Source organism: Colletotrichum paranaense, assembly GCF_030867605.1.
Source record: "Colletotrichum paranaense strain IMI 384185 chromosome Unknown Scaffold_2.1, whole genome shotgun sequence".
Taxonomy (NCBI): Eukaryota; Fungi; Ascomycota; class Sordariomycetes; order Glomerellales; family Glomerellaceae; genus Colletotrichum; species Colletotrichum paranaense.
Window position 1 is genome coordinate 475,014 of NW_026848960.1, and position 895,732 is coordinate 1,370,745.

The 895,732-nt window shown below is 51.2% G+C and overlaps 317 protein-coding genes across 317 annotated transcripts; 163 read left to right on the forward strand and 154 right to left on the reverse strand.

Annotated features, from left to right (window-relative positions):
- Positions 1 to 5,577: 5,577 nt before the first annotated feature.
- CPAR01_02027 (extracellular serine-rich protein) lies at positions 5,578 to 6,588 on the forward strand (the record flags this gene model as incomplete). Its single annotated transcript, XM_060486315.1, has 3 exons — positions 5,578 to 5,626; positions 5,727 to 6,066; positions 6,288 to 6,588. 3 exons carry the CDS (start codon positions 5,578 to 5,580, stop codon positions 6,586 to 6,588), a joined length of 690 nt encoding a protein of 229 aa, XP_060353643.1.
- Positions 6,589 to 7,756: 1,168 nt separating this feature from the next.
- On the reverse strand, positions 7,757 to 8,676 carry CPAR01_02028 (cytochrome b5-like Heme/Steroid binding domain-containing protein; the record flags this gene model as incomplete). Its single annotated transcript, XM_060486316.1, has 2 exons — positions 7,757 to 8,263; positions 8,368 to 8,676. 2 exons carry the CDS (start codon positions 8,674 to 8,676, stop codon positions 7,757 to 7,759), a joined length of 816 nt encoding a protein of 271 aa, XP_060353644.1.
- Positions 8,677 to 10,426: 1,750 nt separating this feature from the next.
- CPAR01_02029 (uncharacterized protein) lies at positions 10,427 to 12,374 on the forward strand (the record flags this gene model as incomplete). The annotated part of the gene is made up of 2 exons (XM_060486317.1): positions 10,427 to 10,783; positions 10,845 to 12,374. 2 exons carry the CDS (start codon positions 10,427 to 10,429, stop codon positions 12,372 to 12,374), a joined length of 1,887 nt encoding a protein of 628 aa, XP_060353645.1.
- Positions 12,375 to 14,492: 2,118 nt separating this feature from the next.
- On the reverse strand, positions 14,493 to 16,311 carry CPAR01_02030 (BTB/POZ domain-containing protein; the record flags this gene model as incomplete). Its single annotated transcript, XM_060486318.1, has 3 exons — positions 14,493 to 15,667; positions 15,715 to 16,014; positions 16,077 to 16,311. The coding sequence occupies 3 exons, from the start codon at positions 16,309 to 16,311 to the stop codon at positions 14,493 to 14,495; spliced, it is 1,710 nt and encodes a 569-aa protein (XP_060353646.1).
- A 1,802-nt stretch (positions 16,312 to 18,113) lies between these two features.
- Positions 18,114 to 18,470, forward strand: CPAR01_02031 (uncharacterized protein; the record flags this gene model as incomplete). The annotated part of the gene is made up of 1 exon (XM_060486319.1): positions 18,114 to 18,470. The coding sequence occupies one exon, from the start codon at positions 18,114 to 18,116 to the stop codon at positions 18,468 to 18,470; it is 357 nt and encodes a 118-aa protein (XP_060353647.1).
- Positions 18,471 to 19,527: 1,057 nt separating this feature from the next.
- On the forward strand, positions 19,528 to 20,205 carry CPAR01_02032 (uncharacterized protein; the record flags this gene model as incomplete). The annotated part of the gene is made up of 2 exons (XM_060486320.1): positions 19,528 to 19,886; positions 20,136 to 20,205. The coding sequence occupies 2 exons, from the start codon at positions 19,528 to 19,530 to the stop codon at positions 20,203 to 20,205; spliced, it is 429 nt and encodes a 142-aa protein (XP_060353648.1).
- An 821-nt stretch (positions 20,206 to 21,026) lies between these two features.
- On the reverse strand, positions 21,027 to 21,260 carry CPAR01_02033 (uncharacterized protein; the record flags this gene model as incomplete). Its single annotated transcript, XM_060486321.1, has 1 exon — positions 21,027 to 21,260. A coding segment is annotated over one exon (234 nt), but the record flags the coding sequence as incomplete, so codon positions are not given.
- A 2,694-nt stretch (positions 21,261 to 23,954) lies between these two features.
- On the forward strand, positions 23,955 to 25,417 carry CPAR01_02034 (uncharacterized protein; the record flags this gene model as incomplete). The annotated part of the gene is made up of 2 exons (XM_060486322.1): positions 23,955 to 24,608; positions 25,217 to 25,417. 2 exons carry the CDS (start codon positions 23,955 to 23,957, stop codon positions 25,415 to 25,417), a joined length of 855 nt encoding a protein of 284 aa, XP_060353650.1.
- Positions 25,418 to 25,760: 343 nt separating this feature from the next.
- CPAR01_02035 (fungal specific transcription factor) lies at positions 25,761 to 28,430 on the forward strand (the record flags this gene model as incomplete). The annotated part of the gene is made up of 3 exons (XM_060486323.1): positions 25,761 to 26,540; positions 26,600 to 28,300; positions 28,365 to 28,430. The coding sequence occupies 3 exons, from the start codon at positions 25,761 to 25,763 to the stop codon at positions 28,428 to 28,430; spliced, it is 2,547 nt and encodes an 848-aa protein (XP_060353651.1).
- A 639-nt stretch (positions 28,431 to 29,069) lies between these two features.
- On the reverse strand, positions 29,070 to 29,771 carry CPAR01_02036 (uncharacterized protein; the record flags this gene model as incomplete). The annotated part of the gene is made up of 1 exon (XM_060486324.1): positions 29,070 to 29,771. The coding sequence occupies one exon, from the start codon at positions 29,769 to 29,771 to the stop codon at positions 29,070 to 29,072; it is 702 nt and encodes a 233-aa protein (XP_060353652.1).
- Positions 29,772 to 31,953: 2,182 nt separating this feature from the next.
- On the forward strand, positions 31,954 to 33,249 carry CPAR01_02037 (kynurenine 3-monooxygenase; the record flags this gene model as incomplete). The annotated part of the gene is made up of 1 exon (XM_060486325.1): positions 31,954 to 33,249. The coding sequence occupies one exon, from the start codon at positions 31,954 to 31,956 to the stop codon at positions 33,247 to 33,249; it is 1,296 nt and encodes a 431-aa protein (XP_060353653.1).
- A 1,074-nt stretch (positions 33,250 to 34,323) lies between these two features.
- Positions 34,324 to 35,767, forward strand: CPAR01_02038 (nonspecific lipid-transfer protein; the record flags this gene model as incomplete). Its single annotated transcript, XM_060486326.1, has 2 exons — positions 34,324 to 34,826; positions 34,885 to 35,767. The coding sequence occupies 2 exons, from the start codon at positions 34,324 to 34,326 to the stop codon at positions 35,765 to 35,767; spliced, it is 1,386 nt and encodes a 461-aa protein (XP_060353654.1).
- A 158-nt stretch (positions 35,768 to 35,925) lies between these two features.
- Positions 35,926 to 36,781, reverse strand: CPAR01_02039 (acetyltransferase; the record flags this gene model as incomplete). The annotated part of the gene is made up of 2 exons (XM_060486327.1): positions 35,926 to 36,182; positions 36,343 to 36,781. The coding sequence occupies 2 exons, from the start codon at positions 36,779 to 36,781 to the stop codon at positions 35,926 to 35,928; spliced, it is 696 nt and encodes a 231-aa protein (XP_060353655.1).
- A 673-nt stretch (positions 36,782 to 37,454) lies between these two features.
- Positions 37,455 to 37,741, forward strand: CPAR01_02040 (uncharacterized protein; the record flags this gene model as incomplete). Its single annotated transcript, XM_060486328.1, has 2 exons — positions 37,455 to 37,556; positions 37,715 to 37,741. The coding sequence occupies 2 exons, from the start codon at positions 37,455 to 37,457 to the stop codon at positions 37,739 to 37,741; spliced, it is 129 nt and encodes a 42-aa protein (XP_060353656.1).
- Positions 37,742 to 38,444: 703 nt separating this feature from the next.
- On the forward strand, positions 38,445 to 38,894 carry CPAR01_02041 (uncharacterized protein; the record flags this gene model as incomplete). Its single annotated transcript, XM_060486329.1, has 3 exons — positions 38,445 to 38,613; positions 38,719 to 38,784; positions 38,866 to 38,894. 3 exons carry the CDS (start codon positions 38,445 to 38,447, stop codon positions 38,892 to 38,894), a joined length of 264 nt encoding a protein of 87 aa, XP_060353657.1.
- A 539-nt stretch (positions 38,895 to 39,433) lies between these two features.
- Positions 39,434 to 41,890, reverse strand: CPAR01_02042 (DEAD/DEAH box helicase; the record flags this gene model as incomplete). The annotated part of the gene is made up of 1 exon (XM_060486330.1): positions 39,434 to 41,890. One exon carries the CDS (start codon positions 41,888 to 41,890, stop codon positions 39,434 to 39,436), a length of 2,457 nt encoding a protein of 818 aa, XP_060353658.1.
- Positions 41,891 to 42,295: 405 nt separating this feature from the next.
- CPAR01_02043 (uncharacterized protein) lies at positions 42,296 to 43,798 on the forward strand (the record flags this gene model as incomplete). Its single annotated transcript, XM_060486331.1, has 2 exons — positions 42,296 to 42,774; positions 42,829 to 43,798. The coding sequence occupies 2 exons, from the start codon at positions 42,296 to 42,298 to the stop codon at positions 43,796 to 43,798; spliced, it is 1,449 nt and encodes a 482-aa protein (XP_060353659.1).
- Positions 43,799 to 44,544: 746 nt separating this feature from the next.
- Positions 44,545 to 45,747, forward strand: CPAR01_02044 (uncharacterized protein; the record flags this gene model as incomplete). Its single annotated transcript, XM_060486332.1, has 2 exons — positions 44,545 to 45,659; positions 45,717 to 45,747. 2 exons carry the CDS (start codon positions 44,545 to 44,547, stop codon positions 45,745 to 45,747), a joined length of 1,146 nt encoding a protein of 381 aa, XP_060353660.1.
- A 70-nt stretch (positions 45,748 to 45,817) lies between these two features.
- Positions 45,818 to 46,606, reverse strand: CPAR01_02045 (NAD dependent epimerase/dehydratase; the record flags this gene model as incomplete). Its single annotated transcript, XM_060486333.1, has 1 exon — positions 45,818 to 46,606. The coding sequence occupies one exon, from the start codon at positions 46,604 to 46,606 to the stop codon at positions 45,818 to 45,820; it is 789 nt and encodes a 262-aa protein (XP_060353661.1).
- Positions 46,607 to 47,532: 926 nt separating this feature from the next.
- Positions 47,533 to 47,965, reverse strand: CPAR01_02046 (uncharacterized protein; the record flags this gene model as incomplete). Its single annotated transcript, XM_060486334.1, has 2 exons — positions 47,533 to 47,797; positions 47,853 to 47,965. 2 exons carry the CDS (start codon positions 47,963 to 47,965, stop codon positions 47,533 to 47,535), a joined length of 378 nt encoding a protein of 125 aa, XP_060353662.1.
- A 4,670-nt stretch (positions 47,966 to 52,635) lies between these two features.
- On the forward strand, positions 52,636 to 53,490 carry CPAR01_02047 (uncharacterized protein; the record flags this gene model as incomplete). The annotated part of the gene is made up of 1 exon (XM_060486335.1): positions 52,636 to 53,490. One exon carries the CDS (start codon positions 52,636 to 52,638, stop codon positions 53,488 to 53,490), a length of 855 nt encoding a protein of 284 aa, XP_060353663.1.
- A 2,082-nt stretch (positions 53,491 to 55,572) lies between these two features.
- CPAR01_02048 (phosphatidylinositol-specific phospholipase C) lies at positions 55,573 to 57,297 on the reverse strand (the record flags this gene model as incomplete). Its single annotated transcript, XM_060486336.1, has 1 exon — positions 55,573 to 57,297. The coding sequence occupies one exon, from the start codon at positions 57,295 to 57,297 to the stop codon at positions 55,573 to 55,575; it is 1,725 nt and encodes a 574-aa protein (XP_060353664.1).
- A 2,813-nt stretch (positions 57,298 to 60,110) lies between these two features.
- On the forward strand, positions 60,111 to 61,186 carry CPAR01_02049 (tetraspanin; the record flags this gene model as incomplete). Its single annotated transcript, XM_060486337.1, has 4 exons — positions 60,111 to 60,143; positions 60,228 to 60,256; positions 60,309 to 60,807; positions 60,872 to 61,186. The coding sequence occupies 4 exons, from the start codon at positions 60,111 to 60,113 to the stop codon at positions 61,184 to 61,186; spliced, it is 876 nt and encodes a 291-aa protein (XP_060353665.1).
- Positions 61,187 to 62,031: 845 nt separating this feature from the next.
- CPAR01_02050 (uncharacterized protein) lies at positions 62,032 to 62,555 on the forward strand (the record flags this gene model as incomplete). Its single annotated transcript, XM_060486338.1, has 2 exons — positions 62,032 to 62,083; positions 62,122 to 62,555. 2 exons carry the CDS (start codon positions 62,032 to 62,034, stop codon positions 62,553 to 62,555), a joined length of 486 nt encoding a protein of 161 aa, XP_060353666.1.
- Positions 62,556 to 63,119: 564 nt separating this feature from the next.
- CPAR01_02051 (aminotransferase) lies at positions 63,120 to 64,904 on the reverse strand (the record flags this gene model as incomplete). The annotated part of the gene is made up of 4 exons (XM_060486339.1): positions 63,120 to 63,654; positions 63,728 to 64,197; positions 64,337 to 64,770; positions 64,871 to 64,904. 4 exons carry the CDS (start codon positions 64,902 to 64,904, stop codon positions 63,120 to 63,122), a joined length of 1,473 nt encoding a protein of 490 aa, XP_060353667.1.
- Positions 64,905 to 65,776: 872 nt separating this feature from the next.
- On the forward strand, positions 65,777 to 67,435 carry CPAR01_02052 (cytochrome P450; the record flags this gene model as incomplete). The annotated part of the gene is made up of 1 exon (XM_060486340.1): positions 65,777 to 67,435. The coding sequence occupies one exon, from the start codon at positions 65,777 to 65,779 to the stop codon at positions 67,433 to 67,435; it is 1,659 nt and encodes a 552-aa protein (XP_060353668.1).
- A 781-nt stretch (positions 67,436 to 68,216) lies between these two features.
- Positions 68,217 to 70,007, forward strand: CPAR01_02053 (uncharacterized protein; the record flags this gene model as incomplete). The annotated part of the gene is made up of 1 exon (XM_060486341.1): positions 68,217 to 70,007. The coding sequence occupies one exon, from the start codon at positions 68,217 to 68,219 to the stop codon at positions 70,005 to 70,007; it is 1,791 nt and encodes a 596-aa protein (XP_060353669.1).
- Positions 70,008 to 70,287: 280 nt separating this feature from the next.
- CPAR01_02054 (uncharacterized protein) lies at positions 70,288 to 70,746 on the reverse strand (the record flags this gene model as incomplete). Its single annotated transcript, XM_060486342.1, has 1 exon — positions 70,288 to 70,746. The coding sequence occupies one exon, from the start codon at positions 70,744 to 70,746 to the stop codon at positions 70,288 to 70,290; it is 459 nt and encodes a 152-aa protein (XP_060353670.1).
- Positions 70,747 to 71,781: 1,035 nt separating this feature from the next.
- Positions 71,782 to 72,360, forward strand: CPAR01_02055 (uncharacterized protein; the record flags this gene model as incomplete). Its single annotated transcript, XM_060486343.1, has 1 exon — positions 71,782 to 72,360. One exon carries the CDS (start codon positions 71,782 to 71,784, stop codon positions 72,358 to 72,360), a length of 579 nt encoding a protein of 192 aa, XP_060353671.1.
- A 277-nt stretch (positions 72,361 to 72,637) lies between these two features.
- On the reverse strand, positions 72,638 to 74,365 carry CPAR01_02056 (maltose permease; the record flags this gene model as incomplete). Its single annotated transcript, XM_060486344.1, has 4 exons — positions 72,638 to 73,237; positions 73,290 to 73,986; positions 74,064 to 74,126; positions 74,184 to 74,365. The coding sequence occupies 4 exons, from the start codon at positions 74,363 to 74,365 to the stop codon at positions 72,638 to 72,640; spliced, it is 1,542 nt and encodes a 513-aa protein (XP_060353672.1).
- Positions 74,366 to 75,072: 707 nt separating this feature from the next.
- Positions 75,073 to 77,016, forward strand: CPAR01_02057 (C6 zinc finger domain-containing protein; the record flags this gene model as incomplete). Its single annotated transcript, XM_060486345.1, has 1 exon — positions 75,073 to 77,016. The coding sequence occupies one exon, from the start codon at positions 75,073 to 75,075 to the stop codon at positions 77,014 to 77,016; it is 1,944 nt and encodes a 647-aa protein (XP_060353673.1).
- A 582-nt stretch (positions 77,017 to 77,598) lies between these two features.
- Positions 77,599 to 79,080, forward strand: CPAR01_02058 (glucan 1,3-beta-glucosidase; the record flags this gene model as incomplete). Its single annotated transcript, XM_060486346.1, has 1 exon — positions 77,599 to 79,080. The coding sequence occupies one exon, from the start codon at positions 77,599 to 77,601 to the stop codon at positions 79,078 to 79,080; it is 1,482 nt and encodes a 493-aa protein (XP_060353674.1).
- A 403-nt stretch (positions 79,081 to 79,483) lies between these two features.
- On the forward strand, positions 79,484 to 81,003 carry CPAR01_02059 (uncharacterized protein; the record flags this gene model as incomplete). Its single annotated transcript, XM_060486347.1, has 2 exons — positions 79,484 to 79,969; positions 80,050 to 81,003. 2 exons carry the CDS (start codon positions 79,484 to 79,486, stop codon positions 81,001 to 81,003), a joined length of 1,440 nt encoding a protein of 479 aa, XP_060353675.1.
- Positions 81,004 to 83,992: 2,989 nt separating this feature from the next.
- On the reverse strand, positions 83,993 to 86,156 carry CPAR01_02060 (uncharacterized protein; the record flags this gene model as incomplete). The annotated part of the gene is made up of 4 exons (XM_060486348.1): positions 83,993 to 84,298; positions 84,520 to 84,849; positions 84,928 to 85,239; positions 85,803 to 86,156. 4 exons carry the CDS (start codon positions 86,154 to 86,156, stop codon positions 83,993 to 83,995), a joined length of 1,302 nt encoding a protein of 433 aa, XP_060353676.1.
- Positions 86,157 to 94,997: 8,841 nt separating this feature from the next.
- On the forward strand, positions 94,998 to 95,535 carry CPAR01_02061 (uncharacterized protein; the record flags this gene model as incomplete). The annotated part of the gene is made up of 3 exons (XM_060486349.1): positions 94,998 to 95,142; positions 95,243 to 95,327; positions 95,409 to 95,535. 3 exons carry the CDS (start codon positions 94,998 to 95,000, stop codon positions 95,533 to 95,535), a joined length of 357 nt encoding a protein of 118 aa, XP_060353677.1.
- A 340-nt stretch (positions 95,536 to 95,875) lies between these two features.
- On the reverse strand, positions 95,876 to 96,411 carry CPAR01_02062 (uncharacterized protein; the record flags this gene model as incomplete). Its single annotated transcript, XM_060486350.1, has 3 exons — positions 95,876 to 96,087; positions 96,137 to 96,311; positions 96,361 to 96,411. The coding sequence occupies 3 exons, from the start codon at positions 96,409 to 96,411 to the stop codon at positions 95,876 to 95,878; spliced, it is 438 nt and encodes a 145-aa protein (XP_060353678.1).
- Positions 96,412 to 96,752: 341 nt separating this feature from the next.
- CPAR01_02063 (uncharacterized protein) lies at positions 96,753 to 98,411 on the reverse strand (the record flags this gene model as incomplete). Its single annotated transcript, XM_060486351.1, has 1 exon — positions 96,753 to 98,411. One exon carries the CDS (start codon positions 98,409 to 98,411, stop codon positions 96,753 to 96,755), a length of 1,659 nt encoding a protein of 552 aa, XP_060353679.1.
- A 619-nt stretch (positions 98,412 to 99,030) lies between these two features.
- CPAR01_02064 (uncharacterized protein) lies at positions 99,031 to 102,601 on the reverse strand (the record flags this gene model as incomplete). The annotated part of the gene is made up of 4 exons (XM_060486352.1): positions 99,031 to 101,043; positions 101,098 to 101,730; positions 101,784 to 102,268; positions 102,325 to 102,601. 4 exons carry the CDS (start codon positions 102,599 to 102,601, stop codon positions 99,031 to 99,033), a joined length of 3,408 nt encoding a protein of 1,135 aa, XP_060353680.1.
- A 1,023-nt stretch (positions 102,602 to 103,624) lies between these two features.
- CPAR01_02065 (uncharacterized protein) lies at positions 103,625 to 105,429 on the forward strand (the record flags this gene model as incomplete). Its single annotated transcript, XM_060486353.1, has 2 exons — positions 103,625 to 104,705; positions 104,762 to 105,429. The coding sequence occupies 2 exons, from the start codon at positions 103,625 to 103,627 to the stop codon at positions 105,427 to 105,429; spliced, it is 1,749 nt and encodes a 582-aa protein (XP_060353681.1).
- Positions 105,430 to 106,323: 894 nt separating this feature from the next.
- On the forward strand, positions 106,324 to 107,975 carry CPAR01_02066 (major facilitator superfamily transporter; the record flags this gene model as incomplete). Its single annotated transcript, XM_060486354.1, has 3 exons — positions 106,324 to 106,485; positions 106,543 to 106,596; positions 106,728 to 107,975. 3 exons carry the CDS (start codon positions 106,324 to 106,326, stop codon positions 107,973 to 107,975), a joined length of 1,464 nt encoding a protein of 487 aa, XP_060353682.1.
- A 698-nt stretch (positions 107,976 to 108,673) lies between these two features.
- CPAR01_02067 (uncharacterized protein) lies at positions 108,674 to 109,480 on the forward strand (the record flags this gene model as incomplete). The annotated part of the gene is made up of 1 exon (XM_060486355.1): positions 108,674 to 109,480. One exon carries the CDS (start codon positions 108,674 to 108,676, stop codon positions 109,478 to 109,480), a length of 807 nt encoding a protein of 268 aa, XP_060353683.1.
- A 1,683-nt stretch (positions 109,481 to 111,163) lies between these two features.
- On the forward strand, positions 111,164 to 115,008 carry CPAR01_02068 (cytochrome P450; the record flags this gene model as incomplete). Its single annotated transcript, XM_060486356.1, has 8 exons — positions 111,164 to 111,386; positions 111,469 to 111,587; positions 111,638 to 111,673; positions 111,738 to 112,430; positions 112,555 to 113,380; positions 113,440 to 114,017; positions 114,079 to 114,275; positions 114,330 to 115,008. 8 exons carry the CDS (start codon positions 111,164 to 111,166, stop codon positions 115,006 to 115,008), a joined length of 3,351 nt encoding a protein of 1,116 aa, XP_060353684.1.
- Positions 115,009 to 115,721: 713 nt separating this feature from the next.
- CPAR01_02069 (uncharacterized protein) lies at positions 115,722 to 116,759 on the forward strand (the record flags this gene model as incomplete). Its single annotated transcript, XM_060486357.1, has 1 exon — positions 115,722 to 116,759. One exon carries the CDS (start codon positions 115,722 to 115,724, stop codon positions 116,757 to 116,759), a length of 1,038 nt encoding a protein of 345 aa, XP_060353685.1.
- Positions 116,760 to 118,094: 1,335 nt separating this feature from the next.
- CPAR01_02070 (uncharacterized protein) lies at positions 118,095 to 120,011 on the forward strand (the record flags this gene model as incomplete). Its single annotated transcript, XM_060486358.1, has 1 exon — positions 118,095 to 120,011. One exon carries the CDS (start codon positions 118,095 to 118,097, stop codon positions 120,009 to 120,011), a length of 1,917 nt encoding a protein of 638 aa, XP_060353686.1.
- A 1,654-nt stretch (positions 120,012 to 121,665) lies between these two features.
- CPAR01_02071 (calpain family cysteine protease) lies at positions 121,666 to 124,522 on the forward strand (the record flags this gene model as incomplete). Its single annotated transcript, XM_060486359.1, has 2 exons — positions 121,666 to 123,011; positions 123,070 to 124,522. The coding sequence occupies 2 exons, from the start codon at positions 121,666 to 121,668 to the stop codon at positions 124,520 to 124,522; spliced, it is 2,799 nt and encodes a 932-aa protein (XP_060353687.1).
- A 453-nt stretch (positions 124,523 to 124,975) lies between these two features.
- Positions 124,976 to 126,772, forward strand: CPAR01_02072 (uncharacterized protein; the record flags this gene model as incomplete). Its single annotated transcript, XM_060486360.1, has 4 exons — positions 124,976 to 125,295; positions 125,364 to 125,495; positions 125,595 to 126,423; positions 126,482 to 126,772. The coding sequence occupies 4 exons, from the start codon at positions 124,976 to 124,978 to the stop codon at positions 126,770 to 126,772; spliced, it is 1,572 nt and encodes a 523-aa protein (XP_060353688.1).
- An 81-nt stretch (positions 126,773 to 126,853) lies between these two features.
- CPAR01_02073 (C6 zinc finger protein) lies at positions 126,854 to 127,930 on the reverse strand (the record flags this gene model as incomplete). The annotated part of the gene is made up of 1 exon (XM_060486361.1): positions 126,854 to 127,930. One exon carries the CDS (start codon positions 127,928 to 127,930, stop codon positions 126,854 to 126,856), a length of 1,077 nt encoding a protein of 358 aa, XP_060353689.1.
- A 2,009-nt stretch (positions 127,931 to 129,939) lies between these two features.
- Positions 129,940 to 130,488, reverse strand: CPAR01_02074 (uncharacterized protein; the record flags this gene model as incomplete). The annotated part of the gene is made up of 1 exon (XM_060486362.1): positions 129,940 to 130,488. The coding sequence occupies one exon, from the start codon at positions 130,486 to 130,488 to the stop codon at positions 129,940 to 129,942; it is 549 nt and encodes a 182-aa protein (XP_060353690.1).
- A 1,952-nt stretch (positions 130,489 to 132,440) lies between these two features.
- Positions 132,441 to 133,385, forward strand: CPAR01_02075 (uncharacterized protein; the record flags this gene model as incomplete). The annotated part of the gene is made up of 3 exons (XM_060486363.1): positions 132,441 to 132,861; positions 132,923 to 133,040; positions 133,130 to 133,385. 3 exons carry the CDS (start codon positions 132,441 to 132,443, stop codon positions 133,383 to 133,385), a joined length of 795 nt encoding a protein of 264 aa, XP_060353691.1.
- Positions 133,386 to 133,927: 542 nt separating this feature from the next.
- On the forward strand, positions 133,928 to 135,029 carry CPAR01_02076 (uncharacterized protein; the record flags this gene model as incomplete). The annotated part of the gene is made up of 2 exons (XM_060486364.1): positions 133,928 to 134,153; positions 134,209 to 135,029. The coding sequence occupies 2 exons, from the start codon at positions 133,928 to 133,930 to the stop codon at positions 135,027 to 135,029; spliced, it is 1,047 nt and encodes a 348-aa protein (XP_060353692.1).
- A 432-nt stretch (positions 135,030 to 135,461) lies between these two features.
- CPAR01_02077 (methanesulfonate monooxygenase) lies at positions 135,462 to 136,646 on the forward strand (the record flags this gene model as incomplete). The annotated part of the gene is made up of 1 exon (XM_060486365.1): positions 135,462 to 136,646. The coding sequence occupies one exon, from the start codon at positions 135,462 to 135,464 to the stop codon at positions 136,644 to 136,646; it is 1,185 nt and encodes a 394-aa protein (XP_060353693.1).
- Positions 136,647 to 136,823: 177 nt separating this feature from the next.
- CPAR01_02078 (uncharacterized protein) lies at positions 136,824 to 138,582 on the reverse strand (the record flags this gene model as incomplete). The annotated part of the gene is made up of 4 exons (XM_060486366.1): positions 136,824 to 137,622; positions 137,689 to 138,053; positions 138,121 to 138,188; positions 138,303 to 138,582. The coding sequence occupies 4 exons, from the start codon at positions 138,580 to 138,582 to the stop codon at positions 136,824 to 136,826; spliced, it is 1,512 nt and encodes a 503-aa protein (XP_060353694.1).
- A 2,187-nt stretch (positions 138,583 to 140,769) lies between these two features.
- Positions 140,770 to 142,263, reverse strand: CPAR01_02079 (uncharacterized protein; the record flags this gene model as incomplete). Its single annotated transcript, XM_060486367.1, has 1 exon — positions 140,770 to 142,263. One exon carries the CDS (start codon positions 142,261 to 142,263, stop codon positions 140,770 to 140,772), a length of 1,494 nt encoding a protein of 497 aa, XP_060353695.1.
- A 2,144-nt stretch (positions 142,264 to 144,407) lies between these two features.
- On the forward strand, positions 144,408 to 145,523 carry CPAR01_02080 (uncharacterized protein; the record flags this gene model as incomplete). Its single annotated transcript, XM_060486368.1, has 1 exon — positions 144,408 to 145,523. One exon carries the CDS (start codon positions 144,408 to 144,410, stop codon positions 145,521 to 145,523), a length of 1,116 nt encoding a protein of 371 aa, XP_060353696.1.
- A 2,156-nt stretch (positions 145,524 to 147,679) lies between these two features.
- Positions 147,680 to 150,496, reverse strand: CPAR01_02081 (uncharacterized protein; the record flags this gene model as incomplete). Its single annotated transcript, XM_060486369.1, has 3 exons — positions 147,680 to 150,170; positions 150,243 to 150,327; positions 150,415 to 150,496. The coding sequence occupies 3 exons, from the start codon at positions 150,494 to 150,496 to the stop codon at positions 147,680 to 147,682; spliced, it is 2,658 nt and encodes an 885-aa protein (XP_060353697.1).
- Positions 150,497 to 152,654: 2,158 nt separating this feature from the next.
- Positions 152,655 to 153,192, forward strand: CPAR01_02082 (uncharacterized protein; the record flags this gene model as incomplete). Its single annotated transcript, XM_060486370.1, has 2 exons — positions 152,655 to 152,711; positions 153,025 to 153,192. 2 exons carry the CDS (start codon positions 152,655 to 152,657, stop codon positions 153,190 to 153,192), a joined length of 225 nt encoding a protein of 74 aa, XP_060353698.1.
- Positions 153,193 to 153,892: 700 nt separating this feature from the next.
- On the reverse strand, positions 153,893 to 156,700 carry CPAR01_02083 (glycosyl hydrolase family 3; the record flags this gene model as incomplete). Its single annotated transcript, XM_060486371.1, has 5 exons — positions 153,893 to 154,594; positions 154,674 to 155,350; positions 155,403 to 156,369; positions 156,464 to 156,511; positions 156,563 to 156,700. 5 exons carry the CDS (start codon positions 156,698 to 156,700, stop codon positions 153,893 to 153,895), a joined length of 2,532 nt encoding a protein of 843 aa, XP_060353699.1.
- A 1,119-nt stretch (positions 156,701 to 157,819) lies between these two features.
- On the forward strand, positions 157,820 to 158,521 carry CPAR01_02084 (uncharacterized protein; the record flags this gene model as incomplete). The annotated part of the gene is made up of 1 exon (XM_060486372.1): positions 157,820 to 158,521. The coding sequence occupies one exon, from the start codon at positions 157,820 to 157,822 to the stop codon at positions 158,519 to 158,521; it is 702 nt and encodes a 233-aa protein (XP_060353700.1).
- A 413-nt stretch (positions 158,522 to 158,934) lies between these two features.
- On the forward strand, positions 158,935 to 159,336 carry CPAR01_02085 (uncharacterized protein; the record flags this gene model as incomplete). The annotated part of the gene is made up of 1 exon (XM_060486373.1): positions 158,935 to 159,336. The coding sequence occupies one exon, from the start codon at positions 158,935 to 158,937 to the stop codon at positions 159,334 to 159,336; it is 402 nt and encodes a 133-aa protein (XP_060353701.1).
- A 442-nt stretch (positions 159,337 to 159,778) lies between these two features.
- CPAR01_02086 (major facilitator superfamily transporter) lies at positions 159,779 to 161,409 on the reverse strand (the record flags this gene model as incomplete). The annotated part of the gene is made up of 2 exons (XM_060486374.1): positions 159,779 to 160,952; positions 161,003 to 161,409. The coding sequence occupies 2 exons, from the start codon at positions 161,407 to 161,409 to the stop codon at positions 159,779 to 159,781; spliced, it is 1,581 nt and encodes a 526-aa protein (XP_060353702.1).
- Positions 161,410 to 162,992: 1,583 nt separating this feature from the next.
- Positions 162,993 to 163,903, forward strand: CPAR01_02087 (uncharacterized protein; the record flags this gene model as incomplete). The annotated part of the gene is made up of 2 exons (XM_060486375.1): positions 162,993 to 163,049; positions 163,466 to 163,903. 2 exons carry the CDS (start codon positions 162,993 to 162,995, stop codon positions 163,901 to 163,903), a joined length of 495 nt encoding a protein of 164 aa, XP_060353703.1.
- A 1,383-nt stretch (positions 163,904 to 165,286) lies between these two features.
- CPAR01_02088 (isoeugenol monooxygenase) lies at positions 165,287 to 166,906 on the forward strand (the record flags this gene model as incomplete). Its single annotated transcript, XM_060486376.1, has 1 exon — positions 165,287 to 166,906. The coding sequence occupies one exon, from the start codon at positions 165,287 to 165,289 to the stop codon at positions 166,904 to 166,906; it is 1,620 nt and encodes a 539-aa protein (XP_060353704.1).
- Positions 166,907 to 167,112: 206 nt separating this feature from the next.
- On the reverse strand, positions 167,113 to 170,121 carry CPAR01_02089 (oligopeptide transporter 8; the record flags this gene model as incomplete). Its single annotated transcript, XM_060486377.1, has 12 exons — positions 167,113 to 167,172; positions 167,230 to 167,569; positions 167,626 to 167,720; positions 167,773 to 168,114; positions 168,171 to 168,366; positions 168,423 to 169,053; positions 169,118 to 169,224; positions 169,279 to 169,506; positions 169,566 to 169,604; positions 169,660 to 169,693; positions 169,748 to 169,831; positions 169,896 to 170,121. The coding sequence occupies 12 exons, from the start codon at positions 170,119 to 170,121 to the stop codon at positions 167,113 to 167,115; spliced, it is 2,382 nt and encodes a 793-aa protein (XP_060353705.1).
- Positions 170,122 to 171,758: 1,637 nt separating this feature from the next.
- Positions 171,759 to 172,260, forward strand: CPAR01_02090 (uncharacterized protein; the record flags this gene model as incomplete). Its single annotated transcript, XM_060486378.1, has 2 exons — positions 171,759 to 172,075; positions 172,152 to 172,260. 2 exons carry the CDS (start codon positions 171,759 to 171,761, stop codon positions 172,258 to 172,260), a joined length of 426 nt encoding a protein of 141 aa, XP_060353706.1.
- A 707-nt stretch (positions 172,261 to 172,967) lies between these two features.
- On the forward strand, positions 172,968 to 173,536 carry CPAR01_02091 (uncharacterized protein; the record flags this gene model as incomplete). The annotated part of the gene is made up of 3 exons (XM_060486379.1): positions 172,968 to 173,221; positions 173,280 to 173,395; positions 173,469 to 173,536. 3 exons carry the CDS (start codon positions 172,968 to 172,970, stop codon positions 173,534 to 173,536), a joined length of 438 nt encoding a protein of 145 aa, XP_060353707.1.
- Positions 173,537 to 173,918: 382 nt separating this feature from the next.
- Positions 173,919 to 175,170, forward strand: CPAR01_02092 (phosphoglycerate mutase; the record flags this gene model as incomplete). The annotated part of the gene is made up of 2 exons (XM_060486380.1): positions 173,919 to 174,175; positions 174,297 to 175,170. 2 exons carry the CDS (start codon positions 173,919 to 173,921, stop codon positions 175,168 to 175,170), a joined length of 1,131 nt encoding a protein of 376 aa, XP_060353708.1.
- Positions 175,171 to 175,233: 63 nt separating this feature from the next.
- On the forward strand, positions 175,234 to 175,722 carry CPAR01_02093 (uncharacterized protein; the record flags this gene model as incomplete). The annotated part of the gene is made up of 1 exon (XM_060486381.1): positions 175,234 to 175,722. The coding sequence occupies one exon, from the start codon at positions 175,234 to 175,236 to the stop codon at positions 175,720 to 175,722; it is 489 nt and encodes a 162-aa protein (XP_060353709.1).
- Positions 175,723 to 176,164: 442 nt separating this feature from the next.
- Positions 176,165 to 178,540, reverse strand: CPAR01_02094 (ERCC4 domain-containing protein; the record flags this gene model as incomplete). The annotated part of the gene is made up of 1 exon (XM_060486382.1): positions 176,165 to 178,540. One exon carries the CDS (start codon positions 178,538 to 178,540, stop codon positions 176,165 to 176,167), a length of 2,376 nt encoding a protein of 791 aa, XP_060353710.1.
- A 3,440-nt stretch (positions 178,541 to 181,980) lies between these two features.
- CPAR01_02095 (uncharacterized protein) lies at positions 181,981 to 182,952 on the forward strand (the record flags this gene model as incomplete). The annotated part of the gene is made up of 1 exon (XM_060486383.1): positions 181,981 to 182,952. The coding sequence occupies one exon, from the start codon at positions 181,981 to 181,983 to the stop codon at positions 182,950 to 182,952; it is 972 nt and encodes a 323-aa protein (XP_060353711.1).
- A 6,833-nt stretch (positions 182,953 to 189,785) lies between these two features.
- On the forward strand, positions 189,786 to 190,248 carry CPAR01_02096 (uncharacterized protein; the record flags this gene model as incomplete). Its single annotated transcript, XM_060486384.1, has 2 exons — positions 189,786 to 189,946; positions 190,005 to 190,248. The coding sequence occupies 2 exons, from the start codon at positions 189,786 to 189,788 to the stop codon at positions 190,246 to 190,248; spliced, it is 405 nt and encodes a 134-aa protein (XP_060353712.1).
- A 1,167-nt stretch (positions 190,249 to 191,415) lies between these two features.
- On the forward strand, positions 191,416 to 196,975 carry CPAR01_02097 (kinesin motor domain-containing protein; the record flags this gene model as incomplete). Its single annotated transcript, XM_060486385.1, has 4 exons — positions 191,416 to 191,581; positions 191,700 to 192,023; positions 192,114 to 196,348; positions 196,400 to 196,975. The coding sequence occupies 4 exons, from the start codon at positions 191,416 to 191,418 to the stop codon at positions 196,973 to 196,975; spliced, it is 5,301 nt and encodes a 1,766-aa protein (XP_060353713.1).
- An 836-nt stretch (positions 196,976 to 197,811) lies between these two features.
- CPAR01_02098 (6-O-methylguanine DNA methyltransferase) lies at positions 197,812 to 198,447 on the reverse strand (the record flags this gene model as incomplete). The annotated part of the gene is made up of 3 exons (XM_060486386.1): positions 197,812 to 197,956; positions 198,057 to 198,180; positions 198,333 to 198,447. The coding sequence occupies 3 exons, from the start codon at positions 198,445 to 198,447 to the stop codon at positions 197,812 to 197,814; spliced, it is 384 nt and encodes a 127-aa protein (XP_060353714.1).
- Positions 198,448 to 199,165: 718 nt separating this feature from the next.
- Positions 199,166 to 203,354, forward strand: CPAR01_02099 (uncharacterized protein; the record flags this gene model as incomplete). The annotated part of the gene is made up of 4 exons (XM_060486387.1): positions 199,166 to 201,441; positions 201,939 to 202,094; positions 202,200 to 202,293; positions 202,395 to 203,354. 4 exons carry the CDS (start codon positions 199,166 to 199,168, stop codon positions 203,352 to 203,354), a joined length of 3,486 nt encoding a protein of 1,161 aa, XP_060353715.1.
- Positions 203,355 to 203,728: 374 nt separating this feature from the next.
- CPAR01_02100 (uncharacterized protein) lies at positions 203,729 to 205,284 on the reverse strand (the record flags this gene model as incomplete). Its single annotated transcript, XM_060486388.1, has 4 exons — positions 203,729 to 204,493; positions 204,551 to 204,705; positions 204,753 to 205,207; positions 205,277 to 205,284. 4 exons carry the CDS (start codon positions 205,282 to 205,284, stop codon positions 203,729 to 203,731), a joined length of 1,383 nt encoding a protein of 460 aa, XP_060353716.1.
- A 668-nt stretch (positions 205,285 to 205,952) lies between these two features.
- On the reverse strand, positions 205,953 to 206,453 carry CPAR01_02101 (uncharacterized protein; the record flags this gene model as incomplete). Its single annotated transcript, XM_060486389.1, has 1 exon — positions 205,953 to 206,453. The coding sequence occupies one exon, from the start codon at positions 206,451 to 206,453 to the stop codon at positions 205,953 to 205,955; it is 501 nt and encodes a 166-aa protein (XP_060353717.1).
- Positions 206,454 to 207,695: 1,242 nt separating this feature from the next.
- On the reverse strand, positions 207,696 to 208,334 carry CPAR01_02102 (uncharacterized protein; the record flags this gene model as incomplete). Its single annotated transcript, XM_060486390.1, has 1 exon — positions 207,696 to 208,334. One exon carries the CDS (start codon positions 208,332 to 208,334, stop codon positions 207,696 to 207,698), a length of 639 nt encoding a protein of 212 aa, XP_060353718.1.
- A 424-nt stretch (positions 208,335 to 208,758) lies between these two features.
- Positions 208,759 to 211,361, reverse strand: CPAR01_02103 (sulfate permease; the record flags this gene model as incomplete). Its single annotated transcript, XM_060486391.1, has 3 exons — positions 208,759 to 209,343; positions 209,402 to 210,957; positions 211,088 to 211,361. The coding sequence occupies 3 exons, from the start codon at positions 211,359 to 211,361 to the stop codon at positions 208,759 to 208,761; spliced, it is 2,415 nt and encodes an 804-aa protein (XP_060353719.1).
- A 1,325-nt stretch (positions 211,362 to 212,686) lies between these two features.
- Positions 212,687 to 213,312, forward strand: CPAR01_02104 (uncharacterized protein; the record flags this gene model as incomplete). Its single annotated transcript, XM_060486392.1, has 2 exons — positions 212,687 to 212,760; positions 212,937 to 213,312. Coding segments are annotated over 2 exons (450 nt in total), but the record flags the coding sequence as incomplete, so codon positions are not given.
- A 2,616-nt stretch (positions 213,313 to 215,928) lies between these two features.
- Positions 215,929 to 218,992, forward strand: CPAR01_02105 (uncharacterized protein; the record flags this gene model as incomplete). The annotated part of the gene is made up of 2 exons (XM_060486393.1): positions 215,929 to 217,500; positions 217,556 to 218,992. 2 exons carry the CDS (start codon positions 215,929 to 215,931, stop codon positions 218,990 to 218,992), a joined length of 3,009 nt encoding a protein of 1,002 aa, XP_060353721.1.
- A 1,366-nt stretch (positions 218,993 to 220,358) lies between these two features.
- Positions 220,359 to 223,007, forward strand: CPAR01_02106 (glycosyl hydrolase family 92; the record flags this gene model as incomplete). Its single annotated transcript, XM_060486394.1, has 2 exons — positions 220,359 to 222,256; positions 222,314 to 223,007. 2 exons carry the CDS (start codon positions 220,359 to 220,361, stop codon positions 223,005 to 223,007), a joined length of 2,592 nt encoding a protein of 863 aa, XP_060353722.1.
- A 262-nt stretch (positions 223,008 to 223,269) lies between these two features.
- Positions 223,270 to 223,883, reverse strand: CPAR01_02107 (uncharacterized protein; the record flags this gene model as incomplete). Its single annotated transcript, XM_060486395.1, has 5 exons — positions 223,270 to 223,390; positions 223,447 to 223,472; positions 223,531 to 223,640; positions 223,699 to 223,724; positions 223,798 to 223,883. The coding sequence occupies 5 exons, from the start codon at positions 223,881 to 223,883 to the stop codon at positions 223,270 to 223,272; spliced, it is 369 nt and encodes a 122-aa protein (XP_060353723.1).
- Positions 223,884 to 224,472: 589 nt separating this feature from the next.
- Positions 224,473 to 226,503, reverse strand: CPAR01_02108 (sulfatase; the record flags this gene model as incomplete). The annotated part of the gene is made up of 4 exons (XM_060486396.1): positions 224,473 to 224,832; positions 224,912 to 225,880; positions 225,934 to 226,091; positions 226,167 to 226,503. The coding sequence occupies 4 exons, from the start codon at positions 226,501 to 226,503 to the stop codon at positions 224,473 to 224,475; spliced, it is 1,824 nt and encodes a 607-aa protein (XP_060353724.1).
- A 503-nt stretch (positions 226,504 to 227,006) lies between these two features.
- CPAR01_02109 (uncharacterized protein) lies at positions 227,007 to 227,760 on the reverse strand (the record flags this gene model as incomplete). Its single annotated transcript, XM_060486397.1, has 2 exons — positions 227,007 to 227,269; positions 227,337 to 227,760. 2 exons carry the CDS (start codon positions 227,758 to 227,760, stop codon positions 227,007 to 227,009), a joined length of 687 nt encoding a protein of 228 aa, XP_060353725.1.
- A 1,470-nt stretch (positions 227,761 to 229,230) lies between these two features.
- Positions 229,231 to 230,605, reverse strand: CPAR01_02110 (chitinase 1; the record flags this gene model as incomplete). The annotated part of the gene is made up of 2 exons (XM_060486398.1): positions 229,231 to 230,302; positions 230,373 to 230,605. 2 exons carry the CDS (start codon positions 230,603 to 230,605, stop codon positions 229,231 to 229,233), a joined length of 1,305 nt encoding a protein of 434 aa, XP_060353726.1.
- Positions 230,606 to 231,770: 1,165 nt separating this feature from the next.
- CPAR01_02111 (uncharacterized protein) lies at positions 231,771 to 234,033 on the forward strand (the record flags this gene model as incomplete). Its single annotated transcript, XM_060486399.1, has 5 exons — positions 231,771 to 231,821; positions 231,885 to 231,968; positions 232,036 to 232,145; positions 232,206 to 233,281; positions 233,336 to 234,033. The coding sequence occupies 5 exons, from the start codon at positions 231,771 to 231,773 to the stop codon at positions 234,031 to 234,033; spliced, it is 2,019 nt and encodes a 672-aa protein (XP_060353727.1).
- Positions 234,034 to 234,104: 71 nt separating this feature from the next.
- Positions 234,105 to 235,301, reverse strand: CPAR01_02112 (uncharacterized protein; the record flags this gene model as incomplete). The annotated part of the gene is made up of 3 exons (XM_060486400.1): positions 234,105 to 234,712; positions 234,769 to 235,174; positions 235,293 to 235,301. The coding sequence occupies 3 exons, from the start codon at positions 235,299 to 235,301 to the stop codon at positions 234,105 to 234,107; spliced, it is 1,023 nt and encodes a 340-aa protein (XP_060353728.1).
- A 633-nt stretch (positions 235,302 to 235,934) lies between these two features.
- CPAR01_02113 (NAD dependent epimerase/dehydratase) lies at positions 235,935 to 236,894 on the forward strand (the record flags this gene model as incomplete). Its single annotated transcript, XM_060486401.1, has 1 exon — positions 235,935 to 236,894. The coding sequence occupies one exon, from the start codon at positions 235,935 to 235,937 to the stop codon at positions 236,892 to 236,894; it is 960 nt and encodes a 319-aa protein (XP_060353729.1).
- Positions 236,895 to 237,223: 329 nt separating this feature from the next.
- On the reverse strand, positions 237,224 to 238,993 carry CPAR01_02114 (cytochrome b2; the record flags this gene model as incomplete). The annotated part of the gene is made up of 5 exons (XM_060486402.1): positions 237,224 to 237,387; positions 237,452 to 237,660; positions 237,726 to 238,186; positions 238,242 to 238,780; positions 238,843 to 238,993. 5 exons carry the CDS (start codon positions 238,991 to 238,993, stop codon positions 237,224 to 237,226), a joined length of 1,524 nt encoding a protein of 507 aa, XP_060353730.1.
- A 744-nt stretch (positions 238,994 to 239,737) lies between these two features.
- CPAR01_02115 (dihydrodipicolinate synthase) lies at positions 239,738 to 240,724 on the forward strand (the record flags this gene model as incomplete). The annotated part of the gene is made up of 1 exon (XM_060486403.1): positions 239,738 to 240,724. One exon carries the CDS (start codon positions 239,738 to 239,740, stop codon positions 240,722 to 240,724), a length of 987 nt encoding a protein of 328 aa, XP_060353731.1.
- A 286-nt stretch (positions 240,725 to 241,010) lies between these two features.
- CPAR01_02116 (glycosyl hydrolase) lies at positions 241,011 to 242,141 on the reverse strand (the record flags this gene model as incomplete). The annotated part of the gene is made up of 1 exon (XM_060486404.1): positions 241,011 to 242,141. The coding sequence occupies one exon, from the start codon at positions 242,139 to 242,141 to the stop codon at positions 241,011 to 241,013; it is 1,131 nt and encodes a 376-aa protein (XP_060353732.1).
- An 855-nt stretch (positions 242,142 to 242,996) lies between these two features.
- CPAR01_02117 (quinate permease) lies at positions 242,997 to 245,067 on the forward strand (the record flags this gene model as incomplete). The annotated part of the gene is made up of 8 exons (XM_060486405.1): positions 242,997 to 243,213; positions 243,284 to 243,304; positions 243,364 to 243,551; positions 243,614 to 243,833; positions 243,902 to 244,063; positions 244,128 to 244,229; positions 244,294 to 244,576; positions 244,632 to 245,067. The coding sequence occupies 8 exons, from the start codon at positions 242,997 to 242,999 to the stop codon at positions 245,065 to 245,067; spliced, it is 1,629 nt and encodes a 542-aa protein (XP_060353733.1).
- A 250-nt stretch (positions 245,068 to 245,317) lies between these two features.
- Positions 245,318 to 247,072, reverse strand: CPAR01_02118 (cytochrome P450; the record flags this gene model as incomplete). The annotated part of the gene is made up of 5 exons (XM_060486406.1): positions 245,318 to 245,398; positions 245,597 to 245,678; positions 245,742 to 246,355; positions 246,402 to 246,829; positions 247,000 to 247,072. 5 exons carry the CDS (start codon positions 247,070 to 247,072, stop codon positions 245,318 to 245,320), a joined length of 1,278 nt encoding a protein of 425 aa, XP_060353734.1.
- A 1,743-nt stretch (positions 247,073 to 248,815) lies between these two features.
- CPAR01_02119 (uncharacterized protein) lies at positions 248,816 to 249,064 on the reverse strand (the record flags this gene model as incomplete). The annotated part of the gene is made up of 1 exon (XM_060486407.1): positions 248,816 to 249,064. One exon carries the CDS (start codon positions 249,062 to 249,064, stop codon positions 248,816 to 248,818), a length of 249 nt encoding a protein of 82 aa, XP_060353735.1.
- Positions 249,065 to 250,294: 1,230 nt separating this feature from the next.
- CPAR01_02120 (uncharacterized protein) lies at positions 250,295 to 250,732 on the forward strand (the record flags this gene model as incomplete). Its single annotated transcript, XM_060486408.1, has 1 exon — positions 250,295 to 250,732. The coding sequence occupies one exon, from the start codon at positions 250,295 to 250,297 to the stop codon at positions 250,730 to 250,732; it is 438 nt and encodes a 145-aa protein (XP_060353736.1).
- A 501-nt stretch (positions 250,733 to 251,233) lies between these two features.
- On the forward strand, positions 251,234 to 252,914 carry CPAR01_02121 (uncharacterized protein; the record flags this gene model as incomplete). Its single annotated transcript, XM_060486409.1, has 3 exons — positions 251,234 to 251,340; positions 251,460 to 251,734; positions 251,812 to 252,914. 3 exons carry the CDS (start codon positions 251,234 to 251,236, stop codon positions 252,912 to 252,914), a joined length of 1,485 nt encoding a protein of 494 aa, XP_060353737.1.
- A 484-nt stretch (positions 252,915 to 253,398) lies between these two features.
- On the forward strand, positions 253,399 to 255,172 carry CPAR01_02122 (aminotransferase class-III; the record flags this gene model as incomplete). The annotated part of the gene is made up of 6 exons (XM_060486410.1): positions 253,399 to 253,789; positions 253,850 to 254,196; positions 254,256 to 254,343; positions 254,413 to 254,578; positions 254,641 to 254,839; positions 254,909 to 255,172. 6 exons carry the CDS (start codon positions 253,399 to 253,401, stop codon positions 255,170 to 255,172), a joined length of 1,455 nt encoding a protein of 484 aa, XP_060353738.1.
- A 335-nt stretch (positions 255,173 to 255,507) lies between these two features.
- CPAR01_02123 (uncharacterized protein) lies at positions 255,508 to 256,227 on the forward strand (the record flags this gene model as incomplete). The annotated part of the gene is made up of 1 exon (XM_060486411.1): positions 255,508 to 256,227. One exon carries the CDS (start codon positions 255,508 to 255,510, stop codon positions 256,225 to 256,227), a length of 720 nt encoding a protein of 239 aa, XP_060353739.1.
- A 564-nt stretch (positions 256,228 to 256,791) lies between these two features.
- Positions 256,792 to 257,970, reverse strand: CPAR01_02124 (pectate lyase 2; the record flags this gene model as incomplete). The annotated part of the gene is made up of 4 exons (XM_060486412.1): positions 256,792 to 256,954; positions 257,026 to 257,539; positions 257,594 to 257,763; positions 257,822 to 257,970. The coding sequence occupies 4 exons, from the start codon at positions 257,968 to 257,970 to the stop codon at positions 256,792 to 256,794; spliced, it is 996 nt and encodes a 331-aa protein (XP_060353740.1).
- A 5,562-nt stretch (positions 257,971 to 263,532) lies between these two features.
- On the forward strand, positions 263,533 to 265,103 carry CPAR01_02125 (MIP family channel protein; the record flags this gene model as incomplete). The annotated part of the gene is made up of 2 exons (XM_060486413.1): positions 263,533 to 264,853; positions 264,925 to 265,103. The coding sequence occupies 2 exons, from the start codon at positions 263,533 to 263,535 to the stop codon at positions 265,101 to 265,103; spliced, it is 1,500 nt and encodes a 499-aa protein (XP_060353741.1).
- A 310-nt stretch (positions 265,104 to 265,413) lies between these two features.
- Positions 265,414 to 266,552, reverse strand: CPAR01_02126 (HPP family protein; the record flags this gene model as incomplete). Its single annotated transcript, XM_060486414.1, has 2 exons — positions 265,414 to 266,016; positions 266,286 to 266,552. The coding sequence occupies 2 exons, from the start codon at positions 266,550 to 266,552 to the stop codon at positions 265,414 to 265,416; spliced, it is 870 nt and encodes a 289-aa protein (XP_060353742.1).
- A 3,526-nt stretch (positions 266,553 to 270,078) lies between these two features.
- CPAR01_02127 (retinol dehydrogenase 12) lies at positions 270,079 to 271,389 on the forward strand (the record flags this gene model as incomplete). The annotated part of the gene is made up of 3 exons (XM_060486415.1): positions 270,079 to 270,249; positions 270,311 to 271,056; positions 271,113 to 271,389. The coding sequence occupies 3 exons, from the start codon at positions 270,079 to 270,081 to the stop codon at positions 271,387 to 271,389; spliced, it is 1,194 nt and encodes a 397-aa protein (XP_060353743.1).
- A 98-nt stretch (positions 271,390 to 271,487) lies between these two features.
- CPAR01_02128 (uncharacterized protein) lies at positions 271,488 to 274,816 on the reverse strand (the record flags this gene model as incomplete). Its single annotated transcript, XM_060486416.1, has 4 exons — positions 271,488 to 273,153; positions 273,217 to 274,260; positions 274,350 to 274,705; positions 274,769 to 274,816. 4 exons carry the CDS (start codon positions 274,814 to 274,816, stop codon positions 271,488 to 271,490), a joined length of 3,114 nt encoding a protein of 1,037 aa, XP_060353744.1.
- A 1,306-nt stretch (positions 274,817 to 276,122) lies between these two features.
- On the forward strand, positions 276,123 to 277,991 carry CPAR01_02129 (cytochrome P450; the record flags this gene model as incomplete). Its single annotated transcript, XM_060486417.1, has 6 exons — positions 276,123 to 276,366; positions 276,423 to 276,619; positions 276,672 to 277,030; positions 277,105 to 277,227; positions 277,292 to 277,793; positions 277,845 to 277,991. The coding sequence occupies 6 exons, from the start codon at positions 276,123 to 276,125 to the stop codon at positions 277,989 to 277,991; spliced, it is 1,572 nt and encodes a 523-aa protein (XP_060353745.1).
- A 1,571-nt stretch (positions 277,992 to 279,562) lies between these two features.
- Positions 279,563 to 281,950, forward strand: CPAR01_02130 (PA domain-containing protein; the record flags this gene model as incomplete). Its single annotated transcript, XM_060486418.1, has 5 exons — positions 279,563 to 280,059; positions 280,115 to 280,320; positions 280,383 to 280,896; positions 280,950 to 281,271; positions 281,318 to 281,950. The coding sequence occupies 5 exons, from the start codon at positions 279,563 to 279,565 to the stop codon at positions 281,948 to 281,950; spliced, it is 2,172 nt and encodes a 723-aa protein (XP_060353746.1).
- A 417-nt stretch (positions 281,951 to 282,367) lies between these two features.
- On the reverse strand, positions 282,368 to 284,452 carry CPAR01_02131 (ATPase; the record flags this gene model as incomplete). The annotated part of the gene is made up of 1 exon (XM_060486419.1): positions 282,368 to 284,452. The coding sequence occupies one exon, from the start codon at positions 284,450 to 284,452 to the stop codon at positions 282,368 to 282,370; it is 2,085 nt and encodes a 694-aa protein (XP_060353747.1).
- Positions 284,453 to 285,681: 1,229 nt separating this feature from the next.
- On the reverse strand, positions 285,682 to 286,888 carry CPAR01_02132 (starch binding domain-containing protein; the record flags this gene model as incomplete). Its single annotated transcript, XM_060486420.1, has 2 exons — positions 285,682 to 286,725; positions 286,787 to 286,888. The coding sequence occupies 2 exons, from the start codon at positions 286,886 to 286,888 to the stop codon at positions 285,682 to 285,684; spliced, it is 1,146 nt and encodes a 381-aa protein (XP_060353748.1).
- A 4,133-nt stretch (positions 286,889 to 291,021) lies between these two features.
- CPAR01_02133 (uncharacterized protein) lies at positions 291,022 to 292,257 on the reverse strand (the record flags this gene model as incomplete). Its single annotated transcript, XM_060486421.1, has 1 exon — positions 291,022 to 292,257. One exon carries the CDS (start codon positions 292,255 to 292,257, stop codon positions 291,022 to 291,024), a length of 1,236 nt encoding a protein of 411 aa, XP_060353749.1.
- Positions 292,258 to 293,392: 1,135 nt separating this feature from the next.
- On the forward strand, positions 293,393 to 294,574 carry CPAR01_02134 (uncharacterized protein; the record flags this gene model as incomplete). The annotated part of the gene is made up of 1 exon (XM_060486422.1): positions 293,393 to 294,574. The coding sequence occupies one exon, from the start codon at positions 293,393 to 293,395 to the stop codon at positions 294,572 to 294,574; it is 1,182 nt and encodes a 393-aa protein (XP_060353750.1).
- A 749-nt stretch (positions 294,575 to 295,323) lies between these two features.
- Positions 295,324 to 298,231, reverse strand: CPAR01_02135 (peptidase; the record flags this gene model as incomplete). Its single annotated transcript, XM_060486423.1, has 3 exons — positions 295,324 to 296,549; positions 296,633 to 297,481; positions 297,532 to 298,231. The coding sequence occupies 3 exons, from the start codon at positions 298,229 to 298,231 to the stop codon at positions 295,324 to 295,326; spliced, it is 2,775 nt and encodes a 924-aa protein (XP_060353751.1).
- Positions 298,232 to 300,955: 2,724 nt separating this feature from the next.
- Positions 300,956 to 302,157, forward strand: CPAR01_02136 (BNR/Asp-box repeat protein; the record flags this gene model as incomplete). Its single annotated transcript, XM_060486424.1, has 2 exons — positions 300,956 to 301,476; positions 301,539 to 302,157. 2 exons carry the CDS (start codon positions 300,956 to 300,958, stop codon positions 302,155 to 302,157), a joined length of 1,140 nt encoding a protein of 379 aa, XP_060353752.1.
- Positions 302,158 to 303,305: 1,148 nt separating this feature from the next.
- Positions 303,306 to 306,833, forward strand: CPAR01_02137 (glycosyl hydrolase family 35; the record flags this gene model as incomplete). Its single annotated transcript, XM_060486425.1, has 10 exons — positions 303,306 to 303,422; positions 303,527 to 303,603; positions 303,659 to 303,845; positions 303,901 to 304,016; positions 304,074 to 304,449; positions 304,506 to 304,640; positions 304,692 to 304,948; positions 305,010 to 305,201; positions 305,256 to 305,479; positions 305,533 to 306,833. The coding sequence occupies 10 exons, from the start codon at positions 303,306 to 303,308 to the stop codon at positions 306,831 to 306,833; spliced, it is 2,982 nt and encodes a 993-aa protein (XP_060353753.1).
- A 576-nt stretch (positions 306,834 to 307,409) lies between these two features.
- Positions 307,410 to 308,590, reverse strand: CPAR01_02138 (endopolygalacturonase 1 precursor; the record flags this gene model as incomplete). Its single annotated transcript, XM_060486426.1, has 2 exons — positions 307,410 to 308,315; positions 308,396 to 308,590. 2 exons carry the CDS (start codon positions 308,588 to 308,590, stop codon positions 307,410 to 307,412), a joined length of 1,101 nt encoding a protein of 366 aa, XP_060353754.1.
- Positions 308,591 to 311,416: 2,826 nt separating this feature from the next.
- Positions 311,417 to 313,067, reverse strand: CPAR01_02139 (uncharacterized protein; the record flags this gene model as incomplete). Its single annotated transcript, XM_060486427.1, has 5 exons — positions 311,417 to 311,691; positions 311,762 to 311,898; positions 311,953 to 312,043; positions 312,238 to 312,619; positions 312,675 to 313,067. 5 exons carry the CDS (start codon positions 313,065 to 313,067, stop codon positions 311,417 to 311,419), a joined length of 1,278 nt encoding a protein of 425 aa, XP_060353755.1.
- A 561-nt stretch (positions 313,068 to 313,628) lies between these two features.
- CPAR01_02140 (uncharacterized protein) lies at positions 313,629 to 313,823 on the reverse strand (the record flags this gene model as incomplete). Its single annotated transcript, XM_060486428.1, has 1 exon — positions 313,629 to 313,823. The coding sequence occupies one exon, from the start codon at positions 313,821 to 313,823 to the stop codon at positions 313,629 to 313,631; it is 195 nt and encodes a 64-aa protein (XP_060353756.1).
- Positions 313,824 to 314,034: 211 nt separating this feature from the next.
- CPAR01_02141 (uncharacterized protein) lies at positions 314,035 to 315,990 on the reverse strand (the record flags this gene model as incomplete). Its single annotated transcript, XM_060486429.1, has 4 exons — positions 314,035 to 314,072; positions 314,124 to 314,983; positions 315,049 to 315,627; positions 315,713 to 315,990. 4 exons carry the CDS (start codon positions 315,988 to 315,990, stop codon positions 314,035 to 314,037), a joined length of 1,755 nt encoding a protein of 584 aa, XP_060353757.1.
- A 1,535-nt stretch (positions 315,991 to 317,525) lies between these two features.
- Positions 317,526 to 319,420, forward strand: CPAR01_02142 (uncharacterized protein; the record flags this gene model as incomplete). Its single annotated transcript, XM_060486430.1, has 3 exons — positions 317,526 to 318,317; positions 318,367 to 318,703; positions 318,768 to 319,420. The coding sequence occupies 3 exons, from the start codon at positions 317,526 to 317,528 to the stop codon at positions 319,418 to 319,420; spliced, it is 1,782 nt and encodes a 593-aa protein (XP_060353758.1).
- A 1,364-nt stretch (positions 319,421 to 320,784) lies between these two features.
- On the forward strand, positions 320,785 to 322,887 carry CPAR01_02143 (uncharacterized protein; the record flags this gene model as incomplete). Its single annotated transcript, XM_060486431.1, has 3 exons — positions 320,785 to 321,875; positions 322,009 to 322,323; positions 322,374 to 322,887. The coding sequence occupies 3 exons, from the start codon at positions 320,785 to 320,787 to the stop codon at positions 322,885 to 322,887; spliced, it is 1,920 nt and encodes a 639-aa protein (XP_060353759.1).
- Positions 322,888 to 323,898: 1,011 nt separating this feature from the next.
- Positions 323,899 to 326,216, reverse strand: CPAR01_02144 (ABC transporter transmembrane region 2; the record flags this gene model as incomplete). The annotated part of the gene is made up of 4 exons (XM_060486432.1): positions 323,899 to 324,625; positions 324,682 to 325,355; positions 325,412 to 325,627; positions 325,689 to 326,216. 4 exons carry the CDS (start codon positions 326,214 to 326,216, stop codon positions 323,899 to 323,901), a joined length of 2,145 nt encoding a protein of 714 aa, XP_060353760.1.
- A 1,002-nt stretch (positions 326,217 to 327,218) lies between these two features.
- Positions 327,219 to 327,584, forward strand: CPAR01_02145 (CSL zinc finger; the record flags this gene model as incomplete). The annotated part of the gene is made up of 2 exons (XM_060486433.1): positions 327,219 to 327,413; positions 327,504 to 327,584. 2 exons carry the CDS (start codon positions 327,219 to 327,221, stop codon positions 327,582 to 327,584), a joined length of 276 nt encoding a protein of 91 aa, XP_060353761.1.
- Positions 327,585 to 328,952: 1,368 nt separating this feature from the next.
- On the reverse strand, positions 328,953 to 329,579 carry CPAR01_02146 (uncharacterized protein; the record flags this gene model as incomplete). Its single annotated transcript, XM_060486434.1, has 2 exons — positions 328,953 to 329,107; positions 329,168 to 329,579. The coding sequence occupies 2 exons, from the start codon at positions 329,577 to 329,579 to the stop codon at positions 328,953 to 328,955; spliced, it is 567 nt and encodes a 188-aa protein (XP_060353762.1).
- Positions 329,580 to 332,568: 2,989 nt separating this feature from the next.
- CPAR01_02147 (leucyl-tRNA synthetase) lies at positions 332,569 to 336,275 on the reverse strand (the record flags this gene model as incomplete). The annotated part of the gene is made up of 8 exons (XM_060486435.1): positions 332,569 to 333,334; positions 333,387 to 333,549; positions 333,596 to 334,763; positions 334,814 to 335,382; positions 335,434 to 335,560; positions 335,613 to 335,864; positions 335,919 to 336,006; positions 336,058 to 336,275. 8 exons carry the CDS (start codon positions 336,273 to 336,275, stop codon positions 332,569 to 332,571), a joined length of 3,351 nt encoding a protein of 1,116 aa, XP_060353763.1.
- Positions 336,276 to 336,694: 419 nt separating this feature from the next.
- Positions 336,695 to 337,350, forward strand: CPAR01_02148 (uncharacterized protein; the record flags this gene model as incomplete). The annotated part of the gene is made up of 3 exons (XM_060486436.1): positions 336,695 to 337,067; positions 337,120 to 337,190; positions 337,243 to 337,350. The coding sequence occupies 3 exons, from the start codon at positions 336,695 to 336,697 to the stop codon at positions 337,348 to 337,350; spliced, it is 552 nt and encodes a 183-aa protein (XP_060353764.1).
- Positions 337,351 to 337,486: 136 nt separating this feature from the next.
- CPAR01_02149 (uncharacterized protein) lies at positions 337,487 to 338,114 on the reverse strand (the record flags this gene model as incomplete). Its single annotated transcript, XM_060486437.1, has 2 exons — positions 337,487 to 337,984; positions 338,046 to 338,114. 2 exons carry the CDS (start codon positions 338,112 to 338,114, stop codon positions 337,487 to 337,489), a joined length of 567 nt encoding a protein of 188 aa, XP_060353765.1.
- A 538-nt stretch (positions 338,115 to 338,652) lies between these two features.
- Positions 338,653 to 339,401, forward strand: CPAR01_02150 (frataxin; the record flags this gene model as incomplete). Its single annotated transcript, XM_060486438.1, has 2 exons — positions 338,653 to 339,012; positions 339,129 to 339,401. 2 exons carry the CDS (start codon positions 338,653 to 338,655, stop codon positions 339,399 to 339,401), a joined length of 633 nt encoding a protein of 210 aa, XP_060353766.1.
- Positions 339,402 to 340,139: 738 nt separating this feature from the next.
- On the reverse strand, positions 340,140 to 340,610 carry CPAR01_02151 (uncharacterized protein; the record flags this gene model as incomplete). The annotated part of the gene is made up of 1 exon (XM_060486439.1): positions 340,140 to 340,610. The coding sequence occupies one exon, from the start codon at positions 340,608 to 340,610 to the stop codon at positions 340,140 to 340,142; it is 471 nt and encodes a 156-aa protein (XP_060353767.1).
- Positions 340,611 to 341,352: 742 nt separating this feature from the next.
- Positions 341,353 to 341,583, forward strand: CPAR01_02152 (uncharacterized protein; the record flags this gene model as incomplete). The annotated part of the gene is made up of 1 exon (XM_060486440.1): positions 341,353 to 341,583. The coding sequence occupies one exon, from the start codon at positions 341,353 to 341,355 to the stop codon at positions 341,581 to 341,583; it is 231 nt and encodes a 76-aa protein (XP_060353768.1).
- Positions 341,584 to 341,748: 165 nt separating this feature from the next.
- On the reverse strand, positions 341,749 to 343,125 carry CPAR01_02153 (uncharacterized protein; the record flags this gene model as incomplete). Its single annotated transcript, XM_060486441.1, has 1 exon — positions 341,749 to 343,125. The coding sequence occupies one exon, from the start codon at positions 343,123 to 343,125 to the stop codon at positions 341,749 to 341,751; it is 1,377 nt and encodes a 458-aa protein (XP_060353769.1).
- A 1,399-nt stretch (positions 343,126 to 344,524) lies between these two features.
- CPAR01_02154 (RTM1) lies at positions 344,525 to 345,482 on the reverse strand (the record flags this gene model as incomplete). Its single annotated transcript, XM_060486442.1, has 2 exons — positions 344,525 to 345,237; positions 345,314 to 345,482. The coding sequence occupies 2 exons, from the start codon at positions 345,480 to 345,482 to the stop codon at positions 344,525 to 344,527; spliced, it is 882 nt and encodes a 293-aa protein (XP_060353770.1).
- Positions 345,483 to 348,710: 3,228 nt separating this feature from the next.
- Positions 348,711 to 349,692, forward strand: CPAR01_02155 (uncharacterized protein; the record flags this gene model as incomplete). Its single annotated transcript, XM_060486443.1, has 2 exons — positions 348,711 to 348,737; positions 348,907 to 349,692. 2 exons carry the CDS (start codon positions 348,711 to 348,713, stop codon positions 349,690 to 349,692), a joined length of 813 nt encoding a protein of 270 aa, XP_060353771.1.
- A 1,823-nt stretch (positions 349,693 to 351,515) lies between these two features.
- CPAR01_02156 (extracellular serine-rich protein) lies at positions 351,516 to 352,085 on the forward strand (the record flags this gene model as incomplete). The annotated part of the gene is made up of 1 exon (XM_060486444.1): positions 351,516 to 352,085. The coding sequence occupies one exon, from the start codon at positions 351,516 to 351,518 to the stop codon at positions 352,083 to 352,085; it is 570 nt and encodes a 189-aa protein (XP_060353772.1).
- Positions 352,086 to 353,010: 925 nt separating this feature from the next.
- On the forward strand, positions 353,011 to 356,089 carry CPAR01_02157 (arabinofuranosidase; the record flags this gene model as incomplete). The annotated part of the gene is made up of 3 exons (XM_060486445.1): positions 353,011 to 354,616; positions 354,674 to 354,786; positions 355,223 to 356,089. 3 exons carry the CDS (start codon positions 353,011 to 353,013, stop codon positions 356,087 to 356,089), a joined length of 2,586 nt encoding a protein of 861 aa, XP_060353773.1.
- Positions 356,090 to 356,927: 838 nt separating this feature from the next.
- CPAR01_02158 (proline oxidase) lies at positions 356,928 to 359,800 on the forward strand (the record flags this gene model as incomplete). Its single annotated transcript, XM_060486446.1, has 4 exons — positions 356,928 to 357,520; positions 357,585 to 358,362; positions 358,827 to 358,884; positions 358,947 to 359,800. The coding sequence occupies 4 exons, from the start codon at positions 356,928 to 356,930 to the stop codon at positions 359,798 to 359,800; spliced, it is 2,283 nt and encodes a 760-aa protein (XP_060353774.1).
- Positions 359,801 to 359,927: 127 nt separating this feature from the next.
- CPAR01_02159 (uncharacterized protein) lies at positions 359,928 to 360,851 on the reverse strand (the record flags this gene model as incomplete). Its single annotated transcript, XM_060486447.1, has 2 exons — positions 359,928 to 360,651; positions 360,712 to 360,851. 2 exons carry the CDS (start codon positions 360,849 to 360,851, stop codon positions 359,928 to 359,930), a joined length of 864 nt encoding a protein of 287 aa, XP_060353775.1.
- Positions 360,852 to 361,665: 814 nt separating this feature from the next.
- Positions 361,666 to 363,603, forward strand: CPAR01_02160 (1-pyrroline-5-carboxylate dehydrogenase; the record flags this gene model as incomplete). Its single annotated transcript, XM_060486448.1, has 4 exons — positions 361,666 to 361,815; positions 361,877 to 362,349; positions 362,405 to 363,354; positions 363,431 to 363,603. 4 exons carry the CDS (start codon positions 361,666 to 361,668, stop codon positions 363,601 to 363,603), a joined length of 1,746 nt encoding a protein of 581 aa, XP_060353776.1.
- A 1,115-nt stretch (positions 363,604 to 364,718) lies between these two features.
- CPAR01_02161 (uncharacterized protein) lies at positions 364,719 to 366,090 on the forward strand (the record flags this gene model as incomplete). Its single annotated transcript, XM_060486449.1, has 2 exons — positions 364,719 to 364,928; positions 364,990 to 366,090. The coding sequence occupies 2 exons, from the start codon at positions 364,719 to 364,721 to the stop codon at positions 366,088 to 366,090; spliced, it is 1,311 nt and encodes a 436-aa protein (XP_060353777.1).
- Positions 366,091 to 366,476: 386 nt separating this feature from the next.
- On the reverse strand, positions 366,477 to 368,656 carry CPAR01_02162 (uncharacterized protein; the record flags this gene model as incomplete). The annotated part of the gene is made up of 6 exons (XM_060486450.1): positions 366,477 to 366,970; positions 367,042 to 367,225; positions 367,281 to 367,456; positions 367,517 to 367,790; positions 367,847 to 368,388; positions 368,449 to 368,656. The coding sequence occupies 6 exons, from the start codon at positions 368,654 to 368,656 to the stop codon at positions 366,477 to 366,479; spliced, it is 1,878 nt and encodes a 625-aa protein (XP_060353778.1).
- Positions 368,657 to 371,731: 3,075 nt separating this feature from the next.
- CPAR01_02163 (transmembrane amino acid transporter) lies at positions 371,732 to 373,418 on the forward strand (the record flags this gene model as incomplete). Its single annotated transcript, XM_060486451.1, has 5 exons — positions 371,732 to 371,875; positions 371,951 to 372,212; positions 372,271 to 372,462; positions 372,526 to 372,917; positions 372,984 to 373,418. The coding sequence occupies 5 exons, from the start codon at positions 371,732 to 371,734 to the stop codon at positions 373,416 to 373,418; spliced, it is 1,425 nt and encodes a 474-aa protein (XP_060353779.1).
- A 342-nt stretch (positions 373,419 to 373,760) lies between these two features.
- Positions 373,761 to 374,801, reverse strand: CPAR01_02164 (proline racemase; the record flags this gene model as incomplete). The annotated part of the gene is made up of 1 exon (XM_060486452.1): positions 373,761 to 374,801. One exon carries the CDS (start codon positions 374,799 to 374,801, stop codon positions 373,761 to 373,763), a length of 1,041 nt encoding a protein of 346 aa, XP_060353780.1.
- A 623-nt stretch (positions 374,802 to 375,424) lies between these two features.
- CPAR01_02165 (uncharacterized protein) lies at positions 375,425 to 376,528 on the forward strand (the record flags this gene model as incomplete). Its single annotated transcript, XM_060486453.1, has 1 exon — positions 375,425 to 376,528. The coding sequence occupies one exon, from the start codon at positions 375,425 to 375,427 to the stop codon at positions 376,526 to 376,528; it is 1,104 nt and encodes a 367-aa protein (XP_060353781.1).
- A 731-nt stretch (positions 376,529 to 377,259) lies between these two features.
- Positions 377,260 to 379,054, forward strand: CPAR01_02166 (isotrichodermin C-15 hydroxylase; the record flags this gene model as incomplete). The annotated part of the gene is made up of 5 exons (XM_060486454.1): positions 377,260 to 377,325; positions 377,402 to 378,107; positions 378,289 to 378,578; positions 378,651 to 378,817; positions 378,883 to 379,054. 5 exons carry the CDS (start codon positions 377,260 to 377,262, stop codon positions 379,052 to 379,054), a joined length of 1,401 nt encoding a protein of 466 aa, XP_060353782.1.
- A 245-nt stretch (positions 379,055 to 379,299) lies between these two features.
- Positions 379,300 to 381,615, reverse strand: CPAR01_02167 (C6 zinc finger protein; the record flags this gene model as incomplete). Its single annotated transcript, XM_060486455.1, has 4 exons — positions 379,300 to 380,484; positions 380,535 to 380,996; positions 381,061 to 381,378; positions 381,577 to 381,615. 4 exons carry the CDS (start codon positions 381,613 to 381,615, stop codon positions 379,300 to 379,302), a joined length of 2,004 nt encoding a protein of 667 aa, XP_060353783.1.
- A 563-nt stretch (positions 381,616 to 382,178) lies between these two features.
- Positions 382,179 to 385,106, reverse strand: CPAR01_02168 (uncharacterized protein; the record flags this gene model as incomplete). The annotated part of the gene is made up of 6 exons (XM_060486456.1): positions 382,179 to 382,415; positions 382,488 to 382,851; positions 382,925 to 383,975; positions 384,042 to 384,321; positions 384,399 to 384,649; positions 385,004 to 385,106. The coding sequence occupies 6 exons, from the start codon at positions 385,104 to 385,106 to the stop codon at positions 382,179 to 382,181; spliced, it is 2,286 nt and encodes a 761-aa protein (XP_060353784.1).
- A 796-nt stretch (positions 385,107 to 385,902) lies between these two features.
- Positions 385,903 to 390,947, forward strand: CPAR01_02169 (uncharacterized protein; the record flags this gene model as incomplete). The annotated part of the gene is made up of 10 exons (XM_060486457.1): positions 385,903 to 386,515; positions 386,601 to 386,849; positions 386,905 to 387,107; positions 387,163 to 387,506; positions 387,564 to 387,807; positions 387,875 to 388,461; positions 388,517 to 388,880; positions 388,931 to 389,932; positions 389,993 to 390,456; positions 390,512 to 390,947. 10 exons carry the CDS (start codon positions 385,903 to 385,905, stop codon positions 390,945 to 390,947), a joined length of 4,506 nt encoding a protein of 1,501 aa, XP_060353785.1.
- Positions 390,948 to 392,283: 1,336 nt separating this feature from the next.
- On the forward strand, positions 392,284 to 393,390 carry CPAR01_02170 (uncharacterized protein; the record flags this gene model as incomplete). The annotated part of the gene is made up of 1 exon (XM_060486458.1): positions 392,284 to 393,390. One exon carries the CDS (start codon positions 392,284 to 392,286, stop codon positions 393,388 to 393,390), a length of 1,107 nt encoding a protein of 368 aa, XP_060353786.1.
- A 249-nt stretch (positions 393,391 to 393,639) lies between these two features.
- CPAR01_02171 (modin) lies at positions 393,640 to 395,736 on the reverse strand (the record flags this gene model as incomplete). The annotated part of the gene is made up of 2 exons (XM_060486459.1): positions 393,640 to 394,568; positions 394,629 to 395,736. 2 exons carry the CDS (start codon positions 395,734 to 395,736, stop codon positions 393,640 to 393,642), a joined length of 2,037 nt encoding a protein of 678 aa, XP_060353787.1.
- Positions 395,737 to 397,005: 1,269 nt separating this feature from the next.
- CPAR01_02172 (choline dehydrogenase) lies at positions 397,006 to 397,270 on the reverse strand (the record flags this gene model as incomplete). Its single annotated transcript, XM_060486460.1, has 2 exons — positions 397,006 to 397,038; positions 397,127 to 397,270. 2 exons carry the CDS (start codon positions 397,268 to 397,270, stop codon positions 397,006 to 397,008), a joined length of 177 nt encoding a protein of 58 aa, XP_060353788.1.
- Positions 397,271 to 414,489: 17,219 nt separating this feature from the next.
- Positions 414,490 to 416,182, forward strand: CPAR01_02173 (uncharacterized protein; the record flags this gene model as incomplete). The annotated part of the gene is made up of 4 exons (XM_060486461.1): positions 414,490 to 414,550; positions 414,639 to 415,138; positions 415,211 to 415,339; positions 415,508 to 416,182. 4 exons carry the CDS (start codon positions 414,490 to 414,492, stop codon positions 416,180 to 416,182), a joined length of 1,365 nt encoding a protein of 454 aa, XP_060353789.1.
- Positions 416,183 to 416,587: 405 nt separating this feature from the next.
- On the reverse strand, positions 416,588 to 425,897 carry CPAR01_02174 (amino acid adenylation domain-containing protein; the record flags this gene model as incomplete). Its single annotated transcript, XM_060486462.1, has 4 exons — positions 416,588 to 417,460; positions 418,194 to 424,710; positions 424,776 to 425,776; positions 425,880 to 425,897. The coding sequence occupies 4 exons, from the start codon at positions 425,895 to 425,897 to the stop codon at positions 416,588 to 416,590; spliced, it is 8,409 nt and encodes a 2,802-aa protein (XP_060353790.1).
- Positions 425,898 to 427,388: 1,491 nt separating this feature from the next.
- On the forward strand, positions 427,389 to 429,266 carry CPAR01_02175 (major facilitator superfamily transporter; the record flags this gene model as incomplete). The annotated part of the gene is made up of 4 exons (XM_060486463.1): positions 427,389 to 427,664; positions 427,729 to 428,081; positions 428,154 to 428,544; positions 428,610 to 429,266. The coding sequence occupies 4 exons, from the start codon at positions 427,389 to 427,391 to the stop codon at positions 429,264 to 429,266; spliced, it is 1,677 nt and encodes a 558-aa protein (XP_060353791.1).
- A 469-nt stretch (positions 429,267 to 429,735) lies between these two features.
- On the forward strand, positions 429,736 to 431,181 carry CPAR01_02176 (FAD binding domain-containing protein; the record flags this gene model as incomplete). Its single annotated transcript, XM_060486464.1, has 1 exon — positions 429,736 to 431,181. The coding sequence occupies one exon, from the start codon at positions 429,736 to 429,738 to the stop codon at positions 431,179 to 431,181; it is 1,446 nt and encodes a 481-aa protein (XP_060353792.1).
- Positions 431,182 to 431,551: 370 nt separating this feature from the next.
- CPAR01_02177 (uncharacterized protein) lies at positions 431,552 to 432,094 on the reverse strand (the record flags this gene model as incomplete). Its single annotated transcript, XM_060486465.1, has 1 exon — positions 431,552 to 432,094. The coding sequence occupies one exon, from the start codon at positions 432,092 to 432,094 to the stop codon at positions 431,552 to 431,554; it is 543 nt and encodes a 180-aa protein (XP_060353793.1).
- A 384-nt stretch (positions 432,095 to 432,478) lies between these two features.
- On the reverse strand, positions 432,479 to 433,351 carry CPAR01_02178 (uncharacterized protein; the record flags this gene model as incomplete). Its single annotated transcript, XM_060486466.1, has 1 exon — positions 432,479 to 433,351. One exon carries the CDS (start codon positions 433,349 to 433,351, stop codon positions 432,479 to 432,481), a length of 873 nt encoding a protein of 290 aa, XP_060353794.1.
- Positions 433,352 to 434,377: 1,026 nt separating this feature from the next.
- CPAR01_02179 (uncharacterized protein) lies at positions 434,378 to 435,391 on the forward strand (the record flags this gene model as incomplete). The annotated part of the gene is made up of 2 exons (XM_060486467.1): positions 434,378 to 434,483; positions 434,535 to 435,391. The coding sequence occupies 2 exons, from the start codon at positions 434,378 to 434,380 to the stop codon at positions 435,389 to 435,391; spliced, it is 963 nt and encodes a 320-aa protein (XP_060353795.1).
- Positions 435,392 to 435,568: 177 nt separating this feature from the next.
- On the reverse strand, positions 435,569 to 436,672 carry CPAR01_02180 (uncharacterized protein; the record flags this gene model as incomplete). Its single annotated transcript, XM_060486468.1, has 1 exon — positions 435,569 to 436,672. The coding sequence occupies one exon, from the start codon at positions 436,670 to 436,672 to the stop codon at positions 435,569 to 435,571; it is 1,104 nt and encodes a 367-aa protein (XP_060353796.1).
- Positions 436,673 to 437,687: 1,015 nt separating this feature from the next.
- CPAR01_02181 (cytochrome P450 17A1) lies at positions 437,688 to 439,417 on the forward strand (the record flags this gene model as incomplete). The annotated part of the gene is made up of 5 exons (XM_060486469.1): positions 437,688 to 437,697; positions 437,902 to 438,098; positions 438,172 to 438,296; positions 438,362 to 438,673; positions 438,730 to 439,417. 5 exons carry the CDS (start codon positions 437,688 to 437,690, stop codon positions 439,415 to 439,417), a joined length of 1,332 nt encoding a protein of 443 aa, XP_060353797.1.
- Positions 439,418 to 439,990: 573 nt separating this feature from the next.
- Positions 439,991 to 441,383, forward strand: CPAR01_02182 (alanine racemase domain-containing protein; the record flags this gene model as incomplete). Its single annotated transcript, XM_060486470.1, has 4 exons — positions 439,991 to 440,161; positions 440,223 to 440,339; positions 440,403 to 440,889; positions 440,953 to 441,383. 4 exons carry the CDS (start codon positions 439,991 to 439,993, stop codon positions 441,381 to 441,383), a joined length of 1,206 nt encoding a protein of 401 aa, XP_060353798.1.
- A 243-nt stretch (positions 441,384 to 441,626) lies between these two features.
- CPAR01_02183 (uncharacterized protein) lies at positions 441,627 to 443,517 on the reverse strand (the record flags this gene model as incomplete). Its single annotated transcript, XM_060486471.1, has 2 exons — positions 441,627 to 442,472; positions 442,531 to 443,517. The coding sequence occupies 2 exons, from the start codon at positions 443,515 to 443,517 to the stop codon at positions 441,627 to 441,629; spliced, it is 1,833 nt and encodes a 610-aa protein (XP_060353799.1).
- Positions 443,518 to 444,735: 1,218 nt separating this feature from the next.
- On the reverse strand, positions 444,736 to 448,175 carry CPAR01_02184 (uncharacterized protein; the record flags this gene model as incomplete). Its single annotated transcript, XM_060486472.1, has 6 exons — positions 444,736 to 444,769; positions 444,814 to 444,869; positions 444,954 to 444,973; positions 445,142 to 446,233; positions 446,334 to 446,430; positions 446,502 to 448,175. 6 exons carry the CDS (start codon positions 448,173 to 448,175, stop codon positions 444,736 to 444,738), a joined length of 2,973 nt encoding a protein of 990 aa, XP_060353800.1.
- A 972-nt stretch (positions 448,176 to 449,147) lies between these two features.
- On the forward strand, positions 449,148 to 449,954 carry CPAR01_02185 (uncharacterized protein; the record flags this gene model as incomplete). Its single annotated transcript, XM_060486473.1, has 1 exon — positions 449,148 to 449,954. One exon carries the CDS (start codon positions 449,148 to 449,150, stop codon positions 449,952 to 449,954), a length of 807 nt encoding a protein of 268 aa, XP_060353801.1.
- Positions 449,955 to 452,117: 2,163 nt separating this feature from the next.
- Positions 452,118 to 453,215, forward strand: CPAR01_02186 (uncharacterized protein; the record flags this gene model as incomplete). The annotated part of the gene is made up of 3 exons (XM_060486474.1): positions 452,118 to 452,361; positions 452,419 to 452,459; positions 452,526 to 453,215. The coding sequence occupies 3 exons, from the start codon at positions 452,118 to 452,120 to the stop codon at positions 453,213 to 453,215; spliced, it is 975 nt and encodes a 324-aa protein (XP_060353802.1).
- Positions 453,216 to 453,517: 302 nt separating this feature from the next.
- Positions 453,518 to 454,965, reverse strand: CPAR01_02187 (uncharacterized protein; the record flags this gene model as incomplete). The annotated part of the gene is made up of 3 exons (XM_060486475.1): positions 453,518 to 453,606; positions 453,669 to 454,581; positions 454,813 to 454,965. The coding sequence occupies 3 exons, from the start codon at positions 454,963 to 454,965 to the stop codon at positions 453,518 to 453,520; spliced, it is 1,155 nt and encodes a 384-aa protein (XP_060353803.1).
- A 937-nt stretch (positions 454,966 to 455,902) lies between these two features.
- On the reverse strand, positions 455,903 to 457,458 carry CPAR01_02188 (uncharacterized protein; the record flags this gene model as incomplete). The annotated part of the gene is made up of 3 exons (XM_060486476.1): positions 455,903 to 456,199; positions 456,266 to 456,994; positions 457,066 to 457,458. 3 exons carry the CDS (start codon positions 457,456 to 457,458, stop codon positions 455,903 to 455,905), a joined length of 1,419 nt encoding a protein of 472 aa, XP_060353804.1.
- Positions 457,459 to 458,273: 815 nt separating this feature from the next.
- Positions 458,274 to 458,899, reverse strand: CPAR01_02189 (uncharacterized protein; the record flags this gene model as incomplete). The annotated part of the gene is made up of 2 exons (XM_060486477.1): positions 458,274 to 458,508; positions 458,586 to 458,899. 2 exons carry the CDS (start codon positions 458,897 to 458,899, stop codon positions 458,274 to 458,276), a joined length of 549 nt encoding a protein of 182 aa, XP_060353805.1.
- A 753-nt stretch (positions 458,900 to 459,652) lies between these two features.
- Positions 459,653 to 460,201, reverse strand: CPAR01_02190 (uncharacterized protein; the record flags this gene model as incomplete). The annotated part of the gene is made up of 4 exons (XM_060486478.1): positions 459,653 to 459,693; positions 459,753 to 459,862; positions 459,913 to 459,926; positions 460,001 to 460,201. The coding sequence occupies 4 exons, from the start codon at positions 460,199 to 460,201 to the stop codon at positions 459,653 to 459,655; spliced, it is 366 nt and encodes a 121-aa protein (XP_060353806.1).
- Positions 460,202 to 460,710: 509 nt separating this feature from the next.
- CPAR01_02191 (3',5'-bisphosphate nucleotidase) lies at positions 460,711 to 461,790 on the reverse strand (the record flags this gene model as incomplete). Its single annotated transcript, XM_060486479.1, has 1 exon — positions 460,711 to 461,790. The coding sequence occupies one exon, from the start codon at positions 461,788 to 461,790 to the stop codon at positions 460,711 to 460,713; it is 1,080 nt and encodes a 359-aa protein (XP_060353807.1).
- Positions 461,791 to 462,431: 641 nt separating this feature from the next.
- On the reverse strand, positions 462,432 to 463,230 carry CPAR01_02192 (uncharacterized protein; the record flags this gene model as incomplete). The annotated part of the gene is made up of 2 exons (XM_060486480.1): positions 462,432 to 462,475; positions 462,540 to 463,230. The coding sequence occupies 2 exons, from the start codon at positions 463,228 to 463,230 to the stop codon at positions 462,432 to 462,434; spliced, it is 735 nt and encodes a 244-aa protein (XP_060353808.1).
- Positions 463,231 to 466,031: 2,801 nt separating this feature from the next.
- Positions 466,032 to 466,511, reverse strand: CPAR01_02193 (uncharacterized protein; the record flags this gene model as incomplete). The annotated part of the gene is made up of 1 exon (XM_060486481.1): positions 466,032 to 466,511. A coding segment is annotated over one exon (480 nt), but the record flags the coding sequence as incomplete, so codon positions are not given.
- Positions 466,512 to 468,249: 1,738 nt separating this feature from the next.
- CPAR01_02194 (amino acid permease) lies at positions 468,250 to 470,143 on the forward strand (the record flags this gene model as incomplete). Its single annotated transcript, XM_060486482.1, has 2 exons — positions 468,250 to 468,752; positions 468,949 to 470,143. The coding sequence occupies 2 exons, from the start codon at positions 468,250 to 468,252 to the stop codon at positions 470,141 to 470,143; spliced, it is 1,698 nt and encodes a 565-aa protein (XP_060353810.1).
- A 1,437-nt stretch (positions 470,144 to 471,580) lies between these two features.
- Positions 471,581 to 473,971, forward strand: CPAR01_02195 (uncharacterized protein; the record flags this gene model as incomplete). Its single annotated transcript, XM_060486483.1, has 1 exon — positions 471,581 to 473,971. One exon carries the CDS (start codon positions 471,581 to 471,583, stop codon positions 473,969 to 473,971), a length of 2,391 nt encoding a protein of 796 aa, XP_060353811.1.
- Positions 473,972 to 474,114: 143 nt separating this feature from the next.
- On the reverse strand, positions 474,115 to 475,424 carry CPAR01_02196 (alcohol dehydrogenase; the record flags this gene model as incomplete). The annotated part of the gene is made up of 5 exons (XM_060486484.1): positions 474,115 to 474,410; positions 474,471 to 474,665; positions 474,715 to 474,828; positions 474,891 to 475,167; positions 475,266 to 475,424. The coding sequence occupies 5 exons, from the start codon at positions 475,422 to 475,424 to the stop codon at positions 474,115 to 474,117; spliced, it is 1,041 nt and encodes a 346-aa protein (XP_060353812.1).
- A 1,052-nt stretch (positions 475,425 to 476,476) lies between these two features.
- On the forward strand, positions 476,477 to 477,493 carry CPAR01_02197 (uncharacterized protein; the record flags this gene model as incomplete). Its single annotated transcript, XM_060486485.1, has 1 exon — positions 476,477 to 477,493. One exon carries the CDS (start codon positions 476,477 to 476,479, stop codon positions 477,491 to 477,493), a length of 1,017 nt encoding a protein of 338 aa, XP_060353813.1.
- Positions 477,494 to 477,675: 182 nt separating this feature from the next.
- Positions 477,676 to 479,167, reverse strand: CPAR01_02198 (uncharacterized protein; the record flags this gene model as incomplete). The annotated part of the gene is made up of 2 exons (XM_060486486.1): positions 477,676 to 478,806; positions 478,859 to 479,167. 2 exons carry the CDS (start codon positions 479,165 to 479,167, stop codon positions 477,676 to 477,678), a joined length of 1,440 nt encoding a protein of 479 aa, XP_060353814.1.
- A 1,228-nt stretch (positions 479,168 to 480,395) lies between these two features.
- On the reverse strand, positions 480,396 to 482,054 carry CPAR01_02199 (uncharacterized protein; the record flags this gene model as incomplete). The annotated part of the gene is made up of 1 exon (XM_060486487.1): positions 480,396 to 482,054. The coding sequence occupies one exon, from the start codon at positions 482,052 to 482,054 to the stop codon at positions 480,396 to 480,398; it is 1,659 nt and encodes a 552-aa protein (XP_060353815.1).
- Positions 482,055 to 482,281: 227 nt separating this feature from the next.
- On the forward strand, positions 482,282 to 483,156 carry CPAR01_02200 (uncharacterized protein; the record flags this gene model as incomplete). The annotated part of the gene is made up of 2 exons (XM_060486488.1): positions 482,282 to 482,475; positions 482,841 to 483,156. The coding sequence occupies 2 exons, from the start codon at positions 482,282 to 482,284 to the stop codon at positions 483,154 to 483,156; spliced, it is 510 nt and encodes a 169-aa protein (XP_060353816.1).
- A 1,454-nt stretch (positions 483,157 to 484,610) lies between these two features.
- Positions 484,611 to 485,957, reverse strand: CPAR01_02201 (uncharacterized protein; the record flags this gene model as incomplete). The annotated part of the gene is made up of 1 exon (XM_060486489.1): positions 484,611 to 485,957. One exon carries the CDS (start codon positions 485,955 to 485,957, stop codon positions 484,611 to 484,613), a length of 1,347 nt encoding a protein of 448 aa, XP_060353817.1.
- Positions 485,958 to 486,407: 450 nt separating this feature from the next.
- CPAR01_02202 (3-oxo-5-alpha-steroid 4-dehydrogenase) lies at positions 486,408 to 487,581 on the reverse strand (the record flags this gene model as incomplete). Its single annotated transcript, XM_060486490.1, has 3 exons — positions 486,408 to 487,010; positions 487,085 to 487,288; positions 487,369 to 487,581. Coding segments are annotated over 3 exons (1,020 nt in total), but the record flags the coding sequence as incomplete, so codon positions are not given.
- A 547-nt stretch (positions 487,582 to 488,128) lies between these two features.
- Positions 488,129 to 490,900, reverse strand: CPAR01_02203 (uncharacterized protein; the record flags this gene model as incomplete). Its single annotated transcript, XM_060486491.1, has 1 exon — positions 488,129 to 490,900. One exon carries the CDS (start codon positions 490,898 to 490,900, stop codon positions 488,129 to 488,131), a length of 2,772 nt encoding a protein of 923 aa, XP_060353819.1.
- A 498-nt stretch (positions 490,901 to 491,398) lies between these two features.
- Positions 491,399 to 492,188, forward strand: CPAR01_02204 (uncharacterized protein; the record flags this gene model as incomplete). The annotated part of the gene is made up of 2 exons (XM_060486492.1): positions 491,399 to 491,629; positions 491,991 to 492,188. 2 exons carry the CDS (start codon positions 491,399 to 491,401, stop codon positions 492,186 to 492,188), a joined length of 429 nt encoding a protein of 142 aa, XP_060353820.1.
- Positions 492,189 to 496,344: 4,156 nt separating this feature from the next.
- On the reverse strand, positions 496,345 to 497,470 carry CPAR01_02205 (DnaJ domain-containing protein; the record flags this gene model as incomplete). The annotated part of the gene is made up of 2 exons (XM_060486493.1): positions 496,345 to 496,877; positions 496,933 to 497,470. 2 exons carry the CDS (start codon positions 497,468 to 497,470, stop codon positions 496,345 to 496,347), a joined length of 1,071 nt encoding a protein of 356 aa, XP_060353821.1.
- A 747-nt stretch (positions 497,471 to 498,217) lies between these two features.
- CPAR01_02206 (uncharacterized protein) lies at positions 498,218 to 498,732 on the forward strand (the record flags this gene model as incomplete). Its single annotated transcript, XM_060486494.1, has 2 exons — positions 498,218 to 498,293; positions 498,371 to 498,732. 2 exons carry the CDS (start codon positions 498,218 to 498,220, stop codon positions 498,730 to 498,732), a joined length of 438 nt encoding a protein of 145 aa, XP_060353822.1.
- Positions 498,733 to 499,818: 1,086 nt separating this feature from the next.
- Positions 499,819 to 500,917, reverse strand: CPAR01_02207 (tyrosine phosphatase; the record flags this gene model as incomplete). The annotated part of the gene is made up of 3 exons (XM_060486495.1): positions 499,819 to 500,115; positions 500,172 to 500,364; positions 500,421 to 500,917. 3 exons carry the CDS (start codon positions 500,915 to 500,917, stop codon positions 499,819 to 499,821), a joined length of 987 nt encoding a protein of 328 aa, XP_060353823.1.
- Positions 500,918 to 501,197: 280 nt separating this feature from the next.
- On the reverse strand, positions 501,198 to 501,783 carry CPAR01_02208 (uncharacterized protein; the record flags this gene model as incomplete). Its single annotated transcript, XM_060486496.1, has 2 exons — positions 501,198 to 501,636; positions 501,692 to 501,783. Coding segments are annotated over 2 exons (531 nt in total), but the record flags the coding sequence as incomplete, so codon positions are not given.
- Positions 501,784 to 515,425: 13,642 nt separating this feature from the next.
- CPAR01_02209 (uncharacterized protein) lies at positions 515,426 to 516,075 on the forward strand (the record flags this gene model as incomplete). The annotated part of the gene is made up of 3 exons (XM_060486497.1): positions 515,426 to 515,433; positions 515,508 to 515,586; positions 515,773 to 516,075. 3 exons carry the CDS (start codon positions 515,426 to 515,428, stop codon positions 516,073 to 516,075), a joined length of 390 nt encoding a protein of 129 aa, XP_060353825.1.
- Positions 516,076 to 519,055: 2,980 nt separating this feature from the next.
- On the reverse strand, positions 519,056 to 521,281 carry CPAR01_02210 (uncharacterized protein; the record flags this gene model as incomplete). Its single annotated transcript, XM_060486498.1, has 3 exons — positions 519,056 to 520,204; positions 520,258 to 521,094; positions 521,153 to 521,281. 3 exons carry the CDS (start codon positions 521,279 to 521,281, stop codon positions 519,056 to 519,058), a joined length of 2,115 nt encoding a protein of 704 aa, XP_060353826.1.
- A 661-nt stretch (positions 521,282 to 521,942) lies between these two features.
- CPAR01_02211 (uncharacterized protein) lies at positions 521,943 to 522,836 on the forward strand (the record flags this gene model as incomplete). Its single annotated transcript, XM_060486499.1, has 2 exons — positions 521,943 to 522,080; positions 522,132 to 522,836. The coding sequence occupies 2 exons, from the start codon at positions 521,943 to 521,945 to the stop codon at positions 522,834 to 522,836; spliced, it is 843 nt and encodes a 280-aa protein (XP_060353827.1).
- A 373-nt stretch (positions 522,837 to 523,209) lies between these two features.
- On the reverse strand, positions 523,210 to 523,986 carry CPAR01_02212 (37S ribosomal protein Rsm25; the record flags this gene model as incomplete). The annotated part of the gene is made up of 2 exons (XM_060486500.1): positions 523,210 to 523,546; positions 523,610 to 523,986. The coding sequence occupies 2 exons, from the start codon at positions 523,984 to 523,986 to the stop codon at positions 523,210 to 523,212; spliced, it is 714 nt and encodes a 237-aa protein (XP_060353828.1).
- A 391-nt stretch (positions 523,987 to 524,377) lies between these two features.
- On the forward strand, positions 524,378 to 526,225 carry CPAR01_02213 (pentatricopeptide repeat protein; the record flags this gene model as incomplete). Its single annotated transcript, XM_060486501.1, has 1 exon — positions 524,378 to 526,225. One exon carries the CDS (start codon positions 524,378 to 524,380, stop codon positions 526,223 to 526,225), a length of 1,848 nt encoding a protein of 615 aa, XP_060353829.1.
- Positions 526,226 to 526,979: 754 nt separating this feature from the next.
- Positions 526,980 to 527,283, reverse strand: CPAR01_02214 (cytochrome-c oxidase chain VIIc; the record flags this gene model as incomplete). Its single annotated transcript, XM_060486502.1, has 2 exons — positions 526,980 to 527,008; positions 527,070 to 527,283. The coding sequence occupies 2 exons, from the start codon at positions 527,281 to 527,283 to the stop codon at positions 526,980 to 526,982; spliced, it is 243 nt and encodes an 80-aa protein (XP_060353830.1).
- A 672-nt stretch (positions 527,284 to 527,955) lies between these two features.
- CPAR01_02215 (DSHCT domain-containing protein) lies at positions 527,956 to 531,356 on the forward strand (the record flags this gene model as incomplete). The annotated part of the gene is made up of 2 exons (XM_060486503.1): positions 527,956 to 531,122; positions 531,176 to 531,356. The coding sequence occupies 2 exons, from the start codon at positions 527,956 to 527,958 to the stop codon at positions 531,354 to 531,356; spliced, it is 3,348 nt and encodes a 1,115-aa protein (XP_060353831.1).
- Positions 531,357 to 531,932: 576 nt separating this feature from the next.
- Positions 531,933 to 532,943, reverse strand: CPAR01_02216 (uncharacterized protein; the record flags this gene model as incomplete). The annotated part of the gene is made up of 1 exon (XM_060486504.1): positions 531,933 to 532,943. One exon carries the CDS (start codon positions 532,941 to 532,943, stop codon positions 531,933 to 531,935), a length of 1,011 nt encoding a protein of 336 aa, XP_060353832.1.
- Positions 532,944 to 534,525: 1,582 nt separating this feature from the next.
- On the forward strand, positions 534,526 to 536,217 carry CPAR01_02217 (uncharacterized protein; the record flags this gene model as incomplete). The annotated part of the gene is made up of 1 exon (XM_060486505.1): positions 534,526 to 536,217. The coding sequence occupies one exon, from the start codon at positions 534,526 to 534,528 to the stop codon at positions 536,215 to 536,217; it is 1,692 nt and encodes a 563-aa protein (XP_060353833.1).
- Positions 536,218 to 536,479: 262 nt separating this feature from the next.
- Positions 536,480 to 538,918, reverse strand: CPAR01_02218 (OPT family small oligopeptide transporter; the record flags this gene model as incomplete). The annotated part of the gene is made up of 3 exons (XM_060486506.1): positions 536,480 to 536,677; positions 536,753 to 538,014; positions 538,066 to 538,918. 3 exons carry the CDS (start codon positions 538,916 to 538,918, stop codon positions 536,480 to 536,482), a joined length of 2,313 nt encoding a protein of 770 aa, XP_060353834.1.
- Positions 538,919 to 539,746: 828 nt separating this feature from the next.
- On the forward strand, positions 539,747 to 541,220 carry CPAR01_02219 (FAD dependent oxidoreductase; the record flags this gene model as incomplete). Its single annotated transcript, XM_060486507.1, has 4 exons — positions 539,747 to 539,802; positions 539,857 to 540,076; positions 540,135 to 540,684; positions 540,739 to 541,220. The coding sequence occupies 4 exons, from the start codon at positions 539,747 to 539,749 to the stop codon at positions 541,218 to 541,220; spliced, it is 1,308 nt and encodes a 435-aa protein (XP_060353835.1).
- A 131-nt stretch (positions 541,221 to 541,351) lies between these two features.
- Positions 541,352 to 542,930, reverse strand: CPAR01_02220 (uncharacterized protein; the record flags this gene model as incomplete). Its single annotated transcript, XM_060486508.1, has 5 exons — positions 541,352 to 541,991; positions 542,043 to 542,422; positions 542,510 to 542,580; positions 542,631 to 542,687; positions 542,744 to 542,930. 5 exons carry the CDS (start codon positions 542,928 to 542,930, stop codon positions 541,352 to 541,354), a joined length of 1,335 nt encoding a protein of 444 aa, XP_060353836.1.
- Positions 542,931 to 544,751: 1,821 nt separating this feature from the next.
- On the reverse strand, positions 544,752 to 546,134 carry CPAR01_02221 (uncharacterized protein; the record flags this gene model as incomplete). The annotated part of the gene is made up of 4 exons (XM_060486509.1): positions 544,752 to 545,202; positions 545,255 to 545,609; positions 545,839 to 545,875; positions 545,937 to 546,134. 4 exons carry the CDS (start codon positions 546,132 to 546,134, stop codon positions 544,752 to 544,754), a joined length of 1,041 nt encoding a protein of 346 aa, XP_060353837.1.
- Positions 546,135 to 547,105: 971 nt separating this feature from the next.
- Positions 547,106 to 548,889, reverse strand: CPAR01_02222 (major facilitator superfamily transporter; the record flags this gene model as incomplete). The annotated part of the gene is made up of 5 exons (XM_060486510.1): positions 547,106 to 547,354; positions 547,408 to 547,986; positions 548,048 to 548,497; positions 548,553 to 548,559; positions 548,618 to 548,889. 5 exons carry the CDS (start codon positions 548,887 to 548,889, stop codon positions 547,106 to 547,108), a joined length of 1,557 nt encoding a protein of 518 aa, XP_060353838.1.
- Positions 548,890 to 552,353: 3,464 nt separating this feature from the next.
- On the forward strand, positions 552,354 to 553,795 carry CPAR01_02223 (uncharacterized protein; the record flags this gene model as incomplete). Its single annotated transcript, XM_060486511.1, has 2 exons — positions 552,354 to 552,411; positions 552,486 to 553,795. The coding sequence occupies 2 exons, from the start codon at positions 552,354 to 552,356 to the stop codon at positions 553,793 to 553,795; spliced, it is 1,368 nt and encodes a 455-aa protein (XP_060353839.1).
- Positions 553,796 to 554,020: 225 nt separating this feature from the next.
- CPAR01_02224 (sodium/hydrogen exchanger family protein) lies at positions 554,021 to 555,930 on the reverse strand (the record flags this gene model as incomplete). Its single annotated transcript, XM_060486512.1, has 3 exons — positions 554,021 to 554,719; positions 554,774 to 555,624; positions 555,681 to 555,930. 3 exons carry the CDS (start codon positions 555,928 to 555,930, stop codon positions 554,021 to 554,023), a joined length of 1,800 nt encoding a protein of 599 aa, XP_060353840.1.
- Positions 555,931 to 556,510: 580 nt separating this feature from the next.
- CPAR01_02225 (intracellular hyphae protein 1) lies at positions 556,511 to 557,098 on the reverse strand (the record flags this gene model as incomplete). The annotated part of the gene is made up of 1 exon (XM_060486513.1): positions 556,511 to 557,098. One exon carries the CDS (start codon positions 557,096 to 557,098, stop codon positions 556,511 to 556,513), a length of 588 nt encoding a protein of 195 aa, XP_060353841.1.
- Positions 557,099 to 558,944: 1,846 nt separating this feature from the next.
- CPAR01_02226 (uncharacterized protein) lies at positions 558,945 to 559,583 on the reverse strand (the record flags this gene model as incomplete). The annotated part of the gene is made up of 4 exons (XM_060486514.1): positions 558,945 to 559,150; positions 559,203 to 559,321; positions 559,371 to 559,438; positions 559,566 to 559,583. 4 exons carry the CDS (start codon positions 559,581 to 559,583, stop codon positions 558,945 to 558,947), a joined length of 411 nt encoding a protein of 136 aa, XP_060353842.1.
- Positions 559,584 to 563,019: 3,436 nt separating this feature from the next.
- On the reverse strand, positions 563,020 to 564,609 carry CPAR01_02227 (uncharacterized protein; the record flags this gene model as incomplete). Its single annotated transcript, XM_060486515.1, has 1 exon — positions 563,020 to 564,609. One exon carries the CDS (start codon positions 564,607 to 564,609, stop codon positions 563,020 to 563,022), a length of 1,590 nt encoding a protein of 529 aa, XP_060353843.1.
- Positions 564,610 to 565,735: 1,126 nt separating this feature from the next.
- Positions 565,736 to 566,305, reverse strand: CPAR01_02228 (uncharacterized protein; the record flags this gene model as incomplete). Its single annotated transcript, XM_060486516.1, has 2 exons — positions 565,736 to 566,068; positions 566,135 to 566,305. The coding sequence occupies 2 exons, from the start codon at positions 566,303 to 566,305 to the stop codon at positions 565,736 to 565,738; spliced, it is 504 nt and encodes a 167-aa protein (XP_060353844.1).
- A 3,499-nt stretch (positions 566,306 to 569,804) lies between these two features.
- Positions 569,805 to 570,053, reverse strand: CPAR01_02229 (uncharacterized protein; the record flags this gene model as incomplete). The annotated part of the gene is made up of 1 exon (XM_060486517.1): positions 569,805 to 570,053. One exon carries the CDS (start codon positions 570,051 to 570,053, stop codon positions 569,805 to 569,807), a length of 249 nt encoding a protein of 82 aa, XP_060353845.1.
- Positions 570,054 to 574,478: 4,425 nt separating this feature from the next.
- CPAR01_02230 (uncharacterized protein) lies at positions 574,479 to 575,546 on the forward strand (the record flags this gene model as incomplete). Its single annotated transcript, XM_060486518.1, has 4 exons — positions 574,479 to 574,620; positions 574,902 to 575,107; positions 575,176 to 575,310; positions 575,463 to 575,546. 4 exons carry the CDS (start codon positions 574,479 to 574,481, stop codon positions 575,544 to 575,546), a joined length of 567 nt encoding a protein of 188 aa, XP_060353846.1.
- A 165-nt stretch (positions 575,547 to 575,711) lies between these two features.
- On the forward strand, positions 575,712 to 578,296 carry CPAR01_02231 (OPT family small oligopeptide transporter; the record flags this gene model as incomplete). Its single annotated transcript, XM_060486519.1, has 4 exons — positions 575,712 to 575,981; positions 576,038 to 577,955; positions 578,033 to 578,157; positions 578,213 to 578,296. The coding sequence occupies 4 exons, from the start codon at positions 575,712 to 575,714 to the stop codon at positions 578,294 to 578,296; spliced, it is 2,397 nt and encodes a 798-aa protein (XP_060353847.1).
- A 2,355-nt stretch (positions 578,297 to 580,651) lies between these two features.
- CPAR01_02232 (uncharacterized protein) lies at positions 580,652 to 584,293 on the forward strand (the record flags this gene model as incomplete). Its single annotated transcript, XM_060486520.1, has 6 exons — positions 580,652 to 580,940; positions 581,000 to 581,489; positions 581,544 to 581,816; positions 581,868 to 581,994; positions 582,046 to 582,426; positions 582,482 to 584,293. The coding sequence occupies 6 exons, from the start codon at positions 580,652 to 580,654 to the stop codon at positions 584,291 to 584,293; spliced, it is 3,372 nt and encodes a 1,123-aa protein (XP_060353848.1).
- A 1,552-nt stretch (positions 584,294 to 585,845) lies between these two features.
- CPAR01_02233 (uncharacterized protein) lies at positions 585,846 to 587,301 on the forward strand (the record flags this gene model as incomplete). Its single annotated transcript, XM_060486521.1, has 3 exons — positions 585,846 to 586,266; positions 586,318 to 586,514; positions 586,576 to 587,301. 3 exons carry the CDS (start codon positions 585,846 to 585,848, stop codon positions 587,299 to 587,301), a joined length of 1,344 nt encoding a protein of 447 aa, XP_060353849.1.
- Positions 587,302 to 588,854: 1,553 nt separating this feature from the next.
- CPAR01_02234 (dioxygenase) lies at positions 588,855 to 589,971 on the reverse strand (the record flags this gene model as incomplete). Its single annotated transcript, XM_060486522.1, has 5 exons — positions 588,855 to 589,034; positions 589,090 to 589,170; positions 589,230 to 589,342; positions 589,408 to 589,646; positions 589,700 to 589,971. The coding sequence occupies 5 exons, from the start codon at positions 589,969 to 589,971 to the stop codon at positions 588,855 to 588,857; spliced, it is 885 nt and encodes a 294-aa protein (XP_060353850.1).
- An 826-nt stretch (positions 589,972 to 590,797) lies between these two features.
- CPAR01_02235 (CoA-transferase family III) lies at positions 590,798 to 592,655 on the reverse strand (the record flags this gene model as incomplete). The annotated part of the gene is made up of 4 exons (XM_060486523.1): positions 590,798 to 591,346; positions 591,399 to 591,893; positions 591,943 to 592,241; positions 592,301 to 592,655. 4 exons carry the CDS (start codon positions 592,653 to 592,655, stop codon positions 590,798 to 590,800), a joined length of 1,698 nt encoding a protein of 565 aa, XP_060353851.1.
- A 1,513-nt stretch (positions 592,656 to 594,168) lies between these two features.
- Positions 594,169 to 596,430, forward strand: CPAR01_02236 (fungal specific transcription factor domain-containing protein; the record flags this gene model as incomplete). The annotated part of the gene is made up of 1 exon (XM_060486524.1): positions 594,169 to 596,430. The coding sequence occupies one exon, from the start codon at positions 594,169 to 594,171 to the stop codon at positions 596,428 to 596,430; it is 2,262 nt and encodes a 753-aa protein (XP_060353852.1).
- A 369-nt stretch (positions 596,431 to 596,799) lies between these two features.
- CPAR01_02237 (uncharacterized protein) lies at positions 596,800 to 597,605 on the reverse strand (the record flags this gene model as incomplete). The annotated part of the gene is made up of 2 exons (XM_060486525.1): positions 596,800 to 597,191; positions 597,248 to 597,605. The coding sequence occupies 2 exons, from the start codon at positions 597,603 to 597,605 to the stop codon at positions 596,800 to 596,802; spliced, it is 750 nt and encodes a 249-aa protein (XP_060353853.1).
- Positions 597,606 to 598,637: 1,032 nt separating this feature from the next.
- On the forward strand, positions 598,638 to 599,993 carry CPAR01_02238 (mannitol 1-phosphate dehydrogenase; the record flags this gene model as incomplete). Its single annotated transcript, XM_060486526.1, has 2 exons — positions 598,638 to 599,382; positions 599,440 to 599,993. The coding sequence occupies 2 exons, from the start codon at positions 598,638 to 598,640 to the stop codon at positions 599,991 to 599,993; spliced, it is 1,299 nt and encodes a 432-aa protein (XP_060353854.1).
- Positions 599,994 to 600,181: 188 nt separating this feature from the next.
- On the reverse strand, positions 600,182 to 602,306 carry CPAR01_02239 (uncharacterized protein; the record flags this gene model as incomplete). The annotated part of the gene is made up of 10 exons (XM_060486527.1): positions 600,182 to 600,718; positions 600,789 to 600,911; positions 600,975 to 601,321; positions 601,376 to 601,496; positions 601,553 to 601,587; positions 601,646 to 601,836; positions 601,895 to 601,970; positions 602,023 to 602,071; positions 602,128 to 602,148; positions 602,208 to 602,306. The coding sequence occupies 10 exons, from the start codon at positions 602,304 to 602,306 to the stop codon at positions 600,182 to 600,184; spliced, it is 1,599 nt and encodes a 532-aa protein (XP_060353855.1).
- Positions 602,307 to 603,241: 935 nt separating this feature from the next.
- Positions 603,242 to 605,235, forward strand: CPAR01_02240 (cytochrome P450; the record flags this gene model as incomplete). The annotated part of the gene is made up of 7 exons (XM_060486528.1): positions 603,242 to 603,723; positions 603,785 to 603,966; positions 604,019 to 604,125; positions 604,183 to 604,293; positions 604,340 to 604,729; positions 604,795 to 604,973; positions 605,025 to 605,235. The coding sequence occupies 7 exons, from the start codon at positions 603,242 to 603,244 to the stop codon at positions 605,233 to 605,235; spliced, it is 1,662 nt and encodes a 553-aa protein (XP_060353856.1).
- Positions 605,236 to 606,649: 1,414 nt separating this feature from the next.
- On the reverse strand, positions 606,650 to 608,709 carry CPAR01_02241 (taurine catabolism dioxygenase TauD; the record flags this gene model as incomplete). Its single annotated transcript, XM_060486529.1, has 3 exons — positions 606,650 to 607,121; positions 607,200 to 607,846; positions 607,903 to 608,709. The coding sequence occupies 3 exons, from the start codon at positions 608,707 to 608,709 to the stop codon at positions 606,650 to 606,652; spliced, it is 1,926 nt and encodes a 641-aa protein (XP_060353857.1).
- Positions 608,710 to 610,554: 1,845 nt separating this feature from the next.
- On the forward strand, positions 610,555 to 612,717 carry CPAR01_02242 (FAD monooxygenase; the record flags this gene model as incomplete). Its single annotated transcript, XM_060486530.1, has 6 exons — positions 610,555 to 610,612; positions 610,674 to 610,739; positions 610,797 to 610,916; positions 610,976 to 611,530; positions 611,629 to 611,964; positions 612,275 to 612,717. The coding sequence occupies 6 exons, from the start codon at positions 610,555 to 610,557 to the stop codon at positions 612,715 to 612,717; spliced, it is 1,578 nt and encodes a 525-aa protein (XP_060353858.1).
- A 2,182-nt stretch (positions 612,718 to 614,899) lies between these two features.
- CPAR01_02243 (major facilitator superfamily transporter) lies at positions 614,900 to 616,472 on the forward strand (the record flags this gene model as incomplete). The annotated part of the gene is made up of 3 exons (XM_060486531.1): positions 614,900 to 615,104; positions 615,261 to 615,636; positions 615,725 to 616,472. The coding sequence occupies 3 exons, from the start codon at positions 614,900 to 614,902 to the stop codon at positions 616,470 to 616,472; spliced, it is 1,329 nt and encodes a 442-aa protein (XP_060353859.1).
- A 1,563-nt stretch (positions 616,473 to 618,035) lies between these two features.
- CPAR01_02244 (uncharacterized protein) lies at positions 618,036 to 619,368 on the reverse strand (the record flags this gene model as incomplete). The annotated part of the gene is made up of 5 exons (XM_060486532.1): positions 618,036 to 618,394; positions 618,463 to 618,835; positions 618,942 to 619,012; positions 619,067 to 619,147; positions 619,200 to 619,368. The coding sequence occupies 5 exons, from the start codon at positions 619,366 to 619,368 to the stop codon at positions 618,036 to 618,038; spliced, it is 1,053 nt and encodes a 350-aa protein (XP_060353860.1).
- Positions 619,369 to 620,911: 1,543 nt separating this feature from the next.
- CPAR01_02245 (uncharacterized protein) lies at positions 620,912 to 621,613 on the forward strand (the record flags this gene model as incomplete). Its single annotated transcript, XM_060486533.1, has 1 exon — positions 620,912 to 621,613. One exon carries the CDS (start codon positions 620,912 to 620,914, stop codon positions 621,611 to 621,613), a length of 702 nt encoding a protein of 233 aa, XP_060353861.1.
- A 977-nt stretch (positions 621,614 to 622,590) lies between these two features.
- CPAR01_02246 (uncharacterized protein) lies at positions 622,591 to 623,404 on the forward strand (the record flags this gene model as incomplete). Its single annotated transcript, XM_060486534.1, has 2 exons — positions 622,591 to 622,704; positions 622,784 to 623,404. 2 exons carry the CDS (start codon positions 622,591 to 622,593, stop codon positions 623,402 to 623,404), a joined length of 735 nt encoding a protein of 244 aa, XP_060353862.1.
- A 691-nt stretch (positions 623,405 to 624,095) lies between these two features.
- Positions 624,096 to 624,546, forward strand: CPAR01_02247 (uncharacterized protein; the record flags this gene model as incomplete). The annotated part of the gene is made up of 2 exons (XM_060486535.1): positions 624,096 to 624,243; positions 624,287 to 624,546. 2 exons carry the CDS (start codon positions 624,096 to 624,098, stop codon positions 624,544 to 624,546), a joined length of 408 nt encoding a protein of 135 aa, XP_060353863.1.
- A 224-nt stretch (positions 624,547 to 624,770) lies between these two features.
- CPAR01_02248 (aminotransferase class I and II) lies at positions 624,771 to 626,516 on the reverse strand (the record flags this gene model as incomplete). Its single annotated transcript, XM_060486536.1, has 6 exons — positions 624,771 to 625,165; positions 625,247 to 625,564; positions 625,628 to 625,797; positions 625,858 to 625,930; positions 625,994 to 626,253; positions 626,374 to 626,516. The coding sequence occupies 6 exons, from the start codon at positions 626,514 to 626,516 to the stop codon at positions 624,771 to 624,773; spliced, it is 1,359 nt and encodes a 452-aa protein (XP_060353864.1).
- Positions 626,517 to 629,738: 3,222 nt separating this feature from the next.
- CPAR01_02249 (uncharacterized protein) lies at positions 629,739 to 631,235 on the forward strand (the record flags this gene model as incomplete). The annotated part of the gene is made up of 1 exon (XM_060486537.1): positions 629,739 to 631,235. The coding sequence occupies one exon, from the start codon at positions 629,739 to 629,741 to the stop codon at positions 631,233 to 631,235; it is 1,497 nt and encodes a 498-aa protein (XP_060353865.1).
- A 778-nt stretch (positions 631,236 to 632,013) lies between these two features.
- CPAR01_02250 (FAD dependent oxidoreductase) lies at positions 632,014 to 634,136 on the reverse strand (the record flags this gene model as incomplete). The annotated part of the gene is made up of 2 exons (XM_060486538.1): positions 632,014 to 632,831; positions 632,912 to 634,136. The coding sequence occupies 2 exons, from the start codon at positions 634,134 to 634,136 to the stop codon at positions 632,014 to 632,016; spliced, it is 2,043 nt and encodes a 680-aa protein (XP_060353866.1).
- A 180-nt stretch (positions 634,137 to 634,316) lies between these two features.
- CPAR01_02251 (uncharacterized protein) lies at positions 634,317 to 634,823 on the reverse strand (the record flags this gene model as incomplete). Its single annotated transcript, XM_060486539.1, has 1 exon — positions 634,317 to 634,823. A coding segment is annotated over one exon (507 nt), but the record flags the coding sequence as incomplete, so codon positions are not given.
- Positions 634,824 to 636,952: 2,129 nt separating this feature from the next.
- Positions 636,953 to 638,203, forward strand: CPAR01_02252 (uncharacterized protein; the record flags this gene model as incomplete). Its single annotated transcript, XM_060486540.1, has 2 exons — positions 636,953 to 637,315; positions 637,523 to 638,203. Coding segments are annotated over 2 exons (1,044 nt in total), but the record flags the coding sequence as incomplete, so codon positions are not given.
- Positions 638,204 to 639,786: 1,583 nt separating this feature from the next.
- CPAR01_02253 (MIP family channel protein) lies at positions 639,787 to 641,080 on the reverse strand (the record flags this gene model as incomplete). Its single annotated transcript, XM_060486541.1, has 3 exons — positions 639,787 to 639,960; positions 640,157 to 640,697; positions 640,854 to 641,080. The coding sequence occupies 3 exons, from the start codon at positions 641,078 to 641,080 to the stop codon at positions 639,787 to 639,789; spliced, it is 942 nt and encodes a 313-aa protein (XP_060353869.1).
- Positions 641,081 to 643,710: 2,630 nt separating this feature from the next.
- On the reverse strand, positions 643,711 to 644,199 carry CPAR01_02254 (uncharacterized protein; the record flags this gene model as incomplete). Its single annotated transcript, XM_060486542.1, has 1 exon — positions 643,711 to 644,199. One exon carries the CDS (start codon positions 644,197 to 644,199, stop codon positions 643,711 to 643,713), a length of 489 nt encoding a protein of 162 aa, XP_060353870.1.
- Positions 644,200 to 645,998: 1,799 nt separating this feature from the next.
- Positions 645,999 to 647,712, forward strand: CPAR01_02255 (glycerol kinase; the record flags this gene model as incomplete). The annotated part of the gene is made up of 3 exons (XM_060486543.1): positions 645,999 to 646,159; positions 646,240 to 647,398; positions 647,473 to 647,712. 3 exons carry the CDS (start codon positions 645,999 to 646,001, stop codon positions 647,710 to 647,712), a joined length of 1,560 nt encoding a protein of 519 aa, XP_060353871.1.
- Positions 647,713 to 648,306: 594 nt separating this feature from the next.
- On the reverse strand, positions 648,307 to 648,573 carry CPAR01_02256 (uncharacterized protein; the record flags this gene model as incomplete). Its single annotated transcript, XM_060486544.1, has 1 exon — positions 648,307 to 648,573. The coding sequence occupies one exon, from the start codon at positions 648,571 to 648,573 to the stop codon at positions 648,307 to 648,309; it is 267 nt and encodes an 88-aa protein (XP_060353872.1).
- Positions 648,574 to 649,622: 1,049 nt separating this feature from the next.
- Positions 649,623 to 652,095, forward strand: CPAR01_02257 (uncharacterized protein; the record flags this gene model as incomplete). The annotated part of the gene is made up of 3 exons (XM_060486545.1): positions 649,623 to 649,807; positions 649,878 to 651,755; positions 651,816 to 652,095. 3 exons carry the CDS (start codon positions 649,623 to 649,625, stop codon positions 652,093 to 652,095), a joined length of 2,343 nt encoding a protein of 780 aa, XP_060353873.1.
- A 449-nt stretch (positions 652,096 to 652,544) lies between these two features.
- Positions 652,545 to 653,744, forward strand: CPAR01_02258 (gelsolin; the record flags this gene model as incomplete). Its single annotated transcript, XM_060486546.1, has 1 exon — positions 652,545 to 653,744. The coding sequence occupies one exon, from the start codon at positions 652,545 to 652,547 to the stop codon at positions 653,742 to 653,744; it is 1,200 nt and encodes a 399-aa protein (XP_060353874.1).
- Positions 653,745 to 654,808: 1,064 nt separating this feature from the next.
- On the reverse strand, positions 654,809 to 655,144 carry CPAR01_02259 (uncharacterized protein; the record flags this gene model as incomplete). The annotated part of the gene is made up of 2 exons (XM_060486547.1): positions 654,809 to 655,031; positions 655,113 to 655,144. 2 exons carry the CDS (start codon positions 655,142 to 655,144, stop codon positions 654,809 to 654,811), a joined length of 255 nt encoding a protein of 84 aa, XP_060353875.1.
- A 728-nt stretch (positions 655,145 to 655,872) lies between these two features.
- On the reverse strand, positions 655,873 to 656,121 carry CPAR01_02260 (uncharacterized protein; the record flags this gene model as incomplete). Its single annotated transcript, XM_060486548.1, has 1 exon — positions 655,873 to 656,121. One exon carries the CDS (start codon positions 656,119 to 656,121, stop codon positions 655,873 to 655,875), a length of 249 nt encoding a protein of 82 aa, XP_060353876.1.
- A 2,524-nt stretch (positions 656,122 to 658,645) lies between these two features.
- CPAR01_02261 (uncharacterized protein) lies at positions 658,646 to 658,870 on the reverse strand (the record flags this gene model as incomplete). Its single annotated transcript, XM_060486549.1, has 1 exon — positions 658,646 to 658,870. A coding segment is annotated over one exon (225 nt), but the record flags the coding sequence as incomplete, so codon positions are not given.
- Positions 658,871 to 659,932: 1,062 nt separating this feature from the next.
- Positions 659,933 to 660,133, reverse strand: CPAR01_02262 (uncharacterized protein; the record flags this gene model as incomplete). Its single annotated transcript, XM_060486550.1, has 1 exon — positions 659,933 to 660,133. One exon carries the CDS (start codon positions 660,131 to 660,133, stop codon positions 659,933 to 659,935), a length of 201 nt encoding a protein of 66 aa, XP_060353878.1.
- A 100-nt stretch (positions 660,134 to 660,233) lies between these two features.
- Positions 660,234 to 661,580, reverse strand: CPAR01_02263 (uncharacterized protein; the record flags this gene model as incomplete). Its single annotated transcript, XM_060486551.1, has 2 exons — positions 660,234 to 661,200; positions 661,261 to 661,580. The coding sequence occupies 2 exons, from the start codon at positions 661,578 to 661,580 to the stop codon at positions 660,234 to 660,236; spliced, it is 1,287 nt and encodes a 428-aa protein (XP_060353879.1).
- Positions 661,581 to 662,501: 921 nt separating this feature from the next.
- On the forward strand, positions 662,502 to 662,891 carry CPAR01_02264 (uncharacterized protein; the record flags this gene model as incomplete). The annotated part of the gene is made up of 1 exon (XM_060486552.1): positions 662,502 to 662,891. One exon carries the CDS (start codon positions 662,502 to 662,504, stop codon positions 662,889 to 662,891), a length of 390 nt encoding a protein of 129 aa, XP_060353880.1.
- Positions 662,892 to 664,292: 1,401 nt separating this feature from the next.
- On the reverse strand, positions 664,293 to 666,365 carry CPAR01_02265 (bilirubin oxidase; the record flags this gene model as incomplete). The annotated part of the gene is made up of 3 exons (XM_060486553.1): positions 664,293 to 665,867; positions 665,924 to 666,158; positions 666,223 to 666,365. The coding sequence occupies 3 exons, from the start codon at positions 666,363 to 666,365 to the stop codon at positions 664,293 to 664,295; spliced, it is 1,953 nt and encodes a 650-aa protein (XP_060353881.1).
- Positions 666,366 to 668,722: 2,357 nt separating this feature from the next.
- CPAR01_02266 (uncharacterized protein) lies at positions 668,723 to 669,271 on the forward strand (the record flags this gene model as incomplete). The annotated part of the gene is made up of 1 exon (XM_060486554.1): positions 668,723 to 669,271. The coding sequence occupies one exon, from the start codon at positions 668,723 to 668,725 to the stop codon at positions 669,269 to 669,271; it is 549 nt and encodes a 182-aa protein (XP_060353882.1).
- A 766-nt stretch (positions 669,272 to 670,037) lies between these two features.
- CPAR01_02267 (uncharacterized protein) lies at positions 670,038 to 671,848 on the forward strand (the record flags this gene model as incomplete). The annotated part of the gene is made up of 4 exons (XM_060486555.1): positions 670,038 to 670,150; positions 670,218 to 670,709; positions 670,762 to 670,978; positions 671,039 to 671,848. The coding sequence occupies 4 exons, from the start codon at positions 670,038 to 670,040 to the stop codon at positions 671,846 to 671,848; spliced, it is 1,632 nt and encodes a 543-aa protein (XP_060353883.1).
- Positions 671,849 to 672,727: 879 nt separating this feature from the next.
- CPAR01_02268 (uncharacterized protein) lies at positions 672,728 to 674,324 on the reverse strand (the record flags this gene model as incomplete). Its single annotated transcript, XM_060486556.1, has 2 exons — positions 672,728 to 672,904; positions 672,990 to 674,324. The coding sequence occupies 2 exons, from the start codon at positions 674,322 to 674,324 to the stop codon at positions 672,728 to 672,730; spliced, it is 1,512 nt and encodes a 503-aa protein (XP_060353884.1).
- A 688-nt stretch (positions 674,325 to 675,012) lies between these two features.
- CPAR01_02269 (2OG-Fe(II)oxygenase superfamily protein) lies at positions 675,013 to 676,351 on the reverse strand (the record flags this gene model as incomplete). Its single annotated transcript, XM_060486557.1, has 5 exons — positions 675,013 to 675,291; positions 675,355 to 675,723; positions 675,775 to 675,851; positions 675,911 to 676,207; positions 676,276 to 676,351. The coding sequence occupies 5 exons, from the start codon at positions 676,349 to 676,351 to the stop codon at positions 675,013 to 675,015; spliced, it is 1,098 nt and encodes a 365-aa protein (XP_060353885.1).
- Positions 676,352 to 677,340: 989 nt separating this feature from the next.
- CPAR01_02270 (major facilitator superfamily transporter) lies at positions 677,341 to 679,373 on the forward strand (the record flags this gene model as incomplete). The annotated part of the gene is made up of 10 exons (XM_060486558.1): positions 677,341 to 677,413; positions 677,469 to 677,546; positions 677,613 to 677,623; positions 677,677 to 677,773; positions 677,824 to 677,884; positions 677,948 to 678,096; positions 678,153 to 678,522; positions 678,575 to 678,758; positions 678,813 to 678,923; positions 678,978 to 679,373. The coding sequence occupies 10 exons, from the start codon at positions 677,341 to 677,343 to the stop codon at positions 679,371 to 679,373; spliced, it is 1,530 nt and encodes a 509-aa protein (XP_060353886.1).
- Positions 679,374 to 680,153: 780 nt separating this feature from the next.
- Positions 680,154 to 681,686, forward strand: CPAR01_02271 (major facilitator superfamily transporter; the record flags this gene model as incomplete). Its single annotated transcript, XM_060486559.1, has 1 exon — positions 680,154 to 681,686. One exon carries the CDS (start codon positions 680,154 to 680,156, stop codon positions 681,684 to 681,686), a length of 1,533 nt encoding a protein of 510 aa, XP_060353887.1.
- A 390-nt stretch (positions 681,687 to 682,076) lies between these two features.
- CPAR01_02272 (uncharacterized protein) lies at positions 682,077 to 683,668 on the reverse strand (the record flags this gene model as incomplete). The annotated part of the gene is made up of 6 exons (XM_060486560.1): positions 682,077 to 682,100; positions 682,178 to 682,552; positions 682,605 to 682,681; positions 682,741 to 683,179; positions 683,262 to 683,329; positions 683,383 to 683,668. The coding sequence occupies 6 exons, from the start codon at positions 683,666 to 683,668 to the stop codon at positions 682,077 to 682,079; spliced, it is 1,269 nt and encodes a 422-aa protein (XP_060353888.1).
- A 1,933-nt stretch (positions 683,669 to 685,601) lies between these two features.
- CPAR01_02273 (uncharacterized protein) lies at positions 685,602 to 686,411 on the forward strand (the record flags this gene model as incomplete). The annotated part of the gene is made up of 2 exons (XM_060486561.1): positions 685,602 to 686,009; positions 686,076 to 686,411. The coding sequence occupies 2 exons, from the start codon at positions 685,602 to 685,604 to the stop codon at positions 686,409 to 686,411; spliced, it is 744 nt and encodes a 247-aa protein (XP_060353889.1).
- A 1,592-nt stretch (positions 686,412 to 688,003) lies between these two features.
- Positions 688,004 to 688,501, reverse strand: CPAR01_02274 (uncharacterized protein; the record flags this gene model as incomplete). The annotated part of the gene is made up of 2 exons (XM_060486562.1): positions 688,004 to 688,047; positions 688,273 to 688,501. 2 exons carry the CDS (start codon positions 688,499 to 688,501, stop codon positions 688,004 to 688,006), a joined length of 273 nt encoding a protein of 90 aa, XP_060353890.1.
- A 2,604-nt stretch (positions 688,502 to 691,105) lies between these two features.
- CPAR01_02275 (NAD dependent epimerase/dehydratase) lies at positions 691,106 to 692,176 on the forward strand (the record flags this gene model as incomplete). Its single annotated transcript, XM_060486563.1, has 1 exon — positions 691,106 to 692,176. The coding sequence occupies one exon, from the start codon at positions 691,106 to 691,108 to the stop codon at positions 692,174 to 692,176; it is 1,071 nt and encodes a 356-aa protein (XP_060353891.1).
- Positions 692,177 to 692,321: 145 nt separating this feature from the next.
- CPAR01_02276 (aldehyde dehydrogenase) lies at positions 692,322 to 693,976 on the reverse strand (the record flags this gene model as incomplete). Its single annotated transcript, XM_060486564.1, has 4 exons — positions 692,322 to 692,608; positions 692,702 to 693,496; positions 693,549 to 693,603; positions 693,671 to 693,976. 4 exons carry the CDS (start codon positions 693,974 to 693,976, stop codon positions 692,322 to 692,324), a joined length of 1,443 nt encoding a protein of 480 aa, XP_060353892.1.
- A 1,574-nt stretch (positions 693,977 to 695,550) lies between these two features.
- CPAR01_02277 (xanthine dehydrogenase) lies at positions 695,551 to 699,778 on the forward strand (the record flags this gene model as incomplete). The annotated part of the gene is made up of 3 exons (XM_060486565.1): positions 695,551 to 695,729; positions 695,801 to 698,002; positions 698,053 to 699,778. The coding sequence occupies 3 exons, from the start codon at positions 695,551 to 695,553 to the stop codon at positions 699,776 to 699,778; spliced, it is 4,107 nt and encodes a 1,368-aa protein (XP_060353893.1).
- Positions 699,779 to 700,283: 505 nt separating this feature from the next.
- Positions 700,284 to 700,574, reverse strand: CPAR01_02278 (uncharacterized protein; the record flags this gene model as incomplete). Its single annotated transcript, XM_060486566.1, has 1 exon — positions 700,284 to 700,574. The coding sequence occupies one exon, from the start codon at positions 700,572 to 700,574 to the stop codon at positions 700,284 to 700,286; it is 291 nt and encodes a 96-aa protein (XP_060353894.1).
- A 1,353-nt stretch (positions 700,575 to 701,927) lies between these two features.
- Positions 701,928 to 704,289, forward strand: CPAR01_02279 (transcriptional regulator; the record flags this gene model as incomplete). Its single annotated transcript, XM_060486567.1, has 6 exons — positions 701,928 to 702,057; positions 702,193 to 702,215; positions 702,657 to 702,969; positions 703,148 to 703,932; positions 703,986 to 704,182; positions 704,238 to 704,289. The coding sequence occupies 6 exons, from the start codon at positions 701,928 to 701,930 to the stop codon at positions 704,287 to 704,289; spliced, it is 1,500 nt and encodes a 499-aa protein (XP_060353895.1).
- Positions 704,290 to 704,846: 557 nt separating this feature from the next.
- On the forward strand, positions 704,847 to 708,241 carry CPAR01_02280 (uncharacterized protein; the record flags this gene model as incomplete). Its single annotated transcript, XM_060486568.1, has 9 exons — positions 704,847 to 704,916; positions 704,977 to 705,351; positions 705,414 to 705,607; positions 705,643 to 706,380; positions 706,433 to 706,560; positions 706,609 to 707,033; positions 707,089 to 707,597; positions 707,788 to 707,922; positions 708,032 to 708,241. The coding sequence occupies 9 exons, from the start codon at positions 704,847 to 704,849 to the stop codon at positions 708,239 to 708,241; spliced, it is 2,784 nt and encodes a 927-aa protein (XP_060353896.1).
- A 316-nt stretch (positions 708,242 to 708,557) lies between these two features.
- CPAR01_02281 (glutamate decarboxylase) lies at positions 708,558 to 710,553 on the reverse strand (the record flags this gene model as incomplete). The annotated part of the gene is made up of 6 exons (XM_060486569.1): positions 708,558 to 708,611; positions 708,689 to 709,321; positions 709,396 to 709,992; positions 710,086 to 710,109; positions 710,173 to 710,200; positions 710,273 to 710,553. 6 exons carry the CDS (start codon positions 710,551 to 710,553, stop codon positions 708,558 to 708,560), a joined length of 1,617 nt encoding a protein of 538 aa, XP_060353897.1.
- Positions 710,554 to 711,826: 1,273 nt separating this feature from the next.
- Positions 711,827 to 712,072, forward strand: CPAR01_02282 (uncharacterized protein; the record flags this gene model as incomplete). The annotated part of the gene is made up of 1 exon (XM_060486570.1): positions 711,827 to 712,072. One exon carries the CDS (start codon positions 711,827 to 711,829, stop codon positions 712,070 to 712,072), a length of 246 nt encoding a protein of 81 aa, XP_060353898.1.
- Positions 712,073 to 713,742: 1,670 nt separating this feature from the next.
- On the reverse strand, positions 713,743 to 717,488 carry CPAR01_02283 (ubiquitin elongating factor core; the record flags this gene model as incomplete). Its single annotated transcript, XM_060486571.1, has 5 exons — positions 713,743 to 714,637; positions 714,699 to 716,101; positions 716,187 to 716,391; positions 716,440 to 717,110; positions 717,429 to 717,488. 5 exons carry the CDS (start codon positions 717,486 to 717,488, stop codon positions 713,743 to 713,745), a joined length of 3,234 nt encoding a protein of 1,077 aa, XP_060353899.1.
- A 1,303-nt stretch (positions 717,489 to 718,791) lies between these two features.
- CPAR01_02284 (TRAF-type zinc finger) lies at positions 718,792 to 720,229 on the reverse strand (the record flags this gene model as incomplete). Its single annotated transcript, XM_060486572.1, has 2 exons — positions 718,792 to 720,056; positions 720,121 to 720,229. The coding sequence occupies 2 exons, from the start codon at positions 720,227 to 720,229 to the stop codon at positions 718,792 to 718,794; spliced, it is 1,374 nt and encodes a 457-aa protein (XP_060353900.1).
- Positions 720,230 to 721,052: 823 nt separating this feature from the next.
- CPAR01_02285 (uncharacterized protein) lies at positions 721,053 to 723,451 on the reverse strand (the record flags this gene model as incomplete). The annotated part of the gene is made up of 7 exons (XM_060486573.1): positions 721,053 to 721,617; positions 721,674 to 721,930; positions 722,015 to 722,365; positions 722,486 to 722,541; positions 722,585 to 722,733; positions 722,791 to 723,038; positions 723,098 to 723,451. The coding sequence occupies 7 exons, from the start codon at positions 723,449 to 723,451 to the stop codon at positions 721,053 to 721,055; spliced, it is 1,980 nt and encodes a 659-aa protein (XP_060353901.1).
- A 1,722-nt stretch (positions 723,452 to 725,173) lies between these two features.
- CPAR01_02286 (ATPase) lies at positions 725,174 to 726,793 on the forward strand (the record flags this gene model as incomplete). Its single annotated transcript, XM_060486574.1, has 2 exons — positions 725,174 to 726,334; positions 726,392 to 726,793. 2 exons carry the CDS (start codon positions 725,174 to 725,176, stop codon positions 726,791 to 726,793), a joined length of 1,563 nt encoding a protein of 520 aa, XP_060353902.1.
- A 116-nt stretch (positions 726,794 to 726,909) lies between these two features.
- On the reverse strand, positions 726,910 to 729,167 carry CPAR01_02287 (uncharacterized protein; the record flags this gene model as incomplete). Its single annotated transcript, XM_060486575.1, has 5 exons — positions 726,910 to 727,211; positions 727,289 to 727,486; positions 727,548 to 727,711; positions 727,777 to 728,953; positions 729,014 to 729,167. 5 exons carry the CDS (start codon positions 729,165 to 729,167, stop codon positions 726,910 to 726,912), a joined length of 1,995 nt encoding a protein of 664 aa, XP_060353903.1.
- A 455-nt stretch (positions 729,168 to 729,622) lies between these two features.
- CPAR01_02288 (uncharacterized protein) lies at positions 729,623 to 731,744 on the reverse strand (the record flags this gene model as incomplete). Its single annotated transcript, XM_060486576.1, has 8 exons — positions 729,623 to 729,955; positions 730,010 to 730,988; positions 731,050 to 731,057; positions 731,098 to 731,210; positions 731,267 to 731,338; positions 731,392 to 731,478; positions 731,531 to 731,597; positions 731,688 to 731,744. 8 exons carry the CDS (start codon positions 731,742 to 731,744, stop codon positions 729,623 to 729,625), a joined length of 1,716 nt encoding a protein of 571 aa, XP_060353904.1.
- Positions 731,745 to 732,409: 665 nt separating this feature from the next.
- CPAR01_02289 (hydantoinase) lies at positions 732,410 to 735,698 on the forward strand (the record flags this gene model as incomplete). The annotated part of the gene is made up of 5 exons (XM_060486577.1): positions 732,410 to 734,541; positions 734,592 to 734,695; positions 734,753 to 734,829; positions 734,887 to 735,090; positions 735,222 to 735,698. 5 exons carry the CDS (start codon positions 732,410 to 732,412, stop codon positions 735,696 to 735,698), a joined length of 2,994 nt encoding a protein of 997 aa, XP_060353905.1.
- Positions 735,699 to 736,004: 306 nt separating this feature from the next.
- CPAR01_02290 (uncharacterized protein) lies at positions 736,005 to 739,936 on the reverse strand (the record flags this gene model as incomplete). The annotated part of the gene is made up of 4 exons (XM_060486578.1): positions 736,005 to 736,055; positions 736,134 to 738,257; positions 738,322 to 739,775; positions 739,837 to 739,936. 4 exons carry the CDS (start codon positions 739,934 to 739,936, stop codon positions 736,005 to 736,007), a joined length of 3,729 nt encoding a protein of 1,242 aa, XP_060353906.1.
- A 3,498-nt stretch (positions 739,937 to 743,434) lies between these two features.
- CPAR01_02291 (uncharacterized protein) lies at positions 743,435 to 745,908 on the reverse strand (the record flags this gene model as incomplete). The annotated part of the gene is made up of 6 exons (XM_060486579.1): positions 743,435 to 744,112; positions 744,241 to 744,409; positions 744,486 to 744,927; positions 744,992 to 745,064; positions 745,136 to 745,766; positions 745,877 to 745,908. 6 exons carry the CDS (start codon positions 745,906 to 745,908, stop codon positions 743,435 to 743,437), a joined length of 2,025 nt encoding a protein of 674 aa, XP_060353907.1.
- A 1,249-nt stretch (positions 745,909 to 747,157) lies between these two features.
- CPAR01_02292 (F-box domain-containing protein) lies at positions 747,158 to 751,270 on the reverse strand (the record flags this gene model as incomplete). Its single annotated transcript, XM_060486580.1, has 8 exons — positions 747,158 to 747,208; positions 747,357 to 747,830; positions 747,886 to 749,183; positions 749,239 to 749,400; positions 749,493 to 749,505; positions 749,737 to 749,808; positions 749,870 to 750,736; positions 750,797 to 751,270. The coding sequence occupies 8 exons, from the start codon at positions 751,268 to 751,270 to the stop codon at positions 747,158 to 747,160; spliced, it is 3,411 nt and encodes a 1,136-aa protein (XP_060353908.1).
- Positions 751,271 to 752,273: 1,003 nt separating this feature from the next.
- On the reverse strand, positions 752,274 to 753,359 carry CPAR01_02293 (retinol dehydrogenase 12; the record flags this gene model as incomplete). Its single annotated transcript, XM_060486581.1, has 2 exons — positions 752,274 to 752,391; positions 752,458 to 753,359. The coding sequence occupies 2 exons, from the start codon at positions 753,357 to 753,359 to the stop codon at positions 752,274 to 752,276; spliced, it is 1,020 nt and encodes a 339-aa protein (XP_060353909.1).
- A 1,454-nt stretch (positions 753,360 to 754,813) lies between these two features.
- CPAR01_02294 (cofilin/tropomyosin-type actin-binding protein) lies at positions 754,814 to 755,254 on the forward strand (the record flags this gene model as incomplete). The annotated part of the gene is made up of 1 exon (XM_060486582.1): positions 754,814 to 755,254. The coding sequence occupies one exon, from the start codon at positions 754,814 to 754,816 to the stop codon at positions 755,252 to 755,254; it is 441 nt and encodes a 146-aa protein (XP_060353910.1).
- A 2,324-nt stretch (positions 755,255 to 757,578) lies between these two features.
- CPAR01_02295 (uncharacterized protein) lies at positions 757,579 to 758,359 on the forward strand (the record flags this gene model as incomplete). Its single annotated transcript, XM_060486583.1, has 3 exons — positions 757,579 to 757,632; positions 757,705 to 757,953; positions 758,003 to 758,359. The coding sequence occupies 3 exons, from the start codon at positions 757,579 to 757,581 to the stop codon at positions 758,357 to 758,359; spliced, it is 660 nt and encodes a 219-aa protein (XP_060353911.1).
- A 556-nt stretch (positions 758,360 to 758,915) lies between these two features.
- On the forward strand, positions 758,916 to 759,740 carry CPAR01_02296 (uncharacterized protein; the record flags this gene model as incomplete). Its single annotated transcript, XM_060486584.1, has 1 exon — positions 758,916 to 759,740. The coding sequence occupies one exon, from the start codon at positions 758,916 to 758,918 to the stop codon at positions 759,738 to 759,740; it is 825 nt and encodes a 274-aa protein (XP_060353912.1).
- A 1,132-nt stretch (positions 759,741 to 760,872) lies between these two features.
- CPAR01_02297 (uncharacterized protein) lies at positions 760,873 to 761,415 on the forward strand (the record flags this gene model as incomplete). Its single annotated transcript, XM_060486585.1, has 1 exon — positions 760,873 to 761,415. The coding sequence occupies one exon, from the start codon at positions 760,873 to 760,875 to the stop codon at positions 761,413 to 761,415; it is 543 nt and encodes a 180-aa protein (XP_060353913.1).
- A 1,496-nt stretch (positions 761,416 to 762,911) lies between these two features.
- Positions 762,912 to 763,676, reverse strand: CPAR01_02298 (uncharacterized protein; the record flags this gene model as incomplete). The annotated part of the gene is made up of 1 exon (XM_060486586.1): positions 762,912 to 763,676. One exon carries the CDS (start codon positions 763,674 to 763,676, stop codon positions 762,912 to 762,914), a length of 765 nt encoding a protein of 254 aa, XP_060353914.1.
- Positions 763,677 to 764,600: 924 nt separating this feature from the next.
- Positions 764,601 to 765,935, reverse strand: CPAR01_02299 (uncharacterized protein; the record flags this gene model as incomplete). Its single annotated transcript, XM_060486587.1, has 4 exons — positions 764,601 to 764,761; positions 764,822 to 764,911; positions 764,977 to 765,502; positions 765,561 to 765,935. The coding sequence occupies 4 exons, from the start codon at positions 765,933 to 765,935 to the stop codon at positions 764,601 to 764,603; spliced, it is 1,152 nt and encodes a 383-aa protein (XP_060353915.1).
- Positions 765,936 to 766,727: 792 nt separating this feature from the next.
- On the forward strand, positions 766,728 to 767,971 carry CPAR01_02300 (uncharacterized protein; the record flags this gene model as incomplete). Its single annotated transcript, XM_060486588.1, has 4 exons — positions 766,728 to 766,753; positions 766,843 to 767,512; positions 767,589 to 767,661; positions 767,733 to 767,971. 4 exons carry the CDS (start codon positions 766,728 to 766,730, stop codon positions 767,969 to 767,971), a joined length of 1,008 nt encoding a protein of 335 aa, XP_060353916.1.
- Positions 767,972 to 770,332: 2,361 nt separating this feature from the next.
- On the reverse strand, positions 770,333 to 772,295 carry CPAR01_02301 (uncharacterized protein; the record flags this gene model as incomplete). Its single annotated transcript, XM_060486589.1, has 8 exons — positions 770,333 to 770,527; positions 770,586 to 770,674; positions 770,739 to 771,283; positions 771,346 to 771,461; positions 771,530 to 771,606; positions 771,665 to 771,844; positions 771,940 to 772,055; positions 772,108 to 772,295. The coding sequence occupies 8 exons, from the start codon at positions 772,293 to 772,295 to the stop codon at positions 770,333 to 770,335; spliced, it is 1,506 nt and encodes a 501-aa protein (XP_060353917.1).
- Positions 772,296 to 773,468: 1,173 nt separating this feature from the next.
- Positions 773,469 to 774,177, forward strand: CPAR01_02302 (purine-cytosine permease FCY21; the record flags this gene model as incomplete). Its single annotated transcript, XM_060486590.1, has 2 exons — positions 773,469 to 773,476; positions 773,769 to 774,177. 2 exons carry the CDS (start codon positions 773,469 to 773,471, stop codon positions 774,175 to 774,177), a joined length of 417 nt encoding a protein of 138 aa, XP_060353918.1.
- Positions 774,178 to 779,690: 5,513 nt separating this feature from the next.
- Positions 779,691 to 781,514, forward strand: CPAR01_02303 (major facilitator superfamily transporter; the record flags this gene model as incomplete). The annotated part of the gene is made up of 4 exons (XM_060486591.1): positions 779,691 to 779,834; positions 779,957 to 780,013; positions 780,123 to 780,423; positions 780,499 to 781,514. The coding sequence occupies 4 exons, from the start codon at positions 779,691 to 779,693 to the stop codon at positions 781,512 to 781,514; spliced, it is 1,518 nt and encodes a 505-aa protein (XP_060353919.1).
- Positions 781,515 to 781,901: 387 nt separating this feature from the next.
- CPAR01_02304 (uncharacterized protein) lies at positions 781,902 to 784,335 on the reverse strand (the record flags this gene model as incomplete). The annotated part of the gene is made up of 6 exons (XM_060486592.1): positions 781,902 to 782,357; positions 782,534 to 782,702; positions 782,788 to 783,325; positions 783,407 to 783,476; positions 783,533 to 784,241; positions 784,301 to 784,335. The coding sequence occupies 6 exons, from the start codon at positions 784,333 to 784,335 to the stop codon at positions 781,902 to 781,904; spliced, it is 1,977 nt and encodes a 658-aa protein (XP_060353920.1).
- Positions 784,336 to 788,151: 3,816 nt separating this feature from the next.
- Positions 788,152 to 788,838, reverse strand: CPAR01_02305 (uncharacterized protein; the record flags this gene model as incomplete). Its single annotated transcript, XM_060486593.1, has 1 exon — positions 788,152 to 788,838. One exon carries the CDS (start codon positions 788,836 to 788,838, stop codon positions 788,152 to 788,154), a length of 687 nt encoding a protein of 228 aa, XP_060353921.1.
- A 909-nt stretch (positions 788,839 to 789,747) lies between these two features.
- Positions 789,748 to 792,229, forward strand: CPAR01_02306 (uncharacterized protein; the record flags this gene model as incomplete). Its single annotated transcript, XM_060486594.1, has 6 exons — positions 789,748 to 789,773; positions 789,851 to 790,505; positions 790,570 to 790,642; positions 790,696 to 791,134; positions 791,200 to 791,368; positions 791,441 to 792,229. 6 exons carry the CDS (start codon positions 789,748 to 789,750, stop codon positions 792,227 to 792,229), a joined length of 2,151 nt encoding a protein of 716 aa, XP_060353922.1.
- A 3,383-nt stretch (positions 792,230 to 795,612) lies between these two features.
- Positions 795,613 to 797,141, forward strand: CPAR01_02307 (cytochrome P450 1A2; the record flags this gene model as incomplete). The annotated part of the gene is made up of 2 exons (XM_060486595.1): positions 795,613 to 797,031; positions 797,094 to 797,141. 2 exons carry the CDS (start codon positions 795,613 to 795,615, stop codon positions 797,139 to 797,141), a joined length of 1,467 nt encoding a protein of 488 aa, XP_060353923.1.
- A 455-nt stretch (positions 797,142 to 797,596) lies between these two features.
- CPAR01_02308 (SPFH domain/Band 7 family protein) lies at positions 797,597 to 799,207 on the reverse strand (the record flags this gene model as incomplete). Its single annotated transcript, XM_060486596.1, has 1 exon — positions 797,597 to 799,207. The coding sequence occupies one exon, from the start codon at positions 799,205 to 799,207 to the stop codon at positions 797,597 to 797,599; it is 1,611 nt and encodes a 536-aa protein (XP_060353924.1).
- A 2,281-nt stretch (positions 799,208 to 801,488) lies between these two features.
- Positions 801,489 to 803,532, forward strand: CPAR01_02309 (uncharacterized protein; the record flags this gene model as incomplete). The annotated part of the gene is made up of 3 exons (XM_060486597.1): positions 801,489 to 802,352; positions 802,799 to 803,452; positions 803,506 to 803,532. The coding sequence occupies 3 exons, from the start codon at positions 801,489 to 801,491 to the stop codon at positions 803,530 to 803,532; spliced, it is 1,545 nt and encodes a 514-aa protein (XP_060353925.1).
- An 843-nt stretch (positions 803,533 to 804,375) lies between these two features.
- Positions 804,376 to 806,546, forward strand: CPAR01_02310 (CFEM domain-containing protein; the record flags this gene model as incomplete). The annotated part of the gene is made up of 8 exons (XM_060486598.1): positions 804,376 to 804,569; positions 804,897 to 804,991; positions 805,245 to 805,429; positions 805,491 to 805,527; positions 805,593 to 805,660; positions 805,725 to 806,107; positions 806,174 to 806,244; positions 806,320 to 806,546. The coding sequence occupies 8 exons, from the start codon at positions 804,376 to 804,378 to the stop codon at positions 806,544 to 806,546; spliced, it is 1,260 nt and encodes a 419-aa protein (XP_060353926.1).
- Positions 806,547 to 807,131: 585 nt separating this feature from the next.
- Positions 807,132 to 808,688, reverse strand: CPAR01_02311 (uncharacterized protein; the record flags this gene model as incomplete). Its single annotated transcript, XM_060486599.1, has 1 exon — positions 807,132 to 808,688. The coding sequence occupies one exon, from the start codon at positions 808,686 to 808,688 to the stop codon at positions 807,132 to 807,134; it is 1,557 nt and encodes a 518-aa protein (XP_060353927.1).
- Positions 808,689 to 808,887: 199 nt separating this feature from the next.
- CPAR01_02312 (uncharacterized protein) lies at positions 808,888 to 809,088 on the forward strand (the record flags this gene model as incomplete). The annotated part of the gene is made up of 1 exon (XM_060486600.1): positions 808,888 to 809,088. The coding sequence occupies one exon, from the start codon at positions 808,888 to 808,890 to the stop codon at positions 809,086 to 809,088; it is 201 nt and encodes a 66-aa protein (XP_060353928.1).
- Positions 809,089 to 810,049: 961 nt separating this feature from the next.
- CPAR01_02313 (uncharacterized protein) lies at positions 810,050 to 811,893 on the forward strand (the record flags this gene model as incomplete). The annotated part of the gene is made up of 4 exons (XM_060486601.1): positions 810,050 to 810,188; positions 810,253 to 811,347; positions 811,407 to 811,758; positions 811,821 to 811,893. The coding sequence occupies 4 exons, from the start codon at positions 810,050 to 810,052 to the stop codon at positions 811,891 to 811,893; spliced, it is 1,659 nt and encodes a 552-aa protein (XP_060353929.1).
- A 647-nt stretch (positions 811,894 to 812,540) lies between these two features.
- On the reverse strand, positions 812,541 to 813,673 carry CPAR01_02314 (uncharacterized protein; the record flags this gene model as incomplete). Its single annotated transcript, XM_060486602.1, has 2 exons — positions 812,541 to 813,062; positions 813,131 to 813,673. 2 exons carry the CDS (start codon positions 813,671 to 813,673, stop codon positions 812,541 to 812,543), a joined length of 1,065 nt encoding a protein of 354 aa, XP_060353930.1.
- A 749-nt stretch (positions 813,674 to 814,422) lies between these two features.
- CPAR01_02315 (uncharacterized protein) lies at positions 814,423 to 815,236 on the forward strand (the record flags this gene model as incomplete). The annotated part of the gene is made up of 2 exons (XM_060486603.1): positions 814,423 to 814,697; positions 814,789 to 815,236. 2 exons carry the CDS (start codon positions 814,423 to 814,425, stop codon positions 815,234 to 815,236), a joined length of 723 nt encoding a protein of 240 aa, XP_060353931.1.
- A 212-nt stretch (positions 815,237 to 815,448) lies between these two features.
- Positions 815,449 to 816,494, reverse strand: CPAR01_02316 (class II Aldolase and Adducin domain-containing protein; the record flags this gene model as incomplete). The annotated part of the gene is made up of 3 exons (XM_060486604.1): positions 815,449 to 815,846; positions 815,918 to 816,175; positions 816,248 to 816,494. 3 exons carry the CDS (start codon positions 816,492 to 816,494, stop codon positions 815,449 to 815,451), a joined length of 903 nt encoding a protein of 300 aa, XP_060353932.1.
- Positions 816,495 to 817,330: 836 nt separating this feature from the next.
- On the forward strand, positions 817,331 to 818,860 carry CPAR01_02317 (uncharacterized protein; the record flags this gene model as incomplete). Its single annotated transcript, XM_060486605.1, has 1 exon — positions 817,331 to 818,860. One exon carries the CDS (start codon positions 817,331 to 817,333, stop codon positions 818,858 to 818,860), a length of 1,530 nt encoding a protein of 509 aa, XP_060353933.1.
- A 230-nt stretch (positions 818,861 to 819,090) lies between these two features.
- Positions 819,091 to 821,695, reverse strand: CPAR01_02318 (uncharacterized protein; the record flags this gene model as incomplete). The annotated part of the gene is made up of 7 exons (XM_060486606.1): positions 819,091 to 820,050; positions 820,120 to 820,318; positions 820,370 to 820,494; positions 820,562 to 820,615; positions 820,687 to 821,417; positions 821,479 to 821,527; positions 821,573 to 821,695. The coding sequence occupies 7 exons, from the start codon at positions 821,693 to 821,695 to the stop codon at positions 819,091 to 819,093; spliced, it is 2,241 nt and encodes a 746-aa protein (XP_060353934.1).
- Positions 821,696 to 823,367: 1,672 nt separating this feature from the next.
- Positions 823,368 to 825,025, forward strand: CPAR01_02319 (glycosyl hydrolase family 71; the record flags this gene model as incomplete). Its single annotated transcript, XM_060486607.1, has 4 exons — positions 823,368 to 823,538; positions 823,619 to 823,852; positions 823,922 to 824,329; positions 824,390 to 825,025. 4 exons carry the CDS (start codon positions 823,368 to 823,370, stop codon positions 825,023 to 825,025), a joined length of 1,449 nt encoding a protein of 482 aa, XP_060353935.1.
- Positions 825,026 to 825,488: 463 nt separating this feature from the next.
- CPAR01_02320 (SH3 domain-containing protein) lies at positions 825,489 to 831,779 on the reverse strand (the record flags this gene model as incomplete). Its single annotated transcript, XM_060486608.1, has 2 exons — positions 825,489 to 826,144; positions 826,208 to 831,779. The coding sequence occupies 2 exons, from the start codon at positions 831,777 to 831,779 to the stop codon at positions 825,489 to 825,491; spliced, it is 6,228 nt and encodes a 2,075-aa protein (XP_060353936.1).
- A 2,393-nt stretch (positions 831,780 to 834,172) lies between these two features.
- On the forward strand, positions 834,173 to 834,655 carry CPAR01_02321 (uncharacterized protein; the record flags this gene model as incomplete). The annotated part of the gene is made up of 2 exons (XM_060486609.1): positions 834,173 to 834,264; positions 834,421 to 834,655. 2 exons carry the CDS (start codon positions 834,173 to 834,175, stop codon positions 834,653 to 834,655), a joined length of 327 nt encoding a protein of 108 aa, XP_060353937.1.
- Positions 834,656 to 835,102: 447 nt separating this feature from the next.
- Positions 835,103 to 835,381, forward strand: CPAR01_02322 (uncharacterized protein; the record flags this gene model as incomplete). The annotated part of the gene is made up of 1 exon (XM_060486610.1): positions 835,103 to 835,381. One exon carries the CDS (start codon positions 835,103 to 835,105, stop codon positions 835,379 to 835,381), a length of 279 nt encoding a protein of 92 aa, XP_060353938.1.
- A 2,071-nt stretch (positions 835,382 to 837,452) lies between these two features.
- On the forward strand, positions 837,453 to 837,647 carry CPAR01_02323 (uncharacterized protein; the record flags this gene model as incomplete). Its single annotated transcript, XM_060486611.1, has 1 exon — positions 837,453 to 837,647. The coding sequence occupies one exon, from the start codon at positions 837,453 to 837,455 to the stop codon at positions 837,645 to 837,647; it is 195 nt and encodes a 64-aa protein (XP_060353939.1).
- A 612-nt stretch (positions 837,648 to 838,259) lies between these two features.
- On the reverse strand, positions 838,260 to 838,589 carry CPAR01_02324 (uncharacterized protein; the record flags this gene model as incomplete). Its single annotated transcript, XM_060486612.1, has 1 exon — positions 838,260 to 838,589. One exon carries the CDS (start codon positions 838,587 to 838,589, stop codon positions 838,260 to 838,262), a length of 330 nt encoding a protein of 109 aa, XP_060353940.1.
- Positions 838,590 to 838,851: 262 nt separating this feature from the next.
- CPAR01_02325 (uncharacterized protein) lies at positions 838,852 to 839,250 on the forward strand (the record flags this gene model as incomplete). Its single annotated transcript, XM_060486613.1, has 1 exon — positions 838,852 to 839,250. One exon carries the CDS (start codon positions 838,852 to 838,854, stop codon positions 839,248 to 839,250), a length of 399 nt encoding a protein of 132 aa, XP_060353941.1.
- An 850-nt stretch (positions 839,251 to 840,100) lies between these two features.
- On the forward strand, positions 840,101 to 842,364 carry CPAR01_02326 (uncharacterized protein; the record flags this gene model as incomplete). Its single annotated transcript, XM_060486614.1, has 4 exons — positions 840,101 to 840,297; positions 840,802 to 841,318; positions 841,391 to 841,925; positions 841,997 to 842,364. 4 exons carry the CDS (start codon positions 840,101 to 840,103, stop codon positions 842,362 to 842,364), a joined length of 1,617 nt encoding a protein of 538 aa, XP_060353942.1.
- A 2,262-nt stretch (positions 842,365 to 844,626) lies between these two features.
- CPAR01_02327 (cell wall glycosyl hydrolase YteR) lies at positions 844,627 to 845,842 on the forward strand (the record flags this gene model as incomplete). Its single annotated transcript, XM_060486615.1, has 2 exons — positions 844,627 to 845,685; positions 845,753 to 845,842. 2 exons carry the CDS (start codon positions 844,627 to 844,629, stop codon positions 845,840 to 845,842), a joined length of 1,149 nt encoding a protein of 382 aa, XP_060353943.1.
- A 167-nt stretch (positions 845,843 to 846,009) lies between these two features.
- Positions 846,010 to 847,690, reverse strand: CPAR01_02328 (major facilitator superfamily transporter; the record flags this gene model as incomplete). Its single annotated transcript, XM_060486616.1, has 4 exons — positions 846,010 to 847,206; positions 847,263 to 847,377; positions 847,442 to 847,504; positions 847,578 to 847,690. The coding sequence occupies 4 exons, from the start codon at positions 847,688 to 847,690 to the stop codon at positions 846,010 to 846,012; spliced, it is 1,488 nt and encodes a 495-aa protein (XP_060353944.1).
- A 109-nt stretch (positions 847,691 to 847,799) lies between these two features.
- On the reverse strand, positions 847,800 to 848,120 carry CPAR01_02329 (uncharacterized protein; the record flags this gene model as incomplete). The annotated part of the gene is made up of 2 exons (XM_060486617.1): positions 847,800 to 847,910; positions 847,968 to 848,120. 2 exons carry the CDS (start codon positions 848,118 to 848,120, stop codon positions 847,800 to 847,802), a joined length of 264 nt encoding a protein of 87 aa, XP_060353945.1.
- A 672-nt stretch (positions 848,121 to 848,792) lies between these two features.
- Positions 848,793 to 850,153, forward strand: CPAR01_02330 (uncharacterized protein; the record flags this gene model as incomplete). Its single annotated transcript, XM_060486618.1, has 2 exons — positions 848,793 to 849,029; positions 849,086 to 850,153. The coding sequence occupies 2 exons, from the start codon at positions 848,793 to 848,795 to the stop codon at positions 850,151 to 850,153; spliced, it is 1,305 nt and encodes a 434-aa protein (XP_060353946.1).
- A 2,698-nt stretch (positions 850,154 to 852,851) lies between these two features.
- On the forward strand, positions 852,852 to 854,366 carry CPAR01_02331 (aminotransferase class-V; the record flags this gene model as incomplete). Its single annotated transcript, XM_060486619.1, has 1 exon — positions 852,852 to 854,366. One exon carries the CDS (start codon positions 852,852 to 852,854, stop codon positions 854,364 to 854,366), a length of 1,515 nt encoding a protein of 504 aa, XP_060353947.1.
- Positions 854,367 to 854,733: 367 nt separating this feature from the next.
- CPAR01_02332 (uncharacterized protein) lies at positions 854,734 to 855,779 on the reverse strand (the record flags this gene model as incomplete). Its single annotated transcript, XM_060486620.1, has 3 exons — positions 854,734 to 854,888; positions 854,943 to 855,488; positions 855,542 to 855,779. 3 exons carry the CDS (start codon positions 855,777 to 855,779, stop codon positions 854,734 to 854,736), a joined length of 939 nt encoding a protein of 312 aa, XP_060353948.1.
- Positions 855,780 to 856,736: 957 nt separating this feature from the next.
- On the forward strand, positions 856,737 to 858,345 carry CPAR01_02333 (uncharacterized protein; the record flags this gene model as incomplete). The annotated part of the gene is made up of 3 exons (XM_060486621.1): positions 856,737 to 857,789; positions 857,854 to 857,964; positions 858,019 to 858,345. 3 exons carry the CDS (start codon positions 856,737 to 856,739, stop codon positions 858,343 to 858,345), a joined length of 1,491 nt encoding a protein of 496 aa, XP_060353949.1.
- A 409-nt stretch (positions 858,346 to 858,754) lies between these two features.
- CPAR01_02334 (uncharacterized protein) lies at positions 858,755 to 860,421 on the reverse strand (the record flags this gene model as incomplete). The annotated part of the gene is made up of 2 exons (XM_060486622.1): positions 858,755 to 858,917; positions 858,974 to 860,421. The coding sequence occupies 2 exons, from the start codon at positions 860,419 to 860,421 to the stop codon at positions 858,755 to 858,757; spliced, it is 1,611 nt and encodes a 536-aa protein (XP_060353950.1).
- Positions 860,422 to 861,905: 1,484 nt separating this feature from the next.
- CPAR01_02335 (uncharacterized protein) lies at positions 861,906 to 863,067 on the forward strand (the record flags this gene model as incomplete). Its single annotated transcript, XM_060486623.1, has 2 exons — positions 861,906 to 862,260; positions 862,409 to 863,067. The coding sequence occupies 2 exons, from the start codon at positions 861,906 to 861,908 to the stop codon at positions 863,065 to 863,067; spliced, it is 1,014 nt and encodes a 337-aa protein (XP_060353951.1).
- A 116-nt stretch (positions 863,068 to 863,183) lies between these two features.
- CPAR01_02336 (uncharacterized protein) lies at positions 863,184 to 864,829 on the reverse strand (the record flags this gene model as incomplete). The annotated part of the gene is made up of 3 exons (XM_060486624.1): positions 863,184 to 863,602; positions 863,660 to 864,188; positions 864,257 to 864,829. The coding sequence occupies 3 exons, from the start codon at positions 864,827 to 864,829 to the stop codon at positions 863,184 to 863,186; spliced, it is 1,521 nt and encodes a 506-aa protein (XP_060353952.1).
- Positions 864,830 to 865,946: 1,117 nt separating this feature from the next.
- On the reverse strand, positions 865,947 to 867,126 carry CPAR01_02337 (uncharacterized protein; the record flags this gene model as incomplete). The annotated part of the gene is made up of 2 exons (XM_060486625.1): positions 865,947 to 866,490; positions 866,555 to 867,126. The coding sequence occupies 2 exons, from the start codon at positions 867,124 to 867,126 to the stop codon at positions 865,947 to 865,949; spliced, it is 1,116 nt and encodes a 371-aa protein (XP_060353953.1).
- Positions 867,127 to 868,390: 1,264 nt separating this feature from the next.
- On the forward strand, positions 868,391 to 880,338 carry CPAR01_02338 (uncharacterized protein; the record flags this gene model as incomplete). The annotated part of the gene is made up of 2 exons (XM_060486626.1): positions 868,391 to 876,030; positions 876,090 to 880,338. The coding sequence occupies 2 exons, from the start codon at positions 868,391 to 868,393 to the stop codon at positions 880,336 to 880,338; spliced, it is 11,889 nt and encodes a 3,962-aa protein (XP_060353954.1).
- Positions 880,339 to 881,734: 1,396 nt separating this feature from the next.
- CPAR01_02339 (cytochrome P450) lies at positions 881,735 to 883,641 on the forward strand (the record flags this gene model as incomplete). Its single annotated transcript, XM_060486627.1, has 4 exons — positions 881,735 to 881,941; positions 882,004 to 882,301; positions 882,384 to 882,497; positions 882,593 to 883,641. 4 exons carry the CDS (start codon positions 881,735 to 881,737, stop codon positions 883,639 to 883,641), a joined length of 1,668 nt encoding a protein of 555 aa, XP_060353955.1.
- Positions 883,642 to 884,273: 632 nt separating this feature from the next.
- CPAR01_02340 (NAD dependent epimerase/dehydratase family protein) lies at positions 884,274 to 885,329 on the forward strand (the record flags this gene model as incomplete). The annotated part of the gene is made up of 1 exon (XM_060486628.1): positions 884,274 to 885,329. One exon carries the CDS (start codon positions 884,274 to 884,276, stop codon positions 885,327 to 885,329), a length of 1,056 nt encoding a protein of 351 aa, XP_060353956.1.
- A 197-nt stretch (positions 885,330 to 885,526) lies between these two features.
- Positions 885,527 to 886,360, reverse strand: CPAR01_02341 (citrinin biosynthesis oxidoreductase CtnB; the record flags this gene model as incomplete). The annotated part of the gene is made up of 1 exon (XM_060486629.1): positions 885,527 to 886,360. The coding sequence occupies one exon, from the start codon at positions 886,358 to 886,360 to the stop codon at positions 885,527 to 885,529; it is 834 nt and encodes a 277-aa protein (XP_060353957.1).
- A 2,732-nt stretch (positions 886,361 to 889,092) lies between these two features.
- Positions 889,093 to 890,899, forward strand: CPAR01_02342 (LAS seventeen-binding protein; the record flags this gene model as incomplete). Its single annotated transcript, XM_060486630.1, has 2 exons — positions 889,093 to 889,741; positions 889,815 to 890,899. 2 exons carry the CDS (start codon positions 889,093 to 889,095, stop codon positions 890,897 to 890,899), a joined length of 1,734 nt encoding a protein of 577 aa, XP_060353958.1.
- A 3,555-nt stretch (positions 890,900 to 894,454) lies between these two features.
- On the reverse strand, positions 894,455 to 895,205 carry CPAR01_02343 (uncharacterized protein; the record flags this gene model as incomplete). The annotated part of the gene is made up of 2 exons (XM_060486631.1): positions 894,455 to 894,925; positions 894,984 to 895,205. 2 exons carry the CDS (start codon positions 895,203 to 895,205, stop codon positions 894,455 to 894,457), a joined length of 693 nt encoding a protein of 230 aa, XP_060353959.1.
- Positions 895,206 to 895,732: the final 527 nt, after the last annotated feature.

Here is an 895,732-nt window from a genome sequence, read left to right on the forward strand (position 1 = left end):
CTATTTATAAAAAGTAAAATAAAAAAAGGTGTATCGATACGGGCGCTCAAATTCGTCAGCAACTATTATTTGATGTTCACTTCGTGACGACTCTAGTCTTAATGTTCGTATGATGTTAACGCTCTTGGACACATGTCTTGGCCTTGTGTTGTAAAAGCCAAACCCGAGTTGTCACAACCCTCGAGTTGAAGCACGATAAATATGAGATGGAGAGGTAAGAGTTGTTCTTGGGTTCTGTTCCGCTTCCACTCAAAAAACAAAGCCGCTGGCTACCCGCTCGACGTATGAAGGCGCCATTTGACCCGACGACTTGTTGTGTGTTGGGAAATCGCGCGTGACCTTAGTTTCCTGGTTTAGTTGATACCAAAAGCACTGGCTCATACAGTTTAACGGCGCTGATCGCCAAGACTGGCTTCTCAATGAGATTCTCAAGACATGCCGACTTGGGGTTGTTCGATCAGTTGCCAAGTGGCCGGAGACTCGGGTGAAGAGTCTCAGAAGACTTAGTCTCAGAAGAATTGACAACTTTTCTCCGGTCCTTGGCAGAACCAAAGCGAATAGTATCTTGGGGAGGAAAAAAAAAAAAGAAAGTCCCCGCCTTCGCGATCGGATCTGTCCTTCCTGATACCTTCTTTTCCACTAGGATGTAGCCTGTAGGTGTAAGGGCAAAAAGGCTATACCGTCCATTGTGAATGCGAGCAAATGTTCGGAGAAGGCGAGTCGGACTCTGGTGGGAGGGTCGTGCGTGTTGAAGAAAGGTTTGGCCCAATCTTCCTTCTTTGCCATCAATCACGCAGACTCGGTGCCTTTTTTTTTCAACCTTGTCTCGCGAAACATGAGTAGTTGAAAATTCTTGGCGATGGGTGCTTGACACAGGTTAGCCCTGGACTAATTGTGAAAAAAGTCTGTTTGTTTGTCTGGGCTGGCCTTGCTTGGCCTGTCGAGGTGTGTGTGAGGGATGAGAGAGAATGTGGGAGGGAAGAGGAGACGACCGTTGACAGTCTGGTACTGGTATTAGATCTAGGGTAGGAGCGGCGGCGGTGCATTGGAAAGGAGAGTTTTTCTTTTTCTGGGAGACGGGGGAAAGATGGGATGACGCCAGAAGAGAGAGAGAGAGAGAGACTAGGGGAGAGAAAAAAGATCAGTTCAAACACTGGTTATGGTTTCTGAATAGAGCGAATATAACCTGTCACTCCATCAATGGGTTGAACTCTCGACAATAACGAACGAAGCGGACTCTGACTTTTTCTGCCCCCAAAAGCCATTGACTATTATTAGACATCTGTGAACTCGCGAGAGCGGATTGTGAGAGTGAGATGAGTGTAGAGGGGAGAGCCGTACGAAGTAGAGTGTCATTGAGTTGGGGGCTGATGATTTTTCGATTTCACCATTGATCGATACCAGGGCCAGGAAGTGTTTCGTTTCTTCTAGCTCGAGACGGTTGAGTAGTCACCCCGACTGGTTACGTCAACTTGTCAAGGGAGGGAATCGTCACAGTCGTCTAGACGACGAAACGTGCTATCCGGCTAGACGGTGGGCGAAAGAGAGACCCTTGTGAGGTATATCAGAAGGGTGGCTATAGGGTCCTGGGGACCGATGGCCTCCAGGAGAGGCCATGTCTTTCCGTGAGGCTTCCCCTGGAATCTTTTTGATGGCCAGGCTTTGAGTTTCGAAGCCAGAGGGCACATCATGGCAGGACGCGACTGAATGATCTCCGCGGATAGGTGAAATAGCGGATGGTGAGAGGCCGTTGACTGGGGTCTGGGAGGGCACGTGGGGGGTAGCAATGAAGAAGCAAAGATTATGCAGATGAAGATCCCAGGAAAGCCATGTTCTTCCTAGTTACCGCGAACCGCGAACTGCGAACCGCGGGCTGCGATGAGTAAGGCCAGGTAAAAATTGCAAGTCAGGTGCGAGCCTGAGAGTCACGAGATAGTCAAGACTCAAAAGATCGGAGAAGCCGTTATGGGCGTGGCAAAGGTAGGGAGGGGCATGAAGACGTGCTCGATTTGGGAATGAAGGAAATGCGGTATTCGATGTGTATGTAGGCATGTGTGTGGTCAGATGGCCGGGATGTCAGATCTTGGGAAAGCGAATCTTGCGTACCTTTGGCCAAGAATAATCTTTTGCCGCGGCTGCTGCTACTACTCAGGGCAGTATCGCCGTTGTTTGAGTGACAGTGCGAGTCAGGGGATGCTCTCCTTTCTTCTTTTTTCCTTTTTCCCCACGGGTTGAAGAGACTCTTCGTAACTCGTTGGCCGCGGGCACGTTCTTCTCAGAGAAGATGGGAGGAAATGGAACGAGAGAGATGGCAGGCGAAAACATCAGACGCCAATGTCTCCATTTTGGGCTTTTGGGGGCGTATCTTCTGTGACGACCGAGAGATGGCCGCAACTGCGGCAGGACTGGGATAGTAACACTTCTTGCTGCTAGGCGAGTCGAGGGTTGTGTGTGCCTTGATCGTTTGGCTTGAGGCTCACAGACCTGATTGGACGATGGGATGAGCACTTGGGAAGTAGTCAACGAGTGTGACAAGCAACGGCGGTACACCGGGACGAGTTGACTAGTCTACTAGCTGGAGTCTTGAGCAGACTTGACAAGGCCAAGGCGAGCCGGGGGCATGGATCGTTTGTTTGCTTTTGGTGGGCGCTTCATTTGGGAATCGGACAATTCTTTTTAGAGCCCCAGACTGGCGGATACTGGAGACCAGGGAGAGAGTGAGACGGTTGGGCAATTAATTTGGCCAGGGCAGAAGGGACGACGTCACGGCAACGGGCAGACTGGCGCATAATTGAGCGGTGCTAAGACTCAAGAGAGAGAGGCTGGTACGCAATGTGGTCCGGGACGAGGACGGAGGACGGACGGGAAGGGTTAGTGAGGCCATGTCATCCATTAACCATTAACCATTATGATCCTTTGATGGAGAACAATCCATGATGGTGCCTGTCTGTCTGTGTAATTTACGCAGTAGATCCATGAAGATGGAAGCGAACACGGAGGAGAGGTGAAGAAAGGGCAAGAATGAAATGGGTAGTTCCTGGGGGAAACGTCGAGGAACGGAGTGGATGAAACAGGGTACGTCGCGAAAGTGTCAGAGGGCTGAAGGAGAAGGTGAAGCACATCCGAGCGCCAGCCTCTTTTGGCGACCAGCCGCGTCTTTCAACCAATCAGAATGACGTTGAGTCGAATAAAATGGGGAGTAGAGCGCTGGAGGGTACGGGGATACATAGGTACGGAGATACTTGAGTGTGTCGGGTGGACCGTGCAGAGGGCCTCAACCTTATTTCGGCTTCGACGTCGTCCGACAACTTGAACAAGGTCAAGTCGCTTTTGACACGCGCTACACTTCTCCGTACAGACAGACCACTCCGTACTCTCTCCCCGTGCTTCTCCTCGTCAGTCTCAACTTTTTTCTGCTTCCTGACCCTCAGCCAGTAGTCTAGGGCTATCCCCTCTTCCATCAACCGGGGGGCGTGGGGCCTCGAGGATGCTGGCTTGTCTTGGTCTCGTTGCAGAGTTGCGCCGTACCGCCGCCGGGGTTCACCATTCCTCTCCAGGCTCTCATCAATAATCGATCAATCGAGACTCGTTGCGGACGTCAGGCTACAGGCACGGATACGGATAGACGAAAATGTGACCGTTGCTTCACAGTCTAGTCTTCATACACACAACCACACGCCACAGACACACTCACACACACACTCTCTCTCTCGTCTGACATGTTGGGTGGTAGGTGTGTAAGGTTTCCTTGAATGCGAGTGCGCTAAAGTCGTGGCTTGTGGTTTGACGGGCAGAACGGGCTGATGTCTTGATGAGATGACTTTTCTTCCCAACAGGTCACAGGACTAGAGGCGGACGAACTGCCGTTACACCTGCTGTTCTTTTCTTGTCTTGTCTGGCCTTGCTCATGCTGTCAAGATCGGTCTGGTCCCAAATCTGACGACTTTGACGTTACAACCCACCACATCGTGAAGCATACCAGAGCATGGGCGTCGAATGCCGCCAACCGCAAATAGGTCGGGTGTCTACGTGCTAAGGCATAGACCGCCCTGGCGTTGACGAAACCCAATTGCCGCCTTTTCCTGTCTCTCGCTCTCTCTCAGCCCTCAGGTTGTCTCCTTTGGTCTCATCCCCGGCCCGTCAATCATCAGTTGACGTTGAACATGCCGCGGCATGGCGTGGCGTGGCGTGGCGTGGCGTAGTGCGCCCAACGATCCATCCGCAACTACGACGACGTGTATCTTAGTCCAAGGTCTAAGCAACTCCAACCATGCTGCGTACCCTTCGGATCAACGTATCCAGATCCCTTCATTTCTTTCCATGAAAGATGTCGGAGGAGGAGAAGGATCGGCTAGAACGGCTTCCACCAATCCTTACTGGACTCTTATCCTTCCGCGCGTCTTGGCTTGGGTTTTCCCCGTACTACTTACTCCATGATCCATCATCCATCCACGCTTCTGACAAGTCTGACGACGGGTAACAAGGGCTCCCTACACGGCACCTTGCGGCAAATCCATCTTATTAGCTACTACTGGGTGGTATAAGCCAGATTGACCTGCATGTCCAGTCTGCCAAGCATTGAGAAAAGAATCCACCGACGGCGACAAAGAGCAGCAAGCAAGTGCAAAGCAAGGCTTTTCCTCTCTCTATCTCCCAATACCAGAGAAGACAGGCAATCTCCTGCAAGGTCGGGTCTTGATGTGTTTCTGCTTGTCCTAGGCTGCACTCAACAAGCCCATCATTGACCTATCCTCAGGTCCCTATGCACACAATTTGAGCAGACAAGAGACATACATGGTACGGCGGGTATGCAGGGTAAGGCTCTCATACCCATGGCCCGGCTGTGATGGTCAAAACGTGTTTCAACCACTGCTGCATCAGCCTCCCTCACACACCCCTGGCTTTTTCCTACCTCCTCGCAATGGCAAATCGCACACACGATGCTGCCAATGGTCCCCTTCGCCTCGCTTCAAGTCCTCGCCTCCACCACTCGACCCCCAGTGCAGCACTACCACACGTTCCAGAGGCCCTGCCCACCCATGCCTCATCCCTTCGCCTTGTCGCCTTACCCCCCTGTCGGCTGTACACAACTGATGTCGCGCCGTCGGGGGTGGGCATCATTCTGGTTGTCACGGTTGTTCAGATGCAAGACGACAACCCCAGGCACCACCCTGAGGCTAGGAAGGCCGCCCGAGCAGGGGTCTGAGGGTCCCTTGTTCTGGCATCTCGTCGTCGAGACGTGCGACACAAATTCTTGGGACGATCCCGAAGGTTGCTTAAATTCATGCCGTTCCCTCGCACCCCCCTCCCTTTCGAGTTCCCTTCTTCTTTTAGAATTTCCATCACTGACAACTTCTTCGAGGCGGGATTTCCTATTTGCTTCTCTTTTCTTATTCTTCCGTTTACGTTTAATTTTGTTCAACTTCTTCCAGAGGCTAGTCCTACCAAGAGCGCGAGTCGCCAATTTCTTCGAATATCTCCAACTTTTTAGTAGTCACTCTCTCGACTCCGTCTTTTCGACAACCACCTATTCACGACACTATTTTCTCGGATTCTTAAGAAAACTCGAAATTCAAGATGCATATCTCAGCTATGGTTGTTTCGGCTCTAGCCGCTGTCGCTTCGGGTAAGCTTTCACGCGAGGAACCGAGAAGAGAGAGAGAAAATGAGAGAGAGGCATGGCACATGACAGCAGGACAGTCGACTAACACGCAAATTCCACATAGCCGTCGACGTCCAGGTCGTCTCCGTCGCCTCGACGAACAACACGCTCAAGTTCTTCCCCGAGAAGATCAACGCGCCCGTCGGCTCAATGGTCCAGTTCCAGTTCCGCGGCGGCAACCACTCCGTCGTCCAGTCCACCTTTGACAACCCGTGCATCCCCATCTCCAACGTCAACACCTCGGCAAAGGGCGTCTACTCTGGCTACCAGCCCGTCGCCGCCTCCGCCGCCAAGGGCCAGATCCCCGTCTTCACCGTCATGGTCAACTCCACCACGCCCATGTGGCTCTACTGCTCCCAGGGCAAGCACTGCCAGAACGGCATGGTTATGGTCATCAACGAGAAGTGAGTTTACTCCTTAATTGCGCTTTGCGCTGCATTTCCTCTAGTTTCGGTATTCCTCTGGTTGGCGTGTGTTGTTTGGTGGCTGCACCCTGTTTCAGCTTTCAGACGATGACACTAGACGCATGAACACCACCCTCAACCTCCCTTCCACGCCACACCCCTAAACCACAAGAAAACTCAGGAATGACACATTTATGCTAACCTCTTACTCTCCAAAACAGCACCAAGGCAAACGCAACCCGTTCCATTGAGAACTACGCAAAGGCCGCAAAGAACGTTGCCCAGGCCCAGATCCCCGGCGGTGGCGCGGCCGGCGGCTCCAACGGCGGCGGCTCCGCCTCCCCCACTGGCGGTGCTGGCAGCGGCTCCGGCAACGGTGGCTCCGGTTCCGGCAATGGCGGCTCCAACAGCGGCGGCGGCTCCTCTGCCACCCCGTCGTCTCCCCCCACTGCCGGCGCCGTCTCCCTCAGCGCACCCGGCACCTTTTTGCTCGCTCTTGGCGCTGCCTTCTTGCTCATGTAAGAGGTTTAGTACCTTGTTTGTGTGCTTTTTCGGGATCGATTCAAGGGGGGAGGGGGTTATGGAGAGAGAGGGTACGGGCCAGGAGTTTGGTTTCTGGAACTACTACTACTGGGCTACTACTACGGGTGTAAACAAACATTTTTTGTGATGATGAACTTAATACCATTCACTTTTCCTTTTTTTTACTCAGGGGTGGCATACTTTTGTATGAAGAGACAAAAAAACGAAACGAGACTAGACGGGGCTCTTCATGTGTATATGAGGAATCCGTGTTGGAAAAACGGCGTGATCTTATACTTTCTGCTATGGCATCTAAATCGAGTTCTCGTTGATTCCGGTACATGCACGTTTCGTCAAGCACTTGGAATGCTCAAACTTCTGTTTCTCTTTATACCAGTTCTCGGAAACGTGACACTATAACAACGGACACTTGGAATCAGCTTGGTGCTTGAGAATCAAATCGAGTTCCTCATTCTCTGACGTCGAGATGAGCGTTTGGCTTAGTATGTCCTAGGTACACATTCCGAGTGTTACTAGAGTCAAGTAAGCGGCTACCATCATCTTGACACGACATGTTCTCAAGGCAGTGAATAATCGTTGTCTCACCCCTTCCGTTTCTCAGCGACTTTGTGTGTCCTTCAGCATCTGCTATAGCCGAACTGCATGTGCATCATTCTGATCCTCAACATCCATATTCGCGTCTCTTGGTTTTGCTGCACTTAAGAAGACCCGAGTTGAGAGCCTTCAAGTCTCTACAAGTACCCCATTCCTTCGTACAACTGGCGACCGGGACTGATCAAGAAAACATGGTGACATTAGCTGATGCGCTTTTGTCTACTAGCAAAACATACATCGAATCAGCAGCTATAAAAGTGCGAATTTCGAGCAAGGAGATTACTGACGAAACTGCCAAGTAGATTCGAACTGTGTGTCTCCAGATCAGCTGCTTTGTCCAAGATCAACTCTTTACATACATGTCACACGCAACGTAAAATGCAGAGCGAACATCGAACATCGCGAAAGGTCCGCCGCTTCATGTTATACGAACTACAGCGTTTTTCTTTCTTTCTTTCTCTCCCTCCCTAGTATACTACAGTGAATCATCTTTACAACACAAACACCAAATCCCGGTAAGGACACCGCCGGTAGAACATCAGTCTAGGCGGCCTTAGTTGGTCTCCTGTCCAGGAACAACCCTCTTCACCCGACCCTTCTGCGCCTGCTCACAAAGCGGCCGTCTCTTCTCCTTCTCCAACCACCCTTCCTCCCTCTTGACCTTGCCCACCTCGCCATACTTGTCGCTCTTGCTGAAGAAATCAACCCAGTGCTTCAGCGCATCGTGCACTTTTTGCTGCGCGGCCGCGCGCTCTTCCGCCTGGAGGGCCTGCATATCGGCGTACGACCAGTGGCGGTCGATTTCGGGGTCATCCAAGGGTAAGAACATGTCTTCGACGCCGCGCATGTCGGGGGTGCGGTCCTCGACGAAGCAGCCCGTGACGAAGCCGCGGGAGGCGTCGCGGCCGGCGAAGACGTTGTAGGAGCCGCCGGGGCCGTAGATGCGCGGGTTGGCGGAGACGTCAAAGATTGTGTGGTTGATGGCGAGGTAGATTGGCTTTGTCGGGTCGGAGCCGTCGTATTGGAGGAGTTCTTCGGGGGTTAGGTAGAGGGGGCCGTTCTGTTTGTGAAATGGTATGGTTAGCTTTCGTTCGATTCGGTTGACTCCTCTGGAATTGGGGGAATATGGGAGGGGGAGAGGGAACGGTTTGTTTGGTCACGCACCCATTTGGCCTTCCAGTAGTCGGGCCTCATGTACCAGGGCTTATTCTTCTGGCCCCAGAAGAAGCTCTCGCCGCCGCTCTGGAGATAGCTCAGGGCGCACGAGGCGAGGAAGAAGAAGCTGAGGAGGCGGAGGATGTCGAGGTAGGGGCTGTACTCGTCCGTGTACACAGACTCCTTCTTGGACTTTTTACTCTTCTTCTTCTTGTCTGCTGTGGTGACAGGCGGTGCGTCCGAGTCGATGGCGTTGCCGTCCGAGTCGACTTCCTCGACGCGCTTGCGTTGCCGCACGTTTGCTGCGTCGTCGGCCATTGTATGTGTGTGTGCCTGTTGGTGTGTCTGTTGAGGGGCGAGGAGAGGTGAAGTGAGGTGTGTAGCTGGCAGGATAGCTCGAGGTAAGGTTGCCAGTTCGGAAAGTCTCACTGCCGGGGAAGCTACTTTAAGTGATCGACGTCGTTGCACTACTTTGAGAAGCTACACGTAGCGGTGCAAATGTCACGTTGTCTATGGAGCCAGACAGAACCTAAGGGACACGATTCTAGGTATAGAAAGATGGAAATGTACGGAGTATGTATCCGTACGCGGACAGATTTATTCCACACCCCGCCGGAACCTGGCAATGGAATGGGCTAATACGTTACGGCGCGAACGGGACGGCGATGAGGTGGAGGCCGAGAGCGAGCAAGACACAAAAAGGTGACTTTTAGACGGCCTGTGATAGGTCGCTGCGGATCCAAGCCATCCGATGGGAGTCCCCCTTTTCTGGGTCTCTTCTTTTTTTGACAAGTTGGGGACCCTTGGGCCTGATGTAGAGAAGCATTGGAAGACACTTTGCCGCTTTTTGGAGACTCTGGCAAAACTGGCAAGAATGCAGGAGGATTCCCTGGAGACGCAGCAGTTACACATAAAGTGGCAGCCGGTGGCAGCTCTCCAGGATAGGTTAGAGCCTTAGAGCTGCTTACGGAAGCATTTGAGGTTACGGAGTACGTACCTCAGGAAAAGGTCAATTAATGGGAAAGTGCAAAGCCTCAAGCTGTGTTCATGCGTGGCTGCTTACCTCATAGGTGAGGTTTAGTACATTACTGGAAGGCACAGATACAGAGTACCTTACGGATACGGGTAGAGCTTCCAGAAGCTGTGACCCTGGTCAGAACGATCAAAAGGCAAGGCTCTGGTACGGATAGCGGGCATCCACTTGTGCGACACAATGCAGGTTGGGGAATCTTCAGATGCAACAAGCAGAAACCCTCCATCTCTGGACCGGGAGCTTAAACCATACATTACTCCGTACATAGTGTACCGTAGTATTCCGTGCAAGTGTTTGAGCTAGAAGGATTCAGGGAGAGGATGAGGGAAGAAAGCCATTTAATCCATCGCCATCCCTTCTTTCCCTCCTCCTGCACCTTCCCAAAGGTACCTACCTACCTTTACCATAGCTTAGGTATCTTCATGCACATATCCCCTAAGTTGTTTTATATCAACCCAAGAACCCTTCCATAAATACAAAGATCGTTATACCGAGTGACTTACCGCATTGAGCAGCTGCCCGACGTCGAAATAATTCTTTAGGCCAAACGTCTTTTTTTTCTTTCTCTTTCGGTTCTTCGCCCAAAAGTGGAGCTGATTACACATGTCACTCGACCCTCAGCCAATCCCATGGCCAAATGAGCCATTTCGCTAGACCAATCCGCCGCGTCACCCAGACAACCCACCTGCAGGAACTCCAGCGCCCGCACTGTAAACAGCCGCCCACCTGTTCTTGCTGCCCCAACCCACACCTCAATTCAACCTGGACTGGGAATCAGCTACATACACCTTTACTTTTGGCTTCTATTGCTGTCGACCTACCTTACCCTACATGATCCATACCACCTCCCTTAAGGGTTTCTTCTCAACTCCAAACGCCATCATCGTCATCCTCGCACGCCGCGACACATGCAAGACGTCTTCGAGCACCACCCCCTCGAAGTAGACAAACCCTCAACGCACAACTTCTCCATCAATCACGCAACCTGCATGACAGATACCTCGTCGCGATAACCACAGAAACGCCATCACCACCATGGCCGACAGCGCCGAACCACCGTCCTCACCGGGCGGCCCATTGAGCCCAATGACCCCAGACCGGGCCAACAAAACCCAACAAGCTCGTAACCTATTTACCTCACCTCGCAGTAGTCCTGGAGGTCGAGATAGCTCCGTCCACGAGAAGATCTCCCAGTTCAACAATCTCGCCATGCAGTCGAAGACTCTCGAGCGCAAGACCGCTGATGCCGCCCTCAAGCGCGCCATGCTGGGTCGCGAGGAGGCCGAGACCGAGCTGCGTAGGTACAAGGACGAGTCCAAAGTCTTGCGCGTGCAGCTGGAAAAGGGCAAAGAGCGAGAGCAGCGCGTGAGCGAGCGTCTCGAAACCGTCATGGTACGCTCATCTGCTACATTTCCGGGGTGATGCAACTCATTCATACTAATGTCTCCTCCAGGAACAATACGGTCGCGCAAAGGAAACCTACGCACACACGAAAGCAGCATGGGAGAAGGAAATCAAGCTCGCACGCAAAAAGACATTCAAGAACGAGTCCCAAATCATCAAGCTCCAAGAAGAACTAAAGGCTTCTCGCGAAGGCTGGCGCCTCGCTTCCGACAACCTCGATGCCGAGAAGTTGCGCAACAAGGCCCGCGAGGAAGAAGCTTTCCAAGCTCGCTACCAGATGGTAGGCATGGAGCAGGAACTCGGCGAGGCTCTCGAGCGCATCAAGATGCTCGAACAGGAACGCGACGTCTACAAGACCCTCGCCAAGGAGGAAGAGGTCGCCCGTATCGCCGCCGAAGGCCGTATCCCCCTGCCCAAGACGGCCAACGCCGCGCCCGACGACGAGTTTGCCTCGCCAAAGAAGAAGGGACCGCGCTTCTCTCTCTCCACAGTCGACATCATCTCATCCGCCGCCAGCGAAGGGGAGATCGAGGAGCTGTCACTCCAGGTGTCATGGGAGCGTCAACGTGCGGATCGTGCTCAGGAGCTCGTCGATTTCCTTCAGGCAGAGTGCGAATTGCGTTGCTGCCCATGCGCCAAGTCTCACAGGAGAAGAAGCCTCGTCTCTCCGAGGCAAAGCCTGGCTTCAAACAGAGCGAGCATCTTGTCACCCAAGCGCAGACTGATGCCGCCAGCTGAGATTGCCGATGCCAGCGATCTGGTTCTCCTCCGTGGAGGTAGGGAATCGTCTCCATCATTGAGGGCATCATTGAGCCCGCCAGTCGAAGACGCTCCCTTCAAGAAGCCAGCTGCGCACAGGAGATCCAAGGAAGAGAGGAGAAGCACCATCTTCTGTGCCCGTGAGGGTATTTTCCGAACTGTTTCACAGCAAGAAGCCGACGAGATCGAGGCACAGGAAGAACGAGGAAGACGAGTGAACGAGTCAAGTGAGGAGTCCCCCAACGAACCTCCTACACCACACGATGCTCCAGAGAGATACTCGCGGACGCCCTCCCTCGAACCCCCAGACTTTGCTGTTCTTGCGCAAGAACGTATGTCTCTGGCATCACTTCTCAATGCACCCCACGGTGGTGCCTACGGTGAAGTCCACACCGCACCTCTCCCTTCCATCCCCACCATGCCCGACACTGAGGAACGCCCGGCATCCCGCTCCTCAAGGGGCCCCTCGCCATCGCTCGATGATACACTTCGACCCCACACCTCCGCAGCTTTCTACACCAAGACCACGACGACAACCGTCCCCGTCCGCGACGATAAGCCTCGACCACAGCCTCGGTTCGAGCGTGCGCGTACACCTTCTGGCGGTGACTGCCAAATGTCCTTTGATATCAATAACCCCGCCATGACCCCGACCATGACCCGCGAGGAGGCCCTGGCTCGTATCCGCGAACGTCGCGGACGCGCCAAGTCCATCGCCCAAGGCACTGCGACACCCCGCAAGAAGATGATTGAGGGCGCCGGCGAGCGGCGAGATGTTAGCGCCCCCGCCGGTCAGACGGTTCCCAAGGCCAAGGCATAGAGTCCCTTTCGGTTCCAGGCGGCCTCGTCCACCATTGACCGCAGAGTGAAGCTGAACATGCCCCTCGAGGACATTGAATCACCACCGGCAATTTCTGACAGCCCGGTCAATCCACAGACAGTTCAGTGGCATAACGAGGGCATGCGACATCGCCTATGGAAGCTCACCCGGGACCCTCTCTCACGTGGCTCGTTTGGATGGTTGACAGATGTATGAAAAATCAGACTTGTGCACAAAAAGCAGGGCGTTTACGGTGGTCCATTGGGAAAGCGCGGGAGCTTCCAGGAGTTCTATTTTGGAGAGGAGTTTTTGTTCATTCATCCGGCCTGTTTTTCATCTCATCCTTTCCTCTCTGACCGGTACATGTCGTCTGCAGCATGGTCGCGGCGTTCTTGGACAAAATGGGGAGGGTAAACGGAGAAACGGCCTCCTTGTGTTTTTTCCTGTTGACCCCCTCTTTATGACGAGGAGTTTGGATTCCCCAACCTTGACGACACAGTACATACCACCGGGGGCGGGTTAGCATTCTTGTCTTTTTTCTGGTTTCTTGTATGACGATGAAAATGAGGAGGGGGGTTGGCTGGATTGATGATAGTATTGCTTATTGTTGTTTTTTTGCTGCTGCCTTGCCTTATTTCGATACTTAATTGAGGCCCTTGACCTTGTTCTACATTCTCTTCTTCAAGTCTCCCACCATCATGTCATCACCGAGATCTAGCACCCCAACTTCAGCCAGTCAAACTATTGTGTCTTTTTCTCTCTACCGCACCCGTCAGACCTGGCCAACGCCTCGCCTTCGACCCATCTGTCTTGACATACTTGGTAATGTTGCTGATCCCCAGTCCGTGTCGCCATGAAAATGGCCCACTGCCATACACTTTCCTCGTAACCCTGATGGAACAGAGGCGTTTCTCGTTCAAGCAAGGTCAGGGTATATAGCCCACCCAGGTCCAACACTCTCCCGTAATCCGGTTCCGTGACCTGTCAGCCGTGAAAGCCATTATGGCCGAACGGTATGATTCCGAACTAGGAGGGCTATACCGGCTATATATGGTGATGAACCACGTATAGGTCGGCTTAGCCTTTTGTTTTTTTGCTTCGTTTTCCACGGCTGGTTTATAGTCAAGTACCTCTTGATTGCGAGTATGGGATTATGTAGACGTGGAGGTTTAGGTGGAAGGTGATTTAGTGTTTGAGACTATTTTTTTTTTTGCGGGTAGTTTGAGTGAACAAGTGGTGAGATGTGAGGATGCTCAGAGTAGAGATTTTTGCGGGTTCGAATTGGGATCATCACAAGGTTTTTGCTTTGTTTATATTTGAAGAGGCCCTGCTTGGAATGATATTTGATAGTTCGCAATAACTCAGCGTGGAGTTTGGATGAACGGTGATGAGACAAGAATGCATTCCCGAGAGCAAGGATACTGGCGCGTTCGAAACCCGGTTTCGTAGAGAATTTTGTTCTGTCGAAAATTTGAAGAGCTCTATTTTGAAAATGGTGTTTTGATGTTTTCACGACTTTGCAGTAGGTGCCGTTGGTTCATTGTTCGATTACTTTTCTTCTTTTGCGCGGGGATATAAGGCAAGAGGTCTAATGAGGCTTCGAAAAACCATGTCACGGAGCAGAGATCCTTTCCTATATACCGATGGAGCAGGTGTTTGAACCAAGACGATATTCAAAATTTCTCTCTAGCTAGACTTTTGCAGCAAGTACGGGAGTGATGCAGTCTTTGAAACCCCCCCCCCCCTCTAACCCCCTTTCTCTCTTGAAATGTCTCTCGCCTCGAAAATACTCCTCCTACTTTTTTCGACGTTGTTGATAGTTGGTGATGGTATAGGTAGCATAAAGTATAGCAAAGAAATATCAAAAAAAAAAAGTCGTAACGTCATGCAAGAAGGTAGTATAGTATATCCACTTCCCATCGCTTTTCCGCCCGCCCCCCTGGGAACACAAAAAAAACAAGGATCCCAAACAACTCCTCAAACATCATTGGATATCCCAACTTTGCGACCTATATCGAACGATTGTGAAAAGATTCAACACCGGAAGGCGGGGGAGAAAAGCGGTTCGAACCCATATTGGTGGTGTCCGTCTAAAGCAGGCAGCCCCCCCCCCCCCTATCATCCGTTCAGGAACCCCCTGGTTGCATTCCTTGCATTCTCCGAGCTATATGCGTCGAGCTTGACGGCGACGAGCACGCACTCGACGGAGCTCTTTCCGCCGCGCGAACCCTGGATCTTGAGCCTCCATTGGCCCGTCCGAACTACCCACTCCTCGGCCGCGAGCGCCGCTTGACCCTGGCCTGCGGCCGTCGCGAAGCCGTGGGAGTCGACCCGTCTCCTCTTGCGCGAGTTGGGCTGGAACGCTGTCGTTGCTGTGGGTGATTCGGCTGTGCTCGAGGCCGCGGACATGGGGTTGTTGTTGTTGGCGGTGGTGGGCTGTAGGTCTTCAAAGTCTAGGGTGTGTGGTCTGCCGTCGAGGGTGATGGAGGTGTCGCTGTCGATGGACACGCGCACGAGGTCCTCGCTGAGCGGGGTGTGTCCCGGTGTCGGGGGCTGGCTGCCGGCGCCGCCCGAGGCCATGAGGAGGCCTAGGGGTTGCGTCGTCGGCGGGAGGTTGAGCTTGGTGGCCACGACTTCGAAAAGGCGTGCCACGCGGGCGCGGGTGTCTTTGAAGAACTCGGCGCGGACGGAGCCGGAGCTGTGGTGGAAGTGGAGGCGGGTGCTCTCGCCGCCGATTTCGAGGACCAGCTCCGCCGCGCGGTCGTCGACGTAGGGGCGGGCGTAGTTTACCCAGCCGGAGAGGTGGTCGGCGGGGGAAGCCGAGACGTCTGCGGCGACGCTGATGCCGCTTTTTAGTATGTCTTCGAGGCGTAGGAGGATTTCCTCGCGCCGGCGGCTCTGGTTATGGCTGATGTGGTGGGGGATGAGTTTTTGCTCCAGGCCTTTGAAATTGAAGTAGCGGCAGTCTCGTAGTAGCTCGGCGCGGTGCGACTCGTTACGGATCGTTACGGGGTATCCGCGTAGCAGGTGTAGGATCTCGGCAAAGGTATCGGCGGAGCGGTTCGGGACGGACGGCGGTAGGATGGAGGGCGGGCGGAGGAGGCCTTCGCGGTCAAGGCCGGGGAACAGGTCTTCGGGGTTCGAGAAGAAGACTGCGAAGCCGAGGGAGAAGAAGTTTGGCGAATTGCCTGGGTCGGTGAAGATATCGCGGGGGATCTGAAACTCGCGGTGGCCGATGGAGATGAATATTGACTCCTCATAGAGCTGTGATATCAACTTGGGCACTGCCAGAGCTGTGTTAGTCGTAAACGCCGAGGACTTGAATCCAGCAAGCACGCACAGCTATAGAATTGGGCGTCGGCAAAAAGTCGCACAAAGTGCGTGCCGTCTCGGGGTTTAACATGATAGCCTTGGAGGTGGAGGGAAATGTCGGCAAAGGTCTGGGGGTCGCGGTCGATGTACAAGGTGCGGATGGCATTGGAGAGGTCCTCGCCGGTTTCTTGTGCCTTTTTGACCTGGCAGTAAAAGTACTGAGAGAAGTACGACGGCGCTGAAGACAGGGGAGAAGGGTCAGCATGGTGTTTTGTCTTGGGCGCCTTGCGCGGATCGCGGTGGATCGCGGCGCAACGCCGGGCGGCGACTTCGCATTACACAGAAGACAGGACTGAGAGAAGTGGGCACGGCAGGGATTTAGGAACGTACCATCAGATGAAATGGATGCACCGGAGAGCTTAAACAGCTCATTGCCTATCTGTATGGGAAAGACACGCTCGTGAGGGAGGAAGTGAGGGATCTTGGCGACCTGAGCCTCATCGTGAGGTGGCGCTGGGCTCTTTGATGGGTGTTGGGATCTTGCGCTGGTGTTGTTGGCAACGGACATGTCGGCGGCAGCTGATCGACGCTGAGGTTGAGAATCGGATTGCGCTTGTTGAACCATGGCGCCGCCGTGTTGTCTGATCGTATCCAAGATTCGCGACTCGGACGGCAACTCGGCTCGATGTGCCGAGATGGAGAGGTTGTGTGAATGTAGGTGGCGTGACTGGCAGAGTTGAAATTGGTTTACTTAGAAGCAAAGCTTGCGAAGAGCCTTGTCTTCTTGCGCCGCGGTGTTAAAGCACGAACCATGGGCATTGACATCAGATGGCAACGACAACGACGATGAAGAAGATGATGACGACAGCAGCGACGACGACGACAACATGACCCAAAGTACGTTTGACTAGAGCACTTGATGATTGCGCGCGAATGAGCGAGCAAACGAGGGGCTGGGAGCTTGAAGACGAGGGGCCTTGGATTGGTGGTGAGGTGGTTGAGGTTGTTCCGCGAAACGGAAATCTACGCGAAAGTAACCCTCCCCTAGAAGGAGAAAAGTAAGGTATGGATACAGCTCTACGATTTGTCCATTACCGCTCGAGAGACCGGGGGGAGGCCTGTAGATTGTAGTTCAAACGGCGCAAGGTCGGGGTTCGAGCAGGCGACGAGCTTAAGTTCTTGAGATAAGGTAACGTCGGAAGGGACGGAGACTGGAAGAGATAGTGTGTATTGTCTTTCCAAGGTAAGGTAAGGTAGGGATGAGTCTAATCTTGTTGTGTATGCGAGCGGCACAGTAAGCGCAGAATTGCTAAAGGTATGGGATCCGTACGGCTACCTTACTCCCCCGTCATGGAGGATGAATTGACGCGGAACGGTCAGGTTCCATCTGAGAGGGGGCTGGAAGCCTGGAACTTGGAGGTGTAGGCAGAAACTCGGGGGATGGAATGGAAGGGACCGGGAATGTCAAAATGCCCTGGTACCAACTGGCCAAAATTCGTCGGCGGGAATACTTTCCCATCATGTCGTTCGTTGCCTGGAATTAACCGACGGAGGTTGGGTGTCTGATCTGTGTGGAAGCTTACCTTATTCCCGGCGCTTGTCCAATCAGACTGTAGGTTGTACCACTAAGACACTTGAGTGCGGTAGCTTCAAGTGCGCTAAAACCGGCTCGATGCTCTGTCAGCGCCAGACGTTCGGGGCTCCCGTGGCGCTAACCTCACTGTAGACACCTCAAAGTGCTAAGCGAGAACGCCAGTCTCACTTGGGATCTAGGCGAGCTGCTCCTTGCTTTCCCGGTGGAAGGTGCTTATTTTCTTTCTTTCCCATCTCAGTTCTGTGCCTCTGCAGCAAGTGCGCACTGCGGCTTGCAACTGCCTGCCTTGTGCGACGGAATTGTCTCCGGCCGGCCCCTGCCCGAGGTGAATGAGGTGGACCACTTTCCAAATGGAAGGTCCAAGTCGTTCTGTACCTTCCCACAGCATCGGCAGAGAGGCTCCCCGAATTCCAATGGCTTCCCTCAATTTCCTCCATGTCCGTACTATTCGTACGAATAATTACTCCGCAAGGAACCTTACCTTAGTTACGGAGACAACACTTTGCCAACTCGGAAATGACACTGAATCCCCTTCATCGAGATCCACACGTCATTGCCATCGTTCCACTCTCTTGCGGCTTTCTATGTCAAACGCACTGGACCTAGCATCACCAAAAGCAATTATACAAGACACTCGCCTCGACTCGACCTACTCCGTACCACTACAATTGCGGCTTGCCTGTCTCGACTGGCGACCTCGCCAAGATGCCCTCCGCTGCAAGGGACCCCTTCAAGTTCCAGAACAATTCTCCAGATTACCCTGCCAATCAGCTCAATGAGCACTCGAGCTCCTGAAGACTGTCAATTACTTCCCTAGTTTGTCAACCTGATACATGCAGCCTCAACGGGCGTCGGTAGCAAGCACCCAGCACGCTGCCCACCAGCCTGCTTTGCTGCCCTTCATTGTGTCCAGCCCACAGAGTACAGATACGCATACGCATACACAGTACTCGGAATTCGAGCCTCGAGACTCGAGAGACGTCGTCAGCTGCAAGCTTAAGCATGCTGGTCCGAGTATCAGCTTCGCGGCTTCGCCGTTGCTTCTTACAATGCTACCGTCACTTCTGCCTCCGAATCCTCGTCCGATGTCTTCGAGATCCCGCTCCCACCAACCACATCGCATCTGCTCTTGCTTCAGACATGACCTACAGACATCCAAGCCAGGTCTTCCTCGATTTCGGCAAGCCTGAGCCGAGACTGACAACCTCGCTACATCGTGAAGCTTTGCGTCAAAAAGGCCAGCACCGCGGGAACCAAACCTTCTGTCACCAAACTCGACTGATGATCTGCTGTCCCGTCCGGGGGCCTGTTGGTCGATCGTCATTCGGCGAGCCCTAACTCACCTTACCTCACCACAGTATGGAGTACCTACATCGTAGTTCTCGGTCTTCCAATCCCGAACTCTTCTCTTCCGTTGTGTCTGTTGTTGCGCCGCAACACGTAATGCCTTCCTCTCGCCCGCTCAAACCGTTCGCTCGTCCCTTCGCACAGTTTGACATGGGGAGCTGACTGAGAGGTACGTACCACATTCGTTGCACCGACACGAAGCTGTTCGCGGCAATTGTCGTATGAGGGATGCTTTATTCCGTTCTTTGACGTTGACGGAGCCTACTGCACGCCCATCCATGATCTCAGATGCTCTATTCCGGCTTTCACTTCGCCTCGTTCCGCTGCCAACACATACATACGGAGTACGACCTGCATAATAGCTGCCGCAGCTCCAATAAAGCCTGTTCGGCCGAGTTGCGGGTCGAATCCTCTGCTCACTCACACTGGCAGTCTGGCACTGCTTAGACGCCCGCAAAGTCAGGGCCGCGCTGCGATCGTTCCAAAGCTTGCCCATTGGCCCAAAGCCGGATCCTGGAATTACATCCCCTCCCCAACGCGTTTCGAACTAGCACTGCACAAATACAATATACGAACCCGATGCCGGAACCGAACTTGCGGCACACCCAAGGTTCGAGATTTGACGGTCCATTCGTCGACTTGCAACACCGTTTGTTGGATTCGTCGGCTGTCTCGGTGCGCGCCAGTGCACCACGCCCTCCCGAGTCCCTCCTAGGACTCTAGGAGAATTGCTCGGAGCCGACTTGCGAGCTTCCCACCACAACGGACCGCATCTGGACCCCACTAACACTGAATCTGAGGGGGCTTTCGTGGGGACTTACTTTATTACGACCCGATATGTCGTGCTGGCCAGTTTCAAGGCCTTGCTATTTTCGAGGTATTACCTCGTGCAGCACAAGGATGCCCCTTCGTCAACGGCACGCGTCCCTTGGAGCCGGCTGGCCAACTGGTGGTGCTGGAGAGATAACACTGAACGAGGTCTGGCCAAGATCTTGGAAGCCGTGTTCCTTGTCCCGCTTTGCAGGAAAAAGCAGCTCTGGCCGATCCGGCAGCGACAAAATTGTCTCAGGCTCTCAGCAGCGCGGTCGAGACTCCTATTTCCTACTAATCACTAATCCGCAACTTTGGCATCTATTGGTGGCCATTGGTGCCACCGAAATCAGACGCGCTTTGGAAGGCCCGGAGAAATATCGATTGCCAGAGACCAGATCGGGCCCTTCACACAATCCCACGATCTGTCTTAACAAAGGTCAGCTAATGTACGGAGCCGACCTACCTTATTTTTCCTCGGGAACAGCCAGACGGTCACGGAACCCCGTCCGTCCACAGAATCAACCAAATAGGTACCCATCCCACCGGCGGACAATAGCCGCTGAAACGAAATGAATGGTCTTGGTGCTCTAGGCGGTGCCGGATAGTCGGACTAGAAGCTCGCAGTGGCCAGCGCTCTCTAGAGACAGAAACAGTTGAGGCCGAAATTAGCATACTGACTTTGCCTGCATGCACAGCCTTTATCGCGGGGCAAATCTGGAGCCCGAAGAAGCGCGAGAATTCGTCGCAAATGCTCTCGGCGGATAAAAGGGAAGAATGGATGTGGACCTTGGATTGATTGTCGCAGAGTATGGGACGAGAGATGGAACATGCCGTCCAAACCGTATTATAGCCTCTTGCAACCATACGCTCCCTGGAACCTGCGATGGACACCCTGCGACCTACCTCTCTCGGGGGCTCAGGGGCTTGTCACGCGTGGGATGCGGCTATTGTTCTTCCCGTATTTACCAAGTATCAATCGACCAACAAGACCGGCTTGTCATATGGTACACGCTCACGCTCCGGTGAGTTATGTCGAAAATGAAGGGAAGGGATCGATCAAACTTTCCCATCCACCCCACCTGGGCAGCAACTGGATCCGAACGATGAATCTGTCGGGAACAAGGACGTCTCTCTACGGGCACGCCCTAGGGGTGAGACAGCCTGCCGAAGAAGATGATTGGGGGCCAGGGCAAGATTAGAGATCGACGAATGAAGCAAAGGAATATGGATGAAGGGAGGCTTGGCTTGGCTGGTTGTTGGAAGGGCAGAAAGCCAGAAAGCCATGAAGCCCAGCGCTAGGCGAGAGCAAGAAGTACGTAGGACGACCCGGCACAAGGCCTGAGCCTGAGGCGCTCGCAAGATATCCAGGGAAGGGTTTAGTGACTGAACGTGCGATGCAGCAAGGCGACAACTAGCTCGCCCGTTGCTCACATTGAGTTGCTTAGGTGAGGATCATGTCACAGTCCGAGATGCGTTGGCACCAAGGTTGGACCTGTCAATGGTCTGTGAGAGAGACTTTGCCTACTCTCAGACGGGATGGGAAAGTGGACGTATCCGTACTTTATTTCCTCTCAGACCCGGCGCCGTCACACGTAACGGGAATGCGGTGGGCGAGGAGGAGACTTCGGACCACACTCCGCGCCCAAAGTGATCAGCGCGACCACCACCACCACGAGACGTATGACGCCCATGACATCTAACCGTCCGGAATCACAAGACATGCTTAAAGGATCCGGACAGACTAGGCAGGCTCCGAGATTTGGACAGGCCCTGGCAACGATCGGATAACAGATGCCGCGAAGCGCATGTTGTATGAGTACAGATTGCCGTATCGCGCATTTCGCGGCGCGCGCACGCGGTAGGCGCGGATTCTTACTTTACCACAACGACACCAAAACCAAAAACAACATTCGCCTCAACCGCCACTGCGGCGCCCCAAACACAATCGCGCAAGCGGTACGGATAGTTCCCGGCCGGACGGTTCAGCCGAGGAATTGTTGGTTTTCAGCCGGACGTCGTTGTGCTGAGCATCCCTCCTCGAGTTTAGGAGGTAGTTGAAGCTCGAAGGCTGAAGCTCCTCTCAGGGGTTACCGATCATCAGTGACGGCCTCTCGCTGCTTATTCGTGTACGGATACACCAGGGCGGCAATCATTTCTTATTAACGGACGTCAACGATTTATGTCGCATGCCCCTCGGCCCCATCATGCTCCTGCAATAGATCAAGGTGGTCAACACGAAGTTTTTCCAGGCCCTGGAGATGAAGATACTCTAGGCGTGGCTTTCACTGGCTGCGCATCTCCCGACCTTGACAGGCTCCTGCTCAGTTACCTCGAATCGGCTTCCACAACTGGCCTTACAGATGGGGTACCTTACCACCTTACCTCATGTTTGTTGGGGAAATCTTTGACAGGCACTATGCAACTGGCCCACCACAAGCCATGCCATATCCACTCCTTCCACTTCATCTTGGCCTTCCATCCTCCAACCCTGGAAGACGATTTGCAGTCTTGCGATGGCTCGGCCGGCTTTCTGCACAATCACATTCGGACGGCGGGGACAGCTCGTGCTAGAGGAAGCTTGAGTGGATCAAACGGGCCAGGGGAATTCCAGGCTTAGGTACAGTCGAGGCCGCTTAGTGACACCCGCTGAGCCCCAGAAACTGTGGGTTGTCTCTGAGTTTCTGGAGACAAGTCCGCTATAGACATGCCGTGTATTTTTGGAAGTGTCTCTGGCCGGGAACGCTTGAAGCCGTTCGTTCCTCCAAGCCAAGCAATGAAGGCAGGGCAGGGTCAGCTACCTGGCCCTCACGTCTCCTTTACACTTCACGTTGGGGATTTGGGGTGCCTCGAGTTTGGACTATTGCCTTTGGATGCCTATCCGCCACAAGATAATAACGTGTATCTGTGCGTGACTAGCTTGCTTGGTGCTTCATCATGACCGGCCATCCTGGCCGCGGGTGGTGGTGTGCTGCTGACGGATCTATGTAGGTACTAGGTATTCGCACAGCTGCCCAAGCAAGCTACCGACGGCACTTACTATGTATTGTCGTCCATCTTATTCGGTTATTGACTACTTGTGGGAAGTATTCGGGATCTTGGACAAGGGTCACGTAGCTCCGTCACTGGTTCCCTCATCGCACATTAACTCTACAAGCCCAACAGCACGACATACACACATGCCTAGACACATAGACTAGACACACAACACACACACACACACACACACACACACACACACACACATACGTTATCCAGGGCACGGAGACTGTTAGACAGTTGGGCTCTTCCGCCTGCCCGCCAGCCCTTCCTTGCGCTCACGCACGCACTCACTAGAATTACACGCCCGAAGGAAGCAACGTCAAGACATCAAGATTCCCGACGCAAAAGCAATGAACAAATTTTCCGGACTCCACCTCAGCGCTAATTCGTAAGCGAGGACGGTCGAAGTCCTGTTCGGCTTAGGCTTCGAAGGAAACGGACAAGAAACAGAGCCTTTCTCCATTATCCATGCCGATCAGGACACAGGCGATGGCAACCTTGCAGGTCGTTGCATGTCTGCATTGCACGCTAGAACCAGAGACACCCGCTTACGCCAGGGTTGCTAAGAAGCGTATCCTCAACAACGTACCGTGCCCGTTGACCCGTTCGTTCCCTGTTTAGAGCAGCCAACTCTGTCTCTCGACTCGACCAAGAGAACAAGAGGCGACGGGATCATATGGAGCTGCCCGTCTACCGCCCATTTTTACTGTATGACTATGCAGCAACAATTTCCAGGCTTCCTCATGCCCAGCTACAGATTTTCAGCAATGTGGCAAGGGTACCCGGCACGCCGATCCATCGTCCAGCTTCGTTCTAGGCCCAGCGATGCCCCTCAGCCCGGCGACATGTCTCTAGCGGCCTGGCGCATGGCCGGGGTTTTTGACCAGTGGCAGTCTGCTGCTAGTGCTCCGTCTCAGCTGCCGTTTTTCTGCTCTCGAATGTCTTTTTTTCTGCCCAGAGTCTCGATGACCGCTGCATCGGCGTCCCACTTACTGGGGAGTCGGGACGGTGGTACCTTTCCGTGCCTCTCTCAAAGACTCGATCCTCCATCCATCCGTAGGCAATTACACTACCTACCGGTATGTCTGATCCTGAGCTTCAGGCTGCTTGTCCATGTCTGTCTGTGCCTTGACTCTTGAGGCAGGGGCTCGGGACGCCTGCTTTACACTGCGTGGCGACCAGACTGCGCCCAACACACTCCGTCCATAGTCTCTAAAGGCGCTTGCGATTGGAGAGACAGACCGGCGGGCTCTTGGGTGTATCTCTCGGCTATCGAACGCCCTCTGTTCATCGGCATCCCACCGCGGTTTCTCTTTGTTAATTTCGCCTTGTTTGGGCCGTTTATCGGACAGCATCTCAGCTACGGATACGCCTACGAGGCGGCGAAGAGGTACCTACTTACAGTAAAGACGACGACTTGGAGGTTGGAGAGACTTTGAAGTCTCGACTAGAAGAAAGGGCTTAGGGCCTAGAGCATGGCTGTGTCTTTCTCTCTGTCTCCCAGTCTCCCCCACCACAGCTGCAGCAACAGCAGCAGCCAGCTACTCCATCCGTCACGGAACGGATACAAGCAAGTCTTCTTCACCTTAGCCACCCCCCCCCCCCTTCTTCGATACCCTACACGAATACCGGGTTACCTGCGTTCGCCGTACTTCTATGCCTCTCAACCTGAGGAGAATCGCATGCCGGCGTATCCTCACCCTACCCTACCTGGACCCGACCTCCCACCTCCAATCTCTCCAATTGAATGGCCTGGAACGACGGCCGTGGAAGGGGGGTGGATCACCAAATCATCACTAAACACACCACCACGACCGTCTTTCGACTGGCCTACCTTACTCAACCTTCCAAACTTCCCGTCCCGTCCACCACGAACCAGCCCAGACCAGGCCAGGCCTGACAAGGGCACTGTGTCCCTGCACGTTCGACACTTTTTTCTCTCTTCGGGGATCCTGTACATCTCGCACCTCGACCTTGACCTCGATTTTGACACGCTCAACTCACCTCAACCCCTCGACATCTCTCCACGACTGTACTTTTCTTTGAGGAGAACGAGAAGCGGCAGCAGCAGTAAGAGAACCAACATATCGTTGCTCCCAGGTACTCATCCTCTGGGAGGGGCAGGCAAAGTAAATCGTCAACAACCAGCCCCGTCTCGAGCTTCTCCCGGGATTCGACGGTCAGGAACGACAGAGCAGGTTCTTCAGACTTGAGAGACAGAGAGGGCCACGGCGCCAGTCTCACGGTTCACCTCCAAGGTTGCCGGGCTAGAAGAAGATACCTTGCCAAAGCAAGCAAACCTTTCCTCACCTTATTACCTTCTCCGTGCCGTCTTCACTCTCCGTCCCTACATTACTCTATACCTTGCCTTGCCTTGCCTTGCCTTACCTTGCCTCGGACGAGGCACTGGACCATACGGCACCCGTACCGCTCTGCACCACACACCCCCAACGCCCCGGGGAAGCTTGGATCATTCATTCATTGCAACTACCAAATTTGGTCTCTTTTTTCCCAATCCCATCTAACCCCCTTCTCCTCTCTTTCTCTTCCATTCTCATTCACGAACTCCTATCTTCTTCTTCTTCTTCTTGGAGCTTCATCTTCTTCCATTGGCGACGGATCCAGGGCCGCTTCCTGAGTAACATCGGCTACGACCTGCCCGGCAGACGGCTACCCCATCTTTGTTGGACACGGCAGAGCAAACAGCTGTTACTGCCCACGCTGCTACTCAGACCAGATCTCTATCTCCAACAACAAGATCGACGTTGCTGCAGCTTCTGCCTCTACTCCCGTCGCTCGTTTTCGCTTTGCGCCTACGCCGCACCCCCCCTCCGACCATCACCCTCACCCGCATTCACAGCATGTATGGCCGGCGAATGACTCGACACCAGTCAGATTCAAGATCCAGCGTCGCGAACCAGAACAGAGGCATCACTAGCCGTGCCTGGGAACGTGAATGAGAACAACGTTGATCAGCGCATTGATCTACAGATACAGCTGTATTTGTTGTTCTTCCCACTGCCAGAAATCAACCGCTACGTGAGCGCGTCAAAGTCTGCACGCAGCGAAAGACGCCCTCGAGCTTCGGACCACGAGGCCAGGCACTGCCGTTATTGTTGCTGCTGCCGCTTAGCTGTGGTGTGCCGCCAAGTGTGCTTGCCTGTGCTACGTTGTGCTGTGTTTTCTCGCTTCGTTACTCACCGTCTCTCCCGCTCCCGCTGGTAATTGTTGTCGGTGCCGAACGGGGGGGGTTTCTAGAAATTTTGCGTCTTACGGCACAAATGGCCGCCGCAACCACCTCTGCCCCGGAAATGGGCATAGTCACAACAACACTGCATCCCAACACGAACCTTGCTGCTGTTGCTCCCATGGGCTCGATACCTAACAAAGCCCCAACTCCCTACGAAACATCACCAACTCTACCATCTCCCCATACTCTCTCTACCGGCGCGCCGGGACCCACGCCTGCACCTACGGGAACCCCTGTACCACCACCTGCTGCCGGCGGAGCATCAACCTCGGCGGCGGCGGCAGCAGCGGCAGCGGCAGCAGCAGCGGCGGCGGCATCGGCATCACGCAGTGTCAAGAGGCCGCGGCCCGTCAAGTCGTGCACCGAATGTCGCAAGCGCAAGTTGAGATGTGACCGCAACTTGCCATGCTCGCAATGCCAGAAGTCACATCGCAACTGCAAGTATGCCGCCGAACACGACTCGTCAATGCTCTCAGATGGCTCGGACGCCGAGATGGGCGAGGTGCAGCGTCCGCCAAAACGGAACTGCCTGCCCACAACCGCGACATCAGGTCCACAGACGGCTGAGTCGTCTTTTGTGCCCTTGCGCAACGGGGAATCAACTGGTCACACTGCTCTGGAGGAACTCACTTCACGATTGGACCGCTTGGAGAAACAATTCATGATTAGGAGCCCTGCAGGGACGGAATTCAGCGGAACTGGTCAGCGTTTGCCGCTATCGCCGGAAACAATTCGTGGGCTGACGGTGAAGAGAGGCGCCCTACGGACTCGATTTTTTGGCCAGAACAGTGTGCGCGTTTTGTTGAACTTGGTAACTGTTCCCGAACCCCTTTCACTCAGAGACTCTTACCCCTAACCCTACTCTTCCAGTTTGACGAGGCCAAAGACTTCATGGCGAACCAGTCCAAGATTGAGGGTATCCGGGAGACCATGTACGGTCTGCAGATACTACACAAGAGGATCCAAGAGGAGTACCGAAAGTCATTGTCCCCGATATCCGTCTTTGCCGATTCGGTTATTCCAGTCCAGAAGCGCATGCAGGATATTCTTCCCAAGAAATCGATATGTGACAGGCTACTGGCTTCTTACATCGACACGTCCGAGACTATTTACCGAATGATTCATGTTCCGACTTTCAAAGAACAACACGAGTTGTTCTGGGAAGGGAAACTACAGGGGGACACATTTCTTCCTCAGCTTCTGACTGTGCTGTCTATTGGCTCGAGATTCGAGACCAAGTCAAAGGGACTCGGTCATGAGCGCGTGGAGGGAGTCCATATCCCCACAGCGTGCGCACTGGTCAGGTCCTGGCTCGATGGTTTGAAGGGCAAACAGTTGGTTGATTTGACAACGTTGCAGACCGAGATTCTCCTCGTCCACGCTCAGAGGATGACCACGCCGAGGCCACAGGATTCGTGGGCGCAATTAGGTTATATCGTACGCATGGCCATGACTATGGGCATGCACCGAGACCCATCGGAATTCGAACCTCGGGTGCCGGTGTTCTTTGGTGAGCTACGGCGGAGGCTGTGGTTCACAATACTGGACATGGATCTGCACCTCTCGCTGGCATGTAACCTGTCCTGCCTCGTGCGCGATGGAGACTTCACCTGCCGACCTCCCCGAAACCTTGACGATAGCGATTTGTTCTTCGACATGAAGGAGCTCCCGCCGAGCAAGCCCATCGACCAACTTACCGACAACCAGATGCAAGTATACGCTGCTATGACGTTGGGAGCTCGGATGCAGGTTGCGCACCTCATCAACCGCGTGGATTCGATCCGGGACTACAGCGAGATTATCGAAGTTGGGACGAAGCTCGACCGGTTCTTGGAGGATATCAACTACCTGTTCCCGCGCCAAGGTATACTAAACGAAGTCGAAAAGAGCAAGCAGTGGAGGTCGAGGGTCATCCTCGACATGCACGTTCGACGGCCTCTGCTGGCTCTGTACCGCCCATTCGCGCTCGGTTTGCCGGATGCTCCATCCCAAATATCGAGGGCTTATTTGCGGTCTTCAATGGTTATTATGCGATACCTCGACGAACTCGACCCGCTCCTCAGTCATTTCCAGGATGTCAGCGACATGTATCACATGGTACTGAAGAAGGACATTTTGCAGGCAGCCTTTAGCGTGTGCTTCTACATCAAGGCAGCGACCGAATCCCATATCAACGGGAATACATTTGGAATAGCATCTACCGTGGCCATGTCCCCGGATCCGATGGATGATGGGGTCACCTTCAGCACCGAAACATTTGCGCTCTGGTCGCCATCTCGCTTGATCAAGACGGTCGAGAAGACGCTCAACCTACTTGTTCGCAATGTTGGTGGCAACGACGTCAAGGATATTGTCGCGCTCGCCGTGGTTCTGGCCTCGGTGCAGTCCACGAACCAAGAGCAGAAGCTGCAAGATATTCGACGCAGCCTTCAAAGCGTGCTCGACGCCTGTCAGACGGCTACGAATACTAGCCCCGAGAAGATGTCCTTGCCCAACCCGGCCGATCCGATGGATCCCTACATGCAGACGAGGCCTCCGTTCATGTTTCATGCAAATGCGTCGGCGGCTGCGGTAAGTGACTACGGCGGCTGGGTGCTGTGGGACGGATGGGACTGGGCTGATGCGTGGTCGGCAGACTCCGGATGATTACGCGGACTGGGACTTGGACTACTGGAACCCGATGATACCAGGCCCCTCCTAACATATTCTGATGCGGGGTTGAGGATAGGGATAGGATGTGATCGAGGGAGACCGGAACACCCCAAAATTCGCCCATGCCACGAACACCTTGTGGCTTGGAGTTGTTTTGCTGGGATTCTGCGTTGACAAATACACGACAAATACCGCGGCAGCGGTACGAAACTCCCCCTTTGCGGGGACATCATGGCGATCCAAGAGGACCCGTCGACCCTTGTCCTTGCTAGACATGTACGACCAATCACATGTCAACCGACGACAACAACAAGAACAACTGGACTGCCGGCGAGGATGAGCAGGTCATAATTCCGCAGTTTTTACTCACTTGCAGCACTTCTCTGAGTAAGAAAGGGATGCGATGCTAGACGATGATTATGCAGACATTCTAGCAGGGGAACCAAAGAGATGCGAAAAAGCCCACTGGGCAAGGGAGAGCACACGAGGAGAAACTCTGTAAATACATTACACCAAAGATACCAATAAGCAGCGGAGGAAAAAACCAAAAAGAAGGGCATAGTTGGCATTGCACAGCATGCTTATTACCACTACTACTACTACTCCGTACTACTTCAAGTATCAAGGAGCCTTCCCTTGTCTGACATGAACTCTAAATCCACCCGATGCATATTGACTCAACTTGATCTTAGTTTGTGATTACAGGAGCACTGCGATTCCAATCATCCTTTTCGACCGCATCCACCATGAACCCGGCCACGCTCCGTCTCGTGATCTTGGGCATCCAGCACACCCCGCTACCCTCGTCATCGTACACCTTGACGGGAAGGCTCTCGCCCTCGGTCAGCATGGGCGGTCTGACCAAGACCCAATCCACGTCTTTGGCCGCCGCGTCGTCGTTGCCCCTGAACAGCGCGTCCACGGCGTTGTGGTCGTCGAGGGTGTGCTTCATGTTGGTGTGGTTAAACAGGGCGCGGAGCGGGAAGATGAGGCTCTTGGAGCTCGCGCCGGCGCCTTGCATGCTGTTTATGACGAGTTTGGGGTTGCGAGGCAGGTTCAGGGTCTTGATGGCTTGTAGGGTGTTGGAGACGGAGTCGCGGAGGAGGGCGGGGGGCGTGTTTGGGTCGAGGGCTGAGAAGGGGGAGTCTGTTAGGCGGCGGGGGTTGAGGGTGATTATTATTGCGTCTGGTGGTGTTGGCGTTTGCATTGCGGATAGGAGGTTTTGGAGGGAGAGAGGGGTGCCTTTTGTGAGGGTGAGATTTTTGTGAGAGGGGAGGGAGGTTGTGGTGGGATCGCGGACGAGGGCTGTGATTGTGTGGTTTCGGGAGAGGGCTTCGGATAGGACGAGGGTGCCGTTGCGGCCTGTTGCGCCGATGAGGAGGATGTGCATTTTTGGAGAGTGGTGAAGAGCGGTTTGGGTCTTGGTTGGTTTGATTCGGTTGTGGTATTGTAAGTTATGAGGTAGACTGGAGTAGCTCTGAAGCTGAAGAGATGTGATGATGGTGATATTGATTATGATGATTGTGGTGGTGATGAAAGGCTAGACACATCTTCATCGCGACTTGCACATGTGCTTTATATATTTCTCTAGACACTACATTCGTTACTAGTCACTAGTTGTCTGCTATTGAGACCAGACATCATTGGGAATCACCCTTCTCATCCCGGCCGAGATTGACTGCTTCACTGAGGGCTAGAAAGGCTTCTTTCTCAGTGGTGTTATTCTCCGTAAGATCTATCGGCCGAGAAGGATTCAAGTCCGAAAGGAATGGGCAGGCTTTGCGCCAGCCACATTCGGCGCAGTGAGATTGATTGCGTGTCTGCTGACCAAACATGCTCAAATAATCCACGGAGCCGAAAGTGGTGAGGCGGTTCAAAGTAGTTGTAAGAGCAACTCGGCCGGGTGTTTGGTGTTCGCATTGGTCTCTCGACCGAGAGAACCACGACGGACGGAGGAAATTGGGGCCCGACGCTAAGGTGGTGCTTATGCTTACCTTGCCGTACGCAGCGCATGGTCACTCTAGATTTATGGGAGACGGATTGTGTTGATTGGCCTTTTCGCATTCACCTCGCTATTGTTAACGCTCGGGATTTAGAGGTGGTATTATGCCCTCGAGATCAGTTTGAATATGCAAGGCTGGATTTTCTTTGCGGTCCTTGGTTTTGATGATTTACAAACACGGCCTCCCATCCCCCCCCACCCACCCCCTCATACGCCAAAGCCATCATGGTCCTTGAAGCCTAAGTCATTTACCTAATTGTTTGAGAGTAGGATATCACAGAATATCGGGTTTGGCGCCCGTAAATTTGCGGATGTTCTCCCGGATGTTTAAAATGTTTTAACGCCTATGGGATGCAGATGCGATAGGAGCTTGGCAAGCATCTTTCTTTTTCGGTGAGCTGTGCTGTGTATGAGGTACAGTGTAAGAGACGGTCGGACGTGGGATGCCAAATCGGGGCCACTCGGCCGAGTTGAGGACGTGTGGGATGAGGGGATCTGAGTTCCAGGTTTCTCCCTTTGCAAGGGGTGTTTGGTTGACGGGTCATGACGAGAGAAGGCCAGTATGTGTTTGGTGGTGATGCTTGAACGGTGTGAAAGGAGAAGAAAGAATATGAGACGGTTTGTTCACAGTGTTTGGTGTATGGACGAGTACATGCCTACCCTCAGGGAAGGTTTTCTCGGCGGAGCTGAGAGGTTCGAAGGTGAGATGGAACGATTCAGAGTTTCCCCCCGTGCCCCCCCCTTTTGGATTGCTGTGTGTGTGTGTGTGTGTGTGTGTGTGTGAAGTTAGGGGAGCTCGGGGTTCACGTTGACGCCTTTTCTCCGGCTGGGGGTGGTCTGGAGGGAGGGATTTGGGAGTATGAATCTTGTTCCCCATGGGTGTGTATGTATACAACTTTACGGGATGATTCAGGGCAGGCAAGTCGATCCTATTTCTTTCGGTGTAGTTACATAGCGAGAATAGTGCTTACTCGGGGGTGGGGTGGACATCAGTAGGTGGGTAATCCCCTCTCTCTCTCTGACAAACCGAAGCTTTGTGTGATTAGTGATTTTGGGGCCGCAGGATGAACGGTGAGATGGAGGGAGAGCAGCGATTCGGCGGCTCGGGTTTGGTGACGGACGCGGAGAAGGAGGGGCCCGGAGCACGGAGAACGCTTTACCGAATTAGGCAGTTCGTATGTGACTCGGCCGAGTGGCGGGTCCGGTCACACGGAGGAGGGGGCGCGGCCGTGTAGCTTTCTTGGTGAAATGGCGAGATTCGTTCATGGAAGCGGGCGCACTTGGAGGACGATGATGTGTTCTTTTAGCCTACCAAGTATGGGAGGGATTAATCTGATGGACTTTTGGGCAGTTAGGCAGGTCGGGATGTGAAGCTGGATGGGTATAAAGGTTCATGGAGTCTCCCCGATATTGCGTCGAGGATATCAAGGCAGGCAAGCATCAAACAATTCTCACCATCGTCGCTGTTCAGATTAGCCCATAGCACACAGCCTATAGTCTACTGGTCACACATCTCACTCTATCTTGTCACACGCATCTACCCTTACCCTCACTCAGAGCATCACTCACAATGCCCACCACAACAACCCCACCCCACGACGGTATCGACGACGTCGCCATCATCGGCGGCGGCATCGCAGGCATGGCCCTCGCCCTCGCCCTCAACGCGCACGCCATCCCCGCCACAATCTACGAGTCCCGCGACGCGGTGCCGCTGCCCCACCACGCCGGCGGCGGCATGATGCTCTGCCCCAACGCCCTGCGCATCCTCGAGTCCCTGGGCGTCTACGAGCCGCTCCTGGAGAAGGCGTACAGCTTTGACTACGTCTACTACAAGGACCGCGACGAGGTCACCGTCGACCGGTACCCGCTCGGCGGTCAGGCCGAGTTCGGGTACGATGCCGTGCGGATTTTTCGGCAGGAGTTGATTGAGATTCTTGCGGGGGCGTGTCGTGCGCGCGGGGTGGAGGTGCGGTATGGAAAGAGGTTTGTGAAAATTGTCGGTGAGGACGATCAAGGAGTGGGGTTTGAGTTTGCGGACGGGGAGAGAAGGAGGGCCGGGTTACTTGTCGGCGCGGACGGGATCCACTCGCGGGTGCGGAGCAGCTATGTCGCACCAGAGGCCAAGCCCGGGTTTGTGGGGCTCGCGGCGCTGACCTATGCCGTGCCGACGGCGCAGCTGCGGATTCCGGAAGACAAGGACTACAAGTTCCCCGTCAGCGTGGCGAGCGGCAATGGGGTGTTTGTGCTGGCGCCGCAGGGGCGGGACGGCGGGGAGATGCTGGCGGGGACGCAGGTGCCGTTTGACGCGGAGAAGGCGAGTCTGCCGCGGGAGGCGCTGATGGCGAATAAGGATGCGCTCAAGGCGAGACTGAGATTGAATGAGGAGGCGTGGCCGGGCTTGGTGCGGTCTGCGCTCGAGGGGATCCGGGACGAGACGATGAATGTGTGGCCGTTTTTCATGTTGCCTGCGCTGGAGAGGTGGGCCTCGCAGGGTGGTGCGGGGCGGGTTTTGGTGTTGGGCGATGCGGCGCATGCGATTCCGCCGACGACGGGGCAGGGGGCTTCGATGGCGTTGGAGGATGCTGCTTCGCTTGCGCTGGTGGTGAAGAGGGTGAGGGAGAGTTCGGGGAAGATTGGGTGGGAGGAGGGTGTTGGGTTCTGGCAGGGGATTCGGAGGGAGAGGTTGGGGAGGTTGGTTGGGTTGACCAAGATGTTAAATAATAAGAGGCTTCCGAGCGATGAGATGGCCAAGTTGCCGCGGGAGGAGGTTTGGTTTGAGGAGGGCGAAGGGCAGATGAAGTGGTTGTATGTGCCTGAGATTGAGAAGCAGGTTGAGGAGTGGGTGAAGGGCAAGCTGCAATGAATTGTAGGCTTTGAGTTATGAGTTGTGTGGTATCTTGGAAAAAAACAAATAGACTGTTAAAGTACAAGTCAATTCGGAGTTGATAATGTTTAATTCTCTTTGAACAGTACTGACCCTGGGACTTGCAAGGCTACCTATGCTCATTCAAAAGTCGTATTATGTAATTTTGTTCCAGCATTTGACAGACAGCCTACGGTAGTTGCTCAAGCTCATGAGACCTGTCTCTTCACAAGTTCACGAGGTATCAGAAGCGAAATCAGACAGTCTGAATCACCTATTCGAGTCAGCATTTCGTTACATTCCTTGCTAATTAGTCCCCCCAACGACAGTGAACCACCACGGTAGTCCGACGACAAGGTTACCAAAAAGGGCTATAGCACTAAACCTGGCAAAGAGGGACCAGATTTTACCTCGGCAAGCAACATGATTGGCCACCATCTTTGGGGAAACAGCTGCAAGGTCTGAAGCTCAAAAGTGCTCGACCGTCTTCTTAGCGGCCGGGGCCTCGGCATTCTGCGTCTTCGAGACGCTGTTTCCCCGCATCGAAGCTCCCCATAGACCCCAATGATCCCCGTTGTTACATGCTTAGCTGTGGATTCGGGTGGTGTTTTGACGCTGGTTTTGGTCACAAAGTCACAGCGAATGGTGCGGAATATGTGCCGGTAATTACATAGTACTAAGTACTAGGTAGCTCGGGGAGGGAGGAAACCTGGAGAAGCTCATCCCTATCCGTACCCGTATTCCCGGGGTAAAAAGAAAGTGGTGCTGGATGAGGGGGAGGCGAAAGCTTGCCAACTTCACCTGTTGTTTTCTTGCAAAGCACATGAAAGCCAGGAGACATCTGTATACATTATTCATCTTGTCTAAATAGCCGGGGGAATATATCACAAGGTCCTACCCCAGATTATCTATCCAGGTGTCTATCTCTCTCATCCTCCTCCATTGAGATTGTCAACCCACAAACACTCCCAAACCATCACCGAGCTCAACTAGAAGCTATCCCAAGCGTCACAGTCACACCACAGGAATTAACCCCATATATCCTTCCAGACACACATACACACATCACACATCATGGCGCCCAGACAACAACGCCAGAAGGCGCCCTGCTACGTCCTCGGCGTCGGCATGACCAAGTTCATCAAGCCCCGCGGCAAGGTCGACTACACGGAGCTGGGCTTCGAGGCCGGCGTCAAGGCTATGCTCGACGCCCAAATCAACTATGACGACGTCGAACAGGGCGTCGCCTGCTACTGCTACGGCGACAGCACTTGCGGCCAGCGCGTCTTTTACCAGTTCGGCATGACGGGCATCCCCATCTACAACGTCAACAACAACTGCTCCACGGGCTCCACGGGCCTCGCCATGGCCCGCAGCTTTGTCTCGTCTGGCGCCGCCGACTGCGTGCTCGTCGTTGGGTTTGAGAAGATGATGCCCGGCTCGCTGCAGAGCTTTTTCAATGATCGCGAGAACCCCACGGGTACCACCATCAAGATGATGGCTGAGACGAGGGGTATCACCAACGCACCCGGTGCTGCGCAGATGTTTGGCAACGCTGGGCGGGAGTACATGGAGAAGTATGCCGCCATAGACCTCTACTAGATTGCGTTTACATCTTGCTAATACCACGCGCAGATACGGCGCCAAGGCCGAGGACTTTGCGGAAATCGCCCGCATCAACCACGAGCACTCCACAAAGAACCCCTACTCCCAGTTCCAGGACGTCTACACCCAGGAGCAGATCCTCAAGGCCCCCGAGATCTTTGCACCCCTCACGAAGCTGCAGTGCTGCCCGACCTCGGACGGCGGCGCCGCCGCGGTGCTCGTCTCGCAGGCCTTCCTCGACGCGCGGCCCCACCTCAAGGACCAGGCCGTCCTCGTCGCGGGCCAGTGCCTCGCCACCGACGCGCCGTCGCTGTTTTCCCGCTCCGCTATCGATCTCATGGGCTTCGAGATGACGCAGCACGCCGTCAAAGCCGCCATGGGCGAGGCCGGGCTTACTCCCAAGGACGTGCAAGTCGTTGAGCTGCACGATTGCTTCTCGGCCAACGAGATGATTGTGCTCGATTCGCTTGGGTTGGCGGAGCCGGGCAAGGCGCATGAGCTTGTGAGGCGCGGGGATATCACGTACGGAGGCAAGTACGTCGTTAACCCGTCGGGCGGGCTGATTTCCAAGGGTCACCCGCTCGGCGCCACGGGTATCGCGCAGTGTGCCGAGCTGGTCTGGCATCTGCGCGGCTGGGCCAATAACCGTGCCGTTAAGGGAACCAAGGCTGCGCTGCAGCATAACCTCGGCCTGGGAGGCGCCGTGGTCGTGACGGTGTACCGTCGCGCGGACGGCAAAGAGGCGCCGGCGGTTGATGATGCGGCGGTGGGTAAGGCGAATAAGCTTGGGTATAATCCGGCGGTCGAGGCCAAGGGGTTCACGGCGCAGCAGGCGACGGCTGTAAGGAGTAAGACCAAGAAGAGCGATTGGGCTTTGCAGGATACGGAGGAGAAGGTTGAGGCACGGTTCTAGGCGGGGACGGGGTTTGTCGGAATCTTGGGTCTGTATTAATGAAATTGTGAAAAAATAGCTATGAATCGTATATTGCCTCGATCAAACACGCTGCCTTCGTTTCATCATTCTCTCTTATCCCTACCTCTTACTGCCAGGAGTGACCTAATAGAGTGTCCCTACGCGCTATTTGTCTTCTTGACTTCATACGTCAACAGCGTCACCCAATAACCCTCACCGCCGTACTTGGTGTCGTCCTGGTAACCGCGGTGAACCTCTTTGAAGCCCAGCCTCTTGTACACGTTCAGGCCGGCCGGGAAAGCTAGGATGAAGACATCGATCCCCGTCTCCTCGGCGAGACGAATGCCCTCCTGGACGAGGATGGTGGCTATTCCCTTGCCTTTGTGGTCTGGATGGACAGCAAGGTAGTCGAGGCCTTCGTTTAAGTACACCTTAGCTCAAGAATGGGGGGTCTCGCAAGGGGAGGGAAAGGGGTGGGGGGGGGGGGGTTGGGAAGGGATGAGCCCGGCCCCGAATTCTAAGCCCGAAAGTCCGCGTCACTCCCATCCACTTAGCATCCGACGACGGGGACTTACTGATGTACGGCTTCTCGGCCAAAATCCGCATCTTCTGCGGAACGCAATCATCAATGCCGTCCATATCGATCGGCTCCCACCACGCCGCATCAGAGCGCTCTTGAATCGCCCTCCTCTCCTCCGGGCTCACCGCATCCGCTGCAATCTTGGAGCCGGCCCACGCCGCCGCATGCCGGTGGCCGGCCGGCAGCTCCCAGCGCGCGTAGCCCACGAGCTCGCCCGTTTCGGAGTCGACGGCCTTTTGGTGGCGCAGGGCGGCGGGGTCGCGCAGGAGGTTGTTTGGCATGCGCTTTGTGGCTTCGGCGACGAGGAAGTCGAGGGTTGTGGATTTGGGCCAGAGCAGGTTCCAATTTGGGTTTGTCCAGAAGGCGGACATGTTGTTGCGGGCTAGGGCGGGGCTGTCGGCGAGGGTTACGGGTTGGACTGTGTAGGGCGGCATTGTTGGAGATGTGGTATTGTTAGATTGGAGGGTTGTTTGTGTTGTTGTATGGTATTTGAGGCTGTAGGTTGAGGGATGTTGATGTGTTAATGGATTGATGCCGGATTGCCAAGGATCGTGGGCGGTTTATATATCAAGACCGAGACGGTGTGGTTTGTCAACTGTTGCAAGTCAATGATGCAAAGTTGCAATGTGGTCTCTTCTTTGTAATTACAGGTTTCTTTAATGCGTGATTTACTTCATCCATCTATGAATAAGAGTTGTAGAGATGGGCTAACTAGAATGAGTGTGATAAAGAGTCACTGATTGTTGCGGGTGAGTCTTTCGAGATCGCTGATTTGCTGGGGACCCTTCTCTAGAAGGATTCGGCCACGGATCCTGGTCTCTTCCTGTCGCAGGATACGTGTTCCCAGCACCTGTGCACTGCTTACTGGTCACGAGCTCCTATCTTTTGATCAGCGGTAACAACATTCGTTGAGTCTTCAGAAACTAAAAGACTTGTTCGATTAATGTTTCCAGGAGTATCAATTAATATCTTCAAGTCTTGATTTCTACGACGTTCAGGGCCTTCAACGGAGCCTCCCGGACTCGGAATCAGGCATAACTCAAAGTTTCTCCGTATCGTTGATGCCGATTGCTGACCGGCATAGAATTGCCGAGAAACATATTGAAGATGACGTGTTTACTTGGACTGTACCTGAGTCTTCTCCTTTCACCAACTTCAATTGTGCCAGTGGCAATTTTCTTTAGAGCATCATTATGTGAGAGGAAATCGGTAAGTGAACCCTCGTCGGCACGAGATTTTGAGCGCGAGGTCGGGTTGCAGAGGTGAATCTAAGCTTTTGGCCGAGGAGATTTGTGTTTGTATAGCGTCTTGATTGGTCTTGGGGAAGACGCGGCTTGCAATCAAGAGACATGGAACTGATGATATAGGCATCGCGCTGGCACTCTGTGCCATAAGGCCTCAGCACTCCTAAGCCAACTGCGCGAGTCAGATAATCGACTATCAACTCTTGTTCCATCAAGTCGACAAACGCTGCACTTCACCCAGAGCGGTAGGCAAACCAATTATTGTAAAATATCTATCATTTTGCTATCCGGATCATACGGAGTAAAGGTCCCTGAGGTGGATCAAGGAGCTCGCATTTGATTAACTTTGTCTCTCCCACTTCCCAGAGATTACTCCTCGTAATACGGATCGTCGAAAAGTTGAAAGTAAACGACTGCTAGCCTCAAAGTATAATAAAACACTCTTTAATCATCTGGTGGACCTGCTTGGCTCAAATGAGGGTAAGGAACGACAACTTCACTACTAACATGAATCGCCTGCCCTTACCGAGTAAACAGGTATCACGAGAACAAACTCCACAACACCGCCCGCCAGGACGGAGGGCGTCACTGCACATCCTTGTTTTATGAACGCAAAACCGTATCCGTACATTCTCGTAAAAGAAAATGGGGACTGTGACTAGGGCGACAATTTGTCGACCACAGGAGCCTAGGCCACGCAGAAAGTACAGAAAGAATGGAGGAGATAGGGGGATGCACAGCTTGCTATATAACCAAGTAGAGAGCGAACTATCCCACTGGCAACAGCTCGTACCTGGAACCCCTTCCATATCCATTTGCTATTCTGTCAGAACCTTATTCCAGTCAATATACCATGAAGCTGTCCTCGTCCCTCTTCTTCGTCGCCCAGATGGCCGGCACCGCTTTTGCTCTGAGCGGCGACGGGGCAAAGTGCCAGCTCAACATTGAGTGCCTCAGTGGCTACTGCATGCCTCACACCGGCTCGTCTGAGTACGTTTGCTGGGGCCAGCGCCGCAAGGGAGGTTAGTAGACGTCTTCGCCTCGGATGAAGTTTCATGTCCCTAGAGGAAGGAAGGGTGTCTCCGTTAAGTGAGAGAGTTGCTAATGCCGACTTTACTGTGGTCTAGACTGGTGCAATGTCAACTACTCCGGAACTGTGTGCAACAACGGTTTGAAGTGTGTCTCTTACCAAGGTATGTTTTCAAGTAATTCTTTCCTCGAGTTCGAGGTTGGCTGGTAGTACCTTATAGTACTTGTACTGACGTGGTTGACAGGGAGCTGGTTCCTTGGCAAGTGCACTTAATGTCTGCGTTGGTAGCTTTACTATTACTCAAGCAGTTCTCGGTACGCTTCACACAGCAGAAAGACCGCGGTATCAGTGGACACTCCTGTTGTCTCGATAGTACTATTCTTTGTTTTTGTTTCTACCTATTCAGCTTCCCCACCTGCAAAGCCCATAATGATGGATCAATCATGTCGATGGGCGCCATCACCTCGTGAGCCGCGCACCTGGCTGAGTTCGCGGCCCTTCCAGGTGACAACAGCTCGTAATGGTGTTGGTAGCTTACATGGCAAGGATGAGTTTAAGTGGTGATAGCCCAATCAATAAAGTAATGAACACGATCAAGAAAGCCTCACCATCTTAGTGGTCTAGCCTTTAGCTTGACAGCTTTTTCTCAGAGTATGTTGGGGCGAGAAGTTGTGCCAAGCTTTCCCAATTGTGAATACACCCGTCATGACCTTTGGTGAGCAGGCCCAAGTGTAAATGACGAAAGGAGATGCATCTTAGGGAACACATGCTCTGAAATGGTATTATTATACGGGACTCCGCTACATCCAACACTATCTTTGCCTCCTGGCTTCACCGGCCTCCTTGCCCAACTTCTCCAACGCCTCCTCATACTTCTGCACTCTCTCCTCCTCGAACCCGCCGCTGTCGGGGTCTCCGATACGCAGACGATCAACCTTCTCCGCGCGACGAATCCCGCTGCTCGGCTTGGCAATTTTACCCCAGAACCAACCACTCTCGCCATCTTCAACCAGCGTCCAGGCGGCGCCGGCGCGGCCAGCACGCGCGGTACGGCCAACGCGATGGACGTAGCCGGCGGCGCTGGCGGGTAGGTCGTAGTTGATGACGTTGTCGAGGAGGGGAAGATCGATGCCGCGGGCGACGAGGTCGGAGGCGACGAGGAGGCGGAGGCGGCGGGCGGCGAAGGCGCGGAGGGCGCGGCGGCGGTCCGAGGTCTTTTGGGTTGAGGTGAGGGTTGCGATGGACGGGGCCAGAGAGGGGTGGAGGAGAGAGATGAGGCGGGAGAGGCGGAGGGCGGATTCGTTTGATTTGGTGAAGATGAGGGCTGTTGTTGTGAAGGGTTTTGTGGAAGATTTGGATGTGGTGGCAGCGGCAGCTGTTGAGCTGGCGTCTGAGGAGCTGTCTGAGTCCGAGTCGGAATCTGAGTCTGAGGAGGAATCGGAGTCTGAGGAATCGTCTGATGAAGATATGGCGTCGTCTTCCGCGGGCGACTCGGAAGCCGTCTTGGACGTGGTCTCGGACATGAGGTGGCCGTCGAGAAGGAGGTCGATGAGGTAGAGCGGCTTGAGGTTTGCGTCGTGTACTCTGATGGCCGACTCCTTGAGCAGAGTGGGCAGGGTATGCTCGGCAATAGATGTCGTGCTGTCGGCTTGTTTGCCTTCCAAGACGATGAGCTGCGGCCTACGGAGTTGTAGCCCACTCAGCAAGCTAAGGTCTCGCGTCAGAGTGGCACTGAGGACGACTTTGCGCACGCCGCTCAGATTTGAGTCGGGGAAGTCGCGAGCGCTGAATTTGTTGGTGCTGAGCTTGGGCATGACGGTATCCAGCCAGCCCTGGAAACTCTGAGCGAGGAGCTTGTCGGCTTCGTCGACAACCATCCAGCGCACATAGTCTAGTGAGAAGCCGGGGGTCAGGTTGATGTGCTCGACGAGCCTTCCGGGGGTGCAGATTAGGACGTCGACCTTGGATGTGTAGTCGACAATGTGATCCGGAAGAGACCCGGCGATCGGCTTAGTTACTGCTGCATCTCCATCTTCTGCTGCGGTGTCTTCAACATCCTTCCATGCATCCAATTCCCTTTGGTGTGCGACACGATACGCTTCAGGGTCGTACCTCTCCCTCTTTTCGATGAGACTGGCTTGCTCATGCTTCAACTGCTGACTACCAATGGAAATGCCGATGCGCACTCTCTTCTGCTCTCGGCCATCGAATGCGCTGGCGCAAAGCTCAAATACCTCCTGGGCCTGCTTGACCAACTCACGCGTCGGCAAAACGACCAGAGCCCGCAGCCTCGTCACGGCGCCTTGGCTGATGTCGCGCACGATGGGCAAAGCGTATGCCAGGGTCTTACCGGAACCAGTGGCTGCGGCAACGAGGACATCCCCCTGGCGATGCTTGCAAGACGGCAGAAGCAAGGGAAGAGCGGCCGTCTGAACAGCAAAAGCGTCCTTGAACCCCTTTGACTCGAGAATCTGTGCTGCTTTCGGGTTGATACCAATATCTGCAAAGGGTGTCCGTGTGTCGGGAGCTACGCGGATCGGGGCGGCGAGCCATGGTGGCAGCGTCTCGTAAGATGGTTTCGAGTTATCGAGGGCGGTCGGTTCGGGTTGTGGAAGGGGCACCAAGTCGTATTCTTCTTCCTTCTCCTCTTCCTCGTCCACGTCCATCTTGTCCGCGGCTTCATTCTTGGCGATTAGTTCTGCTGACTTTTTCAAGTACTTTGTAGCCTTAGCCAGGACGTCCTTGTGTCGTCTGTCGACAGCGTCATCCTCTGCGTCCTCGTCCTGTTCGCGGTCTTTCTTCTTCTTTTTCCTATCCTTCTTTTCCTTGGCATCCTCTCCTTCTGGAGCCTCGACCTCAGATTCGCGCTTCTTATTTTGCTTCTTTTCCGACTTGGCGTCTTTTGACTCCGATTTCTCAGACTTTTTTGGTGACGTCTCTTCTTCGTTTAATGCAGCACCAGTTTCCGACTTTCTTGACTTCTTCTTCTTGACGGGGGTATCTACGGCCTCGAGCGGCTCTTCATGTTTGCGCTTCGTCGCCGGGGACAGGACGTCAGGTTCTGTCGGTGCTGCACTCAAAATTGAGGTGCGAGGTTTCTTGGACGGTACGAATCGTGCATACGGAACGGCCGCGGTGGTACCTTCGGTCACGACTGGCTCGCTAGCTGGTATCGCGGATGGTTCTGGAGCTGGGGGAGGAGGCGGCGCCGAAGCTTCGACAGGCGCCTGAGCCTCCTTCTTTTTGGATGGGACGTAACGAGCGTACATGGTGTCAATTGGGCTCTCGCAAACCTTGTAGAGTCGTTGCAGACGTTGCGCAAACCTCTTTCTTCTCGCAGCGAGGCTTGACATACAGATATTGGAGGGGCACCTGTCGCACTGTCCCAAAAAAAAGTTGGATGAACTTCCTTATCGTAATTCTGCCAGGCTTCACCGCTTACCATGTTTTCCTTATCAGACCACCATGCCGCAGCTCCCCCCTTAGCTCCAGTCGCGTACCTTCCAGGCGGTTGCGCAAGGTACCTAGCTGAGCAGGACCTTGAGGAACACACCTCCCCGTCCTTCTCCATTTGCGACTACGAATCCTGTCCCGCGAGTTCACGCTTGACAACCTGCGATGCTCCATCATCATTCCTCTGGGTGACCACCGCTCGCGCCGAGCATATAGGCAACATGGCTCGAACATACAATATCGCTATGGCTAGCGACTTCTTCTTCCCACAGCCAGGAGGAGTCGAAAGTCACATTTACCAGCTATCCACGAAACTCATCGATCGAGGCCACAAAGTCATCATCATTACCCACGCTTATAAGGGTCGCACCGGTATTCGAAACCTGACAAACGGCCTGCGAGTCTACCACATCCCCTTCCTCGTCGTATTCCGATCGGCTAGTTTCCCAACCGTCTTTTCAGCCTTTCCCATCATTCGCAATATCCTCATCCGAGAACAGATCGAAATCGTCCACGGCCATGCGAGTTTGAGCACCTTTTGCCATGAAGCTATTCTGCATGCGAGGACCATGGGTCTCCGGACCGTCTTTACGGACCATTCGCTTTTTGGATTCGCCGATGCTAGCAGTATCTTGACAAACAAGATTCTCAAGTTTTCCCTGAGTGACGTGGACCACGTTATTTGTGTCAGCCATACCTGGTACGTCGCGCCGCGCCCTAGCCCTCGGACAGGCATAACTGACTGGAATTATAGCAAGGAAAATACCGTTCTCCGAGCATCTCTAGATCCCCTCATGGTTTCAGTCATACCTAACGCCGTCGTGTCTGAGAACTTCCGTCCACTCGATTATCCCCCAACCGACGCCAATAATGCATTTGGCCAGAATCCACCTCCCGCACATCACCTGGGACCGAACGATGTAGTCACAATCGTCGTGATATCTCGTCTCTTCTATAACAAGGGAACGGATCTCCTAACGGCTGCGATCCCTCGCATCCTCGAGAACCACCCGAACACGAGGTTCATCATTGCAGGCTCAGGACCCAAGGCCATTGACCTCGAACAAATGATTGAACAAAACGTCTTACAAGATCGGGTAGAAATGCTGGGACCTATCAGGCATGAAGAAGTACGCGACGTCATGGTTCGGGGCCATATTTACCTCCATCCTAGTTTGACGGAAGCCTTTGGTACTGTGATTGTAGAAGCAGCCAGTTGCGGGCTGTACGTGGTATGCACTCAGGTTGGTGGTATTCCTGAGGTCCTCCCGTCGCACATGACTGTCTTCGCCAAGCCAGAAGAAGACGACCTGGTTGCTGCGACGGGGAGGGCTATTGCTGCACTACGAGCAAACAAGATTCGAACGGAACGTTTCCATGAGCAAGTCCAGAAGATGTACTCATGGACAAATGTTGCTGAACGCACCGAGCGCGTGTACCAGGGAATCACGGGCGAGCTCAGCGAAGCCGAATTCTATGGCTATGACGCTGCCAATTCCTCGACATTCGGCAATAGTAGAGTGCGGTCTTTCGCCCTCATCGACCGACTCAAGCGATACTACGGCTGTGGTATCTGGGCTGGCAAGCTCTTTTGCCTCTGTGTCATTGTTGACTACTTGCTATACCTGTTCTTGGAACTGTGGTTCCCGCGAGAGGAAATCGACATTTGCCCCGAATGGCCGCGTAAAGTTCCTCAAGATGCGGAAGACTCTAAGGAAGACTGAGCGTGGTCTCATTATTTGACTCGCACAACTAACCGGACTGCTCCGGGGACAGATTGTTCGGCTGTTCAATAACCAAGAGACGCAAGATCTGGGTTAATGTTCGAATCAAATTGTATAATTCCAGGCATAAGAGCAGCGACGCTGCTGACCAGTGGTTATCGGCGTGGACCGGCGATGGCCGGCGGAAATCAACGGACATTGAAAACTGGTTCAGATTCTCCGCACTCCACGCTACCCCGAGTCAGCCCATCGAGTCTTCCAGATCTGCAACCAAATACTTTCAACGGGAGAGATCCTCCAATGGTAGCAGCCTGAAAGGAAATCAGCATGGAGTAGGGGTCTCGGTGCGCCGGATGGGCCTCCGTAGACACGACCCGGAGAGCCCCGATGAAAGGACGGGATTGGTTGGCATTCACGATGTGCTCGACACCATAGCGCAGGAACCATCTTTAACGGTCTGGGTCGGCAGTGAGCTGCCTGTTCCGGTCAGGCGCCCGGGTGGGCCATGCGACCATTTGAGCCATCTGAACCCCCCACCACGCGCGCATCTCGACCATCTCACATGCATAGCGACACAAGACAAAACCCAGCGATTTCCGCTCCTCGTTTGCGAATTCTGGCCGCAGTCATCAGCGATACATATTGTTTGCTTATTATATCCCAGCCACAGTCGGCTTCTCAAATCATCAACGAAGCGATTCCCAAGTTTTCAACTTCACAAGACCCCGCGCATCCACTTGCCCGCGATGGCCGCCGCACAGGACCTCCCCATGGATCTCCCCATAATCGATCTCGACGTTTTTCTCAACGAGCCCCGCGACTCCGCTGCAGTCCGCGATGAGTGCCAAAAGGCCGCGACTGCCCTCATCACCTATGGCGCGCTCGTGCTGCACGACTCCCGAGTCGCCGAATCAGACAACACTACTTTCCTCGACTTGCTTGAGGACTACTTTGCCCAGCCGACTGAAGAGCTCAAGAAGGATGAGCGTCCGGAGCTAAGCTACCAAATCGGTGTCACTCTTGAGGATACAGAAAAGCCCAAATGTGCAGTAGACGAGCCCTGCCTGAAGGTCATCGAGCGCCTGGCGGAAACCGAGCGCCCTCTCGATATCACAGCACACGACCCCGACCCAAAGTGCCGTTTCTTCTGGCGCATGGCTGAGAACCCCCCGTACGAGACCGAGTTCCCCGGGCTCAACGCCCCCAATGTTGTCCCCGAAGCTCCGCACATCCGTGAGCGTTGGCCTCCTGCCATGGACAAGTGGGGAACCTCAATGAAGCAAGCCGTTACGGGCCTGGCAGAGATGGCGGCGGTCGGTTTGGGTCTCCCTGCCGATGCTTTCAGCTCTGCTGGCAAGTACGGGCCTCACCTTCTCGCACCAACGGCTTCTGACTTGGTCAAATACGGCAAGCAGGACACCATTCTCGCCGGTTTCCACACAGACCTGAACTTCCTGACCATTCACGGGCGTTCTCGGTATCCAGGCCTGCACATCTGGGCGCGCAACACGGGAAAGAAGATTGCCGTCAAGATTCCTGAGGGCAACTACTTGCTCGTCCAAGCCGGAAAGCAGTTGGAGCACTTGACGGGCGGGCTCATCAAGGCAGGCTTCCACGAGGTCGTGGTGAATGAAAAGACACTGGCCGTGATCGAGCGCCGCAAAGCCGAGCTCCCCGATCGCCCGCTCGTCCGCATCTCGTCCACGTTCTTCTGGCACTTGTCATCGGACCACGATCTCACTCCTATCCCTCAGCTGTCGGAGCAGGCACAAAAGGTTAGGGCTGAGCAATTCAACCTGGGTAGGGACGAGGGCGAGGAGGTTACGTATGCGCCCATGAAGGTGGGACAGCAGGTGCAAGAGTAAGTCATCTGATCTCTTGGATGGGTTTTCTGACTGATGCTAACAAATCGTAATAGGGAGCTCAAGCACATTGCTCTGATGACATGACGAGAAACGAGATTCGCTGTATTATGATAGTACTATTAATGAAAAAATTCCCAAAGCGTGGTATGGATTTTTAAGCCTTGTAGAATTCCTCGCCCACAGCGACGTCCACCTTTTCCTTTGCAACTCTGTCGACGGCTGTCTTGGGGTCTTCGTCGCCATCCAGCAAGTCTACCCACGATGTCGTGAAGCTGTCATTCTCCGCAATAAGCGCGGCGACCTCGGCGACGGTCTGTCGGCTGGAGGTGCCCTTCGCCTCCTTTGTCTTTCCAAACTCAATCTTGCCGGCCGGTTCCTCGGTCAGCAGACCGGGTCTCAGACTAATACCAGCAAAGCCATCTGTCCTCTTTTTCGATTCTTGCCAGAGGGCCTCATCAGCGGCGATCTTGGCGAGAGAGTAGTTGTAGAGCTTCTTGTTCCCGTCGAGTGCGTCTTGCCAGGCTTTATCGGACCACCAGGTGGGTTTCGTCTTGCGGGAGCTCAGGTAGGAGACGAGGATGAATTTCTTGATGGACGGGGTGGCGACGGCGGCGTTGATGAAGTGGATGGCGGCGTCGCGGTCGATTGTGAAGGTGCGAGAGGGGTCGCCTTTGCCGCCTGCGCCGGCGGACCAGAAGATTGTGTCTGGTTTGACTTCGTCTAGGATTGCTTGGGCTTTTTGTTGGGAGGTTACGTCTTCGATGCTGCGGACGAGGACGTTGAGTTTGCCGCTTGACTTGCCGGCGCCCAGTTTTTCAATGGCGGGGACTTGGTCTTGAGTGCGGATTATGGAGGTTACGGTCCAGGACTTTTTGAGGAGGATTGGGGTTAGGTGCTGGGAGACTTTGCCGTGGCCGCCGAGGATGAGGACGTGTTTGCTCATGTTGGGCTGTTTTTTGTAACTGTTGAATTATCTAGAGAATGCGTAGGATTGTGTGTCTGGCAAGATACGTCGTGATGTCTTGCAGTGTGATGTGATATGATGCCAATTCAGAGGTATAGAGGCCCGTGTGAAGGAGAGGCAGACAGTCGATTCAAATAGTGGTCACATTAGGTGTACGGAAGACGAGACCGCGGGGCTTTGAAATCAACCTGGATGGCTTCCCCGCTCGGCCCCATCAAAAGCACGGCGTTAAGGGCCGCGGATGACTTGATTCGGATGCGGGCGGACTGGCCGAGGTGAATCTCTACTTGATTGTACGTATATCCGTACTTTACCTTACCTTTCATGGGAATGGGTACATGTTTTGTTGCGGAAAGAAGGACCCCGCGGATGAGCATTTTCGGGGACGGGGTCACGTCACCGGGGCGTCAGTGACGTACGTCCCGCGAGTTTATTTGCTTCGCTTTGGCAGCTGTTCCCCACCGGATTGGCTAAAAGCCGATAACGAGCTTTCTTTGGGAAAGCACTCAATTGAGTTTGTGGTGCTTGCCCCCGAGTCAGAATCCATGGCTTTCGGCGTTAGTTACTCAGCAACTTGGACGTCAGTCTTGGCCAACATGTCATGCCCCTCCTTGACGCCTTCTCAGGTCGGCTCTCTACTCAAGTCCGACTCTCACCATGATAACGCGCTTGGTTCAGTTCTACGCAAGATACTTTGACTTATACTTCAAGCGTCTAGCAGATCAAAGTCGCCCGGAAACCTGAGCGCAGCAAGATCGAATCTCTCCGCCTCGAGATCCATCAGGCTCGACTGGAAGAAGTGAGGCGTCATGGGCTGAATCATGTGATTTTTGTCTAGGAGAAAGGCTTTCCTGATGGACATGATGACGGGAAGGTTTTCTCGAGGAGGAGGCCTATGGAGAAGATCATGTTAGTGAGGTAGGATGCCCATGCTTCTCTCGGCCAGCTTGCTGGGTTGCGGAAGTCGTCGAGGCGGAGGAAGGGGTAGCGGCAGTGGACTTTGTCTCGTCGAAGAGGGAGGTTTCTGTTGCCGTGTCGAGGGGGATCTCCTGGTCGGGTCTACGTGCTGTGTTGCCGCCATCGTGGACTGATGGATTAGGTAGTGTTTGTGGTGGTGGGTTGTCTTCCTCTGAGCGAGCAAAGGTAGCCAAGAGGCCGATGGCGGGCGAGCTCTTTGAGAGAGAGAAGCTTCTGGTCCGATTCCCGGCCCTGATGCGAATGAGACTCTGCGTCGGTGGTGATAGTATTTGTCTGCGTGGTGATGTGTATGAGGCGCTTCATGCGCGCGAGACAACGATGATGGTAGCGACGGCTCTTGCGCATAGCTGTGTTGGACATGATTGTTCCGAATATCGACGACCACCTGAAGACGAGCGTCGGTCTCTTCGAGACGCGATATGCGCTCCCCCAACAACGCGATGTCGCCCAGCCTTGCTAGGGGTGTGTGCGTCGCGGGATGGTGAAGAAGATGATGATCTGAACTCCTAGAAGGGGAGGTGATACCGCAGCATCACTATAACATTACAAGTTTGGACCAGGAGGGTTGCGAGCAGATCTAGATCGGCGAAGAGAGAGAGATCAACCGTCGCAAACTACTGTCTATGAACCAGCCAACAACGTGAAACTAGATGTTTCCTCCTTCGCAACTGGGGAAGAGCAGGGGAGAAGGAGAGAAACTTTACAGCGGAGGGAACCCGGGCCCGGGGGCCGGGTTTGATAGGACGACGGGAGCACCGCCTCGTTGCATTGCTCTCCCGACCTGGCGCAGTTGGCGCAGGGCCTCTGATCATCGCATTTTTGCTGGTCGAGGGGGAAAAAAAACAAAGATTGTCAGCCCCTTCCCCTTTTTGCACTTGTCCAGGTTTCCTCTTCTTTTGGGAATGGTGGGGTTTGAAGTTGTGATGATCTTGGTCAAAGGGTCAACCCAACTTGGGCAAGGAGTGGTTGTTTCAATATTGGTGACAGTGCTGTTTTAGGGTACCAGAGAATGGATGTCTCTGGCTCTTACACACAGTGAAGTGAAAACCCAGAAGGAAAAGGGAAAAAAAAAGAAGGAGAAATAAGAATAAAATAACAACGTATCTTTCGCCGACGACACTTGTGAACAAGCCTGCGTCTTTCTCCGCTTGGCCGGTGGTTCGCCGCAGTCTTCGGTCGCGGGTGCGGTGATTGTGGGGTTGAACGGGGAGTCGGCGGGGGCCGGTGGCGTCATGGCCGCCGGGGGTGGCCTTTCTTTGATGGGTGTTTCTTGTTTCCTCTTTCCGTAGTGCTGTTCATTCTATTTACGGGGGAGCTGAAGAGTTCAGTTGTTTCGAGTTTAGGAGATGACGGCATTCTACATTTTCAAGTCTCTATATTGCCACAGGCGGCAGTTTGAGTGATGACGGAAAGATGGATGATTGCCGCCCAACTGAGGCTGGCTGAGGAGATGGTGCGACTGATAAGCATATCCGTATCCTTACGTGGTAATCAACTCGGCATCCTCTCAGTCAGCTAGCTTTCGGAAGATATAGCTGTGGGACTATGGAGTTGTGGGTCTCCTTCCCGTCTTCTTCTGATCGGGAGTTGCGCAGTGATAAGATTCAGTTGATTAATTCCGTGTAAGTCAAGTTGATGGGGAACGAAGAAGGGCGAGATAAACAGATCTCCAGCATTGTACCGAAGCATCTGAAAGGTATCGCGGGCCAGTGAACCATGGCACCAACCGGACCTTGGCTTACTACGGGAATTAATTGTTATTCCTTGACAGTGTTCCTTGAAGGGGTACACACGGGTCACTTTTGGTGTTTCTCGCCTTGCTCCGCCACCGCACAGCTCGAGATTTTTGTTTGGTGTTTTCAATGGCATCATCGAACAAAGTCGCAATTTTCGCAAAGCTCGCTTGATTTTGACATGATTAACGAAGTCCCAAAATGCTCTGCCTTACGGTTCGACATTATTTGCAGCGTTCAAGTGTGAAGTAGCATTTACACAGATACCGACACGATAAAACGTGGAGCGGGTTCGGATTCGTACGTCGTTTGTTTCCCAACCTGCGCCGCTTTGACGTTGTCCTCTCGCGGCATCAACTAACTGCAGGAGAACGCACCTGTAGTCCTGCACATGAAAAACCCGAATACGTTCGAAACGTCAAAAAGCAAAGACGAACCATAAAGCAGGCTCCTGGACCTCGGCATATCCTTTTCTTGATTTTTCAAATGTTGAGAAAAAAACTTGGTCGAGACTCGCGATGATGTCGGCGCCATGCTAGAATAGGTATTCTTACCGCGTTATGCTCTAGATATCCCACGTAGCTTCTTCACGTGGATGGTACCGAGGAAGTGCGAGGCTACCAAGAAGAGACGATCGACGGTGCAACCTTCGATCACTATAGTCGCACTATTACCGTTCAGTATATCTCTGACATTGGCGTCCCATCCACCGAGTGAGAGTCTAGGAGAGTGCACCACCAGAAAGATGGGACGGAGTGCTACCACATGACGTGTCTGCCCTCCTCCTGGGCGGGATGGGCGTGATCAAGGAAAGGAGAGGAATTTTCAACTTTGACTAGCGGAATGAGCCCTACCTCGGATCCGGGTCGCCCACCGCCCGAACGAGAGGGCATGCCTTGGGTGTCGTAAGATTCTCGGTTGGCGACCGAAAGGTGCCTTGCCTTTTCTTTCTTTCTCCTACCTTGCACACCCCCGGCGCGGGATTGTTTTGACAGCTGCGTTTTAGAAAGTCTTGACTGCCGAAGAGGGTAGGGGAGACGACGGGCCTCTTTCTCTATGCAGAATCCAGCTGCACCAGGGGAGCGTGCCGAGTCAACCGAACGCATTGGGGGAGGCTGAAGATAACCCTGTTTCTTTTTGTCGCCTGGTAGGGCATAATAAGGATGTGGAGATTTCTATGGATAGCAACAGAGTACTCCGTAGCAAGAGTCTTGCCTGATTGCCAGTGCAGCCTGCAGAGAGAAGAAAGAAAACTTCCGTGGCCGGTTACCGAACGGAGATCGTGCAAAGCGTGCAAAGCCCTGAACCTCCCCCCCTGTCTACGGTCTCCCTGATTGCCCGCGCTTGACGGCGTGTCGGTGTAAGAGATGGCTGGATTGGGGTTGAGGAGGTGACCAGTCTGGCAGTCCTGCCGAGGGGGAAAAGTGTACGATCGCCGGGGTGGTAACGGAGTACAGACGAGTCGGTATGGGTTGCGACGCGGGGATCATGCAAGTTTCCGAAGTTTGCCTGTTGGCGAGTTTGACAGGTGACGCCGTGTACGGGGGTGTTCCGACGTCAGGTCGGGCAGCGGTGGGTGATGCGAAGAGCAGATGAGGACGAGGAGGCTCTTCCTCTCCCCCCGGTTGTCGTCAGGGATTATTAACGTTAGTAACTTAGTCCGGTTTCTGGTGGCTCCTTTGGGGGAATGAGAGACAATACGGATAACCCTGATTACCTTATTGAGAACGGATATGTTCGATAGACTCTTTTGCGTTGCAATGTTCGGATTTGAATGCGACGCCAGTAGTTTAGTTAGGGCTCTCCACTTGGGGCCAAGACACAATTGGGGGCCCTCCAGGCTCCCGATCGAACTGTTCCATTGTCTAGAGACGTGCAGTGGACCGAGAGACTGAGAGCCTCAAGACACAGAGAGAAAGGGCTGATGGAACTTTGAAAGAGACATTGGCGGGTCGTGAGGGATGAACCTGGAGAGGGGGTGGTTTGGCGGCCGGAAGGGCGGGAGAAAAGGTGGGACGAAGGAAGGATTGAGGGTTTCATTGGTCTGAAGAAGATCAACTCAAACACTCCACGTCTGAAACGGGCTGGCAGCAACCCTGCCAACATGCAAGCATTGGGGCTTCAGTCTTTAGATCCCTGGGACTCTGCGGGAGGGGGGAGGGAATAAGAGTGAGACTAAGACGTGACTAATGAAGGCCACATTATTCCGTGCCCCTCTTGGGCTCTTGGGGGCTAGTTGTTCCCACTATACAGTAGTTGTCTTGCGGGACGGGACTTGACACGCTTACTGTCAGTTAAGAAGCAAGTACTGCGTACGTAGACATATTGAGTCTAGTGCTGCAGAAGACTGTGCATCGGAGCCGCGCTTTGAGCCTCCAACTGGCGTGCAGGGATCAATATCAATACCATTGTGAGACGGTTGCGACCCCTAGAGATCCCTGGTACATTCATCTTCCTCATTGAGACATTGACACACGCTCATACGCACAGAGGAAGAGAGGAAGAGTGAGTGTGAGTTGCTCCCTCTCTCACTGTCCCGACTCTGCGTCACGTCAGCCAAAACTCTCACAGTAAGGTTTCTCGGATGATGGGGGGGAGGGGTGTTCAAACCGTCAGAGAATTTGATGTGAACGACGGTCGACGGACCGAGGGAGAGACGAGGAATGGATGGGGTACCTAAACAATGCACATACATGGCACCATGTCATGTACTCTCTGTCAATATACGCTGAAGAGTGTAAGAGGGAGGGGGTACGTGGCCACCGGCACATCTTTGTTTAAAGATTCCTGTTCCCCCCCAGCCCTCTTTTTCTGGGACGGCAAGTGCCTTGGTCTCTTTTTTATTTATTTTGGGACTGACATTGTATGATGTTTATTGAGTGTTTAATTTGTCTTGTTTGAACTGCCCTTGACGTTGACAGCTTCCGAGGCTTGGCACGAAAAATCAAGAAGACGAACAAGAGGAATAGAGAGAGGGCGATTGTTGAGCCGCTGGATCGACTTACATCGGAAAATACCACCCACCTCACGCCGTCACCTGACACTACCTGGTCGTCATTGGGACATTGAACCTGCTTCGAGATCAGGATTTCATCATACCTCACCACACTCGAGTTGGTTACGAGGTTATTCGGAGGAATTCCCCCACCACCAAAAGGCCCCGAACTCATACTGAACATAATCTACTACGACGCAACGAACATATTCAAACGGCCTTTACGTACCAAAACATATACCACAAAGCACGAATAGCGATAATCATTTACTCTCACGACTAAACCATCTCACTTCTTCATCATGGCCGATAACCAACCTGACGCCAAAACGCCTCCCACGAGTCTGGGAGGGCAAACGGGAGTGGGAACAGGAACCCCAAACACACTGAGCGAAGCAACGAGGGCACAAACAACACCAACACCCTCAATAAAAGCGACGCCATCATCATCATTGCCTGCTAGAGCCTCATCCTCATCATCATCGGCACCAATAAGGCAGAACACACCAACGCTCTCACAGACGTCTTCACAAACACCAACACCATCACCACCGCCGCCGCCGCCGCCTCCACCACCACCATCAAGTTCCGCCCGCCCTCTCACAACCTTCATCATCTCAACCACCACAAACGCAACATCAACACCCACACCATCCCTCTCCGACCCGCCACCACTCCCCTCACCAACATCCATCCCCGGGGTGATACCCATCTCAACACCAGGCGTCGGCGACCAAATCCCCACGCCAACACCATCCTTCATCCCACCGCCTCCAGCCCCCGTGATACCAGAGACCACGCCCCTCAGCCTCATTCCGACCCCGACGCCGACTCCCACACCAAGCGGCAACGCCAACAGCGGAAGCGGCGGCATCGCCTCGCCCAGTCAAGCCGAGACCTCGGGCGGCAGCAACGTGAAGCTGATGCCGGCGCTGCCTATCGCGTTAGGCTCCGTGGGCGGGGTTTTGATCTTCGGGTTGGTGATTGGGATGCTGTACCGTAAGGGCAGGTGGCCGTTCCGCAGCAAGAGGAACTTTGCGCAGATTGACGAGTTGGAGGTGGAGAGGCAGCAGGAGCTTGAGAGGCAGAATAAGATGAAGTGGGATCCGAGGGTGACGAGGACGTACAGGACGCAGGATGCGGGTGTCAACTTTTGATGACGGAGATAGCATAGCAGTGAATTACAGCTATAGACGATTGGAACGTCTTCATTCACATGACTGATTTATTCCATTATTTATTGTGACTCTTTTTGTGCTTGTAGAGTTGCTTAAGCACAGTGTCACTCTCAACTCATCACTACAAGTAGAGACATAGTGCTGTGTTGAGTAATTTCACATTTCAGTGTCAGCCGCTCATCGCTGTAGCTCAATTCTGAGCAAACAACTGAATGCCCTCATAAATCATCTCCACGACGAAACTACTGAATGAACAGAGTACTGAAAAGCTCTCGCCGAGCCGGCGCCGCTCTACATGGAGCACGAACCAGGTACATGCAAACACAGGCTGCCCGCGGAAAGGGCTGTCCACGAATCATCCCAACCTTTCTCAAACCGCTCGCAACGCGGCCGTTCCTACCAGTCTGTGTTCTGTCCCTCCCTCTCGGTAACTCAGTAGCAGAGTGGGTGGTGTTGGCTCTTGCGTGAGTTCACCTCACCCTCTCAAATGGAAAGGGTCTCTTTTCCACTTCGTGTGGTAAAGTTTTTCTACCAACCCACCTTCAGGCCACCCAAAGAACCGGCCTTTGTGAAGTTCGGATTTCAGCGGTGCTTTGAGTTTTTTGGGGCTTTTTGGGAGGGCCGCTTGTTGGTCTTGGTGGTCGAGGCGTACGGGGCAGTTGTGATTAGACGGACTGGACTGGACTTCGTTCGGAGCCGTGGGTGGGTGGGTGTGGGACCGCGTCACGGCTGCGGAAGCGGGGGGCGGACGGGGTGAGATGGTGCTCGGATGGAAGTGGTGAGTTGCGAAGATCCGGAGTAGGAGGATTATGGAGTTTGTGTGAATTTCCACCAACTGGATACAATCATCTTATCAAGCTGACAAATTTGTACGAGACAGGCCACAGTAAATATGAGAAGTGAGTACGATGAAGAATGGCAAACCAGTTTTATGTAGATTTCGGACGGCCGATGAACAAAGTTACGAAAGCGATGAACCTGGTACGGGGGAACTCGCAACCCGTCACTTGGTAGTCAGGTAGTAAACCGGCACTCATCAACCCAGCAATCCAGATTCAGCACACGCAAGGATACACCTAGAAGAGCCTCACACTCTCTTTCCCGTTCATCAGCCTCTCGCACCTTCAAGGTTCGACTAAATGTCGGGTTCTTCCCTAGCCGACGGGGATGGATGGATGGATGGATGGCGGGCGGCGGGCGGCGGGTAAAGTCTGTTCATGACAGGTGAGCCGAGCGAGGCTTCCCGCATATTGGAGGTGTAGCGAGCGTTTATTTGGTGGGGTTTCCGTTGGGGGCCTATGGATGGGGCGCGTGTGATGTAGAGGGAGGATGCTTGTTTGTGAAGGCTTTTATGTCAGGAGAGGCAGTATAGTGTGAGTAGCAATCGTCGCCTGCCTCGAAGATGCCGCCTGTGATGCTTCTTGATGGCGTCCGGCTGTACGAGCACTAGTGTGTAATCACATACGACAAGGGGAATCGAGTGTATCCCCGTCCCTTTCAGCCATAGGCCAGGGTGAAGTCTTTACTATACATGAATCCAGAATCCTTTGAATCCTTCCCGGAAACCTATCTCTCACCTTTTGCCATGGTCTTGTGTGGTACAGTACACGAACATGGGCGGGATGTGTCCAACACCTAACCGGACTCGATCACCACACCAACCATACTGACAGCAGTAGGCCCGGTGCCTCGAAACCTTCATAGGTCTCAACACCGTCCATGTCTCTGTCTTGGGGTCAAAAGTCGCTTACTAAGGCAGTGGTTTCTTGGCGGGGGAGGTTCAGGATCGGGACGAGGTCGTGCCATGTGCCGCTGATCAGGCTGCATGATGCGCGCGTGCAAGGGAAGTTATGTATGTTACTTGGATCAAATGCTGTGGCAATTTCTCATATCCGTTTCTGTGAATACGCTGTTTAGCGAAGTAGAGATCCATATGGCACTAGCTACGACGATCTCAATCGCACATCACTCCTTACAATGATCGGACAAGTAATGGCAAGCGTGTTATATTACGAAAGCTTTGGGAGATACTCGAAACAGTTAGCGTATACATGGCTACCTCTACGCGTCGACAACCTCAAACTTGACAAGGATGGAACATTTGGTTTCTCTTCCCTTGAGGTCAAGCATGCGGATAAAGACCCAGCCCGGTATCGTGTAGAGCAGTCGTACCGCGCCAACGGCAAAGATTGGGTTCTTGGCGAAGCTGTCATCACTCTTGATGAGCATCCGCAAGAAAACCATTTCGTTGTCTTGGTATTCCCACTCTAGGACCTCGTCCCATAGCGGGTCGGTGGGTGGTGGATTCTCTCCCTTGTGCAAGAATCCTGTCAGCTTGTGCTGTTTGTAGCCAGCCGTTTTCCTCTTTGGAGGCTTGATATCGAGATCATGAGGATGTACAAGCGTGCACGTGAGGTAGGGCTTGATTGTCTCGTCTTCGTCGCGATCGGACGGCACGGGAATGTCGGTGGCACCGCCGACGTGTAGACGGAGTTTTCGCTTCCTTCCGTTGCTGAGGTGGCCCGAGCCACCGGGCCGGAGCTCGGCGGGCTTCAAAATGAAACCCTCGGAACCGGCGAATAACGCCTCATTGAGCTGCATTGATGCTCCAAATGTCTGCCAGTTGAGGGCACAGATCTGGGCGCCAATTCCCCAAAAGGGAACGGGATGGAGATTTTTGGAAGAGATGCGAGTTCCCTTGGGGAAAACACGCATCAGATGGTGAGCGTTGTGGCGGGAGATTTTGTCAGTGTGCGTCGGCAGATGGGAGGCCAGCCCAGACTCGGAGACGTTGATGAGGTGATGGTGCGGCGCATCTTGCAGAACCTCCTCAAACCATGAATTGTTGATGGGCTTGACGGACTGGGCGTAGACGCCGAGTGCCTCTAATTCTGGGACAATCAGCGAAGCAGGCGCAGCCTTCTTTTTCTCCTTGTAGTCTTTCTTGGCCTTCTTTTCCTCCTCGTCATCATCACTTGAGCTCGAGCTACTGTCGTCGGCCTCTCCAGGGAAGTGATATTCGACAATGACAACAATCTTGTTGCCGAGTTCCCCCAGACGGACATGGTTGGCCTGGCCCTCTTGCTCGGCGTGGCCTTTTTCTCTGATGGCTTGGCTAAGAAGGCGATCTCCAAAGACCTCTCTCATGATGAATGCCAGGCGCAGTTGACCCTCAGGGTCACAGTGATTCTCGAGAGACAGAAGGATTGGCGCAGCGGGATGTGGTTCCTTGGCTTCTTGGTCGACGACATCTCGGATGGTCTCGCAGACGGTGCGGAAAGGGATGTTGGAGACGAGGGTGTATCCGTGGGTGACCTTGGGCTCGTCCTTGTTGTCGGGGTTATCCCAGGCATCGATCTCGACGCATCGCGCGCCAGCACGCAACGTCTCGTCATAGGCCTCTGCCGAAGAGCTTCCATAAAGCTGGTGGGCCAGAAGGTAGGTGTTGTGGCTGGAGCTGATGAAGTACTCGGGCAATGGGTGGGATCTATCAGTAAGCTCGCGGGGCACGCTGATGTGAGGCTTGTACACGAGGGCTTGCAACTCGGGGGTGAGCTGTTCTGAGTCGACGTTTGCTTCATTGGAGGAGATGGCCTTCTGATCGACAAGGAAAGACTTGATGGCACGGCTCACGCGGAGACGGTGCTTAAGGTCTGAGTCGCGTGCAGCGTGGCCTCCGCCAGCCAAGGTGGTGTTGTCGGTCGCATCGCCGAGCTCCTCTTCATCTTCTGGCGCCGATTTGGAGAAGGGATTGAGGTTGGCAAACTTTGAAGTTAGTGAGGCCATTGCTGGTGACGTTTCCGCAGCGGTTGTCTCTCTAGATTGCCTCTTCCGGACGTGAGGATAATGGTTCTGACCTCAGATGTCCACTACGTATGCGGGGTATGTGTAGATATTAAAGGGAGAGAGATTGAGATGGTCGCAAACAGGAATCCCGGCAAGATGATGGCGGGAAACGACGACGTCAATCTTGGCTGATGCACGCCGCGTAAGGTAGCAGCAGCGCAACAGCAGGTGGCAGGAACAAGCTGTGGACTGGAGTTGCCCCTCCTTCCCGTCAGCTCAGCTCCTGCTGCCACACCTGCCGCACCTTCTCCGATGGAGGGGTTGCGGAGTGGAGACGCTAAGATTAGATTGGCGGGGAGCTCAAGCAGCTTTGACGAATTGAATTTCAGTCTCTCTCCCTTATTTGGCTGGAGGTTTGCTTACATAAGTTCCGGCACTCAGTGTTCCCTTAGCTCGTAGCCCACATCTCTTGGTCAAGTTCGTCTCAACACACGAACACCACCATCAGATGGCGCTTGATCATCGGCCTCGATTGGCTTCTAGCACATGGACTACCCATTATCTTGCCCGGTATTTTCATGCCTGCCTGGCAATCGACTGCCAAAACGGTGTCCGACGTTTTTTTCGATGGCACTCTGGGACCGACAATGCTCTCCATGGCTTCAAGTTGGAGAATCCGAGCTCAACCATTCGATCATTTCTTGAATAATGTCAGACGACGCTCCGAGCAGTGAATACAACCAATCAGACCTGAAAGACACTTTCAATTCGGGGGTGTTCGAGGAGAAACAAAGATTACTGCGATACCACCCGAGCTCCCTGACGGCAGCGTCGTCAGCGTTCCAAGCCAAGCCGGTTCTCTCACCGGAATCATTCTCCACCTCGGCGACTCTTTACCGGCTGGGCATCTTGGGAGCCGGGCGGCATCTGGAAACATTCATTCAGCCTTGTGGGTCCGTCCATGCTGCAAGTTGAAGCTCCTCCGAGGCTGTCGTTTCCGCCCCCAAACCCCTTGCTATACCCCTAGACCTCGTGGCATATCGTTCTGCCTCCAACCTGGATTGAACGCCAAGGACTTCGTCGACTACTGGCAGCAGCTGGTGGCCATACGGTGTACCGAACATATCTGAAAATGCTAGGCAGAGTTCTGCGCGACCCTCCTCCAATACAACCCCACGCTTGTTCCGGAGACAGCTAGCTGCTTGTTAGTTACCCCAGCACATGGATTTGTCTCGCCAGAGTTGGTATCGACCGGCAATAATTACTCGACTGTGGTGCCCCTCTGTCTCATACCATAATACTCGGCTCTCTGGTGTTAAAATCGCACATCTAGGCCTCATCATCTTTGACTCACTCGAATTCGCATTGACAAGCTCTCCGCCTCGTAGGCTGTGTCCTCTAAGAACCGTCACTTCAGGCAGCAGACAGATACAACTTATAAGCATCGGGCCTGGTATCTACCTCAAGTAGTAACATATCGGCCGACGGAAAGGCCTTCAGGCGGGCGAGACCGTTTGGAAATGTCTCAGTCCTTATTCCTGTCTGCGGCCGCAACCGATATCATGAGCCTGGGGATTTAACGCATTCCTCATCAAACATTGGCAGGCGAACCAAATGCAGCTCGGAGGGTTATTGACCTGGCGATGCATGTGCGAAAAAAAAAGCACTATCGAGAGGGCTAACGCAAACGCACGGAGTACTACTGCAAGGGTAATAAGCATCTCGATGGGGCCATGGAGGAGTCTGGACGGGCAGCTAGACAGCTTCCCGAAAGCTGCCTCCCTGCCGCTGGCGTCATCATCAGCTTACCCTACACTCCGTCAAAGACTGATTGATGCGCGCGAGGAGTCTGCCTGACTGCCTGCCTGTATGCCTCCCTCGTCGCCAGGAAGAGAGTGAGGAGGTTGGAGTCGAATCCATCGTCCGACACACCGCCAAAAGGCTGTACGTGGACAGCGCGGCACCGACAGAAAACAATCAGTTCTGTCGCGTCATTTGATGGACGAATGCACGGGATACATTCAGGACAACACACCTCGCCTTCGACACTCGGGTCAGAAATAGCTGGAAGGACGTTGGATCGGCATTGGAGGGTTGCGGGATGGGCGGCCTGCGCCTCCGTGACTGCGGTCGCTGGTCGTACGGCATGCGGGGTCCAACAGTCTCTCGCAGATTCGCGCACACACTTCTTCTGTTTCTTCTCTGGATGGCACACTGACACACTGGTGTTGGGCCTCCAGCGTTGGCGTGTCCATCTGGTGCTACACGGCGGCATCCAGTCATCCAGGGTGCACCCAAGACCAGATTCACCCAGTCTGTAGAGATGACTGGTCCTTCGTACGAAAGTGCCTCCAGCCTATGGCGTGCTGGAGTTTGAGGGAATAAGCTTCTCGGAGGGTTGAGCCATGACGTCGAAAGACTGCGGCAAAGTTCTTTTGGGAAGATTTGGGACGACTGGATGCTGTCTGGCGTCGGTGCTTGTGGGCGCTTGCTCGCTGCCAACGCTGCTGGTGCCGCAAATGGGCATGTTCGATTTTGGCCGCATCAAGCAGCTTCCCACCCCAGCGCAGCGATCGGCACCTTTGGGTCCCTTGGGGTCTCCTTGGAGGGGCGACGAACGGCGCCACACCCTCCCTCTTCCCGTTTTTCTTCTTCCCAACTCTCACTCTCTTTCTTTCGTCTACTACTTATTCACATGTGAAGCCAGACGCCTTCTCATCAATGTTCATACACTGATTGCTAAACAAATTCTGTTCCAACGGTCGGAAGCGATCTGGTGTTGTTGCGCGCTCGTTCGTCTTCAAAAGCTCATCATGGGGGTCAATCCAGGTGTAGTGTTTCTACTGGTAAGCCCCAACAGCCGGCATCCACTAACACCATTTGAAACCATGAACGATGTCAGGTAATATCTAACCAAAATACTTCTACAGATCTGCATCGGACTGCTGACAACGGCCATGTGAGTTCTCAAACATCACCGACCGCAAATTTCTCTGCTAATCATTTCACAGCGTCGTTCACGTAACGAGCACCAATCTCGCCCTTCCCATCTCTCCGTTCTTGTCTCTGCTTCCGATTCTGCTACCCATCCTTGGCACTATAAACGCATTTTACTACCCGCGCCTGCTATTCAATGCGAGCAACTCTCTCGCTCGGACCGAGCAGCTGTTTCCTACCATTATCCAGACACTTCAAGGCATCTTGACCACCGCTGTCGCCGTTATCCTGTTGCAAACCGCTCTTCCCGGCGATGGCCTAAACTGCGCCCTGTCTACCAGCTGGCAGCGCATGTTTGTCGCCAAGGATGAGTCGACCATCAGGCGCATCCAGGATAGCCTTAATTGCTGTGGCCTGAACAGCGTCAAGGACCGCGGTTGGCCATTCGGTGCTAATGCCCGGTGCGCCGAAATTACTGGTCGAGATACTGCCTGCATCGGACCGTGGAGGGACGCAACGGTGCGGAATTCCTCCATCGACTTAGGCATCGTCATCACCGTGGGTGTGCTACAGGTATGTCTGATATAGATATATACCAGGCCACAGCCGTTCCGGGCTAATTAGACATTCGTCACAGGTTCTGACGCTGCTCTTTATGCAGAGTGCCAGCAACTGGAGACACGCATGGTGGGCGCAACCCTGGAGCCACCTCTCAGAGCGTCCGATCGAAGAGCGCCAGCGCAGACCTCTTCTCACTGCTACAATCTCCACACACTCAGCCCATGACAGTGGTGAGGAATCTGAAGACATTGTGAGATACAGCGACCTGAACCCTCATTATGGCACCACGGGAGAGGGACAACGGGGCCGTATTCGCACTGGATCCAACAGGATTGAGCCCTCTTCGCTCAGAAATGTCGAAAATGCCGAAAACGCATGGAGAGACGAGTAGTTCTCATGCCCCACGCCTTCATCGATCCAAAAATCCCTACACCTTACCAACGACGACACGATTCTCTTTCAAAAATCATTTTACCCTCTTTTGCATTGCGAGCGAGAATGGTTTGCTACCCGGGATTTGGAAGCCGGGGAATAGTTCGGCGGAGTTCGGGTTTGGCCGGTTTGTGTTTTAGTGGCCATAGTCTTTTTTTGCTAGGAGGATTCCCTTGTCTGCCTTTTCTTCTTTGGGGTTGGCTCAAATAACTATTGGAGTTGGTTCGAAATTTCGTTCATTGACGCCGCTTGTTTTGACATGCATGCGAGTAAAAGAGCCAGATCACGGCCTGCCATTGCGAATCTGAGGTTGATGATGTGAGCGATTTCCCTCGTCAAACGAATGGGACACCGACGCGAAGGAAACACTTACCGAATAGAAGCATGCCGTTTCGCTAGTGCCTCCAGGAGGTCTGGCCTCGGTTCCAACCCGCCGAGTCCCACGAACACCTTTCGTCCATCTACGCTCGCCTTCTCTGCTGCGTCGGCGATTTTGGCAACGGTAGAGTAGAAGATTTCCGAGTCATATTGCCCAGGGACTGCGAGCCTGGGATAACCAAACGTCAGCTTCAGTCTCGAAATGTCATACACGGGTCGTTTTCTACGGCGGAATGAGGGCTGAAATACTCCATGCAGAGATCTGCGCAGCCGATGAACAAGGCATCGATGCCCGGCACGGCAGCGATGGCTCTGTGATGCGGTTAACCCCAACAACATCCACGTGGGATTCTTTCCCCGTTGCGTGAGGCTGTGTGTACTCACTCTACGTTTTCAACACCTTCTCTGGTCTCGATCATGGGCATGATGAGGACATCGTCGCTGACCACCTTGTGGTTATGTTACGGCTGTTACTTGGGTAAGACAGCGTTGGGGTGCATATGCTAGCAAATTAAGTGGTGAAACTAACTGCAATACAGACGTGGGCGAATGAGGTGAACAATGGGAACGCGGAAGAGCGTGCCTTGACTATCTCCAGCATGAATAGACTATTCTACGCGACCAGTGAGTCAAACCTAAGGGGCAACAGACCTTTTCCTCGCCAATTGACTAACGATGTAGACTCTTATTTGCCTATTCTCATCTTCCCGCAGACCATGGCACCCACCTTTGAGCGAGGCTTCCCCTCTATCCTATCATTCGCGCTCGCGGCCGTGATTTTAGTCCGTAAGTTCCCCCATTTTAACGACCCCCAAGTGCGACCTTCAGGACAAACTGACAGGGAACCCTTCCAGTCATTGCGGATTTCTTGCACAAGCATCAGCTGTGACAAGAAGCAAAAGCTGCTGGCGAACAAGCTGCTTCCGAAACTGTCGTGGAGGGAGAAGTGAACAAGAAGGAGAAGGAAATGGAGGGAAGACTTTCTGGGGATATCGAGCCAGTTAGAAACTCTTCCAGTATCATTTGACTAGCAAATGTTGGAGGCGTAAACCCAGGATTGGACGTGCATGGTGGCACGCGTGGTTCCATTTGCAGACAGCACTGATATGCTATCAACCTGGAAAGTCTAGGGGATCATTGGAACATTCGAAGATAGTCGAAAGTAGAGCTGAATCTGCAATTATCTCGAGTTGACATTACTTGTTCCATGTGTTGCCTGAACGTTCTGTGATCAATCATATGCTCTTCGAACATACTGGTCAGCCATATGAATTTTGATACTCAAGCGATTGCTATGGAAAACATGCTGGCAGCGTATCAAATAATCGCCAGACTATGCTTTGCATACTTGAAGATACTTCATCGGAGTGCCTCTGGTTTCGTCACAGATGTGATCTATGCCAGCTCTCGACCGTGATGGCCGCCTATGCTTGAAGGGATCTGAGCTTGTGGTAACTTAATTGAAGCGCTTTCGACAAGCGAGTGCTGAAGTACAGAGTCCGTATTTTCCGTGACTACCTTATTCCGATGGAGACCTGCTCACTAATAATCTCACCAGCTTCCAATCTAGATCTGATATCCAGTATGGTAGCAGCTAGTCTTTCAATACCTTCCTCGAGCTCAGCTACCTCATGCCACGCCCAGCATAGTCTGATGCATCTGGAAAAGCCATTCTTCGACTCTGCTCTCTGAACGCTCCCTTTGTCCCCACTGACAACAAACATGTGTCCGAATGCGACGGGAAGGAATTTCTCTTTCAAGGCTATGGCTGCCACTGTTCGTGCCACTGGAAGGTCTTCTGGAAGCCGGAGGTATGTGAAGAAGCCTCCTGTCGTCGCTTGCGCGGCATCTTCTGGGTTATTGATTTCAACTGTGACACCTAAGGACACCAAAATCTCACGGATAGAGGCCATGAGGGCGCGGCATCTCTCACGATATGTTGGTATGAGAGTCTTCTTGATATGTGTCTGCAGACTGCCACTTCGCAGCATCTTGTCGACGAAAGTGGAAGTGAGGTGTGAGGGTGCACCGCCGGAGCTAGAAGATCCTCTGCCCAGGAGTTAGTACCATCATACGGGCTTCTTTGGCTTGTTGCATGGAGAAGCTCAGGGCAGAGACTTACACCTCGGCCAATTCTCTGGCGAAGGCCGGCGTGCCGTCCGCCCATCCAACTCTGACACCAGGCCCGATCACCTTGGAGAAAGATCCGTTGCTGAGGGTGTTTCCCCATGTACTGTAGCCGGGCATATTGCGATCTATGTCGACGAGCCTCGGCGGCACAGCTCCGACTGCGTCGTCTGGAGTAGATGAGTCCTCGGGCCAGCTCAGGAAGTCGTAGACATCGTCTGATACGACGAGGGCATCGTATTCCCGGGCAAGCGCGACAAGGTCCTTGCGGGTCTGGGGGCAAAGCGTCTTTCCGCTGGGATTTGAAAATGTTGGAACGAGATAAATGACATATTTGTAGATTTTTGGGTATGTCTTTCCCACTTTGATGGTGGGAATGTCGGGCCGGCCGAGTTTCTTAGCATCCTCAACGGCTTGAGCTTCGGTAGCGGCCAGCTTCCGGCGTAAAAAGGCAATTATTGATGACTATCAGGATGACTTTCGATATTATGGGGTTAGTCCATATGTGTCCATCGACAATAAAGAAGGCAGACTAACACGCGGCCAACACGGTGGACACGATGATCCTATGCCGATGTGACAGCGACCATGCTGAGTTCATCACGAGGTGGGATAAGAAGCCGGAGAACTCCTTGATATTCGGAAACTGCCTAAGTTTTCTCCAGTGTGATCGGCCCCAGGGAAGAAACCTTGTGTTCTGAGAGCGGTCGACGCAGTCTCTTCCTTCATCCAAGCCTTGGAGGTTGGAAAGCTTGCGGGAAGGGATTAAGTGGCAGTCAAAAAGGGATGGAGAGCCTCCGCTGGATTGATGACCTCTAACGAGGCCGTTAAGTCCATAGTGACCGAGGAACAGTACAATGCCTGAATGAAAGAGGTTAGAGATACGTTCATAGCGTTGCAAGACTGGCGAGCGACCGCCAAGCGCATTCTCGGGAAGGACATCACGTTCGACTGGGAATTTCAAAAGGCACCTCTTGGCCAGTACATGTGGCAAGGGAGTATAGAGGCTGTCATTGACTGATGTATTCCCGCAGCTCCCTTGGGAGACGTTACGTGAAGCTGTCAAAGTACGTCCCCCCAGCCCTTCAGAACCCAATCGCTTGACTAACTTGATGTAGATAAACCAAGTATGTCTCACAGACAAGTTTGAATATGCCTCTAGAAGCCTGCATGCGCTGACAAACAGCGTCGCAGACAAGGAAGATATGCACGGATTCTATACCGCCTCTCTGCCTGGAGGCACTGGCGCATACGACTTTAGTAAGAGCGAGTCCTCTCCGGAAGAAGTCGAGACCTTCCCCGCGGACATTGTAAAAATGGGTATTATGTAGCAGGTACAGCCAATCTGGGCTACGCAGGGCTTGAGCCTGCATGCCAAGCAGTTTGCGGAGAGATTCAAATAGGAAGAGATTGCCGGTTACATGCGGGACGTGGCTGCTCCCGCGATGGAGAGCATGGCTACCGATAAGTATGGGAAGCCAACGTCACCTGGCGGATACCTCGCCGATGTGTTCTCTGATGTTGTTGGATGAAGGGAGATCACGGAGCGCGCCTAAGAGGGTAAGTTGACTTGGCTGCTGTTGTGCTTCACATACGTATGCGCTGTTACGCTCCGGGGAAAGAGCGGCAGCGGACTATCATCTGTCATCGGCCAATTAGACATGCTGTGTTTGCACTAGATGTTATCGTGATATCAGTAAACAAGTCTTGCTAAACGCCTCCATTTCCTGACCAATTATATAACCTCAGTATGCTGATGGCTGAAGCGATATGTTCAGTCGTCTACGTGTGACTGTGTTGCACGAAATGTGAGTGAGAAATAAGGCTCTTGACACGAAAACTCAATCTCTCATCATACGTATGATTTGCATATAATGTTTCACAACATGGAGAGTAAACGACCCGCGTCGAACGAGAGGCTGTTACTACCGCCTCCCAAGGGCGGATATTTGAACTCCCTTTCCCTTCATGTTTTGTGTTATCTAACCACTTCTTCAATCTACACTGGTTCATTGATTAAAGGATATTCATCAAGAAACTCACTATGGAACCTCTCGGCAGCAAGTATGCATCTTCAGCCTGTACGTCGATGTCTATGGCCTTGCTCGTATTCACGTTTATCTCTATTGTCCTCTATCTACTAGTCTCCCACATTCGGCAAAACTCACAACTAAATATGAAGAAGACCCTTTCTTTACCCCCGGGACCGCCTCGATTGCCAATTTTCGGAAATTTCTTCAATGCGCCAGAGATATGCTTCAACTGGTTGACCCATTACCAATGGAAGTACTTGTACGGACCAATCGTGCATTATGAAAAGGGAGGCCAGTCTCACATCGTCCTTACAACGGTCGAAGCGGCTCACGATCTTTTGAACAAGCGAGCAAGCAGTTATTCAGGACGCACATTCAGTCTTTACGCAGGAGAGCTCGTTTGTAACAACTACAACATTCTCTTTCTACAGTACGATACCCAGTTCCGGCTCCATCAACGGCTCCATGCTAAGGGACTCAACCCTCGCTCCGTGGCGCCGTACCATCCTCTGATAGAGTTGGAATCGCTTCAGCTGCTGAACGATCTGTTGTCAGAGATACAAGAGAAAAGCAGCGAGAAGCAAATGGGAGCTGCTGTAAACCCTCACTGGCACTTCCGACGCGCAGCATCCAGCAACGTGAGCATGATAGCTTGGGGCTATCGGCTGCTGAGAGGCAATCCCGAGCATGAAGCACAAATTAAATTCTTCGACGTCGCCCCAACCTCGGTAGTCTTGAAGACTACGCAAACATGGTACGATATCTTCCCTTGGCTAAAACATCTTTCTTACGCCATTTCTCCGTGGAAACGGGCAGCAAAGGTCCTCTTCGAGCGCGAGGAGGCTCATTACTTGGGCAATTTTCGTAGCGCACTGAAAAGACCCGGTTATAACCTGAGCAAACAAATTGCCGACAGCACTGATATCTCGGATATGGGCATGTGCGAGACTGAGCAGGCGTGGGTTGTTGGAACGTTGACATTAGCCAATGGTGATACCAGCGTCGCCACTCTGTGCTGGTTCGTCGTTGCCATGTTGACGTATCCGCATGTCTTTGGCAAGGCTCAGGCCATGATCGATGAAGTCGTTGGTCATAATCGCTTGCCTGCTTTCGAAGACCGGGAGAAGCTGCCATATGTCGACGCGATGATCGAGGAAGTCATGCGGTGGCGACCTATCCTACCAGCTGGGCTGGACCATGCGGCCGTTGAGGAAGATGAGTACAAGGGATATAGAATTCCGGCGGGAGCGACGATAATTCACTCCCAGTGGGCGATTACGCGGGACAAAGAGGTGTATGGCGCGGACTGCGACGACTTCAGGCCGGAGAGATGGATCGAGAATGGAGACCTACCCAGGACCGCCTTTGGATACGGAAGACGACTTTGCCCAGGCAGGCATGTAGGCAGAGAAGGTCTATGGATATTGTTTGCCCGGCTCATTTGGGCATTTCGTCTTGAGCAAACAACGGATCCGGTCACACTGAAGAAGAAAGTGGTTGATCCGATGTCCATGATGCCGGCGGGCTTCGTTATTGGGCCAAATCCTTTTGAAGCATTGTTCATTCCTAGAGGTCCATGGGTTGAGGGCCTTGTACATCAAGATCTTCAAAGTGCAGAGAAGGATGTTGGAAAGATCATGGAGCAGGTGGACACGGATAAGAGGCTCTAGTTGCTTCAAGATGAGTTGCAAGTGGTCTTGGCTTACCGAAGATTGTGGGTGTGTCCTTCACAACACGTTTTCACATCGTTTGATTGCTTTCATTCTCCATCCTAGCTTATCTATCAACCACAAGATGATAGAAAGCGACAAAGGCCCAAACGATTACTAGGTCTTGACGATTGGTGTACCATTCTTAGCCGCTAGCATTGAGAGTTGCGGGGTGCATTGAAGCAGCTTGGATGTATGTCTTCCCCATGGGGTGAGAGTGGTCCTTGTTTGATGTTGGCCCGATTTCCGGCTCAATTGAACCGAGATATTGAGTGCCGCTGACGGCCCAGCTGTGGAAGCGTTGATTCGGAATGAGTGGCTCGGGCAACCATTTGACGTTCAGCGACGACGATTCGGGTACCCACTTTGCCGAGTCTAGGTAGGCATTATTACTCCTCCAATGGCAGTCGGGCATTGGAGGGTGTGCCGTGGTTGCGTGACATCAGGCAAATCGCCCGTGTCATTTACTGAGCTGTAAATCTGGAGAGACTGCGGCATCAAGACAATGAGCCTGGCAACGACGGAAACGGAGTGGACTAACGGGAGTTCGGACTGAGTTGAGATCATTCAAGTGAACGGCGTCAACAAGCCTGTGTGCGTATAGACAGAGTCAGTATAATCTAGTAGCTACTTATACAGCTCATTCCTCGGTCAATCCAGGTAGATCTAAGTGATTCAAGGACAACAGCACGGGTTGAAACGTCCATATTACTCATCAAAGGTGTCTTGAAAGGCTGAAATTATGAAGTTTCTCAACCTTCTCTCAGCCTCTTTCGCTCTTTCTACTGCCTTCTTGACACAAGCGGCCCGGCCCTTGGAAAATCTTGGCCGAGGCGTCGTTGCTGTGCGCGCAAGCGACGAAGCCATCTTGGTCACCTGGCGTCTTCTTGGACTGGATCCATCAGGAATCGGCTTCAACGTCTATCGTGTCACGGCGACTTCCCCGACAAAACTCAACGACAAGATCCTCACGAGCGGCACCAATTTCCTTGATTTTACCGCTAATCCGGATGAAATCAATACCTACTTCGTACGGCCCGTCATTGACGGCAAAGAACAAGATGCTAGCGGATCTTTCAGTCTACCTGCCAAGAATGCGGTCGAGCCGGTTGTCCGGGTCCCTATCCGCAGCGGTGGCGCTGTCAAATTCGTCTGGGTTGGTGATCTTGACGGAGACGGCGAGTGGGACTATGTTCTCGACAGACAGACTTCTCCACAGACTATTGAGGCTTACACCGGTAATGGGACTTTTCTCTGGGAAGTCAGTCTTGGTCCAAATAGCGAGAATCAAAACAACATAGAGCCGGGATCATCGACAATTGACGTTGGTCATTGGGATGGTGTCACCGTTTTCGACTTCGACAGTGATGGACGCGCCGAAGTTGCGATTCGTATTGCCAATGGAGTTGTGTTTGGGGACGGGAAGACATTCGGCGATGGAGAAACGAATAACTACCAGTCCATGGCTATTCTTGACGGGCGCACGGGAGCTCTTCGAGCCTTCGCCCCGGTTCCTACGGATTACATTGACGACGGACCGCTCGCCGCCCGCCTTGGTGCTGGGTTTCTGGACGGAGAGACACCCCATCTGGTTGCGTATATGAAGAACCGCATTGGGTCTGGCGATTTCAACTTGATGTATGTGACCTGGACCTTTGACGGTACATCTCTGAAGCAGAAGTGGAAGTGGAACCGGGGCTACAAGAATTTTCCTGACGGGCACAACACGCGCATCATTGATCTCGATGGGAACGGAAAGGATGAGGTCCTTGAGATCGGCTTTGCCTTGAATGGAGATGGCACGGAGAGGTACACCCTCGGGGATCAGGGTATCATCCACGGCGATCGATTCCATCTCGCCAAGATTGACCCGAATCGTGAAGGGCTTCAGGGGTACGGCGTGCAGCAGCGAAACCCAGATCTGATCTACGAGTACTACTACGATGGGTCATCTGGCGAGATCATCTGGAAGCACGTCGGCAACAACGTGACCGACGTTGCCCGCGGCATGGTCGGTGACATTGACCCAACCCATCCGGGCATGGAAGTATGGTCGTTCTCAGGAGTTTACAACGCCAAAGAGAATGAGCTCACAGAGTCGGACACTGAGCTCGCCCCTTGGCCCCATCTTGGTCTTTGGTGGGATGGGGACGAGCTGCTCGAACTTTTCAACGATGGCAAGTTTGAGAAGTGGGATTGGGAAAATCCTAGTACTTCTAACAGTCTCCCTCGAATATTGAGAGTCAGCGATTTCGGCGGAGTGACTGCCGGCAGATATCCTAACTTTATTGGTGACATCCTTGGTGACTGGAGAGAGGAAGTCATTGTCACCAATGAAGCTGCCGATGAGTTGCTAATCTTCACGACGGACCAGCCGAGCGATATCCGCTTGTATACTCTGGCTCATAATCCTGCATACCGCAATGCAATGACTCTGAAGGGGTACATGCAATCTCACCATGTCGACTATTTTCTCGGCAAGGATATGAAGACGCCACCTCAGCCAAATATTCGATACACAGTTGCGAAGTAGACAAAGTTTGAAAAGCGGGTTACTTCAGGATCTTAATTGCAATGATAAGACTCTGGAAGAGACGCAACTAGTCCAGATAATCGGGATGCTGTAAATAGTGCTGGTGAAGGATTACTTGAGCAAACAATCATACGTGAATCCATGTAGGTTGCACCTGTAAATATAGCAAAGCTATTTTGATGATGGTTTTAACTTGCAAAAGAACCCAAAATTAATATTCACAACTTTTCTGTCTTCTTTTAAGAAAAAACCCTGCACTACGTGACATCCAATTCGATACCTAGGATGCATCAGGCCCCTTCTTCACTCTCAACAACTGCGCCCAGTCAATAGCACCATCCTTGCAGAATTCCTTGTCGATCTTGCAGCAGCCACCGTTGAAAGGGATCTGCAACAGAGCGTTCGGCTGCTTGACCTCAGTGTTTCCCTTTCCTTTTTCCTCCTTGCCGCCGATCCAGATGCCGCAGAAATCGTCACGGCCACCAAAGGTTCTCAGGGTGCAAGCTCTGGGGTCGATCTCCACCACGGCACCATCCTTGCCGCGGGTGGACCAGATGTTGTTCTTCCAGCTCATCTTGGGGCCGTTGAGGGTGTCGGCGTCTTCTTTTGTGTTGCCGAGGTGCGGGCATTCTGAGCTCGCTACGGCAAAGACGTCTGCGCACTGGTCGGTGCAACTTTGAGCGACAGAGTGGCCGGCCAACGCGGCGATGAAGAGAAGAACGGTAGAAAAGGAATGCATGATGAATACAAGTTGTTGTAGGGAGCGTGGCTTCTGATTGATTAAATACTCCAGGTCGTCGTTGATAGAGAGGAAGTAGTGAGTTCAGTAAGCTGTTGATGTACTGGCTGAGACTTCCCTAGTCTGGCTACTTATATGACTAGGACCATTGGGAGCCTATAGAAGACTGACGTATCCACGAGACTCTGCGCCATTGCCGTCATGGCCGAGTATCTTACGGTAGTTTAATTGCATGGGGTTCTGCCGACGGTGGATGGAGACTAAGGAATTCCGCGATAATTGTGTTTCGGCTTGGGTGAAATACGACGCTCAGACGTTGGAAGGGTTTAGTTAATTACATGATTGTACTTATAGTATGATCGCGAAAGTTAATATAAGTGCGCAGCCGTACCTGACAGTTGACACACACCTCATAAGCCCCGGCTGTTCTCAGCTCGGTCCAGTTGGTGATCCTGGATATGGCTGGGCGTTTATCCTCAACTGCGCCGATGTAAAATAGACTTCCCGTCAGTTCCATGCACCGAAAAACCTTGCTGGTTGCAATGAACGGCATCTCCGTGCGTTGGTTCACTTTCTACAGTACAGTATATACTACAAAGTCAACATCATTGGGAATAATTATTGTAAATGGGTGCCGGCGTTCTCGGCTCCAAGGCTCCACCGACCATTTGACAAAAGTCTATACGCGATGTTCGATTTTGGAGGCGGAGAGACCGAATCAATCATCACCGGTATATTTTTGACTTTTCGAAGCTATTATCTGTGTCATAACTCGCCGTATGCTCCATTTGTGTCTCGGACTTTGGGCCGAACGAGATGGATACGAGCTTTGTGGGTAACGAAGTTGAAGCTGTTCACATAGCAAGTAGCATTGTAAGTTGATTAGAACTGTGTCTTGAGTACTGTGATCACTATTTAAGCGCCTGCCCGTTAGCCGACTTCGGGTCCAAGTCTCATGCATATTCAACTTCTTCAAGAAGCATCTGCTCTCTGCTTCCACACTCATTTGACCAACTATTCGTACCATTTCTAGCAATGCGGTCCATAATCTTTTACTGCCTCGTGGTTCTCTGTGGCCTCCTGTGCCTCGGCCACTGCGACGAGCTCGACGACGCCGGCTACAGCGTCAGCAACAGTGGCGACAAGTGGACAGTATCGTCAGGCGGCTACATCATCAACGAGTTCCGCATCGACGGCAACCGTATCAAGGTCGACTTCGTCGCCAACGGCTTTGACGAAAAGGGCGTCTCCCTGCGCGACATCATCGCCCGTGTCTGGGGACGCGCGGGAAAGTGGCTGTCCGACCTCGACTCTGTGCAGTTCGTCGACGTCATGGAGTACAGGGCCATGAATTCGATCGCGCAGGCCCGGCAGATGCGCGGTGTCGGACCCAAGACGAGCTTCCAGATCGACATGGGCGAGATTGGATGGGGGCAGATCACCGACAACCCGTTTTACTGGCACGTTCATAAGATGTGCTGGGAGTGGAACAGTATGGAGGGCAAGGACGTCACGGGGGCGTATGTTTCCAGTTTGGAGGACTCGGAGGGAATTCAGCCAGATGACTTGATTTTCTACATTGGCGAGTATGATCAGCCTTCGCCGAGAAAGTAGACTGAACGCCGCGGTTCGCGTAGAAGATTAGGTGAATCTTCCTTGTAGCCCTGAACCTACCTATCTGGCATGGAAGAGAAAAGCAGCCGATAGGCTCTCGCAGTCGATCTGACATAGGCACTTGGATTGCCTCGAAAGCCAGTGGATAGAAGTCGCCTTCAAGCAACCACAGGGAATGGGGACTGGTTCAGTCATAATTAGACCACGTTTTATCGTGTATTAATAAACTGCACTGATCCAATGATAACTAATAGTGATCCACTGTCTTTCGAGTAGCTTACATCTTTCCCATCCTTCTCGGTGGTACCTTCGCTACGAAGAGACGGTCAATCTCATCAAAGGTCTTACCCTTGAGTTCAGGGACGTAGAAGAAGCTTCCCACAGTACCAATCAACGCCAGTCCCCCAAAGATGAATCCAACCTTGCCCTTCAAGTTGCCCTCATCCGGGTTGACCATGTAAGGAATCGCAAAGTTCATCGCCAAGCCACAGATTGCTTGGGTAGCGGTAGCAAGGGCCATGGTTTTCGCGCGTAGAACAGAGCTGGAAGCCTCGCCTAGGATGGCAAAAGCCATGGCACCAATGGTCATGAAGTACACGAAAGCATAGATGACTGTGCAGGCGGCTTGCACCCACTTTGCGGCATCCGTGGGGACGACGTCCATGATACCAATGAGAAGGAGGAGCGTGGTCAGGGCTCCCATTCCAGAGATGAAGATCTTCCGGCGGCCAAAGGACTCAATGACGAACCAACTGACAATGTTTCCGAGGACACCGCAAGCTGTGACGCCCACACCGAGGTCGAAGGATTTCGAGACGTCGAGGCCAGCGAGCTGGAAGAAGTATGTCGAGTATCCGAGGACAAAGATAATACCGACCTTGTCTAGAGTCAGTAAAGAGTCGGGCGCAGCAAGGTCAGGAGGAACCTACCAAGTGCTGGCAAAGAAAGACACCAGTTGATATACCTGTCCGAAGAAGGTTGGTGCCCTTGAAACAGTCGACAAATCCAAGCTCATGTGTTTGGTTCAAGTTCTCCTCCTCAATTGTCGCCACAATTCCAGACAGCCTGGCATTGACATCGTAGTCCTGCCCATAGAGCTTCTTGAGTGACTTTGCTGCTTGCTCCAGTTTGTCCTTGCGGGCAAGGTACCAGGGGGTCTCGGGCGTGAAGGGCAAGAAAACGGCGAGGAAGAGGACGAAGAAGAGCTGGGTGGCGAAGGGTCCACGGTAGGCCCAGCGATCGGATCTTTCTCCAAAGGCCTTGACAACAGCATTGGACAAGAGCTGGCCAAGGGCGATGCCCAAGTTAACACCAGCTGTGGCATATCCTCGAAGGGCGACGGGAGCCAGCTCACTGCATGCGAGGGGTGCAAGCGTGAGGTAGAAACCGAGTCCCAGGCCGAGGATCAGCTTGGAGCAGAGGAAAGCTGCCCTGGTATCTGAGAGGATCTCGCCGACGCAGCCGCCGGTGCAGATGACGACGCCGATTAGGAGGGAATTCTTGCGTCCGATTCTATCTGCGAGCCAACTGCAGGCAAAGCCTCCGAAGAACTGACCGACGGTGCTGATGATGTTGAAGGCGGACTGCCAATCCGCGGGGAGAATCGCTTCGCCGTCGAGTACATATCTGTTGAGTCTCTAGTTAGTCTTTGCAATTTTGCGAGGATGGTGGTTTGGGCCAGGAGATTGCGTATGGATCCGTACCCAAAGTCTCTCCTGAAGGATGCGACGGAAATCATGGCACCGTTGATCTGCGCATCAAACCCCCTAAGAGTCGCGTAGTCAGCCAATTGCAACTCTTGGAGGTCATCCTGTATGTTTTACCATCCGATGGCGGCCATTGCCCAGTAGAAACACCACCGGACAATGGCTTTGTGGTTCTTGAAGACTTCTCGCACAGTGAGATCATGCTCCTGCTGGTTGGTCGAACCGACGGCCATTCCCTTGGCATCATGATGGGAAACACTTGCTTCCAAGTGATCCGAAACGTCGTTCTTCTCTGCCATGTTTGATGGGATTTGCCACAGAATGTGACAAACTTCGATTGTGACTCGATGTGGAAACTGAAGATGGCTAACCAGGGTCGAGGAGCGGCGGAGACTGGGGAACAAAAGAATGATCACCAGGAAATCTGGGGAAGTCTTGGAGATTATATCCTTTGCCAACTCCTAATTACGGCAGTCAGGTTGCTGGAACACCCTATTCGTGATGGTGCTATAATCCCGAGCAACCTCAGTGTGTTGAGGTCATTCGGATAGTTCTTGCTGAACCCCTTGTCCAAGGACAACAGGACGGATGGCGTATGAGCGACATTCCGCGACTGCTCAAGCCACAGCCAGGCGAACGAACGCCCAATATGGCAAGGTCGAGGAATGGCTCGTGAAGAAAATCAGTCCACGCGCCTCCGTGTTGGGCCGAGACCACCGCCCTCGAAAATCCGAGAGCGTGGAACGGCAGGTACGTATCCTCGGGCTGTTGTGGAGCCCCAGACTTTCCCCGCAATCCATTTCTGGCTAGCCCGGCAAGAATCTCCAGACGGCGATAGGAAAGAACATTAAAAGCGACACTCCGCGACACTTTCCCCCGTCTTTTCTCCAGCTTTCCACCTCATCCAACATCTCATTGCAACCCACGAACCGCCTCCCAGAAGTAGTGTTATTCATCCCCCACAAATTTGAGCCATTGTACGCCTGGCGATCCTTTCCTTCTCCTGATGACAGACCCATCTGCCCCGGACAGCCACGTGCCGTCGGCCACAGACGCGTCTGACCTAGACCGGAGTCGGCCGGAACAGTCCACGTCCAAGACCAACACCCGACCAGCAGCACGCGGAACCGCATTCTATCAGCGGAAGAGAGCCGTCAGGGCATGCCAAGTATGCCGGGCTCGGAGAACGAAATGTGACAATCTCAAGCCATCATGCTCTTTCTGCCTCAAGGTTGGAGCTACTTGCATCCAGTCGCCCGTAGACCTGTCCAGCTTCGACCCGGCTAGTCTCAAGATCTTGGAAAGACTCGATGATCTGGAAGAGATGATGAGATCGGTGACAGTTGATGGACTACCGAGCAACAAAACGCGAGTGGTCGAGGCCCCTGTCGAGCACCGGACAATAGAAGCACCTCCTGTGGGGCCTCTTATCCAGCTGGGGATGATCCTCCCTCCGAGGCCAGAACATGTCCTGTCATGGACCATCTTTGAGGAGATTAGCCACGGTATTGATGCTGGAGACATGACTCTGCATGTTGATCATATCTCGATAGCTGCGAATTCTCCAATGTCCCTCATCGGCGCTCTCGACCTGGAGCCGCGACGAATCAACGACTTGCTCGATAGTTTCTTCAGCTACGTCCATGTCAAGAATCCGATTCTCGACGAGACAGCAACGCGAAAAATGGTCTCACATACGGTACTTGAAGGGATCAACTGGTCGGCTGAGTCCTGCCTTTCTCTCCTGATCTGCGCATTAGGCTCTCTAGCCACACCTTTTGGGCCCAGCCAGGAGACGATGCTGGGCTCCGCAGCCCACAGCGACGCTCAAGCTTTCTTCCAAGCCGCGCAGAAGCGACTAGGGATTTTACTGTCGTCAGATGACATTATTGCGGCTCAATGTCTGTTTCTTTCAGGGGTCTACATGATGTGCGTATTTCAGCCTGTCAAGGCGTGGAGGTACTTCGTGCAGGCGCTAGCTAGCTGTCAGCAATTTTCGTTTCTTACCCCCGAGGCCCAGCAGCGCTACCATAGAAACGTTGAGTCGGGCGACGAGTCACGGAATTACTCCATCGATACTCTACAGCAGGCTGTTTACTGGTCCTCATGGAAATCCGAGCGAGAGATGCGAGGGGATCTCTACCTCCCAGACTTCTCACTCAGCGATCAGGAATTGGCATTTTACCCGCCCTTCTTCCCGACGCCGCCAGCGCCTAGGGCAGAAGTTGAGGCGGCAACGGATCCGCGTCTGGCTCGCGAGAGAACATCATGGTACTTCTACTTGGCCGAAATCTCTCTCAGAAGGCTTGTCTCTCGGATTAGTGCCGAGATGGTGGGCCTTCAGAAAGAACATCCCACGCGCCAAGCATACCTCGCGGCAATGGCCGCGGCAGTGCCGCAGTACGAGGAGCAAGCACAAGAGTGGATAAGCTCGCTTCCTTCCAGTCTCTCATTCGCCGAGCCTCCGGAAGAGGATGATGTGTGCAGATTCGTGCTCCGAGGTCACGCGGTGAACCTTTATGAGGTGATATACTGGCCATTTACTACCGCTTTCCTCGATGCACTTGGGGCGAACCCCGAGTTCGCTGGCGAGGTTCTTACTCCAAATGTGGAATTGTTGGCTCAAAAAGGTCTCGAAAACCATGCTTATAGACTCGCCATTAACCGTCTAGGGTACAGACATCGCCATCATGGGACGTTGCCCATGATGCGATCCTGCTCCCGAAGCGCTCTGGTATTGGTTGCGGCAGCATTGCTCACCCAGTCTAGCGGTGCTGAAGGTGGACATTCCCTACCAAATGATTGGTATGGCGCCGTAGGAGAGGTGGTTGATCTACTTGCATTTTGGGAGTGCGAAACGCGCGAGATGGAGCCTGTTCGTCGCGTTTTGGACAAGGCATGTTTGATGATCTCGGCACCATCCCCATCGGCTTATCGTTCACGGGTTTAGTCGAGGCTATTTGTCGGGGGTCTTGATCTTTGTCCATCAAGGGTCTTGGAGCTGACTACCGACAATACTACATCGATTCACTCAGGCTAAATGCAACTCGATCGATACTCCGCTTGACACAACGTGGAACCGGGAAATGTTGTGGGAAAGTCATATTGTCGCTTGGTCGACACAGAGCGAAGACTCCCACGAAAATCAATCGGCAGCTCCTGGCGTCTCATCGGTCAGAGTCTAGCTCCACCTCATGCGCAAATCGCTGTACCCCAGACTCTAGTTGGTCCAGTCGGGCTGATTCACATGCGGGATTGATGGAGAATGTGTTTTAAGGCAAGCCCCACATCAACCCACCTTCGCGGAGTGTCGCTCTTAAGACGGTGAGGGGGGCAGCCGGACGCTCACTTAGCCATGCGCGATGACAGCAAAACAGAGCCTCGATACGACTTCATGATTGGGCCATACTTATCAAATCGGTCCACTATGTAGTCTTGGTCACGATGCTGATGGGTATAAAGAACCGTCCTCAGAAAGACCGACAATCAGCAACATCATATCCCCAAAACCAGAACCTCACATCCGCTCATAATGTCGGCCGCCACATCTAACCCCCCTCTCACGATGCTTCGCGTCAAGGGAACTAAGATTGTCGACGAGAATGACAATGAAGTCATCCTCAAGGGCGCTGGCCTCGGTGGCATGCTCAACATGGAGAACTTCATCACCGGGTACGCCGGTCACGAGCACGAACATCGCGCTGCCTTGGAAGAAGTACTAGGCAAGGAAAAAGCCGACTTCTTCTTCAACCGTCTCATCCACCATTTTTTCACAGAGGCTGACGCCGCCTTGTACGCACAACTGGGTCTCAACTGCTTGAGGATACCCTTCAACTACCGTCATTTTCAGGATGACGACAACCCGAGCGTAATTAAGCAGACCGGCTTTGATCTTCTCGATCGCCTCGTCAATATTTGCGCCAAGTACAACATCTATGTCATCCTGGACCTCCATGCGGTGCAAGGTGGGCAAAACCAGGACTGGCACAGCGACTCAGGAATCAGCAGAGCACTTTTCTGGGAGTTTAAAGACTTCCAGGATCGCGCAATTCAATTATGGGAGGCTCTCGCCCGTCACTACGCCGGCAACAAGGTCATTGCGGGATACAACCCCCTGAATGAGCCAGCAGACCCTGAGCACACTCGCCTCATCGCATGGTACGAGCGCGCCGAGAAGGCGATCCGCGCTATCGACCCCGACCACATCCTCTTCCTGGATGGCAACACCTACGCTATGGACTTCTCTGCCTTCTCACCAGAAAAGACACTGCCCAACAGTGTCTACAGCTGCCACGACTACAGCATGATGGGCTTTCCTCTTCCCGAGCAGTACGACGGCACATCTGAACAGAAGGAGAAGCTGCGTACAAGTCTTAAGCGTAAGGTGGAATTCATGCAAAAGGCCGGTGTGCCCATCTGGAACGGCGAGTGGGGTCCCGTCTACCAGAACCCGAAGACGGATCCCAACGCCGAGGCGACCAACGAGAAGCGCTTCGCGTTGCTCAAGGAGCAGCTCGCCATATACCGGGAGTTCGATGGCATCTCATGGAGCATCTGGTTGTACAAGGACATCGGCTACCAAGGCATGGTCTACCTCGACCCGGAGAGCCCGTACATGCGCCTCATCCAGCCATTTGTTGAGAAGAAGCAACGAAACGGCCTTGACTTTTGGGGTTGCGCAGACAAGAGCGCCATCGACAACGAGGTCTACGCACCGTTTATCGAGAAGCTGAAGAAGCAAATTCCCGCGCACTTGCTTAAGAAAAAGTACCCCAAGGTGTGGAACTTTGACAGGCAGGTAGAGCGTGTGGTACGGGAGTGCTTGATGAGCGAGTACGCCGGTTGGGAGTTTGCAGAGCTGTTCAAGGACAAGACGGAAGATGAGCTCGAGGAGCTGGCGGCTAGCTTTGCGTTAGAGAACTGCAAGACGCGCGATCGCTTGAACGAGTATTTGAAAGAGGATGCAGTGACGGCGAATGGGAAGCTCACGAATGGGGTTAATGGCCACGCATAATAGGACGTTTTGACGATCAGAAGTAGATAGCAGGATCTGAAGATGGAGAAGCCCCTCAATGGGGGTAGACATCGGATCTTTTGTACATGAATACCATACGAAATTTCACGTATTCGGGCTGTTGGTTGAGTATATCCACATTTTCTCGCCTTGGCATCTATCAAGGTCCTCACTACTTTGACCGCACCCATTTTCAGAATTCTTTCATTTTCAAATAATGGATGTCCACATCCTTCTCACTAAACAACTATCAAGCGACGATTGAGTTTCCCCCCCGTCGGTTCAGATCCGAAATCGAAGCGTTCGAGGCGTTTCTCTGCACGCCATTGTCGGTTCTGGCGAATCGCATCCAGCCCCACCCCTGACTAGCCTTGACGCCACTCGGTGAGCGTTGCCTGCTTCAATGAGGTTGTCTCACGCTGCCTCATGGGCTGCCTTCAGTCTCGCCTATGGCGTTCTTTCTGTAGCCGCCGAGGCAGACAGCGTCCGGAATTACGCGGACAATGGAGTTGTTCTGGACAATGAGTTGAACGCGCAAGAAGTCTTGGCGGCGGTAAGGGCCAGCCCCCCCGGTCACGGTGTCGTCTGCCACCAGGCTCAAGCACGTACTAACCGAACAATGCAGATGCCAGAAGAATCCTTTGTCGAGATTCACGAGGTGACGGTCACTTTAGAGGACATCCCAGACAAACCGAGTCCGCGGCACGAGCAGGAGAAGAAGAATCTCCTGAAGCGACTGAGCAAGTCCCACGGTAAATGGGACACCAATCACCCCCGCCATCGGCTCCTCGAGGCCTTATTTGGATTCAGTCGATACAAGGCCCGCCAGATGTCTGAGCTTGACCGGTGGAAGGGGCTGTACAAGCACGTATCCAAGGCACAGAAGGTGGTTAGTAACAATCATGCCGCCCCCTGAGACATCCTTTCCCCTCAAGCCAACAAAAAGCACGCTTACCGTTCGCACCGTAGGTTCTCGAAAAAGCCGTTGGATATTCAAAGAAATTCGAGACGGCAGAAAATCTTCTCGATGTGAATCAGGCGTTATGCGATGAGATTGTCGAATCGGCGCTCGAGTTTTACGGTATCAGTCGCAAGGAGCTGGATGATCATGCCAAGGCCAAGGACAACGCTGGCCAGCCTGCTGACAGAGTAAGCACATCCCAAGCCCTGAAACATTTTGTTAGGGATTGGTCGACTGCCGGCCAAGGCGAGCGAGATGATGCCTTCCCCTGTATTCTCGGTACCCTGGACATGCTTTTTCCAGATCGCTCCGAGCAAGGAGACATTAAGGTCCTGCTTCCGGGAGCCGGCGCTGGCCGTCTGGGTCATGAAATCTCCGCTCTCGGAGGCTTCGAGGTCACGAGCAACGAATGGTCGATGTTTATGAATCTCGCTTATCGCTTCCTTGAGGCTCACCCTCGCCCGGCTTCTCAAAGATTCCATCCTTTTGTCGAGGGCTGGTCGCATCACGCGACTACTGCGGACATGTTTCGCGAGGTGTCCTTTCCTGATAGGCGGGTAAACGCCAGCGCCGTGCTACTTGTTGAAGGTGATTTCTCTTCGGCGTTCAGGTCGGACGCTGGGCGGTATGACGCTGTAGTGACGCACTTCTTCATTGATACGGCTCGGAATGTCATGAGCTACCTCGATACGATCCATTCCGTCTTGAAGCCCGGAGGTTATTGGGTCAACTTCGGGCCTCTTATGTGGGGAACCGGTCCTTTCGTTCAACTCTCGCTCGACGAAGTCGTTGCAGTGGCAAAGAGCATGGGGTTTGAATTCTTGGAAATGAAGCATGAGTGCGGAGAGGTTACTCTTGCGGGAGAGGAGGTGCGTGGCCGGGAGGCGGTGTATGGGTTCAATGAGAAAGCCTTGACGAAAAATGCTTACACTGCACAAGGTTGGGTGGCTAGGAGAAAGTAGAAGCCGTGCATCTGGGTTGGGGTACTTTGTTACGGCAAGAAGGTACCTTGCATAAGATGGAGATAACCACACCTAGGTAGCTTCAAGATGCCAAACGCTACTTTACTGGCTGTGCAGTGACGCCTAAATGCCGAAGATACGGGAGATGACTGTACAAGTCCGGCGGGGAATAGTTGTGCCCTCAGTAACCCTATAGGTGCCGGGATCAATTTGAAGACTTTAGAGGGTGCGAGAGCCCGACTACCTTACATACTAGTGATACGTTAAGCCCAGTGGCCCATACAATCTATGCCGCGATTCTCTTTGCCTAACACTCTTCAAAGCCCATTGACTCTACCCCTACCAGAACGCCGCCATGTTTTACAAGTATTGAGGGTTACGCTCAACTCGAACGTAGATCTTTGTCACCGGACAGTAGGCACATCGTGGGGCCCCGCAACCTTCACAGGATTCCGTTCGAAGAGGCATACCAGATTCACCACACGCACACTGCCACAACCGTAAACGTAAGATACTTCAACGATTCCATGGACGAATGACGGTGACCACTCACGCATTGCCATTTGTATACTCTGTGCTTTCTTGAGACCCATTCGGTGGGCCGGTGGTTCGCTGTTGGCAGCTCGGCTGGAAACATCAGCACACCACCAAGAAGATGGTGGCTGCACCATTCCGACGCAACCGTCATACTCGATTAAGTAGTCGAAGATCTGAAGTGGTGGTAGACTGTAGAGCTGTTCGCTAAGAGATGCACTGCGGGCGAACCATATGTCAGCATTTCGTGCGTCTAACACAGTGGAAAGCTATCGGCGGTGAGCATCATACGTATATCCGTCAGCTCCTCGACCGGAGATTGGAATTAGATACAGACGAGGAAGCTCAGGGGAGAAAAGGGGGCGGAACATGGGACGTGGAAGAGAATAAAAGATGTGTGAAGAAATCGGGGGGAGGAAGCAAAGGGAGCCCGGAATCGGCCGGCCGCAACAGGGCACTCTAAACTTGGCTTTGATACGCATCGAAAATGATCCGTCATTAGGCCACGAGAGACCATCGTGATTGTCAGGGGGGTATGTGTCTCCCTGCGCCTAGCGGATCAATGCGTCTTTGGCATGATACGACCCGACGCAGTAAAAGGGAAAATGCAGAGGAGGATAGAGCCAAAAAGGGAACGGCGCATGATGCTTAAATGCAGAGTAGTAAACCAGACGAGAGGTTATGTTCATAATTCAATCTCTAGAGACAGTTGTAGGTATGAAGTGATTCATCCTCGCTATTAGGTCATCAAACAGGATCCCAAGGAAACGCTCCAGGGGGAAGCCACTCCAAGCGGCCACGGCAGTGTAGGATCGTGCTGTGTTGTTTCGTCTGATGCATCTTCGCAAGTGTTTCCGCGGACTCTACAGTCCAATCATGTAACTTTTTCAAAGGGTAATCGTAGTGCTTAATAGATGTAGAAGCTGCCGTTGACAACGATTATCACGATGCTCAATGAAGGTGACGTTGATCAACCTGTGGAGGGGCGAGGAACAAACACATGGATTACTGGCGCTAGTGTATGTCATAGCTCCACCGATGTACGTACCCTTGCAGACAGATTGACAGCCCCTCCAAGGGGGGGGGGGCGCACTACATGTAGATACCTTGAAGTCAGAAGAACGTCTCCCTCACTCCGATGCTGAATGTTTAGCCAGGCTGTTTATAGAGTACACTGTCGTCTCCGATATTTCAAGATTGAAGCATCCATCTCAATCCAAGTACGTATGATATTTACCTGCTGCTTGTTAGTTCTGACTCGCTACCTATCAACGAGAAAGCAGATTGAGGCCACCGCCAATTCACCCATGTTTGCCGTTTCGGCAATAATGTTACGCCCATTCCTATGAAAAGTCCCAATAAGTTAGATTACCGGTACCCCTGAGGCGATTTTGATCACTGTGCCCGTCGAAACCGCTCCACTCTATACATCGCACTGAAGACTGGAAGGATAAGAAGCCATGTTTGCCTTTAAACTGGATGCAATGTGCAATTTGTGTTCCTTAACTTAACTCCGCCAGCAAGTGACGCTTTCCTATTCGCAGGAGGTTCACGGAAACGAAGAATCAGTATAAAAGGATGTTCATAATCTAGGCTCGAAGCGATAGCATAGACGAGGCATGTTCGGAATCCCTATTCACATTACCTTAGTACCTAATCTAGTTCACGCATGCTTTAAGTGAAAGAACAATATGACTATTGAAATTCCTCACAGTATGCAGAAACACGTTTCTGCCTAACTAAGCAAAGTCATGGGCGACTATCTCAGATATATTGAGCGTGTACCCATCACACAGGCTGTCTATAATCGACGTATCTAAGACTAAGTCATGTGTCGTGTGGCGTGTCAATTCGTTGCCCCAGGCAACTGATTCACGTGTTTCCTCCTTGAAGTACAAGACAGCATTGCTATCATTCTACATTAATTTTCGGTGCGAATACCGGTTGCGGTGTCTCCGTGGACACAAGTCGATGTTCGTTTCATTTTCTCACTGTACCTGGCGAAGCGGAGATTACATCTGTCTCTCTTTTGTGCACACGGTCAGCTTATCCTGTACTGCGGTATCCGGAATGACCGACAGTCATATCGTCAGGTACTTCTTTGTGTGAGGTTATATTCCTGGCCAGTCACCACTGCGTACATCTGACCTTGGCACAAGTATTCCCATGCCACATTGTAGCGCATCAAAACGCTCATTCAGCTCTTCGTTGGAACGCTGTGACCCTGTACCCCAACACATTGCGTCCTTGCGGCACCTAGTGTGCAGTCAAGAAGAAAGTAAACAGATAAAATTCAGCAGGAAATTGCGGCATTGCCAAACGGTACGTTTCCTTTTGCCTGAACATCTAGGTTTGACTGAGCAAACATCCTCTGTGTTCAAACGCTTCTCATGAGTGATTTGAGATGTATTACTCACAAAATACCTTTGGAATATCAATTAACTATTTAGGAAAGTCACACAAATTGCCGGCTTGCTGCAGGGTGCTGAAGTACCATTCCAGAAAAAGCATTGCTCGCACTACCACCGCCCTGGTTCCTCAGCTCGGCTGCCATGATTTCAGCCACTTCCCTTTCGCCTAATGCCCCTCTAGCCCTCACTGTAACACAGTGCTGTGAGTACCAAGTCATAATGGCCTTCATGCCTAAAGTGATAGCCCCCATTCCAATTGCAAGAACAGTGAAGCATAATAAGCTTGGCTGAAACACAATGCCCGACTGCATGATGCTACCGGCGAGCGCCAATGGAGAAACAAACTGGAGCTAAGCAATGGGGAGATATTAGTGAATATGTCGATTGAAGAATCTCTGTTGATTGCGAGGGCGTAATGGGAAACAAGGCTCTGCTCACAATCGAGATATTCCAGTGTTGGAGAACAATGGCCCTGCTTCCATCAACGGCCACGTACAGAGTTAACTGGAGAGATGACTAGTTAGATGGATACCGCAAAGACATGATTCTATGACGCTATTAAAATACTCACGTTGCTTTTGAACCGTTCGATGCGAAGCTCCAGCTGCTTAAGGTCGACCAGTATCTTTCTTAAGTCGTCGAACATGCCACCAATATCATAGAGCATGTGGTCGACTGGGTTGTCGTCTGATGGTGGAAACGAGAACTGCAGGGATACTGCGTCTCCGAGCGAGAAAGCTTCCCAAGAAGTTATTGTCTTCGATAAGGCCCCAATGAGTTTGAAAAGAATATCGCTGGATCCCCTCGCCCATCTTTCGCTTTGCTCCACCGCATCCGCCTGATCATCAGCATTGCCCAATGTAGCTTTTGGCCGTTCTTGGGGGATATGCGGATCTCCGAGCTAGGAGGAAGACAATGGGTCAGTACAGGAATCCGAGTTCAGCAATCATCAGTACTTTGCCAGACCAGCTACACTTACGTATTCCTCAACACGGTGTCTCATGTTGTGTAACACGCTTCTCCATTCGTCTCTGCACTTTTTGCTTCGGATCCTGAGCACCATAAGGAAATACTCCCTCGGATCGGTGATCATGACGCGACCGATTGTAACATCTGATGCCGCTATTGCGTCCCATTGCGCACCTTCAGAGTCCATGTAGTGTATGAGCAGTTCGTCATTATTGGGATCTTCTAGGTCCGGATAGAAATACGTGTCTGTGAGGGAGCATCCAGTCCAGACGGTATGGTTCCATCCTGACACGACGAGTGAGGTCTGACCCTCGCACAAAAACTCCAATTGTCCATTGAGCTCCACATCCGGGAACCGCGAAAGAAAAGTGACGTTGATGGTCTCTCTCACGGACCTGCCGCCAGGCAAATGCCGTTCATCTAACCTTTCCGATGGAAATATTTTCCAAGTGAAGTAGTGTATGTGAAATTGGAGGATGAAAGCTCTCCAGCTGCGCTATCAGTGAAGGATGTGTCAGCCAAACTGGGATGGATTATGCAAGAGATATGAAATGGTCAGAATACAGCAAACGTCATTCTGATATGACTATCACCCTCAAAATGTCTCATAATCAGTTCACGCAGATCAGAGGCTTGTTGCTCTGATGCATTGAGAATCATGGCGCCTAAGCTTAACCCAGTGGGGTTTGGGATTTGTCTAAAAAGAAAAGAAAAAGGTCAATCACACCACCTGTGTTTGGGGTAGGTATTCATTCTGGTTGCCAACATCAATCTTATTTCAGCGTCATGGTGTTCATCTAAATTGAAGCGCTGCAAAACGTCATTAGCACCAAGATGTTTCATTGTGATTTGAAGACACAACTCTTCAAGACGGCATGAACTTACTTTCAACTTCAAGATCTCTTGGAAGTCTCTGGCAGATTTGACGCCGTTGTAGTCACGTGGGCCTTTGGTGGTGCTCCGGTCATGTAACCAGGCGACAGCACTATCGGGAGCTCGGCCGCCTCTTATTGCTATGAGAATGTTGTCTGGACAAAGAACTCTGAAGAACGGAGTCTCAAAACCATTGAGCGGCGAATGATCTGGAGTGTTGAGAAAGATATCCAGAGGCGTGCCGACAGCGTCATACTCATCAATCAGGGTATCGATGTACGAGAAATCCTCCCACTCATAACTGCGAAAAGGAAGGTCCCACTTGAATGCTCGTGGTCGAAACACTTGCGACGTTAGAGGCTGCATATCATTTTGCGCATGCCAAGCCGCAGAGCATAGCACCCGTCGCAGACCAGTAGATAGGGACTAACAACGATGGGTAAACATCTCTTGATTCATATTCGAGTGATAATTTAGAGTACAGAAGAAAGGGAGAGTATTAGTGCGATATTATATCTCCATTTGGGGCAAGTAAGATGAAATGGAAGGAGTTGGGGAAACGGAGGGAATATGTTGGGACTGAGGGTATGTTAATGCCTGAAGCCCGGTTCGAAGATTGCTTGAATATCCAATCACGAATCACACGACTCAAACTCGCTGCATGGTTCGGGGTTCCACGCTGATGGGCAGTAATTATCTCGTTGCCTTAGATATAACATTAGGCTCGAGCAGTGCTTCTGCAACGTCCACCGGCTGTCTATTAGTGAATAAGACTGATCTAGTCAGCCCTAATCTTTCTATGTTGAACCTAGCTGCCGAAAAGGGCACTCATTGCCGATGAGGACTGACGATAGGTTTTCCTTTGGTGACACAGCGAACAACAAGAAGTTTGGAAGTGGTGTTGGATATTAGCTGCTGATTTGACGAAAATGGAGCAGATAGCTGTAGAACCACTTAGATCAAGATGAGCCACAATCGCAGGCGTGATGCCAGGATCCAATCGAAACGCAAAGATCAGATAAGGCAGCAAATCAAAAACCCAGACCATGTAATCGGCCTTAAGCTTATGCTGTTGTGCAGCTTTAGGCACTTACTATTTCTTCAACGACGGTGATTGGTCTTCTTTCTCTGTCTCCCATTTGATACTTTTTTCCAGTCGCTTCTAAATCTTCTCATCAGGAAATGCGCATGCGGCAAGGTGCTACCTGGCTTGTATCTTCATATATTATCGAACAGAACCTAGCCTACCAGCTGGGGCTCGATCTCAAGCGACACTGCAGGGAAAATACTCAAATATAATTCCAGCATATTTCAGTTAGCACGTTGTAGGATGTCGGAAAGTTAGCTGGGTGCTCTTGTGACTTGACATTGATTGAGGAAATTGATGGTACATGTACCGTAGCTGATTGTGTTGTCGGAGCGAGCATTTCGCACTACGCGAATACATAGCAATAACTCTACTGTCGAGGTATTGGCTAATCCGAGCCACTGGCAGCCTGCCAATGGCAGGTACGACATACTTACAAAAGTAAGTCGAAAAGAAAGCACTATATCAGGTGACAGAAACAAGCGCGCGTCAGGCAAACCCCACTCTATTGTCTAACTGGTACCAATCACCTCGAACGGTGTCTCGAAACTGGGCAGTAGGCACAGCGTGGCGTGCCACAACATGCGCAACATTCGACCTGGATGGCCTGCCCCCCCTGGCCACACCGGCACTATCAGAATATTAGTTTACGGCAACAATACTAAGCGCCCGCATTCAGCGCCTAACACTGCACCGAGTCCAGCCTCCAGAGCCATACTGTGATACTCAAGTTTTCACACAGCTCTTTGTGGTTCATGCAGCACAGAGTGCCGCTGACTTCCACCAAGCCAAGACGCATTGCCCCGCACCCAGAGTCATCAGAGCAACGCAAATACCTTCAGAAGGAACATCCTTTCGACCTTGTAAAAGCCATACATGGCCAGTACTGGTGATCTTCAGATTCTTTTCAATGTACATGCGTATTTCTTAGAATGGATGTTGATGCGTGTTGTTTGTGGTCGAGTTCTACTATCAGCAATGCGGGAGATGTATCCACTTATTCCGGCTCTCGAATCCATATTTCCGGTCGCCCGGATCCCCGGATTTTTGCCGCTAGGCTGCTCTGCCGCCAACATGGTAGTTGTGACTGTGGAGATATGGCTATCGGTTGGATGAGCAAAATACCCTTGTTAGCTAAGAGCCGACATGAGTGGTCATATCTCCCGCATAGCCAAGAAAGTAACTCTCGTCAAGTAGAAGTCTCTTCGGTCAATCCAATATGCGAGTACAAGAGTCGTAACCACGCAGAATGATGGCGAGAAGGTATTGACTGCGTGAAAACTTGAGTATCCGTCCATGAAGTACGTGAAGGCCGAATACGGCTAGCGGGTGACAGCTCTTAGCACATAAGAAATTGTTCGAAAACTCACGCACGTCCAGATTGGCACAATGGTTCGCTTCGGCCCACGGGCCTGGAATTCCCCAGGAAATGAGACTGACTGCTCGGCTGATCGGGCTTTAAACTGTAAGCGTCTTTCGATTGGAGGCTGTCAGGGTCATGTACAGAACAAACGCATCGTCAGATCGAAGATGTGTTACACAAAGGTCTAGCAAATGGGTTAGCTTGGATCTCATCTCTATCGTGTCCCCACGCCATGGTTCGATTGCTTACTTTCTGGGCAATATAATCCATTACTTGAACGGCAATTTGTCTTGAATCATATCATTTGGCCTCTACCTTCTGTCTGCCTTTTATAGTGTGATGCGTTGTTCTCATTAAGGTAAGTTTCGATAGGCCTTTGACGGAATCCTTCCGACTGGACCGGAGACGGTGTCGGCGCCTCCGCCTGCATCAGCCTTCTCTTCAATACGCCAACTTGAACGCTTTCATCCGATCCCAGTCCCTCTCAGCTGTCCCTCAGAATCTGCGACTCTCGGTGCGACGATGTACGAATGGGAACTTGCGGAAGCGGCGAGACCCTATTGGGGCTATGCGCGTGGTCGCCGAATTTTGGTTGGGCGGCAAATCTGGTCGGGTCATGTCCGGTTACATTTGCGTCACATATCGGATCGTTACTGGCCGCATCTGTGATACTGGCGTCTAGAAGCGGTTTGTTATTATTACAGTGATATGTGCTTTCCACAGACACAGGCGACTAAACTGTATATGTGGGTAAGAAGAGAATTGCACGTTAACGTAGAAAATTGTACAAATTCCTCATCCGGTGTTTGTTAGCGGAGTTTATCTTGTCTCTGTGGAATGCTCTGAAATCAGGCGAGTAGAATGGTGTGCAGTCTCCAAACATTCCCTAGAAACCAACATTACAGCCAGCATGGACATTCCGCATTCGTCTCTGTGGGGTGTTATTAGCAAAGTGCATAAAACATCTTCTAATTAAAGGAGACTATTGAATGTAAATTACGTGCTGGCCTCAACATGCAATGCTGAATTCTTGGCACACGACACACGGCGGCTAGCGTCACTAGGTCATGGCGCTTGCAGTACATCCTTGACTGCATGTGGACCATATGTCCATTGCCAGGTTGATAGCACAGGACGGGCAAGCTCGTCAGTCCTAGGGTCGTTCATATCTTAGGGTGAACATGCCTCAATTGAAAGGTACATATACTATTATCCTTGCATGGCTCCTATCCGTCTTTCTCAGTGCCTCTAATATACTTCTTGAGCGCTACCAATCATGAAGTAACTATAGCACAGGTGGAGCGAGAGATCAGAATGCTTCTGATGGCGGTTTTTCTGAGGCCTATGGACATGGATTGACGTCTACCTGGGGAAAACAGAAGAGTATTCCTGGGGGCGGGAAGCATGTATCAAGAATTGTGATATTCATGGCCCAGTCCCTAGTAATAAATACCGGTGTAGAACCTACTGTGTCTCATTCTAAGTCCTATTATCACCTTCTCATGATAGCATTTACCCGTGCCTGGTCTTCAGCCCACGCGTTCTGATGTAACTCCGTTTTGTCTCGAGACGAAACGATTCTTATTTCCTATAAACTAAGGAGTCTTTAATCAAAGAGACTGGAGGTATAATCGATCACCACTGTGTCCAATACTTCAGCTTGGAATTCTTGTAATGAGTCCTATTGTCTTCAAATTACCATACATCATGGATCAATACCTTATATGCTCTAGTACAATCTACGACTTTACATGTGGAAAGTATGAGGAAACTTTTGGTCCTCATGACTGACTTGGAGCATTCTAATCTCTAACCATATTCCTTTTTGTGTGTACATACGACTAGTAAAGCATTTTGGTAATTGAGATTGGCTTCTGTGCTTGTTAGGTACCAGACATTGAGCGTGCAGCTGCAGGTGTTTGCTATTAATCTCAGCTCATATAAAGATTCCACATTTCCTTGAACTTTTGCATCATGTTTCTGTGATAATTTTAGTGTCGCAAGATCGGTGTCGCATTCTGATTTACAAGGCCCAATGACCGCAGAAGTACGAAAGTGGATTGGAGTCTACCGAGGCTTGCAAATGTCTCATATCTCAGTATAGATAGACTGCTGCCTGCTAGATGTACGTGCCAAAATAGAAATATCATGACTGTGCAGCAGCTTGGGAGAGTGCCTCAAAACAATCTTTTTGGGGTATTGGATTCCCCATTCGTATCACGAGCTATGGGCTGTGCGGTGTTGCAAATTTGGAGACGAGGTATGGTGAGCCAATGGAGACCTTCCTAATGGCTACAATAGTTCCATAGCCTTGATGTTATCTCTCTACGAAACCACCTGTATAATAATAAATAATAAATGCCTAGCACGTACGCATCTGTGACAAGAGAGATCGGAGTTTAAGGACAGGCATAAGGTTTTGGGAAACAGTAAAGCAGGCAATTTTGCAGTACACGTAACGGGTGTTTCGGCTTCCTGCATCACAAAAAACAGGCACACGACAAGATTGAATCCTCTTTTTCGACTTTTTAATACAGTTTTCCCATCCAGGTACTCGATGTTTCGCGCTTGCGCCTAATTCCTGTACGTTATCGCAAAGAACATGTACATTTCAATTTTGGCGGCCCTGCATTCTTTGAGAGAATTCCAATTCGGACTTCGAGCTCCGGATTTCGGACAAGTAGGGTAACGAAATCGTATCACATGGCCAGTCACTGCCACCCGCAGTCAGGAACACACGAGCTAAGATATAGCTAGTCGTGTATTTGTCCAATTCCGCTCGGTAAGCGGTTCACTCACATGCTGTGCATCCAGTCTGCTATAAATTCCGAGTGATTCTTTCGCGTGCCTTATGAGTCGGGTCTGGCCCCAATTTCTTGCGTTATCATATTTCTACCATAGCAGTAGAGTCTATCCATCCTAGATGAAGTTCGTACAAACCAGCTTGGGTAAGTAGTTGAAAATAATGGCGACTATATCCACGGCAGCATATTCAACTGATTTGATGCCGCTTCAAAGGCGATCAAGACCAGAACTGTCAACATAACGGAACCGTAATCCCCTTTGACGCAACGCCTTATTGCTGCAAGGAGGACATGCACTAATTTGGACCCGATAGATCCAAGATGCCAACTTCAGTTTCCAGCCGCCTTTGCTTGTTCTCTGAGTTGAGAATCGCGTCCGAGCAAGAGAGTATGGTAACTACAGAGGATTGGGATTCAAGTGGAATTCATTACTTTGGGCCAAAAAGCAAGTACAAAGCCTTCTGGACATGTGTGAGTAATCTTCTAGCCATGCATCTACTTTCCTGATGAGACCTGGACTCGATTTCTAAGAAGACACCAGTGCGATTGTGGAATAAGCAAAAACTCCATTTCGCACGAGTACTGTAGTTGCGGGAAGCTGCGCTGCGCATACTGCCCAGTGACCAAAGTAAAGACCTAGCCATGTTGTTCTAACCATGGGCGACGGGGACTCAGTAAAGTATGTTGAAAAGACGGAAAGTGTGGATGCCCTATACCTAATGGATTCAATGAAGAGCAAGGATATAGCTAAACCCCGCATGCACATACATTGCGATTGGACCTTGGTCATCGAATATAAACGAAGTAAGAGGTTTGAATTTCGCGTTGACAGAACGACACGGGAAGGGACCACTATACCACAATTCAGCCGGATTAGACTGTGACATATCCGACACACTGGCTATCTCAATGAAACATTTCTAATTCTACCTGTGCGTTGCCTTCGAGTGCTTTTGTTAAACATCTTGGATACTGTGTAGATATTGTAGATATTGTACCTGATACCCGTGGTGTGCTCCATCTCGCTGAATTATGGCAGTAACACGTATAGCTGTGTCTCGCAACAAATCGTTGCGCCGCTCATAGCAACTGTAATCACGAATATCTGTCTGCGATTCATGGTCAAGAAAGCATTGAATAATAAGCTGCGCGAGTGACTTGACAACAAACTTTCAATGCGATGCCATGCTAGGACTCAGCTTCTTGCAACTGCCTATCTGTACGCGCTGTCAGCCTCTCGCTCTGACCCGGCTCACGGGGCAGTACGGGCACCGAAATGCCTCGTAATACTGGCAGGCTTCAAGTCTGAGAGGCATTCCCGCCTGACCGCATGCACACTGTGACAGGATTAGTCCACGATGAAATTCAGGGAGATTAGGAGCTCACTGACACATTGCCATTTAGACACTAGTGTCCGCTTGTGAACCCGTGTCTGCGGGTGCATAAGTACATGGTGGCCATATTCCGCAACGGCTGGATCATCGGGTGCCGAGTTAGCGTGGTGCATCGCCAAACGAAAGGGAGATATAGTGTACAATTGTAGGGCTCTTGTTGAGGGCTGTGGCCAGGCATATCTGAAAGGATCTCTGCAAGTCGATCATGTGGACTGGGTGAATAGTGTTTCTTCACAGTTTTGCCTCAAGATAAGGAACAATTTTGCCGCGAAAAGCCTTTCTGCCTTACGAACATGAAGATTGACTGTGATTGAGAGAGGTTTAATTTTCCTTTATAATTCGTCCGCATTCCGGGTCGTCGACCTTATGATTGATGAGTTGTAGAAGCCTCCATGGCGTCTAGGTAATTACGCCTCCTCGTCAAGTTTGTGCGACACGATGAAAGTATCTATGTAGTACCTCATGCTGCGAAAATGTTGAGGTGTTTGAGACTTCAAAGTACGTTGTACGTACTGGTCTGAAAAACGTTACAGCCTCGGGACACCCACAGATCCACGTTCTACTTAGGGATTGGCACCGGATTCCTAAAGTCTGATCCCTGAACTTGGTTGTCGGCCGTCGTGGACAACGAATGAAGAGCTTGATCACCGGTGAAGATCAGGGGGATGCATTATTGATCCCGACTGCTCCGGAACCGAAGTCAGATCATTATTTGGCAAGCCAAACCAACCTTCATTTGCCATTTTGACTAGCTTAGTTTGTAAGATGAGACTCCCCTGATGACCAACAGATATCTGTTTGGATGATGAGCGCTTGCGCTGCAAGACCCCCGCAAGTGGCAGATACAGTTCAACTAGCTCAAGTTTGTTTCAGGAAGCACCTACACATTGTTATGCCAAGTAAATTAATAAAGCATTTTTATGAAGCTCAGCAAGCCTTGGTGGTGAGATGATTTTCTGCAGTCTTGTGGCATCTAATTCAGACAATTGAAAGCGACAGTAGTACGTATAGTAGACGCAAATGTACTGTGCACCCGCGGCTCGTTTTTTCGGTTCTTTCCCCCTTGAACTCGCCTGAAGGGTTCTAAGTCACTGCACTTTCAACCGATCTGGAAATCTTCAATTGTTCAAGCCTTCAATATCTTATGTTTCAGACTTTATGATATGACGGCCAACTATCTATCTGTCGGATTGGAAGTCCAAGTCGACCTCGGCGTACGGCCGGCCGCGCAGGGGCCAATTACGGCCCCTACTTCCGATTATCGCGGCCTGCCCAACCTACGGTTGGAACCTCCTTTTTACACCTACGCAGAAATTCATATAGTTCAATTGATCTCTTCGTCAACCCACAGTTCGAACCAATTACCCTGTAATAGGGATACCAACACTATCAAACCTTGACCTTGCCCTACGAAGCGATGATTCCGTGTCATTACATTGGCCTATCGGTTGTGTCTTGTAGGCCATGAAACTGCCTAGTACTGATCGGCATTGATGGCTGGTGGTTTTGGTATTGATGCTTAACTTGAATTGCCAGAGTCGCTCAGGAAGCTGCTTCAGTTTGGGTACAGAGCTCCGAGCTCTGCTTGGTGATATCCTATATGAAATCCAATGTTGTCATTACGGTGCATGCATGAGCAAACAAGTCATGCGATTGAAGTACTAGAAAGCATCCGCTTCCCACAATATAAATCGATTGAGACACAATCGTACCTTGGGGCGTATTCACACAAGTCTACTTTGTGAGCCAGGTGTTCAGAAGCGTCCCATCGTGTTTTGTCGCTTATGCTTGTCTCAGGAAGAAAAGAACTTGCAGGCTGGGTAAATGTGCCCCGACATATGTTTCCTCATTCAGAATTTATCGTGATGGCTTCAACCATCCATGGCCTTACCGTACGTTACGTGACCTTGGTCATATAATCACTAAGGCCCACTTTACTTATACCCTCTATATTAGAGCGAGCTTCGTACTTATTTCCTATTTTTAATAGATAACCGTTCTCTTTTACTTACGTCGATGCCCCCCCTATGGTGACTATACGACAGAATTCAAATTGTGCATCCTACTGAATAGAAATGGAGACATGTAGAGATTAGGCTGCTGGAGGATCGACTCCGGCATAAGCGAAATCCACCCGACTAAGCTGACATGATGAGAATTTGAAGTGATAATTATGTTGCTCCTGCATGCTTTTGCTTGGCACAAGCCCTATTAGATGATGCGGCCCAACTGCGCCATATGTTTGATACTATTAGGAAGGTGTTCTCAATCTTGGACTCTTGCCACTGGCTTTATGTGGCCTTCACATAGATCCTGACGGCATATCTGCAAATCCTTCAACGTGAGAAATTAGCATTGCAACACCAAGGCTCCATGAGTTGCATGATAATACGAGGTTTTCTTCGTGTTCAAACACTTAAAGAGGAGGACTGGTCTGAAATGAGATGAATTCGAAATCAAGAAATGCTCATCGGCACAAGCTCACTTCCTGCGCTTCTCACTAGGCATCCCTCAACTACTTCTTTTCCCCAATCAAGCGCAGAAGAAATATTCGACATCATGAAATTATTTACAATTGCTTTGCTTGCCCCTCTTGCTTCAGCAGTTTGTAGCACAAGCCAACTCAGTTTGACGTTTATGGTCAGCAACTTCTATCCGTACGAGTACGAGACTGAGGAATTTTGCCCGGTGGCCGGGAGCTGTGGTAAGTCGAGATCACCCGCCTTCACTGATGGCAGAACTTGCTTCGAATTTTGAGGATTCAGATGACCTCAGATCTTAAATAATCTAACGAAACCTCTAAGTGAACATGGCTAGCGGCGCGGATAGCTGGTCGCAGAAAGCCAACTGGGTACTCATGAAGGCAAACACCTGTGTCCAATTCTATAAGTAGGTTCAACTTCTAAACACGCACTCTAAATGATGCGTCAATCTTCTCCTCTAGGACTCTATCTGACCTATGAGAATTAGGGATTACAACTGCCCGCAAAGTGGCGCGACTTGGGAGCCGCCTTGTCACGACGTGGACTGGGCCGTAGGCGTCCTTTCGGACTGGTCGAATGGCGCGATGAAGTCTTATACGGTATTTCAGAAGTGAACAGTGAAGACACATGTGCACTGTCCGCAAGTTGAAGCGTCAATATCGGCGTCAGAGGCGCTGGGAACTCGGACAGATAGTTGCTTGGCTTTATCAATGCTTGTAATTAGCCAAAGTTCTACTTGAACCTCTGCCATAATCAAGTCTGGATCATCACTCGTATACTATTGAGAAGCCGCGATGAAACCTTCTACTCGATACATGTCGGTTCGAAGTAGCATGAGAACAAGTCAATACAATTGTTGGTGTGACTGCTGAACTAGAACGAACCTCTGAAGGGTCAAAGGTGGACTACCTCGCGTACTGATCATGCGCATAGAAGAGCCACCACAGACCCTGCCTACGAGTTCACATTTGCAACCCTTGCGATCTTCTCCCTGACAGGAGTGTTGTCCAGGAAGACGTCAAAACGCGCAATCTTGCCAGCTTCTTCCCCTTCCGTCACAATTGTGACCAGCCCCGCAGCGGGGATATTGATATCTTCGTTATCAGGGTCGCCCTTGACCCTATACGTGATGTCCACAGCGAGCCAAATTCTGTTGTCCACCTGGTCTGCAAAATTTCAGTGCCACTCGAAAACTTCATAGAGTACAATTATTACCAGCTTGGCGAGTGACATGCTTCATATACGACAGCTGCCCAAACGCCGCGTCCATAATCTGCTTGATGGCTTCCAGACCCTCGGCAACAGGAAAGTTGGTGAACTTGACCTGAGCATTCTTGGAGTAGATCTTGTCAAACTCTGTGGTTTGGAGAGAGTCGTGGATATCGTGGGACTGTCTGCGAAATAAGCGTGGAGTCCTGGGTGATGGCATATTTACTCACGCGTCGAAGCCAAGCCAAGGCCTCGGCTTGAGTGTTTGGAACGGCGACCATTTTGCTCGATATCACACTGAAACGATGAGACGCGGAGATGTGACATGAGGTTAGCGTTTTGAATTTGTCTATAATGTCTCTCTTCTTATGTGTTGTGTTTCTTCTTAGTGCTGACAAATTGCGATTGCGCAAGAGCTTACAAATGTTGCCGAATCCTTCGGGGACTTTTACGTCTACCAAAGCCAAGGCCTTGAGCGTCCAGCGTAGGCTGGCTTGTATATAGATCTCCAATGTCTGCAGAAACCACGTCTCTATGATCGTCATGGACCATTTTACCAAAGGATGCAAGGGAGCATGTTCACGATAAGGGTTGCCGAGAATCCAGAGGAGAGAACGAGACGTTAGTCTGTGCTTGCCTTTAGCGGACCATCTACCAAGACCTCTCCTGGAAACGGGATCTTGGCTAGACCTCGAGCCCAGTCCATAGCGATGATTGGTGCTGCCACTGCATCGCGAGACCACCGCATCTTCTTGACGAGGTTTCCCAATCGCTTCACGGCATGGCGGTTACATGTTATCGTCGTGTGGTTCGTCTTCCACCCATACAAGAAAGACGAGCAATTCGTCTCATTGAGCGTTGGCTCCACCGCTAACACGACCTTTGGAAGTGTCCCTTTGCTGACCTCGTCCGCGACGTGCTCCCTGCGAAAGTCTTCCACGATGCGAATGGGTAGTTGTAGGTCTTTTGGTACTGGATGGCATGACAGCTTCTGGAGCTCTGCAACAAGATTGAGGCGACGCTTCTCTGTCGCCTCATCGCCTTTTCCCTCCATGGGCCACCCACCCTGCCGTAGAACACGCTCCAGGAAAGTCATCTTGTCGTCCTGCTTCCCCCTGCGATCCTCCTGTCCAAGCAGTATTTCTATGCGAGAGACTTCTGACTCTGTAGATGCATCGTATACCATGCGCAGACATGTCTCCGCCGCCTCGCGAGTGCAGACAAGCGTGTGGCCGCGAAGAAGGGGGTAAAGGGACTTGAGTAGCCTAGGACCGTGCTCCGCTTCATCTCCCACGTCTTCCAAGATCTTGGGACGCCACTTTCGCTGTGAGCTATGACTGTGAGAGATGTCTGTCGTCAAGGCCACAAATATGGACGTGTCGATGTTCAAATATGGAGTCAGGGGTGGCACTTTCACAGCATCGCCATGACTAAGAAGATTTGGTATCGCGAATTCGAGAGGTGGAGGCGGGGTCTGGCTCTCTTCGGCGCATTCCAACGCAAGTGAGATGTGGTCGTCACCAAGGCACTCAATCCTTTTCAAACACCTGTCTATGGCAGGGACACTGCCCCGAGAGATATTTGGAAGCACGATTCGTACATGATGCTGGTAACCCCCATGTATCTCGCGAGCGGCAGCCAGCAGCTGTTTTGCACTCTTTAGAACCTCAATCTGGGTTTCTTCGTCGTTGATGACTTCTTCCAGGTCATCGTCCTCATCGTCATCATCATCGGGCTCGTCCCAGGGAAAATCTGCTTCGGCCATCTGTACTAACAGAGCCCGCTCGGTGATGCTGAGTACCCGCACCCACTCATGCCCGTTGTCGACAATAGCACTGACGAATACTGAGGTTTGTTGGCCGCCCAGCTTTGAGTAGGGGACTGCGAACCGAAACCAGGTGATTGAGCAACATTTTTTGATTGCCGACCAGTGGTTCTCGTATGAGGCGAGCTCCCCTTCTATGAGCCTGAAATCTCGAGATAGCGAACCCTCGGCCTCTGAACCCGGTTCATGCGTTTCTTGACATCGTTGAATCAAGGCCTCCGCCCGAGTTCGTTGGCTGACGTTGGCCTGCCAGAATGTGCTGAAACCGGGGATGTAGGCGTGCCAGTGGTTGTTGACCTTGGCGGCTTCGAGTTCAACAGCCAGGCGCATCTGCTCGAGCTCATCGCATATCTTGTTGCAGCGGGCAATGAGATGTTCAGCGGTGTTGATGAGCTCTAAGGATTCTGCAGCCTCCTTGAATGGAGATGAAACCCTTTGATTGCCATTGCCGTCCATCGGTTGAGTCAGAAAGTCGTTATAGAGAGGCTTAATGGAATAGATATGTGGTGTTTGCAATTCAGCTCCTTGTGAGTGCGAGGTGAGGTGCTGTTGGCCTTAATCGATCGAGGTGAGAAAACCGGGGCGGATGAGTCATGACGTGGAGAGGTCCTCCTGATCGATGGGAAAGAATGGGAGTCAATGGCTTGATTTCTTGTGTAAACATGCAAGATAGCTGTCCTAAATTGAATTCCAAAGTCTAAAGAGGTATCAACGCGGTCCTCTCAGGACATAACGAGATGAAGACGGTTGATTGTTGAGCAATTGAGGAGGAAATGTACGACAAGAGAGCCTGGGAAACGGCGCACAATAACTGCTCAGATCCTGAGAGTGGGTCACTGTGAGAACAGGCTGATTACATCAGCCGGTCAGGTAATTATCTCCGACAATTCCCGACGACATTCGTCTGCAATCACCACCTGCAATTACCACCATCACCATCCGGGAGATCTTTGATTTTAGGTATAAGGTTCATCAACATTAAATTTGTCTGATCACTATCCAGAGCCTCCCAACGCCTCGTTACTTGGTATACAGCCGTTATATGCTACGCTTATCCCGCTTCCATGCAAGGTTTCTAAGCAACATTCTCAATCGACCACGACTCGACAACTTCGGCGAGCGTGCTGTCACTACCAACATTTCCAGGGAAGACAACGTACGGCACACCACGATGCCGGCTAGTCTCCTCGTCGCACTTCCACAACGGGACGCCCGGGGCAGCTTGACCCATGATGCGAGCCCGTCTCATCCTCAGACCCTTCGTGGCCGCATCAGATGATGTGATGCCACCCTTTGCAATCAGGTACCGCGGCCGTACGTCAATCTGCTCAACAAGCTGTACCAAGGCCCGGGCGACCTTGGAGCCAATTTGGAGAGAGCTGAGCGCATCGCCCCCCTTGATCAGCTTCCGAGATGTCATGACGAGAACATCCTCGCCAGCTGCAAGCTTGGTTGCGGTCTCGGCTGCTGCGGCAGTTACGACCTTCTCCGCGGCGTCCGCAGATTCGATGAGTCCTTCGACATCGAGTTCGATTACCGCCAACTTGTCGCCTCTCCTCTCTCGGAGCACCTTAAGTTGTGCCGTCGTCTTGGGTACGTAAGAGCCAGCGACGATCAGTCCACCTGGCTGCTTGGTACCGGCCTCGACCGACACCCCAAGGTCTGCCATGGTCAATGGTGGGATCCCTGTGATTCCCAGGCGAGAAGAAACGAAGGCAGCACCAGTGCGGTAGAGATACCGCCTGCCCTCTTTCTCTGCCTCAAGTAAGCCTGCCACGAAGACGTGCATGTCAGACTCGGCGGCAGCATTGACGATGACGACTGTGTTGGAGCCAGGCGCTACTGAAAGGAGCTTCTTGGTGACACCTGCAGGTCCCCCTACGCGAATATCGTCGAGAGTGACGGACAAGAATGAAGATTCGTCGAAGCGGTGGCCGCACTTCTCGAGGACATACTTCCGTAAGTTCGAATTCTTGTACCCAAAGGTGGCGTCTTGGGCGAAGGGTGTTTGGCTCGCAGGTACCAGCACGTCGCCTTCCTTGACGTAGTGTACGTCATTGATCGTGTATCTTCCGCCTTGGTAGAAGAAAGGTGTCACAACCCAGGCATCAAACTTGCCAAGAGCCTCCTCAGCAGCCTCGGGCTCCTCCGGAAGATGTCCACGAAGTGTCGAATCACCTCGAAGGACGATTTCGAATGCTTTGCCTGCCTTCTCAGCCGCCGTCTTGACATTCTTGCAAATTTCGACAATAAGGTGTTTGGCTTCGGCGGAGGGTAATGCGCGAGAGTTGGTCAAGATAAAGAACCCAGTCGGGTTAAGGCTGAACTCGTCGTCCAATGTGGCGGAGTCCCACACGGTCAGGACATCGATGTTATGGCAGGTTTGAGTTCCTGTTGGGTCATCATCCAAGACCACAAGAACCGGCACTTCGCCATTGTCGACCACCTTGCGAGTGGAGCTGATCACATCACCCGCATATTCATTTGGGAGCGCGTTAATCGTCTCTTGTGCCGGCAGGCCCTGCTCCTGGCCTGCTTCAATCTCCGCGTTCTCCGTTTTCGAGCCACTGTTCTCCCCAAGCTTGGGACCGGCATTGCCAGAGACGGAAAGGCCCGCTAACTCCCAAAGCCGAACGACACCAGCATCGGATTCCTTCGTCCACCCGTGAGATGCACCCGCGAGGTATAAGTTGTGAGCTGCTGACGAAATCGGAGCAAAGTAGGTGAGTCGCTTTGCCTCATCGAGGACAATACCCAGATCCTTGACGAAAATGGCCAATGCGGAGTGTGGTGTCCAGTCGGCATCAAGCATTTGAGGCACTCTGTTCTCGAACATCCAACTCCATGCGGCCGCACTGCCAAGAATCTCGAAAGCTCGTCTCGTGTCGAGACCCAGGCGAGCAGCGAATGCCATAGCTTCGGCAGCGGCCGCTATATGAACACCAGCCAGTAGTTGATTGATGAGTTTCACTGAAGACGCAGCGCCGACGCCTCCCTGGACATGACAAAGGTTGCTTGACGTTCCCGTCATCGCCAGTAACGGGCTGTTAACCTTGGAAAGAACAGCCTCATCTCCAGAGCAGATGATCTACCAGATGTTAGCGACGAGTCTCAAGTCGGGTGAATAAGATGGAAAACTTACCGTAAGGGTACCATTGGCGGCGCGGACCACGCCGCCGCTGACAGGGGCATCCACGAGGCTCAGTCCCTTGCCAGTGTTTGTGAGCTTGGCCTCGAGTTCTCTAACAAATGAGGGTGGGACTGTCGAGCTGAGAATCACAATGGCGCCATCGGGTAAGGTTTCCGCTGCCTTTCCGGAGCCGAAAAGAACATCGTCGGCTTGCGCAGCGTTCTGAACCATCAGAACTAGAATGTCGGCGCCCTTTGCTGCCTCCGCGGGGCTGCTAGCCTTGGACGCATTACCTCCGTTGGCCACGAACTTGTCGATAGCGGGCTCGTATACGTCGTAGCCATGGACTGCGAAGCCGGCTCGGAGAAGAGACCCAGCCATGCCCTGGCCCATCGCGCCCAACCCCACCATACCAATCTTTGAGATTTCCAGCGGCGTACTGCTTGGAGTCAACTTTTCTTGGCTGTTCAGCTGCCCTGCCTGCTCCTTCACGGCATTGGGGGACCCAGGGAGGAACACCCGGACAAGTCCAGAGTCGTCCTCTGCACCGTATCCATGTGCAGCTCCTGAGATGTACAGCTGCTCGGCTACCGACGCAAGAGGCACCGGGAATTGCAAAGTTCTGGCCGTTGAGACGACGATGCCCTTTCCAAACTCATTAGTCGCAAATTCATGACAACACTGAGGGAGCCACTCACCATGTCTTTGACAAAGATGTTCAGGGCAGACAGCGGTGTCCAGTCGCCGTCCAACATATGCGGCACGCGATTTTCGTACGCCCAAGAATTACCAGCAGCATTTGTAATGATGTTGTACACTTCGCGGGTGTTCAGGCCAGCTTTGGCGGCCAATCCCATTGCTTCTGACGCAGCAGCAATGTGCGTTCCGACCAGCAGCTGGTTGACCATTTTGATCTTGCTACCCGCTCCTGGTCCACCAGGAATGATGTACAGCTTCTCCGACATGTCCCGCAGAACACGATCTGCACGTTGCAACGCTTCAGGGGCCCCGGAAGCGAAGATACTGAGTGTGCCGTCGGCTGCACGCTTCGTGCCACCCGATACGGGGCTGTCCACCACCAGAACATCCTGCCGACCCGCCGCCGCAATCCGGGGCGTCAATGCCTCATGATACGTTGGCGGTACTGTTGAGCAGAGGAGAACGGTAGCATTTGCCGGTAATGCTACGGGAATGATGTCAATTGGATGCTCATGGCTGAGATGCATGCGGACAACTCACTTTGCAGGGCACCCGTCTGATCATTGAAAAGTATGTCATCGATTTGCTGTGCGTTGACTGCCATGCAGACTAGGATATCGCTGGTTTTGGCCACTTCCTTTGGAGACTCTCCCGACAAACCACCCTGAGTGACGAATTTCTCTGCGCTTGGAGGGTAAACATCGTGACCCTGTACTCGGTATGACGGTTTCTTCAACAAGTTGCAAGCCATTCCGAAGCCCATGGCACCGAGGCCAATGAAGCCAACGCGGGTGGCCTCAGCGTCTGTGGCTGCCATCGTGGATTATCGACTGAGGATTACTTTGATCTGGCGTGACTCGTCGGCGACTTTTCTTCCGAAAATCAACGAGAGCTTGGCTCAAACTAGAAATAACGGTAGACCCAGTCATCTTATACCCTACCTTGCATTCCCCAGACCGGCCAAGACTCGGAAATCCAGCCGCGGCGGCCGGAGGACTCTTCGCAAATGGTCTGGGACTCGTCTGGAGGGAAGAGCCGAAGAGGGCACCCGAGGTGGATTGCGGGCCCGTGTCTGTCCAAGTTTGAGTCCAAGTTTGATGGGGCTGGTCCTCCACACCCTGGACTCGCCTGGAGGCTTGTTCCCCTCACCATTGCTCTCCATTCCTCCCATCCGCAAATGGGACGCGACAGAAACAGCACTAGCCCGAGCCGGCACTCCCAGTCTCCCAGCGCAACAACAAGTGCCTGGCGCTGAAGTTGATCAAGTGGACGCGACTGAGTTTGAGCAGGTGGAGGCGTCTCAACCCCGCACGGAAAGAAGACCGGCCCGCTTATAAACAAAGGAGATGCACGTCGTCCGGCGAATCTTTTCCCTCTTTTCTCCCCTCGGCCATCGTCCCGCCCTTCTCTCTTGTCCACTCCGTCCACCTTCCCTTCCAAGACCCACGAAATTCACACGGACTTCTATCCAGCCCTTGGGACCATGAAACGTGCAAGAATCGATGCTCCGGACAAGACCCCGTCATCGGCGGCGGTCTCGGGGGTGGCCTCCGGGCAGCAAGCTCATTTGCCCAAGATTTCGAGGAAGATCCGAGCATGTGAGTTTTCCCCAAACTTTCGGACTGAACTCCCACTCCCTTGCAGAAGTATGACCTCAAGAGAAAGACTAGTCGCTGATACATGAGGAGAGACAGGCCAGGAATGCCAGAATCGTAAGATTAAGTGCGGCATTGAGCCGGGTCAGAACCAGTGTGCTCGATGCTCTCGCCTTGGTCTGCAATGTGTCGTGAACAAGAGTCTCCAAACCTTGCTCGACAGCGAGAATGAGTGGAAAACCAAGATGGAGATGCAGCTTCAGACCCTCCAGGCTTCAATGATGGAAGTTAGGCGGGCTTTGAGTATGCCACAGCTCGTGCCTGTGCCACCTTTCCACCACGAAGGCGCCGGCATGTCCCAGAGTCCCCAGAACATGGCCGGATCACAGAGCAGTCCCGGTACGGGGCCGTCCCCCGTTCGGCCTCCCGATGTTACGGCAATGACGCGGGAGAATTCTCCGGAGGCCACGGCGCAAGACAACGGCGAAGACCAGGCCATTGTGAGCGCGCCCATGGCCAGCCTCTTCGAAGTGACCAAACTGCGGAACATCCGGAGCGACCCTGGGGCGCGGGTCCACCTCCCATCCAGCCGGGCCCAAGAGCCAGACTTCATTGCCCAGGGCAAGTTTAGCGTCCAAGAGGCCGAGCAGCTTTTCTCCACGTTCCGTGGGACCCTGAATGCGTACTTGTGGGGAGGCATTGCACTAGTCCATGACAACCTCACGGCCACGCGCATGTCTTCACCTCTGCTCACGGCCGCCATCCTTGCCGTCACTGCTCTGCACGAACAAGATGAAGGCCGAGCTTTCGATATTTGCTACCCAACTTTCTTGGAGCTAGCCAGCCAGACCATGTTCGACCGCTACCACAGTCTCGACGATGTGAGGGGACTTTGCATCGGCGCATTTTGGCTTTCAGACATCAGCTGGAAGGTGTCTGGTCTTGCGGTGCGAATCGCCACGGAGCTAAACCTTCATCAGTTCTGCGCCAAAGCCCTCAACAAGGGACCACAACACGTCGAGAAGGCCCGGCTATGGTACTTGCTCTACGTCTGCGACCATCATTTCAGTATCGCGTACGGCAGGCCTCCAGTCATTAACGAGGACGCTACCATCACGCATCACGAGGCATTCCTTCTGCTGCCAGGCATCACACAAGCGGATCATCGTTTGCACAGTCAGGTTGGTGTCTTTATCATTTTGAGTCGGGTCTTCCACACCTTCGGACCAGACACGTCAAGGCAAGTTGCCAGAGATGAGTTTGAGGCACTCAAGCGATACGATGCCGATCTGGGCCGATGGAAGCTTCAATGGGAAACTCGGTTAGGTAAGACAGTTTGAACCCCTGGTGCCAACAAATTGTCAGCTAATATCTTTCATCAGTGCCGGACAAACACATCTCAAAGTACCCTGCCAAGGGCGTTATCCTCCACTATCACTTTGCCCGTCTCCTTTTGTTTTCCATCTGTCTCCGGGGTCTGAATCCATCCAACCCTACTGACCAATACGCCATGTCCGATGAACGCCGCGACTTCATCAATCTCGCCATCGCAAGCGCGTCTGCCGCATTGGAACTGATCTTGACAGACACCGATATGCGGAGAGCAGTCATTGGCGTGCCTCTGTACCTGCTGACGACCATCGCGTACGCCGCCATGTTCTTGATGAAGGTCCACGCGCAGTGGAAGCCAGCGAGGCTGGACATACGCTACGAAGATGTGGTCTCTCTCATCGAGCGGGTCGTCCAATTATTGGAAGAAACTAACCGCTGCGCCCGTCATGTGGCTCACTACATCGGACGCGGCCTGAGCAACATGCTGGACAAGTTCAAGGAACGTGGTCCCCAGGAGAGGCAATACATCGCCGGAGGCCAGCCCGGCCAGCCCGGTCAACCAGGCCAACAGATTCCTCAAGTTTGGAATGAAGGGGAGATGGGCCAAGACTGGAACCAATGGATGTTCAGTGGAGAGATGATGAATAATTTTGGGATGGGGCCGGAGCAGTATCCGCTCAACATGCTAGACTTGTTGAATTCGCAGATGCCCGGCTGACGACAACATCGTCGACTAAATGAGATCACAATTTGATGAGTTGCCCATCTCGAGCCTTGCTTTTTCACGTTTGATATGCACACTTGCAGCGTTCGTGATGTTCATCTCAAGCTTCACATGGTTGAAGGCGGGGAAAGCTCGAACGGGGCGAAGCCCGATGCCAATCGGAGGGATCGCCGCAATTGGTGGCCGTCACTTAGACCCGGACACAAGGCCGCGCTGGCTCTCGCTTGTTGGCTGCCCCCCTCCCAAAGATATGGATCCAGATCCGGTCCTCGACGCATGCAGCCCAATCACGCCTCGTCTGGTCCAACAGCAATAGTTCATTGTCTGATTTCCAGCACAACGATGAACGATTCGTCCGTGACAGGTCCAGAACTCCAGACTTTGCCCACCTTCTCAAGCGGATTCCTTCGACATCCACACTTCCAGGCGGCCCCCCTTTAGTTCCCCTTTAGTTCGTTCCCCAGTTTGTGGTCTACCCCGTGGGGGAGGAGAGCAGAGCAAGGACGGAGTACCCCGGGCAGAGACACGACGCACTAGACACGAGTCGCGTTTTGTGAACATTATATATCAGACGTCGCTGTTAATTGCTACCGTGTTTGGATGGAAAGAAGGTTTCATCCCTCACAGCCTCATCGTCTCCAGATCTCCGGATCTTTCAATTCCCCCTCTTAATAACCACCCCAGTCGCATCTTCCAGTCGAGTAAGATCGCGTCGTGTTCTGCTCCGCTCAAGAGGTCGCCCCTACACACAGACCAACACTGCAGTGTGGGAGAGAGAGCATTCGCCACTTTCAGCCGCTCCGAGTCAGGTGTAGACAAAGGAAACCGGACGACACTCGACGACATCGACGACGATAACGACACAACACGAGCGAGGTGATCGCAATCATGAGTTTCGAGAACGGTCGCAAGCAATCTCTCGAGATGAAGGAAGACAAGAACGCGCCCGTCGTCAGCGAGGCGGATGCGGAACTGGCTGAGGCACTGAGGAACTATGTGCCCGGCACACAGGAGGAGAAGCAGCTCGTCAGGAAGATTGACCTTTACCTGGTATGTCAATTGCCTCTTGAGATGTCCTCGGTGAGATGATTCTGACTTTGAGTCTAGATGCCCATGCTCTGGATCATGTACATCCTCAACTACGTCGACCGCACAAACATCGTAAGTCCTTCTCACTCACCTCCTCCTCTCCCTTTCCCCTCATGGCGATAAGGGGCAACGAAGCATCGCATGAAAAATTTCAACAACGCTACTCCAAAGCACGGGCCAACTGACATTTTAACGCTACACAGGGAAACGCAAAGATCGCGGGAATGCAAAAGGACCTCTCACTCACCGACGATGGATACGCCTGGGTCCTCTCGATTTTCTTCTTCGGCTACCTCATCTGCGAGGTTCCCTCCAACATGATCCTCAGCCGCAGCCGGCCCTCCATCTTCCTCCCCGGCATCATGCTCGTCTGGGGCGCCCTCAGCGCGCTCATGTCCATCTCAAAGACCTACGGCGCCCTCCTCGGCTTCCGCTTCGTCCTGGGCTGCATCGAGGCCGGCTTCTTCCCCGGCGTGCTCTTCCTCCTGTCGTGCTGGTACACCCGCGCCGAGCTCGGCAAGCGCTTCGCCATCTTCTACACCGCCGCCGTCCTCTCGGGCGCCTTTGGTGGTCTTCTCGCCGGCGCCATCACCGCTAACCTCCACGACGCGCACGGCATCGCCGGCTGGCGCTGGCTCTTCATCGTAGAGGGTGTCGCGACCGTCGGCGTCGCACTCATCGCCTTCTTCGTGCTGCTTGACTACCCCGCCACCGCGAAGCAGCTCACCCCCGCCCAGCGCCAGCTTGCAAGCATCCGTATCATTGCTGACGGCATCGCCTCAGGCGGGCAGAACAAGGCGCGCCTGTCGCACTGGAAGGCCTTTGTCGCGGCCGTGTCGGACCCGCGGACGTACATGTTCATCGTGCTCTTCATGCTCGACGTCGGCGCGGGCACGATCTCGTACTTTATCCCTACCATCACGCTTACCCTTGGCTACGATACCGTCAAGGCACAGTACATGACGGTGCCCATCTACGCCGTCGCCTCGGTATGCCTCAACATTGTTGCGTGGAGCTCCGATAAGCACCAGGAGCGGCGGTGGCACGTCGCTGCGCCGCTGGGCTTGGGCTTCGCATGCGCTGTCGTGTGTGCTGCCGTGCAGACGCCTATCGTGCGGTACGTCATGGTTTGCTTCCTGGCGGCGGGTATCTGGTCTGCGCTGCCGCTCGTCTTGTCCTGGACGAGTGGTGTTATTAGCTTGCCGGCTGAGAAGCGTGCTATTGTGTTGGCCATGGTGAATGCGTTTGGTAACTTCTCGAGTGTGTATGGAAGCCGTATCTGGCCGAGCAAGGATTCGCCAGCGTATCACACCGGTTTCGGTGTTACGGCTGGGTTCTTGGGTGCGGGTATGATTATTGCGATTTTGATTCCTATTCTTGTCAAGATGGTGAACTGGCAAGGGACCAAGGCGGAAAGAGAGGTTCTAGCCGAGAACGAGTTGGAGCAGTGAGCATATTGATATGGCTTTTGAAAGAGCGGGGAATTCTGTAGGGTTGGAGGATTACGGCAGCGTACGTGATATTACTTGACATGGATGGCCTACGGGTCTAATGGAATCACCTGACATTCTATGAACATACTTGTGTAACCCGTCTGGTGCAACCTGACCTTTATCGTCAAAAAGATCTCTGAAAGCGATACCTCTGCGGCCGCGGTCCGCTATTAGAGCCACGATTCCGCAAATAGACCATGATTCAAGGACTATGGCCCTGCGTTATGCTTGATGGACGACTGACCATCGTAGGAGGACTAGTCTTTGAAGCTCTTTGGCTAACGGCAGGTGGTCTCACTGATACGTGTGTCTCGTTGTAGTGGTTAGGTAGAATCTTATCTCTATTGGAAGTTGAGGAGACATGACGCGATTTAGCTCCATGACCCCCAGCCGAGGCACCACAGTTGGTGCGGCCACAGCTTTACGATACGATCGGAATGTCAAAAAACTAAGAAGGGTGGCCCATTTTACTTAGATACCTCTGCGGTCTATCACGAACCATTACATGGATGGTCCGAAAACTCAGATTCTACCAGTGCGATTATATAAGTTCCTTTCGAATCTAGACCCCATCCTAATAAAACATCATCCTACATGTGTTTCTTGTCGGATTTTCCGTCACATATCTACTACGAACAGAATATTGTCACTACACCATGCGGATAACGCTTTCGCTCGCGAACTTGCTGCTTGCAGCCATGGTATCATGCCAGCACGACGGCAGCAACCGAGAGGCCGATACTCCAGACGCCACAGCCACGCAGCCTTCATTGACTACGCCACTCAGTTCAGCTTCACAGTCCCGCGTTGGTCGAAATACCAAAGACATCGCCAAGGCCTCTTCCCTAGTCATTCCAGCACCAGTCCCGACAACTTTCATCACATCCAAGGAGCCCGCGCCGTCGGGAGCACTACTTGCCCCTCCAAAAGGACGGCGCCCCGCAAATGGTCTCCCCTGGTATACCGAAAAAGACATCAAGAGCGTGAATACGGTCTGGTGCGTCTCTAGAGGCCACTACGACGTCACCCACAGGCCCTTTCACGTCTGGGCCCTCGCCGGACAAATCCACCCACGCCACAAACACAAATTCACGTTCCCTACGCTCATGAAAGAGGAAGAACCAGGAGGAGAATACGAGATCATTCCCCGAACCTACCGCGTCACCGCCAATAACTACCTGCCGGACGTCGTGGACGTTAAAGATCTCCTCTGTATGTATATCAGGGCGAGAAACTTTGGCGAGATCCGGCCGGATATCGAGACTGGCACAAACGCCATATTAGCCAAGATTGACGATCACACATTGTTGAAAATCATGCCCTACCCCACCGTTATCAAGGTCGAGCCCCTTTTCAACATACACGGCGAGCCTCATCCAAACGATTGGAAGAACCAGCAAGATGATAGGCCTCTGAGACCGGTGAAGCAGAGGCCCATCCCCGTACCGACGTTGCTACCATGAGCAGTGTAAGTAATCCAATCTCACGAATGATCTCACGGTCCTGATTTGCCCTGTACAAGCTATACAAGTGGGAAATCTGTGAGACGGAAAACTTTTTTCACATACCATGGTAAAAACCACAAAGTTTAGTTTCATGATAATCCCAGTAAAAGGAAAGGAAGGTTTTGTAAACTCACCTACAGAGAACAAAAAATCAATTACAAGCTATCTTCATCCAAGATACATAATAAACACAGAAGTTTGGTTTGCGTTCGTTGCCCTTGTGTTGACTGTCACTGCTCATTGCCAACCACTCTACCTATGTACTTCTTATTAATCTCAGCTTCAGTGATCAAACAAATGTTTCGCTTCCAACGCGAGCATAGTCAAAGCTGCACAGCGTCCCCATACGGTACTCCTTTAGCTTGATACCTTGCCTTCATTAATGAAGCCCCCGCCCGAGCCGTGCTGTATCTTAATTCTTCTAGGTGGTGTTTGTCTCCCGACAAGATGGCTGACCTATGCTCTTAGTCACCAAAGCTCCCGTCTAAGTCACACAGTTAGAAGACCGGATAACTAGCTGGGTTGCGGAGTCTTCATCTTCTTAAAATCAAATTGGAGATTCTCTTGTGCAATGGCATTCGAAAAGTCAAGACTATTGGCCTCCATGTTCACAAGAGGTCAAAGCAGTCAATTCATCGCATTCTGCCAAAATCTCCGCAACGTCAAGTGGTTCTTCCCAAAGTCAGTAGGAGACGGAATGGTCCTTTACTCTGACCCTATCACACTCTAAAGCTGACTGCCAGCTTATGTACTTATTCATATCTAGTCGATTACGTGGGTCTGATTCTTTCCAAGGTTGTGGAACTTGGTCATCATTTCTTTCCATATGGGCTATCTGCCAAATCTACGAAAAGTCGACTAATCTGATGAAACCCGAGAACCTCGTACTCTCGCAAAGCGTTTCACTCAGAAAGTTAGATGGAACAAAAGCAGCCACCCTACGTCTTTTTCCTATCTAAATATCGTATTTCAGAACAGACCTGGTTTTATCGAGACCTGGCATATGGAAAGTCGGTATTGATGCTTGACTTCAGCGGCACACGTTCGCCTGGGTATCACGACCGCTACGGCCCGGTGCCGAGCGAGCTTAGAATATTAATCCGCTCACCGACGTGTACAGAGATGCAGCCAAGAATCCAAATGAAGGAACTCCGACGCCAGGAATCAATGATTTTTCTGATCTGGGGATACGGACTGCTACGGCGCTACATCGAAAGTCTGGCAGACCATGCAAAGGGGGTAGCGCAGGTAAAAAAGTGGATATCGGACGCCCGCGGAGGACCGGCCGGGGCCAGTGCACGGCGAGAAATGATTCAGAGTCCCACTCCTGCTCTCCGCGGGCAAGGACATGACGAATCTCGTACGCCTGTCGTGGTGAACGTGGCGTTCTTGTCTGATTCAAAGCCTCTTCAGCGTGGTATTCTGTGGATTCTGCTCCTTCAGCCACAAACAGCCTTGCCCCGAGGACACCGAAGGTGGGGATTACCAGTCTGAGCGACTCCGGCGGCCGTCGAAATTGTCCCGTTATGCTTGGCTATCGCCTCAAGTTGCCTACCTATATATCAACAAAATTAGAAGACCTGTGCTTTTCAAGACGACGATATATAGGCAGCAAGAGGTCATCGGGTTACCAAGTCCATCATGTCGTCCATCGCGAATACTCAGTCGTCAGACTCCATTGCCACATTCGAAAAGAGAAAACGAGTCTTCAGTCTTTCTCGGAGGTCTTCTAGAAAAGCTGTCGACATGCCGAACAGTATCATTGAAATCCCGGAGCCGCCACGGAAGCCCGTCTTGGGACATGTGACTGAGATCGACCAGGACTATCCCTTAGGGTCCTTTGTACACATGGCGAACAAATATGGTATGTAGCATTACCCCGGAAGTGGATACGTGGTTGCCGCAAGACTTATTGGAGAGCATGTCCATGGCTGACCATTCCCAAGGCCCTATCTACAAACTTGATCTTCTAGGCCAGAAGCTGGTTTTCGTGAACACCCACGAGTTGGTCAACGAGTGCTGCGATGACAAGAGGTTCAAAAAGTCGATAGAAGGAGACCTCACCGTGAGTTAAATTGCTCGAGTGTTTGGGATATGACTGACAACAAGCCATAGGAGCTTCGCGACGCTGTGCACGATGGCCTATTCACAGTAAGTATGATGATGGTTCTAAGCCTCACGGGCTGTTCGCTACACCGGGCTAACCCTCCGGTAGTCCAAAGGCGTCGAGGAGGAGAATTGGGGCATCGCCCACAGAGTCCTGATGTCTGCTTTTGGTCCCCTTGCCATTAGAGGAATGTTCGACGACATGCACGACTTAGCCGCCCAACTTGCGCTTAAGTGGGCTCGCCACGGACCTTCTACTCCCATTCACATTGGCGAAGACATGACGAGACTCACCATGGACACAGTCGCTCTTTGCTCGATGGGCTACAGGTTCAACTCTTACTACCGAGAAGACACCCATCCGTTTATCACAGCAATGTACGCTGTCATGAAAGAAGCCGGCGATAAGGCATTGCGCGTACTGCCTCAAGTCTTCTACAAGAAGCAAGACCGCAAGTACAAGGCGAACATCAGCTTCCTTCGTTCCACTGCGAGAGAGGTTCTCGAGGCTAGAAAGAAGGACCCGGAAGACGCCAATGGTCGGAAGGACCTTTTGACTGCGATGCTCAATACTGTTGATCCAGTGACGGGCCGTAAGATGACGGACGAGAGTATTATTGACAACTTGATCACCTTTCTTGTCGCCGGCCACGAGACCACGGCTGCTACATTTACCTTCACCATGTACTGGTTGCTGAAGAGACCCGAGGTATATCGGAAAGTCCAAGAAGAAGTCGACAGCACAGCTGGTGACGGTCCTCTCAAGGTCGAACACGTCGCTAAGCTAAAATACTTGAGTGCAGTAAGTTCCCACTCATCCTAGCACCCCTAGATTCCACCCTTAGTGTAGGGCCTAGGCAGGGTTGCACAGCGCTTCCGGGTCCCCAATGGCCCTCTACCTCATCCACACTAACATCAGTCGCTAGGTCATAAGAGAAGTTCTGCGACACAGTGCTCCCATCTTTGGCTTTGGCAGAGAGGCTATGAAGGATGAGATCATTGGTGGCAAGTACCGCGTCAAACCCGGAGAGCAGATCCTCTGTTTCTTGACCAAGTCACATCTTGATCCCAAGGTATTTGGAGACGATGCAGAGGAATTTCGACCAGAGAGGATGCTCGACGAAAACTTCGACCGGCTGATGAAAGAGTTCCCTAACTGCTGGAGCCCCTTCGGTACCGGTATGCGTGGGTGTATTGGAAGAGCGTTCGCTTGGCAAGAGATGGTGCTCGCCCTCGCTTTGCTGATGCAGAACTTCAACTTTGTCATGCACGACCCCAACTACGACCTGAAAGTCTCGCAGACGCTCACGATCAAGCCTAAAGACTTTTACATTCGGGCTATTCTGAGAGATGGGCTGACGCCGTCGATGCTGGAAGCTCGGATGGCTGGCTCCCTGATTGGAGGATTGCCAGCCCAGCCGAAGACCAAAGCCCACGAAGCTACGAACGGAGCAGAAACCACAACTAGCTCTGTGACAAAAGCAAATGTGGCGATCTTTTACGGTTCGAATTCTGGGACCTGCGAGTTTATGGCTCAGAGACTTGCTAGCGATGCGGCATCACATGGCTTCAGTGCGACCGTTGATTCACTTGACGCCGCGCGAGAGTCGCTTCCGACAGATCGTCCCATCGTCATCGTCACCTCTTCTTACGAGGGCGAGCCGCCTCATAATGCTGCACTCTTCGTCGATTGGATGGCCAATCTCAAGGGCAAGGAACTCGAGAACGTGTCTTATGCTGTTTATGGCTGCGGTAAGATCTGACCAGCTATTCTCAAGTTAACCTCTACTGATGCGGTGTTGTTTCTCTAGGTCATGCCGATTGGGTAAAAACATATCATCGGGTCCCCAAGCTCGTTGACAACACGCTCGAGGAGCGTGGAGCCCGTCGAATCATCCCACTTAGCACAACGGACGCCAAAGACCGCGACATGTTCTCTGACTTTGAGGCCTGGGAAGATGAGGCCTTGTGGCCTACGCTCGTCAAAGAGTTTGGTGGAAATTCCGATGGAGGCGATAACAGCATCGCCGAGGCAGGCTTGTCGGTGTCATTCTCCACCCCGAGGACGTCAACTCTCCGCCAAGACGTCAGAGACGCGCTCGTGCTGGATGCCCGCATCCTCGCCCAAGGATACCTGGGTCCAGTCAAGAGACACATCGAGGTGCAGCTTCCTACAAACATGCGATACTCCGCTGGCGACTACATCGCCGTGCTCCCCCACAACCCCAAGGATACGGTCGCGAGGGTGATGCGCCGCTTTCATCTTGCTTGGGACTCGCATGTTACCATCCAGGCTTCAGGGCCTACGACCTTGCCGACCAACGTCAGCAGCCCCGTTTCCGATGTGCTGAGCTCCTACGTTGAGCTATGCCAAACCGCCTCAAAAAGGGTGAGTCTCGGTATTGATGCCTAATTGATACAGGACGTAAATGCTAACATGCTGAGCAAAGAATATCTCGACTCTGTCGCAGCTTGCGAAGGAAGAGGAGGCCAGTCGTAAGCTTCAGTACTTGGCTACTGACGGCTATGACACCGAGATCAAGGGGAAGAGACTCTCTGTTCTTGATATTGCCGAGCAGTTCCCATCTCTGGTCATCCCTTTCAACCACTTCTTACTAATGCTCCCTCCAATGAGAGTTCGTCAATAGTAAGACTAGGCTATACCCCCGTCTTTAGGCTTTGTCCTGACAATAGTGAACAGCTCGATTTCTTCGTCACCTCTTGTAGAACCTGGTATAGCCACCATCACCTATGGTGTTCTCGATGAGCCGGCCTTCTCAGGACAAGGCCGGCATGTAGGCGTCACTTCCTCTTACCTTGCTACCTTGACTGCCGGCGACCGCCTGCAAGTTGCCATTCGTGCTTCGCAGGGTGGCTTCAAACTTCCGATCGACATGGATAAGACGCCTCTCCTGTGTGTGGCAGCCGGAACCGGCTTGGCACCATTCCGCGCCTTCGTTCAAGAACGTGCTACCCTACTTAGCAACGGTCGCTCTCTTGCACCGGCCATCCTATTCTTTGGCTGCCGTGACCCAGAAGCTGATGATCTCTATCGTGAAGAATTCGATAAATGGGAGTCCGTCGGTGCTGTGAAGATGTTCAGGGCCTACAGTCGTAAACCCGAAGCTTCCAGTGGATCCAAGTACGTGCAAGATCGCATCTGGCAGGAGCGTGAGATGTTGTACGGGTTGTGGGATCAAGGTGCTAGAGTCTATGTCTGTGGTTCTAACAGAGTCGCCGAAGGAGTGAAGGATGTTTTGCTTAGGGCGGCCAGGGAGAAGAGCGAGTTGGACGATGGAAAGCCGATGGATGATGAGGAGCTGGAGGAGTGGTTCAGTAAAATTCGCAATGAGCGATATGCGACTGATGTATTTGACTGAAACTCACAACCTTCTCGAATCCAGTAATTTGGACAACTTCGGGTTTGGACCAGGGCATTCTTGCTTCTAGGGTCTGCATGGAACCTGTCTTTCGGCAGGCTGTAGGAAAAGTTTCTGATTTCAGACGAAACTACTTGTACTTAGTCTCAATTCCAGGATGGCAATATGTTGATTGGTGCATCATCGCAACCATCAGTCATCAAGTCAGTCGTGGCAACACTAGACGGGTGAGGAGAGCTGGGAAAAGTCCGACGTTTGATAGCTGGACAAAAGTCGACATGCAGACTACGTCATGTGCCCTGCGGTGCGAGCCGAAAGTCAATTCCAAAGGCAGAACCTCTCCTAAAAAAAACGAAAGGAAGCAATACCAGCATTGCCTACGTGGCAATCCTCATCGGTCATGCGCTCAGAGAATTACGCCCGAGCCACGGCGGACTGCTGGCCTGGAGCTGGTTCATGCCGCTCGGACGAATTGGAAGCTTCCGACTATCAACGCTTTGAAACGCGGAGCTTCTAGTCATCTGAAGTTTCCAGACTAATAGGTTCATGGTGCCGAGTGGCGCAAACGTTAAAGCTGCAGCTTAAACTCATGATTTATGGGGATATAATGCCTTTCGCGTACCCCCGACAGGGAAAATAGATCAGGGCGAAACATCTCTTTCCCCCCTAACAGACCAGGAGCTTGGGAGAGGCTTTTTGCATAAAAAGTCACCATGGGCCCAGGTTTCTCGCTTCTGGGGATGGTTGTCGGGGTTCTGTCCATTTTCTACTACGCAAAACAGACGCAGAGGATGACGGGCCTCAAATTCGACACAGAGTTCTGGGCGGTCGCTGGTCCGCTGATCGCCATCCGACCGCCGAAAGGACCTACCAATGCATTGGAGCTCCGAGCCAGCGTCAACGCGGGTCTCTCGGCTATCCTCAAAGATGCCCTGCCGGATGGTATAATAGAAACCAAGCATGTTGTCAAGTCATTCGACGGCGAGATAATTACACTCCACCAGTTCACACCGAGCGAAAACAAAAGCATAGGCAGGCAGCCGGCTTTCATCTACGTTCATGGAGGAGGGATCGTGGGGGGGGACCTCGACCCGCACAGCCGGCCACTCGCCGCGAAGGCTGCTCTCGAATCGGGGGTCCAGATGTTCGCTGTTGAATACCGCTTAGCGCCCGAGTTCCCGTTTCCAACACCCGCCGAGGATTGTTACGCCGCTTTAAAGTGGCTCAGCGAGAATGCAAACGACCTGAATATCGACGCGTCTCGCATAGGCTTTTACGCGTTGAGCGCCGGCGGCGGCATAGCGGTAGGCGCATCCATGTTGGCGAGGGATCGAGGCTTGTCACCGCCATTGGCGAAGCAGATCCTCATATATCCAATGTTAGACGACAGAACTAGGGTTGAAGCAGACAATCCTTTATCGCAATTTCTCACCTGGACGGATAAGTCAAATCAGATTGGCTGGAATGCGTACCTTGAGGGCAAGGCCGGAGGATCGGGCATACCTCCGCATGCGGCACCAGGGAGAGCAACTGACGTTGCGAATCTCCCTTTTACATACATCGACGTTGGTGGAGTTGATTTGTTCTGCGCTGAGGCAGTAGCATTTGCAAATAAGCTTGCATCCGCTAATGTGCAAATGGAATTACATGTATACCCTGGACTGCCTCACATCTTCGATCTCTACGCCCCTACGATAGAGCTCACGCAATTGGCGAGACAAAATAGGCTAAGGGCGGTTAGAAGTCTATGAAGATATTTGATTCCAACATAACTAGACATGAGTGTTCTCTATTTTATACATTTGCTTCCTTCTCCTCCCAGGACTCACTCAATTTGCTGGATTATGATTCGCAGCTTTGATGCAGTGGCCTCAGTTGCCAATCGTATAGGAGGTCTGAATCCATTATTTGAAGACCGAACTTTGAGACAACATGGCATTGTAGTGATAGCGGTAATGGATCCAAGACTTCGAAGCCGATTTGCCTATAGAGTCCTCGTTGAGCAATTTTCTTCTGATGGATTTTCGAAAGACTTGATCAAGAGAATAGCATGATGAACAGTTCTCGCGATAGGTCGTCCGATGAAAGTGACCATATAAACCGACAAGTTGGCGATGAACCAGGAGCCAAGCCCTTCCGGGCAAAGTCCGAGGCCGAATCTGCGGGATTATTGCCAGGAACAGGGATCCTGTACCCATCTTTCGACTCGAACGAGTAGCAATAGCCACTCGAGTAAGCTTATTTCAGGCTAAAAAGTAAGCACTATCTAGGTGGCTACATGATCCGTGGGCTGATGTGTCGAAGAAAATCTTTGCTCTTTCACTTTGACGAACCGTCCCGCTTACATAACCCGGAGATGGTTCCTCATTCTCGAAATATTGGTCTAGGATCGGAGCCAAATGACAAAGCTATTTAAATGAAGGTCCTCAGTGGCGCGTCTCTGCGTACAGGCTAAAGACACTGTATACTTTGCGCATGAAGGAATCTATCCTGGCTTTAGTCGGAGTCTAGTCCCACCAAGGTGGTGATCCCTCCCCAATCGAGAGATATGGGCCATCTGATTAGATGGCATGTTTCCCCAATAGTGGATCCAGAAAGGATCTGATAAACACAACGAGACATCCATTCACGCGGTTGCCAGAAGAATTGGCCACTTTTCTCAGGCTCGATGTTCAGTAGAGCGGCCAATTTTTCTGACCCCGTGCCGCGTGCCATTCAACATTGAACTTAGCTGTCTCACCCGCATGTCCGGAACACTGGGCGAACCGCTGTCGGAACGTACCGAAAGAGACTTGGAAACTGATCTTTATGTCATGCACCAGAACCATATCGTTGGTCACTTCTGGTTGCCTATGTTTGTAATGTGGGGTGATCATTCCCTAGCATTTCGCTAGATCCCAGTGGAAGGATTCTGAGGTGGCACTGGACCGCTGCCAAGACCGTAGAGTTTTCGCTGTCTATCTCTCCATGAGGCTTTAATAAACTTCTTCTACCCTTCTTCATGTCGCTCTCTGTCTGTGTCTGTGCAACATCAACTTCATCTTGAAACCTCTCGAAAACCCAGACAGCTTGAGAAGTCGTCAAATATGTCGACACCTGCGGCCGACAGCCAGCCAGTGGCTCCCGAAAAGGCTCCCGCCCAGAACGATGCACCTCAGGACTTCTTCGAGCCGGATGAGAAGCCTGACCAGTCTGCTAATAATGAAGGATCAAAGGAAGTTGGCGTCAGCAGAGTTGAAGCCTTCAACAGGGTACTCTACCATTCTGGTCAGAAGGGCAAGGTGCTACTCTGGCTGCTCGGCGTATCCATCGGCCTGACCATGTTTGCCTATGCCCTCGATATGGGTATCACCACAACCATCTTTGGCACGCTGGCTGCTTCAACGTTCAAGGTCCACAGCCAACTTGGTACCGTCAACACTGCCAGTCAGATAATCCGCGCCATCAGCAAGCCTTTCATTGGAAAACTAGCCGACATCACCTCGCGACCCACGACGTACGTCGTGATTCTAGCGTTTTACGCCGTAGGCTTTGCCGTTGCAGCCAGTGCCACCGCCTTCCCCGCCTATACCGTCGGTATCTGCTTTACTTCAGTCGGCAAGTCAGGTCTCGATCTTCTGAGCGACATCATTGTGGCCGATTTAACACCCCTGGAATGGCGCGGCTTCTTCGGTGCTTGCCTGTCCCTGCCTTTTATCGTCACTGTCCCCGTCAACGGTTTCATCGCTGAAGGCTTCTACGAGAATTGGCGATGGGGCTTAGGCATGTTCGCCATACTCGTCCCTGTTCTCCTCATCCCGGCCATCTTTACTCTCTACGCCATGCAGCGTCGAGGAGAGAAGGCTGGCATGGTAACCATTGCCGACTCCAAGAACGTTCGCACCGGTGTCTCTGAGGCCTCCTCTAAGAACTTGGTGTACTGGGCCAAACTTGCGTACCGGGGCATGATCGATATCGACATCATTGGCCTCATCCTGCTTGGCTTTGCCTTCTCCCTGATTCTCTTGCCTATCACACTGGCTAAGAGCGCCGATGGTGGATGGACCAACGCAAGCATGATCGCTATGATCGTCATGGGTTTCGTCATTCTCATAATCTTCGTCCTGTTCGAGATATTTCTCGCTCCTAAGCCTCTCATGACGAGGAACATTTTACAGAACCGCGCCTTCATCGCAGGTGTCATCATCCACACCTTCAATCAAATGGCATCGTCCGTTCGCAATACCTACTTCTCATCATACATCCTCATCATCAAAGAGTGGACTACTTACCAGTGGACTATCTTCTTGGGCATAACTACAATGGGGCTCTGCCTGGTCGGCCCTGTGGTTGGTCTCATTCACCGAAGCACTCATCGCTACAAGAGCCTTATGGTCTTCGGTGCCGCGGCCAAGATTCTCGGTTACGGCCTCCTGGTCCAACCGACCGGCAACATGACTCAAGATACTGCTCGGCTCGTAGCAGCGCAGCTCATCTTCTGTCTATCTTCCCTCAACGTAGTTGGTGCGCGTGTCGGTGTACAGGCGTCTGTTCCCCACGACGACGTTGCTTCGATCATTTCCATCATCACTCTGTGGTCTACCTTGGGATCCAGTATCGGAAGCGCCGTTGCAACGAGCATCTGGACGGAGCAGATGGTTGACCAGATGCGTGAAGAACTTCCCGGCGTTTCCAACAGTGTCATCGCCAAGATTTACGGCAATATCAAGACGTTGAAGAAGTACCGGTTCGATGATCCCATTCGCCAAGGATCTATCCGCGCCTACGCTATTGTAAATGGGCATATCACGATCGCCGCCATCTGCTTGTCCTGTATTTCTCTTATTGCTTCTTTCTTTATGCCAAACTACTATCTGGGCAAGCAGCAGAACGCCGCCAACAACAAGGGTCTGGATGGCGAGGTTGTCGACATACCGAATCATAGAGGAGCTGGAGAGACAGCGATTGCTCAACCGGAGGCCACAACCCTGTGGCAGAAGGTGCTTGCTTTGTACCGCAAGTAGCTCTTGCTAACTCAGCATTGAGCCTGACCATATCCACCTAATCGAGCGGCATGACGAAGGAAATGAGTTGGCCATAGACCTCGTAGCAAGAGCATGAGCATATACCAAAGCTTCCAAAAGAGCTTTACGGATGCCAACATATTTAACTTCTAATGAAAGACAATTATCAAATACCTGCCTAGCCTTTCAGAGCCCAGTATTCAATATAATCTGTGCCGGACGAGACTTAAAGCTTGTACGAGTTTTGAGGTATGATATACAATGAGCTTTACGACCGATGGCAAAGGCAGGCCCTTCGAGCGTCATTCGAGATATTGGTCACCATGGCTGTGTACATCTATTCCACGCCATGAGTAGCCTGGATATGCATCAAATTAGACGAAGACACTGACATTGCAAAAAGATAGAGGGGCGGTCAATCACTACTAATTTATGAATGATTTGGAGAAGGACATTCTTGAAGAATAAGCATCAGAGTTGCTCTTCATCGGTGTCGCCATGGATGAAGAACGGATTTCCTGTCGTGTATAGCAGCCAATGCACCAATTATCGGTCTCAGGTCTTAAGTTGATTTGGGACTCGATGATGCTTCTGTCTAATGTACTCAGTTTCCTCTCCTGTGATGTGTGCATATATGTGATCAATCATTCAACGTGACATCTCGATCACCTTGAATACTTCTTTAGGTCTGGCCAAGTATGACACCCTATGAGAATTATCAGCAGTGAGCCTATCATTCCTGTGACTGCAGTCCAAATTTCAGCTTCATCTTCCCGTCTGCCCAGAACCCCTGTTTGGGTTACTCCAGTCCAAAATGAGTTGGTCGTAAAGGCTTGGGGAAGCGACACGCACTAACAGCGGCCTGCATCTCATGCATGCATGGCGTTCCAAGTCTTACGTGAGAGTTGCCAGTTCATCGCGCGGGGTTATGGTTTTCACAGTTACCTCGCTAGAATGAGACAGCAAGCCTTTCCTCATGTTATCTGGCGTGCGTGGCCGAGAAAGGGACCCTGGGGATCAGCCGTATGCTTCGCTGTCATAGCCCAACCTCGCGGCGCTAAAGTCATTGGCGCCATGATCCTACCTGATACTAGGCCCTGAAGCCCGGCGGCAGAATGGCCCCCAATCTGCGTGCTGTTGGTACTTGTAGTACGAATTGCCAGATTCAACCCTGGCGATTCGCTGCATATCAGAGCAAGTTCGGTTCGATATTCTGCAGAATGCGGCCAAGCAAGCCGACCGTTCCGATACCCAGGGCGCCTTCATACCAACGATCCCATACAATTGGTTCAGTTTCGTTTCGCATTTCAATATTGTCACATCCAAGTAACGTGATTCTAGGCAGCCTCACACCCAAACACCCATATGCGCGGTTGTACACGGGAACTATCGCTGGTGCGTCAGCACTAGATGCCGGGTCAAGTAGGTAGGTCGTAGCCTTACCAAGGCCTTGTCACACCACCCTTCAAGGCGTGAATGATATCTTCGTCAGACTGCGACGACTACTTAAGTCCAGCAGTATGGCCGAAATGAACTCCATTTTATTGTTCAAGTCAGTCATTCGCTTCCTGTCTCCAGGGGACCCGACACAAGTAAGGCACCAATTTAGTCATTTAACCTGCTCTGACACCCCAAGTCAGCGACGCTGCTCAATATGGCGACGTACGGCGATCCACCACCACCAGTGCCTCCCATTCCTCCAGCAACGAAGCGCTCGAAGAAGAGTCCCCAGGAAACCTTGTCTGACTTCTGGGACAAATTTCACTCAAAATACCCGGGGAAGGTGACATCCATCTTCCCTCGCGCCCTCTACACATCCCTCCTCCCTGCGTTCCAGGAGAAGGGAGCATCTTCCACCCGCAATGCGCAGGAGTCATATGACGCGGCCGCTCGCGAGTGCCGAGAGAAGGTCAAGCGAATCATCCGAGAGTGCGAAAGAACGAATGAGAAGTTCACCGACCCCGACTTTGACATTGAGCGTGATCCTAAGAAGAACTGTCTTAACGGTCTTATCCGTGACGGGGACCAGGGTACTGGCGGAAGTGGCGCCGCGGGAGATGTGCCGTATGTGAGCAGCTGGGATGTGAAGAACAGCCTCGACACACTTAACGCCGCGCAGATCTTGGGTCCTAGCTCTACTATCCCCATCGATCCCACGGCGGTGAGCCGTTTTCTTGGGGGCGACAGTGACATCTGGAATCCCTTTGCCAATGCAGCTGCCGGTAAGGGAGCCAAGTCGGGATCTGGCAAAGTCTCGAAGCGTCATGGCGTCCGAGGAAGCGAGTACTACAACCCTGGTTCAATCCACCGCGTTGACTGGATCTTTGATTCGCCGCAATTCACGATGAACGGCTACTCGTCTTCCGATATCAAGCAAGGTTCCAACGGTGACTGCTGGTGGCTCGCCGCAGTTGCCACCATTGCGCACCGGAAAGACCTCATGGAGAAAGTCTGCGTTGCTCGCGACGAAGAGTGTGGCGTCTACGGTTTTGTCTTTCAGCGGGATGGCGAGTGGATTTCGACAGTCATTGACGACAATCTCTACCTCAACGAGTCAGACTTTGACTACTATGGAGACGTCTACGATGCTAGTGGCAAGAAGGCCCGCCTACATAGGAAGAGGCACCAGACGGGCTCTGATGCTCTCTACTTTGCTCGCTGCGATGATCAGAATGAGACGTGGTTGCCGCTTCTCGAAAAGGCATACGCCAAGGTTCATGGTGACTATGAGGCCATCTCGGGTGGCTGGCCCGGCGAGGGAGTTGAGGACATGACAGGTGGCGTAACCTCAACAATCGCAACTAACCGCGTGTTAAGAAAGGACAAGTTGTGGAAAGAGCTTGTAAATTCTGACGGAGAGTTTGTCTTCGCCCTTGCTGCCATGGGGACTGGGTGGGACTGGCAGAAGAGCGGCCTGGCGTTGGGGCACGCATACTCTATCCTTCAGTCACGAGAGGAGGTTGACGAGGACGGCAAGAAGGTTCGCCTCGTTCAGATCCGGTAAGATTTGCTCCTAGAGTCTCAGTATCTTGCCTTGCTCTGACACTTGAACCAACAGGAACCCTTGGGGCGAACGATCCGATGGTGGTGTCGGCGAATGGAACGGGCCGTGGTCCGACGGCTCCAAAGAATGGACCCCGTACTGGCTTAAGCGCATGAATCACACCTTTGGCGATGATGGCGTCTTCTGGATGTCGTACCAGGATCTGCTCTCGACCTTTATGTACATCCACCGCACGCGCCTGTTTGACGACAAGTGGACCGTCGTGCAACAGTGGACCTCCGCCAATGTATCTTGGGTGACAGGTTTCCTCCAGACCAAGTTCGTTGTGGAGGTCAAGAAGTCGGGCATGGTCGTATTTGTCCTGACGCAGCTCGACGACCGCTACTTCCACGGATTTGAGGGACAGTACTGGTTCGAACTACACTTCGTCCTTCAGCAAGCTGCTTCTACAACCTCTGCGGCCAGCGATGAGTCCAAAGATGGAGAAAAGAAAAAGGCGGATGCCCTTGAGCCAGAGCAGATTTGCCGCGTCCGACCTGTGCACAAATGGGAGAATCGCTCGGTGAGCTGCGAGGTCGACCTAGAGCCAGGCATCTACGAGGTTCTGCCTAAGATTACAGCCGTTCGCAACAGCGAAGGCGACGTTAGCACAATCAAGCCTGTTGAGGAAGTAGTCAAGGAGTATGCCGAACGCAACCCGCAGAAATTGCGACAGGTAGGCTTGCAGTACGATATCGCTCATGCCAAGGGCGGTGTTCGGAACGAGGACGAGCTCGTAGAGAAGAAGAAGCTTGAAGCGAAGCAGAAAAAGGAGAGCAAGAAAGCAAAGAAAAGAAGAAAGCAGAAAAAGGCGCTCGGTATAGCGGCGAAGGCGCTTGAGGATTCCGCCAAGGTTGTGTCTGACCTCGCGAATGAGGGCAAGAAGACTGAGGAAAAGAAAGATACCAAGGACGCTGTCGGGAAGGAAGGGAAGAAGTCCGAAGACAAGGATCAAAAGAAGGAGGGCGATTCGATTGCAATCAAAATCGCGGTTAAGGAGTCAGCTCAGCCCACTGAGGCAGAGAAGCCGGTGAACGTAAATACGTCAAAGCCTGGCGATGGCCCGACCCCAGAGCCAAAGAAGGATGATGAGAAGGAGCCTAAGGAGAACAAAACTGAAGAGAAGAAACCCGAAAGCGATGAGAGCGAGAAGAAGTCTGAGGAGTCAAAGCCAGCCGAGGAGACTCCCCCCGCTGAATCTAAAGCCGAAGACGTCCCTGATGAGACGCCTGTTGAGGAAGCGCCTGCTGAGGAGGAAGAGGTTTCTGATTCAGACTCTGATGCTGAATCCACTGTCTTGGATGACGAAGAGGAGCTGACTGGATCTCCATGGAACGCTGTCTGTGTCTTGGGCCTACGTGTCTATGCCCGGGACCCCGAGATCTCCATTAAGCTCGTCAAGCCGAGTGATGCCGAGGAGGCCTCAAGCTTGATTGTTGATGGCGAGGCTGCTGGTGCCACTGCTTGAAATTTGTAAATGATGATGAACACGATCGTTACGAAACATCTCTGTAGGACCTAATACGACTTTTCTCTCCTCCTTCCTTGACAGTGAAAGCCGTGGTGACTCTTGAAGCTGTTGAAATTGGTTGACCAGCGGATCTCATTGCTCTAATAGGAGGCCTTGAAGTTTACATACGTGACCTCTCGATAAACTCCTCTACATCTTTGCGCACAATCCACTACAACAGCTACAGCATTGGAGAGGTCTAGCCTTAAGAAGCTCTTTCGAAGCATCTCTGCCACGGTCCACCGATAGTAGGTGTTTATCGCTAGGGATCCGACAACTCGATCGGGAATCCCGCACTATGCCTATTCGGGTCATCAAAAGCGCTGCATCAGAAAACCAGTCGAAAGGTATCGAGCGATTCATCCAACTTCTTCATGGCATCTGAGTGTCTCAAACATCGATACTGTCAAAATGCCTCACCGATTGAGATTCTCAGTATCATGCCTCCAACATCTATTATTGCTACTGGCATTCGTCAGCCAAAGCCTTGCTTCACCAACCCACTCTCAATCGCCCGGCTCTCCCGTAAAACATTTCCCCGCCACGGCCGACATCCCAGGATTCTCCCTCAGGCTCGGGTCCGACACGGCTAGTGTATGCAACAGCTCAACTCCCGGCGTCGCCGGCTTTGTCGATACAACCGATGGCGATGATGAGAGTCATCTGTTCTTCTGGCTTTTTGAAAGCAAGCATCGTCCTTTTAATGACCCCGTGATATTATGGATGTCTGGGTCAGTGTTTCTAGCCGTCTCGAGCCAAAACCAATCTCCCTGCTAACTTTGTTTTCGAATATTTCCAGTGGCCCAGGAGCGTCTTCTACTGGCTATGGCAACCTGATGGAGTTGGGACCCTGTCGCATCGCGCCTGAGGGCGGGTACACCATCGATAACCCGCACGGTTGGAACACGAATGCAACCTTGATCTTTGTCGAGTGAGTTGAGTATTGTCGTTTGGATACCATCTTGATCTTGGGAATCATGTTTTTTTCACTCAAAGATGCTCGACTGATACTTGCATGGTTCAACTCTAGTCAGCCAGTAAGTGTCGGCTATTCGACGGGATCCAAGATACCCAATGGTCTGCAAGAAGCATCTCAAACGATGGATCGATTCCTTCGTCAACTCATGGTCGCCTTCCCTCAATACTCAAGCCTTGATTTCTATATCGCTGGAGAGTCTTATGGTGGATCGTGGGTGCCGGCTCTGGCTTCCACAATACTTGACAATCAGGCAAATTCCCACGACATAAACTCCCGCAATGCTGACCTCCATTCTGCTGCTTCAGAGTTCTCGGTTCAAAACAACGAACATCATTGGGCAGGAGATCATTCACCGGTCCACCTACCTTCGCGAGTCCCGCTCATCAACCTGAAGGGCATTCTCATTGGCAACGGATTAATTCGACTTCGTGTTCAGAATCCAGGGACTTTCGAAGCGCTTTGTTCCGGGCCTGATAGTCTGCTAAGCACCTCACAGTGCATCGAATGGGCCCCACTCAACCTGTGGTGCGAGCAGAATCTAGGGGTCTGCGAAGGCACAGGCGATGATGAAGGATGGACATCCCGAGCTTGTATCGAAACACACGAGAAATGTTCCTCCATGAGCGGCTACGTTGTCGACAAATTGAGGCGCAACCCATATGACTGGAGACGAAGTTGTGGTGATGGTCCTTCGGGAGAATGCTACGCCGAGCTAGGCCACATTGACGCCTTTTTAAACCAGACAAAGGTAAAGGTTGCCCTCGGAGTTAACGAAGATGCTTCATTTGAGGGAATCTCGTACGAAATACTCAAGCAGTGGGAGAGCGTGGGTGACTTGTGGAAGTCCAGCGATGAGTACGTCAACAGGCTTCTTGATGAGGTAAATAGCCCAAGGACAGAACAAGGCCTGTATCGAAACTTACTGACAACTCTTACAGGGGATTCGCGTTCTCATATACGTGGGCGACAAAGATTTATACTGCAATGCAGCTGGAATGCGGCGGCTCGTCAACGAGGGACTGGCATGGCATGGACACCCCTTCTTCCGCTTCCAAGAGATGACTCTTTGGTACCATGACGCTAAGGTAGCTGGCAGGTGGAAGTCTTACAAAGAGCTCACCTATGCCGAGATATTCAACTCTGGTCACTTAGCACCATTCGACCTGCCGGCCGAGTCTGCCTCACTAATCAACTCGTGGGTCCTGGATGGACATCCACCAGTGCAGTAACCGGAAAAAGGCACATTGCGGACAGCGTGATGCTTTACTAGACGGTCATTTTCATATATGTGTAGAACTCTCTAAGTAGAGTCAAGTATTACTGGACTCCGCAATCTCCAGTCGACTAAGGTTCCGTAAAGATGCTGGTAACGCTTCGCACAGACAATCTCCGGCCTGGGCTAGCAGGCACATATTCTCTCTCGGGAGGCCTGGAAGTGGCTTCAGTCTAAGGTTTTTCAATGTCGCCTCCAAATGCGCACATCTCGTTGCAATTAGTGAGATTGAAGGAAGGTAGCCGGTGTCGAATGTGAAATAAGGAGACCCTTCAAAAGTCGCAAGGATCTCCGGATCTACTATCCCTGCTTCTGTGGACATCGCTTTGAATACAGCCAAGTGACTGTCGTAGTCGTATTCTTTGTCACCAAACGCCGTGTTCAGCCATATTCTGCAACACTCATATCGTGACACAATGACGTATCGTAACGCCGTTGTTAGAGTCTCTTGCCCGGGAACAGGCTCGCTCGGTGGTGATGCGGGCCGGGCTTCAAATGCATCAAATAGTATCTTCCACTGATCTAGTGATGACGCAAGACTGGCTTGCTCATCGAGTAGGTTAGGCGGCACAATATGGTGTTCTTCCGGGTATATTCTATAAGGGTCGCCATGCCGCACCAACCGCATGGTGCGGCTGAAGATGTCGTCAACCATTCTTTGGGCGTCATAAAATGTTGAAAAGCTGCTGGGAATCGGATGCTCGAGACCTTCCAGATTGGGAAAGTCTCTAGGATCGGTCGTGTGCAGGAAAGCGTAGATGCTCAATCGTCGAAACAGAGGCAGTAAGTGTTCCTTAGTCCAGGCATAGTCCCTGATTGTGCTTTTCAGAAGCTGGAATCCGTGTTTCAAGTGCTTTACCGTCTCTTCACGGTTGACTTGTAGGAATTCAATAGTGATAAACAGCAGACACACCAGCAGTATGACAGGACTTCGCTCAGGGGAGGTCATAGTCCTGAGGTCATGGATAGCTGTGTTATAATGTTGCAAGGCGTAAAGATCGTCCTTCAAGAGGATCTCTTCATCCATGTCCTCCTGGAATTGTAGACGTTCACAGAGGGTACTGATGGCAATGACAGAATGGCGCGCGGCAGGCTCGAAGCTGGTGAACTGCATTACCAGTTTAGGCCAAAAATGAGGGTCCACGGCACCCGACATGTAAGGACCGGCTACCTCGCAGAAAAACTGCAAGGCTCTGCCCTCCCCGACCCCGTCTGCTCCCGGAAAGACATGGTGCGGTCGGTAGCGGCGGAGTTGGGATTTGTTTGTTGGCGAGGGCGCCGGACTGTAGCCATCACACTGGCGGCCAGTGGCTGCGCAGCGATTGCAGGTTGGCTTGGTCTCGTCACACTTCACTTTGCGTATCCTGCTTGGTCATGAAGAGTTAGATACGAGGTACCATCTAAGGCAAGTTCTCAATTCTCACTGTGTACCGATCGATGAAATGGACACTCTCAGGCACACTCACTTGCATGTTATGCAGCCAGTTCTAGTCTTCCGACTACCCTTTCGAGCCATCGTGTTTCTGCTTCAGGCCGTCTGCGTACCTAAGGCCACGACCCCACTTGGCCAGCCTCTCCGTCGAAGCGATAACGGGGCAAGCCACCTGCGGTTCTCATGACCCCGGAGCGGGTGTGGGAAGCTTAACCTAGCCGTGGAATGTCGACAAACACATCGGCGACGGCAGGCGTGTGTGCGGAGAAGAAGGAATTCTGGCGTCTGGAGATAATAATTCGGATGTTCCTTCATGGTGCGTCTGCGGGGCGACAGGGGTCCAATGCGAGCCAACCAATATTAGCATAGCTCAGGCCAGCCAACAATGAAGAGCGATGCCCAGAGTCTTTGATTGGCCAGATCGATAGACCATGAGACGGGGCTCTCGATAAAGGGATGTCTCGACTTTCGAAGTGAAGGGGAGCAAAAAAGCATACGTCAAATTGTTTGAATTTTCATGATAATTGGGATGTTGAGATGTTGGGCTGGTCTTCCACAGTGGGCGTCTCGCTGAACTCTTATGGAGAATCAAAACGTAAGCTTATGACACAAGAAACTGCCCGAAGGATTTGTCGGGGTGGCTGTGACTGTCATCATGGCATTTGACTCTCTTGAATTAGGCAGCCACTGTTCAGCTGTCTGCTAAGCCCTTTAGAGCCTGCGCTTATGTCTATGCCGCATCAGCTCAACGGAAAGTCATAGACTTGATAAGTTAGTCGGATCAAGCTTTCATGACAGCGAACACCATTAGCCTACATACGCTGTTGTACTTGATAGTCCGGGGAGAGATAAGATAAGCTAGAACAGTCTAATCCAGCCACGCTATAAAGTCAAAGTTCCTCTGACAAGCTCTTCCTGAGTACTTAAGTATTTGGTGAAGTAGTCTCTCTCAGTCAATCATAACAGACTCAAGTACAAGTCAGCACAGCATTGCCTACTTACTGTAACAACCATGCAATGTTGACTTCTCCACAGCTTCTCTCATGACATGAATAATGCGTTCACGTTGTATTCGAACGTCTAAATTTACATGCTCCATCTGTATCGTTGCAGAGAATCTCCCTTCCTATCTACCTTACTCTCAAAAGCGACCATAAAATATCCTCGTGGGGACTCAATTATCCAATCGTTTCACGCTGCCTCACGTCTACTGGTAATATTTCCCCTACTAATATCACTCTTGTATCAGATTTTGACTGATGGCATTCACTATCACATGGAATACAACATAGAACAGACGATTGAATACTTATAATACACAACTTGTTCTGGGAGAATTCGGTTTCTCATTTTGTTTTACTTGAGAAAATGACAGGTACATGTACTCAGGTATAGGTAGTCAGGCAAAGACGTAGCTTCTCAGTACTCACATGCCACGTTTCACAGTTATTGGTAAAGGTTCTTAATGCTTGATGGATCTTGTTGCATCTCACGAACTTCCCAAAGTGTTACATTTCGGATCTTGATCCGGTCTGCTACCAACCCCTTTTCTTCTTGTAACACTTTGTTGAGTTCTTGTCACAACAGGTAGGATGTCTTGTAATACATCTTCGATCGAACAATCCGAATGTGACTCGTAGCCCAAGTTTCCACAAGTACTGAGATTCACAAGTTCCAATAGTCGTCCCGATTCAAAGAGCCTGGCAAGTCAAAGTCATCCCATTATCCTGAGCTTTCTGCAGAAGTTCGTCATAGGCAGAGTCCATCTCGGACTGCGTCAGCCAGCCGCTCTGTCGCATTGCATTCAGCGCATTCTTGAGGTATTGCCAGCAGTCGTATCCGTTTGAGGGGAGGAGATCCGTGTCATTGATAAGCTCGTCGACTTCGTCGAAGGTGTCGACGTACCCGTTGATGGGAATATTGGCGACAAGTTTCGGAATCAGAGAATCGACGTAGCTGCCTGACTCACGGCGATCGCGGTCGAGCTTGAAAGTTCGGGTTTGGCCCTTTTGGGTCGCGTGATAGCGATAGGATACGTCATATTCGTCGCGGTCGATCACGATAGCTACGTGATAAGATTGTTTGTGATAGCATACCAGCCTTGCTTGCAGCTTTTCGGCCTCTCGCTTGTGTAAGGATACGTCTTTCGCTATGTCTCCATTGTGGGCGGGAGTGGCATAGACGCTGGTGACATTAAGAACGATAGATAGTAAGGTAAAAAAGAAGTAACCGAGCAACATGATTGAAAGATACCAGTTGCCTAGGCAGGAGTCTAAAGATTCAGGTTGGTGATGCAAAAGTCAAAGGCAAGTGGTTGAGGCACATTGAGAGGCGCTTAGTCTGATAAAATAACTTCCATGAGATATAACGAGATACAACGAAGACTTATATCCTGTCATGTCTAATAAATCACTGAAGAAAACCGCCAGTCTCACTCCATGTGACACCGCTCCATAGGACATTTCTCAAAATTGACAGATATGAAAAGGCAGAACTAAGTTCGAGATAAGACCCGTCGTCATTTAGGTAAAGCGGCAAGACCGAGGCTCAATGACGATCACCCTTCCGTCAGGGGCATGGAGTCAACTTGGATACTTTCTGAATGTCAGAATGGTGCTTGATGATAGAAATCGGTCACCATGATTGAACGATCCTATTTTGAGTCCTTCTTTGCAGATGAGAAGTAAAGGATGACACTGGAACATGATAAAACACAGTGGTATGCTACCTACTTGCTGAATGCATGCGAGGAATTTTCACTACGTTTGGAAGACCTTTGACATCACAGGGGTACTAGTCATGTCTTATGGAAAGAATCTAGCCAGGCCACCGCTGATAGCCATGCCAATCCATCAGTGCTGGGTTGGAGATATTCCCGGATTCACCGGATATAGTGTACTATAATCAAGCTTTCACCGCGACAAGTGTCATTTCATTCGACGGAGTGGTTCGTTTTACACTCCAGCCGAGCTAAAGATGATTTTCATTAGCACACAAGTCAACTCCGCCAATTGTTGATTTCTGATGTAACCAATGTTGGATCCCCGTGGCAGTTGTACTGCACCGGAAGAGACCGAAATCTACCAGCGTATATTTATAGTGTTTTTACTTGGCGTCAGTGTCCGCCAGCCATTGACCCTAGCAGGTGTTCCATTGCCCCTTGTCATGGTGAACTGAGGTGCCGTTCCGGCGAGTTATTCTCATTTTTGGACAAGTGCTGCGTTGGTTTCGATTTGCCTACCAAATTCGGGTGCGCAAATTACTACTTAGTATTTTTTTTCGCCAGGTGTTTCGATTGTCTAATACGTTCCAGGTGATCTCGGCATGACATGTATGGATGTCTGGCTTAACTGAAGCCCATCACGGCAGGTTCCAGCTGCTCCTCTGACTACGAGCTATCTACACCGCATTAAGCAACGATTTCACGTCGATTTTTACTTCATGTAGCAGTTCTGACTCAACCATCCTCGTCCGGCAAGAGATTCAATTCTCTCCGTTCTGGCAAAAATCGATGGGGTTGAGTTGACCAGGATTTCGAATTCGCGTATCTTGAATGATGCGAGCGATTCCCCTTCGGTTTCGGTGTCGGGTTTCGGCAGCTAATATGGAGCGGCCCCGCCATTGCTTTCCAGCCTAAATGACTCGTGAAGAATACAAATACCACTGCAAATAATTACACGGTCATCGAGAAACAAAATCATTTGTTCACCCTCTAAAGTGATGCGTGAAGCATGCTCAAGGGCTCATTCCCAATTAGGAGGCGGCTCTTGCGAGGCGCCGAGGGTATCGACGACATGGCGACAAGCACGACCGAAAAGCGAGCCGCCACAGACCAATTCAATCTCAGCTTGTTATCGCCCATGGACTACTGAGATAGAGACTGGAGTTAGCATTCGACAGAGCTATTATTGATGCTCGCTGCTTTCCCGTATCAGCCACCATCGTATTACTTTTAGCGGGAGGCTGCTGCCTAATGTTGGCATGGCGACCAACAAAAGTTCCCTAGACTACCTCACTTTCTTTAGTTCTTTTGAACAGTCTTGTGCTCTCGCGATCTGGCCACTTGGCGGAGTTTGCGTTCTCAAAATCTCCTCAGGCATAAGCGCACAAGTATCACTGAAACGCTCGCCAAGCACACGGATGCTTGCTTTCATTTTCCCTGCATCAACTCTCACCCCGAACCGGAGTCGTAATGTATCCTAAGCCTGGTAGTGTTCTCGAAAACGGCGGGATTGCAAGTCTTGCGATCCTTCTCTTTGCCACGACGGTGGACTGCATCACTCCGCTATCATCTGGCCTCGCTAGCACTGGAAAATGCAAGCCGGTGACTTGGGAAGATTCCACAACCCCCGGCCGGCCCGCGGCCACGATCTCACGACCACGCGCATGCACAACTCACACAACCATTCATGGGATCAGAGGTGCCGATACAAAGCCTGGAGAGATCAACTGTCGCTATACTAGCGACACCAATGAGAACGTGGGTCCGGAGACCTGCCAAGAGCTCGCAACTCGTTACGGGATTACACTAGACAAGTTCTTCCTCCTCAACCCTTCTCTGGACCGAGACTGCGGGAACATACTTCCTTGCGCCTCATACTGCACTCGTGGATGTACGTGACCCCAATGCACGAGTTTTGACTGCTATCAAACTTATCTTTCTACCTGCTTTAGTTGTTGAACCAAAAAGGGCGTGGGATGGCATCTGTGGTCCGTCGCGCCCGGGCGTGACCTGTGTCGGGACTAATGGGCAATGCTGCAACTCTGAGACTTGGCGATGTGGCCAGAGAGAGTAAGTGATAAAGTCCCGATCTTTCCCTGATATTGATGGCTGTCTATCACCGGAACTCGCAGATGCTGACCCTGTCCACCGTGCTTCAGCATAGACTGTGCTCCTGGCACTTGCTGGGAGGGTATTTGCTGGGGCCACAAGGTGTACACCACCGATGGGACCTGCGGATATGCAAACGGGAATCGCAAGTGTGCTGGCAAGCAAGGAACTTGTTGCAGTATCTATGGCCGCTGTGGCAGATATGAAGACTTTTGCGGCGCTGGAATCTGCCAATCGGGAGACTGTGAAAGTTTACAGCCACATATGCATGTATTCTTCATGAACGAGCAGATGTGCCGCATTTGAGTATTGCATCTACACAGCCAGAGATAGAAATGGCCAGAATGTCTTTTTGTAGTCCCCCTCTGGTATGCTCAGAGGGGCCATCTCGGATTTTGACGAAGGTGGGACCGTGTGAGGATGAGAAGTGAGGGGCATTTTGCGATACCCCGCCTACGTGGGCAGCCTCAACTCGATCGCACAGCTCTCCTAGCAAAAGCAGATAATCTTCATGCCATCAGGAAAATAAGCTTATTTCAACTAGCGATACATCTAGGAACATTAGAGGTCGTTCTTAACATGACAGAAGCCAATGATTGCTCGCAAACCGGTGGGAAGAGGCAAGACGGAAATCACTTCCCGTGCCCCTCGATGGCTAAACATATTTCCGGGGGCGGTTTACTCACGATTAGAAATCCACGCCGACGTCATAGAAGAAAGCGACAGTTAGCTACGTAGGTCACACGTAAATCACGCCAGTGATAACATCACTTTTCGCCATTTATAAGGCGAGCCCAAAGTTCAATTCAGCTTCTTCATCTTCACGATACACGATACAAAGCGTTACAATGACTGCCAAGATCTTCATCACAGGAGCCACGGGCTACATCGGCGGCGACGCCCTTTACCAGCTTTACCAGAAGCACTCGGAGTTCGAATACGCGCTTCTCATCCGAACACAGGAAAAGGCAGACAAGGTGCTCGAGAAGTACCCGAAAGCCAGGGTTGTCATTGGGGGACTCGATGATTCGGAAACCCTGGAGCGCGAGGCAGCATGGGCTGATGTCGTACTTCGTAGGTTGTCTAAATCTCAAACACGACTCACTGACATACATCTCACCTCGCTCAGATACCGCCGACTCTTCAGACCACGCAGGTGCAGCCAAGGCTATTGCAAAGGGACTCGCATCAGGCCACTCGCCATCCCGGCCAGGGTTCTGGCTGCACACAGGCGGAACCGGTATCCTGACCTACTTCGACTCGGAAGTGAAGAAGACGTTTGGCGAGCACGACGACAAGGTCTTCAACGATTACGATGGCGTTGACGAGCTCGTCAATTTGCCAGCTGCCGCATTCCACCGCAATGTGGACGAGATCGTCCTCGAGACCGGCAACAAGCACCCCGATTCCGTCAAGACTGCCATTGTTTGCCCTCCCACAATTTATGGCCAAGGGCGTGGCCCCGTGTCGGGAAGAGGCCGTCAGGTGTACGAACTGGCTACTTTTGTGCTGAAGGAGGGCTACAGTCCTCGTATTGGAAAGGGACTTGCTCGATGGAACAACGTTCACGTTCATGACCTCAGCGTGGTGTTTGAGTTGCTAGTTGAGGCCGCGCTCGACCAATCCCGAAAGGACGATAAGGAGATTTGGGGTGCCAAGGGATACTTCCTCACGGAGAATGGCGAGCATGTTTGGGGTGACTTGTCGACGCTGGTTGGGAAAACAGCACATGAGCAGGGCTTCATTAAGCAAGAGCCCGAGGTACGGGAGTTGTCTTATGACGAGGCCGTCAAGTCATCTGCTGGCTTCGAGGCAGCTAGTTGGGGTTTGAACTCTCGGGCTTCTGCCTTGCGTGCGAAGAAGGTTCTCGGATGGAAGCCTCAGGAGAAGAGTCTGGAAGATGAAGTGCCGATCATTGTCAAGTCTGAGGCAGCTAGATTGAAGCTCTAGAATCTCAACCTCGAATTGTTAATGAAGTCTAAACGTCAGTTGATCATCCGAAGTTTGGCACCAACGTCCTATCAATCGAAAGCTACATGCTAGTACATGTAGACAGTAGTAATCACGCACCTCATATGCCGTTGCAAGTAGTGGAGGTTTGAGATAACACTCGATGGCGTGCTCAAAGTTGGCCGATGGCGGAGATGGTCGGCAATTATCATGCACATGAACCGGCGTAGGATGCGATCTCGACATTGCTCCTCACTTGCGCGTCATCTCCAACTTACATAACCAACTCGCTTGTTGCCAAATGCCAATGAGGAAACAAAACGTATATCAAGACACCTCAACTCTCATTCTCATCACGTAACCTCAACATGAGAACAAGACGTTTCTGCTTCACTACATATCATCACCCAATTTGAAGCCTGCAGTTACACCATGTCTGCAACCTCAGTCCGCGAAGGCGGTCCAGAACTCAAAGGCCCCCTCGACTTTCAAGACAGCCCCCTCCGCAAAGCCTCCCGCCAACCTCTTCTACTAGGCCTCTTCCTCAACCTCCAAGACATCAACTTCTCCACCCACCCAACAACAAACACCTGGACCTTCGACTACAACGTCGCCCTCGTCCGCCGCGCCGAACAGCTCGGCTTCGAACTCGCCTTCAGCCGCACCCAATGGCTCCCCAAAGGCGGCTACGACGGTGAGGCTTCGCTCGACGCCTTCGTCGCCCTGGGTGCCATGGCGGCCGTGACGGAATCTATTCTGCTCATCTCCACCATGCATGTCCTCTACGGGCCGCTTCATCCCTTACATATTGCCAAGTACGGCGCTACGCTGGATCACATCGCCAAGGGCCGTTGGGGCATCAATGTAGTTACGGGTCATCGGGCCGTGGAGCACGAGATGTTTGGCCGGCAGCGCATTGAGCATGATCAGCGGTACCGGATGGCTGGCGAGCTGTTTGACGTGGTGAATAGTCTCTGGAATGAGACGGAGAACATCTCGTACGAGGGCAAAGTCTCGCCGTGGCGCGTCGAGAATGCGTGGATCACGCCGAAGCCACAGTTTGGCCGCCCGATCCTCGTCAACGCGACGGGTTCGCCCGCAGGCATCGAATTCGCCGCCCGGTACTCTGACCTAATCTTCATCACCTCGCCGGGGATGGCGCACATTGACAGCGCGCTCGAGACCCTGCCGGCCCATATTGCCAACATCAGGGCTGCTGTAGAAGCCCAGGGCCGCAGCGGAGTCAAGATCATCATCAACCCGATCATTGTATCGAAAGACACGCCTGAGGAGGCATGGGCGTACGCGGAGAGCATCGCCGAGGGAGCCAAGATCCAGGCGGGCACCAAGAAGTTTGGAACGGCGAACGGGGCGTATGATAGTGATGCTCATGCTTGGCGGGGTAGGAAGGATGCCAAGGATAATAAGGGGTTGAATCTGGGAGGGAATATTGAGATTATTGGGTCGCCGGAGCAAGTCGTTGAGCAGCTGGATGCGCTACACAAGGTTGGCATTGATGGTGTCCAGATCAACTTTTATGATTTTGCACCAGATCTGGAGTACTTTGGCGAGAAGATTTTACCTCTATTGAAGGATGCTGGTCTGCGAATAGATTGATACTGAGCGGGTTTTAAATGCATGTAGATCCAAAATGTTCTTCATCATTAATTTATCCCCTTGGGTCCCGCCACGTGAATGCAAAACTCCAAAATCGCCATGAAAGAATCGAAAATCATACCACCCAAATGCTGTACAGTATGTTTTACAAAGTCTACACAGACCTCCTTCGACCCATCAAGAGCTAGTCGACTTCCGACATTTTGGCGGCGGACTCAGCGGCGTCGGGCATTCCAAGTCCACGTCCTCCTCATTAACGCCAAAATAGTACACATCATCATCCGAATCCCGTTCCGTTAACGCTATGCTCATATGCCTCCTCACACTCAGATCCCTACGCAGCGCCACGCCGAGACTGCTATCACTCCGCAAACTACTTCTCACGCTCGCCCGTCGAGGGATCCCACGCTCACGTTCCACACCCCCTTCGACGCGCTCACTCTCAACAACGATGATGCCGTGCTCGCTCTCCCGCCGGACCCCATGAACCTCCACCACCGGCATCGCGGCAGCGGCCGCCGCCATCATGGGCCCCGCGTGCAGAGGCATGGGCACGGGCTCAATGTCGTCGAGACCGTTGATGCTTGAGTGGTCGCTCTGCTTCCGCGTGCGTAGCCAGAAAAAGGTCGGACCGGGTTTCCTCATGCCCGTTTCCGAGGCGCAGCTGATGGACGACGATATCCTCTCGTTGTTGACCCCGTTCATACCTGGGAGAACGCGTTGCGGGCCCTCGCCGAAAGTCATGTCCTCTCTGAACATGCCTCCGCCAAAGATGGTAGCGTCGTCGTAGTCGTCGGTGAGGCCTTGTTGTCTTCGTTCAACGAGCGGTCGGAGGGTGGGGATACAGCAGCAGATGACTGCGCAAGAGAGTTCTACGACGGACCAGAGGATGATGGATATCCCATCGTACGTCATGTCGACCATGTCAAAAGACCCTGGGAGATATGCGATCCGCATGACGGATACTGCGCATGTTCTGGGCGGAAACAAATCCGCATTAGTACCAAAGTTTCTCATGAAGGAAGAAAGGGTTTTAACTCACAGTAGCCCCAGGGTAAAGCTGATGACGAGAGCCAGCTTCTCCCCTCGCCGAAGTCTTAGCCTTCCGAGCAACGGCAACGGCAGAACGAAGATGAAGATGTTCGTAAGCAGGTGTATTGACGCATTGGCAAGCCACCATCCCAACACACTGACGGGCGAATCCGTCATCTCGCGCTTGAGGACCAAACTGTATGTGATGCCCGCCGATACCATCAAGGATACTCCAAACAGAACGAGAAACGCGATGCCCGCATTGCACAGCATCTCGACCATGAGAAGAGGGAAGCTTCGGCGGTATTGGAGGAGGAAGGCGATCTTGATGGTGATGAAGGCGATGCTGTAGATCATCATTATGAACATTGCGAGCTGTTTTTAGGCATGTACAATTAGCATCCGAGGCAGAGATGGAATTCCCATGTTTGGAAAAGCTAACCTTTTGAGCTTTCTCAATTGTTTGTGTCTGCGTCATCCAGACATGCTTTCCAAGTCCGAATTTGGTACCTGTGTCCCTCTCACCCACGTCAGCCCATACAGTGTCCTTCCATGATTGTCCTCTCCATCTGAACACCTACTCCTTCGCGGTTAAATCCAATAAGTTCAATATCACAAACTTACCCAAACATAGCATGATCCCATGGAAAGCCACCGTAGCAAACGAAAGCGTCACCATCGTATCGTCGGCACCCCACTTCTTAATAACCCGCGCCCTCACGTAGATCCGCAGCCCGACAAAAACAGTCGTGACGACGAGCACCGCGATGATGACGCCGAGCATCATGTTAGCGAGGCTCTCGTGAGAGAGCGCCTGCATCTGCGTCGAGCCGAAGCCTCCCTCGGTGGTCTCATTGGAAGACACGTCCATGTCTTCCTTTTCTAGCCCAGGCCAGATCAACATTGAGTAATCTCGATGCCCTGGTTGTTTTCAATCTTTATTCCGAGACGCGCATCGGGGATCTGGGTTCCGTCCTTTTGGGCGACGGGAGTCCCAGTCGTGTTTCGGTTCGTTTCTCTCCAAGCGAGTGCGAGGTTGGCTTCGCAGCCCCTCCAAGCTGCTTGGAAGCTAGGGGACCTGAAGCCCTCAACTGAATTACCCTTTTCAGACACGACTGTGAATGATGACAGCATGCAGTCGAACAAAAGCAAGAGAGTTCAAGACAAGAACAAGGAATTGAGAAAAACGAAGAGAAGAGCAGAACCAGAAAAGACAGGTAGGGCCGTCCACAGTGAAAAAGGGAAGGCCTTTACCACATATACGCGCAAAAGAACGCCACGGGCTTAAACTTCGGCGCTTACACGAGCCTCAATCCATTCCCGGCATGCGTTCGGAAAGAGAAGGTCTCAGACGCCGCGTCCCCGGCTGCACGATGGCCGCTCCGGATCCGGCGAACCAATCCACGCTTAGAGTACGCCCACTCGTGGCTGGATCTTCTTCCCACCTGGGTTCGATAAAACTAAGCACTCAGTCACGCCAGTCCATCTTTGCTCCTGTATCAAATTCATCTTCATCGTAGAAGAACTTTCGCCTCTCCTGAAACATGTAACCATTCCCATGGCCGCATTCGAACCACCGAATTCGGAATGGGAGCCGGTAACTTGTTAGCATTTCGTCAAAACGTCCTGAGCTTCTTTCAGTACTTGAAGATGTTCTGTTTCTCAGCGGTATGTCTCACCCGCTACAAGGCGCCGTGTAGAAATATCGGCCGATAACAGAGTCCATGCACGAACCAGCTCCGAATTCAGCGTGCGACGAACATGAACCTCTCCAGTGCTACCAATCGTTGCAACTGTCCTCAAGATAACAATTGAGTCGTAGGGAATGAGTCGTTCAGTCCATTTCTTCGGTGGATCCTGTCGCACACCAAAGTACGCACACAAGGCACATACGTAGTGAGGCGCGACGGTGTCTTCAGCCAAGTGGAGAAAGCGACCCTTGGGGGCGATCGATGGGAACCCGGAAATCTGGTCCGAAGACTCGGAATCGACCAGATCGACCTGTCACGCCTTGTCAGATGAAAGCCCTACCATGGCAGGCATGGCTGCTTGAGCAGGTGGACAGATATGATGTAAAAATCTCGGTTACACCGGCGGGTCCGTCCCAAGACACTGATTCTCGTGGCGTTTACGTGGCGTTCCCCTCCATTGGCGTCAAAATCCACCTTCCGGTCCCAAACTAAAGAACGCGGAGCCGGGCGCTACATTGACGGGCGGCCGGCTCGGCTTGCCGTAGGCAAGTATGATATCCATACCGAGAAAACCGCCGAGAGGCTGCAAGACCGGGGTATGAACATGGCCGATGCTCTGAGCCTGGGTCGACTACCATTCGCCGGGCCCCCTGGCGGAAGCAAAGTCGCAAGATCGAGTATTGCGCAAAAGTCTAGAATGGCCCATGAGTCGACATCGTGGTTCTCGCAGGTGAGGAAATGGCCCCTTGTTTCGATCCAAGGTAACCTATAAGTAAGAGTCGTGCGCATATGCTATACGTTTGATTTGGTTTCCGCTTGGTCTGACGTTCTGCCTCAGACCCTAGTCAATCGAGGTCCGAGGAAACCCACTCGCACACCCACTTTACGGAGGGCGGCCCGCGCCGTTATTCGATAGGACCCAGACTTTCGAGATCGAGGATGGGATCTTGTCGTCAAGGTGGAGGAGCAATGCCTATTCGGAGTATGAGAGTCAGCAGCGAGATCAAGACACGAATGCATATTGCTCAATATAGTTCACTCGGCACTCTGAAGAAAGTCCTTCTTTTTGAAATGTTTTGCATTCAATTTTGGTATGTTGTTTCTGTTGTCGTCTCAATGCCATGAGAGGAAATGCCGCGCTCAAAACCACACCTGTCCTTTTATGTCATCCAGGAATCAGGTAATTACAGTGAAAAGAAAGATCCGAAACCGTTCCTATGCCGCAAAAAGCCACCTGTCGGGGCCATGTATGAAAGAATCTTTTGTTTTTCCGTACCGTAAATGCTCCTTGACGCAAATCGCTGAAACCCCTCTCGCCCAAACCCTTTCTGATGCAAATAGAGGGGAGGAAGAGAGATGAAGAAAAGACTCGAAGCAAAGCGAACGCACAGGCGGTCTGTTTAGACATTGTGATCGCCGTTAATAGTAGTAGTGCCTTCGCTGCTAGGCTTCTTCTCTGTTGCGGTGTTGCCGGCCCTTGACGCCACCTTTTCGAGAATGACCTTCTTACGGAACTCAAAGACGGTGTTGTGCTTGGACTTGATCGCCTCACGGACGCGGTTCTCGGAACGGCCCATCCAGATGTGGTAGGGAGCCATGCTAGCGGGGAACAGGGGCAGGTTCTGGGAAGACTCCATGAAGCGGTAGGGGTCGCGCTTCTCGAATGAGGCGATAATGTCCAGTTCAGAGGCAACCTGTTCGCAGTAGACCTCAAGAGGCAAATCGTTGACGTCCTCGCCGAAGGGGTTCTCAATCTCGCGACCGATAAAGAGGATACCGAGAATGATGTAGGAAGCAGCGACGGTGGCGGGAATGGTGATCCAGCCGAGCTTGTCAATCAGCTGGAAGGGAAGCAGCATAACGTAGACCCAGGTGATCTGGCTGATGGCGATGGCATACGCAATGGGGAGAGGCGTGGTCAAGACACGCTCGGTTCCGGTCATGATGTCGTTCAGGAGGGCAACGTTGTTGTAGGCGAGAGTCTGCTGCATAGGGACCTTGAGCTGGCCATCCTCGACCATCTTGTCAACGAGGCAAGAGATATGGGAGAGAATCTCGAGGGGCAGGTTGCCGAGAGGACGGGAGGCCTTCTTGATGGTCTTACGAGGGTTGCTGGCGGCGAAAGAAACACCGAGGTACTCGCCAGTCTCCTTGAAGAAGTTCTTCTTCTTCAGGGTCATCTTTTCGGGCTCGGCAGACGTGGCTTCTTGCGCAAAGGTCGTCATGTGGGAGACGAGATGCTCGAGGTCCTCGTACTGGGTGTAGGGTTCGAAGCGAAGTTTGTGCTTCAGGGAGACGGAAAAGGCGAGGAGCAGGTTCATGCAGCCAACCTTGCGGAGCAGCGATTGTCTAGGATCGATACCCTCATTGTCACCACCATGGATCCAGAAGACGCGGCCAAGACTCTGGGTCGCAAGAATGAGCTGGGCCCAGTAACGACGACCCTCGGCGTAGCGCTCATAGGCGGTAGAACTGCGGAAAGAAAGACCCAAACCGACGACGAAACCCAGGACGGTAAGCAAGACGGAGTCGACACCCATAGTCGTACGGTACTTGTCGATGACGGTGATAGCGGCAGCCCACAGAGACATCCAGATCAGGGGAACAATCATCTTGGGCAAAATGCTGCCGTGCATTTGCATGAACAGAGGCCATTTGGAGTGCTTGAGAATGTCGCGAGGACCGGTGAAGTAGTCGTCAATGTCAATGCTGGTGTTCTTTCTGCTAAACGGGTTCGGGGTCATGGGGCCCGTAGGGGACATGGTATCGCGCAGCTCTTCTGAGTTGAAGTCGGTCATGCGCGGCTTGATGGTGAAATCCTGGTGGTGCTGGTTGTCGCTCGCAGGGTTGTGGTTGTTACCGCCCGTAGGCGCGTGGCCGCCTTCTTCAGCCATGATGTGAGGCGTGACTCCGGAGTCGTTCGTTGGTATATTGATTGTTGGAACTTCGTAGGCCGAGGTGTTGAGGTGTGGCATATCCGGGAGAGGAAGGGAAGAAGGGGAGCGGGAAGGGAAGAAGGAGCTTATTGATATGCTCCTAACTTGTCAATTATAGACAGACCCTGTCCGTCAATCGGCAGCGATGGCGGCGGGAGTGAGGGATGGTCGGTCGAAAAGAGTAAGGACCGTACTACGTAAGGACGGTAAGGCAGCTTTTGGCGCGGGAGTGTTTGGTGTATGAAGCGGTAGCGCTGGAAGGGGTAACGAAATTGGTCGGGAAGATGGTGAGAGAAGGAGGGGGGACCTTGTGTGAGGTTGGGATATTAGACGGGAGTTAAACTCGAAAAGGGCGCTGATGGTGTGGACGTTGACCAGGGCCAGGAGGTGAGATGGTGTGTGGTAAGCGCAGGTACGGCTACCGTGAAGTAGGAATTTGGTGATCAGGGGGTTGAATTGGTGAAAAGCGAGTGTCGGACGAAAAGAAAAGATGAACAAGTATGGCGGATAGTAGTGACAGGAGGGCGGTTTTCAGAGGAAGGAAAAGAGTCAGAAGGAGGAAGTGAGTGTAGGAGGAAGAAATACGAATAGGAGATGTTTTGTTAAGTAAGTACGAGGCGCACAGCAGCCAAGAGGAGAGAAATGTCACCGTCGCGTCTGCGGCCACCGATATTTTTTTACTATTATTTTCCATGACCATGTTATTTGTTTTTTACCGTCTTTTCTCGCTCCTGCTTCCAAAGCACTACCACTCCTTGGCCCAATGGGTCACTCCTTCCTCTGAGAAAGAACATTCGCTCCTGCAGGCCACAGATGCACCCCTTGGCGCCTTTCCTTTTCAGTCCAGACCTTCACACCTTTCCCGCTGCCGGATCGTCAAACGGCCAATGCCTGCCTCGCTTCACCCAATGGAAGGCGCGTGTTTCCTCCTGTTCCTGCCCCAGTCTACAAAAAAAAAAATGTCAGGCCAAGGGAAGGAGCGAAAGACAAGGAGGTGGGGCACTTGGAGCGGCCAGCCCCGGGGAAGGAACCCACATTTCGGACCCAGGTGGGAAGCCAGTGAGAACCGGTGGAAGGAGCAGGGGGGCGGAGCTGAAACAGGGGCCATGCGGCTCCACTTCATCAGGACTGCTCCTTCTTCTTCTTTTTGCAGTTGCCTTTGCAGCAATTGGGTGAGTGACGACTCTCACTGCGTGACTGTCTGCACTTACGAATTGCCTTGGGGGTTGATTTCTTGACTGCTGCATTGCCATCAACTCCCAAACGGGATCCTCGTACACTCTGGCCATCATCACCACGCATTTACCTTCTGTTTTAATTGCGCGCTGACAACAATATTGCTTCCTGATCTCCAGGCAGAAAGAATTGGGCACGCACGAGCACGCTGGCGGCCGTCGAGCTTACTTGCATCGCAGTTCCTCCACTCGCTCCATCCATCTGCCCACTGGGCTGAGCCCGACCGCCATCGACACGTGGAGGCGCCCAAGTTGATCGCTTGATTCCCTGGATTCGAGTTTCTTGTTTCTGGCACAGGCACATTCGTCCAGATGCACCTCCACGGGGGCGAAGAGACGCAGAAAATAGCAGCTCTGCCGATGATTGGACCACACGATACCACAGACGGGTCTCTCCTGGCCCAGGCCGTTGGCAGCATTGATATCCTGCTCCACCTTTCCCTCGGCCCTTGATCGAGATTGATTCGCTGTCGACTCATTCCACTGCCAAGAATCCAAGACGCTGCAATGTAAGGTACGGAGTTGCAGCTTGCCAGCCAGCGTCGGGTTACTCTGCACTCCGATGCCTTCAATTCTTGTTCAGTGAGTCTAGGTATTGCTCCCTCTCACTCCCTCCTGTTCTAGTGTGTCACTTTGTGAACGGATGTGCGTGTGCATACCTACAGGTACCTACCCATCCGTGCCTCAGAAACTCACGACTCCTCGACCGACCACCAGTGATCTGATGCGCATCAGCTAACCTATAATTCCCAGGCCTTGCTCACCGATGCTTTGTGCCCCTCAAAGACTTTACAGGCAACAGTTGCAAGCCCCCGAAAGTCCCCGTCTGTGTGTCCTGGAGACCTCACTCGAAGCCCTGAGTCTCTGATGGCCAGGCCCGGTCTACGTGCAGGGCACCGGACGTGTATTGGCAGCAGTGTTGCTTCGTACCCACGAGTACCGTACGAATGCCGATACGAAAAACGGGCGGCGCGACGACGATCCTGCTGTTTCCAGGCTTGCTTCCCGTCTGGAGCCGTGCGGCAAGTCACGGTGCGGTGCCCGCAACTTGCAAGCAGGCGCTGGTATATTCGGGCCTTGGCGTGTGAGGCGAGACGAGGCGAGCCAGGCGCCATATTTTGTTCATTTCGTGCCAATCTCGCCAGCACTTTTCTGGCCATCATCGCCGACATCACACTGGGCCTTGGCGGAGTCCCCTTAATAATCCAAGTTGGCACGCCTGGCATTCAATGTCTGGATATGAAGCTCAAGCTCAAGCCGCTGCTTGTTACGGATACTAATGTGGCTGTCAGCCGCTGCACAGTCAGCGAGTCCTTGAAAGCCACGCCTAAGAGCTCCGTACAGCATATCAGGTACACCATCACTTCCCAGTTCTCGCTGCCTTCACGGCAGCTTCCAGCTTGGGCCATCAAGATGCCGCGTGCGGCTGCGAGCGGCGTAGCGCCTGTCGGCCGGCAGTTTTTGCCTCCAGGCTCAACGACGACGTTTCTCAGACGCGCATCCGGCAGCATTTCTTCGGAGGACGCAGGTCTCAATCGGACGGCATGGATCTGCCTGCCGCTGCCATTCCCACATGCCGCCCGCCATCCAATGTTTCCCGTGGACCGAATGGTTCAGTCTGTTTATTATCACGTTCCACCAGTGTTCGTCACGTCTCCTGTTGGCCGTGAGTCCCCTCGGCTGCCCATCACGAATTCGTTTTCCTCTGATTCATGGCGGTGCCAAGAACCCACATCTGCCCCCTGCATTTCACATTTCACACTCATACGCCAATCTCGCAACGAAATCAGCATTACAGCCACTAAAGCATCCGTAACACAACGCATAGATAGTACGGCGTACATATTATACGACGGGTATTTTTCGATCAGTATTGCTTGCCTCTCCATCCGCCGTGAAGTAGAAAGACAGCGCGAGACGGTCAGGGCTGACAAAGCCATGCGACGATTATCCCACCATGATCTAGATGACTCGCCGTCATGACCTAGGCCAATAACTCTGAAAATGAAGAACTAAATTGGCCGTTTCTCCATTCTTTTTTTCTCCTTCCATCGCGGTGAGTTGCGAATTGAAGGTCCCCTCTTGTGGTGGCGAAGCTTCCTTGGCAAAGTGGAGAAGTGAAATGGCCGTACCCTCGAGGGGGGGAAAAGACGGAGGGACAAAAAAACATGGTGATGGAAGAAACGGCCCCACCGTCTTCGTCTTCCACTTTGAGAAATCCAAGTTGTACATAGTTCCCGTCCAGTGGAGACTTCCCCGGCCATTGGCTCACGCTCTTCTCCGTATTGTTGGCCTTGCGGCCTTAGAAGAAAAAAGCTTGACCGTCGCAGACGGGGCCCTCCATATCGAGTTCCAGTTGTGCGGTCCCTGCGTCTGGACAGTGCGACGGTCGCCGGGTTCGCTTCCGTTGCGCGTATCCGTTGAGTTGGGTCTAGGAACTCCCAGTGGCCGTCCATCTCTTCCCTCGGTTTGGCCGCCGTCGACCTACCTGACTGTACGCATCAAGATTCGATCAAGAGCCTTTGAATGGCGTCAAACGTCAACTATGACTGCAGCTGTGCAGACACGAGTGACACACACAATCGACGGTTGACTGGGCTGGAATCAAATCTGCGAGCCAATAGGTAGCAAGATTCTTATGAGAGCTAGGATAACTCGTCTTAGGCATCCGTAGCTGCAGCCTGCACCTTCAAGCCTCTGTATCATTCTCAATCCCCCGCCCGAGCTTTCTCCGCTCCCGCTTCAACGCTAGAATTCAATCAAAGAAGTTTCGGTCGTCATGATCGCTTGGTCACAATGATTCGATATCTGGCTATAAGCTTCAGCCTCGATTGCGGCACCTGCCTGCTATTTTTCGACACCTCAATCAAGGTACGATCGGGCGGGCACCGGTTCGATGCTACGAGAACGTGGCTCACAGCTACCGAACGGACGGATCAAAAGCATGCTTACGGAAAGTGGGCACGCTACAAATACTTTTGTACGAAGTTACGAACCACGGCAGTGCACAGCCGCTTTTTTTTTTTTTTTTTGTCTCCCTTCCGATGTTGGCTGCCGTCGGCGTACGAACGGTTGATGAGCCATCTTCGTCATCCAGCACTGTGGCATTGTCAATTGCATTCTAGATTGAAAGGATCGAAGCGTGCCGAGGTAAGTATTTTCGGGTGGCTTTCCGATGTCCTGCAAAGGCCTCCTGGCCCACGGGCCACGGGGCAGGGCTGGCTCCCTCCGGCTTAGATCTTGCGCCCCGGCCGATTGCGGACCCGGTCGGCGGCCCCCGCGCCGCCCGAGCCAGCAATCTGCCGAACAGCGGCACGTGAGCGACAACGACAGACGCGCGTGTCGAACCTCAGCTCAACAATGAGACCTTGCTTTCGTCAAGAAGAGAATAGTGACGGCAGGCTCAAGTCTCTTGAGATCTGGATCCGATAATGTTGGAACCAAACCCGCAATGCCCTTCGGAACCCCTGGGATCGGAAGGGCCGGAACGCATAGTCGATCGTTGTCAAGAAACTGGATTTATGCCGGCCCAGTTGGGATTCTTGGCAGACCAGCCCTTGACATTCCTTGTTTCTATGTATCCCGCTTACGAAATGCATTTTTTGCTTTAATACAACAGATGATTTATCGTGAGTTTATTTCTAACGAAGAATTAGGAAAACGTTATTTCGTTCAGTCAATACTCACTGGCAATGTCAGCCAGCATGTAGAATTACCGTATAATTCCACAATACCAACGCCGTCTACTCGGAATGACTTTAGGATCGAAACTTTAGACTGAAGCTCGGGAGAGTTGTATTCTCTCCAGCAAGGCACCAATCTTGACATTCACTTTTTGCTGGTCAACCCCATTGATGCCGTCGGCAAGCATTCAAGTCGTTTTGTCAACTCGGAATGTCACGACGTGGTCAGGAAAAGTCATTGAAAGCTAATGTATCAGAAAAGAAAGTGTTCAATTTGTAACGAGTGTATGTAGTGAGCTATCCATTACGCGGGTCCAAAGTATATAGTACATGATTATGGCTCCCAAATCCGCCCAATCATGGTAAAAGTACAGAGATTCCAAGCCTCGTGGGCTGTCATTTGTTTTGCAAAAAGGAAAAAGAAAACCAGTTTCAAAGAACGGTCACAGAAAGAATCTAGCAGTCGCCCTGGTTGAAGGGAGCCAGGGTAATAGCCTGGTTGTTGTTGGTGAAGGGACGACCCGCGGTCGCGACGCGGAGGACCGAGTCGGCCGAGTTCTTGTTGTAGAAGAAGCGCGAGTACGTGTTCTGGTTGACGCCGTCGTCGCCGGAGGCGGTGCAGTTGAGGGGGACGCCGACGAGGAGGGACTGGCCGTTTGTGGCGCAGACGAAGGGTGCGAGCTTGCGGACCAGGGTCTGGCGCGAGGTGAAGCCGTTGACGGGGCGGTTGTCGTCTGCGTAAGGGGCCGGAACGGCGACGAGCTCGCCGTTGGTCTGGAAGAGTTGGCCGGTGGAGAGGTTCAGGTCGAAGAGGGCTGCTTCGGTGCCGGCTGGCTTGATTGTGAAGCGGTTTGAGCCGAGGGCGACGACGGAGCCGGGCGTGGGGCCGGTTGCGACCTTGAGGCAGAGGTTCTTGGCGATGACGTCTGTTGAGGTCGGGGTTGCGGAGGAGGAGGTTGAGGAGGAGGTAACTGTGGTCAGGGTGCTTGTGACGAAGGTGCTGCTTGCGCTGGAGGAGGCGGTGCTGGAGGTGTCTGAGGTGGAGGTGCTGCTGGCGGAGGCAGAAGCTGAGGAGGACTCATCGGCGGTGGAAGATGCTGACGAAGAGGTCTCGGAGGCGGAAGTGGAAGAGCTCACGTCATCGGTAGAGGTGGAGCTGATGATGCTGATGGTGACGGTGGGTTCATCGGAGAAGGTGGTGCTGTTGGGGAAGAAGGTAGGGCCAACAGAGGAAGTCAGGGAGGTGATGGTGGAGGACTCAATGGCGGTCGAGTTCGGGAAGAGAGTCGACGTGGGGAACAGGGTCGAGGTCTCGGTGCCCGAGGTGATGACGGTCAGGGTAGCGTTGGGGGCCACGGTGGAGGAGGACAGGGCCGACGACTCGGTGGAAGAGACGTTGGGGAAGAAGGTGGAGGTGGACGTCAGAGTCGTGGAGGGCTCCGAGATGGTCAGGGTCGTAGTGTTGGGGGAGAGGGTGGATGAGGGGAAGACCGTGGAGGACTCGGTGGAGGTGACGTTGGGGAAGAGAGTGGAAGTAGGGAAGGCGGAAGTCGACTCGGTGGAAGTCACATTAGGGAAGAAGCTAGAGATAGAGATGGAAGTGAAAGTAGAAGAAGACTCGGTGACGGTGGTGGCCGTGGTGGTGTTGGGGAACAGAGTCGACGAAGGGAAGGCAGAGGACTCGCTACCAGAGGTGAGAGTCGTGCTGTTGGGGAAGAAGGTGGGCGAGACTGAGGCGGTCTCGGAGGTGGTCGAGTTCGGGAAGAGCGTGGTGGTAGGGAAGACGGTCGAGGTCTCGCTGCCAGAGGTGATTGTGGTGTTGGGGAAGCCGCTGCTGGTAGGGAAGACGGTGCTCGACTCGCTCTCAACGGAGGACGTGGTCGTGTTGGGGAACACGGTGGTGGAGGCGAAGCTCGACGTGATGGTGGTCGACTCGGACGTGATTGTGGTGTTGGGGAAGAAGGTCGAGGTGATGGAAGATTCGCTGGGGAACGAGCTGGATCCGGTAGAAGTGATGTTGGGGAAAATGGTAGAAGTAAAGGTGGAAGAAGTCTCTGAAATAGTAGAGATAATGGTAGAGTTGGGGAAGAAAGAGGAAGAGGGAGCGGATGAGCTAGCCTCAGTGCTGGTGCTGTCAAAGATGGTAGAACCAGTGGAGGAAGACTCGGCTTCGGACGTGGTGGATGAGGGTCCAATGGTAATAGTTGTGTTGAAAATAGGGGGCAGCGAGGTAGTGCGGGTAACGAAGGTGGTGAAGGTAGCGTTGTTAAAGAAAGTACCAGTCACAGAGGTAACCTCCTCAACCACTTCCGTAGACGTGCTGCCGACGGAGGTCGTGGCTGTGACCGCCTCCAAGGCCGTGGACGTGGCGAGGACGGTGGTGACGGCGGTCGAGGTCGTTGTGGTCGTGGAGAGGGCCGTGGAGCCAGGAGATCCGCTGCCGGAAACGGTGACGGTCACGATGGAGGTGGACAGGATCGTGGCCGGGACCGAGACGGTTGCCGTGGCGGTGGCGACGGCCGAGGTCACCGTGTTGGGTGTGACGCCGAGGCACGAGCAGGCCGAGGCGTAGCGGGCGACGGAGCTGCAGGCGGAAGCGTAGGCCGGGAAGGTGTTTGCCGAGATGGCGGTCGTGGCGGCTTGACGCTTCTTGAGGGCAATAGTCTCGAAGATGGTCTGGGTCTCGGTGGCGATGGTGGTGATCTCGGTGGTGCCAAAGGTGAGGGTCCGGGTAGAGGAGACGACGATAGTGGTGGGAACGATGACGACCTCTGTGGCGACGGTCGTGATCTGGGTGACGCCGACGAGGGAGGTGGCCGTGGAGGAGGCCAACTCGGTCTCGACGACGAGGCTGGTCTCAACAGGACCGGCGCCGCCGCCGGAAGTGAGAGTCACCGTGGAGGTGAAGACTCCGCTGGTCGGGACCGTCACGGTTGTGGTGGTCGTCCTGCTGAGGTGTTAGTCCTTCTGGATGATGGGCAGTGGAGTAGTTGAGAGGGCTCGTGATAGAGGCACTTACGTGGCACCGGGGTAGACGGTCACCTGCAGGTACCGAGAGCAGTCGGCAGTACCGCTTCTGGTGGTGAAGGCACTGGCAGCAATGGCTACACGTGGGGGTGTAAGTCAGTCCATGTGGCCCTTCTATTGTAGATCGCCCTCCAGGGTCGAAGTAAGGGTGGACGATCACTCACCTCTCAGGCAGTTGTCCCTGTTACATTGAGCAGCGGCGAACCCAAAGAGGGTGGCCAACACGGCAGAGGTGGAAGGCTTCATGACTGCTGTTAGTAACTGGACCTCTTAAAGACTAGTGACTCTTGAACTTCGAAAAGAGCAAAGAGTGAATGTCTGGAGCTTGTCGATGGGAAGAGATGCAGGAGATGACTGCGCTGGTGTGGAGATGAGAACAATTCCAGACAACCGGGCCTGGAAACCTCCAAGTCTTATACACCCAGAGGCATCTTGAAAGAGGCACCACCAGGAGCATCAAATCAAGAGACTCGGCATAGGAAAAAGCACTTCCCACGGCGACTTCCACAGAAACCAACGCGGTGTACCAAGGGATGGTGGGGTTGAGAGAGCCAACAGTCGGCCACCAATATCGCGTCTTTTCTGGGTCTTAGACTCCTTCTTCCCTTGGTTCATCTCGCGATTGCCTCAGCGATAGTGTTGGCTATGCGGTTCCTCCATCATAGACTCGCGACTCGCAGGTCATACGCAGTCTGTTGCTTGCTTTGCCTATCGAGACATAAGCAATCTGAGAATTAGGTAGGTAGTCCGCATCCCTGCCTGGCCATGTCCGTTGGAGACGAGACCAAGCTTGCGGACACTAGCGAAAGTGGCTTGACTAGCATCAGCGTCGTGCTTAGTGGTGTGCTTGCCATGCGGGCGGGATGAATAGGTAGATCGCTGCTACGTGGTTCGCAGAAACCCGTCTCCTCAGCCTCGGAACAGCTCCGGGGGTCCATCGCCTGGGTCTGGTAGGGCTCGTACAGATGTAAAAAGGTAGATAAGCTTGCGTGATGAGAGGATGTTCCCTAGGATCCGTGGGATCCCTGTGGGAGACCTCACTAGCCACTTGGCTCTAATGGGTGGTGTGCCTCAGATTAACTGCGCTGCAAGGAACCCGTCCGGCTTGCTGCAAGGGCCAAATTATTTGTCTGTCCGAGATGCAGACATCGGACCATGGCACGCCATTGGTAGGCCCTTGGCAAGGGAAGCTCAAGAGCCGTGTAAGAAAGGGAGAGAGATTAAGAGTGTGAAAGGATCCCCTACCCCTCGTGGAACCCCAGCCGCGGGGACACACGCACGACACGTTGAAAACTAAGCAGATTTTGTGCGATTGGGTCGTGGAGGGGCGGAACTTGGGCTTAGGAAGCCGAGAAAAAGAAAGGGTTCTCAGTCTAGAAGACCTGCGCTGCTGCAGGTCCCAATGGAATTTGCGGAAAAGAAAGCGTGCTTTCGCGCGATAGAGTGGGCTATGTGAATCGACTAAGAGCTACGCTTCCTGCACGTGCGAGTCACTTTTTGATGAAGGTCTTCAGAAAGCCCTGCATCAAGAGGCAGACGAGAAACAAGCGCGCCACGGCTGTGAATCCGGATTTTTTTTTCCATCCCATCTTTTTGGTTGAGCAGAAGCTGAAGTGAAGTTGTCAAATTCGTGAGACCGCATAGGAAAAATTGGCTCGGCTTGTCGTCTCCCTGCGAGATATGTGTCAGACTCACAGAGCCTCAAGAACGAGCACTTCTTTCATGCCGGATGAACCCAGAATTACGGTAAATGACGTGCCAGTCGATCTCTCATTACTAACCCTGTATTTCAACGAATAAGACGAACTCCGGGGTACCGAGAGAGTGGGCAGTGGAGATGGGAATGCCTTGTTTCCCCAGTTCCACATACCGTCAATCGACCGACCGCAATTTTGGTTCCTATGCCAAGGCCGTTTCGAATTTTCCCTATCACAAGCTGATGTCGTTATGACTCTCTGCGCGAACAATGGCTCCAAGATTGAGTGGTTTCGCCGTCCCAGTACCTAGTGATCCCTCACAGACCGAATCTTCCTTAGGCCTGGATCCATCACTACCGTTCAGCTCGTGGAGGCCTTGTCTTGCACAAGTGCCCTAAATAACAACACGAGGGATAGCTCCATGTCATCATCGCCGTGGATCCCCGCGAGACATTGTATGGGTATTGCGCACAGGCTAGACCGCGAACGTGCCGGAGGTCTCACCCGCATCCCGGTGGGAGTCAAGATCCGCTGCCCGCCAGATGCGCACCCATATCCACAACTTCCTGCGAGAGACTCCCAAAGTGCGAAAGCTTGTGTGAGATGTGAGAGTCAAAGTGACAACTCGGCTTCTGGCACAACGCTTGGCAGATCAATGTCGCCACGCGCGTTGAGACGATGGGTCCAGTATACGAAGGCTGAGGAACATGGCATCTGATTTCGCGATGATCTGGGCCTATGTCGGCCTTGAGTTTATTTGGCGGGTACGTCGATTCATCTCCCATCGTCTTTTTTGGGTAATATTCCGATGTCCTGGCTGGCTGACAAGGAAAAGGCTGAAGCTCAACAACTCATACGTTTACCAGTGAGTCGATCATTTTCCGGAGGTTACCGCTCCTGCCAAGTCCGCATATAACTAAGATCGTGTGTGTGCGCGAGTTTCCATCGTGGTCGACCGATCTGATCCCTCGGAAAAGCCGCTGACAAGCTCGCTTCCAGCAAGCAACCAGCCACTGGTATCATCGAGCCAACATCTGAGAGATCTGCAATATTTCCATTTTAACTCAACGGTCTTAGATCTGTAACGGCGCCATTAGACGGCAAGCAGCTGAAAGAGAGGATCCAGTCGCCCTATGTGCGACTGTGCAAGGTGGTGCTGAGAAGGGAGACGATGTCTTTGGTGACGCGATTCAACTGCCAGGCCGCATTCCACGGGACCTCTTGCCGCCTCCCCACCAGCTTTAGCGAGAGAGCCAAGGATATTGTTCCGGTTCGATTTCACCTGATCAGATCTTTCCGTGACGCTTACCGTCGACATCGAAACAGAGCATCGTTTGTGGGAGGATGGTCCAATGCTAGGTGAGGCCATGAAAGGGTCGAAAGCACATCCCTTGCTATCGACACAAAAGCGCAACCTCCGCAGTGACCCCAATGAACCCTACAGAAATCTCAAATGAACCAGGGAAGGTTCCAGTGTCATCATTGACTCAAGTCGGGCCCACCAAATAGAGGGGCAATATTCTGCGACACTGTCTGGAATGTTGGAGTTTATCGAGTCCGAGTCTCGGAAAATGCAAGCAGTTCAAGATCAAAGCAGGGTATCACGAGCATGAAACTTCCCACAGAGAAGACGGATGAGCTTGCGAGTCCTGAAGCCGTTCCTGCTGCTCGTGGGTCGAGGTGCTATTTCCCAAATAGTCATATAGCTAAAGGTGGTCTATGCTGTTGACGACCAGATTCAAAGCACATTGCAGGCCTTTCTCGAGGAATAAGTATCCTGACGTTTACATGTGAAACTTAGAACATGCGGAGCTAGGGGTCTTCGACTATCTCTACACATGAAGTCTAGATCATCCATGTTGCACTGTAGGCGTCAACGTGTGAAGTTGACTCAACACCCTCGTTGCCTCAATGCCCTCTACTCTAGCTGTTTAAATGCGCGCAATCAGACGCCCTCCCAGAAAAAGGTCTCGGGCAAGTTAAAAGTGGCCCGCAGGATCTCGTCCTGCGGTTTGGAGCCTGAGGCAATAATGACAACATAGTCTCCTGCTTCAGCAATCCACTTGGACCTCTCCTGCGACCAGTACGAAAGTGAGTACTTATCGAGCACGACCTCAACAGTCTTTGTCTCATTGACAGACAAGAAAGGTTTGGAAAACGCCTTGAGCTCTCGGACAGGCCTCAGCAGCGTACTCTCTGGATCGTGGATGTAGACCTGGACAACCTCCGCTCCGTCGTAAGGACCCGTGTTTTTTACGTCAACCAAGACCTTCATTTTGTAATCTTCCGTCGGCTCAAATGTCTTTGGCACCTCAAGCTTCGAGTACTCAAACTTTGAGTAGGACAGGCCTTGGCCGAAGTAGAAGAGCGGATCTCTGTCAACTGATTCGTAGTAGCGGTGGCCGATGAAGACCCCCTCACCGTACACGATATCGTAGTCAGACTTTGAGAATGAGAGGTATGCGGGGGTATGCTTGATGGACACAGGGAACGTCTGAGATAGGCGGCCGGAGGGATTAGCTTTGCCGAAGAGAACGTCTGCGAGGCCATGGCCTGTCTCCTGGCCGCCGAACCATGCGTGCACCAAGGTAGCTGCTTTCGATTCCCACGGCATCTCAATTGGACAACCTGATTGAGTGATAATTACCTATGAGGATGTGTTAGTATCGAACATTTGTAACTCGCGGTTGCCCTCGTGTGTTCGGCCAAGAAGGGAAGCTACTTACAGCATTTGGATTGGCTTGAAGCACTGCTTCGATTAGATCGTCGACGCGGCCTGGCAGTCTGAGGTGCTTTCGGTCGGCCCCTTCATACTCGAAATCTGATGACAGTCCAGTCACAACGATAGGAATATCGACTTCCTTGGCCAAGTTTGCAGCTTCTTTGATGGCGACCTCCTCATCAATGAGCTCAAATCCACCAGCGCGGCCTGCAAGAGTCAAAGCTGTGCCAACACCTCCTGAGAGGTCCTCGTTTACTTGAACAACCTCAAGCTCGAGGGTTAGACCCTCAACCACATCTATGTTGCAAAACTTCTCCATGGAAAGCCTGTTGAAGCAAGGCGTAGGCCCTGTTTTCGGCGGCTGGTCCGTCCATAAATCGATGACATCTTTCCCGTCTACTTTGAGCTTGCCCTTCCCCGATGTACTGAAGCCGAATCTGAAGGGGCTCGTGACGGAAGGCGTGTATATAGCCCGGGCTCTGACGTAAAACTTCTTTGGAAGCGACGCGTGGAAACTCTCTGGCACATCTATGAGTTCTTTCTGGGCGTGAGCCGTCACGAGTACTTCTGCGTTAGGGTTCTCGTCCGGATTCTCCTCAAAGATCTCAACTGACCACCCAAACCCTTTGTGCTGTGACTGCTGAGGCATTAAATTCTTTAGAAGTGGGCTGAATCTGAAGGCTGCGACTGCTGTTAATATCAAATATCCCAAGTATGTTGAGTGAAACCTTACAATGGCAACCAAGGGCATATGATACGTTTTCCTTTCCAACTGCCTCGACAATAGCATCGTAAGGTGTCACGGAGTAGTAAGGCTCAACCTCTGCACTGCCACCTCCACTCAAAGCAGGGTTCTTGACGTGATCGCCAATCAATCCGATTGTCTTCCCTTCTGGTTTTGTGATGGGGAGCACCTTGCGATCATTCTTTAGCAAGACGATGCTTTCAGCAACCAGTTGACGAATCAGAGCCTGCTGCTCGGGTGTGTTCGACGCCGCGAAATAGCCAGCCGGTTTCGTATCCTTCACTTTGTTCACCAAATTGAGAACATTCCGAACAGCCTCGTCAACTGTCGTACGCGCGACTTTGCGGCTGTTGACAGCTAGACTTAGACACTTGCCTCTCCATTGTGTGGGCCCGGGCATCTCCAGATCCAGCCCGGCGTTGATGGCTTCAGAGGTGCTGTACGTACCAAACCAGTCGCTCATGACGAGTCCCTTGAAGCCCCATTCATCTCGAAGAACCTGCTTCAGCAGCAAAGGGTCTTCGCTAACGTGAATACCATTGATCTTATTGTAAGAGGTCATAAAGGTCCAGGGGTCTGAGTCGCGCATGACGAGTTGGAATGGCATGAGATGGATCTCCCTCAAGGTCCGCTGCGTCATGCAGACATTATCTTCAATGGAATTATCCGATTGATCGTGCGCGGCATAATGCTTGACACTCGTTGCAACACCTCGTTCTTGCACACCGTTGATGTAGGCTGCTCCGAGAATGCCGCTCAGGAAGGGATCCTCGGCGAACGCCTCGAAGCCACGTCCAAATAATGGTGAACGCTGGAGGCAGATGGTAGGTGCCAACAGCACATGCACCCCTCTGGCTCTTGCCTCCTCTCCAAGAAGATTGCCGACCTTGTGCAATAATTCGGCGTTGAAAGTTGCGCCCATACCAGTGGCAGAGGGCAGCATGGGGCTCGGGTTCTGGGGAAGAAAATCATTTATCAGTATCGGAGCCAAAGAATGGACAAATTTGAAGGCTTCTCGTCGCCCAGAGCGATCAAGGACTTGGACTAACACGAGCAAAAGAACGACGTCCTCGGATGCCATGAGGGCCGTCTGAGGTCTGCACGGGAGGTCAGCAAGATGCTCATCCCTAGGCAAAGTGCCGGCTAACAATGAGATCTGGTATTTGGCGATGAGGTAGACCGGTCGTTCGGAAAGATCCCTGCCCAGCAAGCAATTCGATCTTCTCGTCCCAGGTCATTTGCTTGATCAACGCCTCGACGTCGAGGGGGGTGAACTCAGCAGCCATCTCGACGATTCTGATAATTCCTTGATCTGACGAAGCTCAAGTGATTGAAGTTAGGGGAATTTGGAAAGCCCGGTATTCTCGGACAGCTATCAAGCTTCAAGTGGCCTTCCGGTCAATATTATGCGGTGTCATCTGGGGTTTCGGTCAGCACAGACCCGAGTCCGAAGCACAAAAACCGCCGAAATACTGTCCTTCCCCGTAGGATGAGCGGGCCGTCTCGGAGTATCGTCGGTAAACGCGACGGAGTCTCCTGTCACGCGTGAGCAGAACTTGCCTTGATTCGATCACTTCGGTGCATTCGGCGCATTTAGGCTAAACCCGCAGCAGCCGGAACCCTGTCCGGAGACCTCCGGAGTCCACGGGGCCCCGCAAATACCACATCCGATCCAGTCCCGGGACCAGTCGCTGACTCCGCTCTGCGAAATGCGGGAATTTATATCTCCGGAGGAGCGGTGATGGATTGGGATGCACGAAACGGCCGTACTTTGTTCCATCAGTAATCCATGCGACATCAGGATTACAGTCAGCAAAGGCCTCGTGCCAAAGAGAATGGAGCGCCTTCGCTCGGAGGAAAGCCTGAGTGTAAGCTGAGCGCTAAACGTAGGCGACGAGGTTTTGTCCTTCTACATGATCTTTGAGCCAATACTAGACATCGTGTAGGGTATCTCGATGAGACCGCGAGACAAAGCAGGATCATACTCGGTGAGCAAATGCGTCGCTTCCTTATTACGATAACGCCCGGCACGGTCAATAGGTATTGGCATTCTAGTATCATTTGTCACCTACAGGCCGGAATTGTCCCTAAAATGACAGACAGGTCTGGATCGAGACGTGAGTTGCAGATGCATGGTGTTTGCTTCTTGGCCCTTCGATGTTGTTGTATTTCTGCGGATAGCTGCATGAGTTGAAACATCAACACTGTTACGCAATTAGCAAGCAATTCTTTGTTACCTGTAGGGTTTCCGAGGTTACCTTCATTGAATTATCACCTTCATGTCTCTCATCAATAAGTGCATGATTATTTGCATGCCCTTTGAGAAGGAGTATGTCCCTTACTCTTGCTTCTTTCTGCAAAGCGACTATTACCTTCACCGCCCTCAACGGTCATACCACTTGGAGATGTCGGACTCACCTGGTGACGATGCCCTTTTCGACTCTGGCGACCGGTATGGAACCGACTGTCAATCATATGAAGACACTCATGATGATTCTGACATGTCTACCTTGTTTCACTGGAACTTAGATAGTTCTGGCCAAGATGTCTTGTCGGTTCGCGTTTGCCTGGCTCCAATAGGGGGCGGACGTGAGCCTGATCGCAACATGGAGAAACAAAGGCGAAGAGATCAGACTCGTTACCAGGAGCAAGCGAACCATTCAGTTGCGGGACCATCGACTGCCGATATTCCTCAGCTTCATCTAGTTGACAGCCAAGGGAATTACAAAAAGTATCGCCTCGTGCCGGCAGAAGTCGAAAAGAATCAAGCCATGGAAGACCCGAGACAAGATCTGGAAAGTCTTGAAGATCTTCTTGGTGACAGGAAGAAATCAAGCCAACAACTTCAAGTTCCGAAACGCAATATTCACCCACGCCATTTTGAAGGCTCCATTCTCTCCATAATTGACTCGATGGAAAATTCTTCTGGGATCAGAAATGTGGAATATGTCATATTCTTTTCTCTGATGGTGGTGATTGCCATTATCATTGTGGTAGGCCTCTCGACCAGACCTCTCTCCACACTTCCCTGTCTGAACTCTACTCGTGATGCCACGGCGTTGCACACAAATCGTAGTATTCACTACCCAGAGATGAAAGAATATTGATGGGATTTATTTGCAGATGACTGTTTTCTCTCATCCATAGTCGTGTGCCTGATTGCTTACGACGATCTTTGGGGCATAGGAACCACGGGTCGTGAGTTTTGGCAGCTACTCTACCACATCACGTACCAAAAGCTTACGAAAGCAGAGACTGAAAATCACGGGCAATTAATTGATGTTAAGATTTCAGCTGGAGGGTGTGTTTACTGTCTAACTCGAAGCAATGCATATGTAATGCAAAATTCTTGTCGCATTCTACCACCAATACCAAGACCATAAAATTGGCAGTCTTTACCTCCCCATCCCCTCGGCCCCAAACTTGTCACTCGAGCACTGGGCCCCATCAACCTGGCATCTACATTAGCCGCCAAAGAAATTCAAAGCCGATCCTAGATCACAACGACCTAAAAGCAAAAATGTCGAATTCCTCTGACTCGGGAGACGAATCATGCTCGACCTTGTCGGACTGCCCACAAGATTTCGAACTACCTGCTGCTTCTTATGGAACGTTTCCCACCCAAAAGAATGCATCATCGCAGAGACAAAGTCAACCGATTCATCGAAGCTGGGCCGCAGGGCCTTGTATGAAGTCTCCGCAGCTCTACCTTGTGGATGCTGAAGGAACCACCCACAGATACAGATTAGTTCCAGCAGATATTGAGGACGGCCAGAGACCAGCATCTACTTCCTCTACTGATCCCTCTTATGAGATATCGGAAAGCAAGGAGCTATGTGCTTGGGTGATGTTCGTTATTTTGGTCGTGGTGGGATTCGTATGTCTGACCTCTTCAGATCCTCGACTGGGATGGTCAGCTTAATATGAGTAGGTAGAGTTCAACCAATCAACCAATCAAGCCCTCAGAGAAAATGCAAACATACACTGTCGTCCTGATGTTCTAATTGCCTAGATGCAAAAAGCTCAGCCCCTAACACAGGGAGCCTACGAAAGATCCGAGGAGACTCTTACCAGCCTCAGGTGTAACGATGCAAGGATTTTTACAAGAACAATACGGGACTCGAACCCGGGACCTATGCGTGCGGAGCTATTCAATTAATGCGATGACATTCTCCGCTACGACACAGGCCTTGGTGACAGAATGAAGCATTTTTGTTCATGATGTGGGCATCGAGGCTGGGTGCAGGCGGAATAAACAGAATATGCTTACTAGGGAAGGAAGGAAGGCCCACTCTTTTGCACCTTCTCCGTCGAATACAGTGAACACAAGGTCTCATGTGCATGTCAATTTTGTCAAAGTAGATCTACAGCTCTTTCGTACCCGAGATCTGAGCTGACCTATCGTTACCTCCATCAACAGGAGCTTCCGATTCAGCAACTTTGGCGTTCTCCTCGTCCGAAAAACCTTGGGCACTGATGGCTAGCTCATATCCGTACTCTGCCATCTGTGGATGCCGCCTATCCCACCACAACATACCAAGCTGTGTCAGAATTGTAGCCACGGTGAACGCAGTTGTAAGAGGAAATCCGATAGGGTATCTTGGAGCGTCTGCGACGCGGAAGGCGCCCAGGGGTATAGTCGCATGACCAATGTAGACCACTGTGACAGTCAAGGCCACGATAATGGAACGAGCCTCGGGCTCCTTTCGGAGTATCTCAGCCATCCATGCTATGAGCGATGGGCCACCGGCGTTGGTGCCATACGTGAGGAAGTAAAACGCAAGGATGACTTTGTGATCAGACGGCCACCCACATAAGACTGATAGACAGATGCCGTGAGCTGCGGCAGAGAAAATGCTTATCTGCCAACGCCAACGCTTCCAGTCGGAAAGCCAGTTGAGACCAATATTGGTGACAATTTGCAAGGCGTACCCACCCAAGGGCAGGATGTTGACCTGGTACGTGTCATAAACGCGGTTGCCGGCTGAGTCTTTGATGCTTTCGAGGTACAGGACAAAGTAGGAATTTGCCCTATGAGCCCAAGCCCCAAAGGCAAAAGAGAAGAGGTAGAAGTACGTGACTGGATGAACGATAAGCTTTCGCAGCTTTTGGCGGAGTACGGATGCCGGAATGCGCTTGGATGTGTTGACGCCAGAGTTTCCCATCCTCTCACGAGCCAGGCGTTTCTCGTTCTCAGTGAGATAGATGGCGCGCGTATTCGCTGGCGAGTCGGGCACGGTGACGAAGGCTATGAGGCCCTGGCCCACTGTGACGGAGCCGGCGATGATGAAGAGCCACTGCCAGCCAGCGAGGCCATGAACACCGTTCATGTCGCGAAACAGAGCTGCTTGCAGAGCACCGAGGAACATCGCGCCGGCAACGTCACACACTGTGAAGCAGGCGACTCGGACGGCGAGCTCGGCGGGGGTGTACCAGTTGAATATGAGGGCGACGACGCTTGGCCAGAAGGCAGATGAGAACAGTCCGAGGAAGAACCGGAGACCGAAGATCGTTTGCGCATTCGGGGCTTTGTATGTGCTGCGCTAGTGGTGAGATGGCGTTCGATAAGAAAGATGTTGGAGACTTACAAGAGTACCAGCAGCCCCCAGCTCATCTCACAGAATGGAAGGAACATTGAGGGGCGGAATCTTGTCTGTATCAACTGGCCAGGTACCAAGCCCAGAGCATACCCAATTGAGAAAAAGGTATTGAATTCGACAAGCTCATTGCCGTATAGGCTGAGGGACTCTCTCATGCCGGAGACGTAGGCTTGGGTTGTGGCAGACTGATCCATTTCCTTCATGATGCCTGCCAGGAACATCCATGCAAGCAGCATGACGTCTAGTTTGAAGACTAGGACATTTCTAGGGTCGCGAAAGTACGGAATGATCCTCGAGATGTGCTTAAAGATGCCTTCTTGTGGGGGGCCATAGTTGATGGGTTCCTCGGTCCCAGGCCTGGGTGTCGACAAAGTCACTGATGTGGGTTCGCCCATTGTGGCTTCAGTGACATTTACCAGCAAGCAAAGACTGAAGACCCCCGAAATATAAGAGGGTGGAAATGACCTCGTGAGCGAGATCAGGAAGTCCCATCTGGTAAAAGACGAGGCGCTGCTTCATGACTATATAAAGAGCCATCTCGGTTGTATTAGCTAAAGGAAACCATCAATACGATTCAAGTCGTCAAGGAAAAGTTGGGCGAATTCTTCCGAATGAAGTGATTTTCGATGTCGCGATCCAAAAAAGATTGCCATCCCGCGCCCAGGTTGCAGGTGCTTGAAGACGCCAAAGTCTGGGCAAAACCCACCAGGTGTAAGGCAAACGTTGCATTAATCGCCTCCCACCGCACTGTCAGTCCAATCACCGACGGTAACGGAGGCCGCGATGTGGGAGCGGGCGAGAGACCGGGGCGTTCCGTCGGGGTTGGGTCCAGAGAAGCCCCTGCCATTCAGCTATTGCGTGACCAGAGATCCAGACTGCGACATCTCTCACCCGTGCTTAGTGCCCGAAAGACGGGCGATGTGTCACCCGCTTTTGGTAATTTCTGTCGGGATGGCGGCGACGGCGCGGTTGTGTGGGTTACAAGAGGCTATTTATTGGACCCTGGCGATCCTTAAAACTCATTGGCCCTCTGACGGCAGCAGTTGGAAGTTCTTGGTGGATAAGGTAGCCAAATCATTTGAATGGTAAGGAGAAATATTGCGCTTCCCAGGCCTTATCTTTTACTCGCAAAATAAGTTCGGTTTACGATCTATCCCAGTTAGGTGCGCTCGTAGGCTTCATCCTATGCCAAGGCTTTCTCATCAGTTAGCAGTGTTGCGATTGACACGAAGAAGAATCGTCAAAGCCGAGGCGCAATGTCAGCAAATCATCAACATTATTGAGCCTACAATGCATTCAATTCCTTGTTATTCTTATTTGTAGATGTGCTACGTCTTCACATTTCAAGGCATTTCGGGCTGAGGAGAATGCTTCCACGGAATTGTCAAGCATGCCCAGCCGTATCAGCGCATGAGAGACCGGAGCTGTCAATTTCTTGTAAGTGCATATGAGGTGGACTACTAATACCCTGGAATTTGGAGAACTGGAATATTCTCTTCCTGAATTAGGAGACGGGTTTAACGCTCTCTTCCATCAACTCTGATTGTGTGATGGACATTGAGCCAAAACTTTGATCTGAAATGACAACACGCGAGCTCTTATCTCATGAACTTCAATTTATCAATAGTCCTGTTCGGACCTATGAAACCCGGCTTTTCCGGCGGGGCCTGAGCGAAGGGAGAGAGAAGACATGCATCGGTGTTCCAGAGTGGTACGAGTTTGCTCCGTGGAGGCGTCCATATTTGTTTTGCCAACTGGCGCTAGTCTCAGGCCCACGCGGTCGATTCGAGCCAGTAACCCTTGGCTAAGACATTGGACATCCCAGCGCCGCTGATGTATCACAGAGCGTAAACAAAATTTCGACCGCGTAATTCATGGGAGAGTAAAGATACGATCAAGATCATTTGCCTATTACAAGCTCAACCTCTCGAGCCGAGCTTTTCTTCATTGCGGCGATCGTGCCTCGGCTGATGTAAAAATGAGAATTCTCAAGGCTCAGCTTGACGCGTGCATCGAGCTGCATCGAGCTGTGAGGGTACTTTTGAGAAAAGCAAAGCGTTTCACGAAAACACGGCTTGCGTAATTTCTTTTGGTCGTCACCAAGCTAGGGAAGTGTTCGCTCGTGCCGCCACAGCGGGATTCTGTCAAATCTCCAACGCCTTTCCGAAGAGTCAACGTGCTTATTCGCACATCACCTGTCAATATCACAGCTAGCGCGAATTGGCGACTAAGAGAGGCACCCCACCGTCAACACTATTCGCCGTTGACTAGCTTGACTTGCAAGCTGACCATACGCACCAGAGACACTTGTCTCTTGATTGCCTCGTACAAATGCCGGAAATCCCGAGCAGGCGCATGTTCTGTGCAAGGGGCACGTGGGAATACACCAACCGTTGTTCGCTTGAAATATGCAGCACGCCTTCGCATTGTTGCACACGTGTGATTCGAAAGGTAATCAACCTCCTACCAGTCTTGATCGACCTTTCCATCTCAGCCGTCCAATGTAAAGCTAAGAACGGAACTCCGCTCTCAACTGCTTCAACGTCAACTGTCCCTCGACGTTTGCAATCCGCCCGAACAGTATACAGTGATCAGATGGCAATCAGCGACTGGTCTGGGCATTCGGCTATTGTTGAAGACGGCAAGAAGCGGGAGCTGGCGCCTCCAGATATTGCGGCAGTCGATCGATCCGACAACAGGCCTTCCGGTACATACGTAGCGATTCCCATTTCGACGGAGCCCATGGCATCCCGGAGCAAACGATCGTGGCTTCGACGATATTGGATTTTTGTGCTCGCGATGGCCATCCTCATCGTTGGTGGCATCATTGCTGGTGCCGTTGGGGGGATCACTGCTTCTCATCAGGCAGAACAGAGGGGTTCCACCTGAGCTTGTGATGAACAAGAGAAATGTTTGACTAGATGGCCAGAAAGACGATCTATGTAAGTCATTCGAATGAGTCGCTCAGCCTATGGTGTCGTTTCTAGAACCAGAAAGTGACTGACGGTGTTGTTGGTGTCAAAGACGTTTATTTCATTCGATACCCCGAACCCTAGCGATTTTTTGGCAGCATCTTCCGATGTGGCTATCAATTTAGAGCCGCCTGCGTTCCGATAATTTGCTTGAAGCGGATTGATCTGCGACTGCCGTCCGGGCCTGACTGCCGGACTAAGAAATCCAGGCATGATGTGGAAGTGGCCCCGGAGAGACCGTTTGGTTGTCTAAGGTCTCACTTAGCACAGAGCAACTAGCTCTTAGTCGACACGGAAATGATGATTGGGACGCTATAGAGGACGAAAAACATTGAAGACGATAATGGGCTGCTCCGGGCGAAAGGAAATTGAGATATCATGGGAGGCAGTTTTGCTCCGGGAACTCGCAAGCTGTTCATGATCCTACGGACAAGGCATCCAGCGACGATTGGACGGGCCGGGACACTGCCCCGCGTCCGTCTCGGGATCGCATTGCTAGAAGATGACCACTTAGACATGTCGTTGCACAGACCCAGTAAACTCGGCACTATGCCGATGCAGGTCTATGGCCGCCACATACCCGAGGTAGCGCCAATGAAACCCAAGTAGAGTCCAAGTGGTATCCGTAGGCAGCAGAAGAACTGCTCCTGGGCGGCTCCTGAGCGGCTCTTCTGATCAATCAGCCAATGTGAAGAGATGCAATACTAACGACCAATCCCAAGTGATGTAAAGGCAATGTCAGCGCCAGTAGATGGGTCTATGTCAGTCTGGTGTCACATGAGGTTTCAAGCCGGATGGATCCATGGCTTCGGACGACCGGCGGACGAGATAACAGATCTCAAGGATGGGAATCATCCTTGACGGGTTGAGATGACGGATAGGAATTGCATCCGTGATTGATAATTTTAGGACTATATTTCCAGCACATCCCTGGGGAGGTGCCCGATGGAGGTCATCGACAGCTCACCGAGGCCCCATTTTGGCGCTTAGAAGCAGAGGCGGCCGCCCTTGATGCGGGGAATTCTGGGGAAATAGTGTGAATGACCCGCGGGCCGGCCGCAAGGGTCTGGGCCGGTGAACTCTATTCTGACTTGGCAAGGGGTGAGGTTTCGGTAGTTACATTTTGCCCATTGTTGAGATCAATGGCCATCGTTCTGTTATTGCCTTATGAAATGTATCGTCTGATCATTCTTAGTATAAGATATAGCTGGAAGATGCCGTTTATAAATGCATTTAACACTACTATCCTCGTCAGCAAACAAGACTTCACACAACATTGCCCCCTCAACTACACAAAGCAATGGCTCCTGGTCGAACAGACGACGAAGCGGCTGAGGTCGCCACCTCATCCAAGACACATGCAATTTCGAATTATGGTCTGACTACGAAGTGGCCGGAGGCCTACGATCTCGCTGGATCCAATCTGCCATGCCGTCTAGAAGGTGAAATTGGCGACTTAGTAGTCCTGGGAGAAATCCCAAAGGAGATCGACGGCACCTTCTACCGAGTCATGACAGACCCCTTCGTGCCGCCCCATCCCAACAATGTTCCCCTAGACGGCGACGGCAACATCTCAGCATTCCGTATTAAAGATGGGAGAGTCGATATGAAGATGCGCTACGTCGAAACCGAGCGTTACAAGCTCGAGCGCAAGGCCAACAAGGCCTTATTTGGTCTCTATCGCAACCCATTCACCCATCACCCCTGCGTTCGTGCCGCAGTGGATTCCACCGCCAACACCAACGTCGTGTTATGGGCCGACCATTTTCTCGCCTTGAAAGAAGGAGGACTGCCCTATTCAGTTGACCCACAAACCTTGGAAACCATCAAATACGACCCTTTTGGACAAATCAAAGCAAAGACATTTACAGCTCACCCCAAGATCGATCCCTACACCAATGAGCTAGTCGTATTCGGATATGAGGCCAGAGGTCTTGCGTCGCTGGACATTGTCATTTACGCACTGGACAGCAACGGCGTGAAGCACGACGAGCAATGGATCAAGTCACCGTGGTGCGCACCAATCCACGACTGTGCCATCACGCCAAACTGGATCATCCTGGCACTTTGGCCATTCGAAGCTAGCGTGGATCGCATGAAGAAGGGAGGGCACCACTGGGCCTGGGACTATGATCTTCCTGCTACCTTCATCGTAGCCCCCCGTCGAAGTTCGACCAAGCTTCCGCCTGGCTGGCAGCCGGGCGAGAGTCGGGTGTACTCGTGGAAGAACTGCATGCTCATTCACACGGGCGGTGCGTGGGAGAGCGAGGACGGGGAGACGCTGTTCATGGAGACGACTCGTGTGCACGACAATGGCTTTCCATTCTTCCCTACGAACGAAGGAGTGTATCCGGCCCCTGATCCCAAGTCCGATTACGTTCGTTGGACTTTTGATCTCTCCCAGCCCACGAACAGCACGGTTCCAGATCCGGAGATTATTCTCGACATGCCTGCAGAGTTCCCTCGGCTTGATGAGCGTTTCCTGTCGAAGCCATATAAGTACGTCTGGATCAATGTCTACATTCACGAAGACCAGAACGGTGATGGCCATACTATTGTCGAAGGACTGAACGGTCTGGCGATGCACAATTCAAAGACGAAAGAAACCAAGTGCTTCAACGCCGGGCCTGAGTCATTCTGTCAGGAGCCGATCTTCATACCGCGAAGCGATGACGCGCCGGAGGGAGACGGATGGGTCATGACCATGGTTGAGCGCAGAGGTGCCAACAGAAACGAGATTGTGGTGCTGGATACGAAGGACTTTGAAAATCCCATCGCTGTCATTCAGTTGCCCTTCCATGTCAAGGCACAGGTCCACGGAAATTGGGTCGATCAGCGCCGGTTGAAGGCTTGGCAAAAGCTGGCGAGGGATGCGGTGCCTGAGCCCATTAGTGGGCAAGGAGCGCTGGAGCCATTGTAAATCTAGTCATCATTTCTATAGTTACCCCAAGTCTTCTCTTGAAGGTTGAGCTACAATGATGTTGTGATGCTTGTCTTGGAAGTCTTGAGATGAATGAAGCTACACCGATGGCTATTCCAGATGCCTCCAGGAGCTGTCATCGAGGCTTGACCAACAATTCCATTCTAAGTCCTGCGACTAACTCAGTCAGACCCCAGATGAGGAGTCTAGCCAGTACCGCAGTAATCAGCGTACTGCTTGGAACTGGATTCCGGGTTTCCCCACCACTGCAATGTTGTTAGAGGAAACTATAGACTTAATCTCAATTCATTGATAATACTCACCGTGGGAAATGGCACCTCTTTCCCTGATCCACCCGCAACGGCAAAGGTCAAAATGAACATCATGACCTTGGCACCTGCATCGAGACCACCGCCGACGATGTAGTTGTATTTGCCGAACCAGGCAGGATGACGCAGACGCATGTACCATTGAGACCACAAGCCAACCACGACCTGAGACCAAATGACAGAAGTAGTTCCAGATGTCGTCTCTGAGGCATTGTGGAATATGACAGGGGTGACGAACTTGCTTACTTCCCAGCCGTAGATAGTCTTGTACTTCTTGGATAAAAGCCACAAGGCAACGGGTATAGCAGCCCCGACGACGATGGAGAGAGGAATCCTGAAAGCAGCTGTGAGAAGATGTCAAAGCACGGAGAGTTTCTTTGAGATATTCACCAGCCATAACCATCCTTGCCGAATCCATAGACATACTTGGCGAGAGACCAGGTGACCGCAGTCGTGTTCAGAGACTGAATCTTGCGTCCGCTCCACTAGTCTTGGGTCAGGTCTGAGGACCAGAGTTTGAGGTCAAGACCAACTTACAACTTGGGTGCCGATAGGGTCAAGGAGGATTTCTCGGCGATTTGCTACAATTGTGTCCATTACAACGTAGTTCAGAGCTGTCCCAAACAGACTTCCCCAAGTTTGCAGGATGAACATGGTTCTCCACGGGATCTTGAGATATTGGGCCATCTTGAGGTCAGTTGACAAGAATACAGAGAGGACAGTAACCTCGTGACTGAACATCGAGAAGTATAAATTGGCGACAGGTTTTCCGGGTTGAAGTACGCCGCACAGCATCTTGGAAAGGTTGTTCGTGGCGACGCTAGTGCCCAGTAGGCCGTATAAGCACAGCGAAAATGGCGCGACAATGCATCCGAGAAGCTACGAGAACGATAAGAATCATAATAAGATTAGTGGAAAAGCCGAAGTAGACTTACAATGGCGCAAACATACGCCCAGGCATCAAGCGTGGTGTGGCCCTTGATGACGGCTCCAAGGCCAGTGAAGAAGCCGACGAGAAGGATGACAATGTACCACCAGATCGGCACGTCTTTGTAATTTTCTTGCATAATCTTGTAGTGAATATCTGTCTCTTCCTTCTTCCAGGCTTGTTTCAAAGACCGCTTGATGCTGCTGGATTCAGCAAGGGAGCAATACAAAACTGACTGGTTTATGGACCGTGGACTTACAGTGGCCCGTAAAACAGAGCGATATGAGTCAGTAGCGCTCCTATGGCAGCCATCGCGGCCATATTCGCCCAGATGTTGGACGCCGTCAACCGAGGGAGCCCATGTACCTCCAACGCCTCAGTATCGAGGATCGCGTTTTGCCCAAACACAGCCGTCTGGTTGTAGACCTTGCCAGTCTTCCCGTCAAACATGGCCGTCGACATGAAAGGGAACTTCTTGGCACCCCATGCTCCACCGTAGTAGAAACTGAAGCACATGATGTAAGAGAGCACGACGCCCACCCAAGAGTTGGCTTGTTGTAGGAGCGGCAGGGACATGTATCGCGACGTGATGTACTGCCAGTCTAGGGAGAAGTTGAAAATTCCCTGGCCCTCGTTGGAGTTGATGCCTCCAAAGATAGTCATTAGGACCTTCCGAGTTGGTGGCGCGGCCTTCATAGAAGCGAGACATGGGATGGAGATGCCGTTCAGCCAGGGCCAGACGTAAGATACTATGGGCTCCCATATAAACATGCCAATGGAGGTGAAGCCAAACACTCGGAGCCTGTCTTTGTTGTTGCCTTCGGGCTCGCGGTGGAGAGTCTGATAGATGGAGATCATGGGGAGGCATTGCCACCAGACCATCTCACTCGCTGTCTTGGGTCAGAACAGGTCCTCATCTCTGATAATTGGCAAGGGTCCCAAAGTATGACTGACGATGAACGATGATGGATCTCAGGATGCCAACGAGACCATATCCGAAGATTGATGCCGAGAAAACTGTCAGAATTGCAGTAGCAGGGTCGGTGCTGCGGTTGTAGAACCTAGTTGTTGTTGAGAAGCGAGCTTTCACGTTGAAGGATAGATTCCAAACTCACAGCCGTTCTGCACCAAACACCTGCACGATTGCAGCGCCATTTCCGCTCGATGTGGAAAGGATCGATGCAACGGCATGTTCCTTCAACCCAAAATGGCCTGGGTTGATAAAGTGAACAACTGGTCCAAGCCATTTCGCTTGCGATGGAAGATACTTTTCCACATGCTGCCGTCGAGGAAGCACAACTGACCAAGCAACTCCGATCACGTATGCCATCAAGCACAGAAACCTGACACAAATCGTCAGCATAATGCCTTGACCCTAGTTGAAGTGGGTTATGCAGCTTACACCGAGGCAAATGAAACATCGACAGGCTTATAAAAGTAACTGTGCGTGGTTGCGTCAGTACGAGACATCAGAAAACGACATGGATTCTTGTTACATTTGATTGATGCAGGCCGCAAGGGCTGTAAGGCCTGTTTAAAGTTAGCTCGCCGAAGCTTCAGTCATTTCACCGAAAATAATCATACCAGAGCCAATGATGAACGATCGAAAGGTACAAGACGCATCTCCATCGTCTTGGGTACTAACGACGTATCTTGCTACATCGTTGCCTTCGCGAATCAGCTGATGTTCAGAACCATGCGCTTCAGTCAAAAGCTCCATGACTTTACATACCATCTCTGATAACGACACCACCATTGACGAGCTTTCTCTCGTCGTCCAACTCATGCCGCTCAGGATCCGTCGTCTTCAGGCCGTCGTCTGACTTGTCGTCCTCCAGAATCAGACGTACATCATTCGAAGCGCCGGCTATTGGCGAAGGGACACCTGCATCCAACGCAGTGGCAGTGATAACCGTGTTATCTTTGGAACCCTTCGTGCTCTTCCCGAAGCCTGCCATTTTGACGGAAGTGGGGTATGTCCTCGAGAAAGGCAGGTTCCGTGGAGGTTCTCACACTGCATAGGCTTCTCTCAGTTCCTTATATCACCCATGCAAGGTTACTTGAATGTACGCTACTCAGGCCCGCAAATCCTCTCTCATCACGTCAACGGGGCTATTTTCTTAATTCCGGCAAAAGCCCACTGACTTAACGCAGCCAAGCATTAGGTATCGGTCAAGGTAAAGTCATGGTCCGCTCGCCGTCCCAAAATCGCGATACCTCGTTGTGATCGTCCGAGTGCGGACGTTGATTTTATGCAATGTCGGACTGCCGCCGACACATGGCGTGAACTACCGGCGGCTAAATTGGATACCGCACCCAAAAGTCTTTTCGGTTATGGAATGACGCGAGATCCGCCCGGCCAGTCGCCATCGTGCCTTGCCCCACACAGCCCGGTTCGGCTCCGACTTGTCGGGGTGGCCCTGTGTTCAGAAAGATGCCAAGGAGTTGTCAAAGTATTTCCTGAGTAATGCACGAATATTCAATGGACCTCAAACTTGACTTACGTGAACGTTTTTTTTGGCGCGTCTGGTGACTATCTTCAGCCGAAAGCACGCATGATCATTCAGATCCGGGACGTTGCCGATTACCGGCAGTGTTTTGAGATGGATCTTCCTGCTTCGGTGCTCCAAGAACAGACAGGTAATGTTCTCAAGTCCTTCTTACGGACAAGAGGCCAGCGTCGGTCTTCACTGCAACGATGGCGTTTCTTTCAGGAACAGTGCCATGGCAGATCTATGCTCCTTAGGCGACGGCAACCTTGGACGGCTTGTTTGTGTTGTTTTTAGGGGATTATAGAATGAAGTAGGTAAAACGCCGCTTTCGTCAATGTCGTTGCCAAGACGCTTGAGGCTCTTTTGCGTCTTGGAGGGAGGTTGGTTAGTGTCAAACTGCTTGGTCATCTGTTTGTTCGTAAGAAGTCTAAGATCTACCGCATGATCAGAACTTCAATGCTATCAGAAATACCGCATTCCCCATTGCAATGTCCAACTTGGCCGTTCAAGGTTACACATACCTTTGCATAAGGTATGGGACGTGAAACCGATGTGCCATAGAGGGATGATACATTTTCTCTTCTTTCATCGGGCAAGGGGTCGCAAGAGTGATTCACGAACATATGGCAAACCAGTTATACGCAGGTGAAAATCCGTCGCCAGAGACATCCGAACCAGAGCCAGTTTCGTGACAAGCATCTACCCCTTATACAGTGCTTGATTCTGAGATTTCTAATAACATACTTAGGTGGGTGTGAGAGGGTCCTGCTAGAGTGAGAATATTACTGTTACTCATCATTTTGCGTAAGAGTACTTGGGACGGTGGCCCTTTGCTTGTCAATCAACAGTATGTTCAGAGTTTGACGTTCAGGACGCACTCATCAGGCATTTTCCCCGTATCATCAAAGAACGTGATAGGTGTTCGGGTTCCCTTGCGGGATACAACATGATTCCAATCCTACCTTCGGGACTTATCCTCAGAACAATGTTTACTGCAAACCACCTCCAGTCCTTGCCGACAGTTTCTCCTGCCTATCCAAATTCTTGTCCTTGATTTTTCCTCTCACATGATCCGCTCACTGGTACCTGCCTTGATCGCTGCCATGATCTTCCCCTCCATCTTCCTCGCCATATTCGTGATGGCCTGCGAAACCATCGCAGCACCATACAAGTCCTCTACGGTGCTCGACACCATCCAAAGCAGGATAGAGAAGAAGATACCATCAAACTCCAAGGCTTCTTGCTCAGATGTTCGCTTCTTTGACCCGAGAGTCCTCGTAGAAGAGTGTAGCAAGAAGAAGGATTCGACCCCCTATCTCGTGGCTAAGTGTGACGACGGCAAGGGAGGCCAAAAGTGCTCCTGGATGCCCCTGGCCGCCTGTTTCGCAAACGCCCACGGCGAAATAGTTTACCGGAGATAGTGAGAAGTTTTCAATGTTTTCTTGTTGAACTTGTTTGCTGGGCACGGTGGTTCGTTCGACTAACTTTTCTCGAAGCGGCGCATTCTTCAAGTCTTGCGTGGATTGCAAGTATGAGAACGTTGGCGCAAACATGAAATGCGAATGCCAGGGTCCCAAGGCCCGGTACAGGCCAGCATCAACTTGAGTAAGTTCCCACTCCTGTCTTGTCTACCGTTTGTGAAGTCTGGAGCATTCGCTCAACTACTGGGAAAACAGACGAGTGGATGGACAATAGGGGAGGACAGCTAGGGTGCCACAGATTTGGAGGGAACGTAATTGATTGTACTGAGCATGAGATGATGGCAACCCGCTTTCATACGACTCCCGATGTCATTCCAGATGAGCCGGAATGGGCTTTCAAGGGCGGCTTGTGAGAAAGCATGGCTAAACCTTTGTTGGGGCCAGTTATCGAGCTTGGGTATACTAGCAAACAGGTCGTTCTTTCATGAATTTGTCATGAAAGGGAGCATGTACGACGCATCTGGAGTATCATGTTATGGCAGCTGTTGTCTTGAAAGCCCTCGTGGTTCTGAGGATGGTAGTATTCACCCAAATACCATTCAATTGTCATGTCTACCTCGTGGCCAACAACCTCGAGGCGGCCAACCATATCAATATCACACAGGCCAATCGAGTGGATTGAACCAAAGCTTAGAAGGCCATGCCTGTGATCTGCTGGGCCCCATTCACCACGTCGGAGCCTTACCGAGACTCTAATACATAACAGCTGCTACCTCCGTCATTGACTCGGTTTTTTGCCTGATTTAAGTAGAGGCCAGAGCTGACCCACGATAATGCACTTTCACCCTAGCTGTGTATTTCGTTCTGATAGGCAAGAGAATCAACACCACGATGAAGTGCTTCGTAGTACTCCTCGCTGCCACAACGTTGGCAATGACAGCCCCAGCCGACCTCGAAAAGTCGAAGAATGACGACAACTTCCTCCACAACTGCGATTTCGTCAACTTCGGTCTCGGCGACAATGACCAGAACCCTTGGATCCACTACTCGTGCCCCTTGAACAAACCACCCTACATGCAATGTTCAATCCTGGAACTCAACCACTGCATCATCAACGATCACGGAGTCCTGCGTGGAAAAGAAAAGTAAGATCCAGAGGGAAATCGTGGCATAAGACCCTTGACGCTAATCACGGTGCCATAGGGGAGGGTTCGCAAAAAGCTGCAAGGACTGCGTCTACCTTCACGAGATTGGCAACCTCGTCTGCCAGTGCGCATTTGGAAACCCAACCCAGTTCCGCGAGACCCATAGATACCTTGGTGAGTACAGCTATAAGAGCATGGAACCATGTAATGCCATGCCTATGCTCTTTCTGCTAACGCATGAAAATAGACCAGGATGTGTGGCTCTCTGGCAGTAAGCTAGGTTGCTTCGGAATGAAGTCTAGTAGCAAATGTTGAGTGGTGTTAGGTAGTCCGAGACACACGACCTTTGTGCTGATTCAGGAGAAACTATGCAAGGCTGGGGAGACTTCCATAAGGTAGCTATACAATACAATTACTTCATGGTCGTTGTTTGCGGTGAGCTTCGCACGTAGAAAGTGGTGAGTTCTCGGGGATTACCATCCGGAAGCCAATTAGAATGTGCTGCCCGTAGAATATGGTAGCCTTCAATGGAACATCGAAGAGTTAAATCGCCAAATCGGAACGGAAAGCAGACAGGCGGGTCAATTAAATGAAAATCCACTTAAACTTCAGGACTTTGACGCGCCGACGCGTTGACGAGATTCCAAGAAGACTGACCAGGGCATCGAAATTCTACTAAGCGAGCCGAGGGGTCATCATGCACTTAAACGATGGCTGCGAGGGCTCCACACAATGCGGCTACAAAAATCTGATCGTGCCTCTTTCTCTCCCTCAATCTTCCACCTTCATCCTCACGCTTTCTCCTTTCCTGCCTACTGCGGCACCTCAAAAGCAACCCCCCGAGCACATTTCGAGAAAGGCGCTGTTTGGTCCGCTTGAAAAAGCAGCCATGGGCGCGGTTCATCTCTACCTCATTCGCCACGGCGAATCCGTCGATAATGTCGCGAACCTCTAGTACGCATTTCCCACACCGACACAATACCACTTTTTGTGAGCCTGCCGGATTCTAGTCTGGGTCGCAGCTTTCTTTTTCGTCTCTTAGCGAAAAGTCAAACTTGTCACCCATTCTAACTAGCAGCGCGCTCTTTGTGGGCGTGGCGCGTGTTTGCAGTGCTGGGTCTCGCGACGCACCTTTGACGAACCATGGCGTCTTGCAAGCCAAGCGTCTGGGTGAACATCTCGCGACGCGAACCGCTGCGGCCTCGGCCCCCATCACGCATGTCTTTTCGTCGAATCTTCAAAGAGCCCACCGCACTGCGATGCTAGCAGCCCACACTGGCGATGCCGATACCCAGGCATCGTCTAGTACCGACGCTGGGTCCATACCCTCAACGGTTGGAGTGGCCCCGCTGCAGTTAGCAGAACTCCGGGAGAAACATTTTGGAACAGGCGAGGGTCAGAGGTTCAGCGCCCGGTCGTCTGGCGAGAGACATGAAGGCGCCGAAGACCACGACTCGATGCGCGTGCGTGCGGAGCGGTTCGTTGACGAGTACCTCGCTCCTCTCTTCGCTTGCGTCGAAGGAGAGCGAGATGAAGAGCAAGAGGGTGCCAGCAACGGTACGGAGAGCATCATCATTGTTGCCCATGGCATCATCCTGGGCGTGCTGGCGAGGGTTCTCCTTGCCGCTGGCAACTTTGGATCTTTGGCAACCGGCACGTCGGACCAGCAACAGCGTTTCTCGTGGAGCAACACCGGTTATCTCTTGTTTCACATCAAGTCGATGCCGGCAGTCGATGCGAAAGAGTCTGCTGGTCTGCGAAGCGGTACGCAGGAACCCAGATGGCCCCATCTGAAGCTTGAAATTGTGGAAGTCAACTGCACTGAACACCTTCGCGGTTTGAAAAAGACGCGCGGAGGGATTGGCAGCGCAAAATTTGACGAGAAGCAGAAGACGCTCAGCGCGTTCTTCAAACCGACTGCATCCAAACGGAAGCACGAGGACAGTTGAATGGACAGACTTAGCTACCCCATGAGAGTTTTACTCACCCGTCCTATCTTGGTCAATTAACAAATGGTATGTGTACAATTTTCATTTCGTCACCAACCCCTTCGAGGTGCGCTTTTCATGATGAGGCAAGAAATTCACAGACCTGTACCGAAAGTATACATGTGGAAACAACTTCAGTCCAACCGCTGTCTGACATACAAGCGCTATTCACCTCCATTTGTTACTGATCACTTTGAGGAGCCTTGGCTAACATCAAAAAGCCTTCACAGAGCACAAGACGCCCAAGGCGAAACCCCACACTTGAATCATCAAGAGCCTCTGCAGAGCAAAATACGCTCAGAGGAAACCAATCCATTTGAACCACGGCACTGCACCTACGAGTCTTGCGCTCGCTATTGTCGGTGGCCCTATGTCTTCTGGAGGCGGGATTCTGGTCTATCAGTCAGGCGCACCGAAGACACAGGGACGAAACAAACACATGTCAGAAGCCAAACTGTCTACAAGCAAAGCGGAACAAACGTCAGATGCACACTGCCTATAATCAAAGCGTAACATGACCATCGATGAGTGCTGGAGGGTTCGAACCCCTCATCCCGTGGCCAGGGGGGCCGGTACTCATCAGTCACCTCGGCGGCCTTTTCAACAAGGGCTTTGCTTCAGGGTGTAAATATTAAACTCTTTTCACGGGAATTATCACTTGTCTTCGAAGTTTCTGAGATACGTATTGGGCTTAATATTGATGCCGGTGGCGTAGGAGAGGAAGAGTTTTAAAGTCTAGATAGGTACTTCATGTCGAAAATGAATAGAAACAGAAGTAGTCAACGTAAGAAACCACTTTTATGGTCTTCATTATCAATTTGCATTGGGAGTTTGGCTCCATGAAGCCATATCTGTCGAAATAATGGAATGCTACCCCACGACTGTGAATGCCATGCCGATACAATCATCTAGTCATTATTCGTACAAAACAAACCACTCCTGTCCTATTCTTACCCTATACATCCGTACTCCATTCGTCCGTCTCCGTGAAGATCTTGTAGATCCTCTTACTGACAGCCTTCCCAATGGCCCGATCCGAAAAACCGCCATCCTTATTCGTACTCTTGCGGCAGTTCTCCAGACAAAGCGGCCCTCGCTCCTCAAACGCCTTGACCAGCTCCCCGACCGTCCCAAACTCGGACACGATGCCGTACGCCACGGGCTGCGTGACGCGCACAATCTCCTGCAGCATCCGCACGTAGGTATCTTTGACGTCCTCGCCCGTGCGGACCTGGCCTGTCTCCATGCAGAAGCCGGCGCCCGCGGCGTTGGTCGCCTCGCGCTGCTTCCGGTACGGCACCGTCGAGATGTGCTGCGTGAAGACTGCGACCCACTGCGCCGTCTCGACGGCCGCGGCGGTGTGATGGATCAGCACGTCGTACATGACCTGCAGCTGGAGCAGGGCGTCTTCGACCGAGTCTTCGTCAATGTACTCCTGCGGCTGCTGATTCTTGCGCCGCCGCGGTTGAGGGGCGGGAGCGGCCGCACTCGTCGAAGCCTGGGCATCTCCTACTGTTGTAGCATCTTCGCCGCGCACGGCAGATGCGAATTGTCGGTTCCGAATGTTGCGATTCTTTCTCATCCAAGGGTTGAGGCCTTCGATTAGATAGATGAGCTGTTCCTGTGGGAAATGTTGCTTCATCTTGGAGACGTGGGCCTCGAGGTTGTTACCCTCGGGTCCCAGGGCGTATGTGACAAATTCAGACGCAGTGACAATGACAAGCGCGAAGTTGTCTGGTTCAATGCGCATAGGAATCGGCTGCCAGTGCCCGAGCTCGTCGTTGAACCGACTCGCAACTTTTCTCCTCCACTTAACCACGTTGTCCACGGGACTCTCCCAGGTAGAGTGCTGCACGTCGAGGTCTTTTAACAATGTCTGTATTTGAAGCGTCATGGCCGGGGGCAGGCTAGCCGGGAGATCTGCAATCATTTCGGGGGTTGACACCTTCTTGTCGGTCCTGATCTTGTTGACCTCTGCCAGCGCAGCCGCTCGTTCCTTTTCCTTGGCCTTTTGCTCCTTGGCAGCATCTTTCTCTTGCTTCTTGCGTTCCTTTTCTCTTTCTCGTTCCGCAGCTTTCGCTTCTTTCTCTCTCGTCTTTTCTTCCACTGTTTTTGTCGTCGGTGCACGGCTGGTACTCGATTTCGAGGTGGCTTTCGATGGCGCCTTTGAGGTGGTTCGCGAAGCTGGCTTTTTCGTATACAATCGTGCTTTGAGTTTCGAAACATCAAAGTTATCGAGGTCTGGAAACTCTCCGTCCGAGTCGGCATCGAGACCGCGGGCTGCAGGCTCCGGCTCAGAGTCGCTGAGATTAATCACAGCGCTAGCGGCTTTGGTCATGGTCTTTCGCGGTGGAGGAGAGCTCTCAAATGGATCACTTCTGGTCTTTAGCTCGGGCGCAGAGCTCGAGATGGGGTCCCAATGAGCCTTTCGTCTGGGCGGTGAGACGGCCTTCTCTTTCCCCTTGACCGCAGTCCCAGCTAATGTTCTTGTATCTGGTGGTTTCATAGTCTCCGTCGGCGCTTGTCTCGGTGAGCTGGCAAATGGGTCGCCATCGTCATCGTCTAAAGTTATTGCACACGGCTGTGGTATCGTTTTCCGTGCCACAGGTGGCGAACTCGCAAAGGGGTCATCGGAGCTTAATTGGTAGTTTATGTGGCCGGTCCCGGTGGCTGTAGCATTCGTCAGGCGCGGGTTCTCGCATGCCGGCGCAGGCTGCGCTGAAGGCGGCAGTGCTGCGAACGGGTCATCGGAGTCAAGCCTATCCACCGCCGTTGAAGCAGCTGGAGCACTTGTCCTCGGTCGAGAGAAGACACCGGGAGAACTTGAGAATTCGATTGGTTCCACAACTGAACGTACTCGTCGCAAACCGTCACCCTGCTTCTCAGGCGGCCGGGTGTTGTGATTAGTGGCGGAATGGGAGCGGTCGAAGGAGGATCTGCGGCTGCGACGAGGAGGCGAGAGTCGTGGTCTTTTGCGCTCTCGTGGTTCGTTGTTCAACCTATTTTCAATTGGTAGGCTGCTTTCGAGATCGATAGTCGTATCAAAGTCGTCCGAGTTGAAGTAAATGGGCGTATTCACATGAACAATTTCCTCTCGTGCACGTTTTGTTGCTGAATTTGTCAATGACGGGGACGTCGCTTTCGGCAGTACGGACGGGACAATCTCTGGTGATTCGGCTGTTAAATCAAACACATCTTCATCGCCGTATGCCAGCGCCGTTACGACAGCTACAACAGCCGGTGGCGCAGGACGAGATAGTGGGGGTCTTGCGTTCGCAGAAGAGGGCCCCGAGGGGCTGCTGGAGAGAAGGTCGATCACTTCGGCAGGCATGGCTCTTAGCGATTTGAATCGTTCTTGGCCAGCCTGCGACTATGAGGCGTCGTGAATACGGTGGAGGGCACCTAGGGCATGTTGGAGATGCACCATCGACAGCATGAGATCTCGATGTCATCGACACAGATTCACGGCGCAAAGTCGCGTCTCGCCTTGCGCAGGTGGGGCATCGGGGCAATCGGACGGGTCAGCGCCGATGGTCCTAGCGCGAACCAGTCACGTAAGTCACGTGAGAATGACTGCCGTGCTTTGTCAGCGGCATCTTCGCAGCTGCTCCTCAACGCCAAATGCCAGATCAGACCCTGGATCATCTGCTTCAGACTCTCCCGCCTCCTAGATCCGCTAAATCGTTCCTCCACATGATCTCTAGCTTTAGTGAGCAATCTCTGTTCAAGAGGACTGTCTAGATTGGGTCTTTGCCCCGAATGCCATCTGATCCCCATCGGATGCAATACCCAGTATCCCACCGGCCCTCTCCCGTTGGCGTCCCCAAGCGACGTGGGATTGGTTATGCTGCATGCATAGAACAAGCTTCCAGTCTTCAGACTTCTCGAATTCGGTGTCGGTACGGAGTAATTCTGCTACGGAGACTTTCAACATCAGCTATACAGACGCGTATGAAGATTCAACCGCTTCGAGAATGCATGATCCCCCGTGCTGGCAGTGCACCACGTAGCATGCCGCACGATGGCCACTACCATAATCCACGATGAGGAGCGAATCCGACTGCGACTCGACGATCGAAACCTATGCTAGTATCATGCCACAATCCTCAAAAGACATGCGAAGCCGGGCGTACGATTCCTGTCAAGAGGTCCGACCGTCGAGGGGGTAGTGCAGGACGGCGGCCCGACGACTTGACAGGCTGATCGCCTTGCCGCGGGATTGAATGGCTGAACGATGGGTCACTGGGCTCCTTCTCCCACGTGTCGACGCATGAAACAACGGTTCAATTTCCCCAGTTAGCAGAGCCCCCGGACCGAGCCCTATCTCTACTTGAACAAGCCCCCGTCATGAGGAGAATCGTTCGTGCTCCCGTGTGAGAATAGGGTGCATTTTGTGTCCGTTCGGACAGCTATCTCATCACAGAGTGAGATGGGGTTCCCCCATACCCGAGCGAATTGGCGACGATATGGAATCCCACCTACAGAGGTCTAATCGCGCGCACGGCCGGCTAGGATGTCAATAGCCGAACCAAGAACTTGAAGGTTGTAGTTGAGCAGCAGGGGGTTCTGCCGAGACGAGGTGCCAGTCAATGGTAACTCAATCCTCCTTGCTGGTGCAGGATACTTGCGGGTGATGAATCCGCAAAGAGCCAAAAGCGCAGTAGAATATTCAAGATGCATCAGAGCTAGCATCTACGACCCTCGAGGTTGCAATGCGCCGACTTCGCTTCTTCTTGATGTAGGACTTCGTCCAGTGTTACCATTTCGGCGAATGAATATGTTCCAGAAGTTTCATGATGTGCCTCCTGCAACCCATGTAAGCATTCGCTCAATTCTCGTGTTTGCGATGCAAAGTGCGATAGTGCCATGAACAGGTGGCAACGATCTGAAAACCTATGGCCAATACGCAGCCATGTAGATTTTGTACTGTGGGCTTGACCTGGCCTTGAGGGCTGCGTCGATCATCAGGGGCAATCACAAGGGCAACTCTCTCCAGGCTACTATGGTGCTGAAACCAACGTCAATCTCTTCAAGATTGGCTTCGGCGCTTTGTAACAACGCAGAAGATGCTCAATTTGTACTTGAACGCCGTCAGAGTGTCCCACAAGCAGTTGTAACAAGCTCAGATTAGTAAGTTTTGTGGAAGTAGCGTTTCTTGCACATCCCTCTCACGCTTGAGTTCCCAGACCCGCGCATCGCGCGCTTTTTCGGCGAGGAACAGATCTGAAATCAGTCTGGCTTTAGTTTGGCACGTAATGGCCTCGCTCTTCGAAGTAGACCGATAGTAGTAGAAGCGATTATTTCTCCAGATGAGACAACGTTGATTCTATCTCAACGAAATACCCAAGTGGGGCTTGCCCACCGGCTTCGGTCCAGGCTCGCTAGAATCGAACAGCTCGGTGCGGCCCCGTTTAATCAGACCTGGAAGCATTTCATTACGGCGCCGAAGTGGATCGTCATCCGGAGCGATTTACGGAGAAGAGGTTTGATTCGCGGTACCAACATACCCATCGAGACATGATAAGGCAACACTCCACGAAGATTGGGTTTCTCGCTAGCGCTTATCAACCTACTTGAGTTGCGGTTAGTGATCCGGGTAAGGAGGAAAGTAAACCATTGAGTTTCGAATAACGGTCAAATTTAGTTTGGGACGGAAAGCTAGGAGCAACAATTTTGTTGTTGGTCAGCCGCCTCCTTCTCTCTCTTCCATAGTAAACAAGTCTGGCCTCGCTGTCAACTACCATTACAGTCCATGTCGCCTAGTGAGTTGCGCCGTATCAAAGGCTGACCCAGGAACTATTCGGCGAGAGAACAGTACGCATCTGAAAGATTGAGATGATGTCCGATGACCCGTCCATCCACGCGCCCCACACACAGAACCAGCAACCTTTCTCTTATAGCTTTTGTAGTCCATCAGCCCTTCGCCTGGGTATTTAGCCCAAGAATGATCTCAAGTTTGATGTCAAAGTGTAGGTCGCCGACCGCCTTATCACATAAGAATCGGCTGCCGGCCGTCGGGTTGGCTTGGCTCTAACACATTAATGGTGCTGTCGATCGTCAAAGCACACCGGGGCGGACGAAAGGGATTTGGGGTAAAATCGCGAACATCAGATGGAGATCACGCCTTACGCCGATGGTTTCTGTCCTCTCTACGCCGTAGACAGCTCTACTCCGGCGAGAGCGAGTCAGGGAAACCGACACCGAGGTCCTCGCATACCCCCTTGTTCTCCGCGTATCTGCGTCTTTGTGCATGCAAACAGCATCCAACTCTTGCAGACTTCGGCTGGCTAAACCATGGAGTGTTTCAACGATACCGATTTTCGAAACCTTAACCCGACTCATCGTTGTTAACCCTATTTAAAGACTAGACAAGTGGACGAAGCGCGTTCTTTGCTTTATAGGACGGGAGCAACCACACAATTACCATCCAGAGTCCGTCTACGCTCCACCCGGTCACATATACCATTTTGCTGCCCAATGGCTCCGAACTCCACCGGGCCCGAGATTCTTGGCCGCCCATATATGTATTGAGCAAAAGCGTCTCCTACGACCAACACGTTATTGAGAGCATCGTAGAGGAGAGGCTCTCGTCAAACACCATCGACCAAGGAACCCATGAATGGGGATCAGCGCTCTTTGCATTGCCGACACGATTCGGTCCGCTCCTCGCCCTCCATTTTTTCCCACCAACCCCAAACCGACATATTCGCAAGCGAGCGAACGGAACACATGATCTAGGAGCAAGAAAGCCACGAACTAAACGCACAAACCATGGCAGACAACATTAAAGGCGCCCTGGACCTCACCCGCCAGGAGGCAATGGCCATCGCCGCCCTCGCCACAGCAGGAATCTACAACGCCGTCGAAATCTACGTCCTCATCTTCAGCACCTTCCGCCAGCGCCGCGGCCGCTACTTCTGGAGCATGATCGTCGCCAACACGGGCATCTTTGTTCACGCCATCGTCTCGCTGATCCGCTACCTCAGTCGCGGCGAAACCGTCGTCCCGGGCGCGTTCGCGCTGATGGCTTGGTGCGCCATGGTGACAGGTCAGTCTGTCGTGCTGTGGTCGCGGTTGCACCTCGTCGTGTACAACCGCACGTCGATACGTCTCGTGCTGGCCATGATCGTCGCCAACGGGTGCGCGATACATATCCCCATGGCGGTGCTGTGGGTTCTGTGCTGGGCGACGCCGGCGGGGGAGCAGGGAGGTTGGATTGAGCGGTACGGCGTGTATGAAAAGGTGTCGATTGTGGTGTTTACGCTGCAGGAGACGTTCATCACGGGGATATTTGCGCGGCAAGGGTTTTTCAATCTGAAGCCTCTGTTTGCGTTTAAGACGCGGGCGGCCAAGCTGATATCGTGGTATTTGCTTGGTCTCTTCGTCCTCGTCTTCCTACTGGATGTTGGGCTTATCGTGCTCGAGTACACCAACAACTTTATGTTCCAGACGACAAGCAAGCCCCTGGTCTACAGTATCAAGCTCAAAGTCGAGTTCACGGTACTGAACAAGCTGCTCGCGTTTACAAAGATGAACTCGTGCGATTGCCACCATTTGGATGATACGCCGGGCGGGTACACAAAGGGTCTCATTACGCAGGACACCACAGGCACGACGAAGGGTTTGACGCCGGCACAGAGGGAGATGATGCAGGGTGGAGGGTCGATGGTGTCGCCCGAGCCGGATCGGCCGGATCACATATTTGACGGTACGAGGCCGGTGTCCGTTGAGGAGAGGACGTGACGTTTGGCGCGGCCAGTTTTACGGTAGCATTGTGTAATCCCCTGAAAATCTTCCAGAAACCACCTACAGCGAGTTAGATACCCCATTTTGAAGCAATTGGCTATCAGGTTTTACAAAAGCAAATTACTAAGATGATGAGAACCAGATCCTTTTTCATACATATCCCTCAATCTTCATTGCAGTTCAGTTTACGAGCACCGCCCGTCAATTGATCAGCGTGACACAACGCAGTGCTGCTGGCCTGTCGAGGGCTTATGGTTGACAAGGGTCTCTACTGTTATGACTCGTTTCGAGCGACTCGCCCGACTGCAAATAAGGTTGGCGATTGTGTCATTTGCACCAAAGCTTTCTTGTTTCTGCTGTCACCGAAGCAAACGCCGACCAAGGCACATCCATGGTCCCCTTGAACGCTGAAAACCGACATCAGCGTACGAACACAGGCGTGACAGGGTCATTTTTGGGGGTTCTTCCATCGTTCACTTAAATTGTATTGCGAACATATCTTGATTAAGATTCTCAACTTACCATATCGCCACAACCGTCACGAAGATAATGGAACTCTCTCATAGACATGGCGTTTTGCAATTACAAGACTTAGTGGCAAGTTCGCACTCATCGTCAAATCTTTGCCATTTTATTCATGTTCAAGAATTAGTACTGTCATGGTCCAAAACTTCAGAGAACGTACCTATCAATGCAAAGTCAAGTCGGGGATCTTGGATCAACCAATGAAGCAGAAATGCAAACACCATTGATAAACTAATAACGTGAGGGCATTTGTGAGATCGTCGCTCTTAGCAGGCTACAAGGACCAATTCAGGTACCAAAACTATTCCTAGCCTCCTTGGAGTCTAGTATCGCGACTTTCCCGCACGGAGTCTGAGCAATCAGACGACTTCAACAAGTACCGCTTGGAATACCTGGAGAGGAGCTATATCGCCGTTGCCAAATTGATGCCTTCCTTGTATGGGTCTTTAGAAGGCTTACATTTGTGACCTTAATCACTTAATGAAACGCGAATCTTCGTGATTTGGTTAACGATAAGAAAGACTTGTCAACCTCCTTAGGGATAAACACAATTGCCAACTTAGATTTAACCATTTATAGCAGTCGATCAAAACGCTTCCGATATAAATCTTGGATCAGATCAACTACAGCATTTTATCTGGCCAGTTGTTATATCCGGCTTCTGAAGGCAGCTGTCAAAGATAAGAGCAGGATAGATACTGATCTCATTATGCTGGCTCGCACAATGATGTGCGTAGGAAGTCACAAAGGGTTTGATACATTTATGAGGAGCAAAGGTAAGTCGACTCGTATCTTGTGGTCATGGGAAAACTGACTTGTGATCACACAGAAACTAGGTTACCAAAGTAAGAGAGGCTAGATATCGATTCATATGAGAGCCCTCAAGTCTTACCAAGGGTCATCGCAATAGCTTCTACAAAATAACCGATAATTCCATTCTCTACGCCGCCAACTCAAGTAGAAATCCAGGCCTGCTCCTTCACGAGGCCCCCCAGTCTTTATGTACTATAAGGTAGCATTCACTCGTTGCAACTTGCGACGGGGACTTATCCATACCTAAGACGACTAAAGTGAATAAACATAGTACAGAAAGGAGCAGCGAGCACCAAGGGTCCAAAGGATGAACAACCCTATCAAGAGCCAATTGTTAGCACACAGCCGGCCTTCATGACTCCCATTTGCAGGCGGCTGAGTATCACTGCAATGGCTGATTCAAAGCCCAAACGAAACTCTCAAGCTTTCTTAGCTTTCTTCGTGAAAAAATGGTGGCCTTGAATGGTAGAGGGATGGATAGCGAAGTGGAGATTCGATTCACCATGAATTGGACGGTCAACTTGTTGATGAACTTGGGCCTCGATCACGATTACGTATCACCTTGAATGTGATTTGGGTCGCAGAAAGGTGATTTCGATACTCATTACCGTTGATACATAATGCTCATGCAGGTATCATAAAGAAATCCTTCACGGAGCCTTCAAGACATGTTCAAACGTGATGACATGTCGACCCATTCGAAAGTATTATTGCGCAGATAAGATGTACCGTCAGAACGAGGAGACACTCCAATACCAGGAGCCGTAAGCAGAATGTCGTTGGAACTACATCTATCATCAGGTCTAGCATATTCTCCAGAATACATGCCAGGACAGCAGCATCTTCACCATCAAGGGCAAGACATCACGGCACCACAAAAGACGACTCTGACTTTTGACGGCGGACACATCTGCTGTTGGAATAAGACGATGAGCAAGGCGTTAGCTAGCTTCTTCGCTTACGTGTAAGAACCGGCCTGGTACCACTGCAAGCTGCAGATGCTACTGTTCCACGACCACCGTCGACGTGCCGTCATGGTACCGCCGTACTGCCGGCCTTGGCAACCAACCTCGACGGCAACAAAATAAGCCGGCAGCCGAGAGGGCGTTCCATCGGGATGACCTAGAATGAATTCAAACCGCCTTAATGCCTGTACAAGCCCGCTCGATAGAGAACGCTTTTGTAGACACGTACAGCCCAAGAAAGCCGTCCGTCACTGCATGCCATGCGGTATACAGCAGCTGCAGCGCCCAAATTATCAACGGGATGGGCAACGGGCAGTCGTCACTGCTTTGCGAACGGTGGCTCCACGGCCCGGAGAGGCGTGCGGTAATGAACCGGGAAAAGCAGAAATGACACGGAGGCGTCAGCTTGGGAACGGCAACGCTAACGACGTGGGCGGCGCATGGTGAAACACGATCTCAGCAAACTGCAGGTTTGTAGATAGAGTCGAAAACGGCGGGGCCCGATAGATTGAGGAGAAACTTGCCGCAAGCCACCCTGAACCCTGTTTGTTGTGCGCGAACATATAGCTAAGAAATGGGCACGCCAGTTCGTGAGCATCGCCACCCTCGCAACAAGTGGATGAGCGGGCGGATGAGATGGCTTGTGCTCGAGAAAAGGGTCCTGAGAACGGGGTACATGCAAGTACAATGTCTCACAGAATATTTGGCAAGCCGATCTGATTATCACCTTAGTCTTGCCTCGAGTGCCCCGGGGAAGTTTTCAGAATGTCATCGACTTGTGCGATCGAGGAAACTTGGCTTTGATGAAAGGAGATATGCTTTTGCGATTTGTAAATGCCGAGACAGCGATTGGGGGGCGGGATTGAATTGCAACGCTTCCGCGATGCCAAAGGTTTTGAATGGCGATAAGAGAATATGCACTATATACCCCAAGATAGGGATGAACGCTGGTATAAGCGCTGCGCACGCGGGTTCGTTGTGATAATCAAACATGAGTATCGCAGGGTTCAGGGACGAAGCCTATTGACCTGCGGGGATCGTCTGCGCGGAAGTCACACGAACCGATGAGGAGCATGTCGAGATGCGAGACGTTGGAGCACATGTGTTCTAGAACCCATTTGACATCGAATTTTGGATCGCATCAGTCTGAAAAGGGCTGGGACATGCAGCGCGAGGCATGGGCAGAAGAGTTATTGGGTTTCACAGCCAGAGTAGTGATGGGTAGCCCAATTCCCAGGATCTGCCAGCAGCCAGTGGACTGCCCTTCATTTCGGAATCGATTATCTGCAATTCGAGACATTTCTGTAGAGAAGAAACGGCCTGTTGCTCGCCCGCCTTCCCGTCCAGGCGACATGGGATGATGGGATCGGCGAACGAGCGAAACCCCTATTTCTTGCGTTTGACCCCGGAGAAATCCAAGAAAAATCTGTGAGCGCACGGTCGATTGCGAATGGGTTTTAAGTTTTGGATGGCTGCAAGTCGCGCTATGGAGGGGTTGGATTGATTGTATGCACGTTTGCCAGCTTTTCGAAAGGGCCTGGTGGCCTTGCGATGTCAGTGTCGCTCCGCAGCAGGGGAAGACAGGACGACGATGTCGGTAGGCTGAGACGGCGCGTTGGTACGACGCATAAGGTTTGGGGTGGGATTAGCGGGACGGACGATCAATGCCTAGAGACGGGAGGTGATTTGGTCGGATTCGGCCTGTTCATCTCGAGGATTTGCAGGTGCCCTCACAAACGTCTGAGGGCTCCAGAGTCTAGAGGGTCATGTTCGTACATCGTGGAACTGTTGCTGAACGCGTAATGATTCACAGACGTCATGGTGCGGAGGGCCAGAGATCCAATCGTGGGAGGCGGCGTGAAGTACCAGTAATGTACTAGTAAGACTGAGACCTCGTACCGGCTGGCTCGGGACGTTGACCTAGAGGCTCAAAGCCCGCTCCATGGCGTCCATTCCTAGTGAGCGTGAAGCAAAAGAAGGTTCCGATTTTCGACCCGAGCCTTGCTATAGAGGCATTGGATGGCTTTGATGCCTCGTAGTGTTTTTGATCTTCACGCCCGCGGTCTCGATCGTGAACATGTCTAGTTAGCTCATCTGCACTATAGCGGCTGTTCATTGCGTCCCCTAGGGTACGAAAACGCAAACAGTGCTCCGTTTTGCGCCGACTTCTCTTGTTGATCTGCCTTTGCGGAAGAGGGAGCAGTGTTAAACAAGGACGGAAAGCGGATGGACTGGTGCAGAGCTGTCACGTATCAGAAACCGGCGGGACTGGCAGGCCTCGGTCGGAAGTATATTTTCTGCCGGCCTCTCGGGCCATGACCTGGATGCGTTCCCATTGGGTGTGCGATATGTGTCCGGTTGGTACTGGTGAGAAGACGTCCAAAGTGAGAGGGCTTTTCCCAGGATCGTGCACCGTAGTGGCCGTTGTGTGTCGTGCGGAAGGGCCGCTAGGGCAAGCAAGCGTCTTCCAAGTCTCTTGAATCAGCCAATCCTCAAGTTTGAAGAGGCACTTGCGCGTGTGCTGTGGTCTGGGTTCGCGTGAACCGTGGATGCCGGCTAGATGGCGCAGAAGAAAAAGCAATGCGCTTCTTGTTGGTGCAGAAATCTTTCGATTGTTCGCAATCAACTGCAGGCGGACGGGGCGAAAGATCCATGGTTGATGGAAACCTCCCCCCACGGATGACCCGTCGTCGCCTTGGGCCTATCTTTTGGGGGTTCAGATTTGACCTCTGCAGAGCAATCTTTGCAAGAAACAAGAACCATGGCACCGGAGGTCTCTTGTCACGACATCTCAGACTGAAGTGTTCTCTAGCCGATCCTGTTCCTCGGACAAGTCAGAAAATCTCCATGTCTTTGCGGATACGGATACCGAGGGCATGGGACGTGGAGGATCCGAAGAGGTTTCCGGATAAGGGTTCCAGAAAGAGAACGAGGCGACCCGAAGTACCGGTACAAGGGTGGACAGTGTTGCTCTGTTGTTTCACTCAAGTTATTGCTTGTTTTTTCTTCGCAGAGCAGCGATTCGTACTTGTCGCTGCAACGGTTGTGGTCGAAGGGGGCCGAACACACAATCAATCCACTGGTGACTGGGTGGGTGGAGGAGGTGCCGTGTCAATGTCACATTGAGCGTCTTAGAAATCGGGTGTTTTTTTCCACTGGTTTTTTTTCTCTCTGTCTCTTTGAGAGGCGCTGGTCCCTGCGTCAGGTGTGGAGGCCACACGGTTCATGTACGGATACCTTATCCCGTGCCTTTGAGGAGTGCCAGTTAAGGTACCTTCCTTCAAGATGTGTGGGGGCGTACCTACAGGTACTCTTTACCTTACCTACTGAGTACATAGGTATTTAGGCACATACGCAGTAGGTAGTGGAAGGTGCGGAGTACCTAGGTCTGCCTCACTTTCCGGAATGGTTGTGTCTTAAATGCTCCGTACCTACCTTAAGTCTGCTGCGGAAGGGAAGAGGTACCTTGTGCCTTGCAGACAGGTGGGCAATTTGAAGTTGGTTCCTGCCTCCAAGATCCAGTCTCGCGTGGTGCCTTCCTGCATTGCTGCCCGCCCTGGACCGGTCGATTTGGTGCTTCGTTGTCGATTGGCAGTCGCGCTCTTGCCTCCCGTCTTGTGCAGCAGACCAAGCAGCCCTCCACGTCCCTCCTACTCGTTTCTTAACAGACCACAAACGAAGATAACTGGGGTTTGAGATGACTAGGGCCTGATCAGGCAAGGCGTCTTTCTAAAGTGCCCCGCTTGGCATCCCCCCGGCCCACCCCTGGTCTGAATGTCGGGTCTAAGTGGCTTGGCCACTTCCGCTCGGTCGCTGCCCCACCTTTCGCTTCCTTCCCCTTCTGCACTTTCTTTCCTTTCGCTGTGTATCGCTTTTCGTTGGATGGAAAATGGTGGTGGTTTTTGAAGCTATCGAGACAAGGTAGCGAATAAACGGCATTCCACATCATTTACACAATAATTGGCATCACGACCGGGCTTGCAGTCGTCGACGTCGGTGGCCTCTAGCTCTCACAAGCGGAAAGAAGAAAGAAAAGGCCAGCAGCCGTACACTGGCACGACTGGATCAAAGCTCTGCTACGGAATGCAGTCAAAAAAAAGGGAAGCCCGGGATAACACGGCCCTCTCATCAGTGGATGGACCATCCCATCTTATCCTGCCCATTCCATGATCCATCCAATCCCCTGTCCTGGACCCTGGCTTTGTATCGCTAGAGTCAGGGCCGGACTCTCTGCCGTTGTCTCTCTGGATATTGCAGCTGGAGATAGGTCTTGCCAATAGTGATGGCCTCTCGATAATTAAGCACTTAAGCTAAGGTCGACAGCAATAAGACCGGCATAGACTGGGACTGGGACGAGCGGTCTAGAGAATTTCAACGTCCTTTGCCGAGTCTTATTTATTCTTCTATTCATGATACGAGGTACTAGGTAATTAGGTAACTTGTCATTGTTTAATGGCAATGCGAGGTGACGAGTTTGGGGGAACTAGACGAGGAACTCATTGTTTGTGCCTCTGCTCCTGCCACTCAATGCTCCCATTCATTGCTCTTTCCGCGCCAAAACCTCCCATTCCGCGAGGTGCTCCTGGCACGTCCAAAGTACTTTACGGAGTACAATTGGCAAGAAGGAACGTCAATCACTCAGCCGTTTCGTTCTTTCCTCTTTTCCTTCATTCCACCCGTGATTACAGGTACGAATAACTTCTTCCTGTCTACCGCCTCCCTTCCTTCTGTGACTCGTGGACTAAGGTATTCATCTTTCGCCATTTTTGCTCTTTTCCCCCTCACCATTCTCCTGCAGTCCTCCTCCTTTCCGACTACATACATCCTCTTTCCCCCACAACCCACCTGGCAGGCAGTCATCCGGTCGGATATCGCGACTCAGAAGCGGTCCATACCTGTCACGACGATCCGCCGGGGATTATTTCGCACTCGACCTGATTCAGTCCAGAAGCAGCAACAGACAGGAGTCCCCCAAGTCGGCCCCCCTTGAGCCCTTCTGCTGCCATTCCCGAATCGGCCCAGGAGACATTCGACTGTGAGAACGGGCGCATCCGTCACATCTCGCGCCACCCAATCACAGCACACCATCGACGCGCTCCTAATTTGCGAGACATCCACACCACACCCCCGGCCTGTCTGCTGCGTTCTACTTTCTGCTGCCAGCCTGGGTACGGAGTACCTACCACAGTGCCACCTTTTCGACTCTGTCGACACTTCTTTCGCCTCTGGAGAATAAACACGACTGACGGTTGGGTTCCCCTGTTCCTTCTCTCGACCTCTCCTCTAGGTACCTTACTCTCCCACCCCTGGCCCTCGCCAGTCTAACCATTCCCAGGTCCCAGTCCGGCCCAGCCCAGTGTGAGGTTTCTGCCACAAGGAGGCGGACTCGGCACAGAAGAGCAGTCCACCGCAGCATTGCGAACCCCCAATCCCAATTCGCCGTCTACCTGAGTAGCTTGTCCACGCATGCCCCCTCCACACTACTCGGCCAGCAGAACCCGCAACAAAACACTCCAACATCCCGGGCTACCCTTTCCTACGAATATCTCCAACAATCTCGCGCGCGTCCCAAGCAACGCCAGACAACGCATTGCTCCCGCAACGCAACACGACGACGGGCTCCCAGAGAGCCATAGGCGACCCGTCCTTGCTGTTGCTTGTTTTCATTTGGCTTCCTCGACATTTCGACACGATACTCGGTACCATATGACGCCTTTGTTCTTTCACTTCCACCGAGCTGCTGTTGTTGCGCTGCCGCTTTTGTGGTGAATCCGAAAAAAAAAGAGTAGCCTTCCATCACTCCTTCACAGCCAACACAAAATACACAATCCGCCGCCCCACGATAGCATAAGAAGTAGTGCACCGGAAACAGCTTCTCTTCCCCTCTACGGACAGATAGGACCCTCCACACGCTCGCGCAATCCGTCACCCGTCGATTCGATCACACTTTTGAGACAACGGCACAACTGCACCAGATACCGAACAGTGCTTCATACCCTCCGCATACAGGGTTCGAGCCTGGGGATCAGGACTGCACAATCCCGACACCCCGTTCGTTCTACTTTGCCTTGCGCGCGATTAACCTTATACAAGGAGGAACGCATTCCGCTCGCGCACCCAATCCGAGAAACCCCTTCCTCTCTTTCGCTTTCCCATCATGGCCAGCTCACCGCCGGCCTCCCCTGGGAATCATCTGCCCCAAAGACCGCTGAGCGCAATGGTGCGACCATCACCACGGAGCAACAGCCGTCTGAGCATGACGAGCAAACATGGCGGTGGCAGCAAAGCCTCCGACGAAGACTCCCGGACGGCCGTCAAAGTCGGTAAGTGTGCCAGTTCCCATCTCCGGTGCTGTTCGTCACTTGTCTGAACATTGCGCGGCACCTCCCCTTTCATGCCGGCGTATCATCACACCACTAACCTCGTTCCTTTTCTACGTAGCCGTGCGTGTTCGACCGCCTCTGAAACCCACAGATCCAGGCTACGAATTAATTCCTCAACGATTTCAAAGATCCATGGCTCAGGTGACATCGAACACGAGCTTGGCAATCGACTCACCACAAGGAAGGAAACTCTTCGTATTTGATCGCGTTTTTGGCTCCGACGTTGAACAAGAAGGCATTTGGGACTACTTGCAGGATTGCGTCGGCGCTTTCATCCAGGGCTACAATGTGTCGCTGTTGGCGTATGGCCAGTCTGGCGCGGGAAAGTCGTACACGATGGGTACATCAGGTCCTATCGATCAGGACGACCTCGAGGTGATGGGTTAGTTACACTGCGTCGTGTTACCGTGCTACTCGGTTATCTGCGAAGCTCTCCGGCTTCTACAAACCCCCAAGCTGACCTTGTTCTTAGGCGTTATCCCCCGAGCGGCGACGGCTTTGTTCGAAAAGCTCGACGGCTCGAAGAAGCAAGCGAATCGTGGCTCCATGTCTCAGCTGAGAGCACCACACAGATACTCCGCCCAACCAACATCGACCTCAGCAGCGGACAGGACATGGTCTTTGAAAGCAACATACCTCGAAATCTACAACGAGCAATTGCGCGATCTGCTTCTTCCTGACCACGTTCCACAACACGAGCGTGGCAACGTCACAATCCGCGAAGATGTCAAGGGGAACATTATCCTTACCGGCCTGCGACAGGTTGAAATTAACTCAGTGGAGGACCTCATGAATGCATTGAATTTCGGCTCAACCCTCCGACAGACAGATGCGACGGCCATTAACGCCAGGTCTTCCCGGTCCCACGCCGTGTTCAGTCTCAACTTGGTGCAGCGGAAGAGCGGCCTGCAGGGCTCAAATGGGGCCGAAAAGCGTTTCTCCGTGCCCATCGAAGCTATGACGGGATCCGAGACCTGGGTTACCACAGACAGCAAGCTCCATTTTGTCGACCTGGCAGGTAGTGAGCGGCTGAAGAACACTGGCGCACAGGGCGAGCGTGCCAAGGAAGGTATTTCTATCAACGCTGGCCTGGCTGCGCTCGGAAAGGTCATTTCACAGCTCTCATCACGACAGGCCGGGTCACACGTCTCTTATCGCGACTCCAAACTCACCCGTCTACTCCAAGACTCGCTCGGTGGAAATGCCATCACGTACATGATTGCCTGCGTGACGCCTGCCGAGTTCCATCTCAGCGAAACATTAAACACCGTCCAATATGCACAGAGGGCCCGAGCCATCCAAAGTAAGCCACGGATTCAGCAGGTGGAGGAGGGTGACAAACAGGCCATCATTGATCGTCTGAAGGCGGAGGTTGCCTTCCTGCGCGAGCAAGTCCGCAGCGCGGAGCGAGGCGGGGGCGAGAGGCGCATCGCCTCCACGGGCGAGCGGTCTGAGCGACAAAATGAGCGTGAAAGCGAACTGCAAAATCAGCTTCTGGACGTCCAAGAAAACTACACGACCCTGAGTCAACGTCACGCGAAGCTTATTGCTGAGATGGCTAAGGCCCGCGACAACGAAGCTGCCGAGAACAATCAACACGAGGAGTCCATGGGTGACACGGCTACAGAGAGACTGAATCGGTCAAACTCATTCGCTGCTGCAGTCGAGCAAGTCGTGCTCGAGTACGAGAAGACCATTCAAACTCTGGAGCAATCGCTATCCAGCACGCGCGGCACACTCGCCAATACCGAGGCAAATCTGCTAGAAAAAGAGACCAAGTGCACGTACATTGAGACCATCAACACACAGCTACAGGCGCGTTTGCAAAAACTCATGGATCGGGAAGCGAGTACGGAAAATTACCTCCACGACCTGGAGAACAAGCTGGACGGCCACACCTCTGGGGAGGAAAAGAACACGACGATTATTGTGGAACTTCGCAAGGAGATCTCGCGGATCAGAGAGAACGAAGCCTCTTGCGAGGACTACATTTCTACCTTGGAGGAGCGACTCGCCGAGGCCGACCAGGATGCCGAGCTGATGCAGCGTGAAATTGATCGACTAGAGCAGGTGATTGAGCGCCAGCGAAGTCTCGGAAAGCTGGACTCTCTGCTTCACGAGCTGGACCACATTCAAGGCGATAGCAAAGTTCCAGAGCCAACTGCCGAAGCATCGAACGGCGTTACGCGCCAAATTGCTGACCACACTCGTAGCCAGTCTCAGTCGCGTGTTATCCGCATGAGCCAAAATGATATCATTCCTGAGCATGCCGAAGAAGAAGCCGCGGCGGCAGCTGAGGCAACAGGTCCCGCTCAAAACGGCGATCACATCGAAAATGGCACCAATGTTGTGACACCTGATGCGAAGGAGAACCTTCAGGCTGATATCAACGACTACCCACCTCACAGCCCTGCTCAGTCCAAATTTGTGCACGACAAGCTGGAGAACGTCACTCAGGAGCTCATCGACTTAAGGGTAGAGCATGAGACCACGGTCAACGAATACGACCTTCTGCACTGCAAGTACGAGGAAGCCCTACGCACTTTGGCAGAGCTTCAGGACACTATCGACGAGTCTCGCCACCCCGAACGCAAGGTCCGAGATTCTATGATGTCTGTCACTTCTCCCACCCTGACTCGACCACCCTCGTTCTTCTCCGACGCCAGGTCGAGTGATCTCAAAGACGGCGGCCAATTTTCATCACGCTCTCTTTCATCGGAGCTTTCGTCGGCGTTGGAGTCGCCTGCCACCATTGATCCGTCTGATGCCGAGACATCAGTGACTGCAAAGCCCGAGTCGGGTCCCGAACATTTGTCAACGGAGGATCTCATGCACCAGGATCTCCTGGCGACGGAGGTTGAGAGGTTTAAGACTCTTGCTGCCGAGAAGGAGGATGCAGAGAAGGAGCTGGCCGAGAAATACACACAGCTTGAACAGAAGCACCACGAAGCCCTGGATATGCTGGAGGAGCTGAAGACCGAAGTTGCCCAAGCAAAGGCATTGGAGGCGTCGTCGCCACGAACTGGCCAACCCGTCATTCGCCGCAAATCCAGCCAAAATGTTATGATTATCGACCGCGCTCATCGATCTTTTGCGTCGCTCCGCAACATTGCCGCAGACAACTTCGAAGGCCAGCCTGATGTTATGCAAAACTTCGAGCTTAACCTCAACGCAGCCATGCACGAGCTGCATGCTCGATCGGAGCGCATTCAGGAGCTCGAGGCTGACATTGCGTCCGCCAAGAAAGAGATGGAGACTAAGATGGCTCTGATTTCTGGGCTCACTCGTGAGCGATCTAGTTTGCAGGCGTCTCCGATGGACATGTCGATGATCTCCACCCTGAAGAACCAACTCGAGGCCAACGAGAAGCAGATGGCAGAAATGAGAGAAAATCATGAAGCCACCGAGAAGAAGCTTATGGCCGAGCTCGAAACATTGCGCACTGCTGTGAGGGATGCTCCTGCTGTGGGTGAAGCCCCTGAAGGTACTACCGAGACCGTGGTTGCGACCGCCGCGGCCGGCGCCGTTGCCGACATCCCCATGGCATCGACCGAGATGACCAACACCGAAACGAGATCTTTGCAGACCACAGAGGAGAACGACAAGAAGATCACCGAATTACAAGCCGAACTCACGGCATGGGAGACGAAGCACCAGACTGCCCTCAACACCTTACAAGAGACGGAGACGAGGATGAAGAGGACCATCGAAGAGCTCGAATCTGAAATTGTAGCGCTGAACACGCAGGCCTCCGCGCACTCCACTGCTCGGAGTGCTGAGGAAGTCAAGGAAATCGAGGAGAAGCACAAGACGCTGGTCAAGTCACTTCGCGACGAGATTGACGAGCACAAGGTTGCCATCACCACCAACTCTAGCAAGGTATCCGAACTGGAAGCAGCGCATGCTGCCACCAAGACGGAGCTGGAGGACGTTATCAGGGCACGTAACTTGCATGAGACACAGGCGAAGACGCAGCAGAGCCTCATTACGAACCTGGAGAACCAGATTACAGCCCACGAACAGGCTCTCAAGACACACCAGGATGGTATGAAGCTGCTTCAGGAGAATCACGCAAAGGAGCTAGAGGAGATGAAGCAGATGGAGCAGAAGGGGTACGAGGAGCAAGTCGCAGTCCTACTCAATGAGCATGCGGAAAATGTCAGGGCCCTCGAATGCGAGCTTAATGACGCCCGGGAAGATCTCATGAAGGTCGCTACCCAAGTTGCATTCGCTCTTGGTCTCGACGTCAGCATCGAGAAGATCACAGAGCGTATCGACGACTTGATTGCCGACCAGAAGGCCTTGGGCGAGGAGCAGAAGAAATCGAGCGCAGCTGAGAAGCAGGTTGCCGAGTTGTCGACCGTTAACGACAACCTGGTCAAGGAACTTGAGCAGGCCAAATCGACGCTGACCGATCTCCTTACTGCGGAGGGTGAGCCCCTGAGAAGCCCTGCTCCTCTCCCCGATCAGCTGTCTGCTATTCGTAAGAAGATTTCAGACCTGCAGAGCCGGAACAAGAAGAACTCTCGCCTTGTGGAGGAGCTCGAGGATCAGCTACAGAGCAACTTTGATCAGGTCCAGATAACCAACAACCGCCTGTCCACGCTGCAGACAGAGCGCAACTCGCAGATTGAGGAAGCTCAGGCTGCCAAGTTCAAGGCTGAAAGCGAGCTTGATTCACTCAAGGCCGAATACGCGGCCCTCCAGGTATGTGCCATTCAAGTAGCTCGTTCTGTTTCAACTGCTAATGTAGTACAGGCCAAGATTGACGAAGCGTCCGCTTCTGGCCAAGTCCAACGATCCAACTCGATTAGCTCGCCGCTGCGGAAGAGCGCCTCTGTTGCATCTCTGCCCTCTCCACCGCCGGCCATTCCCTTGCCGCCGCTGCCCGGCGCGTCGTCCGGCCCCAACGGCACGGTGCCAAGCACACCCACTCAAGCAGGCCGACCAGGCAGCAAAGACAACATGGGCCCTGTCAACCAAATTCAAGAAGACCAGGAGGCTCGCATCCGCACCATCGAGAAGCATCTTCAGGCCGAGAAGCAACTCACTCAGACTCTGGAGGAGGCACTCACCGACCTCGAGCGCCAGTCGAACAAGGTCAAGGCCGACAGTGATGCTTGGCGCAAGCGCTGCGTGGAGTTGGAGTCCGAGGTCAAGGAGCTCAAGGACCGTCCCGCGCCTACGCCGCAAGCCGACAACCGCTGGAGCTTGCACGCCGTTGAGGAGGAGCGCAAGAAGCGCCAGGCAGCCGAGGCACAGCAGCGTCTTCTTGAAGAGCGCATGAATGCACTGTCCAAGAAGAAGAAGAAGGGTTCCCTCAACTGCTTCTAGTTGAAGCCTTGTTGCTGGAACCTCGCATCTCGGAGGGACCGAGTCCGACTGGATTGACCTGTCTCGCATTATGGACATCGATTGGGCCGGGTTTTTGATTGTTTTTTTTTCGGCGTGACAGGGCGTTTTCTTGATTTTCGTTTTTGCCGTTTACACTACCCCTCGCACCATATTGTATTTTGCGTTTGCGGCATTTTTCATGCTGGCCGACGATGATTCCCCTTACGCATGGCGAAACCCAGAAAGATTGGGCAGGAGTTTCTCATACTGGTGGCTCGTACGTGCTTTTCCTGCTGGGAGGGTATTGACGATGGACCACTCCTCTTTTTCAATACCACTACGCGACTTCGCTCATACGATATGCACCATCCAACCCTTCACTTCTCTTTGTTTCTATTCTAATTATTTCTCTTACATAACATTTTGTTTTTACGAATAGCAAGACCGACGTCGTGCACTAATGACGGCACGAGGGAAGGATGATGGCGGATGGGATGGTGATGGGTTGGAGACGGACCGGTTGCGTTTGGTGGCGGTCTCTCGAGGTGTTTGCGAGGCCGGGCTGGCTGCCTTTGGCTGCCTGATTACTCAAAGATGGTCCTGAGAGACACGACGAGGGGGTATTAGACACCTTGGCTAATGCTAGTTTTTGGCGCCCGCTAGAATGCCGTCGGTTGAATAAAAGTGGCTTGGAAGTTCACTCGTACTCCACGTGTCGCGCCTCGTGCCGCGCCTTTGCATTGACGATTAAAAAGACAGGTCCGTCCGCTTTGTGACCTTTCGGACACTTTCGGTGTTGAGACACGTCTGATTCAGGATCTTGACTGTATCTGCCTTCATTCTTCTTCAGAGGGGAGAACATCGGGAAACCAGCCGTAGGAACTAAAGTCGACCGTGAACTCGCCCAATGCCGTCCGCGAGACCTCGACGTCCTCGGCTTGTAGCGCTTCGGCTTGGTTTCGAGCACCTGACGGCTGGGAGCTAATGAGAGATGTGATGTTAGATGCGTTATGTGCGTAAGTGAGCGTGAGTGTGATGGTGCGAAAACGGGTTGTGGGAGTGGGTGGTGAGGTGGATGTACCGTGGCGAAATGGTTCCTTTGGCGTTGATGACGCGCTGCCATGGGACGTTTTCGTTGTTGAAGCGGGATGCTGGGTCTGTGGGGAGGTGTTTGAGGCAGATGCCTACTTGACGGGGCCGTTCGGCTTTGAGAGTTGTTAGTTGTTGCCTGATAGATTTTCTACATGAATGTCGCGTATAGTGCATGAATCGTGAGAGGGATGAAATTTGATGAATGGGGTTCCGGGTGAAGAGAGGGGGAGAGTGCAGGGGCGGAGTGAGGGGAGGAAGGACTCACGGGTTCCGACGAGTCTGGCGATGTGGCCGTAGGTTGTGACTTTGCCGACGGGGATTTCTTGCACTGCGGTGTAGACTGCGTGGAAGAAGGCTTCTGCTTCTTCTGTGCGTGCCATGGTTCTGAAAGATTGCTGATGGATTGTGAAGATTGGGAGGTTGGTGGTGAGAATCGGAGTGGTGATGAGACGAATGTGGACGATTTGGTGAAGATTGGTTTGGTGTTGTGCTGGACGTGAAGTCACTACTAACAATTATGCCCAGGTTAGCGCGGGAATGCATTGGCCTGATTGGGCAGGAGATGGATGCACTTTTGTTGCTACTTCACCTCACCTCTGCAAGCGCTCCGCAGATTAAAGTAGGTAGCAGGCGCATCACTTACTCTTCCTCCTAGATCAATAAGAATGATTGTGGTTTTCGAAATTGAATTTCATAGCCCATGGACTATATCTCCATGTTATTTTAAGAAATACCCTCGGTGATTACCTTCATCTTCTTGGTGTCTCGTGGTGTTGGTTCCTCCCAGCGACGACGTGCACCGCCGGCCAATTACATGATCCCCTGAGACGCAGCAAGATGTATGGGCAGAGCCTCCTGCCATCACTCAGCCCAGCTCAGCCTGCTTCTACATACCTACATTACCCCTCTTTTTAATATCTGATGGTTAAAATCACCAAACTTTGCCAACGGTTAATCAACCCGTCACATTTCATATGAGCCAAAAGCTCTACATCTGGTAAGCAGTCTTCCAATCTTCTGCTTGTATAGTAGCTAACCCCCCAATCACCAGGCTTCGAGGACAGCGACCGGAAACACCACACCATACGACGGCCAATCATGTCCGATCAAGTAGGCTTCAGCTTCCAAGCCGACGTCGTGAATACGGCCTCCCTAGGACATGTCTTGACCGGGCGACTTCTCAAGGCCCTCAGTGACGGAGGTGTCGATACGTATGCTATGTGGGCTGCCGTTCAGCTGGGAAAACGTGTACCGGTTCAAACTTCGCACCAGAGCTCATTGTACGCCCACATCATGTCGAAGAAAACATATCAATCAGTTCTGTCGAAGGCACTCAGCATCGGCTGGGGTCATTCGGCACCTGTAGCGGATCTAGCTCGAACTGTTGCTGGGACGAATGCCATCATTCTGATCGGCGCTCTTGGAACGGGCTGCCAAGCTTTTGCGGCCGCCCAGTGTCTATCCGAGGTGATGGCAATCTACGGACTCGAGGCTGATATGCGGCCGAGCGTCGATGTGCTCAAGGGTTTGGTCAATTACCTAGCCCCATTCACCCAGGATCTCGGCTTCTCAAAGGTTCTCCAGCACATCACAATTCTTGCGGAAAGAGTTATCAGGCACGAGAACAGAAGAATCGGGGTTGATAACTCTGAAAGAATTGGCGATCTACTCATGCGACTGAAAGACTTGGGTGGCGCGGCTGCCCTGGCTAGGGCCATCAAACAATTGATTCACACAGCTCAGAAGGACCAAAGAGACTATATGACACTGAAGACGCGCGGATCATGGCTACCGGCCTTCGCTAGCCATATACTTGGCATGTCTGTAGAGGTTCGTCTCAACCAAACAGTCGTTTGGGCCAGTGGAGGTGATCATGGGCATATTCTCTTCCAACTTGATGACGAGGCTACCGTTCAGCCCACGCTCCCTCTAATCTCACAGGTCGATGGGGTGGTCGCCCGTGTGAAACAAGACTACGAAGAAGGAAGCCTCGGGTCACATTTGAAACTTGACTATCCCATCGGAGAGGCCCTCGAGGCGCAGTTTCTCAAAAGACCTGAAATTGACGACGGCGTTGCTGAATCCATCCGAGTTGGGATAAACAATCTCTCCCACTGGCTCTTGAGGAAATTGAAACATAGTCATCCAGATGATTCTGTCAATTTGATCAATGGCCTTGTTGATGGCGTGAGGGCATTGGAGGACGCTTTGCATAAGATGGGTATTCACGTCGACTCTAACCAGCAAGTGGCTCCGAAGTGGCCCAAATGTTTCGCAGAATATAGCACAGCATTTGACTCAATGAAGGAAGAGATGAGTCTCTATTTTCTTGATCTCAAGGCTGCGCAGACACTAGCAAATTCCTGCCCGGTGGACCACAGGAAGAACGACTCGAACTATCATATGCTCCAGGAACTTGAAGACAGAAGCTCCGACTCCTGCCCTTGTCGGGTAGTTGGGAGGCTGATGCACGGCTTTGCGACCACGGCTCTAGCACTCATGTTCTGCAATTTTGATACCGCCGAAGTACGAGTACAAGATGCAGTCATTGCAGGAGAAGTTGAGACCGATTTGAGCAGACATCTGATTTTAGACCATGCTACACTTCTAGAAAACATGGAGGAAATGGAAGACATAGGGTTCAGCAGAGGGTTCGACAGAAGGTTCGACAGAGGGTTCGACAGACGCTTCAGAGTGTCGCATAAAGACGTACTCTGTTTCCTAGGGGAGCTGATTTGCTGTGATTACACGTCCCACTGGTTCGATGGCGCTGCCATAGAAGGACCTAAAGGAGAAGCAAAAGAAATTTTGGTTGTTTCGGGAAGAGATTTCACCATCAATTACAAGTGTGTAATGGAAAATGAGTGTTTCGACGAATGTGGCAGAACCCTGCGCATTCAGTCCGGCCGGGCATCAGTGGCTGGAGCCTTTCGCAACATCGTCGTGGAAGACACGGTCATAGACCCACACAACGTCTTAGGTCATAACGAGACCACCGATTTTGTCTCCTTGGCCGGGAGGACCACGCTAGAACCTTGTCACAGACCACCGGAAACTGGGATCACCATAGACGCCTCCATTCAAGAGAATGCCATCGCCGTTCGACTGAACTTAGCCGGAAAGGCGCCAAGGCCAGTGACAGCATCTCTTGCCTACTGTGTGTATACGCTCATGACCTATTGGGCTGTTCCCAAATGCAATCATGAGAAAGACGGGCCGTATACATTAGAACACGACCAAGATGTGGTTGTAAGTGGTTTCCATGTGGCTTTCTTGCCTCAGCGAGACGCCGCAGAAGTGCTGGTGTACGCTTTGACCGGGAACACGCTTGAACAGCTTCTTATATGTGGTCTGATGCCACGTGCGCTGGATAGGTGGGCAAAGAGTCCGGCTCGTAGATCCGGGGTCGCTTGGCGTTGTATTCTTCAAACCTCAGCTTGCCTCAAGTGCTGCATTCGTTTGGCTCGCCAACCCGGTTATCTTCCGTGTGTTGTGATGGGCGGTTGAAAAGGAGCTGGTAAATCTTCTACGATGTGACTGCGTTGTACTATCGTGCACTCTGCAGTACTGTCATCTAAATCGGTGTTGGAAACAACAGGAGAGACATATGTCTTTCGCCTCTTGATTGGATTATGATACTTGTGGCTGATATCACCTTGTAAGGTACACTTGAACGCTCCGGGAGCCAGATCAGTTAAAATGGCAATGGAGAGAATTCTCCAACGAGGATGACATGGGGAAGTGCGTTAATAAAAATCTTACCCTTCACCGATGTATACACGTACCATGAGCAGGGCGAAAGACCAAGCCATTACCAAGATATACTCGACGAGAGAGCCCGGGTCTTCTGCAGACTCAAAACGGTGAACAGGTTCGTTACTGGGCGAGAAACCTTGTACTGCCCTATGTGCGATAACGAGTATTCCAAGGCAACATACGGCGGGCGTGGAATGACGGATCCCGGTGAAGCGTACGCATTCCTTAAGTTTGGCAGCCCTTATACCCGGATCCCGAGCTCATTATTGCCGTACGACCATGCTGGGTCAATGATGAGAAGGTTCGGGTTCGGGGCAGAACATCCCGTCGACGGGCCCGTCGTGACAATCTGAACCACTTAGATGCCATCAGACAGCTCCGACGTCGCATTGCCGACGCCGGACTTGGCCCGACGCCCCGCGTTTTCAACTCAACCTCTCCCCGGATCCACATCCATGGGGGCGGGGGCGGTACGATTCGGATACTGAATACGAGAAATCAGTGAGGAAAGCCGAAACAATCTCTTTCAAAACCCCCATTCCTCGAACCTATTCAACTACGCAACTTCAAGTCTCAGATTCATCTCGCACATCAAATTTCGCCGAAAGTTTTGATCATGGAGTCATTCATAAAATCCAGGGAAACCCGACCTGAACTCCTACAAACCCTCCTGGCCGCTCTTCCTCCACGGGATAAGTCCCTCGAGGAGTTCCGCGACGTCGCAACTCTCCCAGATGGCTACAAAATTGATCTCCAAATTGTCCGCCCGCGCGGCGTAGACGAGTCGAACGCGGACCGGCCTCTCATTCTGCTCTGGCCAGGCGGTGGTTTCATCGTTGCCGGCGTCGAGCCGACGACCCGCCCCGCGCGGGAATTTGCGCTCGAGTTCGGCGCTGTAGTGGTCAACGCGACTTACCGTCTCGCGCCGGAACATAAGTTTCCCAGGTCTGTGAAGGACGGTTGGGAGACTGCTGTATGGTTATCGAAGAATGCTAGTCGATTCGGCGGGGATATTAGCAAGGGCTTTATTGTCGGCGGGTGGTCTGCTGGTGCGAACATTGCCTCGGTTGTCAGCCAGAGGTCTGGTGTCGAGGGGCTGGGAATCAGTGGCACGCTTCTGGGTATTCCGTTCCTGCTTGTCAAGGAGATTGTGCCAGAGAAATACGCCAAGGAGTGGGTTTCTCGAGAGACCAACGCTGAATGGAGCCCGACCTTTACTACCGCTGTCATCAACGATGTGTCGAAGGCGTTGCAAGCGGAGATCAAGTCGCCATGGTACTCGCCTTTCAACGATCCTGAGGCTATCCCTAAATCACCCAAGGCTTATATTCAGGTTGGCGATCGAGACCCGTTGAGGGATGATGGGTTGATTTATGCCAAAGTTTTGAAGGACAATGGGGTTGAGTCAAGAGTTGATAACTATCCTGACTGGGGACATCAAGGCTGGACTATCTTTGCTCCCCAAGACCAGCCTGCGGAGCTAGGGCCGAATACGATGAAGGGAATGAGGTGGTTATTGGGGAAGGAGTAGACTTCATGTACCTTATAGAAGCGAAGTATCAGATCATTGTAGAAGGCTATGATAAGGCTATAGAATGTGTGCAGGGCAACATAGATGAAAGTAATGCGATGTCAGATCAAATGCCTCTAGCTAGTGATGCACTTAATTCTTTCAAGACAAATCGAGCTAGTCATTCTCCGCGGTGGATTGGTGTTATCATCTAGTAAATCACTCCATGCTCCCAGCTTTGAGATGAAAGTCTGGGTTTCTTCTACTTCACTGAATTTGAGAGGACACCGTGTAGACATTGTGGTTCCACAGAACCAGCAGGACCAAGTGGGCGCCGCCCGTCTTTTGCATCGCAGCTGCAAGTTGAAGTTTTCTTTAATTCAGCTCAGATGTAGTTAGAGAATGATGCTCGCTTCTCTAAACTTCTCAAACGCCTCCAGCCAGCCCTGAACAGGATCTCTCTCTTCGGTGAATCCCACAGACCTCAACCTCTGCAAGCTAAGCTGTCGATCGAAAGACAACCAGTACCCAACGCTGTCAAGCTGGACACTTCCACCCCCAACGCCAGCAGTGACAGCTCTACCACAGCCCTGTTCTTCGAATATCTGCCTATGTTTCTTGACATACTCCCCAGGCTTCTCTGCATTGTCGTTTTCCCTCGGTCCAACACCAACCAGTCCGAACCAATCAGCGATCGATGGCCATAGGTCACTAAACTTGGTAGGCTGCTCTTTGTCGGCCATGTTGATGACCTTTGTACCGCACTTGTCCCCATGAAGTGAGGCGTGTATAGCGATGCGACCAAGAGTCCGAGAAGAGACGGGAGTGCAAAGGCTGTTGTACCCCGCCTGATATCCAGGGAATGATACTTCAACATTGGACTTGGAGTTCTTGCTCACTCCGTGATTATAGGCGTAGAGGGATAGGTACTGCGCCCAGTGAAGTGCCAACGAGAAACCCGATCCATTCGGGGAGAATCCAACCACCGCGTCTGGGCACACTTCTGACCAGGTCCACGGCTTGCCATCGCTCGCCTTCGCGAGGATCTTACGCCACCAGGGGTACGCGACGGTCTTTGCGTAGTCTTCGGGGAGGTTGTCTGCCATTGATTCCTCCAAGGGGGGCTTGAAGGTACCGCCAGGTGTGTAAATCCCGTAGCCCTGAGTGATGTTTGTCAGCTTTATATCATGGTATGATGGGAGATGAGAAAAACTTACTCTGGTTCCGCCAGAGTAGACAAATGCCTTGAGGTTTGTCGACAACGTGGTCACCGCATCGACCACCGTCTGCATCATACTACAGTTGGTCTTGCACTCGGCAACATCATCCCCCTCGCCCTGATTGAAGACTGTGATAATGGCCAGAATATTAGCTACATCCTCCAGTGAATGAAATTGTCAGACGGGATAAAATTCTCACCGAAATAGAATACATGGGTGACGCCCTCGATCCCATCGACTTTGCCTTTGAGCTGCGAAGTCAGGTCTTCCAGCGTCCCAGTAAGGTTGACATCAGAAGCGATTTGCAATCTGGGCCTGGTGGGCGACGCTGGTGGCCAGAAAGAGTCGGATTCTAACAGCGGTCTGTTCATCACAGCCGTGACATTCTCGAAGGAGCCCTCTGAGGGGTAGTTAGAGAGCAGCTGCTCGACAGTCGCCCAGCCGAGCAGGCCAGAGGCGCCAAAGACGATAGCGTGAGTTGATTCTGACATTTTCCAAATATCGTGGGCGTCAGCTGTATGGAGAGTTGGAAGAGGAATGAAAGACGACGTCAAGGTAGAACAAGGAAGAGCTTCGACATATACTGTACGTGCAGTACTTAGTAGAGGCATCAAATCCCTTGGACTGGCAGGAGCGATCGATGCACGTGCATGCCTAGATCGTTCAGGGTCCAAGCCGATCTACTAGTCCGCTAGCAACCAATGAGAGTCGCACATTACACACTGAGCCATGATGATTCATAGTGAGTTTTTAGAGTAACTAGAACATAGTTGTATCTAGTGTGTAAGCCGCCGGGTCTTGAAGGATCCGTTTTATAGAATTTGTGCAATCCGTGGGATCGGGGAGCACGGCAACATTTCAATCTTCATCATAACGATCGAGGCGGAACTCTGTCCAGATATCTTCATCCAGCTCGCCAATCATGGAAGGGCCAGACTGCTCGATCCGCCTGCCCACTGATTTTCGATACGAGACGATTCTCTCCTCATCAATATCTCCGCAGGCAAAATTGAAAAAGAAAAAAAGATTGGAAGTATCGACTCCGGAAATTGCTGAGTTTCGAGATGAGATCAAATAGCTGGGCGATCAGATTACCGAAATGAAGTCCGATCTTCTCTTGGGTCGATACAGTGGCCAAGGTAAGTAAATGACTTTAATTGGGTATCGTAATGGCATTCATGTTCAACACCGTGCTAAGCATATCTCTCAAGTCCCATTCCGACTTAGAGCAAATCCGCATTTCAAAGCTGGGTTCAGGTGGGATGCATTAGGTCTGTAGAATCCGGGTGATTTGAACATCGGTCCTCTCCCCCACTCTCTCCCTCTCCTTGCCTCGCCTCCCATCTTTCCCATCAACTCCTCCTCAACCCCCCCCTGCACCATATCGAGACGGCTTCTCTCACGGCATGGCCACCCAAATTCCACTCATGAAGAACAACGCACCGGCACAGACAAAGATGATGTGCGTAGAGGTATCAAGCGGCTCAGCAGGCGGGATGTTTGAAAACTGCAACACGGTGCGGATCGAGAAGTTGTTCGCAGCCTCCTGGATCGCCAGCGCCGTCAGGTTTCCGCAGGCCTCGTTCAGCGCGCGGTCCATGATGACGGTCGGCAGCTTGAGGATGGCGGTGTCGAGGACCTCGGCGTTGAACTGGTTCCCGTTGGGCGAGGCCTCGAAAAAGGTGGCGCGGTAGGTGCTGTTCGCGCCGACGGTGGAGAGGTTGGCGATGCGGGAGTACTCGCCGCATGACATGATGGTTGACTGGGCGGGTGTCGTGGGGTTTGTCTGGCGGACGACGACGGCGGGGCCTGGGGCCGGGACCTCGATTGCTTTACCGAAGGCGGCGGTGCTCATAAGAGAGACCGCCAGGAAGAGGTTGGTGAAGATTGAGTGCTGCATTTTGACTTTCGGTGGCACTTGTCCGCTTTGATGTCGAGCTTGAGCGAAAGGTGAGATGGAAGAATAGATGGTATTGTATTATGAAAGGTAGACAAGGGTGGTGTCGAGAGAGCTTCAAGTTTAACTGAAAGGACCGCGACAGCAACCAGCCGATAAAGTTCAATGACAACCCAAAAGTTTAAAAGTGGCCGGCCACTGAGAAGTGAAGGAATACAACCCCAAAAGGAAAGAAGAGAGGAAAAAAGAAGGATGACTCGTTCAAAAATGAGGGAAGAGTGGCAGCAGACAACTAAAAAGAGAGGGATCAAGGAAGTCTGTGTCGTTATATGTGCCATAATTGACATGGAGGGGAGCATTGGGAGGGGGGGTACGCACTCGGTAGGAGGGTGTTCTTGTCAGTGCAAGGGGCTGGAGCGTCTGAGACGAGATGACACATTTGGGATCTCAGATCAGACGGTCTGGTGTCTTGGGTGAAAGCCACGCCAGAGACTTGGGACGCCGCGGCTAGCTTGTCTCTTCGTATATGATTGTGCACGTTCGAAGCCGTTGGATCCTTTGGCGGAATCGTTTTCTGTTCTGTCGAACTTGAGTTCGAGAACAGAGAGTTTCCATAGTCTCCAGTCTGCAATACGACCATCGAGAGAATAAGCTCAGCAAACGGAGCCATACTGAGAGTCCATGATCGCCAAGCAGGGTGTCTCACAATCCTCCTCCCCCAAGCACAGACCAATCAACCACAACAAAAGATTGTGGACGATGTGGTCCGGCTGTGGCCCCCTCCTGTTTGATCCTCCCTCTGGCACGACGGTCGATGTTTTTGGTCGCCACCAGCATGACGAGCCCGAGGCATCGAGCCAGTCGGACGTGAATTGGCCCTGATGGGCCGAGAAACCGACCACCGTCGTGTTACCAGGTATTTGCCTGGTCTAACGTCCGGCGTCATAAGACCTAGAACGACATTAATTGGGACTTGGCTTTGGCAGGTTTACTGGGGTGGCTAGGGCCACAGCTAATCGGGGGCTGCCTCACTGAAGGAAAACTCTCGTATGGTCGTCAAGTGTCATTATCATTATTCGTCAACGGCTAATGCCATCCTGTCATTGCCGGCGTCTACGTGCCGCAACTCCCGTAAGCCTCCCAAGCCCTTGAACCGGGGGGTGGAATCTCGCTTCAAGTCCCTGACCCTTAACGCCTATCAAGCAAAGCCTCCAATGTTCCCTCCATGCCGCATCCCGTGCGAGTCTAGTCATCGTCGAGTATCGCAGACACAACCGCCCTCCTGGCCTTCTTGCCCTTTCCCTGAACGGGCTTCTGCATCTTGCCGCCCAAGCCACCCAAACTCAACGGCTTCGGCTCAACGGGTATGACACCGCACTTGATGCTCATACTCGCAAAGAAGCCGCCCACGGGCCGTAGTTCGTCCTGAAAAACAGCAACGTTGGAAAACGCGCTGCACCGCTCTCCGCGAAACAGCTTGGCCTCGCATCCGTCCGCCTTGTTTCCCATAAAGATGCCGCACTGCGCGGTGCCCGGTAGGTTGTAGCACTGCCCGTCCTTGGTCGTGAATGTCGGCTCCGTCGACGCGTTCTGCGGGAGCTCCATATCGACAAAGGACGCGCCGCGGCAGTTCTTGACGCCCGGCGAGCTGGGGAACAGCCGGACTGTGATCGGAACGGGCGGCTTTTGTTCTTGTGGTGGAGGGACAGTGGTGTTTGGCTGAGTAATGTCGACTTGGTCGGCTGTCGCGATGGGTTTCGGCGGTGCTGGTGGGGTGGGTGGGGGGTCATCGCGGTCGACAACTTGAGGCATCGCGAGGACTGTTGAGGCGAGCCATGCCGCCACGAGGGCGGCTCGTACAATGGGATTTGATGATATTCGCATGATTCTTGATGTAATACAATTGAAGAAGGATCTTTGAAGTTGTAGAGATTAGAGATTAATCTTGCGCTCGGGAATCTGTCCCATCAAAAGTTGGCGCACGCTGATGAGACGACGGCAAAGGCAGAATGCCAAGATGCATCAGCGGCGTTTCAGACCACCTCCCTACGCCAATCTGCACGGATACAATGCTGAAACACAGCTTTGAAGGCTTCAGAAGTCTCACAGATCTCAATTCAGAACATTATTTGATAGGGATAATGGGAAAAGATTGAATTAGAAGGTGTAACTAGGGCCTCTCCCCAATCCCTAGAGCGGTATATGCAACAACACAACTTGGTATCTGAATCTATAATCTTTGAACAACAATTACTACACCTCATCAAGCACCATAACAAATGTGCACGTCATGGCCGCTTGATCAACTCTAACCGCTCTTAAGGACCGACTCAGCCGACGATCTCTGCCCATCACTCTTGCTCTCCGCATTCAGAATCGCACTCTCCACAGCCGCAGCAACATCAATGTGGAAGAATGGCCGATTCATACCCTGCACAGCAGCAAGCTTGCCATCACCACGTCCCACAACCCTCGCAGCACCATCGTGACCCTTGCTCGTGGGAGAGATGACGTCCTCTTCCTCTTCGTCGCGGCTGCGCTGCGAGGTGACCCGGGGCTCGTGACCTGATCCAGAGTCCACGGGTGCGAAGCTGTAGATGGGCTTCCACCGTCCAAAGTTGCCCTCATCCTTGACGGAGGGGAATCCGAAGCCGGCGGCAGCGAGGGCGCGGCGGGTCCAGCGGTTGTTGACGTTGGCAAAGTGCCATTCGACGACCTCGGGCTCGGCGTAGTGGTCTAGAGCGTTGCGGACATCGATGAGGCCTTGAATTGAGGTCACGTCGATGTTGTTAACAGCAGAGCAGTCTAGGATGATTGCGCGGACAATAGGGCGGGTGTCGTCGAGATCGATCTTGGCGCCACGGCGCGGACCGGGGTCGTTCCAGGGACGGTCCTATTGGGCGATTGTTAGATGAATGGTCAAGCGGGGTACAGAAGGTAGGTGAACTTACGCCGAGCTTCTCGTAGCGATCGAGAATTGTCCGTCTTGCGTGCTTCTGTACATAGGCGACCAGGGCATCCATGTAGTGAGCCTGGTTGGTGTAGTTGAAGCCCTCGCCGAACCGGTAAACAAAGACACCGGGGTACGGGGTCTGAACGTCGATGTTGGGGTTCGAGCCGTCATCCTTCTCGAGAGGGATGTAGCTCTGACGGGCAGGAACATCGATAGCCTCGCCCCTCTCGTTGAAGGGAACGCCCTTGCCGGCGGTGTCTTTCGTGGCACGGTAGACCTTGACGCGTCCGAGGAAGTGACCCTTGGCCTTCGCGAGACGCACCAGCAGGAGGGCGGCAGATGCGCACATGGTCAGATAGATGCCGTTCTCAATGTTGGTGAAGATGGTGAGGAGAACGCCAGCGAAGAAGATGAAGACCTCAAGGGGCGACACCTCCCAGAACTGGTACACCACCTTGGGCGGCGTGATGAGGTCACCGACGGCGTGGATAATGAGACCGGCGAGGGTGGCCATGGGGATATAGAAGAAGACGGAGGTCAGGGCGTACAGGGCCAGGAGAACGATGACGGCAGTGAAGATACCGGCAAGGGGCGTGCGAACACCGGCCTTGGACTTGATGGCGGTACGGGAGAAGGATCCGGTGGCCGGGTAGGCGCCGAGGAAGGGTCCGAAGAGGTTCGTGAAGCCGACCGCGACGAGCTCCTGCGAGGGGTTGATGACGTAGTTGTTGACTCTTCCGAAGGACTTGGAAATGGCAATGTGCTCGATGATGAGGACGATGATGGTGACTGGCAAATCAGGGGCTACGGCACCAAGGAGCTCCGTGTCAATCTTGGGAGCGCCGGTGTGCTGGAAACCACTGGGGACCTTGCCCAAAATCTTGAACTTGGCCTTCTTGGCGTCCCAGTTGACGTGACGGTTGACGAGCCAACTGATGAGGACGTATAGGAGAATGACAAACGCCATGCGGAGTGTCGACATGAAGAACCAGAACTTCTTGCGATGGGGCTGCTTGTTCGACATGAAGTTGCAGAACGAGCGGATGGAGTACAACAAAAACAAGGCCGTGAGACCCATCGCGGCGTCGAGTCTGGCGGTAGGCAGCGCCTTCAGGAAATCGATAATAACCTCGTACGTCGGGTTACGAGTGTTGACGCCCTGCAGACCGAGGAGGGCGGGAACTTGACCCGCGGCGATGCTGATGGCGGCACCGGTCATGAAGGAGGTGATGGCCACGAGCGGGATGAACTCGACGATCCATCCCAGACGGACGAGACCGATGAACAGCAGGACGGCACCGGAGATGACGGCCAGAGCTTGAGCGATTTGAGGGCCGTCGTATTGCGGGTGAGAATCCTTGACGCGGAGCACGATGTTACCGACAAGTTGGGACATGACGGCGACGGTTCCAATTGTGATGTCCTTTGAGGTCGCAAAGGCCCAGTAGAGAATGAAACCGACGAAGGAGGTGTAAAGACCGTATTCGGGGGTCAATTGCGCGAGGAGGGCGTAGGCCATGCCTTGGGGGATGACGACAAAACCGACAGTGACACCTTTAGATGAATAGTTAGCTATCAAGGTATTCCGAGGTATTGGAATGAGATGGCAGATGAAATTGCATCACAAGGGCTCATTCAATGTGATATTTGAGCAAGCACCAATGGCATCACATGAAAAACATACCAGCAATGATGTCTCCCAGAAGCCAGGTAGCATTGTAGTGGAAGATCCACGACCAAAAGGGGAACAGGCTCTTGATGTAGTTCACAGCGCCGTGAACCGTGGGCCGGTGCTCGTACAGGAACTCGGCGACGGTAGGTTCCCTCTCCTCATACTGCTCGACGGAGCGGAACGAGGCGGCGGCGGATTGGACGGCCTCGGTAGGCTCGTTGCGGTACCGGGCATCGACGTCGATACCAAGGCCCTTGGCCAAGGTTCTTCCGACCTTGCTCGACATGGCGAAAGGCGCGTCCGGAAGTGACGGTCTGCCGTGTGTAATGTTCCCAAGAGATTGATCCGAAGTAGTTGTCCCAAGGTATAGGAAACACTTGGCAAAGGGAATACAGGTCTTGGTGACGAAGAATTCAATGAGGTAGGAAACACCAAATCTCAAAAGAGGAGGCGGACGAGTCAACTAATAAGGTTTCTGACCTGGACCTGGAGACTGGACGACACGAACGAGGCATATTGGTAGGGTACGTCCGGGACCGGGGAACCTTATATGCTGCGGAACGCAAGTCACCCCCAAGAAATCTCAAAAAACTGACAAGAACCCACGATGATGCTATCCCCCTCTTGGAAGCAAAGCTTGGCCGCGTCGCCAAGAAGCGTGGCTTCGGATCGTCCAGGCCTCGCCAAGGTGCCCTTCGATTGGAGCCCTGCGAATGTTGCACTCCCACATGCCGCCAAGGGTAGGGGTGTGGGAGTTGAAAGCCATTTTCTGACGACATAATCATTCTCTATGGCGTCGCATGGGATGTAGACACCCTCTCATTTTGATTTCCTCCATCTTGATGAATTTGAGAAATCGCAGAAAGTCTCTAAAAGGCATCCAGTCCTCTGGAACAGCCCATATGTTTTGGAGTAGCATCGCTATTTTGATATGTGGTGGCCCAGGCCGCACTGGGGGGAAACGGGGCGGATGGCGGGGTGGGCCACCAGTTTCTCCCCGTATGCATATTAGACCGAGCTAATAAAGGGTCCTCTTCTTTCGTGGGAAGAGCATGTCTGACTGACTGTTTTCCTGTAGGTACTTCCGCGTGTTGGAAATACGTACATGCACTCCAGGCCGGGGTGTGGAATGCTAGCCTTCGGTGCGACCACTCTCTCGGACGACTGTCTTGCCTGACCAAAGCTAATTAGTCCAACCCAATTTGATGGCTTCTCCCTCGCCCGTGCCCGGCCGCCGGGATGCTGACTCTCTCGGTTGGACGCGTGGGGGCGACGACGAGCAGGAGGAGGAGAGCTGTCAGAAAAGCAAAGTTCCGCCGTCCCCAAGTCACTGCGCGGCCGGGATGGCCTTAATTCGGCATGTGCCATATGCAGCTGGGCTACTGCGCGGCTAACATGCGCAGACACACGCACACACGGCAGACCACAACTGGGATATTAGTACCAACATCTTGAATGGATGGACGATATCTTCGCCTCCCAGACCACTCAAAAGCTGAGATCGGCTCTCCGTGTGATCATGCCGTCCTCTTCAGCCTTTTGCACATCGATCAGGGATCGACCGGTGAAGGACACGGCAGGTGGCACTGGGGCTGATCAGTAGAGGGTTGACTACTGGCGTTCCAGACCACTGGTGAGGGTATCGAGCGCGCGGCATGTTTGAGACGTTGGAAAGGCCGGACAAGGCGGGCGGTAGTGAAGAGTAGTGCCAAAGCTATTAAGAGACTGCGGCCGAGAAGAGAGAGAAAAAGGGAACTAAATTGGCCTTTCTCCGCGGTATGCGGCGGGTAACATAAGTTCATATTCAGTGGCTTGCTCGAATATATGCAGGCTTGCATTGGACAGGCGTTCCTGCTCATGCCTTTTCTCTCTTTTCAATTTTCCCAGCATACCGGGTCGATGCTCCTCTCATTAAGCTTAAAAGCCAGACGGGTTTGTCGGTTACTGCTGTCAGGTTCGTCCGCGATGCCGTGTCTAGCATAGTCGACGTCGTGTGTGGTCCAGATGTCCTGCCGAACACCCGAGATGGGAAAATCGACATCCCAATGACACTCTTGGGGGAGCTCTGTCCACCATCACCACCACCATCTCTACCACCCCTTCTCTCACCCCCCGTATGGACGACAAGACGGCTGGACCAACCCCCAGAAGACAACAGGAAGGCTGGTCCCTGCTCCATCTGTTCTCTGGTTGTCTCCCCGGGGCTGAAAGTGAAGGGTGTGATATGGGGGAGGTGAGGATGCATGGGGGTGTGGTGTTGGAGAAAAAAAGAACGGGGCCCGGGAAGCATATTGGACGATGGTGTCGAGCACGCCATTCTTGGCGTAAATGAGACCAGCGTTAAAGGATCCTCCCGATTCCAAAGGGATCGCACCCGCGCCAAACAAACACAAACAGAACTTTGAAGAGTCCCCCGGCTTTCTCTCTCTTCATTATGCAGTACGCGAGTACTCTCGGTGACATTATCTTGATTTGGGGGCAAAGCCAGCTTGGCAAATCTCTCCATGGTCCTGTACCGGAGGTTCGCAGTTGGCATGGTCCAACAGTAAGGTTTTCGCAGTAATCAATCTCTTGTCTTTCTCTTGACTCTTCATTCGGTTCATCCCATTGCCTTCCATACACAGGCCCCTGGCCATGTTCTACGAGCCTGCGCCCGCGCCCAGACATCGAAGCTTCACTCAGTGAACGCCTCAATGCTGGTGCCTTGAGCTTGGTGTTGCTTGTTCAGTCTCGGCATCGCGGGAAGGCAACTCAGGCAGCCAGCCAAGAAGCTCAAGGCCGTCGCAAGGAAAATTCTTCACAGGGAAACCCCCCAAACCAGATTGAAAGTTGGAACGGCGTCTCTTGGTAAAGTCTTGGATCTCTCCACAAACAGCAACTTGATCACGCGATGTGGGAGGGGTTGTGAGCGAGGATCGGAGGCAAAAAACCAGGGGAATGAAGGCAAAAGCCAGAGCGTGTGCGGTCAATATTCGGCCTTTGACATGTCTTGGAAGCTATCATATTGAGTTCGTCAGACGGCAGAGTTTTCGCTGTTCCAAGTGACTGCCGAAAGTGATATGTCGGCCAAAACTTGCGCTTTGGGAGGGACTATTACTATTACGAGACCGAATCGAGGCAACGAAATGGAATAGCGCGGGATGTAGCGTGATTCTCTGCGTCCCAGCTGAACGGGAGAGACTCATGCTAGACATGCATGCTGCCCGACGAATGTCTCTAGACAAATGCCCGATCGAGAAACAACCTGCTCAATCGTGCCAACAGAAGCGAGCTTTAGACTGTAGTGTCTCTCTCGTCTGCTTCGTTATGTGTGTCTGCATGGATGTCCCTGGCGTACGGCTGAGAGGGTCTATCATATGGCATGTCCTCGACTTGCCTCAATGGCAGATCGTTTGCCAGCGATCTTCGCGGCTGAGAGTCACGACGGCATCATTTCACAGGCTGGGCGCCGTCAATCGTGACGGAAGTGGCCCAGAACACAATCGATCTTCATTATTCCTCATCGCGCTTCGAGCGGCCTTTCCCTTTGGTACCTTAACGAGGAGTGACGGATGGATTGGACATCACAGGCGATTCTATGAATGTCGCCATACGCTTGTGTCCGCCGAGCTTCGGGTAATCCTATCCCGGAAATACAATATTTCTCGCGCCTCACCCTCACATGAGCCATCTCGATCAGGGGTGTCCACCGATGAGGCCTGGAGTATGGGAAGCTTGGAGTAAGCTTGGAGTGAAAGTCATAACAGGAGAGCTTTGAATTCTTTCTGTATTACTACCTAGAGGGAAAGATGCACGCTTTATGTTTCTAGCAGACGTAAGCTGCATGCATTTCAAGGCCCAATTTCCAATCCACATCCCGCGACACCGTCAAATACCAGAGCATAATGATCCTGGAGTCTTTCGAAGCATTCTTCGTGACATTCGGGCAGCTGGCTCGAGATGTTTCTGTCACATCCATTCCTCGGATCAGTCAAAGGACTCATTCAATAATGGGAGTATCCGCGGAGGCCTCGATTCGTCCCAACATCACAGCAGTTCAAACGCGACGGAATCGCCGTCACATCCAGCCTTTGTAAGGTTGGTCTCACTTAGGGCTCTTGGCTTCTGTTGGAAAGTGCTTCCAGACTGTGCCGCAGCAATGAAACAGAAGAACCAGGACGCGCTACCGGATTGAGCCGAGAACGAAGACCCGCGATGCTATGCACATGCAAACACTGCAGAGGCATGGGACCCTCCTTGGTGGGAATCCCATGGCTCTGGTCCCGTCGGTGCACCGCATCATGTACGGGGGCACTTATGGGACAGAGACGGGCAGAGAGGCCGCTCGCTTGCCAGAGTCTTTGAAGGCTACCCAGCCATTCTTCGCTCACCGGAGGCGGCGTTCAGGCAGGCTCTGAAGGCCTGGCCTTCTGCTCAAATATGCCAAGGAACCGTCTCGGTCTTTCCTGAGCACGTCATCGCCAGTCGGGCGAAGTAGGCCGAGTCCGCTCTGTTTTAGAGCGAAGAGTCCCCAAAAAGCGCCAGGGTCTTCGTGATGACAACTTACTATGGTACTTCCAATATCGGATGATACTCTACAATCCTGTGGTCAGCAATTTCGGAATCACTTTCCGGATGTCTGTTGGATGAGGCCGTCCGTTACCCGCTTCCGCCGGTCTTGGCGGAGCCGCCTCGAGGCCGGTCTCCGCCCTTGTACCCGGAGCCTCGGTCTCCGAGGGATCGGCCATTCTTCGTACCCCACCTCCCACTTTCCATAGAGTTGTTGAACCCCGCGATCCTCATCAGTGTATAGAGCGATCTTCCATGAACGTAGAACAAAGCAGGCACGCCCGTAGCTAACGACATACTCCATCATGTCATCCCAACCCCGACACCTCCGCATCGGCGTTGACGTCGGCGGGACAAACACGGATGGCGTGGTCCTCGATCCCTCGCGGGCCTCTGAGCCCGATAAGGGTATCATCGCGTGGCACAAGTCGCCAACAACGACGAACCCCAGCGAGGGCATCAACAACGCTATTGTCACAATGTTCGAATCCACCAAGATCGATCCGAGTGAGATCGCTAGCGTGACCATCGGCACGACACACTTCGTCAACGCTCTCATCGAGAGGGATGCCGCTCGCCTGGCCCCGGTTGCTGTGATCAGGCTAACGAGCCAGTTCTCTAAGCACGATCCGCCCTGTCTGGATTGGCCAGAAGATTTACGCGACCTAATTTTGGGCTACTATGCTCTGTGCAAGGGTGGTCTAGAAGTAGATGGCACTCTGATTGCGGATATAGACACTGAGGAGATCAAAGCGCAATGTGCTGTAATTCGAGAAAGGGGCATTAAGAATGTAGTCGTAAACGGCATCTTCAGCCCCATCGACACCATCGAACGACAAGAAGAACGAGTTGCCGACATCATACGATCAGAGATTTCTGGCTGTACCGTCACCTGCTCCAAAGACGTGGCCAACCTGGGCTTCCAGGAGCGAGAAAACGCAGCCATTCTCAACGCGACGGTGTTGAACTTTGCTCGCAGGACGATCAAATCATTCCAGGAGCCTATGAGCAGGCTAGGCATCAACTGCCCAGTCTTCATCTCTCAGAATGACGGTACAATCCTATCAGGCGAGATGGCTGCCAACCTACCCATCCGGACATTCTCCAGCGGCCCGACCAACAGCATGCGAGGAGCTGCCTTTCTGGTGCAGGATCACAAACTTAGCAATCGTGCCGTTATGGTAGTCGATATTGGAGGTACGACTACCGATGTAGGTCTACTGCAGGCCAACGGTTTCCCACGTCAACAAGCCGCCTACAGTGAATTCGCCGGAGTCCGCCTCAACTTCTCTTGCCCAGATGTTAAGAGTATCGGCCTAGGTGGAGGTTCCATAGTCCGGAAGGGCGTCGAGAAGCTTACCGTTGGACCAGACAGTGTTGGCTATAGGATCAAAACAGAGGCCATCGTCTTTGGAGGATGCACTCTAACCGCTACGGACTGTACCGTCCTCGCCGGCTCATCGTCGCCTGCCACCCCCGTCGGAGACGCTAGTTTGGTCCAGAGCGCCCTCGATGCCCAAGGCGTAACCCAATTCTCCGCCATCGTCAAGCAAAAGCTCGAAAAGGTGATCGATACGATGAAAACCTCGCCCGAAGACATACCTGTTCTCCTAGTCGGCGGCGGCGCCCTGATTGCGCCTTACGAGCTAAGGGGGGCTAGCGAGGTGCTAAAGCCTGAGTGGGCGGGCGTCGCCAACGCGATCGGCGCAGCCATTGCACGTGTCAGTGCCACCGTTGACACGGTCAAGTCGACAGAGTCCAGATCGATCCAAGAGATCTTGGTTGAAGTGGAGAAAGAGGCCAGGAGAAAGGCCGTTGATGCGGGTGCGGTTCCTTCGTCTGTTCAGATCGTGGATGTGGATACGATACCCCTGGCTGTAAGTCCTCCCGGGAGTTTGGGATACGTGGGACCATGTCGGCTGACAGATGTAGTACATTGCCAACAAGTCGCGCTTCATTGTGCGTGCTGCCGGTGACTTCGACTTCTCTCGGACAGATCTTTCATCTTTACTGCAAAGCAGTGAGGATGAGAGTCAGGATGCTGAAGTCTCGACCAACCGAGTCGTAAAGACTACCACATTTCAGACCAAGGAAGAGATCGATGTCTTGACTTACAAGCCTCTTGTCAGAGATCGAGTCTGGTACATCAGCGAGACCGACCTAGACTGGATCAGCATCGGATGCTACATCCTCGGCACAGGCGGAGGGGGCTCTCCCTACTCCCAGCAACTCATCCTCCGCGAGAAGCTGCGCAAAGGTGCAGTCGTCAGAGTTGTTAATCCCCACGACATACCCGACGATGCCCTCGTCGGGTGCGGAGGCTATGCGGGGTCCCCGACCGTCGCCATCGAAAAGAAGTCTGCCGACGAAATGCAAGAGGCCCAGGAAGAGATGTACAAGCATTTGGGCACGCCCGCCACGCATATGATCTCCGTCGAGATTGGCGGCGCAAACGGCCTGCAGAGCATGATGATCGGCTCTAGCACGAACATGAACGTCCCGGCAGTCGATGGCGACTGGATGGGCCGGGCATACCCGACAAAGTGGCAGACGACGCCGGTCGTCTTCAACGAACGGAGTCCCATCTGGACGCCAGTGACTATGAGTGACGGGAACGGCAGCATCGTCACGATGTCCCGGGCGTCATCTGATAAGCAGGTTGAGCGGGTCATGCGTGCGGCTCTGGCGGAGATGGGCTCGCAGGTGGCTGTCGCTGACCCGCCAGTGACGGGAGCCGAGACCAAGAGGTGGGTGGTGGAACATACCATTTCTCAGTCGTGGCGAATCGGCCGAGCTGTTGCCATGGCGAGAAAGCTCAACTGTGTCGATAATGTTGCGGAGACCATCGTTGAGGAATGTGGCGGTCACGGCTCAGCCAAGGTTCTCTTCAAGGGCAAGATCGTGGGCGTCGAAAGGGTGCTCAGGAAAGGTCACGTCTATGGAGAGCTGGTCATCGAAGGTGCCGATATCTCTTCATCGGAAGAGCCAGGGCAAGAGCCAAAGAAGGAACAGTTCACAGGATTCGTCAAGATCCCATTCAAGAATGAGAACATTGCTGCAATCAAGGCTTCCTCTGCAAAATCCGGGCCACAGGAAGCTGGGACAGAGATGCAGGAAGATGTCTTGGCCATCGTGCCAGATCTTATCGCGGTCATCGACGCGCAAAACGGCGAAGCCATTGGAACCCCAGAGTACAGGTACGGACTTTTGGTCACTGTCTTGGGTATCGCGGCTAGTGATCGCTGGACTGGCTCTACAAGGGGCCTTGAGATCGGGGGGCCTGAGGCTTTTGGATTCTCTCACCTCAAGTATCATCCGCTGGGTAGCTTCGTGAAGCCTCAGAGTGTTATTGATGAGTTTAACGTCTGAGATCCAGGGATGAGATACTCGAATAATACCAGTAAAGTAAGGTAGCATCAAAAACACTCTCCTTTTCATAGAAGAACACAGGGCTAGTCACGACCCTCACCTAAGCTTGCAGCTCGCGGTCTCGAGTAAGCTGTAGGCATGGACTGGTATCAGGGATAGCTTTGCTCAATCACCTGGCTGTGACACGAACCTCCTCCAAAGCTTCTGCGAGCGCTGTGCCCGGATCACATTAGGATCTGCCATCTCCTTCGTTTGGCCTCCGACGGCATAGTCAAACACCAAGGCACTGGTGAAAAAGAGGAACGTTTCAAAAGCACAGAGAGATCGGACAATCTGTCTGCACGGCCTGAGTCGTTTCTGTGGTCGAAAGTGACGCCAAGTTCCCGGAGACTAGGATATGCTCTAGGCCACTGTGGCAAGGCCAGCTCAGCTCCGAAGCACTCTTCCAATACAAGGAGACCCGCTTTAATGTTATCCTGGATCAGAGAGCAAGGTCGGTGACATTCTCGAAAGCCAATAAGAACGGTCATCATTACGATCAGCATTAGGCAGGCCGACCAAGCGGGCAGACAGGTACTACTATGTAGCAGCAAACTCAGCTGTAGTTCGTCCAATTCGCATGCCTTCTACTCAGAGCTTCTCGAAGCCGAAATACGACAACTGGCTCCCAAAGAAGGTAGCACTCAGCCATCTTGCCGGCAAACAAGCAGGGTGGCGGCCGTCAACCCGCCCCCACGGACCAAAGCATCCTGACTCGGGAGGAAAACAAATAACGAGAAACGCCCATTTTCAGTCTACGAAATGGAAAAAAGGTTCGTTTCCAATGTGAAACGGTTGGATTCGCGAAGAGATAGACCTGCCAATGCCTGCCTTCCGCCCCATTGTTTGAGTTTTTCTTGCAACTGTCGGGTCCAAGCGGGCTTTCGATCAATGCGACGACGGGACCGAGACCACGTTATTCGATTGCCGCGTGCGACCTCAACTTATTGAAGCATCTTTGAAGCTAAGAGATTCAATGCAACCATCAAAATGAAGAGAGAGTTTACACTATCTAGTCCATGACAAGTCCTACTGCGGGGTTGGAATCGCGGTGCACGATGGCCGGTTTTCGCCGTTTACGCCATGATGCCCAATGGCCGCCTCAAGCTGGCATGAGTGGTATGCAGGACGTTCTCAGCAGAGCTCGAAGGAAACTCTACTGAACTTGAGACCAACTTTAGCTTTGACGTTTCGTCACGTGTTGGCCGGAACAGCCATTTACTACTTGTATGATAAGGTACGATGGGGAATTTTCAACGCGGTTGTCGCTGCAGACTTTAGACTCCATTCGTCAAGGTAGCAAACACATCATCAACCAGGACTCATGATGTGGAGCGAGTTGTGGTCTTTCCATGGCGCCGCGGCGTTGTTTCGCTGGTGGCTTATGCCAGACACCCATCTGCCTTCGCTGTCTCACGCAGCCTCACATGTAGCTCACGACGCGGTACAAGCTGCATCGAACTGGGTTTCCGGCTCATCCTCTGCAGACTTGACGAACTCAGCCGCAGTTGAGGCATTGGATGATTTCGATGCCTTGAAGTATGTTGATCCTCTCATCGGCTCGAGGAATGGTGGCAACGTCTTCGTGGGTGCGACACTACCCTATGGCATGGCAAAGGCATCTGCGGATACGAACAGTAGCTCGAATCAAGGCGGCTTCACTCTGGATGGGAACCCGGTCACCGGCTTTTCAACAATGCACGATTCTGGTACCGGCGGACAACCTTCCCTTGGAAACTTTCCTCTATTCGCGTACACAACTTGCCCGAGCGGAGTCATCAACTGGTGCACATTTCCGAAGAAGTCAAGAGCGAAGTACGGCTACTTCAACGAAAAAGACGTAATCGCAAAGCCAGGACTCTTCAATATCACCCTTAAAACCGGTATCAGGGTAGAAATGACGACGACTGAGCGAGCATCTCTTATAAGATTCAACTTCCCTCAAGCAGGACAGCCTCTTATTCTCCAAGACCTCTCAGATCTCGGCGACACGAGGCAAGACAACGCAACTATCAATGTGGACGCGAAATCCGGACGCATCACAGGCAACGCGCGTTTCCAACCGAGTTTTGGTAGCGGCACCTTTGTCCTTCACTTTTGCACCGACTTTAATGGCGCTGAGATTCTTGACACGGGTATCTTTGCAGACAGTCGCGCGAGCACAGAAGTCAAGAACATGACTATCTCGCGGTCAATCAACGGGTACCCCTTACCCGGCGGCGCTTTTGTGCGGTTCAAGTCTGCGGATCAGCCTATCACCGCGCGTGTTGCGACAAGCTTCATCAGTGAGCAGCGGGCGTGCGAACATGCTGAGGGTGAAATTTCGGATTACAACTTTGAGCGGGTGTCGGGTGAAGCAACAGCAATATGGCGTCGCAAGCTCAGTCCCATCAAGATCAACACTGATCGCGTGAACGAGTCATTTGCGAGGAACTTCTATAGCGGCATCTATCGGACCATGGTCAATCCGCAAAATTACACCGGCGAGAATCCCTTATGGAAAAGCGATGAGCCTTACTGGGACTCATTTTACTGTCTGTGGGATTCGTTCCGCTCCCAGATCCCATTTCTGGTGATCATCGATCCAACTTCGGTCGCGCAAATGATCCGGTCTCTCATCGACACATATGTTCACCTCGGCTGGCTTCCGGACTGCCGTATGAGCTTGTGCAAGGGCCTCACTCAAGGAGGATCCAACGCGGACAATGTTCTAGCAGACGCCTATTTGAAGAACATCACTGAAGGCATTGACTGGGAACTGGGCTATGAAGCAGTGAAGAAGGACGCAGATGAAGAACCGTTTGACTGGAGCGTCAATGGCCGCGGCGGCATGGATAGCTGGAAGAAACTGGGTTACATCCCTGTGCAAGATTTCGACGTCAAGGGATTCGGAACACTAACGAGGAGCGTCTCACGAACACTCGAGTACAGCTATAACGACTTCTGCATCGCCTCCATGGCTGACCGGATGGGACATGGGGACGATCGGGAGAAGTATCTTTCCTCGAGTAGCAACTGGCGCAATCTGTACAAGCAGGACCAGAAATCAGCTTTCTTCAACGGTACCGACACAGGGTTCAGAGGATTCTTCGAGCCCAAGTTCCTTAACCAGACTTGGGCATACCAGAATCCGCTCAACTGCAGTAATCTAGACGGTCAAAGCTCCTGTTCCCTACAGAACAACGGCCCAGAAACATTTGAGAGTAGTCTTTGGGAATATGGCTTGTAAGTTGACATGGAATGCGATTGGCAATGGGAACCTCTAGTAACTAACCTCGATAGCTTTGTTCCTCACGACCAAGGAACGCTCATCAACACTCTCGGAGGTCCGGACGCCTTTGTTCGGAGGCTCAACTTCTTGCATGACCAAAACATCACCTACATTGGCAACGAGCCAGCCTTCCTCACAGTCTTCCAGTACCATTACGCCGGTCGTCCAGCTCTCTCAGCAAGACGAGCCCACTTCTACATCCCTTCATTCTTTTCACCTGACCCAGCCGGGCTTCCCGGTAACGATGATAGCGGGGCCATGGGATCATTCCTGGCCTTCTCCATGATGGGTCTCTTCCCAAACCCCGGGCAAGATGTGTATCTGATCATTCCACCCTTCTTTGAGAGCCTCGAAATCACGCACCCGCAAACAGGCAGGACGGCCAAGGTCCGCAACATCAATTTTGATCCGACCTACCGCAACATCTACATCCAAAAGGCGACTTTGAATGGTCAGCCTTACAGAAAAAGCTGGGTTGATCATAAGTTCTTCACTGAGGGTCAGGAGCTGGTGCTTACTCTTGGCCGGCGGGAGAGTGACTGGGGAACGAGAGTCCAGGATCTCCCGCCAAGTCTGGGTCCGTATCAGGGATTCAACCGCACCTTCCCTTCCAATCGCACCGATACGAGAATTGTAGATACTGGGATCATAGATACGACGTATAAGAGCGAGTTTGGGCATACAGGGGCGGACTTGAACGTTTAGGGAGGCGGACGAGTAATTGACAAAGGCGATCACTATAGACTTTTTGCTTCATTCGGGCAGTTGGAATACCTTTTCTCTCATCGTTTGACAGATTCTGGATGGAAGCGAAATGCCATCTAGTTTTTTCTGAATTCAATATCAAACACAGATATCAACAATCTGCCTATCTTCGGTCACTTTTACCCAGCCTCATCCGCCAAAGTGCGCCCCCTCTCGCCTCAAACGCCACATTCCGTAACTTCAAATTCGGTTACATCATCCGCTACGCCCAGTTGATTGCCTTCTGTCCGTACACTTCCCTCTTCTCCGTTGGGATGTCATCAAACAACGACGCCTTAATGAGAGCTTTGCCCGGAATCGCCTTTGTTGTGGTCTTGACAGGACTGCCAGATACGTCAGTACAGGATGGACAGGTCACCTAAGTCGTTGATAGCTTTACCTTCCACACTTTCCGCAAAAACATCGCTGGAAACGTAATGTCAGAGACGGTTTCTACCTTATGAGAGGAAGAGTTTCAACTCACCTGAATGGTGTTTCCAGAATCAGTGTTTGAGTCCTGGTATTCTTTGAGCGTGTTTTGGCTATCATCGATCTCCCATTCACCATCGTCGACAAATAGGTTCATGGAGAAGGCTACATGATTCCATTGCAGTCAGTTTAGAAAATATAAAGATGTCGAATTCCAACGTACGGCCACCAGCTCGTTTGCAGTTTGAACTGAAATTTTCTATCGTGTCAACTTGTGTCCCCTGATTGGCAGCTGTGGAGGCAATGCGAATGGTGGAGTTACCAATGACAGATGACGATGTTATCCGGCTTCTTGTTGACTGTGACCTTCACCGAGCCACAGTTACAATGACCTTGATACGGCGCCATAGCGATTTATTTGGGAATGGACTTCGCGTTTAGTAGAGGTGAACGTTGGATGCGCACGGAATTAAGGCGTGGGAAAGTCGTCGTCAAAACTGAGATGTTTTCCGTAGAGTGTCCCACCCAAGCTACAACCACCTTTTTCCATCAGATGATGACGAATCGAGTAGACTTACGTCAGGGATCACTTGCTTTAAGATGTCAAGCGTTTCCCGAAGTCTAAGCTGGTCGGAGTTGGGGGAATGTTGGTTTTCCTAGTTTCGGAAAGCAAGGGAGCTTAAATTCCTAGTTCCGAAGCGGATCTCAATGTGGGGGAAGAGGGGTCATGATGTCGCACGGCGGGCCCTTGATCGAGCAGTTCGCCGCGTGCCGTTGCCTCCGTCACGTTGCGATTGTTCGAGATCACGCACGGTCACGCTGCTGGACATGCTACACTTGCAGACCTTGGCTGTGGGAATTTTCACCGCCTTTTGATGCTGTAGAACCCCACTATTCTCGTACAAAGGGCAGATAATCGGCAAGTGGTAGGTAGTCCATTCAGCTTTCATTATCCGGCGATGCCTCAGAACAGCTTCCTACATACAGCCAAAGGTGCTCAGGTCCAGTCGCTCCACTTGGAACCCTTCCAGTACACAGCTCCATCATGCTCAAACTGCGGCCCTTCGGCCTCGACAATGTGACCCAGCTCGCAGTGATCAAATTGCACACGCGTCTGCTGGGTGTAGAACTCGTCAAAGCGCGGTGCGAGGGCTTCGAGTAGACTGCCGACGTTTCCTGTAGGGTGTAATGCCTTCCATGGCTGCGAGCATGTCGTGCCCTTGCAAGACTTGAGAACGAAGAGTAGGGAGTCGAGTCTGGGTAGGACCTTCTTGAGAGGGTAGCCGAGAATGGTCGCGCCTGCAGCAAGGGCGGCCTCGTCGGCGTGCAAGAGGTTGCGAAGCTGGCCGGGGTCCGTCTAGATTGGGCAAATTATCAGCACATACGCTCTACTTCTTCACATGCAGGATGTCAACCACGGATTTAAGCAAACTTACAGTCATATCATACAGCTCATGCTCGTTAGTGCACCAAACAGAGTAGTAGAGGTTGTAGCCCTCCCCAACAACCCTCAGCGCCTTGTACGTGTTGTTGAAGATGCGCTTCGTATCATCGCCATTGAAGCCGAACTTGCTCTCAGTGATTGCCCAGCCCCAGTACTCAACATTAACGTGCTCGCGAGTCAAGGGGGACTCCGTCAGGTCCTTTGTCGAGAGCGGGATCGGGGCTCCATCAAAGTCGGCTCTCAACGGGGCACCCGCGAGCGACAGGATGGTGGGAACGAGGTCAACGTGGGCCGTTACGGCTTCAGTCACGCCTCCCTTGGGAACACCAGGTCCACGAACGATCAGTGGAATATTGATATCTTCCTCGTATCCACACTCCTTGCCGGGCTGCAGCCGGTGCTGGCTAATGTGGTAGCCGTTGTCCGTCGTGTAGAAGATGTAGGTGTTGTCCAGGATGCCATGCCTTTCCAATCTCTCCACGAGACCATCAACAAGCTCATCGACTGCTTGTAGGGCACGTAGACGTCCTTGATAGTGCTTATCGTTGTATGCCACGTTCTCATCCGTGAGCTTGGGCTGGCGACGAACCCAGTCGGCGCCCGAAGGCTTGTCAGGGTTAAAGTTTTCTGTTCTCGGAACTTTGGCATCCTCAAAGAGGTGCTCATGCCTCTTAGCAGCTAACGGAATGCTGACCCTGAACTTGTCATCAGAGACGGGCACATCGTCGTCTGGGCCCTTGACTGGGAGAAGGATACTGGAGTTGACATTGCTGTGAGGTGCGATGGGAGCAATGCCAAGGAAGAAGGGCTTGCCGGCATCTACAGCTTCATCCAGGAACCCGTAGGCCTTCTCGGCGACTAGATCCGTCGAGTACTCGCCGAGATGGTTGACCGGCTTCTCATGGTCACGCTGGAAGGTGGCGTTGTAGTAGTCATAGGTGTTAGGGTCCAGGAGGAAATCCTGAAACAAAGTCAGCAGGGGAGATTGGTTGACTGGTAAAGCAGGACACTCACAGAGGAGTTCCAGCCCTTCAAGTGCGGGCTGTCATAGTTCCAAACAGTATGGGCATTGAACATTTTACCCGTGTAATAGGTGCTGTATCCGGCCTTTTGTAGCCAAATGGGGAGATAGTTCTCATTGTGGCCATTTTTCACAAAAATGGGGAAACCACCTGCAAAACCAATTAGTGTATGCTCATAAGCCCCGTCTTCTATCAGTCAGATAACTGGACGAGTGAATCTCTTACCGTATGGTGGGTTGAGGTCGGTGACGTTGGTGTTATGAGCCAATTTGCCAGTCCACAAACTCGCACGCGACGGGCAGCAAACTGCCGTCGTGCAGAAATGTTTCTTGTACAATGTCCCTTCTTCAATAAGCCGTTTCTGAATTAGCGGGATGTACTCCAAAGAGTTCATGTGCAGGTCCTGATCATCGGTTAAGACGAAGACAATGTTTGGCCGTGAAGACGGCGATATGGCATCCCGGGCGGGGCCGACGAGAGGTGTCTGAGCATCGCCTTGTGCCGCAACACTGCAGCTGAGGAACAAAGCCGCCGAAGCCAGCGTTGACGTCGTGAGCTGCATTGCGATTTAATTCGATTGAGGCTTGTCGCTCAATTGACCATTCCATTGGAAATGGGAAGCAAATGTCATCGTGCAGCCTCCAAGGACAAGACTTTAAAGGTTTGGCTCTTAGATAAGCCGCATGCCCGTCTTCCGGCGTTGCAAACCAGGCTCGCCGGATGGGCGAAGAGTCCTCCGTGCGCGAGTTCCGATGACGTGCTCCGTCCCCAGCATCGCAACAGACGGGTTATCCACACCCTTCACCGAAAGCGGAGAAACAGAATCACAGTCACAACGACGCTGTCGAAATGAACGTGGCTCGTAATGTCGACAGGATTATTGCGGCCGAGGAAAGAATCGCGTGCTGAATTCCGCATTACCGACGAAGACAAGTAAGTACCTAGTCGTAGATAGCGTCTCAACTGAGGGTAAGGTACAAGTTCGATGCTTCTACTTATGTCAAAACGACTCTAGTGATTGATTTTGATCTGTGATATTCCTGAATAACTCAATCCAATCCATTACTAGGCCTGGATTTGAAGGTTGCCACGGTCGTCGTGAACGATAACCACGTTGGACTGCAACCTACTGAAGTCAACAGTCACAATGCTGCCTCCGATCATGCTCGCATCAATAAATTCTCCTTTGCGGTAGCTGCCAACTGTCAAGTAATAGGTGTTGAGAGGCTGAATTTGGTATCGTACACTGGGCTCGGGAACGAAAGCAGCCAAAGGTCCATCCTGGCCATTGCCAGTCCTGGAAGCTCCAAGACCGATTAGGTAGTTTCCTGACATGACATTCAGCTCAATTTTATGCATAGGTTGACCTCCAATATTCGGAATAAGAGAACTAACCCTGCTTAGCTTGGGCAAAAGTAAAATCATTGCCGGTTTGGATTTCAAAGGCATTCGAGAAGGCACTGTTAGGAAGAGGATTGTTGCTGAATTGCGGTGCGTCTCCAGCGACAATAAGCTGCAGAGTGCTGCCTGGGACGGCGGTCCCGTCATTCTTGACAGAACCGAGGGTGACATCTTTTTGGCCGCTCACGTTGACCTGAACACCCGATGAAGGGCTACCCTGGGAAGTTGCAACAACAGCAGAGTACTGACCGGAGAATGTAAAGTTCGTCCGGGAGCCTCTGGGGGTGTTTCCAGTCGCAAAGACGTTGGACCAAATTTGGCCCTGGACTCTGCCAGTAACCACTGGTGGCTTGTTAAAGAGGACATACTGCTGCTGAGAACCAGACTGGTTCTGGACTGTGATGCTGTACGTGACCATTTTGAAAGATGGTGGAGAACTGGACCTGAATAGAATGGGATTAAAGCTAATAGTCCGAAGGTATCTGTGCTTTGCTTTTGTTCCTGACAGGACCCTGGAATTGAGGGTGATCCCATCCAGTCTTTATGTCCTTGAGTCCGTTCCAGCTGTGGCCATGCAAACTATGGTTCAAAGTTACTCATTCGACTATAGCTCAGCTGTGTATAATTCAATCCCAAAGAGGAATGAACTCTGACTATTGATGTCTGTTCGAGTCCGCTCCTGAACCCGACATTACATGTACATGTACGCTTCCGTATTTTCAAGCAGGGCAGGCGGAAAGAAGCTAGTCTTGTTGCGTCGCTGCCACCTCATCTATCAGTCTTGCTGTCCTAGTAACTGGGTGGGAGAATTGATCGAGACTCTTTCATAAGTTGTTGTCGTGTGTGAAGTCAAGATATTGTCCCAGCTGAGTGGACCGCACGTGGACAGCAAGATGTTAACCAGACGCAGTCATTGATTGAAACTTAACCTTTCCTATCTCGGGTAAGGGAGTATCCCGAGACCAAATGCTAAGCTGAGTTGTCTCACAAAATATGTACATATCACAATTCCCATGGAACAAATGTGATGAAAGTCAGCCAGCTAGCCGCTCAAGCTAGGCTTATCCAACGGACTGGGTTCCAGACTGCGATCTGGGCCATGTTACCTGGGCCCCGGAACGCGACTATTGAAGCGGGGAAATGTAATGGACGTTTAGTCTAGCGTGACTGTCAACAAGGAATTACATGAAGGACACATTTTGCGAACGGCCACCGCGTACCTCGTCCAATCTTGCGCGGAGAAACGCTTGGGCCCGCGTTTAATCAATCTTGGGCGACCTGCAGGTGTCGCAATACTTGACGGACTCAACCTCAGCCAGCCTCTTGACAGACTAAGACACCTTCAGCTCAAATGAAGATGTGCTCGATGTCTTGCCTTGCGTCAGCCTCGGACGCTGATGACGGGGATTGGCTCGCACTGTTTTACCCAGATCAGCTCATGCTATCACACTTTTCAGGGACATGAACGGTCTGCATTAATGGAGGTCTTGTGTTTGTAGCTTTTATCGCACTACACCTTGCATACCCCTCATCAGGCTTGGGCACTTAATAGTGGCACAGGTGGCTACCTAGCTGGAGCTGCACCAGGATGATCACACTAATGCGATCACAGCGAGATCGATACGGCGCAAAAGCATGACAAACGCAGGCAGTGGTGCAGAACTATAAAGCCCATATGCCTCTCTACTGCCTCCATTTATACACAATCGTCGAGATGCTTTTATCTTCAAACTTGATAGACAATAGTTTAATTTTCCCGCCTCACAAGCAGCCAAGTCACTTCTATCCCAACGTTTTCGCATGATCACATTTACTTGCATCTGCACACATACCCTGGCTTTGAACCAAAGCTCAATGAATTCATGTAGCCCGTGAGTTTCGGCCAACTTTATGATCTCTTGCTTGGAGGCACAATAAACTTTGTCTTCATCCCATTGCGAATGTTGTCATACTGAGAAGTCGGGTACCACAGCAAGTTCTGCGACTTCTCAAGTTTGCCCATCCCCTTCGCCATACTGCGAACCAGACTCTCGTCACCCGCCTTATCGCCCGTAGCCTCCCAGAACATAGCACCACCTAGTTTCTTTTTCTTGATATAAGCCTGCTTGTACTTTGCGCTTCTTATATTGTCAAATGTCACCAGCTCTCGCGTCGCGTTGTTGTATGAGTACGTGGCCTTGACTGCACTGTCCCAATGGACCGTCGCACCGGGCCTAGGGAGGTCTTTGTAGAGGTAGATTCCAGCTTGGCCGAGCGTACCATTCGGTAGTCCGCTGTACGATTTCCCCAAACCCTTGGTGTTGCCGAAGGCGCGACCGTAGAGGGGCATACCTAAGTTGATCTTGGCAGGAGAGATCCCTCCTTCTTCAACGTAGTCCTCGAAGGCCCTCTCGACGCTCGCCCTGGTGCTTTGCGGGTTTCGCTTGCTGCGGAAGACATTGGACTGGTGGCCTGTGACGTTCTCCCAGGCACCGGTAAAATCAAATGCCATGAGTGACCAGAAGTCGAGAGACTTGTCCATCTCTTGGAAGTCAAATGCTTTGTAGTTTTGAGGACCTGCTGGTGCAGGAAAGCCTAGAGTGAAGTGATATCCGCCTGCATTGCTCTTCGAAAAGTCGTCCAAGCCTGTGCGAAGTTCGGACAGGAGCTTTACGCAATTTTGATTCTTTTCAGTAGTGTTTGGGTACTCGTAGTCGATGTCGATGCCATCCATCCCAAAGTCTGCCATGAGATTGATGGCGGAGGAAACAAAGGTTGCGCGGCGAAATTTGTCGGCAGCGACGGGTTCGAATTTGGGTGACCAGTTGTAGCCGCCTATGGATAGTATGACTTTCATGTTGCGGTTGGCCATTTTCTTTAGGTAGAGCTGTTTAACCAGGCCGTCAGCGTTATGGCCAGGCTCTGTGGTGCTTTCGTTGCCAAAAGGCTTTCCGGTGTCGGCCCATGGATCTGATGAGACGCTAGACAGGGACGTGGATCAGGATCGGAACTCAAGTTCGACTCAAGTTCGAAAGAAGACGCGAGACTTACACTGTTCCGTTCGATGTTATATCTGCGAAAGCGTATAGCACATGCGTAATGTCTTCTACAGGAAGGCTATCGGGGTGGTAGCCCGCACCATAAATCCCCCAATTCGTTACGTATAAGAGATTCCGATGACCCTGCTTTGCGGTGGAGTCGTTTCCACAAGGCCGGCCGCTCAAGGGGCTAGCGAGGGCATGCGTCACAGCAAGAGCTGCTATAAAAAGTTGAAGTACCATCATGGCGCGATCATGGGGTCGACGTAGTTTTGTTCATTCCGCTAGGAAATAGCCATGAATGAAAAGAAGCTCCGGACGCCCAGTCCCTTTCTGGGCTCTTTTTGGGCAATAAAGTAGAAGATTGGAGACATGACTGTCAAGAGATGGAAGCTTTCGATGCTGAGACGACGCGTCGTTCATCTCCCCAAGCTTTCGGCAGCAGGGGACAGCTCTGTAAGAAAATTCCACCTCCAGGCCAATGACATGGAGTGCAATGCTAACCTTATGATTTTGGGGTGGGCAGCTCAGTACTGCCGCCATCAACCAGGTTCGTGGCAAGGCTTGGGAACCCGAGATGGACCGGTCAAATGCTGCCATTGGGCAGCATTAGTCCATGTATGAGCGACTAGGCAAAGCTTCTTTCACGCCTGCTTCTGGATCGCTTCTGCAGAAGCCGAAGAAGAATAGGGGTATCCATCGTCGCAGTGTTTCAGCCCCCCAAAGCTTGTTCGCCTCCATGAAGATTGACGGGAGCCATCAGCCTCCAGCCCAACGAGCATATATGCGCTCAATACATTGGCTGAGGCTGCTCGATTTCAAATTGCAGTGCATAATGGTTTCGAATTGGCGTTGTCATCTTTCTTTTGACAGAACTTTTCTTGTTCGGTGAAGTGCTGCTGTAGTCTGCACTGAGTTCAAAACGAGCTTCGCACTCAGAAGACGAGATTTTTTGTCCACATCAATAACTAATCGAAACCTAAACAGAGAGTGCAATTCAGTTCACCATGTTCTGGTCACAATTCGAAAGGAGAAACGTTAGGCTCAATTATAGATGAGGTTGAATTGGATGTAACCTCGCAAAGATGGACAACGTTGGGAGACGGATCCCAGCTTTATGCGGGGAAGCGGGGTCAACTCCGAGCCTTCAATCATCTCCAACTGCTTTCTAAGCTGTCGGGGGAGGGAAGCCATTCGATCTCACCCCCTTGAGTCTCGACGGCGTTGGCCCCCTGTTCTTTTCTCCACACAAGTGCCGACCACGCGGTCGACTCGCGCGGGCCATTGCGTGTTTTGGAGCCGAACTTCTCCTCTTTTCATCCTCCTCACGGCCGATGACTCCAACTAGCCAAGCGAGATTCGAGTGCGAGATTCTACAGCCAGCCTCATCCGGAGGCTCGAGGTTTCCACTATGGCGAAGAGAACATGGTCTGATGCCAATGACAACATGGAGTTTATGACGGTAAGATGAACAGTTCTTGTCTACGGTTTGCAGATCACACACTGATACTTTAGACCTGTAAAGTTGATGACGGCCGGGAACGGGGAGCAGTCTTTTCCGCAAATTTCCCGAAAGATCAAGGCTTGTGCAGCCTGTAGAAAGCACAAGGTATGCAAAGGCGATCATCATCTGGATCGAAGGGTTGAAAGAGCCTCAAGTCTAACCAAGCTCCAAGATCAAATGTCTAATGGACGAGAGCGGACCACCATGTCGGCGATGTTCCGAAAGAAATCTGGGTTGTGTTTTGGGCAAGAACCTGCAGAGCATCATCGACGAGAAAACACAGTAAGACCCCAGCGAAGACCTAAAGAGAGATGAGGCGTTGAGTCGACTTACCATTTAAAGGTACAACGAAGCAGTCTTACAAGACATTGAGAACCTGCACAACACGTTGAGAGAAGTCACCAAGAAGATGGGGCTACCTGAGCCAGCGGCACTACAGAGTTCAACGCTTCAGAAAGCAGCTGAGTCCCCGTCACAGCAGAGCCGGTCCGGCCCCGGGCTGGCTGCCAACGCAACCCGTTTCGGCGTGGCCGGGCAGGACAACCACGGTCCCTCGTGCGACAACTCCCCCAAGATATCCCCAGAAGACGAAAACCTCCCCCACGTACCAATCCACTCACTCTACGCTCTTACAAAGCTGAGGGCGCTCAGATCGCCAGACGCCCCGGAGGGCCATTCCAGTCCGGCCCAAGATGACTTCATTGCCCGAGGTGCCCTGCGCCTAGACGATGCCGAACGCCTTTTCCGTCTTTATCGAGACCGCCTCGATGCTTTCATGTATGGCGTGGGGTGCAAGTACCAACAACTGGATGAGTTGCGTCGCAAAAGCCCTATACTGGCTGCGGCGACCCTAACAGTTGCCGCGCTGCATGATCCACAAGCAAACAGCCTGTATGGTATCTGCAGCTCGGAGTTCAGGAGGCTCACAGAGAGATCAATGTTTGATCGGCGAGTGAACCGTGACTACCTCCGCGCCATGTGCGTGGCGTCGTACTGGCTCTCTGACATGTCTTGGATGTTGTCTGGGTATGCAATCAGGAGAGCGGCGGAATGTAATCTACACAACAGCTATACCCGCGCCATACAAGAAAAGAGCGAGGAGGCTGCCGATGGGGCACGGTTGTGGTACATATTGAACATTTGCGACCAACATCTTGCCACCTTGTATGGGAGACCGGCGATTGTGCAGGAGGACTCGTCCATGCAACAATGGGAGAGCTTTCTCCGATCACCGGTATCGACTGAGGAGGACAAGCGCCTCGCAAGTCAAGTTGCCCTCCTGGGCATTATTGGTAGCATACGAGAGCTATTCGGGCCTGACAAGGGTCAACCGACGCCACGAGCCTACGTCCACCAAATCACTCACTTCAACAAGGAGCTCGACCACTGGATCAAACATTGGTCTGAAACGCTATCAGGTGCGTCAGTCCTCTGCTCAATATTGTGACGATGGTTGTACTAATTCACCATAGAACAATATCAACACATAGGCCGCTTCCCTCGCAAAGGGGCTCTCCTACACTTTCACTTCGCCAAACTCCATCTTTATTCTCACATCTTCCGGGGCCTTTCTGGAGACAGCCCAATACCGCACCACTTCCTCGACTGCGCCGCAACAGCTATCTCGGTAGCGACATCAACCATTGACTTCATCATCACCGACCCGGACGTCGCCGCAGGGGTAGTGGGCATGCCCTCGTACCTGCACTGCATGACGGCATTTGCCTGCATGTTCCTCATTAAGGTGGCAGTCAAGTACGGTGGAGACTTGATCGAGCCGGACCGCGTCTGGAACCTGACCACGAGCCTCGTGCGGCACTTCCGATCTCTACCAGCTGGTCAGTGGCATTTAGCTAATCTCATGGCGCCTGGTCTCGAGCGCATGGCTAGGACGTTGAAATCTGGCCGTGGAGATACATCAGCGCAGGTATTGAATACGCAACCGGTCAACGGGGACCAGTCACAAGTCATCGATCCCCAGCTCGCTGGTGGTAGTGCTGATGGGACTCTCATGGGCCCAGAGGGAGAGTTTTTCTTTGACTATGACATGAGTTTTGGTCTGTCCCCAGTATTCCAGTTCGACATGACATCGCTAAACGCGGATGGTGCAACAATTGGTGGTCAAGATTTCGCAAACGTGGAGTATCAGATGGGAAGACCTGGTTCATGATCACCAAAGAAAACGGGCTTCGTAGCTATCCCTTGGTTCCCAAAGCCTCCCATTCGTACGTTTGTAATTATCTACATACCCTGAATACTCCTGGGTCGGTACTCGCTCTCCAGATATTTCAGTTCCTCCTCTGTCAGCTTTACCTTGAGCGCCCCTATCGTCTCTTTGATCCTCTTCTCGGAACTCAAGCCTACGATTGGCCAACATCCCTGCTGTAGCACCCACGCAGTTGATACAAGGGCCATGCTGACACCCTTCTTCTTCGCAATCTCCTCGACCCGGTTTACGATATCCAGGTTCGCATCCGCAAACCACGCCTGCGTCTTCTTATCTGTCTGACTACGCAGCGAGGTTCCTTCATCATTCTCTTTGGCGAGGGGCTTCGCCAGCAGTCCGCGAGCAATCGGTGACCATGGGATCACACCGACACCGCTTGCTCGGCAGAACGGCAGCATTTCCCGCTCCTCTTCGCGGTAGAGAAGGTTGTAGAATGGTTGCATTGAGATGAACTCTGTCCAGCCGTTGGACCGGGCGATGTACTGCAGGCGGGCAAACTCCCATGTATACATGGACGAGGCGCCAATGTAGCGGACTTTTCCGGACTGGACGACGTCGTGGAGGGCTCGCATGATTTCCTCGGGAGGTGTTTCGCGGTCGAGGCGGTGGATCTGAAGAACATCTACGGGTTATCAGCATCTGGCACGTTTCTCGTTGGGCTACTCGTAATAGTCTTACCGATGTAATCCGTGCCAAGACGTTCAAGACACTGGTCGACGGCATGGAAGACGTGTTTCCTGCTCAGACCCATCTGATTCACGAGTGGACCATCATTGACGCTGGCGGGCCTGGAGTCATCGTCTGGAACGGGGTTGAAGATTTTGGAGAGAATGACGACTTTTTGGCGCGGAATGTTGAATTTCTTCAGAGCCTTGCCGATGATCACCTCGGACTTTCCGTTTGAATATGTGTCTGCCGTGTCCCAAGTATTGATGCCGTTGTCATATGCTGCCTTCAAGATCTGGAGTCCCTCTTCTTCATCAAGGACCCATGGTGAGCCCTCCCATTTGGAGGAACCAAAGGTCATGCATCCGAGGATGATTTTGGAGACCTTCAGGCCTGTATTGCCGAGTCTACGTGATGACTATTAGCTTTTCAAACATAGCTTCAATGCTTATGATAGTCGGCTCTAGTGAGTAGGGGGCAATTTCATGACAATTTATGAGCGATTGTGCTTGGGATCATTGTGGTACTGACCTCACGTATTCCATGTTGCATGTAATGACCCCAAATCGTCTTTGGATAGGTCTGTCAATTCGGCTTGATTGAGCTTGATTGCGCTGGCAGTTGGCGCTCTGTAGCAATTCTCAACCAATTCATACGGATCCCCGAGGGTTTGTTTTGTACCATCACGTCATTTCACCTCACTCTTCGGCATCACTTCATCGGCTTTCAGCTCTGTCGCCGGGATCCCTCACCACCCCCACCACCTCCGACTGCGCGATGCCCCTCTTACTCAGTGCGGGGAAGCTCCCGGACGGAGATCCACCGGTGGGATGATCGGCATACTCACCGATGCCCGGATTAGACGACCTGCATCGGCGAGCTGTCCGACCTACATGTTCTGAAGTCTGACCTTCGCGTGTGGCAGCATATCCGTTCCTCAGTCATCGGATATGTTCGGTAAATGTGCAGGCGACAGAGGTATGAGGAGAAGCTCCGACAACGTACCCATGCGTGCAAACTGTACCCCTCATGACGGCACAGCGAAATCGGATCAGTTAAAGCCGAGGGGCACGCGATCGCGTCTCTTTTGTGACGAGACGCGTGAAGATTCCCTGACGGTAGAACTTTGCTTCCACAAGACCTTCTCTAGAGAGTTGCATACCAAAAGTTAAGCCAAAATGTCAAACGAAATCCTCGTAACTGGCGCCGCAGGCTTCGTTGGCCAGGCCCTAGTCTCTGCCCTCATCAAATCCGACCCCTCAGCAACCCTTACAATCACAGATGTAATCGAGCCCCCCATCCCCGCCGACGTGGCAGGGGAAAGCGGCAAGATCAATTCCTTGAAAGCCGACCTCACCGACCCGGCAGCAGTGAGCTCTCTGCTCTCGAGGCAGTTCTCAGCTGTCTACCTCCTGCACGGCCTCATGTCCGGCGGGGCGGAAGCGAACCTCGACCTAGGCCTCAAAGTCAATCTCGATTCCGTCCGAGCCGTCCTCGATCACCTCCGGAATAATTACCCCGGCACCACGGTCGTCTTTACTAGTTCGTGTGCAGTCTACGGCCCGCGTCAGCCTGTTATCGAGAGCGAGACTGTGCCGAAGCCGCGGACATCGTACGGCACCGAGAAGCTTATTATCGAGTTGCTAGTGGAGGACTTCTCGCGGCGTGGGCTCATCGACGGCCGCATTGTGCGACTTCCTACAGTCACAGTGCGACCTGGCGCGCCTTCTGCTGCGGCATCGAGTTTCGCGTCAGGTATTGTTCGTGAGACTCTGAAGGGCATCAAAAATGTGTTGCCTGTTAGCCGTGATCTTGAAGTCTGGGTCTGTAGCCCCGCTACGGTGGTGAAGAACCTTGTCAAGGTCAAGGATGTGCCGAAAGAGAAGTTTGGGGAATCGAGAGTCGTTAACTTACCTGGTATCACCGTTACGGTGCAGGAGATTCTTGATGCGGTAGAGAAGGTTGGTGGCAAAGAATCATTGGCACTCATCGAAGAAAAGAAGGATGCCGCCATCTTGGCTATTGTAGAGACATGGGCTGCTCGGTTTGATGTGAGCAGGGCGTATGGCTTGGGTCTGGAACCTGATGGTACGATTTTGGAGGCCGTTGAGGCATTTGCGAAGACTCTTCAGGCATAATCTCCCCATAGAGCGACCAACCTAATAATCATGCAATCAACCACTACTTTCCCAACTCTAATCCGCGTGATGCTGGTGTGCGACTCTATCGGCTATCCTAGTCATTGGCAAAGTGCTAACAAGTTCTTTGAGTGCCTAAATGTATCATGCCATACGCTTCGAAGACATAAGAAGTGTCATGATTTGCTCCACTTGCCTCAGTGGTTTCAAACTACATCGACCCAATCCTCAATTTCCTCAACATCTTGCTACCATTCGCATCTCACGGTTATGATCATGAGAGGACTGATGTATTATTGCCATGGTATCTATGCTGGCCTGTTCACAGCCTAGAGCTTTGATCTTGGCCTTCTCACAGGCTTCTTTTGCCGTGCTCTATGCTCAGAAACTACCAAATGGTCAATATCTAGAGTGTTCACCATCGCGGGCGCAGCTTGACTGAGGCTGGTAATGCCACAAAGTCTCATCGAAGTCTCCAACTCGTCTTTCAGAACTAATGCGCGTTCACTGGTCAGCTTATACCCGCATCAATCAGATGACAAGCAACGAGCACTTACTTTGAGAGAGATGCTCTACACCATCTTGGCCATACACGAGAGAGTACAAGAACGGTCGCCCGATGCCCACAGCTGTAGCTCCGAGGGCGATTGCTTTGAGGATATCCGAGCCGCGCTCGAAACCGCCATCGATGTAGACTTCGAGCTTCTCGAAAATTTCGGGACACTGTTCTCGGAGCTCTAGCAGAACTAGGATAGAGGCTTGCGATCTTTTGTCCAGCCAGTGTCAGTGTGTCTGCCCATCTCCAGTGATAGCTCGAGATTCAAAACTTACCCATCCAAAGATCGACCACCATGGTTGCTCAGGAAGACTGCTTCAACCCCGTACTCAACCGCTAACCTGACATCATCTGCAGTTTGAACACCCTTGAGGACGATTGGTACTCCGCTAGCCTCTCTGATCCAGGTTAGATCCTCCCATGTAATCGACTTGTCGATGTATTGCGCCATTAAGCGGCCGAGCCCGCTGCCTTTCTTGTCCTTGCTACTTTCAGCGCCGCTAATGGCTGCTCGGATCGTTCCTGCTTGAGCTGCACGCTCGTCTGCCTCTCTCTTTCCAGGGACGGGGGCATCGACGGTCACGAAGATTGCTTTTATGCCCAGTGCACGTGCCGATCGGAGGATCTCGATCGTCTTGTGACGTTCTGAGTTGATGTAAAGCTGGAAGAAGAAGGGCTGTGATGGCGGCGCGGCGGATACGATAGACTTGAGGGTGTAGGATGCATTGCTCGAAATCTAATGCCCTTGATTAGCTGCGGCACCTATCGGCTCCTTTCTGTTGGATACTCACACATTGAATAATTCCTTCATTTGCTGCACCGCGACTGAGAGCCAGCTCGCCATCTGGATGCACAAGCTTTGCCATCGCGGCAGGCGAGATGAAGAACGGGGCTGAGCTTTCGAATCCAAGAATGTTCGTCTTCATATCAATATGCGAGACATTTCTTAGAATCCTTGGCCGGATCATAATTCTTCTTGTGAGTTGCTTATTGTTTCGGTGTGTGATCAGATCGGTAGCCGCAGATGAGTAGAAGGCCCATGTCTTTGGCGTCAGCGCTTTCGAGGCCACAACTTCTAGATCTGGCGCACCGATAATGGCCTCTAGAGGCGGGATGGTGTCTTCGTCGGCAGAAGAGTGCTTCGAAGTCTCGGCGGGGGCAGATGATGTGCCATTAACACCCTCTGGTTGCGATGCTGCTGCAGGCACGTCTGGAGTGGCATCTTTCAGTATGCCGATGAACTTCTCGTCTGGTAGCTCCTCCAGGATATCTGGTGCGTGGACTTCATCGAATATCTTTGTGGCATTTGAGCCAGCGCACTGTAGAAGAACTGACAAGTGCTCATTCGTCAGTTTCCCAAAGACCTAGACTAGCAGGTTGTGCCAGACTCACCCGACGGGCCTCCCGGATGCTCGTTGATGAAGTCTGTGATATCCCAGACTTTGGAGTGTACTGCTATCCAGCAGTCCGACTTGGTGTTGTGCTTGCTGAGATCAGTCACACTTATCGTGGCTCTCTCACTCTCCTCTGGCTTTGTCGTCATCGTGTTTCGAAAATTGCTGGAGTTCGGACTCGCTTCTCGCCGGTTTACAAACACATTCCGAAAGTCTACTAGTAACAAGGTGCCTGAGATCTCTTTTGCGAGAGGGTGTTTGGTCAAGTACATTGAAAATGGTGTAGCCTGATGTTTAGATCCCATTTACCAATTCCAAAAGTTGCCACAGCCACCGCCAAACCCTATTAACCCCTACACCGCGTTTGTCTGAGACCTAATGGCATCTCGGATCGCCTCACAGATCGCGACATCCCCGTCATTCCGGCCGGTGCTTCGCCACCCCTGTAAGCTCCGCACGCTCGTTCCCCATGTTTCGGCATTCTCGCCGATGTGGATAGCGGGTAAGCGACCATCGCCGGGAGGATTTGATTCTCGCTCGTAACCACATGACTTCTTACGAATCCTCAAACATGTTCGCTACTACTGGTCCACTGGATGAAGGTTTTCCATGCAGGTAGGAAAGAGCAAGCTGGTTGCGTGATCGGAGCAGAAGCCGTGTGGGATGTGATTCTTCGCCATAAGCTGGCCGAGGAAGACTCTCCGCGACTATCTCCGCATCTCAGAATTGGAGTCGAATATTAGGAGGGGTTGACTTTCCCGACCAAAAGTGAAATGGCACGCATCCCATTCCTCATACTCAATTACGTCCCAAGATCACGAGTATCATCTTTCTGCTGGATCTAGCTTGTGTTGTATCATTTTCTTCTCCTCACGCTTGCAAACACTTTCACAATGCCTTCCAGCACCATCGCACCCAAGTCAAAGCCCCTCCCGCCAGGGGTCTACACCCCCGTTGTCACAATCTACAAAGCCGGCGATCCTCTGCAACCCGTAGACCATGACGCACTTTACAAGCAATGTCAAGCCTTAGTCCGCGCTGGTATGCACGGTCTCGTCTACCTCGGGACCAACGGCGAACTCGTTCTTCTGACAGCAGACGAGCGCAAGGCTATTCTCCAAACAGCGGTGCGCGCTGTCAAAGACCTTGGAAAGCCTGACTACCCTATTGTAGCTGGCATATCTGCAGAATCTACCCGCGAAGCCGTCCTCAACGCCAAAGATGCCGGCGCAGCGGGCGCAAGCTTTGGACTTTTGCTCCCACCCAGCTACTGGGCTAAAGCCCTATCAAGTGACGCAATATTGGGATTTTACCGAGATGTTGCGGATAACTCTCCTATTCCGATTGTCATCTACAATTTCCCTGGCGTCACGTCTGGCGTGGATCTCGATTCCGACCAGATTACTGCTCTCGCGTCGCATCCCAACATCGTGGCTGTGAAGCTGACCTGCGGTAACGTCGGCAAGGTGACTCGCTTGACCAGCAAGTTTACACATGAGCAATTTGGTGTTTTTGGTGGCAGCAGCGACTACCTTCTTCCAACGCTACAGGCTGGAGGAAGTGGCTGCGTAACGGGCATGGGAAACATCTTTCCCGGTTCAACGTCAGCAGTGTACGACCTGTGGAAGGATGGGAAGGCTGGTGAGTCCCTGAAACTGCAATATGATGTGGCAAACGCGGAATGGGCTTGTAAGAAGGGTATTGCCTTGACAAAATACGGTGCCTGGCACTTCTTTGGTCGCGATATCGGGCTCACCGACGAGTCATCGTGGGAGATGAGGCGGCCGTATCTTCCACTCGGCGACACAACTAAGGTATGGGCTTTAGAAACACTTGGTGTACTCGGAGAGACGGAAAAGCAAAGGTCGTGGAGCAAATAGTCACTTTAGCAATAGATCATTGATCAGATTTCGTTAAGTTCAATGGATTACTACCTCAACTAAGATCGTTCAGCATGCGTTCGCTACAGTGATGAGCATCGAGTAACACATGTTTAATTTCGTTTTGCAAGTCAAGAAGTATTACTCCATCATGTTTCCCAGGTCGTCCTCTTGGGGGTGAATAAAGTTGAGACGAATTCTCTGCAAAGCATGAAGTGCAGCCATTAATCATTAAGCATAACGATCGTGATTTTCAAAGCCACCCTTAGGCCTCAGCCATGTGAAGCTATGCTTGATCTACCCAACCCTCTATATCGCCTATTCTAACATATTTGATATACTGGCGATGGAATGTAAAAGCAACATGCACACTATCCTTCTCAACAAAGATGCTAGGATAGCTCAACTCCCGATTTGTCTTCTCGATGGAATTGTTCGTCATGCAAAACCCATCGCCTTCCTCAAGGACCTTCTCCTTCCATGTCAATCCATCGTCGCTAGACACAGCAACCGTAAGCGTTTTACGCGGGGTTCCCCAAATTGCATTTTTGCCATTCACCGAAGCTTGATTCGGTCTCTTGTCATCTTCGGGTGTGATGTCGTCATAGAGGCCCTCTCGCTTGGCCATGTCAGGCTCGGCGGAGGAGCGGTTGAATACGATGGCCAGATTACCTGATGCTAGCCGTGCGGCGCAGATACCGCTGTTGGGATTCGGAAGAGATGTCGGCTTGGGAGGAGCCCAGTTCAGGCCATCTGGCGATGTTGAACGGTAGACATTGTCTGCCCACCGACTGCGAAAGAATGCTACATATCCAGAACCTTCGCTCTTTGGTGCGATGATATTCATATGGACAGAGCCAATGCTATTAGGCACCACATTCTCTATCCATGTTTGACCCTCGTCTTTGGAGTAGAACACCGCAGAGATATCATTGTTCCCAATCCACCTCTGACCTGGTGTTGATCGGCAGTGGAAAACTGGAAGGACCCAAGTATCATCCCCGAGAACGACGAGAGGTTGGCGCACAAAAGCCCCGGTGACACCTTTCAGGGGATAGCGGGGCGATGACCACGTCTTGCCATTGTCGCTTGAAGTGCGGGCCATTACGATGGCCCCATCTTGGTTGCCCGCATCTTGAGAGGTGTGGAAGAGCCAGATATTTCCCGTCTTGGGTGCTCGGAAAAGCACCGGGTTCTGGCAGCTGCGGTTGGTGTCAGAAGATATCTTTTGAGGCGTCGACCAGCAAGTTGTTCCAGGCTCTTGACGAGATAGCCAGATGCTGATATCTGGGAGGCCTTCCTGGGAGCCCCCGAACCAGACGCATAGTAGGGTCTTGTCGGGCAATTGGAGTAGGTTGGATGCATGGGACTGAACCGTTGCCGCGGGGATGGCAGCAGTCTGCAGGTTTGGGGACATGGTAGGCCTAGTTGTGTGGGTGGTTTGGCAAGAGTTTGGGAGATTGAAGTTTGTCTAACCCGATAATAGAAAGCTGGCCGAAGAGTGTCCGAATGGGTAGGTTGTCTAGTATCGATCCAGCCATCAAGTCTGGTATTATCACCCTGTAGAGCCAGGTTCAGTCTACATGTATTTCTTGAGTCGAACCACGTTTGCCAATTACGCCTCGACATGCACCTCTCCTCCCACCCTTCCCCGCAATCAACCGCCTTCGCCCGCCGGCGAGATTTCCGGCCCCGCAATTCATAACCTCCCGGGAAGCCCCCGTCCATGCTCCGTGTCGCAGGCGTTTGGAGAGTTCTGGGCTAGGACAAGTCTCCGAATTTCCTATTCCGTCTAAGGGTAACAAAACAACGCTCACAGCCACGAGAATGACAGCTTAGGGTATTGTCGGTCTTCCTGAAAACGGGGCAAGCCAGAGATTGAACGGGCGACGATCAATCACTGTCAAATAGCAACACGATGCAACCCGATGACACCTCATGACTACGGCCTTCTCCCCGATGATTGTATTGGTTGATTTCCCAATAGACACCCCATGCATACATGGCTCGAGAAATGCTGTGGATTACGCGGGGTAATTCGGCTCTTGGAACTGCTCCCCATGGGGGAAGGTGAGTGCTAGGGCCAGTTCGTGAATAGGCACAAGGGTCGAGTCAGTTTATCCGGGTATATGATACAGTTGCAACCTTCTTGTGAACTTGATCTCGGACCAACAGAGAGCCAACAGTACAGAATTTCTGGCCCGCCGAACTCAGCTTCTTGCAACACGATACCTAACCCCTATCGACCTTCACCGGAATACTCTCTTCGACAATGGGTGGTGGAACATCACTATGGGCTTCCCCCGACTGGAAGAAGGATCCAAAGGAGATCTTTAACTCTAAGCTTCTGCTGTTAGGCATCACAATAGCCTTTGCGGGATGTTCATACGGTTTTGACCAGGGAAATATCGGGGGCATCATGACGTTTCCATCCTTCCGGCGTGCCTTTGGGTTTGACACAATAAGCGAAGAAGAAGCAAACACGAGAGGTAAAGCCATTCCCTCTTATCGCTATGTTTGTTGTTTGTTGGAACCACTGCTGACGGAAACACAATGCAGAGGGCAACATAGCAGCTATGCGTAAGTAAACCTCAACCGATATTTGATTTTACACATCAGTTCTAACAGGGCATCTTCAGTCGCTGCCGGCGGGACTGCCGGTGCTTTGCTAGCAGCGCCTCTGTCCGATTTCCTTGGTAGGAAGAAGGCCGTCACATCAATGGCCGCTCTATTTCTTGTAGGCTGCTCCATGCAAGAAGTTCCCAACCTGGATGTTCTTTACGCTGGAAGACTCCTAGCTGGTGTAGCCATCGGTGCGACCTCAATGGTAAGTACTCTTGTTGCAACCCTATCGAGACTTCGGCGATGAGGCTAATGCACAACTTTCAGTTGGCTCCCCAGTACCTGGCAGAAAACTCCCCAAAGTCGATCAGAGGCTCCCTTACTACATCGTACAACTTGATGATCATCTTGGCACTTGCGATTGCCTTTTGGGTCAACTACGCAGTCAGCCTTTGGCCCAATCAGGACCCCGACAACAACAAGGCTTGGCAGCTGGCTCTTGGCATTCAGTTGATTCCAGGCTTCTTCCTCTTCACTCTTATCTGGTGTAAGTCCTCACGATGATACAACACCTCACAAGCTAAACCAAAAAGACTAACGTGACCATTCACATAGTCGTCGTCGAGACCCCACGAGCCCTCATTTCGAAAGGGAAACAAGAGCGCGGACTTAGGAACCTGTGCAAGCTGAGAGGCCTGCCTGCCGAACACCCTTACGTACACCAAGAGTATCTGGAAATTCTGGCCCAGTCGGAAGCCGAGCAAAGCCAAGCCAAGGGTATGACAAAAAACAGGGCATGAAAACACGCATGCGGAAGAACAAAGTTGACCCCTACTCTTAGGTCATGGCTATGTGGTGGTTGTAAAAGACATCGTCACCAACGCCAGCAATCGGCGGCGACTTTTCCTTGCCGTCATGCTGTTCCTGTTCCACAAGCTTACAGGTAGGACCACTCCGCTACCCTTCAGGTCATAGTATGCGGGTAAGCTGACAGTGTGCAACTTTAGGCACTGACTCCCTGAACTACTTTGCGCCCCAAATCTTCGCCATGATTGGAGTACCTAAAGGCTCGAGTTCTCTTTTGACGACTGGCGTCTACGGTGTTGTCAAGCTTGCAACGACCATAATCTACGTTACTGTCATTGTTGACCGTGTTGGACGTCGTCTTCCACTCATGATCGGAGCAACCATTCAGGCTACAGCTATGCTCTACATTGGTCTCTTTCTCCGCTTTTCCGATGTTCAGCCTGGAAGTGGAACGACTCCGGGTGGCATTGTGGGCATTATCATGTGAGTTTCTTGAAGCGCACAGTCTCAAAGAGATTTTCGTCTAATACGAGACCAGGATTTATCTCTACGCTTTCGGCTGGTCTTTCGGGCACTCAGTAGCACCATACGTCGTAGCCGCTGAGATCTTCCCCGCGCGAGTTCGATCGGTCTGCATGTCCTGCTGCCTCTTCACAAACTGGATCGTCAACTACGGTATCACCTCGGCCACACCACACATGCTGAGTACCATGAAGTACGGCACGTTCTTGTTCTTTTCCATCATGACGTACATTGGTGCCATTTTCGTCTTTTTCTGTCTGCCCGAGCTCAAGGGCCGAAGCATCGAATCCATGGATGATCTCTTTGCTCACTCATTATGGACCATGTTCAAGCGCGCCTATCCTACCGAGGACGAGAAGGTTAGGCACGATGTTCAGGAGCAATTGCAGCACGAGGAAGACAAAGTTGTTTCGCATGTAACAATGGTTGAGGATAATGGTAGACGTGCTTAAGAGACTAGCGACTGCTGTATGATTGGGAATCTGGAGCGCAATTTGATATACAGACAGAAAACTATCTTGCTCTAAGAATTATATAAGTCATGTTTGATACGAAGCAAATCTAAAAGCAGGATTCTCTCTAATGCCTCATGGGCTACGAGAAGCCTTCCACGGCTCAACCAAGTAGTCGAACCTCAGGCAGTGACAGTTGGAAGACGCCTGATCTCGCATATTTTTCAGACTCAACAAATCCTGATTCTCTCTAGAAATAACATTCGGCGATGACGTACATGTATGGTCCTTCGGCAGACTCCTTTACAGGAGTCACATCCACTGCAACACACTAAGATAAGAATGCAGCTTCCCTTTGTTTGAGTGTGACATCGCAACGATGACCAACCGGACTAATCAGCCAAACATTGCGCATGTCCATCACATCATCGGTCATGTCGTCAGCTAGTCTTATGCCTCGACATTCGCGGAAAAAAACTGCCACAGCGAGTCGTAACTCCATGCGAGCTAAATGTGCTCCAATACAAACCCGAGTCCCAGCTCCCCAAGCAGACAATGATCGCCTCTGCTCCTTCGTCAATCCCTCAGTCAGAAATCGAGTCTCGTCGAATCTACGCAGGTATCAGCTTGATCTGCCAATTTGATGGGTTCACGGCACAGGCCACGCATCTTACCTCTCAGGGTCTGGAAAAACATTGGGGTTACGGTGGAGCGTGTACGCCTGCGTCTCTACAACTATGCCACCAGGAATGAAGAATCCACCCAGCGTCACACCACCCGGAGGTACAGACCTAGGTAGGTTACCTGCAACCGCCCCGTACACGCGCAACGTCTCTTCGATGACGGCGTTGAGAAGCGGCAGTTTCTCGAGAACGGCGTCGTTGATCTCATCGTCTCTGAGGTTGTGAAGCTCCGCTTCGAGATTTTGACGGAGGGTCGGTCTCTTCAGCACCACCCAGACTAGGTAGGTCAGTGTAATAGAGGTGGTATCGGACCCTGCCACGATGAGGTTCGTCGCCTCTGACTGCAACTTTTCCGGAGTCAGGCTGTACTCGATCTTTTCATCACACGCAGCTTGCATGTTACTGAATAGGTCTGCAGAATGCCCATTGCCTTTTCGGCTGCTTGTGGCCATACTAGCATATTCGCCGATGATGTGCCCCGCGTTTGCAAGCTCCTTGGGGTACTGAAAGGGTAGATATTGGGCGAGATAGAATAGCCACGGCACTTCGCGTCGAAACATTGAAGCTGTGAAGAGCATTTCCAACGCGTGGATGTAGGAGCTTTTCTAATAGAATTCAGCGTTACGTCCAAACAAGATTTGTTAAACTGACCTCGCCGAGTTCTAGTGTCTTGAAGGACTCGCCAAAAGACAAGTGGGCAATAACGTCCGTCGTCATGAGCATCCACCACTTGAGAATATCGGCTTTACCCTTCAAAGCATCCGCCCGAATACGGTCTACGACTAATTCAACCTTCTCTCGAACAACCAACTCCCAATTCTCGCGCAGCGAGAGGCTCGTAAAGGCTCTAGAAAACAGCCTGCGCCTCACAGCATGCTCCTTGGGATCGGTGATAAAGACAATGCCTGGCTCACGCCCATCTATGACCTCAGAGTACCATGGCCCTTTGGTGAAGCCAGAGCCAATCTTGTGAATTGCAGTAAACGACTCGGGGTCCGCGATTGCGACTTCATTGGGCGAGATTCGCACAAATGATCCGTACTTCTGGTGGAGAGAGTGTACGTAATGCATTCGACGACCTACGAGCACATGGAATTTTAGAGTATAGTTGACGAAGCAAGTATGCCACGGGCCAGGTACATGACTGATCGAGCAAGTCAGTCCTCTGAGAAGAACCTGTTCCCAAAACCATTAGCATATTTTGAGTCGAGAGAACCGCCCCACCCAAACAGATGAGGTAGCTTCCTACTGACATAGGCGGAGAAGACCATGCAAAGGGCGGCGATGATGTAGCCAGCATTTGCAGAATTGAGAAGCGACATGGCGGATCTTATAGATATGGTGCTATGATCAATCTTGCCGGTATGAATATAGGCTTCTAAATCAATGTACAGAAATCAATTGCTAAATGCACTTGTCAATCGGAGGAACGGGTTAGAGAAGCAGGTTATGGGGATGGGCTAGAATCAATCATTGAATTGTAGTCAGTGAGACGGCTTCTCTGCGGCGTGTCTCCTTGTTGATGATTACTCAACACCTAATACCGAGGATACACAATGGACTATGACAGCTCATATGTCAGCGAAGCAGGCGGATGAGGATAGATTTCTGGTCAGAAACGCCGCCGGACGCTATTTGTCAGACGCCCGACTTAATTTCGTGACAGGTCTCCTACGTCATCTCGGCCAGAACACCAAAGGCCTCCACATGTAGCGTTGCCCAGTTCTGAGGGCGTTGAGTCTGACTTCTTCTACCATATTTTGTTTCACTGATTATTAAACCATATTATGTTCTCTGATTTCTCAACTGCGTGCTCGACGAATGATACTATCCGATATTTAGAATCAAAGGGCAAATGGAAATGATACTATACGCTTTCTCTACCTAAACCCCTCTGCTCCGCATTTCTATCGAGATATGTGCAGCAAGTAGGTAGTAGCTCGAATCGAATGGGATAGGGGTCTTATGTTTGATAAACAATTAAAATTTGATACGATTAGTAATTAAATTCCTCGGAGTTGCTTATAATCAGACTTTGAGAGCATATTGCTCCTCAGCCAGATTGACGCACTAGCTATGGATTTCTCCTGTGCGTACTATTGCTACTGAAAATATGTTGGTCACATCGAAAGCTCTGATTGTTGATCTGCAAGGATCTTGAATCAGCGAATAGAGAATAAGTGAAAAGGCCCACATCCACACAGCTCATCTTTTCATCAAGACTATCATTCTTCGGTATTATAACTTAGCCGTTGGTGAAAGCAGACAAATAGTGCTACGGATGAATATACGATGGGTAGAAAAGACGACTATTTAGCACCATTCGCCTCGTATAGCTGGGCAGACCCCTCTCTGATTCAGGCGGTATAAGATTAAGCGAAGGAGGAAGAGATAAGGAGTAAGGATGAAAAGTCTCAATTAAAATTTCACAATAATCCAAAGCATCGCTCGTAAGATTTCTGGACGCTTGTTCATATTCCATGCTCGAGCACATGGGGCTTCATACCTCTTTGAGGGCAAAGTTTACCAGACACAAACTAATTTGAAAACTAATAAAAGATAGCATTGGTATTAGGAGGGTTAGTACATCGTGCGATCAGTTCGAATCGACATCGGCGCGGACCAGCTGACGGAACTCGTCGGAGGCAAGCAAGAAATCATACACCAATCTTGCCTCTCATACAAAACCGATAGGGGCAAATCACCCCCATGTTCGGTCAACCTACCATACTAGCATTACATTCATCTCTGGGAGCCGGTTGCGAAAAGATTACGAATTTTCAGATTCAGCATTCACACAACGTGTGAAAACAGTAAATATGTTGTTATTCAATTCCTATACGCCCCCTGAGCCTTAAAAATGTAATGAAATACATTCGATAGGCTTTCAACTGAGCGTTGAGATCGATGTTACAACAATCGACTGTTGCCAAATCCTTTTTCCCCTACTGGAAAGCCTTCTTCTCTATGTGATAGCTAAGTTACTAATATCCCAGAAGTTACTCGGGTGGCATGGGCCTGTCCAGTTGAAGGTGGACGTTCTAGCTGCCCCACGCCTCAAGATCTCAGCAGCTGCCGAGGGACTTGAGCTGCCATCCGGAAGGGGGGTTCTGGGTGCTGATAAAGCTCAGCCCGCAGCTGGTCGTCGCATCGATGAACCAGTTACGACCGTTGACGGTGATGTGGCCCTGTCCGCCCTTGGGTATGCAGGCAGTGCCAAGCTGAAAGCTGTTGCCATCGAGAAGCTGGACTTTGCAGTTGGCGAGGACAACCGCAGCCTGGGCGGCAATGGCGAGGATAGTATAGGTCTTCATATCTAACAATCTCATCAGCTGTTTGCTCGCCTATAGGTGTAGTGTTGCTCACTGATAGGTAATTGGTCGCTAATGAAGACGGTTCAAGTTGGTATGAGGAAGCTTCTTAGAAAACTGATTCAATTGTGCGGTGTGTTGGAGGAAACAAACAGTCGATGGACTCAAAGGAATTCTCTGTATTTATACATCTCAGTAGTGGTTAGGAAGGTCGGAGTTCAATGTCGGATTTGTGAGAGACAGCGGAGCGAGACCGACTCAATCAAGCTCACAGAGTGTGTGGTCTATGACATGTCTGATTGTCATAGTAACTCATTTTACGGAGTAAACGTATTAGGAATAATGTCAGAAATCTCACGGTCAGCAACAGGCGTACGATGTGAGCCGTCACTTCGTTGTATAGTATTGACTAAACCATTCTTCGTGATGGGAAGAAAGTGTGGGTCCTGCGTGACGGCCCACACCGTACGACTGGTATTGACTGGGAGAATTCCAACATTCGTCCCAATACGTTAACTCCGTAAAATGACTAGTCATAAGAAGCAAACATGACGAGTAGTCGGATAAGTCCTTAGAGAGCCTAAGTTCCTACACTCTCTTATACAGTAGGTAATAGAGTTCGTTTTAAAGTTGTCAGGTGTTTGGGGATGTCGTGCGACCTCTCTCAGGTTCGTATAATAGCTTCTCTGATGCCGGGCCCGACGGATGAGAGACTTGAATACACGTCAAGGGAATTGGTAAGCCAGAGCGGATGAATTACATACTTTCCCGATGCTCTAGGCTTACCTATTTGGATCCTGCTGCGACGTGCCATTTCACGTAACTTACCCGGCTCCGACCTCTCGTGGAGCAAAAGCCCTGTAGCCGTATGGAATCGATGACAAACCCAAAATAGCCAATCTGATACAGAGTGCAATTGCCCAAATATTCCACCGTTCAAATGTCATTATCAAATAGCGCCGTTCGGTGATGTGCTAAGTGAGGTAGACACTTAGCCCAGGCTTAGGTTGGCCAGTGGCTGGAGAATTGGCTGGGCTATCCGCAACTAACGTTTGTCATCCGCAAAAGTCTAGAATGGGACGGGCCGGTCAATATGTCAACTCGTTCCACCAGCATGTACAAAAGGCTAAGGGAAGCCTTGGTCTCACTTTCAGCTGTGTCTCAGCAAACCACATGACATAAAACAACTAGTCGGCTCGCGTCACCTAGAATTACTCACATCTGTATCTTCCAATGCCTGCCACTGAGCTTACGGACATAGCAGCAGTCAAAGATGCCATTGGTCCTATCGATCCTAACATCCCGGTCTACATGCTCAATCTTTTGAAGTTTCGCCCCGTCGCTATTTACGACCCTACCGCTCCAGCCGATTTCCACTCTCTCCCCGCTTGTAGCGGTCAAGATGCGTGGCAACAACGTTACGTGCCTGCTTTTTTCGCCCTTCCTACGATGAATGGCACTCGTGTCCCATTCTCCGGCAAAATGGTTGGGAAGGTGCTAGGGCTGGGGGACGATGATTGGGATGAAGTGGCTCTTGTGCAATACGAGAACATTGGAGTTTTCAGAGACACAATTGCGAGCGAAGAGTACAAGCGACTCGTAGTGCCGCACCGAGTCGCCGCTCTGGCTGATGCGCGATTGTTTGCGTTTGAGTTTTCAGGTTCTCTTTGAGTAGAGCTGACTCTTTGGCTAATTACGGGAAGCATTCCGCAATTCTTTCCGGCGACGTATTCCGACCTGTTAGCCCTTGGCTCGAGTCATGCACCTCGGCAGTTGGGCGATAGCTTAAGATAGCGAAGGGGGAAAAGGACCCTGGAGTCTTGATAAGATAAAATCAGAAAAGAGATAAGTCTGTCAAGTTGAATCAGCGAATAAGAATTCCTGCAAAGACTCAAGATGTTCTTCTCCGTAGTGAGGGGCCGATGGCGCTCGTCAATGGCGGGGAAAGACATTAATACCGACAAATTGGTGCTATGACTGATCAGGCAAGTGTCCGAGTAATAACTGGATGGAAACTTCCGTTGCTTCTCCCCGTAATCCACTCACCGTGCTTGGACCGCTGAAAGAGTCCCTCTTTTTCCTCCTTGACATCAAGATTCCCCCCACGTGTTTGTTGTCTGTTACGCCCAACACGCCGGAGTTGGATCATAGCAACGTTGCTTGCCTATTATAATGGAAGGTCAACCCGAGGCCGTCATGTCTTTACAATTTCAATCAGAAACGCGGCGACGAAAGGGCTCCAAACACGACAAAACGGGATGTCTAACCTGCCGATATCGGTAAGTCCGCCTCACCGATAAACCTATCGCGGGACCTCTCATTCTGATAAGTATTCTTGGAACATTAGGAGGAAGAAGTGCGTCGAGAACACGTTTCCAATCTGTGGAACATGCTCCAGGTTGAATCTGAGATGCGTGCGATCGACGGCTCGCGATGTAGTCCCGACTACCTGGGTCGAACAGAAGAAGAGCACACCGCAGGCAACTCAGGCGCTACGACCGTCGACGAGAGATAACTCGCATCAACCATTATCGTCATGTTTTCCGTTGCTTGCTTCACCTCCGGGCGTGGACCAGGGCGAACCGCCTCAGAAGCGACAAGTAATGCGATACTACATTACAGTGCTGAGCCATTTTTTGACTGCAAGCGAGCAGTTCAACTCTTTCCTATCTGGTTCGTCACTCTCTGAATGAATTGGATGCACTTCCATATGTCTCGATAGGCTGCAACTGACACTTAGACTCTTTCAGAGTTCCTACCAATGGCTATGGAATCGAGTGTGCTTTACGATGCACTGGTCGCTTTTGCTTCTGGTCACTTGTCACTCACAAATGAGTCATATCGGGTCTCTGCCTTAGAAGCACACTCGACAGCAATCACCAACCTCGCCACAGCCCTCGCAAAACCACAACATGAAATCACATGGTACGAAACCAAAGCAGCAACATGCTTGGCCTTTGTCATAGGTGAGGTATGCGTAGGAGATAACGACGGGTGGTGTGCCCACCTCAACGGTGCCAAGCTCATCATCGAGTCCGCCGTGGTCAATCCAAGCTCAGGGACGACCTTGCGAGGACCTGAAGTCTTCAAACGGAGCTCCGAGGGTCAGTGGATTCTTCGAAACTTTGCGTATCACGACATGATTGGGAGTGTGACCATGCGGAGGAGGCCGCTGCTAGACTGCAGTTATCTGGATGGCATCACAGACGTTGTCGACACCTACCTAGGCGTCGCCACAGATCTTCTACGCCATGTAGCTACTTTGAGTAGCATCGATGAAGAGACCAGACTCGATGTTGCTCTGGGGGCTGAGGAGATAACCAGAAGAAAGAAGTTGTTCCATGCCACCTGCGAAGGAGTCGAGCAAGAGCTGCAAGACTGGCGATGTAGGCCAGATGCCGCTCCAGAACTTGCTGCTCTGGCGCATGCATTTAGGAGCGCTGTCCTTATTGTGCTATTCCGACTGATAAGGAGTCGCCTGAGTTCGGAGGAAGAGTCCACTCAAGGAGCAAGCTCTGAAGCCATGACAGAGGAGATGCTACCGACAAAGATGCGGACGCAGGTGTCTAACATCCTGAGGCACGTCTCAGATATTCCGGTCGGGTCACATACCGAGTCGGCAATACTCTTTCCTCTCTTCCTTGCTGGCGGCGAGGCGACTGAGGACGAACACATGGATGCTGTTCGTGTTCGGTTGCAGATGACGTTGCAGAAACGACGATTCCAGAATATTTCTCGTTCTTTGATCATACTAGAAGATTTATGGCAAAGGCGGCAAAACTCAGGTTTGACAGATGAAGCAGACTGGACTGACATCTTGGACGAGACTGGGGAACATCTTCTCTTGACTTAGGGCCGGTTATCGATACAATTCACAACAGTCTACTAAAATGATAGAAATGCACAAACAAAGGCTAGCTACATTGAGCGTCAGGTCGGCGACCACGTATAACCCATGCCCAGCAAGCGATGCTGAACCAATAATCTTTAAGCTCACGACTAGATCTACAGAGACCAGCAAGATCGGAACCGGTCCTTACCCCGCCTTAGGCCGACGCAAAGCCTCCACTCACGCCAGATACGCCATGCAGATACGCCTTGAGCCCATATGATACCGTATCAGATAGTCAGCCTCCAATATTGACCAGCTTTCAGATCAGAGCAACGCTAACGATACAAGGTAACATGCCTAGGACTAGGTATATCTCTAGCCCACCTCCCGCATATGGTCACAAAGCTTATTAGCTCTAGTGTCTCTGCTCTCAACCTCGCGAACCCTCGAGTATTACGTCTATTTTGTTCTGTCCACTTGACCGGCTGTGATAAATATTTTTGAGATGGCTACTGCGTCGCAAAAGATGGCAAAGGCAGCCGCCAAGCTTGGTCCAGAATTCGTATCAACACTCAACCCCGTCGTGAACGGGATTCCATCTGCCAGTGCAGTCCTCCACCGCTCACTGAAAAGCGCGCCGCCACGTGTGGTATCAGCAAAGGGCAAGTATCTAACATTTTCTGATGGCCGAACCATCTTGGATTCAACATGCGGCGCAGCAGTAGCATGCATAGGATCGAACAATGAACGAGTCAAGAAAGCCATGGTTGAGCAAATTGACAAGTTTGCCTATTGCAACTCCATGTTCTTTGGCCACGAGATTGGGGAGAAGCTTGCTGATGAACTCATTGACGGCACAGGCGGTGCCATGTCGAAAGCGTACATCATGTGCTCAGGTATACTTTCAGCCCCTTTGAGAGGAAATGATAACAAACACTTGAGACTAACGCTCCTAGGCTCTGAGGCTATGGAATCCGCAATGAAGATGGCACGACAGTATTTTATGGAATTATCTCCTCAACAGCCAGAGCGGATCAATTTCATTGCCAGAGAAGGATCATACCATGGTACAACTCTTGGTTCGCTGTCAATGAGCGGGCATGTCGCGCGGCGGAGTCTCTTCCTCGATATGCTGCTTCCGAACATATACAGAGTGTCAGCTTGCAACCCGTACCGCGGTATGAGCGAGGGTCAGACCGAGCAGGAATACGTCAGTCAACTGGCCGATGAGCTGGACCAGAAATTCCAAGAGCTTGGCCCCGATTCGGTATGCGCATTTGTCGCAGAGCCTGTTGTTGGTGCAGTAAGTAGTCCTCTAATGTCTCAACTATTATAACCTCGTTTTAATATTCATTCCCGCAGACTCTGGGTTGTATTCCAGCTCTGCCTGGATATTTCAGGGCTATTAGAAAAATCTGCGACAAGTATGGCGCCCTACTTATCTTGGATGGTAAGAACACCGAGCCTGAGGCGCGCGTCTAAAACATTTTGTACCAAATAAACACTGACATTCGCGAAGAGGTCATGTCCGGCATGGGTCGCTGCGGCTCTCTGCATGCGTGGCAACAAGAGGGAGTTATCCCTGATATCAAGACACTTGCTAAAGGTCTCGGCGGCGGTTACGCGTCCATGGCTGGTATGCTCATCAATCACCGTGTGGCTGATGCTCTCAAGAATGGAAGCGGGTAAGATCTCTACAGACTTCTCCTGCATAATTATCATACAAGGTTGACTGATCACCATTCAGCTCATTTTCACACGGACATACTTATCAGGGCCATCCTGTTGGATGCGCTGCTGCTCTCGAAGTCCAGCGAATCATCCGGGAAGAGGATCTCGTCGCAAACGTTCGAAAACAGGGCGCTCTGCTTGAGAAGCAGTTGCGGTACTACCTAGATGACCACCCTCATGTTGGCAACATCCGAGGCAAAGGCCTCTTTTGGGGGGTAAGTCTATGAGAGGCTATTCGCTCTTTGCTTTCTCGAGGCGCAAACTCACAAGCCTTTCTCCTGTAGATCGAGTTTGTCATGGACAGAATTACCAAAGAACCTTTCCCAAGATTTGAGGATATTGCGAACAAAACTCATCTTGTTGGATTCAACGACTTCAGCATCAGCTTGTATCCAGGGATGGGAACGAAAGATGGTGTTCTGGGCGATCACGTCCTTCTTGCGCCTGCATACACTAGTACAAGCGAAGAGATTGAGGAAATCGCGTCCAGAACTCGAGATACTGTCTTTCAGGTATTCGAGAGTATTGGGACTGCCACTCGTGGTTGAATATTTTTAAGCGCACTGTATGTAATCTTGGTGTTAGATGGTATTCAAGTTTCCCCTTCAAAAATGCCGAACTCAACCAAACGACATTATCAGAAGCCTGCAATTAAGTACGCTTTCACAAAAGTCCCTCGGCATGATAGGACATGACGATCGCCACCCTAGTCGACATAGCAGATCCAAGCTAGCGGCAGCCTAGCCATCACACCTTGATGCGTCAGCAATCTTGTGCACACTTTTCACGCCTTCCATTGTTTAGAGATCTCTGACTTCTTTGCCCGTGTTCCCGAAGCAAACAATTTTATTGCAAATTTGCTCAAAACGCACAAGTAGCCACCATGAGCATATATCCGAGGTGTGCTGGCGATGTGACCTTCAACACACTATCATCTAACGCGTTTTCCGAATGGCCGGAGTCCATCGCTGGCATAATATGCAAGACCCCGCCCGTCGGCCGCAACAGCGCCCCGCACTTTGCGGAATGCTGCTCCGGCACGGTCTACAACATCACGAGCCCGACGTCGTCCAACGACCAGGTGTACCCAGTCTCGTGCGCTACTTTATGTCAGATCAGTCCGGAGATGAATGCCGACAATTCGGATAACCCCTACGGGTTCAGCAACCACTTCATGTGTCTCACCGACGGCACAAGGGAGCCCTCATCCTGGGAGGTTGTCTGCGCCACGGTGACACCGCCAGGCGTGGCATGGCCTACAAGTTTTCCCAATACTCCTGTCCTCTCGTGGAAGACTAGGTCTTGGACGACCGATATTTATTCGCGCATCAGCGAGGTTACGTCTGTCGTTGAAAGCCCGACTACATCGCCAACCGCGACGGTAACGACAGATATCACAACATCTTCGTCGTCTCAAGAAGCTTCGATCTCAATGTCTGACTCAAGCGCGGCATCCACACCACTTACTACAGCTTCATCAACACAAACGAGCGCAGCTGTGGCGACGCCAACAGGTAGCGGTGCCGCCGAAGGCAAGAGACTGCATGCGAGAGACCTCACGTTGAGCATCCTGCTCCTTATAAGCGCCCTTTGTCGCGCTTAAACCCGTCGTCTCCAGCGATTGAGTCAAGAAGGCTGCTGTCAAAGACTCTGAGCATGCATCCATCCGTCGCGACGGGCATTTCGTCGCCTATGTTGGATCTTTCTTGCGGGGATGACTCGCATTTCAAGCTTAACGTCAAGGACTAAGGCTGGGGTGGCCAGTCAACGTGTACTAAGTGGTAGTATGTAGTGGTCTGTGATCAATATGAGCGTATCTTTGGATAACCTTGTCCAGACGCCTAGGTGAAACCCAATGACACCCAGGATAGATTAAGTTGCCAAGCTTTGAGCCAAGCATTCTTCTCGGTACAAAGACCATCTGTGCCAAGCTAATGCTCAGATGATCAACTCATTGCTTCACCGCTTGTTGACTCAAGTCCAGTTTGAGTTCATCCCCATGATCATGAATGAGAGATAGAAAGTGATATAGATTCCATGTACAATACTCCGAAGACATAACGTCATTTGGGTCTTCTAAATGAAGTCATTCCGCCTTGTAATTTCTCATAGACACACCCGACGGATTTCGCTTATCACATTGGCAGTACAATTCGACGTGAGCCACTCAAAATCCAAGAGTCTGTCCGGCCTCCTTGGTCACAGCAGCCTTCACATTGGCAGATCCAAGAAGAGAGTACGAGTAAGGAGGGCTGTTAGCATTCAATGTGCCAACTGATGCAGTGTTTTGGCTTTCACCACCAAGCACAACATCAATGGCAACAGCATACCTGTGGAGTAGGATCATTAGTCACGGAACGCTGCCAGCTTAAGGTAGTCCAAAGTGGTTGAAGGCACTTACCCAATCTCCTTGCTAGACTCGCTAAATATGGCCTTCTTTCCGACATTCTCAAAGACGGAGCTCTGAATGAGAGCTTGTGCACTCATGCGAGTGTTGATGCCCGTATCCATGGTGTTGTAGAACTGGTTGTAAATATGGGCAGTTCCGAAACGCAAAAGGGGCCCACGACTGCGGACGTTGTAGAAGTGATTATTCGCATAAGTGACGTGGAGGGTTCCCGTATCCTCGGCGGCATTACTGTCAGAGTGGCCAACAAGAGAGCCCTTGGAGTGGTCATGAAAGTACGTGTGGGAGATGGTGACCCAGTCAGCGGCGTGAGAGAGATCAGTCAACCCATCGTAGAAGTCCTTGTCGCCGTCGCGGGTGGCAGAAAGATCGCAGTGGTCTACCCATACGTTCTTGGATAGCTGAATGGTAATGGCGTCACCGTAGTCTGCTTCGACCTTGCTGATCTTCATGTTGCGGACGATAACGTTCTTTTGTCCAAGAATAGTGAGGCCGATACCCTCTAGAGCTATAATCGAAAAATATGAGCTTTGAGGGGGTTCGAGTGAGTAGCGTCACTTACAGCTGCCCGTCTTTCCCACGATAGTTTTATCAGAGCCGACTTGGACTTTTGCCGCGCCGACAATGTTGCCTGAAACAATGACAATCCCTGGACCGGATGCAATAGCTGCGGCGGATAGTTGAGCAAGGTTCGTCACTGTAGTAGTGGTTCCTCCGGCGCCACCCTTGGTTCTAAATTTCACGGATCAGTTCAAATGCTCTGGACAACTTTGATATCGTCTATCCTTACCCGCCATTCTGAGTGGCATAACCAATGTTTGCTGCATCCGTGATAGCAGCCCTCTTGTTCAGGAGACGACCTTCAGGGTTCGTAGGAGTGGGCGAAGCCGATGCAGCGATAGCCAGAAAGGCCCAAGACGCAAAGCCATTCAACTTCATCGCAACAAGAATCAAGAGATAAAAGGTATTTACAAGATGAGCAACTTTCACGACTTCAGTGGAGCGATGGAAATTAAGCATAAGTTTTACGACATGCGGACGATGATCGCTTATATGCCGATCGCTGGTAAATACAGCGGCATGATGATATGACTTCTTAACTCCACAGCTCTCCTTATTTCTCCTCAACTCTGGAATTAATCTGAAGCCAAGACATACATCAGGGGAGAACATCGAAGCCGACATATCGATTTCTTGGCATCGTGGCAATGTGTTCCTCCAATGCTATGCATCCATAGGCTCTCAAGATGCCCTTCTAAGTGGAATGGCCGGGGATTTTCAATTTCCCCGAATGAGACGACATCTTCGCCTTTCTCAACCATGCTTCACGGAACACAACCATGACTGCTCAGTTGAAACGGAAACGTACCAAAAGCGTAACGGACGCAACGTGAAGTCTTTCCCCATTGGGCCAGTAATCTATTCGGTTCTCTTGTCCATGGTGGTGTCGTTCCCTATTCACACGTCCAAAGGGATCGTTCTGCGGAGAAAATTGTTGTTGGAGGAAAATTGCCAGGGTCGGCCGCCCACTGGCCCAAGGCGAATGACGGGATAACGCGTGGGGGTCCGAAGAAAACGTGATCATCTTCGGGGTTCTACACCACGTTGTCTCCACTCTGCCCCGGATTGATCGGGGCCAGCACGGCACACCGCATCGGTGGATCATAGTAGCGCCTATCTAGCGTTCGGTTCATCGTTCTTAATTCTCGGATTAAGACGATCAACATATCTAGCGCCGACTATGAACCGAAAAGCAGACGAACGAATTCGGTAAGCATGTCGGCGACTAATAGAAGTTGAGCTGTCACCAGAATGGACTGCGATTTGGTTATGGGTGAGACATCCGGCAAAACTCCAACATGTGAGCCATTGGCTGGCATGATGGGCTTCTTTTGAACATGCAGAAGTCTTCACTTGGTGGTGTCTTAGAGCAAACGCAGTCCTCAACCTTCATTTCGGGCGAGGACACTTACACGGCCGAGACTCGCGGTGGTGGGCGTCTCGTACGAGAGGGGGAAAGTACGCAAAAATAAAGACTCACGGCCGAATCTTGGTTCTTGGAAACTTTTTCTGCGTCGCATGTGGCAGCCTGCATGAAGCAGAAATCCAAAGCCAAAATGGTTCGTCCTGCGTTCTAAAAACCATGGGCAATGCGTGTTCCCCATGTGAAGTCCCTCCCTGGTGTCGCTACCCTTGAGAATGGGCGGGGAGCAGATGCCCTGAGCACTCACGATCATGCTGAGTTCCAACCACAGTGGTCGGGAGTAGGATCTGTAGCCCATTTTAGATTGTCAAGGAAGCGCTGGTCTCAGTAATGAGGGCTACGACCCCTATCTCAATGCTCGTTCAAAGTTAACCGATTGGCTATTGAGGATTCACAGCATAGGGCTGGAGCAAAACGCCAAATCCTGTAAGAAAAGGAAAACAAAAACAAGCATTCAGCGGCAACAGGGCGGCACGATCCGGAATAGCCTGGACTGGACTATTCGAGCATGCCGCGTATGTTCAGGTTTCACGGCATCCCTCAACGCTTTTCTCTTTGTTCGAGGCTGGTGCGGGGGGGCCTCGACTCTATTTTAAAATTCATCTCAAATCTTTAGCTTGCTTGAGATGCACTTGCGACGGCGGGTGAAGTTGCTCCTCTGGACAGCATTTGGTATTTCATCGGAACCAAGATGCTTTCCCAATAGATTCACTATAGTCCCTGGAGAACATGGAGGCTTCTATAATATTGCAGATATGCTTGATTTTCCATTTCAGTTTACTTTCAAGGCACCCTTTTCTCAACAAACAGCCTTCTGTTTGGTCATTTTGGGATCCGAATAATTGTCACACAAGACACTGTTGTTTCACCTTTTAGCTTTGTGCGTTTTGCTGGTAGGCTTTCCATCGCGAGTAAGGACGGCATTTTGAATGACTAGACTCTAGTAAAATCCAGGCTTAGCCAAGTTGGAAACACGACATCCAGAACTAACCTTCCCAACAAGCGCATTGAACCTCCGATTCTTCATGTATCTACCATCCCACTTACTGGACAGAATTTTTGTCCAGGCGCTCAAATGAATCTACCAGAATGAGATAAGATAGTCTGAGAGTCATCGCAAGATTAAAAGATTAGCAGCTACCAGAAAGCATGAGCCACCCAGTCCGAGCCATTGTTTCGACATTCACAGTGATTTTCCTCCTTGGAACGAACGCAAGCCCTCTACCCTAACCCCAACATTATCCGTTTCGCCGGATCTCTCTTGGAACCTGCACTGGCCTGAAGGTGAACAGCCAATGGAAGAGCTGACGTTGTCACCTCGCCCCTGAGTACATAGACTCGAGCAAGATCGAAGGGAACTAACCGTACCCCCTTCCTTGAACCCTCGCCGGACTTTCCTCGAAAAGGCTGTTCGGTTCATTATTCTTATAGATCAAGCTACCGATGCAGGTACAAATGTTCGATTGCCAAAATTTGAAAGATTCTGTGACCCATATATCTATTCTAGAAACATTTGAAAACGTGCTGTTTCTCAACTGGCGGTCTGGACCAGCCGTTAGAATTACCAGTGTTCTTGCATATTTGGAGCCTTTCAGCTGGGTTTAGGATTCCACGCAATCACAGGCATATGTGGCACATGAGGTGGTGAGGCTGATACTCAGGGGTACCACGTCTTTACCAAAGAGTTGAGCCAGGGTATGCCGACTTCTCCGAAGACTTGACTTTTCGAGCCCGCCCTCTCCAACCTCATCCTTTCACCCAACATGGGCGGCTGTTACGGATGCTTGCGTATTGAAAGAGGGTATCCTAGCAATCTTGATCGAGATCCGTAGATCATCATCCACTTTAGGGGAATTTTTCACAGAACTCCAACTGGGTCGTTTTAATTCAGAAGGCTGTTGGCACTTTATCCAACCTCACTTCTGAAAAACCAGCCACACGACATTGACTCGGAAGAAAGTCACTGGATCGCGGTGCCAACTCATCGTGAACAGTGAGTGCCAAGAGGGGAGAACTTTTACCACCTGTTTGACATAACTCTCCTGCCACCGTTGTGTCCGCCTTGTCGCAGATGGGGCAGAGTGTCGTGGCATCAGTGGGGATGCTGCAGTCATCTGCAAAGACCTGACATGTTCAGGTCACAAGGCCAGCTATCTTGCGGAGGAGTAATTGGAGTAAGGGATTCCATACTTCATACAGAATGCCGATACCACTGGAACCTGGTCCGGGACTCTTCTCGTCACCCACTGGGACTCATCACGATGAGAGTCTGAAGGGCTTCCTGTCTGCCACACTTTGTCACGAAAAGACTGGAGAAAGGGGGCCGGCGCCCGTCACCATCTTGGTACTCGCACGTCCAACCTCTCATAACAGCACTACCATCATTGCACACTACCATTAGTCTACCTATTGTCGCTGCATATGGACAGATCACAGCCTGGGGTTTACGGCGGATGGAGGGGGCGCACAGATGAGCGTGAAGGGGGCATTGGAGAGGTCGAAAAGCCATCGGATGCCCGACGTGGAACCGCGTAATACTCTACGTACTTGAACTCGCAACTTTTCGCAGCCGGCTAGAGAAGATTTCGGGTTCAGAGCTCCCACATGGAAGAGGACTGCATAGAATAAGGGTGTCTGAGCTTCTTTCGGTTGCGGTGAACGAGCTAAGCACATGGAATGCTAGACAACGAGTGCAAAATATTGATGGAGTTCCCACTCTTGGGGTCGTCAAACGACCTTCTTTTCGAGATTAAGCGGCGCGAGAAGGGTCTTCGAGCTTGAACGGCGAGATGCAAACGGAATGAAAATAGGAGCCGTGATTTCCTCGGCGTGTGGCACGGTGCAATCGTTGAACCTGGCAACCCGTAATTTTCACAGACTGATTGACGCCCAGACATCTAACGGAGCTGCCATTTGCACTAGAAGTCTAGTTTGCGACAGGTAAATTCTTGGAAAGTTGCCGTCATTTCTTCCATCTCCCGCCGGCGGTCTGACAATCCAGCCGAACAGAAGAACAAACGGCCACAGGTGCGAAATGATCGCCCAAGAGAGGAAGAGGCTCGCGAAAGAGGATGGTAGGCATTGGGACTGGTATAGAGCCACACGGGGCACCGTCCCAGGTTCTTCGTTTGACTCCATCCAGTCTGCTTCTCATCCGAGCCACACCACCATCGGCTCTTCTCAACTCAACGTTCGTGTGAAAACTGCCCCATGTCGAATGACAAGGCCAAGAAAGCCATATCGCGCAATTTTCCTCTCGGACCCTTCGTTAAAGTTGGGCGATCATCTGTACCAAGGGTTAAAGGCCACCCGAAAGCCAAAGAAACCCAGTGGTGATGGTGGAGCGATGCGACGTTTCCAAACCCCAGACAATGGATCGTCGTGCTCGGTTCTGAACCCTTAACGATTCAACAGTACCGTCCGTCCCGACACCCGGTGACGCGCCGTATTTCCCAGCCCTCAATTCGTCTCATCCGGCGATGCCAGGGCCCTGGCGAGGAAAACTGGGCTAGAGCCCCTCAGCTCATAGTTGGAGTTCTTGATGGGTGTTCTGGAAGTGGCAGCTTAGCGTCTCCCGATCTTTCTGGGATCTAACTCCAGAGGCCACAATCGTGAAGCTGTCATACAAGGATACTGCAGTCGACGTGTCAAAGGTGGTGCACTAGCGCCTTGGGTCTCCTGAGTTTAAACGTCGATGATCCCAGCTCTGAGCCCATGTTAACGCCCAGTTTTATACCTCTAGAACCCAACCACACAGACGCCGCAATGCCTCATTTGCCTCAAAATTGGACCTCGTTTCACCCCGTCCCTTCAGCTCCTACACACTTGGGTTGATGTGATCCCACCATTTTCAGTCTGATTTTGACGTCACCCGTCCGGGATCTCGGCTTCAACTTCCCCCCATATCCCTCGCTCTCGCCGGGGCACGTCAGCAAGCCTTACCCGGCCGCGAGATTCGCGTGCATGAGATCGGCTCTGGGGTTATCCATGACTTCCGCCCTCCGCACTGCCCGGTGTGCCGACCACTCACGTCCGTGGGATCGGTGACCCCCGCGAGCTAGAGGCAGGCAGAGCACTCTGGGAGCACTTTGGGAGGACATTGGAGGCTCAACGGTCCCTTGTCGAACCTCCCCATCCCACCATTGCCTATTTCGCAATCCAATGTCCCCGCGGTCCTTGTCGAAACTAAGTCGGTGGCTGATCAGACGAAGGAAACCAAGGCCTAACTAACCGAAAAATGCGGTGACGTCGAGGTAAAGAGAGGGCTGGTTGGGCATCCATTTGAGTTTGAGAGCAGAGGTATATTATGCCTTTGGACACCTTCGGAACACGGATTCATGGTGCTCTTCAAACATCAAGCCCACTTGAAGACTAGACGACAAGACTCAAGCTTACTCGAGAGTCAAAACTCTCTCAACAACGCTTTCACTACGGCGGACTTAACTATTCAAGTCCCCCCCGGCTCTATAATACTTCCTTCCTCGTCTCTGCGCTTGACACGCGACTTCGATCAAATCATGTCAGCCCAGCAGACAGGAACACTCAAGGCACCTGAGGGTGAACCCTCTCCAGTATCACCAGCAACAGCAGTCGATCCAAACTCCTTCTCTGACGACGAGAACCCAATCCAATCACCAAGATTTGTACCATCACACTCCCAACAACCTTCAAGAGGGGGCTCACGTTCAGTCCCTCTCCGTCGCACAAACACCCAGACACGGCAGAGGGAATCAGTAGACGACCCCTTGCCCACTGGTGTCTCTACAAAGTCCACCCGTCCACTGAAGGACAGCGCCCGTTTCGGGGACTACGACGACGATTCGGAAACGGATCGTTATTGGGGAACCAACGACCGTCATCCAGACTACAGCGGAGGTCGTGCACCTCGAACGCGCCCTCCCCGCGCGCACCTGAACCGTCCTCAACCGTACTTCAACTACGACCCCCAGACGGAAACCAAAGATTACTACGAGGAGACTCGCTCCTACGAGCCCGGTGACTACGGCGGCAGACCGCCCTCTCGCAGGATGTACGACGAGGAGATGGCGGGATACCCGCGCAGCGGTGTCGCTGTTCGCAGCACCAACGGCGAACAGGCTCGCATTGACTGGCACAACCTGTCCAGGGAAGAGAAGGCCCAGGTTATGCGTCTGCCTCTCACCCAGTGGATGAACTCGGACTTGAAGAACCACTTTGTCGCAAGTCTCGGCGAGCTCGTCGGCACTACCATGTTCTTGTTCTTCGCCTTCGCTGGCACAGAGGTTGCGAATATCAAGTCCGCTTCCAACAACTCCAGCAACCCTTCAGACAGCAACTCTACTACCGGAGCTTCCACGGGATTCAACACCGGCACTCTGCTCTACATCTCCATTATCTTCGGCTTTTCTCTCATGGTTAACGTCTGGGTCTTCTTCCGTATCAGTGGCGGCTTGTTCAACCCAGCTGTCACGCTCGGCATGCTCCTCGTCAAGGCTATCCCCGCATCCCGTGCTGCTTGCTTGTTCGTCGCTCAAATTTTGGGCGGCATGCTTGCATCAGTCATTGTCCGCTTTCTGTTCCCCGAGAACTTCAACGTTCGTACGACACTAGGCGGTGGTGCTTCACTGGTCCAGGGTGTTTTCATCGAAGCCATCTTGACGGCCGAGCTGGTTTTCACTATCTTTATGCTCGCCAAGGAGAAGCACAGAGCCACCTTCATTGCTCCTGTCGGTATTGGCCTGACGCTCTTCATCGCCGAATTGGTTGGTGTTCAGTTCACGGGTGGTTCGCTCAACCCGGCACGAAGCTTTGGACCCTGCGTCATCACGGCAACCTTCGACCCTGAACACTGGATTTACTGTAAGTTTTTTTTTGTATTTTTGACTTCTTCTCCCTCATGACTAGTGGAAAGCTAATCTTGGTTGTCTCAGGGGTCGGGCCTTTCCTTGGCACAATCATTGCTGTCGTCTTCTACAAGTTCATCAAGACCTTGGAGTATGAGATGGCCAACCCCGGTGCAGACGGTGACCCTGAGAATGATCCTACTCAGAACCCCGCAAAGCTGGCAGAATTGCGCATGTCTCGCACAAAGTCTGCCAAGCAAGGTTGAAGCCAAACAATTAACGACAAAGAAACACGACAGAACCGGCACGATAATGAGGGAGAATTTGATGTGGATAATGATGATTTCTGATAATGATTTGCAACGTGTCACCGGGGACTACTATCTCCTGGCAAAATGACGAGAACTTGTTTTCTCATGACGAGAAACCAGAGTAAGGGGTGGCGCTTGACAGCTAAGACTCACTTCGTGCTGGGAAATGAACATAGATCTGGGTTTTCTCAAGAAACTACTTTTACGAAACAGTATGCTTTGGTTTCATAGCCTCGCAAATATATAGATTGCTATTGAATGTGGCTCATAACCGATTACTCAATTCTTCTAAGAACAACTTTTCCTCGGGTGTGATGAACATGTGTTCTGGCACAAGCACTTCACCAGGCCTCATAATCAGTACCGCATCTTCCCTCACTGTAGAATCACTCCTACTCCGCCCATCAGCCTCATCAGGTTTTGGTTCCTCTTTGCTTTCCACATCGCCCACATGGCGCCTCCAAGGCACGCGGTGTAGCCGAACATCCTCGGGCGACCACCAATACTGTGGGAAGCGCCGCTGGATATTATTAATGAGTAATGCGACGACCAGCATCAAGGCACAGCCGAGGAGCACAATAGGCACCAAGAACCATCCCAAGTGTACGACACCGTCATCGACAACGGCGAGCAGTGCCGTCGCGCCAGCAGGGGGGTGAACCGTCTTCGTAAGCGCCATAACGGTCGTCGCCAAGGCGCACGACAAGGCTCCTCCCAGCCAGCGAATGGAATCAAAGTGCGGGCTCAGCTGGAACAGCTTGCAGATCGCTACCCCTACGATGGCGGAGAGGAGTTGACCGAAGACTGAGTTACGGGGCTGAGAGAGGGGCGATTCGATCGAGTAGAACTCTAAAACGGCGGCTGCGCCCTGTATCGGGAAGGGAGAACGAGTCAGCCAGTCTGTTACGTTACTGAGCGTCACTTCTTGGCCGGTGAGGTGCCGGTGTGCTGGTGTGGCAGTGGTCGGTCGGTGTCGTCACCCGAGAGGTTTGTGAAACGGGATGAGGGAGTTGAGGTCCGAGCCTCTATCACCCATCACCCCCTGACGGTGCTGCTCCGTAATCATGCTCGGTGTGTGGAAAGTGGGGATACGTGCAATGTGCGCAGATTTCGAGATGAAAGGGGGGATATACTTACAAAACTGCCCACAATAATGGGCGCACCATGGTCTCTGAAGGATGGTATCTGGCGGGAGACGGTGGAGACTACGGCGACGCCGCAAAAGACGCCAATACAGGCCCAGAAGATCGAAACGAGATTGCCAACATTCTGTGGCTTCGACTTGCGGTAGCCAAAACAGCGAGAGATAGGGTATGGGAGATATTTCCAAGGAGGTGGCGGAACAAAGGGATTGAGGAATCGATCAATGTCGAAGTCCCAATTCCTTGGGTTGCAGCGCAACATCGGGTATTATGTGATCGTCGTTGCGCCAAGTCCGGGGTAGGACTGGATTGTATGGGGATGCGGAGCCACTATGCCAGGGGACAGAACATGAGTTGCCCTTTCAGAAGCATGCAGAGTCGGAGGGCTATTATTTTCTGCTTCTTTTCAGCAACCTTTCTTTCGTTCATTTGACAACTTGAACTTGAATGTACTTACGTATTCTTCGGCAATAGTTGTCGATGAGAATGCTAACTTCCGTTTGAATGACAGCACAAGCCACGCACAGGCAGTGGTGGTATCGTGCAAAAAAAAAAAAAAAAAAAAAAAAAAAAAAACGTTACACAGCAGCGTGGTGAGAGCAGACTGGACCAAACAAGGGACGAGTTGACAAGTGACAGCAACACGGCCCATTCACATTTCATCCAATTCGATCCCATCCCAAACCAGACACGGGATCTGGGGATCTTGCATCAGCTTTAACGGCCATTAGTGCCGCGGAGATTCAGCATCTACAACGACCGGCTGACTGTTCGCTTTGGTGTTGACTGGGGAGGCCCCACGTCATATTTAGTAACAGAAACTCCCAAAGAGGCTTAGATGCCGGGCCAGGCGGGCTACCACCGGGCATATGTGGACCAAAAACGGCTTTTCAACGAGCTTGAGAGCTGTTGAAGCAGTGTTAAAAGCAAACTATTATCTAACAGATGGCAAGTCGCCCATAGGGTGACTGTCTTGGTCCATCCAGGTGAGCAGCCGTGCCGTCCTGGCGCGCTTTGCCCAGGTAGGCTCGGTAATGTCGCGGTATTCGGGAACAACATTGTTCGGTGCGCAGGATTAGCGATTGTGACTCCCCTTTGCCGCTGTCAAAGCTGTCAAATCTCCGGAATCCCGGGACGGGTTACTACTGTCTCAGAGCTCCAGTCCAGAGGAGCTGACCACATGGTACGCAGGAAGATGAGATTTGAGTCTCGCACTCAGTAAGATTTCTCCTGGGAGCTAAACTATGAGTGTGGGTCCAAGCCTGTCGCTCGCCGTTTGCAAGCCATGAACGCTATGGCGTGCTTCATATGTTCCCAGTTCTAACATTACTCTCGCTCATTATAAACCACAGAGGTGGGATGCCGACGTTACCAGATCTGGCCGCCTTGTCTTTAGATACCAGTACTCAAATACTGCTGTCGTCGCACATTGCGGGGTTGCTTTCAACAATAACTCTCTCACTTCTCTTCCCACATCGCCCCAGACGGCCCCAGCCGTTCTGCTGGAGCCGGCAGCTCCCAAACCTTATAGGGATCGAAATGACGTCCCGTCGCTAAGAAGCTTCGTGGCGTACAGGACAATATCACCACTTGTAACACGGTACACCCCTGTGGAGGTTGCACTGAAGCCGTTGGCATTTCAAGGAGACGCCACAACATTTCGCAACAACCAGGATTGTGCCTCCAAGAGATATCAGTCTAGGAATTGTTTGCTTCTTCCCTCGTTATCGCGGTTACAATTACAACCACCCGGTGATACTGACGCCGATATTCATGTTCGCACGAGGGCCCTGCAGCCTGGCAACAATAACCGATTTGCGAGTGATTGGCCAAGTCGAAAGCGAGGTCCAAGCACAGCTAGTCACCCGATGTTTATCCTGGAGACGTTGGTGGCCCTGCTACACCCCGTCGATTCTCTGCCCGCGATCGATGGATGCAAAAGTTGGCAAACTCTCAACGAGTGCTCGCAGCAAAATCGGTTGCAACCTGGATTCCGGAGTGAAGTTACATTCATAGGAGTTTCAGGACATTCCCATGCTGTGCGAATCTAGTTGATGCGGTGAACCTTGTGACAGCGAGTCATTCGCCAACTGTCGTTGCGATTGCGAAACCGTTCAAATGCGTTTTCACATCTATTTTCAGATTTGATGCTATAGAACTTCATGATGACTAATTAAGATACCCCGTGGTCGAGGACCTCGCGCCGACGCAAAGGTGAGTCTTCTCGGCGACTAGATAGAGGGTGTCACTTGGCAATCGAAAATGAAAAGCGATCACATGAGAGTTTGTTGCATGTTATGTTCCATCTGATTGAGCTCTAATCTCAGGAACATATTGATTTTGTTCATTCATGGCAATTAAATTCAACTCCCTCTCGCATTGGGAATATGTTACCCCGAGAGTTGGACAGGCTGATGTTCTGAAATTGATGGAATACCATCATAAACCAGGGCTAATATTTCCAATAAAACTACATGTACTATCTTGGTAACGCAATCCTGGTACTTTGTGCTACTGCAACTCGAAGTAAGGTGTAACAACACGAAATCACGAGCAAGGCGCAAATTCAGAGTACTTCAAGCAGGTATTTCTTCGAGTGCCCATGATTGACTGAGATATGAGAGGCTTGATTTAACAAGCAGCGATTTCTGCTTAGATTTTGGGTGCGATTCTAGGCGACCAAGATAAGTCGTTCACCCCTTATAGAATAACGTCAATGGAATGATTTTCCTGATTTCAAGACCGATCTAGCTCACCGAAGCACCAGTTTTTTCTAAGGTTTCACAGCCAACAGTCGTCTGAAGGGGCATCTGAGGAGGTAGTCCTCAGCAGCACTGCACTCAGTTGCCATGAAGAGGATTGACTTTGTGACGATATGTTTGTACCATTGGGACATTCACCCGTCCACCTGGAGTCCCCCATCGAGACTATTTAAAGTATGTTGGCTGATATCAACGTAGCCCGATAATAGCATTGCCACTGTCTTCCTTAATGCACATGTGTTGATCTCAATTTACAGAGAGTCAAGGGCTTGATAACACGACAGTAAACTCAATCCTATGTACATGTAGGTATGTCGTCTTCCTTTCTTGCTTCTGATTGAACAGGCCCAATTCTCGGTGCCTTCATTCAAGGCAAGACCTGGAGGGTAAACAAGCCATTGAACGATTCGACGGCAACATACCTTCATTTCAATCATTGGATATATAAGGAATCCTTATGGCTACTTTCTGTATTTGAGTACCTTAGTCGACCTTCGCTGTGAGGTTGTATGAAAAGGACTGGGTCCATGTCATCTGCTTGCAGATTCGTCTGGGAGAAATCTCCTGCGTAGGAGCAAGCATTGGCAGGTCGTTGTGATGTCTGAGAAGCCATATTGACGACGCTTGGTACTACCCTTCCATGCAACTACTGCGCAGCTATCACGACACCTCAGTTACTTATGAGTTAGCACTAGGTAGTCGCATTTCATACCTAGAAAAAATTGCTAGATTAAGTCTCAAAAAGCTTTTCAACTGTATTTTACAGTAGTTAGCTGTAGGGCTTAGCCCCTCTGGGGAGCTTTTGCCCCGGAATGCAGCGGCCAGACGCCAGCCCGGATGCGCCAACACGGACATCAGCGCGTCATCAAGCAGCCCTATGCGGCTGCGATCACCGATGAGACAGTGACATGATGGTGATTCATGGTGCTCAAACCACTTTCCCATATAAGCAATCAGAAGCAAGAGAGGCCCAAGAGTTTTATCCAGTGACAGACGGATGAAATCATTCGATTCTGACGGGCGCCAATGATTTGCAAGCGAACTCCAACCGGTGTGGTGATGCGAAATTGGTTTTTAGTACCATCTCGCCCCAAGGTCTTGCTTGTTGGGTCTCAAACTTACTCGCCTTCTGTCAACTCTCGGGGCTACAAATCAACAAGAGCTCTCAGAGTCCCTGCAATCATGGACACCATCAAGGTTAGTACTCATTAGATCGACCCTGTTTATTGAACTACCTCAGGATTAACAAGATCGTCAGAACACCATCGCCGAGAACTTCGGTGGAGCAGCCTCAAAGCTGGGAACTCATCAATTCAGCTTGGATGAATGTCCCGACCAGTCAGGCAAGGTAGCCGTCGTCACCGGCGGCAGCGAAGGCATCGGCTATGGGGTCACGTACACTCTCCTCAAGCACAATATCTCTAAGATTTACATCCTCTCCGTCTCCAAGGACGTTGTTGACGGCGCCAAGGATGCCATCGCGAAAGACCTTGGTGCCGACAAGGCCGAGCGCACGAAATGGTTTCAGTGCGACATGGGTGACTGGAAGCGCGTCAAGGAGGTAGCCGAGAAGATCAAGAACGATACAGATCGTCTTGATATCTTGGTCAATAATGCCGCGAGGGGTATCATGACCTACCAGCTCACTGACTACGGCGTCGACCGTCACATGGCCGTAAATCACATGGGACATGTCATTCTAACGTCGCATTTATTGCCTCTCATCAAGCAGACGGCGGAGAAGGGTGACGTTGTGAGAATTGCGAACCAAGCTAGCAATGCGCATCAGGCTACCCCCAGCGACTGCAAGTTTGAGAGCCTGGAGGAGCTGAATACCGACCTGGGTCCCAACGGTCAGTATGGTCGGAGTAAGCTTGCAGGTATCCTGTACGCGAGGTACTTCAACCGGAAAGTGACGCAGAATGGGCATCCGAACGTTTTGATGAACGCAACTCATCCTGGGTTTGTGAGCACCAAGATGAGCAAGGAGGAGATTTTCGAGCCGTGAGTTACAATCTGAATGGTCACATAACCCAAAGCTTCGTATTGACGTAATGTAGGTACCCTCTTGGAGGCTACGCTATGGCGGTTGGAATGGAGCCTTTCAAGAAGTCACAATGGGAGGGTGCCGTGTCGATGGTATATGCGGCGGCCGCCACGAAGGAATCCGGCCAATACATATGCCCTCCAGCGATTCCTGAGCCGGGCAGTAAGCTTGCTCAGGACGACGCTCTGGCTGATCAACTGATGGAGTTGACCCGTCAAATCATCACTGAGAAGACTAAGACGTCCTCGGTGGATAAGGGATGTCCCATGGATGACTTGGTTCTACACTAAGTTCCAACTCGTATCGCTTCAGATACTGAGATCGCCCTCTAATGGTTAGATGTGAATGTGAATAATTATTAATCTAATTGTTGAAAATATAGCGCCCGCTATCGATGGAATAAAGATCCTTCCCTCCTCCTCTGGTTTACATCGCCCTCCAATCCAAATCCGCACCTAATCTCGTTCGGCGACCAGAGCATGCTATCTCTTGCGCGGGGGTATCTTCCTCCATCCGGACCCATTCCATCTCCAACATTCTGACCCATCACGCCGTATCCCAGCTTCAGCTTCTTCACGTCCTTGGGTACATCGCCTCTGTCTCTATCGGGACCTTCCCAATTGACCTTCTCCAACGCTGGGCCTCTCGTCGCCGCCACCACGCTGGAGAACCGCGTGTTCCTCAATACACCTCCATTCTCATTTACCGCGAACCCACCAGCAATCACGCTCATTATAGCTAGAAATATGGCGATGGAGTACACGATCCACAGGTCACGTTCATGGTAGCTGTACATGTTGGCCATGCGCGACTTCTGGCAGGGGAAACGATATGCTGAATGATTCCCGTCAACGCCGCCCTCGCGCAGCCCGCCCGAAACCTCATCCGGATGAGCAGCCCATACGACGGGAAGGAACTGCGGGGTCGAAAAGATGGAGAGGATGAGGTCTTCGTAGAATTCCTGCACCATATCCTGCAGATCAAAGACGGGAAAGTAGTTGTTGCGCGGGTCGAGGAGCTTCGTCTGGATGGCTTCCGTGTTAGCCATCGGATTCGCGGATTGCTTGTCGATCTGCACAGTGCCGTTCAGGAACTTGCGGAGCATAAAGCCCAGGGAATGGTACGCGGCGATGCGGCGGTATCTCTCAACATCTTGAGGGACGACGTAGTTTTCTTTCGGGGTCGCAGTGATGTTGTCTGCTGTGCCATCGTTCGCGTCGAGGCCGGGGATATAGGTTGTATTGATGACAGGTATGGTGAAGTTGTGTTTCTTCATGTATGCTGACTGTGTGGTATCGGTGTAGTTGAAGACGGCAGTGTACTCCGTTACATAGTGCTCGCATGCAAATATCTTGGGGACGTATTGCATTAGTTCATCCTCTTCCTTTGATGAAGCCGGATGGTCCGCGTCGGGCGGAACTACGTGACCAATCCAGATGACCGGCTCAGTGCGAAGAGCTCCCATGTGCTCAGGATATGGCGGCTTCATCTTTGGGATACCCCCAATCTCAACGTCCTTCATCTGCGTGGTGGAGTATTCTCCTCCGCTCGTGAAGGCGTAGTACGCGTACGTTCCTTCAGGAATGAGAATATCCGTTCCAAACGGCGGGGGAGCCTGCCCAGACTCTTGCGTAAGGTTCGTGGGTGTCGAGCCGATTCCCCTGGCCTGTTCGCTACACTTATACCCCGGGGCTGTGAAGTCTATCTCGAAAGTACAGTTCCAGCCCTTGCTGCACACCTCCGTTGAGGCGTTTTTACGCGCGACAACTTCCTGCAGGAAAGCTCCGAGAGTCGCGGTCTGCTGAAAGTTGGGACTTGGCCCGGTGTAGTAGTCAAACCAGCCCTCCGGCTCAGAGTCCGCCGGCTTGGTGGAGTTCCAGATGGACAGCGGCATCTCATAACGGCCGTCGATCTTGATGGGCTTTCGCCAGTCGTGAGTGTCCTCCCTTGCAAAATTCAGACTGCGAACAGCCGGGCAGGTAGTGTTTTGCAGAATGGTCTTGGGCTCAACAAGCAAAGTGTTGGCTGTGAGGATGACCACCAAGGGAGAAAGCCTATGACCTGTGTGAGCAGATTTCCTTCAAAATTTCTCATCAACTTGGTTTTTGACTGCTTACCAGACGAACAGGGCCAAAGCAGCCGCCACCTTGGCACCCTTGAGAAACTCCAAGTTCACAAAAGCAATAACGTTCTCCGTAGCAGCGAACATGGAATCCAGCGCGGCAATACTCATAAACCTCGATCTCACAGTCGTCCAGATCCGCTGCTGGAATGCCGATATCACGGCGGCACCCAAACTCGCCTTGGCAGCGAAAGCCAGGATGGTGCCGTACCTAAGCATGCGCACCTGGTCGTCCGCGGGTTGGCCGTCCAGGGTGTGATAGTAGACATGGTGGCCGATGGCGCAGCCGATGCCGAGCAATAGCCACAGGTACATGTTCCATGATGAGTGCCAGTTGCAGTGGGGTCGTTTCATTCGAAATGGCTTGTTCCTGTCATTTGGCGGGCCTAGATAGTTCTCGGGGACGTAAGGCGGCGGTTTTGGGGGCTCGTGATCGTGATCATGCTCGTACTGCTGCTGTGCACCGGCAGGAGGTGAGCGATGCCCATCGTAGACAGATTCTTGCGCATTCTGCAGCAGGCCGGCACGGGCATCATGGCGCTGGTCTCCGCCGCCTCCGCTGCCGTGGTGGTGAAGCGCATCCGCTTCTCTTGGAGAATCATCAGGCGACTCCCGGCCGTGGAACGTGGGATCAGCGCCGTAATGCGCCGATCCGCTAAGCGAGCTCAGGTCGATGCCATGCGTGTCCATCGGGCCGCGGGTGGTCGTCTTCTGTGCCGTGGTGTCGTCCTCGGGCGTCGTCTCCGTGACATGGACGGATGGGCCGAACTTGTTCGGTGCGAATAATGATGTGAGCGGCACGGGTTTGCGAGGGATGGAGTTTGTTCGAGCGTGCCATCCCAGTTGCGGAGATGAAGTTGTTGACTCTGGTGACACGGGAGATACTACTTCAGATGCAGGTCGAGGAGCTTGATGAGGAGGTGGAGGTGAGCTTGGGGAGGATGGGATGGAGGATGCGCTAGTTCGCTGGCGCGCATCGAATCTGCCGAGGGGCTGCGGCAACGTCGTCATGTTCGCTGTCAAATGTCTGTCCGTATGGCTGAATGAGATCCAGCTGGAATTTCAGCCCCCCTTGATAGACTGGCCCCACGGGAGAGAGACAAGACACACAACCAGTCTCACACACACACCCAAATCGCCCATGCATGTGCCACCAGGCAACCACAAAAAGCAAGAGCCACGAAAGCTTTCGCGCGGTTGGCGTTCCCTTTAGTCGGTCGAGTCACGGGCCTCTTTTCTCCCTGGAATACAGTAATCCTCGTGGCTGTGTCGTGAGTCTGCTTCTGCTGCTTGGCCACGCGAAGGAATCCCTTTCTGCAGTCTCCCGAAGGCGGAGTGGCGCGCGGGCGTGGTAGACACGGGATGGCTGATGCGTTTCGATCTTTGTTTTCGTACCAAGAACCGGTTCGTCCAGTCTCCTTCCCGTCAACTATGTTCCGGGGTCCCGGTAGTGTGGGTTCTTGTCGCTCCTCCGTATCCAAACGCTACCGCCGTATAGTTGTCGATCGGCGCGTATATCCGTTGCGCAATGGAGACCAAAACCTTACTTTACCAGAAGTTTTTGCTCTTCTCAAAGAATCACTGGCACGATCCATCTGAATTTTCGGGGACCAGTGGAGCATTTGTACGCAGGGATGGGCATTTCTGAACCCTCATCAAACCCATGTCGGCCCTCCAGCCCCCTTTTCCCACGCAGTTGGGACCAGCCGCAACATTCTGGGCCATTCTGCTGACACCGATGGTATGGGACGCGCCAATGAGACGGCACAACAACTTTTGAGGGGGAAATCTTCCAGGTTTCAACAGTCTGACTGTTGGTCTTCTGCTTGAGGTCGCCATTTGATCGGATTTGCGACCAATAGTAAGCCACCGTTGGAGAAGCTGAGCGAAGGATTCAACAGTCCCCGTTCCAGACTCTCTCGGTTGCGATGCAGGATACAGGTGGGTGGGCGGTGTCTGACTCGGCGACACTTGGTCCCCAAGAAGAGCTCAATCCGTTCCGATACTGCGGTATTAGCGGACCTGGGTCCGGAAAGAGTCAGAAGCACCCACAAAGGGTCCTTGGTCGTCCTCTCGATCGTCTATCGTTTGTGAGTGAAGGCTGTTTTTTGTCTTCGACATTATTCGAAAAGTCGATCAAACCAATGTGTCTTGAATGAAACGGACCCATCCTCTGCAGCGACTCGAGCACACTCTCGCATCGCATTTCCGCGCGACGCCCGAAGCCTCTCGCCCCCAAGCTTCATCGAAAGCAGCTTTCATACTCATAAAGATTGGCATTTTGATATCCCGGACTACAAGTGACTAGAAGTTTGTTGTCAATCATCGCCATTTACATGTAGGTAACAATAACAACGGTGCCAGCTCAATATTGTGCCAGGATTCTTTAGTGCAGAACACCGTCGAAAGACAAACCGCGGCGACCAACATACCCTGGGGCCATCTCCCGTTCTCTGTTGGTCTATTGGAAGCCCAAGCAGCCCATCCCTTACGAAATGATATCGGTCCACTATAGAGGGTCTGCTGAACCGCGCTTGAATGTTTTCACCACCATCACACGGTCAGCGACCAAGAGATTGGTTGGCCGCCTGATATCCCACAGAGATGCGACCGAACAATCAGACAATCCCAGAAGCAAACATGGCGATCCCTGGCTGTAACAAAGATAGGGTTCAGTCCCGGAACGGGTTCGCTCGCCCCCAGCCATTGACGTCGAGAAGAATAGAAGGGCGTTCCCCGCACAAGATAGCGTGCTAGAAGTGTGCTGGTAGGTATATCAACATGTGCAAGGGCCGTTCAATCTAGAAGACTTTGCAGCTGTAGATCTGTCGCATCGTCATCGCTTCTTCTGCGTGCACGCGCCGCCGACAGAAAGTCGCGCCGCGCTACGCAACAGTGGTCATGTCTCCCCAAGATCAGATCTCCGAAATGCGAGGCACGAACGATACACTCGTTCTACCCTCATGGTATGGCAGCTTTGCGCTCTGTGCTATAACTCTGCTGTCAATTTGGTACCTCGCGTCGTGGCACCGATTACGACATATCCCAGGTCCTTTCCTTAACTCTCTTTCGATTCTACCTATGCAGCATATGACAAGAGGTGGAAAATTGAGTTTCATGTTGAAAGATCTAGGAGACAAATATGGTAAGACTTTCAAGCGTGCGTCTCGATTCCGCCCAAGCTTACCATAGGCTCTTTAGGACCGCTAGTCCGTGTTGGCCCAAACGAAGTTTTGTTCGGCGATCCAGACACGTACCGCAAGATATCGGCGGTCAGGTCAGACTTCACCAAAGGTCCTTGGTACGCTCTCGCCAAGGTCGTGCCTGACCAGGATAGCCTGTTTTCGATGAGGGACGATGATCTAAGAAAGGAGTACAGAGCCAAGCTGAGTCCTGGTGTATGTAGAAACGTACAACTCGCTAAGTTACATTGAAGCTGACTTTGACTAGTACGCCGGTAGAGAGAATGGCGGCTTTGAGCCTGGTGTTGACAGAATCGTCGCACATTTCGTCAACCTAGTTGAAACTAAATACATCTCGACGCCAAAGGAATTTCGACCCATAGAGTTCTCCCATAAATCTCAATACTTTGCCCTCGACGTCGTCAGCGAGCTTTCTTTCGGAGAAGCGCTAGGATTCCTCGCAAACGATGAAGATTTGTTTGGTTATGTGGCAACCAATGACCTCATCTTTCCGTATCTCGCTGTCATGCTCAATGTACCATGGGTGGGAATTTTCTTGCAACAATGGCCGTTAAACAAGCTTCTACCCTTTTCCAGCGACGAGTTTGGCTTTGGTAAACTTATGGGGTAAGTCAAGAGAACTTACCCTGGCTCTGGATGCGCTGTCTTCAAGCCATCAAGTGTCGACTAACCTGTGGCAGAATGGCCAAGAACCTGGCGGACAAAAAGTTGGCAGCCGCGTCGGATGAGAACAACATGGTCCAACAACACCTTCGCAACGGGGTAACTTACAAAGAGCTCTTGGCGGAGATCTTCCTGGAACTGTAAGCTTGAGCCTCAACGCAGCCTGAACACCTTGAGGTAAGGTAAACTGACAACCGGATAAAGAATCGCGGGCTCCGACTCTACCGCAACGGCAGTCCGCATGACTATGCTCTGTCTGCTCAACACGCCGTCATCGCTAAATGCACTACGCCGCGAGATGGACCAAGGCATTGCCCAAGGCCGCATTAGCTCTCCGATCCGCGACTCCGAGGCCCGCCAACTACCTTACTTGCAGGCCGTGATCAAAGAAGGCATACGCATGTACCCGCCGTCAACGGGCCTCAACTATAAGCAAGTAGCCAAGGGAGGAACAGAGCTGCATGGGCAGTTCTTGCCAGAGGGGACGCAGATGGGTATCAACATTCAAAAGTTGATGAGGTCCAAGGACACATTTGGTTGCGACGCGGATGTGTTTCGGCCAGAGCGCTGGCTGGAAGCCGCCGCTGAAGATGAAGACTGCTTTCGAGACATGTGTGGTGTCGTCGACCTAGCCTTCGGACATGGTCGGTTTCAGTGTCTTGGGAAGACTATCGCGGCTATGGAGTTGAACAAGATCTTCATTGAGGTGAGTTGGCATCACCTTTGAATCCTCAACGTCTGACTTGAAGCGAGAAAGACTAATCGTGATCATGTAAAGCTATTCCGAAGGTTCGATTTCGCGGTGGTGACTCCTCAGGAGCCTCTCAAGCTCTATGATGCTGCTTTCTGGGTCACAACCAATTTCTGGCTACGAGTAGTACCGAGGCCGAGCGAATTTTCCTGATCTGACGTCAAATGCTTTCTAGAGGTTGTCACGGTTTTAAGATATCTCGCTAGCATGCAATTGCGACGCCCAAGATACCCATGTGCCTTTGGTCACTGGAAATGTTGCACAAGAGTTGCTGGGGAAGGATAAATTCTGGATCAAACAACTGAGTATTTAATCGCCGTAATCTCATAGAAAGCCAGCTGAGGAGCGCGTACTCTACAGTATCGCAGAAAGATTATTCGTCAAATAAGGTAACAGCCGTCGCTGCTTGTGCTGATGGACCTCATACGAGACTACATGTACTCTTGTTTGCTCCAAGACTCGGCGGTGAGAAGCTTGACGCTATACCCCAATATTTATACTTTCCCCTCACAAATCCCTGAACATCATCCATGGCACCGGAATAGAGTTTGGCGGCAATCCCGATGCATCCGCTGCCCTTATCGTCTCAATCGCTGGAGGCTCATTCGGGCACGGTAAGATTATCGATACTAATATGGGTCCTGGCGGGAAACGTTCAGCGGTGACATTCTTGGCCAACGTGCCAGACTTCAACATGCGTCAGTCCGAGCATTGTACATAGAAAGTCTGGTTCGTGCGATTCAGTCTTCCATGGTATGTGCTCAAGCCAATAGTTCATCTGACATTCGTCATGTCAATGGCCGTAATCAGAAACCCAATCCAGAACTTCGGGCCGCACCTAATAGGCCTCTCTCAAGCTCAAAAGTCCCCTTGGCAAAGACACTCGTTATCAGTGCAAAGAGAGAGATGGTGTCACTCACGGCACGCAATGGATCCTTCCAAAGGTACCTGAGAAGCCTCAGCGGGATCGGCTTCGGTGTCGTCTTCGGTGACATACGTGACTAGAGCACCCAAGCGCGCTCCCCTCAGAGCGGGGGGGAAGAGAGCTGTCATTGCGGGGAATATCCATTAGCATTTGTTCCCCATGCCGCCCCATGCCAACACCTCAGTCATGTCAACGCGGCATGCCTACTTGTGTGCCATCAGCTTATCCACGGCGAACAAAGCTACCCCGCCGGCATTGCTTGGCATACATCGAATTCTAGCACGAACAAGGCAGGTCGCTCACGTTCCCAAGCAGCTAAGCTCTCTCTTCCACGCCGTCTTACTGCTTGCCGTCGCATCATCGCGTGGATTGGGGTAGACAAAGCTCGAAGTTACCATGTCTCCCCCAGGAATCGGGTCAGCTTCTCCCCAAAGTACCGGGTCTTTGGAGAAAGATATGACGACGTGCGTTCTTACTGCCTTGCCCGCAGACAGCAGGTTCTTCCCAGCCTGCATATCGCCAATGCCATCAGAGCAGGGCGAACAGCACCAGGATGCCAAGCATTATTGCGGGAAAGTCTTGTTTAATGGCATCACCGGCCTTACCGATGACTGATGATTGCTGGGCATATTTTCTGCGATTCCATTGTGGACGGGCTGTCTGCGGGCGAGAGCTATAACTGCGCCTTCCCGTCACCCCTCCCGGAGGCCGAACTTCGGCAGAGACCTTCTTGTTCTCAACATTTCAATACACAATTGAGCTAGATCTATGCCCATTACTCGATAGGATTTTGCCCATCATGCGTTGCAGTCAAGTCTCACTCGCCTTGACCTACGCGGCTCTCGCCTCGGCCTGCCAACGGGACTTCTTTGTCGAGAAGCGGCACACCCACCGCAAGCCCATCACGAAGCGCGCCGACGACGTGTGGCCTCCAGTGCTTACAGAGGAGGAGACTATCTTGGTCAATGCCTTTGACAATGTCACAGTCGACGAGTGGTCAGACTACTACGGTCACCAGGTCAAGCTTGCGGGACTCGGAAAGGAAGCGGCGCAGTGGACGGCAGATCGGTGGACAGAGAACGGTTTCAATGCGCAACTTAAGGAGTACCACGTCTACCTAAGCTATCCTGTTCATGCTTCACTGGATATCTCCTACCCCAATGGCACGACAAACAATGTCAGACTCGATGAGGATGTTCTGGAGGAAGACGATGTGACGGGGAGGGAGGATAGACAACCAACTTTCCACGGTTACTCTGCGTCAGGAAACGTGACTGGTGAATATGTCTACGTTGGGTGAGTGTTCCGCTACCATACCATGTGTGTTGGGCCATGCTCATTATTCATGAAGACGCGGTTCCCAGGCAGACTTTGATCGCCTCGTTGAATTGGGAGTCGAGCTCGAAGGCAAGATCGCACTGGCCAGATACGGCGGGCTCTTCCGTGGCTTGAAGGTCAAGAATGCGCAAGATCACGGCATGATCGGCGCAGTTATTTTCACCGATCCCGGCGATGACGGAAACCAGACCGTTGCGAACGGTTACGAGGCGTATCCCCGTAAGTCTCCCGTTCCATCGAATCAGTACCTCAAAGCAGTGTGATAACCGTATAATGCGCAGACGGACCTGCAAGAAATCCTAGTGCCGTCCAGAAAGGCTCCGTTCTGTTCCTCTCCACTCACCCGGGCGATCCAACCACCCCAGGCTACCCATCCCACGAGGGCGTCGAACGCGCAGACATTTCACCCGTCACGCCCAAAATTCCTTCCATACCAATCTCCTACGCATCTGCCGAGCCCCTGCTGCAGGCTCTTGATGGTTTCGGCGTGTCCGCAGAGGAAGTCAACCGGACTATCTGGGCGGGTGCGTTGAACGCCAACTACAATTCAGGGCCAGCCCCGGGAGTCACCCTGCACCTGGACAACTTGATGGAAGGGAAGATCACGCCTATTTGGAACGTCATTGGCCAAATCAACGGCACCAACGCCGACGAGACGATTGTCATTGGGAACCATCGCGACACCTGGATGATCGGAGGCAACGGAGACCCCAACTCTGGATCCGCCATCTTGGTTGAGTTCACGAAAGCTGTCAACGTTCTTGTATCCAAGGGCTGGAAGCCCAAGAGGAACATGTAAGTCATTGGCCCTCTAGCCGACGGGATGAATACAGACTCTGACTCTTTAGCGTGATCGCGTCCTGGGACGCTGAGGAGTACGGCCTCGTCGGCAGCACTGAATGGGTCGAGGATCATGTCGACTGGCTTACCGAGACAGCCGTGGCGTATCTGAATATTGATGTGGCAGTATCAGGCCCAAGGCCTGCCCTTGCAACCACACCTGAGCTGCAGACCGTCGGCACTGAGATCTTCAAGAAGATCATCTATCCCAACTTTGGCGGCTTCAACATCAGCCTCTACGACGCTTGGCTGGAGTCCTCTGAAGGAATAGTTGAGTCGTTGGGCAGCGGTAGTGACTTTACAGGCTTCTTGCACCGGGGTATCAACTCGGTGAGTACTTACTGAGGGCCAAGAGGCCGCTCTAGACCGCTTCAAGGTAACAACAGCTGACTTGTCCAAGCTCGACGTTGGTTCCAACAATGGCGCGACCGATCCAATCTGGCACTACCACTCCAATTACGACACCTACCACTGGATGGCCAACTTCGGCGACCCAGGCTTCCTCGTCCACGCCGCCATTGGCCAGTACCTCACGCTCCTCGCCTACCACCTCGCCGACGACGAGGTCCTCCCCATTGACGTGCCAAACTACGCCACCGAGCTTCGCGCATACCTCTCTGATCTGGAAGAGTACGCTGAATCCGAGGGCGCCGAGATCGATCTCTCCGAACTCTCCGACGCCATCGAGGTCTTTGCGACGCGGGCCGATGAGGTCAAGGCTTTGGAGCAGCTCGCTGTCACAACGGGCGACGCGGATCTGATCACCGTTGTGAACCACAAGTACCGCGACTTCCAGCGGGGATTCATTAGCCAGGGTGGTTTGCCTGATCGGGAGTTCTACAAGCACGTCATCACTGCTCCGGGCCTGGACACCGGATATGCTGCTGTTTTGTTCCCTGGCATCACTGAAGGCATCCAGTACGGCAAGGGTAACCTCACCGTCGCCGAGGAGTGGGTTTCAAAGACTGCTCGAGGCATCCTGCGGGCTGCCGACATTATCAAAACGTAATGTCTCGACGGACACCCGGTGGGTCTCGCCGTCTCCGGGCTCACGGCGCAGATCGGGCCCAGTTCTCCTGGCCTTTCTCCGACTTGCATATGACATGACGAAATGAAGTCTTAGCTAGAAGAATAATAATTAATCGTAAATCACTTCATTGAGCACAGTCTATACATGTAGAGTTTGATGGTAAGTTCTATTATTGAGATAGCCCTAATATTGAGGCTCGTGTGTGCATCATTCAAGAGTTCCGTGTCAGGGTCGTAAGCACTATGTCACGGCTGTAATTCCTCAAGCCTGATGGTCATCAAATGTCATTCATTGAATCTCGAAACAGCCTAAACTCCAACCCGTCCTTTCCGAATTGATGAAACCGTGTAATCATTCCAACAATACACCCCTACTAAAAGGGTTGTGTTGGATTCCCTAAGAAGCCTGACCTCCAGGTCGCCGCTTCTCGATGTTAAGAACAATGTCAATGAAGCTGCGCTTGAGTGGACTCTTCTTCCTAGCAGCCAGCAATTGCGCAGTCTTGAGGATGTTCTTGATCTGCCGGCCATTGAGCTTCAGTTCAGACAACTCGACGATATCCTCATCAGAAACCTCGCTCTTGAGCGTCGCCCCCTGCAAGAAGTTGCGCCAGATCTGGCAACGCGATTCTGGAGTGAGATCAGGGTACTCTAGCGAAACATGAATGCGCGACTGGAACGCGAGGTCGATGTTGTCGACGCGGTTGGTCGTCATGAAGAGAATACCCTCGTAGTACTCGAGCGTCCTCAGGAAAATGGAGACGACCTTGTTGCGCTCAAGGTCGTGCGTAGAGCGTGCCTCGAGGAAGACGTCGCACTCGTCCAGGAGCAGGATCGCGTTCCATCGCGCCACAAGCTCGAGGATACGCGAGAGGCCATGCTCCACCTCCCATGGCTGCGAGCCCAGATCGCCCGAGCTGAGGGTATGCAACGGGACGCGGAGGTTCTCGGCGACAGCCTCTGCCGTCAGGGTCTTGCCGACACCAGGCGGACCCGAAAGAAGGCAGATGATGCCTTTACCCTTGCCGGAAATGACATCGTCAAAAGTAGACCCATCAAGTTGCGACTCGGAGAAGGCGAGAATCAGTTCCTTCTGATCCTCGGGTAGGACGAGCTTATCAAAGGCGTTTGTGTTCCAGGTGATTTCGGTGACTTGCTCAACGAAGAAGTCGAGCCACTTCTTCAGCTTGAGGGAGTAACCCCTCGTCCGCGACCGCGCCAGCATCTGGTGGTAGGGAGTTAGCTTGAGGTTGCCGTCCTTGCCCAGTCCATGCTGACGCTTCCATGCCGAAAGTGCTTCCATGTCCTTTGCGTTCCAGTCGTCAACGTAGCGGTTGCGGTAGGGGCTGAAGCGGTTGAATGAGTTGATATCAACGACGATGCGGCCTTCGACTTGGACGGGCACCTCGTTGCCCTCGCTGTCCCAGGTGATGGCAGTGCCTGAGTACTGCTTGTAGTTGTGGCCAGCCAGCTCCTCAAAGATCTTGCCGCGCTGGATAAGGCTGGTGCGCAGCTTCTCCTTTTGGGCGTGGAATGCCCAAGGGTAGGCATTGAGGCCGGTGATCTTCTTGGTGCCGAGGAATTCGGAGATGTTGATGCGCTCACCGTAGCGGCCGAACTCCTTGCCGCCGTAGTCAACACAGTCGGCGCGCAGCTGGAGGAACTTTCCGCAGTTATTCTCCATATACTCGGTCTCCTCGAGCTCAAAGGCAGATAGAGGGCCCTTGTGAGCCGAGAGGATGATGGCACCGGGCTGGAAGATCATCCACAGATGCTCGAATGTGATAACGCCCTTTGCAACGTAATCCTCGAATGCCTTGATGGTGTTACCAATTTCGTACTGGAGGATGTCGTGCAGGATAGTGAGGTGCTCCTTGGTGTGTGCATCCAGGTCCTTCTTGCCCATGTACTTGCGAAATTCCGTCCAGCGATGCACAAAGGGGCGGAAGGGAGCGTCGAACTCGAGGCGTTCTAGCTCGCAAGCGACGCCAGTGTAGCCATCCAGGATCACACCCAAGGCCTTCTTCAACCAAGGGCTCTGGACGACGATGGAGTCGGCCTCAAGCTTCTTCCGGCTATCGTTGCTCTTGATGTTGCGCACCACGACGGCGTACTGCTCAGTCTCCTCGTTCTCGGCGGCTTCCTGCACGTCTTCCGGGTACTTGTCTACCCATGTCCAGTTGCCGTCGCTGTCTTTGGCGGACTTGTAGATATTCTTGGTAGAGGCAATTGAGCCGAAGGGAGCCAGAGGCTTTTTGGGCTTCTCCTCCTCGTCCTCTTTCTTCTCCTCGCTATTGGTCTCTACTGACGTCTCGTCTTCCTCGATGGTCTCACCGTTTGTGGTTTCGCCGTTTGACTCTTTGCCATTTGTAGTCGACGTGCCATTCGTCTTTTCTGAGGCTGGGGTCTTGGTCTCCTTGGCCGATTCGTCGACCATCTTAAGGCCGAGGGCCGCCGCTGCCGCTGCTGTTGTGCGTGCCATTGTGAATACTATATTGTTAAGATACAACGGGAGAAAGAGATACTGATGAATTCAATTTTTAATCACGACTTGAGGTTGGTCTTCCGCACATATTTATCTCCATTGCGACACCTTCAGAATGTTACGCGTGCAAAGTGTAAGAAGTCTTTCTTTTGCCATTTCGTCAAACCTGACAGCAAAGCACCAGGCACCACGGCATCGTGCTCTAGTGGCTGCCTCAACAGGGGTCGAATCGGTTGATGCCTTTGATGCGCATGGCATGTGGCAGTGACTCACCCCTGTTCACGGCCCATGGGCTGCCGACTGCGAAACGCAGACGTCTCCGTATGGAACAGAGAGCATGTTGCTGCCTACAATGGGCGGTCCGCCCTAGAAGCGTTGATCGAACGAAGAGGCCAATTTTTGCGGGAGATGTAAGCACTAGAGCGAGATGGGATCCCGCATTTGCAAGGCAGAAGAGCCGCCATGGCACAAAGTTTGTTGTCAGGATTCAGGCCGCCACAACTGGCCGTCTTGCTCATTCGCCGATCTGTGGCAAACAAAATGTCTTTGGTGAATAGACGGTTAACACTGTTTCAATATGCAAAAAGGTTGAGCTTCTACCCAAAAGTCAGAACAACGGTGAGGTGATTCAGTCAACCTACAGAGGCCTCACGAAGGATTCTAGAACAGACCTAGACAACGCTAAAGTCGCGTCAACTCCTGCAGGCAGACGAGCACTGCCTACAGCCCCGATTCTTTCAAGCATTTCTGTTCGCTTCAAGCGAGACGGAGACGGGAAGCACCGATCGCTTGTTCAACCCCTGAAAGGGCTGAGCATCATAGCGTTACAGCGCCACATAAGCAAACAGAATAGCGGGGGAACGAGGCCACTGATAGGGCTAGGATTATTGATTGAGACACGTGTAGCGCGTCCAGTGTTTCCTGTAAGCCTTGCTTGTATCCTGTTCCAGCCACGGCTCTCACATGTGGTGAATAGTGCTGCTAACTTTGAGGCTCGCAACAAACAAGCTACGTTATTGCGCATTGTCTTCCAATGATACTATATTGAATTCAGTCTGCTCCAGCTGTCCCCGTGTATGTACAATTTTCAACTGAGAAAGAGAAACAAAGCCCGAACACAAGCTATAAGTACTGTAAGTATGTACAGAGAACTCAAAACGCTAACCGCTAGCACTTTACTGACCGATCCCAGGTTCCTCAGTTCCTCACGCAGAACCTCCTTGATTCTACTTCCAGCTAGTACTGACCGTGACCGCAGTGGAACAGCTTTGAGGCACAGTGTAGGATCTGTTCGGATCGCTCTCCCATGTCGCGGTCCCATCCGACGCCACATTGATGAACTTGTACTCGAAAGTCGTCCCGGCCGGCAGCGAGACAGTGTAGGTCCACAAGTTATTCGAGCTGGTGTACTGCGCCGCCGAAAGCGCCGGGGCCGATGCCACATTCCAGTTGCCGAGTGCAGCAATGGAACCCGCGACCTTGATTGTCTGGCCTGGAACCGTTTTCACAATTTCATTGAAAGTAACAGCCACAGTACTGGCGATCGCGCAAGTGCCGCTCGTAGCTGTCGCCGCGGCGCTGGTCGTGCGTGTCGAGGACGGCGAAGTGCTTCCCCCACCGCCAATGGCGATGTCGGCGCACGTGAGGTAGACCTGGCCGGTCTGGAACGAGTTCCAGCGCAGCGACAGCAGAGTGTGGTTGGAGACATAGTCGGGAATCTTGATCTTCTTGGTGACTGTGTAGCCGCCGGCGATGGAGGTGTAGCAAGACCCTAGCGCGTTATTGTCGACGCCCTGGCACCCGCGTCGGCTGCTCGCCTGGAACGCGTTGCAGGTGAACCAGTCGTTCCGCCAGCACGCCTGACCGGAGGTGCAATCTGGGCTGTAGTCGCAGCTCTGGCCCGAGACATCGGTGCACTTGAGGGTGCCAGCCTGGAAGCAGTTCTCGGCGGCCTGCTTCTCGTCGTCGGTGGGGAGGTATCCGGGTGTGATGAACTTGTCGACGATGGACTGGTCTTGGCAGATGCGGTAGCTGAACATGCCGCCGTGGTCGCCATTGTTATCGACGCACCACTGGACATCGACGGTCTGGCCGCGAGTGTAGGTCGCGACTGCATTGCTGCCCCAGTTGCTTCCGGGCTGGTTATAGTCGACGCTGACGCGAGCATTGTAGCCGCAGGGACCGCTTCGTCCGACGGTGGCGGCCGTGAGGTCCGGCCAAGCCGAGACGGGCTCCCGGATAGTGCACTCGGGGCAGGAATCTATGCCGGCCTGCCGATGGTCCGTTAGCTCAATGCCGGAGCAGTCTTCGATACTACTTTTGGGTTCTTACCTCATGCCCGAGACGAGTGCGGCTAGACGGGATCGTCAGATATCCATGTCCATAAACAGAGGAGATGAAGGTGGCAACTGCCAAGGTCGTGGATGACTTCATGTTGAATGGCTTGCAGGCGTCCTGTGAGAGGTTTGACCGTTCAAGATATCAACCTACAGCTACTTCCAGAAGGGATGCTCTATGTCTCTCACAACATCAGTCTGAGAGGAGTCATCTTGGCTTTATATGCCAAATTTCACATTTGGTATCCCACATCGTCGCAGCTCATAGCATACTCACATGCTTCTATAATGCTACTAGACATCTCACGATCTAACTTGCCCTTGCTGCTCCCACCGGCACACATCACATCAAGCAACGCCGAAGTACCTCCAACCGAGACGGCCCTACCCGTAAACGTTTCCCCGGACCTAAACTCGACCTGGAAGTCCGGGGCATCTCCAAAATATTATGCAGGCGATGGCGGGGTAGCAAAGTTCTGTTAGTGTCGGCTGTCATATCTCCAACTGGCAACCACCGCGGGGTGAGTAGGCCCGCTGTGTGGCTAGCCACCCGAACGCCTACCTGCAATGGTTCACCTATGTAGACTTTGCATGCGCCCAACCCCACGGTCCCTGATGTAGCACATGCAACACAAGAGAGTTCCTGGTCTTAGCATGGTCGATGACACCCTACGCCCACGTTCAAGGCGGAGTTGTGCGGAGTCTTGAGGAGTTGAGGTAGCATTCCGCCCTATACATCAGATGATGGGTCACGACGACCTCAAGATTGAATAGAAGGCCCGAAGCTGGAGGTCCTTCTCAGATCATGGCATGCACTCTGGTAGAATTTAAGCTCTATCGCTGTCACATATACTGCCGAAAAACGCCCGGCTCCTGCATACAGGTCATCGATCGCAGGCCAACTCATCTTACTATTGGTGGCTTAATCAGGTAATACTTCTATGCTTGTGAGGAGTCGTGTTCTGCAAACATGTTTCCTGTCTGTTCCTGAATGATCAATCAGGTTTCCGTTTCTGTCGTAATTCTTGCATCGCATAGCTTTGCATAGCTTTGGACGTTCTGGAAATAGGGCCATGCTGGTTCTGCTTCACCACATACGAATTGAAAGCACATGCACTTCAATAACACCGGAGTTTCAACTGCGTCAGTTTATTTCGACCGTCAATAGCACACATAATTCGGACTGATAGCGTCGCTATCATACATACAGTGATGGGAGTAGCTATCAACATCTCATATAACGGCTAACATCGGTTAGGTAGTTTTGAATAATTGCAATATCCCCTGGGACCAGTATGAAATTACTTGCTCGCTGGAAACTTGGGCCTGGTGTACGGACGTAAGTAGTATCATGAGCGAAATTGTTAATTTTCAATTCTTCTAAAGGAGATCAAGTCATTAAATGTATTGAGCCTCCTCAAGCAATTCGATATTTTGTTGTTCCGGTTCTAATCATAGTTCCTATTACGCTCATGTGTAACTTGATGATTCCACAACTCCTGCTCATATCTGTCGAGTACGAAGTATAGGTCAAGCCCTCCATTTCAGGTCATCTACCCCGCCTATACCTCTAGCTTTCATAACGGACCGACTTCATGGTGGTGTTGTTGACGCGTGAGGTGCCATTGAGAAGTTGGTGTTGTGGCGGACCGATAGTCAATGTAGACAATAATGTGTGTTGACGCCTATGCTTCATCTGCTTGAAGCCACTGACGGGTCTTTTAATTCCGATGATATTCGTCCAGAGCCTTGTGACAAACGCTTTCGGTACTATTTAGGCATCCCGGCATTGCGTCTAGACTCTCAACAGGAAGGCACCGGCATCTCTAGCAATACCACTGAGCGGTCTAACTAGTCTCGACGTATCTGACCTTTACCAATATCCGGATGTACTTTTGTAAAGATTATGTCGGGGTACAAGGACCTCTTTCGTCGCTGTGCCTTTCTCAAGCTCTTCGTGCCGTTTGTGGACTTCGGCACTTGTCAATACTGCCTGCATGATGCACTGGTAGTCACCATGGGCTGCCAAGCTCGTCAAAAGGATCACTGCCGGTGGTATTCTTTCTTTGCGAGGCGCATAAATGCTCCTGTAGTATTTGCCATCTTTTGCCACGTGCCAGAATGCGTTCAAGGGCCACATCGATCCAAGCTTGCGTCCATTCTTGAGAGTCGTGTCTTGTGTTCTACAAGGCCCCAAGCCTGCTACTTGTTTTCCTCTACACCTCAACCTCATGGAAACGTCGCCCTATCCCCCAGGTTTCAAACATTATCATTAGATGAAGTCGAAGTTATCACCATGGCCCTTTCCGACTGCAAATTGTCCAAATCCCACCCCTAGAATCTAACACTTTGAGTATCTTACAAACAATAGATGAGAAAGTACCCACCCACCTCTAGCAAAGCCACAGCGGGTAAAAGCCGCGAATACTCCATGTTATATGAAACGCTACGTCATGCGATGCATCAATTTGCGCTTTAATATAGATCACTTGGCGACGGCGTCTCTCATCGCGAAAGTCCCAATCTTCATAACAAACCTAAATACGGGAAGGGAGAATCATCACCCTAGTTGGCTTTCAGCACAGACAGGTATGCGGTTTCTACATAATGACTGTTCTGCCGAGGAGCGAGACCGCGGCTTGAACGCAGCTTAGACTTTCTTTGGGACTATGCGACATCCGTGTTCGGGGCGAGATCACTGGCTGGCTGGTGTGTTTGCTCACTGCTTACATTTCGCCGCGGCTTCCCTGCTTGAATGATGCTGATGAGAGCGAGATCCCAGAATCCCGCTGCCCGTATTTTGAGTTCACCTACTTCCACTGACCCGCAGTGTCGAATAATAGCGATTATTGGAGACACAGCTGTAAGGTTTCCGAGATCTATCACATCGTGCCAAGTTGTCAACCGAGCGTTTCCGCTCCCATCATCCCAAAATGGGCATTATGGTGATCCGAACTGCCCTGTACGGGCATGTTTGATATTCTCGAACCTAATTGATACATCCTAACCTGAAGTTTTCAAAAAGAAGCATTCAGTAGAAGTGTATCACATCAAATTCTGCAGCAAGTACATGTCTGCTGTTTTCCGCCATGGGCGGCAGGCCGGGAACTCATTGTGATTGGAAGCTATTCTAACAAGGACAAATACACTCCCAGCCCGATGATGTGTAGAGTTTCTGTTGGTGCGTTTCCGTAATCCATGAAGCCTCCATGGCAACGAAAGGTCCAGCATTACCCCTTATCAAGTTAATCTGAAAGTCACTCTCGAAATGGCCGGTGTCCCAGTAGCCCGCTGTCTAACGCCTTTAGCACCTGTGCATCTGAACTTCTAAAGCCGTTAGAAGAGTGCCCGACCGTTGGGCCGCCATACTTTCAACTAGTGGAATTTTGAGACAAGCCACTGGAATACGAGCTCTGGCGATCGTTCGTAGCCTCCAAGTCACTTTCCTATCGCCAAAGAGCTTGCTCTCTGGTATCATCTCTGGAGCGCGATGTCGCTTAGCGATTCATGTCATTGCCGCCTTAGCCGGTATACACTTATCCGCGCTCCTGGCAATCTTCCGTCAGCATGAGGCGCCCGGAGCTGATATAGAAATTGCCTTCAAATTGCAGTGCTAGGTGGTTAATTAACCTAGTCCAGCGCACGTACTTAAGGCCGTCGATGTTAATGGTGGAACCGGCGCCGGTCCGGCAAATGTCAATTGATTCCTGGTTCTCGGGTCAGTCCTGATCGAAAAGCAAAAACAACGAGGTTCGAGTCATTGTCTCCTGGTAAAATGGGTCTTCGGCCGCGGTTTATCAGGGACCCATCCACGCGCGGCACGCCCACATTACGACTGGGAGTCCAAACAAGCACGGACAAGGCGATCGACAATCTGCTCGCGAGGAAAAGCCTCAGGGATGTATCAAAAGATTTGCGCAGGCTTTTTCTGCCAGTCTTTGGGGGCAATCGAGGGCAGCCGTGGAGCCCATGATGCCCATGCAAAATTGTCTCTGGGGTTCGCTTACGACAGAGCAGGGGTGTTTTCTCGGGATGCTGCCAGGTCCGGTTCTGCGCATACATCTGACGCCTCACATCTGGTCGGGATTTCGGGGACTTAGGAATTGGCCGTGATTGTGAATATGTGATGAACGATGGATTCTGGTTGGAATCTGCATAACAATGGTGTTTTGACAAATTTTCTATGTCTATCGATTACACTATGTTACTTCTATCATCTAGATCGTTTCTTCATACCATGTTATTGACCCTGTACCGTCTATCATGGCCCGTAGTGTCTGGAATCGAGTGATTGTCACCCGTATCGTCGGGTCCGTTGTGTTGAATAACGTCCATCTCAAGGCTGTCGTCCTTGCCGACGATGTTCTCGGCCGAGCTGGCATAATTCTTTCGTGGCCCGGAACTGATTGTCTCGACGTTTGTTCCTCTGGTACCTTTCGTCCCCCTGCTGTTCTGCTTGTCTGGATTGGAGAGCCCAAGTGTAGATTTCGCCGCATGCCACGATCCCATGATGGCCGCGTCAAGCACCGGTAGTGAGGCCGTCACGATGCCCATGGATATGTCGAGTACCGTCCATCTCAAGATGATGGTGTAGTCCCAAAAAATGTCAGTTGACGTGAATGGCTGCAGCTGTTGCAACAGACCGCCAGTGACGGTCAGCCCTCCCGCAGCCCAGATGATGAAGAGCCTAATCTTCTTCCCTCTATCAATACGAATGCTCCACAAGATAATGATTGGTGTTGCGAGGAGGAGGACACTCTGCACCACGTGGATGATGCTGAGGACCTTCGCACTGAGGAACTGGTTTCCACACGTCGCTGGCTCTGCTAAGGCTCCCGCAAACTCTCTGTCCCAAACAGCTCGTGGCGGATTGCAAAGGAAGATGCTCCAGAACAAGGCAGCAATGACATACGCAACAACCGTGACGAGGAAAATATCCGCAAGAATTCTCCACGTCCTGTACGCCGTGTCGACGAGCCGTCTGATGAAAAGAGTGATGGATATCTTGATGATGCCGACCGTGGGGTAGTATAGAAGTCGGCAGATGGTGAGGTAGTAGGAGTAGAACTGGTAGTCGTCGTACGTGTTCTCCCAGGTGTGTGTGCCGCCTCCTGCGTCGACGACGACGAGGATCTGCAGTATCGGATATACCACTGCGAGAGTTGCCGCCGCTATGATAACCCAGTCGTCCCATCCAAACTTGGTTTGTGCTCCCCGTCCGCGAACCCAAAGTCTTCCTGCTGTTGGTACGATGATGGCGAGTAGGACAATAATCATTCCTGCGATGATGGCGCCCTGCTTAGACTCGTGGACGGCGTTCGCGGGCTCCTTTGCGGCGAAGAGGTAACCCAAACTAGGGTCGAGTGTCGTAACGCCATACTGTCGGTAGATACCCCTGATGATGTTGTAGTCCCTCGTGTTGTTTGGCGGTTTTCCAATCTTCGCTGAGGTCGTTGCGTTCGACATGGCGAAGGGTAGGGGGTTCGGACTGGAGGTCGGGGGCAGGTCGGACTCGTGGTAACGGATCACCCGTATGGGGAGGGGGGAGGCCGGGCCGCTTTATGATATGGATTCGATCAGATGGAAGGTAGCAACATGGCGGAGAATCTGATGTATCATGGTGCGCAATCTAGGTTGGTTTCATATCGTGGTTATCAAGATCAGGTTCCTTGATGAGTGATGGCCTGGCTAGCGTTAACCCCATGTGGTGTGGATTAAGTCCCGGGAACGTGGGATGGGCTGAAAGGTCGAAGACTCATAGACTCGCAGTCTATCCGTAGTACCTAGTATCATTACAAAAATTGCGCGACAACAGTGAACAGAGGGGAACAGTATTGGGAAAGACGAGCCGCTGTTTTGGCTCGTGTTCCACCTAGGCCCGCGGTGGCCATCCAGCTCATAAATTAAGCGCAAGGTCAAGGTTGTCTTAGAGCGTGCAGCTGAAGTGGAGGGTGAGGCGATCTCGAGTCATGGCCCCTCCTTCACCCTATGCCGTCGGCAGCCTACCTTGCGACGCGAACGCCGGAAGGCCTGCGAGTTCGCGGCACAGGTCCAATGGTGAGCCCTGGGCGTCAAAGATCGGACAAGCCCAAAGCTGCAGTCAGAAACTCTGAAAAGAGGTTCCTCAGCGTTCCGGGATTTCCCCCTTCTTTAGCACGTCACGCCTCTGCCTTGTGCAGATGGACTGGCAAGGGGTGACTTGCGGGCAGAGGCTTGGCTTGCGATCGGTTGGGAAACTGGTCCGTCGAGGGGAACATTCTCTCTCCACGGTGTTGGACCCAGTCTTGCCCAGTTCCCCGAGATTGCGTTCAAAAGTTCGTTGCTCCAATATTTGCAATTTGGAGAGTCCTGTTTGGCTTGATCCGAACCAACACAGAAACGAATCAAGCTCCGGTCGTTTAGCGTATATTAACAGTAGTTCTCGTTCGCAAGCCCTGCTTTAGAACCCGTTCTCGCCTTTTCTTTACTCGTCTGATGATGATGCGCGTTTGACCTGTTTGTGTGTTCCAGCCAGATAAATCTGTGCGCATCTAGCGCGCTCCTCTTCTCTGTTGTCTGGCGTGTGTCAAACTGCTTCAACGTCCCGCCAGCCACAGGAATCATGGTCCGATTTGCGGGTTTCTCCGCCCTCGCGCTGGCCGCATCAACGGTCACGGCCACCTCAAGTGCCGACAGTAGCTGCATCGGCGTCAACGCAGTCAGCTCCACGTGCAGACCTTCAGAGACGTTGCACAGTCGAGAATTCTTCTACGTCGGGGGCCAAAGCGCTCCAGACCCCACGGGCAACATCACCATCGGCCAGCTCTACGTCGAGAAGCTCACCCCCATCCTCACGCTACGCTCGACCCCCTTGGTCTTCATCCACGGTGGCGGCATTCCGGGAACCACATGGCTCAATACCCCTGACAATCGTCCCGGGTGGGCGACCTACTTCCTGAAGCAAGGCTACCAGGTTTACCTCGTCGATGCTAACAGCATCGGCCGATCCACGGCCAACAACGCCGCCAACTTCACCATGGCCGTAGGCATGTCGGCCGAGTTTGTCGAGATGGGCTTCACCGGCGTCAAGAACTACAACACCTACCCCCAGTCTCAGCTTCACACCCAGTGGCCCGGCACGGGTATGCGCGGCGATCCCTTCTTTGACCAGTTCCAGCAGAGCTTCATCCCATACACAACCAGCCAGGTCTCCCAAGAGCTGGCCATGCGTACCGCTGGGTGTGAGCTTCTTTCCCTCATTGGCGCACAGTCTTACCTCATCTCCCACTCCCTGGGCTCCAAGTTCGCTATCGGCATCTCCAATGATTGTCCCCAGCATCTCGCCGGAAACATCAATGTTGAGCCCTCCACGATCCCCTTTCGCGCGTACGGCTATGGTCTGACCAGTACTGCGGCTAATCCATGGGGTCTGACGAACACCCCTGTCGACTACGAGCCGGCAGTATCCAGCGCCGCGGAACTCAACGCCACTGTCGAATCTGTGGGTGAGCCGTCGTTAGCTCATCGTAACTGCTACCTTCAAAAGGAACCTGTCCGAAAACTTCCCAAGATCGCCAGCGTACCGTACCTGGCTTTGACGGGAGAGGCCAGTGTCCACATTACTTACGATCACTGTATCATCGATTATCTGAAGCAGGTGGGTGGCCAGCCGGAGTGGATCAAGCTTAGTGAAATTGGGATCAAGGGCAATGGCCACTTCATGCACCTTGAAAAGAACAATCTCGACATCGCTCCTTTGGTCCACAAATGGATCAAGAAGCAGCAGCAATGGTGGTGGTGGTGATGATTGCGCAATGCTGTGCAGCGGCTGGACTGAAGAGGATGTGTTACCTATGTAAATAGCATAAGCATACCTGTACATACACGCAGTAATCGTAATCCGGCACCCTTAACGTGCAAAGGCCGCTAGACTGGACTCCCGGACATTTAACTCGCCACACCACAAACATATCGGATTCTAGTTAGAGCGGTCTCTGCCTGCCGGGCCAAGATTGACCGCGCATATAAGCGCAGAGTCAGATCATCTTCATTATTTATGCTGCCGCACCGCATATTGTGGATGTCTCAATATAAAGCTGTAAACTCTGCTAAGACGGCCCGAGGCTTCCCTACTATTTTTAGGTTCAGGACAAGGAAGTTTAACCACTGAAGTCTTTCCCCGGGAATAGCGAAGTTCCCGCTTTGGAACAACTCGATCCAACTTCCTCGGCAGTTTGAGGACAGCAGGCCAACAGCTGTTTCATCGACAGCTACCATTTGCTGACCTTGCGGCATCGAGTGTTTTGGCCCCCAGGAATGCTTCTCATGCCTAACTTCAGTTTTACAACAGCAATAAGAAGCACCTGTCTCGAATCGCATTACAATGTGAGCTGGTGATCTGATGGGCTGATGCTGGCGGTACAGGTACACAACAGTGGGAAACGCGTGTGTCAATACACCCGTGCCTAAGACAGGAAACAGTATTGAGGATTAAATTCGGTTGGCAACAATTGCTATCGAGCAGGGTGCGATTTCGTTGACCACATAATCTCCTTATGGGTAGTAATCTTCCGGAACATCGATAACACCGCTCATCCAGGTAGACCAGTCCTCAGGCTTAGTCTCATCCGCACCATACTTCAAGTGAGATATCAGTAGTCTGTATCCGCCCTTCAACATAGGTATTGGGACAGACGCTGTCTCGACGTCCCACAACCTTGGAACAGGCCAGGAGTCAAACAAGCTAGTCACAGGCGCATTGTTGTAGTTAACGTACAGGTTGCCCAATAACTCGGCGCCGGCGACTGTGCCGTTGACAGGCTGCGCTGTCTTGGTGTAGTTCAGAGGTCTATTCTGATTGAATCCATACCACGTGGGCTCGAAGTCTGTGTCTGCCCGAACGACGTCCAGCCTCTCGATCCGCACAGGCTGCATTCCGGCATAGTAAAGGGTCAGCTCGGCGAGATCAATCTTGATGTAGTCCTGAATACCGAAGCCGTCAGACGTGACAAGCTGTGGAGCTCCAAACACGGGATACTCGGTAACGGGTATGAGAACGTTAGACGGCACAGGATCGGTTCCCAAGCTTGGAGCAGCTGTGTAGTTATACCCGGCCCCTTGGTACGGAATAGAAAGCTTTTCATTATCGTCAGAGGAGATGGAGATGAAGCCTGAGTAGAAAGGGATCATGAAAGCTCGGAGGTTTTGCGGCGGGACGATCTCCACGGAAATAGTCTTGCTTTTACCAGGACCTAGAGTGACTATTGAACCTTCTGGGAAGTTGATAGTTGCTGCGAAAGGGAGAGAGGCTAGTCGTTGATAGACATTGCTGAAGAATCCGACCTGGTCGGAGACGTCCAGATTAGGGTAGCGAGCCATGCCAGAAGCTGGGGTGTGACCTAGGGTATACTTTGTGGCTTTGTCTGACGGGTTTGCAATATTGATAGAGTAGCTGGACCGGGCGACGATCTCATTGGGACCGAGATCAAACTGGCCAGGCGAGATGAATGAAGGATAGAAGATCGCGTTGTAGGCGTCGACCAAGCCGGCTCCCTGATGAACAGGAGGCGAAACATCGTTACGGGTGGCGCGAGTTGTCGGCTTTGAGGTTGACTGGAGACGGTTGAGTATCTCGGTCACTGATTGTTCCGGAAATCGCGACTTCACGAGTGCGAGAACACCAGAAAGGTACGGCGTAGCCATTGAGGTGCCAGCGCCCATCCTGATGCAGCAAGGGGCCAGGTCGACAAAATTTGACCGCCAGGGGCACTGATCTGAGGCTTGAGGCTGCAATCCCACACAGGTCCTGGAGAGAAAGGTTAGAATATCCCATTTTCCACTATCTTCCGACTTGGGAGCCTACCTGGACTACTAAAGTTGTTCATCTGGCCGCCCCACGCTTGTCGTGTGAGTTGGGGAACAGCAGTTCGAAACGTTACAGAGTGTCCGCCTTTCAGAGATCCAACCTGAATCTTGTTGTTTGTCGTTGTACCGAAGCTACGCGCAGCATTTGGCAAGGTTGCACTGAATCCCTCCAGAAATGGATTGTCAAGAACGTCCTTATCAGGATATGTCAGGATGTTGTTGAAGCCTGCGGTAGCTGCAACATCCTGAATCAAGGAAAGACCGCAAAGTCCACGTCGAACCACGATCACGTAGTTCTCCTTCGAACCAGTGACTTTGCTTGCAATGGCATCATAGTCCGCCGCCCGGCATCCGAAGTTGCCCTGGACGCCCCCATCGCCGACGTGCACCGCCGTTAGCGTGCGGTTCAGGGGAAAGGGGTAAAGACTTCCATAACGAATGAGTTCGCCATTTGAATCAATCAGCTCAAACGTATGGAAAAGAGTGTTTTCGATAGAGCCGACTGCAATGGCAGCAGGGCTGTTGGCAGGCGCGTTGACTGCAAAGGGGAGGTTGGCCCCGTCATTGCCCGCAGCAGCCACGACAGCAATGCCACTGTCCCTTAACTTCTGGATCAGGACGTGGTAAGGATCGTTTGGCGAGTTGCCGACCGAGGAAAAACCGCCGATAGACATGCTGATGATCTGGGCTCCATCGCTGGCGGCGCGCATCATTGCGGCCACGAGTACGTCGCTGCCAACGCCGCCGGAGCAGCCGAAGACGCGGTACATACCTAATGTTGCTTCAGGTGCGACGCCCACCATGCCTTTGAAGGTATCGTTGGAAGGTGAATCCATGGTGATGATTCCTAATGCCGTCAGATCGGCCCTAACATCGAAAGTTAAACTGACAACTTACTTGAGACGTGACTGCCATGTCCACCCCCAACACACGCAGCCAGAGGATCTGCATCTTCAACTGGGGTACCGTATCCGTCGTACTCATCACCAACGAGATCATATCCGAACGAGATCTTGCATCCAGGTCCGAAACAGCCGCCGAGGGCAGGATGATAGTAGTCGACACCAGAGTCCAAGACGGCGATCTTAACTCCTTTTCCTTTGATACCAGCAGCGTGCACACGGTCAACTCCAGTCATTGTGTGAGGGACGTTGTAGTCCAAGTTATTCTCGGGAACTTGCTGTCTCTTTGCTAGCTTACGAGAAGTATGCACCGAAGAGGATGACTCCGAGCGACTTTCATAATCGATAGCAAGAAGGGGCCGTGGAATGAACTGGACTGTGGAGACGTTGACAACTTCAGGTAGGGACTTCAACACAGCGAGAGACTCATTGTTGTGAATGTTCATCGAGATGCCATAGAAAATTTCATGATTGGTGTGTTCGTATCGCACATCGAAGGAGGTCAAGGACGAGAGCGCACGCTTGAGTGACACGTGGGTGTGTTCGTCCGAACGGCGGCCGAGACTTATTGGATCGCGAAGCTCAACCACAAATGCATTCGGAATGAGCTCCGGTTTGGGTCTGAGATTGCCCTCGAAGGCAGCTGCTTGGCTCAAAGAGAGCGCTAAGCTGGCAAGAACGAAGGGACGGTGCATTCTGGAAGAAGAAATACACCAACAGCAGCGAGTGATGTTCAGCGAGCATGCTGGGAACAAGATCTCATGACGGTAGGCTACCTGGAATCCGACAAGAGGCTTATATGTACATGCGATTACCTGGTATGAAGTTGATCTTCCTTAATACCGCGGATTCCGCGGCGTGGTAAGAGCACATTTGAGTCGATGCAGGGCAACGTCGCATTGCATCTTGAAGTTGTTCGTGATGTTATCAGACCCTGGTGTGTTCTCGTATTCCCGCTAAAGCACGGCAATTGCGGAATATGCTTAACACAATAGGCAGCTCAGTCCACCGCACATTCACTAGGTATCTACGAATCGGCTCACTTCCAGATCATCACGGTGTCACAGTCCGGTACCACAATCTTCAATACCCAGGTGAAGAGAAGTATGATCTCGTATACGCGGAAGACCCTGAAATTGCGCGATCAGACCTGCCTGATACAGCAATCTGTTATCGCGTGATCTATGCAAGTGGCTGACATTCTGACCAAATATTCACAATCTTCGAGCGCCAAGGTTAAGGCAATTTAGGAGTTGTCACATCACAAGAGCACCACAACCCCGCGCAAGCCGATTGATCTACGCATCATCTTACGAAGATTTTGGTAGCAGTGACTTTCATTGCTGAGCAGCTCAAGCATTTGAGCATGAAAATGCACGATTGACCATCCCGAAATTCTGGATGATGTACGCGAGTGCTAAGCATCGTGGAAAATGCGGTGGCTAGCCGCTTGTGGGAAATTATATAGCCAAAATGTTCTGTAACGGGATTGTCAATGTGTGTCTTGATGAGAACTGACTATAGGCGACTCCTTCTCTGTCAAGATAGTCATAAGGAGCCAGAATTACTAAGTTTGGCGTAAATACTAGTGTAAAGAACCCTAGACTTTGGTTTTCGCACTTCACTGCCTAATGCGAAGAACCACTTGGAAAAGTCCTTGTAAGTCTTTTGTCGAGTAAACCCCTATCATAAACTAGATCCACTGTCGCAACAAAGTCTCATGTCAACTTATGAGTGGAGGTCAATATCTCATGCTACAGTATCAATGCCTTCAGAACCATATCAAAGTCTTTTTACCCCTAAAGTAGAAACAAAACGTAGGACGAACCTAGCCGGTCAGTGACAGTAGAGACGGGATAGAAGTTGGTGGTTTACTTTGTCGAGCACATGTGGATCGCCCGAAGTTTCTAGCCGAAACATTCAATTCTTACACTATTGTAAATGCCTGATACCTTTTCGAACTCCTAGTAACTCACACAATTGACACTTTTTAAATTGAATTTGACACTACTAAGCTTATTGGCTCTGCTTCCCCGGAGCAAGCTGAGTTAAGTGTACATAAACAACACTCATTCGCAGATCCATCGACACACTCCTCTTCTTGTAAGGTAGCAAAGGGGTGACAAGTACTAGGAAGACCATCCGTCATTGCTCGAAAACTTGTAACAATAAGTACGATGAATAATAATCTTCATTCACAGCAAACGTCAACTCGCTAGTTTCAAGAGGCTACAGCAGCCGTCATTACAGGGATGTAGAAATTCCATTCAGCCATGTCGATAACTCCATGCAATTGAGATGAAGTCTGTGAGACAGCTCTAGACAGGTATCATGAGCGACTAGTGGGATGGTCGTCTCGCAAAAAATGAAAGGATGGATAGAAAACAACCTTGCCACGAGATAAAGGTGAGGCAGGAAACCTGAGGGAGGGTGCACAACGATGTCCTGTATGAATTCAGATAGTCATTCCAACCTCCGCCAACTTCCTGTTAGTTGTTGAGATAATCGCGATTCCAGGTGAATGCATTGAGGGCGGTGAGGTGACAATGCAAAGTAAAGTAGGGAAATGACGGAAACAAAGCATTCCAAGCAAGCTGGTCCCGGGACATTATCGAGCTCAGCCAACTTGGCAATCCACAAAGCCCCCTCCTCCCCCCTCGTCGAGAGCGGCTTCACAGCCCAGATGTAGGCACAGGCAAACAACTCCAGCTAGACCAAGAGCGAGCATCACTACCGAGGAATTGGCTGGAATGATTGGTGCGCATCTTCCACGAGCAACTTCGGTACTTGACTCCATTCCCCCGCACGAACCCCACAGCTCGAAGTCTTGGGGTTCACCGGAAACGAGCAAGTTTGTACGGCGGAGCTCGAGATAACATTGGCCCGGCTCCCGCAACCCCAATCTTATTTTCTTTCCATCTCGGCACAACCTTGTCGTCGAGTCCCGCGACTCTAATCATCATCATCGGCCGTCGGTTGTTTGTTTGGAGCGCATACAACTGCTGCGCAGCGGTACTCCCAGTCAGCGGCCGATTCGTGCTTCGCACCGTGGGAACTCCTCGTTGACATCTAAGCCGTGCTTTCCAACGATAATGTTTCTCCAGGCTTCTCCAGTCTGGGGGAGCTGAGCCAGGGTTAAGAAGGTTATGGGGAGTCGCCACATGGTCGAGGTAACCGAGAGGAAGCTCATGGCTCGGGCAAGGTCGCATTGTGCAGCTTGCCATGGTCATCGGCCCCAGCTCAATTACTCCTCTGGAACCAACCACATGGGTCAAGCAGTGAGGGACGCGATGTCCAATGCTACCTTATAAAAGGTGCTTTGCTTCTCGGTCCGACAAAGGTTGCCTTCCTATTCTCGCACATCTGTCTTCAGACGCGTCGCATCCCGCAGAGATCGTCGAGTCGTAGCAGCAGCCGTCATGATGCTCCGGTCCGCCCTCATCGCCGCCGTAGGCGCCCTCACTTGCGGATTTGCCTCTGCTCTTGAGACCTTCGAGCGCAACCTCATATTCCAGCCGCCTGACAACTACACGGACCCCCGCGTGCTGTACCCTCGCACAGTTCAGCTCAATGACGGTCGTCTCCTGGGAACTTGGGAGAACTACTCACCGGAGCCTCCTCTGGTCTGGTTCCCCATCTACGAGTCCCTAGACGGTGGCCTCACGTGGGAGGAAGTTGGCCAGGTTCACGACCAGGTCAACAACTGGGGCTTGCGTTACCAACCATTCCTGTACGAGCTCCGCGAGGACTTTGCAGGCTTCCCTGCTGGAACCGTGCTCCTGGCCGGTAACAGCATTCCCACCGACCTCAGCGAGACCCAAATCGACCTGTATGCTTCTCAGGACAAGGGCCGCACTTGGGAGTTTCTCTCCCACGTCGCCCGCGGTGGTCGTGCCATTCCCAACAACGAGGAGACTCCCGTCTGGGAGCCTTTCATTCTGTAAGTCATGAGCAACTCGAACCGCAATGCACTTAGTCTAGATTTGCTAACACCGACGGTAGCATCTTCGAGGATGACCTCATCCTTTACTACGCCGACCAGCGCTCGGCCGAGCACGGCCAGGAGATCTCCCACCAGACCACAAAAGACCTCAAGAACTGGTCCGCCGTCGTAACCGATGTCTCCTACCCAACATACACCGACCGCCCAGGCATGCCCTTCGTCACACAGCTCGCCAATGGCGACTACACGTACACCTTTGAATGGGGCGGCGCACCCATCATCCCGACCTACGCGTTCCCCATCTACTACCGTATCGCAAAGGACCCCCGCAAGTTCGCCGATGCCCCCGACATGTACATCAACAGCACCAATGGCGGTGTCTTCCCCATTAACAGCCCTAATGTTGTCTGGTCTCCCGTCGGTGGTTGCAACGGTACTATTGTCGTGTCAAGCAACAGTGCCCCTCTCTTCATCAACCGCCGCGGCGGCGACCCGAGCGCTTGGGTCGCATACGATTCTCCTGAGGCCGGTGCATACACCCGTAACCTGCGTATCATGGAAGAGGATCCTGACTACCTTCTCATTATGGGTGCCGGCGTCCTGCCTCCCAGCACCACTAACAAGGTTACCGTCAGCATGCTTAAGCTTACCGAGCTGTTGGGTCTCAAGCATGCATGAGGGTTGCCAAAAGATTCATGTAAATAACAAAAGTTCGGGTCGGTCATTTGGAAGACGTACCCTATGCTCACACAACAAGTACATACACGCAATGAACGCCATAATGAGATATTGGTAAATGATTGACATACATTTACAGCCCCTCCGGATGATGCTCGCGCTACCTTTACCGCTTCTTCGCACCGGGCATGTATCTCCGATGAGCTCTCTGCCTCCTGGTGACGTAATTTACATACGGGATATTACCTCTTGGCGGACCTCCAAGTGTGTTTCTGCATGTAACTGAAATGTGTTTGTGTTTTTAGAAGTGACATGCAATGGCGCTGTCTCCAAATTCATAAAAACTGCTCGATCAGAGAGGGCGATCCTAAAGGAATCGGGAAAATTCGCAGACATGGACAAAGGAGTGCGGTGGTCTCCACTCAGGTCCTGAGAATAACAGCGGAGAGACCAGCAACCTTGGTTAATTGTTCCGCCGTCCTCTAGCTTCATAGACCGGGCTTCGTATGGACGGAAGTTTCGATGTGTTCCTGGGTTGCCCCGGACATGCGGGCCGTTTGAGGTGGCGCAACTCCCCGCATGGAAAACCCTACCACGTCTTAGCCCGTCTTGGGAGACAAGGGACGAACAGGTGGTTAGCCGACAAACGCGGGGCTCATGAGCGGGGAAGAACTAACAGCTCAAGGTTCGAATGGAGATGCGGTGAAAGAGCCAATGTCTGCCACTCTCGACCAGTTCCCTCCCTGCTCTCCTATGTGTCCAAGCTTGACGGCCAGAGATGGTGCAAGATACATGCATGCACGTCATGTCCTATTGTCCAATCCCATACCCGTGGACTGGCGACGTTGCAGTCGTACAGTTGGGGTAAGAGAGGGGGAATTGAGATTGCAATGAGAGTGCTGCGCTGCCAGGTACTGCTCAGCCATTCAGATCCCAGCAATGCCGATGATCCCGCCGCTACGTGTAGTTCAAGGTTGGGGGATGGTGACATCTCCGGTCCGTCGCTTGTACAGGCCGGAACTTTGTTGTCTTTCGTCAAATAGCAACCAGTCCCTCGCGGCGTAGACCTGTCCCGTATCGTCTCAATTGATGTTGTATAGCTGCAGTTCAAGCACGATTTCGAGTGTGCTGCTGGTGTAACAATCAAGATGTTGCTGTCGCGTCTGAAGGCTCTTTCCCTGCTGGCCTTAGCTTGGCTTGATGGAGTCAATGCCAGAGCCATTGGGACGGATCTGAAGCTCCTCAATGGAAGGCAGCAAGACATTGTGAGTCTGTCTCGAAAGTGGCCTTAAGAATGACCAGAGTTTGGATAAGGCCTTACTTGTTGTTCTCATGAGACGGCCAGAAAGGCGTTGACTAATATGACTAGGTGACATGGGACGACAAAAGCTTGTTTATCAATGGCGAGAGATTGATGATCTTCAGCGCCGAGTTCCATGCCTTCAGGTAGGCCGGTATCGTGACATGAAAAAGCCGTCACATCACTGATAGCCGTTGGTAGAATGCCGGTTCCATCCCTATGGCTCGATATCCTCCAGAAGATCAAGGCAGCTGGTTACAATTCCGTCTCCTTCTACGTCAATTGGGGACTCTTGGAGGCAAAGCCAGGTGAGGTTCGCGCTGAGGGCATTTTTGCACTCGAGCCACTCTTCGAGGCCGCCGAGAAGGCTGGACTCTACCTCTTTGCTGTAGGTCACCCGACGAATGTCCTCCCAGAAATCTTACGACTAACACAGAACCAAGCGACCGGGACCGTATATTAATGCTGAAGTCACCGGAGGAGGTTTTCCCGGTTGGCTCCAGAGAGTCCAAGGAGCTCTCAGGACTGGCGACGAAGCTTACCTGAAGGCAACTGACAAGTATGACAATAAGCATTAACGCCAATGACATAAATGGTTGTTAACTAACATGCAAAGTTACACTGCCACCCTCGGAAGCATCATCGCCAAAGCCCAAATCACCAACGGAGGACCTGTCATTCTTTTCCAAATGGAGAACGAGTACAACGCTGCCGTCGACCCGTATCCGTTCCCCGACTACGACTACTGGAAGTACGTCGACAATCAGTTCCGCAGTCACGGGGTTGTTGTGCCGTACGTCAATAATGAGGCCTGGCAGCTCGGTGCCATCACTGCGCTTACGCCCGCCAAGGTCGATATCTATGGACACGATGGGTATCCGCTGGGATTCGACTGCTGGAACCCCACTGTCTGGCCTGAGAATGGCCTGCCGACTGATTGGCTCACGACGAACAATGCTATCGCACCGACCACCCCGTATACGATCGTTGAGGTATGTGATATCGAGTCGACATTGTCCAAGTTGGTAGACAATCTGACAGTCATTAGTTCCAAGGCGGTGGCTTCCAGCCATGGGGAGGTGCTGGATTCGAGTACTGCGCAGCCCTTCTCAACCATGAGTTTGAGCGTGTTCTGTACAAGAACAACTATGCCGTTGGAGTGACCATCTTCAACATCTACATGGTAAGTGTTTCGACAGGTTCTCCAAGTGTTCTTTGTTATTGAATCCGGCAGACTTGGGGTGGCACCAACTGGGGTAACCTCGGACACTCCGACGGCTACACCTCGTACGACTACGGTGCGCAGATCACCGAGGAACGTCTAGTCAACCGTGAGAAGTACAGCGAGACGAAGCTTCAATCCAACTTCCTTCACGTGTCTCCTGCTTATCTCGTGGCCGATCGATTCAACGCCTCGCTTGAGTGGACCAACAACGACGCGATCACCGTGACCCCGGCAACAACAAACACCACCAAGTTCTACATCACGAGGTATATCGATATTCCACATGTACCCTCAGCGTTTAGTCAGTCTTAACACATGGTGCGATAGACACACAAAGTATGACTCTCTTGAGACAACTGCCTATAAGCTGAAGGTCAAAACTGTCAAGTACGGTGAGCTTGAAGTTCCCCAGCTCAGCGATAGCCTGTACTTGACCAGGCGCGACTCCAAGATCCACGTCAGCGACTATCCTGTGGGCGACAAGAATCTAGTCTACTCCACAGCTGAGATCTTTACATGGTAAGTAGTCAACTTCATTCGAGCATCCATGACGCTTTTCCAACCTCTTAATAGGAAGAAGTATGCCGATAAGACCGTGCTGGTCGTCTACGGAGGTGCCGACGAGCACCATGAGCTGGCCATCGAAGGTGAACAAGCCGATATCACCGACGAGAACGTTATCGAGGGCTCAGATGTCACTATTGAGCAAAAAGACGGCTACACTGTGTTAGGCTGGGCTGTCTCGGACGAGCGAAAGGTTGTCCGCGTACACGAGAACGTTTATGTATACCTCCTGAGTAAGTTTTCACCCAACATCGTTGTGCCTTCTTATCTAACGAGACTTCTCCAGCGCGCAATGAGGCCTACAACTTCTGGGTTCCCCCCGCGGTCGGTGATTTCGGAACCTCTGATGTTATTGTCAAGGCTGGATATCTCGTCCGCAATGTTGCCGTTACCGGTGACTCCATCAGCTTTTCTGGTGACGTTAACAGCACGACCACCATCGAGATTATCGGTGGTGCCCCGTCGTCGCTGAAGAGTCTGAACTTCAACGGCAAGTCTCTTGACTTCAAGCAGAATGACCACGGAGCTGTGACCGCCAAGGTCGATTTCTCCACCCCTGAGATCAAACTTCCGTGCATCAGTCAGCTCAGCTGGAAGTATATCGATAGTTTGCCAGAGATCAAGTCAGACTACTCCGACGAGTTATGGACGGCCGCGGACCTTGAAAAGACGTACAATACCGCGAACCCTCTTAAGACTCCCACCAGCTTGTACGGTGGAGACTACGGCTACCACACCAGCTCGCTTCTCTATCGGGGTCACTTCACTGCCAACGGCGATGAAACGACTTTCAACATCACAACTCAAGGAGGTAACGCTTATGGTGCTTCAGTATGGCTGGACGATGAGTTCATCGGTTCTTGGGTCGGAAACGCTGTTTCTCCCGCCTATAACAGCACGTTCACCCTGCCTAAGTTGACCAAGGATAAAGACTACGTCTTCACAGTCGTTGTTGACCACATGGGTCTGAACGGCAACTGGGTCGTCGGCGAAGAGCAGCAGAAGAACCCCCGGGGCATCCTCAACTACAACCTTGCGGGTCACGAGCAATCTGATATCAAATGGAAGATCACCGGCAACTTGGGCGGCGAGGACTACGCCGACAGCGAACGAGGCCCTCTCAACGAAGGCGGTCTCTTTATCGAGCGACAAGGATACCACTGGCCCCAACCTCCGTCGGCCTCTTGGGAAGATAGCAAGGGCCCCTCCGCGGGAATTGAAAAGGCCGGAATTGCCTACTACTCTTCCACTTTTGACCTCGACCTCCCCACTGGTTTCGACATCCCGCTCTCTCTGACTTTTGCCAACACCACAACCACGGCATACCGCGCTCAGATCTTTGTGAACGGATACCAATTTGGCAAGTTTGTCCACCATGTCGGCCCGCAAGCTCGCTTCCCCATTCCTGAGGGCATTCTCAATTACCAGGGCTCCAACCATCTCGGCATCACGCTCTGGGCCATGGAGAAGGGCGGCGCCAAGGTTGAGGGCCTCAAGTGGGAAGTTGGCATGGTCAGCGCAACTGGGTTCGGAAAGGTGACGCCCGCGCCGCAGACGAAGTGGGCTGAAAGAAAAGGAGCTTACTGAAGGGTCATAAATCACAAATCTGATATGCTCATGTACGGCATTTTATCTTGGCAGTTGATTGAATTCACAAGATTCTCCTTGACCCAAAGTATAGTGTAGCTAGTCACCCAAAGGTACCAAGACTCATAACCTCAGGGTGTTGATAGGCTTGGCCCGCTCCTAGCAGTCCTGGGTTGCATCTTCTTTTCAAAAATGACCCTCGTGGATGACCACCTTCTAGAGATTCCGTTCACTATTGGAAGGTGCATTTGAACCTCAAAGCAAGCTTCACGATACCACGAAGCTTTCAAGCAACGCAACGCGGAAATTACATAGCTCAGACAACTTCAAGTCACTTGAGATGCACAAGATTTGAAATGGCTTAAGGTTTAATTATATGTTCATATCGTGACCAGCAAGATGATACGATATACATATTTGCATACAAAAGAACATAATTCGTCGCCAGCTAATGTTGGGACACCACTCTGTAACAAGTTCTTGAGCTACATCTAGACCGATACCAAAAGCCCGGCCTACCATGTACACAAGTCTCCCAACTCGCCATATTTCGACGATGTTTGAGCTAACAGCCGCTTACAACTTGGTGTTGACGCTCTGGACCGCACTCTGCGGGACGTTGAGAGCCTTGGCTGCCTTCTGACCACCGGAAACGTTGACTCCCTCCCACTTCCAGTTGCGGCAAGCGCCGGATCCGCAAAGAACCTGAACGTCGGTACCGGAAGACTTGATGTTACCAGTAATCTTGCTGACGGTAAGGTCGGTAATGGGGACACCGCTGGTGGGCTTGCCGGTAGGAGATCCGTTCTTGTAGTCCTGCTGAATGATGACGCCGTACTTGTTGATACCAGTCATGGTAATACCGGAGTAGACAACGTCCGAAACAGCGCCAGTCGCACCAGCAACGGTCTTGATTCTGACGCCGTTGTCCGAGTCGATAATCTTGGAGTTGAGGATGCGAACGGTCTTGACGACGTTGTTGGAGCGTCCACCAACGGATCCGATGGAGAGACCGTGACCGCCAATGCAAGTGCCGTCGACGAAAGTGATGTTGGTGCCGGAGTTGATAGCAAGGCAGTCATCCTGGTTCTTGACAGTGCAACCAGAGATGTAGATGCCGTTGGAAGAACCAACGTCGAAGCCGTCGGTGTTGTGGCCGCACTGGGAACCGCCGTCGCCGGCAGAGTCGTCAATCTTGACATCGTAGATGCCGAGGTTGGTGCAGGTGTTGATGGAGAAGGCCTGAACAGGGGTGTTGAGCACGTTAAGGCCGCGAATGTTGGAGTTTTGCAGAGAGTGGGCAGCGAAGAACTTGGGCTTCGTCTTGCCACCGTTGCTGCCCTTGCAATCCCACCAGCGCTGGCCGCCGCAGTCAATCACATGACCGGAGGCGCCGACGACGTTGACATTGGAGCCCGAAACGGAAATGAGGGGACCAGCCCACTCCTTGTATCCGAAGGTAGTCTTGCCTTGGAAGGTAACCTGTTGATTTGGTTAGTAAATCTGGCCGAGATGATAGTGGCCTATTGACCACAAGAGGTAATGTTCAAGAATCGACGTACGGTAGCACCCGACTTGAGGCCAGTCAAGTCAAGAGTGACTCCAGCGGGGACAGCGATATCCTTCAAGACAATGTTCGAGCAGCCAGCCTTGCCCTTCATGGCAGCGTTGGCGTCGGTGAAAGTGCAGCCGGACTGGCTAACAGGCGCAGCCAGGGCGGTGGCAGCCAGGCCAGCGAGAGCGAAGAAAGAAACCATGTTTAAAAGCAGAAATGTCGGTTGTGAAGTAGTTTGTTATGTCGGAGTGCCCTAGGGCGATAAGTACGAGAGAGTGAACGAAAAAAGAATGGACGAGCCAAAGCTCAAAGGATGGTAATGATCAGAGTAGAAGATCTTCTGGTGACAGTTCGAGAGATATTTCAACCAGTGCCAAGGCCGTGGGAACTGGTCGATTTATATCTCAAATGGAGGCGTTCTGAGCAGGGCTCTGCCAAGACTGTCAATCAAAGCTTGTGTTCACCGTGACATATCAAGAACAGGGGTGACCGCCGGCCGAGTCAGTCAAACATAGGACGGCTACCTAAACTTGGGGCAAACGCCGGCAAGGATCGCTATTGTTGGACGCCCGAAGAACATTTCTTGTCCTGGGAACGAAATACTGGCGACATATTGAGCTCGCACTCACAGAAATTGCGTCTAGAAGGACTACTCAAATAAGCTTGTCTCGAATATAGTATATCTGCTAGAGCTGTGGAGTGGTGTGTGGGAAGTTCGGAAGGAGCCTCAACGAGGGTTTGCCGAAAACCTTCATTCGCTTGATATAGATGGGGGCTATAGGCGTTCGCGCAACGACGGAACCTAAGCTTCCCCAGGTTTGTGCCTTCCAACTCGAAAACCTTCTCTCTTCACCTGTTTGCTTCTGTCACATTTTTCTCGTGAAAGTGGAATTATTCTTACATCATACCCAGACACGTTGCGAAATGTGCCTCGTGCGCTGCGCATCTAACAGAGTTCAACGCCAGCTTGCTAGTCTGCAAGTCAGCTCCATAGCACAGAAAGTCTCACGGACCAAAGGACGCAGTGGCCAGATGCTATGCAGTTTTCTTATCACGCATAGCAGCAATAAAACTGACTTTTCAAAAGGTGCTTCCATTTCGCGATAATAAACCTCATTCTGCCCACACTCATTAGCGGGCGAAAGCACGACTCCATTCCCCCCCTCTTTGAAGTCCGCTTTGCTTTTACTCAATGACTTGGTGGGTTCGCCTCAAAAATCAACTTTCAGATTGTTTCTTGGCTCATTACTGATACCTTTGTTTACAAAGTCTTCCTGAGCGCATGCCACCACCCGACCCGTCGTGTTTACCGTATCACTTGTTCTCTGAATGTTTTCCTCGTTTGCAGGCTAAGCCCGCGCAGATTGCCTGAGCAGAGCTTGAGTAAGGTGGAACGCAATCGGAATGCAGATGGGACCGGCGACAAACGATAATTCTCCAACCGTAAGCGCCGAGCAGAACAAATATCCCCCGAGAGATAACCCGGAGGCTAATAAGGTCATGTCCCACAACTGCTTTTGACCGCTCGAGAGGTTTACATCCAACATGTCAGATATCACAAAGGCTGCAGTGATTTCCCCTGAATGGCGGCAGCATGGAGACGGATTGCCACCTCACTATGCGAATTGCCTCATTCTGCTTTCTCTATTAAGTGGAATAGTCCCTCAGGTCACGGCAGAAATATGAGCGATCGTCAAGAATTGGGACTGTAAGCGGGATTCATGCGAACCAGCAAGTGCGGAAAGCGCCGGGTTAACCAGGGTTCCCACGTTGAAAAGGAAAGTTTATGGTTTCTATCCACAACTCATGTGGCAGCCACAAAGCATTCGACTGCGGCAGACAAATGAGTCTCGGCTATCCGGGGAATACGATGGCCGTCTTCCGAGACTCAAACGCCGATTCTGAGGCACCTTCACAGTTGTGCTGTTGCTGGAGCCAGGCAACGCGCGTTGGCTTTGGCTAGTCGCAGTTTGCAAATATGAAACTCATGGAACAAAGACTTCACTCATCATATAAGCATTAGGTCCCATAGAGACTGGACATCTGGATTGTGGACGGTAAGCTGTCCAAACCACCGAGCATTGCTCCAGAGTGCCGCGAGAAATTATTCCACTTAACAAATGTAGATCAGCACATCTAATAGAAGAACAAAAAGGTGCCAAAATTATTTCTGCTTCTTGTTTGTATGACGTAGATAATTGGCTTGTGTCTCATATTATTTGTTTTAGTAAGGAGTACGGTTGCCTCCCTTACCTTGTGCCCCTACTGACAGAGAGCCAACTCATCTCGGACGCTCTCCGGCAAATATCGCGATGCGGCCATTTGATGCCAATGAGTCAAAGCTTCCCATTCATCTGCATCTAAATAGCACTTCATAGAGAGTTTCTTCCCATTGATGATATGGGACTATCCACGTAATTTGTTGATATGTAGTTGAGGAGGCTGGACTATTTCTTGGCTGCCAAGAAGTAGTGGAAGTGCATCCACACAACTACTCAAGCATGGGCCTCCATATTTGGAGTAATATCGACCGGGATTATGTCTACCACAATTCAGTTGACTATGGACTGAAAGCTATGAACCGCATATGCTATCCGTGTTTTTTTATGTGGCTGAAGACCTTATGCAGACTACATAGATGGTTCGGATGGCTTGGATTTCTATCCAAGTCGGATGATTCCGTGAAGTCCCGCCGATCGACGCAGATGCCACACCTCAGCGCTCCACCCCAAGCAAGCATCCGTAGAAGCCAAGGTTCAGACATGACTATAAACTAACTCAACATTTCAACCCCATGCCAATTTCTCCCAACATCATAGACCGCCTGTCCATCGCCAACTTCCTGCCTGGCGCAGATCCTCCTCGGCTATCCGCATGTCCTTTTGCACTCCACCGTTCCCCATACCCTCCCTTGCCCTGATCTTTTCCAACAAGAACAGCCCCCAACTTCGCTTGCCGGCTCGCTGCCGGACCGCAAGACAAGCCAACCTCGTGGTGTTTGGCCTTGTTGCCCGATGGCAGAAGAGTTTTACCACTTCTTGCGTAGATCTCTATCACAGAGAATGCGCGTCGCAAACTGCAGGACAGCGGAGGCAGTGAGGCACATGCCGGTGAAGATGATCAGGTGCTGATATTCTTCCGGCGTGCCTCGTCGGACGAAAGCGCCGCCTATGGGCGTGCCGGTGAAGACTCCGATTGTGCTCCAGATGGAGAATGCGCCCAGCCGGGCACCGACTTTATCAGTTGGAGAGAGTCTGACGGTCACGGACGGTGTGACACTGATAAATATTCCCGAGCAGAAGCCTACATTTGGATTAGCCGAGTTAGAACCCCGCAAGCTTGATGCATGCATAAAGTAATGAGAAGAAAATACCGTATAAACAGGCAAAAGCTACAATCATGCTGACGCTGGTGGATAGAAGCCATAAGGTAAGGCAGAGTATGCCCGAAATTGCCGTCAGTGGATAGAGGAGGTTCAATCCACCAGTATGATCGGCTACGTATCCACCGCTAGGATTCGTCAGTGGAACTCATGATGGCATATTGGACCACTCAATAACTGACATCACTCGGCCGAAGAAGCTTGATCCGTTGATAAGCGGGAGAAGGTAGTTCCTCACCGCGGCTCCCGGGTGGTGAACCGCGATGTACGGCTCTGGTGAAGAGGTTAGCTGTATTCAATGAGGGCATCATCCGTCAGCCCGCGGTCAAGAGGCATTGAGTAGGGACATCGAGTTCTGGATCGACAACCTGCAACCTTGGAACGGTACAGTTGATGTCTGCCTTAAGCTTACCAAATAACGCAAAGCGATATTGAGTCAGACTGTCCAAGCTTAAATGAACACGTACCTAAGTAGTAGAACGGTACGTAAAGCCCAAAGTTACCGACCACATTAGCAAGCGCCAGTGTAGAGTATCGGGGGTCGCGGAAGCCATTGAAGTCCACAATAGACCAGATGGATTTCACAGGCTTGTGTGGCAGCTTGGGCCGCGAGATGAGAATAGCGATCCCGTAGCATCCTAGAGCAATCAGCGCAGCAATTCGCAAAGCCCAGCCGAAGCCGATACGTGGCACAAGATGAGAGAACATGATGGGTAGGCAGACTCCTCCCGCGCTGCTCCCGCTAGCGACAATACCAATGGCTAATGCGCGTCTTCTCGTAAAGTGCTGACTAGCGAGAGGCAAGGAGACCGCTGTACCAAACACGGCGGTTGATCCAAAGATGACGCCCTGTTGTTAACGTTAGATCGATCTCGGCACGTCGGGCAATAGTGACGGCACATACCTGAGTGAGGATGAACTGCCAAATGTGGCCTGGCTGGGCGAATGAGACGCCGACGCTGGAGACAATCGCCCCGACAGCCGCGACAGCGTAGAGGATGCTCGGGCTGTACGAATCGGCGAGACCACCGGCGACAGGCTGGATGAGGTTCATAAGACCAAGCTGGAGCGACCCGATGATCGCGATGACCGAGCTCGGGTACCCAGCCAGACTATGGCCGAGGTAGTAGTCCTGGAAGTACCCAAAGCTATTCATGTAGCCATAGGACACGAAGTAGACGAGAAACGAGCCGGCCACGGTGAGCCAGCCCGCGACGGTGTGCTCGTCGCCATCTTTGCGGTGGGCGGCGTCGTCGCCTCTACCTTCAACCTGTTCAGGGTCAGATCTGGTTTGCATCGTGATTGTAGGGGTTACCTGGGGTTACGAACAGCGCAGTGATGTGGTTGATCGTTAGAGTTGTGTTGTCGTGTGGTTCTTTCCCGGCGACCTTGAAGTTGTTGATGTGATGAGGAAAGGAGTCAAAGTCGCGCATCCCGGGTTGAGGTCTTGATTGTTATGGAATTTGGCCTCGGTCAGATTTTGTGCAGGGGTCTGATTCCTCTATCTTGACCACTGATAACGCCTCCCGGCCACATCGGCATTCGGCTAAAATGGTTCCATTCCCTTTTAGGGTGCAGCCAGCGTTAGCTAGAGCTCCCTGCGATCATGTTTGCAATAGTCCAAGTAACTCTCCATAGGTCATTCGTTGGTGTTAAAAACTTTGGAACTACCTGGGGATGCGTCTCGCCGAAGGGGAACATTCAAGGTGAGCCGACTGAACCAAGTCAAGATCCAGTGTCCCCAAGTTCCCAGACGGGTAGTTTGAAACTAAGTTCTCTCAGCTGTCTCTTTCGTCCCGATGTTTCAATGTTGTCTTCTTCACCTCATCTTCGCTTCCGCCGCCCATTGTCATTCCGTCTACAGTGCCAGACGTGTGATTAATTCCCCACAACGCCAAATAGCCAATAGCAACCACGAATCCCTTGTACGGATTCCAGGCTCTGACGACCGAGTTAAAACGATCAGCGTCTTAGGAACAAGCAAAGTAATTTGATCATGGTATTGGCCAATCAAGAAAGTGTTCATCCAAGTATCAATGTCATATGGGCGCATGAAATACTCGATATGGCTTGGAATTCAATAAACTTCATTGTTCCATCCAGAGAAGCAGAGCTCCTGGAGTGGAAACGCCACACGATGTTTGCGTTGTGTACACTGTTACCTCTTCATATGTGCTAATCAATCTCCTGCCCCAAAATGGTCGCGTATCCAGATGGAAGGTGCTTTCCCAACTACATGTGTCTGCAGCCAAAGCATAACGAGATCAAACATACTCTGCCGTCACCGTGTTGTACCGTTGATCTAGAAGGGGTTAACTTTCGTGTCAAGATGCCCAGTGAAAGGCAAACTCACTGTTGTAGAGCAATGTGTACGTGGTTGAGGCCGAAAGATAGACGGCTTCGATCTTACAATTCAGCTCGTAGTAGCATTGGCCATCAAGTCCCTGGCGGCGGGAGAGCATGTGCTCGGGGATGTGTCCGACATCAGCCTCGACATGAACGAGCATTGCAACATTCTCATCCCGAGCAACAGGCGCAATTCTCTGGTTGCGATCTGCGTAGATATCCATCTTGATCTTCTTGATGCGGCCCTGACTGACCAGACCGGTCCACACGAACGATGTGTAGAAGGGTTCGTTTTCGGAGACGTTATCGCCGCGTTGAATGAACCACTCCATGGTGTACACTTTGTAGCAACCATCCAAGCCGCACCAGTGTCGCTTCTGTTCGAGATGCTTGTGAAGCTTGGCATCGTACTTGCTTCGCCACTCGGTGCCATAGTGCTTCCTGGCCTTGCGGTTCTGCACCTTGACCTGCGTAAGCTTGTCAGGAGATACTTGAGCTAGACCTTTCATGACAGCGCCTTGAACAACTGCCTGCCAAGCATTGGGTGGCTGCATGATCTGAATGCTCTTATCGATAGCGTTGCGCAAACGCTCCTTGAGATAGTTGGATGCGCCAAAACCACCGACAAGGAGAATAGCACGAATCGGCACATTGCTTGCTGTGATCTGGTCTTTGACAAGCTTGATGCACTCGAGAACAACGGGCTCGAAGATGGTTTGGAGATCTGATGCCTTCAAGGCGAAACGACCACGGTTGATTCCCAGCTCTTTGTTGTTCGCCAGACCACCGACTGGAATGGTGTAGGTGTCGTCTGGAGCAGCGCCGAGCGTGAACTGTCGCTTGACCTGTGCACCGTTAGTCAAAGAGCTCTAGTCAAGATACCTGGTCAAAGAGTGATCAAAGTTATAAATAAGCTTGCCTTCTTTTCGAACTGTTCCATGGCCTCGGCCATGATCTCGTCGTCAAATCCGTCTTCTTTGCCCAGCTTAGCCTTCAGAAATTTGGCAAAGCGCATGTTGAGGAACGTCGAGCCGCACAGAGCACCAGATCCTGGAGCAGCCTCTTGGACCTCCAGAATAGGCTTTAGACTGGTAATTGTGTACGAGATCAAGTCCACAGTTCCTCCTCCAGCATCTACAACCACCACAGTGTCATCCACCTTGAGCCCATGTGGGTCCAGGCCATGTAAGGCATAGATGGCAGCAGCCTCGGGCTCAGAGACAAGATGGATGGGAGCAATAGTGTTGGTAACAGTGTTGAGGCCAGCAGCCCTTTGGCAGGCTTGCTTGGTCTTATCCTTGGCGAGATCTGACCAGATAGCGGGCACCGTGACAACAAATTCCAACGGTGTGGTGTTGACAACCTGTTCTCCGAGCTTCTCCTTCAAAGTGTAGACGAGATGATTGCCCAGGGCAGAAATGTAGTCCGTCACAAGCTTGTCGACATTGCGGCCACCTCGAGCCTCTGAGGAGACAGCTTGACCCATGCTTTGGAGAGAAGGATCGAGGTCACTGGAATACATTAGCTCTGTTGTGTCTTATAACATCCGGACACATTATGCCAAGACCGAGTTTGATTGGGATTGAAGGCACTCACAGCTTGAACCACTCGACAACTTCATCTTGTGGTGCAGTAACGGGGATTGAAAAGCCCCATTGAACCTCGTCGCCGGCATATCGCAGCTTGGTAGGGACTTTGTCCGAAGATTCGCCCTCGCGGATGGTCTTGCTGATCGGCCAGGTAGTGATGGCAGTTCGTCGATCGGGACGTTGGGTTTCAGCCCACGCTACTCCTGAATAAGTGGTACCAAAGTCGATGCCGACAATGATCTTGCGCCCGCTGACGGACAGCTGCCCAAAGTCAAAGGCGTCCATGACTAGACGTTGTGTTGCTGCCGGGTGTTGCAGAAGGTATCAAAGCTGAGAAGCGATAACAAGTGTGTATGGATGTAGAAGGCAGATGCAAGTCGATGTTCGGCTGTCATCCACCAGAACAAATCAAAGTCTTGGGGTCGGTGTAGTGGAAGCCCTGTGTGTTTCCAAATGAAGCTGTATCCGAGTAGGCTTGACGGACCCGAGAAGAGGGTGAAGAAGATTTCAATTATTCAGGATGGCCTGGTCGCAGTAGAAAGAGGTGCAAAAAGGTAAGGAGGGAAACTTGAGGTGGTAGGAAGGAGGGCGATGTCAGAAGCCGGGCCTCATCAAGCTTGATGGAAGCATGTGCTTGGGCAAGGTACGTAGAGGTCAGCAGGCGAAAGAAAATCTGCCTTGATGAAGCTTGGGTGGATATTTTGAAGGGTGCAGGGCAGCAAGAGGCTCTGGCTGAACCTTCTTGGTCTTCACGTCCTTGAGGGGGCGTTGCGCAAACGGGTAAGGAAGGAAGCTCCGATTTGCTTGTAGCTCCTTCCCTGGCCGATCAAGCTTTCTGAGGCAGGTACGAGTAGGTAAACTTCAGAGGTATCTTTACCAGACTAAGGTAGACAAAAAAGCGAGGCACGAATAAGACTGCACATGAACGAGTGCTATCAATCATTGAATCGAGTAATCAGCCCTCTGGAGAAACACTGCCTTATGCGTCAAGCTCATGCGGCTTCTGACTTCCATTGTCAGACACGTCTGGATGTATCGACATGTCGTAGGCCTAAGCGCCGAGATACTCGTCCGGCATGCCATGTAGCTCAGGCACCTTCATGAGGCACCTTTCGGTCCGTACTATGCCACTGTTGTTCTAAAGTGTTCAACCCTCACTGCCTCCCAGCATCACTCCAACGTGTTGAGCTGTTTCTGGCGAAGGTCAGGATGCCTGTTAAAGAAAGTGACTTTGATGGAGTGGATCGGTACTTCTGAGCACAACTAGGGTGTCAGCCTTAAAGGTACGTATTTTAGCAGTGCCCCACCCGCCGTTATCCGACCCCACTTGGCGGGGTCACTGAGCAGGCAGTTTCCAATGCAGCAACAGTCCTCCTTCACCGAAAGCTGCCTTGCTTCCTACTGATACCAAGACAAGCCCATGAGAGGCCGACTGCAAATCAAGCGCCAAAGATGTTCGAGAGACTTGAGGGTGTTCTTTCAGGTTTCCTATTCTGGGCAGCCCTCCCAGCCCCAGGATTCATCACACAATAAGGTTCGATGTATGACCTTGAACTTTTGTCTTGGGCTGAGCACCACAGGCGGCATTTCGAGATATGCAAGGTACCTGGCCTGAGTACCCGACCTTGGATAAGGTAGGTTCCTCAAGACACTGGAATCTTCCTTGGTTTGTCCGTGCAACTTCCCTCAGGCCTCTCCTCCAGCAACATCCCATCCCTCCAAGTCATTCTTTCTTCTGATGCACAGGTAGACTCGGACCTCTCTTTTCATCCAAACATCTTGTTCATCGTTGCCATTTTCCAGGACTGCTTTTCGGCATGATGGAAGATCTCAGACAGGTAGACCCGGCTCTTCCGCAGCACCGCGAGGATCACAGCCCATCAATTCCGGACAAGAGACCCCTCGACGTTGATGCTGGTGCCATGATCCTCGACGACTCGAGACTTACCTACAGTCAAGCCCCGGGGAATCACGCAACTGCCACAATAGACCCAGTCAGCCCACACGCGACTTCTGACACTGACAAAATGGGCTTCACCAAGGTCGAGATACCTGCTCCGGAGAACGGGGCTCAGAGCAGCGGACCCAGACAAGCTCTACCCAAAGGCCTTGTTGCCACTCGTTTCAATCATTATCCCGCCTCCAATTCTTCTCGTCATCCTCTATCGCCTTCTTCGACAGTAACATCATCTTCTTTTGTCGAATGCGACCTGATCGATCTTGGTGCTGACATTTCGTCGCCATCAAGAGAGTTTTCCGAGAAAGATGTCATCCCCAATGCACGCGACGGCGGAGGCGAGGCAGATTCCAGTGATGACTCATTGCTACGCCGCGAAATCATGGAGCTGCGCTACAGGCTCAAGTCAACAACAGCTCGAGCTGAGATTGCCGAGGAGAAGGTAGAACGAGCAGAGCGGAGGATAGGCGAGATCAAGTCTACCGTAACCTCAACTATTACAGAGATCGAGAAAGACACGGCCCCTCTTGCGTCAAAAATCAATGAGCTCAGCACAGAGAACGCGGCTTTGAAAGAACAACTCAGAGATGCTCAATCTCACATATTTAGCCTTCAGCCCTACCGCAAGGAGCTCACTCCCGAGGAAGTTGGGCGCGTAAGTATCTCCCGAGACACCCAGCGAGAGTTGTCTGACAGGCCGATAGGAATACGATGATCTCGTCGAGGGAATCAGCGATTGGGTTTCCAAGTTCATGGATCCCTATCTGGATGACCATGAAAAGGGGGTTGAAGACCTGATGACGGCTACCCGTAGGAGGCCTAGCGACGCCCTCAAGTTGAAGCAGGTCATACACCAATATCCTGACCTAGTTCATGGCGCAGTCTTTCCAGAAACGGACGAAGACATTATTGTTGCAACTATCATGAGGTTCATCAACGAGAACATTTTCCAAAATATCATGTACGGCTCCATCGCCAACTACGTCGAAGTCCTCAGCTTCGTGGAAACAGCGCTTCAGAATCATGTCGACCCAAAGCGAGGTACCAGCATATTCTTGCAGGGTTACCATTGAACATCTGTATTGATGACTGATGCACCTTGCAGATCTCTTCGCGATACGAACTTGGACGGCAGAAGCATACAATGCAATCTTGAGCTCCCGCGACTTCAAGGGCTGCCGGGAAAAGAAATTGCGCGAGCTCACGATCGAACTTGCGAGCATTTTCAAAATCTTCTGTCGAAGAGACAAGATAGATGCATTTTTCAGGAGCTTCGAACAGATTTGCATCAAGCCCGCGATGCAACTGTACGAGAAGATTCAGGTCTCCACCAACCATTTCTACTTCGACATCAACCCATACATAGTTTGGGGTGGGGACGGCGAGATGCAAACTTCAACCGACTTTCTCGACAATTTGCAAGACCTCGACTGCAAGAACATAGTCCAGAACCGCAAGGCTTTCAATTTGACAAAGATTGACCCCCAGCCTACTAAAAAGGAGTTATATCACCACCTGCTCAACGTTTGCACTCTTACGCCGGCACTATACATGCGACAGATTGGCCGCAAGGATGTCATCAAGGAACCTCAGCTTGTGCGACGCCAACGGATGCTGGTGGCGTGGGGACCGCAAGAAAAGCGTGATAGGTTCCAGGAGAATGGGGATCGTACGCTTTTGAGCCACCTCTATTACGCTAAAAGCGACCGCGAGAGGCAGGAAGCTGGTGGATGGACAAACTTCCGTTGGGGGGGCTAGGAGACCTGGGTATCTCACACTGACATCCTTCATCTGCTACACTAGTATCGGTGCAATGGCTTATTTGCTAAATAAGGATTGCCGCAATATTCCCGAATTGCACATATTACGGGACCAGTTTGGCTGATCTACCCAATTGGAAAACATCAAGGACAGTAGAAGCAAATAATCTCCAGGTGCACTCTGTCAACTTAATAGTCCCCTGTATTGCTTCCCATGAGTCATTCTTGTGGGGTGGCATTGAATGAAGCATCACTGCTTGATTGAAGAGTCTTCATGAGGTGTCAAATCCATGTGGGCAACAAGAGGCTATCACAAGAGCCCTCTCCGTGAGGCTTACGTCCAATGACCGGGTTGTTGGAGCCTGGTGGAGGCGTTATGGAAAGAGTTGCATGTCGAAGTTCCCATAAAGACAACCGATCGGTTCACTCCCTGGGTCTGAGGCTGAAGCAAGTATAAAGAATGCAAGTAAGAAATGTGCAAATGACTTTGTTCTGTCTTTCAAATGGGCTTAGGCAAGTAGGTGAACTGTCAAGTTGTTTGACTTTGATTCCAAAAACCGGCCGCCTTGGGTACCTGCGAAGTCTGCCCATTGACTTTGGTGGGGTTGAGCGAGGCTTAACAGTTGGCCGCTAAGGACGGGCAAAGGGCAGTGACATGCGCTAGCGAGTGGGTTCAGGCGATCTGTGGGGACGTTCAGGTACCCACAGAAGGTACATCTGCCTCCTCCAGAGGTACTTACATACATACGGTACGTACACATCGCTTCCCAAAGTGGAAGAAACATTCAAGGCAGGTTCGCCTCGGAGCTGTCTGACCATGGCATGAACCACTTGGACGCCAATCTGGAACTCCTCCCACCGTCAAGGTTCGCCAACGCCCCTCGTTCGGCCTCATCTGATGCCCTTTCAGTTCGTTGCCTCATGCGCCCGCCGTCATCATTCATTCGGAACGCCCTCACAAGGTTGAGCCAAGCCGCGATACATCATATCCCGCCTGGCAAACCGCGAGAACCGCATTCCCCTTCTCCCAGCAGCCGCAAGACGTATGAGTGTAGGCCATTGAGCCTAGAGTCCGCGTCCCGGTTTCGTCTCCGAAGACACCTCGGCGTTAGAGTCGCCATCTAACGTTCGTCTGGACTAGGTACCGTGGCCGGCTTCTAATACTTATCCTTTACTTTTGTTGTCAGTCGTTCTGCCCTGATAGGTACCCGGCTGCAAAACCGTCCAGCCGCACTGCGAACACGTTGCCTCGTGGCCTTTCTGCATCAGCTCTATGCTTGGACGGCGATGCAAGGTTAAAGGTCCGAGTTGAACTCCAAGCAGTCAGCAGGGACATCCCAGCTAGCTTGCCGCCCTTTCACCATGTTTCGATCTTTCAAGGGAAGATTGACTGGAGCATTTCAACACGATCCGCAAACCAAGAACGGTTCATCAGAGTCCGAACCAAACACGTCCTTGCCCCCCTCTCAATGGTCCACTTCAGCGCGCGGGGAACGGCCAAACGATACCACGGAAGAGAGCCATTTCACCTCGTCTCTTAGATTCGACTCCCCTTCTCCAGAGTCGCACCCGAAGATCGCGTCTCGTCTTACTACAATCCCTTCGACGTCTCATCTTTTGACTGCGGAATTTCTCGTTGACGGAACTCCAGAGCGCTCCATAGACGCTCCAAGATTATCAGCGGCGACACGAGTAGCTATTCCCGCAATCATAGCTCTGGAAGAGAGCTCGCCCCGGCAGCATACAGACGCGTCAAGCGATTCATCGCCAAGATTCGTGCCACATGACGAAGAATTCCCCTTAACGAAGATGTTCGCTCCTCCAACCAGCGGACTACCACCAAGCTATCATTCCAGCGCCAATCCCTCTCTGGTGGAAGGCTTTGGCAGCGATGGGCTCGATCCCGCCCCGGCATACGATTGGGGGCTGGCTATGGATGTTGATGAATCGAACAACGCAAACAACGAGCAAGGCACATCAGCACGGCGTGCTCGTCACGATCAGCCCCGACCACCAGCCCTCTTACCAGAGGTTCCGCGTCGGGTCAACTACTACCGCGCTATAAGCGCTGATATTTTGGCAGACTTCGACTTCCCACTCCCGGTAGCCAAGTCGACAGCCACGGTTACAGAGGCTGCGATTCCATCCTCCTCAACTCCACCACCACAAAGGGGCTACCGACCAACACCAGCGTCTATTCTTGAGGATTTCGATATCTCTCCGTTTTCACCACAAACAACAGGCGGCAGCTCCAGCATCGCGGCTAGTACTCCACCAGTGTCATCGCCGCCCACACGGTCAAGATCAACGTCGAAGGTCCCGTCGCTGGCTTCGAACAACCCCTATGTTGAGCTTCTTGAGCAGAAGGAGCAAGCAATGACGGTTGCGTTTCTGCGCAGACAAGATTCAGGATCGGGATCTCGATCCACGGATCTCGGAGCTGATGATTTCAGGTAAATGCACCCTGAAGCTCGGTTGATACTCTTTATCAGCCTTCATCAATGAATTCGGGATTGCGCAATTCAGCGTTAACACTTCTCGTTGTCAACATTCATGTTTCAGTTCAGCATTGCTGACGAGTCATAGTTTTGGCCAGAGATATCACAAGGCGGCAGACACAACAGATGTTATTGTTACAAGGCAAAGGCTACCAGCTAATGACCTGGGCGGTTCTCGAGAATGCCCGATTTGTGCGGAGACAAGAGATATTTCGTCATTTCCTGTCCTCAGTGTGACTCCAACATGTACTCACCCGCCAGAAGCGTGTCTGGAGTGCCTTCGAATGTCCATCAAATCAGATTTGAACAGCAAGTTATGGACCGACATTCAGTGCCCAGAATGCCGCGAGTTGCTAGAATACGTCGACATTCAGAAGTACGCAGACGAAGAGACATTTGCCCGGTAAACCCCCTTGGCCTCTCTTGGGTACAAAAACACTGACGTTTTCCAAGATACGAAGCTTTGGCTCTTCGCGCTGCCATGGCTGAAGCTGATAAGTTCATTTGGTGTACGGCAAATTGTGGCTCGGGCCAACTTCACGATACCGGCGCAGATCAGCCCATCGTGACATGTTTGCATTGCGGTCAACGATCTTGTTTTAGCCATAACGTGACATGGCACGAGAACCTGTCATGTCAAGAGTTTGATGCGCTGCTTCAAGACCCAGAAAATTTCCGCTCGCGCATCGAGATGGAGCATGATGAGTTTGACTCGGCGCGACAGGCGCAAGAGGCTGCCGATCGGGCAATGGCGCAGGGCCTAATGGCCGAACAACAAGCGGAGATCCAACAGAATGAGGCTAGAGAGCGTGCCGAAAGGGAAAGAGCCCGAAAGGCGGTAGCCCTGGCGAGGAAAGTTGCCGCTCGCCGAAAGGCGGAAGAAGAGCAAAGTCGAGTGACCGTAAACCGGACAACAAAGCCATGCCCTGGTTGTGGATGGGCCATTGAGAAGAACTCTGGGTGGTAAGTGACCCTCTGTAACCTCAGAGCGACAGGTGAAGCTGACAGAAATTTGGTAGTTCGCACATGACTTGTAAGTGCCCTTGTTCTTGTGTCTTCCATGTTTGGTCCCCTGTCCAGTCCTTTCACTTGCTTATCGCCGCGTTGTACCTATCGAACTGAAGCCAACATCATCGCAGGCATTAAATGCCGCTACGAATTCTGTTGGGGCTGTTACTCTATTTGGGAACGGTCGCACAGCGTTCAATGCCGGGGTCTTGGGCCCCTAGTGTAGGCGAGAGTGAGCCACGGTGCTTGCAGCCAAGCAGATATCGGGAGGGAAATTCAAGAAACATCTAACCTAGAGACCGATTCCTAGGTTCCAAGTGCAAGCACGAGTTCTGCTACGAGTGCGGGGCGGATCATAAGCGTATTTTACTGCTTGACAACAGCATACATAGCGAGAGCTGCCGCTTCCATCCGACAAATTTTGTCGAATGACAGAAGGAGACGCGGAATTGTCCAGCTTTGATACCCGTAGTGGACGTTGGTAGGGGGCGTGTCTTCGAAGCAGGTAGAGAGGTAGATGGCAGCTGCCAGTTGATCTACCAACAGCATTGAGTTGGACAAATGTGGAGTTCTGCATTTTCAGGATGCATTCAGGAAGATTGACAAGCCTCAGGTGGCGAGCAAGGAGTCTAAAGCATATTGGTTCCTCAAACCTAACCAATATTTGCGCACGTCAAGCTTTGCCATGAGTTGGGCTATTTCGAATGCACGGATAAGTTGTAAATTGTGGTATTACTTCTTTCGATTTGCCTATCCTGTTCTACGCCGTATCCTCTGTAGGTGTTGTTTCTACAAACCTTTGTGTACAAATTTTGCAAAAATAAGATAATCGTCCAACATCCATCGAATCATGCTTTACTCATTCGAGATTTGCCACCCTTTCCGTCATCAACTAATTGAGAAAATGCACCGCTACAACCTGGCCCATGGAAACCATCAAAGATAAGAGGGCAGTAACCAACACCGTCATCTAAGCGGCCGTCAACTCAGCAATACGCCTCTCAATCTCAGGCACCTGCCGCAGCAAGACCTCCAGGTCCTCCTTCTCATCCTCGAGCTTCAGCCGGCGATCGGCGTCGAGCTTGGTGAAGACAAAGTTGCCCTGTCCGTCAAACTGGAGGATGCGGCTGTGGTACTTCCACAGACTGCGGCGATGGCTGACGGTCATGAGGGTGATACCCAGCGCCTTTGCGTTATCGTACATGACCTTTTCCGTCTCGAGGGTGACGCTGGAGGTGCACTCGTCGAGGATGGCGTAGCGGGGCCGGTGGTAGAATAACCGCGCCATAGCGACGCGCTGCTGCAGGCCGCCCGAGAGGACGTCGCGCCACTCGGCCTCGGCGTCCCAGCCCTCTGGGTAGAGTTCCGGGAGGTGCTCGAGGCCGAGGAGGGAGAGGATGGAGAGGAGGTCTGCGTCGGTGACGGATTTGGCGCGCATCTGGCGGAGGGAGTCTGGGTAGGTGATCTGTTGGCGGAGGGAGCCGCGGGAAAGATAGGGGCGTTGCGGGATGTAGAAGATGTCGGAGAAGGGGGGCTTGTGGACGGTGCCGCCGTAGACTGGCCAGAGACCGCCGAGGATGCGGAAGAGGGAGGATTTGCCGCAGCCGTTGGGGCCGACTACGAGGAGGTGATCGCCTTGTTTTAGGGAGAAAGAGAGGGCTTTGATGAGGACGTCGCCGTTGGGGGAGATGATAGGGCTGTTTTGGAGTGTTAGTCTGCATATGAGTTGGTTGTTGCAAAATGTATGACTTACACGTTGATGAATTGAATATCCTTGCTTTCGACGACGGTGCCGCGGCCCTTGAGGACGGCCTCGTTGTTCTCGGTGCCCGAGCTGGAGACGAGCTTCTTCTCGAAGCGGCCGGCGCGGATGTCGTTCATGACCTCGAGAAGGGAGTCGACGCGGGAGGTGTAACCTGCCAGCTCCATGATCTCGCGGTAGGAGAACATGATGCGACCAAACGCGTCAGAGGCCGACAGTAGCATGCGGCGGTTGGTAACGAAGCTTTCGGTGCGATCACCCATATTCATGGCGATGTGACCTGGCATCTTGACGAAGACAGGCACGGAGCAGAGCAGCAGGCCGAGAGCGCCCCAGAAGTATTTGATGACGAAGTCCTCCATGAAGCCGTGGTAGAAGCGGCGTCGGAGGATGTAGTTTACGTGCTTGATAAGGGTGAAGTAGCCCTTGTCGAGGGTGTCCTTTTCGGCCTCGTGGCCCGAGTAGAGGGCGACCTCTTCGGCGTGGTCGATGAGGCGCGAATGCTGGAAGCGGAACTCACCCTCGAGACGGGCCTCGTCGGCGACGTACTTGCCAAAGGGTGGGGTGAGGGCGCGCATTACGTTTGCGGAGAGTTGGACGAGGAGGGCCATTGAGACAACGCCTTCGCCGCCTACGCTACGTGAGAGCGAGTGCGTGTAGATTGTCTACTAGTCATTAGTCTTTGAGGTTGATAGAGGCAGTTTGAGGGGGAAGCTTGTACCATGTCCAGGACGGGTTTTGCGAGGTTGCTGAAGAGTTCGGCCAAGCTGTTTGAGAATTTGGCAACATCGACTGCAATGAGCTGGTCGGGGTTGTTTATCCGATCGTCAAGGGCAGAGATGCCGTAAAAGGTGAGCTTGGAGAGGTATTTGTCGTGAATATGCTGCGTCAACCGCGTCCGGTACTTGAGCGACAGCTCCGCTTGGTGGTAGGACAACTGCCACAACATATTAGCACGACTCCAACACGGGGGTATTCGAGCATAGAGCTGAGCTCACCATCGAGTTTGTAAACGTCGCAGGGATAGCAATCAACATCCACCATACGATGCGCATCAAAAACTCTCGCCCGTTACCCTTGACCAAACTCTTGACGATAGCGCCGTCCATGGCCGCGACCTTGAGGCTGATCAACGTCCTGACAACAAGGAAGAAGGAATGGCTGATGAGCAGCCTAGCCTCCTTGCTCCGCCATCCAGGTATAACAATCTTGAGCAGGCGCAGCAGGGACCGGAAGAACTCGCGGTTGAGCTCGACCTTTTTGCGCTTCTTGGTCATGTCCTCGTCCGAGGGGGCGGCAACGGTGGCGCGGGACTCGCGGGCGGCGGCCTCGCGCGCGGAAGCGGCCTTCTGGTCCGAGATGGCGCGGCGGATGCGGTTCGCGAGGGCGACGAAGAGGGTGATCCAGACGGCGCGGGAGATGCGCGTGCGGTTTTGGAGGTAGAGCTGGGTGAGCTGGAGGGCGAGGTTGCGGACTGTGCGGTTTGAGGGGAGCCCGATGAGGGAGACTTTGGATTGGGCGGCCATTATGGGCGGTGGTTTCGGGGGTTGGTGTCTCTGCGCGCGCGCGCCGCTTGGTTATGGACGGCGATCCCGACTTCTTTTCCGTCTCGCGATGTCTTTCGGGGGGTATGAGGGTCGTGGTTGTGTTGCTTGTGAAGATTGACGAGATGCCGCGGCTACGTCACACCGGCGGCTGTGGGGGAACGTCCGTCGGTTGACGATGGGATTGTATCGTCAGCGCATTCGTCGCGGTATTTCGATCGAGGTCCGTCGGTGGTCAAGAGATCACGGGGGTATCGCGGGGGAGAATATCAAAGGTGTTCGCAGTCAATCAGAAAGGGGAAGATAATGATGTTGACAACAGCCATGGCTGGTTGTGGGTGCTTGGGGGTGAGTGTCACACGGCTGGTCCTTCGGACGAGGCTTTCGATTGGGGCACTTGGGGGGTAGCGGTAGGTAAGGTACCAAGCCCAGTCCCCTTCCGCTTCCAGATTCAGCAGCCAAAACGTTAAAATAACACTGGACCGCTTCGGTGGCTCGGGTCTTTGTTCTGATTTAGCACTGGGGTGATTTGAGCATTGGATTCCGCTGGGGAAAATGGGGGAAAGCTGGCGCTGTTGGACCTCTCTGTCCCTCGGCTCCCCGGAGTGACACGGTACATGGGTGCTGGAGAAGAGCGGCCCCGTAGCGGCGAACGGCGTGATTGGCCAACCCCGGAAAATGGCCCTTTTTGCCCGTTCCCATGTGAATTGGCTGCCGATGGCATGTGATTTGTAGTCTGTGGTTCTTTGGGTTGTGTGCCTGAGGCTCCATTATCTAATCAAATGTGGCTCAACTCTGGCGGACTCATCAGCCACATCGCGGGGCAACTCCTCCCGCAGCTTTTTTTTATTTTTGTCTGATTCTTTTTTTCTTCTAAGTCGGCTTGCCACCCCTCAACTTGAATGACTCCATCGCCATCATCCTAGCAAGACTAAATCGCAATACTCCCATACACCTATATCGCGACAACACGACACCGCCAAAATGTCCGACGATAACATTTCCATCTACGACGAGATAGAGATTGAAGACATGACCTTTGACGAGGACATGCAGATCTACCACTATCCATGCCCCTGCGGCGACAAGTTCCAAATCGCCCTGGCCGACTTGCGCGACGACGAGGACATTGCCGTGTGTCCCAGCTGCAGTCTTATGATTCGCGTCATCTTTGATAAGGTGCGTTTTCCCGTTTCTCTCGGTTTCTGTCCCGTATGAAAACTTCGCGTGGAAATAGGTGTATGGCTAACATGTGATCGCGATTTGCAGGACGACCTCCCTGAGGACCCCGAAGATGAAGCTGAACCTGCCGTCGAGGAGGTATCCGCTCAGACTCCCGTTGCCGCTTGAAGAAGTCCTATCTTCAGATTCCAAGATAGAATGCCGCGCCACGAAGCGATTACTTCGACTGCGCGAGATTCGACTGCGCGAGAAGCACTACAGATACTCGCGCCGCCAGCCAGCCAAGCATGTCGCCCAACCACAAGGTCCAGCGCAGAAAGTACGAGCGCGGAATAAGCACAACACGTGAGCGGTATATACAAGCGCCCGAACCTGATCCTCATTCATTGCGCATCAACAAAACAGCAGATTGCCACTTGCGGGCTAAGGACCTGCCCGGGAGGAAGCCTCCACGGTTGGACAAATACTCTTGCCGCCCGCGTATCACAAGACTTGGTTACGTGACACGGCGCACGAAGGATTCTGCTCTCCTTCTTGCTACTATTTCCATTTCGCGGGAATGGAGGAGATTGCATTGTGCCGCAGAGGTAACAGTGGAGGCAAACATTTTTCTTAATGAAAGATGCCACCGGGACCTGTTCTTAGGACAAAAGTGGGACACTGGGCATCGTGCCGCGCCGCTGTTGGATGAACATGCGCTGATGGTATCGCACTTGGAAGTATTGGCTTGGCAGAACGAGGGACACGGCGGCCGCTACGGAAGTGGCGGGAGTTCAATGTAAACGGCGCTACGGAGGAGCGCATCGCCAAGAGGGGGGGAGGTATGGATCATCGTATACCATGATGGCAAATCTTTCAAGGTTCTCAACTTACATTGTCTGTCCGGCTCCCGAATACACATGAGTGAATACACGGAAGGAACACTTCATATACCCCTCCAAATTCATTCCCGTCACCAGCCAGCAGGCGCCCCCTCGGGGGTCAGGTCAAAACTGGCTGGGTGGTGGAGTGGTTGAAGTCCACGAACAGCCTAATCGGTGAAGGCTCAAGAGGTCCCGAGTTCAAGTCGACAAAAATCCCAGCATGTGCACCTAGAGATGTAGCCCCCGTTCGCCACCGGGGGGGTGAACTCTTTTGTTAGTTCTTTCCTTTTTGTTTGTATAGTATATGTATAAGGCACATGTGCTTGAGAAATGTTCCCCACGCAGTCTCTGCGGCGGCAAGGTTAAATCTCAAAAGTGATGTGAATGAGCATAATATATGTGAAAGTATTTATTTGAAATTAATTAGCAGTATTAATGCTATCTCATGATTACCGTACTTCATCATCGTATGCAGAATATTCAACGCCGTTGCTCCAAGCCGTTAAAAGGAGTCATAATACATGTCCAAAGCAAGTGCTGTTTTGCTTCCTCATGAATCCCGTGTCAAGTAAGTGTGTGTGTGTGTGTGTGTGTGCACCGCGCTTATCATCTTTCAAGCGTAAACCCATTATTCCATCATGCTTTCCAAGTCCCGAATCTCAGGAAACTCCCTTTACAAAAGGAAGAAGCTGGCAATGCCAAAGGCAATCAGGCCAGCAGCAGAGCTCTGGACCTTGTCGGCGGCAGCGGTGGGCACGGTGACGGGGCCGGTGGTGGTGGCGTTGGGAGACGAGGTGAAGTACGTCTGGGTGAGGGTTGAGAGAGTAGCTAAGAGGTCGTGTTAGTCCAATTGGTCTTTTATAATCATGGCAAGTGGTAATAACTCACTGTTGATGATGGGAGGAATGACGGCGGTAATGGAAGGAATGGCAGAGTCGGTAATGGTAGGGAGAGTCTCGACGGGGTCGGTTCCGGTGGGGACGACGATGGCAGTCGTCACGGTGACGGGAGGGTCGCTGACGACGACCTGGGTGGTGGTGGTCAAGCCTCCTCCCGGGACGGTGGTGAGGCCCTCGGAGACGGTGGTGGTGCCCTCCGGGACGGTCACGGTGGTGGAGACCGAAGGCTCGGGGGAAGCGGTAACGGTGGCCAAGGGGACGGTCTCGGTCACGATGGCCGTGGCGGTGGGCTCAGGGAAGACCGGGAGGGTCACAGTGGCGGTGATGCCGTCGGTGATGACAATGGAGGTGAACTGGGCGGCGGCGAGGCCGGCAGCGGAGAGGATGGCGAAGGAGCGCATTCTGGCTTGTTGGTGGTGTTTGGAGAGAAGAAGCTTAAGAGCCGTTGATGTGAGATCGGGAAGAGAAGCGACTGTTTTAGCTCGAAAGCTGAGGCTCTTGTTGATGAGATGAGGCGGGAAGTAGGGATGAGATGTTCTGGACTTGTTGTTGCGGATGAAGAGCAAAAGAAGACTCTTGATTTGAAAGAGACTGGATGGGAGATATATACTACGAGACGGGAGTGAGGGTCTGCGTGACGAGCAAAGCCCAGGCCGTACGACTAGGTACGACGCACACAGGACATTGTGTGCTACAGGCTACGAGTCGGTGACAGCAGTGATGCCAAGAATGGCGATTTTGCACGACATCATCTCGACGAGGGGTGCCGTGACGGCACCGTCACTGGGGATTCAAGAAAGCAGAGGGTTGGTAGCTTGGTTACCGGGGGTCGTATTGGTGGTGCGGTGGGCAAGCTGTATGCGGGGCGCCTGGGTGAAGCAGGGAAACCCGACCCAGGACTTCTTTTGGGCCTTGAACAATTGTGCCGCCGACCTTGATCAGCCAGGCCTCGAACAGAGTCCCCGACCAGATTCTCAGACCAAACCACATCATTCATGTTCGCTTGCCTCCAGGCCTGTTGGTGCTAGATTCGGACTGGTCGCAGACATGGGTGGGATGAGGGTGGAAGCAACCGAACAAGGCGAGACAGGACAGGGTTCTCGTCCATCGACGGAGCCCGGGAAACCACAAGTGGACTCTGTGTGGGTTGCTCATCGGGAGGCACAAAGAGAAAGAAGGCTGGGATGACCGTGGTAAACTCTGATGGGTTGAAATGTGCATAGTGAAATGGCTGGGGATGGCTTCACTTGCAGCAAAGAGCAACAACGGCGAAGAGCGACAATGGCCACACAAAATGATGAGCCGCAGCACTAGACGTGTATGTTTCCCCTACCACCTCGATTTTCGTTTCATGTTGCTGCCATACCGTTCCATTGGCAGATGCAATGCCCATCAGCTTATTCTTTCCAATGTCAGTAGTCACCGGAATTCAGGCTCTGTCGGTGGTGATATTCAAAGTCGCCCACAAAGCGGACTTCTGCCCTGATCCTGGGGTAACTCAACCGACTCAGATCCACCATCCGACCGTCTGTCCATCCGCCTTCGACATAGAACAAAAAAGAGGAGTGACGCTTGCCAACGGTTGCTAGTCTGCCGAGTTCCCGCAAACCTGCACACTCGTACAAGAAGCCTCTCGTCATCTCGGCCCAGGGTAGTGGTTGGGTGACGGAAGGCGCGCAAACATGAGAAATCAGGTAAGCATCCATTGTGCCATTTTGCTAGCATGTCCAGTATGCTGCAGCTGTCCCGGATTTTCCTGCCAGCAGAGAAAGGTGGTCGTACTGAAGGCCGGGGCCCGGGTTGTCCAGAAAGATGGGGGAAGACCAAGTTGGCGATACTCTGCGTCCGATGCCGTGCTCTGTTGCGTCATACGTCGACGAGGGCCAGCGAGTGCTGCAGCTGGGAAAGACGAGAAAGACTTCCACAAAGAGGCACTGTAGCAACCGGAGACGCATCCCGCAGAACGGGGGCCAGGCTGCCAGCCAGAGTGGTAGCTGGGGATAGTCGGCGAGAATCGAGGCTGGCCCAGTGAAATGCTGCGGGAAAAAAGCAAAGGCGGCTGCAACGGCTCTCCCCTTGTGCCTGGATTGGCCGGGCCATTGCATGGCATTGGCAGGCCCTCGACGACCCCTCTCAAGAATAGAGATCTCTGGCCATGAATCACATCATGCCAACCGTGACCCGTTAGGGCCGAACAAGTCATCCAGTCAGACCCTTCCCTTCTAGCTCCCAGGGGCCAAGACTCTGGTTCTTTCGAGAAACATGGCAAACGGGAGTCGTGGTGGTAGCGGTGGTCGAATCCGAGGCCGAAGCCAATTCGATGGATGGGACGAACATGGCCAGTTCCTTGGAGTTGAAGGACTAGACTCCCTCAACTGCAACTGGGCATGGGGAACACCAGATGGCAGACGGTGACCAACGGTGAAAGATCCCGTCATGAGAAAAAGAAGGAGGCAGGGACCAGGGTGGAAAAGAGAGAAAGAGCCACGCGGCAGGGGTCCCTGCCAGGTTTTCCCATTCTACAGCATCCTCGCCTGCTTCCTCATCCAGTCACCTTCCTTCCCTCTTTCCCTCCACTCTCCAGAACGCGACTGCCCGTTTTTTTGACATCCGTCACCGCATCACCCCAGCCACTTGCCCTCCTGTGTCCTCCACAACCGTTGCAGCCAATCATCCAATCAAGCCACACAACGTTCGACCCACCAGCCACCACCCGCACGTTTCCCTGACGTTTGCTGTGCGACTTCAACGGCCCTTCGCGCCTTTTCGACTTCTCAAGCCACGCTATTGTTTCTTTCCGCGAATCAAGGAAACTCTCATACACCGTTGTGCATTCTCATCTGCATGTCGGTGGCCACGCCGCATGGCCAAGGTAAGGTAAAGTAATCGTGCCTTTTGTCATACCTAATCTGTGCTGCTTGACAATTCACCTCACCCCCGAATCTCAATTCCCTGATTTTCCGTCAAGCCTTGCTTTCAGGCCGCAACCCAACGGCCACAGCTGAGCCCGAGTCTGTTCTTCCCCCCTCCATTCTCCAGTGTTGCGTTCCATTCTTCTGGCTCCGTTCACAAACTCAGAGGAGTAGTGCACGGAGTAGATTAGCCTCGCAGACAGCCCAGCTATCCGCAGTCCCCGAACAACCTACGCCGACGAGCCCCATGCCAAGTCCGGCACTAAACCTGCATGTCCCGGTCTTTGCTCAAAGCCATCCTCCACATCGTTCACGTCTGAGATTGAGAGAAGCTGTTTGCCATTGAACAGAAATCGTAATAATTGATATCAAATCTCGTCTTGCTTCCTTTTGCTTGGCTCTACATCAGGATGTGACGACATACCTAGATGCTACCATTACTCTTCCAGACTCTTGTCTATCCCGTGCACCTCGCTGCTCATGACGATTCAACATTGGCAAACAAAAAGTTGGGTGCACCCGGTACCGCGCCTTCGGCGTTGGGCGCGAGGCTCTCCTCCACAGCCCCGGTCACCAGATCAGTGCCCTTCTTGCCACCCTCCTCCACTGCAATAATCTTCACCTCGACCAGGTTGGCACTACGCTTGAGACCCTCAATCATGTCCACGAGCACGGCCTTCTCGTCAAATGCCAGCTTGCGCTCGAGGACAGCGCTCGCGGGCTCGCCCATCTGCAGACGTCTCTTGAGACCCTGAACGAACGGCATAGCCTTCTTCATCTCGCCCATCTTGGAGATCTTACCGTTGAGCGCCTTATCATCCACTGACTTGGTCTCAGGGTTCCACATCTCCTTCAACAGGTCAATGTAGGCCTGCTGCCACTGCGGGAACTTTTCGCTCATAAAGATGGTGAGCTTCTTGGGCTTCTTGGGGTCAAACGACGTCTCCTTGCCCTTAGCCTTCTTCTTGAGCTGCAGGGACTCGGCAGAGTTGACGTTGGAAGCCGTCACCGAAATGTACTTTCTCGCCGCCGTAAGAGCCGCATCCGTCTCCGGAATCTCGGGGAATGTCGCCTGCTGGATAGATGTAGGCTTGCCGAGGATCTCAACCCAGACTGACTCGGACCAATGGGGCGCGATGACAGCGAGGAGAAGAGCCTGGAGCTCAATGTAGCGCAGGACCAAGTCGACGTGCATCTTGGACAAGGCACTGCTCTCGCGGTAGAAGGAAAGAGCGTTGTTGAAGCTGTTCACATGCGTCAGAAATGCAAGGCATCTTAGTAGGTATCTAAGCTTACTCGTAGAAAGCCGCCTTCAGGGCCAGCTTGTAGGCAGTCTCGGAGTACTGGTGGATGGCCTCCTTGGCAATAACGTTCATCTCGTTGTTGAATACCTTGTCGAAGAAGTTGTACTCGCCCGTGCGGAGCTCGCTCTTGTTCTTGACGACATCGTCGCACCATTCTGCTGTTATTAGTATAACGATCGCAGTATGAAGAAACAAACATACCTCTGAGAGTGTGGAGACGGAGAATAGCCTGGTTAGCAACATCCTCCTCAAAGTTGCTGTCTCCGTTGGTGTCACCGGCATCGGCCAAACCGATACGGGCAGCGTCGGCACCGAACTTGCGAGCAACATCCTGCAGGGTCATAAAGTTACCGGTCGACTTGCTCATCTTCTCGCCGTTAAGCATCAGGTGACCGTTGGTACGGATACCCTTGGGCCAGTACTCGGGGCTGAAGATGGCGAGATGGATGTAGAGGAAGAAGGTCAAGTGGTTGCCAATCAGATCCTTTCCAGAGCTGCGAAGGTCGAGAGGGTAAAAGTACTCGAATGAGCGGCGCATGCTCTCAAGAGTCTCCTTGGGAATCTTGCACTCGGCGAGGAGCTTGTCGTCAAGCTCGCGGCGGCAGAAGACGTAGTCCCAAACCTCATCCTTCATCTGCTCGGGAGCAATGGCACCAGTACCCTGCTCTCTGCCAAAGATGTCCTTGTGGAGGTAGGGGGCAATGGTGTAGTATGCCATGTAGATGGTGCTGTCACTGAGAGACTCGACGAGGAACTGAGGGTCCCAAGGCAGCTTGGAACCAAGACCATATGATCTGGCACAAGCCCACTGGTTAAGCCAGTTGAGGACACCCTGGAAAGCGTTCTTGGTCTCAGGGCTGAATGTGTTCAGGCCCTTGCCATCGGTGTTCTCAACCCAGTCAAGGGCGGTCTTCTTCCAGGACTCTTCACCGTAGTCAAGGTACCACTGGTCCATCAGAGAGACGATGCAGTCATCTGCGGAACGACTGACGACCTTGCGCTCGGGCTCGGAGTAGACGAACGCGAGCCCCTGGTCAATGAGTGATTGGCGGACCTTCGGCTTGGCGGACTCGACAGACTCGCCCTTGAACTCGCCAATGTTCATGGTTCCCTTGTAGAAACCCTCAGAGTAAGCCGTCTCCTTAGCCTTGTCAAGCTGAACAGTGTCCTTGGGAGAGGCAATCTTCAACTGCTCGACCAAGGTCTTGGCAATCATGTCACCGGAAGGAGTGTTGATGATGGAGATGATCTCAAGCTCAGCCCACTCCTGCTCGATGCCATAGTAGGCGGCCTTCTTGCGGAGATCCATGGTCATGACCCAATCGGCAGGACTGTCCGAGGGAACGGATGTGACGACACCAGTACCTTTCTGCGAACTGTTAGAGATGTACTGCTCAATGCGAAAATAAGAAGACGTACAGTGGGCAGGATAGACTCCATGGGAAGAACGCGAACGCCGTCCTTGTGGACGGAGAAGGGTGCGTTGACGCGAGTACCGATAAGGGCGGAACCGTCAATCTTGGCAGTCTCGTCAACAACTCCCTCGGCGAGGAAGAGACCTTGGTAGGCCATGTTGCGGGCGGCACGCTCAGTCATGACATAGTAGTCCTTCTCGGTAGCCTTGAAGACACCGTAGGTGATCTTGGGAGACACGAAAACGGCGTTCTGGCCGTACATCGTCTCGGGACGGAGGGTGGCGGGAATGAGAAAGACATTCGCATCGGCGGGAAGCTGAGACTTAAGGGCCTCCTCGGCCTTGGGGGCCCACTCGAGGACCTTCATCTTCAAGCCAGTGTACTCCTGGGGGCCAACTCCTTCGCCCTCAGCTCGGTCGTGATCCATGCAGGGCTGGCCATCCTTAATCGAGTAGATGGTGTATCTCTTGCCGAACTTGATCTTATTGAGCTCCTTAAGGCGGATCATCTGCCAGCGAACGAAAGCATCAAAGTACGGGTTAGCCTCGGTGGTGATGAATGATCTACGCCAGTCTGATATCGATTAGCTAAGTCGTTGCGATGACCATTCGACTTGGAACTGACCGATTCTGAAGCCAAGGCTTGTAAGATCCTCCTGAGCCAGAGGGGGGAAGAAGTCCAGCCAGTACGATGCGTCGGCAAAGAGGTGAATCTCTTGTCTCGGAATGCCCATGGCCTCCATGATTTGGAACTGTTTGTCTGTCAGTGATGTGCAACGTGGAACCGAGATAACCGATGCATACCTGGTACTTGGCCTTGATAGTCTTGGCATTGGCCTTGCTCTTCTTGGTGGAGAACTTGGTAATGTCTTCGCGGGCCTCCTTAGCATCAGTAGGCTTCTCGTCCACGACAACCTCCTCCTCCTTGTAGCCCTCGAAATCGCGGCCGAACCAGGCAACCTCGTTCTTGAGCTTGTCGGCAACGGCCTTGATGGGCATACCGGTCGCGTGCCATCCCATAGGAAACAGAGCACGCTTCCCCTGCATACGAGCGACCTAGAACAATCCATTAGCTCCACCCTTATTGCATTATCGCGAGAGTTCTCTTACACCGGCGGCGAATTCGACCTTGCTCACGGAGAACAAGTGACCGGCGTGAAGACGACCGTTCATGTAGGGAAAGGCCATGCATCCCATCCTATTTACCCGTCAGCCTCCATTTCTCAATTCCTATCCAATTGCGCCATACCATTTGGGCTGTTGCTCGCGCAGCTCGGCGGCGGTAATGGAGTGCAGGGGAACCTCCTTGGTGGAGGGAGCGTCGACCTCGAAGATCTTGTCCTCGGACCACTTTCGCTGGTACTTCTTCTCTAGAGAGATCAAAAAGTCACGCTTCTCGGTTCCCTTGAGCTCCTTGGTCTTGGAAACCTGAAGGGCCTCGAGGGCCTTGGCAGCCTCGTTGGCCATGATTGCGGGTTCTCGTTCGATTCGGTCAGGAATTGTCGGGGAAGGCAAATACGCAAGGCCAATTCCAGGACCAATGCGTATTATATGATTCGACGGTGACTCTTGCGCCGAAAACTGAGAGTCACGCTCGATATCGCGTTGTCGCTGGTGCTCCTTCGAGATAGTCGCTGGCGAGGATACTGAGTCACAGATCCAAACGTGGGGGAGATTTCGTCGCAGCTCCGATGTTTTTTTCGAGGCTGTGCCCCGCGATGGCTTTGGTGGTTATGGCGGGGTACTGTCGGGTCAGTGGTCACTCTCCGATGTTTGGAGTGCTGTGGCGGTTGAGTCCCTTGTGAAGTACGTACCGCTCAATCTCTGGTCGCTGGCCGCCTTGTAGGTGTGGCTGGTGCAGCCTGGGCTCTCGCTCGTGGCGCGAAATGTGGCTGAGAAACATGGTGAGCTTCTCCAGTCGCGCAGAGACCTGTAGACATACCCTCGAGATCCGCCTTGTACATGTCATCCCCGGAACTACCTTCTGCAATTCAAGCCAATTAATCCACAACCAAAGCTCGAATACATCGAAGATGCTTCCTACAATCGTTCGGCGAGCGGCTGAAGCAGCTGGCTCCAAATTCACAGTCTTCACCAACCCGTATCGAACCAAAAAAGTCTGGCCTCCCAACTTCACGAACCTGTCCCCTCAGTCACAACTGCGATTTGAGAAGAAGTACAAGAGACGCCTAGCATTAGTTTATGCGCGACCGAGATGGAACAAGGCTGTCAAGCTTGCGCAGTTGGCAACTGTTATTGGTTCGTGAAGCCCTCATAGCGACTGCTTGCGCTCTATGCTAACTTGCTCTAGGATTCCTTGGCTGGACATTTTTCTTCTCCGAGCTCGAGTTCTTTGGCAAGGAATACAGGCCGTCAGAAGAGGTATATGGCTTTGTCGCTTCCAGTCCCGACTGATGCTAACCATTCCGTCCAGATCCGAAAGCGTGTGCGCGGTCTGTTTGGCACAATCGAGTCTGACAAGCGATACGAACGTCGCAGAGATGCGCCCGAAGCACCCGCTCCCATCGAGACCCCCAAATAGACAGATTCTCGGCCGACAACACTGTACCAGCATAGGGAGGAGTTTATGGCGTTTTGAATACCCGGCACAGAAGCCCATGTATAACATATTGTTCGAAAACAGAATCATGTTCCTCTCAGACAGGAGGCCGCCCACCTTACCGTCCATGCCAGACAAAGTTACCTCCCATACTCAGTCCGCCTCCCAGTCCGGCGCTGCGTCCTTCGTTTACAGGTCTCTTGGCCACAGTGCCTTGTGCGCGCACGCCAGAGACAATGCGATCTAGATTCGTCTCGATGACCACTCCTCCCACAATCATCTCGCCGAGCGTTGAGTGTAGCGTTTCGAAGTTGAAGATGAGATCAAGCTCGCAAACGTTCTCAAACAGCTTATCGAGCGCCTCGACGTAGACTTGGATCAAATCGATCAGGGCAAGTGGTGACTCTGTCGAGGTCGAGATGACAATGAAGTACAGGGTCGCATAGTTACGGTATGTAACCAGGGAGGGAACGTCGTTCTCTTCTTCCGATGATGAATGTGAGGTGCCCGAGGCAGCGAGCAGGGGAGGGAGCGGGAGAAAGTTGCAAGACCCAGCCGGTCGATTCGATACGAGGGTGAATATTTCGGAAATCAGGCGCTGCTGCATGCTCGTTTCCTGAGTAAATGTGCAAGTCAGCGATGCCAGCTTTCGTTCAGTAGTGCATGCCCAAGCATACCAACTGTGTGTAGAACTTGGTCAACCGGGGCTGACCCTGGCCATTGAAGACCAGAAAGGCGTTGATCATTGTGTTCTCCCTTGACTGAGCATCCCGAGTTGGCTAAAGTTGTCGATACCAGGGCGTGGGTTCGCCAGTGATGTCTATGTTCAATGCGACTGGGTGATAGTGCCCGCTAGACACTACATGCGCTTCGCGGCGTTCTGGCTTTGGTGGGGTCAGACCGCTGCCAGCCGCCCAACCGTCTCCCACCAGCCAGCAGAGAGAAGCTCGAGGTGCACGGCTCGCAACTGCACATGACTTTCTGATGTAATCATATCTGCCCGGATCTCCTCCTGGCCCAAGCTCGGTTCCTTCCCTTGACCGCGGATCGAAGCTGGTCCTGCAGCTTCCGTCACACCTGCAGCAAACGTGGGGAAGCAACGGAGCTGCCTTTGACCTGCCGTCTTTTACGAAGCAAATCAGTCACCTCTTCGATTCGCTAATCGACGACGACCACCCGAACTCCTCTTCTTTCACTTACGCTGACCACTTGACGCCCCAATCCCTCAGCATCACCAAACTCAAATCTCTCCCAATCGCTTATCACCACCTACGCCCAGCTACCATGGCTCGCAACAGCATCACCAAGCTCACCGGCGCCGCCGCCCGCACCCTCCGTGCCTCCTCGCAAGCCCGCTTGGCCGTACCGCGTCGTTCTGCCCTGCTTCTCGCAGCCTCAAAACCTACCGTGTCTGCCATTTCGGCTCGCAAGCTCTTCACAACTTCATCAATCGCCCATCGTGGCATTATGCCCGACACCGATGACCCTCAAGTCAAGGATACGCCCAAGGAGGAGGTCAAGATGAGCGTCGTCGAGCTTACAGATGCCGAGTACCACGAGCTGTCCGAGACCTACCTTGACAACATTGTCACTCGTCTCGAGGAGATAGCAGATGCTCGCGAGGGAGTCGATGTCGAGTATGCTGTAAGTTGACAGACTGAATTTAACTTTTCAGTCCTTGTATCCACTGTCGCCTTTTGCGAAGCTCAGGATTTGTGTCCCGTAACCAAGCAACGAATCACTAATTCTTACGGATGCAGGCTGGAGTTTTGACGGTTACTTTTCCGGAATCTGGCACCTACGTGATCAACAAGCAGCCCCCGAACAAGCAAATCTGGCTCTCATCGCCCGTGTCCGGCCCCAAGCGCTACGACTGGGTCGTCGTCGGCGACTCGCAGAATGACAAGGAGGGTACTGCTGCTGGAGCCTGGATCTACACCCGTGATGGCAGCAGCCTGGACGATGTCTTCCTCAAGGAGCTCGACATTGACTTCAGCATAGCTCCATCGACCTACGGCGAGAACCAGTCCTAGTTGGGCAAAAGTGGTCCAACAATCGAGGACGATGTTCACAAGCTTTGATCTCATGCGAAGGCAGAGACCATTTCATTTCTTATTCATATGGGTGTGAGCAAAGCATCAAGCTCTTGAGTGTATTCTACATGGCAACAGGGAGTTCGTAAGGTGGTTTCAGGGATGGGAGGCAAGTAAGCTGCCCAAGGGGAGAAAGCGATGCCGAAAGGTCGATATCTAGGCCTGTGTACACAAACTTCGTACAGCAAGTGCTCAATCGTGCAGTCCATCTCAGGTTTGCATTGAGGCTAGCGAGTCCTGTATTGAACAGGGTCTCAATTGTGACCTAATAACGCGATGTGACTGAAGCTGCGTGAATGTTTTGGTATCCATATTGATCTATTTACGGTAGAAACATATTCCCGTTTACTTTCTCATCCACATTGGTTTGGCCGTAAGAATTGTTAGACCGCCCACCGTTGCCTTGCTCCAAAGCCCCTCGCTCTCTTTGACGTATTACACCACTATTCATCATACTTCATAGCAACAGTGTCTTTTGCGGCGGGAGTCTTCCTCTCAGAGTCCAACTCTTTGGTAATAATGCTTAAGCGAAAGTATGGCTTAGCGAGGGTATCGTGGGTCTCATTTCCAATTTCGTTCATCAGACTCGGCAAGGCGCCATCCATTTCGCGCCCTCGTCCTCTTAGCAATTCCGGCAGCTATCCCGTCTCCCCACCCTATTCTGGGGGAAGTTTGGTGTTACGCAGGCATTTCGTGTCGCTCAACGGGAGCAGGGAGTTCCACGGGCGGGCCTTCACGTGTCTCGGGCATCTCGTGTACCACACGCGGCGCCGGCAGTTCAACCGTCTCCCCCGTGTTCTGCGCCATCATCATAGCCGCGTCGTCGGGCTTCTCCGGATCCTCCATGACGGTGTCGAGCGCCTCATCGCGCGCGGCGAGCTTCCGGGCCCTCCTCCTGTTCCAGAACCAGACGAGGGCGACGACGAAGAAGACGAGACCCGAGGTGGCGCCGACAGTGATGCCAATGATTTGTCCCGGGGCGAGGCCGGACTGCTGGAGTATGTTGTCCGGGAAGGGCGACGAGTCCGAGGTGGTGCCGCCCGTGGGCGTGGGCGTGAATGTGACTGTTCTCCCCCCTTCTGTGACGGTCACGGCGGTCGGGACCGTGAAGCCAGGACCGAACCTGGATGTTGGGAATGGGAGCGACATGCTGGGCCGCACAAATGTAAAGGACGGGAATGGCTGCGCCAGCTTGGAGAAGCTGGTGTGGGTTGTTTGTTTAAAAAGTGGGAAGACGGAGGAGGATTCATCAGAAAGGATAACAAAGTGAAAAGCTAAGCTTTGCGAAACTTTTGCCCCAATCCTTTGCCGATTCCTTCTTTCCGGCATCCAAGAGAACGAGCTTCATGGTGTCATCGGCGCGGGAGGCGCAGACCTTTTTGATAAAGTCCCCATGTCAAGTCCGACGGCCATGGCGTAGATTCCCTGGCGTTCCTGGCGCCCATCCCTTGATGGGGGTGTAGCATATGCAGGAGGAATAAGGTACAGGAGAGAGAGAGAGACAGCGAGGTGTGAGGTGAAGTGAGGTAAAGGTGCGCGATGGGCGTGTGGTGGTGGTTGAGCGCCGCACCGACTCCCGGGCGTTCTGGCGTAGTGTGAGACGAGGGGACCAACGTCAGATCGCAGAGGCCGTGTGTTCTTTTGATCTCCGGTTGATGTACGCCACTTTCCCTCCCACCCAATTTTCCAAGACATTTAAAAACCTCTGAGCCCCATCCTCAATATCCCACCCAGTCCCGGATACCCGACGTGCCCGGGGTGTGGACGAAATTGGCGCGTTTGGCCAAGGCAACGACTGCAGCCCAGCAGCTGCACTCTGCTCTGCGACTGCGACTGCGACGGATTCATCGTTTTCTGTCGGTGGACGTCGGTGGCAGATGGCGCGTTGGGAATGTTTCGGACTTTGACATACTGTTTACTTAGCTCTCTCGGCATCGGCGCAAAGCCCGAAGTTGAGATGGGGCGCGCGCACCCGCATCCGCACACTGTTCATTCCATCTTGTCTAGAGTTCGCTTGCTTGTTTGCCGTGTTGGAGTTCTTCCAGATACCGGTTTTTCTGGTTGGCTCTGCTTTTTCCTTCTGCCCTGCCCGCCACCGGCTACATCGGCCGGGGTTGGATGACTACAGACTTGCAGTTCTTAAAACCGATCTGTTTCTTCCTTCTCATGCAGGAGAGAAGCTCCCTGTGTAGCTTATTGTGCACAAGGTTGTTTTCGTTGCATCAGTGGTCAGGAAGTGGAGGATATTGTCCGGTACGTTTGTGCCTTGCTTCCTTGCCTCAACCTCTCAGCCTGCATGCACCTCGAGCACTGCTTGAGGGAAGGCCAGCCATTCTGACCAGTAATCTCCTAAATGCGCCGAGACGGAGCGGATGATCCACTGGCCAGCGTCTCCAAAGATCCAGTAACTGCGGCACCAGTGAAGGAGGACAGCGTAGAAGGCGAGGATGACGAGGGCTTCCGGGCGGCGCTGCTTAACGACGTCGATGAAGCCTGTTGTGACGCGGACTCCGAAGGCCATGACGGAGGCGGATTGGTGGCTGGATTTCATGGCAATGCTGCGGTAGATGGAGTACGACTGCCGTAAAGCCTCTGTTGCATCACGGCAGGCTTGGAGGGAGACGGGGCCGAGATCGGCTTGGTCGAGCATACTGTGAAGGATGTCGACTTCGGAGCGCTCGTTCGGGTCGGGCTTATTAGATTCCAGGAAGTCGATAAAGGGCTTGCAACCGGATTCGCGGATGATGTGCCAGGAACGGCCGGTGACGGTGCTAACGCCGCGGTGAAGATTGAGGTACCAGGCGAATTGGTCGAGAAATCCGTTGAAGTCGCTACGGTAGCTGCGGAGGGTATCGCAGAGGACCTGAGTTCCGAGGCAGGATGCGAAGAGGAACATTGGGATGCAGGTGTCATCGTCGATTTCCTCCTTGGCGTCGTTGAACAACATGAGAGCGCGGGTCTGGAGCTGGGTTGCCTCATGCTGGTAGAAATCAGCGCGTTGGGGATTCAGCTCGGCCATGTGCTGGGCAGAAAGACCAAGGAGGACGTCCATGAGGTAAGGGGCGTGGAGGGCAGCCTCGAGGTTCATATCAACCAAGGGTTTCATAAATACGTCTGCGGCCATGAAGGTGCCCATACTGGTTTCTAGGTGGTGGAGGAGGCGCATGTGTTCGAGGGTGAAGAATTGGCCGTTAGGGGGGCTCGGTACGCCGCGGTCATCTTCGGTGCGCATGACAAAGTCGTTTACGACTGTGGTGATGGATGGCGAGGTTGCAAAGGCAGCCGCTGTTGCGGCGGCGGAGGCGCCATTGCCATTACTGCCGGAGCTGCCCGCTGGGCTGGCGACGAGAGCGGCGGCTGCGGCTGCTCGCTTGGCGGCCGGGCCAGAGGAGACGGCGGAAGAGCGAGCCGATGCCGGAAGGGAGTCGAGGTAGGAGCAGTGTCGCTCAGCTGTTGCGCAGTTGACGCAGGTCGGGCGTGTTTCGTCGCATTTCACGTGGCGGCGCTTGCATTCTTTGCATCCGTTGCGAGATTTCCGGTGGGCTCGGCGAAGTTTGACGTCGCCTGCTGCTGCGGCCGATGCCGATGCTCCTCCCGGTGTACTGACGTCGCCGTTTGTCGAGCCGGTGCCGGGGGCGGGAGAGTTGCTGCGTGAGATGTCCATCATTCTCCAGGTACCTCGAGGTTGATTTGTCTCGGCCGGTGGGATGAAAGCGATGTGGAGGGTGGGTAGATTCAAGGTGAGTGGTTTGCCATGGGGCCTTTTCGACGTGTAGCAAAGCAGGTAAGACGTGGTGTCTGTGGCCGGCAAACGACGAGGGCCTTCCTTTTGTGTTGAAGAACGCGAAAGGAAATGACAATGGACGAGAGAAAGAAAAAAGGGAAGTGTTTGAATTCGAGGAATGATTTTGAGGGATGCGAACCCGAGGGAAGCTCAGCCTTTTTTTGGTGGGGGGAGGGGGAAAGAAAAGATGACCTACGAAGATACTCCGTAGCTTGAATGGATAAGCTCAGGTCAGTCCAGTTAAGGTAGGAATGGTACCTGGCACCACTTGGGAAGGTACACAGTACAGCGTGCCTACCTGCTCTAGAGACGAAGTACAGACTACAGACGGGAGTCACAAAAGTAAAGTAAGGAAGACACTACTGAATATGCCTACCTTCCCACTAGTTTCGTACAGGGGTGCGGCATCTACCGCGCTCCAACATGACTTCAGCGGGTCTAAGGGCCACCGGTGGACGTTAATACGGGGAAGCAAGTTATGGAACTGAGGGAAGGGGCCATTAGGAGGGTCTGCTACAGGGGCTACTCTGCAGCTCAATGCACCCAAAAATTCCTAAACAGGACCTTTAGGGGAGCAATGGAAGGTCGATGGACGCTGCGCCAACCAAGTCCACGCGGCCCCTTCCCCCTAAATCTTTATGATAGTGTGGACAGGTGCGCCCACCCACCTGCGTGCCTTCCTTAAAAATGCCCACGCGGTTGTATTAGTAACCACCCTGTAAAACATCTCCGATCCAATGACATCGTCAAGGAAGCCAATTACGCCGGAAATGGCCCGGTTAAATGATCCAGACCTAGAGAAGCTAATCGTCAACACGATGAAATACATGTGTTCAGTCCCGTTAACAAACATGGACATGCAGGAGTTGTTAGTCGGTTCGTCAAAGTGAGGAAACCATACACCAAGGATTTCGGGCCAACGGTTTGCACAACATTTTCCTCATTTATCATTCTAGTGCGTCTAAAGTGCTAAATACTAAGCCAAGGCAGGACACCCGGCTTTCCGCGGTTGATACCTTAGCCCTCCGCCCATCGCTATTATTCTGGAAAATCCAGCGTTGTCTCCGCTGACCTGAATCGTTCAACTCCTCGGAACGATGATCGTGACATGGATCACTGGCCTTCAAACTCCGCCATGTCTCTCTGTCTTCCATTCCCAACAATTACACTAACAATACTCCGTAGGTGTGCGCTCGCTGAGCATCCCCAATGCGAGCCTCCACACGCAATTTCCGCCGGACGAAAAATCAAAGAGAAAAAGGCACTCTAAATTTCTTCTCTATCGCATGGTCTTGCGCATAGAGCCGGGCTGGTGCTGCTCACTCTCCACCGCCAAGTCATAGTTCTCCACATCCGAAGCCGACTGCGAACCGCCCTTGCGGATCTGGAACGCCGAAGGGAACCGGAACCCGAAGGCCACCATGACGAAGAACATGAGCGTGGCGTCGAAGACGTACAGGGTCCACTCGTGACGGAGCGGGTATCCGTCGCCGCCGAGGACGTACTCGATGAGACGGAAGATGGATCGGACCATGATGCACGCGCTGACAATGTAGAGCATCCACAGGCCCGACTTCCAAGGCGAGTGACCCGCCAGGGACGCCTGGGTAGGGTTCTTTGCGAGGCGCGAGTGGAAGACGATGGCGGTGACCCAGAAGATGGCGAAGAGCACAATCTGGATGACAAGGCCGGCGACAATAAGGTTCTGTCCCATCTTTTGGCTGCCGTTCTTGACCATGAGACCGCCACCGCTGGCCTGGACGAGGAAGGAGAAGCAGTCGCCGGTGACGAAGATGCGGGTGAGCCAGTTGATGCGGACCACCGACAGGGACTCGCCGTGGACGCTGCGGATGATGCGGCCGAGGGTCATGTAGACGGATGCCGCGAAGAGGGCGGGCGCGATGAGGATCGTGAGGGATTGCATCACGTAGGGTCCGACTTCGCCGGTGCGGTCGCGTGCAATGGCTCTGCCTGCATATCCGATAATTTCGACTGGATAGGAGATTTCAATGTCAGTCCAGGGTCTTGATACAAGGTAACAATTGGAAGGTCGAAATTGGTCACGTACGGATACCGCCTATCACAAAGACGATGCAGAACCACGTCTTTGTCCTGGCAATCTTGTACGCGTGGAAGAGCGTCGCGAGGACGAAGAGGACCTCGAAGATGATGGCGGCGACCAGACTGGGCACATAGTGCCAGAGGTAGTAGCCGTTGTAGGACTCGAGGGTAGGCATCTTGTCAAAGTCTTGAGGATTGCCAGGAATCGGTTATCAGTAGTTGGTTTGTCCTCCACCTTTTCCCCGTTCCCTGCCTGTTGTTGTGGGCTGTGATTTTTTCGTGGTATTTGATCGCGAGATTAGACTTGCTTCAAATATTGGCGTCCGATGGAAAAGAAAGGACTGCTGATTTGCTGTTGTCGATGGAAATCTCGTCCTAGGACCTCGTTGGTGTTGACGTTGTTGCTGGATATGTTGCCAAGGGCCAAGGGGGTGTCTCGAAGTTGTAGTCCATCTTTATAGCGTCCCCAAGGATGGGAGATGGGGGTGGTTGGAACTTGAGTTTGCTGCTGCGGCCACCGTATACGCGAACTCTCGAATAAAGTCTCTTTGACGGCATCTCCATACGCGTTTGTCGTGAACAACAGACAAAGAGTCTAGATGTGTCTGACTATCAACGTGTGAGATCCAAGCTTCGCTGGTATCCACAGGTGGGGTCTGAGTCTTCCCCATAAGGATGTATACGTGGATCAATTGAGTCGTGATTGGCTCGTGTGTCCCACTCCCCTGCTAGCCCTGTGGGTGGATCTCACTACATATTCCTTTCGGTCGACGAATCACGTCCCATCCCATACGCGTACAGAGATTTTGGCCGTGATGTTTTTGCAATCACAGAGGCTGAGGGAGGCATGCCGGGACTCGTCACCCCACCACCCCTCTGACATTCAATCTCTTTCACATTTGTACGGATATCAGAGTGTGAAGTCCTACCCAATCCAACTTGCCGTCGTTCGTCTGATGCAGGGACAAAGCCACGCCGATAAGGAACATCCCGTTCGGCAAGCTTACGTACCTCATGCAACCCCCCTTCCAGTCTTTGGAAGAGGCTGCATTTACGTGTATTTTTCCCCAGCAAAACTTGCAACACTGTCACCAAACACGAGGAAACTCTGAGTGTGGCTTGGCCAACAGAAAAAGTCCCATCAAACAGCTCCACGGAAACGGCGGCGATCGTGGAGCCATGCATACTTCGTAAAATCACCTGGCCGTCAACCTTGTCTCTCCATCTACTCTGCGCAATCATTTCGCTCTTCGCATTCACAATTTTGACTTCTGCGCCATTACTTCTAGTGGTGTAGACGAACGGTAGTCTGTAGAAATCAGGTTACCTTTGAGGCTTAGTCCGGAATCCGGCAACCGCTCAGCTGTTTTCGGACTTGACCGGGGTCTCGCTTTCGGTTCGTCTTGGCGTCTGCAGTGGATCTCTACCGTCGTTCCGCGCTGCCGGAACCTTTTTGCGGCTGCACTGGCGATGGGAACAGCGGGAGGCGGGAACGTCCTGTCGGTATCGCGAACGAGGCAGACTGGGCGGCGGACTTGGCTCAACTTTGGAAGTCGAGATAAGCCTTTGCGTGACTGCGTTGTCAAACTCAATCGCTTGACCTGAACATGGGATGTTATTTTGTTGTTCGTGATGGCGTGGCTGTGGTCGCCTTGTTCGACATTGAGTTTTCTTGTCAATATCGGTGAATGCTACTGTCACCACGTGGTGCGCTGCCATTACAAGATGACGCAAAAGCACACGATATGTAGTCATTTGCTGTGTACATCGCGACTAGGATACTCGTTTTCGTTCCCAGGCGCCTACATCTTTGAGAATCTTCACTCTTCAACGACTGTGCAAAATACACGTCAGATTCCGTGCAAGTTTCGGTCCACGCATGGGGATAGTGACGACCTCTTGGTCGTTCCGCTGCAATGCTCTCCAAATCCGAGACAAACGCTGAAATGGGTATCGGCGGCTGATTTAAAAGTGTTGGACGGCAGTTCATTTCTATTTTAGGCCAATTGAAAAGTAGTCTCCATAGCCTAGAATTTGTACTAGATTCTGTACAGAGTACTTGACAAAGTTTATCGTCACTTGATTGCTCACTAGCAGATACACGTATTTCTGGGGGCGGGTCTACTCCGAGACCCCAATACGTGGAACCCGGGTACTAGGGCCGCCAGACATTGCAAATCTTTATTTCCTCTACCAAGTCCCTTTTCTAGATTTGCTGACCTAAAAGACCTAGAGACTTGCTGACTCGACATTTCCAGCATTTGATGTCTGTAGCCAACTGCGCATTATCTTCCTGTAATCGTAAGATGCTAGTCTGTCAGACGAGTCATTGTGAAGAACACGTCCACAGCCCACTAGGTACGTTTATACATGGATTCCTCACGTTCTCTTGGTTGAAAAACGGTCGAAGCGTACAAGCATGATTAGATTTTCAACGTCATGCATGTATGCTGAATGACTCGGTGATGGCAGGAGAATCAGAAAATTTCTGTTGGGCCCCAAGTAAAAGGAAAAGTCTTCACCTGGTGCAGATTTTTCGTTCTCTGTCATACTATCTCATTATAACAAGCCCATGAGTAGAATCTATACGTGTTGCGAGGGGACATGAGAATAGGTCGATCTTAAGAACTTCGAAATTTGCGATGTGAATTTATGCGAGGGTTTCAGCTCATAACAGTGCCCGAGGCTCCAACCCAACCTTTAGCACAACCAGATTGGCAGTGCCCAAGGACAGCACTTCGAATTCAGTGATAGTTCGAACTCAATCTGGAGTATTCATCAATCTCTATCTTTGAGAAATGGGCTCTGCGTGTAGGCTATCTGTCGTCTGCGGTGTTCCATGAACATTCTCGACTCGACTTCCCTTTCGGAGGTCAATCTACTTTGAGAGTAGCCAGATGACTAGGTATTTCAAATGATTATTGTCTTTAAGAATTATTCACATGCATCCATCCTGGAGAAACCATACTAAATTACTTGAATCTCGCACAAGCTTTATATCAAACGTTCTAGACCAGGTAGTGCAACAATGGGTTGGGGAAGTTGATCCTACGACGGGACTAGCTAGTAGAGCAACTGTGATATCGAGCCTAGGGGGAATGAAGATGAACCCTGGAGAACCGTGGCCAGTGAAGGAGTAGGTACCTGAACTTGGTCTTTGCTACTCTCAATGCTGTCCCTTCCTTCAAGGTCGCGAACCTCCCGCCAGTCCACGTGAGTCCCCACTATTTGGAAATCGCATGTGACAGAATGCTGAAACCACCATCTTCACGTGAGCAGGTCATCCAAAACGCATTTGTGCAATTGGAAAACGACTTGCATGCAAAAAGAGAAAGTTTGAGAGCTGGAATACTGATGCTCTAAGGAGATACCTCTGAGCGTTTAAGCTCGTCTCGCCCCATGTTATGAACTTACCCGATCCCGACGTCACTGTGCGTGTGGCAGCAGATCAACCCCGCCACGCAGCAGGGATGTCGCGAAAACATGAAAAACAGAAAAAGCAATAAGCGAATGATGTCAGTACCTCCCTCACTATGGCTGCTGCTCGCCCAACTTTCCTTGACTTCTTCGATATCGAATAATTCCAAAACCTTGCAATAGTCCGCAAGCAAATCCTACCCAGGGACTGTCAGACCTGCACGACTCGCTACCGAAATCTGGCAAGTAATCGACAGCATCCCTTCCTTCACCTTGTTCATTGCACTGTTTCGTCCCGACCGTACGGCACAGCACAGCGCAACTCCACACTTCATCCCACCTCAGCATTCCATTCCCCGAGCTCCAGCCTCAAGCGTCCAAAAGCTCCTCTTCGAGCAACCTCGCACGGCCACCGACGCCACACTTCACATAATGTCTTCCCCACCAACACCACCCGACGAGAAGCAGACGGAAGAACAAAAGCAGACTCAAAAAGAAAAGGTTCTCGCCCAAGCGACCGCCAAGCTCGAAGAGGCACAGAAAGAGACCGAAGCCGCGCAGGCGCTCCGCGAGCGGGCCGAGGCGACCGAGGACCCGGAGGAGAAGAAGAAGATACTCGCCGAGGCGGCGGAGCACGAGAAAAAGGCACAGGGGTCGGCTAAGCAGTCGAAACGGCTGCAGAGCGGCGTGTGGCAGGGCGGCATCGGTGGCGCGGGCATCGGAGCCGGACTTGGTACGGGACTGGGCGCCGGGGTGGGTACGTTGGTGGGGGCTGTTGTCGGTGGTGTCACAGCTATACCTACGACAGGGCTCGGGCTATTGGTTGGCGCTGGAACGGGTGCGATACACGGGCCTTGGTATAAACTGGAACAGGAGAAGAAGGAGGCTGAGGAGGCCGAGGCGGATGGGGAGGATGGGGAAAAGTCCGAGGATGGAGAAGGAGCTGAGAAGGCCGTCAAGGCCGGGTGAAACCTAGACCGCGGTCGTGTTTCCTCGTGTCTTGTCCTGTTTGTTTGGCGACGATACCGTCTGACGAGAGCTGTATGATATACGGTTGCCAGCTTTTGCCTGTGGGATGCGATGGGTGATCATGGCTAACGACCGAAAACGACCATTGCATATAGCCTTGCTTTCAGTTTTCTTTTCCTTTCTGTCATTCTTCTTTCCATTATACCTAGCATAGCAACACGATCTTGGGTTTTTTTGGGGTTTAGATTTTCAAAAAGAGGTATAGGAAAACACGAACTATACGTATGGGCTTATGCGGACGGCCTAGAAACTTCCTAACTTAGGTGTCAATACTCGCAGTGAAGTCCATAGCCTCATGCTATTCTCGGAAGCGAGATTGTTCATGCTGTTGATTGGCTCCAGGCAAGTCACACATTAGGCGCAAGGTCTTGGTGATCAAGGACAGCTGGAGGTTAGCAGCCTACTGAAGGACGTATCTCTGAACTCGAGCATTTTGGAGGTAGGCCATATGATTGATCGCTGCCGAAATATGTTAAAGAGAGAATTCTTGTTGAGACGCCGACAAGCTAAATCGATCCTTCGGCCAAAAAAGGTCTATCCATAGGTGTAAGGTAGCTTACGTTGCTCTAATCGTGTCATTTGGGGATATGCAGAGTCCTGGTTTCTGTCGCGGACCGTCTTCCGTCTTCCGTCTTCCGTCATCGGGCTCAAGCTCTCTAACTCTTTGAGACGCGTATAGGCATCGAGAAGCCCTTCTTTTCTGCTTCCGCTGATGCCTAGTTCAGGCTATGAAGTATTGACGGGGTTTTCCACTTTGCTAGGCGCCACCGTACAAGTGGATAGTAAGGGTCAACTGCGCTCATTCCAAATATCAAGATGGGGCATCTAGGCTGTGATTCTGATTGAACCGGGATGAAGTGATCTGAATCTCAGTCCGGAAACGGAACGAAGGTATCGTGAATATCAAACACCTATTTTCGGCATCGCAGGATTTTCCATCGTCCTAGGTTCGGAGGGAGCTAGAGCAAAAGGAGGGATACCAATATATTCAGGGTTAGTCCGCATGGCAAAGTCATGCACATATACCACGTTTATCAATCACCACTTGGCTAGCTTGGAATTGGTAATGGAGTTTAAAATTAGACGCGGACAGCGTTCATCTCAGCATCGGGGCGGCGTTTGCTGGCAGCCTACGAGCGAGCTCAGCCCCCGGCTATTAACGACCTTAGCTTCTGCGATATGTGCCGCACACGCATAGGTCAGACGCCAATTCCACTGTCAGCACGTTCTTTGTCCGCAGCTGCGCGGCAACGGACCACTCACGTCGCGTTCCTCGTTCGTCTGAGTGAGATTCTAGCGCCAACAAAGGATCTAGTGCCGGTTGGCAGCCCCCCTCCGGATCACCGCCGTCCCGGGTCTGCGTGCCAGGCGGTACATGACAGATGAGGAAACTTCTTTCGGAGAGCTAGCGTTGTTCACGCGAAGGAAGCTGGGAGATGAGCTTCCCCCAGTCGGAGGAGGCGGGTCGTGTAGGTGGAAGAGGATGCTTCCGTAGGGCTGTACAATAACGCCGTCAGCTGGTCACGATGACCAAAGACCCAAAGCAATAGCTTCGCACGACGCTGTAAATTATATATAATAAGAAGATGTCGCTGTCGATTAGAGTATTTGTTCTCTCATCATCACACATTCGCACAAATAACCAAACCAACCTTCCAACTTTTCCTATCTTCTTTCCTATCTTTCCTTATTTCCTAGAGTCTTCTCTCTCGCTACGCATCCGAGTTCTCTTCCACACATCCAAAATCACGGATCCAGACAAAATGTTCTCCATCAAGACCTTCTCCACTGTCCTCCTGGCCGCCGCCGCCACCGTCTCCGCCGCTCCCACCAACACCGCCGGCACCAAGACCCCGACCCGCACCTACGAGCTCACAGGCGTCACCCACTCCGTCGTCGCCGGCCTCGGCGGCCTCCGCTTCGACCCGGACAACGTCGTCGCCGAGGTCGGTGACATCGTCGAGTGGCACTACCTGCCCCGCAACCACTCCGTCGCCGAGTCCAACTTTGGCAACCCGTGCAATCCCCTGGCCGACGGCTCCTCCTTCTTCTCCGGCTTCAACTTCTTCACTCCAGAGGGCCAGTCCGCCAACGTTTTCCAAATCGTCGTCGAGGACAAGAAGCCCATCTGGTACTACTGCGCCCAGAACGCCGGCCAGCACTGCAAGAACGGCATGGTCGGCGTCATCAACCAGAACTTTGACAGCCCCGACTTCACTCTCGCCAAGCACAAGGCTTTGGCTGCGCAGAAGGGCGATGCTGTCATTCCTCCTGTTCAGCAGGGTGGCTTTGTCATCCCCAACCCGAACCCCCTTGGAGGCTTCAAGCTCTAAACATATGGTCTATCGATGATTAGGCCATTTGATTGCGGGAGCTATTGGGCTGTCATGGCGGTAATTGCATGTGCATTGAGCGGGTTGCATGGTACGGTCAAAAGGGAATTGCATCTGGCGGCGTTCAATTTTGGGAAATTTGAGCTATCTTTGTCTTACAACCTTCGATTCTTAGCTTACTTCAGATATATATCATTCTATAACACTCATTCACTCTCTTGATTCCATCAATCCCTGCGCATTCATGAACATCGAAAGCTTTTGAACACGAAATGTGGCTACAAAAGGATATTGTACTGTGAGTATGGTTCCCCTAGATGGCATGTTTCAAAAGTCGTAGACACCTCGTACAGTCGCTCATCACGGGGAACAAAATGAAGACAGAATGAAAGTGTCCCAAAAGTAGGTCTAAAATGCTTTATGTTTATTCGACTTGGCAACCATCGCTAACTCCGCGATTATCCCCTGAAAGGTGTCAGCCGCTTGCATACGCTAGGCACTCTTGTTTATAAGCGACTTTGTCGGATAGATCAAGACTATGAATACGACGGTATCATCGGGAAAAGAGCCGAAGACGACGGGTAATTTGTGCGGGGTTCAAGACGATAGACAAACCACATATGAACGCTCAACCCCGCCCTAGGATACCTTAATCACCCAAGATGGCATCAAAATCAGACCATTGAATTGGTGGAAGAAATGCAGTGAAATTGCTAAGAAATCGTTCTCGGGTTCGCCCACAATTATGCCACAAGCAGAACTCTGTGCATTGCCGACAGTGCGTAATCGCTAAGATGCACCTTGGTTGAAAAAAAGACTTGATACAAAAGGCGACTTAACGCCCAGGGCTACTCAATCAAACTCGAAGTGCTGCGAGACAAGATCCGACATCTTCAGATTGATCACGTTCGTCTCAGATCTCCCAATGCGACTCTTCAGCCTCGTCTGGCTGTCAATCGTCACACTGGCGGCCCAAAGCCAGTCTCAGGAGGTCAACAAAACCTTCAACAACCCGATCCTCCCAGGTTGGAACTCTGATCCTAGCTGCACTTTTGTCAAGGAATATGATAACACGTTCTTCTGTACTGTCTCCTCCTTTCTGGCTTTCCCGGGTGTTCCCGTATACGCCAGCAAGGACTTGGTAAATTGGAGACTTGCCAGCAATGCTTTGACGCGACCGGAGCAAGTGCCGGAACTCTACCGGAACTCGGGACAGAATGAGGGTATTTGGGCGTCTACAATCAGGTTCCGCAACGGAACATTCTACCTCGTCACATCGTACGTCTCTTGGTATGAAGGGTGGGGCCCCAAGATCTTACTCTTCACAACCACCGACCCATACGATGATGCCTCGTGGACAGGCCCCCTTCGCGTCGAGAATCCGGCAAACGATATTGACCCGGACATCTTCTGGGACAACAACAAGGTGTACATGTCGGTGGCTGCCGGTATCTACATTAGCGAAATCGATCTTTCGACGGGCGCGGCAAAGGAGCCTATCAAAGTCTGGAACGGCACCGGGGATCGCAACCCCGAGGGGCCGCATTTGTATCGCAAAGATGACTACTATCATCTGCTGATTGGAGAGGGTGGAACGGAAACAAATCACTCTGTAACGATTGCTCGAGCGAAAGAGTTGGCAGGACCGTACGAAGGAGCTCCGCACAACCCTATTCTAACGGCCAAGAATACCGACTTTTATTTTCAGACGGTGGGACACGCTGACCTCTTCCAAGACGCCTCCGGGAATTGGTGGGGTGTCGCGCTGGCAACTAGGTCAGGTCCCGAGTGGGAGATCTACCCAATGGGGCGCGAGACTGTTCTCTTTGCCGTCAAATGGGAGGATGGGGGTTGGCCAGTACTCGACGAGGTACTTGGTGTAATGGATGGACCTTTGCCTCCCACGAACAGAGATATCCCCGGCAATGGTCATTGGATCAACGAACCTGATGTTGTCGACTTTACGCCGGGCTCGGAGATTCCTAGGCATCTTATCTTTTGGCGTCCACCAAAGACAGATCTGTTCAGAGTCTCACCGGAGGGGCATGCCAACACGCTGCAGATATCCCCTTCACCTGTCAACCTTTCAGCAACACCAGAATTTAACCCAGAAAGAGATGGTCTCGGATTCATCGCACGCAAACAGAGTGCTACGCTGTTCAACTACACCGTCGACGTCTCATTCCAGCCAAAAGTTGAAAACGAGGAAGCCGGCATTTCGGTCTTCTTGACCCAATTCCAGCACATAGATTTAGGCATTGTGAACTTGCCAGCTTGCTCCAACCAGTCGCTTGTTCCGAAGTTCCGATTCAAGGTCGAGGCCTCAGGAAAGCCCAACATCACCGTTCCTGAGATAGCTCTCGTGACAGTGCCCAAAGCCTGGAGATCGGAGCCGATAAAGCTCTCCGTATCTGCTATCAGCGACTCAAAGTATGTTTTCGGCGCAGCTCCGGCTTCTCGCCCAGAAGACTATCTGGAAGTTGGGTCGGCGAATGCGTTGATCGTTTCTGGAGGCAGTGGCCCGTTCACCGGTAAGCCCCCTAACTCAGTCCATTGAAGTTCTGATGATTGACATGGCGATCCTGTAGGCACCATTGTCGGGGCGTATGCTACTAACAATGGGGGTGATGGGATGACGCCCGCATACTTCAGTCGGTGGAGGTATACTCCTGTGGCACAAAAGATCAACCACGATACTCTTGTACCGGCGACTTAGAAATTCGGGTTTGACATCAAAGCCATCACTTATCCTAGTCTGGCGAATAATCACGCATTCCACTTGCACTCGATAAAGAGATTCTTGCCAATATTACACTTGATCTTCAAGCCTTAAGCTCCCTTCAAATACTAAGTTCCAGTAGGAGTTCTATTGATTTGGGTGGGCGTTGTAGCAGCGGCGGTAATCCGGAGATATTTGCCGAAGTGAACGGCTTTGAAGTGGATACCAGCAGTAAGAGCCGGCCGAGACCTCCATATTTCCGGCTGTCTGCTGTAAAGTAACACGTCATCAGAGGGGTCGCATCATTTCCATCATCAGTAGAACTTTACCATCGCCACATAAGATACACATAATACCTCATCAACAAAACAAGCTAGAGAACGCTGAGCCACAGTCATCTGGCATATTGTAACTCTAGTTCAACTTCGTGCTACTTGGCAACATGTCAAATGTGGACACATCAATCGGCGCGCGTACCACGGGTGCCGCAGCCGACTTCGCAGCAAAGCACTCGGAAGAGCACCCATTGAAGCTCTACGGCGGCTGGTTCTGCCCCTTTGTCCAGCGATCATGGATCGTCCTCCACGAAAAACAGATTCCCCACCAGTACATCGAGATTAACCCGTACAAGAAGGATCCCGAGTTCCTAAAGATGAACCCTCGGGGGCTGGTCCCGACCTTGGCCGTTCCCGTGGATGTGAAGGGCAACGAGCAACGACCGCTCTACGACAGCACTGTGGTTTCCGAGTACCTTGAGGAAGCATATGCCGGGAACAACTATGGGCCGCACCTTCTCCCGGAGGCGGCGTATGATCGTGCGAGGTGCCGGTTGTGGATCGATCACATCAACTCTCGCGTCGTGCCGGCATTTTACAAATTTATTCAGCACACTCCAGAGAAGGAGTACAGCATCGAAAAAGCACGTGATGAGTTCTTGGGTCACATCAAAACTTTGACTGCACAGATGGATTCTGAAGGTCCCTGGTTCTTGGGAAAGACATTCAGTCTCGTGGACGTGATGATAGCCCCTTGGGCCATGCGTCTGTTCCTATTCGATCATTACAAGCCAGGAGGACTTGGGATCCCCTCTGAAGGGGAAGGCGGCGATGATGAAGCGGTATGGAAGAGGTGGAGGCAATGGTACGATGCTATCAAAGAGAGGCAAAGCGTAAAGGATACGCTAAGTGACGGTGATGCCTATATTGAGGTGTACAAACGGTACGCTGAGGACAAGACCAACTCGGGGGTGGGACAGGCAACAAGAGGTGGAGGAAAGTTGCCTTGAGGAGATCTCTCTGATCAACAGCGACTATACAACCCGCCACTATCTGCCCCATATGGTCAAGGTAGCCGGCGGTATTTGTATAGACCCCTCAACGGAGCGAATGCCGGGCTTATACCAATCCCTTGGTTTCGATTTTCCGACAATGCATCTCGACAATGCATCTGCAACTAGTCATTAACTGATCACTAGACCATTTCACTTAGTCAAAGGAATCAAGGGGTGCTCCGTAATAGGACCTAGGCCGAATCCCCGCGATGCTCGTATCACTCGGCGCATTTTTCGTACCTGCCACCCGTTGCCCCGACTTAGACTATCATCGGCCCCCTCTCCGACTCAACCCATCCGGATTCGAAACCGACCAGTCGCTCAAAGATCCGTCCACCCCCACAAACATGACCCAAAACAATCGGATTCCAAGGCCGGTTTTGGTTTCAGCGAACCTTCAATCTAGCCCGTCATCACGGACCCCCGAGATGTGCCACCGGAAGCGCACACTGCATGCACACCTATCTTTGTCACCTCGTGACAGCCAGACATGAATGCCTGTGCTATCTTACCCCGCGTTGTTAAGCGGGGTATCGATAAGCTGGCATCGGAATCCACGTGGCTGTGTGTCTATTGAGTTTCCAAAGGAGTATACGCATTCTGACACTTCCGATGTCGTTGGGAGCGTCTGATGGATCAGCTATGCGTTGGTGTGTAGGAAAGGGAACTGGTACGGCTCACCAGGATGGACCACGATGTGCCACATGCCACATCATAAAGGCAATGCGTCCGCTCTAGTAGATACTATTGAGTTCAAGTCAGAATAATCATCATCACATCAGTAATTCTCACCATGAAGCCTTCATACTGCAAATCCTCCCTCACGGCAGGAAAGCCTGTTAGCCGCCATGTCACAACCGCATTCTCAAAGACGACTAGACCAAGGTCACTCTCTACAGCACCCCTAGTTGCAGACAAGGCGACTGGTATTGTCACACCTTCTACTTTGGCAGCTCTGCCCACACCAGTCCTTATGAGGTCTCTTTTGGTCTCTGCCATCTCCTCAAAGCCTATGCTCCTCGGCCCTTCACTCGCAGCGCTATCATTCTTCACAAGACCAAACAGAGGATTCTTCACAGATGTCGACAGAAACCCTGTTCTTCACTCTTTGCTCAAGAGCGTTTTTTACAAGCAGTTCTGTGCGGGAGAGACACCAAAGGAGACGCAAGAGACCATGCGGCACCTGAGATTTATGGGTTTCCGCGGTACAATCCTAACATACGCGAAAGAAACAATTTTTGATGCAAAGACGAACGTGGAGCACGGCTTGGGTATCGAGTCGGAGGATCTGACAAAAGGTGGTCTCGATTCTACCATCGAGTCCTGGAGGCAGGGTGTTTTGGAGACTGTCGATCTACTTGGTGATGGCGATCAGCTTGCTCTCAAGTAAGCTAAAATCACCTACACGACTTATGATACCTGACAATTTGCTAACATCGCCAACTCGCAGACTTACAGGAGCCGGCCCTCGTGTCACAGAGGCTTTTGCCGCAAGGCAGCTGCCTCCCCAACAAATGATGCAAGCCCTCGAAGAAGTGAGCCAAAGATGCAAAGACCGTGGCGTGAGACTCCTCCTTGACGCCGAGTCTCAACACTTCCAATGGGGCATCTTCCTTGCAGGCATGGAACTGATGCGCAAATTCAACCGCGACGGCTACGCTACGATTTACAACACTTACCAGGCATATCTCAAGAGCACTCCGACCACCCTGGCCAAGCACCTGGAGATGGCCAACCAAGAAGGCTTCACGCACGGCCTGAAGCTAGTCAGAGGCGCCTACATGGGCTCCGACGAGCGGTCCCTGATTCACGACACAAAGAAGGATACTGATAACGCCTACAACAGCATCGCGCAGGGTGCCCTTAGACGGCACATTGGAGAATATGGAGCCCCGGGCGGCAAGCCGTTCCCCTCGCTCAACCTCTTCCTGGCGAGTCACAACAAGGAGAGCGTGGTCACGGCGCACAAGCTCCACCAGCAGAGGCTAAAGGAAGGACTCCCGACGGTGCCGGTTGGTTTCGCGCAGCTGCAGGGCATGTCGGACGAGGTCAGCTTCTCGCTGCTGGCGCTCAAGGAGGAGGGGAGCCAAGACCCTTCGCCGCAGGTGTGGAAGTGCTCGACGTGGGGCAGCATGGGCGAGTGCGTGGCGTATCTTTTGCGGAGGGCGGTGGAGAACCGGGATGCCGTTTCCAGGACGGTGGACGAGTATGCGGCGCTCAAGGCGGAGGTGGGCAGGAGACTGCGGTCTAGATTCTTCCGGTCTCGGACTGTTGGCTAAAGATAGCAAATCGATCTTTCTTCGTTAATCGTTAATCTTATCTGACATGTGTGGGTCTCTCGTGATATGTTCCGAGTAAAGAGACTCAGAGAGAGAGAGAGTGCCGTGACTCCGTGAGGTCGATGTTGTGTCGGATGGCCTCCCGTATATCAACCCCACTTGATTAGCTTCGTGGCGGGGGATCTCCCGTCCAGCGCCGGTGTGAGGGGTAGCTACTAGGACCAGGGTAGCTTTATCGCACTCGATTCACATCAAGATAGTAGGAGGAGGGGCATTTCTTCAGTTCAACTCAGAGCAATCGGCCGAAAAAAAGTATTGGACAAACAACAACTTCAACCAAGCGAGAATTAGCCCAGATTCCTCTCAACCCCCAGCCTCTCATCAGCCGGCAAACAGTACACATCTCACATTAGACCACAAGAGTCAACATGGAAGCATTCAAGGATGTCAAGTTGTGCATTTTGGGTTGTGGTAAGTTACTATCATATGAGATTGATCGTTCGAACTACCTATGCTAATCAACCGGTACATAGGTAACCTAGGAATTCCCATTCTGAAATCACTGCTGGAAGACAACACCCTCCCCATCACTCAATTCATCGCATGTGTTCGAAGCGAAAAGTCTGAAGAGGCCCTAAAGACACGCTTCTCCAGTGCAGGAGACAAGCTCGTGGTTTCAAGGGGCGACAACATTGCGGCCTTGCAAAAATCGGATGTTGTAGTGCTAGGAGTGGACCCCGCGGATGTCGAAGAAGTTCTGTCCAAGCCGGGTACGAAAGAGGCTTTGAAAGACAAGCTTCTGATCAGCGTAGCCGCCGGCTGGACTCGAGGCAAGCTAGAAGCTACGATATACGGAAGCGAGACGACATCCGAGAACACAGAGGACCGGGCTTGGGTCGTTCGGACGCTCCCCAACATTGCGGCTATGGTCTCTCAGTCCCTTACTGCGATCGAGATCTCGGAGCCATCAGTGCCAGCCAAGTACATGGAGCTCACCGAAGCCATCTTCAATAAGATTGGCAAGACGGTGAAGATTGCGCCGAAGCTGATGAACGCTACGACCGCCGTGGGAGGATCTACGCCAGCCTTCTTTGCAGTCATCGCAGATGCTCTCATCGATGCTTCCGTTGCCGTCGGTGTTCCAAGGGATCTTGCACAGACTATGATCTTCCAGTCCATGCTGGGTAGCGCGACGCTCATGCAGAACGGTCTGCAACCAGGCAGCCTGAGAGATCAAGGAACATCACCGGAAGGGTGCACAATCGGAGGCCTGATGGTCTTGGAGGAAGGGGCTGTAAGAGGGCACCTTGGAAAGGCTTTGAGAGAGGCTGTGACAGTCGCTCGTCTCATGGGTAGCGATCCTCACCCCAATGATACCAGGCATTAGTTTAGAGGTCGGACTACCTATTATACAAAAGTTGCATCTTCACACATCGCGATTCACGACTGAGAAATGTGATTGGCACTGCAGAATGCTTTCAATGCTATTATCTCCTCTATTTTCTAACCAATTGCTATGTGTATGCTGAAAACCATTGCTGGAAGAAAGTTCGCAACTCCAAATTTGCCAAACACCCAATACCAAACGCCGGTATAATTCTCACACATCGCATCACGATCGTCGACGGCATGTGCTCCCGCGTCCGCGCAACTCGATTAGAGAACGGTAGCCTGCTTTGCCTCTCGTAATAGTCCAGCGCAATCAGATGAATCGGCGATGCCACGACTTGCGACAGCACGGGAACCGTCAGCTGCGTGATTGTTGCCTTGGCATGTGGGGAAGACGTGACAGAGTCCGGGATTGCTGCCGATATCCAGTTCGGGAGCGTAAACGACCCAAAGATGGTGACAGCGTCTCTGACGAGGAACGTCGCCGTCGCGGCTCTGGGAAGCTTGCGTGGGGCCGCCGCCACCACTGCCTTTCCCACCTCGGGAGCGGCGCCGGAGGAGGAACCAAAGATCTCTGCGAAGCGGAGGTCCTTCCACACCCCGAGGGGTACGTTGACGAGAAACGTGGAGGCAAAGGTAGCTGTGCTCGCTGCGGCAGCTGCACCGTCGAACCTCTCGGCCACGGTGGTGGCGGCGTTGGCTGTGACGTAGGTTGCTGCGTACAGGGTCCAGACGATCCCGAGGGGCCGGGCGAAGAAGAAGCCGCGGGGTCGACGGATGGCGGAGCGTAGTTGGGCGTGGAGCCCTCGGATGAGGGGCCGCCCTGTTGTTGTCCGCTCGACTACCGCTCTGCAAGCGGTTTTTGTTTAGTCAATGAAATTCCAAGGGTCCTGGGCAGATTTATCTTACCGATCTAGGATTGTGATTGCCGGAGAGATGAGGATTGCGGAGATGGTGCCAGCCGCGAGGTCACCCGCCAAGTTTCCCCAGACGGAACATGGTTTGTGGTCGTTGTGTTCCAGACCTTGTTGAGTCTCGAGCCGAGTCATTCTCACAAGCGTTTTGGGTAGGAGAGCGCAGATAGTCTTCCATGCTTGGTAGACGTGGCTAACGCCTTACTTATCTCTATTCTACACCCATTGCATACCCACAACTCCGCTAATTGAGACAGATGTGCTTCGGATGGCCCGTGATAGATAGCCATTTCCTGGATTTAACAGCATTGTGACTGCTTCAAACTTGTCTTCCAAGTAAGTTGTGAAAGCTGAGCCCCACAACTAATGTTATCGATTTGTCTTCGCCATGACGCCGCATTTCCCAAAATTTATCAATCAGAACCCATGGCTGTAGCAGCGTAATCGGACTTGTCTCCGTGAAGCCATCGTCGACTACGTAGAACCACCATGTATCAAGATAGGACTCTAACCGCGATGGAGCACGGGAACAGACGCCGCCGGATGCAACTGTCAAAGACCCCCAACCTCCGATTTTGCGGGGAAATGCACCATGACTCCGCACCGGCGGGGGCCCTGCATGTAGATATCGGCAGGGCGTCCGCAACCCCTCCGCTCCGGGATCTACCCCCGTCCGATCTCGGCATGATTGTGAAGATGACATCGATTGTGACCTTGATTGGTTCACGATGCCATATAGCTATCGGGAGCTTGACCGGCCTAGTGCAGCAGCCATTGTCAAATAAGACGATGAGACTGCGAAGCTGTCATATGATCTCAAGCAGTATCAGCAAGCTCTCCTCATCAAAAGCACAGGTTCATCACCCATAATCACCCCATCGACACTCAAGACGAAATCTTCGTGTATCATTTTCTATCTTTGAGCTTTATACCCATACAATCAGTCAGAATGCAAGTCCACAGCGTCATGAGGTCTGCGAGACCAGTTGGATCTCTGAGATCAGGATTGCGCCCTACCACAGCCCCGGTCGCTCTTACACAAAGAAGGACGAAGGCGACTGCGCCATTCAGACTTCCCGACCCCAGAAACGAGCCCAACGTGAGTCGTAAACCGAATCTGAGGAGGTACGCTCAGGGATTGGCTAATGATCATTTTGCAGCCCACATACACAAAGAACTCTCCCGAGCGCGCAAAGCTCGAGGAGGCCCTCAAGAAGCTGCGCACCCAGCTGCCCGCCAAGAGCGACCTTTTCTTCGGCGGCCAGACCCAAGTCGCGGCCAAGTCTTTCGACACCGTTCTTCCCTCCGAGCACAAGACCAAGTTCTCCAACTTCCCCCTCGCATCCAAGGAGCAGGTTTCGTCAGCAATTGAGTCGGCGCTGGAGGCAAAGGAGAGCTGGCAGAACACCCCCTTCGTTGACCGGGCTGCCATCTTCCAAAAGGCGGCAGAGCTCGCCGTGACCAAATACCGCTATGAGCTCATTGCGGCGACCATGCTCGGCCAGGGCAAGAACATGTGGCAGGGAGAGATTGACGCGGCTGCCGAGTTGGCCGACTTCTTCAGACTCAACTGCAACTTCGCGGCAGAGATTCTCGAGAAGCAGCCCACCCGTGGCTCTGACGGCATGTGGAGGTATGTGGATCAAGCGATGACTTTCAATGAATTTGATACTGACAAAAACGTTCAGTCGCCTGGAATGGCGTCCTCTGGAGGGTTTTGTCTACGCCATCTCCCCCTTCAACTTCACTGCCATTGGCGGTAACCTCATTTCCGGCCCCGCGCTGATGGGCAACGTTGTCGTCTGGAAGCCTTCGCCCAGCAACATCTACGCCAGCCAGATCCTCTACAACATCCTCCTCGAGGCGGGTCTGCCCCCCAACGTCATTCAGTTCGTCCCCGGCGACGCCGAGGAAGTAACTGACGTTGTCCTTAACCACCGCGAATTCGCCGGCCTCAACTTCGTCGGCTCCTCCGACGTCTTCCGCTCCCTGTACGCCAGAATCGGCGAGGGCATCGGCAAGAAGACCTACCGCGAGTTCCCCCGTGTCGTCGGCGAGACTAGCGGCAAGAACTTCCACCTCATCCACCCGACCGCTGACATCGAGCACGCCGTCAACCACACTATCCGCGGCGCCTTCGAGTACCAGGGCCAGAAGTGTTCCGCCACCTCCCGCGTCTACCTCCCTGAGTCTAAGGCCGAGGAGTTCATCTCCAGCTTGAAGTCCAAGGTCGAGGAGATTACTATTGGAAGCCCCGACGGCAAGCTAGATGCCTTCATGGGCCCCGTCATCCACGAACGCTCCTTCAACAAGATCAAGAACATTATCGACGAGAGCAATAAGGATTCTTCCCTTAAGCTGGTGGTCGGCGGCACCTACGACGGCTCCGACGGATACTACGTCAACCCCACCGTCTACGTGGCCGACTCTCCGGACCACCGCCTCTTCAACGAGGAGATCTTCGGCCCCGTCCTGGCCATCTCCACCTACCCCGATGCCGAGTGGTCCTCCACTCTGAAGAAGGTCGACCAGAGCGGAGGCGGCTTCGCCCTGACCGGCGCCGTTTTCGCCAACGACAGACGCGCCATCCGCGAGGCCGAGGATGCCCTGCGCTACTCTGCAGGCAACTTCTACATCAGTGAGTTTACCCATGTTCCCTTCCCCACCACTAACGTCAATGTGTATCCATTTGCTAACTCCAAACCCTCTCCCAGACTGTAAGACCACCGCTGCCCTGATCGGCCAGCAGTCCTTCGGCGGTGCCCGCGCCAGTGGCACCAACGACAAGGCAGGAAGCGCAGACGTCATGCGTCGCTTCGTCAGCCCCAGATTGATCAAGGAGGAGTTCTTCCCTCAGACTGAGTTCCTGTACCCTAGCAACAAATAAGTGCAGTGTGTGGGATACCGAATGGGTCGCGGTCACGGTTGCATGCAAAATGGCGCATTGTGTAATTTAGGGATAGTCAAAAAATGAAGAAATTTTACATCCACCCCATTTGTTGAACATCAAGAGTCCTGCCGCAAATTCGCAAATTGCGCAAAGTAGCGAAGCTACCCTTGTCAAACACCAACCTTGCATCTTAGTATCGTCCTGGACGCAAATACTCTGATTCATTCGAGCAGGTACGGAGACTTGAAGCAACTATCGTCCCACTTGCCAGAGGTGAATTGCCTGGGCGGCGCCGAAGAATTGGTGCCCTTGGTTTGCTCCATTTCCTGTGGGCTTAAGAAGTGACGTAACATGCAGACTGAGTGTTACGGGAATCACCACAGCGGTAATTTGGTCTTACAGAATGGGAATCACATACTTGCAAGTCTACTACCTACACAGTACATACATATCACGCGTCAGTTCTACCAGCGATAGGAAAACCAGGAACGTGTTCCTTGAAACCTTGTGATATCGCTATCGCAAACCATACTCTCGTCTTTTACGTCTTGATCTCGTTGCCGAACATTACTACGCAATCATGAAAGCTTGTGGCTGGGCGGTAAGATGACCGGCTGGATGGCCGGCGTGTTGGTAAAGTTCCACCCGAGTCAGTTTGACCAATCAAGCGAAGGTTGACCACCGGGTCAGCTCCCGATGTCTCTTGGACAGATATCGGCTCACCATCCGCCTTGATAGCCCAGGAATAGAGCCACGCCTCTTGTGCCGCAAACAAGTTCCAGGCCATTCGAGTTGCCCGGCCGTGAACAGAGTAACACGGCATTGATTCCACCACGGCCACCACCCCGCTCGGCGCGGCTACGCTAACCAACTACCCCATGATGGAGATGGTGCCATGAGTATCTCCAGTATCTTGGATCCGAAGCCGGGGCAAGGGCCCGAAGCCAGCCGGTCCTGGGAAAGATCACGGAAGGTCATATACGACTGCTTGAAGATAACATACTTCAATGGCTAGTAGTGCTGCTCAAGGGCCCTGTATTCATACTGAATCAACAGTGCTTTCATTCGCACAATCCCGTCCTTAATCTCCGCCTTAGCCTCCAACCATCATCATGGGTGTCAGTAAATCCGACCCAATCATCATTGTGGGCGCCGGTGCCTTTGGTCTATCTACGGCCTACCACCTGTCTTTGGCTGGCTACACGGACATTTCCGTTTTCGACAAGCACGAGCAAATACCTCCCAGGGACTCTGCTGCCAACGATATCAACAAGATCTTCAGGGCTGAGTACGAAGACCCTTTCTACACAAATCTCACTATAGTAAGTTAAACCCCAGTGAGCTGCCTTATCTACTAGGGAAAGCCTCTCTGACTTGCAACAGGAAGCTGCGAAAGCGTGGCAAACGCCTCTTTTCGCACCCTCATTTCACCGGGTAGGGTTTCTTCATTGCGTCTCGGCCAACGCCCCTGAGCGGGCCGCCGAGACTCTGCACAGGTTCCAGAAGGCCTCAGAAGACCACCCCCTTCTCGCAAAGTACGTGGTGCCCATCAAGGGTGGCCAGGACATCAACTACAATGTCTGGCAGTACGGAGAAGGCCCGTGTTCCGGCTGGAAGGGCTACCTTAACAAGTTTGACGGATATGTCCACTCTGGCAATGCCCTGATCGCCCTTTACAACGCTACCCGGGTACGGGGCGTAAAGTTCTTCCTCGGGCAGCACGGTGGCGTACAGGAGATTGTGTACCAGAACACCGGTGCCGGCCGGAAGGCAACCGGCATTAGGACGCAGACTGGCAGTCAGATTTCGGCGAAGCTCGTGATTGTCGCTACTGGCGCGGCAGCGGCGAGACTTGTTCCAGAGTGCGGCAAGCAGGTCGTTGCCAAGTCTTGGTCTGTCGCTCACGTCGAGCTGACAGACGACGAGACGTCTGCGCTCCGTGGTATCCCCGTCACCTATGCGCGCGACCTCGGTTTCTACTTCGAGCCGGATCCGAAGACCAACCTGCTCAAGCTGTGCCCCATGGGCGGAGGATACGTCAACACGGATCCCAAGACGGGAATCTCACTCCCGCCGGCGTATGAGGAGAGCCAGTTTATGCCGCCGCACGATCAGGCCAAGGTGCGGCAGCTGCTGGCGGAAACGCTCCCGGCACTCAAGGACCGTCCGCTTGTCAAGCAGACCATCTGCTGGTTTGCTGACACGGCTGATTCGGACTTCATCATCGATTACGTCCCCAAGTCGAGTGACTCCGTGGTGCTCATGTCTGGTGACTCGGGTCACGCCGCGAAGCTGATCCCGCTTGTGGGTGATTGGGTCAAGAACCTTTTGGAGGCTCCCGACAACAAGCAGCCGGTCCCAAGGTGGCGTTGGAAGGAACCTCAGGAGAAGGAGGCAGGGAAGTGGGGTGATACCGTCAGCTGGCGCCTCGGAAACACTGAGGAGTTTGCAAAGATCCGCCAGGCCAGGACGTCAAAGTTGTAGATTATCTATCCACATAGCATTGTCTTATCATTCATGAATCATGTCTATCTCAGAGGGATCCCTTGAAGTTGATATCTGATTCTGTAAAGAGCTGAGAAGACGGGGCTTACATCAGTTATGTCTGTTGAAAGTAAACAGACCGGCTTCCTCTCCGAGTTGTCCGTCGTAGTCGACAGGCCCCATCCTCGGAGTTCGGTCCTGTGATAGTGAAAGACGAATGTCAAACTAGGAAGTTCGGACTGGCTACCGGTCATATTAGCTGTGATCAGAGGTCGCTTGGACTTGTGGGCAAGTATGAGCTTCGAAGCAAAAGCAAGTACATGTACATTCGGCAGAGTTCCAGAATGGGAGACAACGCCGCCATGACTTTGACAGGTCTTCTTGATCTACCAAATGCTATGTTCCACTATCGTCTGAGACATCCACTCTGAATCTTCCTGTTCAATAGAGTTGGCCATATCCAGTAATTGCGCCATAGTCAGCCCGCTATCATAAGCCATCTCATCCATGTTCCCCGGGATAGAAGAAGAGTAGCTCTCGTGCTGTGAGTGTTCCGAGGCCATGGCCGAGACCACCGTGTCTTGGGGACTCGTGTCATCCGGGGGCTGCGTTTGGCGCCCCTCGCCTACTAGAGTCGTCTGCTCAGAGGCATGTGAAGGCCAAGGTGTAAGTCGCTGTAGCATGTTCTCAAGCTGCTGTAGTTCAAATTTGCGGTACTTGGCGATCCCGTTCCCGGCCATGATCATCTCGTCCAGAACGGAGTAGACTTTCTCCAGAGACGGGTCGAGGCACTCAAAGCATTGTGGGTCGATTGCGGGTCCTAGTAGTAGACTGCTAGCAGACACGAAACTGGCTTCCAAGTCGAATGGAAGAAATGTTTCTGCAAAATGCGAAGTTAGCCTGGTTTATGTAAAAGAACGTGATTTTCAATCAATCTTGGAGATGGCTTACCCAGCAACCCCTGAGATTGCAAACAGTCTAGGATCGAAACCATTTGTTGAGAAGAATCGATACACATCTGAATCAAATTTCTGACCGTCTGCGAAGACCCCAATAGCTCTGTGCATTTACTCTGTGATTCAAAACGAATTTTCAGAAAACAGAAAAGCAGCGGTCTGGTTGCAAGAACAATGCACTGCAGCCACGTTAGTTCGTTCTCAGTGCTCTTCTGACAATCGAAGTAGACATACCTGATGATGTAGTAAATGCAAATGGGCAGATGTTCTTGAAATGCAGCTAGTATCCCTTTCCAGAGGCAGTGCAAATGATTGTTGGAGCTCATCAGCAATCTCAGCCACGCTGGCAAGCACTTCTTTAGTGCCAAGCATGAACTTGTTGTTGAGTCTTCCGTCGAGACCGTAGACCTCTGGTTGGTATCGCTGTTAGCTCAATCTCTCTAGGCGGAGTTTGACTAAGGGTCACATACTCCTATTGATACTCCCAATAACCTTTGACAGTTTGATACGCATTCGCAGCGCGGCTGTCCTCTGAACTGAACCAGAGTAAGTTGGAAGTTGGCAGAGCACATAATCATCATGTATTGAAGGCGGCATGCCAAACAATGATGTGATCTCGCGGTCAAGGATGTGTACAGTCCACCATAACCTCCGACATCTTTCCACATATGCCTCTCCTAGTTGCTGGATAGGCATGTCTGTGTGCATTCCCTCTCCAAGGGCTATGCGAAGTGCTTGGCCGATCTAGTATCCCGTCATCAGTATAGTTCATTATAGTAAGGAAGAAAGAGGTAACTTACATAGTTGTATGAACAATGTCTGAAGTCGATGCATTGCGTGTAGAGAGCAATGCAACACATGATCTCGGTTGATAGGACATGGTTCTTCAGCAAAACACTGAAGTCTGGAAGCAGTTGCATAGCCTTGACAAAGAAGTCATGGCCAGGTGGTCTGCTCCCCCTGTTGGTCTTGGTCGTGAAGGCTTTTCCGAAAGAAAGAATGAGCAAGAAATGAATGAACCACGGATCGGTAGGATCGGGTCTAGGATTAGGGTCAGAATAAAAGCTGTACAGAGACTTCATAAACGTTTCTTCGTCAAAGAGGTGGAACATCTGGCCGCAGTGGAACTTGACGGCGTTGACCAGGTAGATGGCATAGTCCTGTGTCGGAAGGGCTGGCATCTCGGGGGCTTCGCTGGCTCTGTAGCCATCCCAATCGAGGACGTACGTCGTGCCATCGAAGAGAAGAGCATTAGACGGCAATGGGGTCTTGTGGACGTATTGATGTGTGATGTTGAGGACTCGTCGGGTGAAAGACCAGTTGGATGACGTCCCCAGGTAGACTATCCTCTTGTTAGGCTTCATTGCTATCAAAGTGATGAGCTACAGTATAGGTGACTTACATAGCCTTCCATTTGGTGCCGATGTGTACTCTGACTGTCCAGTGGACAGAGGGTTGATGAGGTTCGACGCGACAGGATCTATTGGTGCTTTAGGCCGAGTCTCCTGACTTTCCTTTTCATGCGTACCATCTGCAATGATCGGACCACTTGATTCATCCCTCATGGGCAAATCGCCGTCACTCTCATCTCCTACTGTCAGCTCAGACATGTTCTCTGCAATGCAAAGTAAGGATAATTAGGGACAACCAACTGTTTCCTGCTTTATCGGGACGCTGGCCGCCCTCGACTGACACTTGGGCTGGTTCATTGGTGCTTCGGCTCCGCTCCCACCGTTCAATTCTCTGTTGAAGGTCGATGATGTAGCTAGAACACGGATGGTGAGCCGGACTTCTGCCTAGATCTAATCGTTGGTAGGAAAGGCCAGGCCCGATTACTTACCCTCTGGTGACGACGATTCTTTGATCCCTTTCGTCAAAGGTGCAAGACTGTTTGCGCTTGCCACATGCATCGCACGGCTGAGATCCTGAGCACTTGATTTTCTGTCGACGACAACGCACACAGCTAGATATCCAAGTGTGTTAGTCGTACACAACCGCGGCAAATTGACAAGGGAGGGAGGATGTGGTTGGCTCGGACAAACTTACGCATTCGACGACCGCTTGGATACCTTGTTTCGGCCGGCCCCAGGTTCCATTTCACTGTTTAGGAAGGCTTATACTCGAGCTACCAGGTAGAGAATAGAGCAATTAGACAGGCATAAAAGGGTTGTCAGTGTTCTTTGGCTGCGGAAATCGCGTGCTCTGCTGTATGGTCCCGGCGAGCCTTAACTGTGATGTGACGTTTTTTTGCTGAAGGAGAACGCGGGGTAGTGGTCCTGGTGGAACCGGATTGATGGGGCTCTGGGCTCTCGGGCCAGGGGGGCACGGCTTATCTGCATCTATCTTAGTCTCGGGGAAATGTCACAAGATGGCACCGGTGATAAGTAGGCGTTCGGTTTCTGTACGGATACTAAGTAGTAGCTAAGATATGCAAGAGTTGTAGACTAGGACCGATGCCGGAACGCTGGGCGGCCTGCGGAGGAACTTGGCTACGAGATACCATACTCCATACACATGCCGTGTTGATAGTAGCCGCGTTGGATGAAGGCTAAGGCGTTCCAGAAGGATGCCACATGAGATACACTACAAACTTTGGGAACCTTACATGCCTCCCTCGCATGCATGGTTGCGTCGAGTCGTCGTGTTGTCTTGATAGGTATCTGCCCGTCGGTGGGAATCCCGGGCATCTGCCAATGGGGAACAAGCTCTGCCAGAAGCAGTCTCCTCCATGACTGCAGGGGATACGACGATACAAAGTGACCAAGACGGAAGATTCTACCCATGCTATCAATAGCTCGTGGGTCTCTAGATAGTAAAGCACCGAGAAAGAGGGCTGAAGGCTGTGCCGTGTGTTTCACGCCCGAGAAACTCTGGTCAAGCTTGTCAATTACCTGCTGTCATACCTAATGCTCTGTGCTAGTCGATCAGTAATTACGGGCCTCCCGAATACAAAGCACCTTAGTCTGATGCAGCTTTTGGGGGTCCAAGTGATTGTCGAATGATGGCTAATTTGTCGCCGAAATGCAGGTTTTCCCGCCATCCGAAGAATCTCAAACTCCGTGTCTCTAGGTTCATGGTGGTAGCACTATGGATCCCCAGGAGTTCCAATTGCCAACGGAGTTGATGCAATCGTCATCTCATGTGGTCTTTCCCTCTCCCCATGGGGAAGCGGAAGTCAACCCAACGTCTCGAGGCTTGATTCCCCATCATCAGCAACGTTAGTGCTGCACGCGTGACTAAGAGAAACTCATCGTGAAGTTTGACTTTGGGGAAGGACCATGCTCTGGACTGGAGTCTCGAGTCTCACGCCCTCCATCATGTGCCGGGTTTTGTGGTGGCGCGGTGGCGTGTGCGAGACACGAGAGGACCTTGATTTCGAAGGGGGCAAGTCAACTCGCTGCCATCGGGATGACCTCCCGACTTCGTCAAGATGGGGCGGGAGGTTTACCGGGTGAGCATCCGATGGTGTGAATTTGAAACGGAGGCTCCGCTCGAGCAGGGGTATACGCAGCGAAAGAATCCTTGCTAAGAGGAAGTTGACCGCGAGTCGTGCCGACGGCGCCTCCGCTTGTATGCGCTAGAGCGGGTAAGCGTTCGCGACGGCGCGATTTTGTACGGCAAAAGCGACTTTTTGACTCTGGACAAGGGACGCAAAAGAATTGGCCCATTTCGTGTTACCACAACTGTCCACGATTGCATTTGACTCTTTACGGCGTTTTGCGAAGTTCCGAATGTGCGGATATGGGCCTGGACAACTCTTATCCGGCCTTTCCGTCCGATATCCCATCCCACAGGCGTGCGGCGCGAGGTAGTGGAATGTTGGCTTCCCTCAGCTGAAGATACACAAGATATCAGGTGAAAACATCGACTACAACACCGCGAGCATTAATGATTAGGAAGGAGATATCGGGATGGCACCCGGTTATCCCATGTCGGTCGAGTTATCAACCCTAGTGAGGCATATTTTCCACGCCAACACTTTTTTTGTGCAGACGCGTGCGGTAATACCGCGTGCCGTGGTCTGTACCTAGGCAACTCACCGAGAAATGCCGCGCGAGTCATTTGTCTCCCCCTGAACCCTTGGGAAAGAAATCGTCCCGCTGTGACGTAGGAGCCCCCCGTTGAAAGGCAGTCTGGGGAAAATATGGGGTATGTTCTACCTAACCGGTGCGTAATCTAACTCAAGCGATAGCAGACTATCTGGTACCTCTTGCAGGAGGAAGCCTGTCAGGCTGATAGAGAGGGAAATCTTGGCAGCCCTTGCCGGCTTTTCCTCCTGGCTGGGACTTCGAGGCTGTAGAGAAGGCCGCGCTTGGACTGGTTTTGTACAAAAGCGCATCATTCCCAGTCCCAACTTGGGAATGGGTCTTCTCATCATGCCTCTAAGCTATCAATCTCTCTAGTGAGCTACCAGTTTCGCTTCAGTGTCAATGCATATTAACATTTGCTTGGCCACTCATTCCTCGTCTTGAGCTGTCAACGACTATCACCAACGACAACAACTCTTGACTCTTCAATTTGGTTGTCCTTCCAACTCGGACTCAGTACCTTAGTCTAAAAGATCATCTCGACGACAATTCCCACTTCGCGTGTGACCTGTGTCTCTAAAGACTTTAAAGTCACATTTGTCTGATCGACCGCATACGAGCCAACATCACGTGAAAATATCTTCATCAACTGCCAAGATGACGCAGAAGAACAAGGAGGATGTTGAGGCGTTGGGACCCGTCTCAACACATTCGCAACAAGGCCAGGTCTTGGAAGACCCGAACGCGTCTTACGATGCTGTCTTTGGTGAAATTAAAGAGGGCGGCCCCAACTACCGCAATGTAAGGAGCAATTCGGAAAAACTTTTCGGCTTGGAATGCCTAAGCCTCCATTCGGATGCTAATTTCCTCAATTAGGTTGGTTGGAAAGGAACAGTCGCCTTGATGATGAAGACGCAGATCGGCCTGGGAGTTTTGTCCATTCCCGGTGTCTTTGACGTCCTTGGAATTGTGCCTGGCGTGATTGCTCTGTGCTGCATCGCCGCTATCACCACGTGGTCCGATTACATTGTTGGTGTCTTCAAGCTTCGCCACCCCGAGGTCTACGGTATCGACGATGTTGGACGCCTTCTCTTTGGCCGCGTGGGTCGCGAGTTCTTCGGCATCGTCTTCTGCCTTTGTGAGTTTATCAATCGTTGGAAAGGTAGCTCAGGGACTAACCACTCTCTCCCGATCAGACTGGATCTTCGTTGCCGGCTCTGGTATGCTAGGTGCCTCGATCGCGCTCAACTCGGTTTCCCTTCACGGTGCATGCACGGCTGGCTTCGTCGCCATTGCCGCAGCGATTGGTTTCTGCTTCGGTAGCATCCAGACCCTCGGAAAGATTACCTGGTTCGCCTGGGTCGGTCTCATCTGCATCATGTCTGCCAGTGAGTGCCGCTAAACCCCTTTGGAGGAAAAACCAGATTCAGAAGCTGACCATGCATACGCAGTCTTCACCGTCACCGTTGCCGTGGGTGTACAGGACCGACCGGCTGCCGCTCCCCAGACCGGACACTGGACCTCGGACTACAAGGTCGTCGGAAGCCCGACCTTCGCCCAGGCTTCCTCGGCGCTTTCGACGCTCGTCTTTGCCTTCGCCGGTACTCCTGCCTTCTTCTCCATCGTCTCTGAGATGCGCGATCCTCGCCACTACACTCGCGCTCTGGTCATCTGCCAGGGTGGTGTGACTGCCACCTACATTGCCATCGGATGCGTTGTCTACTACTTCTGCGGTTCTTACGTCGCCTCGCCTGCTCTTGGCTCCGCCGGTGCGACCATGAAGAGAGTCTGCTACGGTCTTGCCTTCCCCGGCTTGATTGTTACCACTACTCTGGTTATCCACGTAAGTAGATTCCAAACTTACAACCCGATTACCAACAAGCATCAATGCTAACGTTTGTGTCCTCAGTTGCCCGCCAAGTACATCTTCATTCGCCTGTTACGTGGATCTCGTCACTTGACCGAGAACACCATGAAGCACTGGGGTATCTGGCTCGCCTGCACTGCAAGCATCGCCATCACCGCCTACGTCATTGCCAGCTCCATTCCCGTCTTTGATGGCCTGGTATCCCTCGTCGGTGCCCTCTTCGGTACTCTGTTGTCTTTCCAGCCCATGGGTTGCATGTGGTTGTACGACCATTGGGCCGAGGGAAAGCTCGAGAAGAGACCTAGATGGATCGCCATGGTCTGCTTCAGCTGCTTCGTTGTTATTAGCGGCACCTTTTTGATGATTGCTGGAGCGTACGGCTCAGTTGTTGGAATCATGGACAGCTACAAGAAGTCTGGTGGATCGGCCGCATTTTCCTGCGCCGACAACTCAAATTCTGTGTCCTCGGCCCATTAAGCCTCATGTTCGCATGATCAAATGGGTTAGGCGAGCAAATTTGTCCGCGGGAGAACGATCCAATTAGACCCACGCGTTTTGAAATATACCCACTAGTTCTATTCCTGGATAATTCGGACCTCAATATGTTGTGACATGCCTGTACGATATCCCGGCTTGGCTGTGGCTTCAATATGTGACTGCGCCCCTAACCTACATTAGGACGGGCAGAAATGCAGATCGAGTGTGTTAGAGAAGGCTGAAACAGAAAACTTCCTTGGAGAAAAACAGGGTGAAATGACTTGTGCTGATCACTTAAATAACATTTACAAAAGTAGCCAAGATCTACGGGACATGAATCTTCTAACTGACATGCCACTTATCTCCAACCCTGAACCCTTCCGGGAATGGATCTGTGGGGTGCAAGATGACTTGCTTGAAAGCCGTTATCCAGGCAGTTCCCTTCACCACGGGAATAATAGCATCGTAGTCCCCGACCTTTGCCTCACTTTTTACCGTTCCGATAAACTCGGTCCCAATCACGCTGCGGTGTCGGAACGATCCTCCGACTGCGAGCTGGCCTCTCTTATGGAGAACCGCTAGTCGGGCACACGTTCCTGTCCCACACGGACTCCGGTCGAGTCTTCCCGGTGATACGACCACCGTGTTCACGGCCGTCTGTTGCGTGTCCGGCGCGAAGGGCGAGAGCGGGTCCGTGAATTCGAAGACACTGACGCCTCGGATCTCTGGGTTTTCGGGATGCACCGGGCTCGTCTGCGTTTGGATAGCCCTCTTGATTCGCTCGCCGATGTCGACTAACTCCTTTCCATTTTCCGTTTTGATCTGTAGGCCTACTGAACTCGCGTCGACCAGCGCATACCACATTCCACCCCATGCAATGTCGGCCTTTACGGGCGTGTCGAAGCCCGGCACGTTGATGTCTAGATCTAGGCCATAGACAAAAGCCGGAACGTTTTGAAACTCCACAAACGTAACTTTGCCGTCCTTGCACTCGGCCTTGACCGTGACCAAACCTGCTGGCGTATCCAAGCGCAGTGTCGTAGTAGGCTCCTGCATCGGTACCATGCCGGTCTCTAGCAGGACGGTGCTCACGGCAATGGTGTTGGCACCGGACATAGGGGGGTACTCCTCATGCTCCATAATGATGAAGCCCGCGTCGGCTTCGGGATTGCAAGGTGGAAGGACGAGGTTAACGCACATGGATGATGAGCCGCGGGGTTCGTTCATCAGCAGGTTTCGTAGGTGGTCTGCCTTTTTCCAGAAATGCATCATTTTTTCAAACATTGTCTTGCCTGGGACGTCGAGAACACCCCCAACGATGACGTCGCAGACCTCGCCGCCACAGTGGGCGCCGACGACGTTGAAGGTACGGCCGATAGTCATGGTGTGATGGTTCAAAGATGATAGATGAGAAGAACAATAGACTCACGATCTAGGTATCCGCGTCTTCGTGCTCAAACCTATAAGTACTGCATAGTAGGTATTAATAGGCTTTGAGGCCGATAGACATTTCATTCACAAACGCATGGAAAATGAATTGAACGGTTCATGTGCCGGTGAGACGGAGAGGAGGCTCGTTGACGGAGTAGGAACCGGCTCGTATTACACCTGAACTTTCGTATCACCCGCTCGCAATCGGTTAACTGGAGCCCACAACGGACCCCGTCGAGCGGCTCAGCTAACCGCCGCAGCGACCCATTTCCCCGCATCGGATGCCGTGCCGGTGGGATTAAATCCGGTAGGTCTCGCCGAGCCTGACGGTTGAAGACAAACTAAACTGCCGTAACCCGCCCAACTACGGAGACTGTCGATGTGTCTACTCACATTCGTTATCGCAGTGACCCAACTGACTATCAAGAGGTGACAAGGTGCTGATAAGGTCTTGTCACTGTCAACATACTAGTATCTGTGCCTCTTTCGCGAGACTTCTCCACACTACGACCCCCTCACGATTTTGACTGTTCAGCGGCCTTTTGCAAACCTGAGCATCTTATTCACCATTCACCATGTGTAAATTCAGAGTCCTCAGCGACGCTGCTGTTCTCGATATTCTGCTCAATCTTCCAAGAGCTGGCATTCTCCAGCTCCGAGATCGGCTTGTGGGAGCGCTGATTGAGCTCTCTGAGGGCGCGGAGCGCGACTATCAGCCCGATGCATCCATAGTGAACAGACCTGAGGGCATGAAATGCCTCTTCCGACCCTTCAGCTCCGCCGGTGCCTTTGGAACTAAGATCGTCGTTACCCCGGCTCCTTCATCCCCAGCAGCTAACAGCTTGCACGGCATTATCTCCATTTGCGACCAGGACGGCCTACCCCTTGGCGTTCTCAACGCCGAAGAGGTTACAGGATATCGCACGGCGCTCTCTGCCATTGTGCCATACTTATGGCGGAGCCATACTGATAACATTGTTGTGTTCGGTGCTGGTAAGCAAGCGTTGTGGCATCTTCGCTTCGCGTTATCATTGAGGGGCGACGAGATCAAGACTATTACCGTGGCGAATCGATCCGCGGAGCGCGCACAGCAGCTCATCTCGAGATTGAAGGAGGAGAACCAAGGTCGTTGGAAGTCTACCGCCGAGTTTGAGTATCTGAGTTCCTCTAGCTCCGAGTACGACGCTCAACTTCAGTATCGTCTCGCCGCAGCAGACGCCATTTTCTGCACAGTCGGCACCAAAAGCCCAGTATTTCCGGCACACTATGTCACAAACGGAAGAAAGGAAAGAAATCCATACATTTCTGCCGTCGGGTCCTGGCAGGCGGACATGTTGGAAGTAGACCCAGAACTGCTCGTCCAGGCAACCAACGCCGCTGGTGGGAAACTCCGCGAACAAGGTTCAAAGGTTGCTGTGCTAGTCGACGACCGCGAGTCTGCGCTTAAGCACTCTGGCGAAATCGTTCAGAGCAAACTCGCGGCAGAGTACATAGTGGAGATTGGAGAAATCGAGATTTCACGGAAACGAGGGGAGAAGCTGGAATCGCTATCGACATTGGAGGATGGCTTGATCATCTACAAAAGTATCGGTGTCAGTACGACGGATCTGGCTATCGGGACGGCTATTCTGGATATTGCGGAGAAGAAGGGGGCTGGCACTGTCATCTCGGAGTTTTGATAGGCGACTGGTAAGTTGTCAATCAAGAATGACATCAACTTCGGTGATCCTAACGGCTGAAGCTAGGATAAGAAAAGGGTCAGCCAGCCGCGGGAGGATCTCCATGTGTCTTTGCCTTCTGTCATCTCGCACTGGGAAAGTAATCAAGTCTGGGGCTTGTAAGCTATGTTGAAAGTCGACTAATCGTTCAAGAGCGCAAGAATCTCCAACTTATGCCTTTCATTTGCTTGCCATCTTTGCGCAATCACTCTCATTTGTCGTTGATTCCACAATGTTACAAGTGCCCCATGCTGGAAGGCAATGACCAGGACATCAAGTCGTGCAACACCAATGCGGAGTAACACTGGCAGATGGCCAACCGTCTCAACCTCCCCCGTGCATATTTACGGTTGCTGCATGCATGAATGTGACAAAGCCGGACAGTGGATTGGTCCGCGCAAGAAACGTGGTATTGAAACAACCGTCCGATGACCCCAAACTTTTTGCGCCTAGGGCAGAGCCCGTCCCCTTAATGGAAGGTGACTGATTGTTTGACGCAGAACCAAGTGGTGTGTGCGTTGGGCAAGAAGCGAACGTGTTTGTCACCAGGGGCGGAGCTCGGAAAGGCTCGTACTCGGGATGAATCTACATAACCGACGCGTCAACGCCAACGCGGGGTTGATGTTTCTCGTTGATGCAAGAAGATTATCACAGAACTTGAGAAGCTAACCTTTCCAGATTTGACTACGGAAATGGCGGGTGTTTTGTCCATTCTCTCTGAGCATCCTTCTCATATCCTGGCTATTGCCTTTGGTACAGTAAGTGACTAGCATTCCTATGCAAGATTAGAGTAGATCATATCCTCAGTGAAGAATCACATGGCTGACTTGCCAGGCCGTCCTCTGGCAACTCCTCCAAGCCGGCTACAACCTCTTCCTCCATCCCCTACGAAGGTTTCCAGGACCTGTCCTTCAACGCGCTTCTCCTCTAATCTGGGCCTGGCAACATGCCACAGGCTATCAAGCCTTTCGAACCCAGCTCCTCCACGACCGATATGGCCCCATAGTCCGAATCAGCCCAAATCACCTGTCTTTCACCGATGTGACGGCCTGGAAAGACATATACGGCTTTCAAATCGGGAAAGAGCTGGCGGAAAACGAGATCCCCAAGTCGCAGCTCTTCTCAACGACGATCAAGAATTTGCCCATGAGCATCATCAATGCCGAGCGTGAAGAGCACCAGCGGTACCGGCGGGCGCTATCTCATGGCTTCTCGGATAGCTCTATGCGAGCGCAAGAAGGCATTATCATGAAGTACATCGACAAACTGATTTCTCGCTTGCATGAGAACTGCGATGGGAAAGAAGCGCCGCTTAATGTGGAGGCTTGGTATAACTGGACAACGTTCGATATTGCTGGCGACCTAATCTTTGCGCAATCGTTTGGCTGTCTCGATCGCTCAGACTACCATCCCTGGATTGCCTTCATCTTCAAAACTATCAGATACAATGCCATCATGACAGCGATGAAGTATATTGGCCTTGATCCTGTTGTCCAAGGCCTCTTCCGGATCGGTGGTCTTGCTGCGATGATGCAGTTACGTGAGAGCACCGATAAGATGATGCAAACGCGTCTTGATATGGATCCTGACCGGAAGGATTTGTTCGAGGGACTCTTGAGAAAGAAAGAAGAATGGGAATGTGGCCCCCAAAGCCACTCCTCGAGGAGGTGAATTTGCGCTAACTTTGTGTGCGCAGAACCTTTCATTTGAACAGCTGTCAGCCAATGGTCTCATTCTCGTCCTCGCCGGTTCGGAAACTACGGCTACAACTTTGGCCGGCACGACATATCTTCTGTTAAGAGATACCAAGGTCCTGCAGAAACTTAACGAGGAGGTACGATCGAGCTTTAACGACTCTAGCGAGATCACCATCAACTCAGTGAGCAAGTTGTCATACATGCTCGCTGTTCTCAATGAAGCTTTGCGTATGTATCCTCCCGTGACGTCAAACCTCATTCGAGAGGTACCGGAGTTTGGGTGTCAGATTGGCGCAGAGCATGTGCCTCAAGGAGTAAGTAGCCTTGTACACCAACTCTCCTTTTCGAGGTTCCCATCAGGTGACTAATCCAGACTTTCCTCCAAGACTTTCATCGAGATCCAGCAATGGTCCGCGAACCATAGTCCAGATAACTGGACTAAGCCCTGGGAGTTCAGGCCGGAGCGCTTCCTGGAAACTAACAAAGAGGAACACAACCATTTAGACGCACTTCAAGCATTCAGCGTTGGCCCACGCAACTGCATTGGGAAGAAGTAAGAACTCCTCATCTATCCATTGAACCATTATCGCCGCTGACGCTGAAACCTATGCGAAACAGTCTCGCGTATGCAGAGATGAGGTTGATTTTAGCCCGAATCGTTTTTGACTTTGATCTTCAACTGGCCGAAGGAAACGGGTCCTGGATTCAGAGGCAAAGAGCATTTGGTTTGTGGGATAGAATACCGCTGAATGTCTACTTGAAGCCAGTTGCGCGTGAAGCCCGCGTATAAATTTGCTATAGCATCTCGATAAACCAGGCCAGAGCAAGTACGAAACATCTATCCGTGAATTTTGAGAGGTGATTCAAAGATATTCCAAGAGCCCTAAAGACCCTTGGATTGAAAGAATAAACTCCTTATTGGGTACAGTCTACCCTTGAGCCGTCTTCAGTGTCATTAAGTCATGGTCGTGTGCTTGAAACGCACAACCCCCTTTCCCCGAGCCATTTACTACCCATAAACCAGCCGGACCTTCATCATAGAGCATGTTGCCCCGGCCCACCACCACCCCAAAGACTGAAGTTAAGACCATGAGTATCTCCAGGCATCCCGCCATCAAACGTCTCAAAGTCGGATGGACTCATGTCAGAGAACAGCGCGGTGTCCGGCGTCGGTGCCGGCCACTGCTCAACTGGCAAACCGTCGGGCTGTCTCTGCTTGAAAACTTCGCTGCTCCGGAACCGTGCCACAACGAGCGGCGTGTCACACGACATGCCTAGATTTCGGAAGGCAAGCTCCCGTCGTGCCCACCCTGCAAGCAAGTTTTCCGCGCGCAGCAAGTTGTCCTTCCTAGTCAAGTCGTACATCTCCGGGTGGTGGTGATAGAGTCGGTCGATGGCCTTCCATGCCCTGTCAACCAGTGTTCCGACGGGCTGCCACTGTAGGAGCTCAATCATGACGGAGAAAGCATCAGATTGAAAGTGTAGTTTTAGGTACCAGGTGAACTTGTCGTCGATTGTGTCGTACCAGCTGACGTCGCTCTCGAAGGAGATGACCCATGCTCTGAAGAAGGATTGCTGGCTCGCCCCGCCGTCTTTGTTCTCGTCCCATGGCTCTCGCGCGTGCATAATCATGTCGCGCATCCTCTGCGCCGTGAAAGACCGGATCTTACTCGCAACGAGATGTATGCCGCCTGCCGTCGGGTTGCAGAACCGTCGTTCAGCCACAGCGAGTCTCTCATCGTACTGGTCTAACGCGAGTCGATACCTGTCGAGGACATGTGGTTGACCGGAGAATTTCCTCGAGTTCTCCGGGCTGATTTTGTCCCCGCTGAGGATGACTGATTCGAACTCCGGCATCGGATTGTCGCAGAAGAAGGCGCGTGATTCGTAGAGCATGAGGCAGAATGCCATCTCGGTTGCTCCATCGCGAGACTTGACCGGCTCTGTTGAGCCGGGTAGTAAGTCGGCGTCGTTGACGTTCGATGGGAGTTTTGCGTCCCAGTTAGGCGGGAGGAGCGTGTCGCCGAAGCCTGCGAGGACGGCGTATTTTGTTTCTAGCATGATGATTTGCCACCAGATTCGGCGGCGCATCTCGGTCTCGAATGGTTGAAGACCTATGAGTTCTCCGTCGCGATGAAGACCCATCCTTTGAGCTATCCTGACTAGCATGCCGGTCAACACCCATGCGGCATGGCGATCGAATTGCCCCTGAAGAGACACCTAGCCTGCATTTAGATCAGAGTCATGCTTGTGTGGGACAGACATCTTACCAGGTATAGCACTAAGCACTGCAAAGTGGTCATATTGTACTTTCGTAAAAAGTCCACTTTGGACATGGCTTTTTTCAGTGCAGACATTGAATTTCGTAATGCTCTTGCCTTTTCGAGTTTGAGCATCTGGATTGATTCCGCTTCCGACAAGGCCATGATTGCAACAACGTTGATGGAGCAGAGCAGAGCCTCGAGGTCGGGGCTCAGGTTGAAGCGGTCTGTTGCTGCTTCAAAGACTAGAGGTTCCAGGCTAGGGACGTGAATGACCTTGATCATAGGGTTGACTCGTTCCAGGAATACCTGCCACAGGCGCAGAACTTCGACTGGTCCCAGAGCTAATATGTCAAAGTCCATAGACTTTTGGTGAGTTGAGTCGCCGCGTTCTGAGACGCTAGTAGAACCAGACGGGTTCGTTGATTGCTCGGTGTCATTGTCTTCGAGACTGAGCTTGGAGAATTGGAGCTAGATTCCACTTAGATCTTTACTGGGTGGGACTTATGGTTTGATCGAAATACAGTGCACTTACGTGGTCAAGAACATTGCCGCGAAACGGATTTTCCATAAATGTTGGTCGACCTTCATCGCAGACAATCTTGCCATTCGGTCTCGAGCTGGGTTGTTTCCGGGCTTCTTCGTAGCTTATGTGGGACATTGCCGGGCTGTCCGCCACATCGCGTGAGGAACCCGGCGTGTCGGGATTTACGGGGCGGCCATCGGCATCGCGCGGAGCCACCTGGCTCAGAAGACTCTCACACTGATTCAATCTCTCCAACAGGTCCTTCACCACGCGTCTTCTACCAGCTCCTGGTGGTGCTCGCGTCGATGGCACGCACGGTTGATCAGACTATCGTGATCACATCAGTGAGTATGCGTTGCGCCTCGGTGTGGGTGTGCGTAGACCTCGGGTCCATCGGCTGAAGGGTGAGTGAGATGATGACAAACCAACCTTTATGCAGTTGGCGCAGGGGGATCTTCGGTCACACTTGATTTTGCGCTGGTGACAAAAGACGCAGGCCAAGACGTTGCGTGGTTTGTCGCCTACCGGAGTACTCGCCTGTGAAGCTGGGCTTTCGGATGCCATCAAGATCTACAGATGAGAATATGGGGCTCGTCAGATATTAGAGAAGTGTATGAGTTGTTGTCGTTCATCGCATGATATGTTTCTCTTCCGAGCTCTGCTCTGTTGGCGGCAACACTCTTTTAAACGTGCCGCTTTTCTGCGGGAAAAAAGACAGGGGGCCACGACATTTGGGGATCCACCAAACGGACTTTGGAGGAGACGCTAGGCTGCATTGGACCGTCCGAGACCCGGCTGATCCTTGCAGCGGACCGGAGCGAAGCCCGGGATCCCGGAGCTCACTGCCACCGAAGAACAAGTGATCTCCCACCCACACACACACGCATTCTTCTTACCTGCTTTTTCATCCTGGAGGGTTGCTCCAGCGAACGTTCGATTTTGTTCTTCATAAGCATTTCGTCATTATGCCTGGCAACGATCTCGACTGCCGGGCGTAGCAACTAAGGTAGCTGCTAGTATCCGTTGGGGGCATGCATTATTATAGCTCCAAAAAATAAGGTTATGTCATGCTGCATCCGGCCTGGCAAACGGACGGAGATTAAGAATTGGACCCCGTCCGCATCATCTCACTTGTCCATGCTCTGAACGGTCCCTCCATGCTGCTGTGGTAGCAGATCGTACTCCTGCGTCATACCCTGGTAAAACATCGGGTCCAGATCGGGCAAGAAATAATTAAAGATTCCCATCACGTCGGTTCCCATGAGCGCACTAGGAGATACCTGGCCCATCCCGCTGTCGAACGCAAAGTCGGTGTATCCTGGTTGCTGCATCGGACCAGACATCATGGCCTCCCTCGGCAGAGTCTTTTAACGCAGATGATGATTAGACGCTTTTTCCCTTGATGAATGGCAGACCTTGTGAGGCCGAGAACTTACATCAGATAGATCCAAAGTCATCTGAGATGGCCTATCCACTTGTTTATTGTTTCTGGCATCAAGCTCTGACGATTGCTGTACCATTTGCATCGTGGAAGGATTTGTGGGTGCATGTGGTCTCGCAGGATTTATCAAACCAGCCTCGGCATGCTGAATCTCGTTCACGTAGTCTCGCGCAATCTTGGCGAACTCGGCTATCAAAGAACCGGGCACGGTGCCGCCGCTGGCATACTCTATCCGACTGAAGTGACCAGCAACCATGTCGAGCAGAGCCAGGTTGGTGCCTGTATCTGGCTGCCGAGGATCATGAATCACAAGGTCAAATAAGACAAAAAGTGCGGTAATAGGGATTCCCGCAAGGACCCTTACGGGCTGTCAGCACCGATCTGATGATAACGGCGGGAAAACGTGTAGTTCGAAGTTCGCTCTCTACTTACCATGTGACCGTGTATGGCTCAACTTCAATCATCGTAGTCAACTCCAAAATTGCCCTCGATGCATTCAAAATGGTCTTCATCTTGTCGTCCTTTGTCGCTTTCACCGCCGGCGTCTCAGGGACAGGCAAATAGCACAGCGTAGTTCTCGCAAGAGTCAGTAACATGCTGTAGTAAAGATAATGAAGAATGAGAGCGAGTGATCTCGCATTAGGACCGGATACGGTTTGAGGGCGTAGAATTCCACCCGGGCGGAAGCCATTGTCTGGCAGAGATGCTCTCCATTCTTCGAGTTCACCGTTTAATTGGTCAATTACGTCGAGATAGTACGAGTCGGAGTTGCCCGACACGCCGACCGAGAAGAGTGATGTATATGCTCGAGAAAGGAGGCGAGCGAAACGCACTAGGTGCAGGAACCAGCTAAAGTCTCCCGATGTTGCTTCGGGGACGACGGGGATGGGACAGGATATGTCGCTATCGACGAATCCCTTATCGTTGTCAGCAGTGCAGAGCAAGTAAACAAGAAGTGTGCATCCATCATAGTATGACGCTATCGTGGTAAAGAGAGGGAAATTCCAAGCACTTACGGAACTTCTCCCAAAGTGGAAGCTGGTGATTTTCTCAACCGCATATAGAATCCAGAAAGACTTCTGGTAAGCGTGAGCTGTTGGACCAGTAAAGCTATGACTGGACATCATCTGAGCCCGTCTTGCCGCCTCTGACATGATGACAGGCTCAACAGCCAAGCCCGAGATCCCTAAGCCATAGACAGACATGGCCGTCAATGCCTGCAAGGTGGTGAGAGAATCAGGAAGCAGCAGGAGCTCCGAGAAGCCGCTCAAGCTGATAGAGAACAGCCGCCACGACTCGCCCTTACCAGGCTCGAATGTCCCTCCATCAGCATACTGGGACCCTAGAGCAAGGACGCTGTGGTAGAGACAACACCATGGCTTGCTGCGTTCGAGGAGATTGGGGAAGTTGGGACTTGACACTGTAGTCTCGAAAGTCGTCCGGTCAAGGAACGGGAACATGGGATGCACTCGCTCAAAGTAGACTGATCATGATCAGCTTTCGCCAACTTCAATGGGGGGTTACAGAAGGGAGAATGGCAAATAATTACGGCGGATGTACAAGGCGGCACGCGCTCTGTCGGTCCCCATATCGGGAGGTTGCGTCCTCCGGGGATTCGTCGCTGCCGAGTCGGTGCGACGAAGACGTCCATTGACAATGACAGAAATTCGACCAACGAGCTCGTTCACCTTCTGATTCTGGAGGCGCGTCGACAGGGAGAGTAGCCTGTTGTCGGAGAAGAACGTGAGGCTGTTCCGGCCCCCTTGACCTGTTAGTACGTGTAGGCCACTGAGGGCATGTGGCGCTTCAATACCAAATATGCCATTGCGCTGTGAGATTTCTGTCAGCTTACAGTTTGCTCACCTCTGCGGTCAATTGCTTTGGAATTTTGACTAGTGGTGCTTACTGGTACAAACATGGTTTCCTCCTGGCCTCTTCCAGTAGAGGTCTTTGGCCTCTGTGCTCGTGCTAGGACGCGATCGACGTGGAGTTCTTGGATGCGGTGGGGAGGAGACTTTGGCGACGTGCGATCAGGGAGGACGAGTGGCTTGGCCTCTCCATCTGATGTCGACAAGTCTAGCACGGCTTTGGCGTCTGGGAGACTGGGTGGTCGATTACTCGATGGCGAATAATTTGTTGGCAGAAGCTGTCCGGCGACTGATAGTTTGCTTAGTACTTTGAAATCCTTTGCCACAGAAATCGACCGGAGTTGTTGTGCTTGCTCATCAAAAGAGTGTAAACGTGATATGGTGAGTGTTTAGTTGCCAGTGCTTACCGTTGCGCCTGTGGGCTAGCCTCTTTACACTGAAGCGACACTCTTCTTTTCGACGCTTCCAGGTTCAAAGTTTGTGAGTAAACGGGCACGTCTTTGTCAGGGAAGAGAATCCATTCGGGTTTACTCACGATGCAATTCGCGCAAGGTCCGGGCGGGCCGTTACCTATGGATAAAATCAACTCGTCAGTTCGTGAATGAAGAATAGGAATGACAATGAGCTCTCCCGAGTCACGTACTAGGACAGCGAACCTTGCGTGACTTGCAAGCATCGCAGGACTTGTGGGTTCGGGATCCAGCACCAACACCCGTAGGACTGGGCGCGGGCTTATCAGCAGTCATCTTCTCGGCTCGCAGAGGATGAGATGAAAATGCAGGCTGAGAAGCAAAACAACACCGAGAAACGAAGACGAGTAGGTCGGAGACGAGGTCTGTAAGTATGCGAGGATTTGGTTCGCAAGGGGACGGGGGAACCAAGACAATTCAGCTCATGGTGAAAGGAGCTCGGCTCCTTATTTGCCTTTTAGGAGAGTGGAGATTTGGAGAAGTTCGACTGCCATGTGGGTGTAGAGCCTCGGCGCCGAGATGCCGGATCGGGCAACTTTGCGCACGCATCGGGCCACTTCACAAAGCCGCCATCCCGGGATCTGCATTCAGGATCTTTGCGGCGCGCGTGGGTGCTTTCTCGTCAACATCGTCAACTCATTTTGCGTTAGTCCTCCTCCCTCGGCGCCGACTTGATTCATACGGCTGCTCTACATCAGCAAAGCCGCACAATATGCAGCCAAAACATGGAAAGTCGACCATCAGGCTCGGCTCGCGAGCTGTTAGCTTCGGCAGCGTGACGTGAAGCTAGTGATCTGGTCCCTGCTCATCGGGGCCTCTCTGCCCATGTCGACCCGTTGATAGTAGGTATTGACGTTAGAAATGCGTAGCTGTGTTGTTGTTTTCACATGTCTGCCTTGTGTTGAACGTGAAAACTTATTTTTAACAAGGTGGGCGCCTCTTTTGGGAAGCTTATTAGGATATAACTTGCCATTGATCCCCGTTAGGTGACGTTACTTGAGCCTCCTCTCTTCTGCGATTCTCAGGTTCTTTCTTATCTGCACGTTGCGCATTTATCAAATCAACTCACAAGATGCATCGCCCGCAGGGTGACAGCGGCAACGTCATGTCCAAACCGTCGGATGACACCTTGCACGCCAAAGCCATTCAGGAACACGATCACCAGAGGAATGACATGGACATTGAAGCCAACGATGCCCAGGTCAACGAGCTCGTCAGGCCTTACAGTCTCGATCTTATTCGCTCAGCGTCAAGACTCGACCCTGGTATCAACCCGTTCCTATCGGACCACCCTGCCCTGGATCCAAGCTGTCGCGAGGAGTTCAACGCCAAGAAGTGGGCTCGAGCCCTTCTACAACACTCATATCATCATCCCGAGGACTACCCAAGACTTGAAGCTGGAGTCGCGTATCGCAACCTGAGTGTTCATGGGTACGGCACCGACACGGACTACCAGAAGGATGTCCTTAACGTCCTCTGGCAAGCACCAATGATGATCAAGCAGGCTCTCAGCAACCGTCGCCAAAAGATTGACATCTTGAGAGAGTTTGACGGAATCGTCAAGAGTGGTGAGATGCTCTTGGTGCTGGGCCGTCCCGGCAGTGGTGTTTCTACCTTGCTCAAGACGATCGCTGGTGAGACTCAGGGTCTTCATTTGGGGGACCACTCACACTTCAGTTACCAGGGTCAGTAACAATGCCTCCCAAACTCTGTTAGGGGTGCTATATGCTATGTTCTCACGAAAGCTGACTGACAATTCATCATAAACAGGCATCCCAATGGAAACTATGCACAAACGATTCCGCGGTGAAGTGATTTACCAGGCCGAAACAGACATCCACTTCCCCCACCTCACGGTTGGACAGACACTTCTTTTCGCCTCACTAGCAAGAACGCCAAAGAATCGACTTCCTGGCGTCAGCAGACAGAGATACGCCGAACACTTGCGGGACGTCGTGATGGCAGTTTTCGGCATCTCCCACACCATCAACACAAAGGTCGGAAACGACTTCGTCCGTGGTGAGTGGCTCAAGCCTTTGACAGCTTTGAGGCAAGCTCCACTAACTCTTCGCAGGTGTCAGCGGGGGCGAGCGCAAACGCGTCAGTATTGCGGAGGTCACGCTCAGCCAGAGCCCTATTCAATGCTGGGACAACAGCACTCGTGGGTTGGATAGTGCTACCGCGTTGGAGTTTGCTCGGACTCTGCGGTTGTCTACCGATATGGCCAAGACTTCGGCCATTGTCGCGATGTATCAGGCCTCACAGCCAGCCTATGATGTCAGTACCTCCTCCCAAACCTGGCGTATATCGTTGTTGACTCATACTTGTCTAGGTATTCGACAAGGTTGCGGTTCTTTATGAAGGTCGCCAGATCTACTTTGGCTCCACGGCGCTGGCGAAGCAATACTTTGTCGACATGGGTTACCACTGCCCCGATCGCCAAACCACCGCTGATTTCCTCACTTCCCTCACCAACCCCGCAGAACGAATGGTGCGAGAAGGGTTTGAGAACAGAGTGCCCAGAACGCCAGACGAGTTTGCAACCGTATGGAAGGGAAGCGATGTCAGGGCACGTCTTATGGATGAGATACTTGCCTTTGAGGAGGAACATCCTCTTGATGGCTCAGGGGAAGAAAAGTTTGTCGCGACGCGCCAAGCTCACAAAGCATCTCTTGTGTAAGTGGTGATGCAGGCAGGAGGTCGTGGTATAATAACCTGCTAACAGTCGAGAAGGACTCCGCAATCACCTTACACCATTTCCATGCCCATGCAAATCTGGTTGTGCATGACGCGTGGGTACCAGCGTCTCTTGGGTGACTGGCTGTTCTTCGTCGTCACTGTTGGTGGTAATTTGGTCATCTCTTTGGTTCTTGGAAGCATCTTCTTCGACCTGCCCTCCGATGCATCAAGTATGAACTCTCGTTGCATTCTGTTGTTCTTTGCGATTTTGTTCAACGGTCTCAGCAGTGCTCTTGAGGTATGTTTCGAATTCTCCTCCAAGTAGCCCTACGACGAGAAAGATTTACTAATATGGCGATGATCAGATCCTCACGCTGTACGTCCAGAGACCTATTGTCGAAAAGCACGCTCGCTATGCTCTGTACCATCCCGCCTCCGAAGCAATCTCATCCACGATCTGCGATCTTCCCAGTAAGATTCTATCTACCTTGGCCTTCAATATTCCTCTCTACTTCATGGCAAAGCTCCGCCAAGAGGCCGATGCCTTTTTTATCTTCCTCCTCTTCGGCTTTACCACTACACTTTCAATGTCCATGATCATCAGAACCATCGGCCAGACGTCCCGTACCATTCACCAAGCCTTGACGCCAGCCGCTATCTTCATCTTATCGCTCGTCATATACACCGGCTTCATCCTCCCGACCCGCGATATGAAGGGATGGCTCCGCTGGATCAACTACATCAACCCCATAGCCTACGCTTTCGAGAGTCTGGTCGCCAATGAGTTCAATGGTCGGCAGTTCCCCTGTCCCTCATTCGTTCCGGCCTACCCGAACGCTGCGCCAAACGAGAGGACGTGCTCGGTCGCTGGCGCTGCACCAGGCGCAGACTTCGTTGACGGTGACTTCTACATGAATGCCACTTTCAGCTATTACAAGTCTCACATTTGGAGGTATGTTCTGTTTTTTTGAAAGGTTCTTCGCAAAAAAGCTTAACGTTTCACTCAGGAACTTCGGCATTTTGATTGCCTTCATCGTCTTCTTCATGTGCGTTTACTTGCTCGCGGCGGAGTACATCACCACAGACCGCTCCAAGGGCGAGGTGTTGATCTTCCGGCGTGGTCACTCGGTCCCGACACTATCAAAGAACTCATCCGACGAAGAGACTGGCCAACCTGAACGCGTTTACCAACATGAGAAGTCCGAGGGACATGCTTCTCAGTCGGGTGTCAAACAATCCGCAATTCATAAAAGCCAATCGGTATTCCACTGGAAAGATGTTTGCTACGACATATCAATCAAGGGCAACAACCGCAGAATTCTTGACAAAGCTAGCGGATGGGTAAAGCCGGGAACTCTGACTGCTTTGATGGTGAGTCTACCTCCATTCAAGAGAAGGATTTCTGCTGACGATCGATTCAGGGCTCTACTGGCGCTGGCAAGACTACTCTACTTGATGTCCTGGCTAACAGGGTGACTATGGGTGTTGTGACAGGAGATATCCTCGTCAATGGTGTTCTCAGAGACCAGTCTTTCCAGCGAAAGGCCGGGTACGTTCAGCAACAAGACATCCACCTCGAGACATCCACTGTTAGGGAAGCCTTGCGATTCAGCGCCATGCTACGCCAGCCAGCGGCTGTCAGCAAGCAAGAGAAGTACGACTATGTTGAAGAGGTGATTGGGCTTCTGGAGATGGAGGCCTATGCCGATGCCATTGTCGGAGTGCCCGGAGAAGGTAAGTCCTCAACTGGTCTTTGCAACTCATTTTCAAGGACTGTTAAGCTAATCCGTACTACCACAGGCCTAAACGTTGAGCAGAGAAAACGACTGACTATTGGCGTCGAGCTCGCTGCGAAACCTGATCTCCTTCTCTTCCTTGACGAACCGACCTCGGGACTCGACAGTCAGACAGCATGGTCAATCTCATCACTGATCCGAAAGCTTTCTGAAAACGGCCAAGCCATCCTTGTGACAATCCACCAGCCTTCTGCTCTCCTATTCCAGCAATTCGACCGTCTTCTTCTCCTTGCACATGGCGGCAAAACAGTCTACTTTGGCGACATTGGCGAGAACTCCCGCGTGCTCACGAGCTACTTTGAGCAGTACGGAGCAACGCCCTGCGGACAGGACGAGAACCCCGCCGAGTGGATGCTCAAAGTCATCGGCGCAGCTCCGGGCGCCAAGGCTGAGAGGGATTGGCCCGAGACCTGGAAGGAGAGCCATGAGTGTGCCGAGATGCGCCGCGAGCTCGAGCGTCTGGAGCAGGGCGTGGCGGCGAATGGCTCGACGTCCAGTCCCGATGAGATGTCCACTTATGCTGCGCCGTTTCATGTTCAGCTTGCATTGTGCACTGAGCGTGTCTTTCAACAGTATTGGCGCACGCCTTCGTACATTTACTCCAAGTTGATTTTGTCTGGTGGCACGGTACGTCTCAATGCTTACTGTTCAACGACCTAATGGACCTTCAACTTACACTTTGCACAGAGCTTATTCATCGGGGTGTCCTTCTACAACTCACCGCTCACGATGCAAGGACTCCAGAGTCAGATGTTTTCCATCTTCATGTTGTTGGTGGTCTTTGCCTTCCTCGTCTATCAGACGATGCCCAACTTCATCCTGCAACGCGAGCAATACGAGGCGAGAGAACGCGCCTCCAGAGCGTATTCATGGTATGTGTTCGTCTTGGTCAACATCATTGTCGAGCTTCCCTGGAACACCTTGGCTGCTATCGTGATTTTTTTCCCATTCTATTATCTGGTCGGCATGTATCGCAATGCCATACCGACGGATGCGGTTACGGAACGTGGCGGTCTCATGTTCCTACTCATCTGGGCCTTCATGCTCTTCGAGTCAACATTTGCCGATATGGTTGTCGCTGGTGTACCCACAGCAGAGATCGGAGCGACTCTTTCTCTTCTACTCTTTGCTTTGTGTCTGATCTTTTGCGGGTAAGTTCAACACCGATTTGATTAACCTGAAGTCTTCAAACTCACGAATCAACAGTGTCATTGTGCCGGTCAATGCCCTGCCAGGTTTCTGGAAGTTCATGTACCGCGTCTCACCCTTGACTTACCTGGTCGAAGGTCTCTTGTCAACGGGATTGGCCCACAATAAGGTCAACTGCTCTCAACTCGAGCTACTGCAATTCAGTCCCGCGAATGGAACCGCATGTGGTGATTACATGGCCCCGTACATGCAAATGGCCGGCGGCAGTGTATTCAACCCCAACAGCACCGACATCTGTCAATTCTGCCCTCTGGCTACGACAGATGCTTTCTTGACTACCATATCTACGTCATACGGTAGACGATGGCGGTCGTACGGGCTGATGTGGGTCTACATAATCTTCAACTTGTTTGCAGCTTTGTTCCTGTATTGGCTGGCTCGGGTGCCGAAGAAGCACTCCCTTGCTCAACTTTGGAAGAAGAAGTCTTCCTAAAAACCCGACTCTCAGCTTTCTCGGCTTCAATCACTCAAGATAAAAGGGCAATGAGGGCCCCCGGAATTTCAGCGTCTGTCTCGAAGGACTCAAACACGCATAATTACTAGTCCCTAACAATTTACTTTTTTATTCACTTTTCGACTTGATTATAGAGTATTAGAGTGAATCTTCTTTTACAACATGGTACTTCATGCAGCTGTATTTTAAATAAACCTCCAAAATCAAGACGTTGCTTTCATCTGTGGAGTGCACTCATTGCTTTGGCTTCCTTCCGAACTCAGGTGAATCGGTTTGTGCAAATATGAATGGATTCCATTCCATTTAGTGAGGATTCAAAATTTTGGGCAATTATCATGGTGTTTTTATTCGTAGTGATTGGGCGATTATGGGGAACGTCGAAGTTTGAAGACTCTATCTTGCTCATCGTATATATTGCAATTGAATCGTATTCATCATAGAACGGTTGCAAAGCACAACTTCAACGCTATATAGATGCTATTTCACAAAGATGAATGGTCCCGAACTCAACATGTTAAATCGTTTTTGATTCGATCCGTCAATGAAGACCGCCCTTGGAGCAACCTTGGCTCTGACCGAAAGAGGGGTTGCAACTTGTGGTGGTGCGCCCGGAGCATGTTTCCATATCTGTTGACAAATCATCATAGTAATTTGTCTGTTGCACAATCGTTGATTTGTAATTAAATGGCACGACAGAATCCGCGTCGGATGCACTGCGCCTCCTTAATCAGCCAATGTCGAGCGTTCGGGGCTTCAAGTGTGCGGGCATGTCCGACGTTGGCCCCAAGTTGTGGATGTGTGGAACTGATCCTGAGAATTGCGTGTTGACATGGAGCGGGGTAACTCGGTGCTGATAGGTGTTTTCGGCAGTTTCAGAGGCTGAGAGTTACTGATGAATAGTTAATCATGGTCTCTGGCCTTGATGTGCTCCGGTTGGCATATCTTGACGGAACGGGCCCGGTCTGGGGCCGCACCGCCAAGTAGCCGAGCACCGATCGCATCCCGCCCGACAACAAGCAACGTTGAAGAATTGGCGATTTTTTCTTGAGGCTCTCCAAAACAGCTAACGATAAAGGTGTCAGATGTTCTTTGCCACATTGATCAAGTGTGCTGGATTTAGATTGGGTTATGGTGACATCTCACTGGGGAACCCCTTGCCGATTTCGGCTCGGGGTGTAAGGCGTGATTATCTTGCAGTTGTCGTCATATCGTGCAACGGATGTATATAGGCGACCACATAATTCACGAATAGCAATTTCAGGAAGAAGACTATTCTGCAGTATTGATACCCAAACCCAAGAAAACACTTAGCAAAATGCCGACCGAGTTCATCAGCGTAACTTTCCCCAACGCCTCAACGGAGATCAACCCGATCCCTGGTGCTGGCGTTGATCCCGAGTTCCTAGTCCGCTACGCTAAGAACTTGGACGACTACGGCTTCAACTACACACTCGTTCCTTACGGCTCAAACTCATTTGATCCCTTCACAATTGGTGCGACCATCGCAGCGGTCACCAAGAACGTCAGCGTCATCATCGCCTTGCGGCCAAACACCCTCTACCCCACCGTTGCCGCGAAGGCCCTGGCAACACTCGACCAACTCAGCAAGGGCCGTGTCGTCGTGCACTTCATTGCCGGTGGAAGCGATGCAGAGCAAGCCAAGGAGGGTGATTTCCTTTCCAAGGACGAGCGTTATGGCCGCCTTGAGGACTACATCAAGATTCTCCGCCGAGCGTGGGAATCACCGGAGCCCTTCAGCTGGGAGAGCAAGTACTACACCTTCAAAGACTTTCACAGCAGCGTCCGCCCGACAAAGGGCACAATTCCTGTTTCCGTTGGCGGTTCATCCCCTGAGGCCTACCGTATTGGTGGTTCCCTCGCCGACATTTTCGGACTGTGGGGTGAGCCGTTGAAGGAGACAAAGGAACAGATTGACCGCATCTACGCCGAGGCCGAGAAGGCCGGCCGCAAGGACCGGCCCCGCATCTGGGTTACCTTCCGTCCCATCATCGCCGAGACGGAGGAGCTTGCATGGGCCAAGGCACACCGCACGCTCGATGCGCTCAAGGGAAACATTTCTGCCGGACAGGGCAAGCCTGGTCAGAACGGACCCGAGCCTCAGAATGTCGGCTCGCAGCGTCTGCTTGACATCGCTAAGAAGGGCGAGGTTCAGGACCGGGCGTTGTGGTACCCCACCGTCACTGCGACTAACGCTCGCGGAGCCTCTACGGCACTGGTAGGATCTCCCAAGACCATCAACGACTCCATTTTGGACTATGTCGATCTTGGCGCTGAGTTGATTTCTATCCGTGGATATGACAACCTCAACGATGCTATTGACTATGGTCGCTATATTCTGCCTGCGGTCCGCGAGGAGTTGAAGAAGCGTGAGAACGGCACCAATGGCACGAATGGGGCTTAGATACTTGATAATTAGCGCTTGTGTAATTTCTATGGTCGCGTGTATATCCTTTTAGGCAAGCGAAGCCATATTAATAGGTAGCCAGTCCTGAAAGTAGATGAAAATTACATGGGACATCAGAGATGATAAACCCAGAAGGAGCCATGAAGTGTAGTGAACAGGATCAGTCAAGAAATGTACAGTTTCATTATTGAGACATTTTCCCATTCCATCGTAATTCGTGTTATACTTCATGACCACATCCCAACCCTATGTGATGTAAACCGGCAGACGGCTTCCAAATATCTCGCTCTTCTCAACTTGGATATCCTTACCATGGAAATCATGCAGAAGCAACCAGCATACCATGCGGAAGACAAGCATGCACCACACATCATTGATTTGCTGTTGCTGGTCATGGGCGATCACCTCTGTGGAAGCATCAGAGATGATCGATCTAGCTCCACGCTCTTTACGAGCTTTATCAACCCGCAGCTGTTTGCAAACAACATCAATGACCCGCTTGCGCACCGAGAGAAGGTAAATTTCGGCTAGAACACCATGCCTCTCGCTCGAAGACGCGGAATCCAGCTTCTGAAGGAGCGATATCTCCTTCTCGATATCCTCGTTCTCCTCTCGCGTCCTCAAGATAGGGGATGCTCCTGGAACAACAAGGTCGTGTCTTGAGTCCCTCTTTGACCGAGCTTGATCTCCTGTAGTGACCACAACCGTCTTGTATTCCCCTTCTTTGTCGTTCAAAAGACGCAAGATTTCTTGCAGGTGCACGCGGAGCACGTTTTGGACAAGGTTTATCCTCTCTTGATTCTGAAGGAATTCGTCGCATTTCGAAATGGCCGAATGCAAAGCCATGACGAGGTCATTGGAGTAGATTCTTTCCTCGGTGTTGTTTGTTCGTCTCAGAATCGCTTCCGGGCCGTCACGAGATTCGAGCTCTTCGAACTTGTCTTCAATTTTGCCGGCTTCTTTGAGAATCACGCTAATTCGAGATCCTTCTGTACTTCTGAGCATTGGTTCTGTTGCTGCCGACTCACCCACTATGTGGACGTAGTCGCTGAGGAAAGTCCTCAGTGAAAATGACTTCCGGTCCCAATGCCAAATGGTTGGGTTGGGAAGCATGCGGAAAGCCGTGCCGGGGATCTGTAGGACGGCACCCACCATGCCTAGGATCTCAAAAGCAACTAAAACGTAACAGTCAGTATTCGAATCTCGTGAATATAATGATTCTTGGCAAGATTTACTCGGGAAGAGGTGGATGTGTCTTGTATCTGGAGTAGACTTTCGGAAATGCCGGACAGTGTTAGTGTTGCAACCGATCACCACTAGAGTCTCTGCAATGGCCGACATGCTGCCAAGCTGTAGCGTTCCGATATCCTTTGGTTCGTCAGCGTACTTGTAGTTGTCGTTGTTCTGCTGGCGGAAAATCGTCGGACAATAACCAAAGCAGAGCTCCTTGACCTTATTGTTCGGCACTACCCTGTTCTCGTGAAACCAAGTCGGACCAGTCTTCTCGAATGTAAACACAACACCGAGATCGTCGACGTCGTAGCCGGTGATGCTGAAACCATTGCCCTGCCCTCGGTAACGGTCTTCATTTCGGTTAAACTCTTTCCAATGAACGCCTAACATTGCCGCCATTTCCACCAGATGTGAGATCGTTGTCGTTGCGTAAGGTTTCTTCATGTTGTCTGGCATACTATCCCAAGACTTCTTCTTCCTCTGCATGCCAACGGTAAGAGTGTAGGGTACCGTGGTGCTGGCCTGGGTCGGGTGACACGGTGTCTGGGCTTCCCATTGAGGGTTGTATCCGAAATACTCCTTGTCTTGCCACGTTCGAGACTCCCTCTCCATACGCTGAATAGCCATGAGCAGACTCGTCCAGTTTGCGAGCTCGTTGTCGGCGGTGTGGATAGCTTGGCGCGTCATCCCAGCCCTCAAAGTTTTGGAGTGCTTGTCGTACTCTTCCTGGTCCCAGGTATACGTCTTCTTGTAACTATCTGTCGTTCCGGTCATGTAGGTAATCTCCTTGTCGTCGTGCACGCCGAGGGGTCCCCGCGGGTTCGTCGGCGGCGCAACGAATATGACGGGAACTTCAAATTCCACCTCAAAGCGGAACTCGTACCATTTGAATCGTCGTCGTGTGAACCTCGCCCAATCTCCCATGACTTTTGGAGTGCATGATGAGTAGCCTGTCGCCGACGCGTAGTATTGCTGGAGGGCCTGGAAAATCGCAATGATGAAGGCGAGAACTGAAATGACCAATGCCACAACCGCTACGATCAACTCAACTTGGTTGTCATTATTGTCACTGTCGCTGCCGGATGAGGTTGTGGGATCAGATGACGACATCTTGGCGAGATCCCTCAACTTGGATGCAGGCAGTTGACGTTGCTCCTCTAGGCACTCGGAACGATTGTGAAAAGGGACATTGAGCCCCCAAGATACAAATACAGTGAGTATAGTGACTAAAACTCTCTTGAAATATTGAAGGAGAAAGAGATTAGCAGAGAGCCTGATTTATCAAGGGCTTTCTCCAGTGCTGGCAGCCAGCCTGATCCGAGCATGGCTGAGACAAAATGCAGTTCAGCTAGGCAGCCAAAATCAGCCCCTGCGCAGGAGCAAGTATCACGTGTAACCCCTGCAGTTCTCCATAATGGAACAAGTGCAACAAATGATTCAAATTGTCTTGGGAGACCGGGGCCGTAAGGCTTTCCCGCTCGCTGGAGCGTGCTGGTCATATGAACTGCTAGCGGATATGCTAGTGCTGAAAGTTGTTGGCATCTCATTCGATCATCTGTGCCAAGTTATAGCTAGACTAAGGTTCGCCCCGACGCCATCTACCAGTCTAGTGGAATTAGCAAAGCAGGCCCGGAACCCTATCGCTTCATCCCAAGATTTAGTTACACCTCGAAAGGAAAACAAAAAGAAACCGGGAGCCATTCCCCAATACCAGGACTTTGAATGCTCAACATTGGAACAGCAGGTCTGGAAGACTTGTTCCAGCAACTCAGCCCCGGAGTAAGCACTAGACACAACGGCCAGCTGGCTGAAGTCATCGTCCCAGCTGGTTGGTTAAGACGGTCGATGAGGGGCCTCAGTTCCCTGTTCGCAAGAATCGGTAGTGGTCATCATTGGTTCGAGTAGCACATCCTTGCGGCGGGACATGCTGACATGCAGAAGACGGCACCGCTATTCCGGCCCAGCCCTCTGGTGCACACATGATTTTCCATTTCCCATCCCTCCCCTGTCTGCCGTCCCTCTGTCCGTAACTCTCACAGGCCATGAACGGCTGTGCCTGTAATCATTTTCTGAGAAATGATCATGGCGAGAATTCGAGGCACTCGAGAGTAATTTACCAATCAGATTTCCCAGGTGAAAGTGGGCGAGCACCTCCTGAAATACGACGTTTCTAGCGATAGGCAGGGTTGACAAGTCATTGCAAATGTAACAGCAGGTTGCACCAGTCACAGAAGTAAAACAAACTCTCTGCGCCGCCGAACCCAGGGAATTTGAGTGAGTAGAGGAGCTATCAGCCAATGAATATCTCGATAAGACAGTTGTCCAAACTCCCCTCGTCTATTCCTTCGTCTTCAAGTAATCAATCTTTCACCACGCTCATCAAGAATATTGCTGTAAAATAGCATCCGCTGCCTGTGTAAGAGAAGTCAGTCAGCACTAAAGTCACTGCACTAGTCTCGCACACATTCGAGCCATCTCATGCGTAGGGGCGCAATTTTACCTTTTCAGCGATTGCATTGACCGTCGCCTGGTTATGCGCCGATGGAAGTAAAGGCATGATACTAGCATCGACTACCCTCAAGCCATCGATCCCATGCACATCAAGGTTGGAATCCACGACACCACCAAGTGGCCTGGGAAGCATAGCGCAGGTCCCAGTATAGTGATACTCTGTAGCGCTGACTCCTTCAACGAATTCCAAAATGTCAGAGTCGCTCAGGGCAATGACCCAAGGCAGCGTTTCCGTTGCTCCAAGAGCTTGGACTTGCTGCGTGGCCAGGAGTTTCGGTTGACCGTAGTGACTCAACCTCCATTTGCCCGTCGTAAGAGTAGGAGAGACAGCGAGGTTCAATGACTGGGGGCGCGAAGGGGTCGATGAGGTTGATTCCAATAGCCTAACGGCTTGAGGGGTGCATCAAGATATGTCGGATTAGAAGTCTAATTCGACCCCGGCGTACAGTAGCAGCGCAGGGGCCAATTACGGCCCCTACTTACGATTATCATAGCCTGCCTAACCTATAGTTAAAACCTCCTTTTTATACTTATATAGAAATTTATATAGTTTAATTAATCTCTTTGTTAACCTATAATTCGAACTAATTACTTTATAATAAGGATATTAATACTAATTAATAATTAAATTTTATTATTATAAATTAGTAAGATATCTTATTATATAAAAAAGATAACTTCTTAATATTATATAAAATAAGAGATTTATATTAATTAACTTTATAAAAATAAATAAAAAAGAGGTAATTTTTAAATACCGTACGGAATTAAATAATTATAGCCCTTTATTATTTACGAAAAGTTAATATTTATTACGTTAAACTATATTAATTAATAAAACTACTTAAATAACTATTCTTTTACCGTCGCTTTAAATAGCTTTTTTATTAAATAACTTTTTTATAATTAGCCCATAATTAAAAATTAACTAGCTAAATTAGTAAAAGAAATTCTTTATATAATAACTATCTGTTTAATTAATTAATATAATAAGTAAGCTTGAAATATAATATAAAAAAATATTATAAGATTTAAAAAAAATTTTTTTAATTATAATATAAGCTATTTAATAAGTATAATAACTACTTATATAAGAGTTATAAAATTAAAGAATTTATAATATATAAAAAGGTTTATTATTATAAAAATTTTATAAATCTAATTTTAAAATCCGTAATTTAAATAGCCTCTTCGTAACCCCCTTAATTACTTCTTAAGTATTTTATAAAAATATAATTAAGAGGACGGTTTAATAAAAAAAAGGGGATTTAAAAATCTTAATAGTTTCGAGCTATAAATATTATAAATATTAAAAATTAATATAAAAAAAGAAACGGTTAGCTTAAAAAATAAAAAAAGTCGCTAGTTTAAAAAATAAATAAATAACTTCTTACTAAAATTTAAAAAAAAAAAATTTTTTTAAAAAGCTATTAAAAAGCTCTTTTTTATATTGTTAACTCTTAGTATAAAATTATTAATTTTAAAACATTAACTAAGTAATAAAAAGAATTACTAGCGAATAATAATTACTAAATTAGTATAATTAGCTTATAAAAAAGACTACTTAAAAAACTATAAAATAGGGTACTAAGAAGCTATAAAAAAAAGATTTTTAAAATATTTAGCCCTAGTTAGTATAAATAAAAGTCGTAGTAAGTATTTTTAATAACTTTATTAACTTTACGATTTTATAAAAAAAAGGGCTTAACTTTACTAATTATATTTATTTATTTATATAGCTCTTTTTGAAACTACTTAGTATTTATTTTTAATTATTATTATAAAATATTATTTTAAAAAAAGTAAGTTAAAAAAGAGAATAATTTAAAAATTACGAAGAGTATAAGGCTTATAAAACTAAAAATATATAAAAATAATAAAAATTAGTAACTAATAAAAATCTTAAAATTAAATATTTTATTTTTTTATAATAATATAAATATTTACCGCTATTATTAAAAAAAGAACTATTAAAACCTATTTTTTTATATTAAATAAAAAGGGGGTTTTTAAAAAAAACGATAGCTAGTAATCTAAAAAAATAGTAATAATTATTAAAAATAATAAAAACGAGAGTAATAATAAAATAATAAAAAGAAGCGGGAATTACTTAAACCTTAATAAATTCGTTAAGTAGTAAAAGTACGGGTTTATTATAATTAACGTATAAATTAAATACATCCTTATTAAAATTAAATATATTAATAACTATTAATATAAATATAAACTAGAGTATAACCCTTAGTAAGTTAAAAAAAAAAAAAAAAAAAAGAAACCCGATTTTAAATAAAATCCTAATCCCTTATAAATAAGTAAATATTAACTTAGATTATTAAAGAACGTAAATATATAAAATCGTAAATTAACTTAATAACAAGTAAATTAATATAATATTAATTTATTTAATTAAAGTTTATAAAAAAAAAAGGCTATAGGGGTAACCCCTATTTTATAAAATCGTAAACGACTTTAATTATTAACTAAATAAATAGTTCGTAAGTATAAGCTTAAGAATTATAAAAGTAGTTAATAAATTCTTTTATAAACGAGGGGTACTATTAGCGTAATTATAATTATAAAAACCTTATAAAATCTTAATAATAACGATTATAAAAAAAGAATTTATATTATAAACTTAAGTATAAGTTAATAAGGTATATAATTATTTTAACGAATCTAAAAAAAGGGTAAACGACTTAGATTTCTTTTTTATAATTACTAATAATAATCTATTATTATAAAAGGATATATAAAAATAAAATATAATATTAAAAATAGAATAATTAATAATTTTATTTATTTTAATTTATAGCTCGTCGCTACTATTAATATAAAATTTAATACTAATTAGCTAATAAAAAAAGAAATAAACTACTTAAAATTATTAATAATACGTAATAATATAGAGATTATATATAAATACTAAAAATATAATAATAAATATAAAGTAATTTATAAATTTTAAAAAAATCTTCTTAAGAAAGAAATTATACTTTAAAAAGAAATACGAGGTTTTATAAAAAACCTTAATAATATTTTATAATTATTATAAAAAAGTCGGGATTAAAAAATACTAATACTATTTAATAATTAATATCGTATTCGTAAATAAAGCCTTTAATTATTATTATAAAGTAATATATAATTTCGATTAAAACGACTTTTTTAATATTATTAACGCAATCCGAAGCTACTTCGAGACTTATAATAAGAATTTAGAGCTCTTATTTAAATTATAAACGATTTTTTTTATATTTATAGCTAAGATAATAAAAAGTAAATTATAAATAAAAATCTTTAAAAAGCTTATTAATTAAATTAATAAGCTAGTAAAAACTTAATTAAATAAAAGGATTAACGAGTAGAAAGTAAAATATTTTTATATTATAATTTAACGTATATTAAACATAAAAATAACCCTATATTAAATACCCGAAAATTACGAAACGCTTTATTTAAAACTAAGATTTAGTTTTAATATTAAAGCGAGAATACCGTATTAAACTTACTTCTAAGTATATAACGGCCCTTATTAATAATATTAAGTTAATTAAATATATAATAAAAAAGGAAAAGAAGCTAAGTATAGTAATCGTTAATAAAGAGGCTTAGATTTATTAAATAAGTAAAAATTTAACTCGCGAGTAGGGTAATAAAAAAATAGTATTTTATTTATAAAAAAAAAATATTAATTAAGTAACTATTTTAAAAAAAAGTATATTAAATTATATAAATAATATAAAAAATTAAGAGTAATAAATAGTAAAACTAGCCTTTATTAATTTAACTAATTCTTTATTATATATAAGGGCAGATCTGGGGGTATAGAACTTAGTAAAAGTAGCTAATTTAATAATTTAAAATACCCGTACTTTATAAGAAATTTGAAAAATAAAAAAGACCTTACCCCTTATATTAATAAATTAAATTATAATAAAGTTAATAATATTAACTACTCTTTTTTTATATTATTAGCTTTAAGAGGATATATAAAGCTAAATAAATAAAAAGTAATAAAAGCTCTTAATAAGTAGGCTTTTATTTATAAATAATAAAGGAAGGTCTTTTAAATAATAAATATAGAGGTAAATAAAAGGATAAATTTAATAATATAAAATTTTATTTTCTTAATATAAAAAAAAAACTAATACCTCTCTTAACGTTTAAAAAATAATAATATAATACTAAGTAATTTTAAAAATAACTAGAGGGGTCTTTTTTATACTACTTAAATTATTTAAATACTAAGCTTGTATAAGTATTTTATAGGAGCGAAAAATATAGCCTAAATAATTTCTATAAAATTATCCTAAATATTAAAATATCGTAATAATTAATAAAAAGAAAAGGGTAATTCTAAGCGCTATAAAAAATTATATTAATAACGCTTAATACGTTAACGGTAGGTATTATAAAAATTAGTTTCGGCCTAAGTAAAGAAATCGTTACCCTAAGTATAAGAAAAAAATAGAGACGTACTTTAAACTAATAACTTTTTATATTTTACTTATTAATACCTTATTTTTTTTATATTTAAAAAATATAAATTAGTTAGGTATTATATTTAATAATATAAGAAATAAAATCTCTAGTAATAAGTATTTTAAAATAATTAAACGACGATAGGGGTATACGTTTATAAAGCTTATTAATAATATAAAGTTAATTAATTACTTAACGGAAAATAAGCTCCGATAACTATATTAAAAATTTAGTTATTTATTAACTACGAGGCTATATAGCTTTTTAAAATAATTAAGTAATAAGGATATTAAAATAGGGGCGTTAGAATAGTTAATAAAAATATATTATTAATACTAAATAAATACATAGAGCTTATTATTACGGCTAGCTAGTTATAATAAGTATATTAATAAAAGTTAAGGTAGCGAATACTAAATAAATAGTATCGTAATTATAAATAGCTTCCCTAAAGCTATATTTATAAGTCGTAAAGTAAGTAAGGCTTCGGTAATTAATTATAATCTTATTAAAAGAGGTTCTTAATAAAGATAGCTAAAAATAATTATAAAATTTAGTACTAAGTTAATTATTAAAAAAGCTATAAGAAGTCTATTTTTAAGCTTAGCTTAAATTTATATTATATATAAGTCTCGTTTTCTAAATATATCTTTTATAACGTTCTTATTTACTATTATCTAACTATTTACTAAACGGTCGTTTGTCCTATTTATTTATAATTATCCATCCTATTTATTTACGGGCTTCCGTTTTTTATTTTATTATATAATCGTAGTTACGTAACTTATTTATAGTTCTTCCGTTTTAAGAGGAGTTACTCTAAGTCCGCACTTTTATATATATAGTATAGTAGCTACCGTAAGTCCTATAGGGCGGGACCTTAGCCTTATTATATATATTAAGTCGTAATATTAGCTCCTTTTTTTAAAAGTTTAGTTTTCTAAACTTATAAATAGGTCGTCTATTCCTAAGTTAAGGAATCGTTAAGTATTTTTTTAAAATATATTAATACGATATTAGGTCGAATTAAAAAATCGAAATCTCTAATAGCTACGTCTCGTTATAAATTATTATATATTATTCGTTTTTTTAATAAAAGTATAAAAATAATACCTTATTTAAATTATCGCTCACAAGGGGTCCGTTATTTAGTTCTTTTTAATTCTAAAATTTATAAAATATATTATTATTTAAATATTTCGTACGATACGTTTACTAATACTATTTATATTTATAAATATTACGTTTTTATTTATTAAGTCTAGCTAACTAGGTATAATTAGTTAATTAATAACGGAGTTTGATTATTTTAATTATAAAAAAGAAGCGGAAAAGTCGTAGTTTTAGAAAAGGGTTACGGAGTTATAAAAAAAGGCCGAGGCTTATTAATAAGCTTAGGCTAAGTTAAATAAGTTATTATTTAAGTTAGAGCGTCTTTGTTTTTAAAAGCAAATAGTATTTAAAAAGAATCGAATTATATTAAAAGAGTTTCTTAAGGGTTTTAAAAATACTTCCTTAGTAGCCCGTAAAGTATAAGCTAATAATATTTTTAAGATTATTAATTAAAATACCGTAATAGCTAGGAGTTCTAAGTTTAATTTTAATTTTAATACTCCTTAAGAAGCTATTAAGAGTTCTAGAAGTTCGTAATAAGTTCTTATATATTTTTTTTATATCCGTAGTTTTTTTATTTAATAAGGAATTTTCGTATTTTATTCTTAACTCTATAATTAATAATTCGTTCGACTTCGTACTCTAATTAGTTTAGTTTAATAATAATATAATCTTCTATATATAAGCCTCTTAGTATAGGTTCGAGTAATAAAATATAAAAAACGGGATAATATCGTATCGTATCTAGTAGTCTTAATTCGTAATTAACTAATAAGACTTTTTTAATAATTTCGAAAAGTCTAAGCTTTTTATAATTTAATTTATTACTTAGTTATTTCGTTTTAATATTATAGTAAAGGAGGTAGGTACTATCCCCCTTTTTTAAAAATAGTCCTCTAATCCTTAATCTATCCGCGTTCTTTTTTATATATTATTATATAAATTTGAGGTTTAATAAGGTTTATTTATAAATCTTTTTAAGTTTATTTACGTTTATTATAACTTTTATAGTTTATAGTCCTTATTGTATTTCTTTATATATAGTTAGCTAAAATTTATAATTAAGATAAAACGAGGATTCTTTTGTATTTTTACTAATTATATTATTATATACGAACTAAGCTATTAGTAAAAGTATTACTTAGTTATCTTAGTCGTAGTTTATATAATAATAAAGGTATATTTTGAGAATTTAGTTAATTTTTTTTATTTATCTATTAGTTTATAAATAAAATAATATTAATAGTTTATAGTTTATACTAAGTTACGAAATTAGAGATTTCTAAAACTTTAAAATAAATAGCTTATCTCTATTAAAAATAATTTCTTTTAATAAGCTATAGTTCGAAAATATAACCTTAGTAAATATATATACTAAGTCTTTTATAGTACTTAATTCCTTATAAAAAATAAAATATGCGAACTTAGTAAGTCGGTCGACTATAACTAAAATACTATCGTATTATACTTTAGTAAATAGTTCCCTAAACTTTAATAATTTAATAATAAAGTCCTATATAATTAAATACTATATTTCTATTAGTAATTATAATAGTTATAACTTATTATAAGGCTTATACGGGCTATTCTTATTTTTTTTATAGGTCGCGTAGTCCTTAATTACTTTTATAATTTTAGTATATATAGCGAATTTATTATAGTATTAATAAATCCGTTTTTATATTTTTATAACTTTTTAATAACCGTATACTAATATACTATAAATTTCTATAATAAGTTTAGGGGTTATTTTTTTAATCGGGCTAGTATTAATCCTTTTAGCTATTATAAAAAGCTTCGTAATTAGTATAAAGTTACTATCCTTCTTTTATTTAAAAATAATTTATATTTTTTTAGGGACTGCGACTTTGTAATTAGGTCTTTTACTAAGAGCGTCTACCCTATTATTTTTTAAACCTTTTTAATAAATAATTTAGAAATTATATTTAAATAAGAATTCGCTCTATTTAACTTATCGTTTATTTAGATTTTTATTTATTATAAAGTTTATAAAGTTCTTATAGTTTATATAAACTATAACTTCGTACTTAGTTCTAAATAACTATAGTCTCTATTTTTAAAATACTTTGATAATTACTATTAGTTCTTTATTATAAATTTACTAATTTAATTCTATTTTATAAAATACTTTAGAGTAAAAGTAATAGGAGTAAAACTTTCCTTACTTATTTCGTTATCCTAGGACTACTCTTATAACGAAGTCTAAGGTATCGGTCTTAATTTTAAAAAGTTTCTAAAAGTTTAGGATTATAATAACTAGTTCGGAAATAACTATATTTTTAATTTTAATAAATACTTCTTTATACTTAAGGTCTTAAATAAATAGGTTATCCTTTTATATTAAATTATTAAAAAGTCTAAGTATACTAATATAGTTTTTAAAGAATCGTCGATAGAAGTTAATAAATCCTAAGAATTTTTATACGTCCTTAACGTTCTGTAATATAGGCTAGTCCCTAATTACTTTTATTTTTAATACTTATATATAAATTTATCTTAGTATAATAGTATATTTAAGAAAGTTTACTTTTTATATATAGAACTCGTATTTAAAAAGTTCGGTATATAGTTTAGTATTTTAAAGCTTCTAAAATACTATATAAATATACTTTTTATATATTTCGAAGTTAGGGAAAAAAATAAGAATATTATTAATATAGATAATAATAAAAATATCGATATATTCCTAGAGTACGTAGTTAATTATTATTTAAAAAGTTATTAGAGTATTAGTAAGTCTAAAGGGTATAACGAAGTATTCGAAGAGTCCTCTATAAGTTCAGAATACCGTTTTTTATTTATTTCCTTCTTTAATTCGAATTTAGTTAAATACTTTTTTAAGACTTATAGTAATAAACTAGTTAGCTCCGTAAAATAGATCTCTAAGCTTAGTAATAAGTAATAAGGGATAATAATTCTTTTTTATAATTTTGTTAAGTCTCTTATAATTAATAATAAGTCTTAATTTTCCGCCCTTTTTTAATATAAAAAATAAGGGGAATCTTACGGGAGAATTCGATAGTTAAATATATTCTTTCTCGAGTTTTTTATTAATATATTTATTAAAATACTTTTATTCTTCTTAGTTTATTAAGTATATTAAGTAGAACCTAGGTTATATTCTTTTTTTAAATTCGATTTTTATATCCTAATTATTATATTTTAATAATTTTATTTTTTTAGGTTTTATAAATAGTTTTATATATATTCAGTACTCTTTAAGTATAGTTTAGAATCGTTACGATCCTCGATTATTAGTACCGTATATAAACTTTTTAGAGCTTTTTATTATTTTAATAAAAGCTATATATCGTATTTATTCTCGTTTTTTAGGAGTTATTAAAAATCCGTTTAAACTCTTTTTTTTCTTAAGTCGTTTAGTAACTAGATTTTCTTAAAGGACTTAGCTAGTAATCTAATCTATTTATAAGTTATACTTTCGTAACTACGAGATCCTTAGGATAATATTAATATCTCCGATCTCTATAATATTATATTATAGTTATTCTTATTAATTATTAATATATATTAAGAAGTATACGGTCTCCTAATTAATATATTCGTAATTATAATTAACTCGTTCTCTTTTTACTATTTATAATTAATATAAGTTATCTTTTTATACTTATAGTAAGTTAAGTTTATTTACTATTTTTAATAAAATATAAGTTTCTTATGTACCGCTATTAATAATAGTATTTAATTTTTATTTATAAATATCGAGGTTAACTTATAAGTATACGTCGTTACGTTATTTAGTTATATATAAGAACTTTTTTTTTATTTTTACTTTTCGTTATTTTTTTGTAATTAGCTTTTTTAGTTTTTTATTATTTACTTCTTTAGGTAGTTCTTTTATTTATATCTTTTTTATTATTCTCTCTATACCTTAGCTTTTTTAATATAATAGATTTAATATTAGTTATATTTATAATCTTCCTATTTTATATATTTGTTATTAAGGTACTTTATAAAAAAGCTAAGATCTGGGCTAAATATTATTTTATTATTATTATTAAAGCTTAGTAATATTTAACTAAGTAACTAGTCTTTTATATAAATATCCTTAATAAGTTTATTATTACGTTTTTATAAATAGAAACGGCTATTTTATTTATATACGAGGTACTAGAAATATTTATTATCTAAGTACTTTACCTAAAACAATTCCTTATAAAAAAGATCTTTAGGGTTAAGTAAAGAGTAGTTTCTATTTATATAGGGGTTATTATGACCTTCTTACGTTCTTTAGTTTTATAGAACTAAATAGTTTAGTTATCCTTAAATAAATAAATATATTTATACTATAATTTATTATCGTCCTTTTTAAAACTAATATTATTAATACTAAGTAGTATTTTATAATCGATCTCTATCTAAGTACGTCGTCGGGCGACGTTATAAAGTTCGTCCGAATTATAAAATAATTTTATTTTATTAAAATAAAAAGAGCTAGTTCCTATTTTAATATCTTCTTCTTTCTTAAGGTTAAAATTAATTTTTTTTTTTATAACTTTAAAATTAAAAGTTAGTTTTTTAATTATTTCGATTTTATTTTTATATAAGAGTTCTTTGAGCTATTTTTTAACTTTATAAATAAATTTTTTATTAGTATTTACCTATCGTATTATATAAATAGACTTAGTTAGGATTTAGTCCGAATCGAGTTCTTTTTTAGACTTAATAAATTATTTTTAGTTTATATAGTTTCGTCGTATTATATTAACGAGGTTATTTATAATTTCTTTAATATTAGGTCCTCTTTTTTTAAATTTAAAAAGTTACTTTTTTATATTAGCTAGGAATCTTTACTTAATTCGTCCTTTAAAAAAGTAAAGTATATCCCTCGTAATAAGGTCCGTTTTAGCTTTTTCTTTTATATTTTTATAAATTTAAAAGAGTATAATAATATATTTAATATTATTTTCTTTAAGAGTATAGGGTTAGTAAGCGGGTATTTCTTTTTTTTTTTATTATTATTACTAAGGTCTTAATAAATAGTATAGTATCGTATTTAGATTGTTTTATATTTTTAGGTTATTTTAGGTACTATCTTATTTATTTTTTACTATTTTAATAGATAAGATAGTTATTATCGTAGTAAGCTATTTATAAGAGTTATTTATAGGGGACTTTTTTATTTATAATACTAGCTCGCTTTTTTAGAATAAGTTAGTATTAAATATACTTAGGTTATTAGTAGTTTTTAGTTATATATCTTAGCTTATTATAGTTATAATATTTAAAGTCCTTTTTTTAGCGAGGTTATTTTTTTTTAATAACGTTAAGGTTTATTAGTTTGCTATAATACCCTATTATAATAGTCGTTAGTCTATACTTACGTTTATTATTAAGTTTAGCTTAGTTATTTTAAGTATTTTATCTTTTTTATTTAAAACGTCGCTTATAGAGTTAATTATTAATCTTAATTATTATATTAATATAATTATAAAGCTTATCTAGTCGTTCTTATTAAGAGAGGTTATCCTTAACTTCTTTTTTTAGGCCGTAATAAAAAGCTATTATAAGTACCTTATTACCTTAATTAAGTTTAAAAATAATTTATTTAAATTTAAATACGTACTTACTAATTAACCCCTTTTATATAAAAGTTATAAGCCTTTGCTTAGTAATTCGTTTTTTATTGAGGTTACTAAAAGTTTCTTTAAGTCTTTTTTTAAACTTATTATAATTATTAAAGATCTTTTTAATATTTACTTTTTAGATCTTATGTTTATTTTTAAAATAATTTTTTATAAAAGGTTTAAACTAGGCGAGGGCGTCCTTTTTAAAAAAGGATACTATATAATAAACCTTATTTATTTTAGTAATAAAAAAAAATTCGTAATAGTATAAGTAGGCCCTAGTTTAAATAAGAAATCCTTAAAGTATATTTAAGGACCTATCGTAAAGTTCCGGTTTAGAGTACTTAGCTTTAAGTACTAAAAAAGGTTGGGGTACTAAGAACTAAGTATAGAGCTACTTATTTTTATTTTTAAATTTAAGTATTATATCGTATAACTATTATATAATAAGTATAACTACTTAGGTAGGCTACGTAATATTATTATTACTAACGGTCGATATATTTATACTATTTAGTTAGTTTTTTATAGAATAAACTTATTAAATAGGAGTAATTAAAGTATTATAACTAACTAGTTATAATAAGTATATTAATAAAAGTTAAAGCGGTAAATACTAAATAAATAGTATCGTAGTTATAAATAGCTTCCCTAAAATTATATTTATAAGTTATAAAATAAGTAAGGCTTTGGTAATTAATTATAGTCTTATTAAAAGAGGTTCTTAATAAGAATAGCTAAAAATAATTATAAAATCTAGTACTAAGTTAATTATTAAAAAAGCTATAAGAAGTCTATCCTTAAGCCCAGCTTAAGTCTATATTATATATAAATTTCGTTTTTTAAATATATTTTTTATAACGTTCTTATTTATTATTATTTAACTATTTATTAAACGGTCGTCCGTCTTACTTATTTATAATCGTCTATCTTATTTATTTACGGGCTTCTGTTCTTTATCTTATTATATAATTATAGTTATATAATTTATTTATAGTTCTTCTATTCCGAGAGGAGTTACCTTAAATCCGTACTTTTATATATATAATATAGTAGCTGCTATAGGTCCCGTGGGGCGGGACCCTAGCCTTATTATATATATCGGGTCGTAATACTTATGTAAATTTAAATTTAAATTACGTAATAAGCTTAACTTTAATTAGGAGATCGTTATTAATATTTTTTATTTAAATAGTTAACCGGTTTTATATATAATTAACGAGGTTATATTATTCTAAATAAGGTAATCTTTATAAAATTTATAAATAAAAATAATATAAATAGCTTTATAAAAAAGCTAAATTAATATATATTAAGGACTACTAAATAGTATTAAAACCGACGCTAATACTAATTTTAAATTAATAAAATTTAAAAAAAAATATAACGGCTTATAGTATATAGTTAAAAATCGTACTTATTAAAGTATATTATAGTATTAAAAAAATAAAAAGGGTATATTAATAATTAAAAAAAGTATTTAAAATTATTAAAAAAGAAAATCCCGATTTTAATAATAACGAATATTTCTAAACGGTATTTAAATATTATAACGATATTATAGGGCTTAATAAGCTTATATTAACGCTTTTAGTATTTAGAATATATTTAAAAACGACTTTAGCCTTATTATCATTACTAAACGTAAGTTAACGAGCCTAAGTAGTTAAAAAAGTAATACGAACGCTATATAAAATAAATATAAAAAAGTAAATTAACGAAGTAATTATTACGTATAATAGGCCCGATATAGGAATTAATTTAAATATATAAATATAATACGAAATTATTTAATAATAAGCTAAGCTATATAAATTAATTTTAATTAACGAGCGCTCTTATATAGTTACGAAAGATTAAGACTAACTATTTAAAATATTAATTATAGTAATTAAACTATATTATAAGGATCTTAGCGAAGTAATTTTTAATTTATAAAAAAAAAAAGAGCTAAGAGAAAATATATAACCCGTAATAAAAACTTAAAATATTATTCTTAATAAAATCGTCGTAATAATATTAATAAATAATAAAAAAGAGGAAATTATTAAAAGAGTATTAATATTATTAACGAGACGTCGTAGAAAATTATAATAATAAGTATAAATATAGCAATTTATTATTAATAACGAGGTAATTAATACTTTTTATATAATAAAAAAAAAGCTAATTTCGAGCTAATAATTAAACTATATAAAAAAAGCGTAATTATAACTATTAAAAAACTATATAAAGGATTAGATTTTATTAAAATAGATATTTTACGTAATTAAAGGGTCTATCGATTTATCTTTTATAATTTAAAAAAGTATATAAACCTTTATATATTTAAATTATAAATAGTTCATAAAATTAAAAAAAAAAAACACCTTAATTATATAAAAAATCTAAGTACGTAATTTAGGGGTACGGCGACGTTAAAAAAGTAACGCTACTTATATAATTACTTATAATATAGCGTTATAGCTAATAATTAATAATAATATTAATAATATTATTATAAAAAAAGGGATATAAAATTTAGAGCTATAATATTACTTAGGCTTATAAAAAAAATCCTAGCTTATTTACTAAAAGAAATAGTTAGTAAGTACTTAAAAAGTACGATTATTAAAGTACTTAAACTATTATATAAGCTTATAAAATCGGGTACTTATTAATAAGCTACTTATTATAATTTTTATATTAATTAATTATTAATAGCTATATTTATATACGACCCGTACTTATTAATTTCTAAGTATATAAATAATTAATTTAAAATTATTAAAATATAAACTAATAATATATTAGGCCTATTTAATATTAATTTTATAAAAAAAAAGAATAAAAAGCTTTAAAAAGCGGGCTTTGTAATAAAATTAAAAAAGGTCCTTATAATAAATAATTTATTAATATTTAATAATAGGATTTTTATAATTAAAAAAAAACCGTTATTTTTTAATAAAAAGAATAGGGCGAGAAGATTAGTTATATTAATCTAAACATAGTTAATATTAAAAAATAATATAAAATAGAGCTTATATAAGGAGTATATATTATAAATATATATTAACTTAAGGTAATTTTTAACTATACTAAAGTAGTATAAGCTATAAAACTAAATAAATAAAACGTCGAGGTACTTAATAAATAGCTTAAGTAATAATAATCGAATTTTAAATAAGGTCTCGTTTATTACCTAATTAACCTCGTAGTTAATAAGTTTTACATTTTTATAAATAGCTTATTTATAAATAACGAGGACCTTATTTTATAATTAAAATATATTATTATTTTTGTTAATAAGAATATAAGTAAGAGCGAATTTATAATATATAGTAATATAATCTATTACTTATTAATTAAAAATAAATAAATAATAAGAAATATATTAACGTTAAAAGTTTATAATATAATTAATAATATTAACCTCGCTTACGTAATTTTAATAATACTAAAGAAAATTATTAATTAACTTAACTTTTTATTAATTTTAATAGTTACCTATATAGATTCTTATTTATTATATAAATATTTTATTAAATTAGGGATTATAAAAAAAAAAAGCTTATAATTAATATTATAACCCTTAAGTAATTATATAAAAAGTATAAAATATTTAAAATCTATTAAATTAATAATAATAATAACTTTACTAACGCTTTTATAAAAATAATACTTAATAAGAGGTTAAAATAATTTATAAATAATAAAAAAATTAATATATAAATAAAAAAATAAGTTATATAAAGAAAATATAAAAAAAAAATAAAAAAAGACGATTTAATAAACGGGCCCGAGGTTAAATTATATTTCTAATTATAATAAATAAATTGATAAAAAAAAAAGTTAATATTAAATTAGAAATTTAATTTAACCCCGGTATATAATAATAATATAGGGGCTAATTACGGCCCCTATTTATAATTATTACGGCTTATTTAACCTATAGTTAGAACCTCTTTTTTATACTTACGTAAAAATTTATATAGTTTAATTAATCTCTTCGTTAACCCACGGTTCGAACTAATTACCCTGTAATAGGGATACTAATAAGATATTCACTACTGAGCGTCCACCGTCCCCATAAAGAAGCTCCACATCGGCCGTGGAATTACGTTGGTGCATTTGTAGAATTTGCTGTACGTGTTTCGAGTATCCGTCTTTAACGACTTGGTCAGTATTCTGGGGGAGGTACTGAGCGGTGCCACTGTTGATAGCAGATAGTAGTTTGCCAGTAACATCCGACTGGGTGAAGTTTGAGAGAGGAACAAACGCGAGTGCTTCTGCAATGGTATCCGTACAGCGCCTTAACAATTCGAATTTTAGACGAAACTGCAGTTTTTCACTTGCAGGACTTACCTCTTAGTTGCGAGTAATAGAGATCTCTTTGCTCAGCATCAAATGTTGAGTTTACCAACTCGTAGTTCTCGGGTATCCCAGTACTTAGTGCTCGCTATATGTCAAGTAAACCAGCCATGCAATGACTTCTACATCATTGAGGACTTGCCGGTAGGCTTACAAGAAGCAAGCGTTAGCCCGAGTGGATGATCTCGCAGGCTTGCGCCAACGCTGTTAACGGAAATATGGACGTATTACTCTTGACATTCTGCCTGATTGCCAGAAGCTACTTAATGAAGTAAGGTATTTTCGCAGAGTCTCTATCTCATCGACTTTAGCTGTGAACATTATTTGCGCCCAAGAAATGGAACACGTGAATTAATGATGTTAGTACTAGACTTGGCTGGCTCTACGTCTAAGCTGAGAGACCCTTTCTAGACCAATGCTCCCACATTCACGCAACCATGCTTAAATACAGCCTTCCCTCATTGGACTTGACTACCCTCGGCCAGCTCTTGGCCTTTGCGGCACATGAAAGATTGTGACTATGATCAGACCGCTGCTCGGAGTGTTCGTTGAGAAGGATGTATGCAAATACACAATTATACTTTCAGAGTATTGTTTGGAGGCAAATGTTGGCTAACGTTTCCTGGATCTGTGTGCCTTAGCAGTGCAAGTTGCTTCGTAGCCACATCCGAATCAGGTCGCATATGTGTTCATCATGGAGAACCAAGCCACCCGTGAGTGAGTCAGAAGGCCACTAAGGAATTATCAGAGATATAGCATCAATAGCTGAGATACACTTATTTATATTTGTTCCTTTAATTCCTGCTACCTCAGCTGTTCAGGACTTGCGGGAAGTATAGCTACTTGAGGATCTAGGGAGTGTTCCCTCATCGTTTCACCAGGGTATGAACCCGAAACCTTCCAAAACAGAATAGACTAATATTTTTGGTAAATGTATATGATCAAAGGTGCAGATCGTCTAGACCAAATGCTTATCAAATGCACAATAAGCCCTTCATCATAAGTTCCGGTGGATCATCGACCAACCTCCAAGATCGCCGACTACCTCAATGTAACATGCTAACCAAAGAATGCCAACACGAAATAGGTAAACAATCAAATACGGGCTGATGTTAACCTGTGATCCATCGCAACGATGCTGTCATTACCCATGAAGGCAAGGAAGTGAATGGAGGCACCGATGAGACCAGCGCCTCTTTTCGGCATACAATCTCGTGATTATCTTAAAAAAGTACCCGTGGCGATCTTTGCGTGCATGTTCAAATACGTCTTCATGATTGGACTAGAAAACGAATAACCAAATGAAGCTGCAGTCAGCATGAGCCTGGCCAATGAGCAGATAGTCCGAAGCCCCCACTGGCTGCTGCCAAGTGATGCATCAGAACTGAAGAGAATTAGAGTGCGGCTTACCTTACGTTGTCTAGGATGACTAAATAGTCTAAAACTGCCTTGCTACTTGCAGCGCGCGCGCGACCAAGTGGATTTTGCCGCCTGCTCTGCTTACTCGATCTCTTTCGCCCCACGTCTCCGTGATGTCCGGCACTGAAGACAGAGGTGGGTATTCTGATACTTGGATATTGGGACAATATGAATAGGTCTATTCGACAACATCCAAGACTGGGGGTCTCTCTTTCATTGTTGATTCAGAAGCAATATATTATGCTAAGTCCGTCTCGCTTTTCTACGACGACACGTTTCCTGAATCTTCTTCGCAAGCATTTTCGGTGGGCTCATAGTTGACATAGCCATCGTAAGCATTCTCACTTGACTTAAAACACTTAACCCAGAAATACGTTTCACCATGGGGCGTCCGCCAACTAGCGGCTACTGTCATACCTGTCGACGAAGACGGGTCAAGTGTGGTATGTCCGTCGTGCTCTTTCTGTTACAATTCTAGCCTGTCCAGCTCATAAACGGTCATGTCACTTACGCGCACTTGAAAACACTTAGACAAAGCTCGACCTGCATGTGAGAGATGTCTCAAATCCGGCCACAAATGCCTGGGCTACGAGTTGCCGCTCCGCATGCAAAACTTTGCCGCCACTGGCGATGCTGGTGGTAGTCAACAACTAGTCAGAGTCTCAAACACGAGCTCGAGCACTGTTATTCACCAGAACATCGTCCCAGAGCTCCCGTTCACAGCTTTTCGTAACCGGATGGCGTTTTCCCATCTTGTAGCTCACTACCGCTGGGCTCCGTTTTGGAAACCTCTCTTTCGAATGTCATTAGACGGAGAATTAGATTCAGATGTGGCCAGAGCCGATTATACGGGAAGCCTAGCGACTGCGCTCGGCTTCATGGGAAATTCTGTCAACGAGCCGAGCATGGTGGCCGAGGGTTACGAGTTGAATGGCAAGGTAATCAGAGCGTTGCATCACGCTGTGTCAGCGAAGTCCAATCAGGAGTTGGCGAGGTGGGCCTTCACAATCATTATCCTTAGTCTATACCAAGTAAGTCTTTGAAAAGGAACTTCGGTCAAGAGCACGCGCCTATTGTCACAGTCCCTATTCTAACAAATACAGTATGCGGTAGAGAACGTGCCCAACGTTCCTCACTATTACGGCATGTCGAAAATTATAGAAATGTGTGGGCCAGAATGCTTTCAGCAAGAGCCAATGTTGACCTATCTACGCCAAATTCGGGCACTTCATGTAAGAGAATTCTAGGCTTTGTTCTTTGACTTCCTGAATACTTGTGGCCTCCACATGTACTGATAGAATTGACTGTGGCGTCAGGCGTGCAATTCCTTCAATGAACATGATCACTCTTTTTTTGAAAAAACGACGTGGAAAACTATCCCATGGCGATACATACCCAAGACCTCCCACGACCTGCTGATGGACCATTTTGTCGATATTCCCGGTCTCACTCTTTCTATCGCATCACGCAATCGACCGTTATTCAACAATGAGATAGAGGCCGCCCGTGACAAAATCGATCAGCTTCTAAGGGATCTACGTGACTGGAGATGGCGCTGGAAGTGCGACAATCCAGATGCTGCAAGAGAAGCTGATATGCCTCTTGACGGAGAGATTGAAGACATTTCATTGACTTGGGCCAAGACGTTGGCGTCTAGGCCAATCGAGGTGAAGACACCGGAACAGGCTGCCGAGCTCATCATCTACAATGCTTCAATCACGCAGCTAATGAATTTGCAAGTTTTGTTGGACACGGGCACGCGGGATCCAATGCCATTCCCTGAAAATATCGACAAAGCCGTGCTCAAGCCAGCGGAAGATCCTCTTTACACACCGAATGAAGTCAAATATAGGTGGCAGCCGTCCATGGAGGGCTTAAGGCTCATGAGGCTGGCACCGAAGCTATTATCTGTCAGCAACGGTACCTCAGTTATGCTTGCTGCATCTCCAATCGGAATCATATATAACTCTCTACTTGCTACGGAGGGTCTTGGAAATCTATTTCTGTCAACGATGGCGGTGCCGAGCGATTATGCAATCACAAATAGAGAGCTTTCTGTCTTTCGCTTATGGTAATAACATAGGAAGATATTGATAGGAAACAAAGAGAAAGGGTCATCGAGGCACTACATACAACTCTAAAGAGCCACCACAATGAACAAAGTGTAAAAATGCAGGCTGAACACATCGCCGATCATCATAGCTCATCGCACGACGTTTTCGACCGTCAAAAACCAAAAGATTGCGTCGAGGGGGAATCGAACCCCCGGCTCCCCGACGCTGCTGGATGGCAACGGAGAATTTTACCACTAAACCATCGACGCTGATGATTTGATGACCTTACCCCCTGCAGTGTTGTCTGTGAAGCCTGGTGTAGCGCCCTACGATTTTTCTCCAGGTTGTCGCCCAGCCTCGATCAGCCTCCTCTTTGTCCGGCCATCGAGGACTTCGAGATTCTTTCAGATGCTTCTGACCTGCTGCTTAGTCGTTGGTGCTCTGATTTCCGTTCAAGGAGTTGGCCCACTCCTTCATGGAGGCCTTCGTTCTCGCAACCAGTTTTTCTCGCCATCCGCCTGCCGCATCCGCTGTCCACCCAAGCAGGCCATAATTCCAAGCCAACAGTCCTTCAGCGCGTGCGCCATCCGGATGATCCAACAGCCCAACTGCGATGTCAACCATGTCTTCACGGTCGTAAACGGCGTAGAATATGCTGGCTGAACACACTGAACAGGAGTACCGCTCTACCTCGGGAGAGCTATTGTAAACCGCCAATGTTCCGAGGCGTGGGTCTTTGGTCTTGGATAGAACTGCTTCTTTGAGCTTAACAATCGTCTGTGGGAATTGAGACGGCGCGGAAGCGGCCTCAGTGCTGAAGTTGATGTGTGTGAGAGGAGCAAAGGTCCACGCGATGATATCTGAGCCGAAGTGTTGGCGGCAAGAGTTGCACGAATCGGAACATGCCTTGAACTTGAGCGTCTTGGGATCCACACATGTCGAGGTCGATTCCTTCGCCGGATCTGCCTCCAAGTCCGCCGCGCTTCGCAGCGATAGCCGGACGCCCTTGCAGTGGCAGTGGAACAGGGTCGACGTTGGAAAAGGGCTAGCATTCAGCCGAGCGGTAGGGATTGACTTGCTGACCGGCCAGTCGAATGGAACCTCTTCGCTGTTGCGATGCCCTTTCCAGCGCTTGACCGGGTCTCCATTCTCTTCTTTCGGAAGCCATGGCGCAAGGCCGCCATCGATGGTGTCGCCGATGAACATGTGATTGTCATACTTGACAAGACCAGGGATGTTCTCTAAAGCGCCGGTTGTGACATAAGGAGCGATGCTAGGATTGTGACCACGGGCAAAGAGCTGTGACGAGCAAGTACCGCACGAATAAACATCAAAGTGTTTCGAGAACGGATATTTCCGCAGGCCAGATAGGTCTACAGAGGCGTCTGGCCACGCGACGGCAGGATTGTAGAGAGATCCAGTCAGTCGGCGACACGACGTACAGTGGCAGCAAGACGCGTTGAGCGGCAGTGCGGATTTCGGCAGTGAAGCGGAGAATGTGTGTGCTTTACACATGCACTGTGCCTTGATAGTGACTGAGTCGTCCATTGTCGTATAAAAAAGGTCGTGATCCTCGAAAAGTTTATGATCTTGAGATGAACCAAGTTATATGTTTCTGGAGACTGAGGGATATAGATTAGATGAACGACTTTTCAATTTTGTCAGTACTTTTAGGCTGCCATTGGTTGTACAAGGGCGTGAATGACAAGCTAAACATCTCGCCTAGTGATAGTGCACTACCTACGTCACCACAACGGGCACAGGGGTCTCATCTCAGTAGCTACATTACGCGCCAAGATACAATTCAAGTAAGACTCGATAGACATGGAACAACAAGCCGCCGACTCATGCTGCAACCACAATACCTCGCGCTGACAGCTTGCATATTGCTCTAGGCATCTCTATTCTAAACGAGTCCGATTCCGTAACTCCACAATTACAAACAAGGTATCCGGCTCATTCACGTCCTAGAAAACGTGCCCCCGACAACTTGAATATCCTGGGCTCGACGCGTGGCCGGCAGGAAACCCACCCTCACAAGAGCTTCCACGTTCTTCTTCGAAGCCACCTTGAGCTGCAACGGACACATATCGTGGCTTTCGGTCACCTCTTCCCATTCCATGCTACCATCTTCGAGCAGGTGAGCCAGCGGCCAAAGGGGATGCTCCTCTTTCCGATTCGAGATATCGTTTCTGACTGTTGACAGCCATTTGGCAGCACGTGTTGGACGGATGTCGTAGCCCATGCCCTTGATCAAAGTCCAGAACGTCCCCCAAGTCATTCCTTCTTCATGCTGTGTCACCGGACTAGCAGATGATTCTGGACTGAATGCGATGCGAATGGCAGCTTCCGAAGTTGTAGCAGCATCGGAGAGATGCAGCCATGCCTGCTCCTCGTCCGCATTATAGATGCCCATCTCAATGTTTGCAGCCGTGAGCCTCCAGATGTAGTCGTCCAAATTTGCTACACCTTCTGCGGGTGTCCCGATGATAAGCCCAGGCCTGAAGACGCCAATATTCCGCTGTGATACTGGACATCGTTCCGCAGCTCTCTTGACGAGAACCTCGGCAACGAATTTTGTCTGGCTATAGCCCATAGAGTCCGATAGCTCTCGCGCGATGTCCTCGTCCCGTTCTTCGGCACTCTTCCACTGTCGTCCACCAGACACGTAAGCAAATCGCAAAGCAGGATTCTGAACAGCAATGCCCAGGAGCTGAACTGTTGAATGGATGTTAACCGCCTCCAAGGCAGCATAACTTTTGTTCCAATGGACAATCGCACCGTTGTGAATGATGATATCGAATGTGTGTCCATCGCTTAACAAGTCCCATCGTTTCTGGCCAAGGCCGAGCATAGTCTTCGTGAGATCCCCCGTCCAGACGTCCAGCTTGTCTTCGTGGAACTCGGTCCACCAAAGAGCCTTTTGCGCAGCCTCAATCACGCGATCTTTCGCTGCTTGGAGTGTCGCTCCGCGTACCAGAGTGGTGACACAGGCAACATCGCGCCGCTCCAGAAGTTTTCGCAGTATTTGAGTACCCAGGTATCCGCTTGCCCCAGTAAGGAAAACCCTGAGATCATCTGTCTTCTTGGTCAAACTACCTTGGACATCTCTAGACAATATGCCTGGAAGTTCCTGAAGCCCCGCGTCAAGACGATCAATTTCACTCATCAAATCGATCCGCCGAGTCTCAGAGTTGCTGTTCGAAGATGTCAACGTTACTAGGCCGTTGGAAGCAGCACAGGTGATGAAAGCTGCCAGCTTCCTGATGCTCATTTGCTCGTCCATGAGCAGCTGCATGCTGACTCTGACACTGTACTTCAGACGAATGAAGTGCATGAGCGACATCATGTTGAGAGAATCTAGACCGGAAGTCTGTAACAGCACATCGTCAAAATCGTCTAGTCGGGGCCTCGACGAAAGGGTCTTTCGAGACACCAAATCTGTGACCTTTTGTGCCAGCTCGTAGGCAGGGAGCTCGTGAGGCTGAATGGTTGCCACTGTACTTGGTATCGGTGCAGAAATGTCGAGGATCTGAGATTCTCTGACGGACAGATTTCGGACCCATGTTGTGACTTTATTCCTGTCAACCTTGCCTGAGGTCGAAAGTGGAAATCTTTCCTCAGAGAGAGTTGCAACGTCAATGAAGTGTGCCGGGAGCATGATGCTCGGAAGCTTTCCGGTCAACTCTTGACGAACTTCCTCTGCAATGATATTAAATCGAGTCATGATATGTTGGAGACCAGGCCGTCTCTCGCCATCTTCTTCTTCGAGCTCCAGAACCGCCACAAGTTGTTCTGAGAATGGTCCCGACGATGGAAAGACAACAATACCGCGCTTGACGGAACAGCAACCAGCGATGTGCGACTCAATATCTCCGAGTTCGATTCGCTGGCCGTTCAACTTGACTTGGAGGTCCTTTCGTCCCACGTACACCAGAGTTCCGTCGACGGCTCTCCTCACAAGATCCCCAGTCTTGTACAATCTATTTGTGCTCATGCGATCCTCTCTAGATATCCATGGTAGTCGCGAGAGAAACGTTACAGCTGTTTTCTCACTGTCATTCAAGTAGCCATCGGCTAGAGTCGGACCACCTATGAGCAACTCGCCAACCTGTTCACTTGGAACCAACACCGTGTCATCATCTGCGGCAACAACCCACGCAGAGCAGCCGACCGGGTTTCCGATGGATTTCGGGTCCGTATCGTAGGTGCATGCATGGCAAGCAGCTATGACGGAGCATTCACTTGGGCCGTATGCGTTGAAGAGAGTCAGTCCGGCGTCAAGCCATTTCTTGACCAAGTCCTCATCAGGAGCCTCTCCGCCCAGAACTAGAGTTTTCAAAGACGGCATCTCTGTTGGACGAATGATGCGAGCCACCGATGGAGTCAGAAGCGCGAGGTTGACGCGCATGCGGCTTGCAAAGTCTCCGAGATTCTCGAAGCGCTCTTTCTCAGTGGCCACACAGACGGTTCCGCCATAGATGAGGGTGGTGAGAATCTCAAAAAGGCTGGCGTCAAAACTGTATGCAGAGAACTGCAAGACACGATGCTCATCGCTCATACCGAAGACAGAACCATGGGCCATCGCGCTGGAGGCAAACGCGGCATGAGAGACGACGATGCCCTTGGGATCTCCCGTCGAACCAGAAGTGAAGATGATGTATGCAGGACTGTTGGATGTCACTTGAGCTGGTGGTTGCCGCGGATGCTGAAGCCCGGATATCTCGCCAAGAGCATCGCGATTGACGATCACGGACACAACAGCACCAAGATCAGTTGCCTTCTGTTGGAATGCAGACGTAAGAACTGTTTTGGCTTTGACCTGCGTAATAACCTTTCTTAGACGTGATACGGGCTGGCTCGGGTCTAAAGGCACGAAACAAGCTCCGGCTTTCAAGACCCCAAGCATCGCAACGACAGTCCAGACAGATTTCTCGAAGCACAGTGGAATCTTGTCGCCGTTAGAGACTCCCTTTTCGGCAAGTTGGACGGCAAGTGCCGTCGACATATCTTCCAGCTCCTCGTAAGAAAGCGACTCGGCTGTTGAGACTACTGCCTCTCTCTGGGGTCGTGTCAGACTCATCTTTGTGATGAGTTGATGGAGCGTAGCCGAGACCTTGCTTGCTTCGAGAGGTTGAGAAGCTCGTTGTTGGATAGGTGTAGAGGTTTGTTCAAAGGCCAGGTCTGCAATCATAGAAGGTCTGTAGCTATCAGATGTAGCCCAAGCGAGTTGACTCATGACAATTTTGACTGTTTCAATGGCTTGAGCGACGAACAGTCGACTTGTCACATCTTCATCGACATGCGTCGCAAACTCAATCCGTCCAGAATGAAGCCATGCCTCGCATGTAACGGGAAAGGTGGTAAACTCTTCTCGATAGATCGGCTTCCCGAGGGGACCAGGCCCAGTCTCATCCCAGCCGCCGCCTGCTTGGATGACGAGCAGGTTCTGGAATTCGCAGGCGCGCTTAGTGTCTTCGTTGAGTGATTTGATCTGTTGGATGCCGGACTGCTCATAGGGTATCATGGCGGTGGCGTGGTCCTGGATCTTTCGCAGAAAGTTAAGAATGTCCGACCCTTTGTCGAGGTGAACCCTTACAGGCACTGTGGCTATTGTCGGACCCTCGACGCTTTCAATATTGTCCAATGGTGCGTTTCTACCTGAGACTGTTGCGCCGAAGAGCACATCGTTTGACTGAGAGAAATGGCTTATCATGAGACTCCATGCCGCTCGAACGATTGTTGACATGGTGATTCCTGAAGACTGATCGATGTTGATACGAAGCTCATCGCGCACCACAGCTCGGGCGAAAGACTGGTGGCCAAGCTTGGGAGCTTCTGGGAAGCTTGACGGGCTCACTCCCTGTAGTTCTGTCTTCCAGTAACTCGCATATGTTTTTGCCGTGATATTCTGAGTGTATTCGATGAAGTTACGGTAGTCAGTTGCTGGCAAGACAGCGCGGCCGTGATATAAATCGTTGAGACGGTCACAGAGCATTGCTAGGGACCAGCCGTCATAAAGCATGTGATGTATGGTCCACACGAACGTCACATCGCCAGACTTTGACGTGATCACAGCAAAGCGATTGAGCGAGTCTCCGGGAAACATTGGGTTCGCATCGTCTTGCTCGAGGTATGCTTCGAGATCGTCGTGCAAAAGCCACCGGACTTTCTCACGGATAACGGCTTGCAGAGACCCAGCAGTCGACGTCGTTGCGAACCTAGTCCGCAGTATCGGTGATGCGGCATGGATATCCTCCCAGCAATTCTTGAACCTCGCAAGATCGACGTCCCGAGGTAGCGGATGGATCCATCGACCAGTGTAACTACCTGGTCGCGTGAGATTGACAGCCATCAGACCCTCTTGCATGTGCGTGCAAGGGTACAAGTCTTCAATTTCATCGACAGCGACGTCGCACTGGAAAGCGGCTTCACTTTGCAGCTCTGTAGTGTCCTCTCGCCGCAAGAAGTGGAACGGAATGAACTGGACAGGAGACACCGCCTGCTTCTCAGATACCGTACTCTTACAAACGAGAGCCATCTTGCCCAACACAGAGTTCTGGAAGATGTTCGCAACATTGATCTGGAGTGATTGCTTACGACAAGCTGCTACGATCCTGATAGCCCCGATGGAATCTCCGCCGAGCTTGAAGAAATCATCTTCGAGGACGATCGAGTCTTCAGGTAGACCTAAAACTTCTGACCAAGCCAGCCGTAGCGCCTTCTCAGTTGGTGTAAAACTAGGCTGTGAAGGGTCGCATAGCGACATTGAAGCTTCGGTTGACGGGTATGTGTCGGATATTAGCGTGTGCTGTCCGACTGAAGAATCCTCTTCGCTCTCGGGGAAGTCTGGAGAAAGTGGCCCAGAAATCTCAACCGGCATGTGATCTTCCTTATTGTTTGGCGTTTTGAGCAGATGTTTCGACGTCGACGCGTTTCCGTATGCACGGAGCGTCTTCCTGTCGACCTTGCCTGACGGTGACAGGGGCAATGTGCTGCATGGCACAACTGCCCTTGGTATCATGTATCTAGGGAGAGCACTGGCGAGTTCCTCAGTAGCTGTCGAAAATTTCCGATGTATCGTCGCCCACAGAGAGTGAGACTCCTCGACAATAAGTTGCGCTTCTGCATGAAAAAGGTTCCCGGAAATTGTCTTGGGGGCGACGAATGCCGCGAGGATACCATGTTCTCCTCCAAGAGGGCGGAGGAGCTCTACAATCAACTCCCAGTTCGTCCCGGGAGGCGACGCTGTCTTTTCGGAATTTATAACTTTCCTGAGTTGATGTTCAATCTCGCCAAGCTCAACACGCTGACCATTGATCTTGACCTGAGTGTCTTTCCTGCCCAAGAAGTCGATAGTCCCATCATGGTTCATCCTTCCGAGGTCACCAGTGCGATAGCATCGCATTGGCTGTCGTACGACACCACGCAGGAAATCGGGATCATCCAAGAAGACAGCTCTTGTCTTCTCCTCATCGCCCAGGTATCCACGCGCAACAGGCGCGCCCTCGATCACAATTTCACCAACAGTACCGAACGGAGCAAGCTGGCCGTCTTCTCGGACAATCCAGACGGCACAGTTGGGAGGTCTTCCAAGAGAAATGCTCTTCAACCCCTTAGTCCTTGGCTCGCTGACTATGGTGATAGCGGAGCACTCTGCCGGACCGTAAGCATTGATGGTCTTGACATGGTCGGCCCATGTGTCAGCGACAGCCTGCGGTAATGCTTCACCCACGAGACACAGTACCTCGAGGCTTGGAACTTCCTCCGGAACCATTAGGCTTGCAACTGAAGGTGTCAGCATCGCCCAGTTGACCTTCATGCTGGAGATGCAGTTGGCAAGGTTGTTCATCCTATCCTCCTCAGATGGGATACAAAGGCATGATCCCGTCATCAGGGCAGCAAAGACTTCGAGCATTGAAATGTCGAAGGAGAAGGATGAGTACTGTAAGACCCGGCAAGTGGGAGCGTCGAGGTGGATGGCTTTGGTGAAACCCTTGGCGCTGGAACAAAATGCTTCGTGGGTGACCACAACACCTTTTGGCTTTCCGGTAGAACCACTCGTGTACACAACGTACAGCGCGTTGCTAGGAGAAGATGAGATCTCCGTTGACGGAAATTGCCGTGCTGTCGACAAACGGTCCAAGAAAGCCTGGTTGATCAAAACTCGCTTCTCCTGTCGGATATGTGATGGGATCTTGCTTTCGCCGAAGACGGACGACATAATGACCTTGGCATCCAAGTCTTTGATGACCATGCTGATCCGGGCTGCAGGAAGCGAGGGGTCCAAGACGACGACAGCTCCGCCAGCCATCACCACACCCAGAATGGAGATAATACTGTAGACAGACTTTTCGAAGATGATCGGGACCATCACCTCAGGTCCGACCCCAAGACTAGAAAGGTGCGTCGCAAGAGCCTCTGATGCACGCTGCAACTCAGAATACGACAAATCACCGTCCCAAGCGCAGATAGCCTGTGCTTGAGGATTTGATCTGGCATGTTGTGCGATCGACTCTTGAACTAGATGTTCTTCTCTTGTCGGGAGTCTTTGTCAAGTCAGACAGGCACCAAGCTACTATAATAGTTGAAAATGCCAGGAAATGAAACTTACGGTCTATTCAATTTGACAAGATGCCTCTGACTCGCGGGACTCATGATCTGTACGTCTGCAAGAGTGGACTGCTCTCCTGTCGAGTTGGCCAACTGCCAAATGACGTGCTCCAAATCACTCAGCAGCAGACGAACTCTCGCTTTGGGAATGGAACGCTCATTGAATGTCGCAGATAATTGTAGGTCGTTCCCTTCAACGAGACAGTGAAGCTGGAAGTCGGAACTGGGAGCATTGAATGGCTGCTGCTGATGTTTAACAGTCGTTGAAAACTTGATAAGCGTTTTCAAGAATGGTTCACCACCGGTCTCATGGCAAGCTTCGAGCCCTTGGCTGGCTGATTCGATTACGGTTCTTTTGTGTGTGATTTGCTGAAGAATTGCCGAAATTGAAGTCTGAGTGTCAATAGACAATGTTACCGGTGTCACACTGCTCGCGGGCTGAGGACTGTCACTGCTTAAGACGCACACATCAAAGTTGACTACTTCGCTTTCGATGAATGAAGATAGTATCAAGGCCCAGGCTGAGCACACGATCGACTCCACATCATCCGGCGCGTCGCAAGTAGGACCACGAAGATGAGTGACCGACTCTGGCTGTGATTCGCTAGACGTAACCTTGGTTCCACTGTCGGTCGAGAGTGTCAAACTTTCCTTACTTGTTGGCACATCAGATGCCTGTCTGTCATATGACACACTTGCATCGAGGTCTTCTCCATCATGCGTGTTCGATATCTGAAGACCGATGACCTCTTGATCGGAAGCATGAGTTGTAGGTGTCTTGGAGACAAACCGCCTAGGCATGCCCGGGGTGTCCGTAGGGAATGGGTTGTCAAAGAAGATCTCATCCGGTGTATCTGCATCTGCCGGAGTCGGAGCGTCGAAGACAAATTTGACAGAGTGAATTCGAGGCGTAAGCTTCCATTTCCCGTCTGTAGATAACATGTTGAGGATTTGGCTTGGTTGCAGCGATGCAGGTACTGGCGATGCATGCACGATGTAAGCCTGGAAGCGTGGCGCCAAGGCGGGAAGGTCTCGGAGAGTGTTGTTTTTATGAAGTATGTTGGTTGTACGGAGAAAGTATCTTTGAGTCGATGCAGGACCTTACCACTTGACTTTCGTACATGTATGAATGATACTGAAACATCTGTCATCGCTCCTTCAGACTCGATTCGGAACCTTTGCGTATCTCGAGTCCGAGAAGGTTAGACATGGGGCCACAGATAATCCTTCAACGTCATCAGTAGCTCTCAGTCTAATTAACTGGCTCCCGTGATAGTTCCCGCTCATGTCGCCATACTCAGACCGCGCTTACCACGGAACAGCTCAGACGACGCCTCCTCGGGTAAGGTACCTTGGGCCAAAACTTACAACAGGCAGTTTTCGGGTTATCCAAATCAGGTATTCTAGACTGGTCGCCGGTCTTTCACAACCTGCTCAAACAGGTAAAGATCCCGGAATCCCTCACACCGTCAATCCTTCGATGCTGCGCCATCTCATGGGGATTCTCAGGTTGTGGTCGCCCGAGAGAGGGTGACTCTCATGAGACCGGGGTTGCCGTAGCCCCTCCTCTTGAATCTAGAACAGCAACCTTTCACTCCTGATCTTTCTTTGATTATTTGATCATTGCTCACGAACCGAAAGAAAGTGGAGTGCGGCATTTCTCGGCATTATATTGCCGTGTCTAATCATCTTGGAGTGCAATGAGTTGAATCTGTACAACAGTTACGCGCCTTCTTTGACGTTCGGAGTCGACTTGGACGCGTTCCGATTGGTTACTCGACTCTCTACCCTGAATCATATGTCTCTGTCAAGGCTCAAAATGCTAAAGTCTCAGGTAATATCGAGCAAAAGGCTAACTGGTTTGGCGACATAATTCCAACTATTGGGTGGGTGATCCCACTCATTCGTCAGCGATGCGGTGATGCCTCGCCACCCCGAAAGGCTGGAAATCCTATTGACCCCCATCGGTTCTTTTGTAGTGCATGCATTCTAAAGTGGTTGCATACTGTGCCTTGCATGGGTTCATATGCGGGTCTCCGGATTTCCCAGTTCGCATAGATTCTTTCCGTGCCTCGGGAACCAATAATCGACCTCACTCTCCATGACGAAAAATGCTTGAAAGAACGATTCTTGATGCAGGTGCCTGGATGCTGGTGACTAGTAGCCCAGTCACGAATCCTTCGGCCCCATTGAGAGAGAGGGGTGGTCGCCATTTTGCTGGGGGTGGTCAGCGATAAGGCAGCGGCGGAGTCGCCCCGGTGGCCAATATCGTGATTTTTCGAACATGAGGAATGTCGAGCTTTGTCTTACCCCTCAGACATCCACAACGTCTACCCATGAGGTTCGTTTTGGCCTTCCGGATGCGGGTTGGGGGCAGTGTGATGGGATCCATGTCTAGGCTTGAATCCTCTCATGGCGGTCAGCCGGTGCAGCGGGGCGAGGCTTCTACTGAGGTTCCGCCGTGCTATTCTCGAAATGGAACCAAGGCACTTCAGAACTCGCTGCTCTGGAAAAGTGATTACGACTGAGGGAACACCCAGGTGGTCCCGTTGCATCTGCTTATGCTGGGATCCTCTACCATCTTTTGAAGCGTAGAACTTTTCAGATTTTCCCCATGGTTTCTGAACAATCGCCTGCTCCTGAGACAGCCGGTGTTAATATGGATGCCCAGCAGGAAAAGGGCAATGTGCTCGACAGCAGCACTCAGTCTGATGAATCCCACTCTGAAGAGTCGAACACTAACGAAAGCGAGAGCCTTCCGGGATGGAAGATATTCGTCATTTGGCTGGCCATTGCACTTGGTGTTTTGTGTACTTTCCTCGATGAAGGCATTATTGCGACAGCCATTCCGCGCATCACTGATGAGTTTGGATCTCTCACAGACGTTGGTGTAAGTCGCATTGCATTCCATGAACAGACTCCAATCCAGCGAACTACGGCTAATAGGCTTATAGTGGTACGGCTCAGCATATCAAATGACTCTTTGCGCATTCCAACTCATCTTCGGGCGCCTGTACAACCAGTTCAATGTCAAGATTATTTTCGTGATCTCTCTCGTCATCTTCGAAATTGGGTCCCTCATATGCGCAGTGAGCCCGAGCTCAGCAGCTTTCATCGTCGGACGCGCTGTCGCCGGCCTCGGTGCATCTGGCCTCCAAAGCGGCTGCTTGGTACTCATCTCAGCAGCCCTTCCTGCAAAACATCTGCCGATGTACGTAGGTGCCATAGGTATGGTCTATGGTGTTGCAGCTGTTCTCGGGCCGGTGGTAGGCGGCGTTATCACGAACAGCTACCTCACGTGGAGATGGTAAGTGGTATCCCGTTGCTTGAATCTGCTCGCCATGCAGCATCTACCTTGCTAATATCGAATCGTTATCAGGTGTTTCTACATCAACCTTCCAATCGCCGCACCACCTGCTCTCGCGACGTTGTTTCTGGTCAAGTCGTCCCCACCAACCGAGGAGCAGCGGCGGCCTTGGCTGCAGAAAATCCGGGGCTTGGATTATCTTGGCATGCTCCTCTTACTGCCAGGGATCACCTCATTTCTCCTGGCCCTCCAATTCGGAGGCGCGCTTTTCGCGTGGGATGACAAACGAACCATTGCATGCTTTGTCGTCGCCGGTGTCCTCGTCATCGGCTTCGTGGCCGAACAGTGGTGGATGGGCGAAAAGGCGCTGGTGCCGCCGCGCCTAGCTAAGACGCGTGTGATTATCTTTGGGGCCTTTTTCGGTTTTTGCTTGGACAGTGCCTTTTTTACTCTCGTTTACTACGTATGATACCCAATTTTTTTGAACGATGCTGTTCAGCACAGAACACAAGCTAACATCTCTTATAGGTGCCTCTCTGGTTTCAAGCCATTCAGGGTGCCACGCCTGAGGAGTCTGGTGTTCGATACCTGGCCTTGTGTCTAGCATTTATCCTCACCATTCTCCTCAGCGGCTGGGGTGTCACAAAGACGGGTTATTACCAGCCTTTCATGCTCGCTGGTACCATTCTTGTCTCTGTTGGCGCCGGTCTTCTCTCGACGCTCAAGGTATCTTCAGGCGCGAACCTCTGGATTCCCTTTCAAGTCATCGCCGGGCTTGGTATTGGGGCATCGACACAGCAAGCAGCGGTAGCTGTCCAGAGCAGTCTGGAAGAGGCCGACGTTGCCATAGGAGTGGCGGTGGTACTATTCTTCCAATGCTTCGGTCCTACTACTGCCATCACAGTTGCCCAGGCCGTGTTCGCAAGCACGTTAACGTCGGGAATAAACTCCAATGTCCCAGGGGTAGATCCCGAAGCAATTAGAAACTCGGGTGCAACTCAACTTAGAGACTTGGTATCTCCGGACCAATTTGGCACACTACTACAGGTATATAATCATGCCATCACCAGGACATTCATAGTTGCTGCTGTCATGGCCGCGGCGAGTGTCATTGGCGTTGCTGGTGTCGGACTAAAGAAGATTCCTGGGGAGGGTGACGAAAAGAAAGACGCCGAGGGCAAGTGATATATTCATTGCGAGAAAAGAAGACTTTCGATATGGAAACGATATATAGAGACTACATACTAGCTTCAATGACGACAGATATCAGCAGGAACCCACAAAAGGAGTCAGTGATCTCAGTCCAATCTACAATATCATGCAGGGTTAAGATTGTCAGTCAGTCACGGATCCTAGCGCTCATAATAAAGAAATCCCTGTCTTAGTCATCGTCAATGCATCGTGGAAAAGGCCCAATGACGGTGTACGCAGCTGTCCGGAGTGGGTCAAGCCAACTTCTGACAATCCCCGTTACAACTTGCCTTAGCCACACAGCGTTGCATCCGTCCGTTCTCAATGACATCTTGACAATTGACTTTCCGTTCTCCGGAACCCCAGATCTCCAAGCTGTCGTCGGATCGCAGCTTCGAGGTTTGTCTTCAGCAGACTTTCCGTTCTGCAGCTTTCTTAGCTGCCAGCTCCGGGCCACACTCAAATGGACGACCATAACGCAGCTGTCAAGCGCATCGCTGAGGTCGTAAGGGACTTGCACTCGCGCCGGGAACCTTTCCGCATCTTTCACGGTTCCACTAGCAGCACCCGGCCCGCCCACCACCAGCGCGTCGTCGACATCAGCGAGCTGCATCATGTTCTGCACATCGACACTGCGGCCGCCGTCGCCGTAGTCGAGCCCAATGTCCCCATGGACCAGCTCGTTGCGGCCACCTATCGGTGCGGGTTTGTCCCGCCTGTAGTTATGGAGTTTCCGGGCATCACTGTCGGCGGCGGCTTCGCCGGGTCAGCCGGAGAGAGCAGCTCCTTTCGCTACGGGTATTTTGACCAGACGGTGCAGTCTGTAGAAATGATTCTCGCGAGTGGGGAGGTCGTTAATGCCTCCCAGACCGAGAATCCAGATCTCTTCAAGGGTGCGGCAGGGGCGCTGGGGACCCTTGGTATCGTCACAAAACTGGAGCTGCGGTTGCTGAAGGCCAAGCAATTCGTCAAGCTCAGCTATCACTCGTACTCGACAATTCCGGAAGCCGTTGCTGCGATACAACGGGAGACGAATCTGGCGCACAATGACTACGTCGAAGGACTGGTCTTCTCGAGGACGAGCGCCGCTGTTGTTACGGGTCATATGACGGATGATCTGCCCGAAAAATGCCAGCCACAGACATTCAGCAGATCCAAGGATCCTTGGTTCTATCTGCATGCACGGAAGCGAATCGCAAATGGCACACCGACGCCGGATTATGTACCGCTGCAGGATTACTTATTTCGTTACGACCGGGGTGCATTCTGGATGGGCGAGTTGGCCTTCAAATATTTTGGCTTTGTCCCTTTCAATCGACTAACTCGCCGGGCTCTGAATCGACTCATGGACACAAGGACACTATACAAAGCCGGCCTAAGCGGCAACAGCCGAATGACATTTAAATATACCGTTCACGACCTCTCGCTTCCATACACCACAGTCCAGGAATTCATCGACTACGTGGCAGACAACCTCGAAATATGGCCACTCTGGCTGTGCCCCCTGCGTGCCACTGAAACCGTCGGCTTCCACCCCTACACGATGGAGCCTGGAGGAGAGACGCCGCAACCGATGCTCAATGTGGGCGTGTGGGGAGCATCGTCAAAGAAGATTGATAGGTTCGTCCGTCAGAACCGAGATCTCGAGGCGAAGGTCATGGAGCTAGGCGGGCGCAAGGTGTTATACTCTCACGCGTACTACACCGAGTCGCAATTCTGGGACGTGTACGATAAAGATTGGTATACAAAACTGCGAGATCGGTACAGCGCGACGAGTTTACCGACGGTTTATGACAAGATTACGGTTGATGTGAGCAAGGAACGGAGGAGAAAGTCATTGAAAGACAGGCTGGCGATCACGTGGCCGGTTGCTGGCCTCGTCGGTGTTTGGTCTGCAATACGGAAGTGAGAGCAGAATGCTTTATACGGCCGATCAGGGAATGGTGGTCCGATGTCTATGGGTCATGTTCATCATGCGGTGTCATTGTTTGAATGTTTGTAATGGGTTATGAGAGCATGCTGCCATGACGGTGCGGAATGTCTAGGTCGATGTGGTTAATACGTGTTCTTTTGGCGTCAAATATTCTGCATCCTGCATACTGAGCGGAGTTCGGGTTATTCTTCTGATACTTGTCACATTTCGGATTCTGCTGTCGGTAGTAACTTTAGCATCAAGACTTTGTGTTGCGCGTCATGTTCTGGAACTTGTTGGGATCATGCATGTGTCAATAATGCTGTTGATATTCGCAAGTCTGCGGCTGTCAAATTGTCACAAGATATCAAACCTCTACTGCTGGCCCATGATCTCCATATATCGGATCTCTGCTAAACCACGGTACCTCAGCAATGGCATCAATCTTTCCTTCTTCGCCCCTTTTGCCGTAGCACATATCCCAGTGGCAGCCTTTGGGATAACTTCCGACCATCTCGAATCCGCTGCCAAAATCATCCAGCAAGCGGTGAGAAACGCCGGCCGGTACAATGATGACATCGCCCTTCTCAACTACAGGCTCGATCCGGCCTTCATTATCTTCGCCCCCAAAACAAAGCTTAGCGCGCCCGTGGCTAATGCTCAGAACTTCGTGTGTTGTACTGTGAAAGTGACTCGTGCTGTACATGGTATATCGCCACTGCGGCTCGACGACACCAAGGGAGGTAAGGCGAGATTCGATGGCTGATACACTCGTTGACGAAAAGGCGGAGTGATAGATCAATAGGGGTTTGTTTTGGATGCTTGTGTTTGGGAACAGTCCATGTGCCGGGATGAGGTGCTTGGACACGCGCAGTGATGCCAAGGGCGCCAGGCTGGCTTTGGAGCCCATGATCGTGTGTTCGAGCGTGGATCTCTTCTTTGGGTCTGTTTGTTGGTGAATATCTGTAGGGTAAGCTGTGATACTCGGTCACAGACCTGTCTTGGGTAGAAGGGGAAAGAAGCTGTAAGTCGACATGTGTAAATAAGTTGAGAATGGGTGAAGAAATATTGACGTCATACCCGGCGTGACCGCTCATCATTGCTTAATCTATTCTCATTATTATCATAAGTCTATTCTTTCCGCGCCCGGGCAGAGTCTTTTAGCACACGACAAAATATCCTCTTGTCCTGGTCAATTGAGCCCACCGTGCATTTGACAACATGACGTGGAGGAACAACACGCCTCAAGACCAGTGCCAACCATATGTCCTTCATTATAGATCCTTCAGGAACTTCACGTTTCTTTCCAAGCCGATGCAATAGCGTTCCAGTACTGGTCAGGATGCATCCGCATATGCCCAACATGGCCACTGCCATCGAAACGCACCGCATCATAGGCGTAGCCCTTGCCCTTCGACTCGGCCATATTCTCCTCGATATCCTCCCAGCCAATGAGCGGATCCTCCTTGCTATACAGATACAGTTTGCGTGATCCCTTGGAAACATACTTCGTGTCGCCAATGGCCGCGACGCTGAAGACAGGCGCGCTTTCCCGGCCGGTGAGGTGCTCGAAGCTGTGATTCAGAAGGAGGAAGACGCCCATGATGCACTGTGTCACAACGAACGGCCAGGGAAACCAACCAGCGGTGCCAAGGGTCATAGCCAGAGACCAGCGCTTGAGGTTGTTCCAGGTCATGATCACGCTGCCGGGCGTCGAGTCGTAGCTAGACAGGCGATGCGGCATGGGGCGACCGAATCTCTCTTGGTAGGCGTGCAGCGTTCCAGCGTAGTTGATGCCGCCCGTGTTGGACATGACATGCATGAGGACCGCATCTTCGTTGGGGTCTGGTGTTCCGGACGTTGTCGAGGGATAGGCGGCTTCGATGATGGGCTTCATGTTGTTGGAGCGGGTCTGAAGGTCCTCTCTCATGGCTTTGACGATGGGCGAAAGCACGGCGATCTGTTTTGCGTGCGGAAAGAGTGTGCGGAATCCATCGGCGTATTTGGAGACGTGTTTTGGTATGGCGTCGCCCCAGCTGTAAATGATGACGACCCTTGGGTGATCTGCTGATGGCTGCGTGCCCTCTGTTACTGGTTCGCCCTCCCGAAAGAAAATTTGGTCGGTGATGGCCGTGAAGCCTGGGAACGGGTCTGATTTCGGTGCCATTTTGAGGGCTTCTTGGGGCGTGCACCACGAGCAATGAGATGAACTAAGAGTGAGATAATAAACGAGCAGACGTAAGCTTTGGTGAGAAAAGTTGAGCAAAGGATCTGGGCATCAGCTGCACATTCGCGAGGAGGGAGCATCAGCCTTCATATTTTGAACGTCAGATCCATTTTCTGATGACTGATCTCATCTCGGCGATAAAATCTTATCAAAGGCCCGGAGACTCGGTAGGCGTCCTGCGGCCACGCCGTTGTTGGGACGCGCCGCGGACCCAGGAACCTAACTGTTGGGACTCGCATCGGAGCAGTAGCCTGAAAACCGTACGACGGCCGGCGTTGGGCATAGTCCACGGAGGATCCGTTACTCTAATCTGGCGTGCCTGGGAGGATCGCATTGCGCGTTGTGTGGCGCCTCAAATCTCACACCAGTCATGGACTCATGGCGCCGCCCTGTGTGGACTTCTTAGGGGGCTTTCAGTTACAAGTGTGAGCCACTGAGGGTGAGGGTGAGACTCATCTCACTCACGCTAAATACTCAGGAGTGAGCTTGGCTGCGTGCGCTGACGGCTCCCACAGGTCCACTTACCGAGGCTAAGGCAATTGCTGTTTAGAAGTGGCCGGACGCCCAAGCTCCTGGAGCGTTGTCCAGATTGAGCGGGCCTGAGTCAGGTGACATGTGCAAAGCCGAGGCTCACTCAGGAACGGGTTCGGTTTGAACTCCGCCCGCCCTCTCTGATCTTGGAGATGGACAAAGTGAGAGCCAACAAGCGTTCGAGAACCGGACCCACATTGTCGATACCCCAGAAGCTTCCCTGGATTCCAGCGACTCGACGATAGTTCAGCTTCATCCAAGTTCTTTTCGTGTATTACTGATCCAAAACTCAGATAAATCCTCCATCTATTGAACGGCCTTATCGACTTAATGACCGGTGGTGTTGCAAAGGCTAATCAGCATCCCTGTAATCGAGCCTCTTGGCGAAGAGGACGAGACTTTGACCCTTGAAATCAGCGGGATCCTGTCGATATCATGACGTCTGAGGAGCTTGTAACATTCTCAAGTGCTACGACGATAACAAAACTCGGTCCCAATGTGTACGGAGCAAACTTGGTTCCCAGCTGGTGCACCGGCTCAGGTCAGTCGCTTTTTCTCTACGCCCATTGGGCTCATAATTGACAGCGCGCAGTTCCGAATGGCGGTTACGTCGCATCGGTGATTCTCCGTGCGGCATCGCAGCACCTTACAGCACGCGGACAACCCGACTCAATCTCGGCGCATTTCGAGTACGTCAATCGCACGGAGATTGGTCCTGCAATTCTCATCGTCGATGAAGTCAAGCTCGGCCGCAATCTTTCAACGTTGCACGTCTCCCTCTATCAACATGATCTCCAATCATCAGCTCCCTGGTTTACGCCGTCTTCCAGAAAAGAGGTCGTCGCCTACTTGATCAATACGCGCTTAACTGTCGAGAAGGGCCTGACGCTAGAGAGTGGCTGGGCAATGACTCCGCCAGCCAAGACCGCCAATTTTTCCCTCCTCGGTCAGGATAAGGACCCCCACTGGGTGCGCAAGCTAAAGCTGAATGCTCGCGCGACGTCCTACGCCCGCGCTCACAACAATCTCGAGTACTACGTTCCGCGCAAGGACTCACGCCGTGGAATCGTCGATCTCTGGTTGCGGCTGAAAGACGGCCAGAGGTTTACGAATGCATCGCTCGGTTATGTTGTGGACGCGTATCCGACAGTAATAGAGGCATGGAGACCGAAGCGCGACGAGGAACAGACTCCTTTTCGGTCGAATGAGATGTTTTGGTACCCTACCCTTGCTCTGAATCTGGACGTGAAGAAGGCTTTGCCGGGGGAGGGAGCCGAGTGGCTCTTCCTTCGGACAATGGCAAAGGTCATCCGAAATGGCAGACTAGATCTCGAGGTTATTGTTCTAGATCAGGGTGGAGATGTTGTCGCTCTGAGTACTCATGTGAACATGGTTTTGCCCGCTGAGAGGAACTTGAAAGAAAGGAGTCACTCGAAAGCCAAGATTTAGATGCAAGGCCTAGAGTTATACTTGACCTGATATGGTTCAGTTCATTTTTTCAAGGGCATTATGTATCAGATCTCATATCCTATGTACATGTCCATGATACCCCTAACCCATCATGTTTTGCATCATTCAGACGTGCTTGGTTCAAGGCGCTAGTTGAGGCGTGAAGCCGACCGCAAACTATTGCACCTTCCCTCTAGAGTCAACCGACCAGATTTCTTCGATAACCCCATTACGATGGGCGTAATACCAGTCGTGCAGGTTAATCGTTGGATCAATATGACTGGGAACCATTTCAACCCGATCTCCCACCGCCAAGGCGGGAGTTTCCTCCTCCCAACTAAGCGAACCATGCTCGTCTCCCAGGTTGGCGTGGGTATAGCGTCGGTCTTTGCATTCAGCAAGTCCGCTGTCCGTCGTCAACGACTTCAGCCCCGTATCAATCGTCACTTGCCGCTCGCCCTGTTTGCTGACAACGGTCGCTAACAGCGTTAAGCTATTGGAGTAGAACGAGCCGACGGCGTTGCGGTAGTCCGTATCCATGAAGATGAAGGATCCCGGCTGCAATTCCGTGACTCCTGGAACCGTAACGCAGAAGTCAGCGGTGCCTGTGCCGCCGGTTGTGACCACCTCGATGCCGAAACCTGCTTTCCGAAGCGCTTCTGCCGTCTCGGTCAGCGTCTTCATGGACTCGAGGCACTGTCTCTTTCGGTCCTCCCGGTCGTGGAGGTGCTGCAGGTGGCCCTCGTATCCCTGTACACCAATCAGGTTGAGATGCTTGAGATTTCCAATGTGTCTCGCCAGAGCCAAGGCAGGCTCGCCTGCGGTCACGCCAGTCCGATGCAGTCCAACATCCAAGTCAATCAGTGTGAGAATAGGCTCCTCGACACCGGCCTCGTTCAACGCGTCGTTGATTGCCGTTGCACCAATTTTGCTATCGATGACGATTCTAATTTTCTTGTTTTTCTTAAAAAGTTCAACAAGACGCTTCACTTTCGGTCTGCCAATGATTTCGCACGTAATGAGGATGTCGTCGAAGCCCGCCGCCGTGATAGCTTCTGCTTCTGACACTTTGGCCACACAGCAGCCTTTGGCACCGGCAGCAGCAAGCTTGCCGGCAAGAGCTGCGCTCTTTGTTGTCTTGAGGTGAGGGCGGATGTTGACTCCGGTGGGAAGTAGGCTGTCGAATAGCTTCTTGATGTTTGCTTCCATGAGGTCGAGATCCACGATCATGGAAGGTGTGTCTAGGCTGTCTAGCCCGTCTCCCACATTGACAGTGTACATTTTGGCGACGATTTTGGGTTGTTGAGATGAGATTACATGAGGTGAACAGGTTCTCAATGCCAAAGATGAAGTGAACACGGGAATCCAAGATCCCGCATAAGATCGGCTGCGGGGTCGGCAACCCCAGAGCGAGATAAGACGATTCGGGGTGGATCTCCGGCGTCGGAAACGGCGTGACTAATCAATCTGTGTCCTGTTGTCCGCGGAATACCTCGAGCATGATTTGATCGACATGTTCATTTCCTTGCTGAATACGCTCAAATATGGAAATGGAAGGAAGTCGAAATATCAGGCATGGCACTGCTCTCCATCTCGGTCAACATGTATGTCTCACAGCGCACATGAACACACCATAATTTGAGCTGCCAACGCACATGCGCCTTATATTTTTTGGCGCCTAGACACGGGACCCGGCAAGTTGCGCTTGAACGATGGGTCTTTCGCCCGGCTCGGCACGTCTGCAGGTTCAATAGAGGTTGGCTCCAGCCAACAACCGATGCAGGGTTGCATCATTCATGCAGCACTGTTCATAATCAGCACTATACTTATCCGTCCTACTCAAAGCAGCATTCAAGGGCTGATCACGCGTTGCCGATAGGCCATCGATGAGGGGCATGTTGTACAATGGGTATAAGACAGCAGTCAGAGTAGGACTGGGAACTTGCTGCATATCAGGCCAGACAAATGAGACGAATGAGGTGGCTATGATATGAAAGCATATGATCTTGCTCTAAGACAGCTCATGACTGAGGTAGAGGAAAATGGAAGAGATCTGCAAATCTGGCTGTTATAGAATATTTGTATATATATCCCACGTACCTATTTGAGTCTATGGTAACAGGCATGCACAATATCTCATCGAACCTTCTCGCCAAACCCCCCGTGATTATGGTGTTACTTGATGCGCCAGAGCTTTCGCTAGCCTCGACCGGGGCTTTTTTGTCTATCGCGACAATTTCAACACTAATTTTACGAATCTTCTATAATTTGTACTTACACCCCTTATCCAACTATCATGGCCCATGGTATGCGGCTTCATTCTCACTATGCTCCGCTGTCATATCCGTATTTGGGCTTGAGCCACATTGGTTGCTGTACCTGGCCAAAAAATATGGATGTGAGTTGTTGCCCGTCTTGTTCTTTCATCTGAAATTACCACGAGATTCACTAGCTGGTGTCCCGTCCAATCTTTTAGAAAGTGATAGACTAGTACTAACTGATCGGCGAAGTTGAGAAGCCTATCCGCATAGCACCATCGCTTCTGCTTTTTCCTCAATCCAAGGCTGTCAAGGATATCTACTGGGATTCGAAATGCAATAACAAAGCTTCCCTCTACGGTTCCGGTGCACTTGGCCCACCGCACCTATTCTCGACCATTGATGGGAGTTTGCATAAGTCCTTGAGAAAAGCCCTCGGCGGTCCATCGGTATGTCTCTGCAACAGTTCTGCGCTATTAGTTGCATTCTCGGCGCGCCTTTGACTAATACGGAACTGTCCAGTGGTCCGTAGGTGGATTGAAGAACAATTGGGAACCACGAATAGACGCACACATTCAACTTTTTGTGCAACGGATGACCGAATTTGCCGAGAAAAATCAGGCAGTCATTCTCTCCGACAAAGTAGCGTGAGTATTGACATGCTCTTAGCAAAGATGCAAAAAACCTTGTGACAAGGCTAACCTCATCTAAGAGAGTTCGCGGCCGATATCATGACGCTAGTCTGTTTCACCAAACCCTGGGGCTTCGTCGACAACAGTCGTGACGAGCGCAACATGCTCAAAAGTTGGCGAGAGGGATTAGTATTCTTCGGGTTTGCAGGTCGTTTCCGCTTCTTTCGGGATGTGATCCTGAAAGGCTCGCTGGGTAAATATTTTCTACCGGAGACAAGCGATGACAACGGCATGGGATACTTGATGAGGCAAGCAGACAGGGAGGTCTCTGGTCGGGAGCAGCGCATGTCGCAAGAGGACTTTTCCCAGGAGAGACCAGACTTTTTGCAACTGTTCGTCACATCAAACCCCTGCGTGTCATCAAGGCGCAATACTGACCTGGTTATAGGTGCCTCGAGGCACGGATGGACGGAAAGCCATTGACGGCGATGCAGAAGCGCGCGCACGTAACGCTGCTCATTCAAGCCGGCGCAGATACGACCGGAACGGCGCTCGGCAGTACCATCCGATTCCTTCTGACCCATCCGGCCGTATTCGCACGTGTAAGAGCCGAGTTAGCAGCTGCCGCCGACGCCAAACTTCTCAGTACACCCATACAATTCGAAGAGACAAGGGCACACTTGCCCTACTTTGTGGCTTGTATCAAGGAGTCTCTGAGACTTCACCCGCCCGCGACGAACTTGTTCGGCAGAGTGGCGCCGTCCCCAGATGGTAAAGTCGTGGACGGTACCTGGGTACCCGCTGGCGCAGAAATCACGAGCAATTCGTACGTCGTTCAACGGGACCCTCATCTGTATGCCCCAGACCCGGAGGTATACCGACCAGAGCGGTGGCTTGAGGACGAGGGAAATTCCAAGGAGCATATCAGCGAGATGGATGCTTCTGCTTTTGTGTTTGGCGTTGGGCCTAGAGTCTGTCTAGGAAAAGACCTTGCCATCATGGAGTTGTACAAGTTGCTCCCAGAGACTTTTCGGCAGTTTGACTTTGATATGAAGGAAGAGGGAGAGTTTGTGGTTGTCGGGGGTATTGCCTACAACGAACGGTTTGTTGTTCAGCTGAAGCCGCGAAAGGAATAGTCCTCGTTGAAATTCTTCGTTTCTTCAACTTGTTCTTTTTTTGTTTTTGAGGCATCTGGTAGCCACGGCCAAGTTAGTAGGCTGAAGGGATCTCAGTAGTATGGTAACCTTGCCTGATGACAACGCTGCACAGATTTCTGAGACGACGATAATCAGTGTCTACAATACCGTGTTACAAGTTGTGACTTGAGGGAACTTATCAACTAATTGGTTCATATGTTGATGCAACGCCGGTCAATGTCTCCGTCATCGAGCAACCGACGATAAGCGATGACAAGGAAACGGGCAACTCTGCCAATAAAGACGTTTTCCGCGCTGAATCCTTGCCGGCGCCGGAGCGGGGAGATGCCCCACAGCTGTCCAGCGCCGCTTTCGGCTATTTCGGTCGCACTGATTCCTCCTCTCTCAGGCGTCCTTTCTTGACAGTGTAGCCCATGTCAACAAGTCGACTCCGACTGGTCCGCGGGAAAGTGGCAGGGTTCGGAGAAAACCATGCTCTCTCTTCAGTCGCTGGCAGTCTCTCTAGAAGCATAACGTTGCAGCACGCATACTTCCATACTGTAGACAGGCACCATGGATTATTCGTTACAGAACCACCGCTCCTTCATTGGCTCCAAGGTCACTGACCTGCCTACGCCCTCTTTTGTTCTCAGCTTGCCAACCATCAAGAAGAATATTGAGAGGCTGCATCAGGATGTCGAGAAGGCCGGAGTCACACTTAGACCTCATGTTAAGACCCTCAAGGTAGGAAATTGACATATTTCCCACTCCGACATATTTGAGGTCATGACTGACTGATTCGCAGAGTCTGGAAGTCACGCGGTTGATGCTGGGAAATGGCAAGTACAAGAGAGTTGTGGCATCAACACTGTCAGAAATCCGTGGATTATTGCCATTGGCAGAAGAGGGCATTCTCGAGGAGGTTTGTTATGACTCGCCAGTAAAGATACACAAGGACTCGCAGAACTGAGGCATTTTCTTTTAGGTTCTGTATGGGCTGCCGCCCCCAGCAAGCACCATCCATCTGCTGGAAGATCTACGAAAGTCCATCAACGTCCAGCTCATGATCGACCATGAGAAGCAGCTCATAATCGTAGAGAAATTTGCCGCCAAGAACACGGAAAGCACAATCCAACCCTGGGACATCTACATCAAGCTCGATGTGGGTAGCAAGCGCGCCGGTCTTCCCCTGGGCAGCGATCGTCTTACAAAGTTGATTCAACACGTCAACAACTCACCAGCCGTCACTCTCAAGGGTTTCTACTGCCATGCAGGCCACTCTTATGGGTGCCGGACACCACAAGAAGTGGAGGATCTCCTTACGGTCGAAATCAACAGTGTCCTGAGCGCTGCGAAGCTGGTTACTGGTGACAGAAAACTCACTCTATCTGTGGGCGCTACACCGACGGCTCATGTTGTTGGCACTCTTAAGGCAGCGATCCCCGAGAACGTCACCTTGGAGTTGCACGCCGGTATGTACTTCTCGCTAATCTTGACCGCAGAGGCGAGACACGATTAACACGAGGGTTTCTTAGGGAACTTCCCAACAAACGATCTCCAACAGGTCGCAACCAGCGTCATTGGAGCCGAAGACCAGGCCATCCGCGTCCTCTCCGAAGTCTGCAGCGTGTACCCGGAGCGCAACGAGGCTCTCATCAACGCCGGGACAATCGCCTTGTCAAAGGAAGCTGGCCCGGACCCAGGCTATGGCAAGGTTGTCGGCAAGCCTGACTGGGCTGTTGTTCGAATGTCTCAGGAACACGGTATCCTGGGTGAAGTTCAGACACCGGGCTCAAAGACTGCTGAGCCGGAGCGCAGAGATGTGGAAGCGAATTTCGATGTTGGCGATAAGGTGTTCCTCAATGTCCAGCATGCCTGCATTACTGCTGCGGCCTTTTATGTTTACTACGTTGTAGATGAGAATGATGTTGTGGTAGATACCTGGGTTCCGTGGAAGGGGTGGTAATGGTGAAAAGTTTGACAGTTTAGTCAAATAGTAGAAGCTTTAGTCCCTCATACCTTACTATAAAGAAAATATTCGTGGTATCATATTCGCCCGCTCTTGATGAGACCCGTCCATAAATGTACACACATGTTGATCGAAAAATGTTCTCTGGTTCCGCCAGTCGCCGCCATTTTTCGTTCGTTCGCACGCTCGCTGGCCCCTTAAACACCGCCGCTATTCATATCAATCATGTCCCCAGTCCATCTACGCAAATGAAATCCAAATCTGATTCTCGTTCATGACCCGACAAACCTGCCAAGGACCTGCCCCAATATCCGCCGGAATGACCTCGTTGTGGTCCCACAGGTGCTGCAGTACGACTGAAGTTTGTCGGATGTTACCCAGACCAATGGTGGCAAACATATGGCCCAACCTCTCATGCAGGAATTCTTGTTGTCCCTTATCTGTGACGCACGAACCGATAATGGTGATGGGCCAGCATAGACTAGTGTTTATGCGGACGCTAGGATCTAGTTGTGCTAGATGTGAGAGAGCTCCGCTGAGGGCGTTTTGGATAGCCATTGCCTGGAGGCCGTGCTCTTCTCGAGAGAGTGTATGTAATGCCGTGTGCAGATAGAGCAACAAGGCTTTCTGGTATATATATCCGGCCAAGGCAACATTCTCAGTCACCATGGGGTTTGGCTGCCAGTTGAGGATCTGACTTTGTAGTTGTGAGAACAGAATAAAGTCATCGGCTGATGGGCGCCAATCCGGCTCGTCCATGTGGCTCATTATCCGCCGTCCCAGGTCGAAGATCGAAGGCACCAGCAGGATCAGATCTAGCCAGCATCCGCATAGACTACCTATGTAAGAGGATGCCACGAGCTCAGTGGCGAGGAGAATGAGGTCGTTACTGAGGAATAGTTGATCACCAAGTCTTGCGTCTATGGATATCATGCTGACGGTCGCCGTGTAGATGTAGTATTCGGTCAAGAAGTCTTTCAAAGTCTTGTGTAGAAAGGTGTTGTTCGCAGATAAGAAGGGCAAGATCAAGGACTGGGCTGCCATGAGATGGTCGAAGATGGTTCCATTCACGTCACCTTTGGCAGTCTACAAGGGGTATCAATATCACGGTGAACTCAATTCCGAGCGTGGCAGTGCAACATACCTCGACCAAGCACAGAATCAGGGCACCAATGCCCAGGATCAGCGTTTCTTCACCATGCTGTCCGCCCATGTACGTCGAGATGTTTTGCTGAAAGAGTCGTAACGACTGATTGTAGTATTTGGTTGCAATATGGTCCGTCGGAACTAAAGACTTTGCTGCTCGGTGAACGGCACTCTGCGTAAGGAGTAATTGTAAGACGAGATCGCTGCTGAATGCTAAAGGAATCAACTGCGCGGTGAAAGGGTTGTCTGCCGTGGATCCATTGGCCATACTGAGCGATGTCGCGCTGAGGTAGTGACTGAGAAGCTCGAGTGAGTTGCTATCCTGATTGCCGGCCAGGAGGTTCATTGACCTCGGCACATGGTGATCTCTGAATATCGACATTGGCTGAACTGGCGAGTGCACCATCTGATCCGTAGTCTCGCCATCGTCCGGGTCCTCCGTGTTAAAGACCGAAAAGGCGGAAGGGTCTTGAAGTCCGATGGCAGCCGCTGTGTGCTCTTCTGGCGTCTGGGGAGGGACGATGATTCCGCCGCTCTGATCTGTCGTGACGATCTGGGTTGCCGGGCTTGGACTCGAGTCTGTTGTGGCTGCACTTGGTGATTCCGAGGATTGGATATGTGATGCAAAAGAGAAGTTGACTGAACGATCTGGGAGATGCTGGGGACTCTGGGATGCCACCGTGGACCCTGATGGTGAAGGAGCAGTAGGCTGAACATCGTCCTGCCGCGTGCTCTCTGGCGAATTTCCTACCTCGCGGGGTGAGCGCGAGGTGCCGCCGCTTTGGGTAGCTTGAGAGGAAGAGGCAGCGGCAGTGGCCTGGGATGAGGACGTTGGGGGCCAGCGGCACTCTAGGCGGTTCCGCTCACAACCGCGACACCGCGGCTTGGTCTCGTCGCACTTCTTCTTGCGACCGCGGCACGTCAGGCACCCCGTACGGACGCGGAAGATTGGCCCCGCAAGGGTACGGCGGGGTTTCGTTGACATGGCTGAGAGAGCCGGCCGGGCCCGTTGAAGTCAATGAGTGACGGAGGGAGGGAGAGAGAGGGGAAAGACAAAGCGCCAAGAAAGCCCGAAAGTTCAGCCGTCCTCCGATAGAAGGGGAGAGCAAATGAGGCAAAGTTCTAGACCAATCCCAATGGAACGGGCAGCAGAAGAATCGAATGCTTGTGTGTTAGGTGTGATAGACTGATCTTTGCATGGACAGTTGACACGGAGTTGGAATGTCGAATGGATTGCCTCCGCGTGGGCCAGATAAGGAAAATTTGCCGGGGTCGTGTGAAGGCGTACTATTCGTGTCTCGAGCGCGGTCCGCCGGATCCGCCCGACCCACTTACTTCACCGGTGCCAGCGCGGTAAAGAACCGGATTGGCCACCCCGCATCCTCCTTGTCTCGGCCAGGTTACCCTGACGAGGCCTAGTCGGCACTATGTCATCGTCCTCACCCCTCTTCAGCCTCAATGAACTCGGATAGGGTGTTGGGAGTTATCAAGTATCAGATCTTTGAAAATTTCCCCAGCTGACCCACCTACCGTTGAAGGACAACTGTAATTTTTGCAACGGGCCTAATGGTTTGTACATTAAATGAATAGGGCGCATACTGTCCTCCGTACGTAGGCAGGGTACTATTATAGGGAAGTGCCTGTTTACCCATTTTAAGCATCGTGTCTATCCGCAAAAATATCGATATCGCATCTAGCTACCCACCTATTCAAATCTACCCGTCAAGGCGTCAACAGTGTAGTGGGCCTAGATCTCTGGAAAATTCGATCACAGACTTGTAGACAGAAATTTCTCGTGGGCAATTCAACATCTTTCGCATGCATAAGTACCCAGCTTCAATGCCGGAGAACTGCCTGTGATCCATCAACCATTCTGCCTTGACTCTCGCACGAAACCTTTTCATCTCCCTGATCTTGCGAGAATATTAGTTGGCTTTTCTAATCGCATATGATAGCTTCTTGGTTTTGTATATTTGGGAGGACTAGAAATCAGGTATGCATACTGCAGGGCAAGGGTAAATTGATAATGCTGTTGGTGCAATTCGGATTCGTTGTACCATACAGCTCTTGTCTTCATGGGATGATATGGATTCAAAATAATTTCCTACTCAGTGGGGGTTCAAGACTAGCTGACTGAGAGGCGACCAATTTAATCCGGCTCTCGCAACTATCACATGTAATGAACATTCCAATTTGCAATGGGTTAATTATCCATCGTGGTGATCTGCAGAAAGCACCTAAAGTAAGTAGTCAATAGATCGGCATTCTTATCATCACTTACAAAAGTTGTTTGTATCGATTTAAATGAGCTCCTAGAGCTTGTATAATTTTAGTACTCTATCTAAACTACTGGGTGCAGATGATCGGGCATCGAAACAATCTCCAAATCGCAAAACAACTACCTTATTTGGTAAAACAAACCTGCTCCATAACAAGGCCAACTAAGTAACTAAGTCACCAACCCTTCGTATCAAAAGGTAAACTAGGCACTAAATATGCCAACTCGCGTGCATACGATGTGCGTGCTGGGAAATGATTCGTCTTTTCAATGCCCATACTCTTCCATGTCGAGATTATCAGTCTGAACCGGTTTCAGGAACCATTCGAACCTTTAACATATGGTATACTGTAATTGTATAGTCGCGGGTGGGTGTTGTAGTATGGATCAAATGTTAACAAGGCAAAGCCTGGGTCGCCCGCAGCAATATTGTTTGGCCAACAAGTATTGAGCTCCAGACCATCGTTCGCCGGTGGGTTGGCAGCATGCCCCCATTTGTTAATGGTAAATTCTGGCCGAACTGTAGCCGTGATAGCGGCCTGAGTTCTTGTCACGCCGCCTTGTATGATGGTCTTCCTGTTGGGATCGGCATCGACTTTGGCCTTGAATTCGGAGTCCTTCATGTCTTCGATGGCGGCACCAAGACATATTCCTTTCCACATATGTCCTGCTCCTCGATTCATTCCTCCTGGGATTAGACGAATTAGTTGTCCCTGTGCATTCTTACCAGAATTGAGGCGGGCTGGGTCCTGTAGTCCTAGAAGATATGCAGGTGGGTATTCGTCTTTGTCGCAATCTACCTTATTAGGGTTCGATTTGACTTCATCCAGCCATCTATCACCTTTATGTTGCTTCTGGAAGGCTGGCACAGCTTCTGCGTCTAAGCGCCACGCCGTTGCCGCGGCTTCAGGCGGACAAGTTAGAGTAGCCCATTGCGGATTGACCTTGATAGCCGAACTATAATGGAAGCAAGCTTGAGACCATTTTTGGCTACATTCTCTCTCCACAACAGTCGGCTTGGCGTTGGGTGCGTAGACAACCGATGTTACAACTAAATCATTTTTCCTTGTCGCATCGTTGACACAAGATTGTATCCTCAATGTGTTTTTAGCAGCCCCAAGTCGCATGGTTGATTTTGCTGGTGGAACCCTGCACTTCCGCCCCTTTTGGATCTTTCTATCAGTGGGGTTATTGTCGTCATCCTTTTTGCCACTACCTTGTTTGAGGTTATCCGATTTCTTCTTCTTCTCGAATCGGTCTCTTCCAGCAGGCGAGTTGCTCAATATGTCATATACTTTTTTGATGTCTTCCGGAACCAAGTTTGTTCCGCCACATGGCTGAAGCCACCAAGAGAAAGCGCCTTCAGGGTCTTCTTCCTTGGGATAAAGATATGCTGCCATTTGAGCAGCCGTATTGGCGATTTCTAACCAGATGTATAAGCTTCAGGTTCATAAGAGGGGAATAGGAGATGGAAAAGGCACCGGGAGGTGTAGAGAGATAATGAGAGAGGGGCAAGGGCATACCTAGGCCAGCGCTAATTGGCTTGCCTACCACAGGAATAGATTCTACACCAATTTCCAGCACTAGTTTCAGCGTTGACATCATAATATAGCATGAGATCTGTGATGTTGGTTGTGAGTTTCATCTTTACTTCATATTGCCCCGATTGATTATGGTGTAGTGACGCTTACCTGAGCCATCTGTGGCATGCCATCCAAGACGATATCTGCAAATTCGTTTACCAGAGGGTTGTTGCATTCGCATTTCCCTCCAGCAATTGTCGTATCTGGGCCGATCTTTTGCCAAGGGATAGGTTTGTCGATTGGCCAAAAGCCCAGGCAGAACGCATTAGACATTTTGCCTTCTTTCTTGGCTTGATCAGTTTCTGGCTTGCAGATGGAATCGCAACTTTTCTTTTGGTAGTCCCAGTGTTGAGGCTCTTTGTATATGTTGCAATTCTTCGAATTGCTTTCCTTGACACGCCTGGCATAGTCGAGAGGGTACTCAGGGTCGGTTACCACGATGTCGATGTCACTCGTATCTGGTCCATCGATACGGCTCGTGCAGATATCTTGCGGACAATGGCCGTACTTGCAGGCAAACTTGCAAAGAATATTAAGATCCGTGTTCGTATCGTCCCAGGCGACGACATCGACTTCTTTCTCAGGCGGAACCTGTGATGGAATACCTCGGGCGGTGCACTCGCACAAGGATTCTAGGCAGAAGCCGTATTCGCAAGAAAACTCGCAGAGATCGCCAGTATTCAAAGTGCGATCTTCGCCTGATATGCATCGTTGCAACTCGCGGCGTTGGAAGGTAGGCTCAGGATGCGGAGGCTGATGTTGAGGCGGCCGAGGGCGCTTAGGCTGATGTTGAGGTGGCCCAGGACGCTTAGGCTGAGAACGCGAAGGCTGAGGACGCGGAGGCTGGGGACGTGAAGGCCGAGGACGAGGAATCTGAGGACGCGGAAGCTGAGGACGTGAAAGTCTGAGGCTAGGATCAGATATCTCATGAACCTTCACTCCAGGCAAAACGGTTGCGTTTTTTGGGCCCGCGAAACATTTCCCTTGACTCCAACCCAAAGTAAACTCTTCAACCAGCTCGCGGTTTTCGACAATGTCAATTGCAATGCCTAAGATCCTTTCAGGTCCTCGACTGTCATCGCAAATCTCGACGAGCATCTGAGTCGAATGGCCGACGATTGGCAGATACGAGATTGCATTCCATGCAGACGTTATTGTTGACTTTGCCAAGGAGCCTCCGCTATAGATACTCACTATCATGCTTCTAGATTGGGCGAAGAGAGTTTTCGTAGGGCAGTTGGAGGGATCTGCAAGCGTTCGCTCTACTGACTGGCCTAGGAGAATAAAGTGCAACCTACTGAATTTGTCATTGCCATCGTTGCCTCGAACTACCATGACTTTACTCTCGACCTCTTGGCCGGTAGACTCACAGGATGCGGAGTACATGCCATCTGGTTGCCGAATACTAAACTGAGAGCTCTTCGCGAATGACTCCGATGTCCAGTCATAGACTGGACGACTGGAATTGAGCGAGCAGCCGTAGACGGTAGTGGTAGAAGTTAGGTTGGCAAGAGCGTCGGGAAACATTGGTGCAATAAGCATGGGTTCCTGGCAGCGACGTAGGTGGTCAATCGATCCATACTCTGTCCATGTGTTCGTGTTTGTGTGGTTAGCACAAGGTATAGGACATTCGATTTGTTGGCTAGAAGGTGTAGCATCGATTCCAAGTGGTGCTGCGATGTTGACGGTGACATTGTGTAGGACGTCAACTCGTGTGGTCTTGTCAAGCGAAGGATGCGGAGCAGCTACTGCTATCCACGAAAGAAAATAAACTAATTTCATTGTTGATCTGGTTATAGAGATTAGTCGATTGCCTTGGTATGAGACATGAGTGTTAGTGTTTAGGTAGCTTGTGCGTGGCAGTGATAATTACATAGTCAGATTCTGTGCCATAGTCAATGTTCATTCTCACAGTCAATGATTTCGCCTGATGAAGAAATGTTTCCAGGGAAATTCATGCCTTTGGGCCTTTTAAAACAGTTCTGCAATCTGACCTTTTCGGTTCGAAGTAGAATCATAGACCTGAATATACGACCGTGAGAGCTACATTATCACCTTAAATGTGGTTGAGAAATTATTTGAGTTAATGTTTGTTGAAGCCTATGGGGCTTGGCACCCTGGTAAGTATTTTATGGTTTTCAAAGCCATTACATTCCGTTATACAGGATGTCTACAGACCATCAGTGGAGAATGGCACGAAACACCTTGAGCGGTTCTCCGAGACGTTCAATATGAGCTTCATTTTACAGCAAGGTTTGATAGCTTAGAGTCGAAAGATCTCATGATATAAACCAGATGATCTACCTATTTACTTGAGCGTGAATTCCACCCCTTGGCGAACATGATGCTATATGTTGCCTAGCTGGATCTTTTCGTCTACAGGCTATAAACCGATCGCAGAATCAGGAAATATTCGAACCCTCGTCACCTTGAAGGCTACAGATGTTGGCTAGTAAGATAGCCTTTTAGAATTGATGCGGTCCCCCGGAGTGTTATGGAAGGTAAACTTTGTGTATCTCCTCTCAGCCAGTCAGACCACAAGGTTCTGCCGTGCTTTGAGTCTTCCCTTAGCTGTGACACTCGAAAACTAGAGTCTGACATCATGCTAACTTGCCAAGGTGTCACTTGATGTCCCACTAAGAGGTCATGCCTTCAATTATTTAAGCGATCTCATGCCTGCCTCCAAAGTTTCATCTCTCACTCTCAAGCACAATTTACTTGCCCCGGGCCGACATCTTTTTGAGAGCTGCAAAGATGCCCGAACTCGCCGAATGCAAATACTCCCGCGAAGAGTGCATAGCGTCAATCCGCGACTATTACAGCTTCTTAAGTACGATGTATGTCCACGAAGACGACATCCTGTATCCTCCAGAAGAAGGTTGGCCTACAATTACAACGGAAACTTTGAAAGACATGGGAAAAACAGATGAAGTCATATGTCTTCTACGCCATCTACCCTACATTCGTGTCCCGAGCAATCCTTTCAATCAGGCTCAGGGCGCTCCTTGGTGCCGTTTTGCCGATTGGCAACACACAGGAGCCCGTGTCGAACGCGGCATGGATGGCCAGGATTTGAAAATCATGTCGGAAGGTTCCGAAATCTGCGACAACGCACCCTCCCACGTGATTGGCCTCACAAAGGGTGGCCGCGAAAATCCTGTTTTCCTCTTGGATACAGAGCTTGGCATAATATACTGGCCAGAATGCCCAGACGGGATCTCGGACAATCCTTCCTACGACCATCTGCGAGTTTTCGACGACCCTCACGAGTGGGCTCCAGAAAACGAGGCCGACTGGCGTGGCGATGCCACTCGCTGGACCGTGAATGGTTTCTTCGAAGTTCTCAAGGATCAATTTCGAAAACTGAACTTTATCCCCACCAGTCAACTGTCTGTCATCGATGTATACGCGTATCTCAGACCAGGCTCGGACGGCTTGGTGGAAAAATTACAATTCATCTATCATGAGCATGGCTGGCCGGGTCTGGAAAATTATCGGAAGCAGGAATGCTTGAAAGCTGTGGAGGCCGCAATGGAACAACAGTATGGAATGGATGATTGAGTGGCTTGGGAAAACAGGACGGATCTACATGTGTCAGCATAAAAATCTTGGGAGGTTCCATCTGCTTCATTGCTGTGGGAGTCGGCTTCGCAAAATAACTCAGTCATGACAAACTCGAGCTATCACAAAGTCTTATTAATGGTCAACTTTCAGAAGACAACTCAGCTAGCAGAGTCCAGCTGAGGATTTATGAAACCTGTAATCCGATTTCTGTATCCAGAAGGGCCTGAAATCCCTGCTACATCTGTTGAGGGTTTAGCAGCTTTCTTCTCAGCATTAGTCTGATTGCATTGGTTCCACAATATCCGTGATTGTGGACTTTGGAAGAGTTCCTGAAAAGACTCGTGGTAATCTCTAGAAGATGGCTTCCTCAGATTACTACTAAATTACCGCGCCGATGTGCGTGAAACTAACCTATCTATAGATACAGTACATTGAATACCTTACTAGTGGTTTCAATGTGAAGGATATTCCACAAACAACAAAGTCTAACGTGTCTTGTACTACTCTAAAAATATTCACCTTAATTGTGTATTGAAGAAAAGCCTGGTGAAAGCTGTTGTAAGAGAGCACAACTACGTCTGTACACAAAGTCAGCTGTCATCAACGCAAAACAGATTCGTTGCTGCATAATTGTGAGAGGGTGGTATTTTTTTCTTTTTGAGCAAATAGCTCCTCGCTATGTCCTTTTTACACAACTTGCCTTACTCATGATTCCTGGCTAGAAAACATGCTATTGTGCCTCAATCATATTCTTCCTCTAGTCACGTAAAACGTAAAAAAAAAAGAAACGATTTCGGAGCAATAGTACTGTCTTGTCAATGACGGATCCTTGAAGCTACATTCAACGGCTACAGGCTCGAAGGCTTCTAGGATGCGATTCTATTTCAAAGGGACAATTCGCAACGACTGACCATTGGCGGTAGCCGCCATTCCTCTGGATGCTCCAAATGTGGCTCTCAAAGCTTAACAAATCATGAATGGCATCCATCAGGGTAAGTTGACCACACCGCACCAAAGGTGAGCCTTGATGGTTTTGGTTTAGGGTTAACGATTTCTAACCTCTTTGAATCGAGAGCTTTTCTGGGACCCTTCATGCCTCATGACTCCGAACGGTGGTCTATTTGCCAGGATTCTTGCACGGGTTTCGTCACAACGCGTCTTATCATACAAGCGCGTTTCTCTCACCAACTCACGCATCGGGGTCATGTTCGGGCTTCGAGTATAATTGCAGAGGATTGCCAGTAAGGTCGCGAGTAGCCACTGACGTCAGGTCGAAAAGAAAGGTAGCCTCGAACCAGCCATCAAAACAAGGTTAAGGTATTCGTTTGGCTTTCCGTCGAGCGGGTCTTCCCCCGACCCCCTGAAGTATGCCTGCGCCCAGGTGGAGTAGTAGGCCAGCGTCAGAAGCACGAAAACATGTGTACATGAAATCAGACACTTACTTTGGGAACGCGAACAGTACAACTATCACAGCAAACTAAGTGTCGGCTGCAAGTACTTCGTAGTGCCAGACGCTTCCACTGTTCTCACTAGACGTGTCAGAATAGCCAGTGGGTCATCGCCTCTGTCTCATTCGGAAAATGTAAGCAGCCAACTCGGAGCCGACCCCCCCAAAGTAACCAGCCTGGATGTTGAATGCCCACAAAATCTAAGCAGCCAGGCTTAGCGGCCGTTTCCACTGTCCTAAAATCTGACGGTCGTGTTTGCTGTGTTTTGGCGAGTTGAATGGTCAATTCGGTGATCACTTCCCTCATTTGGGATGGCTTAGACCGGGAGGACAGGGCAAAACAGGCAGTAAGGTCTCATTTGCCAACGCTTGGCAGCGCGTAAGAAGAAATGACTTTGCACCCAATGGTGCCATATGCCAGAATCCAACCCGCTAAACCGACGAACCAGCGGCCCGTTGCACCAGCTTAGTCTCGTATGGAGGACAACAATCATGCAGCCACCCGCAGGGCTGACCCTTCAGGTCCCCATAAGCTGAATCCTTTGACGAAAGCCCCTTCGACCCGCGGCGTTGCGGATCCCATCTTCCAGCCGAACAGTTTTCCCGCTCATATTAAATGATCTTGGTCCCATTTAGGGAACCCTGTTTACGACCTTCTCCCTGCGACAACCGTAATTCCCAGCAAACTTGTCCTGTTTTTGTACCTCGAAACCATGGATTTCGACACGATCCGATGGCGATTCAGCCTCCGCAGTTTCGTGACCGCGGCATCCATCGCGGTCCATGCGTCTTTCGCGCAAGAATGCGCGTATGAAGGAGGATGGGCGCTTCGAAACGATAGATCATGTCCGCCGAGCGCACCTGTCGAGTGTGGCACAGGAGCGCAACCGAGATGCTGCCCCTCGGGTTTCAAATGCACTGGAGATGGTGATTACGTGGGCAACTACTGTTGTGAAGGTTGGTAAACGCTGTTTGGACACTTCAATCAACATAATCCTGATCCTAGATCAAAAGATCCTTCTGACTGCAGGGACTTGTCGTTAAAATACCCTAAGGTGAGGGCAACTACAATCCAGCTCCTCGAGCATGGGAGTAATGCTGATCCTACATTTTCATCATAGTGCCCTAATTCAGACTGGACTCTCTGGGGGGTCGACGGAAAGATCGACAATGGTGGATGGTGCTGCCAATCCGGGCAAAACGGGACATACCGCGATAACTCGAACGGAATCGCCCTGCTGTGTACTCCCGCGACGGCGACAGCACTTGCTTCGAATATCTTCTGGGCTGCGACAGTTAGCACTTCATCCTGTTCCACATCGTCGACGAGTTCGACACTCGCCACAACGTTAGCGACTGTGACTGCCGCATCAACGACCGCAACCACTACTGCCGGAGCTTCCGCCACGACCGCGATTACGGCCACCTCTACGCCGTCGGGTACGGGCGATTCAACCTCAATGTCTACCGGAGCGATAGCCGGTGCTGCGGTCGGAGGCGTCGCTGGCGGAATTCTGATCATTGCGGGAATTTTCTTCCTCTGGCGGAGGAAGAAGAGAAGCTCAGCCGATGCGACCCCTACGACGGAAGCGGGCTCTTCGGCGTGGGCGTACGAACGAAAAGATGGACAGGTATACGGAGCGAATGGTGGCGCGGTGAACGAGCTCGCAGTTCCAGAGCCGCGGGTAGAGATGGATTCCGCCATGCAACCGACTTACGAGCTTGATGCTGCGGCATCAAACACGCCCGAGCTAGACGCAGCGCACTCCGGTGCAAGACAGGCTCAGAGAGACGATTTGAAGTACCGATAGAACGAACGTGCTACGTGATACCCAGCATGCTTTAGACTGTATCTACGTTAGAAAGAAGAGGGAATATGAAAAGACCGCTCTTTGTTCCTAATGAGGTAGAGCAACAATACGAATCCATGATATCTTGATACATTGGCATTCCATGTTTAATATCCATCAATCCCGTTTGAATCGCCCATGGCACACGTGTATTCCGCATTCTGACCAGGTTTTACGAGCAAGGCAAGTTATAAAAGAGACCGCCCACGTTCAGGTGCGCTTATTCAATCAAGCAGAGGGTGCATCGACAATGAATTTTTTTATCACAGGTGGCCACTCCCTTTGCGATGTTGGTTCACTGATGAGTAACCGTCTTTAGATTGATAAGACTTGCGACTGTCGGCACACATTTCTAGTCAGGGTTTAGCCATTGAACAGATAGATAAGAATGTGAAGGCTTGCACAACGACTTACCACTCAGTATTGAGAGAAACGTGAAAGCCGTCAATCCCACCAAGATAATAGGCACGAGCTGCCCAAAGGATGTTGCATCGTCTTCTTCACTCTGCCCGCCTTCGTCCAGCTCAAGCCATCGCGACCTTTTCACCCAACGCCTCAGATTCATAATGTAAAGGCTCGACATCACAACTGTTGTTCCGCAGATGCCTACTCCGCCAAGAAGATATACTCCGTAGGAGAATCTACCAACACCGGAGAAAATTTTGACAAAACAGTTGTCGCGCTTGTGCCAACCGTTATTCTCGGCGGCTTCGCGATGTTTTTTCCTACTTCGATAACAGCATCGGCCCAACTCTGCAAGAATGGATACACCGTACCAAATCAGAATGACTAGGTAGAGGTTCCAGCCCTGAATGTAGTTCCCCGGAGTGCTCTGTAGTAATGCCCTCTCCACCGCTGTTCCACTTCCTACTGAGTCTAGCAGGAGTTGCTTCAACTGTTCCATGCTGTCTTCCCCATTCTGAAAGCAAACAGCTTGAGATAACAGCAAGCTGTCTGATTCATTACTGGGCGGCACCTTCGTTGGAAAAGGTACGTTGTTGCTTGCGTTCTGGTTGGATAGTAAGAGCCCAGTCATGGCGAATACGACTGTGATAAATATGACTCGTAGACAAGCAAGGAGGAGCCTTTCGAAGTAGTTCTTTGAGATCACAACGGACATGAGATGCGTCGCGCAAGTGAGCAGTAGCATGTTTGCGACAATGTTGTAGTGGTAAGCGGTTATGAAACAGCCTTTCCAAAACCTAATGGTCACTAGGTAGGCACCGCCTGTGAAGACCTGTTGGTCGCTGCAAGAGACGACGAGAGCTTGAAAGAATTTTGATCGACTAAACTTGCTAGCCCAACGTGGTCTTTGGAAACCAGAAGCCTTGAACCTATTCAACAGCTTGTCATCAGCTTGACATCGAAACTCATTTAATTCTTGAAGGCTGTGTCTTACCGTTGATGTGTCGTTGAATTATGTTTTACTACGGTCCATATGACGTCAAAGACACCAATGGCGAACGCGAAAGACGCGACAGCGATAAAGACGGAAACAATCTTTAGAACAGCTTAACTTCTCGACATCAAATAAACAATGAGTGGCAGCTATACGCACCCCAATGCCCGCGATATCCGGCTCGGGAGGGACTTCGCCGCGCTCATAGCCAGCGATAGTCTGGAATCCTCCAGAGTCGTTCGGGGTGACACTGCAGTCCACAGTCGTGTTGTAATGGCTCTTACACTGCGCTATCGATATGGAAGCTTCCATGATGGTTCACTAAGGTAGCTTGAATCGCGGTCACTAGAGCAACAAAAGTAAGAACAAGCCTTGCAGGTCGCAGACTGGTTGTCGGCCAACGAAGGAAATCCCTTGAGATTTTATATTTATTTGATGCTCTTATGAGATTCCGCATTCCCAAAATATTGACAAGGCTGGCCTCAAGCTTTCTCGTTTCATCGTCGAGGCAGAGAGGGTGACCCAAGCAGGCTGGGTGGGAAACACAGCATGCTTACTATGGCATTCTCATTCCGTAATTACCCTCTAGCCGCAAAAAAAACAGGGATTAAGCTACCCTCCATGTCAGACTAAGCTGCACTTCATCTCAGCCCCGACAAGTTCGGGGTAAGCTAACATACAGTTCTCCATCGCCACGTGGGGGCCATAGCGGATTATAGCTAGCTTTTACCGTTTCAGTATGCGAGCCTATAGCTATGGCCCAGGCTGTAGGATTCATCCGCATGGTGTGCGTTCACTAGAATGTTGAGGCTTCAATGGTGGTGTTGTGAAATGTCTGCAAGTTGGTTCATGCAGGCTATGTAGATATAGGTAATCGCGGCTAGACGTCTCGAGAGCTAGGTGGCGGCATGCAGGATGGCGGTGGCTCCCAAAAGTACCTTCGGGCTAAGATTGACAGGACGTGTAGGCCATTAACAGCGCGAAATTCCTAATAAGTGAGACATTAGGCAATCATCAAGAAGAACTGCTGCCCCTTTACGTCTTGCGGAATCGCCCCAATACGAGAACATGGGAGAGGGGGCGTTGGGAGATGGGAGATGAGAGATCAAAGATGGGAGATGGGAAGTCCAGGAGGGCCGAGATCGAGAAGTGTACATTCATTAGGCGACAAAGCCATTCACTGCGAAACATTTTGGATAGTCAGATGCTTCGTTGACTCAAACATGCGAAAGCCTCAACTTTTCTTTGATCAAGGCCTAAATTGGCTACCAGCAATGATTGCCTGCAAAGGGTTGCTGGCCACATACGACAAGCCCAGCTTAGCGACCATAGTCAAGAGCCCGGTCGCAAGCAACATAGCAATGCAAAATCCAGCGAGGCCAAATACCTCCAAATGTCCCATACCATTCGCAGGTCGCGGCCCATCTGCGGTCTCGGCGCCAGTCTTCGCATCGTGATGCGGCACATACTTGAACTCGTATTTATATCCTCCCTTCAAGGTGTCCTTGTTCTCCACGATGTAGTCCCAGAATAAAGCTCGGAATGTCTGACGACATTGGATCAGCACGTGAAAACTATTCGGTAGTCCTGTTCAACTTCAGAGCGTGCTTACCTTGATTTGCCATCTATCCCAGGCAGGGATAGAACGCGACATATAAGTAATCACCATCAGAGTCCAGATGATACCTCTGATGACAGCATCCCAGTACAGACCGGGTTTGCCAAGTCCGACGTCATCACACATCTCATCTCCGTTGATGAAGCGAGTCCCAGCCTCGAAGAACTCTTTCGGCTCATAAATTGGAGCAACGCCGTCCAAAGCAATGACCAAGTTATTGGCCAAAGCTCGAGAGTTCTTGCTCGGGGCAAGGCATGCCTTCAAAAGCGATTCCATAGATGCCAATGCTCGTTCGGGTGTTTCCAAGATCCAGTGGGGAGTACCCAAGACATAGCCGACCCATCGCCATAAAGCGAGGTAGTCCAGAGCTTCTTGGTGGCGCACGTAGATACCCTGTCGGGGCAGTGCCAACCACACGAGGTTGGTGGAGAATGCACATACAGACTGCATCGAGTCAAGTTCGTTGATGGGGACGCCGTATTTATCGACATCAAAGTATCCGGGACGCTGTGCGTTGAGCTTCAAGATTCGTCCTCGCACCGCGGCATGCAGTAGTCTGACGCGCACGGCTGAAGCGAAGCCTTCACCTCCAGGCTTGATGTCGTCGAGGGATTTTGTGACCTGGAGAAGGAGCTGAAATGTCTCAAAGAGTCTGTTCTTGGCGACTTTGGCGGAGTGACCGCCTGTACGAACCAACGTCTCTGCCGGTCGATACGAGGCTCCCTGTTGGTAGATCGCATTAGCATTTTCGCCGAGAGTTTCTCACATCCGTGTCTCCTTGTCATCACACTTACAGTCGTAGCAAGCAGTCCCTGGAACGCAAACCCAGTAACTGCAGCAGGCGCGTAGCGGTAGAAGACGTCCTGCCCACGCTTGATCTGGTCCCAGTCGACCCACTCAGGCACGGCGTTGACTTCGTCCCAGAGCTTCATCAGTCTTGGGTCCTTCTCGCGGTGGTCCCGAAGCAGAGCGTATGTATCGCGATCGGGCTGCGGGTCTTCCTGCTTCCCCTTGGCGTACCACCCAGCTCGAGGCGGCGGAGGAGGGAACATGCCATCTAGAGCTGTGAGAGCCTCTGACCCCACTTCATCGAATTTATGCTTCAGCGGGTCAAGCTGCTCTGCTGACATGTGAAGATCCGTTTGGCGAAACTTGTAGCCATATGAATCGATAAGAGAAGGTGTCATTATGATTCCATGCAGATGTGCAATGAGTACTTGTGATTTGGCAAACGTCTTGTCGTGTTAAGAAGATTCTACCTTTCTAGATGAATCAAATCGGAAAGGCTCTGCTCAACACCTACATTTATATCCAAAATTCATGTTCCGGAACGCAGTGAGCTACCCATGCAACTGCGGCAGCACTAGTCCTAATCCGTGACATTCGTACAGTCGCCCAACGAGCGACCCTATCAACTTCCATCCCTGCGCATACCTCAATGTTCCACTCGTTCGAGACGGTCAACCAAAACTCCATGCTGCATGTCAATTTGACTCCGCGAACAAGTCGCATGCGACGTTGATGGTAGCATAGAAGGCGGAGAAATGTCTGACAGGTCACTCTCCTCCAGGGCTGCTGCTGCGAGAGCACTAATTAAGTGACAGGATAGCCGAGAAATGTCAGCGCCAAGGCATAGACTGCGACACATGGGAACCCGATTGTCATCATCCTCCCGTCTGACGGTCTCTCCGTTGCTTTCAGTGACATAGAGTTCTACCAATGAGAAGCGATTCAATCAATACCGCAGGGTATGCCTTCTCCTTGACTCTACTGGCTCATAACTGCGGTTCAAAGCGATACCCCGTAAGAACCGATGTTACAGAAGGGGTCTCACCCCAACACGCAGATGTTAATAACCTGCAGTTGAATAATATGCACCATGTGTTTGTTGTTCACGCATCTCAGTATCATGGACGAAACGTAATTGATCAATAAAATCCGCTTGAGAATACAATGCTAATGCTACGCATCAAGAACGCTATACAATGAAAGCCGTAGTCGTTTAAGCGTTGACACAGCTGAAATCGGACAGGCTGTAGTATCCGCACTTGTCCGTCGTCGTCTTCCAGGCCCGGCAGTTACCGCACACACGGTCGACCGTGACTCTGCACAAAGAAGAGCTGCCGTAGCCGTTGGTGCCGCGCCAGTCCGAGGTCGTCAGCCCTCGGTCCGCGCCAGAGATGCGGGCCGAGACGGTAGAGCCATACTCAATAGGGTTGGCGTACTTGTCAAACTTGCTATATCCCCAGAATATCACAGTCAGTCCAATATTCGTGTACTAACGCCAGGTTGATGAGAGAGGTGGTGTTCTTACGCCGTGCATGTGCAGTCCTGGGCCGCGGGGCAGTTGCCGCGAGCGACGAGCTCGACGTTCTCAGCGGCAGGCGCGCCGGGAGCGGCGTAGGCAGTGGAGAAGAGGGCGATGGCCACGGGGACGAGTGGGAACTTCATGTTGGTGGAAGAAGAGTTTTGAAAGAGTGGATTGAGGTCAGAGATCTGAGCAACTAGTGAACGAGCGAATGAGTGACTGGCGTTGAAGACTGAGAGGCTACACCGGCATGTAATTCCACTTCGTCTTGAACATCCATCTATATAACGTCGGCAGGGTACTTCATGAACGAGAGTCATGGCCGCGGCTCGGCATCAAACCACGAGCGTTTTCCCCGATACTATCTAGAAAGATTGCGATGAGACGAACTAATTCGATAGAGTTCGGATCGAACCCGAGGCTTTGGCGCACCTCGTCTCATGTTTGACCCAGTAATTCCCTATTGCAGAGCGCTGCGGCGAGAGAAAATCCGTGCTTTCCAGATGAGGCAGAGAAAAGGATAATTGATTATTTGTTCCAGACTACGGCACCGGCGGCCCCGGGGCTCGCTGCTGAAGAATAAGATTAGGCTTAGGCGGTGCCTTAAATCACCGCCATTTCGTACTGCGAGTCAGGCTACTGGATCGCAATTGCGGGCGGTCGGTCTGGCGATGCCGTTGGCGCGCGCAGCGACCAGGTGACCCGTGAGAGATTGGGCTTTTGAGAAAAGCGAGGTGCAATCTGATAACGCGAGTCGTTGCCAAGAAAGCAGTTTGTGAAGCGTTGGTAGTAAGCCTTGGCGCCTCGGGCTTTGAGATTGTGAAGAGAGAGCTATGGTGTCACCGATTGCATGCACCGATGATATGTGAGAACAATTCTCTGGATTCATAGGCATCGGTTTTCTTCAAGCTCTCGAAACATTGAGCCTAAAGTAAGGTAGAAGAATGAAGCGCTGAATGTTCTATTGAGTAGCAACTAAAAAGTATGCTCGCTATGCTCCGCTTGTGTTTAGTACCCCTGAGTCTCCTCCAATTTCCCACTACACCGAAATAAGGTTTAAATTGAGAGGGCCTCTAGCACTTGAGGTCTCCGTCGATGTTGCTCAGGCACGTGTCTAAGCCGATTAGTCAGTACTTGCTGTGATAATTGATGAACTTCCCATGATAATCTTACCCAGGTTCAGGGACGAAGGTCTCTTCGCTCCGGTGGAATCAGTGCAGCGGCAGTTCAAGATCTGCTTCTTGTCGCCGCCAAGACCACAGTCGCAGAACTTGAACGATGGGCTTTTGCAACATGTCAGTATGAAGATTGATTAACTAAAGGTATGGCTTACTTGGAAGGACGGCACTGCGAACAAATCACATTAGTTTGAATCCAACGATGGAGCGACTCAGAGCTTGGCTTCTGGGTGTAAGACTTACGACAATCCTGCCTCCGACATTGGCCAGGCACTTGGTCATATCCAAGTCGGTCGAGTAGGAATCCTCCTGGTATTTATCCTTGCAGTAGGACTTGACGCTGGTAGAGAAGTAGGACGTGCCAGAGCATGTCGCCGAAAAGTCGCCAGCGGCGACTTGGAGGGCAGCCATGGCCAGAAGAGGAAGACTAGCGAGTACGCGCATGATGAAATGATTTAATGAGTGAATAGTATTGAAAGAGTGAATGAAGGCAATGGACAAACGAATGTGAATAGCAAAGCTGGTGATTCAAAAAAAAGAAAAATGGGCGGAAGAAGACCTTCTAGTACTTGTACTGTGTTTTATAGGTTACTAGTATAACAGCAAGCTTCCTAGCAAGTTCGTCCGAGCGGAATAGAAGCACGGAGTCCTCAATGAGATAGTCGACTAAGCTGCGTACCTTACCTAGTTGCCGAGTCGTGACTATGTGAAGCTTGATACATTAGGTAGAAACCTTAAACCACTTGAAGCTTACCTGACTCCTGCCGCTGCGCGACTCGTGGACGGCGGAGAGGGCATCAATTGGGCGAACATTTCACACCTTTCGAGGCAACTTTCGTTTCCAACATATCGTAGGGCGCGGAAAGATTAGAAATCAAGCGGGTGTTGAGAAATGAGAATGCAGGTATCAATCGTCTCTTAATTTCCGAAAACGCTAACGTACTGGTCACGCCCTAACCCAAGAGCTCATGCAGACCTTCGTCCTTCAACGTCTCTCTCACTGCCTCGAGGACCTTTGAGTGGACTGACGGCGGTGCCGCGATGAAACCGTAATTTGCCTTCATCTTCCGTCCCGCTACGAGATTTACCGGGTTGCCGTCGACGTCGGTGACCTTCCCGCCTACCTCCTCGAAAAGCAGCATGGCGCCCGCGTGGTCCCAGATCTTTGCGAGACGGTCACGCCGCCTGTAGGCCCAGAACGTGCAATTCGCCTGACCGAGACCGAGAACCGTCCACCGCAAAACCCAGCCGAGCAGATCGTTGCCAGGATACGCTACACCAAGACGTTCGGCGACTTTTTGGTGGATACCCGGAGCCCCAGATTCGGAGCCTTCGATGCATGTCACTGACACCAGGGATTGCGTATCCACGTCGGCGTGGCGGGGAATCTTTGTGGGCTCGAGGTCGATCGGGCCAGGAAGCGGCCGGATGAAGGTTCCGTGCCCTCGGACTGCGAACATGATGCTGCCGGTACCGGTGGGATCGATGGAGTCGTTGTTGATGGGTGCCTTCGCGTCAGCCGAGAGTAGCGGCAGACCGACGATGCCGACGCTCTGCTTCCCTTCTTCCATCAGGCAGACGTTGATGGCGTAGAGCTCACCCCGCACAAAGGTCTTTGTTCCATCGATGGGGTCAAACACCCAGAAGCGGCCAGTAGGTGATGGGTCGCTAAGGCCGCACCAGTCAATCATGTCGCACATCTCCTCTGGTGACGTAGGCAGCTTGCATAATGAGTCGGCGGTCTTGTCGTTCTCGACCTGCTGCAGCAGCGCCCATACAGACTCGAGGAGCTTGGGATTCTCGCGGAGGTCAGCGGCGGACTCCTCGCCGACGAATTTATCGTTGGGAAAGGCGGAGTGCAGTGTGCTCGTCAGTAGGGCCTGGATGGCGAAGTCGGCAACGGTGACTGGGCTGAGGTCCTCTTTTGTCACGACGCCCTTGTCATCTTTGACGAGAACACGGCGGCTAAGCTTGGCGCCGTGTTGTATGGCGGCAATGGCAGTTGCCAATTCTCGAGCATATGGTCCGTCCATCTTGGTTGCTGGGTGATGCCGTCTATCGGGGAGAACGGTGAGATGAGGTGGTGGTGTTGAGAGTAGTGTAGACGATAGGTGGGGTGAATTTGACAGCGCTGATCAGTGTTCGTACAGAGTGGGTTCGGTGAGTACCAGTTGATGAGTCAGGCGATTGATGTGGATGCGATGTGAATGCAGATGCAGATGCGGATGCGGATATTACCTCACGCAGGTGTTCTGTTCGCAACCGGGGAGATGACTGGTGGTAGTGGTAAGCTACGAATGCCGCCGCGTGAATGTGGTTGAATGCAGTTTCTAGAATGCCGCCGATGATGTCAGACCACAAGTCTAGGCATGGTAGGCGCGCTTTTCCCAAGCGCCTTCCCGTTGCAAATTTTGCCGGAAGAACTCCGGTGACGTGGGACCTGGAAGGAGTGGCCCCGGCATCGGCGTCGGCAGCCCCGATTGGAAAAGCGGGTCTGTTTCCGCTATCCAGAGCTTCGGATCCGATCTAAAATGGAGTAGCATCGACATTCAGTGCGAAAAGAGCTTACAAATGGGAAGTTAGGGGTGTCACAAGGTCTTGGCTGCCGATAGTATAAGGTGTAAGTTACAAAGTTGAAGAGTCACGCCCTGAGTTCACCCTTTGGCCCCAAGTCTCATTTTGGCAGATCCCATGTGCAGGTTTGCATGATGTATTTCCCTGGTAGAGGTCTAGTAAGTAATTGCGCCATTCAAATCGCATAGAGGCGAAATCAGGTACTCACTGTCTTTCCAGGTACGTTTCTTATGGAACAATACAGCTCGCAAATACCAAAGCCTGGTACACCACACGGCCGCCAGAGCATCACGCATCGCCCGGTCCAGGGAGACCAGAATGTTGAGACTGTACATGCCGCTCTTGGACTCCTCAACTGCCAATCTTGTTCCATTACCGTCAAGCCAGTCGAAAACTTGGTTGTTGCGGCGAACGTCGAACAGTAGCTCTCGCGCCTCGTAATACTCGGTCCTGTCACTCGCCTTCCGCCGGCTCACGAGCCAGGCCTTACATTCGCTCTTTCCAATCTTCAAAAACTTGAGCCCAATGCTACCCAAACCACTCCGAGATGTTGGTTTGATGTAGTACGGGAAGGTCTCCTGGAGAATGGCAGGTGGGCGCTCCAGATTGAAGATGTGCCTCGAGTTGGAGACAATTTCGGGCAGACGGTTCGACTCATCAGGCCTTTTCTTGATACTGTAGTCGATGCGGCTGAACTCCACAAGTCTATCGGTTTCTCGTAAGAAGTCTATTTGGTGGTTGATCTCGAAAATTCCCGGCGCATCCGCATTCCGGGTGTTGGCGGAATGGACAAACCGGCCAGCCAGCCGGAGTGTATCTGGCGGCAAATTCTCTGAGACTGTACCAGCATCCACCGCATAGTCTGGCGGAAGATCGGGGTTGGTGTCGACTTGTGCCATCTCGGCTTTCAGTCTCTTCTTCGCTAGATCAACAGCCAATGACGACTATCTCGGGTGGTTGAGCAACGGCTTCGAGAAACAGTTGCGCAGATCAAACTATTGTAGGAGGAGTGGCGCCTTGGACACGGTACTGATTGAATGGATTGCAGTGAAATGAGAGCCTGGCGGTTGAGCGTGGTGACATGTTTATGATGGATGAGGTCATGTGCAACATCGAATGAGCCGTGACAGGCCCGAACGGCAAGCGTCGCCCGAGCATGCTCCCGCAAATGCGACAGACAGTTAATTGGCTCTTCTTGTTTGGCTGCCTAAGTAAGCGGGCGATAAAGAAACGTTGAAGCGCTACAACGCTCGGGAATGCGGCAAATGTGATTGGGTTGTGTGCTCTGTCAGCAACTCGCCCGAACCTGAAAGTGCGGCATAATGTCGGAAATGCCTCAACGTAGTGGTCAGCTGCGTCCAGTTTTGCCCGGCTTGTATGGTTAATCGTCGAAAAACGGATTTGTTAATGCGGGTGGCCTCAGAATCAACTGTACGACTCAATCAAGAACTTAAAATCATGTACGCAACATATGAACGCACTCAATTTGCGCTATTTTCAACCGCTCCCAACTTGCTCAAGGTCCAAGTGGTGATTGTATACCATCCTATCTTGTTCCATTCACCACCTTACCAACGCGCCTTCGACTCGACCTAATTCCATGACAAATCGTGCTGCAGACAATCAAGCTGCACTGAAATGAATCCGCGAGCGAGTTACGCATGTGTAGTCGACGGTCGCATTGGTCGAAGTTGGTCGAAGATGACCCTTTTATCGGAGGGACGAAATGTGACGATGTTCAGAAAGACAGCTCATAGAATATTGCAAAAGTCGCTCTCACGATAATGACCAACCGGCGAGAGCTCAGGGGAACACGCGTGTTTGTCTACTCTGTCTTCAAGGCCACTTGCTGAAGCACACGTAGGTGCGAGTCTACACGCTGTACCTATTGTTTGCCTAGTACAGGTCCGTGGGATGGAAATCCAGTCCCTTAGCACGATGAAGGTTTCTTAACCATACTTCTCAGCCTCATGTATGGTGTGGGCGCCGTCAAAGATAAGGCTGAGCCTGTGCTACTGCCAGGCGGGAAGCTTACAGCCCAAAGCCCCTGCTTGCATACCCGTCCGTGCCGTTCCCATGAACTGGATAAGGTATTGTGCTGCTAGCAGGCTCGAGGAGTAGCTTCGGGGACTGTTGCTGGTCCCGCATCTGTCAGATGCAAAGAAATGCAAGGGTAGTTGACATCTGCGGCAACTTGGAAAGGAAGTCGCTGCCGTAGATCATACTTTGTCCGGATAGCGACGTTCGGCGAATTGTTGCAGGCTGCTATCTCCACCCTAGGCGTAGGCTCTTGTCCTTGTTTGACGTCTCTTCGGAGTATTTTGACCTGATTCAGCCTCGTGGTAAAGTTAACAGGTCGTTTGTGCTCTTTTGACTTAACCCGAGAGAGATAATAATAGATCTCAATATCTTATCTAGAGGGTTGTTGCAGATCGTCTATCGGTAGGTGGACATGTAGACTGCAAACTCATGAGGAGTGAAGCGAGCAAAGACAGGACTATTTCACAACATCTACACGAAGAGCTCGGGATTGGATCAATCCGACTGTCAAATCTCACCGACATGGCAGTCGCTGCTTGTCTATGGCGAAAATTTGAGGGAAAGAACTCATCGAACTACTTCAAGATGCGGTTAGGCGAATTCGGGTGTAGATGGCAATCCATGCCCATGTTTTGATTCATACAAACACGTGCATAGCCAGCCACGACATCGGTATATTGTTGTCAAGGATAAGAAGCAGTTGCGATATTTAATTAGAGATTCGTACTAGGGACAGGCTCACTGGTTCGACATGGATGATGGGTAAAGCCTAGGAGGTAGCCTATTGGACACTGAGTACAACAAACAAGAAAAAGTCAATCCTTTAATTAACCCGAGAGTTTCTCTCGCACAGTGCTCACCATGGCGAATTCATCGTCTGATCTGAGGAGCTAGAGGCGAAAACTCTGCGGAACCTTGAATTCAATCATGGCAGGACAATCCGACAGCCCAGGTTGGCATTAGATAATTGGGCAATGCATCGAAGTGTACCGGCGCAATCGATGTCTGTAGCCGAAGCCAGCCGGCCCGCGGACTCCTCGCTACTGGACAATTGCGACAAAATCGCTCCTTTGAGAATGAGTCGAGTCTCTTTACGGGAATAAGTCGTCTGACACCTAGGCAAGACACCACGCCTCATGCATGGATCTTTTCTTCGACGGGCCCGAGTCCGCGCACAATTATTCGTCGCCTGCAGCGCGTATCCTACGTCATCGAGCGAGGAAAAAAGCCTTGCTGCGGGTTCACAAAGCTGCAAAAGGACCAGTAACGCGCCAAGACACACAGAAACGGGTCAAGCGGCAGGCATTCGAGTAACGGCAAAGTGGACCCTTTTCGGTCCCGCAGGGGTGGGGCCGTACGGTATTGAGAGGGTCCACTGTGATCCACTCCACGGTTCCGTTCCAATCAAGCCGTCGGTAGCCTCCACGCCGTAGGACTCGGCGTCCTGCGCGTCGTGCCATTCTCCACTCCTCCTCGAGGTAAGACGAGGCCTTGGCAAATGGGAGCCCGTCTCTCATAGTTCTTCACCCTTGCGCCCGCCGTCGTTTGGCTTGGGGTTGCCACGGTGCCTCGCGGCTTTACTTGGGTCTGCTTTCTCAGAATCCCTACAAAACTCAATGAGAGCGCCGAGAGCGCACGCGCGCGCCCAGCACCACCTGCCCTATCCTATCGTCCAGACATTGCGGCTCCAACACCACGAGTCCTTATCAGCGCGCTTGATGATCGACCCCTTCGACGTCGACCCTGAAGGATGAGCTTCTTTCAACGACGGCTCATCGACCATTGCGAGTGACATGAGCTCTCTCACCGGGAACACGCCGCTTCCGGTAGGCCCCTTGACCAAAAGCCCCCCCTCCGCTAACTTGCCGCTCACCGACTCAGCCTGTGGGGTCGCCTCATTTCCCCCCGTTGGAAGAACGAAAAGAAAAGTGTCCACATCCCTTGGTTGGGCATTGACTGGCGGCTGCATATAAAGTGGATAATGGTCGAGTCTTTTGAGACACGCTCGTTGGCTGGTTTTCTTAGCATCTTGCACCATCTTATTGTGCGAAACTGCGAAACTGCGAAACTGCGACGGATAGTGATTGGCTGCTTTTTGCGCGTTTAGATGACATAAAGACAAATTTTCGTTATTTCTTTGCTCCCTCACTGGCTCAGATGAGCTGCGCGAAAAAACTACTGCGACATGGTGTCACGGGATACTCCCAGGATTCATCCCCAGCCTCGCACCATTCTGCCTTGCTGCCTTGGTTTTGAGGGCAAGTTTTCCTGCCATGTCATCCCACTGGTGATTGCGGCGAGTGGGATTGCAGGAGAAGGAGTCAGGCTTTCTTCCATTGTGTGTCGCTGTCGGCATCTCACCGAAACACACAAGAATAAAGGGAGATTGGCCACCTCACTGATAAACACGGCCCGGGCTCTCAACAGCAGCGACAAGATGACCTTTGGATGAGTCTGTCTGATGCTCATTGGCTCCCTCCCGGCAATCATGGTTCAGTGTTCGACACACCAAGTGGTCCCTCGCCAAACTTGCGCCCACCCACAAAGGCACGGACTGCTCCAGCTGGTTCCCATTATTTTCCCCTCAGCAAGTGAACCCTTGTGGCCCTGTGGCCCCTTCAAACAGCGCTGACAAGTGAGATTGGGATGAGCGAACGAGCCGACGACTCTGAGAATCCTGGATGTATCCGTACTCCCTGCCTACTGTGTAGTGTCCAGTATAGTATGGGGGATACGTATCTGATAACCCCGCATAGAGTTGCCTGAGATGGCAATGTGTCCCTGCAGATAAAGCTGGAGATTGCGCCTCCCCCATCCTCAATCCTGCGAGGCGAACGCTGTATTCCGATATCTCTGCCGCTGTGATATCGATAAGACGCAACTAGGGTGGTAGTTATACGTCTTAGTCAAGGCATACTGATTACAATCCCAGACAACATATCGATGCGGAAGACGGCGACACGGCGACGATTCCCATGTTGGCACGGGCGAGTACTCCGTCGCCGAACCCATAATCTGTAGCCCCCCCCCCCCCAAGTCAAGCCAAGCCTCCCCCGTCCAATAGACAGATGCATTCAGAAGCGGACGCTAAGACCAGGAATGACGACATTGCGGAAATATTCTGCCTTAGCACCAGCGCCGCGCCGAAGGATTGGGATGGGGTCGACACAAAATCCATGGATGGCATGGGCATGGGGCGCAAACACTACAACGCCTGCGTGCGATATCAGGGACGAACCCAGTCAAACTCCACACAGACTTGCAACGTTCCTGGCCCTCTGTATGGATACTTTCCCTCATTGTCCCTGGATTTTCTGATGCAATCTACCTACAGGCTACGCCGAGAGCCCGCGGGTCGGGTTGGCTCAAAGTTCGTACGGGTCTGGTCTGTGGGTTGTTCAGCTGCAGAATGCAGAAAAAGCTTTTGCATTTGGGTGTGTCTACATACCTGGTAGCCCGGCGCGGCGCATTCTTCTTCTCACTCTCTTCGGTACACTGTGTGGCATGTGGCACGTTGCCTTGGGAAGAGAAGAAGTTCGCCCAGGTCGCAAAAGTTTTCCCTGGTCGATTGACCAAACGAGACGCTGATCGATCTACCTGTCTGCCTGCTGCCACCCTTAAAACTAAACTCTCCCCCATCGAGATTCTCCTCGCGTGCCTCCATTCGAAACGTTTCGTTGCTCTCTCTTCCTTCCTTCTCTCCTCTCTTCGCACGCCCTCCTCTTTGTGCCCACGGTTTCCACTTGGCTTGAGCCGTTTCTTCATTCCTCCACATGCACTCAGTGGTCTCCTCCCTCCGTCTCTCGTCAACATACCTCTACGGGGAAAGAGTCTAGATAGTAAAGCCGTTGCGCTTGAACTAGCTCACTCTTTTCACCATGTCGGGTTCCGAGCAACTCAAGGGCCCGGTTGAATCCGTCCCAAACGACAGGGTCTCTCTCGACAGCTATGGCTCCTCCGTGCGACACAACTCCGATGGCCTCCAGCGCCGCCTGAACAACCGTCAGATTCAACTGATTGCCATCGGAGGCACAATTGGTACCGGCCTGTTCGTCACCATCGGCGGCGGCCTCGCCAAGGGCGGTCCCGGAAGTCTGCTCATTGCCTACACCCTCTACGCCTGCGTCGTCGCCCTCGTTAACAACTCCATCGCCGAGATGAGCACCTACATGCCCGTGTCTGGTGGCTTCATTCGTCTGGCCGGTGTCTGGGTTGACGATGCTCTCGGCTTTATGGTTGGCTGGAACTACTTCATCTACGAGGCATTGCTTATCCCGTTCGAAATTACCGCGCTTAATCTCGTGTGCTCTTTCTGGAACGAAAAGATTACGGAGCCGGGTCCGACGGCGGGTTTCTGCATCGCCATCATCATCGCGTACGGGTAAGTCACAAACCAATTCGTGTGAACGATTGACTCTTTTTCTCCTTGCATTTCAGGGACAAGCGACTAGACCGACCGGACATTCTAGAGCTCGTCGTGGTGCCCGCCCGTGACCCTTCTCGTTCTCCTCTCTCTCTCCTCTCGCCTCGGTGGTGCTCGTTGTGTATGCATGCTAAACGTCAATGTGTGATTCTAGTCTACTGAATGTTGTTGCCGTCGGCATCTTTGGTGAAGCTGAATTCTGGCTCTCAGGCGGCAAAGTCCTGCTCATCTTCATCCTCTTCCTCTTCACCTTCATCACGATGGTCGGAGGAAACCCCGCCCACGATGCCTACGGATTCCGATACTGGAAGGAGCCCGGCGCATTCGCGGAATACATGACACAGGGTAATACCGGTCGCATGGAAGGCTTCATGGGTGCTCTGGCCACTGCCACGTTCACCATTGTCGGACCGGAATACATTTCCATGATCGCCGCCGAGGCGAAGCACCCGAGCTTGTACATCAAGGGCGCCTTCAAGACCGTCTACCTGCGTTTCGGCCTCTTCTTCGTCGGCGCCGCTTTGACCTGCGGCATCGTGCTCCCCTACAACAATCAGACCCTCATCGACATCTACATCACCGGAACCGGCAGCGGTGGCACCGCCGCTGCCTCCCCGTGGGTCATGGCCATGGAGAACCTCAAGATCCAGGGTCTCCCCCACTTGGTCAATGCTCTGCTCTTCACCACCATCTTCTCCGCTGGTAACACCTACGTCTACTGCGCGACCCGGTCCCTGTACAGTTTAGCGCTCGACGGTCGCGCCCCGGCTCTGCTCCGCAAGACCACCAAGAACGGTGTGCCTGTCTACTGCTTCGCCGTCACCATGGTCTTCCCCTTGCTCTCCTTCCTGCAGTGCGGCAGCGGCTCCGCAAAGGTGCTCAACTGGCTGCTGGCCCTCATCACGGGCGGCGGTGTCATCAACTACCTCGTCATGTCCATCACGTACATCAACTTCTACCACGCGTGCAAGGCCCAGGGTCTCGACCGCAAGACGCTGCCCTACTGCGGATACCTCCAGCCCTACGGCGCCTACGTTGCCCTCTTCTTGCAGACCATTGTCATTCTCGTCTACGGATGGTCCGCCTTCCGCCCCAAGTTCGATGTTGGAGGCTTCTTCTCCAACTACACGATGCAGCTTGTCGCGCCTCTCCTGTTCATCTTCTGGAAGGTCCTTAAGCGCACTCACTGGCTCAAGCCCCATGAGGTGGACTTGACGTGGGACCGCCCCATTATCGAGGCCTATGAGCAGCATGCTTTGGTGCACGAGCCTCCTACCACCTTCTGGAGGGAGATGCTCCAGATGATTGGAATTGGTCGCAGTAAGGTGATCAAGGGCGAGAAGGCTTGAACGAGTAGTTCTGATGATGATGGTGGATGGCGCGTGATACCCCAGTGTGCTAAAATATACGGTCGTCTACATGTATGCAGCGTAATATAAAAGTTACCATCAGTTCTTGTCCATGTTGTGAACATGTCAATCACCATAAAATTGCGTCGTTGTTTCCAGGCGCTCTCTCGCGATTGCTCAGGGCTGTCAAAGCAGTCTCAACTCCCAGCCACGTTCCGCAACTTCTGCTCATTGCACAGATGGATAGTAAAGAGTGACAGAATGGATATCGGATTGATGTCTACGCGTAAGCACGCGCATGGCCTTGTACCTCACTGCCTTGCAGCAAATGATCGACGCGGCGGATATCCTAAGTAAGTGAGACCGTCAGCGCTAGCACTGAAAGGCACTGAAACACGGCTCATTTTTCTAGGTACTTGAACACTGCCTCAGCTGCTGCGGTCATCCGAAGAGAAATGCCTCCACACAATAACTCCAAGGTAGGAGGGGGAAATGTAGTTGAAATTGGGGTGGGAAGGCTAATTCACACGTTGTTGTAGTTTGCTGCACTTCTGATTATTTTTCAATCTGATTACGACCCAACGTTTTCATGCATTTTCAAGCGCGATGAGCTACAAGGCCTTCATGGCATCCTTAGGCGGAAGTGTGGGGCTTCCCGTCCCATCATCGAATATTGCTGGTTTTCAACTCCGATCTCATCCATGCATTCGATCAATCAGCTCAACACAGAGCCACGGACAGCGATCAGAGAGGTACTCACTTTGGATGAGGATGCCACGCTTCATGCTTCACTCTCAGGTGAACTAAGTGTGGCTTTGAGTGAGCTGGAACGTCCTTACATATTCCAGTATTTGAGCAATTGCACTTCTCGTGTTCAAGAATTCAACTGTTCTCAAAAGTCTTCTTCCAGGCCGAGGGGGTGTGAAACAGATCCTCACACGCTTGGCGCGCACATATTTCCGCACTTTGGAGGTGCCTTCTATTCTTACGCATCATAGTTAGTGCCATTGGGATAGTTGAGAGCCTCGTAATGATACCTGATATTGGTCCCCGGTTTGTCTGCTTCCAGTCTGGGCCACCTGCACTTTTGCATGATTCGCGGATTATCATGTGCTGCCACAACTGCGGTTGCACTGTGGCTTGCAGGAGCTGAGCTTCCTGTGCAGCCACCCCAGAAGTCGCTGACCAGTTGGAATTGGGCCGTTTCCCAAAAGGCAGTATGCCAGGCAGAAACTTTGACAGGCCGGTAGGCTACAGCAGGCAATGGCGAACCATTTGGTTAATATTGCAATTAATAAAAAAACATTTTGCCCATCATCTTTAGGCTACCGTTAGTTTTAAATTATTTCTCGTACTTGAACACTTGGATCATTCACCAGACGATGACAGTTCCGCTTACGCAAGCCTAATCACATGGCTGAGCTGAGTTTATCACCCATGGCTGGAGCAAATGAACAGTCTCATAAGGGATCATGCACTGAATGCTTGAAACTACCGAGAAAGTTATTCGAACCAGGCTCGAGAATCTCGCATTCATTCTACAGCGGTGACGGGGCCGCTGCGAGAATCCAGCTTTCGGCTCAACAAGGGTGCCATTTCTGTACCTTGATATTCGATGCCCTTGAGGCAGGGCAGAAAGGCGACTCTGGAGTCACAATTGACAAGAACGGAATTGCTCTCAGGACCCTATGGACTACCTCATGGCCCGGGTATTGGCAACCCAAGGTAGCGGATTACTCAGTGCTCAGACCTGACGAGGAGCACATTACTACTCCCGCCCATGACAGTTCTCCGGATCAAAGGCCTGGTCCTCTTTTGAAGCTGACCTGGGGTAATTGCGTCACTCATCTCCGCTTCAATATCCACTCTGCTGCTATTTCCAAGAAACCGGGGAAGCACGTAACGAATTGGGACTTATATAGCCAAACGAAGGACTTTGAGCCAGCTGAGAAGCACTTTTCCCCCTTGGCGGCACAAGCGGACTCCCCCAAGGTGTTTCAGCTTCTGAACTTCTGGCTGGATGAATGCCAGAAAAGGCACCGCGATAAATGCGCGTACGTGGGAGAACTTGTTTTGGAGCACGAATTTGCTTCGCCTACAAGACTGCTGCGTGTCGGCGAGAAAGGCGAGAACATTGTCCTGGTGCTCTCGGCCGGTCTGAAGCGAGATGAAGGCGGCTTCGGGCCTTCTTACACCGCGTTGAGCCACTGCTGGGGAGATCCCAAAAGTGTGCCACAAACGACAAAGGCGAATCTGGAGCAGATGCTGCGTGTTGGTCTTCGTCACGATGAGTTATCTCCAACGTTCCAGCATGCCGTCAAGATCGCTAGAGAGCTTAATATTGGGTGGCTCTGGATCGATTCTTTGTGTATAGTTCAAGACGACAAGGCCGACAAGGACCGCGAGCTGCCACTGATGGAAATTATCTACTCCATGGCTATCTGCACTCTCGTCGCATCGGACTCGAAAGATGGGAGTGGCGGTTGCTTCCTCCCTCGAGGATCCAACCCAAATATGCCCGTACGACCCTGTACAAAGACTTTTAACGAAGTGAAGACCAAGGTGTCAGTTACCTTCCAGCCCTACATGGCAGACTGGGCCCAGTCGGTGACCAATGGGCCCCTGTTCTCCCGTGGCTGGTGCTTCCAGGAGAGGCAGCTGTCGAAAAGAATTGTCTACTTCGCCAAGAGTCAAGTACTCTGGGAATGCCGAGCGTCCATCGCATCCGAGGCATACCCTGAGATCAGCAGCTGGTTTACTCGATCAGAACCCCGATTTATGACTCCGCCCTTCCGCGTAACTTGGGCTCGAATAACCGACAGAATAATGCTATACAATAGCCTCGAGCGGGTTCAGCCATGGTTAGATGACTGGCTGCGCGTCGTTGAGGCTTATTCTGGCAAATCTCTCAGCAAACCGGAAGATCGACTTCCCGCGATTGCCGGTGTAGCAGCGCACTTTCAGCAAAACATACACCGGCCCGACCGTTCTCTCAGCAGTTACGTAGCTGGAATGTGGTTTTGTGATCTTGCAAGAGGGCTTTCATGGAAGCCGTCGTTCGACCTTGGTACACATAGACCAGCGAAAGACAAAGGCTGGCCCCCGCCCCTCAGGAATTCCACGACATTCAATGCTATACCGGAAACACAACCCGAGCCCCTATCCGTGTGGCTTCCGTCCTGGTCATGGATATCAGTTGATGGTCGTGTGCGGTACCCTTACGCCAAAAATTCCTCCCAAAAGCCGACTGTGATCGGAATGGGCGGTATGGAATATCTCAATCCGAATTCTAAGAATTTCGACAACGTGTCGGTTCCTGACACGCCTCTCGAACCATTCTTCGGCCGCACCTCTCTCAAGACTGACTTCGAGTTTGGGGAGCTCGAAGGGGGTATTATTGGCCTCACAAACTACACTGTTGAGACTACGATATCCGAAAAACATCTCATCAAAGGTTCGATTATTGTGACTGGAATTCCCAAGTGCTATTCAATGTTCAAGCAAAGCACCAATCCGTTCAAAATTAATAGGCGGTCAGAGCTATCGGCCGGCGGCGTCATCATCATGGATACGAGCCCAACTCAGCTTCCAAAGACAAAATTATATTGCCTGAGACTCGGCAACTCCAAGAGTCTGTTCAACAACGAAAACTTGGTCGAGATTGGTCTAGTTTTATTGGAGACGCCTTACAAGTCCATGGCTGGACTTAGCTCACGATGGCATTCGAGGCCTGGTCCGGTGGTACAAAGAGTTGGCTTTTTCGAGATTGGCATGTGGGACAAGCAATGGGTCGAGAAAGCTCGACAAAGAACCTTCTATATCATATAGGTTCAATGTGGTTTTTCTTGTGTCGTCAGTGGCGGTGATGTGTACTGTTTCTTACTATCAGAAGGTCACTCGCTCGATAAAAATCTCGAAAGTGCTTTCAGTCATGAACGAATTTTCATAGCTTCATATATCGCACATCCAGCTTAGTGGCCAACCATAGCCTGCTGGGTTGGGTTGTATCTGTTTCCATGCGGCTTCGCCGCATCGATAATCTTCCGCATCTCCACCCTCTCCTCGTCGGAGAAAACAACGTCTCTTGATACCCAGTTCTCTTCTAATCTCTTGGCCTTTGTTGTGCCAGGAATAGGAATCATTCCCTGAGCGGCAACCCAGGCAAGGGCAATCTGAGGCAGCGTGACTCCCTTGCGCACAGCAAGCTTCTTGATCTCATCAACAATAGCCTTGTTCTTGTAGAAGTTCTCGCCTTGGAACTTGGGACCTTTGCATCGAGTTGTCAGCGTTTGTTAGACAGAGTTTCTGGTTTCCAGTTGTAACTCACTTCCACGACGGAAATCGTTGGGTGCAAAGTCGTCTGGGCTCTTGTACTGGAAGTCATCAACGAGCCATCCGTGACCCAGGGGGCTGTAAGCCACGTATGCAACTCCGAGCTCCTTTGCAGCTTCAATCAAACCGTCAGTCTCGTGGATGGTCTCGAAAGCTGAGTACTCGGCTTGAAGCGCATCGATCTTGGCAACTACGGATTGTTAGTGGGGGGTCTGAATACTTCTAAGAGTGGGACTTACTTGAGTTGGCCTTGCGAAGGGTGGCCGCTGAGCACTCAGAAAGACCGATGTACTTCGTCTTGCCCGCCTTGCGGATCTCATCGAGCGCTGTGATGGACTCCTCGAGGGGCGTGTCTAAGTAAGGTACCTGTCAGTGAACATTTCCTCTCATCTTCCTCCATGCCTTGGAAGCTTACTGGGATCAATGCGATGAAGGTAGTAGAGGTCAGGAGTGAAACCAAGTCTCTCGATAGTGCCCTCGATGTACTGCTTGATGTGAGAAGCAGAGTTGGTGATACCGCCGGAGCCAAAAACGTCAAATCCACACTTGGAAGCGACTGGAAGAGGAAAGTCAGTTGTAGTCAATGAAGTGAGAATACTTCGAAAGCACTGACTGAACACCTTGTCCCGCACGTTGTGCTTTCTGATGAAGTCGCCAAGAAGCTTCTCGTTAACACCAGCCTGGTAAACAACCTAGTCGCAAAGAGGTTAGTGCCTCGTGGAAAGCATATGTGTATATGGAGATCATGCGTAATGGTGTTGAGGGGCCTGCGTGAGAGTCATTGACTTACTGCTGTATCCCAGAATGTGCACCCGAGCTCAATTGCCTTAAGTAGAACGGGTTCAGCTTCTTCCAAGCTCAGATTGCTTCCCAGGCCGAAACTCAGGCCCATGGCGCCGAAGCCTGGCGAGTTAACTTGGATGTCCTGGAATTGGAAAGTCTTGGCCATTTTGATCGATTTTGGTTGTGGTCGTATTAGTAGCGTTGCTTTTGACGTGATTTCATAAAGATGAATGATCTGCTACTTCAATAACAGAACAAGATCTTGGCTTCGAGGTCATTTAAGATGCGTTAGTGAGTCCATTCCCAGTGACGTAACTGCAGCGAAAACAACATGGCTACGGAGTTACGGCGATAACATGCGACTGGCTGACAACTAGAACGTGGATCCAATGATCTTCGTCCCACAATATGGCGCCACGAAACTTTGCCAAACACTTCAAAATTGTGCCCGAGCCAATGAACAACTTTTACTTACACGGAAATAATTCATTCTTCTCCGAAGTCCTGGATTTAAGGATGGTAGGTAAGCTGAGGTAAACTCTCCAAAGTCTTTGTATAAGTCGCATTCGGTCTGAAAGCTTGGTCAGTGCATGAGTCGCATAACAATACTGCTGACATCCCGTCGCTTCGGAGACGCTAAGTCAGAGAAGACCACTTTCGCCGGAATATTACCTGCTGAAGCATCGGCGAAGCGGCATCCTAGCAACAGAGCAAATATTTTTACTCAAGAACAGCCTGGACTGCCCCATGGTCGATGAATGTCTTTCAGTAGTTCGGCATATTATCTGTCTCGAGTTTCAACGTAGTTGGCCCTCGGCTTCATACTAATCTGAAGAGCGATTATATATGCCATCTGTCCGCAGCAGCTTTACTAGAAACCGGATTCTAGATATATCCGTACACTACCATTGCCGAACCCACTCGGCCGAATCATGCCTGCAAGGGGAAGGAGCTTGTATTCACGGTTTGACGTGATCGATGAACAAGCAGCTAATTGATGTCACTATTCCGCAGTGGGCCTTGGCCATCCACTTTACGAATTAACTACCTCCTTTTCGCGCTGACAGCTTCGGCATTAGTAATACTATCTCCAACTTCATGAAGCTCAGGAATCTTTGAAATATGGTACTCCGCCACACTGGATATTCTAATCTTTCTTCTAATAATCTCGCTCGTTTCGCTACCCTACTCTCACCCTATCCTTAATCGACCAACATAATGGCATTGCGACTGGTCGGTTTCCAGTTGTTGGGCCTGGCAGCTCTCCTGCTCTCACCAGCCTCATCGGCCCCTACTACTGCTTGCGATTGGCGGAACGCAAGTGAGGTCTCGTCATTGCAGTCCGTCCCCGGAGCACGATCACTCGAGAACATTGCGGTTCGGGAGAATGGAAACCTCTTAGTCACCTCCACGGCCTCTCCGACCCTTTTCGACCTGTCACCTGAAGCCAAACATGCGCCGATTCCTGTTGTCACCATCGACGGCGTTAACAGTCTCCTTGGAATCACCGAACTCGGCGAAAAGGATGTTTTCTACGTCCTCGGTTCGAATCTGACCTCAACCGAAAACTCGAACGGCTTGTGGAAAGTCGACCTCCGTAAATTCCGCACCTCGCGCAACGGGACTGTGCTCCAGCCAGCTGTGCTTTCTCTCATCACGCTTGTCCCATCCGCTCTTCAACTCAACGGCATGGCACGTTTGGCCAAGAATGATACTCAGAACCTGCTCATATCCGACTCTGGCCGTGGAACCGTCCTTCGACTTAACGTAAACACCAAGCTCGTTGAGACTGTTCTTGCTGAGCCAGAGATGGCTCCAGTATCTTCGAATTCCAGCATTGGCGTCGCCGTCAACGGGATTCGCATTCGGGGCAACAAACTTTATTTCGTGAGCTTGGACCAAGGCCTATTCGGCAGAGTCCCCATCTCTCTCACAACCGGAACAGCCACTGGCCCCGCGGAGACTCTGGCTACCAACATCACCTTTGGTGACGACTTTGCTTTGTCGAAAGACGGTAAGACTGCCTATGTTGCCACCAACGGTCCTCTGGAGGTTCTCGGAATTGATTTGGTACACGGAGGAAAGACCGTTGTTGCATCCTCGCCCCTTCTCGGAGCTGCATCTTCGGTAGCTCTGGACTTGCACCACCCTCGCAAGGTTTTGTACGTGACGGGCGCTGTGTCATCTGGCAATAGCACTGTTGGGCATGTGTCTCGCGTTACTTTGAGGTGCTAGGCCGAGGAATCAGGAGAACCAGAGCACTTCCCTCTCGTCTCTTATAGCGGGCGCGAAGCTATCGTGAATGATTTGCATGCTAGGAGGCCTCTCTAATAAAATCATAGGTTCATGGCACAATTTAATGAAGATGGAATTGAAGTAGCAAAACAAATGGGGTATTATTGATCAAAACTCGCTATCTAAATGCTCTTCTTCCGCTCTTCCCACCAACTATGCAACGGCGGAGCTCCCGAACATATGATGTTTATCGGCGTCTCCAACAGAAACCGATCGATGGCTTCTGGTGGACCAACGTCGAGATTGTCGAGTCGAAAGAGAGTCTGACCATTTTCGCGTAGCATGGAGGAAAAGTTTGGTACTATTTCTGGGACTGCCAACAACTTGTAGCCCCTCTCTAGGAGGCCAGTTCCTGTCATGGCGTCGATCACAGCTTTTGCTGGTTCAACTTTTGAAACGATCAGTCCTCCGTCATAGATAATAGCTGGCTGGAGTATGGTTGGAATGCATGACTTACCCATGCCGTATTTCTGCATCTCTCGTTCAGTCTCGATGATCCGGTATTTGGTGAATAGGGGGTCCGTCGTCTCCAGCTTTCGTGCTTGGATATGCATGTTGAGAAGGTTCACCTCGAACGGTCCACCATGCGTGACCCACGCAGTCCAAAAGTCTTGTTTTTGAACCTTTTCAACATACTGAACCAGATCCTTGATCATGTTCTTCTCGAAAATCCATTCCACACTCTCCAGGTTCCAAAAGGCGGGTCCGAATGAGTCCATCGATCGATCTAGAACGTTTGCCGCGGCGCCGATGAGTCTCCGCATGAAATCGTCATTGGTCATTCTCGACCTCCAAATCGTAGGGTCCTTGACGTAAGCATCAAAGGTTTGGCGCATGCTGAACGGCTGCACGGCGATAGCCTCGGAGTCCAGCCAGAGCGCGTAGTCGTAATCGAGCTCCAGTGCTGCTGACATCTTCTTGATTGTCTGGTATTGGTATTTTCCACGTTCTTTTAGAAGCGCCGACGTATCATTGCCTGTGATTTTCCCCGTCGTCATGGAGTGAAAGACGGGGGGTAGAATGTCGAACATGTTGCTGATGTTGATTTTCGGTTTCGGCCCGTTGATGTTCATCGCTGGCGTCGGGAAAATGCTGTAGGTTGGCCCACAGGGCTTCAACTTTTTCATCGCATCTTGGAACATTACGACCTCATTTGAATCTGACACGATGACGTGGAAATCGATTTTTGACTGATCTGTACAAAGGCACATATAAGACTGCAGGAACTCCATCGCAAGAGGCATGTGTCCACTCTACGCTCGATTAGCAATTATTATCTCTTCACCCCCAATGACCGGAACTCACAAATGTTGGGAGAATGACGGCGTACTTCATCTCCTGTAGCCTATGTGATTCTGATGTTTCGTTCTTTTTCGATCCAAGATAATACATCTCATCCTCTTCTTTGTCAATTGCGCCATCTTGGTCATACGGATTTGCATGACTTGTTTGCGTTCCAGTCCTTTCTCCAGATAAGTCATAAGAGTGAATATCGAAATGTGGCCACAGAGTATGGCTGAAGAACACCACCAACACCACAATACCACTCAGACAGCTCAAATACAACCACCGAGCCTCTCTGGCCGACGGAGGAAAAGGTTTCGTCAATATCATGGTGTGCCGTCGTCCATTATCCTCCCACAAAAGGTTGCATCCCAAGGAAGTTATTCCACCAAAGTCAACTGTTCGCCGGTGGTTGGGATGGCGCTCACTTCCCCTTTATACCATAGCCACCAACATGCCTGTTCTGCGCCGACCGGGCCCGTAGGTTTCTGCAGCATGGTCCGCCTATCAACTTACAAATGCTTGTCCGATTTCTAGTTCAGGATAGATAGACTATGTCGGAGGGGCTATGCCTTATCGTCAGCTCATCATAGATGCCGATAGACATTGACTGTTTCGAAAATGTGAATTGCTGGGGTTCAACTCATGATATTAACTTTACCGCTGAAACGCTCGCCCTCCGTAGAAGCCGTTTGGACGGGTCTATGTTAGCCGTGATTGCGTCTCCCCCACAGGCGAAATATCCTTCCCTATTGCCACTTGTCATGAGCTGGACCATCGGAACTATGTACAACTGAAAATGACAGTCCGTGGTGATGGAACTCAGGGTCCCCCCATGTTGTGTCGCATCCCTTTGCCTTACCGGGTTGATTTTAGTCGATTCTTGCGGGGCTGCTAAGCTTCAGAACGCCCCATCCGCGCGGCTACCCCGTCGCTCAAGCATCCACTTGCCCTCCCGCCGGAAAGCTTGTCTGATACTTGGTCGCCGCAAACAAGCAGAGGCATGCTAGTGACGCTCGGTTTCCCTGACTGGCGGGCTAGTGTGGATGGAACGGAGGATTGATGAAACCCATCATCGGTGAGGTGTCTGCTATCATCCTGTAAGTCATCTGAACAGTTCCATGTTGGAAGCGAGATCACTACGACGCAGCTTTGGTTGTGTGGTCGTATCAGTGGAGATGAGAAGTGTTTGGTGACATGATGCAGAAAGGTTTACGCGGAAAATTTGATGACGTGAGAAACGAGAGCGAAGGTTTGCTCATCTTCAATCTGTTACTTATAAAATGCCGACAGCGGCCATTCAATTTCCCTGGATTTGAGTTTCTGCTCGCCGTTCGGTTTGCGCCGGTGACCCTTGATGCCCTGTACCTAGTGGTCCACTCACATTCGACTGACAAGTGGGCATAACAAAGTCTGAAGAAATTAACTCCAGAGTTTGTGTGACACTAAGAATAATACAGCAACTGGAAGAGAGCAGCGTCGTAATCCACAGTAAACTGCGTACAGCTCGTATCGTCAATTGAAGACAGCACACTTAACTACATGATCCGATAAGATTTCATAACTCTTCCCCACCTCCGTCACCGACTCGCTCGGAGTTTTCCTTTACTTGGAGATAGCGCTCCTTTACTGACACGCTCTCGTACGCATCATGGCCCCCAGCCTTCTGATACCAGTAAGCAACCACGGCGTATAGACATTTGTTGCCCGAGCCCCAGTCATTGGGCTTATACTTCTCAATGTAGGCCTCGAAGCTTTTGTGAAAAGGCACGTCATCGCACACGTGAAAGCGACAGACTGATGTATGCCCGTTAGCATCAAGCTCAATGTAAGGTTGGCAGGCATAAGCGCTGTCAAAAGTCGGAAATGGCGGTTCGGCCGCCCACGCGTAGCCCACATAATCTTCTGAACCGGTGCCAAAGGTTGACGGGAACTTTTCGCCGTCGACGAAGAACTTCTCATCTCCCTCGCCCCACCACCAGTCGATAGACTTGTCGCCGCCGACGCCGTACCACCAGTCCTTTGATGGGACCTTGGGATCTTTCCAGCGGTTCCACACGTGCATCTGCACGCCGCAGAATCTTCCAGGGCCGTTATCTAACATTAATAAAGGCCAGTCGATTTCGCGGCCCTCTTTCTTCGGCTTCTCGAGAAAGGCATCTCGGTGCCACTTGGCGTGGAACCGAAGCATGTGCTTCGCAGACTGTTCCAGTGGGCGGTGGCAGATGGTGAAGAATAGCTTCTGCTCCTTCTTGCCATCATTGACCAGCTTGATCTCAGCGCGATCGGAGAATGGCATGAACCAGTGACTGTAGAAACCACCCCCGTCTGTTGAGCCCTGAGGCAAGGAGCGGTAGGTCTGGATGCCCGGAACGCTACCAAAGAAGTCACCCAGTGGTGCCCAGACACTTGGAGACTTGTCATGATCCCAAGTGATCTGGATAGCGAGCTCCCGGAGAATATGAGCGACGTGATGAGAGTCCTGGACAAGGTCCAACGGCACCACGCGCATGCCAGTGATTGCTCGGTTGCCCGTCAACTCCCGAACAGTATGGCTCTTACCCGGTTTGATGGTGACAGTCAATGTTTCCATCGTGTCGCCCTTTGACCGAGGCAGTGCGGACCAACCACGTTGACTCAGTTGGCGGTCAGCTGCGGCCAATGCCAGACAAGCCTCCCGATCAAAGTTGCCGTCAAAGTGCGGAAGGGTAGTGTGTTTGGGGAATGAGGTGTAAGTGAAATGATAATACGCTCCCCAGCCAGGCCCGAGGCGGATCTTGGCATACTTGTTGTACGGAATGGGAATGAAGCAGTTACGTCCTCTCGACAGAGTGGGCGTTATCGAGGGGAAGTTGTGTGGCATCCCTTGAAACCGATCGAAAAGATCCCGGAAGGGCATGTCCACAACAGGCTTGTCATCGTGCTCGTCGTCAATGAAGATCTGGATACGGCCGACATCCGGCATCGCGGACCAGGTCCGCCAGATGACTCCGGGACCCTGCTGCTCAAAGGCAACTACCCACTCGCCTTCTTCGCGAATGATGCCTCTCCCATCGTCGTTGGCGTCCCAGTCAATGTACTTGTCTTCCTTTGGGTCATAGCGTGAGGCCCGGTCATAGCTCGACATACACCCGCCGCGCTCTCCGGGCAATGGGGATTCAGCAAGACGTTCAAGGTCGTAGAGCCGTCGCACGAGGTCGGGATATGTCAAATGCATTGTTGGAAGCGAATTTCTTTTTTTGTCGGAGACGATCAAGTCCTGGGATGCGGGGATTTGAAATTTCATTTCCCCGGTCCGAGACGCCGCTGCGATTCCTCGACGTCTTATAAAAGTTGGGGTAAAACTGCAAGGCCAGCTCTGCATGACTAGCTTAGAGTTTGTAGCAGGTCAGGATCCGCCCCTTCGTTCTGATTAGACTCGTTCTTTGGTGTTTATCATGAAACATGTCAGTGTTTTCCAGCGGCCTCGCTTCTCGTTTCCAAGCGTCATTCGATCGTGTACCACATGTAGTAATCGGCAAGGCAGTTCCTCACGTGCATTTTGCATTCTACGTCCGATGTCTGTCGATGAAGTCCAGGCTGGTTGTTCTCAAGGATTTGCATGGAAGCGCTGCTTCTGTTAGACGTTTAAATGCGAGGTTGGCAGCTTTCTTGACAGGGAGAGAAATCGCGCTACTTGTTCCGTCCTTGCTTCGAAGTGACGCAATGATTGCAAATTTCCCTATTATTGTTTCTAAATCTTAAGCCTTATTTCTTGCGGTGCCTAATTTCGGGGCTGCTGTCTGATTCAAAAGTTCTCTGCTTCCACTACAACGTCGCCCGTCCATGATGTGCACGAGACATCGTTCGCCCAGACCTTCTGGTCGATAACATAGTAGTCGAGAGCCCTTTAGCCTTATTAAAATCAACAACTCAGTACAAAGCTCCTGCTGAAAGCGCCTTTTGACACACTCGAGAAGCTGGAGACCATCATAACCTGAACACTCGCGGCGGTAGGAAAGAGCGAGCAACCTGATGCCAATAAGCCGAACCTTCCACCATTCTTTCCGACAACACTCCCCCATCATATTCATGGTGTACCGAAGCTCTTCCATACTCTTTTGCCAATTCCAATAGTACAGGGCAGGTGCATTCGGGGCTCCACCGGTTACATGCGAGGTTATTCACGAGGTTATTCGCGAGGTGAACTCAATGGCCTCGACAGTCGCCGCAAGATTCGGAAAACCGTCGTAACTCGGAAGTTCTTTGTATCTGAGTGCTCCAAAAAGATCACGAATCAGATTCACCTTGAGATGCTTCAACCGCCGAAACTGGCGTAAAGGATAATGATAACAATGTGCAGGCCCTTCGACGAGCCAGCCACGTGTCTCGACGGTTTCGGCAAGAGGGTCTACATCGCAGACTTCTGTATTCTCATCATCGAGGCAGTAGTCATTGTCGATGACGAGCACTTTGAGCGAAGGCATACGTTCAAAATTTCGTTTTCGGGTAACTCGCAATGGTCAAAGTGCGCCTCGACAAGTGAGGGGAGATAAGGGAAACTGTCTCCCTCGAGTCTGAGACAATCTCTCAGTGCCAAGTGCTTCAATGGAGGCATAGACGACAGCATTGGGATTCAAACCGGTATAATGTATGTTTCATAGCAGGAGATATCGAGGCTCTTCAAGCCTTGTAGCTTCAACAAGATTGCCTTGGCAAAGTCGCTGCAGGTGACATCTTCATATGCAAATAGGCCCTTTCTCAACATGCAATCCCATTCAAGTCCATCATTGGGGCTCTTAAACATTTTTAGGTGTTACATTTTGTTTTGGTATGCTGGGTTGATGCATCCCAGAGTATCCCCAAAGCCAAGGAAGCCTCGCCCAGAAATAGGGTTCTTGTAGAGAGCCTCGTAACAAGCTCCTAACAGCCGCCGATTCCCGGCTCTCGCTAGACTAACGAGGCCCGCTCCAACGTCCGGTATGTATGGCATTTCTTCGTGTTCGACAGGGTAGCGGTTCCCGAACTGGTGCGAAATTCTCCAGTATCGATCTATTTGTTGGGTCGAAGTCTCACATGTACACTCGGTCTTGTAACTAGGGAAAAGGTCGTCCTCGATAAGCTTCTCTGCAATGATGAGCAGCAGCTCATATGGCAGAAAATTCAACGTGACCGGAACCATCTTATCTGACAAGGTATTCTGGCTCTGCGGATGTGAATGAAAAGATTGCATTTCGGTGATGTGTCTTGAGATCCGTGTGTTGGTTCTATTGCGAATGGTTGGCTTTTATGTCGACCTTCAATAGGATATGGGTGCCTCTATTTCAACCTGCAGGAGGATATGTACGTCCTTATATCGAAAAAGATGAGTACAATAAAGAATCATGCTTTTACTTAACCCTCAAGGTGGGCGGTGCTGACCTCATTCCGACACATACATAGTTGTGGAGGTTGCCTACGGCGGCCCTGCACCCTGAGGAGGAACTCTGTTGATTTCTAGATAACAAGGCTCAGTACTTCGACTACTTATTACTGATACCCTTTGATCGCAGTTGATCTCTATTGCAGTTGGCTGGGGCATCATCTTTGCCGAGACTAGATGGTAACCTTGAAGGCTTAGAACGCGTCCCCTTGAGATGCCATCTCCACCGTTATTCTCAATCGCAAGCAAGCCCACTAATCACCCATGTCTCATGTGCATAGATTTGGTGAATTATGCTCTTCGGATGTCATCATTGATACAGGTATCTATTGTCGAACTAAATATGGGGTCCATGGCAGCCAGTACATATCCTCATCGGGGCGATCCCTCGAATCCTTCAACCAGACAAACCCTGACGTCAAGTTCCTCTTTGAAAATCCCGACATAATCCAGTGCAAGCTTGCGCAAGAAGTCTCTCTCTTCGTCCGTTCTATACGTGTCATCATTATCATCAATGACCCGAATGTCAAGAACTCTGACCTGCCTATACACATCCCGACATTGTCTGAACAGGAACTTGAGCAGCATCTCCATCTCTTCCGAAATCGTCTCCTCCGAGCTTAGGGAAGACGAAGAATAATATGGCGAAGACTCCGGCGAAGCAGATTCATAAAGTCCGTTCCATCTCCCATCCTTCGTCAGCAGCTGAGGCACATGTCTAAGGTCAAAGATGCCATCGAGAAGCTCAATCGTCTCAACAGTCTTTCCAGCCGCGCAGCCGTCCGTTTCGCCGCACATGAGCTCGAGCAGACTCGTCACCTTGAGGTGCTTTACCGCCCTGAGCCCTCGCGCCTGTAGAGGGTACGCCAATATTGAAAGATCCCTCGTCGGCCAGGGCGACGAGGCTCCCATATCGTACCAAGTAAACGCCTCCAACGTGTCTGCAAACGGCGCAAAGGCGTGAGCGTCGTTCGGGAGCCCCGTTTTCCATCTCGCTCCGATGGTAAGGGTACGCAGCGCCGGGAAGCATAGAAAGAAGTCCTTTTGTGTACAGAAGCTGCCTGTGGAAAAATCGCAGCCGTAAAGACACAGATCCGTGACCCGCGGCAAGGCGGGTATACTGGCCTCTATGAAGTCGTAGACCACACAGCTCAGGCATCTCAACACGAGACGCTCGAGACTCGGAAGCTTGGGGATGGCACTGAACCAGTGTGCTAGGGACCGTGGATATCGCCGCCTACAGCCTCCTACGTCCCCGGAGAGCTCTAGAGTCCTCAGTCGGGTCAATCCGGAGGGATCAAAGAGTACTGGTGGCACACTTAGCCTCATATCGTAGTCGTGATCATAGCCTATACGCAGTTGCATAACCCTTTTCTGGAGCTCGGCTCCTGATGACGTCAGTGTGGTTTGTAGCTTGCGTGAGTTTCTAAACCCCTTGCCATCCGTGACGATGATACGTCTGTAGAGAAGCTCAGCACAGATATCGTAAAATCGGCCGTTGACCCGAGCCAGGCTGAGTATATCCTCTCTACTCCGTGGGCCCTCGGTATTGAGATGCTCTTCGAGGGCTACGGATCTCCGGTAATGTCCCATGTAGCGCGAGGACGCTTGTCTATATTCTAGCACTTTGACATCGTCGCCTGGAAAGGGGAGGAGTTCGTCAACAAGGTGGCCGAAGATAAGAAATAGAGTCTCGGTAGGAAGCCGGTTGATAGACATCGTTGTCAATGACGACTAGTTGCTGTTAACCTCTTGTTTCGTGTCTGGCGCCAAAACTTCTCGTGAGTGTCGAATCTGCTTCAGCTTGCCGTTGGATAGGTTAGCATGTAAACCGATATATCTAAAGGCTTGGAGTAAGATATCAGTTGGAATCACTCTCGCGGGAACCGCCCTGAAGTACTATCAACTAAGTGTTTCTCCGATAGCAGCTCGTTGGCTTTAGGGGGGAAGAAAATGCTTTCGAGCTGCCATCCAGGTGAAGAGAAGACAGGTAGGTACCCTGAGAGCAAGAGATGCAGAGATTGAACCCTCGCTGGTCGTCGAAAAGCTTATCCTGACCATCGTTCGGAGATACACTTGGGCACAAACAGTAGCAAAAGTCTTGAATAGCGTCTGCAGCCCTTCAGGCGAATCAACACATGGAATTTAGTTATCCAATGAGCCAGACCCTCAATAAACCCCCGGAATAATAGTCCACTTCTTCCCAACCTTTTCCTCCCCAAACTGCCCAACATACCACCGCCTCCCGCTCCTCGCCCTCGGAAACATGACAAAGATCTCATTCAAAAAGAACGCCCTTCCGGGTACGCTCCACCCGCTCGCCATCCAGAATCCAAACCACTCCACCCACTCGCAAAAGTAATGCGGGTACAGCATATACCGAAACAGCATCGTGTCAGGCAGCCGATAATGCTTATCCACGCCCTTTGCCATATCTGTATTACCATCCAGCTTCTGTTGCTTCGCAATCTTGGCCTGGCGCCGCTGCTCCGTCCTGCGGATCTCGCGCAGCTCCTCGTCGTGGAAGTAGTTGAGCGTCAAGCCGACGTAGAAGACGGCAATGCCCACGACAAACTGCGCGATGCCGCCGCGGCCGAGGGCAGAGTCCCATGCTGAGGCTGTGGTGGGGCCGTAGGCGGCGAGATAGCTTCCCAGGCATGTCGCATTCATGAGCTGGAAGAGGACGGCCGAAGAGGCGACGACGACGTGGATCGGGGACATTGAGGGTTGGAGGATCGGAAATAGGACGGCACGGTAGGCGTAGTGGATGGTCTGCAGTGGCGCCCACTTGTCAGTCGACGTAGATCTAGTGATAGGCAATCAGGAAGAGGGACGGAAGATCGTACAAATAACCCAGCGAGCACCTTATTCTGCCACGGCAGATCGTCAATCCCGACCTGTCGCGGCAGGGTGTTCATGATGTACAACAACGTCGTGACGCCCGGAATCTCCATCAGGAACCACGCCAGGCGGCCGGGGATGTTGAGGCGGCTCGTGACCGAGGTCTTGCCCATGCCGTACCAATTGATGACATACTGCAGAGAGCCGAACTATACAAACATCGAAAAGTCAGCAAAGGTTAGCCACGATTGAATTGACCAAATGGCTCAAAGGAGTTGGTGTTGCATACCACAGGCCAGGAAAGCTGCCACACAGTAGTGATAGTCTGCCAGTTCTCCCGCGTCGGCGGGAGCCACCCCTCAATCAGGGGCATTTTCGGTTCCTTCTCGACTGGTAAAGGACGATCCAATTGCAGAGAAAGAGAGGAAATAGAGTAGCAGAGAGCAGAATGAGTCAAGGAAATACAGAAGAACAAGGTATTGTAGCGTGGTGCGCTTTCCCTCCTTCCCAAGCTTTCCACCGTTGATTGTAGGTATGTGGAAAATGCGACACAAAATCAATGACATCAAGCAGCTTGGGTGGAATTGGCGGCGGGAGCTCCGGGTCTTGGGCCTGCGACGCGTTGAAGCCACGGCTTGCCAGACCGCTTTCCCCATTTGCCTTAGCAATTGGTGGGGTTGCAAGAGCTGCTCTGCAAATCGGGGAGGTTCCTGAGCATCCTGTACAGCTACCCCTTGCAGCCTCCACCACAGCTTCAGGAACATGTCAAAAACTACGGAGTAGAAGTCCCTTAATTATTTGTTGACTTATTTCACAAGAATATTTAGAGATCCCAACATAAGCTGTAGGGCCATGATTCTTCTTCCATTCATCAGCTATCGATCCTATAAAGCCACTATTTCCAACGCCGCCCGCTGAGAGGAAATGTTTGTACAGCAAAAAGCTTTGTCAACTCTGCTTGTCAGAGTCGAAGTCTGTCCATGCTCTGCGCAAGAATTCAAATGACACGAAAACGCCGCAATCATAAAAAGCACCGGAGCTTCTTCTGCTCACATTACGATGCAATCCCTTTCCCTCCCTCCTTGCGAACTTCCTACAACGCCGCCGGGTCCCAGCACGCGCCCGCGACCGCCGCCCATACCTGGCCGCGAAGGCGACAGCGGGAATGACGGTCCAGCACCCCCATTGCCTTGTCTATTGACAGGACTGCTCGCATGATGGTGAGGGTGCCCAGGAGGTGGTTCATACTTGGCAGCCGCCTGCGCCTGCTCATACGTCGGCGGGGCATCATCCATGCCTTCGTCAGCCGGCCGATTCACGCCTTGTCGACGAGCAGGAACCGTCGGCGGAACCAGTGGTCGCACCAGCTGGGGCGGTTGCCCAGGCTGCCGACCCGACGTGGGCGGTACTGCAGCACTGTTCACGTTAGTGCTAGAATTCCGACGGCTACCGCGAGAAGCAGTCGAGTTGCCATTGCTGTTGCTGCGTGCACCGGTGCCGGTTCGGGCAGCCTGCCTGTCGGCTGCACGTCTAGTCGTGGGCCCTTGTTGCAATCTGGCCTGCTGCTCAATATACTGCTCGCTAAGCTGACTCTCGCGCCGGCGAGCCGACTGCTCTGCCCGATGGCGTTGTTCTTCCTCTTCCTGCAACTGAAGCGCGAGGGCAAGATCTCGATCCTCCTGCTCATGATTGGGCGACAGGGGCATCTCGTCACCTTGCGCCGGAGCCTCGAGATGCTTGTTGCGGCCGCGGCCGGGCACAGTAGTCCAGCCCCCTTCATTGGCACTACTCGTGTCGATTCTCGGTCGGTTATGGGCATTGTTCCTCGAAGTAGGTTGTCCCCTGGAGTTCCCTTGCGGTTGCTCCCCGCCCACGATCCTGAAATCGCCAGAATAGTATTCCGTGCGTTCGCCATTCACGTCGGCTAGGGATTCCCAAACAATTTCGTCGTGTGTGGCGTAGCCTGCGTCGGTGACGAGGACCAGGAGTTGCTGTGTAGCAGGGTGCCTGTACAGTGTTGAAAAGTGATCGTTTCTGAACAGAATGGCAAAAGAGCCGGGCTTCATGGCCTTTGTGATGACCTCGAGTCCAGATGGCGTTAGCTGTGTGGCTGAAGTCTCCAGAAACGCCTTGATCGACTGTATGTCTGAGTATACCAGCTCCTCCTCTTCCGTCAGTTCCCCCAACCTTTCCTGCAGCTCCTCGTCTCGGAACAGGAGCGTCTGCACGTCTTCAAAAGAGGCGGCCTGGCGCTCAAAAGCAGGGTAAGCCGGATCATTCTTAGTGGGCAGCCACCCGTGGATAAGCGGAATAGCAAAAGCAGCATAGAGCGCCATCTCTCTAGTGTCTTCGAAGGTTCCAGGAATCAAGTCGTCGCGTTCGGTCGGGTGTAAATGAGTCAAGGAAGTGCGCTTAAAGGCCTTGATGATTTCAGGCGTGGGAACGAAACGTGGATTTACGTTCATTCCTGTGTGAAGACCCTTCAAAAAGGCATACAACTGAGATACATCAGGCAAAGCTTCTTGTGTTCGCCTCATCAGCTCATCGACGACCGCGTCCAGTAAGTACCCGAGACTGATTTGCTCTCGAGAGCGCAGGACTTCTATCAAGGCCGTTTCTGATAGAGACAATGGAGTTGTAAGTGTAAGCGCGTTGACCAAGGCAAGAAGAGGGCAAGGGCCATTAGCATTCTGTACGAGGATGGGCGAAACTCGCGGGTTCTGATCCGCGCTGTGATCGTGCCAACGGACGTTCTTGATCTGGTATGTCTCGGCCTTGCCGTCTACAGGGCGTGGGGGTTGGCGCGGAGGTTGCTCTTCGTCGTCGTTCCGCGGAGGCAATGCTGGCGCTACCTTGTCGTCGGAGACCTGATCGGGCCTGTCGTGCGTTTGATTCGGCATTTGCGATCTGCCCGGCGGAGGTCCAGCGGGCGGCTCGACGTCGATGAGATTCCAATCATCCATAGGCCCGTCTTCGACTGTAGGAGGAGGGATAACGGAAGCGGGGGCGGGGGCCTTTCCCTTGCCCTTGTTCTGTCCGCCTTCGTCGTTCCAGGCATTCTGGTCTGCAATTGCATCGTTGGGAATGGAGGCCACAGGTAATTCCAGTGGTTTCTTGCTCTGATTCTCCGGCAAGTCGTCCCATGCCGGTGAGGTAGGTTCTGAGGGGAGCGATAATAGTGCTGGAGAGGTCGAAATAGCGGGCAATTTTGGCTCCTGCGTTGCAGCCCATGCATCGCGCTCAGACTCTCCGCTATTTTGAGTACGCAAAGACTGCTGGGCGCTGGCGGCGGCAGCTCTCTGAGCATGCTGGTCGAGGGCAGGTTGCCATGGATTATTACTGATCTCGCCGGTGCTCATCTGCGAGAGCGGCTGCGCCGGAGGCATCGTCGGAGTCCCGTTGGTGGGCGGTGATGTTGGATTTGAGTCGTCGCGGACTTCCTTGCGCTTGAACGGGTTTGTGTCGGATCGTGAAGGTGACGCTCCTGGCCGTAATACCAATGGGATCTCGTTGGACTCGCTTCTTGTCTCGCTGGCAATTTGAGGTTGGTGGCCGTCAACGTCATTCCATACTCCGTTGGTCATCTTGGGGGCCTGTGCCGTGACCCCGCCGGGCTTCAGAGATTCGGGAACGTCTTGGGGTATTGATTGTTGGTTCAGAGCTGCAGCGCCCCTTTGCTGAGGAGCATCGTCCCAAACACTGTCTACGTCGGAAGGAGAATCGGTTGCGCTCCAAAGCTCTTTCCGCATGTCTTCAACCCGCGGGGCAGCAGCGTTGGTGTCGAGGGAGGTCTCGTTGGGGACGGGCTTGCGGGTAACCATGTCGACGAGGGTCCCGAGGTCTCGGACTTGGGTGGTTGTAACGGAATGAATTCGTGAGAGCGGCTGTCGTTCGTCGCAAGCAAATAGAAGCAACGCGAAATCAGAATGTCTTAGATTTAGGCGGAATTCTGCGGCTGGGAGAGCTGCAGGTGTGTTTGAGGGTGTTCGGCGAGCGGCTAGGCGTGAACGAGGGCGTAGGTGAAGGTGAGATTGAAGCTCCAGTGGGTGTCGTCATTCGTAGTGGGCTGTGAATAGAAACCTCTCAATTATTGCACTGGAAGCGATCAGCAGCCAACAAGAGACAATCGACCAACGGCAATACCGGAACCGTTTGGCAGAATGGGTAATCAAACGGCAGGCTCTTGAAGCCCGGTGTATCCCGAACGCTGTGAAATACAGGCTGCCGAAAAGGATGAAGCCAAATGTCTGGAGGTTGCAGGAAAGAGAGTCTGAGGAACCTTGGAACGGAACTTGCTGGGAAGCCAAAAGAGCACCTCAATGGGAGCCAAGACCAGCCTGCAGCAGCTGCGGCGGCAACGAGCAAGCAGTGGCCCTGACAAGGTACCTGTGCTAGTGCAGACACTGGACGAATACACCAGGAGCATCACTGCACTGTATTCGTACACCTCAGCAGCCGTCGTAACGGAGAAAGCCCACGCAACCCGTCGGGACGCAAGCACACGGCGCAACGCTCGCGGATTGCGGGCGGGCACGCACATGGAAGTGGCGGTGCGCCTTATACTTTCAGGTTTCGCTCCTTCCAAAATCCCCCACCACCACCTCCTCCCAAGTTTGAGGTACCTTAACTGGAGAGGTACTCCGTAAGGTAGGTACTTCTACTCGTATTTGGGAACGTACTGCTGACTTGACGTCTTTTTTCGTCCCGGATCCCCCATCTCTTCTAGAGACTCTTCCCGCCAACCTCTTCCCCAGCACTGCACCTCGACGTTTAGAACTGGGACCCGACAATTTCATCTCGCACATCACTTGACTGGATGGAAGGGATGCCAAAGGAACTGCGCAAGAGTTGGGACAAACGCTTCTCAGCACCTACCACTGCTGCCTCGAATCCCTGATACTGGGTTTTCAGCAAGGCATGGACCTCAACAACACCATCCGCCTTGCTTCACCACCAACTCCGTACCATCGCCTCTCCGCTGCGGCACTACCAAGTGGGCCCCTGGACGCAGACCCGGCGCGGCACAAGCACCTCGAGTTACGCGAACAGGGTACCGCAGCTGCCACCAGAAGCTCTCTCGCAGTCTGTAGAGCGCTGAAGGCATGGTGAGAACACATACACCTGCGGCAAAGAGCCAGCGGCAATTCCACCATGCTCGTTGACTGGCCCTGGCAAGACTTCGCCCCGTGGGAATATCCTTGGATACCTCCTCGAGTCGCTTACCGACTACACAAAGCGGAATCGCCAGGCAACAGCATACATGCAGGAATCATATGAGACCTACCTACTACAACATAGCAAAGCATTGCAGCTCGCATAGGGCCAAAATGTCACGGGCCAATGGCCACCATCATTGGAAGATAAGACAAACCACAATTCGTACACATGGGGATTCTTTAGCGGACATGGCAAATTTCGGTACACGCATGGTGACGACGACAATGGCCATGAACCATTCGCAGCTGTCCTCCATAATTTCACGTCAATCAGTACAAAACTATCGGGTAAGATGGCACAGCCTGTCGCCGAAAGCTTGCGCGTCCACTCGATCAGCACGCGCGCAGTACACCGCCAGCCACCCGCCTGCTGTCTGATGCTCAGTGAACGACATTGCGATACCGAGATACGACTGGGCAGCAAATGAAAAAGCCGTCCTCGTCGATCCATACCTACATCTACAGCTTGACGCAGACGGCCGAGACCAAATTGAATCAATCATCATGGAACATCCAGAGACAACAGGTGGAAAATAGAAAAAAGCAAGAAACGGTACCCTTGAAAAGAAGTGCCCGCGCCGTTACCCAGTGGGGTAGAGTTGTGGCGTCTACAGCTTCAGCCACACACTAGACGGTACGTACTCCCGACTCCCATGGGTGCTCCCCGCGCAATGACGCAGCCCGCCGTCCGGTGCTCCGTGCCCGTGACTCTAACGGACAGGGACAGACCCCGCCTCTCCGTCCAACACCAACGCCTCCGCCGTCTAGCTGCGTGAGTGCCCACGATGCCTTAACAGCCAGCTGTTAGTTGGTGACGCCTCACCAGTTAGTGTCAAAGCTATGTTCGCTCGGAGGCTTGTATACGCGCATACAGCCCACCCACAGTTCACACAACCCTCAGCCCTTTTTGCGACTCGTCAAGGCCCGAGCCTCCGTTTCAAGACGGGGTCAAAGACGGGGGACACGCCGGCTGCTACCACGAGGCCTTATGGCCCATGGGAGTCGCCGACGCTGTACGTCCAGCTTTGGGAACCTCCTGACCGAGGTTTCCTACCATTGACGAGGCAGGCCACGGCAGGCGTACATGAGAGGAGACCCCCCCCCCCCTTCGAAGCATGAATCTCGTTCGGAGCATTATGGGTGGCTTTACTAACATTAAGACCATTGTTTAAGCCTGTGAACCTTGTTCCGGGAATCAATGTCGCTCGATTTTATCTCTATTTCCGATCTCACCTCCACCCTAAGTCCACTCTTTCCCTCGGCACTGCATCTCTCTCGAACATGCCCCATAGAGCCCGTTCGTGGCCGCATGGGACGGTTTGACGCTAGATGAGGAGAGTTTTAACGCATCTGCCTCCTTTTGCTTACTCGGACACGCCAAATTGCAAAGTTCTTTCATTGACACCTTTCCATCCTTCCATTAGGCTTGGCATCAATTCATCTCTTACTCTTACTCATAGACATCAAGATGAGCCTCACAGTATCAACTAGAAATGCTCTCTCCTGAGTAGTGTCCTCACTTGGGGTTGCAAAGAGTTTCTAGTCAACAGAGGCCTCGATATAACAGTGTAAACTTTAAACAAACCTTTCCCCCTTTTGAGTCCTGTACAAAGTAATGGTCTTCCTCTCATTTCAACCCTTGATAACCGGGCATATCCCGACAGTTGCCCTCCTCTCCAGCGCCTGGAGCCCAGCATGCTCCCCATGGCTGTCAGGACTAGAGACTTGCGAGGCCCAGAAGTCACGAGACCAACTTTGCCCTGCTCCGAGTCCGGGGTCGAAAGATTGTGACCAATTAGCTAGCCCTACCTACTTTTTCGGGTATTTTCCTCTCGGGAAGCAAGGCACAAGTCTGAGGTGTCGCTCTCGGAGCAGTCGATGACCCGGCGGGCCGGAAGGATAGGGATAGGTTGGAAGACGGCGGGCGGCATCAATCACGACGGCAGTCGATCCATTCCCAAAGTATTCCCGTGGCATCCAAAGACCTTTGACGTTCCAGGGGTATATATCTATAGTGAGATCTTGGATTTGAGATGTGAGATTATTCGGCACACTTGTCTCTCACTTTTCTCCGCCGATGGCGTCGTTATATGAGTAAAGCTAAGCAACCACGTAGATCATTCTGTCAATGTAGGCATTATCAGAGGTGGCGCCTTCTATATCTCGTGAAGATACGCTCTGCCCTTCTTGTGGGTACATCGCAGGTGCCCATAGATAACGTCCCAGCGGTCCGGCTCCGGGAGACATTTACCTCTGAGGCGTGCAGAACTTACTACTGACGCCGCTTTGTGCAGAGATCTCTTCTCCGGGATCAACGGCAGCACGGTCAGCTGTCAAAGTATCATTAAAAAGAGATCGCCAACGGGAGCTCTGGTGGCGGATCTGTAGAAGGGGTTTTGAGAGAATCAAACCATCCAACTCAAGTCACGCCGCTTGCTATCCTGAAACCTCGTGAGAAGAGCTTTGTCGCGATAGTCCTGGCATGCGATGATCCAAGAGACCAACTAAAGCTTACATAGCTACACGGCACGATATTTGACTATATCAGCGAGAGAGTGCTGTCAAAGAAAAACGGAGGGGGGGTGGGAAACAAGCTCGATAATTGTCCTCGATCTCTAACGAAGGCTGAGATATGAGATATTTCGGGCGCAATGATGACTCTCGGGAATTGATCAAACAATCACCTCTACTCGCTCGGGATATCTTGCTCTCCGAAGAGGGTCTAGCAGCAAAAGAAATCGCGTTTCCCTTCGCTTCCGTCGTCGCCGTGAAAGATGCATGAAACGGCAGTAGCTTCTTCTTACTATGCGGTCCCCAAGTGACACTGCTATAGTACTGGCGCGCGACTAAGTTCTGGGGAAAGCATCCAAATATAATTAGCCCGCTATCTTTTCTCAAGGCTTTGGATCTGTGCCTTGGATTTGATGAGACAGACATAGAGAGAAAACGCGCACGTCTGGGCTCCGACTCGCAGCTCAAATTGTACATTATGTCGCCCACTGTAATGCCGGAATGAAACAACCCTGGATTGCCCTTCTATAGAGGTATCTCTTCATCTCACAGTATGTTTCTGGCAGTGTTTTGCTAAAGATTAGGTAGGTTATGTATCTGAGAACTCGAAACAAGTTGCTAATTTATAGTACCCAGTACATCATCAACATAATCACCCCAAAAAGATGCAAGTCCCACAGCAAAACAAGCCGGTGGCTTCAAACCAACCGAATTTCTCACTTCAAGCAAAATTTGACATGGTCTCTCAGCCAGAATCACCAGAACACGAAATCAGTGCAAAACAAAACAGAACAGATGCAAAAGAATAGTTCTCAACCGAACATGTGGACTCTAACCACTGAATAACTCCCCGAGGTGGGCTCGAACCACCAACCTCCAGATTAACAGTCTGACGCGCTAGCCAATTGTGCCATCGGGGATAGTTGAGAAGAGAAGCTTACTGGAGCTCCTGGTTGAGTGTCCGACGATGTTGTGGGGATTAAGAAACAAGTCGAGCACATCGTGTGAATCTGTGGGCAGCAAAGGGCCGACGCCGACCGACTTAGGCGAAGTTTGGGGTTGTGGATCACTGCGAGAAAGGGACCTCCACTTCAGCAAGGTGCGGGACAGGCCAGACATGGGTTGAAGAAAAGAGAGGCAGTAATCATGATAGTCCGGGTAACATGTCGATTCTTGATCTGCGATGGGAGGGTGAGAGGGTGAGAGACAAAAAGGCATCTCAGGGCGTGAAGAGGGGAAGGAATATATGAAAAGAACACTGCATCTGCATCGCAAAGGACGACAGAAGGACGAAGAAGGGGACCAAAGGCAGAAAGAAAATGCCCGACGCGGAGTTTCCCAACAATGCTATGAATCTCAAAGAGTTCTCCCCAGAAAACGCCAAACGGAGAAAAAGTGAAGCGGGCGCGTCTCTCAGCTTCTCCGAGCTCCCTTTCCATTTCATACAAAGCCTTTGCGTCCTCCCCCACCTCTCTCATCCGCTCTATTCCTCTTAAAGATGTAATCACCAGACAGACAGATCCCCCCAAGCGCATTAATTACCTGCCCACACGGAACGTCTCCAGCCTCTTACACGAAGGCATCTCGAACTCGTCCGCCCTGCGCATCTTATCCGGGTCCTGGAAGAACCACCCGCTCGCCGCATCGTACATCCTCTGCCTCGCCATCATCTCATTCTCGCACTCGAACCGCAGCGTCCTGACCAGGTTGTTCTCCGCCGTCTGATCCAGCTGGCTGAGCTTCCCCTTGGAAAACGACTCAACCTCCTTGGGGTTGACAAAATACTTGACGTTAAGCTTGGGCGTCGTCCGCCCCAGCGTGTAGGCACCCTTGGGGTTGTCGTAGACGATGCTCGGCGTCGCGGGGCCGCCACCGCTAAAGAGGCTGGAGATGAGCGGGAAGACAAAGAGAAGCAGGATCGGGAGCAGGCCCATAAGCGTCGAGAGCCCGCCTCCTTCTTGCTCCGTCGCCTCGCGAGGTCTCCTTCGCGGCCGCGCTCCGCCGAACTGGTGTACCCTGAACCCCGGACCGCCGCCAAAGTTGAACACGAACTGAGGTCCCGTATCGAAACCTGCGCGCCATCATTAGCTTCATCGCCCAGTCTCTCGAAATAATTTCGTTCTTACCTCCGCCTCCGAAAGGTCCACCACCAAACCCACCACCGCCAAAGAAGCGCTGGAACATCTCCTCAGGCGTCATCTCCTCCATCCCACCACCACCGCCGCCACCACCACCTCCTCCCCCTCCGCCGCCTTGCCGCCTACCAAATCCACTAAACGGGTTCTGCGCCTGTGCCTGCCCAAATCTCGAATCGGGGTCCGTACCGAACCGGTCAAACTTTTCGCGCTTCTCCTTGTCGCCCAGCACGCTAAACGCGCGGCTGACCATCTTGAAGGCCTCGTCGGCGTGCTCGTGGCCGTTCTTGTCCGGGTGAGTCAGGAGCGACTGCTTGCGGTACGCCTTCTTGATCTCGCTCTCCGTTACCGTCGTCTTCACCTCCTCGAGGCCGAGGATGTCGTAAAAGGCCGTCGGCGAGCATTTCCGGATCCGCAGGACGGCGGCTTTTTGGTCGACCGTGTAGGCGCGGGCCTGGTTACCCTGGTTGTGCTCGCGGTTGCGGGCGCCGCCGCCTGAGTCGGCGCCCGAGGCTGTTGCGCTCGGCATGGTTTGGTATGTATGTGTGTTTGTGTTTTTTTTTTGGTGTGGTGATGTGGTTGCTGGGGTAAGATCGAGGAATCGTCTATCGGATGGTCGGAATCAAGTTAATGATTGCGCTTGACGGTATTGCGTATAAAAGCACACAGAGTGTGTGCGGGTTGGATCGAGGCTCTTTGCGGCCGTGGGTGCGCGCAGTCGTTGGAGGATGCGATGTTGCGTTGGTGGGTTTTGCCAATCTGGCAAGATAGGCGATGCAAGGCTAAGAGCCCACGTTACTGATGCGATGCTCCCCCGCACCAGGTGCAGCAAATAGCTCGCTGACTCGGGACTCTGTCGTCAATGAACCCGGAAAGTGGCAAACAATCTTGTGTATTCGTGGGAGGGAATTGTGTGACTATCTTGCGAAAGCGAAAGAAATGTAGACCAAAGTCGCAAGAGTTCCAGCCAACATGGGGGGAACAAGACACTGTACCAAGTTCCAATCCACTCGATGGAGGTCGAAATTGAGAGACTCGCCCGACGCCCCGGAACCACGGACCAGCTGATTGGGTATGCGGCTCAGCTGACTCATCCGAGCAGGGTCTCTTCTTATCGATAACATATGTCACTAATACGGGAATGAGCTAAGGTACCTACCTCGAGGTAAGGTCCCTGCTGCGACTCCAAAAAATCAGTGACGATATCCTTTCCTCGCTCCAACAGCGAAATCAGCCCAGTCTTGCGGTCGCCAAAATCCCAAATCCTCCAGCGACAATGGCAGCTGACAACGGTCTCTCAGACACGGAAGACGTCAAGTCATCAATCTTTAGCAAAATCCACGACTATGGCAGTACGCACGACCTCCCCTCTACTCCAACTCCCCCAAAACCAATTCCATTCATCTTGCCCCTCACTAACACTCTCCAGCAAACCCCCTCCCGCCCGCAATACACGCGATCCTAATCGGCGCCCTTCACGGCCGGCCCCTCAAGATCCTTCCGGCCTCCTTCGCGCCCGCCCTCCTCTTCAGCAGCTACGTCAATCTCGCCGGCTTCCCCACAGACAGCGCGGGCTTCACCTGCGCCCTCTCGGGCCTCTACGCCCTCCTCGCCCTGCGCCGCCGCCAACCTCTGCGAAGCAAGTTCACCGCCCGCGGCCTCGTCCGCGGCACCGCCATCGGTATGGGCTTTGCCAACTCTGCTGCCGGCGCGTGGGTGTACGCCAATGGCGATCGGAAGAAGGATGAGGTGGAGAGGAAAGAGAGGAACCGCTGGGGCGGGGAGTCATGAGAGAGGGAGAGAAGGGCGGAGAAGACAAAAGTTTTGAGAGTTGCCAGGCGGAGAGAAAAGACTCGAGGGGGCCATGTTCAGGGAAACATGAGGCATGATGTTCTTCCATCTGGTCTCTGCCGTAGGAGTGCTGCCACTCTCCTGAGAAGTGGTGCGCGGTCTTGGCTCGGCTCGAGTTGTCTGAAGAAACTCAAGATGCCAAGCCAACGTAGACATTAATAGTATCGACTGTAAGGAATATTGTACGATTATAGGGGAAGTCTGTTAGGATAATGATATACGTCGAGTCATGAGACGAAACGTCGTTACGCGAAACAGCAGCGTCTGGGGATGGATCGACATACACACATACCATGATCTCGATAAGCGCTTGGGGGAATCAATGCTTGCACACGAAAATAACAAGCGTGGAGACGGAGAAACGGGCACTTTAAGGGTAGACCAAATTTTTGGGAGGTATGTACACGAATCTCGACAATGTAGAAATCAGCTACGTTGGCTTGAGTCGATTGCGTTTGCAGAAAGGTCATAACCTCCCCAAGTAGTTAACTGCCCAAACTACCCTAACAAGATAGTAATACAATACAACAAAAAAGCAAAGGAAAAAGCCTGTACTTGATGAAATGCCATTGTCGATGACTTCCCAAGTCTCGAGTTAACGCCAAAAGGAGACATCTCAGCTCTTGATGAGTCCCCAGTATTCTGTCTATCCATACAAAGAAAAATTGAAGGAAGCCGGTCCAACCCAGGCAGTCTATGCTGCATCTTTGAGGGCGGTAGTCCCAATGTACCAAACTTTTTGTGTGTCCTTATTCTTCTGTCCCCTCTCATGTACTTCGACTCATCTCGTCGATCTTCCTCTCACCGGTGCTGTGACAGCCTTCTCCCCTATCTTTCATCATCGCTGTGTAGTCTTCTTCTGTCTTTGTGTAGGGTATCGTTGCTGGGTAACAGTCTCCAGTTTACTTCTAGAGTGCTGTACCATGCTGCGCTGCGCTCCACCAAGTTCAGACTTCGGCCAAGATCCGCCCAATGCCAAGCATCATGCAGAAATGCCAGAGTCTGTAACACCCGCGACAGGGACGATTACTTCACTTCTTTGACGCGTCTGGCTGTCGTCTGCATTCTATGCCCCGAGATGAACCAGACGAAGACGACAAAAACAGTGAATAGGGTCACTCTCATAAAGTGTCGAATGCGAAACCGCATGTTCGCTTCGTGGACAAACAGGTTGGAAAGATCCGAGAGATCGAAGTCGGTGAGATACTTAACGTCGCAGTCTCTGATCTTGGGCTCAGCGTATGCCCGGTACTCATCAACAATGGTGTTGAGCTCCCAGCCCGTCACCTTGCGAACCACGCCAACGACACAGCCAGTGCGATGCTATAGTCATGTTAGTGGGCGAACGATACCAAGACTGTCTGGTGTTGTAGACATACCTTGCCATGGTTGCAGTGAATGAGGAGGGGGTGGTGCTCTCGGTTCAGAACAAGCCGCAAGATTGACTTCATTGTGCGAATGGGAATGGCCTCCTTCTTGGTACCCTTCATGTTAAAGACATGGTGACGAATACCGTTGCTTGACATGAAAGCAGTGTAAGGCTCATCGACGTCGTCTTTTTGGACAAGGGTACTAAGAGCTATGTTAGAAACGGCCGCTGGCGAGGATCGAAATCTGTAGTGACTTACACAATTGACTTGAGACCAAGATTGCGGATGAAGCCAAAGTCTTCAGGCTTGGGATAGCTGCTTCGATAAACTCCGGGGACAACAACGCCAAAGTTGATTGGTCGTCCATCAATTGGCAAGACTCGCTCAATATCAGGCGACATAGGAGGGCCCAGAGGCGATTTCGCCTGGTCGTTGACTTTGAGGAGTCCATCCTCACGCCTGGCCAATGTCTTCTCTCCAATAATGGCGGCCGTTTGGGAATCGTCTTCGATCGCTTTCATGATCTGCTTCTGTAAAGAACCTTCTAGTGTAGAGTCGGAGCCAGCTACGGACTCGCGCGATCCTTGCCGCGAAGGGCCCTTGATTTGGTACTTGTCGGCCATCTCAACAGGGACGGGATCGTCTTGCTTGGAGTTGCGTCTCGCGGGGTGGTAGGTAGGATGCTCTGCGGGATGACCGCCTTCGTCTTCGAGGAACTGTCTCGCACTTCGTTTGGAGACCACGGCACCAGCCATGGTATGGGGTAATGATGTAAGTCGTGGGTGGAGTGATCGTGGAGTGAGCTTGATCGCGTGACTGTTCACGGGTGTTGCAGTACTTATGTCTTCTGGGGTTCGTGGGTAGTAAAGTTCAGGGTTTCGGAGAAAGGTTAGGAAAGGGTAAGTGGTCGTGTGAGCGAAGCGGTACGTGTTGTCGGTTGGTAATTAATTTTTGAGGAGTGTTGAAGAGCGTGCAATGATGATTTTCCTCCCGTGGGACAAGAGGCAATGTTGAAAGATGTCCCTTTGCGTGTCTCTAGAGAGCACAGGCAGAAACCTGACGGGCGGCAAGTTGGAAATTGAGGTCCATCTTGTCGTGAATCGCGGGTAAGGTGGTCTTGTTGGTGTTGTCGCGGGCGTAGGCGACGGTTCGTTCTCGCAAGATCTCGGTGACGAATTTGGAAATCCCAGTTGTGCAGGCGAGAGAGACAAATGAAGAGTGTTTGGGGGGTTGTTTAGATAGTTGATTGGTATTGGTTGTAGAAGTGAGGCAGAGGTAGAAAGAGGAAAAGGACCCTGGGTGCGCGCGGGAGGAGCGGGTTAGTAAATGAGCATCGTAATGTGTGGGATGGGTTGAATGAATGGTCCGCGGTGTGGTGCGTGAGGTGGGTGGGACGTGGGTGCGGTGGAGGAGGCTGAAGTACACCCATGCCTTGGCTTTGGTGACGAGGTACCTCTGAGCCTGCCTGCCCTGACTGACCGCGCAAGGAACCCAAAGGTGAATGACGGGGAAGGCCTGCTGCTACGTACCTTTTTCTTCTCTGCTGGCGTACGAATAGCTTGGCTTTTGGTCGGAATGCTTGGCCAAGACGAGACGAAGTGAAGTGGGTAGAAAGATCTGCCTTGGGGGTTGTCTCAGGTTCAAGGCCCAAGTATTGGTTTAAATTTTAGGAAGGGGGAGAGGGGAAGGCAGAGGCAGAGGCAGACGGAGAGAGGAAGAAAAAGATTGATTTTGATGGGTGACGGCCAGAGACCTGAACGGACTTAGAAGGCGGAGGTCGGAGACAGTCTCAATAATGGAGAACCAGGAAGGCACGAAGGGGAGACGAAAAAAAAAGGAGGAGGGGTGGGGTGGTGGCATCACAAAATTTGGGGAAGGGACGTATGTACTCCGTACCTGTCGTACCTTACTTCCACCGGCACAGAGGTACATGAATACTTCTGGAGGTTCACTCTCAGACTGGGCTCTCTGAAGTTTTTGCTGGAGACAGTGAGGGACAAGAAAATTCAAAGGGAAAATGCAATGCTTCCAAGGTGACGAGTGTGTACTCCGTAGTGGGCTGGACCCGGCCAATGCAGACCTCAGGCCAGCGAGAGGCTAGGAAGGGCGAGGACTCGGCTGACCATGTATCTCTCCCCCAAAGTCCACGCTGGAGATACAAGAGATGGGAGTGTGGGGGACGCAGCAAGGGTACACTCACTAAACCACAAACAAACAAGGTGCGACTCTGGGCCACTCTGCCACTGAAGTTTGAGCCGAGCTGACTTTGTAAGCTTTGGAGCCGCAGACCCGTAAGAGCCAATGCCACACTACACAGCCACAGGCTATATACCACAACTAGTAGCCACCAGCCATAACTAGACATAGGGGCTGCGGCTTATATTAGGGGCTTCTACTTATATTACTTAGAAAAATCAACCTTTACTTAACATACTACTTTAACCCTACTTTTACCCCTAGTAATTTAATAATATAACCTATAATACGATCTAGTACTAAGAATTTCTTTTTTACTAGCCTATTACTAAGATTTAATCTACTAAATAATCCTTACTCTACCCCTATAAAAAATACGACTAATAATAACTAAGCTAAAAGCTAAATAACTATTACGTTTTTATATTAATAATATAAATTACCCCTATATAATAAGAGTTATAAATACTAACTGACTTTATGTAATACGTATATTATAATAAGCTAATTAAATTATTAATACTCGTACTAGCGAAGTTAAGTTTAATTACTTTATCGAATTCTTAGAATTAGTATAAGGAGTTAATACGGTAATTTAATAAATCTACGCTATAAAGTTTAATAACTAACTAACGTTATTTAATAATACTTATTTAATAACTCCTACCTAACTGCAGTTATTACTTACTACGCCTTTAATATTAGTAGTAATACGTATTACTATTACGAAAGTAACTTTGTTTACCTTATTGTTCGCCTTATTATCAATATTACGTAAGCGATATATATACCATAATAATTTACATTTTTTGTAGATTATTATAGGTATTGATTATATAAGCAATACTGCTTATATAAGCTTACGTAAGCGATGGAAAGTACTAGAAGGTAACGGAATAAGCTGGAATCCTCTCGAGACGGAATTACGTACTACGATTACGCATTCACTTACGTATGCGCTTATTAATTATTTCATAATTAATAAGTAATAGAATATTCTAGTAGGAGGTTTTTATGCCTATATATAGGCGTGTATTTACCTACTTAGACCTTTCGTTAAGTAAGCAACTTCTTATATAGTAATTTAACTATATTACTCTCTTTATTATAAAAACCTCTTTTATATACGCTTATTACCCCTATATTCATATATTCTTGCTTCTATATGAATATTCACTTTATATATTCTTTTATAAGAATATCCCGTACCTCATTATAGCTATACGTGCTAGAAGATATTACTAATATTATAGTAAATAGTACTAATAATAAAAAACTAATTAGGGTAATAGAGTACGCTAGCTAATTTAATATTTAGGTTATATATAAGCTAAGTAAAGAATATATTATACTAGACGCGCTATTTAGATTATTAGCTAATTCGGGATATAACGAGCTAAATTTAATAAATAGCGGCTTAGACTATTACGACCTAATACGCATAGCAAGGCTAGGGCCCCGCCCTACGGGACCTACGGTAGCTATTATACTATATATATAGAAGTACGGACTTAGGGTAACTCCTCTCGGAACGGAAGAACTATAAATAAGTTACGTAACTACGATTATATAATAAAATAAAGAACGGACGCCTATAAATAAGTAGGACGGACGATCGTAAATAAGTAGGACGGATAACCGTTCGGTAAATAGTTAAATAATAATAAATAAGAATACTATAAAGGATATATTTAAGAACAAAACTTATATATAATATAAACTTAAGCTAGGCTTAAGGATAGACTTCCTATAGCTTCTTTAGTAATTAACTTAATATTAAATCTTATAATCGCTTTTAATTATTTTTACTAAGAACCTCTTTTAATAAAACTATAATTAATTACTAAAGCCTTACTTACCTTACGATTTATAAACATAGTTTTAAAAAAGCTATTTACGACTATAATATTATTTATTTAATATTCGTAGCCTTAACTTCTATTAATATACTTATTATAACTAACTAGCTATAATACTTTAATTACTCCTATTTAATAAGTTTATTTTATAAAAAACTAACTAAATAGTATAAATATATTAACTATTAATAATAATAGTACTACGCGGCCTATTTAGGTAGCTATACTTATTATATAATAGCTATATAATATAATATTTAAATTTAAAAATAAGAATAAGTAGCTCTATACTTAGCTCTTAGCGCCCCGACCTCTTTTAGTACCTAGAGCTAAGTACCCTAAACTAGAACCCTATAACGGGTCCCTAAATACGCTTTAAGAATTCCTTACTCGAACTAGGGCCTATTTACGCTACTATAAATTTTTTTTTATTACTAAAATAGATAAAGTTTACTATACGGTATCTTTTTTTAAAAAAGACGTCCTTACCTAGTTCGAACCCTTTATAAGAAATTATCTCGAGAATAAACGTAAGATCTAAGAAATAAATACTAAAAAGATTTTTAATAACTATAATAAGTTCGAAAAAAGACTTAAAAAAACCTTTAGTAACCCCGATAAAAAACAAATTACTAAGTAAAAGCTTATAACCCTTATATAAAAGGGGTTAGTTAGTAAGTACGCGTCCGAATTTAGATAGATTACCTCTAAACTTAATTAGGGTAATAAAGTACTTATAGTAGCCTTCTATTACGGCCTAAAAAAAGAAATTAAAAATAACCTCTCTTAATAAGAACGGCTAAATAAATTTTATAATTATATTAATATAATAGTTAAGATTAATAATCGACTCTATAAGCAACGTTTTAAATAAAGAGGATAAAATACTTAGAATAACCGAGCTAAACTTAATAATAAACGTAAGTATAGACTAACGATTATTACGATAGGGTATTATAATAAATTAATAGACCTTAGCGTTATTAAAAAAGAATAATCTTACTAAAAAAAGGACTTTAAATACTATAACTACGATAAGCTAGGATATATAGCTAGAGACTATTAATAACCTAAGCGTATCTAATACTAACTTATCTTAAAAAAGCGAGCTAACGTTACGAATAAAAAAGTCCCCTATAAATAACTCTTATAAATAGCTTACTACGACGATAGCTATCTTATTTACTAAAATAATAAGGAATAAATAGGATAGTACTTAAAGTAACTTAAGGATAAGGGACGATCCGGGTACGATACTATACTATCTATTAGAACCCTAGTAGTAGTAATAAAAAAAGAAAAGATACCTGCCTACCGACCCTATATTTTTAAAAAAAATAATATTAAATATATTATTATACTCTCTTAAATTTATAAAAATATAAAGAAAAAGGCTAAAACGGACCTTATTACGAGGGATATACTTTACCTCTTTAAAAGACGGATTAAGCAAAGATTCCTAGCTAATATAAAAAAGTAACTCCTTAAATTTAGAAAAAGAAGACTTAATATAAAAAAAATTATAAGTAGCCTCGTTTATATAGTATAATAAAATTATATAAACTAAAAACTACTTACTAAATTAAAAGCTAACTTAAGCAAAATCCTAACTAAGTCTATTTATATAATAAGACGAGTAAACGCTAATAAAAAATTTATTTATAAGGTTAAAAAATAACTTAAGGACCTCGTATATAAAAATAAAATCGAAGTACTTAAGAGACTAATTCTTAACTTTAGAATTATAAAAGAGGGAAAAATTAACTTTAACTTTAAAAAAAAAGAAAATATTAAAATAAGAACTAGCTCTTTTTATTTTAATAAAATAAAATTATTTTATAATTCGGACGAACTTCGTAACGTTACCTAACGACGTACTTAGATAGAGATCGATTATAAAGTACTACTTAATATTAACGATACTAGCTCTAAAGAGGACGACGACGAATTACGGTATAAGTATATTTATTTATTTAAGAATAACTAAACTATTTAGTTTTATAGAACTAAAAAACGTAAAAAGATTATAATAACCCCCTATATAGATAAAGACTACTCTTTACTTAACCCCAAAAACCCCTTTTATAAGGAATTATTTTAAATAGAGTACCTAGATAATAAATACCTTTAGTACCTCGTATATAAATAAAATAGCCGTTTTTATTTATAAAAACGTAATAATAAACTTATTAAAAATATTTATATAAAGGACTAGCTACTTAGTTAGACGTTACTAAGCTTTGATAATAATAATAAAGTAATATTCGGCCTAGACCCCAGCTTTTTTATAAAGTACTTTAATAGCGAGTATATAGAATAAGAAGACTATAGATATAACTAATACTAAATCTACTACGTTAAAAAAGCTAAGGTATAAAGGGAATACTAAAAAAGATATGAATAAAAAAACCGTCCGAAAAAATAAATAATAAAAAACTAAAAAAGCTAATTATAAAAGAACGATAAAAGGTAAAAACGGAAAAAAAGTTCTTATATATAACTAAATAATATAACGACGTATATTTATAAATTAACCTCGATATTTACGGATGAGGACTAAATGCTATTATTAATAATAGTACATAAGAAACTTATATTTTACTAAGAATAGTAAATAAACTTAATTTACTATAAGTATAAAAAGATAACTTATATTAACTATAAATAGTAAAAAGAGAACGAGTTAACTATAACTACGGATATATTAATTAGAAGACCGTATACCTCTTAATATATATTAATAATTAGTAAGAATAATTATAATACGATATTATAGAAATTAGAAATATCGATATTATCTTAGGAATCTCGTAGTTATAAAAGCATAACCCGTAAATAGATTAGACTATTAGCTAGGTCCTCTAAAAAAATTTAGTTACTAAATAACTTAAAAAAAAAAAGGGTTTAAACGGATTTTTAATAACTCTTAAAGAACAAAAATAAATACGATATATAGCTTTTATTAAAACAGTAAAAAAATTTAAGAAGTTCGTATATAGTACTAATAATTAAAGATCGTAACGACTCTAGACTATACCTGAGGAGTACTAAATATATATAAAACTATTTATAGAACCCGAAAAGATAGGATTATTAAAATATAGTAATTAGGATATAGAGATCGAACTTAAAAAAGGAGCATAACCTAAGTTCTATTTAATATACTTAATAAATTAAAAAGAATAAGAGTATCTTAATAAATATATTAATAAAAAGCTTAAAAAGGGATATATTTAACTATTAAATTCTCCTACAAAATTCCCCTTATTTTTTATATTAAAGAAGGGTAGAAAGTTAAGACCTATTATTAATTATAAAAGACTTAATAAAATTATAAAAAAAAATTACTACCCCTTATTATTTATTACCGAGCTTAGAGATTTACTTTATAGAGCTAACTAATTTATTATTATAAATCTTAAAGAAGTATTTAATTAGATTTAAATTAAAAAAAGAGACGAGTAAAAAACGGTATTCTAAACTCGTAGAGGACTTTTTAAGTACTTTGTTATACCTTTTAGACTTATTAATACTCTGGTAACCTTTTAAATAATAGTTAATTACGTATTTTAAAAGTACGTTAATATTTTTATTATTATTTATATTAATAATATTCTTATTTTCTTTCCCGACCTCGAAATATATAAAAAGCATATTTATATAGTATTTTAAAAGCTTTAAGACGCTAAGCTATATACTAAACCCTCTAAGTACGAGTTTTATATATAGAAAGTAAACTTCTTAGGATATACTATTATACTAGGATAAATCTATATATAAGTATTAAAAGTAGAGGTAGTTAGGGACTAGCCTATACTATAGAATATTAAGGATATATAAGGATTTTTAAGATTTGTTAACTTTTACTAATAATTCCTTAAGGATTATATTAATATAATTAAATCTCTTAATAACTTAATATAAAAAGATACCCTATTTATCTAGGACCCTAAATATAAAAAAGTATTTATTAAAGTTAAGAATATAGTCGTCTCTAAACTAGTTATTATAATTCTAGACCCTTAAAAACCTTTTGAAGTTAAGACTAATACTTTAGATTTCGCTATAGGAGCGGTCCTAAGATAATAAAATAAATAAAAAAAGCTTTACTTATATTATTTTTATTTTAAGGTATTTTATAGAGCAGAATTAAATTAGTAAATCTATAATAAAGAACTAATAATAATTATTAAAGTATTTTGAGAATAGAGATTATAGTTATCTAGAACTAAATACGAAGTTATAGTTTATACGGACTATAAAAATCTCGCAAACTTTATAATAAATAAAAATCTAAATAAATAATAGGTTAAATAGAGCGAATTCCTATCTAAATATAACTTCTAAATTATTTATTAAAAAGGTTTAGAAAATAGTAGAGCAGACGCTCTTAATAAAAGACCTAACTACGAAGTCGTAGTCCTTAAGGAAATATAAGTTATTTTTAAGTAAAAAAAAGACGGTAGCCTTATACTAATTACGAAGCTCCTTATAATAGCTAAAAGGATTAGTACTAGCCTGACTAAAAAAATAACCCCTAAGCTTATTATAAAAAATTTATAGCGCACTAGTATATAGTTATTAAAGAGTAACTAAAACGTAAAAATAGATTTGCTAGTATTACGATAAATCCGCTATATGTACTAAAATTATAAAAGTAATTAAGGACTGTGCGACTTATAAAAAAAGTAAAAATAGCCCGTATAAGCCTTATAATAAACTATAACTACTATAATTACTAATAAAAGCATAGTAATTAATTATATAGGACTTTATTATTAAACTACTAAAGTCTAAGGAACTATTTATTAAAATATAGTACGATAGTATCTTAGTTATAGTTAACTAACTTACTAAGTTTGCGTACTTTATTCCCTATAAAAAATCTAGTATAATAAAAGACCTAGTATATATATTTACTAAGGTTATATTCTTAAACCACGGCTTATTAAAAGAAATTATTTTTAATAGAGATAAGCTATTTATTTTAAAATTTTAAAAATCTCTAATTTCATAACTTAGTATAGATTATAAACTATTAATATTATTTTACCCACAAACTAATAAATAGATAAAAAGGATTAATTAGATCTTTAAAATATACTTTCGTTATTATATAAACTATAACTAAGATAACTAGGTAGCGCTCTTATTAATAGCTTAGTTTGTATATAATAGCGTAGTTAGTAAAAGTATAAGAAAATCCCTATTTTATCTTAACTACGGATTCTAACTAATAGTATATAGAGAAGCATAATAAGGACTATAAACTATAAAAGCCGTAATAAATATAAGTAAACTTAAGGAGATCTATAAATAAGCCTTACTAAACCTTAAGTTTATATAATAGTATATAAAAAAGAACGTAAATAAATTAAGGATTAGAGGACTATCCTTAGAAAAGGGGGATAGTACTTATTTCCTTTGCTATAATATTAAAATAAAATAACTAAATAATAAATTAGACTATAAAAAACTTAGACTTTTTAAAATTATTAAAAAAGTCTTATTAGTTAATTACGAATTAAAATTACTAAATACGATATAATACTATCCCGTTTTCTATATCTTATTACTTAAACCTATATTAAAAGGTTTATATATAAAAAATTATATTATTATTAAACTAAACTAACTAAAATATAAAGTTAAACGAATTATTAACTATAAAATAAAAAATAATAAAAAGGAGTACTTTATTAAATAGAAAAACTACGGATATAAAAAAAATATATAAGAACTTATTACGAACCTCTAGAACTCCTAATAACTTCTTAAGGAGTATTAAAATTAAAATTAAACCTAGAACTCTTAGCTATTATAATATTTTAGTTAATAATCTTAAAAGTACTATTAATTTATACTTTACGAGTTACTAAGGAAGTATTTTTAGAATCCTTAGGGAACTCCTTTAATATAATTCGACTCTTTTTAAATACTATTTGTTTTTAAAAACGAAAACGCTCTAACTTAAATAACGACTTATTTAACTTAGCCTAAGCTTATTAATAAGCCTTAGCCTTTTTTTATAATTCCGTAGCCCTTTTTTAAAACCGTAACTCTTTCGCTTCTTTTTTATAATTAAAATAATTAAACTCCGTTATTAATTAACTAACTATACTTAGTTAACTAAGACTTAATAAATAGAAACGTAATATTTATAAGTATAAATAGCGTTAGTAAATATATTATATAAAATACCTAAATAATAGTATATTTTATAAACTTTAAAATTAAAAAAAACTAAATAACGGACCCCTCGCAAGTAATAATTTAAATAAGGTATTATTTTTACGTTTTTATTAAAAAAGCGAATAATATATAATAATTTATAACGAAACGTAGCTATTAAAGATTTCGATTTTTTAATTTAACTTAATATCGTATTAGTATATTTTAAAAAAATACTTAATGATTCCCTAACTTAGGAATAGACGACTTATTTATAAGCCTAGAGGACTAGATTTTTAAGAAGAGAAGCTAATATTATAACTTAATACGTATAGTAAGGCTAGGGCCCCGCCCTACGGGACTTATAGCGGCTATTATATTATATATATAAAAGTACGGACTTAGGGTAACTCCTTTTAAAATAAAAGAATTATAAATAAGTTACGTAATTACGATTATATAATAAGATAAAGAACGGATACTTATAAATAAGTAGGACGGACGATCGTAAATAAGTAGGACGGACGACCGTTTAATAAATAGTTAAATAATAATAAATAAGAATATTATAAAGGATATATTTAAGAACGAGACTTATATATAATATAGATTTAAGCCGGGCTTAAGGATAGACTTCCCATAGCTTTTTTAATAATTAACTTAGTATTAAATTTTATAATCGCTTTTAGCTATTTTTATTAAGAACTTTTTTTAATAAGACTATAATTAATTACTAAAGCCTTACTTACTTTATAACTTATAAATATAGCTTTAGAGAAGCTATTTATAACTATAATATTATTTATTTAGTATTCGTAGCCTTAACTTTTATTAATATACTTATTACGACTAGCTAGCCGTAATATAGACGTTTTATTAAATAACGTACTAAATAATTAGGTAATATAGATATAAATATAATTAGTTTTCTTAGCTAATAATACCCGTACTATATAAATTAGTTTATTACTAATATATATAATTAACGATTAATAATTAAGAAACGATATTATATTACTAACGACGTAAAATAGTATAAATATAATTCTTTTCGAAATAGTACCGAGTTTTAAAAAGAAAATTTAATAGGGTTATAATATAGACCTAGTTTTTAAATCTATTATTAAAATAGTCCGTAATAATATAATACTACTTAAGGAGAACCGCGCCGAATTATTATTTTTTTTATATAAGGGACTATTATAAAAAGTAATATATAATATATATAACTAATTATATATCCCTTAAATATATTATACTAATATTTTCGAAATAGCTTATAAAAGAAACTATATAGGTTATAATAAAATAGCTATGATACTATCTAAATATTATATACTACGACTTATACAGAATTTAAAGCGTTATATTTAAAGTTACCCGACTTATTTAATAATAAAACTTAAAATATACTAACTATATAGTAGTATATAACTTATTATACCGTTACTATATCCTTATTATATAATTACTATCGATTTTATTTTAGGATTACTAACCTCAAGAGAAAGATATAACTATATCTTATTAATAATTAATAAAATATTTAAATAGATTAGTTTAATATTTAGGTATAAAACGATAATAATAAAGGAATAGGTAACGTTATTAATAGACTTCTTATAGTACTATAACTAGGGATTACTAAAAGTAATCCTAAGTAATAAAGACCCTAAGTTCTTTTTTATAATATAAAAATATATATAAAATAAATATAGTAATAAACTATTATATTTAGTAACTTACTATCCCTAAACTAACGGCTAAAATAAATAAATAAATTTTATAATTAAGTCGGCGCTACGAATATACTTTATATTATTAAAATCCCTAGACCGATAGCCCGATAGTATTCCCTAACTATAATTCGAAATTAATAATAATAAATTAGTTATAATAACTAAGTTACTTAATAAAATTATTTTAGGATTTACTTTTAATAATATTATTAACGTAGTTATAGATATAATAAATAAACTACTAACTAGACTAAAAATACGACTTAAAATATACGACGCTATTACTATCGTAGCCGTTTAGATAAAATTATATTACGACTAAAAGCGCTTTATTAAATTTTTTAAAGTTAAATAACGTATTATACTAAGACTATATTACGGTTATAATATATTATAATTAACGGTACTAAAAAAGAAATACTTATAATAATATACTAGGCCTTTTATAATCCTTAAACGAGTCGGACGACTTATATATAAGCTCGACTTATTTTAATACGTAAAAATATATAACGTAATTTTAGTTAACTACTTAGAACTAGTATTACTACTTAATATTTATAGACGAGTACTACCGATACTAATAGTAATTTTACTTACTAATTTACTAAAGAAAATTATCGACGTTTAGTAAAATAGGAATAGATTATAGTTTTTATTATAATTAGAGGGACTAGGTAAATAATATAAATAGTAGTTAGAATTTCTTTATAAAATTATTATTACGAGGTATTTACTACTATAAGAAGAAGAATATTTAATATAGCTAAATAATAATTCTTTTTTACAATAGAGGATAGTATTAACTATTCCTAATTTTAAGTACTTATTTAAAGCTAAAAATCGAACTTATTATTCGATCTTAACTCTATATCACTTATAACTAGCTATTTAAACCTTATTTCTACTTACTTTAACTATACTTTTTTTTTTCCTTTATATATTTATATTAAGATAGTATAACTAGGTAAGATCAATAATAGTTTTACCGATTTAGCTAGTTAGGTATATAATAAAAAAAATACTAATTAAAAGTTTATTAATAATCCCGATAATTTAGTAATCCCTAATATCGATTATATAAATATTTTTAAATTATTATAATACCTACTAGTTATTAAAAATAAGAATAACGGACTACTTAAAATAAAAAACGAGGACGACGACTTAGTAAATAAAGAAGACCTCGGATTTAAAACGAGACGTAGGGGCTTTATTAGTTTATTTATTATATATAACCTACTTATTATAAACTTACCTTTTTAAAAACTTAAAATATCCGATATTTAACTATCCGCGACGCTAAATAATACTATTTAAAAAATTTAAAATTAAATAAACGGGAAGTTATTATCTTAGTTAAAAAAGATAATAGTTCAAACCCCGATTATAATTAATAACGTATTATTTATAAAATTAAAAAGTAAGAATAATAAAGCTAATAGTAAGAAGTTATTATTAAATAATAATAATAATTTTTTAAAAGTTAAAAAGGGGACTAGTAACGAAGAGTTTAAAAAAGGAGAATTTAATAATAGCGTTCTATTTAATAAGAAATTAATAATAAAAAAAAAACGTAAAACTAAGGGAATAAAAAATATAAATAATAAGAAGTAAAAAATAGTAATATTATAAAAAAATCTTCCTAAGGGCGATCTATTAAAAAAAATACTTATATCCCTAAAGCTAATTCTTAACGATTCCCTAGTACGACTAATTAAGATTAATTTAAATATATTTATTCTAAATAAGATAATACTTAAATAATATTACTTACTTTTTAAGCTAATATTACGAGGTCGGCTATATAAAAAGAATTATAATAGCCTATATTACGCTATAATATTTTTTAATAACGACTTAGATAATATTATATTCTTAAAATTTAAAAAAATTTTAGTTATAACGACTTTTTATTAAATACTTATAAATAGCTAGAAAAAAAGTAACTTATTATTATATCCTATATACAAAGCTTTATATAAAATTACTAAAAAAAAAGTAATAGCTAAAAAAATTATAATAATAATATATTTATATAGCTTTAACTTATTAAAAAATTAGCGCAACTATTCTAACTAAATTAAGTTATTATAATACCTTATTATTTATAATTTTATAAAACTTAAATACGATAATATACTAAACGCGCTTCTTACCGCTTATAAATAATAGAAACTAATACCTCGAACTATTATTACAACTTTTAGGCCTTAATACTTATTTTTAAAATAATTAAAATAACTACTAATAAAAAAGGAGAAGCCTAGGGATATAATTTTATAATATAATATAACCTTAGTCTAAGAAAACGATAAAGAATTTTATAAGTTTATATAAAAAATTACTATTAAAACGACGATAAATAATAGGGTAAAAATAATCTTTTTTTAATAAAAGATATAAAAAAGAGGATAATAAAAAGAAATAGACTATATAATAAAAATAACTAATATTAAAATTCTAAATAACGAGTAAAAAATAATTTATAAAAAGGTACTCCGCAATCTTAATACTAAATTATAAGGATAACTTAGTAACTTATTATTAAAGTATTATATTATTAAGTATAATAATTACGACTATTATAAAATTTTTTAGAGGATATATTTATAACGATTATAATAGCGTTATATGTAGAAAAAATAATTAAATATTACTCCGTATATTAAAGAGGGAATATAAGTAACGAGAACGTTATAAAATTTTAATTAAGAGGTAGGTTATTATACTATATAGCTATAAGCTATATACTATAACTAGTAGTAACTAGCTATAACTATATATAGGGGCTGCGGCCTATATTAGGGGCTTTTGCCCATATTACCTAGAAGAATCAACCTCTGCTTGACATACTACTTTGACCCTACCTTTACCCCCGGCAGCCAAGCTGGAGAGAAGCAGAGAGACCGTTGTTTGGGGGACTGGGTACGTATTCTGACGCGATGGAAGGTGCGAATGGACGGAGAAGGGGAGGTACGGATACTTGTGGCGATACGTACCTTCACTCCTCTTTCCCGTGGAACCTACCTAAGCTCAACCCTCAGGCATGATATTCTTAGCACCTTTTTGATGCGAAGTGCGGGATACGTACCTCAATACTCCGTAGGTATTCAATCCAGCAACCTAACTCCCATTAATTTGCACGACCGTCTCTTCCTTGGAGTTTGGTATAACAATCACAAATCCACAACATCATCATAACTCGCATCAACCTGGCAAGATGTACACTCGCTGGCCGCGCAACGAAACATCAACATCCTCCAGCCCCATAGCAAGCCTGTAAAGGTATGCCACGATGGCTGGGTGAGCTGTCTCGGGCTGCTTTCAACAGCGAAGTCCCAAAAGGGGCGACAACAAACTTGTGACAACTGTGGCAGACCGCCAAGCGATCAGGGACCAGCCAACAGAAAGGGAAAGGAAAGCGCAGAGACCAGCAAAACAGCAAAACAGCGAGCGGTCCGTACGGAGCACGCATAGCGAGAAGAAAGAAAACCCTCCGATGATCTGAGCGCTGACGCAGCAGCCACAGATGATCGGCAACTCTCAGCCACGGGGCGCACCAGGGCGACGAGGCAAAAGGGAAGGCGGCGGGCACCGGTCGATGCGTCTTCTTGTGGCAGCACCAGTGCACCACTTTGACAGACAGACTCGACAGACACCGATCAGTTACAGAGATTCAGCGCCAACCCGCGGTTGGACCTCTCTACCAATTTCAACCCAAAACTTGATATGATCGGTGATCTCCTCTTCCCGTCTTCCGCGAGTGGCGGATTGCCTTCAAACCCGACCGATAAAGCGATGCGCGTTCGTCCAGGCTATCAACGGTTGTACCTCGCACTGGCACGACTGGTACGGAGTACAGTTGCTATTGCTCGCAACGCGAATGCTGGGATCAACAGGACACCAACCATCAACTTTTCCCCAGACTTTGCCAGTCTCGATTAGAGTCGCATCTTGGGGGAACATTTGCTCGAAACCTTACTGGTCCCCTTCATGACAGTCCGCCGGTCGAGCTGCATTTACATAAACCGTGTGTTATGGACTACAACCACTGGACCAGTGAGAGGGAAGACTCAAGCAGGGATTCTCCAAATAACTTTCTCTCGCAATACGCCCATCCATGGACGATCAGCGATCAACAAAAGTAGGTAGTGCTCGACTTATGCTGAATGGGTGGTGTCCAGCAGTGGTTGGCCTTCCGAGACAGGCGCCCTGCATCGTCTGCATCGCCCCGACTCGAGGCCACTGTTCCTCTTGCGTCCTGTCGTGCCATGTCATGGCCAGTAGGGGAACTCACGCGGACGGCGGACGCGGGGGTCTTCGGACGGCGTCACCCAGCCACATACGAACAGCCTCGTCTTGCGTCGATCGAGCGCCCACGACATACGGAAGCTCGATGACTGATCTTCGCAACTGTCAACGTGACTCTATTCTGTTGGAGTCATCCCGCAACCGCCGGAAAGACGTGCCAAAGTTCGCTACACAGACGACTACGGAGACTCTAACTGAACTCCTGGACAAACCAGCATTCCAGTCCCACCCCCGCCTCGAATCTCGCTGACCTCACTTCATTCCACGCAACTTATTGTATTCGACAGTACGATGAACCAACTTACCGAAGACGCATACCTAATATCTCACAGGGAATAGCTGATGAAGACATGGGGTTCTTCTGGTTGCTTGATCACCATTCCAGACTGTCGCATTCTGTCACTCGCTTCGCAGTGACAATCCATTCAGTACGTCATATGCCCCTTTGGTACGGACACCGCCCAAAACAGTCGACTCCCGCACAGGTTCGACCGAGCGTGGCATGCGACTTACATTGGTGCAAACATCTGTGGCTTCAGCAGAGGCTGGCAGGCTGTGTAAGCCGTACGGAATCCCACGCAAGGGTTCTATACTGTGTGTACCGACTTCCTGGTAACTATAGCGAGGTAAGCGACGTAAGGTACCTCGGTGTACCTATTTACTTGCTGGCATGACGCAAAAGAGAGAAGGGGAAAAGCAAACACTACCTGTCTCCAACCCTCGAACCAGCCAATTCCGTCTCAGCCAGGCTGCCAAAGTGACGGCATTACCTCACTCTTCATCACAACTCGAAGCATTGGGGCCTTGAGTCGCCTTTATCACGGTACTGGTGACGCTAGCTGGTGCCATACCCAGCCCAAAATCAAGGAAAGCCTTACCTTGCGGCCCACGATGATTATCTGATTATCCCCATTACCCGGTAGCCACCCGGAAATACCGGCATGTCTGGAGTTGCCCTACGAGCATCGCACAAAAAAGTACCCATTAGCGATCACAAAGCTTACTGCAAATGCGTACTACTTAGTGCTTCTGGTAAACTTATGACGGACCACGGTTGTGAGAGGGCGAGTATCCGTACTCATACTGGAGTACAACTTTATCACGCAGCACGGAGAGAGATAGCACTGCTCGAATCCTGCTGAGTGGAGACTAAGCTGTTATTACTCACCGAACAATGATTTTGGCTAGGGTCCTGGTACCCGTATCTCGTAGGCCGGCCACATTCGCCTTTTTCGGCACCGAGCGGCAGATGCCTGTCAGATTTTCTCGATGAGGCTGACCGGGATGATTCCCCGTTACCATCTCGGTGTTAAGTTTGGTAACCTCGCGAACGAGCGGGTTACTTACGTCCGTCCCACCGGCGGGCGGAGACTCACCTGGATTTATCATCACTTGTTATCTTCCAAGACTCTTTCGCATCAACTTCAGGTACTTTGAATTTGCTCCTGTCATCAGGGATCCGGGCCTCACAATTTCGGGTCACTATCCCAAAGACCCAAAAAGAGTGAGATGTCGAACAAGATCCTGGGCATCTTGTCGTGCTTGTTTCCCACGACCGACCGTAAACTAGTGGAACCGATTCTCTACGATGAAAACTTGACAGATGATGCTATGAGGGTAAACCCCGCGATCCACGAACACAAAGCAGCGTTATGAAATCACAGCATCGAAGGCATGCAGACGAGCCCAGGCCATGCGATGAACGACGCCATGGCGGCGCCTCTGGCGTGTGCTAGCACTCACCCATCTGGCCATCAAGCACCACGATCTAGCTCGGAACAGCATCGTAGCATACGCGTAGCAAGGTTAGCAATAACTCTCTATACTTCTAGCGTACACCGGGCCCGTAGCGTCGGTCTACCTCGGAGGATTCCATGGCAGGCCCAGCCATACAACGGGCAGTTGATTCGATATTTCGTCCGGCTCACTCAGCCGCGACCTTGTACGGAGTACTTGTATTTCCTAACGGTGCCCCGGCTCGACCGAAAGCAAACAGAGCCCGTCGTACCACTAATACGCAGACTAGCGGGTGCCAAACGCACAGCTGGACCACACCATTAAGTAGGTACTCGCACACTCGCATCGAGGCTAACAAGTTTGGTTTCTCAGAGAGGAGACTATGGATCAGAGGACCCGAGAGCGAGGGCGAGCCGGGGAAAAGAGAGAGGAAAATCGCGTGGAACGGCGGTAGTATGCATGATCGGTAATTCTCATTTTTTCCCAAAGCCCTCCACTCCGCCCCCGGTCCCGCCAGAGTTCGCTGGACTTGGACCACTGGGGCCGCCGTAACACCGTTCGACATCGTCGATATACCATTGTCTAACTATTCAACGACGCAGCTGCCTACCCGTAAACCCCAAAAACCAAAGGGCGCAAAGACGTCAAGTCCATGAACCTCTCTCTACTCTCTTCTCCGTTGGTGTACCCTAGTGGTCGCCCAGGCAATGAATCTCCTGTGTGCCCCTTATGCAGCCTTATACCCAAATTCCGATAAACGCCGTTGAACAATGCCAATCAAAGCTTCGTGTTACTCATCTCATGTGTTTCTTTTGGTGTCTTGTTGTCTCTTTCTCCACAACACCCGACGGGGGCCAACGGGATATACGGATGCTCTCTAGCAAGCAGCATTCCACATCTCATGCGCGAGTATCGCTCCAATGACCGACGCGCCGTGCAATCCGGGCGTCGGCGTCCGATCACCCCATATTTGGAGCGCAAAGTGACATGCCACCGCCAGCTCTCCTATCCCGAGCGACGTGTTGATAATGGACGCCAAGCTGGGCGTATTCTCGTTGCGCATGTCCCTGATTGCGTCGCTGGTGAGGTGAATGGCAATGGCCATGCTCAGGAGCATGGCGCCAAACATTACGTCCCGGCTATACGGGTATGACGCAGATGTCGCATGGAGCCACGCGCCGAGGAGGATCGCCAAGGTGAAAACGTCCAGTAAGCGATTGTTACGCAGACCAGCCGTTCGTGCCGAAGGTCCGGGGTTCGCAAGCTCGGCGTACTTATTTCCTGTTTCCGTCTTCGTTGCCGCCGACGTCTCTCCCTCTTCTTCATCGTCGTCTAGGCTCAGCGTGAAACTCGAATTGAGCAGATCGGCCAAGGAGCTGCGTGGATCACTGGGGTTCGACATTGCCGAGGGCGCGAAGAACGTGGGTTGCGCAAATGCCACCTTGCCCGTGTCGCTGCTCGCGTCCTCGCCCCGCGATTTGGACGCATCCGTCCTGCCGGTTGTGAAGATTGACTTTTTCTCCACCGGTTTCGTCAACACCTTGGGACCGTTGCGAAGCTTTTGCGCCGGTGTTATCGGCGCGGGAGGAACCTTGTACCAGAACGGGCTCGAGTTGGGGCCTGAATCAGGTTGCCCAAACACCTGGTTCGGTGCCTTTGGAGGTCCAAAGTCGTTGAAGGCCCGGTGTTTGGATTGTGTCGGAGACCAATCCATTTCCTCCGAATACTGGGGCTGAGGCAGCTTTTGCGGAGTGTTGATGCCAATATCCCGGTTGCTCGATCTGTGCTGCAATTCCCGCTGGAAGAGTGCTGGTGATGCTGAGCCAACGCTCGTTGGACTTGGAGGAATCCCTGGCCTCGGGCTGGACTCGGCTAGAATGTCGTCCAGAAGATTCGCCATGTTCTTGTTGTCGTCCTCTCGAGCTTGCGCCGTTTGCGGTCTTGGTGGTGACGCAGCTGGTGTTCCGGTGTTCTGGAATAGCGGTGTCATGTCGACACGTACGGATCGTTGGGCAAGTATGTATATCTGCAGCATCGAGTCAGCAGCGCCTTCGGGAGATCGTAATTTGTGTCACTCACAGCTAGCATCAACACAGCCATCAGTCCATGGAGGCTCATCTGGGCACTTCCTTCAGCTGATCGCCCGCCTTTCATTTCGGTCATTCTCATGGCAAGAAATCGAGTGAAGATGATGAGCCCCTGAAAGGTGTACCAGTGTGACAAGCCCAGGATATGACGAGAGAAGCCACGGAAGACCTGAACGAATTTCGGGTTCCACCAGATGCTCACAGCATTGGTCCATAGACTCCAGTGTATCAGTCTCTCAGGCCGAGGAAGAAGCAGTGTAAGAGCAAGTGAAAGTCTCTGTACCATTGTGCTTTCGGCATCCGCGTCTGGGTCTCGCATTGGCCCTTCATCATATTGCGTCGCAAAGACAGCAGCCAAGGATGCGACATGCCACAGGTATTGGCAAGATATACCACCAAACCAGAGCCACTTTCCCACCTTAGCCGCAATATCTAGCGAGGTTAATTGCTTTGGAGCGACCCTGACTTTCCTGCTCCTATCCATCATGCGTCGTAGATGGTCGGTCCGCGCCGTGTAGCCGGCCTGATCCAGCTGAGCTTGAACTTTGGGCTCGCACTGGGCGCATATCTGAGGGTATCGCTGTTCGAGTCGTCGACGGAACTTGTACATATTTCTCTCGAGCTCGGCATAGTCGGGGTGGTCTGGGTCTTCAGGCAGGTATTGTGCCAGGGAGCTGGTGAACAGATGCTGGTTCTTGAGACATGTCGGGCAGAAAATGCTCTGTGATGGAGTACTGAAGTCGGGGGACTGAGATCGCGGTATCGCGTACGTCGTCGCAGCAGGCGCTGAGGTGGTCTTGGCTACTGGAGGATCGGTGATGTCTCCGCGCTAGGTTACTGTCAGATGGAATCGCGACTTGCTTTGTGCCGTGGGTTAGTTTACTCACCTCGTCCAGATAGTTTGTCGCGTCGCATTTTAGGCAGAGAAATTCCGAAATCAGGCCATCGTATCTTGTTGATGACCGTTTGCCGCAGTAAAAACAGGTCAGCAGCCTGCCGCTTCTCAAGTTTGCCATTGCGCTTTGAGGTTCGAGGCTCCTCGGGCCATACATAGCATTTATGCAGGTTGACGGTATGTCTTTCGTCAATATTGTTGTAGCCCGGAACTTTCGAGATTCTGCCGGGCGGTCTGCACGTATTCCTGGGAGAAAGCAGGGGAAGTCGCAGGGGTCTTCAAGTCCCAGCAGGAACATGAGGTCATCCGCTTTTTCTGTCAGGAGCCCCCTAGCGGATTACCTACACTGAGGTACGGAGTACCTTCTGAAGCCCGGCACAAGGCGGAAGCTTGGAGCACCGCTGCTCCAATTGGATCTATCACACAGGGTCCCCACAAGTCTCCAGTGACAGCTTCAGTCACTGCCAGCGGTGCACTTATATCCACTTGAAAGCCACTCGCATCAAGACTGAAGGGCTTTTGATATCTCGTCGATGAAGCGAGATTTGGTCTTTCAATAGGGAAATCACTTACTTGGTTATTATTGCAGCCGATTAGCCGTCGAAGATCGACGTTCTAAACGTTGTCTCATAAGACGCAAAGCTGTGAGTAATATTTGTTCATTTTATCAGAACACATTACTGATACATCAATTTCAACAGGTTGAATAATCGCAACAACACCACGCACTGATGGGAAATGGCAATTGAACAAGATTAAAGGTCTCATTATAACATGACAATATGGCGGCTGCATCTACTCTGATCGGTATTGCGTCTGCTTTCTGTGTCCTTGGCCTAGGCCTCATTCTCAAGTCCTCATGGAGGGCCCTACTCTTAACCCTAGTTCTGGGTGTCATCTCCAGCAGTGTCTTTATCACGGTAATTGATCAACTTGTCTTTGGAAACCCACTCAATATTGACACTATGTAGGCCCGCCACCTTCAAATCCAGCAGTCTCGTTTAAAGCGACCAATTCATCTGTCTGATGTCGCTGCGAAGAAGTCCACCAGTCCCAGCTTGCTCAAAGGAGCTTACTTCCTCGTCGTCTTGGGCTCAGGTGGCCACACCAAGGAAATGCTAGCCATGATGGAGATCAGCTTTCCCAACGTCCCCGACATGCACCGACGCTATCTCATCTCTAGTGGCGACTCAATGTCACTCACACACCTGAATGCCTTTGAAGACGAGCTCAGGACTACCCACGGCGAGGGACAAGTGGGAACATTTGACAAACACATCGTTGCGAGAGCCAGAAAGATTCACCAGAGCCTACTTACAACGCCCTTTACCGCCCTGATGTCGGTGGCTGAGATCTTCCCCTTGCTGCTGTCCTCTCCTTTCAAGGGCCCCAGAAGTCGCCAGCAGTTTCCCGACATCATTCTCACCAATGGCCCTGCCACTGGCTTCATTGTCGGTCTAGCGGCATACCTCCTCAAGATGCTCTACGTTGTTCCAGAAGACACCATGCAGGTCATCTACGTTGAGTCGTGGGCCAGAATTCAGACCCTCAGTCTGACAGGGAAGCTGTTTCATTACACTGGCATTGCCGACATCTTGTTGGTTCAGCATGAGCAAGTAGCCAAGACCTACGGCGTGACCAATGCAGGTTGTATGGTTGTGAGAAAGAAGATATGATAATTTGTCATATCTCAACCATTTCTGACCTAGGTAGAAAAGGAGGTCGGTGAATGCTTGGCATCGGAGAAATTATATAGCTATAGGCCCATGCCTTTTTTCACCAATACAGGACCATACGCTCAATTCACTCGATGGAAGCAAAAATTCGGCTTATTCTGATAACCTACGACCCAGCTAGCTTGTAGCCACTGATCTTGAAGCGTGAAGATCAATCCACAACGGCCACGGCACTCTTCCCAATAATTTGTTCACAGGGCCAGGCACAGAAATGGGCACATCGAATAACTATTCGCAGTCGAAGGAACCTGGAATTTTGGTATTATACAGATCTTTGTAGTACATATACTTACAAGGCCCGGGGCCTCTCTGCTCAAGCCGCCGCCTCCGCCTCCGCCCCGACAGCAACCTCATCCGTCGCCTCTTCACCAAAGTTGGCGTAACTGGCAGTGCGCGCCTGCTCGATCATGACAGCTCTGTTGCTCGCCCAGCCCTTCCAGACCTCAAATTCCTTGTCCTCCAGGTCCTGTGCGATTTGCAACCTGTTCTTGCCAAAGTACGCTCCGACGTGTCTCGCCTCCTCCCTGGCAACGCGCTTCTCAATCTCCTCCTCCTGGCGCAGCGCGTAGAACTCCTTTCTTGCAATATCGTATGCCTTTGCTCTCGGGTAATTTTTGTTGTGCATGAGCCAAAGCTGGCGCTGGACGACGCTGTCTGTCTGTTAGTTGTGGCTCCGAGGGGAGGGAGGAGCTGAACAGTCGGGGCTAGCTTACCATTCACCGGTCAGAGGCGTTCTGTATTGGCGGACACCCTTAGACCAGTCGCATCTCTGATAATCCTTTCCATCTGTTTCCAAAATCATTCTTGGGCGCGCCAATTCCCAAGGGTGGTCTCTGAAGAACGTCTTCCGTAAGGAGTCCTCCTCGTGCACGATCTGTTGAGGTTTGTAGATGCCTTGAGGCTTGCGATTTTTGCGATTGGAGTTCTGAGTGTTGACGATAGCCGGCCTCGTAATGATTTCGGAAGGGGGGATATCCCTCATGACCTGGAACCATGGTGGTTCATAGACGGGATACGTTGGGAGGATTTTCGAGTTGAGCTCCTGGCTCACGGTCTGGTAGATCCGCGCAGGCCTGATCTGTCGCCCCATCTTGACCTGCCAAGTTTGTCAGATGTCTGGTAAGCTGCATCTTTCGGGCAATTGAGACTCACTATTGAGATCGAGGCGGATGTGGCACGACTGTTCGATCCTGTCTGGGGTGCCTCTGCAGGTGATGAGCTCCGTCCGTCGCGAACTGCAACTCAGAAATTTGGAGCGTCGGCCAATCCTAACGCCGGCACCGGCTATCGCGGTCGGCCCCACTCTACCCATGCACTTCACCAGCGAAATAATATTCCCATCCCAATCATCCCGGAGCTTTTAGTAACGCAGCTGGCAGCTCACCAACGATTCCCAAACGCCAATTTTATTAAGCTATTCGCCAGTGAGCGCGTGCTCTTCGATGGAACGGTGATGCCCTGGCCGCAATGCTCGACAACCCATGAAAGTACTTAGCCGGATAGACGGGTCCGTATGCGGTGCCATTCTCTCGACTCGACCCTGCGCAGCTCGAGCTGCAGTTTCTTCCCGGCCAGAGCTCCGAACCGAGAGACCTTCGAGGGCGCCGGCGTCTCAGCACCAGAGGGACCGCACACGATGCTCTCGCCCACCGGGTACTCAGTGTCCTCGGACAGCTTCATGGCTGCTGTCGACCTTTCTGCCGGCGCCCTCTTCTGTTCGCCCTCGTGCCCCGACAAGCTCAAACTCGGCCATCCGCGGACGATCTCGATCATATAGCCACGTTGCCGCCTCCGCTGTTACCTCAGCTAGTCGATCACATCATGTAGTCATGCGGAAGGACAAGAACGTCCTACTTGGCTTCGTGGAGCATGAGGATATTGGAACAGTGGACGAACACCTGGAATTTGCCCGGGATCCCTACCTGAACAGATACGCTCAACCAGAGCCTACTCCGCTCACGATATCGGAGAGGAAAGAGGACCAGCAGTACCCTTCATATCATGAAGCACTACGCGGCGATGAAGACATAGGACAGTTGGTCACCAAGCTTGGCACTGCTGTAAGCACCAAGATGAGATATCCAGCGAGGGTTGATCTGGGCACCATACACAGCCTATACGCGGCGCTACCGGAACCTCGGATGATTCATATGCCAGCAAAGCTGCGCCATCGCTTACTCAAGATATTCGGCACCCCGATCAAGAAAGAGACGCAGACGATGCTTCGGTACTTCTCCCTCATCGGTGACGCGAAGGATTGCGGGATTGCTCTGCGACAAAGCGAATGGAACCATGCCCTGGCCCTAGCAAGCAGATATGTCGGCAGAGTCACGGACACCGAAGCCGAGGCTGCTCTCCAGCTGTGGAAGGAGATGGAAAAGCTGTCTGGTGTGAAGGGGAACGCTGTCACTTTCAACATCCTATTTGATGCGGCGTCCAAGGCTGGAAACTTTGCACTAGCCGAGATGCTCTACGAGGAGATGAAGAAGCGCGGATATAGCTTCAACCGCTTCCACCACGTCAGCCTGATTCACTTCTTTGGGCTCCGCGAAGACCCCGACGGCGTCCGGGCTGCATACAAGGAATTGGTGGAAGCCGGGGAGATGGTCGACACCGTGGTCCTCAACTGCGTCATCTCCAGTTTCCTGAGATGTGGGGATGAGGACGCGGCCCTGAAGGTTTACGGGTATATGAAGGACAGCTACTCGGCGGCTGCTAAGATACCCCAGATGGACCCGTCAATGGATAAGGCCGTCATCCATATTCATTCCATGTTTGCACGCGTCAGCAAAAAGATACCAGAGCTCCGCCCACAGCTACAGGAGCTCGCGCATGAGACTCCTGACATGCGAACGTACCGCATCCTGATTAAGCATTTCGCTATCACGAAGGGAAACCTGAGCAAGACTGCCCAGTTTCTAGACGAGATGCCACAATTCGACGTGCCGGTTCACGGGAGCATCTTCCTCGCCATCTTCGAAGGATTCAGCAAGTATGGTGCATCTCCGTTTTCTCCTTGGACAGGTGACCGGCTTGAAAATGTCTTGGCCGCGCTATTTGAGGCGATTGACAATAAAGTCCAGGGTCTAAGACTTGATACCTGGCTCATGATTTGGGCGCTTCGGGCCTTCATGAAATGTACAAATAACGAAAAGGTATTGGAGGTGTACGAAGATTTCAAGAAGAGGTGGGAACTTGAGCCGGATAGGGCGGACTTTATGGATCACTATATTGCCAGACTCATGGACGGCAAGGATGCGTTCATCTTCCGGCATGGGCCCGGGCAGCAGAAGAAGAAGCACAAGGCGGTCAGGAAACGGCCAATGTAAAACAACCTATACTATAGACAAAGATACCAGTAATTTCAATTACCTGTCCATACCTCACCGTCAAAAGCTTATTCCATTGTCCTGTTGTCAATGATTGATACCTTATCTAGCCTCTTTCCCCTCCTCTCCACCTCGCCGGCCGTACCCAGCAGACCTTCATCCAATAGCCCTTCTATTATCTGAATATACACAAGAAGTCCTTATTACCCCCCTCAATTCCGCTCCAGCCACCAGCAACAGCAGGCACCTCTCTATATCGGGAGTTGAGGACAAACTGATTGGGTGGTGGAATAATGTACCAGCGAGCAACAACCAATTACCCCTCCAGCCAAATCGGTAAGCTCCGAGTTTCAATTCGCATAAGATCCCAGTTTGAGCACCAGGATAATCGACAAGGGATGTAGCCTACTGAGTTGAACTCTGTTTTTGGCCCTTAAGTCCTTGAGACTGTCCAGTTGCTGACACAATGTAGCCAACTGCCACTTGAGTAGAGAACTGTGACCTCTATCCCCATTCACCTGTGATGAGTATCCCAGCACGGGCACGGGCTGTAGTCTGGTATGGCTCCCAGGTCTGCGATTCACATTCATCACATAGAATGCCGCGACGGACAGATCGTAATTCGGTTTCCCTGCTGATCCATTGAGGACGAAAAGTCTCTATTTCGGCTTGTGTACACAGTCGTCCTCCGTCTCAACCCAATCCATGCTCTACAATGGCGATCGACTCAAGAAAAAATGTGCAAAGAGGTTCCTTAAACCTTGGGCTTCTTGGTTTGCCAAACTATGAATCTCGTCAGTACTCGATATCGGCGGAAATCGGGGCCGCGGTAAAAAGCACGCACCAGCAATGCCGAAGGGGGCGAAGAAGCCGACGAAGGAGTAGGTCCAGAAGCCAAGGCCGAAGAACTTGCTCTTGGGGTTGAAGGGGATGTTGGTGTAGGGACCCTCGGGGTAGTGGTAGGGCGAGGACATCTGGGCGCGGGTGGTCTGGAAGCCGCGGCGGGCGACCGTGGAAGGGGTCTTGGGGACCGCGCGGGCGGCAGCACGGGCGAACATCTACGGAGCGCTGGTCAGCATCAATTGGACTTTGGGGGGTATTCGCGGGGTCTTAATTACTTTGGCGGTGTGTTATGAGGCGATCGCGAAGCGCAATGGGTGTATGGAGAGGTGCGATTGTGGTGTTGAAGTCATCCAAAAGAGTGGTCTGAGACTGTGCAGCCGGCTAAGCTCCAAAGATCTCCAAGTCTGTTCCTGGTTATGTAATTCCACGTGACTGGGCCTAAGTTATAGGTAGCGGCGAACGGTCCAGTCCCGCAGCTGGGATTTCGAAGCTACGATGATCGGTCACCGCCTTCCGTATCTGGACGGATCTCAACCACCGTCATGCATGCATTTTGGAATTTTTTTTCTGCCTCTTCCTTGTTGCTCGCTCTGGCCGACCCGCCAACTTTTTCGCCCGAGCACCTGCGAATTGCGACCGAACGCACATTGCCGGGACTAGACAAAATTGAGGAGTTGCCTCTTGTCAACACCCTCAAAAACCAACAGACACGCCGCTGCACCCCAAGTGTCTCGCGTCTTTGCATTTCGAGAGCTTGCAAGGGTTTGGCTTTGTTTGCTTGCCATTGGTCCATCAATAAACCTTGAGTCCCTGACGCCATACATAAGACCAACGAGGCGCCGACCCCAACTTTGCTGTTCCCGCTTGGCAACAAGCAATCGCCCACCATGGACGAGCTTTTCGATGTTTTCGACGCTCAACCTGACGCGCAAAACGAGTCACACAGCGAGCCCGAACCTGAGACTGAGGTAGCCGAGCCCCCTCAGAAGTCGCGCAAGAAGGACAAGAAGAGCAAGAAGCGCAAGGCCGATGGTGGAATGAAGAATGGCGTCGCCGAAAAGCCAGAGGACGACGACATGCCCGACGCCGATGATACCTCCAAGGATGGCCAGGACGCTGACGAAACTGAAGATGCCGCCGCTGCTTCTGACGAACAGCAGGAGCCCCATAAGGACAAGCGGAGGAAGAAGGAAGATGAGGCCCAGCCTGTCTTGACCGACACCTTCCAGACTGCCCAGTCCCGAGAGGTTGCTGGCGCCGCGGTCTTCACCCCAGCACAGGACGAATCGCTCGTCCTGTCCCACAACATCCAGCACCAAGTCGCCTTGCCGCCGGACCTGGACTACGAATACATCCCCCTCTCCGAGCATAAGCCGCCCGCGGAGCCAGCACGCCAGTACAGCTTTAAGTTAGATCCTTTCCAGGCACTGTCTGTCGCTTCGATCGAGAGGGAGGAGAGCGTGTTGGTTTCTGCCCACACCTCTGCCGGAAAGACCGTCGTCGCCGAATACGCCATTGCGCAATGTCTGAAGCGTAACCAGAGAGTCATTTACACAAGTCCCATCAAGGCCCTCAGCAACCAGAAATACCGAGACTTCGAAGCACTATTTGGCGATGTCGGTCTGATGACTGGTGATGTCACGATCAATCCCACCGCCAGCTGTTTGGTCATGACAACCGAGATTCTGCGCTCCATGTTGTACCGTGGTTCCGAGATCATGCGAGAGGTTGCCTGGGTCGTCTTTGACGAAATCCACTACATGAGAGACAAGACCAGAGGTGTTGTTTGGGAAGAGACCATCATCCTTCTTCCCGATAAGGTCCGCTACGTCTTTTTGTCCGCCACCATTCCCAACGCCTTCCAGTTTGCGGAGTGGATTGCCAAGATCCATCACCAGGCGTGCCACGTTGTCTACACTGATTTCCGTCCCACGCCCCTTCAAAACTACTTCTTCCCTGCCGGTGGTAATGGCATCTTCCTGGTTGTCGACGAGAAGGGCGTGTTCAGAGAAGGCAACTTCCAGAAGACCATGTCCCTCATCGAGGCGGGCAAGGGTCAAGACCCCAACAACGCGAATGCAAGCTGGAAGGGCAAGGGAGCCAAGAAGCAGACACAAAAGGGTGGTCAGGCGTCCGATATGAAGTCTGATATCTCCAAGATCATTCGCATGATCATGCAGAAGAGCTTCCACCCTGTCATCGTTTTCAACTTCAGCAAAAAGGAGGTTGAGAACCTGGCTCTGCAGATCTCTCATTTCCAGTTCAACAATGACTCGGAGCAGGCCATGGTCAAGACCGTGTTCAACAATGCCATCCAGAGCTTATCTGAGGCTGATCGCGAGCTTCCCCAGATCCAGAACCTGCTTCCTCTGTTGCAAAAGGGTATCGGTGTGCATCACTCTGGTCTTCTTCCCATTTTGAAGGAGACCATCGAGATTCTGTTCCAAGAGTCTCTGATCAAGGTGCTTGTCGCAACCGAAACCTTCTCCATTGGTCTCAACATGCCTGCCAAGACTGTCGTCTTCACCCAAACTAACAAGTGGGATGGAGTTCAACGGAGACCTCTCACCCCGTCCGAGTACATTCAGATGTCTGGTCGTGCTGGTCGTAGAGGTCTGGATACGCGTGGTATTGTCATCATGATGATTGACGACAAGATGGAGCCTGACACTGCCCGTGGCATGGTCGTGGGTGAGCAGGATCGTCTTAACTCCGCCTTCTACCTCGGCTACAACATGATCCTTAACCTCTTGAGAATCGAGGCTATTTCCCCCGAGTTCATGCTTGAGCGTTGCTTCCACCAGTTCCAGACAGGTGCTAGTGTCCCGGCTTTGGAACGTGACTTGGTTGCTCTCCAGCAAGAGAGGGACAGCATGTCCATCGCTGATGAGGCGACGGTCAAGGACTACTACAACCTCCGCAACCAGCTGGAGCAGTACACAAGCGACATGCGCGCTGTCATTCAGCACCCTGAGCACTGCACCGACTTCATGCAGCCCGGCCGTCTGGTTCGCATTCACGACCCCAAGAAGACCAATAACACCATTGGCGGAACCGACTTCGGCTGGGGTGTCGTGGCGAATCTGATCCGCCGCGACCGCAACCGCAAGCAAGGCGAGCCCGAATACCCGCCTCAGGAGTCCTGCCTCATCGACGTCATGATGGTTGTCGACCAGAAGAGCGCACCTGTTGCCGAAGGTTCCAGGCATTTGACCTCTGATCTGCCAAAGGGCCTGGTTCCCTACCCGAACCCCGAACAGCCGGACAATGGAGCTCGCTTCGAGATTATCCCCTGTCTTCTGACTTGCGTCAAGTCCATCAGCCAGATCAGAGTCTTCATGCCCAAGGACTGCAAATCTCAGTCCGCGCTTAACGAGGTTGGCAACTCTCTTCGGGAGGTTCACAGACGCTTCCCCGACGGACTGCCCATTTTGGATCCTGTTGAGAACATGGGCATCAATGACGAGTCTTTCAAAGCCCTGATGAGGAAGATTGAGATGTTGGAGGCGCGCCTCCTCACCAACCCCCTTCACGGATCACCACTGCTGCCCGAGCTCTACCTTCAGTATCGCTCCAAGGAGAAACTCGGCGAGCAGATCAAGTCCAAGAAGAAGGAGATTGCAACACTCCACAGCATTGCGCAGATGGATGAGCTCAAGGCGCGCAAGCGTGTCCTGCGCCGTCTCGGATTCCTTAACGAGTCTGAGGTTGTCGAGCTTAAGGCTCGTGTCGCCTGTGAGATCTCATCCACCGAAGGCCATGAACTTGTTCTTGCCGAGCTTCTGTTTGATCGCTTCTTTAATGAGCTCTCTCCCGAGCTCATTGCCGCTACACTCAGCTGTTTCGTCTTGGACGAGAAGCTTGAGACAGCAGCCCTGCGCGAGGAATTGGCCAAGCCCTACCGGGAGGTTCAGGCCAAGGCTAAGCAGGTCGCTAAGGTCAGCCGGGAGAGCAAGCTTGAGCTCAACGAGGAGGAGTACTTGGCTGGCTTCAAGTGGCAATTGATGGAGACTGTCTACTCGTGGGCACAAGGCAAGCCGTTTGCAGACATCTGGTACGTTACCTCCAATTTCCCCGTTCTATCTTACGTCCACTGACACGTTACAGCAAAATGACCAATGCCTACGAGGGTTCCCTTATCCGCCTTTTCCGCCGTCTGGAAGAGCTTCTGCGCCAGATGGGCCAGGGCGCCAAGGTCATGGGCAGTGACGAGCTTACACAAAAGTTCGAGGACAGTCTCGCCAAGATCCGCCGTGACATCGTCGCGGCCCAGAGTTTGTACCTGTAAAACTCTAAAAAAGGTTTGTCTTCAGATGCTGGCAACAATACTGTCATGCTAGCAATTGTCAGATCGCCCTTTTGTTCCCTCTTTTCTAGCCCGTTGTACTTTTTTGCTTTTATTAGGTAGCCCCAGGGGACATCATGGCGTTTGATGGTTATTCGAGGTTTTATACCATGCATGTAGAATCTTTGTGTGTGCGGATTCGGAGTTTCGGCCCTTAAAAAGTCGCTTTCTCCATGGCCACCAATGAAGCAGATAATGGCCCCCTTTTGTTCGCTGTCTCTATCTATGTGATTCATACTACGCTCCCTGGCCATCCTTGCCTGATGCTTGGTATAATTACGGATAAAACGCCACTACCTAGGTATAATCAATAAGCATCCACGCTATCCCAACGCCAAAACCCCGTAACAGAAAAAACCGCAATTGCTCTACCAATCGCCCGAGAAAGCCATCGTGTCGACACTAAACAATGCAACACCATGCCATACCGAACGTAACGTGATCGTACCAATCACCCGGAAGCATATCCCCTCCCCAGAATGAGTCCACAAGGACTTGGAAGCCCACAACGGCCTCGCCTTATCGATCGCCCGAGAAGGCCCTGATGACGCCAATGATGATACTCAATGTCACACCGAACCCGATAAAGTCATGCCACCGGCCAGAGAGCATATTTTCCTCCCGCGAGAGCCACCCCAGACACCCCAATGGCCAGAAGAAGCCTACAATAAGACCCTCGATGAGGACGTCGAGTATACCGCTCATGACCCCAAACGCATCATCACCGCCGCCGCCACCCGCTCCTCCGTCGGCTCCGTCCCCTCCTGCGCCTGTCCCGCTGCCGGGTAACGCGCCGCCGGCGTTGGTATCTATCCAAGTGTCCTCGAGCGAGCGCATCGTGTCCGGGCTGGGCATGGTGTCGGGGGTATACTGCGTCGCGCGTATGTCGCGAAACTGGAGGCGCAGCTGGTTTACTTCGGCCGCCGTGAAGCCTGCGTTGAGGAGCCTGTCGAAGCCCCTTGGCGTCGGGCGCTGCTGCTGATGGTGGTGGGCTTGGGAGCCGTATGCGACACCGTCGTGACCGTGACCGTGACCGCCATGCTGCCCGTCTCCTGCCCCGGAAGGCGTCGTCGCACCCCGCTCCGATGGCGCGCGTAGAGCTGCCTCGGCTTCGGCGGCGAGTTCTTCGTCGGTGAGACTGTCGCCAATGCTGCAGTTCACGTAGACCCTCTGCGGCAGCGCCGTCTCGTTGGCCTTGGCCTTGCCTTTGCCCTTGGGGTCATCGAAGCCGCTGCTTGCGCCGGGTGTGGACGGCGTCGACGTCGGGTTCGAGGATGACGGGGGAGGAGGAGGGGGCAGCGGGCGCAGGACGGAGCTGAGGGCCGAGGCGTCGGGGAGGATCTTGCCCTGGTGGATGAAGCGGAGGCGGCGCTGGGAGTCGGGTTGTGCGAGGCGGCCGCGGATGAGGTGCTTGAGAGCGGCGACTGTTGTTTGGGAAGGGGAGGGGATGTCGAGGTCGAGGTCTGGGAGGGAGGTTGTGAAGCGGATGCGGAGGAGGAGGGGAGGTGTCCAAGGGCGCGGGTTTGTCATCTCGGCGGCATGATTTTGTGTCGAGGGGAGTTGGGCGAGATCCAGGGAGACGTGTGTGACAAGATAGACATCAGTTGAGGCTTAGCGTTTTTAAAGCTTGGGGGAGCTTTAGAGAGATCCTGACTTCTAATTAGAAGCTAGGTAGGTACCTTAGGGTGACATGCTGCATGACGCTTATCTTTATCGCACTCCGATTTAGGCATATTAGAAGGAGCCTCAATTAATCGACATAAGCATTATATGCATCTGAACATGAGAAAGGGCTCAGACCATCTAATTCCACGTCAACGCGTGAATTTTCACCCAACCAGGGAAAAAAAGAGCTTTCTCGTCACATTTAAAGAGACAGCTGCAACTCTAGGTCAAATTTGCAAAAGAAATGATCAGTGGGAGGCTTGAACTCCCGGCCTTGGCATTACACAACATTTCAGGTGAAATATTAGTACCACGCTCTAACCAACTGAGCTAACCGACCAGTTGTGATTGCTGATTGTTTTGGTGTGCTCAGTGGTTTTGAAGCGCGCGTGTGGACCCCTGAGTCATGGCTGACCCCGCGATGGCCCCTCAAGGACTCGTCACAACCCCTCCTTGTACGGACAGAGGCCCAGAAAAGAGCTTCAGAAGTTCCTGACTCGCCCAAGCCGCCCTATATGGAGAAGCTCCCTGTGATTCAATATCAGAGGGTGATCGCTATCTTCTTTGATACGGCCCACGCCGTCCTATTTTCAGTTGTCTGATATCATCCCGCTTTGAGAAGCTTTGTCGCGAAGTGCTCTAAACTCAAAGCTGCCCACATGAGCCGGCATTACCCCTCAGAATGCTTTATATCGGACGACGCTGCCAACGTCACGACTGCGCAGAGAAGAGGACTTGGTCAAACGTTCCTTCAGATTACAGGCTAGGTACGACAAGTTCGGCTTCACACGTTCGGTAAACTCGACGTTTGATGTGCACTCCTCTTTGCTCATGGTAACCCTACATCATCAATGCCTTTTTGACCGCTCTGATCTCCAGTGCCTTGCACCAGCTCTCATAGTCCGAGGACGCGTATCTCTTATAACGAGTCAGATAGCTAGTAGCAATCTAGTGCCACTCCGCATTGAGTTGCGTAATTCTTGAGAACAAGGTAGAGCAACAGCTCAACTCTAATCTTTTGGCTTTTGTCTGAGGTGAATGGTCAAACATCAAGTCAACCCAAGATTGGCAGTTCCCAGAATGAGCATCCAACACTTGGGGATCGGGGCGCTTCCCCCCTGGCCCAAACCTTCAACTAGCGAACCAGCCATCCCAGTGAACTCTATCTAGGAGACCCAAATGTTGGCGATGATCAAAAAGTCGGAGTCAGGCTCCAAGAACGGGGTTTAGTCAGCGGACGATTTGCTCCATCACTCGACAACTAGGCCCCTCACATCCCCGGCCTCCCCATCCGTCCCCCGGAATCCTCTCCTGCAGTTCCATGTCACGCCCCATCTCCCAAATCCACTATTCAATACTGCTAGCACCGGCATCTTGCTGTACTCTTTTTTAGCTCATATTAGACTTGTCGAGACATCTTCACAGTCTATTACAGTCTCTGGCAAAAATGCCGCGCAGACGAGATCCCTCAAAGCAGGTATCTAGACGAAGCCACCGCGGCTGTCACCGCTGCCGTCTACACAAGATCCGGTGCGACGAGGCGAAACCTCACTGTGGGCCATGTACTTCCCGTGGCTACGCCGACTGCGTCTACGCCCAGGTCCTGAAATGGGAAACGGACTACGTTGGTCGCGCCTTTGGGAGGGCTGGCGTGTGGTCGAAATCTGGGACGGGCGGCAATAACAAGAAGAAATCCGCGACGCCGCCTTCCACCCTGGACAACTACTGGTGTCTCCCTACCCACGTTCACTCTTTTGGTTTCTTGAACTCCTTCACCACCGACTTTGAGAGGGAAGAGTCTTCGTCGTCCTCCAGTGATGACAGCTCTACGGATGAGCGCAAATCAGCAGCTCTTACACTGAGAAAGAACTTGGGCTGTATCAACCGGCCGGTGAGATACCTCCAACTCGATAGCCAGGCCGAATCACATTTGTTATCGTACTACCTGGATCGAATCTGTCCCATGACAGTCCCATGTGCTTCAGGCGAATCTCCTTTTTCCGCACTCATCTTCCCCTTCGCCGTCTCATCCGCCTCGCCAGCCCTCATGCACGCCCTCCTGGGCCTCGCCGCTTCACACAGAGCAAGATCAGACTGCACATATCAGCCGGTAGCTCTAAGCTACTCAGCCAAAGTCATCCGATCGCTGCGCTTAACCCTCGAAAATAAGTCGTCCATCGACATCGCAGCCAACTCGGAGATCCTCGTCCTGATGATGCTGCTCTGCCAGCTCGAAATCATTGCAGAGTGCGACAAGCGCTGGGTCACGCATCTGCGCGGGGCCCGAGACCTCATCAGGTTCAGACGCCAAGGCATGACTTCGGACGCCGCCAAGATGGCGGCGCGGCAGCAGAGTCCGTGGGAGCGAATCATCAAGTTCACCGAGCGGTATTTTGCCTTTTACGACGTCATGGGACGAACTGCGTGCGGCGAGGAGCCCATTTTCGGTAACGACTTTTGGTCCGCGCAGGAGGACGAGGGGCTTGATCTCTGGATGGGCTGCTCGCCGCAGCTGGTCAGTATCATTGGTGAGATTACGGAGCTCAGCTTCAAGTACCATCGCATGTCATCTTCGACGGCGGAGGACTGCTGGCAGGATCTTGAGCGCCAGCGGATCAGGTTGACTTGTCTGCTCCAGCAGTCGCATCTGAAGAGCGACAGCGCAGACGAAATCATTAGGAATACTGTCGAGTTGAAGCGGTTGACGGTAGAGCTCTACCTTCACTCTGCTCTCAACGACTCAACTCCCGCGACGCTTGTGATTCGGCAGAACGTGAAGAAGATTTTGCGTCTCGTCGCGGTGTTGCTCGAGGCGGATGTCAAAGCTGGGCTCACATGGCCGCTCTTCATGGCAGCCTGCCAACTCGATCCCACAGAGGAGCTTGAATGGGCCGAGGGAGATGTCGAGGACAGAACCTCACCCCGCTACGCACGTCCATTTGTACTTTATGTACTCGACAAGTTGGCAGATTCGCTCTGCAACGTCACTCGGACCCGTTCCGTGATTGAAAAGGTCTGGAAACAACGCGAGGCGGCATCGTTCTTGTCGTCGGATCGGCAGGTATCCCCCAGCCCCAAGGCTTTTAACGACTGGGCTCGATTCGTGGCACCATTCTGCCATAATATTAGTCTGGCTTAAGCTGTGTAGCTCGGGCGGTATTGCTTTCGAACCTGCAAAGCAGTCCTCACGGTCATTTATGCGGAGGTACACCCTAGTTTCTGTGATGTATTATGCTTACGAGTAACGGCGACATACGGGCGTTTTGGATTTGGCGCAATGCGTTCATTAGTAGTAGTATTTGTACCTGGTTTGGTTTTGCTATTGGGAATCATGGCTTATCAGTGCCAGAAAGTTACAGGGAATCATTCAGACGGATGATGGATATCAGGAAAATACCTGGCTAAGACCAGGTTGCTGGGCCAAATGTGCCATTTGACGGCACAGCCTTCAAGGGAACGCCTTGGCCGTCGATGGTCGAACGCTGAACATTATTACCCCACCAGCTTAGCTGGACACCGGGGAAAACGAGAGCAAAGAAGATGACGATGGCGGATATGGCTAGGCCAGAGTCGAGAGCGGCAGATAGGACATAGTTGTACTGTCGTTACCGAGTCAGTATGGGAACTACCTAGTCACCTACATTCGGGATGCAAGTCGTTGCATTTGAACTCACCTTTGCCCACCATTGAGGGAATTTGCCCTTGAGCCACTTATTAAAGATGAAGGAGACGACAAAGGCCGAGGTGTAGTTGATCCCTGTGGCGGGAGGAACGTTGCCCGTTCCTGCAAAGAAGAGAGGCCAGTGAAGGTATCTCAGGAACTTATTTTCTGGGAATCTCTTCTTGAGGAAGAATGTCACCACGGGTAACAGTGCCCCAATCCAGAAGAGATGCAACAGACCAGAATATATCTTGCCAACGCTGTATAGCCGTGCTGGGCCGATGGCACCCCAAACGATGCTCGAAGAGAAGTTAACCCGTCCTTGCGGGCAGGTGTAGCCATTGGGCTGACTTTCGTGGCAAATGTCCTTGACATGGTTCAGCATCCACAAGAGAACGGCATTCTGCGTGAGAGAGCCCGTGATACAAGCCGCCAATTGGGCTACAAACAGCGTTCTCCGGGGAATCTTCATGTACAGGCCGAGCTTCATGTCCGAGGAGAAGATCATGGCCTGGCTTAGACCCGTGTAGGCGTAGAACTTGAAAATAAGCATGACGATAGGCTTTCCCGGTATGGCGTATCCCGAGATGATTTCGCCCAAGACCGTGAGTACGTTGCTGTTGAGGTTTGCGACGGCGTAGACGCTGCCGGTCGGGATCAGGTATATCAGAGCTAATCCAAAGGCCACGAAAACGCCCCAGACAGGCATTTGGGTTTTGTAGACCTCTTGCACGATGATTGTCAACACCAGCACGGCGGCCGTCATGATGCCGTACCACCACCATGGTGTGTCTGGGTATCTCTCGATCAGGCGAGTGTGGATATCCTTCTTCCTGCTCGGTTTGAGTGCGCCGATGATGTCTTTGTAGTAGTTGATGAAGATGTACGTCGGCACGCAGGTCATTGTCGCAAACGATATGCCATAGCTGAGCGCGAAGGTGACGGGCATGAAGAGGGGGCTGTATTTCTCGTACTCCTCCACGATAAAATTGCCATCTTTGCCTACTACGCGGGTAGCATTGTAGATCTTGCCGGTGTTGTCGTAGGTATCTGCGCCTGAGAAGGGGAGGAATGCGGTATACCACGTATTGGTGTAGTATAGAATCGGTGTTACGAGAGCAAAGAGGATGACCCATCCAGCAAAGACATTAGCTTGCGCCCAGAACGGAACGACCAAAGGCGATCCGTTGTAGGCGATCTGAGACCAGTCAAAGGTAATGGGTAGATAGGCTAGGCCCGTCGACATGCCGAATAGATTGTTGACTACAACGTTGTCTGTGCCTTGTCAGTGGAACTGAATAACCATCATACAGGTATCCGACTTACTCGGAGCAGCCCAGCAGACAAATGCAAAGGTGCTCAGACCAGTAAACAGATACCCCGGAAGCCAGTACCAGAAGAACCCCCCAACAAAGACATAAAGAAAGAACCGATATCTTGTGATCCTCCAACCGTCTGCTAAAGGATTCGCCCGGCCATGAAGTGTCTGAAACAGCGCAGCGTTGGCCAGTGTCGATGGCCAGATCATGTGAGGAGGCTCTACGATGAAGCGATACGCCAGTCCAGCCATACCAAGACCGAATAGCTGCATCGAGAGGCCTAGCAGGAATTGGTACGCGACCGGTGTATCGAGCCCGTAGAACGCCGACGCCTTCTGCGCTTGAATGATGTCAGTAGCCCACGAAGGTCCAAAAGATAGGTTGGACATGATGGTGATGACCGCGTGCTCCTTAATGTTGAAGTAGTGGTCCGGATTGATCACCAGGTCCCAGCGGCCGAAGACGCGCACCTTTTTAACTGGCAGGATACGGGCCACGGCGCACCCGACGGGGTAGGCGATGAGTTGTGCCACCAGAGACGAGATGGTGACGCCCGGGTACCTCATAGAGAAGAACTGGTTGATACCGGAGCCGACCATGGTGAAGAGGACGCCGAGAACCCACATGCGGAGCGTGTTGACGGGCATGGACGGGTCGTCCGTGTTAGGCACGTTAGCGCGGACTTCAGGGTACGGCGAGTTGTCGGACTCGATGTCAAAGTGCTCCTCAATCTCGTCAATGGCGTAGGCCATCGCCTTGTCTAGGTTTTCGGCATCGCGAGCCTCCTCGTCGGGATGCAACTGCGGCCCTGGAGAGGCCACGGCCGTCTTTTCGCCGTGCTGGTCTGTTGTGCCAGACATGGTGGCCGAACCTTGGGCCGGAGAATGTTGATATAAATGAGTGGATCGTTGAACTGGTCTGATCGATGCTACTGATGTGGAACGAAAACTTTCTACAAGTCGTTATATACTATTTGCCGTCGAGCCGAGTATAAACCTCATCCGGAACGAACTACTCGGTATCGACCTTCCTTGGAACTGGTGGACCCATCCGTTGCACCCAGTCCATCTTGACCCGATCTTCAGACCCCGCAGTCAAGATAGGCTTTACGCTGGTGTTTCCTCATGGTACACTACCTACAGCGGAGCAGGGGAGACAATACTGTGGAAGGTCCAAGCTATCTGGCCTGTGCTGCCGCGACGGGATCAGTGGCTCGTTTCTAGACATTGTTGTCGTTGAGAGATGGTAAAATGCACGAGTAATGCGGAGTCGTAAAAGCTTGTTGACATTTTCAGGGTTCCGATGTTACATCTCCGAGGTTGATGAGGCGGGGGAGGATGTCCAAGATGGACATGGTGAGGCGGAAGGGAAGGTCCAAGCCGGCAGAGACCCCTGAGATCACCTGTTTGGACGTGCGCTCTAGCGGACTGGCGTCCCAATAATGGCCTAGTTAGTAACTGTGCAGGACGAGGGGTAAAACAATGGGCCAATTAGATGCCCATGTTTTGACCAAGTCGATCCTCTTTCATAGAGTTCATGTAGTCTCGACGTGTTTGTACCGACTTGAGGACTACATATCTCACCGAGATACGGAAACTCTCTCAGACATATTTCATCTTTGAAGGAGTGATAGTTTGTATTCGAAATCTGCTCCCTTGCACAAAGATAATGGTAATTATTCGTCAACCATGACCGTCAATACCCCGCCTCTTTCAAAGACCTCGAGCATTGTCATTCTGGGCGCGTGAGTCTAACATAACCATACCAAATCTGGGCATTACTGATCAGACCTTATCAGGGGTACCTTTGGCATCAGCACCGCATATCATCTTGCCAAGCGTGGCTACACCAATATCAGGTGTCTCGATCGTCATCCCATACCAAGCCTCGATTCTGCAGGGTATGACCTGAACAAAATTATTAGAACCGAATATGATGAGCCGCTGTACACGGAACTGGCGCTCGAGGCACTCAATGCTTGGAGAAGTTCAGAATGGGAAGGAATCTTTCATGAGACGGTTGGTCGACGTTTCCCACAATCATTATCGCATATTTCAGCCCCTGATAACCTCATAGGGACGCATCGTGACAACTCTAGGGGACCCACTAGCAGAGAAACACCTCAAAGAGTCGTATGAGAATCTCAAGAAGGCTGGACAGGCTGATAGTCTCGAGCTGGTGGCGGGCAAAGAGCAAATTGCCACACACGTTCCGCAACTCCGTGATGCAGACGGCATCGAAAACTGGAAGGGCCTTTGGAACAGCCAAGGTGGCTGGGCCCATGCCAAGAAGTCTTTAGAGAAATGGGGTAAAGCAGCACAGGATATGGGTGTTGAATTCATATCAGGACCTAATGGTACGATGACTGGGCTGAGCCTTAATACTTCGGGCAAGCTTGACGGGATCAAGGTTGCGTCCGGCGATGTTGTGCGTGGGGACAGGTATATCCTCTGTACAGGGGCTGCATCACCTGAAGTTCTACCTGAGTTGTCACAGGAGATGTGGACAAAGTGCTGGTCTTTGGCTCATATCGAGCTGAATGATGAGGAGGTTGCCCAGTGGAAGGGGATTCCCGTCGTGGACAACTTTGAGCTGGGCTTCACATTCGAACCAGACGCAGAAACCAGTAGGTTTATACGACAATGAGAGACAAGGATCTGTTTACTGACGTTGCTTGCAGAGTGGATGAAGATCTGTGACGGATCCCCAGGTTACCAGTACCGAATCGGCACGTACATCGATCCCTCGGGTAAGGTGGAGCACTACTCAGTTCCTCGATACGCGAGTGCACACCCCAAAGACGGAATCCCCGATGAAGCAGCTACAGCAATCAGGAAGTTTATTGATACAGTCATGCCACAGTTCTCTGGTCGACCGCTGCTAGGTGCGCGAGTCTGCTGGTGCACCGACTCTCCGGACTCTCACTGGCTCATCGACAATCACCCGAAACATTCATCACTACTTCTGGCGACTGGAGACTCTGGTCATGCTTTCAAGATGTTTCCCATCATCGGCGACTACATTGCAGATGCCTTGGAGGGCAAAGAAAGGGGACTAAAAGAGGAATGGAAGTATGGCAATAGAAAGTCGAAGCCTGTCGCTACTAGGCCTGGCACGGAGGTGAAAGACCTCAGAGATATGATGCACCTGGAGGCTGCATGATGAGCGAGGAAACCTTCTACCTTGAAGTTGGGAGACTTGGGGCACGAAGACAGCTTGCAGTCTGTATTCCTAATATAAAATCCGCACGTGTCCAAAGTACGCTCAACAAACAATAGAACAGCGTGAAAATATCATCCCCTGGGACTGCGATGATCCGGCCATGGTACCTCATACTCGACCCGTGTCTCTGTCGTGACTCTGATACCGCTCATGCTCGCCACTCTCTGCGGAGGGTCTTCTTTTGAGTCATGTTCTCCCACCGGCTGTATCTGGTCGACAAGGATTGAGGCACTATCATCTGGGTCCCTTGGGTTCGACTCGATGGTATTCTCGCAGCGACTTCTGCTTTGTTTGCGAAACGCATTTCCGGACCAAAGCCTCGCAACATCTTCTCTTGACCCATTTTTCGGCATGTCATTCGATGATAGCGACAAATCATCACGCCAATGCAGCTCGTATGCCTCTGATTGAACGTTGCGCCTCTTCTTGTTGGCTTCAATTGTGGTAGAGTAGGGATTCGAGTGTTGGTACTTTTGATAATCTGGCGTTGTCTTCTTCGTCTTGGAGCCGCGTGCGGCGACGTGGGAAGTCACAAACATTGGCAGATAGCGCACGAAGAAAGGCTTGAGTGCCGGGACGGAGGCACACACAATTCCAGCGTTGACTTCGATGGATGCCCAGTTCAACTGCCTGTCAATGTCAAAAGTGTAATCCTTACTTTTGAAGAGCGGCGGTAGGAGGATTGTACGTCTGATGGCACATAGACAGACACTGCAAAGACGTCAGCATGCGATTGTGCACCTTCCGTGAGAAGTCGCTTACAAGCCCCCTGTTGCAAATAGCAGAATCAGCGACAGCTTTTGTCGAGCTGCCATCTGCAGTGGGATGATGATCTTCAGAGGAAGGATAAGGCACACGACATCCATAATGATGTTGGTAGCACTGAGCACCAAGTAGACGGTGTTTTTGTCGACGCATATCGCTCCCTCTCTAGCCGAGAGATCCCATGAAGCCTGGATTGGCCTGCAGCTGAGGACGATGAGAAAGAGGTATGCCAGCGCGTACGAAGAGGCGAAGCCAATGAGGGTCATTGTAATAATTCTGAACCACCTTTCGGGTGATAGACGCAAGTACAAAACGAGGAGTGACAACTTCGCAGTAGTTACACTTAATGAGTAGACGGCTATCGCAATGATGCTGTGCTAGATCGTTTTGTCAGTCGGGTGCGTCCGTGGAAAGAACAAATGCTGAGGTTCATCTGACAACCTCAAGAGAGGGTTGTAACTTACCAGCAGAAATGAAGGTGAATAGTCAGCTCGCTCGACTTGCCAGAGATGAGTACCCACGCCGAGCTCGCACACTTCTGGAATTAGAGGCGCCCTGCATAGTAAGTGGTCGGAATAGTCTCACATTTGACGGATAGTCCATAGAAGATTATAGCCAGAACTAGCGAGATGCCGATGAGATCTGGATAAGGGCTCATTAGAACAGAGTTCACAAATATATGTTAGGAGAATACTCACAGTCATCGGGACCAAGACCTCTTCTCACCAGGGATAGCCTTGTGAAGGCTCGCAGACCGACAAATATGATGGATAGCGAAGTCAGCGTTCCACCCAATATCAACGCCCCGGCTGTAATAGTGCCCGCATCGAATCGTCCTTGATCATCTGGCGGCTCGGCCATGTACCTGGGTTCGGAAGAGGCCATCGACACACTCAATGACGACCAAGCCTTCAAGGCCGATCACAAAGAGGTTACTGGTGGAAAAGGGAGGTCAAGAATAGTAGAGAAGCACAAGCCACGGCAGGACCAAAACTCAGTACCCGGGAATTTGGGCTGTTTTATTCCTGTGGAATGGTATGCTGGGGTCTTGGCCATCCCTTGGAAACTTTTGTCACTCTACCGGGCGGCATGGTGCAGGCCACGGGGGAGGCTCCGTGCTGACATCAAATTGACAAGCAAACCTGAGTGCTCTCGCAGAGAGTGCACTTCCGGCAGAAGTCCTTCTTTTTTCACAGGGCATCTTTCGCGAGCTTTGAGTGGACAACCTGCCAAGCGAAATCCATGTAATCTCAAGCGTACCCGCCCAACCGGCTGTTTGTGATGCATTAGGGAAGAAAATAAGCAATATGTTGTCTGAGATTCGAGCTTTAACTTAGGTATACCCCTCCTGAAAACTTGACAGGAGAAGTGACATTTGACAGCTGTCAGTGCTTTGCCATTGCTCAAGACCCTCTTTTCGGGTTTGAGGACTTGGAATCGAGGACGGTGACACCACAATTTCCGCCCGGGTGTAATTCACATTCTGACTTGGTTTCTCACCTTCTCTGAGTGGTCCGAAGGTCACTTCGCAACACCTGGGAATTTCCTTGCCCCCTTACTGCCCTAATACTGTCCGGGGGCAGTCATTCTCCCCCTTATGACAGTAAGCTTGTCTCCCTTGTTCAGCATCCACCGTTCTACGGACGACCAAAGAGACTAGGGGGTGTCAGGGTTGGATATTCGAAAAAGAAATAATGCTCACTATTTGGAGGTTCTGCCAGTGGTCGGCTCAAGTTATATGGGGCTCAAGGCTCTACAGCCAACCCTGTAAGAGTCTGGAAATGCACTGATCGACTGGTATTATGCGGATGCCCATATCAGAAGACCTCTTCCTAAAATAAATTGAGAAAGATAGAGCCATATATCCATATGTTTCTATTAGGATCATGAGGCGTCATTGAGTCAGATTGTATGCGATCTTTTGAAGCTCAGTATGTGGTTCCAAGGATACTACCATTGATGCTAATGTGGTTGACTCCCTCGTACTGATTTCCTAGTTATCTCAAGTAACTCAGACAACGTGGTCTTGGTATTGAGATCCAGCAAACATCTTCCCACTACGATTTCTAAATCCTAGATCTACTATTGCTCATCAAAAAAGATTATGATTTGAGAGACAATTCTGTATTCACTGCCAAAAGTCCTAGCCATCAGCCTTCGGAGTACACGTATGACAAGCGCAACTTAGCATTGCCTCCATTCTCGGATGTAGGCCAATAGCGCATCTAACACCTGGTGGTCGGTTGCTATATTTTCCTAATCTCCCATGAAGCCCCGTAACATGTCTGTGCCGCTGCTAGGAGTTGACTTCCCTAACTTACTTCAAGTCGTTGGTTGGGGGTTCCGACTTATCAGGTGAACCACGAAACGTTAGCAGCTGGTTTCCTTGACTCGCAAGGTGGGAGACAAGAATCATATCCGCTCTAAGGGGTTGTCAGGATTCCCTACACGGCACACTCAAGTGGGTGCTGCCATTCTCGTATGTTTTCCACGGCCAAATGTTCAAACACCAACAAGATAACCTGAGTGTCTTCCATTCCGGAGGCTTTTGGCATTTCCACCCCCACCCCCCGCGGTTCACATTTTGTTGCCTCTCGTCATCGTAATGTGAACATGAACCCACGTGCTGATGCCTTTGTGTGAACTTAGACGCCGCAATCAATCATGGAGTTCTAACTGCTGTAAAGGTGAAGAAACTTCAATTCCTCATGGAAATTGTGCCGTTTTGGTGGGAGATGATGGGTGCATGGACAGTGGGTTCAATGTATTGATGCTACCCCTGGCCTGTTGGCTTGAAGTGTATCCTTCCAAATCTCCATCTATACTCCCTGTAATAGTCGATTTGTATGTCATTTGCGTTACGGATTGATCTGTCGTGCTGGTGGGCGATTGAGGAGGCGCACTCGGTGTCTGACGTCTTTGTCCGGCCGATTCGTTGGTTGCTCCTGAGAGAGGTCTTCGCGATCCTTGGCTGCCATACCTGGAAGTTCCCGAGCATGCTAACAAGGGCCGCATAATCGGCACACATGCGCAAATGACTGCAGACGTTGGCTCGGCCATACTTAGGAGAACGAGCGGCACGGCTTGGTAGAACCCATCGATCCCGCTGGTAGCAAGAGGCAGGCTGACTATTCTTAGCACGGAGATCGCGCTGGTGCTGCAATTTGTTCAGGAAGACGACCTTTGAAGAGGCAGTCTATATTACTTACAAGATTCCCACCCCAAAACTGGAGATTAGACCAGCTTTTTGCATTGCTGCAAGGCGCATCTGTCCCACAAGTGCCAGCGGCAGTATGAAAATGACGATATCCGTCGAGAGATGTACGGCGGCGTTGACGTAGCCAAATATCAGGTATGCCTTTTCCCCAGGCGTAGGGACATACCCCGGCTTCAGAAAATCTCGCATAACGATTCCGCCGAAGATGAGCAATCCTATGAGTGCTAGGAACATGATACCCAGGAAGATGTCGCAGAACAATATTATGTGAGGCAGAGCGAATGCTCGGCGGAACTGAAGTAAAAATGTTGCTTTAATGAAACCGAAAGATAATTGGTACATAAGGACTGTTGCAACCAAGTACTTAGACCGACGTCAGCCAAAGTCTCGCAGGCTTGGTGCCGACTGTAGATCATGTGTCCTGGTGACTTACACGAGGATTTTGCTGTATCTGATCAAATGTTGATCTCCAAAGGTGCAGCCCAAGACTACCATATACTACATCTGATGAAGAAAGTCAGGATCAGCCTATTTGCTAACTGAAAGATAGTGAAAATCCAGCAGAGTTTGACTTACTGCATAGCACCATGGCACCTTGCACAATCACGAGCATCTTGTATGATAGTGTTAGGTGTCATTTGGGGGACTTGATAGCGGGGCAACCTTGAACTCACCGAAGACCACATGAACACAGAGTCGTCGAGTTCCCATCCTCTCAAGAGGTAACCCCTGATGTAAACCCGAATGACCATAAAAATGGCAGTCAATACGATGAACATTGATGTAATACCGACGACTAAAGGTTGCCTCGTATCACTTGGCAAGAATGCTCCTGGCCCAACCACCCCTGACAGTATAGTTGTGTTGCTCATACTGAAGCCCGCGGTCGAGATCAAACGAAGCGAAGTAAGGGACCCGCCAAGACTTGTTGATTTTGTTTGCTCGATATAGGCCGTGTAAACAGAGTCGTACACAAATGTTTTCATGGATCTGATAGCATTCCAGAAAGACCCCTGCGTCGTGAAGTTTCTAGGCTCACACGCGCGCCCGAATGCTTGCGCGTTGTCGAAATATAGGGAACCGTGAATCAGAATTCAAGATGAAAGAGGAGATCGGCGTCACTTTTCCTGAACCGAACCCCCCAACTTGAGGACCGGTGCGGTTGAGTCGCTGCTATGTATCGGGCTGGCCGCATTTGGTGGCGGATGTGTCTTGGACTGATGTGGCCGCCGCAAACTGCCGCGTATCTGCAATCCTATCCCGCATGCGGCTTCGGGGACGCCATCCGTACGCCGTCGATCGAGGCAAGCACCAACTATTTGGATTCTGTTCGGTCCATTCCTCGTCAATACCCGAAGACTGTGAAATGGCATGCGCCACTTCTTTGTTACTGATCGTAGCTCTTGCGTAGCGCACCACGTTCCATTCGGCTCTCTATGCGGACCAGTATTTCAACCTTGAGGGCCAATTTTGATGGTGCACGCTTGTTCTTTTGATAAGTACAACCGCTTACATCACGACATGGACTGTGAGACTACTAGCACCACCACCGCCAAGCTACATCGTTTTCCGTGGCTCATAGTCAGTCCGGGCAAAGCGGCAACGACCACCTAAGTTATGAGCTTGGTAGCACAAATATTTACGGGGCATTCGATTTTATGTACCCAGTTGCCAAGTAAAGTCTCTTAGTATATTACGTGTCTCAACTATATAAGATATGCGTCTAATGCTTTGTGATCATCACCCCATGTAGGATGGCACCTTTTAGTATGCCATAGAATGCTAAACCCTTACGCCATGCTTCAAACGTAACAAATAATCTTCCCGAATAATTCCAGCAATTTTACAGACTAGGCTTAAATCTGCCTCTGATCCGCTCGCCGAACATGTAAAAGACGAGAGGAATGGGGATGAGGGCGACCGAGATGAACGCTAGCAAACTGTTACCCCATCCGAGCCCGAGGGCGTTGTACATTTCTAAGCCTCCAAGAGGAAGGAGCGCACCGGCTAAAGATCGAAGAACAGCTAGCGCGGCAGTGACAGAAGCTGCATATCGGGGGTATGTGTCGAGGAGGTAGTTCTGAATGCACATCTGTTCCTCATGTCAGCCAACACCCTTCCATTCGATACGCATTGGGGACTTACCATCACACCCATAAGTCCAATGGCGAAAATGACAACTCCAAGCATGGGAACGATAAAGTGAACACCCTTATCAGTTGTCCATCCATAGATGAAGAGACCGATTGGGAGAACCACACCGCAAGGCATGGTCAAAACCGGAGTAAGACGGGCCTCGGGTCTGTGAACGAGCCCCTTCTTCTTATTCCTGATGACGATGAAATCGGTGAGCGCACCGAAGGTGCCGACACCAATCATCATACCGATACCGGCAGGAAGGAAAGTGAGACCGATGGTTCCCTCATCGAAGCCGTATTGATCTCTGTAGACGAAGGAGAAGGTTGTGATGAGGAGGTAGAGGATACCGTATGTGATGGCGACGTAGAGAGCCATGAGAGTGACGATCGGTGTGACGAAGAGGAGCTTTATAGGTCGGACGATGGCGTGCTGGAACTTGTGCTTCGTGGTTTGGCCATCATCGAGCTTGCTTCTGAGGTTCGTGTTGCCAGTTTCCTTGCGGAGCCTGGCTACCTTGCGTTCGAGAATGAGAGGGGCGAAGGTCTCCTTCATCATGAACCAAGAAAGAGGAATGAAGATACCACCCTACAGCTTGGTCAGATTTCGTGCACGCCTTAGCCTTCAAATCTCTCGGAGGAATACATACCACAATAGTCACAAGCCAGTACACCCATCTCCATCCAGCAGCCTTGATCAAGTAGCCTCCGGCAACGGGACCAATACAAGGGCCGAGAAGGGGTCCTAAGGCCCAAGCGGACATGGCTCGACCTCTCTGCTCAATTGGCATGATATCTGCAATACTGCCACTTCCGATGGTGACTGGCACCGCACCAGCCAAACCCATAAGGAAACGGAACGCCATCATCATGGCCATGTTTTGTGAGAGGGCCGTGCCGACGGTGAAAATGGTGAAGAGAATGTTGCCGTAGATGTAAAGCCGTGCGCGACCAAAGACCTCACTCATCGGAGCGATAATGAGGGGGCCAAAGGCAAAGCCGAGGATGTAAACTGAGACGACGAACGTTGCTACCGTGGCCGAGGTCTCGTGAAATTCAACCATGATTTTGGGAATACCGGGGGCGAACATGGAGGATCCCTGCAAAAATGTCAGCGTTCAGTCAGCTTAGAAATGCGTTTCCAAGAGAGCTTACAAGTGGTCTGTTGAGGTTAGCTGATGGGCTTCGTCTTTGGGTTCTGGGGTAGAGGTAGAACTTACGTGACAAAGGTTAACATCGAAATGGTAGCGATATTCAACCACTTTTGCTTCATGGGCCAGTTTTGAGGGTTTTCAGGATCGTCAGGTCCGTCCCAATCGACGACGTTCGGGTCGTGGTGTGCTTCCTTGTCAGCATCTTGTGTGTTTTCTTCTGGCTCCTGGCGAGACTCGGGTCTGATGGTTGCGCCTTCGAGATCCGAGGCGTTGGGGCTGATTCCTTTCTCAACATCCACTTCTCTTTGGGCAGAGTCCGAGGACTTGAGATCCGCCATGGTGTGCTTTGATTTTCCGGTGCTACGCCTGTGTGTTGGTAGCACGTCTGAATCGATCGTGTAAGTCGTTTGCTGTGTGTAGGTTTCCGGGAGAATGGTTCGGCGTGGTCGTTATTTGTATGTGGAAACACGAACTTCTTGGCTTGAGCCTCAAGAATAAAGCTGAAAAAATCAACGGGAAGAAGGTTACATTATATTCGTTGCGGGAGACCTAGAATCGCATAGCAACCCCGGGTCTTCGAGAAGGGGTTCAGGTCCGATTGCACAAAGTTGTGCCATGGTTGGATCATGCACCGCACTAGTTCATTGGTTTCTCCATCAGCACACCACGAATTAAGAATCCGAAAGCGAGATTCCCTGATAATGCGATCGCGAGCCTCTCAGCGATTGGACGACACTGATGGGCGCAAGGATCATACCCCCTTCAACATTAGACGGCCTGGAACCATTTGATGAACAGAGGCGGCACTGACATGTCTGGACACGGGGCATTGCGTACTGATGGCTCGTTCTGGCGCAGAATTTTCCTCGCTTTCTCGTTCCAACTGTGGCTTACCAACGTGTCGGTGTCATTCCAGCCTGATTGCTGTCAGGAGACCGAGCGCTTCTGTCAAAATATTAGACGACCAAGCTTGGGTTACTGGGAACTGCCTAGACCACCGGTGATTATTTCACTCCCTAAATCCGGGGGGATGGTAGCCTCGACATCTGAGTCCCTATGTCCGTATCGTCAAGGGGCACAGAGATAGACATCAATAACTTGAGTTGTCGTGCTGAGCTAGTAGAGCCACGTGTATGGCGGATTACGACTTGAGCGTGGAACACAAGCTAACAAGTGCTTAAATGCCCATGATGCCTCAAAATGGGACAGTCGCACGACCGCGTCGGGCTCTCTCCTTATTAGTATGTTGTGGCACATGGAAAGCGCCATCAGTCTTTGACCGTATTCGAAATAGTATGCATGTTTTCCCCAAAGAATTCACGCTGTTTGTCCCCTTAGTCTTCGGGATAGGTCATTCGGGCCTGGAGTTGCATAAGTCAACCGGAGCATGCATAACTCTCGCCGGAAGGTGGCGCTCCCGCCGGCCAGGCCCCTGCGGGGAAATCAACACTTTAAGATTGGCATTCCCATTCTCATCCCCGAAGTAAGACGCGGATCCTGCCGCAGCGCGGGCTCTTACAAGAGCCCGCTCTTTTGAATCCCGTTCTCTGTCCAAGGCAGAAGCTGCAAAATGACAGCGAATGGGATTGAAGGGTTTGTACCTTATTTGTCTGTTATATGACCCCAGCTGTCGGAATTAGGGTTACAATCCGGCGAAGCTTCGATCCTGTGCCAGCTTGCCAGGAGGCACCTCACTGAGTGGTACTACAGGGGCCAAACCTGAATACGCGGACTGCTAGTGTTATACGAGGAAGGGGCTCTGAAACCAGTCAACCACACTCTTGAACCCATCCCCTACAAATATCTGAGTTGGCGGCCTTTCACAGCGCTCCGTCTGGCGTATTTACGTCTCAATTTCTCTCTTAAATCCGTACATCTTACTTGACAAATCTATCGAAATGCAGCAAACCACTAATGTGCTTCTTGCAAGTGTTCTGCTTTCAAGGTGATGTAAGATAGTCGACTGCTGAGTATTGATTGGAGTTGAAAGGTGAGCAGCACTATCGTTCTCATTTCGGTTGTTCGCGCGCATGTTGTTTTACACATAGACGATTTCATTTCCAGTGACAGAATCTACAGTTCGTCGCGCATCATTACGTTACTACATTCAAGTTCAGATTCGGGGCCAAGCTCCGAGTCTGCTGTGCCCAAGTCGAACGCGACAGCCGTAGCCTTCGGTACGGAGCTGGAAGGAAACCGCTTCCTCCGCTTGCTCCTCTTAGCGGCGTCAAAGAAGTTTTTAAGGCGGGCCCTAATACCGGGCTGTCCACGGAGAATGTCGATCCTCGATTGAGCGTAGATCCTCCCAGTATCAAGCATAAATAAGCAAACTTTGTGGATATCCCAGCATCGCTTTCGTATAGCTGAACTGGCCACAGATTGCTTGGTGTGACTTCGTAGTTCGCATTCGCCCATCATTGAGAGTGGCCCCTAGTCGTTAAACACGGTCAAAAACTTCATATGCATCACATGCAGTCATTTCTTTCTCAATTTACATCACCCATCCCCTGCTTATCAGTACAACGGGCTACTCCTTGGGACGCCCATTCCCGCGCGCTTACCTAAGACGGAATACTCCTTTTCACACCCAGCTGTCTTCGAATTCGATCTCCAAGAGTCTGAAGTTCTACCACAACGATTATTTGACTCCCACGCCAGAACCACGAAGGCTCAATGACGGGGCGAAATGAGGTCATGATACATTCTTCCTCCTGGGCCACATCTCCTACGGTCATAATGCGAGTATCGCCACAAGTACTCTCTTGACCATTGAATTACCGGCTGCCTACGTGGCCTTGATTGTTCTTTTTGCTGATCCTTTGACGCTGTTATTCCCGGGTTTCCTGAGCTGGAATCGGGCCTGCATTGATGTGTCGTAATCTGAACTCATCATCTTCCGTAGCCGCGTTAGACTTTCCTTAATGAGCTTCAGGAACAATGTATCTTATGCAAACAAGCGGTAATACTGCTAGTGCATCACTGATGCCGACCAATCTGTTTCTCATCAATCGCAGTCAGTAACTACGGCTTGGCAAGCGCTCATCTGGGTGATCTAGAGTCTTGCTCGTTCTATCTATGGGATGTGTTCTCGTAAAGTATCTTTTCCCAGACCCTGAGAAGAGCTCTAGCCTATAATGAATGAGTCTCTTTGGCAACTGTTTCTGAGATTGCTACCCAGACTTATAAGGCCGACGTATGAAGATTAGGGCTTCGGCTGGTTGATCATTCTTCCGGAATAGATGGATGGAGGTCTTGATATAATACCAGCCGTCATGAGATTAAGCACAGGATTGACAACCTCGCCGCTCATGACTAAAGTGACGTTCGTCGATTGTAAAGACGCGCTGATAAAGACGAATATGTCTGACGTTGTCGAAGTTCGGATCATAGACGTGATATCTTATGTAAACTTATCTAGCCTAGTAATGACATTAAGTAAGTATGAGGCCCTGTGTCATTTCATGTCTGAAGCACTACATTCACCGTAAGAGTAGGACGTCATGAACTTAATTGAAGATGACCACAAAAAGGTTCAAGGGTTTATAACGTAACTTTTAACATAGCTCGTTAGAGATAGTGCGGTCTGCAGCAGCTCCCTGAGATGCGATAACTGAGCATGAGGTGGTTGAGTGAAATCATTGATGGATCTTACACGGAAGATAGGAAAGGGGATGAGACTGAATGAAAAAGCACCCCTGTGAACTAGTCGAAAACTTCTATGACCCGAATCAATCAAAAGTTTTTTAGTCGGTGATCATCACATACCTGAAGGTTGAGTTAAAAGAACAAGTCCGAATTTACTATGCGAGTAAAGTCGATCGTGAATGCTAATAGAAGGAAATGCGAATGCATGGCTGAGGGTAGGATCGGCCTGTCAGGCCGGGCCGGGATGATCCCTAGCTGTCGCCCAAAGCTACGTAATGACTTGCATTAGCGAATCTTCAGTGGGCATGCCCGCCACGCCGCGGCCCTGTCAGTGGCCTTGCGCCATCTCCCCACTGGCGAAGGAATCTGACAGAAACATCACCACTTGACGCCCACGGCCTCAGCTCCCACGCCGCGTCGCCGCGAAACGATGAACGCGTCCACATGTCCCCCAACACGCCCGAAAAGTCGGCGAGCCCAGCCGAGGTAGCATTTGCCAATGACGCCGAACCATTTGTTCCGAAACCCTTGATCAACGACCTGCTGCGCACCCGCTACTGCATCCCTGGTTCCATCTTTCTTGTTGAAGACGTCGAGTCGCTCCCGGTGCCACGGTTGAAGCGATGGAGGGCTATACGACTAATGCTGGGGGACGGTGAGCTCTGTATACAAGCTCTTCTCCGGGGGGAAATGCATCGTTTCCTGGACACCAGAGCTGTCCGCGTCGGCTGCTACGTCCGCTTGGGGGAATTCTCCATTCGTCTACAGGATCTCGTCGGGCATGACGGTCGCTCTGGAGGGACACGCCAGATGGTATACTTGGTCGTCCATGATCTAGTCACAGTTGGATGGCATAGAGCTCTTACGGAACCCGACGCCATATCCCCAGAACATGAAGTTGAGGACGAGATCGTCTTCGATAGCGATGTGGAATCTGTCGCAACTCCGACAAAGGCACGACAAGCAAGACCGATCTCGATACCTACATCGACACAACGCCCGAGACCGCAACACGTGCGTTCGATTGGAGCAGCCGGGGTAATCGCGGAGGCTGACGATGAAGACGAAGATGGTTTCGAGGTTATGCAAGTATCGGAGACAAAAGCAACTCAACGTAGGGTGCAGGCCAAGAAGGGAGGTCCCGTGGCTTTGCCGCGCGACTGGACAGATCCGAACACGCCCCTAAAGCTGACCTCTTTACGATCCATCCCGAACTTGCCCTACAAACAAAATTGGTCTGTCAACGTTCTTGCAGTCGTCGCCTCACTATCCGAAATCGAGCCGTCCCACATGCCACCGCATCACACGCAACGGACTGCTCGACTCGTCGACCCGAGCAGCAGCAAGCAAGTCATCTTGACCGTTTTCCTCGACGCCGAGGCCTTCACCCCCAAGATTGGGAGCGTTGTACTCCTCGTCGGTGTCAAGAATCACCGATTTGATGGTGGCTGCCTCAAGAAATACGTCAGCGACAAGCCCAAACCCGGTAGTAGGTGGTGGTTTGAGGAGCCAAGACAGTTTGACTGGTGTGACGTGGACGGGCTGAAGCAGTGGTGGGAGCAGTCGGGCTTGCAAGGAGTCGCAGTCGACGGCTCATGACTCGGGAGGAACACGCTCGATCTATACACATGATTCCGACTGATACGTACATGAACGTCAAGGATGTTAAAGTCTTGGTACCGGTTTCAGACGCTACTGACTTGGGCTACAGATGAGCCCGACATATCTACTGCATCAAGATGGGGGTATGCCGACATGGAGGCAGCTTCAAGAAGAACGCGGGAATTGCTTGTCTATCGCTCGCTGAAAGGTCTCTCTTGCCGTCTACTCCACACCCCAGGCACCAAGAACGTTCCGTCCACCTCCATTCGTGCCTTTGCCGCTGAGCGCCTCAAGCCGCTTTACCCGATTTACAAGCAGACCAACGCAAATAGGTCCTATGATTGTGCACAAAGTGATGGCCCACGTCACGATCAAGAACATCTCCGAAGGCTGATCGGGTGCGCCTGACCCGCCGCTGAAGATGCCGGTGCTTTCGGCTAGTGCAGAGATCAAGTAGCCAATCTCACCACGAGCGACCATCGCGAAGGCGAGGATACAGGCCGGATACACGGAAACCGGCATCTCCGGCTTGGGAGAAGCATTTTTCGGAGTTTTTCCGGTTTGTCGCGAGTCGAGCGGCTGAGGCGGCACCTCTTCCGTTTGACCATCTTGCGCACCCTGCCGCGGCTCCTGGTCCTGCTGCGGCTGCTTTGGCGGAGAAGTCTGACTGTTGTTTGCTCCCGAATCCGATGCTGTCCCGGCACATTGTGTTCCGGGTGCGAGTTTCTTCGACTTCTGCTTCCCTACACCGGATACCTTTTTGGTGATCCGCTGCACGGTGTGCAACGGACTGGCAAAAGACAGCAGCCAAACACCACACATTAGTTTGCCAGCCATCATCAGGATGGTGTAGACTATTCCACGCCAAACAATGGGACCGGTAAACATCCTCGTTATCGGTACGGAGAAGCCGATGGATGCCTGTGGGGATTAGCATCTGATATCAATATAAGGATATTCACCATGGGGACTTACGAAGAAGAAAGGCTTCAGCACGTGATCAACGGCCTTGCTGTAGTAATGTTCGTAGATCTCAATGCCTGTGTTGTAGGTATCCGATTCGCCATTGCTTGGCATCAGAGTAGCTGCAGGTGGGATCTCGGAGCTCGACTGCCCTGTGTTATTTGCAGAGAGAGCTTCCTGGTTGTCTGCAGCAGATCCGCCTTGAACTATGGATGCTTTTTGCTTTCCCTTTCCGCGAGATATGGGATGAGGCACCTCGCTGTCCCACCAACTGATGGTGGCGCCCGCGACATATGCCGCTAGCAACGTCGACGTCCCAGCGAAGGCCCCTCCCATAATGAGCCCAAATAACCAGCACGTATGAATGATGAGAGCAGTCTGACGCATACGAAGAAGCTGGTCAATCTTGGACCCAGGGTTCTTCTCTCTTATCATATTCAGGCGCAATGTGATTGGGCCCACGACGAGCTTGCACACCGCCGGTACAACGGTCGCGAAACCCAACGAGACGAGAATCGGTCGGACCACCGTCACGGCGTTGAAATCGCTGCCGCCGCCACCACCGAGGTTGGACACGACCTGAACCATGATGAGGCCGACGACGTCATCCATCATGGCAGCGCTAGTCAACACGACTCCCATGCGGGTGGTAGTGAGGCCGCTCGTGCCTAGAACCGTAAATGTTGTCCCGAGACTGGTCGAGCAGAGCGCGGCTCCTGCGGCGAAGGCCTGTAGCGGTGTGGCGCCGATCAAAGAGCTCAGGGTGAAGGAGAGTCCCATGGGGACAGCGATGCCGGTGACGGCGACGCCAATTGAGAGTAGAAGATTGGCTTTGAGGGACTTGAAAGACGTGGAGAGACCTCCTGTGAACAAATCATGAGTATCATAGTGCTGGGGTATTGCAAAAGATGAACCTTACCTTCATAGACAATCAGAATCAAGCCGAGATATCCCAATTGCACCATCGAGTGCTCCATCTCTTCGGAGAGCCATTTTGCTCCTGGCGTTCCCCATGCGATACCGAGGAATACCTGACCAATGAGACCACAGTAGACGAGCTTGTCGAGAGCGTAATTTACGGAATCGAGGAGCAGGAGGAAGCCGGAGAGGATGGCGATGGTGGTGATGGATGGCTCATGATAGGCCAGCGAGGATGCTGTTACTGCCATAGCTCTGCGTGGTTTGATCAGCGATATCTTGAGAGGAACAGAGACGTTGGGTCTTGGAGAACAGCCATATCACGTATGGCAGCTGGATTTCGTCGTCCTTTATCAATTGACCGCTCAATATCAGCGCGAGATTGTTGTTGAAAATAGTCGCAGTTCGGAAATTGACGCAGATCTTGGCGATGGATATTAGACTCTTCCCCTTTGCTGACTCATGAGCAACTCTCGGCGCATGACGTCACATGATCCCAAGAAAACACAAGAGCGCCGTCTCTCGCCAATGTTTCCTAGTAGTTCAAGTTGTCACCCAGAGTTGCAACGGAAACTTTGTTGGTGGACAATTTTCAATGTTCGAACAGACTGTTCCAGCCAGGTATATTATAAAAATGAGTAACAACGCAAAAACACATCTCGCACCTGAAATATGCCATAATGCCAAAACTCCAAGGCTAGACCCGCTGCCATCTGCCAAAGTCTCGTGTCATCCAGCCACGGTGCGCACCCCGAAACCTCGTCTTCCAAGTTAGTAAGCCCTCCCGGCGAATGTTTTCCTGATTCGGCCAAATCCCACTTGCGGAACGGATTAGTGCAAAGGCGCCCGGGGGCTCTTCTCAGAAAACAGGGCCTCGCTTCGCTTAACCTTCTTCCCCTTCCCCTTCCCCTTGCCACCCGCCGGAGGCGTACCAGGAGCAGTAGCATTCTGTCCCGGGGCCGGGATCGCGCCGCCGCGGTTGAGGCACGAGTCGTTGTCCGGGTTGGCGACGTTGATGGGCACCTGCAGGACCTGTCCGATCTCGATGAAATCTGGGTTGGGGATGTTGTTGAGCTTGGCGATGTTGCAAATGCCCGAGTTGAGGAGGCGCGCGATCTGGCCGAGGGTGTCGCCTTGGATCACGGTCAGAGTGACGGTGCGGTTGGCGTTGTTGACTGCGCCGCCGCCGCCGGGCGGGGCGGCGGCCGGGTTGCTTGTCAGAGGGGGAGGCGGCGTTGCTTGTCTCCTAGTTGGGGGCGGCTCGGAGCGTGTTGGTTCGGAGCGGGAGAAGAGGAGGTGGGAGAGGCTGCGAGTGATGAGGCCTTTGGGGTCGACTTGGGCGTCTGGTTTGATGATTGGGTTGGCTTGCGCGATGCTGGCGACGCCGGCCAGGGCGAGGTAAAGGATTGAAGAGCGCATTGCGTGGATGCTTTGTTGGTGACTGAAGTCGACGTATAGAAGGAGAGATATAGTTGAGTAGTTGATAGAGCTTTGACAGACTGTTCGTCGACTGAAGGAGTGGCAGGTTCGACGGCAAGCGCAAGAACCTTGGTCTTTGAGGTGTGGGATGCCGCGGGGATATATGGTGACTGAAAGAGCGTCTGGTCTGAATGTTGGAACAGGGAGACTGTGGTCAGAAAAAGAATGGCTTGGCCCTTGGAAGAACTGAGACGATCCCCTCCCCTCGTCTGTCAAGTCAACTTTATATCAGAGGCAATACCGTTCCTCCAAGGTATGCCACCCTCTCTGAAAGTTGCCGGACTGCTTGGAGCCAGGTCCGCCAGTATGCAAGGTTGGATGCGATTGGCCAGAGGACGGGAGTTCGAGGTTGAACTGCTCACCCCGGCATGCTGCCAGATCCACCTCAATGTAACCTGCTTAATGGACACTAAGCCCTGCCGCCCGCCCTACGATGTGTCCCATCGATTCGGTATGGGCGGAAGTCGGCGGGCAGGAGTTGGTTTGCGAAGCGCGGGAGCGTTTGCTTCAACGTCGCGGAGGGGTGAGGGGGTTCCATACAAAGGCCGCCCGCGAACGCCGAAGACAGTAGCCAAAAGCTAAAAATATGGGGGGATTTTAGAGAGATGCGCGTCGTAGTAGCGAAGAGAAGACACGCTGAAACGGCAGCCCAGTGCTTCGACAGTGCTGCGGCCGACAGTTGAGTCAGGTTCCAGCTCACAGTCGCTGACCTCAAGTCAATCGAAGCACTGGTTCTGCAGTGCTTCAAAGTCGGCAGGGGAGAGCTGCCTAGGATGGGACAGACGGACCCAGCAACTTGAGACGGCGTCCACACCAGTTCCCAGACGGTCTCTCGCATCTTGTCGAACTCTATCATCGCAACCACAGACAACCTCAGAGATGTTCTGCGAGTATCGCTCATTCTCGAGTCAGGTTCCGGGACGGGATGAACGGAGCCCAACTCCTTAGTCCAGCCCAAGCTTTTTTAGCGCATAGGATGCTGAGGTTTCCGGTTTGCGTGCTGTGAATTTACTGCTTTGCAAGGAGGTCATGCTTGTTTCCAGCAATTGATGGTACCAAACTGATCTCGGATCTCCCTGCTTCAAGAGGTGAGGAAGAGCCACTTGAAATGACCCCGGCGTCTAACCGCCAAATGAGAAATTCCATTTCTTCTAGAAGTTCCGAGAAGTTCTGCATCTGTTCTGACGCACGACACTGCCACCCTGCAGACTAGATGATTTGCGGAAGAAATGTCACGATTTATAGCACGTGGTAATATCCCAAGTTGCATGGCGACTTTCGTATCGGAAATACTATGTTGAGTTCAGCGTGTTCCTGGCGCATGTTGCGCGTACCGTGTAATTAGAAATTTGTACCGTATCGTGTTATCTTCATAGAAAGCCTGATCCCGTTAAGTTCATTTTTTTTTTGCGCCTGTTACGCCAGAGAAGGAAACCACAACGGTAAGGTCGAACTGTAATAACAATCTCTCTTCGGAAAAAGACACACTTTGTGCAGGCTTTGCAGAGAGCCAAGGCAGCTTTCGGCAAGACAATGGCAGACTGCTCGTAGCAACAATAAGTCTAATAATATTGAGATTCTCTATTGCATTACTTCGTAGGCTAGCAGTCAGGAGGTTAGTAGTTCAGAGCGTGAAACAATGCTTCTTCTTAAGATACTTTAGTAGATTTCCATCCAAAGATCTATCGACTTGTCCATCCCCACAACATCTCTGCCCCACTCAGTCCGTTGTTTCTACCTACAATGGATCTCGATAGTTAACCATATCCCAACGAAAAGATTCAATTTAGCTCTGGGTGCAAATCTTATCCTTGCCGTTCATCTGAACCCGCGAGCACTCAAAGCAAGTGGAATCCAAGCCACCGTAGAGACGGCCTTGATTATACATCCATTTGCCGTCGATTCTGCCGACCTTGCGTTCGACGAAAGAACCACCGAAGCGAGGACCTAGCCCCGACGCGTGCCCGAGCCATATACCAGGGGCATCTTGGCCTAAGATTGATCAGCCACAAATTAAGACGGGAACGGTATAAGGTGAACGTACCCCACTTCAAAACCTCCTGGTTTTGATCATGTACACGTTGAGTTGCGTAGACATGGATGGGGAGACCAGTACCACCTTGACAAGCGCAGTAAGTGTGAAGATCGGCCGAAGCGAAAGAACTGGATAGGGACGTTAACTTCTGAGAAGGGCCCAAGGTAGTGAGCTTACACTAAAGCGCCAAAGATAGCAAGTACGTGAGTAAGGAACTTCGTCTTCAGAACTCGAGTATTGTAATGCTAGGGAATGGTTGCGAGTTTCAAATGTCTAAAGTGGCGAGATGGTTAGCAGAGGGAGAAATCGGTTGGCCTTACATATATCTGCACGAAGGATTGCCGCCGGCCCTTCGCTGCGTCTGTATCTTACTTCAATCTCACAAATCATTTTTCAGTTCATAAAAATGCGTCATGTCGTTGGGTTTCCGTCTTTAGGCCGCCTCTCCTAGATCATCTTGTCTACTACTGTTTGTCCCCAACTTTACTCAAATTACTCTTATTGAAGGTTTAGAAAAGCAGGCCGGTGATGCATCAATCCCCCTTCGCTAAGATGAATAGGAAGGAGCCTCCGCGAGTTCCGACATTTATCTGCCAAGTCAAAAGGATGAGAAGGACACGGACTAAGGTAACTGAACTATAATAGATAGAGGACATTGAACACAGGAAATTTGTTCATCTGAGGAACTGAGTAAATGTGGACTGGCCGTTATGATTACTGGATTCAACGAGGATGCAGGTCATCCGACTATCCTTTGAGAAAACTGACTCCGTGACTTCAGAAATGATGGTGCGTTGAGAATGGGTGAGGGTTCGACATTAGGCTAGATTCGAGTCGGGAATACGACAATCCGAGCAGGAAGGCAATATAATGGTCCGCGCAGGAAGTAGGTAGAGTAGGTCTGAGGTCGGTTTCCCCAAGTACGGAATACTCCGTCTGGCCGGGTGAGTCAAGGTGAGTTCGGTATGGTGTGGTGATATATAATCTCGATTTCGACGGTCTTGAAAGACTACAGCCCTGCAGAGACAATAGGATTAGACTTGAGTCTATCGATATTTAGATTAATACGAGGCTCAATTCCAGTCATGCCTTTCAAAAGACAAGGGCTGCAGTACTTAGTCTTGGACTGCCGAAGGGGAAGCCTTTGAATGTGAGAAGTTAAGCTTTTAATCGATGATAAGCCTTGGTAGATGAACTTTCAAAAGAACAGTTTGTTAATACACACGGGATGCCTAAGATGTCGGACGTCTAGTTTGCATAGTCATAGCTAAAAGATGACCTTCCACTGCCAGTCCAACAGAAGAGCGAGCTAAACATACATGCTGCCTTGAAAACCCTTTCCCTTGATTCTTACATTCAGAACTTCAGAACTAGACTTGTTCGTCCACTCTTTACAAAAGTTCATCATCAATCTCTTGCAGTTGTCTTTGCCGCCACTGGCTACATAATTGGCGCCTTTGCTTTTCCTGCCGACAGACCTTTGGTCAAGATGGAGGTCGCCAACACGGCTGTCACCGTCGCAGATGAAGTCGACAACCTGAACTCATCGACAAGCGGGCTTCCATTTTCGATATCTGCTTCAAAGGCTACAATCCGCCTCCCCCTGTCAGAACCGACAACTTGTCCCGCTTCCTCAACATTGAGGCTGCTAGGGACGTAGCTCCAACCAATTGGGAACAGGCAACAGGCAATCGTCATGTCTAATTCCAAGCATGGGCCACCGACAACCTCGGCCAATTCCGTGGACGCGTCCGCCTCCGATTCAATCCGCTTTTCCACATCCTTGGCGAAGAATTCCGATGGACCTTCAGCTGGAGACGTGGAGGCACTGAGGGTTGTGCTCGTGACGGCACTACGAGTGTCCGAGAGCAGAGCGTTGATTTCAGCTTCGATATCGATTCCACCATGGAGTACTTCTTCACTATCGCGAGAGCCTAGATGGCTTAGTTTTTCCAGGCTCACTCCTGAGTCGTTTCTCACCGACCTTTCGTAAAGGCGTATTTTGTTTTCTTAGAGTCAAAAACGCTGCTTCAGACTTATTTCCTGTTAACTCTATTCTAGTATCCGGTGTTGAAGTTGGAAATCTCCAAGACAAGTGTAAATATGTATAACCATTGGCCATACAAGCCCCTTGCTCCAATAACTCCCTCTGCCCTTCTGGGAAATCTCGACGTGCTCTGTGACGGCTATGACTGGGTACAACCTCACACAGACCCACTCTTTCCTATCGACCAGACGAACTAGAGGCTGTTTCGGCGCTGGAGGTGAGGTAGGCACCCACGACAAGATCCAAGTCCGATCTACGCCAGGGATCGCGTCTTACAAACCTTAAACCTCTAAGCCACACACCCACCTTGTAGATACTTCGAGGAAGCTCAACTGATTTGTCTTTTGCAAAAAAAAGTGGCTTCTTGATGATGTTCGAAACTAACTTCCAATTTTTTGTGTATCCACCTTGATGAAACTGGTATTTGGAAGAGCTCATGAAGCGTGGGAATTCAACGCATTGCGAGACATATGGCTGCGCCTACCGGTCTCTCGGCATAGAAAATATCAATTCAGGCTGGAATTAAAACATATTCTATGAAGATACTCGGTAACAAGGCGATTGGGCCGAATAACCCGCATGAATGGAAGTTGTGCTGCCCTTCTTGACAGTGATGGAAGCCTCACGTGGGATCAAGTCACCAAAACTAAGCATCGCGTCGATAATGTTGCCGAGAGTCTACCGCAAATTGGTTTCTACTTGAACAGAGTGAGATGTCGTTCATCTCATAGGCGAGTAATTTGGGTGATTATATTATGCTCTCAAAATTGTTTGGTACACGACACCCAAAGGAACCTCATCCTCCACAGCAGGCACAGACTGCCGTTTAGAAGGGCCAGATTCTCCAGTTTTTTGACCGTCCCATCTTTGTCTCGAGTATAGTGCACCCTATAACATGACTTGAACTCGTGTCTCTGAAGAGAGCAGCAAACAAGGGAAGGCAAAATAGCACCAGTTCCTTGCCTATGTATCAGATATGCTTACTTGCTATTGCGCGCTTTTGTTTTGGGCCTTGGCTCTATGTCGGGCCATCTCCACAGACACCCCATGTTTAATCATCCGTGAAGCTTTTCTTCTTACCTCTTTGATAGACTGACTTTTCCGAGGCATTAAGCGCAGTCAGATGATTGGAGTAAAATCTGCCAATGGGTCATTATCTATGGATTGCATTTGCTCACATCGGCCGTTGAGACTCTGCAGGGACTTCAAGTGCTCCTTTGTGAACGAGTGCGTCTTTTCTGATGTAAGTACGAGGACCCAAGGTCATGGAGAAAGGAAGTGAGGTTGGAGCCTGGGGCAACTGACTTACAAAGGACATGGCGCCTCGAAGTGATCGTGTTCGATTCTTTGAAGTTTTGGTCTGTCGCCTAGCTCCTGCTTGCAGGTCATGTAATCTACTGTCGCAAGACTTTTCATTCCTTGAAGTCATAATGCTGTTAAGAATCATCAGGAGGGTTGAATATACCTGCATCAACTCAGTCACGGGTTGTCATTAGACATGACGTGCCTAAGTATGAGTTGGGGTCTTACTCTGCACCTACCTTAAACGCTCGAGGGACGCATCTATATATGAGATCCGGTCTGAGGTCTCAACCAACCGATAGCCATTACGGCAATAAACGTAGTAGAAGATGATACGATGCATTCATCTGCTATATGGAGACTAAGGGGTTCTTGCAATGGCCCATGAAGCTGCGCTAATCACCTCTAGGCAGTAGCTATTGTCCAGGACATATAGTCCTTTTGCTTGCGAGTCAAGGAAGGAACTTCTTTCCGTTATCAAGACTCTTCGTTATTAACCCACTCATGCTGATCCATAAACTGGGCCATGGTCTTCTCCACCATCGGCGCCTCGTAAACCTCGTCTCCAATCGCACGCAGCTTAGCCGCCAGCTCCTCGCTTGGCTCCCAGTCTAGGTACAACTTCACCAGCTGGCGTGTCACGCCTCTGTTGCATTTCGGGCACAACAATCTTGGCGGGTGCTTTGGCGCCGTGCGACAGGGCGCAAAGTACGCAATACACATCCAGCTGGGTTCATCTTCCTCGGCCTCATACTCGAGCTGGAAGTTCAGCGCCGCGGAGGTAAGCGTAGGCATTACCTTCAATGCGTTGGCGTACGCATCGATGAAAGGCACGATGTAGGCGTCGTCAGGTTTGCAGCGGAAGACTTCTACCGGAGTCATACGCGCGTAGGCGGCTTCCTCTACGAAGCTGAACTCTTCGTTGTGCAGATCTGAGTGGGCGTTGTTTGTGTTGGAGCTATGGGTGTAGGGCCGGTGATCAGGGCTTCCGTCTGCCTTTTTGAAGTACCAAGTTCCTGAAGGGGAAGTGGCGTGCATGTTAACGTCGAGAAATCTGAGGTTGGGCCATGATGTCTTGCTCAGGCCCTGCATAGGTCTGAGGAGGGAGTCGTCAAAGGAGCCGGTGACACTCAGATCTACGAGATTTTGTGAAAATGCGCAGATAGCAGAGCTCAACGGGTCTGGGGCTCCGAGCTCATGCAACGCTGGCGGCATTGCTCTCTCGTTTCGATATCGTCTCTGAAAGAACTCAAATTCGGCTTTCCTCAGTAACGGCAGTGACAGCTCTCGAATAGCCTGCGCCGCTTCGTTCCGGTTGTTGATTCGTATTTCGTCGAATCTCTTTTCATCGTCATTCATGAATAGCTTGAAGCGTTCCAAATTTGGCATCTTTGAGGCAAGTAGGATAGGCACCTTGGGGTAGGTGTTCCGGTAGCCATACCTCTCCTCTGGTTGAATCATTGTGAGCTGTTTGATCCTCGCCAGATCCGGGAGTAGTTGACATTCTCTCAGTTCAATGAAAGAATGCAAGAACCGGCCCTCGTAAATCCCGTCCTCCTCGGGATACATCTCACCCCAAGGAACATACTTGGTCGGCCATGGCGTATCAGAAGGCGATTCTGGGTGGTTGATAAATAACGCAAGGGGACAGCTGATTGTCTTGGCATCTTCATCTTCCCAACCTCGAAGAATTTGGAACAGTGTTCTTATGCCATTGCTGTAGCACTTGTCATTGACAAGCCGTTCTTCGGGCGATTCCGCTCTGTGGGATGCAGCGTCATCGTAAGGCGGAAGAGTGATGGTGACGATCAAGCTGGTCAGATGGTATCGCCTAGCCGGAGTGAGAAGCTCAATGAACTTCGGAAATTCGTCGCTGGTAATCTTCAAAGATCTGAACGTGGCTTTCTCCACGGCGGCTTGTAGTCGACGCGAGACTGTGGCTATCGGGGCGATGGGCCAAATTGGTCTCATGCGCGTATCATAAGGCTTCGGTGTTGCTTCGGGGCGCTGCTGCGGTAATAAATAAGAAACAATATCATCGACCAATTCTTGAGGAAGGGTCTCCATTTCGATGTGGTTGAGCACAATGATGCATTGACGGCGAGGTCAATAAGAAGCTGCCATGACCTCAATGGCTCTGGAGGAACATGAATTCACCAAACCCCTCTCCGGCTTAGACCCGATATTCACTAGGCAGCCACGACTTGGCGCGTGCTCCAACCATACAAGGAGCACCGGTAATAAGCACCCCAGCTTTCAATACAAGGCACACCATTTAACCTATTTGGGCGCATAGCTTGGTAATCTGGAAGTGTCGCTGCCGTCACGGGTGCCCCTATGTAGCCTATCAATTGCTTAACTATGGTAAATGGAGTGGCCCTTACTTTTGAGTGCCTCTTACCGGTGCTCCTCTCAAGAAGATCCCAAGGTCCAGATTGAACCTAAGCTTTACTGGGTTAGCTCAAGCACCCTGTCTTTTCTTTTTTTCATCACATCTCCAACCACACAACATCAGGTCAATGAGTTCTACTAATGTCGGATTATCGAAGCTTTGATCTTTGGAAGTCATCTTTGACTATTTGACTTGTGATTCTTCAGCTATTACCTGATTTCTCTTCCGCCAGTTCAATGAACCTGACAGCCAAGGTCATATTTTCTTCTCCAATTGAACCACTACGATAATGATATCGTCAGCTTACCTTACCTATTGATAGCATTCAAGGAAAATGAATTCCAACCATGAGCACGCCTATCGTATTCCCGCCGCATGATGCTATTTCACCCTATTGGTTGAGAGCAAGAAGGTTTGTGTTGATGATCATTAAAAGCAGCGGACCTGAACTGAACCTCGAGTCAGTCGAATTGCCCTGTCCTACTAACACTCGGATCCGCGGGCCGTACCGTATCGTCTAAAGACCTTGACGTGACGCAAAGTGATCCAGGCTCACGCTGCGTCACACCAAGTTGGTGCTATCGCCAACAACCACGCATTTCGTTGCATGTGACGACATTGATCTTCAAATCCATCATCACTGCAAGGTAGTAGTAATTCAACACCGCATAGCAGATCCATAGGGCTAATTGATGAAAATGCACTTGGAAATCCCATGCGCGAGCCATTGTCAAAATTGCGAAAGGGTAGACTCTTATTTACACAGCCACTATGTATTGTAAGCTCGGAGCTATTATACCCTTAGTCGGAATCGTCTCCGAGTTGCTCGTCCTCGCCGCCTGTGGACCCAGCAAAAGCTCCAGATGCCTTGCTGAATGCAGCCTCACGCCTCTTCTCAAGCGCCTCAGCATCTCCCTTGATGCTAGCAGGGGCCTTGGAAATCATGACCGCAGAGAGCTCCTTGCCCGCAGCCTCGGTCTTGGTGACGTTCTTCTTCACGAGGCCACCGACCTTCAAGCTCTCGAAGCGAGCCTGGTTCGATACCATGGCATTAAGCTGAGTCTCGGTGAGGTCGACGATGGTGTTCATCTGGCCCAGAAGCTTCTTGGCTTCGTCTTCGGAGGGAGTGAAGGTCTGTCATTGATTTAGGGGTTAATTCCAGCAGTCTCTTGACAGAGACGAAAGAAAACGGGAACTCACCGAGTAGTCCTTGATACCCTTGTTGATCGTGCTGACGATTGAGTTCGACTTGGTGCCCAGCTTGATGGCATCCTTGTAGTTCATGTCATTGCCCTTGCCGAGAATCTTGATCGACTTGTTGACCTTGCGCTCGATGTCGCTCAAGCTCTTGGAAAGATCGGCGAAAGACATTTTGCTGGTTGTGTATTGACTGTGGTCAAAGTTAATTCTGGGATGTGTTGGTACGTTGAAATGCTGTTGACTCGAGGTATGATGGTGATAGTGATACTCTATGATGGCTTGGTGCAGGCGCAACTGAAGCCTTTTTATGATCTATAGAATCAAATCATCGTGATTCACATGCCGTTGTTTACCTCGGACCATACACACTTCTGCCCATCCAAAAGGGTAGCTGACCCCTAGAGCATGAACCAAGCAGGTCTGGGGGAGCCCTGAGCTATGACGTGTTCAGAGAGCCTCAGCTTCAAGCGCCCGGCGATTTGGGAGATGCGGCCCAGGGTCTGGCTTCGAAACATGAAACGATGCGGAGGCCGCCCAGCGATCCTCCGCCTCTGATGAGCCCCCGGACAGAACCCAGGGAAACTCTTTGATGGGTCCTTTTCTGGCGAGACGTCCCGAAAAACAGGTTCAAGACAGAAATTGCCTTTCCCGAAGACAATTATGCGAACGTGAAAGGAAGTGTGATGTGCAGCTGGGACAGGGAAGATGTTGGGCAAGGATTCGTCGGTCATTCGGCCGGCGGTCAACATGCATCGCCCACGCGGCCGGCGATCGTAGCATTAGTCTTTGGCAACTATTATGAGAAAACATACCGAATCCTACCCCACTGTTCCCCCAACGTCGACAATTCGTCGAATTGCCCCAGGTCGTACAGCCTTGTCGTTGTTAGCATGAATTGTTAGTAGGATGCTTCCTTGGCTGTGGCGGGGCGTGGGTGTTTCTCTCTGTAACCAGAAGCTCACTGCCTCGGCCCACTGGGGACAATTCACGTGGTTTCGCAACTCAAAATTCTCTTGCACGTACTTTGTTCAAGTAAACAACACCACGTGCTCGCCGACGGCCTTCTTGACAGTTCACAATACGTAAGGCATAATGTAGTAGCAACATCTAATTTGACAAGCGTAGCAGCATGAAATGCTGCTGCTTGCCGCCTGTCTGCGCGATGTATCAAAGCTCCAATGGATCTTTATATTCTTAGTCAAGTATGGTCCGAGTCCGAGTCCGAAGTCCCCTATGTGGCGCACGCACTCATCTCCGAACCATCCTACGCTTTGCGGTTACAACTTGCTTTCGTGCTGAATTGATCGACGTAACAATCAACCACTATCTCACATGAAGCGATTACGAGGGGAGGCTCTCGAATAATCATTCATAAGGTTGATGGAACACCAAGCGGATATATGATTGCGAAGCACTTGAAGATGTCAACTCCGCACACATTCTTGGTTTGGTTTCATATCAGGTAGTTGGGCTAGTAGATCGATAGATACTTGGCGTATGGAGAGATGGTCAGGTTGTGAAAATTGTATGATTCTTGGAAGTTAGAACCTTACAAATTCCGATACCTAAAGAATTAGAGAATTAAGTACCTAGATGTTTAGTGGAGTGATTGTGTCATCTTCCTTGGGAACAGGCTAGAGAAATGTGAAAGGCATCAAACTATCAGCGGACGGAAGTCTGAGGCTCAGCAACTGAGCTGGTTGAAACTAACAAGTCGCTTAAAGGTCTATCAAGCTGTATCCCGGGTAAGCCATAGTGCTGGCAACTTGCTCAGTGAAGGCCCGGGACTTGGGTTAGACATATAAGCTTAAGTAATGTCTAGTCCAATCCAATTGAGTCATCTAAGACAGTTGAGACATGAGTTAGTTCGACTACTTGCAGTCAGTGGACAAGTCCCCTTGATCTCAAACGTCCTCCTATTGGTTGCCTAGGTAGTCTGCGCGGAGACACAATCTCAACGGCCTGGGAGCTTACTTATAGAAGTCAGCTCCGAGTCTGCAGCCCGCTGTTCTTCCAGCATTGGATTAATACAGCAGTCGGGTCATGGTGCCGTCAGTCTCCCGGCCCTTGGGTTGTACTGAGGATTCAAAGCAGCCTTACTCTACAGAACAATATGTGAACATGAGATTCAAATTGCCAAACCTCGGGGCTGAAGTTCCACTCCAAAGGCTCGAGGAGAGGTTGGGTTATTGAAAGATGATAACTCCAGACCACAGTAAGTTTCAATGGAATCGAGTTGAGAGAACCAAATTCCACTTTTGCAACTGATTGTGTTGACATATAGCAAGCAGCATCAGTGCGTCTATCTCTACTAAGATCTATGCCGACTCTCTTATTTCTAAGTCATTACCCCACGATGGAGCTGATGTTCGTCCGCGCCGATTTCCGTTTTCGTACTCACGATGCGAGAGCGCTTGGTGGGGCGATGACCGGGGCCGGGATCCTTTTGTCGGGTGCCGTGGATCGGAGCACGTGCAAAAGTCTGGCGGCGGGGCAGCGAATGCCGGTTTGACCTAGGCCGGCCGAGGTAATCGACCATTTCGTTGGCTGCATGCAAAAGATGGACAGCCATGCGAGCGCACTGAGCCAACAACATGCGGCTTGTTTGGTGTTCCAAGGAGTTCATCAAATGATCTTCGAGCCTCGAGTTCTTGCAGCAACTAATTCCATACCTTGTTTGGGTGGTAGAATAGAATTCAGGGCAGTAACCAGTATTATTACGTGACATGCTGCCCTATCTTACATACGCCATTTGTGAGCCATCACTTACATAGCCCGTATGGAGCCCGATTGTTGGTTTGAGATGCAAGAATCTGGATGCCATGTTTCGTTGGCCAAAGTAATATGGCATTTAAAACAACTTTTACCGGGTTGCGCCATTTATTTTAGTACTATTGGGACCGTAAATGGCTCAATTGGATGCTATGGAGACCCTCAAGATAAGGTGAGGCATTCGGTAAGGGAGTCTCGACTGGTGTTCAGTAGAGAAGCTGGAAATTCATGAGTTAATGGGCCGAATGTAGCTAACGTTCGTTTATTGGAGATGTAATGCACTCGGAAAGAATCATAAGAGTATCATTCATGTATTGCGTTGATACCGTCTACTTTCTTCAATACAGCCCAGACGTGTCTAGCAATTCCCAACGACCCCGTATAGTGTGACATTCAGGATTCATCTGCGAGATCTGGAAGCCCCGATAACCCCGAAAGACCCCTTGCGGCATGTATTCTGCCACAAGGTACCTTAGGTTCAAGTTAGGTACATGTACCTTTAACCTAGCATATAACTTTGTCTCGGCAATCCGCAACATCATGATGCACTGAAGCGATGTTTAAGTCGTAGAAACTCTCATTGACCGCGAAAACTCGTTTCAGTTCGACTTTGGTGGTAGGGACGAGATTCAGAGTTTCGTGTTGCCACGGTCATGTTGAGGACAGTGAACCTGGATAGTCGGTACGGTGCTGTGCCTTGAGAACCGAATGCGGTGAAGGTCATTGAGCTTTCTCGGTACAATTTTCGTCATGAGACGGGAGACCCGCATAGCCCAGTGCTGTGCTCTCATGAAATGTTGCTGTAGTGATCTTGGGATGATATGGGGTCCTATTCCGGAGACTAGGTCTCGCGAAGGTTATTACGTGACCCTGAGAATGATGTGTCGTTGAGGTTGCGTTAAGGGAAGTTGACGTGGATTCCTCGATAGTTGGGAGAGTCGCCCCAAAACCCGCGGGGCCTGCGGCCGTTGAAGTCTTTCCAGTCCCTTCTATACTCCTTCATCTTTTCCTTCTTTCTCTTCTCTGATACTCCGCGTTCCAGAAGGGCGTACCACTCGAGTTTCTGGGCCATTTCGAGGCTGGCGACATCTCTCTCCTCGATGGCAGCCTCGGAAGGAGTGAGTTCTCTGGAGCATCCGCAACCCATTGTAATGACTGATTTGTATGTTAGAGGAATGAGTGGAGAGAGGTTGTTGCGGTGGTTATAAATGTGAGAGAAAATGGAACCAATGACCAGCTGCGTGGTGAGAATATGCTGATCAGATTGCTGGTGAGGGACGGGACAGGAGCCGAGGATTGATGCGAAGAATCGGCCAGATTATGTGAGTGAGAGGAATGGGTGGTTTAGCTGGTGAGCATAAATGAATGCCAGCAGAGATGCTTTCGACTTGAACATCCTGGAAGAGCAATCTCCGTAACCTGTATGGTAAGGATTCACCCTCATGGTGTCCATGAGAGTTCCCACTTTCCAAAGATGTTGTCAACTTTGTCCACCATGGGAAAGAAAGGAGACAAGGTTGTCAGGCAGAAACCCGGAGTCCCGGTCATGGCCAAAATCCGCATCCCTTTGCGCAGTGTTAGTGAACTTTGCTGCCAAGCATCTTTTGGCTTCATTGCCCGGATGTCTGTCTCAATTGTGTGAGAGATCTTGTCAACAGTAAGGCTTCTCTTGTGAGTCTTGTCTTCTCTTGGCATCACCTTCCTTTACACAGCCTATGACACTTGCTACAATGCTTCAAAGTCTGATGAACAAAGGATATTCGTTGCAGTCATTTTGCCTATGTCACAAGAATTTGATGGCAGTGAGAAAAGGACTCATCTAGACGCTCTCACATTCATCACGAAGAGCCCTCCGGTACCCTACCTTGATAAGCCCGACCACTCAAGTGGACAGTTAGACCTGCGCCCCTACTGACATCGGGCTAAGGGAGACAGGTTTGGCGACAGGCAAAGTAGTAAAGGACAAACGCAACCCTGATAGCTTAAACACCTTTGCTTACGGACAATGCCAAAGGCTTCGACCGTAACGCTATGAATTGGCTTGGAGAAGAGGCCAGTAGTGCCGGAGATACGTGCAAACATCAAGTTATCAACGGCCAGGCTGAAGCTTATTCCACGTGCAGGTCTTGCAATGACCATCCGCAAGGTATCTCGTTATTCAGAAGCAGTTGAAGTATTATAGAAGCCTTCTTATGAAATTGACTAGTAGCCTCAGAGCGCGGATGAAGGGGCAGAGCTGTAGCGTACCAACTACTTCTATTACACTAACAGCGGAATGGGAACAACAGGAAGGTGTCCGTCTCTTACTTAGTAGACAGGAGACGAATAGAGTGTTAATCCGAAATCATTTCCGCTATAACCTCGAGTCAAAAGAATTCTTCATAGTCGAAAGGCGGAGAAAATATCTAGATCTTTGTGTTATCGCTTCTTTGTAGTTGATGCGATATTTCGACTCCTGGAGCACCCCAACTGTAACTCGAAAAATAGCGAACGTATTTTGCGCATGGAATATCGACACTATTGATGAATTCTATTAGTTTTTCCTATCCTTCATGGCTTCAGGTACATGAAGCTTTAGATACTACTCTCAGTCTGAGAGCCCATTGAGAGATCGCGCTAAAACATCTCAGCAGACCATATTCAGCACTGGAATCGTGTGTCTCATTTATTTGAGTGTCGCATGGATATCGGGTTTATCAGGCAGTCATTCGGGTGAGGCACTGCTATATTCCCAATCGACGAAGTCAATCTGTATGAATCCCCGCCAAGAACAAGATCAGAGCTACCAGTGCTCAAACCGGATGATGATATCATATATTGGAACACACATCATGCAAATTGCGCGAGGATTTAGAATGAGCGGGAGACATCACTATCTTAGAAAACAGTGTACTGTAAAGCCGAAGTATTTTTGAAGCAATTGGCCACGACAATGCAGCCGCTCATTGATAGAAGCATCCTTCAGTACACTGAGGAAGGTAAGATTGAACAACTATCCAGCGACGACCAGATAATCTATTGCTTCACGGTGGCTAAATGGAAAACGTAGCTGCAGGATTTGGCGGAGGCGAACAAACATGGTCACGTAAATGATTGAAAGAAGCATAAGTCTTACCTAGAATGTTGCCATTCAGCTTCACGATCGGCATGTGCAGCGTTACGTGGATGATGGTTGAATGTGGTTGAGCTGTTAGTGCAGGCAGCTAGGTACGCACTAGTCTTGAATCCTTCACCAAATCACTGTCGAGGCTCGTATACCTGCCCTTTCGGACGAGACTGAGCTGAACGGGTAGAAACCGGTCCGATCAATTGTGTCTCAATCCTGCAACCACCAGCGTGAGGTCGGCTGCGTTACCAACGGCTTGCCTCGGCCGAGTGGATTGTGGCGGCTCCTAAAGGGACCTAATATGTCATAGATCAGCTCTCAGATGATAAGGACTAAGCTGCCATTCGTCTGAGCAGGTTCGCCCGAACTAACGCCACTGCCGTCTCTTATCCCAACTTCCAACATACTTGTACGCCCCGCAACTTGCCATTGGGTGTTAACCGTGCCTATAGATACGACATGTCACCGAGAGGCAAGGCGTCGCCCGCAAAGTGAATGCGTCGGCTCCATCAAGAGACCCAGAGGGAGAGACCCAGCGTACCAGCCTGGCGGAAAGCTGCGTGGGGTTGATGAGTGACCACCAACGTACCAGGCTGGGATTCCCTATCTCTGGGTTTGCCTGCTACCGCTTGCCAGATGGCCAATGGGAAAGACCGAATTTCTTGCAATCATCAGGACATGCCATACTTCTTTGGTTCTTTAGCTGACCTTCTGCAGGGCGGTCCACAAGGCTAGGTAGGCCGCATGCTTTCCTGGGATGTCACTCACCTACCCGAGATACCGAGGAGACGCTGCAGCCGTCCGGATCAGAATGCGCGCTGGCTGCCCACCCCGCAGAAGATATTCTGGAATAAGGGTTCGGCGGCCGGGTATTACGGATGGAGCTCTCGCAACCTTTTTTGCCATCTCGCATGCCCATGTCCCGGAAACCACGCGAGGTGGTGGCCAAATGCATCCATTCAATTTCTAGGTTGCCCACATGAACAAGCCCATGTCTGTTTGCCGCATTGAAAATCATTACCAGCTATGATATGAAATTGCTGTGCGAGGAAGAAGGCATCTCCAGGCGGCATTGATGAATGCTTGAATAAGCACAAATTATTCCAATTTAATTGTTTGGCTGTCGCCCAGGGTGGTGGTGGGCAGTCGTGACACCGTGCCACCGCGCGCCACGCCGTCTTTTCCAGCCAGCGGGGACCTGGGGAAATGACAGGAACTTTACGTACGAGAATCCGTAATTCCAGTCGTTCGCGATAACCTTAAAACTGCTACCGAGGCGCTGGAGAATCTGTCGTAAATAGACTGGGAAAAAAGGGCATCAGTAATCGATGTTGCGGCGGTTTGTCAGGCGTAACATATCGCTTGCCTTCCTGTTTGTTCCTTCGCGTGATGTTTGCTCACCAAGTTTGTCCAAATGCTGTCCGCTGTGCTACAGTGAGAAAGACGGTGAGACAGTTGAGTGAGAAAGGATGCCGAGGTTGCTGCCGAGTCAGTTGCGCCGATTCGCTGTTCCTGGATAGATGTGCTGAATGAATGACATCTCCCATCTTCATCGCCAACGCAGGAATACCGATACAATCAAATCTGACCACAACCGCATTTCCAAGGTCCTTTTGCGCGGGACTATCGCGTGGGGCGGAGGTCACCCATCAGGAAAGTCTCCAAGCGCAGTCGGACGAACCAACCCTCTCCAGCAGCTCGGATCTTAAGCGGCAGGCATCCTTCAACCGTGTCAACCCAGAAGGGCGCGCCTACGGAGCACAGAGGGACGTTTGTCACGCCTTCAGAGGGGCCATTTGCGGAGGGAACGAAGGGGTGGGAGGGGTCTCAGGAACTTTTTGTTCATCCACTTGTGTCCAGAATGCTCAACTTGTCAGTGCTTGTGTCATTAACCTGACAGCCTCGAAGCCAACTCGACGCAATGATTGGCCTTGCTGCCGACAAACCATGACATGGGTGGCATCATTTGCCGTCTCTTCCGACGTCCTTCCCGAAGAGTGCAGATTGTCGCTCTGTTCTCGCGCCTCTGAGTGGCCAGCAGAGTCGGAACTCGCTTCTCTAGCTCTTCTACTCTCGCGTGCCTTTGCAGGGATTCAACTCGGGTGATTAACTGAGAAAGTCTTGGCCTCGAAGGCTTGAAGGGGGACAACCGCGCTAGACAGGCATCATCCTCGGACCCCAAGGTCCCTTTGCTATCGGCAGATCCACTGAAAGCAGGGCCCTTTTGCATTGAACGACTTTTTGTCGGAGGAGTGGCGACGCGGGTTGGCTAGCTCGCAGCCACCAACGCGTTGGTCTTGTTGCCCTTTTCCTCCTTTTGGCTCTAGCGGTCGAGCCTGGGGTACGACCTGCGGCTTCTGGCGATGCTTCCCACGCTTCCCCGACCTTGGCCACCCGTCTTGGACATTGCTTGAGTTGCTTGAGATGTGCTTGGCTGCCAATCTCTCTGCCACACCCGGCGACGCCATGCCCTCCCGCGGTGACTACCTGCTCTTCTCGTGCTTGGCGCCCAGCCCCCTTGGCGATCGATCCGGGAGGCGGCTCTTTGAATGGCCTGTTGAGGGCGGAACGACTCACCTCGATGCTCTCAGTCAGCTCTCTGGCTCCTGTCAGTCTGACAACCCCGACGTTGTGCGCCCCATGTCGTCAAGTCAGTGTGCAACTTTGGCGGCTGGAAGATGGGAGGCGGCGGTGGCCGGCGGCACGACGGCGGAGGAGGGTAGCGGGATGGATCAATTGCCAACGCCCCAACGCCATTCCCGCTCAAACGGCGCTCAATGGCCCTGGCCTAACCATCGAATGACAAGAGGCCTCTTGGTCATTTCTGGGAGGCGGACAGGCTCCGCGACCGCACCGTCGAACAGTACATGAGTACCTAATTTGCTCCAGTCACCGAGAAAGGCCTATCAGGGGGTGGAGAAGAGACGGGCGGAATGAGTCCACCCCCAGAGCACCCCACCACTCCCACAATCCAGCCCGTTCCTCCTCGAACTGCTAGTTCGTTGTCTGCAGTTCTTCGGGTGGTCCTCATCTGCGAGAATATCGAAGTATCGAACGCGGGTTGGTGGGTTGGTCGGTTGACTCTCTGTGCCGTGGTATCCTATCAAACGGCACGATCACACCTCTTACGAGCAACTAGAACCGTCCCTTCCCACCCTTCTAGACGGTGGCGAGGAAGGATAGACCCAACAAGAGTCCTCTCGAGACGAACGATTGGTGCATATCAGGGGCGATTTCGTTTATCGGTCACGTCAGTGCGTCTGTCAAGGACAAGCTACCGCCCGTTCCACGGCTCCAGGTGTGTGTAATCCATAGGAGACACACACACCCTCTCGTCCAAACAAGCTTCCGCTTGCATCCAGCGCAATATCTACATAGTAGCCTTTTCGTATCGCCCGATACTCCGCCAGGGGTTGACCCGCTTCGCCCACGACTGACTCCATTAGGCAGGTCAATATCTCGGCCCACTGGTCGCCGATATGGCAACCGATCATGGAGCCCATCAACGAGGCCCTGGATGTGCGACGCATCTAAATACTACCCGACGCGCTCTCCCTCGTCGTGCTCGATTTTGATTTCTTCAGCCCACAAGCTCTACGACCAGAGACTCCCCCCTTTGAGTTCCATTCTTTTGAGAACTCAGGGTGCAACCCGAACGCAATACCAACCCGGTAACCAGTACCTGAAAGACTGCCAACCATGGCCTTCAGCAAGTGGAGGGGCAAGGTCGGAGAGCGGCCCATCGTGGTCGACGCCGTCTCGACCGGCGTCGATGCCAACGGTCTCGAGACCGTCAACCCCGAAGCCGAACTCAAGAAGTTCAAGAAGATTCACAAGTGGGATCCCTTTTTGGATATTGACAAGCTCGATGCCGCCGACGCCGCCGTCCAGTCTGGTGACTACGAGAAGGAGGCTGCCGTTGAGGCTGCTCTCCACGAGGACTCTCCCTACCCCGAGGTCCGCGCTTCGGTAAGTTTATTCAACGTCCCGAGTCGAGCAACGGGCGTCATGACTAACAAGCTCAGGTTCAACCTTTTGACGATACCGAGCTGCCCATCAACACCATCCGCGCCTGGTCGATTGGTGCCATCATGTGCACAATCATCGCCGCCTGCAACATTCTCCTCGGTCTCCGTCGCTCACCCATCATCATCACCTCCACCGTGGTGCAATTAATCTCCTACCCCCTCGGCTGCTTCTGCGCCAAGGTCATCCCGGAGATCAAGTTCAACCTCTTCGGTCACGAGCTCAACACCAACCCCGGCCCCTTCAACGTCAAGGAGCACACCATCATCACCATGATGACTGCTGCCGGTGCCACCGCCAGTTACGCCATTGATATTCTCCTCGCCCAGGAGATTTTCTACAAGCAATACTTTGGCTGGGGCTTCCAGATTCTGCTCATTATCTCGACCCAGGCCATGGGTCTTGGTATCGCCGGTATTCTGCGTCGCTACCTCGTCTGGCCCGCCGCCATGGTCTGGCCCGCGACCCTCATCACCACCACCGTCATGCACTCACTTCACGACCACTCATCCTCAGATCCCGCCCTTACCAACGGCTGGAGGATCGGTCGCTACAAGTTCTTCCTCATTGTGGCTGCCGCTACCTTTGTCTATGAGTGGATTCCTGAAGTGTTTGCTCAGTTCCTGCAGATCTTCACATTTGTCTGCTGGATCGCCCCCAACAACGTTGTCGTCAACCAGGTCTTTGGTGGTCAGACTGGTCTCGGTCTTATCCCCATCTCCTTTGACTGGAGTACTATTTCCGGTTTCTTGCTCTCCCCCCTGCAGACCCCGGCTTTCGCCATCGCCAACGTCGGTGCCGGTATCATCATCATGATGCTTGGCTGCATCGGTCTTGCTTGGGGCGGCCCCGAGTTTTACCGCTACCTCCCCATCAGCGCCAACTCCAACTTTGACCACTTTGCTCAGCCCTACAACACCAGTCGTATCTTGACTCCCGAGTTCACCTTCAACGAGACTGCCTACAAGGAGTACTCTCCTCTCATCTTGGGTCCTGCGTTCTCCCTGTCTTACGGCATGGGTTTCGCTGGTCTCATCAGCACCCTCGTTCACGTCGGTCTCTTCTACGGCCGCGACATCATCGACCGCACCAAGTCTGCTTCCAACGAAGAGGCTGATATTCACCTCAAGCTCATGCGCCGCTACAAGGAGGCTCCCGAGTGGTGGTTCGCGACCATGTTCGCTGTCAGCTTTGCCTTTGGTATGATCGCTTCCCAGGTCTGGAACACTCACTTGACCTGGTGGGCCTACATCATTTGCATCATCATTGGTGCCTTCTTCATTCTTCCCGTCGGTATCATCCAGGCTGTCACCAACCAGCAGACCGGTCTCAACGTCATCACTGAGATGATTGTCGGTTACATGACGCCCGGCCGCCCCGTCGCTATGATGTTATTCAAGTCTTGGGGTTACATGCTCTGCTACAACGGTCTCCAGTACGTGTCCGACATGAAGGTCGGCCACTACATGAAGATTCCTCCTCGCACTATGTTCGCTGCCCAGACCTTCGCCGTCGTTTGGCTGTCCCTTGTCCAGATCGCCTCTTATAACTTCCTTCGTGGTAACATTGATGGCGTCTGCACTTCCCATCAGGCCCAGGGTCTCACCTGCCCCAACGCTCGTACCTTCTACAACGCCAGTGTTATTTGGGGTGTCATTGGTCCCCGCCGCATGTTTGGTGCCGGTCAGCTTTACTCTTGGGTCAACTACTTCTGGCTCATCGGTGCCATCTGCCCCGTCATCCAATTCTTCCTCGCCCGCCGCTACCCTCGCAGCATGCTCCGCTACGTCTTCTTCCCCGCTATCTTCGGTGCCGCTGGTATGATCCCTCCTGCCACCACCTGGTGGTTGGGACAGTGGGTCATTGTTGGTCTCATCTTCAACTGGTGGGTTCGCAACCGCTTCTTCGGCTGGTGGAGTAAGTCTTTCCCCATCTGTGACTGGTGCCCCACTTGGACTAGTCGTTGTCATCCCGTGTGCTAACCCAACTATCAGCTCGTTACAACTACGTCCTCTCCGGAGCTCTCGACATCGGCACCGCTCTTTGCATCGTCATCTCCGGACTTGCTCTGGGCCTTTCTAACACTGAATTCCCTGATTGGTGGGGTAATAATGTGATGGTATTTCGGCCCTGAATCTATTCTAAATTGTCCAATCAGCTAACTGGTGATATAGAACAACAACCTCGACGCCGAAGGATCTGCTGTCACGAAGATTCTGCCCGACGATGGTTCTACTATCGGACCTACACACTGGTAATTTGGTCAGATGGCAGCTCAGGGAGCAAGCGGGAGACATATGGATTGCATGCAATCTACATTGTAAAATGGTCAGATATGAATTACTACATAATCAAGTACGCTGGAAACAGTACCGTTGGTAATGTCCAAAGTGAATGTGTACATGATAACACCATTACAACAGCTGCTTCAACGCGGCTTTGTTCTCAAATGCAAAGATATGCCATCTCGGAACTCTCCTAGTACAGATGGGCCTCAACTCGGGTTGTTGACGAAGGCCAAGAGGTCAAGAGAAAGTCAGAGGATGCGAAGCGACCATGATCTCGCAGCTGACGCAAGATGCCTCCCATAAATAAAGCCTCATTTGTCATTTCGTTTATCTTTTAGAGACAGACACGGACGATCACACTCGCCTGAGCTGTTGAACGCAGACATAAGGATACTGGTGCATTTCTGGAACTCATGCAATGTCATCGTGAACTACGCCGCCAAGGAACTCATCATCAACTATTATTGGTCCAGCCAACCTCTCAATAGAAACGCTTCTTATCCTAGTAGTATACTACGCTGAATACAACGATGACGCAAACTCGCTCACAGAACCGGACAATTCGAACTCTATACCTACGAAGAGGATGCAAAGGGAATGACTGCTGGTAGCCGGCGGCCGGCCCTTGCACTAAGATGCTAGGGACAGAACGGCTCACTCTTGCCAATCGCTGTGAAGCAGAATATGGCGTCTTGGGCCTACGCCTCTCAACATGCAGAATAGTGCGGAGCGTTTCACCTCATAGCCTTTATAGGTAATTCTTTGCATCTGTTAATGGTAGGAACTGCCTCTTCAAGGGTGAGTAGTAGAAATCAGGTTAATCAACACCCGATAAATATTGGGACACATATCAGAAGGGCGACTTAAAGGCCTATACGGAGCTCAGCAATCTGGTGATCAACTGCGTGCTGGTGTTGAGGGGGAACGTTGCTTGGTGTAGCCCACCGATCCTGCACGAGGGCTAAGTAGTGGAAGTGATATGTGCACAACCCAAGTCGCCTTTCAAATCCACCTTTTCGTCTTTTTATGTACCAACTTCAGCGGATCTAGCCAACCCAGCGCGTACCTCGATTACACCAAAGTCCTCTCTCGAGTAATGGTTCTTGTAGGTTATTCTCTGCCTGGTAAAAAGCCGAGTAAAAGAAGAAATCACGAGCCAAACATGAGATTGGCCCGTCGTGTCATCGGTAGCCTACAACTCGTCAGTGCCTTCCTTCCCTTCCAATATGTTATGGCGCGGCCCAGGTGCTACAGCGACCAGTACTCTGTAGGTACTTGACACAAGCCATCGTTTCACTCTGCCTCGAGGCGGGCTACCTTACCTTACCCTGGCGTGTAGCAATCTATCGTGTAAGACAAGCCAAGGAAGCGCCGGGCATTGTGGCTACGAAATGGGCGTCCCATGCCTGATGCACCTTTACCATTGAACTCGATGTGTTGTTATCACTGAGTACGTCGCCGACTACGATACGTGCCCCCCACCCCAGTAAAATTATAAGATACTTAGGTATCGTAATGCGGTTGCGTCAAGAACAGCACCTTGAGTTCCAGGACGCCGACCCGCTGCTGCAACGTCTTATCATATTCATCCTTCATCAAGCTCAAGTGAATAAAATTGCAAGCGGTTAGGTCATTTTCTGCTCAGTATACCGTACCTTACCTTACCTTAGTAATTGAGAAATTGGCCAAACAATCTAAGGCATATTGGAGTCCGGGCAGGTACAGCAAAGCCGGGATAATTATCTCACCTTGGTACCTACCTTACCTGAGATGTGCGGCTAATTTTGACTAAATTATCGAATTGTGGGTATAATACTGGGCTCTGATTGGCCAAATATATCGGTAGTTGAGGTGGAGACCCGAGGGCCCACCGTGCGGAAACGGACCGCCCAGCTTAGCTTACCTACCTTAGCTGAACTTCGTCTCGAGCTCTTCTTCCTTTTTTTCTTTTCCTCTCTTCAACGCAGACCGGTTACCCGAATTTTACGCGATCGCCTCCACGCAGTTAAATTCGGAATTCAGGGTGTTTACACAATTGGAAAGCTAACAGTCTACAGATTTCGGACTCTTTTGTGAAGCAAACCGGACTCAGAGATATCAGGGGTCAGTTTTCGACTACCCCTATTTTATTACTTAGTAATAGTTTTCTCTGAGAAACGAGGCGACTCGCAAGAGTCCGTGTCGGTACGGCCAAGGCGGGGACTTGGGTAGTAGATAGCAGGTGGTGAAGTCGGTGAGAGAGAAGCATTCGTTTCGCAGTTGGTAAGTCATCTCTTGGAAACAATTCTTGAGGCATTAGCTAACCTGGAATGAAACAAAGTCAACATGCCTCCCAAGAAGACCAAGGGTGCCAAGGGCAAGTCTGTCGAGGACAAGCCTGCCGGGAGCAAGTCATCGGCCTACGCTCCGACCAGCATGGAGAAGTGTGCCATCTTCTTGGGCGACCTGTCAGGTCCTGTTCTTGCGTCGCATGGTACCAACGACAGCGGCATCAGGATCGGAGCCAGGATCCGCGTGGAAACCAACGATTGGTTGGATCCTCACATCGCCCTCATCTTAAAGTTCCCGGACGGCGCAGACAACGAGGATAACGGTTCCGGTGTGCGCTTTCATTGTGAGTATCCCATCATTGCCATTCGATGTACACTGCAACTAATTTGTTGGGCTGTCTAGACACAAAGAATGGGAGCACATACGATCCTTTTCCGACTCTCGATATTGGGATTCGATTTCACCGTCAGAAGTGGACTCAGAAGTTCGAGGAGGCGTCTCCTGAACTGCTCAGTAGATTCCCTTCGCTGCAAGAGGGTCCTGGCACGACGATCATCACCTTCTCATGCGACGTGGATGACAAAGACAGAGTCTCGATCGAAGGCTTGGGTATGGCCTACATCAACAAGTCGGAGCCCGAGCTTGAGAAGTTTGTGAACGAGAACGGTTCTCTTCATGGAGTCACGCTATCCGACTTCATTCGCCGCAAAACCTTTCATGTTTTCATGATCAAAAAGGGTAGACCGATCGACATCCACAAGAACATCAGCTTCGAGAAACTGCCGCCACCCTTCGACTACCCTTACGGCGATGCTCACAACTTCGATCCCGAACGCGGGGCAGATTTTCTTGCCAAAAACCCACGCAAGACTGCATACCACCCCGTCCACAGGTACAGCCACAAATAGAACCGAGTGCCTTCACACAGTACTAACATTATCATAAGTTTCAACGACGCCAACTCCATGTTGACCGTCACAACGCAGTCGCTGCTGCAGAACGACTTGTATGTGTGGCAGCAAGCTCAACTCATCGCTGCCGTCAAACTGCGCGCCTACTTCGTCCCGAATCCTGAACGCAAGAATAACTACTTCGTTATTCTTCCTCTTCCTAAAGAGTTCGTGGATCAGTTCGAGCCTGCATGGGTGAAGCTCTTGGACCAACAAGTTTCTCTGATCATGTGGGAGAACGAGGATGACGAGAAGCCCTCTGGTTCTTGGTAAGTCAACGAAGGGAATCTATCTCACTCTCGTATACTGACTATGTGTAGGCGATGTCGCTTCAAGCCGTACACGAGCGGCACCCAGGCCCTCGAGCCTCACCCTCGTGGCAAGTCCGAGGCCGTGCTTGCCGTGGTGCGCCCGCCCCCTCAAGATCCCGGCAGTCAATGCAGCATTGTGAGCTTCGAAAGTCGAGCAGATGCCAATGCGGCTGGGATGGCGCACTAGAGCTGCGTAGCCCTCCACTTTTTTGGCATCTTGGACGACACCGAGCGCAAGATCATTGCCGTCGACAAGTGGAACGAGCCGGATTCCGAAAGTGGTCATCTCGCTCAACTCACAATGCGTGGGCAAGGCTATGCGGAGTGGATGATGCAGTCTAGCCCTGCAGCTGAAGGCGAAGGCGTGGCCGGTCTCACTAAGGCCGTGACGTCCGCCACAATTATTGGAAGCCCGCCTTCTCTCCGTCATCTACCCAAGGTGTCATTCTTGCCTGGCAAGGATGTCCGCTACGAGGAGGCTCTAACGAGCATAAGCCTGGAGGAAGATCGGGAACGGTGGCCTGCGTTTTGCCGCCAGGTTCTACTGGGAATCGCCATCGTCACAGCAGTAAGTCATTCTTCCCTGTTTTGTGCAAAAGAAGAGAAGACTAACAGTTTCATAGGGCCCGGGTTATGGCAAGACCACTGAAATGGCGAAGACCGCACTCGCCATGGAGTATAGTCTCGGTCGTGTTTTCTGTACGGCGCCAGCTCACGTGGCTGTTACCAACTTTGCGGTCCGCACCGACAAGATAACCCGTGAAGTTTGCCTGCGATACAACGACAATCTTCCCGAGGGTACGCCGCGAGCTCGCCATCGAATGGTATTACGTGGATACAAGCGAGCCCACGAGCTTGCCGCGTTCGAAGCTCTGCTGGAAGACCCTCGTCTTGGAGACATGGCTGCCCCTCAACTGTCGTATGGCCAGGCACCCTGGCGCCTTGAGTTATCCGTGGCCTTTTGGCTCTTGGTGCTTTTGCGTTCCCCTGCTGTCCGAGACCTCCACAAAGACGATAAGGAGGCGCTGCACCAGCTTCAACGCCAGGTCGATACCAGACGGGACTGGGCTAAACTTCGAGCTGTAGCCACTGGCCAGATCACGTGGGACGAGTATACCGAAACGGCTCCACCCCATCAGAAGACCTTGTCCACTGCCATGGATCAGCTTGTCGCCATGGCAGACATCCTGGCTACTACGCCTTCTGCGTGCGTATCTGTCACAGAGGTGTACAATCGTTGGTGGATGCAGGCGAAGGCTGTCGCTATCGACGAGGCGGCAAACATGGACCGCGGCGACCTGGCGAGTGCTTGGGGCAACAAGATGCTGCCATTGTTGTGTGGCGGGGACACCGAGCAACTTCCACCCACTGTGTTGACCGATGAGTACTGCATCGACGCAGCCGGTCACGTGTTCAACCAATTCTCGAACGACGGCCTCATATCAGCCCAGGGCTTCTTGATGGCATCGGGGCACCTGGCTTACCGTTTGCGCCTGCAACTCCGAACCGCCAATGGTCTGTTCGACATCGTCGGTAAAATCATCTATCCGGACATCCCGGTGAGATACGGAGACAGCTGCTGCATCGACCTGCCGAAGTTCAAGAATGGCCATCTTCTGGAGAGCTTCTTCAGGGAACGTTTCCCGGAATTGGTCGCACCCAAGGAGGGCAAGTTCGCGCCAATCTTCGTGCACTGCCCCGATACAATCGTGAGAACCGATCACGTCAACGGGAATAAACGGTGCAACGACCAGGTTCACGCTGCCCTCAACATGGCATCCCGACTTGTCAAGGAGAAGTCCGTTGACGCCTCGAAGGTGGTGATTCTGTCACCATACAAGGCGAATGTGGAACTCTTGAACAAATGGACGCAGAAACACTACCCTGAGCTCGCCACGATGAGTCCCGCATCGACCATTGATGGTTATCAGGGGCAGGAAAACGACATTGTCTTTGTCGTAATGGGCACCAAGGCCCGTAACCCTGGTCCCGGGTTCACGACGAAACGCGCCCGGCTCAACGTCCTCCTTACGAGGCAGCGGTGCGGTCTCGTCGTCTTTGGCGACATCAACGTCGTCGGAGAGATGAACCCGAAGGACTTCGGCACCATGCCGCAGCTGGACCTCCCAGCTGCGTCGAACTTCTCGTTGGCGAAGCCCCCGCAGTTCGTCGTGGGCGGCAAAGCCCGTGCTGACGGGAGCGCCGTGGGGATCGTCAAGAAAATGGCACCCGCACAATACCGGATCTGGCTTTTGTTGTGGCAGAGTGGCAGGGTAGTGACCATGTCGGTCAAAAACCTCGGCAATCTCGATGGTAGCCCTGAGACGGGAGTAGAGAGGGAGGAAAATGGGGCCAAGAGGAAAGCCGAGGAGGAAACTAAGAAGGAAGCCAAGAAGCCTAAGATCAAGGAGCCCGAAAAGAAAAGCGATAGCTAGAGTTCTTTCTATTTTGCAATGAAAACCTCTTCATAACGTACAATTCTACATAAATATAATATACCTATGATCCAAAAGGTGACACGCTCAACAATGAGCGTGCCCTAAGGTAAGCCACGCGCCCGTGCAATCAAGAAAGAATCACCTACCTAGAGGTACCTATCATGCACTGATTGGCAACTTACATAAGCTACTACTGTCGCATTCAACAGTCTGGGAAGCTGGCATCACAATCCAAGACAAGGTGGCATCCTTATGTAAGCATGTTTTAGACCCTTTCCTTTGCACCGAGCACTATCAGCAGTAAGATGAATCAACCATCTATCATTCAACCTGTCGAACCGTAACATGAGCTGAAAATTTGCGGAAGGAGATTCCGATCGCAATTGGCGGTTCCATTCGAGAAGGTTTGTAAGCGACTCTCGTCAACGGGCACGGGTATTGCGCGGCGTCCGCGACCGAGTTCGTGGTGGTAGCAATGCTCTCCTCGTCCACCATTAAAGTAAAAGAGTTGGCCACCTCAAGTAGCCAGAAAGTATCTCCCGGTAGCAGAGCTCATAAAACAACTGATATTCTCTCATTCAAACCTTGCAGATTGAAGTGACTTGCGGGTTGGGAACCCAATCCACCACGACTCAAGGGCACTACGGTGCTTACGTCGCCGAGAGACGTGTAAAGGTAAGGATGCCGTCGAGACTAGCAGGGGGTTGGATCGCGGCCCGGCCGATTAATCAAGAGTGCGAACAATCGACCGGCGGAAGGTGCCGAAAAGTCGTGTGAATGGAAGCAAAGCAGGGATAGAAGCGGCGTCCATGGCCGCAGGGTAATACTTGACCGAGATGAGAAACGATGTCTGCTTCTCGCCAAAGGTAATTAAGGCAAGCACAGAGTCGGAAGAAGGTGAGCTGCGGGGCTGGGTGAGGTGACGGCGGGCCGACGCTAGCGCTCAGGGTAGTCTTCTCAGAGCACCAAGCTTTTTGCTCATGCTGGCAGTAGGCACGACGTACCTTACCCTGCTGGCTACCTAATGTGGGAACAATCAAGACCTCTGATTCGTGCCGTGTCCCGCTAGTCAAAATAAGGTATTGTGGGACCATTTCGGAGAAAGTCCACTCGACCACTTCACCTTACCCAGCTGGACTTCGCCTCGAGTCTTTCTTTTTCTCTTGATCTCTCCAAAGCACACCGGTTACCGAAATTTTCGATCGCTTCCTCGTCGTCAAGTTCGGGTCTAAGGGTGTCTACACAATTGTGAATCTAACAGTCTACATATATCGGATTCCTTTGTTTTTGCCAAACCGGACTCAGAGGATTTAGACGTCAGTCCTAGACTACGACTAAGCCCTGGCAATAGTTTTCTCTGAGAAACGAGGTGAACTCAAAGGGGTTCGTATCGGTACGACCAAGGCGGGGATCTGGTTAGGATAGTAGGTGGTGAAGTCGGAGGGGCACAGCGAGAAATACAGAGAAGTATTTGGTCTTGCGCCATCAGTAAGTCCCCCCTTCGTGGAATGCGTGGGCACATTTCTGACAATTTAGCTGCGAAGGAAACATGGCGAATGAGGACAGAGAGACCGAGAAATGGAAAGCCAAGTTTACGCCATTGTTGCACGCATACTTGAGCCGAAAAAATCCCAGGACGCGACCTACCATCGAACAACTTGACAAACTCGAGTCGTTCCTGACGTCCGAAACAGAGCATGTTCAGCACACTCATTACCTCGGAGATCTGGAACAGAAGCTACCTCTCATCAAAAAGATTTACGAGTCATTGCCGCAACCCAATCATCACAAGAATCTCGATACAGCTCGTTTTTGGAGCGGCCTTTGGGCTCTAGAGGTTCACTCTTTAAAGGACATTGAAGCAAGGTTTGAAGCAATCCGGTCCGAGAAGCGCAAGGTGCGAAAGCTTCAAGAGTACCTTAAAGCTCTTGACGATGCAGCAGCCAAATATCCAAAATTGCTCAGAATGTGTATGATCTTCTCACTCCAATTTGATCCACAAAAACTGATTAGATTCTCAGTCACGAAAGGGTACGACCAGGAGAAGGATTCCGGCGGGGCACAGCTTGGTGAAGGGACGCCGGGCGACACTGCATCAACTGCGACAAGAAAACGCCCAGCTTCAACGTCTGAACCGTCGGCGACGCCGCAGAAAATACCCAAGAAGACGGCCAAGGAGACGCCCCAGAAGACGCGCAACAAAGCAAAATCTGCCGAAGTGAGTATTGAATGTGACACAGGACTAGGTGCGAGCCATCACTGACTTTATTTCATTGCAGGCACTCAAGCGCGACAACGAACGATGTATTGTCACAAATATGGAAACACCTCAAGTCTGCCATATCATTCCCTTTGGTTTGTTGAACTGCGAAGAAGCGTTGTGGCCCTTGCTTGATGCAATGCAAGCCTGGTTTGGCAAGGAAGCAGTGATCAAAGCTCAGAGAATCCTGTGCGAAGAAGACGACGATAACATCATTGATGAGCCGGCCAACATGGTCTGCCTAAACCCCCACCTGCATAAGTGGTGGGCAGACGGCAGGTTCATGCTTAAGCCAAGAGGACCACCACACAAGGAGCCTGTGGGAGACGACGGCGTTGCGACGGACCTCAAGACTGCCAATCAGTCGAATCCTCGTCACTCTATGAACACACGTCGCGCAGAAAAACAGCCGGCCGAGAGATTCCGATGGTGTCAGGAAATGACTTTTCATTGGCTTCGAAAGACAGGTTTCCACATGACGGATCGTGCCGACTTCAACTGCAATCCCCGTGACGCGTTCCAGCCCATAGATCACAAGACACTTGGGGCAACGAGATTAGAGCCTTGGGAACTTGTGGTCGACGGACAGCTTATCAAGGTCTACGCCGATCGCGAAGCCGACCTGCCCAGCTACGATCTGTTGCAACTGCAGGCCAACCTTCTCACGGCATTCTCGCTCACAGCTGCCGCAGACCCGAAGCTTTACGAGTCTGACGACGAGGATATGGATGCGTTTTCTTATTAGAAGCAAAAGAAACGCTTACTAAAAGAATAATATTATAAACAATTAAAAGAGGTCCCCTGCGCCATTCATAGTCTACGAATTATACATAGTAGAATACTTTATAGGAAAAGTAGTAAAAAGACAGAGGTAAAAAGTATAAGGACACTAAGCGCAGAGATACTAAGGGCAGAGTTGCCAAGGACAAAGATGCTAAGGATAGATTTGATAAGAATAGAGATGTTAAGGACAGTAGATATAGTAATCAATGCTATGTATATTATCGTAAGAGGCAATACCTTAGATAACTTAGCCCCAACCCCTTCCACTTTGAGCTAGCTAGCTATATAGGCTTGACTCACTTATACTATATGCGATTATATATACCTATTTACTCCTCGATAACGATAATCTTTCGCTCAATATAGTTTAAGATCTTAAAAAAGTGAAGGGCTATATAGTTTATTGTATTATCTAAGCTATAGTACTATTTATTTAATTTTTATAATTTATAATAATTTAGTAATTTTCGGATTTATAATTATATAAGTATAATAAAAAAAAGTATGATATTCGATTTATTAAGAAATCAAAGTTCGAAAATTCAAGTATAGCTTATAAAAGCTTAAAACTATTTGATTTATATATAATAAATATATAAAATATTAATATTCTAAATTAGTTTATCAAATTATGAAGGCTTTTTTATAAATATATATATATTTTATATATTTAATAAAATCTATTATTTTAGAAGCTTTTTTTTATATAGGCCCGGACTAATTTATTAACTCCTTAAGAAGAGGAAAAGAAACAAAGTAGTTAATCTTGCGTTCAAGATTAGGAACGAAGTAGGCACGTAACTTGACAGTAGCGATAAGTTAAGCTTGCTGCCACATGTATCCCATTGAGCACGAGTTAACGTCGGTACACCATTCATCAGAGTAATAAGTAGCTAGCAGTAAGATGATACAGCCCTATTCCCGCCATTCCCATCACACGAATTCAAGAAGGACGTTAAATAAGAGAAAATATGGGGGCATGTATCCGACGTTATTGTGCGCTTAATGGGACAGTTGTCCTAGAGCAGCGACTGCGTTGGAACGGTCAACATCCACTTGGCATCATGGAAATTGTTGATAATGTTATCCCCCTCTGCAAGATGTCTCCTTGCTGCCCCACGTTTCTATAGTGGCTCCATAAAGGAGATGATACAGCTTTGAGATCAATGAACTGAGGCTCATAGCTCGGCGCAGCATTGGTAGTATCCGACAAGCTATCAAGAGCGGTGCAAGTACTGCCAGGAAAGGCCACCCATGATGCGGCAACTTGAGGCAAAAGAATTCCACCAGGAACTGCTTACGGCGGACTAGGCGTAAGGCATCCGAAGATCGTCCTCAGCGATTGCAGTCTCCGCAGTCCTCTAATTCTAGCTGATCGCTTAATGAGTTGAACACAACGGTTGGATTGCCGATCCCCACGAATGCGGAGCAGACTTCAGTAAAGGCATTTTCCCTGGTATTCATGCTTCAGCCTGCCATAACAATTAATGAACAAGATCCAGTCTCCTCTCCAGCTTACTCGGCAGCCAACTTGATGTTGTACTCGAGCTCCTTGGCAGCCTTGGGGTCCCCTTTTCTCTCAACAAACTTCACAGTCAGACCATCCTTCACCGCAAACACAGAGTCGTCATCCAAGTACTTTGAGTCCTCGTCAAAGATTTGTGTTGTTACCGACTTGAAGCCTTCTGATTTGACCTGGAGAGTTGTTAGTGCCTGCGTTGGGATATGCGCATTCGAGTGGATTACTTACAATGAGATGAATGTGAGCAGGTCTGAAGTGGTGGCGGTGGAGCAGGTCCAAAAGCTTTCCAGCGGGGCCATCACCCGGTACCTGAGAGATGTCGTCAATACCCAAGAGCAACTTCATCAACGCATCCCGGGAAAACTCACTGGGTAAGGCGTGGGCCGCAGGCAGTAAAATCCATAACGTCCCTCCGCATTCGTCTTGAAGACTCCACGCAGGTTGTGCTCGGGCTGATCGGCATCTTGCTGCTCGTACAGACCTGTGGTGCAACATTAGACGACATGTGCACCAACAGAAAAGCTTAGCCTGATCTTTGAGACTTACCGTTTGTGGATGCTTGCCAGACATCGACTGAGGCATTTGCCAGCGGCTTTCCGGTGTTAGAGCACGTCACTTGGCCGTACATGAAAGCGAGCTCGCCGTCCTCGGGGCACTTGACGGCGATTGTGCTGCCGTTGGGGCGGACAGGGGTGTCGGCCCGCCAGAAGGGGCCGAGAATGGCTGTTGCTGTGCCGGGTTGGCCGTTCTTTGTGGCCACTCTGTTGGTAATATCGTCGACGAGCCTGACAGTCTCATTAGCCTCACTGCAATTTGCATCGTTCATCATGAAACTCACGATTCGAGTCCGAGAACATCGCAAAGCAGCTGGCCCTCGTTGCGTCGGTCATTTGACATTTGGCCCGCCCAGTTAATCATGTTGACACCCATCATCCACTCATCTGTCGTAAGATCGACCTCGCGAGCAAAGTCGTGGATGTGCTGGATGAATGAAGTGAGAATCTCACGGAGTCTGGGGTTCGTCTCCGATCCCATGGAGGCGATGACCTGCTTGGTGAAGTCCTGGCCGAGGCCTTGGTACTGGCCGTCTCCGTTCTGTAATGAGCCCATGGTGAAGAGACGTGAATGTGTGTTGTATGATGAGTTTCTGGTTAACTCTAGGGAGTATCGCTGATGATGTAGATAATGCTTTTCTCGGTGAGACGACGTGATCTTGAAAGATGAGCTAACTTCAACTACCCCGACTGCCAAAAGCGTCCCGCAGTTCGATGGAGGACACTTATTCCCAATCACAGCGCGTGCATTACCCGCCATTGCTTTGTAATTGCACGTGCGCTGTTACTGGGCGGGTACCACCGGCGCTGGGCTTCTACGCTCCCGGAAACCGCCCCCCGGGTCCGGGAAACACACGCAACTCTCTTTTCGGGTACGGGGGAGAGATCCGACGCGAGGGGTGTGTCTGCCGAGACTCACAAACATACTGATAGAACAAAGGACATGCCATATTTGCACTCATTATGCACCTATTCCGGTCGGCTTGCCCCGGGGACCCCGCAGTTTGATGGCTCCAGGCTTCGTTTTGGCGGAGTCACGCGCGCGGGAAGGATCATTGGCTTCGGCTTCGGGCTGTGAGATGTGACTCTGCTGTACCCCTAAATCCGTGCGGATTTACTCCAATGATACGATTGTCATCATATCTATCATTCAGTAATATCTCGTGATAGTAGACGTGAGATGAGTGTTCACAGCCGCTCACGATGTGTACGCGAAGCCCAACTTCACAGTCTTAAAGCGCTGGATCCATGGGCCAGTTCGCGTGGTTCAGCTTTGTAACGAGCGTACTACGAACAGCTTGAGAGTACGGGGCAACTTTGATGGTCACTGAAACTCATTATTCAAAAGTCTAGATGAGGTTTTATTCTATTTTGACATTGATTCACGCCTTCTTAACCCCATTTGTCTGCGCAACAATGCGGTGATCCTCCTCTGGGCCAAAATCCCAGCTCGCCTCATCTGAGCCGTTCGGCCTGCTAGCCCTCTTGAACCCAATCTCAACGCCCTCAATCTCAACCACGGGGCTCACAGCCTCAACCTCTGCCTTGTAGCGCCTCGCGTACCACTTCTCGCGAACGTTGGGTGAGCTGAACAGTTCTGGCGCATACCCCTTCATTGCCTTGAGCGCCGTGCCAGAAATCTGATCGACGCTGTGACTGTGCCGCAACGCAAGGAAATCGTCGCCCGCGAGCTTGCGCAGTTTCTCCTGGACATCCTCTGGGTATTTCCCGGCCTTAATAAGAAGGAGATCATACTGCAACAGCGATGCCTTGCCGTGCCATGAACCACCCTTCGTCGCTCTGTTATAGAGACCCGTGAGAGCGGCGATGGCGCCCATGCATCCCGTTCCATAGTCGGAAATGGGGAACGGAGGGACAACGGGCTCATCAAGCCCCATGAACTGACCCTGCGCCCACGCCACGCCACTCACCTATAACCCAGTCAGCGATTTGCAGTCTCAAAATAGAAATGTGTTGACTTACACAATCGGCAATCTGCTGCCAGCCGGGCCGCTGGCACCACTCCCCTTGGTATCCAAAGCAGTTTTCATTCACGTACACGAACCCCTTTCCGCGCTCCTTGGCCAGCTTTGTGAGGGCAGTAGCACCGTACCCCAGCTTCTCTAGGGCACCAGGGCGGTAGCCATCCAGCACAACATCCGCCTCGGCCAGCAGCGTCTCAAAGTGCTTTCTCCCCTCCTCAGTCTTGAGGTCGAGATCCGCGGCATGCTTGCCCATGTTGCCATCTACTTGGAAGAACGGGACATCGCTTAGGTTCGGGCTGGTAATCTTCAGAACGTCTGCGCCGTACTCTGCGAGGATGCGTCCTATGACGGGCCCTGCGATGATGCGGCACAGCTCGAGCACCTTGATACCCGACAGTACCCGCTTGTCAGATGTAGTCGGCAAAGGTGATGGTGGTGTTGAAGTCTCAAGATTGTCCACGCTCCACGGAGGAAGTGCGGTGTTAGTTTTGCCCTGTAAGCTGATCAGCAGTGATATCGCAAACTCAACAAGCGAGACTTACATGAGGCGTCTTGATAAAATCCTCATGCTTGAGAACAGGCACTCCAGCTTGGCGCTTATCGGCGTTCATCCGCTCAAGTTCATCGACCGAAAATTGCTTCACATGAGACTCTATCGCCTCAACAATAGCACTATGATCTTTCAAGTCTGGCCTAAATGGCTCGAGACCGATCATGCCAAGCGTTGTCGATGCTTCAAGAGATCCATGAATGTGGTAGTACTCACCCGGCTGCTTTGTCTCATACAAATTCGCCGACATGCGGCGATAAGGATCTGACTGTGCCTGAAGCAAATCCGTATCTAAGGGCACAAGTCAGAAAACTTCATGTTGCTTTCAAAATTGCAACAACATAACTCACCTTTTAGAAACTGCTTCACTTCTTTATCGAGTTTGCCATATCCTCCAACAGTTGCCAAATACGCCTGAATCAGGAACGCGGTGCTTTTCTCCAAGCTCACAGACACCTTCTTGCCGGAGGCGACGCCATCCTTGGTGGCTGCAAGGGCCCCTGCTACACCACCTTCAATAGCCTTCAGAGCTGAGGCCAACTCCGTTTCTTTGAAAGGAATCGGGAAATAGGGCAAGTCGCGGGTCGCCGAAAACTGCACAGCCTTTGAGATCTTTTCTGCCTCTGCTGGTATCTGGACGGAACTCAGGACGAGATCCAAGATTTGTTTCGTCTCAGCGACGGATGAGTATTTTGAGTCCGCCATTGTTGCTCGCTTGCTATTGTGAAAACAAGGCCGTTCGAAACGATTCTCAGTTGGCTCGCGCGTACAAGGCCTAGATTGAGTAAAGAGTAATCCAGAAAGTACAGCGTAACCAAACCGTTGAAACTACTGTTGATTGTGTGCAGCTATCAGAGTTACGATGATCGTCAATTACGAAAAAAGGATCATTATTTCTTCCGACTTTCAGCTCTGCGATTGCGCATCGTGCCCATATCCGCTCTGCATTTCCCGTAGCTCTCGATCTGACTCCCCGATCCGATTCGGCGATTCGCGAGAGGTCGGAAGCAGCTGCGTTACAGCAGTGGACAACGAAACGTCGGACCCGCATCGGGAATCGGGCGGAAGGGTACATGTGTGCTGTCCCAGTGTCCAGCAGTAGCAACTCTAGAACCACTTCCAACAGACCCGGCTCCCGATGGATTCGGAAATGGGCGCAGCTACTGCGGGTCTAGCTTAAGGGGCTGGCAAGTTAGGTGGCGCTTCCTGGGGCCGCGCTCAGGCTTGGGACAATGAAATGGAACCGTTTCCTCTCGGTCTTGGGGCGATCGTCGGATAAGGGCATCGGTGGGCTCGAGGTCATGTCGGGTAAGGGACAAGCTTTGAGTGTTTTATTGGTTAAAGATAGGTGCGTTTGACATTACAGTTTAATTGAAATGGTGTCCTCGGAAGGTGGCACTTATGCTAGTCGCTGCTGGCTTTTAGTCAGTTGTTTCCAAGCCAGTTTCGCTGTCATATTTCTATGCTGGCCCTCTCTCGGTGTTACCAGCAGTGTCTTCCTTGCAGAGCTGACGTGGTAACGCAACGGTGGAGGGTAGTAACGATGATCCAGTCCGCATTGGATATCAATTGCATCGTCTTCGATTCTTTCGAGTGAAGGCATGAGTTGAATAATGGCTCAAAATGCCGTCGGACTTGTAAGCGGTGGATATGTCGCGTGGGTTGACGGAACGGATGCGGGACACTGTTGGATGCTGAGCCAAGCGGTTGACGATCCAACCCAACAACCCGTTTCTTCAAGCAACCAACCACGGCCAATGATAGTTACTGCAGAAGTAAGACCCCGACCATTATTGGCTACGCCACCGTGGGATTGACGACTCTTGAGTTCTGACTTGTTCCCCATTTCTCTTTGAACCTCCAAGAACCTCGGCATCCTTTGAGGCGTGGGATGGTTGAACTGCGCCGCAGCGGGCAGCAAAATCTGGGGAAACATTTGTGAGCTAGGACCCCCTTGGAAAAGTGCTCCCCCGCAAAAGAAGCGAGAGAGCGCGCGCGCAAGCAAAGGGGGAAAGGGAAAGCCAAGAGCTCTGCCCCGGACCATCCTTTGCCTCAGTTGGCCGCCGCCGCCGTAGTCCTGTCTGGCCCCCCAGCCCCGAGGTTCAACGTCTCCTATCTTGCCACGCACTCGTCTCTAGTTGAATTGAGACAGCTTTGAGGTTGTCACTTTTTTCATATCGTATCTTCAATCAGATTGAACGTCGAAGGCGAGCAAACGATGCCTACGAAAAGAGTTCGTCAGAGCGAGCGGCGTAGATGCGTCAAGGCTTGCGGGAATTGCAAGCGGCGCAAGGAACGCTGCGATGGTCAACAACCCTGTCGGAGGTGCGTGATCCGCAGAGTCGAAGCCGACTGCACCTTCATCGGCCCGCCGACGAACTTTGCCGCTGCGGAGGACTCGTCATCCGTGAGAAGTCCTGATCGCCCGCAGGTTCATGTTCCTCCTGCTCCTCCTCACCGAGGCAGTCCTCCTGGTCACGGTCAGGATCTCTTCAGCTCTTATGGGGCGACTGCCTCCTTTCATGAAGCTGTCATTTCACCGAGTCATCACCATCAGCACCGGCGCGCGTCGTCGTCAATCAGCCACCTCTCGCAGAGCACTGCGGTACCAAAGGTATCGCGACTCATCGCAGATGGCAAGGGACGGTTCATGTTCATTGGCGACGCCGCCAATCTGGCCTTCTTGAAAGTGATACGCCGGCTTGTGCGCGATCGCGTCGGCCTGTGCCCCTTCACTGATGATCCCTTGCGGCATATCATGGTCGAGGCGACTCCTGAAGGCCGCCCAAAATGGATCATCACGAATCCCGCCGATATCCCCTCCAAGCCTAGCACTGAGCAGGCAAGATATCTGCTGCGGTGGTATCTCCGTGCAACAAACTGTATTCTCGATGTTTTCAATGAGTCTGAAATCCTCAAGGACCTCGAACATTGGCTGCGTGGAGAGCCCATGAGTCAAGATGAAGAGGCCATGAACTGTATCTTCTTTCTGATATTCGGCATCGGAGCACAACGGTGCCCGGATGATCGGGATGCCGATGCAGAGAAGTATTTCAACTATGGTCGATTCCTGGCAGTCTCGTATGCCATGGAGAACCCAACAAACAACACGGTGCGCAGTTACATCCTCATCACCGTCTACCTCCTCGGTGCATCGCGACGCAACTCAGCCTTCATGCACCTGGGCGTCGCTACCCGTGCCGCCTACGCGCTGGGGATTCACCGGCGAGACGTCCCGGCGCTTTTCTCAACACAAGAGCAAGACACTAGGGATCGACTGTGGAAAGCCCTCCGGGTTCTGGATCTATTCTTGGCCGCCTCATTAGGTCGGCCGTTGGCGACTTCCGAGACCCGAGATACATCAGCAAGCGAGAACTACTCTGCCTCACTGGATCTTTGCGCGATCTTCGAATCGATCTTGAACGACGTCTACGCCAAGCGCATGGTGTCTACAGAAACACTCGAGCGTATCAGCGAACAGCACCGTCGATGGGCCGCGAAGTTCAGTGATGGTCTCGCGGCTGACGGGATGAAACCCAGCAAGTATGTTGACGCCGATGACGGTGAGAGATATCCGAACATAGGGCTTTACCACATGAAAGAAGCATACTACTGGAGTATCATGCTGTTATCACGGCCTTTTCTCATCGACTTTGTCTCGAGAAACATTGCGCGCACCCGGACGACGTCCATGTGGGCCGAGGAAACGCCCTTGTCATCACCGTCCGACCAACTTCTGGTCCATGCCTGCGTGGACTCTGCAATACGGACAATCGACCTCCTCTCAACCCTCATCCCGGACAAAAACGTAGCTAAACGACATCCCTTTGTCATCAACTCTGTCTTTGTCTCCGCCCTGGTCCTCGGCCTGGCCGTCTTTGGTGACCTAGACAGCACATTCCCGTTAGACCATGGCTTGAACGACGCGCAAGCGCTACTGAAGAAGTTCAGCAAGCACGATCCTGTTGCAAGCAGAGAGCTCGCCATCGTCGAGCATCTCCAGAGCGCATGTGTCCTGTACCGAGAACGGAGGGCACGCCGGAAGATGGAGTGCCAGGGTATGCTCATCGGCGAGCTCTTTGGGAGTGTCCACGAAGGCGGCCCGTTATCGAATGAAGCTTCCAAGTTCGGCTCGAATGCTGTTCACCGAGACATCCGATACTTTGGCAACCATCGACACTTGAGCACATCAGAAGCGGGGGAGATCAACAGCCTGGACCAGAGTGTCTCACTGACGACCGGGAGCACCGATGGGCCACAAATGTTGGGTAGCGAAACTGGTCGAGGAACAAACGTGATCCAGGCACTTACTCCGTCGACCGATATACTGCTTCCAATGTCACCACGGACGCTGCTCTTCGACTCTTATGGGCAAGATATGCCTTTCTTCCCAACGATGGACGCGAGCATGGCGCACCTGGGCTACACGGATGAGATGATGCTTGCCGATGCAGGGACTTTGATGGAACCGCCGTGTTAGTCTTGAAGGGAAGATACGTGTTTTGAAGTAGACTATGTACGACTTATTAGCGACTAAATGACCAAAATACCAAGCGATGAACCAAAAAAGATGCCTACAAACAAGCAGATGGGACTTGCGTGTGATGACGTATCGTTTAGTAAGCTCGATCACCCATGCACTGTCAAGCCCAGCGAATCACACACATAGCGCTCACGAGAATTGGGACCAACGTGACTATACTTGTTTGAATTCATTAGATCTAGGTCTCCTCCAAACAAGAGCCGAGCTTCCGTTCCTGCGATATACTGCAGCCCAAGTTCGAGACCCTGCATATTACTTGCATGACGTATTTTCAAGAAAACCTAAAGAACCCCCACCCGTGGTACCTCAGAAAGTCTCGCCTGCTGATCTCCTACAGGCAGCAATGACCTCATCCGGCTTGCTCAAGAACGGAGAGTGACTCGCTTGCATCGTCTCCACGGTTACGTCTACACCAGCGGTGTCAATCATCTGCTGTTGGCCTTGATGAGGAATCGCGTTGTCGAGTTCACACTTGATGTAGGTTACTGGTATATCCTTGTACGCAGGGTACGTGAGCTTGCTGTAGAATGTCTGGTAGCTGTGGTGCTTGAGTCCTGCGATTGCCTCCTTGATGGCGGCTTCGTCCATGTCGTTGTAGAAGATCTCTTCTGGGCGTGCGGGGTCAACCTTTGTCTTGTCGTCGGACACGATGAACCAAGGAAGAGGGTTGCCTTGAAGCATGTCGAATAGTGAGACTCCTGGAGGTGTTTTATTAGTCACATGATCCTCTCAATATCTTTTGGCCAGAACCTACCTTCTGGAACCATAAAGGCCGCGCAGAATACCAGTCTTACAACGCCACCAGTCTTGCCCTCCTTCCCCCGAGCTGCCTTGCCCAGCCCACGGCAAGCTTCGCAGCCTACGATACCGCCATAGCTATGCATGAAGAGCACAACGTCTTCGCCAGCATCTACGCTCTTCTCAATCTCTTGTCGAATGGCCGCGACATCGGGCTGGAAGTCTGACAGCGGAGGCTCCGCACCATAGCACGGGAGCTGAACAGACTTGGTGGGATATCCGAGAGCCTCGAGCTTCGAAGTCACCGGCTCGAACTTGGTCGCGCAGTGCCACGCGCCGGGAACGAAGATGAAGGTAGGCTTGGTGGCAGTCATTTCGATAGCGAGAAAGTCTGGTGTACCCTTTAGCGTCGAAGAAAATGTTGGTGTAAACTGTCTTGATCGATTGACAGAAGCAGTGGGACCATTTGAATCATTTTTAAACTCTTTCCCCACGGGGAGGATCTCAACTCCGCGAGATGAGATCCAGGGACCAGAAGCAAATTACCCCAGACCAACGGCATGATGACTTCGGACCGGAGTCCGGGGTAGAGGCAGCATGACCTGGCTATTTGGTACTATTTTGGACACTAAAACGCGTTGGCAGCTGTGGCGCCTGGGATAGACGGTGTTAGTGCTCAGTGGCTTTGAGCCCCCAGCCCCCAATGAGGGGATCTAGACTGCACAACAAACGACTTTAAAGTTTCGGGGATTCACATTATTGAAGGATAGTGAAATATGCGATCTACAATTCGTTCCATTCGTTTTCCCCTCTTCAGTGCCGAGATGATACTCCGCAGTCCACCTATGCACATGTGGCACGCTTGCGCCGCCACCCGAAGCTGGCCTTCGGCATATGGTCCATTGTTCGAAGCCCCATTCCCGACGCCTGAACCCGTGATCCGATAGGCTACACCCCGTGCCTTGGGGGGAATTCGAGCTGCTGGGAACTTTCAGCCGAATGAATTTGCCCATCCGATGGGCCACCGATGCAGTGCTTCCGTTGTCGTTCGGGCACTTCGGCACTGGCGTAACGTGGGTCGCGGCCGGGGTCCGGGGGGAATGGGGTCAGCCAGAATCATCGAGAGCGTCATAGGTCCCAGCCGAGCAGCCGGTCTAGGAAGTAAGGGGCAGTTAGCCTTGGTAATTTGTCTGCTTTGTCGGCCCTTATTTCCTAGCACCAGCGATATATTCTTGCGTATTTCTCCATCGCTGTGATCTGCGTGCAAGTCTACAGACTAAACACGGAGATCTGTTCCGCAAAGCTACAAGAAGTCGTTTCACGTAGTCTGAACTGCCCACCACCTCGAATTACCACATTTAGACTCTGCCCTTCGTTATCACAAGAAATTTTCTGCCTCAATCGACATGGCACCACCAGAAGAGTTTTGCCAAACGCCAAACAAGCCCTTCAATGTGGCTGTTGTGGGTGGTGGTATTGCGGGCTTGACCTTGACCCTTCAACTCCTCCAGAACAGAATACCGACGACGCTATACGAACAGGCGCCAAAGTTCGGTGAGATCGGTGCAGGCGTGTCTTTCGGTCCCAATGCGCTAAGGGCTATGTCCTTGATCTCACCCCACGTGCGGCAAGCTTTCGAGAATCAGGCAACACACAATGAATCAGAAGACCACCAGGACGTATGGTTCGACTTCAGGTACGGCCAGACTTGTAACGACAGGAACAAAGAGGGAGACCTGATCTATCGGCAAAAATGTGAAACCGGTCAGACTGGTATTCACAGGGCACACTTCTTGGACGAGTTGGTCAAGTTACTGCCCGACGGAGTTGCCGTATTCGGCAAGAGGGCAGAAAAGTACGAGGATGACGGGAAAAGCATTCTGCTCACTTTCCAAGATGGCACGACCGCTCGCCACGATGCTGTCATCGCCTGTGACGGTATCAAGTCTAGATTGAGGAGTTTGATGCTCGGCGAGGATCACCCGGCATCCAAAGCTGTTTTCTCTGGAAAGTATGCCTACCGAGGTCTTATTCCCATGGAGGAGGCGGAGAAGCTTCTGGGCGAGGAATTGGCAAAAAACGCCCAGATGTACTTTGGCAGAAATGGCCACATCTTGACCTTTTCTGTCGCAAAGGGTAAAATCATGAACGGTGAGCCAAGTATTCTTCCACCTTCAGTCTTGTGACGATGATTAACAAGGAATTTAGTGGTGGCCTTCGCCAGTGCTAAAGAGTGGAAGTCAGACAAGTGGGTTGTCTCTGTAGAGAAGGATGACATGATCCGCGACTTCGAAGGCTGGGGCGAGAAGTCCAGACAAATTATCCAGCTTATGCAGAAGCCAGACGTATGGGCACTATTTGAGCACCCGCCCAGTCCGACGTACTTCGAGGGGCGACTCTGCCTACTGGGAGACGCCGCTCACGCATCCACGCCTCACAAGGGATCCGGCGCGGGCATGGCGATTGAAGATGCGTACATCCTCGGCAACCTGCTGGGCTCTATCTCTGATGCCAGTCAACTTGAGGCAGCTTTCTCGACGTATGACAAGACGCGAAGAGAGAGATCCCAGCAACTTGTCGTCGACAGCCACGAGACTGGTCAGCTGTACGACTTGGAGTTCAGCGAGGACTCTGAGTGGGTTGCTGACAATCTGTCAAAGCGAATGGAGTGGATTTGGAAGTACGACTTGACTGATGAGTTGGAGAGAGGGAAGAGAGAGTTGACGAAGGAAGGGTCCGCTGAGACAAGGGCGCAGCTTTGAGCATGGCGTTCAGGGGTAAGGCTTCATTAGCGAGTAGAGCGAAAATGTAGTTATCGGCTATTCCACCGTCCATATTATTTTCGATTACAATGCCTAAGTATCTTAACTAATTAGAGATTTCTGTTGAATTACAATTATCCGGTGAGCAAGTGTTTGCTACCATCTTCTCGCAGACAGCACTCTGCTGCCTACTCTTCAACCGGACGTTCTCCCGCAAGCAACGTCTCCTGGATTCTTTGAGACGGTAGCCATCTTTCTGCAGGAATGAACCACCAAGAAAGAATAGCGAAGATTGTGACGATGCCCATGATGACCGGGGCATAGTTGAGTGTCGATGCCTCAACCGGAAAAGCATAGGGCGAGAACAGCACAGCAACGACCCAGCCGTTCCACAAGACAGCAATTGCCTGGAAAGGCTTGCTCAGGCGTCCGAGACTCCAAGCGGGCTTCGGGAATTGCTTTGGTGTCAGGAAAAGGCGACAAAGGCAGATCAGACCGTAAGCTGCGGCTGAAGGAACACCCGCAGCCGAGACGAGGGAAGTAAAGGCCACTGATGACGGAAGAATCGTGCAGGTGATGACAGAGGCCACACCCCAGACGACCAAGACGGCGTTTCGGGGTTGGCCATCGACAACTTTGGCAACCCAAGGAGACCAAGGGAGAACTCCGTCTCGTGCCACGGCGAACACCAAACGCGACGCCGCCAGAATTGCAATCGCAGTGTTCTAAGCGAGGGTCAGCACGTTATTCAATAGACACAGGAATAAGGTACGAGAAAAGACAAAGATGACTTACAAACCACAGTGCGACAATGCAAACGATGTTCATGAAAATGTGGCCTCCCTCTCCGAGAATGGCTGCATACAATGGTACAAATGGCTGGGCGCCGCCAAAAGAGAAAAGGGTGTCCGCATCAGGCTGTGTCAAATTCCGTTAGCAGGGTTCGTTCCTGCGCTGCATTTGAGAAGAGCATAAACTTACGACGCAGAACAGAAATAATATCACGACAACAAAGCCGCCAATCCCGCTGACCACGGTACTCCAAAAGATGCCGCGAGCGGCAGCGACGCTTGCATTCTTGGTCTCCTCCGCAACGTGCCCCGACGCGTCGAATCCGATGAGAATACCGGCAGTAGCGAGATACGAGAGACACCAATTCCAACCGGCCGGAGCGCCGGTCCCGTTGTAGGTGGTCATGAAAGCATCATGGGCAGATCGGAAGCCGTACTCGCTCTTGCTTGTCGCGACCGGTAGCCAGACCATGTTTAGAACAAAGTCCAGCAACACGAACCCGGTCGACAAGTAGAAGATCCATTTAAAGTAGCGGGCTGTGCTTTTGTTAGCTTGTCAATGATGGCACGTAGGAGTCTAGGTGGTCTCACGAGGCAGGAGGTTCCAGATGGCAGCCAAGGCCAGCATGACCTCTGTAGTGATCCATTGAACAGCGCGAAATTTGACGCTTGAGGAGTCAGAAGGAAAGTCGAGATTGAAGACAACAATCTCCTGTTGCAAAGTCAGAGACTGTTACAGAGAAGTCAGTTCTTTGTGCCATCACTTACCGAAAGCATGTAGTTCACAGCGGCTTGTGTGTTGCCTGAGAGGGATCAGCGACTCAGGTTGGAAAGATGCCTCAGAAGTTGTTGTCAACTTACTCGCACAGAAAGTTGTCCATGCTGTGGTACTCCACCATGCAACGATGAAGCCGAAGAATCTGCCAAATCGGGGTCCGCCAGCTTCAGCAGCCCATAGGTAGATGGATCCCGCCAAGGGTAGAGAGGAGCAGATCTCTGCAATGACTGCGGCAGTGATGAAGGTAAAGACGCAAGTTACGATGAAACTCGTCCTATCTGAATGTTAGGCGTTGCAAATGCACATCGGTGAGTGCAGACACTAGCACTTACCAGTAAGCCAGGTTACCTCCAGCAGCAATGCCGGTAGAGAATGTCACTCGGACTCCACCAATGAAGTAGAGGGCAGCTAAACGAGATCAGAAATGACGAAGAGAACCAGCAGACTGGATACGGCGTACCGAACGTTGTCGCAAAGTTGTGGAACGTATTGAATGTCCGGTGCAGCACCTAGAAGAATGAGTTATTTGTGTGAGATGGGCTGACTTTTGAAATCGTCTGCTCACCGGCTTGTAGCCTAGGTTTTCCTGCCGATTCTGCGGTTAGCTGACTGAAATGCAATGCTTTCATGCTGTGTGTTGCTCACCAAGACCCGGGCATCTTTTGAAGACTCATCTTCTGCGTCGCTTTGGAAGGTGTTCGCGTTCTTGGCGACGCCTTCGTCTTGGCGCTCAGTCGCAGCCATGTTGATGATGTTCTCGATGTTGGTCCAAGCTGAGCGAATTAGCGACGTCGGAGCGAACAAATGCGGATGGAGGGGACGTCGTCTTATGGGAGATGGAGTATTCGGGCCGCCCAGGGGCCGTTGAAAAATCTAATTAGTGGGACGGAAATGTTCGGCTTTTGCGTGTGAAGAAAGACGAATCTTCCAATCATTGCCGCATGTGCCAATGGCTGACTTACCTAGTCGCGTGATGTGGGACTGAATGACGGCATCGGTAAATCGTACGAAATAGCCTTAGCAGCAACTTGGTGACACCAAACGAGATGAGTCTTTAGACAGGTCGATGAACAGATAATTTGCTATTAGATGTAGTATAATGTGTGCTTTGAACAACATTACACCCGGACTTGTGGTTTCAAGTCCTCTGCTTGCTCCATGATATACTCTACACTACTAACACATCGCACAATGGGGCGCTGAGTAAGTACATGTAGCATCAGGCCGGGTTTGACAAACGTTGAGAGACGATCACAACCATCCACACACTGAGGGACTGATATACTCCGCCTTTGGCAATGATAGCATCTTTCTCTCTTCACTTACCGCCATATTTCTCTCTTTTTCTTCGGAGGTTGAGATTAGATTGGGATGTCGCCGCGCTCCGCGTGCCCCTGCCAATCAGGTCAACGTAAGCAACCCCGGGTTGACTGCCAGTTGGGGGATGGTACGATAGGTTTCGGGCATCAGGCCCATCACGCAATCGGCACTCAAAGAACGTGACGCATTGGATCACAGGACACGGTCAGTCTTGAGTAGTTCTTCGACGTTCTAGATGCTCAGGGTTCAGTATTCACCGTAGATATGAAATTGAGAAAATTGGGCGAACTTCATTGGCGCCGACATCTTGTGACTCTCACTTCGGAACTCTCTTGGGAAACTGAAGGTTTAATGCTAGAATGGCGATCCTCGTTCTGACTTCGCTGGTTGCTCTATGCATTGTGGCGGTGACAGCGTTCAAGGTATTTATCATCTCAAAGAGCTCAAATCTTCAACTTGATCGGACGATTGACACTCTCCAGACCGTCACCAAAGCTCACGCATCTCCCCTATCTCGTATTCCTAATGCTGGATGGGGAGCAGGCTATTCCAGGTTGATCTGGGCTTTTCGTCAAGAATACCGAGGCAACGTCACCCTTGAACTTCCAAAATTGCATGAGACCCTAGGTAGCTCCGTTTTCCCCCTCAAACCATTGACACGGGTGGCAACTGATTCTATTGTCCTCCTAGGCCCTCTCATCCGAATTGGTCCCAATGAGCTATCGTTCTACTCCATCGACATCTACGATACAGTCCATAAAGTCAATAGCGGATTTGTAAAAGATCCCCGAAACTACGGAGGATTCGTCCAAGATGAACATCCCGCACTCTTCTCTATCACGTTCGTTACGACCCTTCTGAAAGAAACGTAGCCTTTCTTTTTATGTTCTAACAGCCCGTAGAGATCCTCAAGAGCATGCCAAGAGGCGGAGAATTCTTGGTCAACTCTTCAGCCGCAGCAATATTGAGAAGCTTGAAGGGTTAATGCTTCATCACATTGATAATTTTGTCTCGGCAGTCGAAAGAAGAAGCGTCTCTTTTGACATAGGCCCTGCCTGCCGCGCTCTTGAGGCAGATATCATATGTGAGACGCCACGGTATGACCCGGCTCTGCGTTCGTCAGCTGACTTCTCAAGCGGATTTCTCATTCGGTGAAGCCTTATCGGCCGTCTCTGCCTGGTCAAAAGGAGAAGAAGTTGCTCTTGTATCAAAGAACGATGAAAAAGCGACATTTTTGCCTCTGGTACGTTTTAGGGTCTTGGAACTTGTGAAGTCTAGACAAAGCTGACCATATACCTAGATGATGAACTTCCCGCTTCTGTACTCAACCTGGGTGAGAGTAGAAGACTTCTTGTGTCATATAGAAGGCTTGCGTACATCCTCTAAAAAGGGACTGCAGCAATACGACGAGGTTCGTTCGAAAGATACGAAACTTGTTAGCGTACTAATTCGAGAAGTGGACGCACAAAGCTTGGGTCCGAAACAAAGATCCAGGCCGAAAGTCACAATTTCCCAATCTGCTCAACGTCATGGTTTCAGCTGGCGTGCCGACTCAGACTGCCCTATCAGAGGCCAAGGAGAACCTGGGACCTGGGACCGACACCACCTCTGCATCCCTCGCCCATATCCTCTATGCCCTTTCCTGGAACCCGACTTATCAGCAGAAGTTGTATAAAGACCTAGCATCCCACGGATTTCCCACGGATTTCAATACTTTAGAAAACATCCCTCGCTTGAGAGCTTGTGTCAAAGAAGGCATTCGTTGGGCTGGTGCATCTGTGGCGATGTTGCCTCGTGTGGTTCCCAAGGGTGGTGTTGAGCTATGTGGAAATTTTGTTCCCGAAGGCGTAAGTCACCACAGTGGCATGTTTAGTGATTCAGTACCATCTCTAACGGTCAATGTGTTCCACAGACTATTGTAACTTCATCACCGGTCTGGTACCTCAGAGACAAGTATGCGTACCCGAATCCAGAGTTGTTCAATCCCTATCGCTGGATAGATGATTACGGCTTGAACACTACAGAGGATGTACTACGAGACAAGTTTTACATTGCATTCTCTAAAGGCGCAAATACTTGTATCGCAAATCAGTAAGTGCCGTGACCCCAAATGGGCATACAGTCACTGACAAGAAACCTCAGCTTTTCGTACCTAGAATTGTACATGAGTGTCGCGAAGATGGTCGCAAACTTTGAAATCAGTCCTGCCAATGAACGACATAGACCTGGGCAGGTTGCAGGACTAAATAATGCAGACTGGCAACCAGTGCAACTTCCAAAGAGAAAGGAATGGGTTTCAGCCGTAGTCACTGAACCCCTGCTGATCAAGACTGTGCCACGAAGACACGTTTAGCTGGCTTCGAGTGTAGTGTGGGGAGTATTCCGGCTCCATTTCGTTGTTGGGGCGGATAGATAGGAATAAAACATATCCGTTACCTGTATCCGTACGCGTCCTCGGTGTTCGTATAATCGCTAGCCCGAAGAGGTATGTGTTCCTTAGCCAATGTTTGCTCAGGGGGGGCAACAGGTGTTGGTTGTGCTGCGGGTTTGCAGGTTTGCGTAGCAGGGCCCGGCCCCAACATGTTCTTTGAACCCTGGCTCGTCACATTGCATGCAGCATTGTACCTTATCATATTCACAATCTGCAAGCATCTTGTGGCTCCAGAGTCGAAGAAAAACCTTTGCCGCGGCCGGGGTTTCGGCAACCTAGTGTCTTGGCTTCGTACAGCGGTTTACGGCCCGTCCCCGGCAATATCTCGTTGGGCGGCTGAATCTCCGAACCTTACACATGCTTACGCACTGCTATACTTGACCTGCTTTCTATTCGAGTGCACGAAAAGTGGGCTTGACAAAGTCTCTAGAGTCTAGACTTTATGGGTTTACGGTAGTACGGTGTACTGTACAGCCTGGCCAACAATGGATCCACAAGTGAGTAGTAGCAAACTCATGTAGGTGGGTTATGGTGACTACAGCTATCCGCAATAATGCATCTCACCCATGAACCGGCATGTTTCACCATATGAGGACGTGTCTTCCTAAAATTTCCGAATGTTTTCCAGAGTAAACGCTTGACATCTGCCCACATGCCGGAAGTGCCTAGGAGGACGGCTGGTATTCTCCGTCATTGCAACTACGGCATAGCCGTGGCGTGATCTACTTACCAGCGACAACATAACAGACGTGACATTCGGTTTCTTGGACAGTATTATGATGCAACCCAATGACAAGTTCTTCTTGTCGTATCAGCATCTCAGATGCATGGTCATAGTAACTTCGAATATGTAGTCCCAGAAGAACATCGCACACCTCATAGCTTTTACGAGATGATCCAGTCCCAGATTTTGATTCCGAGTCGAGATCGTCAGACTTTAAGGATGTCTTGGTCAAGATATTAAGTATGCATCATGCTCAAGTGACATGATTAATGATGGCTTTTAGGGTCTGGTTGATGATTTCCCTTTTATAATCACCAATGATTTATCTGTTGATCACGTCCGTACCATGGTAACATGAAACTAAGACCACGCCACGTAGTATGATACGGCAATCAAATTTGCCTCTGGATCTCATCCGACCACTGACATCGGTACTTGACACACTCTTTGTAATTTATCAGACAAAATTCGATTCAATCGCTTCAGACTAAAATGTATCTATGCCGAGCTTAATCAGAACAGAGAGGGAATCCTAAACTAACACCACTAATGCCAATTTTCCAAACTTTTCCTTGCATATCAAAACAGTCCCAAGATCAAACAATTCGTTCCTTAATCAAAGTGAATGCGCCACATCTCTCTGGGAGAGCCAGCCGTGAAATCACTGCGGGTGTGCATGGCCAGGATGTTATCGCTGACCAGCAGATCACCCTGTTGCCAGGAGAAGTAGAGGGTGTTTCTTCTGTCGTGGAGGAGGGAGTCAATGACGTTGCAGATCTCGGTGCTCTCGCTCTCGCTCACGCCCTCGATGACCACGTCAGTGGCGTCAAAGGCAGTCTTGGACTGGGGCCAAGGCTCGTGATATCGGATACAGGGCTCTCCGGTCGTGGGGTGGTCGACGACGAGAGGAAGGCCACCCATCTTGGTAGAGTCGAAGGAGCTAGTCTGGACGCTCCAGGTGAGCTCTCTCAGTCTATCCACAGACAGGTGAGGAGGCAGGTTCTGGAAGAGAAGTCTGGAGGGCGTGAAGAGGGTGAAGCCGGTGTCACTCGGTGAGGGTGTGATGGAGGTGAAAAACTGGAACCTGTTTTCGGTGTGTTAGGGAAAGAAGCTCATGAAGGTTTTCGCTTGACAAGTTCGCCACAGCGGGGATGTAACTTACTTGGGAGGGTTGGGAAGAAGCTTCTCAGTTCCGTCCGCCTGGGGCACTTTGTGGGTCTTGAACAGCCCATCGAAGTGGAATGGCATCCACTCGGCTGACAGAACGTTGTTCAGACCACGGGTATCGGCACCCTGGTCCTTCACCTCCAGGACGAGACCAAACTTCCACGGCAAGGGAGTGCCGAACTCCTCCGACTTCTTGACGAACAGGTCGCGATCCTTGGTCTTGGTGAATCCTCTCATGACAACGGGTGAGTTGACCTCGGACAAAGCGCGGACCTTTTGGGCCTCAACGTCGTGGATGGAGAGCTTCTTGGAGCCGGGGGCCGGGCGGATGAGGAGACCGCAGGGGTACATGGGCTCAAAGACGACGTCCGACTTCCACTGCATCAATTCGCTCTTCTCGCGGAAGTAGCTAGGTCTTCCCTCCTCGTAGACGAGCTCGTACTTGGGGTCGTTCTCGAAGTCGGCGCGGGGGCCAGTGGTGATGGCACCGCTCAGATCGAAGGCGATCGAGCAGTGCCAGGGAGTGGTGTAGTAGGAAGAGGTGGGAAGAGGGCTGATGGAGATCTTGTTCTCGCCGGTGGAGGGGTGAATGGAGAGACGGATATGGTCGCGGAAGTTCTCACGGACGGCGCGAGCAAAGGCCTGTGTTTGGAAAGTTAATAGTTGAAAAAAGCTGTTGATATCATGTTGCAACTTACATCACCACGCTGCAGCATCTGCTTGGAGATGTACTCGATGCCAGTCTTGAACTTGGTCTTGGATCGGTCCTCTCCGACGGGGTAGACATGGCGCAAATCGGTCTCGAGGAACTTGATGTATCCGCGATATGTCAGGCAGGTATCTTCGTTCTTGGAGATCTCGGTGGAGGGGTCGTAGTCAGATCGGCCAAAGGTGTTGAGAAGGGCGCGGCGGAAGTTGGTAGCGTTCGCAACATATGTGATCTCCTCAAGCTTGTTAGGGAGGTGAGGAAGGTGAACAAGATCCTGAAGGCGCGAAAAGTCGATGTTGAGCAGGTTCTTCTCGGCAGCAATGTCGCGGAGGGTCTCTCCATATGACCAAACCTCCTTGTCGGGAACACCGAGAAGGTCGTTGTACACAAGACCGTCAGAAATGATGGTCAACTTCGCGCCGGGCTCGTAGATGTCCTTGATCGCAGAGCAGAGACCGTTGAGGTTGGCGAGAGAGAACTCCTCAGCCTTATCCGGCAGACGGCTGAGGACCTTGTCCTTTGTGTTGGGCGACTTGAAAGGGAAAGCAGGAAGGCACATGCGGATCGGGCTCTGTGTCTTGACTTTTCTGTAGATCTGGGAGAGGAAGCCCAGTCTGCCCTCAAGCTGAGCAGGGCATGTTTCGTGCGGGCGTCTAAGGCGGTAGCGGCAGATGATGTCGAGAATGTCGGCTGCTTTTGAGAGGGCTTCGTCGTCCATCATCTGAGGTGCCACCTTTGAGATGAGCTGAACCTCTGGTGACGGTTGGCGAACCGGTGTTTCTACAAGAGAAGGCATGTCGTTGAATGTGGCTGAAGTAGAGGCGAAGAGGACTGAAAAGGTATGGAGAGATTAGGGTAATGGAGGCTTGATTAACAAGATAAACGACGATCAAAGTAAGTTTAAGGCTGGCAGATGCAGCTGGGTCTTAATGCAATTTGAGCCTGGTCTAGTAGAGAAAAACCTTCCAAAGTCTCGGGAGACGCAACCGGCTTATATCCAGCTTCCTTTCGTAGCATAGCCTGCCAACGTTGCATCTGCATACAGACTTGCTCGGAGATGACGATCACAGGGAAAGGGTAATGGCAAGGAGCAGCGGGCCAAGTCGCGGCACTGGCCGTGATGGGCTCGGAGCTGCGTCAGGTCACATCTGGCCATCCCCCATATCAAGGCCCATAACGGTCTTATTCCGGTTCTCTTCATCCACAATTCCCGTGGTTGTTCGATACACAATGTCGCCACTAGGGGTCAATAGCAAAACGTCTAGAAGGATGGTAAGATGGTAAGGATTTGCCCACGGAATCAATATGCACCCGGCATCCTGGCCCTGTCGACGGATGTCATACCATGCATGACCTTCTTTTCTTTTCTTTTTTTCGTACTCTATACGGAGTACTCTTGATTGTTTTTCCTAATCTTCACCCGGCTTCCATCGTCGATTGAGTCAGTGCCGCCACCCCACTACCCAGGAACGGCCCCATCAGGATCAGGAAACTCATGCGCTCCATCGGACATGGACCAAGTTTGAAGGGCTGACAGCTAAACGACCCACGTCACGGTGGACACCTGCCTGACATAGCCGGCTGAAGACTCGAAGGAGGAATCAAGTGTGTGGCCACTGGCCAGTGCAAGATCTAAGTTGCAGCCGCGCGGGAGTCGTCAAGGGAAGGTGAAAAGATCCTGGTTTGGATCCTCTGGGAGGCGTACCAGTGTGGGGAGGGTACCACTTGTGTGAAAACAGACAAAGAATCGAGCCACCAACGTCAGGCTAGGCTATTGACAGTCTGGTTCATCCCAGGTTAAGCCGCGGCAGATGGATGGCTGAACCGTTGAACATAGTCGTAGACCCCGACTAGTAGGGGGCCAGATTCCGCACCGGCAGGATCCTCCCGCGGCTGTGGGGACAGGGGCCCCCCGAGGAGAGCAAAAACGCGCCTTTCCCGATCGGCTTTCTGGACCGTGACACGATGTCTGGGATGGCATGGCGAAAGATTGGGAGTACCACGGCGCAGATTCCTCACTTGGGCAGGTCTAGCCAGATAGCCGGGATTACAGCTGCATTGCTACATTGGCATGTCGTGGCATGTCACATTAAGATCGTCGGAACAACATTCAGGTTTGTAAGGTCGATTGCTCTTTGCGGAGTGCATCCACAGTCGTGTGTGGTCGATGCGTAGCATTCGATTCCAGGTCAGGAAGAACCCCGGCGCGCTCCGATATCAGACGATTATCCGCGGTATTGCTTCGAGCATCGGTCACACCGGAGGGGGCTCGGCTCAAGGCACGGCGCACCCTTCGGCCGTCGACCGTAAGTAGTCCCGGACTTGGCCTTGGTCCATTGATGTCAGATATCAAGTAAGCCACCCATCGAACAATACCTGCCGGTTCCGCGTAAGACAATACCTATGCCCCTGATCCGATCGATTTAGTAATCGGTAGTCGTTCGACCTGCATTTCAGATTATTTTCTTCCGAACTCATCGTACTCGGGCAATCCTACCAATAACTATACTTATCTTGGACATTGACGACTTACACGGAGCTGAACCCTTGCGACCAACATCACTGCATCAACTTCAACCTTTGTCATTCATTCTCACAACCTCTCTTGACACCACGCGCAAGTAACATTCAGTCAGTAATCATGGGCTCTATTCCTCGCGAGACTCTTGAGACCGAGGTCGATCTGGCCATCATTGGCGGTGAGTATTCCTGCCGACTTACACAGATGAGTAAACAATGAAATCTGACTCAAGGGCGCAGGCGGGCCAACTGGTCTTCTCACCGGCTACCTCGCAGAGCAGCTTGGTGTGAAGGTATGCATTATTGGTAAGTTGGCGAAGATAAGCTCTTAAAGTCAAGCTTCAGTGTTAACACGCAAAACAGACAGCAAGAATGCGCCTCTTGAATTGGGTAGAGCCGATGCACTCAACGCTCGTACCCAACAGGCTCTTGAAGTCGTTGGCATCCTTGACGACCTTATCCCACAAGGCATCACCTGCAATAGTAGGCTCTGAACCACCTTCCTGATTTGATGAGAACGCAAAAGCTGACACAATTTGCAGCGAGCTCAACCTTTGCGGATGGTGAATTCAAGTCGCGCCAAAGCCAATGGTGGACTGGTCTTGAGCACTGCTTCCGCAAGAACTTCCTGATGATTGGCCAGCCCGCTGTCGAGAAGGTCCTTGCAGAGAGACTCAAGACGCCCGTCTGCTTTGGCGAAGTCGTCACTTCTATCTCAGAGGACAAGAACGGCGTGGTGACGACAACAGACAAGGGGCGAGTGATCCGCAGCAAGTATGCGGTGGGAGCCGATGGCGCTCGCTCCACAGTCCGCAACACGCTGGGAGTCACCTTCACCGGGACAAAGCCCGAGATGATCTGGGCCGTTTTGGACACTTTCATTGACACGTCGTTCCCCGTGTGCTCCGAGATCATTACGTTTCAGCTAAACGGCCAGAGCCGAGTCTCGTGGATCCCCCGGGAGCGTGGCATGGCCAGATTCTACATCCTGCTTGATGGCGAGATCACGCAGGAGAAGGCCGAGAATTCCATCCGCGAGCACATGGCTCCTCACCGAGTGGACTTCAAGAAAACGGAGTGGTTCAGCACGTTTGATGGTAAGCGGCACCCTGGCACAGCGAGCCGGCGGCATAGCCCGCTCTTGCAGCATGCCATCCAAATGCTGTTACATGAAGATATCTGACACTGCATACAGTCAAGGAGCGTATTGCATCGACATTCGTCTCTCAGAACGGAGGCGGCCGCATTATCTTGGCAGGCGACGCAGCGCACGTTCACTCGGTGAACGGTGGCCAAGGCCTCAACACCGGTATTGCCGACTCGTTTGCGCTATCATGGAGGCTGGCACAAGCCATCACAAACGACAAGCTCAGCCCTGACGCGGCCGATAAGCTGATCAGGAGCTACGACATTGAGCGGCGCACCGTTGCCCAGGGCGTCATCGACGTTGCAGCGAAGCTTGTCAGAGATACAGTTCGAACGGCAAAGGAGTACGTCTCCACAATCGAGAAAAACGCTGGGTACATCACAGGTAAGCTTGTCTTGCATGTTTATTGCGCTGTATTTTCCTAGCTTCCCCCCCTCCTAAGTCCCCGAGCCGGAGTCCTCTTAGGGCTGCGCTTCTGTTCTCCTAAACTCTGTTTGAGTGTCTGGCCCCCTTCATGGATGGGACATGGAGACCACTGCAGATTCGGGAAGTCCTTCCAGAATCCCTAGACCACCCTACCATGCGACAATCCCTCTACTCCACGTTTCTCCACGCTCCCGAAACCTAGCAGTCTTCAAGCATGCTGCGTAGCGGCAAGAATCTTCGGCTAATCTTCTTTCACCAACTACCTTAGGCATGGGCGTGTCTTACGATGGCACTGGCTCCCCCCTGATCCAAGAGGCCCCCAGCCAGGGCATCTGGACCGCCGGCCGGCGCTGTCCGGATGTCTTCCTGACGCCAGCATCCGGAGAAGAGCCGAAGCGCTTGTATGATCTTGTCGCTGGCAAGTATGGCAAGCATTTGGTGCTGAAGATTGGACGACAGTCGAATGGTCCCGCCTTGGGAGATGGTCTCCAGGATTTGGCCAGACTCTTCACCGTCGCCCCCCACAATGCGGAGACTCCTCGTACGACCGCTGTGAATGAAGATTCTTCATCGCCAGAAACGTCCTTCTCAGCCGAGTGGGCGAAGGACGATGACGACTTCACCGTTGTCGTCAGACCCGACATGTACATTGGCTATGTCGGTCTCGGAGGAGATGGGTGGAAGGATTACCTGTCGTACCTGACTCAGTAACGGGTGTGACAAGCAAGTTTTTTGTGACGATGATGTTTTTGTTTTTAGACAAGATGATGTACCATAACCGGATTTACTGGAGCGAACGCCCAAAACGGGCAAACGAAATTCTTTTTAGAGAGACCCCTGATAGCTCAATTTACGGATAGACAAAAACCCACGTTTAGTATTCACACACCTCTCGCAATGTGATTGATCATCGTCAGCCAATTGGGATGGGCATGGTGATCTAAACTCCCTTGTTGGCCCCCGTTACGGTGCACATGGAGCTGCCATATGCAGATAATATATCACATCGTGCCCACACATCGTCGCTTTCCTCTGTGCGAATTACGGATACGTTGTCATTTATCGTTCGCCCCCAACGTGACGCTGCGCGTCGATTCAATCGCTTGCTTGTTCAGGGGACTTGTAACCGAAACCGAAGAGCCGAAAAGACCGAGGAAGACCTATCGGCTCTTGATAGCTGATAGCGCGAAAGGGCCCCCAGCATTATTAGGTTGTGCTTCTTCAGCACACAATCTGCAACTTTATTTGGAGTTGCTGCGGCCTTACTGCGACCTGCCACATTGATCTCCAGACAATCGCTACGGGACCCCATTCCGAGTCCCGACGACCGCCACGTTCCGTCGGCTCGGAACTGGCACTGCAGAAAGCGCGGAACCGAACCGAAGACAAGCTTGAACCAAGTTGAACCAACATCAGGTTACAGACCAGGAATGTGGGATACTCCGTAGTTTCCCTGAATAAACACGTCATCATCCTGAGACTCCCCCCACGCCGACGGTTTTTCCGGTTGTCATGCAAAAGGCAGATATTTTCATGTTTTCTTCATCCCACCGGTGCGCGCGCCGGCAACTAGGGCGGCAACTAGCGGGATTTTGCGGTTTGTTTCTCAGGGCTCTTAGCTAATAAACTGCTAAGTCAGCGTTGTTGAGAATTCAGTCCCCGATTTTCGATCACCGCGCCAAGACGTACATAAGGAGGGCCTCGGCATCTTTTTTATCTATGAAGAGGAGCCCCGGACTGAATTTGTCTGCAGTTCGGCGTTCAGATAGCAGACAACGACGCCAAAAAGCTGATAAGACCCGCTACCAAACGACGGACCATGGCCGAACAGCCCAGAAAGACTCAAAGAAGCATTTTCTCATTCACCGCCCAGTGTAACCTAACCATAATCGCACAAGAATTATCAATCGTCAACTCCACTACTCCGAAGTTTCGACGAGGTTCAAATGCCTCAAAGCCGTTGGCATTCGCAGATTCCAGAAGAGGTCCGAGACGTTGGAGGATTCTCGCAATGTGACATGATGAAGCCCCCCTCGTTGCGGACACATTTGACTAGGGGAGTCCGCCTCATAAATGCCAAAAATGATGTGTAGCTTGCGAGTTCATCATTCTACGAGTGAAATGTTCAGTAATAGACTACTCTGACACTTTTTGTTTTCCGTCTACCGCAGCCTGCAACGTTGATCCCTATCCGCTCTGGCCGATCCGACTTCCTCATTGGGCCTCGAACCACCATAATCCTCAAGCTTTCTGACTCTTCAGACCGCGTCAAGACTTGTCTGGTCTCCGAGACGTTGGAAGTTTCCCGAACAATAACAGCCAGGGCCACTGTGCCTGACTTACACCTTATTTTACTCGCGGCCCCTCGCCTCAGGTTATTTACATCCCACCTGGAAACGGTAAGGTTACCGCTATACTTTCCCCCAAGTCATCGCAACAACGACATACTTGGAGGTCCATCTGGTCTCTGTAACGTGGCCTGCGACCGCGGGCGGCGCAACCCGAGCTGCGGCGAGGCCCAGGCGGCTTTTTGGGGGGTCCGTGGAGGGCTCCGTCTATTGTACTTAAACAAAATGGAAGGCTAATTTTCCATTGTTGCTCGTTCTTTTGCTCAGGTGGGAGAACTGGATAGATGTCAGAAAGGCCTGCTGAGCAAGCTCTTTACCTATCGTTAATTCATTCATTTCGTCGTCGTCGCTGGATGATCTCTCGCTCTGTTAATCAAGCCGGCCTTGACAACGAATCAGTACGACCAACGCCACAGCCGCAGTCAAGTCCACCAATCGAGGAAAGGACCGCACGACATACCATCCCGGTAGTTGCATCACCGCCGCCTGCAGCGCTAGCAATAACCGCGGTCGATACTACCCAACCTATTCGTATTGAGAGAACCATGGAGTACACATCCGATAAAGAAAAGCCCTACGGGCCGGGCGAAGACCCAATGCAGAAGCTCGATGAAGAGAGCGGTAGCGATGGTATTGATGAGTTCAAGTCACCGCCGCCGTCGCCCACTAAGCCGACGGGGCCCCCGAATGGAGGCTTGAAAGCCTGGATGCAAGTTCTTGGCTCGTTTTTCATTTATTTCAACACGTGGGGTAAGTCATAAGTCGGACCATCCGCCCATACAGTAATTTCAAGTCCTGTGCACTGCCTTTTTTGGGCAAATGAAATCCCGCGGGCTCCCGCATAGCCTGCATCAATTTGGGGATTAAGCCAAGCAATGAGCGCGTTCAGAACTAACAGTATTCCAGGACTTGTTGCCAGTTTCGGTACCTTCCAGGTCTACTATGAGGGTCACCTCCTGAAGGAACACAGCTCTTTCGCTATTTCCACAATTGGCTCGTTGCAAAGTTTCTTGATGGTGTTCCTGGGCCTCTTTGCCGGCCCCATCTTTGATTTGGGATACGCCAAGCAACTTCTCTGGGTGGGAACCACATTGATCGTCACCGGGTCTATCCTCCAGAGTCTCAGCCACAATCTTTGGCAACTCTTGTTAACACAAGGTCTCTGTGTCGGCGTTGGACAGGGAAGTTTAGCTGTGCTGGGAGTTGCTATCTTATCGCCGTGGTTCACGACTAAGCTACCCATGGCAACCGGCATTGCAGCGGCTGGAAGCGGTGTTGGCGGGTAAGTCTTCCCTCACCAAAAATCTCCGGCTCAGAAAGTATCCCGCCGGCTAAGGCTGGCCATCCGTACTAACATCGTGTTCTCATAGCCTGGTATTGCCAATTCTTTTCAGATCGATCCAGCCAGAAATTGGCTTTCGCTGGACTGTGCGCACCATGGCGCTGATCGCGCTCACAACCCTTAGCATTTCCATCGTGACCATGGAACCGCCTAAACCTTCAGCCTTCAGAAGACCCTTGATTGACCGCACTGCCTTCAAAGACGCCCCGTATCTACTTTTCGTGGGCGCCTGCTGCCTCGTGTTCCTTGGCATGTACACTCCGTTCGTCTACATTCCGGGATACGCGTTGGCAAGGCATGCTGTCAGCACAGAGATCGACAAGTATCTGCTTGCGATCCTCAACGGCGCATCCATTGTCGGCCGCACCGTACCAATCTTATTCACCGCTCAACTCGGTCGGATGAACATGCTCATCGTCGCAGTAGCGGCCTTATCGATTTCGGCATTCTGTCTCTCGGCAGTCACCCACACCCCTGCGTTGTTGGTGACGGTCATCTTTTACGGAACCAGCAGCGGAGCATTCTTCTCTCTGCAGCCGGCTACATTTTCTCTTCTCACGGAGGACAAGAAGTACATCGGAACCAGACTTGGTATGGCTTATGCCGTAATGTCTGTTGCTCTGTTGCTAGGTTCTCCCGTTGGCGGCGCACTCGTACGCTCTGTAGGCTACATCAGCGCCTGGATCTGGGCAGGAGTCACCCTCGGGCTGGGTAGCATCACAATCGCATGTTCGCGAGGCATGGCAACTAAGTGGGATTGGAAGAAAACGCTTTAGTTGTCCCAAATTTTGCATAGCCAGACTGGTCTAATAATATAGAGATGATACCCTGATAGATTTCTGTAGAATAGCTTATCCTAGATGACTCACCGCTTAATGCTTACACGATGTTGATGCCACCGGTCCGGATGTATTTTGCTTCGCCTCATGTGCAATGTCGAGTCTATTTGAGCCAGCTCTTGGCAGATGATCCTTCATCCCGTGGGCTACGATAGTTCTACAGTAGTAATGTAGTAATGTAATTATGAAGTAATAAACGCTCTCTGCGCACTCCTGCATGGTCAATAGATTCCCAGGCAGATGCCCAAGTAGTCGGCTTCGACTGAGGCACCATTTCCCACACTCAGTGCAAATTTAGCTCTCCCGTACATAGTGAGACACTAACTAGTAACCATCCTAGCTGGGATGAAAATTGCATACGCGGCACGCATAGAACCAGTCGTGCCAGGAACCATCTGGGGTGACATCTCACGCGTCCAATTAAGCATATTCGAGCCTTTTTCTTTCATGTAAGTAGCGTATTCTCTTGGAACACACTCAGCCTCTTGGCCCCTATTCTCTTAGTCACTTTGTCTCGCTCCATCCACTCGGCATTGTCTACTTCAGCATGGATAAAGTAAACAGAACGGAGCACCCGATGAGTCGGATTCTCCAGCCAACGCCAAGAAATTGATAGGTGTTCCACACGTAGTTTCCCATGGCAAGCACAAACCTTCCGTATCCTTGGTAGAAAACCATCGGCCCTACTTCAAAAAGGACCCTGAGCTCCACTACGGATTCAGTGGAGATCAGGCAAAAGGGTCAGGGCCCTGGCCAGGATTCGAACCTGGGGCCTCTTCCAGGTGGATGTGTTTAATGACAACCCTAAGGAAGAATCATACCGCTAGACCACCAGGGCGTTGGCAATCTCACGATAATCGGTAAGTTGCTGGGAGGAGCGGCCGTTGCTTCGTCTCTTCATCCACAGCGAGCATTGCATCAAGGGCTCGACATGTCGTGTTGCTTCATCCAGAGGGCGCACGGACCCTGAAGTGACGGACTAGGACAATGGTGTTGATGTATTAGCTCTGTTTCTTATGTACATTGGAACAGCAAATACTTCTTCCAGCGGTGCTTGTTGTGGGAAGTGCTGTGAGAAGTAGCAACTCGTGCGGATAGACCAAAGTTCATGGCGCTTTGGAGCCTCGTTTCACCCGTGGGAGCATTCGATTATGCCTCAATGCTGTTTCTGGTATCTCAAGCATGCCAAAAAGTAAGTACTATGGAGTAGTTGAGAATTATTCTTTGACTACATAGCTATTATTGTGTTCGGGGATCATACGAGACTGTGGTCTCGTGGGTGACTTGAATTCGAGCGGCCGTTGACGGCGTGACTCGACCATCGTTTCTATTCGCAAATAAGACTGACTCAACGCCATTGAAGTCACTTCATTAGCCGCATGATCTATTCCGCTACTGGTCCTTCGGTGCTGATTTGATTCAGATTCGATAACTGTCTCCCGCTCACTGAAAATATCCGTGCGGTACCTCCTTCCAGACCATAACTCAGCTTCGTCATCGCTACATTTTGCTTTTCCCGAACTCTTCTGGAAGATCATCATGTGACTGTAATTCGTACGACTCGGACTGCATGTTGTGTCTTTTTCTGTTATTCTCGATGACAGTGGAGTATGGCAATGACTTCTTTCCGCTCTTGTCAGCAGATCCGGTGATATGTGAAGAAATGAAGCTTGGCAGATATCGGACAAAGAAAGGCTTCAACCCAGGGACCGAGGCGCACACAATGCCGGCATTCGCCTCGAGGAAGGACCAGTTGAATTGTTCGGCTACATCCCAGCTGTAACCAGCACTCTTCAACAGTGATGGAAGGATGATCATCCGTTTGATCGCCGATGCACAAACACTACGAGCAGTTAGGACTGGAGTGATACTTTGACGGAATAAGATAGAGATAGAAAACAAGGAGGCAAAGGCTCTCACAACGTACCAGTGGCGAACAATAATATGACAGAAACCTTCTGCCTTCGAGCCATTTTAAGTGGAATGACAATTTCCAGCGGAAGCAGAAGTATGACGACGTCCATAATGATGTTTGCGATGCTGAGGATCATATAAATAGTCTCTTTGTCGACGCAGCGGGCAGTCTGCAGTGCCTCTGCGTCACATGATGCGTAGATAGGGCGACATCCAAAGATGCTCAGCAGTTGATGGGCCATAGAATAAGCGATGACACTTCCGATGAGACTTTTGACGATGATTCGAAAGCTTCGATCGGGAGACGACTGCAGGTAGAGGAACAAGAGGGAGAGTTTCGACAGTACAACACTAAGAGAATACGTCACGGTGGTACATGTGCCGTACTGGTGTCAATTCGAGTCAGCTTTCCGAAGCATGCCTTGCGTAGATATCCGTTCGGTAGCTCGTATCTTACTCAAAGTTATGATTAGTGGGCAATCGTCAACTTACAATGAGAGAACCGGGGTTATAATCGGCATAAGTCACCTGCCAGAAATGCGATGCAACGCCAAGATCGATCACTAAGTTGGAAAGAAATAGGGCAGGCAGAACAGCAGGAATGAACGCGAACTTACCTTTCATTCCTGTATCCAAGAAGGCAATGCTCATGACCATTGAAGTGATAATCAAGTCTGGTTTCCAAATACTTAGTAGGTCTCTCAGATCATCAGGTCTCTGCATGGAACTATTGAGAACCAGTCGGCTTACAATCATCAACATGTAGTCTGGTAAATATTCGAAGGAAAACAGCCAATAAGGAAATGACAGTCGTCGAGACCCCTGCAGCTCTCATAACGATGCCCACTGTCTTAGCTGCAAATCGAGCCTCACAGATGGGTGGTTCGGCCATGTAGACGACATCTGCGGCGGTTGCCATGGCGGAACTTTCGAAATGCTGCCGCTCTCAGGAAGGGCATTCGAGAGATGATGAGCGCAAACGACAACCTAGTGAAGCTGCATTGATGTACTGGGTTCCTGGAGCTTTTGAAGGATATTGTTTGCGGAACAATAATCAACATGCCAAAGAGTTGTTGGTTCTAACATGTGAGATTAATCAGACGTTGAGCCATGTCTTCGTGGTTATCACTTGGCAATGGGCATCCTTTTTCCAACAACGACTTTCCTCGGAAATGCTTCCTAATAGAGGCACTCATATCCATCAAAGATGTCATGGATCACTTCGTTGGTTCACGTGAAAGGACGTAGTCCACTGCATATGCATGTTTGCCTCGCCGGGGGAAGTCTCCAGTAAACAAGTTAATTCGTTAGCGAAGGATTTCGGCCAAGAATGTCTTTCGATTTCCCCCAGCAACCGAGTCCTTGGCCCACTTTGATCTTTTGTTTTTCGGGAGGTTTTCTCCGTGCGGGCTCCTAAGCATGTAGAATATGTGTCCAATTCCACCTTGTTAATGAGTCGCGAACCTGACTTCGCAGTCTGAGTTCGATATAAGAAAACAGGACATCTTAATATCCGAACAAAGGTTTATGTTTATGTGTAATTAAGCTACAGGTCAACGTCTGTAAGATCATTTCCTGAAAGACGAACATCCTCGGCGTGAAGCACACTGGTAGCATCCGGTGCGCAAAGTACGGGTAGCACCAGGATCTCGAGCTCAACTTGGTGTTTCGCTATCTCATTTGCACGAATCCGACGTTGAATATCAGGGTGAAGTACTTGGATTTCTTCGTATCTAGTTGTGCCGGTATTGCCAACGGTGACGCTCGTCTTTGAATCACATATGATCTCTTATTCGTGCACCGAAATTCGGCCGCAAAATGGGATCTTGGCTCATCGGAGGCGGCCCGCAGGCCGATATGTGGAGCCAAGGCACTAGAGATTCGGATCCCAGCCGCGGAGACGATGGCTTCCCTCCGAAGCCACAAGATGCTTGTCATATGTGAACATGATACAATCCAATGTGACAAGCTGGGTTTGAAAGACTTGTTAGAACCGGGGTTCTCAGTTCACAACCAAGGCCGGTTTCGTCTTGAGAAAGTACAAGTGGGATTGCCGATCCTATAGCTACGTTTGCTTCCTCCCGAAAACACGAAAGCTTTTCCTTCTTTATCTACAAGGTGTCTCCAGCATCCCTGTCTAGCTAATTCCTATCTCACCTACCATACTCTCATTGGCGTATTGCGAACTTCTACATGAGACCAGCTCACAATGTCTCAAATGCAAAGTGAGAAAGAGAAGCACCCAGAACTATTCAAGCCGGATTTGGACATTGACAGGCGGCAATGCAAGCGTGTCGTACCTCTTGAAGTCTTGGCTTTGGGGATGTCTAAGACGGGCACGTCATGTAAGTAACTTCTAAGGATGTCCAGGCCTTCGGCTTCATCAATCATTCTAACGAGATGCCGATATGCAACGAGCATAAATGATCCTTGGTTACAACGATGTATATCATGGATTTGCCATGGTCTCAAACATTTCCGAAGTCGAAATGTGGATGGAGGGCATGCATGCGAAGCAGAACCCTAAGCCAGACCAGCAACCATTCGGTCGCACAGAATTCGACCAGCTCCTTGGTCACTGCGGAGCCATTTGCGATATGCCAGCTAACTTCTTCGAACCCGAGCTGGTGGCGACATACCCTAAGTCCAAGGTTGTTCTCGTCGAGCGTGACATTGAATCCTGGTACAAGAGCTTCGACGAGAGTATCGTCACCGTCGCGTTCAACCCCGTCTGGCGATTCCTGTCGTGGTTGCGAGCCAAACATGTGGCGGAGATTGACGACATCACTTTCACGTGGTTAAAGTACACCTTTGGTGCAGAGACAAGGAAAGAAGTCCTAGAGAAGGCTCGCGATGGGTATCGAAACCATTACGCGACTATTCGGAGAGAAACGCCCCCTGAACGGTTGCTCCACTACAACCTGAAGGATGGGTGGGAGCCACTGTGTGCCTTCTTGGGGAATTCTATTCCTGATGTTCCGTTTCCCTATGCCAATGACCATGAGGCATTCCACGAAAAGCTGCAGATAATCATCAGGAAAGGTGCGGTCGCAATCGTGAGGAAGGCGACATGGGTTGTGATTCCCGGACTGATAGGTGTAGCGGCATATTATTTCGGGTCCAGGGAGGGGTTACTGGCAAGCATCGCAGGAATCAGCAATTGAGCAGTGGCTAATACAAGTAAAACCCAAACCCTTTAATCATTCTGGTGGAATGTCTAAAGCCTGTTGACTTTGCCTGTCGATATTCGATATGTGTTTTGTTGCGGCCTGACTCGTGACTCTTCGAAAGGTCAATCAAGTCAAAGGCTTGTACATTCTCAGAATGAAGAAAGAACTGACGGGACAGCAGAATGTGAAGAAAACTGATTGAAGTGATTGGAACTTTCGAGTCAAACATTGAACGATCAGTGGAGAACCCAAGTGAGATTGCTTTGTGGACCTATGTGAACTTTCTCATCCTGCTTCATATGTTGCTGCAGCCTGCCACGCTGAAGCAGAAAAACACAACGAAACATGATGTCAGTAAGGCATTCTCAAATTCCAGCCATGATTGCCCGTAGATCAATGTTTAATTCAAGCTGGCGTTCATGGAAATATTCTTTTAGTATCTTGGCCGGCTTGCCTTAACCTGCCAGTGGTTCGCTGTTGCCTTCGACGTCTTCTGTGATTTTCACCTACTTCTTGCCGTCAAGAATAGCCGGACGATCGTTCTTTCTCGTTCAGATTAGAATTTTCGCACACTCATATGAGTTTTTCATTTGATTCTGCTCAAGTTTCGCTCACTTTGTTTCTCATCCTCGCTCTCACTCTGTCTGCCACACCGCTCTCAATCTCATTCTCATTCTCGTACTTGCCTTTGACTTCTCCCGCCTCCTCACTACCTTCCAATATCTGCAGCCCATCTGCCACAGGCCCTCCCATAAAAAAGATCTTCACTCTCCCGCGGGTCTGTAGATTTCATTCTTTTACATCCATCTCATTCCTCTTCTTCCAGGACTCGTACTTCTACCCGCCCACTCCTCCTCCGTCACCCTTCGGCACACCACAGCTTTCACACTCTTGCATATTTACTTGCATGTCCTCGCCTCTCATCACAGATCATTGAATCCTCATCGCACTCTCATCAATACTCATTCATCATGTCTTCCGCCGGGTCTTCCTCCGAGGCTGCTGCTGACCCCAAGTCCATCCTCACCGATCGCGATCTCGAGATCCTCGAGCACGTTTGGAGCTCCTTGAAGAGCGTTCCCGAGGTAAGATCTACCCTCACTTAAACTCCTTCGCCATCTACCTCACTCATTGTACACCGCTAACAATAATTCTGTCCTCTAGGTTGACTACGCCAAGCTCGCCGCGGCCTGCGGCATGACCAACCCGCGCTCGGCCTCCAACGCCTGGAGCAATATCAAGAAGAAACTCTTCTCCGATCTCCCCGCCCAGTCCAGCGACGGCGCCGGCAGCAGCCCCGCCAAGCGCAAGACTGCCACTCCGTCCAAGAGAAAGGCCGCTACCGCCGCCGCTGCTACCACTAGCTCTGACGACGCCGACGAGCTCGCCGCTGCCGGTGGCGCCAACCTGAACTCGGACGGCGAGGAGAAGCTCGTCGTCGAGACGCCCGCCAAGAAGAAGCGCGCCACCCCGGCCAAGAAGAAGGCCGCTGCTACTCCCAAGGCCGCCGCCAAGACTACCGAGAGCGACGAGAACGCTGACGAGGAGGCCGAGCCCGAGACGCCCGTCAAGAAGAAGGTTCCCGCCGCCAAGCGCAAGACCCCTGCCAATACCAAGAAGGCTGCTGTTGCTGCTGCTGCTCCCGAGAAGGCGGCTTCCGAGAACGAGGAGGCTGCTGATGGCAAGGACGCTCCTGCCGCTGATGTCGCCAAGCTTGAGGTCAAGGATGAGGCTGCCAATGGCGACGTCGAGATGTCGGGCGCCGCGAACACTGGCGAGATCTAAAGGATCTTACGGCTATTTTCTTGCCCGGTTGCGGTATCTTGCTCTTCACTTTCGACCCCTTACGATTCTTTTCTACTGGCATTTGGGGTTCCTTCTGGTAATCACAGTTTGGAGGCCTTTTTGTAGCTTAGGCTGGCGTTTAAGATGATGCGGAGGTAATAGGAATTGGCATCGGTTGGGTCTAGACCATGGTTTGGTTGAGGCGACCAGGTCTCGTGATTACCTCATGGGTTTTCGGATAGCTTGATCCACCTGAAGACACAGATCAGTAGTTACATCAAGCATCATGGCACATGATTTACCCTTGAATTGTTGCACTCGTGATATTGTTCCACCTGCGGTATTATCTCGTAAGCCCTGATGATGCCCATGGTGTGGGCGAGGACCTGGGCATATAGAAAAACACAGCTTGCGACCGCGCTGTTTCATCTACCAAAATCATGTAGCTTTCTGACTCGCGTGACTCCTCAATTGTGTGATGCTTGAAGCCGGAGCTTGACCTGGCGCTTTCATCGTCCCGTCCGCCCTGTGCCAAAGGGATACCAAAGGGATGGGCCACCATCCCTTCACGAACGTTGCGACCGGCATATGAACCTCAGACAAACCGACGCCTTGCAGAAACTTTTCAACAGTCGTCAATCATAATCTCCGACATCGAGAAAAGAGGAAAGAAAAAGAGGCCAAAGCAAACATGTCTCGTCTCGCCCTCATCGCGGCCATCATCTCCACCCTCACCAGCGCCGCCTTCGCCGTAGTATGCACCCAAGCCGAAACCTACTGCGGCTCCCGCCTCCTCAAGCTCGGTTGGTATCCCTTCATCAAATCTTCTGATCTCTATGGTTAGAATCATTCAAGAAGCCTCTATTCTAACTTCAAGCTTAGACACAAACAACCGTAAGGCGATTGAAGGCGCTCTGACATCGGGCAGGCAGTCCATCGACGACACGCACGTCAATCAGTCCGTCTTCTGGTGCGCGCCGGCAGGCGTCCCCGTACCGGGCGACTCGGGTCTCCTCTTTGTGACTTACTGCGGTCCCGAGAACGTCTGCCAGGAAGGCGGAGCGCTCGGGGGCGTCGGGGATGCTTGCGCGGCGTCTACGGGTGGCGGGCTTAACCATCGGCGCCATCACCATCACCATTGAACGCTTGGGATTTGTTCCTTGACGCGTAATGAGGCAAAGATGAATGTTTTATGTCAACTACACGCGGGGTGATAAGGAATGTATTTGAGGGAGAAACTATATGGCTCGGATTTTGTCTATTCACTCTTTGAAGAGGGTAGAAGAACATGGGAAATTATGACAGGCATGGTACATACTCGTGTCACCGCGATCTGTATCCTCTATGAACATACTCGCATCTTCATCTATTCCTTGATATACTTCTTCAACCCACGAAGACGCTCCTTGGCCGTCTCGAGCACCTCGTCCTCCTTGCAGACCGCGAAACGGATGTAATCCGCCGCAATGTGCGCGTTCTCATCCGTGTAGAACTCGGTGGGCGGGATGGCGGCGACGCCCACCTCCTGGATGAGGAACCACGCGAGCTTGAAGTCGCGCGGACGGCTGGCGACGTGGGGCGGGAACGGGTAGTCCTCGGGCAGCTTAACCTTGGCCATGTTGACGAGGACGAAGTAGCCGCCCTCGGGCTCCGAGTAGGGCATGCCGAGCTCCTTCCACACCTCGTTGAAGCGGTCCATCTTGCCCTTCATGTCCTTGATCGTCTCGTCCCAGAAACCTTCCTTCTCGGCTTGCTCGAAACCTGTCGGACGCGGGGTTAGTCACAATGAGATCCAAGGTTGCTAGGGAAAAGCAATAGGTAGAGAGAGAGGGGGCAACATACCAACAGCGCAAGCTTCTTGCAGAGGCGAGACGGAAGAGTAGCAAATACGAGTATGCGCCGCAGAAACATGCTGGATAAGTTCGGCAGGACCCATAAGCCAGCCCACGCGCCATCCGGTAGCGTAGAAGTTCTTGCCCGCGGAGCCAACGGTGATTGTGAGGCGCTCGACCTCGGGGGAGAGCGTGGCTATTCTCGTGAAGGGGACATAGTACAGGCGGTCGTAGACCTCGTCGGAGAGAATGATAATCTCGTTCTTGACGCATAGGTCGCCAATCTTCTGGAGCTCGTCCTTGGAGAAGACCTTGCCGACGGGGTTGTCTGTGTCAACATGTCAGCAAAACACGCCCTGTATTTGGAGCTGCAAGGGAAGTGGCGACGAACGTGGTGTGTTGAGGACAATCATCTTGGTCTTTGGTGTGATGGCGCGCTCGAGCTCGTCAAAGTCGATAGTCCAGTTGGCGGCGGATGATGTCGCCGTGGCGCCGTCTGTGGGAGGATGCAGGGGAACGTAGGTGATCTTGCCGCCGGGCATCTCAATGTTGCTGATGTACCTTTCCAAGGAGTCAGCATGACTGGGACGTATCATGAACAGCACTCGTGGTTTGGCTTACTGGTCGAAGAAGGGCTCAAAGACAATGACCTCATCACCGGGCTCAATAAAGGCCATGAAAGCACTCAGCATGCCTAGTCACCAGTCAGTCCATATTCTAAGATCGTCTTACTCCTCTCCAGGCCTTCTCATCTCACCCTCGTTTGCGCCAGTAGTGATGGTGACCTCGGTCTCGGGGTCCAGCTTGCGGCCCCAGTGAGGAGAGTAGGCGTCCGCAATGGCCTTCTTGAGTCTTGGGCGACCCTTGGTAGGGCTGTACTGGTTGCACTCGACGCGATCCAGCGCTTGCTTGGCGGCGTTGAGAATGAAGTCGGGAGGGTTGTAGCCAAAGAACCCCTGTCCCATATTCACGATGGGCTGCTTGGGTGAAGCGGCAGCGGCCTCGTTGATGATGGACCTAGTCTCACGGTTAGCATCTTGCACTCAATTGCTCATCATCGACCAACAGAGATTTGTCAGAAGTAGCGCTGGCGCATACTTTTCTGTCTCTCACGACGACCGGGATCTCAATACACACCAGACATCCTGTCGCCGGCCGGCGACGCGGGCCGCGGGCTTGAGCTTGCTGCTGAGAGACATTGCGGTGGACTGGAAACCTCGTCTGACGGTACTGGTGCTGGTGATGCGCGACCGGAAGAGAGGGAGGACGAGGGAGGTCATGAAGAGGGCGATGGGATGAGAAGAGGAGTCGGAGCGGCACGGCGAAGAGGGTTGTGAGTCGGCCTCCTCGATTAACCTATCCGTAGTACTCCAGAACGAAGCTCCGAAAATTGGAAGACGCTGATTTGCTTCACGGCAGCTCGAGACCCATTTCCCGTCTGGAGCGTTTGAATGGCGTAATCGGCCGTCCCGATGTTCGGTGCTGCAGTCCACGCCCTGTGGCGGGGTGAGCCGGCCAAATGCGCTTTTTGGCGGGGTAAATATTTCTTATGTAATCTGACTGAGCCGAGCCGGGGATTCTCCGGTGCAGTTGGAGTTTTACCCCGCGGTTCTTGTTCACTAAATTACCCCCATATTCCTTCATTGTCATGCAAAGAAACCTGCAGACTCCAATAATAATGAAGTTTACGAGAGACCTTAGGCAGCAAGATTCAACATCTTTTGGCTGGAGAGGAAGAGGGTTCTGTTGATTGGGATCACTCGGACTTCAAGGTACGAAAAACTCGAATTCATAGAGGAATGCTTCTCGCTAATGACAACACACCTAAGGCAGGGTACATTGATGCAAGGTATTCGGGCCCTGGATCCGAACTTCGGGTGTCAGCCTCCTATCACAGCCGCAGATACCATAGGATTAGATGATTTACAACTCATAAGCTCCTTTTGGTGCTGTATCCCTAAATTCAAATGCCTTCACTGGACATGTTGGCTTGCATGGAACAGTCATGACACGAGGTATTTGAGCCGATCCTAGATTGAGAATTCGGAAGCCAAGTCCCTCGAAGTCTTCTAGAACTGGCCGTTTTCTCAATTCAAAGTCGTACCAACGTATCAGAGACTATGGAATCCCACTGAAAAATCAGTTTAAGACAGGAATGGCGGTGTAATACAAGAGTTCAGTCGTGCTTGAATAACAGCTGACGCCAGCTTCAGCAAAATCCTGTTCGTGGTCGGCTTGTATAACACCATGTGTGGCTATGTGCTCTTCAATTCGTCCGAATAAGATGGCTTACAAGGCGCCGTTTGACGCAATGCTGTCTATTCTTGCAGCCCTAATGTCGCTTTGCTGCCTCCACGGTCCATCTATTTCCCTCGCCGGCATTTTCATGACTATAAGTAGACGGCACGGGCTCCTCTCTCTACCTACTCAACTCCCTATGCATACACTCTTAATCACACTTGTAACCTCGTACTTCTTTTCATACTACCTAAGCCCTTGCACTACCAAAGACTCACGATGCACTTCCCCACTCTTGCCTCGATCACCTCCCTCGCCACTTTCGTCATTGCCAACCCGGTGGATCTCGAAGTCAGAGACAACTGGGCCAAGGTCGTCTCCTTCAGTGACGATCTTTGCAACTCAGACTAAAGCACCTTCGAGGTGACCGGCAGCGGTGCGTACCGATGCATACCTGTCAACAATAAGCCATCCATTTCACCAATAAGCAATCCATCAAAGTTCTTCAGAAGAGGTATGTCTGTTGATCGCTCCCAACTCAGAAGAAATCTAATCTCCTGCAGGGACTGTACGATAAAGACGTTCAGCGGGTCAAACTGCGGTGGCAGCCACTTTAATCTTCCCGATGGCGACCTTGACTGCCATTCCGTCTTGCATGCCTCTGTTGAGATCTCGTGTTGAAGTCTAGGGAAAGAATTTGCTCAGTGATGAGAGTTTGATATTTCACAGAATGTGAAGATAGTAATGAGATATCTGAGGCTAAGGATATAAAAGAGAGGGGAAAGACAAAAAAAGGGTGACCACCCCGAATCGAAATGCTGTCGCATGAAAACCTCAGGAGACTTCACTGATACTCTACCGATCAAGCCTTTCGATTGGCGGTCCGTGGCATGTGAGGTACTGTTGGTCCCTATAGCACCTTCGTGCGTTGAGGATGAGTGAGCCTCCTTGCGGCCGCCTTCGGCCTTTGCGGCCGGCCTCTGTGGTCATCCTTTCTGGCTAGCGCTGTGTGTGACTGACTACGATTCTGTATTGTATCATGCTGTTTGAATCTCAATCGTTCTTTGAAGTTGAGGACATACTATAAGTAGCGCTTGTTTGGATATAAGTTATAACATGGCTAAGTATGAAGCGTATCCATGACCTAATGATCTTACATTTGAGTGACTGCCAGAGAGCTGGTCTGCTGACCAGTCAACCTCTCTCACGACCATACCAGAGGAAGAGGATGAAGCAGGAGGAACAAATGAATAAGATGGCGGAAAAGTGAATGACGGGTCCTTTGAAAAACTTCATAATATGCACCGTATCTCTTCTTGTAATCATCCAATGCGGATCTCCGCTTGGAATATAAAGGTAATGTCAAGACTTCAAGATCAATCCTCCCAAGTCAGAGTTTTTTGCACAACTTGTCTTTCGGTATTGTCATTCCCGTCGTAAAACGTTGAGCAAATTCAGTTACCGTATTGAATCCTTGCGCCTTATGACTTTCTCGACGCCAAGATGACTTACGAAATTTCTGGACAGCTACGAACTGAAGTGCAGAGTTCGTATACTCATGTCTATCTACCTACGTAACATCCGAGGTACTCGTAGCGTTGTTTGATAGTAATTTGCTTGTAAGTCAAGGATTCGGCCTCCACTCAAGCTGCCGTATTCCGACTACGCAAAGCAACCCAGCTCTAATTGGTCAATCGCCCAACTGAGACTAACAAGCTGGGCGGAAAGAGGCACATTCGTCCCGTGCCAGCTAAGCTTTTTGGAGCATTAGCGCGGCAGGCTACAACCCCCAATCTCCCAGCTCTGGAACGTCCTTCCACTTTGTACACGAATAGCAGGGCCCCAAAAAAGTTGCACCTTCCACACACACACCTCAGCAGTCCACACTCACCCACCTTCCGAACCAAACAAGCAAGGAAGCTGCATGGCACTTTCCCCCTGTTGCGACTTGCGTGTCTGAGAATCGCCCATTCCAGGCAGTTTCTCCAGGCATTTCTTTCCTTCCAGCAAGAGAAACGCAACGCGGCTGAAGGAACGTACCCTCCCATTCGTCACACACGCGCGGCACAGGTGTCGCCTCACACAACCATGATCCCCAACTTAATCTCATCGACTCCCGCCTGCCCTGCGGCGCAGCAGCTTCCCTCTCCCTCCCTCACAATGCCGTCGTCGTATTCCACGAGCCTTACCTTCGCCGAGCTCGACTGCATTCCTCTCCTCCTTCCGCCTGCGATGCGCTGATTCACAGCTCTCTGAATCTGAAGATGATCGCTATCAATTCCCGTTTGCGAACGATACTCCCCCTAGCTGCTCTCTTCGCCCTAATCCTCGTTCTTGTTCGATTCCATGAAAGCATTATAAATCTCGATTCACTGTATAACCTCGCGAAGCACACGAAGACACCGCCGCCATCTTCGAGTGGTAAGGACAACAAGCAGTCGCTCTCCTCTGAGACCCCAGTGTACAAGCCGGCACCGACCTACACCTCGCCCCCGGTAATCGATCCCTTCCCCCTCCTCGCCAACACCGACTCGCCGCCCCCCTCGGTCCCTGCGCATAACGTCCCCCGCGACGACATACACAAAGACTACGGTCTCGATGCGCAACCGCCGCTCTTCATTGGCTTCACCCGCCAGTGGCCCATCCTTCTGCAATGCGTTGTTAGCTACATCACAGCAGGCTGGCCGCCCTCCAGCATCCATGTCCTCGAGAACACGGGTGTCCAGTTCGCCAACGCCCAGGGCAAGCTCTCCCTCCAGAACCAGTTCTACCTGAACCATACGACGCTCAAACGGCTAGGAGTCAACGTCATCCAAGCGCCCGCCCTGCTCTCCTTTTCGCAGATGCAGAACATGTTCCTGCACGAGGCGCACAAGAATAACTGGCCATACTACTTTTACTCTCACCAGGACGTTCTCGTCTTCTCCTTTGAGGACGGCAAGGACGACACTCACCGCCCCGGCGACCGAACATGGGAATTCTACGACGAGGAGGAGCAAAATGAGATCCTGAACCCGCCCGCGGCAGGACAGCAGGGTTACCGCACCATATACGAGAACTGCCTGCGCGATCTTGATACCACGCTGAGGCGTAAAGAGAAATGGGGGTTCCGGTGGTACCAATATGACCACTTGACCCTGGTGAACCGTGCCGCGATGGACGCCATTGGCGGTTGGGACTCGCTGATCCCGTACTACGCGACCGACTGCGACATGAACGCGCGCCTGGCCATGGACGGCTGGACGATGAAACACCGTCGGGCGGGTATCATCAATGATATCTCGACGCACCTCGAGGATCTTTCTGTCTTGTACCGGATTCCGGGGACGGTCCCGAAAATGGTCGACCCAAATCCCCCACCCCCACCTCCGCCCCCGCCGCCGGCCGAGAAGAAGCCCGAGGACGAGAAGATCAAGGGCGACAAGCGAGACGACGAGACCGCGGCGAATGCTACCCTCGTAGACGATAAGGCAGAGTCCTTCCGCGCCGTAGTCAAGACGGGCCTGGAGATGACAAACTACAAGTACAGAGACAGCGACCACAACCGCAACTCGTGGCAAAAAAGCCAGCACGGCGGCGAGGGCGAACCGTACTACTACGACGCCGCTGGGTTCGCAGAGGCCTTTGAGGTGCTCGTCGCTGCCGGGCGCCGGGTCTTTGAGCTGAAGTGGGGGCGCGGCGGGTGCGATATCGCCGAGGGGTTCGGGTTGAAGATTACGGACCAGTGGCGCGTATTGCCTCCGGAGAAGAAGGATAGATGAGGATGGGGGTGTGTGTGGTTGAATGGGCATTTTTTGCGCGAGTCACGGCGATGACGTCGTTTTTGGGGGGGATGCGATGTCACTCGTTGGTTTCATGGAGTCGGTAATGACTCGTCACATACGGACCTGAATCAGTGTTCCCAAGAGCTGGGAAGGAAGTCTGGCGATACAATGTCAAGATATTGAAAGGCGTAATAGATTTAGACAAGCACCTGTGAAGCACCATCTCACTCGGTCAAGATAAGGCAAATGGAAGCAATTAGCATGTAATGATATCTTGATATTCAATGGCCAAGGCCATCTATGCGGGTACTTTGTGTAAACGCACTCAAGTCCAACTCCTTTCTGGGAAGAGGAACTTTGCACCGGCGTTTGATGCCATATGCTACTAATAAACTAGGTAAAAAAGGAAAATGAAAAAACCCAGAAAAAAAGGTTGGATGGAAACACAGATGAGAAGAATCGTACACACAGTCGGTGCTGCTCTCAAAATGCCCAATCCCTCCTTTGCCCCCAAAAGTACGCCAATATCCCCGTTCTATCTAGGTATCCCAGGGTTTTCGTTTCGGAAATCCAAGTAAAAAAAAGGATTTCAATCACAACACACGCAACGGAGCTTAGCTATCCATCGGCTCCGGTTGGGTTTCAACTTTTTCTTCGGGCCAAAATGCTCTCGCTCTCACTCCTCTTCGTCTCCTTTACACACGTATCGTCAAAAAAACACACAGGGAAATAGTAAGGCAAGAGGAACAGTCATCCTTGATGACAAGGGACTGCTCTATGCCTCGGTGATATTTCTCGCCAGGGCACCACCAGCCTGGATCTCGTTGGGCGCAAACTTGATCCCGCTAGCCGAAGCCGCGATCTGCGACTTGGGCGCGTACGCCGACGTGGCGGTGCCGCTGCGGAGGACCTCGTCGCGGGTGACGCCGAACTTCTCGGGGGACAGGCCCATGGAGCGGAGGAAGTGCACCGTCTCGGTCCACTCCTGGTCCTTGCGCTTGGCGTCCCAGCCGAGTTCCTCGGCCATGACGTCGATCACGCGCGGCAGGGCGCGGAGAGCGGACTCAGCGTCAAGGAAAGCGAGGCGGGTGCGGCGGGAAATAAGGTCCGTTGCCGTGAGGGCGGCCTCGGCGCGGACGCCGTGGCGGATCTCGCCCTCGACGAAGGGGAAGTTGGGGATGATGCGCTGGCGGTCGGCGGGGGTGGTGGCGACGGACCAGGCGCGGTCGCCGTAGTTGTGGGCGAGGTGGTGGGCGACGTCGGCGTCAAGGGCGAAGTGGGTGATGAGGTGGCCGGGGAGGTGCTTTGAGAAGCCGTGGGCGCCGACGAGGGGAATCTTGGTGGTGATGCAGGCGCCGGTCGTGGTGAAGGGTGCGAGGCCTGCGCCGGAGATGTCGGGGAGGGAGACGGGCTTGGGGGCGAGGTTGAAGGTCTTGATGGCTTCGTCGACGGCGTCTTCGGCCATTTGGCGGTAGGTTGTCCACTTGCCGCCGGCGCAGGTGAGGAGGCCGGAGGAGGAGACGGTGACGAGGTGGGAGCGGACGAGGGATTCGGTGTTCTTTGCGTTGGGGTCCTTGACCAGGGGGCGGATTCCTTGCATGAGATGTTAGTTTCTTGGTCCTGACCTGAGAGCGATATCGGAGGGAGGGGGAGTGAACGAGAGGAAAACTTACCAGACCAGGCAGAGAGAACATCGGAACGGGAGAGAGCGGACTCGGGGGTAATCAGCTTGTTGACCTCCTTGAGAATGAACTTGATGTCGTCCTCGCGGGCAATGGGCTCGCGCTCGACGGGGGCAGCGTTATCCGTGGTTCCAGCCAGAGTGTATCCTTGCCAGGGCAGAACAAAAATGACACGACCGTCCGAGGTAGCAGCATCCAATAGACCGATTCCGTTGGGGCAGATGTCGCCAGGCAGCATAATGTGCGCACCAGAGGCAGGGGCGACGATGGGCTTGCGGTCCGGGTTGTCCATGCATTCGATTGCGTCGGCAAAGGGACCAGTAGCGTTGATGACGCCCTTTGCGCGGACGGTGAAGGGGGCGCTGCCGGGGTTCTTGACGTCGCGGACTTGCGCGCCCGTGATCTTGCCGGTGGAGGAGTTCTTTTCCAGAGAGGTGACTTCGACGTGGTTGAGGACGGTGGCGCCGTAGAAGGCGGCAGTGAGGGCGAGAGAGACGTTCATGCGGGAATCGTTGTGCTGGCCATCATAGTAGACAAGGGCGCCGACCATGTTATCCTTTCTGAGCTTGGGGAAGGCCTCCATGGCCTTCTTGGTGGAGACGTAGTAGGAGCTCTCGAGACCCTGGGAACCGGCGAGGAGATCGTAGGCCTTTGTGCCGGCCCAGAAGTAAGGAGTCTGCCACCACTTCTGGATGGGCAGGAGAATTGGCAGGGAAGAGGACAGGTGCGGGGCGACGTTGAGGAAGGTCTTGCGCTCGTGAAGGGCCTCCATGACGAGCTCGAGCTGGGAGTAGTCGAGGTTCCAGACGGCCTTTTCGAGGTAGCGGACACCGCCGTGAACGAGCTTGGTGCTCTTGGACGAGGTTCCAGCAGAGAAGTCGTCGCGCTCGACGAGGGCGACCTTGAGGCCGCGGGTGACGGCGTCGAGAGCGATGCCGGTTCCCGTGGCGCCGCCGCCGATGACAAGGAGGTCGTACTCTTGGGCATCGGAGTTGTGAGCGCGCAGGTCGGCCAGCTGTGAGGCGCGGTCCTTTGCCGCGGGGAATGAAGGCGGGACGATCTTGCCCTGGTCATCGCGCTTGAGCTCGACGAGGGCCTTGTCGAAGTTGTGAGCGCCGCGGCCACTGAGGAAGGTTGAGTAGGCGACGACACCACCAGTTGCCGCGGCGGCAGCGATGGCGACGGGCCTTCTCAGGCTTGAGAAACGAGACGCCATGCTGGCGGGTGTTTCTTGTGTGTGTATTTTCTTGTGATCTCTTCACTCGGTGAGGTTTAGACCGAGTCCGAGAAGGACGGGACGATGACGGTGGAAGGCGCGTCTGGTATAGGTAACCAGTCCGGGCGTGTAGGGTGTGGGATGCCCTTTTGGTGAATGCTTTCCCTCAATGGTGATGTGTTAGGAGGGGGAGGGGTTCACAGGTTGATGATCCTGGGAAGAATCAGGAAGGTGAAGGTAGGGGAAAAGAAGTAAGAATAAGAGAGGTAGGAAGAGGAAGAAAAGGCTCAAGGGCTTAAGAGGGACCGAAGGGGTTGAGGATTGTCGATCGGTAGATGACCCAAGTGAGTGGGTAGATTCCGGGTGGCAGAAGAGCAGGAAGCTGTGCTTGTCCGGGCTGGGCCGCCTCACCCGCGAAGTATGGACTGTTATTCGTGGAATGACACCCCGAGCTCGAGAAGGAATGGTCCCGTTTGGCGCGAGCAAAAATCTTCCGTTGGACTGACTGGGCAGGGCGGAAGGGCAGGGGATGTGGGTATCAGAGATGGGAGAGAGGGCGACCTGATGTGAGGAAAATAAAAAAACAATAACGAAACTTGAGCCCGGCAAAAAGAGGCTAAAAGTAGATCGGGGGTGGAGGGGGGTACGAAGATACCTTGTGATGACGGAGATCGGGGGATGGATGGACGGACGGGGGGTCAGACGGAGAGAGACATGCAGCTTTGGCCGGTAGCGATGGATGGAACACACGGACAAAGCGATGAGGATGCCAGCTCAGACACAGCTCTTGCTTGGTGTTCGCAAGGTATCGCTCGCCATTGCCAATTGGACCTTAACCCCCACGTGGTCGCAGGCGCGTCTGCGGTATGGCGGCATGGCTCATCTTGAGACTTTTGCGGATACCTTGTCTGTTCTGACCACTCTACCTGCGTTTCCTACCTTGTGCTACCTTACCTTGGCTATGCCACATCACTGCATGCTATCATCTATCGCAGCTTCATCAGCCATGTGGCTACACAGTAGGTACGTTGTGGTGAATGGTGGCAATGGCAGTGGTGAAGGGCAGTGGTGAAGGGCAAACGGTCTCCGGAAGCAGCAGCAGCAATGCACTCGAGTCGGGGTCTGACATCATGGGTACCGAGCTCACTCCGAGCTAGCAATTAGCAAGCAGCAACAGCACCCCAACACTGGCTGAGTGACTGAGCAGAGTCAGGACATGCAGCGAACCGGAGTGAGTGAGAGACGGGAAAAGACCCGCTTCTCGTTCGTCATGTCGGTAACGGCGCAGGATCCAGTATGGAGAAATGAATGGGGAAAAGGCACGCAAATCTGGAGGTGGGAAAGAGACGTCGGTGCCATCCCATCCGTATGCGTAGATGGATCCGTAATTGTATGGTGTTTCCAGTCAGAGCCTCAAATATGCCATCAGGGGTCTGTCTGCACCTCGGTGTTGAGTGGCCGAGACGGTGACATGTTTTCGGCATTCTCTCGGTGCTGATCATACATGGAGTAGTGCGCCCCCTGTCTCGGTGGTCTCGGTTGATATCGCCGACCACTGAAGAAGAATTGGAGAAGGTGCCGCCCAAGTTCCCACAGAAAGGAAGGAAGGGTCCCGCTAAGAACTGGAAAGTGCAGGTGGGGTCACAGATTTGGAGACCTTCCGTCAGCTGGAAGGAAGGCTCCACTGGACCTTGAGGTTCGCAATGATCGGCGGAATCCTCCGGCCGAAGAAGTACGTACTCTTCCACTTTAGCCCCTGCTTCCAGCCCTGACCCTCTTTTCCCGTGCCACACGTGCCTTCTCCTCTTTTCGGTTTCCCACCACCACCCCCAATCTCCACTTTGGCAGTGCCAGACGGCGACACTGCGGCCTCGACTCTCGCTCGTCCTCGGTGTTGCATTCCCGTCACCACATCCACACCGCAGACCTGGACCACCACCACCGTCCAATACTACTGGGCAGGACTCCGTAGTCCAATCCAATCACGCTCACTGCAGAATCAGCAGCAAGGCACAGTCACTCGCCTGCTGGATCTCGAGACACGCATTGCAGATGCCCTCCCTCACCCAGTCACTCAGTCACCCCAGTATTAACAATCACCACTGCCAAACGGCGACTACACGGCGACCACCAATCGGCCCGGCGAATGGCCCGCGACAGATGTCTCCTCGTCGACCCTCCCCAACGTCTCCATCAGTGTCCATCGTGGGATGTTTGCCCACACAGCGCCACGCCATACTGCCGCTAACTACCCTTATCCTTTGCAATCCTCACATGTCGGCCCTTATACAGGGGCCTGATTACTATGGATCTCGCCTCACTTCTCAACTTGAGGCCCGATTGTGAGGCTTGCCCAACAGCCCAAGGGGCATCAACCAGCCAAACAATTTCTTCCAGGGCGGATTTCTGGTTCATCTTAAGAACCAGATGCCGTCCTCTTCTATCCGTCCATAGATAGTACTGCGGACCGTTTTTGGTTCCCGGCCACGGGAGGCTGCATCACACAGACGCCGCGCCATTTTGGTGACCGAATTATCGGGATTCACAGCCAACAAACGCCGTACAGTCGAACCTGTCCTCGTTCCCTATTTTACCTACATCTCATCGACTAGCCCACCCACCATGGCATCGCTTACACCCGACACGATATACTGCCACCACTCGCCAAGCTATCCAAGTCAGCAAAACCTGCCTCCAGTCTGCCGACTCTTCCCTCCAGACCCAGCAATTTCCGCAACTCTTTACCATCATCGATCACGCGCAAAACCCCTACGCAGTGTAGCGGCCGACGTCCGAGCTTGACTGACAAGTCACTTTACCTCTGCCATGTACCTCGACCTACTCTTGTTTGGGTACTTGGGGAGTGTCCGGACACGAACCCCTCCTGGGATACGACTGCGGTAGGGACACCGTTGTCGCACCCGCACCGCACCCGCACGCCGCAGGGCACACGCCCACCGTCCACTCCTCCGTGGCCGCTACCAAGTTTCTTCGCTGCACATCCCTCGGCCGTCACGGCCACGCCGCAGTGCCACGCCGAACATTCCGCGCCGCCCCCTGCAACTCGCGTGCGAAAAAGTGGGAGGAAGCAAGTTGAGGTGGTACACGGGTTGAAATGCTGCCAATCCACAACCACTTCGCAACTCGGCTCCCCTACCCACGCAAACGGTCACGATACAGTCAGTTTTCTTGCTGCGCTGCCAGATGATGTGATGGGCCAGCTTTGGTCGCCAACCTGTCCAAGTGCTGCGTATCAGGTCCCTGTCTACGACAGCCATACAACCCAGCTCGAAATAGCCCTTCACCCCCCCCCCCAGTTGACTTACACCCAAACGCAGGTCAACCCATCACCATGTCCTCGTTTGATGACCTTGATTTGCGTCTAGATTTTGAAACTCGCAGGTTGCAGCTGCGCCTCACGGCACGTTCGCAGCCAGAGTACCAATCTTAGCACTACGACAAGTATCGCACCCAGAGTTCGTCGTCTCGCGCTACCGAACCCTCTAGGCAATCTGAGTAAGATGGACCAGGTCCCAGGGTGCAACTCGACAGCGACGTTTCCTGCACGTCCACTAGCTCTTGGCTGTTTCTACCCCGCGCTTCCAGACGAAGCACCAGCCAGACACAACCTTATCTCACGACGGGCAACGTTCGCCGGGCCACTGAAAAAGGGCCATCGATCGGAGACAGCTGTATTACGAGTCAGCTTCGCTCAGAGTTTGAAGCCATCGGCCTCTCATCGATGGGAGCACGATCTCCAAGTTACTATACGCAACGGGAGCAATACGGGCCATCGTCAGACACACTTACACGCAACGTCCGTTGCGCACTGCCCCGCCTCGCATCGCGACTTTGCTACAGCTCTGCAAACGGGAAACTCGTGCCGGCGATTGGACATTCAAGCCATCCAGACAAGACAGTCATCCGAGTTCCTCGCCATGCGGCCAATGCTTGACATCACTTCCCGTCGCCACCCCGTCCAATCCGCGCCCTCTCCCGCCTCGACGTGGATGGTAGTTCAGGCGACAACAGACCACTCTCCCCAACTTTGCCCATCTTCAACGTAAGCTAAGCGCACAGTTCTTGCGAATCGCTAGTTGCCACAAGAAACTTGAACAACACACAATGGGCCATCCGAAGTCCTCATAATGCACCCTCTTGGTGGCTGAAAGAGGATTCCAAGGCATTGGCGAGCTGGAAGCATGGGCAACGTGATAGCTAAGCTTGCACAGTAGGTTGCTGACTACCATCCCTCTGCTGGTCTCCCGTCTCCTGGCCAGGAAGGTGAGTAACAGAGGTCAAGAGTCGGCTACAGACGGAGCGGGTGCAAGATGCCCATGGGGACCACCCATCTCCCCAAGCTGGGGTCGAGATGGACCATGACTGGGGCTCCAGTCGGTCTCGATACTGCAATTGCTACCTGAGTCCACGAGACTATTGGATTCCAGACATTCCAAAAGAGAATGTGCAACCGCGGACCCAGACATTCGGGGTCGCTGTCAGGGTCAATCTCTACCTTTGAGGCCTCTGAGAGGTCAGAGGCGGGGCTACATCCACGATTCACCACACCAAAACCCCAGTCTCCCCAACAAGATGCAAGCCCACGCCATCATGGATTACATGCAAAGTGCGAGCATTTTGTTGGTCTGGATTCTTTTGGACTGGTGGTGGTTCAGCTTTGCTGCACTGGAGATTCGGAAGCGATTCCAGTTCCCAGCGGCGTGGGCAGGTCCCTTCCCGCTAGCCAAGTTGGCGGCGTTAGGCCCCCGTAATTTGGGCCCATGTCTCTGAGCAAAAACCCCCGACTTGACGGAAGAATTGTTCACCTGGCCCGCTCTCGGGGCAATCGTGCCAATCTTCCAGCGAAGGTGGCTTTTTCTCTCGTCTTCAAGGGTCTCCTTCACGAACATACTAATTGCTGGCCATGGGCGCACATCGTAGTTGAGAAAGAGGATTATCTTTGCCTCTTGATGGCACTCTTTTCTCTTGTTCATCGCGTAGTCACCACGGGGAAACATTCTTTGAACTCTGAAAATGACTTTGTGATTTGTAGACAAGACACCGCTAATCCAACCCACGCCAATACCCAAGCAGCAGCACCTCAGCACCTAACAGGACAACAAGCAAGGCAAAAAAACAAGAAACAGGAACGACGGAATACAGCTGCAAACAAGCTCATGATAAACGATTTTCTCGCCCGTGTTCGCTTTTTTGGGGTGTTTGGACCGTAAGACAGACCCATCCTTTTTGTGTTCTTTTTGTTTTTCCCTTTCTGTTTTTCCTCAACTTGAGAAACGCATAACTGCGTTGGATCAAGTCGAGATGTTGTCTCGTTGAAGGCAGGAGGGTGACCTTCGAGTCGATCGCTCGCCCGTCTCAGTCTCTCCATCTCTCTCTCTCTCTTCTCTCGTTATCCGAAACCCGTGGTATCATTGTCTGCCAGTTTCTTTGCCTTTCTCACTCTCGCACACTCATAAGAGATCGTCGTGGAGGTCGTCGTCGTTCTCATGAAGATGGACCGAATCCTCACGATAAGATCCCGGTGTCAATCTCATCATCACTCATCAAGATGAAAACCAACATTTCTGTCTCTCACTTTCTCATCATCAAAAACGCACAAATCGGACACTACGTGAAGCGAGGACAATGTCTACACCTTCTCCAAGCGGTTCTTGTAGGTGTTGGACCAGACGTCCCGGCGCGGCCGGAAGAGTCGGGTGAGGCCAAAGTAGGGCGTGTTGATGGGGCTCTCGCCGGTGAAGATGAAGACGTCGTACAAGAAGCCCCCAAAGAGGGTGCCGAAGAAGGGGGCGACCATGGGGATCTGCGGAGATGGAATGTTAGTCACGAGACTTCATAACAGGATGTGAGGTGAGAGATTCGCCACTCGGAAGGACGACGTCGGCCGAGGGCCACAAGACTAGCGCACACAACGACGACGATGACGAAAAACCCCAAGCCCCATCAGAAGATAGGGGGGAGACCGAGGCAGGCAGGAAAGGAATTTTCTTGCTGCTTACCCAGAAATAGTATCCACCGGCGGACCACACTTCAGACCCGTACCCGAGAATGTACGAAACCAGGCGGGGACCAAAGTCACGAGCCAGGTTGATGGCGTAGCCAGTCTCCCAACCGAAGCAAGCACCGATGCCGAAAATGAGGAAGAAGAGGGCCAAGGGCATAAAGGGGCCCGCAGCTCCGTTGGTGGGATCGGCGAGGGCGAAAATGGAGAACATGAGGATGGTAGAGGCGACGATTTCCGAAAAGAACATGCCTGTCCGCGTCATGAAGGCGGCTGGGTACGTGCAAAAGATGCCGGCGGTCGAGTTGACGCCGCCGACGGTGCGGATGCCCGGGCCGCCCTCAAAGGCGTCGATGGCACTGATGTAGTTTCCGTACACGATGAAGGCGCCGGCCATGGCGCCCAGGAGCTGGCCCATGAAGTAGACAGGGAACTTGCGCCACGGGTGGCCGCGGTACACGCAGTTGGCGAGTGTCACTGCCGGGTTGAGATGACCACCGGATTTCTTGCCCACGTAGACACCGAGCATAACTGCCAATCTATGAAGCAATGAGTTAGTTGATTCATTCTCATCTTTTCTCTCGTTTCTGTGCTCGACTTCCGCCGAGACTCTCGTTTCATTCAAGATTGCGCAAGCCGAAAAAGCCACGCACTCGTGAAGTGAAGTCGGAACACTGGGAAGGATCGAAACTTACCCCCAACCCCAAGAGATACTCTGGTAATCACCCTTGGTGCTGTTGCTAAGAACGACCTGGGCAACGACACCGTCGCCAAAGAGGATCATAATCATGGTTCCAAAGAACTCGGAGAAACCCTCCTGGCAGTTCTCACGGATACGCGACCACCACAGCTGCTCCTCCTCATGGTGAGGAGGGAGCATGCTGCCAACGGCGTGCTCCTCGTGGGTCTCTTCGCCTCCCATGTCGTGTTTATAAGTTGGAATATGCTGCTTGCCGACGGACGACGACTCTGACACCGATTCCGCTGTATGGACAGTGATGACCATTAGAACCTCGATACGATAACGTTTACGATTTCTCTCGAAGGGACGAAGGGGCTCGAGGGTGGTGAGATGGATGGATGGTTGAGGAGTGAGAAGGACTTTGAGAAGGAGAGGAGATGGAGAAGGAGAGAAGATAAGAAACGCGGGGACGGTGAGATGAAGATGAGATGAAGAGATGGACGAAGGTCTGGCCAAGGTATCATCCCACGTCCATCCCATGGGGAAGCAGCATCTTCTTATGGTCCCCACGGGCTCGTGGTGTTCCCACGGGGCTGGACACCGTTGCAACCAATCCACCGGGTTTGGCAGTCATGCTTTGGGGAAAAGAGGAGAGAGGGATGGTTGGATGGACACATTGAGATGGGGCGGGGTGTTGATACTGGGGGAGTGAGGAGTGGGCAGTGGAAGTGGGAGGGGGTTTAGGTCTAGGGGGGCGTATACGGTATCGCCAAACGGAAATCATGGACGCTTACCCATCTTTGGTCACTTTGCAGATAAGTTGTATGCTTGATTTGACTCTTCTTCTTTTTTTTTTTTCCTTCGGTCTCCCTTCAGCGGGTTAGGGGTGTTGCGAATGTGGATCTGTTGTACCGAGATCACTGATCAAGTAGACTGATTTTCTTCCGGGATCCCACGACGCTTAGGATCACCACGACCTGCGCGCGGCGGTGACTGATACGAGATTGGTTCGAAATCCTTGAAATGGCTTCCACAATTCCGGATATCTGGGATCACCGACAGTTCGGGTCCTTGGATGAACAACCTCGGTGATACGAAAAGGAAAAAAACGAAGAGCAAAAGTTCGACAACTGTTCCTAAACGGGATTCGTGCGTTACGGGTCTCGCGGAGAGATGGAGATTGGCACGCGGGATGAGGATACCGAGGGGACTTGACGATGGACGACGCTATGGGATGGGTTGGTCAAGCGGAGGAGTGAGAAAAAATCGAACGATGTGGGCGGGTGAGATGAAAGTCGCTCAGTTTGTGCGTGTGTCCAGGTCGGTCAAGTGTGTGTATGTGAGAGGGAGAAAAAAAAAGAGAGAGAAGGAAGATGGCACGAAGGTGGGACAAGGGGATATGATGCAGTTCGGTGGCTCACACCGAAGTTGAAGCGATTTGGCGGCCGAGATGGACGAGACGTTGTCGCCGGACGGCGGCCGAGGCTTTGATGAAGAGGAATTCTGGACCTATGCTGGCTTTGGTGTACTTGGGTGGTGCTTCTCACTCCCGTCTTTCGTCTTGGCCTTGTCCACCCCGCTCATTAAGGAGGGACCCCCTTCTCCGGGTTTGCGCCAAGGCAGATGTGGTGTGCGCGCCGAACGGATCAGGAAGAGGATGTACGGATACTATCTGCGGCTTCGTGGGTAAGGAGACAGGACGCACAAGGTTGCGCAATGTAGAGGTACGGAAACGACGAAGCTTCTCCACTCGCGCCACTAATAGGCTTCACTTCCCGGCAAGGAGAATGTGTGTGTGAGAGAAATGCGCGCCAGGGCCCAGGAGAAGGACTAATGCCCTTTGCAACCTCGCATGGGATGAAATATGTGGTTCCTCAGAGGTAAGCTTCTGGGGCAGGTTCCCACGTGTGGAGAGGGGCAACGGATACCAATGGTGACTGTACGGAGTACAGATACGCTGTGAGAGAGGGCGGAGTTGTTGTACAAGTTGCTCTACGAGTGAAGAGGCGCGCGTGAGGTTGAAGGATGTGGGATTGAGTACGTAGTAAGAGGCACGAGGGTAAAAAAGAAGAGGGGACTTCTTTCTTTGGCCTGTTGCAAGGAGGCTGGAGTGATCGCGTGGTGGACTGGACGGGTGGACTTGAGGTAAGTTTTCGGTGCGTCTTCCGAACCAAGGACCCAGTTTGAATGAATCCTTCCTAATCGTCGTCAAAAGTATAGAGACGGGTGTGACGGGGAAAGCGAATAGAAAAAGTTGATTACGCGGGGCCAAGTCGTCGTATGCAGCAACTCAATTCTCTTGCTTGTTTCCAGTCAGTCAGCTTTTCCCCAAACTTTGTCCAGTTACAAACCAGAATCTGGGGGAGATCGGGGGTGAGACCTACGCTTGCTACGGTACGACTACCTTGCAAAGGAAGAATGTACTGAAAGTCTCATGACCTGCCAGTGCCACAGCTTGTCGTCCTTGCTCCCTGGTTTGCCGATTGATTAAAGCCGAGTTTGAACTCTGACTGATCAGATCGGAAGATTGCCTCTTCCATGATGCATCCCTGAAGCCATCTGGGGCTCGGGCGATGGACGCCAAGGGTCCATTGAGAGGTGGTGGAGCCGCTCCATCGTCCACGGACCAAATCTGACAGTGACGAGCGCGGGCGAGCCACACCACACCAAAACTATGTAACCAGCCGCGGCAAAAACGTCATACACGAAGGGTACGCCTATCATCATTGGCGTGTGATGGTGCGCGCGGCGTTCCGTGGTGTCGACCGAAGGCAGAGAAGAGACGGACTACTTCCCGTTGAAACCCATTTGCGGCTCATTTTTTTTTCTCCCCTGTCTCTCATTATCTCTCGTTCATCGCCGGCCAAGGTTCAAGCGTTTCTTCCAATGACGTTAGCCGTCCACAGCCAAATGGGGAAAAGGCGACAAGCAAGAGGGAAAAACTCTACACGGCGAGCCGAGGCCACCATGAGCCTTCTTCTCTCCTCGGTAGCACTGGCAGGCCGCAGATGTCCTTCTGTTGGTCCCATCTCTGCCATCCCTCCAGCCTCCAGGCAAACCAATTCCGTCCAAAAGCTCCAGCTGGTCCCAAGCAAGCCGGGCCCGGCGTTGTTCTTGGTCTGCTTCGTAACGGGACTTTCGCCTCTTTCCCCGCAGTTGGTTACTCGAAACTGGACAAATGAGATGAAAGGTGGGAGGGCGGGTGCAACGTAGTGGAGGGGAACCAGGTCAGCGATGTGAACAATGGTTTGTCGGTCTTGTCCCGTTTTTGACAAGACGATGAGCGCGATGGTCGGGCAGGGGGTGTCAATGGTGTTCTTTTCGAAACGCATGCAGGTCGGCAAATGGTTTGGAGCCATTGCCTATGGGTTCATGGTCCATGGGGGAAGAGGTTTCTGCCATTGCTGGATAGGCAATACCTAGCCATTCGGCATGGCCCAGAAAGAGAAGACTCTCTTGACTCTTTGGACCACGTATCCGCAAGAGTCCAGACTCTTGATCGGAATGACTGGCAGATTAGTCTGTTGGTTCGTTCGTTCGTTCGGCCACTGCTTCTAGCGTTGGCGTTGGAATCTCGTCGCAATTGTCGCCTGTGGTTGGTCGGTCGCCCGCGGCGCCGAATCCCATTTGCCGCTGAATATGGCCTTTAAGACAACGAACATGGACATGCCCTGGTGCCCTCGTTGGAATGGGGTCGCAAAGATCCCCCCGGCCCGGCGTCCTTGCCTTTTCCATGCTGAAAATGTGTCACCTGTTCGTGTGCGCAAAATAGCATCAGCAGCAACTAGCAGCAGAACCAGTAGCAAACGCCAAAGGAGAAAAAAGACCCAGCCAGCAAACCAGAGGCGCAGGCACCGCACGCGGGCGCGGAGGTGGCCGCTGCATCCTCCTCCCGTCCCAGCTCTAGCCCATGTAGGCAAGGCCACCAGCCCATCTACTTTTCTGCTCGACCAGTGACCTGCATGCCTGCCAAGGTGCTTGGTCTAGTTCGTAGAGAAACTCGACGACTCGAGGTAGCTTGCCGTCTTTGCTCGTAGTCGACCCCGCTTTCTGGGGCGAGCCTCGGGCCACCGGTGCTTCATAAAGAGATAAAAGCCCGGCATACGGCCGGACCCACCGATGCCTCCGTGGGAGCTCGCCGACGCAGACCGAAACTGCTGCTGTTGCAGTGCGACCTGGAATGACATCAGCCCCATCACGAGGTGATCCGGCCCCCGTCCTCCTCCACTTTTGCTCGCTGCTCACGGCCGACGTTGCTTGCCAATGTCGAACAATGACCGAAGTAACTCGGGGCATCCACCCCGAAACATTGCTTCCCCAAATTTCTCGCATGCTTACTCCCGAGTCCGTACGCATACCTATCAAGTTACCAACAACTTACCAAACAACCTAAATGGCTAGTATGCCAGTCAGCTGTCAAGGTAGTAGTCAGTCTACTATGGATACCCGTGTAGACCAACAAGTACCTACACGCCCATGGTATCTATACGTATAGCCTCGTTCGATACCGAAGCAGTGGTACGCAGACAGATAGACTGACAGACCGACCGGTTGCTTGCATCTCTCGTTCCGGCTTCTCGCGTGGAAGGATTCGCCGGCCTGTCAGATTCTTTAGAACGCTTCCAACGCAACCCACCCCGTTTGATCCGTTCGCATTTCCCCAGTGGGGATTGGTCTTGGATCCGGGGACCCCCCCTTTGACAGTCCAGCGGTTTTTTTTCTCTCTTGACCCAAGCCCAGCTCCTTGGTGCTCATCTCGTGACATCTCCACACGATCTGGGGATGGGGTAAGAGAGATGCATGGAAATGAGGGGTAGCTCTCGAAGAAAGCTGTTTGTTCCCCATGGAGGGAGCTAACCCGACACGCCGCGTGCCCTTTTGCGTTGCGTTTCCGAGAACTGGAGCTGGCTGCTTGCTGCTGGCTGCTGAAGAGCTGGAAGTTTCCCACATGCGCGGCACCTACAAATATTTTTGTCAGCCCGTGAAACTTTAGGCTTTTGTCGTGTGTCTCTCTCACTCCCTTCTCCTCATCCCGTCCAGCAAGATACCCAAAATCGTCCGTCCCTTTCTCTTCTCTGCCGCTGCCGCGCCACGCCGTTGCCGTCTTTGAATGCTATCGTCTCTTCTCCCCAGTCGATTTAAACAAACTTCAGACAAAATGTCTCCTACTTCCGTAAACGGGGGTGCTGGCTCCAAGATCTCCTTTGTTGGTGCCATTGACCAGGGCACCACGAGCACCCGCTTCCTCATCTTCAACCCCCACGGTGAGGTCGTTGCTACTCACCAGCTCGAGTTCAAGCAGATCTACCCTAACCCAGGGTAAGTCGTTCTTCCTATGCGACCACCACTGGCGCATGAAAAGTATTGTGCAGAGTCAGAAATTAATCCCATTGCGACAGCTGGCACGAGCATGACCCCGAGGAGCTCGTTGCTTCCGTCGAGACGTGCATTGACGGCGCCGTCCAGGCTTTCGAGACTCAGGGCCACTCCCGCGAGCAGATCAAGGCTGTCGGCATCACCAACCAGAGAGAGACCACCGTCCTTTGGGATACGACCACCGGCAAGGCTCTGTACAATGCCATCGTCTGGACCGACACCCGCACCAAGGATCTCGTTCGCCGTCTGAAGCAGCGTCTCGGCGCAAGCGAGCTTACCCAGCGATGCGGTCTTCCCCTCTCCACATATCCCTCCGTCGGCAAGCTCCTTTGGCTTCTGGAGAACAGCCCTGAGGTCAAGGATGCTTACGAGCGTGGTGTTCTGGCCTTTGGTACCATTGACACCTGGTTGGTCTACAAGCTGAACGGCGGTACTGCCCGCGACGTTTACGTCTCGGATCCCTCCAACGCCTCCCGTACCATGTTCATGAACATTCACACTCTGAAATATGATGAGGACCTCATTGATTGGTTCAGAATCGACCCCAAGAAGGTCAAGCTGGCAAAGATTGTCCGTTCTTCCGACCCCGAGGCGTATGGTACGCTCCACAACACCGTTCTCAGCGGTACCAAGATCACCGGTTGCTTGGGTGATCAGTCCGCTGCTCTGGTCGGTCAGAAGGGCTTCACGGCTGGTCTCGCAAAGAACACGTATGGCACGGGTTGCTTCTTGCTCTACAATATCGGGCCCAAGCCCGTCATTTCATCCCACGGTCTCTTGACCACTGTCGCTTTCGACTTCGGCCCTGGCAAGACCATGTACGCTCTCGAGGGTTCCATTGCTGTTGCTGGATCCAGTGTCAAGTTCCTGGTCGACAACTTTGGCTTCATGGAGTCTTCCTCCAAGCTCAGCGCACTCGCCGAGACGGTTGAGGACAATGGTGGTTGCACCTTCGTCACTGCCTTCAGTGGACTCTTTGCGCCTTACTGGATCGATGATGCCCGTGGTACCATCTTCGGTATCACCGCCTACACCCAGCGTGGCCACATCGCCCGCGCCACCCTTGAGGCCACCTGCTTCCAGACCAAAGCCATTTTGGACTCCATGGAGAAGGACAGCGGTGCAGCCCTGACTGAGCTCGCCGTTGACGGTGGCATGTGCAACTCCGATCTCGTCATGCAGGTAAGAATAGAACCCCCGGACCTTTTCCGAGCCTCGGGCGGAGAAATCAAGCTGACCCATGTACTCCGTAATAGACCCAGTCCGACATCATTGGCATCCCTGTCAACCGCCCAGGCATGCGCGAGACCACTGCCCTCGGCGCGGCCATCGCGGCAGGCTTCGCTGCAGGCGTCTGGAAGAGCTTTGACGAATTGAAGGACGTCAACCTTGAGGGCCGCACCATCTTCAAGCCCCAGATCTCCGAAGAGGATGCCTCTGAGCGCTTCGGCCGCTGGGAGAAGGCTGTCCAGATGAGCAAGGGCTGGTCGAGCTGAGCGGGTATTGCCTTGGAGTTCTTCACGTGATAATGTCTTCTTTTTTTTCCGTTTCGATATACCACAGTCTGTTGTTTGGGAGGTCCATTCACAATGGGCGCACGCACATGCGATCCGGCGCCGCTTGGAGAGAAAAATCCAATCTGTATCATAGGTAGCACGGCATTATGACGCATTTTGCCTCTGTCGGAAACTCGATTTTGTGCGCCAGAAGCTGGTTCGTTTGCCCTGTTCACCGATGCAAGTCTTTGCAAGAGCGCCAAGTCGACGGCTCCAGGGAAAGCCGCGGTTGCATTGCTGTCTCGACCCGTCCCCACGTGCGCATGTTCCTTGTAAAATCCGGATGATCGGAGTGTAAATCGTCGTCCATGACCCCGTTCAAACTGAGTCGTGAAGCAGGCAGGAGCGGAATGCAGTGACTTCATCGCGATCCTCAGCCTGCTGCGCGGCCTTGTTCCGGGGGGGTATTGGCAAAAAAGACCCTCCTCTTGTTATGGGCGTTGTTAGTTGTAGGCTTGTAGCCTACCTGTCAGCCACCCGGTGACTACTGCTTCTGGGGCCTGTGGAAGAAGACATCGTCGAAGCCACTGCCGTTTACCCCCACCTTTGACGGTTGCATCGCCCCATGGATGATCCTCGCGGTAGCAGGCTTGACAGGGGAACCATAAGGAGCGGGGGAGAGAGTTCGGAGTGGCCGGGGTGCGGCGCTGTTTGCCGTGTGGAAGGGGGGTTTTCGGCAGCAAACTTGGAGAAGAAAATTGAGGGGAATTGTCTAACAGAGGCGGCGCGGTTCCTGCATGTCTTGCGGTAGTCTGTATTAGCACCGTTGTTCCGTCGTAGTGACCAGCGTGCCAGTGTCATGCCTGGTGGCTTCGGAGATGGCTCTGGTTATCGTAATCGCCCCCAAGGGTTCATCATTGGGCGCAACGATCTCCCCTCATCCGTTCCGTCCATCCCATGCCACGGGCGGATGCTGTGTGTAACGAGTTTCCGGGAAAACGAGGATGCCGGGCGCAAGTGGTTGGTTGGTTGGTGCGCATTGGCGGCACGGAGGAGTCTTCATTTCTGATACTGTACACGGTTCCGTCGTCTTCCGCAGTCTTTGTATGTAATATGTACACTCTTTCTGTCACGGTATTAGTTGGCAGCGCAGACAGACAGGACGGTCAGACCGCGTAAAGTAAGGGACAGTGACAGAGTTGCGCAAGAGATCCAACTCTTATTGTGGACGAGAGTGGGCCGACGACTGGATCTCTCTTTTTTTTCTGCCCTCCGTGCCAGCCATCTCTTCAAATGGCTTGTCGGGAGAGAACACCGAAGGACCCCGTCCCCCTCTCACACTTGGTCAGACTCAGACACTCGAGCGCTTGCTGACAAAGTCCCTCATCGCGGCCTTGGCTTCCCGAGTCTTTTCCACCTAGTCGACTAGTCAGTCCTTTTTGCCTCTCGCTGAAGACTCGGTGCTTGTCTTCCATCTCTCTCCACTTGTTCCTTCGACTTGCAGACTGCACTCTGCGGGTTCGAGCACAACACAAACTGGGTGGACTGACTGACACTGCAGCGCCTGCAGAGCTGACACCAGCACTATTCGGTACACACACAGACGGTACAGAGACTCTCTCCTGGATTCGGCTGCCCACGTTTCGCCCATCGATCCGGCCAACCAACGCGGACAAGGCCGGATATGCCCCATGCGCCCCAAGGTGCTGCGGTGCAATCCTTCACTCCCTCCAGCATCCCGGCCGGCTGAGGCAATTCGCTAGCCTGCCTTTTACTGCTTGCTGCACGCCCGCTCATGAGTGAAATGACCACTTCCTGACATCAAATTCGGCCAGGCTCCTCACGGCTCCATCCAAAAAGGGTCCTGATAAGAGCAACACCTTCGCAGCCCATCAAAGTAAAAACGGGAAATGTGGAGTTCCCACGACCATGGGACAGATATGCTAGACACGAATGCACGTCCGCAACAAATGGCCGAGGAGGAAGCGAACTCGGTGTTCAGCCACGACGAGGGCTCAAGTGGTGAAGACACGACAAACAATGGCTCGGCCGGTGCACCGAGGAAGCGTAAGAGGGAGAAGCACCAAAAGACATCGTATGTTGTGCGCTTCTGATTGTGTGGCCCCCCAAATGAGATGCATGGCCATCGACTGACGCGAATCCAGATGCGAACTATGCAAGGCGAGGAAGGTCAAGTGCGATCGTGCAGAGCCCGCATGTTCTTGGTGTGCCCGTCACAACCGAACATGCGTCTATCTAGAAAGACAGAAGCCGGGTAGCCGTATCGGTTTCAGTCTCGAACTTGAGGCCAAGGTCAACAGGCTCGATGCTCTCTTGCAGGCTCTTGGCCGTCGCGTAGAAGATCACATCGCCCATGATCACGTCGCCACATCACAGGCTCATTCGCCATCCATCAGCAATCAGGCGCCATCACAAATCGAGGGATTCCGTCCTGATGGAAACGCGAATGGCGTCAGTCCGGCTCCCGGCCTTGCAAGAGGGCCACCAACCACGAATGGAAGGACACCAGCCTTCTCGAGCCCTTTCTGGCAGGGCGGTGACGCCCAAGAGACGTTACAGAATGGTGACCGGACTTCAGTTCAGGCTCTCTTGAACCTATCCGCAGGCGAGTCTTTCAGCCAAGCAGGCGCATCGCCGAGCGTCAACGGGCCTCGAAAAGATGCATCTTCAGTCCCGACTGTCTCTGAGTTCCCGCCTCACGACATGCTGTACACGCTTGTCGACCTATACTTCAAACACTGCAACACGTGGTGTCCGATCTTGGACCGCAAAACGACCTTCGGTGCCTTTTTTGGTTCGACGTCCCTCAACGAAGCCGATCGTGTTTTGTTACATGCTATAGTAGCAACGACACTAAGGTTCATGAAAGACCCGCGGCTGTCGCCCGACATGCGGTCACACTACCATGCAGTGTCGAAACATAGGGTGCAGATATATGCGATGGAGAACGTGAGCATTGCCGCGTTGAGGGCTTTGGTGATACTCTGCTTGGACGAGTTGGGAACCTCAAATGGGCCGCGCGGTTGGAACATGCTCGCGTTGCTCTCGCAGAATGTGAGACAACTGGAACTCTGTGAAGAGAGCAGCGTGTATCTCACGGCCGAGGCAGAGGAGACGCCGCACACGGGCTCGATCCGTCGGGTGGCGATGGGCCGACCAGAATCTTGGATTGAAGATGAGGGCCGTCGACGGCTTTGCTGGATGGTTTATCTCCTTGATCGATACGCGACGATAGCGACAACGACATTCGACTTCATGCTCGACGACAAAAAGATGAAGCGCGGTTTGCCGTGTTCATACGACCTCTTTTCGAGAAACGTTCCCGTTGAGACGAAGTCATGGAGTCCGTCATCCGACCAAACCGGCAGCCCGACCATCAATAAACCCGAAAACCTCGGCAGTTTCTCGTACCACTGCGAGATCCTGCGTATACTGAGCAAGGTCCACGACTTTCTCAAAACACCCATAGACGTAACATCGTCGTCGGAAATGGCGGTTTGGCGGAACACATATAGATCGCTGGACGGTGCGCTCGACAGCTGGTTGCAGAGCTTGCCGAGCGAGTACAGCAGAATTTCGGCTCTGTGCCACTCAGATCCCGCGAGCCGCGTCGCCAACTGGTTCATGCTGCATAGCGCATATGTCACGTCTGTGGTGCGTCTGCATTCCTCGGCTGCGTACCCCACTGTGAGATCTCACATTTTCGTCCCATCGCACTATGCCATGCAGAGGTGCTTGTCTGCCGTGCAAAGTCTCGGCGATATTGCGCAGGACGTCTTTGAGGCCAACGGCCTGGATCTCTTGGGGCCGCCATTCGCCTTTTCGTTGTGGGTAGCCGCTAGGTTGCTGCTTATCCACGCTGCGACTGTTGGGTGTCCCGTTGATCCCAAGATTGACTTTTTTATCGAAACGCTTCGCCATGTTGGACAGTACTGGGAGGTCGCAAACAATTACGCCAAAATTCTTGCTCGGGTGGTACATCGAGGGCGACAGGGCGACATGAGCTTTACCGCGATGAGGAAGTGAGTAATACCATATGATGTCTTACCACCCCCGGGACCGTACTAACAGCAATGCCTCAGGAGTGCCCACGATCTGGTAACCTTGACATCCTCCACACGACGCTCTGGCATGGAGCCGACATCGACTCAAGTGACTTCGTTGAGCGAACTTGACAACATTGACGTTTTCGACTTTTTCAATTATCCCAAGATGTCTGAGCCGAGCTCACGGGCGACCAATGGTCAGACGAATTTACTACAGCCACAAGTGATGAGCGGGTTAGGCGGCGATTCCATGAGGACGACCGGGGTACCAGATCCAGAGTCGGATTGGCTGGGCTTCAGCACTCCCTTCAACTGAGGCTGGGGCTGAGGTCGACGCTGCGGGTTGGTTGTCCCTGTTTTGTTCCCTTGACATATCGAAATATTGTTTCCACTTTTAGACCGCAAATATCATGGAAGCTGGGCCGGCGCTGGAGGCTTTGAGGAACCTGGTTGAGGCGTTCGTGGGGCGTTGTAGTACTTCATTGATGGATCTCGTGTGGCTTCGCGATACAGCCGCAAGGAAAGCTGGCAGATCGACCCAATTGAAACTGCTGATCCCCGCACAAGCTGAGGAGCTTCGATCCACTGTGACTGGCTCAGCCACAGACAGCGTCCGTGTGTGCCATGACGTTCGTTGAAACGCTGTTCCTGGTTCTCCCCCATCTTCTTCAACCTCGATTCTTCTTCAGACTTTGGCAAGCGCATCAATTGTGAAAAACGACTGAACCAATCTCTTCAGATATTTTGAGCAAATTTGAATTGATCATGGCGCCAAACCAAGGCCTTGTGCATCCGACTGAGTACGACATCAAGGACAGCAATGTCGAGCTCATTGGCACGGACATTGACCACCAAGTGAAGTACAACTCTGCTGCTACCGAGCCAGCTTGGAATGAAGGCGATGTTGGCCAAGCCGCTGGGCTTCATGTCTGGCGTATCGAGGAGTTCGAGGTCAAGCCATGGCCTAAGGAGAAGTATGGTCAGTTTATGGATGGCGACAGCTACATCGTCCTCAACTCGTACAAGGTTGGGAGCAAAGATGACGCCGAGAAGCTTGGTCATGACATCTTCTTCTGGCTCGGTGCCCACACATCGCAGGACGAGGCCGGTACCGCTGCGTATAAGACGGTCGAGCTCGATGAGTTCCTGCACGGGGCCGCGACGCAGCATCGTGAGCTACAGTCGGCGCCGTCTGATGAGTTCCTAGAGCTCTTCCCTCGCATCCAAATTCGCTCTGGAGGGGTAAGATCTGGCTTCCGTCATGTCGAAGACGAGGAGCCCAAGGAGGAGATTCTCACTCTGTTGCGCATCTTCAAGAACCCGTCAGTCGGTGCCAACGGCGTTGTTGTACACGAAGTCGAGCCAACGTGGAAAAGCTTGGACGAGGACGACGTGTTTGTGCTCGACACAGGCGACAAGATTTGGCAGTGGCAGGGCAAGAGCTGCAGTCCGATGGAGAAGGCCAAAGCTGCTCAGGTTGTCAACGACATGACGCTGGCGAAGCACATCGACGTCGAGGTTCTGGCCCAAGAAGAATCGAGATCTCGCGTTATCGTCACCCTTCTCGGAGGTGACGATGATACGCCTCAGTCTGGCTTCCACTGCCCCAGACCAGTTCGATCAGCATCCAAGGCACACGCCGGCGAGCGACCTCAGAAGCTTTTTCGCCTCAGCGATGCTTCCGGGGAGCTCAGATTCGACCTCGTCAAGGATGGCAGCAAGGCTGCTCTCTCGGACTTTGAAGAGCAAGACGTGTTCCTCTTGGATGACGCGGGCCGAGCCGTTTGGGTGTGGGAAGGACAGGGTGCAAGCCGGGGAGAGAAGGCCAACTGGCTCAGAGTTGCCCAGGCGTATGTTCGCCAATTGCAGGGGACTTCTGAGGCCGATGAGGCTCATCTCACACCTGTCGCCAAGGTGACTCAGGGCAACGAGAGCAGGGCGTTCTTGAAGGCCGTGGCAGTTTGATGGGTACTGCATCGCATGAATACGAAAAGGAAGGGCTCGTGGGTCTCTGGCTAGCCGCGAGGTTTAAGATGTAGATCATCTCGAATAAGAGTCTTGCGTCGTTCGTGTACTGCCCAGCCAATTGAAGTGGCCATTACCTCGGGTACACTCTGCTGATGCCTCTGCGAACATGTGATGTCGATACTGTATTCAACAAGACCAATTGACTACAAGAGATGGGCAATGACAATTGATGCAATGTGCAGTTTGAACAGAGGTGTCGTCAACGTAGATGGGATTGGAGGGGCAGCGGAGGACGGAGCTTGTGATCCAGGAAGGGCCAGGCAAGGCAGGAAGTCACGCGTCGTCCTGCCTGCTTCCAAGCTTGACATGTGCCTGCCTCGTCCTTGCCAGATAGAGGGCGATCGGCCATCGTCAGCAGGAACACCACAAACAGCAAGCGCTAATGCAGCTCCAGGCAGGAACAAGACGGAAAATGCATTTTTTTCCAGCTTCCATGGCACCGACACCTCCAGGCACTCTCCTTCCTCCCGTTGAATGCCGGAAGAGACTGCTCTTTCCCATGCACTTGGAGCGGCAGTCGTCTTTCCTTGGCAGGGGATCCTGAGATGAGCTGCGATCCAGTGCTACTTGGATGGGCCTGACGATGGTCTTTGTCGTCCATGCCAGTAAGCTAGGAATTATAAGTACTAGCAGGCTAACATCGGTAGAAAGACGCCACGAGTACTTTGTTATGGAATACATAGACGGCTGGCGGGGATAGTCACATGCGGTAGCTGTAGCAGAATTAAAAGCATAAACGAATGCTCAATTACAGAAGCAGACCAAAGTCGTCCGACTATGGAATCTATGGTATCTTTCCCTTTCCATGAACGCCTCTCGACTATTATCCGCCTGCGATTAGTTCTCCGTCATTTCGGCGTCTTCTCTGTAGCCACGGGCGGTCAACGCCAACGCGACGAAGAATGGACTCTGACCCTGCCGTACCACATCCACCCTTTGCCAGTCACACACGTATTCCGTTCCGCCTTGCGTTTCCCATATGCCTGACGAGGTCAATCGTCTTACTTTCCGCCGTACTGGCTCATAATTCTTGCGATATTCTCCGCGGCTCTAGCCTGGTGGCGCGCCTCACTGGCCGCAACGTCCTCGCTTCGGAATGCGGCGCCATACGCGGTGGGTTCGTCGGAAGCCGGTTGGTTCTGGTACATCGAAGTTCGTCGTTGGGCGAGCTCTTTCTTGGATTCCTTTGACGAGTGCTTGTGTGATCCCTTCGAGGAGGAATGGCTAGAACCCATTGGATTAGTACATCAAGCCTGACGCGCATCTTCTCCCATCACACCCATCGCCCGGGACCGGATCATGTACCCGCTGTAAGCTGACTGTTCAGAATGCGCCATGTTTGCCTGTGGGAAGGATGGGCAGTGTGCGCAAAGTTGTGGACGTAAATCGTGAATGACTGATCTTCAAAGAACCAGGTAGCTAGCTGTTCGTGAGGTTCCGAATCTGACCGTTGTTGTGTGAAGTGTGCAGGTTCCTCAGGATCCAACTTGGCAGGTTTAAATACGGCCAGCGTGCAAAGCGCGCGAACCATTGCTTTCCAAATTTCGAGGTTTGAAGGAGACATAATACACTTCCGACCCTTGCATGGCTGAGCTTGGCCTAGGGGAACAGCGAGTGCCTTTGCAATGGGTTGCGTCAGGTGGAATGCGGCCGTTCAACGAATAGAAGGCTCAAACGGATACCCGACACCAAAGTCGATGGAGTCGGCTCAATTACGATGCCGCAGTATGGGCAGTAACGTTGAGGGACGGCGTGGCATTCGAATCGAGGGAGCAGGTCTCCGGCAGGGGGGCGAGGTTGCCGAAGGATTCAATCCTGTGGTCCAATCGTTGTCTTGTTCCTGTTAGTCCCCTTCAGCCTGGTAAGGCGTCCCAGTCTATTCCGCCCCCACCCCAAGCACAAGATGGGCCCCACAGGTTGAATGTTCGTAAGCAGGGTACCGGTGTTCCTGAAAAGACAGTGAAGTCGAAATCTCGAGTTGTTGTGGTTCCAATGAGTTGCAGCTCACGCATCGTACTGTCTGTGAAGTAAGTAGATAGCGGTGGTCGTAATAGCATCCTCAACCTCAAGCACGGATGCTCAAGCTCTCTGGTGCGATGAGCGTGAGCACTGAATGCTTTCCCAGAGGTTTGGTAATGTCAAGTATCTGACATGAGGTGTATCTTTCGCTTGAAAGAACCATCAACATCGGTCGCCCAAGCCGCGTGGACACCTTTGAAGATCTTTCGCATTGTAAGTTGTCTGCAACGAAGCTGGAGCATTGCCAAGGCCGGTCCAGACCAAGTTGATCGTAACTTGCAATGACGAAATCCATTCGTCCGGCTAAAGCAGCCAGGTAGGAGGCTGATGCGCAAAACGAAAGGCCATCGAGTGTGCTACACTTGACTTCAAGCTCTTCGATCTCTCAGGCGTCCCACTGGACGACCGAAAGTCCCGTGCATGAGCCTGTAAGTCGCAGGTGTGCGGGATGAAAGATGCTTCCTATTCGAGATTAATCACTGATTACGGTTATTGGCTGTGATGTGAACGAAGACCTGCCAACTTTGGCGATCGGGCGTTGGGACTGTGTGACTTGAGAGGGATTGGGAGGGGAGGCTCCTGAGGTGAGCTCCTGCAAATAGAAGTGGAAAAAGCTCCACGGGCAGCGCAGATTGGATGTAAGCGCTATCTAATGCGATGAGCCTACTCTCGTTGATGTGGCGCATAAATCTGCCTTGCCGAGAGTGAATGAGATCCAATCGTCGATGAGGTGGTGATGAGAATGATGTGTTGGGAAAAAGGGGGCGCTTCCAGGTTCCAGATGATGCAACGTGACGCAGGCAAGAGGCCTCCGCGCGGGGCTTGCAGCTGGTCGCCAGCCGCCTCGTTCGCTGCCTCGCGATGCCTTATCCAAGGCATCCGTGGTTCGCAATCTGAGAAAGGCGTCCGAATTGCCTCGTTTGAAGAAATTTGTCCGCCGATGGGTCGCCCAAAACATTGGTCGCCTCGCGATTTCGGTGGCTGCCTGGCCATGTGTTGCCGGGTGCTCTCAGGTGGTCTTGCTGAACCGGAAATATCGAGCTTGACGAAGCGAGAAGATTGTGGTGAAAGTCGTAAAACTGTTCGAAGACCAGTTTGATCAGAATCGGCAGGAAGTCTGTTTGTAGGTCTTGTCCAAAGTATGGCGTTCGGTAGAATATGGTCGATTTGGCGAATTGGAATTGGGGGCCGAAAGAGTTCATTCAGAGCCCAAATTAAGAGGGAGGGGGACGGGAATGGGCAGACGTATATGTAGGGCTGACCCAAAAGCATGGAGTAATGCCAAAGACGAAAGAATCCAGGTTTCCGGGAAAGAAGTCCTAGAACAAGATTCCGTAGACGTGGGATGGGATTCTCGAGGACTTAAATGAAGATGGCATCAGGACTTTACGTCTCATCAGCGCGAGAGTTCACATCCGGTTGGCTACGGCTGTGCGCATGTATCCCTGGTGTGATGTGCTCCGCCCGACGGTCATCTTTATTGGCTCGAGTACGGGATTCCTCCAGGCAGCAGGGCTTTCCCTTTCAAAACAATCCAATCAAGGCACGAAGCATCCCCTCAGCCCTATACACTTGTCGCACACCAACCAATCAGTCAGCGAGTGATACCCTGGCCCGCGAGCACTGAGGTTTGAGCACCTCTCTCTCCCGTTATCTCTGCAACTCTGCATGACAATGTGGCTGGCTGCATTTACCCCATTGATTGCACTTGGTAAATTCACTGGCACGGTATAGCTTGATATAAGGCAAGGCAAGGTAAGTCGAGGCAAGGCACCTTGGAAAGTACGACCGAGCAGCAGCCCGGCTCCCCGATAACCATGCCGAGATCTTTGGGGGCCACGCTTTGCCTGAAAGGGCATGGATAAACAGGTACTCGAAGGGAAGATATAAATCTGACTGTCATGAGCGGGGTGTTGAAAAGATTATAGAAGATCGAACAAACAAGCCATTGTCTTCTTTCTTTGAGTAAGGTCTTGAAAATGTCATGTTGATCAAAGTGCTTGTAGGTAGAAGCCCGGTGGTGGCCGACGCCCCATAATAATATCGGCCCCACTCAAGTGCCGAAAGTGGATTGCCCGTGCCGGCCTCGCCAACTGCAGTAAGACGGTAGGCACCTGACTGTGTTCTTCAGGTCCGGTTGCCCCCAAGCTTACATAAGATCAGACACTGAAGGCAACTGAGGTGCCTTATGCTAAGGTTCCCAAGGGATTCTAAGGTAGGCACAACAATCAAGAGCAGCCTAAGCCTGCAGTGTTCCCTCCTGAAGCTTTCCCCTTGATACGCACGTGTCCTTGGGTTCACCCTTCTAAGCGTCTCGAGCACTACACCTGACATCACCTTTCAGGGAAACACATGGCCGCTTAGGCGTTTATGCTTTTATCAGCGCGTAAGGTAGCTGGAGTAGACAATCTTAACGTGAATCTATCCGCCTTTTCGAACTAGCAAGTTACAGCATAGCCAAACGAACGTAAGGCGGTGAGAATGCAGAAGCCAAAGTCAGAGCTCACGGGGTTGGGTGGTCGCTACTCATCTACCAACCACTCATCTTGTGGTGGTCTAAACCTGTAGTCTAGCACCTAAAGCTACTGTTCGTCCCCTACACCTTTTCCAAACCCTGATGAACGCCTTGTTTACATATACCCCAATATACGACTGATCGGAATGCGACGCGACGCTGAACCTTCGATCTCCTTCAAATCTGGACCAATGATGCTATCTACTGCAATTATTTCCCATACATATACCGGTAGCCGACCTCAGGATACCAGTATCGCGAGCTTTTCGTCCCGTCTCTGGAAACAATGAATTCACAGCATCTGTCAGGAAGAGCTGCCATCAAATCGACCAGTAAACTTGACCAAATCCGCGGCAATTCTGCCCATATGTCGCGCGGCGCTGGCGCTCATATCGGCGTTCTGGTATGCGACGCGATAGATATTGCTATCTTCAGAAGGCGCCTGATTCCGATAGGCATTCAGCTGTTGGCTGGGGAGGCTTCTCTGCGACTCTGCTGTTGAATGCGCGTGTGCCGATTTGCGCTCGGAACCACTGCAGTAAGCTGATCAGTAAAACGCATGTTTAAATCTTATAAGCGGTGCGGAAAGCTTCAAGCACCAAACAACATGAGAAATGGTAGCTTTACCTGTGACAGACTGATTTCCCGGCGTTCAAGTCCATCTTGATCTCAAGTCGATACTCGCTCTATGGCAGTTGAAATATTGGTAGATTATGCTTGCTAGAAGCTGACTGAGTCGCCGAACACCGCGAGCGTAGCGCTTGCTTCGCAAACATTGCAAGAAGAGCTTTCTTTGGCCCCAAAAGTTTCCCTCATTAAATACTGATTTGAATCTCCGGTCAACGGCGAATGGGTAACCAACGGTCAGGAAACGCAGTGGTCCTAGTCACATCCTGATTCCCTCCTCATCAAGACGACCAAGTGCTATGCGAGCTCCAGACAGAAAGAAGCCAGATGATACGACAACCTCTCAGAAAGGTGGAATCCCTCATGCGTGCCAGACTACATTTGCGGGGCAGATGCCTTCGAACTCGGACGTAGCGGGGTTCGGCCGCCTAAGGGGACTACCTCTTTGGCAAGTTTCAGTGACAGTATCTGTACGATTCGAGGCACAGTAGGAAAGCCCCCGGTCGCTGTGTATGATTGGGTCCAGCCACGATCTCGGTATCGATCAGACTGTCAATGTAAAAAATAACACAGTTCATGCACTGTTTCTTTCCTAAACCATCTTCCGACATGATTATCCTGCCGAGACAGAAGGACTAGCCTCGTCAATCAACATCAAGATTGGACATATCTCAGGAGCGCCACAGACTCACACATAGACATGTTGATGCAATGTTCAGTTTTTGGTGGAAACGGTCGCATGCAAGGCGCCGAATTGGTCGCGCAGTTGAATCCATCTTTTCCCCGTCTAAGGATTTCAGTATGTATCTACGTCTCAGAACGGAACCATCGCAGCTATGAGTCAATCCACCATGTACTTATTTTGCTATTCGCGCGTGCTCCCGCTTCCTTCACTTGGGGATCCAATGGGCAGGCGAGGCAACTAGACTGGTTTCTAAGTTCACAGGTCACCTCGACTGCTAGATTATTCAGGCCTCATGATACGCGAACTCACTAACGTCAGCACCCTTAGTCGCATGTCGATGACATGAAGGACCAAGCCAGTCAGCAGCTGGGCAGACTCAGCGACTTCCGAACGAAGGCAGTGTCGCTGCCGGGGCCACAAAATTTGACGAAATTGGGAAATAAACGTCCTTGAAGAAAGAGAGGAGGGTGATCCTTTCATCGAACATTATCATGGAGTCAAAGGTCATCAGAAACATTTGATTTAGTGCCTTATGCCACCTTCACTCAAGACGATCTTGAGAGCCGTGATACATCCCATTCTAAGTCCAAGTGATGCCTTGCAACTCACACATCCAATCCGAATGCCCAGGCTCATACACATCAGTAGGCCCATATTCGCCCCCCTCCGCCGCATCCATGTTGCAAACATTGACATTAAAGTTACACAACTGCACCGGCTCCAAGCCAACACCCTTCTCCGACACAGTCTCCCACGGGTTCGTCAGCTGTTCATAATCATGCTTATCAAAGCAGTCCGCAGGCCCCTTCAAGATCTCCTCCTTGGTAAGCCCATACGTCTGGATGAGCTTCTCTGCTAGCCGGTGTTCGGGCACATCATCATCGCTATCGCGCCTCTGGAATCGCCACTCAGTCCACTTGCTATTCGCCTCCTGCCTGCATAGGATAGCGGCAGACGAGTCATCGCACGCCGTCTTGTTGAAAGTGCGGATAATGTACACGTTCTGCGCCTGCATCAGCAGCGCCATGGCGTTCACGCTGACAGTCTTGTACATCCACGTGTCGAAATCATCCTGCGTGATGTTCGTCTGGCGAGAGAGGAAGCCGCCGCCGCTCAAGACCTTGTTGATACCCCACGTCGGATCGTCAATGGGCGCGTCAATGACCTTTTTCGCGTACGTCCCGATCGCCTGCTTGTACTCGTCGACTTTGCCGCCCATCTGGCTCGACAGGTCGCTCCATCGCAGAAACTGGCCGCCCGCGCTTGGCGCGAGCATCATACCGCCCGCAATGATGTTGCCTCCCTGGACTGTGCTAGCGATGCTGCCCGCGGTGGCGCCGAGGGCTGCTGTGGTTGGGAAGGCGTTCAGGATTCCGTTGACCCATGCCAGGAACTGCTTCATGGGAGTTACGTTGTCTTTCTTTGCCGGCCATAAGTCGTCGACCACCTTTGCGAGCTTCAGGCTTAGGATGGTGGCGGCGTAGGTTACGGCGAGGTTGAGGTTGTTGACATAGTTGTTCCAGCCTTGGATACCCATCAAGGCGTACCTTGCGTAACTCGTTAGTACAGAGAAGAGTAATGGGATAGAAGCAGAACACATGGCTTACCACCCAGGTAAAGTGACCGGTGTACACGGTTGACCGGCATTGCACCACAGGTTGACCCCGCAAAAGAAGTTGGGGGCACCTAAGTATGCTCCTAGAGCTTGCACATTGTCGGAAGAGTACTCCGTATAATGTTTCGCGGCGTTAGCGAGGAAGTTGTCTACGCCCTCCTTCTTCCATGTATCGCTCGAGAGTTGGCTAGGCACGCAGTTTGCACGCGGGCTCACGACTGAGAGCAAGTCGGAGCCAGGACTAGACGGCGCCGCGTCCACATAGACACTCAAATACCCAGCGTATAACGCCAGTAAAGATCGGACGTGCATGAGAGGCTACTATGTCTCGAGAATGAACTGCCAGCAGTTACTCTTGGTAAGACTGATACAAAGGCTAGGGGTGTCTGGAGGTCGGCGCAGAGCAGCTGGTCAATATACACTGAAAGACAAAAAATATGATGATGGGCAGTGAGGCTCATCGAGGCAAGTTCTCGGTGTCCAAGTGAGACATATAAGCATCTTGAAGTCGAAACAATCAGTCTCCATGTTTGCCGGGCAAGCTGTTTCCTGGACCGTGCTGTCTGTCGTCAAAATTGGCAAGCATCATTGCGTGATAAGGTGCAATCGAGCAAGGACCTCCCTTCATCTAATTAGACTTTGTTACGATACCATTGATGATGATTGACTTCAACACGAATCGGATATCAGGTCAAAAACTGGTAAGATAAAGACACTTTTGCGTGGTTAATGAGAGTCGGTCAATGTTGTGATAGATAAAGTTCCCACTAAGCTTGGATCACTATGGGTCAGGCTCGGCGTTGCCGCTTGGTTCATGTTTCCCCATTCGAGGATCTTCTGGGCAGTATTAGTGTAGATCCCTCTTTCAAGGTTTGCAGGAAGTCTGCCAGGAATAATATAAAGAAATTGATAGGACTGTAAGCAACTCATTCAACCACTTGGCTCCGCTATGGCGATAGCCACTGAGTACACAATTGGCTCTTTGGTATAGTCGAGCATCTAGTCGTTCTATTGCTCGCAGATACCTATATCTCTAAGCGACTGAGATGTGATTATAGAATTAAGACGTTATATTTCAACTCGATAACGTTGCCTTTTTCAGACAGCGTATTACAACAACAAAAAGACATTCAACGCATACGCAATCGACATTGAAGCCAAAGACTCGACGCAACCAGCGCCTCTCTCTCTTCCCTCCATCTTCACAGAACCCAAACCCATCGCAAACCCACCATGAAGTTCTCCATACCCCTCCTCCTCGCCGCCTTCGCCACACAAGCCCTCGGCGACAGACACCACTTCTGCTGGTGCGGAAGCGACCAAGTCCCCAAATCAGACCCCTGCCTGACACAAGCCGCCTGCGCCAAATACCCGCAAGACAAGTTCTTCGGCGTCAAGGGCGGCGACCCGTCCGCGCCGACGATATCGAAATGGAGCGAGAAGAAGGCAAAGTGCTACAGCACGCGCGCGTGGCCCGTGATTCCGCATCCCTTTCTCGGCGGGAACGAGTTTGAGGATGCGTGCTTTGCTGCCGCGGCGGATCAGGCTGTTGTCGATGCGTGTGGCGTTTCGCCTGGGAGCAGGACGGGGGTGAAGTCGTATTGCTCTGAGCCTTTTGACTGAGGGAATGTTTGCTGGGTTTGGTGAGTGAGCTCTCTTCTTGAAGTCTCAACTGTTGAGGAAGTCTTGGGCGATCTACGTGAGTGGATGTTGACACTTGCTAACTTTTGCCAATACCAGTCCTCCGCGAGTCTACGAGCGAGATTTGAATAACGGGGTCGATCGCCTCGATGCTTTGGCGTTAATCGGATCCAAGAGAGGAATGTATTGATAGAACTGGAAATTAACTATAGATCTCTTGTGTAAATCATGGTTTGGATTGAGTCCAGATATTTCTATCGTCTTTTATATATAGCCTTGACGATCATACAAAATTGAACAACGGAAATGCGATTATCTGCCCGATTACGAGAAGTCAATCATCGGCAGGGACCAAGGTCTCAACTGTCCGCAAAAAAAAAAAAAAAAAAAAAAAAAAGCGTGCGATAGACGCGTCTATGGAGAATCAGTTCGACTGGCACCTTCAGGAGAGAGCCTCAATTCAACTATTGCCCTCATCATCAAGTCACAAAGCTGATGCCGCCGCACCGAAAGGTGAAGCTTCGCGGGCCAGCCGTCCCCAGCTGCAAACTGCACGTCACCACCCCGCCAATCAAGCCCCGGCCCACACCCCCTACTCCACATTCCTTTATAAGCCATCAACTTTCTCTCACATTTTGCCTTCGGGCATTTGGTCAATTTGAAACGATACAGAGAAGATGTAAGCACCATCCCTATACCCCTCGAGTTCGAGTCTGGAAACTGTCACTAACTTTCCTCGCAGTAGCATGGCCCCTGCACTAAGGATGACACGCTCAATCAAAGAGAAGCTACCAATTTTTTTCTCGATTCTTCAAAATCGACTTTTCGGTTGAGCGTCTTCTCTTTCACGAAGAGAAAGCGCGACGGTTCCCATTGCTCACCTCAACGCAGGTCTATCTGGCCAAGTCCTTGGGTCGCATGAGAGGAGATTCTTTATCCACATCTCAGATGGGTAGTTGTTCACAGTACGCTGTAAGGTTGCGCCGGAGATGACCAGCCTGGACTGGCCAAGTGAGTCTTCTTTGGGCGCGCGCTTACACCAGTGGTTCTCATCATCTTGATATTTTCGGACAGCATTAGTAACCAGACTGTGTCACTTTCGATGCGTAACAATCACACACTTGCACTCAACAGGTAACACTGCGCGTCAAGTTTTTCTCGTTGCATTAAATCGAAAGTAAACAACATTACAAATACTGTGAGGGCTGTCCGTTTTTCCGCCGCCCGTACTATGTAGTGGGAAAGAATACGTCTAGATGTGCTCAAGGACAGGATATCTAATGGTCTATAAGGAGCGTGGGTTGTGTCATTAAGTCGTAAAGCGGAGAGATGTGCAAATGAAATCCTCAAGATCCGTCGTGCGTGATAATTACTTAATCATTCTCATGCCTGGGGCGCGGCAGTGCGCTTGGGCATTTCCATGTCCACCCCGCGGAAGCGCATGCCACGCTTCTTCTTGGACGAGGTGGTGCTGGTGCTAGTCGACGAAGTCTTCTTCTTCTTGTCATCGTCATCAGACTTGCTGGTGGTCGTGGCCTTGGAGGTGATGGTCGAGCTGGCAGGAGTGGTAGCGGGAGAAGTGACCACAGGGCTCGTAGTGGTGCTCACGACCAGAGTCGAGGGCGTCGAGCTGGGGGTCGAGCTTGGGGGCGGCGCATTGGTCTTGGTGGCCCAGTAAGCGTCCAGACGGCTCTCGACCTCTTGCTCGTTATTGTAGGGCTGGAGCTTGGCCATGTACTCGACCCGGGACTTGATCGCGTCCCAGCTAGATGCAGCAGAGTTCTCGTTCTTGGAGCGCCACTCCGACTGCATGGGGTCGGCGAAGGCTTCCTCGTCGTAGCCAAGGTCCTCGAGCTTGGTGACGTTGAAAGCAGCCATCATCTCATGGTCCTCGTGGATGAGGTTGTGGCAGTGGAACATGTACACACCGGGCCAGGGGGCGTAGTGAGCCTCGACGGTCACAGTCTCACCAGGTCCAACCCAGACGACATCCTTGAGACCCTGAGACTCGTACGGGAAGACCGTGTTGCTACGGCCGTTGACGCGCTTGATGACGCGGAAATCGACGAGGTGGATGTGGATTGGGTGGCTCCAGCCGCCGGAGCTATTCTCGAGCTCCCAAACCTCAACAGTACCCCGTTTAGGCTTGGCAAGGACGCGGTTGTTCACATCAGCAAAGATGACACCGTTGATACGCCAGTCGCTGCCGGTGCGGTGGAACAGGAAGTGCTGATCAACGCCGGTCTTGTCCTTGGGGAACGGCACGGCCCGGAGGGAGGAGGGGACTTCGGACTTGTCATTGACCGATTCGTCGCTGACTACAAAGCGCATAACCTTATCGGTGTGCAGATAGTCCACATCCGCGGCGAAGCCTCTGGTGTTGCGCATGGTGACATTCTCACCCTTATACTTGGAGAAGTCAATGACAATCTCGTAGCGCTCGGCCATGGAAATGTAGAGATCCTTGACCTTCTGGGGTCCCGTCAAGAGGCCGGCATCGGAGGAGATGACTTCGAATTCGACTCTGTTGGCTTTGAGATCTTCGAGGTAGAGGAAAAATGTACGGGAAATGGCGGCATCGAGAAGACGGAAACGGTACTTGCGGGGTTCGACCTTCAGATACGGCCAAGGCTGTCCGTTGACATGGATAACATCGCCGTATAAGCTAGTCTGTTCGTTGGCAGGCGAGTACAGAGTACCATCGGAATTGTATTGTTTCGCAGAGAGAATCAGAGGAATGTCGTAGACGCCGTAACCGCTGGGGAGGCCAAGAGAGTCTTCAGCGGAATCGTGGAGGATGTATGCGCCAGCCTGGCCAAAGTAGGCATTCTCGGCAGTGTGGTCGATGGCGTGGTCGTGGTACCAGAGAGTGCGGGCGTTCTGGTTATTGGGATAGTAGTAGTCTTTGTACTGGCCAGGGTTGAAGACATCTTCAGCCCAACCATCCCAAGGTGTGCGCTGAGCAAAAAAGGTTAGATGATAGTATTTCAAGGGTGGATGGTTCTAAACCTTACCGAAGGAGAGCCGTGAAGATGAACTGAGCTGGCCATCTTGGCGTGGTTGATGAAGCGAACGACTGCCTCTTCGCCACGCTCCATGAGGAAGGTTGGTCCAGGCGCTATGCCATCATATCCGACCAGGTTTGCAGGCTTGAGGTTGGGGTAAACTTGAGCGGTGAACTCCTTGACCTCAACCTCATAGTACCTGATCTTCTTTCCGGTCACTGGATTGATGATCGCCTGGTTGGGGCTGCTGAAAGTTAGCCACGAGAGCTCTTCATCAACGAACGGTATGAGCTGCGGATGTGGCTTACTATCGTTCCTCCTTAGGAGGGGGAATTGGTAGAGGAAACTCGTAGAGCCATGTGTATGCGGGACTTTCCCAGTCCTTGGCGAGGGTATCAGAAGCAAGAGCCAAGACAATGGCCAGAGACTGGCGAAGAGTGAGAGAGACCATGGCGGAGATGGAAGATGATATGCAGGGAAATTAGCCAAGAGAAACAGTGCAAGTGACAAGTGCTGGCCAAGACGGGTGGCGACGCCTTTGTAACTGTCAAATGCTTGGAAGGAGATAAGGGCGATGAGACTGGTGGAGAAGATTTCCGTTCGTAGGGACAGAACTCCAGTATTTATCAACTTTCATATTTCATCTCGATCAAAAATCTGAGTGGTCGAGGCGGCGAGACCATGGACCGAGTTACGGCGATCCAGTCCAATCTGACGAGACCCACGCCGGACCCCAGGTAGAAAGCCACAACGACAGCCTTAGCAATGGCGTGAGCCGGTGAAGGGTTGACCTCGAGCGAAATGTTTCCCGCACAGAGGTTATCGGCTAGCCCTTTGGAGCAAGAGCATCGCTAGTCTGAGCTGCTCTCTAAGGCGAGCAATATCCTTGGGATGGGTGGGCTGACGAGGGCGTACTGTAAAGCTCAATGGCCGACTTACGGTCCTTCAACATGGATCGCATCGTTCGGCGTCAGTGGGGCATGTCGTTGTCCATGCATACACTCCAAGGGCAGATTTCTGGACGGTGAAGAAAGTAGGCCAGTCTAGAAACACGCGGTAGATGCAACACTCTTGTCCGAGTATGCCGAGGGGGGTCCAGGCCATCGGCAACCCAGGATCTTGGTTCAGCAGAAGCAGCAGCCAGTCGATGGTCGAGCTAGTCTCTAGCACGTACGATCCGTTTGGTATCTCGAAGGTGACCCCATCTGCAAACTCGTGGATCGGAGATACGAATAAAGAAGTCAACGGGCGGCAGCTACAGCCATCCAGATGCAAGCCCTCAACGTCGGATTGCTTTTTGTGGTTGGGTCAGTGGGTAGGCCGTCAAGACGAGCGCCACTCTCGCGTAGCGCGCCATTTGATGCATGGAAATGTAAGAAAAGCTTTTGCAAGCCGGAGCCGGGCGCGGGAGGTTTACCTGACGCTGGTCAAGACGACATGAGAAGGCTGGGAGTTGACGCCAGGTGTCGAGGCCATAAAGAAAGAGCTAGTGCGGCTGTTCAGTCAGTCTAGGTCCCTTGTTCTTGAATCTGGTGTGGCTATTTCAGCCTCAGAACCTTCGACAATGCAAGATATCAATAGCGCGAGCCTCCTAAGTTGAAACGAGCTACTGAGCGAGCACCAAAAATGGCCCAGCGAGGCTATTCTGGGATCACGGTACCGGCTCGAGCGCCAGTATCGGTTGGCGCAGGATGCCTAAGAGCTGATGTGTATTCAACGGACAGTAGAGGAAGAAGCGACTCGGAGCTGACATGCAAGAGGTTCCAGGGTACTGGGTCGGTAGTCTGTCGAGTTGGAGGTGGATGGGATCATTGACAAATCGGACTCTGCGTTCCCCAGAGCACGGGAGCAGGGATGCTGCCCCGGACCAATGGCTTCGGAGTTGTGGAAGTGTGCATCGTATCTGGTCCAGCTGCAAGAACATGAGAGCTGAACAGCTCGAAGCAGGCATTCTGTGCGAACGAACGCTGCGGGCCTCCACACACACACAGGCCTAAAGTCGGTCTTTATCGACGCTTGAGCCGGCTCTGATCGGTTCCCGACTGGGCATCCTTCCCATCCGATGATGGAGGGGTACACCCTGGTTCATGCCAACCTCATGTCATCTATGACAGGCAGAACTTTCTCGTTGGTGTCATTAGGCTGACAATGCTTAGCATACGGTGTCAGCAGCCGACCTTAACAAGAGGTTGTCGAAGGCTGGTTGAGAGAGCCAGACGCAGTCTTGCGGCACGTGATGCGGTGTGGAAGCCGGAGGGTGGGCTGTCACTGGGACTGGAGAGCGTGGCCAGGCCGACAACTTGACGAGACTTATCGTACGCCACATTGACGCAGCTGATGGATGCTGCAGAATGCTTATTCCTTCGATGATGCGTCCATGATTCGACGACATGTCTTCTCGGCGAGCTTTTCGTCCGACTTCTGCGCAGAGAAGAAGCTTCGCATCGATATCGGATGGATCGTTGAAGTTCGGACAATGCACATCGTCTGGACTTTGAAGGTCTAGTAGTCTGATCTCAGGGGTAAACTGGAGGATACGTGGAGGCAGTGTCCATGTTTCGGCCGGAAATGGAAAAGATGAGAGGTGGGACAAAGCGTTGAATTCGCCGGAATTGGCGATGAGGTGAGAAAGAACGGGACTTGGAGGAGGAGGGAAAAAGGCTGGGTGGGTGGGAAAGTCGAAAGAAAGACAAGCAGTCAGTAAACCTGGGCGACACCTTCCCCAAGTTTTCGGTTCCTGGAGCCCCATAATTTAGTGCCAAGCCGCTACCGTCGCTAAACCTTATTAGCGCTTCAGCCCGGACCAAGATGAAGCTTAATTATCTCGAGTTTGATTGGTCAAGCTCTCGTGATCGGGGCTTCAGGGTCCACCTTAGTCAGGCGCTCGTTGTCCACCTCCGTTTCCCATCACCGCCGCTAAACGTCGAAAACCTCCGAGTAAACTTAACCACAACACATTCTCTGGCCGTGTCCTTCGGCGCTTTGTGCTCGTATACCCCAGGCTGCCACACCCTATCGACTTGCCAGCGAATCATCCACCCGGCAGTCGTGGGATCAGGACTCCAGCTACCCAGACTGCCGGGTCGTGAACAAAGAGGCCACACGAGCGGTTCCTTGTCCTTGTCCTTGTCCTCTTCGAAGCCGCATCCTCAAGCCCAAGCTGATGACCATGTCTCGAAGCCCCCAACGTTTCTCGTTTCACGCCAGACGTTGCGTACCGTATACGATGAAAAGCCTGTTCGGATGATTGTCAAAGGATTCGCACGCGACGCGCTCTCGACTTCTTTACTGAGTCTTTGTCGTTTGGACCTTACTGTTGAACGGCTGCCCACCAACCTCCCATGCCAAGACCCTTAACTGGCTGAAGGTTGTCACAGTTATTCTTCGCCGTCGAAGGAAAAACTGTCTGGTGGCGGTAGACGGTTTTCTCGTGGCGTTTCCCTGTCGAGTGGCAGCCTCAGCTTCTGCAGACCCTCATCTCCCCATCCTGTGATCTACCAGCTATCCAGCCATCCGGCCAAGAAATCATGACCATCCAACCGGAATCCTCATCTCCGCACAACTCGGTGTAAGATTTGTGGAGATCTGCATAGGACTACTGACCTGAAGTCGTATCTCTAGTTCCTCGTGCATGGACCGGCATACGGCCAGGCCAGTCTGCAGAATCGTGGCCTCGCCGGCCTCTTCGGGGTTGGCGATCCTAGTCTTTCTTGCATACTGCATATTCATCATAGCTCGTGCATGTATGTGCATTGCCACATGCACAAGTGGCTTCCGCACCATCCGTCTATTCTGGATTTATCCTCTCGTTTCGGATCAGCTCGTCTAGCCTCATGGGGTTTTCAAAGGAGTCACCACTCGGGTGCTAGTTCGCTACGAAGCCACGTTCTAGACCTTTCGTGTTTTAGCTGCCAAGCTTCACGGTCCCCTCGAATCCATCTCGGGTGTTGAGAGTATGGGAACTACTGCGGGGAGACACGATCTCGGCCGACTCTTCAGAAATAGTTCATAAGTGCCGGGCTTCATCGCGATATCTCGATCAGAATGAAGTTATCCACCACTCTCATCTCTCACAGTCTGATATCTGGCAAACTGGTCTAGCCGACTCAGACATACCCTCATCATGTATTCGGCAAAGTCAATCTTCTACGCGGCCTTGAGTGCTTCGGTCTCTTTCACATCTGTACAAGCACAGGTTGCAGACTATCCCTTCGACATTAACGGAGCGTTCGAAGGGTAAGCATACGTCCCTCCAGTCATATGACAGTATTTGGTGAACTTCAGACTGACATGGAAACTGCAGTGCTTCTGCCAGCACAACAGAATTCAACACCGGCGGCACCTTCAGGTGCAATGGCCACGCCATTACTGTGCCGAAGAATCTTCAAGTCACATTCCCAGCGGCCTTCATCCCTTTCAAGGAATTTGTGGGCAGCAGTGGCGGCTACACTGGCTACAACTGCGAGGTCACAGGCAATGTCGTCAACGGGGTTCCCGTTGCTGCTCAGGTCTCAATCGCCCAATCGCTTCTGAATGGTGCCTCTGGTTTCGTTGATAGCGTGAACACTGATGGCCGGATCAAGTTGACGGACGGAAGCACCATCCGCATCAACGACCCTAACGCCATCTACTCCGTCGGATACACTTCCCAGCCTTTCTTCACTGCAGACGACGCCAATCCAAGCATCAGCTCTTTCTCTGGCTTTCCCATGTGCGTTCCGCGTAGCGCCACCGATGCTCTCTGCCCTCAGTCCAACAGACCAGATGTCACTCCTGGCGTTAAACAAGGACTTTTGTAAGTCTCGAAGCTCACTTTTATCCGAAACTTTCTAACAATTATTTTTCAGCAAAGCCCCTGATGCCCTGGTCATGGCTCCTATTGTTGCTGGCGATTTCGTTGAGTACTCTGGTGTTCAGTCCGGTAGCGAGATCATCGTCTACAACCTTGTCGTGAGCAACGTCCAGATTACCACCTCGGGCGCCCCGACGTACATCCGCATGGAGGATGCCAACATTGGCGTTTGGACCGCCGACACAGTCAACCAGGAAATCGCACAGACCAGAGTCAGTTCCCATGCCGCTGTCTCCGCATCATGAAATGCCCGTGTAGCTAACACGACACAGTTCGTCGGCTATACATCTGACTCTGCCGCAAATGTCAACCCCATCAAGATCTACGCCATTGAGTACGACCCGTGCACTGGCGAGGCCGTCGATCGTGAGATTGCGGGTGTGAGCGTGCCCAGCACCGAGGTCCGCAACAAGTTTGAGTACCGCATCAAGGCGACCCAAAACGACAACTACGCCCGCGAGTACCGCGTCGTCGCCGGCACCGGCACCGTGAAGACGAAGAACGGTATTATGGCCGGCCAATATGTCATGCCTGTCTCGGAATGGATCCAGCCCGAAGACTCCGTCCCCGGTCGCCCTCCCAGCCCACATGACTTCCGCAGCTACGCCTTCTTGACCAAGGGGCTGGGTCGTGATGCCGAGGGTAACCTCTGGGGCCCGCTGAACCCCTTCCCCCAGACTGGTGCTACCCTGTACGACAACTCCAAGTGCCCTCCCGCTACCACCCCTACCACTGGCACTGGCACTGGAACAGGTACTGGAACCGGCACAAGCACCACCCCTGTCACCGCTGCCAGCAGCTCGGCGGCGGCCGTCAAGTACAAGGATGTCGTGACGATGCCCACCTACAACTGGGTCTCATCCCAGAGCGGCACGCTCACCGTCGGCTGCCAGTCCAACAGCACCGACGATGCCGCGGTCGCGATGAAGCTGAGCTACACCAACAAGGACGGCACCACCACCGGCCTCGCCATGACCTCCGGTGGCAAAGGTCTCTGGAACTTCAATAGTAACAAGATCAAGCAGCCCACAACTGGAACGGTCTTTTGCAGGAGCGGTCTTGGCGGCCAGGTAGCGCGCTGAAGTGTTTGTCAGGAAAAATTGCTGTTGATCTATTAGTTGGATACCTTTGGCGTTTCGTTTGGGATTTCGGTGCGCGATACCTTTTAGATTTAGATGACCTGTTAATGAATGATGAACACTATTGCAATAAATTTCCCATATCACCGTGTTCATACTTTGCTAGATGAGGATAGTCAACGCCGAAAGCTTACGTGCCAAGACAATTCTATAAGTCATGAGTAATCACTACGACTAGAGGAGTGTCTCGGTGATTGACAATGTCAGCATAGGGCCCGGGGCTCGGACGAATCGTCATATTCTAAATTCACCTAGAGTCCCCGCGAGTTTGAGAAGAGGAAAGGATAGCCGACTAAGTCCATCCTTAGCGTTGCGCTTTCGAGTCATTTTTGACGAAAGCTTAGTGTTTTGGTGGAGATGAGGGGGGGAACGTTGAACTTTTGGGCGCTAGAGATGGACGAGCTAACCCGGATACTCATTGGCTGCTCCGAAGACGTGCGGCTGATGGTGGAAGGGTTCTGTACATAGTACCTACCGTAGGTGATCGAAGTACTACGTCTCTCTATTTCGGGACAGGGGTTCAGTTTTGCTTGCCAAGGCCTTGCCATCTCTCATCCCCTGGCAAGACCTTCCCTCAGAGCAAGGCAGATAACCAGGCCGCCATCCGTCCGGGGAATCCAGCCTCCCCCGTCATCATATCTAAGTGTTATTCATTCAGTCCATGGCAATTAAGTTTTGGCTCAGACTTTGCGAAGCAAGAATCTCATGAATAAGTTCTAGTATCTCTAAGTTCTGCTACTTGACAATGGTCTTGTTCTCTATCTGTCACTCCAAGAGATCAAGACTCATCTTTGTCGCCTATAGGTGTGAGTCGAAACGGCTTCATCTCTTCATCCATGTCTTCAAGTCTTCCTTATCGAGGTCTTCGCCAAACACAGAATCGCTCTTCTTGAAATCATGATGCGGTCCAGGATGAATTTTTTCGCGACTGAAATAACATTTGAAATAAAGCTTGAAGTCCATACAAACCTGACAGGACCATGCTGTGCCGATGATGGGCTATGTGATGTAAGGCATTAGTAAGGAGTTGAATTCGGCACCCAGGTTAGACAGCTCATAGTGCAAGACTCAGCAAACAACATACCGATCGACAACAAATGCAAGCTGGTTTGTTGTGTACATAGCCCGTCCGTAGAGAAGATGATTCCGTGAATAATTTTGATGTTTCCTCCGCTGAGGCCGATTTGGCTAAAGGCCCAATAACATTTTCTCCACTGTTGTGGAAAATAGCGATTTGCAACGGAGTCCAGCTCTGAAGTTCATCTCCCGGAACCGATACCGTGTTATCGGCGCCGCGCTCGAGAAGGTATTTAATAATATCTGTTTGACCCTGAGAAGACATTTTACCGAGTTTTGCTCCTGATGTCAGACCTCGAGCAGCCCAGCATAACGCCGTCCAGCCATCATTATCGGGTTGGTCGATATCAAGCTTGATTTTGTCAGATGTGAGAATATCGCTGACGGTCTTAACATCTCCGCTTTGAGCTGCCCAGTGTAGAACAGTGCGACCGGTCTTGTCTTTGGATTCCAAAGGCAAGACCCTCAATCGAGGCTGCTGGGAAATGCGCTCGTATCTGCGGTATGAGAAGACGGCTGCGAAGTGAATTGGCAAACGGCCCATCGGATCAGGGATATTCGAGTGACCTCTAGACATGTCTAAGATAAGCGACCAAGGTTCGTCAGATTGTAGCAGGCAAGCTATGTTAACCGCCGTGCCAAAGAATCCGCATTGTGCATTGATATCTGCTCTGGCCTCTCCTACGAGATGTTGTATCATGCCGCATATGACGCCCTTATCCGCCTTGGATAGGCATGCGGCCTGCAAGGCACTGCCGAACAAACCTTTGGAGAGAAAACTTGCGCTTGCGCCGCACTCCCGAGTAAGAAATCTGACCATTGCCAAATTGCCGTCGTAACATGCCTTGTTCAAGGCCGAACCGTATCGAGAGTTGTCTGAATTGACGTTGGCTATGTCTTTGCGAGCGAGATACCTGATAGCTTCCTTGTCTTCTTCTCTACTGAGGTCTGCTCTTTGGATAACATTGATAAGCGGTGTGCAGCACTTCTGGGGGCATGGATCTGTGGGCGAGGCCCCGTCTTTGATGAGCCTCTTGATAAATTCATATTGGGGCGTTCTGTGCTGGGTGAAATATAGCAAAGCCGTTCCTCCATGAGTGCCTTTAAAGTCGAGATCGTTATCAAATCGGTGGAAGTCATTCTTCGAGGTTTCAAAGGGCTCAGCGATGTAACTAGCGATGTGACCAGGGTCGTGGCCAGTAACGTGACCAGGAATGAGAGGGACATCCGCTGCGCCAACATGCAAGCTGGCGCCACCTCCAGGTGGTTGGGATCTGGAGTTTTCTCCGCTCGAATTCTCTGAGCTCCAATCGAAAGGTGGTGAAGAAGGCATAGAAGACATGATGAGAGCTGAGAATTATTGAAGACGTCAAATAGATCGTATTGCTTTTACTTTCGCTGTTGACTTCAATTATATTGGAGGATGTTGGGCGATGAGACCAAGGTTTAGAGTGGAAAGGCTGACTGAATCCCTCGTGAGAAGAAATTGAGAGAATTTAATACAACACTTGATACGCAATTATGAACCCCGTCGAGACTTGATGCAGGTGTGATGGGGCATGATTGTTCACTCGTGAAAGGCCCATGTTTGTGTGGCACAGAAGCCGGCGGTAGCATATTGGCTTTGTTCTTCTTCGGGCCCTGCCAGTCCATCTGACTGAACATCTACTGGGGGTGTAAAGGAATTCAAGTCAAAGATATTACGCAAGAGGGGAATCGCTCTTTCGATTGGATCGAACGGGCAGTCGAAGATACTCGCGAGCAATATTGGGAATGAGACAGGTTCGAATCGCAGCTGACATCGTATCTAGATAACTAGGTGGATTTATTCCAAGCATTCTTTGACCAGTCTGTGTAGTACATGATTAAGTGGGTGATGATTTACCAAAAAATACCTTTGTAGTGACCACCACAATACATAGCGCGCCCGTTTTGTGACCGCCACGATCGTGAATTCTCTTTCCATTCAGACACATTTGTTCAAAACTTGAGTTTCCAAGAAGTGTGGCGGCTAGGGCAGCCAGTCTGTCCTACTTGAAGTATTGACCCTTGAATCCCGGGAGGATCTCCTGTCCTTCTGAGTTCTGGTAGCTGACCCCCTTCCTTTGTTGCCAAGTCTGCTTGAGGGTAGTAAATTCTCCCATAGTCGGAACCGGATGGCCGCCAGCCTCGAACTCATTCTGAGTAAAGCCTTCGCGCTTCAACACTGGCGAGTCAATCGTCTTCAGTACGAGGTCGTTCTGAGGACGCGCAAAGTACAACAAACCCAGGCGGTCGACATGGCGCTGGTCCTTAGGCGGCACAGATACCTGGTTTCCAGATTAGAGAACCGTAGAGGGTAAGCCAAATTGTAGGGATGAAGTTTCACTCACTCGGTGAACCGTGGACTTGACGTAACCACCCGTCAAGAAGCTCAGGGCATCGCAAGTGTTGACAGTAAGACTGCCATCAAGCGGCTTAGCCCATTTCCAGTCGCCGGTCTCATGATCCCTGATTTGCAGGGCGGCAACGGGTTGACGGAAAAGCAGGGTGATCGTCCCCAGATCCGTGTGGCCGCGGGACCACAGGCCATCATCGAGTTGCTTGATCTCTTCCGGAGTGAACTTGGAATACTTCATATAGCGCAGGTGAGACTCATCGTGAGTCTCCCACTTGTGTACCCGTGTAAAGAAGTCCTCGGGCAGCTCCAAAGCCAGAGCGATGAGGTGGTTCAGGGGATCCAGCACCTTATCATGGAGGTTCTAAGTCTGGCGTTAGTCACGCTATCCTACGTACGATCAAAAGTATAGTACCTTTGCGAATCCTTCAATCTCTTCCTTGCGATCCTCCAAAAGCTTGGGCAAAGGTTGTGTGATGTGTCCAGCGCGAGCTGCATTGCATCTGTCAGCAATGCTTCCTCGATTCGAAGCAAATTGAAGAAACACTCACTGGCCATGTTCCATACTTCGGTCTTATCCTTGAGGCCACCGCTCAAAAACCGCCTACCAGCGGGACGGTACCCATTGTAGTCTCCAGAATCCAAATCCGGCTCATACTTGAGTTTCTCGTCCAACGGTAGCTCGTAAAATTTCTGGCCAAGAGCAAATTGTGCGTCGACCGCTTCTTGCGAGATGCCATAGTTGATAACATAGAAGAATCCCTTGGTCCGAATGGCCTCGATCAAGGTCTCGGCAAGTTCCTTGTTGCCCTCTGGTGTCCCATACTTTGCAAGGTCAATGGTGGGAACTTCGCGTGCCTGTCAGCTTGGAAGTCCTGCACAGTCTTGCGTGAAAGCATGGTGAGCCAAGACTTACGGTCAGCCCAATCAAGGTTCTCCTCCGTCTCTGGGACGTGGGTGTATTGGTACAATTCGGACACAGCAGACGGCATTTTGGGCGGTGAGGCGGGGTATCTTTTCTTCAGAGGCTGGTTGGTCTAGATTTTCTCCAATACATCCAGAGGCCGGGTTCCAAGCTCGCCATTTTAACTATGAACCTCGACTGCGACTACGGACGGCTTCACGCCGGATCTCGCTGCCTGTATTAGTCGAGCCAACACGCCACGGCGACGTCTCCGCAGGACTTAACCCCCACCAAATCCTCAACCAGCAAGAGACCAATAATAGCAAGTTGATTTGGTTTCATCTTTCTCCATGGTGTCACACTCGCATTTTACCCCGCGGCACTTACCAAGCAACACAATAAATCTACTTGGTCGAGGCACTTGGAGATGCGAGATCGCCGCATGTCATCATCTGATAACGGATGGCGCAATCTCTACCCCCGTCACACGTCGTCGGGCTTTTCCCGCCGCCAAACCGACGTCTGCGCCGCAGGAAACGGGTTCAAGTCAGTCTAGGTATCCCACCCGGTAGTATTTCTCCGGTCTTGGACGTTCGGCAAACCACCGAGTTCGGCGGAAGTGGTGGGTGAGGGTTTGTCCGGACTCACGATCTCGTTGCCGCATCGGAGATTATTGGTCCTTGTTTAAGGTACTTTACCCGCTATCCCGCATCTTTCCCCGGTAAGCATGGACACTCGTCATTCCTGCCACTATGGCGAATAGTGGGCGAGGCTCTTGTGCGATGCACGTAGTCGGGTCTCGGCGGGTGTTATGTTGCATGAGAGACTGGGAGTTGAGCTTATCGCAGACAAGACGCCGCGGTGGTTGGGTGTTCATAGCAGAAGCACGTCTTGGGGGTGGCAAGCATTTAGTGAAGGCTCGACATAAGACCAAGAAGGCGAAAGGGACGTAGACAGGGGGACGAGGAAACCTCCTTGCTCCGGTGGCATTATATGTAAACCACTGCCGACAGCGCAGTGCCGATTCTGACTCTTGCACGTGCATCGCAGACGGAAATCCGGCAGAACCAGCTGAAGATGGGGTCTTTTGGTCAAAAAGTGAAGGGCAACAAGATAGGGGCGGTGATATTGTCAGTATTTGACTGGTACCGTAAGTATTCGACCGTTTATCTTACACAAGGAAGTCACTCACGGTCATTAAACAGCCTCACACTATCCTGCAGAAGAGCGAAAGCTTTTGCGAAAACTCGATCTTGCGATTCTGGTCTTTGGAAGTTTGTCTTGTAAGTCAAGGTCTCTTCATTTGATCGAAGGCAAACCAAACTAATTGTTACCTTTACTACTCTTAGTCTTTTGCAGAGTAAGGGAATCTTTTACTCACAACTCCCAGAGTTATGAGCTGACCGGCAGTAGTTCCTTGGGCAGCAAAATGTCACCAACGCATATGTATCAGGCATGCGTGAGGATCTTGATTCTCACGGCAACGAGTTGAACTACTATGTCGTCGCTTGTAAGCAAATGTTCAGACACTCATGTTACATGCTCAACTGACATTTTCAGACAACACCGCATACGTCATTGGCCAAATCCCGCTTATGACTCTACAAACGAAGGCAAAGATGTAAGTCTAAAAATTAGATGCTTATTCAGGCGATTTAGCAAGTTGCTGATCAAGATTATGCAGTGCACCTTTCTTGTTACCTTCCCTGCAGATCATCTGGGCAGTGATCGCTTTTTCTCAGTCCACTATCAAGCACAGCTGGCATCTGTACATCCTTCGCGCTATTACAGGGTTCCTCGAAGCTTCATCGTTCGGTGGCACTCATCTAATTCGTAAGGATGCTTGTTGAAACCCAATGTCTCCTCGCCGAAGTACTGACCAAAAGTAGTGGGCAGTTGGTTCAAGAACGAAGAGCTCTTCAAGCGAGCTGGAGTATGGTTCATGGGTAACTCTCTAGGCTCCATGTTCTCCGGCTACTTACAGGCCGCGGCGTATCGAAACCTCAACGGCGTTTTTGGACGTGCGGGTTGGCGATGGCTCTTCATCGTCCAGGGTATTATCACCCTTCCCATATCCTTCTTAGGTTTTGCGTTTTGGCCTGGCCTTCCAACTTCACCCAAGAGGTGGTACTTCTCCGCGGAGGAGCACGCCCTCGCGGTCAAGCGGATGCCAACAGTCGAACAGGAGGGCATTACCTGGAAGACGTTCAAATATACGCTCTCCAGACCAATGTGGTGGATTTGCGTTCCTTGCTACATGTTCGTGCCCCTGAGCCTCCTTGAAAGCGATTGTTTCTCTGACACATTACAGCTTCTTGTGCCAAGCGCACTACTGGACAGGCTACATGGCTTTGTGGCTAAAGGCTGCTGGATACTCGGTTGAATTGGTGAATATTTTGCCGACTTTCATCGACCTTCTCCGGGCATTGTCATCTTGGCTAGGAACTACGTTAGCAGGTTGTTTGAGTTTGAGGGGCCTTTGGTCTTTCCAGGCGGTAAGAATCCATCTTATCGATATTGACACAACGATCAACGCTAATTACTCGTAGTCATTTGTGCTCTTCTCTTGCATAGTCCTGTCTATATGGAATGTTCCTGACATACTCAAATTCCTTGCATTCTATTTCGGAGGTTTCTCTGGAATGGCATCTCCGATCTTGGTAAGTCACCCTGTACGCCATGCTCGACTTCCTCATCTAACAAAAGCGGTTTAGTATTCATGGTTGAACTCTACGCTCAAAGAGAATTATGGTGAAAGAGGCCTCATCATCTCTTCGATGATGACCCTCGGATTCTGTGGACAGATTTGGATCCCTCTATTCACCTTCCCAACCGTCGAAGCCCCGCGCTATCCCCACGGATATCCCGCAGCTACAGTATTCGAAGTCGCAATGTGGGCTTTTCTCATGTTCGGCACATGGTACATGAAGAGATGGAAGCACAAGCATCCTGACCTGGAGATGAGGCTTGCGACCGAAGGAGCTGGCGCGGAAGGCTCCTCGGTCATTGGATCTGATTCCGACAGGCCTGACGGAGATAGCCCGGGTACCCAGTATACAGGCAAAGGGGAAGAGATTGTGGCCACTCAGCCTGTCAGCCAGAAAACCTGAAAGACTTTGGAGGTAATAAGAGCGTGCAATGGCTAGTAGATGCATATCTCAGCGGCATAGGATTTACCGGATGACTCTAGTCTTCGGTGTACTTGTTTCTGCAGACAAGGGTATCATGGACTCGCGAGAAAAAGATAAACCTGCAGGACAGAGTTACACAGAATGAATCTGTTTAACAATTGAAATTCTAGTGAATTCTTAAGAACAGATCAGTGCTCTGAAGCCAATATTTCCAGCCAGCGAAAGGCGGCATTCTGGATATAATAAAAGAAAGCTGTCACAGCCATGTTTACTATGACGAGAGGAGAAAATGAGTGAACCCGAGGATGTAGCTGACGAAAGCCCTAGATGAACAGATGAGCTGTTCAGTCTTCTTTGTATTAATGACAAGCCAAGGAATTGGCGTCTCGTTGCACAAGTGCAATTGTGCGACGCAAAAAATCCGTCCTTCAGTATGATTAAATACAGCCATGAAATTGTTTGTTGAGAGTTGGGACGGTACTTTGGTTAGGTAGCCTAACCTGATTAGGAAGGCTAAAAATTGCGGCGGTCTGACATAAGACCGAGGTGACGCGCTCTCAAATTATTAACAATGTTAATTGTGTTTCATCTCACTTTGCTTACCTACACTTAATTACTCAACAAGTGACTTCGTCACGTCGCCTGTGCCTGGAACACAAGCTCTGAGAAAGGGCCGACCAAACCAGGGAACCATCATCTTCTAGGGTAGGCAGTTGTGTTGCTCATACGAACACAACCGCACATTCTTACGCCATCAAGATGGCGCCGAACCAGAAGCCGGCAACCGGCGACACCTTCAGTCACGACGCGACGGAGACAACTCCATTGCTCATCGCCGGCGATATCGCTCCGACCGCTGATCCCGATGTCTCCAAGGCCACAACACTCAATGAGCCATCCCAAGAGAATGAGACTCTGGACGACGACGATAAGCCATTGCCGGTATGGCAAGTCTTTTGGCTATGCTACGCGCGACTTGTAGAGCCCATGGCCTTCTTCTGCATCTTTCCGTATATCAGCCAGATGGCCGAAGAGAACGGCCACCTCGCCAAAGCGGACGTCGGGTTCTACAGCGGTCTCATCGAGTCACTCTTCTCGCTGACCCAGGCCGTCGTCATGATCTTTTGGGGCAGACTCTCTGATCGGATTGGCCGCAAGCCCGTTCTTGTCTTCTCCCTCTGCGGTGTTACCATCGCCACATCCATCTTCGGCATGGCACAGACCATTTGGCAAATGATCCTCTTCCGGTGCCTGGCAGGCGTGTTTGGCGGATCCCTTGTCACGATGCGCACCATGATTGCTGAGCACGTCACCCAAAAGACGCAAGCCAGGGCCTTTAGTTGGTTCGCTCTGAGCGGTAACCTTGGCATCTTCTTCGGGCCCCTTCTCGGCGGAGCCCTCGCCGATCCGGCGCATCAGTACCCGAGCGTTTTCAAAGCTCAATTCTTTTTTGACTACCCTTACGCACTATCCAGCTTCTGCGTGGGCTTCATTGGTTTGACGGCGACCATCACTAGCATATTGTTTGTCGAGGAAACACTAGTCAAGGAGAAGCACAGCAGCAACGACGATGCAGCAGCACCGCCCAAGAAGGACAAGGGCTCCATCAAACAGATCGTCAAGTCGCCAGGCGCTTCCAATGTCCTCTTCGTGTACGGTTACCTCATGCTCCTCGCATTGTCCTACACGGCCGTCGTCCCCGTCTTTTGGTTCACCCCAGTCGAGCTTGGTGGCTACGGCTTCACCCCTCTGCAAATCTCCGTTATGATGTCCGTCAACGGTATCGCCCAAGTCTCATGGCTTCTCATCATCTTCCCGCCACTGCAGCATCGCATAGGCACGAACGGTGTGCTGCGTGCCTGCGCCTATGCGTACCCTTGGTTCTTCCTCATCTGCCCTCTCGGCAACGTCGTCCTTAAGCTCGGTGTACACAATCCGGCCTGGGTCACGTTCTTCTGGGTCTTCATGCCCATTGCTCTCACTATCGGCTGCGGCGTGAGCATGAGCTTCACTGCCATACAATTGTCGTTGAACGATATCTCGCCCAGCCCTCGTGTTCTGGGAACGCTGAATGCTTTGGCTCTTACCGGAGCGAGCGTCATCAGGGCATTTTCTCCGGCCTCATTCACCACCCTATTTGCCATAGGTGCTAACACTCAGGCCCTAGGCGGTTATGCAATCTGGGTTCTGATGGTTGCACTCGCAGCTGGGCTGATTTTCGCCGTGAGGAACCTCTATGGGCCGGAGGATTTGAAGAAGGCCAGGGAACAAGAGCAGGCTGAGTCATCTTAGATAGACTACGTTACGGTACTAACTTCATGTTGATGTATCTTTGCAGCATTCTGCTTGTCGTAGAATCATATGCGCAGAGAAGTCAAAACAGAAGCTGCTCTTTGAGGCAACACTTGAAATTTTGTACATCATGAAGAACCCTATTCGTGGCTCACTCACATGCATTTCCACAACCGAATCACTTTGAACATCTCGTCGAGGCCTTGATCTGAAAGATTTGAAGCTCATGCTTCTTTAGCATAATTATACTAGATACTATTACAGGTTATTTACAGACGATGTTCATTCATATGGGTATTCCGCCAGCATCTGTCTCGTCATATCCCCGACTTCCTTTTCCTGTTAAAATCCGGCAAGACAGACTCCGGTTCTACCGGCTCCGTCGTTATCTCAACCTCGCGATGCTGCCATATCCTGTTATCTGAGTGAGGATACCCAGAGTTGCTTTCTTTAGAGATTTTCTTCCCGTGGTAGTGCTCTCGCGCACTCACACCCGCTTCATGCTCGGGAAAGTTGTCCCTGGCTGGGCTCCGCACGGTTACGCTGACCGTGCTCTGAGGCATCAGCTCGACGTCATTTGAGCTACGAGAGCTACGGTCATCGTCGCCTCCGCCCATTGTGCGAAGGCCGATGCCGTACTTGGACTCCTCCCGAAAGTTCGGTTTGGCGTTGGCTTCGGGAAGCTTGGACCAGTCTTTCGAGCCATCCCTTGCATGAGAGGCGTTTCCGGATCGTCCGCCGCCGATGGTCATGCCTGCTGACCTTCCTGTCGACTTCTTGTTGAAGGACGACTGGGCGTACTTATCCAGACCACTTCGTTGAGCGGATTCAAGGAGACCCTTCCAGAGTACACGTACGATTGGACCCTGTGCACTTAATCAGTCATGTTATCATCAACGTTGTCATTGCTAGACTTACAAGAGTCGGCAAGCATGCAGACACGATACCACTGCTGATTTCAATGATGTTCCAGGCCAGGCCTTGAGCCAATGAGTCTATCATTGTTGAGTTAGCACGAAATAGTCAGAGAGTTCATCCGCGTCAAGAGACTTACAAGGAACATCGTTTTTCGTGTATAGCAAGAAAATTCTGAAGCGGTAGACACTACAGAACACGACATAGCTTCCCAGCAGGAAAGTAAAGAGGACCAGGATCCGTTGAGCTCGATTCATCTGGAGCTTCAACACGTGGGGTATCGGAAGATAGAGAATCGCAACGTCGACAATGATGCTCGGCACAGCGATGGCAAGTTGCGTCAAGAAGAGGTTGATGCAAGTACCGGGCTTCCACGGTTCCCATAGCGTGTTCAGGGGAAGACACTGTATTGAGGCGGCAACGACGCAAGCAAGCGTCCAGAGCGATGTCAAACTGCCACATATCCATGCTCCCTTGCGGACTTCTCGCATTGGAAAGATGCGTAGGTACAGCAACAGCAGCGCTATTTTGTATACGTTGACTCCGTTGACGTACAGAATCTCGGCACCGATCATGGTCTACAGAAACAATGTTAGCTTAGTCCTCATGGGCTGGATAGTAAAGCGAAACTGCACAGCGCTAGAGAACGCTGATGCGTACCTTGTCGAGAAACTGCAGCTGTTCTAGTGTGAGGCGACCTGAATGCAGTCCAATACCAGCATCAACCACTTGGCGAGAATGTTAGCATGTCTTCGTACTCTCATCTTCCAATGCCACTTACGGATGAGATTCATGATCATGTTTCCAATCAATATCACTAGAGCGAACAACATCGTGTAGTCATCTTTGAGGTATCTCGCACCCTGCAGGTGACGAGCCATGAACCTTAACCCAACCACAAACGCAGCAAAGACAGTGAAGGCGATCGTAATCGCTCGTACATATGGACGGAGATCCTCGGACAGGTTTTGATCTTCAGCGAAGTCGGCCAGCTTCTTCAGATAGTCCCTCTGGGGTTGATCGATAGTCGGATCGTTGTACGGGTATGTCACCATAGTGGCTGCCATGGCGGGTGGCTTGATGGCCACGCGGGCTCTCGTTGAACAGCGGTCTATAGAAAACGGGTCGTCGTCGATGGTAAGTGGAGGGGGGTTACCGAGTAAACGGACGCAAGGGGGGTCGACGACACCGGCCACACCACGTGGGGATGGGGAATCATTTTATTCTGAACATTTTCTGGGGGAATGCCAGATGCCTTCGTTGCCGCGGGCTTTGCTTACACAAAATCTAGCAGGAGAGAAAAAGCAAAAACACGTGCGACAACCCCGTCGTCGTCTATCACGGCCGCAGGTTTCGGGCTCTTGGACCCGTTCGTTTTTCCCGAACCACTGTTGCATTCCCAAACTGTCAATCACTTCTGTTTTGACATGTCAATCTGCCCCCATTGCGACTGCTACCTCGGGTAGGGGCCCAGAGAGAGACAATAGGTGGAACTGCAACCGAAAGAAGCAACGAAAAGGGGAGCGAGCACGCGGCGAAGTCCCGAGGAGTTGTCGGGTTTGTCAATCTTTGTCAGTTATGAGGAGGAACCCCATGAGGGTTGTCCAGACATCTGTGGACTCTGGACAGGGTGTGATGTCGTAAGGAGGCTAGGAGTATAAATTGTTCCAGTCCTAGTCTAGTCTTTCTTCTTTCTCCGTCTTGGGCCTACACAAGCCGGCCCGCAGCACGCTACAGACACTAGGAAACATCGTTACCAACGTCCGATAGACTCGGATTAGGAAGAATGCTTCCGGCGCACGGCTCTCGTTCTGGGGTCTCGCATCCAAACTCGAAAAACCGTTGGAACTGATCCTACGCTAGTCGACTAGTTCGGGGGAGATCCCCTCTTCTAGACCCGCCTCTAGCAACTAGGGCCCGCATGCCATGCCCCTTGACGTCCGGGCGCATCCATGCATGCACAGGGTTGACATCGACAGATCAACGCCAAAACCACGGCAATTGTGGCCTCTGTACAGCTCCCGGAAGAGAGCTGTTGAAGACGCGGATGGGGGCCACATTGAGTCAACAACCCTGTAAACTGTACTCAACTTCTCGCGGTGGGCCACGATTCCTTCCTGTGCGTCATTATCGTCAAATACTAAGTGGAATATTGACATGAGGGATTGCTTTTTCTTTGGGTATGAGGGGCAAGTTGAAAACGACAAGAGATATAATACGAAGCTTGCCCCAAGCCCCCGAGTCCTCGACTGCCGAGGTAACATGGAGAAGATGGTTGCAAAAGGCCTCGGAGACTAAAGCAAACTACTTAGCGAGATGCCTGAACCTCAAAAGGAAAAGAAATGCTGAACAATCCAGAACGACGTCGCAGCACAAGCTACTCCGTACACAAAAGAAGATCCTGCCACATGTATTCTTCAAGCTGCAAGCCTGTAAGGTACCGAGCCCCTCTCGTCCTTTTGTCTCCGCTCGATCGAACCGGGTGTTCACTTTGCGCCATAACCTGTTCCGTCATGACCCCCTCAAGTTGCCCCCCCTTCGACCCCTTTTCACAACTGGAGCAACCCACCGCCAACGTTGGGCCCTTTGTGGATAACTTCGGAGGACCGCGTAAACCTCTCTGGCGGACCTCAAGGACTCAAGACCTCTTGGCAATATCCGAGAGACTACCCGGCGCTCATCCCGCTGTCACGCGTCGTTCATCGCTTTTGGCCGCTGTCATTTCGGCGATATTGCTTGCTGAGGATGTATATTCATGCCTTGATATCTATAACAGATACGAAGTAGTACTTTAGAAAGGCCACCTGCCTCAGTTCATCACTTGCCTCTTGTTGTTGCTACCAGGCAGGCTACACATTCCTTTTTAGAGTCCCCCTCGATCCAAGTCTGCACGCATCCCTCGCCCATCTCTGCCCTTATTCTCATCTCGTCAATCTCTGACAGATCCAAGATCGCATCACTCGTGGTTCTCCAGTTGTCACGTCACATTCTCATTACACAATGAAGCCCTCAATTCTTATTGTCCCCGGCGCTTGGCAGCTGCCCTCCGCTTTCCAGCCTTTCGCTACCGAGCTGGCCGGCTCCGACTTCAACGCCTCCATCGTAGCTCTCCCCACCGTCGGCGGTACCACCACGCCCCTGGCATCCCTCTCCGACGATGTTGCCGCCGTGCGCACCGAGCTGGACAAGCTTGTTTCCGATGGCAAGGAGGTCGTCATCTACTCCCACTCCTACGGTGGTGTCGTGGCCAGCAACGCTGTTGAGGGCTACGACGTTGCCACTCGCTCCGCTGCTGGTGCTTCTGGTGGTGTTGTGAGCATCGTCTACGCCAGTGCTTTCATGCTCCCCAAGGGTTCCAGCTTGCTCGACCTTCTCGGCGGCGAGCCTCTTCCTTGGATGATTGTCGAGGTATGTAACCCAATACCCTAGTTCCCGTCGGTTACGAAACGGTAGTCATACTAACATGCATTATAGGGGGACCGTGTTGTTGGCAACGCCACTTTGCTCCCCGAGGTCGGCTTCAACGACCTTCCTGCCTCTGAGCAGGAGAAGTGGGCGTCCGAGATGACCTGGACCGCTCTCGGTGCCTTCACTAACGCCTCCGGCTACGAGCCCTGGAGCAACGGCATCGACTGCGCCTACCTCTATGCCACTCTTGACAACGCACTGCCTCTCAGCTACCAGCAGGGCATGTCCGCCGTCCTGCCTGCCGGCTCCAAGACGGAGACCGAGCCTAGCGGTCACTGTGCTCACCTTAGCAGGCCGGCAAATGTGACTTCTATCCTCAGCAGATGGTACCCGGGCAACTAATTGCCGCGGCGCGTCGACATGTGAAACGGAGAGTTTTGGGGTTTCGTGATAGCGGCGTAGCGGCGTGCGGAAAGCGCAGATCTAAATGAGCCAAGTAATTCGAATAATACCTCCAAAGAATTGATGTAACGCTGTCAAATCCCTTCAGTGGGCCTGTTTTATTTGTGACGCGACTTCGACAGCGGCCACAGTGGTGTCTGCCCCGTGGTTGGATGGAGCAACAGTGTCAAAGAGACTTGGCGAACTGGCGAGTCACTAACCTAGCTGGCCACGTTGAGGCAAGGAAATGCCAGCTTTTCTATCATCTGAAGACATTCTTGATCGTAACGGCCCGAAAGTCCTATCGTGCCACCATGAACCGTTCATGTCCCCAGATCGTTCGCGAATGAACCGTGATCCTCTCTCTGTTGGTGGCCATCTCCACATGACGCCTGTCAAGCTGTCAGGGGATAGATATCGGGAATAATGGCTTTCGTCTGGTTTTGGGTGGGAGCCGGGAGAATCAACAAGCCATGCCCATGCTAGGGTGGTGCTGAGAGCAGATTTTCTCGCCTACCAAACACCGAACCCCACAAGGATCCTTGAAGGTTCGACAGTTGACCTGAAAGGCGGAACCTCTTCGATGAGCGATCGGGTAGCGTGCTGTAAGTGAAGACGCTCCCTAGCGGTCAGCATCTCCAAAGAATACGAGTTTCTCTATCCAGATAGTTGTCACGGGCGTGGAAACGAGTTGCTGGCTAATTCAAACTGCTGTAGCGGAACAAATGCGTCTACTGGCACTATTGTATGTTAGTTTGTGCCGGGAGTTCCCTGTCTCTTCGAAAACTACTGGACTTGAAAACAGTAGACACATCCGTATAAATGGAACCGTTTCGTCTTCCGAATACCAAAGAAGAGCAGTCCCTTTGCCATGAAGCTGCCAAGCGAAAGGTGTGTTACACATAGGCGGGATACGCTTTTCTCCACGCCTCAAGGACTACGTTCCTACCTTGTGTTTTTTTACGTAGCAACCCACTCGCTAACAACATCAGGAAAGGCAATTTCTAGCACTACTGTATTTATTTTTCTATATGAGAGCCTCAAATTTCTCTGCGTTAGCCTAAAAGTTGCCAAGCAGCAATTTACTCTTTAGGCTTGGCTGTCATTGATATCTTGGGAGAAGATCTGATGTTTCCATATGGATGGTATCTCGGGAAAGGGACCGCGACAGGGGGGATTAAACGAGGTGATATGTAATCATGAATCTGAGGCCGTGGTAACTGATAAGCTAGGTATGTACCGATTGGAGAACACATACTATCTCGATCGACTTTTAGAGCAGCCAATCTAGGATGGACAGATAATACCTTCACTGACCTGGCGGCATCAGAAAGAGACTCACTTAGTTGGTGATATAATTACCCCATGGAGACATCGTGATGTAGTTCTGTGGAATCATCAGATCTATCGCATAAGTTAGAGCGGGCCTACTAGATTTAGTTGGAACTGGGAAGCATCAAAACTGTAAAGCTGGCATGTTTGTATTGAACACATGATCAGTATAAGACTTGGTCACCTTGAGTCTCCGCCATCAGTGCCTTCAATGTTCTTTTTCACGGGATATCATTGCCAAGAGCAAAAGCCACCCTGAACCTCGCTGCTATTGTACAAATGCGATGTTCGCATATCGCAACTTCAAGCCTACCATGTCCACCCCAACACTGTTCATTGCAACCAGAAAGCTTCTTACATCATCCTGAAGAAATTGAGTCGACTCAACCCGACTGGTTTTGATGCATACCGAGCACGCCTGAACACCGTCGACGAGTTTTACTTCGGTTTAATATTGCTCAACACGCTCCCGTAGACTGAACAGACAAACCCTCGATGGGGCCATTGGTGACGCTGACTTTACAGTCCCTACCCATGGCGAACTGCACATACGGTCCCTGGGGAATCGAAACACCTCCAGTGTCGCCAGCGCCGACACATCCGCCAGCTTGTCCTCCTCCAGAAGCGGTGAAGGCAAATCCGCAATTGCCTCTAGCTTGCGGATGAGCTTGGACCGTCGCAGCGCAAAGTGCAGCAAGAGCGAAGATGAAGCGAGCCATCTATTGTTCACTAAATTAGCTCTTGACCAGGTGTAGGCGTGACAAGGATGAACTCAAATTGAGGTTATTCGTTCAGAGGTTCAAGGCCTGGGGAGTGTGAAGTGTAAACAACGTTTTGCTTGGTGAAAGTGTAAGATAGTAAGGTTACGAGCCGATGGGATGAACTAATGGCAACCAATGGAGTTGACAACTTGTCTATTATATAGAGTTGACGGGTTCCTATTTCCGAACGCGGGATGGTCTCCAACTACCAGATTCCCGAAATAGCCATTTAGCTATGGCGAAGTCATGATCGCTGGCACAGATTGATTATCAGCCCCACTACCTTGGCGAGTTACAAATGGATTTCGCAGCGCACTCGTGAAGTGACATGACTAAGTCATAAACTTACATATATCAAGAGCATGACGATCTACATGACCGAGGGAGCTTGAACCAACCACAAAGAACGATTGCTCTCGCTAAAGTCGCATGACTCTCTTGTGAAACTGCTTCTTCAAGTGCAACAGTCCGTTGTTTTCTTACCGCTTCTACAGAGAATAGGTAATTTGCAGCGCAAATCCCTTTCTACGGCAACAAGTCTGCCAAGTATGGAAATGAGAGAAGCCAAGATTAGAAAGTCGCTACGAAGACGGGTATTGAGGAGAATGCAGTGTCATTCATACCATCGTCAACGAATCGATAATCGTACCCGGGAACGAATATGGTACAGCTAAGTTCAGAATAAATGAGTCTTGCCTTGATTTCTTTGGGTGGTGATGTTTCGACGACTACTAATGACACCCGCTGCATTGGTGGCTCATCTCGATGACGCCTGAGAAAACCCTGGGCTGGAAGAGATTCAGCAACAAGTCCGGCAGCTCAACTTTTACTTGTCATCTAGAGCTTAGGAACAAGCACCTTGCACCGACGGTAACTCTGGTGTGGCTATGTACCTCATCGATTCAGGAATCAGGGCCATAACCCATGAGCACATCAAGACATCAAGGTTGGACTCGGCCGCCGAAAGGGTCAAAGACCGCTGGGTGCTATAGATACAAGTCAGCTGCCGCAAAGTCTCAATTGGCCAAGTCCTTGGGTTCTTTCACTTGTAGCCGCTGATTGAGAAAGTCTCGATATGCTCACGGCGAATCACTGGGCCATAATCACTAGCTCGTACAGTCATCGGTCACTGTGATGGTTGGTGTCCTCTAATGCGGCTGCGCTGCTCAAGTTGCCGCCGTTGGAGTGGCTATGATCTTGAAAGGGAGTATTGATACAATTCCGGCTCGAATCGTCAACATTCTCTGGAGTATCCAATCAATCATGGCCGGTTGGCCCAATGGCAAGGCGTCTGACTACGATTCATCAGTTATCAGGAGATTCTGGGTTCGACCCCCAGGCTGGTCAATATTTTTGACCCTGATGCGGCATTTCCGTCTTTTTTTTTTTTTTTTGGCGCTTGTGGACGGGGGCGACAGGCCCGGCAAAATGGGTCCTTTTCGGGGCAGATTGTTGAGGTTCTTGCCGGGATTGGCTGGTAGTTTTTGGAGTAGTCCGTACATCGGCCCGGTGCGGAGGCGGGGGTTACGGGGGCACATTCATACGGTCGGTAGGGAACGTGGGGGTTCCGTTCGACTTGCAAGGGCGACCGAAAACGTCCCGGCCTACCTTGTCTTATACATTCGTGCAAATAGGCCCCGAGCCGAAAGAGTATCTGTCGGATGTAATCTGGCTCCTGTGTATGCTAATGAGTCGATGCTGGAGTTGCCATGGGTTGCCTAAGGTAGAATCCAACCAGATAAGCATCTCCTACATATGATGCCCGCTTACGCAATAATTTGACCTTTTCTAAATACCAATCAGATAGTGGGATGTTGCGATAATACCATTGGTTGATACGTGCAATTCGTTCCCAGATACGGCAAACCTTTCCGCGGCCGATGGTTTAGGCCCCTTGAAACTCTAAAAAACAAAGCCGGCAGTCAATTCGGAAGACGTACGTACTGCTTCTTCAACCACCCGAGACGGTAAAACTCACGGAGCACTCTGCGATGTCTGCATCACCTCAGCAGTTAAAGCTTGCCTCGTGTACCAATTACCCCTCCCTCCCACCGGCGCGGTCTTCGGATAGCTCTTGTTCACCGTAGGCTGTAGCCTATCCCGCCTATCTACGCCCCGAACCCCCGGTCAAAGTTCCAATCGCACTTCTTATCCCAAAGTTTAATAAAGACCGTTTTCTCCGACGAGCCTGACCGTACCGCGGCAAATTCTTCAACTGGTACCGATAGTCGGGTACGTTAAGACCAATGTGTCGCTTTCGTCGGAAAGTTCCATAATCTTGTCGGTCACTTTTTGTACGAGGTAAGGTATGGTGGCCTTGGAAGGAAGATACGAGAGGAGGAAGGTGGAAAGCTGCTGCGAGTCATGGAGCTATATTTGCTGTAATGGCAAGTTTCCACATGTCATCGGAGGGGTCGGAACTGTTCCGGCAGCGCTGCGAACGGTATTATAAAGAAGCTCAGAATGAAGCTCAACAATCACATTGAAGCCGGAGGGTGGTTGCTAGATCCCAAAAGCCGATACCAAGAGTAAATAGTCATCATCACAACAAGCCTCCCCAAGATGCCTCTCCGCGTCCTCCTTACCGGCGCAAACGGCTTCATAGCCCAACACATCCTCGCCCAGTTTCTCGCAGCAGGCCACTCCGTTCGCGCCGTCGTCCGCTCCCAGTCCTCCGTCGACCAGCTCCACGAGACCTTCGCCTCCTACCCCTCCACGCAGCTCGACTTCGCTCTGGTCCCCGACATCGCCGCCCCGGGTGCCTTTGATAACGTCCTCGTCTCCGACCATGCACCCTTTGACGTCGTCCTCCACACGGCCTCGCCCTTCAACTTCCGCAAGGGCAACTCCAACACCGACTTCCTCGACCCAGCCGTCAAGGGCACGACCGAGATCCTACAGGGCGTGGTGCGCAAGGCGCCGACCGTGAAGAGAGTCATCGTCACGAGCTCCATGGCCGCCGTGATCGACATCACCAAGCCCCCCATCTCCGACCCGCCCAAGATTTACAGCGAGAAGGACTGGCTCGGCGTCTCGAGGGAGGACGCAGAGGCGTCAACGCACCCCGCGATACCCTACGTCGCCAGCAAGAAATTCGCTGAAAAGGCAGCCTGGGCCTTCCTCTCCTCCGAACCTAAACCCGCCTTCGACCTCGTCACAATCTGCCCGCCCATCGTCTACGGACCCCTCTACGACGTCTCGGCGACGGCATCCCCGCAGAACCTGAACGAGAGCAACCACATGCTCTACCAGAACCTCTGCGGGCCGTCACTCACCAAGGAATCGCCGGTCCCGCCTGAGATGCTGCACCTGTACGTCGACGTGCGGGACGTCGCGCGCGCGCACCTGCTGGCAGCGACGACGCCCGAAGCGGGCGGGAAGAGGTTCCTGGTGAGTCCCGGGGGCGTGTCGAACCAGCGACTGGCGAATATTTTGAGGGAGAAGCTGCCGCAGTGGGAAGGGCGGATACCAAAGGGGGACCCGGCCAAGACGGCGCTGGCGGAGGGCATGTTTGGGGTTGATGCGTCGTTGGCGGAGAAGGTTCTTGGGATGGAGTATAGGAAGTTGGAGGATACCATTGGGGATACTGCGGTGCAATTCGTCGAGCTTGAGAATCGCGCAAAGACTGCTTGAGCGGTGTGAAAATATTGGGTCCATTTGTATGAACTACGTCTTAGCGAGACTAGACTATTGGTACGAGTCTCTGGCTACAGTAACACGCTTAAAGTAGCATGTAATAAGTCTTCTGGAACGCTTGTTTGCCATCTTGTCGGGTTGATCAACTCTTGCCAAATTGCAGACTTTGCGTGTAACAGTATGAATGAAGGCCGTGTTTGCCCATCTCGCCCCCATGGCCGCTGTCCTTCATGCCGGAGAAGTAACCTCCGTGGTGCGGTATCTCGGGGAGGTTGATAGCGACTGTTCCCGCCTCTACCCTCCGGGCGAGGCTCTCGGCACGGCCTAGATCGCGGCAGTAGACAGACGACCCGAGACCAGCGTTGGCCAGGTTGACTCGCTGGAACAACTCGTCTTCCTCTGTCCAAGATAAGATGGGTACTATCGGGCCTGGTGGCATAGTCAGCATGGTTAGCTTGTGCGTGAGAGCAGAGAGAGGCGGTATCTAGCTCAAGATACTCGGGAAAAGATTAGCCGGCTCACCAAATTGTTCTTCCTTGACCAAGATAGAGTCATCAGGAGGCTTTGTGACAATGGTCGGGGGTATCCAGAAGCCTTTGGAGTCTTCGGGATGGTCCGCAGCAATCATATTGAAGCCATTCTTCTTGTAGTGGTCATAAATATCCTTGACAACGTTATACTGCATCTTGTTCGAGACGGGGCCGAACAAACTGGGTGCGTGGGCATCCTTGGTGATGACATATTTCTCGGCAACTGCGCTCTTGAAGGCATCCAGGAATTTTTCATACACCGAATCGTGGACGTAAACTCGCTTCGTTGCGACGCACATCTGCCCGGCGTTGAAGAAGCATCCTTGCGCGACCTGTCCTGCCACCTTTGCAATGTCAATGTCGTCAGTCACGATTGCCGCGTCGTTGCCCGCTAGCTCCAAGGTTAAGCGCTTGAGCGTCTTTGCGCAGCTCGCCATGACGCTCTTTCCTGTGGCAATTGTCCCGGTGAAGCTGATCTTGGCGATGCCTGGATGCAAGGTCATTGCGATACCCAAGTCGACGCCGCCGTTGACTACCTGTACGACACCGGGAGGAAAGACGTCGATGAGCAGCTCGATGGATTTCATGACAGAATACGGAGTGAAGGGCGAGGGTTTGACGATGATGCAGTTGCCGGTGATGAGCGAGGATGCCACTTTGATGTTTGACAAGATGAGAGGGAAGTTCCAAGGACAGATAGCCCCCACGATGCCCAGTGGTTGGTGAGTGGCGACGATCTTGATGTTGTCGTCCTCGAAAGTGACTTCATCTTCGAGGTGAACATTTGCTGTTAATTGTAAGTATGAGCGAGTCAACTCAAGAGAACAGTGCAGGCATACAGTAGTACGAGGTTTGATTGCAGGTATTTGTGATTTCAATGTCGGCCATGAGACTCTAAACGCCACGAATCATCAGTATCTTCATCACTGGATTGATTTCATGATAAAGGTTATGGTATTACTGATTTTCCCGTCTCTTTCATGACGATTTCTTTCAGCTCATCCTTGTGGGTGGTATAAATCTCCACAATCTTGCGCAAGAGATTGGATCTCTCTTCGATCGTGGTCTTGGACCAAGTCTTGAGGGCCTTCTGAGCGGCTGCAACGGCCTCCTCAAGATCCTGGGTCGTGGCAAGGGGAGCATCCCAGAGCGGTTCCTCGGTGCGGGGATCTGTGCATTGGTGGTGGTTATCGCTCCCACGGCGCTCGCCGTTGATGACGTTGTAGAACTTCATGTTGTCCGCTGTCGAATCAAGCAGGTATCCCATGGCTGCGGAGAGTTCTGAAGAGGCAGATATGTCAGCTTAAGAATCGACGTGTCGGCAAAGCTATATCTACTCTCTACCTCGGTCATTGCACCGTCGAAGAGCCCAAAACTTGTCTCAGCCGGCGTAGCTGGAACGCAGCCGAAATGCCACGCTGCTCCATGTTCCTGCGGAGAAGGGAGGGGTTCGAGCTGTCGGCGATGTCAATCGGCCTTAGGCGTTCCGGATTTGGTGCCGGGCTGCTGACACGGCGGAGGATTTAGGTTTGACGGCAGTTGAGATAGACAAAGATGGAGCCGCGGGGGGCCTGCAATAAGCAACTCTCCCCGTTCCTCAGCCCGCATCCTCTGGGGTAAGCAATATAATCTTGGAAGGATTTGCCGGGGATCGGGGTAAAAGAGTTGTATGAACGGCTGGGGATAGATGACAGAGTTTGGTGGAGGGGGTTTGTCAGCGCCGGAGTGTTGATGAATCATTCTCGGTGACGGAGGGCTGGGATGCCCGTCTGTCATCTAATCATTTTCGGTGTATATCGGTGAGTAGAGGTGAGCAGAGGTGAGCTTTGGGTTGGGAGCATCGCTTCATCCTCACCAAGGCAAGGTAGACTTGATTGTGGAGCGTGGATTGAGCGTTGTATACATATAACGGGCCACGTGCCGACCGATCCCCGTTGATGCGTACAGTACAAGCTACAGAGTCGCATAGCATCTCCGAGTGCATTCGACTCGTTGAATAAGGTACAATTTCACATCGTATGCAGGGGTTCAAGATGGGAATCGGTGCAAGATGGAACGAATTGCATATCTGGACTTTCTCGCGATGCAGGCACGCAGGGTGGAAGATGCCGACCAAGGGGAAACGGAGCCGGCCGACAGAGGAGCCGCTGGTGAACGGCATGAAGCGCAGCGGGGCTGCACGGATCTTTCAGTGCTCATGGCTTCAACTGAAAGACGATGTCTCAGTGGCGGGGAAGCACCGGCCTTAGTGGGGAGGAGGGGGAGGGCCGATAACGATAACGCATCCCACCAAAATCGCAGATGCAGATTGGCGGGATCCGCTGATAAGCTCAAACTTGGGCCCTCTGATTCGCCAGACGCCCGTCGCAAACCGCAGCCAACATGTCAGCGACGCCCGACAGCTTTTGTTTTGTCTTGCCACAGCAATCACTGAGCACATGGAATCAGAAACCAGAGGGAATACCGCCCGTTAATATTTGCAAACACTTGTTCCCACGGATATAGGCGAGCGGAATGCAGTAAATAGACACACATATACTCCGTACACAAGTATGACTGGCTGACAAGTGGCCCATTCTGCAGCAAGCACTACTCCTAGGTACCTGCAGAGGCTTGGCTCAACCTGAATTAGCATCGTCTTCGCCTCTCTTTCTACAATAAAGCTGCGGGGTTGTCTCTCTTCCACCATCCTAAGCGCACCTACACCCCTTTCCTTTTCTCTCCTTTCCCTCTCCTTACACTCCCTCCTCTTCCTCCTACCCAAAGACCTTCGAAGCGTGCTGAGTGCTTACCTGATATCACATCTCACTGTGAACTGGTTCTCGGCAGCTTCCTGGCAACATGGCGCCTATCGCCATCTCCCCCGAGCGGGATGTCGGGCCTTTGAACTCGCTCACAACCAACTTTGACGATACGATTCGCTTCTACCTCAATGGCACCCGGGTCGTGCTAGACGAGATTGACCCCGAGGTAACTCTTTTGGAGTACTTGCGAGGCATCGGTTTGACGGGAACCAAGCTGTATGTCCAGGCCCTAGCTTTCTGGCCCGCAGGAGATTGAAGCAATCATGACACACACTAACACCCATCAGTGGATGTGGCGAAGGCGGTTGCGGTGCCTGCACCGTCGTCATCTCCCAGTTCAATCCGACGACGAAGCAGATCTACCATGCGAGCGTAAACGCTTGTCTGGCACCCCTAGCCAGTGTCGACGGCAAGCATGTAATCACCATCGAGGGTATCGGAAACACAAAGAGGCCACACCCCACCCAGGAGCGCGTGGCGAAGAGCAACGGCAGTCAGTGTGGTTTCTGCACCCCCGGCATTGTCATGAGCTTGTACGCTCTGCTACGCAACAACGACTCGCCCTCGGAAGAAGACATCGAGGAAGCCTTCGATGGCAACTTGTGCAGGTGTACCGGCTACAAGCCTATTCTCGAGGCCGCGCAGACATTTAGCGTCGAGAGGGGATGTGGAAAGGCGAGGACGAACGGTGGTTCGGGCTGCTGCATGGAGAATGGCAACGGCGAGAAGAAGGAGGGCGGATGCTGCATGGACAAGGCAAAGCTTGATGACCAACCTATCAAGAGATTCACGCCCCCCGGCTTCATCGAGTACAACCCCGATACCGAACTCATCTTCCCACCCGCCCTCAAGAAGCACGAGATGAGGCCGCTTTCGTTCGGCAACAAGAGGAAGAAGTGGTACAGGCCAGTAACCCTTCAGCAGCTGCTGGATATCAAGAGCGTACACCCTGCAGCCAAGATTATCGGTGGCAGCACCGAAACCCAGATTGAAGTAAAGTTCAAGGCGGCACAATACCCCGTCTCCGTTTTCGTTGGGGACATTGCCGAGTTGCGACAGTACGAATTCAAGGATGACCACCTAGAGATTGGAGGAAACGTCGTCCTGACAGACTTGGAGCACATTAGCAAAGTGGCAACGCGTCACTATGGAGACGCTCGTGGCCAGGTATTTGAGGGCATTTACAAGCAACTCAAGTACTTTGCTGGCAGACAGATTCGCAATGTTGGTACCCCTGCCGGGAACTTGGTTACTGCATCGCCCATCTCAGACTTGAACCCGGTACTCTGGGCAGCCAATGCCGTCTTGGTGGCCAAGTCTCAGAGCGAAGAGACCGAGATTCCCATGTCACAGTTCTTCACAGGATACCGACGTACAGCACTTCCTCAAGACGCCATCATTGCTTCCATCAGGATACCCGTGACGGCTGCCAAGAATGAGTTCTTCAGAGCATACAAGCAGGCCAAGAGGAAAGACGACGACATTGCCATCGTGACCGGTGCTCTACGGATCAAGATGGACGACGATGGCGTAGTGACCGAGTGCAACCTCATCTACGGTGGAATGGCGGCCATGACAGTAGCCGCGAAGAACACCATGGAGTACTTGGTGGGCAAGCGCATTGCCGAGCTCGAGACCCTCGAAGGAGCAATGAATGCCTTGGGAACCGACTTTGACCTGCAATTCAGCGTTCCGGGAGGTATGGCTTCGTACCGAAAGGCGCTCGCCTTCAGCTTCTTCTACCGTTTCTACCACGACGTCATCGCCAATCTCGGTGGGAAGAGCGAGCATATAGATATCGAGGCGGTCGACGAACTTGAGCGTGGCATCTCTGGCGGAACCGAAGACCACGGCGCGGCTGCTGCGTACGAGCAGGAGACCGTGGGCAAGTCCAAGAGCCATGTTGCCGCTCTGAAGCAAGTCACTGGAGAGGCACAATACATCGACGACATACCGGTGGCGAAGAACGAGTTGCATGGCTGCTTCGTGCTGTCGACAAAAGCTCACGCAAAGATCAAGTCGATCGACTACTCTCCCGCACTGGACATGGCTGGTGTCGTCGATTATATCGACAAGGGCGACGTCGATTCACCTGAGCAGAACCGCTGGGGCGCTCCCCACTTTGACGAGCTCTTCTTTGCCGAAGGCGAGGTCCATACTGCTGGTCAGCCCATCGCTATGATTTTGGCTACTTCAGCGTCGAGGGCAGCTGAGGCCGCACGTGCAGTCAAGGTCGAGTATGAGGACCTGCCATCAATCCTGACAATCGAAGAAGCGATCGAAAAGGACAGCTTCCACAACTACTACCGAGAGATCAAGAACGGCGACACTGAAGAGGCATTCAAGAACTGCGATCACATCTTCACCGGCACGGCGCGAATGGGTGGCCAGGAGCACTTCTATCTCGAGACGCAGGCTTCATTGGTAGTCCCCAAGCTCGAGGATGGCGAGATGGAGGTGTTTTCCAGCACCCAAAACGCCAACGAGACGTAAGCTCACGCTTCATTAAATCTGTGGTTTTTGTACTAACAGCTTGCAGACAAGTCTTTGTTGCTCGGATGACGGGCGTAGCAGCAAACAAAATCGTCGTTCGCGTCAAGCGACTTGGTGGTGGCTTCGGAGGCAAGGAGACGAGATCAATCCAACTCAGCGCACCGCTCGCGCTCGCAGCGAGGAAAACCAGGCGGCCGTGTCGCTACATGCTGACGAGAGAAGAGGACATGGTCACTTCAGGGCAGCGCCATCCGTTCTTGGGCAGATGGAAGGTCGGCGTGAACAAGGACGGCAAGATACAAGCGCTGGATCTCGACGTCTTCAATAACGCCGGCTGGACATTCGACTTGAGCGCGGCCGTCTGCGAGCGAGCAATGTCCCATTCGGACGGCTGCTACAGGATTCCCAACGTCTTCATCCGCGGCCGGCTGTGTAAGACCAACACCATGTCGAACACGGCCTTTAGAGGATTTGGCGGACCTCAGGGCATGTTCATTGCCGAGACTTACATGGAGGAGGTTGCGGATCGATTGGGCATGCCAGTCGAGAAGTTCCGTGAGATCAACTTCTACAAGCCGTTGGAGCCGACGCATTTCAACCAGCCCCTGACTGACTGGCACGTACCACTGATGTACAAGCAAGTTCAGGACGAGGCAAAGTACGAGCTGCGGAGAGAGCTTATCCGGCGCTTCAACGATGGCAACAAGTGGCGCAAGCGTGGCCTAGCCATCATCCCGACAAAGTTCGGTATCTCCTTTACTGCCCTCTTCCTGAACCAGGCGGGCGCTCTCGTACACATCTACCACGACGGATCCGTCCTGGTGGCCCACGGCGGTACGGAGATGGGCCAGGGACTGCACACGAAGATGACGCAGATCGCCGCACAAGCTCTCGAGGTGCCGTTGGACAACGTCTTCATCTCCGAGACGGCGACCAACACGGTGGCCAACGCCTCAGCGACGGCCGCGTCGGCCTCGTCAGACCTCAACGGCTACGCCATCTACAACGCGTGCGCGCAGCTCAACGAGCGCCTGGCGCCGTACAGGGAGAAGCTGGGACCCGGCGCGACGATGAAGGATCTGGCGCACGCCGCGTACTTTGACCGAGTGAACCTCTCGGCGCAAGGGTTCTACAAGACACCAGAGATCGGGTACACGTGGGGCGAGAACAGGGGCAAGATGTTCTTCTACTTCACACAGGGCGTCACGGCGGCCGAGGTGGAGATTGACACACTCACCGGCTCGTGGACGTGCCTCCGGGCCGACATCAAGATGGACGTCGGGCAGTCCATCAACCCGGCGCTCGACTATGGCCAGATCCAGGGCGCCTTTGTCCAAGGGTTAGGCCTCTTCACGATGGAGGAGTCGCTCTGGCTTCGCAACGGGCCGATGGCGGGTAACCTCTTCACGCGGGGTCCGGGAGCGTACAAGATCCCCGGGTTCCGCGACATTCCGCAAGAGTTCAACGTGACGCTGCTCAAGGACGTGGAGTGGAAGGACCTGCGGACGATTCAGCGATCGCGGGGCGTGGGCGAGCCGCCGCTGTTCATGGGCAGCGCGGTGTTCTTTGCGATCCGCGACGCGCTCAAGGCGTCGAGGGCACAGTACGGGGTGGCGGCGACGGTCGGGGAGGACCGGGAGGGGGATGGCCTGCTCAGGTTGGAGAGCCCGGCTACACCCGAGAGGATCCGGCTAAGCTGCGAGGATCCGATTATGAGGAGGGCCAGGGTGCTGCCGAAGGAGGGGGAGAAGAGCTTTTTCGTAGCCATTTAGCAACGGGCGCCAAGACATTTTTTCGGTTTGCATGGGATTCTTTTCTTGTTTTCTTGGAGGGGTTAGGTGCTCAAGTGTCGATTTTTTGGTGTTTAATTCGTAGAGAGTCTGGCGAACTTGACGAAGATTTTACGATATATTGTGTCACTCTATTCAATTCTCCCCTTGTAGTATTGCATAACCATTACGGCGAAGTACCCAGGAGAGCAATGCGTCACACGATCTCGAATGCGCCCCCAAATCGCCAAGTCCCGTGAGCACAGAGAGATGGGATGATGAGGGGGAAGACTTTGGGGCCGGGGTAGCCGGGGCGATGGATGAAGCAGCACGAACTTGGAAGCAGTAGTGATTTTCTCTCAGCTGGAAAGCCGTGGACCAGGGCGGCCGAGGGGAAGCAAGAGAGTGCGAGAGAGCGAAGCAGAAAACCACCTTGGGCCGAATGGCGGGCTGTGGTTTCATGCTTACATTACATTGCATGCTGCAGGCGACTGGAGAATACTAGCTCTCAGCCGTTGGTCTTTTTCCACTCTGCTTCGCTGCCGTTGGAGCGCAAATTGACTAGGTACACTAGTAATACTGGCTGAATCGTTGTAGTCAGAAGAAGATGGGACGAAGGACCACTTGGTTTGCGGGCTTGCCTTGACATTTTCGAGAGCCAAGAATTTACCGTTTGGTTTGATGCGACGGTGGTGATGGAGCTGCTCAGGGGATTTCGGGAACAGCGACTAAAGATAGCTCGTAGGGCAGAAGGGAAGCTGCAGTGACGGGTGGGTTCCTCTAGCAATGTCTGTGCCATGCGTGCTGGTGTGATATCATTGCTTTGAATTGGCAGATGATTGACCGAGGTACCTTTTCGTAAAATGTCACCGAGTCTCAAATGTGCGTGATGAGACCTTCACCGAGGTAAAAGGTGACAAGTCGGGATGAAGGAGAAGGCGGGGAAACCAAATCACATTCTCTCCCCTACCGCTTCTCTCTGCGACTCTCTCGCTCTCATTTTGCTTGTCTCATCGGGCGACGTCCGACCAGCTAGGTGAGGGGGATACCTCATTACATGACGATTACTGGTTGTAACCCACTTCTGCCCAGCTACGCCCAGCCTTGGATACTGTGCCGTGAGTCGTGATTTACTAACAAGATTGTGGCTGTAAGCCTCCGAGTTTATTGATGTGGTTTCTCACGATTGAGGTTGATGAGTGAAATCGTACGCAGTATTGAGTGAGTGAAGGTTGAGTGAGATGACGAAGTGGCATCCCCCGCTTGGGTCAGGTACTTTCCACTACCAGGAACACAACAACATCGATCTTGCCTGTCCTGGGCTCGTCCCAAAGGCTAATGTGTCGAAGTGGGTGGGAAGGAATGCCGGGTGCTCAATTAGCTAACCCACTTCCCATGGCAATTGGGTACGGATACGCCGCCAGCCCGTTGTCGTTTTTTTCCTTTTCCTTTTCTGCGAAGCTTTCAGCCAAGGTACCAGGTTGGTTCCCTCTCGCCTGGCTCGCCTGGTTCAGCTCCCATCCCATTCCCTTGGGACCGATCATCATTTGCTCATTGCGCCAAAAGCCCGCACCCATTTTTTCTTCTTCTTCTCCATGCGCCTGTCCAAAGCCACCACCACCAAAACACCAACACCTACACCTACACCACAAATTGCGACCACGCTCGAAAACGCCCACGATTCCGCGATCCCCAAACCCGAGGCGAATGAACGTACCAGGAGGACGAGGACTACCTAGGAACTTGGAAAAGAGGATCGGCAGTTTCCAACGGATCCCTTGCAATCCGTGTCCAACTCGAGAACTGCAAGGCGGGACAAATCCGAAAGCAAGCAAAGCAAAGCAACCATAGCCGAACTCAGCCCGCCGGCTACCCGCACGCGACAACCTCGTTTTCCCTACCACTCTGTCTGCAGAAACCCGCCACGCCCAATCTTTTGCGCAGACACTCGAGAGTACACCACGGTCGATTAGCATTATTCACCCCCGGTGTCAAATGATCTGCGAACCCTCGTATACTGCGTAACCTTTGAGGTCCAATGGGAGCCGCTGCCCCATTGAACTGATTCCGAGCCCGCCCTCCACCACCACCACTCCTACCACTACCACCACCACCCATAACTGCTGCCGTCACCCGTCCTGGGTTTCTCGCCATGCCAGATAACGGCAAAGACGTAAAGTCCGAAGCGCAAGACGACAAGGAAAAGCGTGACAAGACCGAGAACAATGGTGGCCATGCTCACTCGGCCAAGAGCCCCAAAAAACGCCGCAAGGTCAACCACGGTATGTTGAACTCACGTACAGCTGCGCGCTGTGTCCGCGGGCTCCCTTGAGACTGCGATTGCAGCTGCTGCAGCGACTCTCTCTCAGTGCCGCAAGTCGTGCGGAAGCACCAGCTAATGTCATGTGCCATCCCAGCTTGCGTCTACTGCCGGCGATCTGTAAGTCAGATAGCCCTTACCCAAACAGCATAACTGGCATTGCTTCCCCGGCTCCGCGCATGGTGTTGACACTATCATGTCTCTGCGATTGCTGCCGTGCGATGATTATGCCAACCAACGAAACCCCTGACTGCATATACGCGCAACTTCGTCTCCCTGCAGAAGGAAACCTGCAGGGCCTGAATAAACAATAAGCGGGAAAGAGAAAAGATGGCTGACGGATAGTGTCTTGCCTGCTTTATAGCATATGACATGCGATCTCGTATGTAAGATCTCTTTCTTCACACAACCTTGACACATGACGGGCTGCCTTGCTGCGGCGTCCGTTCATATCTGTCTCCCCGCGCTGTCCACTCGGCTTCCTGGAAGCCCTGCGCGGGCGCGAGCGCGCGCATGCCGTTTCTTTGGCTCGTACCACACCCGCTGACATGTTGTGCTTAGGAACGACCATGTACAAGATGCATCAAGCGCAATATTGGCCACCTCTGCCACGATGAGCCCCGCGATGCCGATTCCAAAAAAGCCAAGAGCTCTCACGCGCCATCCGCTGTCGACGAGTCCGAGACGACGCAATCTGAGCTCACGAGAAGCTCCATCGACCAATCTGCGACCGGGTCCATGGGCCCGCCGCCCCCTTTCGACCGCAAGGCGTCTGCTTTTGGCGCCGCTGTACTGGGCCAAGGGAACCCGCTGCACCTCGTGTCACCGGGGGCAGGCACCGGCATGGCGGGAAACGGCAGCAATGTGAATCAATGTAGGTCTTCACCCGCGGGCTTGTTCTCCCCCTTTTCCACAGTGTCGTGCTGTTCGTACTTTGGGGCTCCTTGCTCTTTTTGCACGCGTCTGCGCTCTCTAGGGAGTACAGAAGGACAACAAGCAGCCTCAACTTGAGAGAGACTCGGAAGCTAACGTGATGCGCCCCGGTCGAACAGTCGCTGGATTCTCCGATGCCTGGTTGACGGCCCAGAACCACTACCACGACATGCAAAGCTATCACCCCAACAACTACTTGATCGCCCCCGAAGTCACGCACGAGTTCAACCTGTTGAATGACTTTCTGCAGACGAGCTTGCTGGATGACGGCGGCATCGTCTCCGACGAGTCCCAAAACAGCCCCGCTTTCAGCAGGACCGCGGGCGCCAACGATATGCTGCCGACGTTTGGAAATCATAATGGGAATAACCGGGCCGGTGCTAGCAATGGCAATAATGCGCTTTCGCAGATGCTGCCTCCACAGAACCTGGAGCAGGGCAAGGCGATATCACGGCCAGGTAGCATCGTTCAGGGCGACAAAGACAAGGCGCGTGAATACTACCTCCAGGCGGCCGATCCGTCAGGAAATGACACCCCTGAGGAGCGCATGGACCGTGTATTAAAGGCCAAGTACGAGGCCGGTCTGCTGAAGCCTTTCAACTACGTCAAGGGCTACGCGCGACTGGGCACGTACCTGGATGGCCACATCGCTGCATCATCGAAGCAAAAGATTCTGCGAACGATTGATCGATTCCGACCCAAGTTCCGCGAAAAGGCGCAAGCTCTGACGGATATGGAACTGCTCTACGTGGAAATGTGGTTCGAGAAACAGCTCATGGAGTACGACCGTGTATTTGCCAGTATGGCGGTGCCAGCGTGTTGTTGGCGGAGAACTGGAGAGATCTTCAGAGGCAATAATGAGATGGCGGAACTTCTCCACGTGCCTGTGGAGAACCTACGCGATGTACGTGTTGTGGTCATTTCAAGCAAGTCACGTTGCAACTAACCAGATCATAGGGCAAGATCTCACTCCACGAGATTCTGACGGAAGAGTCTCTCGTGCGATACTGGGAAGAGTTTGGAACCATCGCCTTCGATCCCGCTCACGATACGTTACTTACAGCCTGCACACTAAAGAACCCAGACGACAAGGCGACAGACCCGGTGGTTCATTGCTGCTTCTCATTTATGATTCAACGAGATAACCACAAAATGTTGGTATCTGCCCACCCACTAGTCTCGCGCCTTTTGAAGCTGACAAGTAGACAGCCCTACGCTCATCGTAGGTAACTTCTTGCCCAACGATCCAGCCCGGCCGTGATCGTTTGCATTGCAGGAGAACCTATTGGACTACCTTGGTTTTTTTTTTTGGGGGGGGGGGGGGTTGGAAACACAAAATCAAAGGGGGCAGGCGTTATTGGATACCAGAGCATTCTCCGGTTCGGTTGCATTTTTGAACGTTCTTTTGCATAGGCGGGAGGAACGGTCCACCGCCAGTACATAACAGGCACATCTAGTATAGCCTTATTTTCTTGTTTGAAGCCTCAAGTTATCGCTTCCCATCATGTCCTTCAGGTCCTGTTCTTTCCGATCCGGGTCAGAAGCTTGTCTGGGGGGAGTAACCCCGCGTCCGGATACAGGTGCTTTCGAGGAAGGCGCATACGAGATTTATGCCTGTCACGAATGACTTGGCACTTGCCACTTTCGCAACGTATCACCTCTCGGTCTTTCTCAACCTCTTCGTTCTTTCCTGAAGGAAGTGAAATGCTTTCATTGTCATGCACTCGTAGCCCAATATTCGCTCTCAACTTGCTCTCCACGAAGTGAACACCTGGTTCACATGATCTCGACCTCCTAGGTCTGCCCTCGCCAAGCACAATGCCCCCTCAACGGAGCGCAAAGTCGCCCAAAAGCAACAGCAGCGTTGACAAGATCAACTCATTCGCAAGTCCGTAGCATCCCGCAGATGAAGCTTGCGTGGTCTGCAAGCTGACCTGTAGTCTGAAAGCATTCTCTCAGGCCCTCTCGACGCGCCTCCCCTCCGCAAACGATACCCTCTCCATCGACGCCCTGCTCGTGGAGCTCAACCCCCAGCTCGAGACTATTATCCGTTTCTCTGTTAGTCCAAGAACGAAATCCCAGAGGGCGGAACTTGACAGGAGGGGGACGGAGCTTTGGAATTTGTGTACCCGACAACGTCGTGAAAATGCGGACGGGACGGCGGCAGCACCGGCTGCGAGGAAGAAGCTTTTGTTGCGGAGTAGGACGTATGCTTTCTTCATGATTAGCATCGCGAGGGGCGTTCCGAGCGGCGCTGAGCCGCAGCTTGCGGATGTGATACATGTGATGAAGTTGGCGCTCAAGGCGGGGAAGACGTGTCTTGGTAAGTTGGGAGTTTAGCGGGAATTCTTGGGACGAAGAGGAAGATACTTACATGGTGTATAGATGAAGGCGGTACCAGCTCGAGTGCTCTGAAGCTCGCCGAAACTGTGTTCGAGAAGGGGGCGGGATACAGCGCGACATTAAGTCAGCTACAGGCCAAAATGTTGGGACCGGATGATTTGCAAGAATGCAAAAAGCTGGACGCTGAATACTTCATACTCCGAGCAGCACTGGCAAGTTCGCTCTTGAGTTTGATGGTGCGGCCGCTCCTATAGCTGACCGTGGAAGATAGGCCTGGAAAACGGATAACTTTCCCGTCATGGAGTTCATGTACAGCAAGGGACACCTCCAGCCGAATGCGCTCGATCCTACTTCGGCCGAGAAAATGACACAGATATTATTCGAGATAGGCAGAGACCTCTCCAAGAAGGAAGATTTCGGCATGGCGGTAAGGTGGCTCGAACGGGGGTACGACATCATCAACGCCCAGGACCTGTCGCTTCTCTCCCGCGACGCTATCGAGCTGCGCCTCTCCGTCTGTCAAGCCCTGATTCACGCGCTTCTGGGCCTCGGCACGCCAGAGTCCTCGGAAAAGGCGCTTGACCTAGTCAGCTACATCGAGTCCGAGATTGGCGAGAAACCTGTTGTCCTCCTCCTTCGCTTGGAGCTCTTACAGAAGGCGCCGGCCGAGATATTTGACATTGAGGCCTATGCTAATATTCTGAGGCGAATGGTGCGTTCTTTTAACTTCTCCGAGGCGCACTTTAAGCTCTTGGTTCATCACGCACGAAAGTTGCATGATAAGAGCCCGACGCTGGCGACGAGCGTCGTTGATGGGATGCTTAGGGGCACTATTGTTTCTTCTGGACGCGGAGAGTGGGTCGAGAGACTGGTATTGTTGAGGATATGGATGGAGACGACGCAGAGAGATGGTATGATGGCCATAGAAGAGCTGATGGGGGTTCTGGTAGGCGTCCAAGATAACCTGAGTGAGCCTTTCGGGGCTTCTACGGCAGTCGGAGCTTTGACTGTGAGCTTGATCCAAGGAAGATGGAAAAGAAGCAATGCTAATATTGGTGCAGCTTATTTGGAAAAAGATCGAAGTCAACTACAATCAGGGACACTTCGACTTCGCAGATGGCTGGTGCCAAATAGCCCTGCAGCCTCTGTTCCAAAATGGCGGACCTGCGAATATGTCGAGACTTGGCAGGTGTGTATCTTCGCAGGAGTCTCAAGCTACGTACACTGACGACCGTAGAAAGCTCATTCTCTGTGCCCTTGGAAGAAACAACGCCGAGAGGGCGCGGCAAGTCTTTCATGGCATGTCCGAGACAGCGCAAAACGAACCGATGACGAGGTACCTCATGTACAAGGCTGCCCTCCGCTCATCCGACCAAGAATTGGCTGCTCAGTGCCTGGAAAGAGTAGCTCTCTCAGCACCAGAGGACCCTAATTTTCTTTATGCTTGCGTCCTCGAGGCGCAACAGGCTGGGGATAAGGTCTGCGCGATGCAGGCCATGAAGCAGCTGGTGGAGAAGTTCGAGTTCAGCGAGACGTCTCCGATTCATTTGCCAGCGCTGTTGCGGTGTAATATCCGACTCGCTGTCTCGATTGCCGAGAGCGTAAAGGGGGCTAGGGAGCGGCAGGGTACAGTGGAGGAAGTGCTTGTGCTTTTTGAAGGAGGTGAGAGTGCATTATTCATCGGAGTCCATCACAGACTTATCATGTCGTCTCTTAGCTGTCGAGGCAATCCAGCGAGGCCTCAGGGACAAGGATGGTAACCGGCTGTTCACCGTCAAGGAACTCGACTGGTTCTGCCAGAACGCGTATAACCTCGGCCTCAAACACTCGGACAGCTGGGACGTAAAGCATCTTATCCGACTTTACAACAGCTGCCTCGCTATCGCGAAGCATTATCCAGAGGATCTCCCTGCTGAAGCTGCGAGTGACCTCGCGTTCAGGACAATGTTTTGCGAGTTCATCGCGGCCGCTGCTCTCGTATCGCTCGCCCGGACGGAAGACAACGTCGAGCAGCAGCTCCAGCATTATCTCATCATGCGGAGGCATGTCGTGGCGTACAATGCAGCTCTGGAGAAGCAGATGAGCGATGGTCTGGATACGAGGCTGAAGAGCGATCTAACGGCCAAGCTGGCAACTTTAATGGTGTTTGATTTTGAGGCTGCCATGGCATTGAAAAAGACTGATGAGCTGGGATTCATCATCCGTACGGCGGTGACGTGTCGGGACGTGAATACGCTCAAGGCGATGGGTGACATTGCGCTGCGAGGCAGATTGCCTGGACAAGGTAAGCAGCCTAACCCACCACGGATTGTTTTCCATCATAGGTGGCTACGAGGAGACCGTTGCTTACCATGCCGTGTTTCCACTGCTCGCAGCTCTCTATTCCACACTAGGCGTCATCGTCAACGAGATCTAGGAGCTCGAGAAGATGAAGGGCGACAGGCTAGCAAAGTACATCCGGTGCATGTTCCACGCCGTATTACCACTCGATGCGGCGCTGGGGCAGAGGCTGATGAAGCAGGCCGTCGACGTGGCGAGGGATTCTCGCAAGGTGCGTTTGTATTTCCTCTGCTGCTCAACCCCCCTCACCCTCCCCCCTCTTCGCTGTTGTTCGGCATGTTTTGTCAGGCAAAAACACTAAGAGCGATTTCACTTGACAGAGCCAGCATCCGTTCCCAGCCGAAGAGCTCGAGTGGCTCGTCACCGTGGGCTTTAACCAGGCAGTGGACGCTTACAATGTCCGACATGACGACGAGTGCAATACGTGGGCGGATATGGCGCTGAATTTGGCGCATTATGCTGATGACGGTGGGGAGTTGGAGAAGACGGTGCAGGAGAACCGGATGAAGTTGAAGTTTGACTTGCCCTGAGATTAGTAGGTCACAGAGATATGGTCGCTCAGTTGATGACCATCCCAAGTAGATCCAATGACTGGTGTATTCTTTTCTCCTCTACAAACCTCTTGTGCAAAATACAAGTGCGAGAAAAAGTAACACCGTTCCTTTCCTCTCGTGTAGTATATATCCCCAACCGCCAGCCTACGTTACCCAAACCTTGTTCAGCCTTGAAGCCGTCGTAGTTGCCCCTGCCGCCACCGCACCAGTGAAGCCATCGTATGCGTCGTGTCAATCGTTTATTTCGTGCCGTAAGTAGTTTGCGTCTTTATGACAACAACCGCGGAAGGGCTTAGCAGATGGCATGCGTTTTGCCAGTCTTACCCTGTAGGGAATGCTTTTCCTTCTGTTCAAACACGGTATGGTTAGTGAAATCTCATCCTGGGTGGGTTCGCGCGGGACCCGGGGGTTTTGGGGACAAACTCTGAACTTTGGATGGTTGTGGGTTGACTTCGAGCTGGTGAGGTGGTGCTTGTTGATGTACTCCTGTTGCCTCTTGACACCGTCCTGGTCCATCTGCTCGAGCAAGCCCATGCAGAGCTTGATATCGGTGATGAGGGCGTCACAGCGCGACTTGGAAAAGTCCTCACGGACGACGACGCGAAGCATCTTGAGATCGTCGGTCTTGGGCGCCATGGTGTAGGCGGGCACGACCCAGCCACGGACACGTAGCTGGTGGGCGAGCGCAAACTCGTCGTAGTGGCGGACGCCCGGCTCACCCTCGGCGCCGGCGGGGACTTCGGGAAGGCGGAAGGCGACAAGGGGGAGACCCTCGCCGGAGCGCTTGGACATGATACGGAAGCCGAGAACCTCGAGGGACTGGGAGAGGTAGTCTGCGGTGCGGGTGAGATTTGACATGATGGCGCGGTAGCCCTTCTTGCCGAGACGAATGAGCTGGTAGTATTGACCAATAACCTGTGAGGCGCCCTTTGAGAAGTTGAGGGTGAAGGAGGCCTGGTCTGCGCCGAGGTAGTTGATGTTGAAGACGAGTTCCTGGGGGAGAAACTCGGCAGAGCGCCAGACAACCCAGCCCACACCGGGATAGACGAGGCCGTACTGTAGTTTGTGTGTAAGTGAGTGAACCAAGAAGGTTGATACTCGGTAATTGAAGCACGAGAGAGGGAAATTACCTTGTGACCGGAGACATTGATGGAGACGACATTCTTGAGGCGGAAATCCCATTCAAGATCAGGAACGACAAAGGGAGCGACGAAACCTCCGCTGGCAGCATCAACGTGGATAGGCACATCGAGGTTCTTCTCGATCAGCAAGTCATTGACAGCCTTGACGTCTTCGTACTCGCCCGTGTACGTGGTACCCAGGATGGCGCAGATACCAATGGTATTCTCGTCAATTAGGTCGACCGTCTCCTTGGGGTCAATGACGTAGCGATCGGGCGCGCAGTAGACGAGCTTCTCCTCGACCTCGAAGTAGCGGGCGGCCTTTTCCCAGCAGACCTGGACGGCGGAGGACATGACAATGTTGGGGTGCTCAGTGGACTTGCCCTCGGCCTGGCGCTTGTTCTTCCAGCGCTTCTTCATGGCGAGGACGGCGAGCATGATGGCCTCAGAGGAGCCGACGCATGAGGTGCCAACGGCGCCTACGCCTTCGCCCGCGCCAACGTCGGCGTGGAAGAGCTTGCCAATCATGGAGACGCAGCGGTTCTGGATGTCTGCTGAGGCGGGGTATTCTTCGTAGTCGATGAAGTTCTTGCTGAAGCTCTCGGCCTGTTCGTGGGAATACCATTGTTAGATTTCGGGATCTGGGTTCGTGTATGCGGTGCATAATGAGGGAGAAGGTGTTGGTGAGTATTTATTTACCATGAGCTTCTCGGCTTCTTCTTCCTGGGGCGGGGTGTTAGCTCGGAATGTCATTACGGTTATTGGATTCGTCAAGTATTCACTCACCATGTAAGTTGTCACAAAGGAAGCCAGGCTATGAAGACGGGGGTTAACGATGGCCAGAAATGACAAGAGATTCCCGCATATGACGAAAGGAGAGGCCTACTTGAGCATGGGGTTACCGTCGAGACTGAGCTCGTCTTTGATCATACGGTAGGCGACCTCCTTGGGCATCTCGCTCTCGGGCATCTCGCTCTTGGGAAGATCCTGGTTGGCGAAGCGAGAGCCATAGACGCTCGTGGTGTAGCAGTCATCGTGGTCGGCGAGCTGGAGCTGGACTTTCTTGAGCTGCTGCTGGACCTGGCGGAGGCTGGTGGCGGACGAGTCCTCGGCGCCGGAGGCAGAGCCAGAGTCTGGGGGCGTGTTGACGGTTGTGAGGTGAACCATTTTCAAGTGAAGAAGTAGCGGAGGGTGTTGGAGTGAGAAAACTGTGGTGCGAGGAGAGAAAGGGAGCTTTGAGCGTGGTGGGAAGCGGACGGAGGAGGATGTTTATATGAAGTCGAGACCGTTGACCTTTTACTGGAGCCGAAGCTGGAGCTGGAGCTGGACCTAGAGACTGGGCCGAGGCGAATGGACAGGTTGGAGAGAAGCAGAATGGGAGAATCTGGGAGTGGGAGCGAGGGGGAAGAAGGAGAAGAAAGAGAACAGGAGGAGGAGGGGCATTCACAGGGCCAAGCCATGGAAGCAACAAGCGGAGCTGGGAGGGCGGCCGTGGCACTGCGCTTGCATCTGCACCTGCACCTGCAAGTCTAAGGCAAGGAGCTGGAACTGGAACTGGAACCGGGACCAAGGAAGCTACCCGAATTTAGCTACCTACCTATCTACCTTTGGTACACTTGGGTGCTAAATGAAGGTAGCTACGCAGCTTGAACTTACATTGAGGTACCTTCTGGAGTACATTCCTGGCGGGGTGGACGGCAAAGCTGGGACCATGTCAAAGAGACTTGACAGCTACAGTCACAGCTCCATCCTCACCAATCCCATGGCCCATTCCGTCCACTTCACCCAGCCCAATGGATCGTTGAGGGAGAAAGGCCGAGAGAACCGGATATGGAGACGTGGAGTGGGAGCTCTGGGAAGAGAGACCGAAAGAGAGAGGGCCAAGGCCAATGGCAGATGCAAGTGGGGTGACACCGTGACGCGCGACTTGGGGTGCCCTGAAGCCGGCACGGATGGCGGGGGGCACAAGACGGTGTAGAACGGTACGTACTGCCTTACATAAGGCGCAGCTACATACATCATTGACAGAGTCCTTGGCAGGTACTCGAGAGTAAACCCGGTACATGCCGCCTCCAGTACCTCACCTCGCATGCGTAGCGTACTCCGTACTTACAGTATCGACAGAGAGTTGCAAATCTGCTTAGTCGAGACACGTCTAACCGCTGGCCTCCCCCCTGATCGGTGAAGAATCTGCCTAGTTGTAAGGTACGGATAGGATGGGACGATGTGCCGTCACCTTGTTCCCCCGGAGCCATCCAGGAAAATCCCCGAGCAAAGTGAAAAAGACTCGGGCAAAAAGGGGCGCAGGAGAACAATATCCGCAAATCAGCACCCGCCAAGAAAAGAAGTTGAGGTTCTAATACCTTATAGTACCAACAGAAACGGGATGACTCTGGGATGTTGCCGCGACATTCTGTTGCCAAAAGCACGCGTTTTCCATATGAAGCTGCGCCCAATGTCTCTAAATCGAGGTAAGGTATGTACGAGGGCGGCCTCTCTTCATCTCCGTTTACTCCTATTCACTCTATCGCTCTTCCACGTCTCTCATCCTTCCTATTCAACAGTCTACAACACCTTTCCCCATGTCTCGGCTCTCGAGGCGTCACAGCAGACACACACACACATGCGTATCCAAGGATCCCCAAGTCCCAAAAACGACGCTACGCCCAAAGCTTGGCACGGGTGACATTTCGGGTGGCCCACACCAGCTGTGAGCCAGTGGTCCAGCGAACCTCGCGCGCCCCACGTTTCGCCCAATCGTCAGCCGTGCCGTTCTTCCCGCCACAGAGGGCGGTCCCTCCCTGGTCTCCATCCAGAAGTCCAGAGTCCAAACGAACCTGAACCTTGAAGCACATCCATCCATTGCCCGCTACAATTCTCTCACTCTCCACTGGCATCCGCTTCATCGACGAGATCCCGTCGATGGTCTTTCAGCTCACTCATGCGTTGTTTGTTTCACCGCAGTGATTGGAGATGTTGAAAACCGGGGGATTGGTGGACACTGGGTAAATCGGCTCGGATATCAATGCCTAGCACCGTAACACAGCCCTGGACCCCGACGGGGTCACGGCAGTCTATTCTTTTCGCTGAACCTTCACGTAAAACAAATCGATACAGTACCGGAGTAAGAAACGAATAGGAGAATGGAGCACAGCTACGCGAAAACATAAAGAAGGTCAAGGATGAAACGGGTAAACAAACACCTCAGCATGGAGTGAGCCAGACGGGGAATATCAACAGCGCCCGAGTTTTCACCCTCCGTTGCCCAATGACATCATGACCGCCTGTTCATCCCCAAATCACCTCAGCCAAATTTCACCCAAGAACCAACAATACCAGCATCGGGGAGAAAGACAACATGCCATTTCATTTCCTCGCCCAAGAAACCCGGTCCCCTAAAACCCCGAACCGCCAAGCAGCCATCACCCAAAAAAAAAAAAAAAAGTTCCAGACCGAACATGACCTGCTGATTGATAGTCCGAATGAAGAAATTCCCCGTATCCACTAAAGAACAACACCCCCACGGACCATGGATCATCATCACCGCCTCACCCTCCCACGTCTCCCGATTTCCCCTGTGGCTGAGCTTCACCCATCCCGGACACGACAGCCGCCATCCGACAGCGGCACGAGTGGTTCGACTTTTGTTTTTGCCCACATCCGCAATCCGTAATCCCTCAATCTCTCTTCACGATTTACCCAGCTGCTTGCTACCTTACTCCAAAACTTCGCCTCTCGTAATCTCGGTGAAGGACACCCCCAACCCGGTCAGCAAACGTACCCCAATACAGTAACCTGTACAACGCATCATTCTCGCCTCTCTTTAACTTCTTCGTAGTACCCTCATGCCCGGTGAAGCAAGTCCTGAATCTCATGTTGCCCCAAAATTGACCTTTCGGCCCGGGCTCTCCACGGCTTCAATTTCCCCGTTCGCTCATCTCACCCTCGAATTCCCCAGCTTCCTGTTTGCTCACTTTACTGAAAACTGCTTCGTCTTCAACTTCCGGTAACGCCGGGTTGGCCTAAGGTGTCTGGGCTATTCATCTGCAGTTTCGGTCGCATGTTGAACACCACTTTGGGCCTCAGGATTCTGCTTGATTCGAGAGCTGATTTGGTTTCGCTGTCACATATACCTGATGTCTCGCTGTATCTAAGCCTATGCTATCCGCAGCATCAGACGCTTTCATTCTCAGCGTTCGCTTTCCAGAGACGTGCTATGCGTCTATCCCAGGCCTACCATCTGCCTGTGCCTGTCTGTGTCCCCGTCCTTGGAGAGGAGGACCTGAACGTCTAATCAACGAGAATGCCAATGCCCCTTTGCCTTCCAGTCCTCATCATGGTGCCGTGTCCCGTTCATCAGCCTTCCGTTGTATCCATCGCATCGCCGCCCGTTGCCCTGGCCTTGGCCGCCGCAATCTTCTCCTCCCTCCACTTCTGAATCTTCTCCTTCAGCTCAGTGTGCGGGATGGCATCATCCACCGTCATCGGCTGTCGCGTAAAGGGATCCTTGGGATCCGACAGCAAGTGCTGCACAATAGTTCCCCGATCAACAATATGCTTCGATGGCAGGATAACGGGATCCTTCATCAAATCTCCCATAATCGGGTCTTCGAATTCGGCCGGGATGTCTCCAAGATCCAGCTCGGCCTGGTCCGCAATCTGCTTCGACTCGAGGAACTTGGCCATCAACGTGTCGAGCTGCTCGAGTTCAACGGCCTCCTTCATACTGCGCTTTGAGAGGATGAATCTAGCCTTGTCAAAGACCTCGGGCTTATACGAGCGACCATCCGAGGCAACAGCGTCGATGAACGCTTGCGATGAGCCCAAGTTGAGGTAGATGTCGATGAAGTCTGACAGCAGAACCCTTGGCTGGAAGTGATATTTGGTTGGATTGTTTACCTTGAGCTGACCCATCTTGGGTCCCGCAAGAGTCTCCAGGTTGTAGTTAAGCATGCTTGCCAGACGCTGGACAATTTCAGGCATTGTAAATGCTGATGTCAATGCAGATGTAAAGAGCTTCATCATCGCTAGCGTCTCATTGGCCAATTGCATGTATGAGCCCGCCTGGCCCTCCAATGCTGTCAACTCCTCTTGCTTCTTCTCTCTATCTTGCGTGGATAGCGTGTTGCCAAACTCCAACTCCTGTTGTAACGTATGGATCTTGGGGAACTTTGTCAGTGCCTCGTCAAGCACATAGGTCGCGTCATTGAGCAGCAAGTTGACGAATTGAACAAAGAATTGTCTGTTAACCCTGCGAGTTGTTAGTCACCCATACCGCACCCTGGCTAGAAGCTGAAACAGACAAAACTTACTTGCTCTCTCTCGTCAACTGCTGCTTGTACACATCATTGCCCCAAACGCACTTGATAACCTGGAAGATCTCGTATCTGATGTTGAACTTGTCGTAGAACTGGGTGTTAACACCAGTCGACTCCGCTTCGATGTAGAATTTCATGAGGGCATGCAACAGGTTATCGTTTGCAAACTTGGATCCGTAGAGCTGATCTCCCAAGACACCCTTCTTAAAGTGCGAGAATGGCCAGGTGCCGGAGAAGAGCAATGTGACCAAGGACGACTTGAGGTACGGGTTCTTGATGTACTCTGACGAACGCAAGAAGGCGATGCAGAGCGCAATCATCTCGCTGCCAACAGCAGACGGCATGATTTGAGGAAGGTAGCGGTACACAAACTTGAAGTTGTCAACCACGTCCTGGAGCGCATACTCTGGCAGGCACGCAAAAGCCTCCGGGGCCTGAGCAGGAAGGGGAAGTTGAAGATCCTTGTCGGGGGTGTAGCTGGACTGGCTAGCAAGGCGAAGAAGCCACACGGCCACGTATCGCATGAAGCGAAGAGACAGTTCTTGCATCTTCTCGTCAAGGAAGATACCCTCGATCGCGTACTTCATTGCGATTGCCTTCTCTAAGACCGTAGTGTGGCGCTTGAGTGTCAACTCAAACATTGCAAGCTGCTGAGGCTGGTTCTGGACTTTAATCCGCTCAGCTTCCATGGCAGCCAAATGCTTTTCATACCACTTGATATCCCTTTCGAGACCCTTGAGCTTCGAGTTTGTTGCCTCACTGCCGTAATGGTGCGCAGCCAAAGTCAAGAAAAAAACCTCTGAAATGAAGTTTGAGCTGCCCTGAGATTGAGTGCCGTAGAATGCATCTGACGTCGATTGGTCGGCATTGAGCTTGGTCTCTTCCTTGATGTCCACACGGGGGTTGCGGCGGAAATACTCCACTTCGATCCTGTCGACCTTTGAGAACGTTGTGTCCATGAAGGGAGAGCAGAATCGGTCCAATACGACAGTGAGGTTCATCATGAAGCCATCTGAGGACACCTCTTTGGGGTCAACCTGGAGAGCTCTACGCTTGTGATTGCCGTTGATAGCGGAGGCGAACCAATCGAGTACCCGACTCCGGGTGTCAGTGTCAGCTCGGATAAAGGCATTAGCGATCGTGAAGAGCTCATCCTGATGGACTCGCAGAATAGCTCGCAGAGCATCTTGGGATGGGGCAGCCTGGGTGCGGTTCAGGGCCCGTGGGTTCGGGAAGTATGTCATTGTCACCTCGGTTTGCAAGGGAGAGATGCGGAAGAAGGGTCCCAGGATCGTCTCCTTTTCAACATGGGATCCCAGCTTGTGAGCGGTCATGAAGTTGGGATGTTGTGCCAGTGCATTTAGCAGAGGAGGGAACTTTGTGTAGGACATCAAGGCCTATTCAAGTGTCAGTTCTGTTTGTACCAAAGACTGGGGCAATGGCTGAGAGATAGGCAAACTGGCGTCGCCAAGAAAAACTCACGCTGATATACGGCTTGTAGTCATCTTCCATGGACAAAGTCGACAACTTAATGCTGAGTGTGTGCATGGCTGTGGCAAAAGCAGCTGGGAATTGCTCATCCTCGGGAAAGCGCTTTACTGCCTCCCGCAAGAAGTCCAAGCAGACTCCATCGTCCTGCTCATGTCCTTTGAGCAGGTAGGTGACCAAACTCTCGGGGCGTGATCGTCTAGTACCACCTGTAAGCAATTGGAATGCTCAGAATGGGTCTACTTACCCAAAGAGATCCGGGATTGTGAGCGCAAACAAAGCGTTGCTAACACACAGTCTCTTTGCCTCCTCCAGAGCCTCCCTCTTCTCTGCCGTCTCTTTGAGTATGTTTGTACGGATGATGCGTTTGAATGAGGGAAGTAGGTAGCCGAGAAGGGGCTTGTCGGCGGGAATCGCAGTGACGGCCTCAAGCAAGGCACTATCGAGGATGGAGGTTGTCAATTTAAGCGGCGATCCGTTCTCTTGGAGCTCTTGGCTAGCTTCCGGCAGGAAGGTAAGCTTGTGCCCGTGGGTATCGACAACTCTCTCTGGGTCGACTGTGATCCGGAAAATATGGCTGAGGATTCGATCTGAAAAATCTTCCAATGACTCCTCCACATTTGCCTTTTTTGCGGGAGCAGGTGCAGCTGCGCGGTCGGAAGCAATTCGCTTGTGGTTCTCGGTGTTGTTCGATGCAGTTGGCGAAGATGTACCACTACCGGACTTGACACCAAGCTGGTTGAAGGGATTCGAGGCGGCAGGCTTCGGTGTAAATGAGGGTGTTGGACTGGCCGGGGCCTTGGGAGGCTTGACTTCGCTCGTTGCGGAGTTTGATGTCTCGGCGTCTGCTGACGATTCTCCTTCCGGCTTGGGGGATCTTGTCGAGGAGCCAAGCTTGGCGAGCCGTCGAAGTCGGATCTAAACAGACTGGTCAGATTGTTTTCTATGAGCTCAAATGATGACCTCAAAATCCCGAAAGCCGTTGCCTTCATGTGTTCCGGGTGACATGTTTGTCGATTGCGCTCGCCACAATGGGTTCTCTGCTCAATCATCCGTATTGTCATAGTGTGCATAGGTCGAGTAGAACGGCGGAGAGGCGAGAGCGACCGGCGAAAGCAGTTCGTGCCAGACCGGACGTCTATATAAGGCGTGAGGGCAGAGTGGGAATCGATGAGGTTCGAGAGTAGGAGCACTAGGACGAGGAAGGTGAGAGGACGAGGGGCAGACAGCTCTTACATCGTTCATCTTCTTGACGTCGGGCGCATCGGGCGCTTGGTTGCCCTCGTTTGGATCCATGGCGGGCGGTATGGATGCTTTTAAGCGATGGTCGTAGTGAAGCAATCCGTTTCTATCGAGGCTAGCAAAGGTGCAAGGTTGAAGTCCCCGGATTGAAGGTGGGTTGGCTGGACGTTAACGTACAGGGCCTCGCGAGTTGAGGTCAGGAAGGTACTGTACCTAAGTGCGTCGGTGGGCAAGCGCAAGGTACGAACGGCCAGGTTGGTGGGGGAGCAAGCCAGGCAGGCGGTTACTGTGGGGCGACAGCGGACCTGTGAGGTGCCACGGATGAGTCCCTGAGGCTGTTAAGTCCGACTCCGATAAGCGGAAAGACCCACCAAGAATCTCAAAGTCCGCCGCCGTGGGGATGGGGGCCAATTACTAAGCTCAGGCTTTCCTGCTCACCTCAGGTTTTTGGTTCCAAGAGATTCGACACGACAGGTACAGAGTAGGCATCAATGATTCATGAAACGTAGCTTTTTGGTGTTTTGCCGACCACTTGAATCGCTTGGTTTAGCTTATGCATCAAAAGCTTCCGGATATCCTTATGTAGTCAGCAATATGGGGATGCCGCCAGGGGAACAGCAACAAAGCACAGGATGGATGCTAGTACAGACTGCCTTTGCGCTACAGACCGAAGGTCGATCGAGCTCTGAAGACCCCTAAGACCCTTATTTTGATGAATTTCTCCCTCAATATGAAGCTACTGAGGCTTCAGATGAACGGAGTGAAACCTACGTCATTGGTGTGGCGATGGAACCCTGGGAAACCACCATTCTAAGGTTTGCTCCAAACATGTGGATACGGGATCTATAAATGTGCTTGCTTCATTTGAAGGGCTAACCAAAACCTTGAGCTTTGGTCATGATGAACGTTAATGAGCACAAGTCAGTTCACACGTGGGACAGTAGAGATAGCATTGCAAAGCTGCCTCCTTGTGTCAATTAGACTAGATACGAGACTACTTGCGTGTAACTGGGTGTCTTGCTGAACTTGCAGACCACCACAAGGGTATTTCCGTGCCTTTCCATTTCGCGTTTCGTTCCTTGGTCCCCGTATGTCCCCAACGCCAGTCAAATCAACAATTTTAGTGGTACAGTCAGACTAAAGTCTGGAAAAGGTAAGGACCCCATCCAGGTCGGGGTTAAGCTGTGAAGTGAGTAGAACGGAATGCGTTGCATCCGTTCTTGCTCATATCTTGCATCAGCCAAGGCTCACCCCTCGCAACCATCCAAGATTGCTCTCGATCTCACTTGTATATGCAAAGATCCCCAAGCCCCAAGGACTGAGCATTGTTACCAAAGCCCAGTCCAGGGGAGATGTCTCAAAGGCGGGGGATGCCATTTGACCCATCACTCAGCCGCCGAGATGTACTCGGAGTAGTGGCCTCGCCATCGCTGTCAGAGCTGCCCCTCGTACGGCTGGTGCTACCAACGCTACGGTTGGCCAACCGGCTGCGCTCGACTTCCTCTCGGCTCTTGTTCATGAGCCATGCCATGTGCATCTTGAGAATGCCCAAGTTGCTCCTGATCTCGGTGATCTGATCCTTAATCGGCATGACCTGGTTCAGGACCATCACTGTCTGACGGCCCTCGAGGTCTGTAAACTCTTTCTTGAGCTCCTCCATGCGACGTTCCATGTCTTCGTAAATAGTCATGACAGCCTCGGTGGGTTTGAACTTTGGTCCGCCTTGGACGTTGTTGAGGTTGAATACGTCGTCCCAGGAGATGCAGTCTCGCCGCTCGTCCTTCATTGCCATGATTTGTCGCTCCTGGTCTTCCGTCTGCTTCTGCAGTTTTTCGATTTGTTTCTCTTGTGATTTGACCTTTTCTCCAACGACAGCAACCACCCTGAAGATACACTCGTCTTGATGAGTCGCTAGTGTCTTGCGAAGTGCCTCGTGCTTGCAACCAAAGTCATGATATGTGCAAGGGACCGAGGTTTCCGGGCACTGTTCGTCGCGATGTTGTCCCAACTCGGAGAGCTTGATGGTCTCTCCACACTCAGTACAGTCCGTCGTGTTTTTCGGGCACACTTTGTTGATGTGGTCGGCCATCGACGCCGCTTCCATCTTCTCCTCGCAGTATTCGCACGTCTGCTCAAAGTGCCAGCACTTGCCGGACACAGCCAACCATTGCTCCACCCTCTTATCACATGTTTTCTCGGGACAGTCGTGCAGCGTGTATCGGCAACTGATTGTGTGCTTGACGACCTCGTCGCGCTTCATCTTTTCGCCACACCCTCGCTCAGTATTGGGGCATTCGACTACCAGGCTATCGAGGATATTCGTCAAAAGTCTCGACGTCTTACAGTCCCTGGCTCGGAATCTCGTCCGGTCGATGGGGCAGGTATCGGATGAGTGAACATGGCGCTTCAGACATTCCAGACAGAAGGTATGGTCGCAGGGCGTAATGATCGGGGTGATGACGGGCAGCTTGCAGATTGGGCAGAGTAGGTTATCGTCGGGTTCTTCGACGTAGTTGAGGGCGGAGAAGTCGAGGAGATCCTTGACGTGACTAGGGCTAATGGAGTATCGCAGGGCCTCCCGGGTCGCAAGTTCTTCGACGGGCCACTGGGTAGGAGTTCGTGCTGTTTGTCTAGATGTTAGCTAATTGGACTCGGAGCTAGATCCGGGTAATTTCCATCAACTCACGCGTCAAAGGGATTGGGACTTCCTCAACAGAGCGCACAGCATTCTCGACAAGGTTGTGTACGAGATGGGTGATGGCCGCATCTTCGTTGGGAAAGCCTTGGTGCGACATGGTGCAAAACTCTCCGCTCGTTATCGGTCGGGGCGCGCTCGGTGTAGCAGAGAGGATTACGAGATGTCTAGGAGGACCATGTTTGGGACCAAAGCAGCTGAGGGAGGGGGGCCAAGCTGCGGTGTTTTCCTTGTGAAGTGGTTCGGGTGGTGACGGAGGTACGGAATTTGCTGCGGTTGTGGGTATTGTCTGGTGGCGCAGAGGGCGATACTCCGGGGATCAGGCGCGGGTGAAGAAAGTGGAGGTTTAAGAGATCCAGTTGAGGCCCAATCTCCAATCCAAATAGACTCTGAGGGAAGCACTGGAGGCTTTCGGTAACAGGTGGGAGGGTGACGTGACTCGAGCCGAGGGTCCACGTCCCCGATAAGCCGATAACGCTCAGGAAACGGCCGCTAAAACGCCGTGTGACTAAGCTTCGCACGGCTGAGGAACACAGTCCCCGCACATGGCATTGCCTGCCAAATTGCATGTGCTCGCTTTGGCCGATTCCTCTCTTTCGTCATGAATAAGATGTGTCGTACATGGAGAAATGCAGATACCCATATACCCATTCCCGATGATGACGTCGATTGAGGCCATTTCAACTCGAACCAACATCGCAAAGATGAAATCCCATTCATTCTACTGGCGCCGTGAACTGCATGGCTCCACAGTTCGACCTACGCTGCTTGCCGGCACTTACACGGTATCTAGCTCAATGAGTGAAAGCCTAGGTAGGCATTGACAAGGTAGGCCTGGAGAAATTCCTTGTCTGTAAACCAGGACTCGTGTTCAATAGCAATTCTGACTTCAAATGACTAGCCTTACCAATGAACCCATTCATCTACAGGTTTGGAGCCCATGTGTCTCCGCGCTCCCAATCGCTACCAACAGGTGCCTCTGGTGTGCGTCTGTAGGCGTCCGGCAGGATCCCCTCGAGAGCTCCCTTAATCTGCAAAGCAATCACCTTTGAAAACCATCGATGCTGAGCCGTGCCACCAGCAAAGATCCAGAGGTTGTCAACTCCAGGGTGCCTCTTCCAAAGCCCACGAATCTCGCCCTGGGCGTCCACGCCCCAAGTAGGCTCAAGACGCCTTGCAATGTCCTCGGCTCCGATTCCCAGGGTATCTGGGAGGTTCTTTCGGCCATCAACGTTGCCGAAGCCAATGCACCAGACTATGGCATCCGCCTGCAGATTACTACCATCGGATAGCACCAGACCTTTGTCGGTGTAGGACTTGGGCACGACCCCAGACCGAACACCGGCCTTTTTCGTTGTGATGAGCTCCATGCCGCTGCCCATGTCTACAAAGTGTCCTCCGCAACGATCGATGAGGTTCACGAGCAGGTCGCCAGTCAGCGAGTCTTGCACGCGGAACCCTGCTCTTCTAGCTTCTGCATATCGATCCCTGGATAGTGAAGGTCAGCAAGGGGGCAGGATTACGATTCCTGGGGCTGTACATACGGCTCTTCCTGTGCCTGGATCCGATGCACCAAGCCCAGGAGGGCCCCACCGATGGCCAAAGGGCCTCCATTCACAATCACGTCCGCGTCGTCAGGGGACAGGATGTCGTAGACCCCAAAGCCCATAGGGTGAGCAAAGTACGTCATGGGAACGACGTACGTCTCTGATCGCTGTACCATGGTAGTCTTGAGACCGGCGTCGTGGCAGTCGACCAAGACATCGAATGCAGTGTTTCCAGAGCCGATAATGGCGACGGACTACGCCGAGGCAAGGAAGGCGTTAGCAAAATGACAGGTAGAGTTGTTTGTCATATTTTAGTGACGCCTTCAGTCAGAACTGACCTTCGCCCCCGCTGCGACTAGGTCGCTAGCATTACGATACGATTCCGAGTGGATGTTGGGGCCCTTGAAGGATTCCCTGCTCGGAAGATCTGGAAGGGGCGCGGATCCCGCGAAGCCCGCGCCGCCCGTGGCGAGGACCATGCATTTGCAGGATAGGGTGCGTCTAAGATCCCCCGTCTGTATCTCAATATTCCATGTCTTTCCCTCTTGATTGTACTGGGTTGCGGCGATTGTCGTACGGTGTAGAACACGACGGTCTAGGTCGAATTCCTTTGCGAAAGCGACCATTTGGTCGGCTAGCTGGTCTCGTGTGAGACCGTCATTAGAAGTCTGGGGATACGCTAACCCAAACTGTCAGTAATGATTCAAGAGTCCCTTCACTCATTCGGACCACGAGATTTGAGTAGGGATATTTCTCGTTGGCGTAAGAAGGCGACGAAGCGCCGAGGATCGCCCTAGGGTTAGGGTTACGGTCTTGCCTCCTTGGTCCCCATCCTCATCCGATACGTCCGCCGGTGTTTGAATGACTATAAGATACAAGTTTGTCTCTACGAGCTTGAAATTACTTACGAATGTACGGTGTCTCGCAGAATGACTTGTAGACGTGGAAACGCATGCAGTCGTATCTCGTCGCCCAATTATCCCCTACCCTTGCATTCCGGTCGATCACGACGTAGTCGATGTCTAGGGCCTTCAATCGAGCGGCCAGGATCAAACCTCTGCAGGAGTGTTTGTTAAATGCAGGTAATAGATTAAGCAGGCTCTTGTGGACTCACCCGTTGCCCCCACCGACGACCAGCACACTCGTAGAGATATGGCTGTCGTCCGTCACAGGAGTCGAAGGGACTCTGAGCAGACCCTCATCCTCGGGGAAGTCTTCGTACTCGGAGAGGTATGTGCTCATGGACCAAATCTTCCATTCGTTGTCGCCGGAGTCACGGCCGTTAGGAATAAGCATCATCTTTCCTCGACAGGAAGCCTTGGGAGATCCAGTCATGAAGCTGAATTCACAGTCGAGCCATTTCTAGAGGAGGGTAAATCAGCACCGGGCTAAAACACCGAAGGTTGTTTCCCTGTACTGACAAGTTCACTGGTGGCCGACAAAACCTGCGCCTTCTGAAACTGAAAGCCTTGGGCCTCGCGAAGCGCGAAGAGTTCCAGTAAAGCCGATGCAATGGCACCTTTGCCATTGAAAGTTCTGATGTGAGCTGTGAAAGATAGTGTATCTTTCCAATGACAGGATGGTTCGGCGAAGAGGGCTTCGATGGCATGGTGCTGGCGCTGCTGAAGAGCCTTTGAGAGGCACGATACCACGTCGTTTGCGATCTCCTCGGCGTTGATCATGTCCCAGTTGTCTATTAATTCTGCCGTATTAGGGAGCGTCTCGTAAATATCCCTCCTGATGTCGACCTTTGGAGGGTTATCTGGTAGCTCCATCATGGCGTTTACCACTGTTTGCTTTCGCCTTCTGGATCCTAGTTCTCGTTGAAATTTTTCACACCAAACTTGCAACCCAAGGAAGGGCAGCGGGAGGGGTAAGATAATATTTCTTATCCGACATCCTTCCATAGAGGATGAAACCTCCAGTCGAGTATACATGTGTGCTCTCCGAGTACCACGGACGTTCTCGCAGCAACCTGCAGGTCATATTGAGCGGCATCTCCGAAAGAGTATCCGGGATATGCGGATGCCAACGAGGCTTGGGGAAGGCCGTAAGACGATTCCTTTGTGGTAAGAAAGGTTAATATGTAGCCCATAAAGCAATGCAGGATTTCTTGGCGAAGTGCAGCATTCTGCTATAGTGCCTCCAACCAATTGAGCAGAATTTCAACAATTGCAGAAATGGCGTACACTTGGCTTGTGGTTGCATAGAGACGGTGTCCGTGATGATACCCTGACACAACATGTGCCCCAAAGCAGTACATTGATAGGACAAAAAGGCCGATGTATCTGACGAGTGTCTGCTGTACGCTCAGCCATCCCACCGTTGTATCCCTCGAGGAATTCATTAGTGCTTACCTTACCTATGCTGTGAAACTAGACGATTCGAAGGAGCAATAGCATTTCTTCGGACTGCACCGGCATTGAGGGGAAACATGCAGCCCTGATTCTAGAGGCAGTAACCATCCTTGCTAGAGGAAAAAACAAATAATTAGTCTTGGAGTGAACCTTGCTATACCGTGCTATCTACTAGTGCCTTTCTCTTATGCACAAAACGCCTCGATTGAGGGCGAACGCGAAGGAAACCGGTAATAGTCTGTGACTACCTAATCATAGTTACTTAGAGAGAAGAGAAGTAGTTAGTTATACTTGTCCTGTGTCTAATCGAGTTGGCTCTGCCAAGGATAGTCTGTTTTCGAGCCAATGAGGACTAGGCATAGGCTTGTGTACCTTGTGGTCTCTAAGTTTCGTCACACCTTGATTGACGCCTTGCGAATTACACGATCGAGGCTGACTTACCCTTCCTTAGTTCGGTTACTGGTACATGTTACTCTTTCCCACGTCATTTGCCAACACTCGAGTGTTTTGCGCCTTAAGACTAATATCGCCGATGTTGGATTGAATTTAGCAGCAATAGGCTAGGGAGAGTGGTAGATTAGATAGAGCACAACGATGAAGCTCCCCATCGGCCGGTTCCAGGCGCCAAGCTGCTTGTGACACCCCGCGACGCCCGGGATACCCTTGTTGACGAACACGAACGGTGGCGCAGCAGCTCCCCTGGCTGTTCGCCCCGGAGGATGAACGAATGGACGAATGGTACAACGTCATCCCACCACAGGGCCGGTGGTACAGCCAGACAACTTCCCGAAACGGCACCCAGCAAGACCAGCTCGCCCGGCCCAGACGTTCCGCCGGTTACGAACACCTCTAGGCAACAAGTTAACGACCTGTGTTTGTCTTCCTCCATACGCATAGTCTGTATGTACTCGCTGTACAACTCATCAGCTCCAACCTGAGGCGAACAACGAGTGACCCCCTCCCCCGCAGCTCCGCAGCTGAGCTTATCTTAGCTCCCTTCAGCTCTCCAACCCCTTCGTCTCACCCCAACTTTCGATCTCCAACAGCTTCCTCGGATCTCCCATCCGTACCTTCGTCACATCCCACAACACACAAACCACCCGTCACAGCTCATCGGACGCCGGACGGCTAAGTGACAAGATGCCTCCATTCCCTATGCCTCCCCACGATATCTGGAGCCAGGATGCCTTCCAGCACCCGTCCTACAACCCGACCACGATCCCCCGTCGGCCCCACCCCCAGCCCCAGCCTGGCGCAAGCAACAGCAGCAGCAGCACCCGCGTCAACGTCAACACCCGTTCCTCAGAACCTGGCCCCAGCGACGCCGTCACGAAGGAGTTCTTCAAACACTCAAGCGCCAAACGCGTCAACACCGACGCCCTCATCTCGAAAGCCCTCAAGGAACAGTACCCCCACCTCGAGCTGGTCGTCGTTCCTGAATCCCTCGGCTACGGCAACGGCTGCAACCTTCTCGCCTACGCTCAAGGCGGCCACGCCACGTTCGAGGTTATTGATGACAAGGATGGCAATAACCTGCCCTCATCCCTCGAATGGCTGCTGTACCTGCCGCCCTCCCGGCGCATGGACGGCAATCTCGGCGGTCTGGCTACGATTACGAATTTTGGCAAGTACCTGTACAAATGGCAGGACCATGAGTTCATCGTCTACCTCGTTGATGGACGCGACGGCGTGATGCCGTATCCGATCAAGAACTACTATGTCCTCGCGCCGCAGACCTACCACGTCGACCAGCTCGTTCTGGCCGCAGGGAAGTGGAGCAGCGACCTCCACGAAGAGGTGTGGGTGTTCGATCAGGGGTACTGGCAAAAGAGCCACGAGCTGTTCCAGAGCTTCCGCGATGCTTCGTGGGAGAACGTCATCCTGGATGAAGACATGAAGAAGGCGCTCATCGAAGATCACCTATCATTCTACAACTCAAAGGAGACGTACCAAAACCTCAAGGTGCCGTGGAAGCGCGGTCTCATCTACTATGGGCCGCCGGGCAATGGCAAGACCATCTCCATCAAGGCCACGATGAATATGCTTTTCCAGAAGGACATCACGACTCTCTACGTGCGCACGCTAGCGTCCTTCATGGGGCCAGAGTACTCTATCCAGCAGATCTTCGGCAAGGCTAGGGAGTATGCGCCCTGCTACCTCGTGCTGGAGGATCTCGACACCATTGTCACCGATGACGTGAGGAGCTATTTCCTGAACGAGATGGACGGCCTCAAGGCCAATGATGGAATTTTCATCATCGGCAGCACCAACCACCTCGACCGCCTCGACCCAGGCATCTCTGTAAGTTATTCCTATCGCGAATGTGTATACAAGTTCGAGAAGACTGACACGCAACAGAAACGCCCATCCCGCTTTGACAGAAAATACTTTTTCCCCGACCCCAACCTAGAGCAGCGCATCGCCTACTGCCACTTCTGGCAGAACAAGCTCAAGAGCAACAAAGAAATCGACTTCCCCGACCAGCTCTGTGAGGCCATCGCCAAGATTACGGACAAGTTTAGCTTTGCCTACATTCAAGAGGCCTTTGTGGCCGCCCTGCTTGCCATTGCGCGCCGCTCCGACCACCGCGGTAGCAGGAAGCGAGACAGCGTTGAGGCTTTGACGGAGCAGCTTGAGGATGACTGGCTTGGCGTTATCGATGACGCTGAGGATGACGGCGACTTGAAGAAGCTGACGTTATGGGTCGAGATCAAGAAGCAGATTGAGATTTTGAGGGACGGTATGGAGGAGAAGAACTAGATTCTGGCTCGATTGGTATCTCAGGGTTGCATAAGAATGGACATGGCTTTGCAATGATCGGAGTGTACAATAACAGCATAATTCGCAATAATTTGGAAAAAAAGACCAATCAAATCCTAGGGGTTGTTCATGAGTGGTATTGGCGCCGCTCCGGGAGTCGAAATCGCAGTAGTTGTACTGTCGGCAACTGGCCCACCACGTAGTCGATCGGCTGCCTGGGTAAAGAAGGAGTCGATCCGAAGACTGACCGGAAGAAGGAGTAACTCCGAGATTGAGTCGACGTGTCTTTTCAACCGCTGCAAGGTGTCGTGAAAGCTCTCCAGCAACTTAAAGGCTGATGTGATGTCTCCAGGCTCAGTTGCCAGCACAAACAGGTAAATGATGAAGTTGCCGCAGAGTATGAGCTGAGAGCGGGCGTCTAGGGAAGCCTTAGATGTCAATACAAATTCTCTCGACTTTGTGAAAAGGTCTGGGTGAAGCGGAAAGGAGACGTACGGCAGCCCCAGAAGCCTCGTAGGTCCATAGGGGTTAGTTCACTCATGAAGTCCGTGAAACTAGCAAAGTCTGAAAGTGCCGTGCCGAACCACAGGCGAAGGCTGGATGATGGTATTGCCTTGGCAACCTTGGTAGCTGGATTCATGAGGGCACGGTAAAGAAGCGCCAAGTGGGCGTAATACGCTAGATGTAGGGGCGCTACCCCCGTCAGATTAAGATCTTCGCTAGGACTTTTTTTTTTAAAGAAAAAAAAACATACCATTATTGGATATAATACCTATTGCATTCTCGAGATGAGGCATCGTAAGACATTGCGGCAGTATCGTTGCCCAGTTATGGAGTTCTCCCTGGAGCGAGACTAGACGCCCTCGATTCTCCATTTCCATCTTCTGGGAGTCTGGTGGCGCAAGCCTGGGTATCTGACTGAGCCAGTTATCAGTCCTCCATCTTCGAAGTCAAAAGAGGTTTCAGGAACAGAAGGTACTTACAAACTGCAGTCCATTGCCTCTCGCAAGGTCTGACTTATCTTTACCAACTCCAGAAACCGCGCTCCAGAAGCAATATCAAATCCTACATTACACGAATAGACCAGTGATCGCAAGTCCTCAGGAACTCTCTCATCGGATCGCAGATCTTCCATAGTGACGAGTGACGTGTTAAAAGAAGCAGGGTAGATATGGGGCGGGTTTCCGTGGCACACTGCCGACCATACGTCAGTCATATACGTAGCCCACCAAAGCTTCCTCCGCAGCCTCTTTTCCCATGATGAGAGATTCCACTTCTCAGCATCCTGGTGCAGTCCAATCATCTGGGCAGTGGCTACGGCCTGCGCTGTCGATATCCAGGTTTTGGGGTGCGCGATACTGTCTGTCCTGTTGGGCGTCATGTGGAGGAGGAGCAGGGATGCTTGAAGCTTCGCTAAATTTGGCGAGTCGAGTTCTCTTTGCAAAGAGCCTGTGGATAGGTCTGCGAGCTCATGCTGTTGGAAATGAAGGGAACCTTGTAGTGACGGCTCAGACTTCCAAAAGACTGAGGCTAGTGCGTATACTGCCCCTCGAAGGGAGGCAGGAAGCTTTGTCTTGTCTGCGGAGTATTGGTTAAGAAACCTGACCTTGGATAGAACAGGCAGCACTGGATGAATGTGTCTGAAGTACAGGCGTACGAGCGTAGGACCGTGAGGCTCAACAATTTCCTCTATCGCACGAGAAGCTTCTTCCCGGGCTTTGTTGTCGTGTGCTGTAAACTCGTCTTGCAAGAGACAGAAGTGAACCGGCGGATCCCACGGATATCCGCTCCCTTCGTGTACCTGAATGAATTCTGCGTCAATCTGATTGGGCCCGCTGAGAACGTCTGAGCGGAAGGAGGCGAGGAAGTGAGTGTCTTGTTCGGCTGCCGGGCCCATGCTGTGTGCTGTCCTATTTTCATTGTCTTCTAGTGTCTGCAGGTAGGGTGCTGGGATCACTTCGATTGAATCACTATGAGCCGAAGGGCGTATGTTGTTTGACGCTATTCTCGGAGATTCAGAGTTACTGGAAGGCCCATCTTGCGTAGCATCTTGAGGGGCGGGTGCGGATGCGAACAAAGATGCAGATAGAGCCGACCTGGAGGCAACACTATCCGAAGCCGATGACTTGCATTCTATGCCTCGCCCCTTGCAGAAAAGGCCTGCAACTCATCAGTCATACATCTTCAAGACTCGTCAACCTGGGAACCCACACGACTTACAAGGTGGTGTGGAGGTGATCACACACGCCGTCTTTCTCTTACGGCACGCGTCACAAGGGCGGTTCTTCCGGCTTCTCGATTGTCTTGCCTGGCCGAACTCGCTCGGCACCTTGAACCTGCGTCTTTGGGAAGACCTCTTAGTATTGTTAGGCATGGTGTCGATCAAGATTCCAATTCCATCGAGCGTTTGTGATAAGGTTGGCCGATGGTGGTGGTGTTATGTAAGGGAAGTTGGCCGACGCAGTTGGCCGATGCCGATACCGCCTGTGCGCATTTTGGTCATCAATGTTAGTGGCTTACATGCGGGACCTGTCACTGCGACGCTAGGGCGGGGTGATAACATGCTCCGCCGGTCAACACTTCACAAGGGTTTAACCCCCTTTCCCATATTACAACTGCAACCCTCATTCTTGCCATCGCTTTAAGCACGATTTATATCATGATAAGTCTCGCAATCTCATCATTATGAAGCTCTAAGTGCGTATTTCATAGACTGTGCCGGGTTAAGATAGCTTGATAAGAATTATAGCAGTGATGGGAACAGAGGTAGACGTAGGTAGTTAAGAAGAATATGGCAGGTACGGAAATTGTGTATGTGAGTTCTAGCATCTATACATCTTCTTTGAAGGGTGTGGCGGAGTTTGCTGTCTTGGCTCCAGGCCCAGAAAGCATTTCAAGAAGTTCAGGAGTTTCGGCCAGCGTCACGTCCCACTTGCTCTGTTGTATTCCTTGAAGTTCACGCGCTGAGGGCGCATCTTTGACAAAGGCATTCAGACTTCTCGCCGGGAAAAGCCAATGCAGTAACGCGTACACCAAGCCGCTCGAAAGAAGCCCATAGATATACGACATGGAGTACAGCTCCGTGGCGCCCTCACTAACAGTTGCGGACGTGTCGACGGCGGCGATGAAGCCTGGCATGCAGGGCACAACACCAACAAGCCACTGAAATGCGAGTCAACGGTGATTCTGTTTCAATAAAGATGGAAGGTAACTCACTGCCACTGGGGCTCGCCAGTTGAAACCGTAGGAGAACCAGTAGATGCTCCCCGAATCGCCGCGGTACAAGTGGTCCACGTTCACCTTGCTCTTATTAACAATCAAGTAGCTAGATATCATCAATCCTGTCATCGGAGCCAAGAAGACACTATAACTTGAAAGGACAGTGAGGAAGATTGTTGCAGTGTTGACGAGACGCCACGGGTTGACGACGACGCTGAAAATCGCGGTGATGTAAGCGCCACGACGGATGTTCAGGTACTTGGGAAATGTCGCAGCCAGGTCAAAGCCGCCAGCAAGCGCGTTTCCAGGGACATTGACTCCGATCTGGGATATAACGAGACAGAGACCCGCAAAGAAGCATGCTGCCCTCGTTCCGGCTGTTTCGTCCTGGGCCAGCAGCTGAGCAAAGAGCGTAGGCGGGTTCCAGATGGCCTCGCCACCAAATCGCTCCTGGGTCGCTGCAGTGACGAGGATGCCGATCAGAGAGCTGAAGATACTATAGAAAGGGAACGAGATAGCTTGGCCTACGATGGCATGCTTAGGTTGTGTAGCGAACCGAGAATAGTCGTTCTGGTTCAGAATGCCCGCCGCGATGGAACCGATTGTTGAGACGATGCCGTAGATCATCAACCAAGCCACACTGTCTGGTCCTCCTGTGTTAGTTAGGGCAGATCCTGAGGTAATGGTATCTCCGAAGCCCGAGGATCCCATAGTTGCGAGAGCCCAGATAAGGAGTACGATGAAAAAGACAAGAGTGATGGAGCAGGCAAAGTGGAAGAATTTCTCGAGACGGTGCGGGCGGATCCAGATTACTGGGAGAGAAATGACGCTGAAGATGATGTACGAGACAAATTGCGCAGTTGTCATACCCGTGTCTGCTGGCATGCCATTGGGAATGTGGGATTCAAGCCTTGGGTCCCAGGAAAGAAGGATCACGTAGATGCACTCTCCTCCCACCCAGGCAGTGAAACCATACCTGTGTTATAGTGTGTTAGTACAGGTCAACATGCTGGCAATGTTGATATCAAGGGTCCTACGAACCAGACTAGAAACAGGCAGAATGAGTTTATGGTCCGTTATGTGACGTGGTTGTATTGCGAGTAGGGAAACTTACCAAGGGACAGAAAGATGCGATTCCAGATGACGAATTGTGATCCCCACATACCCCATACCGCTCGACTGAACACAGGAAAGCCAACTAGGTAGACTTAGCAACCAAGGAAGTCTGCCGCCAATTGCACTTTGTAAACGTACTATGATAGTAGCTGCCCGGAAGTGAGTTGATAATCACGACGGCGGTGGCAATAAGATTGCCAAGAATGATACCTTGAAACACGTTAAACAGACCTGAGGAGAAGCGAAAGAGGAATCAGACTCACATATGAAGGCCTGCCACCAAGCTAGACCTAGAGGGATGAGGGCACTGCCAGTCAAGTAGGTGGTGATATTGCAGTTGACCAAGAGCCCTTGGAATCAGTCAGCACAAAGAGGACCTAGTACAAACAAGCCTTCACGCACAAAAGTTGTGAAACGTCAAGAAGCCCCAGGTACGTCTTTGAGCCTCAATGGGTCGAATGTCATCGTTCTGTCAATTATTGCGTTAGTGTTGTCTTGACTAACAATGGTAACAGCCGGCCACATGAACGATGTGCGGGGCTGGGCCGAGTTTACGTACCATCCAGCGGGAAACATAGGGGAGTTCCACCTGCTGGAAGGCGGCTTGCAACCCCATTGTTTCCTTTGATGTTGGCTATTGTGGAGCAAGCAAATGGAACGATGTTGCAAAGAGTTGTGGACGAAAGGGACCTTGTCTGTTCGAGTCCTTCGCTTCGGGCATGAGTGCGGCACGAGACATGCATGATTTGAAGAGGAGTTCCGTTGAAGATATAAATGTCGGTCTATGGTGGTGTTATCTTAGCACTCTTCAGTCATCCCACGTTGCGCTAACAAGGATACTTATCACGCTCTAAAGCGCTTTCGGAAATTCTAGCGGGTGTTATCTCAACGTAGGGGGAGGAGCAAAGGGCCCCGGCTGGGGATGACCCCTGTCCAGGCTGAAGTTGGCCGATCGATCGGCCAACTTGGAGGTCATGAACCCCTCAGGCGGGGCTCCTGACGACTGAGTGCCACAACTTACACGGACGCTAGTAGTTGACCTAGACTCTTCGATCATTGGAAACTTCGTCGGTGCTGTTGTCGGCCAACTTCTTATCGAAGTCTTGGTTGGCTGAGTCTGCCTTAGCTTAGGTAACCTCCTTTGTTAAGAGCTTTGCCATCCGCCATCCACCATAAGAAGAGGTAGACAGAGCAAGTAGTGTATTACTGGACGCAACCACACCGTATGTCGCCCTTCAACCTCACTCCTCACCTTCAACACCATACGTGAGTTCATCAATCATGGGACTTTACCGCATAGGTGTCGACGTAGGTGGCACGAACACCGACGCCGCTATCCTTGACATTACGGCCTCAGACACGCCCGGCCGCGGTGTCCTTGCTTCCCACAAGGCCTCAACAACACCAGACATTACCACAGGCATAGAAGCAGCAATCCACGCTGTTATTCAGAGCTCAGAAATCGATCAGAAGCGAGTCCTGAGTGTGACCATAGGCACAACGCACTTCATCAACGCTCTTGTTGAGGCTGACACGCGACGGCTTAGCAAGGTCGCTGTCGTCCGTCTCTGTGGGCCATTTACAAGACAAATTCCCCCATTTTCGGACTTCCCCTCTGGTCTTCATCGTATTCTAGATGGTGGTGTCTACTATCTCGATGGGGGGCTGGAGATCGATGGTCGGGAGATTGCGCCGCTCGATCATGAGCAGATTCGCCAGGCGGCCAGAGACATCGTCGCGTCTGGGGTGAGATCAGTTGCCCTAGTCGGTATCTTTTCACCTCTGGATCACTCCGGTATGCATGAAGAGACTTGTAAAAGAATCATGCTGGAAGAAGTGCCGGGTCTCGATGTGGTTTGCTCCCATGACATAGGCCCACCTGGCCTATTGGAGCGAGAGAACGCGACAATCCTCAATGCCGCAATTCTCAGAACAGCCCGCAAGGTCACCCGAGGTTTCAGAATCGCAATGACGAAGCTAAAGCTGGCGTGTCCGCTTTATCTGTCCCAGAATGATGGCACACTGATCGATGCTGATACGGCAGCCGAGTTCCCCATCAAGACCTTCGCCAGCGGTCCGACTAATAGCATGACTGGAGCGGCTTTTCTCGCCGGACTGGATCAAGCAAAGACGACGACCAGAGATCCTACCGATACCCCGGAAAAGAAGGAAGTGGAGCCTCAAGTGCTCGTCGTTGACATCGGCGGCACAACCACAGACGTATGCGCGTTGCTACCGTCTGGCTTCCCTCGACAAGCGCCTGGGTTCGTGGAAGTTGGGGGCGTGAGAACAGCATTCTCAATGCCCGAGGTCGTTTCCATTGGGCTCGGTGGCGGCAGCAAAGTCAAGATGAACTCCGAATTAGGGGGTGCTACAGTCGGCCCAGGGTCAGTTGGGCACTTCCTTACTGAGCAGGCAAGGATCTTTGGCGGTCCGACACTAACAGCAACGGATGTTGTGGTGGCTTCTGGGAACGCGAAGCTGGGAGACGCGAGCCTCATCAAAGACGTCCCAAGCTCAACCATCAACGACGCGCGTCAGAAAATCAAAAAGATGCTGGAAGGTGTTATTGAGCAGATGAAGGTTTCCGCTGCCCCTGTACACGTCCTTCTGGTGGGAGGGGGTGCTCTTCTGGTCACAGACAATCTCGAAGGCGTCGAGAAATGTATTCAGCCCATCCATCAAGGCGCTGCTAATGCGGTTGGCGCTGCTATTGGCAAGGTTTCTGGGGAAGTCGACGTGATTGAGATTCTTGAAGGGAGGGACGAGAAAGCAGTCGTTGCAGCGACGTGCCAAAAGGCTATCGATCTGGCCGTCCAAAAGGGCGCAGCTTCTGCAAACGTCCGCGTCGTCGAGGTCAACAAAATGCCGCTTCAATACGTCGATAATGGCGCAATGAGGATAAAAGTCAGGGCTGTCGGCAAATTGAGCGTTCCCGAGGATCCCAATTTCTCGCCTATGAGCATGACGCCAGTCGAAGAAGAGGATAAGGAGGCCGAGGCGCCAAAGGAGAGTGTTCCGGACGCTCTAGAGCCGACCACCAAGCCCTCACTACGGACAGATCTCGAGACCTACCGGCCTGACGTCCGAGAAGGGGTCTGGTACGTCTCAGAGGTAGATCTGGAATTGATTTCAACAGGCTGTGGTGTGCTAGGAACTGGGGGCGGAGGTCCAACCCACCACGAATTCTTGAAAAGCTTGCATGTCCTACGCAATAGCGAGCCTGGCAAGATGAGAATTATATCACCTTCGTCCCTCGCCGACACTGACATGGTATGCTTCGGCTCCTGGTATGGCACTCCGAGCGTCATCAACGAGAGAATTGCTGGTGGCTCAGAGATCCCCAGCGGCATCGATGCCGTGAGAAAGATCTTGGGTAATGTACCCCTTCATGGGGTTTTCATCGACGAGATGTGAGTCGAAAGTCCAAGGTCGCTTAAGCATGTTGACCGACAGAGGGTAGTGGCGGAGGCAATGGGCTCAGTGTTTTCCCAACCGGCGTACACTATGACATGCCGGTCATCGATGGCGACGCGATGGGAAGAGCATACCCAACCATGTATCAAGGTAACAAATGGAAGTCGATAGACGAGCCATGGCCAGCTAACAAAGTGTCTTGAACAGCTACACTGAGCGTCTATGGTCACCCGTTGACCCCATGTGCGCTCTCCGACGCAAGGGGCAACGTTTCCATTGTGATGGTAGGTTCTCGCTTTCGAGTACAGCCATCTTTTCACGCTGACTCGGTTCAAACATAGAGTTCCGACACGCCAATTCGCCTGGAGCGATTCCTGCGCACAGCAGCAATTGAACTCGGCCTCGGATGCGCCGTTTGCGCCAGGCCGCTTCCCGGCTCGGCCATAAAGTCCCACGGCGTCCCCAACACTCTATCGCAAGCCTGGTATTTAGGTCGGGCGGTACATATGGCGCGAAAGAGGAAGTCTGACTATGTCAATGCTATCGTGAGTACCTACATTGTCATACGCACCGTTTGGCTCTGAGTAGAGACTACCCCTGAAGAACCAGGAGGAATCTCTCCTGCTACTGCTTCCCATGATGCTGTTCCGAATATTTTTGTCTGATCTGCTCTCAGTTCGAATTATGTGCCGGGAAGCTTCTTTTTACCGGCAAGATCATCGATGTAAGGCGCTATGTGGGTGGTGGCTACACGATGGGCAGCGTCCTCATTGCCCCCCTTGCAGACGAAGAGAAAGACTCCGATACAAAGAACACATCGCTTCCAGATCGGCATATACTCATCCCGTTTCAGAATGAGTACCTTTACGCTGCTCTCACAGATGAAGAGGGTTCAGAGGGCGGCCAGCAAGAGGTGTTGTGTACCGTGCCGGATCTGATCTCGATTCTAGGCCAAGATGGGGAGGCTATCGGGTCTCAGGATCTCCGCTACGGCTTGCGTGTGAATGTTATCGCGCTACCTGCTCACCCTCTCTGGAAGACAGAGAAAGGTATGCCCGTGGGAGGCCCTCAAGCCTTTGGGCTGAGCATGCCATTCGTTGGGGTTGGAGAGTATACCGAGCCCAGGAGTGTCATTGAGGAGTACGAGGTGTAGGAGATTACGACACGTTATCCGTGGAAGGTTCTCATGGCACGGGTTCACAACCAGTCATTGCGACACAGAAATTAGGATCAAGGTCAATTTCACGAATAGCATGATGAACGTGGTTTATTGCATTGAGAATACCATCCTCTGCCTAACCACAGCGGAAATTGGCATCTATGTCGGCTAATACTTATGCCAACCCTTCGCAATATCCTTTCCGTGATTTCTACTTCGTGCTCCGCATTCTACACTTCCGTCTCATCCAGGATGTGCTGAAAAGGGAGAGAATGGGGTATCGGATGAGCTTCGAGGTCTCTATTGGCCAAAAGCACGGTAGTGACACTCCGCAGACCGCTTGACTACGCCCTAGAAGGTGAAGAAAGTTAGGCTCAAAGTTCAAAGAATGATATGAGATTACCACGAGAATGGGGTGTAAGAACTTACCTCGCCCGTAGTGTTCTTGATGATCTTGCACCAAGGACCGTTGGCGATCTTGTTGCCCCATTGCTTCATGGACCATTCCTGGGTATGACCACCGATCTCCGATTTGAGCTCGTAGGGCTGATCACCATCCTTGAAGGAAATGGTCAGCTTAGCCCCCGAGTTGTCAGTGGTGACAAGCTCATGAGGAAGCTTGACAGGACCTCCGCCATTGCTGTCTCTGTTCGTGACAACGTTGACCTCCTTTCCTTCCTCGATCTGGACAATAGTGACTGTCGCAGTGTGATTCGAGGTGCCATCACCCAAAGAAATGTCCTGGGTGATGCGGGCGATGCGCCAGATCTCAGCCGTAGAGGTCGGAGCGGCAGCCGAGGGCGTGATAGTCAGGGTGACATCGATGTCATTGGTGACAGTCACTTCGGCAGTGGTGGTGACCCAGACGACAACCTTGCTCTTGGAAGAAGGGGAGTTGCTGACAGGAGAACCAAACGTCAAGGTTCTGCCGAAGGATTGACCGCCAGGGGAGCCAGACGTCGAGGCCCGGTCGGAGGTTTGACCGCTAGGGGAGCTAGCCATCGAGGCTTGACTGGAGGACTGACTACCAGGGGAGCCAGCCGTGGCAGACGCGGAAGCGGCAACGGAACCGGAAGCTGAAGCTGAGCCACCGGAAGCCGCGGCGGACGACTTTGCAGGAGCGGCGGGCATTGGGCATGACTCACTTCCATTCTCATCACGCTTCAGCTCAGTGCCCGGGGGACACCAGGAGAACTCGTAGACTGGCCACGTCTCCCAATAGACCTTGACGGTAGGCTTGCGGATCTGCGTGCCGTCAGGAAGCACCTCCACGACGTGGGCTGGATGATACTGCCACCAGATGAGGCCATAGGGCGGGACATAGTTGTCCATCGGGTGGTTCTCGTCCGCATTGGGCCAGTACCCAGGGCCTTTGTGGTATCCCACATTGGTGAACTTGTCCGCGGGAAAGCCAAGGTGATTGGAGACCCAGTCTTTCCATTGTTGCAGCCGCTCGGGGTGTCTGGGCGGCAAGTAGTCGGGATAGTTCGGAGGTACAGGGTTGCTCCATTGTCCACCAGTAAGGGGGTAGATGAAGATGACTTGAAGAGTGTTCTCGGGGGTGTTGTCAAAGATCGGGGTTGTCTCCTTGAGTTGCTTGATTCCAGGATAGGGTGTCTGGAACTGACCTTTGGTACCGTCTTCAGGATCTGGCATCGGGTTGCCAGGTCTAGGCGGCGGAGGGTTCGTCAGTCTGTTCGGCCTGTTCGGCTGCAAGATGAATTCTCCGTCGCCAGGTCGATCACCTGAGCCGGTCTCAAGGAACTCGAGAACGCCCTCTCGGAACTCCTTGTCAATGTCGTATTCCCCGAATCCTTGGTTCCAAAAGTTGGGAACCTCCCAGACGTGACTGGTGTAAATGCCTCTCTTCGTGATGATGATGATTCCGCTACAACCCCAGAGTGGTCCGGTACCTCCCATCATAGGCTGGTCTCCCCAGACATCGGCATGCATTGTAGAGTAACCGACCAGCTTCTTTGCGCCGTCAACGAAGTCTCCAAGAGGTCTCCAATGATCCAAACCATCGCAATAGTGGGCCAAGTACTTCCAAGCGCGGTCAAACCAGTTTTGTTTACCCGCAGGCCAGGTCGCAAAGTTCGTGAGTCCATCAGGTCCGCCAAGAATCTCAGGATCTGGCTGAGGATCCCACTTGACGAATTGGGAACGTTTCGAGAGACCCGATCTCTTATCCTTGCAGTTCTGGCAGCTCGAGTCAACGCCGCCACAGTAGTTCTCTGTAGGGGTTGCAGACACCGTCGTGATGGTCGTTGTTGTGGTAGTATCGATGGTGGTACTGCAGATGATGGAGGGTCTGCAGGTGGCCGTGTTGCAGCTGGTGGTGAAGCTCGTAGACGAGTCGGAACCCACGATAGGGCTGGCAGTACAGCCCTGGTTGCAGTCGGGGTAGACGGTGGTGGTCGCTGTGCAAGAAGCTTCAGACGAAGAGGTAGGTGTCTCAGATGGCTCCGATTCATCATCCTCGGGATCTTCGGGATCGGTAGGGTCGTCTTTCCTGACCTTGCGAGGCTTACCCTTGGGCTTCTTGGGGGGCGGCTAGATGTTTTCATTAGCGGATGCGTCGAGAAGAACAAAGCGTCAACTATGGGGATGGACTTACCTTGGCCCAAGGGAACCCGAGCGGGCCCGGAAGATTGAGGGCTGGGAGATCGCAGAAGAGGAAAGGAATCAGGCACTTTGGATGACATAGAAGCTGTCCTCCGATGCATGACCATGCGGGGAAGATTGTTGGCCAGGCCTGACCATCACGAGTAGTCGTCTTGGTGACCTCGGTAGACGTCCAAGTGAGCCATGTCCAAGGTTGGACACCTTCGGGAGGCTTGATTGTGGCAGTCAAGTAGAAAGCCGTGAGATCTCCATGCCCTGAAGAGGTAGAAGATGTGACCGTGGAACCAGGACCGTTTGATCCACTGCTTCCGGGAGATGCAGTTGAGGCAGAAGTCGTAGAGTGCTGAGTAGAAGAGGCATGGTGTGTAGATACGATGCTCTTTTGAGTGCTGCCCGGGGATGCCTCAGTGGATTTGTTGTCATCATCATCTTGCTTGGTAGACTTCTTGTCATCATTGCCCTTCTTGGTAGAAGTCTTGCCATCATCGTTACCCTTCTTGGTAGATGTCTTGGAATCGTCATCATCACCCTTCTTGGTTGACTTCCGGTCTTCCTCGGTGGAGACGATGGGACTCTTGGTAGACTGCTGATCGTTCTCTGTCGTAGATGCGGAAGTGGTCATTGCGTGGGAGCTGCCACCACTGGAAGCGGATCCCGTCATGTGTGGGGTCTCAGCATTGCGATCAGTGCCAGAGGGAGACGTCCGAGGCACATTGACGGCGGTTGTACCGGTAGCCACATCTGAGATTGAAGTCTCAATAGAGACAGAGTCGCTGGAGATGCTGTTGGACGATTGGGATGGTTGGGGAATGATGGTCGACGCTGGGCTATGGTCAGGGCCTGTGGTAGCACCAGGGGTCTGGGCTGTACCACCTTCAGACAAAGGTGTGTGCAGCGAAGAGGCGGGGGCAACGTCACCGGTGCTACCATTCTGGCTCTCCTGAGAAGTGGATGGTGATTGAGTAGAGGACGCAGACAGGTCGCGATTTCCGGTTTCAGTTGATGTCGCTTCCGAGACAGTTGGCTGGTGACTCTGGAAAGAGGAATCAGAGGACGACAGAGACTCGACTGGACCGGCAATTGTAGAGTTCCAGCTCAAAACAGTCGACGAGGACCCGTGATTGACTGCAGTTGTATTCCAATTGGTACGGCTGGAAGAGGAAGCAGAGTGGATGATTGTAGAGTTGGGGGATCGAATCAAGCTGCTTTCAGAACCTGTGGTTGTGTTGAGGTAGCGGGAAGAAGACTGGGTGTTGATCAGGTCGGAGCTGAAGGAATAAGAGTCTTCAGACGCGCCACAGGGAAGCGCGATGAGAATAGAGGTGGTTACAATCCGAGTGACAACGCGGCCTTCCTCAAGTTCAGAGGTGGAGATGGAAAGACTGGTTCCGTCAGTGAGAGCGGTCGAGGCGAGTGATCCGGTGATATCGTCTCGCTTCTTATGGTCTAGAGGGAGGGATAAGGTGGTTAGATGGAGCCGCATTGTCGTGAGATTGATAGCTCTTACCTCTGTCACGAGCCTGGCAGATATTGACCGCAAGAGCGAGGAGCAAGAGCGGGATGAGACTGTGGCACCAAGCCTTCAAAGAAGACTTGTGCTTACCCATCGTGATGGATTCCGCCTCTGTATCGGTCAAGCAAAGGTCTCCTTCGATATCTGGCGACGATGGAGCGAGTCGAAAAGATGGATTGGCTGTGAAGGGAAGGGAGTCGTGGGTGAAGACAGCTCAGATTCGAGGGGGTGTGCGGGAAGAAGAAGGGAAAGCACAACAAAGAAAAGAGAAAGTGGAAGGGAATCAGATTGCTCTTGTGGCAGGTCAACAAATCTGAAATTTGTGAATGGGCTCACAATTTAATCAATATGTGGGCGGGCGGTCAAAAATCCTTTGTTTTCCTGAATCCCCGGCTTGTAAGTGGTTGGATCAAGAAGAAAGCACGTGAGGGTGAGGTGAAGTAAGATGCTATGGAAATCGAGGGAAGGAACGGTTCGAGGTGAAGAATAAGACGGTGGCTGCTCCTCCGTTCATTATTGAAAGCCTCGCATGTATTCTGTGTGAATACCCAGGCCAACAAGTTCTGGAGGTGAGATTGGCGACTCCGGTATTACTGAGGGCTCATTGCTACAGCTCTCTGGGCTGATAATTTGAATCTGGCATATCTGTTATAAAGTAATGTAATGATACCATTGCTTCCACCCCGAAATCACAACGCCCCATTGGCCATGAATACAGTATAAAGCTGAACTATCTGCCCAGCGACACTGCATCTGAGGAAAAGGAAAGAGATGAAGTGTCTCTGGGCGTGAGTTAACACAACCTTAAAAATAATTGTAGGATATTGTAATTTGAGTGTATACAAACTTGATATTTGCTGGCCATGTGACAAGGAAGGCTGGTCGAATCGAGTTTCAAACTCTCCTATAGAATTACTTCCCTGCACGTAGGGAAGCTCCATAGAAAGGCATTACGCACCTTTCTCTAGACCAACAGACTAAATAATCAAACATCCATCTTTGATTCCTGTTTCTTTCTATTGGTGACAAAGTGCTGTTGAGTGTTTCTGACAGAATGTCGAAATCAAAGTAAATAATCCGTGGCAGATTAATGGTATTGATCTCGCGGACTTTGCGACCTTAATCCCACCTCTTCTGGATAATAAATGACTAACTAGGTTCCTGATAACAATCACCTTCACATCAAGACATGCTGTCATTGTCATTAGCTTATGAAAAGAAAAGAGAAAACCAGAATGCCTGCAGCTCAATGTCTGGTTTGTTAGTCATCTCGATCGTCCACAGAGTCTTACGGTGGGATTCTGGATATTGAGATTTGACGAGCTGGATTCACTCATGTATATCGCTAGATCTGGCTAAAGTCTCGATCTTGAATGAAAAGCTTTTCAAACTAGAAGTGAACTAGCAATTTTCAATCCAACTCTTCTTGGGGGAATACTTTTTTGTGTAATTCAATATCGCCAAGACGTCGAGCTACCTGAATCCCAGCACAACTGGCATTAGTATTAATAGACGCATTCGAAAAAAATAAAACACGTCAGCTAGCAGTGACTAGAGAGATCGTTGGGCCTCCAAAGATTGTGTCCCTTGGCTCAGCGTTCTACTCTCCGACGGTAGTCCATCAAATAACCAACTATTCTCAAGTGTTCTCAACAAACAGTCATATCAATATCAAGCCTCATGGTCAAGAGAGAAGGCTTCGCGATGTTCAGAAGTAATCCCTAGCCTGAAAGCCTTGTTGCGGTACGGACACCGCCATCATGTGTAATTAAGAGCATAAGCCCGCTGGCAACACCATAAGGCCTCGATCTGCTAGCGAGGAGTGGCTTCGGTATTTTACCGTTATAAAATGTGGTGTTGAGGTAAACGAGATGGCAAAATCGAATGTTGATGCCGTTATCTACTCAAGTGGTGTAAAGTGGGCAAGCGAACTCCAATTGTTTTGTTGTGGAGCTGCCATTCGTTTGCTTCTTTCTACCTAGTCGATACTCGATGCTGATACCGCGATTATGTCCGATAAATTAAAAATCTGCCCTGGACTTAGAAACCCTTGAGATTCCTGTACGACAACGCTGACAGCCATAGGCGTATACTGTACTTGATGTCTGCTGAGGCGCGGCATGCAGCGACAGTGGATTGTCCATCTTGGCCAGGTATTGACATTCAACTTGGCAAGTAAAGTGTATTACACAACGCAATCTTTACACTGTTTCAGCTTAATAAAACACGGGAACACTTCTTAGCCCTTATCGCAAGATTGTAATCAGGACTGCTGATCTTGTCCCCCAGCCAAAGAGGACAATGAGGGCTGGTGGTAGTCACCAAGCAAACATGTATTTAGGCAGGTACTGTTTTGGATGATTGCTGCGTCTGGGCGCGCAGAACATCCAACACAGAAAGGCAAAGCCAATTGCACGAACCCTTGTTCCAACAGTGTTTGCCCTTGCATGAAGATATCTGCTCAAAGCTTGCCAGTCAACGCGGGGACTGTGGCCGTTGCCGATGTGCCGTCTTGGGCGTTATGGATAGCCCCGGCAAGACCCTAGCGTGGCCAGGTGGTTTGCAGACCACAGGAACTTTGTGTGGATGTGGGCTTTGAAGTGCGATGATGAATTTGGTAAGATCATCGTGATGTGTGCAACTGCCTGAAAACGAGAACACAGAGTTCCATTCATGTGGTTAATATTAAGCGGTTACTTCTTGGGACATTAGGTCATTGAGTAGATTGCTCAACAATATAATGACTGCATGTTTGACACACCTTCTATATCCTCTTTTGCGTTCTCTTGCTGCAACAAGTATTGCTGCAAGCTGGCTTGCTTCCTTTTTGAAATGTGAAAGACACGCTGCCAGTTAATACATCATCTCTGTGTCCCCAAAATTAGCATAGACTTGAAGTTCCGAACTTCTGGTTACTATAGGCGAACAATAATGATATTAACAGCGAAAGTGGCTTCGGGGTATTGCCATCCAAGGTGCAGATATGGGACAGCCTAAGTGATGGTGAGGGAGAGCGGCTTCACCTGGGCTGGAGCGGGTCTGGCGGCAAAGCCATTCGCGAAAGGGGTTTATTCGCATGAGTGGCATCTAGATTTCATTTGCGTCGGTTTCCATGGCTTCTGGACATATTAATGGCTCAATTTGCGGGCTTTGTGGCACGACAAACCCTTTATTCTTGTGTGTCCTCTTTCTCCTTGAACGAACCTGAGACCCTTCTTCATCATCATCTCCTTCTCGGACTGCACCTCGTTCCAGCGTCTTAGAATCCCGCGTCTTGGGCTGCTTTCTAAATCTGACACTTCGCCACAGACCTCGCACACCAAATTTTCAACTGCCCTTGCCCTCACCTCTAGATCATCATCCTCGGCCTCTTCGCTGGAACATGATTCTCCCTCTCCTCTGACCCTACCATGATGATCTTGTTGCCGACATAAGATGAAGCAGACCATTCTTCTCATATAACAAGTACAAATAACTACAATCCCCAGGCGAGGGTGCTGGGAATACACTGAGCACTCTATCAAGGCCCGCGCCCGAGTGTCTACTACATTCAGGATTCGCCTGCTTACTGCCTCCGTGGTTTCGTGTCGTGCTACCGCTTCATGAGTCGTTTCTTGTAGGCCGGTTCCTGTCCCCTATCGTCATCACGGCCGGACTTCTTATGCGGCTTCCCTCTGCCCCTCGTCTGAGAAACCGACGTGGACCTGGGCCGCTTTCCTGCCGCTCTGCTTTCCTGTTGTTCCTGCTGCTGCCCCTGCTTCTCTTGCTGCTCCTTCACCTTTTGCGGCATGGACGTATTGATCCCGCCCGACTCCTTGAGTCGATCATTGTTCTCCTTTTGCAGATCCTGGATTTGATCGTTCACCGCCTCCGGGTCGCACGGCACAAGCTTCCCGTCCTCGGTCAAGAAGATGCCATTCTCAAAGTCGGTACTCTCGGTCTTGACCCGGTCCAGGTTGATCAGACAACACCTCGAAGACGTGTCGTATTCGAGGGGAAAAGGGCCGTAGGTCGTCTTATTCAATACGGCTTTTCCCTTCCACGACAGTTTGTTCTTTCGAATTGTCAGCCCCAGCTTGCCGTCACCGAAGTCATGTAGTTGTAAGCAGAATTCCCAGTGGCCTTTGGTAGGCGGCGCTAATTCGAGAATGTCGTAGCAACACGTTGCTGGAACGTGGTCCCATTTGGCAGAGGCTTGAAGCTGAGGGTCACAGACGATCTTGAGCCTCGTCGTCCCGCTGTAGCGCTTTCTAAAGTAATGGGGACCATCCTGCCAGATCGAGCATTTGTCAGTGGGAAAAGCAAAATGGTTGATCGGCATCTAGCAACGCACGTCCATAGACCGGGTTGAGAACGCAAAGACCTAAGTGAACACCTGGAGTTCGGGGGACATCTTACAGAATCAAGAGCCAGGAAGGCAGTATTATCCCAGCTTATGAAGCTGCCATTAGCGCCCTTCAACGGGCGACCTGTTTGGAAACCGAAAGCAGCGCCCCTGTCAATGAATTCCTTTGCCATAATATTATCGACCGCCGCAAGAGCAGCGCCTTTGCTGATGTTGAAAGAGCTGTCGAGACACAGGACGTATTAGCAACTTACTCATCTCCGAACCTTGTGGAATTTCGAGTTCCCAAACTACATACTCTTTCTCACCCACCGCCTCGTAAAAGAGGAACGGCTCGTCAATCTTGAGTTGAGCACAAACTTGCAGGAGATTCGCCTGCACTAGAACGTTCTTGCCACTGCCGCCAGACAGAACTATCTTGACGTTTGAGCCCAGGGCGACAGCGGCGTCAATTTTCTTCCTGGCGAGTCTGAGGGGGGTTTCTAGCCCGTCGAGGAAGCATTGCCTGGCATCGGTCGCGCGTAAGTGTACTGATATACTACCGTGATTATCTGGATCTTCTGCGTGCAAGACCATGCTCGCGAACAAGCCTGTTTGTAGCCTCTTGATCTTCAAGTGGAACATCTCCAAAAGGTCTGCTCGTTGGCTTGGGAGTAGAGTCGATTTGAATGACTTTTCGACGTAATTTGTTGCGAAATCATCAACTCTTTTCTCCCATAGCTGTGTACCGCCATGAGCGGCTGATCGATCGTTAATTAGACGTGGCTCTGTGGGTGTACGTATCGAGAATCTGACTGGACTTACTAAAAGGTTCCCCAACTTGAAAATAATGCAACTCATCGCCACGCCGTCGTACTGCGCTGAATATGCAGCCGTTCTGCGCCACCGCGGTCAATATCTCTCCAGGCCAAGATGGCAAAGTCCCGAACATCGCTACCGCTGACTCACCATTGTGTGACCTCCAAAATCGAGAAACACCAAATGACAGGGCTCGTCCACTTTAGTGAGTATCTGCTTCATGTGACGCGGGCTCGAGAAAAGAAAGTGAGCCGATGCCAGACTCTCCACATGGAGCTTGATGCGACCGTGTGCTCTTGTAAACGTATTAGACTCCATCATGACGGCGGCAATCAGGTTCTCGTAGTTGAACAGCTCCTGAGCTGTCCAGTGCGCTGGATGCGACAAACCAATTTCGTCAATATGAAGCGCACGATCGGCACAAAAAGTCGTCACCTCCTGAAATACGGTCCTCACGATGGCTTCCAGGGCCCTGCGGATCCGCTTCTCCATGCCTCTGAACTTTGCCAAGAGGCCATCGAGGAGTGGGTTGCCGGTCTCGCGGTCTTCGCAAAGGAACCATTTTGAGGGAATGGGCGTGCAGCTCTGGTTGTAGACCTCGCCCGTGTACACTATGCCGCCGCGATCGTCGACGTAGAGAGTTGAGTTGAAGGCACCGGTCTGATAGCGGATGTCATGTCCAGGAACCGCGCCGTGGTTCCAAACTGGATGCAGCTCCTTGGTCTTCCGGACGCAAATGGTTGCACGTATGGCGGTGCTGCCCCAGTCTATGCCCAGGATGCTGTACGTCGCGAAGACAACGGTCGGTCAGTTTACGAGATGTATAATACGGTTTCAACGATTGAATGAAAGGTGTTGATATGGAGATGAGGAAGGTTATGAAGGACTTACGCTGCCTCTGACCTAGCGCGAGCATTGGACATGGGAAGCGGGATGTGACCACTCGAGCTGTCACAGTGGCTGTTTTGAGATGACGTCTTTGGCCTGAATGAGGCTTACATAGGTTGGCCTTGTAGGCAGTATTTACACTTAAGACGCGTGCAACACGAGTTGTAAGATTTCTGCGCGCAGATTGAAAAGCGGCGTTAAACCTGGGAGTGAAGCTCTATGAGCACGTCCGTCGTCGCACTGAAAATGATGAATGAGGTGAGAATACGGATAGATGAGGGTGGGTCGGCCTATGTTCTGAAGCACGTCCCCTTTTGCGGGAATCGCTGTTGTTGTCAGCGACTTGTGAGGTTACTGGCTGGTACGTGGGATAAGGTAGGATCAAGTACATCAGAACCTTGAGGCGGGTAAGGATATGAGAAACAGCGGTAAGGACAGGAACTTGTACAAAGGCAGAATTACTCCACTGGGCGAAGTGAAGAACGCTGGTATGGCGAGTGGAAGATTTGCTAAGGGACAAACGCAGCAGCAGTGTATCTGAAGTGCAGGCTTTCTGACCAACCTGCACACTGGTCAAAGACGCGACTTTTCGCGACGCGGCTAGCTACCTATAGTGAATAGGCCAGGGGCCCCATCTGTTTTACGCAAGGTAGGGGTATCGGCCAACATTACATGCTCTGTTCCACATGTATCCGTACCGATACATTCCAAAAAGGGAGTCGGGCAGCGTTTGACTTTACACTGAGTGCACCTGGGCTTTTGTGACTAAGTAGCTGACCCCGCCAGTATTCTTTTGAAGTGAATGGGATGCCACCTCTTTCGCAAGTTACTTCAAGAGTGTCGCATCTCTAATCGTATTTAATGGAGGTCTTCAAGTCATCCTTTTTTTTCTATCGAAAATGACGTTTCTCAAGTTCACCCTACAACCTTGCCTTCCTTTCCCTCGTTCATGCCATTACAAGCTCAGTAACAACTCCACAAAAGTTCGTCGCCTGCCTTTCAAAATTCACGATAGCGTGACATGCACAATAACGTGGCCAATCATTCGGTAACGGCAGACTTCAAGACTTGGGCAACAGCCCGGTTCCCAGCCCTCCCCAGAACTTGGGGGCCAACGGACGATTTCTACCTTATCCCGGCATCAACTCAATCTTTAACTTCCTTCAATCGCTTCGGAGATGACACCCAAAGCCGAAATGCTACTACCCTCATGGGAATGCTACTCTCGTCAGTCAATGAAAGATACCTCGCGAGAAGACACGCAGTGTAAGTGTGCGGACGTGCTTACCTGGCTTCCGTAAAACCCAGTGATGGCCTCTCCAGGACCTGTGGTGACTAGAAACGAAGTATTGCTTGGTAGGTTATCTTGAATGGAGAAGAAGCAGCTCCTTCCTCGATTCGTGGACACCTCAACGTGATTACTTCAGCGCACATCTCTTGCGGGGGAGTTTGGACAACGGACAGGTGAACATGGGCAACTCACCTTGAATGCAGCTATGAATCCTTCTTCCACCATCCATGTGTAAGCATCTTCAGGGTCAACGTTTTCCTGGAGAATTTCGACCGCATTGATGAGTTCGCCTCCTGCTCCATCGATTTCAAAAATGATTTCCTTTGTCAAATCTCCAGGCATTTGGCAACCGAACGTTCTATCGAGTTCTGGAACATTGTATGTGAAGTCGATGCGGCGTATGCCGGCGCGGCCCAGGACGACTCTCATATTGTTGAGTGTTCGAAGGTGGGCACCACCTGGGCCGCCGAAGGAGGTCCAAAATAGTGGTTTGAATCCGTCCAAGTAATGTTCCCTGGGGGCGAAAGAAGTTTCATTCAAGCAGAGGTCTGGTCCCGGGACCTCAGGGTACCACATCCCCATATTTCTCAATCTGTTGTCATCCTGTGCTAGTCTTGCGATAGATGAAGAATGGGGAAAGATAGCCAAGCTCACAATTTTGCAACCCTGTGAAGTCAGCATACTTGCATGGGACAAAGCTCAAAAGGTCCACTTGACTCACATCAAATCCAATATCAAGGTAGTTGATGCGCTCGCCTACATTGAAGCGCAGTGTCTTGAGCGACGTCTCCGGACTGCCGAGCCAGTGGGAGGTGTCGAAATTCTGATTGATGCATTGCAAAGCTTGAATCCCCCTTTCTCCCACAGCTAGCTTGAAGCCGCTTATGTCTGAAATCTCCACAAACTGCTCAGCAGTAGTTCTGTAGCCTATTTGACGAACATCGCCTGCGGCCGTGGTAAACTTCAGTCCAGCGATGTATAGAATCTCTCCTACGGGAATAGACCAGATAGAAACCATCGATAGGTCTTCAGGGATGGTCAGGCGGTACGTTTCGCGGAGAAGGCAACCCTTATCCAAGTGGGAGTGGTGTGGCCCGCTCGGTCTCTCCCACAAGTCTCCCGACACTTTTAAACGCTGGGTCGAGCCTTGCTGTTGGGAAGGTTCTGAACCACTGTCGATCCATTGGAAGTCCAGAGCTGTCACAACTTTCTGGGCCAGGTTCCAAACACGAACTCTATTCTGGAGGCCGGGACCTATGTGCGCATTGTTGGTTCGACGATACAGCCATCTCCAGTCCCGAGGCTGAGCCCCGTCCTGGGATTCAAAAAGCCATGAGCGGTCTGACTTATGTTTGAATCTCGAGGCCCAGAACTGTTGACTATTGAAAATCGTCCAGAACGAACGTGAGGACAACCGTAGGTTCAATACATCCAAAGTCGGTAGGCAAATAGCGATCGCTGACCGTAGCTCTTCTAGGAGCGCATAGAAGCTGTCCCGTTCTGGTTCTGGGGCTGCAGCATTGGAAATAGGCCCCTCTGGACTTGGCGGCTCTTCGGGTGCCTCAGTGAGCAAGTGGTGTGCCTCTTCGGCTTCGTACGGATTGGCGCTGAGAACGGGGTCGGGGTCCATGTATTCCCGGTCGGAAAATCTGTCCTCGAACGGAAAGTGGTGTTCATTATCGACGATACTGGCTCCCCCGTAGTCGTGGCCCCAGCTGATACCTACTGACAATAGCGGAAATGGGAGTGATTCGCAGACGTCGAATAGTCTCAATAAGGGAACTGGACTCGGATGGAAGGCTTTCTCTAAGAGGTCCCAGCAGGCTTCATGGAAAACAAAGCCGTGTCTTCCGTTGACTGGCGGGAAGCCCATAGCACCAAATTGGTCTTCATCTGTACTGTCGTAGGTTGGGTCATCCCAACGACGCTTGAGGTCGACTGGGGCGATGAATGCGCCCCTTGCCGGATCATCGTATAAGCCAACACCGGTGAGAATGACGCCATTTGGACTTGAAGTGACTTCGGATCAAGTTAGGATGCTTACTACTACCAAAAACAAACTCAGAGCGCTTACCTCCGCGGAACTGATTCAGCCAAGAAACGCTGCCTGGTGCATCGACGACGATCCATCCACAGAGAGTGCACGAGCATATACGGGGACTCATGCTCGTTGTGACGTGGGAAAGGAACTTGGCAAGAATACACGGCAAGTTAGTTTGGAACATTGAGCGGTTGCCTGGAAAGGTTCCATTTTCGCTGCAGGCCCGATCAGGAAAATGTTGGGCCCGTGCCGTCGCCTCGAAACCTGGACCTGAACATGGACGGTACCTTGCTGCTTAGGCTGCGATCGTCTACCATTCCATAAAATTGTCTTGTTCACAATACGCTAGTCTTCGTAAACTTGGAGATGATTCTAGTTACTATTTTATCTAAAGATATACTGATACTTGATTCCATCCCACGGGCATGTTATCTGTGACTGTCGGTGTCTCTATCGACGTTTCTTACCCCGAAGTCCTTTCCATCAATATGGCGCATGATTCTATGCTTCCGTGTTATCGCTTGCATTCACTCCAACAGCAGGGATTTCAGTGACCATCGCAAAGTATGAGTAGATTTCCTCGGAGGATGGCTCGTTGCCGTACTGCATGTACATGTTAGCTAAATTCAGATCTCAACGTGAGGTGGGCGATAGGGAAACCTACTGCCATATATGACACCTGCATATTCGACTCGCCATTGTTCTTGTTCAGCCAAATGATCTTGCTAGCGTCGAATTTAACCTTATCGGTTCCCATGGCCTCGTTGATGATGCGTTTCATGTCATCTCGGTACTCAACCTGCTCGTCCGTGGAGTATGCTTGGTTGATGTATCCTACAGTCCTGGTGTAGTACTTCCTATCGTCGTCGTCTTCCGAGTCTGATCCGGCCCCATTATTGTTCTTCGCCAATCTTATCTTCCTCTGCGTTGGCTCGGCATCTGTATCTTCATCAGAGAATTCCCCATTGTAAAGCTTGCGCCTTCGAAAGCCTTTCGGGTTTTCGAGAATAGCACACAAGTGTACTTCCAAGCCTAGGCTCTTGAAGGTGTTGTAGATCACCATGTCAAGACCCTTAAGGCAGAACGGAAGGCCGTGCTCCTTCTCGGTGTGAGGATAAGCGTGTGTGCTGTAGACTCCCAGAAGTCTATCCTTGGACTGGAATTTCTCGGAGCCGAGCAAGTCTACAACCTGCTTGTAGAGTGGCAGCGAAGTAGGGCTGAAAGCAGATATTTGACCTCCAAGGTCTCCGTTTCCTGCTGTCGCATACAAGTTGTATGTCAGCGTAACCCTGTGACCGGACTTGACCTCGAACACTTCGTGTTCGCAGTCGCTGTAGAAGGCCGCCCACTGAATGACAGACTTGGTGGAGCTCTTGGCCCAGTCGAAGGAATGAGTCTGTCCAAAATGTCTCACGGCCAGCTCGCCACCCTCATGCTTCATCGGAAGACAGACAACCAAGGAGCCAATCTGGTAAGGCGAACGAGGAGTATCGACGTGCGCCTTGAACTTGCCCGAAGGACCAGAGTAGATCTGTAAAACGTCATGTCAGAGACATCGAGGTTGTACACCATCATACATCAACCCACTTACATTCATGTTGTACAGCTCCGCACGGATTGCCCGCTTGTCTTCGTCCATGTCATAACTGGGGAGAAGAACCTGGCAAACAGCGTCGATGATGCCTGTTTCATACGGGCAGAAGGTGGTGCAGAAATCACCCGCACCGAGCTTCTGAGCCTTGCGGTAGGTTTCATCAAATTCGTGCCGCCCGTCGAGACCGAATGTAGCCTTTTCAGAGACTTTGAGGAGGTGGTCGAACGCGACGGCGTCGTCATCTGAAGCGACTGGGAAAGAGACTCGCTGGGGACCAGGACGCTCCGCTGGATTGTCCCAACGAAGAATGACCGAAGAAGACGCAACCTGAGCTGTAGGGCTAGATTGGCCTTGCGGCTGCTCGATAGGAACCTCGCCGCCGATAGCAAACGTACTACCGGACAAATGTTCGTTTGAAATGGATTCAGAGACTTGCTTTGCAAGCTCTCGGAGTGTGGGTACAGAAGCCATTCTGCCCTTTTGGTCTGTAGGGGCGGTGAACTGTTGATCGTAACGTTAGTTGAGACGAAGGTGGAAGTCAATCGATGGATGTTGAGATGATGCAGAGTGAAGATGTTGTAAAGGATTACAGGGAGAAAGATGGATTATGTACCTTCCAACAATATTTCTCCGATGGACAAGGAATTAAGTGAATGCCCAAGTATGTTGGTACCGTACAGATCACAAAGTAAGGTCACTTAGATACCACAAGGTGGGTCAAGCAGGCAGCTGAAACTCAATAGAGTATTCGTCGATTTCAAAAGGTGTTGACCGTTGCAGGGCTGTATTGAGCTTGAAGGCAGGCATCAAAGACAAATCTGCTCGGTAGCCTAATTCCTCCAGGGCATTTGTAATATACTAGTAGGTACTTAGAGACGTGAAAATGCCTCAACAAGTCTTCCGATTCCAAATGCTGCGACGATGACTGACTCGGGACATTTTGAGATGACCAAACTGTACATCACCACAAGGTGTGAGCTGTCTATGTGCCATCATGTGGAACGGCCAATGATTGAGTACAATCACGGTTGAGCTTGAACCTGCGAACCGTGTGGAGAGTAAGTTATCGGCATCTCAGACGATACACAATGTGCTCTTCGTCTAGCCGTCCTTTCCCGAGAACCCTCAAGTGATAGGAGACCTACACGTCTTTTGGCAAGCCAAGGTGGCTGTTGAATGGGTGGATTCATTCTGTGCTTGGGCACCGTCTCCTCTCATTCAACGATATAAGCATCTTCCCAGGCGTAAAGTGGTACTCGTCTAGTGACAAAGTAGATTGGATACTCATCTTACTCGTACGTATTCCAGTTTGCTTCTTGAGCTATATCCGCTTAATAACGCCGTACCTGCACACGCCAGCCTCAACTTTGTAGGCTATTGGGGAATTCACCAAATATTACATAGCCTCCTTAGTGATTCATAGTACACATCTCTTCCTCAGCTGAAGCGGCGACGTTTTGCGCACTCTAAATGCTCAGAGGCCCTTTTCAACCTCTGCAAAGGCCTCTGCGAAACCAGGCTCCTTCTTCGTCTCTGCCCATATCCTCTCCTTGAGGCCATTCCCCTCAGATGTGTACATCACAGCTGGCCATCTGAATTCATGTTAGCTCGATGATCGCTCGATCCTCAGCTCGGGAGATTCTTATAGTTTGACTTACGGCTTGATAAGTCCGTCCGAGGTGAAGCTTCCGTGACTCTCTCTGCCCTTTACTATTGCCGCATCAAGATAGCTCCTAGCGCCAACCTCCACGCTGCGGCCGATAGTTTTCTTCATCAGGCCCATGAACCATGACTCGCTTGCTGGCTTGACGATGTTGGTACCGCTGGTAAGGCCCGAATTGGCGAGATTGACAATGATCTGGTTCGGGTTGACGTAGGTCGCAAGCTTTGCTACGAAAAGCTGGCCCAGGAATTTGGACTGCTGATAATTCTTCCCAGATTCCCACAGGGTTTCTTTGTCGGCCGGCTTGAACATTGAACCCGTCACCATGTCCTCTTCTGGCGTATGCCAATACGTAAAATCCGAGCTGACGATGACTAGCCTCGCCTGGTCTCCCGCCGGCTTCTTCTGCTTCATGACCGGGAGTAGAAGTAGGGCTAGTAATGTGGTAGAGAGAAAGTTGACTTGGAGCATCAGTTCGTGGCCTTCCCGGGAGACTATAAAGTTTTGGGCGACCACCGCAGCGTTGAGGATGACGATGTCGATCCGCGTCAGCTCCTTCTTGCACCTTGCAACAAAGTTTCTAACACTCTCATATGACTCCATTTCCAGGTGCCATACTTGGATCTGCGCCATGGGGAATTCCCGTCGTAGGCCTTCGGCAAGGGCCTCCCCCTTTGATGTGTTGCGGACACCCATAATGAGGCGACCGAGTGAACGCTCAAGGAACTGACGGCTTGCTTCGAGCCCGAGGCCGCTACTGGCACCCGTCATGATGAGAGTGCAATCAGACAAGTCGAATTCTTCCGGGATCTCGGCTGGTGTGATGACGGCCTGGCGGTACAGGAAGGATAGCGGGTTGGCTTCCCAGCCCGCCTGGCTAGCCAACTCATTGGACATTTCGGGCGATTAGTAGGCAGAAAGTCTAGGGCTTGGTGAAGATTGTAGCAATAGCTGCGTCGTCTGTTTCTGGAAACAAGCTTGAAAGAGCTCGAGAGGCGACGTCGACGTTTGATATATCCCGCCGGCCGATCCGACAAATATGGAGCCAAGAAACACCAAACAAGTTGAGAGGGCCCCTGGTTCCAGCTCCTGCTCGCCTGTGGTCGGAGAAGGGGCTATCTGGTGTGGTATTTGATGTCATGCGGTCTGCTCTTGTGTCGCAGAACCTTCGACTTTTGACCGGGTTCCCCCACGGGGGGCGCGGTGTGCATCGAGGACCGAGCGGGCGGACGTTGAACGGTCTTGAGACGCGCCAATGTCCCTCCGGGGGACCGGACGCTTATTCGCGCTTGGATTGGGCGCTTAAGGGGTGTCGAGGTTTATCATGCGTGCGACGTCAAGCAACCCTCCAGATTTGTGTCATTCTGGTACAGGTGCTGGACGGGGCCTGTCAAGGTCAGTGATGGACGTTTTGCATGAGGGGCTGTTTCGTCGCACGATCTACCGCAAGGTCGACACAGCGCAGGGGTCAGGGATATCGGGATGTTAGGGGTCCATGACGCTCGGTGTGCGAGGTCTAAGAAAAGAAGCAGTTGCTTAGTCACCGACTGCAACGCTATTGACTTGAGTGTCGAAGCAGTACGGTGACACTGAGGCATCGTCTGAATACCTGGGCTGTAGGTTGCTGCTCCATCTGATGGATGAGATGTATCTAAGCAAGGCTTTTGTGTGAATGTTTCAACAGCCGCTAAGCTTTCAGCCAGTGTATCGGGGTGGCATGATGGGAAATGCAATTCGGTGGGGACAATTCACACCGAGACATACCGAACTGGCCGAGTGCACACGGTTCGGTGTACAAGGCACTTCGCTGAGAGGGTAGGATGACTCAGCATTCCGATAGTGGACCGGAGGGACTTCGGGTGAGGCCGGCCATGGCCTGTGCTCGAAGACTGGTCACCATAGTTAGGTACGTAGACAAATCTGCCCCTCCCCCTCCAGCTTGATTCGCCCTCGGATGGTGGGGTTAAAGGAAAGATGGGCGGGACCTGGAACCAGACGAGTGGGAGAAGAATGCAACCTTGGCCTTTCTGGACGCCGTTTCGTCCTTTGCCAAACGTCGAGTCTCGTCACCGCCAATCCGCTGTCACTTCTTCTCGAACCACTCTCATCCAAGCACCTACACAATCAACGACTACCCCTCCCTCTGCCTCTCCGGCCCCAAACCACCTGCAGGATTCGAGAAGCGAAGAACCTTTGTTCCCTCTCGTCCTATCTAACTTTCTCTTTGTCTCCAACCTTTCCCGCTCACACCCGGACCCCAGTCTCCACCAAAGGGACCACCTCCTCCTCGTTCCTCCTCCGCCGCCGTTCTCTTAGCACTCCCGATCCCGAACATCCGCCAGCCGCAAAACATGTCCGGTCTCGACGCCCCTGAAATTGCCGCGGCCTACGATGCCGTTCGCTCCGACAAGGACGAGACGAGCTGGCTCCTCATCTCCTACGCCAGCGCCGTCGGCAACAAGATGACCCTCACAAAGACGGGCACTGGCGGCCTGTCCGAGCTGGCCTCGGAGCTGGACGACTCACAGGTCCAGTACGCCTACGTCCGCGTCGAGTACGCCAACGACGTCGAGAGCAAGCGCGTCAAGTTCGCCTTTGTCATTTGGATCGGCCAGAACACAAAGATTATGCGCAAGGCCCGCGTCAGCATCGAGAGCAGCGAGGTCAAGAGGGTGCTGCCGCACCACAGCATAACGGTCAACGCCGATCACAAGGGCGACTTGGACGAGGACGACATTGTCAAGCGGTTGCGCAAGGCTGGCGGCGCTGACTACAACGGTGGACGCGGCTAGATGCCAGGCTGGCTCGCGTAACCAACGAGGATTGTCCTTTTTTCGAGACCAAAGGGGGAGAACAAAAATCTGCACGCATATATATTTCAAGGGGGAGTTCAGAGAGTGGCTGTGGCCGGTGGGATTTGAGCTACGAGTACAACGGTATCTGGCCAGGCGGAGGCGCTTCAGGGAGCGGCATGCATACTCTTTTTAAATACAGCATACACCTTGGATAAATATTTTGGAACCCAACATGGGGACCGGGCGCAAGCCGAGAGAATCAAGGGACATTTATTTCTTGTCAAGCAAGCCATCTGCTAGTCCCTCGCCCAGTTGCCAGCCATACGCTAATGCCTGAGCACGAAAATAGGGCTAAGGAATTGGGACGTCTTCTCCGCCCCTCGACATTAGGCTCTTGAGAGATATCCCATTCGGTCTCCATTGCCGGAGTTCAGATGCTGCCTTGCCTTGCTATCCAATCTCCTCCCACCTTATATTGCCCTGGACATTCGGGCCTCAGTTGAACTCTGTCCTCTTCTCGAGCTAAAACGGCGTCGTCCTCTGGCGGCTGATCAGCATCTGGGACGTTCCCTGTATGCTCGGCGCCTCCACATCCGGGGAAATTTGAACATAGAGTAAGCCGGTGACTTAAGCAATTAGGCCGTCGGCATTGAGCTGGAAAATCCACCATGTCATCTGGGACGGCCGACGTTCTACGAGTTCCCCCAGTGGTCTCCCCGGGTGCGCAGTCGCCCAAGCCAAGACCCTAACCTTCGACAACCCACTCCAGATTTGTAGTCGGCTATCGATTTAGACCCCGGGTTGACTGTACGAAGGGTCGCGGAAGGTTCGGACGAGCCTGCTTCTAAGCATGTATGCTGGCTTTCTCGGACTTTTCGGACTCGCTGGGTGGACAAGTGGTCGAATAGCAAATATGGACTAGCTTGGAGCGACAACGAATGAACTTCGGCGCCTGAAACCGAAGAGCAGAATGAAGAATAATCACACATGCCATCATGATAGCCGCCTGATGGTTTCGAGAATTGCCAGACGAGTGACCCGTATACAAGCCCGCGAGCGGCGCAGCTGCCGTTGTTATGCTCAAAGATACAACCCGGGATACACCCTTTCTCGATGAGCAATTAACACATTAGTCCACTATGTAGCCGTCCCTAGCCGCTGGGGATAACATTGAACATGTTTCTGACAGAAAGTATTCCCTCAAGTGCCAAGCGGTGGAAAAGGACTTCAGTTCTCAGCTTGGCTTGGCATGAGGGTGCGCTATACCACGATAATCCCTCTTGGCACTCGGTCAAAATCTGAATAGGCATGGTTACACCTCGCATCGGGTCCTCGGCCAAAATAAGCTTACTTCAAGGAGATTGTTTGGGACTTCGGGATGCTAGTAATAGGCATGTACTGGAACTCCATGCAATGCCAACGTCCTGCCGTAGGTAGCTAGCCGAGGGAGTCCATCGAATTATTAACCGCAAAAGTCCCTCGCTTTGATTTGCTCGCTTGCTGTTTGCATCGCGAAGCCCGCTACATTTAGTTCCCTTTGCTCACTTTATACCAAGGAACTATTAACTCTCTTGTCAGTTAAACTCCTTTGCTACTCCCACCTCGATTGCTGTTCGGCCTTTAGGGGGATACTCAAAGCATAGTCACAACAATCAAGTTGGAAAGGCCTACGACCGTTATCTATGGCCTCTCCCAAACCTTTTGTTAAACCATTCTTTAACAAAAATCAAACCTTGGAGATTCCCGTTGAGCCTGAGCTCAAATGGAGAGTTGAATCAGCCCAAAACTAGGGGGTTATGCTTGGTGCCAAGCCATTATAAGAACTTCCGTCAGTGTGGACCTCTCAGTCACATGTGGCACCAAGACAGAACTTCAGTCACTGTGCCCAGACCTCAACCTTATGAGGCTACTTAGTCTATGGTGTTGATACAGGAGAAGTCAAGAATTCGCGTATTGCTGCCAAGCTTAACCCTGGCGGCCCTGAGCTATGTACTACAACTTCACTATGACTTGGCAGATCCCGCAGGATTAAAATTGGACTTCGAAAACTTTTACATGCTTTGATTGGGTCGAGTGTAAAATTATCGAGGAAACTAAGTCTCTTATTGAGACTTCGGAGTAGGCAGTGTGTCGAATCTGATTTATTCTAGTGGGAAGGCAAGCCTCATGACCGAGGCTTGAAAGGTTCAGCCCCTCACTCGCGGAGTATAAAGACTTGATCAAGTCTCACTATTCATGAGGTTCCAATCCACCTGCTCTCATCATCAACCGAAATCTCCCAGTTAACATCAGAGAGTCTAATTCAATCTACTCTACTCACCATGAAGACTGTTCTCTCCGCACTCGTGGCGGCCACCATGGCTCGCATCACTTATGTAAGTCGCGGCTCTGACAACCTACCTTTTTTTATGGGTATAGACCCCTTTACTAAATCTTGCTTTATCTAGGCCTCTCCAGTCGATTCTGGCCTCGTTGCTAGGGATAAGAGTGTGATCCCTTACCCCATCGGCCTTCTGGGCTGGGAGGGGCCCCTTACCCCCGGAGGTCCTGATGTGTACTACGAGGGCGCCGACATCGAGGCTATCAACGCCCAGATCCTCATCGACGCCCCCGAGGCCTCCATCTTTGTCAACATCACCGAGTCCGGTGTTGAACAGAGAGATATGCACGACAATAGCCCTCTCGAAGCTCGCCAGGTACCTATTTTTACCACACTTCAACAGCAGTCTTACTAATGAACAACAGGCTTATTCTCAAACCTGCGGAGCTGGCCGCTGGGGCCTCGTGTCCCAGATTGATATCCAAACTGGCATTAACCACTTGTACAACGTCGGTCGTTGCATCGTGCAGGCGCGCCAGTGCATCCGGACCACCTGCAACCAGGATTCGGCCATTGCGTGGTGCAACGACAACACGTACGCCATCAACGTCCCCTGCCGCACCGTCGCCGACTTTGCTTCCCTCGCCATGTGGGAGTGCGTCAACTGGCGCGAGATCCCCTTCCCGAACCTTCCCTCTACCCAGCGCTTCCACGAGGCCGAGCGTTGGAATGTTATTTTGTCGGAATGCGGCAACTTCAGCCCCGGTGGCCAGCCGGTTTAATTCTAGCTCGGAGATCCTGGCAAAGTCATTGCTGGCTACAAAAGGAGCGTCGATGCTTCGATGTCTCTTTCTTGACCACAAACACGCGCGGCCAGCAGAGTATGCGGCCGAGTTCAGATCAAAGGAGGGAAGACAAGCCGGGTCGATCTCACATGTTGAGCCAAATGCCCTCACAACTCCACTTCTTATTTCATTTATTCTCGTGTATTTAAAATCTCGGAGGTACCGAGAATTGCTTCTTATACTCGTGCAATTTTACTCATTACTCCCGCGAACCACGTAAACGTTGATCCTTATAGTTTGAGGAAATTCAGTGTCTTCCAGCACATGATGTCTCCGCAAACAAAATGTACTCCACATACGCTTGACGATCCCGGTTTGGTTAGACTACGGGCTAGTGTAAGTTAAGGGGCTGCCTAAAATCTAGAAGAGGCTTCCGTCCAACATGACCCAGAGATCTTTCATTCCTCTCCCCGAGGCCCTGTTGAATTGCTATTCAGAATCACTTGCTTGACACCGCATGTTAGAATCCATTCCTCAGCCCTCATCTCCTAAGATGGCCTCATCTCCAGATGACATCGCAGTCTCGCTGGCTGCATATCGTTCATTCATCTCAACGCAGAACCGCCGCGCTCTCGATGTTTACGTACCATTCATTGCCACCGCGGTACCTGACGATCTAGAAGACGATGAGGACGTCGAAGAACTCCGCCTGGACGGTCTCAACACGCTTCTTGACACCACCATCAAAGACTTTGGCGTTTCAGAGCCCAGCGAGATTCTTACACGTTTCGATGAGCTGGCGCCGAGGATTGGCCTCGACGGTACCTACGTGATGCAAGAGCACGAAGGCACCTCTGAGGAGCGTGACGCTATTCGTCGCGAGTACCTCTCCGTCATTGAAGAGAGTCTGAAGCGAAAGTCTAGAGAAAACGTGCGAGAAGCCATTTCGATTCCCGAGGACTTTCGCGTGCTGGCCAAGCTCGTTGACGGTATTGTGGGCTATGGGCTGCCCGTCTTTCGGAACCGGGCCCACCCGGCCTTCTGGTGGGGTTGCCGAGATGATCTATGCCCGCACGCCGACAGGGTGATGACACCTGAGGACCTGACGCAGCACGCGGGCCTCCCAGAGGGCTGGCAAATCGCGGGAGGGTGGGCGCCTGGCACAGGGCCTGATGCCAACTTCAGCATTGTGTATAGCCGCGAGTCTGACGAAGATCCTTGGAAGTGGAGGTACACTCTTTCCACGCTGGATCACGGCCTACACATCTTTGAGACGATTCCAGAGTTTCTGGCCTGGTACGCGCATTTCAGGCAGTCCGATGAAGTTCCCAGGCCTGACGAGCTGGACGCCAACAGTCTCCTTTTCGGCGAAATCTAGCCTTGGTTTGTGGCCTCGGAGTCGGAATCAAGAAAAAGGAAATCATTGCCAAATAGTATCAAAACGAGATATACAGGCGATCTAAGTGAAGCCTACTACGTCCACCACAAAATCTTGTCATCTCACTCCCCATCATCTGGTCCACAATGCCCACAAGAATGCACTTTGTGAACGAATCATCATTTCAATCAGGTCATTATAGGTTGTGTGTAGCCACGTAAGGGAAAATAGGCCGCACTGTCGAAACCTTTGGCGTGGAAGGCATTGGGTCGGGTCTTTAAGGGCTCTCACATACTTACTCTGCAATGCGGGTAAAAGTGGCACATAACTAAGCATTGAGCGCAAGGTGATTGAGAGGAATTGGCGACATAGCAGCACCAGGTTGCAGGAACCATGAACTCGCTAAACAAGACGAAACATTTTTTTTGTTTTTTGAATCGATAATTAACATAAGGAGTTAGCATCAGCTTCAGAACAACTCCCCCTGAGGCCACTGTTCCCATACTAAGCTGCCGCTGGATAAATCAAACCGCCAGAGGGAACATCCTTCGGCCTTTAGCTGGGTATTAAATCTCTTTTGATAACTCGAAAGCCCATGACGTTTCTTGTGTACAGTCCCTCGTATTTGTTTTCCTCTGGTCGCTTGGTCATCATCGCCTTGTTGGAATTCGCTTAGGCATATCTGATCTTACAGCTTATGCACGTAATACTGCCTCAAGGATACGAGGTAGATCGTGGACAATTGATGTAAGTCAGCCTTGGCCAGCGTCCGACTAGCGAAGTTCCTTCCCGAGGCACTATCTTGCGGAGGTCCTCATAGGCAGACCTGCAGTCGAATGGACTCTCGTAAGCCCACCATCTTACGAGCGGTGTGGGAAGATCAGGGCACAAACAGAAGACATACATGTGCGGAATGTCGACAAGGCCTAAAATGTCATTACATTACCATATTGAAACACGTCTTGAAGTCATACCGAACATTGGTGGACATCAATATAAATAGGACGAAGCTTTCCACGGTAACTTGAATTATATCAACTCCAGACCGTAACCAAATGCTTTGTGCGTCCATACGTTTATCAAAGAAACCTAATTGCCAACCTTCCTCATTCTATCCAAAGACAACTTCGAAATGGTCATTCTAGCCATCCTGAAAACAACCGTTCTTGCTGCTGGTGCAATAGCGGCAACCATTTCCGCCAGGAACGATGATGGAACCAACAGTTTCCGTCTATGGGCCAACATGCTTTACCCCGATTCCCCAGGCAATGGGCCTATTATCCAGGGTTATGAGCTCGGCTACGTCTCCGACGCCGCATGTCAAGCCACCGTGATCCTGGTACCCGAGAGTCAAGGAAGCATGTTCTATGCCAATAATAATACCCTTGGCGTTGACTTTGGCGGCGACTCATCCTCCTTTTCCGGCATGGTGGTGCCCTGGCGCGGGCCTGCGATGGTACCTAGCGGTAGACCAGTGGAGCTCAAGTGCGAAGACGGTACACAAGGTCTCACCCTCAACGATAACGGGGTATACTATCCCGGGGAAATGGGTCCAGATTTTAATGGTGCATTCATGGTGTGCGAGAATGGAGCTGAACCGTTTCTAAGCTTCTATGGTTGGGGTCAGAGGCCTCTATGGGGTTGCACTGTAATTCAGCTTCTGCCTATCTACTAAAGCCTAGGAGCAGATTGCCTTCCTTTTGATGTGCAACGGAAGGAAATCTGTGTAAATCACTTGCTACGATCGCTAGTGCTATGTACTCGATATGGAATTCCAGGGAACTGCATCCATAAGTACTTGTACAATTGAGTAACATCATGTCAATGCATGAACATCGTGTTGGTAACTCGACATTCTAGAGAAAGTCCGTTCAGGGCATGCTTCGGGGGCTATTGGATGTGACTCGGGGGATCACTGTATTTCTAGGGTCAACCAATGTTAGCGGCCGCCACGCTGAAAGTATACTGCCGGGTTAGTGCAGACCGTCTGCCTATCGAGACCAGCGCACATCACTTTGTCCAAGTCCCTATTCGATTCCACCGTCTCTATTTCCAGCACCCGTACTATTATATCCGGACTCTGCAATGAACCTGTATCGATGTATACTTGATAATTGGATACTCCAGCATATTCACCTTCGATACATCTGCTGTTCGAATAGGTGCCTACAGTCTAAGATTCAAACTACATATGTCATTCCTATTTACCCTACAGTGTACGTAATTGAAATCCCTAATGATCTGGGAAAGGGGAGAGTAAGTTCGCACTCTCCAGCAGATTGAAACCCTACACAGTTCAGATATCCTTGTTGAGATTACTTAGGTTGAGCTTGGAGTTAGCTAGTCAACAGGCATTCATGTAGAGGTACGGAATCTTGGTCAAGATCCTAGATGGAGAGCACAAGGTAGATTTTGCCGTTGGCCACAAAGCACCTAACTAAAATCTAGCGACCTCGCCCCTCCCGGACACAGCCTTTGTACAGTGTGATAGCACCATGACATGGAGGTAGACCCTAAGCCGGCCCCCCAAATCTCTTCATGCCGAACTTGAATATGAAAGGAGGGAGGCCTGCTCCAATGCTATAAAAACGACAAAGGAAATCCTTTTTTTCTTCTTTTTTCTTCTCTTTTTTCTGTTTTTTCTGTTTTTTCTTTTTTTTTTTTTTTTTTTTTTTTTTTTTTTTTTTTTTTTTTTTTTTTTTTTTTTTTTTTTTTTTTTTTTTTTTTTTTTTTTTTTTTTTTTTTTTTTTTTTTTTTTTTTTCCTTTTTTTTCTTCTTCTTTCCTTAAAGTTTTCTTTCCACCCTCTCGGGGGGTTTTTAGTTTTGACCATTTCTTAGGAAATAGGATAGGCTCTCAAAATGAAGGACTTGTACCAACGCCATCAACCTCCCCCTCCCTACCTCTCCGGGGTATGACTGTTCGACCGACAAGTTGAATGAAATTAACAATCGATCTTCCACGGCAGTAAACATTTCTCTTCGAAATTATGAGTTTCTCTAGACCTCGGTCTCGGCCTGTTCGGAAGCTTGGGGTCCGTCCACCCAGTAGTGTTGTTCGGGCTCAAGTGAAAAGACTGTGTGCACATCCTACTTGCGCCAACGGCTGAGGGTAGCTTCTGTTGCCGAGGAGAGATTGGTGGAATTCAAGTTTTATCTTTCAGGTGATAAAGCCTAGGTTTCCGCAAATTTGTTTTGGGTATCAAAAATCCGACTGTTTTTGTCGACGCGAATGGTGCCTTTATCCATAGGCCGGACACAATCGTGAGGTACGGCCCAGGTATCCCTATAGTTGAAATAACAGTCTTTTGGCATATAAGTCCTGTTATTGCTGCCGTCGACAAAATGCAGGTCTGCGCGATCTTGGGTATCTGGGCTACCGGCAAGGAACAGGTGTGTGTCGGTACGATCTTGAGATTTCGTTGACGTGGGAGAAATTATATAAATGCGAGTGTGGCTATCGTAGCCCAGGATGATTCCAGGACGTCCCTTGGAATTGTCATAAGCCCAGAAACCACCATCGCACCAGATGACCTTGCCTATCTCCGCACAAGCACCTGACTGTCTGAAAAGACAGCCATACAGATCATCTGGCGTCGACAAATTCATGAACAGCCGGTCGAATCTCTCACCTCTTGTTCCTTGATTCCCTAAGGATTTGTAGCTTGCCGAAGGCACATAACCGCTCAAAGGTGATAGGGGTATCGGAGCAGTAATAAACTGGGAGGTATGCGCAATATAATTGTCGTAAATAATCCTGACGTAAAACAAGTTTCCATGGCGAAAGATAAGCCTTCTGATGGAGTATCCAAATAAAACCTGAACATCAATTGATTCACACCAAAATGAAGGCATTACTTGTCCTGTTCTAATGTCGCAAAAGGAATTCGCGAAATGTTGTAAACCGGCGTCAGAAGCTACATCTCCTGGCCCTCCCATCGAATCTTGACCTGCTCCGGGAAATGAGTGATTCCGTTGAGGCATGGTATAATGAGAGACGAGGGTGTGCCACAATATCTAATGTGCTTAAGGGAGTGTTGATTATGTTAGGGAGTTGGTGTCAGATTATTGAAGTGGAGCAGGCAGTTCGGGGAGGGCGGATGGTTTAGGAAACCTTCTGGATGTCTTGGCGATGCTACCAAAATGAGGACTGTTTTCGAGGCTGGGTGGAGAGCTAGGTCGGAATAGGTTTGTAGGAGAACTACGGCGTTTTTATATTGGCAGCCCGACTCGGATTCATTCCCTCTGAACGAGGCAGACTTAGTGCATCAGGTGATGCTGCAATGCTCCTGCAAGGTCCTTTTCGTGACGACATCCTGCTGGGCTATTGGTTATCAAATGCCGCTCCTTGCAAAATAATTGCTTCAAATGAAAGCCACAAATGCAAGATCTCTGTAGTACAACACAAGTGGTACTCTTGGATAAGTGTGCAGCAACCTCTAGAAATACTGATTGGACAAACCAAGACATCATATGATTTTCCCTGGACTAGATGAGTGACAGTCAGTGCTGGCAGACCGACCGCTCAGAACCCCGACCGAGCGTATCATGAGCGAGCTATGACGCTACCGGTGCACGTGTTTACAGAGCGCAGCACTGCATACGACCTGGGTTCAATGTCATAGGCCGTTGCCACTTCCTAGTCGTCTAAAAAACGCAAGCAGAAGATGATCGTTTAGAAAAGTTGGAAACCCTGCATAAGCTTTTGAAGATATGTCTTATTTGTAACGGATATCCGGTAAGACTAGAATCATGTTGAACGAATGGTGCTCCGTATCCAGGGTTTTGGCACACTAAAGTTTCCTGGAAGCTAAGAGACAAAGAATTGCTGTATACATATTGATGAAGCGGTCCAGTCGGGTTTCAATCCATGCCATAGTGTGACCCCATAGCCAACTCGTCTCTGTGATCGTCTGATTCAGGCTCGAAGCTAGAGTCTTTGTTACTTTCAGTCCCGCCAGGTTTACCCTTCGTCTCCTTCCCGCATACGGGGATACCATGACAGGTACTGATCTGGGCAGGGTCTGTGTTGTATTTGAGTGAGTCTTAAGCGTGAATCTGGAATGCCAAAGTACTAGACCTACTCTGCGGACTTGATGGTTTTCCGGCTTTCAGTCCGTCGTTGTGTTCCTTCACCCAGCTCTGCTTGACTGGGGCGTTCCGTGGCGATTTGACTACGTAGCATTGATATGTGAGATCAAATAAACACATTAAGGAGACCAAGTACCCGTTCACTGACCTCGCCGAGCGTATGTACGAACAATCTCGTCGTCGCTGGTAAAAGCGATGCCGCAATTCTTGAAGTGCGCAGTTGCTAGACCATCTTCAAAGGGATCACTATTGAAGATTGGATCATGGCAGCCTTTGCTCATCTTTGGGCAAGAAAGAATGTAGAAACTTGTGTCGTCATTGAGTGTGTAAGAAAAGACAAAGTTCTTGGGGTAGTATACTGTGATTGACGACGTCAAGGTGCATGCTACATTCTTCTGTCTAGAACGTTGGAAGCGCTTGTTGTTCTGTTTCTTCAATATAAGCTTCTGACGGCCGCTCTTGGGAATCGTTCTTTGGAGCGGCTTCTTGGTCGATGACGCAGGGGATGATCTATGTGTCTGTGTATCTTCCAAGTTCTCAAGGCTATGATTCCGCCTGCGTCTCTTATTCAAGTCTAGACGGTCATGACTAGGCACTTGGGGGGAAGGATTCCGAGATTCCAAGTGAGGCTCTGTGGTCTTTTCAGTCTTTTTTGAAGAAAGCCCGTCTGATGACTATCTTGATTGTGAGTGGTATGAAGGGGAGAACAGGCCAAAGAGTCTGATTAAATACCACTATCGAAGTTTCACTAGGCTGACGAAGTTCAGGCGGTGTAGTGAACATCGGTCGCTTTGAGGGGGCATACTCCAAGGCAGAGAAGAAAAGCCCTTGACCCTGTTCGAGAGAGAAGTTGCTGACGTTGCAGAGAAAGGTTCTCTCAATTTGAGCAACGATAGACCCTTTCTCATCAGAGGGAAATCGGCTTGGCGTTTCGGACACGAGTTTATCCCGCATTCTTTCCCTGAAGGTTTCGTATTGATTGACGAGCTTTTTCATTCCCCGATTCAGTTCCCCCTCGAGGTGAGTGTTGTAGTGTTGTGTCAGCTTTTGAACATATTCTGCGGCGTTCCGAGAGATTGAAGGTGTCATCGGCAGGTCAGCATCCATGATGAACAGGCAGGTTTTGTCTTACGACGGGTGGCGAAGAGGATGTACTGATAGGGGCAAGACCTGCAAGGTGTTTCTCTTGCGACACATTTAGGAAGGGTTTGGAAACTCAGAGTGCAGATGATAGAAGTACCTTAAGATCAGACAAGCAAGAATTAAGGCTTGCCTTAACTTTTCTTGTGTTTGCACCTCACTACACGCAACCAATATTGATAATGCAGCCTGCCGCACGCAAACAAATGTCGTCAATGAATTTTCAGGGCATTCGCTTATTTTCGCGAGAAGGCAAGCAAACATGTCGTAAGCAGATAAGAACAAAGAGAAAACAATAGCTGCAAGGACGTTCCCCACTAATGATCTCGAGACTTCGAAAGCGCTTACGCCATGCAATTTTGGGTGCAAACATTTAACCTGTTTGTCTCAAATTAGGACTCCCTTATAGTCTATGCTGCTGATCCCAAGGAAAACAATCAAAAGCTTTGCTGCATTGTCTTGCAAGCATGACAAGTTCGCAATGTTTTCTGCTGGTCCCTCTGATTCCCACAATGACTCCTTGATCAAAAACTTTCAAATATATCCATATTCAATTGCACAATTGCAAGCTTTGACATCGCAGTGCTGATTCGAACTATATTGCTTGATATGCTACACTTTTCACTTATCTCCACTTTAGAGACCTCAACAGTTAACTCAGATCACATCAACCTCCCTTCGTTTCTGATCCAGCATTTGGATTCACATTTTCCACCGTCAAGTTCCCAGATATCGGACGATTGTATTCTCTATGACGATATGGAATCTCCAGAGATTCATTCAGCGTAAGTGACAAGAGCTCTTGTCCGAAAGTACCGAACGAATACGTATGAGATTGTGACTACTTTCCATACCTCTGACAAGATGATCACAGGATATTGGGCTGGGATTGGGGCAGCACCGCAATCAGAGTCAGTCTACTCACTTTCCAAGGTAGAGAGCGGATTCTACAAGATGTATTCAACACAGGATCTCATCCTGGGCACGATGAGCGATACCAAAAGGGTGCCTTCAACTCGGCCCTGTATCTAGACGGAAAGGGCGATGTGTACCTTGGTGAAAGAATGGACGACAGTCGAATTCCTATCCCCTCCAAGGAACTTTTCAGCAGCAATTCCGCCGCCATCAATAGTTTCAAGGCTATCAATAAGAATCTGAACAGGGGGGGAATCAGGAGCTCTCAAGAGCTTATTGACGAGGGAATGGACGCCATCGCCAGAGCTGTTCTTCAGCAAGTACAAAGTTACTGTCAAGGAGGGTATTTGCACGGTCGTGTGCTCAGCGAGGTCAAGATCCTTCGGGTTGGGCTGTCCCACCCAGCATTCTGGGGGCACGAGGAGCGAACCTTCTACGAAGACATCATTAGGAGAGTCATGCCTGATTTCCCTGATATTTTTACGACCGACACAGATGTGGACTTCCACGTGGAAAGTCTAGCTTCAGCACATAACTTGTTCTGGAACCAACGCCTCCACAATAAGATTCTTCGAATCTCCGACAAACCTGCACTTTTAGTCTTCTTGGACTTTGGCGGCTACACTTTGGTAAGAATGTAGACACCTTGCTCCCCACATCCGAAGCCGCGCCCGGTATGGGATGATACTGACCAATATATATCAGAACGGCTGCATGTTTACTGTTGTTCAGGGCAAGAAACAGGTGTTTAGCTACTATAGAGTAGGCGACACATTCTGTAAGTCAGTACTTTGATTGTCTCTTTTTGTGCTGCTGTGGAACAGCCGTGGCTAAATCTTGTTCGCCCAGGCACAAGGGGAGGCACTCAACTGTGGGAGCAAGCCTTCGGGAGATTTGCAATAGAATACTTGGAAAAGAAGCTGAAATCCAAGCTACCTCCAAGAGAGCGGACGCAGCTTCTTGAAAACTTTCATCTGCATATCAAGAAGTTACGCTCGGACAAGATCAAGGAGATGTCGCTGCATATCACAGATCCGCAGAATGCAAGGAAATCGCTGACGGTGTATCTTTCGGAAGAAGAAGCCTAGGGCTGCTTTTTGGATGGGATGAAACGACCCATCGAGTTGGCAAAGGAGAAAATTGCTGAGGCGGCAACTCTCAGCAACAGGGTACGAGTTGTAGTTTCCGGCGGAAGCGGCAAAAGCTCCGTCGTCCAGACCCACATCTGGGAGGCGTGCAGGAAAGCCAAAATCAATGATCCCTTCTTCTTTCACGAAAAGGCGGGAGATAAGGAGTAATAATAGCTGTTCCAGAGCTTTTCTCAAACGTCATATTTGCTAACTTACGCTGTAGTTCATGGAATATCTCCAAAGGAGCGGCAATTGCCACGGCGACTACCATGACGGGCCTTGAGTTCATGGAAAGAGGGGCAGCATTCGGAATCCAAGTTGGGTCCTTGAAGAATGACGATGGTTCGGCATGGAAGCGAAGTCAGTCAGCCGCCGCGAAACAGGCAATCTTTTGGCAAGAAGAGATCGAAGTCACCGCTGATGCAGTATGTACAAATTTACTTTGTCAGATGTCATTGATGCAGAGCTTCGAGTTGTGACTGAAAGCGTTTTACTTGTCTCTATTGGGGATTGGAGACTGATGTATCTGGTATACAGACGAAGTCTTATCCGTTCACAACATGGTGTTCTGGGCAGAAATGGCTCAAGATCGTGTGTGATCCGTTCTTAAAAGTCTCAGAACGCAGAAAGAAGCTTACGGCATCACTGAGCTACGACGTCCTCGAGCTCCCTCCACCCAAAAGAGGCTACTGGCGTTTCACTCAATCAATCGTCTACAAGGGTGATGCCTTGATCCTTTTGCTGCACAGAGATTATTTGGGGACCAGCAAAAATGCACATACAGTCATGAGATCTGAGATTCCTTTCTCCTGTCCCATGTATTTTGAAAATTCTTCAAATTGTTTCTTGCTCGACACGGATGTGGATGATGAAGGTCGTGGTCTTCGACTTAGTGAAGAGGGAACGCTTACATCCTGCACTGTGGATTCCGTGAAGGAACAGCTGAGAGGCCTGAAGAGCAGCACACAGAACCATCCTCCGCCTCGCAAACGCCAAATACAGGTATCGGAAACGTCGCCACGGACGAAGAGGCGACAACTCGGATGGAAGCCTACTGGTCATCTCCTTCATTTTCGACTACCTTCAGCGGGGAGCTGTGATTCATCACAGGGGCAAAACGAAAGAATCTCAGGTGCACAGATTTCAGTTGTTGGTAACACCCATGATAGCAGTTCTGATTCCGATTACGAGCCTATCAGTCATCAAGGGACGCCTCCCACAAGATCGATGGAGACAAGAAGTTGCTCATTACGAGAACAAGGCGAGCACACCCCATTGTCACTCGAATTGGGAACCGAGTGTTCGCTAGCCACTTCCGAAGATGACAGTGACGATGTTAATCTTGCCTCTTAATATTCCGGGTTAGGTGACAGCCTTTGAACAACTGCGATATTCAGCGTTTTCCCTTTATTCTGAACGGCACTTCATCCGCCGATTGGACTGAGAGGAGGGAAAGATAGTCTGCTAGCTAATACAATCGTTTTATTCTTACTTAATCCTGCTTCAGCCCATAATCTCATACGTGCTTAGGCTTCTTGGTGTGTGCCTCCCAAAAGGAAAGGAATTGGGGGTGTTGCCGCAAGTCAAGTACTGGGGGCTAAATTGTATTGAGGTCGAAGTACAAGGGATGCCGCAGTGGCAAAAGCGGTAAAAGCGAACTTACTGCCATATAATAAAATAGGCTATTCTATATTCCAGTTGCAGGCTTGAAATTCACTGTTTATGGAACGTGATACAAGCAATAAGGCTTATTCTTCAAGTTGTAGAGGCTGTTTTCACACGTAGAGGAACAGGTACAAAGCGCAACACAGGGCCCGTCCGCGTTGTGTTACGGCACATTCAGACTGGCAAGTACATTAAACATCCTTAAAAGGCCTCAAATATTTGCTATCTTAGCTGTAACTGGGGCTGTGTAGGGGGTGCACCTGGCGACATCGGTACAAGCTGTGGTAATTGGTGGCTTCTATAGCGGCGCACGTGTAAGAGCAATTACTGGCATGATATGCAGCATTGCCACTTGCCTACCCTATAGAAATGTATGCTTCATTATTTTACTCTTGGTATTGGGAACAAATACGACGGTGGTATTGCAGGTCACTCGCGAAGCCTTCGATATATGATGGTAGCGAGGAAATTCAAAACGGCAATCCTCTGGATCTAAATTCCAAGTAGGCTGTTGTGGTGTCCATATGTGGATGATGCGATATCAAATGTGATTCTTGGTTGGGCACTAGTACAACATGGTAGAAGTATTGATGGCCTTTTGTGCCGTATCGAGGTACGTAAATGAGGCATAGATATCAAAGCCAGACACTGTCTCTAGTCATCCACGGACTTCAAGTCTCGCCTCATCCTCCACTTTGGCCCGACCTTCATTTCTATATACATGAGGGGTAGGAGTAGAGCACAAACGCCGCCAAGTAGAACATAACTCCAACTGATGCGCAACGCAGCCGTCATCCTGTCGATGAGACCCACCAAGAGGGCTGCCAGTAAGCAGCGTACGAGGTTCGTCTGTGACAACATTAGCATTGCCAATTTCTGGCATAGTTCTTCAGAGCAAGTTACTTACACATGCTGTCGCAGCCGAGCTCCTAGTTTGTAGAATATCGATCATCAGAGTCATGGTCGTGTTGAGAATAGCAATCGATGTATACCCCACTAGAAGCGTCAGCTGTGGGATCGCGACTTTATCAAGGACATGCAGCTCATGAGGTCAACTTACAGACAATTTGAAGGACGAGAGGAACAGCGATATGAACCCCTCGGTCGACGCAAAAGCCCCATGCTATGACAGCTCCGGAGAAAAGAACCAGTAACACGGGCATGGTCCTTAAACGTGCATACTCCTTAGGGAATAAGATAGCGCCATCGGATTCCTCAACCTTTTTCTTAATACGAGCATAATCCCAATCGAGGAACTTGCCGGTGAGGGTGCTGCCAACGATCATGCCGAATCCCGTGGGCAGGTAGCATAGACCGAGGGCGGTTTCGGACAACCAAGGGTAGACTTTAGCAAAAGAAGAGGCAACCGTCGTGACAACGGTGTTGTTGACTGCGTAAACGACGCCCGTGAACGTGAGGGTTATAGCGACGTCGGGATATACGAGGATGACAAAAGGGTTGATTGATCGTTTGACGCCGGGCTTGTTGCCCTGGATCTTATTCTTCCTCCGGGATCTACCTACTACGGGTAGAAGAGGGGTGTATACTCCACCAAGAGAGACGCTTCCGTTGCCGACAAGGTTGCGGAGAGTCTCCGGGAGGAACCTATAGAGATGGGTAGCCGTCAGCGCACGGTCTCGAGGAAAAAAAGGGAGGGCGAAACTTACAAAAGGATGAAGAGAAGGCAGCAAACAGCCATGATGACCTGGAACCAGAAAATGGAGCGCCATCCAAGTTTATCAGAAAGTGCACCACCAATCGCCGGAGCGATACAGGGTGAAAGCTGATAGTGTTAGTACTATGATAGGGTAAGGTACCTTTCGCGAAGCTCCAATAGTTGGCGAAACGTACCATAGGGCCCAGATTGAACGTGCCGAAGAATCCTCCCCTCTCCTCGGGAGTCGAAATGTCCCCGATGACACCCGCACCTGATACCCAATTGATTAGCGTCGCACATAGAGTGGGATGAGGAAAAGGACGAGTTACCAAGAGCGATCGTGCTAGCGCAACCTGCAGCCTGCAAGCATCGGAGGACGATCAAGAGCCAGAAAGCGTCTGTAGGAATTACGGCTATTCCTATACACGCTCCTATCAAAATGGTCAAGCAGACTAGGAAGACTGGCCTCCTCCCGTAGCGGTCGGAGAGGGGTCCCCATAGCATCGGAGCTATTCAGGTATAAGTGTTAGGTCGTATTCATTCACTGAATAGCTGGTAGGGTGGATATCAGGGGGCAATTTTTTGCAGGTCGTCTTTTACTTACACACGCCCTGAGTCGCCAGAAAGGCTGTCACTGTCAAGTTCAGAAGCTCGACGGACTTGCCGAATGCTTCTGATAGCTTCGGGATAGCAGGTAGGTAAATGTTTGCCGGCAGCGGGCTACGCCGAATGTCAGGGTAGGCAATGTGAGGCACGGAAAGACCTTACTTACCTATAGAATCCCGCAACGGCGACCATTGCGACAATGAACCACTTCTCTGTGCGAGAAAAGATGCTATAGGGCTCCGTTGGTGCATTCCCTTCCAGCGGAAGCACGAGGTTCTCCTGTCCGGGTTGGGGGTTCGAAGCAGCCGCAACGCCGGTCTCGGCATCGGGGCCATCGGTTTTAGGTTCGCCCATCGTGGGGCGCAAGTCGGAGGCCGCAGATCGGGGAAGTGGAGGCCGTGATGGAACCGTCCGGACGGCTCAATGGACTTGTGGTTCTCTTGGCGGAGGGAAAGATTGAGAATAAAAGGAAGAAATGCCCCTTGCGGTCCCCCTGCTGGCGAAATACTCATACCACCTCGGCCTACGAAAAATCTTGACCGATGACATTTTGGACCCCACGCAGACCCAGAAATCGGCCAAAATATTTCGGCGCCGGTTTCGGAAAAGGCGAACAGCGGCGGGTCTGCCGCGGCACGGTCATCCGAGAAGGGAGAGGGGCCAGTCCCCGTTTCTTAGGCTATGGACGGTTCGCATTAGTTAGCCTGGGCAGTCATTGATGTAATCTGTTGCTAGGCCTGCTAGGTAAGCGGACTGGCACATTGGCAGAGAGGCTCTTGAACGGTGGATCTGTGTGGGTTCGGCTCGTGGGGACTTCAGGGCCGGCTTGCGGTGATGTTTCCGGCGCATATCCGGGGTGCCAAGTTTCAAGGTTAGTGATAGGCTACCATGGGCTCGTGGCCGCTAGGAGGTCCGATATATCGGAGGCTAGGACCTTGAGATATTTGACAATGTCTTTTGCCTGTTTTTCATCTTGTCCAGAGATGCGAGGTGCGGCTTCTAAGGGCCGAGGCTGATGGCTTCTTAGCGACCGGCTCCCACTTGGAACACTTTGGCGAAGAAAACCTTCACCTCTACATGTACTTTGTCCAAGTCAATCATATGGCTGTTATTATCAAGCCCCTGCGCGATCGGGTTCAACACCCCCTTTAAGCAGTGATAGACTTGGCCTTCAAGTATGACCAAAAGACCTGTCGGCTTTGACCTCGTCAAAAAGTGACGCCTGTCTTGCACAACCTCTAATCCACGACCATCACAGGTATAATCGAGCTTTCATAGCAGAATGGGCTCAATGGAACGCTTTCTTCGGAGTCATCCTCTCGCCACAACGAAGCGCGATACGGAAAGCGAAGTTTCTATCCTAGATGCGCAGAGAGGAGAGTGAAAGAGCTGGAAAGGCATCCCTTATCGTCGAGTCACATTCGGCCGGAACATTCAAGCGCGAGCCGCCGCCCTGATTCTCGTGGACTAGCTTGTCATCAAGAAGACAATCAATGTCTTGACCTTGTGGTGGTGATGAACGCGAACATGCTCCTGTGAGTGCCTATCTAACACGGCGTTATCCTCAACTCGTCTTTCTAGCGACGCGAAGAGTTTATCGGTGACATAGGAGGTAGATTCACCTTCAAGATGCCAGGCGCAACGTCCGGGCTTGCTGTAAGGGACTCGGCTTTAGCTATCACGTTCTTTGCGCTTCTGGCGACGACCTAACCAGCCTACTGAGGACCAAGCGACGGCTGAGGATCTCCTCGTACACCTATGCAGATCACCCGTTCATGCGATCCTCCTCATAATCCTCAGCGCAGCCATTTAAGGAACAGTACCCAGCGCGCCTCGATTCGAAACTGCCTACGAGAACGAAACAGTCCACAGGGTGATGTCAGCTGTGGTCGGTCCAGCAGGAGGTCTCAGCAAGTTCGAAAGCATAGTCCTCTCATCCACGCTCTTCGGCAACATTGCAACAAAGAGATACACCATAACCATCAACTTCCAGCTTCTCCTCTCATCCTTTCCCCGAAGGTCCGCAAATGTCTCTTACGACGCGTATGCGCCGATGATGGCATCGGTGGCAAGTCTCGTTGAAATTCGTGACACCGCAGATTTCATTGAGAGTCTGGAGACCTTCGTCCCTCTCATTAGGTACTGGTCCGTGGCATTCCTCAATGTGAACCGTGGACCGTGGACCGTGGTGCTCGTCGACCACCTCTGGTTCCGTGACGTCAAATGCGCGAGGTAGGACCCAGACTCCTGGGACAACGTCGCGAGGCTGCCGCGAGGCGTGGCTGCGTTTGGTCGTGCTTCTCTTGCCTCGGCGTCCTCGTTCCCTGCATGGCGCAAATGTGGTGGATCGGGCCGATCGTCGAGACGGCCGGGGATATTGGAAGTTAGCTGGCGTTTGTGGTGTTTGGTTTGCTGTATTTGGCGATTGGATCGTTGGAAAGGAAGATTCTCAGGGCGACGAAGAATACCCCTGGAGAGTCGAGATGAATGGGGCCATGGCGGTGAGGTCTAACGGGTCTGCTGTACGAGCTGCGCCGCTTGGCCCGCTGGGGAGGATAGTAGGGGTAGCAATTCTATCAAAGAATCGTCTACTGTGCAGATGGAAAGGTTCATGAGGGATATGTAGCAAATCATTATTGGGTCCGATTCATACTTTACTGTTTGCTTGCCATAGGCAGGGAAGCACGGGCAGAAGCATATCAGGCGCAGCAATAGATCTATGCGCGTGGACACCTGCATCGCCTCTCTTCCCACGTTTTATTTGACGCACAGGATCTCTTGGGATGAAGGATGAGGGATCCCAGAGTGAAAAGTACAATGGGTGATTCACTCACCCGAAGTCCTCAACCTCCTGCAGCAGGCCATGCGTCCCTCTCTGGGCATGCCGCGCGTCGGGTGCCTCTAGCAAACAATTTGACATTCAGGGCGGCCTCATCCTTCCCTACGACCCTGAAACAAGGTTGCATCTGTCACAGCTTGCGTTCTTTGTTGGCAAATTCTTATCAAAGAGATGCCTTTTCCGGTCTTCCCATCCCCTTGGTACCCTCCTCGAGGCATTTTCGGGATCATCGTTGCCGGTCGAATAAGAGCACATGTAAACAGGCGGAATATTGACCATGCACTGCTTCGTGGTGTTGCAGCAGCATATGCAAGAAGGAAGCAAACAACACGTTTTCGGCCGCAAGCCGTCTCGCACAAGATTGCTCATGTTGGAATAACGCCCGAGTTGGGGCATTGCAGAGAGATCTTGCACCAACCAACTGAGACGAAACTCGTCCGAAGATCTTGTACTATGTCCGACTTTTCCTTTTTCTTCATTGTCGCGGCGGCAGTGGCGGGAGTAAGATCCGGGAGAAAACGTTAGGACGACTGTAAGGAGAAGGAGAAAAGTAAAAAAGAGTTGTTTGCTTTTCGCCGCATACTGTATGCAGGACAGGACATGTCGCTCCGAGGCCGCGGAAATGAAACCGCACCACCGCTCGGTCTGTGTCACCTACTCGAACAGACGAGGTTGCATGGGATGAAATTGAGTTAGATGTAGGGAGAGAGACAGGAGGAGAATATACACATTCTCACACGAAGTAGGTGAGAAGCGCAAGATGGTTCGACCGACAATTGGCCAATGCCGCCAGGCTTCACACTCACTGAATCTCACAGATTCATTCTCAGTCTCACCCTCACTCTTGCTCTCAATCTCACCCCTTACCACTCATCTTACTCTCACCCTTACTTTTCCTTATCCGCATTAACGATATCGAATCGCGGATGTCCCTCGGCAGTGGCTGTTTAGCAAATAGCAATCTACGCCGGTTGCGACCGAGACATGTGACGGTTCAAGTCTGACTACCTTGTGACCCTTTTTTTTTCAGATGCCAGTTGAACGTTATGAGCGCAAGTTGTCACAGCCTCTTCACTTCCATTCGACCGCGATATTGGGAGTCGTTTGTAGAGGTTGCCCGCCAGGTCGCAAGCCACTAAGGCGGGAACGGCGCTGGAGACGATCTTGTTCGAGAACCAAGTGCAAGGGATCGCGGAACCAGACCGGGACGTCGTGAAACCACGGCATTATCCTGCCTAGACGGCACTGTTGTTTGTCGTGATTCTCTCGAGTTGAGGCAGTGTTGCCATATCATACCCGGTCAACGGACTACGAACCTTCTAGCTCACCTCTCAAAAGTGGCCGTTCAAATAGGGTTTCGCCTCGTCGAGAATGGTTTGGGACTATGATTGGGCCATTCCGTACTCGGATGGGCGTTCGTCGCGTGGTCTCGCAGATGGCTTATGCGGTTGAGAGATGTGCCATCGGATAACACCCATGCTGAGCGAATGTTGTTGGGACCGGACTGCCTGTTGCCAAGAGCACTGAGGACGTCGATAATGGGACCTGTTCTCTGGCTTGGCTTGCGGAAGCCTTTGTGGTCCATCCAACATCGCGTATTTCGTCGAAGCTTTTCCTGGAACTTGCACATTGCTGACCACCAATCTAAGGCTCTCCCGGAACAACTTGCGGGTGCTCGGTGGTGCTGTGATTTCAGTCCAGGATGGGCTGATGTTGACCAGGAAATCCGGGGAAGAGGAGCCCTGACACATTGCGATCTAGATTCTTTCTTCCCCGCCAAGTAAGAAGACCAACGAAAAAGCGCGCGTTGTTCCATTTGGGAGCCACCATTAGGCTGCCCAGTGCCAGCTAACCCCAAGTTGCCCCAGGCTGGCGGCGCCGCCAGTTCGAGAGCCACAGTTCGTGTCAAAGTCGGTCTCAATGGCGGCAAAGCTTATCTCGTCGACCGCTTTCCCAGCCGTCTTTCGCGCAGTGCCCTGGACGGCGGCTGTTCCCAGGACATCGGCGGGGAAACGGGCGCATCAGTCGCCAAGATCACGCCGGTCTCCTCCTTTGCTACGAGCTTTCGGTAAGAGAAGAGACTTGTGGCTTGCACAATTCATGAAGGTGGCCTATCTAGCGAAAATCGCTCCCTTCCATTGGTTTCCGTCGGTATGGGGAGCTCGTGTTGCTCGACTCTCATCGACAAGCTCACTGCTCACAAGACCGTCTAGCTAGCTTGGGCGCCCGCCAAGCTCCAACCAACGTCGACGGTGTGCTGCCCGGTCTCGGCTTCACTGGAGAATGAGAATGGCGGGAAGAAGCCCGCTGGCCCGCCATCATCCATGTCGCTGATGGAAATGAATACATACAGGCTGGGCTGGGTACTATCCACCCCAATGGAACGAGACTTGATCGCACATGACAGCGCGACAGAAGTCAAAAGCACGCGATGCCCCATTGGCCTCTTCTCTAGCACGATCTTGGCAGACCAGGAAACAGGTCTTCCCCAAGAGCCTGAAGGATCACAGATGTCGGCAAGAATTCCCCTAGTTTGGCAAAGAGCCGTAGCTTGATTAGCTCGCCTCCACTGCCGGGCCCCTCCCAAGACTTTCCAAGACCTCGACTGAAATGGAGTCGTAAAGTAATCGGAGCGCTCTCGTCAAACTCCACGACTCCCTCTCCGTGCGGGGAAAATTGCCTAGAAACAGGATTGCGGGGGATGAAGAGAGAAAGAGGGGCGCGGCATAGGGTGTTCGTGAGAAGGCTGGTTCCCTGTCTCTAGCCAACTATCTCGCTCAATGTCCGAACTTTTTCTGTTTCTTATGCTTATTTCGTCAGGGGGCCTCCACGAATGTCGGTGGTTGAGTGGAGAGACTTGTGAGGGGAAGAGGGGGTCGCGATGATGACAAAAGGATAATGGCGGCACTGAGGAGAGAGATGATATCGAGGGAAAAGTCCATCGAAAATTGTTCATGTTCTCACCCCTGTCTTCATGTTGCCCACCATAACCTCCAACAGGTTCCCCATCCCTTTCCCCGTATCCTCCCCCGCGCCGCGATGGCCATCAGGACGAGAAGAAGCTTGTAAGAAACTTGGGGGAGGACGGCTCGAACTTAGTGCAGCACCCGTCCTGAAGGGCTCGCATACTTCGGATACAAGGAAGCTAACGGGAAGAATCGAACATTCTATGCATTCAGCTCGACCTTCTCGTCAATCTAGCGTTTCCGTTTGGTGTTCGTGAGCCGTCCAGCACTCCTTAGCCTGCAGGGAACATCCTCTCCGTGAGTAATGTAGCACAAACAAATCCCTCGGGTCACATACTGGGACGTGCAGGTAATGTGCTGCCAGCGAGGAGCAATGGTCTCATTCCAATTGGCCAATTTGCAATGTCCTTAGGGCACACTGTCCGTCGTGTTTGCGTCTGGTGCCAGCATAAGCGCAGGCGTCTCGGGCTGGGCAGAAAAAGAAGTCGAGGGCTGCGCTCGACGAGTCATTGAGGTTGCTCAAACGGCCTGGACATCGTCGACTCCAGTTGCCTCTTTCTCCACCACCTCCCATCGTCGTATTGGCTACGGGCTCCCATTGCGAGACCCCCATCCTCAATCCTGCCCACAGCCTGCCTTCCAGACTAGCCCCAGACTCGCAAGTCTGCGGGCCAATCGCTAACAGCAAACCGCTCCGGGGTTGGCTCATGAGAAGTGCCAAGAGCTCTGGGCATGCATTGGCGGGGGCAAGGCATCGGTCGTACGGACGAGGAAGTTGGATACCTTTCCCTAGTGTAAATGCGACTCGTAGTGTCGAGACGTCGGAGATACAAGCAGCAAGCAAAGTGCTCAACCTGAGCTCTCTGAGCTAGAGCCAGCCACTCACATCCCTAACTCAAAGCCCCCTGCCATTCTCTTCGTCTCGAAATGCAAGCCAGCTGCGCGGAAGACCACGACCAGCAACCTGCATACTGCATGGCTACGTAGTACGTACCGAAGCCCAAGGCAATAAGCCCTGCAAACCCTGCCCGCAGTTACGGATGAGGCACTCCCTGAGTCTATCATTCTCCCTACTCCCAGGCTCCCAGACCTCAATCTAGCCTTAGTCCATGTCGTAGGCGGCGCGGAGGCGAAGCTATAACTAGCAGACAGGGTTTCCGGTACCGAATTTCAAGTACTCCCGTTCCCCTCCCGTCGGAAGCCCGCACGGTGAAGGCTGTTTACACAAGCACTCCGGAAGAGAGGGGCGGGCCATCCAACGAAACCATTCAGATGGGAAGCCAATTTCGTCCTTCCCATTGGGGTATGCGATGTATAGAGTGTGAGTGTGAGTGTGAGTGGATCGGGGGTAGCACTCGGCGGCCACGGAGGGTCCCGGGCATGGCAGGACTGTCGTTGAATAAGAGAGGGAGACGAGACGGCCGCCTACATCCCATGTTGTCGTCGAATTTATAAGAAGCAGCGCTCAAGGTTTCATCCCACGTTGGCTTCGGATCTACCCCTCAAGCTCATCCAGGTTGTTTTGGGACACACCTTCTCTGTGTGTATTTCTCTCTCCCACTTAACCTCTCCGTCTCCTTTCAACGCCTCCCGTTTGCCGCGTTCCACCACATCTCGAGTCTTGCTCAACCTCTCTCCTCATCCCCTCTCATCCTGAGCTTGGGTTACTGGTGAATACACCTGAGTAACCCGACCATTTAAGCGAGCCACGTACGAGATTTCGTGCGCCTGCCTTTCCGACGGATCCTACCTCTCTTGATTGAGGGTTCTTTTTTTTCTACCATCAAAAGGCAAAAGGGAAGCAAACTTTTCTGCAGGATCCCACACACAAACCTCGGAAAAGCGACACACCTAGTTCCAACGCGCTCGCGCGCATACGGAAATCTCATTCGCACATCGAACACCTTTCCCGCTACCCACAACCGTCGTTCCAATACCGTAGCCATGGATCGCCACGGGAAGAAAGATCACGAGCTCGCCGAGAGCTCGGATGAGAAGCCCATCGACTCTCAGCTCGAGCAGGCGCAGATGCTTGCTGATCTACCCGATCCCGACGCCGGAAAGTCTGCAGAGGAGCGTGCCGCTATTGTACGTGTGCTCCCTCACCCGGCTTATGAGTGATGAGGTCGTGAAGCCTTCACTCACTCCACGCTTCATTAAGACGACGAAAGAAATAAGTCCACTCATGCTAACTCATCTTTCCTTTCTAGGACAAGAAGCTCATGTGGAAGGTCGACCTTTGGCTGGTCCCCTGGCTATCCCTCCTTGTAAGACATGATCTTCCCTCTCACTCACCTTCCCCTAGAATCTCAGCGCATGAGCTGCTGCGCGCGCACAATACGATTGACGATATACTAATTTCATATTTCTTCATAGTACCTCCTCTCCTTCCTCGACCGAACTAATATTGGCAATGCGCGTCTCGCCGGCATGGAGGATGACCTCAAGATGAGCGGCACCGACTACAACATGTCGCTCACCATCTTCTTCATCAGCTACGCCGTCTTCGAGCCCGCCACCAATGCACTGCTCAAGCGCCTCACACCCCGCATCTTCTTCACTGGAATCATCATCGTCTGGGGCATGATCATGACGCTCATGGGTCTGTGCACCAACTTTTCCGGTCTCCTTGCGGCCCGCTGGTTCCTCGGTATCGCTGAGGCTGGTCTCTTCCCTGGTAAGCTCGCTATTTCATCATGATCTCACAGGAACCTATGGTTGTGAGATTTCAGAGGCTAATATGAGACACTAGGTGTCAACTACTACCTCTCCTGTTGGTACAAGGGATCCGAAATCGGTGTTCGCTCTGCTGTCTTCTTCTCCGCCGCCGCTCTGGCCGGTTCCTTTGGCGGTCTCCTCGCCGCAGCCATCGCCAAGATGGACGGCATCGGCGGCAAGCCCGGCTGGGCCTGGATCTTCATCATTGAGGGTCTGGCCACCGTCTTTGTCGGAATTTTCTGCTGGTGGATGGTGTTCGACTGGCCCGAGGGCGCCCGATTCCTGACTCCCGACGAGCGTATCCGCGTCCAGCGCCGCCTCATCGCCGACAAGCAGGGCCGCACCGCCGAGGACTTTGACAAGCGCCACATCTACGCTGCCATGACGGATTGGAAGACGTACGGCTACATGGTCATCTACATGGGCTGCCTCGTACCCCTCTATGCCTTCTCCCTCTTCCTGCCTACTATTCTCCGTGGCATGGGTCACCAAGGCACCAAGGCCCAGCTGCTTTCCGTTCCGCCTTACGCCGTTGCTGCCGCTCTCACCGTCACTGTTGGTATCATTGCCGATAAGACCCGCTGGCGTGGATACTGCAACGTCGCGACTGTCACTATTGGTATTGTCGGATTCGTCATGCTCATCTCCACGACCAACCCCAAGGTCCAGTACGCCGGAACCTTCCTCGGCGCCGCTGGTATCTACCCGACCATCTCAAACACCCTCTCCTGGGTCATCAACAATACCGAGGGTTCTCTCAAGCGCGCTTTCGTTCTGGGCATGGTCGTTGGATGGGGTAACCTCAACGGTGTTGTCTCCTCCAACATTTACATCAAGGCCGAGTCCCCTCGTTACCTCACTGGCCACGGTGTTGTCTTGGGCTACCAGATTCTTTTCCTCCTTGGTGGGTCCATCTTCATGCACTTCGCGCTTAGAGTATCCAACAGTCGCCGCAGAGCCGGCAAGATGGATGCCCAGTGGGCTGGCATGACTGATGAGCAGAGGTGGGTCGCTGGAGACAAGCGACCTGACTTTATGTACACGCTCTAGGTGCTATGTAGTGCTTTGATTTGCTATTACAGCTATAGAAATTGGATCACGAGGTATGAACTCTGCGTTCAAAGATTGAGTTACAAGTGTCTCTAGAGCGCCTTTTTGTAGATTCTTTGTCTTTATGGAGTCAATGATACCATCCTTGCATTAGATACTATCGTTTCACTTCTTCATTTGCACGTGCTTTCAATGACTGTATGTATGTACAGCCTGTGTCTTAAGGTAGTCTGTTACGAAACTACATTATTGCATATTACCTTATACTATTAAACAATGAATTCGGACCCTACGCTCTTGCTTGGTACAATGAAACACGTAATTTTGTATTCTACAATCTAGAAGAAGTACGTCACGTTCCGCTTACTTTTCATACCTCTCAAAACACTAAGCCTCACTGTCCGAGCTGAACTCAACAAGTTTGGCACCTGTTGTCTCGTAATTGGGCGGTTCCCTAGTTTTCTCCGCCCATATGGCATCCGTCCGACGCTGGACCTCGTCGAACCAAGTTTTCTCAGTTTCCGCCGTACAAGCAACAAAAATTCCGTCTGGGGTCAAGCCTAGACCAAGGTGCAAGTTATCGAGTTTCCGATCAGGTCTGACTAAAAATGTCGATGTCGATCGGCTGAAAAATACATTGAGCTTGGTCTTGTCGTATGTCGTCCACAACTCACGGCCTCTGTCAACCATAAGTCTCTCAAGGACTAGATGCTCATGCTCAGAACTCTGATTCTCCGGGACAGAAAGCCGGAACTGCCATTGCCCTTGACTTGGCATGAAAAGGTCCAGAAAGTCATAGGTATGCGCGCCACAGTCGAGATAGCGTAGAGATTGTGTATCAGTCTGGGACATTGACTGGTGCAGGCCGAAGGGATCGCAGACTATCCTGAACCTGTTGGTGCCGTCAGTTTGGAATGTGTGGTACCGCGATTCCTTCATTCCTCTTCTCTGACAGCCTGATGTCAACAAAACAACACGCGGCAAAGTTGTCTATGCTCTTGGACATTTGCCTGACTCACGTTATTTGCCAGGATCATAGCAGCAAAATCGTCCCATTCTTCATCCCCGCCACCACCTCGGCCTCTTTGCACTTGTATTCCAAAAGCAGCGCCATTCTTGATGTAATTTTGGATTGTCTGGTGTGCTTTAGCCGTCGCCAGCCCCGCTCCTTTGGCAGTGTTAAATGATCTGTTTGCGTCTAAGTATTAGTGCATCCGGCCTCCTCTCTTTATTGTTCTTGTCAAGATAGATATCGAGATGGAAGCATGCTTACTCATTTGGGGTTTCCGGGTTCTGATCCAAATAGACTATAGGCGGAGATACTGTGTTTTGGAAAACCGTTTCGACGAACTTGAACAAATAGTACTTGACTCTTTGATTCTTGGCGCCGCCTCCAGATACTACAATCCGGCCACGGATGTCTTTTTGCGATGATGCAAGTTCAGCTTCAAGATTCCTGATGCCGCGTTCGGCTTCAAGCAATGGCTGAAGAAAGGCTTTCTTGAACATTTTGGTCAGATCATGGATCGGAATATTGACGTGGAAGCGCTTGGAAATTGAAGAATACTTCGCCGGCTTCGCGATAGTAAGATCAATGTCCTCGAACTGCGACTTGAATTCATTCGGCGACTCTTCCTTGAACGGATTGTTGTTCCCAAGAGCTATGAGGCGCGTACGGAATTCTCTGAGGAACTCATTACGAAGCAAATACGAGAATTCTTGGCTGCTGACTTTACCGTTGTCCGATGTGGTGTGGTTGGTGCAAAAGTCACCAACGGATGACTCCCACATGCCTCCGCCGCCAACTGTTGCTATTGTAAACAGAGAGGTTAGCACACAGATCACCAATTATTTCATCCTTAAAGCACTCTCAGTCCGCTCGCTAGGCTTACCGATGGGATCACCGACTCTGAAAAGGGCCGTTTTGCCTCCGGCTCGTCTTACGTAGTAAAGGCAGCCATTCTTTGCGCGTCAGAATATGCGGTTAAATGTGCTGGAACAGAATGAAGAGAACGTACCATGCTGTGGCCTCCGAAGTCGAGAAAAAGCACATATTGGCTGGCGTCCGTACCAAGTCTCCTGTCTGCGATGTGTTCGCTGGAAGAAATGAAATGGGCCATTGCCTCCGCTTCTGTATGTAAATGGAGATGGTCGTAGATCTGATCAAGATCGAACGATCGACTAGTAAGCAGTCTTGGGCTGCTTTCTAACTTTTCCCTAATCAGAGCCTTGTACCTTTCGTATTCTGTGACACTCCAGTGAGCAGGAGCTGAGAGGCCAAAATCTACAATCCTAAGAGGTCTTTCCATCTTGCGGCATTCTTCATCTAAGCGAAGGAAGACAGCGTCGAGGATTAACCCCAAACCTTTCTTTCCGATGGTTTCGAAATCAGAGTGTTTGTCCTTGATTCTCAGTGCTTCCACCCGCAGGGAATTCTCGTCGTTGATTGTGTTCCGGCCTGTGTCGAGAAAACCATCACCTAGAAAGAATTTTGCCGAAACCTGTGTGGCTGAAGGGCTTAGTTCATCGCCAGTGTAGACTTCTCCAGTCCCTGAAATATTGATGTACCCGTTGAAAGCGCCCTTTTCATATCGAGTACCATCTTGGGTTTGCAAACTCCTTTGGTTAAACAACTCTTCCGGCTTTGGAACAATCGCCTCACCGTCCGAGGGCAAAAAGCAAATGACCAAGCGAACAGAGGTACTCCCCCAGTCCAAGCCAACAACACTACGGTTATTAACCAATCTAGTTTTCTGAGTTAAATGACAGCGAAAGTGTTAGCTTACATGTCTGTACAGCGGCGCATCAGAGCGCCGGACATCGCATGACTCTTGAGAATTGGCCTCGAGCACATAACAGTATGAAGTCTTATCCCGAAGCAGAAGGTAAACAAAATTATAAGCTGAGTGGCGCCCGTGAAAGAACACAGAGCGACTCGAATCAACATAAGGGGTATTGGGGTTAAGTAGTAAGCACTTTGGATCCCAGGTATATTTCTTGTCTCTAATCCGTTGACCGCAACCAACCTATACACATATTGCCCAGACTCAAACTAGCAAGGGACCAAGCTTTCATGTCGCCAAAAACCCTCTCGAAGAATTTTTTGGCGGGATCCACAGAATCTTGAGCTTTCCTGCCACGCAGATGAATGCTTGGATACGTGGACCCTCGGGGTTGAATGATCCAGAGCGTTAAGTGCTGGAAGAGCCCCCACATCCAAGACAAGGCCTCTGGTATATCACCGGGCATGGATCATGCACCAGGGTACAGGAAGTACATGTGCCAAATGTCATCAATACTTAATCCCTCATGAGTCTCAGCAGCTAGTTAAGCTTGGTAAATATTGACCATGGGTAGTACCCATCAATGGGATCTTTGCCAAGAATGAACGCTTGTTTGTTTCTTGACGAAGGCCTCGCTGACATGTCCCGGAGACCTCGAGAAAGTCCGACGTGACCTCAAAAGGGAGCTTGGCTATTACGTTCAGGCCACTTACTATCATCAGGGGCAGACCAATGGTAGATCACTTACGAGTGACCAGCTGTGCCGCGGGAAGAGGAAGCCGACTGGTTCAGCTGAATCAATACGGCTGTTTCGCAATAGGTGACCTTTTCTGACTTTTGGCACCGCGCGATTTACGGCAATCTCAACAATACACATACAATCGAGACTCTTTCAGAAAAGACCGCCCTCGCAGACGAGCATTCGTCATCGAGCAATGAAACTTCAAAAGCTCCAAGTTCTCAAAACATCCATGTGTTGTCTGCTTCCTTTGCACCAGCTCACCTGTGCTGAAGCTAAAGTAAGAATGTGCCTCCCCCCCCCCCCCTCTTCTCCCAGGCCGTGTCCACAGTGCGTTTTACTTCCACCAACCTGGTCATAAAGATATCTGTCGCGACAAAAGCTTTAGAAAGCAAGCCGAACTGGGGCTTCGCTCATGGCTTGGGTATTGGCAGGCGGTGCTGCATTCTTATTTGTCCGAATTCGGCATCTGGCTGTAGATTTGCTTTTTCGGCTGACCCATTCATATGCCGGTCAAGCTGCTCAACGTTGAAGCTATATGGTACTGCCTTTAGGGATGATGCGGAAATTATTTGTGCGTTCGCAAGCCGACCCTTGTGGCCACAGATTCTCGCTCCAATGCCCACAAGCTAAATACAAGGATAGGCTAACACTTGGGGACGTACTCAGGCAGCAGCAAAGTCCGCACGTCAAAGTGTAGTGGATAAAACGAGAAGGTATCGATGAAAACTGGGTGCATTCTTTTAATGTAGCCTTAGCCCTGAACCACGTTTCGTATCAAAGCCAGGAGCTTATATCTGTTTATTCATACAAGTGTGCGTTATGATGAAATCATAGGACTGTCAGAAGTAGGTATTAATACATGTAAATCTCTCGATTGGTACTTCTGTGGCTACGAAGCTATCAATAAAGAGCTTTCGCCTCGCTATGCAACCTTTCTACGCGATACCTACCTCACAAATGGAAGCACGGATGCTACCTGGTCTCGATGATCTGCCCCCTGGAGAAAGAGGAATTGAGAGAATGAGCCATATGCAAGGTTCTCTCAAATTCCCAACTTTCAATAGTTCTGATTAAATCGGCCGATCTTACCCTATTTGAGCACTTGATCTACCGCAATCTTGGGTAAATTGAAAGCACATATATCCCAAGTATACATGTCAAAAGCTCATGTTAATATCCTTCCCTGGCCACGTTATTCTTGACAAATTCCTTGTTGTCCAAATTTCGCGCTATCTCGCATGGGGATTTGCATGTTGATCTAGACGTAGGCCCAACCTAGAACTCTTTCCATTCAGAGGCAGAGTACTTACATGGTCGCATTGGACGAAAAAAAAAAAAGAAAAGAAAGGGGGGGGGTTTGGTTCAGGAGTTCACGAACCCTTAGTGCAACTTCAACTTAGGCATGTGATAGGAAAATCCCGTGCCAGGGTTAGCGGAGATGCGATTTTTGCGTGACCAATCTAAGGAGTAATTCAGGTGCGAGCGATGGCCTCACTTCATAGTTTGTGCACTGCCCGTGTATTACTCCGTACAATCCGAGTCAATTCGCGGGCCCGAAGATAAGTTTGAAGACTGACGATTTTGTTTCACATCTAAATCAAAGAATGTGTCCGGATATGTCCCGACCTATCACTGACCCTATTTCCTACATGCATGTGTACCAGGTACTGTACTTCAGTATATAACGAATGTAAAGTGCGTCGGCCCAACAGCAACGATCTGCCATGTTACATTTGAGAGTTCATGTCGATGATAATAGTGTTCTGCTTCTAGCTTCGCGTGGGGTAAATTAAGGGTGACAAAAAAAAGCGGACAGATATGGTGAGTTAAAAGAATGCCATGTCTTGAGCTTATGTGCGTATACACGCCACGAAATCACTCCAGGCATCCTGTTTTCAGCAACATGCATGCCGACTAAAATATTTACTGCATTCGGAGCCTCAAAGTAAGCCTAGTTTCACATGGGCGTAGTGAATGGGGCGTACATTATCTCTTCTCCAATGACTTCTTGTCCGAAGATCGAATTGACAAGAACATAAAACAGCGCATTTGCGATGTTCATCCTTCAGCGGACGCACCAGAAATCCCTTGATACATATATGGCGCTATCTAACTTAGCTGGGTGACGTAAGGAGCGCTCTCGAGGTTATCCTACAATGTACGCATAATTCAAGATATATAATATGTCAACGGGACATACAAGTGGTTTGAAGTCACTACTACCGTCTACCTCATGCATTCTGCTTTCATCCCCTTATTATTTTGTCAACATAGTTGTATGCAGTGTAAAAGGTAAGTCTCATTCATCCCTACTTTGTTTCAATACGTTTTATGTGGATCTGGAACTCGGCATGATAGCATGGATACGATAGGGCTTCCCGTTTTGGGGCAAGCCGGGCACACCGGGTAAGATGCAATAAACTTCCGCTGATTTGAAATGGCTAGAACCTGTTACGGCTTCGACGATCCTCAGGGAAGCCACGGCATTTACGTTCACATTAAGCTCCTTGTCGAATGGAAACGAACCCCATTGGCGCAAAGGCTGTATTAACAAGTGGGTCACATACAGTTCGTCAAATTACAGAGTACGTAAGTAGAGAGAAGAAGGAGAAAGGAAACTACCTGTAAAGGGGAAGTATCGATGTTTGTGCATATCGCGATGTCCAGGTAATACCCTGCCTACATGGGCCACGCTCAGCCCGAAAATTTGGTGTCCAATTCTCAAAATTGGTCAAGTATCCATCACTAACTTGGAGTTGCCCGGAAGGCGGGAGAGATCAAAAACAAAAGCAACGCAATTTCATTCCAAGGTTCTGTGACTGATTGCTAATGATCAATCGTGTCATGAGGCACGCATTCATCCATAGTTCATTACAGTCCAAGCCATTAAAGCCAGCCATCAGGACACCCTCAGTCAGAGTCTGTGTCCAAGTCTTCCATGGAGTCTGAACTCGCCCCGTTGTCCGCTTTCCGAGAACATTTTGTCAACCGGTGATTGCCTGCTTTTATGTTCTTGTTGTGCTTTGCTACCCACCGAGCGCTGATAGGCTGGTCTCGAGCTTTGAGTCTGTGCGGCACAACTTTGAGAGAAATAAACAGGTCAGCCACTCACTCACTGTATAATGAAGAGAAATAGGACAGACATTGGCTCACCTTGCATCCCATGTCTCCTGATAATGGTAGTTTCTTCGACAGCCGAGATCTCACACTGCTTGAAGTGTGCTATCGCATCTCCGCTAGCGATCGGATCTCGAGAGAAGTTGCGACTCTGGCAATCCTGCTTTGGACAAAGCAGAATCCAATGTGCCTTTGAACCATCGAGCGTATAGGAGAAGACAAAACTGTCCAAGTAAGCTCTTTCTACCGCGTTCACGGTCACAAATCGAGGACCCTCAACCCTTTTCCGCCGAATGACAGTGCGATTCGAATGAGGCGGCCGGCGCATGGAAATGAGGTCCCGTGGCATCGTGAAAGGACTCGGCTTCGTCCCTGCGTATTGGAAGGCAGAGCAGGACATTCCAGCGATGTTGTCGTAGAAGAAGTTGTTGATGTGACACGGGAATTGTGCTTTAATCCTGGCAACAACTTCTGGTCTCTCTTCCGGCCGGTACTTGGGAGGAAGACCCGCAAGAAGGCTCTGCTGACAATGGCTCCTAAAAATCTCATATGACTCTAGAACACGTTTAACCTCAGTAGTGATCTGCTGGTGGAGGTCATCTTCAAGCTGTTTAATGTATAGACGAATTGCTGTTGCCGATTCCTCGGAGAGACTGCTTGTCGAATCTTCTGAAAGGCTCATAGTGCACTTCTTCTGAGCTGGTGACTGCGGATAAGAAGGGGCAAAGCTGATGCGCTGCAGGGCGGAAGGGGTGACCTTTTTCAATCCATTGCTGAATCTGAAGGAACACGGCCAGCTTGAGACAAAGTTCCTGATTCCTTTACATCCATACCATGAAATCAAAGGTATCCACCTAAATGCACACTATGTCAGAAGCGATATACTTTAGTACGGTCCCTCTTTCACTCATACTCGAATAGCTTCCTCGAGCTTGATTGTCTAGCGCCCGCACCGCAGCAGTGATTGTGCCAAGAATGGGCACAGCCTATTGCAGATCTTCTATCATTGCTCACCGATAGACAATCCTTGAGGCTTCATATGTAGGGAAAAGGGGGCGGGCGGTGACAGCGCAAGCTTTCCCTGCTTAGTTCATGATTGTGTTGCAAAATCCGGTAGGTTGATGTCTACACCACCCCCATTGTAGTTATTGCCTACATGGATCCACATCATGGATCATCTTCAGACAACGTGCATTGTACATATAATTACACACCGGTGTATTCCTGGTTTTTCTATGTGACTGCAGCTGCTAGTGGGCTAGATTTCCTTCAACTGACATCCAACGTCTTCCCCCAAAATAATGTAATGTTATGAGAACTACATGCATTAGGCACCGCGTTAGTCTAGGGCGGTCTCTGTGCTTCAATGGGGTTACCTATCGTACCCGGTATCTTTCAAGATCATCAATCCGGGGCGGAGACGAATCAATATCAGGGTTAAACTTCGGGAGATGCAACGACTACGGAGTATTAAAACGTTGATCATTCGTCCTCATTTTCCCCCTGGCATCCTTATTCACATGACAGCAGAAGGCGCCCCTTGCACTTTTTTTTGTTTCTGCGTTTATTAACATCTTGCCAACATTTAGACATGATTGAGCACGAACGACAGACTGCGTAAGTGTTCTGTGCTAAAAGTTGGAAAGTCTCACCTTTATCATCAAACATGGACTGACCTCAGCTTACTCGCCCAGTATCTTGGCACTGGACTGGGGAAGCAGCGCCATTCGTGGCAGTATTCTAACCCGAGACACTCGTCAGAAGTATCTCATTTTCACTGAAGATGCTTTGCCTGGGCATGATCAACGCTATCAAAAAGGCGCTTTCAGTTCGGCACTCTATCTCGATGGCATTGGAAGGGTCTATACGGGCGAAGACATCGACCAGGATAGGGAACCGGTGCCGTCAAAGCCCTTCTTCTCCACATCTCCAAAGACCGGAGATGATGCTATTGATGCCTTGATTCAGGGCTCGCAAGCGGAAGAAACTTGGTACCTTGTCAAACAGGGCATGAATGATATCACTAGAACAGTGATTGAGCGAGTTGAGAGCTTTTGCAACGGCAACAACGACTCTGACTCGCGCACCTACTTCTACATCGAAGAGATCGGGCTGTCATACCCTGCTCATTGGAGACTAGGAGAACGAACCGAGTATGAGAATCTTTTGAGAAAGAACATCCCCCCCAATTCGACTTGGATCAAACCGAATTTCGAAGTCAGCTTTCACGTTGAAAGCCTTGCATCGGCCCATAAATTGTTCGCGACTGAACGGCTCGTCGATGAGATCTTTGTGTCACCACAGATCCCAGTTCTTGTCGTCTTTTTGGACTTCGGGGGTCACACGATGGTAAGTAATCTATCACATCGCCAATGTCCGGAAACAAGTTCACAAGGCGAACGACCATCTTTAGAACGGGTGCATGTTCAGTGCACAGAAGAGCACCGACGGTAAACTCAGCTACCACCGAATGGGTCAAACATTTTGTATGTCCTGTTGCCTAGCTTGTTTCTCGACATATCTGACACGTATTCCGAAGCGACCTTTGGCGGTACTCAATGGTGGGAGCAGGAGGTTAATAAGTTCATGAAGTCGTACGTGGAGAAGACTACTAAGCGCGCTTTACCACCTCGACTACGATCAGAACTTCTCGAATCATTCCAGCGAAAAATCGTGAATTTCAGAGGATGCGAGGTCGAGCCGATGTATTTCACCTGTCCGAACCCTGACGACGAGCAACAAATTTGCAGCGTGAACATTTCGCTAAATGAATCCAAGAGCTGTTTTTTGAGGGCCATGGGAGAGCCTCTGAATCTTGCTGAAAGGAAGATCGCTGAAGCAGTGTCTCTCAGCGCCCATGTCAAAGCTGTTCTGTCAGGGGGCAGTGGGAAGAACTCTGCTGTCCAAGCTCGGCTCAACTTGGCCTGCCGGCGGTACGGATTATCGGAGCCATCCACGATGTACACACCAAAGGACGAGTGAGTAACATATCGATAGCTCGAAGCAGAACTGCGAGGACAGCATTGCTGACATTCAAGGGCAGTTCATGGAACATTTGCCGAGGGGCAGCACTTGCGACAGCGAACACCATGTCTGTACGAGAGTCAATTGCAAAGGGCGCCGCGTTTGGATTCCAACGGGGAAGTCTACCCAAAGGGCCGAAGGAATCTGGGGGCTTGTGGGAAGAAGAGATTGAGGTTTCATTGGACCTAGTAAGTTATTTCGATCTGCTTTGCGTTGCTTGTCATCTACTCTTTGTGTATACTGACATGACCCATGAGCAGACTGGACCGAGTCCCTGGAAAAGGTGGTTCAGTGGTAAATCTAGAGTCAGAATTATTTGCGACCCTTTTCTACAGGTTCCTGACAGGAAGAAGTATCTCCGTCTTGCATCCTGTTGCGATGTCATCGAACTTCCTCAGCCTCAAAAGGGGTATTGGCTATTCGAGCTCGAGTTTGAAGGCGTAGGTGATGAACGATCCCTTGTCATTCAAAGACATTACATGGGTCATGGCGGAAAAAGAATCATCCGAAGCATGCCTACTTTGAGTTTACCATTGTACTACGACTCGTCCTACTGCTGCTGTCTCATTGACACGGAGGTAGACGACGAAGGCTTCGGTCTCTTGGTAACGAAAGAGGGGGATATTGTGGCCTGCCCAGAGAGGCCTGCACAGAATCCTCTTGAGCGCGTGGAGCCACCTGATTTTGAGGAGATTGATAATCCTCGGAAGCGCAAGCGAGTAGTACTACCAAAACACAGTGCAGCTAGTGCCAAGCTGCGAGGCGTCGGTTCCAAACCATCCGGTCATCTTCCGGAGCTCAAGCCAGCCGACCGCTTGCCAAACCCCAGAATAGTGTCAGGTGCTACTCATTTCAAGAGGTCTGCAGTTGGGCTTCGCACTGTTGGTCAAGTCCGCGGAATGGAAGAGGTGTCAAGCAGCGGAAGCGATGATTCTATCATAGCGGTGGCGCATGATACTGGCTTCGTCCAGCATGCTTTTTCTTCTGGGAGACGTGTGATGAAACAGGCTATTTGGAGCGACACCTCTAATTCGGACTCTGAGGCTTAAAGCTGGCAGTTTGATTCGAGTTGACGAACTCAAGATTGTATGCCTTTCTCCTCTTTTCAATAGCTTACTCGGACTAAAAAGTACATTCTCGGCTACTTAAAGGCTATTGACGACACTATCCATAATGTAATCGACAGATTTGACTATTACGCCATACTGTGATCCGACTGATTACTATGTAGGCTCGATCAAAGTTCAGGCACATGGACTTGCGTGAAATCTATGTAATTCAGGCAAATCGTTGATTATCAGATAAACAGAATTTGGACAGTAAGAAGGAGGATAGAGGGAAGTACGGAAGCCTCACGTAGGTATTCATCGGGGGATCATCCCAGTGACGGTGAGCAGACTATAATTGGACTTGCCACTCAAGAATGCAGTCGGCTTCGAATAGGTCGTAAGGAAACAACCCCATTTGGGGCATGTGTAAATTTAGGCCGCCATACACAACCTGGACCCTCGCCATCTTCTTGGGTACCTTCGGCCGTCAAAGCTTTGTTGGTTGACATCTCAAGCGTCTGTATAAGCCACTAACTCTGCGCAAGTTAGTCCCACCATTCTTGGGACTGCTTGACGACAGGAGACGCAACCACGAGATCTTACTACCATTCCTTCGGCCTCTAAGAGTTAAGACATGGGGGTATAGATGCGGGTGCCGCTAGAGATACAATAATAGCGAGTCGCACTTATTGCCGCGAAGACCACCTCCTAAGGATAGCGGGGAACGTCTCATCGCAAGCCCTCATACTATTTCAAGCCCCTATTTGCTCGTACAATTGATGGCGTTACCGGATGACTTTTCACTACTCCAGAAGCCCTCTAGGATAGAATATTGGTATGGCTCCTCGTCGTCTGCAGTGATGAGGGATGGGGCGAGATTACCTATGTAGTTGAGGTAATAAGCCCCCCACCCCCCTTGGCCCCTCATTCTCCCCTCATTCTCCCCTCATCCCGAAAACGGAATTATTTGGCCGCAATACCATGACGTCTGGGAGAAAGGTGAAATTTGGGTACCCAAGTTTCCAACCCTTTGGTTCCAGATACTCAACCTACCAATGTCTCAATGCCGCTTCCGCCGTACGTATCTTAAGCCCCTCTGCTAATGCAGCGTACCTACTATTGGTTTTCCTCGGATGGCTTGGCCTAATCTCATCCGCTGGATGCCCGACCGACGATCGACTTGCCCTCGAAGGCTATGTGCCTGGGAAAGCGTCGCACAAGGGTATGTATCCGGGCATCCTATCGTGAGGTAGGGGCTCGCGATAGCAGCAAGCGTGCCAGTCAATGCAGCCATATGCCTAGTGACGACTCTAAACGTAAAGCCGCTCTCCTGGAAAGGCGAATTACTGTCAGATCATCCAATGGGAGCGGCGGGGGGATGCTATGCTCTAAGTGGACATGAAGGTTCTCCTGGCATTGGATCATCCAGAAGGTGCGCCTTGCCGACCCCTTCCGCACCGTTTGCTCGGCTTGAGCACTTGACAGGAGGGCATTTGTCTCTTCCAAGTTACTTTTGAACCTAAGCAGCGCGAAGTGGTCATGCGCACTGTAACTTCTTTTCATATCGAGTCCCTTTCCTTGTCCTCGTTGTATTAAGCTTCAATAGCGAGTACGAACAAAGCGTGGGTGTTATCTTGTGCAGGCCGGTAGATCTCTCTTGTCATTATACCAGATATCTTATCTGGCCTACCAAGCGATCCGTTATTTTCAATTTAATCTTATATTGACGTATTGAAATCGACGTGAGGAAATATAACATGGAAAGATACAGAAGTGGAGAAATCGTCTGGTTGCGATAGTGTCCTGTGGTAAGCTCTCCCGACACGTTATCTCAATGCTGAAAGTGGGACGCAGTGAAGGTTCTCCAGCCTTCAGGTACTTCTCAGTTCCGCATTTATTGTCTTTCTGGTTCTCTTGTCCGTTCTCTTGCTCGTACCAGAGGCTCCATGCGTTTTATTATCTATATGAGAGGTAAGAGTCGTAATCATCCTAGCTCAACGTTCAGGTGTCTGAGGCATGAAACTACCGCTCCCTTTTCCGTTTCACTATCCCCCGCAATTATACTCAACCCAGAACTTCCCTTGACAGTACAAGAGCCGAACACTAGAGAATGGCCACAGGGGCTGCTCGAAGAGTCGGTATCATCGGCTTTAGAGGACCGTAGTAATTGTTGGCGAAACCAACGGCTAGCGGCTCGCTCCATTGGGCAAAAGAAATCCGCGAAATTCCACGTCTTCAGTCCCAGCATGTCGGCATGATTCGCATGGTGGCCCGGATGCTGGCCGTATGATTTTGCCGACACGCGTGTAGCGAGCCCGCCATGTTACGTTCCCGGCACCGCCTCCGAAACGAATCGATTTCCGAATCCCCGTTTGGTAGCGGCGGGGGCCCGAGTCAGTCAGCGCCGCGGGTTAAGCGACCGCCGCTGCGGCCCCGACCATCTCCCCCTTATGTGGGCTACGAATCAGGTGTGTGAGGGGTAGAGCAGAACAAACGGCACCACGCGGCTCCGTGTGACTCGGTGGTTGCGAGTTTACGTCTGCATGTCACTGACTAGAAATCGTTACTCGTGACTGGATCTGAATCTTAGGTGAGATCGTGTCAGACTAGAGGTGAACTAGCGGATGGAGGGCCACGTGGGAGGACAAGGTATGCAGATATTGTAACGTTCGGAGTAGGCATGAGGTTCAAGAGATACGGCCTAAGCCACGTCCGAGAAACATTCATAATGACAGCTTCCAGAATGGCATGAAGCTCGCTAAACGGGAAACGCGGAAAAACACTTATGGGCGGCGGACCGCAGTGTAAGAAGACCATATTTTGCCCAAGTCCGGCAAACTCAGGAGCTTGTCGCCGGCTACGGACCCTTTTGCCGGTTCTGACCAGGATGCGACAAACCGTCGTGGGCAGAATTTCCGGCCAGGTTTTTCTTGTGTATTGGTTTGGGCGGCTTGTTACCCTCATTCTAAGATCCTCATATGCACTAACCCGAGTCAAACGGCTTTCTAGTCTGTTGCTTGACTCTTGCCCTTAACGCCTTGCTGATAAACCACTGGCAGAATCGATCTCCTCATCATTACGTGCTGGAAGGGAACCGGCCCCTCCTCCACTTGTCAGCCGAGATGGCCATTTCGGGCTTCCTGCGTGCTGCATCACGACAAGGTTGGAATTGGTATCGCATTGGCTATCGTTGGTGACACTTCCGTATAAGAGCCTCGAGGCATCCCCGTCGCCAATACCCATCCTTCCACCTTCGGTGGTACTAGTAAGACTATCCTGCGACTAGATACGCTCGCTATATACCTGCAACAATAATCACGGCACCTTACCCGACAATGGCCCTATTGCAAGTCCTATCCGTGCACAGGACACGGCTTGTCGCCATGCTCCTCCTCCTCCTACTCCTCGCCGCTGTCACCGTCCATACCCTACGGACCCGGCGCACGCGCACGCGACTCCGCAAACTCGGAACCCACCAGGGCCATTTGCTCCCGCTCCCGCCCGGACCTCCGGGCGAACCAATCCTCGGCCACCTCCGCATCGTCCCGACCGACAACCCAGAACACGCCTACGCCGCCTGGTCAAAAGAATACCGCTCCGACGTGCTCTACTTCAACGTCCTAGGCCAGCCCATCATCGTCCTCAACTCTGTCCGCGGCGCCGTCGACTTGCTCGATAAGCGGGGCGCAAACTACTGCGACCGCCCGCGCTTCGTGTTATTCGAGGAGATGGGCTGGCGCAAGACGCTGACGTTTATGAGGTGGGGCTCGGAGTTTCGTATGCATCGCAGCATCCTGCAGCGGAGCTTTTCAAAGACGAGTGTGCAGGTGTATCGCGAGCTACAGGAGAGGGAAGCGTTGGTTTTGGTCAAGGGGATTATAAGAGACCCTAGTTCCTGGGAGACGGCGCTGCGGAGGTTCGCGACTGCCATTGTGATGAGGATTGGGTTCGGTGTTAGTGTTGAGAGTGGTACCGACCCGTACATCCAAATGGCCACGGATGCATCCTACGCGCTCGGCCACGGCGGGGCGCCGGCTGGGACGCTGGTAGACTTCTTCCCCTTTGTGCGGCATCTACCAGACTGGCTGGTGCGAGACCGATCACTCCGCTTCGCGCGGACCTGGAGCTGGGCGATCCGCCAGATCCACGATGCCCCCTACGCCGCCGTGACGGCCAAGAGGACCCAGGACCAAGAACACAGTCTCACTAAAATGCTGCTGGAGCAGAGGGCAGAGCAGATCAAATCCGGCATCGCGCCAGAGCTGTCGGTAGACGACATCAAGGGCGCCGCGGCGGCGGTCTATGCCGCGGGGCAGGACACGACGTGGTCGACGCTGGTAGTCTTCGTCCTCAACATGGTTCTGCACCCCGAGGTCCAGGAAAAAGCGCAGGGGGTGCTGGATGAGGTCGTCGGGGATGGGAGGATGCCTTGTTATGAGGACCGGCCGAGACTACCGTACATTGACTATATCGTCCAGGAGACGCTGCGGTGGTGCCCCGTATCCCCGCTAGGTGTGCCGCACCGCTCCCTGGAGGATGATGTGTACGACGGCATGTTTATACCAAAGGGATCGTTCGTGTATGCCAATGCGCGGGCGATGACGCACGATGAGCGGACGTATGCTGATCCTGAGGCATTTGACCCGGAGAGGTACGTCCCTGTTGAACAGGGCGGCCGCGGGGAGCCGTTTCCTGTGGGGCAGTTTGGGTTCGGGAGGAGGGTTTGCGTTGGAAAGCATCTTGCGGAGGCGAGCATTTGGATTGTGATTGCTTCGATGCTCGCGACGGTCAAGATTGAGAGGGTGAGAGGGCCGAGGGGGGAGGAGATTATACCGCTGGTGGAGTTGACGAATGGACTTACGAGTCACCCGAAGCGATTCCCGTGCCGGATTATACCCAGGAGTCCTCGTAGTGCAGAGATGGTTATTTCAACAACGTTATAGGTGAAGCCTACTGTGGGATTATAGAATGAGTGTATTGTAGTATAAATTGCATGCGTAGCTGGTAATCGTTGCTGAATGTCGTAAATATCCCCTTTACTTCGGATGCTAACCGCCAAGCGACCTGGAACGATACTATGTGGTACCAGTCTTTGAACACTATAACACCAATGACGTGAGGTTCCGTTTGTCTACATGTTGTTCACTTGGCGGTAGCGGAATTATCGAATTTTACTAGTGTGTAAGATTCAAGGAGATATTAAGTAACTATCAAGCTAAAAGTACAACTACAGACAAAGGAGATCTATAAAATCGACTATGGCCATCCCTGCTATGGTATCATCAAACTCGTGAATCAGGCATAAGCCACCAACGCCAATCTACCCCAATCGTTCAAATGAGTGTCTGTGATATTATCAATCATCCTTTACTTGGACCCGTTGATCTTGCCGTTGTTCTCACTCTGCATGGCCTGCATACCGGCGTTCATCTTGCCAAACTGCCACTCAGGCAGAGTGATGCCAGTCTGCTCGTTGATGGTCGTCATCAGGGGAGGCAGCATCTGGTAGACGTTGCGCATGGTATCAATGCCAGAGTTGCCACCGCCCTCGCCAGAACCTTGGCTACCCGTGTTCCAGACGCTGATCTTGGGCTGCAGGCCGCGGATGGCCTCGGCGTTGGCCTTTGCGAGCTGGACGTAGGTGCCCTTCTCGATCATGAGGTACTGCAGCAGACCCGCGGGACCGCCAAAGGCAGTCGACATCTTGCCGTAGGCGTCCGCCATAGCGGCCATACCCTCGGCCTTCTTGAGCATGATGGCGAGGTCGGCCTCGGCGTTGAGCTGGGCAGAGTACTGGTGCGCCTCGGCGTCCTGGCGGGCCTTGTAGGCGTTGGCGTCGGCCGTCTTGGTGGTGCGGTTGAACTCGGCTGAGGTGTGCGCGTCGGCATCCTTTTGCGTCTTGAAGGCCTTTGCCTCGGTCTCGCGCTGGCTCTTCTCAAAGTTGGCCTTGGCGTCGGCCTCAATGGCATATGCCTCAGCGTCGGCCTTTTGCTGGCGGGCCTCACGCTCGATTGTGGCCTTTACGACCTCGGTAGCACGCAGGCGCTCAATCTCGGCGGCGGCGCGCTTGACCTCGACTTCGCGCTTGAGGTCCTCGTCCTTGGACTCGAGGGCGCGGCGGGCCTCGACGCGGGCGATCTCGACGTCCTTGCTGAGGGAGGCCTGGCGGGTGTCGAGGTTGGCCTCGGCGGTGGCGCGCTCGATGTCGCGGTCCGTCTTCTGGACGGCGGTCTCGGCGTTGATCTTTGCAATCTCGCGCTCCTGCTCGCCCTTGCGCTTGGACTCGCCGACGTTACCGCGCAGCTGGGCCTCGGCGACGTCGATCCTGGCCTGGTTGCTGGCGCCCTCGTGGGCCTTGCGGGAGAGGGACTCAAAGTAGTTTGAGTTGGGGGCGTCCTTGAGCTCCTTTACGTTTGCATTGTAGATCTTGAGGCCGAATTGGCTAAGCTCGGACTGGATGTTGCGGAAGATGCGGCGCTTGAAGACCTCGCGCTCGGTGAAGATCTCCTCCATGGTCATGCTGGAGACCAGGACACGGACCTCACCCTCGATGATGCCCTTGACGATATTCTCGAGGTGGACGAGGGAGCTGGTCTTCTTGTCGGCAGACTCGGCGAGGAGCATGGCGTACTTCATGAGGGCGTCGCCGCGGTCCTCGCGGCGGTTGGAGGAAATGTAGCTGTCGTCCTCATCGTGTTGCTGCTGGTCGGAGGTCTCGGAGTGGTGGCTCGATTGATGAGCGGCGTTGGCACCGCGCTGGTTGACATCGGGGCCTACAGTGAAGACGACGGGCAGGAGGAATTGAAGCTTCTCCTTGGTCATGGCCTGGAGGCTCATGGCATAGTCGTGGGGAGTGATGCGGAAGCGCATGCAGCGTTGAAAGGGCCATACCCAGGCGGCCTTTGTGATCTTGACCGTCTTCACGGACATACCCGTGATGGCGAGGTATTCATCGGGGGCGGCGACTCTGTACGACATTTTGGCGGTGTTGTATGGGTGGAAGTGAGTGAGGGTAAGGTAAAGATGGAGGTAGGGTTGGCAGAGGGAGAAGAGGGTGAGATCTTTAAAGGTGGCCGCTTCTCAACGACTCTGTTATGAGAAGTTCGAGTAGTATATGAATGGATGTTTGGAGCAGACGCTGCTGGCGTGGACTGCTCGTTGGATTTGTAGAGTGATCCTCCTGTGATAGACAAGAAGACTCGGGGTATCTTGAGGTAGCTCTATGTTGGTGTGACACAACACTGCAAATAGGAGGAACCATTCTATTATATACCTTGGGAGCCCGCGAGGCAGATCGAAGCTCTACCTGAGCTCTAAGCTCAAGAATGGACTCACATCATGTCACCTACCTTGGCATCTCGGGTAAGGTAGTTCATGGCTGGGGGCAGACGCCCAGTCGAGCAAGCAACTTAGCGGCGGTAAACGGTTGCGACTAGCGTGTGACCCATTCATGACCAGGCATTCTCGTTACACGACATACCATTCTGGCAGCCTATGAAATGAGCCTCGTGGCAAGGCAAAGCATTATTGGAGGGCGGAGAATGCGATTGGGCGGTGTCATTGGTGAATGGTCACCGTCAGAACATCGTTCCGTTGGTGGCGGCAGTGCATATGGTAAGACCTTCACCCTTGGACGTGTAGGTGGAGGAAATGGCGGAAAGATAGTAGCTGGATTGGTCCTTTGAATTCCGCATCAGACGGCAGGCACCCGGTTAGTCAGTCCTACCTCTCCACGTGACTTTTTCGGGATATTCGGACCAATCACAGCACCCCTGTGGCTGGGTCAAGTCAGCTGGTGTGGCTAGTGCGCGCTAGACTTCTTCTCGAAGCCTGCCTTATATGGATGCCTGGAGTCACCTAATCGCCGAATGTGGCTGATCTGGGGAAATTAAGGTGTCGATCCACTCCACCGCTTCCCATCTGAGGCCCTCCACCTCTTCGCTCGACACCATCGACAACACCCTCACTTTCATGGTTTCGCCAGGTCAGACATGCATCAAAAGGCGCCAGAAGATGCAGGGACGGGCTAACTCGAGTGCACAGGCCCGAGTCAGATCATCCACGTTCTCTTCTATACAACATAGACCCTCTCAGACGGCATAGTCTGCTGCTAGAATTCCAGGCAGCGCAAGATGAAGGCCTGTAATTCCCGTCACCGAACGCTTACTTTGCTATTGCATGCCAACATATCTTGCGGCTGAAACGGGCATCTTAATCACGCAGCATCAACATCAAGAAATCGCTCACATACCACATCAACTTCGAACTCAATTCGACCTTCTTTTCCCTAGGCGATGACCGAGCCTAGGGTCTGATTTTCCCTCATGTCAATCGACGAGCGGGCCTCATTCTCGGTCACCTGTTCCGGGAATGCTGAGCGATGGCGGCGCGCTAATGCCTCCTTGAGCCCTTCCGATAGGAACCAGCTGCGGCGCAGCACAGCACAGCACTTTAGTCGGGCGCATTTCCCTCCTCCTCTTCTTTTCGGCACCTTCGCCAGGCACTCGAAAACGCCTCCGAGAACCCTTGGAACCTGCCATTAGCGTATCCGATAATCGTCGAGTAGCCTTCACAGCGCCTGCTTGTCTTCCTTCGCCCAGCCGCAGTGCCGCCTGAACCGACCCCCAAGAGAGGCTATCCAAGGATCTACAACACCCACGAACCAACTCACAGCCTCATTCCATGTCTGCCCTTTGACACAACATAATCATACACATTCGCCCCTGCATAACATTGATCGCTCAGAGGACCCCGTGACCACCAAACCCGATAATCTCCGCCACCATCCCCGAATTCTTAGTCCGACTGCATGCTGTTCGTGCAGGCCTTGCGGTCACAAGAGTTCAGCCCTGCAGAAGTCGAACTGATGCTCCCATCGGCGTCGGCCGAGAGCATTGCAACTACCTAGATACTACGGAGTACGTCGAGCCGTGTTCCCACTCTTTCGTCATTGCGGAATCCCCGTCTCGGCACCGAAAGTCGTTGCCTGCCTCTTCTGATCCTCCAAAGTCCAGTCACCATTGCGGCACGCACCCGATGCCAGAGTCGCCCGAGGCGTTTTTGGCACAAAGAGCTCAGGCTTACTGTTCATCTATCAAGGTCATTCACTCAGTGACCCACGAACGACGGACTTCCAATCATCTCCCTTGCGACTGCATCAGCCCGACGAGCTCACTTTCACGCAAGTCTCAGTCTGTGTTGCAGAAGCCTGGCCACAAAGCATCAATTCAATTCCAAACCTACTCACGATACTGTTGCCATGTCGAAGAACCCTGACGGAGACGGGGATCTGCCCCCCTCATACAACGAGGCAACGACATCATACCACTCATCGTCGTCACTCAACCACAACTCATCGGTCTCAGTGACCCTCAACAACCTCTCTTTCTTGCTCCGCGAAACGCAAGCTCAGCAGACCGCCCGTGATACCGTCACGACAACAACCCTTCTTCCGCTCCTAACGCCCCACATCACGTCACTCTTGACACGTCTAGGAACGACTCCTCACCCACCCATTTCAACAGAGCTCTATCTCGTGCCCGCTGCGGCAGTCGGTCCAGAATGGATCATCGCTTCAGATGCCGACCCAAAGGCAGGCCAGGTCGCGGAGGTCATCCGCGTGGAACCGGAGCCCGACCCCGATTCTAAGGGAAGGGGTGACACCAAGGGTCAAAGCACGGGCGCAGCCTCCGGAGATGCAGTTGTAGGTTCCTCCTATGAATTTGACGAATGGGGCCGCTGGGACGACGACGTCAATACAGGTGCGTCGACGTCAAGGGAAGGAGAATGGTGGTGGAGCGATGAAGGTCTGGCCCGGCGTCTCGCGAAACGGCTACAGCCCGAACCAAAACTCGACCGTACCGTCGTCCGTGCCGTCGTAGAAGAAGCTAAAGAGGATAAAAAGGCCGGCCGCTGGGGGCTATTCAGAGCTGGCACAGATCCTTCATCGTCACCTTCGTCGTCCTCATCGGGCCCACCGCCTTCTCGACACTTTATGAAGCCCACGTCTCCTTCCACAACGTTCGAGGAAAATGTTTCAATGACGGTGCGCGGGGAGGAAGTAACCTTTCGCCGGGAAAACGAGATGGGAATATGGGAGAGCATGCGCGGGTTTGGAATCGTGGTAAGAGTGAGGATACGAAGGACATGAGGCTTTGATACCCGAGTCTCCACCAGATCACAAATGTTAGAAGGCTAGCAAGTCCGAGACAGACAGACATGCCTCTCTGGCACCTTCGCAATTCGGACTATTTTGAGCGTCCGCTTCAGACCTATCCATCCGAGCCACAGCTTATTGCTGACCAACTTATCGGTACCCTGCACTGATGAGGGATTATAGCCGACCAATGAGACGAACTAATACTAGGAGGATGCATCTCTCTCGTCCGAAATTCGATCGAATTCTGGCTTGCTGACGATAATTACACACTGCCATCGAGTAACGACATCGATATCGGGTGATGTTGGCGATAATGTCCAGTAGCTAATAACTTATAAGATATATTACTTGTAAACGCATGGTACAACTTCAACTTCGGGACACAGTAGCCCAAAGATAACGTTGACCAGAAAGCACTCGCTCCGGACTCCTTAGCCATGGTCTCCCTTCACGTAGTTAACCAATCCAACGCCCTCGTCGCATCTCTTCCAAAGGGCTTAGTAGCAGTCTTCATCGGCGCAACATCAGGCATCGGCAAAAGCACCCTCCAGCACCTTGCCCAACACGCGCGCTCCCCACACATCTACACCGTGGCGCGCCCTCAGACCGTCGCATCTCACGAGACCTTCCTTGCCTCACAGCGCGCAAGCACAAACCCAGATGCCAGCTACACCCTCCTCCCCGCAGACCATGCCCTGATATCCGACGTTGACGCCGCCATGGACACCATTCTCCAAAGGGAAACAAAAGTCGACATTCTTTTCCTCTCCGCGGGATTCATCGCCTTTGAAGGACGCCAAAACACCGTAGAAGGGCTGGACCCGTCCATGTCGACGCGGTACTACACCCGCCTCCGCGCCGTCCAAAAGCTCCTCCCCCTCCTCCTCAAGGCGGCCCGCCCGCGCGTCGTATCGGTGCTGGCGGCGGGGCTAGAGGGTCCCATGCCCGACGAGGAGGACCTCGACCTCCGGAAGCCCGGGAATTGGGGTTACTGGCCTGCTTCCGTGCAGGCTACGACCATGGGTACGCTCGCGCTTGAGGTGTTGGCGAGGGAGAACCCGGGGGTGAGTTTTGTGCATTCTATGCCTGGACCCGTGGCGACGCCTGGGTTGGAGAGGGCGAGGGGGTTTGGGGTGGACGTTAGGGGGGAGATGGGTTTTGAGGAGGCGGGTCAAAGGGGGTTATTTTTGGCGACGAGTGATTTGTATGATTCTCGAGGGCGGGAGGGAGTTATGAGGGTTCCTGGAGGGGTCGAGGGTGTAAAAAGGTCCGGGGGTGGTGTGTTTTTGGTTGGTCCCGAAGGGGAGAGGGTTGATAATGAGGAAGTTTTGGGGGGTATGAGGGAGAGAGGGTTGGATGTGAAAGTGTGGAACTTTACTCGAGAATTATTTGATGATTGTCTAGGCCGAAATGGAAGCTTTAAAGAGCCCGTGTAGACTCTGCTGGAATTGTTGGCTCTTGGAAATTTTCTCACTAAATACCCTATCAACTGCCAGATGACTCTTATTCATGTCGTTCGTGCGGTGGGAAAGCATGTGGCGTCTAAGTCCACCACTGTTTCCCCTTCAATTTACAAAGGCTTCAAAAAAGTAGAGTCATCTTGGGACCAAACAAAATGCTATATCTAACAATCAAAACTTGATGGGATGCTGTCTTGGCCGAAGTCTCTGCTGGCTGATAGACAGTCATTGCAAATGAACGATGTTAGATAAATTAGTGCACAAGGTCGATGTCAGAGAAGTTAACTTGGGGAATGAAAACGGCCCCTGGGAAATAAATATGCGATTATTCGGTTTTAATTTTGATAGAGTCAGTGATAATCGTCGCGGCCCGCATGGAGCTGGTGGAGTAATCCTTCTAGGAGACGGGACTAGCCTCGGCCCGATCTCAAGGGGGAAGCGCCAACGAGGTATTGTGATAGAGTTCCGATCACTAGCTTGCTTGATTACATAGCATCAATGGTCATTGCAATCCAGATAATCTCGTCATGGAACCATGCGATAGATCGAGAAATGATTCGGCTGGACCGCCTATCCGTGCGTTGAATGGTCTAGACCGAAACCGGCTTCGATCTGGAGTCGATGCTGGTATTCTTTCAGAAATTGATGGACTACATATAAAGCATTCTTTGTGGCCATTCAACGCCACTGCTATCGAGATTGACGCAAATGGCATCGGAATGTCAGCGGTGCGGAGTCGAGCCACCTCAAAACCAATGAAGGCACTGCCGTGGCGGCTGCGAGGCTAACTTGGCCGCTCATCTAAGCGGGCTGAAGGAATCGTACATACGGGTAGTCCCTCTCGCTTGCCTCCTTCTTCCATTGAGGCAAGGTTCCCCATTTGATGCAAAACCGGAATCAAACCACGCTCTACAAATTTCCAAAAGTCAAATCGTGGTTGTCACCACTTAGGAAACCAGCGATTAAGGAGCAGATATCGAGGCGACAAACGACTCTGTCCAGGAAGGAAAAGAGTCGCATATCTTCCCCTTATCTATCACTTTTGCAGTCATGCTTTGGGCACGGCTCGCACCGCCGTTACTCCTACTCAGCCTCAGTACCCTTACGAAAGCATCCAGCCTGGGCGACATTCCACCATGCGCAGTAAGTACTTTCCCACAATGCATTTCTTACCATTAAGTCTTGCTAATAAAAGGCAGGTACCTTGCCTACTGGATGCCATTCCAAAGTCGACATGCACTTCCGGTGATCAAACATGCCTCTGCCATGATACTTCATACATAAACCTAGTCGAGACATGTGTCAGAGCGGATTGTTCAGTCAAAAATGCCCTGGGTCAGTGAATCGATGTTTCCGTCGGGGTACCAAGACGGCACATTGCTAACCACATCTCCAGTCACGAAGAATATCACGCAGACGGAGTGCGGCTTTCCGGTTGAGGACGACTTCGCCGCTGTCAAGATCATGCGCCTGGTTCTGTTCTTCACACTTCCCACTTTCGCCATCATCATCCGCTTAGTTGTGAAGATCGCCCGGATATCACCCTGGGGATTTGATGACAGTACCATTCTATTGACATATGTGAGTTACGACCCCTGGATTGGGAAAATATGATGAAGAAAAGTCTAACCCGTGAATCGAGATCATAATGTTTGGCTTCATACCGGTAAATTACGTCGGTAAGAAGATCCCTATGCAATATAAAAAATAAATTTCGATAAATGGTGTGTTAATTACCTCACAGCTGAACTTAACGGCGCCGGGCGAGATATTTGGAGTCTCACTTTCGACCAAATCGACCTTTACTTCTTGGTAATAACTTTCCCTCCAACGACAACGCGTATTCAGACGAGAATACAACGCTGACTGGCTCCAGACATTTTATATCGGCCAACTGCTCTATGTGTTCACGCTGACGCTGATCAAATCCTCCATACTATTCATGTACCTACGAATCTTTCCCGGCGAGAAGTTCCGCTGGGTCTTGTGGACAACGCAGGCTATTACCGTGGGGCTCGGGATGGGATCCGTGTTCCTAGTGGCCTTTCAGTGTCAACCCGTCGGGAAAGCTTGGAAACAATGGACCGGGGAGGAGAATGGTCACTGTATACCGGTGCCGCCGCTTGGCGTGGTCCATGGGGCGGTCAACATCGTACTAGACATGTGGATGCTCATTCTACCGGCATCTCAGGTGCTCTTCCTGAACATGAAGCCTCGAAAGAAATGGGCGGTGATGTTCATGTTCAGTCTCGGCCTATTGTAAGCACTGTATCTTGAACGCCAACTTCATCTCTGACATACGACTAACCACCCTACTACGATCAGCCTCACAATCTCCAGCGGTATACGACTGAGGGCGGTTTTGAGGTACACGACTGCGTCGACCAATCCAACTGGTGAGTAGAGCTTCGAATCATCCAAAAACAAACACTGTTTGGCGTGCTACTCTCAGCGGGACTGACCATCTCTAGTCGATGCAATGCCCGTCGCCGTGTGGTCAGACATAGAGCTCGACGTGGGCGTTTTCACGACCTGCATCCCAAACATCTGGCAATTTGTCCGCCGCTTTATTCTCAAAGACCCTAAACGAGTGGAGAAGTTGAGCTCGAGGAATGCTCAGAACCAAAATCTCGAGGAGTATCCACAGAAGTCGCCGGCACCGGCGTCGACGGAGGTCGGGGAGGAGGAGCTAAGATGATGCCAAGGCACAGCTTAGGAGGCTCAGCGTGATTCGCGGGTAATTCTTTACGCGGACGTGGAGTTTTTGGAAGACGTTCGTCAATTTGTAAAAGGCAATAATATATAGATACTTCCAACTGAGGTTTGTACAAAAGCTTCATGTTTTGCGCGTTGTCTAGATGCATCTGATTTGCAGCAAGATCTGGTGGACTGAGGCATGGTCGAAGTTATTTAGGACTAATGTAGCTCATGCAGGACGGACAGCCCGAAGAAGCCCGGACCAAATCTTCTTTGCAGTGGACTATAGCATACGGTGGAAGAGGCTACAAGATAGTTGGACGATGCGTGTTTTTTTAACAAGTATTCGGGGAGCACATCCGACGCTACGGTCATTATAGCCGAACCTCAGCTAAGAGTCGCACAAACCTGGAAATCTCCCGTTCTACAGCCAAAGTAGCTAGAGATCGACGTTAGGGCTGAATCAAAAGTGAAATCGCAGGAGAAAACCCGGAATCTCGGTCTGTGTATAGTTGGATGGTAGAGTGATTGATGGTACCTTAGTAGCATCTTGGGATTCAACATATGTCGAGACCTAGCCTCAATTCTACAACCTAGATTTGACACTGCCAGATACCTCGATCTCGGCCGCCAAAGGCACGTTGCCGAGAGCTGTCGGGCCTTTGCTTCCTTCCATTAAGACATTATACGGCTCCTCCTGCTTCCCAATCTGTCTCCACTTCCAAAGCTTTGGTGGAATCTGGTCTTGGCCCTTCTTTTCCACTGCGTCTACGACCCAGTTACCAATGTTGGGAAGATACTTGAACGCGTGTCCACTCCCGCCAGTCGCAACCATAAGTGTCTCCTCGGTGTCGGGGACATGGTCAATCACAAAATGATTATCGTAGCTGTCCGTATACCAACACACTCTAGTGAAAGAAACATCGATGCCTTCGGCGCCTAGCTCCGGTAGATTCTCTGCCAAGAATAAGCGCAAAACTTTCAGAGCTTGCTGGGGAATCGTCGTCAGGCGGTCATTAGTCGCATCGTTAGGATCGCTAGGCGCCGATGCACTCGACCACCGTGTTACGGGTACGCTGCGTTCCTTGCCGTCAGCTTGCTTGACGGGGTTTGTGTATTTGGTTCCGCGATAGCCGATCTTCAGCCAGCCATTCTCATCCCTAGGGAACCCGTACAGTCCACCTTCAGCGCCGTCCCTCACCTTGTAAGTGAAGGTTGGGAAGTTTTCGGGTGCGAAACGAGTAAACAACGGCGATTCACGGGGTATTTTGAGCAGCACCACCGATCCTGCCGTCGTCTCACACAGACCGTCCATGGCTGGGAGTAAAGAAGGTGTCCAGCCACCACACGCCAGAATAGTCAGCTTCGCATAGTGCTCCTTGCCATCTCGGGTGTTGATCCCGACAACCTTCTTCCCCTCGTAAATCAACGAGACAAGGGCACCAGCTTGCGAATCTAACACAAACTTGACGCCCTGGCTTCCCGCCTTATGCAGCGCAAAACGACAGGCCTTGTCAGCCACGGCCATGCCTCCCGTCGTGTCGAGAACGCCGGCCGCATTGAGACCTCTTTGCAAACGTCGGAACGGGTCCATTCCGAACGACCATCCTTTTTCAGCAGCGATCTTTTGATGTTTCTCATCAATGGTGATCAGTTGAGTATTTCGATGCCCTGCTGCCTCCATGTTGTCAACGGTGTCCTGCTCGAATTGCGGCAGGGTTGCTGAGTCTGAGAGTGACAGGTTGCCGTTATTGACAAACACGCGGTCGTTGGTGGTTAGGCCGGGTGGGACTGTTTTCCCGCTTGCCAGCTCCTCGTTCCAAGCGGTCCAGCCCTCTAGCGCCTCAATGGTCAACCCTTGGTACTCCGTTTGTGCGCCATAAGCAGATCTGATGATTTTGTTCATGTCTGAATCGTTCATTAGCCTTCTGCCAGCAGCACTAGAAGAGTGATAAAGTTTCTTACCTGCAGAGGCTCCATCGGCGCCTTTAAAATACGAGTACAGACTTTCGTGGTAGGGCTGTTTGTCATAGACGGTGACGTTCTTGTATCCCCGGCGAGACAGGTGCAACGCGGTGCTGAGACCAAAGATGCCGGCCCCGACGATGATGACCGCATCGTCCTTGTTAGGTGAGCGTGCCATGGTTTCTGGCTGCGCTACTGTATGTACCGGTATAGCTGAGCAGAGTTCAAGAAAAAAATGCAGAAGCTATTCTCGGGAGTTTTGGCCCCAAGACGTTCCAGAAGCTCTGGCCAGGTTTCGGAGAGGAGTCCGAAAGGATTGTTCGTACTTCAGTAGCGTGCTGCTAAACTTTTGGCAACGAGGGGTCGACAGGCGAAAGATGGGAACACCAGCTTCCTGGAACGGCGTTGAACGGCCTTTTTCTCTTGGATCGAGCAAACTAGTCGAGTGCCGACAGGTCGTATGGTATGATTATTCGGTAAACGCCGTGGCAACGCTGCTGGCCGGGTCGGAGCTAGAAGAAAGTGCGGGAGCTAAAGTCACTGCGGCGCCTGGATTGAGGAGCAATAGTGTTAACTAAAGGATCCAACAACACGTCGAAGTTTGTGAGAGACTGGTGACTTGTGACTGTGTGAATTAAATCACATTGGCAATGATTGGCGACTTAGCAGGGAGCAAGACCATAAACACTCAAATTGATATCAACAACTGCGCAACCAATCCAATTAGATAAGTTCATCCCCTAGTCGCCGTCACTATCAAAGATACATCCTCCCTTAACGGAGCACTCTCGTGCCGGGTGCCCCACGGGCCCTCCACCCACCGCGCGGTCTTGGGTCCGGTCCCGGCAGCTGATAACGTCCTAGTCTGTGTCGCTCTACGACCCCGCTCTCGTCATTTCGCAGTGTGCCGCAGACATGGACACCCTTGCCCGGATTGTCCCGGATAACGATCCAGGGCTGTGGTTGGCAAGCTACTGCAAGTCCCATCAGAGCCGGTGACTGTCAACCTACCTTAGCCTGATACGGGTTACGCTGAAGGGGGGTTCGAGGAAGAATCCTATCTCAAAGGGATTCTTGGTCATGCGCCGTAGGGACGAATGGACTGGAAATCCCCGCCAGAGGTATCTACCCCGGATCTTGAGCTTGCACAGACGACGACCCTGCCGATTGGGACTCTTTGGTCAGCAAGTGAGGCATGCTCGAGGCAGGGTAGGGTAGGGGTTGAGCCAGACCGAACGTCTCTCTTTCGCATCTTGGCTCTGATAACGTCCAGCTGATGCATAACGAGCCAACGAATATGCAAACAGGTTGACATATAGATACCGATTGGGCAATCTCCCTGTCCGATGATATATCGCAGGACCCATCGACAAAACACACGACTCCTTTGGTTCATCTAGTTACTCACTTGTCGCCAAAGGTTTCATCTGCTCACTACCTATACAACCCGGTCGAGTTCTCGTGCCGACCATACAGACGGTGCCGATTTGCCGGATCATTACTCGGACTCAAGAAGGACAACGCGTCGTCCTCTGTAAGATGGGTGTCAAGCAAGTCTTCACGGAGTCGACCTTCGCCAAGTACATCACAGCAATCAAGGAGTCGCCTCGAGAACTCATCTCGAACCGAAAGCTCTTGCTCACCGCTGCCCTCTATGCCACGAGTGGCATCCCCATCAGTAAGAAGACTCCGTTCACCATCATTGGCATTTCCAAGATGCACCGGCTGACCGGTCAACATAGCATGGGATCAAGGCTCCTCCTCGGTGGTGCCGTCTCTTCCCGGTTTCCAGAAAGACTTTGGAATCACATCGGCCACGAACCCCACTCAAGTCTCCAACTTCATCTCTTTCGTCTACATCGGAGCTGGCATCGGCGCAGGCTTGTCATTCTTCCTCAATGATCGCATCGGGAGAATGTGGTCCTATCGCCTCTACATGACCATCTGGATCATCGGACAAATCATCGCGACCGTGTCGATGGGTAACATCGGTGCACTCTACTTTGCTCGCATCGTCTCCGGCATGGGTATTGGTGCCCTCACAGTCACTGGACCTGTCAGTATCGTCGAGATTGCCCCTACAGAGATTCGTGGTCTCCTGGCGGTCTGGTTCAGCGTTGCCATGCTGCTTTCCTTGACTGTGTCGGTCTTCATCGTCTACGCCTGCTTCATCCATGTCGCTGTCGGGAGGCTCCAGTATCAGATCGTCTTCTTCTCTCCGACTATCGTTATGGCCATCCTCATTGCGGCAAGCTTCCTGCTCTATGAAAGTCCACGCTGGTTGTTCATTGCCAGACGGGACGATGAGGCGATCCAGAATCTGACGGCTCTCCGAGGGCTGCCGGTCGATCACCCCCGGGTGGCAACCGAGATCGAAGACATCAAGGACCAGATCTCCAAAGAGGAAGAGAAGTTTGGACGCAACCCCGGCTTCGTCGTGCTGGTGAAGGATGCCTTCTTGGTCCCCTCAAACCTGCGTCGTGTGCAACAGGCCGTTCTGTCGTACGCTCTCGCCCAACTTTCCGGAGCAAACAGCGTCACGTCTTACCTCGTCCCCATCCTGAGCATGCTGGGACTAGGTGGTGGCACTGCCCGTAGTTTGTTCCTCAGCGGCATGTACAGCATGGCCAAATTCTTCTTCACTCTAATTGCCAGTTTTTTCTTCATCGATGCTCTCGGTCGCCGTCGCAGTCTGTTCACGGGTATCACTATCCAGATGATTTCTGATCTGTACATTGGTGTCTTCATCAAGTATCGCCAGGAGGGTAATGTTGCACCGGGGTCTAGCGAAGCTGCTATCGCCGCTGTTTTCATTCACGGATTCGGATACGCTGTCGGTGAGTAGACCAAAGATATGTGACAGGTCGAATAAAGCAACATGCTAATACTTCTGCAGGTCTCCTCGTTCTACCTTATGTCTTCGGTGCAGAGCTGTGGCCCAACCATCTCCGCTCCTTCGGCAGCGCCTTTTCACAGTTTTTCCACTGGCTCTTTTTCTTCGGCGTCAACAAGGGTATGCCTTCGCTGCTCAGCCAGACTCATAACTGGGGTGCCTTCATCTTCTTCGCGGGATGGTGTTTTCTGTCGTTGATCTACGTCTACTGCGTTGTTCCTGAAACATCTCTCCAGAGCTTGGAGCAACTAGACGAGCTCTTCAAGGGACCATGGTGGAACGTCAGTCGCAGGGCTAAGCAACTGAAGCAACAAGCTCGGGAGCAAGAGGCAATCATCGACGCTCAAGAGTCAGTGTCAGTACCCTCAAGTCGTAAATCTTGAGCGCAAAGCCAGAGGCTAACATGCATATATGTAGAAGCGATCAAAACAGCGAGCCCGAATCTAGCATTGAGAAGAATGGCGCACGTGCGGTCAGCCAAAAGGTCTAATCAGATGCGTTGATACTGCCACGCTTGGAGGAACAATCATACCAGGCGCGAGGAAGCTATCGTCAAATTGCTTCGTTTAGAGGGGTGAAAGCTTTTCATAATTACTATATCTTACATTAGTAGGCTTGAATTGATAACTCAATGTTTGAGCCGTGGTCTGTACTCCTAGAAGAAGCCGGGTAGCATTTATGAATCGAGAATGTGTTCGGTTCAACTCGTGTCTTCACCCCGTCGGAAATGTGTGCATTCTCTAAGGCAGTGCGGTCTGCATGATTGCAGTCAGCTTGCTCGTGTATTCTTCCTCTAAGTTAGGACCTTGTGCATGCCAGTGTAGACAGGAAGAAAGATGAATCAGTCTTATTGAGATTGCTGGTCAGGAGACAATGTACTATAGCAAGTGTGTTCTGTTTTATTTGAGCTCACGTTCACGCAGCTTGTCGAGCGAAGATATTGGACTCTTTCTGCTGTCATCTTATGAAGTTGTGATGTAAGTTTGTGATATTATATCTGTTTGAAGCATTCTTGAGTCGCTGCAGATGTCTGCGGACCGCTCTGGAAAGTCTACGGCGCTGACGCTCTACGCTATTCATGATTTCCTTCAGATCCTAGCTAACCTCTAACTAGGAATTTTTGTTAGGTTTGTTAGCTCACTTCGCCAAAGCCTTTGCCTTTCTATCATGGATGTCGATAACAGGAGAGTTAGGCTTCCCACTCTTGAATAAAGCCCGAATATTCTCAAAACACTCCCTCTCAGCCTTCTGAAAAGCCATGTCTGTGAGGCCACCAAGATGAGGTTGCGCAATCACGTTATCGTGTTGAACCAAGGCCATGTCTGGCTTGGGCTCGTCGCAGAAAACATCGAGGCCAGCGCGGGCCACCTTGCCAGAGTCCAGAGCGTCCTTGAGCGCCGCCTCGTTGATGACGGGCCCGCGAGCAGTGTTGACGATGAATATGCCGTCCTTCATTGCGGCAAACTCTGCGGGTCCGATCAGACCAGTCGTCTGGTCGTTGAGCGGGCAGTTGAGTGACACGATATCGGACTTGCCGAGAAGGTCCTCTAGTGTTGGGGAGTATACCGCGTTGTACTTTGCTTCATCTTCCGCGGGAAGCTGGTGGCGGTTGTGGTATCTGATCTTGAGGTTGAAGACGGCTGCTTTCTTTGCGAGGTACTGCGCGATTACTCAGATTAGCTTGGCAACTCTACAATGCAATCTTGATGCGATGGGCCAGAACATACTTTGCCAATAGCCCCCATCCCGACAATACCCATAGTCAAGCCGGACGGATCTCTCCCAGGAACAAGCCCTGGAACCGCTCTCCAGGTGCCGGCCTTGGCGCTCTTCTCTGCATTGCTCGTATTGCGCAGAACAGCCAGCGTCAAAAACAGAGCCATATCCGCCGTTGCCTCGGCCACGGCGTCGACTGTATTGCAGAACCAGATGCCCTCCGAGGCCATCCACTCCACGTCGAACTCGTTGTACCCGGCACTAGCGGACGTGATGATTTTGCAGTTGGGTGCTAGAGCGCTCAAGAGACCCTTGTCGAACGGCTCGTACGGCGGTGTGCCCATGCGGATGATGAAGGCATCGATGGGACCGTTCTTCTCGATATCCTCTGGCAGCATGGCTATTGTTTCCTTGCGGTCTGTTGCTTCGAGAACGGAATAGTCGAACTCGGTCTTGAAGTCGGCGAGGTAGTCGTCGCCGACATATTTTGGAGTGCCGAGTGCCACGACTCGGGGCTTCCTTGAGCCCAAGTCATCTGTCCGAGCTGGTGCCATGATTGTGTGCAAAATGTCTTCTTCTCAACGACAGAGCAAGGGTTGTGGTATGATAGCAGGCTGTTGGATATAATTCAATAGTAATCGCGGGGTATATGGATGTCAGGAGAAAGAAATACGCAGGGTGTCAGACAAGCAGCCGACTGAAAAAGACTTGTCATTTAGCCGCAACATCGCCGGCTGCTTTTGAAATAACATTGAAAAGGTGCCCGAATCATCCCACAATTACCAGAATTGTTGCCCGTCAGTGACAAACAGAAATACATCAGCTATCACATTCCGCCGACAAATCAACTCAACTCTTACGCCCGGCTTTTTTCCGGTGCGGATCCGAATCACGGAGGGGTTTCTACAGTGGTCGGATTCTCCCGAACCGCAGGGGACCCCACTCGGGAGGACCCGAATCCGGGGAGACCTTGGCTTTTTTGTCTCGACAACTTTCCCTCCTTCAAGTTGATCAGTTTACGTACGAACTGCGGGGTAACCACAAACCACTTCCAATTGGGTGATTGTACGGCTGATCGTTTGGAGAGCATATCAGAAAACCCCCCATGGGTGAACCAACTGTTATCGATGATGTCCATGTAGTTGCTGATGGTTTCGATAAGCATCGGTAACTCAAGAGCCTTTCTTCGGCAGTCTCAGACGCGGCGTCTGCTTAAAGAAAGACGCTTTTGTCACTAGAACGAGAACTATCCGAAGAGCTCGTCAACCACGTGAACTTCCGAGTACTGAGATTATACTTCAACATGGCTCAAGCTACACAAAGTCTCTCACCGCTTGGTTTCATTGCCATAGAGGTGAACATACACCGACCACCGGGTGATCCCTACAACGAGCGCACCTGGTCGTTTCCTCTCATCCGTGAAATGGCAGAAGGGTCAAAAGTTTCGCAGGTCGTCACGTCTTCTAGCTATGACTCTACATTCATAGACCGTTTTGTGGATGCGGGACTGCGTTTAGCGGCTAGAGGTTGCGTGGGCATCATCACTAGTTGCGGGTTCCTTGCACTAGCCCAAGCCGAGTGAGTATAATGCCAAACATCATTTGCCATTAACTCAACTCCAAGGAGAAACCCAAAGTCTGATTTGTGAATATGTTAGACTCACCGCAAGGTTGCCCATCCCGATCGCCACGTCGTCGCTAGCCCAACTGCCCTCAATACTACCTCTGCTTCCGCCTGGCAAGAATGTGGGAGTTCTCACTTATGATGAGTCAAGACTAGGCTCTCAGCACCTTGCAAGCTTTGTGCCCGAACATGCACTTTCCAAAATAGTTATCCGCGGAGTGCCTCCCGACGGTCATTTGAGGGGCACAATTGGGAGGGGCGCCCCTTATGTCCATGCAGACATTGAGGCAGAGCTCGTCGCCGTTGCCAAAAGCTTTGTTGCTAGTCGGCCTGACATCAGGATCCTAGTACTTGAATGCACCAATATGCCCCCTTTCTCGGAGGCAATATTCAGAGCACTAGATGGCAAGATTCCTGTTTATGATGTGTACACCATGGGTCAGTGGTTTTACTCTGGGTTAGTGAGACCAACGCCAGTTTATTGGCATGGTTAGCAACATCTGCAATGATGTCAGAGTCGAAGCTTTTATGATGACTCTATGAACGCAATTGGGTCACAGCCGAGTCCGTTTCAGCTTGGCATCTCTTTACTTACCCTAGTGTAAATGAATAGCTCTTCAGTAATCACCACACTATTGTGAGTGCGAATGGATATTGACTTTTCTTCACTCCCGTGTTTACTAAACACCTCTATCCACATGCAGTCTTATAATAAGAAGTCGCCTCCTGACTCCTTCAAAATCAACTGATACTCTGGTACAAACTGCATGTACATGACTTCCGGTGTACCCGTGCCATCCTTTGTGTACTGCGCCTCCTCTTCGCCGACAAACGTCTTCTTCAGTCCACCAGCAGCACCGTTGGTTCCAGGAGCAACAGCCTGCTCAACAAGGAACTGAGCCTGGCAACAACGTTCAAGCGCGATAAAGAACGCAGCTGCCTCAGCCACCGTCCCACCGGCGGTGAGTAGTCCGTGGTTTTGGAGGATGATGTTCTTGTTGGTTGGGCCGAGGGCTTCGGCGATATGCTCGCCCTCTTCCTTTGCCAGTACGACGCCACCGAATCCTTCGTAGACAGAGAGGTCGTTGTAGAACATGCATGAGTCTTTTCGATGGCATAATTAGAACTGCATCCCTCCATAGTAGTGCACGATGGGGTTGGGAGTTGTGGCTCACCTTGGTTAAGCATGTCGATCGGACGTCCGAAAGTACTCCACGCCCGGCCGTAAGGGCTGTGCATGTGGCAGGCGGCGTTGATATCCGGCCTTCTCTTGTGGAGAACGGAGTGAATGGTGAAGCCGGCGGTATTTACCGGCTTGTCTGCACCGCCAATGCGGTTGCCATCCTCATCGATGTGAACCATGTCCGACACCTTCAGCACGCCAAAATGCACTCCATACGGGTTGATCCAGAACGTGTCCGGTCTAATGGGGTCTTACAGGAATTCTCAGCATAGTCCTCGCCTGTTTGTATTGATAGTAAAGAGGAAAAGGGAAGAAAGCATACCTCGTAGACTGATGTGCCCACTGCTTCCATCAGAAAAGCCCAACTTGGCAAAGATGCGAAACGCGGCTGCCATCTGTTCCAGCTGCCATTTTCGGGCGGCTTCTTTGGATTCGGGAACCGGGATCTGGTGTAGGCGCTTGACCTTGCCGCTACCCGCCTTGCCCGAGTCCAGCGCCGAACCGAGCGGCGTCGGCGCCGGTGGTGCTTGTGCGGGTGTGGATGCCGTAACGGTTGTGGTGGTTGACATGGTGGGCGATGTGGTAGGTAACGCTCTCAACTGCAATGTGCCTTCAAAGAAGGGGAGGTGGTTTTCCTCGGCTGTGTCTTCTTATCAAACCCTCGTCCTCTCGCGATGTGACCTTGAAAGAATGAGAAAGTCGAGTAAGTGAGCGCTCGATGGAATACCAAATGGCGGTTACTCCGCATGTGATGGAGAAGAGCGGATAAGCACAACAGCAATGTCGCCATCACTCGGAAACCTCCGACCCTGGCGGTTGGGGACGGTTCATGCCCGACTAAGGCCGCTCCTTGCTTCCGATCCACCTTTCGGCAAGATGGCGAGCTGCCGGCGCCTCCACCGCCCCATATCCGAAGCCACCAAACGAATCGCAGTGACATCTTAGCAGTAGTCTCCGGCGTAAGCCGGACGACGTAGTCGATGACCTTGGTCATGCTTGCTAGAGTAAGTCATCTGACGGCTGTTAGTAACTCATCTCACAGTAGGAAGGTTTGCTGGTCAGACTAATTGTTTTCGTAATGCTCTCGGGAAGAACCATGAGGCCTAACTCTATGCCAGCGTTTTCCTCCGAAGTCATCGTGTGACCCAACTCGACTATGCGCACAGATGATTGTTGGTTACTAGATTTCCTTGATGTTTAATAATCCATGGTATCTAGAAGTTTGCCTCTAAATTATAACTCTCTACTACAGGCTAGTTCTATCTAAGCCTTACTTATCTTCCTACTATACCCGAATATCAACCTTATCGCATCACTCTTATCTTGATCTCTTCCTACTCAGCCATCCTCATCAAGGGATCTTCTTGGTCTTTGAACAACAACTGATTGACAAACCAACACCATCATGTCGACCAGCCTTCTATCCACGCACCGGTCAGGTCCTCCGGGCCATCCGGGACCCGACGCCAACTACGTCAACGCCGACACCCTCCGAACGACCTTTGCGCTCGCAATGTCCGCCATGTACAAGGCCGAGGTGCCCCTCTACGGCGACCTCATCCAAATCGTCCAAACCATCAATAGAGATGCCCAGTCCAAGCAACGCCACGGCCTCGGACACGGCTCGAGCTCCGCAACAATGGAAGCCAGCGTCGAGCGCCTAGCCCTCGAACGACACGGCGCAATCCGCCTCGGCACCCCGCAAGAACTCCACACCGTCCGCCGCATCTTCGCCCTTCTCGGCATGCACCCCGTCGGCTACTACGACCTCTCCGTGGCCGGCCTGCCCATGCACGCGACCTGCTTCCGCCCGACGTCGCCGCACTCCCTGGAACGCAACCCCTTTCGCGTCTTCACAACGCTCCTCCGGCCCGAGCTGCTCAAGTCTGGCTCGGCGCGAGCCATTGCCTTAAACCTCCTTGCAAAGCGCGATATCTTTAGTGATGCCCTGTTGGAGCTTCTAAGCACAGCTGAGACGTGTCAGGACGGTCGCCTGACACCAGAGCAAGGGGAGCGGTTCGTGGTGGAGGCGATTCGCACGTTTAGCTGGCAGCCCCTCGCGGCGGCTACGCACGAAGAGTATGCCCTCTTACGGAGCGAGCATCCCATCTTGGCGGATATCGCGTGTTTCCGCTCGTCGCACATTAACCACCTCACGCCGAGAGCCCTGGATATAAATGCCGCGCAAGAGGCCATGCTTGCCGCGGGTATGGCTGTCAAGAGCCGTATCGAGGGCCCGCCGGTGCGCAAGTGCCCAATCTTGTTGCGTCAGACGAGTTTCCTTGCGCTACAGGAGGGTATTCGCTTTGCTATTTCGGGAAGAGACGAGTTTGTGGATGGTTTCCATAAGGCTCGGTTTGGTGAGATTGAGGAGAGGGGAGCTGCTGTTACGCCTGCAGGCAGAAAGCTCTATGACGAACTATTGGAGGAAGCAATGGCAATAGTCCAGAAAGAGGGGGAATCTTCTGATGCGAAGTTGGTAGACGAGACATTTGCTAAGGTCTTTGAAAAGTTCCCCGATGACTGGGACGAGCTGCGGCGGCAAGGGCTCGTTTATTCGGACTATCGATGCGCAGAAAACGCCAAAGAGAAGCTGCACAGCTTGGAAAATATCGATACAGCAGACCCTGCTTCTCTCTTGGATCGGCTCGTCTCCGAGGGTGTGCTCGAAGCGGTGCCCATCACGTACGAAGACTTCTTACCCTTTTCGGCTGCCGGCATCTTCCAGTCGAATATCCAGGCCGGGGCTAGCCCAAACAAACCTACGGTAGGAGAGGATGAGTCGACGCGACCCGATGTAGATGGCTACGAGAAGGCTTTGGCAAGAGAAATCCTCGACGCAAATGACTTGTATGCGCAAGCGCAGATGAAGAGCTTGCAGACCTGCGCGGAAGAGCTTGGTTTGAGTATGGACATGATTCCACGGCTTTACTAATGCCTGGGAGCAGGATTCCAGGTAGACACGTAGAGAATTTGCTCATGCTTTTTGTTCTGCCAGTATGTTTGGCTTGCATTTCATCCCAATGATTGGAAAGATTTTTAATATTTGTTGCAAGCTTATTAGCCTCATTTCGCTCAGCCGGTGTATCTCGGCGCCCCTAATTATAATACCATCCTCGTTCATCGTAATTCATGGCATCTGTTCCGACGTGTCGGCAATAACTGCTAATAATCTCGAACACCTTGGAGCAACTCTTGCACCAGCCACTCCGACTCTTGCGGAATCGACAAGTCGTCCAATCCCATAATCCAATCCTGCATCGACGGCGCCGCGCCACCACCAAAAGCGGCATGCATATCTCCCGCTACCGGACCCGACTCAATCGCAGACAACGAAGTGTTACCACTCGCCGCCGCCGCCGCCGCCGGCTTCTGCCCATCGTTACAAACCATACTGATCGTCCTCTGCGACAGCGCCTCAAACATATCCCGGTACGACGTCGCCAGGTTCCACCGCTCGGCAATGATAATAAGAACGGTGGTGCACGCCATACACGTCGTCACCACATCAGCCTGCCTCGTCGAGTCCCGAACGCGCTTGGAGCGCCATAGGCAGTAGAGATACGTCAGCCCGCCGAGGAAGAGGATGTGCAGGCTGCCCCAGGTGAACTGGACCGAGGAGGACTGGTAAACGCGGCGGTAGAGCATGCACATCTCCCGCGCGCGCAGCGCGCACTCTTCCAGCACCCGCTCCGTGGCTTCGTTGTCGTTGAGGTTTCCTCCGTGACCGGTGTTGTCCGGCGTAGACTGGTTTGCTGCGGGTGATCCTCCCATCATGTAGTGGCGGTATAGCAATAGGATCGAGTGGTCGTAAGCGAGTTGGAACCAGGAGCGAGAGGTGAAGACTGACAGTGGGTGTGCCCTTGAGTAGTTTAGCTGATCGGGAGTTTTTGCACGCCACTCCTCTAGTTCATGGCGGAGACTCTCTATTGTAGCTGTATCTCCGCAGCCGCAACGTCGAGTCGTTGGGGGATATAGGTTGTCGCTGATCTTCGTCCACAGGCGCCTTAGTTTGATAGCGTGGATGAAGCCGGTCATGAGTGTCGGCGGGTCCGTATTGGATGTTCGTGAGGCTGACAAGAGTCCTCCCGAAGTCACATTCTCATCATCGATATCCAGTGGCAACTGCGCTCCTCGTTAGTATTTTATAACCAGAGGCTATCGCGAGAGATACGAAGAGAGGAAAAGCCTCACCTCAACATCGATAGAATCATCCGGAATACCAACTGGGCGGCCTAGTGTAAACGCAACGACTCTGTCAATGTCATACGCGACCCAGAAACACCTCTTGGACATTTCCTTAGTCAAAGCATCTGTATTTCTGTGATATCTCTCGGCACTTCGGTGGTAGCCGAGCTCGATACAATGGCGTATAGCCATACCAGAGACTTTCCTAAGAGACAGTCAAACCGGCATCATAAATTCAAGTAGACGCTTGACTTACCATAGACTTACACCAACAGGTGATCTGATAGAATACACAGCACAGGCTAGTATTGCCTGGATGGACTCTAGGCTGTCAAGGTCCAAGACTGCCGAGATGTGATCCAAGGCCATTGAATAGTAAGCCTGCCGACTCCTGCGTCAATATTCTTCGTCGCACAATACGCCAACTCCACGAAAGAATAGAGCATACCTCAGCAGCATCATAATGGTTTTGACCAAGGACTAAAGACCCTATTGAATATACCTGAAAGTCGTATTAGAGCACTGCCAATCAACTCACAGCCATGTCACGAGCTCTCCAAAGGTCCAGCTTACCATTAAGACGAAGAAAAGTGTTGATCCGTTGACACTGCTCAGATCTCCGTCGAGACTCGCCTTTAGGCATGTCTCTTCCCAAATCCGGAACGTCGGCTTGTGGAGAAATGGGTACTGGGGATGTATGTTGTTAAAGTACGCTTCTGACAAGTTTGCCCTCAGTATCGGCGACGGTAACCTCAACGGAACCTCTCGGACGACTTCCGGATTGATATCCTTCCCCCGGCCTGCATGGCTATGCTGCGAGCTCCCGCCAGTGCTGGCAAGGCCCATGGTCGCGCTGACGATGCGCGAAAAGGAAACAGCGGAAGAAGGACCAAAGTAATGCGGCTCTCGGCCGGCCGCGCTTAGACAGAGCAGCGCAACCTCTGACGACAAGGTATCGACATGATGGTCGTCAACATCTGGAGAAGGCGCACGTAATGCCCGCGAGAAGTCCACGTCTTCGAATGATGAAGGGTGAGCCTGGAGGTTCGGGGCGAGGGCAGATGGCATGTGCATGATGGGCATTGCTTGCGTGGGACCGCCGTTGTGCGAAGCGGCGGCGGCGTTTTGGTTTGCTTCACGACCACGACTGCCACCACCCTCGTGATTGGCACCAAAGTGATCGAGGGCGACCTCGGGCCGGGCCTGCTGTAAGAGACCTTCGAGATAGGCAACGCGGGCCTCCAGCGACTTCATGTAATCGCGCGGGCGATGTAAGCCGGTGCCGGGGTCTTCTACCAGGCAGTCTGGTTTTCCCCACATTAGATGAAGTTCATCATGCCGTCTCATGTTGCTATTGGACCTTACCTCGTCCAGTCCTCACGCAGTTCTGGCACTTGGGACTTTGTCCGTCGCACTATGAACGAGTCAGTCAGCTCGGTTGTGTCTTTTGCAGATCTACTAGAAGACAGTTGAATGTCACCTTGAGCTTCTTTTGCTTGCAGCCGATGCAGGCCAACATGGTACGCTCGCCGAGTCGCGGGCGTTTGGCCTGATGGGTGCTGCCGGTTCTTTGGCCACTCATTGTGAAGGGAGGAGGGGAAAAGAAAACCAGCGTGTTCTAGACGAAATGGAAAACGAGAGGAAATGCCCAACGGCGCGGAACCGCCGATCTGCACAGTGGAGACTTTGAGAGTCAGATATCGCAACGGTTTGAAAGCATGTAAACGAGCATGGAGACCTGTCGTCCGGGAAAGTCTGGGGTACGTTTGCCGTATGTGTCAGCACTCGATTTCCGCATAGTTGTTGGTTCGGACAATAATAGGGGGGCACGGAGGCGGGGCGTACCGGAGGGCCGCGCTACCGTTATCTCGTGCGGAGACTGGTGGGAACGAGTTAGCACTGGTCGTCTGTTCGGAAAGTTCCTGGTCCCCCCTGCAGTGCGATGTTCTGCGTTGTAAGTACACCTGTTAGTGCACGGAGATGGATGTCGAGTTCGGCCGGGATTGTCTGCTTTCCGGCATCGGAGGAGTTCAACTAGCCAAGCTGGTTTGTTATGAGTGGAAGCATATGACCGGTGTTTGAAAGTTCAGCCAACTATCGGCGAACCTTATTGTTGTTCCTCCCGTGTTTGCCTTGCGTGCATGTACTCTATATCATTGAGGCCATCCACATAATGACAGAAGGTGGAATCAATTGTGCTTGCAACGAAGACTTGGCCCACAGGATCCACCGCTACGGTTCTTAGTCAACTCACGCTTCAAAATTTTCAACTTCCTCAGTCTCTATGGCTCAGTCGGTAGAGCGTTGGTCTCATATCCATACATATGACTCTAGAACATCTAGAGATATCCAAAGGTCGCAAGTTCGAGCCTTGCTAGGGACATTTCCTTTTGGTTTTATCACTCTTTACTACCCGACACATTATTTATCGCCAAAACTCAACCACCTAAGTATCGATCGATGGTCAGGTACTGGCCCACTCACTTTTTCCTTCTTTTCTCCATCTAGCAAGCATAGGATTCGCTCTTTATGTCGACAACACAAAGACAGAACCGGGTTTACAGAGGAAAGACATATATTTCTACTTGACTTTCTATCTTGGTTGATTCAATGGCAACTAAGAAACAGTCCGAGAAACAATCCAACGTGTCTTTCCTTTCTTTCTTCTTCGGTTTTCCGACCAGCCTGTATGTAATACCTACATCCCGATCGGTTGCGCCGAGCCATGTTCCCTAGCCCGAGTTGAGTAGCGATAAAATTAGTAACCACTACTTTGTCCAAACAGATTCAGCCGCTGCCTTCAAGGTTAGCTAGCACTTTAAACCACGACTCAGAACCTATAACCCGCCAAACAACACCTGCGCAACGCACTGTAAGCAAGTACTTGATAACCTGCAGCATAACATCGCAGCGGCATGTTTTAGTTGCACAACACCATCGTCCAACGTCGAAAGAAAGACCACCGATAACTTCATCCAAGTGCAGCCGAACCCCCAAGATCAATCGGCCGGATAACTCGGGATGCTGCTAAGCCCTCGGCTACGCAGTAATGGGGCAGCAAAATGGCAGCTATCGTTCGCCAAGTCTGAAAGCTTTCGCCATCCCACCACACGTGTCATTTAACTGGAGCTTCTGTATCCGTAGATGCAGCGGGCGCACGCGTCACTCCTGAAAGTGAGTGAGTTTGACGTGGGGGCTCAACTCACTCTCCCCAAAACACCAAAACCGCAACACATACCTACATACACCAAATCATGAGGAAATTCTTCAGAGAAGCAAAGCAAAAGATCGAGGCCGAAATCGCCTCCATCACCGGCGACGATGAGCCCCAACAGCAGCAGCCGCCGCCGCAACATCAACAGCAGTACTATCCCCCTCAACCGCCGCATCAGGGGTTCGAGAGAGCGGTATTCGCTCATTTCATGGTTCGTCAGGTCCTCACGGAGGCCTCCTCAACGCCGCACTTCATATGAGATGCAAACATGAAACTGACACACATCAACAGCTGAGCAATACCTGCGAGTACACCGTGGACGAGTACAAAGTCGACATTGGCCTGGCCCAGCAAGCGCACATTGACGCATTTGTCCTAAACTTTGGCATCCACGAAGAAGCCATCGTGAGGCTCCCCGACGTCTTCGCCGCCGCCGAGCAGACGGGCTTCAAGCTCCTCTTATCCTTCGATTACGAAGGAGCAGGCGCATGGCCCAAGGAGCGCGTCATCGAAATTGTCAGCAGAGTAAGCCTCAATCTCCCCGAACCTTCAATCAAAAGTCCGAGATACTAATCCCCCCCCCCCCCCCAAAAGTTCGGCCCCTCACCAGCCTACTTCAAACGCGGCCATCAGCCCATCGTCTCAACTTTCGAAGGCGTTGGCAACGCAGCCGACTGGCACGAGATCAAGGCCGCGACGAACTGCTTCTTTATCCCCTCCTTCTCCTCCATCGGCGCCGACAACGCCCTCAAGACGGGCGTCACCGACGGCCTCTTCAGCTGGGCCGCCTGGCCCCACGGCAACGCGCGCAAGATGGACGAGGGGCTCGACGCATCGTACCGCCACGCCCTCGGCCCGCACCGCCCTTACATGGTCGCCGTCTCCCCTTGGTTCTACACCAACCTGCCCACCTGGAACAAGAACTGGGCGTGGAAGGGTGATGACCTGTGGAACGATCGATGGAATGAGATTTTGGCCATGAGGCCCGAGTATGTGCAGATTGTGAGTTCACACACACACACACACGAAACCCACTTTTGGGGAGCATGACATTGACCACAGACAACACAACAGCTCACCTGGAACGACTTTGGAGAATCGCACTACATAGGCCCCCTCCACGAGAAACAATTCGGCGCCTTCGAATACGGCCAAGCCCCCTTCAACTACGTCCGCGACATGCCCCACGACGGCTGGCGCCTCCTCCTCCCCTTCCTCATCGACCTCTACAAATACGGCATTGCCACCGTCCGCCGCGAGGGCCTCGTAACCTGGTACCGCCTCCACCCGGCCCACGCAGGCGACGCCGGCGGCACGACGGGCAACACCTCCTCCCACGGCCAGGAGCTCTTCCACCCGTCCGAGATCATGGAGGATAAAATCGTCTTCTCGGCGCTGCTGACGGGTCCCGCGCAGGTTACCGTGAGCGTGGGCGGCGTCGCCGAGGAGGCTCGCTGGGACGAGGATGGTGGGACTCCTGCGCGTGGTGGCGTGGGCGTGTATCACGGTAGTGCGCCGTTTAATGGTCGGACTGGCGAGGTTGTCGTGACTGTGCACCGCGGCGGGGACGTTGCGGCTCAGGTGCAGGGGCGGCCTATAACAACGGAGTGCCATCATGGAGGAATGAATAATTGGAACGCTTGGGTTGGCGCCGCCGAATCTCATGTGGAAACACATGCTGTTGCGTATTTGGGTTAGTCGCGATGATATAGACCATGGATAACCAGGATAAACGCTAGAGATGAGAACCTGTGGTGTTTGACACAGCACAGTAAGACGCATATTTGTTGTTCAGAGTAGTTTGGGTTTCTACACACACTTAGTGTGAGACCAGGTATTATTCACAACCAGAACCTGAAAAAAATGAGCTGCATCTGCGGCGCTGTGTCGCCTTGCAGATGAGGGGGGATCCTACAGATACATATCCAGAACACCATCCCGCCAACCGCTCCCCGTCTGTACAAATCGCAAAAAGCCAGTGAAAAAAGTATAGACATCTTGAATGCGATCACGGAGAAGCACCCCGTGACGGCCTTGAACCTGCCCCTGGGAACCAAGCAGACGCTCCCCTACACTTGTGGCATCATCATGAGACCGGGTATTGCCATTCACCCGTCGTCTTGTTCATGTAACCAAGCTGCTCCGCTGCTGCCGTGAAGTCCTACTCCTCGTGCACGCTGACCATGGTACCGTTCCCCTTAGCAGACTTCTTACCAAGTTTCAGCATGCTGAGCCTCTTTCTGACGCTTCCACGTTTGACGATGCCAAGTGCGTCCACAGGCCGTTCGTCCTTGTACTCCCGCTCCTTCTCTGTCAAGTTCGTTCCCGCATCTGAACTGCGCCGTCCGCCCGAGTCCGTGACCCATTCGCTGGTGGCATCGTTACTGCCTAGAACCCGCGGTATGTCGCTGGACGGAGCTCGGAAGAAGCTGCTGCGACGGTTGGCGTTGCTTGTAATGGTCACGTTGTCTTGTGTCTTGCTGAAGCTTCGGCTGCGGTGGCTGACGGTGTCCTCAGCTTCCGGTGTTGTTTGAGGGTCGCTGGGGGTCTGTTGCAATACTGGAGATTCCTTCTTACGGCCTCCCAAGAAGCTCAGACGCGTGCCACGCCCTTGGCGGATGGCAACTGGCTGGACCGTCGACACTTCTTCGACAGCGACTCCGTTCGTCATGGCACCAGCAATGCTCTGCGGTTGGGGCGATACTTGTTCGGTAGATGGTGACGACCGCCTGTATGTTGGCGAAGCATTGGCGGACTCCCGTGATGGCTGCTGAGGAGCGAAGAGGGCAATCTCAGGCGCAAATGTGCTTTCAAAGTCTGTAACGTATTAGTATGGAGCGCCTAGGCAAGAGGTCATGAGCATGAGCAAGAAGGACTTACATCGTTGAAGTTCCTCGTGCCTTTCGTTGAGGATTTCGTTGGTACTTCTAGAAAAGGTTGCGAGGCACCGCTTGATCATGATCGCATGGTCTACGAGCGCCATCTTAATCGCGTTGTCTTCAGGGTCAAGCTCAGGCTCAACCTCTTCTTCTTGAAGCACATCGTCCTCGTCATCCTCGGGTTCTGCACGGGACGGCAGTAATTGACGATAACATGCCACGCTATTTTCCGAATCTGGGTTGACCGACACACTTACTGCATCGACGAGCAGCTGTGCATTCTCTTCGTCGCCCTCCGTAATCCGCTTCTCGATCACTGTCATTTCCTGCGTCTTCCTTACAATCCGCTCTAAGCCGGTCTGGCGGGCACTGAGTTTGATCTCCTCGGTATGCACGATTTCGCTGCGGCGAAGAATTGTCGGGAATGGGTCGGCAGTGGTGCATACCATCTTCTCCGCAAAGTGTTCCTGAACAGGGCCAGATGTGCTGCGCTTAGAAGACACCGAGAAGCTCTGAGGGTGGGCGGATACCAGGTAATCGCGGATTACTTGGGCAACACGAGCACGCTGGAATACTTGGTGTGACAGATCGCGGTGCGGTGTGATGGCAGAAACGACCAGGAACTGGCCTTCGACATCGTCGACATCGCCACCGGTGACGATCTGAGCGGATGGGTACTGCTCCTGCATGCGATCGGTGAAGGCAGAGGCGCGCTCGGTCGGCGAGCCTTCGTACACAAACTCCTTGTCACGGAGGCTAGAGGGGAAGCCCAGTCCTTTGTATACCACTTTGAAATACTTGGGCACCAGCTTGTCGCTCTTGGAAATAGTTTCGTAAATCGTGGCAATGGCTCGCTCGGTTCTGGCCAGTTTGGCAAAGTCGAAGACGTTGCTCTCGTACTGAATCCGGAGTTCTTGGTAGGCAGCTAAAGCGCTAGTCCAGGCCTCACCCTCTTCGAAGTGCTTGATCATGTCGAAGTAGATGCGTTCCTTGCGCTCGAATGAGGTTTGGATGGGGAATTCCGGGTCATCTAAAGCAGTCACTTGCTTCGTAGGGTCCCAGTCGTAGAGGTCAGCGTGCAAACGAAGGGCCAAGCCAGCTTCGCAGTGGTTCCTCGCCTCGCCCTGAAGAATGGCCAACTGATGGACGTATCTGATGAAGATTTCCTCCTTCTGCATGTCGCGGAGGAACTCCATCAGGCGTAATCGGTTGATCAGGTGGGATGCTTCGCTCGTATTATCGCTGCTGTGTACGGCAACGAGAAGATCCAGGAACTCGTCGACAGTTGCCATCAGGTCACGAATACCGGCGTAGAGAGGCTCGTCGGGAACGCTCGACAGCGGCGCAAATCTCTCCAGGACCTCGTTGACGAACAGCTTCTGCAGTATGCTTTCCGTCAGGGGCTTGGACTTGAAGTAGTGGTCGAGGCAGTCAATCATCTCGGTCTGGATGACGGACAAGTCTTCGCTCAGGGTCCATTCGCTGACAATCATTGTCTGCAACACCTCCACGGCCATGCGTCGCAAACCTTCGTGGACACTAAGACAAAGCTCGACGATGGGGCCAACAAGGGTAGGGACGTATTGAACCTGGTAGCCACCCATCTTGGATAGGCCATATCGTGCACGCTCGTCGCTACTCGTCTCCCAACCAATGGCCTCCCAAGTTCGTCTGAGCAGTTCAGCGCCATGTTCTCGCACGTCGCCAGCAATCTTCCAGACTGCTCTCCGCTTCTGCTCAGGGAAGGTCTCCAGAGCCAGAGATGGGCTCCCAACAAGCTTCAGCATTGTCGTGAAGAACATCTTCCAAAGTTCCGTATTGAAGTTTTCGGCTTCGTCGGGGTGGGGGAGGAAGGACTCGAGCAGTATGCTGGACAAATACTGCAAGGTTCTCATCGTGGATTTGTGGTGATATATGTAGACACTCAGCCATTCGTGTGGGAATGCCTCGCCCATCAAGATGCTCATATGTACGCGAAGGGTGTTCTCGAGGAGAGCAGTCAGGTCTCCTTCTGTTAGTTCCAGCTGCATGCCGCTCGAGGAATTCGAAACTGCCGACAAAATTGCAGAAAGCTCAACCAACGCTTCGTCAAAAGTAGACTCCTCCGCAATAGGCTTGGAGGGAAAGGGGTATGAAGTAGGGAAAAGAAGTGAAAGACGGCTGCGAGGCTTGCTCGAAGTGGCCACGATAGAGAGGTATGAATCAATGATCTTTGGTAGGTAGTCGGGGATCTCAGGGCCGAGGTTGTCGATCTGACCGGCAAGGATTGAGCAACAAAGACGAACTTGCTCCTTCCAGGAATCAGTGACGTCCTCATTATGACCCCAGTGCGGCGCGATCCATCGGACGGTATTGGCCGTGAGAGCTGACTTTTGTTCAGGGTGAGAAAAAATATCCAGCTTGGAGTAGTTGATGATGAGCACAAGCTTGTATAGGACCAGCTTGCCCTTAACAAGCGAACACGAGTCGAGAAAATCGATAGCAATGTGCAAAATTTCCTCGGTCGTCAGGAGTCCAGTCAACTCTGGCAACCAAGTGTGAAAGTGTTGAACAGCTAACGTCTGGCTGCCAACAAGGACAGGTGCGTTGCTACGCATCATGGAATCAAGAGCTTTGAAGATGTTCCTCAATTCCCGAGTGAAACCAGGGGTGGAGTGCGAAGTCGTGATGCCTATCCCGGCTTCCTTGGCCTTTTGCTGGCCTCGCGCGTGGGTGATGAACTTGAGAATGTGTCGCACGACCTTGAAAGTGGAGCGGAGCTTCCTCGAAGTCTGGGCCTCGGTAGGCTTCTCCAGCAGGCGAGTGAACGATCTCACGAGACATGCCGTGGCGAACGGGTAGTTGAAGCGGTTCTCCGCATAGTGGTCGACAAGTGGGCCGAGATTGAATCGTCTGTCATGCACAATGCCCAGGACTCTAACCAGTGCAGTGAATACAAGGTCTTCGTATTCGTCGTTGCCCGAGTGTTCCACCAGGACGCCGAAGAGACCATCAAGAACGTCGCTAAGGAGCTTGACAACCTCGATTTCGGGAACGAAGATCAGATGCTTTAGTAACATCGGGATATCCTCCTTGGGAGCCTCTTTCCATTTGAGCAGGCCCAAGACGATGCGATCCTGGGAAAATCGTGTGCTGCATAGGTATGTGTCGACTCGAAGGAGCGCAAGAGGACCGGTTACCTCGGAAGAGTGTTCGTCGTTTCCTCTAGCACTCCACTGCAGTGATAGATAACCCCCTTTGCCGGTCGGGCCAGCTTGAGCCGTCGAGGTGAATTCATCCGTCTTGTATAACAGCAGGGCATGTGCTCCGTCTCGGACAAAAGCTTCTTGGTTCCACAGTGGCATGTGGGCAACCGCGAACGGCGCATTCGGCATGTCGGATAGAAACATGACTATGTGCGAAGTGAAGACATCTTCTGGTGGAACAGCAAGTCGGACAGTCTGGCTCCACTGCTCCCCCCTCTCAACAGCCACAGACTTCCACGTGGTGATTCCTTCGGTGTTGGACGAAGAAAAGATGCAGTTCGGAATCTTCTCCCCGCCTGTTCTCCGTACCTCAAGTGTAACCTGTAGGTTATTCCCATGAACACTCCCAGAGAGTATGGCGGGGTTGCCTGCATATCTGGACAACAGATTTTGCTTGGAGAGCGCAGCAGTATCGAGAGTAACATAAATGTCCGATCTAGCTTTTGTAGGCGCGCCAGAGAAGCCCATCTTGTTTGTTTTGCGAATGCCAGCCAACAAGGTTGGCGTCATCTTGACCAGCGCATCCACATCCGGGTGATTGAAGGACTTGAGATGCACCTGTACTCGCTCGGTTCGGCGCGACTTTTCGTAATGCCCACTCTTGCTGTCCATGAGGTCTCGGATGAGGGTATCCCACTCCTCGTGGAGACCCTGCTTCTCTGTCGGTAATGTTGGTGATGGCGACCAAATGCTCACGACCTGTTCCACATCTTCGTCCTGCTTCATGACCGCATTGAGTTTCAGAACACCAATTCCCACCGTCCGTTCGGCCATGTGGAAACCTGAGCCGCCATCAAATGAGCCGCGCTGTCTGGAACCGGCAGTGCTGGGAGGTGCGGCGCTGTCTTGGCTCTCGTCCTGTGTCGGGGGGCGACCCTCGGGCTGTTCTGTTAATGAATCAAGCTTCGGTGTGGCATTTCCTCTGGAGAAGGCTGAGCGCCCACTCTTGGACCCCCACATCAGACTTCTTCTAGAAGGTTTATTGCCACTCGCAGAAGGTGGCTTTGTGGGATCTTTGGAATATCCTCCACCCTGAGACTTGATGCCAGAACGAGAGTCCGGCTTCCCGCTGGGAATAACTTGCTGGCTCGAACGCACCTTGACGACGAGGTATAGCTCGGTCTCCGCCGATGCAACGTCGCCAATGTCTTGAGCTGAAAGATCGGCGAATATTGTTCTAGTTTGGCCCGATTTCGCCAGACTTCCTATCGTTCCCCCGGGTGGTATGTCAATGATGAAGCATTCGGTGAGAGCGGCGGGCTGCCCTCCCACCGGCTTTGCTACAAGATAAACTACCAGTGATGTCTCCTCGGCTGATGCGCCGGCAAATCCCTTCACGTCAACAAGCAGGTGGTGCAGGGCCGTCGGTTCTACGGTGGGCACTGGTGGCTCATCCAGAACGCTCATAACGGACTGCAGCTTCGTAACGTCGACTACCGAATCATCGCCCGTCAATACTCGTCCCCGGTCTGCGGGGTCTCGAACAATGACCTCCCCTCCACATAGCTTATTCACCCGCACCAGGTCCCAGACTGTCTTTTCGCGCAACTTGTCATATTCATGTCGTGTGAGGACGTTGTGGAGGAACTGTTGTCGGCTAAGATTCAGCGTTTGGATCAATTGCGAAAGCTTCTCCAGGCGAGGGTATTGGCGAGATAAGAGTAGGCCATGTAGATTGGTGGAATGCCACTCTCGGAGACAGCTGGCAATTTCGTCAACAAGCGGTTCAGCTGCTGATGTTGGGGTTTCGTCGCCAATCTTGAGCATCGGTACGGGTGCGGCCGGCCGTGGGGCGTCAGGATCGCGCTTGACGGGGATGGAAAGTCGACCCTGAGTGCCGTTGGGTAGTTCCCCAAGCGGTTTGCGTCCCTTGATCTCGATTCTGGAGCCTTTGGACCCTCGTGAGCTTCCTAGAGATTTATGACCGTCTTTCAATTTGGGTTTCTCGGTAGCTGTTGGCGTCAATCCGCTCTTTCCCGAGTCGCTACCGAGTTGAACATCGCCAGCGGCAGCAGCATCATCGCTTGTAGCATCGTTCAGGTCCTCCGTGTCGTCAGATTCACCCAAAACCTCGCGAACCTCGACGCAACTTCGGGGGAAGATGCCACTAAAAACGCGGGCTTCGAGTGTTTGGCCCTTTACGGAAGTCAGTCCGGCCAGCAGACTGGGTGGAGCTACCAAGTAGCCACGCAACCAGTTGCCATCTGGGGTTTCTTCAATGATGTAGAGCTCATCGCCTAGTTCGAGGGGGAGATCGGCCGGGCCCGAAGCGGCGAAAGGAAATGTCGCAACGGCGAAGGCAATGCGAGGAAGAGGCTGCCAGGGCATTGAAGGCTCGGTTCGTCGACGACGTGCGCAAAGATGTGGTCGGTATGTGGAAGAATGAAGGACGATGGGGACGAAAACCGATGAACCTGTAACAAATACAGCTTAGCACAGAGCCCAGATCGCACGGCAAAGGATACGGGAGGATGGTGATCGATCGCGAACCTGTGGGACCCTGGCAGGGCTGTTTCTGGTGTTGAGGTGGCCTCGTGGAGACGATCGGCTATCGCTTCATCAGGAACAATCGACACGGGCCGGGTTCGTGTAGTTTTGGTTCAGCAATCCGAAGAAGTGGTTGCGAGGGGGCAAGCAACGTGGGCGAGGAAGAGGGTGAGAGAGAGAGAGATATGGCGCAGGTTCGATCGAAGGGCTTAGCGTTTGGCGTTGCTTGAATTGGGACGACAAGGGCGGCGTTGATGTGTTGCTTGCAGTCTTGCAGTACGGTGCAACGGCGACTACAGCATGTGGCTTCTATCTCGAGTCTGGCGTTCGTGTGAAGGCGAATGGAGCAATTTGGTATCCGTAATTTTTCTCGCAGGGAAATTCGGCCGGCCTAGGAGAGCAGAAGAGGGTCGGCAGAGGAGGAGGGGGTCGGTGGGTTGGGTGGTTGGACTGGGGGATAAGGGACGGGGTATCAACAATGAATATGATTGCAGGCAAAAGGCGAAAAGAAAGCGACAAAGTTGTTCAAGGGTCGTATCGTGGTTCGGGGGACCCAAGCGGTATGTTCCTAGTTATTCCCTCTGTGATGGTCGTGTATCAGATCAGGGCGACGGATGGCGGGTTCAACGGCTGACTACTGCTGCTTTGGGCAGACGGACAGACAGATGAATCAAGGGAGGAATTGACAGATGGCGGGAAGGGGGAGGAGGTGAGGAAAAAAAAGTCATGAGAGACACCAAACGGTCCTTGACTACCTACGTTGGGCTACGTTTAGATGTGAAGAATTTCCTGGCATGAGCGACAACGAACAATGAACATTGAGCATTGGGACGCGCAGCCGTGTGGTGCATTGAGCAGTAAGGTACATACCACAAGCCCAGACCAACGGAAAGCAAGAGCCCCTGAAGCACACAGCAGGGACAGCCAGGAAAGGGAAGGCACCTCCCAATTGTTGTGTGTGCCTGCACGGAGTATGTGCCTGAGCCTTGCTGTGAGTGGCTGGTGGAGAGCATTGGGGAGAATTGACTTGGGCTGGGCTAAAGCTGGACTGCACTCTGATTGGTCAGATGAGGCTCAAAGAGCACGAGGTGTGGTGGGTCTATCAGGGTCTGCACGGATCACTCATCAATCAAGAGGGGACCTGGAACGGGGGAGGAACGACTGTGGAATCAGGAAGGAATGCAATGAAATAATCCGAGGCTGTATATACACCGCAGTACCTTACACTCGCATGAATAGATTCAATTACCTTAGTAGTGTATGTATGTATATACATTACTTAAGTATTCGCACGGCTACTAGTCACTGCAAAATGGCATTACTTGATGCAGATACCAATTCATCTTCGAGACAAGCACGGAAAGTCCAATGTCTTCTCATTGTCGCGACCCAAACTAGAGGCACAAAACATGTTTCATTTCATTCAATGACATGACGTCCCCATGCAACCCCATCGGGACCATCCCGCAAGAGCACCTCGTGTGGTTTGCCTTCAATAAAGCTAAGACCAAAGATCATTAGACAAAGACCAGACCGGAAGAAGAGGATTGCGATCGCGGCGACTGGGGTTCCCATCAAGTCAAGAGCGGAGGCTCAGCGACTCGATTGGAATCTCTTTTTGGAAGCGACTGTCATTTAAATTCTGCGCAAAGCATTCCCATCACAAGCAGGGTATGTCCCATCTCGTCTCAAACCGGTTCGAGCAACAGCGACACCCGAACGCCTGAGAAACTCCCGTCGTTCAATTAACTCAATCCGCCCAACCTTTATGCCACAATGGACGCAGCCTCCATGTCTTGAACCCTGGACCCTATTTAAACCTCAGCTGAGGGTGGAAAAGAAAACAACAACATGAGCACGGACAAAGACTGAGAGACATATGATCGCATGGCCTCATTCTGCCACTCTGTGCTGCCGCCTGCGTCCCTTATCGAATAGCTATGCCATGATGGAAGTACCAGTAGCAGTCGCAGTAGTGAAATAGTCAGTGCATGTCCGTACATGTACCTTTACATGTGACCGCTGCAGCCCTCAACGCCCGTCCATTGTCCTGGGCAGCAGCTACCACTTCATCTCATCACGCTTGGCCGCTAACCAGCGCCGAGAGAATAAGGCCGTTGCCTCTCTTTCTCTCCTCTTTCGATTTCTTTCAGCATCTTAGCTGACGGTTTTTACAGGGACCAGCCGAGCGATTGTTGTGCCCGCCCGTCGACTCGGTCGTGGCTTGCGATGCAATGCATTTCATTGTCCCTTGCCCCGTTTGGGAAGATGCTAGTCCGCGACTCGAGGTTAGTGGCGCAGGAACGTTCTCATGTATCTGTCCTAGGTAAGAGACGCATACCGGTACAGGATTGCGGAAGTATCTCTCCTCTGCTTTCTCAAACTATCAAACAGGTGGATCCATTCAATTATCAAAAAAAGCTTGTGGTTGGTCGCGGCCGTGCCATTCTATAGTCCGGGCGTCGACTTGCGTCTGCACTAGACTCGAAAAAGTCTGGTTCTCAGCTTCTTGTGCGTGTCTTTGTGTACGTACCGCATCTGAAGTCCCCGGGGCCCCTCCTTCCCGCGACCAACTCATCGTCTTTCCTCTCGGGCATTGTGGCCTCGACCATGTCCCTCCTGCCTTCGACCGCAGGTTGGTTCCTGCATTTCATGCCGTCCGCGAACTGCAGGCGCCTGCCCTGGCCGCACCCGCGCCTCACTTTGTCATCAGATGAACACCACGCAACGCACCTCTCAAGTTTCCTCGCCTTATGTACTTAATCAACTGCCTCATGCATCGTGAATGGGATTTCCCTCTTGCATCAGAAGCTCCAACTTCAGCCTCTTCTCCTTGTCAGACTTGACATCCATGGCGGCGTTGCCCCGTCTGGCTCATGCCCCCACGCCTTGGCCCCCAAGTGTCATCTCGCACGCGCCAGCGCAAAGTGTTTGCGTCTCCATTGACCACTCATTTTGAGACACCGACATCTTCGAGAGTTCCATCCACAAATCCTACCCAACGACTGACCATGGTGTCACGCTCGGGCCCTCTGAGATACACCATTTGCGTCTGATTCTGTGCTAAGGAGTAGAAGCATGCAAGCACTTTGTGCGTTGTCAAGAGTTGTTGCTTTTACCATCAGGAGGAAGCATCTTACCCGTTCCATTCTTCAGCAGTACTGATGCCCAAACAGGTGCCATCTTTCTTTCTCTCTCTCCGGGCCCCATGCTCCTCGGCGGTGCCAAATTCGCTCCAAATCTACAGCAACTCTTTACTCACGAACATGCCCTGGGAGTCCACGTGCAACGTAGCAATCGATGCTAGAATTCACTTCGACACCCGCGCAAGATCCAGAGTCGTTCAAAGCGCAGACATCCTAGGGACTTACAACACCGTCGCGCTATTGATGACACGGACGAAAGCCACGACGTCTGCCGCCGATAGCCCCGGATGTGGCTGAAAAGCTGGAGCGTTCAGGCCTTCCGCCCGGAGCGCCGAAATGAGACAGATTCCGGACCCACCCTACCATCACCGATCGGGATCAAGACTAGAGCCTCTACTGCCTTCTGGACCAGGCTATCCAACATCTCTGGCGGCTCTCGGACACTTCCCGCCCAACTAAGATGTACATCCATCGCATATACCGAGGCTACACCAATAGTCATCATCGTTCTCGGAGTAGACCGTTTTCCATCAACATGAGAGCAAGGGAACGGCATTTCCGATCGCCCAGCAAAGCCAAGTGCGGTTTGATATCAGTCGATGCCTCTCAAGCCACTCTCGGCTCGAGCCGAACACGTGGCGCTGATGATACCGGACTTTTGTGTCTAGACGAGATATCCCCGTGGCAGTCTTCTTCAACGGATCGACGCGGGGATTTTACACTATCGATTACTCCATCAGTTCTAACTCGCCTAGGGACCGCACGACAACGCTGCCTGCTAATATACGAGTGATCAGAGTTCTCATGGAGTTTCCTAGGAGTGCCACATCGAGCCACATAGTGGCGGGGCCACGGGCTCAGGTGATCATTAGTTCGCTCGGCTCTCATCCTCGATATCATCGAAGCCCGGGGATGCATTTCCTTACACTATGCGAAGTTATTGACTACCTCACCTGACTGCGAGAGCGAAGAGTTGGCGAGCGGAACTCATGTTCGCACTTAACACTCTAGTCACTAGATGATCCAATCAAAGACCATTTTAAGTATCTACCTGCGTATCGATTTCGAACCGTCTCACAGCCTGTGTCGGCCATCTTAGGCTCAGATATGTATCTGTTCGCCACTTGACAAAAGCAGAGCCTTCCGGTCGGGCATTCCAAGCAAGAGAACGTTCAGACAATCTGCGCCGCTGTATGATGGATCACTTCCACCCCAATATCGACAATTCCTGGACAGTATGAGATGGCATCGATCATCTTCTCCGGAGTCCAGTCGATGGTCTCGTGATGGTCTCGTGATGGTCTCGTGATGGCCTCATTACCATGTATACCTGATATCAGATTTTCAGCCTTGTGGTGGTTCTTTCCGGCTTTTCGGGTACAACAGATCGATCTTGACGGGGTCTGGCTTCAAGCAGATCACACGGCAACGCGATACTCGGGCTATGCACCAAGCTCGCGCTCATTTCAGTATGGTGATTTTGAGCCAAACAACACGATCCAATACGAGATTGTAAGCAAATTGCCTATCGAGATGGCGGCACCGGCCGACAAGGACAACCGCAGAGGTTCTGAATTCTGAGACTTGCAGTTACAAGATCTGCTCTGATGGGGATCATTGAAGTGCGAATTCCCGAACGTTTTTACTCTTCCTTCAAGTTAATGAGATCTGCATAGACTCGGTCACGGCCTACGCGTTTACCCTCATGAGGTTGCGACGATGTTGAAGACATTTCAGCCAGCCAAAGGCTACTCCCGGTGATCCCAAAAGCTCTTCCACTGTCGTTTGAGATTCGTTGATCCCTGCTCAGTGACAATCATATTACTGGACGGTCGTCTTTGGCACTAAACATGGTAGTCACCAAACATGGACTACGCAGTCGTGGTGCCCGGAATGAAAGTTCATTGTTTCAGCCGACGAGCTGACAATGAAGACTCCCTTCACCAAGGATAAATAGACCATCGTGGGGGACAGACGCTCTGTCGTTGGTCGATTCTTCCCCCGCGGTCTGACGAGGCCGCAACGGTTGCCTCACTGAATACCTGCGACGTGAGGGACTGCTGGACCAACCAGGCGGAAGCCTCAAGGTTACTCCAACAGAATGCCCAAGATAGACATAAAGAAGAGACGGCCTGATTATCAACGAATGTCCGCAATATATCTATACTTGCGCCATTCGTCACCTTCTCTGACGGCAATGAAAAACTACTTCATCAGCATGTGCTGGGTCGTCAGACTCTCCGTTGCCATCGATCTCACACCTGCCAGGGGATGTTCAACCTGCTCCGCCGTGACCACGTCACATGTCAGATGCTGAAGGTCTGGACAGTTCGCACTTCCGTCGCCAGCAGTGCTGTTCGTTGGTGTCATGCGGCGCCGAAGCACTTACAGAGTGTTCCGTCCCAATTGCTTCATCACAAATCCAGCAGTGAAGCGCCACAGAAGTGGTTCGGATGGTGCTGTGCTGCTCTGCACAAGTGGCACATGTCCTGAGTCCTCGGCCGGACGGAGTCGGCATGGAAATTTTTTTACGCATGTCGGCGCCGAGGAACGGAGGTTTTAGTTACCGATGCCGGGTCAATGGTTCGAGGGCTCAATAGTCCGGAGGGGGCGGAACGGAGCGGGCAAGCTCTCCGACCTGCCAGGATTCCTGAACAGGTATAGCTGGATGGCAAGTGCCCGCAAGAGCCGGCCGGGATTGGGCATTTCGCCGACGGTCCAACAGTCGAAATTTCAAACACCATGCTGGCTTACTGGTGGTTCGGTACCCGCCCAGCAGACGTCGCGAACTATGGCCTTCGGTAGCATCCGGTGACGATCTGCAGGGCTGAACGAGTATCCGTATGGGATAGAAGGAATACGCGGGATGGCCGGGTTCGTCGCATAAACGCGGAAATGACAAACCAGCGTGAACGTGCCCAATCCGGACTAGGTGAAGTCGCCGAACGACGTTGGCTGATATTTTGCACCGAGACTTGGGGTAGGTTGAATATCGTTTTGCTCGGTGAGGTTGATAAACACCATCATTGGCGTCAACTGCTCAGATGTCACGAAAAGCCCCGGCTAGAGATATCTGCCTTAGTGCAAAGAAGCTTTGCTAGGCGACCAAGGTCAGCGAGGCAGTACGACCTTATCAACCATCACAAAGCTTTTTTCCCTTCCCTTGTCAGTCTCGCTAGGAAATCGCCGAGCAAAGGATGGCCCGACTACGGGGTCGGCGATGGCGGATTTTGATGATGTATGCCAAGACAAAATGTCGAGCTCGCATTGAAGGGCGGGTGCGCCGGCCCCTCCCATCATCAATGAAGCCACCCTCCCGCAGAAGCATGCCACCGACCATTGAAATTAAAGTCAGGTTGTCGAGAATTTTCATCAGTGATCTAAAGCAGACTGAGCATGGCGGCGGCCTCTCCTTGGACGCCGACACCCCGTTGGAAGCGTGGGAAGCCCAGGGGAGGACGATTGGGATTCGGCCAACAGGCCTGTTACCACCTGTGTCACCCATCCACCGCTTTTGTGTCCATCTGTGATCTGCCAGCCAGTCTCTCCAGCGTTGGTCGACAGTGCTGGCGACTTAGTGACATGCAAGACGTTCCTTATCTAAGGTGCGGAGACGTACGAAAAGGCATACGCAACCTGCAAATTCAGCCATGGTGGAGGTCGCGTGTTTGTCAAACGAGTCCGGTAATGAACGTCTCCCAAGAATACATTGGAAATGGAAACCCCAACACGCAAGCCGCTGGGGGGGGGGGGGACGGTCATCCTCCATGGGAGCGGAGCGGAATTCTAGCGGCGGCACGCAGCAGAAGAGCCAATTTCATGACAAGGGAGATCTCTACGGCGTATGGATACACAGTACCGGTAATCGACAAAATTTGCGACCTCTGTGCTGGGTTTTTTGTCTTTCTCTTCCCGCCGTTGGACACGAGGGAGGAAAATGCCTGCAAGCGGTGGGCTGTGAACGGACCCGTCTCCACGAACTCAAGAAGGACAAGACGGCTCTGTCGGATGTCGCGGATGCAGACCACTCCACCATGTTGCCCGATCCCCTGTCTGATTGGCCGGCTGTCAGCTTACGGTGTCGTGTGCCTCGTCGCATGCCCTCCGTCATCTTCGATCCCTCCCCGACGCCCACCTTCCCCCTTAGCGGACGCGCGCCTGATTGATAACAGAGCCGCGTTTCCTAAGCGGACGTCGGAGCACATGTTCCCCCTGAAGGGAGTACAAAGTACGCAGTCGAGGCAAAGCCGCAAAAGCATGAAACCACAGCGAACCTCCAGAGAAGCTAGAGAGCACGGAGGGGGAACACAAGGGAGAGTAGTAGGGAACGGACCTGGGCTTCGAAGCATGACGGAACGGTTGAAGCGCAGGAAGAAAGAGACTTTGTTTCGCGGTTGGACGTGCTTGACAGAACAAACTACCTACGTCAGGTAGCCAAGCTCGGAACATGCAGAGCTAAGAGCATAACCGCACCGCAACGGCGAGCTGCCCACGACTTGAAGGGAGCACGCGACATTTCGTCTGTTGTCTTCTCTCTCTCACTCTGCTGCTCCCTCCCGAGTCCACAGCCCTCGCTATTGTCTCATCCCAAGCCGTTGGCGACCGACAACACACCCAGGCTAGAGTCTGAAAGGACATTCTCTGGGTGCAAATTGAATTCCCGGGTGCGCCCACACACCAACCAAGCCAAGCAGAAGCTCTCATCTCACACAGGGCGAAAGAAAGACGCAGCACACAAAAAGGAAGATGTAACCCTTGGCGCTCGCGGCACTTGGCGGGCGATTCGTCCACGTCAGGGATCCCAGCCCGTCCGCCCCAACAGCCCACAATCCGCTATTGGCTACAGATCGGAATTCCGTGTCATGGACAGGGTTGGTCACGGGCAGCAGAGCCTTTCCCACCATCCACAATCCACTTTGGGGCCATTGCGAGAGGGACCAGGGCGGGTTCGAATTCGACATGCGGTGCGCGGCTTGAGCTTGAGTTCCTCACTTTCCTCCCCAGCACCTCGGAGCCATGCGGAGCCCGCTGATGTGGACTGTGGCGGGTGGTGGGAGTGCGAACTTTGCGAGCAAGGACGAGGAGGGCGAAGACAGCCTAGGAGGATGCGCAAAGCATGGCATGGGCTGCTGGATTCGCTACCTTACCTTTACGCAAAGTGCAAAGGCCACCAACCCGGTAACTCTGTATACGGTCGGTCAAGGTCCAGCTTGGTGGGTTGTGCCGAGCCTGGGCTTTCTGCTCAAAGTGTGCCGAAAGTCCATGTTCTATCTATTACGGTATTATTAACAGATCCATCTGATCCATGCTGCGTGATGAACGTCGCTACCTCGAGCTCCCCCGTTTGTTGTTGATTACCTTTCGACCTTCCCGCTCGACAGGTCTACCTTCTTCTTAATCTTGACTACTCCTCCTTTGCTCACTTGTCCGTACTCCGTACACTACTCAATTTAGATCTTCATCAGGAAATCCCCGGTAGTTCAGGAGACATTCAAACTTGGCCCCCTTTGACACGGACAATCTTAAACTCACATCCCCGACCTTCCGGTCGCCTCTCTCATTGGGCCTTGGCCCAGCACACACCGGTGGACTGAGTCTGTCAGATCCATCCCACCCGCACGCATCCAGCCTTCGGGACCTGTGGCCCTTGCCGAACCTCCCGCGCCCTCAAATACCACACGGCAGCAGTCACAACTGGAGTAGCCAAGTTTCTCCAGTCTCCTCAAACCTCTTTCACTAATCGCCGTCTCCATCGTCGGCTGTTTATTCCGTCATCAGTCACTCAGTCACTCAGTCACACGAGGCAAGAAAGAAAAGATACAAGAAGGAAACATGGGTATCGGTGCCGTGGCAGAGCCCTTGGTGGTCATCACCCTTTTATTTGGAGGAACGTGGTTCAACCGCAACATTGGCGACACCAACGCCTACGATAACCTGGGATGGAAGGGAGCCGGTCTCGATGATGCCGAGCACAAGCGATCTGACGAGCGCCGTTCCGGCAACTCGACCCCAGACTCTGAAGAGTCCCTTCTCTCCCTCGGCGCCTGGAGCTCATCATCAACGTTGACACCGCAAGAAGAGCCGCCGCGACGCTCTCGCAGGATCAAGTTCTTTGGATACCAGCGCATCGTCACGACACCAAACACCAGAGTATACAAGGACAGACTTCTCAGCCGCGTCCTCCGCAAGTTCCCCTTCTTGGTCGAGGCATGGTACTGGGCCCTGATTTACTGGGTAAGCAGGAAACTCCTGATGCCGCCCTTCCAGCAATTATGTTTGGACCGTTCTAACACCATCAAAATATAGGTCTACCAAGTCGGCCGCGCCTTCACCGCGCTCACCCTCAACGAGGGAACCGTCGACGTGGCGCGCAAGCACGCACTCCAGCTCATCCACCTCGAGCAGCGCCTCCACGTCTTCATTGAGGTGCCCGTCCAGCAGTACTTTTTGCAGATGCCCACCGTGATGCACTGGATCAACCGCATCTACTCCTTTATCCACATCCCGGGCACAATCCTCTTCCTCGTCATCCTCTACTTCATCACCACCACCCGCAAGCGCCGCGCCGTCTCCGCCAAGCTCGGCGGCAACGAGAACATTCGCTGGAACTCGGCCGGTCCCGCCCTGTACGAGGCCCGCCGACGCACCATGGCCACCTGCAACCTGCTTGCCTTTGTCGTCTTCACCCTCTGGCCCTGTATGCCCCCTCGTCTCTTGAGCGATCCCAACTACAACGGTCCCGATGCCGGTGAGGCCAAGAGCTTTGGCTTCGTGGATACCGTGCACAGCTCTACCGGCGAGAGCAGCGTCTGGACGACGAACAAGTTTTGCAACCAGTATGGTGAGTTTTGGACCCCCAAATCACGATTGCAGCCCCAATATTGAAATCCTTACTGACAAACGCAACAACAGCCGCCATGCCCTCCCTGCACTTCGGCTACTCCCTCCTCATCGGCCTCACCGTCGCGACCCTCCCCCTCCCCTCGATCCGCTCGCGGCCCTGGAAGCGCTTCGCCATCGTCGCCGTCGGCATGGCCTACCCGGCCCTGATCCTCACCGCCATCGTCGCGACCGCCAACCACTTTGTCCTCGACGCCGTTGCCGGCGCCATCGTCTGCGGTCTCGCCTGGAACTGCAACGGCGTGCTGCTTAACCTGCTCGTTGTCGAGGATTACTTCCTTCGTCTCTTGCGCATCCACAAGCCTGTCAACTGGACCGATCCCGAGGCGACGATTGATACCAATGAGTGGAAGCCCAGCACGGTTCTTGATGAGATCTAAAAGCTACGAAATTTTAATGCTTCTCTCTTTTGGTTGCAAACGGCGCATTATGCTTTTGATGGGGGAGGGATGGATCAGAAAATCTTTTGTAATGGCTTATGGCTTGGATCGTATTCTTCATGCGTTACCCTTTGCATTGAGAGACAACAGGTCAAGAAAGAGAGGTTTTTGCGGGCATGTATGTGTGTGGATAGTACAAGTTCTCGCATGATGTGGCGAGCATTTTGGGTTCAAGTGGCGGAGTTCCGTGGGCTCTTTTTACTGTCTTTTTTTAACGCAACAACGCGAAACCATCCCTATTCAGACAAGGTGGATGACTTGCCATAAATTTAAGTAACGGTCTTGATACGAACACAAGAGCAAAAATATAAGCTCATATAATGGAATTACCTTATGAAAAATCCCACTTCTCTCCCTTCATGTTGTAGATTCGGCAGCAAACATTTTCTCATGAAGACATTCTGGCGGCTGTCTGCTCCGAGGAAAAGTTTACTCTTACATTAGATTGCCGAGGTCTTTGCCCTGCCGAGCCGGCAATGGAATGCATTCAAGACATTTTCCTTTGCGTTGCTCGGTCTTTTTTTGGTCTTGAGTGTTTGTTCGCTTTGACAGGTTGGTTCGCACGGATATGACAACCGAGCGAACGTTTACGCAGCAAAGACGCCTTTGTTTCCGGGGGCGGCAAGAACCTTATTTCGGGGCGTGTGTCGATGTCATGCCGGTTGGGATTTAAACATGTGGCTGGGTTTGAAGTTTCAGCAATCCGTGTGGGTGGTGGTAGTGGTGTTTTGTCCCGTTCAGACTTGAGACGACGTTCTCCAAGAAAGCTGGTGTGAGAGGCGATTCCCAGCCTGGGAAAGCGAGGTTAAGAGAGGGAATATTGGTTTGATGTAGGAATAAGCAGGTAGTACCAACAAAGTAACCGAAAAAGCCTAAATCCTACAAAGCTCGGACTGCCATGTAGTGTGTTGATCAGCTTCAAGGGGAGGAGAGGAGTCCCAGAGGTCTGGGTGTTGAAATAAGATTCTGGGGGGCATGCAAGGTCAGCATTTTGCAGTTCCCGTGTCCCAGCTGTCCCAGGATTAAGGAAGCGACCTTGACAGCGGAAAATGACAGTCTTCGATTGGCGTTCCGTTCCTCCACACCCCAACCGTGCCAGCCTAGCCCTTGGGGGCTTGTTCTTGGGGCGGGAATGATGGCCACATGGCGGTGCCGTTTGATCCGAGTGTTTGCGGCGGGCGGGGCGGACGGGCTATGGAGTACACGGGACTCCACTACCGCCCGGAGCGTTGGAGTGTACGGAGTGGAAGTGATGCTGAGTTGGACCCACTCTGGATGCCGCGGGCGCCGGGTTCCCGTGGAGGAAGTGCGGTGTTTTGATTACCCCGCCGCGACTCCCTCATCTGATCCTCTACCCGCCTCTCTACGGCTCGGGGGATTATTTTAGCTTGCGGTCTTTAGCTCCGTTGTTGAGCGTCACCCGGGGGCCGTGATCGGATTCGCCGCCCGTCATATGGCGCCGGCCCTCCCCTTAATTATGTGGCCCTGGCCGGTTTGGTGACATTCGGGGGCTTGGCGAGCGAGACGATGCTGGGCGTTCGAGGACAGATGCCCCGAAAATTGTTGCTGACCGGGGCGAGATGCGATCAACCAGAAACGTGACCCAAGCCTTTGCCTCCCCACGCTCCCCGGACCACAACTAGATGAACTGGGGAGCAGCTTCGATGTGAGATGGGGGACTATCATTGCTGAAAGAAGTCCGTTGCAACGTCGTTATATTTTTCCGCCTTGGCGGTGCATGATGCAGTGCATCATCGAGCTCCCTCCCCTCCTTTTTACCCCCTCGCTGATTCCACCAACAGGTCTTGCGATATTCCTCCATTGAGAAGTGTTTTTGAACCCTGACTTCTTGCAGGGTCTTTCTCTGTCCAACTAGAGGGCTCAATTCGACGTTGTCAAGGCGCAGTTGCTTGCATGTGCCATGCACTGCGGATGTTTATCGGCGCACCGGAAATTGGGGGACGACTGAAGTCGTCATGAAGGCCTCCAGAATTTGTCCATGGTGCGGTTGTACGCTGCGGACTGCGGTCAAGGATGGGTGATGGTTATGGCGTTACCAAGAGGTATATAGGCAAGCAAGCCCATACTAGTGATTCCAACACATCTGGTCCTCCTACCCAGCGTTCATCTCGTACATTGGAGGTTCACTGCTAGACCCCCTGGGCTTCTTTCAAACTCCTCTCATCCTCCATAGCACCCAAGATGCGCGCCTCCGCTTCCCTCTTAGCCCTCGCCGGCACCCTCGCCCTAGCCCAAACCCCCTCCCGCCCCTACTCAACTTGGCTCGCCTCGTCCTTCGTCGCCCGCAAAGCCCCCATCGACGCAGGCTACGGCCCGGCTGTTCTCTACGAAGGCATCGCCCGCGCCGCCGCCGCCGCCTCCAACGCGACCCTTCTCCGCGCCGCCGAGACCGCCGTCTCCTCCCTCGTCTCCGATGCCGGTGTCCTCGACGGCTGGGACCCGGAGTGGTACTCCCTCGACGACATCCGCATCGGAAACAACCTCCTCTGGTTCTACCAGCGCAACACTACGGCGGGAGCAAAGTACAAGATCGCGGCGGACGGGCTGCGGCAACAGTTGAACCGGTGGCCGCGGACGCCTAGCGGCGGGTTCTGGCACCGCGCGCCGATTTACGAGGATCAGATGTGGCTGGACGGGATCTACATGGCCGATTCGTTTTATGCGACCTATGTCTCGCTGTTTGAGAAGGGGAATACCACGGCGTGGGGGGAGATTGCGCTGCAGTTTGATCTGATTGAGGAGCATACCCGGAACCACACGACAAACTTGCTTGTGCACGGGTACGACGAGGCAAAGGACGCCGTCTGGGCGGATCCCGTGACGGGAGCGAGCCCGTTGGTGTGGAACCGTGCCGTCGGGTGGTATTTCATGGCGCTCATTGATACGCTGCAAGTGTATCCCAAGAACCTTCCAGGTTACGCGCGGCTGCAGAAGTACTTTGTCACACTTGCGGACGGGCTGGCACGGAGCCAGGATGCGTCGGGAGGGTGGTGGCTTATCATGAACGAGGGGTACCAGACGCGCAAGGGCAACTACCTCGAGTCGAGCGCCGCGGCCATGTTTGCTTACGGACTGCTGCGTGGTGTTCGGGAGGGGTTCCTCGAGGCCAAGTACAAGGATGTTGGGCTCAAGGCGTATAAGGCCCTTGTGAGGGACTTTATTCGGGATGATAAAAATGGGCTCATTAGCTTCACGGGCACGGTGCAGGTTGGGAGTCTGAACTCGAACGCGAGTTTTGAGGTAAGTTGCTATTGTTATTACGCTGAACCCGCATCTCGAGAGTTGCTTTGCTAATTGGAGTTTCTAGTACTACACCAGCATCCCTATCGTCGAGAACGATCACCGTGGTAGCGGGTCTTTCATGTTTGCCGCTATTGAGGCTGAGCTGGCCAAGTAGACACTGGACCGAGGAAAGATCATAGACCCGAGCCCTAGAACAGAAATAAAGCTTCCATATATGGCTTTACAGCTCCAGCCTAGCTTCGTGTCAATGCCCTTGTGTGACAGTGAAGACCTGGCTAGGCCACTACAAAGCCTTATGCGGCGAAGTGCCATCCTGTCTATCTATACGGTGTCCAGAGGGCTCCTCTCTCTAAGTCTTTGTCCATATCGATACAACAGAAGAGGGATCGGAACCATGGCCAAACTGACAAAACCAAGTACCGAATTGCCCCACCCTAGGCCAAGGTTTCTGTATAGACTCGGTCCAACCAGGGGAAGAAACCCACCTATAAGACAGCGAGCCGATACAACGCAAGCATACGAGGAGGATGCATAGGGCCCAGAGGCGTCAATCAAGTAAGCCTGAGAAGACGCGTTGATCCCAACCTGAGCAAAGCCAAACGGCGCCAAACTGATCAAGGGGACGATCCAATGCGTCCTCGAATACGTTGACCACCCATACCAGAAAAACGTGACGGGGATGAATAGGGCTGGAATGAAGGCGGTGACCAGTCTCATCTCTGGCTGGTACAGGCCGCCATTCTTCTTTGCGAGGCGTGCGGCGATGAGGTCTGAGGTTCTGGCGAAGAGAAGGAGACCGATTAAACTTCCGAAGCCGAGGCCTAGGTAGGCGAGTCCAGCTGTCTCGAGGGGCCAGCCGTAGACTTCTTGGAAGAAAGAGGACGTGGATGTGAGGAGGATGTATAAGAGAGCTGAGATGAAGCCCGTCATGATGCAAAACACCGGGACCAGAGGTGAGCGGAACAGCATCTTCCAGGGGCGGCGGAGTGCTTGGCCCAGTGTCTGAGGATTCTTCTTGGACGAGGTTCCGACCTGGTTGTCGTAGAAGCTCAGCAAGTCCGTCCTCCCCGTCTCCTTTCCAATCCGCAATGCCTTCCGACGCAAGATAATGTGCGCATTTGTCTCTGGCGTAAAAAGGTTCATGAGGACCGTCACAATGGCAGATGCGATAAGAAGCGTCCAGAAGATCCAGCGCCAGCCTGCGCGTTGCGTGATGATGCCCCCGAACAAGGGCCCGAGCACGGGTCCGAATAGAGAACCCGTCGTGATGACTGCGTTTGGTACCCCGCGTTGGTGGACATCATAGAGGTCTGCTAGCATTCCGCCTGCGACGGAGAAGCATGCCGAGGCGCCGAAGCCTGAAATTGTGCGGAAGGCGAGGAGGCACCCGATGTTGGGGGACAGGGCGCTGCCGACGTGGGTGAGGGTGTAGAAGATGTTGGCGTAATAGAATACTGGGCGTCGACCGTAGAATTCGCTGAGCGGTGAAAGAAGAAGAGGACCGACCTTTAAGAAGGACTGATAAGCACATGTATTGTAATGTTTGAGTCGTGATTGTAGTTGTTCATACTCACAAGGTAGCCAAAGACGTAGATAGTTGTGACCATTGAAGATACTGTCGATGAATCATTGTGAAACTCAGAGTCAATGCTTGAAGCAGCTGGTGCGATGACTGAGGACGTCAAGAAACTATTAGGAGAATGGCATCAGGTATTTGTTTTATACGCTTCAGCATCTAGGCGAGACTGCGAACCTGAGCACTATCATGCAGCTAAGCAGAGCCAGGATGGTAGATTTCCTCGTTGACGGGAAGTTTCTGCGTCACATCAGTATCATTGAATATCAGATCCAGACATAGAGTTTCTGACTTATTGTCATATAGTTCTCACCTTGGGTTTTGGGTGTCATGCTGGTCATCCCATGCTACCACCCCCGTGTCAAGATCAGACACAGGATCGGACCCGGCAAGATCGTTGGGCGAATTGACGTCAACAGCACCCATTTCATAGATCAGGGGTAGAATGTACTTGAACAGTTGATAGGAAAGGCTCAAAGGGCAAGTTAATTGCTCATTCTCAGAATCTCCTTAAAATACTCTACTTCGTCAACACTTAGACTAGGTTCGCCCGATCGGCCGATCGGCCAAAATGGGGCACGCGGGGAAACCTCGGGAGGCGCACCGAACCGCAAACGCCATCATCATCTTTCCATTTAGCATGACTCTAGCTCATGATTCAATTTACCGAATTCATCTTACCGACTACAAGCTCTCTTCTCACAACTTCCTGGATCTCATTGGACCAGACCTGCGATGAGTGATCAAAGACGTCTGGGACCACGAGACCGTCCTTCTTGCAAGCCCTGTCGTGATCGCAAAGTCCGCTGCAATCGGGGCCTCCCTTGTTCGCAGTGCACTCGCTTACAGCTCTCATGTGTGTTCGAGGCCAGAACGAGAAGAGCCCCCGTAAATGCCAGATCAGTCAAGTCCTCTTCGCCATGCGATGCGAACGTACCAGCGTTTTGCGAAACTGCTGTAGTTCATCAAGTAACTGAGTCATCGTCACAACCTCCTCCAGAGCAGACGATACAACCGACGAACCAGGAAGTTCTTGACCGACTTGCTCGAGTTGAAGGGGTCTTATCCAATCTTGTCTCCTCTCTTCGTAATGGGGCCCCGGTGCAAGACCCGTGTAGACAGAGCAAGCCTGGGACGGACTCCGGTCCGGCTCCACCGATCCTGCCATCACAAGAAGTCCTTGTCGGAGACGGGGAGAGAGGAAACTTTGTAGATGATTCAGTATTTGTCGGCTTATTTCTTGGGGTAATGGCTCGAGCAACTTCTAGTCTTGAGAAAACATATTGATATCTCCTAGGACCCGCCTCGACAGCGACCCATAGCCGGCACGAAGACTAGAGATCCCAGACCCAGCGCAACAACTCAACATATATCTCCCCACTATGGCATAGCTGCCACGGATGTCTTTGGATCTGACCCGGAGACCGTCTCAGTACCTCCTCACGTCCTTACCAGGCTATGGATCGTCTATCTACAAAACGTTGATCCCTTGATCAAAATACTCCACATACCCACGATCCAGCCAGTGATGCTTGGTGTCGCAGCCAAACCTCAAGGAGCAGACAACATCACACAGGCTCTTCTTTATACCACTGCCTTTGCGGCAACGACCAGTATGTCTAGCACCGAGGTTGTAACCCAACTAGGTATTGAAAGGCTAGTCCTCTTGCGCCACTTTATGCGGGAAATAGATGGCGCATTCACGAGGGCTCAGTTCTTACTTTATCCAAACGTGCAGGGGTTGAAGGCTCTGGCAATCTACTTGGTACGGCAATTTGGATTCCACTAATACATTACCCATTGCTGATCACGCATACACAGACTGCACTAAGAACCTTCGACACCGGCCGAACCATCTGGACGCTCACCGGCCTCGCTATCAGAATAGCAGAATCCCTCGGCGTACACGAAGACGGCTTCCGTCTCGGCCTGGGCCCCTTTGAGACGGAAATGCGTTGTCGTCTCTGGTGGCATCTCACCGCCCTAGACGCCACGGCGCCCGAGAGCCACGGATTCAACAACACAATGGCCGACCGCGGCAAAATCTTTCGCTTGCCGCTAAATGTGAATGATACCGAGCTATGGCCCCAGATGGACGAGGCCCCTGCCGGAAGAGACGAATGGACCGAGACGACCTTTTCCATCATGAACCTCGACCTCTGCCGCAACCTACGCCACGCCGTCTCCGCTGTTGGAGCTGCGGACGAGCAAACGAGGGAGGCCAAGATCCAGCAGACGGAGTCCTCCATGGCCCATCGCTGGCTCCGGTTCGCACCGAAGAATAGTGACCTATATCGTGCTGCGGAGTCTTTGCTTCGGATATCCGTAGCCAAAGCGCGCTTCATCTTGATGCTCCAAGCCTGGCTCTCGGCGCCAATGCAACAAGAACGCAGGTACCGGTACCTGCCCCATTCCCTGTTCATCACTGCCATCGAATTGCTCGAGCAAGGGTACCTGCTTCAATCAGGAAGGCTTTTCCCCGGCTACGCCTGGTTCTATCAGCAGCATCCGCAATTATACGCCCTGTTCCTCACGCTCCGCACGCTCGTCGATTCGCCTGAACGAGGGGAGGCAGAGCGCGCTTGGCTTGCAGTGGATAACTACATCGCTTGCCTCGCTGACTTCGAAGAAGCGAATGAGCGGAGGGGGAAGAAGAGTTGCGTGTGGGCGGCTATGGGGCCGTTGCGAGACCGGGCGAGAGAGTCGACTCGACAGCGCGAAACCGCCGAGGAGACGTCAATACTGGTAGCAGCGTCCCCAAAGATGCCATCTGGGGAGAATTTTGGCACTGGACTATCACAACCGTGGAATGCAATCGCGCTTGAGCCGCTGGCGTTTGATAACATTCTTACATGGCATGATTTCTCAGATCTATTTGATGTCATTTGAGATCGAGGGATAGACAATCTGACAATTCCCTTGCCAGCTTTGCTAGGTACATTGAAATAGATTGCTCCTTGGATCTTATGCGGTTGAAAGCAAACGAGTCTAGAAATGAAACATGAAACGGAATTTCTTCCATCCAATTTTCTTCACCGGTTCGAGTTTGCCAAGAAAGCCTAGAAGCAAATAGGCTGAGTGTCCTCGGTCAGAGAAGCAGGTCTAATTACTCAAGAGTAGGTGAGTTAAGGATTTTCTTCGGACCAAGGCGTAGATTCGAGTGACGATCAACCCGCGTCCTTGTCTCAGGGTTTAACTTCGTAAACCCTATTTAGGTAGGTAACATAGTAGGAAGCTTCCTGGCTCCAGGCTTCCGCCGAAGATCGGTCATGAATAACGGGCCCAACGCTTCTCAAGCAGATTGTGCAGCTTGATGGTGTTGACAGATACGTGTGTGTTTTATTAGTGGTCGGCATGATCTTGTTCATGATTTCGAACATGGGCTATTCACTCCGTGGCCAAGCCCGACTGGCGCTAAGCCTAAGTTTGGGAAAGGATACCGATAGGATGCGGATATCTTTCGCGAAACCTAGAATTCAAGCGTTGCGAGCCTACGATGTGGATTGTTGCCAAGTCATATAGTGCCTTTGACAAGTTTCCAATGATTCATGGCGCTCCACGAGCAATTGCCTTTCGAGCCTTTTGATTTGGTTGTTTGATAGCTGCCTGGTCGCCTCCATCGCCCAAAGCTTCCCAATGCGGTTAGGAACTAGCGAAAGCACAGTAAGCTGTGCCTTGGTAGCACCTTGCCATGTCGCCAGCTGAGAGAGAGCTGCATGGGCACCAGGGCAAAATCGCTTGATGCAGGCAAATGATTGGGTGAAAATGGTCCCATTACAGTATGCATTTTTATCGAAGGGGGGAAAGGAAAGCCGCTTAGCCCAACGCAATTAGTTTGAGATGTGGAACGCTGCACATATTCGTTAGTCGTCTTACACACCATCTTTCGTATTTCCAAGTAAAGAGAGCCGTACATCCTACTTGTGGAGAAAAATAAAACGTGGGTGGATCGGTGAAAACATGGTGGAGACCAACAATTTGAGTCCGAGGAGTTGGCGATGATGCCATTCAAACATGCTGGGTAATAAGCGAACACACCTGTTGTTCGTTCTCATGGAATCATGAGCTAGGTCCTGCACTTGTTCTGCTTGCTGATGTTATTGTGAATTAGGGCCTGAACGCTCATTGGTTACCAACATACTGTCCGGTGCATCGGTCTGTCGCCTATATATGGCTCTTACAGCGAAGATGTATGCAAGTACGAGCCTTCAACCGCATAGTATACCGGCCGTAAAATCACCGCCGCTGCATATCCCAGTGATTTTCACTTGAACATGTGGCCTACCTCTAAGGGATTAACGATACAATGTCTATCATCGACGGGTGTCTCCGCTCTGCTGAAGCGGCGCCAACGACGATCATGGGCCGCATATGCAGGTCGGCGTGGACAGCATGATCGTGACCAAGTCTAATTCATTGAAGTTTCTAACCAATAAAACATAAACAAATTTGCGATAGGACGAAAAGTACGAAGTGCCACTTGAGCCACTTTGCGCTGTGTTCGAGAATATCCAATTCAGGAACCCCTTTGTAACATGACTCTCATTGCCTGTTGCAAAATTCCTCCACTTCTTGAGCTTGTGTCTTTATCAATATTCTTGACAGAAGATCTTCCTTCCCACGCGAAGGTGCCGGAATGACATGCACTCAGGAACCGGTTGATCTACCAGTCCGAGACCGTCAGGCCGTCAGCAATTGGTAACCCGAAATGGAATATCTCACGACCCAATTTTGTCGGAAATTCCACGTTAGGCGCCACAGCATTCCCCGAAACGCAGGCACAGGGTCTCGCAAAGGTGAAGGGAGAAAACATGTCGTGCCACCCAATCATCCGTTCTGCACTTCTTTCGCACGTAATTAATGGGCGGCATGGGGGATCCGAAGAAACGCAGTCGTCCGCGTGGTCTGGACCTGCAGGCATTCAGGTAGGACAAATGCAGCAGTCTGCCCAACATCTGCGCGTACAAGCAGAAGAACGGTGTATATATCCCCAAGCACAGTCCACCTTTGTACGCAGTGCATGCCCTCTCGTTCGATATTACCAATCATTACCGTCAGAGAGGCGACGAATAATGAGAGGCTCATCCAAGCGCTGCTACTCTCCTTCTGACATGGAACTCGGCGACGGGTCTTAGCTGCTTGGGCTAGCCGAACCCCCGGGTCCACGGTCGATGCAACCCTCCACTATCTGATATCTGGCACCCTAGAAGTAATACTAGTGGAGAAGGTTCTCATTAGGATCAGGATGCATACCAAAGAGCTGGTTGTCCAAAATAAGTTCGGACGATCGGATAATGATGGGATTATATGGCAGGCGCTACCTACCACTCTTTTCCTCCTTCCATCCCATTAAGTAAGTAAGGGCCTGCCTGATTTTTATACACAAATTTCTGCCCCAGAGACACGCTGTACCTGGAGTATTCACAAACATCTCCGGACAGACAAGCCCTACCGCACTTATTCCTCTTACTACCTACTAAGCCAATTCCTCTTTTCCCCTTGTATTGTAACCACTTACCCAATCCAATCGAGACTGGACTTCACCCAACACCAATATTCCGATATTGGGATATTGGAGGTGGCCAGCATGGAGAACATTCTCGACAGCCACCCCGAGTATGTATCGACTTCGCGGCTAGATGATCTGCGCGCTACTGAGTATGGCTACCTCGACGAGCAGGACCACGTCTACCTCGACTTCACAGGCGCAGGACTCGCCGCCCGATCCCAGATCCGAGCCCACGAGACTCGACTCCAGCAAACTCTTTGCGGCAACCCGCACTCTATCAATCCGACGAGTCAGTCCGCTACTCACCTCGTCGAGCAGGCACGAACCCGCGTCCTATCCTACCTCAATGCCTCCCCGGAAGAGTACACTGCAATCTTCACTCCAAACGCAACAGGCGCCGCGCGGCTCGTTGCGGAATCATACCCCTTCACGAGACGAACCAGACTGGTTCTCACGTCCGACAACCACAACTCCGTCAACGGCCTCCGAGAATTCGCACGCCGAAAACACACACGAACCACTTACGTTCCAGTCCGCGCACCGGAGCTGAGGATAGACCCGTCTGACCTCATGTCAGCACTAAACCTTCGCAGAGGTGGCTTATTCGGCTCAGCTGCAGCTGCAGCTGCGAAACTAGCTCTGACCCCACGAACCACCAACAACGACGCGGTCAACACCAAATCCAAAAAGAGAGGTCTATTTGCGTACCCTGCCCAAAGTAATTTCAGCGGCGTCCGTCATCCACTGTCATGGATCAGCGTCGCGCAGAAGCAAGGGTATGACGTGCTCCTCGATGCGGCGGCGTATCTGCCGACCTCCAGACTCGATTTGTCCGCAGGATCCGGTGTCCAACCGGAGTTTGTCATCGCGAGCTGGTACAAGCTATTTGGCTACCCGACCGGCGTTGGCTGTCTGATTGTACGACGCGATGCTCTGGCGAAGCTTGCCACCTCACGACCTTGGTTTTCAGGTGGAACCATCACAGCGGCATCGGTTGGAATTCCGTGGCACGTCATGGCGCCAGATGAGGCTGCCTTTGAGGATGGAACGGTCAACTTCTTGTCAATACCGGATGTTACTGTTGGGCTGGACTGGCTGGAAGGCATTGGCATGCCATTGATTGACACTAGGGTCAGGTGTCTCACCGGCTGGTGTCTCGATCGTTTACGGAATCTCGAACACAGTGACGGGTCGCCCATGGTCAGGATATACGGCCCGACGGATATGAAGCTGAGAGGTGGAACGATTTGCTTCAACTTGTTGGACATTGGTGGAAGGGTCGTCGACGAGAGACTGGTTGCTAAGGAAGCCTCTGTCGAAAACATATCACTACGGACGGGCTGCTTTTGTAACCCTGGCGCTGGAGAAGCTGCCTTTGGTCTGGACAAGAGGGCTTTGTTACCGCTCAACGACATCCAGAGTGACTCTCTGGACGACTACGTCAGGCTTTTGGCACCTGTGGGTGCCGTACGGATCTCGTTTGGGTTCATGACGACGACAAAGGACGTGGATCGCTTGCTGGACTTTGTGAAAAGGAGATACACCGACAGGCTGACAACAGCTAACGGCCTTCCGCCACACGAACACTGTTGAACATGATTATTACCTCAATAAACCACGTTTTGTTCAATAACAAACTCACTTGATTGCATTCCAGTACACGGCCCGAGTGCATCTACCTTACTATGGGGCTCACCTAGGAATTGCCGCTATTGGCGTAAGCAGCAGCCATGAATCATCAATCAGAGCACACTGAAACCGTAAGAGCTTCGAAAAAGAAGCTACGTGGGTAACTTCAATTTTATGTTGTTCATTCCCTTAGATCGAAGCAGAATGTACTTAGCTTTTATATAGTTCATGATTCGCGATAACAGAGCCAAATCTACAAAACTTGACGCGACTAGGTAAAACCTTTGCTCTTCGTTACTAGTATTCGCCGAGCTAATCTAAAGGATCTGCTCTAGTCCTTAGACTTCGGCTTCAATCCTCCGGCAGGCACCCTTCCTCTAACAGCAAAGCTTTGAAACTCACAACCATTCTCTGACAGCTCCTGACGAACTCTGGCATCGAGCGTGTCAAGTTGTTCGGGTGAGAATCCCTGAAGCTCTGGCAGGGCTGAGCCTGACGTTAGTCTACGCAAAGAAACCGGACGTGCGATTGGGAACTTACTCCGGGCCATGGCCACGATCATAGGACCAGCGCCAGCAGCGCCATTAATGCTAGCTTCTTTGAGCTCAGGCTTCGCCTTAGCACCAACCTTACATGCCAAGACATCGACCTGCACGTCCTCGAGACCGGCCGCTTCCATCCAGTCCTTCAAATTGGGACCAAAGTTCCCGCCCATCTTCTTGATGATCCAAATCTGCTCCAGCAGCTGGAAGAACTCGCGAGCGACTGTGCCTTCGCCCAACAGACTCTGGTCGCAGTCAAGCTCGACAAGCTCAACCCAACCCCCAGGCTTAGCCAACGCGCAGAGATTGGCAACAGCCTGTTCGAGGGCGAAGTTGCCGCAAAAGCCCAGCACCTGGCGCTGGTGGACAACATCAAATGATTCATGCCACTCGACAGGCCAGGCCTCGGTGATAGACTGTTTATAGAACTCGATGCCATCGGGTCGAGGATTGGGGAAGAGTGCTTCAACTAGGTCAGTACCAATGAAGGTTTGCTGTTCAGCGGCAGGTCCCGCTTGCTTCCGAAGGTCCTGCAGCCAGATGCCTAATCCGATGGTCAGCCATAACATGCAAAGCTGCATGTGGAAAAACTCATACCATCTGCCGTTGCGGAGTCCAAGACCCTGAGACCGGGCCTCTTCCAATCGATTGGAATGAAGGACAGCTTTCCACCGGCAGCATCTGTGTAGACGCGGTGGTTATCAGTCAAGCGGGAGATTTCTTCTTCCAGGCCACGTTTTTTAGCATCTGCCATGAGTTCGTCCATACCGGTGCCGTTGGCGATGCCGGCATCAAGCTCGACTTGGGGAGGGGCAGCGGTGTTTGTAGTAGCCATGTTGGTCGACGAAGCTGAGAATGAACTTGGGTTTTCAAAACGAGTTGTAAAGAGGAAGTGAGAATGTGGTGCGGAGCTGGGAGATGAACTCGCAACCTTTTCTGGTGATGTGTTGAGGCCATTACTTGATTATGTTTATCTCAATCATGTTTGTTTCGTCATGTCCCGTTGTCTAATCTTGGCGACTACAAAAGCTCCAAGAGTTTGTACCTCAGACAGGCTAATCCTCAAGTCCCTATTTCATTTCCTGCCAAGTCTAGTAAACATCAGGCAGCAGGCAATGTTCCTGTTAGCCACGGAGGATTCGCCAAGGTGAGACATTAGGACGTAACGATGTCGAAGTGGAACTATGCTGGTGTGAACTTACGGATAGTTGCATAAATGACGTTGAGGGACTTTGGAGATACCCCTTGACACTTCGCCCCGTCAATGGGATAGCTCTCATCATCCCCGCCACCACCCCTCTCTTATGCCCCGGTCCCGAAGGATCTCACTAGTCACTTGCAGACCATCTCTTGCCGCTCGGCATGAAGGATGGAATATCCCAGTCTGTAGATAGTACGACGCACCCCTCCCAAGATTGATTTTCCTCGTGGGGGCTTCGTAAAGAGTAGTGCGGGAACTTTTGACGACAGTCACCCTTTGTATCCATGGGTATCATCTCTCATGCAATCATCTGACGATATTTTCTCGGACATTGCTCCCTAGTCTTCCGTGCGAATTGTGTCATGGAACATCTATGCCTAAATCGAGGCGAATATTACGCCGAAAGCTTAAGCTCGGCGACCGCTGGCCCGACTCATTGCCTTGCAGAAGCTATTCTTGACTCCTTGGTTTAGCGGCCATATTCTTTCATGGATTTGAGTTGCGGTGGCATTATTCTTGAGCTTCCAGTCATTCTGAGCATTTTTGGTGCCCCAAAACACTTTTTGCACTCTGCGGTGAACAGCTTCCATGATGGACTTCACTTGGGATTCACTAAGCATATTCAAAGCTTTGGTGCTACTTCTACTGCACTATTCTATCGTTGTGGTGGTCTATCGCTTGTTTTTCTCACCGCTGAGAAACATTCCCGGCCCGAAACTTGCTGCAATAACATTTTTGTACGAATTCTATTACGATGCCATCTGTCGTGGGCGCTTTCTATGGAAAATCCAGGACTTGCATGCCAAGTATGGTCCCATAGTCAGGATCAACCCTCGCGAAGTTCATATCAACGACATCACATTTTACGACGAGATCTACGCCAGTGGACCACATCGACCTCGGAATAAGATTCGGTTCATGGCAACCCAGGATGAGAGCATGTTTGACACCTATAGCGCCGAAAGACATCGGATTCGCAGATCGGCGCTGTCTGGATCATTCTCTAAGCAGTCAATCCGTGCTCTGGAACCTCTCATCGTCCAGACTATCAATCAATTGGCTGGTAGAATGAGTGGCCTTGCTGATTCTGGGGCGGTCATGGACTTCAAAGAGCTCTATAGTGGCCTCACCATGGACGTCATCGGCCAGTATTGTTTCGGCGAGAGCATGGACAACCTCAAACAAGATAAGTTCGGCAAAGAGTTTCTCGACTTTTTCCATGAGATGCCGCAAGGTCACCCCATTGGCCGCATGTTTCCTTGGCTCTTCGACTTGATCCAGAAAATTCCCATCAGCGTCCTAGCAAAGATCGATCCTAAGCTTCAGCCTCTTGCAGACTATGACAAGAAGATCTCTGGGCAGATCACGGAGGTCCTTGCCAAAGACAAGCCTGATAAGATACGAACCGTGTTCCATGAGATGAGAGATAGCAAACAGCTGCCGGAGTCTGACAAGACTCTTGAGCGCTTTAAAGCCGAAGCGGCGATCTTCTTAGGTGCCGGCACGGAAACCACTGCCGCCGCCTTGACGGTCTTGAGCTATTTTCTCACGGAGAACCAGGCTATGCTTAAGACCCTCCGAGCTGAGCTCAAGTCTGTGAGCCCACCTTTCACTGTGGCAAAATTGGAGCCTCTCCCATATCTGGTCAGTTGTCATGTTCCACAATAGCGAGTAATTAAGTCGTTTCTTCTCTAACATGAAAGCCCAGACTGGTGTCATACAAGAGGGCATAAGACTTTCTTATGGAGTACCGGGTCGTCTTCCACGGTATGCTCCTACCGAAGACCTAATGTACTCTGGCTACAGGCTGCCGCGAGGTGTAAGTACAACACAGTCCAAACTTACTCGGTCTTATACTTATCAATCTTCGTAGACCGTTATGAGCTCTTCCTCATATCTTCTTCATACGAACAAAGCGCACTGGAACAACGCAGACCAATTCAACCCCCAGCGCTGGATCGATGATAAAACGAGGCTCACGCGCAATTTCGTGCCTTTTGCGCGTGGCAGCCGGCAATGTATTGGTATGAACCTTGCCTATGCCGAGCTGTATCTCACTGTTGCCACGATCTTCTCTCGGTTCGACTTCGAACTTTATCAGACTACACGGCGTGACGTTGAGCTTGCGCATGACTTTTTTGTCGGGATGCCTCCACTAGATTCGCAAGGGATAAGAGCTCGCGTCTTCGAGCAACTGTAATTGAACGGAAGGAAACACCCGGAAGCTCGCCTACGAGATACCGTAGTAATTCAAAGTCCGTGACAAAGCCTTTCGGTATCCCCAACCATCCAGTTACAGAGTTGTCAACGCATTGCTCTACTACAAATGCAATAGCCAATTCCCCGTGAAAAGGATGGAAAAACCCTGTAGATTAACTTGACGCATACTGATAATGTGTTGATCACATCTTGTGTGCCTTCGGGGCCTTTAGAATTCAAGACTCAATGAGATCACAGCATTCTACTCATGCTTGGCTCATGCTGTGATGTGGCAAAGCTATTTGATTGCTATGGATGACTCGAAGACCCCATCAATTTCAATGTTGGCACTACATGTATTCTGGAGATAAATTGGCATGATACCAGGATTCCAACATTTAACTCGCTTTTCAACTCGTCTTGGCCCGTTTGATGACTGCCATTAGAGGCGGCTTCGACCGTGTGCTATAAGTGAGTTGGTGATCCAGCCAATTTTCAGACGCAGCGTCCAAGGCTACGTCATAGTTGAACAGCAGTTTACACAGGGTCATGCGTAGAACATAAAAGCTCAACCTATAGAGTGTCAGTATAATCCAATCAGACCTTGCAACGGGGGCGGTAAGACTAACTCTTGGCCGAAGCACGACTGGGGTCCAACTGAGAAGGGGTGCACGCTTCCTTTCTTATCGCCTAGACAGTCTTTTGGTCGTCCTCGATCATCCGGGAGCCATCGATCAGGAACGAATTCCTCAGGTCTGGCAAAGTTGCGCTCCACTGAGTAGGTGACCTGATGCAGCATCATGACAACAGTATTCCCAGGTACGAACTTACCCGCAATCTGAGCTCCCGATAAAGGAACGCAGCGATCTGTGCCAGTTGCCGCTGGCGAGTAGCACCGAATTGACTCTTGCAGACATGCCTCTAGGTAAGGCAGATCCTTTTGAGAACTGCTGAGTCTGTCCATGGTGATATCCGCCTCGGTTTTGAACATAGTTCTGACCTCCTCAAGCAAGCGCTCCTTGATAGCGCGGTTTTCCGCACGCGAGACAAAATAGACGAATCCTGTGAGTACAGTCGGCATGGCCTCGCAACCACCAAGCATCAGGAATGGAGCAAATTCCCTCAGCAGCTCTAGAGGCATCGTTCCTTGTCGTCCGCCGGTTTCAGACTCTCCATCCAAGACCATCTGTAGCATGTCATGCCTCGCTGCTGAAAGGGCGACACGGCGATCAAAGCGTTCAAAGATTGGAGCCATGAAAGACTCACGCTCGCCGCTTCCCCATTTGTGAACGGCAAAAAGTAGAATCTTGTGAAGAAACGGGAACCGGTTCAAGACGGCTAGGATTGTGACACCCTTGGCAAACCGGTCGAAAGAATGCACCCAAGGTACGAACTTTGGGTCCGAGAAGAGATGGAGAGACTCGCCGAGAAACAAATCCGCTATGAGGTCGCAAATCAGAAAGCTGTTCATGTCGCGCATGTCGATAGCGGCACCATTGGCGGACTCCATAAAGGAAAGGTACTCGTCGATGTGGCCATTGATCATGCCCTCGATCTTCTTGACGTTATCGCGCTTTAGAGCCGGCACCATTGCCTTGCGCATGAGACTGTGCGTCTGTTGAGATCGTGGCTTCGCGGGGTCGGGATTGACAAGGTCGCCTCCCACGAGGGCTGCGAGACGAGGGTCTTTGGCCATGCCATCTTTGGCTGCTTTGGTGGCGCCGCAGATGTCGAACCAAGCACGCTCGTCTGTGAAAGTGAGGGCGTCGGGGGCGATACGGACGACACCGCCGTATTGGTTGTGGAGTTTAATCAGCCATGGAAGCTGGCGTCCTCGAACTGTGGCAATGAGATGGGGAATCCGAGAGACTGCGCAAAGTTTCGGACCAGGGAATGAAGATAACGGCGAGAAGTAGAGCTCTTTGACGATGGAGATGATGTACGCTCCGGTGCAAATGACAGCGACTGTAAATGTGAGACGCGATGTTGCAGTGAGAGCTTGCCAATTGGTAGTAATGTGGTCCCAAGTTACGCCAGGAGTAACTTGAGTGTGGTTGACGTAGGTTTGGGAGGACATTTTGGTTCCAAATGAATTCTGGTGATACAGTCCGATGCGATCTTTGCAGTGCTTCAATTGTCCGCGAAGAATTCCTATAATGGCATCGACAATAATCCAAGTTCCAGAGATTGAATTTCTTTTACTAGCACCATCAGACACACATCCGTAATACAGGATCATGTCCGAGAAGCAATTACTGACTGTTGGGTTTCCAAATGCAAATGTGAAGCCAGTTGTTTGCTTCATCCACATGAAAGAACCTACCTGATGACGAATCCTGACTCGGGTCACAACCATTAGATCCTGGTTTTCAAAGGGAGTGGTCCTAGCAATGCAAACATATCGTGCACTGAACCTATGAAAATGGCACGCTTCTGCCTGCGAATAGCCCACATTTTCCGATGATCAAGATATCGAACCATTACTCTAAGCGATGGAGCACAGGGTGTCTTGGCATGTCTACAAGGTATAGCTAATTCCAGAAAGCATTTGTCTACTTCAAGTTGCCGGTGAATCCTTGGCAACGTCCACTATACGCAATTCTCCCAAAGCAGGTATTCTTTTCGATCCTACCCTAAACAGACTCGGGAAGGACTGGGAGCACTGGTTGCCCCTGTTACGTGAATTTGGGCTGGTCTTCCAGGGCGGTCTCTTGAATCCTTCAGACATGTGGGGTGCACAATCATTCTCCTTCGCACCGTCCCGCTCGCGCTTACGAATTTCGCACGACCCAACGTGTCTATCCGGTACTCATCCAATCAAGCTGACAATATGTCAACCTGACAGCCACCCAAATGTGTGGTCTGACAAGGAGCTGGGCGGGGAAATGCAGGTAGTGAAGACTAAAGTTCCAGCAGCAGCCTTATCTTTAGTTCATCTAGTATGGTCTCATCCGCACGTACGGGACTTTGGGTTTGCTCCCTGGCACTGTGTAGATGCATCTAGCCCTGATCGACACAACACCCGCAGGGGTCACATCCTTGGTGCCTAGTTGCCGTTGGAGGTTTGTGTGTACTGCGCTTCCGAGCAAGGCATCAAGTTTCGACAATTCATAGACCAATACTGTTGGAGTTTTACGAGATTTGTCTCATCCTTGGCCTGTATGTTCAAACTTCACCCAAGGATGAGAATCCTTGCACATGCATGTCTCAAAGGAAAGCTGTTGAAAACTTGTGGAACACAATCTACATATTATAACGAGGTAAGACTGATACGATCGAAGCATGTCTCAGAGGCTGTTCCGACATTGTGGCTAGTCATGTTTCATGTCAGCCTATTTAGGCATGAACTACGTCTGAACTTTAATGTACAGTATCTACGTTAGAAAGGATGGTAATCGTTTTAAATGCATATCTAGACGACATAAATGAATGGCTTCAAGCGTAGGGTGAGTTTGTTTCTGGGTATACTACAACCAGCTTTCATGACAGTGGATGGTCCCATCGATACACCCCAACTGCATCCTTTCCAACCCCTTATTCTTACATGTAGTTTCTGACGAAATGCCTTCGTTACTTTCCGTCCTCGAACATAACGCCTCATTGTCAGCAAGGAAAGCAGGGTTCGTAGCCGTGTTTGCCGGAGCCACCAGTGGCATTGGCCTCGCTACCCTCAAAGTTCTCACCGTCAGTCTTGTGTCACCGCGCTTCTACGTAATCGGTCGATCGAAAGCCAGTTTTGCCCTTCACATCGCCGCCTTGCGACGGAGTAACCCCTCAGTCAGCATCCATTTCATTGAGACCGAGATAGCGCTCCTCCGGAATGTCAGTGCCGTCTGTGAGAACATCATACGACGTGAGCCCCATGTAGACTTGCTTTACATGAGTCCAGGATCGTTGGCCTTTGGGGGACCACATTGTGAGTTTATTCAGAATGTCAATTTTCAGCTTTGTTGCCTGATTTCCATCTTCACGCCCCTTCCCTGTTCTGTGGGAGGCTAGTGGCTTCGTACTGCAACATCATCCCGGGCTGTTCGTAAGAGTCTATCTGACCTTCGGGAACCTAGATACAGAAGAGCGCCTTGACATTTGTTTCGCTCTGTCCCACTACATCCGCATCCGATTGATCCAGGGACTCATGTCTAGCCTCTTGAGAGCCAACGAACCCCGCATTGTCTCTGTCTTGGCCGGTGGGCACGAAAAGCCACTCTTCACTGAAGGAGGCGACTTGGGACTTCGGCTGGAGGGGAATTACACCGCGCCAAGAGCTGTTGACCAAGTCACCACTATTCACAGCCTTGCTCTCATGTTTCTCGCCAAGGCCCATCCTAGGATCTCGTTCCTTCACGTCTATCCTGGTTGGGTTTCTACGAGCTTCCTATCTAATCTCTTGGGTAGTGGAGGTGTCCTTGGCAGAATGGTTGAGACGGTAGTTGGTCCCCTTTATCAAATGGTTGCTATGAGTGAAGACGAGTGTGGGCAAAGACAGGCTTTCAACGCGACCAGCGAGCGATATCCCAGTCGTGACATGATTTTGCGTGCCAAGATCAATGTTAATGATCAAGCTTTATGTCACGGACCGTGTAGTGGCTTTTATCTGGTGCTGGCAGACGGAAGCACATCTTCTCGCAATGAGGTTCTGGAGACTTTAACGTGCGATGATGGTTGGATGCAGAAAGTCATGGATTACACTGAAAATGTTGTCATGGAAGCAGGAGGTAGATAGAGTGAATTCGAGATCTAGTATTGGTAGAAACTGGGCCTATGTATCAAATTTTCGGCTGATCTGGAAGCCGCGAGATCGCTTCAAGTTGCTTTTTGTTCCAGCACGTAACTTGAAATCTATCGCGGGGTGACTGCAACCTTGACGCCATGCAGGCTGCTTGGCCCAACCCTCATAACAGGAACATAAGGTCGATCATCTCTAGCTTCGAGGTTTTTGAATCTCTGGCAAAAGCGTGTCAGAACATACGCGGTCTCCGTAGCTACGAGGATATGAGCTGGGCAGATGCGTGGCCCGCCGCCAAAGGGCACGAAATGCCACAATGGCCTGACGCTTTTCCAGCGCTCGGGGCGAAACTCGGCCGCATCTGGGCCCCAATAGTCAGGATCCCGGTGCATGAGATAGCGATTGCTGTGGACAATATCGCCTTTGGCACAAAAAATGGGCTGTTTGCCGTCCGGGCCACCACCCCGTGGAAGGGTGGTATCATGAGCGGCAACGCGAATCATCTGAATGCCGTTGGGCATGATTCGATGCACTACGACGACGTCGTTATTAAGATGTGGTCTACAACTCTTCGGAGCAGATTGCTAACCTTCGTTGATAACCCAGTTCATATACTGCATCCCCCGGAGTTTGGAAAAAGTGATTTCCTCGCTTTCGTCAAATGTATCCTTCACCTCTCTCTGCAGTCGCTTCCAGACTTCAGAATGACGAGCGAGAGCAAATATGGCGTTGGAAATGTGGATGCTAGTCGTCTCATTGCTGGGAACCCAGACGGCGGTGATTTGATCTCGTAGGAGTATCTTGTCCTCTATCTGGTGCGCCATGTCCCATAGTAAATCCGTGCGTTCCGGTTTGTCGGCAAACTTGTCAGGGAACTCTTTCCGCTGCTTGAGTTCATCGAAGGCGTCGTCGATGTATTCGTTCATGAACTTGTGCACGAGACGAATGCTCTCGTACCACTTTGGATCCCGGTGAAGGAACATGAACTTCCCCATGGTCAGTCGTACGCGAGCGCCACGCATAATGTCGACCATGGCGAGCATGACGTCTTCTTTTTCGGGATTTTGAAGACTGTTACGACTACGGCCGAAAAGGAACTCTGTGGAGGTGTCTAAAAACTGCAAAAGAAGACAGAATCATGATGAGCTGGGTGTTTTTCAAGCAAGCTGGAGAAGGCACAACTTACCCATCTTCTGATCAAGACTTGGAAGTCAAAAGTGTTCCCATTCGTGGGTATCAGATCCAGCATTCGGTCAGTGAATGGCTGAAGTCTGGCAACGTTGGCAAAAGCTTGTCTTTCAAAGTATGGCTTGATAACGCCCCGACTGTAGTGCCAAAACTGGCCATCCGAAGTGCTTACGCCCTTTCCAGTGAACGGAGTTGCGACGCCGTTGTCGACTCGTATGGGCTCAAGTACAAATTCTTCCCACTGGCTAGTGCTCATGGCCTTCATATTTTCCATTTCGGAAGAGTAGACCATGCGCATGCCGAGGAATCGCGCCTTGAAGGTTTTGGTACCCTGAGCAGCCCAAGTCTCCTCCATCCAGGACAGCCATCTATGCTCCTTGAAAGCACGGCTCATGGACATCACAAAGTCCATGCCCCAAACAGGGTCCCAGTGGGAGTAGGTCTTGATCTCGCCACATTTGAAAGCCTTAGTCTTTCGAGAGTAATTGATATTGTCCCATATCTTGTTGAGAAAATAGAGAATAATAAAAGCGTATAAGGCTGTCAACGAGACGTTGAATAGGTGCAACATCTTGACCCAGGAAAGATGGTGGTAGCGGTACTGTAATTGCAAAAGCTGTGAAGGACATTGGACCAGAGGTTGTGTGAAGCAGTCAAAGGTAAATGTTGGAGTTGTCGACAAACAAGATTGAGTGCGGGGTGAATAGGTGCGAGTTTACTCTGCGATCGGAGCTCAGGGCGTGGAACTAGGGCTGTTAATGGTGCATCTGCATGAAAGTTAATTGTGAGAGCTTCTATTCCAGGGACTTGCTGATCTAGATCTACCTTGTAAGTCACCTTCGGGGACGTAAATACGCGACCTAGGCTCTTCACGGACAGGGGTCGCATTCCCAAAGGATGGTAAATCGGCTGTCGTGGCACCTTGATTTACACTAGAAAGCTCTGGCCATGGATGATTTCGGCTATCAGACATAGCCTTCATTGCAAGATAGTACGATGGTACGATGGAGAGAAGAATCGGCTGCCCTATTCAGGGATGAAGCAATGCCTGCATGCTCTGTACAGTCCTTCAGGACACGGCGCGAAGCTACCGTCAGCGACTCAGTCTTGTGGGCCTAACCTGAAGAACTTTCGAGATACCTGACGAGAAGGATCTGTATCCAAGGAAACACCAGGATGGATCGCCGATGACGTGGAACCTTGGCTACTAGCCGAGACGAAAAGTCTCTGGAAAGGTGGAAGACATCAACAGCAGGTCTCGGCGAAGGAGTCGGATAAGCGCTTAACCCAGCTTGGACTTCGTACACTGCTAATTGCATATGGAATTATCCCCTTCGGCCAGCGCTCGGAGGACTCCCCGTGGAGTAGATCGCGGCAATTGCTCGGCTCGAGTTGGGTGAGTGGAGACAGTGGCGCGCTTCAATGGAACTACACGCCTCAACATCCACACCACAACCCATCATCGCCTTTCCTCATCACGACACCCCCTGGTACCATGCTAGCCAGGATGTCATCCAAAGCTTGTTGGCACCATTCTAGGGAGACCGCTTTCATTTCATGTCTTATTACCTGAGAAACAATCAGCACTTGATAGTGCTTATGGAAGTGTTTCAATTGCTACAAACCCACAGCTAACTCGGTAAAGATTCTTGTTTCCCGGTCCCGAGAAGATGGCACACCTCTGTCGATCATGCGACTGCTACGGGCGTGGCTACGCGGTACACCAACTTCTTTCCACCTGCTTTCCCCAGCTTGACCCTCTCGGCTCCTTTCGCAACCCCTGCAAGTCCCTCATCGCTCACTTCGATTGGGTGCGTCGTGATATCACCCGCATCCAACACCCGTTGAGTGATCGGCCCCCAAAGCTCCCCGAATGCCTTGTCTTTTGGCTTAGCATCGCGTCGATATGGCTTTTTCCAGTTGATCGGCTTGCCGAGAACCGTCCAGGAGATGATCCAGTCAGGACGCACGTTGCGACGCGTGTGCCCACGGATGGGAAACTGGTCGAGGCCCACATATCGGCCACCTTCGCTTCCGATGGCCCCGTAGCAGATCTTCATGCTCCCGCTGTCAGTGATGCAGTCAAGCACGTACATCAGACGGTCGTTCGTGAAAGCGCGTATGTCGGAAGCGCAGGAAGGCGAATGGTAGTCCCATACTTGTGCGGCACCGAGCAACTTCACCCGCTCAAAGTTGTGTGGCGAGCAGGTCGTGATAGGGATCATGCCTGAACTGCGGTCTATGTCAGCCTCTGACTTGGCCGTTTCAATCTCATGAATTGCTTAAGTATACTCACAGCTTCGCGGCTTGAATGGCCAATGTGCCCGTCGCGGTTCCGCCACCGTAAATAAGCACATACTGAGGCTCGCCGTCACCAGAGGCTTTGTTGGCGTGCGGCAATGGGAGTTTCATGACGTGGTATAGAGAAAGGCCGATGGTGAGCATACCGCACCCCAGTGTGGCAGCTTCTTCAAAGCCCATCAAAGAAGGGATATCGAACAATAAAGCTTCTGGGACGCTCACATACTCGGCAAATCCACCGTTGTGAGGGTCGTCAGCGCTGTTGCCCGGGGATGCGCCTGCAACTCGATCACCAGGCTTGAAGTGCTTCTTGCACTCTGTCCCGACAGAAACGACCTGCCCAGAAAAGTCACAGCCCCAAGTGGAGCCTGGGGATGGAGACATATCCAGTGATTTCCAGTCAAACGGGTTGATGCCAATGCAGACGACCTTCACCAAGACCTCATCAATCTTTGGCTGAGGCACAGGACAGGCATCTTGCAGTTCGACACTCCCTGCCCCTTGGACTTTCAGCGCCTTTTGCGTAGCTGGCGGCATGTTGCCGTTGTTCAATTTCTGTATCGCCATTGCGGAGCTCGACTGAGAGGAAAGATACGGAGATGGTTGAGAATGAAGTGGTAGAGGTAATGTGGTCCACGGTAAAAGAGATGATGGGATTGCGAAGTTGAAGACTAGAAGGGATGCTTGTAGGTCTGAGAAGAGGTCTGTAAAAGCTGCCCAAAGAGCAGATATTCATGGAGCGCCTCCTTTGGTGAGATCAGCTCTTTCCGCCCTTCTCTCAAGTCCCAAGTTCCTGCTGGGTATCTCGATGAGAGGCGCAAACACCCTGGCGAAGCACTATACTAGGCTCCATCGTTGCCTTCGACGGAGTCGTATGCCCGTGCATTGCGCCATATCTTGTCAGGACTTTTGGTACGCCGGTGTCTCCTTATGACTCGACCTATGCTCAGCCCTTCCGCCGAGGCGGATGGAACAAACGGGGGGTCATCCCGCGCCACTCCTGATGCTTGGTGCAGCGAGTCAAGCAATCACCTCGAGCAAACCTCACGGGTTGTCAATCGTACAAATCTACTGTGTTTCAGGCTTTGACGCTTGCTTGCTGACCTGACTAGGTACTGACCTCGCTCACACATCATATGCACACGCCCCAATTTGTCTTATCCTGGACTTTTGAGGCGAGGTCGGAAATGTTCGGTCCCATACCGGGGCAGGATTGTATACCTGTTGGTATCATTCAATTCTCCCGGTTACAACCCCGCGCTTGCCAATCTTTCCTATGCACATGCAAGATTGTCACCCCATGTACACCAAAGTACCATTGAATAGCACTGCAAGGGCTGTGAACATCGACCATGTCCCACGTCTCATCTCGCTCCACTGGGTATCCACTTCGGCCTCCATCGGATCGATTATTCTCTTTTCAGCAGACCAGACGTGGAAGGAACTTTCGGGCATAGGCTTGCTCTACGCCTCATGGATCACGACCTGCCCGGGGGGCAAGAGAATTGCCTCAGTATGTATACCTTGAGTGCCAGGCAACACACCAATCGAATACTACATGAAGCAATATGTTTGCATACATCTAACTCTTTGGAAAACCAACTTGGACTACCTAACTCGCTTGTAAGATTGAAATTGTCGGATGCCTTCACGAAGACTCTCTTCTCTCCAGTTATTCTCATATCAGATGACAGCGACGTCTTTTCTCTCTTCTTGACACCTCCATTCAACACCCCCAAGGCATCCACCGCTCTCAACAGCACATTGGGTGTAGTTCTTTTAGCGCCTCTAGCTAGCTTTCTATCACCAAAAGCTACCAGGCTTTGTCACCATGCCTACACAACAAGAGCCCATAGCCATTATCGGCTCTGCATGCCGTTTCCCCGGCGGCGCATCATCCCCTACAAAGCTTTGGGAGCTGTTGAAAGAACCCAAGGATGTGTTACGCGACTTCGCCAGAGATCGACTGAATCTTGAGGCATTTCATCACTCCGATGGCGAGCATCACGGCGCCACCGATGTCTGCAGCAAGGGATATATTCTCGAGGAGGATAGCCGGCTGTTTGATGCCTCTTTCTTCAATATCAACCCAGCTGAGGCTGATGCCATGGACCCTCAGCAACGTCTCACACTCGAGACGGTATATGAATCACTCGAGTCTGCAGGCTACACACTCGACCAAATTCAAGGATCCTTGACGTCCGTGTTTCTCGGTGTAATGACTGGAGATTATCATGACATTCAACAAAGAGACCCAGAGACCATCAACCGATACCACGCCACCGGCACGTCTAAGAGCATCCTTTCGAATCGCGTGTCCTACTACTTCGACTTAAGAGGCCCTTCCATAACGATGGATACAGCCTGCTCTTCATCCCTCGCTGCCCTTCACCTCGCCGTTCAATCTCTTCGTAACGGCGAGTCCTCCACGGCTATTGCCATCGGAGTCAACTTGATCTTTGACGCTGCCGGCTATGTCGCTGAGTCCAAGCTTCACATGCTCAGTCCAACCTCACGTAGCCGCATGTGGGATGCAGGCGCGGATGGCTATGCTCGTGGAGAGGGAGTCGCTTCCGTCGTCCTGAAGCCCCTCAGCGCTGCCGTTCGCGATGGTGACCACATTGAGTCTGTTATTCGCGAGACTGGCATGAATAGCGATGGCCGTACCACTGGAATTACTATGCCCTCCTCCGCTGCGCAGGCCACACTCATCCGCCGAACGTACTACAATGCCGGATTAGACCCCATCGTCGATCGTCCACAATATTTTGAGGCCCATGGCACTGGTACTCTAGCCGGAGACCCGGTTGAGGCCCGAGCTATCCGAGAATCATTTTTCTCTCCCGGAACATTGTCGCCCGAAGACGCAGGAAAGCTCTTTTGCGGCTCCATCAAGACTGTCATTGGTCACACGGAAGGCTGTGCAGGTCTGGCAGGGTTGCTCAAGGTCTCTCTGGCCCTGCAAAATCACACGATTCCTCCCAACTTGCTATTCAACACCCTCAATCCTGCGATAAAGCCATTCTACGACCGACTTTGTGTACCAACTACGTCTATTCCTTGGCCAAAGATCCCAAACGGACCAAGAAGGGCCAGTTTAAACAGCTTCGGCTTCGGCGGGACCAATGTACACGCGATCATTGAGAGCTACACCCCTGAAGACTTGATTACCAGTGGAGACACTTTTATAAACGGCCTTTCTCATAAGTTTGTTGGGCCGTTGGTGGTCTCGTCGGAGAGAGAGTCGTCGCTTGCGGAGACTGTCGGCAAGTACGCCGACTTTATCAAGTCCCACCCTGATGTCGATCTAGAGGATCTGGCTCTCGTATCGCAGACGAAGCGCAGCTTGTTCTCTACTCGGGCGTTCTTCTCTGGAGAGACACGGGATAAGCTCATCGAGTTTCTCGAGATGGCTAGAGAAACCTCTCATACTGGGGCCGAGATTGGCATCAAAGCCCCCAGTGCTTCTGCTGGGCCTCCTGCGATTCTTGGAATCTTCACTGGCCAGGGAGCACAGTGGGCGTCGATGGGTCGGCTGATGATCGAATCATCCTATCAATTCAGGCAATCCATCATGAAGTGCGAAGACGCCCTAAGAGATATTTCAGACGCTCCATCGTGGTCTCTGGTGCAGGAGCTCACAGCTCCGGAAGAGGTTTCGCGCATCGGAGAAGCTGCCATCTCCCAACCACTCTGCACTGCAATTCAGATTGCCGTGGTTGACGTCCTGGCCTATTCAGGAGTTCGCTTCGATTCGGTCGTCGGCCACTCTTCAGGAGAGATCGCCGCCGTTTACGCAGCCGGCATCATCTCCGCCACTGACGCTATGAAGATCGCATATTATCGTGGTTTATACGCCAAGCTTGCCCTCAGCCAGTCAGGTGCACGAGGCTCTATGATGGCGATCGGCCTCGGGTTCGAGGATGCCATGGCCTTTTGCGACGAACCGCAGTTCAAGGGTCGGATCGGCCTTGCCGCTAGCAACTCCCCTACCAGCACTACTCTATCCGGCGATGAAGTTGCCATTAATGAGGCCAAGGCAATACTGGAAGAGCAAAAGACATTCACCCGCCTCTTGAAGGTAGATACGGCCTACCACTCGCATCACATGATGCCTTGCGCCAAGCCTTACCTGGCGGCTCTCAAGGCATGCAATATCAAAGTCAATACGCCATCTGATCGTTGCGTGTGGATATCATCGGTCCACGGACATGCTGAGCTTCTCGATGATGAAGCCAGTCTCTCAGTCTTGTCGGGCCAGTATTGGATCGACAATATGGTGAGACCCGTTCTGTTCTCCGAGGCTACTGAATGTTCTCTGTGGAGAGCCGGGCCATTCAACCTTGTACTCGAGATCGGACCGCATCCAGCACTCAAGGGACCTGCATCGCAGACAATGAAGACTGCTCTTGGCCATATTCTGCCTTACGCTACTTTTCTACGACGTGGCTATAATGATGTCGAAGCCTTTTCTGGTGGAATTGGCTACATCTGGAGCTACCTCGGTTCAGTGGTCGATTTTTCGGGCTACCGCAAAGCCATGCACGGCCCAGATGCACATCCAGCCCGAATGCTCAAGGGCCTCCCTTCCTACGCGTGGCATCATGACAAGATCCACTGGAAAGAAGCACGCCTCTCGCGTCGGTATCGTCTAGCCGACAAGGCACCTCACGAACTCCTGGGTAGGCGCACTATCGATGACTCGGAAACAGATTTGAGATGGCGCAACATCTTGAAGCTGAGTGAGCTACCTTGGGTGCGTGGGCACGTCTTTCAAGGACTCGTTCTGTTTCCAACATCGGGATACATGGCCATGGCAATACAAGCAGCAATGGAGATAGCGGACTCTCGGCCGGTCAAGTTTATCGAGATCCGCGACCTCGTTATTCCTCGTGCACTGACGATGGAAGAGAACCATCCTGGCGTGGAATCTGTCTTTTCCATCAAGAGGACCTATGTAAACGATGATGACGAGGCCATTTTTCGAGGAGAATTCTCCTGTCATACTTGCTCGAATGAAGCCACTGGGACACTGGAACGGAACTGCGCTGGGTCGATCATCATTGACTTTGGCGAGCCTTCGGCCGATACTCTACCATCTCGTGCCCAAGGGCAATCCGGCGTCGCCTCGGTGGATACGGAAGAATACTACTCTTCGCTGCTCAACATCGGCTTGAATTATCAAGGACTTTTCCGTGGCATCAAATCTGTGAACCGCACAATGGGTTATGCCACGACCAAGGCGTCATGGAATCAGTCCGACGTCGGCGACAAATATGTGATGCACCCCGGGCCGCTAGATGTTGCTTTTCACTCCATTATTGCAGCATTTTGCACTCCCCTCAGCGGTGCTCTATGGGCACCGTATCTGCCGGTCAAGGTCGACCGTCTGGCTCTCACACCCAACATCGATTACCAAGGAGAACCTGGCCAGATCAACTTTGACGTAGACACATTCGTCACGAGGACTACGTCAAATACTTTCGAGGGAGACGTTCATATTATTGGCCCGGATGGCCGAACAGGCTTACAGGCCGAGGGTCTGACGCTGAAGCTATTCACCGAAGCCCGCCCCTCCGATGACCGTCCTATGTTCTCTAAGACGGTGTGGAAGACGGATGTCCTCGGTTCATCGTCAAACCTCGAAGAGATTTCGCCCGATGCTGAAGAGCTAGCACTTGCCGAGGCTATTGATCGAACGTCTTTATTTTTCATCAAGAAGATCTTTGACCATCTTTCGGATGCTGATGTTTCGGAGTGGAAGTGGTTCCACAAGGCGTTTTTCAATGCCTCCAAAGCTTGCCTCCAGGAGACCCGAGATGGAACCCATCCAACGACAAGGAAGGAATGGCTCGAAGACTCCGAAGACTTGATCATGGCATACAAGGAAAATTACTCCAACCAGGCCGACATCAAACTCATCCATGCTGTCGCCAACAACGTTGTGGATGTCATGACGGCTGATGTGCAGCTACTAGAGATCATGCTCGTGGACAACATGCTGAGCAACCTCTATACTGACGGGCGTGCGATGAAACCGCTCAACAATCTCATCGCGGAACTCGTCGAGAATCTGTCGCACAAACATCCACGAATGGATATTTTGGAGATCGGAGCTGGCACTGGCGGCACCACCCACTCTGTTCTCAGTCGAATTGGCGACGCCTTCGGCCACTATACCTATACCGACATCTCAGCCGGCTTCTTCGAGAACGCAAAGAAGCGATTCGAGCCCCACAACAAGCGCATCACCTACAAGGTTCTCGACATCGAACGAGACACGACCGAGCAGGGCATTCTCGCAGGCAGCCAAGATCTGATTTTGGCTTCAAACGTTCTGCACGCGACGAGAAACCTTAGGGAGACCATGGCCAATGTCCGCAGGTTGCTCAAACCTGGAGGCTATCTCATCATGATGGAAGTCACTGGCGAGTTCCTTCAAATGATGTTTCTCATGGGCGGTCTACCTGGGTGGTGGCTGGGGGTTGATGAAGGGCGCGTTCGTGGGCCCGGCGTTGGCTTGACAGAGTGGGACACGATTCTCCAAGATGTCGGTTTCAGTGGCGCAGACAAGTATGTCACGGATCTTCCGCACGCCCAGAAGCATGCTTGCTCTGTCATTGTTGCTCAAGCTGTCGATGAGAGGTTCCAACTACTTCAAGATCCGTTGTCCTCCCTGGACGAGGTGCCCCTTGAGCAGCGCCTGTTGATCATTGGCGGTAAGACGCTTCCCGTGTCTCGCATGATCAAGAACATCGAGCGCCTTACCTCCAGGTTCACCGACAAAGTGTTGCTGGTTGAGAGCGTGGACGCAATTCTGGACAGGCATGTTGATACCATGACATCTGTCATCAGCCTCACAGAGATGGAAAAGCCTCTCTTTTCCGAGCCGATGACGGAAGAGAGACTGTCGAAACTCCAACGTCTGTTCTCGCATGCTACCAACACTCTTTGGGTGACCATTGGTCGCCTTGATGAGGATCCTTTTGCCAATATGATGACTGGACTCGGTCGCGCTTTGATTACTGAGCTTCCGCAGCTCAACCTCCAGTTTCTCGATGTCACCAAGTCGACAACATTTGACGCCCGCTTCATTGTAGAGTCTTTCCTCAAGTTGAAGCTGGCCAAGTCTCCTGAGTTTTCCCACTCGCCTATGCTATGGTCCACCGAGCCAGAACTTTCACTTCAAGAGGACGTCCTGCGCATTCCTCGAGTTATCATGGACGACGAGAGGAATGACCGGCTGAATTCTTTACGTCGCACCATCACGAAGGATGTGCTCCTTGCTGAGACTGAAGTCATTGTTTGTCCAACTGAGGACAGCCTCTGTCTACAAGAGAAGGCTGCTTGGCTCAGAAGACACTCAGCACCAGGGCATAGAGACTCCTCACTTTGCGTCAAGCAGTCCGTTTCCTTACCTTTCTGCAAGGGAATAGGCCCCGTTCTTTGCGCAGGCACAATGGGCCTGAAGGATGAGACTGTGCTAGCATTCGCCGCCTATCACTGTTCAAGGGTAGTCATTACTGACTCCAATACTTTCATTACATCGGTTCCAGGACCCATACCCAACGCCATCTTGGTCGCTACAGCCCATCATCTCGTCGCAACTCGTCTGCATTCCAGGCTATGTGCCATTTCGTCGAGAAACGATGCCATCCTTATCTATGGAGCCACTCCTGACATGATCGCTGTACTCCGCACGAAGTCGAGCGGTCTCAAACTTGTCTTTGCAACCTCTGAGGAGGAGGAGATGGCGCAAGGGTCCATCTTTATTCACAAGAGGGCATCTGCACGATCAATCCGGCTTCTATTACCGAGAGGTATCAGATACGTAATCGATCTCAGTTACGCAACCAACGACACTATTAAAAGCCGCCTCTTGGAGCTTTATGAGCAAGTCACCTTTTCCGTCGACCTGGGTGGTGTTCTCGACGGAAGCGACTTGCTCCGAGAAGCTTTCTCATCTGCTTCTCAGTCGACCGCGTCCACCTTCTCGATTATTCCTGCGAGAGATCTACCTGGCTTACCTCCAGCGTCCTTGGGCTACCCTACTATTGTCGACTGGGCTTCCACAGGTTCTATTCCAGTCACTGTTCAGCCTATCAACGGTGGAGGACTCTTTTCCGCAGAGAAGACTTACCTGATGGTGGGCTTGGTCTCGGATCTAGGTCGATCGATCTGCCGCTGGATGATTGAGAATGGCGCTAAGTACATCGTGCTCACTAGCCGCAGTGCTATAGTCGATTCTCTCTGGCTCTCCGAGATGGAAGCACTCGGCGCCGTGATTTCGGTCCACAAGATGGATGTGTCCGAACGCAAGTCAGTTCAGACAGTCTGCGACACCATCAAGAAGACACTTCCTCCCATCGCAGGTGTCTGTAACGGCGCGCTTGTCCTCAAGGATCAGCTCTTTGTCGAAATGGACGCTTCCGCTCTCAACGACGTATTTGCACCCAAGGTGGCGGGCACAATCCATCTTGACGAGTACTTCTCGGAACCCACTCTTGACTTCTTTATCCTCTTTTCGTCCATGAGCTCTGTCGTTGGAAACGCCGGACAGTCCAACTACAATGCCGCATCTTTATTCCAAGCAGCAGTTGCGAACAAGAGGCGAGCCAAGGGCCTGGCAGCATCCGTCATGTCGCTTGGCATGGTCGCCGACGTGGGCTACATCGCCCAACGAGGCCCCAGTCTCATGGAGAAGCTCAAGAAGGTCTTCTACATGCCAATTTCCGAGGCAGACGCACACCTGATCTTCGCCGAGGCCGTGGTGGCAAGCAAGCCAGAAAACGCCGACGGCACAATCGAGATGGTCTCTGGAATCCAGCCCTTCAACTACACATCTTCGACCAAGGCGCGTCCACCCTGGTTCTCCAACTCACGCTTCTCGCACTTTGTCCGCGAGGAAGAAGAAGTGCAGGAGAGTGCTCTGGGCAACCTCAGCAGTGTCCATGTCAAAGAGCAGATGGATGCTGCAGGATCCGAGGAAGAGGCCACAGCCGGACTGCTTGCAGCCTTTGGGGCCAGGATGGAGTCCATGCTCCAGATGAGCGCGGGAAGCCTGAATGTTGAAGCGCCTCTGCTGGATGTTGGCATCGATTCCCTGCTTGCGGTCGAGATTCGGACGTGGTTCTTGAAAGAGGTGCACGTGGATGTGCCTGTCCTGAAGACCCTGAGCGGAGACAACGCTCGCGACATTTGCGCGGATGCCGCCAAGAAGTACATGTCAGCCAAGATGCAAGATGGTGGGAGCAAGTCGGCCGATGGGCCAGCCGGATTGGAGGTGGAGGCGTCCACGGCATCGGAGCAATTAAGCGGCACTGAGGCCTCCAGCGTAGGCACGTCGAGCTCCGAAAAGGAGGGGAGTATCACCACGCCTAGCAGCGTGAGCGAGGCGGAATCCGATGTCAAGAAGCTTCAGCAAAGGAAGGAAGTTGTTCGAACTGAAAAGCTGTCATTTGCGCAGTCGAGGTAGATGATCCTCTCCTGTATAAAGCCTGTCCGTATGAGTTAGCTAAGCGTGTACATAGACTCTGGTTTCTCAATCAATTCTCTGAAGACCCAACATCTTACAACAGTCTTTATGTCTATGATGTGAAGGGCAATATCCAGATACTCCGACTGAGAAGGGCCGTCTCAGCTGCGGTCACTCATCATGACGCGCTGCGCACTTGCTTCTCAACCAGGCCAGGCAATGGAGAGCCCGTTCAATCGATTTTGAAGACGCCAGAAGATTGCTTGAGGCATATCAAGAATCCTGAAGAGGACTCAGTGCAGCACGAAATAGAGGCATTGCGCAAGCACAAGTGGAATCTGGCCGACGGTGATGTCTTCCGTATGGTTCTCGTTAGCCATTCTCCCGACGACCACACTATGCTTATTGGATACCACCACATCATCATGGATGGTGTGAGCCTGCACGTCTTCATGCGAGATCTCAATGTACTATATGCTGGAAAGTCTATCAACAAGGCGACGAAGCAGTACCTGGATCTCGCACTGGAAGAGCGGACGGCTATGGAGAACGGTCTTTTGGATGACAAGATTGACTTCTGGAAGCGGGAACACTCCTCCCCGGCAGAAACACTCTCTCTCCTCCCCTTCGCGCGCGTCAAGTCCCGCCCAATTTCCGAATCCTATGCAAACATCGAGTCTGTCAGGGACGTTGGGCGCGACTTCTCGGAGAGAATCAAGCGGGCCAGCCGAGGTCTCAGCGTAACGCCCTTCCACTTCTATCTCGCCGGGATGCAGACTCTCCTGCATCGACTACTCGGCGTAGAAGACATTTGCATTGGCATCACGGACGCGAATCGTACGCCTGAAAGCTCTCAAGTAATCGGCTTCTTTCTCAACCTCCTACCGATTCGCTTCCAGGTTGAAAAGGCCGAGAAATTTGGCGACCTCGTCAAGAAGACGAGTCAGCGATATTATGCCGCGCAAGCCAACTCGGGCGTACCCTTTGATGTGATTTTAGACAAGGCGAATATCACGCGGGACATGACGCACACGCCCCTGTTCCAGGTCGCCATGAACTATCGCCAAGGCAACTTTTCGAGCATCCCCTTGGGCGGGTGCAGCCTGACTGTCAAAGAGGGGTTCGATGCCAAGAGCCCTTACGATCTCGCCTTTAGCGTCACGCCGACGGAAGACGCTTGTTACCTTCAGATCGTGGGCCGAGACGACTGTTACGACCAAACTGCGACAGATCTGCTCCTCGACATGTATGTGACGCTGCTCGATGATGCGGCTAAGGACACATCCAAGACGCTTCCGGAGTGCCAGCTCTATGATCCTCGTGATGTCGATCGCGCGATCGCCATTGGACGGGGCGAGGATATTGACTTCGGATGGCCAGATACCTTGACTGAAAGACTTGATCGGATTTTCAGCAGTCACGGAGACGAAGTTGCTCTCAAGGATACGGCCACAGCGCTGACGTACTCGCAATTGGCTGGCAAGGTGGCTGGTCTGGCAGCCATACTCTCGGGTAAGGCGCAGCTCGGGTCACGAATTGCAGTCTTGTGCGATCCCACGGTCGACTGGGTTGTTGCTATGCTCGCGATTCTTCGTGCTGGTGCTGTTTATCTGCCCCTCGATACCAAGTTGCCCAGCGAGCGTCTAGCTGCAATTTTCGAAGCCTCGAAACCAGATTTGATCATTTGCCACGCGTTAACGCGGCAAAGGGCAGACGATCTTTCCAGCAACATCTCCATCATCGACGTTTCTGACAATTCTGACGTCAAAATTGTCCCAAATTTGGAACAGCCGGGCTCAGCGACGTTTATCCTTTTCACGTCCGGGTCCACAGGGACTCCCAAGGGCATCGAGCTCACATCCGCTGGCATCATCAACTACGCAGCAACCAAAGCCTCAAAGCTCCATCTCGACCGCGAAGTCGTTCTACAGCAGAGCTCACTCGGCTTCGACATGTCCATCGCGCAGGCGTTCAATGCGCTGACGAATGGCGGCACTCTTGTTATCGTCCCGCAAGAAAGCCGTGGAGATCCCGTCGCCCTCACGAAGATCATGGTTGATGAAGGCGTCACGTTCACGCTTGGCACGCCTACGGAATATCTCATGCTCATTCGATATGGTTGCGGGGGCATTGGGAGGCAGACTAGCTGGAGACATGCTTGCACCGGCGGAGAGGCTGTCAATGGCCATTTAAGAGATGTGTTTCGAAGGCTGGAGCATGTACCCACAGTGACAGACTGCTATGGACCAACGGAGATTTCGTGCTGCGCAACGATGCGAACAGTAGATCTTGACGAAGAAGAAGCCGTCGTTTCTGGCTCCGTTGGCTTCGCGAATCCAAACACCTCAATTCTCATCATCGATGAGGACGGAATTGTTGTGCCGTCTGGCATCCCAGGGGAGATCTGTGTTGGCGGTGTAGGCGTGTCCCAAGGCTATCTCGACTCAGATCTGTCAAAAGAGAAGTTCATAGAGAACCCATTCGCTTCCGCACGGGACGCTTCAATGGGATGGACCACAATGTACAAGACAGGCGACAAAGGCACCCTACGCTTCGATGGGTCTTTGCACTTCATGGGCCGCGTGGATGGCGAGACTACGATTAAGATTCGCGGGCTGCGTGTGGACCTTGAAGACGTCTCCAATGCCATTGTTCAAGAGTCCAAGGGAGAAATTGCAGATGCAGTCGTCACCGTTCGCGGGGATCCTGCTTTCCTCGTCGCTCATGTCGTCTTCTCCAAACACTCAGTCGTGGTCGAGGCCGACCTTCAGACCTTTGCTAGCACGCTTCCGCTTCCTAGCTACATGAAGCCCTCACTGATCATCCCTCTGGACCGCATTCCCGTCAGCAGAAATGGGAAAGTCGATCGCCTCGCCATCGCCTTATTACCCATCGCGCGCCCGCCAGCAGCACAACCGGCATCATCGCAGGGCGCCAAAGAAATGAGTCTCGCCGAGGGAGAGCTCCGTCTTCTTTGGGATTCCGTCCTTCACCAGACGTCATCACACTTGATCAACGGCGAGCCTCTGACATCAGACTCGGATTTCTTCTTGATCGGGGGCACATCGCTCCTACTAGTGATGCTGCAGAGTGCAATCCGCACATCCATGGGTATAGAGGTTTCGCTCAAAGACATGTACCACTCCAGCACGCTTGGTGAAATGACTACCTTACTCTTCCGGCGGAAGAGCGAAAACCATGTGCCGGAATCGATTGATTGGGAAGCTGAGACGGCTCTTCTTAGCCCTCTCGACCTTGGGATTCGTGGAGATACACCGAGGAATGCAGTTGCAATGGAGATTCTCATGACGGGATCAACAGGTTTCCTCGGCGGCGCAATCCTCTCATCCTTGTTAAAGAGTCCAAAAGTAGCGAGGGTCCACTGCATCGCAATTGAGGCCGATACCAACGTACCATCACACCCCCAGCATAACAAAATCACAATTCATACTGGGAGCCTTCTCGAACCCCGACTCGGCATGTCACCAGAGACCTACACCCGCCTCCAAAACACAGTCGATGCGGTTGTCCTCGCAGGTGCTCAGGGCCACTGTTTAAACAACTACGCTACCCTCCGCATACCCAATGTTGATTCCACGAAGGTGATGGGCTTGTTCGCCCTTCCGCGGCGGATACCGCTTCACTTTATCTCTTCGAACCGGGTCACACTACTTGATCCCGCCGCAGAGGCTGCGATGCCGCCTGTAAGCGTTAGTCGTCATTCGCCGAGGGCGGATGGAGGGGAGGGTTTCACAGCTGCGAAGTGGGCGAGCGAGGTGTTTTTGGAGAAGTTATCCGCAGCCGCAGTGACGGAGAAGAATGAGGGGGGTCTACTACCCGTCACAATTCATCGGCCCTGTGCTGTCGTAGGCGACAAGGCGCCCCTCGAAGACGCACTAAACGCGCTGCTACGGTTCTCAAAGCTCATGGGCGCCGTGCCGCGGATTGAGGGGTTGAATGTCGAGGGATACTTTGATTTCGAGCGGGTCGAGGACGTGGCGGGTAAGATCGCAACTGCTGTCGTCAGTCCACAAGATCCTACCACGTTAAGCCCATATCGTGATAATAGCCAGGCAGGAGGGGTTTCGTTCAGGCATTATTCGAGTGGTGTCCGGGTACCGCCAACGGAATTCAAGGCTTACATGGAGAAATCATATGGCGGAGAGTTCCTTGAGCTGGACATGGATCAGTGGATTGAGGGCGCGAGGATAGAGGGCATTGAGGAGTTGATCGTTGCATATTTGAAGGCTGTAACTGAGAGAGGAGAGAGAATGGTGTTTCCGTTCATGGGAAGTACTTTGTAAGTGAGCATAAGCCTGAGTCATCGTGCTAGTACCTAGGTAGTAATCCATGTAGTTGTCGAGGTTGGAGGGTAGCTGATAGCTTGAATACTTTAATCGCGAATTTTCCACGCAACACGAAGCCGTTGACCAACAATAGGTAGAGTGGACGAGCGCTCTATATTTCGAAACAAGACTTTGCATGAGCATTGCACTTTGTACTCATGCGAAGGACACCATCAATCGTCCGATGAGGTTTTTGGTTAGTTCCCCAGATTACTCAAACTGCGTGCACTCGCCGCTAAAGTAAGGTATGTGGCAAAGGCCTCACTGCAATTTTGAGCCATTTAAAGGGCATGTCTGCCCTATACCATCATGCTGACTAGTGTCTCCAGTTTCCCTTCTCGGCCTCATGCTGGTTCATAGCGTTCCTGGTCAAAAAGCTTAAAGAAAGACCATGTTCGTATTGAAGAGGTAACGCTTTTTCCCTCTCATCGTTGTGGGACCTCTTGAGGGTGGTCGGTGAAATGCCGTCTCCATCCTCCTCGACTGCTGTACCACATCATTGAGATCGAAAGGCCCAAGCCAACCTTGGCACCTCATTTCTCACAATACGATACGAGCAATTAGAGTGCCATATATCAACATCTGGCTGCTAAGAGCCTCTCAACTAGTTGATGGAATGGTCTGTTGGTCAGCACATAAGTCATCTTCTTACAGAGTGCTTACATAGCGCGTAAAGGCCGTAAATTGAGAAAGACCCTACACTAAGTGCCCCGTTCGTGAGATCGTCTCTGACAAACTGATGCTGTCCGATTCGTTGCCACAATGTTGGCGTTGAACACAACAAACAAGAGCCCGCTGTGGATAAATTCCGCAAATCGAAAACCATTTTCCTAATTCGTCCATAGCTCAGTACTTGAGCAAGGATGTTGCATGGGTGGGCATTCCCACGAGACGTTTCCAGCGTTCTGTGTCACCTGGTACAACTCACAAGTTTAACTCCTAATCAGGCTCAGTAATCATTTCCAAGATACTGGTAAAAGAGAACGATAACTCCGAACATTGGAACCTGTAGACTAAGAACCTCATTGGCGGGGCGTATTTGTTTCTGCTTTAACTCTTAAAAGGTAGGGCATACAGTGTGGGGGAAATCGCCGTCTGTTGGATGTGTTTTGTGTGTTTTCCGGGTTGTTGGAACTAACCTAGTTACAGAAGCAGTTGCGGCACAAGCAGCAGGGTTTCTTTCTGTACCCATTGTCAATGAAGGATTGATGTATCTTTCCGATTTCTTATCAATGACACGATTCTCCACATCTTTGCGTGATGTTACATTTATTACCCTAATACCCTTTCCTACCTCTGTAGCACCTCATCCATCCGAACAGTCCGGCAACTGATTGCTAGATCTTGAGTCACGATGGAGTCTTTCAAACCGACTTGGTACCATGAGCTTCTTGCTCTGGGCGCTCTGTCTTTCCTGACGACTCTACGTGAGTCTTCATTGCAGACCGCTGCTCGGTACCTGATCGCTCTGCTCGTGGCGCGGCACGTGATCAGGACAGTGTACTACCTCTTCATCTACCCGTACTTCTTCTCTCCTCTCAGACACCTCCCAGGACCAAGAGTAGGAACAACGACACAACCTGTTTTGAGACGCATTACATTATTTCTAACGCATGTGACCAGGACCACCACTTCCTTGTCGGCGACCTCATAAATCAGGCCAGGTCAGGGAACCCCATCGAGCCGTATCTCTCATGGACGCGACAATGGCCAAACGAGCCGCTTATCAAGTTCACCGGCTTCGGCAACTCAGACTGCCTCCTCATCAATGACCTAGAAGTCTTCAAAGAGGTCTTTCAGACAAAGAGCTATTCGTTTATCAAGGCGCAGTTTAATACCCGCATCATTGTGCAAGTAACGGGGACTGGGATGGTGTTTGCTGAAGGAGACTTGCACAAGGCCCAGAGAAAGTTACTATCGCGTAAGTTGTCCCTCAGCACTTCATCACACGGACCTCGTGCTACTGTTTATGAACTCATCCATAACTAACTACAATCTTGCAGCCTCATTTTCTCTCACCAAGGTCAAGAAGGCGATCCCACTCTTCCAAAGCAAAGCGAAAGAGCTCGTTCAACTCTTTGATAATGAGATTAAGTCTCAAGAGGGCATAGTAGATAGTAAGTCTGGCCCCAAGCAGTCCGACTCGGTCGGCTGGTATCAAGTCTTGCCTCGACATTCCTCTTGCTAACCTAGCATATTCACTCAAACACAGTGTCCCAAGCCTTCAGCCGCGTCACAGTTGACATCATAGCATGGTGGACCCTCGGCATCGACCTCCAAGCAACCCTAACCCACTCCTTCTTCCACCAAGCCTACCACCGGATGTTCGATCCGTCCCTCTTCGGCGGCATCCTCATGGTCATGAACGCCTACGTTCCAGGAACCCGCTCGCTCCCTTTCGAAGAGAACCGCGTCTTCAAAGCCTGCAGCGGCGGCGTCCGCTCGCGCATAAGAGAAGTCATTCGTGAGCGCTTCGCGGAAATCGACGAGGTCCCGGGTGGCAGCGGTGGTGATGGTAAAGGCGCGGAAAAGACCCGCGACAGACCCGATCTCCTAACGCACATGATTCTCGAATCCAGGTCCATCAACGAACCCTGGTCCGAAGACGAAATCCTCGAAAACTGCCTCAACATGATGGTTGCAGGCCACGAGACCTCCGCCACGACGCTCACCTGGGGCACGCACATCTTCACGCTCTACCCGCACATCCAAACGCGCGCCAGGGCCGAAGTTTTGCGTCTCCTCAAGAAGAACCCGACGCCGGACTATCTCGATCTCGAAGAGGGTCTGCCCTTCATCGACAACCTCACGCGCGAGATCCTCCGCTTCTACGCACCGGGCGTCCTCGCCGCCCGCGAACCTGTCGAAGACGTCACCGTCGGCGGCACATTTATCCCCAAGGGCACCCCGCTCTACATGTTCCCAGCCCTCGTCACACGGAACAAACGCATCTGGGGCGAGGACGTGGATGTCTTTGACCCGGACCGCTGGGACCGGCTCGAGGGGACGCCCGCGAGCAACCCGCTTGCCTTTGCGACGTTTTTGGCTGGGCCGAGGCAGTGTATCGGAAAGGGGTTCGCGCTGATTGAGATCAAGGTGCTCTTCATGGCGATTTTGAGTAATTTCAAGTTTGAGGCCCCGGTGGATCCCGAGGATATCGAGTTTGTTAATCCTAGTCCTGTTCTGAGGCCCAAGGGGGGTTTGAAGGTGAGGGTGCGACGGCTGGAGGTGGGTGATGTCGAGGATGCGTTTTTGGAATGAGTCACTTCACTGCCCGTTATGTGTGTTCTGTGTGGGCAGTAACTAATGTATCGATTGGATCTCGGCCTAACTTTACATCAATTATATTGGCAAGTCGTCGCAAGAGACTTCACAGGATTTCCCGAGAGCATGTTCCTCGACTTACCGTATTATCAAAGGGGAGTTGGCGTGATATTAATTCCAAACTCATGTTGGATCACTCACAGTGAATTGGAACAGTAACATTTCTATTCTTGGGTCAATGTAAATTGATAAGTGGTATTGGGGTGGTTGGTATGCTCCAAGGACAACATCAACTACGACCTTAAGATGTACATCGCCAATTGACATTTTCATACCTACGACGAGTTGAATAGACAGCATTCAGACAGAATTGCAGACATCAATCGCCAATAATCGCAGGGATAAATCAGTCAATGTATAGTCTTGGGTGGCTAACTGAGATGTCCCTAATAGCTAGTCGTGCGCCCCTCCCGCTTGGCGTAGAATCAACGAGGGACCAATGACTCACCCCCACTACGACTAACACTGAGACTTCAAATACCTTCATCCACCACATCAACAAAACCTTACGAAACCATCACCCATTGAATCCCAAAACTCACCCAAAACCTCTGGACATCCTAAAAGCAATGGCCTCACCCTACACCGTCCTCGTAACAGGCTCCGCCGGCCACCTCGGCGCAGCCCTAATGCTCTCTCTCCCGTCCCTAGGCCACGTCCCCCACGGCATCGACATCCTCCCCTCCCCAACGACAACAACACTCGGCTCCATCACAGACCGCGCCCTCATAGCCTCCATCCTCGCGGACAACTCGTCCATAACACACATCGTCCACGCGGCAACCCTCCACAAGCCCCACGTCGACTCCCACCCGAAATCAGCCTTCATCGACACAAACATCACCGGCACCCTCGTCCTCCTCGAAGAAGCAGCCGCCCATAAGAACCGCATCAAATCATTCCTCTTCATCTCGACAACCTCAACCTTTGGCCGCGCCTTAGCCCCAGCACCAGGCCAACCCGCAGCCTGGATAACCGAATCCGTCACGCCCCTGCCCAAGAACATCTACGGCGTAACAAAATGCGCGGCAGAGGACCTCTGCAATTTAGTCCAACGCCAGACATCCTTACCGGTCCTCGTCCTCCGCACGTCCCGCTTCTTTCCGGAACCAGACGACGACGAGGACCGCCGCACCGCCATGCCCGACGACGCGAACCTCAAAGTCTGCGAGCTGGCCTACCGGCGGGTAGACATTGCCGACGTCGTCTCGGCCGTGGTGTGCGGGATGGAAAAGGCCGGGAAGATCGGATTCGGGAAGTATATTATCTCTGCGCCGCCGCCCTTTGTTGCTGCTACTGCTGCTGCCACGAATGACGACGGCGAGGCCGCCCGCTCGACGCTCCTACGCCGCTTGGACTCGGACGCGGGCGCCGTTGTCGCGGAGGTCGTGCCCGGGTGCGCGGCCGTGTTTGAGAAGCTCGGATGGAGGTTCCTCGATAGGTTGGACCGGGTGTACGATTCCTCCAAGGCGGTTAGGGAGCTCGGATGGAGGCCCCAGTGGACGATGGAGAAAGTTGTCGAGAGGCTTGCGAGGGGGGAGGATTGGAGGAGCGAGCTGACGCATGCGGTCGGCAAGAGGGGGTACCACGCCGTGTCGACCGGTGTATATACCACGCGTGACTGAGTGCCCAAAAAGTTCACATCGCTAATCATGATGATGAACTGGCGGGTGCGATATGTTTGAACAGAAAAATTACAGATTTTGGTATTCTCAAAAGATCTATGTATGCTTTCATCAAGATATCCAATGGAAAATATGGAAAAAACGTAAATGGGTACTCAAACAATTCCGCCAAAATGCTATGCAGCGCGCGCCAAAGTCTATACCTCAATCTCCTCCCTCACGATTCCCAGATCCCTTCCGAGATCGAGAATCTGTGTCGCGACCGCTTCCACGTCCCATGTCTTGATGGGCACGCGGTGAGCACCGTCCCATTCGACCAATCGTGTCGTACCCGGTTGGCAATACTGCTTGAGCAACACCCGGTGATGGTCTAACCCAGCATCCTTCATGCCGTGGACGTGAATCGTCGGCAGCTTCAAGACGTGGTCCGTTCCAGGGCCTGTCGGCCAGTCATGGAACTCGACGCTCGCCTCAGCTGCGTCGCCTACACCCTGCGGCACTTCTAACCTGTCGTCGAGTACAATCAACGGCGCTCTGCCCGCGAGCAGCACGCCAAACTTCCAGTCTGCTGAGCCGCCCGCCGACGTGATGCGCTTGCCGTACTTCTTCTTCAGCTGTTGTTGCGTGTACATCAAGCTGGCACTGATCTTGGCCCCCTGGCTGAATCCTAGTAACCCCACCCACTCCCCCGTCGCGCCGATGGCGTCGTCGTCGTCCATTGCCATGCGTAGCTGGAAGTGGATCTCGGCGGACGCCGTCTCGGCGTCTACGGCCTGGTGCTCAGGAAGCCAACGGAGCCAGCGGCGGAAGGGACCATAGTCGCCATAGACGGAGACGATGTCGTGGTGAGGGGCGCACATGAAGGGTCCGTCGACGAAGACGAGACGGAAGCTGTTCTTGAGACGGGAGATGAGGGCGCGGCACTGGACCTTGAAGACGGAGGCGTTGACGCCGCCGCCGTGGAGGCAGAGGATACGCGGGAGGTGGAGGGTGGGGTCAGGACCCGGCGGCGGCGATGTAGCGCTTGGCATTGTGTAGGTACGTAGGGCCGCTTGTTTGGCGCTTAAGGCGTGTATGTGTATGCGAGTAGTGGTATAGTAGTAGTCGTTCCTTTGATGAAGTCTCGGTGCTGCAAGGTAAAGAAAAGAGCTAGGTTGTTCGGGACCGAAGAGTGAAGATTCGGGTGCTTGAGAAGAGGGCGAAGAGCGAAGATAAACGCGAGAGCAGGAGGGAAGAGAGGAGACGAGGAGCCGAGGAGAATGATAAAAGGTCGGCCACTTCTTTACTCTAATCAGAGACAGGAGGAGAAGTAGGAGGAGGAGGGAAGAAGGGAGCGTTGGCCAGCTCTACCTTGCGCTTGCGCTCGCTCACGGTTCTCGACTCTCTCACCCTCTCCTAGACGCTTGCCCACCTTTTGCGCAAGGGCAGCAAACAGAACGCCAATGTGGGGCGATGGATTCCTTTGTCCGTCGCTCACCGGCCGGAGCTCCGACACACAGGCAGGCACTGGCGCCGACTCTCTTCACTTGCTTGATTGATTGCTGACAGTCTACTACTGACCCCGAAGAGAGCAGACAGTACGGGGAATGGGATTGAAGATCGAGCAAGGCTTGTCCCTTTCTGGTCGATGGTCACGCTCGTTGGCGCGAGTCAAATATCCGCCCCCGGGCAGCCGGGGGGAGAAGTCTGTCGTACAGAGAGTCCAGACAGGGCCGCCCTCAGAAAAAGGACAGGAAGATCGTGGGGCGAGATCGTCTCGGTGTGTGTGGATGACAACTCCGCCGGGAAGTGGATAACTCGTCCCAACGGATTTCTGTCTGCGGGAAACGCTAAAAGGCCGCCTTGTCAGGTTGATGCGAATTCTCGTGAGCTTTACCGCAATAGAGGTTCGTCTCTGTGTTATGCCTCGCAAGCTTGATCAAACTTTTTTTCTTTCTGCAAAATGGAAATTCAAAAGGACGACAAGCAACGCTATCAGACCCAGCGGCTTGGTCAAGCAGCTGCAGCGAGTGCCGAAGATCGGATTCCGGCAGCGAGAACAAACAAAGGATGAGACGAGGCAGGGCAGGGGCGTCTCTGCTCTGTTTCCTCCCAAAGTTTGCTTGTAGTTGGGGATTTGACGCGCGTGATTCGGAGTTGGAGGGCGTCGGGATCACTCTCTGGTGGCTGATTGTCAGCCCTTTCTTATTTTCGTGTCAATAGCCCGGTCGTTGGTAAGACGGGACTCGGTGTCAGGTTGCCCTCTGTGCCTGTGTTCGCGTTTCTAGTTCCCACGTCGACGGACAGGTTGGGAGACGTCCGGGATTCCCACTCTTGGCGAGGTCCGGTCCGAGACCAGTCAACCACATTTCCGCATCTCGCCCTGGTGATACCAGCCTGATTAATTGACAGGTGGTGCGAACTGGAAACGCAACGACAGGTCATAAAAACCGAGCATGTCGTCTAATAAGCTTCGTGTTGGAAGCTTCTCGACTGTCGCAATGTTGCAACAGAATGACATGGCGAGGACGGGAACAGGAATAGCCATGGTGGTTCGGGGTCCGATCACCGAGTGTTGATTCCCGACTAATCAATCCAACGGTACTGGTGGGTGGGCATCTCTTTCGCCGAAAAGGCCAAGTCCGTCAAGGTCCGGACAATTGACAGCTTATTTAGTCACTCGTATCCCCCCGTTTCCTTTTTCGTTTGGCTTGGTTTGGATCAGACTGGCAGATAATCATCTTCTGCGCATATCCTCTAGCATGACGACAGCAGGGCCGATACGTCAGAGGTTGCAACAAGTGTAAGTTTGGCCGTCATCGCGAATGCGAAGCTGTCAAACGAATTCAAATTCGACCGAGGTGACAGCTTGGCGATCGTGGCAATGGTGTCCGGGTGTGTACCCGCATCCGCTGGGGAATAAGGTTGGGTCGTTGGGGAAAAAGAGGTGGGGGAGAGAGAGAGAAAGATGGAGACCTCCCACGCCTCCCATGCCCTAGCACTGCTTAAGTAATACGGTGTGGGCACCATGACACTTACGTAAGGTGAGGAAGTACCTACGGTCGTCTACCTCTGTATCTGCTTAGGTAAGGCAACTTGAGCGGGAGTGTATTAGGTAATACGGATACGATCAAAAAGATCTTTGGTAAGGAGTCGGAATGTCAGCCCCGGTGCTCTGCGTTAGCCAATTGCGCAGCCACACGCCTCTGCCGCAGCGGTGCCGTCGGTTCCCGCCATCCCTGTGCATCAGCCACATCATGACGTTTCCTGGTGTCCCCGGTGCCGTGCCCCTCCAAGTTTCCCCTCCCGTACGGCGCCCACGCTGTGAAAGGTATGAGCTGTTGCTGCTTGGCTTGGTGGTGGTGGTGAGCTGGCAAACGATGACATGACTCTCCCCTATCTGCAATGAGAGGCCTCTCTGCAGAATATCTACACCTGACCCCGTTTTCTGGACCACAAGCTACCAGGAGCTCAGCCTCACACGCCTACGATATCCACGTTGACGACAGTATACGCCACATTACGCCCAGCAGAATTCATTAAACTTCCATCGGTCTTGCCGTAAAGCTCCATCAAACAACAGACCTACAAAAGGAACAAACGCACAGCGATTCTCTCCTCGTCGGTTCACTTTTTCTCCTTCATACTACCATCTCAAGATACCCCTCATTTCCAAAAGCTACCAGCTAAAGCAATTGCATCGCCTTCTTGCATTGCTACTTCGACGTTCTTAATTTCATCAACTCGAATCTAATCGGTCATCGACAGAAAGATACCTCTAATCATGTCTGGAACCAACCCAGAGAAGCCTCCCATCCAACCGGAGCAGCAGCTCTACCCTCCCCCTCCCACCGGCGACAACAACCAACAGCAGCCTCCCCAGTACACCTCCGGCCATGAGCAGCAGCAGCAGTACAACCCGGACCAGAAGAGCGCCGCCGGCCCCGGCCACGAGCAGCAACACTTCCCTCCTCCGCCCCCGGGCCCTCCCCCCGCCAACCAGCCGCAGTTCACACATGCTCCCCAGCAGCAGCAGCAGCAGCAGCAATACGCCGCCGGCAGCTCCGTTCCCCAGCAGCAGTCGTACGCACAGACGCCGAGCCAGCAAGCTCCTTACAACCCCGCAGACCACGGCGCCGGCCACCACTACTCACAACAGCAGTTCGAGGGACCTCCGGGCACGGCAGCACCGAGCCACGCTCAGAGCGGTCCTTACACCGACCCGGCTGCCGCACACGCTGCCTATATCGCGCCCGCCACCGATCCCAACCACAAGGAGAAGCGCGGATGGGGTGAGCGCCTCTCCCAGATGGGCATGAAGGCCGCTGTGCCCATCAACGCCCTTGCCAATAAGATGGGCTCGCAGAGCTTCCTGCCCACCACCATGGATAGAGAGTGCGACAAGGCGGCCAAGATCCTCAAGAGCTTCTGCAGTAAGTCCCCTCAAACCACACCCCCAACCATAAACAACCCCATCGAGCACTCGGCTAATACACAATTTCACAGAGGAGGGAATCACATCCGACGTACCCCCACAGACGGGCGAGCACCTCGAGCCCGGCAAGCACGCCGAAGCGACCGGTTCGCGCCCCACGACGCCCAACAAGGAAAAGGCGCGCAAGGAACCCAAAGCCATCGTCAAGATCCCCTCAAAGGTCATCAACAAGGCCGTCGGCCTCGCCATCTTCACCACCGCCCGCGTAGGCTTCCAGTTCTCCGGCGCAACCGGCTCCGGCATCCTCATTGCCCGCCTCCCCGACGGCTCCTGGTCCCCGCCCTCGGGCATCCAGGTCCACGCCCTCGGCGCCGGCTTCATGATCGGCGTCGACATCTACGACTGCGTCTGCGTCATCAACAGCCCCGCCGCCCTCGCCGCCTTCATGTCCACCCGCGTCAGTCTCGGCCCTGACGTCGCCGTCGTGGCGGGCCCCTACGGCGCCGGAGGCGTCATGGACGTCGGCGCCTCCTTTGGCGGCAAGAACCCCGACCCCAAGGACAAGAACGCAAACGACCACGTCACGGACGCAAAACCCGGCGAGGATGGCAAGCTCAAGCCCGACGAGAAGGACAAGAAGCGCAGGAGCAGTAGCACCTCGCTCAAGCCCGTCTTCTCCTACGTCAAGTCCCGCGGCTTCTACGCCGGCATCCAGGTCGACGGCACCGTCGTCACGGAGCGCAAGGACGCCAACGCCGCGTTCTACGGACAAAAGGTCACCGTGGACCAGATCGTCAAGGGCCAGGTGCCGCCTCAGGGTCCCAACGGCATGTGGCCCGCCGGCGCCCACCCGCTTTACGAGGCCCTCCGCACCGCGGAGCAGCAGCAGGCTCTCCCCGAGGTCCACCTGCCCCAGGCGACGCCCGGCCAGCAGGCCCCGCCCGGGTCGATCCCCCCTCACCAGCAGCAGCCGGCCTATGGTCAGCAGCAGCAGTACGGCCATCAAGATGCCGGCGGCCCGCTAGGTTCGCACCCTCCCGGCCAGGGTGGCCCCGTCGCCTCGGGTGGTCTGAGCCGCGAGGAGCAGCTCCCGGGTTACGTGGATGACGGTGTGGCGCGGGCTGGTGTCGGTGATCACAAGGGCCACTACCAGTAAAGAGGTGGCAAGGGCAAATGATTATGGGTTTGCATAGGAAAGAAGAGTGTTCGCAAAGGGCGAGAGAGATATCCCCATGGGCGTTTTTAGTGGTTGGCATGCTTAAGCTTAGCATAGATGAATTCAGATCAAGATATCCACCAACATCAATTTCTCATACAGTGAAGATTTGCAATAGTGACTTACCAATTCGTTACACTTCCGTTTCCCCTCAATTTTACGTGAACCTCCTCCGTCCCTTCGATCATCACCTTTAAGTCGCCTTCCCTGGCCATAAGGGAAAGAACAGAACAGAAACATGGAGAGAAAACTCCTCACAGATCGTTAGTCTTCCCCATCCTCGAAACACCAGAATGATATGGAAGAAAAGCCACGCAGTCGCCCGATAAAACAAACCGAACGCAGCCTGCACGCCACTCCTTTGGGTAAGTGTGTGATACACTTCTTTTGCTCTGCCACGCTTGTTAAGAGCGTGCCTCGCCTTACCCTCGCCTCCTACCGATTACACATCCTCCGGGATCACACAGCCGTTGAGATAGATTTTGCTTGCCCCAAAGTACGCATTCGAGTTACACACACCAGATGGAAAAAGGAGAAAAAGTTGACAAGCGCACGGGAGGGAGAAGACTCAGACACGGGAAGAAAAACACACACACATACTCACTTGCACATACAAAGCAGAAAAAAGAAAAGGAGAAATTGATGACGGCCGGGGCCGCTGCAGGACGAGGGTGAGACGAGGGATACATGTCTGCCCGTTGAAGTCTGTGGACTGTTTGTTGCGTGCTTGCTGCGCTCTCATGTATATATAACATTTTCCCTTACCTTTGTATGTCAAAAGTGCGACAGATCGTAAACCTGAAGAGGCAAGCAAAGCAGACTACGAGCAAGACTGTTCATTCACTCTTGACCTTTTGGTCTAGGAACAAAACGAGATCTTCCAATTGCCCATTGCTTGGAACAGATATTGGAGTGCGAAATAGGGAGGTAACTTGGCGAAACAGCAACCCCCAATTTGATAAGGACGTAGGGGGAAAGCAAGTAAGGGCTTTGACTGGCTTCCGCCAAGTCGTTCATCGTACGCGGCTTCATCTTGCATTCAAGTACACATGCTTCGGATGCTTCACAGACACAATTGCAAGCCATGTCTGGCTGGCTGCATCCGCACGCTAGCCCTAGTTGGCTTCGGAGGGCCTTCCCGAACCAAGGGCACGCATGGTCCTATTGCAAAGAAACATATGCTGCTGTTGCGGCCGGCAAGGGAAGCAAAAAAGCAATGGTTGGTTCTGAGCCCTCCTCAGATTGAGAGCGGCCATGCCATCGCAGTGAGCACAGGAGATCATGCAGGCGGGCCAAGTGCGGGGATGGGCAAAGAAATGGAGGCCCAATCAATAAGTCGAGTGGATGAAAAGGGATAGTTTTCGAAGGAGTAGGTTTGGACGTCCAGCATCTGTTGGAACTTTGGAAGGAATGCTTTCAAGCTTCTGCTTGTGAGCCACCGACGCGCTCGCAACAACAGACAAGAAGAATTCAAACGGAGGTCCAACGGAAATAGAGCCTCAAGGCTACGACCCCTATACGGTTCTTGATCGAGCCACTGAGATAACCGGAGGGAAGGGCGCAGATCGTGATATACGCCAAATACCCCTTGCACTATGGCAGCCGACAGGCCGTATGGAGAGCGATTGACAGACGATGGTGCGGCGTAGCCCAGGGGCCCACGGCCCAACTGCCGGCCGGCTCCCGTGCGGTCCCGCGTGGTTAGAGGTTTAGCATTGTGGCATCCATTAGATCAGTGACAATCAATCCGGAGCCGTCGCCAGCGCTGAATGGTGTATGGTGCTTGTCACTGGTTGGAAGTTGGCCAACGGGCTGGATATTGTTGTAGGGAATAGCCATATCGAGCAGGGCGATCCTCAAGCGATGTGAAACGGATCAGTTGGGTGATCCGCAGGGGTTCATCAGGTAACTTTTGACGCAATTCAGACGACGTTCATTGTGCGGATTGTCTTGGGTCCAAAATAGCAGCGGTAATGGACGGATGGCTGGTCCTCGGGTGCTTTTAGATGTGAGCTAGACGCCGTACCGGATGCTCTATTCCTCGAGGTAGGTATGTTAGACTACCCCCGCCGGCAGTTTATTCTTGATATCGATTCCGACATTCCAGTCCATAACCAGCAAGGCGGTGCATCGCATTTGTGACGATTGTCTGGACTTTGCTTGTCTCGCCAAAGCCGCAAGCTCGAATCGCGGGATTCATGCCCTGTTCTGAGTCGCCGGGTTCGCTGAGCGAAATTTCAGAATTCTCAGTCTGCGCGGAATTCGTGAGTCGTGGTGATCGGATCCATGAGCTGGTGGAGTAGCTCAACGACTGGATTTTGTACGCAAGGTTGTGCTGAGGACGTCATCGACTCCACGACGATGAGACGGCCTGGGATATGCAGGTCTCTCTGCGCCTTTTGACGTTTAGCAAGAATGCTTTCTGGGCCTTCGTCTGAGGTTAAGTCTTCTTCTTGCTTGCTTCGGCCTTTCGCCGGCGGTTCAGAACCCCCAGTGGCCCCTATTTTTGCCTGTGTGCCTCTGCAAAGTCCAAACTCCAACTGCCCACAACCCCTTCTTCATCTGATATCCCCACGCCAAGGAAACGGTCACTGGAAACTGGCGCTGAATTGATGGGTAACAGATCCGTCAGGCCATGTCGGGTCCATTAAATGGGCTCTCCAGATGCGGTGGGATGAGCAGGTCGATCGACCGTGTCCAGCAATGCTCGCCGTTTTTCTCTCTTTTCCTCATTCTGGGCTTCAGGGTGTTCTCTGTGTCCGTTGCACGATTCGCACGCGATTGGGACCGGTTCGCTGGTGCAGCCGTCATCTAAACATTTCCGATTTCTCGACGATTAAGCTCATCGCCAAGTCCAAATGTTTGTCTTGACTGGCCGGGGAGAGCTGGCGCAATTGACTTTTGCCCAACTTTTGACTCTGCGCTTCCCGCTTGTCGGGGCATGCAGTGGAAGGCTGGAAAGTATGTTGGCTAAGGTTCACGGCGTCGAACCGAAAGTCTGATGGACTGGGCCAGCTGCCGCTCCAAGCACCCGCCGTGGTTTGGGGATGGGTGGCTGGACGGTTGAGCTTCACCACCATGCGTGCATGCCACCATGGCTTGAAAGGGGAACAAAGAATGCGTGTCTGTTGTCAGAGAAATGCTGATCGGCCGCGGTTCGCAGCAGGATCCGCGTCATGTTTCGTCGAAGCAGAAAGGAATCAAACGGCGCCGGCACAATCCCTGAATCGGGAAGCGTCGCTGTCAGTTGGGGGTGTCTAGGTCCCTAGGATGCATGGACTCGAGAAATGATTTGTTGCAGGGTAACAGTCCATTGAACGGCGGACCCTTTTCAGCCAGCCTTCAGTCCGTTTTAGGACCATTATGTCGCAGGCACCGCAGGGTACCCGAAGCAGTTGTCCAGCCAGAGAGGACATTGGCTTGAAAGCAGCGCCTCCCGTCTTTCGTCGACGTCGATCCCAGCGGGATGGAACATGGGATTGGCTCTCTGGCTTCTTAGTGCTCCAGCCTCCAGGTGGTTCTATGACCGTTGAGGACGCTGAAAGGGACTGTAGCCGGTTGTACGAATACGTAGGAGCAATAAGGGCGATTGCTGAAGATCTGCTGAGCCTCCCCAGGGCGGCAACCTTCTGGAAGAAGCGCGGTAAGCAAGTATTTTGTTTTCGGATCGCGGCAAATGCGTAACCAAGCTTGGAAGACAGCAGCTGTTTGTGGGATCTGGGACCAGTCGGCAAAGGAGAGAGCGTAGCCAAGTGCGCAGCTAATTGGCCACTTTGGTGGAGGCGACGGTGCAAACTGGGTCGTCCGGTCAGGAGTGACGACGCGTAAGGCGGCCCGTTTTTCTCGTGGTGCAAAAAATAGCAACTCTTCTGTCGTATGCATCTTGATTTCTGGCAGACAGAGGGTTTCATTCGGACTAATACTGCGCAGGCGGCGGATGGCAGGAAACAGTGGCACCAGAACAGGCTGTGCTCGTGTATTAGCGGGTACACTGTATGAAGCGTGCAAAATCCTCAGTGGCAACCACGCAAACCCAAGTCAGGACTCGGGAAAGACGCTGCACCCGTAGGGCAATGCCAACCAGCTCGTGTTGATCGTGCTGCAGCGGACGGAACAAGGTGGCCCAGAGTACAGTGCACAACAGAGCGGGTTCAGAAGGGCCGATGACGATGGCGATGCAGGCTGAACCAGCGTCACGGGTTTGGTGGCAGAGGCGGCGACTCGGCGCGAATTGATGATGGGCCATCCAGTTTCTGTGGAGGGGTTCCTTTCCTGCCATCTATCCGTAGCTGGTGTAGCTGCACGGAAACAACTCCGTGGGAGTCCGTGGAAGACGCCATATGTTTCTTGATATTGACCGAAAGAGAGACACTGATAGTACCCTCCCCTTTCGGCTGACCGAAGTCGAAAACGGCTGGTCTGGGATTGAGGCGAATCGACGATGATCAGCAGCGTTGTATATAGATTGAGTAGCGAGTAGAGTTGTCCGAGCCGTGCAACACCATCCACCAAATGGAGAAAATCCACGGGCCAAGTTGCCAAGTCATTGCCTGCTGTATCCGTATTGAATCGACGGGACGTTTAATTCTTAGGGCCTCGACCGTCAAATCTGTCACTATCCGAAAATGGACCGAACGCGTTGCGCCGGCCCTTGGGAACCCTTCCGCGATGATGCCATGAGCAGTCTATTTCAGAAAGACCCGATTGGGAGCCGCACTGCGATATGAAATGGAACGGAGACGAGGATTCGCGATTCGGGTATCCGTACGGATA